Source organism: Mus caroli, unplaced genomic scaffold (genome assembly GCF_978045245.1).
Source record: "Mus caroli unplaced genomic scaffold, Mus_caroli_1 scaffold_14, whole genome shotgun sequence".
NCBI lineage: Eukaryota > Metazoa > Chordata > Mammalia > Rodentia > Muridae > Mus > Mus caroli.
Genome location: NW_028227269.1, coordinates 89,043,313 through 90,196,745, shown reverse-complemented (window position 1 = coordinate 90,196,745; position 1,153,433 = coordinate 89,043,313). Strand labels below are relative to the sequence as shown.

Genomic DNA, 1,153,433 nt, shown 5'->3' with positions numbered 1-1,153,433 from the left:
TCAGATGCAATCAGGAAAGTACCAAACTAAGAATGGCTTAAACAATAGAGACATTGAATTCTCTCAAACAGCAAGAAGTGCCCATGTAGTCCGTCCAGATCTGAGGCAACTGTTAGAGAACTTTATCCATCTGTGAGGCTGTGCTTAGCATAAAGGTCTCTGGGCTTTTTGCCCCATGCTTTCAAGGTGACTTCCATAGCTCCAGTTGTAGGAATCTTGAACATTACTCCACAGTAGCAAAAAATGAAGTTGGTCATATCACCAGCTATGAGCTCATGAGAGGAACAAAACTTCCTGTATCATCAAATCTGCCTTATATGGCTTGTTCTTAGGATTATCCTCAAAGGTACGACCCAAAGAGAATTGTACTATGCTGCCTATCTTCTTGTTGAATCCTATTTTGTTAATAGGATTTGTCCTCTAAGGTTGAGAAGTAGTCTGTCCACCTTTCCTGATGGGATCAGAGAGGGGTAATAAGTTTCTAAAACTGAGGGATAGAGTCAGAATCAAGGATAGACAGCAAGTAAGAGCTTGCTCAAGATCTTTTGAGAGTCGGTATGCCTTCAGTATGTACCTTCGTTGCTTTTTGTGCCTTAAAAAAGTGTCTCAGACTGCCCCACCCAGGAATCCATCCCATATACAACCACCAAACCCAGACACTATTGCATATGCCAGAAAGATTGTGCTGACAGAACCCTGACATAGCTCTCTCATATGAGTCTATGCCAATGCCTAGAAAATACAGAAGTGGATGCTCACAGTCATCTATTGGATGGATCACAGGGCCCCTAATGAAGGAGCTAGAGAAAGTACCCAAGGAGCTAAAGGGGTCTGCAACCCTATAGGAGATACAGTGATATGAACTAACCAGTACGCCCCAGAGCTGTGTCTCTAGTTGAATATATAGCAGAGGATGGCCTAGTCGGCCATCAATGGGAGGAGAGGCCCTTGATCTTGCGAAGATCATATGCCCCAGTACACGGAAGTGCCAGTGCCAGGAAGAGGGAGTGGGTGGGTTGGGGAGCAGGGTGGGGGGAGGGTATAGAGGGCTTGGAGGATAGCATTTGAAATGTAAATGAAGAAAATATCTAATAAAAATTTTTTTAAAGTGTCTCAGTTCCTTTTGTGTGTCTGTGACATTGACAGAACAATGTAAGCAAAGATGGATTGGATTTGACTCCATTTCAAAAGCATCTGTCCATCACAGCAGGGACGGTGGAGCAGACCCATCCACAGGGTAGAGGGGGGAGGGAGGCCAGAACCAGGGACCAGGGACAAGCTTCAAAAGCCTACCCCAATGGCCTGTTTTCACCAGTTAGGCCCTGCCTCCAGGCAGTGCCACCAGCTGGGAACAAGAGCTCAAAACATGAAGTTGTGTAAAACAATTCCGATTGAAATCTTAATACTCAGACTCCTAACTATTCTTAAGATGGAAGAGTAAACACTATCCTAACCAAAAATCATAGTCTACACCCTAGAAATTGGGAATAGGTTTTAGTGTATTTATGTCTGTATTTATAAATTTATATATGTGTACACATATACATACATATGTATGTATATATATGTATATATGCATGTGGGTATATACAGGTATGGGAGGATATTATATACATGTACACAAGCATGAATATGTACAACCCACACACATACATATAAATACAGGCTTATGTCATCTATTTTTCATGCTTTTAACAGTCATGAAATTGTCCCATGGAATTCTCTTAGAGAAAAGGCCTCTCTTGCTTGCTAGGCACTTACTCAGTTATGCAACAGACCATGTGATGGCTTCAGTCTATTTACCCAGAGACTTTCCCATCAATCAGCAACACTGAAAATAATTGCAGCTTCATTTAGATAAGTGCTAAGTATCCCAAAGCTAACAAAGGATGGAATTAGATCCACTCCTGGCTTCCTTTCCTTGGGTTTGCAAAGAGCCATTTCAACCGGTGTCCAACACCCTGGAAGCCCTCGTTTGGTCTGAAAGCCATTAGACCACAGTTATCAACTAATGAGGCAGTAAGTGTTTGGAAGCAGCTTAAACTACCTCAGCAGATCCAAGTTAAAATAAGGCAAATTAGTAGTAAAATCAAATTGGTTTAAACTGTGAAGTAAGTGTGAAACTACTCCCCCTGAAACAAAGTATTGTGTCAAATTGCTGCACTGGGACACAGAAGATGAGTTCAATGTACAGAAGAAAAATGTTCCTTTTAATGAATTTCATTCTTTACAAGGTAGTGTATCCTATCCTAATTGTCTAAAAGGCTTCTTTATTCATGGGGAGTGGGGTGGGAGAAGAAAGATATCCAGACAGGTAAGTAGATTTGATTCCTCCATCAAAGAGATGTGTATTTTGTAAACTAGACCATTAGGGAGGAATAAGTGTGGGTGTATAGTGATTACTTATTACACAGGAATAGCAGGTGTACACTGAAAACATCTAAATTTTCTAACAATGTTAGGAAGATTCCCAAAGAGCTCATGTGGAAGAGAAATCTTCTCCACCTGTAAGGATCGTGAAAATCTAAACATCTGCTTTCAGATTTGAATAGAAGAAAAATAATAACTATTACTTAAATGCAGTACCAAGGTCAAAAATGTAAATTTCTTCCACTTTCTCCTCTCTCATCTGCACATTAAATGCCCAAGTCTCTTCTTCAACAAACAGTAAAACAGCATCAATCGAGATGGAAATTGGTCATTTAAAAATTCAGCATTACATGAACTGATTTGAAAACTCAAACTCATAGCCATTCATTTATCAAGCCCATATAGGTCTTCTGTTTCATTCCAATGTCCCCCTGACATTTGAATTTCTCAACAATACACAAAGATCAGAGTGGTTCACTTCCACAGTTGCATCTTTTCAAAATCAAGATATGACAGGCAAGATCTCCATGCAAGGCAGCAATCAGGAAAAGCGGATGGTTTCTAACGCCTTGTCTTAGGTTGTTTTTAGGAATTGAGATGGAGAGCGGTGGGCCGAAGGTTGACTGGAATCTGCTCATAAGCAATTCAGTATGGGAAAGAGAAGGAAAAATGCAGTTCAGAAAAGACATGCCCTGGATGTGCTTTTCTCTGAGCCTGCCAATCTTTCAAGGACTTCTGGAGTATCCTCAGACTGTCCTACACTGAGACAGGGACACTTAATCTCTGCAGTTTATATGTGTGTGTGTGTGTGTGTGTGTGTGTGTGTGAGCATTGTAGGGATGATGCAGCATTTTGAGGTTTCTTATTCTTGTGTTTGAGGATAGTATTTATTGAGGAATGTTTCAGTGAGCCCTTGATAGCCAGGTGTGGAGGATACACACACATACACACACATACACACATTTTCTTTTTTTTTTACTTTTTTTAAAATTAGATATTTTCTTTATTTACATTTCAAATGTTATCCTCTTTCCTAGTTTCCTCTCCAAAAACCTCCTATCCCCTCCTGCCTCCCCTTGCTCACCAACCCACCCACTCCCGCTTCCTAGCCCTGGCATTCCCCATAAAAGAAGCTAGAGAAAGGACCCAAGAAGCTGAAGGGGTTTACAGCCCCACAAGAGGAAGAACAATATGAACTAACCAGTACCTCCAGTGCTCCCTGGATGAAACCACTATTCTCTTATATAAGGCTTGTTCTCGGTAGTTCACCAAGCCCCAGACAACACACATGACTTGTATACTAGGGCCATTGTCAGTGCTAGGCATGGGCTCCCTCTTGTGACATGGATCTCAAGCTGGAGCAGTCATTGTTCTCCTACAATTTCGCTACCACCTCTACCCCAGCACATCTTGCAGGCAGGACAAATTGTAAGTTGAAGGTCTTGTGACTGGGTTGCTGTCTCAATCCCACAGCTGTAAGCCTTGCCTGGTTACAGAAGGTGACCAATTTTATGTTCTCTATTCTCCATTATTAGGATTCCTTGCTAGGGTCAGTCACTGTCATAGAACCTGGGAGTTTCTATGCACTAGGTTTCCACATCACCCCTAAATGTCCGACAATTCCAGTCACTTCTTCCCATAATCTTTCCAAGTTGTAGGACGCCAGAGAAGTGGAAGCTACCAGGAAAACACAGCCCAAAGGATCAACTAATCAGGGCTCATAGGGGCTCACAAAGACTGAAACAGCAATCATGGAGCCTACGTGGGTGTACACTAGGTCCTCTGCAAATATGTCATGCTTGTTATCTTGGTGTTTTTGTAGGACTCCTCACAGTGGCAGTGGAGGTGTCTCTGACTCTTTCTGTCTTCCCTTGAGATCCTTTTCCTCCTACTGAGTGTCCTTGATATGAGCCCTGATATGAGCATTTGAGTCCAGTCATAATACAACTTGTTATTCCATTATGGGTTGAGATCGCTGGAGGTCCTACTCTTTTCTGAAGAGAAATGGAGAAGGGGTGATGGGGGGGCAGGGACAGAGAGGAATGGAAGGAGAGAAAACTATGATCTGGGTGTATTGTATGAGAGAAGAAATTTTAAATTTTTTTAAAAATAAATACATATTAGTATGCTATATACAACAGATAACATTGTTATAAGTATTCATAAATAAAATGGTTTTGCTCTGAGGAAGGAAGGAAGGAAGGAAGGAAGGAAGGAAGGAAGGAAGGAAGGAAGGAAGGGAGGGAGGGAGGGAGGGAGGGAGGGAGGGAGGGAGGGAGGGAGGGAGGGAGGGAGGAAAAGAACGTCACTTCCCTCTCCCTTAGTTCATTGTTCCTTGTTCTTTGGCCTCCTCATATTAACACTAAACCTTAACTTCTGGAGCCCCGAGGCCCTGGAATGATCATCTTCATTGGGTATTGCATTCCTAAGCTACTTCTTCATTCATTTGACCCTGTAGGTTCAGACTTCATAAGCACAAAACTTTGAGACCAAATAGTAAGTTCCACCTTTTACTGTCTTCCCCATGAAAGAGAAGAAACAGCCGTTTCCCCGGTGACGAAAAGCATTGTCTCCAGTATTCCCAGTGTTTGTTCACTCTGAGTGTGTTAAGACATGCATTAAAAGAATCAGCCATTACTACAAACAAAACCATTTCAAATTTCAAAAGCACAAACAATAGACACTTAACAGTTTCTGTATATCAAGAATTAAGCCTGAATTTTCTGGATGCTTCTGCCTCAAGTGCTCTTATAACACTGAAGTCAAGTTGTCATCTGTGGCCACTTTCTCTCTTGTAGACTCAGCTGCTAGGCAAGCCATTTGTAAACTCACTCGGGTGACTACTGGTAAGCCTAAGTTCCTCAAAGCTGTTACTAGTGTCTATTTTTTAATATTGACCATAGCTTCCTTCTGCCTCTCAACATAGTTCTGGAAACATAGCCAGTAGTACCCATCAATGTTGATCGTAGAAGTATCACAGACAGACAGAAGTAGACAGAAATCACAACCTCTGTGGTTACCTAATGTTGGAAATGATATCCTGCAACTTTTGCTTTCTTCTGTTCATTAAATGCATGTGAGCAGGTCTACCCATATGCAAACAGGAGGAAGAGATGATGACAGAGAGCTACAAATACAATAAATCACTCTCTTCTCGGTATAAAACCTCTTAAGCAAAGGATTAAGGAATAATGAACATAAAGGTTAGGCTCAAAAAAAGACTAGAAAAGATAAAACAAGATTTTGCTTGGCTCACCACCACATTAATGTATAGATTCTACACATTCATCTCCAAAATGGCATGACCTGTCAACAAGAATAAATTCATACTGAGGGATTTGCTATGTGCCAAATACTGTGGATAAGTTCCTGGTATCTCACACTGAAAAACAAAAATGAAAACAAGATTGGTTTGCCTGGTCCTCTGTCTTCTCTTCTGCCCTTTCTCCCTGTTTGTCTCTCTCTTGCCACCTGAGACAGAGCCTCTTTCTTTCCTCAGTCTTTCAGCTTCCTCTCCAGAGAGCCCCGGCCAATCATTCGCACCTCAGTGTGTTCTTAAGTCACACCTAAGGTGCTTTCACCATGAACCTATTACTGACTGCTCTGTGAAAGACATTTTTTCCCCTATAAAACACATTTCAGGCATCAGTGGGCACATAGGAGCCATATTTGGCGTTTAGAGGATCAAGGGGGTGGTATTTCAGTCCTGAAATGAAACCATATGGGGAGTTCCCTACCCATCAGGCTGGCCTTGGACATGACCCATGTAATGGGTATTTAGTTAATAAAGAAGGCCTTTCAGTCCCATTGACCTTTTGATCTAGCCCAAAGCGGACACTGTTTTCCATGCACTAATGAGCTAGACTGGCTTCTTCCTGCCCCAGTTAAAAATGTGTTATATTTTGTTTCTCTTTAAATCCCTAAAACTGGCAAGAACAAAGTTGTCAGAAACTCCTGCTGGTAAGCAGTGAAGACAACCTGAGCCAGTGAAGAAGAAAGTGTTTTCCCTCATCCCAGGGAAGTTGGGAAGGATCATGTGGCAGGCCAAACTCAGACCTCACTGTGGCTACAGTCGCTGCCTATGGTCTTTGTGGTGAATATGGGCTCACAGAGACTTCCAAGACGCCAATTCTTGTTTTCATTAGGCAAGAGACTCCCTACTCATCTGTATACCTCCCAGATTCAACTTTTTTTTTTTGTTATTCTGTTTGAAATGGGTTTTGGTTTTCTAGAAAATATTAAAATGGAGAAAAATGAATGCTTTTGCCTGTCTTCAGGGGTCTTCCCATATCCATAAAATGATCTTCAATAATCTAGTATCAGAAAGAAAGGTTTTAGTTCCGCTGTGCAAATTGGCCACTGAGGACTTTTTAACTTTACTATATCTCTGTGTAGAACTGGGTATGTGTGGTCTGAGGAGACATCTCAGTCCATCAATGAAAGGATTGCTGAACGAGTTTGAGGACCTGAATTTGAATCGCTAACACCCATGTAAAACCTACGTATGGAGGTATACACTGAAATGCCAACACTGGGTGGTTAGAGCCAGGGCGATCACAGGAGCTCATCGGACAGCCAGCAATGCTCAAAAATCAGTGAGTTCGGTGAGAGACCATGTCTTAAAAACAACGTGATGAGCATCTGAGAAAGAGAACCAACATAGACCTTTGACCTCCACACACATACACGCACGTACACACACACATGTAACACATACACACAAATAACTGGGTATGTAACTTACAGAAATACATGAACATTTGTAAATTAAGAAATCTGTTCATCATGAAGCCCCTTTCTGGGCACATACACAACACTGAACTTTGGGAGAGAGTGATTTATCTATTCATCCTAAGTTATTTGAATTCTGATAGACTCAAGTAGTATATCTTTGCTGCTGATTTGTCTGAAAAAAATCACAATGAGCTCCACAGTTCCAAGTAAAACCTGTTATTTTAACTTAATTTTGTATCTTTTAAGAGAAGAAATTTGAAGGTGGCCACCTATAGCGTACCCAGAATGCAAAGTGGGTAAAGCTACACTTTGGGGCTGCTGCTTGGGTCAAACCATTTTGCAACCTATCACTTTTGATTACTTCCTGCCTGTTAGCCTTTAGTTCTCCTTGCCAAGATGGTTCCCCAAACCTGGACACACACATTCACACCTGGAAACATGGACATATGTTCACAGCATAATTTTTTTAATTGATTTATTTTTTACACTCCATATTCCATTCCCCGCCGCCCCCATCCATCCTCCGACTGTTCCACATCCCACACCTCCTCCCCACCACACCCCCATCTCCATGTGGATGCCCCTATCCCAGCTGACCTCTAAACTCCCTGGGGCTTCCAGTCTCTGGAGGGTTAAGTGCATCATCTCTGAATGAACACAGACTCAGCAGTCCTCTATTGTATGTGTGTTGGGAGCCTCATAACATCAAAGCATCATTTTTAAGGAATGGTCTTATGGTTTATGCCTGAGCTTTCTCCCAAGTTGGTGTAGGGGATGGGGGCTAGGGGACCAATCTCACTCTGCTTTCAACAACAGGGCTTCTTCACGCCTCTGCTGAAGTTACTCAATTTATAGTTTATATATTTACAAATATCTTTGGGTTATCCTAACCAAGGAAAAGAAAGGTTGAAAGAAACTTGGGAGAGGAGAAATTGTTTCTGGTAGCCAGGCAAAGAGAGAAAAGAACTCTGTCTTTAAGTGCCTACTATGTGCTAGATCCTTTTTCCTTTTTTTTTTCTTTCTTTTTTTTTTTTCTCATTTCAGGAAAAGTTCTCTGTGAGGTATGTTAATGTGTTTAGTTGTCTGTTGGTGTGTGATAGTCTTCTTGGACCCGACACTGTTTTCTCCTTGGGGTCACATGGAAACTAGAAGCCATTTACAAGTGTATTGGCCTTGGGATCTTATTTGGCAGAAGGAATGTGTGCAGAATGTTATTGGAACTAGGAATGTGGAGGGGTATTGTACAGTTTCCATAGATAAAAGGTTTGTAGCCATGCCTTTAACTATACAAAGGCAGTTGCTTTCATGTTAGTCATAATATTATGCTGCCTTCTTTCCATAAAAATTTACAATTCCATGTATAACCTAGAGGAAGCCAGACTTCTGCCAAAGGAACCCAGGATACAGCAAACAAAGATAAATCAGTGAGGAGACATAGACTATGTTAAAGTTCCTTTCAAATAGTCTAAGACTAGCCAAAGATAGCACAGTCCAAGGCTCTTTACAACCTAAGAGCCATTGAAATGTGGCATAAGATTCTTTTTCTATATGTAATAGCATCAGATACTGTTGTAAGTAGTAAGCATGCAGAATTGTCATATTTAATAATAAAACAAATCATAGTATTTTGACCCCTGTCTTATTGGTAAGGAAATTGAGAACATGGAAATTAAATTGACAGTGTCAGGGAGCCACATGTTTGTCCTAGGACTAGGACCAGTCATTAACACTAAATATCTACATACTAACCAACTGACTTCAAAGCACACATACACCAGCACTCAAGACGCTCTGTATACAGGCCTATGTGTCTAAAAACAACAGAAACGGAGACCTGAATATCAGACCAAATATCCAGGTGCCTGAGAAATAAGTCTGTCTGGCCTTCTTAAAAACAAAAGTGGAATCTGCCTGCCAGAAAATTGAGAAAACATCACAAAAACCACAGAGAAAATGTTTTCTGTTTTAACCTCCATGCTTAATTACTTAAATGAACCTAAGACAAGCTAAAATAATTAAAGATTTTACAGCAGAGGAGAAACAACGAAGATGGGGCCCCCTTAGGTCTAAGAAGAAAAACACACAAAACCTACAACTATTTGACGAACAGAACAGAGCATGTAAGGGAAACTCCCCTTCCCTAGGAATTCTAACCTGGTCAATGTGCAACTCAGGTGACAGCAATTTTAAAATCAAGTATAACCAGAAGAACTAAAATGCAGATAACACATTGATAGAGAATTGTTAGAAAAACCTGATGTTTGTAACTTGCTTGTGATTTTACAGAAGGTTCTGGGATTGAAAGGGTCCATTCACTGCCTTCTTGGGAATCTCCTGCTCCATCTGATCCCACACCTGATTAAAAGCATTTAAGAGCAAAAGCTGCCTACGTGATATCCTTGTATTCACTTTACCGTGCTCATTCAAACTGGATTCTAAATACTTGTCCTTATACCCACAGGTAAGTGAAACTCTCACCTATCATCAAAGACGCTTCCTCTTTCCTCTTTCCTTGCAGATGGAGAACCTCACAGAAAGACACAAATGATCAAAATGTGGAGAACAACAGGCCATGTGGTGCCCAACACCAACCAATACATTTATATTGCAACCCCTACACCTAAGGCCCAGAAATCAAAATATAAGGGAAGGCAGAACGGCAGCAAGAGCCAGAGAAGCAGGACATCTGCTACAAGATATTGTCTTCTATAGATGACAGAGCTCTGCATCCACTCTTGACAATATGCTGCCCCAAACTAGACCTGCAGGAATTAGCTCCCCCCCCCAATAGGCTATCCAAACCCAAGTGATCATCCTTGGGTGACACAGAAACATACAGCCAACACTAATTGGACTTGTGTATGTACACTCACACATGCATATCACAATACACACTATACAATACACAATACACAACTGAAGAAACTGAGGTCAACAATTTGAAGGAGGCACGGGAGGACTTAGAATGGGGAAGACACATTACAGTAGAAATGATAATAAACACCACATTCATGTTTAAAATTCTCCAAAAAGTTAAGTAAAGAACCTTGCTCATGCATGCATAGACTGTGTGCAGACTTATTTGTAAAAACCAAAAAATGGAAATTTCACCACCACTGGGCATAGTGACACATGCCTTTAATTCCAACACTTGGAGGGAAGAGGCAGGCAGGCCTCTAATTTCAAGGCCAGATTGGTCTACAGAGTGAGTTACAGGACAGCCAAGGCTAAACAGAGAAACCATGTCCTGAATAAACTCACACCACACACACATACACACACACACAGAGAGAGAGAGAGAGAGAGAGAGAGAGAGAGAGAGAGAGAGAGAGAGAGAGAGAGAGAGGAACCCTGCACCAAAGCAAAGTCTGAAAATAGGATTCTACAACCAATAATATTAACGTCATTTTCAACTCACTTTTATATTTATATACCCATAAGGCAATCAGATGACATCCTCATGAAATCCAAATTACCCAACTTTCCATGAAATTTACTCAATGAATATATGCGTACATATATTACATACTTGGTAGATCATCTACAAGGCATGAATATGAAAAGAGCAAAAATTATCATCATATTATAGAAATATGAAGGATTCAGATGTCCAAACTGTAAAATCCCTGCTTTAAATCTTCATCGTGCTTCCTGTCATACAGACCTCATGATTCAGCATTTACATCAATGGGCCAGACTCTACCTTTCACTGCTCATAAATCCATCTTCACTTCCAAGGACCTTCAATAAAATTCCTCACAGTTCAATGCAGGGAGATTAAATGGGAGAAAAGAAATGTGATATCTTATATCTCCCATGCAGAAGCCACAGTGTCTATGGCATATGTAGGCATATGTCTTGTCAGAAAGATGCACTTACAAAGTGACCATCAACTGGCATCTGGGATTTGCATCTCAGGAAGTTCCCCATCATTTCACAAATTGGCAAAAATAACTCACTGTGCCTGAAGTATTTGTACACACAGCAGCATGGCTTATGCTAGATACCTGTGCTACATTCACAGTGAGAATCTCGCACCAGGCAGAGAGTATTCACATGAGCAGTCTCATGCTTCCTTGGTAAGAAATCTCACCAGGACTGCTATGACTCTTCACTAGGAAAACTAAGTACAAATTATGTAACCATGCTGAGGGGATATGGACCTGCTCTCCCCAGACTTCACCCCCACAGGCTGCTTGCGTCCTTTGCTGATTTAGCTTTGCATGCCTTTCCTGTAAATATTAGCAGGGGTGCCACTGTAGGCTGCGCCCTTGGAGTTCTTTCAGCAAGTTATCCAAACTACGGGTTGTCTTAAGGGACCTTAACAGACCTCCTTCATCACACCTCTGCTAAAGAAGCTGTTGGGAAAAGATGGAAGAAAGGCCTGAATTTAGAAATTGAGGGATTCGTGAGTGTCTATTTTCTAAGAGCTATTCTGGGCTTCTACTGTGCACACTGTTCTGGTGAATGTGTTTAAGAGAAAAGTTCCTATTATCCTCAAAACTCATGACTCCTTTTTTTTTTAAGCTGTAAAATAAGATTTTGCTGACCCTCAATAGTGGTCAGAAAGTATAAAGAACCATCACTAGGATTGTGCTTGGACAGTCAGGCAGCAAGAGTGCTCTAAAAATGGCTTCAGAATGTTTAAGAACCACAACATCTTTTGGGGATGGGAAGGCTCTCGGTCCACAAAAGCTACTTTGCCTGCATTTCATCCTCCAAATGAACATGGTTTTGACAAAAATATGTCCTTTCGTGATGGGAGAAATTATTCCAGGAGTTTCCTTTTCCTCTACCCCCTATGATTAAAATAACCACGTGTCTAGGTTTGTATATCTAAAAACAGATGTGCAAGGCCATCCTCCGTACGTCCCAGGGAGCAAGATGGAGCAATGAACAACAGCGCCTGCACCCTGCAGAGAGGAAAACCATCCCTGCAGGAAACAGGAGACTCTAGAAACCTCTTCCCCATAGATATTAAATCAGAAGGAGCTAACAGATAAGCCTCTATATTCAGAGTGTGATTTCTTAATGAGAGCTGTTACATTAAGATTTGATATTGTTGCTGTTTTGTGGAGAGTCTTCCTTTAAAAATCAGTTTTCCGTAATGCAATAAGGTTTGCGTGGAATTGATCCAAACTATGCTGGATCGAGTGCCTTGCACATCGATCACCGGAGAAGATGCCTCCCTAATAACGGAGATTGTCTATCTTGATGGTGGCAGTTGACTCCAGAGAGTTTCTTCCTGTCAGTTTCTCTGGAATGGGGAGAACTGGGTGAGTGAGAGAAGAAGATTGGGGAGTTGGGTTTATTACTCCCAATATGCTCTGTGCTGCTGTGCCTGGCTACACATATGCCAGGGACACACAGCATATGGCCTGGGGGCCATCGGTGGCCCGCTTAGCAGCTGTCTCCACCATATTTTGACATAAAAGCCATTATATTTCTGGCTGGCTAATTGCTTTTTTACTAAACAATTGTTGGAAGTTGGCTGATAACTTTTATGAATTTCAAATGAAAGCCTCGCAGAGAACTTCTGAAAACAAACTGTGTTTGGTCCACCTGGGAACGTTTGAAAGGGCTGGCATTCCGTCTGCCAAATAGAACTCCTATCGTACACATCCACTGAGAAGTAGAGTATAACTGGTTCATTTTTCAGAGTACTAGGTTCTCACAGAAGGTTCTGAGAACAACAACAAAAAAATTCTTTCCTTAAGATCTACATAGGAGATATAATAAATATCCTTTCTCTGCCCAGAAATTATTTCTGCAAATGTAGTTGAATCAGGTTGGTGACTGAATAAATAGTAAGCCAGTATATCACAGATAATACACCAAGAAATTTAAAGACAAAGAGACATCCAATACAATTCATCTTACAGATGTTTTCAGATAAATAATAGAACTGGTCTTCAAGCAAGAAGACTAAAGAGTACAATGGATCACCCATGAATTTTCCTAAGGAGCACCAGAGATCACCCATGAATTATTCTAAGTTTACCTGGTAACTGAGGAGAAATCTCTTGGCAAGATGGAATAGGAGTTGTTTAAAGCAAGAAGGAGAATCTCTTTGAGCAAGCACCAAAATTGGGCTCCTAATATCCTAGAGAAAAAGTAAAATAGCAACGCTGACACCCCTGATGTCATATATCAAAGAGATGGCTCCCAGGCCCTTTGGTCAACAAGCAGACAAAAGGCTTAGTTTCTAAAAGAGCCATTTCAAAAAGACAGAGAAAGTAACTATATTCACAAGTTTTCAAAAGTAAACGTTCTGATTCTTTCTTTTTTTTAAGGGAAAGTGGTTTCTTATTTTCAGCAGAGAAAAATTCAGCTTCTTATCTCTTAATTCGAATTTTCCTTGACAAATCTAATTTTCAAATGATTTGTATTCATGTCTCCCTGGGGACCTAGACTCCAGCTCAGATCTTCCAACAACTGAAGATAAAAGTAAATGCAAGGAACTGTTTTGTCCATTGTTATATCTAATGCTAAGCTCAAGAGAGAAAGGGGAGGGAAGGAGAGAATAAGAAGCTAGGGAGAGAGAAGGAAGAGATCCCAGAGAGAGAAGGGTGGGATCCCAGAACAGCAAGGGAAATAGAAACAAAAGCAGGAAATACATAGGCGATCACAGAGGCTTTTTTAAGTTCTTTAACAGCTCTAAAAGGGAAAAGAGAGTTAGCCCTTAAGAGAAAACTGAAGTCATGCTAGAAGCTCTGTCTCCATTGATCTCATTTTATTCCCAGGCTGGTCGGTCACAAGGTCTTCCCCTAACTCCAGGTGGGGTCTCCCAATGTCTGCCTCAAGGAAAATCATCTTAAAGAATGTGAAAGTCCTTGGAACAATTCTGCCCCAACTCAAATTCTTCAAATGGCAGTGGGCCCTTTGGGATTATCACACCAGGCAGACAGACTTCCATACCCACCCTTCCTGTTAAGCTCTCTTGACGGTCCCTTCCACCTGAAAAAACCCACGCCCACTCCCATCTACAACACTAATTATCTCCTTTACATCCTTTGGGGATTAGTTTTCAAGCATTTCCTCTGAAACAAACTTCCAAAGTGTCCTGTGCATCCCGCATCCGGGATGTCATGAGGCACCTGCATTCACAAACAAAGCACGCTCTAAGTGAACACAGGCATGGGATGGGGCAGGGTCAGTTTAAGATGTACTAGTAAACATGTCTGCTGACCTAATTCCACAAAGAGGTTGTATGTCCCGAGCTATCGGACAACCGGATTCTTCTGCAGCAAAAGCTTTATTGCTTCTTCAAGAGGGAAGACCCAGACTCCGGAAAATTGCATTGCTTATATAGCCCTCAGCCATGGCGTTTCAGCACCTGATGTGGCATGTCAGCTCCTGATTCGTTGCTCGCCCATCACCCCATTACTACGCCCCGAGATGAGAAGTGACTAGGCGTGAGTTCACTCTCACACCTGCGTACAAGGCTTTTTTACTAGTTAGGCACAGCGGAGGCCAGTGCCATCTTATAATGGTGATTGCTCACGGCACGGCTCTCCACAGTTGTAGACCAATGACAAAGAACACGTCTAACATACTGTGGACAGTAAGAAGCCAAATGCCAGTCAACTAGCAAGACTTAAGAGATATTTTACTGGAGAAACCTGCAAGACCAATGGGAGAGCTTGTGCAGAAGGAAGGCCTATTGTCCTGCATTTATCTCCCCACCCCTCAGAAATCATGCACAGATAATCGAGAACACTGCCATCCTACTGGTCTACTTTCTTAGAGAGAGCCTCACAGGGAGAACAGGGGATGGAACACAGGTGCCAAGCCATCAGAGGGAAATGAGTACCAGCTCTTGGTGTTGTCTGAGAGTGCCAGCTGTACCACCTCGCAGCACTAGAAGAAAGAGGCATTTGCTACCCCCAGCTCTTGGTGTTGTCTGAGAGTGCCAGCTGTACCACCTCGCAGCACTAGAAGAAAGAGGCATTTGCTACCCAAGTTCACTAACTTGATTATCTATGTGCCGTGCCTTCCTCTGGGAAGGACAAGGCCTTTCATCAGGCACTATGAGATTTTGAGATATTTCATCCATCTTCCTTATCTCTTCCACTTTGGAACAGCAGCATATACCCGGGTAGTGCAGCCCACCCCCACCCTGTGATATAGTACCAGTTGTCTTCATGGAGTTGCAGTCTTTGAAGATACAATACCCGGCGTGTAGTAGACACTTAAAAATATATCATTGAGTAACTGAAGAATCATCTTTACAATTTATGGAGGTATCCTAGTTGTGAGAGATTGCAATCTAGATGTTCTGCTGCCTCCCGAAAGTGTTTCCTGTGAAGAACGTTAGCAAGAGTAGCAGGAGAAAAAGCACGTACTGTCAACTCGGTGTTATGACTCCCTCCCACTCCTGTTAGTAGGGACTCCTTTATTCTCCAGGGTTTTGCTCTACTTCATTAATGTTAATATCAAATCTAACCTTTTCTCAGCTCTCTGCAGGGATGGGACTTCAATTCTACTGCCTAATCGCTCCTGGTGTTCATCTTTCAAAATGTCCACCCTAAACTTTTTCCCTCTTTAGCTTCAGGCCATTTCATGCCTCTTCTGAGACTTAATCATCTTTCCCTTTGCCTGGTTTTGCTGAGAGAAGTGGACTGAAAATGCAGAAGGGCTTTAGAAAAAAAAAGAGGAAAAAAAATCCTGCATCAGGAATATTCCTATAAACGGTAAAAGGGCCATCCATCACACCTTCCGTTTTACACTGGGAGTTGGTATCCTTCTGGTAGGCAATTTGATGTCAAGGCATGGGCTGGGGAGTGAATAGATCTGCGTACCAACCTGACCCCAGAATAAAATTAGATCAGAGTTCTGGCAATTTCTTCTAACAGCCTACTTGTCTTACAAAAGACAGTAGCTTTTTATCAAGGTCACCCTCTCTTCGAGGCAAAAAGCAAAGGAACTAAGTTTCTAGGTCCCTTCTTGGTTAAGGCCGTGAAACACAAGGAGGGAAGAGAATTAAAAGTTGGGGCTCACAAGCATTTCCAACTCAAAAGTTCCCAGACATATTGCGAAAGCATCTTGCTTCTTCCAATAAACAACACCTGTGTTCAGTCTCCGTGAGTCTGGGCAGATTATTAAGCAAGCTATCACAACAGGATGTGTGTTACTGCAACCCATGTGCCACCATTACTAAATGGATGGAGACAGTTAAAGGCATTTGAGAATGGGATAAGGTAGGGAGAGCAATCACATCGCTCACACTCTGATTAACTGCTCAAAGAAAAAAGTTCTAACTTCATATTCTCTGCCTTTCTGTAAATCACTATTGTCCTTTAAAATGCCCCTACCATTTATGTGGGAAGAAAATTAATAAGCTCCAAGAATGACTGAAATGGCTCCAAGAAAGCAAGGAAAGAGCTTCTCAAATATAACTGTTAAGGTCAGGACAAGAGTCAGTCAGTCGATATCAACATTCTTAATCATACTCAAGAAGGGCATCCTAAAATAAAATGGGAAAGAGTGGCAAGCAGCAACTGTGGGGGAGGACCAGAAAGGACCAATTTAATTTTTAAAAAAAATTCAGTTGCTCTCATTTTTATCTAAAAAGTCCACGCCAATGGTCTTGATGAACCACGGGCACACGCAGGGAGTGCTGTATTTACTGCTGAATTTCTCTTCCCCAAAAGACTGTTAAAGGCTGCACTCCAAGCTCACCTTCAAGGAGTGCAACACACAGTCATTTTCAGAACAGCAGGGCAAGGCTTCTGACCCCTGACAGACAGCCTAAGTGCATTTGATCTTATCAGTCCCGCTCACGGCCGCTCTCTTCATTTTTCATTATTCCCCAATGCGGCCATCTTTTGCTCTTCCTCAACTCCCAGATTCCCACTTCGCTCATGGAAAATTTTAAGAGACAAGCATGTTTTTTATTAAAGTCATATACAAGGCATCACTGCGTCTCTGGCCCTCTGGCAAGGATAAATATTGGTTTGCTTTGTTTCAGTGGGGGCAGGGAAGATCAGGGGCTTGATTTTTTTTTTATTGTTGTTGCTTGTTTTATCCATATCTGGATGCCAAGATAATTAAACTTGGCATATCCTCCTATTAGCTAATGGTGTTTACAAATTTTTTTTTCTTTGCAAATTTGCACTTACAAATGCAAATCAGGGTTGCAGGTTTTTCTTTCCAGTGCATTTTGAATAAAAAATATTTTAAACTTTTTCAGAATATGACCTGTATCTACAGAATAAAATAGTTTTATGCTTGATCCTAAACTATTATTTTTAAATTGTGTGTGTGTGTGTGTGTGTACATGCTCACACATGCCTGTATAAGTGTAGTGCCTATAAAGTTATCAGTTCCCACTACAGCTAGAGTTAAAGGCATTTGTGAGGCCCCCCAGCTTGGATGCTGGGAATTGAGGTTGGGTCTTCAGGAATAGCAGTACAAATGTTTAGCTAATTAGCCATCTCTCTAGCCTCCAGAATAAAAACTACTGGATATGAACAAAATTTAATTACATTGAGATAAATTTTTTAAAAATGATGACCAAGGAGCTCTAAAGGGAAAGTGAAATAGGGAAATAGTTAAACTACCCAAATAATTGAAAATGAATAGAAAGTTGAGGTAAGGTGAGACAGGAGAAGGTAGCCCAAGAGGAAGGGTAGTGAGGGACAAAGTGGTACATAGAGAGAGATGGAGAAAGAAGGGGAGGGAGATGGGAAGAAATAAGAGAAAGGGGAAGAGAGAGAAAGGAAGATGGAAGGGGAGAGGAGAGATAGAAGGATGGGGAAGAAGAAGAGGAAAGAGTGAATCCACAGGAAGAGAGAAGGGCAGGAGAGCCACTGCTACCAAATTACTAAGTGATGCCTCAGGATGCGCTTTCTTACTGTCTTCCGATCAAGGGTTAATTTAATCACTGCCATCAGGACTGAAGGGCAACAAAGCAAAGCACTGTTTTATTAAACGGGACATAAAATAGATACTGAGCCATTGTCGACTACTTTATTCCCAGAAATAACTGGGAAGAGACATGCACAAATAATGTTAAGATCACAGGTGAAGTCAGACCGCTAAGGCTAGAACTGCAGAGCTACCATTTCCTGGGTTTGAAATGTCACTCTGCAACATTTGTGTCCAGCCACATATGTAACAGAGGATGCCCTTGTCGGACATCAATGGGCGGCTCCTATGAAAGCTCAGTGCCCCAGTGTAGGAGAATGCCAGGCCGGGGAAGCAGGAGTGGGCAGGTGGGTGAGTGGGGGAGCATCCTCATAGAAGCAGGGTGAGGGGGCAGGGGATGGGGGTTGTCAAGAGGAGAAGCCAGGAAAGGGGATAACATTTGAAACGTAAATAAAGAAAATATCTAATAAAAAATTTTCAAGAAAGAAAGAGAGAGAGACGGGGGGGGGAGGAGGGAGGGAGGGAGGGAGGGAGGAAGGAAGGAAAGAAGGAAGGAAGGAAGGAAGGAAGGAAGGAAGGAAGGAAGGAAGGAAGGAAGGAAGGAAGGAAGGAAGGAAGGTCACTCTCTCTCCATGCCTTAGTTCCCCAAGTAAACTCAATAATAATAGCTCCTTCTTCATAAAGCATGGTGGAAAGTAAATAATAAATTAATCTCTGACAGCTCTTTGCCAAGTTCCCGATGTATGCATGTTCGTCTTTAGACATGTCACCGCTTGGTGCATTCCTGCTAACTGTCATTCCCATTTTGAGCACTTCCAAATATACAATTCTTAAGGAGAGCATGCCCAGGGAAATCTGAATGACCAAATCACCAGAATCATCGCAGAAACGTCCACGTCTCTAGAGTCTGCACACACTCTAAACTGGAAGAGCGTTTCTCCCATGTAAGCCAGGAGCGTGTGCAAGCGTTTTGTTCTCCGTAAATTGACTGAACCAAGAATTCTTCCAGCAGGATGACTCTGTGTACCAAAACAGATCACTTTGTAGCAACATCATCAGTTAATGAGCCATTTGTGGCAATGAAAGAGTTTGCTAACTTGGAAAAGATGAGGTAGGGAAGAGACAGAGAGAGAACATTTGAATGAAAAGCATTTTTAATGTAGTAAGTACTCACCTAGGTTTTGTTTGTTTGTTTGTTTATTAAGTAACCTTTTCATGTCACTGATACCACGTGAGCTAATGCTCTATGCTGGCTCCTATTTTCCCTTAATAGAAATTCCCCCCATGGTGCAGTAGAGTGTAGTATAGACACTGCCTATGCTCAGAGCATCCTCAAGCTGCTGTCCTGTTTGAATTCTTTCTGTTCATATGGGCCTTCTGTCATCCCAGCCTTTTGTACTCATTTTTTAGTTTATTGAACACATTTGTGACTGGTGCTATGAGGAAGACACAAAGATAATAGGACATTGCTAACTGCCCTAAATGAGAATATACAGTTGTTATATCCCATTCTACATAGAATGTATTTATTCCTCATCTCTTAACCATTCAAACCTACCTTCCTCTCCTCTCTCTCTCTCTCTCTCTCTCTCTCTCTCTCTCTCTCTCTCTCTATCTATCTCTCTATCACTCTCTCTCTCTCTCCTCTCTCTCTCCTCTCTCTCTCTCTCCTCTCTCCTTCCTGCTAAAGGAAAAACAGAAATTCAATTAGCCAAGCTGATTAAAATTATTTTTAATGGACTCAAGCAAGCTCTGAATCAGGAGTTCTCCTTTTAGCAAAAGTATATGAAATTTATTTTAATGATCTTGATGCAGGTAGTTGGGCCGTGTAGAAGTGATTGATTTCCCATTATTATTTCCTCTGGTGTTCCAAATAAATGAGGCTGCCAGAGTAATTACATCTGGATAAATGAGAAATTGGTGCATTATAGTAAATAAAAGACAGCCTAGTTAGCTGACACCTCAGTGTGACTGCATCATAAAAGCTGAATGCTAAGCCGTATTTGGGGGCTTGTTTGCAATAGCTTTGGAAACCAAGACTGTCCCTCAGATTCTCATTTCACAGACTGGTACGCAACTTCATTCATCATTTGTCTCAGCTTGCACAGTCACATGTTTAAGAATTAGGATATACAGAGACACAATAAGAGGAAATGTTACTTCAAACAACATGAAACTCAACACCTCTGAGAGTCTACATAACCTGCGTGCATCAATAGGTTCAAATGCTCTAAAGGAAGAAAGCAGGATGCCATAAGCTAAATTTTATAATACCTCCAAAGCAAGCACAGAAAAACCAATAGCAAACATAACCAAAAAAATGGATGTAAAGAGACCCTTTTTACTTTTGTTTTCTGTTTGTTTGTTTGTTTGTATTATTTTTTATAATCGAGTTGTTGCCCTCCCACAGTTCCTCATCCCATTACCCCCATCCCATCTCCAAGAGGATGCTCCCACACACACTGTCAGGCCACCCCACTCCCTGGGGCCTCAAATCTCTCCAGAGTCTGGCACATCTTCCCTCACTGAGGCCAGGCCAGGTAGTCCTCTGTTGTATATGTGTTGGGGGCCTCGGACCAGCTTGTTTGTGCTGCCTGGTTAGTGGCTCAGTATCTGAGAGATCTCAAGGGTCTGGGATAGTTGAGACTGCTGGTCTTCCTATGGTGATGCCTTCCTCCTCAGCTTATTGCAACTTTTCCCTAATTCAGCTAGCTTGGGTTCAATGGTTGGGTGTAAGTATCTGCTTCTGTCTCAGTCAGCTGTTGTTGAGCCTCTTGGAAGACAGCCATGCTAGGCTCCTGTCTGTAAGCACACCATAATGTCAGTCAGTAATATTGTCAGGCCTTGGAGCCTCCCCTTCAGCTGGATCCCAAGTTGGGCCAGTCACTAGACTTCCTTTCCCTCAGGCTCTTCTCCATTTTTGTTTCTACAGTTCTTTTAGACAGGAACACTTCTGGGTCAGAGTTTTTTACTGTGGGAGAGCAACCCCATCCCTCTACTTGATGCCCTGTCTTTCTACTGGAGGTAGAGTTCCCTCTGAGTTCCCTCTCCCCACTTCTGGGCATTTTCTCTAAGGGCCCTCCCTTTGAGTCCTAAGAGTCTCTCAACCACCCAGGTCTCTAGTACTTTCTAGAGGGTCCCTAACCTCTCATCCCCCAAGGTTGCATATTTCCATTCTTCTGGCCCTCAGGGTTTCTCTCCTGTCCCCACTCCCCCCATACCTGATCATATTCTCCTTTTCTCTTCTCCCTACCCTCTCCAACCCAGATCTCTCAACTCCAGCTCCCCATAATTGTTTTCTTCTTCCTCCCAAGTGAGATTGAAGCATCCTCACTTGGGCACTTCTACTTATTAACCTTCTTGAGTTCTGTGGTAAAAAAAATACCCAATAAGATTCTAGCAAACTGAATCCAAGAACACAAAAAAACATCATTCACCACGATTAAGTAGACTTCATCCCAGGGATGCAAGGTTGATTCAACATGTGAAAATCCATTAACGTAATCCACTATATAAACAAACTCAAAGAAAAAAATTCACATGATCATCTCATTAGATGCTGAAAAAGTATTTGACAAAATACAATACCCCCTCATGTTAAAAGTATTGGAGAGATCAGGAAGTCAAGGCCCATACCTAAACATAATTAAAGCAATTTACTGCAAATCAACAGCCAATATCAAATTAAATGGAGAGATACTTGAAGCAATCCTACCAAAATTGGGACAAAACAAGGCTGCCCACTCTCCCCATACCTATTAAATATAGTACTACAAGTTCTACCTAGAGCAATAAGACAACAAAAGGAGATCGAGGGAAAATTGCCAAAGAAGAAGTCAAGGTATCACTATTTGAAAAGGATATGGTTGTGTACATAAGCAACCACAAAAATTCTACCAGAGAACTTCTACAGCCGATAACCAACTTCATCAAAGTGGCCAGATATAAAATTAACTCAAACAAACCTTCCTGGATATAAATGGTAGACAGACTGAGAAAGAAAATAAGGAAATAACACCACTCACAATAGTCATAAATAATATAAAATGACTTGGTGTAACTCTAACCAAACAAGTGAAAGATCTATATGACAAGAACTTCAAGTCTCTCAAGAAAGAAATTGAAGAAAACCTCAGAAAATGGAGAGATCTCCCATACTCATGAATAGGTAGGATTAACACAGTAAAAAGGGTCATTCTACCCACGAGTAATCAAAACTTCTTTTGTTTTAAACCTTTTCAAAAGACAGATGCTTAAAGCATGTTTGAGGAAGCCCTTGATCCTGTGAAGGCTTGATGCCCCAGTATAGTAGAATGCTAGGGCGGTGAGGTAGGAGTGGGTGAGTGGGTGGGGGAGCACCCTCACAGAAGCAAGGGGGAGGGGAGATGAGATAGGGGGTTTGCAGAGGAGAAACTGGGAAGAGGAAGAACATTTGAAATGCAAATAAATAAAGTAACCAATAACAAATTAAAAATTAAATACATTATCTTATGCAATTAATAAATGCTGATAAAAATAGAAAAAAATTAAGACAAAAATCTATACCTCATATGGCAATGATGGAAAAGATTTAGAACCACAGCAAATATGCAGTTAATTCACCAAAGACCAGGACAAGAGAACCAAAGAAAACAACAAGACAAAAGAACAAAGACAGGGGAAATGGAAGAGCTTCTCCAAAAGAAGTTACCTTTACCGGATATTATTTCAAGGGAGGCTCAAGTGAGACAAAGGTGGGTATCGTGATCCCTATAGCAATCACTGAAAATTAAAAAATCAATGGCATTTTTATGCTGGGTGTAACCAATAACTGTAGCAAGGTTGCCAGATAGAAACCAGGCTACTTGACAATGGTCTAAGAAAAATCAAGATCCAGTTTTACTAGACATAAAACTTTGCTTAAATAAAAGAATGTGGAAGTGTCATTGGGGTCCCTAAAACCCAAGGCTCAGGGAATATCACAGAAGACAGGAAGGAAAGATTCTGAGAGTTATGAGATAGTGTCTTCTATACATAACAGGGAACCTACAACCATAAAATATAGAAGGCATGCTTGACTACATAAGGTCTGCATAAAGACAATATAAGTTAGCGTGCCAATGTAGAAGTGTGAAATCTCACAAGGCTTCACCCCTAGATGAAGAGCTACCAGCAATTGATAGCTACCAAGAGAGAGGGAGACTCAGTATTTTCCAGGGACTGAGTAAGCTCTGTGTGTATGTGTGTGTGTGTGTATGAGAGAGAGAGAGAGAGAGAGAGAGAGAGAGAGAGAGAGAGAGAGAGAGAGAGAGAAAGAGAGAGAGAGAGAGAATAATTAAAGAACAGGTCATGAATAATTTGGGGAGTAGAAGAGAAACATGGAAGGAGTTAGAGTAATGTGGAAATAATGTAGATACAATATTCATATATTAAATTCTCAAAAAATTTAAATTAAATTAAGAGTGGAGCTAAAAAGGGAAAGCCAGGTGGTGGTGGCACATGCCTTTAATCCCAGAAGGCAGGTAGATATCTGTGAGTTCAAGGCCAGCCTAGTCTACAGAGCTAGTTCTAGGACAGCCAAGGCTACTAAAAAAAAAAAAAAAATGTTGAAGAACGAAGGAAGGAAGGAAGGAAGGAAGGAAGGAAGGAAGGAAGGAAGGAAGGAAGGAAGGAAGGAAGGAAGGAAGGAAAGGAGGGAGAAAGGGAGGGAGGGACAGAGGGAGGGACGGAGGACAGTATAAGTTCATGTGGCCCTTATTGACATGAGACAAAATAAACACTAGAACAAACAAAATACAGGGATAAACAGCTTAAGAAGGTATCCAGGACCTCACACACACAAACCATGCTTCTGCCATCCAAGCCCCATTAAAAGGTTTGCAATTTTGTTTAAAGTTATAAATCTATGATATTCACATGGTTTTAGAATTAGAGATAAAAAACAAAACTCACTCAATTATTTTTTTAATATTTTTTATTAGGTATTTCCCTCATTTACGTTTCCAATGCTATCTCAAAAGTCCCCCATACCCTCCCCCCCCCCACTCCGCTACCCACCCACTCCCACTTTTTGGCCCTGGCGTTCCCCTGTACTGGGGGATAGAAACTTTGCAAGTCCAATGGGCCTCTCCTTCCAGTGATGGCCGACTAGGCCATCTTTTGATACATATGCAGCTAGAGACAAGAGCTCCGGGGTACTGATTAGTTCATAATGCTGTTCCACCTATAGGGTTGCAGATCCCTTTAGCTCTTTGGGCACTTTCTCTAGCTCCTCCATTGGGGGCCCTAGATCCATCCAATAGCTGACTGTGAGCATCCACTTCTGTGTTTGATAGACCCCGGCATAGGCTCAAAAGAGACAGCTATATCTGGGTCCTTTCAGCAAAATCTTGCTAGTGTATGCAATGGTGTCAGCGTTTGGAAGCTGATTATGGAATGGATCCCCGGATATGGCAGTCTCTAGATGGTCCATCCTTTCGTCACAGCTCCAAACTTTGTCTATGTAACTCCTTCCATGGGTGTTTTGTTCCCAATTCTAAGAAGGGGCTAAGTGTCCACACTTTGGTCTTCGTTCTTCTTGAGTTTCATGCGTTTAGTGAATTGTATCTTATATCTTGGGTATCCTAAGTTTCTGGGCTAATATCAACTTATCAGTGAGTACATATTGTATGAGTTCCTTTGTGATTAGGTTACCTCACTCAGGATGATGCCCTCCAGGTCCATCCATTTGCCTAGGAATTTCATAAATTCATTCTTTTTAATAGCTGAGTAGTACTCCATTGTGTAAATGTACCACATTTTCTGTATCCATTCTTCTGTTGAGGGGCATCTGGGTTCTTTCCAGCTTCTGGCTATTATAAATAAGGCTGCTATGAACATAGTGGAGCATGTGTCCTTCTTACCAGTTGGAACATCTTCTGGATATATGCCCAGGAGAGGTGTTGTGGGATCCTCTGGTAGTACTATGTCCAATTTTCTGAGGAACCACCAGACTGATTTCCAGAGTGGTTGTACAAGCTTGCAATCCCACCAACAATGGAGGAGTGTTCCTCTTTCTCCACATTCTCGCCAGCATCTGCTGTCACCTGAATTTTTTATCTTAGCCATTCTGATTGGTGTGAGGTGGAATCTCAGGATTGTTTTGCTTTGCATTTCCCTGATGATTAAGAATGTTGAACATTTTTTCAGGTGCTTCTCTGCCATTCAGTATTCCTCAGGTGAGAATTCTTTGTACATCTCTGAGACCCATTTTTTAATGGGGTTATTTGATTTTCTGGAGTCCACCTTCTTGAGTTCTTTATATATATTTGATATTACTCCCCTATCTGATTTAGGATAGGTAAAGATCTTTTCCCAATCTATTGGTGGTCTTTTTGTCTTATTGATGGTGACTTTGCCTTGCAGAAGCTTTGCAACTTTATGAGGTCCCATTTATTGATTCTTGATCTTACAGCACAAGCAATTGCTATTCTATTCAGGAATTTTTCCCCTGTACCCATATCTTCGAGGCTTTTCCCTACTTTCTCCTCTATAAGTTTCAGTGTCTCTGGTTTTATGTGGAGTTCCTTAATCCACTTAGATTTGGCCTTAGTACAAGGAGATAGGAATGGATCAATTTGCATTCTTCTACATGATAACAACCAGTTGTGCCAGCACCATTTGTTGAAAATGCTGTCTTTCTTCACTGGATGGTTTTAGCTCCCTTGTCAAAGATCAAGTGACCATAGGTGTGTGGGTTCATCTCTGGGTCTTCAATTCTGTTCCATTGGTCTACTTGTCTGTCGTTATACCAGTACCATGCAGTTTTTATCACAATTGCTCTGTAGTACAGCTTTAGGTCAGGCATGGTGATTCCACCAGAGGATCTTTTATCCTTGAGAAGAGTTTTTGCTATCCTAGGTTTTTTGTTATTCCAGATGAATCTGCCGATTGCCCTTTCTAATTCGTTGAAGAATTGAGTTGGAATTTTGATGGGGATTGCATTGAATCTGTAGATTGCTTTTGGCAAGATAGCCATTTTTACAATGTTGATCCTGCCAATCCATGAGCATGGGAGATCTTTCCATCTTCTGAGATCTTCTTTAATTTCATTCTTCAGAGACTTGAAGTTCTTATTATACAGATTTTCACTTCCTTAGTTAGAGTCACGCCAAGGTATTTTATATTATTTGTGACTATTGTGAAGGGTGTTGTTTCCCTAATTTCTTTCTCAGACTGTTTATCCTTTGTATACAGAAAGGCCATTGACTTGTTTGAGTTAATTTTATATCCAGCTACTTCACTGAAGCTGTTTATCAGGTTTAGGAGTTCTCTGGTGGAATTTTTAGGGTCACTTATATATACTATCATATCATCTGCAAAAAGTGATATTATTACTTCTTCCTTTCCAATTTGTATCCCCTTGATCTCCTTTTGTTGTCTAATTGCTCTGGCTAGGACTTCAAGTACAATGTTGAATAGGTAAGGAGAGAGTGGACAGCCTTGTCTAGTCCCTGATTTTAGTGGGATTGCTTCCAGCTTCCAGCTTCACACCATGTACTTTGATGTTGGCTACTGGTTTGCTGTAGATTGCTTTTATCATGGTTAGGTATGGGCCTTGAATTCCTGATCTTTCCAAGACTTTTATCATGAATGGTGTTGGATTTTGTCAAATGCTTTCTCTGCATCTAATGAGATGATAATGTGGTTTTTGTCTTTGAGTTTGTTTATATAATGGATTACGTTGATGGATTTCCATATATTGAACCATCCCTGCATCCCTGGGATGAAACCTACTTGGTCAGGATGGATGATTGTTTTGATGTGTTCTTGGATTTGGTTAGTGAGAACTTTATTGAGGATTTTTGCATCGATATTCATAAGGGAAATTGGTCTGAAGTTCTCTATCTTCGTTGGGTCTTTTTGTGGTTTAGGTATCAGAGTAATCGTGGCTTCATAGAATGAGTTGGGTAGAGTACCTTCTGTTTCTATTTTGTGGAATAGTTTGTGAAGAACTGGGATTAGATCTTCTTTGAAGGTCTGATAGAACTCTGCACTAAACCCATCTGGTCCTGGGCTTTTTTTGGTTGGGAGACTATTAATGACTGCTTCTATTTCTTTAGGGGATATAGGACTGTTTAGATCATTAACCTGATCTTGATTTAACTTTGGTACCTGGTATCTGTCTAGAAACTTGAACTCACTCAATTATTAACTCTGCTTTCTCCCCTTCTTTCCTATATTCTTCTGGAAATTTGGCTTATAATCCGATTTTAAAATTATGAAAAATTAAGTATTATTCATGTACAAATATGTATGTGTTAGTTTTCTACCTTCTGGCCTAGATTAAATTGTGGTGTTCCTACTATTCTGCTTCCTCATTTAGCCTTAAGATGTTCACAGGACCCCATATAACAGCATAGAGTTTTCCTCACACAGCAAGTTGGGTTTCAGTTAAGCAACAGCTCTTCCAGTTTATATCCCTGAGTCATATAGCTCATATTACACTCTTTTGAGAATCATAATTTTTAAACCCATGAATCTTACATTTTATTTATCATAACTAAACCTAATACCAGTCTATCCAAATATATTAGAGGATTCTATTGATAAGGACACACTAGTTAACACGTACCATTAGCCTATTTTCTCAAAGGTCAATCTAACATGCTTACAAAGAAACTGAATCATGTGCATCATCTTTTCTCTGGGTATATCCCTTTCCCACTAACCAGGAAAGAAATAGATCAGATGCCCTTCATACACATGAAATAATTCTGACCTAAATGTAGAAAACCATTAAACTTGGTTATCTCTGAAAGATAAGTCAGGAGAAAATGAGAGATAAGAGAAATTTTATGACTATATGAGCCTTTGATATTTTCTCAATATAATGAACTTATTTAAAATTTTACTGATTTTTAAAACATAGGGAGTTTTTAGTTTGTTTTTCTGTTGCTGTGATAAAGCACTTGAAAGGACAACATAAGTCCCATTTGTCTCCATTTAAGGACCAGGCCTGATTTAGAAATAAGGCCACAAGATACCAGCTTCAAAGACAGACCATAAAATCCAGAAGAAGATCATAAAACCCTCTCCCAAAGAATACCCTTGGGATAACCACAATCGTGGGGAAATATCTTATCTCAGAATGGGCCATCTGTGCCGGGCAGCCCTGTCATCCTATGGTTAAATGCTCATGACATAGGAATGCAGACCACTGACCACCTGTGACCCCCTAGCACTCACCAAAGAAATTTTAGATTACCTAATCCTTCTAGAGAGTTCCCCCCAGTTCCCTATAAGAAGGCCTTAGCACTTTTGGCTGGGGTCACCATTTCAAAAGATGGTTGACCCCTGCATACAGGTTGTTTCTGCAGAATAAACGTTCTTTGTCTTTGCATACTAACTGAGTCTGGGGTCTTCCTTCAGCAATTTTCAGACCCTTACACATAGACTCAAACCTACTTGGGAAAAGGAGTTTCTTTAGCTTATATATTATAGACACAGGAAGGCTGTAGTAACTGGAGACCATAACTGAATTAGAGACATGGAAGAATACAGCCTCCTGGCTTATTCTTCCTACTCAACCCCCACTCCAGGATTGCTAAACTGCATAGACTACTGATGCTCTGAGTCTTCACCCAAGAACAATCTATTTATATACAGAGTGTTAGTTAATGAGGACACTCATAAGTTCAAAGTGCTAAGAATAAGTGGCTATTAAGTGATCAACCATAAAAAGGACATGTAGGCTTAGGGAATGTCATGGAAGAGCGGACATCAAAAACATGAAAGCTGGAAGATGAAAAGCAGTGTTGCAAAACATCATCATCTGAACATGACATGGAAATGGCACTCATAAACTCATTGCATCTGTGGTCACCTGCAAAAGACCAGCACAAGATAAGGTCCAACAACACTTCATCATGGACATGGGAAGGCCTCATGAGCCCATGCCTCGTGAACAACTATTGGCAGTTAATGGCTATTAAGGAAACATATGATATTTTCTTTAGTAGTGCAGCCTATGCTTCCTGTAAACAAATTTCCCACCACATTCATGAGAGCAGCCCTCATTAAACTTACACACACACACACACACACAAACCAAAAGGACATGACAGTAAGAGGGTGACTTATTTGGGAAAAGAAGGGTATGAGCATGAGAGGAAGAGAGATAAAAGAGGGGGAAAGGATTACAGAAGACTAGAAATGTATATATATGAATACATATACATACATATACATATGAAATTGTCAAATAATGAAAAAGAAAGACAGACAATAAAGTAGCCACTCCACCTGGAACAACCAGTATTTGAATTAAAGATCACATAGAAATAAAATAGTATGCTACTTTCAAATGTGTTCGATTCTAAAAGAATAATTTAGGTAAGTTAATGAGTTAGGTCTATGATGACTTCAAATGAGAAGATGGAATGCATCTGGAGAAAATCCCTAATATTTCAAAGAAAGCTAACATTTTTGTTAAGATGGTTTGAATAAAAATGCCCCCCATAGGCCCATAGGGAGTAGCACTATTAGGTGGTCCAGCCTTATTGGAGAGGTATGTCACTAAGGGTGTGCTTTGAGATCTCAGAGACTTAAGTGTGTCACTGTCACTCCTGCTGCCTGGGGATCCAGATGTAGAACTCTCACTCAGCTACTTCTCCAGCACCATGTCTGCCTGCACACTGCCATGCTTCCTGCCATGGTGATAATGAACTAAACCTCTGAACTGTAAGCCAGCCCCAATGAAATGTTTTCCTTTATAAGAGTTGCTGTGGTTGTACAATAAAATCCTAACTAAGACATCATGCAACCTTAGTAGAATCATAAGAAATGAGGTTTCAAACACGACGGCCTCAAGGTTAAAACACTACAAAAATGCGGGCTCTTGAAATACTCTCCTTATCCTCTTCTTGCCCAACTGTTTTTCAGTTCTGGGCGTTGGATCTATGACCTTATGTGTGCTCGGCAAATACTTTTCTGTTGAAATACATCCCCAGCCCTCTTTATCCTTCAAGATGGAGCACTCTGAAGCATAAGCTGGTCTTGAACTTGCGAACTTTTGGAGTAGTTATGGTTAGAGGTCAGCATCACCACGCCTGGCTAGAGTGGATTCTCCTTTGACAGTGATCCCAAGCATCCTTCCTATTTCTTTATTTCGGGACAGGTAAATCTGGGATCCCTTGCTTTTGCAATCTTTGAATATCTACCTCCAAAGCTGCCATGATCTGCAACTATGCTAAGTATAGTTTTTTTCCAAAAAAAAAAACTGTTTTCTTCCCTCTTTGCAGCATTAAACACTTAGCTATTTCTATCAAGGTCTCACATTCCTTCTAAAGGGCAGAGAATACCATTGTTATAGATACAACCATCACTGCATCAAATTTTAAGTTTGAGAACTTTTGACTCTGAGTTATTTGAGCATGACTTTAACAAAATATTATAATAATATGTGAACCGAGTTTACATACAGAGTATACTTTTAAATTTTTTAAACTGTTCTTTCAAGTTCTAGCATACTTTCAATGCAAAATAACTACTGGCACATGTGATTCCGTGAGGGGCTATTACATTACTAGACAAGAGATCTGAAATTCAAATTGTTTTTCTGGAATGTTCCTATAGGATACAGTTCCTTGTAAGTACTATGAAGCTTAGTGTATTTTATTCTTTAAATAAAAATTTTAGCAATGCAAATTACCATGTGAAGAGTCTAAGAGGTATATTTAAATATCATAATTTTGGAGACACTGGGAATATCTGGGAATACTGATTTAGTTTCCCTAAATCTCAGAGAGTAACATTCCAGGAATTGAAAACACTGAAAAATGTGTTTCATTATTTGTGTGTGCTTTCACTGTGTGTTATAATTCTAAATTATATCATTGTTTACAGATAAGCATACTTTGTGTTTTTCTAAAAGAATATATAAATATTCCACTTTCTTACACAAAAATAACAGGCTTCATAGAATTATTATGAGTACTCATAGAAATATTTGTATATTTCTATATTTATATTTGTAGATAGATAGATAGATAGATAGATAGATAGATAGATAGATAGATAGATAGATAGATAGGTAGATAGTGTTTTCTATCTCCAATATTTTCTAAAAATAAATGAATATGTAGCATGGCAGGCATGATCACATTGTTATCCTAATTAACACTACTTCCACATAGACCAGGGAACATGGAAGCTAGCCCTGGCCTTCTTACCCCTAGAGCAAAGTAGGAGAATTCCAGGCAGATTGTGAAATAAAATGAAACTTGACAGTGGCGTCTTAACTTGCTTTGTTCCCTATCAACCACTACCAGTGGCCATCATGACCTATGCTCTCATTAGAAAAGAAAGGCTTCTGAGAGATAATAACAAAACATAACAAAATAAAATATCATGAGATAAATTTATTTTTAAAAAAATCACATCAAAATTGGACAAGGCACCCCAACAGAAGGAAGAGAGATCAAGAGAAGGTACAAGAATCAGAGACCCACTCCTTCACACATTCAAAAGTCTCATGAAATTTCTAAACTGAAAGCTAGTATATATATATACAGATGACCTGGTGGAGTCTCATGCAGGTTCTGTTTGCTGCTTCACTCTCTGTGAGTTGATTTGAGCTTTGGTCAGTTAATTTAGAGGAAATTGTTCCCCTGGTGTCCTCCAGTCCCTCTGGCTCTTACACTTTTTCTGCCTCCTCTTTCATTGCATGGGGATTGGGGGTTGGGGTGGAATTCCTGACCTTTGAGTAGAGAGATTTGGTGGAGACTCCATTGTTTAGCCTACATTCATTCCATTGTTTAGCCTACAGTATTTTTTATCTCCTAGAAGTAAACAGAAGCTTAAGCTGTCATTGGAGCTATTGATCTCAGACCCCTTCACACCTAAAACCTTTTCTATTAGAAGCAAACTTTAGTAAGCACCTAGAAGTGAAAATGAAAAGAACCTGTCTAGGAGTTTTTATTTAGGGAGAAAGCTTTCTTTTCTGAAAGGCAGACTCACCAACAATAATAGTATATAAGATAGATGAAATGGAATCGTGTCTTATTTTTTCTAATAAGCCTTTAATTAACCATAGTATCTCTTGCTGTGATTTGCAAACTCTGGCCACATAGGCACCCAAGTACCATTCCACCTTAACTGTCAAAGCTAGATCAGGTCAAAGGGATGGCTCAGTCATTAAAAATGCTTGCCTTGCAAGTATAAGGACATGAGTGGTATCCCCAGATCCAACATAAAAATGCCAAGCATGGTGTCTCACACTTGTAATTCCAGGACTAGAAAGGCAGAGAAAGATTCCTTGAGCTATCTTTCCAATGAGTCTAGACTAAATCGATGAACTTTAAGTCAATGACAGACCCTGTCATAAAGTATGTTGATAGTGTTCCTGAGAATGGCACCTGAGGTTTTCCTCTGGCCTCCTTGGGCACACCACACACACATACACACATATACACATGCACACATACACACACACACACACACACAAAACTTCAAAAGATAAATGCAACACAATACTGTGCTTCTATGAGGGACCCTGATGGTAACCATAGAAGCCAAGAAAGGAACAGAAGTTTAAGTGGCAGCAGGCTTGATAAAATATAGAAAACAGTCTTTTCACTCAGAAAAGCATGTGTTCAAATCCTCATTCTTCCTCACATTAAATTATTAACCCCCCCCAATCTTGTTTTTCTCATTTGTAAAATAGGGAAAGGATAATTATCAGTCATTGGGCATAGTGATTAAAGTCATGCAAAGACTTTAGAAAAAGGTTCATTAAGAGGTAGATAATTAAAAAATAAAATAAAGAGGTAGATAATATTAACATTATTGCTACATATTTAATTAAATTTAATTAAATGTTATTTTAAAGTTAAGGACAGAGGCTACTGCACATATTAAACATATACCAGCTTAGAGATAATGAATAGGGAGAAGAAAACAATAAAGTATTGGGATGAGGGAGGGACAAGTGAGATAACACAAGGAACCAACCTCTATGGAAGTTTGATATTTGGGTACCTTGCCTTCCAAATTCTGGGATTATGGAAGATAGCCATGTGTTATTCCAGCAACATCCATTACCTCCCGACCTGTCTGTGACTGCTAATGCTACCTGGCTCTTTCTAACCAATTTCAGCCTAAGTTCTCAATAAGAAATGGTGTGAAAGAGAAAAACAATGACAAAAATGGTTTTCCATGCCCTTTTCTCCCATAAGATATGAAAGAAAGAAGAAAGTAGAAGAGAAAGAAAGCTATTGCAAAATACAAAAGTTTGCATAGAATGAGCACATCAAACAAGTCAGAAGTATCTTCAAGAGGCTCTCTGATCTTCCCATTTCCAGAGACAGACATATCTTCCCTCATCCTTTAGACACAGTGGTGAAGGTCAGAGTGAATGGATTTGGCCATATTAGGTACCTGGTTACCAGACTGCATTCTTATCTGACAGTGACTATCACCATGAACAACCCTTTCATTGACCTCATCTAACATGGCCTACATGTTCCTGTGTGACTCTACCCATGGCAAGTTCAACAGCACAGTCAAGGCTGAGAATGGAAAGCTTGTCAACAGGAAGGCCATTATCATCTTCCAGGAGCGAGATCCCACTAACATCAAATGGGTGATGCTAATGCTGAGCATGTTGTGAAGTCTACTGGTGTCTTCACTACCATGGAGAAGGCCAGGGTTCACTTGAAGGGTGGGTCCAAAAGGGTTATCATCCCCATCCCTCCTTCTGATGCCCTAGATTTGTGATGGGTGTGAATGGAGAAGACAAGACAACTCAATCGAGATTATCAGCAATCCTTCCTGTATCATCAACTGCTTAAGTTCCTAGATCATCCATGATCACTTCAGTATTATGAAAGGACTCATGATCACAGTCTATGCCATCACTACCACTAAGAAGACTATAGATGACCCCTTTGGAAAGCCGTGGCAGTATGGCCATGGGGCTGCTCAGAACATCACCCCTGCATCCACTGGTGCTACCAAGGCTGTGGATAAGATCATCTCAGAGCTGAACAGGAAACTCACTGACATGGGCTTTCATGTCCCTACCCACAATGTATCTGTCATGGATCTGACATGCCACTTGGAGAAACCTGCCAAGTATGATGACATTAAGAAGGTAATAAAGCAGGCATCTGAGGACCCACTAAAGGGCATCCTTGCCTACACTGAGGAGCAGGTTGTCTCCTGTGACTTAAGCAGTGATGCCCACTCCTCCACCTTTGTTGTTGGGGCTGGTATTGCCCTCAGTGACAACTTTGTAAAGCTAACTTCCTGGCATGATAATGAATATGGCTACAGCAACAATAGTCTACAGTGGTAGACTACATAGCCTACATGAGTTCCAAAGAGCAATAAGCCCTGGACTAGCCCACCCAGCAAAAACAAGAGAACAGAAAGAGGCCTTCAACTGCTAAGAAGTCTTTGACCCAAATCAGTCCCGACATTGAACATCTCTCTTACAGTTTCCATCCCAAACACCTAGAATAACAGGATGGGGCTAGGAAGCCCTGTTCTCTTGAAGATCATCAATAATGTTCACTACACACACACACACACACACACACAGTATCTGCAAGGTGCCAGCACCTATTTGGAGAGTGGAGTTATGCATTGTGTTATTGCTACAGGAATAAAGCCAGGAACCAGGGTTGTTTTACAATAAATTTTCACCTACAAAATCATATTTATATACCCAGAAGGAAGAAAATACATTTTTAAGTGTAAAGATAAAGAACCCTTGTAAATCCCTCCTTCCTTTGCTAGTGACATTGTTTTTCTTTGTTCTGAAGCCTCCCAGAATGACACTAGAAGAAATTTCCAGGTTAGCTTTAACTATTATTCTTTTCTGCCAAACTCCTTTCTTTAAATCTGTATGCCTTGGAATAAACTTTCTTGTTAGGTATATTTCCACCCAAACTGAAAAGTCTAAAAGTTGTTTTATTCTTGAGCAGTTTTATTCTCTCCCAGTTGCTTCCTTATTATTCCTACTGAGAATTTTAGTGTTCTCTCTATTAAAACTCAATCTGCTGTTTTAGAGGCTAATGATTAACTTTAATATGCCTGTGCCTTTAATTGTCATCGAGATTCTGGAATTAAATCAAATGTAATGGAAAGAATAGAATTAGGACAACTGGGCTCTAATCCCAGTGCAACCAATAAAGTGTCCGACCTTGGGAAAGCTTTCAACTTCTCTGGGACTCCATCTATAAAACAAGAAGCTTGGGAGATACAGTCTTCTAGTATATGTGCTTCTAAAACTCTGGGCTCCTAAAAGCAAGGAGAGCTCAAATTTTAAGGTTAACTGATTGCTGGTAGTAATTTTCTTGTTACTTAATTTGGTGTTAACAGACAAGAGCTCAGAACCCTGTTTTCCTTTAACACACAACTGGCTTTTGAGAAAGTCAAGAGAGGGAAAGGGGCTTTTCTTTAGCAGTGAGAAGCAAGCCTCAGAAATGACAACCATGCAGGAGAGTGGACCAAGGACTACAGAATGACAAAATGAATGAACTATCTCCACCATTCTTGTCTCCAGGAAAGAAAGCTGCAGTAACAAGGGAAGATGGCAGCATGCAAAGATGTAGTATAGGTAAATCTATGAAACACGCAGCTAAGGCTCAGGGAACATTGCAAAAGAGAGGCTAGAAAGATTGCAGGAGCCAAAGGATAAGAGACTTTGCTGTAAGACTGAGTCTCCTAGAAATGTCAAAAGTTATCCCCATAAAGTCTCACCAACATGGCTACCCAAACTCAAGTTGGACAAGGAAGACACCAATAAATGTGCCCAAAAGGCTTCAACCTTACACTAAGAACTACAGGCAAGTGAGTAAGCTGGACATAGGAGAGGTGGTCCTCCACAGGGAAGAGCCTACCAACTGGTTGTTCAGTGGCAAATGGTCAGTCCTCAAAGTATAATACAAGCAACATTATATGGACTCAGTAGGTGATATTTAGGAATACAAATGTATACACAAATCCATATATGCTGGCAACACAAATGAGGGGAAAGGGAGCCATGAATTTTAAGAAGAACAGGGAGGGCATATGAAAGGTTTGAAGGGAGGAAAGGGAGGTATAATTAAAATACGATCTGAAAAAAAAAAACAAACAAAATTCACTCAGCAAAATTTTTAAAAGGAAAAGGAGGGCAGATGAAAATAATAATGAAGCCACCCAGAGCTAAGCCACACAGGAATGCCCTCTGGGGTGGGTGTCATCAATCATTGGGATGCATTCACCTCTTTCCTTCAACCTCATCTTGCCTTCCTTTAAAAATATACTGAACCATCTCTTCATCTGAGCTTTGTGGTGCAGCAAAATTATATATATATATTGCCCCCTCCAGTAAAGGCTTCTCCTATGAAAAGAGGGAAAAAAAAGAAACTGAAGAGGAAATAAAAATTCTGTTTACGGAAAAGAAATGATGATGGGAGGATGGGAGATTTGTCTGAAATTGACTGTGGCCACTGCACCTGTGAAAAACTAAGAGTTTGCAGCCCTTCAGATCTAAGAGGGAAGCACCTCAGGCTTGAAAGGATGCTGTAAGCTGGAGGAAAGCCAAAGTATACAATGTGCTTGGGGTTGTCCCTTTCATGTATGCCTTTGAGTGCCGTAATGGAGTCTATTTTAAAGTGTAGGAAACAGGTACTGAGCTCTCTGGCTCAACAGTTGACAGCCTTTGGCAAGAGAAGTCTCTTCCCCTTTTGTTGCCAGATTTCTTTATGAAGGCAGAGGTAATGCTAAAGGCCTAGGTCAGGAGTTGACCCATCTAAGGCCATTAGCAGGTAAGATACTCTCGGAGCCAATCAGAGGTGTTTTCTTTCCTATAAAATGAGATGATGCTCAAGATTGGTTGCCTGTGGGAGGCTGTAGTTGTCCCCAGTTGAGCACAGGCCTGGAACCCCAATGACCCTACGGGACTGAAGGTGTTCTGCCATGCCTCCTGGGACCCTAGCTCCTGTCACAGCGACAGCCTCCTACAGTTGCCTACAAGCAGGAATGAATGAGCATGAATGATTCTATTCAAGGCTTATGTGAAAACGGAGAGTTATGTAAGGGTCTCATTACCCCTGAAAGTGAATAGGATTGACTCCAGTGCTCTGGGCATGGATTTCAAATAGCCAGTTCCTTCAGTTCCTCTTTGCCTTTTCCAGAGGTGGGGGTGGTGAATTATTTTGGAAATTACGGCATGTGGGAAAGCTCCATTTTCACTGTCATGTTACGTTGGAGTCCTGTGCTTATGTGATGAGCTGAGGTCGCAAACCACCATGTCTCTGGGGTATATTGCCCTAATTTGCATGGTGGTAACTGATTTATGAATCATGTTTTTCCTTATTAATAAGTCAACAAAGTAAAAATCCTTAAACACAGATGGCATGTGTATGTGCACACCAATGAATAAACACATCTTCCCTGCCAATATGAGAATATTGATTGCACTACAGTTGAGCAAACATAGTTGAGCCCAGTATTCAGGACTCACTCTGCCCCTCCCTGAAATGAAGGAGGGGTAGCCTTCTCTCTCCCATCTGAAGAAGGCGCTTAGCCATGTGACTTCCTTTGTTCCTGAGAATGAGAGAAAACACCATATCTTACATCTTGAGCCCAGTCTTGAAATGTGCTTACCTAGGTTTCTGTGGGTGCTTGGGCTTCTGACCTGCTTCTTGAGAAATCCTGGCCTGAGGTAGCCACTGCTCCTTCACCCAGGCCACAGCATGAAAATCCCCAGAACAAATTTGAACATCTACAGCCTAGAGCACAGCTGCTGTAGCCAACTGCACTGACCTGTGAAGAAAATAGCAATGGTTTGTGGTTGTAAGCCACAGAGACTTGTGGGGCAGGGCACAGAGGAGGTTTGATTGTTGTAAAAAAAAAAAAAAAAAAAAACTTCAGCAAAAACTGACTTGAACAAAGAATTCTTCTGGAAAAAATACATATAGCAACAACAGAAACAACTTCAAATTGAGTATTACACATCCATGTTTTTAGATTTCTTTTTAAATGCTTCATTGCCACATATTTGTTATACCTAATGATGCATTTCATTATGGCATATTCATGTGCACACACATTTCAATCTTACTCAGGCTTCCTGTTACTTCTTGTTGCCCAACTGCTGTCCACCTACTTCCCCCATTTTTGCTTGTCACTTTCCTTGGCTTTGTCACTCATTAGTCATTTCAACCCTGAAAATGGCCCTGGATCTTCCACAGGACTTGCATTGAGCTTCCTCTAGTCTTACACTTTGCATTGCCAACATAACTACTCAGTCCTCCCAATTCTATAGTCTCCATATGTTACAGAGGACGGGTCTGATTTCTAGGCCAGGCATTCAGCAAAAAGAATGGTCTTCTCCTGCAACAGAAGCATCCTCACGAAGGACAGCATGATGTTTGCCTGACAATACTGTTCCTCTGTATCACACACTCGCATGCAAAAGAGCCAAGTAACATGATGTTATAATAAGAGCCAGGAAAAGTTTCAAGCAATCCCTGACTCAAAGTCAATTTATAATCTCCTATTCTCTCTCTCTCTCTCTCTCTCTCTCTCTCTCTCTCTCTCTCTCTCTCTCTCTCAAAAGCAACTCCCTTCCTATGGCTGTGAGGAAAGTCCTCTCCTGTTTTTCCTTAAAAGCTCCAATTCCATTAAGCAATGAGTACTTGGCCATCAATAATTAAGACCTATCCCTGGGAAACACTCCCACCAAAAAAAAAGCTAACAGCACTACTGAATAATAAAGCAGGAAAAAGAGTTTTCCAAACCACAATGATTTTCTTTTTATATTTTCACAGTCCTCCAAGGAAGGACAAGCAGCCACTTTAGCAAGATCCCACAATTCTGCGTCCCTAAGTAGCACGATTACCACAAAGTCCTCTGGTAGCTTTGCCCAGCGTCAGCCAAGTACAAATAATAAATAGGTTTGAAATATATTGGCATAATGGCCTTTGGAATGTAAAAGCCACTTGAATTTGATTCTAAGCAAGAAGAATGTGTGTTCTTGATTCTCTTATTAGAGGGCAAGCCAGCCACATCCCTACCACCCACTGGCGTCTGCAAGCCCAGAAGACAGCAACAGGGAGAGGAAGTAAACTGTTGACCTCTGTTATACACAATGAATTCCAGAAGTGTGGACGGTGAAAACCTATTTGGCTTTAATCTGTGAGACTTCTTAGCCCCTGACTTTTCAAAACATCAAAGAGCTTTGTAAATTGAAGGCTGGAGAGATGGTTCCGGTGGTTAAGAGCAATGGCTGCTCTTCCAGAGGACCCCAACTCCTCACAGGTGTTCTCCACCTCTCCTTCCACCCAACCCTACACTCTTTTTCTCTCTTTAGATAGGAGAGAGAGAGAGAGAGAGAGAGAGAGAGAGAGAGAGAGAGACTCAAGAAATATACACACATAAGCAAAACCCATAAAACCACAAAGTTGGAAGCTATAATATACAAGCAAAAGAAAAGTAAGACCAAAAAAATGCTCAAAAAAAACCCAATATGAGACAAAAAAACTCTACAGAAAATATCACTGAATTTGGTCTGTGTTGGCCATCTACTACGGGGCATAGACGGGGCTTACCCTTAAGTGTGGTTATGCCCAGTGAGACTCCATCTGAGAAAGCTGCTTTTTCCTTTGCAAACAGATGTCAATTGGAGATAGCTTAGAGTGATTTTTCTTTTTAAGTGAGGGACATTGTACTATTAATTTTTGCATCAATTTGGCCATATTACCTGAGAGGAACAAGTTACGTGAGGAAAGACTTTTATTAGTTAACAGTTTCGGAGCGTCTCAGTCCATCATGGCAGAAATCTGCAGTATTATTATGAATCATATTTTGGACAGTCATGCAGGGTTCTTCTGGAATGTGACAGAGACTGACTCTGCTGGCTAAAGAAGTCCCCATTACTTAGGAGAGGAAAGGCTATCCAGTTTCTTTAAGGATGAACAAAAGCTAGCCAAAAACAGAGTCAACAAGTATAGAGTAACTGGTCGTGTGAGGGTGCCAACATTGCCTGGCGACCCTGAGAGAAGATGATCTTACTGTCACTTTTCAGTATGTTTTCGTCCCAAAGAAAAGGTAGTAAAAATAAAATCAGTAACTAGGAGTTGTACTTTTATGAACCTAGATTGTAATTGATCAACTAAATTGTCACATAACCAACTTCACTTTCTGCCTTCATAGGTGGGTCATTCTCCCTGAGAAAGCTAGGCCTTCACACAGACACACTGTCAAGGGAATTCAGATGCTGGCCATTCAGAACAGCCTCTAAATTTGTCTGAAAAAAAAAAAGAAAAGAAAAGGAATAGAATATGGAACTACAGCACCAAAACAGATAAAGTAAGTTTTTCCAGTTCAAAAATGTCATTACTATACATCTTACCAATTAGAGATTCAACTACATCAATGCTCTCCACTTATTGTTTTATGGGGTTGGAAGGTCTCACGTAGTCCAAGCTGGCTTGGAATTACCTATGTAACTGAGAATAACCTTCACCTTCTGAGCCTCCTGCCTCAGCCTCCCAAATATTGAGATTCCAGGTATACACGGTCTTAGTTTCATTCCTATTGCTTTCATAAACACCATGATCAAAAGCAAGTTAGGAAAGAAAGAATTGATTTCAGCTTATACTGGTAGGTCCATTGTGAAGAGAAATCAAGGCAGAAACTCAAGGCAGGAACCTGAAGCAGATGCCACAGAGGAAAGTTCTGACTGGCTTGTTCCTAATGGCTTGCTCAGCCTGCTTTCTCTCTTATACCTGGGCAGGCCTCCCTGCCCAGGGATGGCACCTCTCAAAGTAGATGGGACTTTCTCAAATCAATCATTAATTAAGGAAAATGCCCCCATTGGCTTACATGCAAGCCAATCTAATAGGGGCATTTTCTGAATTGAAATTTCTTCTACCCAGATGACCCCAGCTTGTCAATTTAACAAAAGATACATGGGCACAAGCACCATGCCCTGCCCTTCCCCTCTGATAGCAGAGAATGGAGTTAGTAAAGTAAGACTGAGTTCCTCCTTTGTGTTTTTCTCATTTCCATCAATAAGCAAGTATCATTCTCTAATCCTACACTTTTAGCCTTCTCTTTAATCCCCAGGCCCCTCATTGTGTGAACTCACAGGTATTGTCTTGGGTTCCTTCCTGTCTCTGTTATAGAATACACTAACGAAAGCAACCTAAGGAGAAAGGGTTTGTTTCAGTTCATAGTTTATGGAGATTTCTCAGTAAGAGAAGCTTGACGCCATGCCATAGCTATAATAAGACAATAGAGAGCGAGAAATTCAAGCTTGCTTCGGTTCATTTCTTCTCCATTTTATACAGTCCAGGGTCCTCTGCTCAAAGAATAGTCCCACCATAGCAAGATGAGGGGTTCCCACATCAAATAACATAATAAAGATAATTCCTCACATGCGTGACCGGAAACCAATCTCTTAGGCTGCTAACATTAACCACCCCAAGTGCTGAGCCTGGGGTCATACAGAGATGTTTTTAGAATGCATCAGAGAGCTGACTGAAGCAGTACCCACATTTTTTTTAAGACTGGGTGTTTCTTTCCCAGCTTCCCTACTGCCCAGCTCCTATGGTAAAAGTCAGGCACTCCAAACACTCATTATTAAATATACTACTGAATCCCTGCATTTCTATTCAAGCAGTTGGCCGTAATACCCAGCTCTAGCTAGCATGATGTAAACCTGAGTCAGCTGGACCTTCTGTATCTGGTTAAAGGAAAGATTCAACTGGTGCCAACCTCTGCCCCCTGCACACTGCCTTGCCAGAAACCACAACCTAAGAAAAGGCCAAGAGACTGACCAACAGCCTCAGCAGTCTCAATCATTGAACAAACGTTAATAGCTAGTTAACTCCAGCTTTCTCACTTTATAGAGGGGAGGAGGGGCAGGAAAATGCAACAGCTCACACGACTCTTGGTTCTATTTGCTGCTATTGTGGTGAAAGGATGCCTAACTGATGCATTTCCAGACTCATTGGGAGAGCTCAAGTCTAAGTAGCCAACACTAATGACCAAAAGCACACTATGGAAATAGTCAAGTGAGGGTCATCAAGCTACTAGATGCTAAAGCCATTTTTATGCTAGGAACAACTTCTTACTACAACGAACACCACACTATCGGCCCTCACACTACTTGGTGAAATCTGTAACTTTGTAGCCCCACAGAACATTACTAGACTCATACTCTACAGTAGTTGGTGAAATTTGGATCCCATACATATCTACTATAAGTGAAGCTTACATTATATGGTATTTTCATCTTTTATGTATTTATAAGATGAGATTTACCCATGCTTCAAAAAGGGCTGCTGTGCTATCCAAATGGGTTGCAATTCATCTTATCAGTCTGGATAAAGGGCCCTAGACCATTCTCTGTTCACTGATCGCCAGCCCCTGTATTTTGTACGTGATCACTGGGAATGGCTCTGAAATATTACATTCTAATTCAGATCCCTGCTCGGGCAGGTCCTTCCATAGATTGCTTCCACTTCCTGTTCTAATAAATGGATTTGGAAAATAATGGATACTCTGTAGGCTGATAAAGGTGTAAAATTGACAGAATTTCATAGCTGGGTTGGAATAACACAAGAACAAGAGTTCAAGAATGATATCCAAGTTGTGGGGTGTGGAATTAAACAAGAGGGAAAGATTCAGAAATCATGCTGGAACATATGGCGTCATTTCCTAAAGAACTGAAAGTTGTGGATGTAGAACACAGAGAAAGACAGATGGGAAGGATGGATTTGGGAGTCATCAGCTTACAGGTGATCATTGAAATCATGACTTCGTCTCATCTACCTGTATCTCCTACCTCAGTGAAGGGCATTCAAGAAGGGAAGCTTGGCATTCTACATTGAGGCTGATCTCTTTCCTACGAAAAAGTATATCTGGCTACCAGGAACCAATTACATCGGTTGCTAAGAGCTGCCTCCTGATTTATATTCAACTTTACTTCAGCTACTTCATGCAGCTCTCACCATCTTCACTGGGAAGTCCCCCACCTATCTCTCATTACACACAAACACACACTGAGAGAAAAAGAGACAGAAAGACAGACACAGGGAGAAACAGACAGCAACAGAGACAAAAATAAATTGTGCTAATCCTTGGAGTGAAAACTGTCTGCATTTCTCTTATTACAAAAAAAGGGTGAAGTCTCCTTCTCAATTAGATGCATAAGAGCTGATCTCTCTGTGAGTCTTCAGCTATCTAATAGTCTGGTTTGCCCAATATAGGTGCAGCTTAATGGAGACTCTATCCATTTTAGTCTTTATTTTATCTTGCATAGTTTTTCTTGCAAATAATGTTGTTTCAACCTACATACAACACACTGTATATCAGAAAGGGAATTCCCGTCTCAAATCTAGCTTAGGAATATGATTGCCTCAATTTGCAAAGTGTCTATTTGTATTTATAGACAATGCAATTTTAAAAAATAGTAGTATATTTCTTTTAGATGCATAACAGTGTCTTTGAAAATTCACTTAGGAGGCATACTAGTCCTCACAATGAGTTTTCACATGATAGATACCTTGGGTCCCTCTTGTTTATTACCCATCTGCTTCACCATTCTTGTTGGTTCAGATCTTCCTCAGCTCAGCAAGTGTTCTACAGTATTTATATATAAGTGCAGAGGTCTTTAAGAAGCTTTTCTCCAAAGATCAGAATCCAGTAGTCAGCCTAAACCAATTCATCCTCAGGGAGACTGTGGGAGGTAAAAGGCTAAGCACTTGAACTAGAGGCTATGAGGGGGGAAAAAACGAAAAGGTTAAGGCTCTTGAATCAAAGACCTTGGTCTCTTATCAGCTGAAGCAGTTTGCTTTGATGATGCTGCACAGAAAACGTCAAGCCCAGAGTCATTTTTTGCACTCCATTGAAACTCCTCACTCCCTTGCAAGATAAAACGAATGCACCAACTAATGACTGAGCTTGGTGCCTGCTATGAAATGTGAGACTGTATTTATCATCAAGAATCAGATTCAGAATTGTTGCAATTAAAGGTTAAAATCCTCTAAGGACTTACTACTGAATAAGTTAAAGACTGAATCCTTACAAAACAGATTCTATTGTCACTTTCATTTACACATGGGGAAACCGAGGCTAGATTTAATAACTTCACCAAGACCCAAGTATGGAAAGTGATAGCATTTACAAGCTATTTCAAAGGACAAATTAAAAGTTTAAGGAGGTCAAAACATGCTCAGTTGGTAGCAAATATCTTCAAATGAATAAAGGAATGAGTGAAAGGCCTAAAGAATAAAAATGACCATGGTGAGAGAAGAAAGAAGCCAATTCGGTATCCTCTTCAGCATGAGATGCTATTCAAGGTAACCCTGAGCTTCTGTGACTAGGAATACAGACAACGGTCACAGCATTATACTCAACACAGCGTGCATGCTTCATGCCACACCTAAGGTGAGGAATCTAAACAGAACTTTTTCTCTCCCAGAGACCAAAAACACTCTAGTCTCTAAGCAGCACTTAGCCTGTGGCTATCTATGAGCATGAGAATGTAGAATGCAGACTCTCCAATGCGTTGTTTTAAACTGGCTATTGTAGTAAACTGGGTTAAGTTGAATTGAGAGATTGACTCATTCATCCTATAAGTATTCACTTTCTACCCTATGCCAGGACCTAAACTAGACACAGAGAACACATAAGGGAAAAAAATCGAATTGCTTATGAAGAGCTAAAGACAGGATTAGGTTAGCACCTAAAAATGGAGTTGAGATGGCTCGGTGGATAACATGCTTGCTGGGCGATTATGAGAGTTGGGATTCATGGGTCCATGTAAAATCTGAGAGTAGCAACACACATCCATAATCCCAGTGCTGGAGATGGGGCCTGGGGACTGGGTTCCCTGCCAGTCTAGCCAAATTAGTGAGAGACCTTGTCTCAAAAATAAATAAATAAATAAATAAATAAATAAATAAATAAATGGAGTCAGAGCAGCGACATGGTTCTGTGGTTAAGAGAGTTTGCTGCTCTTGTAGAGGAATGGAGTTTACTTCTGATCACTCACAACCTGCTCACAACTGCCTGTAACTCTAGCTCCAGGTAACCCAACACCCTCTTCCAGCCTCCATATTTGCCTTCACACACACACACACACATGCAAGTGTGCATGTATGTGCATGTGCATACCCCGCAAATTAAAAATCAGGAAAAAATCTATAGTTATGTATATTTCATCACATGTTTACAAGTATAGTTTTATTTCAGTTTGTTCATATTCATGGGTGATTTTGAAACTCAACCAAACCTTTAACTCACTAGCTAGTAGAGAAAACAATAGAGAGAAGGAACAGAGATGAAGAGTGAATGCCTACCAGGGTCTTTGAAAGAAATACTCAGATCCCTCTGAGAAGCAGACTGAGAAATACCACCATCAGCAGAACACCAGAGAATACACATCTAGATAAAGCCAAGAGGCAATTTCACCCCAGATGTTCACCACATCAGTTGGTTCCATCTCTGCCCCCCCCCCAAATAAGAAAACTCTTGGGACCAGAAAAGTATGATAAGTCCCCATGAGTGATTTCCAGGAACTTCAATGTTCTCAGCACATCTGTAAAAAGCAGTTCCTGCATATCTAATTAGCATCAGTGAACTTGCCTGACAAAACCCAAAACGCTACTCAGTCTTAAAATAAAAGAACTCTGAACTATGCCGAGGACTGTCTGTCATATTATATTCCAGTTATGCTTTCTTGCAGATTTGCTGGTGGCTTCAGTTCCCAGCACCTATGTAGCTGTTGATAACAATCTACAGCTCTAATTCCAGGGGTCCTATTAGCCCCTGAAGGCATCCACAGGCACTTCACACAATGGTTCACATATGTTCATACAGGTAAATATTCATGCTCATAAAGAGTATGTGTTTTGTTTCTCTATAAAGTGTTATATTGGGCTCTCATAACAAGGAAAGATGGAGACAAAAACTAGAGTTGACAACAAAACTCTGCTTGGTGTTAAGAGGTTTTGTTTTTCTTTACAGGTCTGGTGTGTGTGTGTGTGTGTGTGTGTGTGTGTGTGTGTGTTGCTTTTCTTTACATTTTCTACTGTCTTTGTGTAGGGCATATAATGCCAGACATCTGACCTTCTTCAGCTGTTATGCACTTACCAGAAGTGACTTTTGTATGCATGCAATAGTTATTGTTATTGTTCATTGTTTAAAGACTTCTTTAAATGAAAACAAAATGTACCTATCTCACCTCAGGAAAAGTGGAGCTTATTAGAAAAGAAATGAAATCTGACTTAATTGAGGAGGCAAGATGGCTTGAGGAAGTCAACTTACTCTAAAGTAAATACCAGCTTGTTTGTTTTTTACAGATAAATATTGGCATGTTTAGCAGCTTATAAGAGGTCATAGAATAGCATTCAGTCTTTGGATAATTTTCACATCATATTCTTGTACATTCTCATTAGTGCTAGGCTGGGCCACTAACCACTGCTGCAAAGACAGTCTCTCTTCTCCACTGGGGAACGGCTCATTCATGTTCACTTTAAAGAAAGCCATGACACCTTTTACTATGGGGTCCCAAGGAGGTGACAGCCATGGCTTTAAGCCCATTTGGAGAAACATAGCACATTGGAGAAGCATTGTAATTCTCTAATGCCAATAAGCATTTTCTTGGGAGAACAGATGGCAAATATTCCAAACTTTGCCGACCGTATAGCCCAAACTGAAATCATTCAACTACTGAGCTAGTATACATTGTAGCCCCAAAGGAGCCACAAACAATATAGAAAATGAGTGTGGCCTAATTAGACCAATTCACCAGACTTTGTCCAGCATGGTATATGAAGAATGAATATAACATTAGAGAACTTACTTTTCTATATATGTAAACTTTCCATTGACATTAAGCTAGTGTGATGGTTTGTATATCCTTGGACCAGGGAGTGGCACCATCTGAAGGTGTGGCCTTGTTGGAATAGGTGTGACCTGGTTGGAATGGGTGTGTCACTGTGGGTGTGGGTATAAAATCCTCACCCTAGTTGCCTGGAAGTCAGTCTTCCACTAGCAGCCTTTGGATGAAGACATAGAACTCTCAGCTCCTCCTGTGCCATGCCTGCCTGGATACTGCCATGCTCCCACCTTGATGATAATGAACTGAACCTCTGAACCTGTAAGCCAGCCCCAATTAAATGTTGTTTTTTATAAGACTTGCCTTGGTCATGGTGTCTGTTCACAGCAGTAAAACCCTAACTAATACAGGAGTTGGTACCAGGAGTGGGGTATTGCTGTGATAGGCCTGACCATGCTTTTATTTGACAGAATGTGGATTTTGGGACTTTGTATTTGGAAAGCAATGGAATGCTTTAAATGGGGCTTAATGGGTCATCCTAGTAGGAATATGGAAGACTTAGTTGCTGGGAGTAATTTGAACTGTGTTGACCTGGCCCAAGAGATTTCAAAGGAGAAGAATTTCAGAATGTGGCATAAAGACTGGTTTTGTGGTATTTTGGTGAAGAATGTGGCTACTTTTTGCCCTTGTCTGAAAAGTTTGCCTGAGGCTAAGGTGAAGAGACTTGGATTAATTGCATTGACAAAAGAAGTTTCAAAAAAGCCCAGCAGAGACTTTGTTCTCTGGTTAAGTCTTATGAAGAGAAGTTTGAACAAGCATAGCAAGCTTAGAAAGGAAAAATATAAAATATATGGTTTGAGTATTAAAGGAGTACTAGGAAGTGAAATGGAGCAAAATCTTGTGTTCTAGGAGATAAAGATTAAGGGAGTGGGACCTTGGGGCAAGATCCTACCCAGCTAAATTAAATCCAGGCATCGTGGTACACACCTTTAATCTCAGGAGACAGGCATGCTGATCTCTGCATTCAAGGTCAATCTACAGAGCAAGAACCAGGATAGGCAAGCTTAGGCAGTGAAGGATTTAGAAAACATAAAGCTAGTGATAATGTAATAGGACAAGGGGATCATGTTCTAGTTCCTGTAAGCAACAGAACTCGGCAGCTTCAGCCATGTGCCTCTGGCTCTAGAGTTAAGAATGGAAGGAACTACTGCGAAAATTGATGCTGGTTAGCTGGAGCTAAGGAATTAGCGGTAATTAAGAAGAGGCCAGCATTGTTGAGGTGAAATCTTCTGGAAATTGTTTTCTGGGAGCACAAAGAAGCTGTGTTCCAGAGATACCCAAGGTTGTACCTCATGCTGCGGCTGGACTTGGTAATGTGTAAGAGACACTCAGGTGGTACTGCTTGTGAAGGAATGAAGGGATCATGGAGAGAAGCTGAGGCTTAGCACTGTGAGAGGCCAGGGAAGGCCATTGGAGAAGGTGAAGCCTCAGCTGTAGTTGATGGCTTAGGACTGAAGGGGTCATGCAAAGGATTTGAGGCTTGGAACCCTGAAGAGAGCCTATGAGAGGCTATTGGTGAAGCCTAGTTGGTGTGGAATACCCCAGTGTATTGGAGATGTCAGTACCATGGAGTGATCACCAAGAACTGCAGCCGTAGTAGAGTGGATCAACCTGAGCTTAGAGTGCTACAGAGCACAGAGATGGAAAAGTGATACCAGCCCTTAAGAGGAGTCCAAAAGATCAAGTGGAATCCCAGACACTGAAACAAGAAGCTGTAACATTGAAATTGCCTTGGAGACTCAAAGGTATTAAAGATGCCAGAGCCATGGGATACATGCTGAGGAAAGCTGCTAACAGGGAGTGGAACCAGCCTAGGAGAAAGCAGTTTGTTGCAGTCAACAAAGATGAAAAAGGAGTGGAGATCTGAAGACCGCTTTGACATCAGCCATGGAGATGCAGAGTTTGGAGTTTGCCCAGCTGGTTTCCTGCCTTGCTCTGGAGATTACAATTAATTAAGTTGGATGAATCTCAGAAGAGACCTTGAACTTTGGACTTTTAACATTGTTGTGACTGCTATAGACTATGAGGACTTTGAAAGTTGGACTAAATGCATTTTGCATTATGCTATGTTTAAGTGTGGCCCCCATAGACTCATGTTTTTGAACAAGTCTATGGGGACCAGGGAGTGGAATGTGATGGTTTGTATATCCTTGGACCAGGGAGTGGCACCATCTGAAGGTGTGGCCTTGTTGGAATAGGTGTGACCTGGTTGGAATGGGTGTGTCACTGTGGGTGTGGGTATAAAATCCTCACCCTAGTTGCCTGGAAGTCAGTCTTCCACTAGCAGCCTTTGGATGAAGACATAGAACTCTCAGCTCCTCCTGTGCCATGCCTGCCTGGATACTGCCATGCTCCCACCTTGATGATAATGAACTGAACCTCTGAACCTATAAGCCAGCCCCAATTAAATGTTGTTTTTTATAAGACTTGCCTTGGTCATGGTGTCTGTTCACAGCAGTAAAACCCTAACTAATACAGCTAGTAAAGGTTATAGTTTATTTCTAGGTAATTAAATTTCCTAATGAGGGTATACATTTATATTGACCCATCTTTTCATAATGTTTTAATTATCTTTATTTTATGCATATAAGTGGTTTGCCTGCATATGCGTACATGCAGCATGTGTGCGCAGTGCCTGCATCAGAAAACCTGGAGCTAGAGTTACAAACTGTTGTGTAAACATGCAGGTGTCAGGACCAGAATCCAAGACCTCCGTAGGAACAGCAAGTGCTATTAACTGCTTAGTAATCTCTTCATTCCCAAGGCCCACCTTTCTTGAAAATCACATAACTGTTTTCTTCACATGCCTCACAATTATCATTAAAGAAACTGTTTACAATTTAACTCACATCCTCTGAGAGTTTGGGGCTGGGAGGCCATTGAAACCACACTCAGGAACTTGAACTATGACAATTCCACAGCATTATGATAAAGTTATGTCAATGTATGTTCAGAGCCCATCAAATAAGAATATAGCTATATAATCCACTTTGGATGATATGCGAAAGGCCAAGTGGTTTGCTTAAACACCAGAAGTTTGTTCTTTCTTATAGTTTTAGAATCCTGTGAGTCCACTGGCACCATGGTCAAGTTCTGAAGAGGAGCTAGTTTTTGCCTTGCAAAATGCCCAACCTCTTGCACCCTCACACAGAAGACAAGGAAGGGAAAGAAGCTTCCACTTATCCAATCACAGCCCTGTCTGATAAAGGCCCTACTGTCATGACCCCATTTCCCCTCATCACTTCACTAAGGACCAAATCTCCAACTACAGTCACACTGGGAGCATCAGCATATGAATGGGGTCATGCATTGGTCTCTAGCACAAGCTTTCACCCTTTCAGAAGGGACCCATGCTCACATTTCTTTGTACAAAGGAAATTGTACAGTCATGTTTAAAGCCAAAGAAGGACAGAACTTGTTTTTCATATTATTAGAAGGAAAAGAAAAGTATCAATACTGCAATAATATCTATACCTAAACACGAGAGGATTTTAAGCAGATTTGTAACATGATCCTATATGCATCATGGAAAGATCCCTCTTAAACCATACTGGAGAATGGGGTAGATCCTTACAATCAAAAGGTTGGGTTTGGAGCTGTCTACAGGGTTCAGCTGATAAAGGTGCTTGCCACTAAGCTTGACCATCTAAGCACCAAAGTTTGCTTTCTAGAACCCACATGGTAGAAGAAGAAAACAGATTCCTACAAGTAGTTCTGTAATCTCCACACATGAGTGAGCATGTACGGATGCATGTGTGTGCGTGCCCGTGTGTGTGTGCATGCACACATGATAATTAAACTTCTAAAAGCTAGCTTGAAATTCTTCATATATTCTAGAGGAAGAAAAGACTCAAAATAGGGCTATGATGGTAGAAATGGAAGAAATCAGTGCTTAGAGACTTTCATAGAGAGTGCCAACTTTACTTCCTTCTGTAGATGAAGGTTCAAGAAATACACATACTACAAGGTCAGACAAAAGTATCAGAAATGTGTATCAGTAACAACTATAGGTTCCATATCACCATAGCTTGGTTCTTTAAATTGAAAACACATTTGCCTGTTTAGAAATATAATATACAACTTTTAAACTGAAAACATGCTCAACTAACTGTCTAGAAATAAAAATCTTTGTATAACACAGAGTTCAAGGAAATGGTTTGCATTACTCTCAAACTGTTATCATGAATATCACTTGCATAGTGATCTTCAAACAGGAAACTGTTCTTTTAGGTCAACAGACACAACTGCTTATGCATTCTTCTCTTTTTCCCATATTTTTCAAAATTTCACTCCACCAGAAAAAAATAAAAAGATGGAAGAAGATACACTGTTATCAGAACATAGAACTTCATAAAAGCGAGTCCTCAAGAATTATAAACTCAAGATGCAGCCAGGATACTCTAAAAGTACCTTGAAAATTAAACTGAACCTTCCTTACATGTGAAAAATAGGTATAGCCTAAACACAACCAAGGAAAGAATGTTTTAATGGAGTGGAAATTACTTGCATGGCTTTTTTTAAGAACAACTAAAGACTTGGAATGTTAGTCTATTGCTAGCTTTGCCCTAGACCAAACATTGTGCTCTCTGGTTTATTTGGTTATATGATCTTCCCCATAAATTAATATTTGTCATTAATGTTTATATGGTAATCTCATCTGAATTTAGTTAGGGTAGTTCTAACACATAAGTCTCTCTTCTTGTAATGAAAATTCTGCTTCCAGCTTATTTGGGCATCTTGATTTGGATTCCCATAAGCAGAGCCTGAGGAAATAATGTGACATAAGCCATTAATTTCAGGGATAATCTCAGAAACAAAACAGAGATGGGAAATAGAACATAAGAATGGATAGGAAGTGCAGCACAGCAAAGAGCGTTTCTCTAAAATCTACTTAGGACTTACAAGATTTGAGCAATTGGGTCTTTTAGAGTTGCCTACCTGAAGGACAGGAAGCTCTTAGCCATAGATCTTGGCCCTTTGCTATTTGGTGTCCTCAAGGGGTTCTCTCTATCTATGTATTTCTTTCTATCTCCATATTTCTCCTGCCCTTGGGCAGCTCAGTGTGCCAGGAAGGCATCCTTGACAGAAAGCAGAAACACATGGCTTATACTTGAGGCCAAGCATTCTTAGCCTAGTAACCCAAGAGTAGCTTGGCTACATAGAGCTACTTAGAGCAGCAAGAGCTGAAAGTAAAAGTAGTCTAATGGGGTTGTGACACAAGACCAGAGGTATTGGTCCATGAGTCTCAGTGACTATGTAGCCAGCAGGCATGAAGATGAAGACTTTTTGTCTTGGTTCTCAAAATGTTGCATCTAATCTTTCATTTGGAACTTACCTTTTCCATCCTCAACGTTGGTATTGGAATTATGAAGGTGTCTAGCTGACAAAATGAAGTCCTATCAAAGAAGCTTGGTAACACCAAATGTCTGGACCTAATTAGAATAAAGCAATTCCTAAAACCACTTTCTCTTAGTATTGGAAAAAAATTACAGATTACAGGATGAAAGCAAGGCAGGGAGTTAGGCAGGCATGAGGGACCTGCAGGTGTGGGCAAGAGGAAGCTTGATCGTCAGATGCATAATAAGAACACTAGGAAGGTTGGCCCTCCTTCCTTATATCCTACCAGCGAGTTTAGTCTGTGCTTCTTCCCATAGGCCTGAAAGGAGAGCAATTCAGACTTCTAATTCCACCATCACTGCCTGGTCCTCGTGTGACCTTGAGCAAGGTGCTCAATTTCTCTAAACCTCTAAGCTCTCATCAATAAGAGATAATAATTTCTAATCACCAGGACTCTCATGAAAATTAAAAGAAAAGAAGAAGTAATGCACTTTGAACAGGACCAGGAAAACTGTATGTCCTTGATCAATGGCTGGAAGGGCTGTTTTGACATTGAAAAGCACAAGCTGTAAGACACCCAGGAGATGTTCGGCATGAAGTTGAGAGCTTGCCCAAAAAGTTGCCATGGAAGGTAGTGATCCCTATTCTGAGATAAGACGTAAAAGGTGATCAAGCATGAAGGGTGTTTTTCTCTAGAAAATTCACATTGAACGAGATGAACTACTTCCCTGGCAAAGCCATGTTTAAGGTTGAAGGTAGAATGCTGGAGTGCACACCTCTTGTCCTGCCATGTTAAGATCAGTTTTGACCTTCGCACACATCTATCGGGACACCATCCTATGCCATGAAAGCAAGAATCTTTTCTGTGCATGACACATGTCAGGCCTTTCCTGACACTGAATAACTTTGCTCCATTCCAAGCAAATACCTAATAAGGAAGATTTGCTGTGAGAAACAAGAGGCTCCTTATATGAAATCACAGATGATGGAATCATAATGAAGTCTAGCCAATGTGAGGGATTTTTGCATGTCATACCCTCATCTTTTAAACCCAACATATTGGGTTGACAAGGCTCTATGTTAATATTGTCCCTTTCCTACTGGCTCTGCACAGGAAAAGTGACTACTCTTTCCCAGCCAGCAAACATTTCAAATGATAGCCTCCAAACTGTTAAAAGGGTTTTTTTAATATATATATATTTGATTTCACTTGACTGAAAAATTATGTGAGCTCATTAGAGGATTCTGACCTCAATTAACTTCTCTGGTGGCATTCTAGTAGAATGGACATCTCAGACCTGTAAAATGGACACACTATGATGAACCAGACAGGAACCCACCAAGATTGTTATGCTGACTATAGTTGATTATACCTAGTCTCCTTTGCTTCTATAAGACAGAGAGGTTAGGAAAATGCTTTTAATCTTAAGTAACTATATGGGGGCAGGAGGGATCAGCCCAGTTGGACTAGATGTAAGCTATACAATGAAATTTGGACCCTATTCCTTGGCAGCTCACTATCTCCCATACCATATGTCTGAATCATGAACTTCTTTCCCCTTCAACATATAATCAGCATCTGTGATGGTTTGTATATGCTTAGCCCAGGGAGTGGCACTATTAGAAGGTGGGGCCCTATAGGAATAGGTTTGGTCTTGTTGGAGTATGTGTGTCACTGTGGGTATGAGCTTAAGACCCTCATTCTAGCTGCCTGGAATTTAGTGTTCCTCTAACAGCCTTCAGATGAAGATGTAGAATTCTCAACTCCTCCTGCATCATGCCTGCCTGGATGCTGCCATGCTCCCACCTTGATGATAATGGGCTGATCCTCTGAACCTGTAAGATAGCCCCAACTAAATGTTGCCCTTATAAGAGTTGTTTTGGTCGTGGTGTTTGTTCACAACAATAAAACTCTTACCAAGACAGCATCTAAGGTAATTAATCCACTTTACCAACAATGCCTAACATCCCTTTCTTTTCAATGCCCACTTACCTCAGAATCCTTTTACTGTCTGTCAGCACTGCTGTTTTCTCCTAGTCGGTCCTCTCATCCATGAGGCATGATCGCAACCCAACTGTACACTTAGATTTTTCAAAACCTACTTTAATAAGGGTTCCCAAATGCTTCAACCTCCTTGCTAGGCCACCTTCCAAAGGTAGGGGAGAAAAGATGGTAAATAGGGCAAGGGGATGTGGAACTGTTTAGACGTAGCTCTTTGGGGGGTGATTCCAATCTATTTGTCAGGATACCAGGAATCCAGTTCAGTAGTGTCAGGATACCAACAATCCAGTTCAAAAGTATCACCAAACACAAATCAGCAACAGTGGCAAGATCCAGCAGAAACCTTCAGGCCTCAGCAGAATCTGCACGAGTCACCCAGAGCAAAGATTCGAAACCAATGAAGAGTTGAGTCCTATTTATACTCTGTCCAAATATCTCGTATCTTCCCATGGGTCTTGCTTCAGCAAAACGTCACTTGAGTCTGTATCACATAACACAAACAGAAACTTCCACTTCACCTGACCCTCCAAACTTTACTCCCCATGGTCACCGGAGCACCCTTCCTAAACCTCAAGTTTTCTCTTACTCTTGTTTCTTTCAAAGAAATTTGGTGGTGGTTCATTCCTTAAAGGACAAAGACTAAATATAATCTGACAAACAATACCCTGATTTCACCTGTGATGCCTTACATAACCTTCCCAAAAGAGCAAGATGGTAGACTGCTTGCAATTCATATGTCTCCTCCTCTGACCTGAAATGTGTTTCCTCCCAAACCCCATTGCTTATCTATAATTTACTCATTACTTGCCAATCCACAGGCATCTTCAAGCAAGGACATTGTGTTGTTTTCCCCACGGATAGCGTTCCATTTACCATGGGGCTACCCTGGAGTACAAGTACTGTTAATTGAGAAGAATCACTGAGTGAGTGAAAAAATAAACAAATGAAATATCTTATGGTACCAAAAGTATATGTTAATCCAACCCTTTCTTTCTCTTTATTACTAGCACTCATTAATAAAACGCTATTAACTGGGTCAATACCATAATCTCAGTTTCCAGATTCTAGAATCGGACATTCAAGTTCAAACTCTGCCTCTTTTCACTTGCTAATGCTAAAGCCCTGGATAATTTTCAAAAGTCTATGTGCTAGGGATCCTTCATATATGAAAAAGTGATGATGGTGACAGTCTCTCCCTCACGGGGTCATGATGGGGTCATCAGTTGCGTTGCCCACATGGAGCATTATAAGTAGCACTTGGAAATCTTGAGAGTAAGTAATAATATGTTAAAAGGAATTTTTTTTTAGTGTACTCAAAACTGGCAACAAGAGTCCAAAGCTGTGGGCAAAGCAGCTGTACAAACCCCACAGGTTTTTTTAAAGAGATCTGCCAACACCTGGGGCACAGGAACTCCCTCAGAGATCATAAGCCTAACTCACATTCCTCTGCCTTCCACCACCGCCATAAATCTCTCTTCCTTCACAGTCCATAAATGATAGTGCTTGAGGGGGGTAGGCTGAGAGGGCTCAGAGTCACCGCCATGGTCCTAGCTTCGCCATGGTTTTCAGAGTCTTTGACAGGATGTTAAGACCCCACATCCAAGGAAATAAGCAAACAGCTTCTAGAGAATACCAAGATGGTACAGAATGACCACCAAGGTATAGGAAGTCCCTGACAAGTGTCAGAGTCACGGATCGGGCTTTCTGCGGTTATCATCCTTAGTTACCAGAAAATTTTGATCTAAACCTTTAGTGAGAGGTGATATTCATAGAGCGATTACTGCCTGCTTAACTCTGAAAAGTTTTCCAGCAAAGGTCATTCCATCAAGGTGACAAGGGCTTGGTGACAGGATGCCTGAGAGGAGAAGAATGGAAACCCCTCATCCGAGGAGCATCCTGCAGCAAAGATCTCAGCATCTCCCACCTATGGAGGAGCACAGAGAAAAGGCAGAAACCTTGAGACCACCAAGTTAGACGCTACTTTCCTAGAAGGGAGATTAAGAGATGCTCCAATCTCAGGCATCGAGAAGGAAGGTTGCCCTCCCTAGACAAACATACAGATGGAGAGGACTGTCTAGTCTCTCTCACTTCACTAACCATAAGAGTCATTGAAGCAGGGCAGATCCACTCTAGGCCCCCCTGCTTGACATCCAGATTGTTATTATGAGATGACCAGAAGCCACCAGACTCCAAAAGGGCTCCAGTGCCAACAAAGTTAAGCCTTCAAAACAGCACCCCCAGCCCACACTCAATCAATCAAGCTATCTGCAAGGGTGAGGAAAGTGAAGAACAGATTCAAGAGCTTTAGATCCCAGACAATAGACTAAATTTTGCCAGGGGAAGGTGGTGAGGGTGCTGCACATAAAAGATCTGAGTCACAAGACCCAAATTTAAACGGAGCTCTATTTTAATATTTATAAATAACTAGGGAACTAAAGAAACTGACTCTGGGATTTATGGGACTTTTGTCATTGCATGGTTGCAGGTTTATAGAGAAAAATCATTTCGTGTTTATGCCCCAAAAAGTAATTACAATGAGCATTAGCATCCTTGAGAAAATTGCTCGTTAACAACATAAAAAGCAAGGCACCCAAGCCCAGGGTTACACAAAGGACCAAAGAGAACAAATGGAGTCTTGAATGTGTCTAGCCCTAGAGTTCTATGTGGAGCAAATTAGGGAAGATCAAGGTGGGAACTAACCTGGGAAAGGCAAGGAAACTATCAACAATAGGGCTGCAGGCCCCACTAGTTCTAATTAGCAACAGTAAGGGACAAAATAGGTTGACTGAGTTTAAAGGCAGTGTTAATGCACATCCCTGGAGTCACTGGGGTTCTGCAGGGTTTTAGCTTAATGGAGATAATGTATCTTTGAAAATTATTATTGCCTCCCGGCTTCTGGCTTCTCTGGTTACCCCTGTTACTATGAAGTAAAAAGCTAAACCTCTTTTTACTTCCCATTCTTTGACTGTGGTAAGAAGGTCATGGGGGGTTAGGGGAGGGGGTCGCTTTCATCCCTGCATTGACACCGGAAGTCCAAGCCAAAGTGGTAGTTAATGAAAACTCTCTATAATCTCTAAAGAGGGTGAGCAGGATTCATCCACTTTATGCTAAGCAGCCGGGCAATTTCCACAGGCATGATAAGGCTTTCAGGATAAAATAAAAATAGGGTGAGAATGTTAAACAGAACTCAGGCTAGGATGCTGTCCCCACCCCTTTCCTCCCATAGCTTGCAGCAGCAGCTCCTCTCTAAGAGAATCGCCTACAAAGCATCAACTGTGAGGATTTCGAAGTGGTCCTTCACCGTGGCACAAGTTCCTGAGACACAGGTTCCCGTGAGATCTTTTCAGTCTGTCCTGAAGGAAGTATGAGAACTCATACAGCTCCTAAGAATCTGAACATGGCCCAAACAAAGCCCTATCCTAGGGCCAGTCTTCTCTATCCTCTAATGCCCCAAGTCTGCAAAGCAGCCACCGAGGGTTGCCTGCTTAGGATGGAATACCATCAGGATGAGTATGTAGCTGAATGCATCCTGCCACAGGATGCCCTCGGGGGGGAAACCACCTTGCAACAACAAAAGAGGAGCCGCTTGCTTTTTAAGTGGGTTGATTTGGGAGAAATGCCAGTGTTCTACCATCTGCGATGCCCTAGGGTAAGTTGTGATGTCAGCCAAGATGAATTCAGCTACAAGGCAGTTACTTGCACACCCAGAAGGGACATCAGCCCCAGGTGGTCACTTGTCACCTCTGTCCTCAAAATATACTCTGAAGAATAAGACAGGAGTCAGGTTCTCAAATACTCTCTTTGCTCATAGATCCTCCTCAGGCCCCCAAACAGACAAGTTTCAGGACTTTTATGTAACCTCCAACTGAGAGATGATTTAGAAAATACAAAAATTTAAAGACGCCCTTATCCCAAAATCACCCTTACTACATTACCCAGAACAACTGGTAGGTTTGCTGCTTAACTGCCATATTATTTTAAGTATAAGTAAATACTTCTGCCCATAATATAATAAAATTAAAACATAAGTTAGGAAATCAAGTCCACATGGAGTTGACATGGTAGAAGCTTGGGAATCTGTTGCTTAGAGTCAACCTCTCACTGAAAATAGCTGGGTTCTAATAGGTAAATGGTACAGTAACCAACTTCAGAAAGTTGTTTAAGAAATAGATTAAGGGGCCAGCAATTGAGAGTATATGCTCTTCATACTGAGGACTGGAACGTAGTTCCCAGCATACATCTCTCCACCTCCGGGAGCATCAACATGTCCTGGTTTCCATGGGAACTTGCACTCAGGTGTACAAACCCACACACCAACATACTCACACATACACAGTCAACAATAAAGTAAGTCTTTGTAAATTGTCGTGTAAATAATATAAGCAAAGGTCATATTGTGGAACCAAGCACATAGAGAATGAACACCTGCCTTATGTGGGTATTAATGGATACAAGATATAAAAGTTTGGGGTGTGTGTGTGTGTGTGTGTGTGTGTTGCCTCTGAAGCCGTTCAGAGGAATTATCAGTATTCCTTGTGTTCCACCAACACAGAAGCATCAAACCTAGAAAGCTGTCTGCATTGATACCACTCTCAAAAGAATGTAATGACATTGCCAGTGTCTTCCTGCAAGTGGCTGATGCGACAGCATGGCAGGGGCCAGCTTGAATACCTGAAGGGGCAGGGGAAGGTTGTGAAGGTCTCGGCCATGCCAGCCTCACAGCTGTCTGCAATTACCACAAACAGATGTTGGCAGCTCAGCTCATTAAGAATGCAATCCAATCACCTTGGAAGTCTTATCCTCTCTCTGGAAACTGGAGACAAACTTCCCAAGCCCCAATCCAAGCAGTTGTGTCAGTGAAGGTTATTTTCCAAGCAAAGGCTCCGTGTGGCAAATCTCCACAGGGATTAGAGCAGTGGTTCTCAACCAGGGCTGACTGAACTCCCTCACAAGATGGTTGGCAAAGACTGGAGATGTGTTCGAGTGTTACACCCTGAAGGAAGAAGAGGTGTCTACTGGTGTGGGGCAGATAGCCCTCAGTGCTGCTAAATAACCCATAAGACACAGGATGATGTCCCCACCAAAACAATTAAACACTATCTACCCTAAATGTCACCAGTGCTTCAATAAAAAGAGTAAAAAGTAAAAATAAATAAGTAAATAAGTAAAACTTGCTTGGAGCCCACATAAGTTAAATACACATTGGGTTAGGGGGTATTGTCTAGACCCAGTGCCGTGAGAAGTGTTGGGGGTCTGTAGTCCAGATCACAGACATGAACAGATGGCTTGTATCTTGAAAGAAGTACATTGATGGGCCTTTCTCCAGAGTGGGGAGGGAGGGAAAGGCAGTTAGAGGATGCACACTTCCTAAATAAGGGCTGCTATGGTAATTGCCCAACTCTATAGCACAGAGAAAGCAATGAGCCCCGTGGGAAACTCGGAGTCCAGAAAATCGAAAGCTTAGCTGCAGGGAATATCGAGTTCAACCAGCAGTCCTCTGCCACCCTTTCCATCCCTCCTTCTCCTCTTCTGTCAGGCTGCCTCTGCTTCCTCCCCTTACCAAAGTTCAGGAGCCTCCATCACTGCTTTAGCTCACAGTTCTTTCCCAGTGGCCTAGCCCAGTGTCTTCCACACAAGATAGCAGGCAAGCACCTGATGAGTAACGGCTGATGAAACAAGCGAATCAGCATGGGTACCAACAAGGCAATGAATGCAGAAAGCCAAGCATACATTGACCTTGTTCATTTGTTTAGCTCTCATTGTGTCCAAAGATTCTAGTTTTAAATGAAAACCAACATTATACCAAGGCACTTTTAGATCTGGCTATAGATCTTTAAGATGGGAGCTATTAACCTTGTTCATGGATGAGGAAAGTAAGTCTGGTGAAGGTTGTAACAGCTTTCAATATTGCCATGCTGCTTAAGGTGCAGAGGTGGAAATGAAGCCCAGGTCTACCTTGAGAATGCCCGGCTTTCGTCATTGAGTATACTATACCCGAATCTTAAAAAAACGCATGTGTGTCTGGTGACAGAGCTCACAAGGAGCTGAAGAGCTAGGATATGCATAATTTGAATCAAAGGAACATAATCCCCTTGCAACTTGCAAGCATATGCTTGGAAATGTGTTCGCAACTGCAAAAAAAAAAAAAAAATGGGGAGAGAACTCAAGGCAAAAAGTGGAAGGAGGTGAGGTTTCTCAGAAAAGTATATGCTGGGACGAGTTAAACTCCTGGGCATTGAAGTGAATTTGACAGAATTTGAACCACAGTTCCAGCTTCCCCAGATGCACTTGTCAATGCTATTGACATTCTTGAATCTAGGCCATCATCTTTTCAATGCAAATAGGCAGTTACTGTGCAACCAGTAAAGGGATGACTGTCTTGGTTAAATTTACACATGATTCAAAAGTCTGGCTTATGACATCCATCCTAATTTCTGAACTGTTAAGATGTAGAAAGATAGGCCTATTAAGACCATGAAACATAGCATTTAGCGTCTCTGAACATCAGTTTTCTTACCTCCAGAATAAGGATGATGATGCTCAAGTCACATGGTTATTATAGGCAATTTGACCTGAAACATTTGTAGGATCCAGAAGAGGACTACAGACAGAAGCCTGCTTACCATGCATTTACAAGACACAAATCAGGTCAATAAACTATGAAAAGGTTAGCCTCGTATCTGGATAAATACATCTTCATACCAAGGCCAGGCTTGGTTTAAAGACCTCCAGCTCCTCAGAGTGGTATACTAGAGCATGACGGCACAGGCTAAGCTACTCGGCTCCTAACTGCTTCTCCTTCTACCACCACCTTTGTTTTGAACTCTTTGAGACTTCACATATCTACAAATGACCAACTTGGTCCAAGCTCTGTCCACACATGCCTCCTCCCTACAAACAACATTCTTCAATTACTTCTTGGGTCTATGAATATGTTGTCTTAACTTTAGTCAAGAAACTCAGGCAAACCACAAACAAGAATCTTTGGACAAAGAATTCCAGTGTCCCTGTAACCTGGTATGGGTTAGGCTTCAGATCTATACCTTGAAGGCCTCTAAACTCATGCACTTGGATACAGGTAAAGGAAAGCCTTAAAGTTTTCTGGTTCCCAAAGTAGACAAGCTCTGGTTATACTAAGGGGACATGGCTTATCAGCAACCAATATCCAGTAGAAACTCTACACTTAAGTATTCCTGCACCACAAGGGTGGGGAAAAGGAAAAGCTAAACAGATTCTGTGGATGTATCAGCAACTCCACATTAGCATTGGAAACACAAGAAAAGAAAGGGCATCTCATCCATGGTCCTTTATCTGACTTACCTCTCTTTATCAATGAATCAAGAGTTTCAACATTGAGGGATGAGAGGTGACCTCAGAGATGCATCTAGAGAGATGGCTCCATAGTTAAGAGCACATATTGCTCTTGCTGAAGACCCAGGTTTGGCTCTCAGCACCTCACATAGCCTGGCTCACAACTGCCTATATCTCTAACTGGAGGATATTGACAGTTTCTTCTGTCCTACACAGGTACTTCACTTACATGCACACATGCAAGCACACAATCATACAAGCACATACAACACACATTCACACACATACACACACTGGTTGGTTGGTTGGTTGGTTGGTTGGTTGGTTGGTTGGTTGGTTGGTACAGAGTTTCTCTGTGTATCTCTGACTGTCCTGGAACTTGATCTGTAGACAAGGCTGACCTCAAACTCAAGAGATCTGCCTTGCCTGAACCTCCTAAGTACTGGGATTGAAGGTACGAGAAACCACTGCCTGGCCTAGGTCAGGGAGTGCAGCATCTGGTTTTGGTCATTGAGCTTCACACACAATGTTTTTTTAATAAAATAGGTTTACCATAGGGCTGAGGAGATGACTCAGTGGGTATATGTACTTATTCTACAAACATAAAGACCCCAAATTCAATCCTAACACACACATCAAGAAAACCTTGTTTGGCCTCACATCACACATGCCTGTAGTCTCATCAAGTGAAGGATATAAACAGTAGATGCACTAGAGCTTGCTATCTAGCCAGCCTAGCTGAAGCAGTGGGCCTCAGGTTCAGTGAGGGATCTGTCCCAAAGCAATAGGGCAAAGAGTGACTGGACAGAACACCTGCCATCTTCCTCTGGCATCCACATACATGCAGGATCATGTACACCAGCACACACACATATGCATACACCATACACATTTTTTAATATTTAGAGAAAAAAAGTTTCAACATAGCCAATTGGAAACTTCTGTACACAAAGATTAAATCCCCTATCAAAAATAACACAAACAGAAGTAACACTGTGGCCAGTGAACCATGCTCAGGCTAAAAATATATGTCATAACTCCTTTATATGACCTATATATAGCAAAATTATTTTGATTTTTTTAGATCTTAATTATATTTCTCCCACAAATGTAAACCTGCCCAGTATCCTTAGAAAGTATCCTCAGATTTCACTTTAAAAAAATAAAAAACTTTCAATAAGGAAATGAATAGACCATAATATTTTTCCTCTGCCTCCTCCATCCTATACATCACTTCCTTTTACATAGTGTAACTCCAGAAGCCCCCGAATTGCTTACACAGCTGTTACTGGGGTACAAGGATAAATTCCCCTCCTGTCACCAGCCCTGGCACCCTTCAAGAGCAGTGAGGTGGTCCTTTCTCCTAATCAATAAACTTGCTAATTTGGCTTTCCCAAGCCTTCCTAAAACTCTTTTTTGTTGACATTAAAAAACCTCAGGTGTACCTGGGTAGAGAGATCGCTGACTTATTGAGGCAGATTCATTGGACTGCAGAGCCATCAGTGTTGAGCTGAGTTCCCCACAGCTGGTAACACACCTATGTAACAGACAGGAGGATACATGCTCTCTATCTGTGTCTTTATTTCATTAGGATAGTTGGAGCTATGCCTGAAAAGTAATGGATACCAGGTTAGGATCTCTTACTCACGTGGGAGGCCCGACTGACTTGTGAGGATGAAACTTTCGAATGAGGATGAAACTTGACAAGGGCTACAAGCACAGCCCGAGGACTCAACTCCAGCAAAGAGTGCCCAATATGAGTAGACGGCAGAGACCTCAACCATGTCTTTGATGGTGGAAAAGACAAGCTAACAACGGCCGGGAATTTGGTAGGATAAATAATTGTGGGTCTTGAACAGGTACAAGGATAAATAAGTGATTGAAACTCCATTTTTCCTGGGGAGGTAAGCCAGGACTTACCTCCAGGAAGTACTCTGGGCAAAAACAGGGACATTTTGAGGAAATCTGGCTTTCAAGGAAGGGGACAGAGTCCACTGGCTTGAAGTGTAAGATCACAGATGGAATGTGCCAGCATCTTAGCCCTTCTGTGCCTCTGCCTGCCTCGAGAGTCCTCCAGAAATCATCCCTACTGGCACCACCACAGACTCCCTGGAAGCAGAGAGACCATTCTTTTAATTACATAATCTCTAAATAGACATTATTCTTCAGTCTGTCAGTAAAGCCAACCATTAGTGGATTGCCACGAAAACTACTCTTTTATGATACTCCTAAAGCTTAAACTAGGTTTTAGGGCCCACACTAATAAAATGTATGCATAATATTTGCTTATCTCCCATCCTACCCTTGTACTAGCACCTGGAAACTCTCGTTATTTCTGAACTTTTAAAACCAGAACCAGAAACTAGAGAACTCTAATACAACAGTGCCATCTAGTGAGTGACCTCTTTCTAAAAACTTTAAGAAAAAAAAAATTTTTTTGAAAAAAAAAAAAAAAAAAAAGCATGGACTTATCTGTTTCCCAATCCAAAATGCACACAAACAGAAAACAGGACCAATGCTCAATACAAACCAGCAGGTTTCAAAGTAACCCCTACCATGCCATGTTACACTGTCAAGCTGTCAAGTTTGGAAGGAAATCTTTGTGTCCCTTGTGTAAATAAGAGAAATGACTGGGAGTCCACGGTTTCTCTATAGCCAAACGTTAGATAGCAGGAACCTAACACTGATTAATGATAGGATCAGCAATAGATTCTAATCTCCTGCTGCTCAGCTCAATATCTTCTCTGTGACCCTGCATTGATGGAGCTGTAGATCAATCTAAGAGACCACATGCTTGTGGTCTAGCCTGTGCATAGTGCCTGGGTGACATCAGACAGTGCCCACTCAGAGAAGAACCATCGGAAGACAGCATCTTAGAGAAAGCCAATGTGGCTTTCCACATGCGGTCGAGTACTTCAAACATTAGTTCTTGTCTACTCTGCTCCTTGCCTCTATCTATGAAAGGAGGCTCAAAATTTCTTTGAAAACCAGTCATTCACAGTTTTCACTCAACAAATGTTCAATCCTACTGTGTGCTGAGTATCATTTTAGGTACATGGACCAAGTTTCTCCCTGATGAAACAAATGTAATAGGAAGAGCTCTTAGTAGGAAAATAACACTGAATCTTGGCATGAATGAGACACTGCCGTCTGTTTTAGCTGTGGCAGAATGGAGCTCCTCTTCAGAATGAATTTTGACTTCATGAAGAGGGAGAACAAATGCCTACATTAAGGAACATTCCCAGTAGCTGCCCAACTGCCACCTAGTAGAGTCACCTCAGAAAGGGTAAAAATTGTCTGAAGAAGAGCCATTTGCCCACTAAAAACAGTATCCTAACCCATTATCCACGCCCCCATGTCAGCATCTGTACTGGCTATTTTTGTGTCAACTTGACACAGCTGGAGTTATCACAGAGAAAGGAGCTTCAGTTGAGGAAATGCCTCCATGAGATCCAACTGTAAGGCATTTTCTCAATTAGTGATTAAGGGGGAAAGGCCCCTTGTGGGTGGGACCATCCCTGGGCTGGTAGTCTTGGGTTCTATAAGAGAGTAGGCTGAGCAAGCCAGGGGAGGCAAGCCAGTGAAGAACATCCCTCCATGGCTTCTGCATCAGCTCCTGCTTTCTGACCTGCTTGAGTTCCAGTCCTGACTTCCTTTGGTGATGAACAGCAGTATGGAAGTGTAAGGCGAATAAACCCTTTCCTCCCCAACTTGCTTCTTGGTCATGATGTTTGTGCAGGAATAGGAACCCTGACTAAGACAGCATCCTATACCCACGAACATGCCCCCAGGCCAGTATCCTATCCCTTGGGTCAACCCCACCACATTCTCCTTACCCTAGCAACCTTACCACCTCCGTCCAAGGAACCACATTGATAGATGGAAGGTACAAAACTAAGCCAGCCCACCAGCCTTCCCGATCCTTCTCAGGCCAATTTCCTATTGAAACCTCGATGCCTTTCCTCTGGATGGACCCCTGGTCTGGATAAGATGGCAGAATTGTTCATATTCCACTCTGGATGCTTTAGGGTTTGTTGCCCATCAAGTGGGACCATTCTCCTTGCACTTCATCTTTGAACTTTTCATGAACCAAATCTCAGCTACCTGCCAAGATCTGCCAGCCTTATTGCTGTTTCCAAAATCCCACATTACACTATCAAAAAAAAATTTTTTTTTGCTCAAAAATTTTTATCTCAGGCTCTATAATCCCACACTCTGGCTGAATGGTATAAGTTAAGCAAATTTCTTTTTGAAAAGTTTCCCAGAGTCCTCAATATTCCAATAAGAGTATAAAATTGTGATATAGTGCCTGCCATATTTCACAGAATTATTGGACCATAGAAATCCTGCTCTGTAGTTTTCATGGTAATTCACTTTACAAAAAGTCTAATTTTAGATCTATCTGTGCCTGCTTCTACTTCAGACCTTCCCAGAACCTTATGTCTGATGAAGGTTATTCACAAGCATCAAAGCCTGCCCCGCTTTGATAACAGCCAAGTGACTAATATCACCCTAGCTTTCAATACTTCACTCTGTGAACATCTATACCACAGCCTCGAGGACACTCTGTCACCCTCTGTTTATTTAGTGATTTTTTTTTCTTTTAGCTTTTTTTCACGTGCTCATTAGACCAAGCATCTTGTTTTGTTTTACATACAAGTTTCCAGAGCAAACCCTTGGAGCTTACCCGGGACGTACACAATGTTTAATGCAGGAAATGAAGAAGATAGGAAGGAAGGTGAGGGAATAGTGGGCCTTAATTAGAAAAGGTAGAGGGTGAGGGAGGAGGACGCAGTCCAGCAAGTGCTTGCCTCACAAACATGCAGACATTAGTTTGATCCCGAGAATCCACAATGAAAAAGCCAAGCATGGTGGCCTGCCCACAGGTAGAGAATGGAGGACCTTTAGGGTTTGTTGACTGGGTCAGTAATTCACATTAAACTAATTCTATTGAATACCTAGATATTTTTTTAAATGCCCAAAAGTCTTAAATACATTATAAACATATTTATAGCTGCTCAATAATTCTAACCACTGAGGAGATGCACACTATGAAATAAGAAAACACAAACCAGACCTAACTTGATAGTCAACAAAAAAACAATAATTTTTTTAAAATGGGAGACACTGTATGGAATCAGGAATAATGCACCCACTTTACAAAGTCACACTAGCAGCAGGCTTTGGCTATCTGGTTATCTAAATGCAAGTCACTTTCGTAATTATTTCTATTGTTAATAAATTCCCTCCAGTTTGGATAAGGCTATCAACATGCTAATGTGAATTTAGATTTTGAAAGAGAGAACTAGCGGAGAGTCACAATCAGGTGTCTGGATTTCTCCCAATTACTACCCCCAATTATATCCACACCTATTGCTGACATGTTTAATCCCTTTCTTCAGACCTTAATGACAGCTCACAAAGAGGACGAGTGCTAGCTACTGCACTGCTCAGCAGAGTGTGGGTCCAATTTAAATAATTAGAAGCCCGTTTCATTTCTTCTCTCTCTGTTGTTAAATGTACTTGAAAGGAAACTGCATGCCTGGGCTTGATGCCTTTAACTTGTCCAAGGATGACTTATTGACCTTCTTTAAGCCTTTTTTTCCTTACCACCTCCTCTCTCTCTGTCCTCTCTGACACAGAGGATAATTTAAAGCCAGTGCATGATAATCAATAAGCCAGGGTCATCTCTATTGCCTGACTTAAAGGTCTTTGATTGAGTAAATCATTAATTTCTGCTGTCTGTTTTAGCCTTCCCGTTAACCATGTGACCTGGCTGAACCTCTTATTCTTTAAGTAGGGCAGGACAGGAGCCCCACACCCGGTTCAGCAGCTGAAGTGACGTGAGGTTCACTCAGGCTTGGGCACTGTCTCCAGTTTCTCAACCAAAGTAACTTCACCCGTTTCTTCAAACAGTTACAAGTCACTTTCCTTTTGGCAAAAGCTGAAGCCATAATTTTATTGCTTGACATGAAGACGTTCCCATGTGTCTTTTTCATCGATTACACACCCACACATGCCAGACTTTGTAGGGTGCAAGTGAGTCAGCACACTTGCTACTGTTCAGATTTTGTTCCGAGCACAGTTCCAATGTGTTTGGGACAGATGACGTTCCCCGGCTCAAAAAACTCCTGATTCCATATATTTGAGACTTCTCAACTCCTGACTTGCTCTGAGACCAACACCATGGAGGTGAGGAAGGCAGGAGTCTGTGTTCTTTGGAACTGCCATGTTCTTTGGATCAGCTTTTTACCAAGCCGAGTAATTCCTGGGCACACAGATATATGGGGGCTCTGGCATAAAAGGGACATAAACAAGTTCATTACCTTGGCTCTCAAGTGAAGATCTAGCAGGGAATAGATAAGCCACAGGAGCCTTGCTTCAGGAAAAGAGGGAAGAACAGAAAGGCATTAGAGTCTGTTAGAGGTGTCTATCGTCCATGAAGGGGACTAAAGGGTCGGACAGGAGAGCAAAGCTAACATTCCATCAGCAGGAGCAGCAGAGATCAAAGGCCCCATAACAGGAATTCAGTATCCTTTGTCCCTATAATTTCTTTATATGAAAGTTGGGGATCAAACCAGAAAGGCATTTTGTAGGTAGAATCGCCCTAATATTTCAGAGTAATTTATAAAAGCATATATTAGAGGTGTGTGGAGAAAACAAGTGAGAAGATGACCAGAAGTGTCCAACAGCCAGTGCTGCCCATGACTACTTCATACCATGCACCTTAGAGTGTAAACTTGATTGTGTGACTAACATATTGTTGATCAGGTTTATTTCTGAGAAATAGTGGGGTCACCATCTTGGATCAGAGAAATACAAATAACAATCCAACATAACAATAATGTAATTTGTTAACAGAGTATTAACAAACTAACCCACCAATCAAGGAGAAGCAACCTGCCCAAGATCATGCCACTTCTAAGTAACAGGTTTGAATGTGACTCTAGACAAAACTGGATGTCTCAGCTGGTGTTCCAGATGTGCCAGAGTCCTGAAGAAGTAAGGTCTAAATCCCACTGAAGAAATGAACTTGCCAGTGAGGGTAAGAGCAAACAAGCAAAAAAGCAAAGGCTTCGTTCTTCCATAACCTTTATGTGGGCTGCCCCCAGAAGGGCTTATCACCTCAAAAGATCCAGATTCAGAGAAGATATCCCCACTTCACATAATTCAATAAATAAAAATCCCTCACAGGTATACCCAGCCACTTGAGTTTCATTTATTGCAGATGTAGTCAAGTAGACAACCAAGAATAGCCATTGCTCTATGACAGTCTGGATTTTAAGGTGGACTGTAGATTCAAGACTGGTGAAGTGATAAGAAGTGAACATACTGGAAAATGGAGAGGCAAGAAAATGACAGCATATGGGAATAAGGACAAAGATCAGAGTGGGGCAGCTACAAGCCAAAGGAATGGCAGAAGGCAGCAGTAGAAAGAAGCAAGAAGGTTCTTCCAAAGAGCTATCAAAGGAGCTTGGCCCACTGACACTCTAATTTTGAACTTCTTGCCTCCATAACTGAGAGCACCCTAGTCTGTTCCTTTAAGATACCTTGGGTGTGGTTGTCTGTTATGAGTAGCCCTAGAAAACTAATATACCTTCCCAGCAATTCATCTTAACGTCTACCTAGAAATGTTCCAGTATCTATCATGTTCATAGTCTTGTGTCTCCAAAATATACTACAATTATCCTAACATTCCATAACACAGAAAGAAGTAGCTGTTCACAAAGGATGCGGTCAGATGAACAAGATGCTCTAGGCTCTGCTGGGGGGGTGGGGGGGTCCCACAGAAGCAAGCAGTTGGCTGGAGTCCAGGTTGGCCTAATGTCACTTCTTGTCACTTCATTTCCTTCCCAATAGTGTCATTGGAGGACATGACTTTCATCTTTATCGCCAAAAGATGATACTAAAAGAGCAAACCTTCATTGGTTAAACGACTCAAACCTTATTGCCTTCTGTCTAATCATCTCCCCCTTTTCCATAGCTTCTGCATAAGCCCCATTTTTTATATTTACTGTTTTTCTTTTATTCCTTCTTCTGAATTAGACAGATGGGGAGACATCTGAGATGTCTGAGAACTCACTCTTGCTCGGGCAACAGCTGTTTCCACAAAACAGCCCTATAAATGTCACCATAGGATCCATACATCTTGAAATGGAGTTGGTCTCACATCAGAACTCATGACTCAATCAACCGTTGTGATGCAGAAACCCAGACCCACTGATGTTCCCCTGTCTTTCCCAATCCTCAACACTAGCTGAACATCCTGTGAAAGCCAGGAATAGCCAGTAAGCTTAACACTAAAAAAAAAAAAAAAAAAAAAAAAAACCCTGCCCCCTCCCACATAGGCCCTCCATAAACTCATTCATCACTGATAGGATCTTTCTCTACTGTGACTCATGGGTCATCGGCTTTTTTTCAGCCTTAAATCTCTATTCACTGATGAAAAATTATTTCCCTAAACTACAAGTTCTGACAAGATGGATTTGGTTTTGTTGCCTTCAGAACCATAGCTTTGTGTTAATTTAATCACCTTTCCTGGAATGTAACAAATATACATACTCATGGAAGACAATAGTCAGCACTAGCCTCCTCTTGGCTGTAGGTGAGGGTGGGGTCGTCCCAGGGATCCTGGCATTGGTCCGCACAATCATAATTATAGGTCAGTTAATGGCACAGGTACCCTATGAGAAATGCATTATTGAGTTATTTTCCCCCCACAGGGTATGTTCACACGAACTTAGATGGTAGATTACTACTTACCAAGTCTATAGCCTACTGCTCCTAAGACCACAGTGAACAAAACAGCATGAGTTTAAACAAAGAAAGAGAAAATGGTATGATCAAGACATGGTATCTGAATCATGGACCCAAAGAACTCTGTATCCTGCCAGAGATACACATCTATCCTTATATCTGCATTAGTCAGGAGAACAAGAAAATGGATCCAGACTAGATCTCCATCCATGGGTGAATGGATATTTAAAATGACAAACATATACAGTGGAGATTTACTCAGCTATAAATAAAATTAAAATTTTCAAGAAAATAAATGGATAGCAAAATAATTATGCTTCTTGAGGTGACTCAGCTTCAGAATGACAAATACTATGTGATCTTATTCATGTGAAGATCCTAGCTTTTATAGATAGATGATAGATAGATTATAGATAGATAAGATAGCTGATAGATAGATAGATGATAGATAGATAGATAGATAGATAGATAGATAGATAGATAGAAGTATGAATATGTCATAAACTTATAAAAGAGACCCCAAGAGGGAGAAAATATTGAAGAGGAAGAAGGAGGCACAACACATGTGACATGTAAGAGGCTATGAGGCTACTAGGAAGAGTACAAGGAGGAACAGATAGATGGAGAAGAAAGAACAGGAAAGAACAACAGAAATAAATTGCATTTCAAAATTCCCAAATGAAAATCTAACATTTAGAATGAGCTAGGAAGATTACCAATGTTAGGCAGTTGCAGTTCAAGCCTGACAGCCTGAATTCAAAACTCAGAACTCACATAAAAATGGAAGGGGAAAACTGGCCCTGCAAAGTGGCCTTCTGAGCTCCATACTGACGTCATAGAATCTGCATGCCCAAACATGCCAACAATAAAGACAAATATGTATATAAAGACGTGGTAAACAAAGATAAGAGTCTGTGCACAGGAAAAATACCTGTGAAGTCCTAGTCGGCCATCACTGGAAAGAGAGGCCCATTGGACACGCAAACTTTATATGCCCAGTACAGGGGAACGCCAGGGCCAAAAAAATGGGAATGGGTGGGTAGGGAAGTGGGGGGAGGGTATGGGGGACTTTTGGGATAGCATTGGAAATGTAATTGAGGAAAATATGTAATAAAAAAATTCCTGTGAAGTAAAAATACACTCGAAAATGATAATAGAAGTATAGCAACTTACATAAATCAGTAAGATAATTTTGTATATCAAATACAATGCATTTTATGTAGTTGTATGTACTATTCATTCACATGGCAGGTCAGGCAGTTGGTATGTTTATTATTCCATTCTCACCACAAACATACAAAAATGTACTTCAATGTGACATCATGGTGTCTATGTCTCTAGGTGATAGGAATTTTTCACCTCTATTAAAATCTTATAGGGCCACATCATTATACAAGAAAGATGTCCATTGGTTCCTGGAACATACTGAGCACATAGTTGCATTGTGAATGTATCAATACACTAGCAGAGTTAGTCAAGATAGAAAAGAGTGGTAAGAGGAGGAGGAGAAGCAGTTCTAACAGCCATCAGGAATTCTTCCAACTCTTAACACTTTACAGAAATGTAGCACATGGTCCCCAAGGTTTTATGTATATTCCAGTGATTTAAGAACCTTTTAAAAGACTTGATGCCCAGTTAGTTCATCAGCCAGAAAAGTTGACAGCCATACATTCGTATTGCTGAAAAACTCCAGTTGGTTTCAATATATAGTAAAGTTTGTAGTACATTGGAGTTATCATTGCTACAGCCTTACCCACCATGACCTCATCTGATCTCATAAGCTAATCAGAGCAGACCTGGTTAGTACTTGGTTGGAAGACAGATTGATTATCAAAATAACTAAATATTTAGCACCCACGGATGGCTCTTGGATGCTGCAAAATGGAAACAAACTTACATCCTCGTTATCAGGAGTAGATTTTTCAAAGACAAAGGGCTTTGAAGTTCTTAGAAAAAGACATTATGCAAATATCGACAATTATTATTGCAAGTTGGCAGGCGTCTGGGACATATATTTCCTTCTCTTTAATCATCCAGATGAGGCCAACTATCCCAGGGATGTGGACTCAACTATCATTATGCCTAATGGGTACCAAGAATCAAAATGCAGGTGCTGCAAGAGGTTGCAGAGCAATCACGGAGTTTACTTTTACTACTGGGACAACCTTCAGCATCATGCTTTATCTGCAGCATCCCCGCCCCCCCCCCCCGCCCGCTCCCCCTGTCTTCGGCAAGGTTCTGAATCCACTGCTATTCACTTACAGCTCAGCAATGTGTGTTGCAAACAAGCAGCCTTTTCTTCATTGACTGATGAGTAGGGAAAAAAAAAAAGAATAAACCTTATCCTTTTCTCCCAGGCACATCTGCTTCATCAAGCAAAATGAGAGTTTAATATTAATTCACTCATCTGAGTCTAATTCAACATCAAACATAACTCAATCTAATGGTAAAGTCTAGAACTGCTGAGATACCACAGCGCAACCTCCTGAGTCTTTTTTTTTTCTCCAGCAGTAACTGTAGCAATAAAAGATTCGGGGATAGCATAAATATTTAAGGACCAAAATAAATCTTTAAATGTTGAACAACCGGGTTATGTAGTAAGTAAACAGGAGGCTGGTCCCGAGATGGCAGCCCATCGAATAATGATAGGAACAGCAAGACTTTGGTCATTCCTCTTCGATCAGCACAGTGCTGGTGCCTGTAGCTTAACTGGCCAGTTCCAGCAGATGGTGTTTTTATGGCCCAACATAAACAGTATTAAGTCATTTTAACTCTTTCTCCATAACTCTTTCCAGTCGAGGCTGCCCTTGTCCACCTCCCATCCTCTAAAGATGCTTGCAAGAAAGAATGTTAACATTTACAGAACACCTATTATGTGCCAGACACTTTTCATGGGGATTTATTAACCTCAATTTACAGAGAACAGCTACTAAGGGCAGAGCCAAGATTTAACTGATGGTTTGATTTCAAGAAGGCAGCTCCTCTCACAGTAGCCCTCCAATTCAGATTGGCTATTTCCGTTGATGACACACACGTGGAGGAAAGTCAGAAGCTGAAAGGGGTCTGAAGACTGATTGATCAACCATCCTAGTCCACAACCAAGAGCATCCAAATTCAGCTGGCTTATTCATGTTTGAAATTATTACTCCTTTGGGTTTTTTTTTATGTGTTGTTTGATATATCAGTTATTCTGTCTGATGGGCATTCGTAAGATGTGTTGTCTATTCAAATATAAACCTATTCCTTGCTGTTGTATAAAACTATTCCTGGGGAGACCACTAGGAGTCCAACTTGGTGAAACAATTAATTCTGCTGGGTTTACTTAGAAATGGGTGAGGGGTTACTTACGGGGAAAAAAATGACTCAAAGACCAAAGCCCACCCTCAGCATGGGTGTCAGCTCACAAAAGCAACCTAGAGCACACTGCACAGCCTGCAGACAACTCAGCAGGCTGGGGAGCATCCTTTTGCAGGTAGTTAAGCTGGTCTCTGCTTCTTCCAGGCAGTTGGGCTTGTCTGAGAATGTCTCTCAGCAGGTTTTATTGCCTTATATATGATCGTAGAGGACAGGGCCTAATAAATTTGGTCAGTTTCAGGGGCATCCTGAAGCTACTGAGTTGTTTACTTCTTAAGTTTAACATGCTTCCCTGCAGGATGAAATGTTTCACATCTCCTTACAACACCCTGTTGCTTTAATCTCCCTTCTAGCATTCCATGTCTTAACAAGCTTCATTCCAAGGTGAATAGTTTTATTTCAGAGGAAATTAATACACAGCACCTTAATCTCACAAACCTAATTAATTTTACAATACATTGATTAAACTCCTCTTTAAGAATTTCAGGAACTTCAAACATATTTTTAAAGAGGTAAAGTTATGGCCCATACAGTTGATATATGTCAAGCATTTTATCCAATTCATTAATTGATGGAGGAGAAGGTGCAATATATAAACCCAATTAATAAATATTAGAATAAGTCTGCTGGTCCACACACAAAATTGACTAATGTCTTACAGGACAGAGAAACATGACCTTTGGGGTTACCAGTTCCCAGAAACAGCTATGATTTTCACCTCCATTGGATAAATTTGATAAGTTATCCAATGCTGCTATAGAGTTGTAAAACAAACAAGTCTATGAAAAATGAAGTCAAATTAGGTCTAACCCAGGGAAGGTTTGTTTTTTTTTTTTTTTAACTTATTCCTAAGCCACACTCTTAACATTTTTAAGACACTAAGATGTACTATAGTGTGACTAGAGAGGCCTGGAGTTAAAGTTTTGAAGTTAAAAAAAAAAAAAAAAAGGTACTTTGCATTGCTGTGACTACAGTATCTGATGTAAACAACTTAGGGGAGGAAAGGTTGATGGTAGCTCATGATTTCAAAACACTTCAGTCTTCACAGAAGGGAAGGTATGGTGGAACAACTCAATTTGTAGCTATGGAAGAGAACAAGAGTGTGGCTAAGACCGTTTGCAGTAGACCAGGAAGCAGAGAGTCAGGCATTGATCAAGGATCAGGCTACAACCTACAGTGACCAACCACTAGTGGTGACTATTTTTTCCTGTTAGGTCCTACAGTATCTATAGTACCCGCAGCTGTAACAAAAAAAAAAAAAAATCTTCAAAATATGACCCTGAGGTTGGGAATATAACTGAGCTGGTAAAGTGCTTGCCTAGCATAAACAAAGCCCTGCCTTTGATCCCTAGCATCACACAGAATGAGTGTAATAGCACTTGCCTTTAATCTAAGCATAGAGAAGGTGGAAGTATGGGGTCTGAAAGTTCAAGGTTATCCTCAGTTATATAGCAGGTTTGTTTCAGACCAGCCAGAATCATATGAGACCCTGTCTCAAGGAACTATAAAAATGAACATCAGCAAGATAGCCATTTTTACTATATTGACCCTGCCAATCCATGAGCATGGGAGATCTTTCCATCTTCTGAGATCTTCTTTGATTTCTTTCTTCAGAGACTTGAAGTTCTTATCATACAGATCTTTCACTTCCTTAGTTAGAGTCACACCAAGGTATTTTGATTTCTTTCTTCAGAGACTTGAAATTCTTATCATACAGATCTTTCACTTCCTTAGTTAGAATCACACCGAGGTATTTTATAATATTTTTGACTATTGTGAAGGGTGTTGTTTCCCTAATTTCTTTCTCAGCCTGTTTATCCTTTGTGTAGAGAAAGGCCATTGACTTGTTTGAGTTAATTTTATATCTAGCTACTTCATTGAAGTTGTTTATCAGGTTTAGGAGTTCTCTGGTAGAATTTTTAGGGTCACTTATATATACTATCATATCATCTGCAAATAGTGATATTTTGACTTCTTCCTTTCCAATTTGTATCCCCTTGATCTCCTTTTGTTGTCAAATTGCTCTGGCAAGGACTTCAAGGACTATATTGAATAGGTAGGGATAAAGTGGGCAGCCTTGTCTAGTTCCGGATTTTAGTGGGTTTTGCAATCCCCATCAAAATTCAAACTCAATGCTTCACAGAGTTAGAAAAAGCAATTTACAAATTCATCTGGAATAACAAAAAACCTAGGATAGCACACGCCTTTAATCCCAGCACTCGGGAGGCAGAGGCAGGCGGATTTCTGAGTTCGAGGCCAGCCTGGTCTACAAAGTGAGTTCCAGGACAGCCAAGGCTATACAGAGAAACCCTGTCTCGAAAAACCAAAAAAAAAAAAAAAAAACTATTCTCAATAATAAAAGAACTTCTGATGGAATCACCATCCCTGACCTCAAGCTGTACTACAAAGCAATTGTGATAAAAACTGCATGGTACAGGGACAGGCAGGTAGATAAATGGAATACAATTGAAGACCCAGAAATGAACCCACACACCTATGGTCAGTTGATCTTTGATAAGGGAGCTAAAATCATCCAGTGGAAAACAAACAGCATTTTCAACAAAAAGTTCTATCTCAACTGGCAGTTATCATGTAGAAGAATGCGAATAGATCCATTCTTATCTCCTTGTACTAAGGTCAAATCTAAGTAGATCAAGGAACTCCACATAAAACCAGAGACACTGAAACTTATAGAGGAGAAAGTGGGGAAATCCTTAAAGATATGGGCACAGGGGGAAAATTCCTGAATAGAACAGCAATGGCTTGTGCTGTAAGATCGAGAATTGACAAATGGGATCTCATAAAATTGCAAAGCTTCAGTAAGGCAAAAGACTTATTTTGTCAATAAGACAAAAAGACCACCAACAGATTGGGAAAGGATCTTTACCTATCCTAAATCAGATAGGGGACTAATATCCAATATATATAAACTCAAGAAGGTGGACTCCAGAAAATCAAATAACCCCATTAAAAAATTGGGGCTCAGAGCTAAACAAAGAATTCTCACCTGAGGAATACTGAATGGCTGAGAAGCACCTGAAAAAAATGTTCACTATCCTTAATCATCAGGGAAATGCAAATCAAAACAACCCTGAGATTCCACCTCACACCAGTCAGAATGGCTAAGATCAAAAATTCAGGTGACAGCAGATGCTGGAGAGGATGTGGAAAAAGAGGAACACTCCTCCATTGTTGGTGGGATTGCAAGCTTGTACAATCACTCTGGAAATCAGTCTGGCGGTTCCTCAGAAAATTGGACATAGTACTACCAGAGGATCCCGCAATACCTCTCCTGGGCATATATCCAGAAGATGTCCCAACCGGTAAGAAGGACACATGCTCCACTATGTTCATAGCAGCCTTATTTATAATAGCCAGAAGCTGGAAAGAACCCAGATGCCCCTCAACAGAGGAATGGATACAGAAAATGTGGTACATTTACACAATGGAGTACTACTCAGCTATTAAAAAGAATGAATTTATGAAATTCCTAGGCAAATGGATGGACCTGGAGGGCATCATCCTGAGTGAGGTAACCCAATCACAAAAGAACTCACATGATATGTTCTCACTGATAAGTGGATATTAGCCCAGAAACTTAGAATACCCAAGTTACAAGTTGCAAAACACATGAAACTCAAGAAAAATGAAGACCAAAGTGTGATCACTTTGCCTCTTCGAATTGGGAACAAAACACCCAGGGAAGGAATTACAGAGACAAAGTTTGGAGCTGAGACGAAAGGATGGACCATCTAGAGACTGCCACATCTGGGGATCCATCCCATAATCAGCCTCCAAACACAGACACCATTGCATACGCCCACAAGATTTTGCTGAAAGGACCTTGATATAACTGTCTCTTGTGAGGCTATGCAGGGGCCTAGCAAACACAGAAGTGGATGCTCACAGTCAGCTATTGGATGGAACAGGGCCCCCAATGGAGGAGCTAGAGAAAGTACCCAAGGAGCTAAAGAGGTCTGCATCCCTATAGGTAGAACAACAATATGAACTAACCAGTACCCCCAGAGCTCGCATCTCTAGCTGCATATGTATCAGAAGATGGCCTAATAGGCCATCATTGGAAAGAGAGGCCCCTTGGTCTCCCAAACTTTATATGCCTTAGTACAGGGGGCCAAGAAGTGGGAGTGGGTGGGTAGGGGAGTGGGGGGGGGAGTCTGGGGGACTTTTGGGATAGCATTTGAAATATAAATGAAGAAAATACCTAATTTTTAAAAAATTTAAAATAAAAGAAATGGCACTTTAGAAAATAATTTCTGAAAAAAAATAAAAGATCCAGGAGGAACCTCCTAAGTGAAGATGGTTGGTGGTCAAGCAGTAGATATGACTGGAGAATAGAGAGGAATGGGCTAATTGTAAGAAGAAATACCAGAAGTTAATAACTAAGACATGGGGATGATGGGAATAAGGAGAGACCTTATTAAAATTCACCTGTTAAGTTTGGTGGAGAGAAGAATCTGCCCCCTGAAAGACATTTGAAAAGGACAATATAGTGTGTTCAATTTTAGAAATGCTGGTTTGTTGTTAAAGCACAAATAAAAATAGGCAAAGACTGAGAAGGAACAGGGACCATTTATTTCGGGAGTGCTAAAGCAAGGGAACCAGAAAATACCACTTGAATGGAAGTTGAAGTGAGGAGAGGGACTCCTGAGGCCCAACCCTTCACTGAGTTTTATTTGTCAAAGTTTTAATAATTATGGTGGAGAAAGAGACATTTTCTCCAACTGTATAGCCACTGAGAAGATATCCAAGCTCCTGTACCAAGTCCCTCATTCATGTTACTGTAAGAAACTCTATCATAACTACCTGCATCACAGACACACACACACACACTCAAACAAAGGATTAAGATAAGTATTTCGGAAGAGGAAAGGGAACAGCAGAAGTATAAGGGGAATGCATATGATCAAAAGACATTATATGCATTATTTGAAATTATCAGAATGAACCCATTATACCTATAACTAATTTTTGCTATACAAGAAAGAGGGAGGAAAGAGGAAAAGAGGGAAGGGAGGGAAGGAGGGAAGGGAAGATAGGAAAGAAGGAAGGAAGAAAGGAAGGAAAAAGGGAAGAAGGAAAGGAAAGGAAAGGAAAGGAAAGGAAAGGAAAGGAAAGGAAAGGAAAGGAAAGGAAAGGAAAGGAAAGGAAAGGAAAGGAAAGGAAAGGAAAGGAAAGGAAAGGAAAGGAAAGGAAAGGAAAGGAAAGAAGGAAAGGAAAAGGAAGGAAGGAAGGGAGGAAGGGAGGGAGGGAGGAAGAGGGGGAGGGAGGGAGGGAGGAAAGAAGGAAAGAAGGAAGGAATTCTGCACTTGAAAGAGCATGGGCAAGCTAAGGGCTGACTAACTGGGTGGTCAGGACATCCTATATGACCTGTTTGAGACTCATATTTGCCTTTTCCTAGATCACTCTAAGTTGGAGGTAGGAGCAAAGACTGGAGAAGCTGACAGTATTTGGATGCAGAGTTTGTTGATGAGAATTACACACTCTGGCCATTGCCTATGCCCATGCTCACTCAACCAACTCTTCAATAGATACCCTACAGCCTGCGGTCCCCATGTCCAAGATCTTCTCTAAGTGACTTTTCCTGTGGTTTACTGTATATGCTATGGTTCAGCCACAGCTCCAGCCATACTTACCATTCTCAGCACTGCTTTAAGAGAAGGAAACTGTCATAAAACTTCAACTTCTTAATTACTTAAGTATGGTAAGGTCAAAAGGTCAAGAGTCAGCTGCCACTGACAGTTTTTGATACTCGCTGATGCCAAGAGGAGGGACCGTACAGACAAGCACCTTGTTATATCATGGTTCCCACTAAAAGATGCAGGAGAGACAAAGGTAAACAGACAAAGACTTGGCCATGGTAAATAACTCCAATGGTCTCTGGAGCACAAACTATCTCTGGCTGCCTGGTACCCAGCCGTAGGTTGATTAGCAAAGGGAAATACAGTCCTGAATGTGAGATCCCCCTTTATTGGAAGACTAGAGGTCCAGAGGGCTCCTCCTTGCTTGGTTTTCATTTACAAGTGTTACTAAGGATATTCAAGGGCAAACTTGTTAGCCATCTCTAAGAATAGGCCAGCTCTGGAAGGGGCAGTCCCCCTAAGGTCAGCAAGGCTCTTAGGCCCTTGATGTCAAAATAACAGAAATCCAAAACTAAAGGACATGGTTAATAGCAGACATATAATTAGATACATAAATTCAGAGCCCTCACCCTCTATTACTGGAACTTCACAGTAGTTACGACAGCAACCAAGTTACTTAATGTGACATTTCAGACTACAGCAGCATTTGACAATAGCATGAATCATTCCAGCCTTGCTGCCTGGAGTGTTAACCCCAGCCCTCTCTCCTTCAGGCTTTAGCATGAAGCCTTTCATTTATGAGCCTTGCTACTTGAGAATAAATCAAAAGACACTCCCAGTTTCCCTTGTAGCTGGGACACTGGAGAGTTGCTTACACCCTCAACTGTCCATCATGACATCTTTTACCATGGCACCTGATCTGGCGAAAATAGTGTTTTTGCCTGTTTCCTCTGGCCTTGTGATTTCTCATTTATGTGGTCTGCCTTAACCCTTTATTAGTGAAAGCTTGAGTTACCATAATTCATTTACCCAAAGTTCACTTCGATATCCATACATACTTCTAAGGATTACAGGCTAGTAGTATTAACCTTAGGATATGCTTAGACAAACTCCTTATTAAAAGAAGGAAGTGAATTTTTCTCAACAGTGGAATAAGGAGGGGAGAATAGTCGTGTGTTGTTAAATAAGCAACATGGCTACCATCCTGATTTGAATATGGAATGTCTCCCAGTGCTTAGCCCCAGCTGGTGACACTATATTGCAAGGTTGTGGAAACTTTCAGAGGTGGAGCCCTTACTGGCGCAAGCAGGTCACTGGGAGTATCCTTTGAAGGTTATACCAAAACACAAGTGTGTGTGTGTGTGTGTGTGTGTGTGTGTGTGATTCTCTGCTTCCTATGCCCTGAGCAGTGACTACATTCTGCTACATGCTCCAGTATACCAGGATGTTCTGGCCAAAAGCATATAACCAAGTAACCATGAAATGAACCCTCAAACCCTACACGCCAAATTAAACCTTTCTTCCCTTAAGTGGTTTTGTTGGTACTTCAGTCATGGTGATGCAAAACTGGCTAATACAGGTACCTTTGTATTTCTACCTGTGGAATAATTCCATGGTATCAACAGAAAGTAAGAGATAACCCCCAAAACTCAGAAAAGGAATGATCCAGGAAGACTGTACCCTGGAACACAGTACGGGAAAAAAAAAAGAATCAATAATTAGAGCAGCAGAACAAAAGCAGCTTCCTTTATTGCAAGCCTATTGCGTGCCAGACACTGTTCTCAGCACTTCCAGTGTGTTACCCATCTTTGCTCAGTTTCCCTGGAAACAAAATCTCTTGATTACCTTTGTGGGCCATAAACTTCAGATTGGTGTCTGTCTCCATTCCCTTCCAGGTTCCTCTGTATAGTATCATTCCTATCTTAAAAGCCCTCTTTTTAGAAATGCAACCATGCCTCCTCTGTCTGTAAAGTCTTTGCTTTATTATCCTTTTTTTTTTCTACCTGATATCTGTGAAGACAGATGAAGAACAAAATTAAATATGTGTTGGATACGAGGATTGGGAGCAAGGTCAGATGCAACTGAGCGTGGAGAATGTAGACGCCAGCCCTGTCCCTGTACAGTAATACTGCCCTCAGGCTTTATCTCTGGCTGCAGACCCAGGATACAATAATGATTCCTTCACTTGAATTTGCTTGGCCCCTGATTATCTGTGCCAATGTTTTCCTCAAACCTAAACTGAACAATAACTAGCGAGGGAGAAGAGGAAAGAAGGGTAGTCTCTTTTCAGAGTGCAGTGCTGATCTGAGCTGAAGCCCATATCCTCTCTCTAGGGCTTTCCTCTGAGCAGGGAAGAGCTTTGCAAACAATGCCTGGTGCATCCTCATGGCAGCAATTCCAGGTAAGAATCCAGTACCACTCTCTCCACTTAATCAAATGGGTAACAGAGAAGCTTATGGCAATCTGAAAGAGACTGCCAAGGTCATGGTCAAATTCTGAATGCCTTAAGGGGGAAAAAAATGAGTCACCGGAAGGCTAAACCTTGGAACTCCTATTCATGGAAGCATTGATTTAGTGCAGAACACTATCTATAGCTGTCAACGGAAGCTTGATAGAATTAGTGTAAGGCAGCACAAAGCAGAGGAGATAGTATTTGCCATTTCAAAAGCAAATGCAGCTTCTTTTATTGTGAGACAGGTTGTTTATTGTGTAGCCCAGGTTGGCCTCAAACTCTTTTATATAGAAGAAGATGGCCTTGAACTTCTTATCTTCCTGCCTCCACCTCTGTAGTGTTAGGACTAGAGGCAGGAGCCACCATCCCTGGAAGCTGATACAACTTTAACAGTTTATCCTTCCTTCTTCAATAACTAGTATAGCCTTCAGTCAGTGGGGATTAAACTCAGAGCCTTCTCTGCATACCCTATCTCACCAGCCCTTCTGGGAGAAGCTTAGTAAATGGGAAAGTCGGCATACGGTGTATGGAGCACTCCTCAGGTTTCAGGATGTCCTGATGCTGTGTCTAACCTACACTGGCACTTGCACAAAGACAATATCTCAGGAGCACGAGAAGTATCTAGGCCAATAGCTGAGAAATTGCACCTGTTCTCCGTACACAACCAAAGTGCTCAATAGAGCTCACATAGAGAAATCCTTTAACCTATTACTGAAACCCAGTCAACGATAGCAAATAGTAGCCTTTAGACAGAGCCCTGCCTAAAGCAGGAAATTGTATTCCCAGTACCTGGAGATTTAGCTAGTGAAAAACACAGTATTCAGGAATAAGGTGATAGATATCAGAAGCCTGTCTTTTGACAGGTGGTATAACTGGTTACACTCTCTGGAAGCAGTAAGAGGTGTTTCTGCTATGTCTAGAATGACAGGTTTCTTCCATCCAAAAGACATCAGTACCATCTTTCACATTACCCTCACCAGTAGTGATTTGCACTCCGTGTTGGACCTAACAAAGGGTCTGTATCCCAATTTATAGGATCTTACAGTCTTAACTATGCTACGCTGACATTAATAGACTTAAAAATACAGCCATCTAATGCTCCAGGCATAGGTCAATGCCTTGTTCAGCCATCCTCAGAGAGGCTTCCTCATGCAGCAGATGGGAACAAATACAGAGACCCACAGCCAGCCACAGTGCAGAGAGTGAGAGACATTGAACCATTCAGCCATAAATGGGATGTCTCTATCTAATCCCTCCCCTCGGGGTACCCAAGGGAGAGGGGGTAGCAATAGTGTTGGAGCAGGAGAGGATGGAGGGCACCAAGAAAGCAAGGCCCTCTAAATTAACATGCCCAACACATGTGTGAACTCACAGAGACGGTCCTGCACCAGATGGGATTCTAAATCTGAAAGAAGTGGCTATATGCCCTCATACCTAAGTAGAAGCAATATTTGCTTACTAATCACTTTCAAATGGAAACTTACTTTCCTCCAAGGCAGTCTCTCCGGAGAAACAAAGTACTCTGAAGGGTGTGCCGCATGCCCAGCAGTAGACGGGCAACAGGAAACAAACTCTACCGCATCTTTGGAGGTTTCTTGTCTCATAGTGCCATGTCAGGGATTATCCTTCCTTCCTTTTTTAAATGTTATCTTATTTTATCTTATTTATATATTTTTCTCGTCTTTTTACCCGACAAGTCTTTTGCATCTATGTTTTTTTAAAGGTTGTTTTTTTTTTTTTCATTTATATGAGTGCACTGCAGCTGTCTTCAGAAAAGTGTATTGGATCCCATTACAGATGGTTGTGAGCCACCTCTGTGGTTGCTGAAAATTGAACTCAGGACCTCTGGAAGAGCAGTTAGTGTCCTTAACCACTGAGCCTCTCTCCAGCCCCTTTTGCATCTATGTTATGGCTTCCAGTTTAGCATTTTTATGGGGTTCCTGAGTGTGTGAATGAGTGGGTCTCTGTTTATGTATGTTTCTTACACCTTCTCTTGGGTTCTTCTCCTTCTGTTTGTTTTGTCCTATTCCAATGTATTGGTTTGGGTTTTTGTTTTATTTTATTTTATTATTATCTAGTTGCCTGTTTGTTTTCTGAAAGACAAGAAGGGGTGGATCCAGAAGGAAGGGAGGAGCAGAGGGAGGGGAACCATAATCCGGATATATAATACAAAATATATATATTTTTTTTCAATAAAAGGGAGCAAAAGAAAAAATATAACTGCCAAGGAAACCTAAACCAGAATAAGAAATTATAAAAATCCAAACTCAGAATCAAAATAATTGAGTGATGGAAGTCTTTTGTTTTCTGGGTGATCATGGGATAGGACGTGAAGCGTACAGAATGAGTGAGCCCCGAAACCCAGTGTTGATTATTTGGTGTTGCTGTGTATTCAGAAGTGTGGTGTCAAACCATGTGTCTGGCTGAAGAGTCACTGAGTAGCCTGACTTTCATACAACTCTAGCACTCTGAAAACCACTTTCTCAAAAAAGATTGTGTGCTTCAGGAGTCCTTCCAGTGCTGGAAAGAAGAAATAGACACAGTTAATCTCCGCAAAGAAAGAACGTTATGCCGCATCCGTTGTCTGCTAGGGAATACATAGACCACAGGGACTGAGAGGAAGCAGGTATAAGTAGACTCGATAAAAGAGAAATATGATATTTGTAAGCAGGAGGGAAATTTTCAGATTAGTCAAAGTTTATCCTGGTACAAATAACAGAGGCATCTATTCACAGAACAACGTTACCATTGTCCTTACCAAAGGGAACAAAGAGTTATGCACCTCCAGCCCTATTTGACTATAAATTGCCTATGAAGGAAAGTGGGGGATATAAAGGAAAGGAGCGTCACACAAACTCAGATCTCTTCTACCATACATCCCCAACTAATACCTGAACAAAACTAAGCCAGGGACTCCTCTACCAGAGCACAAATTGGGTGTATTCATAGATACATATTCTTTCCACACTACATACTTTAAGTTTCTGGGATTCTTGGTTCGAAGCATAATGGATGGCCACATGGAGTAGGGTGATTCTTGTGGCTGTCTTCTATTTTTCCAGCTGTGAGCAGGCCTCCCGCACTTCCTGATATACTTTGTGGAACCCTCCCTTGTGTCATAAAAACTATTCTCTGCTATAAAAGCTGAAGGAACCAGAGATCCTCTCTCTTTCCTACCCCTGAGTAACCTCAGAGAAAATGACTTGAGACAGGTCAAATAGCTTGGGATAGAACAGTGGATAATGATTGCCAAAACATACACTGCTGTGAGGGTCACAAAAAAGCTGGGATGGTGGAAACCATTCTTTTTTTATTACTATTATTTTCTCCTTATAAGGACATCATTTAATTGGAGCTGGCTTACAGGTTCAGAGGTTCAATCCAGTACCATCAAGGTGGGAGCATGGCAGCATCCAGGCAGGCATGGTGCAGAAGGAGCTGAAAGTTCTACATCGTCATCTGAAGGCTGCTAGGAGAAGACTGGCTCCCATGTGGTTAAGAAGAGGGTCTCATTGCCTACTTCCACAGTGACACACTTCCTCCAACAAGTCCACACTTCCTAATTGTGCCACTCCCCATGCCAAGCATATTCAAGCCACCACATTCCACTCGCTGGCCCCCATTGGCTTGCTGAAGCCATTCTTAACAGAAATATATTAGCAAGATGCAAACTGATTGACTCCCTCCTCAGGACCATTACTTCCGGTGCTACTCCTTACACCTGCAACCACTCCCACTCCCACTCCCACACCCATCCACCCACAAGTTTGCTTGGTTCTTGCTTGTCTTTGAAGACCAGTCTTTGACGTTGCTCTTAAATCTGAAAGTTCTTAATATCCTTCCAACAAATTTCCTTCTTGTTCACTTAAGCCTGGGGTGGTTTCTGCTACTTGCAACTAAGAAGTCTGACACACAATTAAAGATTCTACATTGTCCCTCATGCCCCTCTAGACCTCAGGCTGGGCATATCTAAGGAACCAGTCTCTCCATAGCCCAGCTCCTACTCAACCACCAAGAAATAAGTCCTGCAAGCAGAGGAGGGCCCCTAGGTTCTCTCTTTGTGTTTCTTTGTCTGTGGTTCCTCTGCTGGTGTACTTAAAGTGTGCTGTTTCTCTGAAACTCCAGCTTGTCAGATATTCCTGTAACACAGAATTCATCATGCAATTTGGGTGCTCTGGGAGACACTGAGGCATGTACAACCTAACAAAATGCAAAGTTTTCAATGTTTTAAGACCAGCACACTCTTCCCCTGCACCCAGAGCAGTTTTATTTAGCTTTTGCGGGACTCTGAGCTTCTATTTGTCAGGTTTTATGGTGTTGATGCTTCCCTCTCTCGCTGAGGTGTTTGGAGTCTTAATTAGCTAGCGAGTATAAAGTGCTTTGACAGCACCAGATGAAAACTGCTAGAGAAATCCCTGGAGGCTTTCTTCATTTTGGGTGAAAAGACACAAGAAAATTAGAGAGCCTAAACAGTTGAGCCGAGGTTTACAAGTAAACTTTGGGGGTTTTCTGATGTTGTTTGTGTGCAGTATGGTATAAAGTGTGAACTTATATTATTATCTTCCTAGTCTGTGTCCTAACTGAAAATGAAAGAGCCATGCTAAAATCCCCTGTAGGTAGGCGTCAAGGTATCCCTGATGGGTCTGTGGGCTGTCAATAGTCTAGTTATTGTATAAGGATCTAGAGCTTTTGCGCAAAGAGGATTCCTGCCAGGACTCCTATGTTTTGATAACATTTCCAAGGGGAAGTTTGGGATTCAAATCTAAGCAGAGCCATGCAATGAAACAGTGCCTAAAACATATGCTTCCTGAGTAGGGAGTCCCCTTTCCTGAGACTGAGACACCACCGTGATTAGTTTCTTAAACAGTGAGCTGATTTAATTGTTTCTCAGTAAGTCAAATGCTTAGCTTTAAGGCCGACAGAAGATGGTAGTGTAAATAGCAGTCACGTGGCTCAAAACCCTTTTTACAGTTTACAGCTGTGAGGAGGCAGAGCTCTCATCACTGAACCTAACTCCTCAGCCAGTAACTCACACCTGTGCCCCAGTCGATGGACAAACTTGAAAGCATTTGCTAACACTCGGCGTTATCTAGGATGTGAAGAAACGCTTATTTGCACACTCTCCTGGTGACTGTGTGACTTGGTGCCAATTTTGAAAGGGGCAGTGTCTAATAAACTTACTCTCCTAAGCATTTATTCCCAAAATATGCAACATAAAAATAAGTAGATATTTGGTACAGCAGTTTTTCAGCCAGTTGAGAATCTGGACCTATCCTCCATGTCCATCAAGAGGGGATCTGTGGAAGAAGTGACAGAAAATCTATAACTGGATTGTCGCCATTGCAAAGATTGGACAATGTGCGCTATTAGAAAAAGATGCTCAAGATAGACAGTTAACCACCAATAATTGCTGTATCTACATGAATAGAGCATGACTCCGTCTGTGAAAACAATAACGGGTTTGTGAAGGAGATTCATTGACAGTTTGGAAAGAAACAGAAGCATGTTCATCATGCTTTTCCTCGGAAACTAAACTTCATTTTCATTTTGACTCTTCCCTGCTCTCAGTTTTGACTATGAACTTACTTATCTTTTACAAGGAAAATCCAGTTTAGGAAAACAAAAACAAAGTGAAACAAAAGTCTTACCTACCACTTTAAGTCAACTGCGTCAAAAGCTATATTAAAATGAATGTCTTCACATTGTAGATAGTTCCCCAGACTCTGAGGATACAAACTGGAAAGTCAAACCACACACTTCTGTCTGCTTCATGTCTAGGATGGAGCAAAGGAAGTGAAGAGCTACAAAGGTGGCTGCCCACCTTGATGAGTATATTAGGAACAACCTCATCCTTCAAGATACCCAATGCTTTCATTAGCAGGATTCCAAACCTGCCCAGACAGAACTCATCGTCACAAACCACAGCCCTTGTTGTGATTCAGAGAAAAGACACCCCATGCCCATGTCTCCCCTCCCCGATAAATTGTACATAGACCCTTTTTAAAAGAAAAAAAAAAAAGAAAAAGAAAAAGAAAAAAAAAACTTTGTCAGTTGCTCAATGAAACATTCACCTTTGGAAGTCATCCCTCCAACAACCTGGGTCAAGGAATGCAGGTCTCCTATTTGAGCCCATGCTCCACAGGCACTGCTGGTCTATTAAGCCGCAGATACTGAGTAATTACAAGGAAGAGGGAATGGGAACACCTGAGGCTTTCATGATAGGCAAAGGTGTCTCCCCTACAGCTGTATAACAAGTATTATTCTCCAAGCATCATTGCCCCTTCCTCCAACCCCTTCTTTAATGTGAACACCCAGCCGCTGCCAAAGAGCATGTTTGATAATTCTATGGAGAGCTCAGAGGTAGAGTAATTTCCCAGCTTTCCACACTTCCTGCTGGCGGGACTCCAGAGTCGACATTATCCTCTCCCACTCCCCCCAGCCCACAGTTACAGGGTGTAAAAATTGAGGTCAAGGAACGATTTATCCTGTGGAGCCAAACCTGCCCCTTTATAGCTCTGAGCCCTGTACAGTCTTTACCCAGAGACCTTAGTGGGCACGCCCTTTACTGTGAAGATCAGCAAGGGGGACTAATGAGAAATGTGGCCTGTGCCCACTGGGAAAACAGCCCTGCACAGAGATCCAAATGAAACGTTTTTCAAGACCCAGGTAGAAATTGAAGGTGAAGACAGTTCTGGAAGGTTAAACAGGGTAACATGTCAAATTCTCTCAGCAGCGGGCTGAGTGAACACAGCTGCAGCAAATATCTCTGGTTCTCCTTTGGTCTGTGAGTTAGCTCCATGGGTCTCCAAAGGAGCTCTCTACCCAAGAGGAACAGAAATCAGCGCCTTAGCCTTCACAATACCAGCCATTCAGCCATACAGAAATACCCAGCATGTCACAAATGCAGTAGGAGGTGGTGGCAGGGGCCTCTTGTTATTTTCCAATAGCAGTACATCTGAGTAGAAGACTGAATTGGTCATTGTGACCTAATAAATGTAAATAGAAGGAGAAGAAATTTATTTTGGATCATGGTTGAAGGGCTCACAGTCCATGGTGGTGGGGAAGGCATGGTGGAATTCACAGCCACCAGAGAATGTGGCTGACTTTCTTCAGATCTAGAGAGACTAGGAAACAGAAAACAAACAAGAAGGGGGTGGTATTTAAAACCTGAAGGTTCAACCCCAGTAGCCCACGTCTCCCACCTTTTAAAGTCTCCCAAAAAAAGCACCACTAGCTGATGACTGTGTGTTCCAAACATGAGCCGATGGGAGACAATCAAGTCACAACAAAGACTGAAGAGATGGAAACTGGTCTCTTGGAGTTCTGTGGCCTGATCTCACATAACTCTCTCACAGTCTCTCTAGGACAGAGTCACATTATTAATTAATTAATTAATTAATTAATAAAAAATTAAAAAGTTACAACTTCCCAACCTAAAAATGAAGTAATTTAATTTAAAAGTGAATTTGCAAATGAGTGGCATACAGCATGCATGATTTTTCTCCAACATAGCAAATTCAATCTTTCCCTGTTCTTGGGAAGAGCTACTGTCTCTGGGATTCATAGTCAAGAAATGGGGAGGGGGAAATGGCTAGTGTGCAAGGAGCACTCAAGTCCTCTATATGGTAACTTCAAGGGAAGCTAAACAGATAACAAGTGAAATACTTGTCTTCCAAAAGAGGAGGGATGTAAATTTCACAAACCTCATTTTATTTGTCCCTAGAAAGTACCAAGCTAGAGAATAAGGAGCTGAGGGAGTAAGACATGACAATGGTTGAGGGGTAAATCTTCAGGAAGTAACTCTACCATTTTTGCTTCGGCTTCTTCACCTCTAACAGCGTGCATGTCACAAAGCTGAAGGATCACATAGCACACACTGTGAGCCTAGACAATATGGATTTCTGCTCTACAGTTAATGGCCCCCATTTGGTGCTGGAAAGCTATGGTAGAGAAAACTTCTCTCAGATACAGGAACTAGCATAGTTTCCAATGGAAGGAGTAACTTGCATTCTCTCTCAGTGCTCTCTCTTAAAGGAAGCATAGGCCTTCCTTTCATTTTTCTCAACACATTACCCGAAACTCCTTACTTGCCTATTTCCTTGCTCCTATCTACTCTTTCAGCATTTTTTGGTGATAAATACGTTTCAAATATCAGGTTCCATACACTATCAGGATCCTTCTACATATCATCCATTCCCATTACAGAGGAGCTCTTCTTCTTTTACAGATCTAAACAAAAATTACTTCAAACTTTGCCTTAATGTTCCACCATGTGTAAGATATAAGGTGGGTATAATCTAATCAGTTGTGGTGTTTTGAGTAGAAATGGCACCCATAGGCTCAAAGACAGTGGTACTATTGGAGATGTGCCCTTGTTGGAGAAAGTGAGTCACTGGAGGAGAACTTTGAGGTTTTAAATCCTCAAGCCAGGCCCAATGTCTCTCTCTTCCTGCAGCCTTTGAATCTCTATATAAAATTCTAAGCTTCTCCAGCATCATGTCTGCCTGCATCCTGCCATGTTTCCTGCCTCTGTCAGATCCAATTAAATGTTTTCCTTTATAAGAGTTGACATGGTCATGGTGTCTCTTCACAGCAATAATACCCTAAAATAGCAATTCGTAGGTAGGCAATTTGTCATTGTGTAAGCATCATAGAGTATACATACCCAAAGCCAAGTCTATCACTGAACACTGCATCTCAGCATAACTGGCACAGTAAAGATTCTGAACTACTGCCAGCATAACATTGCATATTCTTTCACAGCAAAATTTTTATGAATAGTAGCAGTACACCTTAAATAATTACAAGTGGGCTTAGTAATACATTGGTTACTTTCACTGTGACCATAGTGCCCAATAGAAACAACTATGGAAAGAAAAACTTGTTTTGTTCATTGTTTCAGATGCTTATGGTCCATTGTAGTAGAAAAAGCATGAGCATACAGCAGAAGCTGTTCATATCAATGTCAACTGGGAAACAAGAGTAAGATGAGACCTGGGGGAGAGTTTATAGCCTTCAACCTCTGGGAACCCACTCCTCCTACCTAGGTCTAATATTCTAAACAATATATAACCCTCCAAATAGCACCACCAACTGGAGAGCAGCATTAAAATACAAGTTTGGGAGGATCACCCAGATTCAAATCATAGCATATCTCTGTGGCTCTTAAAATCTCACAGTTATCTCAAGATGAAAAATTCATTTAGCCCAATTTCTCATGTCCCCAAAGTCTTAACAGTCCCAATGCTATTCCACTGTCCACAGATCAAGATCTCTTCTGGTATTCAAGGTAAACTATTAATTGTGAGGCTCTATAAGTCTATTAGGAGACCTCACTTTCTGGGAATATGTTATATAAAAATAAATAAATAAATAAATAACTGTCCCTTCCTTGGATTCCACCAAAGTCCCACTTGAGGAACCAATATGCTTTCTTTACATAAATGGGTCAGGGCTTGCTTACAAGAGCATAGTTGATGCCAAAACAGCTGTACCACCAGAAAGTCTTACCCCAGCATGGATGATAATTTTCCTAAAGGTACATAGATGAACTCTCGCACTCAATAGTTAATCTTTCACCATCTGTCTACTCTAGCATCTCCCTGGACAATGGGCATGCAATTAATGCAGAACTACTCACAGTGGGATGGGCGATGCAGAAGGTAGTTCTAAGGTTTCAGATGAGTCCACTGACCTACCCCACTTCCTTCTTCCAAGAGAGAAAGTCAACAGTTAACAAACCCAATTTCAGGATCTCTGGAGAGTAGTCACAGCTACTTTGATGAAGATGACTGTGATTGAACTCGGAGGATAGTTCTCTGCAACAAGCATTCAAAACAAAGTTAAATATTTTCAAGATATAATGACAGAGGCAATATTCCCATTCCAAAAGGGAGGATCAGGAAGATGACAAGGAAAGATTGGACTAAAGAAAGACAAACTCCGGTAGGACAAACATTAATTCTGGAGCTTCATATCTAACAGCTGAAGCACGCAATGCCATCCTCTGAACTCCAACAGGCTATATATCACATGCTTTCCATCTTTAGAGCCAGTTCTACTTATTGCCTATAGCTTTTCTTGGCATATTTCAGCATCACAGGGTCTCTATTTCAATGTATGCTGTACCATCAAAGTTTCATGCACTGACCTCTCAGGAGATTCATGGAGGAAACACAACTTTGCTCCATATCCCCTAGTCTCAAAAATCTTGGTAGGATCTTCCATAAACTCTTTCATTCCACTTCCCTACAAAGCCACTACCATGTGGGTAATGCCAAGCTCTGCCACCAGACCAAGAAGTAGCCAGGTCCCCTTGAATCATACCTGCTACATACAGTCTATGGGTACCTGCACAGATAAACCTAGGTAAACACTTCCTTACGGAGACTTGGCCATTTTTAATTCAGCCTTACTCAAATTGTCAGGATATAAGCAAATTATAGACAAATTCTTTGATATTATTCAACATGGATGGCCTTTAACTCAGTTCCTAACAAATTACTTGAACTCTGTCTTTGTTTTTCATATTTCTAGTAATGTTACTGTCTTTTTAAGCTCCCACTAGAACCACCCACTAAATTCTACTGACAATATTTTAGGACTTCTCTAACATTCATCTCCAATTTTCTCAAAATTCTTACCTCAAATCATCTCCAGAAGTCTAAGAACCACATAGTCAGACTTAGCCAGAGCAAAAACCCTACCCCTGGTGCCAGTTTTTAGTGTACATTACTTTGAACAACATAGTCACAAAATTCCTGACAGGAAGTTTTATTTAGCTTCACAGATTCAGCCCTTCAGGGCAAAGTAGACATGGTAGAAGAGCTCAATTCAGGATAAAGGGAGCATGTGTCAGGAGCATTTCACCAATCATACATCAGAGAACAAAAAGGGATACATTCCTGATCACAGTTATCTACTCCTGCCAGAGAGGCCCCAATTCTAATGTCTACACACACACACACACACATACACAGAGAGAGAGAGAGAGAGAGAGAGAGAGAGAGAGAGAGAGAGAGAGATGCTGGGGAACAGCCTTCAAAACATAAAACTGTGGTGGACATTTCAGACTGTGCACATACCAGTAACAATTACTCATCATTGCTTTCAAGAATTATACATTCCATGCATAATTATATTGCTGTGAATAGGTTTGTTTACATCTCCACAAACACTTTATGTGCTATATTATGATATTGCTATGGCTACTATGTCACTAAAGCAATAGAATTTTCAGCTTTGCCACAATCTTGCAAAATAACATCACCACGTCCTCTCATTGTTGTATATACAATATGTTGTTGACCAAACTCATCATTATTCGACACTATCATCAGCAGTTTACTGGAGGCCTTGAGATAAGAGAAAACACTGGAAGCAGGGGAAAAACACATGCAGCTCCTAGACTTGGATGTCTTTAGAATTTAAGCTGCTGTACTCTAAGAAATCCTTTTCCTCAGATAGAAAATCATCCCCTGTGCTTAAAATACTGCTTGCTCTGTAATAATCAAGACCATTGGCCAAAGCTCAGAGAGCCCCAAGCGAAGACCTACCTTGAAAGTGATCCTTTTCCTCTGTTTGCCACAAGTTCCAATAGGCATGTTAAAAATGTCAACTTCTCTCAAAGAAACCAATTACTTCCTAGAAGAATAAAAACAGATCCACTCACCAACAGGAAGACTGAGCCATATTTAAGCCTGAGCTATTTCAACCCCCACAGCATGCATAGCATGTTAAGTCAGTCCTGAGCATTGACCTCCCCAGACATATCTGGCTCCCCTCTAAGGGTCTTTATAGCTCTTCTTGTTCTCTTGCATTCTTCAGATATTAACACTCCTAAGCCACAGCCCCGTCTGTACAGCACAAAAAGAGAGCATTTCCCTAAACACATAGCATGTTCAGATACCTGACAACACAAACACTCACAGCTTACTTCCTTAGAGCCACAGCCTCTACAACATGTTTTCTGATTATAGTGTGATTGAAATCACCAAATCAAAGTGTTTGTTTGGCTGGTATTTCCAGAGAGCAGAAGCAAGTTGCTTCTAAAGTCTAGTCCCGCCATTATATTATATATGAAAGGAAAATTGCTTAGATCATAGAGACACATCAGCTTATCTACTTCTGCCACTTCTTTATATGTTTTGAGAAACGTAGGGACAAAACTTAGCCAAACATCTGATGCCTGGCACCTGGTGTTTCTCATCTGGTCGAGGAAGCCAAACTGAGGAGTGGGAGTCTCGTACCCCATTTTTTGCAGCAGAATTTCCTCTCTTTTTCCTCCACGATTTGCTCCACAAATAGTTGCCTCTCCATTTGCCATTGACAGCTGAACTTGCAGGAAAACACCAGGCTTCCTATTTTATGCTGCTTTGGAGCCCAAGAAGTTTGCAATGTCATGCAGTCTGTAAAGTGTCCTGACACTGGGAAAGACAAGGTCTCCCTGTCCCTGAATACAAAATGCCTCGTATAAATGTTCATTCTCTTTCCAAATGAATCTCTTATTTTGACACAAATTATGTAGAAGGGGTTAGGGAGGAAGGCTCAGAGAAACAAATGAGCAACGTCTTAAAAAGCTTTCAAAATCAAATGTAAAATTCATTAAGAAAAGTAATGGAAATTTTATGGCTGGTGCACAGATAAATTCATTGCTGCGTCTAAATTCATCAAGCATACATATGAGAGTGTATACCAAAGTAATTGGAACTAACAGCCTCTGAGAAACTCTAACCAGCTGCAGATTCAAGGTAAACTAGTTGGAACAAAACAAAGATCCCCCCTTCTCTTTCTTCCATATCCCTGATTGAATTAAAGGCTAAGTATTTCTCAACTCTAAATATGTGGAGCAACTTTATTCTTCCACAACTACCAAGACATCCTCTGCTGATATGGCCCAAGTAGGGTCAGAAATAGACACCAAGGAGAGGTCTTTGGATATAAGAAACTCCAGTCACACTTGCATATCTATAAGGATACTGTTCACATACGTATAAGGCTACTGTTGGGGAGCACGTAAAAAGAAAGATTCTTAAATATTTACATCAGATGTTGTTCTTACTCATGTGCATGGGCTAAGAAAAGGAAGATAAAATTGAATTAACTTTCTGTTACTTTGTAGGACAAGTTGGAGAAAAATCCTTGACCACTACAATAATTCTAGTTTTCTGTAATAGTTTCCAAACAGGGCCATCCAGTAAATGAAACTGTAAAATGAAAGGCATTCTAGGTATGTCACCATAATTATTTATTTGAGAAAAGGATATGGAAACTGTTACAGAATCTCTAATGCCTGCCCCACAAGACCCATGTACTGAAAGCTTGGTCCCCAAATTATGGTGCTATAAAGAAATGGTAGAGCCTTTAGGAAATAAATTCTAAGGACAGAAAGTTAGTCCACTGGGAATACACCCTTGAGAATACATCCAGATCTCAGAGCCCTGCTTCACAGCTACCATAAAGTGAATAGGTATCTTTCACCTCACAGTCCCACAAAAATGTGTTGCCTTGACACAGGCCACCCAGTCATGGACCAAAACTTTAAAAACTGTGAGGCAGAATAAAATAACGCTTTCTCTCTAAAAATTGATTGTGTATTGTGTATGAGTGGGTGGGTGTGTCCAGAGATAAACCACAGATGTTCCCTGGGAGTCAACCACTTGTTTTTTAGATGGGGTCTCCCATTAACCTAGAAACAGCATAGCATGTGTTAGCCCCAGGGTTCTCCTAGCTCACTTCCCAAACTTTGATCGAGTAAGTGCACGCCACCAAGATAGGGCTATTCGCACCTGAGTACCTAGGATCAAACACAGCTCTTCATGCTTCCAAGGCAAGCACTTTACAACTGAGCTATGTCCCAGCCTCCCCTCTTCATAAGCAAATTTATCACAAGCATTTGTCTCAGTGACAGAAACCATGCTCAAGCCATGTCCTCCTGAAGATAAGTGCCCTGACTGGTTTTGTGTGTCAACTTGACACAAGCTAGAGTTATCACAGAGAAAGGAGCCTCCCTTGAGGAAATGCCTCCATGAGATCCAGATGTAAGGCATTTTCTCAATTAGTGATCAAGGGGGAAGGGCCCAGCCCATTGTGGGTGGTGCCATCACTGGGCTGATAGTCCTGGGTTCTATAAGAAAGCAAAGCTGAGCAATCCAGGGGAAACAATTCAGTAAGCAGCACCCCTCCATGGCCACTGCATTAGTTCCTGCCTCCAAGTTCCTGCCCTGTGTGAGTTCCTGTCCTGACTTCCTTTGGTGATGAAAGCAATGTGGAAGTATAAGCTGAATAAATCATTTCCTCCCCAACTTGCTTCTTGGTCATGATGTTTTGTGCAGGAATAGAAACCCTGACTAAGACAAACAGTCATCTCCACCTACCTTAATGTAAAATAAATTCTTGCTAGGTAATTTGTCATCTAAAATGTAAGCATATAATTCATTAATAAACAACACTTCTGGAGAATGTAGCTTATACAAAGTTCAGTGCTGTGTACTTTACAGTACATTTAATAACTGCTTTAACCATCATGATAAACCAGTGAGGACACTGTAATATAATTCCCATTTTGAAGAATATTCAACCAATATTCAGAAAACAAAAGTGATTTGTCCAGGGAAAGACATCTGGCACAGTTGCTCCAACCCAATGTTAAGTTACAAAGCTCAACCACTGAGCAGTGTATCAGGGCAAGTGTGAGGATCCTAAGATTTATCCTCATAAGATCAGATGTATCTTAAGTAAATTAATAGAGCTTCATTTTAACACCCACAACCCTACATATATTGCTGAACATATTTTATGAGCCCCAAGGTTTTAATCTTTTTAAGTGAGAGCTTTAGATTTCATCCTCATGGAAAAAAAAAATCTGTATGTTTCCAACAACTGCACGGATAAGGGTTTGTTTTTTGTTTTGTTTTTTTTTTTTTTTGGTTTTTTTTTTTTTTGGTTTTTTTCACCCCAAGAAACTATAAAATGGAAACGTGCCGTTTCTTTTTGTGTTTTTACACACAGAGAGGTGGGGAGTGGAGGGAATGGAGAGGGAGATGGAGAGGGGAAGGGAGGGGAAAGGGAAGGAGAGAGAGAAAGAGAAAATTTTACATTTACATTCTGCCTCTGAGAGAAAAGAGTATTTGTAGAATTGGATGAGAGGGATGGTACAAAAACCAGTTTCAGAGTGTGTGTGTGTGTGTGAGAGAGAGAGAGAGAGAGAGAGAGAGAGAGAAAGAGAAAGAGAGAGAGAGAGAGAGAGTCTAGCTTGAGCTTCTGAGACACCAAAACCCATCCCCCAGTGACACATTTCCTCAAAGAAAACAACACCTATTCCAACAAAGCTATACCTCCTAATAGTGCCATTCCCTGGTGACATTAGGAACAAATTCAAATTTGTGAGCCTATGGAGGCCATTCTTTGATCAAGCCACCACAAATATATACTGAGTATGGCTTTCCCTCCCCCTACTTGCCCAGTTGCTTCCCACCTCCCTCTCATCCAAATCTACACACTGTCTGTCTCTCATTAGAAAACGGAGTCAAGTGTGGTGGTGCACATGACTTTAATCGAAGCACTTGGGAGGCAGAAGCAGGTGGATCTCTGTGAGTTTGAGGTTAGCCTGGTCTACAGAGTGAATTCCAGGACATCCAGGGTGGTTAGACAGAGAATCCCTGGCTCAAAAAGAAAGAGGGAGAGAGAGAGAAAGAGAAAGAAAGAAAGAGAGAAAGATCAGAATAGTACAAAACAACCGAACCAGAAAAAGAACCCCCCCCCCAAAAAAGCACAAGAACCACATATAGATGCAAAGACACGCATGATCTCACACACAGGAACCCCATAAAGACAGAAATTCAGAAGTCATAATATATAGCATAGGACACGTAAGGTTGAAAAAAATGCCAAAACTTTATATTAGGAGATAAAGAACCTCCAAAATTGCCATAGAGTTGGTTTGTGTTAGTCATCTGCTGGGCATGGGTCCTACCTTAAAAGTTGCTTGTTTCCCTAGTGAGACTTCCTTGAAGTAAACCAATTTTTTATTTGCAAGTGACTGACAATTGAAGGAAGCTTGTCAGAGCCATCTAGGAAAGACTAAGGTAAGCAAATAAGTTTTCTAGAGATGGCCCACCCTTTTGCATGACCTGTGATGGGTGAGCGCAGAGAGGCAAGGTCCCAAGAGATTTCATCCCATGATTGGTTCTTGTTGCTGAAATGCCTTTCCTGTCACTATTACATAGCCTAATGATTCCTGTGCATTAGCCCATCCTATTGGGCAGATTTCCTATAGGATCAATATGAAGATGTACTTCCATATATAATGCTGTGTAGACAAATTGATGATTTTGTAATTCCTGATAATTTTATAGAACTCCCTAAATTGATAAAACTAATTTCAAGCCCTCTATATAATAAAAGCTGCAAATAGAGCTCTGTAAACCTTCATATGTCACAGGCTAATTGTACTAGGAAGAGAAAGTAGACTTGAAACAAATTTACAATCAAAGAAAACATTCCTTCTAGATTAGGTGTAAAACCATTATGTTAACTAAAGGTCATAAACTGGGAATGGACAACTTATTGTAAACACAAGGACAGAAAATAAAATATTGACTAGTTTATCTATATAAAACTTCAAAACTAATAAGATACAAAGTAGGGGCTGGTGAGATGGCTCAGTGGGTAAGAGCACCCGACTGCTCTTCCGAAGGTCCGAAGTTCAAATCCCAGCAACCACATGGTGGCTCACAACCACCCGTAATGAGATCTGATGCCCTCTTCTGGTGTGTCTGAAGACAGCTATAGTGTACTTACATATAATAAATAAATAAAAATTAAAAAAAAAAGATACAAAGTAGATGATTTGTCTTTTGACAAAACTGTGCTAACTTGTGACATAAAAATTATTTCTTTAAACTTATAATGAACTATAGGCTAGTAATATATAGTAATTGTTTCTTGAGATACTAGTCTTAATGTGAACAATTCCGCTGTGATTCCTAAAACCTTATAGATCTATCACATGAACTATTGCCTTAAATTTACTATGAACTTATTTCAATGTAAACGTATTTGGAAGACCATGTAATCAATTACCCTGCTGTAACCATTCTACCTGATAGTTGTATGACGTAATGCTTTAGAGAAAGGATAAAAACTAAGAACCACAATAAAATGTCGGTACAGCTTTTATCAGCTTCATCCAGAGTGTGTGTTTCTTCTGTGTGAGTGAATAACGATTGGTTGGAGATTCTTTTCTCTGCTTCATCCAGAATGAGGTGGGTTTTTTTTTTCTTTCTATCTAGCTCACAAAGAGTTAATGAACTCTGAGCCTCTTGCCTGATCAGTAAGAAAGGGGCCTGTGAGTCAAAGAGAAAACAGCCTAAGTAACTAACTTCTTTTCTTAACTCCCTGCTGCTAAGAGCAGGAGTTCATAAACAGAAAGCAGTGGCTTTTAGTCACAGAATAGGAGAGAGTTACAAGGCCAGAGATCATCAGCCTGTGTCTCATCTCAATACCTGCCCCAACATACACACACCTTAGCTTCTGGGTTAGGGATGGGGAATATGTCCACTTCTTTCAGCTCTAGGACTCTACATGATGCAGACCCTTGCAGACCCTTGCAGACCCTTGCAGACCCTTGCAGACCCTGTGCATGCTGCCTCGGTCTCTGTGAGTTCATATGTATGCAAACCCTGTTAGAAACACCATTTCTTATAGTTATTAGTGGTCCTGTGCTGGACAGATCTTCAGAGACAACTCCCTAGTTTGAATTGTTCATCCCTCTGTCTCTACTCCTGTTGGGTAAGGGGAGGCTAGCCAACCCCCAGAGGACATCTCTAGGGTTGGTACAGCTTATGATAATACTGTCCACAGGCCAGACCAGCTTGTGAAAGTCAGGCTTTCCCATTATGGATAAAAATGAAGAAAACCTGAATTTATTTGCACAGTGTCTCCTGTACCCAACAATAAATGTTTACTGATCCCCTTCGATGTGCCAGGCTTTCCAAAGATATGGAGACACAAAGATGAGTGATCTTAAACGATTTTTGTTTGCTTTAAAGGAAGAGAGTGATGTTCCAAGGAAGAAATGACAGTAATTTTAAGTAAAGGGATTCTAGGCAAGAGCATGAAGGTAAATGCTTTGATGGTTTATACTTTTTCAAAGATGTGAGATATCTAATTAGGTCTCTTGAGAACTTCCAACTTCAGATTTGCAGCATTTTATGTATTTGTTGATTCTAATTGTGTTTCTGGATGGCTGCTTAATTAGCTACTTGTAGTGAGTATGAAGAAAGCAATTGCATCCTGAGTTTTGCCCAGTGGTAGATTTGGAAAAGCCTCTCCATTTCAGATAGGAATTCATTTCTGTGCACATAAGGAAATTAATATTGCCTTAGATACATAACACATTTTTATGCCACATGTAAAAACTCTGGAAGCTCTTCCAAATCTGGAAAGCAAATCCAAAAAGTCATCCATTATAACATGTCTTCTCTCTTTTTTCTGGGCAGTCCCTAACATGCCCAAACATTCTATACTAAACAGGAAGTGAGTCTGCAGGCTTCTCTGAACTGTATCATAAAGGAAAATGAATCATGGCAGTCATCATGAAAATCAGAAGAAGAGACGAGAAAGTCGAAAGCACAGAGAATATGCTTAAAATGATCCATAAAGAACCAAAAAGGCTGCTCTTCAAAGATGTTCACAAAATAAGAAAAACACCGCAAAAATATCCTCAGACATTATGACTTACATATTATTTTGAAGACGATCCCAGATGCTTTTGTGAGTTTCTCCGTGTCTTTCTCACGCCTTCCCTAGCTGTGGCACACAAACAGTAGCCATGAGGAGTAGATCCTGAGCATTAGAATGGAACTGGGCCAGATGGAGATGTGCCCTAAATGTGAAGTGCATGCTGGGCAGATCTCAAAGACATTGGGAAGAAAGGGGATTTGTAATGATTCATTAATAACTTATTTCCATTGACTATATGTTGAAATGATAATATTTTAGAAACACACCATGTCAAATTTGATTCTTTTAATGTTCTAATGTGTCTAATAGAAAAGGGGACATTAACCACGGGTCTCATATTTATGGTTTATATTATATTCCTATTGTCCTGAGCTGATGTACAAAGTTGTTATTACAGTGACCTGTGACAGATAGTGTAATACTATGCATTCGAGTCTCCTAGATATATTTCTAATACGCCAACACTAAAGATAGTTATATACCTAGAAAGACTTCCCAGATCACTTCTTTGGGGCATCTCTCTACTTCTCTGCATGAAAGCCCTATCTAGCTCCTTGAAAGCTTGCCAAAACAGCTTAACTAAAACATGCTTAGGAGTTAACACTCTCATAGCAACTGCCAACCAACAATGGATGCTTACAAGACTTCAGCAGCGACTCAGCAAGACCATTTTAAGGCCTGTTGTACACGTACTCTCCGAGGTTCCCCAGTAGGACAGAGTCCCAGTTGCCCACACTAAATAGCTTAGTGTTGACACAGACATTATTATTCTCTTACTTCCCTCTTCTCTCCCTTGTGTTTTCTGGGACCACTTCCCAAGTAAACTCCTTCTGCCAACTTTTTTTCTCAGCCCTGCTCTATGGAGCTCAAAATTAAGAGTAAAGCAAATATGTCACCATCAACCTCCATGCATCGTGCATGCCAAGCATCCGTAACAACTCATGCTCACCCCCACCCCAGCCCATTATTAGGGGAAATGTGTTTAATTACTACTTTTTTTAGAAATCAATTCATTTAAGACTTCATTGTCAGTGGCTTTATATAAAACAAGATTCTGCTCTAATTAAACAAATAGCAGATCATTTGAAAGAGGTTTTTTTTTTTCCTTTCTAAGTAATTTGCTTACATTTAAATCGTGCTTGTGTCGTGTTGTTTTAATTATCAAGTCATTAAAGATATTGTTTTGGTTCTCTGAAATATTTGTTCTGCTGTTGCAGGTTCTTTGACTCAACAGAAGCAAACTCTAAAAGACTATTCAATATGTTTCTTATCAGGCCTACAATGAAACACACAACCAGAAAGACAGCAGCATTGGTAGGGAGGAGGGAGACAGTCACGAGTCCCTGGGCTCTAAGAAATAAAGGTTAAACAGTTATAGGGAGTGCTGCAGTATTCTGGATGCTTCGACCTGCAAACCCAAACATAGTCTGTTCTATCTCATTGCATGCATACCTGGACAATGAAGAGTAGCTAGAAAGGAAATAAAAACAACTTTAGAAGCCAGTGGGTTCAAGTTTAAACCCTCTTCCTACCATCTACTAGTGCAACCTTCTTCAGGTCTCTCATTCTTTCTGAGTCTCAGTTTTCATGTGCATATGAGGATATGGCTATCACAGGGACTATGAGGAGTATTTGGCTAGGGCTTTACATTTAATACAGCCCCATGTTTAAATTGTTTATATTACCGTAAAACAAAATGTGTATATGCATGTGTATAAAAAAAAACCCCACAAACTTAAGATTTTAACCAATATCCATCTATCTTATATTCTAAAATTCCTTGAATCTTTATATAGCAGCACTCTGTGGCATACTGCCTGTATTTCTTATGTACTCCAAAACTGGGTGGTTCAACACAGTAGCCATGAATTACAAGGAAACTGGCTCAAATGGAGACATGCCTTTATTGACTGCTGAGAATGATAATGCCTATCCTATGTGCTCAGTAAATCTCCTTACTCACTCACAGGGAACAGATAATTAGACATTTATTTCATGATTTCTTTATTACTTCTTGGTCAGCTCTCCATTGGGCCTTCCCATTGCAGCCTCTTTGTATCCCTGGAGCCTCCACCACCACATTTGCTCTCACACGCATGGCTCTCACGCTGGGTATATGAGTAAATTGTGGCTCTAGAGACCAACATCTAACACGACCTCATGATGCTCTTGCCTATGAGATATCTTTATGAAGGACACTCAACATGCTTCTCAAAGTCCCCAGTCCCTACCCTGCTGCTCACAGACAGAACCACTGGATAACACAAAGCTACAGCATGTAGAAAACACAGCACTCAGTTGTTGCTGTTTTGACCTCTTCTGCTTTCAGTCTTTTTGCTTGAAAAATAATGAAGGCAGGACATTTGCTCAGTATTGTCTTCTATTTGGAATAACGACTCCAGAACACGTGGTGTTTTACATTCTAGAGAAGAAAGAAAAGAGGAGGTTTACAAAGAAGTGTAAGGAACAGTTCCTGCCATCCAAAATAATTTGTCAAAACTAGTAAGAAAATTAGAATGAATATTCAAGAAACATTCCTGAAATGGATGAGATACAAGACAAAGCTAAAACTGATAAGGATTTGACATGGTTTAAGACTCTTAGCTAATGCCACCTAGGAGTTCTCAGATCCTGACTTAACCAGCCTCTCTTTTATATTGTGAACTCTCCCACATGAGGACAGTGTCACTCAGGAAGTAAATAAATGAACCCCCTTACCTGGAATTTTCCAAACATGTGAAGGGTTAGGTGACCACCTAGACAAAGATGGATGTGGTCTATGTGAAAGTCAAATGGGCCTTTTCCATCTTTCTAAGCCCAAACATGAACCTTAGCATTGTACCACCACTGGACTAGGACATTGCAAATGACAACATGACAGAAATGCACATTGGACAGCCACAAGGGAGCAAGAGAGTGATTAAAGACAGCTGGGCCTATAAAGAGTGGCCTAGGCACATGCTGGTTAAGTCAATGAGGACACTAGAAAGAGGCCACACTGTGTGTGTTTGTGTGTGTGAATCTTGAATACACAAGTGCCCCAAGCATGAGTAAATAAGACTCAAGCGGGTAGGAAGCAGCCTCCCCCTGAGCTTATCCGAAGCCATCTATCATTAATTAATTAAGAAAGCAGCACAGAATGATAAAACTCAAATGCTAGTGTTGTCATTGACAGAAAACAATTTTTTAAAAGGTAATATTTATGTTTGAAAACTCATAATCCTCCTGCCTCAAAGTCCTAGATGCTGGGGTTATATGACTATACTCTGGTAACAGGATACCATCTGTGTGGTTTTTTACCTTAATCACAGAAAAGTATGAAACCAAATAGGATCAGACAGAGATTCACTCCTTCCTTTCTTTGCCCTGGAACTTTCTAGAGCTTCTTACAAGGGAGGTTGTTATGCATTTAATCTCACCTTGCAATTTCAATACCTGCTTGCTCAACAGACAACCCAATTCTGTGGTCAATTACCAGCAAGCTCACAGGCTGATACCTCTTTAAAATACATATAACCAGAGACCTATTTGGCTGGTTCATAAGATGCTTTTCACAACTTCTTTCTGGGTATTTTCCATAATTGAATTGTCTACAAACAAAGCAAGAACTGCAGTTTCTAATAGTATGTGGCATTTTGGAGATACGTTTGAATGAAATGTAGCATATCGCTCTAAGCAAATGTTCATTAACTGTGCAGCTCGCAGGGAAGGACACTCTGTGCTTCCACGATGAAAGAGCTTGAACAAAGTGAGCATGCCTAAGAAGAAATGAGGAAATCCACTTTACCAAGCCATGCAGAAGATGCCACATTTTTTGGCTGAAATTAGTAAAATATTGATCTCATTTAAATGATATCACATTTAGAGGTTTCTGTTTATGTCAGCTTTAGAAATAACTTAAAAGCCTTAGGACTCTCGCTCATGTTTCCCATCCTATACCACCCTGCTACGTGTCTCTCTTTCTGCTCTCATCCTGCTCTCTCTGCTTCTCAGCTCAGAACTATAACACAGTTTTCTCCCTCACCTGTGTCTATATGAACCTATAAAATATGAAGCAATGATAAACAGAGAAAAAGCCATGAGCCCCTCTTTCCCACAACCAACCAGCCCCTTCCCATGTAAGCCACACAAACAAGAATCTTCAATCTCAATAACCTTACCAAAATGACAAATCCACAAAATCAAAGATTTAAAACAACAACAAAAAAAAGTTCTGCCATGTAATCCATATTTGGACCTGTCTATATTTGGCTATCCCATTAGACTCTAAGGGTAGCACATAAGACTAGAGAGGAGGCTAAGAGTGACAACATCTATCTCTAATTCCAGACTCAGAAAGACAATGGCAGGTAGAGTTCAGTGAATTCAAGGCCAGCCTGGTCTACATTGAAAGTTCCTGACCAGCTGGGGCATCCTGATGTGATATGGGAGGGGGAGGCATCCTCTGAAGCACAAAAAAAAAAAAAAAAAAAAAAAAAAAAAAAAAAAAAAAAAACACCAGTGCTCTGATTGGCTCCAGCTTTCATTTCTTACCTGTGTTAGTTACCTTTCTGTGGCTGTGATAGAATATCCTGATCAAAAGCAACTTAGAAAACATAAGGGTTAATGATGGCTTACAGACCCAGAAAGAATACAGCTCATCATGGCAGAAGAGGCAGAGCAATCAAGATGCAGAGTGACCACACTTCATTTTCACACAGGAAGCAGATGGAGAGACTAGGAAGTGGAGTCAGACTACAAAACCCCCAGGCCCGTCCCCAGTGATGTGATTATACTAGCAAAGCTCCACCTCCTAAAAGTTCCATAACCTCCCTTAACAGCACAACCAGCTTGAGGCCAAAATTTCCAAGGCAGTGGGGCACACTACAGAGTCAAACCACAACATTACCCATGATACTTGGGAAAATATCCAAACATGTTTATCATTCTCTATGTATTTTGATAATCAAAATCTTTTAAAGATTTTGAAATCTACTTATCTAGGGCATTATAGTTTAATACTACCAAACCATATAAGAATCGTACACAAATTTTTACATTCTCCAATTCTGCTACAGTTTAGGAAAAGTCGGTTAGGCTGTCTATAGGGATAGAAACTTCCATGCTTACTCTACTATTTAATCAACTGGCACATACAGTGTATTCCCAGAGGAGAGACTTCTCAGATGTGCAAATTAAGAAGCTATACAGGATTTAAGAGAAATAACCCTGTGCTACATATCACAGGAAGTAAGAAAGAGAAAATTTCAGTCTATAGACAGAAAATCTAGTAAATGATTAATCTGGCTTTTGCCATGCATCTTAACATATTAGTGAAAATTCTCCAAAGAGACAGAACCAACAGGATAATATATAATTCTTTGAGAAGGAATTTGTTTGGAGAATTGCTCATCCAATCATGACAGTTATAATTGCATTGGACAGTCCATCTCTAAGCCAGAAACACTAGATGTTGGTAAGGGTGGCCCAGGAGAAGCTTAAAGACCTCAGAACCAAGGAGTCTGGTGATGTAGCTCTCACTCCACAGTTGTAAACCTGAAAAAGCTTGGGACCAGAGAGCTTGAAGTTCTGATGTCTAGTGAGAGAGTTCTAGATAGAGAGTTCATTCCAGATCTGACAAGAAAAATATATTCACAGTTTGTGTGTATTCTCCCTAAGACCATGATTGATTTCAGTCTTGCCCATACACCCTAACAGCAGATCTTCCCAACTCAACTTCACAGGATAATCTGCTCTTGAGACAGTTGTTGCTCTGAATTTACAAACAGCAGTGTTTCTCAGAGGTGGGCTCCCTAATAGCAGCCACAGCACCCAATCATATGTTACAAATACATGCACATACATACACACACACACACACTCACGCACGCGCATGCACACACACACATGCACACACACAGACACTGGGAGTAGGGATTAATCTGCTGTAAGATGACCTCCAAAGCATGCTAATGGCAAGATGAAGGAATAGCTGCCCCAGAGCAAGCGGCTCCCAACTACACTGTAGTTATGCTTTTTCCACCTTACTTGTAGAAATAGTTAAAATTTTCTTAACCATCTCATTCAGAGCAATGAATTACATCACTATTCCCTAAACTCTCCACACACAGCAATATCACCTATACTGATAAAATCTTTCACCAATCCTTGGTAAAAATGCAATAAAGGATCCCAAAAGTCTCTCACATGTTAAAATTGTATTCATTGAATGAAATTAAAGGCCTTGGGGAATTATATTGTTCCTACCTTTATGTTGCTAAATCTTCATTCTTTTTATTGAATCGTGATAATAAAAGAGAAGGAACTTTTTAATATGCTTAATTGGTAAAAAATAAACCATTGTAACATTACATTGGTCCCTAAAAGACTTTTAAAACAATGAACAATGTCTTGGTATAAGAAATCTAGACATCTGTAAATCACTGTAATTGGCAGAAAAATGAAGCTTTGACAGAAAAAAAAGCCATCTGAATATAGTTTTCGACTTGAGAATAATGTTAACTAAGATTTTGTCTCTTGATATTGCAAAATGTCCAAACTGACTTTGAAAATCATAGAACCAAGCTTCAGTAGTGTATAAACTTAGTGAATCACCTCCTTGTGTACTGACTTATTCTAAGACTGCCGCTTTTCTTACTTCCTTATGTGTGGGAGAAATATATACTCATATAAATATATAAGTAATATGTATGTGTGTGTCTTAGTGTATTTGCTTGACAGCATTTCTGAGATCCCCAGATACCTCCAAAGAAAATAGAAAGGGTGAGTAGAGACAATATCATAAATAAACTATTAGTATTTATACTATACATTTTTGTCCTCATGCACTAATACACAATGTTATTTATTAGTTTAATCACTGTTGCAAAGTTGTTATTATTTCATGAAATAAAACAGAAAATAGAAATTGCAAAAGAAAAAAGAGAAAAATACATTGTCTCTTGAGGACATGTTATATTTACTTGATCTAGCATCTATACATAGACAAACTATATTTACTTTATTCTAACAGCTCATTCATCAGTTCACTAAGTTTCCTTCTACCCCAGAAACCACTAAGAGTGTTAGTGACCATGGAAACACAAACTTCCGTTCTCCCCATCATCTCCCACATCCTTTCCATCATTGTTAATCTACCCACTACCATATTACTCCTAGCCTCCAATACCCCAAGTCTCATATTATCACAAGGCTCAGTGCACAGGAGCCAGAGAAGGTCAGTGGAGATCCCACAGCCTTAGTCACAGGAGGACGAGTGGGGAAGAAGATGACAGCAAAGAAGATTCCAATAAAAAGTCATAGAGGCCTATGGGGTCCAACCAAGTCCACAGCACATTATTTTGTGAGTCTCTCCAAGAGACATCACTGACATTAATGCCTGCTAGGTCCATTCTCTCACTCCAAGAGAGGGGGGGGGGGAGAGAGAGAGAGAGAGAGAGAGAGAGAGAGAGAGAGATATCCAGGCCAAAAAAAAGAAAAAGAAAAATGGCAAGAGTGAAAAACTGAAGTCAGTTGAAAGGGAAAAGGTAACTCTGAGAGTTGGTCTTCCAACCTACTGATTCCTTTAGAAGGTGGAACCATGAGACAAATACTGCTTGATGTAGCCAGCTCCCTCACAGGTGCTTGTCTCGTTGGAGCAAAAACTATGCTCTTAGCATGACCTCTCCAGGCCTGGGGTAAATAAACATCCCTCTTCTATGAGATCATGTCTCCTCTCTATAAAGCAGTTTTGTTCCATTTTTCCAGGAATGGCTCTATGTGTGCTTTCTCCATTTTGCAAGTAGAAAGACCCTAGAGAAACGGAAAGACGGTGAAAGGGCCTGCAACGGCTGTAGAGAAAACCATGCCAGAGCACAAATCTCTAGCTAGCGCTGTCAGAGCAGCTGCCTGGGGCTTCTCTTGAAAGCAGCATACACTTCCAAGACACAGGCTTTCGGTCCCCACAGAAGGGAAACACAGTCAGCAAATCCACTGGCTTCAGGCTAGACACATCTAACAAGTTAGAAGAAGCAACTTCAGCTCCCTCCTGCTACACAGCTTCTGTGAGCCGATGTGTTTACTTTTTGCTCTGCTCTATGGCTGAACTTCTTCCAGGAACTGTGAAATAAATGTCTGTAGTTCCAGCAGTAGGGGACAGGGACCAATCTTAGTTCTTGACTGTGCTACCACCAACTTCTCAAATGCCAATCTCTACCTTTCTTTTGGTACCTGACACCCTGATACCAACTCAGGGAACAAGTGTGGCCCTCCCTTCTCTTTGAAGGCTGTTGGCCACCCGCCCAGGAGGACAAAGGGATCAGAAATGATCAGTAGGGTTCAGATGCCTATGAGTATGACAGAAGAATTCCCAGAGACTTCTGCAGCAAGACTGCACTGTTTCAGAGATAGGCTATATAAGGGCTCTTTTAAAGGTATGGGAGGAAAGGGCTAATTAGACATAGCATCAAGCAGTCGGGAAGGGTTGGTTATAATACAGCATCTAATTATCATATGGTGAGAAGCCAGAGCGGGACTTGTTTGCTGAGCTTTGCAACCTTGCAGAGAACTTTGTACATGGTCATTTTTTTTTCAGACAAGGCCAAACATCTGTGTTCAGGGACACTATCCAGGCAAAGTCAGGCAGAGACAGAGAAGCCCCACTGAGAAAGGAAGTCCTCCAGTTTGGGCTGAGCTCAGAAAGCCAACCCGTCTTGGGGGACTGCACAGCGTTCTCCAACAGACAGGGGCATTCACATCTCAGACTCTTCTATGCCTGTCCTAAGGACATAAGACGTAGAGAAGAGTGATTAAGCAATAATAATGTGTCTTCAAGTGGACAATGGGTGAACTGGAGAGAGGGAAAGATGGTGAAGCACTCTGGAAACATGAAGTAAGAATTTCACTACAGGTAAGAGAGATAGAGATAAGGTATATACATACCCTAGTAGGGTTTTGGCCCATGGCTGACAGAGGTTTTACAGTTAATATGATAAATCTAGTCTCTTTGCTATTGTTATTAGATGGGGTAGGGGTGTGTGTGTGTCCGTGTGTCTGTCTGTCTGTAAGTGTGTCGAGAGGGGGAGGGAAACCTTAGGCACATGCGTGCCACACATCATGTGGAAATCAGAAAACAAGACAACCCTGGATGTCCATTTTTGCCCTGTGCCTTCTTTAATTTGGGGCCTCTTGTTTACCACACCATGTCAGGCTATCCATTTTTAGAAGCTTCTAGTTCTCCTGTCTCTACTTTTCATCTCACAACAGAAGTGCTGGAATTGAATACCTGCTCTACTGTGCCTACCTAACTATAAATGGGTTCTGGAGACCCAAACTCATATCCAGTTTTGTGTGAGTTCTAAGAATGCAAACTCATGTCCTCATGCTTGCCTGGCAAGTATTTAACCCAGTGGGCCATCTTCTTACCCCCCATCCCATTCTATTCTGAACTGCCATGTTTCTCCCTCCATAAACCAGTCTTGTTAGAGGGCACCTGATCCTCCAGGGTGTAGGTGATTGTTCCAAGTCAGGAGGCTGAGTTCTTTTGTCACAGCATTACTATTTACTAGTAAGACCTAAGCAGGCCTTTGCCACTCTGGGTCTCAGCATTGCTTCCTGCAATGGGAAAGTGCTGGATCATCACTGTATCCCTCCTAATCTCCTGCAGGCTTCTCACACACACCATATTATGCTCTTAGAATTTTAGAGTCATCGTGTCAGCCATCTCTCCTCTCCTTCTAAATAATATTTAGTTCATATTTCATTTCATAGGGTCTCAAAATAGAAAAGTGCACATTTTGAGTCATAATCCTGGTCAGGTCCATGATCGTTGTTGAGAAGGGATGGAAATCGAGCCCTGTCTTTGTGTCTGAGGAGTCATCTTTCTCACTGAAGTTCTCATTGCATTTCTGCCCACGTCATTATAATGTAACCCATAAGTGACACGTAGGATCTCCGGATTCTGAAGAAGGAACCTTCAGAATCTAGGAGCTAAAATTTGTCTCAAAGTCTATGCTCTTTGGACTTCTCCATGTGTCTTAGTTTCTTTTCTAAAACTGTGGCAAAACATCATGACCAAGGCAACTGAAAGAAAGAAAGAAAGAAAGAAAGAAAGAAAGAAAGAAAGAAAGAAAGAAAGAAAGAAAGAAAGCATTCAGGTTTATAGTCTCAGAAGATTAGAGTCTATGATGGTGGAGCAAAGGCACAGCAAGAACGACATCTGAAAAGTCACATCTTGATCCCCAAGTAGGAGCAAGAAACAGGGACACTGGGGACAGAGCAAATTGTTTGAAACCTCAAATCCCACCCCCACCCCCCAGTGATACGTTGCCTCCAACAAGGCTATACCTCCTAATTCTACCCAAACAGTTTCACCAACCGGGACCAAGTAATCAAATATTTGAGCCTGTAAAGACCATTCTCATTCAAACCACCATATGATGCTTCCCAGTCTCTGGGTTCCAAGGCCAGGCTAGGAGTAGGTATGGATAGGACATCACCATCATACAGCAAATTAGCAACCATGTTGATTCTCTTCACTCTCTCCTGTTGTCTGAATTCCACATCCTCTTCCTATGATTGCGCCATAGGCTTCTCAAAATTTTGCCTTAAAATTATTATTGTTTCATTAGTTCTCATAAACATACTTCCATCTTGGATGGATGCTTAATAAGTAGAATAAAAATTTCATCCTGGTTCAATGAGAAAAAAACTAACACCTATAAACGTTCTCAGACTTTACTAGGTGTTAGGCTTGCAAGAAAACACTGAGTGGGTCACCGTTACGGGTATGCAGTGATGAATGGATCTCGCTGTTCCCTCGTTTCTCACAGACCCTTGAAAGAAGCCTGGAGTTACTAACAGACACTGTCAATTTTCTCTTTGACCACCTGAGCGTGGCCATGTGCCACACCAGCCTGCCACACAGCCTGCTAATTACTACAGATCCAGGAGACCACTCTGCCCAGTCACTTGCCTGTACAACCTGTCCTTGGTTATCTTAAGCAGCCTGGATACATGATTGCAGTCCAATTGGTATAAAATAGATACTCCATACATCTTTTTTATTTTTTCTATCTACAATTTTTAACAGTTTTGAGTGTATGTGTGTGTGTGCATGCGTGTATGTGTATGCACATCCACATGTTTGCATGTGTGTGCAAGTATGTCATAGCACCTGAGTGGCAATCAGAGGACAACTGCAGGATTCGGATCTTTCCTTCCACAATGTGGTCCCTGGGATTTGAACTCCGGTTATGGGGCTTGGCAAAAAGGACCCTCGCCCACAGAACTGTCTCCCCAGCATGCTCTACGAATACTTTTTGCAAACTAAAAGGACAAGGTGAAAAAGAAATCTAACAATTATCCAGTTGTACCATCTCCAGAACTGGCCACACTCGTCGCTTGTCATGATCATTTCCAGTGCTTATTTATATATTTACTGGTCTTTGTTTTTTTTTTTTTTTTTTTTTTGGTGTTTGAGGAATGTTTTATTTTGGCTTTGGTTTGTATATTTGTTTTGTTTTGTTTGAGACAGAGTCTCTTGTAGCCAGTGCTGGCCTTAACCTCACTATATAGCCAAGAATGAGCTGATCCTCCTGCCTCAACCCCTCAAGCACTGGTATTAGAGGTGTGCACCACCATGCCCAGTTTTGTTCCGTTTTTTTTTTTTTCCGAAGAAGGCTTGTGTTTTTAAGTTCCTTGTGTATGTAAAACAATGCATTCCTAGGAGTGGAGGAATTGTACAATAGTTAAACCACTTGCTGCGAAAGCACAAGGTCCTGAGTTTAGATCCCCAATACTTACACCTGCAAAGATGAAGACAGAAGGATGCCTAGGACTTACTGGCCAGATAGTCCAGCCAGCTTATGAGCTACAGATTGAATAGCAGACCCTGCCTCAAAAAAAAAACCAACTCAAGTGGAAAAGTAATTGAGGAAGACTACGAATATCAGCCTTGGGATTCCACAAGCACATGCATGCACACACCCCCAAATACATTCTATTATAAATATTTTAGTGCAGAAAAATCACCAAGTCAAATGTAATAGGCAAGAATCTTAATCTTAAGAAGCGAGTTTTTAAAACACTAGAGGGTTGGTATTTTGTGAAATCTAGTTATTTTGGTAAGGACTCTTCTTAGGACTTCCTGCTGCTTGCTATGAAGGTTGAAGATTCAGAGTCACATTTCCTGGAGAGTTCTTGGAGCTCACTTTGGAGAGTTCTTGCTTAGCATGCGCAAAGCCCTGAGCTCCGTCCTCCCATGGTATAAACCTATTTGTGGCCCGTGATCTCAGTACTTGGAAGGTTCCTGCAGAAGGATCTGGAGTTCAAGGCCATCCCTGGCTACATAATGAGTTCAAGGCCAGACTGGGATACAGGAGGCTTTGCTCTTTGAGTAAGGCTTGCTCCATAAACATGAGGAGCTGAGCTTCGACATCCAGCACTCACAGGAAAGCCCAAGGTGGAAGTCTACATTTATCACCCCAGCACTAGGGAGGGAAGGAATGAAGACAAGAAAATCCCTGGAGATTGCTGGGCAGTCACTCTGTACAACCGATAAACTTCAAGTTCACTAAGAGACCTTGTCTCAAAAACTACGATGGAGAGTGACTAAGGAGAATACCCAACGTCCACCTCCATCTAGCCTCCATATATACGTGTACACACACAAACATGCACGCACATAATTGCATACCACACATTCCCCAAAAAGGAAATAATAAATGACATCCGCTGTCCTTTCTTCTGGACCTTCTTGTGTTTATAATTATGTTGCACGCTTACGTTGTCTCCGTTTGTAACAGTCTCATTCTGTTCGTCAAACATCATCCCCATAGCAGCTCAGAGCTCACTGTTCACTCTGACGGAATCGGTGCCCACCAGCTGTATTTAGCAAGACTGTGTTCCCACTGCAGTTCACACCTGAAGTGTGTGGTTTTATGTGCTTGTAGTTCCCTCCAAGAAGTTCTTATAACTGCTGCATCCCTTGAAGCTTTTGTTCTTTTCGCTATTAGGTTAGAAACACTTAACATATATATGGTCTGTCCTTTGAAACTCGCCGTACGTAGTGTGCACTACCTCCGGGTAATGCATTGTGACCCAGATCTCAAGATTAACCCCCTCGCATAACTGAAACCTTATGCTCCTAGGATAGCCACGCCCACTTTCCCTCTCCCTCCTGCCCCTGGTGGTTATCTCTGTGTTCCCCACATCCACACACTTGACTATTTTTCATGCCTCGCATACTTGACGTCAGCATGTACATCCTTCGGTGGATGGCTTATTTCCTCCAGATTAGTCTTTGCTGATGAACACAGCACAACATAATTCGTTGTCACGTTTTCTTTACCCACTCACGATGGGCGCTGGGGTCGTTTCCACAACTTGGCTGTTGTGACTAACCCTGCAGTGACCTCTCTCCAATTCTTTTGGGTAGATATCTAGAGTGGATTTGTGAGCTCATATGGTAGTTCTAGATGTAACATTCTGAAGAACGCCCATATTTTCTCTAGCTTCCTCTGGAAGATGTAGCACTCTCAGCTTTTCCAGTGTCATGCCTACCTGGATGCTGCCATGTTCCTGCCTAGATGATAATGGACTGGACCTCTGAACCTGGAAGCCATCCCCAATTAAATGTTGTTCTTTATAGGAGATGCCTTTGTTGTGGTGTCTATTCACACCAGTAAAACCCAAACTAAGACACCTCACATATGCTAACAAGCCAGCAAGTGCTCTTCCACTGTGCTATGTCCCCAATGTGATATTTATATATGTTATGTATGGGGTATATATATATGTATATATATGTGTGTGTGTGTGTGTGTACATACATATATATTATATCTTAGATTTTAAATATATATATATATGTGTATATATATGAGACAGGGTCTCAGTTAGTTCCCCTGGATAGATTTGAATTGAGAATCCTCTTCTTTAAGGTCCAAAGCAGCCAATGATACAAGCCTATACCAGACTCAACTGGCAACCAATGTTTCTATGCTCAAATTTTCTTTGTCCTTTTATAGATATCAGTTTTAATTCCATTGCTTTAAATTTTGTCGGATTTTTATTACATTTACTTAGGTTGTCTCAAATCTTTCCTCTAGGTCAATAAATAAAATTTAATCAATATTTTCATTTTGTTCTTTGCTGTTATCAAAAGAAAAGGAAGATGGAAGTTGTCTCTCGAGGCTCACCTTGAAACCACTCCAATTCATAAAAGAGATAAATCATGGGTGTTTTATTATAGGTGTGGCAGGAGAGCATGGCTACAATAGGAACTTTTATTGTTCTTGTGTTTGCTCTCCCCCTCCTCCTGCTCTTCCCTCATCCAGCCCGAAGCCCAGGCTGTTTTGTAGGGAAGCAGAGAGACACAGCAGGGAGGGCAGCAAACAGCCTGGAAAAGTCGTTCGGGATTTTGTTACTTCCAAAAGGTGAGGCATTTAGGTGCAATGAAGAGAATTTGAGGGGCAGGTTTTTACTGACAAATCGTGCACAAAAAGAGCGAGAATTCTGGGAAGCAAAGAGAGTGTGGAGCAAGGTTGCTGTGTAAAGGGTTCACTGGACTGACCCCAAGGAGGCCATCCATCCCCAGGCAACTGTTAGATATGTGAAAGCAAGAGCGATGTTCTTTTGTTGGGAAGCACCTGTAAGACGCAAAGAGATGGTGGCTGCCTGGCGTTTCTGGGACAGAATGTTCGTAGCCATACATGACTCATAGATTTCGCTGAACTCCGGTGTAAAGGAATGATTCATGAACCGCACCCACCCCCTCAGCCAGGGCCAGGAGGCAGAGCAAGGGGCTAATGAGTTTCAAACTGTAAGAGAATGGCTTTCCCTTCTGCAAGCTAAATAAGCTGCAACCAGGGGCTAAACGTATAGCAGACATCCCCAGAGATGCCTGTGCGGTCAGATAATGTCATGAATTTAAAGGACTTTCCTGGACACATACTGACACCCTTCCATCACCCTGGCCACACCACCATCTCCAGAACAAGAAGTGCAAATCGATCCAGACGATTTTCTGCCTTTCTAGCACAGTAAAGGGGCAAAATTAAGTTAGCATGACTCGCGGGACGATAAAGCAAGCTATAACCTTGCTCATTTCTAGCCGAGATTCATAGTAAAAGAAAATTGCCTCTGACAGACTCCTTAAAGTTCTCAGTAACAACCTGTGTGTCGTGGCATGAAGGTTTAGAAGCCCAGATATAAGTGTTCCCCAGCGGGAGATATTAACAGAGCCCTGTCCGTCAACCATGGGGTAGGGCTGGAGCTGGGACTCTCCAGTGAAGGGACTTAAAAGGGTTGGAGGTCAGCGTGCCTCAAGCAAACATAAGCAGATCCTGCTCTGTTGCCTGGAAACACTTCCGCTTTTTTCTCTGCTGCTTTTCAGTTAGAAATCTGACAAAGCTCATACCTTACCATTTTATCCTCTGTCTCCCTCAAACCCCCCATTTCTGTCTTCCTCTCCCTCCGCCTGTTTTTTTTTTCTAATACGGCATCCCAAGAACCTACAAAAAGAAGCCCATCCGCATCCTCTCCTTACCACCATGTTTCCTGCAGAGCTAAGCAAGGTTTAGAATTTAGATGAACTCACCCTCGCTACCGAGAGGCCTAAGTTTATCATCTTGGCCAACTCTACATGAAAGTCTCCATGCCCAAAGACAGCCTCATGTTTTTAGATAACCTGGATTAATGTTTAAAACTGAAAACAATCAGATCCAGCTGAGTTCTCGTTTCGGTAATATTTTCAACATCTGGGATGGGGAATGTTTAATAGGTTGCTCCCATCGATACCCAGCTGAATGGAAGCCTGGAGGTTAGAATCTGCCATTTTTAAAATATTAGACTAAGCTGTGTAAGCCTCTAAATATGTTAAACTCATACTACCCAAGGAGAGCTGTGTTGTGTTGAACACTGTGAGCCATCTGTGTAGAAAGTTCATTCAAACAGTGAGCTCATGCTGCCCCCTCGTGACAATATGAGGTATAGCATCATCTGAAGCGCTTCTTTTTTTTTTTTTTTTTTTTGAAAACCTGTGTAGGTTTTTACCAGTAATCATTAGAATTGATGGCAATAAAATAGGCAGCACCCTGGGTGTCTATAATATCTAAAAACATGTTTCTTACTCCACTTAGCCATTATAGGTCATATTTGCAAAATTCTATTAATGTGTTATGGATGAAAGAACAGGAAGTTAGCTTGTTCATCTCCAAAGAGAGCAAGTGGAAGAGCTGACATTGAAGTCCAGGCACATCTCAAGCCCAAGCATGTACATCTCCCATTACACCAAACAGTGATTTCCTCTGAGCTGTTTCTCTGGTGTCTCACCCACGGTGACTAGTCACTGCTGTACTTTGAATCTGAAATGCCCCCCTGAAGACCTATGTATCAAATAAAGGTTTGTACTAGTCTGGGATGCTATTCATAAGTGGTAGAACTTTGAGAAGAGGGACATAGCTGTAGGAAGTTGGGGAACTGGAACCACATTCTTGAAAGATGGTTCCATTTGCCCTAGAAGGACATATTGAAACCTTAGCCCCTTCCCATCCCTTTCTTTGTTTCCCAACTGTCATGAGATAAAATGGTATCCTCCAAAACCATGAACCAAAAGAAACCTTTCTTACGTTTAAGTTGATTGTTTCAGGCGTTTTGCCACAGTGACGGCTGAATAGAGCCCTTGCTCAATAGTGCACACTTCATGCTCAGTCAGGAATAGCTTCAGACTTAGCCTGCTGCACTCTTTAGCTTGTTGCTTAAAGGCTTCTGGCAAACCCTCTATCTGACAATAAAAGCACACACTATGCAACAAGCATTTATCAGGAGCCCACTGTGTGCCAAAAAGTATTCAAGTCACAGTGAGGTCTGAACAGATGGAGGTCTCTTTCTAAAACCTCGAAGTCAGGTCTGCTGACTTTGTCCACCACTTCCCTGGGGGCCGAAACTGGAATGGCCACCCTCGGTCTCTCTGCTGTGTGGCATTTGGAAGACAGACCTCATGTATTAACATCCTAGACTATTTAAATGACATGACAGTTGGAATATCATGGACTAGCTTTTCAAAGCAGGAAGGGAGCATCTATGAGTTGTGTCTGTTAAACAGTATTCATCAAAGCAGCCCGGACAGAATTGTCCGCATTTGGAAATCTCTTTAACTGTCAAAGGACCCTGCTTCAAAGGTCAGGAGCCTGTGGTAAAACCTGGGATGAAAGTATAAAGACCCCAGAGCCACTGTGTGGCTCCTAGCATAATGAGCAGTCACATGCTCTGGAAATGTGAGTGCAGAATAGAAAAGCTAAGCAAAGTGAGAGCTGTTCTATTCATTTTCAGGATGAAAATATTTGAATATGTTACTGAGTCGACAGCAAGGAATCCAAGTTACTAACTTCCTGTTTGCTCAACACCAAGGAACCCAAATAAATCACTGGGACCCTTTGCATCTCTGATAGGAGATACTCTGAGAGGAAAATTGCTTCTCTGCTCTTTTACTCTTCTGAGGTCAGACAATCCATTTGAAACAGGCCATATCTGGTTCTAAACCTTCAGCCTTCCTTTTGTGATTTCAAGTTTATATTTACTCCACAAAGATTGAATGAGGCTTTGGGCTGGACTTTTAAAGAAAGGAAAGTCCATGTCCCAGTTTCGTGTTCCCCCTCAGGCAGCTGCCCTTGAGGGATGTTCTCAGTCCTAGGGGAGCACCAATGCCTTTCTTTCTGAACTAAAAGAGGTCACAGTACAAATGCACACTGCTTTCCTGAGGCAGAAGAGTGGAGAGGGGGTGGATTCAGCTGTGGGCCCAGTGTCGAGGTAAGCCCTACAGAAAGTGTGAGAGGGAGCCTGGAAGGAAGAGCCACCCCACAGCTGATCCCCGCAGCGCCCTTGGAGTCTGACATCAAGGCTCTTCTCTTCAGAATGCTGAGGATGAGAGACAGCACAGTATTTTCCAAAACAACTGTCAGCAAGTACGGCTGAAGGAAAGCCACTCCTCTGTGGCTGGTGGGTCCCCTTGAGGCTTCTCTGGAGTTATCCCTTGTGGCTCTCCTGGGAGCTGAGGATTCCCTTAAGACCTATACATGAGGGCAAGTCAGTGGAGGGATGTGACGGTACGCTCCGGACATCTGGCCTCTGGCATGTCACATATACTCCCAAGTCATGAGATTCCCTCATACTCCAGGCCTATCCAAGCAGTTTTATGTTAAGGTGAACCTAGAAGTCCCACTGGCTGCAAGCAATCTTTAACACATACTGATTCCTCTTGTAAGGAAAGAGAAGAAGAAGAAGAAGAAGAAGAAGAAGAAGAAGAAGAAGAAGAAGAAGAAGAAGAAGAAGAAGAAGAAGAAGAAGAAGGAGAAGAAGAAGGAGGAGGAGGAGGAGGAGGAGGAGGAGGAGGAGGAGGGGGGGAGGAGGAGGAGGAGGAGGAGGAGGAGGAGGAGGAGGGGAGGAGGGGAGGAGGAGGAGGAAGAAGAAGAAGAAGAAGAAGAAGAAGAAGAAGAAGAAGAAGAAGAAGAAGAAGAAGAAGAAAAAACCCAGCCTAAAATATTCCTTTTAAAGAAAATAGCCAAAGTGGACAGCCAGCCTGGTGTTCCCTTAGTATTCAAAATAAAACACACAAGAAGCCTCAAATCTGCAAATACTTTCTGACGACCACCCAACTTACTGCCCCGAACCTGTGGAGTTTGCTTGGCTATACCCTACATGGGTAAAGGTCACTCCATCCCTGTGGCTCGGCTTGCTAGATCTCCTACTCCATTCCCTTGTGCAAAGGAATCTTAAGTAAAACTAGACAAATAAGTGAGGAACTGACTGGGTTCCCAGTGCAGACAGAGTGGTTTACTCGGCACTGCCTGGTCCTCACAGATCTCCGGGTCAGTTTGCGTGTTGAAATGCCCTCTTTAAAAGTACCTCCTACCAGCTACACATAGCCTTGGATAGAAGCCAGTCTTTCTTAGGGTTCAAACTCATGAAATATTCTTCGGCACAGCAACTTCACCCACAGACATACCTGGGAAGATTTTGTTTACCTTCCTCCTAGCTGTGGATTCTGACTTAGCTCCTGACAGAGTGAAGCAAACGGCGGTAACAACCTAGCAGCAGTCACAAGACCAGCTACAGGATCCTAAGTTTCACAAATCAGTTTGATTAAGACAATGGCTCCCCTCCTCCTCCTCCTCCTCCTCCTCCTCCTCTTCCTCCTCCTCCTCCCCCCTTTTCCTTAAGCCGAGTGTATTGGTTTCTATTTAAGGAAGAAAGGGTTTACGTTGGCTTACAGTTCATAGGGATGTACTTGATGACAAGGAAAGTCTGGAGGTAGAAACAGAAGGTCAGCTCATCATATTCATCCGTAGTCAGGAAACCCAGTAAGAGCGGGAGTTGAAACTAAGCTATCCAGCCTTACGGCCTGCTTCCGCGGCTCCCTTCCTCTGGTGAGGTTCTACCTCCTAAAGGTTCCACACCCTACCCTAACAGTATCAGCATCTAGGAGCCAAGTTCAAACACATGAGCCTATTGGAGATACTTCGCATTCACCAGAAGACCTGCAAGGTCCATCACATCTTCCTATACCTCCACTGTATGACGGAAACCCCTCGCTAACACCCCAGGAGGCTCGCCTGCAACTCCTTGCCCCTGGGATTAACTAGCACCCGTTCTTTCCTGTCCAATATCTCACTTAAAGAATTAATCTGGAGAAAGAACTCTTGGGAAGATGGTGCCCTTAGCCTGGACACAAGTTGACTAGAGGAAACTTTGACTCCAATGCCCTCTTGGCCTCCTGAGCTCCACTTTCAATGTTTGACCCCCCAAAGCCTGCACGCACAGAGGGCGAGCCAGGGCCAGGAGCTGGTGGGTCCGGGAGCCCTGGACAGGGTCCCCAGGGCCACCCCCCCCCCTCCTCTCTCAGGGCCAGTGGTCCTGAGGCTTCTCTTTCCCCTGGATCTAGTTTAATATTATGGCAGATCAAAGGAGTGGACCCCAGTGGCTGCTGACCCTCTACAATCCCACAGGAACTGCACTTTGCTTCCTAGGTACACACCTTCCAAATGTATGGTATCCTTCAAAGCAGAAGGCTATGCTAAGCCTCGGCCTTGCATTGATACTGTGCTGCCCCCCACCCCCCACCCTGTCCTCAGCCACTAAGATCTTCAGAACCAATTCTACAATTTGGGGAAGAGGCTAAGGGACAAGTGGTTGGACGAAACAACATCACCTTTGTTCTTAGAGTCCCAGAGTACCCCCTGGAGCTTCGGGGACACCCAACCCGGGGCCTTCTGTGTGGACAAGACCAACCTGAGCCAGACATCTTCAGGAGCATGCACCCCTCCCCCAGCAGCGGCCACCAGCTCCTTCCTGCTCATCTTGCTGACAGGCATCGCATCGTCTCTGTGACCTTCCTGCTCCGGCCACTGCAGACGAACTTGGCAGCCAGCTGACTCAAGTCCTACATGTGTCCCTGGGCCAAAGTTGGTAGCCGCCTACACCTTAGGCCTCCTCACCACGGTGCTCCTCCAGACTGAGCTGGCAGCTGAACCCACCCCATGCACTCTCTCCTGCGTAAGCCGGGACCTAAGGCAGCCACTGTGATGGTCGTACCTGGCCCCTTCTCCCTTCTTCCTGCCCATTCATTTGCTGCCTTCCTCCCCAAAACAAACACCCATGGATTTATATTCAATTTCCAAGTTGAATAAAATAAATTTTTAAAAATTAAAAGCCGGGCAGTGGTGGCGCACGCCTTTAATCCCAGCACTCTGGAGGCAGAGGCAGGCGGATTTCTGAGTTCGAGGCCAGCCTGGTCTACAGAGTGAGTTCCAGGACAGCCAGGGCTACACAGAGAAACCCTGTCTCGAAAAACCAAAAAATAAATAAATAAATTAATTAATTAAATTAAATTAAAATTTAAAAAAAAGAATTAATAAGGAAGATGGGTGGTGGTGACGTTCACCCTTCATCTCCACATTCAGGAGGCAGAGGCAGGAGGATCTCTGAGATCCAAGACAGCCTCGCCTATAGAGTGCTACAATCCAGCCAGGGCTACACAAAGAAACCTTGTCTCAAAAAAAAAAAAAAATTAATCCGTGTCATGGAGTTTTATCGCTGTGAGAAAACATCATGACAAAAAGCAAATGGGGAGGAAAGGGTTTACTCGGCTTTCACCTCCAGACCATAGCCCATCCTTGAAGGAAGTCAGGGCAGGGAGCAGGGGGATGGAACCTGGAAGCAGGAGCTGATGCAGAAGCCATGAAGGGGTGCTGTTTACTGGCTTATTTCACATGGCCTGCTCGGTCTGTCTTCCAGAACCCAGAACCACCAACCCAGAGATGGCACCACCCACAATCAGCTGAGCCATTGATCACTAATTGAAAAAATGTCTTACAGCTGGATCTCATGGAGGCATTTCCTCATCTGAGGCTCCTTCCTCTCTGATGATTCTAGCTTGTGTCAAGTTGACATAAAACCAGCCATTCTGGAAGCCACAGTGATAAAGATATCTCTCTCTCTTTCTCTTTCTTTCTCTCTCTCTCTCTCTCTCTCTCTCTCTCTCTCTCTCTCTCTCTCTCTCTCTCTCTCCCCTCCCCCAACTCCCTCTCCCTCCCTCCCTCCCTCCCTCCCTCCCTTCTCCCTCCCCTCTCATCTGTCTCTTTCTGTGCTCACCATCCTCACCATTGTCTCCAAAAATGGCCTTCCACTCCAGTGCTCCCGTGAATGGCTTGTGCCACTTGTTAACTCATTGATCCTTACCGTACTAGTGTAGGAACAGGAAAGAAACAATCCCTTCACTTCCTGGGCTCTCACTCAACTATAAACTGGACAACCAGTTTGAGCTAGTTTGGGTTGGTTTTCACCAGATCCTAATGCTGACATACACAGATAAACAGTGTGTCCTGGCTACTTTGACAAGTACCACACAGTTCCAAGAGCAAAGAGGTTAAGGTCACTGCATAGCACTCTTTGTTTGTAAAATGTCTTTCTGTGAGTGCTTCACCAAAGAGAGAAGCCTGGGAGGTCCGTGACTGAAAGGAGGGGCATAGAGAGAGAGGAAAGCCACGGGAAAGATCAAATAATAGGGAAAGGCAGAAGGGAAGTTGTGAAGAAAAAGGTCTGATGATTCTTTGGCTACCAGCCATCAGCCCTTGCAGGTCTCACAAGGGGGCCCAGAACTTTCCAGACAGGAGACAATATTCAACCAGAAACAGAGGAGAGATGTGGGCAAATCTACGCAGTGATGAAGTCAGATGTTCCAAAAGAGAAAGGCATATGGCCCTTGGATGCAGAAGCAGGAGGCTGTGTAAGCAAGAAAGTCCTGGACTATAGTGTTCCCACCATCCACCAGTGGGACCTCAGAGACTGCCCTCTCTAAAGGCATTGACTTGATTCTAGGAACTGGGCCTGCTCAGCGGCTTCAAGCCCTAGATAGCAGCAACTCAGGAGACAAAGATCCACTCAAAATTATCAAACTTAGTGCTACCAAGGGAACCTCCACGTGGCAGGTTTGGGATGCCAAAAGGCTCTGTGGGTTCTGAGAGTTTAAATCCAGGAGACGTGGGCTCTGCCTTTAGAGGCACGATTGTCTCATCACTAAGGATGTAGCTGCAGACATCTTCACCCAGCTCTGTGAATCTGTAGTCAGCAAGTTGGAAGGGGAAATGGTGGAGGCCTTTGGCATCATGACTTCCACAATACAGCAAGCTCTCCGGGAGCCTGCAGATGCTTCAGGCACGGTATCACATAGGCACGCTCTGGAATATCGTGGCCGGATGATCTTGCCAGCACTCTCGTGTTCTCACCTTCTGTGGTGGTGTTGATGGTGTAGAGAAGTCTACTAGTCTTGCCAAGATTTCCTGCTGGCTTTGGAGAACGGTTTTATCACCTTCATGACTCCTGTGATCCAGTTCATGCCAGGATCATTGGGGCAGCACTACGCACAAACCCCTAATGTGGGACTGCCCTACGCTACCCTCCAGAAACACTGATACCTCATCATCCGTGCAGCTGTTAGCAAAGGGCTGTGGCAAGGAAGCCATTGCTCCTGCACATCACCCAGGCTTTTATCTAGCACCTTGAAACAAGACTGGCTCCGTACAAGATGATGGTCCTTACTGACTTCCCTGGCCAAGTCATTACTTCTGGTAGGTCTTCAGTGGTACTATTTATTGAGACAACTTTACTAGGCTGTGAAGCCAAGAGCCATAGTCAAGACCAACACAGTCTTAGCTGACAATTCTTTGACTCAAACATTGACAGCTCAGTCCTTACCAAATCTGACATGATTGATGTCAAGCCGGAAGCTGCTATTGCTATGACACACATCACAAGCAAATCTATCATCTCTGGGCACTGTAACCTATACGGTCTCAATACTAATAGTGGCCACCCTCATAAAAATGTCTTATGGCTCTGGCCTATACCAAATTGCTGCTTCCCCCAAACCCTTTTTTCTCTATCAAGAGTGCACTGGGCAGCATTTGAACAACTTGTCTTCAGTGTCTCTCTACAGAGACTTACAGCTCTTTCTAGCCCTGCTCCCTGCTCAGCCCATCTGCTACCTGAAAAGAAGAATCAATCATGTGACAGTCACTGCATCTTCCTTCTGCCTACTCGGGCCTCCCCTTCACTCTGCCTCGCGGTCAGTCTCATAGCTGTGATCAGTGGTTGAAAGACAATAACTAGGGCTTTGCTGATGTGTGTGATTCCAGAGTCATCTGAACTAAGAAGCAGACTGAAGTCCCAATCCCATTAAGTTAAGAGATTCCCAGAGGCCCCCTCAGAATCTTGACCGGCACCTCTCACTAGAAGACCCAGCCCCCTAGTCACAGGACCAGGACAACAGTTTCCTCCCTGTGGCAGTGTATGGCCGGCCGTCTGTTCTTAACAGCTGCAAATTCTAAATTAGATAGTGACTTCCACACATTGTAGCCCAACACATGAGCTGGGTCTTCTCTTGTGTGAGTCAAAGGAGAACTCCCCACTTCCCTCAGAAAGAAAGAATGCTGAGGTACAGTGCTGCATTGAGAGTCTCATCCAGACTTCAGATTTCTCGGGAGAAATCCAGTCTTCAGCAGGGTGTCCCCGCCCCTCCCACTGCTAAGCTTCTCAATAGGCCCTGACTTTTCAGCATCCCTCTCTCCTACTGTTCCTCTTGTCAGAACTTGTCTTGAAACCTCATACTTCAGATGTGCTATTACATCAATCAAGTGAGGGCTGGTGCCCAGAAAACTACGCACTGTAGATGAGAAAATGAGTTTCGTATACTACATTTTAGGTTGGAAGGAGAAGAAAAGGAAAAGAATGAACCCGGCTTTCTTTCTTCCAAGGAGGAAGAGCGGGTTCTGCTACCTCCCGAACTCCCTCCCAGCTAACATCCCCAGAAATCCCCCCCAGCCTCATCAAACTCTATCAAGCCATTCTTTCAAAAGGAGTGAAGCTTGGGGGTTTCTTTTTAATACCAGAGATTGTGAGATAGATACCTGCGAGGTAATGAGTTCTAGAACGGAGGCTGGAGAGCAGGCTCAGTAGTTAAGAGCACTTGCTGCCCTTCCAGAGGACCCAAGTTTGACTCCTAACACCCACATTAAGAGGCTCACAACCACCTGTAACTCCAGTTCCAGGGGATCTGACCTACATGGGGACCAGCATACATATGGTGTATATTCAGGAAAATGCACATATGTACATATAAGTAAATCTTATTTAAAAAAAAAAAAAAAAAACCTCTTTGGTGCACGCCTTTAATCCCAGCACTTGGGAGGCAGGCAGATTTCTGAGTTCGAGGTCAGCCTGGTCTACAGAGTGAGTTCCAGGACAGCCAGGGCTATACAGAGAAACCCTGTCCAAAAAAAAAAAACCTCTAGAGTATATCGGTAAATTGTTATCTTAGCTTGTGCTCTGCACCTGCCCAAGAGCTCTGGGTTCATGAATGGAAGATAGAGAAAGAGAGAGAAAGAGATGGAAACAGAGAAAGAGACAGAGACAGAGACAGAGAGAGAGAGAGAGAGAGAGAGAAGAGAGAAGCTGGGCTTCCCTCTAACTCCACATGGCTAACCCACTTTCCAGTCAGATATTCCTGAGTCAACACCTTTTAAAATCTATATTTTATCTCTGCTGCCTCAGGCCCAAACGGGAGAGTGGAGTTTTGTTCCTTCTCTTGTCCATGTTTCCTGTCCAGGAATCCTAAAAGTCCCACCTCTTTCACCCTGCCCAGCCATTGTCCCTTGGCTCTCTATTGATTAATCAAAAACCAACTGGGGACAGGGACCCTCAGTGTCTGGACATGTAGATTCCCATGTGATTTGGGGAGCCGAATTAAAACAAAGCATTAGAACCAATCCCCAACACTAGAAGCCAGGCATGGTGAGCCAAATTTAATGACAGAATTTGGAGACAGACAGAGGCTAGTGGAGCTCTGTGTCTTCAGGGCCAGCCCTCTTCGTAGTGAGTTCCCTGCCAGTCAGGGCTACATACACAGTACAACTGTGACCAGTATACATTGATATATATTTCAGATATGTTTCAGATATATGTATACATGTACACACACACACACACCCATGAAATTCGAGGTGATCTTAGTGCTTAAGTATGTACCACCATTACTCCACCCCAACAGACCAAGAATGACCTACCCGACGTGCATGCCATTAATTTACTAGGTCCATATACACTCAGGCTCCGTGTCCAGTGCTGCCTCGTGTACTGTTTACACTGTGCCTATGCCCTTCCTCCTATTATTCTATTCACAGTGGGCTTCCTGGATGGTTTTCTTCCATTAAAGAGGATGACAAGCAATTCTTTTGAACTCTGGAAGAGTTCAGTTCTCATAACCTCCTGAGGGGATGATGGCTATGCATATGTCCGACACGGACATGGTCACGCTTGCAAAAACCAAGACCTAGCCCTTCGAATGAGTCACAGGTACGAGCAGAGCTGTCAGACAGCAGAAGTAAGGCTGATATTTTTTTTATCTGTCTGTTTCCTGTCTCTTAGCAGATTCTGAACCCATGGGGGAAATGGAATTTATTATCTTGTCCAATATCAAATGGATCATATAACGCATAATCTAAATTAAGCGTTAATTGGGATTCTAACGGAGAATGCTGCAGGAAATGATTGTTCATTTGAGAGTGGATATTTTGAGTTACCTGCAGGCTTTGAGCTATAAAGAAAGTAAGCTCTCTAACAGAAGAATATAGCCATTCTCCATTTGACAAAAATTCATATAGTTTTAGGGGTCAGGGTCTTGGTGTAGCTTTTGTATTTTTACTGGTGACAGTGTTCTTTATCTGTGCATTTTTTATCTAAAGCTATGTTTTATCCAACTAATTATTTTTTTTTCAAATGGAAGAGCAAAGATAAATTCTCAACTCTGAACCCATGTAGCTCTGATTCTAGGTGAAATACTGTCCTGCCTTCAAGCAAAACTAACCCTAGACCATACTGGGTACACAGGAACCTGCAAATGATACAAATGTGCTGGGTGACCTTCAACCTTCACAGCTAACACCACCCGAGTTTGAAAATGATTCTGCCCATTTTGTCCCAAAGGCCTACAAACAGAAGGCATGCATGCTCTGATGTTCTGAAAGGCTTTGGATTTTTCTGACTCCTACTCCTTCTCCATTAGTTAATTTGCCCTTGTCAAAGAGCTAAAATATAATAGATCTTCTCAAAATAAATGTATTACTCAGTAGTGACAAGCTTTTTTTGAGTCACCTTATACCTTGAAAGAGTTTACAACTTTCTTTACATTTACAGCAGCTGTAGTTGTCAAAGGGATGCTTGCAACATTAAGAAGTTCACGTTGCTTTTAGAGCAGAGGGAGAAATGAGGATGCTGAGGATCAACCAATGCCTTGTGCATTATAGGTGACCACAGAAATATACCATGGGGGGCTGGAGAGATGACTCAGCGGTTAAGAGCACTGACTGCTCATCCAGAGGTCCTGAGTTCAAATTCCAGCAACCACATGGTGGCTCACAACCATCCGTAATGAGATCTGATGCCCTCTTATAGAGGAATCTGTTTCTGGAGTCAGCTACAGTGCACTTATATACATAAAATAAATGAATAAATTTTTTTAAAAAGAAAGAAAAGTTCCATAACTTTAAAAAATAAAAAGAAATATACCATGGAATATGTATTACTCTTAAATTTGTAGAAATCAATCTCAAAAGAACAAGTATTAAGCTCAACTGATTGTTTACATAACTATATGGACAATAAGTGTTTAAGTTGATAATACTTTTAACAATTATATCTAGTACAATTTACTTGATTTTTTTTAAAATGTGAAGCCTTTCCATTTCTCAATCAAATTAAAAACACTTCAAAAAATTGTTCACCATGATCAATTGATCATCCCAGAGATCCTAGGATGGTTCAACATATGTAAATCAATAAACATAACATACCACATAAACAGACTCAAGGACAGAAAGAAACCACATGACTATCTCAATAGATGCAGAAAAGGTCTTTGAGAAAATCTAGTATCTCTTGATTTTAAAAATGTCCAAGAATCTAGGGATAGAGAAGATATACCTCAACATAATAGAGGCAATAGACCACAACCCCACAGCCAGCATCATGTTAAATGCAGAAAAACTCAAATCATTTCTACTAAACCCAGGAACGAATGGATGTCTACTCTCTCCAGGCCTGTTCAATATGGTGCCTGAAGCTTTAGCTAGTGCAATATGACAAGTGAAGGAGAAAAGGAAATGCAAATAGGAAAGAAGAAGTCAAAGTGCCTTTATTTGCAGATGACATAGTTATAAACCTAATGATTCCACCAGAAAACTACAGGGGATAAAATCACTCAGCAAAGTACCAAGTTACAAAATTGACATGCAAAAATCAGTAGTCTTCTTACATTCAAAACAACAAATATAACAGGAATGAAATCAGAGACATAATCCTATTCACAAGAGACTCAAAAAATCTCGGAACAAATCTAACTAAAGAAATAAAGATATATAACATAAAAACTTACTGTGGATCTCTCTACTCTCATGGATTATCAGCCAATTTGGTCCTTGAGGGCAGTGGGGAGCAGAGATGGCAAAGGGGGCAGGGATTGGGAAGCCCTGTTAGTATAACCACAACAGGACCAGCTACCAGGAAGCAGATAAACTTTACGTAGGATGATTCAAGGCTTATAAAGTTTGGGGGTACTGAGGGTAGGGACATCCAGAATGGGCAAAGGTCATTGGCTTGGGACTTAGGGTACCTGAGATGTCTCGTTAGCATGGGAAAACACTTCAGGAATCTAAAGTGCTGGGTGAAAAGTTTCTTACCAGGAGAAATGAAATTGATCCTGTAGTCTAACTGAGGCTAAGTGACATTCCTCAGGTAGAGGCATATATGTGAGCTTAGAATTCCCCAGACAAGGTCAGAAGGAAAAGCCCTGCTAATGAAGGGAGACACCCATATTACACCAAGCCTAGAGGCTATCCAGTCATGGTGGACTTTGACCTTAATTAGCAAAGTTTTCCTACAACTTACAATAAAATTTATAAGACATGGAAGAAAGAAATTGAAGAGGATATCAAAATATGGAAAGAGCTCCCTTCCTCATGGATTGATAGGATTAATACTGTGACAATGACCATCCTATTTGAAGCAATTTACAGACTGAATGGAATCACCATCAGAAGCTGAAAAAAATAACTAAGTCTTAAAATGTTTTCATTTGAAAAACACACACATACAAAAAATAGAATAACAAAAACAATCATGAATAATAAAAGAATGGCTGAATATATGATCACCTCTGATTTAAAGTTACACTGAGCAACTACAGTAATAAAAACTGTATGACACTGGCATAAAAACAAATATTTGATCAGTGGAATAGAACTGGGGACTCATATTCCTACAACCATCTTGATTTTTACCAAGAGACCAACAATACACCTTTAAAAAGAACAGCATCTTCAACAAATGGTACTGATCCAACTAAATATAAAAGAGTGAAAATAAATCCTTACCTCTCAACCCTGTCTCAAATAAATAAATAAATAAATAAATAAATAAATAAATAAATAAATCCTTACCTCTCACGCTGCACAAAACTCAACACCAAATAGACACCCTGAATCTGATAAAGTATGTCTGAACTCCCTGGCACAGTAAAGGATTTTCTGAACAGGACACTGGAAAAAATGGGGCTACATGTGGCTACAAAGCTTCCATACAACAAAAGAAATCACCATTTAAGTAAAGAAACTGCCTATAGAGTGGAAAAAAGTATTTACCAGAAATACATCTGAAAGAGGGGTAGCATCTAGAATATACAAAGAACTCAAAAATCTCAGCATCCAGAAAATAAACAATCAAATTAAAAATGTTTAGCATATATACATACAGTTATATATAGTTAACATAATATAATAATATAATGTAATATAATATGTAGGGTGTTGCTCTAGAATAAGAAAACAATGTCCCTACCAGATACCATAGACTAACAAGCCCAGTTACAGGAATGGATTACTTCTTCTAGAGTTATTAGCCAGATCTGAGGTCCCACAGATTCACCTCCAAACATTATAAGCTATTGCCAAGCTTCTTGGTGATCCTTTGGAACTTGACAGTTAAACAATATTGCTGAATATATAACATACTTGAACCATAGAACATGGAGAAATCAATCAAGCTGGTACTCACATGGAAACTTCATTCCTTCAGACTAGTTTTCAGATACTGCACATAGTATCGGGCGGGGGCGGGGGGGAAGTGTTCACCAATCTTAGCCAACTATAAATCCTGCAAACTGCAATAACTACTGGCCTGTCATGATATGTCCACTGGGGCAATGGTGACACAAAAGTTGTGGAAGTAACCAACCACATTCTAATTGTATTTATGTCCTACTCTACCACTACTAGGTCCAGAAACCTGTGACTAGACAAGTCACTGGCCCTATAAGAGATTCTACTACTATGATTCTGCTAATAGGCATAGAACTAAACTGACTCTTAATGACTTATAGTTATACCCACTGCTAGCGATACCTCGTCGGAAGCTTCTTTTTGAAGTAGATGGTGATTAGCAAAGAGATCTAATATAGGTCAAGATTCAAAGAATAAGAGAAGGGAGAATACTCACTTGTCACAAGGAGACTCTTTTTTCCAAGGCTCAGGGATAATTGTAGAAGAAGAGGCAGAAAAATTTAAAAAGAGGTACTAGGTGATTATAAGGAAACAGTGTTTGCCAGAGACCCAGCAATGTGGTTGCACATGTGTATTTAGAGTAATTTAGATTGTATGTACAAAACCTATACACGCTCTAGCCAAACAAAGTTCCAGCATGGAGAGGTAGGCACAAAGTCCCACCCCTACTTTAAGAAGCAATTGCCAATTAATAGCTGTTGGGAGCGAGTCAGTTTTCTTTTAGGGTGTGGCTCCTGGTGAACTGATCATGCTCCAGTAGAAGGCCACAAGGATATGGGCAACACCAACTGTATTTAATGGGAAAACAGAAGCAATTGAGAACACAGACATGGGTGAGTAGAGGAGGGTAGTGTACTGCTGAGAATAGCGAGAGATGAGAGTGAATATGATTAAAATAACCATATGAAATCCTCAAAGAACTAATGAAAAATGAGGGGGGGGAAAGTGGAAAACAATTGAAGATATGCCCTAACTCAACCCTAGCCTCGAACATATCTACAAATATATGCACCCATATACAAATACACACATACCCACACACACATACACACACACACACATACACACACACTTACACACACACACACACCCAAGCTGACTATCTTAGAATGCTAACAGTTAATTATAGAAGAAATAGTGGAATAAGAAAATCATTACTTGGTAACTATCATTTTTAAAAAAAAAATCATTTCAAGCAGCAATAAGGTAGAATAAAATAAAGAATACTTACAATGTATGATAGTACCCACTACTTGGCACATACTCATTACAAAAATAGTAAAAATCCAATGTGTATTAGTCGCTTGGTGTTACTCAAATACCTGAGAAAAACAATTTTTAAGAAGGAATTAAATATTTGACCTTATTGTACTGATGTAAATGAAAATGACCTCCACAGGCTCATATCTTTGAATATTTGATTCTCAGTTAGTAGAACTGTTTGGGAAGGATTAGGAAGTGTGGCCTTCTAGAGGAGGTGCATCACTGGGGTGAGTTTTAAAAGACTGGTGCCATTCTCAGGGTCTAACTCTGCCTCCTGCTTGGGATCAAGATGCAAGCCATCATCCTTTACTCTGCCATGACAGACTCTGAAACCATAAGTTCAATTAAACACTTTATTTTTAATTAATTTTTATTTAAAAATTTTTATACAATACATTTTGACCATATTCTTTTGCCTCTACTGACTTCTGCTAGCCCCTCCCACCTCTCCACCTACCCTTTCATGTTTTTCCCTCTCTTTCTCTCTCAAAATAAAATGAATAAAACTAAAATCAAACAAAAAAAAATCAGCAAGACAAAAGCAAAACAAAACACATTCAAAAATATGAAGATCATTCTATGTTAACTCCTAGATATCGAGGCCTGTCCCCAGGGTGTGGTTGATATATCCACTGACACTCCACTGGAAAAAAAATGATTTTCCCTTTCGTAGCGGGTAATAAATTGCAAATAGCTTCTTGGTAAGGAATAGGACTTTATGTCTTCCTACCCTTCTCAGTGTTGGGATTTTTCTTTCTGTCTGGTTTAAACCTGTGCAGGTCTGACGCTCTGCATACCATCACAGTCTCTGTGAGTTCATAGATATACCTGCCCTGTTATGTCTGGAAGATATTATTTCCTTGGAGTCATATACTGGCTCTGGTTCTTACAATCTTCCTATCTCCTCTTCCACATAAATTGTTGAGCATTGAGGGAAGGAATTGGGATAAAGACATCCCAGGTAGGAATGAGTTCTTCAAAGTTTCTCACTCTGTATATTGTCCGGTTGGGGGTCTCTGTGTTAATTACCACCTACTACAAGAAAAAGCACTTCTGCTGAGGGTTAAGTGAGACACTGATCTACAAGTATAGCAATAAGATGTTCCTTTAGCAGAAAAATAGTGGAAGATTTTCTCCTAAAGTCTATGTAGCCTCAGGTTCCTGGCTACTTTAGCATTGTCCAGTATGGGTTTTATCTCATGAAATGGGTCTTAAGTCCAATTTAAAAAAAAAAAAAAAAGGTTGCTGCCATAACATTTGTGCCACTATTACACCAGTATATTTTGCAAGCAGGTTGCTGTTGTCAGTTGCAGGTTTTATAGCTAGGTCATATGATGATTACTTTGCTTTTATGGTAGCGTGAAGGCACCTTCCAGCACTGAACACTAGTCAGTAGGAGTGAAGCTTCTAGTTGGGCACCAGCTACCTGTCTCCAAGTCCGATGATATAAGAAAGTGGTGTCTTTAGCCATTAGACCTTACCATCAGGTTTGTATGTAGTAACCTTAGTATTAACCTGTAATATTTGGGAAAGATCTATAGGAACCCTTTAGCCAACAAGTCAACAAGATGTAACCCATTCCTGCACTGGAGACTTTATTTGGTGGCATAAGATGTTTCGTTGGAGCATTGTTAAACACTTTCTTTTTTTTTTTCTTTTTTTCTTTTTTTTTATTAGGTATTTTCCTCATTTACATTTCCAATGCTATCCCAAAAGTCCCTCATACCCACCCCCCCACTTCCCTACCCACCCACTCCCCCTTTTTGGCCCTGGCGTTCCCCTGTACTGGGGCATATAAAGTTTGCAAGTCCAATGGGCCTCTCTTTCCAGTGATGGCCGACTAGGCCATCTTCTGATACATATGCAGCTAGAGTCAAGAGCTCCGGGGTACTGGTTAGTTCATATTGTTGTTCCACTTATAGGGTTGCAGTTCCCTTTAGTTCCTTGGGTGCTTTCTCTAGCTCCTCCATTGGGGGCTTCTTTTAAGAGTTACCTTGGTCGTAGTGTTTTATCATGGCAGTAGAAAAGTAATTAAGATACTTGTGGTTCTAGGATTTCAGCCTGTGATGGGCTGGCTCCATCACTTGGGTCTGCAGTAAGCCTGAGCATCAAGATGGTAAGACCATGTAGAGTGGGAGAATATCCAAGTTATGCCTCACAGGGAGCAGATAAATAGGAAGGGCGCAATGATGGAGTATAAATTTCAAAGCCATTGTGCTTCCTCCAACCAGACCCGATCTCCTGAAGTTTGTGCCACCAACTGGGGACCAACCATTCAATAGATGAGTGCATGAAGGACATTTCATAATAAAAACAGTATAGCAGAACTACTTCCTTAACCAATTGATCAAAATCACCTTTGCCGGAACTAAAACTCACTAGCAACATTTCCCTGACATTTTGCAGCACAAGAAGAATTCAGCTACACTTCCACGGTGTTCTTATCCAACAGTGCATAACCTGGTTATGCTCTTCCGAGAGGGCTCTACTCTCATGAGCACATAGGCAGCATTAAGTGGACTCAGGGGGAGTATCATGAAGTTGGGAGGTGGGGAAGTGACAGAAGGGATGGGGGAGGGTTTAAGGGGAGGGAACAGCATGTGCGCTCAATCAAAGCACATTATATGTATGTATGAAAATGGTCAATTAAATTGTTTTAAATAAGTGGAAAAAATGTCAGCATTGTGAAACCAGGAAATATATACGTATCCTCCCTCCAGGATCTTTTCTGAGTAAAAGCAAATTCATAAGACAAAATAGACACAACTTGTAATCTTGGATTTGTTACCATTAGGAAATTAAGCATTGTATGAAACTGGTGCAATCTGGATAAAGGCTGTGGATTAGATCATAGTATTAAGTCAGTATTGAGTATCTGCCTTTGATAACAGTTCCCTTGTTATGTAGGGCTGTTTCTTATTTTCAGGGTGTGCATGTAAACAGACTCATGGAGGGGGGGGGAGCATCATATCTAAAGCTTAGCTTTCCACTCTTACACTGCAGAGTTTAGGGTTTTTGTAATTGAACTATATATTTACTTATGTGCATACTACATACTTTTCTTTTTTGTGAATACAACCCTTCTACTTGAGTTTACAGTCCACTATGACAATGATATGTATTTACAAAACTATTATTTCCCTTATTTGAAGATCTCTTTCTTACAGACTAATTTACAACTATCCATGCACAAATGTCCTCTGAATCAAATTCTAAATAGAATCGTTTTTAAGCATTCACTTTAGCTATATGCACAAGCAATAAACTAGCATAGGCAATAAGGTTGGCCACTCCTGTACAGGAGGGGGGAAGTTCTCTAGGCTCAGCCACAGCTAGTGGTTGCCAGTCTCAAAGTTATCAGAAGTAGCATTCTGCCTGCTCCCTTAATATTGGACTAAAATCCCCAACATATTTATCCCCGATCCCTTCCTCGACATTGTATCTTGTTATTCTCCATTATTTTCTGCAACCATAAGGGCAGAACATCTCTCCCTCATTTTCCTGAAACCATGGGATGTCTTGATAATCACAGAACACTGCAGACAGATTCTTACCAGTGCATACCTTATTCTCTGTACTTGGGAGGCATCACACTCTTTTACATATTCATGCCTCATTCCCTCATCACCTCCACATCTTTTCTCAAAAAAAATGTGACCCTCATGGGATGTGTGCCTTGACCTCATCAATTCCATTCGAATGCTTTCTTTCCCTAGTACTGTTTGTCCTGCTGTGCTTGTTTCCCACCTTCTAACACATTCTAATTTACTTACTGCCCTTATTTCTTAACTTCTCCATTATTAGAATATAAAGTCCATGGATTTTGGTCTATTTTATTCACTGCTGAATTCTCAGCAGATCTGGTTATACCATAGGATAGGTGCCAAGGAAAAAGACAAAGAGCAGTCCATAGCATTCAGAAACTGGCCTGGTGATCACAAAAAGGCTATGTCTTTCTTTTATATATACATATACATATATATATATGTATATATATATGTATATGTATATATATATATTATTACGTATTTTCCTCAATTACATTTCCAATGCTATCCCAAAAGTCCCCCATACGCCCCCCCACTTCCCTACCCACCCATTCCCATTCTTTTGGCCCTGGCATTCCCCTGTATTGGGGCATATAAAGTTTGCAAGTCCAATGGGCCTCTCTTTCCATTGATGGCCGACTAGGCCATCTTTCGATACATATGCAGCTAGAGACAAGAGCTCCGGGGTACTGGTTAGTTCATATTGTTGTTCCACCTATAGGGTTGCAGATCCCTTTAGCTCCTTGGGTACTTTCTCTAGCTTCTCCATTGGGAGCCCTGTGATACATCCAATAGCTGACTGTAAGCATCCACTTCTGTGTTTGCTAGGCCCCGGCATCGTCTCACAAGAGACAGCTATATCTGGGTCCTTTCAGCAAAATCTTGCTAGTGTATGCAATGGTGTCAGCGTTTGGAAGCTGATTATGGGATGGATCCCTGGATATGGCAGTCTCTAGATGGTCCATCCTTTCATCACAGCTCCAAACTTTGTCTCTGTAACTCCTTCCATGGGTGTTTTGTTCCCACTTCTAAGAAGGGGCACAGTGTCCACATTTTGGTCTTCATTCTTCTTGAGTTTCATGCGTTTAGCAAATTGTATCTTATATCTTGGGTATCCTAAGTTTTGGGCTAATATCCACTTATCAGTGAATACATATTGTGTGAGTTCCTTTGTGATTGTGTTACCTCACTCAAGATGATGCCCTCCAGGTCCATCCATTTGGCTAGGAATTTCATAAATTCATTCTTTTTAATAGCTGAGTAGTACTCCATTGTGTAAATGTACCATATTTTCGGCTATGAATTTCTTGAGCTAGACACAAGCAATCTTCCAGGACACCAGACATAGACAGGTAGTGTGTGACAATTTCCTTATAGATAAAATTTTCTATCAAGGAGGGAAGCTCTTTAAGATCCAGGGTGTTCTAAAGAGAGGTGAAATATTCCATCCTGCCAGGAACTTCCTTAAACTTCAAAAAGTAAACAGCTCAAGAAATTTCAGGCCAGATTCACCAGGCCCCTCAATCCTCAAGTCTATATGTAAGCAGGAAGGGCCTTTGGGAGACACTCCCAGACAAACATAGCAGCCTAGAAGAGGCTTAGACCAGCCAGTCTTCCTGGAGGAAGCAAAGACCTGAGCTATCTGGAACAGGTTCAGACAAGGTGAGTTACCTGGCAGAAATACTCTCCGGTCTGTACAAATGTCTGCAAGCTAAGCACTGAGTTACAGGTTTGTAGCTTCCATGAGCTATCAGTGATGCTAGGGTGGGCTTTGGATGTTGTACTTGTCTTTATCACCTCTAATCTAACCCTATAAATAAACTAATAAATTAATTAGTTCACTAAGCTGGACTTTGGTTATATTCTGACTTTGGTCAATTATTGATTCTTTATCTGGAGTGAGTGGATATTTGTTAACATCTCCCCAGGAAGAGTGTCATATAACAACAGGTCACTCAGGCACCAAAAGATGATTAGACAAAGCAAGGCCATCTCATTATTCTATGCTCAAAGCAGTCTGGCTGTCACCCACAATATACCAAATACCACCTCTTTTGAGCTAAAAAGATGGAGTGCTATCTTTTACAGATAATAAATAGCATTATCCTTTTATTCTGCCTCCCTGATTCATTTATATTAAATCATAGACAGCAAAAGCACTTCTCACATTCACCCTAAAACAAGTCTATCTTCTATAGACTTTCTACAAATCACCAACCCAAACCCAGATTCTAGAGTAGGATCCTTCTAATTCCTTCTTCTTGAGATACCCTATGCGGTGATTTGAATGAGAATGGACTCCAGGGACCATATACTTAAATGATTGGTCTAAAGTTGGTGGCATGTTTTAGAAAGGATTAGGGGGTATAGCCTTGATGAAAGAGGTGTGTCACTGGGGGTTGGCTTTGAGATTTCTTTTTTTTTAATTAGGTATTTATTTCATTTACATTTCCAATGTTATCCCAAAAGTCCCCCACATGCTCCCCCACCCACTCTCCCACCCACCCACTCCCACTTCTTGACCCTGGCATTCCCCTGTACTGAGGCATAAAAAGTTTGCACGACCAATGGGCCCCTCTTTCCACTGATGGCTGACTAGGCCATCTTCTGATACATATGCAGCTAGAGACACGAGCTCCGAGGGGTACTGGTTAGTTCATATTGTTGTTCCACCTATAGGGTTTCAGACCCCTTTAGCTCCTTGGTTACTTTCTCTAGCTCCTCCATTGGGAGCCCTGTGACCCATCCAGTAGCGGACTGTGAGCATCCACTTCTGTGTTTGCTAGGCCCCGGCATAGTCTCACAAGAGACAGCTACTTCTGGGTCCTTTTCAGCAAAATCTTGCTAGTGCATGCAATGGTGTCAGCGTTTGAAAGCTGATTATGGGATGGATCCCCGGATATGGCAGTTTCTAGATGGTCCATCCTTTCGTCTCAGCTCCAAACTGTGTCTCTGTAACTCCTTCCATGGGTGTTTTGTTCCCAATTCTAAGAAGGGGCAAAGTGTCCACACTTTGGTCTTCATTCTTCTTGAGTTTCCTGTGTTTTGCAAATTGTATCTTATATCTTGGCTTTGAGATTTCAAAAGTCCATGTCATTCCCCAGCAGCTGTCTCTCTCTCTCTCTCTCTCTCTCTCTCTCTCTCTCTCTCTCTCTCTCTCTCTCTCTCTCTCTCTCATTCTCTGCCTCATGCATGTTGATCAGATGTAAGCTCTCAGCTACTTCTCCAGCACCTTGGCTGCCTGTCATGTTCCCATCATGACAGTCATGGTCAACCCCTGAAACCGTAAGAAAGCCTCTAATTGTAAATGTTAATTTTAATATAAATGTATGCAGCAAGATAATACAGTGGCTGTTTTTCTTTATCCTAGCTAATTCCCCAATAACAACACAGAGAGACCAAGATCTATGGAATCAAGCTTTACAGCAATACCTAGGCAGTCACTGATCTACATTTTAATCCTCTAAGCTCATCTGGCTACCTCCCAGCCAAAATCCCATAATACTTGCATTTAGAGCCTTCCATGCTCTAGCTGAACCCTCATAATATCTGTACTCCTCCCTCCTAGTGCCTCAATCTGTTACTCCCCTCTTCTCCTCCCCTGGCTGATGGAAGTCTTGTCCTATTCTCTCTTCTACCCAGCCACTGGGTGATCAGCCTTTATTGACAAGGCAGAGGATAAATGATAAGCATTGTTTACAGCAACTTGAGACAGGAGAGTCTTGATATAAGCACTACAATGCCATGTTCGGATTGAAACCAGATATGATGGCAGAAAAAAATCAGCATTCGAATAACACAAGGATAAACTTTACACAGTGTACAATAACATTGTACCTACATCTATTTAAATGCCTGTTTGTAAGTTGCTTCGGTCATGGTGTCCTTCACAGCAATAGAAAAGTTTCAAAGATACCAAGTTGTATGTCATCCCACACTGCAACAAATAATGAAGACAATTTGTCCAACTACAGATATGTTCTTGGTAGCCTTTGGTTAAAGAGCATTGACAATGGGCATTATGGAAGTAAGGAGGAGACCTTAAACAGAAAGGGCAGCTGTCTCCTAGGCACCATGTAGGACATGTGACTACTAACATGGCTTTATTCTCTGATAAAAATAGCATGGTTGATAGTAGCCCCCCCTTTACATGTAGTGGGTTGGCCTGATGCTGCTTATATTCTAATGCTAATATCCCCCCCCCAAGAACTGGTTGTCCCAGAGATGAGAGAATTTCCACATAAAACCAAGTGATACTGTGTGACTTTGCCCCCAGGTTATTTCTGATTGGTAAAATAAGATGCCAACAGCCAACAGCTGGGCAGAAGAGACATAGGTAGGGTTTAGGTCTCCTGAACTTGAGGTGGAGGAGAACCATGAAGAGAAGAAGAAGGTCTAGGAGGAGGAAGGAGAAGCCACGATGGGTCAGGAGCCAAGAAAACGTGGCCCTGAGAGCTGGCCAATAGGAGTTATGAGCAGCCCAGATGAAACATAATAAGTAATAACTTGGGGATGTTGATAGGAAAGTAGATTATAACACCATAGAGGGTAGATATCTGACCAGCTCTAGTGCTGATTAAGGCTTATTGTAAATATAAAGGTTGTGTGTTGTTGTTTAGTTTTGTTTTGTTTTGTTTTTTTAATCTGGGAACTAAATAGTCAAAGGCAAGGTAGAAACTCCAGATTGGGATTTAAAAATTCTACAACACAGGCCTCATCCGGCTGGATCAACGCCGGGGTAGCGGGAGCGCAGGGTTGCCTGACACCCGCCAGCTACCCACGACCCCCGCCGCAGGATTTTGGGACTGCTGGTGAGTGGAACACAGCTTCTGCTCCAATCCAATTGCGCAGAACCTGAGACTGCATTAGTTAGGGAAGCAGAAACCGGCCTGAGTAGGGCCACAGGCCTCACCCGGCCGGATCAGCGCCAGGGTAGCGGGAGCGCAGGGTTGCCTGACACCCGCCAGCTACCCACGACCCCCGCTGCAGGATTTTGGGACTGCTGGTGAGTGGAACACAGCTTCTGCTCCAGTCCAATCACGCGGGACCTGAGACTGCTCTGGTTGGGGAGAGAGATATCCGGCCTACATAGGGCCACAACCCTCTTCCGGTCAGAAAAGCACCTGGGCAGCTGGGGCACAGGGTCTGCTGACACTCGCCAGCTACCCACAACACCCGCCACAGGATCTTAAGACTTCTGGTGAGTGGAGCACAGCCTCTGCTCCAATCCAATTGCACGCGGGACCTGAGACTGCATTAGTTAGGGAAGCAGAAACCGGCCTGAGTAGGACCACAGGCCTCATCCGGCTGGATCAGCGCCGGGGTAGCGGGAGCGCAGGGTTGCCTGACACCCGCCAGCTACCCACGACCCCCGCCGCAGAATTTTGGGACTGCTGGTGAGTGGAACACAGCTTCTGCTCCAATCTTTAAATAGTGACAACGATAACAACTAACCCCAGAGATTACCAGATGGCGAAAGGTAAACGTAATAATCTTACTAACAGGAACCAAGACCACTCACCATCATCAGAACCCAGCACCCCCACTTCGCCCAGTCCAGGGCACCCCAACACACCGGAAAAGCTAGACACGGATTTAAAAGCATATCTCCTGATGATGATAGAGGACTTCAAGAAGGACTTTAATAACACACTTAAAGAAATGCAGGAGAACACTGATAAAAAGGCAGAAGACAATAAAGAGGAAGCACAAAAATCCCTTAAAGAATTGCAGGAGAACACTGCTAAAGAGTTACAAATCCTTAAAGAAAAACATGATAACATAATCAAACAGGTAGAAGTCCTTACAGAAAAACAGGAAAACACATCCAAACAGATGATGGAAATGAACAAAACCATACTAGACCTAAAAAGGGAAGTAGACACAATAAAGAAAACCCAAAATGAGGCAACACTGGAGATAGAAACCCTAGGAAAGAAATCTGGAACCATAGATACGAGCATCAGCAACAGAATACAAGAGATGGAAGAGAGAATCTCAGGTGCAGAAGATTCCATAGAGAACATCGGCACAACAATCAAGGAAAATGTAAAATGCAAAAAGATCCTAACTCAAAACATCCAAGAAATACAGGACATAATGAGAAGACCAAACCTACGGATAATAGGAGTGGATGAGAATGAAGATTTTCAACTCAAAGGACCAGCAAACATCTTCAACAAAATTATAGAAGAAAACTTCCCAAATCTAAAGAAAGAGATGCCCATGAACATACAAGAAGCCTACAGAACTCCAAATAGACTGGACCAGAAAAGAAATACCTCCCGACACATAATAATCAGAGCAACAAATGCTCTAAATAAAGATAGAATACTAAAAGCAGTAAGAGAAAAAGGCCAAGTAACATATAAAGGCAAGCCTATCAGAATTACACCAGACTTTTCACCAGAGACTATGAAAGCCAGAAGATCCTGGACGGATGTTATACAGACACTAAAAGAACACAAATTCCAGCCCAGGCTACTATACCCAGCCAAACTCTCAATTAACATAGATGGAGAAACCAAAGTATTCCACGACAAAACCAAATTCACACATTATCTCTCCACGAATCCAGCCCTTCAAAGGATAATAACAGAAAAAAACCAATACAAGGACAGGAACCACGCCCTAGAAACAACAAGAAGGTAATCCCTCAACAAACCTAAAAGAAGACAGCCACAAGAACAAAATGCCAACTTTAACATCAAAAATAACAGGAAACAACAATTACTTTTCCTTAATATCTCTTAATATCAATGGACTCAACTCCCCGATAAAAAGACATAGACTAACAAACTGGCTACACAAACAAGACCCAACATTTTGCTGCTTACAGGAAACTCATCTCAGAGAAAAGGATAGACACTACCTCAGAATGAAAGGCTGGAAAACAATTTTCCAAGCAAATGGCATGAAGAAACAAGCTGGAGTAGCCATTCTAATATCTGATAAGATTGACTTCCAACCCAAAGTCATTAAAAAAGACAGGGAGGGACACTTCATACTCATCAAAGGTAAAATCCTCCAAGAGGAACTATCAATCCTGAATATCTATGCTCCAAATACAAAGGCAGCCACATTCATTAAAGAAACTTTAGTAAAGCTCAAAGCACACATTGCACCTCATACAATAATAGTGGGAGACTTCAACACACCACTTTCACCAATGGACAGATCATGGAAACAGAAACTAAACAGGGACACAGTGAAACTAACAGAAATTATGAATCAAATGGATCTGGCAGATATCTACAGAACATTCTATCCTAAAACAAAAGGATATACCTTCTTCTCAGCACCTCATGGTACCTTCTCCAAAATTGACCACATAATTGGTCACAAAACAGGCCTCAACAGATATAAAAATATTGAAATTGTCCCATGCATCCTATCAGATCACCATGGACTAAGGCTGATCTTCAATAACAAAATAAATAATAGAAAGCCAACCTTCACGTGGAAACTGAACAACACTCTTCTCAATGATACCTTGGTCAAGGAAGGAATAAAGAAAGAAATTAAGGACTTTTTAGAGTTCAATGAAAATGAAGCCACAACATACCCAAACTTATGGGACGCAATGAAAGCATTTTTAAGAGGAAAACTCATAGCTCTGAGTGCCTCCAAAAGGAAACTAGAGAGAGCACACATTAGCAGCTTGACAACACACCTAAAAGCACTAGAACAAAAGGAAGCAAATTCACCCAAGAGGAGTAGACGGCAGGAAATAATCAAACTCAGGGGTGAAATCAACCAAGTGGAAACAAGAAAAACTATTCAAAGAATCAACCAATCAAGGAGCTGGTTCTTTGAGAAAATCAACAAGATAGATAAACCCTTAGCCAGACTCACTAGAGGGCACAGGGAAAGCATCCTAATTAACAAAATCAGAAATGAAAAAGGAGACATAACAACAGATCCTGAAGACATCCAAAACACCATCAGATCCTTCTACCAAAGGCTATACTCAACAAAACTGGAGAACCTGGATGAAATGGACAAGTTCCTAGACAGATACCAGGTACCAAAGCTGAATCAAGATCAGGTTAATGATCTAAACAGCCCTATATCCCCCAAAGAAATAGAAGCAGTCATTAATAGTCTCCCAACTAAAAAAAGCCCAGGACCAGATGGGTTTAGTGCAGAGTTCTATCAGACCTTCAAAGAAGATCTAATCCCAGTTCTTCACAAACTATTCCACAAAATAGAAACAGAAGGTACTCTACCCAACTCATTCTATGAAGCCACAATTACTCTGATACCTAAACCACAAAAAGACCCAACAAAGATAGAAAACTTCAGACCAATATCCCTTATGAATATTGATGCAAAAATCCTCAATAAAGTTCTTGCTAACCGAATCCAAGAACACATCAAAACAATCATCCATCCTGACCAAGTAGGTTTCATCCCAGGGATGCAGGGATGGTTCAATATACGGAAATCCATCAACGTAATCCAGTATATAAACAAACTCAAAGACAAAAACCACATGGTCATCTCGTTAGATGCGGAAAAAGCATTTGACAAGATCCAACACCCATTCATGATAAAAGTCTTGGAAAGATCAGGAATTCAAGGCCCATACCTAAACATGATAAAAGCAATCTACAGCAAACCAGTAGCCAACATCAAAGTAAATGGTGAGAAGCTTGAAGCAATCCCTCTAAAATCAGGGACTAGACAAGGCTGTCCACTTTCTCCATACCTATTCAACATTGTACTTGAAGTCCTAGCCAGAGCAATTCGACAACAAAAGGAGATCAAAGGGATACAAATTGGAAAAGATGAAGTCAAAATATCACTTTTTGCAGATGATATGATAGTATATATAAGTGACCCTAAAAATTCCACCAGAGAACTCCTAAGCCTGATAAACAGCTTCGGTGAAGTAGCTGGATATAAAATTAACTCAAACAAATCAATGGCCTTTCTCTACACAAAGAATAAACAGGCTGAGAAAGAAATTAGGGAAACAACACCCTTCTCAATAGTCACAAATAATATAAAATATCTTGGCGTGACTCTAACTAAGGAAGTGAAAGATCTGTATAATAAAAACTTCAAGTCTCTGAAGAAAGAAATTATAGAAGATCTCAGAAGATGGAAAGATCTCCCATGCTCATGGATTGGCAGGATCAACATTGTAAAAATGGCTATCTTGCCAAAAGCAATCTACAGATTCAATGCAATCCCCATCAAAATTCCAAATCAATTCTTCAACGAATTAGAAAGTGCAATCTGCAAATTCATCTGGAATAACAAAAAACCTAGGATAGCAAAAACTCTCCTCAAGGATAAAAGAACCTCTGGTGGAATCACCATGCCGGACCTAAAGCTCTACTACAGAGCAATTGTGATAAAAACTGCATGGTACTGGTATAGTGACAGACAAATAGACCAATGGAATAGAATTGAAGACCCAGAAATGAATCCACACACCTATGGTCACTTGATCTTCGACAAGGGAGCTAAAAACATCCAGTGGAAGAAAGACAGCATTTTCAACAAATGGTGCTGGCACAACTGGTTGTTAACATGTAGAAGAATGCGAATCGATCCATTCCTATCTCCTTGTACTAAGGTCAAGTCTAAGTGGATCAAGGAACTTCACATAAAACCAGAGTCACTGAAACTTATAGAGGAGAAAGTGGGGAAAAGCCTTGAAGATATGGGCACAGGGGAAAAATTCCTGAATAGAACAGTAATGGCTTGTGCTGTAAGATCGAGAATTGACAAGTGGGACCTCATGAAACTACAAAGCTTCTGCAAGGCTAAAGACACCATCAATAAGACAAAAAAACCACCAACAGATTGGGAAAGGATCTTCACCTATCCTAAATCAGATAAGGGACTAATATCCAATATATATAAAGAACTCAAGAAGGTGGACTCCAGAAAGTCAAATAACCCCATTAAAAAATGGGGCTCAGAACTGAACAAAGAATTCTCACCTGAGGAATACCGAATGGCAGAGAAGCACCTGAAAAAATGTTCAACATCCTTAATCATCAGGGAAATGCAAATCAAAACAACCCTGAGATTCCACCTCACACCAGTCAGAATGGCTAAGATCAAAAATTCAGGTGACAGCAGATGCTGGCGAGGATGTGGAGAAAGTGGAACACTCCTCCATTGTTGGTGGGATTGCAAGCTTGTACAACCACTCTGGAAATCAGTCTGGCGGTTCCTCAGAAAATTGGACATAGTACTACCGGAGGATCCAGCAATACCTCTCCTGGGCATATATCCAGAAGATGTCCCAACCGGTAAAAAGGACACATGCTCCACTATGTTCATAGCAGCCCTATTTATAATAGCCAGAAGCTGGAAAGAACCCAGATGTCCCTCAACAGAGGAATGGATACAGAAATTATGGTACATTTACACAATGGAGTACTACTCAGCTATTAAAAAGAATGAATTTATGAAATTCCTAGCCAAATGGATGGACCTGGAGGGCATCATCTTGAGTGAAGTAACACAATCACAAAAGATCTCACACAATATGTATTCATTGATAAGTGGATATTAGCCCAAAACTTAGGATACCCAAGATATAAGATACAATTTGATAAACGCATGAAACTCAAGAAGAATGAAGACCAAAGTGTGGACATTGTGCACCTTCTTAGAATTGGGAACAAAACACCCAGGGAAGGAGTTACAGAGACAAAGTTCGTAGCTGTGATGAAAGGATGGACCATTTAGAGACTGCTGTATCCAGGGATCCGTCCCATAATCAGCTTCTAAACGCTGGCACCATTGCATACACTAGTAAGATCTTGCTGAAAGGACCCAAATATAGCTGTCTCTTGTGAGACGATGCCGGGGCCTAGCAAACACAGGAGTGGATGTTCACAGTCAGCTATTGGATGTATCACAGGGCTCCCAATGGAGAAGCTAGAGAAAGTACCCAAGGAGCTAAAGGGATCTGCAACCCTATTGTTGGAACAACATGATGTACTAACCAGAACCCTGGAGCTCTTGTCTCTAGCTGCATATGTATCGAAAGATGGCCTAGTCGGCCATCACTGGAAAGAGAGGCCCATTGGACTTGCAAACTTTATATGCCCCAATATAGGGGAATGCCAGGGCCAAAAGAATGGGAATGGGTGGGTAGGGAAGTGGGGGGCGCTATGGGGGACTTTTGGGATAGTATTGGAAATGTAATTGAGGAAAATATGTAATAAAAATATTAAAAAAAAATACCAAATATTGTCAACTATAATAAAAATATTTAGCACTGAAAAAAAAAAATAAAAAAAAATAAAAATTCTACAACAAATATAGTCAATTACACCCTTTTGATGTAATTCAAACAAGATGGGGACCTCCTATATTGAGACAGAATCCAGTTGTATAACCTAAAGAAAGCCAGTCCAAAGGTGAAGGTGAACTATAATATACCTAAGGTCAACATAAAGAAACAGGAGAAGCAGATGTCCTCCTAATGCGATATGCGTGTGCCTATAGAACACAGAAGCACCCACTCTGTGCCTGTGCACAGGCTGTCACTGCAGAGCTCGACAACTCTCCGGCTTCCAGCTCAGAAAGCTTCTCTCTTTCCGTCTCCCTTCCCCTGAAATCCTAAGTGCCTGCTGGCCCCTAAATCCGAGGTGTTCTCTCTCTCTCTCTCTCTCTCTCTCTCTCTCTCTCTCTCTCTCTCTCTCTCTCTCTCTCTCTCTCCTCTTTCTGAAGCAACCCCTACACACACACACACAGAGAGAGAGAGAGAGAGAGAGAGAGCACAGCTGCACACACAGCTCTACTGCTAAGCTTGTCTAGTCTACTCTCTGACTTCCAACTCAAAGCATCTCACTTTTCCTCTCACCCCTCTTTCTGTCACCCTTGGCCCCGCAGTTGCAGGCATTCCTAGCTTGCCTGCCCTGTTGCTTTCTCTCCATAACTCTAATAAACCACCTTTGCATCCCTGCATGCACGTAGAGATGATGTCATCTACAAGTCCCAGAACCTGCAAAAATGGACCCTGGGTATGACAGTAATGGAAGGGAAGCAAGGAGGGAAGAAGGGATCAGAGAGGAAGGAATTTCCAAATGATTATAATGTTTTGAATGCAAAATTGACTAATTAGACTATTCACTCCAGCATTGCCAACGCTGAATTGAATGGGGTTTCCAAGTGTTGTTTCCTTGTAATATCAGCAAATCCATTCTTGCTGCAAGTAAGTTTAACCTAAGAGAAAAAAAAAAAAAAAAACTACTCAAAGACTAAACCCAAAGATGTCTATCCAGTTATTCTGGATATAAAAGCCTCCTTGATTTTCCTTTATCTGATATGATCAATAGTGTCCAGTGAGAAAATATCCCACAAAGTAAATACTACCTCAGACTGGAGCTTGGTAAACAGCCTGAGGGCCTAACACCTTCTGTCAGCTTCTTGCCTTCTGTCAGCTTCAAAGTCTGGTAAAACCGCGCCTCCACAATCTATGACCTACGCTTAGAACTGCTGTTCTTGAACTATAATGACAGAACGGGACAAGAACATCTGAAGGTGATTTATTAGAATTATCATGATGCACCTTCCAGATGCCGTCCCCACGCTATGAGGGATATGACGAGGTAGAAAGCCATTGTTCAAGTTAATAGCTCAGACTGTAAATGAAGACCATGGTATGCCCTCGGATCTGGTTACTACTTATTGGATTTATACTTTATTTATGGATGAAAAACAAACACGTGAAAAATTACTTTACTTTGCTTCAGCTACATCAAAGGAAGTACTTTGTCTTTTAAGTTCTGAGAACATATCCTGTTTCTCTCTTCCCTAATCCGTCCTTGGCAGACACCGCAATACAAATGTGAGCAACCTGTGTACATTACCAGCTCAAACAGATCCCTTAGCATAGGAAAGGATATAAGCCTCTAAGAGCTGATGACAGCCACTCCACTCTCAGGATAAAGCTAGGAGCTGTCCCACCATGCATAAGGGAAAAGTAAGCTGAGTGGGTACACTGAAGTCGTTTTAGGAGGTCACCCGCTGACTTATTGCCCTCTCTCAGGTTCTGTGTCGCGTTGTCATAAAGAGCAAACAGGTTCTCTGAAACTTGGCAGTCTACAACAGTAAGTTAAAAAACTAATAGGGGCAGACAGAATGGAGACAGCTGAGCAAATACTATGGACTGACAAAAATAGCATTATCACCATGTGCAAGCACAAGAAGTACCTAACCTTAACTGGGGATGCTGGATGGGAACCTGGAGGAACATGTGCTCAGACTGGATAAGGCCACTGAGAATTCACAGCCTTTCCACCCCTCAACTAAACATCATTCAAGGCAGCAGACTGACCAAATAAATCTGATTTTCCCACAGTCCCAACCCTACTCTGAAAATGTCAAGTTTACCCAGGAAGTCAAGGTCCTGTTAGCATTTTCAAAACAGGTCAGTTATACATTGCTGGCTAGTAGTAAAAAACTCTACCAAAGAATTTCCTTCTACCCCTTATAAACAATCTGCAAGAAACAGTAACATTAGTTAAACATGACACAATATAGAACGCACTTTCTCTCTGAATTTGGAAACTGTACACCAGACAAGTACATCTATTGGTCAACAACTATCTAGTGTTAGTTGAGGGCAATGCCAACACGAGGAGTCATACAAATGATGGCTGATCTTAGCAAGTTTAAATTCATTTAGAGGGCCAGATGGAAAGCAGCTGAGGGATATCTAAAGCCATAACTAGGAATGAGGAAAACGCTAGTTGAAAAAGTCTCAGCAAAGAAGAGATTCATGTAAAACTGAGAAGGATGCCAAGCTTGAGCGAAAGAACAAGTAAGGGTCACCGGGAAGAAGGTAAAGGGACGGGGACGCACAGAGGATGGTATTAAGGTAGAAATCTGCAAGGCAGATGAAAAGAAGCAGAACTCCATCTGTGTAGCAGCTAGCCAGGCCTCTAATAGCATAAAGCACTCCGTAAAAACCGTAAGCGAAAAAGAGGAAAATTTCATCCTTTGCAACACATGCCTGTGTCTTAAGGATACATGTCAATCTCTGAAAGATGATCACCCCAAGAAGAAGCCAGTGATAGGCAGAGTGCAAGATATAGTTGTCGAGGGAGACCAAAAAGAAGCTTAAAGGTTTGGAGTATTCCTCAGCAAGACAAATAAACTCTGGAGGTTTACCACTTGGCATGGGCCCTACCCCCAACTGAGGGGCTACTGGCAGTAAATGGCGGCTGAGGATGGGAGAGCCAGATTGCTCAGGTGTGAGACCCCTGGTAGGTTTCCTGTTCTCCGGTGGTCGGCTCCACACATGTGAACATACACATACCACTAATTGGGCTTGGTGAGTTTAAAAAGAAAAAAAAAAAAGAGTATGAACTTGGGAGAGTGTCATGATGGTAGGAAGGAGGCTCCCAGAGGAGCTGACATTGGGGAGTTCATTTAGAGACAATGAAATCCAAATGTGTGCATTTGTTAAACTGCTGAAATCATAAATAATGGGTAGGGGGACCTACATACCAAAATGTTGATGAGTGGACAGATTTTATGCTACACACTTTTTTTTTCTTTTTGCCCATTAATTAATTTATTTACTTTATATATCTTTTTAAAATTTTTTTATTAGATATTTTCTTCATTTACATTTCAAATGCTATCCCAAAAGTCCCCTATATCCTCCTCCCGTCCTGCTCCCCTACCCACCCACTCCCACTTCTTGGCCCTGGCGTTCCCCTGTACAGGGGCATAACATCCTATCCCATACCTATACCATACACAGGGTCTCACTATATATAGCCTTTCTGGCCTGGAACTCAGTGTGTAGACCAGGATGGCCTAAAACTGAACAGAAATGCATGCCTCTGCCTCCCTAGTGCTAGGATTAAACATATGTACCATCAGACCTGGTCTAATATTTTGTTTTAAATTTATTTTACTTATTTTAAAGTAAACAAATGAGTATATATGTATATATATATATATATATATATATATATATCCCCATAACATACCTATATTCTAATTGGTTTGACCTAGCTATCCAAAATGTATACATATACTAGAAGCTCACACAATGTACCATTAAAAAAAAAAAAAAAAGTAAGCAAAGGGCTGGAGAGATGGCTCAGTGGTTAAGAGTACTGGCTGCTCTTCCAGAGGTCCTGAGTTCAATTCCCAGCAACCACATGGTGATTCACAACCATCTATAATGGGATCTGATGCCCTCTTCTGGTGTGTGTGGAAACAGCATACCCATATACATTAAATAAATAAATCTTTAAAATACTAAAAAAAAAAAAAAGTGAGGGGGGGGGGAAAAAGGTTGATCCTCCATTAAGGAGTGAGAGCTCTCCCGTCTTAGTCATTAGATAACCACCGTTTCCTGCGTGGAAAGCAGAAGTTTCTTCCCCAAAAGAGAACTTTGAACACAGATTCCTAGTTTATAAGTAAAGGAAGTTCTAAATATTTTGTGTTAAAAGAGAAGCTGATGAGAACTTCAAACAGATATATGAAAGGGATGGTTAAGGAAACATAGCCACTGTCTGACTCTTAGGTTAGAGTGGAGGGAGACTGGCATTGGTGAATATGGCTACTAGGATTCAGGTGCATCCAGGGAAGAGAAAATGAGGGCCAATAAGGGAGTTTCTAGGGAGAAAGGAAAAAACAAACAAACAAACAAACAAAAACAAATCATATAATACTATGAGTAATCCAATAATATGAAGTAATATGAAGTAACAACACAATATCAAAATAATTAAATGCCATAAAAAAGCACGCTGCTGGTAAATTAATTATTAGTGAAAGTATATTTTAAAAGTAATTACCTGGTTAAAAAGGACTAGACTTGATAATAGGTAAGATAAAAGGTAGGAAAATAAACCGCTACTTTATTCTCTAGTTTTAAAACAGTGGATGTTAGGGTTCCTGCTGCTGCAATAAGACACCATAACCAAAGGAAAGTTGGGGAGGAAAGGGTTTATTTGGTTTACATTTCCATATCACTGTTCATCATTGAAGGAGAGAAGCCTGGACAGGAACTCAAACAGGGCAGGAACCTGGAGGCAGGAGCTGATCCAGAGGTCACAGGGTATGCTGCTTACTGGCTCCCTCCTCACGGCTTGCTCCGCCTGCTTTCTTATAGAACCCAGGAATACCAGTCCAAGGATAGCACTACCCACAGTAGGCTGGGCTCTTCCCAATCAATTACTAATTAAGAAAATTCCTTACAGACCTGCCTGCAGCCTGATTTTATGGAGGCATTTTCTCTCCCCACTTCTTTAGGAATTTCACATCATGCACTCCAATCCCACTCCCCTCCCACTCCCCTCATACCTGCCCTCCACCCTTGTGACCTCTCCTCCCAACAGAGGAAAAAAATTTCATTGTGGTAGCTGTAGTGTGTCACCGTGTGCCCCACAGCATACCCTTTTGTCCACACTTCTTTGCTTGCAAATGTTCATCACAATGAGTCGGTGGTCTGGTTTGAAGCCTCTGGCTTCTGCTCCACCATCAATACTGGAACTTCACTGGGACTCCTTTCAGGCATCCTGTTGTTGCCCTGTGTCATGGAGATCCTGTAGTTTTGGATCTGTAGGACTGGCTTCTTTATGCACTCCAGCAGTTCACTGATAGGGTAGATGTTGCAGTGGGCAATTTCAAAGCCCTGGATCTGGGTCTGAGTGGTAGCTAGCTGATCAGCCTGCCAGCTCTACCCAGATGAGCTTTCCTATCTTGCCCTGGCTGGTCCATCCAATGCCGTAGCTAGCAAAGGGCAAAGTCAGGTCTCCTGCTCTCATGTTCTCAGGTCTGGGTCATCCACACCCATGCTGTCAGGACCAGTTCTACTGTGCTGCCCAGGTAAAGGGCAGAACCTGCTTTTCCGAGTGTTGCAGCTGATAAGGGACAGGGACAGTTCTCCCACTCTTGTGACTCCAGAGCCAGCTCTTCCAACTGCCATAGTTATCAATGGATGAGAGGGAGAGGAAGCCATTTCTCCCTCATCCACGCCACCACACAGCAGACAACAGTAAGAGCCAGCTCTCCCATGCTCTCACCCTCAGTCTGGCTCACCCAAAATCTTTATTGGAGACATATAGAGATATATAGTTATATATCTATTGTTGCGGCCCGCCCGCAGTCCACAACACGAACGGTTCACTGAGAAAGGCAGTTCAGGCTGAAAAGAGAGGAATCTAGACGGGGCGGAAGAAACAATGGAGCCAGGACAACAAACATTCTGATCAAGGCTCAATTTTACTAATTCCAGACACTAGTTATAAAGGAAGGGGGAGGGAACCCAACTTCCCGCCAAGTAACTCAGGGTCCAGTAGCAGGACGAACACGTGTGTGCCTCCAGGCAGCAAAGGCAGGTTCCAGCAGTAGGTAGGCGTGGCAGGACGAATGAGCACGTAGCTCCACCCTTGAGCAGGCAGGTTCCAGGCTGGGGGAAGGGAGGCCACAATCTATATATACATATACAGATATAGATATATCCAGATTGTTAGTAAAGAAACAGCCAACATGACCACTCCATGATAAGGTTAAGGTTTCAGTTGATTATATGAGCAAGAAAACAGCCAGATGCATCTAGAAGAGTCCAGAACAGAAAGGAAAGCAGGCTGTGCATGACCTGGCCTAGGAAAGCAGGAGAGAGGAAGAGAATCTTGGAGACAACAAGAGATGGCAGACTGGGAGAATAATAAGGGTGGGGGTGCCTGCAGGAAGAGTAGAGAATAGTGAGCTATAAGGAAGGTGAGTAGCTTCTGGGAGGGGAGGGCCAAGAGACCAATGAGAGGGCTTTGGAATGTATAACAAGTACTTGTGAGCAGAGACTGAGAACTCCTAGAGGCTGGCATAGGCTTCATTATACAGCCACAGGTCCAGGTCAATGGAGAGCCATATGTCACTTCTGCCAGAGGTACGAGAAATGATTCCTCTTGGCAGATGGAAAGCAATTTCACAAGTTTCTGAAGAATGCTGGCTTTTGTCAACCCACCAGAAGTCCTCCTGTGGTCCAGCTGGAGCTCATTTCTGAATATTCAGACACCCTGAGATCTAATATTGAGGACCTTAGCTCCATCCTTCAGAACCCCGGTTTTTTTTAAAGCAAGCACAGCACCATGGGCCTGGAATCCCATTACTGTGGCAGAGCAGACAGGAGAATCCTTGGGACATCCTAGTTAAACCACGGTTTAGCTAGATGAATCAACAAGGCCCATGTTGAGACCTTGTCTCAAAAAATAAGGTGGAGAAGGTGGAGATCAATTGAGAACAAACCCTGACATTAACCTCCATCCTGTACACCTTTATGCACATGGTACATACACACACACACACACACACACACACACACACACACACACACACACTGAGGGGGGCTGGGGGGATGGGGGAGAACTGTTCCCCACCCCCTCTGATGCAAACGTACAGCAGCTAATTTTTTTAACATCTTCCTAAAAATAATGACTGCCAAAAAAGATAGAAAACAAGTGTTCAGAGAAGTCAAGACACTGAGACAGAAAAGACTTTCCCCCTAACCCCCTGCTGAGTTCTTTGGCTTAGAATCAACTGTATGCAGTACTGGAAAATACATCTTAGAAGGATTCAATTTGATTAAGAAGACTGAAAAGCGTCAAGATGCTGCCCTGCTACTCAAAGGGATTGTGCGTGCATCGGTACTTACTGCATAACTATTGCAATCCCTGAAGTGCCTTGGCTCTCACCTCTGTGGCCACACAAATCATCTAATCCCTTTTCTGGTCAAGGAAAAAGAGGGCATTGAACTATTTCACTAGAGAAGAATGAGGACCAGTGTTTGAAGGGTTTGGGAGAGCTGTTAGAACATTTATTGAGTGGCTAATAGATATGGAAGCCTTAGTGAAAACGATCACAGGAGCTGAACTAATCTCCACTGGTAGAAATTTCTTCCCTTTTGTTTTATTAGGGAAATGACAAGCGGCATTGTCTTGTGCTGCTGGCTCTGTAAACTTCACGTATTGCTTCACCTAAGCTTTTTTTAAGACTTAAGTATTTTTTAACTAAATATTTAAATGTTTCAGTTCAGGTATAGCTTACTTCTCAGTGTTCACATCATGTCCAATTCAGGTTCTCAAAATAATTAAAAAGAAATACTTAGCAACCTTGCAAGTTCTTAACCGTTTGATATCTGTTCCTTGATATTTATTCTGGTTCAAACGCAAGAGTCCAGTGAATCCATTTTCTTGAAACTCCTTATGCCCTCAGCCACCTGCGGCTTCTACCCTGACTTTATGCTAAACTGCATCTCCCAAGAGCATCGGCCGAGAAAAATCTAGTGCGGTGCATGCTGTGAGTTGTAGTCCTGGATGAAGGTTTCCCCGCCTTCGAGCCCGCTGATTCAGGCGCTACCAATTAGCTGGGGCCATGTCGGTGAGGCCGTGGTCCAACCGGGAAAGCTGGTATGACAACTGTACCCAATGATTGGCTAAAAGATGACATAGGAGGCGTGGCTATGTGTGGGGCGGGGCGATCACGGCCATTGGCCAAGGAGGACGGAGCGGCGGGCGCGGATTGGCTGCGCTCTGGGCCAGGGAGGCCTGGGAAGGGGCGAAGAAGGAACCTGAGCAGGAAGAGCGGCTGCGAGGCGGCGGCACCGAGGCAGCGGCTGAGTTGGTCGCGGCGACGGCGACGGCGACGGCGAGGGCTCTCGACCTTCGAGAGCAGGATGCAGGTCCGCGTCAGGCTGTCGTTGCTGCTGCTCTGCGCGGTGCTCCTAGGCTCGGCAGCCGCGACCTCGGGTCAGTATCGAGCCTCGGGCAGCAGGCCCCGAGCCACCGCCCCCCGACCGCGGTGGAGACAGGGCCACTGGGCTCAGCGGTCTCGGGCACTGCTCGCCCTGACTGTCACTCGCTCTTGCCTTGGGCATCGGTTAGCCTGGGCCGAAGAGGGTGCTTAGGAAACTGGACATAAGGAAGGGCTGGTCACCCTGCCCACACCTCTCCCACGCAGCAAACTTTAGGTGACTTCTGACGAATTAGGAATTGACTGATGAGGAAGGGATTTCTGACGGCTGACTTAGACCCTCCGAGATTCCTCTGCCTTCACGTAGGTAATGTGTGCACAGGCTCTGGGACACGCTGGGGTTTGCAGTTGACATACCTGGAGCTGTCACTTTTGTGCAGAGCAGGGTTCATCCGGATTAGGATGTTGACAGTGGGAGGGATTGCTCAACACCTGATCTGTTAGTCTGGTTTTTGAAAGAAAAAAAAACTCTGATATAATTGTAGTCACTTGTCCCCCGTCCTGGGAAAAATGTGACCTCTGCCACGGTGTCCATGGTCTTTGAGTTTGTAGATAGTGATTTTATTTAGGTTTTTGAGAAAGACTTAGTTCTTTCAAAATTAATAGAAAGTAATGTTGCCCTTTTCTGTAGGTACAAAAAGCCGTGTGCTTTTAAATTGATTTTTCGACTAGCTGACTTACATTACCTCTTTGCAAAGGATTTTCTTTTTTAACGTTTTGATCTGCCTATATCAGAAAACTTACAGTCTTAGAAATGTTTCTTTTAAACGTACTTAGAATGTTTAAGCGTAAATAAGCATTGACTGCTGTAAGACTTTGAGATTTTTAATCAGTTTCGGTTAACAAGACAGCTGTTGGGTGGCTTTATACTTTTTTCTGGAACACTGCAAAATGTAAATGTCAGCTTTTTAAAAAAAAAAAAAAAAAACAACGAATTTTCCCAGATGGTTACTTGAATCCCCAGATCCTCCGTTCTAGTTGTAAATGAAAGCCATAATGTCATCCTACTTTTAAAATAGAGTTAGACCAAACGCTGTCTCCGGTGTGTTTGGAGACACCCTTTCAAATGTGGCAAGCATATGGTGACCACTTTACTGCCAGCATTATGCTTGAGGTCGATCCTGTTTCATTTGAAATGACAGTTTGTGTTGAAGAGCAGTTCTTTAAAGACTACAATACTTGACTCTCACAGAAATTCTAGCGGGTATTGTTCAAAAGAAGTATGCCGTGGAAGCTGCCCGTGCCAGGTAAAGTACCTGATGGGCTGAGTTCCTCTTGGGGTTTTGCTAAGGATACAGTTTTAGATCTAGAATATACCACATACCCATACATGAACGAGCTCTGTGACTCTTCACATTGAAGCTCAAAGATTCCAGTAATTAAATAGCATAACATACATCCCTCTGAAATTCCCATCTGCAGAGTTTAAAGGCTGTTCAAACACAACAGTTTTTCCTGCCTCGTCCATCAGCTCTGTTGCATGTACTTTGAGCTCTGGACAGTAGAGACGCTCTCCGGTTGGTTCTAAGACTTTTAGCTATTCTAAAATACTTAGCACTCAAGTGTTAAATCTTAGGGTTGTATGAGTGTAAGTGGAGTGCAGGGTTTTAAGAAATGTCTACTCAGAGTTCTGTCACAGCGACAGCCATACCAAAGCATTTCTCTGGTAGAGGCATAAACTTAGCCCGAGCTACAGTAACAAAACTGCAGGATGTGAGAGAGCGAAGGCCAGTGCCCCTGCTCATGCAAAGCTCCACATTATCAGATTCAGGCCTCCTCTGGGTTAAACTGTTCTATACGTGCGTGGACTTTTTTATTTCCGTTCTTATTTCCTAAACAGTATAATAACTGATTAGCACTTAGCTTCTAAGAAGGGATGGATGGTGTCTGCAAATAGTGTCCTACTTTATATAAGGGACTTTGCAGTGCTTGGGTTTGGGTACCCTAGGGTTAGGACATGATGGGGTGTCCCAGGACCCGGCATTTCTATGTATCAAACAATAGCTCTACTCGGCTTACATGAAGTTCAAATGTCACATCTGATAAAGAGCTTTATAAATTAAAGGCTTGGATTTTTCAGCTCTCCATGGCATACATTCAGTTGCTTAATTTTAAGTTCGTTTTTGAAATTTAGATTTAAAGGTTTGCTCTTAATAAAAGTCACATTTTGTTGTAATTTTGTGTTTAATATTAAATCTTATCCAAGGCAGGTTGAACTTACAACCACGTCACTGTTGGTAAACATCATCTAATATGTTGGCTTAGCAACATGTAAAAGCATGATACCTGGATTAAAATTGCTTTCTTTTTCTTGTAAATGAATAAATTGAGAGGAGAACACACACACACACACACACACACACATTTCTCTAGACTTTTCTCAAGATAACAGTGAAAAGGTGTTCATGTTTCTCACCTAGAAACCTCATTGGAGCTGGGAGTGTTCCCTATCGGTTCTGCTAGCTCCCCTCGTGTTCACTGGGGCAGCCTGGGTTCAGTGCAGAGACAGGGTGGGGAGAGACTGCGAGAGATTAGGAGAATGGGTGTCTCAGTCTTTACATTAGCTACATTGCCAGGTATTTGAGGCAAGTTGTATCAATCCATAAGTTCAGAGAGCAGCTTCTGGATAAGTGGGGAGGTTTCATTTCCTGGTGGTACTGTTCCTTATAAATAACATCGTTGTGAATCAACAGACGCATGTTCATATTCCCTTTTAACAAACTAAGACAGTAGAGGCCCAGCAAGCCTTCCATCCTGAACCACGTGTGTCCAAGTAAGTATGTGAGAAAGCCAGGTCGTAGCCTTCCAAACGTCAGATTTGGGGTGACTCAGGGTCAGGGGTTCCCTAGGGCCTGTCCTTGTCAAGCAACGCAGAAGGCAGGACAGCAGTTCTTCTCTCTAACCTCACTGCTCCTTGTGTTTGGAGCTGGACTAGCCTGCTTAATAGACAGGACACATAGCAAAATGAGTTTGTAACGACCACCTCTCCTTGGCAGAATAGCCATGCTCGTGTGCGGTTCTCTAAGCTAGTTTATCAAAAATAAAAATGGATTTTTTTTTCAAGGAAAGGGGTACAGTTAGTTGAAGTAGTTTGACAAGTAGTTCTACTTTAGATGTAATACTAGTGAGTAATACTTACGCACAATTGCAGTGTCTTTTCTTTCACTTGAAAACTACCTTCAGAAATAGTTAAAGAGCCTCTTGCCAACGCTTTTTAAAAAGGTGATATGTGTAACTCTCAGCTGGAAAGAGAGCTTAGCTTCTCTGTAAAGCTACTGCTTAGAGTAGGTTTTCCAGTTCAGTCAATGAGAAGGAATTCTTTTGTTGACCAAGTCATCTTAGTCTGTGCTCCTAGTGTGTGAAAGAAAGCATGATGCAATGCGTGTGAAACCACCCTGTTGTCACAGGCCCTTTCTCCTGGAGTTCAATAACACGTTTGCTCCTCCGGAGCCTCACAGACTTCTGTGTTTCACTCTACTGTGTATCGTTTATATTTACGTATAGGTCTCAGTATCTTATTGACTTGCCAGCGGTCTGTGGCTGGCTTAGTGATTGGCACACGCTGCTAGTCAGAAAGCTCAGTGTACAGGGACATGTCATATATGAATTTGCACTGGTGGTGCCTGCTCTATATGCTGAGTGTTTGGTGTCTGTGGTGAACAGATTAGTTTGCACATAGAGTATTGATAGAAAACAGGGATGAATTTCCATCCCTTAGCAGTGATCTACTGAGGATAGTATTGTTAACCATTTAGATCTTCAGAAAGTTAGGTGGTAGGACGGTGGTTAATTCATGGACCACTACCAAAATGCCATGGGCACTGCGGATATCTTACTACCCACTGTCATCTGCAACCTGCAAAAGTAAGGCATTGGGAAGGTCCTCTTAAAGCAAGTGAATCGTAGCTATATTCTACTTTTTTTTTTAATTGGGAGCACAATTAAATAAGCCTCCCAGTAAAACATCACTGGGAGGCTTATTTTTCACAGATATGCAAAGAGAGAACTGCAGTTAAGTGTATAGAGCTTAGTCCCTTATGTTACCACCATCCGAAACAAAAAGAATACCACATTTTCCAGTAAGAGGTAGCTTTATAGAATATCCTGGTAAATGTCTCATAGTTTAAGGACAGGGGTCTGAATGCCTCATGCAGGATGAAATCCGAGCATTTTAAGAGAAAGAAGAAGGAAACAGAAGGTCTTGTGATTATTTTGTTTCTTTACATTGGCAGGGACTACAAAGGTCAAATGCTTGCTCCTGGCTTGAGCTGTTGCCTGTTTCTATAGAGAGCAGGGGAAAAGGGCAACAGCCACTAAGAAGAGTGGGAAGGACAATAAAAAACTGTTTCCTAAGAAAACTAAGCTACCTGCGTGCATTCAGAAGCAAGCTGTGAAGAATGGCTGGGCCTTTGTTTTCTTTTTTGTTGATGTTTTGTTTTGTTTTGTTTTGAAACAGGGTGTCCCTGTGTACCCCTGGCTGTCCTGAGATTCACTCTGTAGTTCCAGGCTGGCCTCAAACTCAGAGGTCTGCCTGCCTCTGCCTCTGCCTCCTGAGTGCTGAGATTAAAGATATGTGCACCACCACCACCCACTTGATTTTTTTTTAAACATAAGCTGTTGATTTCTTTTTTTCTAAGGTTTATTTTTTTTCTAAGGTTTATAACTTTCTGTGTGTGAGTGTTTTGTTTGCATGTATGTCTGTGCAGCGTGTGCATGCCTGGTGCCCATGGAGGCTGGAAAAGGGTGTCAGATTTCCCATGAACCGAGATCACAGGCTGCTGTGAGCTACTGTGTGGTGCCGGAGGACAGCCAGTGCTCTTAACCACAGAATCATCTCCACACACGCGCGCGCGCACACACACACACAGCCTCTGAATCATCTATACACACACACACACACACACACACACACACACCTTTTAAGAAGCTATTGATTGATTTCTTGGGGCTGAAGAGATGACTCAGCAATTAACAGTGCATGCTGTTCTCCAAAGGACCTGAGATCAGTGCCAAGCACCCTTGTCAGACAGCCCATAGCTGTCTGAGCCCCAGCCCTCGTATGGCCTCCATGGGCACCCACATACACATGGCATACACTTACAGACACAAAGAAGCTGTTGATTTAATAAATAACTCTCATACAAGTAACACATGACAGTTCAGTGCTACATTTGACCTATATCTGGTTATCCCTTTAGCAAAGTAGCACACAAATTTAAACGTATTTGTCTAAATTTATTTTTTAAGCCTGCTGAACAATAAGAGCAGTTATTATTTGTTCTCATCCTATTGTATTAGTGAAACAACAAAATCCTGAACTAGCCTATGGAAACCCAAGAGCCTCAGCAGAAACACAGAAGAGCTGAGAACCTGGAAAGTGACAAGAAAGCTTTATTTTTGTAAACGGGATCTGAAGACGAGGCTGGTTTAGGGGAGTAAGAGGAGAAGGGAGCCCCTGGTTTTCTTATGTAGACAGAGAAGGGGGACACTTTCCCCTTAATGTCTTATGAAATTATTGAATATAATCAAGGTTCATTTATTATGCAGTGACTGGCTCTTATCTGATGTGTATTTGTTCTTCCTTCAAGTTTTTCACATATAACTCCTGAAATACCTGGACTCGTGATTAGGGACACATGATGTCTTTAGTATGCTTTCTTAACTTTTATAGTTCCCAAGGAAAAAAAATAATTTATCTTAAAATTTCTTTACAGATGACAAAACTAACCAGGATGAATCCTTAGATTCCAAGGTAAGTACTAAGATTTGCACTGAACAAATTAAAGCCGGAGTTATGTACCTTAGAAAGAACATACTAATTTTGAGTAATAGAATTTAATTAAAATGATAAAATGAGGGCTGGAGAGATGGCTCCGCGGTTAAGAATACTGACTGCTCTTCTGAAGGTCCTGAGTTCAAATTAAAACAGGAGTTATGTACCTTAGAAAGAACATACTAATTTTGAGTAGTAGAATTTAATTAAAATGATAAAATGAGGGCTGGAGAGATGGCTCAGCAGTTAAGAACACTGACTGCTCTTCTGAAGGTCCTGAGTTCAAATCCCAGCAACCACATGGTGGCTTACAACCACCCATAATGAGTTCTGACCCCCTTTTCTGGTGTATCTGAAGACAGCTACAGTGTACTTACATATAATAATAAATAAGTCTTTGGGCTGAAGCAAGCAGGGTCGGAGCAACCATATGATGGCTCACAACCATCTGTCCAGCTACAGTGTACTCATATACATAAAATAAATAAATAAATCTTTATTAAAAAAAAAGATAAAATGATACCAGTATTCTAGCTCTTTGGCCTTTGGTTATGAACACTGATCCCCAGATTAGATGGAATAGAGATAAGAACGGGAAGTCCTAACACAGAATTACCAAGGGCAAGTGTAGAGTAGGGTGAGTGCATGTCAGAGAGGGGCAGAATCCAGACTCTGAGGACTACAGAAGGCTTGTGGGAAGGTGACATCTGAGTTGAGGTGTACAACCAGTCGGGTAAAGACCTGACTCTGAGAAGTGCATCAGAGTCTGGTCAGAAGCTGAAGGAGACAGCTGTAGACACTTGTCAGAGCAGCGGCGGGTCAGACTGGACTGGAGGGAGCCTTGCTTCCGCTGATGAGTAACCAGTGCTTTTTTATATCCTCAGAGTTCTTTGCCCACAGATGAGTCAGTGAAGGACCACACCACCACGGGCAAAGTAGTTGCTGGCCAGATATTTGTTGATTCTGAGGAAGCAGAGGTGGAATCCCTTCTTCAGGACGAGGAAGATAGCTCCAAGGCCCAGGAGGAAGAGATCAGCTTTTTAGAATCTCCGAATCCAAGCAGCAAGGCCTACGAAGAACTAAAGAGAGTGCGGAAGCCAGGTAGCCTGATGCATTGCTTGGTTTCACCTCACGTAGCAAAGAGACAATTGAAACTTTAAAACTAGGGAGTGTAGACAAATGCTAGTGGGAGCTAGTCTTGCTGATCATTAGCCACGTAGAAAGTGCAGAGTGTAGTTTTACAGCATTTTCAAGTCTTCAGTAAATCAGATATTCACTGTGCAGATTTAGTGTTACATGACCTGAATTCATAGATAATATTGCATTTGTTTTTTGTTAATGTCCTCGCTTTTTTGCATACTAGCATTTAAATTCCTTTAAGAGAAAAAATAATATGTCAAAGTGGGACAAAAGGAAAGAAACATGGATTGTGGGTGTGGTTGCAGAGTTGTGTTAGGAGTTTACCGTCCTTTCCATCCTCTAACTTTCCAGTCTTCCTAGATAATCTGATTTAGGTCTTGCCCTTCTCCCGTGGAAGCATTCCTGAACACCCTCTTCTAACTGCACCTGTGTCACAGCTCCACACTGACAGCTGCTATGTTAATGTGCAGTGTGTTCAGTGGCCTTTTAAGTTTGATAACATGTCCACTTGTCATTTAGTTTATTACTTCATGAACAAGCATAGCAGCACTTACTGTATCACCAGTCACTGTCAGGAATCGAGCCCGGTTAAAATCATGCCACATTTATCCGTAGAAAAAATCATTTCTTAAAAAGCAAAAGTTCTTCAATCCATCAACTAAAAAGAATGCTTGACAGCATCCTGAAGAATATTCTGACAGGCTTCTTACCAGGTGTATGTGTACGGTATGAAGTTCTTTGCTTTGTTTTTGAGCATTGATAAGTATATAGAGAAAAGAAACACATGCAGGTAATTTTCTCACACTCACCAGCTGGAGACTATTTTCCCAGGCAGCAAGCAAGCAGTTCTGCATGGATTTTACCCTTGATGCTGCCTGGTGTCCTCTTCTTTACATCGGTTCCATCATACTACCTGGAGACAGCATCAGGTCCCCCAGGTCAAGTGCTCAGTCCCACAGGACTACCACCTGCCCCCTTCACATGCCAGTTACAAGTCTCAGTTGCCTGTGCTTCTGACAGTCTGTGTAAGCCAAAGTTCCCATGACATCATCCTTGGGTTCCGTTAATTTTTTAGAGCCGCTCACAAAAGTCAGTAATAAACCTGTGCTTAGCCATCTGTTGTAAAGTGTGTTACGGAAGGCAGGTGAGCAGCGAGACAGGACATAGTAGACTGAGGTAGAGAGAAGCAGAACTTTCACAGCCCTCTGGGTCCACCTCCCTCTAGGAAGCCCATCCTCTGAGACATTGACACCCTCTGGGAACGTATGGAAGCTTCACTGTGTAAGCATTACGGATGTGTCGCCTGAACCCTCCGCTCCTGAGGCAGGGCAGGGTCACTTCCATGTCTTCAGCCCTTTAACCTTTACCATGCTTGATGGCAGATCTGTCACAAGCATGTTTGTAAGGGATATTTATCAAATCATCTTTCTTTTTTCTTAGGCCAGTGAAAGAACACAGCAAATTGGGATTTCTGATTTTTTGTCTCCAGGATGTATCTACTAGGGATTTAAAATAGTGTTTTAACTGTCTCTTACATAATTTTATGTGGGTGGTTATACCAACAACTTTACAAATATTTACATTTGCCTGTTCAACTTGTTCTAGTTTTCAGTAATGATTTGGATTGATTTTTCATTTTTTCATAATACATGAACTATTATACACTTATACATATTACTGTGTAACATATATTGCATGGGTTACATGGCTTTGTGTGTTCCATTCAGCTATATTAGAATGAGATTCTATGGCAGTCCCTTCTAAATTACTCCTTCTGTCAGCTTCTGGTTCATGTTGCTGTTGTATTAATCTTCCTAAAAGTCATACTTGACCCTATTACTTCCTTATTTACAGCTGTTTCACTTCCATCTGCCTTCTGCAGTGAAGCCCAGACTTCACACTTGTTAGCCTGATTCACAGAATCTGCATGTCAGCAGCTCTTCTGTAACCTCACCTCCTGCAGCCCTCCCTAGTACATCTTTTTTCAGAAAGTTCCCCAAGTGTGCTGTTCAGTGTGTGTCATGGGCCTTCCACAGGTTATCCTCACAGATTAAATGTCCTGACCACCCCCTTGAACAAACCTGACTATGAATGTCTGCTCCTCTTTCAACTGCCCTGTGTGCAGCAGCTCCTGCACCATGCAGGGTAAAAGCATCCTTCTGGCTCAGACTTTCACTCTTTAAAGTCAGTCCCTGGCAGCAGGCAGGCAGGCAGGCAGGCAGGCAGCAGGCAGGTGAAGCCAACTTTCTGCTCAGTCTTGCAGGTGCCTTGTCATCTTCAGAATCCAGACTTGTCACTTTTATTGTTAAGACCTTCCCTCCTTTCAGCTTCTCCCTCCACATGACCCCAGCCACACTTGTCTTCTTAATACTCCTGAATGGTTCATACTGTGTTAGCAAGACCACAGCCCTGAGGTTAGCAATTCGCCTGGAAGAATCTAAGGACGTAACACATAGTTGTATTCATAGCTATTCTTTAATAGACTAATCTTGTACATACACATGCATGCACACACACACACACACACACACACACTCATAAACACTGTGGCATACCCTTGCCTCTCCCAGGTGGCTTCCTCCTTAAGTTTCTATTTTAACAGTTTTTCTTATTTACCTGGCTCAAAGCATCAATTGACACTCAGTGTTACTGGGTTTAGTAGGTTGAAGTAGACCTACCAGCCTTCCAGAACTGAAGTAGGGTTATGAGAAGTTCCATCCCACATGGCACACATGATAACCCTGGAAACAAAGACCTAACAGTTGTTGGACACAAATTAAGTGACCTTCCACCGTGGGTGGCTTGTCTTAGACTTCCTAGTCTGGTCCTTGGTTTCAGAGGACTTGCTAGTAGGTTTCATATGTTTGTGCTGTCCGTAACTTGGTCCATCTCCCCATGAATCTGTGAAGGATCTGCAGGAAGTTCTCTGTGGAAACTGGAAGCTTGAGTCATTACTGTCTTCCCTGGCTAGCGTATCTTTATGACACAGTACAGCTTCTAAGACCAGTTTCCAAAGGTCAGGAATGCCCTTGGCTCTTTCTTCCCTCTTCCATGCAGGAGTTTCAGCTTATTTTGTTCAGTTGTTGAAATCAATAATTCCATTCAGAAATCATAAATACACATTTTTCGGCCACTCCCTAGTTTTATCTCTATCTTTTGTCTAGAGGGGTTTATGAGAGAGGTGCAGAACAGTGTCACAGAAAAGCTTTTTTGTGTAACTTTATTTGTACACAGAAATTGAACACAACAAAATCCTGACTTTTCAAATGCTTTGAAGATAAATTCGTGAGTTCTCTTACACTTTCTTTTGCTCATTCTTCACTTACCAGTCAGTTCGAGGAGAGGTTGTGATGCGGAACAGGAAGTGAGTGAAGGACTCTGAGCCAGGTCATCAGTCTGTTGCTGTGCACTGCAGCTGATGGGGAAAGAAGCTCAAGGCCAGCTGCAGTGAGACCTTCCCTGCAGGAATCAGGCTGACCTGCCTGCAGTGAGCAGAGGATCATGGTCTCTGCACTGTGCCGTTGCCAGACTTGCCAGGGTCACAGTGCTATCTGTATCAGATATGGACAGCCAGTCAGCAGCTGAATTTCGGTGGGTCTCAGCAGTGAATAAACCCATCCCTGGGGCCATATGGATGTAGCCATTTAGGCCAGCTAACATCCAGAATCGGGACTCTTTTCACAGCTGTAGGGACCCTAAGCAGTGTCCTAAATGTGTGAGGCTGTGGGAGCCTCAGTACAGTTCACTGAGCTCACTCCTGCGTCAGAAGAGGCACAGTTCCCACTGGGGCTGAAAGCCTATCCTAGGCAGTGTTGGCTTTTGGCTCAGAATCAAGTCCAGGCAATTAAGGTCTGTAAAGTCAGGCCTCAAAAGAAGGCCAGATGTTAGCAACAAGAGAAGCAAGGTGCTTCAGGCTCAGGGAGCTGAATAAGCCAGGCTCTCCCCAGTCCTTTTTGTCTAGTCATAGTCTTTAGTGTTAACTGACCTACTCAAATACATTCCAGTTGGAAAATCATCTGCCTTTAAGAAATCAGACTTTGCCTGGCTCTGGTGACATGTTTTTAATCTCAGCACTCTGGAGGCAGAGGCAGGACTGGTCTATATAGTGAGCTCTAGGCCAACCAAGGCTATGTATTGAGATCCTATACCAAAAAAGGGAGGGAGGCAGGGAGAAAAGGAAGGGAGGAATCAGTCAGACTTCAGCTTTTACAAGAGTGGGTTAGCAACCCAAACCTGTTTTTGAAACTCTAAGAGCATCTCCATCTATAGACCACCTCTTGGTTCCCCCTCAAGCAGACCAATGCATGTTTCCATAATAGGAAAGATGAGGTACTGCAATTTGTTACATTTCCAGTGCTCTATGCTTCAGTTCCAGCCTATGCTGCTGGAAAAGCCAAGGGAGGTGTGTCTCAGTAACATAATCTTCCTTCAGGTGCCCTTGACCAAGGTCCTACCTCTTACAAAGTCATAAGTACTTAGTATTTTGTGTGAATGTTTACCTCACATCTAAGGTGTACTAACCACATAGTACAAGTCCACTAAAAGCCCCTTTTCCACTCTTACCCTCACTGCTGTTTGTTCAAACCCCGAGTCCTAAATTCAGCGTTTGCTGTGCTGCCTCAGAGCAGCCAGAGATGACGCAGCTGCTGCCACCGTGATGGCAGCCAGGCTGGAGAGGGCCTGTACCCCTTTTGTCCTCTGCCTTTTCGGCCATTTTTCTTCAGCCCTGGGACCTGATTTAATCATTAATCCTACCCCCCACCCACCCCTCTACTTGCATGTACACACTCTTAGAGGAGAGGAACGTAAAGTTTAATGTCTCTGGTCTCGTCTGGAGAATGTTAAGACCTCATGAGCGGACAGATAAAAACCAAAACTACCCGTGTCAACCGAATTACTATCATTTTCCCATTCCATAGACAGGAAGTCCAAGAACAGCCAGGATCCACGCCCATTCTCCTAGAGGTAAACCCCTTATTTTCAGCTCGCACAGGTGGCAACTTTGTCATGCGCCAGAACCTCGGCTGCTACCCTTGTGGCTCTGTAACCAACCTGTGCACCAAGCTTATCACGCCTTGCCCCTTTCTCTCCTCTTCCCTAGCAGTGCTTCCCGGTGCATCTTGGTCCTGAATCCCACTTGCAGGGTCATCAGGGTACCCAAGGCTATCCCAAGGTTTGGTGATTTCCTAGAAGGAATCACAGCACTTGGCCATGACTATACAACAGAAGGATTCAGAGCAGAATCAGTGAAGGAAAGAGACATGAGCAAGACAAGCCCCTGAGGTCCTCTCCCAGGAGTGTCACATCACTGCAGTTAACAACAGACTACTAAGTTCAGGTTGCAGCACCTTTGTCAGGTAGCTTACAACTGCCTGTGACTCCAGCTTTCTTCTAATCTCAGTCGACACTGCACTCATGCACGTCATGTTCTCGAGTGCACACACACACATACACACACGTAAAAATGGACTAGAGACACACAGGCAGACATAATGTATAAGCAAAATGTTTAATTTATTTATCATTTTGGCCAAAACTGAGAGAAATTCTCAATCTGTCAATACCTAAACAATGTTACAGGTTATAGAAAAGGCAGAAAAATGCAACCAGTGTACATATGCAGGTTTAGTCAGTGTGTTTCATTTATTTGAACTGGAAGATAAGGCTTAGCTCCAGGGTTTGAGGGAACTAGTCATTTCTACTGCATACAGTCTTTGCTATGGGGAGTTGGAGCTGAAAGACACTTTTTGCCTAAATTTTCAAAGCCTCATTTCTATATAGGATCCACTGGACACCTTGCATCTCCCATGCACGGAGCACTTTCGGATGGCATGTGAGGTGCTTTCTGCCCACAGGGAAGCTCCCGAGAGACCTAGTGTCTGATGTTTTGACTGGGAACTAGCCATTTCTTCACCTTGGCCTACCATGTACCAAAACTACAGACTCCCCAGAGGAAAACTGGTGTTGAGCATAAACCACATTATACAAACAAAAGAGTCACATGGGGGGTGGGGGGAGTTTGCACTTTTTTTTTTCCAGTTTGCAAATGAAAAAGAGGAAAAGCTCAAAACTTCTAATGCCTCCTGAACTCTGGAGAGAAGGAGTTTGAAGCAATAGACAAAGAGGATTATTTCTTCACATTTGTATGCTGATTGATTATGTCCTTATAAAAACATATATTTCCCTTACAGTAAAATACAAAATACAAAGAATAATAATTCATAAACAGCATAACCAGGTTCAGAGACAGCAAGCTGCTGGGTGATACCAAGTGTTAATGCTTCTGTCTTGCTCTGGGGATGCCAGGGAAGGACCCTTCATCTAACAGAGGATTAAGAAGTCATAGGCAGTAGCTTCCAGTAGGCCCTAACTTTGATGGAAAGGTCTTCATTGCTATTGACTCAAAATATTACTCTCCCTCCAAGGGAGTCAGAAGGTTTATTCTGAGTCAGGTATAAGTGACCGGGGCCTAGAAGCATTGATTGTCCCGGCCTATAAGCAGCTACATGAAGTTTTATAGCCACAGAAAAAAAAGGAAAACTGCAAATCAATGCTTTGGTTTTTTTATCTTTGTTTTGTTTTGCTTTGCTTTGCTTTTACCAAGTGTATTGATGGGGATGTCAGGTTAGAAGAGTTAAAACAAAATGAGGAAATAGGTTATAGGTTCAGAGGCTGTCTGATGACATTTGTAGCTTTTGAGCTGGTAGAGACTAATGGTCTGCTGAATTTATGCATGCCAAAGATTTTATCTAACAGTTGAAAGGATGTTATGTAACAAGTGAGTGGATGATAAAGGGCTCTGTAGGAGACTAAGGTTAACCCAGGATAGCCTGACATTGGACCTGGGAATATTCCGGTTCTACACAGCCATAGACTTCCTTTATTCTCAAGTCGAGGTGTTCACTTTTATTATTCATATATACATATACATTCATATTCATATATACATATTATTCACATACAGGGAATGTGCTAAATAGGTTAGAGCAGTGGTTCCTAACCTTCCTAGTGCTGCGACCTTTTAATAATACAGTTCCTCATGCTGTGGTAACCCCAACCATAACATTATTTTTGTTGCTACTTCCTAACTAATTTGCTACCGTTATGAATTATAATATAAATATCTGATATGCTACCCCTGTGAAAGTGTCATTGGAGCCCCAAAGGGGTCACAGCCACAGGTTGAGAACCACTTAGTTAGAACCATATGGAAAAAAAAAGATCTGGGGAAGTGCATGCAAATCAGATGGCAGCTGTCCCTGTGCGAGTGCCCTTTCCTCACACAGCCCTGGGCACACTTGGAGCCACTGAGCAGCAAGAGCAGCGGCTCTTGCAGGAGGTGTGCCTGCATCCCTTCCAGCTGTAGAATAAGTGGCATCTGCCTGATGCAGCCATTGGAAACATTTTGTCTCTCTCAGTTTACTGAAAGTAATTTTACAGTTAGTATCTTAGGATGTAGTAGCCGTTACTAAAACTGAAAAGAAAGGAAGGATGCTCTCCAGCCTTTCAGAGAAAGGGTGTTAGCAGTCACAGCAACTGTCAGTTCTCGAACTTATTGTCTGACATGGCAGCAGCCATATTAGATAGTCTAGCCAGAGCTACCTGTGGAGAAAAACTAATAAACCCTCAGTACATATGATAAGTACCCTAATAAAATGTGCTTCACAGAGGAATGTGTAAATGATTAATTTTGCCTGGGGAAGCATTATCCCAGTGGTTAATTGAAGTTGATGTTCTCAATTCAGAAAAAGGAACAGAGATGGTTCCCTTATATCTGCCTTGGTTTTGTTCACCCTTTAGACAAGAGTTTGGGAGCTCTTTTGTTGTACTTGTTTTGATTCACTTTGCTTTGCTTTTTGAGACTCTGTAGCCCAGGCTCGTCTCTAACTCATCACAGCCTGTATGCTGGTTCACAGTAAACTTTGAACACCATGCTACTTTATCTTAAGAACTCAAAGTCTACACTAAGTCTACACTAGGTGCTTGTGAGTAGTCAGCCAAGCTTATTAAGTGGACTTGACCTCAAGTCATCTCCAATCAAATCAGCTCTGACTGTCCTCTGGCTCCCATTACAAATGGTGCAGTGTGGCTCTTTGCATCCAGAGTTTGATAGCTGAAGTTTAACACTGTTGAATCCGTAAATTACAGAGGTGTTCATATTTAGACTTTTGTTTTCTTTTCCAGTCTTGACTGCCATTGAAGGTACGGCGCACGGGGAGCCCTGCCACTTCCCTTTTCTTTTCCTGGATAAGGAGTATGATGAGTGCACCTCAGACGGGAGGGAAGATGGCAGACTGTGGTGTGCCACAACCTATGACTACAAGACAGATGAGAAGTGGGGCTTCTGCGAAAGTGCGTATTGTTCAAGTGGGGCACACCCTGTGCTTTAGGGCAGCATTTGGAAGGCATTTTCTAACTGTCCTCTTCCACATGGGCCAGTGTTACTGACAGGGTCACAGCCTTAAAGAAAGACTGTGAGCGTGTGATGCATTTATTTCAGGCTGTCACTTATGTCTCATTGATTCACAGGTACTTCTGTAAACCCTTGAGACAAGCTGTTGAACTAATTAATACAAAAGCATTTTGTCAATAATGGAAAATTAAAAGTAATCCAAAAACTACCTTACCTTAAACACTTAGAGTGAACTATGCTATGTGTATGTAACATTTGACATATGTATATTTAACCACCCTGTGTGTAAATGTTTCCCTCTTGTGGAAAGCTGTGCTTAGGGGACATAGAATGGAATACCAGATATCATTTCTAATATCACAGCATCCCTAGAAGACAGCATCAAATGTAGGCTGTCTCTAGATACAGGCCAGCGTGACTAGTTTAATATGTCAGGTTTTTCTACAAAAGGAGAATCACTTCTATACATAAATAAATACTGACCCTGCTGTCTTATGATGAGTTCTGCATTGTTTAAAATCATGCATTAAAGTAGCAAAATCATTTTTTAGAAATTCACAACAGTTGTCTAGGTTTTTCAGTGGCACATTAATCAGTATGAGACAGTAGTCAGCTGGACGTGAGCGACAGCTTGACTGATAGAGTGCTTGCCTGTCACGCACAAAACCCTGGGATTGGTCCCCAGCACCACATATACTGGATGTGGTGGCACACGCCTTAGTTGTAGCACTCTGAACACAGGAGCAAAAGCTCAATGGCCCCCTTGGTGACATAGGGAATCTGAAGCCAGGCTGGGCTACAGGAAACCCTGTTTCACAAAAAAAAAAAAAAAGAGAAAAAATTAATATACTTGAACATTGCATACTGAATTAGATCTGTTTAATAAAAGTCAGGTTTTAAGATTTTAATTGTATAATTAAATGCTTTTCTAAATGTACAACTTGTGACTTGAATATTGTGGCAGTTTTCTGTTTATTCTTCTCTAATAGTTTTTTGTTATTATTTTAGATGAATTTAGCATTTAATTTGAAATTTTAGTTGAACTGTATTTTAAACAGTCAACAGTACTAGCACAAAAATATCCTGAAAAGAAGCCTGATCTTGCTTTCTCAAAAAGAAAGGGACTTTGATGACTTTATGTTTTTTAGTCGTCTTTTGTCAGTTCAGGGCACATGTCAGCTGCTTTTAGAGTCAGTTTTGGTAGTAGTGAAAGATACTTCTCTCTGTGTCTTCCTGGGTGACGCGGTGGGTGAGCTTGGTACCGACAACTAAGACCATTCAATATATGTGTCATTTAATTGTCAGCTGAAGAAGATGCTGCCAAAAGACGACAGATGCAGGAAGCAGAGATGATCTATCAGGCCGGGATGAAGATACTGAATGGAAGCAATAGGAAGAGCCAAAAGAGGGAGTAGGTTCACCCCCCAGCACCTGCTCCTCTCAGACAGGCCTTTGCTGAAGCAGTCGTGAGACTGCGCTGCCAGAGACACAGAGATGTCTTAGTCCTGTTGCAAGAAACCTTCAAGTGGTTTTGGCAAACTTGAACTCATTAGGATGAAAAGATTATACAAATTGACCATAAGGCTGAGAAAAATGGCAATAGTAGATTAACGTTGTAGTCAGTTCTAAGACTTTAGAGTAAATACACTATTCAGATTCAAAAATAACATAAAATAATCCAAAAGAATTGTTGATTTTTGGTTTTGCTTTGAAATGTTCACCTAGAATGTAACACTCCAAAAGAATTCTAATATTTTATGTCTGCTTAATTTCTGCTGGTTTTCTTAGTCTATGTGTAGAATTAGAAAATTCTGAGTTATTTGAATATTTACCTGACATGATTATAATTTTCTACTGTAAATCTTGTTAACCTACTCATTGGATTTCTCATTCGTTGTTAGTGTAATTGGATCATTTTAAAATATTAGATATAAGGGAAACTGGCCCCTTAGCTGAATCAAACTATCCAGCATGTTTTCTACATATATAAATAACACGAGAAAGTAGAAATCATGTGTGGAAATTTATCATTATACAGTAAGGAAATTATGCTTCACTTGGTAATGAAAAATCGTGTAATGGCTGTTCTAAAATCGCTGCTGACTCTCTGTTTGATGGCTTCTGTTTAAAGAGCATATCGGTACCTTCAGAAGGCGGCAGGCATGAATCACACCAGAGCCCTGGAGAGAGTGTCCTATGCTCTCTTGTTTGGTGATTACCTCACACAGAATATCCAGGCAGCCAAAGAGATGTTTGAGAGACTGACTGAGGAAGGGTCTCCCAAAGGACAGACTGTAAGTGCGGCTCTTGGTTGTCGTTGCGGTTGGGGTTGATTTGGGGTGGAGGGCATTGTTTATGTGTATGGATGTTTTTCCTCCCTGTGTGTCTGTGCCCCACTGGTGTGCCTGGAACTCAAGGAGATCAGAAGAGGGCATCCTGTCCCCTGGAACCGGAGTTATAGATGGTTATGAGACACCTTGTGGGTGTGGGAATCAAACCAAGGTCTTCAGGAAGAGCACCCAGTGTCTTAACTATGGTCTGACTTAATCATCTCTCTAGCTCCTGCCCCTTTGTAATTTTTTTTAGCATGTATTTTAATAAAGTGTGTGTGAGAGAGAGAGTGTGTGTGTGAGAGAGAGAGTGTGTGTGTGTGTGTGTGTGTGTGTGTGTGTGTGCCTATGAGTGCCTGTGTGCACTTGAGTGCAGGAGGCAAGTAACATGAATGCTAAGAACTGAACTCAGGTCCTCTGGAAGACAGCACAAACTCTTACCTGCTGAGCCCTCTCTCCAGGCTCTCTCCAGTACCCAGCAATGGTTGATTCTAATAGCACTTGGTTCTCTGAGCCCTGACTCCTGTCAACAACTATAGAAGACTGAATGACAACATGCCATTTTACTTAATTCCTTGGATACTTATTTTCCTTCATCTAAGAAGGTTTATGGTCAATGAAGATAACTTTATAGCTACATCTTACCACAATTTCTTTTGTGTTTCTCAGTATTAAATCTATAGAGAGTGAAATATGAAGAACAATTCTACAGAGCAACAATTTTGTTTTATCTGAAATTTTTCATCATAATATTTTCCTCTAAAGTTAACCTTAATTTTTTATTATGTGTGTTAATATTTTATTAATATTAACTTTTAATTAATATTTTATTGTGTGTCTGTTAGTATATGAGTGTGTGTGCATGCATCCGTGTGTTATGGGTGCTCTAGGATGCCAGGGGACAGTACCAGATCCCTGGGATCTGGAGTTACAGGTGTTTGTAAGCATCCTGACACGGGTACAGATATCTGAACTCTGGTCCTTGTGATAGAGCAGCAAACACACCTGAGAGCTAAGCCATCCATCTCTCCAGCCCAATAGTGACATCTTTAAGAAATAAATAAACAAACAAACTGTTTGGGGACTGGAAATATAGTCAGGAAAAAGAGTATTTGCCTACCATATGCAAAGCCCTGGGTCCAGTTTCCTAGTAGTACACTACACACACACACACACACACACACACACCATCCCTCCAGCCTATGTGCCCATAATATATTCTTACAACATTGAGCTCAAAATTTTCTTCATCCTGATTTTTGTCCAGGCAAGTATCCATCACAGTATTACATTGTGGTTGTTATTTCTAACCCAGCTTTTGTCTGATTGGTTGGTTGGGTGCTTGATTTGTTTCTATGTTAGAAGTAGATGCAATTTGTCTACAGAATGTCTTGCCTGCATTTGTTCTCATCACAGCATCCATTAGTTAATTTTTCTATTACCTGTATTTCCTGTAAGCCAAATACCACAGCTAAAGTCTGGCAAACCTAAGTAACTGGTTTTAGCTAGGATACATTATAGGTGAATTGCAACACCATATTGCACAACATCCATTAATAGCACATCTTGTTATGTTATCAATTAGTAATATAGAGAATACAAAGATTGATACCTAGGCTTAAGAGTCCATCTGATGGGCGGAGGGAGAAATGGCTCAGCTGTTAAGAGCATGGCTGCTCGTCCAAAGAACCATGATTCAACTCCCAGCACACACTTCGTGGCTCACAACTGTAACTCCTTTTCTAGTGGATCCAACATCCTCTCCTGGCCTGCAAGAGGATGTATTACTGTATTACTGTATTACTCATGTGACACACAGATTCAGGCAAAGCATATATATATACACACATACATACACACACACACATATGTCCATACATACATTCTTAGGTTTTAGGTTTTAGTTTTCTCCTCTAAAATATCATTTCTCTGCCAACCTTGAGAACTTCCTGTTTCCCCCTAACCATAATTGAACGAGCCTTGTAAGACAGTCCTCTTAAGGTTTTATACTAACGGGATCATACCCATTATTTCCTGGGAGTATTTAAAGAGTCCACTGTTCTTTCTTCTCATTTTTAGTCTCATTTAAACTAAACTAGTTAAGACGCTATTGTAACTGTTCTTCTTTTGTTTCTGAAATGTTTTCCCTTCTTCAGTCAGCTTACATAAATCTATGTACACATATATATTATCCTCAGAAGCATTGATGTCTTTAAGGCAGTGTTGTTCCATTCAGACCCCACCAGGCACTCTCTCTGTGGTAATTAGTTTTAGCTGTTTCAGCAATCAGAACCCCCAAATCAGATACTTCTTGCTCTGCCAAATGAGATTGAGCCTTGTATTGCTTTCTTGCAAATGGTGACTCCTGGGCAACAGTTGACCGCCTTTGCAACCATCTCTCAGATCCTAGTCTTACATAACTGCAGGGGAGGCTGAGATGCGGGTGAGCGTCATAGACTAATGCTCTCTCCTATCCTCTGCCACTCTGCCCTTATCACTTGCGTAATGCGACTGACCAACTGCAACCTGCTGCTTCTTTATTTATACACGTTTCACCAAACAGAGTCAGACTGATGAGTATCCAAGAAGTACAGATTATGTGTTCAATTTTTTCATTACACATCACATGTAATTAGAAAATACAAACAGAACAAGTTTTATTATCAACCCTATAACTCCAATTTAGACTCTAAAAACTGTCTCCTCTAAAGGACACAGATTCATTTATATGACAGCCTGCTTTTAGGTTGGCAGTGTTTGCAGTTTGAAAGCACTCCAAACAGAAAATTATGAGCGGGTCTTTTTATGACCAGCAAATACTAATCCCTAACTTCTTTTACAGTTTGTTTCATTATCTACACTATAAAGTAGGGAGAGTTTATTTCCGTCAACCTATCTTATTTACTGCGGGTTATTCCTCCAGGGGTGTACCTTGTCCCACCCCATCTTTAGACTACACTTTCAGAGAGCTCTAAGGGTATTGTAGGAGGAGTCTGTGAACCTGTAACCTATTCTCCTGGCCAGTCAGACTTTGTTATTGTCTCTGTTTACCCTGCTACAACTATACTGTTAGAGTTTGCTGGGGCAGACACCCCAAGAAGGTTCCTGAAGTAATGGCCTCTTCTAGCTCTGTGCTTATCTGTGCTTAATGATCTCCAGGGCATAAAGAAGACTTCCAGATAGTAGCCAAATAAAGTTAATTTTAAAATTTTCCTAAAAAAGACTTAGACATCATTTTCCCAGGAAAGGACAGAAAATGAATCAATGCAGAAAGTCCCCAGCAACACACAGAGACCAAAACCTAAAAGTTAGAGACAGAAGGACAGCGGTCGGTCGCCGTGGTCGGCTCAGCTTTGCTGGAACTGTTTCAAGCAACTGTGCTGGCTTCATGATGCCATTTCCAGTGGATATGGCTGCCACTTAACCACTTAGTGTTTCTTCATTCCTGAGATTGCTTGGACACTATTGTCTTGGGAGACTTTTGTCCTCCCTGCAGAGAAAGAAATATGTTGATAGAATGTCACAAAAGGTGTTTTGTTTTCATAATGGCTAAAACAAATGAAGTACAAACCATGTTTAAATGCGGCTGACTTTGTTTTTCTAGTTAATACCTTCTTAACTTTCCTTTAACCTTCCAACTCAGCTTGAGTTGTTTAAAGTTGCACTTAGCAGTGTGGTTTATAAAAGGTTGAATGTATTGCTCCATCTCTTTAACTGAACCATCCTGCCTAGTTGTCCTCAAATCTTCATATTTAAAGATCTTTGACTCTTGTCAGTGTGTAAATTGTATGTGTCTTCACCAGAGTAACATATTGACTTCTCCTTTTACCCCAGGGTCTTGGCTTTCTCTACGCTTCTGGGCTTGGTGTTAATTCAAGTCAGGCAAAGGTAATGTTATTGAAGTCTTCCTGCACATTAAATTTGGAATTGAATCAGCACTGGCCTGTGCTCATTTGTGTATCTGATTTTTCACAGGCTCTTGTATATTATACTTTCGGAGCTCTTGGAGGCAACCTGATAGCCCATATGATTTTGGTAAGTGTGAACTTTAATCTAAGACTACTTGCATTAAATGGTAAAATGTATGTTTTTCAGTAGCTGTAAGTTTCCTAGCCTTGCTGTGAGATTCTCTTATGATCAAATATTCAGTTGAACATCTACCAGATTCTTGTTAATGGTTATAACACATTGAATCTACATGGGATAAAAATGTATGTAAATTGGAATTATTTATCAGAAGTATTTTTTTGATTAGATCATCCTAGATTTTGCATTTAAATTGATGTCCCTCTATCCAAAAGCTGTCCTAATAATGGACACTTACCAGTACCTGTGTATAAGCTGATAGCATTGACCTCTTATGTTGCTTAGTGATGCAGACCTTTCCACCAAAATCTTTTTGGGCTAAGTGGCTTAAGTTTCTTACACACTCACTTTGGGATAGGTCACATGACATGTGGTGCACGATGGGTACTATGTTTTTAAATGAGTATAAGTTCCTTGTTAGCAGGAATGTCCCGGTTGGACTGAATGGCCATAAAACTGAAAGTAGGAAACCTGTCCAACACACGAAGGGCTCTCCACACTTGGTTACTGACAGCACTGACAAGGATAGTCCAGCCAGCTGCGTAAACCATAGATAATTTCAAGAATAATTATTGAGTGATCATCAGGATCAGATTGTCTACCTTGGGTAGACAAAGATAGCCTACAGAGTAGACTGCTGGGAGCTGATACACAGGGCAGAAAGGAATCCAGCAAAATAGCACAACTGATTCCAGACAGCTCCTTCCTGCTTCCTGTTCTGGATAATCAATCGCCCCTCCCTCATTATTCTGTGGTCATTTGTTACTAGTGTGACTGTACCTGCTTCCAGTACACATTTCCTCAGTTGGCCAGTTTATGGTTTTGAATTGGTACACTCACCTCATTCTCACTGAGATTAAGTCTACAACAGGGTTGCCGTTGGTTCTGTGTGGAAATTGGTGAGGACTACGTCTATGCCTCACTCCTGAAGCTCACGGCACTCATCTAGTCGCTCTAGGAAGGTTCTTTTCTCGTGCTTAGCTATAGACTGCTTGTTGGAGTATGTGGGTCAGAGAACTGCAGAATCAGATTATGAGTGTGTGTGGTTGGCTCTACAGAAACTGGTGGTGGTGTAGTCTCACCCCAAGGTGTCTTACAGGGTTACCGCTACTGGGCTGGCATCGGAGTCCTCCAGAGTTGTGAATCGGCACTGACCCATTATCGTCTTGTTGCTAATCATGGTACCTGTTTTATTTTTCTCTTTCACCCTGTAGGGGAAAATAATGCAATTAATTTTAAATGTATATGTTTTGGTTGTAGTAGTTTAAATACTGAAAATGACTCTTCTAAGTGGGCTTTTAACGGTTTATCAAGAAACACATTTCTTTTACTTTTTATTCTTAAATGTTTCATAGTGGGAATCTAATTTGTTAATGTCTTATTATGCTGCCACCTGCTGACTACTACAGAAGTATTGCCATCAGCACCATGTCTGTCAGTGCCTGCCACTGTCCTGGACCTGCTCCTCGGTTTCATCTCATTCCCCTATTTGTCCTTCTCCATCAGTTGCTAGTGATATCTCCCTAACTGGAGGCTCTGTAGTCCAGAGAATACGGCTGCCTGATGAAGTGGAAAACCCAGGGATGAACAGTGGGATGCTGGAAGAAGACTTGATTCAGTATTACCAGTTCCTAGCTGAGAAGGGTGATGTCCAAGCACAGGTGTGTGTGCTTCAGGGAATGTCTTACTGCACTGTCTACTTAACCCAGGAAGGGAGGGCAGGCACCCACAGCTGTAAGGAATACTTGTCTTTGCTCTGGGCAGTTATTAGGTCTGTTTTAGAACCACCAGTGGATCCTGTACCAAAGAATATCCTACACTCTCAGCACCTTTTTCCCTATTAAAATGGCAGTTATTTGGGATATATAGAAATAAGTAATATGTACTAAGAATGGTTTTAGGGCTCACAGAAGGTAGTATTAAATTAAAACTGTAATGACTGTTACTCATGGAAGTTAGAGTGCAACTGCCTTGTCTACTTTTCCGGGGTGTATTTTGCTTTACGCGGTCTCTCTTACTTGCTGTCTGATTACCTTCCCTTTCCTCTGCGTTCTTGACCTTGATTTTGATGCCTTCCACTGTTACCTCCTCTGTCCGTGAACACAATGGCCAGGCTTTCCTTGTGTTCCCTAGAGATTACCACTCAGCTCTGCCTCCCAAGTCTACTGGGTAACATGATACCGTTCCCCAGGTGACTCGGAGACTTCACAGTATGCTTAGCAGTGTCTGATTCTGCATGCTCTTGTGACTCCCACGTTTCCTTTTATTCAGCACATACTAGTTTAAACTAGTTTTATTCAGCACATACTAGTTTAAACTTATGCAGATTGGTCTTTCCTCTTGTTTTCATTTCTTCCTTTCTAAGCTTCTCAGATATGTATGTTTGTTGGCTTAAGAGCATCCTTTACTATTTCCTTTAGAGCATGTTCACTGAATTCCGCATCATTTGTCTAAAAGCCTTTTAGGGAAGCAGGCTGAGGAGCCAGTAGATAAGGCTGCAGAGGTGTGAGGAGCAGAGCTCATGTGCCCAGAACCCACATACGTCCTAAGTGAGTGTGGCTCCTGCCTGCAGTGTGCTAGAACTCAGAACACAGAGACAGGGTCCCCAGAGTAAGCTGGCTGGCTAGAGTAGCCTTATTGGGGATCTCTGGGGTGAGTTGAGAGAGCCTGCCTCCATGAATAAGATGGAGAGCAGCTGAGGAATTCTAACATCAACCCCGGGCTTCCTCCTGCCTGCAGTTGCACCTGCACACATGTGTGCTTACACACGTGTGAAAATACATCCGTTCACAAACTCGGTATACATATACAAACGAGTGTTGTTTGTTTAAGGCATGCCTCTTTAGGTCTTGGCAGTTCTAAGATAATTGAAAAAGAATAAAGACTCAGGATTAAAGACTGGATTTCTAGTCTTGACTGCTGGTCTGACTTTAATTGCATGCCAGGTGCTCACTTTCACCTTTGCATCATTTGTGTTGCTTTTCAGGTTGGACTGGGACAGCTGCATCTGCATGGAGGGCGTGGAGTAGAACAGAATCACCAGGTATCCACCCTGTTGTAGGGCTTTCTTTACATTGTAGCAAAACATGGTGCTGTGTGTGTGTGTGTGCGTGTGTGTGTGTGTGTGTGTGTGCGTGTGCGTGTGTGTGTGTGTGCTTAGCTTGTCAGGCTCATTAACACCTGCCACAAATGAACTCTCATGACCTACCTGATGCCTGATAAATACATGAATACACCTCAGAAGGGCCAGAAAGGTTTCATTTACGTTGTGTGTGTGTGCCTATGTCTATGTGTGTCTGGGTGTGCCTGTTTCGGTATGCCATGTGTGAGCATGTGCTGATACAGAGGCCAGAAAAGGATGTCAGACACCTTGGAGCTTGAGTCACAGGTGGGTGTGAGCCACCAGATGTGGGTGCTGAGAACAGTACTCAGGTCCTGTAGAAGAATGCAGCGTGTGCTCTTAACTGCCAAGCCATCTCTGCAGCCCCAGATTTTATTACTCTTAAACTTAGCTCTTACTACTGCCCCAAACCCACATACACATCTTGACTTTCTTGTTGCTCTTAAATATATACTAGAACTGGGTCTGCAGACACCTTTTGGGGCTGGAGAGCTGGCTCAGCAGCTAGGAGTACTTGCTGCTCTTACAGGATCCTGAATTCTGTTCTCAGCACCTGTGCCAACAGTTTATAGCTAGCCTCTCCAGTTCCAGAGGATCTGACACCTCTGGGGCCCTGCAGTTACCTATACTCAGGTATACATACACACACTCAGACACACATAAATACTCAAAATTAAAAATTATTTTTTTTAAAAAAAGCAAAATGGAAGCTATAAAAAAGAGCACTTTTTTAAAGGATCCTTTCTAGGACTGAGGAAATGTTATTAGAAATCAGAAGCAGACAGCTATTCCCATCTAATCTATAGCTACTCACCAAGTTGTATCTGCTTTCTGTCCTAAAGATGACTGATCTCTTTCCTTCACTCCATCATTGACACCTGCCACTTGTCTGAATCACCTGCCACCTGCAGTTTCTAAGTGTCGATGTGTCTCTGTAAACACAGAACCCATCCTGTGGTTCACCTAAAACTCTCAGTGCTCTGTAGGTTCTAGTAGCTTAAAGATTTTCCCTTTAACATGACATCCAAGACCCATCCCAGTGTCTGTACCCCTCCAACCCATTGCTGTCTAAGGCAGGAGCACACAAGTTTCTAAGGTCTTTCAACCTATTGAGAGCCTCTCTTTCTCATGACTTTAAGGGATGTCCCCCTGTCTGTGGTGACCATCCTACCCAGCCTCAAGAATTCAACATCAACCTGTAATGTCTCCCCATCAACCCCGTCCCCACTCCAGAAAAGACCACACATGACAAAGGATGCCTGAGAATATGTGCTCTTTGTGATTCTTGCCCACGGTAGATTAATTTGTTATATAACTTGTTTTCCTGGCTAGAGCCTAAGTTCAAGAGAGCACAGCCATGTGTACCTTGTTTACCATTTTATCCAGACCCCAGCAGAACCAAGCACGTAGTAAGTTCTCAAGAAGGATTTGTCAAACTCATAAAACTCTTATTTTGCTATCATGCTAACTAACTATACCAAGTAAAGGTGGCTTTTCTTTATTTGGGCAGCTTTTGGCAGCTGCTGCTGTCTCTTGGTCACCAAAATGTATGCTAGATGCTGCTACTTAACAAAAATAATGAGAGCGCGGGATTCTGATAGGCTTTGCCCAGAGCGCTTGCATAGCAAGAACTGGGAGTGTGCTGTGTGCTGTGTGCTGCGGAAGCCTGTAAAACAGCTCTACAGTGGAAGGTTGTTTCACGGGCTCTGCGAAAGGAAGGAAAGGATTTCCCAGCACCAGTCCAACAAACAGTGCAGTTTCTACTGTGTGCCAGGCACTGCCAGGTTTTCAGAACACAGCACTGGACAGGAAGCTGACAGGAAAGACTTCTTTAGGGAGAAGAGGGTAGTGTATTGACCCTGGAGGTAGAGCCATTCCAGGGCAAAAGGATAGGGGTAGAAGAGAGTGAGGCTGGTATTCTCATATTGCTGACATCGTAGGACATAGTAATTCTGAGTCAGTCAGTGCTTGCTCGTGTCAGCTGAACCTCTGTATTTCAAGGGACTCTTAGAGCCAGCATGCTCAGATTTGAAAACATTGGCTTTTGCTACAATGGGGAAAGTGAGTTAGTAGAATCCCAAAATACAATCAGGGAAATGAAAGTGGAGAATATTTCAGACGTTCATATGAGAGAAAATGTAATATGGAATAGAACCGTGGTACAGACCGTCAGCAAGGAGGCTCATTTTGTACTTTGTGAGCTCCATAATTAGACAAGCTCCGAGCTCAGAAATGTAAATATAGATGCTGCCATCATGTAGATGGTAATGTGAAGCATGGTAAGGCTGCTCAGAGAATATAAAATGAAAATGGGGGCATCAGTTGAGCCTTGAAGAACTTGACTGTAAAGAGGCAGATGGTAGAATAAGGGTTAGCAAGGGTGGCTTCTATGGTGCAGGTAGAGACAGGGCTAAGGAGACCAGTACAGAGTGACACTTGAAGGCAAGAGAGTGAGGTAGACTGCAGAGGGTGCTGCAGAGGGGCAGAGTGAGATGACAGACTTGTACTAGTGATGCAAAGGTTGTGCTTAACTTAACAAGCTTCCTTCTGAAGTAGTCAGTGAAAGCCAGTCGCGTGTAGAAAGGAGAACTCTGTAGTGGTCCCATTGAAGAGAAGCTGAAAGTCTGAAGAAAAAAATGTGTTTTGTATTTCTTGGTATATTTTTTAGTAACAGATTAAGGAAAGTGTACTTGAACAAAAAAGAATAGAGAGGGAGAGGATAAATCATCCAGAGAAACAAGCACCAGGCAACAGAAGTGAGCCACGGCAGCGTTGAGCTGAGAGGGTGGCACTGAGTGTCCCCCAGCACAGTGCTTAGCCGTGGACTCCAGCCCCAGACTTTCCTCACTATACAAAGGCAGTTGTACTTCAGAATATGCCCAGGCCTTGCGGCTGCCTCTTAGTTTCTTTCCTTCCTCACGGGTACCAATAGTAAAGTAGACTGCTGAAGTAGCGCTGCCTGACCCCTATCACATCTCCTATAAATAAGAGATCATCTATCTTATCTGCGAAGTTTAGGGAACACCATTTCTCTGTGGTTATAAAACTTGTAGTTATACACAATTCTGATTGAAATCCTGATGAATATTCTTGGGGGTTTTTTGTTGGTGGTGGTGGTGGTGGTAGTTTTTTGTTTGTTCCTTTTTTAAATTAGATATTTCCCTTATTTACATTTCAAATGTTGTCCGCTTTCCTGGTTTCCCCTCCTAAATATTCTTGTTTTAAAAGCCACTTTAATATAGGGAAAAAAATGTTTCCTGATATTCCTGAAATAAGTGTTTTTGTTGAAAAGAATTCTGTTAAGAAATAATTATTGTTATAATTCTCTCACAGAGAGCGTTTGACTACTTCAACTTAGCAGCGAATGCTGGCAATTCACACGCTATGGCCTTCCTGGGAAAGGTACTGTACACCTGCAGTTGTTTATAGAACAGCAAAATACAATTCTCAGTGCAAGTGTACTATGTCCTGTCTTAAGGTCAATGCTGTGTGAAGCACTTTCTCAGACAACTTAGACATAGCATTTGTTCCTCAATGTGTTCACTGTGAGCTCCTAGTGTTGTGTCTATCTGTTGTGTACAGTGATGAGGGTTGTATTGTATGCTGCATGCGTTTTACTAAGAGTCATAGTTGCATTTCTTTTCACAGTGGAGTGAGTGAGAGGGATTTCAGCATTTGTCTGCAGATCTTTTCATTGTCTTAAATATGACAACTGTGAGCACCTCTAAGTGTAGTCATCTAAAACCTAATGAATGATTCTATGTCAGGGAAGAATTCCATTTTCACTAATTTTAACATTAAAACAGTGCAAACTGGCAGTTGTTCATGTATAGCCAAATCATAAAGTAGAGAAATTCAGGTGGATTCCAAAAATTTTACATATAGGGAAATCTCTTCCAGGCTCACCACATAATCCCAGCCAGCAAACTAGGAGCTGGAGCATTCTATGCAAGCATTCCAATGTCATTGTGTGTACTGTGTTGTACTGATGCTGTGGGAGTGAGCATCATAACACGGGATCTTTCCTTTTTCCTTTATCTGTTTTATTCCCAACATTTTTACTTAAATTACTAATTAATCCTATGTCTAAAAGCAACCTTAGTGCTGTTTCCTTAGTGTATTATGTGGATGGGAAGCACTGCTGGCCACTTGTTTTCCTGTCTTCTTAGGCCTTACCTGGGCCTATAGTCATTCTTGTTTATACCTTGTTAAATAACTTTTTAGTTACTTAACTTTTAGTCAACTTTTGTTTCTGTGTGTTTGCACACAGATACTGTGTGTATAGGTGTGCATACACATGTGTGTGTCTAGAGAGAGAGACCAGAAAACAGCCTTGGGTATCATCCACCTTATTTTTGAGACAGGGTCTCTCATTGGCCTGGAACTTAACTAGTAGGCCAGGTTAGCTGTCCAGCAGGCCTCTTGAATCTGCCTTCTGTCTCTGCCTCCCAAGCTCTGAGGCTGCAGGTGCACACCATCATGTCCACCTTCTTTATATATGGGCTCTGGGTTCTAGCTTAGGTCTCCATGCCTGCATCCAGTAGTTTACCAACAGAGCCATCTCCCCAGCTACCTGTTAACACCAGATGCATCTTTTACCCTGTCCTGGGGCAACTTGGTAGAGGAAAGGGCAACGCAGACTTTGGGACTCTTGAAAGTCTGCTTGTACTGATGGGATCAGTCATCTGGTCTCAACTCAGTTATTAGCCACCTAACTGCCCAGGGTTAAAGATTTCTTTGCCTGGCCTGGTTAGATGGCTCAGCAAATAAAAACGATACCTAGGACCCAGACTGTTGATGGGGAGGAACAAGTTGTCCTCTGACCTCCACACATGTACTGTTACCTGCATACCTACCCATAAGCACATATACATAAGCAAATGTTATTTTCACATTTTAAGATTTCTTGAGGCAGCCAGTAACCTGCTTTATATATTCAAATACATACATATACATATATATATATATATATTTAATAGAATACCAAATACTTAAAAATATGTGCCGGACGTGGTGGCCCACGCCTTTAATCCCAGCACTCGGGACGCAGAGGCAGGTGGATTTCTGAGTTCGAGGCCAGCCTGGTCTACAGAGTGAGTTCCAGGACAGCCAGGACTATACAGAGAAACCCTGTCTCGAAAAAACAAAAACAAAAACAAAAATATGTATATATTTACCAATAAAAGTCTGCTTTCAATTCTATACTTTTCTATGAAGAATTGTAAACTTTGTGGGGTAATGTCATGAAAGCTAGTAACAGTGAAAATTAGATGAGTAGGGGAAACACTGTCTGGAGACTGGGGATGACTCCACATGAAATCTGGGCTGTTTTCCAGATGTATTCTGAAGGAAGTGACATCGTACCTCAGAGTAATGAGACGGCACTTCACTACTTTAAGAAAGCTGCTGACATGGTAAGACTTCCCAACCTGTGTGCTGTTACCAGAGTTCCCTGAGTGGGTGTGTTGAAGGATTAATCATAACAACTGGGCGAGTGTTAGCTTAGTGTTTCCTAATCTGGAGAATACTAGTTCTTAGCCAAGAAATTGGGAGTTACAAAACCTACCTCAGCTGCATCCATAATCTAGTTCTATTGATAAAAGCATCCATAATCTAGTTCTATTGATAGCCATGATGCACAACTTGGGCTTTCTTTGACCCAGAAAAAAAAACGCGTATAGGATACTTAAAACCCTGTATGCTTTCTGAGTATTTCCCGACCTCTTTCCAACTGTAGATGACTGTGCATCACAGTGGTACTTGAGAAATGCTGTGACGCGTCTTTTTATGATGTCATCTATCCCTCTGAGTTGAGTGAATTCTAGAATTTTCTGTTTACTTGACTCTATGTCACTGCATTAGTCTTAAGGACCATTACCTGCAGGTAGCATTGTTGCTGTTAACATGACTGCTGACTCTGCCCCATGGCATCGTCCTTCCTTCTTCCTCAGGCAGGAAAGCACCAATGCATAAATGCCTCACGGGCAGTAATGGTAGCCACATTGTGTCACAAATTCATGGTACTGATGGTCATAAGTCAGGTCATAAGAATTGATCTTAAAGGCAGTTAATGCTTTAATCCTTGAAAGCAAATACTGACAGTGCACTGGTGTCTAAAAGGCAAGTTATGTTTAATATGGCTAGAAAGAAAAAGGTTGTCCTTATTTGGAAACTACTTAAGACATATTTCAGTGTCCTCAACCATTTCTTTTGTAGTCATTTGTCCGCCCCTGTGTTTGATGCTCTTATCACTGTTGTCTGATTTCTCTGGTTTACAGGGCAACCCGGTGGGACAGAGCGGGCTTGGAATGGCCTACCTCTACGGAAGAGGCGTTCAAGTTGTAAGTGTGCAGTGTGGCATGCTGGCGTTAGGGAGCAGTCAGCCAGTACTGGTGGGAGGTAGTCCTTGACCAGAGCCACCCAGCTTAGTGAGCCATCCCACTGCAGCAAGCCAGAGCCGTCCCTGCTGACTCATTAGCTGGCTTGTTCCTCACACCTCACCTAACTGCCTCCTTAGGCCAACTCCATCTCTGGACCATCTGACGGGTAGAGTTCTTCTGAGTCTCTCCCTTCTGGGCAGACTCCTTTGCTCCTTCCAGCCTTTGCCTCTGTTCTCTCCAGTCCTTTGCTGAAAGCCCAGTGCCTCCAAAGAACGAGCCTTGATAAGCCACCTTAGTTCTTGGTTGTCAGGTTTCTGTCTCATAGCCAGGTCACCAGTAACCTCCTAAATGTCGGTGTTGTGTCTGCAAGCACTTGCTTGTCCTCGGCCCTCCTCTCAGGGCAGCTGCCACTGAATCATGATGTTATTCCAAGCAACATACATTGCTGTGTCTGAAACTAAAGGCTGGGTTTTTAAATCTTACCTGTAGTTTTTTTCTAACATAAAAAACAGTGATGCCTTTGACTCCTGGTAAGTAGGATACCAAATTTCAGAGTAATGTATTTTAAGTTTTTCTACAGTTACATAGGCCTTTGGGATTGAAAAACAGCATCTTTTGATGTACACAGGAAGGAAACAAATAAAAAATAGTATTACTTAATATGAGAAAAATTAAGGTTTAACGGTGTATAGTAGTAAAAAGAGTTTTTCTTAATTCGTGCTCTAGTGTTCTACTTGTGTTTCTGCTTTCTGAGGTCAAACATAAATTGTTTCACAAAACTCTTTCTTTAATCTAAAATTTTTTTTTAATGTTTATGTTTTTGTGTTTGTTTGTTTGTTTGTTTAGAATATGTAGACTTTGTTTACACAGCACGTGGCTCTGGGCTTCCCTGTGTATCAGTCTTTACTGCTTTCTTACCATTTGACCTCTCCTTCTACAGAATTATGACCTGGCCCTCAAGTATTTCCAGAAAGCTGCTGAGCAAGGCTGGGTGGATGGGCAGCTGCAGCTCGGCTCTATGTACTACAGTAGGTATCATCAGAGTGAGTGACAGAGGGAACAGTCGCAGCCAGTGTCCACTAGATGGCGATAGCATAAAGAAACGGGGGAGTCAGTTCTGGGAAGTTCATACTCTATCAATTCAATTACTTATGCCTCTCGTTTCTCATTACCATTTGTATTAATCTGCATTGGTGAGATTGACATGTTTTGCTGGGTAAGACCTCTGACTTCCAGTGGGTTCATTCCTCTTGAAGTTTCTCTGGTGCTTACCTAAATCCTGTTTCAGACTGCTCGCCTTTCATTTGTCCTTGTTTTATCTTTCTTGCAGATGGCATTGGAGTCAAGAGAGATTATAAGCAGGCCTTGAAGTATTTTAATCTGGCTTCGCAAGGAGGCCATATCTTGGCTTTCTATAACCTAGCACAGATGCACGCCAGCGGCACAGGGGTGATGCGGTCCTGTCACACTGCAGTGGAGGTGAGGTCTGTTCTGTAGCTTGTCTGTAGGAATGGGTTTACTGCTGGAAAGACCTGCCCTTTGCATGCCAGTTCCCCTAACCTGATTCCTTCCATGGTCGAAGCTGACTCCACTCACTAGCCTTGACACACTGAGGGAAGAAACTGGCGAGCTATGCTTACTGCTGTCCTCACCTGTTTGTTCCTGTAAGAAGCAGTGTTTGCAAGGGTCAGTGTAGATGATGCTAGTATCAAAGAGTACATTGAAAGAGGTATGGAAAGAGCAAGGCCAGCATCTCCTAGCTGGGATGGCTTCCCCTCCGCTCTCACACCTGTCGTTGGAGGCACACTGATAAAGGCTTCGAACCCTTTGGAGATCTGTCTTTGCTTTATTTAGAGTCCTCACTTGTAAACTGAGATTTTTCATAGAACTCACCTCATGAACAGTCCTCAGGTAGGAGAATGTGCTGATGCCTGTAATACACAGGTGTCTCTAGAACAGCCCTGGCCACAGTAAATAGTCTGCAGGTTGCTGTTGTTTTTACTATGTGTTTGCTTCTAAAGAGTAAGGAAAGCCAGAAGTCAGCAGGTCATGGAGCAGATTTAATCATCAGCCCAGCCAAGCTGCCAAGGTTTTGTTCCTCTTTGCACAGTTGTTTAAGAACGTGTGTGAGCGAGGTCGCTGGTCAGAGAGACTGATGACTGCCTACAACAGCTATAAGGATGAGGACTACAATGCTGCAGTGCTCCAGTACCTCCTGCTGGCTGAGCAGGGCTACGAGGTGGCACAGAGTAACGCAGCCTTCATCCTCGACCAGAGTAAGTCCTGTTGACGCTTTAACCACGTTAGCAATATAGTTTCAAAGTGAAGTGAACAACAAACTCCCCTTTCCCTACCCGAGTCCCTAGACTGGGCTAAAACCTGCTCCAGGAAGTAGTGTCATCCTGACCCAGTGATTCCTTTGAACCTGGCGTTTTCTAACGCTTCTTTACTTCCCAGACTGCCTTAATTTAGTATTTACTGTCCTCCACCCTATTTTACAAGCGAAAACACTTGGTTTCTGTTTCACATCTCTCCTGTAGGAGAAGCAACCATTGTAGGTGAGAATGAAACTTACCCCAGAGCTTTACTGCATTGGAACAGGGCCGCCTCCCAAGGTGAGTGGCTGATTGTCAGAATGAGCCTTACCCAGACTTCTCACTCTGTTGGTTTCTCTGTTGGTCTCATGGACATCGTCAGACACTGCTACGTACCTTGTGATCAGCCTTCATTCCTCGGTCAGTGGTTGCAGTGCCAGACCTTGATGGACATTTCCATCACCATTTGGTTTTTAGCTTCAGGCTGGTTGACTGTATTAATTGAAAACTGAAAAATGTGTAATAGAATTCCAGCCTGAAATGGAAAAGAACTCTTAGCTTTCCCTACCCTTTCTTTAATGTATTTTTCTCACACACTCCTCTCCACGTTAGGCCTCTCCTTCTCCAGTCGTCACAGTGCTCACACTCAATGGTGGTTTACATTCAGTGACGTAGGTAGAGCATGGTCCTTTGAAGAGTGGCATTAGTGAAGCAGCCCTGACTTCTCTATGCCTGTTACGTGCTTTCTGAGAAGAGATGATGTCTACTCTAAATGTTTAAGTGACATTAGAACTTGGCTCAGGGAGCCTTTTAAAGTTTTTCTACTACAAACGAAAATTCTGTTTTATATATGCATGGTAACTTTTAATTTCTTTTAAGCACACTTTCTCAGCGGTTTGGGGTTTACTTTTGATTTTTATTTCAGGTTACACTGTGGCTAGAATCAAGCTTGGCGACTACCACTTCTATGGCTTTGGCACTGATGTGGATTATGAGACTGCATTTATTCATTACCGCCTGGCTTCTGAGCAGCAGCACAGCGCCCAAGCTATGTTTAACCTGGGCTACATGCACGAGAAGGGCCTAGGCATTAAACAGGTGAGTGTGGGCCACGCTGGCGCTGAGGAGCAGGGGGAGACGCCTGTACTGCAGGAAAGCAGTGCTTCTGGGATTCTGTCAGACCTCGGGCTACAGGAGGAGAAGCGGGCCTCCAGTGTGTCAGCACTGTCCCTGCACCTCATACCTAGCACATACATGAGGGTGAGCTCTGCTCTATGCTGGGTAGTGCTCTCTGTTGAAAGCCTCTTCTTTCAGGAACTGTATCAGCATTTAGTCATCACAGTTGCCTCTGAATCATTTTGAAATGGAATAAAATCTTTTCTACCGATGAACGTTTTCCTAATCTTCATCTTCCTAATGAAATCTAGTTTTCTTTAGAATGGCTCTAAGTTTTGCCCTGTCTACCCCAAAAGGGTTCAGAGAAAGTGTTACTACTTGTATGCTTTGGAATAAAGACTACGATAAGAGTATTCTAGAAGAGAAGTGGGGTCCAACCTGTGAAAATAAGTAATTGGACACAAAACTCACAGTGAGTTCATAGCATGGCATGACTTACAGCGTGTCACAGTCACCCTTTCCTTTCTTTCCTGCTTTGTAAATGAAGTCAACATTCTTACTACTACCAGCTCGTCAGTGCTGCTGGACATGCTGGCACACCCTGTAACAGGGTAGAGGCAAGAGGTCGGGGTCAAGGTCTTCTTCAGCTACCCAGCTCATTAAACGCCTGTCTGGGCTAAGTGAGGCCCTGTCTCAAAACAACAGAAACGGCAAAATTCAGTTCAACACCATGTAAACTGCTACTAAAGTATGAAGGTTGATGATTAGAAAATGTGACTCAGGATGTGGTTTCATGTGGCTTCGTTACCCATTAGTCATACACAGCACAACGGCTACGGTAGCACATTAAGTTGGATCCACAGTCTCAAAAGATTCCATTGTAAAAAATGTTTAAATTATGTATGTTTAATTGGGTACTAGCCACAGTCTTCCTATTAATTGAAAGTGCTCTTCTCTTTAACAAATGACACATGTGAGGGCTGGGGTGAGGACCAACTGAAAGTAGCGTCTTCTGGTTAGTCTGTGTGTGGAAGAGGTAACTTGTGGTGGTCCTTGTCCTTTGCCATGTGTCGTAGCGTTCTGTCCTATAAGTTTGGTTTGCTTCAGAGCTCCCAGCACCCTGTCCTGCCATTCTGAAATCTGAACCAGCCATCCTGGGGCAGAATTAGTTATGACTTGGGTGGCTCTTTTCAGATTCCTGTAAGCAAGACTGTGACGGTTTGTGTCTAGTCAGCACAGGAGCCTGCTCAGAAAACAGCATAGCAAAATGACTGCCTAGACAGTGATCTGCAAGGTCTTCCCACCCCAGAGAATAAAACTGCAGCCCTCTTCTGTAGACGTGGGCTACCACGTGCACAGGCGTGGCCCAGGCACTCTGTCTTAGCAAAGCACACAGTAGAAGTTGAGAGATCCTCAAATAGATTGCCATACTTCTCTAGCCCAGGACCAGCTGCAGATTTTTGACGGTGCTACCCCAGTGTAGGACCAGAGATGCTTGCACTGACTAAAGTTAGCTTGAGACTTAGAGACTTTTCGTGGAAGTCTCCAGGTCAGTAATATGATGTTAGGCGTGTGGCTGAATCCACTGTGTCTACACATAAAATCTGAGGTTGGATTAGAGGAAATGCATTACATTTTCCAATTCCTGATTTTAAATTTTCCAAATGGTTTAGTTAGATAATTAGAGGAGTTTCGCCTGGGTAAAGCTTAAGGCTGTCCTTTAGGTAACAGACATTGATTTAGGTCGGATCTTGAAAGGCTAACACAAATTTTTCTGAAACATTTCCTTTGCTTTCTGTCCTCTAGGACATTCACCTTGCAAAACGCTTTTATGACATGGCAGCCGAGGCTAGCCCAGATGCACAAGTACCTGTGTTCCTCGCACTCTGCAAATTAGGTGTCGTCTATTTCTTACAGTACATACGGGAAGCAAACGTAAGTGAGCTGTGGCTCTTAGTTAGAGATACAAATTATGTCACTTTCTCAGGCCTGGAGAATAAAAGTTGGAGGCACAGAGTCTCTCTGTCATCCCAGGTAAAGGGCAAATGAATTCCTCGTGGGTAACCTGTAGAGCAGGCAGGAGCACAGTTTTCAGGTGGCATTTCTCAGAGCTCTTAACACGAAAGCACGTGGCATCGGTGCAGGTGTTTTCTGGTTCAGGGAAAACAGACAACCCGTGACACTCTGAAACAGTAATAAACATTAAGTCAGACGAATTCCCGTCAACAACTCAGACCAGTACCGAAAGAAGACTAAGCTAGAGGGGAAGCCAGCAAGCTGATTCACTGTATATCTGATTGTTCTCAGTGCCATACAAGTCAACACGATGACAGAGCTGCTGGTCTAATAGAGCCTCAGCTGCTTACGTGGGCTGATGGAGCCTAAAGAGGAGGGGAGTTACCTGTTCCCTTCAAAGCTACCACCTGGAGAAACAAGGCTTACATGGACGTGCCCGTGGGCTCTACCACTTAGATTTTGCTCCTGTCCCCATATTCTCTGATAGTGGATTCACCGGTGCAGCATTCGGTTCCATAAACACTATGATGCTCGAAGTTGTTGTTGGAGCCATCATCAGGGTCAAGTTGTCCTTATGCAGAGTAATAAGTAAGCAGTGCTTCTCCCACACTAACATAAGCAGTGGACTCCTCTCCCTCTGCCCTTACCACACCACTGAGATCCTCCACACAGATTCCCAGAACCCAGGATACCTTAGATTCGTACATATGTATAATGTCAGTGGTTGCAGTTCCCTGGTAGCATGAGCCAGTATGCTGTACTTCCTGCCAGAATGCACTAGGCAGCTCACCGTGAGGACTAGGTTGAGGTGTGGGGACAGAGTAGTGCCTGGCCTGGGCTGGGTCTCATACCCAGCCAACAGGAGGTGGCTCTAACACTCTGCAGGGCTGTCCCAGACCCTTGTACCCCACACTTTTCCTCAGTAAGTGCAGTCTAGGATACAGGATGGCAGCATACCATCTTGTATGGAGAGGAATCTTTTGCTGTCTTTCTATACAGATCTAGAAAGAGAACAGTAAGATTCTCCAACTGAAACAAAAAAAGAACAAAGCAATCCCAGTCCATCAAAAAGCAAGAGAAATAAGTATTGATGGGAAGGAGGTCAGACTAGATGAACAGACACAAAATTCCCTGGGAACATAATCATTTCCTGGATTTTCTTTTTCCTACAAAATTAAGCACCTGTGCCTACAAATGTGTATTATGGGAGCTCTTGGGCATAATTTTACAAAATCTCATAGACTAGGAATGTAACTTGTAAGTTCAAATTTCTTTGTAAAATGGTGTGCATTTTAATTAAAACAACCAAAAAGAGGTGTTTGTTCATCAACTGGACACCTGGTCCTGTAGCTGTCAGTTCCATGGGAGAAGCACAGCTGGCTGTCACCTGCCTGCTGTCACTGCGGACAGGTTAGAGGTATGCCAGGATTCAGATTTGGGGGGAGGGGGAGGTCTTTTATTATTCTGCTGATCCTTTCAGATATCTACTAGAGAAATAGCTAGAAATTGCCGAATTAGATTTCTGATGGGAAAAAACAGACATCTGATGTCCGCTATTAGGAAACCCTAGCTTAGGTCTTGAGACACACCCTCTGGGTGTCAGTAGAAGGGTTTAAAAATCATCACAGTGTCCTAGAATTTAGTTTTTCAAAGTCTCATGCTTATGTCTGCTGTTAAGTAACTAGCTTCAGAGTTCTTTCACCGACATCGAAGTGCTAATGCTTTTTGTGTTGTTCTCATTAAGATTCGAGATCTATTCACGCAACTCGATATGGACCAGCTTTTGGGACCCGAGTGGGACCTTTACCTCATGACCATCATTGCACTGCTGTTGGGTACAGTCATAGCTTACAGGCAGCGACAGCACCAGGACATACCAGTTCCCAGGCCCCCAGGGCCACGGCCGGCTCCTCCCCAGCAGGAAGGACCACCAGAGCAGCAGCCACCACAGTAGCAGCCACACACTCACCTGGGTCGGTGACCACTGGGGAGCTGCTTGCTGAGAACGCTTGCATTTGATGTAGGGCTCTGGATGGTGGCCACCGCCTGGAAGAGGCGTGAGGAGTGTTGAATCCCAGAAGCTGCTTAGAACCTGCTGCCTTCCTTTTCAGGGATGTGTAGCTCTCGCCAGAGCTGCAGTGAATGTTTGTTTCAGTGCCATACGGAATGACAACTCTCAGTGGCTTTCCTCTTTCCTTTTTCTTTCTTCGTTCTGCAAACATACACAAGACACTCGCTCGAGTCATGTCTACTGTACCCTATCTTTCCTGAGAGACCTTTCGTCATCCTGTCGATGTGCATAACTTCTTACCTGTCTTCTAAGGTCCTGAGCATTGACAACCTGGGGAAACCCAGTAAGTTGCAAGTTTAACCCTAAAAACATGCTTAAGTCTGAGACTAGAACTTGCCATTAAGTCAAAAGCAAAACAAGCCAAGCAGGACGTCTTCAGGGTGTTTGGGAAATGCAGTAACTGGGAAATTTTACCAGTACATGCCAGGTCATATGTTTGGCACTCTTATTTTAAAAGGGATTATTGAACGGATTCCTGTGCTGTGACTGTGACACTTCCTAGCAAACTTCTCTTCCTCGAAGACTGAAAGGCTTTGCTAAAGACTTCATGACGTCACATCCCTGCCATGGAGTAGAAGTCAAACTCAGTGAGCTGACTCCGTGCTCTCACAGAGGACTTTGCCCCCAGCTACTCGTGTGATCTGTGTATACAGAGCCCTAGTCCAGATGCCAGAGGATGATCTAAATGGAGAAATCAGAAAACAGCCTTAACCAACTTGAGGTGGGATCTGGGACATGCCCTCCCTCGGGTAGATGTGTTGCTTCCTGGGTCTCATTTTACTTCACATTTCTTCTGGCACAGAGAACAGACAACCCTCCGAAAGTCTTCAAATATGAAATGCTATTGTCAAGATTGGCAGGTAGTGACTTCCTTTGTAATACTAAAATACTAAAATACTCAGATAATGGAGGATGGGTTAGACCCAATGCATGGCAAAACCAAAGGCCTGGGTGAACCATTGTGTATGCTGTGGGAGCTTTTTATTTCTGACGGTTTGATGTGGCTGTAGAAAGTCAGCCACTGCATAGCTGTTGTGTTATCGCCCGTCTGTTGTAAACGCCTGCTTCAGTAAGAGGCAAAAAACGACGATTGAGACCTTCACATAATCACCCCTACGAAAGAACCAAAGCCCAAGCTGAATTTGTGGTTTGTGTAACCAAATCTGTGGGTGGTAGCGTTCGTAGCCAGCACCCCACGGGAGCTCACGCCCCCTGTTCATTATCACCTTTACATTGTTTTCTGTAATCCTTGTCTGCAATGAAACTTGACTTTATCACTTGTGGAGTTTGGAAAGCTTTGAGTTTGAATGTTGGGATTGTAATCAGAATTCAATTTAGTTCATCTATATTGAACATGAAGGCTTTAAATGTGAAGTTGTGTACATTTGTGTGTGCTCACAGTATTATGGGAAACCCAGTAAGCAAAAATTTTCCTCGAAGATATTTGCCTCCAAATTTGAAGACATGGCCACAGAGAGGCAGATCTTTGAGAGGCAGCCAGCATTCCTCTCAAAAATGTAATGTTGCTTTGGGCTTGTAAATAGTAAGGCTTACTTGGTGTCCTGTGCTGAAAGACTAGATTGTGAGCGGAGCAGTAAACAGGGTCCTTAGCCCCGCCTCCTCTCCCAGCCCCTCCCTCAGCCCAGGAAAGGAAATAACACGGCCCATCTCTCTTCCTTTAGAAGGCAGGTTTTACATTATTCACAGGAACTGGGCACAGTGGTGTGTAGCCGAAGTCTCCTGTCACTGGGCGACTGAGGGAGGAAACTCACAGTAGGCTAGGGGGTTAAGACCAGCTTAGGCAATACAACAAGACCCAGTCTCTAAAAATAAATAAATAAAAAGATGGGAAACTCTAAGAAGCCAGCGGCTTCTGTGGTTTTCCTGTGCCATCCACCTCAGGCCTCCTTGGATGGCAGCAGTTTTGCCTCCATCTTTACTTCCTACAGAAAGTACTTGAAGAAAAGGATCTCTTAAAATAGCATACACTACCTAAGGCTGAATGGGACGGTCTAGGTTTGTTCTTCATGTAGCAGACTTGCCCCTTGCTGTCCTTTTACGAATGGTCACTACAGAGACTTTTACCCTGTTTCCAGCCTGCGGCATCTACTACGAGAAATCTAGAGAGCGTGTTTAAAAGAACTCAGTTCTCGCTGCCTCTTTCCTAGATGACTTCAAAATGCTTTGCTCTGTTCTCTTACCGTCTGTGGGACGTGGTACCTAAGCAAATAGGAATTGGGTTCGGTGTTTCTCTTAAAAATAATGCACAGTACTTACTAATGGCATCCATTTGAATAAAGTGGCAATAAAGCTAGTTGATGTCAGTGACATTAAGCCAACTCCAGGATTCGGGAGTTTTAGCGTTAGGATTTAGATTTACCAGCTAGAGCGTGGCTTCCTTCCTCCCTGTAGCCCATCCCTACTGCTGCCTTTCGTGGTCTGTCTTGCAGGTCTGTCTTGCAGCCTACCAAGGCTCTCTGATGAGCCTCTGTTCTCCTGTGCCCCTGCCCTGTTGGACAACCAGCTATGTCAGAGTCTAGAGAACACAAGTTTTACTTCTGTGGTAGTGTACAAAAGTGGAGTTTTTGTTTTTGAAATTTTTGTTTCTGATTTCTGGGTTTTCTTAGTTACTAGCCGATAATACAGAAAAAGGTCAGACAGGGGCTTTATTTTTCCCCAAATTTATTAATACCTAAACTAGATTAATGTAAAAGTACAAGTCCTAAATCTTGGTACTCCTGAAGGTTTGTAATTCTTCTGAAAAAAATATAGATAGATAGATTAATTTCTGAACATATTATCACTCACCATCTCTACCTTGGAGAAGCGTTAGAACCCTGCTCCAGGGGTCTGGTGAGGAGCGGGTGGCTGGGGGGTTCTCTACACAGAATTTGGTTTCGTCTGGCTGCTTGGTTGGGTTTTCTCTCTCCTCTGCTCCCCAGGTTTGCTCTCTCCTGCTTAGGAGCAGCCATGGCAGCCTCCACATGCAGACCTCAACCCCTCGTGTGTGTGGCATTTGCACCAGTGACCAATCACATCTGCAAAATACGCAAGAAGATACGCAAGAAGTAACCGGAACAAAGGAAAACTATTTTATGAAAAAAAAAAAAAAAACTATTTTCATCAGTTATTGCTCAGATACGAGAGAAACTATTTCTGGATGCTGTATTGTCAGGTTTTTAAGTGGGTATTATTCTTTGAAAAAGAAGCTAAGTGTCTTCACCCACTAGAGACTTGAAGAAAGTTTGAAATAATCCCATATAGCAATGATTTCTATGTTAAAGAGCCTGTTTACACATCAGAAAGCCGATTTTGTATGCATATGAAGGGCCCTTTGGTTATGAGCAGGGAGCCATCCAGATGTTCTTTCTTTACTATTTATTGGTGAACGATCTGACACTATTTCTCTTTTATTTAAAAGACAATGTTGATATGATCAAAGTATGACCACTAGAAATGTTGAGGGACATGCTTAAAGAGCATAAGCTGATGTCATGAAGGAACACCATACTAGACTTTTTGTAAATTTATTTTGTATTTAATGGAATGCAGTATAACGGCTGGTGACGTGTATTATAATTGTGTAAACAAATCCTGTTAATAGAGAGATGTACAGATTCATTTTGTACTGTATCTGGAAACTTGTGAAATAAAGACCCCCTCTCTGGTTATCTGTCTGTGGGCGTGTGCGGCATTCAAAGGCCTCCATGTGCAGACTTTGCTCTTAACCTGAAGATTGAACATTTTAGCTAACCCTTAGTGAAGTACAGAAATGAAATTCTAGAATGCATTCATCTGGGGAAATTTGAATCTGTCTTTCATTTTTAATATCTGTCAGATTCCCATGCACTAATTGAACATTGTCCCGGGAGGATATAAATTTACCAGGAAGTGGTAACTATAGAATCTGATGTTTGACCTCAGTCTGCCTGAGATGTCGGAAGTACACACACCTCTGTTTACACTGGTTATAGTCCAAACTTAGCAAAGGATATCTGCCTGCTCATCCCAGAGGGCTTGCAGAGACACAGATACAGCGCAATAAGGCCTACTTAAAATCAGATATCAATAAAGAGGACACAGAGGAACAGCCCTAGCTGAGAGTAAGTGTTGTGCACACAGTTCTAGCTAGGGGTATGGCGTGTGGCAGTGGGAGAGGGCTTCCTAATGAAATAGGAGGAGCTTTGGGTTGCATCCTTAAGAAAAGAAAGGAAGCAAGCCGGAAGAGAGTCATAGGTTTGTCCTTCAGCACCCTAGCTGACAACTCAGAGGTGATAAAAGCCAGGTGGCCCAGCTTAGCAACATCAGATCCTTGGGTAAGAAGTCTAGATAATGCAGACTGCCACAAATAAAATTTTGGGTCTCAACTGCTACTCCAAGGAACACAGCTACCTGAGATGGCCTAGGCTAAAGTAAAAGTGAAGACAGAAACATCCAAGTGACAGCCTCCGAAGTGTGCCTGGAATTAGGCACGGTGGCTGTATACCACTAACAGAATTTCTGTGTGGGTGCTACAGTGAAGCCTTCAGTCTTCGTTCATTGGCTGTTACAGCACCTGTCCTTTAGCTTCCTTGAGAGCAATCACATACATTGGATATACCCCCATGGGAAGCTGCTGATGCTGAACTGTGGAGTTGAGAGTTTATCCATCTGCATTTCCCAGACGCTTCGACCATGGCCTTGCCCATTGTATCTTTCTAGGTGTGAGAACTACACACAATTTTAAAAATAGAACCATTTCTGTAGTAGAAACTATGAAAAACATGCAGAAGGAAACATCTTCTATTTCCCAGGAATGTAAGAGTTAAAAAACAAAACAACAACACTTTAGAATCCACTAGTCCAAGAGGATGAGTTCCTGGACCAGCTACAACTTAGAAAGCAGATTGAACATAAGTGGATCCTGAGAATTCTACCAAGCTGGTATTATGTGGATAATGTCCCATTTTGGACAAAACCAACTTTCCTAATGCCAAGTTGTACTCTGGATTAATTTCATCGTAATACAGTAGTATCAAAAAGCTGAGTGTAGTGGTGCATACCTTTAATCCCTGCCTTCAGAGGCAGGAGGGTCTCTGAGTTCAAGACCAGCAAGTTCCAGGACAGCCAGGGCTTTAAAGAGAGACCTTGTCTCAAAAATAAATGAAGGAAGAAAGAAGGAAAAGAAAAGATATAACCTGACAAACTTGCTGTTTGAACAATTTTGTTTGGTAACATCTTATACAATGCATGCAAATGGCCTTCTTACAGAAAGGATTGAAAATAGCATACTATTTGCCTATTACCCGATTTTGACATGCACTGAAATAAGTAGGACTGTCCACAGTGGAGCTGCAAACGGCTGCCTCTGTTCATTTGAGGAGCTCCCCCTGCCCCCGCGCCCCACTTTGTTTCATTAGTATCTATTTCATCCCTCACTTGAAACTTAAAAGTAATGGCAAACTTGGTGTTGATGCCAAAGTGTGTATTAAGTTTTATTTTCAGAAATGCATGCTTTCTTTTTTTTTCAATTTTTTATTAGATATTTTCTTCATTTACATTTCAAATGTTATCCTGAAAGTCCCTTACACCCTCCCCATGCCCTGCTCCCCTACCCACCCACTCCCACTTCTTGGCCCTGTCGTTCTCCTGTACTGAGGCATATAAAGTTTGCAAGACCAAGGGGCCTTTCTTCCCAGTGATGGCCGACTAGGCCATCTTCTGCTATATAAGAAATGCATGCTTTCTTATATGAATTAAGTAGCATGTGGTCTGCCAGCTACCCCACCACCACCACCACCCTTTGAACATCCATCTTGCTCAACCCAGTTTCCTTTTGCCTTCTCTTGGCCTCCTAATAGGACCAGCCTCCCTTTGAGAAGGACTTCTCCCAAGTCTTAAAAGTACTGGGAGGGCCACGTGGCCCAAGTAAGGACTCTGAACTTGGAAAATGAGGCCGTCACTGTTTTACATGATACAAGAATTCAGTGAGTCATGAAATGAGCAGATAGAAACCATTCTTGGAAGCAGACTTATTTTGAGCTCTCAAATGCATCTGTGAGTTTCAGAATTTACCCATCTGGGTTTCCCCACTCCCCTCCCCGCACCACCCCCACCCCTGGCTCTTTGTGTATGGCCAGCGATGGGGAGCAGAGGGAGCCTTCGAGCTGGCGCTCATGTGCTTCATCTCGGAGAACAGTTGCTCTGGCATCCCGCACGCATGCTACTTTTGAATAGCGTTGTTTGGTAACATCTTACGCAATGCATGCAAATGTACATCTCACAGAAAGGATTGAAAATAGCATACTATTTCCCTATAAACCGATTTTGACATGAACTGAAATAGTCCACAGTACAGCTGCAAACAGCTGCCTCTGTTCATTTGAAGAGCACACACATACATACATACATACATACACACACACACACACACACACACACACACACACTTTGTTCCATTGGTATCTTTTTCATCCCCCATTTGAGACTTTAAAGTAATTAAGCCATCATAACAAAACTAACATTTTCTATATACTTGGGTTGGTGAAACCAAGAAAGAATCTAGTCGGTGTCACATACAGCTCGGTAAGTTCCCGTGGAGACACGCATGCCTTAAGATAGCGACCGGAAGTACCATAAGCAGGAAGAAGACCCCAGCGTTAACTGAAGAGAACCTGGTTGCCTCCCTCCGGCCTGTTAGCTTTATTAAACAGCTCTTGTCACCATTCTGGACCATGAGACAGAGGTGTGAGGGAGGGGTCAGAGTCCTACACCGCCATGGCCTGCAGCTGTGTTCCCCTCCACTCCTTCCACCAGCCCTCTTGAACAGCTTAATGCAGTGGTTCTCAAGCTAGGGTAGGGATCAAACAACCCTATTCCCAGGGGTCACCTAAGTCCATCAGAAAACTCGGATATTTCCATCACGATTCATAACAGTATTGACATTATAATAAGTCTTTGTTTATGTCTTTCCTTGCACAGCCTTTATTGTGTTCACTGCATCACTGAGGTAAATCTGAAGATGAGTGTGCAGGGAAGAATGAATGGAGAATGGCTCTGTCCTCTAAGAGACATCTCCACCACTGACTGAACACCAATGTGCTTGGCATGCATTACTGAGCTGGATTGTAATGACTCCATGATGTCACTCCCTCTCTCATCTCTCTCCCAACCGCTGAAGAAGCAAACTTCTGAAAGGCTGAGCAACTTGAGATTGCTCAACTGGTGCTAGTCATAAAAAAAAAAAAAATAAAAAAAACTCAAATGCAAATAAAAGATGTTCCTAGCTCGAATACTCGGGTTCTTAAACTACTGTGATATGCTATATGCCCTGAATGCAGCGTGGTAAGCTCTATAATAGAGATGTGGACAGTCCTGTGGGGAACAAAAAGTAATGACACAAAGGGCAACATCTGCCCCCTTCCATGTCACCCTGTCCATACTAACAGGCTGTTCTGTATTTAGCATGGGCTGCTAAAATTGTTTACAGGTGCCGGACGTGGTGGCGCACACCTTTAATCCCAGCACTTGGGAGGCAGAGGCAGGTGGATTTCTGAGTTCGAGGCCAGCCTGGTCTACAGAGTGAGTTCCAGGGCAGCCAGGGTTACACAGAGAAGCCCTGTCTCGAAAAAAAAAAATTGTTTACAGGTATCCTGGTATCATGCTATTACTATAAGCATGACAGGCATATGGAGTGTTGTGAGGGTCATACATCTCTGCTCCACCATGTCTAGGGCAGAGTGAAATGACTTAAATGGCTATAGGAGCCTAGTGACCAAGACTTGAACCTTTTCCCCTAGGCCTGGCATCTCTACCTGAAGCCAGAATAACCAAAGGTCCGTCCTGCACTCATAAGCTTGGCTCCTGGGCTAGCCTGCCCAAAACCTCTGGGAGCCAGCCAGGATCTCTCTAAGGGGGGAGAAAGACTAAAGACTCAAAGCAAACATCCAAAGAGCTCAAGTAGAGCTGCAAGCTGCTTTAGGGTTGCATTTCACGAATTAGCATGGAAATAGGCAATGTCTGGCATCTAGACCCCTTCTCTACAAGGTGGGAAAGCAAGGATAATGCCAGGAATTAAACAACACCCCATGCTGGAGGACTTCATCGGTGGCCTTCAGCAACTTCTCATGCCCAAGCTGTTTCCATAGTACCAATTTTCAGGTGTAACTGTCATCTGCCCAGTTTGCCTATAGATTTTGGATCACCGGCTCCATTATGACACATCTGGGCTATTGAAGATTAGTGGAGCCAGCGAGTGCCTATGTGTGTGTGGACACTCAGTGCCAGCTGTGCCTGCCTCAGTTCTTCTGGCTTCTCTTTTCCTGAGGCTCCCTGAGGCCTCTCTGCCCTCTAGCCAGGCTTGTGCTCCAGTCAAGCCCATCTGATATGCACCCTTGTGTGTTTCTTAGATAGCTCTTCTTATCATTGATTACAGTCTTTGCCTGCTGTACTCTCCTGGCTTGTAAATCCCAAGACAGGCACCAGTCTGTCTTGTTCCCCCTCAGGGGTCCAGAGCTTGGCATGATGCCCAACATGCAAATTAATTTGTTTCATTTTTTTGAATTAGCAGATGGAGTTTCTAGTTGGAAGAACATGGAAAAAGGGGGCGTTGACATCCAGAGAAAGTGCAGACGTGCAAATGGACATTTAACAGTTTGAGTGGTGCCCCATGGCTTAGCCACTGTATATGAGACTTCCCTGAACTCTCTCAAGTCCCAAGAAGGATGGAGATATCCCTTCTGAGAAATCAGCTTAGGAGAGGGACAAGTGGCCCACATCACCTGGAGGGAGGCCTGCTCAGGAATCTCTCCCACACACAGGCAGTGTCCAAGAAATAGGAACAGAAAGTTTAACATTGAACTCGACCCACTGGAGTAACAAAGCCCTTTCCAAACTAAGAAGAGGGAAGCATGGAGTACTTAGAGCATCAATGAAAAGAAACCAAAACAACCTCTGCCCTCTTTAGCTGTGCTGTTCCAATCCCATCCAATGCTACCTGGGTGTTTACTGCACCCAAGCCTGGACAAGAAAGGAGGAGAGAAAGGCAGTGTAGCCAGGGGGGCTGTGAGTGCCACCAGGAGATGCCACCTTTGCCCTGTGTCTACTAACTCCCACGGGACATGGGCCCTTCCATGCATATCTTTCTTCACTCAGAAAGTCTGGCTATCATAAAGATGAAAAACTTGCCTGGAATATATATAGTTGAGCCCCTTTTCTGAAAAGTCTTATCAAGTTGGTAAAGTACCATTAAACACTAGCTGATCACTAAAAATGTCTAGTTCCTTTTTAGGATTCTGTGACTCCAGCGGTTACACAGCCATCTTCGTCCTGTGGGGTGTGGCTATGTAGAAAGAATGGGTACATAGAGAACAGAGACCACAATGCAGACAGACTCCTCTCACTCACCCAGTACTGCTTCCATCTAAGCTAAACAACAAGTCGGGCTGAACTACCTACCATTCACTTGTCGACCAGGCAAGTCCAACCTACACCCTGTTGCCACGTGCATCCAAAGGCAGCAATGACTGCAACCTAGCACAAAATCGTAAACTCGCTGGTAACATCATGAGATTATTTTGTTACTCAATTGCACGATCCTCAAATGTGAACGCTGTCGATGATAACGCCATGTTCCCATCTACGTCAAATGATTGAATGCATCAGTTCAGAGTCTAAGCTCTTGTGTGCGTCTGTTTTCAACTAGGAATCTCACGTTGTTTTTTAATCTGGACCTATCTACCAGTTCCTCTTGAGGTAAAGAAGACAAAGTCATGAGGCTATCTGTGCAGAAGAATGGAACGACTCGGGGTGGGGATGGGGGGAGGGGGAGCAAGGAGCATGGGATCAGGGGCAGTGAGGAAGGGAATGAAGGATAATGACGTTATAATGAGACACGTATATGAAAATATCGCAATGAAATCAATTACTTTATAAGCAAATGTAATCCTCTAAAAAAAAAAACATGGGTGTAGTTTCCAAAGTATCCCCTAGAGGGCACCAGAGTGTCACACCGGAAAAAAAGTTGTGCGTGGTTTTTGTTTTTGTTGTTTTGTTTTGCTTTGTTTAAAAAAAAAAAGACAAGTTGGGGTGTGGAGGGCGCAGGGAATGGAATATGGAGTGTAAAAAAAATAAATTAATTTATATCATAAAAAAAGACAGGTTTTCCAGTATTTTGTGTTTGTTTTGGTTTGGTTTGTTTTTCCAGGCTACTTTTCTGAAATGAAGTTATCATACATACATACATTATCATACATAATACTGAAGTTGCAGGGAACACATGTCACCTGACATCAACCCAAGGAGCCATCAGGTCTACCCAGGTCCTGGTTGCAGTGTCGGAAGAAACAAAGTCCTCGTGGGCTTGCACCCTCTCCCGTGGGTCTCCACTGGTGCCTTCCTCCTTTGGCATCTACCAAGTTGTTCCTTCCACAACCATGTGAAGCAGGGAGAGTAAGGAGGATTAAGCATTTGGTGTGGGAAACTCCCAGGACTTGCCTCCAGTTGTAGATAATTCAGAGATGGGCCCAGGGAGAGAGGGGCATCTGCTAGAGAGTTTCTCTAGAGAGCCTCTCCACAGTGCTCTGGCTCCATCTTCTGACATGAGGACTACCATTCACTAGCAGCTACCCACTTCCCTCTGGGGACTTAATCACACTGCTCCCCTTTCCTCGCAGGTTACTGATCCTTACTGAGTGCTATGAGCTTCTGGGCTGTTGTCACCCTTACTACTTTGTTTGGCATAATGGTGACATCCAGCACTGTGGGGGCAGAGACAGAAGTCAGATGATCTGGTGGAATTAGTGAGCTCCAGATTCAAAGAGAGACCCTGTTTCAAAATGTAAGGTGGAGAGGAACAGAGGGCGGGTGATAGTGACTTATGGTTTCCACACTTTGCACACACACCTGCATACATCATGCACACACATACAGAGAGGGAGAGGGGAGAGGGAGAAGGAGAATCAGAACAGAATAACAAAATACATAGGAGGATTCTGGGAGCACTCTGGACTCATCTTCCTTAAAGTCAGCTGGCAGCCAGCCAGCACTTCGTGGGCAGACAGACCCCTTGGGTGTGAAACGAGACAACTCCCCACCCCACCTCCCACAAACACACCTTCCAGGCCAATGCCAGATGTTCCCTGAGAAAAACTCTTGTTCATGTAGCTTTTCCCCTCTCTCAATTTTTTGTTTGCTTTTGTGTGTGGACATTGTTGCTGATCAAACCCAGGGTCTTACCCATGCTAGGTCCAACAGCTAAGCTCCTGAACAACCCCCGGCCAACATCCTCCTGCCTTTCCTGATCCCTCCTGATGAATGGCATGAATAGAAACTGTCCTCTCCCATCAGGGACAGGAAGCTGATTCCCCTTCCGGAAGACTGGGCAATGGCTGGCAAAAGCTTGCGAGGAAGAAAACAGGCTTGATGGATTGTGAGGGGAAGCAGCTGGGTGTGGTGAGGGAAGGCTTCCCTCTTTCTGTGTGGGAGCTCAAGGTTTCTCCCAGAGACCCAGAGCCATGCGGGATCTCTACATCTCCTCAGTAGATATATGCTCAGGGTTCACTTGCCTGTCCTAGAGCAGAACCTACTATAATTTTGTTACCTTTAAAAAAATAATTGTGGGTGGGTGAAGTTATGTGGGTACTCACCCATGTGTGGGGGTCAGAGGATAACTTTCAGGAGTTGGTCTCTCCTCAACCACCAGTGCATTATAATGACAGAAAGTTGGGCAGCAGCACCTTTATTGGCTGGATAATCTCTCCAGTCCAATGAGCTAGAATAACTCCTTTCATGTGTAAGGGTATTTTGCCCACATGCATGTCTGTGTACCATTTGCATGACTTGTACCCTCAGAGGCCAAAAGAGGCCATCAGAGCCCCTGAAACGGGAATTATAGTTATGAGACACCTTGTGGGTACTAGGAATAGAACCTGGTTCCTCTAGAAGAGCAGCCAGTGCTCTGAACCATCTCTCCAGTCCTATCTATAATAATTTTTAAGGGACATGCCTTCTTTGTTCGTTATCCTTCATGTCTCTTTCAGATGCTACTGAACGCAGTTCTATAGATGGGAGCTATTCCACGAAGTCGTGGGGAATGGTATCATTTGTGAAAACTTTTTTTCTTCAGCTTTTTTTGAGACAAGTTCTCTCTGTGTAGCCCTGGTTGTTCAGGAACTCACTCTGTAGCCCAGGCTGGCCTCAAATTCACAAACATTCACCTGCCTCTCTGCCTATGGAGTGTTGGGATTAAAGGTATTTGCCACTACTGCCCAACTAATGAGAATTTTTTTAAAGCCAGGAAAATTAGGAGGAGGAAGAAGAGGAAGAGAGAGGGGGAGAGAGGGATAGAGGAAGAAAGGAAGAAAGGAAGAGAGAGGGGGGACAGGGAGGAAGGAAGAAAGAGAGGGATGGAAGGATGGATGGATAGCTGAGACCTTTCTGAGTAAGTCAAGAAAAAAACATGGCTACCTACCTATACCTGAGATCATGTTCTCTCACTCATCCCCTGTTCTGCTCCGAATGTCTATAGCAGAGTCTAGGGACACCCTTGGTGGTCCCCAGGCTTCTGGGACGGTGGTCCTCCCTAGCATGGAGAGATAGCAACCTCAAGAGTTGAAAATTCCTGGAGGGTCTCAAGTGGTCACACCAGACTCTCTTTGTCACCAGCCTCTCAGATTTGCTCCCATATACATGTGCACACTTGTAAGAATACTGCCGCAGACCCACTGGGCCCCTTTGTCTGCGTGGAACGGGTCTCTGGGGCAGGTGGGCAAAGCGTTGGATGGAATGACAGACAGATGCACACAGGAGATGTTGTGTAGAATCTGAATGTAATTTGTCAAATTGAGCATCAAACTTTTTATACAGAAGACAATAAGGAAGTTGGGTGACACACCAGCAAGGTACAAAGAGGTTACTGGATTCTTACACAAAACAGAGGATTGCAAACACAGAAGGTCTAACAGGAACCACCTGGGATAGAATTCATTGTTAACAACTGGGATCAAAAAGAGCTCCACGTAAGATTCACTTAATCTTAGAAGCCAGGGTCAAGGGCTTTGTGCCCTTGCCATAGTTCCTACTTTAGTCTATTGCATAGTCTACCTTCCCCCTAGGCCATTGTAAATACGTGTGTATGGGTGTAACTCAGCTATCTATAGTTCTAAGTATCTACTCTGGTTCCTCCTTAGGTCTCAAACTTCCTTCTTCCTAGATGATGGTAAATTCCTGTGTAGGGCAGTGACCTAGCTTTTATTCAAAGTGATAGTGTAATACCAGAGGCAATTCTGAATGTCACTGAATAGGCAACATTCTTACTGAATTCCAAGCCCATGGTCTGCTCAAGGACTTTTTAGGACATTGGAACACTGGCGAAGGCTTAGCTATGTCAGAATTCAATCTTAAAAGGCACTTATAATAAGATAATACTAAAAGAGAGCACGCGGATCCATACACCAGACTAACGCAGGAATAGGGTATGAGTATATGGGTTAAAGAGAACGCCAGACTCCAGGAGGTGAGTTTCCACGAAACTCTCTGCCTCATGAGTGGCTTCCAGGCCTCTTGGCCTGTCAAGCTGACTCGACCGGAGTGTGTGGTAGAATACCACACGATCTTATCATCTGTCCAGACCCCATCTCTGGGAATTGTAACAGCACAGATATAGTATATATCTGTTTCTTTCTGTGCACATATTTGTATATCAACTGAGAAGATGATTCCTGCGGGGGGCCTGCTGAAGTGGGACACAGCATTGTATGAAGGTCAAAGACTGATGATCCCTGGCCTTATAATCTTTCAGTTTGTGCTTTAATAATACTGGTGTACTTCCTCTTTTGTGCTTTATTAAGTTCTGGTTTCTTTTCTCTAACTATATCATGATTTAATAAGTGTGGTTTCTTATTATTCTATGAATAAACACTGCTGGTTTCTGGTAATAAACTCCTGTTAGTAACAGTGGATTAGAAAAATAAAAGCTTAGTTACCTAGTCTTTTCCCTCTGGTTCAAATGCCCCTCACTGGCCAGGCAAGAGGCTTGGAGCTCATTGACTCTTTGTGAACCAGTGGGAAAAGAAAAAGAAGAGAAAGAAAATCTTTTAAACAGTCAACTCACAGACACACACATTCATACCATTCACACACACACACACACACTGGTCAGGCCCAACCACCTGTCTGTCTCATCAGCTCCACAAGTGTTCATGAATACTTACATACACACACCTATACTTACACACGCATATATATATATATATATATATATATATATATACATTTGGTGGCTGGAACAAAAGCTCCCACAAGCAAGTTCTGAAGAGCAAGTGCCAACACAGAAAATAAATAAAAAAGAAGCACTGACTTTTATTGCTCAGAGAAAGAAAAGGCTTCTACCTTTTTATGGCTGAAAGTACGAGAAAGCTTCTCCCTTGTTGTCATTCTTAGTTCTTATATTTTCTCAGGAGAATTGATCACATGGTTTTCCAAACATCCTTACATTCCATAAGTTCATTGCAAGTTTAAGACATTAACTCAAAAATGGTAAGGAATTACATCAGAAATGTTTACATGTATTTCCATTAAGACTAGTACCTGACTAAACGTTCACTATCTGTTACTAGCTCCGTAAGTAAGTTTAAAACAATGATTCTTGTGTTAGAAGTTACCACAGTTTTGCCGAGAGACACATCATCTGCCTTGTGCCTCATTACTTTTGAAGTTTTGTAGAGATAAATCAGTCAATATTTTATTTTCTGTCCTTGTACCTACAACAAATTGCCCATTCCCAGTTTATGACCTTTAGTTATCAGATAGTGATCTCATAGCTAACCTAGAAGGAATGTTTTCCCTGACATTAATCTGTTTCAAGCCTGCTTTCTTCTTCTGGTACAGTTAGCCTGTGACATGTGAAGTGTGCAGAGCCATATTTTCAGCATTTCAGATAACTGGAAACTACTTGTATACATTTAGGAATTCTATAAAATCATTATCAGAAACTATGAAATCACCAATTTGTCCACACAACATTACTACATGATAGTACATCTTCATATTGATTCTGCAGAAAATCTGCCCAATTGGATGGGCTAATGTCCAGAAATCACTAGGGTATGCTATAGTGACAGGAAAGGCAGATGAGCAGGAGGAAGCAATCCTGAAATAATAATCTCCGAAAGCCCTGCAATTCAGAGCTTACCCATTACAGCCATGCAAAGGGATGGGCCATCTCCAGAAAGCTCACTTGCATGCCTTTAGCCTTTCCTAGATGGCTGCTAACAGATTTCTTTATCCCTATATCTATTTTTACCTGTTTTGTCCACTATGACCCTGTCTTAGTTAGGGTTTCTATTGCTATGATTAAAAAAAAAATGACCAAAAACAACTTGAGAAGAAAGGAATTTATTTCAGCTTACAGTTCCACGTCAGAGTCCACCCTCCAAGTGCACCAGGGTAGGAGCTCACCTGGCCAGGACCCTGGAATCAGGAACTGAGGCAGAAGCCACGGAAGAACCGTCTTTACTGGCTTTGCTCATTCATTGCTTGTTCAGCCTGCTTCCTTATATAGGACCACATGCCAGGGATGGCCCCGCCCACACTGAGCTGACTCCTCCCACATCAGTCATCAATCAAGAGGATGCCCTACACACTAGCCTATAGGACAATCTTATAAAGGCATTTTTTTCAATTAAGATTTCTTCTTCCCTCATGGCCCTAGCTTGTATAGAGTTAAAATAAAACCCAGCCTGGGTAGGCACCCTGCTGTGCTAGGTGTAAGAATATTATGGAACTATTTGTAATGACAAAAAAAAAATAATAGGCAAATAGGCAAAAGAAATAAATGTCCATCAAAAGAACTGGAGGCTTAGACGATACTACATTCAAGAAATATGTGACCATAGAAGAGACTGAGGCTTTTCTTATGTGGTGATGGTGCTTATAAAATGGCATCCTCTTGAAAAAAGGAGCGGGGGATGGCTTATATGTTTTTGCCTATGCCTAAATTATGATAGAAAATATGTACTTGGAACAAATGGAACAAGAAAGAAATGGGAGATAAATTTGTTAGCGTGTATCCAGTCCTCGGGATTGTGTTAAAAGTTCGAACTCAGTATTTTCAAGTCAGTATTGATGCTTCATGGCACATCTTAGAAAGACATCAGTACAGCATTTCTACAGTCTCACTGGGAGACATTAACTGAAGGATTCTCTCGTGTGCTGAACCTGAGGGTCTGCCAGCAAAGGTCTACTGGCCTCCATTGGCGTGTGAAGGATCTTGGGGGTAAAGGGTTGCCTACAGCAGGGAGTACTCAGTTGAGCCTGAAACACAGAACTTTCCCGACTCTCCAGTTTTCATTTCTGCTTCTGCCACCTGTCACAGTGACGTTATCCTTGGACAGAGTCACTGTCTGATCCCCCCCGCACCCCCCCCCACGCAAATATTCCAGCCTTTAATGACTCGTGTTCTCGATGCGCAGAATCATGGCCACTGGGGAGCCCTCCAGACACTCAATTTGCTGGGTCCTTCTTCTCACTAAGGGATTCAATCCATCAAATGGTGCTCTCTCTGCAGCACAGCCTCCTGAAGCTTCGAGGGAGCTCCTACTTGACTTTAGCTGGCCATCAGGCTTCCGCCCGACAGTTTATCATTGCATGCTGGCTGTAGTCTTGCAATGCTATTCTGGAGGTGATGATGATTTTAAGGGCTAGCATAAAAGCTTTCCTCAGAGTTTTTGTTAGGTTTTAGGAATGGACCCAAGCTTCCTGATAGGTTGTGTGGGATCCAGTCCAAAATAGAAACACAATCTAAGGCTCTGTGGGTCAAGAAGCAGATGTGGCCTTTTCTGTTATGCGTCAAGCTTTGTGGGGCCTTAAGAGAGAATAGGAGCATGGGGCTGGTGAGGACAGAGGGTCACAAGAGACAGAGTGGGACAGGAAATGAAAGTACAGCTGACTGTCTACGAGGGAGGGTTCCTGGGTGGGGCTCCTAGCCCCTTCAAGTGAGCTTGCTGCAGATACTGTTAATGGCTGAGGAGCTACAATACAGGATCCACTAGCAGGAGGCAGAAGGCCCAGTGTTAAAATTTCAACAAGTGTACATTTAAAGATGTGTCATCCTTTTCTTTCCTTGTGCTTGTGCCTGAAGTCTTATTAGACATGATCAAATTGTAGTCTAAGGTTTTGTTTTGTTTTGTCTGGAGACCCCACCTTGCTCCGTGGGTATAAGGTCACAACAGCGGAACAGCAGTAGACAATAGGACTTATTTGCTTCTAGAATAATCTTTTTAAACATTATTTGTTTATTTTTATTTATATGTATGTGTGTGTGTGTGTGTCTGCTTGGTGGTGTGGGCACTATGTTTGTGCAGATGCCGGTGGAGGTCAGAAGAAGGCATCAGATCCCCTGGAGCTGGAGTTACAGATAGTTGTCCTATTTGTAAAGTCCACCCAGTGTAGGTGCTGGGAATCAAACCTGGGCCCCATACAAAATTACCAACTGCTCTTAATTGCTGAGCCATCTCGGTCCCCAATGTTCTGTGTCCCCAATGTTCTATTATAATCTTATGGAGTCACAATCATACCGAGCACATCCTGTTGACTGAAACATTGTGTAACACCTGACTGGGTTGGACTTCAGAGCACATCGTATATAAGTCGACCTAATACATCCCCATTAGGTACAGAGTCATTGCGGACTTAGCACCTGGAACTCTCCATTCCTCTGAAGTGGATCAAAATGTGCTCACACCGGGTGTGGTGGAGCTCCCCAGCACTGGGGAGGCAGAGGCTGGCAGATTTCTGAGTTCGAGGCCAGCCTTGTCTACAAAGTGAGTTCCAGGACAGCCAGGGCTACACAGAGAAATCCTGTCTCAAAAAAAAAAAAAAAAAAAAAGAAAAGAAAAGAAAAAGAAAAAAAGAAAAAAGAAGAAGAAGAGAAAAAGAAAGAGAAGAAGAAAAAGAAAATGTGCTCACAGATCCGAGAAGAAACTGAATTAAGTGAGATGCAATCTTCTAGATTCATTCTGGTCATAATGAAAATAGAATTCATCATTAGGAGATGGAGCAAGTATCAGAACTGTACAAAGGGATCTTGAGTAGGCTGATGGTGCCAACAACCTAGCTGAGTGACTCCAGCATGTGAGGATTGGCAGTGAGCACTGGCTATGGGCCTCCCAAACAGAAAGGAGTTCTAAGCAGGAACCCTCGTCGATTTCTTTAAAAATTCAGTATTTTTCCTGGGTTTTGCCTTAGTTGGGATTCTGTAAAGAAGCAGAACCGATGGGATGAATATGTTTTACAAGTGGCTGGATTAGACCTGCGCCCTTGATTTACATGCTATGGGGCTGGATAGTCCAACAGCAGCTCTCTGAATTCTGGGGAGGCGAGAACTCAGGAGCTGAGTCCACGATGCTGGACGCCTCGGCCGGCCTTTCCACCCTAGTGCGGAAGGAGAGTCCTGACCCTGCAGTACCTGCTGGGAGTCGGAAAAGGCTGGGTTCGGATGTCAGAGGAGGGCGGCGCCAGCACCAGCGCCAGCGCCAGCAATAGGCGAATGCATTCATAACCAGAGCAGCGAGCAACAGCTTCCCTCGGAGCTCCTTCCATCCAGTCTACCGTGGTTCCTACTCTGAGGGAACTTATGTACCTGTCCAGAGGTGCCTGTTAGTTGATTTCAGATCCAACCAAGCTGACAAGCAATAGCTTGGCTCCTAGAGAATCTTATTCAGTGAACGAAAACCCAAACCCAAACCTAAACCTAGTAAGAATCTGGAAGAATCTTAAGGGGATTTGAGTCTTTCTCTTGAGGACCTGGCTATCAAGATGAAGTCTAGAGGCACTAACATACCCACCCGTAGGCACAGAAACTAACTTGGCAGTAAAGTACAAGGGATACACTGGTTAGAGAAAATACGACTAATTAACAAGTCAGCCTACAATAGTGACCTCATTCCGACTGCCCAGACCATGTTAGAGGGACGGGTCTACTTTAGTGAGTCTAAACATTCCAGTGAGAGGATACTTTTGTAATCATAATTTTATATATTCAGCTTTGATAGTATAGGGCCTAGACGCTAGTCAGATCCACACAGCTATTTGCCAGCCCCTTGCAATAACACTGATGTACACTAGGCGGCGTCAGTACATATGTTTTTAACTGAGTCCAACCCAACTAGAGTATGTATTTAGTCAAATACACACAGTCAGGGGCGCATCAAGCTTGGGTGTAGAGGTGTGAGGACAATTTGTAGAAGTCAGTTCCCTCCTTCCTTCATATGGGAGCAGAGGATTTGAACTCATATCATCAGACTTGGTAACAAGTACCTCTCTCCTTGCTAGGGCTGACTCCCCAGCCCTGAAAACGGACTTCTCACAATTGACTTAACTGGATGCCAGCTCTCTTCACATCAGATGGATGAGCCTTTATAATCATCTCGAAGACATCAGCAGGCTTAAAAGAGAAGCAAAGGCTCTGGACCTGACGGTCAGGTTCCGGTTTTGCCTCTGGCTTTCTTAGCTGAGGAGTGGGGCAACAGTGAGCCTCACATCACTACAGCGGGCACACTATTAGCCTATCCCGTGGCTTCTAAGCAACTTCCCCTTCCCTGAGGTATTGCTCCCAAACTCAGTCCAGAACTCCCCTCCCTTTCACTGTCCAGCCTCCAGCTCCCCGCAGCGCTCGGTTGGCAGAGGTGAGGAATCCTCAGTTGTGGGACAAAAGGCAGGGATTCATGTTTGGTGAAGAGGCTTGCTGGTGATAGGTTTGTGTAGAATAAATAAGTGCCTGTTCATTTGGTGACCAACTAGTAGATGGTATGAGTCCCAAGGCAGCTTGCTCTTTATAAGTATCTCTCACATACAATGAAGGTGAGAGTTGAGGACTCCTTGGTCACACATTGCTGGTCTGAGGGGAGGTCAAAAATCCCCACCGGCTCTCAAAGACATAACATGGAAAACAGACGTGTGGAATATTGTTTGAGTATATCCTGGCTGCTGTAACAAAGAACTTCAAACCTGGACGCTCGTAAGCAACAGGGATCTGTTTCTCACACAATTTTGGAGAGTAGGGAGGTTCAAGGCTGAGGGAGGGGCCAGCAGAATTTGTGTCCAATGAGAACCTGTTTTCTGGTTGACAGATGCTGCATCCTCGAATGAGATGGCTACTCTTGGGCTTCTCTTAAAAAGCATTAATCCCATCCATAGGTGTTCTTCCCCCTCCTTCCCAACACACACCCAGACCTCGCCTTATAATACCAACCACGGCTGCGTTGCGAATCACGTGATGGCTGATCTTAACTGACCACTTAACTAGATTAGCAATCAACCAAAACTCAAGCTACTGGGCAGTCTAGTGATGAATTTCTTTGATCAGGTTTATTTGAAGCAGGAAGTCCCATGCTAAATGAGCCATCACCTTCTGACGGCAGTGCAGATAGGCAAACAGAGAAGAAGGATGCTCTCGCTGCTTGCCATCGCTGTTGCTAGCTAGCCAGTCCATCCTTCCTGTGGATGGTGCGACCCTTTATAGATCTTGAAGCCAGCTTTTCCCGGCTCTCTTATAGACTCAGGACCAGCAGCTCTCCAGGAATCTCAGGCCCTCAGGGTCAGAGCAGGACAGCTGAGACATCAAGCCTTGTGGACTGAATAGCTACTGGAATCTCAGCCTCTCCAGTGTGAGACAGCTGCTGTTGGACTACCCAGACAGACCACGTGATGTAAGTCAATCTAATATACCCCCCTTTTATGTATATATTCAGTGTATCAGTTCTTTTCCTTTAGAGAGTCCTAATGTATCAGGTCTCATCATAGGAATGTAAATATCCATACCATAGCAAAAATTTTAATAATTTGCACTTGAATATCTACTGAGATATTTTACATAAGATTGAATGAGTATGAGATTAAGTAACTTTATTAAAATGGCTCCTGAAGAGTTCAAATGATTTATGTGACTCACGTTCTGTTTCTAATAGATGAACTAATCTTAGTTATACAATTTACAAATTTTTATCCGGGGTCTTAGCCTATAGTCTGGTCATACAGTACAGGGAAACGTGGGCAAGCTCTGTGTTCACAACCACGGCAGAAAATGTCTTGTCACCCTGTGAGGTCCCATGATGTAAGAAGTGTCCTAGAGTGGAAAAGCCGTTCCATAAGGGTTGTATCCTGAAGCTCCGTTCACTGAGGCTTGTTCTACAGAAACGCCTGAGTATCAGCTCCTGTATCGTGGCTATGCTCTTGCAGCACAATTTAAAAAGAAAAAAAGTTAGGACAGCCTAAATGTGCAACAACCTAGGACAAACTGGTAAACTGTGAATGAAGATATAGGTGACTGAGGGGGAAGCTCATTGGTAGAACACCTGTGTGGCATAATCAACCCCCCCCCCCCGGGGTTCATTCCCGGCACGTGCCCATGCGTACACGCGAATGCGCGTGCAGGGGAGGGGGGGGCGGCTATTATATCACATCTATGGAGTAGACGCAACCATTGTAAAGACAGAGAATTTTAAGAATCGCCTGAGAAACTTAAAGAATCGAAAAAGGAAAGACTACCCAGACTCCTCCAGAAGAAATTCTCGTTCATCAGGTGTCAGATGAGACCTGTCAATCTCTGTATTTTAAATAACGTTCTCCCAGGAGAGTGTGATACCCAGACAAGCTTGAATGAGGCTAAAATGATACATGTATGTAACTACATGAGAAAGATGCTCAAGTCAGTAAAATGCACCACTGGTTGTCGCCCGGGACTGCAACTGCACAGGGGAAGATGGAACCACACATACTCACAGAGAAAGATCTGAGCCCAGGCGGTCCTGGCGGCTGCCTCTGGGAAAGGGAAGAAGAAACGGACTCTGCATTTTTGTGTGTGTGTACTTCAGTGTTTGTTTATACATTGGAGAAGATGGAGGAAGGGTAAGGGGGAGGGGAGGGAGGGAAGGAGGAGTAAGAGGGGAAGGGGGATGGTAGGAGGTAGAAGGACAAGAAAGAACTCCTTGGGGTTTCACAGGTTCCCAAGTACATGGAAAGGGTGAACATGGGAGGAAGTGTCACTCAGGACCACAGCCATGCAGCCCAGGGACAGGCCCCACGTGAGGACTCCAAGTGATGCTGTGTTCTCTCTGCGAGTCCCAGCCAAGCTCGACCTCACCCTGCAGCTAAGGCCCTCTCTCCCTCTGCTCGTTGGTGCTGAGCAGGGAGAGCCCAGACTTGGGAAGAGAGCTTTCCAGATCAACTTGGCCCACGCCAGCGCCAGCGTGGTGAGGTCATTCGGCACAGCTGCAAACTATTTCAAGGAAACAGGTGGTGGCTGTAACCTCTTCCAGGCTTGGGGTTTTGCTGGGAGAGAGGCCTCCTTCAAGGGCGTCTTCCCTGGGAGACCAGACACAGAGGTCTAGGCGGCTGGGAAAAGGGAGCACAGGGTCACAGGGCGTCCTCAGAAGCCTGCAGAGGTGTGTCCCTCCACAACCGAAATCTCAGTGCCAGCTGTTTGTTTCTCCACCATAGCAGCTGGGAAACTGTTCCTCGGGAGCCGCACCTTTAGCAAGAAAACCATTCTCTCTAGAGAGGACCAATGGAGCCATGTAATTTGAAAGTTCTGGGACCATTTTAACTGGACAGCCAAGGTTGACACCAGCTGAAGTCCCTGGACAAGAATTACTCCCTTGGAAGCCTGCTTTGAATTTAGAACTTCAGGTCTGTACCCATCCTCCCTAAATCATCAGAATTGCATTCCCAAACAAGAGTCCCCGAAGAGTCTTGTGCCCTTTAGGATTTAGAAGGTTGGCTTCTCTGGGCATGGGCCCAGCTGGTGAACATAGATCCTGGGAATCACAGAGGGGCTGCAAGACAGGTAAACACTGGTCTTCTCAAAGATGCAGTGACCTCTCGAGGATGCAGTAAATTCGGCACAATTTCCCTTTGAATGTTTGTGCTGGTCATGACTTAGCACTTAGTAGGTTAAGGCTCCGATTGTGTCAGGATGGTTACTGGTTATGACCCTGAAACACAACCTGGTTAGTTGCCCAGCTTGTTTGAGCATGTGCTGGCTCCTTTTCCTCTCCAGCTCAGCCCCCATTCTGCCAACATCAAACGTCTTTTCTCACTGCCGCTCAGAACAGGGGATCAGAAAGTTTTCAGGCTCCGCCGGTCGGCACTCTCTCCGATTCCAGCACTGATTTTTCTGTTGAAATTGTGTGACTGCTCCATCCTTAGGAAAAGCAAAACAATAGGAGGTTGTAGGTTCTAGCCATTGCCGTCGAAGCTGCAGGTAGTAGGGTGCTTCTCTGCCAGCTGTTGAAGAGCAGGGTTCGGACTTTGGCTTTGCCAAATCCTTGCTCCCCAGGCTTCTGCTAGCAGTTCACTTTTGGATGGAGCGTTAAAGGCACCTTGTGGATGTAGCCCTGCAATGATTTCGGGACTGACCCGATATGATAATGGTTAGTAACGGAGGACATTAAGCCATGCTATTCTTTCAATGATAGCAAAGCTTCTTCGAACCATGAGACTTAAAAGGCATGTGGTTGGCGGTGTGTGTCTTTGATTCCCATATTTGGAAGGCAGAGGGAGATGGCCAGCCTAGTCTACATAACAAGTTCCAGGATAGAACAGAGTCCCTGTCTCAAAAAAACCAAAGACCAAAACAATCACACACACACACCCCAAAAGCATGAATAAATAAATGCCTAGTTACTCAGCAAACAATTAAGCATTTTCTAAATGCCAAGTTTTTGTACAACCATCCCATTTAATTATCAAAATGGCTCTTCAATACTGATACGACACTTATTTTTAGGTGAGAAACTGGCTCAGAGATGTTTGGGCCTTGGGATAAAGGGCTGCGGAGTCACAGAATTTGGAGTCACACAGAGGTGTCCTGGGTCCAATGTCTCCTATGGGTCCTTCTGTTAGGTGACTTTTCTCCATCCCAGAGCCTGCCTGCCTTGGCATTGGATCCTGGAGTTCTTTCTAGTTAAAAATTGGCTTATTTGTTCTTCCTTTGTTTTCTTTCCTGCTAGTGATGAGAGAAACATCATCTCTCCAAGTTGCTTCCCTTTCTTCTAAGATGGAAAGTGTTCGTCTATTAAGGACTCCAGCTTTGTATTTGTATGCTATAGGAGTTTTAAATGTCATCTCCCTGACTCTCTTTTACGCAAGAAAACATCTATTATAGATGTGAGGAAATACACAGGAAAGCAAAAGTGAGGGATGTTTTTTGTTTTGAGGGAAAGAATTCAGAGGGAATGAATCTTGGATGCCAAGGGAAAAGAAAAAATATGTTGTGTTTTTATGGATCAAAAAGGAGAAACTTCAGGCCATGGCAACGGTACAAGCAAGGCTCTTTTTTACACAGATATTGATTCACTATTTTTTTTTTTTTTTGCAGTGCTGAAGATTAAATCCAGAGCCTAGGCAAATGCTTTACCATGGAGCCACACCCCAGGTCTGCTCTGTTCCTTTTTTTTGGTTCATGATCTCTAATATACCGCTTTCATGAACTAAAAGCCATATGAGATTTTAAAGAACAAATTTGATTTTCTTATTAATCGATTTTCTTATTTGCACCATATGGGATGTGTTTTAGTCAGGGTTTCTATTCCTGCACAAACATCATGACCAAGAAGCAAGTTGGGGAGGAAAGGGTTTATTCGGCTTACACTTCCATACTGCTATTCATCACCAAAGGAAGTCAGGACTGGAACTCAAGCAGGTCAGAAAGCAGGAGCTGATGCAGAGGCCATGGAGGGATGTTCTTTACTGGCTTGCCTTCCCTGGCTTGCTCAGCCTACTCTCTTATAGAACCCAAGACTACCAGCCCAGGGATGGTCCCACCCACAGGGGCCTTTCCCCCTTGATCACTAATTGAGAAAATGCCTTACAGTTGTATCTCATGGAGGCATTTCCTCAACTGAAGCTCCTTTCTCTGTGATAACTCAGCTGTGTCAAGTTGACACAAAACTAGCCAGTACAGGATGGAACTCAGGCTTTCACCTATACTGGGGCGAGCCTTTATTGCTGACTGTATCGCTAGCCCTAGAACTTGATTGTAAGCTGTAAATGACCCAAAATGACCGTATCCATGATATCTAATGGGTCCTACACACCAGGCACCATCCTAAACACTTGATGCTATGAGGTGCCAGATCTGAGTGGCAATGAGTCATTCTTGCTTTCATAGCACCTAGGGCTGTTCCTACACAAAATACACAAGATCCGTAAACATTTATGTAACAAAGGAATCTTGCCTTGGAGGAGACGATGCTAAGGGCCAAAGTGTAGAAAGCAATGCCATTCTATACTATTGATTTCAAGTTTAATGGAAGTATGATTAGAGGCGTAGTGAAGGAGTTGAGGATGTTGCAGAACCTGAGGTGGGGGGTTAAAAAAAGGATCTGAAGGAGTCTTCAGGTAATGAGATGGAAGGAGACACTTGGTCCTAAACTTGACAATTTGAGTTCTCTCTCCAGAAACCAAGGGGTGGAAGGAGAGAACCAATTTCTTCATATTACCCTCTGGCCACCACAACTATACACTGTAGCAATGGTTCCCCCTCCTACTCCTACAAAAACAAAACAAAACAAAAACCATACATGTCATGTTACAAATTGCAAGATTCTCCAAATCTTCGTAGCAAAATTTTCTACTTGCAAAAACACTGAGTGCTAAAGAAAAGGGCCATGCCCTTTAAAGAGATTTCTTTAATTTTCCCTGACTCTTTCTCAAGACCAGCCATTTCAAAATCATTCTTTGTCATTTACTTATGTGTACACTCCCAAGGAGATCAAGGGGTGTCAGATCCCAAAGAGCTCAGGTACCAGGCAGTTGTGAGCAGCCTGATGTGGATAATGGGCATGAAACACACGTTGTCTAAGAACAACGCCCTCTTTTAACTACCAAGCCATCCATTCAGCTTAAGATGCTTTATTTTCAATTTTTAAAAATTTATTTATTTATTTATTTATTTATTTATTATTTTATGTCTATGAGGACACTATAGCTGTCTTCAGACACCAGAAGAAGGCATTGGATCCCATTACAGATGGTTGTGAGCCACCATGTGGTTACTTGGAACTGAACTCAGAACCTCTGGAAGAGCAGTCATTGCTTTTAACCGCTGAGCCATCTCTCCAGCTCCAAGACCAGCGCTTTAAAGTTGTCTGACATTGCTACTCATTCCTATTTCTAGTATGTTCCATAAATTGACTAATCTATATATACTTGTGAATGAAAGCACTTTGCATAAAGATATGGCTAAGTCCCTGTTGGACTGATGCGTCACAAAGCCAGGCTGTGGGCATAGACACAGGTTCTCCTACTCCCTTAACAGTTAAGATGGTTTTAATATGGTGTTTGTTTGTTTGTTTGTTTGCTTGTTGACATTCTTGCCATGTAGCTCTGACGGATCTAGAACTTACTATGTAGACCAGGCTGGCTTCAAACTCACAGAACTTCTCATGCCTCTGTCTCCCTAGTGCTGGGATTAAAGGCATGTGCTGGAAAGTTTTAATTATTCAAACCAGCTCAGCTTTGAATGCCTTATTGGTAGTCATTAGCTACATGAAGCTATGTACAACTTAAAACATAATATTCCAATAATCCCACTACTCAAGAGGCAGAGGCAAGCTGATCTCTACGAGTTCTATAGATTGAGTTCCAGGACAGCCAAGGCTACACAGAGGAACCTTGTCTTGGAAAAACAAAGAAAACCCAATATTTCAAGTCATAATTACCCATATTTCAAGTCTGATAGCCACATGGCTAATTGCTGCCTTATGAAATACCTCAAGTAAAAAGTATTTTGCTGGCTGTGGTATGATGTGATTGTGTAATCCCAACACTTTCGAGGTGAAGCTTGATGGATCCAAAGCCATCCTTGTCTACATAGTGAGTTCAAAGTCAGCCTAAGCTATGTGATAATCTGTCTCAAAATAACATATACACAAAGAAAAAGACAAATTGACAAGGAATGTTTCCATTTTTCATAGGCCATTCTATCAGACAACACAGATCTAGGAAGTCCTTTCTTAAGTCCTTTCCAGGCTGATAGAACACGAGGCCTAAGTAAGTTATATTACGTTTAGCTTCTTTTCATCGTCCTACCAGAGTTTCTCCCTCTGGAGAAGGATACCTTTAGACACTTCATCTTAGGATTTAAATTAATGTTTTCCTCAGAGCCCTTGCTTCCGTCTCAGAATGTGTGCTGTATAATAATAATAGGTTTGTTTTTCACAAGTCTGCAGACTTTCATTCCCTAGTTACAAGGCATTTCATCCCAAAGGAGACCTGGTCACCGCTAAGCAACTACTCACTTCCCCAGGTCCCACAGATCAGCTGGATATAATGTTTCTCCAGGTTTGCCTGTTGCAGTGTTGTAGAGAGATGGAATTTTACATTATGTCGCCTTTGGCTTCTGGCTTCTTTCACTTAGCATAACATTTTTGAGGTCCATCCATATTGCAACAAATATCGGTACTTCGTTTGTGTTTGTAGCTAAATAATTCTCCACTACACTGAGTATTTGCTATGCTATTTAGGAATAATTGATGACTTTGCACTTTTCAGCTCTGACGGATAACAACACTATGAATATTCTAGAACAAATTTTTATGCAGAAGCATGCTTTTAGTTTTTATATATAGAGAAATATGAAAAATATATGTGAATATATTTGAAATATATGTGAAAAATATATATTTACTTGGGTCCAAATGTAGCTCTCGCTGGCCTGGAACTTGCTAGGCAGGCTGGTCTCAAACATAAGAGATTCATCTGCCTCTGCCTCAAAAGTGGTGGGGTTCAAAGCCATAAACCATGTCCAGCCAGTTTTCTTGATAATATAAGTAGAATTACTGGGTTGTATTGCAACTTTAAGCTTAATTTTTTAAGAAACTGCCACCGTTTCATAAATCAGCTATAGGACCTCACCTCACCTTGTGTTCATACAGTAAAGATACTATTTTTCTCTTAATAGTGTGCAACATACAGGAATTACTTGTTTCTGATTGGATGCTAATTTTAAGTCAATATCCATTTATTCAGGAACTGGAGGGTACCCTGCTGAAACTTAGGATAGGAGTGTGGTTAGCACTTTATTAGCCTGTTGGAAATTGTACTCTCGTTCATGTTTACAGAGTGCCAACTGTGTTCTGATAGAGAGCTAGGCAGTGGGGCTATGCTGTGCATCAATGGGTTGCATTCTAGTTGAAGAAGACTTGTAACCGATAGATAAAGCACTGTTACTTTGAGCCTGGGAGACTTGGTGAAGGCCTCACACAGGAATGGACATTTGGTTCAATCTTCACTGCCAAGGCCTAGTCAGGAGAGAAGAAAGTCAGAACTAAGTAAAGCATTTTTTCTAGATGAGACAGGGTACAGAACTGCGCATAAGTGACCTCACCCACAGGAAGACTAGACTCCATGGTCTCCACTCTTTCAAAACCTTGTCATTTGTGGGCTGAGGTTAGCTCAAAGCAACCAGAATTGAGTAGTTTGACACGTCATCTTGGGTCAGCCTCCAGCTCTGGCAGGAACAAGTAAGTTTCTCTTCTTTGGAATGAGCAGAAGAACAAGGCAAATTGGAGCTTCTGCTTTGGCAAAAGTCAGAGCCATGAGAAGCGGCCAGCCCTCACAGGTTGCTGGGTGCATTGGCTTCCGATGCCCGAGAAGGGCGGCCCTGAGAGGCCTTTCCTCACCTAGCCTCCTGTTTTACTCTGTATTTCAATCAAGTGAGGCTCAACCCACGCCCAGTCCGCTGCCTTTCCAATATAAAGGGATCCATGCTTTGTTGGTTAATATAAGCGACAGAAAACGGACATAATTTTATCCTGTGTCTGTGCCTCTTAACCTGGGAAAGATGAAAACACTGTTTAGAGTAAGTCGAGCTGAACCCCTAACTGGTATCTTTTAAGCATTTCTCTGCCAGCCATACTTAAGGGCTCTGTGAGCCTAAGAGCTCAGAAGGAGAGAATACTTGTAGAAAACAGTCACATATGGTGAGCTGTCTGCTTTTTCATTAATACAAATGGCAGAAAATGGAGCTGCTTTTTATCCATTGCCTATCAGGGCAGTAGAGCAGATGATTTAAGGGTGGCGTGTTGATACAGAACACTTGTTTTTGTTTTTTTAGAAAGATCTGGAACAGGTGGGTTGGGACGTGGAGAGGGTTAAAGAACTATGAGGGGAGAGACGGGTGATGCAAACAGTTACGGTCCCCTCTTCTCCCCAGAGGAACTGGAGCCATACTGGTGTTTTAGAAGCAATTCTGGCATCTTTAGAATGTCTATGTTCTATCCCCAAGGTGCTCTTTATGGGTGACTTTTCCTGAATTTCTGGATTATAAAAGCAGATGTGAAATTCTTGGAATAATGCTTGTCAAATAATATGCACCATGTTAATATTAGGGTAATTATTATGTTATGAATCAGCTTCATCTCTCCACCTAGGTATTAAGTTCTTTGTGGGTGACATCAGTTCATCTTGTTCTTTTCCTCGCCAGTACAATATTCTTAGTATATTGATGGTATTGGGCTCTCCAACAAATTATTTCCCTTTTGTGGGCTCTGGTAGGTAGGGGCCATACACAAAGTTGTGTAGAGTTCCATCTGGGTTCATGAACACTATTTGTCACCTACAGTTTACAGGCGCCCTTCCTAAACCCTACACACCCTATACTAAAAAGAATGAAAAAAATAAAAGTGAGCTCAAAAGTGGCTTGCATGAGAGAAGAGCACGGATCCCAGCATCGTGGAGGTTCACAACCACCAGCCCACAGTAGCTAGGACTCCTTAAAGGTTTCGAGTCCCAGCCACTTCTTGCCCCGGGAGCATGCTTGGCTAACCCCATTGGATGCAGAGGGCACCGGAACCGGTTTCAATGTTCTCCTGGCCCCAGGTGCGGTGGGAACCAAGGCCAGGGCAGCTAAGGTCTGCGAGTGGCTCCGCCCACCCCATCCTCCTGTCCAATCAGAGAGCGTCTCTTGCACAAGCCGCGCCCAATCAGGAGCGCCGAGAGCAGCGTCCTGAGCCCGCGGGCGCCCAGCAAGCCCAGAGTCGCGAGCGGGCAGTGGAGGTGCGGCGGCCGGGACGGAGCTCCGCGCGAGCGACGGCGGGACGGGGCCAGGCTGGGGAGCCGGCGGTGGCGCGGACCTCACCGCCGACGCCGGGACTCTTTGCTCAGCCGGCTGCTGGTGAGTACGACCCGCGGTGGGGAGCGACCTAGGCGCCGCAGGTGGACGGCGGGGGGCGCCGGCCGCGAGGTCCTAGCGCCGAGCATCTCCGAGCACCGGGTAGTGAGCCAAAGCGGAGGGCCACCGCACCACCAAGTCCGGGAAGCCCCGACTGGGTGGGTGGGGAATGAAGCGAGGCGGCCTCCTCGGGGTATTCGTCGGGAGACCCCCGTGACCCCCACACTCATCGCAGCACTTCTTGCCAGCCCGTGCCTTTCCCTGAGATCCAAGTCGGCCAGGGCCACTTCGTTGTCCTGAGCGGGGAGGCGACAACAGGTGTCCTTGGAGATGGTGCCTTGCCCCACCCCCGCTCGAAATCCCGGCCTTGGCGTTGCGCCCCAGCTTCGGGGTGTTCTGAGTCGGGACCCCAGCCTGGCCTCTCAGGCTCTTTGCCCGCTGGACAGCGCCCAGGGGCGGCCTGGACCCCCGGGCCTTGGATGGAGTTTCCTGAACGCGTTGCCAAGCAATTTGCTGGACACCGCCTCTCGTCGGGATGGATAGTTGAAGGGGGGGGGGGCGTTATTTATTGGACACTAGCCTCTCCCTGGGATGTAGAGTTGAAGTGTGTGTGTGTGTGTGTGTGTGTGTGTTTTCCCATACAGACTCTGCTGAAAGGAGCTGCCTGAGGGCTGTTAAGTGAATCATTAACTCTGGTTTTGTGCAGCTATTGACTGCATTTCTCTCGCTTGCTCCCGGTCTCCTTCATGCTTTCTGTGCTGTTTGCTCTCCTTATTTATAAAGTGACAATTCTGATTGCACTCGTATGGAAGATTATATGAGCCACTGTCTGAAAAATAGCAAGCGTAGCACCAAGCATTCAAAAAATGCTGGCACTTAACGATTGTCAAGTGGGTGATTGTTTTAAGAGTAAATCAGACCTGTCCAGACTGGCCCCATAGCCATTTGGTGTATTTAGCAGTTTTCTACTCTCCAAGGAGAAAAATGTTACTGTTACTGATGGTATCATTTAAAGGGAATAAATATGTCCTATGGGGGAGCAGATGGGAAAGAGAGATGAATTTCAATTAGTAACCAATGCTTTGTGACCCTATGAAAAGAATATTATGATGGTTTTGTTGTATTCTCTCTCTCTCTCTCTCTCTCATTTGTATGGGTGATTAGAGTGGTGAAGGAATTATTTTTAGCATTTTGTAGCTTGTAGCCGTTTTTAAAGGTGAGGGGTGGGGACAGAAACACACATATACAATTCTCAGCCTTATAACAAAATGCCAGCAGCTGAAAGAAACCCAAAATGTGTTTCTACCTTCATGCAGTTGATGGAATGTCTGTCTCAGGTGGTCTTAGTTCAGTCTTTTGCCGCTGTATCCTCTCTGTCCCCTTGCTGTTTAATCTGGGCATCACAGACACGGGTGACTACATGTTTATTTGTGTTTCTGAACCTAAGATAGTACATGGATCACGTGTTGGAGTTGTGAGCCCTCTCCTTTGAGACCTAGAGACCTCTCTATCTGTGTTCTCAGTGGACATCTGTCTGTCTTGCCATCCCACCCCACTCCTGTGGCCTGGACCTTCAAAGGAAAAGGTCAAACTATCCCGGTTTTCCTGTGGTTGTCAGAGCCTTGTCTACCTTAGGATCAATATACGCGCACAATATACAGTGAGCGTCTTCTCAGGGTCCGAGATGGGTTTCTCACTGCAGATCTTGCAAGTGTGAGATCAGTGTGGCTTTTCAGCTGTTGCTCTGTGGACTTTTCCTTTCCAGTGGAGTGGGAAGATCTGACGGCTATAGCCAGGAAGGGACAAAAGGACGTGGCACGGGGCAGATTGCTGAATTCAAAGGCAGACTCCCACCTCGTGAGAGCCCAGGCTCTAACTGTGGCTAAGAAATCTGGGCACCCTGCTTTGGTCCTCTGAGCTAGGCTCCACATGAGTGATACTGATTTTATTAAATAGTGAAGAGACAGGATGTTTAAAAAAAATGCTAGTGGATGAGAAGCCCATAACACAGCCACCAGACACAGTTACATGTCTGTGGCATCTAGGAGGTTTTAACAGTGAGAGTTAAAGATAAAGGGCAGATTGAGAGTTGACTACTTAGGCAGTTGATAGAATGAGGAGCTGAAGTGGGGTCTTTGAGAGCAAGGTAGAACAGACGGGCGAAGGCACAGAACATCACAAGTGTTGCTTTAAACCGCTTGGGCTAAATGACAAGTAACCCTCAAACTTCATTGCTCTACAGTCTCTCAGACTTCTTACTCATTGATGCTGTGTGTCTAGGTGGGTCAAATCAGCCCCCCTCAATCAAGACACCTACTGACCTCACTATGGCAAAGAGAAAGACTTACCATGGGACAGCACTATCACATTTAACATCTGCTGGGAAGTGAGTGTTGGCTGGCCCTCCAGCTCCATGCCGTTGACCGAGGTCAGTGACATGGCCAAGTGTGATGTCAGAGACAGTATAAGCTTCCTGAAGATAGGGAGATATGGTTGTGGAGATCGGAAACAAACAAACAAAAAAAAAACAAGGTCAGGGAAGTTACCCAGAGGCAGATGATGAAAGATTTGGGTTTGTGGACCAGGCAGTTGAGTCTTTATGTTATAGGCAGGATGTAGCCACTGAAAGCAAATGTGTGTGTGAAATGTGTGTGTGTGTGAGTCTGTCTGTATGTGTGTCTCTGTGTATATATATCTGTGTGTCTGTGTCTATGTCTCTGTGTGTGTATGTGTGAGTGCCTGTGTGTGTATGTATGTATGAGTATCTGTGTGTGGTATATGGTATATGTACACCCATGTGTGCACATAGAAACCAGAAGAAGATTTTGGGGCAGGGTGTAGAGCAGGCACTATTACCTCCGGAGCCATCTCCCCAGCTCCTAATGAAGTTAAGTTAAAGTTTAACAAGGTCAGAGTTTTAGGACAAACGCAAATCTCCAGTAGCGCGGTGAAGTATGAAATTGGTGAAACTCGGAGCAAGAGGTGGCGAGTTCCTGATCAGCCCAACAACCCCACATCCCTCTCATGTGTCTCGAAATACCAGGACAAGGACATTCTTCAACTGATACTGGAGTGGCTTGTGTTTTTCACGCGTCGTCCTACAATGCACGTGCTCTCTCACCTTGACATTTTCTTCTTGTAATATCATCAAAAACAAACAAACATCTAATACGGTAGTTCCCAGACTTTGGCTGCATCGACAGATGGGAAGGCTCCCACTCAACAGAAATTGCTGACTCCGCCCCCAGCCCCATCCCAGAGTTTCTGAATCAGTCAATACAGGGTCAGACCTGAGAGTAAACTTTTCTGCCCAGTGCTCTGTGGATGCTGATGCTGTTGGCCCACAGGCCTCACAATGAAAAGCAGTAAAGGCAGAAATTAAGATGTGTCTGCTGGGAAGACCTGCAAGGGAGGGCCAATGAACGCTTCTAGTACTTTGCCCTAGGCTGCCGTGAGCATCGGGGTGGATAGGAGTCACTGAGCCTCCAGTTCTTATTAACTGCTTGCTTGTTTGATTTTTTTAAATCAGGGCCTTATTATATAGCTCTGCCTGGCCTAGAACCCTAAGCAATCCTTCTGCCTCAGCCTCCTAAGTACTAAGTTACAGGTGTGAACCACCCCACCCAGGCTTCTAGTTAAATGCCCTGTGCAATTCTCCTAAGCAGAAAATGCCAAACAGCTCCAATGTGGAGCTTCTAGAAGCATACAAGGGCTGCTTTGTCCCACCCCCTTGTAATTCTGCCCAGCGTCTCCGTCCTCTCATTGAGCACACACCCTTTCAGCTGGTTCCAGCCTTCTCTCTCCCTGGCTTGTCCACACATCCAAATCTTAGTCCCTCACACTCTTTTGTCCTCCCAGCCTAATGTCTTCTGGACCTTGCCCACTGGGTGGACCTTTGGCTGAATCTTAGCAGAGTCAGACCAAGAAATCGCTCGTCTCATTTGGTTGAGTCTTCATGACAAAACATCTGTACGGTGTGGTCATCTGCAAATTGCAGCCCATCTCTACCCCAAGATAAATAATCCTCTGAGAATCCAAGATCAACCAGGCCAAAGCTCTTTGGCTTGCTGTAATAGGAGGGGCAAGTCACAACAATCCTCTCAGAGCTGACTCATTGCTCTCGCAATGACAGAGTGTTTGAAAAATGGTTGTTAAAGAGAAAACATGTTGCTTTGTACAGGAAATGAAACACGGGTTTCTTTTCTTTCTTCTTCTTCTTGGTTTTAGACATAAACAAAGGGTGACCTCTATCTGGGAGCCAGATAACTATTGTGTGCCCACCCTAATATGCAGGATGTGAACACATGACATATTTTTAGGCTCAGTGTTTTGAATGCTGGATAGTGGCTTAGAAGATGTGTCTAAGGTAAAGATGAGCATATGATGGCTCAATGGGATATGGGTAGAAAATTCTCAAAGCAGTGTTTGTTGTTTATATAAAATAAGAAATACAGTGAGCTAAAGCTTTGAAAAGGGCCAATATTTGAGGGACAGTCACACTTAGCAGGTGTGTTTTTGAAACAGGCAATTCTCTTAGGGTTCGGGTTTCTCCCAGGGTAAGTAAGAAAACTTGGAATCAGAATTCTTGCTCTAGAGGCCTGAGGCTATCTGTTTCTTTCTCCAGGTAATTCTGAAAAGCACGTAATGTCCTCCCCTCCTACACATCTGGCTGCAAAGTGCCCTTCCCTTGATGACTTTATGAGGCATTAGAGCATCTTCCTGCATCTTAGGTCTCCAAGAAACTTTGAAGTTTCAAAAGATGCCCTTAACAGAACCCTGGCCTTAAGAGTGAACCACAAGAGACTCCAGGAAGGAAGGGTTAAAGCGTCGAGCAGAGTTAGAAAGGCTACTCTCCCATTGGATAGCATTCATCTGGCAATTTGATATGAAATACCATATGTCAAATAGGTCAAAACCTCAGATACCTAGAACGCCGTCCTTTTGTGCGTATATTGAAAAGTTGTAGGACATAGATTTACAGTACTATTGTTGCCTTTCCGAAGTGTCATACCTAACATAGAAATACTAGTCTAAGTTCTATAGACAGATAACAAGATAAGGAAACAAAAGTAAGAGGGCAGTATTGAGAACTCAAGACCTTGCACGCTTTGTCCATCCTGTGCCCTGCCAACCCCTCACTAACCTGGGCTCGTGACCTCCAGTGGCTTCACGGATGAGAAGATGGCGGTCACTGATTCCGATGTTTGGGATGGTCCAGTGTAGCCATTGGAAGGTGACTCACGTGATGATATTGACGATCCTTCTGGGAGTTACAAAACTCTGAGGAAGAAGTTACAGGGACTCTGTGTCTTCTTACACTGCCTCTACTCTGACAGTGAAAGAGTATACCAGTATTTACATAAATTAATATCAGTTAATGGTGAGACCACAAACAGAAAGTCGGCAAATGGCTAAGAAGGTACTGAGTGCCAGGAGTTCAGAGACCTGATGGAGTAGGTCTTCGAAAAAGCAGGTACTGTGGAAGGAATGTAGAAATAGGATTTCGTGAGGCAAAAGCACTGGTTTTATAGGGAATGAACCACTGTGGACTGTGGTTCTGCATTGGCGACTCAGTTCAGGCTCCCTGACAAGACTGCCTCATCTGGGATGAGAGAGTCGACAGAAAGCAGGGGAGTAGATGTGGGTGCTTCCTTGTTCAGTTGCCCTCTGCCCATCTAATATGAATGCTCACGCACATAGAAATTTGCACAACCTCTTAATCAATGACTATAATTCATTAGTAGGCACATAGCACAGGACTCTGATGTGACCTTCTTAACATGCCCGTTTTATTAATAGGAAAGCACTTGGGAGCTAAGGATGTCAAGCCTCTTTATAAATAAAGTCTAGCCCTACCATAAACTCTGTCATCTGGCAGGCAATCAGTCTCTCTCTCTCTCTCTCTTTCTACTTCTAAAATGACTTAAAGGTCAAAGGGGTGGTTCAAAGTTACACAAGAATCCCTGGACGCGTCCATGTTAACGGATCCCACCTTTCCTGTCATCAGCTGGTGTCTGGATTCCGTTGCTTCCCAGATCTCCACAAGGATGGTGACACTAAGGACTTAGGGCCTGGCCATCTAGCTAGGACGTCTCCAGGTAGCATTATATACCACACAGATCTTCAACTGTTAATGCCCAGAGCTCCTTGCTAGTTTTAAATTTAGATAATTAGACCCTTTTCTTTCAGGCTTAAAACCGTCGCTTTTATTAAGAAAGTGCCACTTCAGCTGGGCATGGTGGCGCACACCTTTAAACCCAGCACTTGGGAGGCAGAGGCAGGCAGATTTCTGAGTTCAAGGCCAGCCTGGTCTACAGAGTGAGTTCCAGGACAGCCAGGGCTACACAGAGAAACTCTGTCTCAAAAAAAAAGAAAAAAAAAAAAAAAAGGAAAAGGAAAAAAAAAGTGCCACTTCTGTGCTATGGCTCTGTGCAGATACGCTGTGTGAATAAAATGCCATTGAGTTCTTTTAACCAGATGTCAACTCGGGTAGCAGCGGGTCTGTCAGTTGCTTTCAGTCTGTTTGAACTTGGGAGCGAGATGCCAAACCATTACCAGCTTGATACTGTCCTCCATTGCCTGCCTTTTGAAGGTAGCCGGTTACACTTGCTGTTGCTCCTCCCTCCTCCTCCTCTTCTTCCTCTTCCTCCTTCCCTTCTTCTCATCCTTCTTCCTCCCCTCTTCTTCCTTCTCCTCTACCTCATCTTCCCCCTCTTCTTCTTGGTTGGTCTATCCATGTGTGTAAGTGTGTGTGTTTGTGCATTAGTGTGAGGGTCAAAGGGCAACCTCAGGTGCCAGTCCTTACCTTCTACCTTTTTTGAGGCAGGGTCTCTTTTTTTTTTCCTTGGTGGGGGGGTGTTTTTCCTCCTGCATATACCAGACTAGCTGGTCTTCAGGCTCCAGGGATTTGCCATTTGTTTCCACCGCTCATTTCCTCGTGCTGAGATTACAGTAGATGCTTGTGCTGTGTATCAGGCTTTTACATGGGTACTAGGGATTTAAACTCAGGTCCTCATGTTTGCTTGGCAACCACTGTTATCCACTGAGCCATTTTTCCATGAAGTGGAATTCGGGGCGGGGCAGTGAGCGTGGAGGAATAAAGGGAGTGGGAGAAAACCCGAGTCCAGCCAGAGTTCAGTGCTCTGGGCGGGTGGACGTGGGAGGATTGCTGCTCGCTTTCCAGGCAGCCCTAGGTAAATGTCTGGCTGTGGGAAGCCACGGAACCCAGCCTGCCGGGGGACAGACAAGGAGCAGTCCGAGGTCTCTGGGCCTCACTGAGGCCAGAGATAACAGGCTCTCAGTCTTGGGCATCCCAGATACAGCTGGATACCTCGGAAGAACTGAGAACAAAATGGGGACCCTGGGGGCAGCTCGGTTATCCCCAGGGATGAAGGGAGGAGAGGGCAGGGAGAAAGGTGGCCCTGGGTGCTTCCCACTTGGGCGAGAGTCCTTGGTCCGGTTTGTGGCTGGAGCAGGAGCACAGTAAGGCCTTCTGGCAGGAGATTAGATGCGGCTCTTTAGGGGAAAGTCTATTCCATAGTTCAAGCACTGTGGGCCTTGATGAGCAGAGAGTCTATGGTTTTAGAGCTTTATTGTAGAAAGACAGAGAGAAAGAGAGAAGGTAGAAAGAAAGAGAGACCGGTCATGGCTATGTGGAGAGAGGGGGGAAGGGAGAGAGAGAAGGAGAGCTAGAGATGAGAGTAAGAAAGGTGAGAGCTTAAAGAGAGAGAAGAGGGGCCAATCAGCCCCTTTTGTAGTGGGCTGGGCTACCTTGCTGTTGCCAGGTAACTGTGGGGTGGAGCATACCTGGCTATAGTCAGGTAACTGTGGGGGTGGAGTCTAGCCAGAATGCCAGAAGCTTAGGACATTGTCTGTGTGACTTATAGTCAGAATTATGGAGTTGGGGGCTCTGTGGTGTCAGGCACCTGTCTCTGGGAACGTGGCTTACTGTTCTGTCCCTTGTAGAGTTTCCTACTGGGTCTCCGGAGCAAGCCTCATTCAACCAAAACAGGCTGCGTTTCACAGTCCCACAATGGAAACTTAAAGTTTTTTTGGAGAGTCAGTGTGTTGGATGGTGTTTTGCTGAGGTTTTGCAGAAATGGACACAGGTGAAAGCTAAGGCAGACTCATGAAGTAACGTTTCAGTGAAGCAGACACGGGAGAAAGGATTTTCTGCTATACCAAGCACGTGAAAGGACACATGATGAAGGATTCATTGCTAGCAACATGCATGTATCGATCTGCCTTACATTGCATAGTTGAGTTGGATTTGTTGGGACTCCATAGAGAGAGAAGCACCAAAAAACTTGTGGTGGTGTGCTGCAGCTTCTGTGGAATCAGGCTGATTGCAGAGTTATGTCAGCTGATAGATACATATGCAGAGGCAGGACCCGTGGACGGCATGTGATGTTTGGAGGAGTATAAAAAGGACTCCATGGATAGTGATGGAGGCTGAGGTAGGCTTGCCCACAGAGCTGTCTGTGCAATGCTTGTTAGTCTCTCATCTTTGCTGATCTTCGCTTCCCTGGGAGACACACAGCTGAGAATTTCTCCTGGTGTTCATCCTGGTCCCTCCTGCTGACCTGTGCCGAGGCTGAGGCCTGGCTGTCTCTGCTAGGTCGAGTCACCACTACTGTCCTGTTTGCTCTACTGAACTGGACTGCTGATTTATCTGTGAAGTGTTTGTGAGTAGATCGAGCTGCCGCTGTTATCCTGTGAACTGAACTGCCAGTTTCCAGACAACACAGATGGGAGTTGCTCCAAAGAACCATTTTTAAACAGGTCCACTTCCCTGGTAACCTGTCTTTGCCACTACCTCTGGTGGGTCGTGAGTTAGACAGGATGTCAAAGCATTTAAGAACCATCATTACCAATAGGTTTTGAAAAAAATTAAAGTTACATCCCCAGACCCACAATTGCTTTTTTTTTTTTAAGTGAGGTGCTCCATTTAAAATCAGATAAGATTTCACTGTTTGCTTAAGAAACTGAGTGCCTGTGCATCCTTCCTGATGGGCACTTTTGGAAGAGAAGACCTAGAATGCTATGGTTAAAGGGCTGGGCTGAGGCTAGTCAGGCAGTGCTGAGATGAGGCGGTTGTCTGTATTAGCTGTTCTTATGAGCACAGAGTTGTCCGAACCACAGCTCACTTTCTTATCTCTCCACCCTTGCCAAACATAATTTTGTGTGTGTGTGTCTGCATTTTCCCACTTCAGATGTTGAAGAGCTGAAGTGCATGGAAAACGTACATTGTTACTGAAATGATCAAAGTCCCCGCCAGTAGCCCTCGCTCCTTGAGTTTTGATAGGGGTCTGGTCCTCTGCAAGGCAGGGTCATGTCTTCTCTTTTGCACCTCCAGGCAGTGAGTGTCTCATTCTGCATCTGAGGCAGGGTCTGAGGTTAAAAGTTCTCTGGGGAGCTGGGCTTTGAATCCACTTCCTTTAATCCCTTAGGTTTGGAAGTTGCACTCTTAGTCACCACTTTGGTGTCTGGAAACAAAAAGGGAAAACACTCGAAAGCATCCAATGCTTGCACACCCATAGAGAGCCCCAGAAGAAAACTGTGCCATTAAAGCATCTCTCTCTCTCTCTCTCTCTCTCTCTCCTGTGCCATTAAAACATCTCTCTCTCCCTCCCTCTCTCTTTCTTCTTCTTCTCCTTCTCCTTCTCCTCCTCCTCCTCCTTCATCTTCTCCTCCTCCTCCTCTTCCTCCTCCCTCTTCCTCTTTCTTCTTCTTCTTCTTCTTCTTCTTCTCTCCCCTCCTTTGTCCTATCTCCTCTTCCTGGATGTTTCTGTTACAAACTCACCTTTATAAAAGGAGCTGTATGAGAATGGGGCAACCTATTTGAGTAAGCACAGGCTGTCTGACAGTCACTCACCCGTCAGTCTCTTTGGCATGAGTGGGCAGTGCTGGCTGCAGCAACCTTGCCAGTTCCTGGCATGGTGTTTACTGACACCTCTATCTGTGCCACCCAACACACTCAGTGTTTACATGCCCTGTTGTTGGGTTTTAAGTTCCTCATGCCTGAGCAGGCCTTGGGGTACAGTTCCAAAGAATCAGAGTCACTTAATGTCACACATTAGCCTCTAATCTGGGAGGCTTGGATGGTCACATCTCAGCAGAGGTCACAGGATCAGGGACTTGGACCCTCTGTCATTTGGTTGCATTTTTCATGTGAACAGGATACAGCATGTGCTCCTATCAAGCTGGGCCCTGTGCAGAGGTGGGTCCTAGCTGTAAGAAAGCCAGGCTAAGAGAATCATTTCATTTGTCGCATATGTGTCTGTACTCACAGGAGGAAAATTTACAGGTGGGAAAAGTATATTGCATGGTTGGAATATGGTGAGATGGTTAAAAGCCTCTAACCGGTCTGCTCAAGTTTGAGTTGTGAGGTCTAATAAGTTATTTAACTTCTGTATGTCTCATTCATATTCCTTATCTTTGTAAAGGGATAATAATAGAGCTGCTTAGACTTACTATGAGCATAGCATAGGTTATTTAATTTAGAGTTGTAAAACACTTTGAGGCTGATGTTCGGGAGATAAGGATTTACCCAAACAGCAGAGAAAATAAAATCTGAAGGTGAATGTTTCTGTGCAAGGGCTGGACAGTACCATGATAGGTGTGGCTCACATGGCTGCTTCCGTAAAGGCCTCCAGGTGAGTCGCAGGTACACACCGTCCTACCAAGTGCACTGGGGGTGCTGTCCACTTTAAAAAAATCACAGGATGCATCCTCACAAACTTCCCTCTCATGAAATGAGCACGAGAGAAGCAGTGTAAGAGGAAAAGAGAAGCCAAGGACGGATGATTTGCCTTGGGCTTCTGGGAAGAATGCTGCTCCCTCCTGCTCTCCACTTATGGATGTTCATGTGCATGTGTATGTGTGTGTGTGTATGTATGTGTGTGTGTGTGTGTGTGTGTGTGACTGTGAATGTATGTGTGTCTCTCTGTGTGTCTGTGCATGTGTGTGAGTCTGTCTCTGTGTGTTTGTGTGTCTCTGTGAGCGTATGTGTGTGTGCACAGGCCCACTCGCCCCATACTCACATGCATATGTGCACGTATGTTCACCCATGTAGGCACGTGTGGAGACCAGAAGTGGGGATTAGAATTGCTTTCCCTTACTCTTTGAACCATTTTTATTAATTTCTTTGAGAACGTCATACAATTTATTTTGAACCTATTCACTCCCTCTCCACCCTCATCCCTTTGCACCCAACTGTGAGGACTCCTCCTCCTCCTCCTTGCCCCCATCAAGTCTTGTCTTGATGTCTGACTAGTCTTATCCACCTTATTTTGTGAGGCAGGATCTCAAATTGAATCTAAAGTTTGCTATCTTAGGCAGAAAAGCTGTCTAGAGAACCTCCAGGATCTCCCAGCTCTGCCCCTCAGCACTGGAGCTACAAGTGTGTGCTACTATGTCTTGGGTTTCTTATATTGTTGCTGGGGACACAGATTACTTAGCCAGTAAGCCATGTCCCCAGGCCCCCTATTCTGTCATCCTGAATGGAAAAGCATCTTGGGCTTCAGGAGGGTGTGTCATTGGCCAAGTTTGGATGCGGAGTTTGAAAGGCTGTTAGACATTGACATGAACTGGTCATTGGGTGGCATCAATAGGAAATTTGAATCTGGAGGCATGTATATGAGGGTCTTAGGTTTGGTGATGGGACCTGTGGGGCTCTGAATGAGAATGGCTCCTCACCCCCTTAGGCTCATGTATTTGGATGCTTAGGTACCAGAGAGTGGAACTGTTTGGGAAGAATTAGGAGGTGTGGCCTTGCTGGGGTAGGTGTGGCCTTGTTGGAGGAAGTATGTCACTGGGAGTAGGCTTTGAGGTTTCAAAAGCCCACACCAGTCTCAGTCTCTCCTTCTTGGCCTGCTGCCTGTGGATACGGGTGTGCTCTCAGCTACTGCTCCAGTGCCACGCTTGCCCGCCTGCCACCACAGACCCCCCTCCTATGATGATAATAGACTGACATTGTAAATGTCATTGTAAATTACATTCTGAAATTGTAAGCGTGCCCCAAGTTACATGCTTTCTCCTGTTGCCTTGGTCATGGTGTCTCTTCAGAGCATTAGCACCAGCACAGGACCTAATTCTGGGTGAAAGTGAAAGTAATCCAGTAGCGAGTTCTGTGTGTGAACCAGGGTCACCGGAGTTCTGGCTTTTAGAAGACTCAGTCCGGCTCTCCGACTCCAGTTTGTTCTTTCCCTCCCCTTTACAATAGAAGAAACGGACTTCTTGGAGGCCGGCATTGTCCTGCCTTGTTTATATCATTCTAACCATCTAGTGAGGGGGTTCACCCATAGTCTTGAAAAATCAGTGAACCAGCATCGGCTACCATTTGTTCCCTCAGCAGCCTTGTGTCCTTGGGGAAGTCACCCAGTCTCTAAGACTGAGTCTCTGTCCCTGTCAGCTGGTAACTGGTAGTAACAGCCTGTCCCTGAGGCAGGAGGGGGGAGGGCTCTGCGAGTGCTGCACTAATGCTCTGAAGTGGTTCCCTCAGCTGTGGCTGTCATCGCTCGTGTTGTGCCATCACATTAGAGAAAGGAACCCTGGCGGTTCACATGCCCTCAGAGCCCTTCCGCTTCTCCCCAGACTGAGAACCACAGATGCAGGGCAAGGAGCTAATGCAGTGCATTGCTCACACTTGTCACTTGTTACGTTCCTTGGTCACTGAAATGCTACATCCAGTGACCAAGCCTGGCCCGTGGTGTGGCTGTCGCTACACAAATCACAGAGGCAGAGGCATTCAGAGAAAAATGCAGGCATTTAAAAAGGGGTCCAGGGGGTGGGTCATCTCTGTCTGTGACACTGACCTCATGCTTGCCCTAAGCCAAGAAGGAAGATCCTCGCTGCCCACTAACACGCGAGCTCATCTTGTCTTCTCTTGTAAATTCAAATGGTGTGGTTGTTTGAAACCACTTTATTTTGATCTCTAAATAATATTCTGGGGGCTGGTGAGATGGCTCAGCAGGTAAGAACACTGACTGCTCTTCTTAAAGTCCTGAGTTCAAATCCCAGCAACCACATGGTGGCTTACAACCACCCGTAATGAGATCTGATACTCTCTTCTGGTGCGTCTGAAAACAGCTTCAGGGTACTTATTCACCCTTCACTTTGTGGTGTCTGTCGTATTTGAGCCCAGAGTTTACCTATTTGGCTAGTCTAGCTGGCTTGTTCCTTACTGTCCCTATCCAACCCCCCACTCCACTACCTCTCCCTTCTCTGCTGGGTTGCAGGTGAGCTCCATGCCCATGTGGCATCCATTGGCACAGGTGCTGGGGATCCAACCTCTGTCCTTTGCTCTTGCCCAGTGAGCTCATTGCCCGCTGAGCCGTCTGAGACGTTCACAAGTGGCAACTGCAGCTCTCTAGTCCTGCCTCTCATTCTCCAAGTAGACTTCTGCTGGGTTTGCATTTATGGTTTACCTGCTTTGAATTTGCGGTTTTTCTGTTTCGCAAGAGTTACTGTCAGTGAGTTGTCTACCCAGAGAAATACTATTCGCGGTGGCAGGACCAAGTATGTGCCATGGTGCGGTTTGTTCCTAAATCGATCCTGGAGTGTTTTGAGAAACAGTTTCCAGATGGATGTGGGTGATGTGAGGGCTGCAAAGAAAACAGAAACATCAAAGTAGGAAAGACCTTCCAGGGTGAAGTTTTTCTTTCTGTTTTTCCAATTTGAGGAAGTGAAGAGGGTAGGCTTAAACGGTGGGAAATTTCCACCAACTTGGGGAAAGAAACAAACAGACTTAATTCTTAGCCACTAAGGTGCTAGCACAGGGAGTCACAAGGTCAGAGGATGCTGTCTCATTTGTCTGTGGTGACAGGCTCCTCTGCCCCGACTGGGAATGCCTCCCCTGGAACAATAGCCATGTCCCCAGGAAGTTGAAATGCATGTAAACAGTTATATAAATATAAATCACACTACTCTAAGAGTTTAGAAGTATACTGTGGGTGTGCTTGTAGACGTTTCCCAGATTATCTTTAGTGGGAAAATATGTGTGTGTGTGTGTGTGTGTGTGTGTGTAAGAAAAATGGACAGGAATTTCAAAAATTACTCTTAAAGCAGGAATGAACCAGAGATGCCGGAGCAGGTGAGCAGTGGCCATTGAAACGGAGTCAGTTGCTCACATTTTATGATCTGAGAATTCTCTTATCTCATCGTCAGGACACTTCTAACAGACATGCCCTGAACATAACAGCTTTCAAAAAGGAAGGCGTGGTGGTGCATTTTAGATCCCCCACTCCCCACCCCCTGAGCCTGATATACTGAAGCCCAGCCAGCCCTGTGGACATGCCAGCTGTGCCAAGCCCACCAGGGTGTCTGGCTTCATCCGTCCTGGCTGTTGGAGAACCCTACACAGCCCTGCTTAGTCAGCACTTGGACTTGGGACGGATCTTCTTGAGTGTGTGTGAGTGTGTGTGTGTGTGGTGTGTGTATGTGTGAGTGTGTGTGTGTGTGTGGTGTGTGTGTGTGTGTGTGTGAGTGTGTGTGTGAGTGTGTGTGTGAGTATATATGTGTGAGTGTGTGTGTGTGTGTGTGTGTGTGTGGTGTGTGTGTGTGTGAGTGTGTGTGTGTGTGTGTGAGTGTGTGTGTGTGAGTGAGTGTGTGAGTGTGTGTGTGTGGTGTGTGTGTGTGTGTGTGAGTGTGTGTGTATGTATGTGTGAGTGTGTGTGTGTGTGTGTGTGGGGTGTGTGTGGTGTGTGTGTGTGTGAGTGTGTGTGTGTGAGTGAGTGTGTGAGTGTGTGTGTGTGACTGGCTGGCTTGTTTTGGTTGTCTGCCTGTGTCAGGATTCTCAGAAAAGGGAAGCAGATTCTCTGTACATTGCTGAAAATGGAAATAAGGAATTATCAGCTCAGGGTCAGTGGAAGCCACTATGTCTAGCTTCCCTCTGCGGCTCCGGAATGATTCTGTCTTGTTTTGAACAGCCTGAAGCTGAGTGGAGCCCGACGCATTGTTCTGGGGCTGAGTCTTTAACAGGGAGTCAAGAGGTCCCAGGGGGATTGTCAGTGGCAGTTTGGGCAGGTTGCCCATAAAGCACCTTAAACCACAGATGATGTCGTGTGGGATGTATGATTTTTTCCTAACCGAAGAGATTCAGAGAGCCCCAACATGTGAGAAAAGTACTAGAACTAGTTCCAGGGGGAGGCTTCGAGCCATGCATCTTACCTGTGGTCCGTCAGGGAGAAGTCTTCTAATGCAGAACGTGAGAGTGTAGCTGTAACCCAGGCTGTGGTGGCACATGCACGCCTTTAACCCCAGCACTGGGGAGGCAGAGGCAGGCGGATCTCTGTGAGTGTAAGCCAGGCTGGTCTACAGAGCTAGTTCCAAGGCAGCCAGCAGGGCTACACAGAGAAACCCTGTCTTGAAAAACAAAAAACCAAAAAACCAAAAAAAAAAGAGTGAACTGTGTGAAACCCTTGAGTGTACCAACAGAAAGGCCATACTATAGATAAATGGAAAGGGGTTGGTTTCTTCACAACTTGTAAGACGGACACTCCGAAACTGACACGACTGCAGCACTACCCTCAGCCCCCTCTGGCCTTCTCTCCTCTCCTCTCCTCTCCTCTGCTTGAGCCTCCTTGTCTCTGTGTCGCCTAAGCACATGTATCTCTTCTTGCCTGGCTTCCTCTGGCTCCTGGTTTGCCACCCCTTCAGGATGATGGCAGAAGCAGACTCCCCCGTGGCTGCTTATCAGGCCCAACCATAGCTTTCCCCAGACCTCAGCTGTAGTTCTTATTTCTCCTACTGTTACTCACTGTGTGTCTCTCAGCCCAGTCCTCTTGCTTCTCCAGACTCTGGGAACAGCCCGATGGTTGCCACACAGGCCCATAAAACTCATTCTATCAAACACTGAACTTAGCACATCCTTCTCCCGTCAGCCACTCTTCCTCCTGAAGTCCTTGTCTTGGCAAATACAGCTTGGTCCCTTCCAAGGGCATTTTTCATCTGTGTACCGCACAATGACTTCTTCTAAATGAGCCCAAACACACTTCATCCCGGTGTCCTGATGTCACCCTATAAAAACCAGTCTCCCCTCCATCTTGCTAGTCTGACCACCGTAATGCCTGCTTACCTTCTCCCCTCTTGTCTCCATTCCTCACCTCTTCCCGAGTGATCTAAGATGTGGACTAAGCGAGCGTTGCTCTGCCCACTTGTTTAATTGGTGTTTGTTGCTTTTATTTCACGACCCTGCCTCCGCAGTGCCCTGTCTTCGTACCTTACTCTTGGTCTGTCCGGCGTCCCTTCCTTCTGCATCCCTTCTGGCTCCTTGCTTTTCCAGATGGAATTGGCTGCAGGTCAGAGGCCAGCATGCTTGCATTCAAGGGCTTCCCTTGAGCGATTGACATCTTTTACCCCATCCCTCAGGGCTTGCAAAACCTTTGAACTCTATCTAGCCTTACCTCACACCATGGCTTGCCTGTATCTCCACATCCTGCTTCATCCCCTCACCCAACCCACTCAAGCTTCTACGGTCAGCATGTGCAAGTATGGAGTTAGGCAAAGGGATGTCCATGGATGGACATAAGAACTGGGGATTGCCTATATACTTTTGGGTAGTAAACGGTAGTGCATGTTATCATGGCTGTGGGCATGGCTGAGTAGAATGGCACACTGTATTCTTATGGTTGGTTCCTACAGAGGCCTTGCTGCCATCTGAGAATGTCCTTCTCGCTCACCAGTGTCCCCTAGCTATAATGTCCATTTATATTTCAGACCCGTGGCTAAGTATCATTTTTTTCCTCACTTGTTCTTAGCTGGTCCCAGATGGAACTGCGTGTCATTCTTCTGTGTGGATTCTCCCGGTGTAGCCCTAATTGTATTATATCATGCTTGTCCATCTGCTTGTCTCTTTGAAGAAGTTAGATTTCAGTCATCTTGAGCATAGAACTTCACTAGCTATGCCAAACAGCAGGGGCTGTTAAATGGATGCTTATAAAATGATTGGATTAGTGAATAAATGAATGGGTGATGTTCCCTGACAGAATTCTATTAACCTGAAGACATTCCATGAGTGCAGATAACCAAAGGCCTAAGGCAGCCACCGGGTCATTCCCCTGTCTTCTGACTATTGGAGATTGCATGCTAACGTAGGATCTTAGCTACATTTAAGCTTCTTCTATAGGCAGCATCTTACAAACCTTTGCAGTCCTCAGCCTCCTTTCTCGCCAGGCTTCTGTGATGACCAAGTGTGCTGGTGTGAGCCATTCTGCTGTCTGAGGTTGATGCTGGGGTCCACCCACTATGTCTGGGTTCCGATGAAGTACCACACTGAAGGCATGGGATCTTAGTTGCCCATAAGCTGCTGCAGGAGCCAAAAGATGCACCCTGCACACCGGGAAGTCAAGGCACCGTGTAGTGAACCCCGACTCAAAGGGAACAAAACCAGGTAGCAGCCACCAGATATGCCCTACCTCTTAGCACCCCCACACCCCCCTACAGCAGACTTTTAGAGACAGAAATCCCTAATAGCTTCCAAGATCACCAGGCAGCAGGCCGTGGTTCCTCTGAAGCCAGGGCCAGGCCAGCCCCACCACATCTGGTATTTCCCTGCCTCTCGGCCCTGGGTCCTCTGTTGTATAGACTTCTCTGGGGTCCTCCGTCATGAAGCCCCAGTATTGAAGCTTCACCTTGTGCGCTAACCTAACACTCATTCACATTTGCCTCCCTGAGAACCCCAGACCAGGGAAGGGCTAAGAGGAGAGAATGGGATGGTCATCTGGGCCTCTGGGTCACAGATCCTCTAGTCTTAGGCTTTCGTCATGAGGTTCCTGTTCACCCTTGGCTGTGTATCCCTGAGGGATACTGGCCACTCTTATTTAGGGGAACAGGACACATAGGCTTATTCATAGAAAAAGACGAATCAAAGTGGGAGCCTGTGAACTGGTTGTTCTAACTAATAGTCTCTCCCTGGGCTTCCTACTTAAAAAATAAAAAATAAAAATCTCTCATTTTAAAAAAAAATCAAATATGGAGCTGGAGAAATGGCTTTGTAGTTAAGAGCACTGTCTGCTCTTCCTGACGACTTGGGTTCAAGTCCCAGCATCCACATGGCTGCTCACAACTGACTGTAACTCTACTTCTAAGGGACCTGACATCTTCACACAGACATGCATGGAGGCCAAACACATAAAATAAAAACAAACAACTCCTATAACTTTCAAAGGTCAATAATTCAATGAAATATTACATAGCCACAACATGGATAATTATGATATTTTTGACAAATTGGGGGTTTATCTCTTAGCGCATCCATCTACTTGCACGAACGTGTAAAACTTGGCCTGTCCAAACCTCAGTTTCCTTAGCTAGAAAAATAAATGTTAATAATTGCCCTTTACCTCATAGGGTTCATGTGGCGGTTATATTATAATGCATATGGACCATCAAGACTTAAAAACTATGGCTTTAGTTGTTAGGTTTATTTGTTTTAAAGTACATGTGAATGATAGTGTGAACCGTTGTCTTTATGGATTACAACTTTAAGGTGAGATTTTGGAGTCATTAAAGGGATTTAATTGGGATTAAATTATTAAATTAAATTAATTAAAGTCATTAAAAGGATTTTTATTGGAATTTCAACAGGAATATCCTTGGTCTGGGATTTTTTTCCCCTCAGGGAAAGAAAGGCACAGACCAAGTTTTAATCTTGCTTAAAGATGGGTTTTGGTTTTTTTTTTTTTTAAAGGGACCAGGCAGGGCTGTGTGCAAGCAGTGTTGACTTGCTAGTTTTTTTAAAGTCTACTTTCCCTCTTTAGGGTGTTTTCATAATATCTACAAAAAGGCTAATATCATCCTTAAATTAATACGTCTTGGGGGTGGAACAGAATGGTTTTTATTTTTTGCTGTGGCTGAGAGGATCCCAGAAGTAGCCGCCCCTTAGTCTTCACCTCCGGTGGGTTCCAGTGTGCTCCTGCCAGGTAACTGGAGAAGCGCTTCCCCTCTGAAGGCGTGTAATCAGGACCAACAGTGTGTATCCTGGTGACTCCCTCGAATTTATAGACTTTATTAAAAAGCAGTAAGCTTTAGGGCTGGCAAGATGGCTCAACGGGTAAAGGTGCTTGCTACCAAGTCTGATGGCCTAAGTTTGATCCTTGGGTTTCGCATGGTGGAAGGAGAGAACTGATTCCCTCAGGTTGTCCTCTGGACTCCAAATGTGCAATATGGCACAATAAATCGATGAATAAATTAATCTAAAGAGTCTTACATTGTAGTTATTTTTAACTTTTTGTAATTGGACTTCCAGCTCAGCTCACTCTTCCACAGACCTGCCTGCCTTCCTTCAGTGTGATGTGCCCTGGTGGCAAAGTGCCCTCCTCTCCTCATGGAGTGGACACTCTAGCCAACCTCTCAAGAGTCACTAATGACCATCCAGCCCCGTTATGTTTCTCTGTAACGTTCACTGGAAAGTCTACCTTTTACTGGAAAATTCTCTTTTGCCTCCATGAACCAACCCTTGATTCTTTTTTTTTCTTTTTCTTTTGTCCTTTCCCCTTGATTTCTCAGATCTGTCACCTAAAGCCTGTTTTTTCTGAGTCTCCTTCCCATGTCTGCTCCAGGGGTCAGGCAGTTTCTGTCTCTTTACTTCCTGTAGCGATAACCTGCTAGGCTGACTTATATATTGTCCAGGATGACTGTAAAATCTTTTACCTCCAACTTTCCCCATATTTTCTGTAACCACCCTTGTTGCAGGATATTTGGTTATACTGTGAACCCTGAGGTTGTATTATTTTCTGGAAAAATAAATCTGTTTCTAGTTGTGGTGTGGCTCCGCCCTTAGCACACACCTTTAATCCCAAGCAATGAAGAGGGTAAAGTTAGTTTGTAGAAGGAAGCACTCATGTTTGAAGGTGATGTCTAATTGAGTAGCCAAGTGACAGATCAGAGAAAGATTTGACGGACTAGCATAGGCCCAACTCTCACACAGAGGAAAGGGAAGCTACTTAAGAAATCGGGCAGAGAGAAGGAGGAAGAAAAGAAGCAGTTTTACTGGGAGAACTTTCCAGAGACAGGCTGAAGAGAGAACAAGCTAGACACAGGTAAAGACAGCATGAACCAGAGACTGAGAAGGAGCCAGAAGATTAGAATCGATTGTCAAATTAGTGCGAGGCCAAGCAGAGAAATTCAGGAGAAGCTGAGAGAGAGAAGCCAGATTGAGTCAGTCAATTCAGAGAGGAGTTTAAGCTAAAACAGCTGAGCTGACCAGCCAGCCAGAGATCATTTCAGCAGCAAGTCTCAGAGGCTGAAAACATTCTAGGCCTAGATTAGATTGTAAGGAGACTAGAGGTTTCCAGGTCTAGGCCTAGGTCAGCGACTGAGGCAGTAAAGACTGAGGCAGTAAACCTCGGAGACAACGCCACAGGTGAAAAACAGCTGCTTTTACACCCCCTTTGAGTGCCAGGTAAAACTCACTTCCCACCTCCACCTCTAAATTAACTGCAGCTGGACTGATCCACCCCTGGTTTCCTTAAGAGATGCTCTGGGCCTTTCTCTGTCCTCTATTCAGCTGCAAATGGCTGTCCTCTAATCACCAAGCTTAATCGATCTTTCTTTTAGTTTGTTGAGTAAGACCTAGGGATTCCTTGACTGGGCATTTTCTCTGCTTCTCATTGTCTTGCTAGGTCAAGATTTTCTCCTAACAGTTAGCATTTCTCTGCTTTTTTTTTTTTTTTTTTTTTGTTTTGTTTTTCGAGACAGGGTTTCTCTGTATAGCCCCGGCTGTCCTGGAACTCACTTTGTAGACCAGGCTGGCCTCGAACTCAGAAATCTGCCTGCCTCTGCCTCCCAAGTGCTGGGATTACAGGCGAGCGCCACCACTGCCCAGCTCTTCTCTGCTTTTTCTAACATGTGGATGTGGGCATGTGGAAGCAGCATGTGCCATGCTGGGCTTCTTGACCACATACCTCCAGGGTAGCATTCAGATAAAAGGGACGCGTTTCCTGTTGTGGAAGTGGCTGCCACTGCCCATGGCTTCGCAACAAAGGATGTCAGAGAAGGGAGAGAGGGGAGCACACAGCAACCTAAACAGAAGTTCTATTTCTACAAAGAAGGAAGGATGGGGGAATAGCTTTTCACCATGTTCTGTATCCAGGAAAGAGAAGACTGTGTGTGGTTTTTTTTGGATAAGGCTGCACTGGGCTAACTTCGCTGTAGATTCAGACAAGTTTGAGATATGTTAACTGCAGCTGTTTTCTTCCAGCCCTTGTTTATCTTGTTATAGAGAGTGTTCAATTAGGATACTACCACACTCTCATGTCACAATTACACATCTTTGGATGTGATGCGCATACTGCAGAGGTGGGTGAGACCCGTGGTCACATTGATGCCCCCTATCGACTGAGGCCCCGTGAGCTGGACTCAGCAGCTGTGGCACACCTGGATCCATCCTATAGCAGACTGTCCTCTCAGCTGCATGGGCTGTGTACTTCACACTCCACGGTCGCTGCTCATGTAGGTGTCTGTGTGAACGTAACCTCAGAACTACCCAGTGTGGTGACCAAAGACAAGATAGAAAGATAGGACATATTAAGAGACATGAGAAAGGAAAGACGCTCCTGACCCTGAGGTCTAGGTTGTCTTTCCTGTTGACATAGAGCCAAAAAACAAACAAACAAACAAATAAACAAAATCAATGCAATCTCTGCAACCAAAATTGTTTTTTCCAAAGACCCCTCAAAGAAAAAAGTTAAAAACTGCAGGAAATGATTTCTTAGAGCCAGAATGTATGCAATCTCCAGTATTACCAGATTATCACTTCTCGCATGCACAGGACTCGAAAAACACCTTAGGATTGATCTGCAAAGGAAAAGAAAAGTGAATTTTTCAAAGAAAAATGAAGCTATACATTTTTAAACTGCTTAACCTCACCTTACATTTTAAACTCTGCTTAATTGTTAAACCTTGTTATAAGTTACATCCTTCGAGACCTGTAACTTGGAAAGCTACTAGAACATAAATTAATCGTTGTGAAGACATTTAAGATTGACCCTCTTGCTGGGTGTGGTGGCCCGGCCTTTTCACCTAATAGCTCAGGCTGCATAGGAAGACCTTGTCTTCAAAAAAAAAAAAAAAAATGAATGAAGGAAGGAAGATTGATCACCTTAAGAGCCAGCACACAAGTCTTGAATGGTATAGCCTCTTCTACTTATTTCTCTCTGGTTTGACCAAGAATTCTTTTTGCCTGTAGTCAGGGATCTGGTTTACCTGTGTGGAGGTCCCTGAGGGAAAAGGTAACTCCGAGGGCTTCTGGTGCCTGTGTAGGGCAGTGTCTCTCTGTGTGGCTGCTGGCAAGCCTGCTTCACATCCAACACTTATATCCGGAGCCTCAGACCACCCTGGCCAGCTGTTTCCTGTATGAAGCAGAAACTTTCATCGCAGCTTCCAACCCCCCCCCCCGCCAATCCCCCCCAAATTTCTAAGGTCTCCCTTTTTTTCAACTTTCACTTCCTGAAATGTCATTGCAACAAGAGGCATCGGGTTTGCAATCTCTCCTCTCTCCCTCCCCCTCTTCCTCCCTCTTCCTCCCCCTCCCCCTCTCCCTTTTCCTCTCTCTCTCTCCCTGCCCTTACCCTTGATTAATGGAAACATCAGTGATGACCAATACCTGTGACCTGTAGTCACACCCTCCACAGCACCCACAGCACCTACATCACCATTAAGATCAAAGCTTCTCAAAGGTGCTGAAGAGAGCTTTGGTTCTTTCTTTGTGCTTCCCTTCTCTCAGATCCTCAGGGTATTAAAAATGTAAAGATTCTAAGCCAGGATTAGAAAAATAAATCGATTTTCCGTACCTTTCCATTTCTCCAAATTAAAATGTTGAATATTTATGCCTGTACCTAGAATCCATAATGTTATGTAATTTTGCTAGGCACACAGTAACTATACGTGTTAGTTATTAAAAAAAAAAGAAAGGAAGAAAGATACTTACCCATCTCTCCCTACAGAGTAGTTTGGTGCTGGGACATGCATTTAAAATTATAGAGAGACTATCTGACTACTGTCCTTTCACTGCGGTACTAGATGTCCTTCATGGAAGGAAGCCATTGGATAGTTGGCATTTCTAGAGTATTGGATATTTATTCATCTCCAGCATCTACCACAGTGTCAGTGTTTAGCAGGTCTCATAATCCATCATGATGGTAAAAGAGATGAATTTGTGGTTTGCCTCAGAAGCCAAAAGGCTTTGGGGTCGGAATCCCCGCACACCTTGAGCTGGAGTGAGCCATCTGACCTCTCTGGCTTCAACTTTGTCACCTGTCAAATGCTGGCATTAATCACAGTGCCACCTTTCAAGGTTGACGAGAAGAACACAGGGAATGATACCCCTCATCTGTGGGATGGCAGAAGTGAGCCACTGATAACGACTAATGCTTGGGGGTCGGGGGCAAGTGTTAGCATCAGTGGCTACAAAGCTTTCCTTCCCTGAACCCCTGCCTCTGACAGCCATAGAGAACTCATGGCCCCAGGAAGACTCAACAGCGCTGAGTTAGTGCCAGAAACAACGCCCCTTCCCCCCTGCCCCCCGCCCCCCAAGCACAATGCACACACCTTCCTTGCTTTTTAGAGAAAGCAGCCCACCAGGCATTCTCCTGCATTAACAGATTTAATCACTCTTCCGAACTTTGAAACTATCATGTTTCAAGGATAAGAGATTCCCTACCCTTGTCATGACTTGTTCGGCATCTGCTCATTTCCAGGTGGCACTCACCAATGAGGCTTCTTTCTCCTGTTCCTATTCTTTGGCAAGCATGTTCACATGTTTTAGTCAAGGAATTTCTTTGTGAAAAGCTCCATTATAAACTCTCGTTTCCCAGATATAGAGAGCTTGAGGCTTTTTTGGCTCCTGGATTCCCTCTCATTGAAGGACAGAACACCACAGCAATTCACAACCAGGGCATATCTTCTCCATTTCGGGATCCTTGGAATCTGGCTCCTGTGGCTTGGATGGTCCTATGTCCCCATGACACTGGGCATGGGAAAGCATGGGCCATTTCTCTGCTTTTGCTACAGCCTTTCTCTAGATGATCTGATCTTTTGTGTATGGTGGTGTCTCTTCCCAATTTGACTCTCCAGCTCTGAGCACCCAGTTAGACATCTCGCTCAGATATATAATAAACACCCGCAACACGTGCAAGTGTATCATATTTTGAAAGAAGTACTTATGAGTGTGGTGATGTGTACACTAAAACTCCCAGCACTTGGGATGCTGAGGCAGGAGGATGGGGCAAGTCTAGGGCATACTTGTTTATAAAAAAGGAAAAAAGGGGGGAGTGGGAGGCCAAGGAAGGGAAGGGAAAGAGAAAAGGAGAGACGCTTATTCGCCACAAACCTTGGCTTTTCTCCCAACTGTAGTTAATGACTCTATCACTCACATAGTTCTCAGGCAGAATCCCATGAGTCTTTGCCACAGAGCCACCTCTGACTCTACCTTTCCTGTCTGTGCATTCTCCCTTCATCTTACTCCAGCCTGTGCCAAAAAACTATTTAGCATCCCTCACTGGTTGGAAGAACCCTTGGCAGGAGTTGATCATTTTGGCTCCAGGAAACCCGGGACGGTTCACTGGCCTCCTGATGTCCGCTCAAATTGTTTCTTAACTTCTCTTACTAAAAATGATGGCTTTGCACCATGGCTCTAAAAAGGCAAGTTGATGTCCCTGTGAGCTGAAAAAGCATGCAGAAAAGAATTTTTTTAAAAAAATCTTTTAGACAGAGACTATCCCTGTAATATGTTCCAAATGCTGCAGGCATAATTTTGTGCATTTAAAAAAAACCTTTTCTTTGATTTACTATATTCTGTGGTTGCAACAATGGTTGATTTTAGCAGGGGCTCTGTCCTATTTAAAAAAAAAAAAAACTTGTAATGTTTTCTTTTAACTAATTGAAAACCAGAATTTTTTGCCAATTTACATAATCATTTTCTGATGACATGCAACAAATCACTCATCAGAGATATTAAGAGCCTCTGTCACTGTCCCACCGTTCTTGAGGCACCACCTCTGCCTAGCCGGGTGGGTTCTCCGCTCAGCTGGACCCACGGATATGAACCGGAGGTGGCCAGTACTGTGCTCGCCAGAACTCAGGGCCCCTTCTGACTTGGACCTGTGGCCAAATTCAGTTCCTTTAGTTGTGTGATTGTTGTCCCTGTTTAAGGGCTCCTCAGTTAGGATAGGCTCACTGGCATAGTCTCCACTTCATAGGGTCCACTGAATAGTAAATGTAATTGTACGTATAATATCCATTGTGCTAGGCAGTGAGCATAGGAGAAACAGAGCCACGGGACTGAAGCCAGGGTGTGGGGATCCTAGGGTCTTCTCAACATTCTGTTCTCCACCATATATTTTCACCTTGAAAGAAAAACCAGCACCACATTCATTTATCTGCATACATCAGAATATCTCATTATAATAGTATAAGCAGGCTGGGCAGTGGTGGCGCACGCCTTTAATCCCAGCACCTGGAAGGCAGAGGTAGGCAGATTTCTGAGTTCGAGGCCAGCCTGGTCTACAGAGTGAGTTCCAGGACAGCCAGGGCTACACTGTCTCGAAAAACCAAAATAAATAAATAAATGAATAAATGAATAAATAAAATAGTATAAACAAAAATAAATGTTTTCCCACATAGCAATAAATAGATGAGTGATTATGGGTACTGGTACAGTGGCTTGGTGACATTAAGGCCAATAGTTATGACTCTGGCAGTCCCCTCATATGACAGCACTACCTCTAGCAACCATTGCCATATGCCCAAAAGGTACAGTCAAAATGGGAAGATTAAAGTTACCTGAGCTATGCCTGTCTTCTTCCCCAGAAGAAGAAAACAAAGATAAGAAAAAAACTTGCCAGACTGGGCAGTGGTGGCGAACACACGCCTTTAATCCCAGCACTGGGGAGGCAGAGACAGGTGGATTTCTGAACTCGAGGCCAGCCTGGTCTACAGAGTGAGTTCCAGGACAGCCAGGGCTACACAGAGAAACCCTGTCTCGGTCAGAACTTGGGGAGACAGTTACCCCGTGGTCCAAGGAGGCTACAAACACAAAACGAGAAATGTACCTGGCTTAAATTGTTAGTGCAACCATCCTTGGTGCTGGGTGATGAGAGGAAGAGAATGTTTAAATACTAATAGTGTTGTGCCTGTTTTCCCCAAGGCTGAATTGAATATGGTGTATGGGGTGCAGAGCTTAGTGACTTGTGGTATTCTCCTAATTCTTTTGTAACCTTAAATTCATCTGCAACCCAATCAATTCCTTTGTATATCAACTGAGAGAAATATCTGAGAGATGTTTTAATCATCTCAGGGTTACTATATAAACTTAGGTCTGAAGTATAGGCCCATCAACAGGTATAGAAAGCCTTGAGTTAGATCCTCAACAAAAGAAAACTCCTAAATAGCAGTAAGAAATTGAAATAATCCACAAAGCTATTTGTATGATGGGGCTTGCTTAGACTTATACATGGGGAATGTGACCACCAGGAGGGACGCAGACGCTTCCTATAGACTCCAAGACCATATTGTGTTGGAATTTCCTCGGTCATGGATCACAGCTTTAAGACATAGATGAAAGCAAGTAATCCACACCAATTACCTTCACATAGCAAAAGATTAGTATTTTTGTTCTAGAAGTATGAAATCGGTTAAGCTAAGGTAAACTTTCCAAGGTGGAGTAAGCCATTACCTGACCCTAGAGAATGCTCTGCAGACCTTATGAGGCCACAGAGTTGTGTGACACACTGGCACCTGGCATGCCTATATCTCAGGGCTACTGACTCAGGAATGAGCCAGAGACCAGAGGCAAAACCTAACCTGTTTCTCAAGCCAAGCGTGACTTTGATCTTTGACTCTGAACACTGGGCTCAGGTATTGTTGGCTAGCACAACCACAAAGAGTGTTTCGAAGGAAATGAAATGGTATAGTCAGGTAATGTGAGGTTGTGACTTGAGGATAAAACATAGCCTCGTCTCTGGAGGGAATTACCAGTTAGCTATCCAAGACCCTCCTTACTTCTCATGACTTACAAAAGGTCAGGAAAACTTTGAATTCATTTCCAGCTACAAGGTATATTTTTCCAGATCAGATAGGAGGTATTAGCAAATCACCTTTAGATAATCTGAGCTGGCATCTTAAAAAAATGTGAACACAGGAGGACGATTTTAGGGAAGGACCCTCAATCCTGGCTATAACTGGCAGTAAACCCGCCCATCAGCAGTAATTAACCACAAAAATGACAACCGTTTTCAGGCCTTGCTCAAGATGTAACCACAAGATTTCCTTCCAGGGGTCAGGAAAACTTGGGAGGTGAACTCCATTAAGGATCACCTCGGGAGTTTCCTGACTGCCCGGAATTGAAGCTGATCACAGCACTCCTGCGGAGCTAAGGAAATGGAGTTCAGGGGTCGGAGCTGTTTCAGCAGGTGGACTCTGTGGCGTGGAGCCGACCTTGTCACATTTGGCGTTACTATAACAAGATACCTGGTGTAAGGTAATGTGTAAAGAAGAGGTTTATTTGGCCCATGATTCTAGTGCTTGGATGGTTCTCACGGCACCAGCATCCTGGATGGAAAAGCTGGCTGGAAGGCAGTGTGAGGCAGCTGTAGTGTAGTGTAGTGTAGTGTAGTGTAGTGCCCTTATGAGATGGCATGAGTCCGTGCATGAGTGCACAGCCTCTACGACCTAGTTTATCTTCTACGAGGCTCTACTGTCTAAAGGTTCTACTTTCTCAGAGCTGCCCCGAGGACATCAAGATTCCAGCACACGATCATTTAGAAGTAGCCCCCAAAGTCAGGCAGGAGATAAGGAGTTGTATTGGGATAGGAGAGGGGATCAGACACCTGCCAGAGGGAGCCCAGAGACTCTTTGGGAGGACTGGAGTGCATATCCACTGACGGAAACCATATAAAACTTCCTAAAGATGCTGTGAGAACCAAGGTCACAAAGACCACTAGCAGTCAGTCAGTACTGAGGGGGCCTTTGAGTATATATTACAGCTTTCAGTTTGGTGCTATTGTGGGATTCTCTGTTTCTTGTGCCTTCTCTTGGGCTCTTCTCTTTGTTTGTTTGTTTGTTTTGTCCTATTCCAATGTGTTAGGTTTTGTTCTTTTTATTATTATGGTTATTATTATGACTATTCCCTAGATGTCTGTTTTGTAATGACAGAAAGGGGTAGACCTCAAAGGGAGGGGAAGTAGAGAGGAACTGGGGAGGAGAAAGGGAGGGGGAACCATAATCAGGATGTAGTATGTTAGAAAAAAAACTATTTTCTTATTTATTTATTTATTTTTATTTTTATTTTTTGGTTTTTCGAGACAGGGTTTCTCTGTATAGCTCTGGCTGTCCTGGAACTCACTTTGTAGACCAGGCAGGTCTCAAACTCAGAAATCCGCCTGCCTCTGCCTCCCGAGTGCTGGGCCTAAAGGTATGTGCTACCACACCCAGCTAAAAATCTATTTTCAATAAAAGGAAAAAAAAAACCCTACTAAAAAAAATGTCGGAGCCAACCTGAAGGATATATCCCTTTCCTTCGGAAGCTCTCAGGCTAGCTGGCAGCCAACCACACAGCGGTCGCTTTCATTATCCCTGGATAAACGAGTATAGGTTGCAATAGCATCAGCACCCGGAACAACAGGGAGTGGGACATGAGACTAGCGGAAGCTGGGGACGGACGGGTACACTGTCTGCGTTCTTAAATGAAGCAACAGAAACTGAGTCTGGCTAATGTAAGAAGGAAATGAGTTTATGGGATGCATCGGAGAAGTCACTGCATTGTCAGCTGCCAAAGTTGGTTTGGAAAATAGGTTGAGAATCACAAGACAGCCAGCAGTGACCAGAGCCAGGGGAGTGCGGTGGTTCTGATTAGGGTGCCGTATTTGGTTCCGTCACTACTGAATCCGGATGCTACTACCACTGGACACGTACCAGATTTCCATTGCTTGCAAGCTGCTTATGCATCCTTCAAAGTCCATGTACCACTGAGCATGCTCTCAAGATCCCAATGCCTGCTGACAAAGGTTGGATCACCCGGCAAGAGGAACAGAAAGTATTTTTTTTCCTTTCAAAAAAAAATGGAGATTTTGGATATTGGGTGGAAAAACCAAATAGCACAACAAACATTCCCATTATGAACATTTCATAGCAAAGGAATCCGTCTTCTCTTTCTTTGGATTGAATGGCTACCTCTTAGAGTAGCACTTCTCAATCTGTGGGTCAAGACCCCTTTGGGGATTGAATGACCCTTCCACAGGGGTCGCCTAAGACCATCAGAAAACACAGATATCTATATCACGATTCATAACAGGAGCAAATTTACAGTTACGCTTGCAATAGCAACAGAAATAACCTTACGGTTGGCGATCCCCGTACCGTGAGGAGCTGTATTAAAAGGTCGCAGCATTGGGAAGGCTGAGAACCACCGACTTAATGCTGCTTGAATTAAACGTGTCATAAAGAGGGAGCTAAGATTTTAAGAGGAGCAGGAGCCACATTAAATAACAGCATATGGGGAAATATATCCCAACGGGAAAATCTTGGGTTTATTAAATAGATAAATATACAAACAAATGACCAACTAGAACAAAGCATTCACAGAAGCAGCCTTTAGTAGAAAATAATTCAGCTTATCTGGAAGAGGGAATTCACATGGGGCAGAACAGATGAGGATAGACTGGCAGCACGCCTGCCCTGGAGCTGCAGTGTTCACCTAGCTCCTGACAGATACTCAGTGTTGTACACAATGCTAAGAGCTAGCAGCAGGCAGGCTGTGCCCCTGCTCGGCAGGGAGCCTTTGTGAATTTCTCCTCCTCACCTTGTTTTGTGAGTAGCAGTTGAGGAGGTTTTAAGGAGAATGGTGGTACAGCCATTTGCAGGGATTTGGAATCTAGCATAATAGGGCACAGGATGAGGCCGAGCACAGGGAGACATTAAGAGACTAGTAACTAGGTAAGGGGTAGTGAGGGCTGAAGCCGTGAAAGTGGAGAGAGCTGGTCCAAGGAGCTCTTCAGACTCATTCACTGCACCCGACACCACTCCTGCCCCTCTCAGATAAGCACATTGCAGGCTAGTGCCATTGCTGTGTCTCACTCCCAAAGGGTCTTGTCTTTGTCTTATGCTCCGGGCACCTTCTTCTAGTTGCAGGTACAGATGAGCCCTAGGTAGTCTCTGGACCCTTACTGGACCCCTGCAGTTCTGCAGGACAGGCCATCCAAATAGGCTGGGGAACAGAGGTCACTGTCTAGATCTCTGAAGTCGACTGTAAGCCATGTAAAGACGTTATTGGTCTCTTGCGTTTCCATGCACTCTTCAAGTTCAGAACTCCTGGTACCCAGTGCAGTACGCCTGGCATCAGCTCCTTGCCTGCAGGGCACCGCAGAAATGTTGTAACTGATAACTCTTCCTCCAGCTGCTGCTGGACACGGTGAGCAGTGGTCACCTCTCGGGAGCACGCACTGGAGTCACTGTCCAGTCCTCGGCCTTTAGCACCTTTTCATTTTCCATGAGATCTTCCCCGTAGCTTCTCAGGTCCCTTCGTCCTTCTCTCCCATGGTTCCCAATACAAGCCTCTATCCTCGTCAGGCTGTCCAGAGATAACCCTTACCAAGCCCATACTCTCACTCGGATCCTTCTGTCTCCAGAACAGTCTCTTTTTTTGTTTTGTTGGTTTTGGTTTTTGTTTTTTGTTTTTTGGGGTTTTTTTTTTGTTTTTTTTGGGGTTTTTTTTTTTGTTTGTTTGTTTGTTTTTTGAGACAGGGTTTCTCTGGCTGTTCTGGAACTCACTCTGTAGACCAGACTGGCCTCAAACTCAGAGATCTGCCTACCTCAGCCTCCCATATGCTGGCATTAAAGACATGTGCCATTACCACCCGGCTCCCCAGAACAGTCTTACTCTCCCCTATTAGTGTTCCAGAGCCCAGGGCTTCCTTCATATCTATGCCACCTGCACCAGGCCTTTGGTTTTCCATGGAGATCTCAGAAATCTCACCATGGCTGACAGTCATACCACCCCTGCATGACCTTCGGCAGGCAGTTATTTGCCTTGTGTTTGCTCTTCTGTCCTGTCTCCTTCAGCTAAGTTATGGCTGCTTAAGGAAGGGTTGCTATCTCGAAGGACAGCTGGCACGTTTCCAGGAGCACAGAGCTCATACGAGGGACCAGCCTAAGGCGATCTCCTCTGTCGCCTCTGCTGAGTGCCTTCTCCTCACCCACGGTGTAAGGCCTAAGTGATGCTGATGAAGACGAGAGGTGTCCTTACTATAGCAACCCAGCCGTCCGTGGGATTTCTGTTGTCTCTGCGTCGCTCCTGCTGCTGACGGTGACTCACTGCTCATCTGTGGTGACTCCCAGCCTCACTTCGTGAATCACAGGCTAAAAGTGGCATGAGGTTTTTACTGAGGAACTAATTCCAGCATGAACTGAGCTTCACAATTACTAGGTTCCCCTGTGGCTTTTGAGCTCCGAGCGTTGCACATCTCACGACATGTACCTAGAATGCATTTCATGGGGATATGCTGGGCGGTTCCCGGCAGTACGTGTCCTGTCAGCCTCTCTTTGGCTCATATCTGATCTAAATAAGCTAAGGAAAAGTAGAGACTCCCTTGGGGGCTCTTCTTTTCTGTATTCCTGCTGAGTGGTGGTTTGGTTTTTTTCAGGCAGAATATGCATCTGTCTGTCTGCTAAAAGGAAGTTTCAGAATGGGCCTCTGGGTCCCCTCTAACTAAGCGCTTAGCTCTCCTTAGCATCTCAGAGTTCTGCTCTGATCATGGGTGAAAGGGGAAATCACTGGAGAGAGGATGGATTACAGAAATGGGGTAGCTTTATAGATCTGCATTCCAATCCAATGACTTTCTCCCCCCAAAGCAAAACAAAACAAAAAACAAAAAAACACTGTAGCACCTCAGATGAGACACTGAAGAACAGCTGTGATGACAATGGGTGACACCTACTTGGGTTTGGAATGGTACCTGGCCTGGGGTAATCCCTCTGTGAGGTCACCTGCTGTTCTTGTCGCTGCTTTGTTTGTTTCTGAGAGAGTCTCCTGTAACCCCAGGCTAGTCGAAAATTGTAACTAGGATAGCCTCAAACTTCTAATCCTCCTGCCTCCACTGCCTGAGTGCTGGGATTATAGGAGTGTACCACCATGCTCAGTTTATGCAGTGATAGTGTTGAGCCCAGGGCCTCACACATGCCAGGCCAACAGTCTACCCGCTCACTGCTCAATGGCTGCAGCCTATCTGTCTCACTATTGCTGAAGGCTTATTGTGCCCACTACTGAGCGCTTGGTGTTCACAGGTCCCACTGAGTCCTTTGAATGGTGAAGTGACTTTTGCTATTCCTAGTGTTGAAATATGAGTTGAACTATGAGTTCAAGCAATTGTGCTGGTTAATTTTATCTCAACTCGACATAGGCTAGAGTCATCTGAGAGAAGGGAACCCCAATTCAGAAAATGTCTCCTTAAGATTGGCCTATATCCAGCAAGATTTTGCTGAAAGGACCCTGATATAGCTGTCTCTTGTGAGACTATGCTGGGGCCTAGCAAACACAGAAGTGTATGCTCACAGTCAGCTATTGGATGGAACACAGGGCCCCCAATGGAGGAGATAGAGAAAGTACCCAAGGAGCTAAAGGGGTCTGCAACCATATAGGTGGAACAACAATATGAACTGACCAGTACCCCCCTGGAGCTCGTGTCTCTAGCTGCATATGTATCAGAAGATGGCCAAGACGGCCATCATTGGGAAGAGAGGCCCCTTGGTCTTGCAAACTTTATATTCCTCATTACAGGGGAACACCAGGGCCAAGAAGTGGGAATGGGTGGGTAGGGGAGTTGGGAGGGGGGAGGGTCTGGGGGACATTTTGGGATAATGTTTGAAATGTAAATGAAGAAAATACCTAATTAAAAAATAAATTAAAAAAAAAAAGATTGGCCTATAGGCACTTTTTAAACTAGAGATTGATAGGGAGAGCCCAGCCCACTCTGGGCAGGAGGTCCTGGGTTCTATAAGAAGCAGGATGAGCAAGCCATGGGAAGCAAGCCAGTAAATAGCACCCTTCCATGGCCTCTGCATCAATTCCTGCCTCCAGTTCCTGCCCTTCCTTATTTCCCTCAGTGATGGCGTGTTTCCTGGAAGTGTAAGCTGAAATAAACCCTTTCCTCAAAAGTTGCTTTGGTCATGGTATTTCTCAGCAATAGTGACCCTAACTAGGACACCAGTCATGTATGCATTGGGCCATGAGATGGATCAGCAAGTAAAGGCATTTGCCACTACTACTGATAATCTATGCTTGATATCTGGAACTCACATGTTAAAAGGTACACACACACACACACACACACACACACACACCCCTGGGAGCTATTGATCCTGAAGAGCCTACCTGGTCTTAGGGTTTTCTGCCCCCTTCACGTTTTCTTTCCTTCTCCCTGTCCATCCCTCCAACCCCACTTTTCCATGGATTTTGCTGGCCTCACCATTGTGGGATAGGCAGGATGTTTTCCCCACGGAGCTGTGACGAGGCATGTGTCAGCACATGCCTTGCATTGTGGCTTTCTTTCCTGAGAGGCCCAGCGGGGGGTGCGGCCTCACATCCAGCTGCTGTTTCTGAGAAACCGAATCCCACTCTTGAGTTTTGCTGTATTATCTTGGCTCACAGCCATGACCACACTGAGTGACAGTGGCATTAATGTTGACTGGGCTAAAGAAGAGCTCACAGGCAGCCAGTCATGGGAAGCAGTCCTCGAGCTTGTGGCTGAGTCACTTGAGGTAAGATCTGGTTCAGAACAGCAACATTCTCCAGGCTGCTTGCACATGTCCAGTCCTGTGGCTGGTAAGGATCTCGGGGGAGGGCCTTGGAGTAGAGACTTGTGGACATTCCAGCCTTGGTGCGCCTTGGGTGTTCTGGCAGATACCCACATGGGGAATTTCTCAGGAAGTCTCGGTTCATTGCAGTTGATGTTCGTAAACTACTTAGTTGTATGACAGTGTGCATAGACTCTGAAGTGCTTGTGTGTGTGTGTGTGTGTGTGTGTGTGTGTGTGTGTGTGTGTGTGGCTGTAACTCAAAGATTACAGTGTTTTGGCACCAGAGGATCTTGCCTCAGGGATTGGATCTGTTACCCACAGTTTGATGTTTCCAGAGTACCTGTTTGTTGTGGCTTCTATTTGATCATTCTTTATATAGAATGCTACCATGGAAAACAAGAGTCGGCTTGACCTGAAACCATGACATTTTTCCTCCTTAAAATCCTAGAAGAAGTGTTTTCAGAATGCTAGGGGCACATTTTAAGTGTTGAATAGGTCACCTAATTTCTCTCAACTCAGATTTCTTTTTTCATCTATAAAAGAACTATATTGTCACCTACTAGTCATCTACTATGTCATCTACTACTTCCTAGTCATCTACTATGGAAGATGAGAGCTGTTAAACTCGGTTCATAGAGTGCTCACCTTCCTTGCAGGAAGTCCTGAGTTTGACCCACAGTACAACTTAAAGCCAGTAGATCTCAGCTTTCCTAATGCCTTGACCTTTTGACCCAATTCCTCATGTTGTGGTGACCCCCCCCACCACCACCACCATAAAATTATTTTCATTGCTACTTCATGACTGTGTTTTTGCTACCGTTATGAGTCATAATGTAAATATTTGATTGCAAGATATCTGATATGTGACCCCTGTAAAAGTGTCATTGTACCCCGAAAGGGGTTGAGACGCACTGATTTAAATCATGCATACCTCTGTACACCTGTAGTCTCAGCAGAGGAGGTGGGTGCAGGAAGATAATAAGTTTTTCCACATAGCAAAGATGGCCTCGGATATACGAGATGGTCTCAAAAAACAAACAACAGACCAGTACACTAACAACTTAAGTGAAGGACTGTACAAAGATAGGTTTCTGATCATTATAAATTTTATATAAGCATTTACTTTAAGAAGTATAAAAAAACACCTTTTCCCATCAAGGCAAAACTATTAATTGTTTTTATACTTATTTTTCTCTGAGTATAAATTGTTCACTGAAGATTAAAACTTAGAGCAGAGTTTAACTATTATTGTTATTGTGGAGGCTGAGTTATGTCATTTTAGTGAATAGTTATGGCACTATTCGACCATCTGAATAGTGTGTTAGCAAGGACAGTCGTGCTCAGGACAGACAGTAGTAGCTCATCTGCAAAGCACATTCATTTTTCATTAATCCTTATTCGTTCATCATAAAATCAAAAGCTTGGTTTGGGTTGTCAAAAGACATGAAGAGAACTGTAAGCCAATTAAATAATATTGAACATCCACAGAACATAACTGGCGTGCAAGTAAAGAGTTGACATTTATGTACTAACTCAAACTGACCTGGATTGAAAATGTACTTAACTCACTTTTTTCTTTTTCTTCAGTAAAGCAAGTCTGCCCCAACCTCTTACATAAATGAACAAGACAAGATTCCCTGATTGTTTTGCTCTATTTTGTTCCTTCTCGATTGGTTAATCATGGTGAGAGATGCCATTTGGGAGCTGCTGGGTTCTGGCCAGAGATTCAAATCAGATTCTCAAAAAGTTACTTGCCCGAGGCAGGAAAGCACTTGGGTGCATGCTTTTATTTCACCATCTGGGTAAAAAATGGTGAGAGCACGCTGAACAAGTTTTAATACTTAATAAGGGCCGTTAGTTAGCCTCCCATTACAGATAACAGTGTTTCTGAAACAGTGGGAAAATCGGGGACTCTCATTGCTAAAATTTGAGTGGTCAGTTGATGGTCAATTCTAAACCCTTATCTGGGTGATCTTGGTTTTAATAGAGAGTGATTGGTGGCAGAAGAGGAGGTGACATGAAACCTACCCGGCATGTTGGAAACTGCCCCAAACCTCATCTTGGAGTTCAAAGCACAAACCTGTGTGGATTCAGTATGATGCGATGTTTACCCATTTCCATTTCTTTGCTTATTTAAACAGATCTCTGCCTGGCAGATGAACTAAGGACAAGGAAGACTGGTCTTACCTCCTTTCCCAGTGCTGCCGTTTACAAGACCTCTGAGACAGACTGTAGCCCAAGCCCCCTTGCTGCCCTGTTCACCCCAGACATCTTTCTGGGGTCCACTTGAGGTCAGCAGCTTGAAGATGAACAGCACCCTCTTAGCATGACGACCTTGGACCATGTCATTGCCACCCACCAGTCAGAGTGGGTCTCCTTCAGTGAAGAGCCATTGTTCCCCACCCCTTTAGAGGGTGAGTCTGGGTCTTGGTCATCCACAGTGGGATTCTAATAAAGGAAAAAAGAAAAAGCCATTTGGTCCCATACCACAGGGGCACATGCTTTATTCTTCCAAGGGACCCAACTTCTAATCACATACTGTTTGACTCTTGGTCTTTTTCATGGTTATTCCCACCAGCCATTTGGATTTTTTTTTTTCAATTTTGAAAGTGTAATTGTTAAAAGTGACAGACAGGTTCTGAGCGAGATTACAAAACTCTAACCTTGTCCTCATCACAGATGAACGGTATGCCCCTGGGTGAATGATTTGTGTGTGGGGTAAGGTGGCAGGTGTGTGCCGTCTGCACAGGCCATGCCCATCTAGGTGAAGGCTACAGCAGGACATCACGTGTCTTCATTCTGTGTTGTCTTGAGACAGGGTCTACCAACAAAACAGAAGCCCATTGTTTGAGCTAGGCTGGTTGACCAGTAAGCTCCCTAGGAACTGCTTGTTTCTACTCAATGCTGGGGTTATCGGTGTGTGGCCACGCCTGGTTTATCTGTGGGCACTGAGGATTGAACTCAGATTCTCATGCTTTCAGAGCAAGCACTCTTGCCCACATCTGTCTAGCATTTCTTCTGGTTTCTTGTTTTGTTCTGCTCTTTTCTGTTTTTTGTTTTGTTTTGTTTTGTTGTTTTGTTTTGTTTGTTTTTCTACACAGGATTTCTTCTGTGTAGTCCTGGTTGACCTGGAATTTGCTCAGTAGATGAGGCTAGCCTTAAATTCAGAGATCCACCTGCCTCTGCCTCCCAAGTTCTGGGACTAACAGCATGTGCCACCATACCTGGCTGGTGTTCTGCTCTAAGTATATTTTTCACTATAATCTTAGTTGTCTTAGAACTCGCTATGTAGACTAGGCTGGCCTTGACTCCACATCAGTCCTCCTACCTCTGCTTCATGATTGCTGGGTTTACAGTCTGGCACACCATGCCTAGCCTCCAGAATGATTTGTCTCTGAATTGCTGCATTGTCTATGTAAGAGAATTGATCACGGACCTGCCTTGGGAGCTTTTGTAAGCATCAGTCATCAGATGTAAGATGCCAGGTGGAGTGTATGGTCCAGTCAAAGAGCTCAGCGTTATTGTCCTGGACCACAGTAGAAGTGACCATATGTCCTTCAGGAGAGTGATGCTCAGGGATGAAGGTCAAGATAGATGCAGGGATATTTGTAGCACCATGTAAGTTGGTTCGCTTCGACTTCACCTGCACCAGCTGGGCTCTCCACAGCTTCGCCTGCACAGATGGAAAGTGGCAGTCAAGGGGTACACGGTCCAGTGTGGCATCCACGTGGGTAGCCTTAAATGTGCCCAATCCGGATTGAGATGTGCTGAAAGTGCCTCGCACAGAGATGTACATACTCAGAACGTCTTGACGGCTGGGAAATTCCTCAGCAAATGTGCTTGCTGTGCAACCATTGGCCTAATTTCAAGTTGCTAGGGCCTGTGCAGCTAGCCTAGCATGGCTGCATGCATCTCTAATCCCAGTGCCGTGGAGGGCACTAGGTAGGAAGATGCTGCAGCCTAATGGCCACCAGTCGGTCTAGTTCCAGATCCAGTGAGAGGCCTTGTTTCCAAGGGACAAGGCAAAGTGACTTCGAGCAGGAGAGTTAAGTGATCTCTCCTGGCCTCCGTCCATGCAGATGTACATGCATGCATCTGCTCACACACATGTACGGTTATCACAAACTTTTGGGGTTTGTTTTTTTCTTGCTGATTTTCACTTTTTTTGGTTTGTTTTCATTTTCATCTCTTTTGTTGTTGTTTTTGTTTTTATGTCTTTTGGGGGAGTGTGGTTTTTGGATTTTGTTTTGGGTTTTGTTGTTGTTTGTGTTTTTTGGTTGTTTTGTTTTTGTTTTGTGTGTGTGTGTGTGTGTAAGAGAAAGAATATGAAGTTGGGTGGGTAGAGAACTTGGGAGGATCTGGGAAAACTTTTGTACCTAGTGCCTACAGAGAACTAATTTGTCCAGAACAGAGTTTGAAATTTGAATTGTGTGTGTGTGTGTGTGTGTGTGTGCGTGCGCTCACACAGAAAAGAGCTCTACTGTTGGGCCATAGACCCCCCCCCCCCAACTACTATTCCTTACCACTTCTCATTTGTTCCACACAGCTCAGGAATATTTCCTGCTTGGCCTCTGTTGCCATTGAATGTGTGGCTCTCAAACTGGGCATAGAAGCTGAGATTAAAGATAATGGGCAAGGGCTGGAGAGAGATAGCTTAGCTGATGGAGTACCAGCTGTGTGAGCACTGGAACCTGGATCTCATCTCAAGCACCCGCATAATGTAGCCAACAGCACAAGACTGCAGCCCCAGCATCGAGAGTTGGGAGGTAGATAGAGACAGGCAAGTCCCTGACTCACTAAAAAGACCTTGGCTCATAAAGTCAGGTAGAGGGTAGTTGAGAACGGCATCTCGGTATTGATCTCCAGCCTCCACCGGTACACACAGTATTCACTGACTAGTGTATCCCCTCATATGTATAAACTGACTACATCACCCCGCAAAGTCGAGAACAATCAAGGAAAACAGCTGACATCCTCCATCCCCCCTACCTCCCACAAACACATAGATACACACCATATACACTCCTATGTACATAAATAGATACAATCATGGGGAATTTTTTTTCTCAGCTGTCTTGGATAGTGACTGGAAACAAGTGAGATTACAGGTTTTAAACGTTCTTAGCATGGAGGTAGATTAGCATAGCCGTTTTATCCTCCAATGAAGAAGACACACATCCCTTTCCCCTGGGGAGCCAGCTCTGATAGGCATCCTTCCTTGTGTGATGTTAGTGTTTGGTATCTGCCATAGGGGGCACTGAAGAGCACTTCCCAGGACTGTCATCTTCCTCAGAGCGGTCTGAGAGCTCGTCTGGGGAGAACCATGCCGTGGATGAAGGCTCCCAGGACCTTTCACACTCTGAGCAGGATGACTCCTCTGAGAAGATGGGACTCATCTCCGAAGCAGCCTCCCCTCCGGGGAGCCCCGTGCAGCCCACACCTGACCTGGCCTCAGCCATCAGCAACTGGGTCCAGTTTGAAGATGACACACCCTGGAGCAGCACCTCACCACCTCACAAGGAAACAGGTGAGCCAGGAAGGAAGCTAAGGAAGGTTCTGGTTTGGAACAGGCTCTGGAAGGGCCTTTTCCGTAAGAGGTCTTTGATACTTCTGGGGTTCAACTTCTTTCTGAGCTCCACATCCTGGAAACACAACGGAGAGAGCAATGACATCCCCCCACCCCCACCCCCGCGCTTTACCATGATAAGGTTTTGCTTGACTTGAGCACATAAAACAGTGTGTGCGTTCTGGGTCATTTTCAAAGTTTTAACTCTCGGTTCTGACTATCAGTTTGTCTGCATGGATACTTATATATATGATCTATGAGGAATTAGAATTACATTCAATCAGCTCCTATATTGTAGACTCTAGACACATAGACATGGACGGTTCTCTAGTGTGACCCATTGCCCATCTCTAAACAGGGACAGATTTATACCCGAGACCTTTGGAATCAGCGTCTTCAGAGGAGGAGATGGTCATAGAAGGTAGAGCTCCTGCTTTGTTGCACCTTAATTATCAGAGGCTGCGCTGTGAAGCTCAGAGAAGACAGGCAGTTGTCAGGCCTCATTCTTCCCCATCCTCCACACCACATCCCACTCCCCACCTCAAGTCCCGTGCTCACCTGGTGACATGACCACTTACTGTGTTACTGCATACCAAGGGCTGGATAAGCCTGGGATTGTAGTGGTCCCGTGCTTACAGCTGTAACAGATTACCACACACTTGATGGCTTCAATAAGGTGAGCTGATCACCTGTAATCCTGCCTTTCAGTAGTACAGAATGGTGTTCCATTTTCGAGATTCTAGGCAAGAATCCGTTCCCTGGTCCTTTGTAGACTCCGTAGGCCTTCCAAGTTCTTTGACCTGGGACCCCTTCCTCTGTCTCCAACATCAGAACTGTATTATAGTATTGTTCTGTGTTGTTGTTCTGAAGTGACAACATTTTAGTGCCTCCCTCTTCCATTTTCCAAGGCTATTGTGGTTACATAGGGCTTAGATGAATAATATCTCTATCTTAATGTCTCAGTCAGTATTCTATTGCTGTGAAGAGACACCATGACCACAGCAACTCTTATAGGGTTGGCTTACAGGTTCAAAGGTTTGGCAGATTACTGTCTTGGCAGGAAGCATGGTAGCACACAGGTAGACATGGTGCTACAGAGGTAGGTGAGAGCTGCATCCAGATTGGTAGTCAGTAGGAAGGAGAGAGAGAGACACTGGGCCTGGCTTGAACATTTGAAACCCCAAATCCCACCCCCACTGACACACTTCTGGATCACAAAAGGGCCATACTTCCAAATATCTGTTAAGTAGTGCCGTTCCCTAATGACCAAGCAGCCAAATGTTTGAGGCTATGGGGGCCATTAGTGTTCAAACCTCCACACTCAGGTTCCTTAACATAATCATATCTGCTAAATCCCTTTGCCATGTGAGATAATAAATCCACAGGTCCTAGGATTTAGAAGGAGGATATCTTATATACAGAAGTAGAGGATATTGTTGTCTCTACAATAGAGTCAAAAAGGTAGGCTTGGTATGTTTTTCTGTTGATGGGTTAAATAGTTTGCTCGTTTTATTTATTTAAAAACAAAAAACAAACAAAAAAACCTATGATCTGAAGTCAAGCCTAGTTGTAAAGCGTGGAGAAATTTAGTAAGACCTTGCCAAAATAACAAACAAACAAACATTTAAAGGGCCGATGTGGTAGAGCATTACCTAGAATACCCACACGGAGCTCTATGTGGGGTGAGCATGCTTCTAGTCCCAACTACTTGAGAGACTGACTGCATGATCACTTGAGTCCAGGAGTTTGAGACAAATTTAAGCAGGGTGGTAGGAACCTGTAGTGGTTTGAACTAAAGCTGTCCCCAGTCGCAAGCTTGGTGGTGCGGTTTGGGGTGGAACCCTTGTGAGCCAGAGCCTTGCAGGAGGAAGTACGTAGGGGTCAGGGTGGCTTTGAGAGTTCATAGCCTCATCTACTTCCACTCTGTTCTCTCTACTTCCTTCATGAGGATGGGAGTGTGAGCTCCTGATTTCTGGCTCTGACTCTGCTAACCTGCCATCACCACCGTTACGGATTTCAACCATCTGGGACGTAAGCCAGAGTAAGCCAGAATAAGCTTTCCTCCCTAAGTTGCCCGTGATCATGGTCTTTTATTACAGCAACAGAAAACTAGTGAATGCAGACCTACCTTTAAAAATAATTTTCTTTTTTTCTTACATGCCTCCATGTCATTAAAAATAATTTCAAGAAAATATAAAAGTGGTCTGGAGTGACGGCTCAGTGGTTAAGAGCTCTTGCTGTTCTTCCAGAGGACCTGGGTTTGAATCCTAGCACCTACATTGATAGCTGACACCAGCCTGTAACCAAGTTCCAGGGGAATCTAATGTCCTTTTCTGGCTTCCTTAGGCACTGCACGCATGTGGTGCAGACACATACATGCAAGCAAAATACCCATGCACATAAAATGAAATCAAGTTGAATTTAAAAAGAATATATAAAATAAAATTCTACTGTATAACATGCATTTTTATTTTGACAGAATATCTCACACATTTGGGTATACTTTTTCATATTTAATCATCAGATTTTTTTTTTTTTTTTTTTGGTGCTTGAGCCATGATGCTCAAAGCAGTGTGGGTGATGTGACAGATCCAGACTGGTTCAGTCTGGCTGGAGATCTAACACTGGGCTCTTCATACTCCCTGCAGGGAGATTATGGAACCCAGGTGCCGTGGTTTGAATTCTTTGTCTCCCCAGGATTCATGCTGAAATCTACCCACCAGTGTGTTGGTCTTTGGGCATCTGTGACAGATGACTAGCTCACCTTGAGGATGGAGCCTTTGTGAAGGGGATCCTGCCATTCTATAAAAGATACTCGAGGCAGCATGCGCCTCTTCCTCTTACAGTGTTTAACTTTCTGCCATGTAATGACACCAGCTGCTCTCTGCACCCTTACCAAGTCCTAATCTGCTGTCCTCGTCCCGGCCTTCCCAGCCTCCCAACCTGTGAGGATTGAATGTATATGCTTTATAAGTTACCCAACCCGCAGTATTGTATTGTGCACATAAGAACAGAAAAGCCAATCACACAAATCAGTACAAAGGTGTGGTTATTGTTATTATTTAGTTTTGTAGAAAGGGTTCTCATGTAGCCCAGGCTTGAATTTCTGATCTTCCTGCCTCCACCTCCAAAATAGTGAGATTATAGATAGGTACCACCAAGCCAGGCTGGGTTTTGGTTGGTTGGTTGGGGGCGGGGAGTCTGTGTATCCCTGTCTGTCCTGGAATTAGGTCTGTAGACCAGGCTGGCCTACCTCTTACTCCAGAGTGCTGGGATTAACGGAATTGTCTTAGTTAGGATTTCATTGCTATGAAGAGACACCAGGACCAAGGCCATTCTTATAAAGGAAAACATTTAACTGGGGCTGACTCACAGTTTCAGAGGCTTAGTCCGTTAACATGGTGGGAAGCATGGCAGCGTCCAGGCAGATATGGTGCTGGAGAAGGAGCAGAGAGTTCAACATTTTGATTCAAAGGCAGCCAAAGAGGACTGTGTCACCGGACTTAGCTTGAGCATAGGATACCTTAATGCCCGCACCGACAATAACACAGGTCTTCCAACAAGGCCACACCCCCTAATAATGCCACTCCCTATGGGCCAAGCATTCACACAGAATCTATTCACACCACCACAGGCATGTTCCGCCACAGGCATGCACCACCACTGCCTGGCTACCTGGCTGGTCTTTATTTTCAGTAAGTTACATTTGCTGGCTCCTAGTTCTCTCACTATATCATCTTAGATATTCTTTACATTATCACGTAAGGAAAGTTCTTGGTATTACGTCCATGTTTCTGTGAGGACAGTGTGGCAGGTAGGGGTTCAGAATTTGCTCAAGGCTATAGGCTAAGAAGTGACAGAAGAGAGCCTTAACATGTGGCATGCTGACCTTGAGACCTTGGAACAGCCAGAGGTGAGCTGTGGTGTGGCCTCTCTCTTCCTCTTCCCACTGTCACTGCCCACTTCCCCTCTAACATGCACACGCCTGAGGTGAGGGAAAGTAGTGAGATTATAGTGAGGGCTGGGAGGAAATGGGCGGGTAGGACGAGCTGACCTTCGATAAGAATCGAAGCATCCGGATTCTTTCACCGTTTATTTAGACCTTACCTTTAGGCGCTAATTGCTCAAAACCGTTCACATTAACAGGGTCCCCTTGCCTCAGCTCTTCACCACTTACGTTTACCCAAGTAATTTCAAGATAGCACAGGCCTATAGTCCCAGCATGCAGGAATACAGCAATTCAAGGCCACCAAAAAATTAAAAACAGATTCTTTTGCCAGGTGGCGGCGGCACACGACTTTAATCCCAGCACTTGGGAGACAGAGACAGGCAGATCTCCGAGTTCAAGGCTAGTCTGGTGTGCAGAGTGGGTTGCAGGACAGCCAGGGCTACACAGAGAAACCCTGTTTCAAAAAAGAAAGAAAAGAAATCACAAGAGCCAAATTCTAAACCTGCCAGTATCCCACTTGACCCAGGAGAGAACACACTAAATAAAAGGCTGCAGGGTTCGCTCTCATCACACAAACCATCCTCTACCACGTGGGCCTACTTCTCTTGGGCTTCCTCCCTTAGACTGTTTTTAACAGTAAGAAGGAAGGCTGGTAGTGTTCAAGCCAAATGGGAAGTAAGAAAACTTGGCTGTCAGTATACTCAGCGTGGATAATAGACATTCCACAGGTTAGAGAGGTGTTCACTCTGGAAGCTGGTGGGTAGCTCAGATTTGAACTTAAATACAAAGCATGTGGATCAATTGTTGTGTTGACAATACCATGCATATACCTGCAGGCATCACACAGAAACAGCCCATATTAGCACGGCAAGCTCCTTCATAATGCTGGATGCATAATGCATTGTGACACTTCTTGCACTCGCTGCAGTCTGCTCTGTGATTTTGCTAACACTGAATTTTATGATCTACTAGGCGTAATAGCAACACCCAAAGGCAGCAGGTTCTACTACCTTTAACCTGTGAGTGTTATCTGGAGAAGGAGTTCTAGCAGTTAACTCAAAGATTTCAAGAGGGAGGAGCTCAAAGGCCCTAAATACAGCCACCTGTATCCTTAGGAGAGGAAGGCTTTGCCCACACTGAGAAGACAGAGTGGAGAAGATGGAGCAGAGGGCATGAAGATGCTGCTCTTAAAAGCCATAGTGATGACAACCCAGCTGAGGACTGCCAGCATCCACCAGAAGCCAGAGGGGGCAGGGAAGGCAGTCTTCCCTCAAGCCTTTGGAGGGATAGTGGTCCTGCCAACACAGACACTAAAACATAGTGTTTCTGATTTCTGACCTCCAGCCTCTATAACCATGTGGAAATAAATTACCATTATTTTAAGCTACCAATTTTGTGGTAATTTGTTACGGCAACCACTGGAAGCTCGTCCACTAAACTTCACATTCCTAAAGTATAAACGTTTGCATAAGGCTGAGAACGAGTCAGGACGGGCCAGGGCGATCAGAAATAGCCTAAGCCACTTGTCAAGGTTCTGTGTGCTTTTCCAGCCACACATCACTTATTCACGTAAGCACTTCCTCTCGGCAGTTCTGCTACGTGTGGGCAACCAAAGACAGGGTGCTGAGATCAGCGTTTAACAGAAAGTCGTTCAGCTTCCTCCCGAGTCTTCTGGTAGGAACACAGCTTGTGCCCCGGTGATTTCTCCTGTTCATTTCCCGTTGATAATCAACCACATGTGTTTCCATGCATGTCTTCCAACTACTTCATGTCTCTTTCTTGTTATCTTTGTTAATGTTTTACAGTTCATGGTAGCTAAGAACTTGGACTTGTCTCTGAGGAGGTAAAGGAAAAGGTGGGTGTTGGGAGAGATCTTTTGTTGTGGTTGCTAAAGAGCTTCATTTTACAGCCAGGCCCAACTATTATGGCTTGTGAAGTAGTAAACTAAAATTCAAAGTGCTCTCCCTTGTCAGTTATCAGTTACTGCTGGGGCTTCGCCGAAGTTCTTACTATGTTTGCTTGGAACCAGCAGTGACTACTTAGAGAGTTCACAGGTCATCAGTGTACCGAAAAATCAATGGCTATCTTATGCTTTTTAGGGTCACCTGACAGCGTAGAAATGTTTTCACTATCTGTTTCTCACTTATCTACCTTAAAAAAAATACTTTTTCTCAGGTAATTGGTTCTTATTGTTCAGATTCTGACTCTCACAATTCAACTGTACATCCCAAGGAAAAATGTGCAGAGGTTAAGAAACAACTTTCACAAGAGGAGTCCCCTCTGTTCTTCCCCTGTGAGTGATGGGTCTTGAACCTTGGTCATCAGGCTTTTGTGGTGACCGCTTTTGCCTGCTGAGCCATCTCACTGGCCAACAAGTAAACTTTCTTTTTAGACTAGGAAATATCTAAATGAAGCGGAGGGGCTGTAGAGAGGGCTCGGCTGCTCTTCCAGAGGACCAGAGTTCAATTCCCAGCTCCTACAGGGTGGCTCACAGCTGTTTGTAACTCCAGTTCCAGGAGACTCCAATGTCCTCTTCTGGCCCCGATGTTCTCTACATACAAGTGATGCACAAATATACATGTAAGCAAAATATGTATAAGAATTGGAACAAGAGCAATGTGTGATGTGTATATTAAACATGAAAAATATTGGGATCTCTGGTGAAATATGGGATTTGTAGGTCTGTCTCATCATGCAGGTGGTGCAGTTCAGCCATGGAAAAGGACCTGGGAAAAGTAATTTTGGCTGTTTGGTTTTAGCCTACTTTGCAGTCAGATCAGTAATTTGTAGTTAGTTTATTCTCCATGTCTTATTTGATGACACTAAGTCCCCAAGACTCCAGAGAAAGAGATGTCTCTAAGCTAAGGGGGAACTGTTTATATGGGTACCTGTGCCACAACACTTCATTGTGGTCATTGAGTTATGTGGTCTTGGACCTAAGAGAATTAGGGAAGATTATGAGCAAAAGAAGGGATCCTGACAGAGTCGTCCCTAGCAGTCATTTCTACAAGACAAGTGAAGCCTATTCTAGCCAGCTGCTTAATATCTAAAGATTCTGGCTTGCCGAGAGGAGCTGGGAAGGCAAAGACTCACCAAGGGAAAACGCTATCTGGGAGACTCCTTTCCTTCCCTGGATTCTTTGAAGTCTTTTTGGCAGAGGAGAGAGAAAAACAAAAGATCTCCACTTAAGAGAGAAGCCAAGGGGCCTTGGACTCCAGCCTGGAAAGGGACTGTGCTGATTGCCCCAATTAAAATGCAGCAAGGCTATGGGCACAGTGCAGTTAGGGACAAAGAGACAGTCCCTAATGCTAGATCTTTTATTTTTAAGACATTGAAATGGAAAGAGCCTCCCCCCTGGGGAATTTAGAGAAGCCAGGGAGTTGTTAGCTCACCTTGACTACCCAGTCACTTATTTTATCGTGCACCGAAGCATGCCAACAGTGACTGGACAGCTAGGAGCAGCACCTGATATGGACACTGCCTCCGAAATGTTCAAATCCATCCATGGAAGGAGCTCCTCTTTGAGTTTAAACTAGGGCAGGAGCTGAAGGGAATAAAACCCCTTTGTGGCTGGCCCAGGGAAAGGAAACACATTCCTCTAGAGAAACATGTGCATGGCCTTAGGCTGTGTCCCCAATGCTGTATTAAACAAATACAAATGTGGGGGGGAGCCCTTTTATTATCATACATAGATGAAAGAGAGAGGGCGTCTAACTCTTGGGATGTGAGGTCCGAGGATAGTAGAAGAGAGGGACTGACAAGAGGATTCCCCTGGACTCGCCCCATGACAACCCCTGAGATGTGTTGGAGGACAGATAAAGGGTTCATCTCTGACTTGATGAGACTATTTGGAGTTGGGCCCTCTTGATAAATGTTTGATATCAGAACTTGTCGATGCCAAAAACTTAAAGACTTCTTTGTCACGGAACACTGTTCACACCCCAGTTTCTGTATGTGCTGTGCTGTAGACTTGTAGGCTGTTATACGTGCTGGAGAGATGGCTTAGCAGCTAAGAACACTGGCCGCTCTTCCAGAGGACCAGGGTTCAGTTCCTAGCACCCACATAGTGGCTTACAACTATCTGCATCTCTAGTTCCAAAGTGTCTAATGCCCTTTTCTGACATGGGCACTAGGGACACGTACATACTTATAGACATATATGCATAAAGCAAAATCAAGTAGAATAAAATTTAAAAAGAATTTAACTGAAAACTTGTTTGCTGAGTCCTAAGCTTGCTGCTCAGATATTCTGCTACATCATGAGCAGAGCCAAGGGGTAAAACAAACAAGCAAAGAAACTTCTAGACAGTCCATTTAAACTTGAGTCTTTCCATTGTTTCTTTAAGGGGAAAGTTTTTGAGAATAAAGCAAAAATGAGCTGTTGTTTCATTCGCACTGAGCTTGTTAGCCCTAGGGTTCCCAACTTTTTGTAGCTACCAAAACTTTGACTTGACTTAATAAGGTTTCATTTGGCCTTAAAATTCCACGCAAAGAATGTGGCAGTCAGCTTACCCATCACCTACAATCTTCACAAAGATGCTTTACAAGCCAAAATCAATTTCACCTATGTGCAAAGTGCACATCCGTGCTGCCTGTGTTTGAAAATGCTGACAGATTGACTAAAATAACACAGTTCACCCTCAAATTTTTAGAGAAAGGATATGAAGGCATGGTTATCAGCAGAGACTTCCTGCCCCCTCATTACCCTGTGTGCTGACCTTCGTCTACGGGCATGGCCGTTCTGCTGGCAACCAGGGCTGAATTGAACCCATTATGCAGATACTGCAGGATACGCATAATTAAAAACATTTCTCAAAACCCTTTCATTTCCGGAACATTTGTCCCATTGCCCCAGTGAAACACTGATATCCCCTTACCCTTCGCATGTCCCCCCCCAGAAGCTTGGGCTGAGACCTTCCCATTGTGTCTGGAGAAGCTAATTATTTGGGGCCAGAGAAAGAGCCATTTGTTTTTGGGGGTGGGGGTGGGGGTGGGGTGAGAGATGATGTCAGCCATATAAGACAGAAGCAAGAGAGATTTCATCTTGAAGAGCAGCCCAGTGGTTCATTCTGGCTCCTGCGGGTGGGTGGTGGGTAGGGGTGCATATGTAGACATGCATATGTATTTCCCTCCTCGACAGACGCAGTCTTCTTTTCTCACTACCTCGAAGTGTTCTTCGCTTCTAGATGTAACTGATGACCTTTCGAGAGGACATACCCAGGAATACATTTCACTAGAGCGGGTTCTGCCCCGTCACCGCTCACACCCTTGCTGTCTTAGACTGTTCTCTGTGCTCTTTCCTCAGCCTCAGAGCCTCTCCCTCCAACATTTCGCTCAAAATTTTACGTAACTGATACTTCCTCAGGGAGGCTGAGAGCACTCCACGCCCTCCCCTCAAGTTAGCTTTTCCCTGGAAATGCACCAACTGAATGTGGTCATATATTTACTCCTTCACTTTCTTTGTATTTAGTTTCTTGCTGAAGTCGAGAAACGGCAGCTCTGCTTTGCTTTGCTTTGCTTTGCTTTGCTTTGCTTTGCTTTGCTTTGCTTTGCTTTGCTTTGCTTTGCTTTGCTTTGCTTTGCTTTGCTTTGCTTTGCTTTGCTTTGCTTTGCTTTGCATTTCACAACAGGTCAGATGCAGCCCAAGCCAACTTCAATCTCACTGTGTAGTTGAAGGTGGTCTTGAACTCCTGATCCTTCTGTCTCTGCATCCCCGGTGCTGAGATTACATGTCCCCAGTTTATGTGATGCTGGGATTGAACCCAGAGCTTTGTGCATGCTAGGCAAATACCCTACCAACAGAGCTACCCCCGAAGCCTAATAAGCAGCTTTGATATAGCCAAGACATTAAGAGTGGTGCTTAGGAAAGGGACGGTATACACAGGGGACATGGGTACAGGCTTCTTGAGAGAAGACTGGCTTAGTGTTCTCGCTTATGGTCTCTCTACCCAATAAAATAATTCTGTCTCCCTAATTTATTCTCTATCTAGAAGGTGGTATGTGAGCTTAGGAGCTTACTTAGTACCTTTTTGTTTATTGAGCAAAGACAAGAGAAGTGTGTATGAAACCTACTGTGGACTATGTGAGTGACTCCAGCGGTGGGGCTAATGAGCCTTTAGGTAGACCAGAGAAATGGCTTCCTTAGTGAAGTCAGATATCACTGCTGTCATTGTTATCACCATCACCACCACCACTACCATCATCATCATCATCATCATTGTTTTCCTGCTCCATCTTTCCTCACTACCCCCTCCTTTCTTTCTCTCTTTCTCTCTCTTTCTCTCTTTTCTTTCTTTCCTTCTTTCTTTCTCTTTCTCTCTCTTTCTTGTTCTTCTTCTTCTTGTTCTTCTTCTTGTTCTTCTTTCTCCTCCTCCTCTTCCTCCTCTCCTCTTCCTTCTCTTCCTCCTTCCTTCCTTCTTCCTTCTTCTTCTTTAATAAAATAGGCAAGGAATGTGTTGTCCTCATGCCCTGACTAGCTATTATCACTGGTTCATCGTTTTCCATCATCATTGTAAACATTGGTGTATATGTTTGTTTGTGTGTATGTGTTGCACAACTACTTAACATATGCGCATAACAATATGCTTACATGTATGTGCATATATACAAATATATCCTCAGACATACATAAACATACATTTTCCTGGGGGCTGCCTTCAAAAGAAAGTACACTTAAAATGATCTGCTGTAAATTATCTTATTCATTGTACTGAAAGGTACAGTCATGCCATGGAAAAAGGGGAAAGTTTCCTTGGTGGTGCCCCCCACCTCCAGAAAACCAGGGTTTTTCTGTATTGCAGAACTTACTCTGTAGAGCAGACTGGCTTCGAACTCAGGGATCAGCTTTTCTGCCTCCTGAGTGCTGGGATTCAAGATGGGTGCCACCTTGCCCAGCAGGGGAAAACTTTTTAATGGTGAATTTTCCTATATCTTTAAATATTAAAATGTTAAAATTCCAATAGTCTCTTCCAGAGAGTACGCTAGCTCATTGAGCAGAATTTGTGGTCTGTCTTACCATCTGTGGAACACAAAACAGAATAAACTGCCTGAACATGCATCAACAACTAGTCCATTCACGTAAAACATTTAGGAGTTGGGAATACCAGTATGAGACAGCTGGGCACAGCAGTCCCTGCTCTCTGTGGGTCATGCTTACCTAACAATTGGACAATCCGTGACTGATGGGGTGTGCTGGTTTGAATATAATCAACCCCCATAGGCCCATAGGAAGAAACACTATTAGGAGGTGTGGCTTTGTTGGAGGAATTATGTCTCTGTGGGGACAGGATTTGAGTTCTCATATGCTCAAGCTATGCTGAGTGTGACACACAGTCTCTTCTTGCTGCCTGCGGATCAAGATGTAGAACTCTCAGCTCCTCCTCCAGCACCATGTCTGCCTGCACGCTGCCATGCTTCCTACCACGACGATAATGGACTGAACCTCTGAAACTATAAGCCAGCTCCAATGAAATGCTTTGCTTTGTAAGAGGTGACGTGGTCATGGTGTCTCCTCACAACAGTAAAACCCTGACTACGACATGGGCACTTCTGGGAATGGGCAGAAGCTCCTTTGAACCTGTGTTGGGGACGTGTGCTTTATATTGCCACTCTGAAGTAGCAGGAAAGTCACCAATAAGGAAGGCATTTGTATTTCATGCCTGAACTCTCAGCATTGAAAAGAATTTACATGTAGCCCTTGTGACTAGATGTGAGGTATAAATAAAGGACCCAATATTGAAACATATGTCAATATTTAACCTTTCAATCCACCCAGGACCAATGGAGAAGACAAATACTGCATCAACTGTATCAAGTGTATTAGCTGACAGCTTATACATTTATTCATATTTAACCAGGGCTGCTTTCAGTTTCATCGGCAAGTCACTCTTTAAGGTACTGCTCGTGTTCCTGCCCCATGAAGGAGCATGCGTTCTGCTAAGGGTCTGTTCATCTGTCCTGTCCAAACCAGGACAGATGAACGGACAGAGAGCTTGTTAAGACGTGCTTTAAGTTGGAAGGAGGGGAAAATGAGACCAGAGAAAAGCATGTGGGAGGGAGGCCATGCAGCTTTTACGAGGCCAGAGAGTTGGGTTTTGAGAAGAGAACATGAGGGAAGTTCTGAGGGAAGCGATGGAGTCGATACTGCTGAGATGGTGGAGTTGGCCTTGCAGAAGCAACAGCCTGCTGGGGTAGCTGAGTGGTGACAGGAGCAAGATCAATGTGAGAGAAGAGACACCAGCCAGGCAGGAGAAGCAGAGCCCCAGGCGTGCAGATCTGTTGACAGAGTGATGGGGATTTGGACTTACTGTGGCTGACATAGAACCCATTGAAGGGTTTTGAGACGAGGCATGAGCCAATAGGTAACTATAAAATGCTGAGGCTCTCCCTCCGTATAAGATGTTCCTCAGCACCCTGTCACAGGGGCCTCTGAGGATATATATCACTGTTGATGGAGAAGGGAGAGGCGTCTTCAGTGGTGGGTGTAGCCACTGTTCGGTAGCCATTGCTCCTGTAAGCAAGCCCTCACCCATATTCCTAAACAGCTAATAGAATGCACTGAGCTATGTGCACACATATACGAGATGGGAGAGAGGTCATGAAATTTATCAGATGAGAAGCCAATTGAAAAGCAGGGAATTAGCCTGTGTGGGAGAGGAGCGAAGAGCAGAGAGGGTGACTACGATCCAAATGCATTATGTATATGTTTGAAATGTTAGAATGAGACCCATTATACAGTAGAATTAATAGATGCTAATTAAAACAAAACCTCTGCTGTAGTGTAGCAAGCAGTTGAGTAGTGTGTGGCTGGACATACTAGAGAGGCTGGCAAAGCATCCCCCAAACTGATCAAGACAAGCGTGTGGTGGCTAGGTCAGCATGGAGATAGATAGAGAGAACCAGATTCTGTAGTTTTTGAAAGCAGGTCTTAACAGAACTGATGGCGAACCAAGTAGGAAATGAATTGAGTGCGACATGAGTTTTTTACTGAGCAGCTAAAAAGATGAAGAAGCTGTTTGAAAGGGGTAACAGTAATTCATATAAACATATATGGGACATATAAAGTGAGAGATCCGATGGAGATTTCCACTAGATTGTAGCATAAAGATATATACCGAATGACAGCTACCACCATCTAATCTGTTTCACGTACTTAATCTGCGCACAGAGATCTGTCAGTGACATGATACCCCAGTGAGGGTTTTATTCTGTTTTGGCTCCATTTTACAGGTGAGGAAGTGGAGGCACAGGGGAATTACTCCGCTTTCCCCAGGCTGCAAGGCTGGCCCATGCTGTGAATGAGGCGTTTGGATTCAGGGCCCTTGTTCTCAACCTTGGGGAAGAGCAGGGGGAGAGTTTGTTCTTCTTTTTCCCTTATTCTTTGCTGCATGCATGTGTCTGAGAAGCGTCATCATGGCTGCCCACTTGGGACTGGCCCTGGGAGATGAGCTGTCTAGCTCAGCACAGGCCCTTCTCTCTTTTCAGCTAAGCCCATGGCCTAAGAACATCCAGCTGACCACCTGGGTAAAACAGACCATCCCAGATGCTGACGCTGGCAAATGAATAGAGGGTATGGGACCAAACGGGAACTGTGTGTGAGCTGTGAGGGCTTGTCTTCCCCCCAAGCGGGCTATTCTTAATTTATCTTTCAGGAAATATGAGTGTTTTCACTTAGAAAGGTAAAGATCAGCACTGAAATCAGTATTGTTCTGATATGTGGGTTTAATAAGTTTCATTACAATTGAATAAACACAAGCAGATGGGTTTTTTTTTTTAAAGTAGATTAAAGTATAAAGAACAGCAGTACAAGGTGTCACCCCTTTAATAAGTGGAGTATTACCAACATCCCAAAGGCCTGTGAGTTCCTACTAGCCACAGCCTCCTCCATCACAGCCCCTCCCTTAGCTGCTTCCCACCCCCTACGCCTCGGGGTAGCAACTGCATTACTCGTCTCTATACCTTCTTTGGACAGCTTTATGACCGACACATTTGTCAAGGAGAATATGATTTAATTTAGTCTGGTTTTGAACTTTGGGAAAATGGAATAATGTTCCAGCTAGAGTTTTGTGACTTTACCCTAGTATCTGTGAGACATGCCCTCACTCTCCCCTAGAGCGCTAATCGCTTCTGTGTCTCTTGCTGTGCTTTCTGATGTGATCATGGCAGTTTCTGACTGGCTGCCTGAAGCCTGGGTTTTTAGGCCTAATCTCCTGAACTGCCAATTTGAAGCCTGTCATGGAGTCAACATGAGATCATCAGTGCTTAGAAAACCTTTTCCTGAAGTTATCCATCCCTGCTGCCTCCCAAATCCCTGAGTCTTAGGGGTAGAAGTATGATAGGTACTTTCTGTTTAAGGGCTGAACACTCTGCAGTCTTACTCTCTGCAGCTTAACTAGTTAAGAGTTTCTGTGTGGCTTGTTCTCCACTGCAAGGAAAATGTTCTCTGGGAGTTGAGAGATTCACTGCTCTGAAGTTTGGGATACAAGGTGCCAGGCAGCAGGGTGGCTCAGGTGGTTGGGTTCTGAGCCTGGCATGGCATTGGTGGGGACAGAGTGACATGATACCTGTCCCTGGGACAGGGCTCTGTGTGAGCCTCTACAAGTATTGATGGCTACTGTGGGAGTAATAAGGCTTGTTTGTGTAATAATGTATGTATTTTCTGGAACCAAGCCGAGCAGTGGAGGACTCTTTCCTTCTGAGGAATGTCCTCCCTGACTCCATGATAATTAGAAACAGCAGAAGTTAAGGAGTTGAGGGTGTGGCTATCTATGTCTCAGCAAAATGGTAAACACTGGGAATCCTAAAGATGGCTGGTAAGGCTATGGGAAAGAGCTCTAAATACATGAGTTTGAAAATATATAATTTCTCAATTATGCAAAAAGTAAGGATGCAGTATGAATTATGTGAGAGACTTTAAGAATCTAAAGGAACAAAAGCAGATACAAAGGCAGGCAGGTTTCTCAGTTCAAGGTCAGCCTGGGACACAGTTAAGTCCAGGTCCAGATGTGGTAGAAATGATTGGTTCAGGGGAGGGTCCCACCCAACTAGTTTATGGTCTGTGCTTAGGAAAAGCAGACAGATCTCTGAATTCTTTTGCAATGTTAAGACAAAAATGTCTGCTTGCTGTCTCCTAAGAATCAAAAGGCTGGAGTCATGGGATGTGATTCAGAAGATAATCAAAAGGGAACTTGGAAGAAGTAACTGAATTAATATGTAAATTAAAAACTGGACTTTGGGTCTGAAGGAGATGAGCTAGCAGAAAGTAACAGCAATTCTTCTTTAGAATTTTCTCTAGTGAGAGCAGAATTTTCTCTAGTCTAGAGATCTCTGGACACCAAAAAACAGCTCTTCAGGAGTTTTTCTAACAGGATTTTTGACTTGGTTGAAGATCCTATACTTTTTTATAATTTGGTCAGAAAACCCATGAGCTATCCAGATAGCTTTTAGAATTTTTACTAGCAGAAAGAATGTAAGGGTTCATTATTTTAATTTGACAAAAAAAAAAAAAATGGTACCCTGGACTCAAATAATATGTAAACGCAAAGATTGTTTTATTCTGCAGAAGTCTAGCATGCTAGGGTCCCCCATTACCAGAATAGAGAGGTAACCAAGTGAGCTCAAAGGCCTGACTTAAAGCACATTAGAGGACTCCAGGGGTAGGTGACCTCTATGTTAATCTGTTGGGTCCATCAGTACAGACATTCCATTACCAAGCTGTGGGGCTGGAAACTGTTGCTGAGAGTCGCTGAGGAGGTCTGGAAACTGCTGCTGCTGACCCATTGTCCTTGCCTCAGGCCAGGTGTTGGGGCAGCTTCTGAGGCCTGGACTTGCCCAGTCCTGAACTGCCTTTTTGAAGCCTGTCATGGAGTCAGCCTAGACTTCACAAAAGCTGGCTCAACCAGAGAGTTTTTAGAAAAGCAAGAAAATGCTGTCTAGAGCGAAGCAGAACACAGACACACCACACACAGAGCACACACACAGCATACACACACACTCACGGGGTGGGGGGAGCACAATCTGGAAAGCCATCTCAGCAGACCCTGGGCAACCAGCTTGGACCCCATCGTTTGTTTTTTGACACCCCCAGACACTCCTTCCTCAGAACCCGTCTCCATGCTGAGGCTGGTTGCTCCATGCTGAGGCTGGTTGCTCCATGCTGAGGCTGGTTGCTCCATGCTGAGGCTGGTTGCTCCATGCTGAGGCTGGTTGCTCCATGCTGAGGCTGGTTGCTCCATGCTGAGGCTGGTTGTTGCTCCATGCTGAGGCTGGTTGCTCCATGCTGAGGCTGGTTGCTCCATGCTGAGGCTGGTTGTTGCTCCATGCTGAGGCTGGTTGTTCCATGCTGAGGCTGATTGTTCCATGCTGAGGCTGGTTGCTCCATGCTGAGGCTGGTTGCTCCATGCTGAGGCTGGTTGCTCCATGCTGAGGCTGGTTGCTCCATGCTGAGGCTGGTTGTTGCTCCATGCTGAGGCTGGTTGCTCCATGCTGAGGCTGGTTGCTCCGTGCTGAGGCTGGTTGCTCCGTGCTGAGGCTGGTTGCTCCGTGCTGAGGCTGGTTGCTCCATGCTGAGGCTGGTTGCTCCATGCTGAGGCTGGTTGCTCCATGCTGAGGCTGGTTGCTCCATGCTGAGGCTGGTTGCTCCATGCTGAGGCTGGTTGTTGCTCCATGCTGAGGCTGGTTGTTCCATGCTGAGGCTGGTTGTTCCATGCTGAGGCTGGTTGCTCCATGCTGAGGCTGGTTGTTCCATGCTGAGGCTGGTTGTTCCATGCTGAGGCTGGTTGTTGCTCCATGCTGAGGCTGGTTGTTCCATGCTGAGGCTGGTTGTTGCTCCATGCTGAGGCTGGTTGTTCCATGCTGAGGCTGATTGTTCCATGCTGAGGCTGGTTGCTCCATGCTGAGGCTGGTTGCTCCATGCTGAGGCTGGTTGCTCCATGCTGAGGCTGGTTGCTCCATGCTGAGGCTGGTTGCTCCATGCTGAGGCTGGTTGTTGCTCCATGCTGAGGCTGGTTGCTCCATGCTGAGGCTGGTTGTTCCATGCTGAGGCTGGTTGCTCCATGCTGAGGCTGGTTGTTCCATGCTGAGGCTGGTTGTTCCATGCTGAGGCTGGTTGTTGCTCCATGCTGAGGCTGGTTGTTCCATGCTGAGGCTGGTTGTTGCTCCATGCTGAGGCTGGTTGTTCCATGCTGAGGCTGATTGTTCCATGCTGAGGCTGGTTGCTCCATGCTGAGGCTGGTTGCTCCATGCTGAGGCTGGTTGCTCCATGCTGAGGCTGGTTGCTCCATGCTGAGGCTGGTTGCTCCATGCTGAGGCTGGTTGTTGCTCCATGCTGAGGCTGGTTGCTCCATGCTGAGGCTGGTTGCTCCATGCTGAGGCTGGTTGCTCCATGCTGAGGCTGGTTGCTCCATGCTGAGGCTGGTTGCTCCATGCTGAGGCTGGTTGCTCCATGCTGAGGCTGGTTGCTCCATGCTGAGGCTGGTTGCTCCATGCTGAGGCTGGTTGCTCCATGCTGAGGCTGGTTGCTCCGTGCTGAGGCTGGTTGCTCCGTGCTGAGGCTGGTTGCTCCGTGCTGAGGCTGGTTGCTCCATGCTGAGGCTGGTTGTTGGCAGTTGGGGTGGCTGAGGCTGGTTGCTCCGTGCTGAGGCTGGTTGCTCCGTGCTGAGGCTGGTTGTTGGCAGTTGGGGTGGCTGAGGCTGGTTGCTCCGTGCTGAGGCTGGTTGCTCCATGCTGAGGCTGGTTGCTCCATGCTGAGGCTGGTTGCTCCGTGCTGAGGCTGGTTGCTCCATGCTGAGGCTGGTTGTTGGCAGTTGGGGTGGCTGAGGTAGTAGTTGACTGACTTAGAATGTTTTTTTGATCTGAGCATAGCGATCTTAGGTGTCGTGGGCCACCACACTAGGTGTAGACGGAAGCTAGGTCTGCAAACGCAGGCTTTCTGCATGCTAAGCAAGTAGTCTACCAACTGAGCCACGTCCCCTGGGCCTCCTCTGTCATTTTCTGTGTGTTTGTAATCTACAGCCTGGTGAACATATGCATTCGGTTCTCTTGTATTAAGTAAGTAGGAGGGAAATGGCTGCATTATAAGACGTTTTCATCTCCAGATGGATGGGATAACAGACACTAGCTGGGTTTATAGGCACACACCACCCAGAGCAGCTGAGCCAGGGTTTGTGATGTGGTTTTAATTGGCATTTTCTAGATTAGAAACAAAGTTGAGTTTATCTTTTATCTTTTTGCGTGTGCAGTGTGTGTGTGTGTGTGTGTGTGTGTGTGTGTGTGTATAATTGCCTAAAATGCTTACTTTAGTTATTTTAGCTTGTCTATAATTTCTTCTTCTTCTTTTTTTTTTTTTTTGAAGGTTTCTAGAAAGTGCTGGTGAGTCCAGTGGGTGGTAGATATGTCCTTCTACATTAGACGTGGTCTTTGTTTTATTTGCTTCCTTTAGTTTATGCTGAATGTTTTCTGCACATGGTTAAAAAGCTAATCTTCTCTGCTTCATAGTAATCCGTGTGTCTGGCTGCTGTCTTCTCTATCTCTTGTGTGGCTGTTTATGCCCTCAGGCTCCGCTCACCTAGAGTTGCTTTCCTCTATACAATATGAAGTACAGGTTTAATCTCATTTTTTTTACACATAAATACCCTGTTTTCTTAATGCGGTTTTAGTTACAACCAAGCACAACAGCCCGAGTTTAATCTCTGGAACCCACAATGCCCAACTGACTCTTGAAAGTTGTCCTCTGACCTTCCTCAGCCCTCTCTCTCTCTCTCTCTCTCTCTCTCTCTCTCTCTCTCTCTCACACACACACACACACACACACACACACACACACAGGAAAGCAAGGGGCCAGAGAGGTGACTCAATGGTTTAAAAAGCACTGAATGCTCTTCCAGAGAATCCAGTTTCGATTCCCAGTACCCACATGGTGGCTCACAACCATCTGTAACCCTAGTTCCAGGGCATTTGACTCCATATATGCAAGCAACACATACACATAAAACATAAAATAATCTTTAAAAAAAATAAACCAGAAATCTCAAAGATCAGCAATAAACAGTTGAATTTAAAAATAGGCAAAAGACATAAGCACATATGCATATAAAATACACATCTATAGAGATGGTAAATTATGATACAAAAAGATATTCAGTATTTTAAGCCACTAAGGAAATGCAAATTAAAAGACCCCATCACTATTAATTTTTTAAAAAGACTGTTAGCTGGGAGACCGACGCCTCAATGGATAAAGCACTTGCTGAACACATGTGAAGACCTCAGTTTGAATCCAGAACCCACATAAACCTGGGTCCCATGGGTCCCTTCTACAATCCCAGTGCTCCAAGGTGAGACACACCGTGGAGACAGGAGAGTACCTGGAAGCTCACAGGTTAGGCTTCGTTAGCAGTAGATAAAAGACCCTCTCAAAGTAGTAGCCAAAAACAGCCTCCAAGGTTGTCTTCTGACCGCCACACACATGCCATGTGTACACCCATAATCCTATACATTAACGTGTGTGTGTGTGTGTGTGTGTGTTTGAGCACTCATACACACACATACATTTTTTTAAGACTGACAGTATTAAATGGTTACAAATTAGATGGTTTATGGTTTAGTAGTGGAATAATAAAATACTATAATCACTTTAGAAAACAGCTTGATAATTTCATATAAAACTAAACCATGCCGCCCAACAACAATAACTGAAAATCTGTTTACTCTGTGGAATGGAAGTGTCTTTTTCTGCAAACCCATGACAAATGTTCATTAGAGCTTTGTTATAATACTCAGGACTGGTCCTTTGATGGATGGCTATATTTGATCTCTTTGGGTGGTTCAACTGTGGCACTTCCTTCCCATGCCATAGAAGTTCTATCAGCCATCAATAACAAGGAATGGATTATTATCCACCACAACTCAGTTGCATCTCAGAGGCGTTACGTGGGGCAATGAAAGCCAATTCTTAAAAGTTATACACTTCATGATTCCATCCACATACCGTCCTTGACAGAGCAAAGGTGTGGAAATAAAAACCAAATTGTTGCTAGGGGGCTAAGGAACAAAATATGGAGGGGTCATCAGAATATGGAGGTGGGGTCATTAGGGGGTGTGGCCATCAAAGGATACCATGCAGATCTTTCTAGAAATGAAACTGATGTTTTTCCATCAGTAGTGGTACAGATACCACTTTTCACACTGCTAACACTGTAGCGCTAAATGCGCACGTATGTAAGACAAGGGCGAGCTGAATTAGTTCGTTGGGTTGTATCAACATGTATTTCTTTGTTGTGATATTCTACCAGAAGAGGTAGTTCAGGAAAGAGTGTGACTCTGTAGGGGCTGGAAAGATGGCTCAGTGGATAAGTAGGCTTACTACTGTACCAGAGGACAAGAGTTCAGATCCCAGCGTCAACATCAGGTCCTTCATAAAGATCCACAAGTCCAGCTCCAAAGGAGCTGCCACCATCTTCTGGCCTCTGCTGGAGCCGGCACACACACACACACATATGAGCATACACACACATGAGCACACACACACACATGAACACACACACAGATAAATTAACTTACCCTTTTCTTTAAAAAGTGACAGTAAGAAGGACTGAAGAGATGGCTCAGTGCTTAAAAGCGCTGGTTAGTTTCTCTAAGGACCCGGATTCAGTTCCCATAACCTACATGGAAGTCCATGACCGTCTGTAACTCCCTATCCCAGGTGATCCAATGCCTTTTCTGTCCTGTGGGCACCAGGCCCACACAAGGTACACAAACATACATGTAGACAAAACAATCCAATATATAAAAATAAATAAAATTTAAAAGAAAAGGAATGGAGGGAGACAGGGTATGAGGGAGAGAGGAAGAAAGGAAGGTGAGACTATAGAAAAAAAAATCTCACAAAACTCCTTAGGAAAACAATGAGTGAAGAAAGGTTGATTAACACCGTATTTAGCAACTTCCTATGAGGAGAGTGAGTCCCGTCTTCTTGCAACAAATCATAAGAGCCGCCGAGATAATGTTTGCGAGTCTTACACCCACAGTCACAAGTAAAACTAGCCTACAATTCTGATTTAATTGGGTTTATATTGGGTCTGTACTGTCAAGCTTTGGTGTAAGGAAACAAGTTGGCGAGTGGGTCTTCTTTCTACACGCTGGAATAATCACCAGAAGATGGGAATTTCTTTTTTCCCATCAAGGGTTGACCTTTTCAGCAAATATACCTAACCAGAAACGTTGCTTATGGAAATACTGTGAGAACTGGTTCATTTCGTTTCACAGTTCTTAGACAAATCAAGCTTTTAATTTTCTTCACAAATCATGTTTTTAAAATGTACCATGCTTGTTTTACATGGTACTAGGGAGCAAATCTAGAGCTTCATGCGTTTATGGTAAGCGGATATCAACCAACTGAGCTAATCCCTAGCCCGCTCACCCCGTTTTGATTCTCAGTTATTTGTGCTCTTTTCTTGATAATTTTTTTTTATCATAATTAGCCTTCTCAGAGTATTACTTAGGTGTGTTTTAAAAATCTTTGGTAGCTAATGTGTGTGTGTGTGTGTGTATGTGTATGTGTGTGTATATGTGTGTATATGTGTGTGTGTGTGCATGTATGTGTGTATGTGTATGTATATGTGTGTATGTGTATGTATGTGTGTGTATGTGTATGTATGTGTGTGTATGTGTATGTATGTGTGTATGTGTGTGCGTGTACCTGTGTGTATATGTGTGTGCATGTATGTGTGTATGTATATGTTTGTGTGTGTATGTGTATGTGTGTGTGCATGTATGTGTGTATGTGTATGTATATGTGTGTGTGTAAGTGTATGTATGTGTGTATGTGTATGTATATGTGTGTATGTGTATGTGTGTGTATGTGTGTGTATGTGTGTGTATGAATGTGTGTTTCTGTCATGCCATGGGTTGATTGGTTGGTTGATTTTGTTTTATTATGGCTGCTCCTTTTAAAATAGTGTTCAGGTTTTTTGTTTATCGTGAGAAATGCCACCTTTTCTGATAGTAATGCTTACTTCTTTGTAGTTATTTTGAGAAAGGCTCTTCTTTACTTCGCATTGCAGTTTGGGGCTACTGGTCTTGCAGGTCCGAGGTGTAGCTACAAAGCACAGACATTTCCTATTGTTTCAGCTAGAGTCACTTGAGGAGGGAGTCTCCAATGAGCACTTGCCTAGATCAGTTCTCCTGTGGGCATGTCTGTGGAGGATTCTCTCAAGTGTGAATTGATGTAGGAGGGCCCAACCCACTGTGGGCAGTTCTATTTGCTGGTCATGTGGCCCTGGCCTGTATAAAGAGCTAGCTTAGGGTAAACCTGTCAGCCAAGCAGCCCACAGCCTCCCTCCATGGTTTCTGCTTCCAGTTCCCATTTGACTTCTTTCTCTGACTTCCCTCAGTGATGTCTTAGAAATGGAAATAAACCCTTTTCCCCTTAACTGCTTTTGGTTGGAATGCTTCATGACAGCGATAGAAGGGGAATTAGAACACCCTCCGTAAAGTCCTATCCTGATTCGTATTCTATCTAGATCCGCATACTGACGTGTCCATTGGCTGCTGAGGAGGTGGTAGAGCACTTTTGAAAGTGATAGATAGGTGTTCTTTGGGTTCATTTAAGATTTCCCCTTTTTTCTTCAGTTTTACACAGTTGTGGATTCTCTTCTTAGTTGCTCTGATTGAAATTCCTGGGGGTTCCTAATTTAAAAAAAAATGCTCACAGGTTCTAGGAAATTCCCGGTCAGCAGTGCCTCCAATATCATTGCCTTCCTCCTATTCTCTCTTGTTCTTTTTTTTTTTTTTAATATTTTTATTACATATTTTCCTCAATTACATGTCCAATGCTATCCCAAAAGTCCCCCATAGCGCCCCCCACTTCCCTACCCACCCATTCCCATTCTTTTGGCCCTGGCATTCCCCTATATTGGGGCATATAAAGTTTGCAAGTCCAATTGGCCTCTCTTTCCATTGATGGCCGACTAGGTCATCTTTCGATACATATGCAGCTAGAGACAAGAGCTCTGGGGTTCTGGTTAGTACATCATGTTGTTCCAACAATAGGGTTGCAGATCCCTTTAGCTCCTTGGGTACTTTCTCTAGCTTCTCCATTGGGAGCCCTGTGATACATCCCATAGCTGACTGTGAACATCCACTCCTGTGTTTGCTAGGCCCCGGCATCATCTCACAAGAGACAGCTATATTTGGGTCCTTTCAGCAAAATCTTGCTAGTGTATGCAATGGTGTCAGCGTTTAGAAGCTGATTATGAGATGGATCCCTGGATACGGCAGTCTCTAAATGGTCCATCCTTTCATCACAGCTACGAACTTGGTCTCTGTAACCCCTCCCTGGGTGTTTTGTTCCCAATTCTAAGAAGGTGCACAGTGTCCACACTTTGGTCTTCATTCTTCTTGAGTTTCATGCGTTTAGCAAATTGTATCTTATATCTTGGGTATCCTAAGTTTTGGGCTAATATCCACTTATCAGTGAATACATATTGTGTGAGTTCTTTTGTGATTGTGTTACTTCACTCAAGATGATGCCCTCCAGGTCCATCCATTTGGCTAGGAATTTCATAAATTCATTCTTTTTAATAGCTGAGTAGTACTCCATTGTGTAAATGTACCATAATTTCTGTATCCATTCCTCTGTTGAGGGACATCTGGGTTCTTTCCAGCTTCTGGCTATTATAAATAGGGCTGCTATGAACATAGTGCAGCATGTGTCCTTTTTACCGGTTGGGACATCTTCTGGATATATGCCCAGGAGAGGTATTGCTGGATCCTCCGGTAGTACTATGTCCAATTTTCTGAGGAACCGCCAGACTGATTTCCAGAGTGGTTGTACAAGCTTGCAATCCCACCAACAATGGAGGAGTGTTCCTCTTTCTCCACATCCTCGCCAGCATCTGCTGTCACCTGAATTTTTGATCTTAGCCATTCTGACTGGTGTGAGGTGGAATCTCAGGGTTGTTTTGAGTTGCATTTCCCTGATGATTAAGGATGTTGAACATTTTTTCAGGTGCTTCTCTGCCATTCGGTATTCCTCAGGTGAGAATTCTTTGTTCAGTTCTGAGCCCCATTTTTTAATGGGGTTATTTGACTTTCTGGAGTCCACCTTCTTGAGTTCTTTATATATATTGGATATTAGTCCCTTATCTGATTTAGGATAGGTGAAGATCCTTTCCCAATCTGTTGGTGGTTTTTTTGTCTTATTGATGGTGTCTTTAGCCTTGCAGAAGCTTTGTAGTTTCATGAGGTCCCACTTGTCAATTCTCGATCTTACAGCACAAGCCATTACTGTTCTATTCAGGAATTTTTCCCCTGTGCCCATATCTTCAAGGCTTTTCCCCACTTTCTCCTCTATAAGTTTCAGTGTCTCTGGTTTTATGTGAAGTTCCTTGATCCACTTAGACTTGACCTTAGTACAAGGAGATAGGAATGGATCGATTCGCATTCTTCTACATGTTAACAACCAGTTGTGCCAGCACCATTTGTTGAAACTGCTGTCTTTCTTCCACTGGATGTTTTTAGCTCCCTTGTCGAAGATCAAGTGACCGTAGGAGTGTGGGTTCATTTCTGGGTCTTCAATTCTATTCCATTGGTCTATTTGTCGGTCACTATACCAGTACCATGCAGTTTTTATCACAATTGCTCTGTAGTAGAGCTTTAGGTCCGGCATGGTGATTCCACCAGAGGTTCTTTTATCCTTGAGAAGAGTTTTTGCTATCCTAGGTTTTTTGTTATTCCAGATGAATTTGCAGATTGCACTTTCTAATTCGTTGAAGAATTGATTTGGAATTTTGATGGGGATTGCATTGAATCTGTAGATTGCTTTTGGCAAGATAGCCATTTTTACAATGTTGATCCTGCCAATCCATGAGCATGGGAGATCTTTCCATCTTCTAAGATCTTCTATAATTTCTTTCTTCAGAGACTTGAAGTTTTTATTATACAGATCTTTCACTTCCTTAGTTAGAGTCACGCCAAGATATTTTATATTATTTGTGACTATTGAGAAGGGTGTTGTTTCCCTAATTTCTTTCTCAGCCTGTTTATTCTTTGTGTAGAGAAAGGCCATTGATTTGTTTGAGTTAATTTTATATCCAGCTACTTCACCGAAGCTGTTTATCAGGCTTAGGAGTTCTCTGGTGGAATTTTTAGGGTCACTTATATATACTATCATATCATCTGCAAAGAGTGATATTTTGACTTCATCTTTTCCAATTTGTATCCCTTTGATCTCCTTTTGTTGTCGAATTGCTCTGGCTAGGACTTCAAGTACAATGTTGAATAGGTATGGAGAAAGTGGACAGCCTTGTCTAGTCCCTGATTTTAGAGGGATTGCTTCAAGCTTCTCACCATTTACTTTGATGTTGGCTACTGGTTTGCTGTAGATTGCTTTTATCATGTTTAGGTATGGGCCTTGAATTCCTGATATTTCCAAGACTTTTATCATGAATGGGTGTTGGATCTTGTCAAATGCTTTTTCCGCATCTAATGAGATGACCATGTGGTTTTTGTCTTTGAGTTTGTTTATATACTGGATTACATTGATGGATTTCCGTATATTGAACCATCCCTGCATCCCTGGGATGAAACCTACTTGGTCAGGATGGATGATTGTTTTGATGTGTTCTTGGATTCCGTTAGCAAGAACTTTATTGAGGATTTTTGCATCAATATTCATAAGGGATATTGGTCTGAAGTTTTCTATCTTTGTTGGGTCTTTTTGTGGTTTAGGTATCAGAGTAATTGTGGCTTCATAGAATGAGTTGGGTAGAGTACCTTCTGTTTCTATTTTGTGGAATAGTTTGTGAAGAACTGGGATTAGATCTTCTTTGAAGGTCTGATAGAACTCTGCACTAAACCTATCTGGTCCTGGGCTTTTTTTAGTTGGGAGACTATTAATGACTGCTTCTATTTCTTTGGGGGATATAGGGCTGTTTAGATCATTAACCTGATCTTGATTCAACTTTGGTACCTGGTATCTGTCTAGGAACTTCTCCATTTCATCCAGGTTCTCCAGTTTTGTTGAGTATAGCCTTTGGTAGAAGGATCTGATGGTGTTTTGGATGTCTTCAGGATCTGTTGTTATGTCTCCTTTTTCATTTCTGATTTTGTTAATTAGGATGCTTTCCCTGTGCCCTCTAGTGAGTCTGGCTAAGGGTTTATCTATCTTGTTGATTTTCTCAAAGAACCAGCTCCTTGATTGGTTGATTCTTTGAATAGTTTTTCTTGTTTCCACTTGGTTGATTTCGCCCCTGAGTTTGATTATTTCCTGCCGTCTACTCCTCTTGGGTGAATTTGCTTCCTTTTGTTCTAGTGCTTTTAGGTATGTTGTCAAGCTGCTAATGTGTGCTCTCTCTAGTTTCCTTTTGGAGGCACTCAGAGCTATGAGTTTTCCTCTTAGAAATGCTTTCATTGCGTCCCATAAGTTTGGGTATGTTGTGGCTTCATTTTCATTGAACTCTAAAAAGTCCTTAATTTCTTTCTTTATTCCTTCCTTGACCAAGGTATCATTGAGAAGAGTTTTGTTCAGTTTCCACGTGAAGGTTGGCTTTCTATTATTTATTTTGTTATTGAAGATCAGCCTTAGTCCATGGTGATCTGATAGGATGCATGGGACAATTTCAATATTTTTCTATCTGTTGAGGCCTGTTTTGTGACCAATTATGTGGTCAATTTTGGAGAAGGTACCATGAGGTGCTGAGAAGAAGGTATATCCTTTTGTTTTAGGATAGAATGTTCTGTAGATATCTGCCAGATCCATTTGATTCATAACTTCTGTTAGTTTCACTGTGTCCCTGTTTAGTTTCTGTTTCCACGATCTGTCCATTGGTGAAAGTGGTGTGTTGAAGTCTCCCACTATTATTGTATGAGGTGCAATGTGTGCTTTGAGCTTTACTAAAGTTTCTTCAATGAATGTGGCTGCCTTTGTATTTGGAGCATAGATATTCAGGATTGATAGTTCCTCTTGGAGGATTTTACCTTTGATGAGTATGAAGTGTCCCTCCCTGTCTTTTTTTAATGACTTTGGGTTGGAAGTCAATCTTATCAGATATTAGAATGGCTACTCCAGCTTGTTTCTTCATACCATTTGCTTGGAAAATTGTTTTCCAGCCTTTCATTCTGAGGTAGTGTCTATCTTTTTCTCTGAGATGAGTTTCCTGTAAGCAGCAAAATGTTGGGTCTTGTTTGTGTAGCCAGTTTGTTAGTCTATGTCTTTTTATCGGGGAGTTGAGTCCATTGATATTAAGAGATATTAAGGAAAAGTAATTGTTGTTTCCTGTTATTTTTGTTGTTAAAGTTGGCATTCTGTTCTTGTGGCTGTCTTCTTTTAGGTTTGTTGAGGGATTACCTTCTTGTTGTTTCTAGGGTGTGGTTCCTGTCCTTGTATTGTTTTTTTTCTGTTATTATCCTTTGAAGGGCTGGATTCGTGGAGAGATAATGTGTGAATTTGGTTTTGTCGTGGAATACTTTGGTTTCTCCATCTATGTTAATTGAGAGTTTGGCTGGGTATAGTAGCCTGGGCTGGAATTTGTGTTCTTTTAGTGTCTGTATAACATCCGTCCAGGATCTTCTGGCTTTCATAGTCTCTGGTGAAAAATCTGGTGTAATTCTGATAGGCTTGCCTTTATATGTTACTTGGCCTTTTTCTCTTACTGCTTTTAGTATTCTATCTTTATTTAGAGCATTTGTTGTTCTGATTATTATGTGTCGGGAGGTATTTCTTTTCTGGTCCAGTCTATTTGGAGTTCTGTAGGCTTCTTGTATGTTCATGGGCATCTCTTTCTTTAGATTTGGGAAGTTTTCTTCTATAATTTTGTTGAAGATGTTTGCTGGTCCTTTGAGTTGAAAATCTTCATTCTCATCCACTCCTATTATCCCTAGGTTTGGTCTTCTCATTGTGTCCTGTATTTCTTGGATGTTTTGAGTTAGGATCTTTTTGCATTTTACATTTTCCTTGATTGTTGTGCTGATGTTCTCTATGGAATCTTCTGCACCTGAGATTCTCTCTTCCATCTCTTGTATCCTGTTGCTGATGCTCGTATCTATGGTTCCAGATTTCTTTCCTAGGGTTTCTATCTCCAGTGTTGCCTCATTTTGGGTTTTCTTTATTGTGTCTACTTCCCTTTTTAGGTCTAGTATGGTTTTGTTCATTTCCATCATCTGTTTGGATGTGTTTTCCTGTTTTTCATTAAGGACTTCTACCTGTTTGATTAGGTTATCCTGTTTTTCTTTAAGGATTTGTAACTCTTTAGCAGTGTTCTCCTGCAATTCTTTAAGGGATTTTTGTGCTTCCTCTTTAATGTCTTCTACCTGTTTACCAGTGTTCCTTTGTATTTCTTTAAGTGTGTTATTAAAGTCCTTCTTGAAGTCCTCTACCATCATCAGGAGATATGCTTTTAGATCCGTGTCTAGCTTTTCCGGTGTGTTGGGGTGCCCTGGACTGGGCGAAGTGGGAGTGCTGGGTTCTGATGATGGTGAGTGGTCTTGGTTTCTGTTAGTAAGATTATTACGTTTACCTTTCGCCATCTGGTAATCTCTGGGGTTAGTTGTTATCGTTGTCACTGTTTAAAGATTGGAGCAGAAGCTGTGTTCCACTCACCAGCAGTCTCAAAATCCTGTGGTGGGGGTCGTGGGTAGCTGGCAGTACCCCGATGCTGGTCCAGCCGGAAGAGGCCTGTGGTCCTACTCAGGCCGGTTTTCTGCTTCCCTAACTAATGCAGTCTCGGGTCCCGCGCGCAATTGGATTGGAGCAGAAGCTGTGTTCCACTCTCCAGAAGTCTTAAGATCCTGTGGCGGGTGTTGTGGGTAGCTGGCGAGTGTCAGCCGACCCTGCGCCCTAGCTACCCTGGTGCTTTTCTGACCGGAAGGGGCTTGTGGCCCTACGTAGGCCGGATTTCTGCCTCCCCAACCAAAGCAGTCTCAGGTCCCGCGTGATTGGACTGGAGCATAAGCTGTGTTCCACTCACCAGCAGTCTCAAAATCCTGTGGCGGGGGTCGTGGGTAGCTGGCGGGTGTCAGCCGACCCTGCGCTCTAGCTACCCTGGTGCTGATCCGGCCGGATGAGGCCTGTGGCCCTACTCAGGCTGGTTTCTGCTTCCCTAACTAATGCAGTCTCAGGTCCCGCGCGCAATTGGATTGGAGCAGAAGCTGTGTTCCACTCACCAGAAGTCTTAAGATCCTGTGGCGGGTGTTGTGGGTAGCTGGCGAGTGTCAGCCGACCCTGCGCCCTAGCTACCCCGGTGCTTTTCTGACCGGAAGAGGCTTGTCTCTCTTGTTCTTAAGAACCCATCTGTATGGGTGAGAACTTGTTTCTGCCCACCATGGGGGGTGACATCTCTCCAACATCTTTCCCATTATCTCTTTGTCCCTTCATGCTGTCCATTCAAGTAGAAATCTATTTAGCGCCGGGCAGTGGTGGCGCTCGCCTTTAATCCCAGCCCTTGAGAGGCAGAGGCAAGTGGATTTCTGAGTTTGAGGCCAGCCTGGTCTACAGAATGAGTTCCAGGACAGCCAGGGCTACACAGAGAAACCCTGGCTCGAAAAACCAAAAAAAAAAAAAAAAAAAAAAAAAAAAAAAAAAAGAAATACATTTAGCTATTTTTTATTAATGCATTTTTCTTTCTCTTATTTCCTTAAATAAATCGTACCTAGTTGTGTTTCCTGCTTCCTAAACCTACTGTCTGAAACCTTTGCAGGTCTGACTGACTCATTTCTCACTCCTCCCAATATCTGGCTTGCTCTTATTCATGATACTGCGATTTGCTACGTACTTTGTGGTTTGTTAGGATTATGTTTCTACCATCATCCTCTTGGGACATTCTGCCTGAGATTGGGGCAGTTTCTTCCAGAAAGGGTTAGTATTTGCTTTTTCCCAGGTACATGAGGCTACCTGGGAATATTTCAAATGAAATCTAGGCTAAAGGTTTTTCAGATCCACATAAAATCCTTATGTGGAACCTTCTATCAGAAGATTTTTCCCAAATCTAAGGTAGACATTAGTCTTTGTATATCCAACTGGAGGTAAAAAGTGTTCCCGTCTATGCATCTGAGCTCTGTTAGGTTATCTGTCTTGGGTTGACTGTAGGTTTATTCTTCCCTCTCTCCTTCACATGAGCCACACAGCCTCAGCCTCAGCAGAGGGTCTCGGGTTCAGCAGTCCTCAGGGTATGAAATTCAGCGGAGTTTTGTTTGCATTTCTAGGTTCCGGATTTCACCTCTGATAATTCTTTACTTTGCTGATAGCTCTATGTTGAGTACTAGATAAGGTCAAGACCCTTCACCCAAGAGCTAATTTCCATCGTGGTTCCAAGTACCTGATCCTAATCTAGGGAGCGGCAGACCTAGAATGAGCTTTTAGAAGCTCGCCTTCTTTGCTTTCTATTTCTGTTATTTGTTCGCGTGTCCTTTGTCTCTGTGTAGAGGCCATGGTTTGGTTTTGACAGGCTCTCTTTGATACAGATTGCTGGGGAGTGATTTGTGGTTCTTCTTCTGGACATAACCCACAAGTAATGAGTGCCTACCTACCTCGTGCCAGGCAGCATTCGAGGAGGTAAGCAAAACAGACAAAAGTCCTTACTCCCAACACATGAAACTCAAGAAGAAGGAAGACCAAAGGGTGGATACTTCCTTCCTAGAATGGGGAACAAAATACCCATGGAAGGAGTTACAGAGACAAAGTTCAGGGCTGAGACTGAAGGAAGGACCATCCAGAGACTGCCCCACCCGGGGATCCATCCCATATACAACCACCAAACTCAGACACTATTGAATATGCCAGCAAGATTTTGCAGAAAGGACCCTGATATAGCTGTTTCTTGTGAGGCTATGCCAGTGCCTGGCAAATACAGAAGTGGATGCTCACAGTCATCTATTGGATGGAACACAGGGCCCCTAAAGAAGGAGCTAGAGAAAATACCCAAGGAGCTAAAGGGGTCGGCAACCCTATAGGAGGATCAACAATATGAACTAACCAGTACCCCCCAGAACTGTGTCTCTAGTTGCACATGTAGCAGTAGATGGCCTAGTCGGCCATCAATGGGAGGAGAGGCCCTTGGTCTTACGAAGATCATATGCCCCTGCCAGAGCCAGGGAACAGGAGTGGGTGGGTTGGGGAGCAGGGTGGGGGGAGGGTATAGGGGACTTTCAGAATAGCATTTGAAATGTAAATGAAGAAAATATCTAATAAAAAAAACCCTCCTTACTCCCTAGTGATCTCAAATTCTAGCTGAAGTCAGCCATATAGCTGGTCACATAGTAATGATGCTAAACAGAAAGAAAGAAAGAAAGAAAGAAAGAAAGAAAGAAAGAAAGAAAGAAAGAAAGAAAGAAAGAAAAGAAAGAGGAGAAAGAAAGAGAAGAAAAGAAAGAGAGAAAGAAGAAGAGAAAAGAAAAGAGAGAAAGGAGCTTTTCGTTTGTGGAGAGGATAGCTCACGAGTGATTTGCAGGGAGAATAGCTTGAAAGAAAAGAGCTGTGAGCCCTCAATGCAAAAATCTAGATGTTTCAGACACAGATTTTCTTTTGTTTTATTTTTATACTGTCACAAGGATTGCCACCGATTCCTTCTGAGATCTCAACTTTCCCTTTCCGTCTCTTAGCCAAACTTGACCTTCTGTTCTTCGGCCAGGGTAACCGTATGAACGTGCAGGTTTCTTAACCTCTGTGTTGGTTAAGCCTGAGTAGAGGAAGCCACCACCTCCCTCCCAGTGCAAACAGATCAAACGCTAAAACATTTGTAGACAATCTTTGAATGGGTTCTCTGCCAACGTACTTGCTTGTGCCCCTCATTCTCTGCTCACCGACGCTCTAGCCCGGTACAATCCTTATGCAGCACTGTACAGAACTCTTGTGGCGGGCGGTTCACTAAGAACAAGTACATTGAGCTAAGAAGCTGTATTTTTAAAAAGGAAAAAGAAAAACCAACAAGAAAAAAAAAAAACCACTCTGCTTTTTTGAGAGGCCTGTCAGTGCAGTTATTGCCTGTAGGAGATATTTTATTTGTGTTCTCAGCTGCCCCACTAAATCTCACAGCGTGTGTAACAGTGTGCAGAACTTCCAGTTATTGTCAGGCTTGGACCGAACAGCGACATCTTGCACATGCATGTGTGTTTGCCTAAATCCTTTTTTTGTTTGTTGTTTGTTTTTTGTTTTTTGTTTTTGTTTTTTTGAGACAGGGTTTCTCTTTTAGCCCTGGCTGTCCTGGAACTCACTCTGTAGACCAGGCTGGCCTCGAACTCAGCCTTTTTTTTTTTTTTTTTAAAGATTTATTTATTTATCTATCATTATTATTATACATAAGTACACTGAAGCTGTCTTCAGATGCACCAGAAGAGGGCGTCAGATCTCATTACAGGTGGTTGTGAGCCACCATGTGGTTGCTGGGATTTGAACTCAGGACCTCTGGAAGAGCAGTTAGTGCTCTTAACCGCTAAGCTATCTCGCCAGCCCTTGCCTAAACCCTTAACCCAAATGTCTTCTGCCTCTGATTCGGCAATGCAGCCTGGTACATTTTCCTGAGTTTATTGATGCACTAGGAAAAATGGAGGGCATGCCCCGGTGAAAGTGAAGCTGCAAGGATTCTGCAGTTTGGGCCTGAACGAAACTGAAATCGAAATTTAGAAATAACATCAGGGCCTACAGTTACTTGTACTCTCTTAATTCGATTTTGTTTGGTTTTGCTTTAATTTGAGGGTCCTAAGACCCAAGTTTCAATCTGCTTTTATGTGCATATGTATGCAGTATGTATACTTGTGTATGTCTTAAGTGGGAGGAAGCCACGGGTTAACAGACCCCCATCCCTGGTTTTTGTGAGACTACAGGATCTCTCACTGGGACCCAGTGCTCTGATCGGAGTAGCCTGGGTTGCTGGCAGGCCCCACTGAACCTCTGCCTCTGCCTCCATCCTGCTGGTACTACTAGCACATGAAACCCCACCTGTTTTATTATGTAGGTGCTTAGGATCAAACCCAGGTACCCCTGCTTCAACAGCAAGGACTTTACCCTCTGTCCGAGTCACTGTTCTATTGCTATAAAAAGACACTGTGACCAAGGCAACACTTATAAAAGAAAGCATTTACCTGGGGCACATCTCACTGGCAAGTGCAGGCAGAGAAAGATTGATTGATTCTGGCCTGACCTTTTCAAACCTCAAAACCCACTCTTAGGGACACACCTCCTCCAACAAGGTCACGCTCATTCCAACAAGGCCACACCTCCTAATCCTGTCCAAATAGTTCCTTCTACTAACTAGGGACCAAGCATTGAAACATATGGCCTATGGGGACCATCCTCAGTCAAGCCACCATACCAACTGACCTATCTCTCCAACCCCTCGGTATGTTTTTAACAGTGACTCCCCATGAGACCTCAGCCAATCCACACTCTCTGTCCTCATCCCAGGCCTTTCCTTGCCTTTTATGGTGGCCGCCACTGCCTAGGACCTGAATGATGGCTAAACATAAGCAAAAGACAACTATTTATATCAGCTCCCCTCCAATTTTCGTCTGTTCTCAGCCCTCACGTTGACCATGCCCTGCTGGACATGCCCTTCCTTCGACTCTCTGAGAAGATGCCCTTTGACGTCGGAGAGCAGTTGGACCACCCATTCTGAGGACACCAGCAGTCCCAGCGTTGCTCCTTCCTACACAGACCTGCAGCTCATCAATACCGAGGAGCAGGCAAGCGGCGGGGCTTCCGGGACCGACTCCACCGGTAAGCCGGAGTTCCAAGCCAGAGCACTGAGCACCTCTCTTTTGGCACACTTGGGGGTGGGGGTGGGGGGCTTTCAAGTCCTCCCCTCCCCCACCCCAGCCAGCTTCGTTTGCAGAATGAGTACCTATGTGGTTGTCCAGTTGGAAAGCTAGCATCCTCAGTGGTTTGCAGTCGTGCTGGGGTGGGAGGTGACGTATACACAGACGGCATGGTTAGCTTCACAGTGGAAAAGCATTTGATGGTGCATCTTGAAGGTGTTGCCTTCTGACTGCTTAGTACAAGTATCGTTCCGCTGTCAGCGTATTCTCTCCTGCCATTGCTGCTGATCTGAGTGTAATATATTCACCAGGCTGAATCTCTCAGCCGGCCACCCACACATCCTTCCTCCTCAGTAAGAGTAAGGTGGATTTCAAGAGAGAAAAACCGTTACGTGAAACAGAACGAGAATCTGGGTTCAGCCACAGCCTCTAGACTGGTAATGATTTTGCAGCCAAATGCCTGTAGCATGGTGCCTTCTCTGAGCTGTGCACTGGCCTGTAATGTCCCACGGTCTCATTGGTTAAACTCTGCAGTAGTCCCAGGATGGGCTTCTGGCTTTCATTGCAGGTGGAAGACGGGTCCACCAACAAGCACTGTATCGTGGCCTGTTTGGATTGGTGTTTGTGCTATTTGTCCAAAGGATTGTTCTCCTCTGAAAATGACAGGAATTACTGCTAGGTGCTCTATGGCCGAAACTATTCCAATAGACACCCCCACAGTGTCAACCATATTTTGTTTTCCTTCTCAAAAACATTGTGAAGCTTGTCGCTGTATCGTTTTTGATGTTTAGATAACATCTTCTCTCATGCAGGATGCTGTTAGATTCTTCAAGCATTAAGAGTGATCCTGCACGGAGAGTCAGAGGTTTAGACAGGATTGGCTTTGGAATTTGATAGAATTGCCCTCCAGCGTGGTTCACCAAGGAACCTATCTTTGCCAGCCACAGTTCTTAAGGGCATTTTGTGTGTATCAACACTCCCTTGGTTTGCTTTTGTCTTTGACTTATGTGGCTATTAAATGCCCACAACTCCCATTTTCACAGTAAGGGAATCTCCTGAGCAGGAGGCAGCTGCAGCAGCTGGAGCTCTTAGGGAGAGAGGCTGGGCTTCCTCTTTACCACTCAGAGCCAGCCCTCTGATTCCTTCCCAAGACTTCACAGGGACGGGGCACACACTTCCTGTACTGAATGGATGCTTCGATCCCACAGACAGATGTTCAAATCCTGGGTCTGCCATACCAGCCACATGCCCATCAGCAGTCCTTATACTATATACTGGAAGATTTATATGCACATAGACACGTGTATATGCATGTGCTCTTATTTTTCCCATTACTGGGACCAAATACCTGACAAGAGACAACTCAAGGATGGCGAGCTTTGTTAATGCTGTGGTTTGAGAGAATGCAGCCCATCCCAGGAGGCAAGCACTGGAGCAGGTGGCCTCAAGGTGTTCAGAGCGTGTGGCTGTGGCGGGACTCCTCACTGCCTCACATCTTAGTGGAACAGGAAGCAGACAGACAGGAAGCAGGGCCTGGTAAATTTCAAGACCTCCCCCTAGTGACTCAGTTCCTCCAGTGACCATCTATAGTCCCCCAAGCATCTCCTGCTGGGGACCAAGGGAATAATGACAAGGGGCTCTGGGGACTTTTTTTAATATTGGAATAATGGAGGCTGGGGGAAGGGAAAAGGAGAGAGAGTGTGTGTTTGTGTCACTAGAGATCAAATGGAGGGCCACACGCATGCTCTGCAAGTGTTCTGTTCCTAAGCTCCACCAACCCAAGGCCCTTACTATCTTTATGACTCAATTTTATCATCTGGAAAACAGAAATAATAGTCTGTACCTTACCACGTGTGATAGACAGTTTGTGTAGAACAAGTTACATGATGCCTGACTTGGAAGGTGTGACACCAGGGATAAACTTCTTGCCCTGCCAAAGAGGTCTCATGGCCCTGGGGAAGAACACATTGGGATGTTTATCGAAGAAAACAGGAAGGGTGCTTGGTTCTCGTGTGGTGAATGGGCTTCTGCTTCGTCATTAAGTGGAAGTTGCTTATGCTAATTCTCATCAGTTCAAGTGGTTAAAATCAGAGTTGTAGCCTGAACTGGACGTGGTGCCATTAGTAATTCTTATTATTACTGATAGGTTATTTCCCCACCAGCGAAATGAGCCAATTCAAGCCAGATTAGAGGATATGCATGTCTGTCTGTCTGTCTGTCTCTCTCTCTCTCTCTCTCTCTCTCTCTCTCTCTCTCTCTCTCTCTCTCTCTCTCTCTCTCTCTCCAGGTTTATTGGGAAGCCACTCTCAAGTGAGTTCACTAGTCCCAAGTCAGGGAAGGAGACATAGGGGAGGGAAAGAGAAAGACAAGAAGCACATGGACAGATAGAGGGCGAGAAGAGAGAAAAAGAGAAGAGAGACCAAAACGTCTGGATCATATAGGAAACAGTCTTTGGGCCGGGGGAAATCTCAGCCCCTGGGCTGGAAAGTTCAGGGTAGAGGGTAGGGTATGCCAGGTAGAGACTGAGGGATGCTGGGAGAACCTGGAGGCCTGGTCTATTTCTGCTTGTTAAATATGCGCCTCAGCTGCTTGCCCTGGGTCTGAATCCCAACATTAACTTACAGTTACTATTATTTTTGCAGTAAGGATCGAACCCAGAGGTTGCTAACATCTTCCTTTTCTCAGTATCATTGTTATAGTTCACAGTCACAAAAAATCTCCTTCCCAGTTGCTTTGTCAGGGTCCTAGGAGAGACCAGATGGTACCCAGGGAGGGGCTTACGTGGAGAGAATTCAGTGAAAGCACGGCGCACAGCAGGAGGCAATAGCTGGCTTCCGAGGCAAGCCCCTACAGTCTCCCTGGCTGAGCAGAGCATGAGGATGGCAGCCAGGACTGGTGCTCCGGCTGTGTCCCTTTGGGTAAGGATGGATCTTGGCACTTGGGCACAGCCTGCCTGATAGTAGACTGCAGGGACCTGAGTCACAGTCCCCTCCCTGTCATCTGTGTAGGAGTTCTGCAGGGATTTGGCAGCCACACAAGACAGAGTGATTTGCGATGTAATTGTGGAGAGAAGGATTCTGTGATCAGCCCACACCTTCTCCTCAATTTCTCACCAACCACAGGGATAACTACAGGAGCAACACAAACAAATCCCCTGGAGTTGGCTGCCTATGGGGGATGGAGGGATGGAGTGCTAGAGCGTAGAGGTGATGTTCTCTCTAGAGATCCCCATTCCAGGGCAAATGACAGGAGAATTAGGAATAAGCACAACCTCAAAAACACCCTTTTCTCTGTCATCCCTGTCCCCAAGGTCTCCTTTGCCTAGATAAGAAAAGCACAGCTGTCACCTTCATCAGGCTGAGAATGCTACCGCCTTTACACAAGTTTGTACCCAGCCAGAGGATGGGGGAACGGGAGCAAGCCCCTTCCTTTGATCTCTGTTGTAAGCAAGGAAGAAAGCACACATAAGCATCTGTAGTCATTACAAGATGCTTTAAGTGGTAGGACTCTGGTGTCTGCTTACAGGAAAAGTGTAAATTTTAGTGTGAGATCAGAATGCACAACTCTGGACAAACTGAGGAGTGTCGGACTCAAATGTCTGTTAACAGAGGCAAGAGTTATCACCGTCCCAGATCCCTGTAGGTCATTCACATTTAGAGTCCAGCATTTCCCAGCCTGTGTTCCATGGAGCAACTTTAGCTAAGGCAGGATGCTAGGAGTACTTGGTTACGGCTTGCCGTGCCAGCTCTGCTGCAGATCTACAATGTGCTTGTGCAGTACAGACTTGAAAAAGTTCTGAAGCATATGTATGTAATGCACATGTATACATACATAAATATGCATATGTGCTTATACATACACACATATGTTCAGTTTTCCATTGAGTTATCCCTCCTGTCTGGTCAGATGTCAAAGTATGGCAACCCGAAACACATGAATTAGCAAGTTTTACTCGGAATTACATATCTGCACTAAAGTGTTGGAAGAAAACAGAACTGGGGGAGAGAGATTTGGTGAACTTGCTGGGATGAGTTAACTTTAGAAGCTGGCTTTGCTTAGTCTCTAGCACTGCTAACCCTCTCCAACTTTTTTTTTTTTGGGGGGGGGAGTGGGGAGGGTTGTTGTTTTAAGTTCTAGACCCAGAAGGTGTAAAAGTGCATTTGCTCTGCTTCCTTTGTATGTAAACTGCCACAGACTTTGAAACAAATTTAGACCAGATGACCGTGGTTCATCTGCATTTAGCTCGCTGCAGTGGAGTTCTGCCAGAGCAGAAGGTCTCTCCCCAACATGTAGGCCTTTTGGTTTTCTTTCTCAGAAACAAGTGTTTGTGTCAGATAAAGAGTTGTGGACTGAAGTTGGTAAAGTTTTTTGTTTGCTGTTTCTTCTCCTTCTTGGCATATGTGTGTGTGTGTGTGTGTGTGTGTGTGTGTGTGTGTGTGTGTGCAATAATATGTGTGTGTGTATGCATGCAATAATATGTGTGTGTGTGTGTGCAATAATATGTGTGTGTATGCATGCAATAATATGTGTGTGTGTGTGTGCAATAATATATATATGTGTGTGTGTGTGTGTGTGCATGCACGTGTGCTTGCGCGTGCGTGCACGCACGTCTTGTGGAAGCTGGTCCTTTCCTTATGCCATGGAGGGATTGAATTATCAGGTTTGGCAGCCAGCACTTTTACCTGCCAAGCTGTTTCTCCTACCCGCTGATTATAATCTTCTGAATGATAATTCCATTTCTCCTAACAGGGATACAGAGTCGTTTTTTAATTAAATTACATGTTTTCTCATTTATGAAAAAAATACAAATTTAACCTGACTTCTGTTTCTGTAGTCTAGATGTATTCATTAGTTGTACACTTTGTGTTTTAATGGATGTTAAGAAAATACCCTTCCCTACAATAAGTATCTCCCAAAGTCTGCTTTGTTTGAAACTCTAGAGTTTCTCAGAGCACGGATACTTACACACACTTCTTACATTTTACCAGTTGTAGAGAACAAAGAAGAATATTAGATGTTATTTTTCTACAAAGAAAGATTTTTTTCTTGTCATCTTGTCAGTAAAGAGATTTTTACATACATATAACTTAATAATATTTCTATTTATAGAGCATCTGCTATGTGCCAGGGAGGAATGTGCTGCACACTGTATACACAGATTAACCAGTCTTCCCAGTCTTAAAAGGGCATGTTGCTCAGATGCAGATACCCACAGCCAAACGTTGGACAGAGATTAGGGGAAGGATTAAAGGCCAGAAGGCAATGGCAACTCCCCCACCCCCAAGACCAACAGTGTCAACTAACCTGGACCCCAGGGAGATCTCAGAAACCAACCAAAGACTACATTGGCTAGACCCTGGCACATATGTAGCAGAAGGCTGCTTTGTTCGGCCTCAGTGGGAGATGATGTGCCTAATCCTGCAGAGACTGGATGGGCCAGAGTTGGGGGATACCCAAGGGGGCCTGCCTTCTCAGAGGCAAAGGGGAGTGGGGAAGAACTCTGAAGGAGGGAAAGGGCAGCATTTTGGAAAGTTAGTTAGTTAGTTAAAGAGAAAGGGGGAAAGGGAAGAGAGAGGGAGAGAGAGAGAGAGAGAGAGAGAGAGAGAGAGAGAGAGAGAGAGGACCAACATATTACTGTCCCATGTCACGAGTACAGAAATAATACCTAAAAGGGTTTAGTCTCAGTCCCACCACTAGAAGGGAAACACTACGATTTAGCCCACCTCTCTCCTCTGCTCACCAGCCCTGTCTGGCATGCAGTGAAAGCCTGGTGTTAGGGATAGAATGAGCTGTGAGAAGGAGCAATTAATGACAGCCTTCCGTAAGGTTGGCACTGCTCCATCTGCGTCTCCCCAGAGCTGCATGCAAACCTCTCTTGTGCAGTGAACTCAGTGGAGGAGAATGATTCAGGAGTCTCCAGGCAGACTGACACCATCTTGGAAGAATGAGCTGTGTGTACTTCTTCTCCAGCACCATGTCCGTCCTGTGTTTTGAAATTCTGCAGTGGAGTTTTGTTGAATAGTTATTTTAATATAAGACTGAAAGGCCCTCATTTGCAAGCTTATTTTCCAGTGTTCACTGAAACTGAATCCCAGGACTAAGAAGAATTACAAGGATGAATAGTTGGGAAAAAAATTTCTTGCCATGTTTTCAACCATTGAGCTGTTATCGTCTGTGGTGGTGGGGTTCAATAAAGAAATTGCCAACAGGACTGCACCACAGTAAGGTTAAGGGAAGACTTTTAGAGTTAAGAGATAAAAGAGAGGAAATATGCAGAGGCATCTGGAAAATTCCAGAGCAGAAAGAGAAAGAAGTAGAGTGAACAAGGCCAGCAGACTGGGCATGGCCAAGGCTATCTAGGAGAAGGGAGATGGGGGTTGGGGGAGAATAGCAAGAGCAGAGAGAAAAGCTCTAGCCTGGGGAGAAAGGCAAGGGTTACAAGGAGGATGGGGAGCTGGGAGGAAGGAAGGGCCAGGAGACAGGGAGGAATGGGGGGATGTCAACTATGTATAACAAGCTCTTGCGACTAGGGACTGAAGGGTTCTGGAAGCTACCATGGACCTTGATGTGCTGATAGGTGCCACAGGTATATGCTACTTAGAGAGCCATATGTCCCTTCTGCTAGAGGTAAGAGGAAGTTACCCTTTTGGGGAACAGGCTTCACACGCTCCTAAGAAATGGTGGCTTTTATCTAACTGCCCCAAATCCTCCTGTAATCCAGGCTGGGCTCATTTCTGGATATCTGGACTGCCTTTTGAAGTCTGAAGAACTGGAATTTCTTTTGGACCCGAAATTGTCTAGTTTGCTTTAGTATTCATTTAATTTTACTGTAACCCTCTAGTGAAAAAAAAATTTAAGAACGCCTGTGGGTGTAGGGAGGATATGATCTGTCTGAGGTTGGGTATCTTTGAATCTGACTGTCCTACACATTCTTTGACCAATGCAGCCATATTTCTGCCCCAACCCTCATTATTCACCTCAGAGTGTGAATGAAGGTTACTGTGAGAAAGCTTATCACCATGATATTACATTTGGTTCTCAGGTTCTCTGTGTGGGGCAAAAGGTAAGAGCAGGGACACTAAGATGTGGTATTTCAAGTATTATCAAAATGGCATCTGGAACCTCTGAATAAAGTACCCGTGGTTCCCCAAAGATTTTTACAAGTCCCTCCTAAAACTGCTCAGCTGCCGATCCTGAAGAGGAGAGGATGCCTGTAATTCTTGGCAGTCATTACCTCCTGTGGTACTTGCTCAGCGTGTAAATGAAGACACATTGTCCACAGTCGTGTATTAGTGAAGAAACAAAATTCAGATTGGCGTCCAGGTCTGTCCATGCTACATGGCCCTCCTGGATGGAGACACCCTCTGTCCCAGCGCTCCAAGGAACCGTTTTAAGATGCTGTGTTTTCTCAACCCTAAACTGGTAATCAGAAGTGGATATTTGGAATCACTTAGCATCCAGATGGTTCATGAACTTGGGTGATGGTACCCCGAATTGGCCCTCATCCCCAGGGAGGACGTGAAACAAGCATTTTCCTTGATAATGGATGTGGTCAAGAAACTGAAGCATTGTTAACAGCACCTCTTGAATAGTCGCCACCTATATAAGCACCGACGATATTAGTCTTCCTTCATCGCTGTAACAGAAGACGCGGCAGAGGCTGTTTGTAGAAGGATTTGTTGTGGCTCACAGTTTGAGAGTACAGTCCGTCATGATGGAGGAGGAGTGTGGGGACAGGGGTGTGAGGCACCTGGCCACCCTGCGTCTGTAGTCAGGAAGCAGAGAGAACTGAGTGTTCCTGCTCAGCTTGCTTTCTCCTCCCTACTTAGCCTAGGACGCCATACCGGAGATTGGTGCTGCCCACACTCAAGGCAGATTTTCTCAGCTCACGTAACCTAATCTATCAACTCACTTATAGACATGACCAGAGGGTTTTGTCTCTAATGACCTCTCAAAATACCATGTGTCACAGACACTCTGAAATGAGGATGGATATGGGCCGTATTATGGGTTGTATTGATGCTATATTAGCACATCATTGCTGTTGTGTTTGTGCTACTATCTCATAAATTATTGAAATCTGTTTTTAATGTTTAGTAAGAATTTCAGCATAAATAGTTTCTTTTTAAAATCTATATCCTTATTCTTAAAGTTAGCCTGTGGTGGATTGACTATGCTTCGCCTAGGGAGTGCACTATTAGGAGGTGTGGCCTTGTTGGAGGAAGTGTGTCTTGGTGGGTGTGGGCTTTGAGACCCTCTTCCTAGCTTCCTGGAAGCCAGTCTTCTAGCATCCTTCAGATGAAGGTGTAGAACTCTCAGCTCCTCCTACACCATGCCTGCCTGGATGCTGTCATGTTCCCACCTTGATGATAATGGACAGAACCCCTGAACCTATAAGCCAGCCCCAATTAAATGTTGTCCTTATAAGAGTTGCCTTTGTCGTGGTGTCTGTTCACAGCAATAAAACCCTAACTAAGACATAGTCCATTGTCCTGAAAAGGAGAGGGTCTAAGCATTTAGCCCTGTCTCTCCTGGAACTCACAGAGATCTGCTTGCCTCTGCCTTCAGAATGATGGAATTAAAAGCATGCTCCACTATGCCTGGCCCTCAGTGGGTCTTACTGACTGCCAAAGGACCTATGGCACAAATATAATAATAATTCTGAGTCCTAATTTGTTGACACCCTAATGTTGGTGCTGTGAAGGACAGGTGTGATTTCACACTCAATGATTCAGTTATCTCACATACAGGGAGATACATGTGCCAGCCACTGAGCTAGGACCTGGCTGTATAAGGACCGACCAACAGCATAAACAATGGCTTTGGTCCCCAAACAGCTTGCAGTCACCCGGGGGCTGTGGCTATATTTGAAAGTAAGTCAAAACTATAATGAGAGAGCTTCTATGGTAAGAAAGGTTGGGAGAATTACAAGGAAACAGCACAGGAGACTGCCTCCAAATCAGTGGTATGGGGAGGTTCTCGAGAGAGCCATTTCAAGGCAGAACAGCTCACTGAGCTTGAAGAAAGGCCTTAAAATTAAAGAACTCACAGTGAGTTCAGAGAACCCGGTGCCTTTGTTTGATTAACTGATTCCGTTCATCCCAGCCAGTGCGTCTGTCGAGCATGCTGTTCTGTACAGTAGTGGCCTCTGGACACATGTTGCCAATGAGCACTTAAGATGCAGCTAGGGGGAATAATTTGATTTTTCATTTAAATTAATTTAAAATGTAAAGAGCTACATGTGAGTGGTGACTATATAACAGGTTAAATCCTAGACTCAAGGTAGGGCTTTGGAGCAAACTCTCATTAAAGCGTTTGAAATAGCTGGGTGATGGTGGCACATGCCTTCAATCTCAGTACTCAGGTGTCAGATCTCTTGAGTTTGAGGCCAGACTGGTTTACAGGGTAAAAGTTCTAGGACAGCCAGAGCTACACAAACAACAAAGTTTGAAATAATGTCTAAGAAAAGCATCCATTAAAGGTTTGGAACCTGGGAATAAATGAGTGGGAGAGAGAAGATTACAGCAGCCACCAGGACAGGATCCAGACAAGATACACAGTGGCCCAGACCAGGGGCTGGACTGCATTGGAGAAAACCAAAGAGTCCAAAGTAGTTCAGAGGGACAGGATTTCAAACAGGTTCCCCTATTATGTTTCAGAAACTTCCATTTTTGTGTCTGTTCTTGTCCTTAACCCTGAATAATCTCCCCCTCTAAATGCACACATGACAAACTCCTACTGATTAAGACAAAATAGTCTGTGAAAAGCATAGTCCTATAGATTGGGACTTCTTTTACTCTTTAGTTGTGTGTGTGTGTGTGTGTGTTACGTGAAAAGGGCACTCTTGGTACAGCACATTGTCAGAGGTCAGAGACAGCCATCTTGCTGGCCTCAGAATGGGACTCCAATAAGCCACTCCAAGCAAGTTCTCTGTGACTTGTTCCATGTCACGTGTACCGCAGCTGTCCCTACCTTGGGCCAAGGAGGGCTGTTTGCTCAGACATCATTTTCCTATGGTATTCCAGGAACTAAGAAGCTGCCCCACAGATGGTTTTACAGAGGCACTCCCTTCCTGATATGCTGCCAGCACCATACTCCTGCCTCCAGCCTGAGCAACCTAAGGAATGCTGACTTCAAAATACTTTGTTCCCAAGTCTGGGAGTCAGTAAAGAAAAGCGAGAGACATAGAAGTTAGTTCTCCTGGGGTGGGGGAGGTGACGCAGTGATGAAGAGCTCTGGCTGCTTTCCTGGAGGACCTGAGTTCCCATGTCAGCACCCATGTCAGGAGCTTACGATCATGTAGAACTCCAGCACCAGGGGACCTGATACCTTTTCCTAGCCTCAGTGAATACCTACACATGAATGATATATACTCAAAGACACATATGTGTATGAATAAAATAATCTTTACAAATTAGTTCTTCTGGTTTATAGTTCTGAATAATTTGTTGGGTTTTTTTAATGTAAGATATACTTTTTGAATAAGAGAACAAATATACCCGAGATGGAGAGCATCTGACATGTGACACAGTTTTCCAGATAATTACAACTTGTTTAATGAGTTACCATGGTTATTATTATGTCTCTCTACAGCAATAGAAACAGTCCCCAGTTTGTGGCACTGTTTGGTGAGGTTTAAGAGGCTCATCCTTGCTGGAGGATGTGTGCCACCGGGGACACCTTTGAAAGTTTAAAGCGTTACCAGGCTGGAGAGATAGCTCAGAAGTTTAGAGCTTGTGACTGCTCTTCCAGAAGTCCTGAGTTCAATCCCAACAACCACATGGTGGCTCACAGCCATCAGTAATGGGATCTGATTCTTCTAGTGTGCAGGAAGACAGAACACTCATATACGTAAGATACCTGAACAAGTAAATCCTATTTTAAAAAGAAAGTTTGAAGCCTGCCCCCACCCCTCTTTTGGCTCTCCCTCTACTCAGTGCCTGCCGTCATAGACAGGAGCTGTCAGCTTCCACCTTCTGCCACTCTGCCTCTACCCTACCATGCTGGGCTCAAGGTCCATCAGCCACGATAAAACTTTCCTTCTATAAGTTTCCTTGGTCATTGTGTTTGGTCACAACAATCTCAAAATAACTAAGGTAATGGCCTGATCCTTTGCTTCTAAATGTGGTCATGGTGAACTAGGGATCACAAAATAACTTCACTTTAACTTAGCTACCCTTTAAAGAACTTATTTCCAAATACAGCCACATTTTGGAGTGACTTCAACATATAAATCTGTGGGGATACAGTTCAGCTCATAACACTTCTCCAAATACAACTTAGAAGCCCCCACCCATCCCTGTTGAAGAATAAATTAAAACTCTAACCCATCCCACATAGTATTTCTACAGCCTTCATAAGCAAGATCACTTGGTATAGAAACTGCATCTCGGATCTGATACTCTGTACACAGCCTACTTCTCATAGGTGTAGTTAGGAAGAGGTATCTAGGCCTAATAAGCCCCTTGTCTTAGTTCAGATTTTATTGCTGTCAAGAGATACAAGGCGACTCTTATAAAGGAAAGCATTTAATTGAGGCTGGCTTACAGTTCAGAGGTTTAGCCCATTATCATCATGGCAGGAAGCATGGCAGCACGCAGGCAGACATCGTGCTGGAGAAGGAGCCGAGAGTTCTACATCTCTATCCACAAGCAGTAGAAGGCGATTGGGTGCCACACAGGGCATATCATGAGCCTGTGAGACCTGGAAGCCCACGACACACAGTGACACAGTTCCTCCAGCAAGGCCACACCTCCTAATAGTCTCACTCCCTATGTGCTTATGGGGGGCCAATTACATTCAAACTATCACACTCCTCCATTAACATGTCCACCTGCTTACCTACAGAATGGTCTGGTGGTTTTCTGTGGCCGCTAGTATATCACGCTGAACTCCTTGGCTTATGTGCCCATTTGAACCGAAGTTTCACAAGAGAAAATGCAAAGTGACAGGAAGAGATGATTGCTTCTCATCAAGTGATCAGGTTAAATAACTATGTTACTGTCTGGGTAAAGCTTAAGTGACAGAAAACACGTAGCTGTTGGGAGAGGAGAGCTGAGGACATGTGTGCAAGGACAGTGAAGTCCTTTCTGAGGGTATTCTACAGATCCATGCCGGGTTCGATGCTTTTTATTAGTTTGTCCCAAGTCAATAATGAGGCATGTGTTTGGGGGTGCAGTATAACACAGCTTAATTAACTAACTTTGTTTTGTTTTGTCTTGTTTTTTTTCCTAAGATAGGGTGTCATCATGTAGCTCAAGCTCTCCTAGAACTCACTACGTAGACCAGGCTGGCCTGGAACTCTCAGAGATCCACCTGCCTCTGTCTCCCAGGTGCTGATATTAAGATTAAGGGAATGCACCACTGTGCCTGGCAGGCAGCGCTGTTTCTATTACCAAAACCAATCACAGCCCAGATGCCTACCAAGTACCAGATGAAATCAGTGAAGTGCTACATAGGCATAGCAGGTATCTCAGTTACATTGTTTATGGAAAAGGAACGTTATAGTCCAGTTGTTGAGCATGCTTGCAATTCTAGCACTGGGGTGTTTGAGGCAGGAGTTTGAAGACAGCCTGGGCTGTATAGCAGGTCCAGGCCAGCTGGAGATAAGTAACAAAGCCCCTGTCGCTAACAAACAAGCAAGCAAACAAACAAAAACAGCAGGTTAGTGGATAAAATGTGTTACCATTTTGCCATGTTGGCCACTACATAGTGTAACAATATATTTATAAATAGGTGGAAAAGGTTGATAGGATGTATCCAACTCTGATAATAATGATATAGGCTCCTATGGTTTACTGTATGTGTTTACTGTTGGCTAGATGGGTTGATGTAGTTGTTTGTGGAGTTGGCCTCTTTGCTTTAGGAAAGCCAGTTTTGCAAGTCTGTCCTGGGTAAAACCGTGTGTCCATTCTTAACTTGTTTTTCGGACATAAGGCAAGTTGCTTATTTATAGCAGGAAGGATACATGGTGTCACCACCTGGACAAACCAGGGCTCCATGCCGGGTCTGCCGTTCCCAGCACACTGTTTAACCTCAATGGCCATTAGCTGCCTCACTTAGAGAATGGAAGTCATGATGGCATAAGGTTGAGCTTGTAGAAGTGTTCTGATAGCTGAGACCAGGAACCTAAAATTCCCAGAACATGAGAGGTCACCTCTCTGGTGACAGTAATATAGTACACTTTAAATTTTAATTTCATTTTTCTTGTATCTGTAGGAGTGCTCGCCCTATAATGTATTTACGTGTTCCATGTGTGAGCCCTGGTGACTTTGGAGGCCAGAAGAGGGTGTCAGATCCCCTGAAACTGGAGGTTCCGGTGCTTGTTAGATATCCTATGAGTACTGGGAATTGAACTTGAGTCTTCTACAACCTGTACCTTGAACCACTGAGCCGTTGCTCCAGCCCCCATATATACGCTCACGAAGTCTTCATATTCTAAAACCAAGACTTGATGAGTAGAGCTTTAAAAAAAAATTAACATTATAGAAAAAAAGCTACATTTATCTAGAAAAAAAAAAACTTTTTCAAAAAAATTTTTGTTTGTTGTTTTGTTTTGTTTTTTTGAGACAGGGTTTCTCTGTCTCTGTATAACAGCTCTGGCTGTCCTGAAACTTGCTCTGTAGACTAGGCTAGTCTCAAGCACACAGAGATTCACCTACCTCTGCCTCCGGAGTGCTAGGAGGCCACCACACCCAGCTCGAAAGGTTTTTTTTAATCACCTTTGGTTATATACATATATATTGTGTGTCACTGCACAATGTGGAAGTCAGGGAACTACCTTTGGGTTCCTGGGATCAAATTCAGGTTGGCAGCCTTGGCAGCAGGCTCCTTGACTCACTGAGCTATCTTGCTCATTTTATACAAGTTTACCAGTACATGTTCAGAGTCCTGTGGTTTTAGAGTGACACTCTCATATTCGTACATTCTGGGACCAAGGTCCCTCCCGCTGTCCTCTAGCTCTGCTCCTTGTCCCCTTCCTTGTCCCACCTTCTACATCAATGTCTTTTCTTGGTTTGGTTTGGTTTCTGGTGACGCAATGAGTTTTATCAGGATGGCTTATTACTGCCGAGTAAAGGGCTACTTACAGAGACACGGACAACTTACCAGGGACTGTCAGCACAGAGGAAAATGTCTACCCAGCAACCTAACCTGAAAGAGGCGGAGCCTCCTGAGCCCCCCCCCCCCCCGCCCCCATGAGGAACTGTTGAAGGGCCCAGTCTCCTGCATATCTTATGCAGATAATCATAGCTTCTGAAAGTTCAAAAGTCCTTAGGTAATTTTTTATAAACTCCCTTATTTAAAAAAAAGAGGGGGTGATTTCTTTCTGTCATTCGTTATGTGTAATTAAGCTTTAAGCTACTATGCAAAGTAATTAGTTACATTATGGCATTTTTTATTTCTTTTTTGTTTTTGAGACAGAGTTTCTCTGTGTAGCCCTGACTGTCCTGCAGACCAGGTTGGCCTCCAACTCACAGAGATCCACCTGCCTCTGCCTCCCGAGTACTGGGGTTAAAGAAAGGTATGCACCACTACTGCCGGGCACATGATGGCATTTCCATATACCCGTGTTGTCTGTTCTCTCTTAGTTTCCCCTGTGCCCTCTCACCTCCCGTGCTCCCTCTTGCTGCTTGTCCTCATTGTGCTCCACAGGGCACACATATGGGCACTCTCTCTTATTCTTTCAGTCCACGTGACTGAAGGGAAGACTCACTTCATATATGCTGTGACCAAGCCGCTAACTGACACCCATACTACAGGACTGGGGTCAGGAGCTCTCCTGAGAGAGCTGGGAGGGAGAGGAGCCAGGTCCCCTCCCAGGGTGGACGGGGGACTCAAACGACACCTCAGTGTGTACCTGAGTGTGTTCACCTGAACGTGTCCGCCTGTGTGTATCACTGGAGGCTTATGAATGTTCTGACACATCACTGTCCTTTGCCTGAGAGGGCTCTGGGATGGAAGGGGCCTTCCCCACTTTGGTACGCTTCAACTCCTCCTTCCACAGAGTATCTCTGTCGGGGAAGCTGTTTCATTTCTCAGCTCTTTTGAAACAACCAGTTAATCTTTACTATCAACCCTTGCACGCGTTCTCCTTCCTTAACCTATCCGTCCTGGTGACTAAGAATGATAACATTTCTGGTGAAAACACTGCCTTTGCCTCCCAATGACATAATGATTGTGCCCCTGCCACCACCTACCGCCCTTAATTCGGGATGACGCTCTCACCTTGTGGACCTCAGGCTTTACCGTGTGACCTGCTTTGGGGCCACAGTAAAGGGTGGACATCAAGTGCCGTGTGCTCCCTTTGTCCTGTCAGGGCTGCCCTCCAAACCCGCCACTGCCACACCCTGGCTCGTCTTTGTCCCACCCCGTCCTGTACAAATGCTCATGCCCACCTCCCAGATGCTATCGCCTGTACGCCAGCTTCCAGAGCCCTCTCTGCGGACAGCATCACGCTCTTCCAGGACCCGTGGACCCAAGTGTAGACCACTGTGCCAGTGTCACCCTTAGACTTTGAAGGCCGGAGCCACATCATGGCCTCTTGTGTGATAAAAGTTTTATGGAGAAGGCAACAACACTCATGTACTTACCCCGGTTAGGGAGCCCATGGCAGATCAAAGTACAGATACCATCAAATTGTAACCTAGGAAAACCAATGAGCTTTATTGAGGTTGCACTATGGGTGAGGGGTTACTTACAGGAGAGAAATGACCAAAGCCTACCCTAGCTAGGGTAACAGCTTATAAAGCTGGGAACCTGGAGCACATGCCACAGCCTGTAGGCAGCTCAACATGTTGGCAAGTGTCTTTTCCAGGCATCTTGGTTGGGCTGTACCTCTTCCAGGCAGCTCCGCTAGTTTCTGCTTCTTCGACACATAGGGTCTGGTCTCAAGAGGCTTTGTGGCTTTTCTCCTCTGAGTCTTCTCTGCAACTCAGCCTGCCTCATCTAAGCCTGGCTCTCAGCTTTTATTGTCTACTCTAACAAGGAGGGGCCTACTGAATCTGCTCAGTTTCAGGGACTTCCTGAAGGCTTTTTTGAGTGGTTTTCCAAGCAGGATCTTCTCTGCAGGAAGGAATGTTTCAATCTCAGAGGAAACGGTTATACAACAGAGGTGTAGATGTGGACCACATACAAGCAAATATGATCTTTGGTGTATAGGACTTGGTGAGTTCCAGGCCATTGAGAGGATTTGTCTTTAAAAAAAAAAGAATAACGTTGACAGCTCCTGAGACCTCCATACTCATGCACACACGTGCACATGCACATGTGAACATACATGAATGTGCATATACATATACAAAAAAGGAAAAGAATGGTGTCTTGGCTTTACCTAATGTTATATAAGATGGTAACAGAATTTTTTGTCATAGTGTACACAATTGTATTACCCAGAAGAGTCTCGAAGACATCCTAAGGGCTCTCTGGAACTCTGGGAGTCAGCAGGTGTGTCCCCAACCCCATCTAGCTGCTGTCATGCTGAATCTCAATTGCAAGAGCCCACATCCTTAGATAAGAATAGTAGTTTATAGTATACGTTTATTTTGAGTATGTCTAGAGGTCTCACCTTGTGTTAGAAGAAATAGTTGTCAGATCCTAACTGTGGTGATCATGTTAAAGGGAGGAAGCTACGGAGGCCCGACTTTTCTGAAATGGGTACAGCCTTCACAGTGTAAAACCATGAACTTGGCTTAGGGGCCCAGGCCGGAGTTCACCAGTGCAGTTATGATCGGCACTGTGTATTGTGAGAAACACTGTCATTTTTATAAAGTTTGGAAGGCAGGCAGGAGAGGCAGGCTGATCGCTAAGCTTGGGGGAAGGGGAAGGGGAAGGGAGCTTTCCAGTGCATGCTTTTATTCATTCTTTGTATAGCCTGTGAGAAAAGCAGAAAAGTCTCTCTCCTTTAAAACAAGGAAGCAACTGAGACATAATACATCTCAGTGATTGGTATTCTGTTCTACCAAATTAATACTGATATCAGGAATATTTTATCAATTGATACATCAGTATGTGTCATTCACTAATGATGAACCTGTAATGTACCATAGATTATGTATTTATATTTGATAGGTGTCTTAGTTAGGGTTTTACTGCTGTGAACAGACACCATGACCAAGGCAAGTCTTAATAAAACAACATTTAATTGGGGCTGGCTTACAGATTCAGAGGTTCAGTCCATTATCATCAAGGTGAAAGCATGGCAGTATCCAGGCAGACATGGCACAGGTAGAGCTGAGAGTTCTACGTCTTCATCCAAAGGCTGCAAGTGGAAGACTGTCTTCTAGGCAACTAGGGTGAGGATCTTATACCCACACCCACAGTGACACACCCATTCCAACCAGGTCACACCTATTCCAACAAGGCCACACCTTCAGATGGTGCCACTCCCTGGTCCAAGGATATACAAACCATCACAATAGGATTTCCCACTGCTTTCACATGTGCCCATGCCTGCTGTAGAACCCTGGTTCATGTATACAGGCCTCCAGAACCCTCTATGCAGGCTGCCCCAGGCCTCTACCAGGACCTGTTTACCTAAGTATGAACCACACGGCTGTGTGTCACCTTTAGACTTTGGACTCTAGGAAGTCTGAACATGTGGGTGGGACCCTGATACCAGCAAATGGGGCTTTCCCCATGAGGACTCAATATAGTTCACAGGGCCATCAATGCCGGCTGGAGCCAGGGCCAAGCTCCAGAGAGCAGGGAGTTTCTCTGGCTGTTCCTGCAGCCAGTGGTGGCTGGAAAGTGGATGCAGAGGCTCTGCCAGCCAGAACTCTTAGCCACTTCTACTTCTAGAAAGTCTAAAAGGTAGGGTGCAACTCTGTGCCCACAAAGAAACTACAGGCTTTCATGAGATTTCTGACTCAGATATTACTGAAATTTGTGTTATACATCTCCCTTTATTGCTGTGATTTTTCTAAGAACTTTGACTATTGTCTTTGCCCAGCTCAAAATGCACTCTGATGTGTTTTGACACATGAGCACCCATGAAGTCATCTTCATAATCAGAATAATGAGCACCTCCCCACACACACACACACACACAGTGGGGCCAACACCAGCTATCAGCCTTTCTGCTCTCTTTGTCCACAGCCCCTTCCCCAGATACCCATTACTCTGCTCGCTGTCACTATGAATTCCCGGCATCTGAGTCTTAGATGAGTGGACTCGTAAGATAGGCTCTCCATTGTTCCTGGTTCCTTCACGTGACATAATTCTTTTGAGCACAATAAATGTTGTTCTAAGCCTTTCTATGAATGAGTAATGTTCTACCATTTGCTTGTAGTATTTCATTATATTGAAAGATAAAAACAAAGCTGAGATTCTTTAAATGATTTTTTGAGATTTTAATACAGTTATTTAATTTCCCCCTTCCTTTTCTCCCCCAAAAGCCTCTCATGTATCTACCCCCATCCTGCTTGCTTTCAGATTCCTGGCCTGTTTTTGTTGTTACATACATACATACATACATACATACATACATACATATTATATTCATACATACATATATACATTCATACATACTCCTAAATACATAAATTCAACCTGCTCAGTCCATACAGTGTTACTTGTATGCGATATGTTTTCAGGCTGATCATTTGATATTGGGTAACCAATGGCCGCGTGCTTCCCTAGAGAAAACCATTTCTCCCTGGCCTCAGAATTCCTTAGTTGCCTGCAGTTCTTTATCTAGCTCTGAGGCTTGGTGAGCTTTCCTCCATACACATTAGCACATCTATTGCTGTCTTCCTTGGATACACAGATACATTTGTGATGCTTGAAGACCAAAGTCATTACTCCTTGTTATTTTGCCTCTTAGTTTATGAAGGCTAAAAATAAAATCCTCACCACTGGACAGGCTAAGATGAGCAACCCTGACCATCTGGAATATAACCAGTTACAAGAAAAGGACTAAGCCAGGTGTGGTCATACATACCTTTAGTCCCAGCACTTAGGAAACAGAAGCAGGGAAATCTCTGTAAATTTGAGTCCAGTCTGGTCTACAGAGTAAGTCTCAGGCCAGTCAAGGTTATAGTGAGACTAGTCTATTAAAAAACAAGACAAAACAAAACACCCATAAAATGACTAGGATGGGCTGTGCTTTTTTGACTTTGAACTTCAGACTAGGTAGACAGCTAGTCAAGTGCTTGCTCCCTGCTGCTAGCTTGGCCTCGTATCTCAGGGCCTTGGAAATCTAAAACAAATAAAGCTGGTCACCCCAGGATCTTACCAGGATGTTCAAGAGATCTACACTGTCGTTTGCTGGGCTACCAGGCTAACCCAGGACAGCACGCCTCTGTGTCCCACCTGAGCTCATAAATCTTCCATGGTTTCCTGAACCTAACCTTTGACCACTTTAACCTGGCGGCTGTAATTTACTCTGGGATGTAACTTTCCCTAGGGGGTGGTAACTATTGTTTAAATTCAATAAAACAAAGTACCTAATATTGATTGCCAAGTAGACAGTCTATATTAAAAAATTATGGTTTGTTTACATGTTCAAACAATAGGATATTTTAAACAGACTATCACTGTGTAGCTCAGGTTGGCCTGGAACTATGAAATCAAACTGTGTAACTCAGACTGGCCATCTCCCTGTCTCAGCATTCCAAGTGTTGGGTTAATAGGCATGAACCACTATGCTCGGCTCAGATTTCCTTCCTTTCTTCACCCTCTCTTTCTTTCCCTTTCCATGTTTCCCGCCTGACTTCCAGTTTTCAGATTTAATAAAAATGCCTATCAAAATTCTAAATGGGCTAATAAGAATAAACAGTTTTCAAAAAAAGAAATAGACATGGCCAATAACTACTTTGAAAAGTATCCAGCATTCCTAGTTTTAAAAGGAGTGCAAATTAAAATCACTTTGACATACAACTTACCACAGTGAGAACAGTTATCATCAGGAGATCTAACAAAACAAAAATGCTGGAGAGGGTGCGAGGCAGTGGCTCTGTAACAGGCGTCATGGCAGCACCCTTGCTCACTTGTTCTCCTCTTCATGATGGTGATGAAGTCTCGGTGTTGAGGGGTGGCCAGCGCTTGCTGACGTTTTCCACAGGTAGGTGACTTAGCAGCTTGCTTCAGTGCACAGAAGTCTTCATTAGGCCACAGATGCTACCCTAGCTACAGTAACGGCTGAGCAAAGGGTGTTTCAGATAGGACAGCCTTCCCACCATGCCTGAGTCCTGAAAAGACGAAAGCTGCTCAACTGCCCAAAGAGCATTCTCATCAGGTTGTGTCTGTGCAACAGGTTGGGCAGCTCCTGCCCGCCTGCCTTTCGGGGAAAGCAGCCTAGCCTGTTGGTACTTGTGCAGCTTTGAAGAGCCGGCCGCGGACCCTGCTGATGTAAGGCAGATTCGAGCTGATTCATGTTCTCCCACCTGGGATATCTACCCACACCCTATCCTATATTTTCAATCTGGGTTCTCTGGCTATCCTGTTTCCCAGAGCTGTTGTAAGAAATTAACACAAACTAGGTGTCTTAACACAGTACAGATTTATTCTTTTACAGTTCTAGAGACCAGAAATCCGAACCCAACATGGTTCTAGGGTATCAAGTGACTTCCAGCCATCCTCAGCACACTTTGGCTTGTTTTACACTGCCTTCTTCACATATAGCATTGTGTTTCTTACAAGGAAAACACTGATTAGATTCAGGGGCCCACCTAAATCCATCCTGACTCAAGATGAGTCACCTCTACAAAGTCCACATTTCCAATTAACGTCCTGGAGGGCTAAGACAGTAGAGCCTGTTGATTAAAGGATACAGGTCAATCTACTGTAGAAGGTGTGCTAGTCAGCTTTGTGTTACTATAGTGAAATACCTGAGATTATCCATTTATAAAGAGGCAATATTTACCTTGGCTCGGTTTTAGAAGTTCTTGTTTGTATTAGTTACTTTTTGTTGCTGTGGTAAAACATCATGACCAATGGCAAACTCAAGGGGAAAATGTTTATTTTGGCTTATATTTTGAGAGAGAGGAATCCCTGCTAGGAGAATTATGACAACAGGTGGCAGGAACAAAAAGCTGAGAAGTCACACCTCAGTCACACAAAGGAAACAGAGAGAGAGAACTGGAAACAGGGAGGCCATAAACTCTAAAAGCACACCCTCTGGTGACATCCTTCCTCCAGAGAGAGTCTATGTCCTAAAAGTTCTATAACCTCCAAAACCAGCATCAATGGGGACCAAGTCTTCAAATGCCTGAGCCTATTGAAGACATTTCTCAAACCTCCATATTCTCCACGATCAACTGTATACCCTCGTAGGAAGCCATGGCAGAGTAAAAATCACATACCTCATGGCTACGAAGTATAAAGAAAAAGAGAAGGGAAAGAGTCCCACAGTCTTCTTCAAGTGAACTTAAGACTGTCTACTAAATCCCACCCATTAAAGACTCTACTACCTCCCAGCGCCCACTAGGACTGAACCTTCAATAGGGACACGGCTGAATCATAGCACCAGCCTATTATGGCTATTATGATGTGGTCCTAACACACATCAATTTTTGAGTTGTTAAGTGGATATATGTGAAAGTTTGTTTTACCTTTTTCTCCACTTTTATATGTTTGAAATTTTCCATAATCTAATGAGGAAAATTCATTCTGCAAATATTCTCTTGAAAAGTAATTCAAAGCTGGGCATGGTGGCACACACCTTTAATGCCAGAGTACAGGAGGCAGAGACAGGCAGATTTCTGTAAATTCAAGGCCAGCCTGGTTTCCCAGTGATGACTCATCAGAGCATAGGTAACAGGGTTCAAATGCTCTCTTCAACACCAATGGATGCTTGGTGTTTCTTCCTTCCCATTGAGTCTAGAGCAGCTGAAGGATTCGTCTCTATCTTTTTAATGCTGCCTGTTTCAGTGAACAACTGTGCTGCCTATTCCTGAGGTTGGCCTCTTCCCAGATGGTTATTGACTGTTCAGTATAATTGAGACTAAGAAACAACATACACAGCCGTGACCCCAGTGGACACGAGGACTCCTCTAACTTAGATGGGAGGACATGGGAGGAAGGAGGAGCACATACTCGGACAGCTGCCGAGCTCCTGTGTGTTGCAGCCCTGCTGAAAGTTACAGCTTACTATCAGGGTGGGAGTCAAAGAGACGATGAGAAGAGGTTAGCTTCCAGTCTTAGCGTGAAGCATACAGTGGTCACTCAGTTGTGACCACCCTACAGGAATGTGAGTCACTGCTCTTCCTCTCTCTGCGAGGCTCCCCTTGCTTGGGAAGGTGTGCAGAGAATGCACGGGGAGGAATAAGCCAGTCAGCTGACTGTGACGGTCTCTGTTTTGTTTTGTTGGGAACAGGAGTATCTGCTGAGACTATAAGAAGGTATTGATTCATAGTGTTCCTGGACAGGTTTTCTAAGAATGAGTCAGTAAGAATGAGTCAAAAAAAAAAAAAAAAAAAGTCAGTTCCTCAACTGACCTTTGAAATTGTGGTAGGTAAGCAAGGCGTGGTACTTAATCCCAGCACTCAGGAAGCAGAGGCAGAGAGGTCTCTGTGAGTTTGAGGTCAGCCTGGTCTACAGAGTGTGTTCCAGGACAGCCAGGGCTATACAGAGAAACCTTGCCTTAGATTTAAAAAAAAAAAAAAAAAGAGGAAGAGGGGGACAGTAAAGATTATTATTAATAGTTAGCTGCATTATTGCTTGCTCTAACTTGCATATTGGCATCAAGTTTCTGATACACTATGTTTGTATGTGTTAGGGTCTCTCGTGTAATAAGCAGTTCAGATGCATACCCAGCTTAGCATCCTTCATTGCTCAATAGCATAAGGGAGTATGTAAGCTTAGAAAAGACTCATGCAACCTACTAAACATTGTTTCCTTCGGTAGTAAAAGAGAGGCTGTCTAGACATGACTTCTACATCACCTCCTTCAAGTCTCTGGAAAGATCCAGAAGGGAGGTCCGAAAAAATGTTAAGAGCCAGACATTGGCAAGGAGCACTGTGAAATGCGGTTTTCTGGACATTACAAGGGTGGTGCACCCCCCATCCCCACCCCCATCCCCCATGCATCCACAGACTCACAGCAGCACTGCTTACCTGCACCAGACTGGGCCAGCCCACCAACATTCCAGGGTCAAGAAGCCCTCCCCATACCCTAGCTGCTACAGAGTTAATGGTTGCTGGGTCACTTTTCACAGTGGTGTAGCCACAGGTAAGTCACCCTTGCTAAGTAAATAACTCCCTATTTGCTTGTGCAAGTGATTCTGTATTCAGTGGGATACACACACACATGTACATACACACACACATACACACACACCAAAGCATGAAAAGTAAGAGAGGAACTTGTTGGGAATAAGAAAGATTTGGTGGGAGGGAGATAATGGGGGATTACACAAGGAACAATATAGCAAAGTACTGTGTGTGTGTGTGAGAAAGAGAGAGAGAGTGTGTGTGTGTGTGTGATTGTGAACAAAAACCATTGAAATTATTTTAAAATGAGAGAGTATTTGAGGCACTCTCAGTCTCTGTTGTAGGATATCATTTATCAAGTTGGTTCAGCAGGTAGAGGTACTTGGCTACCAGTCTTGATGTGAATTACATTCCTGGGACCTGCATGGTAGGGCACAACTGACTCCCATAATTGTCTTTTGGTTTCTCCATATGAGCCATGGCATGCGTGTATACCCCCTCAACCCACCCACAGAGTGGGGGAGGAGTGAGTGTGTAAATAAAGTGCAATTTAGAAATTTGTATTTTTAAGCATGTGTGTGGGCTGATGAATACAGGTGCCTGGAGAGGTGTCACATTGCCCTGAAGCGGTGTCACATTGCCCTGGGGACAGTTATGGGTTGTGAGCTGCCTGATACAGATACTGGGAACGGAACAGGGTCACCTGGAAGGGCAGGAGTCACTCTTTTTTGGGTTTTCTTTAAAGACTTATTTATTTATTTTATATGAGTACTCTGTAGCTGTCTTCAGACACACTAGAAGTTATCAGGTCCTGTTACAGGTGGTTGTGGGCCACCAGGTGGTTGCTGGGAATTGAACTCAGGACCTCTGGAAGAGCAGTCAGTGCTCTTAACCACTGAGCCATCTCTCCAGCTCCCTGGCAAGCTAAGATCCTTGACTAGAATGTTTTAACAGTGTTTGTCCTGGTAAATAGGTTCACAATCCTACTTGAAGAACAACCTATGTCAAGATCAGGGGCGTCCAAACTGTTTTCTTTCTTTGTTAATACAGCAGTTTTCAACATTTCCTGCCCCCTTCCCACTTGCTAGCAACACACCTCCATGGGGTTCTTTGACAAAACAGTTGACCCCAGCCTCTGCTTCACAGGGTTCTGGAGAAAAGGGCTGAGCCAATACATAGCAAGAACTTTAAAGGCATGGAGCAGATGGTGAGCGCTCAGGGAGTGTTGGTTTGCGCTACTGTCATACCATTGGTACATCTGTACTTAATAGTGAGGTCAATCCTAGAGCAACCTCTAGGATTCTTAACCTTCCTAATCCTGCAGCCCTTTAATACAGTTCTTCATGTTGTGGTGACCCCCCCCCACCCCCACCCCAACCATAAGGTTATGTTCATTGCTACTTTATAACTGTAATTTTGCTACTGTTATGAATCATGGTGTAAATGTGTTTTCTGAAGGTCTTAGGTGACCCCTGTAAATGAGTCAATTATCCCAAGGAGTCATGGCCCACAGGTTGAAAACCGCTACACCAGTGTCCATGCCTGTCCTGTCCCATCATATCCCATCGCCCTCCCCCCACCCCCACCCCCAACCTCCCAGTTCTACACATAAGATTCAAGTGGAGGATAAACCAGGACTGGTGTGGGAAGCCAACATAGCCATACTTTTAACATACTTTTTGTTTGTTGGTTTGTTTGTTTCAAGACAGGGTTTCTCTGTATAGCCCTGGCTGTCCTGGAACTCACTCTGTAGACCAGACTGTCCTCGAACTCAAGATCCACGTGCCTCTACCTCCCAAGTGCTGGGATTAAAGGCGTGCACTACCACTTCCTGGCTTAACATACTTTTAATAAAAAAAAGTTATATATTAAAAAAAATGCAGTAACCCCAGGTTTCAGATTCGCCTTATTTTCCTTTCCTCCTTCCATTGCTGGGGATCAAACTCTGGGCTTGTGCACTTGCCAGACAGGTGCTCGTCCGTTGAGCATCCCCCAACCCTGACCTACCTTGATTTTTCTTGACTGTGGTGTGCTAATAACAGTTCAATATGCTGATATGGAAAATATTCTTCTATATCATTAAGTTAAAAAAAATGTGCCGAATAGCACGTCAGGGGTATACTTTAGCCGGGGTGTGTTATTTTAAAAAGTGTGCTCACTGTGGCCAGAAACCTAAGAAATTGCTAGTGGAGCTTCCTTTGAGGAATGGGACTGGTTTGGGGAGGGATGGGAAGTCACTCTTTATTTTATACTCTCATACCTCACTTGAAAGCTTTCATAATGGAAGTTTTTATAAATTCAAAGACAAATTTTGAGGACGAAGAGAAAAATACAATAATTTGCTTCCATATTAGTGTTTGCTGAGTCTAAACCATCCCCTCTCATCAAAAACAAAACCAAACCAAAACCAAAGTCCTTTGAGAAAGGGTAAACACACAAAGTCCATGCTTGCAGATTCACAATATGTTTTAGCTTTTTAAAGACATTTTTTTGGGGGGGTGGACTGGGGGATTTTCAAGACCAGGTTTCTTTTTTTAGCCCTAGCTGTCCTGTAGACCAGGCTGGCCTTGAACTCACAGAGATGCCACCAAGTGTCGGAATTAAAAGTATGTGCCACCACTGCCTGGCACACTTCACATTTTATAATTTGACCACCACCAATTACAGTTTAATGCAGTTATCCAGCATGAAGAAAAGGAAGCCATGAGAGCTGAAACTAGAAAACAAAGCTCCACCTGACTGCTTTTGACATTTTTTAAAAATAAATTTTCAAGATTAATGTTCAGCTGTGTGTGTGTGTCAGAGTAAATATACACCATAGGTGTGCCCTTGCAGGCTGAAGGGATTGTTGCATCCCCTTGAGCTGGAGTTACAGTGTCAAGGGTTCTGGAAACTAAACTCAGGTCCTCTGCAGGAAGCAGCCCTCGGATCTTAACGGTTGAGTCATCTGTTCAGTCCCCACTTCCCATGGATCTTTGGGTTTTGGCTGAGTAGAGTTGAGTTGAGTTGAGTTGTTGAGTTTTTGAGGCACAGCCTCACTTTGTAGCCCTGCCTCGTCTGGAACTCGATATGTAGAAAAGGCCTGCCTTGAGATTTGTCTGCCTCTGCTCATATTACCACCCATCCACTTTATGTCTTTATTGAGATAGGACCTCACTAGGCAAGCATCAGATTGTTGGCCATCCCCCTGCCTTAGAGAGTGCTGTGAGTTCAGGCACGTGTCACCACACCTTACGTTAGCTTATTAAAAGTGTTGAGAAGCTACAATAAAGAAACCTTTTTTCCACTTTTGTCCCATAGACTTTATCTCATGAAATATCAGTTATGGAAAAGCTATACCATTTGAGAAAAGGTGTCTTGGTCTTAGGTAATGTGAAAGTGTTTTGTTTAATGTAGTGCAGACATGCTTGGTAGTGTTCTGGAACAGTAAGAAGTCTTAAATTCTGACAAACCTGGGTCCAAAATCTGTGCTTTTTACTCATTGGCTGGCTCAGCAAGAGCTTCAATGAGCCCATCTGGGAAGAAAGGCGTACCTCCCCCCTAAGAGCATCTTAGGGTAGGTGTGTACCTCCGTCCTAAGGGTTAAGGGAGCGAGAATCTGGTAAGTAGAGACTAGGCTCCCTAGAGTTCCCCTTCATCTTCTTTGAGTCCCCGGGACTGTTTTTGTTTCTGCACACCCACAAGGACCCTGACAGACAAGTCACAATACACTCCTTCTGTCTGAAAAAGACTTCCTTTCAGGATCCACCCTCCACTAGGCTACCAGGTAAGTTACTCCACTTACCATGTGGCTCTGGCTTTTCCCTTATAGAAGTCTGTCTCAATAACGTGCATCTTATACAAAATATAGTCCATAGGCTGTAGGAGACAGCTGAGCCACCCATTTCTCTAAAATTGAGCCTACAGATTATTTTAGAAGTACGCCTGATTTTCTCACTCTGGGCTCTTCCGGCTTCTGCCCCAGGGTAACCATTCACTTTCTTGTTGTTTCGGTGTTGATAACTGAAACACAGGAGAAATGGACAGGCACGGAGGACTCAGTTTAAGCTGTATGCTTGAGCATCTTTCTTTTGAAGCCACCTTTGCTTATGTTCTTGCAGTCTAATTGCCGAGGGTTATTTGCCTCCTTTAGCACCTAGGCTCAAGATGACTTAGCCCAGAGTTCAGGAAGCAATCACAAAAGAAATGGGAATGAGCTCTCAGGCAGTGGCTCTGAAGAATCTCCCAGTCTGCCTTGCCTCTCCCTCCTCCTGGGTGTGTCTGCCTGGGAAGGCCAGTGAGTAACCTGCACTTTCCCCCCCTGCATCTTGGCCCTTCCCACCCAGACAAGAGGACTGAGTGGCAGGCAGGCAGGCAGGCAGCCTGCCGCGAGTCCTGTCGAAGCATGCACAGAGCACACCTCTACCCGCACCCACCACCAGGACCCCTCGCCATCACCTCCTTGAACCGGGAGGATCCAGAGCCTGGACCGGGGTTCCCAGGGGCACTCTGCTCACCGTGGTAAGAGCTACTCGCAAGGGAGTCTCTTCTTCATGGCTTTCCTGTTTGATCGTGTTGAGGTGGGAGAGTTTCTGAGAGGTGCTCTGTTTGGCTAGTTCTCAGTGGTCCTGAGACAAAGAAATGTCTTTCTCGGGAGCAGTTCATTAGAACTTGTAACCTGATAGCCTGGCTTAAAGCAAAATTTAAGACACTCATGACTTCTGATTGGCATAACTTACCCTTTTGGCCTTGGGGAGGCCCTCCATGCCAAACTTCACCCCCACCTCCCCACTTCCCTTCACTTCAACCCCCCAATTGCTCACCAAGTAACCAAATAGGGTTTGAGAAAAAAAGGTGTTAAGGGCTTGTGGGCATTTTAATACATGGGCCCTACTGACTAGTTGTAGTGTACATCTGATTGCTATAGCTTTAAAGTAAACCTGCATGACATTTTGGCTGAAAAGCAAAGAGAAAAATCCCATTTTAAAAGCTTTTACTGTGGAGAGGTGACAAGAGGTGGTGTTTGGGGTGGGGGACTTAAAAGATAAGTGAGTTTAATTAAATTTATGTGAGCCTGGACATATTAGATTAATTTGGCAGCATTCCAGGAAGAAAGAGGCCTGGTGTTTGATGTGGGCCTCCTGTGATATTTAAGGGAGAAAACGGAGATCTTTGTACTGTATGCTGGGGACTCTGAGGAAAGGGTCGTCAGGCAAATGGAGGAGGCTGGGAAACAGGTTTCTTGTGTGGAGCCCTGGCCAAGGGCTCCTCTGTCTCAATGCCGTGGGTGAGAGTCAGTCAGAGCAATGAAGTAGTGCATTGTTAGCCAGCCGTGCTTCAGAGATTCTGAAAACAAGCCATAGAATGCACTGGCATTCGAAGGAATAAAACTGCTGCCTCCGATTCCTGGTCCAGCCTCAACTCATACCTGGAAGAAGAAAATAAAAGAACACTGTGTGAAATGCGAGATAAAGCGGCGGGTGAAGTTAACCCGATCACACCAGCATCGCCTATTTGAGACTCGCTATGCTCTCAACAGCCCCGAGGAATTATCTCATGATTGCATTAGAGTGGGAAGACTCGAAGCTGAGAGGCAAGCAGAACAGAAACTGCGATAGAAATTGCCCTAAACTGAAGCACCTTGCGTGAACCTTGTGGATGTCTGGTGCCTCTCCAGTGCATCTTGGTGCAGGCAGCACTGGGATTCTCTGTACAAAGCAGCTGCCCCTACCGAACATACCTGGGTTTTTTGAGCAGCAATGAGCAGCCAAAAACAAAACAAGCAAACAAATGAGGCCAGGAGAGAGAGAGCATTTGAGCCTACAGTTGGTTCGTGAGAGCAGAGGGGGAGGAGAGCTGGATGAATGGCCTCCTCATGCTCTACCCCACCCCCCACGCCTGTCTGCAGGAAGTTCCGTGTGCCTTCTGCTGAAGAGTTGGTAGCCTGCCTTCATTGTCATTATCGGTGTTCCTGGGGTGATAATGCCAGATGTTTGCTTCCTTATCCACGTGGCTCTCCTTCGGCTAATTAAAAGCTGAGGGTGATTGAGTGCGGCTCAGCCAGCTCTTCACCTTCTGATCCAAGGATGGCACTTGTTTCCACGCCCAGTGGTTGAGAAGCGGAAGTGAGAAACCCTGTGGCAGAGTGGTTTTACCTGGAAATTACAAGTTTAAATCCATGACTGTTCAATTATGACAGAGAGCCAAATGGACGAGTACCGAGCCAACCGAGACGGCGCTTAGCACGGAGAGCCTTTCTGGCTCTGTTAAGCATTCACACACTGGGTACTTCACCTTATGGTAAAATGACATCACTCTCCCTGTCCAACCTGCCTCTCCCCCAGATCCGGAACTCTGGGACAGAGAGCGTTTTGGAAGAGAGTGGTTGACTCTTCCTGTTGGTGCTTTAGTGACCCAGGCTTTTGGATTGGAATGAATAGGATGCAGTGCTTGGTTAATCTGGCGTTCCCAAGGCTGCTTCATGGTGATTTCCTCATCTCTGATATCCTCTGGTGTGTCGCACTCTCTGTGCTTGGGATTATAGGCATTGACCCTATCCAGTAGGTTGAAAACTAGACTTACGTTAATAAGTCAGAGTCAGGCGATTCGCTCAAGGCAGCTGGGTTTTTGAGAAAGCTAAACGTGCTCCCCCTTCCCACTTGAAGAATTCCCTCCAAGGAGCCTTCAGGCGTTTCCTGGTAGAGCTGTCTCCTCTATTGTGCTGTGTTCTGGTTTCTGGAATTCTCCTCTTCTCCCACCCCATGCTGTCCAGACCTCACAAGCAGGCATTTAAAGCATTCCAGTGGCAGTGGTGAGTGACAGCCTCCAAAAGGTCATGGTGATTATTCTAAAGCAAAACAAAACAGAAGCCGCGCCTTAGTTTGTGGGGATGCTATATAATAACGGCGGCTGCATACATGTCGGAACCTAGATCTGGGAAAACAGTTGGCAGAGGCAGTCCAGGTAGCTTTTGCGTGTTTCCTAAGTGGTGACAGGGGGGCAAAAGTGGAGGAAGCAGAGATAGTGTAAAGAAGCCAGTGAAGAAGCCAACTAGTGGAGCCAGCAGCCCTCCGCTAAAGTAGAATAACTGTCAGCCTATGGTCTGCAGCAAGCTCCGGCTTCCTACTTCTCTGGGCTGTTTGCAGCTCCTATGAGTTACCTGTTTCAGGTAACATTCCCTCCTAAGCTTTGGTGCTCCTCCTGCTAAGGTTCTCCAAGGAACCTTAGCAACGTAGCGACCTTTAATCTGTATTCACATCCCAAGCTAAGAGACAGTGGGGAGAGACAGGTTTGCCCTGACTACATCCTCAGGTCAGGCACATCTTCAGGTGCAACCAGATGGCTCTTATTTGGTGCAAGGCTGAGGTTATAAAGCTTTTAAGGTATGTGCATGCATATGCAAAGCACAGGCAGAGGCAGGAAGAGGGATTAAGCTTTTGGGGGCCTGGGGGATGGGTTGGTTTTTCTGAGACAGGGTTTCTCTGTATAGTCCTGGCTGTCCTGGTACTCACTCTTTAGACCAGGCTGGCCTTGAACTCACAAAGATCCGTGTGAGTGCTGGGATTGAAGGTGTGCACCACAGCTGCCCAGCAAAAAGAATATTTCATGCATATGACTATTTTGACTTGCTTTGGCCAATAGAAATGCAGAAGTAAAAGTGTGTTCCTTAGTCCAGATCTTGGGAGACGTCATACACATGTGCTTGCTCTCTTGGAATAGACATTCCATGAATGGCTTACAGAGGCTCAGGGCTGCCCTTCCACCAGCTGATGGTGATTGTACTAGCCAGCTGTCCAGACACTTGAATTGGCCCAGCACAGATCAGACAGACCTATTCCCCATCCCCCGTCCCCACAGACCCATGACCAATAACAAGGGCTTTTTGTTTTAAACTAGAATTTAGATTGATTTGTTATGTAACTCACAGCTAACTGATACATTTGGTCTACCTGCTTGTGGTTCCTGCACACAATTTTGTGTCAACTAATGTCATCATAGAATTGATTTGGTCAGCATATGGGATTCTGTTACATTGGTGATGAGTGAGGCGTCCTCAATTTGAGTGTCCCCATTACCGTGATGGTTTTAACAGTATGGGCCTGTATCTTGTGTTAGGGTATTTCGTCAGTTATTTGTTGGGGACTTAGAATCTGAAGATCACAAAGTTCTGGTGCTTGACCAAGATTAAAAGCCAGTGACTGTGTGGTTTTGCCAATCCACTAGCTTGTCATTACTGCAAATACAATAATTCCAGTTTGTCCAGTACTTAAGCCAGTGACATTTGGTGTTTCCGACTCTGATAGTGACTCTAATTTTAGCTATAGAAATACACTTTATTGTTGTCTTCAGGGAAAGCACATTGGCCCTGATGCTAGATGGGGGGAAAAATCACAGATCCAGATTGATAATTAGAATTGTGTAATATTTCCCCTGTGTTCCCTGGAGCTGAGATCACGGGAATGTTTGCATGAGTCCTGGGCATTAAGAAGGGAATAGGAGTCTAGATCTATGGTATAGTGAGGAGAACTATCAAGCTCTCTTATTTCTATTACATGCTAAGGAAAAGCAAACACTATTTATCTCTTAACTACAGGTGGGCTCTTACTGTGTTGGATATACCAGTTGTTGCCACAAATAACTACAGGCTAGGTATACCTTTAATCCCATACGTAATTGCAGCTACCTGTGAGTTTAAGGCCAGTCTTGTCTACATAACAAGTTCCAGGGCTACATAGAGAAACCCTGATTCAAATATATACATAGACATATATATATATATATATCAAATACACACACACATATGCACAAGCACACAAACTGCCGGATCCCCGTGGCATACAATAATACCCATTTCCTTAACCTTCTGTGGGGAAAGGGCATGTGAAGAAACCATACCATTTCCTTCTTTGGAAAGGATCAAGGAGCCATTGTTGAATCCCCTGGCAGCCAAGAGGCAGCCAAGGTCCGCCTTTGGAGCGAATCTTCTTACTCCTGGTAACATGGAAGTCACTTCAGACTCCATTGGGATCTGTCTGATGAGCTTTCATAAGAAAGGAGTGCTGCAGAGAACTGGCTGACATCTCTATGGAATGCCTCCATCTCTACCCTCATTGTCCTCTCAGTCATAAGTGTGCAGGTCACTCTTTTAGCTGTCTCTTCTCCAACTCCAGGAGAGTAGCAGGAGGTGACATCGTTACCCCAGATCCTATGACATTCCTTCCTCGTCATTTTTATGTCTGGGTAAAAAGTGACCAGTTTCTATCTACCCTGGTTCTTGGGCTCTTTCACCAGATCCTGACTCAGACACTGTGGTTAAGATGTTTGGGCCGGTACTAGTGGCGCACGCCGGTAGGATTTGCTGAAGGAGGCAGAGGCAGGAGGATCACGAGTTCCAGGCCAGCCTGGGCTACACATTTTTTTTTTTTTTTTTTGCTGGGCGGTGGTGGAGCACGCCTTTAATCCCAGCACTTGGGAGGCAGAGGCAGGTGGATTTCTGAACTCGAGGCCAGCCTGATCTACAGAGTGAGTTCCAGGACAGCCAGGGCTACACAGAGAAACCCTGTCTCGGAAAAAAAAAAAAGATGTTTGGATGAGTGTCCTTTCCTGGGAGCTCATCCCCCCTTCTTTAACGGTAGCCTGAGCCTCTAGTTGAGGTAGGAGATCAGTGGTCCAGTGCCAGCTAGAGCGACATAGTTAGACCCTTCTCCGAGTTGGCTACCGCATGAGGTCCTTGGCCTGAGGATTGTAGTTCAGGCCGCTAGCCGGTAAGCTTCGCCTGTGCCATTCTGTGCTTTTGCTTCCATGTGTTTTGTCAGATTTACCTCACAGCCCAGCACAACTAAGATGCAAAGGATATCATGTAGTAGTCAGCTCAGAGCATCGTCTCACTATGTAGCTCTAGCTGGCACTGAACTCACAGAGATCTGCCTCTGCCTCCCAAGGGCTGGCTTGTTCCACTCCACCTTATTTTTTGAGACAAGGCCTCTGACAGGAATCAAAGCTCTTCTTTTGCTCACCCAGCGAACAGTCCCCCAGTCCCCTCTCTTCTCAGCTCTTTTGCTTGGCAGTCTGGTTGCTGCTGTCCTGTTTCACTGATAGCTTATGGGATAGCATTACCTACTTATGGTGTTTAGCCTCCTGAGAAACTCCAATTTCCCATGTCTGTGCTTCATGGGAAATGAGGAAGTTGAGCAAGGAGGTGTGTCTGACAACATGAGATTTCCACTCACAGTGTAAGGAAAGAAGGCTGGATTAGACTTAGGCCATTTCTAAGGTGTGTTTTCTAAAGCTGGTACCTTGACCCCAGAAATGACCTGGGATGTGGGAACTATTTCAGAGGGCCTGGACAGGGCTTCTTTGTGTATTTTCTGAGAACTATCTGGCGTTTCTGTTGCCGGGGACTATAAATGAGGGACAGGGCCTCAGGTTCAGCGATTGTGTGACACCATTCTCTAGCACAGTGACTGGTTCTCAACCTTCCTAATGCTAGGACCCTTTAATACAGTTCATGTTGTGGTGACCCCCCCCACCATAAAATTATTTTTTGTCGCTACATCATAACTTCAATTTTATTAATGTTGTAAATCAAAAGTTTGATTTAAATAAATGATGTGTTTAAACTAATTTGTGGGAGGCATGAGAGCTTTGGAGTGGAAATTTCTAGTGTTGTTGCTTGTCGAATGAAAGCTGGCAAGTTATCAAACCATTGCCCTCGCCCAGTGCACACAGCACTACTGTTAACTAATGGAGACTGAGATGATCATCTCGCATAGACTTGTTCTCTGGTGTTGCCTTTGCCGATACTGCATAATGTGTTGTGGTTTTAGCAATAACTTAACCTCCACCTCCTCCTTCATGCTTAACACCAAAGGCCAGGCCTGGCCTGTTTTCCATGAAAACACAGGACCCACAAAAGGATGTGTAACTCGGTGGGCATTGGGTGGATGGCATGATGAGATGCCAAGAGGACCGCACTGAGGTAAGCAGGGTTCTTCCCAAGTATTTCTGCCCCTGCGCAGGGGCAGGGAAGGGTTAATGTTCTCTCTGGGAACTGCAGGGATTTGGATCTGGATCTCCGCAGAGCTGCCTGAATCACATTCTTCCTGCTACTATAGCAACAGGTTGAGAATTCTGCCAGCATTGTCCCTGCCCACTGGAAATGCTTGAGTGTGGGTAACTTCATTGTCTGGGAGACAGCTGCTTTCTGCAACGACTTCTTCTTCGCAGAACCAAAACTGTTAATGCACATCTAGAGCTAAGAATCCTGGGCAGGCAGGGAGAAATATTTTGATTAGAGGGACATTTCAAATCTTTTGTCCCTTAAAGAAGTGTAAGGTGGGGAAGGAGCAGAGGTTTACTCTGTAAATAGCACATCAGAACATTTTTCTGCATTTTTCTTAAATGGGGCATTTCTTTTGAGAGAGATCCATGGTCACATTTGGAAACTGTCTTTTATTCTCTTTGCTAACATAGAAACAGGCAATGCTCCTGAATGACTGTTGAGTTTGGAGATGCCGGAATGGCTCAGGGTGTAGGTGGTTTTTCTAATATACCTGTGTCATTCACTGACAAGAGCTAAGAAAGAATGAGAAATGGAGAGGTTCTTTTTTTTTTTTTTCTGGATGGGGGGAGGGGGTGTCGTGATGGGAACACTGGGCAGGAAGGTCAGTGAGTGGTGTGAACTTTAGGAGAGGTTTCCCAAACACGTTAAAATGCTGGCCTGTTTGTTCCTTGGAGTTGCAGCTTGCGGTCTCTTTGGGGACAAGGAAAGCTCTGGACTTCAGAGCTAATTGTAGTTCTTACTGGGATAATGAATAAAATTAGTAAACCTTAATTTAAAAAAGTATGTATATTTGCGATTTGCCTCTCTATATATGTCCTTATATAGAGAGAGGTACCTGTGTGCCTGGTACCCATGGAGGCCAGAAAGGGGCATCAGATTCCATAGGCTGGAGTTACAGATGGTCATGAGCTGGAAATAGAACCTGGGTCTTCTGGAAGAGCAGCAAATACGGACTTTAACAACCATTTCGGCTTAGTTGATTTTACTGCACTACGGTAGGATTATTATCATTCCTACAACCCAGTGTTTCACATCAAGGCCTAGAGGATGGCTCGGAGGTTAAGAACACTTCTACTCTTCCAGAGGTCCTGAGTTCAATTCCCAGCAACCACATGGTGGCTCATAACCATCTATAATGAAATATGGTGCCCTCTTCTGGCCTGCAGCCATATGTGCAATCAGAACGCTGTATACATAATAAGTAAATAAATCTTTAACAAAACAACAACAAAAACTCCAGTATGTCGAGCCTTTTTTTTTTTTTTTTTTTTTTTAGAACAAGCACTGGGTTTGGGGGTTTATTACTAAAAATGCATTTGTAGGGGAGGGGAGGATCTTAGTGGTAGAGCAAAGCACACGCAAGCAAGGCCTTGGGTTTAAGTCCCGGTACCTCTCCCCACCAAGCATTTTAATTGTTTTTTATATTAAAGCCAAAACACACCATTTCAAAGCAGTCCAGGTTTCAGTATGTTTTGTAAGTGTTCGCGCCCCATCATGGAAGGCCTGAGTTCTCTGGTATTCCCTAAACTGCTGTCCTTGCCTATGTAATTATAGGGGTAGTGTGCCCCAGGCCAGAGCCCCATGGCTTATTCTAGCCAGTAGTGACTTTGGCAGTTGATATGGGGATTTTAATTCCATCATATAAATGAGAGAAAGTGATTTCTAGGCTCAGAAGTGGTGGTGCACACCTTTAATCCCAGCACTTGGGAGGCAGAGGCAGGCGGGTCTCAAGTTCCAGGACAGCCTGGTCTAGAGGGAGTTCCAGGACAGCAGATAGTAATGGGCTTTTTTTCTTTTTCTTTTTCTTTTAGTTTTTCTCCCCCCTCCCCTTTTTAAAAATTATTTATTTCATGTGAATGGGGACTCTGGGAAGGGCACTGTGTAGTAACCCTCAGTGGAAATGAGGTGAATCACTGTGCGCACCTAGCTTTATGGAAGGAAGGCCCATAAGAATCTGTCAGCCACAGCAGTCAAGGGTCTGGTGATTTGCTTCCCGTGTCTTTCGCCTCCTTCACCTCAGATCTGCAGCCTCTGGGCTCCTTATCACTGATCTGGTCATTAGGCAGGTTTTCATTTTCCTTGACTGGACCGAAAGGCCTTTGGGTCAGAATTTATGATGTGAGTGGGGCCTTGGGTGATCCCACAAGAGTATCAGAAGGGAAAAGGTAGGCAGAAGGGTTGGGGAGGAGGGAAAGGGGGCAGGAGATGGAGAAACACAGGACTGAGCCTTGGTAAATGTTCAGTAGGTCATAGCTAATCCTGCCCATTGCACCTGAAAACAAACAAAACAACAACAAAAACCCAAGGGACCATTTTGATTCTAAGCTCCATGGTTTGTCTGCCTGCCTGGAAGGAAGGGTGAGAATCCTCAAACAACCATCTGTAGTGGGATCCGATGCCCTCTTCTGGTGTGTCTGAAGACAGCTACACTGTACTCATAGACATAAAATAATTCTTTTTAAAAAAAGTTAGGGCAGGTAAAACTGGTTGTTTTTCTTGTAGTCCTCTCTCTAAAGAGTTAGTTATCCGAATGGATGTTCCTGGTGTCACCTTTTTCTTTGTTTGTTTTTTGTTTTTAAAGATTCATTTATTTATTATTTTATGTTGCTGTACAGATTTGTGAACCTTTGTGTGGTTGTTAGGAATTGAATTTTAGGACCTCTGCTTGCTCCGGTCAACCTCGCTCGATCCAGAGGCCCTGCTCGCTCTGGTCAACTCCACTCGCTCAGTCCCTGCTCGCTCCGGACCAAAGATTTATTTGTTATTATACACAAGTACACTGTAGCAGTCTTCAAGAGCACCAGAAGAGGGCGTCAGATCTCATTACGGGTGGTCGTGAGCCACCATGTGTTTGCTGAGGGTTGAACTCAGGACCTTCGGAAGAGCAGTCCGTTCCCTTACTCCACTAAGCCATCTCGCCAGCCCCCCTGGTGTCACTTTTACCAACACCCACTAGCACAGAAATGTCCATAGCCTGCCTATCTTTGTTTGGTCCTATAACCCACACTAAACAGATTAAGTTCTAGCCAGGTTCTAAGCTACTTCCCTGAGCCTCTTCAGGAAGAGTGACTAAAACAAGCACATACTATCTTCCTTATAGACAGGGATTTCAGCCAAGAATGGAAGGTATGCCTGATGGTGGACCTTACACCTCCTGCGCAGCCGCTACACACACATACACACACACACACACACACACACACACACACACACACACGTGAAGTTTATGGCCTTTAGACATAGCTGCATAGCCATGATACACACGTGTGTAGCTTATTTAGTTATGTAGAGGCAGTATGGTGTCGTGTTGGCCAAAGACCAAGAAATAATTGAGTTGACAAGCAGCCAAGTCCCAAGGCACACATCTTCCCAAGCAGTATGGCTGTCCCTTCCTTCACATCAGCAGTCATTAAGCTAGGTCCTGGTGCTTTCCTAGCCAATGCCCCTCGGATAGTTCAGACCAGGTTTGCTGTAGACGCTCTCCAGCTTCCCTAAGCTGTTGGCCTGTTTGTGGACTTATTCGGGAAAACGTAGTAAATCAGATCCATTTCTTTTCGGTGGGAAATCCTTTTTCAAACTCATGACAACATCTCTCTCATAGAATTGTCAGGAGACGCAAATATCTACCAGCGTGTATGTGTTTGTGTGTGTGTTTGTGTGTGTGTGTGAGGACTGGCACATTATAATAATTTTGTTATTGCTATTTGGTTTGGTTTGGTTTAAGGGTTTTCAAGACAGGATTTGTCTGGGTGGCCCTGGCTGTCCTGGAACTCACTCTTGTAGACCAGCCTGGTCTCAAAAGCAGAGACATGTCTGTCTCTGCCTCCAGAGTTCTGGGATTAAAGGAGTGCCAGCTGTTAAATTTTTTTGTTTGTTTTTAACAGATATTTCTAAGAGACAACCTTTTATCTTTCAGCCGTTTCCAATCGGAAACATTTCTTCCTATTTGGCATTTTTTTGGTATCGGGGTTGTATGGGAACATCTCAAGGGGGAAGAGGAGAGCTGAGCTGAGCAGACGTGGCCAGGCAGGAATGCGGCGTTGGAATCCCGAGCCCCATAGTCTCCGGCGGCTACACTGCTCTTGCATTATGCTATGCCACTTTTGTAGTTTGTAATACAACGTGTTAGAGGACTACAAACCCTTCTCCATCTTCCGAGAAGTCAATCTAGGTTCTGGGCTAACTTTCTTCCCTTCTCCACGTCCTCACATGCTTGCTCTTTAGCTCAGATCCTAGCCCAAACCTGACGTGTTGAACAGACGTAGGCATAGACGAGGAGGGAAGGCCGACGAGAGTTGCCAGAGGACTTCATGCTAGAGGCAGACAGGCAGTCACAGAACCACTTGACACTTAGAGGAAATGGCTTTTAGAAAGTCAAAGAGCAGATCCAGATCGACTCACAGGCATCCGACCCCAGAGGACTCTCAAGCTTGTGAATCACAGGGCCTGGAAAGAGGACACAGGAAAGGAAGCAGGACCTTTCCTGTTGTCTCTGCCATGAAAGAGCTGTCAGCACACTACAGATGGTCAGGAGCCTTCTCCATCCCTAGTCCTCTAACCCACAAACAGGGAGCACTAATGTTGTGTTAGTGCAGTGCTGGATCTAAAGCCCATGACCTGAGGGCCTGGCATACAGTAGATGTTAGCGTAATTAACTTATAGGTAACTCCCAGAGGCCAGTGAGGCTCCTTGGTTCTGTGTCACTTAAACTTCCCTACCATTGCTGGTGCTGCCATCTCACTGCTCATGCTGGCCCATCTATCTGCACCTCCACGGAGTCTCAGCTACTCATGGGTTAGAATTAAATGAGTCATCCCGAGGGTCCCCATACTGTATCTGTCATTGCCACTGATGGCGAAAGACGAACCATGCCAGTCGGCAGGTATGATGATTAGCAGGTAGCTGTCTTTGTAGTGACTGCAGGATAGCACCGTATATACATGCAACATGAACTCATATGTTATCATCATCTGTTCATCATTTGGGCCTCATCAAAGCTGGGCGAATTTTTAAAAATGCTTTCTAAAAACTGTCTGGTGGCTTGCATGATTACATTTCGTAATAAAAAGAAGAATGAATATGAGTCTGAGAAATATGGTATGAATTTATCCTGTCTGTACTCCAGGGTCTTCTGAACCATCTCCCTTACTTTAAAATGTAGAGTTGAAGATTTATGATTTTAAATGAACTCTGTAGCCAAAGGGCAGGGCTTCAGGGACCTGTGTACGCAGTCTCCTGGCCTTTGCCTTTCCCATCATTATCAGAGCCATTGTTTTGAACTGTAAGGATGATGACCTGTGTGGAAGATACTCAGATGACACCGCCTTTGGCTTAGCCTCTTTCTGTCTTTGGCACTTATATCTGACTGGCCGTGGGAAAACTCATGTCTGTTTTCAAAAGAGTCGGTAATGGGAAAATTTATAGTTCCTGTTTTTCCCATTGAGGGAATCCCATAGACTTTGTCTTTCTGAATATATAGCTTTAATTAAAACGGTATTATTCTTGCTCTCCTTTATTGTCCAGAGATTGACCTTGTAAGACTGCTACTTAGTAGAACTTCATCCTTTACCTCACTGGTCCAAGGAACGGTCAGCTCTGAGAACACACAGCCTAGATAATCCACTAAGTAACTTTTAAAAAATTCTCTTAACTAAGCAATGCTCCAAGTTTATATAGATTTAAGAAAGAAAGTAAAAGGCTACAAAGACAGTTAAGAGCACTGGCTACTCTTCCAGAGGACCTGGGTTCAAGTCCCAGTACTTACAAAGTAGCTTCACAAGCGTCTGTAACTCTAATTCCAGGGACTCCAACTCCTTCTGGTCTCCACAGGCACTGTGTGTACCTGCTACACAGATAAGTAAGACACCCACACACATAAAAATGTGAAAATAGGTGAAAAGAAAGCATAAAGAACTATTCGAAGAAATGCTGTCCTTCAAAAATACAATAATTGATAAAGATTCAGCAAAGCCTCGAACTGTAATTTAGATCTAATATTTGGTATTTCCTTCTTTGTTTAAAACCAGTAATAATTACTGTAACAACATCTCGATCCAAGCAGGAGCATGCACCAGACAGCGTGATAACTATTTCTCCTGAGATCATTTGATTTTCCTAGGACTGGGAAGAAAATACAAGTTTTCTCATTTTACCGCTAAAGACACTGAGACCCAAAGTTACTTAGTCTAGGGGGCGCTCGACAGTCTAGATCCAGGACCATAAAGCAAGGCAAGCAAATGCCAGCGAGCACTTGTACAGCTGGTTCTCCTATTGGGTCAGCCTGTTCTACCCGGCCAGTACTGTGCAGCAGGTAGCTGTCTGGAGATTTGAAGACATAGCCCACTAAAGCTTACCAGGGAGAGAAAGGCACCCATTCCTACTCTCCCAATGACCTCTGCACATCCATATAGAACCGCATTTTCTGGGCATGTCTGTTCCTTGAGAATGGCTCTTCCATTCACTCTTGTATTTTTTCCTGGTCTGAAAAACTGCCCATCTTTTCTGGCTCCCTCTACAGGCCGCAAGATACTAGACTCAGAGGCTGTTAGGCACCAAGAGGCTCTCTGCACCTGAGCGCCCTACTGCACACGGGGGCTGTGGTTGTGCTTTCTCAGCTCAGTCCTAAAAATAATTTCTGGTCTGATCTGAATTGCACAAATCCAGAGAAGATATCAGCCTTGATGGTGACTAATGATCATAATAATGGCTAAAATGTATAAATTTCTGCTTCGGAAGTCTTTTTTGAACCAATTTATACTCAGTAGACAAAAGCCATTCTTCTTCCTTACAATAATAAAATCAAAGACGTAATGGCTCTAGATATGGTCTCCTATTTATCAACCTCACCATGGCACACAGTATTAATCCTTCATGACACATTAAGAAATTTAAGCCAAGCTTCACTGTCAGACACCAGCCAAAGACAGTCGGATCCAGACTTCTACATTACACTGTCATGCCCCTTTAAAAACAGTTTGCTCATCAGCTTTAATTCCAACTGTTTTGAAAAAAAAAAAAAAATCACACTCACTCAATGCCAGGAGATGAAGCTTTGCCGCCACTTGGGCGGGCCGAAGACAGCGCTGGCATTCTGAAGGCACTTCCAGACAGATGCCGCCAAGGGCTGCCTCCTACTCCACTCGCCTCTGCCAGGGTTTCCATGGTTCGCCAGCTTGGGCACCTTCAGAGGCATAACGTGTACTATTTTGTCAGTCTCCCTGCTTAGCGGATGGCCCCAGAGGACTGGAGAGCATGCTCACTGGGATGAGTCCCCAACATCTTTCCAGTTACAGCAGTGTTTCTTAGCTGTGTGCCTCCCTGTGCCTGCTAGCTCTTACTTAGAACCCTTTTAAACTACCTAATTACTGTGTTTGCCCTGACATTTCAATAAATCAGCGCTTGTTAGAATAGCCACCAGCTGAAAGGACCCTTGGTAGGGTTCTTGGGCACAGCTTCGGGACTCTCTGCTGGTGCTCATTCAAGCGTTAGTGTTGTGTTGTGCTTATACTGTATTGGAGATGCTCAGTGTTAGCGACATTTCCCCTTTCCTCTTGGCCCTAAAGGCTAGTGAGAGGAACATATATTATTTCTCCTGGACATATCAGAAACCTGTTTTTAAAACTCATCCTGCTGTAATCATAGGCAGATGAGGCCCGAATTTCTTGGCGGTTAACTTTCTGTTTCTATAATGTTATTGTTCAGGCTGTGCTGGGTACCACTGTGGTTTGAATGTAGAAAGTCCCCGATAGGTTTGTGTATTGGAGCCCATCATCACCTGTTTGAGAAGGCTGTGGAACTATTAAGCCGGGGTGGGGGGGCATAATCCCGTCCTACTTCTTTGCTTCCTGACAGTGGCGATCATCTATATCACCGGTTCTCAAACTATGGATCACAACCCCTTTGGGGCTCGAATGACCCTTTCACAGGGGTTGCATATCAGATATCCTGCATATCAGATACATTATGACTCATAACAGTAGCGGAATTTCAGTTATGAAGTAGCAAGAAAATAATGTTCTAGTTGGAGGCATTACAACATGAGGAGCAGTACTAGAGAGTCAATACATTAGGAAGGTTGGGGACCACCGTTCCATATCCCTCCATCAACTGTAAGCCAAAATAAGCCCTTCCTCCCTTAAATTGTCACCTGTCAGGTCCCAGCAATAAGCAATACGGCCAGTACAGTCATGGGCATACATGGAGACCATCCAGGAAAGAAAGTGTGAGTTAAGGAACCAGTAGGCCTCTTTGGTTACAAGCAACAAAAATAAATATTGGCCAACGAGAAATTTTAAAGGGAGAGTTGTGGAGGAGCCAGGCTCAGAAAGGGACAAGAGCCCACACAGCTCTGTCCCCTTGGCAGGAGCCTATAGGTGGTTCCTTCTGAGCATCACCCTCTCGATGAATGAACAGCATGCATTTTTATTTCCATGAAAAAAAAATGTACATGAGGCAATTCCCAGGAAAAGAGCTTTATAGTAGACAATGCTCCCAAGTTTTTTTTTCTTTCTTTCTTTCTTTTTTTTTTTTCCGAGACAGGGTTTCTCTGTGTAGCCATAGCTGTCCTATAACTCACTTTGTAGACCAGGCTGGCCTCGAACTCAGAAATTCGCCTGCCTCTGCCTCCCAAGTGCTGGGATTAAAGGCGTGCGCCACCACGCCCAGCTCGTCAGACTTTCTAATAAAATGTCTTCTAAATGATTCTTAAATAAGACTCATAAAGCACTAACCATAAAGGAAAATACTTCATAAATTACCTCACTTTTGAATTTAAAGTGTCTGTTAATTAAAAGCCATCCTATTACAAAAATTAAAAGCAAATATACCACTATACAGGAAGAAAAGTTGCCAACAGGCATATCTGGCAAACCACTCACATGCAGAACATAAATTAACTTTGGGAATCAGCAGAAACATGGTAAACAGCAAACAAAGGCCTTATAAAGATAATGTCATGGGCTGGCAAGATGGTTCACTAGGAAAAGGTGCTCGTCATATAAGCCTGTTGACCCGAGTTCAATCCCCAGGTCCCATGAAAAGGGGGAAGGAGAGAACCATATGAACTCCACAGAACTGTCCTTTGACCTCCACATGCATACTGTGGGGTGCCTGCCCCACAGCCATACACTCTCACCATAATAATAAATATTCTTTTCAGAAGTACTTCATAAAAGAGGATAGCCAAATAACCAGTAAAACATGCACCACAGTGCTAGGCAACCCTCCTTAGTTACCAATGAAAGCCAGGTAACTCTACCATAAAACAAAGTGCCTAGACAGCATCACAGTTCAAGTGAGAGTGTCGGGCAGTACCGCGTGTTAGCAAAAATAAAGACCAACAGAACACGTAGACACTGTGTGCGGAAGCCTAAGTGAATGCAGTGAGTTTGCGTGCTAGATGATGGAACAGTCCTGTTTAGTATACTCAAATAATGTGTCTTCGTGTGTACCCAGGTATGTACAAGAGTGTGCAGTGGGGTACCAGCTATAACTGCCCAAATGCGGAAAATATCAAATATCGGTAAACATTCCAAGGGATAAACTGTCGCATTGGTGCATTTGAACACAATACAGAAATGTTCAAATGGCACATACGGTGTTAGTAGTCACGGTAGTGATTGTGAGAAGGGGAGGTTGGTCGGAGGAATGGGGGCATAAAGTGAAGTCACCTTGGGTTCTGGCTGTGTTCTGGCTTTGGATCGGTTTACAAACAAATCCAAACAAACGGTTTTGAAAATATGCATCAAGCTTTAAACACAGACAGGATTTCTGTTCTTTTCCGTGTGCTTGGTGTTTTAATAAAAGGTTTGCACAAAAGAAAAGCTAGGCATGACACTATAGGTAGGTAATCCCAGCCCTTGGGAGGTTAACTAAGGCAGGATGGTCGCTAAACTAGCCCAGGCTTGACAATAGAGATGAGTCAAGTGACAGACGGTTGCCTCTAGAAGAAAGGACTGGCAAACTCCAGATTAATCATATCAGTAAGAAAAATAGGAATTTGGGGCTTGAGAGATTGATTGTTCAGTAGCTAAGACCATCTGCTACTCTTGAAGAGGACTCTAGTTTGGCTCCCAGCACCCAAGCTGACAACCACCTCTCACTCCAATTCCAGGGAATGAAAATACCCTCCAGCCTCCAAGAGCATCTGCAATCACGGTACACAGAAACTCTCGAAGACACACCACACACACACACAGTGAGAGAGAGAGAAAGAGACAGAGAGAGAGACAGAGATGGACAGAGACAGAGAGACAGAGACAGAGGCAGAGACAGAGATGGACAGAGTCAGAGAGACTAAATTAATCTTTTTAAAAAAAAATAGAAAAATACCAATTTAACACAAGGAGTAGTTACTACGGGTTAAACTGCTCTGAATAAAACTGATGGAGCGCTTATAGAAGTAGGTTAGTAGGTTAGTGTTCACCCATCAGGTGACTGACTGAACTGAAGGGAAGCACAAGGGCTCCTGTTTCTCACAGAGGTGCTGGGACATGCACGTGTACAGTCCTGAGCATCTCTAAGCACCTTTCTCTGAATGTTCTACCTCAAGTCAATGAAGAGGACGGGTTAGAAGCTGATTAGAAACTTCTCGTCCAAAGACAAGCTGCCTAAGCTATTTTTTTTCTTCCCCTGTAGACCGTGAAGCCTCCGGTCGTGGTCTAAAGGATGAGTTGAGGCAGAGCACTGTAGAAGTTCATGTTACCTCATCAGCTCACAGGGGACACTGACAAACTGGGACAGATTTTTCCCGTGTTGATATTTGAAGCCTCTCTGGGGCTTCCCTGTGGCATGACCTCGTGTCATTGTGAATGGACCTGTTACAGTGTGTTGGTTTTGGTGGCGTGGTAACTCAAGCACTGGGGCAAAGGGCACTTCTGCTTATCTGTACCACAGTGTGAGGCTTGTCCCCACACCAACACGCCATGGCTTCCTTCTCCAGTGTTTACTCAGACGCACCTGCAAGTGAGCCCAGAGCCTGAGCCAGTACATATTTTCTGGGTGCCAGGCAATATTGTAGATTATAATAATGATGAATAAAAACAGCATAAAGATGGAAAAAAGATAAAAATGAAATGCTAGAGCCTTTACCTTCAAATTGTTTTTAGTCTGGAAATGAAATGCGTGTGTTTCTTCTGAGAGCTGCAGTTTTCCTTTTCTCCTTTTTCCCTCTACAACCTTTGCTCAGTACATATCATCTCACCCTCACATCTCATCTATGTCTCCTCTCAGAATAGCATTCCATATAAGCAGGCTAAAAGCCATTTGACCCAGTATGTCTCCAACAGAAGCCATGAGCTCATAATCTATATCTTCTTGTTCCCACTCACTCAGAGCCACTCCTGGCAGTGTGTGCTTTTAGTTATAATTTGCAGAAAGTGGTGTTTATTAGCTGCCCCTTCTGTGCTGGGCACTAGCCAAGCACTGGTCCACATTATCTCTAGCTGTTACCACATCCTACAAGGCATCATTTTCTAAGTGGGGGCCCTTTGGTTAAGCCACACAAGCTTTCCTCACACACGGCCTGTTCTTGGCACAGTACAAGGCTCCATTCTCTTCCTAGTGTCTCCTGTACCTCACAGAGCTATGTGAGGTATTTGCTCGGCTGATTCAATCCTGGAAACGCCCATCTGCCATCAGTTTGTCAGCTGCACATATGCAGAGCTATGTGCTTGGCGGAGGTTGGCAACGTGGGCATTGGCATCGTGGTCATGTTCCCTGTTCTTGTTTGACTAGGAGGTCAGTAAAGACACTTGCTTATAGATTCTGAGCTCATATTTTAGAAACACTTAAGAATTCAGCAGTGGTAGCCTGCTATGCTATCTTAGGTGCACCATGCCAATGCTGCTGCTATCTATATTAAAATCTTAGGTGCACCTGAGCCTTCTAGTCTCCGCAGGAAGAACCCTCCTGTATCGAGAAAGCTGTGCTACTTTGGCCCTACCTCACTAGGCTGGCTCCCTCTGAATGACTTGATACCTGTTGCTAGCTTCAGTTCTCGACACGTGCAGATGGGTATCCCATGCTGGTTAAGGTGAGTCTTGCTGTGAGCTGGTAGACAAACGCTTCCGAATGGATACTTAAGGGGCATCTGCTGCTCTCTCGTGTCCTATTCTACTCTCTCATAAACCACTCAGATTCAGACAGCTGCTGCTCAGTCCGCAGGGCTGTGCCAGAGGTTATGGCTCAAGCCCTGTTTAGTTGAGCAGGGCATCTCAAAGCTGGCAAGTCACTGTTGATTTCTGTTGATTTCCTGGGTGATAACAGTGAGGTTGAGATGGGCTCTTCTCTAACATCTCCTTGGCCGAGCATGCCAATGTGTACCATGACCAAGTTGTAGATCAGGACTTAACTCTGCTTGCAGGGCTACCAACCTCTAAAGAGCAGGTTTGGAGTTCACAGTGACTTTCCCAGTGGTGACTTTCTAAGTCTGCCTTCCAGATTCTGGGGGTTTAGCCACCTGATGCCATCGAGCTTTTGTGATATAATGTGGACATCGCTCTTACACTTGGCTTTGGGAGGTATGAGGAATGGAGACAGGCGTTAAGCTTTTTTATTTAGAGCGGCTGCACTTTGCTTTTGTAGACTAGGAACTCCTTCCCTAGAGAGCCATAAGTCCTTTATTGCTCGCTTCCTCTTCCCCAAAGGGAAGTGTCTCTTCCTTGCTGGCAGTTCCAGTGGGTTTTGTCCATGGCTCTAATGTCCCCACCACGGGACCAAAGTCACAGTCCTGTCCAAATAACATTACTACTTTTTCCTTTTTGATGATACATTCCTGGATAGATACATCATTTTCTCCATATATTGAAATGTTCTCAATATTTAATATATATTACAATGAACATCTTTTTTTGTTTTGTTTGTTTTGTTTTGTTTTGTTTTTCTTTTTCAAGACGTGATTTCTCTGTATAGCCCTGGCTATTCTGGGACTCGCTTTGTAGACCAGGCTAGACTGGAACTCAGAGATCCACTTGGCTCTGTCTCCATAGTTCTGGAATTAAAGGCATGCACCATGCCCCATCACATCCTGGTTTATCATCTCGTATTGATTATTAAGGTTAGAAACGTATTCTCAAGCTGAAAAGGCATCCGGCTTCCTGTTTGGATGCTCGCCTATGCTCTCAGCACTTGGAGGCTAAGGTAGGAGACTCTCCCGTTTACATCTAGCCTGGGCTACATAATGAGACCTTGTTTCAATGGGGGCAGGAGGTACTGGAAAGATGGCTCAGTGGCTAAGGACATTGACTGCTGCTTGCCATTGCCCATAGTTCTAGTCCGAGGAGATCAGATACCCTCTTCTAGTTTCTGTGGGCACCAGGTATGTGTGTAGGGCATATCCACACACGCAACCAAAACATACTACACATAAAATAAATCTATAGTTAAAAGAAAAAGGAAAACAAACAAACAAACAAAACCTGTTCTGTTTTTATATGGTATTTTACAAATGGCGTCTGTATGTCCTGCTTGGGCCTCATACCAGTTTTGCAGTGTAGAAGTTATTATTGCCGTGTAAAAGATATTATTCTCTGTAAAAGTAGAAGACTGAGACTCAGAAACCAAGTGAGATGCCAGAAGTGGGGTGCACACCTGCAGTCCCATTCCTCAGCAGGTCTTCATAGCCTCACCTATCCGGGGAGTTCAAGGCCAGCTCAGGGCCTATTAGATCCCGTCTCTCATCTCCCTTCATCCTCCCCCATGAAAGAAAACAAGTAAGTTGCTTGAGGTTGGGCAGTCGGGGCGACACTAAGTTGCAGCCGCAAGGCCAGGCATATGAGGTTACAGAGGCTAGCTGCAATGTCACTCTTTCTTGGCTCAGATCTTATCTCTCCTATGTGATTTTGGCCGATCACTGAACCACTGTGCTTTAGTGTCCCCATCCCTGGACATGGTTATAATAGGGCCTGTCCCAGGTAGGTGTCTCAGGGTTAAACAGAATCAATGGGGTTTCTCCTGGGACAGAATGCCTAGCATGGAGATGTTCAGCTAGGCTTGGCCTTGACTTCTGTCACATGCAAAGGTGAGGTGGCAGATACCACCGACTGCTCTGCTGCCTATTTAGCTGCAAAGGAGATTCAAGATGATCCCTAGCCAATGCCCAAGCACAGAGCACAAGGCTACTGTTTTAAAGAATAGAAGGCAGTAGTCAGTCGACATTGCACAGAGTGTCATAGCTGGGCAAGAAGCTTTAGACTTGAAAACAGCAGCCTGATGGCACATCCTGCCCTTGTCTACATAAGCGCCTGCCCTTCCACATCAGCAGAAATCAAATCTCCTTCATTAAACCAGCCCATCGCCAGCATCGCTCATCCTTTATCCAGGATCCTACTCTGTTGATTGTCCTATGACCTGCATAGGACAGAGAAGGCCAAACACTGCACACACTTCTCAGAATTGATAATTGAATAGTGTGTTCTCCGCCCTCTTCAGTGGACCCTGTGTGTCTGCTAGCAGTCTAATCAGACACTGCCCACAGCCCCTTCTGTCTATTCTGTCTTTGCATGGCTTGTTTTTTTAAATGATGTGTGTGTGTGTGTGAGAATCCCATTCAGGGTGTATTTCATTTTGATTTTTGAGACAGGATCTCATGTAGTGCAGGCTGGCCTTGAACTTGGCCCATAGTTGAAGCTGGCCTTATCATGGTGCTTCTATCTCCTAAATGATGGAGTTATAGAAACATTACCACCATGCCTAGCAAGCAGGCTTTAGTACTGCACTCACAGAATACTCCCCACACGTGTAGTTTTGGATATTTGTATATGGAATGTACAGCTTGGATATGACACACTTCAGCTGTGATATTGATCATCACAAATTTGAGTGTTTTTCATCATTTGTATGTATGTATATCTGTATCTGTGTGTGCCTTCCAAATATTCTACACTTTGTTCCTTAAAAGTCAAGGGATTTAATATTTATATACTTATAGGAAGAAAATGTTACTGATTTTAGAACACGGTGACTTGGATCATGTATACAACTACTGTGCTTTAAACTGAGTTCGAATACACTGCTACTTTCAATGCCCTGGAATCCTGAACTGAACTCAACCGAATCTCTTAACTGAAGCAAAAGCACTCTCACCCTGTGTTCCTAGTGACAGATGTTGAGTTAGTATTAGTCCAGAGTACGTTAAACTGGTGCTTTTAACATTAACACTTGGCAGGTCAGGGTTAAAAGATGTGGACATGCTGTGTCCCAACACTTTGATGCTGGTACTAAACCAAGCCAACACCGAAGGAGTCCAAAGCACTGGATATAGGGACACTCACGGATAGATGCCTGGGTAACCGAGGTCATTGCCTGTAACATCTGAGCTGCTTACAATTGAATGAGAACCAAGCATTTAATGAAGACGATCTCAAATTTATCCTCATGAACTACATGGACAGCCATGTACCTGTTTCCCCGACCTTCTGCCAAAGAGACTTCTGCCAAAGAGACTGTAGGCTTTGGAGTGCTCAGGCCAAGGCCCAGGCTCTGGTGCAGTACCAGGAGGACCCCCTAACCCTAGTAGTCGTCTCATAACAGTGTGACAGAAGCTGCAGTCAGGAAGGGACGGGGTCCTGGAAACACCTTTTTGGGCTCGGTACAGGAAGGTGGGAGTAACTCCAGAGGGGAGGGAGAGGGGGAGGAGGAGAAAATATTAACAATTGGACAGTTCTGGAGCCACGAAGTCCAAAATGAAGGTGCCAACAGGTTCTGCATCTGTGGGGATGCTAGTCTCTACCTCCAGCGTAGCACTCTGAGCTCTTTGGGGGCTGACAAGAAAGAACAAGCAGAGGGCAAAAGGGCCTAGTAGTTTCCCAAAACCCTTCTGTAAGAGCTCTGTGTTGTACCTGAGAGCCAAGCTCATGTGACTGACTTAGGTCTTAAAGATAAGACCTCATAAAACTGTCACACTGGGTCTTAGATTCCAACATTGCACGTGGGTGGAGTGCGTACATCCAAACCATTAAGGACAGGCGTGGGTACGTTACGTGGCACCTGTTGTTTCGGGGTGCATAAGTTCCATGGGTGTGCCCTTACACTTCCTGCTCTCCTCTGACATCACTTCCTTCCAGAATATTCATCATTTCTAAGAAACTCCAAAAGGCCATAATGCCTTTGATTTGTTACATAACACAGCCTATTATCACAGATCCATAGCTGTAGACAAGTTTAATTCAAGAATACTTTCAAATAACTATCTTATCTCTCTCTCCCTCTTTTTTTTTTCTCCCAGATAAGTCTGCTTTCTAAATTTTCTGCTTTTCTGTTAAGACACTATATTTGCCCATCTGGGTCTGACTCATTTGAACAAAATAATGAGGGGAAACTCGTTTGTAACCTGAAACTACATTGCTCGATCCCTGTGAATGAAGGAAAGCAAGTCTGTGCACGTTCTTTCATATTTACTTCCAAATAACCGCATGGACCAGAGACAGTAACTGTTCCATGTTATGGTGAGCATACTGGAAGCTCTTAGCAGAGCTGAGACTGAACACAAACCCTTCTGTTCTATGGCTTTACTTAAGGCCCTACAATGCTAAATCTCTAATCTAAAAGATCTCTCATCAAGATCTTTCCCCCAAAGTTCACAGAGTTAAAGAAAAAAAGAGGATAATACCAAATACTTGCATAATGTTTACCACATATGTGGTATTTTCATATCACACACACACATTTCAGCTTAGGTTCACCCAGGCCAAAGATATTCACTTCTTTTCCCAGAAAGAATCTCTGGTACAATAACAAAACTCATTACTTTCAAACTAAGAGTTTCAGATGTGTCTTTTGTATTGCTCAAATAATAATAGAGCCGTTCTATTGCCTTGTGGAAAGTGTGAGCATCAGTTAAGAAGAGTAATGAAGCTTGAAGTGGTTCTGCCGGTAGCCAGACAAGTCTGGAGGCTTCCAACGAGAATGCCTATCTACCCATAGGCCCCGCAAGCATCTTCTCATCTACCTGTGTGACTCTGCTGCTGAGGAGCTTGCATGACAAGGAGCAGAAGCCAACTCAACTAAGCACAAAGTAATTTGTTCTAAGGACCTAGTAATGTGGAGAATAGGCAGAAAAGCTGGGCACTCAGGCTTTAGGGAATGTCAACTTACACTTTGTCACGGAATACCTCAAAATCTAGTGACCCCGAGGCTATCATTTGTTTACCTCACACTGCTGTAAATCAGCATTCTAGACGGGGCTTGAGCATCCCATTGTGGGAGAGGTTCAGCTGGTCCCCTTGGGGACTTGCTCATGAAGCCTGTAGTCAGTTGACTGGCTGTCTGTTCTCTTCCATCCCCTGGAAGGTCACTCACACAATGGGTCTCAGGGTCTCAAGTGCTGGAAAAACATTAAATGTACCTCAAAACGCACGCCTTTAATCCCAGCACTTGGGAGGCAGAAGCGGGTGGATTTCTGAGTTCGAAGCCAGCCTGGTCTATAGAGTGAGTTCCAGGACAGCCAGGGCTACACAGAGAAACCCTGTCTCGAAAAACCAAAAAAGAAAAAAAAATGTACAAACATTTATCAAATTTCTGTTTGCACTTCATAGTTTCAATTCTTTGTTTGTTTGTTTGTTTGTTTGTTTTCGAGACAGGGTTTCTTTGTCAAGTGCTGGGATTAAAGGTGTGTGCCACCACTACCCAGCTCATAATTCTTAAAGAAGGAAGAAGAAATGGAGGAAATACGGAAAAAAGCTCCTTTTAAATTATATTATTATTAATCAAACAGAAGAAAAGGAGAGGAGAATGGAAGGAAGAGAAAGATCCCACGGGTCCAAATCGTGCTATAATTATTAAAAAATAAAAATCTGAAAAATGGCAAGCATTCTGGAGAGCACAAGTGCCTGTCCTTCAGATGAGCAGATACTGACACCCACGAAGCCACTGTTAACAAAACAGGACAAGAACTTATGCAAGTGAAACCTTAAAGTCACAAACATACTTTGGACAAGACAGCGCACCTAGCCGTCCATTATCCTCGAGGTACCAGGAGACTGCCATGTGTAAGGGTGAATGGTCCAGATGGGAAGTCTCTAAGCCAGTGAAGTACGAGGGGGGAGGGGCACTGCACCATTCACTGTCCTGTGGCGGGGAAAGCTCTTAAAACTTTCACTTTTGTTTCCCTTTAAAAAAAAAAAAGTTCTTTAATGTTATAAAGCACTAACTAAATCATCTATTAAGTTTGCCATTTATAGACAAACTATAGTCTATTTGTCAATAAGTATATAGGTACATTAGAGGCTCATAGTTAAACTTTTGTTGCGTGTTTTATTTTAGGGGGGAGGCTGCAAGAGGGAAGGGAAGATATGAGGGCACAGGGAGATGAGCGGGATGGGGGTGTATAATGTGAATTCACAAAGAATCAGTAAAAAGTTAAAACAAACAAACAAACAAACCAACAACAACACTAAGAAGTTTCTCAACCACACCTGGTACACTGAAGCTGGTCTATAGCTACTTGTGGGGGTTTTTCCTCCATCATTCTCCCCCCTTTCCCATCCCTTCAACCCCACAACACTAGATAGCAGAGGGAAAGGAAAGGGGGCAAAATTATTGGTATACTACTTCCTGCGAATCAGGGGCATTGCTTGCTAACCCTTGGGGCCAGTTTGATCTTCGCTGTCAAGATATCTAGGTTCTGGTTTTTCTTGTTTCTTCTTCACATGTGACTACTTAACAAACCTCGACCAAAAGCAACCAACCAACAACCCACCACATCTCTCGGTGCCCTAGCGTTAATACACCCCCTGAAATGTCCCCAGAGTTCCAAATGGCACACAGTCACATAAACTATATGCCACTGGCAAAATCACCCTCCTGCATGAGGGTGATAGTCAGCTGCTGTGGAGAATCTGAAGCAGCCCCACATCCCACACCTGGGATTAAAATGAAAGCGCATTTCTATTTCTGTGTTTTTTTTTTTTTTTTTAAGAAACCAAAGTTGTCACTACAGACACCAAAAAGGGACAGGGATTCTTTCTATCTCTTTCCATGCTATGGGGTCCATCTGACTATGAGTACGGTCCTGTGACTTGCTCTCATTAAGAATTGAAACTATGGCCGGGCGGTGGTGGCGCACGCCTTTAATCCCAGCATTTGGGAGGCAGAGGCAGGCAGATTTCTGAGTTAGAGTCCAGCCTGGTCTACAAAGTGAGTTCCAGGACAGCCAGGGCTACACAGAGAAACCCTGTCTTGAAAAACCAAACCAAACCAACCAAACAAACAAGAAGTGTAAGGTACACCCCCACCCCACCCCTACACAAGAATTCTGAAGTAATTAGACACATACATTTCTTTCCTATTACAATAACATTTACCGGCTCCAGGCTAGATACTCTTTCTCTGTCTCTGTCTCCGTCTCCCTTCTTTTCCTTGCTCCCTCCTCCAAAACTGGCCTTACAGGCATATGAATGCTGGGAACTGATCCTGGGTTCTCAAGAATAATAATAAGCACTCCTAACCACTGAGCCATCTGTCCAGCTCCCATCTACCTAACTTTTTTTAGATAAGGTCACAGATCAACTTTGAAGTTCACTGATTTGACTAGACTGACCGGCCCCTGAGAGCCAGGGATCTCCCTGTCTCTGCGTCTCCAATACTGAGACTTTAGGCATGTACTGCTGAGCCCTGTTTTTTGTTTTTTGTTTTTGTTGTTGTTTGTTTTTTGAGATGGAACAATTGAAAACCATGGATCTGGGCCTGTGTAGCAGCTGAGTTTCCCAGCTCTCCCACACCCTCTCCTCCAGGAATGTTCTCCAGCATTGCCTCTGCTAACTCACCCAACGCTACAGTCATCAAGGGGCAGGGCTAGCTCTCCAGCTCTCACATCCTCAGACTGGCTTACATGCCCGCATGCCACCAGGGCTAGCTCCACTCTGCTGCTCAGGCGAGGGCCAGAACCAGTTCTCTCCATTACTTAGGGAGTATCACATTTTATGTGGATGCGAGAAATTCAAACTCAGAGTCTCATGCTTGTCTTGGTATTTTACCAACTATGCCATTTCCCCAGCACCATGGGCCACACATTATTTTTTCATTTGTTTGGTTTTGGTTTTGTGTTTTGAGACAGGGTTTTTTTCTCTCTCTCTCTACTTGGCCCTGACTGTCCTGGAACTCACTAGGTAGACCAGGATAGCCTTGAACTCATAGATAGCCACCTGCCTCTGCCCTCCTGAGTGTTGAAATTAAAGGCATGAACTACCATGCCAGGCCATGGCAGCCATCCTTAAATTCACAGTCCTTAGTAAAACTCTTGAAAGTGGCCACATTATTAGTTGATGCTGAAGTTTATGGGGGACTGAGGAACATTCCCAGGATGGCTCAAAGTTGGCAGTAGAGACTGGGCTCAAGAACTCAGCCAGACATTAGCATAAATCCCCTTTAAGGTAGCCTTTCCCTTGTGACCTGCGTTCACCCAGGAGACACTTGTATATATCCGCTGCATGTGGTAGCAAGTCAGGAAGAGTATTGTGCAAATGAACCATGTGGAAATAGTTTATAACTGCTTTCTCAGGTTATCTTAACGCACTTGGTCAAAAACTTGGAGGGATTTAGAAGTATACGCAAACCTCTACCTGTTAATGAATCCATTGAATTGTTAGAAATTGGTTTATTCTTTGTCTAAGGTACCGTCTTGATATGTTCACAGGTTTACATTTTTTTAAGGTTTATTTATTACTTTATGTGTGTTTTGCCTGCATGTATGTTTGTACACCACATGTGTGTCTGATGCTCTCGGAAGTCAAAAGTAGGCAGCAGATCCCCTGAAACTGGAGTTACTGCAGTTGTGCGCTGTCGTGTGTGTACTAAGCAGTAACCTACAGGTTCTCTGCAGGAGCAGAAAGCCCTCTTTAATCACTGAGTCACTGGTCTAGTCCCTATTATTTTTATTAATCGCTTTCTATAAGATTGTCTCTTCTGAACTTGGTAAAAAACAGTTTGACAAATGAACAAATTATGCAATCTAAATCCATTTAAAAAGAAATGGTCTGTTGTACACACGAGATGTTTGGTTATTTTGTTGTTGTCAATATTGTTCAAAAACCAACATGGGAAGAAGTAAGTTTTGGGTAACACAGGAGACTGAATCTGTAGAGGTTCTGTGGAACCATGAAACTGATACCACTGAACACTGTAAGGTCAGGATTCAGATCCCTCATATTCCCAGTGTATACCGATTAGCCCTAAACCTTTATCAACATCCGGAAGCTTACCTCAGGTATCTAGAGATGCCCTGGGTTGTTACTGCCACACATTCATCTTCACGTGGTAAAGAGGAGGGGGCCTGAGGGTGTGTAAGCACATGAGGGAGGCTTGTTTGGAGATGGGGCATTCAGCTCTGATGGTTCACCGGCTCCATTCAGAGCATGGGCACTATATAGTCAGGCAACTGCTGCTGGGGCCTCACCCGTACTCTTCTGGGAAATGGTCTACCTAGGTCCCAGTCCTGGTAGCTTCTGGGCATAAGAAATGTCTTCAATCCATCAAGATGGAGGTTCTTTCCCTCCTGTACTCTATACATCACCTCTTACAGTGACCTCTCTGAAGTTCTCAAGCCACAAAGCCTGGTCCGCTTATTCAGAATCTTAGACTCCTGCTGGTGCCTGGGCAACTAAATTGGTCCAATGAGCTATAGCAAGATGTTAAGGCATGAAAATGGAGCTTTATCTAAGACAGTAGGAGAAACTTAGAAAAGAAAGTGCATAATTAAGCCAGGGAACTAGTATTGAAGCCAGATTGATTGAAGTTTCTTTGTTAGAGGACAAGACAAAAAGATATTGAAATTGAGTATTGGATCATTATGGGAAAGTGTTCCATGGTCAAACAGAGGCTAAAGTTTGGAACTCAAGATCAGTCCTTGGCTGTGTAAGGATGCACATTAGCAACTCGCTAGAAAGGGGAATATTCCCGACAGACTTCAAAATCCGATGCCTGGTCAGCCAGTCTTCCCAAGCAGAGAGAGAAGTGGCAGGGAAGTCATGCCCATCATTTGAGGAAGATCTTTGGTAAACACCAAGTATTGATGCACGGTCTGTTAATTAAGCACTGAGTGGTACATTAATACATTTGCTTCCTGCTTTCAGGAAATGTCCGGCCAGGTATCTTTACCAGCATGAGAGCATCCTCAGTCTTGAACAGAACAGAACTTAGGACAGGCAGAAAGATTCGCATCTGGCCCACTTTTATCATGGACTTGAATAATCTCACTGTACTTCTGACTGTAAAGTTAGAAGCTCTTTTGGGAAGTTCATTTTGAGTAACTCTTTCGTGTTTTTACCTTCCTACCTTTGGGGTGATATAGGGTGACATTCTACCCAGAAACTTCTTTATGAGCGATGTCAGCCTTCGTTTGATTTCCATCTTTCTCCCAAATTGGACAGAACCCCTAAGTTTATGTCAGCATAACTCTTGCCAAGTCTGAAATGGAGAATGTTAATCAGATTTTATAGAACAAGCACTAAGGAAATAACGACTAATGCAAATTTAAAGCAAGATAACGTCTAATCTCACAAGCGAGGCAGTCTTCTCCTTTTTTTAAGATTTACTTATTTTTACTTTATGTGTATACATGTTGTGCCTACACAGATATATATGCATCACATGAGTGCAGGACCTGCAGTCAGGAGAGGGTATTAGAACCCCCAGAGCTGGAGGTACATACGGTTGTACACTGCCATGCAGCTGGCAGGAACTGAACTTTTAACCGCTGAGCCATCTCTTTAGCCCCTGGGCAGTTTTCTTCAACCCACCAAACCACAGTCTTCTCAGCAAAATGAAGGGGTTAAGTTTTACTATCTCTAAGAAATGCTGTGTCTCTCTTATCATACCACTGATTGCTATATGGCTACTTCAGGGTCTAGTGCTGATCAGAGGCCGGTTAAGGATGCTCTCTTCTATAACTATGGCTGTTCATGCTGAGAAACCTACTGCAGAGACTCTTGGCTCATGTCTCTTCCAGCAAATAGATTTTCTGCATGATGGCAGAAATTACATTGATGAATTAGGTTAACAACTGGGGCTGGCAAGATATCTACTGTGTTCCAAATACAGAGACTGTTAATTCCCCGCTCTCTCCACAGGCCGTCAGCTTGGTCACCAGTGGGTCACTTAATCTTGTATAATCTTAACCTTGAAAGAATTCACTGCTTCCCTTGAGATAGTGTCAGTAAAGATATTAGAAACCTCTTGGACCTTAGAAATCCTCCTGTAGTTTATAAAGATTGGGAATCAGTCTTTAAATATGGCCTTGGTTTAGCAGAGTCATTGAAATCATATCATACCGAAAGCAATGTTGAGGTAGCTAGTGGGAGAGTAATTAAACCAAATGCTGACTTGTTTTAAACAAATGGAATTGTGGGTGATAGTTAAATTCATATCTGAGAATATATTAGCGTTTCCTTGCTTTTGACTGGGAAAAAGACTAACTGTGGCTTATTCAACTCAGACTGTAGCAAAGCTGTCTCCTCTCTGTAAGGCCCACAGTCTAACTGCTGCCCCCATCTTGCCTTAGGAGCATCTGCATTACAGGCGCATGCTACAAAACTTTGTGCTCTCAGAATCTGAACTCAGGTCCCCACACTTGTGTGGCAGACACATTACTCAGTGAACCCTCTTGTCTTTTAATGTAAGCATTATCATATTGTTGTTTTGAGGGTTTTTTGTTTTGTTGTTGTTGTTGTTGTTTCAATCTTGCTTTTACTCCATGAGACATTTGCCTTCAAAGGGTTATGAAACACCATACCTTACCTAATGTTTTCACACACATGGTTACTTTTTAAATGAAAAATATTCTTCTGTTAGTTATGGAAGAGCAGCCACCAACTGTTATGCTCTTGGCCTATCAGGTAGGAATTAATATTTTCTTAAATCCATGGATGGAAAACTGAGACACACACATTAAAGATGCCCCTGAAGTTAAATAGCTTAGTAAGATCCTGAGACATAATTAAAACACAAGCAATTCAAATTCAGATTGTAGGGTCTTGATTTTTCCCTCAAGAGCCTGTGATGGTTCCTTCCGTGTGAATAAGCTTGCATTGAATACTGTTTCGAGGGTGACATGGCATTCCATTTTAAGGGTCTAGCAGTTTACAGAAAGTTTTTCTGTTGTTGAAATTGTTTATACTTTTTCAGTCATGTAAACATTGCCATGATAAACATCCCCTCTGTACATTGTGACAAATTTGTCTTGTTTTTCTCTCAGGTGAATTCATGTAAGAGTTCTTGAGTCACTTTAAAAAAAAAAAAGAGGTGTGTGTGTGTGTGTGTGTGTGTGTGTGTGTGTGTGTGTGTGTGTATGTTGAGGGCTGGAGATGTGGCCTAGGGTAGTGTGTCTATCATGAATGGGAATCTGAATTCAGTTCTCAGCACTAAAATAAATAGATTGCACATTGAGTCTAATGCTTCAGTTCCTAACGTCTAGAACTTTAAATAACTTGGTTTTGAAGAGGAATTTATTATAAGAAAATAATCTTCAGTAGAGACAAAAGCCCTTTCTTCCCCCACCCCCTCTTTTTATTTTAACTTTTGTCTCAGAAGATGAAGAGGACTATTTTGGGGACAAGGTTTCCAACAGAAGGGAATCTCTTGGCAAGAGTATAAACAGTTTTGGCAGAAAGCCACCCTCCAAAGGAACAGGACTGAACTTGTCTTCATCCAGTGAGTAGGGAGGAGCTCAAGGCAGAAGGGATGTCCCTGGGCGCAGCGATGGCCAGCAAGGGACTGCATGGGTGGAGAGGCTGTCTCACAGGGAGCAGCCACATTGTGACTCCTGTGAGTCGGGAAACTGCTTCAAAGAAGTCACTGTCTCTTACAGGAAGGCACAATGGTCTCCTTATCCTTCATTGGAAACAGCCATGATTAATAAATGCATAGGGTAAACTTAGGTTGTTCTTCCCCTGACCCTCTCTCTCCCCAGTAAATAAACCAATTTTGTGTCTACAAAAGCACAACTGAAGGAGAGGTTCATCTCTGCAGTGCACATAGACAAAGAGTGCTTCCTGCTTATTATATTCTGGGACAGCTCAGGATAGGTGTGTATTCATACCATAGTTATCTGGCCTTTTCAAAATGGGAAATGTGTGTGTGTGTCCCTACATTCCGTTCATCTTTTATTTTATTATATGTATTTATAGTGTGAGTTCTGAGATTTGAACTCATATTTGAGCTTGCAAGGCAAGCATGTTACAGAGACCTTCCCCAGCCTCAAAAATGTGCTCCCCACCCACCCCTTGAGACAGGACCTTTCCTTGTAGTCCTGGCTGGCTGATTCTATATACTCCAACAAACCTCAAGTGTATATCACTCCTTCTTCCTCAGCCTCCTGGTGCTGGAGTTAGAGGTGTATGCCACCATGCCTAGCTTTCAAAATGACCCTTTCAAGGAAGGAAATTGCTGTCAGTTTGAATAAATTTCTTGGAAGAATGGATAATAAGCCAGCCAGCCCTTGCAGGTGTAATGATGTGTGCAGTTGTATGCAGCACTGCTGGTTCAGTGTGGTTGGATGTGCTGTGCATGAAGGATTAGTGAGACAGTCATAAAGCTCAAGTGTCCATTTCAAGTTGATCCCAAATAACTGGCATCACACACACATGAGCTCATGCACACACACACACACACACACACACACACACACACACACACACCTGCCTCTACCTAGAAAAATAGATAGAGCTTCTTCCCTCATCCAGGCAATAAACCGATGAGTATTTGCTAAAAGCCCGTGGCCTGCCTCCCTTCCCGCAACTTCTTCATACACTTAGGGACTTATATACTATACAAGTTTGGATCATTCTCTTATCAAAACCCAAATCCTTTATTTCCTTCCTTCAAAGCCCTGTTAGGGAAGAATTTTATTTGTAACGATCTCTTAAATCATAAAGTACATAAAACCAGAGATGAAATATTAGAGAAAACATAAAGATTATCTCATGAGCACTTCCTCATTACTACAAACTTGTAAATATTGTAATGGCTAGGTATTATTCCACTGGGTGCTTAAGTAGACTTATGTCACCAGTTTACTGCACTAAAGGTAGTGGGGCCTGGGTGAGTGGAGCCTAAAATTGAGGCAGAATAAAGTCACATGTAGTAGCCATCTTTACTCAGAACATCAGTTTTGTATTAGTCAGGGTTCTCTAGAGTCACAGAACTTATGGATAGTCTCTATATAGTAAAAGAATTTATTGATGACTTACAGTCGGCAGCCCAATTCCCAACAATGGTTCAGTCGCAGCTGTGAATGGAAGTTCAAGGATCTAGCAGTTACTCAGTCTCACACGGCAAGCAGGCGAAGGAGCAAGAGCTAGACTCCCTTCTTCCAGTGTCCTTATATTGTCTCCAGCAGAAGGTGTAGCCCAGATTAAAGGTGTGTTCCACCACACCTTTAATCCCAGATGGAAGGTGTAGCCCAGATTAAATCTCCTTAAACTCGGAGATTTAATCTTCTGGAATCCATAGCCACTATGTCTCAAGATCTCCATACCAAGATCCAGATAAGGATCTCCAAGCCTCCAGATAAGGGTCACTGGTGAGCCTTCCAATTCTGGATTGTAGTTCATTCCAAATATAGTCAAGTTGACAACCACGAATAGCCACTACAATCCACCCCTTGTCAACTTGACACAAATAATATCTCATGTTCACATGAAACAATAACAAGGTTGTGAATACGCCTAACATGATATAACTATCCCTCGTACAATCGCAAACGCATTTGTAAATTTACAATGGGGCATTCATATTACTTTATAATCCTCTTTTTTGCAACTGGTTACGTGGCCTTAATTGGTATTTATAACTACCTTCCTCTACTACCCATTCTGTATTTCCTTCACCTTCGGCCAGCACCTCAGCAGGTCTTGGCTCTTTTCCTGGAGGATTGACCCATACCTTCATTCCTGATGGGTCTGTGTCCTTTGTCATCCTGCTTGGATTAGGCTGTTGTAGTTTCCCATTGACTTTAATCACAGGACATGGTAGTACTAGGAGACGCCCTAAGGGATCTCCTACACTCCAGACATAATCTTGCTTACCTCCATTGTGAAGAGGTAATCCAATTTCCCCATGGTAATCTGGATCTATCACTCCTCCTAACACGGTTATTCCTTTTTTAGCCTGTTGGTTTAAGGGCATTAGAAGCCCAAAATGACCAGGGGGAAGTCTGAGCTTCCAATTCAATGGAATGTTTGTTGTAGCTCCTGGTAGGAGCACTCCCCTCTCTGGAGCTAAAACTTCTAAGCCTGCAGAACCTAGAGTTATGGGGACAGGAAGCAAAAATTTTCCTAGAGGGTCATTAGGAGTGATAGTAAGTGGAACTATTCCCTTTTCCACCCCTTGATTCCTGGACCCATGAATCCTGGCTATGGGTGAAACTGTACCATATATCGAGCGCTGATTCAAAGCATATACTGCCTTCTGAAGAACTCTACCCCAGCCTTCCAAGCTGTTACCACCTAATTGGCGCTGTAACTGCGTCTTCAAAAGGCCATTCCATCTTTCTATCAGGCCAGCTGCTTCAGGATGATGGGGAATGTGGTAAGACCAGTGAATTCCATGATCGTGGGCCCACTGTCGTACTTCTCTGGCTGTGAAATGAGTTCCTTGGTCAGAAGCAATACTGTGTGGAATACCATGACGATAGATAAGGCATTCTGTCAGTCCATGAATGGTGGTTTTAGCAGAGGCCTTACGTGCAGGAAAGGCAAATCCATAACCAGAATAAGTATCTACTCCAGTAAGAACAAAACGCTGTCCTTTCCATGAAGGAAGTGGTCCAATGTAGTCAACCTGCCACCAGGTTGCTGGCTGGTCACCTCGAGGAATGGTGCCATATCTGGGGCTCAGTGTTGGTTTCTGCTGTTGGCAGATCTGGCAATCAGCAGCAGCTGTAGCCAGGTCAGCCTTGGTGAGTGGAAGCCCATGTTGCTGAGCCCAAGCATAACCTCCATCTCGACCACCATGGCCACTTTGTTCATGTGCCCATTGAGCAATGACAGGGATGGCTGGGGAGAGAGGCTGACTGTCCACAGAACGGGTCATCTTATCCACTTGATTATTGAACTCCTCCTCGGCTGAAGTCACCTTTTGGTGAGCATTTACATGGGACACAAATATCTTCACATCCTTTGCCCATTTGGAGAGATCTATCCACATCCTTCTTCCCCAGATGTCTTTTTCACCAATTTTCCAATTGTGATCTTTCCAAGTCCCTGACCATCCAGCCAATCCATTGGCTACAGCCCATGAGTCAGTGAATAATCGTACATCTGGCCATTTCTTCTTGCAAACAAACTGTAATACCATGTGTACTGCCCGAAGTTCTGCCCACTGTGAAGATTTTCCTTCACCTGTGTCTTTCAGAGTTGTCCCAGAAAGGGGTTGTAATGCTGCAGCTGTCCACTTCTGGGTGGTGCCTGCATAACGTGCAGAGCCATCAGTAAACCAGGCCCTAGTCTTTTCCTCTTCGGTCAGTTGATCATAGGGAACACCCCATGAGGCTATAGGCGCATACTTGGCAGCAGATGGCATTGTAACAGGAGTAGAAACCATAGGCATTTGAGCAACTTCTTCATGTAACTTGCTTGTGCCTTCAGGACCTGCTCTGGCCCGATCACGTATATACCACTTCCATTTGATAATAGACTGCTGCTGTGCGCGTCCCACTTTATGACTTGCAGGGTCTGATAGTACCCAGCTCATAATGGGTAATTCAGGTCGCATAGTAACTTGGTGTCCTATTGTCAAACGTTCAGTTTCCACTAAGGCCCAATAGCAGGCCAAGAGCTGTTTTTCAAAGGGAGAATAGTTGTCTGCAGATGATGGTAGAGCTTTGCTCCAAAATCCCAAAGGTCTTTTCTGTGATTCACCTACAGGGGCCTGCCAGAGGCTCCAAACAGCATCTCTATCAGCCACAGACACCTCAAGTACCATCGGGTCTGCTGGGTCATATGGTCCAAGTGGTAGAGCAGCCTGCACAGCAGCCTGGACCTGTTGAAGGGCCTTCTCCTGTTCCAGGCCCCACACAAAGCAAGCAGCTTTCCGAGTCACTTGGTAAATAGGCCTAAGTAACACACCCAAGTGAGGGATGTGTTGTCTCCAGAATCCAAATAGACCCACTAAACGTTGTGCTTCTTTCTTGGTTGTAGGAGGGGCCAGGTGCAATAACTTATCTTTCACCTTAGAGGGAATATCTCTGCATGCCCCACACCACTGGACTCCTAAGAATTTCACTGAGGTAGATGGTCCTTGAATTTTGGTTGGATTTATTTCCCATCCTCTGATACGCATATGTGTTACCAATGAGTTCAAAGTGGTTGCTACTTCCCGCTCACTTGGTCCAATCAGCATAATGTCATCAATATAGTGCACCAATGTGATATTTTGTGGAATATCCAAACGATCAAGATCCCTTCTAACTAAATTATGACACAGGGCAGGAGAGTTAATATATCCTTGAGGCAAAACTGTGAAGGTATACTGTTGGCCTTGCCAACTGAAAGCAAATTGCTTCTGGTGGTTCTTATGGACAGGTACTGAGAAGAAGGCATTTGCCAGATCAATAGCCGCATACCAGGTGCCAGGAGATGTGTTAATTTGCTCAAGTAACGAAACTACATCTGGTACAGCAGCTGCAATTGGAGTTACTACCTGATTTAGTTTTCGATAATCAACTGTCATTCTCCATGATCCATCTGTTTTCTGCACTGGCCAGATAGGAGAGTTAAACGGAGATGTGGTGGGAACCACCACCCCTGCATCTTTCAAGTCCTTGATAGTGGCAGTAATTTCTGCAATGCCTCCAGGAATACGATACTGTTTTTGATTCACTATTTTCTTTGGCAGAGGCAACTCTAAAGGCTTCCATTTGGCCTTTCCAACCATAATAGCCCTCACTCTACAGTTCAGGGAACCAATATGAGAATTCTGCCAGTTTCTGAGTATATCTATCCCAATTATACATTCTGGAACTGGGGAAATCACCACAGGATGTGTCCGGGGACCTACTGGACCTACTGTGAGTCGGACATCAGTCAAAACTCCATTAATCACCTGCCCTCCATAGGCCCCTACTTTAACTGGAGGGCCACAATGTTTCTTGGGATCTCCTGGGATCAGTGTCAACTCAGAACCAGTATCCAGCAGACCCCGAAAAGTCTGATTATTTCCTTTTCCCCAGTGTACAGTTACCCTTGTAAAAGGCCGTAGGTCCCTCTGGGGAAGAACTGGAGAAAGGGTAACAGCAAAACCTTTGGGTGTCTTATCAGGATCCTTCCTCAGGGGAACCTGGCCACCCCTTCATTCAAGGGGTTCCGGATCTGCAAACTGGCTCAAGTCTGGAAATTGATTCACTGGCCGAGATTGCTGTTTACCACGATCTAATGTAGCCTTTCTTTCATTTGTTTGAGAATTTTTTTGCTTATACAAATCAAACAAATATGCAGTAGGCTTCTTATGTATTTCATTCCTGGAAACACCATGATTGACTAGCCAGTACCAAAGGTCCAAGCGAGTCATGCCATTATAAATTTCACCTTTCCTGTGCTGACCGTTACTGGGTCTGTCATTATAAACATTCTTTTGCCTACGCTGTCCATTATAATAACTAGGATCACCTTGTCTCCGGCGATTCAATGCTGCCACCTGGCCCTTGTTACCTCGGAATCCAACTAAACCCAGTGAATTTAATTCATCTAATTGAGCAGAAGCATCTCCAATGCTAAGATCTGGCACAAGGAAAAGGGAAAGAACAAAACCCTTCAAATGTGCTGGTGCCCCTCTCACCAATTTGCGTCTTATAGAGCTGGTGAAGGGCATATCTTCTGGACCTTCCCATTGTGGACAATTAGGCTTTACATAATATATCCACTCTAGCATTGCAATTTCCCTAAGTCTTAAAATCCCTTCATCAACACTAAGCCATGGAATATCAGGCATCTCCAAGTCATTTCCAGTAGGCCATCTTTTGATAAACACCTCAGCCAACCATTCAAATAAACTTTTGACACCTTTTTTAACCATGCGAGCTTCCGTATTAAACCTAGAATCTCTACTCAGAGGGCCCATGTCAATAAACTCAGCCTGCTCTAGTTTTATGTTCCTTCCACCCTTATCCCACACCCTTAAAATCCATTCCCACACATATTCACCAGGTTGCTGTTTGAATGAATTAGCAAACTCATTAAGCTCCTTAGTAGTGTAGCGAATTTCCTCATGGACTACACTTTCTACCTCCCCTCTAGGAGCCTGTTTTGCTTTGAGTCTGGTTACAGGTCTAGAAGAAACTATTGGTGGGCCTTGAGAAACATCAGTAGTGAAAGTCATTGCTGGTTTATCAGACTCTGCAAAATTAATTTCCTCATGTGGGGAAGGCATTATTTCAAGGGGTGGGGCTGAGGGTACTACTTCCTCAGGTGGGGCAAACCCTTGAGAATCTGAAGATTCAAAATTCTCAGCTTCAACATGGTCTTCCCACACATCCCCGTCCCAAGTTATAGGATCCCATTCTTTGCCAATTAGTGCTCTTACTTTAACTGTCGACACATTCTGAGGCTGAGACTTAAATTTTCGCTGTAGTTCAGCCAACCTTATAATGAGGGTTTCAGTTTGATTTTCTGCAACTTGAGCTCTATTGCTGCAAGAGAGAAGATTCTCTTCAAGGACACACTTAGCAACTTTTAGATCGTTTACTTGTGTCTGGAGCCTTTCGATTTTATCACACAACTCCTTCCTTTCATTCATCATTTTTTCCCCAGAAACTAAGAGCAGCCAGCCAGTAAAATCATTTTCTGATTTTTTCCCCATCTTGTAGAAAGCTTTGTGCACTGAATCACCTAATTCATTAAGAAAATCAAGGGCATTAGCTTCTTTAAGTTTGAAATATAGTTTCAACCATGGGTCTTCAAAATTCTCTGAGCTCCCAGGAGGGAGAAAATCTGGAGAGGTTTCAGTAGTTGAAAGTGCTGGTGGCTCAACAAGCCAATTCCAGTATTTTAAAAGATTCATCCTTGTACTTCTGTTACTCTAGAACCACTCCTGGTACCAAATTCTGTATTAGTCAGGGTTCTCTAGAGTCACAGAACTTATGGATAGTCTCTATATAGTAAAAGAATTTATTGATGACTTACAGTCGGCAGCCCAATTCCCAACAATGGTTCAGTCGCAGCTGTGAATGGAAGTTCAAGGATCTAGCAGTTACTCAGTCTCACACGGCAAGCAGGCGAAGGAGCAAGAGCTAGACTCCCTTCTTCCAGTGTCCTTATATTGTCTCCAGCAGAAGGTGTAGCCCAGATTAAAGGTGTGTTCCACCACACCTTTAATCCCAGATGGAAGGTGTAGCCCAGATTAAATCTCCTTAAACTCGGAGATTTAATCTTCTGGAATCCATAGCCACTATGTCTCAAGATCTCCATACCAAGATCCAGATAAGGATCTCCAAGCCTCCAGATAAGGGTCACTGGTGAGCCTTCCAATTCTGGATTGTAGTTCATTCCAAATATAGTCAAGTTGACAACCACGAATAGCCACTACAAGTTTATACTCTGAAGGTTAAGAAAGGTCACATGAATAAAGTTCCCAGGAGTTTAAGCTGTGTATAACCATAAGAACAAGATGCATGCGGCAGAAATATGTTTTTCCATAGATGCAGAAGACTAACAACAGCTGAAGTACACTTCCTCCTATCCACTGCACCTGGGAGGAACACAAATACACACTCCAAGAACAATTCTGTATTTTGGAAAAACTGAAGTCATAAGACTCTTATCTTGTTTTCTTGGAGTTTTCTCACCAAGCACTCAGAATTTCCCTTCCACGACTCCCATTTTTGTACCACATCCTGACAGTCACCAAAGTGTTCATGTATATAAATTTATTACATGCACACTAAAGGCACTCACATTTTGCCATCCATACTTATTGATCACACCCAGGCCACAATTATTTTAAGGATAAGTACTTATCATATTATGACTGAGAATATAGGGATTTTTTAAGTAATATAGTTATTCTTTGGGGGTGTTTGTTTGTTTTTGGTTTGGTTTGGTTTGGTTTGGTTTTTTCGAGACAAGGTTTCTCTGTGTAACCTTGGCTGTCCTGAAACTCACTCTGTAGACCAGGCTGCCCTCAAACTCAGAAATCCACTCAAACTCAGAAAGTGCTATGCCACTGCCCGGCATAAAGAATTAAAGAGTCCATTTGTGCCGGGCAGTGGTGACACTCGGCTTTAATCCCAGCACTTGGGAGGCAGAGGCAGGCGGATTTCTGAGTTTGAGGCCAGCCTGGTCTACAGAGTGAGTTCCAGGACAGCCAGGACTACACAGAGAAACCCTGTCTCAAAAAACAAAAAAACCAAACAACAACCACAACAAAAAAGATTCCATTTGTAGTTTGTATCATTTCACATAGGAGAGTCATTTCAATGTTTCTAAATTAAGGACACACACCTTAGAGCCTCATGGAGAAACGTCTGTTTCACATATTAGTGCATCTGTTTTGACAAGGCCATGTGTTCTCACTGCCTTTAACGTGGTCTCCCCTCCAGCATGCCACAATCATGAGACTCGTGGGCAAAAGAGGAACTTTATGCACTTGACACGTGTAATACCCTGCTTGGGAGTTCACTGGGTTCTAGATAAAATTCTAGAAACCTTTGCCTCCCCAGTTTCAATTTCCCGTTAACTCTGAGGTCCTCCAGGGCGGCTCCTCATGTCTTTTCCTTTTCCTTTCAGACAACTCGTCCTCCCTCCAGGAAGATGAAGAAGTAGAAATGGAAGCCGTCAGTTGGTGGGCAGGCAGTCCAGCCATGAATGGGCATCCTGCCGCTCCACCGGTGACCACAGCTCGTTTCCCCAGCTGGGTCACTTTTGAAGACAATGAAGTCGGCTGCCCTTCTCCGCCAGCCCCCTCTCCAAAGAAGCCAAACACCCCATCTGTCGCAACTGCCACACCAGATGTACCTTTCAACTCAACTGGGTCATTTAAGAGGGACCGTCCCAAGAGCACACTGCTGAACTTACCCCAAGTTCAAAAGCTGGACATTTCCTCCTTAAACCGGCCACCTTCTGTAATCGAGGCCCCACCCTGGAGGGCCACCAATCCTTTCCTGAATGAGACTCTGCAGGACGTACAGCCCTCGCCTATCAACCCGTTCAGTGCTTTCTTTGAAGAGCAGGAACGGCGCTCCCAAAACAGTTCCATTTCCAGTACCACCGGCAAAAGCCAAAGAGATTCTCTGATTGTTGTCTACCAGGATGCCATCAGCTTTGATGGTTCAGGCAAAAGCCAGCCCCACCCCGACGCCATCGAAAAGCTCAAGCAACTCCAAATTGATGATCCTGATCCCGTCGGCAATACAGCCCTGCCCGATGATGACCCCACGGCCTCGGTTGAACTGGACGCCCCCTCCCCTGCCTCAGCGCTCTCTCAGCCTAGGGACGGGTGGCCAATGATGCTGCGAATCCCCGAGAAGAAAAACATCATGTCCTCTAGGCACTGGGGACCAATCTACATCAAACTGACAGACAGCGGTTACCTGCAGCTGTATTACGAGCAAGGCTTAGAAAAGCCATTCCGGGAATTCAAGCTGGAGATCTGCCACGAGGTATCGGAACCCCGGCTCCAAAACTATGATGAGAACGGGAGGATCCACAGCTTGAGGATAGACCGGGTCACTTACAAGGAGAAGAAGAAATACCAGCCCAAACCTGCTGTGGCCCACGCAGCGGAACGGGAACAGGTCATTAAACTGGGCACCACCAACTACGACGACTTCCTGAGCTTCATCCATGCGGTTCAGGACCGTCTCATGGATTTACCAGTGTTGTCCATGGACCTGAGCACAGTCGGCTTAAACTACCTCGAAGAGGAGATCACGGTGGACGTCAGAGACGAGTTCTCTGGCACAGTGGGCAAAGGAGACAACCAGATCTTACAGCACCATGTCTTGACACGGATCCACATACTGAGTTTCCTCTCTGGGCTCGCCGAGTGCCGCTTGGGCCTCAATGACATCCTCATCAAAGGGAACGAAATAGTCTCCCGGCAGGACATCATGCCCACCACCACCACCAAATGGATCAAGCTCCACGAGTGCCGTTTCCACGGGTGCGTGGACGAGGACGTGTTTAACAGTTCCCGGGTTATTCTGTTCAACCCTTTGGACGCATGCCGGTTTGAGCTCATGAGGTTTAGGACCATATTTGCCGAGAAGACCTTGCCCTTCACTCTCAGGACCGCAGCGAGCATTAACGGGGCGGAAGTAGAGGTGCAGAGCTGGCTGAGGATGTCCCCCGGCTTCTCTTCTAACCGCGACCCTCTCACTCAGGTTCCCTGTGAGAACGTAATGGTCCGCTACCCAGTGCCCAGCGAGTGGGTGAAAAACTTCCGCAGGGAAAGCGTTCTAGGGGAAAAGTCTTTGAAAGCCAAAGTGAACCGGGGGGCAAGTTTTGGTTCTGCCGGTGCCTCTGGCTCTGAGCCCGTCATGAGAGTAACTCTGGGAACGGCCAAGTATGAGCACGCCTTCAACTCCATTGTGTGGAGGATAAACCGGCTGCCAGACAAGAACTCAGGTAGGTAGGGATTCTCATCTCTAGATACAACCACTGAGACTGCTTAAGTGGTGGGGTCAACCTTCTATAGACTAATAGGCCTGTGTGTAGCATTTAGTGAGGATGTATGGTGGTGGTAATAGGGAGGGGAGAAAAGGAGACTAGAAAGGTCCGTGTATAGTTATAACCATGACCTAGTATATGTCTTCTGTTTCCAGCCTTACCATTCTCATCTCCCATAAAATATATTGATTATACTACTCAGCGGGGCAGCTAAATAGCTGTCCAGGGCAGCCTCTGAACTGCGGGCTTGTGTTTGTGTTCTTGTGTGGTGTGTGTGTGCAAATGCACGTGTGCATATGTGAGGAGGCTGGAGACTGTCATCAGATGCCATTCCTAGGGTGCTAGCCACCCTGTTTGGGAAAAAGAGTCTCTCACTGGCCTGGACTCAGTTTACCAGTTTGGCTCAATTGGCCGCCCAGTAAGCCAAGTGATCCACCTGTCTTTGTTCCCCCTCCTGATGGTTTGTGTGTTTTGTTGTTTTAGTTATTTTACTATTTTATGTGTGGGCTTTGGGGCTGCATGCATGTCTGTGCACCGTGCGCATGCATTGCCTGCAGCAGCCAGAAGAAGGTGTCAGATCCCAAAGAACTGAAATTACTGAGGTGTGTGACTCACCGTGCAAGCGGTAGGAATAAAACCCAGGTTCTCCTCGAGAGCAGCCAGGGCACTCAGCCTCTGAGCCGTGTCTCCAGCCCAGCCCCAGCTCTGGGATTATCTGCAGGCAACACCACACCTGGCTCTTTCACCTGACATCACCCTCAGGTTCTTGGGAAAGCGTTTTACTTGTTCAACCATCAACAGGTTCTGTTGAGGTTTTGTTCTTCTGGAACTCATTAAAGTATTAGCGGAGGCACTAGAGGCAATTCCTTCCCAGATCCCAGAACATGTGGGTTCTGAAGAGGGACCTTCCCAACGACCCCCCAGTCATACACTCAGGATACATGGGAACTGAGCTTTCCGCAACCAGCTACTGTCGGTCATAATATCTCAGACCCAGAGTTTGGTTTTGGGACTCATGATGGAAAAGAGATTAAATAGCCAGGGTATCAAGGTCCAAAGGGCTGGTGTTCCAGCAGACAGAAAATAAAGCAAGGAGTGTTTGATTTAAACAAACAAACTTCCCAGCCTAGCTGTCCTGCTCCCAGCCAGAGGCTGGGCTACTGTGTCTGGGGAAGTTACTAGCAAGACTTCTTGACTGACAAAACAAGGCAGCAGTAACAGCTTTATTTTTGGAGTATGTCAAAGTGACCTCAGTGGCCCGCAACAAGCCCTTAAACCACTCCTCTTGTCTGCAATAAGCCATGCCCATCTGTTAAGGAAAGTGGATTAGCTAGTCAGAGGAGAAGGAAGAGGGAAAAAAAAAAATACTGGCTTGAAACTGCCCATGCCTTCTCACACTACCTCTGCTAAACTATTGCTGTGTGTTCAGGGTATTGTGCTACCAGTGTGGATTGGTTGTATTATCATATCTTAAATGGAATTTGATGAGATAGCAAGAGTCTAATCAACTCCTGAGGCTGCCCAGGGAGTAGGCAACCTCTACCCACCCACCACCCACTCCGCACCCCGGCCTTCTGTGTCAGACACTGGGTGTGGCAGTACAAGCTGAAGAGACAGTCAGACCTCTGTGCTGAAGGCTAGGGGAGCCACCCTGGTTTTTCAAACAGTATTCTGCCCTGTACTCGCTTCCTCCTTTCTCCCATGCTCAGCACTGGGCTCTCCTGGTGCTTAGGTACTTGCTGGCTCAGCCACTGGGGCCCATCTCACTTGATATTGGAAATGAGAAGCCCTGAATTCTCCTGTGGCACAAAAGCCCTGGGGAAGAGAGAACCGTGAGAGGACCGGGCTCTCAAACTGGGACCTTAGATGAGAGGCTGAGATCTGACGGATGACATTACTCACCTGAAGTCACAAAAGCACCTACAAGGGCCTCTCTTTTTTTTTTTTTAAAGATTTATTTTATTTATATGAGTATACTGTAGCTGTTTCCAGACAGACCAGAAGAGGGCATTAGATCCCTTTACACATGAACTACCATGTGGTTTCTGAGAATTGAACTCAGGACCTTTGGAAAAACAGTCAATGCTCTCAACCACTGAGCCATCTTTCCAGCCTCCCAAGAGCTTTTGGTTTTTTTGGGGTTTTGGTTTTTTCAAAACAGGGTTTCTCTGTGTATCCCTGGCTGTCCTGGAACTCACTCTGTAGACCAAGCTGGCCTCGAACTCAAATCTGCCTGCCTCTGCTTCCCAAGTGCTGGGATTAAAGGCGTGCACCACCACTGCCCGGCCAAGGGTCTCTTCTTATTTGTTTATTTATTTATTTATTTATTCATTAGGTATTTTCTTCATCTACATTTCCAATACCACAGGTCCTCTTTATAGATGAAGCCAAATAAATACACACCTCAAATAATCTGCACCCTGGAAACAAAGATTTATAGTTTCCCAATGTGTGCAAATAATGTCAAAGTGACTTTTAAAATACTCAAAAGTACCATGTGGAGAATTTTAGTTATATTGCAACAAAGGCTGACCTTAAATGCGGTTGGAGTAGAGGTCTTCAGGATGAGTAGGTCATTGAACTAAGGAAAGGTTAAACGTCAGACATCAGAAAAGATAGCTCCGAAACAGCGCTAGTCACAGAAACTACCAGTCATCTCCTCGGTACAGCCATGGAGACAATTTTTTTGTCATCATTTTTGGTCCTTGGGCCACTTGGCTCAAGTTGACAAGTGACCTGAGCAATCAAGATGGCAGACAGTGCCGGAGAGGATTATTGTCCTAAAGGAGAGAGAAGAAAGGATTGCTAACCAAAAGAAACGGACTATGAACAGAGGGTAGGGAGACAGCAAACAGATATTCAGCAAATACTTCAGTAGTGCTTCCCAACAGAGAGTGCTCAGCAGACTGAGGCCAAGTGACCGGCTGATTGGGAGTCACACCCACTATTACTTTACTACAATCATTATGCAGGGGTCGAGGCAGGGCTTCTCTGTGCAGCCCTGGTACTCTGTAGAGCAGACTGGCCTCCAACTCAAATCCCCCTGTCTCTGCCTCTCAAGTGCTGGCATAAAAACATGCCAGCCGTTAATTTCTCGCTGGGATTAACAGAGTGCGACACTACTGCCTAGTCACGTCAGTCTGAATTTTAATGCTGAATTTCATCAAGAAAGACCTGTTAGCATATAGATATGCTTATTTTTATAACCATGAATTGAACTATTCGAGTTTTAAAATGGTTTTGCCCTAACTGTCCACCACACTTAACACATTCAATAGCCGAAGCTAGGAATCCAGGAGAAGATTTGACTTCCAGAGTCCCTATGAGTACGCTCTGAGACAATCAGAGAAGTCACCTTTTAAAAAGAGAAACCATTTCTCAATATTCCAGAAATGTCCATGAATGCTAATTAGAAAGAAACAAATGTTCAGGTCCCTATCTGAGTTAAGAGGCCTTCCACGCCGTAGTGAGCAGCTTCCGTAGCAGCGTACCAAATATGCAGGACCTGGTTTGGAGTCGGTGAGCTCTGAGTTGTATTCTTGGCGCTGCTGCTTAATGGTGGTGTGCCCTCATGCAGTTGGCCTAGCCTTGTCGGAGAGATCTCATTTTTCTCATTTACGAGATAGGGTTATTAGTGCCTAGCATTCAGAGTGAAATTGGGTAATGCTTTTAAGTGTGAAGTACAGTTTTAATAGAGATGACAAATGACAGCTCCGTAATTAGTCCGTGGCACCCAAAACAATAGATTGAACAGATGTGTTTTCAGATACCATCAAGTTTTGATTAATTTATATGTGTGTGTGTGTGTGTGTGTGTGTGTTAGTTTCTGTTCCTTTCCTAAAAGCCAGTGCAAATTTTTTCTGTTAAATATCCTAGCCTTACTCTTTAGAAATAACCATTAAATTATGCGACATCTGCGAAAAACAAATACCTCACTCTGGAGTGATTTCCTTGGAGAGAGGGTGTGCGCCTCCTGACTCTCCGAGATTGAAAAACCCTGCCCAGAGCAATAAAGGAAATTGAAATTGTTGACTCGGAGAGGCAGAGGAGAGCTACACCATCAGTCAAAGCCACATCACAGTTTATCTGTAGTCTTATGCCGCCTCTCGTCTCCACACTGTCATCCTGCAACCTGGTCTCCATGTCTCAGGGGCCATGAAATTATGACTCAGACAAAGGGGTAGCAGGCCACAGTCACAGCTCTGACACTTTTCTTCGCTGTGACCCGAGGCAGCTTGCTTTACCCCCTGAACCCTCCTCAGCCACCTTAAGACAGTGGTTCGACAGATCAGATCATTGGTCCAGTGCACTGTGTCCCCCCAGTTTCCTGTGTGCTGTCCATAAGTCTGTCACTTTCATACATCACCCACCCACAGAAACATGCCCGAGGCACCTCTGAAAATATAAAATGCTATTAGGAGAATTCATCTTATAAAGGAAAGCGGTTTGCTCCAGGCGGCTGTCGCTGATGGTTTATTGGGTGCCAAGTGCTAATCTCATCTGCTCATTCTTCCAGTCTCATGCCTCTTTCTTAGTGTTTGTGCTGTGTTCACACAGCCCTTGGATCTAAACAGTCATAAAAGCCTGTTTCTCAGACTGTGGAGTTTTTTTTCCTTTTTTTTTTTTTTTGGTTGCTCTCATTTTTACAAATGATGTTTAATCACCTTGGTACTTCTTTTCATTTATTTATCGTCTATTTTATGTGCATTGGAGTTTTGCCTGCATGTATGTCTGTGTGAAGGGGTCGGCCCTCCTGGAACTGGAGTTACAGAGAGTTGTGAGCTGCCACGTGGGCGCTGAGAACTGAAACTAGGGTCTCCCGGAAGAGCAGCCATTGCTTTTAACCACTGAGCCCTCTCTCTCCAGCCTCCATGGACTGTGGCTTTTATGCTGGTGTTCCAGGCTGCAGTAATCAAGAGGCACAGGATGAAAGGGTCTGAGGCTCACAGAGCCTGATGTCTGGGGAAGCGCCTGATTGGACCCTCAGCAAGCACTAGGCGCGGAGCCTGCAGCGTTAGCAGTGTGGCGCATTAGCCTCGTTTCCCTTTTCATTTCTTCCTCAAAGGACTTAATGTCTGGATGCTTTCTTTCTGTTGCAGCTTCTGGCCACCCACACTGTTTCTTTTGCCACCTTGAGCTTGGCTCTGACCGGGAAGTGCCTTCCAGATTCGCCAACTACATAAACGTTGAGTTCAGCATGCCCACGACTTCTGCCTCCAAAGCAGCCGTGAGATCCGTCTCTGTGGAGGACAAGCCTGACGTCAGGAAGTGGGTCAATTATTCTGCACACTACAGCTACAAGGTAGCCTGGAGAGGGCTTCCCGCTGAGGTGTCCGAGCCCATTTGTCTGCCCCACCCCTCCCCCCACTCCTTCCAGCAAATGCTTCTTATATCAAGGCACTTTACATTCATAGCTGTGGGTGAATCTGCTCTGACTTTAATGAAATAACCCCTCGCGGGTAAGAGAGAAACTAGGCAAAAAAATTGCGAGGCTGATGACAATGTAATATCTGACGTGAAGAACAGCACAAAGAGCAGTGGGACTAGGCGGGACTTGTTCCCCATCTGTGGTGAGGTTCCTGTTCTGGAGGGATTGAGCTTGGAAATGGGGGGCAGGGAGTGCTGGGAACATGAGAAGCTGAAGCAAATATTTCGTCTACAAGAGTTGTGTATCAGAACCCAGCAGAGGCACTGGACTGTAGGAGTGCAAACTTAAAAACCAAACCCTTTCACAGTGATAATGGGATCGAGAGTGGGGGCGGGGGAGTGGGGGCGGGGGTGTTGCAGTCAAAACTGGAGAGCCGGTTTTCTTGGGGGGGGACATAGGGGGGGAGTACTAGGGGGCTTTGAAGACAGGGTCTCCCCCTGTAGCTCAGTCCAGCTTTGAGTTCTGTTTTCCAGCCTGTGAGCACTCAGATTATAGGTAGGTCACCGTGAAACAGGGGCTTGCAACATATCAAAATGATAATGCCCTGCAGAGGTAGAAGTTTGGTGGCTCAGGTTCCACAGAGGGAAGAGAAAAGCCTCGGCGAAAGATTTCACAGAGTCATTGGATCATTTCCTACATATAATGATAACCACAGATTTATATAATTTATGATTCCTCTAAATGCTTTCTTAGTTGTAGCATCTAAAACTGTTTTAACTACCAAGAAGAACGAATGCCCCATCTTGTGGCCATGAAAAAACTAGCAGTTCCCGCAACCATGGACTATAAGCTGTCTTTATTTGTCACCTCCAATGGAGAAAACATTCCGTGCTGAGAAGCAGCCCAAGTCATGGGATTGCTAAGTGCAAAGATGTCCCTTCCTAACTTACCAGAGGCTTTAGTCAGGGCGTGTGACTCTTTAAAAGCAGTTTATTTATTTACTTACTTACTTATTTAATGTGTGTGGGTATTTTGTCTGCTTGTATGTCTGTGCCTGAGGAGACCTTGGGACTGGAGTCACAGACAGTGGTGAGCCACCATTAGGTGCTGGGAATTGAACCCAGGCCCCCTCCAGAAGAGCAGCCAGTGAGTGTTCTTAACCACTGAGCCAGCTCTCGAGCCCAAGGCATGTTACTTTCATGTTTCTTTTCTTTTTCTTTTTCTTTTTTTAAAAGATTTTTTTATTTTATTTCTATGAGTGCACTGTAGCTGTCAGATACACCAGAAGAAGGCATCGGATCCCATTACAGATGGTTGTGAGTCACCATTTGGTTGCTGGGAATTGAACTCAGGACCCCAGGAAGAGCAGTCAGTGCTTTTAACTTCAGAGTCATCTCTCCAGCCCAGAGAGCAACTTCTTGACAGGATTTTGCAGGAGATCGAACAGAACAATAAATGTTTCAATTCTTATTAGCTTAGAGACTTTTTAAAAATGAAGTAATGAAGGGTCTTAAGTGGTCAGTGACAGAGGCATTTAGTCACTCTATACACCATTGCCTACTGGATTCCCACACCATTGAATAAAATCAATGAGATCTGTTCTTATCCCTCGAACCTACGGAATAGTGGAGGCAGGGACGACAGATAGATTCAGAGGACACTCGTTCTCCCTCCTGAATGGGCAGCACAGGTAGTATTTGAGCAACTCTGAGAGACGAAGAATGAATAAGAATTTTCCAGATGGAACACAGGGATCCTAGAGTCCTTGGTCCTTGGGACTGGGGTTCCACTGTGGCAGGTGCCAGAACACCCACGAGACTCCAGGCAATTTCACGGGACCTCCGGGGGTTCATTCGGGTCATTTGTCTCATGCTTCTCCTTTCCCTTTCCTCTTAGTCCTGATGTTTTCTCCATCTTTTATTTTTGCAGGTGGAAATTGAACAGAAAAAGAGTTTGAAGCCAGACTTTGAGGGAGAGGACTTGGAAAACCCAAAAGAATGTGGGGTACAGTGACAGGGACCCCCCTCAAGGAACTCAGAGTGTCTTCCCGAATAACTCAAGTTTAAGTCAACACCTGCTGTGGCTGCTCCGTGGTGGGGGCAGTCTCCCTGGGTTTCCTGTGTGCCCTTACCTGTGGGTCCCAGGGAATCCTCAGGGGGCTGCTTCCAATAGGCTCCCCGGCACTGAGCATGCCTGAAGCATGTGACGCCCCTGGCTTCTGGAGTTTACTATGGATTGAGCCTCTTTGTCTCTTTTCTGCTTATATCGTGGCATTGGTATGTGGTTGGCAGTGACGATCAGAGACCTGAAAAGAACCTCCAACATCAGTGTTAGCACAGTTTGTCCCCACTACTCACAGGTCCCTTGTATGTTTCTGGAAAAAAGTAGCCTTGACAGTTGATTAAGAATCCATCTCTGTTGCTCCCTCTGTAAAAGATTCAAAGACTCCCAAAGCCATTTCTCTGGGCCTGCTTTTCGAGATACCTCTATTCCTTTTTTAATGGTGGCGTTGGGTCTGCAGCAGAGGAGGGTCTGCAGCAGAGGGAAGGTTTCCAAATGTTTCCCTTCTGGTTCTGGATTTGTTCAAGATCAAAACGCTTTTCCAAATTCCTCCTCTTCCATTTGCTATCCTAAATCATGGTATACCGTGGCAAAGGCCCTCCCTATCTGATAATTTCAAATTTAGGTGTTGGAGCTTAATTCTACAAATGGACTAGATTGGATTCACAGTCTGTTGGGGGGGGGGGGGGGAACAAACTTATTTTCCTTCCCTTGAAGGAAAAGGAGCATTAAATGTTAGCTTATATTCAGTTCAGAGGACAGCTTCAATCATAAAATATGCCAGATTTTCACTGGTCACTTTTAATTCCTGAAATAGAGTCATGGCTGTAATTTCATGTGTGTAGAAGAGACCCTTGGAATTTCCTTTTATACCTCAGATACAATGACTGTTACACATCTCTTCCCTCAAAATTTAGAGGACATTTAAGCTTAAAAGATCATTGTAAAAGCTGCATTTGAATGATCTTTACCCCAAATTCCAAGGTTGGTAGTTAAAATATTGTGAAAGTTCAAAAGGCACCAGGTGGTGGCGGCACACACCTTTAATCCCAGCATTTGGAAGGCAGAGGCAAGTCTGCCTGAGTTCAAAGTCAGCCTGACCTATAGAGTGAGTTCCAGGACAGCCCTGGGTGCAGAGAGAAATAAACCAAAACAAAAAGGCAGAAGGCTCCAGAGTAGGACTGGGGAAAGCCAGTCTCCAGTGTTAAGACTGTGAAATCCTGATTCCAGGACACAGGCCAGCCTCCTTTTCCCTCACTTGTTCCCACCCTGCCCCTGCTTATTTGTACTCTGGTAAATTCTCTCAAGAAGAAAACAGTGAGAGGACAGAATGCATATTTTATCAGACTTGGGGAATATGTGGAAATAAATAGAAAAGATCTGTAGTTTGGGACTAAGCGACTCGGGCTTTTTTTCAGCTCATATTCAGTGAGCTCTGTAGTGACTTAGGCATTAGAAACCATTGTCGTGCTTTGAACCATATGTTTAACTCCGTAAGCATTAGATTGAAATGGAAAGGACAAGCTGCATGGGCCTAAATGGGAAGACCTGTATTTTGAAGTGTTTAAAGTGTCACCCTTTGAGCACAGAAGTGTGTGTGTGTGTGTGTGTGTGTGTGTGTGTGTGTGTTGATGAGAACTAGGGAGATTTGATATTATAGCAGTCCATATAGAAATGTTTTCTTGAGGAGTTGAGTTTTGAACCAGGAACAGATCCACGGCTATTCACAAAGCTAATGCCTTCCATCTGTGGTGGTAGGTCTTTAACAGCTGTGCATGATGCATTGGCCAGCACACACCTGAGTGGAGGCTTACACTCAAGTATAGTTATATAAGGAGTGGGGGTTGGGGGTGCAGCTTTCCTGCAGAGCAGAGGGCATGGCCAGGAAGGGAGTGCAGGGAAGTTGGGGAATGAGGTAATGGTCAATTACCAACTCAAGGTTTCCGCAGAGCTATAAAAAGGAAGAGGGGTTAGCTTCGTTTTGCATAACTTCAAAGGCAAAAAGAAATAGGGACAGAAGAGGACTTTACAGATGACAGTTATAGGAATCTTCTAGGAAAGAAGTGTTGTAAAGAAGAAAGGGTAAAGTAAGATATCCTGCTGCAGCAAGTGCCCAAAGGTTAACACAGCCAGCTATCCCAGGGACTGTCACATTGGATTGGGCAAGATGGCAGGAAAGCTCTTTTTCAAACAATCTTGATAGGAGTGAGGCTGTCTAAGCCCCAGGCAGCCTTTCCGCTATGTGTTTTGTGCTGTTGGAGGGCAGTGGAGTTCTCGAGAAGAAGTCTGTGTTTTTCCACTGTTGAGTTAAAGGCCTTGAGAGTCTCAGCTGACCAATGGGCTGAGGAGTTGGTTGAAAGGGTGAAGGTCATCTCTGGCTTACCCCTGTGTCAGGAGCCCTGCCTGGGCTGCTGACATGCACAGCACCTGTTTTGCCTTGTTCCTCCCATCCCCTTGGCTAATTCTTCTGCCTTGGTACTTCACCTGAACTATTTGGATTTTTTTAAATTTGTTTCGCCTTAATCAAAAAATGAAACAAAAAGTCCCCTCTGTCCTATTTATATTTGGCAAGCAATTTATCACTAATGTTTAAGTATAGACTACCCTCTTGGTTCCATCAAATTTGGTCGGCCTCTACTGTGCTTAGGGTCATTACGGATCACATGTAGGGAGGTGATGTGTAGTTCAGGACTTACTGATAGCCTACCTAAAAACATAGTTGGGCAAATTACCCTTTTGATATGCAGAGAATGTCTGCTTGCCACAGTGGTCCTCCACTCCACTTTTATTTTTCTGTGCTTACAAAAAAAAAAAAAAAACCAAATCTATGTTATCAATATCATAGAAATATGAAAAGTGGTAGAAACCAATCCAAACGTATTAGTTGCCACATAGTATCAAAAGCTGTTTTTTGTGTCTAGGACTTCTGTTTCGACTTTACAGTGAAACAAGACGAAAAGATAAATAAGCATTCTAATGTACCAGACAAGAGGTCTGGTCGTGTAGCTCAGTGATAGAGAGCCTGCCTAGCGTGCACAAGGTCCAGTGAGTGTGGTTCAAACCCCAGTGCCCCAGGAACAAACAACAACAGAAAGGAGTGGCAGGTATTTTGAGGGCAGAGAGATCCCTAAAGCCCCCCCCCCCTTGTTGACATAGTATGGTCACCGTTTAGGAAAAGCTAGCCCCTTCCTCCTTACTCTCTGGACTTCTTTTTCAGTTTGCTTTCTGGTCTGCCCAAGACCTCCCCACATTCACTGTGAGAGCTTATCCTTAATTGAAAGGACTTCATATCTGAAATGAGACTAATCTCTGTTTAGAAACATAGTGAGATCAGGAGTTCATGTCCCTAGAAGCTCTGTTCCTGAGAAATGTGACACATGACAACCAACCGAGAGCCTATTTATTCATTGTGATTCAAAGGCCTATAGAGTGTGAGCCACAGCAGGGCTCAGCCGCTTTAAATACTTCTAAATCAAACATACTCATTAAGGAAATGGAAATTATTGACACTCTGACTCCGGGACTACTTATCCTGTGCTTTACAGCTAGCAAGCCGCAATCATTTTCTGGAGGACTTAAGTAATGATTTTGCTCTGCTTTCATCCCTGCCTCCAGTGTCACCCAAATGTCAGGATGGTGGCCCTCAATGTGTTGCTGAGTCTGACCTACAGAGTCACCTATTCATATCAAGAAACACTTGTGCTCTACACTCAGAGGTGAGGGGGGTGGGGAGGGGCGGACACAGGTGCTGTCCACAGTTACGCTATTGATTCAGTTTTATTGCTGCCAATCAAACAAACCTGTGAGCCTCTGCTTCACTGTGACAGTGACTCATGGAAGACGCTCACATCTGATGGAGTGCTCAGCCAGTCCTGCTGGGTCAGGTGTTTGTCCTCCCAACTGTAACCATGTCCTCACAGGAGATGGGAGTCAGAGACAGGAAGGCTGGGGCTCACAGGTGAAATCATGATTTTAAAGCTGGTTTATATTTTGTCTTTTTTTTTTAATGGTTTTTTTTCAAAACAGAGTTTCTCTGTATAGCCCTGGCTGTCCTGGAACTCACTTTGTAGATCAGGCTGGCCTCGAACTCAGAAATCTGCCTGCCTCTGCCTCCCCAGTGCTGGGATTAAAGGCATGCGCCACCACCGCCCAGCTGCTTTATATTTTTTATCATCTGTTAAAGGGTAGAAAAACAAGAGAATGAGCTGACATTTTTTTTCCACCTTAAAAGTCTTGGGAATTAATTGCTATGAGTAGGAAGCATTGCCATTTATACTTTTATAAATTCCCCTGATAAAAGGTGGTAAATTTATCTCTTCTAAGAATGGTTGGCTCAAATTAATCCTAGCACGTCTGAAGTTGAGATTGTGATAAGATTAGAATGTGATAGAGACTCCAATCGAAATTAACAAAAAATTAAATTAAAATATACCACCTAATAAGTGAATCTTGTGTTAATGCTTCACTGCCACTGCCATGACAGCATTTTATATAACATTCATTGCTCAGTATATTTATTGCCTCTATGGTTCTGATGGGTGTTTTCGAAACATGACCAGTGTGCCAATTCCGTACAAATCACCATATATTAAGTGTGCTCTTTGAAAATGAGATTGGCTTTAGACATTCTCATTCATAATCATGTATTAAAAGATTAAGAGTGAAGGAGATACAGGTGGGCAGATCTTAAGTGTGGGAACAAATGCATGTGTCAGTAACATCCCCACGGTCGCCTAAGCAAGAGCATGGAAGTTTTATATTTCTTCTAGTGTGCCTTAGCCAATTTGCTAATCAAAGTTCAGTCCTGTACTTTAAGAGTTGAAAGGGAGTTTGGGAAGAGCATGCATATATCAACGTACAATCCCATGCCATAAAGGCAGAAAATTTCAATAGTACTATGTTCTGCAGAACCTGGAAAAAGGCAAATAAAAACTGGACGTAATGAAAAGCTACTAAAGAACAGACTAAAGAAAATAAAATTCAGTATGAAAAGAATTGGAAACTATCCAGCACTGAACACTGAAATTTAGTATAACGTGAATCGGAGGCTGTCTCTTAAAGTACGAAGCTATAGGAAAGAAGGGGCATCGGGCATCGCACCGATAGACAGCAAAGGTCTTCAGCTCTGCCAGGATTGCTCAAGTGCTGTTTAAGGTACTGTTAGCAGCCAGCTTCCCTGCGGGGACAAGAGGCCACACACTAAGCTGTTGGAGATAGCTGTTGGTAAGGCATGCTGTGACAGCTTTATGGAGGAAAAAGTTGGGCTTTCTGCGACTATTTAAAGGACCCAAGCATGGAGCCAGCTACTATTGCGGACTAACCTGCTATCTTCTTAGTTTCCAGGGATAAAAGAGAGAGCACTGGGTGTTTGTTTCTTCGGGTTGTTTGTTTTTCCAGCAATGGTTTTATGGGTTGTTTCGCAAAAGATCCCTCCCTGCCACTTTTTGTTGATATTCCATGTCAGTATGATTCTTACAATTCCTATGCTTAAGAACCAAGAAGTTTTAAGTAGGAGAGTGGAGACCAGCTTTCTCCTGCTCAGCCCCCTCACCCTCCCCCTCCCTCTTCCCCTCCCCGCTGCTCAGATGATGGAAATGCAGGAAAGCCCCCAATCCTCTGTTCTGCTGTTCGACTTCAGAATACCAGTTGAATATGAAGGTCAAAGGGCAGTCTCCCAAGTGGATACTGGGGTGTGAATACCTCAATACCTCCAAGTTAAAGATGTTAGGATGTAGGATGCTGGGATGGTCTGTGATCTATGAAAGACCATAGGAGAGAGGGGGAAACAGAAGCTAACCTGGAGCCATCTGCAATTTTAGCAAAGCCAAGTGAGAGAGAAGGCCAGGCACTGTACATAAAAATGTGCTTAATTTTTTTTTCTTAGTAGCTTCTCTGTGTATTGTGTTTGAATATGCTTTTAGTTTTGTTGGAGGGGGTTGGTTATACTTACTCAGAATGGATTAGTTCTAACTGGTCAGATGGAATTCCAGCATACCCTCCTGGTTCATTCCCATGTTCTGCCTCAGATGAAACCCCAGTTCTCACTGTGGACACTAGCCACACTGTGGCTAAAGCCTTAAGTGCCACCATTGCTCATGCCCATATCTTACAGGGAGCCTCGACAGCACCAGTTCTGTGGACACAGGTGAACCCTTAGCTCCCAGCATCAGCCTGTTGTGTGTGTGTCATGAATCCCCCCCTCCCCTCAGCCAGCATTCGTTTATCTCTTATGGTCACTTGCCAACAGAAACTGGACAACCCTCTGCCATATCGAGAAAGTTCATCAGGATCGGTATTTGGGATGGAGGAGCATCCTTCTTCACCCTCCATTTCTGTAAGGTCCATGTGAATTTTAGTGTGTCAGTGGCTGAGCCCACGATCCAGTGAATGCCCTGACCATTCTGAGGCTTGTATTTCCTGTCATTTGTCATTCATCCCTGCTCAGTGTAACTTCTTGCACTATTGTGGCTTGTTTTATGTAAAACCAGTTAACTTTAAAAAGAATGTGCCTATGTAATAAAGTCTACACACTGGCAATTTCTGCAGAGGTGATGTTTTGTTTTAGATGTTTTCCTGAATAATCTGTAATATCTTTTCTGGGGGCTATGAAAAGGAAGTATTAATAAAAAAATTTAAGTAAAGTGACATTGCAGTGTTTAATGAATACAGCCTGATAAAGAGTGTTTGTCTGGCATGGTAGTGTATGTCTTTAATAAAAGTAAATTAAAACTTTAAAAAAAGAGTAGATGTTTACTAATGAGGTCCATTACCCAGGCAATATCATTTTGGGTCATAAGATGACAAGTAATTTGCTTAAATTATTTTAGATAAATTTATCATTTATACAATTTAAGTCAGTTCTAAATCCACTAATTGCATTCTATTTTTTTGTCAGGAACCATAATGAGACAAGCTAATAACTAGCTGGTGATCATCCTGAAATGGCCTGCTTTGGATTATTATATAATCTTTGACAGGTGCACCCTTATTAAGCAAGGCTGAAAGGGATTCATTTTAGGAAAGATTCCTGCTATTAATATGCTTTTCCTGTTATTATTAAATATATATAACAGTCACTAAGTAGTAGCACACCCCTTTGGAGCAGATCCACGGAGATGTACTGTCTTATAGTGATGCTATATAGATAAATCGATGACTTAAGTCTTTATGATGATCCTATAAGAATTCCCAAAATTATGTCAGTGATTATTAAGCTCTTTTATAGTGGGACTGCTATTAGGTCCTTTTCTGAGAATCAAAACTGTGATGAGAACTCTGTCAGTCTCCCAAGTGTCACCAGTTAATTGCTCTTAGATGGTAACCAGACTTTCTCCTACTCAGAGCACATTCCAAGAGGTTGTAAAAGGATTAACCAAAGGTCATAAAAAGGGAATTAAGGATTTATTATAGGTGCTAGGACAGAAGATAAAATACTGACTGGGATTATCTATACAAAACTTCACTAATAACTTAGTTATGGTTTTAAACCTTCATTGAACCTGTAGATCTGAGACAGGTGATGGATGTTGAGCCAGATAATTACTCCTAATGGATATGCATGTAAACATTCTCTGTTGTAAACTTCTATTTCAATATATGATTTGATTTTCTGTGTGAACTTTTGATGAACTTTTTAACATGTGATCATGTATTCTGAAAGATGTTGAAGGGCTGAGGACAAAGAGAAGTGTCAGAACTGAGGGACTGGGGTGAGAGGAATGGAGGTGAGAAGAACTGAGCTGAGAGAGGGACTGAGCTGAGGAGAAGTTTTTAGACAGAACATTTTTTAGGTTAGAAGGAGAATGTAGAGTGGAATAACTTAGAAACGATAGGTAACATAAAATACTAAGAGAGCAATGTGCAGAATGCACAGGGAAAGAGGAACAAAGAAGATGCTTCAGAGAGCAGAAGGAGCAGGCAAGCGTCTCCTTACCATGGGACAGATCAGGTCCCATAGTAAGGACAAGGCAGGCTTAGCCTTATTAAAAGAAACAAAGCTTTTATCTTACAAGCATGGGTTCAAATCATTTAGCATTAAAAGGGTAGAAGCCTTTTCTTTCTCTATGTAATAAAGATTGGAGCTCATTTTTCATCCAGAATGAGTGAGTTCTGCATCAGTGCTTGGTCTTTTGCTCCACATGCATGTGTAAGTATGGATGTGTGTGTACGTATGTATGCATGTGTGTGTGTAAGTATGTAATTGTGAGAATGCATGGAAGCTGGGCCCAACTGTGTTTGAATAGAATTGTATAAATGTATTAATGAGCATGAATGAATCTGTATATGAACTTAGGTGAGATTTTGCATATCTACTACTTATGTGAAAGTTTTTCCTTCTGCGAATATTATTCTCTTCTCCTGGTTCAATAGATGTTTATTGCTCCAAACTTCCCCCTAGCCTGACAAGCAAGAGGCATCTGGACAATAGGGAGAAGGCTCTACTAGCAATTAATCCTTTACTTAATCTCCTTCTGTTTTAGGATGAGATGCTAAGTGCCCGAGACTGTAGTCTCTGGTCTCAGAGGAACACAGAAGACAGGTCAGCTACAATAGCATAGTAATTTATAGACTTAGATAAGTAAACTTTTTATTATACAGCAACCCTAAATTTCTCGTAAGACAAAAGTCTTCTCCTCCTCCGACACTCTTCCTTCCCCCTCTGCTACCTCAAGAAGAACCGACATGAAAGAAGAAATCCCCCACTGGAGCTGGTCCCCAGCAATTTTTTTTTTTGTCCTTACTGCTATGAGAAAATACATGTAACAAGTCCTCGAGGTTTTCTTGGAGGTAAGTATGCAAAGCAGTCCATAAATGATGAGTTTGTACATAATTCCTGTTCTGCTGCCAATGCTCAGCCAGTAATTAATTAGTGAATACTAATTGCTAATGTCAATATAACCCACAATTTTGGGGGAAAAAAATCAGTATGGAACTATGGGAAAGACTAAAAGCAAAGAAGATGATGTCGAGGTTTGGTTTGAGTTAGGTTTGTTTGTATGAGTAAATAAAATATAAATAGACAGCATTGTGCTTGAACCGAGGAAGGATATGTTATGACAAAACACAAGCATGTGCTGTGGAAGAACTCAGAGTAGCTCAGTGGCTCCTGCTGTCGAGAGATGTCTGTCAAGTCTGGAACGGCCCATTCATATCAGTAGATCTCAGGGAAACAGTGTGTGACTCATTTTAATGACTTCTTCCCACTGTTCATGATCTTACTCTTGGTATCCACAAGAGAGAAATTTAAAAAGTGGGTTGAGGGTCGTCAAACAACTGTCATTAAATTTTTCCCTCTCTCTGTCCCTTGGCTTCCTTTTTGAGTATTTATATAAGGTTTGAGAGTATTTATTTAAGACTTGACAGCATTTTTTGCTTGCCTCACAGACACACCAACAAACAACCTGAGTGAAAGTAGCAGGACGTCCCCCTTCTACCTCCCTCTAAGATATAAAGTAGAATCTGTCCCACTACTCCTTCTCATCCTGCCCTATACCCAGGGAAGGTTCTTTCCAAACCAAAGCAAGTCAATCTTGCATTGTCAAAAAAGATACAGAGTCACTCAAAGGTAACAGATAAAATTATCAGGAGCCGTTGAAGTCAGATGCCTGAGAGATGGTTCAACAGGCAAACTGCTTTCTGCGTAACCCAGCAACCCCGGCAGCTTCAGTTCTGGAGTCCATAGCCAACATCCACATGAAAAAGATGAACGTGCAGGTTCTGTCTGAATTTACAGCCCCAGGATGTACCTGAATTTACCTACAGGATGGGGGGCAACCATGACAAGTCAAACTACCCAGGAGAAAAGCAGCAGAAATAATAAGAGAGACCCTGCCCTAAAAACAAAGTGAGAAAGAGTACTGACTGCCACATGCACACACATGAAAATCTTTTTATAAATTGGTGCTCCAATAATGGCACAGTTAACCTAGTTTCTTAATACAGTGCCCCCTAAAGTCCTGCCTCAAAGAAGAAAGAGTTCAGTATAGCACACACAATCCTAGATGGTGGTTACAAGGTTTCAAGTACTTCTTTCTGATTACAAGTATTTTTTTTTTTGTGGACCCCTGAGAGATATTACAGGATATTTGAGCCTGTTTCTAGTTAGGGTGTGGCTTGTGACCTTACTCTACACCTTTAATCCCTCTGGCTGGAACTCAGACAGCCCCCTTAATACACACCTTTAAGCCCAAACAATGAAAGTAAAGTTAGTTTGTAGAAGGAAGCAGCTATGTTTGAAATTGATGTCTAATTGAGTGGAAGGAAAAAAAAAAAAAAGACAAGATTTGACAGAATTGGGATATGCTCAATTCTCATGAGAACAGAGAGGGAAGGGAAGCTACTTAAGGGAGGAACAGACAGTCCAGGAGAAGGAGAGTACAGCACAGGAATATAGCAGAGTTCCTGGAGAGCAGTGCAGTAGAGTTGAGAAGGAGAGTGGAGCAGCAGAGAGGAGGAGGAGGAGAAGGCAGATTTTCACGGGAGAGGCTTGAAAGAACTGAAGTCAGACTGAAGAGAGAACAAGCTAGACACAGATAAAGACAGAATAAGCAAGAGAATGAGAAAGTGCCAGAAGATTAGAAAAGATGGCTGGGGTTAGAGGCCAAGCAGAGCAATTCAGTGGCTGATTCAGCGATTGAATCAGTCATCTGGGAAGGAGTTCAAGCCAGAACAGCTGAGTTGAACCAGCCAGCCAGAGATCGAAAGAACAAGAAAGGTGAGCTTATTCAGCAGCAAGTCTCAGAGGCTGCAAACATTCTAGGCTTAGATTAGACTGTACGGAGGCTAGAAGCTTCCAGCACTAGGCCTAGGTTAGCAGACAAGGGCACTAATCCCTGGAGACAACAGTTAATTCGGGCAAATAAAAGTACTCTTACAGAGAGATGTGCGAATAATTCCTCTGTAAGTTGACCCTGGCAACAATAGCCAGCATCGTTATCATTAAAGTGATTTTTTAAAAAAACCTTTATTCTCCACTTCATTTTTTAATGAAGCGTAAACTACGAAGTGCATGTTTCCTACTACAAACCTTTATCAGGTTCACTTAGCATTTCATCTTTACAGTGTTCTGCTAATCCAGATGTATGTATAATGTAGGAGGACTTGGAAGGCCCAGGAAGGCTGATTGGCAATTAATGGCTACCTAGAAGAGGGAGAGCTCTTTTCTTTGAGTGGTGTGGTTATTTTTTTTTAAAGATTTATTTATTATTATATCTAAGTAGACTGTAGCTGTCTTCAGATGCACCAGAAGAGGACGTCAGATCTCTTTACTCGTGGTTGTGATCCACCGTGTGGTTGCTGGGATTTGAACTCAGGACCTTCGGAAGAGCAGTCAGTGCTCTTAACTGCTGAGCCATCTCTCCAGCCCAGTGTGGCTATTTCTTCGTTGCCCAAGTTTCAGCAAATAGCAACACTATACACACACATTCATGCAAGAAACCATAATCAAAATCAGCGGGACACACACACAGATCCACACAAAGATGGAAGTAGGAGGGGGACATGCTGGAAAGAAGAAAAGGGTCAAGAGGAGAGGGATAGCAGAGGATAGTGACTGTATGTGTAATCAGAATAAATTATAAATGTATGATATTGCTAAAGAATAAAGTATCTCTAAGCCCGTGTAGTGCCTAGCACTCTACTGTGCTTACCTACTTACAATCCTTACTTCATAGACACCTACGAATCACATACTGTTGATGCCCTTATTTTACAGATTAAAAGAAGAAAACCAAAGTCACAGAGAGGTTAATCGATTTTCCCAAGAGTAGTAGGCCCACAGAATCAACTAACCTGGACTCGTAGTGGCTCACAGAGACTGAACCAGCAACCAAAGAGTCTGCATGGGTCTGACCTAGGCCCTCTGCACATATGTTACAATTGTGTAGCTTGGTTTTCTTGTGGGACTCCTAACAGTGGAAGCAGGGGACATGGGGGTGGGGAGGGAATGCTGTCTCTGACTCTTTTGTCTGCTTTTGGGGCCCTTTTTCTCATAGTGGGTTGCCTTGTTCAGCCTTAATATGAGGGGAGATGTCTAGTCTTAATGGAACTTAATATGCCATGTTTGGTTGATAGCCATGGAGGACCTGCCCTTTTTTGAAGAGAAATGGAAGAGGAGAAAGAGGAGGAGAGGAGGAGAGGAGGGAGGGGAAACTGTTGTGGGATGTAAATAACAACATCAACGATGATGATAATAATAATAAAAGCAAAGAAATAGCAAAAAGTGGTAGAACTTGCCTGATGAAGCTGATAGCCTGTCTGTGTTAGTCTGCCCCCTGCAGGACAGTCATGATGAGCCACCCTATTCTCAGTGACACCAACCACTAAAGCTTGGTGTCCAATATACTATTCACTCAAGAAATAGTTTTCTTTATTGAAAATAGATTTTGTTCATACAATATCTTCTGGTTATGCTTTCTCTCCCTCTCCCCTAATTCCTCCAGATCCTCCTCATTTCCCCACCATACAAAACCCCTCCTCCTTTCTCTCACTCATTAGAATACAAACAAGCAGCCAGGCAGTGGTGGCGCACACCTTTAATCCCAGCACTTGGGAGGCAGAGGCAGGCAGATTTCTGAGTTCGAGGACAGTCTGGTCTACAAAGTGAGTTCCAGGACAGCCAGGGCTACACAAAGAAACCCTGTCTTGAAAAACAAAACAAAACAAAAACAAACAGGCATCTAAGTAAATAATAATAATAATAATAAACAGTAGGGCAAAACAAGCAAACAAACAGAAGAGAAGAAACCAAAGCAAAAGCTCAAGAAACATAAAGTTGAAGAAGCAAACATGTTTTCACTCACAGAAATCCCATAAAGACATAAAACCAGAAACCATCCTCAGAGGATCTAAAAGGTTAAAACAAAACAAAAACAACCCAAGAAGCCCCGGGAAAGCACTACAAGACAAAGCATGCTGTGACGTGTGGTTTGTATATCCAGTTAGACTCCATTAGATGAAACGAATTCTTCCGTTTGTAAGTGGTTCTCGGCTGGAGATTGCATCTAAGTTATGTATGTGAGCCTGTGCTCACTTTCCCTCTCAGTACCGACCCAGACCTGTGCAGAACCTGTGCACGCTGTCACAGTCGCTGTGAGTTCATGTGTGCATCGGTCCTGTTGTGTCTCGATTGGGTGTAACCTATGCCTGGAACTGGAGTTTCCTTTGGTGACAAGAGCTATCCAGTCAGGACTCTGTCTTCCTTGTTTGGTAATTCCACTTAGATCACCTTTGTATATATATGCACTTCAGAAAGCTTCTATTATATTAGCCTTCCATGTGACCCTCAAAGGCCCTTAGTTTTAGCTTCCCTTTCTTCTCCCCTGTATTCCCTCCCTCACCCTCTTCACTCATCGTATTTGATCCTTCCATTCTGGTCCCATCCCCACCTTCTCCATCCAGAATTATCCATTGTATTTCCCCTTCCTAGGAGGATCCAGCCCTTCCCTCCAGTCACTGACTCTATACCTAACCTCTGTGGTTATATGGATTGCAGCCTGCTTACCAAAGACATCATAGCTAACATCCACATATAAGTAAATACATATCATATTTGTGTTTGGGGGTCTGGGTTATCTTGGGATGAATTTTTGTTTTCTAGCCCCATCCATTTACCTGTGAATTTCATGATTTCATTTTTTAAACATCTATGTAATATTCCATGTTGTAAAGTTACCACATTTCCCTTATCCATTCATTTGTTGACAGACATCTAGTCTGTTTCCAGTTTCTGACTATTATGAATAGAGCAGCAGCAAACACGATGGAGCAAGTGTCTCTGTAGAGTCCTTTGGGTATATGCCCAGGAGTGATATAGCTGGATATTGACATAGCTCTAATCCCAGCTTCCCGAAGAACCACCACACTGATTTCCATAGTGGTTGTACAAGTTCTCACTCCCATCTGTAATGGATGAGTGTTCCTCTGATTCTACATTCTCGGCAGCAGGAGCTGTCATTTGTTGTATTGATCTTGGCCATTCTGACCAGCGTTAAGACGAAATCTCAAAGTAGTTTGACTTCCATTTCCCTATGACTAAGGGTGGTGAACATTTCTTAGTCATTTGTGTCTCATATTTTGGGAATATTATTTAAAGCTGAACCCCATTTTAAAAGTGTGTCATTTGTTTTCTCTGTGTTCATTTTTTTTGACTCTTTATACAGTCTAGACATCAGCCCTCTATTGGATATACAGTTGGAACACATCGTCTCCCATTCCGTAGCCTGCTGCTTTGTTTGAATGGTGATGTCCTTTGCTGTATGGTGTCCTTTGTAATATATACAAAGCTTTTAGGTTTCATGAGGTCTTACTTATTAATTTTTGTTCTTAGTGCCTGTGCTATAAGCGTTCTCTTCAGATTGTCTCTTTCTGTGCCAGTGAGTTCAAGACTATTCCCACTTTCTCTTCTATCAGGTTCAGTATATCCGGCCTTATGACAAGTATAGACCTATTTGGAATCTTCTACATGCAGCTGCCCAGTTTTATCAGCATCACTTGTTGAAGATGATGTCTTTTTTTCCAGTGTGTATTTCTGGCTGCCTTAGTTAGGGTTTCCATTACTGTGAACAGACACCATGACCAAGGCAACTCTTATAAGGACAACACTTCAAAAATTGGGGCTGGCTTACAATTTCAGAGGTTCAGTCCATTATCATCAAGGCAAGAACATGGCGGCGTCCAGGCAGGCGTGATGTAGGAAGAGCTGAGAGTTTTACATATCGTTCCAAAGGCAAACTGGAGAAGACTGACTTCTGTAGTCTCCCCTCCCCCAGCCTGAAACCTGCTTGCTCAGGGGTGGAGCTTCACGCTCAATCATTCTGCCACGCCCACTGCTGGAACCTGCCGATTTGCTGTTCCGAAGCCATCACGTGATCACCCTGCTACTGGACCCCAAGATTATTTGGCGGGAATTGGGTCCCTCCCCCTTCCTTCATAACAGAGTGCCCAAATAGTAAAAATTGAACCTTGAGCAGAGAGCTTTGTCTTGGTTCCTTCCTTATCTCGTGCAGCCCAGCCCCTCTTCTCTTCCAGGTTTCCAAAATGCCTTTCCAGACTAGAACCCAGGTCTGTGATCTGCTGGCCGGACACAACAGACTTCCAGGCAGCTAGGACGAGGGTCTTAAAGCCCACACCCACAATGACACACTTCCTCCAACAAGGACACACCTCCAAATAGTGCCACTCCCTAGGCCAAGCATATTCTAACTACCACATGGGCTCCCTAATGTATACGATCACATCATCTGCAAATAAAGATAATTGGACTTCTTCCTTTCCGGTTTGGTGTTTGTTTGTTTGTTTGTTTGTTTTACCGATGTCTCACTATGTAGCTATTGCTGTCCTAGAACTCACTATGTTGGCCAGGATGCTTCAAATTCACAGAGATCTGCCTTCCTCTGCCTCTTGTGTGATGGGGTTAAAGTCTGGCTCTGGCCTTGTCCTGTTGGGTGGGTTTTCCCTTCCTTGGTTTCTGTTGCCCTCTCTGCATCTTAGGAGGGTGTAATGGCTGTGGGCGGCCTGGTAGGGACCAAGTGCTTCTGAGTCCTTGCCAGGAGTGGCCACCAGGGATTCTGGATAGAACTTGTTTGCAAGTATTGGGAGATGATACAAAGGAACGGGGATGGGTTAGAAGTGGGGAGTGGGGTGGCTGAGAGGGTCTCCAGGAGAGGGGAAAGCTGGGTCAGCCACAAGGATCTGTGGCACTCCAGGGAATGAAGGAAGAAAGGAAGGACAGGTCCCTGCTTATGGTCTGCTACAACGCTGGAGATGAGGCTGGGGACTTGGAATTGGAGGGAGGGGAGAAGAGTGAAGAACACCTACCTGATTGTCACGGCCAGCAGGTTTTCAGGGAGAGTGTGCCTTGTGTGTGGGTGGCTGAGACAAGCTTGGTGGTGGTGGTGGTGGTGGTGGTGGTGGTGGTGGTGGTGGTGGTGGTGGTGGTTTGTTTTGGTTTGTTTTGGATTTGGTTTTTCAAGACAGGGCTTCTCTATGCACCCCTGACTCTCCTGGAGCTCACGTTGTAGAGGCTGGCCTCAAACTCTCAGAAATCTGCCTCCCCAGTGCTGAGATGAAAGGTGTGCATCCCCACTGCCGCCACTGAGAAGTATTTTTAAACATACATGTGGTGTTCTAAGGACACAAAGAGGAAAAGCATGGTTGCAGAAGCACCTGTTCACAGCACAGACTTTATAGCAGCCTGAAAAGCAAGAATAGCAGATTTGAGCTCTTCCTTGGAGTGACAAGAGAAAACAGCCCCACCCCCAGAATGGCCCGTATAATACTGCACAGAGATAAGGAGTCAGGCTTCGCCCCACTGCCTCAGAAGAGCTTTCTCCTGCAGTTTGAAAACTACCCAAATTATGACCCCAGGAATCTGGAGAGGAGAGAGAGGGAGAGAGAGAGAGAGAGATGGGGAGGGGAGGGGAGGGGAGGGGAGGGGAGGGGAGGGGAGGGGAGGGGAGGGGAGGGGAGGGGAGGGGAGGGGAGGGGAGGGGAGGGGAGAGAAGGAAGTACCATTCATTGGGCTTTAAACCACCTTTAGCTTCTAAATTTTTGTTTTTTTAGGATGGAAAGATATTATCAGATGTTTGGAATTCATGACAAAATAAATCTACGTAGAATAGTAACTAAATGTCTTTGTTTTGTTTTTTTGGTTTTTTGAGACAGGGTTTCTCTGTGTAGCCCTGGCTGTCCTGGAACTCACTCTGTAGATCAGGCTGGCCTTGAACTCAGAAATATACCTGCCTCTGCCTCCCAAGTGCTGGGACTAAAGGCATGCGCCACCACTGCCAGATTTTACTGAGTGTCTTAATAGTTAGGTTTATTTACTTCATTTTATGTAGATGAACATTTGGCCTGAATGCATGTATGTGCATCACATGCATGTCTGGTACCTATGGAGGTCAGAAGAAGTCATCAGATCCCCTGGAACTGGAGTTGGGGCATGGTTGTGAACCACAATAAATCAAAGCCGGGTCACCTGCAAGAGCACCAAGTGCTTTTAACCTCCGAACCATATATCTTCAGCCACAGTACTGTATTTTCATCTCAGTATAAAGATAGGTCAGGCAAACGAGCTGTAGGCAACATCAAAGTCTATGGGAGTGAAGCACGGCACCAAATGTAAAATAAAGCGAGTGAAGAGGGGCCACTGAAGGCGCATAAGGAAGTGAACATAGCCTTAATGTTGAAACCTTAGGAAAACGTAATAGATATATAGTAAGCAAACACATTCAGGAATATCCCTAAAAATTGTTTGGAGACGTGTCTGTCCCACATTTACATATTCTAGGCAGGAGTATTTCATGTGCACTTATGACTCATGGGATCTCAGAATACTCTCATCCAATCTGTAGATTATCATCAACAACCATAAACACTTAGGGCCTTCCCCTCTTTCCTGTCCTTTCCCTCCTCCCCTTCCTCCTCCTTCTTTTTGTTTTTGCTTGTTTTTTTTTTTTTTTGTTTTTTTTGTTTTTTTTTTTTTTGGTTTTTGTTTTTCCAAGACGGAGTTTCTTTTTTTTTTTTTAATTTTTAATTAAGTTATTTGTTTACTTTGCACCTGGATTGTAGCTTCTCTCCTTCCTCTCCCCTCCCTGCCCACCTCATCCATCCTGCCTCCCGTTCTCCTCAGAAAAGGGGAGGCCAAGGAGCTAAAGGGAACTGCAACCCCATAGGTGGAACATTATTATGAACTAACCAGTACCCCAGAGCTCTTGACTCTAGCTGCATTTGTATCAAAAGATGGCCTAGTCGGCCATCACTGGAAAGAGAGGCCCATTGGACTTGCCAACTTTATATGCCCCAGTACAGGGGAATGCCAGGGCCAAGGGGTGGGGGTGGGTGGGTGGGGGACTGGGGGGGGGAGTGTATTGGGGACTTTTTGGATAGCATTGGAAATGTAATTGAGGAAAATACCTAATTAAAAAAAAACTTGTATTAAAAATTCTTACAAACATCATTTTTTATAAAATATGACAATAGTATTGGCCATAAATTATGAAAATGTCATACTTTTCACATGTTTATTAAAAATGAATATTACATAATTCCCAAGACAAAAAAAAAAAAGAAAAGAAAAGAAAAGGGGAGGCCTCCCATGGATATCAACTTGCAGTAGGTGCTTCTTCTATCAAGGCTAGAAAGAGGCAGCCCAGGTGGGGGATGGGGGTGCAAAGGCAGGCAAGATAGTCAGAGACAGCCCCGAGAGAGGGTTTCCCTGTTTAGCCCTAACTGTCCTGGAACTCACTCAGTAGGCCAGGCTGGCCTCCAGTTCACAGAGATCTGTATGTCTCTGCCTCCTGTGTGCTGGGATTAAAGGCATGTGCCACCACCTCAGCTCATCTTCTTTTTACATCTTTTTATTTGTGTGTAATGTTGGGAGGACAAGTTCTAGAAGTTACTTCTTACCTTCTGCCATGTGTGTCTGGGGACATCATTCAGTCTTGACAAAAAAAAAAAAAAAGCCTTTCTCTTTGAACCCTTGGCTCACCCTGTAATCTTTTTTTTTATTATTAGATATTTTCTTTATTTACATTTCAAATGTTATTCCCTTTCCTAGTTTCCCCTCCAAAAATCCCCTATCCCCACCCCCTGCTCCCCAACCCACCCACTCCCATTCCTGGTCCTTCACCCTGTGTAATCTTAAGAAGAGAAAAATAGTCTTTTTTGTTCTTCAATCAACTTTAGGGTTTTGCATCCATGAGAGTAATGCTCTACCACTGAGTTCTGTCTCCAGCCAAAATAATTTGTCTTAATTTCTAAATACACTAAATCTTGAAAATGTGATCATTATTGCTCTCAAAATGAACCATGCTTCAGAAAATAATGTATGGGTTAGGCTGGAGAGATGGCTCCATGGCTAAGTGTTCTTTCAAAGGATCTGCCTTTGATTTCCAGTTCCTACATGGTGGCTACCAACCATCTGTACTACTGCTGCAAGGGGATCTGGTGCCCTCTCCTAGGTCTGAACATGCATGCATGTGTGCACGGACATATAGGCAAAACACTCATACCGAAAATAATAATAATTAATAATAGTAACAATAATTAATAAAACTCAAAAAAGATAAGGCAAGCTTTGTATGATTGGTGTGATGCTGGAGTATGGATTTTAGAGATTCAAGGAGGAAACCAGATGACCTATTATATTCAAAGGAGAGATTCAGAAAAAGACTGCGTTTTGAGCCAGCTCAAAAAAAAAAAAAAAAAAAAAAAAGAAAGGACACACACATACAAAAGACAAGGCACTTCAAACAGTACATCAGAGTGAGGAGCGCAAGTTCACTTTAGTCCACTAAGTCTGGAGGCCACCGTGATGCAAGTAACATAGGCAGGATTAAGCATAAATTGTGGATTTAGAGAAAATCTGTTTACTTCAAGAGAACAGCAGCTACAAATGGCAAACTGTATTTCCCCAGAACACATGCCATATTTCAGTGCCATATTTCAGTGCCATATTTCAGTGCCATGCCCTTGCAGAACCTCCCTACATTACATCAAGTGGTGACAACTCTTTTCTGGTCCTTCAGTCTGCGTGATTCATAACAGCTCCAGCCAGGTGATTAGATAAATGTGACTCCAGCCAGGTGATTAGATACGATGTGACTTCACGACAACACCATTGAAAGATACATCTTCTGTGTTCACTCTGTGACACTCCTCTCTGGAATCCTGCTGCAGTGGCTCAGAGCTACCAAGGCACAGGAATAGGCCGCCATAAGTAGCTACTCTAATTGACAGCCCAGCAAGAGCCTCAGCCAACAGAAGAATCCTCTGCTACCGGTGAACACATGAACCTTCAGATGATAACAGGCCTCAGACTCTGACCTTCCTGCTGAGGTACCAGATGTCACAAAACCAAGAGCCTGTCCCGCTAAACCCTACCAAATTGCCAACCCATCACTTGTGGTACCCTCTAGAGGGTGTGACCAGACTCAGATCAAAGAGGTAAGCAAACATATGCCACTTACTTAGATACACCAGGAAATCATAATAACATAAAATGCAGTTAGAAAAAGGGTAACAGACTATAGTCATTAATTCACTGTCTCAGAGTTAATCTTCATAATTACTATTGCCAAACTTCATTCATTTCACCCATACAGTAAACTAAACGTTGAAATTACCATGATATTATTTGATTCCTTAAATCTTATACCAGTAAACTATTTCTGAGTAACAGTTAACCCAAAACATCAATAGGTTTGTGCAGGCTAGTTTTAGGTCAACTCGACATAAGCTGGCTAGAGTTATCTGAAACAAGGGAACCTCAATTTAAAAAGTGCTTCCATAAGATCCAGCTGTAGGGCATTATTTATCTATTATGTGTATATGAGTACACTGTTGCTGTCTTCAGACACACCAGAAGAGGGTATCATAACCCATTACACATGGTTGTCAGCCACCATGTGGTTGCTGGGAATTGAACTCAGGACCTTTGGAAAAGCAGTCAGTGCTCTTAACTGCTGAGCCATCTCTCCAGCCCATGGGCATTTTCTTAATTAGTGATTTTAGGTGGGGAGGGCCCAGCCTATTGTAGGTAGTACTATCCTTAGGCTTGTGATCCTGGGTTCTACAGGAAAGCAGCTAAGCAAACCACATTGAGCAAACCAATACATAGCACTCCTCCATGGCCTATGCATCAGCTCCTGCCTCTGTGTTCTTGCCTCATTTGAATTCCTGTCCTGACTTCCTTCAGTGATGGAATAGTATGTGAAAGTGTAAGCCAAATAAACCCTTTCCTCCCCAACTTGCTTTGGTCATAGTATTTCATTACAGTGATAGTAGACCTAACGAAGACAAGCTTTAAAAACAACCAACCAACCTACCTTCCTTCCTCCCTTCCTTCCTTTCTTCTTTTCTTTTTTCTTTTCTTTTTTCCCTCCCTTCCTCCCTCCCTCCCTTCCTTCCTTAGTGAACTACAAAGTCATAGGCAGAGAGCGTGCACACATGAAAGGGTAATAGACTGGAGTCAGTAGCTTAATCTATCACACACCTTCATAGTCATCAGGTCAGTCCCTTTTGGTGGTAAACCAGGGCTCAGCACCTTCAGAAACACAAGCTTCCTGAAGTTTTGGGGGAATCTGATGAATGATACCATCCTTGGGGACTTTCCACAACTGTGTTCACTGAAAACTACCTAAGAAACCAACCCAAACTTGAAGAAAACATTTCCTTCTTCTTTTTCTTTTTTTAAATTTTTCTATACCATAATGGACTACTAGCGTGCTGGATCACCCACTTTCCTATCTGAGTCCTGACCTTGCTCTAACTGGCTCTCAGGAGCATCATACTGATCATAATGTAAACTCTACAGGTAAATTGCCATGTGCTCTTTGAAGTCACCAAGAAGTTGGGCTCTGGTGGTGGGGTTGTCCTTCCACCACCCCCCACTTCAGATCCAGGCATGCTTGTCACAATTGCCCTCCCAAAGTCCCTGTCCTGGGGCAGACTGGCCACTTAAGTCAGAACACAGAGAAAGGAAAATAACTGACAGATAAGCCAGTTAAAAACACTGGGGCCTTGAGAACAGTTAGAATGTAAACTATTTCTAACAGATGTTACCATTCTTTATCCCATAGTATAATAATGCCTGCCCAGGGTCCAAGTGCCAGGCGCTCACTGTGAACTCCACTGGGAGCTGTAACTTACCACTTCAGCTTCCTTGATTGATTTCTGTTGGGTGTCATCGATCCCCAATATTATGATATTATCTCTGTGGGGTGTTATCGATCCCCAATATTATCTCTATGGGGTGTAGACTTGGAGTCCTTTGGGTAGATTCCCAGGAGAGGTATAGGTTAAGTCATATAATAGTTCCATTTTAGGTTTCATTGTTGTCTTTGTTGATGTTGTGAGGCCCCTCTACACAAGTCTCTATTGGAGCTGCACCAATCCCCATTCCCACCAGCAGTATATACGTCCTCACCAGCATTTAATTTGGATCTCCTTGATGGCTTAAGGTCATTGAGCACCATTTTCAAATACTTATTGATCATTTTGTTTCTTCTTTTGGAAATTGTCTGTTGATACAGTGGTTTGAATGGAAGTGACTTGCCTAGGCTCAGTGAGTGGATTTGAAATGATCATGCCAGACCCAAGGTTTCTCTCTCTTCCTGCTGCCTTCCATCCCAGATGCAGAACTTGGTGGCTCCTTCTCCAGCAGCATGTCTGCCTGCACACTGCCATGCTTCCTACTATGACATAATGGATGAAACCTCAGAACCTACAGCAGCCCCAACTAAATGTTTTCCTTTATAAGAGTTGCTGTGATCATGGTGTCTCTTCCTAACAATAGAACACTAAGACAATTAAACTCATTAAAACACTTACTAGGTCTCGAAAGACCCAAACAAACAAACAAACAAACAAAACACTTAATAATTGGATGACTTGATTTTCTTCTGGTGTTTGTTTGGGGTTCTTCATATATTCCAAATATAACGCTATCAGAGATACAGTTAACAAAGATGGGCTTATTTTTTTTTCTGTCCTGTAGGATGTCTCTTCAATCTAGTAATTGTTTCCTTTGGGGTTGAGATATTTGTTGTTGTTGTTTTGTTTTTCACTGTTGGTATTTTATTATTTTTTAGCTTAATTTTTTTCATACAATACATTTTCTTTTTTGAGACAGGGTTTCTTTGTGTAATGGAGCCGAGTCTGTCCTGGACTCACTTACATAAAACAGGCTGGCATTGAACTCACAGAGGCCAGCCTGCCTCTGCCTCCCAAGTGCTGGGACTGAAGGTGTGCCCCACCACCATGCCTGGTGCAATACATTTTTTTTATCATGTTTTGTCCTCTCTCAACTCTCAGACCCCCCCCCCCACACACACACACCTCTGATCCATCCAACTCTATGTTCTTCCCATCTCTCTTTTTAAGAAGCCACATATAGAAAAAAAATCATATCAAAACAAACAAAATAACCCAGTAAGACAAAACATGTTAAACAAAGCACAGTGAGGCAAAAAGCTTACCAAAAGGAAAAACATGGAGTTTGCTTTGTGTCTTGGGCATGGTGCCTGCAATGGAGTGTGGTTGATATATCCAGTGACACTCCATTGTAGAAAACTGCGTCTCCAGGGTCGAGGGGTGGCTCAGCCATTGGGAGCACTGACTGCTCTTCTGGAGGACCCCGGTTCAATTTCCAGCACCCACATGGTAGCTCACAACTGTCTGTAACTCCGGGATCTGACACCTTCACACAGGCATACATGTTGGCAAACACCAATGCAGAGAGAGAGAGAGAGAGAGAGAGAGAGAGAGAGAGAGAGAGAGAGAGAGAGACTGATTTTCTGTTTGTCATCTGGTATCAGTTTCAGATAGCTTCTCCATTAGTAGAATCCATGTCCACCCCTGTCAGGCTTGGACCTATACAGGTGGAGTGCAGGCTCTCACAGGCTCTGTGGGTTCATATGAGCACCAGCCCTATGGTGTCTGGAAGCTGGACTTTTGCCTTAGAGTGGAGTTCAGAGCTCTTTTGATCATCGGTCTTTTTTAAAAAGTTTTGTTGTTGTTTTTGTTGTTGTTGTTGTTACACTTTCAGGGCCCCAGACTTAGTAGACTTCCAGACCTTAGCACAGCTGACTCCATGATGGAAGTATCATTCAGGCTGTAAATCTCAGCAGGCAACAGTACCACCTGCCAAAACGAAAACAAAGACCTAATCCATCAAAGTGCGTAGTTCTGGGAAAGTCTCTTAATGCGCTAACCTTACTTTTTACCTTCTGTGATTCTGCTTCTGACTAATTGTTCTTGTTAACTGAAGTATGTCAACCCAGGACATGTATTTTGCGTGCGTGTGTGTGTGTGTGTGTGTGTGTGTGTGTGTGTGTGTGTGTGTGTTTAAAAGCTCACCCAGAGAAAGGCTCATGGCTATACTGGGAACCCAGAATACCCAGAGTAGTATCCGGCTGGCTAGTAAAAACTTTCTATTGTCCTAAAACCATGCCCTAGCAGACATGCCTGGCAGCAGACCCACCGCACTGCAGTGGGGGAAGCAGTATGCCGTGACATGCAGGTGGGAGTCAGAGGACAACGTGTGGAAAGGTTCCAGGGATCTAAAGCCGTCAGCCTTTGCAGATGAATGAGCGAGTGCCTTCTCAATTGAGCTGCTCTGCTCACCTGCCGTGCTTTTCTTTAAAAGATTATTTTATTTTGTTTTATTTTATGTGTATTAGTATTTTGCATACACGAACAATGGATGTGCACCATTTGCATGCAGTGCCCACAGAAGCCAGAAGAAGACGCTGGATCCCCTAGAACTGGAATTATAGATAGATTGTGAGCTACTTTTTGGGTACTGGGAACCAAACTCTGGTTGCCTGCAGGAGAAATGAGTGTTCTTAGCCACTAAGCCATCCCTGATGTCAAACTCCTGTAGAAGATAATTATTTCCTTGACATTAAAAAAAAGATTTATTTATTTAAAATATCTAAGTACACTATAGCTGACTTCAGACACCCCAGAAGAGGGCATCCGATCTCATTACAGATGGTTCTGAGCCACCATGTGAGTGCTGGGAATTGAACTCAGGACCTTTGGAAGAGCAGTCAGTGCTCTTAACCACTGAGTCATCTCTCCAGCCTTTCCTTGACATTCTTGATTGCCATGTTTTTGTATTCTTCTTTACTTCTGGTGCTCAGTCTTAACTCTCTCTCTCTCTCTCTCTCTCTCTCTCTCTCTCACACATACACACACACACACATACATATATATGTGAATATATATGTATGTGTGTATATATGTATATATAAATTTTTAATTTTTGAGACAGGCGCTTACTATATACCCAAATTGACCTTTAATTTGCTATCACTTGGCTCAGCATACTGAGAGCTAAGATTGCAGGTGTGAATCATCGAGCCTTGGGTAAGCACTGTCCTTGATCCAAGAGTGACTCTCTGAATACCAACCCTATCTTTTGAAAGATCTTCTTTCAAATTATTCTTTATTTGTTTACAACTTACAATGCAATGAGACTATTATTTTATTTCTTCACAGTCTGGGAGAATAAAAGCTTCCCACCCACTCCACTGAGGCTAACTAGTTCATTATCCTTACTGATGTCAGACAAGTATCTTCTTTAGGAAGAAGAATGACTCAGAAGTTGCTAATCTCACACCCCATTGGAGGGCAAGGAGAGTACACAAATAACATCTCAAAGTGGGTGCGGTGGTACACACCTGTAATCGCAACACTTGGGAGGCTAACTCTTCCCACCCCCATCTCAAAAAACAAACAAAAGACCAAACACCCTAAATAAGAGATTCTTACTAAGCAGGGCGGGCATTCTGACATGAAAAATGTCTCCTGAAATGTGTGTATTGAAATTCAATCACCACTGGTAGGTGATGGCTTAAACCTTTAATCCCAGGCAGAAGCAGGTGGCCAGGGTCTACAGAGAGTTCCAGGACAGCCAAGGCTTCACAGAGAGTCCTTGTCTTGAAAAACAGCAGTAGCAGCAGCAGCAGCAGCCACACAATAGCAACAACAAAGAAACAAATTCAATCACCATGGTAACAATGTTGTAAACTTGGGCTTTCGGGGTATTTAGGGTTTGTAAAGACAGAAATCTGTCTTTACAAAAGGACTTAATAGAAGGAATGAGACTTTTTTTTCATTTTAAATTTATTCTGTGAGAATATAATATTTGATATTATTCTTCCCTACTCCCCACCCCAACTCCCTCCAGACATTCCCACTAACAAGTTCTTTTTAAAACCCCACCAAATCCAGTTAGTGCTGCCGGTATAGCTACAAGTTTGAGGTCACCCAGTGGGGCATGGGTCACCTCCCAGAAGCCACATCACTGGGGGAAAAATGTCTCTCCCTTCCAGCAGCCATCAAGCTCAGTGTAGGCGTGTACTCTGTTCCCGCCCCTGCCCCAGCCAAGATAGAAAGGGGACTGGTTTGACCTTGCAGGTGTTGCTGTAGAGATATCTGCTGTGTGGGGGTAATGTTGCTGTCATGTCCAGAAAACAGTGATTTTTCTCCCAGCAGTTCTCCCTGACTCTGGCTCTTAGAGACCTTTCCCTACCTCTTCCAAAATGTTCCTTAAGCCTCGTGGGACTGGGGACTGGGGCAGGTCCGGTACATGTTCACGTACGACTGAGCACCTCCTATTTACTTGTCCCACCACTCTAAACAGTTGAGACTCTGCGTTAACCATAACTCGCAACAAAAATACAAAAGACGCCCCAGAAGTCTGAGCCCAGCCTAATGACCTGCGTTGGATCACTGATAAAAAAATAAAATAAAATAAAATAAAACAAGAATGGACTTCTGAAAGCTGTCCTTTAAACTCTACTCACCTGCCTCCCTCCTAAGAGTACATCTCTGTGAATTTACTTTGTTTCAAGTTTAAAAGGTTAAGTATTTTAAAAATAGTATAACATTATGTCCATTTGGCAAAATAACAGTTCTCAGTTCTCCCCTAAGGCTTATGATGTCCCCAGCCACAGGGAGGAACCTCGTTGATAATACTAGGCTTACATTCCCTCTTATGGATTCAGCCCTAAATCCAATCATAAAGTGCTTGGTTACCCACATAATATTGTACCAATAGAAGTATCTTTCCAGTCTGGTCATTATTTTAGCTCTCAAGATTAACAGTTGGGTAAGCCTGTTGGTTTTTCAACTTCAGTGACCTACACAGCATCTGTGAAAGCTAGCCAGAAGGGAGGAAGCTTCCAGGTCAGTCCCAGACTGATTCCTCCATGTCCTGTGTCCAAGGTGTGTGTGTCTTCACTATTATGTCCTGACAGTCAACCGTATTGCTTTGAGCGACTCTGGGACCCTCTGACCAACAGAGTTTGCCTGTTTAAGTCCTGTCTGTTTCTTGTACCACAAGAGGACACAGCTCCCCCTCTGGAGAATGAAATAACAAAGGTACCAGACTAGACTCTCACCAGATGCTGAACCTACTGGTGCCTGGCTAGCCATCAGCACTGTAAGCTGTAGATTTATATTCTTTTAAAAGCATGTGTTTTACGTGTAGAAGTGTTTTGCCTGTATCTATGTATGTGTACCACATGCATGCCTGGTGCCCACAGAAGTCAGAAGAAATCAGTATTGGATCCCCTGGAACTGGCGTTACAGATGGTTCTGGTTGTAGGCCACCGTCTTTGATATTGTTCTAGTGCTATAAAGAGATATTATGACAAAGGCAACTCTTATAAAAGAAAACATTTAACTGGAGGCTTGCTTACAGGTTCAAACGGTTAGTACATGATTATCATCATGCCAGGGAGTATGATGAGAGTGGGGAAGACGTACCCATGTCTGATCCTGGGCACTTTACATACAGGTCCACAGGCAGCAAACAGAGAAAGGGAGATAGACATTAGACCTGGTGTAGGCTTTTAAAATCTCAAAGCCTACCCCCAGCTACACACCTCCTCCAAGGCCCCACCTCGTAATCCTTCCCTAACAGGTTTTCAACAGAGGACTGAGTATGCAATTGCGCGCGCGCGTGTGTGTGTGTGTGTGTGTGTGTGTGTGTGTGTGTGTGTGTGTGAGATTCTCATTCTGACTACCACCTCCATCAGGTGTATTCTGGGAATCAAACCTGCATCTTATATAAGAGCAACAAGTGCTCTTAACCACAGAGCTATCTCTTCAACTCCATAAGCATATATTCTTTTTTCTTTCTTTCTCTCTTTCTCTCTTTCTCTCTCTCTTTCTCTCTCTCTTTCTTTCTTTCTTTCTTTCTTTCTTTCTTTCTTTCTTTCTTTTTCTTTCTTTCTTTCTCTCCTTTCTTTCTTTCTTAAAAGATTTATTTATTTACTTCATGTATGAGTACAGTGTAGCTGTCTTCAGACACACCAGAAGAGAGCATCAGATCCTGTTACAGATGGTTGTGAGCCACCATATGGTTGCTGGGAATCGAACTCAGGACCTCTGGAAGAGGCAGTTAGGGCTCTTAACCGGCTGAGCCATATCTCCAGCCCACATATATTCTTTACAAATGATCCCAGCTGTCCAATAATACCACAAACAGACCAAAACAACTAGTTCAAACTCGAGGCATCCTATTGTTAAAAAGAGATATACATGTTTGAAGACGATTCGCTACCCGTGCCGCATTCATTAAGCCCAAATGGCCCCCTGCTCCAAGTCTTTCCCCAGACAGCTGAAAGCAGAGAGGCATGCAGAGATAAGCACACTCAACACGATGGCTCTCTGCATAGCGTTCCTACTTGGACTTTGTCTTTTCTCAGACTTCCAACCATCCCTTTTCCACTCTTTACAATGGATTTTTAGATTATAGCTGTCTGTTTGATCTTTAGGGGGAAAAAAAAGAAGAGAAGAGAAGAGAAGAGAAGAGAAGAGAAGAGAAGACCATCAATTCTACCACCCAGGCTACCTAAGCTATCTACTCTTGACATGAACTCTGTTGTAGTATGTAGATGATCCTAGCAGCAAGACTGGAGTCAGTAGTCCAGCTAAATGAATACCTTCTCTTGTGACCGAGCCCATCTTTAGGCAACAGCATTGACAGGCTATGGCTATGGACTTTGGAACACAATGGATGCTTGCAACTTCAAGGGGAAGACTTAGATGGCAAATGGCTGTTCATTTTGGTCACTTTCAGGTCTTGGCACATTAACAGTCACCCACTGCCTCTCAAGCCTTTGGCAAACCGCCAGGCATTCATTCCAACTTTCAGTGGGAGCCACAGTGGGTACAAAGGACACTGCCATCTAAGCATTTGGATCTGTGACCCAGTCACTGATGGCAGTTTCAACAGATCATATTTTTAGAATAGTCTTAGGCTCTCATAGATTTCCCATAGACTCTTTGCCTTCATACAAGTGATAGTACAGTGAGCATGGTGTTCTGTAGTGAAAGTCACTCTGTAGACCAGACTGGCCTCAAACTCAGAAATCTGCCTGCCTCTGCCTCTGCCTCCCAAGTACTGAGATTAAAGGTGTGTACCACCACTGCCGGCATGGAGAGAACTCTTATATTTCCACAGAACAACCCAGTTCAGAAAGAAGCAAAGAACTGACATAGAGACTCTCTCAGTGATTCAGATAGCCAATAACAGATAGAAAATGGCTAACATAAGTAGACATTAGGGAGATAAAGCCTGAAACCATAAGGCATCATCAGTTTATAGCCATTAGGTACTTGAAAAAAAATCCAGAAAATAAACATTGGTAGAGATATAGAGAATTTGGAATGTGTGTGGAGGGTCAACAGCTACATAAAATAATACAATTACTATGGAGAATACTGTGGCATTTTTCTCATAAAATTAAAAATGTAATACCAGGTGATCCATGAATCAATTCCACTTCTGGATCTATACTCAGAAAAATTGAAGGCAGGGTTTCAAGCTGCTACCGATACATTCATTATTTGTGACAGCTAGGACATGAAGGCAAGTCAATGTTCACTGCCAGATAAGTGAACAAACAAAAGGTTGAAAATACATATGGTGGACACAATCTTAAAAAGAAACAGCCTTGGAGCTGGAGAGATGGCTCAGTGGTTAAGAGCTTTGACTGTTCTTCCAAAGGTCCTGAGTTCAAACCCCATGGTGGCTCACAACCATCTGTAATGAGATCTGATGCCCTCTTCTGGTGTGTCTGAAGACATCGACAGTGTACTTATAATACATTAAAAAAAAAAAAAAAACAGCCTTGTGACATGTGACAACATACATAAAGCATCAGGGAAAGATGCTGAGAGAAATGAGCCAGATTCCAAAGGCCAAGTGTGGCATAGTTTTTATATGAGGGAATTAGTCAAAATCAGAGACAGAAAGTAGAGTCGTGATTGACTGGGGACAAGAGGAGTGGGAAATCTTTGTTTATCCCGTGTAAGCTCTTCAGATTTGGAAAGCGTGAAGAGTTCCAGAGGTAGCTGTCGGTATCGACTGCACAGCAATATAAGTGTATTTAACACAACCAAACACTACGCTTAAGACGATACGACAGTGTATTTCCTGTTTCGTGTGCTTTACTATAATACAAAGAGAGAAGTAGTTTGACCCCGTGTCCCTACCCTAACCAAATACAACCTCATCTGAGGACTCTCGCGGTCAAGCTTCTCCAAAATCGCCTCCATCTTCACTGCTTCCCTCTGAATTCACTGCCTAGTTCATCATCTCTGTGTACGGTCACAATAAGGTCCGCTTCTGTCAGCCCGCCAATGGCTGTAATGAAGATATTCTAAAGATGCTCCTCTGCCCCTCCCTTTGGCTGCTGGACAATTGAGAGACAAAGATTCCCCAAGGAATTGGAATGTCTCCAGGAGTCTCCTGCTGGGAGAAAGAAAAGACCAGAGCCCCAATCGCAGCCAGAGGAGCCTGTCCCTGGGAAAGGGAGGCCACACCCTCCTAAGAGAGACTGGAGCTGAAATAATAATGTGTTGAATGGCACCACGTGCTGTAGGGGAAGCTCACACACGCACACCTTGTTTCCTGCTTGCCCTGCCGGTTCAGCTGCTACCTTCCCTAACCCGAGGAGCAGCGTCCCCCTACCTTTTCATGGATTCAGTGAGAATTTCAGGACTGGTTGATATAGTGAAGCCGACTTAGAAACTGTATTAACGATATTTCACTTTAGGCTTGAGCACTAGGGTCAAGAGAAAGAGATGTGCTCACAGGACAGTAAAGGTATACCCAAGTGGGGCCATGCACGTCCCAGGTGGGGCTAGAGGGGGCTGGGTTTCTCAAGGGAGAGGGCGCCAGTAATTTCCGTAGCATTAGCATGGTAGATCTGAGGCTCCATCTAAAGGTCACTAAGAACTCTTCCCTCCCACCTCTCTCTCTCTCTCTTCCTTGAACAAAATTATGATCTTACAAGGTAAAACTGAAAGGCACTAGCATTGTACAAGGAGTTAGTTAGCATATGTCCTTGAAATAATACACGATCCTTAGACAAAGGTTTTCTGGTGAGGTTCCTAGAAACTGTGGGTTTCTAGCTGGGAAGAGAAAAAGGGCCTTTAGCAGGTGGGAATTGTGCCGTGGTTCTTGCTGATCACCGAGTGGCAATGACTTTAGCCAGATTCTAGAGTGAGGGGGGATTCCTTTCCCTATTCAAGCCTCCCAAACTCCCCCCCCCCCCAGCTTTCAGTGCTACTTCAGTAATGGGAGCGGTAATTAGAATTTCTTCAGGAAATTCCACGCTACAGGTAAGGATAGGCCTCAACCCAGTCTCCCAGGAAGACGCTACCACAGTTCCGAGGACAGCTAACTGGATGCTATGAATGCGCGCGCATCTCCTGGCGTTTGTTTCATCTCTGCTGTGAATTCTAACACTGCTGCAAGGCAGAGAGAAGCTGAGAATGTGACTTCCTCAGTTCTAGACAGAACTGTAAATAAATCTGGTTCCTTTCGCCAGCCAGTTCCCATTTTCCTGGTTTTCAGTAGACTGAGCAACGTACCTGAAATTCTGAGCCCCTCAAGGCTAAAAAGAAATAGACATTTCAAAACTTATCCCACTTTCTAGGTCTTTCACCTAGGAGGGATGGGGGTGGAGTGGGGGTGGGCTGGAATTTTGGTCTTCTTTGAGACAAGTTCTCATCTTATAGCTCTGGCTGTTGTGGAATTTGTTATGTAGTCCAGGCTGGCCTCCAATTTACAAGAATCTAGCGCCCCTGCCTCCGGACTTGGATTAAAGGTATGTGCCACACCATACCCAGCAAGAATGTTTTTTGTTTTGTTTTTAAGTTGTGTGCATGTCCATGGAGCGTAGAAGAGGGCGTTAGATTCTCTGGAACTGCAGTTAGGATTGGAAGCTGCCGATGTGGGTGTTAGACGTTGAACTCTGATCCACTGGAAGCAGCAAGCACGCTGAACTGCTGAGCTCCATCTTCAGTTCCGTTCTACACCTGATAGTTTTTCATGTTTCCCCAGGCATATAGGCATATAAAATAGGTATATAGGGCTAGGCATATAGCTCAGGGGTTGAGTGTTCCAGCTAGCATGTGCAAAGCCGCCGGGTTTGCATCTCAGCATAACATAAACTAGCCTAGCCGCATGCACCTCGTCCAAGCAACCCAGAGGTGGAGGCAGGAGAATCTGAAGTTTATCCTCTCCTCAATTATACAGCGAAGTCAAGGGTAGCCTTGAGCTGAGGGTTGGTTAAGCAGCATTGCTTGATTATGCATGAAGTAACAGTGTGCACTGTACAGATGCAAAGTACACATTGTGTATTTAGAACCAAGCATGTGGTACAATCTCATGCTGCGACACACACAAGTGCACGCAGAAACCAGGCAGTGGTGGTGCACGCCTTTAATCCTAGCACTTGGGAGGCAGAGGCAGGAGCATTTCTGAGTTCGAGGCCAGCCTGGTCTGCAGAGTGAGTTCCAGGACAGGACAACCAGGGCTACAACAGAGAAACCCTGTCTCAAAAAAATGGGGGAAAAAAAGTGCTACCAGAGACACCCAGAGTGCTAACCTAATTGTTTTTTAGTTAACTTTTGGTCATTACACATTCTGGATCTTTTTATTTTTTTTGGCCAAATGTTTCATGATACCTACCTTCAGTTATGCAACCTCAAACAGGTTCACAACCCACAGTTTAAGATGCTGGGGCCTAGAACAGAGACTGATGCTCTATAAATACTCGTTGAACGAAAAAGCAGACACAGTGCCTGAAATCCTAGCACTCTGAAGAGGCAGGAGCAAAAGGATCAAGGTTCAAAGTTTCCTGTGGTTACACAGAGAGTTCAAAGCCAACCTGGGGTCCATGAGATCTGTCTCAAAAATTTATACTTTGTTTTATTGAATGCATATAAAATAATGATAAATTATATAGACATTATATAGACATGAAATATATTCATAAGATGTACTTTAAGATAGGAATATATACCAAGTTTAGAAAGGGGTGTATTCCCAGGTATTTTTGAAGTAGAGGCAGCTCTAGTTTTTGTCTTTGGATAAAAGAAAGACAAGCACAAGATTAAAAATACTGTGAGTTTATTCACCTTAATTTTCCCTTAAATATATATGTCTAAGCAAAATATACAACAATTATGCCAAATACCATCACTTCCCAAATGTTTAAAACTAAGAACACGGGAGTTGGAGAGAAAGAAGAGAAGGGGGGCAGGGGAGTCTGTGGAGGGGAAAGGAAAGAGAGTTAGGAAGGGACTTAGACCTGACTGTCTTTGGCAGAAATTAGAGAATTTAGAAGCAAATATGTGCGGAATTCTACACTTTGAAAATGAAGCCGTTGTTATCAACACATTTCACCTTGGAGACTAGAAACAGGAAATGTTTCCAGACATTGTGCTTTCAGGGCCCTGAGTTGTTTTTTTTTTTTTTTTTTTTTTCTGGAATCAGGCATCTTTTGCTATCCTGTGGCCACGTGACATTTACTTTACAACTGTAATACAATATGCCTGAAGTTTGGGGGCTGGGGGTGGGGCGACCCATCATTTTAATCTAACAACCCTTGAAGAATAGAAATACATGTTACACTTGAGAACTGAGCCAATGGCATATCTGGCTGAGAGGTTGATAGAAAGGATCTGGTTTTAAACAAGTTGAATCATTCCAGAAAAAGTGATATTTTTTTCAGCTGATAGAGAAACAGAGAGATCAGTTACTGAAATGATTTAGCTCAAAAAAGCTGGTGGAAAATATGCTAAGAGTAAAATCAATGTTTAATTTCAAACTTGCAGTTGTGTTCTGACTCTCATTTTACAAGTGGAAAAATGCACGGGCTTGGAAGATAGATATGTGTGCCTCATTGATAGACTGGGTTACAACCATGCCCTAATTTCCCAGTGTTTGTGCTACTTCAGCACTCAATAAGATCTCAGCAAAGACAATGGAGAATTCATCCTTTGGTTGTCTATGCTGTCAATATTGTCAGTGTTTCTAGCATTTACTGAAGATCCACTTTGTGCCAAGCACTATCCAAGGGGCTTGGGGGGAGGTATCTTTTAATTTTCATACAACTCTTTAAAGTAGTACCAGTGAGTGCCACTTTATAGATGAAGGAATTGACCCGTAGGGTGGACAATACTTGAACCTGTTTGACTCTGGTGCACACGCTCCTGGGAACTTGCAAGAGCGGGATCTTTTCCAGTGTACACTTTCTCACGTAATGACTGAGCAGCAGCACTGGCGTGGGCACAGCTTGTGTCTCTGTTTCCATACTGGGAGGTACGCCATTGGTCCATTATGCAAAATGAAAAAGAATTCTCTTAATTTTCTACCACTAAAAAAATGAGCATCCTTCATTTTGCTTGTTTTATGGAAGCATTAGCAATTTAGAGTGGTATTAGATAGCAATATTTTCCATGAGAGAGAATCTCACTAGAGTATGACTACCTTTTGCCAAATTCAGTAAATGAAAAATTGTTTTTCAAAACATGAAAGCAAGAATTTGACTGATGGAGAAGCAGAGAAAATCACTTATGCAAACACTTTAACAAAGAACTTTTTTGTTTGGGTTTTTGTTTGTTTGTTTGTTTTGTTTGTTTGGTTTTGGTTTTGGTTTTTCAAGACAGGGTTTCTCTGTATAGCCCTGGCTGTCCTATAACTCACTCTGTAGACCAGGCTGGCCTCGAACTCAGAAATTCTCCTACCTCTGCCTCCCAAGTGCTGAGATTAAAGGCATGCACCACCACTGCCCGGCCCCTGTTTGTTTTTTGAGATGGGATCTCACTTTGTAGCCTGTGTTAGCCTGGAATTCATTATGTAGACCAGGCTGTCCTTGAACTCACAGAGATCCAGCTGCCGAGGTTAAAGGCATACACCATTATACTCTCAATAACAGATATTTTGGGATGACAAGGACAACTATATTTAATTGGGGGTCACTGTTTTAAGTGTTACTTTTATTTACTACATAAGTTTCTCTTCTTCCAAATTTACATAATTTGTAAAATTAAAAACTTGACATTTGGGGGAGAATAGGATGTTCCAGTGCAAACCCCTCACATGTTCCTGGACAGTACCATATCGCTAAGACAGATGCAGAGAGCCTTGAACTTGTACCTCTAAAATTTCACAAATAACATATGACCTTGGATACTGTTAATGCTTTAGATGGATTCAGTTTCCTACCCACAGTACAGGAATAGCCTCATTTTCTAACTCATTGGAGTATTTGTGTTACCTTTCTGCTGCTGTGAAAAGACACCTGGGAAAAACAACTTGGAAAAAAGTATTTATTTTGGCTTAAGTGTGTTTCACAGGTTTCAGTCCACAGTGGCATGTGTCCCTCGATTTAGGCCTGAGATGAATCAGAACATCCCAGTGGTTGTAACTTAGGGTTGGAAGGCTGCTTCCAACTATACAGATGGAAAGAGTAGTGGTTCGAGTTACAACAATGGACCTTTTGAGGCAGCGACCTACCTCTGCTAACTTGTCTGTCCAGCAAAGATCTCAACAGTGGATTAGCCCATTGATATTAAGGATCACACCAACCACTCATTTCTGTGCAGCTTATCAGCTGGGACCCAGTACTCAAACTACCAAACCCTTGGAGAGTCACTTCATATTGATCCACAATACTGTAATAGGTCTAAAAGAGATAATATGTGATTAAAGTCTTTAAAAACATAGCTGGAGAGATCCTCAGCAGTCAGGAGCAGATGCTCTTATCGAGGACCCAGGTTCAATTCCCGGCACCCACACGATGGTTTACAAACACCCACAACTCAAGTTTTCAAGGGGATCCAGTGCCTTTTTCCAACATTCGTGGATACCAAGCACACAAGTGATGGACATACATACATCCAGACAAAACACTCATGCATATGATAACAAGATAAATACATTCTTTTTTTTTTTTTTTTTTTTTTTAGATTTATTTATTTGTTATATGTAAGTACACTGTAGCTGTCTTCAGACACTCCAGAAGAGGGCGCCAGATCTCGTTACGGATGGTTGTGAGCCACCATGTGGTTGCTGGGATTTGAACTCTGGACCTTTGGAAGAGCAGTCGGGTGCTCTTACCCACTGAGCCATCTCACCAGCCCGATAAATACATTCTTAAAGGAAGTAAAAAAAAAAAGAGATTTCCTTTAAAAAAACCATTTGAAATGTCAAGCACAGCTGTATAAATTCCCACTGTACTGCCAATTAGAGTACACAAAGTCAGAAAGCACTCATTCTTACTTGTAAGGTCCTTTTTGATATTAAACCATCTATTCTGTTTGCCAAAACAATCTTGCACGTTGGGTCTTGGTTTTCAAGAAAACATTTGAATGGCGTCCTTTATTTTTTATTGAGTGTTTTTTGGTTTGGTTTGGGTTTTTTTTTTTTTTTTTTTTTTTTTTTGATTTTTGGGTTTTTTTTTTTTTTTTTTTTGCCTCTCCCATTGTTCTTGCTATAGGTCGAGTCTTAATATTTATGCAGCTATATTACTGTCTCTTATTTTTTTAAATTTAATTTTAATTTATGTCTTACAGTGTAGTCCTGGCTTAGAACGCTACATAGAGCAAGCTGGTGTCAAAGTTGAGAAGATCCTCGTGTCTCTGCCTCCTGAGTGCTCTGGCAATGTGATGCTTTCTTTTAGACTAGATCTATGATAATATCCTTTCTGCCTTGGTTTTTAAACTCTTCATCACCTTTACTTAGAACTGTAACTTCCACAGGAAAGCAAATTTTGGAAAACAGTCACTTACATGTCCTGGCTAGTCATTGTCACCTTGACTCAATTCAGAGTCACTTTAGAAATATACCCTGTGTGTGTCTTTGACGGAGTTCCCAGCTAGGATTAACTGGGGGAACATACATCGTGATAGTGTGGGTGTCACTGCCTGTGGGTGAGATCTACACTGAAAGTTATAAAGGAGGAGGCCAGGTGAGTGGTGACATTCACATCTGTGCTCCAGTGGCCACAGTGGGTCCTCGCCTAATGCTTCTACTACCAAGCATTTTCCACAGTGACAGGTTGTGACCCTCACCACGATTGCTGTGTAGAGACAGCATGACCACAGCAACTCTTATAAAGGAAAACATTCAATTGAATCTTGCTTACAGTCCATTTTGGCAATGGTGGGCAGGAAGGGAGAGCTACTGGGCCTGACTTGGGCTTTTTTAAAATTTGTTTGTTTCTTCAAAACAGGGTTTCTCTGTATAGCCCTCGCTGTCCTGGAACCCACTCTGTAGACCATGCTGACCTCGAACTCAGAAATCTGCCTGCCTCTGTGGGATTAAAGGTATGCGCCTCCACTGCCCAGCTCTGTCTAGGGCTTTTAAAACCTCAAAGCCCACCCCTAATGGCACACTTCTTCCAACAAGGTCACACATCTTAATCCCTCCAAATAGAGCCACTTCCTAAGCGTTTGAACCTATGAATCTATGGGGGAGGGAATCATTTTTAGTCTAACCACCATGACCGTCTTGCCTTTAAGCTACATTTCTCTTTGCCAATGAGAAAAATAACTGATACATCCTATTACTAGCTTTAGTGTAGCCTGACCATCCCTAGTGTAAAAATCTGAAGACTCTCTGAGTCCGATAGTAAATGACTATAAGCCCAGAACTCATAAATCTGACATAGGAGGATAAGCCTGGGCATGCTCTAAGACTACGTTTTATATTGCCAAGACCATGTCTATATATTAGTTAATTAGTTAAAATGGAAATGAAATTAAAAGCTTTTTTGAGTGTTGAAATGACACTGCTGGAAGAAAGCTCTATGTTTGAACTCACCTGAAGGACCGCCCTCACAGTGTAGGCACACTAGAAATACTGTGTGGAATTACCTTCAGGCTGTGTGAACAGGTATGTATGAAACATAAATGAATTTTGTGTTTAGGCTTGGGTCATAGATCCTTAAGATGGCTCATTCTATAAATCTAGAAAAATCCAAAACACTTCTGGCCGGAGGAAGCATCCCGGATAAGGAATAACCAAGCTGTAATAATTAGTAATTTTTCTAAGATATAATCTGTATATTATACATTTTATTTCCTTACTACAATATACTTTTATTAAAAATTTGAATATGAGCCGGGTAGTGGTGGTATACATCTTTTATCCCAGCATTCAGAGGGCTGAGGCAGATGAATCTCTCAGTTTGAGAATAGCCTGGTCTATAGACAGAAAAAGTTTCAGGACAGCCAGAGCTACACAGAGAACCTTTCTTGAAAAACCAAACCAAACCTGGGTGTGGAACGCCTGTATGTTGGCTCAATATTTGGAAGGCAGAGGCAGAATGATCAAGCATTCCAAATTAGCTCTGGCTAAGTGTGAAAAAAAAAGTTTAAAATAGTGTACCCATTATATTCTGATTTCACTTTTAACAGTGTTCAAGAATGCTCAAACTTGTTTCATTTATTCCTATCCATGGTTCTGCCTTTGCATTATTTTCAAAACAAATTCAGAGCTCACAGCAATTCATTCTCAAAATCTTCAGTATGATTCCAGCTGTACCGTTCCACCTTCTACCCCTCCTCTTCTGTTTGCTCTCTTTTAAATTTGTATTTATTTTTATTTATGTGTAGGGGTGTGTGTGTGTGTGGGGTGTAAGCCAGAGTGCATGTTAAGTCTAACATGATTCCTGGAGCTGAAGTTACAGGTGGTTGTGAGTTGTCTAACATGGGTTCAGGCATCTGAACTTTCGTCCTCTGGAAGAGCAGCGGCTGCTCTTAACTGTTCAGCCATTTCTGCAGTCCTGGTGTATGTGTGTGTGTGTGTGTTTGGTTTTTCCGAGACAGGGTTTCTCTGTGTAGCCCTGGCTGTCCTGGAACTCACTCTGTAGACCAGGCTGACCTCGAACTCAGAAATTCACTTGCCTCTACCTCCCAAGTGCTGGGATCAAAGGTGTGAGCCACTACTGTCTGGCTGTGTGTCTCTTTTAAAGACACTCTTTTTGTTAGATTGAGGTCCTGCCTAGGTAACATGACAATTCATCCCAACTGGTGCTCTTATAAAAAGGGAAATGGGGATACAAAGACAGAGAGGATGGTTGTCTTAGTCAGGGTTTCTATTCCTGCACAAACACCATGACCAAGAAGCAAGTTGGGGAGGAAAGGGTTTATTCAGCTTACACTTCCATATTGCTGTTCATCACCAAGGAAGTCAGGACTGGAACTCAAGCAGGTCAGAAAGCAGGAGCTGATGCAGAGGCCATGGAGGGATGTTCTTTACTGGCTTGCTTCCTCTGGCTTGCTCAGCCTGCTCTCTTATAGAACCCGAGAACTCTCTTATACCAGCCCAGGGATGGTCCCACCTACAAGGGGCCTTTCCCCCTTGATCACTAATTGAGAAAATGCCTTACAGTTGGATCTCATGGAGGCATTTCCTCAACTGAAGCTCCTTTTTCTGTGATAACTCCAGCTGTGTCAAATTGATACAAAACTAGCCAGTACAATTGACCTCTTGACAACTTGACACACAAACACATCACTAGTAAGCCTCAACCCTTAATTTCTTATTCATCCCCAAGATCTAAACAAGTTTAAAAGTTCCACAGTCTTTACATATTAAAAGTCAATCCCTTTAAAATGTCCAATATCTTTTAAAATCCAAAGTCTTTTTATAATTAAAAGTCTCTTAACTGTGGGATCCACTAAAATATTTTCTTCCTTCAAGAGGGAAAATATCAGGGCACAGTCATAATCAAAAGCAAAAATCAATCTCCAACCATCTAATGTCTGGGATCCAACTCACAATCTTCTGGGCTCCTCCAAGGGCTTGGGTCACTTCTCCAGCCATGCCCTTTGTAGCACAGGCATCATCCTCTAGGCTCCAGATGCCTGTACTCCACTGCTGCTGCTCTTCTGTGGTCATCTCATGGTACTGGCATCTCCAAAACACTGCATGACCTCTTCAGTCCTGGGCCGTCAATTGCAACTGAGGCTGCACCTTCACCAATGGCCTTCCATGGCCTCTCACAGTGCCGAGCCTCAGCTGCTCTTCGTGACCCCTTCATGCCTTCAAAACCAGTACCACCTGGGTAACTCTTACACATTACCAAGTCCAGCCACCGCACAAGGTACAACCTTGGTTATCTCTGGAACACAGCCTCTGTGCTCTCAAAAAACACTTCCCAGAAGATGTCACCTCAAGGATGGTGGTCTCTTCTTAATCACCGCTAATTTCTTAGCTCTAGCTAACCAGCATCAATAGTCCCAGTAATGCAAAGTTTTTGCTTTAGTAGTTCTGGTATCTTGTTAATCACAGCTGATTCTTCAGCCCCAGCTAACCAGAACCACAGAATCTTCACAAACTAGCAATAGCCCTGAAAAAAGTCTTTAATCTTCCCTCTGAAATTTCACAAGCCAGGCCTCCATCTTCTGCACTGTTCTCAACATTATCTTCCAAGCTCCTACACAACATCTGACAGAGCTCTTAACACCGAATGGATCTTCTAGCCCAAAGTTCCAAAGTCCTTCCACAGTCCTCCCCAAAACATTGTCAGGTTGTCACAGGAATACCCCACTCTGCTGGTACCAATTTGCCTTAGTCAGGGTTTCTATTCCTGCACAAACATCATGACCAAGAAGCAAGTTGGGGAGGAAAGGGTTTATTCAGCTTACACTTCCATACTGCTGTTTATCACCAAGGAAGTCAGGACTGGAACTCAAGCAGGTCAGAAAGCAGGAGCTGATGCAGAGGCCATGGAGGGTTGTTCTTTACTGGCTTGCTTCCTCTGGCTTGCTCAGCCTGCTCTCTTACAGAACCCAAGACTACCAGCCCAGGGATGGTCCCACCTACAAGGAGCCTTTCCCCCTTGATCACTAATTGAGAAAATGCCTTATAGTTGGATCTCATGGAGGCATTTCCTCAACTGAAGGTCCTTTCTCTGTGATAACTCCAGCTGTGTCAAGTTGACACAAAACTAGCCAGTACAATGGTTTTACAAATTGTGGCTTTGGTGGGGCAGCTCGCATGGACAATGCCAGCACTCACAAGGTGGACGCAGGAGGATTTCTATGAGTTCAAGGACAGTCTGGGCTACATAGTGAGTACAAACAATATAGACACTAGGGAACACTGAGGAGATGATGACTGGGCTCCTGATACTGGGAATAAGCAAGGAAGAGAGATTATTTGCAGTCTATGAAGAAACAAGACACATGTGGAGAACAGACTCACATCATTATTGAGGCCTAGAGATCCAGTGACCAGCCATCTGCACACAGAGGACCTGGGAGATTCCAATGACTTGGAAAAAAAATCTCAGGAGCAGTGGTATAAGACCAGGTCTAAATCTGTAGGACTGAGAACTAAAGTAAGAGACAGAAATGTAAGGGTATCGTGCTCTAAGTTCCCAGGTCTATCTTAAAACCCTGAGAACCAGAAATGCTGAAATTCTAGGAAGACAGATGCTTCACCAGAAACGCACAGAATGAATTCACCTTCATTCTGTCTTTCTGTCCTCCTCTGGCCATTGACAGATAGGATAAGAATTCCCATTCTGATTGTAATCTGCAGTATTTGTTTTACTTATGTAAATGCCACTGAAAATACTTGTATTGGTGACTTTCAAATATTTGTGACTAAAATACCCGAGGGAACAATTTAAAGCCGAGGGAAGATTATTTTAATTCATAGTTTCAGACTCTCATGGGAGGGAGGGTAAGGCAGAACAGACTGAATCACATCACAGTGGGAAAGCAGAGGAAACAAGGCTTACACAAAGGGCCTGGGGCAAGACCTAACCTCCGAGGGAGGGAATGCCTCTAGTGGCCCATTTTCTGGGTAGGCCCCATTTCCTACTTGACAACAACCCCCAATAATACAACACACATTATTCCTTTATTAAGAGAATAATCTGTTTATTAAAACAGAGTCTCAAGGATCCAATCACTTACTAAAACCCCATCCATTGGCAGCCAAGCATCCAATGCATATCCAAACCACAGTACACCTCCAGACACACTCATAAATAATATTTTATTACTTATCTCAACGTTCATTAGCACAGGCAAATTAACACAAGGCAGTTAACCGTTACAGGATTCTATCCAGCATCTGTGACTGTATGGAACCGGTTTAAGTAGTTTAAAGGCTAGTTTCCAGCGCCATGAAAAAAAATACTTGTTTAAACTACTTAACTCGTGATACTTTGTTAAAACAGGATTTAAATTCTTCTCTTTGGTTATCTGTAGGAAAAGATATTCCACATTTGGCTTGGATGAATAATACTTGTGAATTTTATTTGGAGGGTTTTTTGTTTTGTTTGTTTTCATTTTTTTGAGACAAGGTTTTATGTAACTCAGGTTGGATATGAACTTATGGCCAGTGTTGAGCTTTTGTGACTTTTGCTCCTGCCTCACTTGTTGAGATTACAGGTTCCCAGCACTATGTTCAGTTTTAGGCACTGCTGGGGATAGAACCCAGAGCTTCATGTGAACTATGTAATCTACTGAATTCCATGCTGGGTTCCTACAGAAGTATTTTTTTTTTGGTACCATTTATTATGGCGTTGTTATAGGGTACCCACCAGAGAAGACTACTCACAGGTTTCAGTCAACGAAGTCTTTATTAGCCTGCTGGCAAGTACAGTGGGTGTTAGGGATTTCAGTGTAACCCCAAGCCTTTTAAGCTCAAAACCATTATCTTGGTTTGTCATACTTCACTTAACAAGAACAGTTAGCTAAAAACTACAGAACCTAAGAAACAAGGTTAGTACTTTAGAGATTTTTCTATGGACTTTGATGGATTAGGTCTTTGTTTTGGCTGGTGGTGCTGTTATGTGCTGAGTTTTATGGTCTCAATGGCACTTTCATCACAGAGTCAGTTGTGCTAAAATCTGGGGGGTCTGTTACAGCATCAGTACTGTCTCCAAGCAACTTGACTCCTCTTAGGGAAAAGTAGTTCAAGATCATAATCCAGAAACAAGTGTTACTCGAAGTTACTGGATTGGTCAGTTTTGAAGCTCTTTGAGATACATATTTTATGAAATAAATAACTGAGGCTTTGTTCTTGTTTTAAGGAAGGCTTTTCCTGCTCGTGGCTTAAAATTAGAAAACAGAACTTCTCAAAAGCAATGGCCCTGAAATATCACACACAATCTAGGTACTACAGGTACTTGTTGTCGCTAGGTTGACTTTAGGTAGCTCATCATGAGTCTTAAAGACTCAATACTAGTGAATTTTGTTTCTGCTCTGTATTCTCTCCCATGTGTGTATTTCTTCTCTCCCATGTTGACAAGAGATTAGCATTTCAATCTGTAGACTACGTAAGGATCATTTTAATCATTTGGGCATCATCATAGAGGTCCTGGTCTCCAGAACATATAGGGTTTTTTGTTGTTGTTCTTGCTGTTGTTGCTCTATTGAGAGAAAATGTCTTGTTTTCTTCATAAAAAGACAGTTATAATGTAGTCTAGTAGGTTTAATTATTAATACACAAGACACTAACAAAATGCACTATTGTTGTTACTATCACAGAGTAGAAGTCTCAGACATTTGTGATTAGCTCTCTTGTTTTTTTCTGTTTGAGACAGGATCTCTCCACATATTCCTGACTGTCCTAGAACTTATGGAGATCCTCCTGCCTCTGCCTAAAATCAAAGGTGTGCCTACCATCCCTGGCTAATACAGATATTTTTATCTGCCTATATAAAATATTTTGAAGTTAGAGAAAGATATTCATTACAAAGAAGGCACTACATACATTAAAAATATAAGCTGTATCTACATTCATTAAAAATATAAACTCAGAGGCTGGATAGATGGCTCAGCGGGTAAGAGCACTGACTGCTCTTCCAGAGGTCCTGAGTTCAATTCCCAGCAACCACATGGTGGCTCATAATCACCCGTAATGAGATCTGACGCCCTCTTCTGGTGTGTCTGAAGACAGCTACAGTGTACTCATATAAATAAATACATCTTTCAAAAATATTATATAAACTCAAAATTGGAAATCCAGTGTGTTTTATATAAAGGGCTATTACAATTAGAAGGCATTCAAGCTTTAGAAGAAAGGAGGAGGGTCAGTTAAAAAGAAACATGATGCAGTTTTGCTTGAGCACTTTCTGGACAGGCTTGTCTTGGAAGTTAAACATTAAGTTCCAGAATTTTGATATAAGATCAGAAAACATCTGAAGCTGGTGGACATACACTCACTGTGACTGAAGGGATGCTACAGCTAATGGAAGAAGTAGAAACAATACACTGGAATGGAATCCTTGGTGGTTTCTTACAGGCACGTGGGCACTGAAAGGGGAAGAGGTTTGGGGAAAACCACTGTGTTAGGCATCATTGCAATCTAGACTGTATAGACATGGAAAGAGCCTCCAGTAGTCTGATTGTATTGTTTTTTTTCTAGACGTTTATTTGTATTTCTGTATATACGTGTGTATCCCTGTACACGTATGCTCAGGTACTTGAGGAGCTGGAGCCGTGCTGGTTGAGTCTCCTGATGTCCCCAGGAAGAGCATTTTTAACTGAGGAGCCATCTCTCTCTCTCTCTTTTTGGTTTTTCGAGACGGGGTTTCTCTGTGTAGCCCTGGCTGTCCTGGAACTCACTCTGTAGAACCAGGCTGGCCTCAAACTCATAAATCCGCCTGCCTCTGCTTCCCAAGTGCTAGGATCAAAGGCGTATGCCACCACACCCGGCATGCATGGAGTCTTAAAAAAGCAGAGTGAGACTCACTGGGAATGGGCCTCCCGGTTTTTCATGATAACGGTAACCTAAATATTTAAAAAACCCAAAATGTTCAAAGTGTTGATTGGATCACAATTTCAAATACTTATGTCCTGTGAATTATTTTCTAGTGCTCTAGACCAGACACACCTTGCAGGGAACTGTTGAGCCACTATTTAGTGGCCAAATGTAGTGTGGCACTTGCCTTTAATGCCAGCACTCAAAGGGCAGAGGGAGGTGGGTCTCTGTGAGTTCAAGGCCAGCTAGGACTACAGGGATTCTAAGTAGTCCTAGAACTTGTAGACCCTGTCTCAAACAAACAAACAAACAAACAAAAAAGAAATTAAAGAGAATGGAGCTAATGTTGAAGAAATCCTAGAGTCAAGTGTGGTGGCATGCCTTTGATCCCAGCACTGGGAAAGCAGAGACAGGCAGTTCTGAGTTACAGGAAAGCCAGAGAAACCCTGAGCTGAAAAAAAAATTCTCTCAAGGGAATTTATGTCCAGTTTCTTAGTAGGCATGGTCCCAGTCTTCACTAATCCCCTACCCTGAGGTCATAGGAAACAATCTGTAGTCTTTCCATGCTCTTCTAGTCTTTGATATTTCCCTTATCTGGCTTCACTGGCATAGAATGACATTGTCTGATTGCTTTTTGAACATAAAATGCCCACGTCCACATTACATTTTGTCCCCAAATTCCTAGGACCAGGAAAAGTGGCAGTTGTTAAATTCTGCCTACCAAACAGGAATCTGTTCCGTAAAATATTGATACAAAGGCAGAATTTGCTTGCACGTCACAGGTCAAACTCCGGATGAATTGCACCTCCAAGATACCAACAGACTCTGCCTGATCTCTTGTGACAGGCCAGGCAAGTTGATGAGTCAACGGCATGGGTTTCAGATGTGGTTAGTCACTGTGTGCTGGCCAGTGTGCAAATCACAGCACTCTGGTAACATTAAAAACAGTAATGTATGTCAGGGAGTCAAATATGTAGTAGTTGTATCCGAGTTCCTTTTCTTTTTTTCGTCATTTCTACCACCCTAAGAAGTCATCTAAAGTATTTTTTGAGTTGGTAGAGGCTGACTCTTTGGGGTATTTTAGCCAAACCACCTAATAGTTTAATTCTGTACAGACAAACGGCTGGAAACACCTACAGGCGTCCCTAATTCTGTAAAGTAGACAGAGCGAGCACAAAGCTTTCCTAGCCTTTGGACTTATACACAACTTCACGAGGTCTGTCCTTTGCAAAAGGCGCGAACTTCCTCCTCGTCCGACCTTAGCTCAGGAATCAAAAGATGACTCCGCATTTAAAAACTGTCCCAAGCCCCAGCGCGCGGGAGCCGGAAGCCGCGCCACGTGACCCGCCGTCCCTCTGCAGTCATCCTCGGGGGAAGCCTGTCGCTTCGGCGGCTATTCCCACTTCTCCGCTCCACCGGAGCGGCTGCGCGTCCACCCGATGCAGCGCTAGGTACCCTTGATCGCTGGCTTCCCTCAATACCCCAGCCTCCTCCGGAGGACGCCTCCCGGTCCAACCGGCCGCCACCACCACCGCCACGGACCGCTTCCGCCAGGGTGCGGACCACGTGATCGCGCGAGCCTTAGGGGGGCGGGGAAAAGGCGTCTGCGCGCTCCTTCTTTACTCCAGGCCCGCGGCCCCGCCCACCCGGCCCCCAGCCGGGGAGGGGGAACCTGGCGACGCCCCGGGCACGCGTGCGCACGCGGTTCTCGCGGTGTCTCGCGCTCGGCCCCGCCCCCCGCTGCCCCCGCCCTTTCCGCCCCTCCCTCCCTCCGCCCTGTCTCTCGGCGGCGGCGGCGGCGGTGGCTCGCGCAGCTCGTTGGCTCGCTATATAAAGGGGAGAAGCAGGCGAACCGGACGGCTGGAGCTGCAGCCGGTGGCGGCAGCGGTGGCGCGGGGAGCGGTGACCGGTGTTGGTTTCCCTCCTCGGCGCCGAGTGGGGAGCGGGTGACGCCCCCTAACCCCCTAAGGGGTCGTGGCTAATTTTTTCCCCCCATTTTTTCTTTTTTCTTTAGGCTATTCTCGAGGTTTTTAGCTGCGGGAGGAGTGCCCCCCTCCTCCTGCTCTCCCGCCTCTTACTCCTTCTGGATCGGTTTTGTTGAGAGATTTTTTTTTTTTTTTTTTGCCCCACTCTTGGCGGGTGACTTGGGTCACCCTCCGGGTCTCAGTTTTTTTTTTTTTCTTTTTTTTTAATTTTCTTTTTTTTTTTTTTTTCCTTTCTTTCTATCTCGTTCCCTCTTGTTTGTGTTGTGTGTGGAAATGGCGAACTCGGCAAACACAAACACCGTGGTAAGGACGTGGTGCGGTGGCCGGCGGGGGCTGCGAAGGTTCCGGCGGCAGGCAACGGCTGGCTGGGACGGACGGACGGACGGATGGACGGACGGACGGGCGGGGGCGGACCCGGGCGAGGCGGCGCTCCCGACCCGGTCCCCTCCGCCCTCCACCACCGCCGCTGCCCGCCGCGGGCCTGGCCGGGCGGGGGGGACGCCGAGGGCTGGCGGGAGGAGGGCGGCGGGGGCCGGGAGCGCCGCGGGGCGGGCCACGCAGGCCGTTGGGGCCCTGGCTTGCCGACCCCGGGGCGCGGACAGGCGGGCGACGGCCCCACGCGGGGCCCCGGACCCGGCCAGTCCCCCGAGCGAGCGGCTGCGGGTCGAGCCCCGCGTCTGAGGAAGCCTCTCGGATACCGCCAAGGCCGGGCGTGCCTTCGGGGGCTCTCCGGAGGTGGTGCTTTGGGAGAGCCTCCTTTGGGGCCGATTTTACTAATCCTCGGAAAGGAAAGAAAGAAAGAAAAAAAAAGACAAAAAAAAAAAAAATGAAGGTTGGAAAGCACTTATCTCGGTTCCTCCCCAGTGGGTAAAATGGCGAAGGGGAAGCAAAACCCCCGCGGTATCTTCGACTAGCAAAAGCACCAGAACAAACAAAGCCTACAGTGAGTGGCCCAAGAATCCCCGCTTTCGCCTCGAGATTTGCCTACTTCTTCCCGTTGCTCCCTTTTTTTAAAAAAGATTTTTTTTTGGTTACTTGCGATCACGTAGGTTTGCAAAAAGCAGTCACATAAAAATAACCTTTTAAAAGAGTCACCAACGCAATGTGATCACTAGGCCACCCCATCTCTTGGTTCTTTTTATTATGACAATAAAGCACAATTTTTGTTTTTGTTTTTTTTGTTTGTTTGTTTCTTTTTCTTTTTTTTTAATTTTTTTTTGCCCGGTCCCAAACGCCGCAGAGCAGCCTGCGGCTGCCCGACACTGTACCGTTGGCGACTCGGGTCGATCCATCATGGCTGCGGCCGCTTACCCTGCTTTTCAGTGCCTGCGCCTTGTGGTCCTCCTCCCTTTGGCTGCCCTGTTTATATAGAGCCATTGCCGCTCTCTAATATAGACTCTGCCAGGATGGGAAGGTGCTTTTCAGGCCTACGTCACCGCCTCTCCATTTAAACACCAGATCCGGCTTTAAATAGTGAGAGCTGCTGAGCGCGGGGCTGGGAGGTGCGTGTTCCCGAGGCGAGAGGAGCCGGCGTGCGGAGCTCATTTTATTTCACGCCGAGATTTCGCTCCGGAGCCGGGAGGCTCTTGTCACGGACCCGAGTGTTTTGCTGTGGCCGCTAGAGTGTACTGCCTTTGTTTGTAGTGGGAAGTAGGCCAGGATTGCAACCTCGTTTTGTTCTTTTTTCCTTCCCTTTATTTATAAGAGTTTAATTTTAAATCGTTTTAGATCAGATAAGATGATTCTCCCCCCCCCCCGCCGCCCCCTTGGAGGAGATACGGTCAACATTCTCGGCTTAAAAAAAAATGCGTTGTACAGTAAATGTTTCCGGAAGAGGACATGAGTTTGGTAGTGTGTTCTTAATACTCAAGGCATGAAGCTTTTCAAAGAAATAGTGACTGACGCTCCTCTGTGAGATCTGTGCTCACAATCCATTGCTTGATGTGTGTGTAGAGGCACAGCCTAAACTGAGCTTTTAAGAATTAAAGATTAAGTGGTGGTTTTAATGTTACCAGTGGCTAGCATGGTATCTAGTATAAAAATCCACCTAGGTGACCTAATATTGTGCCTAAAATGTAGCACCTTCTAAAAGGAACCTTGCAGTTAATCACTTGCTAATGCTACACGCAGTCTCTAGTTCGCCAGTTTCAGAGTTTGGAATACTGTTTTAAAAGGACAGATCTAAATGACCTTGTATGCCATAAAGACAAAAGCCTACTCCAGTGAAGGTTAGAATTTCAGCATTTCCCTTTTTCCTTCAACAACAGTGCTTCTGAATGGGTTAATTTGTAGGCTGGTTGCCGAATGATTAATTACATAGAAGCAGAGAAGGGCATTTCCTGCTTCAAGTGTTGGAATCTCCAAGGAAAGGGTTTTAGGGTAACTGATTTCAGAAACATTAAAACATCTGGTTTGCTGGAAACTTATCCTACCAATTTAAAATTACATGGCCAGTATAGAGTGTAGTGGTGTGTAGCCTGAAGGTAGACCAGGACAGGGAAAAAAAAAACGAAGGTAGCTTTTGTATAATCAAATGCTGATAAGACTGCTGGGTATGACCAGGAGATGACTCGTGAACAAAAAGTTCCCCCAAAATCTAAGATATGGAAAGGCTGTGAGATGGGACAGGCATTAAATCAAGCAGGGCTAGTAGGAACCAGGAGTAACCATGAACTGTTATTAATCACGATGGTTGACATTTTGGTCACGATCAAGGAAATTAGAACTGGAATTTGTGTTGACTGTGCATAAAGAACTTTGGTTTATGAACTACTTTGCCCAGCCTTACAGTTTTCTGTCATTGTCAAATTTAGTTTACAGGGTCTCTGTATATTGATCAGGCTGGCCTGGAACTCTGATACCCTCTTGTCTTTGCCTCCAGAGTGATAAGCCTGACTTAGGATTGTAGTATCTTTAATTAAAGTCACAATTTAAAATAAATTTTAGATAGTTGGCCAAATGGCTTGTATTTAAAAATTATTTAAGGATTTCTTAAAGCCTGCTAACATTTTGAAATCAGTCTTTTATTGAATCTTATTTTTCCTTTAAAGCCTAAATTGTATAGATCTGTGATTGAAGATGTTATTAATGACGTACGAGACATTTTTCTGGATGACGGAGTGGATGAACAGGTCCTGATGGAACTAAAAACTGTGAGTTTGTCTCTTTTTAAAAAGAATAGTTCAGTAATAAAGAACTTTTCTATAGGATGAATGTTTGACTTTAAGGAGAGACAATATAGTGTAGCGAAGGGTATTGATTTAAACCTCAACTGTTCCTTCTATACTTCCTCTAACTGGGTAGGTAGATAACTTATATTTCAGCTTTCTTCCCTGTAAGATAGGAATTGGTAGTACAGACTCATTGGGCAGTTGTTCTTAGGATTAAGTGTATTAAGTATAGAGAATACCTATCAAAATGCCTAATAATAGCTTTACTTGCTCACATGTGGTATTTTATGGTCCAGTTGCTTGACATGTCAGTAATAGTATTTAATTTTTTGTATTCCTATATTTGTAATCTAAAATTTGTTTATGATGGAGCAATTGAACAAATGCTTGATAAAAGAACGTGAGTACTAGAGTAAAATCCTTTTATGTATAGCAAATGCCCCTTTCACATATTAAACGCTGAGCTAGTTTTTCTTCTTAGGTTTATGCATAAATACTTAGAGTTTTAAAATGGCATTTGTGTGGGCACTGGAGAGATGGCTCAGTGCTTAAGAGTCTGACTGTTCTTCCAGAGGAACTGAAATCGATTCACAGCACCCACATGGTGGCTCACAATGGTCTGTAAGTACAGTTCCAGGAGATGCCCTCTTTTGGCCTCCAGACATCAGTCAGCACACAAGTGGTGCACAGACAGTCATGTAGGCCAAACACTTGTACACACACAGTGCTTGTGTCTCCTGGTGGTAGCATGAGGTGAAAGTGGAGGAGTTTTGTACTTGTTGCACTAAGTACCCGATTTGAAAATTTCATAGTTTATTATTCTTTCATTTAAAAGTTGCATCATGTGTGGTTGGGGAAGTGACTCATCAAGTAAATTAAGAGGATCTGAGTTGACATCTCCTTCACCACATAGAAGGCGGGTATGACCACATGTGCCTGTCACCCAGTGTTGGGGGATGGAGACTGGGTTCCAGGAGCTTGGTGACCAGCCTGAAACTCCAGGTTTCAGTGAAAGACCTGGTGAGTGATGGGGAGGACAGTTAACATCCTTCTAAAGGCTTCACATGCATGCATACAAACATTGTCCTCCGAGAGAATCATTAGCCCAGTTCAGCACCTTACATGCCCAGTGCTTACCATGCCTTTCTTCTAGATTCTGTTCATGTGCAGCAGGGTTCCTTTAGGTATATTTACTGTGCTGATGACTGTCCTAAAAATATGTATACTCTGTGCATAGTAAAATGTGTGAAAGATCTGCACACTTTATTCTTAATGATTGTTGGAAGATCCACTATTCTAACAGAACGGTATGCAGGTTGAGTTATATATTGCTGAACTTTTAATATTTTAAAGTAACATTTGCTTTCTCAATTGTGTAAGTGTATGAGAAATTTTTCTTTCTATCCTTGAACTAAAACCAGTGAAATGCAGGGGCAGATGGGAAGTCCAGCTTCTTTAAGGCTTACCAGCTTTTTCTTTTTTTTTTTCTAGTTAATTCTGGGAAAATTGGTATCATTTATGCAAGCCTAGACTTCTCATTTTAAAATCTGAACATTAAAAGTATCTCAATTTTTTTTTGAAGTCCTCATTAATATTTTTGGAAAGAGACAAATGGAACAGAAGCTGACTTTCTAAAGTTGTCCTCTGACGTGTGCTTTGGCATGTGGACACCCCCATCATACATACGCAAAATAATAAAAAATTAGAGATAAATGGGCCGAGGTCAGAAGGTTATAACTGTTGGGTTAGAAACTGGGAGTAGCTTCTTTACAGCTGTGCTCAAATCATCACAGTTAATAAGTGGTTAGGGAGCGCGAGCTGTGGTCGTCTCCAGTCACACGGAGAAGCTAGAATTTAGCTCTCATTTTAAATAAAGTCTGAGCTTCAGCGTGGTGATAAAATACGTCTTAATATAAGCACCTTTGGACAACTTCTAGAATATTCACTACGAGTTTGCCAGTGTAAGAAAAGGAAAAAAGTAAGTTTCAGTGAACCGAGTAACACCTATCTGGAGAGAACTATAGATGCTCTGAGTGCTCAAGGATACAAGTGTTAGAATGCTGCTTACGAAACAGGAGTGGGAAGAGCGTGGGGCGGCACAGAGTAGCTACATTACATGAAGGATAAGAAAATACGCTTAGCTCCTACAGGGAGAGAAATGGAACGCTTAAAGGTAAAAGTCGTAGAATGCCTCCTTTGAAATAGGATTTGGAACAACATGGGAACAACATAAAGTATGTAATTAAATGAAGAATAGACAAGCTTATCTTGGTCCTTAGTGTACTGGGGAATGTTTAACCCTTTGCTGCCCTCAGTAGTTGTCTTTTCTGTCACATTATGTAAAAGATACAATTTCTAGAGGTATAGAAATGAGCCCCCAAAACTTTAATTGATTATGGTATGGGTCAATCTGGGGTCTTTATTATTTTCTCTTGCTTTGTGGTTGACAGTTTATCTTCTGACTGGTCCCCGTAGCTGTTAAACATTCTAGTCAAAGAAATGAAGCTGTCTTGGAAAAATGAAGAGTCTTTATTTGCATGTTTCTTATATTCGAAAGTAACCCATTCAACAGTTAATCTTCAGTTTCTACCATCATTCTTGTTCGGTGTGACCGGCACCCAGTGTGGCTCTGTAATCTTGTCAATGCTATTTTTGTTATGTTAAGTGGGGCAGCTCTTAGACCTTGGGTTGTGCTAAGAGGTAAAGCTGTTAGATGAGAATGAACCTAATTCTCCGCACTCAATTTCTTCAGGACCTCATTAGAATTCTAAGAATGCGCCCTAGATTTAAGATCGACCCTAGCCTTGTTCAGGGCTTTCTGCAGGGATGAAGTGCTGTGTGGCTGTCACCTCCGGCCCAGCCATGTGTGGCTGTTAAGCATTTGCAGTGTGATTAAAAGAACTGAGGAACACATTTTTGTTAATTTTACTTAATTTAAATTTAAATCGCTACATGTGGCTAGTGATTCTTACCACATTGAGCTATTCAGATTTTCTTGCTAACAGGGTTAGCATCCATTGTGTGTTTTGTGATTTATAATGGGCTTTGTGAGTTAGCTCTGACCCTTCTCCTTTTGTAATTGTTTGACAGATTATCAAGGTTGCTAAGGCTATCAGATAGAGTGGTAAATTAGATGATGAACTGAGATGCATTGTGAGAATGCAAATCATTTAAAGATTAACTAGATACTGTAGGAAATGTCATTTAAAAAACAAAACCAAACAAACCCAGCCAATTATTTACATGAGTTCCTGACCTGTTAACTGCTCACTTAACCCACGTGTAACCTGTGGGAGCTGGGGAAGGCATGAAGACAGGCTGTATTTAAACGGAGTGTGTATTATTGGCAGGTGACTGGATGGGAATGACACTTCAGAAATCTTCAAAGTAAATAATGAGCAACTGAGGAAGGGAAGGCAGGAGAATTAGCACAGTGTGAGGGCTATGTAGTGAGGCTGTCTCAGAAAACCAAAAAAACCAAAACAAGCTGAAAACAAAAACTCAAAAGTGAATGATAAACCAGTCTGCCAGAGCTACCTATATCTAAATAGCAAGCACAACTCAATATATAACCCATGGGATTCCGAGCCCTCATTCTCATTTGCCCCCCTTCCATCAAATCACTCTCTATCAGACCCGGAGCCTCACACAAGCCAGGCCAGTGCTGTGCCAGTGAGCCACATCCTTAATCCTTTGTGTCTGTCTGTGCTGATAAAATCCTCAGGTAGAGACGAGTCTAGAATTTCAGGTTATAAGTCTCTAGTCCCTAAGTTTGGTGCATTTACCAGGTTGGACTGATTGGTTAATAGCTGCATACAGAGTGTTCTGCCAGTTGCACCCTTTAGTTGTGTTCAGAAATATTTTATTGCTAATCTCCCTAAGGAAGTGGTAGAAAAATCACCACTAGTTGAGAACCATTTTTCTAAATAAACCCTAATTATACATAGATACTTGATACACTGATACAAATGCCTAAACTATACATTGAATAATTACCTGCTTTCTGTCCTTTGACAAGAACATTTAGCTACGAGGTAGTGGAAATGTCTAGGTGTGCCATGAAAGAAAAGACCTAAATTCACATTTCTACCTTCTTTTAGTCAAAGGGTGGTCAGAATTGACTTTTGACTCAGACTGTGAAGTGCCCATTCTCTAGCAGTGTGTTGGGCCAGACATTTGAAATGATTCTCCTGTTTCTACAAAGTACCCAGCTTCTGGATAAATTGTACAGGAAATTTTATTTCAGAGCTCCCAAGAGATGTTAGGGAGACCAGCTTCTGCAAAGAGCAAATGAGACAGAAAGTAGAGGAAGGAGCTGGTTAATGAGACGGGCATTAGGGCAAGGCAAGGGCAGTGCCAGGAGCAGTGCTCAGGGACGCTGGCTTAGACGCCTGCCTTGTAGTCATCCTACTTTTGCCTTTGTTATTTGTTGATCTTGGAAACTTGCCTAACTTCTTGTTCTTCAGGTTCATTTTCTTTAAAGAAGGAGGTGATAATGTCTATAACTGTACTTACCTCTATAGAATTAAATAAAATTTAGTTACTAGACTGTCTCGGTGACACATACAGTTGTGTGTACCTCCTCAGTCTTTTTGGGAACAGAAGGTGAAATATTTGTCATGTCAATTTTTGGTGCCTAGGCAAACATTGCTGAAGTGTACCGGGTATGTCAGAATTAATAGTTTACTTGTGGGAAAGAGAGTAAATAGAAAGAAAAGAGCTCTTCCAATTTTCTAAGCAAAGACATACTTAACAATTCAGTTTCCTATTTCAGCGTTACTATTACCAAAACAGTGTAACATTATCTTAACAGCTGACATTTAGAACCTAGAATTTTTGGATAAAGTTACAATTTTGGAGAAGTGAAATTGAAGAGCTATGGTTGAGCAGTTAAGAGCACTTGTTGCTCTTACAGAGGGCCTGGATTCAGTTCTCAGTGTCCACATGGAGGCTCACCACCACCCATAACTCCATTTCCAGGGAAGCTCAATACATCCTGGCAAAACCCGTATGTGCATGAACCTTTTTTAAAACTGAAAGTAAAATATAAACCCTGAGAGAGTAAATCAACCTCACTTGATGGCATAAGCCTGCTGCTTAGTTATATGGTGTTATTTCTGTATTTGTTAACTTACTAGAACATTTATGATTGCTAAGTTCTGATTCTTGATTGACTAGCCCAACCCCTACAGAACTTTTGACAGTATGTGGGACCATGTTCATGTGTCAAAACTAGCCACCATCTTTGATATCTAGGAGGCAAGAACTAGGCATGTTGCATTTCCTGTGGGCCATCCCGTACGATACAGATAGACTCTGCCTAAAATGCCAGTAACATCCTATACAGAAAACAATTCTAAGAAACATTAGTTTATTTTTATAATCTTTCTTTAATTAATCTTTTCTTTACATTTAATGCTAAATGGCTGGTAAAATCCCAGTTATCTGTTAAATCGGAGTAAAATAATGTCTTCATGAAGGAATTCATTCAAAAGTAGAACTATCTCTAATGGCTCAGGGAGTAACTCCCCCCCCCCAACCCCCCCAAAGAAAAGAAAACAGAAAACCCAACAAAAACAAGCCAGGGTCTCACTTTGGAGCCCTGGCTGGCCTTGAAAACAGATCCACCTGCCCCTGTCTCCCAAGTGCTTCGGATTAAAGACATGCATCAGCATGCCCAGCCTAAGTGACTGCCTTCCTTTGGGGCTATGGAACTTTGCTATGTTTCATTTTAGAAACTGAACATGAAGAGCTATGGAATAGTGTAAGGTTATTTAACAGAGAGTCGTTTAGTACTGTAGTTACAGCAGCAGCCAGTCTGGCAGATAGGCCGTACTAAGCCTCTGCCCCAGAGTCTGACTGAGTGGGGTAGTAGAGTGGGACCAGGATGCTTTTTTCAAAATAGTGTTCTAGTTCCCCTTAGCTACAGTCTTTCTTTAAACCTTTAAAAAATGTGTGGTGTGTTTGCTTGCATGTATGTCTGCACCATGTTTGTGCTTGGTGCTTGTGGAGGCCAGTAGATGGCCTTGGATTTCTTAGAACTGGGGTTACACAGACTATTGAGAGCTCTCCTGTGAGTACTGGTAATTGAACCTGGGACCTCTGAAAGAGCAGCGAGTGCTTTTAACTGCTAAGCCTTCTCTTCAGATCCCTGATCTAATTTTTTGATGTTTTGTTTATCCTTGGTCAGCTTTGTTAAAAAAATATTAAGTGAAGTAATCCAGAACTAAGCAATTTGTGAATTGTAGGTTGTGTGCATTCCGACTAGAATGACGCAATCTCTCCCCAACCAGTTGTATAGTCTTCAGTTTGTGAGTCATTTCTCTGTCCAGCTTATCCATTCTGCATATGCAGCTCATCCATTAATCATTTAGTGTCCACCCAGTTGCCAGAATATCTGTGCAGTGTCGTAGTGTGTGTTCAGATAACCTCCCAGAGTGTCTGCAGACTTCCCCTGAATCTTATCACATAAACATTGTATTTTATATCCCCATGAGAAGCTGCAAACATTCAGGAAGGTACTTTGAGAAAGAGACTACAATCACATAGCTTTTTATCACAGAATATCCTTATAGTTCTGTTTTATTGCACTATATATAATTTGCACATTAAACTTTTATCATGGGTGGCTGGGTATATATGTATGTATGTATGTAGAGGGAAAGATCATATTTGAGTCACAACATACAATTGGGAGGTGGGCTATTTTCACATAAGGGTGACTATTATAGGGTATATACATATACATCATACTTTATAGATGTGCAGATTAATATAATTGATGTCTATAATAGTCTACAGATTATTACAGTTAAGTAGAAGATGTATTTGTAAACTTTAGAAAGTTAATCCATTAACAGTGCCGAAAACAGTGTTCTTAAGCTTTTATATACACTGTATAACCCAAATAAAAACACAGAAACTGTTTTCTATGTTACATTTTCATTTCAATTTGATATTCTTCATAAAAAAAATTCAGCATTGACATCACCAAACAGGGTTTCTCTGTGTAACAGAGCTGTGGCTATCCTGGACTTACTTTATAGACCATGCTGGCCTCAAATTCACAGATCTGCCTGTCTCTGTCTCCTGAGTCCTGTGATTAAAGGCATGAACAACCACACCTGGCTCAACACTGACTTTTTATGACACACTAATAGGTTGATGTCCTCTATTTGAAAAGCATTGATTTAGACTTTAGTACAACTTATAATTACTTTTGCAAACAACACTAAATAACCCATGCAATTCATAATGGCGTGTGGCTCCTGCAGATAGACTAAGTCTGGGACCCCCACCTCAGAATTAGCTTTCCTCCTCTTGTGTAGCTGCCACCTCCTCCTTTCTTTCTTTTTCTTTCTTTTCTTGTGGTCCTGTTTTTGTGATTCTCGTTTCATGCTAACTTGGCAAGCACTCTTACTACTAAAATACACTGTGAACCTTCTCAGTTATGAATTTTGATTGCTAGGTCCTTGACAGGAGGAAATAGGGGGTAGAACATGTACTCAGCCGCACATTACATGTCGCCAGTATTTCTGTTTATCATAGAGGCATCATTGGAATGATGGGATCACAACCAATTGATGGTAAAAACAGTAAAACATTGACTTTAGGAAAGTTGAAGAGGGCTAGAGAGATGGCTCAGTCATCTGCACACAGAACATAGAGTTCTGTTCCTAGAACCTACAGCCAGCTCCCAGCTGCCTGTAATTCTAGTGCCAGGGGATTCTGCACCCTCTTCTGGTTACTGAGGGCAACCACAAGCATATGATAGGCATTCACACACCAACAAATTAAAAAAAAAAAAATATATATATATATGCATATATATATTTTTTAAAACCTATGATGGATTGGGAATTAAACACGGTTAGAAAGTGTACTTTCAGAACTAGTTTGGAGCCAGCCAGTGGTGGTGCACACCTTTAATCCCAGCACTTGGGAGGCAGAGGCAGATTTCTGAATTTGAGGCCAGCCTGGTCTACAGAGTGAGTTCCAGGACAGCCAGGGCTACACAGAGAAACCCTGTCTCAAAAAAACAAACAAACAAACAAACAAAAAACAACAACAAAAAAACCAAAAAAAAAAAAAAAAGAAAAAAGGAAAAGAACAGAACTAGTTTGGATCTTGAAGCTTCATCACCTCCTCAATTAGAAAATTACACTGTAAACTTCTTTTCTCCTCTTGAGGCAGTATCTCTGGAAATGTATAGACCAGGCTGGCCCTGGACTCATAAAAATCCACCTGCCTCTGCTTCCCAAGTGCTGTGATTGAGGGTGTGTGCCATTATGCCTGGCTTAAAAAATAGTTTCTTAAACACTGACAGTTCTTATATTTTTGGTTGTGAGCCTAGCCTTTAACGGCTGAGCCGTCTCTCCAGCCCGTGACAATTCTTTTACTTCATATTTTGATTTTTTTTAAAAGAAAATTGTATTTTGTCTGTGTGTTGCACATACATATGTATGTGTATGTACCACCATGTGCATGTGGAGGTTAGGTAATAATTTGTGGGAGTTGGTCCCCCCTTCCCTCTCTTTCCCTCCCTATTTCTCTCTTTCCCTCCCTCCCTCCCCCCCCCCCCCCTCTGTCTCTGTCTCTCTTTGCAGAGATCAGCCAGATAAAATTTGGACTCTTAGGAACTACTACTTTGTTGCTCTTGGAAGTTGCTTTTAGTGTGGGGTTTGTAAAGGCCTCTATTATTGGCTGGAAGTTTAAAAATAATCTAAATGAATTTTCCTTTAATTTTAGATGAGGAAAATGTTTAAGAATGTTACATGATTGAGTCACATTAGTAGACAAACCAGTATTAACTGGTTTTCCAGCCTCTGATGTAATGCTGTTACATAATTAAAGCCACTACTGGATTAGTAATAACAGCTGGCATTCAGTGATCACTGACTTTAAACTGTGATAACCATGAATAGAGGTTAGTATTTTTTTAAGTATAGATTTCAGGCATTTAAGTATTGGGCTTGTTAGGGAAGTAGTTCTACTGTGAACCTGACTTGTACTTCATTTTTCAGAACACTACTAAAGACGCTGGAATTGTTGTAGCAGGTAGTCATAAATATAGGTCACGTAGAGAGGGCAGGGGGAGGGGTTTTTGCTTTGTTTTAAATCTGTATAACAAGAGGAGCCTCTGAAAGAATCCAGAAGAAACCTCTGAGTTAGCAATATCTCAAGAGCAGATCCTGGACTTAAAAACAGAATGCTTACACAGATGCCCGAGTATAAAACTGACCAAATTGTTTTCCTTGCATTTTAGAGGCACAATTTCTTATAGGAGTGAAACTCAGAATTAAACATTAAACATAGGAGAAAGCAAATACGTTATGGGAAGGGTGAAACAGTTGAAAATGTCTTCCTCTCTTTTGGATGGCTCTCCCCCTCTCCCATTATAGAACTCACCCTGTGCTGAAATGAGACAGACAGATTGGGCAGCCCTAATCCGAAAGGTCTCACCACCCAGGAATGTTACCTTTTTACATTGTTTTCAGACTTTGAAATGCTTGCATATAATAAGCAGTGAAGTTCTCTTATGTTTCACATACACCATTTATACATGGCGAGGAATTAATTGTACACACTATTTTAATGGTTTTGTGCATAAAAGAAAATTTCGTCAGGTAGAATTTTCCCGTGGTGACATCCTTTTAGGAGTCAAAAAGGTAGAGCGTGGCACGCAGAGTCGGAGTGTTTAGGTTCGCTTCTATGCTCAGCTTATAGACGTGCCTGAGCAGGAAGTGATTGTCAGTCTTCCCATTAGAAGAAGGACGTTCCAGGAGGTGTGGAGGATTGGGATGACCGTTTCAGCCTCATTTTCTTTAACTTACAAGGTTAGACAAATAGAAAGGAAGTTGGCCTATTTCATTTAGAGTGCCTTTATTTCACAAAATTCTCATTGAGGACAGATGGATGAATATTTCTCTTTTTGACTCCTATTGAAGAGATAGAAAATTTGTATTGAGCAAAGTTCTATAAAAGCACTTTAATAATTTTGAAATAGAAAGATAAGCTGTGATTATTCAGGGTTGACTTTGGGAACTCTGTTAAATAACACCTGCTAACTGGAGAATTACTCTAGAAAGTTTCTTGGAATGTAAAAAAAAATTCTTAAGTAAAATAAACATGTGATTTGATTAAGGTTTATTTTCCTTGTATAAAACTTGGGTGATTTTTTTTTTTTTGTGATTGTATTATTTCTGGAAGAAATTTACAAACACCTAATAACTTAATATTTTGTCTATATGACCAGAGTGTTCTTTAAGTCACTGAGAAGGCTTTACTGTTCTTCGTCTTAGTTGTGGGAGAATAAACTAATGCAGTCTAGGGCAGTAGATGGATTTCATTCAGAAGAACAGCAGCTTTTGTTGCAAGTTCAGCAGCAGCATCAACCCCAGCAGCAGCAGCATCACCATCACCACCACCACCACCACCAGCAAGCGCAACCTCAGCAAACGGTACCTCAGCAAGCACAGACCCAGCAGGTCCTTATTCCTGCATCTCAGCAAGGTGAGAAGGCTGGAGGTCCCTATTGTGGCTTACAAATTACACTTGTCTTTTGAAAGTATTCCTTTGACTTTTAAGTTTTATTTATTTATTTAATGTATAGGAGTACACCATTGCTCTCTTCAGACACTCCAGAAGAGGGCATTAGATCCCATTACAGATGGCTGTGAGCCACCATGTGGTTGTCTGCAATTGAACACAGGACCTCTGGAAGAGCAGTCAGTGCTCTTAACCGCTGAGCCATCTCTCCAGCCCTAATTTGACTTTTAAGTTTGATGGATCCATCATCTTTTTAAAACAGATGCTGGGGTCTGGAGATCTATACTGATTAGTCTTTTTCTTCTCTGATGGTAGAGTGCTTGCCTAGCACACCTGAAGCCCTGGGTTCAATCCCCACTACCACATAAACTGGGCTTTGTGGAGCATGTCTGTAATCCTAGCATTTAGGAAAAGGCAAGATCAGATATTTAAGGCTATCTTCTGTTATATAGTGAGTGAGTTGGAAGCCAGCCTGGGCTACATGAGACCTTACCTCAAAAATAGCAAAAGAAAATAACAAAGGCAGAAGTTACGAAGAGCATCCCTGGGAGGAGCTGTAATATGTGAATGAGCTGAGCTAGGGACCAGGTAGAGAGACGTAGAGTCCCAAGAGCATAAAGCCAGGAGGCGTTCTGTATCCCTGTGGGGGAGATAGGGAGTAGAGACAGATTCCCAGAAGTCTGGTTATGGGCCAGCTAAGCTGTTATATATGCCAGAAACACTACAAAGAAACCTTGTGTCACATAGGTCGAAGGCAAGGATCCATACTTCACACTTTATAGATATTATGTAAGATAAAAGAAAATGGGGTCCCTACCTATACAGACTTATTTTTGAATGAATTCATTATTTAATATAAGGTAGTTTTCTTTATGAAACATGTTCTTTCAAAGACATGTTTGTTTTGTGTTTTGTTCATGCATCTTCAATACTGGAGAAATTTTGTAACTTTGGTAGTCTGAAAATTTAATTCAACTTTTTTTTTTTTTTTTAAAGATTTATGCAGACAGTGCATTGCAGCTGTCTTTAGACACACCAGAAGAGGGCTTCAGATCTCATTATAGGTGGTTGTGAGCCACCATGTGGTTGCTGGGATTTGAGCTTAGGACTTTCAGAAGAGCAATCACTGCTCTTACCCACTGAGCCAGCTCACCAGCCCTTAATTAACTTTTTAGTGCTTGATTTAAAGAAAGAAAAATTCATCATAGACTCTGTCATAGTTTACAGTCTTCAAATCCTGTTATAGGTCCTGCTGCATTAGCCTTTATTGAGGTGTTGCAGAATAGCTGATTAGCTCAGTTTCACAGTGGAAGGAAATCTGGGCCCTGGAAAGATTAAGAACCTTGCCATAGCTTTAAATCCTGCACCCAGGAGGCAGAGGCAGGCAGATCTCTGATTTCAAGGCCAGCCTGGTTTACAGAGTGATTTCCAGGACAGCCAGGGTTACATGGAGAAAACTTGTCTCAAAAACTCAAACAAAGAAGGATCTCGATCCATCATACATAGTTATTTTAATATGACAAAAATCTGTTGAGTTACAAAACTTTGTGAATACTGTAGTTAGATGAATTTGACTAGAAAGGAAACTTGAGGTAACTGAAAGCTTAGTTTAAGGTGGCAGCTGTTGGGTGACTGGTTTGCTTCGTCTGAGAGCGAGCATGAAATGCACAGTGAGTAGTCAGACGTAGCAGGAGGCGAGTGTGATTGGGTTCAGCAGTTACAGCTGATAGATTTGGAGTGTCCTTTTTAGGGATTCTTTAATTTCGTGTGTGTGTGTGTGTGTGTGTAATGTGGTGGTCCATGGTATCCATGTGGCAGTCAAGACAACTTGCAGGAGTCTGCTCTCTCCTGCCACGTGGGCTCTAAGGATGGCACTCAGGTCTTTAGGCTTGGTGGCAAGTGCCCTTGCCCACTGAGCCATTTCTCCACTCTTCAGACCTGCTTTTCATTTCTTCTTTGATGGCTGTTCCTCCTATTGCCTATAGGCATGGCACTAGGATTTTAGGTCATCATAAATTAAAATTGACTTTTTTCACTCAGAGAATATCAAGATATTGGGATTATCTATGTGTTCTCTGAAATTTGCGGGGTCACACATTACTTCTGTTTCTTTTTTTAACTAACATTGCTGTTGTTTCTTACTTGTGTGATGTTTGTGTGCACACATGCAGATGTAGGTTACTTGTGTGATGTTTGTGTGCACACATGCAGATGTAGGTTACTTGAGTGTGATGTTTGTGTGCACACATGCAGATGTAGGTTACTTGAGTGTGATGTTTGTGTGCACACATGCAGATGTAGGTGCTTGTGGACCATGGTGCGTGCGTGGAGGTCAGAAGACAAGTTTAGGTGTTGACCCTTGCTTTCCACTCTCAGACAGGATCTCTGTTGTTTTCCTCCATATACACTAGGCTAGCTGTCCTCAAGCTTACAGCTCTCCTGCCTGACTCATTTCCCCACCTCATAGAGCAGTGGGATTACAGTGCTGGCTTTTATGTGTGGTCTGCAGATTCTAACTCAGGGCCTCCGGCTTGTATAGAACAAGCATTTTTAATCCATTGATTTGTATTTTTCAAATAGTTAATTAAAATGCCATGATCATGGTAGCTGTCAAGTTGCTAGAAAAGGATGTTGTAGGGTTTTTTGTTTGTTTGTTGTTTTTAGACACTGTCCTACTATATAGACCAGGTTGGCCTTGAACTCAGATCTTTCTGCCTCTGTTTCCTGAATGCTGGAGTTAAAAGCATGCACTGCAATGCCTGGCTAAGGTATTGTCATTTTATTAATGTTTTTCAATATAAAATAAATATATTCGAGCTGTTGATTTCCATAGGAAAAAAGTTTAGAAGTCTAAAATAGCATATAGTTTGAAAGTATTTTAAATTAGAAAATGCATCAAAAGCATGAAAAAGGTAAAAAAGGTTTTGGCATTTTATAACATTCCTGCAGCTCTGAAGTACTCTTGTTTGTAAATGGGCCTTTTTTCTATTTTTGTAGCTACAGCACCACAAGTTATTGTTCCTGATTCTAAGTTGCTACAACATATGAATGCATCAAGTATTACGGTAAGACTTGAACACGGCATGAACTGGCTAGAGTTCATCTAAAATTGCAGTTATTCCTATGTGTATTATTTAACAACTTGAGAATTATGGAAGATTTGTGCAAATAGCTGTTAATGACAAATTAAATCTTTATAAAACTATGTAATTTTCTTAAAAAATACCAAGATCATAGCTGACACTGGCACTTTTATGTCAGGAGGTCAGTTAAATATAAGTACAGGAAGGCTAAGTTTATAAACTTGTTGAAAATGAACTGTTTTGGACAATTCAAGATAGGTATTTCTTTTTTTTTTTTTAATGGTTTTAGAGCTTTATTGTAGAAAGAGAGAAAGAGAGAAGGTAAAAGAAAGAGAGAGGCTGGCTATGGCCCCGTGGAGAGAAGGGAGGAAGGGAAGGAGAAACAGCTAGAGATGAGAGTAAGAAAGGTGAGGCTTAAGACAGCTATTTCTTTTTTAAAAATTTAATTTTATTAGTTATTTGAGAATTGCATGTGATGTATTTTAATCATATTCACCTCTAACCCAACTCTTCCTAGATGCACCCCTTCTTTTCTATCCACACACTCAAGCTTGTACTTTCTGTTTCTTTTTAAACCATCAAATCTAGTTGTGCTAACCATGTACATTTGAGTATGTGGTCAAGGAAGCTATTTCCTTGTTTTGTTTTTCTTTTCTTTTTTTTTTTTTTTTTTTGAGACAGGGTTTCAGACCAGGCTAGCCTCAAACTTACAGTGATCTGCCTGCCATATCCTGGGATTAAAGGCTCGTGTCAGCGTGCCCAACTCAGGATGCTACTGCTGAAGTCGTATGTTAAAGGAGTTTTTGTTGTGACTTAAGCATAATACATAGCTTGCCTTATTGTGATCTTTAGATTTATACCTTAAGGTGTATTTTATGCAGTTGAGTTATAAGAAGAATTTTGTTCCATTTCAGGTGGACAGGCATACTGAATATCCCATTCTTAAACGACTCATACTTAAGGCTCGTAATCTCCCATTAGATACATCAAGAGTGCTTAACTGTGAACTGAAGGAAGCCCTTCAGGCTCTTAGGATGTGTCGCCAGATCGATAATGTTATAAAAGAAACAGGAAAACAGAGTCTGACCACTTACTTAATACTTTACCACCAATGACTTATTTTCTTAAAATATGTAGACTATAAATATTGTAAGGTAGTTCCTCAGTTGTGGCGTTTTATTTTTAAAATCAACCAAAATTATTACTGAGGACAAAAATCATTTCTGAAATTGTCTCTTGGTCTGTGTAAGTATTGCTAGCAATGAGTTTTTTGTTTTTAATGAAAATATTTTTACAAACAGTTTGACTTTCTGAGTGGCATCTGGGATCTGTAAGAGTTTACAGCTGTGATGTGTAAGCATCTAAGAAGCAGGTTCGCCTGTTAGTCACATGACTTCCTCCTGTGTACTGCCAGTTTTGCAGCTTCATATACTAGCAACTCCAGCTTTTAATTTTCATTTATTTGTATTGTTTATAAATGTTTTTTTTTTCCTAAGTGTCTGACTGCTTGCCTGCGTGTATACTTGTATATCACATGCCTGCCTGGTGCCTGTAGGGCACAAAAGAGGGTGGCAGGTCCCCTGGACTTGGTGGTGAAGATGGTTGTGGGCCGCCATTTGGGTGCTGGGACTAAATAGAAAGAATCTGATTCTCTGCAAGGGCAGTAAACGCTCCCGAGCCATCTCTCCTGCTCCGGAACTGCACAAAAGTCATGCTCCTTTAAAACATAGACTCATTTTCTTAAACTCAATCTAAATGTTAGTTTCCTAAAACTTTATAAATTAAACAGTAATTAATGGTTGTATGTATTAAGGAATGTCTAAACATAATGGAATAAAAGCTACATAAATAAAGTTACAGTGAGATGCATTAAAATATGTAAAAATACAAAATTAAACTAACAGTGATAGGAATCTTTTGGGGCAAGCAAGAATCAAAAAAAAATCTTCAGAAGAACTAAATGGAGTGATTGCAGTCAAAACTCAGTCTCACTGGGGCTGTCATCGGGCACTGTGTAATCCCTTCCCTCAGGAGGCAGAGACAGGAGGGTTACCAGTTGAGGCCAGCCTGGACTAGAGTGGGGCCCTGTCCTAAAGAAAAAAAAGAGCAAGAATGTTGGTATACACCTGTGATCCCTGTACTTGGGAAGCAAAGGCAGGAGAATGACTTTTAAGTTGAAGACCAAATTGCCTGGGCAGTGGCTTCCAGGCAAAGGAGGGTTACATGCAAGAGCTACTTTAGGAAAAACAAAAGGGCACTAGAATGTGAAATGGTATTCAGATTATATGTGTAAATGTATGTGTCAAAAATAAGTTTCATTCGTAGATCTTTGGATTCACACTTCTAGGATGTGTGTGTGTGTGTATACACAAGTATTTCTTAGTTTAAGAAAAATATCTGAAGTCGAGATAATTCTGACTCCCAGGTTTGGACTAAGAAATACTTAACCTATTGCACATGTTACCTGGGTTATTGTGTCAGTGTGTTCCTCTTCCTTTTAGATAATGTGGTAGCTTAGAATTGCTAATTACAGAAACCGGAGATTCTGAGATAGATAATTTTTTATGGAGACTGTTGATTCTGGTAGTAATGTAGAAAACCAAAAACAAGGCCTTAAATGATGAGCGTGGAATTGGGTGTAAGCAACCAAAAACTGGTTCTCAGTAATATGGTCTAGCAGTAATGAATGGTGGTCTCATATGGTACAGCATGGCTGTTAGAGCATAGGCTTCTAAAACCATGCAGGTTAGGCTGAGACTGGGAGAGCTTGAATTCTGAGCAAAAGAACCTTCCCCATGAGGTTTCTTAGGGTAAATTCACTAAGAGAACTAACAGACCTCCTTCCTTGAAATAGTTTAATATGTTATTTAGGCTGCTTGTCTTCCTTGTGCTACATAGAACTTAATCTTGTTGCTAGAATGCTATGTTAGTAAATTCCTCCATGGACTGGTAAAATGCACTGTACATAAACTAAGATCTTAAGTGCACGCATAGATATGATTTTTCTTCCTTTGTTTTTTTTATTCCAGAGTGCTGCTGCTACAGCTGCTACCTTGGCACTGCCTGCAGGAGTGACTCCTGTTCAACAGCTACTAACAAATTCAGGTGACTAGAGACAAGGGAGGCAGTTTTAAATAGTGTTCAGAAGTTAACATCAAGGAACTCTTGCGGTTTTATTGTCACTGAAGAAGGAAGACAAAACTGACACTTGTTTCAGCTTTTGGTTTAAGTTGTTTAAATAATTTAAGATCTATAAAATAGAGGACTGTAACCTTACTAGGGGCTACAGTTGGAACCAGGTTTGGTAGCATATAATGCAAGCAGTTTGGAGTTGGAGGCAGGAGGTCGGAAGTTCAGTGTCATGCTTCGTTTCTACAGAGTCTCTGCATTAATGTAGTTTTCATCATATCTCTTAGAAAACTTATCTTTTGGAAAATGTATGTAGACTGTTACTTGGGCTGATATCTGTTATCTTTCTTATTTTTGTCTGTTAATTTCTAAATTTGAGGAACCAATTAGGGCTTTGTCTTGCTGCATGTTTTTGCTCACTGTTAAGGATTCTGTTATATTTAAAGGAAATACACAAGGGTATTGTTATGTTATTTGGTCATAATTTTGGCATTCTAATTGGCTCAGCAAATTTTCATTGCATGTTGATTTTTTTGTTTGTTTGTTTTTTGATTTTCGAGACAGGGTTTCTCTGTGTGGCCCTGGCTGTACTGGAACTCACTTTGTAGACCAGGCTGGCCTCAAACTCAGAAATCTGCCTGCCTCTGCCTCCCGAGTGCGGGGATTAAAGGCGTGCCCCACCAACACCTGGTGCATGTTGAAAATGTAAGCAAAGCTTTTTGCCGCAGACCCTCTATTTCCCTGTGCCTGCGTAAAAACGAGTCTCTCGAGCAGATGGGCAAAGAGTCGAATGGGGTGACAGACAGATACATGCACACAAGAGAGGTGTTGAATCTGAATGTAATTTTCTGGTAAAACATGAGACTATTATATTACAGCGAATTATCAGGAGCTACAAATCACAAGTAAGACAAGGTACACTGAAATTTACCAGATACAACAGAAAAGAATTTGCAAGAACTAGTTAAATGTTTCATTAGGGATAACAAGCCCTGCCTGGGAAAAGCCTAATGCCAGGCAGGAATTTCACACTTTAGAGTTAATAGCACCAGGGGGTTTAACTCTTTGATAGGCCTCAAGAATAATGGGGTATCACGGAGCTCTAAATTCTAGGTCTTGTAAAACTTTATCTTGTCTGGAGACTTTCTTACTTATCAGGATAGTATATTAACTCACTCCTGACATGGAATGTAACCTGTAGTAAAGATTTCTATCTCAGTGAGATTCCCAGTCTCTTAATGGCTGTGTTTTATTGTTTTATTGTAGTGCTTAATTAGTTACTGAATAGGTTAAACTCCTTGCTGCTATCTGGAATCTAAGAACACTGGGAAAAGGCTTTAGCTATGTTAGAATACAATCTTAAAAGGCATTTACTATAAGGTAATGCTTAATAGAGTGCACGTGAATCTATACATTAGACTAACGTGGTGGAAATTTGATTATTATGGGTTAGGGGAAAACGCCAAACCTCCGGGAGGGGAATTTCCATGGAACTCCTATCCTCGTGAACAGCTTCCAGGCTTATCGCCTGTTAAACTGACCCAAACTGGAGAGCTGACTTTCGTCAGGCCTCCAGGAGGAGTCCTGGGAATCCATTTCTCATGAGCAGCTTTTGGCCTTTCTGCCCACAAGCCGACTCCACCCGAGTGCCCTGGCAGCTTTTGCTTTGGTGTAGGACATAAATGAGATGTTATACCTTTGTATCTTGAAAGGTTTTTTTGGGGGGTTTTTTTTGGTAACATTTTTTTGTTTTTAGATTTTATATCTTTATATATATATATATATATATATGATGAGTACACTGTAGCTGTCTTCAGACACTCCAGAAGAGGGCATCAGATCCCATTACAGATGGTTGTGAGCCACCATGTAGTTGCTGGGAATTGAACTCAGGACCTCTGGAAGAGCAGTCAGTGCTCTTAACTGCTGAGCCATCTCTTCAGCCCCTGTATCTTGAAAGTTTAAGAGCAACTACTGACATGTCTGATCCTGATTATTACACTTCCTTGACTATTACCATGGGACCAAAAGTCATTAAGGCTATCATAAAGATTTTTATTTCAGTTTTAAAGTTTGTGTATCTGTGCAGCACATGTTTGCAGTTACTTGGGGTGCTAGGAGAGGCCATTGGATTCCCTCAAACTGGGGTTAGAAATGCCTGTGAGCTCCTGTTTGAGTGATAGGGGTGGAGCCCTAGTTCTCAGGAAGAGGAGCCAGTGCTTGTAGTCACTGAGCTGTTTGGATATACAAGGAAGATGAGAACAGTAATGGTTATAGCTCAACATGTGTAGTTGATATCCCTTAGTAGAATGCTTGTCTTTTAACTTGGTAATTTCTAGATTCTTTGGCTCGAAAGCTGTATAAATTTCTTGGTGTATTAATTGTTATGAAAATAGCAACTTGGACTATATTCTTTTTTGCCTTAGGCCAGCTGCTTCAGGTGGTCAGAGCAGCCAATGGTGCCCAGTATATCTTGCAGCCTCAGCAGTCAGTTGTTCTACAACAACAAGTTATACCACAAATGCAGCCTGGTGGAGTCCAAGCTCCTGTTATCCAGCAGGTAAGCAGTATAACCTACTTGCCCCTTGGTATCCATTTTCTAGGGCTTCTGCCTCTGCTGCTGCTGTATTTGTATGACTTTCTTGTGTGCTTCCCCACTCTTTTTTTGTTTTGTTTTGTTTTTGTTTTTGTTTGTTTATTTTGAGACAGGGTTTCTCTGTGTAGCCTTGCCTGTCCTAGAACTCACTTTGTAGACCAGGTTGGCCTCGAACTCAGAAATCCGCCTGCCTCTGCCTCCCGAGTGCTGGGATTAAAGGTGTGCGCCACCACTGCCCGCCCGGCTACCTTCCCCACTCTTTCCCCCAGACAAGTTAATATGTGTGCAGCAGTCAGAAACAATTGTACTGAGTTAAGATTATATGCCTTCAAGTTTAATGTACATTTCTCCTGTTTAAAACTGAATTATTATTAGTTTGGTTTTGGACGTTTGATCCCTCTAACCAGTTTCTAATTGGTGATTTTGTTTGCCCTAGGTCTTAGCTCCACTTCCTGGAGGGATTTCACCACAGACAGGCGTCATCATCCAGCCACAGCAAATCTTATTTACAGGAAATAAGACTCAGGTCATTCCTACAACAGTGGCAGCACCCACACCGGCACAAGCGCAGATGCCTACAGCTGGACAGCAGCAGCCACAGGCCCAGCCTGCCCAACAGCAAGCTCCGTTGGTGCTGCAAGTTGATGGAACAGGGGATACATCTTCTGAGGAAGATGAAGATGAAGAAGAAGACTATGATGATGATGAGGAAGAAGATAAAGAGAAAGATGGAGCTGAAGATGGGCAGGTGGAAGAAGTAAGTTTCTATAAAAGCTTTGAAAAGAAAAGGCACTCATCATTCACTTTTGCTAAGCACGCAAATTATATGCTTTTTTCTTTTTTCCCCAGAGGCAGAGAGAGGTGGATGCTTGCACTTAGTTAGTGTTTTCCTTATACTGTCCAGTCCCCAAGCCTAGGGTGTGGTGCTGTGCGCTTGGGAGGGGGAGTCAGTTAATATTTTTATCACAGTCCAATGTAGGCATGCTCAGGACCTAGATAATCCCTCATAGAAATACCCTGAGTGAGGTACATCTCCTAGGAAGTACAATATAGGTCCTGATGGTATTAACAGTAACAGGTATGTGTATCAAATGGGTATTTTATTAATAGGGATAGTGAGGATAGTGCAGATCAAATTCTTTCACTTAGTTATCTGAAATGTGGTTTAAACATAATATATTGGTAAAAAGATAGATGTAATTGATTATGTCTTAGTGATTAAAAAGGTATGACGGTCTATGGGGAGAGAGGAACCTGGAGAAAAACTGAATGTGACAGATCTAGCCACAGCCATCCTTGGCCCTTTGTTGTGTTCCATAGCAGGTCCTCAATAATCTGATCTTCATACTTTTTTCTTTTCTTTTTTTTTCCGAGACAGGGTTTCTCTGTTATAGTCCTGGCTGTCTTGGAACTCACTCTGTAGACCAGGCTGGCCTCGAACTCAGAATTCTGCCTGCCTCTGCCTCTACTTGAGTTTTCTTGTCCATGTATAGCAGAAGTGCAATATTTTTAAATGTAGTTTCTGTTAAATTTTCTTAAAATGATGCCACTAAGGTTCATCTAGGGTACAGTCTATAAACTCTTGATTGTACTATAATTTGATTGCCCTCTTGTGGATCTAGTGAGCATTTGGGTGCTTGTGTTCTGGGAGCTCCTGCATTTCTCTTTAGTATTACACACGAACAGGGACTTGCCAGCTTACCTGACTGAGACTATCCTGCCATGTTGTCTGTAATTTGTAGATGTCAATATGTTATCAATTCCTGATAGTGGCAAACTGTTGAATTTTTTCCCGTCTGAAAAATGATGTCTTTAGTTTGAACTTCCTTGAATACTTAGGAGCTTCAGTTGCTTTTCATGTATTTACTTGTTACTTATATTTTTACTATGTCAAATGGCTAGTGTGCATTATTTCTAACCCTTTCCCAAATTTTAGTCTTTTCATAAGTGACATTTACATTGTCTTTCTCCAGCTTGCTTGCCTTATAGACATGTACAGAATTTGTAGTAGTCATCGTTGCCCTAGCCTCATGGTTTTGTAGTAATGCCCTCGTTGACTTTTTTGTGTTTTTATGTGGAAGATTTTTTAATAATGTTAAATGATTAACTGTATTTGTTGTTGTTGTTGTTGTTTTTCCTTATAGAGGTCTTTTGGGGCTAAGTGAGCACCAAGTATTTTGCTTTTTTTTAATTATAAGGAAATGTATTTTATTATGAAATGCCTTTCTGCAGCCATTGGTTGCTGTATCCCACTCATAGATGGCTATTTATGAATTTTATTGAGTGGTCCTAATTTGCAAACCAGCCTTGAGTTCTCTATGTGACACAGCTTGGTCATTATGTATTCTCTCCCTAACTGCTATACTCACATTGACAGAAGTTTATGTCAATATGTATAAATGCTTTTGTAATTTCTTTTCTTATAATCCTTTCACTAGTTCTTATATTGATAGTATCCTTATGAAAGACTTTTGTTTTTGTTTTTTTTTTGGGTTTTTCGAGACAGGGTTTCTCTGTATATAGCCCTGGCTGTCCTGGAACTCACTTTGTAGACCAGGCTGGCCTTGAACTCAGAAATCTGCCTGCCTCTGCCTCCCAAGTGCTGGGATTAAAGGCATATGCCACCACGTGCGGCGAAAGAATTTGTATTAAAAAAAAATTATATAATCTCTTCCTGTGTTTTGTTTTTAATTGTTTTTGAGATAGGGTCTCCTTAAGTCTCCCTGGCGGGCCTGGAATGTAATGCCTCCTGTGTTCTAGGATCAAAGTTGTGTACCTGTGTCCATGCCTGGCTAAACTCGGGGGAGGGGGTGGTGTTTGTTTTGTTGTTTGTTGTTTTGAGGCAGGCTCTATAGCTCTGGGCTGTCCTGGGACTTGGTATGTAGACCATGCTGGGCTGTACTTCCACCTCCCGGGTGATGGGATTAAAGGCATGTGACACCATGAACAGCATCTGGATATTTGCTGCTTTGTACTGTATTCTGCCATTGAACCACCCACCCCTCAGCTCAAGAATGTATAAGAAAGTCTCAGCCTTACAACTTTAAGCAGTTCAGTTCTGCCAGCAATCTGAATGAGCTTGGAAAGACCCCAAAGGGTCAGCTGACAGTATGTCTTGTCAGACCATACATTTTAACCTGTGTGAGACTGAACAGGGAAACTTCCTCTGGTTGCTTATTCTTTGACCCTCAGAAACTAATAACAGATGTGGTTTTCTTTTCCTAAGCATTTTTAGTTGTTAGGGAAATGGAAATTTAAACCACAGTTGGGGGTCATCATACCTACTAGAAAAACTATAATTAAAAACAAAGCATTACATGTATGGCTGATTGTCTGGATGTATCTCCATGTATTACCTGCATTCATTGCCTACAGAGGCCAGAGGAATGGGTGTCAGATCCTGGAATTGAAGTTATATGGCTGTGAGCTGCCCTGTGAGTGCTGGAATTGAACCCAGGCCCACTGTTTCTCTGTGTAGCCCTGACTGTCCTGGAACTCTCTTTGTAGACCAGGTTGGCCTCGAACTCAGAAATCCACCCCCCCACCCCCCCTGTGCAGGGGTTAAAGGCGTGTGCCACCACGCCCGGCTGCAGCCAATACTCTTAATTGCTCAGCCATTTCTCCAACTAACAATGGTGTAATTTTAAAAGAAAGTTTATAAATGATGGTGAAGATTTGGAACCCTTACATGTTTCTGGTGTGAATATTAAGTGGTATGGACGGCTTTTATGGGAAACAGTGTAGTGGTGGTTTTTCAGAGTTAAGCAGAGAATTAGCAGTGTGCTGCTGTTTCACTTGCAAATGCATATAGCAAAGCATTGAAGCAGGAATTGAGACAAAAACATGTACATGAGTGCTCACGGTGATCCTCTTGTCACTGTCCAAACAATGCAAGTATCCGGACTGTCTGTGAATGGCAAAGAAAATGTGGCATATCTATACAGTGGAATAGTATTTGGCTCTAAGAAGCTCAAAGTACTGTGCATGCTGCTCCATGAGTATACATTGGACATCCAGAAGCACAGCACAAACACCCACAAGTACCCAATTGCATTGCTTTCCTTATGTATACAGAACAGGCAAATCCATGAAGTCAGGAAGCAGACTGGTGGTTGCCAGGAGATAGAGAGTGATTGCTGATGGGTAAAGTTGGTGGAGTGCTCTGGAGCTATGGAGATAGGAAGTGTATTTTCTAAACAGTTTTATCATTTTTTTTCCACTTAACATAGATATTTGTGTTCAAAGAGTATATTTGTGTGAGTGGCACATGCCTAGGCTTTAACATCCTTGATTGGTTTCCTTCCTCCCTCTGTTTTGTCTTGTCGTCATTTAAATCTGAGTTAAAGCTTTTCTCTAACACCACAAATGAAGTTTATCCTTATTTTATCCCCTTCTTTGGTTTTATTTTTGGCCCTGAGATATTTCATCCTCTACGTTTAAGACTAATTTAAATCTTAATTCTTTTTTTCACCATGTCATATTGACAGACGGTATTGATCGGCATTTAGAATCTTAATCTTTAGTACAGTCCTGAGGCCACACTGCAGACCAATTGTATTCTTCGCTTTCCTCTTCAATGTCATTTTTTTTTTTTTCGTTTTAATCTGTTGCTGGTACATAATATCATGACCTCATGAAGCCTTCATATCTTCTCAAGTTTATTTCTAGGCATCTGAAACATGAGAATTTATCTTGTGTGGTTACTAATGAATAAGGAAATTAAAAAATATGTGCATGAGTGTTTTGCCTGCATGTATGTTCACTACATGAGTGCTTGGTACCCAGGAAGGTCTGAAGAGGGCATCTGGTGCCCTGAGATGCAGTTAGAAATGTTTGTGAGCTGCCATAGTAGATGCTGGGCAGTGAACCCAGGTCTTCTACATGAGCAGACAATGCTTTCTAATGAGCTCCAAAGGAAATAGATGTTAACCCCCTTTGAGTCTTAACGAGTTCTCTAGCTTAACTTTTCTTAAATTCCCGCTGAATAACATTGGCAAACCTTAAGCATTGACAGCACTGCATTCAGTGTTTCCAGGCAAACGCCTGACCTCCTTCCCAGAGACTGTCAAGGCCACGGTACTTCTGTCACTACAGGAAACGTCCTAGCAATCCATGAGATGTGGGTAATAAGTCTCCTTTGATTCGCAGGAGCCCCTCAACAGTGAGGATGACGTCAGTGACGAGGAGGGACAGGAACTCTTTGACACAGAAAATGTTGTTGTCTGCCAGTATGATAAGGTAAGGAAGGACTTCACGTTCGCTGTGAGCATTGTTTTTATTGTGATCTCTCTTTATAAACCATCTTTTCAGCCTTACTGAAACGTTTAGGCAGACGATGACTGCCTGTATCTGTTTTTCTTTTCCTCCTGAGACCAGGTTTTACTTAACAGGCTGGCCAGGACCTCCATGTGTAGGAAGCTAGCTAGTCTAGGATGACTTTGTATTCACCTGTGCTCCTCCTGCTTCAGTCTGGGTGCAGGCTACCTACCATGTCTGGCTTGCCTTCTTTCCTTTTATAGCCAGTGTGAAAAGACACATTGTGATTGTTTCACAGTTATTTGAGTAGAATGAATAGCTCTTAATTCCTTACCACTGCCTTTGGAAAGAAAGTAATGGGCAAAGTGAGGAGAGGTGATGATCATTTTTCTATTCATATGATGTCACCTTGTAACAGCCCTCCCTTCCTGCTTTCCAATGACAGAACTAATGCGATAAGTTTGTCTTTCATAAACTTCAGCTCCCTAGAGTCTGAAAAGACCTAATTTATGAGTTTTGTGAGATTTCTTAAAAATTTTTTTATGTATTTTTCTCTTTGAGGAAGTTTAAAACCAAGCTGTTTGGAATTGATTATTGAGTTTTGTGGGTTTTTTCCCCCATTAGTTTATAAGGTTTTAGTTTTTTGATTTTTTTTTTTCCCTTTTTTGGTCTCTCTCCACTTTTAAATGTACGAGTGCTTTGCCTGCATATATGTATGTGCACCATATTTGTGCCTGGTGCCTGCAAAGGTGACAGGAGGTTTTCCAGATGCCCCGGAACTGGAGTTAGAGAAGGTTGTGAGCCACCCTGCAGATGATGGGAACCAAACCCTGGTCATCTGGAAGAGCAGCCAGTGCTCTTAACAGCTGAGCTAATTCTCTTAACTGCCTAGTAATTGCAGTTATTTTTTTTAATGATTATTATATTTTTAGGTCTTTAGCAGAAAGTTCTTTTATAATATATTTTGTTAATAGCTCTCAGTGTTGTCAGTCTTCCTAACTTAGGCACTCCTGTGAAAAGGTCGGTCAGCCCCAAGGGTTGAGAACTGCTGCATTCGTGTTCTAGTTAGGATTTTTATAGTTATGTCATTAAGTAATACGTGCTTATCAGTCATGAAGCGGATTGTAAGTTCACATATTATTGATTTTTCTTTGTACCCATGTGATTCTTTTCTTAAATGTTTAATGAGTAGCAGTAAGTACGAAGTACTCAGAGACTAGAACATGTAGTATTTGTACATGAAATTCCCTTCTGATTAAAGAGATCTTACTTTTTTGTTGTTACAATGAGTATGAGTAGCTGTGCCTAACCAAACATGAGTAGGGGGACTGGCAATACAGTGTATCTTCCTTCTTAATTAAAAAAAGAAAAAGCCAGGTCAGCTGTATACCAATAACCTAAAGCCTGTTACATGGTTGATCTGTTTTAGTGCATTGTGACTTCAGATGAATGTTTTTAATAACCTCTATCACAAACTGTATAGCACATGGGATTTTGTTTTTGTTAGCTGCAGAAAGAGTATGAGGTTAAAACAGCAGTTAGTCTGAAAAGACCTGCTTACAGCCAAATACCCAAAACACAGTTTCATGATGGCAGGTTACCAGACAAGAGCTTGGCTAAAAAATACTCCTCGAAGTATTTTCTTGTTTTAAGAGAATAGTGTATTCTCCTTTGATAAGCTCTATTCAATTTTTTTAAAATTCCTGTTTGTTTGTTTTTTTTAACACTCCAGATTTCATTTCCCTCCTGGTTCTCCCTCTGACTATTCCTCATCCCACCCTGCTGTATTCAATGTTTAAGTGTTTCCCACATACATCCATGTTTTAAACCAATAAAATGAGAGTAGGTTTACATAGCCTAGTGAAGAACAATTTCAGAGTTTTCAGAGTTCTATTTGAAAAATTAGAAAGACTGAAAGACTAGAATGAGTGCTTAGGTAAGTTAAATGGTGAAGTAGCCTTGGTTATTTAAAATGAGAAATGAATGGGGTTTGGGCCAACTTGATTTTTTTTGGAAGTTTTGTTTTGAAGCCTGAGCTTTGCATTTCAAGAGTGAGTGAATTTTAAGAAAATCAGAGAAGGAATAATGAAGTTGTTGCCTGGCAAGTCGTGGCTTAGTTGAAATGCTAATAGAATGGCAAGTTTCTGCTGATTAAAGAGCAAACACTTGGAACACTGGTGAAAACAGAGTGTGAGGGAAACATTGTTAGAAGTAATTTTAGTTGAATACATTTTCTTTGGACATTAAAGATATTTTGTTGGCATTTGGTGTATTTATGAAGGGCTTAGGCTAGTAAAGGAATGCTTTTAAATTTGTACTTTGTACTTCTGTGCAAATACAAATATTACTCAATATGACTTCAGTTTTGAATTTTTGGACTTCTTTCTGAATATGAGTCTCTGTTCTACCTTTATTCTAACATTATTCTCTGGTTTGTTTTAATGAGAAGTTTTGAATCTAGAGCAAGAACACTCAGTGATTTCCAGATGCACAAAACACTATTTACATCAAAAGGAAATGCTAGGATCAGTAAGTGAAAGTTAGCAGAAGCAGGTTTCAGGGCAGGGTCAAGTCTAGACACATTTCTAATTATAATCAGATAGACATTGAACAGCCATGTGTCATAAGTATGTCAGAGGGTGTCTGTGCTAAGGCTGTAGGGTTGTAGGATTGAGATCTCAGAAATGTGTATCCAGTGAGCATTTCTGTGTGCATTATTATGTGAAAGGTTCATATTAGGCTTTGAGAGCACGGTTATTTGAGAGTTTATTTTAGTAAAAGGAATAAGACCACAATTGTATTGTTCGCAGATAACTCATAACTATTTTATTTGAATACAAATTACTGAGAACTGTTAACAAATTATTAAAAAATTAAATCTACATAGTGTGTTTTTGCTAAACATTAAGAAAATTTCAAATTTCTTTTTTTCAAATTTTAATTTTCAAATATAGTAATTATATAAGACAAAGCTTGTGGTTTTATTATAAATAAGGTTTTGTTGTGTTTTCCTATTACATCTCTTGCATTCTTAATTTTTGTTTAGATACACAGAAGTAAAAATAAATGGAAATTTCATCTCAAGGATGGCATTATGAATCTTAATGGAAGAGATTATATATTTTCCAAAGCCATTGGAGATGCAGAGTGGTGAAGAGTTGCTCTTCTTTCCTCTTATAAATAAGACAAAGAAACTTAAAAAGTTAAAATGGACGGTTTGAAACTTGGGACATATATCAGCCAAAACTTCACTTCTGCATGTCAGAAAGGCGCAGTAGAAGCAAAGCTACTGGAGCAGAGCTAGGCCTTGACCACATAGACACTACTTCAGACCGGCAAGCCATGGAACTGTAGCACCTGGGGTTGCTGGGTGGGGGGAGGGGTTGGTGTAGGAAAACTGTAACTGTCGATTTTAAATACAGGAACCTGCCATTGGTAATTAGCATGTAAAGCTTTGTCTATATTTGTTTCTCCAAGTTGGGCTCAATCAGAAGATTCTTGTTGGAATGACCCGAAGAATTACCCTTTTGATAGATTGAACTGAAACTGCTTATTGTATGTGGTTATATTTGGTAAAAATTGTGTGTGAGCTTTTTTCAGAAGGGCAAGAATTATGGTGTTGAATTTTAATTCACTTGTATAAGAAATTTTAAAACTCATAATAGGTCTTAAAAACATTTTTACTTGTTACTTTCCTCAGTACTACATACCTCTCGCTTCCCTGCTGTCTGAACATCTATGTAAGAGTTAAAGAAAAGGATCGATGGTCACAGCTTGGAGACAAAGTTGACCCAGGAATGGATGCTTGGTTTAATTAGGTTTTCATGCTTGTTAAATGTACCTTAAAGACTTGGGTCTTACCTAGGTTGACTAGAATTAAAGTGACAGCTTAATTTCTGTACAGAAAACTGCTCAGTCCCATTCTATAAGAGGAAACCCCAAATTGGCTCTCAGGAATCTGTTTTCATTTCACAAAGGTCCCACCGAGCTGCAGTTGTACAGTACCCGTGAGATGTGGAGGTTTCCCTTGTGGGCTGCAGTGTGTGCTTACTGTGTGTGAGTCTGCGTGAGCCCTGGGATGACAGTCTGTGCATTGGTCTAAGCATAAGGGCAAGGGATGAGGACTGGGTTTTTATTAAACAATTCAGTAATTATAAAAGTCTCTTGTGTTTACTAGTAAAGGATTTTTAAAATTATTTTAATTAAACAAAATTTTTAAAAAAGACTTTGTAATTTGAGGGAAAAGTTTGAGGGTGGAGGGGGTAGAGGAAAGTGGGCCACTAAATACAAATTTACCTCTTTTTCATTGGGTGGCCCCTCCAGGCCATTGGTGATGTAGACTTGGGCTCCAACTTGCACATTGGAAAGAAAATACAGAGATTTGGCTTGTATATCAGAAATTGTAGACTTTTACTGTGTGTTAAGAATGTGTAGCTCTGTTCCTGTAAGGGGCTCCACAGAACAAAGAGGCAGCCTCCTGGGACCTGCAGGGACTCTCGCTCGCACATCTCGCTTCTGCTCTAGTGACTAACAACATTTGCATTCGTTACATTCATTCCTTAACTTGGCCTGTTGACTTTTTTTTTTTTGTCTTCCATTTTTGTCTTCCTTTATTTTGACTTTATGTAGTTCTGGAAGTAACAGATAAAGTATATCACAAAAGAAAAACTGTGAGCTATATAGTGCTTTTTTAAGAACATATTTTAAATTTTGTTAATGGAGTTGATTTCTCCTCCCCACTTCGCACCCTTCTGAACCAATTTATGTTGTGAAATTTGGTATCCGTGGTGGGGTCCTCACATGATAGGAGTTAGAGTTTGCTTGTATTCCATTACTGCTAATACAGGTTTTTAAATTTTGTTTTCTTAATGTAGCTTTTTGAGGGGAAGTTAGTTTAATCTCTTATTCTCAAAGCACACAGCAGTTCTGGTTTAAGTATAGAACTTGGCGAACGGAGGGAACAGAATCCCATGAGTTGCTGAGTTGTCCCTCCCTCGGTATAGTCTCTAGGTCTGTGTTTACTCTGTGAGATCAGTAACCTGAACTACCTATGGCAGCCCAGCAGTGCTGCTCCAGTGAAACTTGGGCTAATCAGTAGTTCTTATGCTAATTCAGCACACATCCTGCCTCCCTGTGTAGTCAGACATACTGAAGGTTAGCATTGTCCCCTGGCCTGTCTCTTCTAGCTGAACATTGTCAAACATGAACAGCCACTTCTTTCAGAGTGACACAAAGGGGGCTGGTCTTGAAGCAGGAACTGTCCATTTATATTTGTACCTATGTTTTGCCTAATAATGATGGCATCCTGGACAAATCCTTGGGTCTGGGAAAGCTCTGAAAGGTGGTTCCAACAGCCCCGCACTGTGTGTGCTGTTCAATTGTGTTCCATTTAAATCAAGTAGCATGCGGTGTTCTATCGAAGCTTTTGCTGTGTAAATGTCACTTGCTTTGCATTCTCAATCATGCTTTCGCCATAACACTTAACCGATGATGTCATGAAGTTCTAATAAAGTGTCATTCCTTTGAAAAGCAAGGGATTCCCACTTGCAGAATTTTAAGATGAAAGTAGCAAGTTTATCCAAAAGGTGGAACCAGGGACGCAAGCAGTGTCTTCAGAAGCTGATCCGTTTCGACGTGTACCCAGAGTGATGCCAGTAGTGCCAAGGTCAGTTCACACAGATGACTAACGTGGAAGTGTGTGCCTTTCAGTAGATGAGCTCTTGCCTGGTGGTCATTTGTATTCTCACACCACCGGAATGCCCGAGAACACACGCACTCTCTTAGTGACACAACTTTGTCCCATGCAGTTTCTAGAGTCAAACAGGATAGGAGGGGATCTTTATATGAGGTGTTTGTATTTGAAATGTTGACATTTCTGTTAAATAAGTCTCACATTTACACTGTTGCCGTTTTAAAAGTCAGGCTGGCATCAAAATTCATGCAGCGTGTACCATGATTGAAATGTGTTATTGACAAGCATATTCTGGCTTTAGAAGACAATGTAAGAAAGTACTAGTTTTTATATAAAGGCTTTCTTTTGCTGTATTGAAAATCAAGTTTTCTTTTGGTGGCTTGTATGGACGAATGCAGAGTTATCTCCCTCTGAGAGGTTTGTTTTTTTTTTTAGTATTACAGCAATAATGTCACCATATTAGAGGATAAGTATACCTTGTATAAGAACAGACATATCTCCTCTTAGCCATTTTCCCTTTATAACAGCATTTTCTTCCACTTGAGAAGGCTCTTATATTTTCATATTACATCATATGAAAATATGAAGCTTTTGAGCTTTTGTGCAATGTGCTGTCTTGTTGCTCTGTGTACATGTTCATTTCCTGTCTCCTTCCTACCTGTCTGAATCAGCTCTACCAGATGTGGAGGTTTTGGTTAATGGCTTGTGTTTTCTCATCTTTATTGTTCAGTTTGCCTTTTCATCTGTCACCCTTATGGAAACCATTCTGGTTTATTTTCCTCCTCCTGGAAGCCCGCCCTTGCCCTTCTGTTATCTTCCTTTGGTGCATGATTTAAGGGAGACTGCATCAAATTTAATATTTTTAGTTTTGAAGAATAAAAGCTTCCTCCCGCTTGAGGGGGGAACAAACCACCATTGAATAAACCATCGGTCTTTCAGTCAAGCTTCCTTAAGTCAGTCAGTATGCATCGGTTACACCGGGTGGGGAGGGGCCGGCCATAGCTGTTCGGAGCTACTATTGTCGACTGCTGTTGTACATACTGTTCTGTGTAAGGGCGTAAATATATTTATTATGTTTATAAAATTCATTCTGTACACTTGCAGATCAAGGTTGCTCTTCTGTGATATATCGGGTGTTAAGTTTTAAAGACCATCTTGGAATACAATTAAAGAGCTTAGTATTTTGATGTACTAAGACTATTTTAAGTTTTAATATTTTACCTTGCAAAAACTTTAATTAAAGATGTTATTTAAAAAAAAAGTAATGTTGCTTGCTTTGCTTACTAGTCAGTGACATTGGTATATGGACAACTGAGTAAAACCATACAGTTTAGACAGGAAGTTCAACAAAAACAAGATATTGTTAAATTTTGTACCCTTAGTTAAATTCTGTACCTATAAGGCAGTGGGTTTGGGGTGCCAGACTGAATTGTTAAAACTGTGTTAGAAATCCTTAAGCGCTTTCGAAAGTTGTATTCCAGGCACAGAAGCATTTAGGATGGGTAGATTCACACCAACTAAATGTAAATTAAGGTTAATATAATTAACATTGTATTAAATGAGTATTTCTATTCAAAAAGCTTAGATTACATAGGATGAAGTTATTAAGAACATTGTTTCATTTGTTTGGCTAAACTGTTTTTTCTCAGTTCAGAGTTTGTAAATAATTGCTTATTAGGAGATTTGGATTATTGAGGTTTGTATTACATATTGAATATATTTTGTGTTACTTTAGAAGATATTAAAATTACTAGCAGTATTTTGATTTTATAGTTAATTCAAATGAATCATTAAGAGCTTGCCTTTTTGTAATTTTTTATCCTGTTATAAACTACTTTATCTAAGGAAACATGCAGATTTTAACTATTAAATAATCATAATAAAGATATTTTATTTATTGCCAGCATTTCTTGTATTTTGCAGTTTAATTGAATTTCCTATGTTATGATCTTAATCCTCGTGACCCAGGTTCGCATCTGTGAAATGACAATGGCAAGATTTTGAGTATGAGATAATTTGGATAATGTAAAATGATTGGTTTAAAAAAATAAAAAGTACAAATAGCAAAATGTGGTGTGATCAAGAGCCCAAAAGGTTTGGTCACAGACCAACCCAGAAGGGAGAGCAGGCAAACCTGTGTGGTCAGCAGGAGCAGACCAAGGGAGAGAAGGCAGGCGAACCTGTGTGGTCAGCAGGAGCAGACCAAGGGAGAGAAGGCAGGCGAACCTGTGTGGTCAGCAGGAGCAGACCAAGGGAGAGAAGGCAGGCGAACCTGTGTGGCCAGCAGGAGCAGACCAAGGGAGAGAAGGCAGGCGAACCTGTGTGGTCAGCAGGAGCAGACCAAGGGAGAGAAGGCAGGCGAACCTGTGTGGTCAGCAGGAGCAGACCAAGGGCGAGAAGGCAGGCGAACCTGTGTGGCCAGCAGGAGCAGACCAAGGGCGAGAAGGCAGTCGGGCAGGGTGGGAATACTTACTGTTCAGAATCACAGGTCTGAAATAGATTGATTTTTTTTTTTTTTTCAAAATGGAAACTGATAGACTTATACTATTTTTCAGTTTTATTTTTTACTTTATGTGTCTGAATGTTTTCCCGCCTGCATGTATGTGCATCATGAGCATTCAGTGCTCACAGAGACGAGAAGAGGACATTGGCTTTCCTGGAACTGGAGGTATGGCCAGTTAGGAGCCACCACATTGGTGCTGAGAATCAAACCCAGGTCCTCTTCTAGAGCAGCCACTGCTCTTAATCACTGAGGCATCTCCAGCCTAGGAACTGTTTTAAAAACAAGTTTGCCAATTACGTATGGGTCACGTGCAGTTGATGTAAAGGGAAGACTCTAGAGTGTCAAGCACTAATCCATGAGTGACCAGTAATATCTCCTTTCTGTAGAGAGCCCACCGATATCACCCAGTCCATGGAACCTCCACGCTAAGGACGCCATAGCTAGTTCTCCTGGGCAACTGGGAACAATGGCTGTATCATGTGTTTTTGTGGGCTGGGGCCCTCTGACCAACTCGAATACATAGCCTGGTACTGGAATTTTTCTTTTTCTTTTTTTTTTTTTAAACCATGAGAAACTTGGCAAGAATATTTAGTGTGAGGGAGAAGAGTAATGGGAAGAGAATAATGATCAAAGTTCTGTATATGTGTGTGAAACAGAAAGAATAGTAGGGATGCCCTAGCTACAAGGCAGTGGGGGCAAGGCAGGCAGGCCTAGTAGAAATGAGATAGCCCTTCTTTGACTCAGTTTATGGGAACACTTTCCATCTTAGGCTGCCCTGTTAGCATGAGGCTGTGGCCCTGCAGCCTGCTGGGTTTTCTCTTCTGCATCCTTCACTATCTTCATGTCTTTAACAGACATGGGAGTAAATAAAAACGCCCAGTGTATATAGTTTAGCCATTTGCTTCACAGGTCTGTCATCAAGAACCCAAACTGCCAGGATGACTCACAGAAGGCATTGGGTGGCAGTCACAGAGGAGAAGGAGAACAATGCCCACTGACAGGGTTCTAAGGTGTTGGCAATGAAACCGTTTCTTTGTGGGAGTGGCAGGGTCAGGATACCCACCCCACACCCCCGATTGAAGTCATCACGACCCGTGCCTCAGCTGCAGGTCATCCTGCCACTAAGGCAGACTCAGTGTAGGGGTGAGAACTTAGAGGAGGTTGAAGGTTAATTGGGTGTTGAGACTTGGCTGATGCAGCTGCCTGCCTGAGTGCTCCGTGCTTCTGTAAGGAACCTGGTTGATTGGCGCTGTCACCAAGCTGGACTGGGCATAATCCCTCCTTCTGTCTGCCTGGTTTCTAGTGACTGAGGGGAGTAGATAATTTTTTAACTGTCTTGATAGGAGGGAAGATATTCTAAAGGTGGATGTGTCTGCCTTCTCCTTTGGTTATCAGATTATTGAAGCAGTAGTCCTCCGCAGAATTAGAATTTCCTTGAGCCTCCTGCAGGGAGAGAAAAAGGCTGAATCTTGGTACCAGTGGGAGAGTGGGAGAGGGCTTGTCTCCTGAAAAGAGATTTCAAAGTTTTGACAGGTACCACCTGGCAGGAGACATAGCTGAAGTGAGTGATGGATAGACCGAATCTTGACCAGGACTTTAGTGAATACCTTTAGCACTCTGTTAAATCTAAACTTCAAGTTAGGACCTCAGATGTGGGCTTGGGAAGTTGTCACTCACCTCTTCTCACCTCTTGATGTGTTGTCCTCGCTGGTGTGGCCACACGGGATAGATAGATCTTTCACTAACAATGCTCTCTCTCTCTCTCTCAAATTGGATATTTTCTTTATTTACATTTCAAATGTTATCCCTTTCCCGGTTCCCCCCCTTCCTCCTGGAAACCCCCTATCCCATCCTCCTCCCTCCCCCTGCTTCTGTGAGTGTGTTCCTCCATCACCCACCCACCCACTCCCAACAATGGTCTCTTTACATGACTTGTTGAGGACAGATGACCAAGCCGTGCTTGTTATGGCTGTGGAGGCCCAGGCTTTGACTCTAATGGCAGTAATAACTGTCCCTCTGCGTAAAGTTATACGGGCTGGGAGCATGAGAGCAAATTCGCTGCTGCTCATACAAGAGTCAGCAAAGTGTGCAGTTGAAGTGTTGATACCTCACATAATAAAATGAAATTAGCTGGGCGGTGGTGGCCCACGCCTTTAATCCCAGTACTTGGGAGGCAGAGGCAGGCGGATTTCTGAGTTCGAGGCCAGCCTGGTCTACAGAGTGAGTTCCAGGACAGCAAGGGCTACACAGAGAAACCCTGTCTCAAAAAACCAAAATAAATAAATAAATAAATAAATAAATAAATAAATAAATAAATAAATAAAAATAAATAAAATGACATTAAAGGAAAAGGTTTTTTGGGTGAGGGAAACATTTATTTTGTTCTCCCAAAGGGAAGATACTGTGTTGAGTCCACATAAAACTTCTTATACGTTTTTTTAAATATGTTTTTTATGTTATTTATATGATTGCAGATTAATCAAAGAACATAGGTTTGTCTATGTTCAGCGAATGTTTGAGCATGTTCTGCTGCAATTAAAGTGGTCCGGTCCTAAAGCAGTGTGTAACACGTTTTTAGGTTAGTACTATGTTCTGAAAGTCTTGTGTCTCTTCTCAAATTCATATATTGAAATCCTAATCCTCACAGTGATCATATTTGAAGTTGGGACTCTGAGAAGTGAATTGGTCACGAAAGAGCTCCACTCATAAAGACACCAGGTTCCTGAGAACTCCAGGATGAGTACGAGGTTACATGATATTCCACAGTTAGCTAACCTCTCTTGTGTGAGATGGAAGCCAAGCATGGTCTCTTGAAAGATGCTGGGCATACCAGGATCTTACTTACATGGGCCTCCCGGCTTCCAGAACAGTGACAAATGATTACTTGTTTGTTAGTCTTCCCCTTCATATTATCTTGTGATTAAACAGCTCTAACAAACGAAGATAAACACCCCAATCTTCAAAGTTAAATATGTGTGCGTGTGGGCGCTCCTGCTGCCTGGATTGCTGCCAAGGCAAGCTGTGAAATCCTGTCTCACTTGGCATGTGTAGCAGCAGGGCTGTGCAGGGGTATGGGGCGTGGTCTGTCTGGTGAGCAGACAAGGGGAGGATAGTGTATTCGGAGCATGTTTAAATGATAAAAGTGCCGGTTAAACTTGGTGTGCTTTTTATTATTCACGCCTATGAATAACTCTAAATAAGAAATAATTACTTGTTCCCACTGGTTTAGTCGCTGCAGTGTAATGGAGTCGTAGAGCAATTTGGCAGCTTCAGCGTGCTAGGGTCAGCCACCTGGCCTAGTACCCCAATTAATAATCAGCCATGGTAGAGAGCAGTGCATGGCGGTGTTGGGAAGATGAATGCAGAGATCCAGTGATTGCCGTGACATGAGCCTTCTATTTAAATAGAGAACTGAGGCAAGGGACAAAAGTTGTGGGGGCGTTGGTCGAGGTATGTTCTGACTGACTGTCATCCTGGTACTTACCAGGCGACTGGAAGCTGAATGCTGCCTCTGCTAGGTGCCACTCTGGTTCCCAACAAGGTAATGCTCCTGCTCTAGGATGTGGCTTCTTCACCACAGATAGCGTTCTCAGCTTCGAGGTGGATAGTACTGAAGGGTTAGCGTTCCTGGAATCCAAGGTGTCCGAAGATTTAGAACTGACCTACCTTTGTGCCTTCTGCTTTGACTGGGGAAGATGGGTTAGGTTGATTGATAGATAGTCCCTAGTGATTGTCATGGCAATGCGTAATGCAGGAGTCTGACTCCCAGGACAACAGGCATAGGTTTGTGTGTCTGTGTGTGTGTGTGTGTGTGTAGAGAGAGACACAGAGACAGACAGACACACAGAGAGAGAGAGAGAGAGGTTTCAAGTAGTTGAGGCTGAGAGAGAGAGAGAGGTTTCAAGTAGTTGAGGCTGGCCTCAGACTTGCTACATAGCCAAGGATAACCCTGAACTTCTGATCCTCCTGCTTTTGCCTCTCAAGGGATTAACGATGTGTAGCATCCCATCTGGTTTTATGGTGTTCGGGCACAAGCCCTGAGCCTTGTGCATGCTAGGCAGACAGTACCAACTGAACTCTCTCCAGCACCTTCTACTGCTTTCTCATTACCTCTTGGGCTCAAGCGAGGAGTCAGTGCTTTTAGATAAAGCAGCTTCTAAGTGCTTGTTACAAGAGTGCTAGGGCTTAGATAGTTTTTAATGTGTTGAGCCAGCATAAAATATTTATCCTAACCAGTTTTATATATTCAACTCAGTGATGTTCAATGCATCAGTGATGACTTTTAATCTTCCTTATGTTGCTTGTTTTCTTAAGTTTTATATAAATGATTAAGGCAATGCCCCAAAGAGAGGTAGTGTGTGAACTCATTTGAATCTAAAGTAGTGAAGTTCTTAGAAATAATGGAATGGCAGACACCAAGAGATAGGGAGTGAAGAAATGCTTAATGTGTATATGGTTTCAGCTTTGCAAAGTGAAAAAAAATGCTTTGGAGGTAGTTTTGAAACCATATGAATATATTTAATACTGGGTAGCACATTTTAAAATAATGAAGTTAGTAACTTAAGTCATTTAAAATTTTTTTTTTTTTTTTTTGGTTTTTCGAGACAGGGTTTCTCTGTATAGCCCTGGCGAACTCAGAAATCCGCCTGCCTCTGCCTCCCGAGTGCTGGGATTAAAGGCGTGAGCCACCACGCCCGGCTTAAAAAAAATTTTAATGTGCATGATGTTTTGTCTGCATGAATGTCTGTACACCACATGTGCACAGTGCTCAGAAAGGCCAGAGAGGATGTTGAGTGTCCTGGAACTCGAGTTACAGGGGGTTATGAGCCATCTGCAGGTGCTGGGAATCAAACCTAGGTCCTGTACAAGAGAAATAAGTGTTCTTTATCTCCGCCCCCACCCCAGCCCCCCATGTATTGTTTTTGAGAGTGTTTTTAAAAGCACGAAGCTTGAAAACATGACGCTCATTGATTAGGCTCGGCTGGCTGAGATCTGCCAGTCTGTCATCACTCCCTGCCCCCCTGCAACTCACACCAGTGCTAGAGTTGTAGGAGCAGGGTACCAGCCTTGGAGTGGGTCCTGGAAATGTGCATTCAGATGGTAGTGCATTGACAGCAGGTATTTCCAGCCATCTCCACAGTCCCAGAGCTTTGTATTGTTAAATGGTTGGGAAAATCGAGACTCTGGAAGCTTATGAACCATGACATTAAAACGCCAGCACTCACGACTCGTTTCAAGGGAAGCCAGCCAGTTGCTCATTTTCTTATTGTGTACAGCTAGTCTTGTGCTGTAGTAGCTGAGGGAGACAGCTGTGGCAGAAGCTGTGTGGCCCCACGGTGTCTGACATGGCTACTCTCTTGCTCTTTTGAACGGTTTTTCAACCAGTGCCTCTTCAACAGCTCAACCAGGGCGTTTAACGTTGACGTCACTTAGGCCCGTTCTTCCGCACAAAGCCTCTGAGTGGCTCTCCAGTTCTGTGACATCAAACCACTCTTAAATAAGGCCCTCGATCCTTCCCCAACTCTTCCATAAGATGCCCTAGCTCTGTCCAATGTTTGTCAGGGGGCCTCTGCATCTGTTTCAGTCAGCTGCTGGGTAGAGCCTTTCAAAGGACAGTTTTGTTAGGCTTCTTTCTGCAAGCAAAACAGTATCATTAAAAGTATCAGTGCTTGCTCTTGGAATGGATCTCAAGTTGGACCAGTTATTGGTTGACCATCCCCTTGGCCAACCAATAACTGGCCATTCCCTTAATCTCTGCTCCATCTTTGTCCTTGCATTTCTTACAGACAGGACACATTTTGGGTTGGTGTACTTATCTCTCCACTGGGAGTTCTACCTAGTTATAGGAAGTGGCCACATCAGGCTCCATTGGTTAGGAGTCTCAGCTAAGTCACCCCCCATAGACTCCTGGGAACCTCCCCCATCCCAGGTCTCTGGGACTTCCTAGAGATTCCCCCTACCCCCACCCCCACCAGCTGCTGATTTCCGTTCATTCTTCTGACCCTTTGGCTCTCTCTCCTCTTCTGACCCTTTGGCTTTCTCTCCTGACTCTCCTCACACTTGATTCGGACACCCCCTTTCCCCTCCCCAGTTCCCCCCCTCCATCTGCCTCCTATGATCGTTTTATTTCCCTTTCTATGTGAGATTCAAGCATCCTTGCTTGGGCCTTTCTTCTTGATTATCTTCTTTGGGTCTGGAGTGTAGTGTGAATAGCTTGTACTTTATGGCTAATATCCACTTACAAGTGAGTCCATACCATGCGTGTCCTTTTGGGTTTGGGCTACCTCACTCAGAATGATATTTTCTGGTTCACAACTTTCCTCTTAAAAGCACAAAGACTGTCTCATCTACATCTAAGAAAGAATTGCTTAAACATTTTTATTTGATTCAGCTTTTTCTTCAGCCCACAAGAAGTCTGCCTCCTTCTTAAGATGGGCACCTATATAGCTTTCCTACAGACACCTTGTCCTTGGGCTCTTTAGTTGGGATGTTCACTGTCCAGTCCTATTGGATGGCTCTTACTCTATAGTTTATCCCACTGTGAAAACTATAGAGTCATGATTCATTTCCAGTGTCTAATGTTGTAAATGGAGCCTTAGGATCTACATCTGTGATACCAAAGATCTCATGGACATTTGACCACTCTTGATGCCCTATCTTCTTGAGTCATCTATTTTTAACTTGTGTAACTTAGCTACTAATAATTAGACTCAACCTACTAATACTACTTACCATAACACACAGTATTTACTCTCTTATCTGAACCAACCCCTTGCCTTCAAAAATTGACAGTATAAAAATATATTAGGGATTAGGGAACTACCTCAGTTGATAAAGTGATTGACTTGTAAGCATGAGATTCTGAGTTCAATTCTCAGAACAAACCTTAAGACAGGCATGGTAGTGTGTACTTGGGATCTTGGTACTAGAGAGGGACAGAGAGATAAGGAGTCACTGGGGCCTACTGGCCAGCCAGTCTAGTCTGCTAGGCAGGTTCCAGAGCAATGAGAATCCTTGTCTCAAAAAAAAGAAGGGTTGGGGATTTAGCTCAGGTCCTGGGTTTGGTCCTCAGCTCTAGAAAAAAAAAAGTGGCTGAAATCTGAGGAATGATATATGTACATGCCTTGCACAAAATACAATAGCCACAGTCTGGTTAATTCAGAGATAAATAACTACAGCTATTTCCCCTCTAGAAGCAACAAGTTTGAAGTTGAGAATCTCTGCTTTGTCATGCTCCTTGGCCAAGTTCAATTTGAACTACCTTTTCTTGTCAATCAACAGAAAATTCTACTTTGTCCTTTGTATAAAGCAAGCATGAGAGGCTGCCCATCAGTTAAGTATGTTCTTTCACTCTGGGATAGGTGAGTTCCTCAATTTGTCACAGGTTATGTGTGATAACTTCTAAGTTCTCCCTTGTGTCCCAGACAAGTCAGTTGTAGGAAAATGGAGCTCTGCCATGCCATCCCAAAAGGACCTCAAAGTCAAACTGTGGCCAGGGATGAACTTTTCTTATGTGGACAAGGCTAACTTGGCCTTAAATGATAACCCCTTTGTTCTTTGATGAATACAGATGGCTATTCTGCAAAAGACGTTGGCACAGAACTCAAAAAGAGAGCTTTATTGAAATACAGCTACGTCAAAGACACTTACTCAGCAACTTGTCAGGTCAATGAATGAGGTCAAGCACTAAGTCATCCTGAAGGATCCTTGTCAACCAATGGAACAGAAAGAAGAGAGCAGAGTAGAAAGTTAAGTAGTTCTGGTCTGAGAGGTGAGACGCAGCCTTCTCAGAGCTGCCTGAAAATACATCTTTCTCTACTTTTCTCTTGCCAAAGAATGAAGTGTCTGTTGGGTTCACAGTTGACTGATGTTACACACCAAACCCTTGCTTGGCTAGAACACCCTCTTCCTGCTACAGCAGCACAGGAGATGTATGCGGAAGCTCTCCCTGTGATCCTGTGAACAACACACTTGTCACCTGGACCCCTCGCCTTTGGATGTCACTCTCTCAGCCAGCCCACTGGGATATGTCTAATTTTTCTGCTGTTGATTTAAAGACTAGAGAGTAGAAATCACAGCGATGCCTGTGTGAGCCTGAAATGGGCTGTAACACAGGTCAGGAGTTAAGTACCCTTGGCTGGGTGTGTCTCCTACAGTCTCCCAAAACACTAAATTGGAGTAGGGATGAATGATGAATCCATTGATGAAAAAGCTTCTGTGCAAGCAGGAGACCCTGAGGTCAGATACCCTGACACCTGCAAAGAGCAGTGTGTGTGTGTGTGTGTGTGTGTGTGTGTGTGTGTGTGATCCCAGCACTGGGGAAGCATAGGCAGGCAGATCCCTGGGAGGGATAAGTCCTTCTACCTTAATTTGGTTCAATGAAAGATTCTGTTTTGTTTTGTTTTTAAAGGTGAAGGGGCTATACAGATGGTTCTATGGTTAAACAAACAAACAAACAAACAAAAAACACTGGCTGTTTTCCAGCAGACCCTAGTTCAATTCCCGAAACCCACACAGAGGCTCACAACACTGTAACTCTAGGATCTGAGGATCTGACATTGCCTTCTGGCTTCCCCAGGTCCTCGGTGTATATTTGAGACATTGAAAGATATGGAGCCCACAACCAATGAGAGAGCTATTACAAGCAGGTCAACAATGCTTTTGCTTATAAGTCCCAACGAAGAGGCAGATATCCAAGTTGATAAGAAATGTGATATTCTGAAATGGTACAGATGAGGAAGAGATGGTGGCCTCCAGGGCCAAGTAGGGCTTCTCACAGAAAAGGATATCTAGATAAAGATAAAGATAGACTTGCCAGGATTGTCATTCCCCACAGGGTATAGAACACCTTCTTATCATGTATAGGCAGTTCCTGGTGAGAATTCTAGAAAATTATGGGTTTGTAGCTGTAAAAGGAGAAATGCCTTTAACAAATGTTATTTATACATGTGTTGAAATTCTTGCTTCTCAGTTGGCAAGAGGCATCGATCAGGGAGGGTTCCTCTCCCTTTTCATGTGCATCATTCCCCCCTCTCTCTATCCTGCCTTACTTTGTAAAGGACGAGACTGAGAATTGCTTCTGCAAATAAGTGAGCTAGATGTTTCTGGGCAGTTCTTCCAACTGCTAGTTTTGGTTGCCAACTTGTTAAAAAGTGAAAGAATTGTTCTCTGGAAATGGATATCGGGCAGCTCCTATAGGAGTCAGCCAAATGTCTTAACTTCCTGGTCCTGCATTCTCCTATCCTCTCCCTCGACAGTGAACAACAGCCACAGTCTCTCTACCATGTGTGTCCTTCACATCTTCAGTTGCTGTGAAAAATACACTGGAAAGAAAAAAAAAAGAAAAATTTGGGAAGAAGCATACATTTATCTTTAAGAGTAGAGAAAGAATCACAGATTCTTGCTTGCTTACTCTTTCCTCTTTTACTCTGTTTAGGATATTACAGTCAAGGCTTCTACCATTGCCAACACCCTATCCCACCTGCCTAGGGAATGGTTTCACCAGTATGGGCTGGGTTTTCCTACATCAGTTAACGAGATACCTCCCTAAAGACATGCCTACAGGCCAAACTGCTCTAGATAATTCCTCATTATGACTCTTTTTTAAAAAAGTGACTCTAGGCTGTGTCAAGTTGGCATTTAAAACCTACCAATGTATAATTAAGGTCTCTAAGGATGAACTATTCCTATTACACAATTACTACACATACCTTCTATCTGCTCCTATTGCCATCTAGAGTGATTTCTTAGAACGTTTCCCAATGTATCCTAGATACAGAACCATTGAGGGTCCTTTTTCTAGTTTTGATGGTGGTACTGGGGGCAAGAAGTCCTAGTACTCCCACTAGAAAGACACACAGACAGGGACATATGGAATAGGTTGGAGAGGATTATTCAGTCTTGGGTAATTGGGGAGGGTTAGTACTGTATGCTCATTTTCCATGGGTAATTTCGGATATGGCCTTAGGCTGGAAGAGAGAAGGATTGCTCTTTAGATTGGATGCTCAGTTAAAGAAACAGGGAAACACTTGGATTTCAAGTATTGCTCCCACTAGTGGCTCCACTGTAGTAATTAAAATGAAGCCATGTGGCGGTGTGGATGTCTGGGAAGACAGATATGCTCATTTTTCCATTTCACTACAGTGGGCCTCCAGACGATGAAAACAGGTATGATGTCAGCTATCTCCTCTTCCTTCTGGACCATCCATCGTGTTGATTGGCAGAGTATCCCTTTTCTCTGACATTTGTTGAAGCTATTAATTCTTCCCCTGGTACCTCTTCTGTCAGAGTGCTTAAGGAACTCTTTGAGAAGCACAAAGGAATCTGAGAGTCAGCAGAAGGTAAGCATGAGAGTTCCATCTTTCCACAGACCCATGGACCACTTTTCAATGTCTACTCTGAGTTTCTACTGATAACCTCTCTCATTCTACAGCCCTGTCTAGCTGCCATCAGGGGAACTGAGATAGAATGTAGAAGGATGTTGGATTTGGAAACCGACTTTATGCCTTCCAACTCTTATGCGTGTATGTTGGCATGCACACGTGTAGAAGCCGGAGACAACTGTCAGGTGTCTTTTCCTATTACTTTCCACCGTATTCTTTTGAGACAGATCTCTTATGGAACCAGGAGCTCATCACTTCTGTTAGACTGCTTGACCAGGGAACTCCAGGGATCTGCCTGTATCTGCTTTCCTCCGCGGAGCCCTGCACATCCAAATCCAGGTCCTCATGCGTCTTCTGCCCAAGCATCTTACCCATTTAGCCATCTCCCCAGCCCCTGGACCATTCAGCTCTTGCTTCATAGCTTTCATCTTTATTCAGCATTCTAGAGCCCTTCCTCAATTTAGCCTCTTCTCCCTCTGTGAAAGCTCTGGATTTGGCAATCTAACTTTAAAATTTCCAGACATCTAGTTTTTGGATACTTTTTTCTTTTTGAAGATAGCTATTGTGATGAGATTCAGTAGTTTTTCAGATTACTCTGCTGTTATTAATTGAAATTTTAATGCTAATATTCTGGTTTTAAACGATCTGTTGTTTTTGTTTTTGTTTTTTTTTTTTCCTGAGAACATGTTCTCTTTTGTCCATTTATTAATGTGAAGTTAGTATATTTCAAGTACGTGAAAATCCTTTTGGCCCTTTATGTTTTTGAAAAATAGGTGAAGATGGGTTAATATGTTTGAGCAGCGTGAAATCATTTCTCTCCAGAAGCCTGTCTCAGACTTGGAGCTGGAGAAACTCTAATTATGATGTTCAAATCAGACATCAGTTTGTGTTGCCAAAGCAGGAAGTAGGTAATAAAACAGGTTTTTCCTGCCTACCCTGGTCATTCTCTCTTTTGTGAGCTTGGTTTTGTTATGTAGTGTTTTGAGATAAGATCTTTCTTTGTAGCCCAGACTAGCCTTGAACTCACAGTAAGCAATCTTTATCTTAGACTCTGTTCCGCCACCATGCTCACATCTTCTTTAAACTCTTGATTTCATTTTGGGGCAAACCCTGACCATATTGTTCTTCTAGCTGACAATAAAGGGGATGGGTGGAAAGGACCAAATGATAGAGACTTCCGACTAATCCCCAGCACTGTCCCCTCAGCTCTGTGTCCTTCAGGCTCTGAGCTATCTCTGGGACTCTGAAGAAAAACATGTGGCCTTCTGTAGCTACATCTTCTCCCAGGAGTGCGTCTGAGATAAGTGCAGCCTCTCTACTGAGTTCAGCCATCACCTCAGGTTTTCTGCCTTCCACAAGGCCACCAGAGACTTTGGTTTGCCAATTATTTTGTTTCTGCCCATCATACAGTTTTAGCTGCTCTTACTTCAGACTTCCTTATGTCATTTGAGTCTAAACTGAAAGAGGGAGGCTGCTAGACCTAGGGACTCAGTCTATCACTTTGAGCTGGAATTTGTGTAACTTTTAAAGCAGAATGCAGGGCTAAGAAGATGGGTCAGTGGGTCAGATTGCTTGCACACAAACAGCAGGATCTGAGTTCAAATCCCCAGCACCAAATAAAAAGCTAGGCTTGACCACACATGTACCTCTGTGGTGGTTTGAATAAGAAGAGCCTTCATAGGCGCATATGTTTGAATAATTGGTCCTCAGTTAGTGAAACTGTTTTGATAAGATTAGGAGATGGGGCCTTGTTGGAGATGTGTCACTAAGGGCAAGCTCTGACAGAGGTTGTGACATTCTGAGTCCCTCATTTACTCTGGATCAAGATATAAACTCTTAGCTATTGCTCCAGCATCATCCTGCCTGCCTGCCTGCCTGCTGCCATATCCTCCGCCATGATGGTCATGGACTCTGACCCTTTGAAACTGTAAGTCCCAAATAAACTCTTTCTTCTATAAGTTGCCTTAGTCATGGTGTCTTATCACAGCAACAGAGAAGTAACTAGCAAAGCCTATATGCCTAGAGCTGTGGGATAAAGGAGATAGAACGATTGTTAGCACTACTGGACACAGGCCTAGCTCCAGGCCCACTGAGTGACCAGACAGTGGCAGAACAAAACACGCCATGTCTTCTGGTCTCTCTGTGAGCAGAGACATGTGTACCTGCATAAACACAAACACAAACGCACATGCATGTGCATACACACAGACACACAGACACATACACACAGACACACACACACACACACGAAACTAGATAGCATCATTTCCTTCTTATTTTTTTAAATATTTAGAGTAAACAATCTCCTCTCAACCAAACTTGAAGTAGGACAAAATATTTGCTCTCAGACTGACAGGTTTCTTTTTAAAAATTGTATATTTTTCTTTTTATCCTATTCAGTCTTTGCTAGGCTCATGGTGCTGCCCTGTATATGTTCTGCTCTTTTAAATGATAAATTATGTTGCATAGTAGACTATCCAGGAAGCAAGAGTCAATGAATGTGAGGGTGTTTTGAAAGCTTTTGCTTTGAAAAATATAAATAAACTTTTAAGACATGAATTTTATAAAATTTAGTCTATGTGTAGCTTTATTTATTTAATTTTGGTATGTACATGTGTGTTTGTGTGTATGTATATGTGTGTGTGTATGTCTGTGTGTATCTGTGTGTGTCTATGTGTGTGTGTTTGTGTGTCTGTGCATGTGTGTGTGTATATTTATGTATGTGTATGTGTATATGTATGTATTCTTGTGTGTGTGTAGGCCAGAGGTAGATGTTGGTGTCTTTTTCAGTTGTTCTCTACCATAATTTTTTTGAGAGAGTTTCTTACTTAATTGGACCTACCCATTTGGAGAGCTGGTGAGCCATCAAGTCCCAGGACCAGGACCAGGACCAGGACCAGGACCAGGACCAGGACCAGGACCAGGACCATTCTGTGTCCCCCAGTACTGGGAGTGTACATGTCTCATAGGAGCTCAGACTCCGGACCGTTTGGACATCCTGTTGTTGCTCTGTGTCATGGAAAGCCTGTAGTTTTGGATCTGTAGGACTGCCCCTTCATGTACTCCAGCAGTTTACTGATGGGGTAGATGTTGGGGTGAGCCAAGTCAAAGCCCTGGATCTGCGGCTGAGTGGTATCTGAGCTGGGCAGTCCAGTGGCTCTCCTGCTCTCATGCCCACAGAGCTAGCTCACCAGCAACCCCCATAACCAGCTCAAGTCTGCTGCCCAGGCAAGGTGTAGGGCCTGCTGTCCAGAGTGTTGCAGATAGTGAGTGACAGGGACAATACCCCTACTCTCATGTCTTTGGGGACAGCTCTTCTTCATGCCATAGGTGACAAGTGATAAGGTAGGGGAGAAGGACATCTCTCCCTAGTCTATGCCACTGCATGCACAGAAGACAAGAGGCAGGCCCAGCTCTTCTACACCCATGTCTTCTGGGCCAGCTCCCCTGCAGCCCCCATGTCCAGGTCAGCTCGATTGTATTGCCCAGGTGAGGGGGAGGGCCCAATCTCCCCAGTGCTTCAGCAGCTGTTCCCTTCTAGCTTTTTTCAAACACACATGCAATGTTAACCTCAAAAGAAATTGGCAAAAAAAAAAAAAAATCCTATATACCTTACTACAGGGAGAACCTTCATATTTCATGCTGTCAATTTGAATTTTAATAGTGATTTTGTTGAAGTCACTCTTCTAGGACTTTGTTTTCAAAGCAGTAGATCAGCTACTCAAGACAAACCTCTTTATCTGTCTAGAGGTGACGTTTGAAATGTCAGGAGAGAAACAGATGGCACAGGGTAGCACATTTATTTAATTTCAGTAGTTACAAGTGAACTGCTGGGGAAGCCTGTGCTTATGAGACTGTGACAGAGTCCCAGGCCAGTCAGATAGGAGCAATGTCAGGTGACCCATAAACCCTACTTCATAGGCTTAAAGTGGCAAGCAAGCCTCTTATAGTTCCTGCTTTGGCTCCTGAGCACTGAGAAGCACATGCCAGATCTGCTTGGGGACACCATAACAATGTGGTAAGGAGCCTGACCAGACTGGCGACCTGGACCGTATACCTGGAGATGCAGTCCCTGTTTGAAGCAAGGCAACTCTTGGGACACACATGTTTTATGTCAGTGACTGGCAGGTTTAGAAGGAACTGGCAGTGTCAGTAAAGAGATTTCTCTCTTGACAGTGTTAGTGTGGTGTGAGCCCCAGAGAACGAGTTAAATGTTTGAAAGTGAGCCTACATAGTCACATAGTAACACTATTAGTAGTCTATTTTGTTTTGTTTTCTTCGAAACAGGGTTTCTCTGTGTACACTTGGCTGTCTTAGGCCAGGCTAGCCTCAAATTCAGAGATCTACCTGCCTCTGCCTCCCCAGTGCTGGAATTAAAGGTGTGCACCACTGAGCTGGGCTGTATTATTAACGGTTTATATAAATTCCAGTATGTTTTGGACTTGTCAGCAGTACAGATACAATAATTTAGATGAATAGTTAGGATCTGGCTCCACATAGTCAGTCACTCAATAGAACTTTTGGTTCAGACACGATGATCAAAATGAAATAAAGAAAAAGCATCTTGGGTCACATGTCCTGGTTCCTAAAAGAAGTAGACAGCAGCGTCACAAGGTAGAAAAAACTGAGTCTACTTTACTTAAGTAGTGTTTTCTTTGTCTTTGTCACGAACACATATCTTTTGAGGGGGATATATACCTAGATTTTTTTGTTTTTGTTTTTGATTTTGTTTTTGTTTTTTAATGGAAGAGGGCATCAAATCACCCCATTTCTACAGAATTTAGAGGTCCAGAGACTTGCTCAAAGCCCGACACTTAACTGGTATATAGTTGTCTTATTCAACAGGTGACTAAGTGTGCCCTGTCCTCATTCCCATGTGGTCCTTAGAAATCTCTCCCGGAGCTCATGTCTTATATGAGAAGATAATTCTTAAGTTTGCTCAGCCACCAAAGCTGAAACCTTAGCAGTTTCTCCAGCCATCATGTAACAGCTGGGTCACGGCAGGCAGAGCCTGGTGAAGAGATGATTGATTCAGAGTCTAAGGAATTAAAAAAAAAATCGCAAAACTAGACTTTCTCTTTTTTTCAGTATAATAAAAGCAATTGTGTGACATCTAGTTATGCTTGGCTTTCCAGGGTTCTTTGGGTGGAGTTTCATGTAGCACAGGTTGGCTTGGAATTCTCTATGTGGTTAAGTATGAACTGGATCCCCCTACCTCCACCTCCCAAATGTGGCATTTTATTTATTTATTTATTTATTTAATCTTTTTTTTTTTTTTTTAAAGATTTATTTATTATATGTAAGTACACTGTAGCTGTCTTCAGACACTCCAGAAGAGGGCGCCAGATCTCGTTGCGGATGGTTGTGAGCCACCATGTGGTTGCTGGGATTTGAACTCTGGACCTTCGGAAGAGCAGTCGGGTGCTCTTACCCACTGAGCCATCTCACCAGCCCTATTTAATCTTTTTTTAACAGTCCAGATTTTACCTTGGCATTTTATTTTTAAGGAATAAAAACATTTCTTTGGTTCTTTCAGGGGGGCTAATAGGGAGTATGATGAACATTGGCCAGTTGTTGAGTCTTTAGTATAAAACACTACATAAAATGGAGAAGCAAGATGTGGGGATGGTTCAACTGGTGTCTGTGGAACATGTTGCACGGCATCATAGACAAGCAACAAGCAAATCTCCCAGAGAGCATAGGCGATTGTCATGTCACCTAGGACTCAGATAGGCTGATAGCTTCTCTCCTGTCTTGGAGGCAATGCTTTCTAGAGATGAACTCTGACCCTATGAATCATCACCCGCATGAACCTATGTGTTCATGTGTCACAGGACTGGAATGCATGTTCAAGAAACCAGCCTTTTGTAAGTCCCACTGTGACTAGCATAGCCTTTCCTTTACAACGCTGTTTGCTTATACTCTTCTGAGATTTGTCCCTGTAGTTTTGGAGCTAGGTGGGAGTTTCCAAGCAGTTCATAGGTATCTTGCATGTTGGGGAGACTCTGCCTCGTGTCCTGGGGAATCTTTTGGATATGAATACCAGTGCTATTGTTGGGACAGACTCTCTGACCCTGATAGGCCTGGGCCTGGCGTTTGCAGATGCCAAACTTGCTGAGCAAGATGAACACGTCCCTCTGGAAGGCCTTGGTGAAAATGGCATAGAGAAACGGATTGGCACAGGAGTTAAGGGGGTAGAAGAGAACCAACAAGATTTTGGAGTTAGTAACGGTAATTAGAGGCTTGTTCATAAGTGCCGACAGTGCGTAGAAGGAGATGGGCGCCATGCACATGAAGTCAGTGAAGATCAACACAGCCATCCTCTTGGCAATCTTGGTGTCTTTATCTCGAGGGTTGTACTGGGGATTTCGGACCGTGATGTAGATCTTCACATAGCAGGAACAGACGATAACAAAGGCAACAACATTGAGCAGCAGAACGAGGACAATGTATGCCAGCGCAAGAGGGGTGTCGGTGTCCATTGGCAGGCAAATGCTGACCTTGGCATAGCTGCTGATTCCCACCATCGGGAGCAGGGCGAGAAGGAAGCAGGAAACCCAGCCCCCAGCCATGATGGTGTACGCGTGCCTGAGGCGGATCTTCCTATCCAGGCGCATGGCGAAGGTTATGGCGTACCATCGCTCCAGGGTGATGACTGTCAGTGTGTACACTGATAACTCACTAGCGAAAACAGTGAAGAAGCCAGCTGTGTTGCACCCAGGGCCCGTCTGCCAGTCAATGGCGTGGTTGTAGTACTCAGAGTGTGTGTACAGGTCTACAGAGGCAATGAGAAGCAGGTATACCCCCATGCAGAAATCTGCAAAGGCCAAGTTGCACATGAGGAACCGTGGCACAGTCAGTTTGTAGTGGCTGGTTAGCAGAATGAGCAGGACAAAGATATTGCCCAGGAGAGCCAGCAGACTGACAAACCACACCACGATTCTCAGGAACCTGTAGCCCATGATATCTTCACAGGGGTTAAACTCGTCCGACTTGGGGGTACACACCATGTCCTCGTTGTCCCCGCACACCGTGTAGTCATAGTGGCTGTCGAAGGCTTGGAGAGTCTCCTCCTGAGGATTTTTGAGCTCTTGGCCGAAACCAATGATCTCATCCTCTTGTTCTTCAAAGAAGACGTAATAGTGAGAGTTGCTTGGGCTCTCCTGGAACTTGGAGTTTTGTTTGTACCCAACACTGTTGTCACCCAGATCTTCTTCATATTCCTGGTAGATGGGACCCCTCAAGACGTTCACTGATTTCCTTTGACGCAGGTTCCGGATACTGCTCTCATTACACATCAGAGACTCCAGGATTCTACAAGGTAGCAGAGATGAGTCACCGATTGCTTAAATAAAGTTCACCCTTGATCCCCTTGACCCTTGGGAAGATAAGCAAGTTACTTATTTTGATATTTATGGTGTGATGAATTCTGCAGGGTCTCGTCAGGCCTGACTACATCATTAAAAAATGGTTGCTTAATTTATTATGTGCTCATGCACCAGTGTGGCATGAAGGTCAATGCTGCAGAATTAAACTTTGCTAATCAGAAGTCACTCCAGGCACTTCAAAAATTAATGAGAACCGCTTAGGAAAAGCATCATACATCCAGAGTCCAGCTAGGCCCATTGGATTCCAGCCACCAACAGAAATCCTCTACAGCCTGCCAGCTTGATCTGTAACAGGGGAATCTTACATATGCTTTCATGTACAGGTGGCTTTTTAGGCTCCCGTGCCAAGCTACATTTTCTGAGCAATTAGGTGGGTTTTATAGCAACAAAGCAAAGTTGAAGTTTTTTGGGTTATCTTTTATATTACACTGAGTGTCACACATACTGGCTCTCTGTTAAACGAACCAGCTTTGCTGTCTTATCAGGTGACAGCCAAGGCCATTGTCTTTTTTGCTTTTTCTGATGAGAAGTGGGGCTCTTTCTGAGTGAGTTCTAAAGAAACACATCCTCTGGTGGATCTGAATTCTAATTCATTTTGTAAGCAGGACTCCTCACGTCCTTATCTTACACATATGCAACTTATCTTAGACTCGGGTCTGAGGCATGGCCTCTTCAGGTAAATTCTACTTCTGGGTAACTTAATATTTTCTAAGCACACACTGGTAAATCCTCCACGACACTTGTTTATAATTTTTAATTTCAAAAGGGCAACTTGTGAGAGTCAGATCTCTTCTTCCACTCTGTGGTGGCGACGAGGTTGGGACTCAGACCATCCGACTTGGCAGCAAGCCTCTCTTTGAGCCATCTTTCCTACATCTGTTTATATGACCTCACCTCTCTTACTGTGACCAGTGACACTGATCTTATTTCTCCTCATCTTGAGTCACTTCAAGAAGAGTCGTGATCAAGAAGGATGGACGCAAGAACCAACTTAGAGCATGGCTAAGTTACTAACTGTGCCATGTTGGACAGGTCTGTGAAACTTGGTTCCATTTGTGAATGGAACAAGAGTGTTGAATGAGTAGGTAAGTGCCTTTCCCAAGATGTTATGGCAGTACTGGGAGCAGGGGTTGGGCCTTCTCTGTATTTGCACTTGCTGTTAACACTACTCCTATTCTGGCTGCCTCTAGACATTATTAAAATTTAAACATATGCTGCTTTTATTCATAGTTTTTCCTGGCTTCCTTGAATACCCACTCCTCTGTATCACCCCCCCCCCCCCGGTGCCTGTGGTTTTATCCCTTCACAGCCCTGACTGACTTTTCTTTCTATGTCGACTTCCTCCAGTAGATTACAAGCTACATGCAAGAAGCCACCTCATATGCCAGATGGAGCCAGGATAGTGCCAGGCATGTAAGAGATGTTCATTAAGTATTTACTAACAAATGTAAAAATGGCCACAGCACACAGGTATACTGATAGAAATAAGACTTGACCTTTCCAATTTGTTTTTGAGATTATAATATAATTATATCACTTCCCCCCTTTCCTTTCCTCCCTCCAAACTCCCATATACCTTCCTTGCTCACTTTTAAATTCATGACTCTTTTTTCAATAATTGTTGGTGGTGGTGGTAGCAGTGTGTGTGTGTGTGTGTGTGTGTGTGTGTGTGTGTGTATTCCTAAATACATAATACAACCTGCCCAGCCTATATAGTATAGTTTGTACGTATTTTAGGGCTGACCATTTGGTGATGGATAACAAATTGGTGTGTTCTTCCCTGGGAACGCTATTTCTCCGACTCTCAGAGTTCCTTGGTTGCCTGTCTTTCCCTGTGTAGGGTTGAGGCCGATGGGCTTTCCCCACACAGACATTACATTTCTATTGTTATTGGCCTTGTTCATCTCACATTTGGGTAGTCATGTTGGTGAGACTCCCTGGATGTAGCTTTTGACATTCCTAGGAGACACAGTCTCTCAGTAGACTCTCTGTTCCTCTGGGTCTTATAATCTTTCCATCCGTTCATCCTCAGAGATCCCTGAGCCTTAGGTACAGGGATTATGTTGTAGATACGTCATGTGGGACTGGGAAGGTGTAAGTCTTTTTCTATCTTACCGATCAGTGGGGCTCACTGTATCTATGCATTCATCCCCGATCCTTCCCACTCAGTGTCATGCAGCATTAGTACAGTGCCTGATAGCAACACCGTGTTTCAGCATGGCCGTGATGCTCCTGCTCGCCTGGCTCTGCAACCTTCCAATTTGCCTCTGTCTCTATGACTAGGTCCTGATTTTTAATTAGCTGGTTAAAATTATGACTGTAGAGAGTCATCTAGTGGATAATTGTGTAAAAACTAAAAAAGACAGAAATAGAAAATGAAGGCTGGGTTAAAACTGTAGGTGACCCAAGACATAAAAGGGGAACTAGGTCAGAGCAAGAATCAGGAACAGCTGAGAGTGTAAAGTGCGAGGGAATGAGTCTCTCCTCAGCAGTCTCGTAGGCAGCCAGACAGTGAAATAACATGTCATAGTTAATATATTTTACTTGTTACATTCCAGCCATTCAATTCCAAGTGTTTCTATTTAACCTCTTCACCTTCTTAACCCCCCTATGGATGGCAATGTGATGAACTTGATCCTTAAAAGCTCAGAGTAGTCGAATAAGTAGGCTGAGATAACCCAGTTAGAAGCAGATGGGGTTGGGATTCAAGCCAAACCCACCTCAAAGTCTATACACCCTAGACAAGTGAACCCTGTCTCTGTGGTGTCATCTCTTATTGTCCCTCCTTCCCCACAGCAACCCAACAGTGTTGGCCTTGTTTCTCATCTGCCCCCACAACCGTTAGCTAGGCCCATGGGTTTCCTGCTCATGTGGATGCTTGCAGCTCTTTCCCTCCAGGGCTTTAAATCACATTCTTTTCCAAACCTACGAATGACTCCATCTCCCATCATGGGCTCTCCTTGGTTATCCCAGGTGCCCGCTACTTACCCCCTGATTTTCTTCTGGTTCTTAAAAGCGCAGCAGTGGCTCGGGTAAGAGAGATCAGCCCGAGTGAGGTGGAGGAAACTCAACGACAGCGGGAGCTTTTTGAGAGTCCAGGTGTCTTTCGCGATCAGTTCTTTGAGGTGCTCCAGGCCTTTGGAAGGAAGGGCAGTGACGCTGGTGGAAGACACATCTCTGAGGTATGGAGAAGAGAACAACAGAGATAGGCAGTGAGCAGACAAGGCCCTTCTTGTCCTTGTCCTCTCTCCTCCAGTCAAACGGTTCTGAGATTAATGGGGAGGTGACAAGTTCCTTTCTGCTACTGACTATGGAATCTGAGATCACTACCTGTAGGCAATGGCCTACAGCAGATATGAGTTTCTAAATCAAGGTTACAAGGAACTGCTGTTTTAAAAATTTTTTAGTAAGTTATTATTGTGTGTATGTATTTTGTGTGTGTGTGTGTTTTCCAGTATACACACCGTGATATGCATGTGGAAGTCAGAGGATAGTCTGATGGAGTTGGCTCTCTCCTTTCGGCTTTCCATGGATTCTAGGGATTGAACTCAGTTCTTCAGGCTAATGTGGTAAGTGTTTTTTACCTGCCATCTTACCAGTCTAGAATTAAAGTCATGCACCACCACTACCTGGCTTTTGCCGAGTGGAATTTTTACATTTAATCACCCAAATCCACAAAAAATTTATTCTCTCTGTAAACTCTTAGAATCAGGGAGGGATGTGAACTTTACTTTGTAAAATGACATCCATACAACTATTAAAAGATCTCCAGAAACAAAATATAAATCGGACAAAGTCAATGGCACCTAAACTCTTATCACCTCTTTGCTGTGTGCCTGTACGTGTGCATGTGTGTGTGTGTGTGTGTGTGTGTGTGTGTGTGTGTGAGGTCTGGAGACACATAAACTACTCCTTTGATAGGGATCAGACTCTATATTATGAAAATACTCCCCAGTAAGTTGCAGACCCTAAAAATTTAATAGTATAGCAAGTCATAGCTAAGAAAACCCCCCAGTGCAGTTTCTTTTTGGAAGACTATAAGTATATTCCTATGGAAAAAGATAATTATTAATCTGAAAATATGATCTGAAAATTTCTTCTGCAAATCATGGAAGGGGAATGTAGTGGGGCTATGAGTTGTATATTAATGTTAGTTATTAAAGTAGGATGGTTTTTTGGGGGGGCCTTTGATGTAGCAATTCTCTCTTCTCCAGCCCCAAAGAGTGTTGGTTGTATGGCTTTTTCCCTATTAATTTATTTACCCATTCACTTTACATTTCAATCGCAGCCCCCTCCTGCCTGTCCCCCACCTCCACCCCTTCCCTGCTTCTCTGAGAGATTATGTGTCTTGTTGATAATTTTTCTTGCACTGAAAAATAACTTGAATAAAGACACGAATATTTAACCCATCACCTCTGTCCTTTTTATTTCATCAATAAAAATAGTCACTAGGCCTTCCCTCTCTAAGGCTTTTATATTTATATTTAAAATATGTACTAGAAGATGGGAGTGGTGGTACATGTCTTCAATCCTAGCACATGGAAGGCAGAAACAGGCAGATCTCCTAAGAGTTCTAGGCCAGCCTGGTCTACATAACCAGGCTATGTTTCAGAACGTACGTTTCAGGACAGCCAAGCCATGGCATGGTGGCATAAGCCCATAATCTTAGCACTCAGGAGGTAGTGCCAGGAGTCTCAGGAGTACAAGACCCTCATCCTTGGCTAACAGTGAGTTTAAACTAGCCTGAGCTACATGAAGTACTGCCCACATACCTAGGTGGTAACCAATAGATCTCTAATTGAACTTAAGACCGTCTTAACTAGAGGGAAACCAGGCTTGCTACTGGAAACCTAGCCAACAAGCACGCTAGTGATGTAATGGACCTTGGAGGAGAACTAACAATTTTACTTTACTAAACAAGCATATTCCTAACTACATTTAAATATTTGTCTTATGCCCATAGATAAGTGTAGTTTCCCACCCCTTATTAAAGGAACCGCTCTTTGCAAGAGATGGAACCCAGTACATAAAACCACAACCAGTCAAAATACAGAGTTCCGGAGTCCAGCTTCATCGATAAAACAATCCCTAAACCCCAGGGTCATTGCAGAAGAGGGGCCAGAACAATTGTAAACCAGAGGAACAGTAAGTTTACTTCTTCTAGGACACACCCATAAAGTCCCACCAACAAGACTGCCTAAGCATGGGCCGATGGAGGACAGCATCAACAGACATGCTAAAGTAGATTTTACAGGGAAAGGTACCACAAGGCCTCAACCCTGCACCAAGAACTCCAGGCAACTCAGAAATGCTGAGAGTGGAAGAAATAGTCTAACTATTCCCACTAACTAGGGAAGATGAGCACATCACCTAGTTATCTAATCTCAAACGGTCAGGTATAAAAATGTATATGAGCAACAGTATACAGACTGAGCCAGGTTAAGGGTATGTATTTAGAAATATGTGTATATACATGTGCATATATGCCTGTAACGACACTTACTGCAAAACAGAGGCCATGAATTTGAAAGAGAGCAAGGAAGAGCATATGGAGGGTTTGCAGGGAATAAAGGGATGGGGGAACCGATGTAACTATATTATAATCACAACAAATAAAAACTACTTAACCAAAAAGAAAAAAGAAAAACATCATTAGTAGTGTCTGCTTAGCAAGTGAAATCTAATGTTGGCAACTTCTCCCATTACAATTGGATTTAATTTGCGATTAAATTGTCAAGGTTCAAGGTTGCCAGAACTTGATACAGTTCTTTAAAAACAAAACAAAACAAAAACAAATATAAAGCTCATATACTCTTCTTGCTTTCACCATAGATATTATATTATTCTTGCTTCTTGTGAGAGAAGGTGTCTTATTAGTTATTTTGGTTTGTTTTATAGTTTTAAACAAATCTACAGTTCTGTGTTTTCCAATCTCGACTATTAACAAGCGTGAACCTTGGCTCTTGCCATTGAAATGCTCTCCAGGTGATTAACACTAGAGAGAGATGTTTGTGAGATTGGCATAAATAACTTTGCAGCTGGGGAGAGAACAGAGGGAGGAGAGGGAGTCTTTAGCACAGCTGTGAAGTGCAGCCTCTCCTGTCCTTTGGATGCCCCTCACTTCCTCCCCCTTAAGCCCTGAACATGCAGTCTTTCAAGATCAGGACATCTTTCAACTCCAATTTCTCTTGAAGCATCTTAGGCATTTCTACTGCATGGAGCATCTGTCTGTCTATCTGTCTGTCTGTCTGTGATACTGAGGGAGGATGGATTCTTTTAGCTCATTTCTGCTTTGCTCTCATCTGGAGAAGAGAGACCAGCACATTTTATATGAATGTGGCCCCGGACCAACACAAAAATTGTACACTTGCTTAAACCACTGAGACATGTATGTGTGATTTTATTTTGTTGTTTCTATAACTTCGTTTTGCACTGTGGGTGGTGCCATCCCTGGGCAGGTGGTCCTGGGTTCTATGAGAAAGCAGGCTGAGCAAGCCACGAGGAGCAAACCAGCAAGCAGTACCCCACCATGGCCTCTGCATCAGCTCCTGCCTCCAGGTTCCAGCCCTGTTTGTGTTCCTGTCCTGACTTCCTTCAGTGTTGAACAGTGATGTGGAAGCAAAGCTAGACACATCCTTTTCTCTCAAACTTGTTTTTGGTTATGGTGTTTTATCATAGCATGTAGTAACTCTAAGACAGCAGGCATGGCCAAAGTCAGTGTTGGAACATGAGTGCACACCTTAGAAACATCTATGACATGACGGTGTTTGAGATTTAGTAGAACTCAGGAAATCCCCATTTCCTTCCTTCTTCAACTTAGAGTTTATCTGAACTCAAGCTCAAAGCAAAGGGTCAGTCAATACAGCTGCAGCCTGGAACTTAGCTTGTCTGTGTGCTCATGTGACATCCCTACCTGCACACCTCACAGACATTTCCAGCTTAACACAGCCCAAACTGAGGGGTGGCAGTAGTTTGTGGCCACCCACTGCCAACCCTCTTCCTCTCCCCCACCTTGGCCTCCCCAGTTTTTCCTGTCATAGTAATCAGTACCCCTAAAGCTCAGTTGCTCAGACTTGAAGTATTTTCAGCATGTTGATCTTCACCATTTAAGATGGCAAAGTGCTGTGGATCAAACTTCAGAAGATCTCAAGTCCCTGCACATTCAGTAATCTGTACCTGTGGATTCTAAATCCATGGATTCAGCCAGTGGCACGTTGGGAAAATTTAAGAAGATAAGTTTCATCTGCACTGAATATATACAGTTTTTCTCGTCACTACTCCCCCAATAAAATAATGTGACACTAGCATAGCATTTGCTTTGCAGTAAGTATCATAAACAATTTAGAGATGGTTTAAGGTTTACAGGCTATGTGATATACCTGGGCTATGTGCAAATAAATGCCATTTTATATAAGGGATTTTATCAGTCTGAATTTTGATATTTTTATTGGGTCATAGAATCAATTCCTCTCAGATATCAACATTTATGTGTGCATCATCATGGTTGGCTTCTAACTCCAGCTACCATTGTCCTGTGCTGCAATAGCTTTCATGTTTATTCTTTTTCCTTCTGATATGGTTTTCAGATGCCACCTAGAACAATCTTGAGAACGAATGAATGCTACTCTCCTGTTTAAGTTCGCAGGGTCCTGGCCACTCGTTATGTCTTGTCCTCCAAGGCCTCGAAGAGCTGGTCCTTCACTACCTCTCCAACTTTGGTCTCAGGGCAGTAAGATCTCTTGATGCAGCTCTGAGCATCAAGTATGTTGTATATACTGTGCTTTAGGTGTCCTGGTGTGTCTCTCCTGAAGTGGTGAGTTCCACATCTCCTCAAACTCATAGGGTCAAATAGCAAGAGCTGCTGTGGGTTTGGTTGCTGTTTTCTTTATCTGTATTTTCAGTTGACCCTTGTTTTGTAGAGATCTCAAGTTCTAAACAGACATCCCGAGTGTTATCTGAAATAGCATCTCCTTTCTAGTTTGCAGGTGACATTGCCCTGTATCTCCACTTGACATAGTACTACTGGAATGATTCTTCCTTTTATTCCTACTGGTATCAAACAAAAACAAAAACAATAACAAAAACAAAAACAACAAAACCTTTCCTGCCTTTTGTGTACCAGCTTCCAGGGTGGAAGCTTCAGTGTTCTTTCATTGGGTCTTCTTTGCCCTTGGTCTACATTTATGCCATAAATATCTACAGTAAAATAAAATTGTGCTCTCCCTGGCCATCAGATACCAGCTCAGTTACTCATCTGTCCGCATGCATTCTGGTGGTTCTTCCTACGGCCACAGCTTATGTCTCAATTACATTTCAGCTGAGCTTTGCAAAAATGCAATGAAGGTCTCCCAGAAATCTAACAATCCCACTTTAACGCTTAGAATAGGATGTTCTGCCTAAAACCTAATCCCATCATATTGCACCAGCAGCACGAAAGCCATGGTTCCTTCAAGGAAATTTTTTTTAAAATTTTTTTTATTACGTATTTTCCCCAATTACATTTCCAATGCTATCCCAAAAGTCCCCCATACCCCCCCCCCCCCACTTCCCTACCCACTCATTCCCATTCTTTTGGCCCTGGCATTCCCCTGTATTGGGGCATATAAAGTTTGCAAGTCCAATGGGCCTCTCTTTCCAGTGATGGCCGACTAGGCCATCTTTCGATACATATGCAGCTAGAGACAAGAGCTCCGGGGTACTGGTTAGTTCATCATGTTGTTCCAACTATAGGGTTGCAGATCCCTTTAGCTCCTTGGGTACTTTCTCTAGCTTCTCCATTGGGAGCCCTGTGATCCATCCGATAGCTGACAGTGAGCATCCACTTCTGTGTTTGTATGGCCCCGGCATAGTTTCACAAGAGAGAGCTATATCTGGGTCCTTTCAGCAAAATCTTGCTAGTGTATGCAATGGTGTCAGCGTTTGGAAGCTGATTATGGGATGGATCCCTGGATATGGCAGTCTCTAGATGGTCCATCCTTTCATCACAGCTCCAAACTTTGTCTCTGTAACTCCTTCCCTGGGTGTTTTGTTCCCATTTCTAAGAAGGGGCACAGTGTCCACACTTTGGTCTTCATTCTTCTTGAGTTTCATGCGTTTAGCAAATTGTATCTTATATCTTGGGTATCCTAAGTTTTGGGCTAATATCCACTTATCAGTGAATACATATTGTGTGAGTTCCTTTGTGATTGTGTTACCTCACTCAAGATGATGCCCTCCAGGTCCATCCATTTGGCTAGGAATTTCATAAATTCATTCTTTTTAATAGCTGAGTAGTACTCCATTGTGTAAATGTACCATAATTTCTGTATCCATTCCTCTGTTGAGGGACATCTGGGTTCTTTCCAGCTTCTGGCTATTATAAATAGGGCTGCTATGAACATAGTGGAGCATGTGTCCTTTTTACCGGTTGGGACGTCTTCTGGATATATGCCCAGGAGAGGTATTGCTGGATCCTCCGGTAGTACTATGTCCAATTTTCTGAGGAACCGCCAGACTGATTTCCAGAGTGGTTGTACAAACTTGCAATCCCACCAACAATGGAGGAGTGTTCCTCTTTCTCCACATCCTTGCCAGCATCTGCTGTCACCTGAATTTTTGATCTTAGCCATTCTGACTGGTGTGAGGTGGAATCTCAGGGTTGTTTTGATTTGCATTTCCCTGATGATTAAGGATGTTGAACATTTTTTCAGGTGCTTCTCTGCCATTCGGTATTCCTCAGGTGAGAATTCTTTGTTCAGTTCTGAGCCCCATTTTTTAATGGGGTTATTTGACTTTCTGGAGTCCACCTTCTTGAGTTCTTTATATATATTGGATATTAGTCCCTTACCTGATTTAGGATAGGTAAAGATCCTTTCCCAATCTGTTGGTGGTCTTTTTGTCTTATTGATGGTGTCTTTTGCCTTGCAGAATCTTTGCAGTTTCATGAGGTCCCACTTGTCAATTCTCGATCTTACAGCACAATCCATTGCTGTTCTATTCAAGAATTTTTCCCCTGTGCCCATATCTTCAAGGCTTTTCCCCACTTTATCCTCTATAAGTTTCAGTGTCTCTGGTTTTATGTGAAGTTCCTTGATCCACTTAGATTTGACCTTAGTACAAGGAGATAGAAATAGATCAATTCGCATTCTTCTACATGATAACAACCAGTTGTGCCAGCACCATTTGTTGAAAATGCTGTCTTTCTTCCACTGGATGGTTTTAGCTCCCTTGTCGAAGATCAAGTGAACATAGGTGTGTGGCTTCATTTCTGGGTCTTCAATTCTATTCCATTGGTCTACTTGTCTGTCACTATACAAGTACCATGCAGTTTTTATCACAATTGCTCTGTAGTAAAGCTTTAGGTCAGGCATGGTGATTCCACCAGAGGTTCTTTTATCCTTGAGAAGAGTTTTTGCTATCCTAGGTTTTTTGTTATTCCAGATGAATTTGCAGATTGCACTTTCTAATTCGTTGAAGAATTGAGTTGGAATTTTGATGGGGATTGCATTGAATCTGTAGATTGCTTTTGGCAAGATAGCCATTTTTACAATGTTGATCCTGCCAATCCATGAGCATGGGAGATCTTTCCATCTTCTGAGATCTTCTAGAATTTCTTTCTTCAGAGACTTGAAGTTTTTATTATACAGATCTTTCACTTCCTTAGTTAGAGTCATGCCAAGATATTTTATATTATTTGTGACTATTGAGAAGGGTGTTGTTTCCCTAATTTCTTTCTCAGCCTGTTTATTCTTTGTGTAGAGAAAGGCCATTGACTTGTTTGAGTTAATTTTATATCCAGCTACTTCACCGAAGCTGTTTATCAGGTTTAGGAGTTCTCTGGTGGAATTTTTAGGGTCACTTAAATATACTATCATATCATCTGCAAAAAGTGATATTTTTGACTTCATCTTTTCCAATTTGTATCCCTTTGATCTCCTTTTGTTGTCGAATTTCTCTGGCTAGGACTTCAAGTACAATGTTGAATAGGTATGGAGAAAGTGGACAGCCTTGTCTAGTCCCTGATTTTAGTGGGATTGCTTCAAGCTTCTCACCATTTACTTTGATGTTGGCTACTGGTTTGCTGCAGATTGCTTTTATCATGTTTAGGTGTGGGCCTCCTTCAAGGAAATTTAAGCTTGGAAGACCATTCTTCTGTCCCTCCATAGGGAGTCTGTCCCTAAATTCTGCATCATTTATCTTGATATCTCCATCATTTCAGTTAGACTACAACTTCCTAGAAAGGTCACGTAGGAAGATTTTCAGTGTGCTATCATGTCAGTTCTTACTGTCCATTAGTGCTTTGCCTGGCCAGAGTATTTTGGGCTGCCAATCTTTATTAAAAATGTCAATTTTCTTTCAAGATTTAAATTATTTGTTCATTTATATTACATTATCTGCTCTTGCTTTTCATAAATAGGATGCCACTCAAGTTCCTGTTATTTGGAGTTGCTTTAACTCTCTCTGTGTGTCTGTCTGTGTCTGTGTTTCTGTCTCTCTGTCTCTCCTCTTATGCGTGTTCGCTCGCATGTGTGTACTTGCCTGTGTAACCATACTGGTGACTAAACTCAAGCTTACATACTCTACAGCTGGCCTCCGAAACCCTCTGGAACCTTCTCTTCATCCCCAGTGTGAGATTTCATGAAGGGTGCCACACTGTGGATCTTGTATCAGTTTTTGTCCTGGGCACAGGGGTTTGGTGCCTGTTCAGTCTGGACCTTTAGGATCTTTCTCATCTCTGGGAAGTTTGCTTGTGTCATCCTTGAGGTGACTCATTTTTCATACTTCCTCTTTCTCCTCTCTGGAATCCCCAGGAAGTGGAAAAAGAACCTCTTGCTTTCCTCAGACACATCTTGATCTTTTGTATTTATCTTTTGTTGTAATTTTTCTCCTATTGCTCTTTAGTCTTCTGGTAGACTTCCTTCACTGTGTTGTGCTTTTCTTGTACTGGATTTTTTTAACCTTTGCCTCATGAGATATGGTACTCTGTCCTGTTTAGAGCAGTATTTTTGATGCTTAGACCGAAGGCTCTGAATATGGTTTGCCAAGTGCAAGAGAACATTTTTGAACCTTTTTTTGTTGTGGTTGATTTTCTTTTGCTCCTCTGGTAACAGGCTATACAGGGAAGCCCAGTGCAATGTTCACGAGTCTGGATATAACCATGCTGGATTTATCAAGGCAAAGAAACAAATATAGTGGATGAGATTGAAATTCAGGTCTGAATCCTGCCTTCTCCATTTACCAATAGTCACTTAGCAGCAGCTGCCTGTGTGGCCTCAATAAATACTGTCTGTCTTTACTGTTATAGTTGTGGGGATGAAATGTCTTAGATTTATCAGGTCGCTGATTATTGCTTTGTGAAAGTTCCTTGCCGGCCTCTGCAATGTCTGAATCTTCAGGCTCACTTTTCCATTTGCTTACCAGGGTTTTTATCTCTCATGTTAACAAGAATTCTTTGCCTGGTGACCCCCCAGTTATTCATTAACATTCAAGAGTGAATGTTGCCACTGGCTGATTTTGTTTCAGGGCAATTGTGAAGAAAGGTGACCATTATTGTTATGGGACTTCAAAATGTCAGGGTACATTCCATCATGGAGGGGAGAGGGGCCCATGAGTCCCTACCCCAACTGATGACCTACTGACACTGCCTGCCTTTTGGAGAGGTCTCTTTAAGGGTGTGGCCTCTGGTAGATCTCCACCACTCCAGAAAATGGCTCACACTTGAGAGTATTTTGGCAGCACTAATTGGACTCATTGGGTTATTTTAAAAAACAAAGGAAGAGATGAAGGGAAAGGGGGAGGGAGGGAGAGGGGAGTGTTTCTGGGAAGAGGGAGACATGAGGAATGAATATGATCAAAATATATTTACATATGTGGGGAATTCTCAAAGAATTAATATAAGTATTGTGCTAATAAAATGTCAGCTATGGTATCTTTTTTTAAAAAAAAACTTCTTCACAAAGGAAACTTGAAATCCCAAGGCCTGAGCTCTTAGTAGGGAGGTATTTTGATGCTAGCATTTTGCATGAATGGGTTAGAGTGTATGATGGTCCATATGGCCTGTCAACATGACAGAATCTAAAATAACCAAGGAGATGAGTCTCTTGGCATGCCTTTGTGGCATGCCACAAAGGTTCTGTGCTGAGGAATTACTAGTTTGGGTTAAGTGAAGTAAGAAATACCCCCTTTAAAAAGAAGTGAGAAAGCCTACCATCCCATGGGATGGGATCCTGGACTAAATAAAGAGGAGATAGCTAGTTTAGCACATACATTCATCTGTCTGCTTCCTGACTAAAGATGCAGGAGACTAGCCTGCTACCAGGCTTGCCCTGATGTGATGGACTGTGTAACCTTGGACTGTGAGCTAAAGTCACAAACAGACCCTTTCTCCTGTAAGATGCTTGCCAGGGAAAGTAACTAACACAGCAGGCCCATGTCTCCAGAGAGACACATTCAGCCAGTCCTTTCTCTTTTTCTTCCATGTTTCTCTCTTGACACAGGCCACACACATCCCCTCTAAATCCTGTGCCACAAAGGTTCTGTGCTGAGCACAATACCTCTGACTGTCTGCTCCTGTGAGTTACCTGTCTCACTTTCCCTCTCCTCTTACCTTTCTTATTCGTGATTTGCCAGACGATGGCTCCTTTGCTTTTGTAGATTTATATACCTGAAATTCTCCGTTCTCATCTTTCATCATCTTTCATCTGAGAAGGAAGAGGAAATAAGACTGGAGGCTCAACTTATCATCTTTTAATTTTAGCCACCAGTTACTGAGCATATTGAACTGGGCACTGTAGATAAATGCTGCCAAATGCTGGGCTAGACCAGACAGTCTCCCAGCTATGCTGCTGATGGAGAAAGAATTCCCTGAAGAAAATTCCTAAACTGAAAAACTTAGGGTCATTTTAAGGTCCTTGAAGCTGTATCTTTTCTTATTTATTCCATTTTTTTTTCAATTTGACCACTTGCAACCAGGATTTTCCTTGTGTAATTTCTTAACTACAATCAGAAATTCAGTAGACAGTTAAAGTCTACAGTTTCATTGTGTTGTGTCATGAGAGTTTCCTGTTGCATTATGGATTCTACAATGAAAAATGCTCCCAAACTGGAATCTAGCAAGAGGCACTCTCTACCACAAGCAGATGAGAACAAAGGGACTCCCAGTCAGAATTTAATGAACACGAAGGATTTCTAGGTCCTGCCAGAGACAGCGTGCCCATGTGAAAGCAGAGTTCCATTTTTCCTTCCACTATTGTAAGAAAAGAACGCTAAGAGAGACACAAAAAAGTCTGCATTCACTCATGTTTGCACGGGGCAAACCGTGGATATAACTCTGCATAGCATGCTGTGCTTATGTTTGTGGCTTATTTGTTGAGACACAAGATGATCTCAGATGGAACAACTCCCCCATCAGTTAGCTGCCCACTGCTGGGATTGTCTAGCTAATTATAGCATCATGAGTAAAAGTTGCTGTAGAATATAACACACTAGGTTTTTTTTTTGAACCTTTACAACACTGTCCTATGCATCCTCAACTCCTTCAATCATAAGTAATTGCATCAATATGAATAAAACCATCAAAACGTATGAGAGGAATAGTGATGAAGAGGCCATAACTTTTTTTAAGTCACAGTACAAGATAAAATTTGTATAGGCATGTTTAGCAGAGTCTCATAGGCATTCATTAAAAGTAAATTTATTTGTATGTATGTACAGACATGAAATAGAGAAAGGGAAGAAACAACTGTACTGTTTGCTCTTCAGGTTCATCACTGTGGAGGGACATTGGTTAACACATATGGACTAGCTAATAAACTATGAATTTACGTGACATTTTCGAGTTAAGGACATTTCATCAGTGTTGTTTCCTGGGGTTCACTCGGCATAATTTCCTATGTTCCATGGTTTGTATCATGGTAAAAGACAAACACAAAGCCACGCTTTATTTGCACAATTAACTGTGGTAAAATTGTTCTACAAGAGGAACTTATGGATTTTTGGATTATTTTCTAGGAGGTGAAACATTATTCGAGAGCATTTAGCATAGATATAGAAGCATATATTCTGAATGAATTAATCCAGGGCACTGGTTCCTAGGATTTTAGTAATTTTTTTCTTTATTTAAAATAAAAACAATTCCTTTGAAGGATGATAATGGCTGTAGTTTTAGTTGATTAAAGAAGAAACGAGTATGTGTCTGACTCTGAGGATCTCCCCATTTACTCTGTCACCTCTCTCCCTCCAAAAGGAAGCCTACCAGTTAGGGTTCACTCTGCAAACGATGCCTCACTAGTTAGGGTACACTCTGCAAACGATGCCATTAGAGATGCATTATAGTAATGCTGCCATTATAGATGCCAACTACAGATACTTGGGTTTCCCCCACCGCAGAGCCTCATTTATTAATTAGGTCTCTCACTACTGTAGCCACCGGCATAGGAAAAAAAATATTTTAAATCACAGCATTTAAGTCATAGCATTTTAGTGCCTTTGCTGTGACCTCGAAGGTGGGGCAGTGTCTTTAGAGGCATGAGGCACTTGAGCTGGTGCCTCAGCAACGTGGCTCCTGAGCCAGGCACTGCAACACATCTGCTTGCCTTTGGTTTGCAATGGTTTCGCAGTCAGTAAGGAGAGCAGCCTATCAGATTCGTCTTCTGGTTGAATCCCTAGGACATTCCCTCCTCCAAGACGACTGCTACAGGAGTTCCTCTGAGCAACCCAGCAAGAAAGACAGGGTCCATGTGGACATGGGTTTCCGAGCTAGATTCTTGTCTCCTTTGAGGGACCTATGATTCCTTCCTTCTAAGCAGCTAGGAGATACAGAAGAGCTGTAAGCAAGTACCCAGGATGTGGTAAAGCCAGGGTTAAAGGTAAAGAAGGCACATGGGGAGTTGAAGAGGGCCACACCCTGTAAAGAGTTCTTTGGCTACTACTACTATCTTCACAGCCGCCCTGCAGTGGGCTCTCCCTCATCTGATCACTTTCTCCACAGGAGGATTCTGAGGAGTCTTTTAAAGGCTGCGCTTTGAATGTGGCTTACATTTTCTTGTAGTCTTTCTCACCTACCTCTCCCCACCCCCACAGGTCCTTTAATAAGGTCTCTGTTAAACCCTAGTAACTAGAGCTAGTATTTTGTTTTTCTATAGACCTCTTAAGGCTCTTCTTACATTAAATGTAGATAGCCAGTTACTTACATTTCGCTTACATTTCATCTTAGCCTATCTAAGAGGAGAATGGTCGTCTCTTCATTGTAGCTTCTATGGAGTTCAGCAGGCATTTGACAAAATACCCAAGATAGAAGTGAACGAATGAGCTCTACCCTGACCAGTCTTGCATAGGCTGGCTCTCCTCAGGAATCGAAGAGAACAAGAGAGCATAAAGTTCCTGGGCAGAGGGTGGTGGTTAGAGCTAAAACTGACTTCCTTTAAGACCAAAATGTTACCCAGGATCACAACTCAATAAAAGGAGACAGACAACCCAACAGAAAAAGGGACACAAGATTTGAACAGACCCTTTTCAAGAGAAAAATATAAAAATGTGAGTAAGGATATTAAAAGATGATTAGCATCACTAATTTCAGGGAACCACAAACTGAGACCACAATAAGATAACGCTTACACGTCCTGTAATGACTAGACTCAAACAGATGAATAGAAAAGCTAGGTGGGGTATTGAATGCTGGAAGTTACTTGGGAGCTAGCAGCAGGAGCTGTTTCAAAACTGTGTCTCTAAAAACTAAGAGCTTGGGATGTAGCTCAGAGCTTACAATGTTTGCCTAATGTATGTAAGCCCTGGGTTCAGTTTCCAGCAGTACACACACATTCTCACACAAATACACATCAATAAGAAAGAAAAAGAAAGTTGGCTGGCATGAAGTTCTCATGTATTGTTAATAGGAATAGAAAAAACGAGACCACCAGGGGTGGCGAGATGGCTCAGTGGTTAAGAGCATTGGCTACTTTTTCACAGGACACAGGCTCATTACCTAGCACTCACAAGGCAGCTCACAAGTGTCTGTAACTCTAGTTCCAGGGGATCTGGCCCCATCACACAGAGACATACACGCAGGCAAAAATACCCATGTACATAAAAAGTAAATCATTTATAAAAAACCAAAGATGCATCAGGATGCTAGAAAGCACTTTACCATGAGATTTCTGCTAAGACTGTGACCTTGTGGTGATCACAAAAAGCACCAAAGAAACCAAAGACTTACTTTATTTAAACCAAGAAAGTTGGCAGTACCATGCCTGGAGTTTTTCAAATGCTGAACTTGAAAGCAGTTGACAGCAACAAATGCTTATTTTTGTTGCTAAATGTAATACAAACTCAAGGATATAAACACAAAGATTGTCTCTTCTTAAGAGGTACTTATAATAGAAATCGGGACTGTTATGGTAATTATCATGAGTCCGCTAAGTACTGTTAAGGTGAGTTACATAATTTAGAATCTGGAGAGTCCTGATTGTTACAGAGAGCATTACATTTCCACACATTGTTTTCTTTGCTGTTATAAACACAAAGAGCTCCTCTTTCAAAAATAAAGGGGGAAGGAAAGAAGGCAGTCAAAGAATAGAAAATATAAAAATGGAAAGGGAAGATTGAGTATCTCCATGACAAAATTTAATCAATAAAAATATTATCAAATTCCCAAACTAAATTAAAAAGCCTTCTTGGGGGTGGGGTGGGGCATAAGGACGGCAGAATAGATGGTGTCCTAGATTTGTGCCTGGTGGAAATCAAATTCTTCTTTGAGAAATGACCTTGAGAAAAGATGGTACGTATGCAGGTTTGATAATATTTTGTTGACTGTTGAGAGAAAACTATTCCTTTACCAAGATACCGCACGAGGCAGAAACACACATAATATAAAATCCCCTTTTCTTTGGATTTTCCAGGTTTAGCTTGTAGACCAAATGGCAACCAAGCCATGGACAGCTATTTGACACTCGATTATAGTGCATCAGCCGTTCACTGGGTATTTGTTAATTTCTGTTGTGGTGAGGGCATTATGAAACTACAGGGCACAGTCCCTTTCCTGTGGGACCGTCAAATCTAATTAGGGGAAGACTGTGGGAAAGAAAAATGAAAATTTTGATTCAACAGGTTCAAGAGAAAAATTACAGAGACATTACAGGTCATGCATACACAATTTACGAACTTCTATGCTTCTCATTTGAGAAATGATACTGTTCAGTTTTTTTGTTTTGTTTTGTTTTGTTTTTTTGCTCTTACTGAACTTCCAAGTGCTGGCGATTTCTTTAACTGTCCGCCTATATTTTATTTGATTTAATTAAATGTTTTGTTAATATGATGATTGGTACTTGTTAGCTTTTGAACCCAGGACCTGAGGCTCCTCCCAGGACCACTCAGTACCGGTGGCTCCTCCCAGAACTCCTTGTTAGCATTTCCTCTAGGCTCTGCCCAACAGTAATCTAGCAATTGGGCCTCCCCTCCCCTCCCCTCTCCTCTTTTTTCCTCCCCTCCCCTTCCCCCCCTCCTCACGTGTTCCCCGCTGCTCTCTCTGTGTCTCCGTCCGTCCGTCTCTCTGTCTTCTCTGTTCTTCTCTGTTTCCTTTCTTTCTCTGCCTCTACTTCCTTACCCAGAATCCTCTCTATGTCCCCCACAAAATTATGTTAGACCCATCTTATGGCTGATACCTGGGGTGGGATTGGGGCATGTGTGTGCTTTGTCATAGGCCCCTAAGGCACCCGTCCTGCTGCATCATACAGAGTTTTATAAAACACATCACTCCTCACCCTGCCCACTACCCTAAACCTCTCCCTCCCGGGGCCTGGGCTTCTGCATCCTTTTCCCCAACCTGATCCTCATACAATTCAGCTATGTTGCCTACTACGCTCTCGTTGCCCACCTCTCATGGCTGGTGGCTCTTCTCTCCCTCTCCCTCTCTCTCTCCTCTCATGGTCCACATAGTCTGCTGGCTGTGTTTAGCCTGGACTCTTCCCTCTGCCTGCTTCTCCCTTATATCCATAATAAAAATCTTCATACTTAGGAGTAGCCATGTCCTCCTTTTATTTCATTTTATTTTCATTCAGTACTATTATTTTAATTGGAAATTTAAAATAAGATTTATTTATTTTGTTTTATGTTTATGGGCATTTTGCCTGCATCTATGTATGTATATCATATGTGTGCCTTGTACCTTCATAAGTCAAGAAGATATCAGTTCCGGTGCTGACAGAATTCTAGATAGGTACTGAGAACTGAACCTAGGTCCTAGCAACAAGTGATCATAACTGCTGAGCCATCTCTCTACCCCTACTTTATCATTTTATTTTGCGTAGGTATATGCATGTGTGTATATTTGTATAAGTGTGGCTTGTGTTGGGTACATGTGTGTTTATGTGTGTGGTATATATGGGTACGTGTTGTTCTGTACTCAGAGACCGGAAGAGGGCATCAGGCGGCTTCCTTTCCCTCGCGCTGCCTTGTTGCTTTGAGGCAGGGTCTCTCCCAGAATTTGGAGTTCATGGTTTTTTTTTGTTTTGTTTTGTTTTGTTTTGTTTTGTTTCCCATTTAGACTCAAAACCAGTAAGCAAGCCCCTGTGGTCCTTGTTTGATTTTGGATCTGAGACAAGGGACCGAGGTGCATTTACATATCAAAGCAGACCTGGCCTCCAGGTTCTCCCAGCATCCCTCAGTCCCTACCTGGCATACCCTGCCCCCAATTCTGAACTTTCCAGCCCAGGCACTGCTGTTCTTCCCCCAGAGGCTTCTCCCTATATAATTCAGACATTTTGCTCTCTATCTTCTCTTTTCCTTCTCTCTTTGAGCTTGCCCTTTCTCTCTTTCTTTTCCCCATCACCCCCACGCCCTGTCCTTTCCCCATGGTGACTTCCCTGGCCTCGGTCCTTAGGGCCAGCTAACTTGCCCGAGAACAGCTTCCCAATAAACCTGCCTTTAATATATTCTAATCTGGTTTGAATTGGCTCACCTCGCCGAGAATTAACCTATCAATCCTTTTGTCCTCGCCTCTCTCAATGCTGGGTGACAGGTCTGCATGGAACCACTCCTGGATTGTTACTGTTAGGTCTAGAAATGACAGTCTTGGTTCAGCCCACACTGGACTGTAGGATTACTTCCTATACTTCCTCAGGAATCTGTGAAAGACTTCCTGTCTGCCAGGAAGAGTCTCTCCCTTATTTCCCCTTCCTCTAGCATCTGGCTAGAAGAGGCATCTGGCTTCCTATCGACACATACCAAAACCAGTGCTAATTCCCAGACTCCTCCCATTCCTATTCATTTGAACTTGTTACACACACACACACACACACACACACACACACACACACACACACACATGCTTCCTGTCATGATGATAACAGACCAAACCTTTGAACTGTAAGCCAGCCCCCTATGTATATGTTTCCTTTTATAAGAGTGGCCTTCAAGGTCATTGTGTAGAAATGCTAAGAGAGGCAATGGCATCACCTCTCTTCACACCTCTTTCATTTCAGAAAAATAATAAAAAGCTACTAGCCATTCATTTGTCTTACTCACAGCAAAGTTGGTCCGCTGAACACTCCACCAAAGGCATCGTTGTCTATAGCTGTCAGATATTTATTCTTGTTTAGGTAACTAGACAGAATAAGTGAGAGAGAGAGAGAGAGAGAGAGAGAGAGAGAGAGAGAGAGAGAGAGAGAGAGAATGAGTTAGACAAACTTAAGCTGTCACATAACATTAGAATAAATATCAAGATAAAATGTCACCAAGGTCACATTAATTTTGAAGACACCTTGCATGCTTCTGGCTTAAAGCACCGTTCCATGTGTCCGGAAGGCAAAGTTTCATTGTGACAGGAATCTTTGAAAATGAACTATGTTTAGGGTCTAATTTGCATATCCACAATTTATCAAAGCTGTGTAGATTTCCTATTTCCTGGCAATTGTTTTCTCTACCCTGACTCAAATTTTGCTTCTTAAGATTGACTATTATCCCCATCTATCTCTGAAGCCAGACTTTACCTAAGAGCTGGGGGGGGGGGGGGAATGGTAAGGGTGCTGGAGCCAGACTTTACCTAAGAGTTGGGGGGGGGGGATGGTAAGGGTGTTGGAGCCAGACTTTACCTAAGAGCTAGGGAGGGATGGTAAGGGTGGTGGAGCCAGACTTTACCTAAGAGCTGGGGGGGGGGGGAGGATGGTAAGGGTGGTGGAGCCAGACTTTACCTAAGAGTTGGGGGGGGGGATGGTAAGGGTGGTGGAGCCAGACTTTACCTAAGAGCTGGGGGGGGGATGGTAAGGGTGGTGGAGCCAGACTTTACCTAAGAGCTGGGGGGGGGATGGTAAGGGTGGTGGAGCCAGACTTTAACTAAGAGCTGGGGGGGGGATGGTAAGGGTGGTGGAGCCAGACTTTAACTAAGAGTTGGGGGGGGGATGGTAAGGGTGGTGGAGCCAGACTTTACCTAAGAGCTGGGGGGGGGGGGATGGTAAGGGTGGTGGAGCCAGACTTTAACTAAGAGCTGGGGGGGGGGATGGTAAGGGTGGTGGAGCCAGACTTTAACTAAGAGCTGGGGGGGGGGATGGTAAGGGTGGTGGAGCCAGACTTTACCTAAGAGCTGGGGGGGGGGGGGATGGTAAGGGTGTGGTGGGCGGTAGGGATGGTTCTTTTCTTTGAGCAGAGTTGCCAGACTTAGCAAATTAAAATGCACGATGCTACTTTAATTCAATTTACAGATAAAGAGTGAATAATTTTCAAGCACAGATTTTCCTACCAAAATTATCTGTTGCTTATTTGAAATTCAAATTTAGTTAAATGGCATGCATTTTATCCAACAATACCGGTTCTGGCATAGGGATACTTATGTAAATAAAATTACAGCGAGCATCTTTCCTGAAAAGCGATGGGTACGTCGATCCTTTCTCTTGTACAGCACACTGGCCATTTGAAAGAAGAATATTTCTTATGCAATTTAAGTCACAATGTGTGTTTGAAATAAAATTTCCTCCCAATGAACAAAAGCACCCAAGGATTTTAAAATTGGCCCTTCCCTTCCCCATTGCTTTTTTAGAGAATAAAATTATCTAAAATGAAATGAAGTACAGACATCTTTATTATAAACGACCCCAATTTAAACGCTAGCGAATGACTCTGGCTTGATGCAAAACAAATACAGTAAAGACCCTTGGGAGGTCTGCTTAATTATAGATAATGGCGTCATTAGTATAGCAGCAAGCTTTGCACTACAGGATGCAAGTTCTTAAGGAAGATGACTAATAATAGTAGAGTAATTGAAGACTTTCAGTTAAAACTTTGTCTCCAGAGCCTTTATAGAGAAAGGTCCCTCTATTTAATTGGATCCAGGTGTGTGTGTGCTGGAGCAGTGTGGGTAAGAATAGAACAGTCAACCACCAGCACTGAAGAGTTTTATTGCCCTCCCCTCTTTTGGGCATGCTAAGGCATAAAACAGAGTTAAGTATCAGGATTACAAACAATGAGGTTTTACAAATGTGAATACAGTTTAGACTCTTTCAATTATTTTTTTAAATAGAGGTCAAGGACTATTCGTTTAAAGTAGCACTAGTTTGCCCAATACTATATCCTCCTGACCTTATCAGAATCTGTAATTACCTAATTTATTTTCTTACTTGAATACTGTGCCTTTTAAAATCAGAATGGAAAGCTCTATGCCCTATCCATTGCCCTACACCCACTGCTAAGTTTGGTGCTCCAGAAATACTGAGTGGAGATTAAGAGTGAGCAAACAACTAAATAAATATAACTTTCCTTCAAGATAGTGACATTGATACATTTGGGATTCGAGGGGGATACATATGACTGTTTAAAGAAAAAAAATTAATGATAATTGAAAGAAGACTTAGTGTATGATGTGATGGGTTTTGGAAAATGGACCTTCCTGATGACTGTAAATGCTGAGGTCGCTCATTTACAAAGAAAGGTTCACACATGGCCTCTTTAAGTAGTGGCTGAGCACACACGTCCAGAGTGCAGTAGGTAGCTCTCTGTTATAACAAAATGATGGATACAATCAGTATAAAAGAGAAATTGATTAGTTCTGTTCACAGCCATGGAGATGAGTTGGTTCCATTGCGTCTATGATACCATGGCTCACTATGGTAGAAGCATGAGGCAGAGGAGGCGGCTGTTTTCCTTTTTCTTCTTTTAACTGTGGCTGGGCCCCTTTTGGGGAGGCTTTCCAGGTATTGTCTCCAGCAGAGAAAGCTATTTCATGTGGAGGAGACCAGTCTTCTGTATGTTCAGACACCTGAGTGAGATGCCAGAGCAGCCTATGTACATGATCTTAGTGGGCTAATGTCATAATTAGCTTGAGTCACAGTACTCTCATGTTCACAGACTCATTCAGGCAACCCATTAAGGTCTATGAAGACCTTTCATTTGGTTGTAGCTGGAGTGGGTTAGACCCACCTTGGGGGGGAAAAACCCAACTGGAGATAGGCTCTTAAGAACACAGTTTTGTAATGTGACAACCATGTCGGGCATAGTGACCACACCAGCTTGTAAGTCTTTCTGGATCTTTGGTCTAGTGTAGCTGCCAATCACACTTTTTTTCCCAGGCTTCGCAAAATCAAGAAAGCTCTGCTAACTTCTCTTTCCTGATCTCCATCTCCAATAATTGAGAGGAAGTATCTGCTCGCTCTAATCACCAGAAATTAATTATTGTAAAATGAAATGATCACTTGTCCAATTTTGTAGTGTTCTCATCTGACACTTAATATACCCCCGAGGACAAGGAGACTTCTTGATAAGCACTGCAGTTTACCAGAAATGTTGCAGAAGACTTCAAACTGAAAAAGGCAGCCAGAGTCCAGAATGGGAGAAAGAATGTGACAGGAGGTACAGCCAATGTGAACGGAGATGAACCGGCCTGAGGAAGGGCCTGTTCTCAAAGGACAGGATGGTTAGTTGGATACTAACCATCACCTTGGAAGATGATAAGGTGCTTAGAAATGACCTTGCCTTGCTTCTATGTACAGTCTGTTGGTTTTTCTGCAACAGGGTCTTACTATAAAGCCCTGGCTGACCTTGGACCTGTCATCTTCTTCCACATTCAAAGAATCTGGTAGTTTTCAGGGAAACCTCTTTTAGCTTTGACTCTTGGGTTCTGACTTCTCCTTGCAGCTCCTACCAGAAGCTAAGGGTAAGGGATTACAGACACAGAAGGGACTACAGACACAGAAGGGACTACAGACACAGAAGGAACTACAGACACAGAAGCTGTAGCATACAGGAAGAAAGTATTTTCATTAATCTCATTGAACACATGCTATTTTCTGGGAATGCCAGTCTCTTTAAATTGGCTTCTTGATCATAACTTAATCCCCATATGGTGCCGTACCCATTGGCTTACGTAAGTTAGTCACAAAGCTTGGTAAGCCAGAGGGGAGCCTATTCTAGACAATGACTATTTTATGTGAGGCTGATAATAGAAGATGAACAGAAAGAAGGTTCAAGAGGTTAGAAGGACTTGTTAGAAGTGATGAGAGGAGAGATTTCCTAAAGTCAGGATTGATAATGTGATAGGAAGGGCTCCTAGGAAAGCCTTAATAGTTCCTTCAAAAGTAAAACAGATGCTGCTAACCCTGCCTGCTTAACGACTCTTCATTATCTGGATGGATTCTGCCTCTTTGAGAACCTGGTGAAGAAATTAAGCCTCTCCTACAAAACAGTTGTCAAATTTTCCACATTTCAATACTTGAGAATATCTACTTTGACTGAAAATGATGTATCTCACAGCTAGGGGAGAAGTTGGACAAATGAAGGTAGAAATGAGTTGGGGAAAATTGTCCAATTGACAGTATTATGGTATGTGTGTGTGTGTGTGTGTTCAAGTTCACTTGGACTCACTTTTTAAACCTTTCTTTTTTTTTGAGACTTATTTATTTTATGCATTTGAATGTTTTTCCTGCATGTGTGTCTTTGTGTCATGTGCATCCAGTGCCTACGGAGGTCAGAAGAAGGGTTCAGATCCCCTGGAAATGGCATTACAGACAGCTGTGAGCTGCTGTGTAGATGCTGGACATTGAACCTAGGTCCTCTGTAAGAGCAGTTGGTGCACTTAACCACCAAGTCATCTCTCCGCCCCTGGATTTTTTCTTGACACACAGCAGCCAATCAGTAAAGACTTGTTCGATGAGAAATGAAAGTCTTGTTTCTGGATAAGTCACAGATAGGACAGGTTTTATTCAGCAGCCAGAGAGTTCAGTATCAAAGAGAGGAGTGAGATCTACTGTGGTGAGGACATTTGCTGTTCTTCCTGGGCCGTGTTTTCTGGGGAGTTTAAGGATCCATTTCAGTTCCAATATAGAATTTCGGCTCATTCCTTTGTAATTCCTTTAGGGGAAACTAGGGTTGGCCGCTGGTTATAGTTGACACTCACAGGGGAGTTGTGTCTGTGGAGAACCGTGTGTTGGTTTGTTTTTGTTTTCTGCAGGGCTCTTGTTAGTCAGAAAATGATAGGGATCTAGCACCTAGCCCTTCCATTAGTCTAAAGCGAAGCTGGATTGCTCTGTGGAAATCTTGCTGGTTTCAGAGACTGGGACCCTTGTTTATCAACAGTGACAGGTGAGAAAGTGTTCAAAACTGCAGGAGGCAGAGGGGACAGCCAACCTTGGAGCATATCCTACAAGCTGTTCAAATACTTATCCCATGAGAAATGGCAGTCTACTTAAGCCTATAATCTTCTCTCCCGTCATCTTTTCCCAGTGGCTCCAAGCTGTGGTGAATTGCTTCCCATCAGCTAATGTGTGATGCTAATTAGCACATTATTTGTGTTGACTTCTCTGCTCAATAACCATTACTGCCTGGGTAAGTCCTTCACAACAGCCGAGTTGTATTAAGTAATTTAGTTTTGGTCCAAATGTTTACTTCTAGATAGAAGCTAAACAACTAGAATTCAACAAGAGAAAATTCATCTCAGAGACTCAGGCAGTGTGAGAGAAACAACCCAGCTCTAGAAGACTGTATCCCGAGAGAACGGAGAGATCCAGTGAGAGAACAAGTGCCCCAGTTTAGGACTGAGAGCAGGTCCACTTCTCTTTGAGCAAGGATACTCAGATTAGGTGATCTGTTGTCTGAGTAATGGCCTTGTTCTTGGCTCTCTGTGAAACCACAGGGAGAGGAGTTATCCCCCGCTTGTCATGATTTTCCCCGATTTCTAACCAAGGAGGGAACTGCTGCTGTGGCTTCAGAGCTTGTCCTCAGTGTGGGATTCATCCAACTTGGCTGTGATAACGTTACTCAGTCACGTTAAAACAATCGGTGTAATTGAGATCAGACCCGATCATCGCAGTGCGTTTGGTATGAGGTGAATGATTGCTGTTTTGGATAACAAACTATTTCAGCCAGAACCTAGAGAGATCTAAAGACAGTTATAGAGAGGTTATGCTATTTACAATCTTTGAACCGTGTTTGGGTAATTATTATAGAGGACTAATACGTTTTTCTTCGTTTGAAAACCCAGTAAATACTGAGCTATGTTACAAAATATAATGCGAGGGTCTAGAGAGATGGCTAGGGCTAAGAGCACATTGCATGCAAGAGTGAATACTGGGGTTTGATTCCTGGAACCCAGGTAAAGGCCTGGAGTGGAGGAGGCACATATGTAACCCCAGCATCCCTATTCTGGGAGGTAGAGATATTAAGTTGCAGATCTGAAGCTTGTGGGCCAGCTAGCTTGGAGTGACGGCTTTCAAATCAAAGGAGAAAATATTTGGTGGTGTTTTCATAATATTAAATGCTGATCTTTAAATACCATGGGATAAATTTAGAGCAAATCATGCTGATTTCTCCAGGGAAGGAGTCCAACATCTTTGCCTATTTCGCACTTGTATATTTTCTAGTGGATGCATATTTCGAATTGGATACATTTATTTCTAACGCACTTTGATCGTTGGTATAGCTGGGTTTATATTGACCCCACAAGAATGTGATTTTTTATCGTGAGCAGGAAGCGCGTTGCTTTTGCTCCTCTTTGCTTTGGTAGTGGCTAGCACAGTGTTTTGTGCACTGTAGGCCCCCACTCGCTATACTGAGAAGTAAATGAAGGGCTGCACAGGATTAGTGCAATCGGGCTTTCCAGTTCTGTAAATTTTAAGTGCAAGAATGTATGTATCCTGTGGCATCTTTCAAAGCTTCTCCTGTAATTATATATTTAAAGAAATGAATAAAGTCAAACCATAACAACTCTTGTTTTACCAAATACCCAAGTGAATGATATTCTAGCCCTTTCTCTCATAGAGACTGGAAGGAAGCCCAAAATCATGGCCAGGAGCTAGACTCCACTTCCACAAGGTGTAGAGAACCTTGTCTAGCTATAAGAAATCCAGAACTCATCTTAAAATGGAACCATTCCAGAAGCCAGTATTTAACCAGAATATCAACCCAAAGCAGTTACTCTCCACGTGTGTTCTTTTCTACCCACCCCCTCTGTGTTTAGTTGCATAGTTATTTTAAAAGTCAGTCCATGGGCTACAGTATCGGCATCATGAAAGGGTGTGTTAGAAATGCAGGCTCAAGTCGACAGAATCAGCATCTGTATTGCACAAGTTCCCTTGATGGCTTGCATGCCTAATAGTGTTTGAGAAGCAAAGTAGTGCACAACACATTTAGACTCATAAGGCTTCTCAGGCTTTACAGTCGGCAACTACGTAAGGAATGCTTTAAGGAAGGAAGGAAGGGTATGGAGCATAGGAGGCCGTAATTAACACATCACTGTAAGAAATGAGCAGTTAAGTTTGGGAGGGAATACCAGATAATTTGGAATTTAAAAATATATAGTTGCTAAAGAAATAAGAAGGGTTGCAATGCAAGAGATGCATAGCTTTAATGGCATCATTCAGGAGGCGGAGGCAGAGGCAAGCAGATCTTTGTAAGTTCAAGGCCAGCCTTGTCTACATAGCTAGTTCCAAGACGGCCAGGGTTACATAGCAAGACATTACTTTGGAAAAAAAAAGAAAAAAGAATTGTAAGACAAATAAAATGTAAGTCTGTTTGGTTTGATCATTTGGGTATCATTTACCTTTAGAAAAGAAAAAAACATGTCAAAACAGATTGCATCACTTTGTGAAAACACCTTTGGGTGTAAAGATACGCTTTCCCTTCATGTACTAGCAGATGAACATTTACACACACAAACACACACACACACACACACACACACCTATAAGATAACTCATGGTGATGATGTACATCTCCATTTTATTGAAGATGAGAGCTTTGGGGTACAGGACTGGGGCCGACATTAAGTATCCACACCAGATGGCCCTTGTCAAGTTCCTTCATCATTATTTTCAAGGCTTGTGATACTTAAAGTAGATCCCAACAGAACTGAGACCCTCTGGATAGTCCTGGGAGTGAGATGTGGGGGATGATGGCAGTTACCATGGTTACCCTAAACTTACACAGCATCCAGCTTTGTTCCATTGAAAGCATGTCCTTGGACTGAAGTAAATCCATTGTTGTACAGTTTCCTAAAATTAAGAGGAGAGAGAGAGAGAGAGAGAGAGAGAGAGAGAGAGAGAGAGAGAGAGAGAGAGAACAATGACCACGTAGTTCAATGGTAGAGTACTTGCCAAGCATATGTAAGACCCTGGGTCACTGAACTCCCAGAACTAAATAAATAAGTAAATGAAGCAGATTGCCTGTGGCATATGTGTTGCTCATTTTTTTCTGTTTTAATAGTTGAGTTTCATCTCTTTAGTATCAAAAATGTGCATAAAATTTCTCATGTCATTCATATGCATCCCTTAAGAAAACTGTAGAGTATGCCTTGTTTAGAACATAAGATGTTTCCTAGTTTGAAGCTCCAGTCTCCAGTCCTGGGTGCCAATAAGTCAGCTTTTCCTCAATAGCAGACTTAGAAGAACACCGGTTTGCAAAGGATTTTTATAAAGTTATTATTATTATTATTATTGATATGTGTGTGTGTATGCACATGTGAGTGCAGGTATCCAAAGAAGCCAGAAGAGGGCATTAGAGCCCCTGGAGCTGAGTTACAGGCAGTTTTGAGCTGCCTGATGTGGGTACTGGGAGCCAAACTCAGGTCTTCTGCAAGACCAGTAAGCACTGTTAACTGCTGAGCCATCTCTCTAGTGCCTAGGATTTTTTTTCATGAGGGCATATGTACTGGCTAGTTTTATGTCAACTTGACACAGCTGGAGTTATCACAGAGAAAGGACCTTCAGTTGAGGAAATGCCTCCACGAGATCCAACTGTAAGGCATTTCTTAATTAGTGATCAAGGGGGAAAGGCCCCTTGTGGGTGGGACCATCTCTGGGCTGGTAGTCTTGGGTTCTATAAAAGAGCAGGCTGAGCAAGTCAGGGGAAGGAAGCCAGTAAGGAACATCCCTCCATGGCCTCTACATCAGCTCCTGCTTTCTGACCTGCTTGAGTTCCAGTCCTGACTTCCTTTGGTGATGAACAGCAGAATGGAAGTGTAAGCTGAATAAACCCTTTCCTCCCCAACTTGCTTCTTGGTCATGATGTTTGTGCAGGAATAGAAACCCTGACTAAGACAGCATATTAAAGGGAATAGGGCTTCAGGTGACAGTTAAGCTCATGTCAACACTGGAGGCATGACAGCAGTTTTTAGAGATGACCACTTGAGAAGAAATTCATCTGAATGTATAGATTATTTTTTTTTAATTTAAAATGTTATTTTACCTTCTTTCAAAAAAAATTCTACTTATCCTAGAGTTTATCATAAGCCAAAGGCTTAAGGGTTACAGGTAGAATTGAGCCTCATAGAAGAATCTAAGAAGGCAGATAGATAATGCCCTTTTGTGACTTGGGGCGAATGCTACTCAATGCAGGAAACCTTTACAGGGGACATGCATGGCCTTGAACTTAGGGACTGAGCAGGCTGAGAGTCCATTCTTGCTAAAAGAAAAGGTGGCTGAGTTGCAACCACTTGCCCTTGCCCAAGAGCTCCACCTGTGTCTAGAAAACCATATGTGACCTGCTCCACTGGGGAAGAAGAGCGGTGGTTCACATGACCCAAATGGATACCTAAGCAGTGGCTTGGAAAGGAGGTCCCTGGGAAAAACTGAGTGGAGGCTTGGGTCAATTTGGCTGGGAACTAAGTCAATCCAATTTGTATCCAGCAAAGAACTCTAGGCTGTAGTGTGGCCAGAGGTAGAGAATCCCGGTGACCATATAGGTAAACAAAACAAAACCCCTCTAGCCTTGAGTGGGGGTAGTGCTATGGAAACTAGAGAGAAGGGGTCTGCAGAGGTGGCCCTGAATCCACCTTGTGGCTATCACAATGAGAGAAGAGATTTCTGCCAGCTTGAAGAGTTAGCTTATCTTTTATATTCCCATTAGATCTTCCCCATTAGAATATTTTATGACTCTCCCTGATTTCGTATCTACTTAGATTGCTTTCTAGGTTTTGAAACTGAGTCTGGAAGCTGTCATAAAGCCAAGGTTGAGCTTGAACCTCAGAACCTCCTGTCTCTACCTCCCAAGTGCTGAGATTACAGGCCTGTGCTACTATGCCCCATTTATAGGGTAGTGGGGATGGAACCTGCAGCTCCATGCACGCTAGGCAAGTACTATACTTACACAGTACTATACATCCCACACTATCTACTTTTGAACTTCCAAAGAGAGGGTCATGAATTCTATTGCTAATTTCTATTGAACAAGCAGTCATAGGAGCTCTGTCATAGTTTCTGATCTCTGGGTGAAAGTGTGCTTGGGCACTATGCAAAGCCCTTAGTGGTACTACTCTGTATTCAGGGACTCTGTGACAGTCACATTTACTCTGTGGAACTTTTTCCTCTACAGTGGTGGTTCTCAACCTTCCTAATGCTGTGACTCTTTAATACAGTTTTCCTCATTTTGTGGTGACCCCAACCATAAAATTATTTTTTGTTGCTACTTCATAACTGTAGTTTTGCTACTGTTATGAATTGTAATGTAAATATCTGATATGCGGCTCCTATGAAAGGGTCACTTGCGACCCACAGGTTGAGAACCCCTGCTCTGTAGATTTATGATATTTGTATGTAGGATGCTGTGCCACAAAGCCTCCAGACCACATCTGATCCACACTCTGTTTCCATAAAGGGACTCAATGATGATGCAGACTTGCCCAGTGACTTATGTAAGTGTTGGACTGTGTTTTGCACTGTCAGTTGCTATGAGCCAGTGTAACTTGGACAACCAATCTGGCCCTCAGAACAAATGCACCAACCCCTATCATAAGAGAACATGCAGTTCTTATTATCTTATCCTGTTTGGGATCTATTGAATATCACAGTACAAGGCAACACTCAATTCTATGAAACCCTTCCAGATTCAGAGTATACATTAGAAGGTAGCATCCTTCCAAAGTCAGACACATATTTAGCAGATGGGGCGGGGTGGGGGGAGGGGGGAAGAAAACTATGACAATAGCCTCAGATAAAATTCAGGTCCTGGCAAGAGTGAAACTGGATACTCACAGGGTCAAGGTTTCATTGCATAGGCCCTGGAATGCGTTTTCAGGGACTGAAGTCATGTAAGGGTTGTCTGTGATTTCACTGCAAGAGAAAGCGATGGAAACTGTTGAGAAAAGGAACACTCTGGAAATGGGTTCTTGTTGCACACAGATGCCCTTCAAGGAACCAGCCACAACACATCACAGTTTTAGCTGTTTCTTTGACCCGATCCTGAGCGCTGGTGATTCTAATCACATGAGGTGGTGAGAGCTGTTCTAGATGGATACATATTCAGAATAGAGCATCCAATCAAACAAACGAGCTCCACAGTGAGCTGAGGTCTCTGCCTTACTCCTTATCTTGAAGCAGATGGAGCTGAGAGACTTCTGAATCTGTAATACTATGTCCATAGCAACTAGAATTTTCTGTCAATAGAAGGATCAGGGGATCAATGGATCTCATTTCATGAGTATCATTAGAATGTCCTCTATTTACAAAACACTGCCAACCCAGTGCTCCCAGAGGACGACTTATGTTTAACCCGAGCTTATCTGTAGCAAAGAGACATGGTCATGTTTTCCCTCCTAGGGGGAAAAATATTAAGAGTTTGCAGCATGCTAAGTAGTGGTGGTGCCTTTGAGGCAGAGGCAGGTAGATCTCTCAGTTGGAGGCCAGTCTGGTCTATACAGCAAGCTCCAGGACAGCCAGGGCTACACAGAAAGAGTTTGCAGCTGATCATTCTCCATTTTGCTGAGTCTGCAGTGTGAACTCAACCTTTGCAATTCTCCTGTTTCCGTACTTTTTCATTTGTATGATTAGGTAAGACAACTGGTCTGACTGATGCTTTTGGAAAAAAAAGCATCAGAGTCAATCCAAAGCAGGGCTCTTGACTGCTCTGTGTAGCTCAGATCACACACTCATTTGAATTTTCTGGTCTTTTGCTTCACTGTTTGTTGAAAAGGAAACCAATAACTTCCCTCTACACCTCAAGAGGTGGTTGAGTGGGGCAGGAAGAGTTAAAAGCTATCAGAAAATATGAAAAGTGAGCTATCCTTATTATCAGGAGTCCCCTTCCCCATTCAGTCATCCCCCTGGGAAATCATTTGATCATTTTTTTCCCCATTTAGAAATCAAATGACGGTGGCAGAGCCTTGACTCAGTTCTGTGGGTAAAGGTGTTTGCTCTCAGGCCTGACAACACGAGTTTGACTCTGAGAATCTACCCCTGAATGTTGTCTTCTGATAGCCACATAAAGACACATATACACTAAATAAATAGAACATTTCATGTAAAGTGTTAAAGAAAATAGTCTAGGGGCTGAATTCTAAGTCACATAAGAGTGGACGAAGCTTACTGAGTTGTAGAACCTGGGACCACCAGCCCAGGGATGGCCCCACCCACAATGGACTGGGCACTCCCTATCAATCGCTAATTAAGAAAATGCCTTGTAGACCTGACTAAAACCTGATTTTATGGAAGGACTTTAAAAAATTGAGGTTTCTTTCTCTCAGGTGACTTTAGCTTTTGTCAAGTTGACATAAAACTAGCCAGCACAAACCCATTTCAACCTAGGTTCCTATTCCCATTGTCCCACAAGAATGGTTTTTGCCAGAATAACCAGTGACTTACAGTTAATTAACTGTGAGTTCTATAAGAAAGCAAGCTGAGCAAGCCATGAGGAGCAAGCCAGTAAGCAGCACCCCTCCATGGCCTCAGCTCAGCTCCTGCCTCCAGGTCCTTGCTCCTACTGAGCTCCTGTCCTGACTCTTTCTGATGATGAATTGTGAGGTAGAAGTATACACTGAATAAGCTCTTTCCTCCCTAAGTGTCTTTGGTTATGGAGTTTTTATGACAGCAATATTAATCCTAACTAAGACAGGGTTCAAGAAAGAATTAGGGGGAAGCGAATTAGAGAAAGGGAAGAAAGCCAATTCTTTTTTGAGTTTTTCTAACTTCATTTCTGTCATCAAAAGACATCAAAAGGGGAGGGGACTGGAGAGATGTTCAGAGAACTTGCTGCTCTTGAAGAGGACCCAGGTTCAACTCTCTGCACCTACATGGCGGCTCACAATGGTTTCTAACTCTAGTTCTAAGGCATTCTATTCCCTTTCCTGGCCTCCGTGGGCACAAGGCACTGGGAAGGAAGAGATGGTTTATTTGGCTATAGTTCCAAGTTACAGGCCCTCATTTCACTCATCCCTCGCTCCATCCTTCAGCACAATTACCCTGGCCCCTTCCTGCCTCCCCCCAAATCTGCTCTCTCTTGGATGTTTGCTTTTCCTGGCTTCTGCTAGTTCCCATGACTGTACCCCAATTCTTGCCATGTTTCCTATACATAAACAAAATATACCAAATACTGCATGTTGAGTATACTTACAGTATAAAGAATATGTCCGTGGAATAAATTTTGGTCAAGTCAGGGAATATTCTAAGTCCAGTATTGAAAATGCCACTACATTGAAAAAGAAGAAGAAACGAAAGTTTCAGGAAAGAAAATCAACACCTAGGAAGTATACTGCAACGGCTGGAAGGACGGGTTCCAAGGCCTCCACTCAATATCATGACTGTGGCGAGTGCTAACACCAGTACGGAAGGACATTCCTTCAAAGCACAATAGCTTAATCCAATCAATGCTGGTGGTGCCTATGTGCTGCTTAGAATTCTCTGTGGATTATATGAACTCAGCGAGAGTCCTAGAAACAGGACAGGAAGTGACAAGGGAAGGAGGAGGAGGCGGGAGGAAGCAAAAGAGAAAGAGTTTCCTGTTTTAATTGGAAAACGTTGTAGGTGCGTGCTGGGGGATGGGCTGTAAAAGGCCAATGGAGGAAGAATATATGACTACCCAACTCTAAGTCAGCTTTCCTGTTTTAAACTCTACATTGTGCCATGGTGACCTATGACATCGATACAGTACTCCAGAGGCAGAGGCAGGAGGATCTCAATGAGTTTGGGATTAGTCTGGTCTTCTACATGGTGAGTTCTAGGAGAGTTAGAGCTATCAGCTAGGGCCATGTAGAGAGACCCTGTCCCCTCCACATACTCCCGAAATCTGCTTCATATTGCATTATTATTTTGCTAAGAATGCCTTGTTTGCAGTAGTGACCCGTGAGTATACAGCAGTGGCATTTAAAATACATGTCCAGAAAGGAAGGAAAATTAGAAAGAAAACAGCTTCTATTTTCAAAATTCATGCCATCAAGGGAAAAATATGTCAAGCCTCAAAGATGTTCAAAATATAACGTGAACACAAAAGTTTGGATGCTCCTAATGCTGCCAGGATTTAATTCGTATAATATGTTTCTCAGCTACAAGAACAGAGCTAGTGGGAACAGAGCAAGTTTGAAAGGCCTGTCTTGGCGGGGGACAGACTGAGATCCTACCAGCTCTTCTAGTACACCCCCCTGTACCCCGGCTATGTTTCACTGATACATGTCCAAAACCAAATTCAGTCTTGGAGTCCTTCTAAAGAGGAAGCCATTGGATCGAAGAGGCAGCACGAGCCAGAGAACTCACAGTGAATCAATGGGACAATCAGAAGCGACATCCTCTGGGTGTCTATGAGACATGGCAAGAGTTTAGTGCCTGGGGGTTCACGGAAAAAGAGTAGGGGCAAAAGGGCCAGGGAGCTGAGTGGCGGCTGGAAATACACGGCTCATGAGACCTGTATCGTGACCTTGCTACTCTCCTAAAAGCACTAAATGAGTCCCTTTCTTCTTTGATGCCCCTTCTAATTACCTGATTGACCATCTTCCGAGTGGAAAGCAAGTCCCTAAAAGGGTTGACAGCCCTGTCCCACAAGGTACCTTTCAATCACACACGCACACCATTACTTTGGCGTCTCCCACTCCCACCCTTTCAACACTGGGCCGCTACAGTTTTCCCTAATGAGCCATGTGGTTCCACATTTCTGTCTTTATTGTGGTACCCTGTCCCTCTGCCTGTCCCTCTACTATTGTCCCTGTCCTTCCTGAATAACATGTATCCATCCTTAAAGATTTGCCTCATAGAATATATGTGGGATATACCTTTATTTTAAAAGCCGGAATAGAAGTGGTAATCGTGATCATTTCTAGGCACAGGGATTAAGGTTGCTTTTTATCTTCATTATACTGTTTTTTTTTTTCTTCTAATTTTTAAAATTGCATTTGTGCAGGAGAGAAGGTTCTTGCAGCTGGTGTCCAGAGGACCTTGGGTCAGATATGCACAGCCATCTGAGGAATTTTTTCTGTAGTACCAACTGTGTGTTAGGATGGAACAGAACCAAAATGTCCTCTGCTCTGATGGAGTTGATGGCTCATAAGTCATCACTAAAGCCATGCGGAAGTGTGCCCCTTCTCCTTCGAGGCTTTGCTTTCTGAGATTTCTAATACTCTTTTGTCAACAATTAAAAATAAAAATAAAAAATATAAATATAAACAAACATAAATAAAGATAAACATAAATAATATAAATACAAATAAATATAAATAATGTAAAAATATATATTATTTACAAACAAAATTGACCAATTGGTTCTCAGGATTTTGTTTGTCCTTACTTAAAGACTACATATATATTTTACTGTTTTCTTCCTCATGTCTTTTGGAGAAGGTCTCTGGTCCCAGAACTATGTGCTGATGCTTGGAATAGGCTTTAAGCATCTGAGCCTTTTCATATGGTGCTTTGCCCAATGAGGAAGGATGAGAAGTCACAAGAAGTGACCTGATTGTGCCATACACGATTCAAAGGATGACAAAAGACAATATCATCTTAGGGATATTCTGGATAGACACCAGCAACACAAATCTAAAGTACACACACAGACACACACACACACACACACACACACACCCCATAATAAAGAAGGAGTCAGTACTTACAGAAACTTGAGCAAGGGGAGCTCTGTCAAGGCATCAGGGTCTATATAGGTTAAGCTTCTGGTGTTCCGGATTTCTCTGTAAGAGTTACAAGAGCTCATCAAAATGCATCCCTTCCTGTTTTCACTAAAGAGAAATCATGATTAACAAAAGTACACAAAAAGACTCTGGTGTATTTATGTGGTAGGACAGGGACTTCATGTCGCTAACTACAGATCCCCAGCTCCTCCCAGACATGGTTGCCTCTCTTGCAGACAGGGGCTGGCTCTCAGTCCATTTGAATTTATGGACTCCCTTCCTCTGATCTGAAATCTCAACATTTTGTTTGCTCTTTTTGTTCCTTTCTTCTCTTCCCCTCTTTCTTTTTAGATTTTGGTAGAAAGAAAAACCCTCCAGTGGTTTGGCAAGCAGCTGGGGCCAGAGGGCAGGCATGTGTATGTTAACAGGAGCCAGCAGTGTTGCTATGACAAACGAGCACTGGAATGAGAGGTTAGTGAATCCTGATAGATGACAGCATTGCAAAAAGGGCCAAGAGTCTGTTAATTACAATTGCAGGTACAAGGGACAGAGTAAGCCTAAATGGCTCACTTGGGTTTATTTCATGATGCCAGTAACTGAAGGCTTTAGTATATGTGTTGTGATATCACATGAGTTTATAACTTATATTATTAGGTTCATGTATTCACTAATCAAAATATGCAGTTAACATTAGTCACATGTAGTTTATTTGTGACAACAGTGAGCCATGGGCTGGCACTAGTTAAGTTAAAAGTATTTAGCATGCATAGATTGGCTAGAACACATTCACAGCACTTCCTATACTTATGTGCAAAGTCATTAAGCACCCACTGAGGTCTGTAGTCTTTCTGTAGATAGCCTCTGAGTCTTGGCCACATGCTACTAATTGGAAAGCTTAAAATCTGATCTTTGGAATTTTAAAGAGTCTTTATTCAAGGATAATTTGCATTCCACAAAATTCACACATTGTAGGCACATGGTTCATTAATTTTTAGTAAAACTACTGAATTGAACATCATAACAACCCAGTTTTAGAACACACATTATTGTCTTTAACAACAGTAGCATTTGGACATTTGTGGTTTATATCAACTTTCTCCTTTCAGTCAAACCTTCCTTCCCCTTCCCTTCCCCCTTTTTTCCCTTTCCCCTTTCCCCTTCCCCTTTTTCCCTTTCCCCTTTCCCCTTCCCTTTCCCTTTTCCCTTTACCCTTCCCTTTCCCTTTCCCTTTTCCCTTCCCTTTCCCCTTCTCTTTTCCCTTTCCCTCCCCTCTCTTCCCTTCCCCTTCCCCCTCTGCTCTCTCCTCCTCCCCTCCCCTCCTCTCTAAACAACACAAGGAACAAAGAAAGTGCTTGCTAAGGCCCTTTGTCAAACACACATCTCAAGTACTTCACTATGGGAGAGCAGCAGAGGAGAGGAGCCCCAAGGTGGGCATGAAATGGGAGTTGAAGGCTCAGAGCCTGTGTTACTCAACAGCTTCCTAGCCTTCGATTTCCTTCCTTGTTATCCTTTGTTCTCACCTGAGTTATTCAGTCCCATAGACCAACTCTCAACCCTTCCAGACTGCACTTAAATAGGCCTCTTGCAAGCAATAATCAAGTAGACTTTTAAAGATTGTTCAGTATGGAAATCTTTGTATTTTAATTAGAATTGCATCGGTTCTGTTATTATCATTTTACGTGTAATGCAATGATTATTTGGGATTGAATTTACTATTTGGTCAGGCAATTATTTCTTTTCATTTCCTGCCTTATTAAACCTTCTTTAGTTAATACTTTCATCCCTTTCAACTATTAGCTTGTTAGTTATTCATTCTTCTACAACTATTTGAATTACTTTCCCATGGATTATAACTCGATTCATGACTTATAAAAAAGTCTGATATTAAGTTTTAACATTGTGCTGGCTAGTTTTTGTTAACTTGACACAAATCTAGCCATATTTGGGAAGAAGGAATCTCAGTTGAGGAATTGTCTCTATCAGGCTTGCCTGTGGGCATCTCTGGGGGCTTCTTCTTAACTGGAGGTTAAGCTCAGGCCCTGTGAAGAGTGCCTTCTTCCCTAGGCAGGTGGGCGTGGGCTATGTAAGAAAGCCATGGCGAGTGAGCTAATAAGCAGCGTTCCCCTGTGGTTTCTGTTTTTGCCTCTAGGTTCCTGCCTGGGCCTTCCTCAGGGATGGACTGTGACCCATAAGCCAAATAAGTGCTATTCTCCCCTGAGTTGATTTTGGTTAGTTGTTATGATTAATTATTACAGCAACAGAGAAGCAACCAAGACAGCCACTGAGATAATCTGGAGACTCTAGAACCTTTTAATACTACATTATTCACAACCTCTCTATCCTCTCTTTGATATCATGTATTTTAATTCTATGTATAGAGGCATTCCTTGTTTTGCATTGTGCTTTTATGGATGCAGATCAGGTATTTTGATCTCGTTAAATAACCAGCTTTATGAAGTGTTTCAAATGCAGTTATCATAGAACGTTAGCTGAACAACGAGTGAAATGCAAGCTTTACTGCTACGTGTGTTGCATACATATCATTGGATAGATAACAGATGGGAATCATATAGTAGGTGATCAATTACATCACCATTTCAGTCACTGGTAACTGTCACAATTGTTTACTCACAAACAATAAAGAATACGATGTTGCTCATGAGCTTCTGAGTAATGGATTGGTATGACATGAGTTAACCGAAACAGTGAATTGATGGACAAAGATGAAGGTGCAGGGCTTAGTTGTCTTGGTGGTGTGTGGTTGTAATCCCAGCACAGAAAGCACATGTTCAAGGCCAGCCTGTAGTGCAGAGTAAATTCTTGACCAACTTGGATTACACAGTGAGACCCTATTTCAACCTCCCTTTCTACCTCAAAACAAGGCATGTCTTATGTCTGTAATCTCAACATTAAAGAGAATGAGGCAGGAGAATTGCTGTGAGCTAGTTTGAGGTATAGGATGAGACTTGGTCTCAGAATCCTAAACCAAACCAAACCAAACCAAACCAAACCAAACCAAACCAAACCAAACCAAACCAAACTAAACCAAACCAAACCAAACTAAATCAGAACAATCATCAAAAACCTCCCAACCTGCCCCAGTCTCCTCAAGAACATAAGAAATTCTTGCAGATTGTTTATTGCATCATAAGAAAGAGGGTTGAACACCAGCATCCAGGCCTAGAATTTGCCAAGACACTGGAAAGATGCTTTCCAATAACTCATACAACAAAGGCAAAAATGGGTGATTGCAGTTTGAACTTCTTAGTATGGCTTTATAAACCTAAAATAGACGGTAATTCTAAATATTTTGATGCTTAAAATCATGCATTCAATCAATATTAGATTTAGTATCTAGTCTTTCTTTATATGTTTAGAACAGTGAAAGAAAATGTAATATTTTGACAATGATTTTAAATGTCACAAAGCATTCAAACTTTTCTTATTGATAGTTGAATAGTGGTTTTTGTTTGTTTGTTTGCTTTATTTTGTTTTGTTTTTACCCAGATTCAGTCTGTATGTTTTTAAGATGCCAGGCTATTGTGCAGGACCTGGGTTGCCTGTACTTTAAATCCTACAGTTTTTGTTTTATATAGCCCAAATTTTTTTATATTCACCTTCACGTTTACCTCCTCTGCTGCCGTTCATTTTCTTCTGTACAGAATGTATGGCCAAATTGGGGTGGGGGCAATCTTTTTGTTTCCAAACATTCCTTTTAATAGTTCTTTTACTTTGAGTCTAACCCTGACAAATCCTTAAAAAATGTCTTTATGGGTCTGGTGTGATGGCTCAGCCTCTGAGGGCACTTGCTACCAAATCTGTTGACCCGAGTTCAGTCCCCAAGCCCACGGGGTGAAAAGAAAGAACAGACTTCCACACGTTGTCTTCTGACCTACACATACATATTGTGGCACATTCCACACCACAGAAAAATAATGTAATGTAAAAAATATTTTAAATGGAGGCTGTCATTTGGGTCTATTTTGTACTTTTTCTTATACTTACATGTGAGTCATTTTACTCAAATTGTAGAAAGAATGTGGTTCCAGCCGCTGCAGAGTCGCATCTATAGATAAATAGCTGAACATTATAAAAAATAAGATAAAGTAGAAAGTTAGCAATGAACTCCCAACGCTCCCTTTTATTTCACCATATTGGTTTATGATAATGCCATGATGTAATGTGCTTTAAGCATCTCCCCCTCCCAGCCCCCCACCCATTTCCCATCATTCCTCTCTGTTCACCTCAACAGCATTACTTCTCTTCTCAGGCAATCTGTGTTCATGTGACTTGACTTTATAGATCTATAAAGTCTAGAACTCACATGTGAGAGAATACTTATAGTATATGTCTGAGATTGCCTTAAGTCAGTCAGTACAATGATCTGCAGTTGCGTTAACATTACATTTTTTTATGGCTAAAATAAAATTCCATTGTGTCTATAAACCATATTTTCTTATCCATTCCTGTTGATGGACACCTAGATTGGCTTCATAATTTCAGTGGTGTGCAAAGTGCTACAGTTAGCATTGTTGTGTAAGTATCTGGGATAAAAGCATACTACTTCTTATGTACATGCATGTATATGTTCATGTGTATGCAGGTGAGTGTGTGTGTGTAGTATGTGTAGGCTAGAGGAAACCTTGACTGTCATAACTCAGATGCCATTCACATTGATTTTACAGACAAAGTCTATCATTAGCCTGGGATAACTAAGTAGACTAGGCTGCCTGGCCAGCTATCTCCAAATATCCATCTATTTCCATTTCCAGAGTTCTGGGATTTATATGTGTGCCACCACTCATGGCTTTAAAACAGACTACTTTTTGTATAGCTTCTTTATTGGAGCCTTTTCAAATAATAGGCCATACACAAACCACCTAACTATATAATTTTTTAGGATCCCAGTATGCCTAAAATTCCCCAATACTTTGTTTTATTCCTCTACAGCTTCCTGAAAAGGTTAAAATTCCCATAGTACAACTTCAAAGCACCATGAGTGTTCCTTTTATGGATAATCACAGTGCACCTTTCTAACAATTTGGTTTGCATTTGATTTACACCATGTCATTAGACCGTAAGTCGTCTGTTGTGGAGTGTTGTTTCTGCTTTGGACCATTGAATTATGCATGGCTTGTACAGTTCTTTGCATTAAGCCGACTCAGGAAATCCATGCTCAGTGAATACATAAATGAATAGATGAATAGATGTATTACTCAAAATAGCAAAACCAGAATGCATCAGAAAAGAACATTAGCATGAATAAGAAGCATTTTTAAAAGAGGGCAGAAGCATGGGAATAAGATGTAATTTCCAAAATGTTGAAGAGAAAAATCACATTTCTGTAGCAGGGCATTCCAGAGGGTGTTGGCTGTCGTGATGATGAAATATTCTGAAACTATCTGTTACATTCTGAGACACTGGGCCTGTTGCAGGACTTCACAGACAAAGTCACTTAAGACTGCTTAGCCTTCTGTGCACTCAGCCTGTTTGTTTTAGCTGCTTTTAAGAGGACAATGTAACAGCCAACCTCACTTGCCTTGGAATTCCCATGTAATTAGCTTTCACAACCTAAGCTAATGCTTAGCTGCAACCTTCAATTATGTAGTCTTCCCTGCCCCTGTCCCTTAACAACACATGCGTATCATTTGTGGAGAGCAGCAAATACAGAAGTTAAAAGCTGCTTTCTAAAATCTACCATAAAGGTTGAAAGCGTCTGTTTATGAGTATCGGTTGATAAGCAACGCTTGTTATCTGGGTCTGTTGGGATCTGTTGCAGCCACGGACATAATTTCTGTAAAACTCTGTTAGAGATTTTTGTAAAGTTTCCCTTTCCTTCTCATGTGATGCTTTCTGTGCTTTCAATAAAGACAGGGTGAAGTCTTTTGTGAGGAACAGACACACAATTGAGATACACACACACACACACACACACACACACAGAGGAGAGAAAGCAGGGGGTGGGCACAGGGACAGGGGAGCAGGAATAGGGAAAGGGGCAGGTGGGATGGGGGGAAGGGGACATGGAGACTGGCACAGGGACAAGACAGGGGACAGAGGGCAGGGTAGACAGGGGTGGGGCAGTGGGGGCCAGGAACAGGGAACAGGAGGGACAGGAGGGACAGAGGCAGGAACAGGGACAGAGAGAGATTCACCAGATAATGCAGACAGTGCTCAGGGAGACACAGGTCACCAATTAAGACTCATACAACAGACAGAGGACAGAAACCACAAGAGAACAAAGTAGACACTTCAAATTTGGGGTCTTCGTTACTGGGCTTCAAGGGGACATGCTTTTGTTTCTTTCTTTCATGCGACACAATGCATTATTGGTAACTCAGAGTTAATCACTAGTACATTTAAACCATGCAGACCCAGTTCTCTCATAAGACCCGAATTCTTGATTTTTGAATGAAACAGAAAAGTCAGGATTTGTCTTGAAATCATTAAGCAAAATATCACGCAAATAAAAGTTTTAAGTACTGAAAGGGGGAAGAAGAGAGATGCCTCTTTCCAGGAGCAGTTGTGAATCTGTATGTAAACGACCTTGTTTCGGATGGTTTTATCGGAGTCTTTCTTATAATGAGAACAATGCACACAGATTCAATGACCCTCCTCCTGAGAGGCACGGCTATGCCATCTGGGAAAATACGTGATTTATAAAGCCCTAACAGAGCCCTGAACATGGAATTGAACAACCTGGACAGACACATGTTCAAGACCCATCCTAGGATCACTGATTCACGGTTATGAGGGCCAGGTACTTATATTTTTCAAAAGCTTCCCTGGTGATTATATCTGAATGATATTCTTCATAAGAGGAGCCATAATTGTTAGACTCTGGGTATCCTTTTTGGCAGGAGTGTGTATGACTATTCTTGTGCCCCTGTGCTGTCTGTTTGGAAGTATTTATTTTATAAACAAACAGCCTTTGATTTCTCAGGTTTCCCAGCCATGTGTCCTTTGTGACTAAGCAACAATATGTAAATTGTTTTGACCCAAACACAATCTCAGAACACATTTTTATAGGATCAGCTTATTATTTGAGGACCTTACAGAATTTGTCATGGATGAAAGTGGAGCAAGAGTCATGCCAAAGGCTGACAACTTACTTCCCTATGTTCCTCTCACAGCCTTTGTCCCACGCTCCCTACTGAATCTCAGAGATGACGTTCATTCATTCTGCCCACCTCACTGAACAGAAGTTCTGGTTTCAGTAGCCTCCAGGCTTGTTATAACTTAAATTATGCCTCCACCAAGAATAACACATGTGCATCATTTGCTGAAAGTATCAAGTACAGAAGTAGAAAGCAACTTCCTAAAACCTACTATGAAAGTTAGAGGCATCCATTTATGCATATTGGCTGATAAACAATTATTTTTGTAGAACTGTTTGTTGTCTGGGTCTGCTGGGATTAGCTGGCGTTGGTTGGTGATTCGATCCTTGCCAAACTCTGGTAAGGATTTCTGTAAAGTATCCCATGTTCCTTGTGTGATGACTTCTAAGCTGTCCAATAAATGCAGAGCAAAGCAAAGCTCTTTGTGGGAGGAGAGATACATACGGCCACAGACAGATACACACAGCCACACAACAGAGCACACACACACACACAAACACACACAAGGGGGAGGGGAGCGACAGAGACAGACAGGCAGACAGACAAACAGACTCACAAGATAGCCTCTAAGCAGTCACAGATGCAGATTCAAACAACAGACAGACAGACAGACAGACAGACAGGCTGGAAGACAGGGAGCATGAACTAGAGAATTGGTGTCTGGACTTGCTCTTGGTGAAATGATTCTAAGGAGGACGCATTTTCATTTCTTTCCTTAATGGGACACCAATACCTCGTTGGTGACTCAGAGCCAATCACTAATCTATACAAACCCATGCACAGGCAGTGGCTGCTATAGAATAATGGGCAAATGCCTCTTTTCATCTGTCTGCATACTGCATTTTTATTTTTAAGGCTTAGAATTGTCTTTAACTCGTTTTTAAGTGAGAGGAATCTGAAATGGTTTGGCTTCGTTTGTGACAAAATGTCAGTGTTTGCACTGTATTACTGGTGAAAGTGAAACCCATCAATCTAGACTGGCTGGGTAAGGAAGAGATGCATACCTATGTGTGGATTCTCAGCACATCCTACAATATGCTAAAATACACATGCTTGACATGACCTCACAGATTTAAACTTGCATTAGATTCAAAGGGTCCTATAAGGGTCAGAAAATCAAGATGTAACTAATAAGGTACGTACTATAAAAATAAAATTTCCAAATACATAAAAATGCAGATGTCATCGACTTAGGCAAGGACACTACCGATTGCTTTTTCTTGACAGAACACATTGCTGTAGAAGTGCGTTTTAACTGCAAAGTTCTCTGAATGTTCAAACAATTACTTACATCCTGGATATATTGGGCAGACTCGAAAATGCAAGACTGGGTATGGTCTTCAGATGAGTCTCGATGAACTTCCTAAGGAAACGACAGCCTCACAGTTAGAGTTCCCATCATCGGCCTTTTAAGATTACTCACCTTAATCTCAAAGAATACCTTCTCAGCAGCATAGTGACCTTTCACAACACAAACAATCAATGACGCTGTCATGATTTCTCTTCCCGTGACATAAGAACTGGGCATGTGACTCAGATGTAGAAAACGAATCCTCGTACCTCATCTCTGGACTGGCAGTAGAATGACATACTTTGTCCAACGTGACACTTCACTTGCTCACTGAGAAGGCACAGGGTGTGTCCCTATAGTATGTTCATGAGAAGGCCAGGTCTATGGCAGTATGGTGGTAACTGATAGAATGCTTTCTCAGAACCATAAGCCATCTTTGTTGGACATGAAAATTGAAGGTATGGCATCCCCCAACTTTCCTGTCTGGGACTCCTCATAAATGAAAAAGCATCTTCAAGTATCCCAGTAGGATTCTTCATCTAGGCATTCCATTTTTTAACTTCCTCTCTTTGTATACTGATAACTTGACCATAATCCTGCATAGAAAAGTTATGCCCAGGGTTGCAACCTACTTTGCAAAAGACAATGATATGTCCAGTTAATTGTTTTCCTCTGTGTCTGGTTTTGCCCCTTGAATATTGGAAATCACACAACAGTTACTACCTTACCTACAAAGAATAGATTAATATAGATTACTAGGTTGTTTCTCTACAATCTTTATTTCTTCTTTTTTCTTCTCCTCTTCCTCTCCCTCCTCCTTCTCCTTTTTATTTAGGCTTTCATTGAACTGTTTCTTTTGGCAGTACTTGAAAAAAATATTGGTAACTTGCTTAGTCAAAACACCCACAGGCCAAGCTTGTAAAAGGATTAAAAAGTTTTGTTAAATGTAGAGGGTAGGTCAGTGAAAGAGGTAGATTTTTAACCCCTTCTCAACCTCTGAGTATTTGACCATGAAGTCCAATGTTGTCTTAAGACTAGGAGATTTATTGTTTGAGTGGCTACCTTAATTTAGCTGTGTGGTATTTTTATTTGTGTGTGCCTTACAACAATGTGATCTTTATTATTAAAGAAAAAAAGAAAAGAAAAAAAAATCAGATCCCATAAATTCATTTCACTTGGAGTTACATCCCCTTAACTGGGCTGATTAAAAGCTTATTGCTGCAGATCCAGGATTCTGGAGTTAAAAACGATAGGAGAACAACTCGTTCTATTAAAATCCCGGTGTAAAAATGAGGCCACGCTGAAAGAAAACAAGGGATAATACGTGCACCTGTTGGGTATTATGAAAAGAGATTGAGTTTCGTGACTCCAAAGGTGGTCTTACAGAGCTGTCCTGGGGCAAACATTTTGAGAGTATACTTTTTTTTTTTTTTATATAAGATTGCACATTGCTTGCAGGTAATAGGAACCTAAACTGCATCTTTCACTGACTATAAATTAGGGCACTTGGCATTATTCAAAGGAGAGAAACAGGTCAGGTTTGGAGGGGTACACTTATGATTCTGATACTCAGGAAGTTGGGGCAGGACAGTTGTGAGTTTCAGCCCAGCCCGGGGTACATAGAGATTTGTCTCAAAATAATAATAATAATAATAATAATAATAATAATAATAATAATAATTAATAATACAAAATAAGATTTTTTTTTTGGTTTTTTCGAGACAGGGTTTCTCTGTATAGCCCTGGCTGTCCTGGAACTCACTTTGTAGACCAGGCTGGCCTCGAACTCAGAAATCCACCTGCCACTGCCTCCCAAGTGCTGGGATTAAAGGTGTGCACCACCACGCCCGGCCCAAGATTTTTTTAAAAAGTAAATAATATGTATCAAATTAAATAGGAAGTTAGAATAAAATTGAAATGGTTTCTAGCAGATGAGGAGCAGAAATAGCATATACATAAAATTTAATATATTTTTCAATTAAAACTCAAATAGTGTTTATACACTTTCCTGGAGGGAGAGAGGGAGAGAGAATATTATATGTATGTGACTATGAGTTTATGTACACCATGTGTATGCAGGAGCCTGTAGAAGCCTGAACAATGTATTGGATCCTCTGGAACTAGAGTTACAGAGGGTTGTGAGCTGCCATGTGGGTGTTGGGCACTGGACCTGGGTCCTTTGCAAGAGCAGCCAGTGCTCTTAACTGCTGATCCATCTCTCCAGACCCATAATTCCTTTTCTTAAAGTCTTTCTTTTCTCAAACACAAAAGCTTATGTGCGTCTTGAATCTGAACAAGTTATTCTTTCTTTGTGTGTCTGTCTGTTCGCCTCTAATCTGTTTTTGTCTGTCTGTCTTTTTTACTCACACCCATCATGTATACACAGACTAATACAAGTTATAGACTTAAGAGCAGCTGTCTTAGTAACCATAAAGTATGTCCAATAAATTTTCTAGGAGAAGGAGGGGGTGCCCTATCTTAGCATATGATGAAAATAAATAACCTACTTGTTGGGTAAATTTAATGTGGTGATGATCAGAACACAGACTGATTTTGCTAACAAGCGAAGCATCAGAATGAGAAATGATCACAGACATTGGAATTCAATCACAATCTAACTTACAAGTTTTTTGCTGTGTACATTTATAGTCTCGTGTAGACGAAATACAAAAGTCCTTCTGCAGCTCACGGTTGGATTCATTTACTTTTACTCTTAGTGTAAATAATGGTCTTGGTTACTCTAAAATCCACCCCCTGTTTGCATACCCTCTGCTCTCTTGTCTAATTTGAAAACTGCTTGGTCTGTTGAACTCCAATAAATACATTGCGAGGAGTGCTTCCTAATGAGCAGGCAGGCATCTGTATCTCTTGAAACAACGAAGATACAATGTCTACATCCAGATCTCATATTATGATTTTTCTCTTAATGAGATAGGCCCGGAGACAAAGCTGTGCCCTGTTCTAAGTGACTGTCCTGTACTAAGTTGTCCCATACTTTGAGACAGTTGCTTTGGGCTGTGCCTTGCTCTGGCCCCACTTTGCAAATGCAGAGGTAAGGTGACTGTGCATCCGGATTGGGCCAAAACCAAAACCAAACCAAACCAAACCAAAAAACCCCACAGAAAACAAAACAATAACAACAACAACACTAGTCGCCTCCAGAATGAGTCATGAGGCATAGGCTGCTAACTTATTTACACAAGCCAAACAAACAAACAAACAAACAAACCAAAAAACACCCCTTTTACACTGGCAACACATATCAGAAAAGCCAGGTCCATGAACTTACTGAACACACCAGATATAATCTCTCACTTATGACTATAAAATAAGTTGCCCTAAGACTGAGTCAGAGGGGACACTAACTTGTCAACTAGTTCCTTGTGAGCCTTATCCAGGACAGTGGCCACAATAATGGATTGCTGCCTCCATCTCCTGGTTCCAGCTTGAGGGCAGTTTGTTCTGCCCTCACATAACGTCTTATTCCAGTCCAAGGGTTGAAAATAACCAGAGTCATCGATGTCTTCACAAAACAAATTACCCTCATAAAGTAGGGTAGTTATCAACCACAGTGACGCTCACTCCAGAGCAGGACTAACCACCTTCTGGGAACCTGACTGAGTCCCTCTAAGGCTAAGGAGTTCTTCATCCCATCCTGAAGAACCAGTGTCTTCATGAGGCTCATGTTAGTGTCTCAAAGATGGGGTTGGGGTTTGCTGAACCCCTTTATAGGTTCCCTTTTCCAATGTAGCCACATCAACTAAATCTTTTTTCTCTATTACTATTCTCGAGTACTTGCTGTGCTGGGGAGAGTTGGCTGAGCCTACCTTATTGGAACTCCCAGAGGCAAGGCGCTTGATGCACTGACCCAGTAACACTTGGAGTTTGAACTTTGGTCACAGCCCCTTGGTCCCAAATATTTGAAGTGACCAGAACTACAAATATGTTGTACCTCGAGGCTCAAAATATATATCAAGAACTTTTAAATCTCTTGTCTTACATTCAGTTTATCTTCCTTGCCTTCTTGGGAGCACTAATTCAGGGCCGTCTAAACCCATGAGTCCTGAGTTAAAAATTCCTAATGGCCACAAAAGCCTTTTTACCTTTGTGTTTCTGAGTTTAAACTGATAGGTGGTGGTGGGATGGAAATGGGGGGGGGGCAAAGTTTGTACTTCTCAAATATTTGCATCTTGTACATAAAATGCAGACACAGAAATAAATGGAAAATGACATGGATTGATCTGTAAATTTTGCAGAATAGGCTACAGTTTAAAATGGTCCTTTTGATTTTGTGCCAGCTTTAGGGGAAGGAAACCTGGCTTTGCTAGTAGAGGTAGCTGACTTGTCTCTATGTTCCAAATAGGAAAGGTCTGTGCAGTTAGATTAATCTTGCACCTAGGCTTGCTTCACGGAGATGTCCTTATCATATAGTAAAAGCAGTATTTTAATGTCTTATTTCTTATGGAAGATAGGCGTTTAGAAGTAAGTTTGGGGACACACACACACACGAGATTACCTTCCCAATTGAAGTGTCTCCATGAGGCAAAACTACCTTTTTTGATCAAGAGGGTATAACTGCCACAAAAGAGCAAGCACACAGGGTTGCTTTGGATTTTATTTCTAATGAAGGTGGTGACTGTGTCTTTTCCGCATTTGGCTGGAACCTGACCTCACATTCTTTTGAGATTGGTCAGTTTTAAAAGAATTAGTGCAAAGAAAATGAAGGGGAAAGGGGCTAATCGCTTTAATCCTAGAACAGAGCAGAGCCTGTGTAAACAAAGGTCTTTGCAGGGGTGAGGAGGTGAAGGGGGGAGCGTGAAACATCTGCATAAAAGTCTTATACATTGGGGGAGAGAAAAACAAAAGGATTTGAATTCCTTGTTATGATGGTTTGAATGATAAGGGGCCCCATGTGCCACGTGTTTGAATGATTGGTTCCCAGGTTGGTGTCATTGTTTCTGATGGATCAGGAAGTGTGGCCATACTGGAGGAGGTGTGTCACAGGGGACAGACTTTGAGGCTCTCTCTCTCTCTCTCTCTCTCTCTCTCTCTCTCTCTCTCTCTTTCTCTCGCTCTGCCTAGTGGTTGGGTCTCACGGTGTAAGTTCTCAGCCACTGCTCCACCTCCATGTCCGCATGCCTGTTGCCAAGCTCCTGGCCACGGATTCTAACCCTCTGAAACTTTAAGCCCCAGATAAAGTTTTCTTTTATAGATGACTTTGGACATGGTACCTTATCACAGCAGTGGAATAGTAACGGAGACATTTGTGCCTTGTGTTTTAAATACAAGTTTTGTAGTATTTGATAGAAAAGAACTCATACTTAATGTTTGCTACACAGAGAAGCCATGAAGTTGTGTTCTTTTTGAAGGGGCAGAAGTTCTCATCTATAAAATAAATTGGCAGGAGAAAGTCTAACAAGGGGAAAGCATACAGATTCACTAACCTGCAAATATTAGGAAGCCATAGATGAAGGGTTGGAGGGATAAGGTCAGATGTTATGGGAAGGTGAGGGAAGGTGTCTCCTCACATAGGTAACGTTTCAAGTTAGCAGCTTACAGAGTAGCTGGTAGTAGGTAATGATCTGTATTTGGACCAGATGTGATCTCCAATCTTGTGAGATGCTGGGCAGTTGAGGGGCCTCAAGAGCAAGTCTTTGCTTGAATCTACTGTTGTTCCACTAATGTACGTAGAGGCAAATTTCTTTTACAAGTGAACAGCCCTCTCTCTCTCTCTCTCTCTCTCTCTCTCTCTGTGTGTGTGTGTGTGTGTGTGTGTGTGTGTAGATAAGCACAGGGCCTTTCACTGGTCTGGAATTGGCCAGTAGGCTAGGTTAGATAGCCAGTGAGTCTTAGGGACCCACTTTTCTCTACCTCCCCAGAGCTGACTAACAAGTACCTCCTCCACCCCCCCCCCCCCCCCAGACAGGGTTTCTCTGTGTAGCCGTGGCTGTCCTGGAACTCACTAGTTGTTAACATGTAGAAGAATGCGAATCGATCCATTCCTATCTCCTTGTACTAAGGTCAAGTCTAAGTGGATCAAGGAACTTCACATAAAACCAGAGACACTGAAACTTATAGAGGAGAAAGTGGGGAAAAGCCTTGAAGATATGGGCACAGGGGAAAAATTCTTGAATAGAACAGCAATGGCTTGTGCTGTAAGATCGAGAATTGACAAGTGGGACCTCATGAAACTGCAAAGATTCTGCAAGGCAAAAGACACCATCAATAAGACAAAAAGACCACCAACAGATTGGGAAAGGATCTTTACCTATCCTAAATCAGGTAAGGGACTAATATCCAATATATATAAAGAACTCAAGAAGGTGGACTCCAGAAAGTCAAATAACCCCATTAAAAAATGGGGCTCAGAACTGAACAAAGAATTCTCACCTGAGGAATACCGAATGGCAGAGAAGCACCTGAAAAAATGTTCAACATCCTTAATCATCAGGGAAATGCAAATCAAAACAACCCTGAGATTCCACCTCACACCAGTCAGAATGGCTAAGATCAAAAATTCAGGTGACAGCAGTTGCTGGCGAGGATGTGGAGAAAGAGGAACACTCCTCCATTGTTGGTGGGATTGCAAGCTTGTACAACCACTCTGGAAATCAGTCTGGCGGTTCCTCAGAAAATTGGACATAGTACTACCGGAGGATCCAGCAATACCTCTCCTGGGCATATATCCAGAAGATGTCCCGACCAAGGTTAATTTACAAAAGAAAGCATTTAATTTGGGGCTTGTTTATAGTTTCCAAGAGTGAATTCATTATGATGAGGAGCATGGCAGCCAGCAGGCAGGAAGGCATGGTGCTGGAGCAGTAGCTGAGAGCTTACATCTGATCCACAAGAAGGGGGGGGGGCAGGGGGAGAGAGAGAGAGAGAGAGAGAGAGAGAGAGAGAGAGAGAGAGAGAACTTGGGCTTCTGAAACCTCAATGTTCACCCCCACATACCTCCTCCAATATGCTGTACCGCCTAACCCTTCCTAAATAATTCATTAACTGGAAACCAAACACTCAAATATATGAGCCTATGTAGGCAATTCTCATTTCAAAGCATCCCACTCTGTCTCTGGGGATATACCCAATTCTAAGATATTATTTTATGATAACCCAGGTATAGTCTAACAAGAAGGAAATCCCTTTTGTCCTAACCCACAAACATGTCCATATTTCTAATCCAATTTATGGAGGTTTAAGTGATCTTGCTGCCATGCAGGACTGCACTTCAATTACTAATTCTCCCAGACAAGTGCACTCTTTAATCTCTATCTCTGTTTCTTTGGCCTCATGCTCCTTGGGTCTGGTCCTTCATAAACTAGGAATGGGGTCTTCTAGAATACTTACCAACAAAATATTTTTTTAAGTAAAATACTTTTATTACATACTTATTTCCAAAAAGGGCAGAGAGATACATCAAATATTCCAGTTCATTGCATTGATTACAGAAGATGCTGACAACCACTTCACAGAAACTTACTTGGGTGTTTTTTTTTTTTTGGGGGGGGGGCGGGTATGGTAGTATATACCTGCAATCCCAACATTTACAAGACTGAGAAGAGTCTCAAGTTTGAAGCTGTGAGACCCTGACTTAGAGCGTTTCTCCCTGGAAGGTAAAGCCCCTGGACGTTCCCCAAGCTTGTTTCCCCTGATCTCTAAAAATAGAGTCAGAAATAAGCTCTTTGTTCTCTATAGCCAGCAAAAAGCCTTTTTGTTTCTTACCAGAGATGCGATAATTGTAATTTTACCAAGGACATCTGGGCAGAGAAGAACTCTCCTCCCAACTCTTCCCAACTCCTCCCAATTCTTCAGTTAGCTGTTAAAAGCCCCCTACTGTTACCGCTCGGGGTCAAACTCCCCTGCCCTGCACAGTGTGAGGAGTTCGTCCTCAGCTAGCTGATAATAAAACCTCTTGCAGTTTGCATCAGGTGTGGTTTTCTCTTGGGTCATTGGGGTGCTGGTCAGCTCATCCCGGGACTTGAGCAGAGGCCCAGCTTCCGGGGTCTTACAAAGTCAGCCTGGGTGACAGTTAAGATTCTGTCTCAAAAAGCAAAAACAAAAACCACATACACAAAAGCCAGTTTTTTTTCTTAAGTTACCAGAATACCTGGAATGAAGACGTCATTTCTAAATAGCCTACAAGTCCGAGGTTAACAGTAGCCAGTAGCAGACTAAGATGGTAGGCACTGTCAGGGATATTTTTCTGGGTCTTTCAACATAACTCAGGCTGGCTAGAAACGTAGGATCCTGCTTCTGCCCACCCCCCCACCCCCAATGCTATAATTCCAAACATATGCCATCCCCATCTCCTCTGGTCAGTCAGTGGGGGCTGTATCTTTGCCTCCAGGAAGCCAGCTCCGTTGTCCTTCATTCAGATGCTATAGATGCAGGATCACTCTCTCTCTCTCTCTTTTTAAATAATTTACAGATGATATGTAATTTATTGAAAAATACTTTTTTTTTAATTAGGTATTTTCTTCACTTACATTTCCAATGCTATCCCCAAAGTCCCCCATACCCTCCCCCCCACTCCCCTACCCACCCACTTCCATTTCTTGGCCCTGGCGTTCCCCTGTACTGAGGCATATAAAGTCTGCAAGTCCAATGGGCCTCTCTTTCCAGTGATGGCCGACTAGGCCATCTTTTGATTCATATGCAGCTAGAGACATGAGCTCAGGGGAACTAGTTAGTTCATATTGTTTTTCCACCTATAGGGTTGCAGACCCCTTTAGCTCCTTGGGTACTTTCTCTAGCTCCTCCATTGGGAGCCCTGTGATTCATCCAATAGCTGACTGTGAGCATCCACTTCTGTGTTTGCTATGCCCCAGCATAGCCTCACAAGAGACAGCTATGAAACTCAAGAAGAATGAAGACCAAAGTGTGGACACTTTGCCCCTTCTTAGAATTGGGAACAAAACACCTATGGAAGGAGTTACAGAGACAAAGTTTGGAGCTGAGATGAAAGGATAGATCATCTAGGGACTGCCATACCCGGGGATCCATCCCATAATCAGCCTCCAAACGCTGACACCATTGAATACACTAGCAAGATTTTGCTGAAAGGAACCAGATATAGACACAGGATCTCTTAACTGAGTTGAGAAGTTGGTTTTTAAAGCACAAACCCACATGAGGATAATCTTTGATAAATATAAGCAATCAAAGTTCCTAGATTGCAGTGTATGAAATAATCACCAGTAAACAACCACCATACTACCTGACAGGTCTCTGCCAGAGGTTATGATTGCTCAGTTCATCTACTGTAATCATATACTACAGTACAGCAGGCTAGTACAATGCCCATGACAGGCCTGCTTTCTGCCTAGGAAGGCTCCTGTCACACCTCACAGGGCTGTGCTGGTGGTAACTGTAAAGCAGAAAGCTTTCAAAGGACATTTAACTCCTAAGTTGCCTTCTTTAGCCTGAGTCAGAAATAAGCACCCCAATGTGACATTTGAGATATCTTCTTCTGGAGACAGCATGAAGCCACAGCACAGCTGTGGAAGATGAGGGAAGGCTGTAGCCAGGCCACCAGCAGAGGACAGGGTGCAGTCAGACAGGCAGCCTCAGGACCGAGTAATCTTGTCTGGGGGCATGAACCCTGTGTCCCCAAGGGTACTGAGTGCAACAAGACCATTGGGTCGAATCACCAGGAGGGTGATAATGCCATCGTTGAGGGACAAGCGGAGCCAAGCTCCTGCTTGGCATCAGCTCGGTGGAGGTAGTTCTTGAAGGCAGTCTCAATCCAGGCTCCATCTTCGTAATACACAGCCTCTGGCTTGCAGTGAGAGACAGGTGGATCCGGTTCAATGGGGGCATCTTCCCGTAGCAAACAAGTCTGTGCTGACTCTCGAGACACCTGGCAGGTGCTGACTGATGTCTGTGGTCTCTACTGCATGGGTCATAGAGGAATGGACAATTTTATTAAATAATTTTATTAAAATTTTTAATCCCAGGCTTGCAAGTCGGAGCCCCGTGAGTTCAGTCTGTTCCCGACCTAATGGGGTCAGGGTGCGGTCCTTCTCCGGCGAGCTATCCACATGGTACTGTGAATGCTGGCTGAGGCATATGTGCCTTGTAGCCTTTGCCTTATAGTGGTCCAGCCTGCATCCCAGTTCATCTTCTCCAGATTCCATGTTCCTTTTCTTCAGGTTAATGAGTGACAGTGGTTCTCTCCTGTCCCAGTTGGAGTCCCAGACACTGTTCCGGGGTCACGCTCTTGTCCAGGCCAGTGGCTCAGTGGTGCGCCAGTCTGCATCCCCGCTACCTCGCGGCATCCCTACTGACACCACCGAGAAGAGGACAGCAGCCCAGCCACCTGCCAGACCACAGGCCACCAGCTGAAGCCCCTGCCAGAAAGCCATGCCCCGACTAAATATTTATAAGGATTATAAAATTTTAAGAAGAAAATGTATATTATAATTAGTAAGACATATTTGTAACTATAGAGTTATCGTTGTGCCACTTCTTTGAACAAGAGTACAGACCTATGAGGTATAAACCTTCTCCAAGGAAGAAGTCACACTGACACCTAACTAGAAGCTCTTCTCCTACTGACTCCAATTCATGATACTGTATAGGATTCTGTATACTATTGGAAGAGAAAGCTAGTCATCAGTATTACAAATTCTGCAACCCATAACAGTGACCTGCCTGCAAGATAGTCTGCTGCAATAGCAGCACAGTGTTATGAGAGTAACCAACTGCCTTCAAAATGGATTTAAGGTCTACTCCACGAGATAGAATCCATACCTGAGACCATTAAAGTGGCTAAGAACCTGAGACCGAATAGGTCATGGGCCTAGGGGAAAACTTAATATTATAATTCATAGCAATATACTGCCAGTACCCATTGAACTGTGCCTTGCTCAACCCACATCAGAGAATCTTCTCCTAGTGGTAGTGGGGAATTAACAGAGATCTACAGCTGAACTATGTGCGGAAAGGGAGAGACTTGGTCCTCAACGGGATGCCTTCATCAAACTCTCCCCTCAAGGTGCAGGGTATGTGAAAGAGGAGGCAGAAAGATTGTGAAGGATAGAGGTGATGGAGAGCTCCAAGGAAACAGTATCTTCCAGACAACAGGACTGATTCACATATTAACTTACAGAGCCTGTGGCACTAACCAAGAAGCTGTTTGCAGCTGATACCCACTGACAAAAGGAAAAATCAACTTTCTCAATGGCAAGACTCTTAGTGTATCAACCACACTTTGGGCCATTCCCTATACTTAGAAGTAGTTGGCCAAAACAAAACAAGCATAATGGATTTTCTGTGGGCTTTTTTGTTTCATTTTGCTTTGTTCTCTCTCTCTCTCTCTCTCTCTCTCTCTCTGTGTTTTGAAGAGAAAGAGAAAAAGAACATAATGTTGGGTGGGTAGGATCTTGGAGGAATTGGGGGAGGGGAAACATGATCAAATATATTGCATTAAAAAATTCCACGAAAGAATAAATCTTTTTCAAGGAATTGATTTCGGGTAAGATCTGAAGGCGTCTGTTGATTGACAGGGTCTGAAGGATCCAGAAGTGGTGAAGGGAGCAGGGTCATGAGTTAGAGGCCAAGACTTTCTAAGTTGAAATCAACTGAGGGACTGTAATGCTCTTTCCCCTCCTCAGGTAGATATTCTGAGATGGCAAAGTAGACATGAAAGTGAGTTAAACTTTACCAAACCTTGAGTGATTATAATGCATGGGAATCTTCTCTCAAACAATATCCATCTGGGCACACAGGCACGTGCCCGTAATCTCAGACTCAGACAGCAGAGGCAAGAGGACTGAAAGTTCAAGGTCAGTCTCACCTACATGGGGTAGCCTGAACTAAATTACAACTTCCTCTCTCAAAAGAAAACCATTGGCTGAAGATGTAGTTTAATGGCACTTGTGAGCACATGTCTGGCCCTCACAAGGTCCTGGATTGAGTCTTCATAACAACAGCAATGTTTATAAATACAGCTGACAATCTGCTCTCTTTTAGACAAATGGCAGTGTTGGCTTTGGCATAGCCTCTGCCCGATCCCCCACCCTCCTGGTTTTCATGTGCCTTATGGCAGTTTGAAAGCTTGTCACCTCTTGTTAAAATTTGAAGGCATTACATGCTAATTATACCCAGGGAGGAAAGGGCTTGGCTTTAGGACCTTTCAAACCATCAGCACAGAGAGCTAGACACTCAAGAGAAACCATGAATGTCATTTATACGTGTTACACAGAGGCAAGCAGTTGAGGAAGAGGGTAAGAGGGGGGTGGGGGGAGGTTGTTGTTGTTGCTGGTTGTTGCCACTATTTTTATTTGGGAAAAGAAAAATAATTTTATTTAAAAGTGGTAAAGAACAGGGGTGGAGAGATGGCTAAGCAGTTATGAGCACTGGCTGCCCTTCCAGCGGTTCTGACTTCAATTCCCATCACCCACATGGTGGTGGCTCACAATCACCTATAAAGGGATCTGATGCCCTCTTCTGTCTACAGGTGTCCATGTAGCAGAGCACTCATGCATTAGATAAAAGAATAAACTTAAAAAAGATTTCAAGAGGCTATAAAAAGATGTTAATGGCAAAGGAGAGTGTTCTCATTCTTGATCTGCATTTCAAGAGTTAACATGTCTGCATAAATTAATTGCATTTCTGTGCTTGCCACTTAATTGTTGAGCGTTGATCTCAAACCACATGTTCATCTTACCCACATTTCCGATTGCTCTTCGGTCATGCATGCCAATTCAAGTTTCTGTTTTCTTTCTGGCAGAAGAACTTCCTTTAGTGTGGTTTGACTCTCCCTCCGCTCCCTTCCTTCTTCTGTTTCTCTTTTTCTTTTTAAACACAAATCTGCTGGCAGTGACTTTGCTCAGTTTTTGCTCATTTGAAAGAATCTCTTTTCAGCTTCAATATGGAGAGATATTTTCATTGTGCACACAACAGTCTAGAAAGGCAGTCTTAATTTCTTTTAATGCTTTAAACTCTACATTTTAGTTCATGTGGGCTTTGACAGTGTATATGTTCTTACTCTCCATAGACAGTGGGAATCTATAGTGATTCCTGGCTACTCTTCCTGACATTACTTTATACTGACTTACAGCAAATCAGTCAAATATACTCTATTATAGTTTTCTTCATATTTATTCTTTCCATATTTTATAAAAATTTTAAATTTGTGAATTTAGAACTTCCAGATTTTGAAAATTTTGAATTGTGATTACTCTAAGCTTTTCTTTTTTAAAAAATTCTGTTTCATTCTACTCTTCTTAAGCTCTAGTTATGTGGAGCCAGCACAGCATTTAATCCCAGCACTAGGGAGGCAGAAGCAGGCAGATTTCTGAGTTCGAGGCCAGCGTGATTTACAGAGTTCCAGGACAACCAGAGCAGTTACCCAGAGAAACCCCATCTTCAAAACAAAACAAAACAAAACAAAACCAAACAAAACAAAGCAAAATAAAACCAATCAACTAACCAAACAAAAAGAGCTGGTCATTTTTAAGTAAGTAGATCTTTGAAAATTCCAATGTGTTGTGATCATTTCTGCCCTCCAGTTCCCTAGCTCCTCCTAGATTCATCCTTATCTCTCTAGCATACCACATAAATCCCCAACTTGATGTGCTTTAGAAAAAAAAAAAAAACTCAGAGAGTCCACCTTGTGCAGCCCACATACTCAAGTATGCAGGGCCTTCCACTGGAGCCGGGTTTACCGACCAGTAGTCAAACCCACAGACAAAAGCAGACTCTCCCTCCTCAGACACTATCAATGACCCATAGTTCCTTAGTTGAAGCAGGGAACTCAGGAGCCCCTCGTTCCCCTTTGAGCTAGAATGTACACTGACACATTAAAACATCTTTTAATTACATACACGCATGTGCATATCACAACAGGCATATGGAAGTCACAGGACAGCCTGCCACAGTTGCTTCTCTATCTCCTCGTGTGGAACCCAGGGCTGACCTCACCTAGTGAGGATGTAGCAAGTGCTTTGAGCTGCCGCTGGGTTGGCCCCTGTTATACGGTTTTTCAAACTTTCCCCTTTTTATATTTAGTTTCAGATGGCTATCAGTTACTAACTTTCTATCTTTTGATTCATTTTTTTTTCTGTAACGTTTAATTCTCTTAATCTTATCCATGTTTTTATTTTATATATTACCAACCTCAACTAGTTCACTTGAGTCTTCTTTGGACTTTCCTCTCTCTCTCTCTCTCTCATTCTTTATTTTATTATGGTTTACAAGACTTAACATAGCTGACTTGAAGCCGTGGCTTATGAAGTCATCGGCCTGTTGAGATCTAGTGGCATTTTCTCTTACTTATGGATCAGACTTCTCTCTCTGTTTTTGTTCTTCACTCCTCTACGTAGAGAAGTAAGACAGTGTGGTAAGTGCCATTGGGAGGGGCTCTCTGTGTTAGATGGACACAAATCCATCTCTCTGTGAAGTAGGATCGGCCTTACTTCTGGCTGGCTACAGAATGCTGTAGAAGTGGAGTTCTGGGATCTTGACTTTTGCTAAGAAGCCTTGCTGCTTCTCTGAGAATCCGTGGGGAATTTCTTCTGGGAGTTTGGTTCTGCTCTGCTAGTGTAACTACCTAGAGACTGCTGTGCAGAGAAGCCCCAGAGGAGCTGCCAAGTGCCACCAGAGACTGACATTCAGATGAGTGTCACCAAGGCTGCATATGTGTAAATGAAGCCATCTCTGGGTCTCCAGCCAAGGCTACTTGTCACATGAATGGCTCTAAGAGATTTCTGTTTATACTGTGAGAACAATCCGGATCTCTTTCATAGTACATATGTAAATACAATGAAGTAGTTCTTATTTTAAAATCTCTTCATTTGGGGCAAATTCTTATGATGTGATAGATAACAAAAATGTCCTTATCCAACATTGTTTACATAGACAGTTTGCATTCATGAGATTACTCATTGGACTTTAAGCTTTCTGAACCATTCAAAAAATGTGGAGTTCATTGAATTTGTGTTCTCATTGTAGTTCTGTGGATAGCAGAGTAGAGATTGTGTTTATATGTTTGCTTTTAGAATGTCTACCTGGAAGAAAGGAAAAGACTGTAATTATTAGTTTTCATTCATTAGATTAAAAAGTATTTAGAATATATTCAGTCTCCAGATATAATGGGTATAGTTTTCCTGACGTTTCTTGTAGATCTTTCCTGTGTGTTTAACATTTGAAAGCATCCCCCCGAATTAGCCAACTGAGTATTGTTTAGTTGCCTGCAATTTGCAGTCCTCCTATCCTTTGAAACAATTCTTAAATTCTTCCGTGCTACTGCAAACATGAGCAAAACAAACACTGCTTATTCTTGATAGAGAAGCCAAACAGAGGAGGAGGGGGTAGGAAGGGAGGTAGGGAGAGAGAATTGAGATATCCAGACAAGGGAATGTGAATAGAGGATGGCACACCACTTAGAGAAATAGTATATTGTCATCAAAGTTTCTCTGAAAGACAGACAAACAAACAAATAAACAAACAAACCCAGATGTATATACATAGTTCCTTCCCAGGCACAACCATAGGCTCACAAACTGGGTGATGGGTCGATGCCTGTACAGGTTAGCTTTCCATCACCATCACCCCAGGAGTAAAACTATAGACAGGTCTGCAAAATGGAGACTTACATGCCGACTCCTGGGTCTCTGAATTCTGCAGAAGGAAACCTGAAAATTTTCCTGATTGTTTTACTGATCCATGCAAGTCCACAGCGCTTCCTGCTTCTCCAAACACTGCAGCTTTCACAGATGGGTCCTCCGGAAGAGGATTCACATTGGAATGTCAGAACCTTAGTGGGTTTTTTGTTTTATTTTTGTTTTTTTGTTTTTGTTTTTGTTTTTTTTTTTGGTGGTGGTGGTGTTGTTTTGAATCAGGAGTTTGTATCCAACCCTCTTTGCTGCCCTCCAAGTTGCAGTAAACTTGCCCCCCTCATGGTAGGTACTAAGTTTCTGTCAGCAAGAGCTGCTACTCAGGATAACATCAGCTTTCTGCCTGACTTCTGCTGATCCATTTAATTCCTAGCACATCCATCTTCTACTTCAGGCCGAAATAAAAACGTATTCGGAGGCAGTTCTAGCGAGTTATTTTCATACATCCGAGCCTTGGAAATTCCAGACAGTGCTGGGAAGTCTCAATAAACTACATAGCAGACAACTGGCAAGGATATAGAGTCCCTGAGTGTATTTTTTTGTAAGAAAAGCCAAGTTATTATTTCATTTTCTTTTCTTTAGAAAAAATGTCAAATATCTTGATCAACTCACAAGTGATCAGGTACTCCAATTTAAGAACAGTTTCCTGATTTAAGAATGGCTCATATTCATTTCTACCAATATTAAAAACCAAATGCAGGGTTTTGCATGTACTAGACAAGTGTTCTATATACACACCCCCTAGAGATAGTTTATTTCCATAAATCATACATAAAGGAACTTAGAATAATATAAAGTTTTTCCTCCTCAGCCTATTTTGAAACCCAAAACCAATTTAAACATATTTTTTATTTTTCTCCCCATCGTAATAAGTAATAGTTAATTCCCATCAGAAGCTTTAATGACCTAGATTCTAAGATAATAATGTTAAATGCATTTTCTTATTTAATTGTTCCCATGATAATATGAAGTAGGAACCATGAAAATCTATATTTTTTAGACTAAGATACTGAAAACTACAAAGGTTAAAAAGCTGCCCCCGGCCTGGGCAGCATGGGAAAACTGACCCCAAGGGTAGAAGAGTGGGTGGGTGGTTCCTTCCCTCGATGGCTGCTATACCCAGGAGAGGGGGGCCTGCATCTCTCCTGGGTGGCACAGGGCTGCTCTGGTGGCATAGGTGCAGGAGACGTGGCCCTGCCTCCTGTCCACGGAGTGGTGCCATGGCATAGGGAGATCTCCCACCCTTCACTTCCACATCTACACTGCCCTACTGCCCCCTAACATATACACCCACATAGACACAAACCTGCACACAGCACACACATATACATAAAAAACAAAACAAAACAAACAATTAAGCAAAACACAGTAAGAAGTAATGTAGTAATCTTTATTTCAAACTACCCACAACAGTAACAGAATAGAGAAATGTCTGCAGTTCCTACTGATAACAACATGGCTAAATGTTCTTTGTGTAACAGATTTGCTGTTCACATTTGTAATCAAAAGACGCCTAAATTTCAGTCAGATGCCCACAAAAGAAGCGATGCAAATTTGTCTCCATCCCCAAATCCATGACTTATTATTAAAATTTTAATAACAATTTACAAGGACCACGTTTGATATAGCAAAGAGAAAGGGTATATGGCAGTCATCTTCCAGTGGGGTCTCAGGCCGACAGAGAGGAATTCCTCAAATGAGAGAACAACTGACCATGTTTAGTTCTGAGAGCAGAACCTTCATGGTGACATATGTGCTGGGTATAGGAGCTCCCATTCTCAGCTCTCTACACCGTTGTTCTTCAGTCGTATTTTCTATGTTCCCCCTGCATCCCAGGCTTTTGCATACACCTCACTAGAGAATATATCATCTATCTTATTTTCCTCCAATAGGACCACTTCACAGGTAAGTGGCACACCTGCAGAGCCCTCACTGCACATCTGTTCACAACCCTTTCTCCTTCCTACATGTCCACGAAGAGACTTTGTGTCAACTTTTGGTTGGATTAAATCTAGTTGCTGTGTACACCAATAGCAGCTGGCACTTCCTTTTCCAGCACAAGCAGTACAGTATGTTAATGAGCTTGGTTTTAGCATTGGTGACTAGCATGCCTAAAACACCCACATTTTATCACGTCTCCAATCTTGCTTCTATTTTGGCACAGCTGGAGTAATCCTTTTTATATAATGTCTCACACCATTGATTCTTTAGCATGGGTAAACTTATTGTGGTCTAACATATAAAAACACATGTCTGCTCTGAGGTTCTGAAAATGTGGTCATCATTTAGTAGTTTGTTTAAAGATGGCCATGTGATGTTTCTTTCAATTGCCCTGTCCCTCAAATCATCTTTTATGTGTTTCCCAGTGTCTCTAGCATCTTGACATTTCTCTTCACAAGTACAATCTACTTGCATTTCTAAATTAATATGAAAACCAAATATATTATCAGCTATACTTAATATCTGAACTGGTTAGAGTTGAAAAATTTGTGTGAGATTTCATATGTGTGTGTGTGTGTGTGTGTATACACTGATGTGCAAAGTAGGTGAGTATTTGGGTCAGCCTCCTAAAGCCCATTTTACCTACGTATACAGTAGAACCCTGGCCAGCTTGAATTGCTTCTAAGGCAGCCTTAGACTTTGTGGGAAGAGGATCATTTTCTTCTCAATGTCCCGGAGTGTACACTTTTTATAGGTATAAATTCTTAAGAATGCGGTTTACATACTCTAGTCTTCCCCTCCCCCAAGAACGTTTGTACATTTCTCTGGGGCCTTCCCTGATCCCCTAGGTCCTCATACCACCCTGATCTATTCCTTCATTCACAAACAATTTGGACCTAAACGGCTGTGCTTGAAAATGTCCCCATTATGTCACCCCCATTGTCTGCATACATGCCCTTTCTCATCTGTCCAAACCAAAGGTGAAGGTTGTTCACAACATGAGGTGATTTCACATTTTATCTTAATTAGTTAATTAATGCTTTTCCAGAACTGGAATTGAGCGAAGTCCTTATGCATACTAAGTAAGCACTTTGTCATTGAGCTAGCACACAGGACCTCTGGTTGCCTTTGACTGGTTGATTGATTAATTTGTGTGTGTGTGTGTGTGCATTCACGTATGTAAATATAGGTGCATGCTTGCCAGAGCACATGTATGCAAGTCAGAGGACAACCTCAGACGTTGGTCTTTGTCTTCCACCTTCTCTGAGACAGGATCTCTGCTGTTTCTCCACTCTGTACACCATTTATCCAGCCTGTGAACTTCTGGGGACTTCCCTGTTTCTGCCTTCTATTTCCCCATAGGAATACTAAGATTGCAGTCACTTGCTCTAAGTGTCTGGCTTTCTGGGGATTCATACTCAGGCCTTCATGTTTGTATAACGAGCATTTTTACCTACTGAGCCATCTCTCCAGCCTGACTAAATATTTTAACTAAAAATTTAAGTTATTTCAAGTTAATCTTAACCAAGGTGAAGTTAAAGTATTTAGATAAAGAAAGACGTTTGGGGGCCTGGCGAGATGGTTCAGTAGTTAAAAGAGCCTGCAGACTCAGTTCTCTGCACCGACTTCATGCTTCACAACCCCTTTAACTCAGTTCCAGGGGATCCAACACCCTTTTTCTGGCCTCCGAGTGCACCAAGCAAGCTGGTGGGGGCCTCTGAGTGCACCAAGCATGCTGGTGGGGGCCTCTGAGTGCACCAAGCATGCTGGTGGGGCACATACATACCTGGCGGCACGCTCACAGCCATATGAAATAAAAACAAAGAAAATGGTTTTTAAAAAGAAATATATTTCGGACAAGGAGAAAAACAAAATATTTATTAAAGAATGTCTAACAGATATTATAGACTAAGGTCTGTGTTAAGCAGAAAGAGGAAGACAGGTAAAGGGGAGACACGACCCAAATCCAGTTCTTTTCCTACCATACATATCTAATGCTCCATGACTTATCAACTGCTAATGCCTATCTTCTGTTTATCTCCTTAACTCTTTGCTATTTCCTTCCTCTCAGTTATTTAAATTTGAGGATATCCACACAGATTTCTGACATATATCTAATGTTGTTACCACATCTTTATGGTAATATAAGATATAGACAAACTTTTCTTTAGTACACAGATAGTATTTGCAAATATTTTTGGGAAAACTGAATCTCCATATTCAAAGAGAATAAAATGTCTTTCTCTTTATCAAATGCAAAATCCAATTCAAAGTGAATAAATATCCATGGCTTAGGCTTTCAACACATCCCCTGCCGGGGGCGGGGGTGGGGGTGGGGATCCTAGAAAGGTTCTTGATACTGGTCTTAGCAATGAAGTTTTGTATATATGGACAGACCAGGAAAGAAAACAAAGTGGAACTAGATCAAATTGAAAACGGTCTGCATAACAAAAGAAATAATTAACAGAATGGCAAGCGAGCTTATAAGCCGGAAGACAGTGTTTCCTAAGCATATATCTGATAAGTGAGTATTCAAAATGTATAAGGAACTTGAGAACTCAACAGCAAGTAAACTTTGCTAAGACTGGGCAGAAAATAAAACCAAACATTTCTCAAGATGAGACATATTTAAAAGGCCAAGAGCAATGTGATGAAATGCTCAACATCACTAGTTGTTAAGGAAATGCAAAGCCAAGCCACACTTGTCAGGAGGGCTTTTAGAAAAAAGACAGAGCTGACAAGTGTGGAGAAAGGAAGGGTGAGAAAGAATCCTTCTACAGTACAGATGTAAATATAAAGTGGAACTGTCAATAGTTCAGTACCAAAGTGCAGAAGTCCCTAAGAAAAGTAGAAATAGGGCTACCATATGGTCTCTCATTCCCACTTCTGGAATAGAACCAAATGAGTGAGATTAGCATTTTGTAGAGCAGGCTCTACTCCCATGTTCAATGCAGTGAAATTCATAATGGGCAAGACATGGTAGCAACCTAATAGCTACCAGAAGCTGAATGGATAAAGCAGATGTGCTCTAACTACACCGGGGAACAGTACCCATCTTTAAAAAAAAAATAAATAAAACTCTACCAGTTGTGACAACACAGATGAACCTGACATTGTGCCAAGTGAAATAACCTAGGAAAAGACAGTCCTAAAATGAAAAATGAACTGGTAGAAACAGGAAATGGAGTGGTGTTTACCAGCAGTTGGGGTAAGGAATGGGGGCACGGAGGATGTGGGGGAGATGTACAAAGGATACCAAGTTTCAGTAAAATAAGAGTTCTGGAGATCTGGTATACAACACGGTGACGACCATTAATATATTATGCATGTAGAAGTTACTGAGAGGAGATTTTCAAGTGTACTTATCCAGAAAGGTGGTAAACATGTTGAGATGAGGCATATGCTCATTCAGTTTAGCCATTCTAAAATGTATATGTATCTTAAAACATCATGTTGTAGATTATGAGTACAAATGATCTTACTTGTCAGTTAGTTAAAATAATTAGAAATTCACATGCTAGGTTTTGAATACACATTTAAGATTACTGTAACTGTATTTACATGGATGAAAAGTCTTGTTGATCTCAGCAAGTATGTACTAGAAGTTTAAAACAAAATTTTAAATTGACAACAATTCCTCATTTCTCCTCCTTTTCAGCTCCCTTACCACAAAACATAACTCTCTATCATTTTCTCCTTCAGCTAGCCAACTTCTTTGCCAGCCTTAGGTTTTCAGAACTAGTTTTCCAAGATACCTTTTTTTTTTTTTGACATGGTTCAGAACTTCATGACGACAAAACTCAATTATTTATAGTTTCCAAGACAAAGGGGTTTAAGTTGCCTGAAAGGTTCAACTTTTGTGCTTCAAAAACTGAGGCATGACGCAAAGAAGTCTTAAAGTTTATATCAAAAGTGAACATGACCCAAATATTCAAAGCCAGACCATTTCTAATATTCCAAACAGAGTCTGAGGACTCCATCCCCAGCACTCAGATCACCCCTGCGAGACAGGACTGAAGGAAAGGCAAGGATCAGACTGAAGGTTTATTTTGCAGGAAGGGTCAATCCAAAACAAAATTAAACTCAGGGGTAAGTTCTGTTCTTTTGGATTCTCTTTGGTTCTTTACTGTCATTACAGTTGGCTAAAACTATCTGTGTGAAACGCCAAGTATTTGGAAAGCTTTTAGGCAATCATCTTCTGCAACTGTGCTCTTCTAAAGCACCATGACTAAGAATTACAGGAAACACGACTCAGTCTCCAAGTCATTCCATGCTTCCTATGTGGTGTGGGGACCCCAAGATAAGGTCACCTCTGCTTTATGGCCATCTTGCTCCCACCCTATGAAACTGGGGCATATTGAAAGATCTTACAGTCTTGGAAGGCTGTGATTGTTGAATCAAAGCCAGAGCTTTCCCAGACAGGACCAGAAGGATGCCAAAGTTGAGACAGAAGGGAGAAACTAGAGAAGGAATCTACTGAAGGCTATGCTTTCAGGTACTTGATCTGGCTTTTCACATAGATCACACCATTTAGTCGCCTTTATATCTGCTTGACACAATCTTCCACCATTTTAGAGTATATCATTTACATAAATCTTGTTGTTTGGCATCATGCCATCCAGTGAGGACCCCTTAAAGGATGTATTTTGTTGCTGGACTTCTAGCCATTAAGTTCAACCCTAAGCTCAGCTCATTTGATAGCCACTAGGATGACATCATCACCTCACAGGTGGACCCTCTGAGGCCCTACAATGACCATCCCTGACAGTGTTTTCAAAGCTCTTCCAGACTACAAGCAAATGAAAAACAGTTCCTTGTCATAGGAGGTCCCAGGACGTTTGACAAACAAACAAACAAAACAAAAAACAAACAAACAAAAAAACCCCAAGAACCAAAAAATGGGAATGGGTGGGTAGGGAAGTCAGGGGGAGGGTATGGGGGACTTTTGGGATAGCATTGGAAATGTAATTGAGGAAAATACGTAATAAAAAAAAACCCCCAAGAAACAAAAAACCTCAATTTGACTTTGGGAATAAAATAATTGAGTAATCAAGGTATTATAAAAGTATTTATTTCCTTTGTCAAATTGAGGTTAATTTTATAGATTCATATCCCACCCGTTTTAATACTAAGTTAAGGATTAGAACACATTTTTTCCCCACACAGAAACTCAAGGGTGGAAATACTTCCATAAGATTAATTCATATAAATCTTTTCATCAAGGACTATCGTTGTATATTATTAAATCAGGGCAGCCAAATAGAAACAGTGCCAGACCACTAGACAATGTTTCCCTGGACTCTACGGAAGCAGAGTGCCCTCCCCCTGGACATGTGTATGGTCTGGAATGAGGAGGAACTTTGGGTTTAGAATAGAAGCCTCCGTGCTCACTAGCCGAAGATCCAAGTGAGTTCCTCACTCTGCTCAGTGCCGTGAGAACCTCCTTTACAAAGCCATAACTCACACCGAGGTTCAATGAAGAGTGGGTACAGTTACACACTATAATCAGCTTGATTCCTCCTAGAAAACAAGCAAGTATGCTTTTCTTTATAGTAGCACTGCTTGTCTCAAGGGTACCTATTTAATAAATGTCACACTAACATTTGTTTGTTCAAGGGAACATACCTCTATTTGCTTATAATCAGGTATATCTTTTCAAATTTTTTACTCAGAAATACACAGGGAAATTACATTAATTCATGTTTTCCAGCTTGGCCAATTCTCTTAGAAGATGAGGGGAGAGCAAAACTAAAATAGGAATTATTGTTTTCATTAAGTTCTTTTATAGCTATTTCAAGATACAACAATTTTGTAAATTATTTATTTTTTTGAAATTATAATATTGTTAAATAGTTTTCTTCTTCCCTTTAAATACTTCTATGTACCCATCTTTGCTAATCCTCAAATTCATGACCTCTTATTTATGTGTATTATATATATGTGTGTGTGTGTGTATACACATATAGATACACACTCCTATATAAATCTACACATTCACATATATTATGTATACCACACATTCTTAAATACTTAGGTATAACTTTCTCAGTCTGTATAAGGTTATTTGTATATTTTCAGGGATGACACTTAGGTATTGGATACCGATTGGTGCTTTTCTTCTGTTCTTAGTGTTTATTAGCTGTCTGTTGTTCTTTATACAGAGTTGAGGCTTCCTGGGGCCCCTGTTACTAACCTGTTCACATTATCATATCTATTGGTGTGGTTCTTGTTCAGCTCATGTTGGGACAGCCTTGTTGGTGAGACTTTTGAGTGTACTTTCTGACACTGTTAAGAGATACAGTCTCCCAGGAAACTCCATGATCCTCTGGCTCTCACAATATTTCCATCCCCTCTTCCACAGTGGTCTGAAGCTTTAGGTACAAGAGTTGAGTTGTAGATGTGTTCACTGCGACTGGGGCTCACATGTCCACATATTGATTGGGCATGCTTTTCTGTAGTGGTCTCCATCTATTGCACAGAGACATTTCCTTGATGAGCCAGCCACTGGTGATGACTGAATTATCTGTAGCTGCACCAGTTTTTAACTTTCATTGTGTTTTAAGCTGTTACTGTGTTGGTGCTCGTAGCCTTTGATTACTAACATAAGTATATATTGTGCTTTTTCTCTTTTTACCAATCAATTTTACTAGAAATAGGTCTATGTTACTAGTTGTGCTTTTTCTCATCAATTTTTACTGGATTTTTATTTTATTAGTTGCTTCAATGTATCTCTTTTTATATCACTTTGTCAAGTTTTAATATTACTAAATGATATTATAAAATGAATAGAAATTATAATATTTGGTCATACATATTGACTTCTAGGAAGTTTTTTTTATGTTTTCACTGGCATTACAATAAAGTTGGGTATGAAACATGACAATTTTTTACATCTCATGAATCATTCAAGATTAACAACCTTGGGTTCTATTTGACAGTCATTGTTTTGCTTCATTTTATACCTATGTGTTGATAGAATTTCAATACTCATGTCATATGCTGGAGAAACAATGTGACCTATGTAGAGTTCATATATAAGGTAAAAATTCTGGTAAAGTTCATATTTCTGTTTTAGAAAATAATCTAAGATTTTTTTGTATTTGTCAGGTAGAACTCAGCAGCAATCCACATAGTTACTGGGAACCAATTTATGGCCAACAATTTCACTAATGTGATGGACAGATACACACACCTTTTCTTTCACACAGTTTCGGGGTTGAATCTGAACACAGGTTATTAGTGCTTTGCCCAAAGCTGACTCATTTTGTCAACACCAGTTTTGAGGAGCTTTCCCATTATATTTCTGACCTCACTTAGTTTTTGTAGGTCTCCCAGGGCAGCTGCAAAGATGCTTAAAGCTACAGGCTCAAACCTCTCGGATGCTGTTCTCTCTGCTCTGTGAATCCAGCCTTCATTTTTTAACAGAGAAAGTACTTCTCACTAATTACATGGAAAAGAATCAGAGTTAATTTAGAAAACTGACCCCAACCTTCTGCTCTACAGATAATAAACGTGAAACCTCAAAACCCTCCCTTCCTGAAAACTAAACAATAACTTTCTGTCAAAGAGTATATAGAGTGAAGGGAGAGACCAACATTCTAGGAGAGACTGGAGAAATTTGACAACTCCCACTGTGACCAGGCAACACAGGCCAGCCTCAATAGGGAAAAGGCAAGCTGAAAGCAGGCAATCTTGAGAAGATGTAATAAGAATGGCCTATTATCTGTGCTCTTCCCCCAACAACTGCTATGCCCTCTAGTCTAATCATGAGAAAACAGTAGATATATCCTAGTTGGGGAACATTTTTACAAACATTTTTATCCTAGTTGGAATAGTTCTTAAAAGTATGGATGCCATTAAATCTGGAAAAGTCTGAGGTTGTCAGACAAGAAGAACTTAGATAATCTGTCCTTGCAAGCTGCCAAAACCAAACACCAAACCCATGGATGAATTAACCAACCTATAGTTATTTCTCATAGGTTGGGAGGGTAGAGAGTCAACATCGAGATACAAGAATGTTTGCTTCCTGCAGATGGTTCATGTCTTTGCTTGCAATCTCTGTACTCCATCCTCACATAGTGGAGAAAGTTCAGTTATGTTTGGTTTTCTTCTGCTTGTATGAACATTATACTTGTATGAACGTTATGGAGGTCTTACCTCGATGGCCTCATGTAACACCAATTAACAACCAAAGGTCCCATCTTCAAATATCATCACATTTATATATAATGTGTGTGGGTATGTGCATGAGAGTGCAGATGTCCTTGGAGGACAGAGACATTGGATTCCCATGAAGCTGAAGTCACAAGCAATTGTGAGCCACCCAACATGGGTGCTAGCAATCAAACCCAGAGACTAGGAATTAAATGCAGATTTGAGTAGTATATGCTCTACTCTTTCCAGCTTCACATCATCATATTCTATTGGGGTTTTTAACTTGTCAATTTGGCAAGGATGCATTCAGTCCACAGTAATAGAAAAAAATAATATTGTATTTTAGATGGCATTTTATAACAGATAATGGTCACTAGGTGAAAAGTTTAGGAATCTAAGCAAAGATTATTAACAATAATATCGGATCAACTTGGGTCGATGATTATAACAAATGCACAATGCCAACATAAACAGTACAAGTCAAAAGAAAAAGGGAAATGTTAGAAGAAGCCATCCCTGCCTATACTTTGATCGTGGAATTTTGGCTTCCAGCACAGTGAGAAAATAGCATCTACTGCTCAAGGTTCCCAATCTATGGCAATTTATTATCACAATCTAGAGTATGGAAAATTCGAGAACTGTCTTTGCTAACTTTCCAGTTTTTCTGTTAAATCAAATTTACCCTAAAAAGAAAACCCTCATCTTAAAGAAGTGAAATCTAATGAGGTTAAACAAGATGATAACACATGAGTCAAAAGGGCCCTGGAAAGGCCTAGGCCTCTGATTATCTGTGAGTACTTGTCTTCTATAAACTTTTGTTCATTTGTAAAATGAACATGCCCCACTTACTTCACAGGGTGAGTATGGTATCAGTGACACTAATACAGGCAAAAGCAATTTAATCAAAGTATCTGTTACCATTAAAATCTTGGGCTAGGCGCATAGTTGTTTTCAGAGAGAGGTCAGATCATTTAGAGCTAATGCCTTCTCAGGGGAGTGCCCCACTCTATATCACCAGCCCTGAGACTCAGGAAACATTACAGAAGAAGTGACAGAAAGAATGTAAGAGCCAGTGGCTGAGGAGGCATGCTGCCAAAGAGACACCTTCGAGACATGACATGGCCTTTGACCTCATGACCTCACTGAGGCTGTGGTTACCTGTAAAGACCTTCACAGGACTGAGCCCATCAACATTCCTCCATCATAGAAGCACCTCCTACCAATGACCAACTCTTGGCGGTCAATGGTTGCTAGGAGAGCAGGTATCACTTTCTGCAGTGGTGTAGCCATTTTAAGAATTTAGCCACAATCCAGCCAATAATTTCCCACCCCTGCGTCAATCCCAAACTCAATGATTCACACACAAAGAAGACATGAGAGTAAAAGGAGACTCGTTGGGAAGCGAGGGAGGGGGATGGGAGAGGACAATGGAGGTTATACACAGTCACAATCGCTACCTACATGTGTGAAACTGTCGAAGAGGAAAGGTTTTAAAAGAAACGCTTGTCATCTCTTAGTTCAGTCCTAGCACTCATTACAGGCCACATAAATAAAGACTTCTTTTTCTTCTTCTTTTTTCCTTTTCCTTTTCTTTTTCTTTTTTCTTTTTTTTATTAGATATTTTCTTTATTTACATTTCAAATGTTATCCTCTTTCCTTATTTCCTCTCCGAAACCCCCCTATCTCATCCCCCTTCCCCCTGCTCACCAACCCACCCACTCCTGCTTTCTGGTTCTGGCATTCACCTATACTGGGGCATAGAGCCTTCACAGTACCAAGGGCCTCTCCTCCCATTGATAACCGACTAGGCCATTCTCTGCTACATATGCATCTAGAGCCACGAGTCCCACCATGTGTATTCTTTGGTTGGTGACTTAGTTTCTGGGAGCTCTGGGGGTACTGGTTAGTTCATATTGTTGTTCCTCCTATGCGGCTGCAAACCCCTTCAGCTCCTTGGGTCCTTTCTCCAGCTCTTCCATTGGGGACCCTGTGCTCAGTCCAATGGATGGCTGAGAGAATCCACTTCTGTATTTGTCAGAACCCAGTGGTTTCAAGGCCACAGGAGTCACATTCTATTTGTGGTAATAGCCTGCTTCTCCTAACCAGACTGAGCCATTAGAAACCACAAGAGCTTATGTTCAGTGGCATCCTGTGGGATGTACTATGCAAACAACACAGTGATGGCCAATCAGTGGTACTTCAGTGTAAGAAGAAAACATTTTTTTCCCCTGTTAAATATAACACTTCCTAGCTAGTCTCCAGAATACAGTGTCTGAAGCAATAGCCTGAGGTATAGAAAATATTAGCCTATACTGATAATTTTGAAAACTTATACTCTCTGAATTTATGTTTTATGTGTTCATAATTTACAAAAAACATACAGTATAATTTATAATAATGTGTGCCTATAAGATATGTATATAGAGATTTACAGTTTAAATTTCAAATATATCTTAAAGGGAAAACAAGCATCAAAAGATTTGGAAGTGCCTTCCGGTCTGGGCTAGTGCCTTCAGCAGACCTTGGGTGTAAACTCTATAGTCAGTCCCACAACACCCAGAGGAAGCTCCACTCCCAGATGCTCTAACACGCCCAGGACCACAGGATCACAGGATCCCGGGATCCCAGAGGGCACAGAGACAGTATCCAATTAATAAATTAATAAAATCAGAAATGAAAATGGAGACATAACAATGAAATATATGGTAGAATAATGATTCTGTTTGTTGAATATTAACAGTTGAAAATATCAAAATCATGTTCTTAAAAAAAAAAAGATTTGGAAGCACAGCAAAGGAAACAATCACCAGAGAGGAGATAGCCTACAGAATAAAAATTAACTTTTTTTTTTTGCCAACTACACATTAGACAGGAGATTAATAACACAAGGAGCCACAAAACAAGCACCAAAATTAATCATCCAATCAATAAATGTGTTAATGAATGAGTTAGTTTTCAAATGACAAATATAAATGGTCAGTAAATACTCGGAGAGGTATTTAACATCTTTAGGCATCAGGGAAATACACATTGGAACTGCTCTGAGAATCCCTACCCCACCACAATGGCCACTATCAAGAAACAAATGCGAGCCAAATTTTAGGGAAAGAGGAGACTTTATTCACTATGTTATGAATATAAATTTGTGTAACTCCTATAAAATCAGTATGGAGAATACTAAAAAACCAAACCAAACCAAACCAAACCAAAACAAAAACAGAAAATAGAGCTATCCATATGACATTACTCTAACAGCTTTTGGAAAAATGGACCAGCCAGGAATTACATTGAATTATGGTTAAAAACAAAATGTCTCGCTTTCATTTTTGCCCAACAAGTATATTTCCTAATTCTTAATCTTAGTCACCATGTACTAACTTGAAACAGAAAAATGTAAGCTATCTTTTTCCTATAACTTCTGTATGTGATTGGTCACTGTAAATTGTAACCCAGTGATACATTATAAAATCAACAGAGGCTATCATGACCATCCCTTAGAAAAGTAAAGCAGGACATATGCATACTAATATGTCTCTAACACGAGGCATAATGGAAAAATATACTTTGTACTATGGATTGTCATCAAAAGGCTATTCTTGACACATATTTGATGGACACCTGACTAAATCTGTGGTTAGGTTTGGTGCTGCCACTATAAAAGAATTGGTGGGAGTTAGTGTCCAATCACATACAGAAGTTATAGGAAGAATATAGTTTAAATTTTCTGGTTCAAGTTAGTACATGGTGACTACGATTAAGAATTAGGAAGTGGGCTGGAGAGATGGCTCAGTGGGTAAGAGCACCCAACTGCTCTTCCGAAGGTCCAGAGTTCTAATCCCAGCAACCACATGGTGGCTCATAACCATCCGTAACGAGATCTGGCGCCCTCTTCTGGGGTGTCTGAAGACAGCTACAGTGTACTTACATGTAATAAATAAATAAATCTTAAAAAAAAAAAAAAAAAAAAAAAAAAAAAAAAAAAAAAAAAGAATTAGGAAGTATAGTTGTTGGGCAATTGCTTTTGGAGTGGAAATAGGGGCCGCGGTATCAGCAACATGGTAATTTGATTGAGATACACTGAATTCAAGATTCCTGTTAGTCTTCCAGGAGGAATGTCCAGAAGGCAATGGGGAACGTGGGCTGAAGCACAAGAGAGAGTTCAGGGTCAGTGACATGTTAAAATGGATGAGTGTTTTCTAAGAAACTTGATAGCTTGCAAAAGGGACAAAGGATGTGGCCTTCCTGGTCAGTCTTTAATGAGAAAATTATGAAATTAAAAAAAAAACCCACATGGAGATTAGGCTGGAAGAGAACTGAGTTTGTCACTGACATGTGTTGCAGAAATATTAAACAGGATACAAAGTAAACAGTGAGTTTATAGCTGGTAATTTAGTCTTTTGAGGGCTTCACTGGAAATAAGTTGCTACACAGTTGTGTGCTAGGGTTAAACCACATTTACCATGTCATAGAGCAGTAAATAAGAACTGGGAATATATGGTGTTTCCTTTAAAGCACAAAGAGAAAGAAGCTGGTGGTGGATTGATTGACTATGGGGAAATCAAGTCAAGAATGGGGATTTTATTGTGGGGAAATTCCTCATAACAAACCCACAGCTCTTATAAGCCTTAAACACAGTTTCCGGTTTTGGTGAGATGGTTCCTCTGGTGGAAGGATCCACAGTGGAGAAATGTCAGGAACCATAATAGGACAAGCTAATAACTAGCAGGGGATCTTCCTGAGATGGTCTGCTTTGGATTATAATATAATCTGCAACAAGTTCAGTCTTATCAGGCAATGCCTAAGAAAATTCACTTAGGAATGATTCCTCTATTAATATGCTTTTCCGATTGTTATTAAACATATAAACAATAACTAGGTATTAACCCACCCCTTTTGACCAGATCTCTGCATATCTATGAAAATGTTCTGATTTGTAGTAATGCTATATAGGCAAATAGATGACTTCTTAAGTGTTAATGATGAGCCTATAAGAATTCCCAAAATTATGTCAGTGATTATTAAGCTCTTTTATAGTGGGACTGCTATTAGGTCCTTTTTTGATAGTCAAAACTGCAATGAAAACTCTGCCAGTCTCCCAAGTGTCACCGGTTAATTGCTCTTAGGTGGTAACCAGAGTTTCTCCTACTCAGAGCACATTCCAAGAGGTTGTAAAACAATTAACCAAAGGTCATAAAAAGGGAACTAAGGATTTATTATAGGTGCTAGGACAGAAGATAAAATACTGACTGGGATTATCTATACAAAACTTCACTAATAACTTAGTTATGGTTTTAAACCTTCAGTAAACCTGTGGAGCTGAGACAGGTGATGGATGGTTAGCCAGATAATTACTCCTAATGGATATGCATGTAAACATTCTCTGTTGTAAACTTCTATTTCAATTTATGATTTGATATTTTGTGTGAACTTGTGATGAACTCTTTTTTTTTTAATTACTTACCTTATATATGTGAGTACACTGTAGCTATACAGATGGTTGTGAGCCTTCATGTGATTGTTGGGAATTGAATTTTTAGCACCTCTGCCCACTCAGGACCAAAGATTTATTTATTATTATACATAAGTATGCTGTAGCTGACTTCAGATGCACCAGAAGAGGGTGTCAGATCTCACTGTGGGTGGTTGTGAGTAACCATGTGGTTGGTGGGATTTGAACTCAGGACCTTTGGAAGAGCAGTCAGTGCTCTTACCCGCTGAGCCATCTCAACAGCCCCGTGATGAACTCTTTAATATGTGATCATGTATTCTGAAAGATGTATAAGTACTAAGAACATAGAGATGAGAAGGAGAGAGGAGAATTTTTCGCCTTTCCCGGCTTAGAGAAGATTTTTTTTTCCTTTTTCCCCACTTAGAAGAATTTTCCCCCTTCCCTGCTTAGTATCTTCTTTCCACTTTACCCCTTAGTTAGCTTTCATAGGAAACTTTTTAGAACTTAGTAATAAAAAAGTATAGACAAGTATAATCACTTTTCAAAGTCCTTTCTTCTTCCTGCTACTTTCAGACTAGCAGGCTGAAAGTTAGAGTCAAGCAGTTCCTGCTGAGATAGAACACAAGCCACATTGCTTAAGTCTCCTTTGTTAGGCTACAGGTGTTAATCCCCTAAAACAGCAGCCTTTTACCTTAGAACGAGTAAGAAAGGTTTTAGGATTTTTAAGTTCTCATCAGCACTTCAGTACAGTTAGAGAGCTAGAACATCTGGAGGCCCTCAGACTTTAAAGCCACACCAGAGTCCTACTCTGTGTCCCAGCCACTACCCTCTCCAGGTGGGGAAAACTATGGGACAATAAGGAATAAGGATGATACTAGTAAACTGTAGTTTTTCTTATGTACTTGGCTTTATTCTAAGTACTTTACAAAAAATTGCTTCATTTTTGGACTTCTGGGTGAGATGGCAGACTAGAACCTACCTCCACACAACCTGGTGAAAAAGAATCAGAATGAGTGTTTTGCTCACAAAACACTCTTGAATGATGATGGGGTCACTAAAAGAAACCAGAAAAGAATTTTTATAAATTCTTAGACTCAAATGAAAATAATAACAGAAATTCTCAGAACCCTTGGGAACAGCTAAGGCAGTTCTAAAGTTACAGCTTAAAGATAAAGTTATAGCTAAAGTTATAGTTAAAGTTTATAGCTATGAGTATTTACATTGAGAGAGAGAGAGAGTGAGTGAGTGAGAGAGAATTCAAAGAACCTAATGATATACCTCAAAGTCTGAGAAAATCAAGAATACGTCAAATCTAAAAGCAGCAGATGTCAAGAAAAAAGAAATCAAGGCAGAAATCAATAAAATGGGAGACTTAAAGATAATATACCCAAGAGTTAGTTCACTGAAAGAAAGACAGAAAGAAAAAAAGACAACAATGATAAGCCATGGGCCAAACTACCCAAAAAAAGAGAGAAAAAATTCAAATTAATAAAATTGGAGATGAAAGGCAGGATATTAAATAAATTGCAGTGAAACCCACTTGTTTCTCAAATAGGATAACTAGAAGAGATTGACAAATTCCTTTAAAAAGTAAATTAAGAAGATATAAGAAGGGATAAGATATAAGGATAAGATGTAAGAAGGGATAAGAAGCCTCCTGACAAATAAAAGCCTAAGACCAAAAGGATTCACTGCTAAGTTCTACTGAGCCTTCAAGGAACAGCCAACATCATTTCTCCTGAAGCTGTCCCACAAAATAGAAAGGAAAGGAAAGGAATACCCAAACTCAGTCTGTATAGCCAGTTTTACCCAAATATTAAAATCCAGATAAGGACAGATCAATGTTAAAATAGAAGAGTGCAGACCAATTTCCTTGATAACCATGGAAGCAAAAATTCTCATTATTTTAAAGTTAATATTGCTCTTTATTTATTTATTTCGTCTGCCTCTGTGCGAAGGCACTCTATGGACCTTAGATAATGGTCATGCGCACTGTTGCTCTCGTCAAGTAGCCAAGGTTTGGAATTAACCTAGATATCACTTAACAGATGAATGGATTGAGAAAATGTGATGCGAACATTCGACAGATTTTATTCTCCTGCAAAGAAGAGTGGAACAGCAACAGATGCAGGAGAGGAAATGTACGGATTGGAGTAAAACGAGCCAGACACAGAACGACAAGAAATGCATGTTTTCTATCTAAGGAGGGTTCAACACATAAATATATATATATATGTATAAGCCATACAAGTAGGATGCAGAAAATTAGAGAGGAGGAGGAAGTCTAAGGGGAGGAGAGACAACAAGAGAGGGTAATGAAGAAAGAGTGACTATCTGGGGAGAGGAAGGGAGCCAACCTAGAAAGGGTGAGGATTGGGGGAAGATAGAAACTGAGAGAAATTATAATGGTATAGAAACTATAATGTATAATATGTATGAAAATGAAAATGACACCGTTTACTTTGTATACCAATTAAATCAGTAAGATACGCTTCATCTATTTTAATCTTCATAATAGCACAGAGGTAGGTGCTGTGTTTATCCCCATGTTACAAGTGTCGGGAGCGAGGCATAGGGAGGTTAAATCAACTGAGCAAAGCTACTCATCTGGCTCAGAACACCAGAGTTCATGGTCTTATACCTCACTTTGCTTGAAAGAGAGAAATGGAAGACAAAGGGCCATAATCTCTCAAACACAAATATCCTGAGACTTTCAAATTTCAAAAAGTCAGTATACGTACATTTTATTGCATCTGCGGTGGTTTGAATGCAAGTGTCCCCCCATACGTTCAGATGTCTGAATACCTGGTTCCCCAGTTGGAGGGGTTAGAAGGTAGTGTTGTGAGAGGAAGTACATCACTAGGGTGAGCCATGAGGTTTCAGAAACTTGTATCATTCTCTACTTGTTCTCTCTGCTTCCTGCTTATGGTTCAAGATGTGAGCCCCCTTCAGCCATAACACCTGTCATCTGCAGTATACTCTCAGCATTGTGAACGCCAGCCATCTCTAACCATAAGCCCAAACAGCTTTGTTTTACCACAGCAACAGGAAAAGTAAGCAATAATACAACAGTCAACCAGGATCTAGGGCTTCACCTCAGAACAATCACATTGGAAACCGCCATTTCTGGTGGTAAATATGTGAATGACAAAGATTGTAGATAATCTTACGTCAGCCTGGGCCATGCTCTGTTACAATGTGACTTACCAAAAAAAAAAAAAAAAAAAAAAAAAAAGGCTATATTCAGAACTGATAATACTGTTTAACTGTGGTTAACTGTGTTCTTGTGATAACCAAGCCTTTCTCAGATGCGGAGGAAGGAGGTTGGATGATGTGTTGGCCTTTGAAATTACTGTTCCTTCCTCACAGAGAAGTCAAAGCATGACATCAGCTCTTGACTTCCAGTCCCACAAGGAGCCTCATTCTTCTTCTTTATCAAAGGTCGGGTTCTACACCAACCTCAAGATCCAGAACCAGCCTGCTCTTGCTTTTCCTCTCAACAGTCATCCATGCATTTTATTTGACTCACCAGTGGCTTCTCCCCGCCACGTTGGTGTTACACCAAGAGTAACAAGAGGATGGAGACACAGCAGTCCTACTAGATAGACTCTAGGCCTCCATTTGCTCCCTGTATTTAGCAGTGTTCCCTTCTGAGTTGTTTGTTATTGTGGATTGGTTGGTCATCTGGGAATCATCTTAGAAACCTGTTACAGCCTGGCAGAGTGCCTACAGGACAAGTGATGTAAAACTGGAGGATGTCATTGTGACTTTAAGAACACAGGGTGAAAGGTGAAAGAGCTTGGGTAAGGCTTTGACTTGGGCCAATGTGGAAGGAAAGGACACACATTGTACCTTTAATCTCAGGGATCAGGAGGCAGACAGAGATGGATCTTTGTGGGTTAGAGGTCAGTTTAGTTCCAGGCCAGCCAGGGCTACTTAATAAGACCCTATCTAAGAAAACAGAGAGAGAGAGAGAGAGAGAGAGAGAGAGAGCCCGCCCAATACTGTTATGAAGGCAAGATTATAACTCTAAACGGAACCAATGAAGACCTAGGCAAGCAACTATTGATATACTTTTCTCAAATATATATTTATTTACATATTTTATTTGTGTGAGAATGTTCACATGTATGCATGTGCAAATCTTGGGAACATGTGTGTGTGTGTGTGTAGTTCAGAGAAAAACTTATGGGATGAATTCTTTTTGTCTACCACTTGGGGCCCAGGAATTAATCACACAGCTTTATCAGGCTTTGGAACAAGCATGTTGATCCATTGACCCATCTTGTCGACCTCATGCTACTCTGGCATAGACAATCTAGAGCATCTATCTGCTGCAGTGCTCCTCTTCCCACCCTCACTGGGCTCAGGTTGTAAGGCGTTTACAATTTTTCTCCAGGGCACACAGCCAGGGCATCTTTAACCCAGCTGAATAGAGGAGGGCAAGCAGCTGGGGCCCTCTCGAGTGGGGCTCGGCCATATTAATCCAGAAAACAAAACAAAACACTGTTAGAGTGCTAGATCTAGTTATGTGCAGGGTCCCGGTTAACTAAAACTAAAACAAAGCAGAAACCTGAGGTCATGTTCTGCTTTGTGTCTGATTTCTGTCACAATCAGGCATTCCAGGAGTTGACACATTTTGGTAAGCAGGTCTAAACATGTAATATCTGTGTAAAATGTATTGTAAGTAACCAGCATCTAGAACACAAACCTGTAGGTTGGGGATTGTCTGTATATGTCTTTTGCCAGCATTACTAAAATGATGCTGTATGAGAAATGAAAAGAATAATTTATCTAGTTATTCAACATCACGGCAGCATCTTGAACACCAGATTTAATTTAAGAACTACATAATTTTATAATTTGCTAGACCCAATAAGAAAGAAATGTGGAGCCACCTCATGTGGCAACATTCATGAAGAGGCCAGACAACTTGCATGATCAATGTCACAAGACTGAGAGAAAGAACATTTCTGTTACATAAGAGAACAGAAACAAACACTTTGATCTCTTTCACCTCTTCTATCTCCTACATCCGCACTGGCTGTAATCCAGAAAGTCATGTTACAAAGAAGTGTTGGGGAAATGCAATGAGTAGCCTAAAAGTGGGGACTTGTTAGTGGCAGGGAGGAGCAAAATCATTAAGAAGTCAGATTCCATCTGATTTGGACTATGTGGCTCTCATAGAATCATCTAACGCCGATACTTATACATTTTCTCTACTGTATGGAAGCATAGGAGGAGCTGGGGAGATGGCTCAGTGGGTTAAACGGTAAAGTGGCTTTTTACTGTAAGCATGAGGACTTGAGGTTGGATCCCCAGAATCCGTATAAAGATGGGCACAGTAGCATGGGGCTGTAATCCCAGCACTTATACAAGGAGATGGGAGGCAGAGACAGGAGAATACTCAGAAGCTGAAAAGCCTGACACCCTACCTTTCAGAGCAGTAAAGAACAAAGAGATCTTGTCTCAGTAGAGGAGGAAGGCAAGGACACTGGAGGATGCCTGTGGACTTTCACATATGTACCTAATTGTACACGTGTGGCTCCACCCTCACAAGATGTTTCTCTTCCTTCCTTCCTTCCTTCCTTCCTTCCTTCCTTCCTTCCTTCCTTCCTTCCTTCCTTCCTTCCTTCCTTCCTTCCTTCCTTCCTTTCTCTCTGTCTCTGTCTCTGTTTCTGTCTCTGTCTGTCTGTCTGTCTGTCTGTCTCTCTCTCTCTCTCTTGGAAAACATAAAAACAGAACTCTTAAAAGGAGCAAAATATTCACTACAAGCATTCAAAGGAAGAATGCTTTTCAGTGGTGTCTAGAGATTCTTATATTAAGGAAGGGGTTAATGAATTCCTCTTCCAGTATTCTGGGAGTCCCTGAGAATTAGCCTATACCTGTTTTTTTTCTCCCAAGTCATGCAATATCCTCCAATGTGGGTACCAAAAGAAAATTCTTGTTGATGCTAGGATGCTAGTTGGTTAAACAATTATGCAGCCAGTGCCTATGTGTTTTTGATGAAGACGGTCATCCTGAGACTGCCTATTTACGTACTCATGGACATGCACTTTTGGAAATCAAAATATGTAGTAGGTATATATCAACCCAAGCCACGAGGCTTTCCAACAGGGTATGATTGCAAAAGATGCAAAAATTCTTATAGCCAAGAAGAGGAAATGTCAGCAGAATTCATTATCCTTGTAGAACGCACCCTTTGGTTCTCCTCTCATGCTTTTGCATGAACTTTTTGGGGTTTGTTTGGTTTGGTTTGGTTGTTTAGTGGTCTCTGAGGTTAAAACAATGAGTCTCTCATTTCTTACATTTTTCTTTCCAAAACCAATTTGTGCCTTATTATTTAAAAAAAAAAGATGTTATTACACTCATTAACTTTGAGTCACTGGAAGCTCATTTTTTAACTTTTCCAATACCCACCAAACCTGTAATTCTTGCATCAACATTGGCTATCTAGAATGTCCTTTTTCACCTTATGACACCCACCAACTTGAATTATTTCACCAGTATCTGCTATCCAGAATGCATATTTAAGGAACTCGTGATGAATGACCAATTTGTCTTGTTCAGCGGGTGCCTCTGCAATGGTAGTACTCAAATGACACTGAATCCAACATATAGATCTAGTGAGTCCAGAGCGCCTGCTCCCACAGTGCTCTCCACTCAAGTGCCCTTCACATCTCCACGTCACAGTGCACATGCACACACGTTTGAGAAACAGACTCTCAGGAGAATAAAAGCAGCCTACTGGTTGTTATAAGATGCAGAGGTCAGGGCAAAGGCCAGGTCCCATCTCTCCATTTTAAGCTGCTTCATAATTCCTTAGGTTTTAAAAAATATTTATTTGTTTGTTTGTTTGTTTGTTTGTTTGTTTGTTTTCTATGTGAGGGTGTCAGATCCCTTGGAACTGGAGTTACAGACAGTTGTGAGCTGCCATGTGGTTGCTGGGAATTGAATCTGGACCCTCTGGAAGAGCAGCCCATGTGCTCTTAACTGCTGAGCCATCTCTCCAGTCCCACCCCAACAATTCCTTAGTTTTAAGCTTAACAAATGGATACCAGGGCAGTTTATAACGATGTCCACGTTGTCTTTGACGTACTGGTCCTTGGATCTATAATTTTTTATTTTTATGATAGAAAATGTAGAAAGTGTACTTTTAAATTTTTTCCAGGCTAGTGAACACTCTGATTATTCTTTTTCATGACTCTGAATAATAAGACAATATCTCTCATCCAACCATGACTGGGCAGTGCCTGCAATCCAGCAGCACAGTGTCACTGGGCTATGTGAAGAGTGGGAGGTTCACAAAGGGCAGTTTTCACTGTGATGTTTTTGATTTGCAGAGGATGGGTTGGCGCAGCCCCATAGACGCTGAGGACTGTCAGTGATGACAACTGCTTTCCCTCTAAAGGACAAGAAGATGGATTCCAAGTGTCAGAGAGGGCAGAATGAGGGGTGGATGGCTTCCCAGGTAGATGGATAGCATCTCATAGGACAGTCCAGACAAGTTTAAGAAGGATGAATAGGACTTCTAAATGCCTTCTAATGCTTTCCAAGCAACATTGCTCCCTGAGAGTCAAGACAAAGAGAGCAGGAAAGGCAGTTAACTGGGGTCTGGAGAGGAGAGGCTGGACACTGAACACTCACCAGAAGAAGCAAATAAAAGACACAGGTCTGCTTTCTCTTGCCATTTTGCTAGAAGATACACATAACTTGGTCCCTGACTCTAACCCAAGATCATCTTGATAATGGGATTGTATGGGTCTGTATATTGTTTACCTACCTGATAAACACCTTCGCACCTTATTTCATTTGATCTTTGGAAATAACATAATGCTGTTCTCATTTCTTTCTTTTTTCTTTTTATTAGATATTTTCTTTATTTACATTTCAAATGCTATCCCGAAAGTTCCCTATACCCTCCCTATACCCCTGCCCTGCTCCCCTACTCACTCATTCCCACTTCTTGGCCCTGGCAATCCCCTGTACTGGGGCTTATAAAGTTTGCAAGATCAAGGGGCCTCTCTTCCCAATGATGGCCAACTAGGCCATCTTCTGCTACATATGCAGCTAGAAACACGAGATCTGGGGGTACTGGTTAGTTCATATTGTTGTTCTACTTATAGGGTTGCAGACCCCTTTAGCTCCTTGGGTACTTTCTCTAGCTCCTATATTGGGGGCCCTGTGTTCCATCCTATAGATGACTGTGAGCATCCACTTCTGTGTTTGCCAGACACTGGCATAGTCTCACTCGAGATAGCTATATCAGGGTCTTTTCATCAAAATCTTGCTGGCATATGCAATAGTGTCTGGGTTTGGTGGCTGATTATGAGATGGATCCCCCAGTGGGCTAGTCTCTGGATGGTCCATCCTTTTGTCTTAGCTCCAAACTTTGTCTCTGTAACTCCTTCCATGGGTATTTTGTTCCCTATTCTAGGGAGGAATGAAGTATCCATGTGTTGGTCTCCCCTCTTCTTGATTTTCTTGTGTTTTACAAATTGTATCTTGGGTATTCTAAGTTTCTGGGCTAATATCCACTTATCAGTGAGTGCATCTCAAGTGACTTCTTTTGTGACTGGGTTACCTCACTAAGGATGATATCCTCCAGATACATGCATTTGCCCAAGAATTTCATAAATTCATTGTTTTTAATAGCTGAGTAGTACTCCATTGTGTAAATGTACCACATTTTCAATATCCATTCCTCTGTTGAGGGACATCTGGGTTCTTTCCAGCTTCTGGCTATTATAAATAAGGCTGCTATGAACATAGTGGAGCATATGTCCTTATTACCAGTTGGAACATCTTCTGGGTATATGCCCAGGAGAGGTATTGCTGGATCTTCCGGTAGCTGTTCTCAGTTCTTAAAAACAAAACAAAACAAAACAACAAACAAACAAAAAACCCAAAACAACTCAGGGCTTAAATGGCTGTGTTGGGATTAAGGCGTTGGGGAGAAAGATGAGTCCCATTACCTATAGGTGACAAAGCAGACTCTGCCAATCACATCGCCCCTCCCCACCCCAGTCTCAGTTCTACTCTATACAGAAAGAGAAAACCTCATTTGATGTTGTGAGCTTTAGTTTCTCTAATCTTTAATAAAAGGATTTTTAAAAAATGCTATGTGTAGGAGTGTTTACCTGCATGTGTGTCTGCGTACTATGTGCATGTCTGATGCCCTCAGAGGTGAGAAGAAGGTATCGGTTCCAGATGGTTGTAAACCACGTGTGGGTTCCAGGAACTGCACCTAGGCCCTCAGCAAGAGCAGCGAATGCCCCTAACCACTAAGTGATCTTTTCAGTCCCAAGCTAACTTTTAAAATTAGGAGCTAAAGAGGTAAAAAGGAGTTTGGAGAAAGGGATGTTATTATTCATGCTTACCTCACAGGACCTTTGGAAGTGGGGACAGTAACGGTTAAATGACATGTACAGTTCAAAATACCTACAAGATGGGGTTATTTTTCTTAACTGGTGAGAACCGGCTTTTGAGTCAGAAAGTTCTCTCTAGCTTGTATCCTTGATTGAATTCTTCACCAAGCCCTCTATTTCTTCCTCTGTAAGTGGGAACAATGAAACCTACCAGTAAGGGCTGATGTGAGGATTAACTACACCACACACATAAACACACATACACATACATACACACACAGACACACATACATACACACATGTACATAATACACATACATACACACATACATACATATACTCACACATACATACACGGACACACACATACACACACAGGCATACAAGACACCCACACAGAAGCATACACACATAAAAACACACATGCATACACACACACACACATACATACAAATGCACAGAGAGAGCAAGAAATCAAGAGCAAGCCAGGGAGCAAGTGAGCAAGAAAGAGGGGAAGGGAAGGGGGAGGGGGAGGGGGAGGGGGCGGTAGAGATTAGTGACTGTACAGCAATCGAGGCAGGAGCTAGAATTACTACCACTACTGCATCTTTACAGTGGAAGAAACAAACTCGGTAATTTAATAATTTGACACTCCACAAACCAGTGTTGTCTTAAACAGTTTTGGAGAGAGCTTTTCTTTTTCTCCCCATCTCATTAACCATCCAAGGATCCATAGAATCCATTTATTTAGGGTTTCAAAAAACAAGAGCCACTGAGCTGTAAAGAGAAATTTGTACGAAAGAGACTTTCCGTTCTCTAAAGATCTTAGGCGAGAGACTAGTTTCCTACTGGTGTGCAGACAGAACCCAGGCTTTCCCCAATAAGTCTCTTGTGGGACTCTTTCTGGATGAGCACCCGGACAGCAGTGAGAGCGGAGGAGAGGAGCTGTCATTGGTGGACCGAAGCCAGCAAAGCTCATGAAGGCCTTGAGGCTGTGTCTACTGTGTATTCTTAATGTATAAAACCACAAGGTGGGGCAGGCAAGCAAGCGTGGTTAGGTCAGCAGACTGTCCATTGTTTCTGCTCTTTCTCTGGGTCATTCAGCTCCAGTTATTTGAAATCACACTTGGCGAATAGGCAGCACAAAGAGTGCCTTAAGCAAAGCACTAAATAAGTCAATAAACCAGCATCTAAAAGATCGGTCTTTTCTACCTCCAACTTGAGCAGCACTTCTTCCTGCAGAGAGCAGACCTGAATTCACAGAGACTTCCTGGTGCACCCAGGAAGACACTGGGGGAGCTGAGGCGTCTTCTGGGGCTCCCTCTGCTGGTTAGTTGAAGGCTTCATTTGGCAGAGCAAAGCTCTGAGGGATGTTCTCCAAATTAACAAGATATGACCGCTGTTTGGGTCAGAGAGAGGTAGAAAATTAACAGTGATAAATCCTGGGACTCTAGGTCATCATGTAGCCCAATAATTCATTTAAAAGTGATTCAAGTCTCAGAGGAAAGAGGTGGCTTATTGGTAAAGCAAAGGCTATCAGAATGCTCAAATAAGGCTTCTGGGTTTGTCGTTGGGGCCTTGGGATTTAATTGACATTTCACAGACAGGAACAAGAATTGTTGATTCAATTTCTGCTGATGTCTTTATTTAATTCGATCCTTTTAACAGAACACTCTAACTTCTTGCATAGAATGTAGGTTATTTATAAGGGCACAACAAGTATTTTCTTTTAACTGATGGATATTAAAGGAGAATAGAATAGAATTCTCTATTTTTTAAATAAAGAATTTAGATCAAATCAAGCAGAACCAACAAGGAACTGACTTTTGGGATCGTTTCCCTTAAAGACTTGCACAAAGCACATAGACATTCCAGGAAATCATGTTACTTTCTCTGCTGAACATCCTACATAGGGAAATGGAAATGGAAATGGATAATGTCTGATTTATATATAGACTGCTTAGCCCGAGCGAGAAGGGTCCCAATTATCTGGCTGTGTGGTATGGATGCGATGAAATCCTTTGGAGAGCAGAAAGAAGGCAGAGCAGGAGCTCCCAGAGTGAATGAGGCTGGACCTTCAGGTTGGAAACGTTTGCGAGGTGGATGCACTGGTTCCCACCCCAGTGTCTGTGGCGAGTTGTGAATAGTGCAGCCTAATTGCAATTTATCTAGGGATAGCCTTAGCCCCTATAACAGTTACTTTTCTGTTACTGTGATAAGACAGCATAATCAAGGCAACCTGTAGAAGGTAAGGTTTATCTGGGGTTATGGTTCCAGAGGAGTAAGAAGAGTCTGTCACCATTACCGTGGGGGAGGTTCAGCTGCAGGCAAGCCTGGCAGTTGGGGCAGTCCAATGAGAGCTCCCATCATAAGGAGCAAACAGGGGAAAGAACTGAAAATGGCTCATGGCTCGGAAGCCTCACACCATGTTCCCACTGATAGACTTCTTCCAGGAAAGCCATACTTTCTACCCCTCCTCAAACAGTTCCATCACCGAGGGGCCAAGTATTCAAATATCTGAGCCTGTGACGGACATTCTCATTCCAATCACCACACCCACTAAATAGCCATTCCTTGCCTACTGGGCAGATCCTAGCATCCTGTAACTAGTAGATACAAACCTTCTGGGATACATTAGCAAAACCATAGGTTCTGCCAACCAAGAAAGTAACAGTCATCAGCCAACATGGAAAGCTCATAGGATCTCCACTTTGCTGTAACCACTTTGGTTTCCACAAAGGTTACTTGAAAAGCACCTTGTGGGGCTGGTGAGATGGCTCAGTGGGTAAGAGTACCTGACTGCTCTTCCAAAGGTCCGTAGTTCAAATCCCAGCAACCACATGGTGGCTCACAACCATCCGTAATGAGATCTGACTCCCTCTTCTGGAGTGTCTGAAGACAGCTACAGTGTATTTACATATAATCAATAAATAAATCGTAAAAAAAAAAAAAAAAAAAAAAAAAAAGAAAAGCGCCTTGTTTCATGACTTTTCCCTCTTCTCTGTTATTATAAAAACACTTCATGAACATGCTTCGACACCAGAACATGAAATTTTGGCTCTTAGGCTATTGTGCTCTTTTGTTATGGTCCCACATTTATTTCCCGCCAAGTTCCAGAATTCCACATGTTGACATATTGTGCCCTTATGGACTTGTGGACTGGGTCACAAGTTAGAGCTTTGGGCTGTAACCATGCTGTCGCTGTGGGATGTAGCCTTACAGTCTTCTTGGTGTCAGTTCACTTAGAGCAGGTCCCATACCAGGTGCCATCTGCTACCTGTCTACAGGTACTCCTGTCAGTTTGCAGACTGTCAAATGAACCTCTGTGAGCTTTGAATGCAGTCATTTGTCATCGTTGGCTAACACGCCCTCTGGGAGTCACATTATCCTTTAGTTACCCTTGCTCTGCTCTAAACTTGGCTTTTTAATGCCCCCTTCATGCTAACGTTTATCCTTAATCCCTAGACTTTTCTTTTCCCCTCTCCTCGCTAGGATCTGACAATAAAATCCGGGAAGAGTGGCAGTGTTAACGATAAAATGAAGCATAATCTCTTCATCTGTCACTATTAATTAATTATCTTCAAGTTTTGTTCTCCACCGACAAAATTTGCTTCTTTTCTTCCTCTTTCTAAATGGACCCAGACCTGGTTATTGAACGTCTGGACTGTGATTTTTTTTTTTAAGAAAAATATTCAGGGTGTCTTGAAGTGTTACACGAGTTCTCAAGTCTGCTCTCTGAGTAGGGAAAGCTTCTTGCCTGGGGAAGGGGAATGCTCCCCCTCTCTTGAGTGTGCACTGGTGAGTACCTTTCACTAAGAGTGTGAGTTGCATAAGAGGGTAGAGAGTTACAGGCTAAAAAGATGGATTAGGAGGTGGCAGAGAGATGCAGGGGTTACAGTAAGCAGTGTTTGCTATATGCATTATGGAATTGTCAAAAAAAAAAGCTCAGTAAAACTATTTTTAAACTACTGGAAAGATAAAAGGATGGACTTATTTGTATTTTATGGAGAAATGAGAATCTATCTATCTATCTATCTATCTATCTATCTATCTATCTATCTATCTATTTCTTTGTAGAATAGTGTTTCTCAGCCTGTGGGTAGTGACCCTTTTGGGATTCAAATGACTCTTTCACAAGGGTTGCCTAAGACCATCAGAAAACACATTATGATCTGTAACAGTTGCAAAGTTATAGTTATGAAGTAGCAAGGAAAATAATTTCATGGTTGGTGGTCACCACAACATGAGAAACTGTATTAAAGGGTCTCAGAATTAGGAAGATTGAGACCCATTAGTTGGAATCAAGATATGATATGAATTTGAAGCACCAGAACTTGGTGAGTTTTGAAAACCATATATGGACTTGCAAATTATTCAAGAGAGAAAAATCTAGAACCTATTCGGTCTGCATTTTAATATCATCCATAAATTTCACTATTTACTTGTGTAGTATCTTTAAACAATATCCCCCTTTAGATTTGTGTTTTGGAAAGATTTATTTGCCTTTATTTTTTGTGTATGGGTGTTTTGCCTGCATGTATATCTGTGAACCGTGTGTGTTTGGTGCCCATAGGGTTGAGAAGAGGGCATTGGATCCTCTGAAAGTAGAGCTAAAGACAATTATAGGTACGGGAAAAGGAACCCGGGTCTTCTTCAAGAGCCCCAAGCACTTTTTAATTGCTGAGACATCTCTAGTCCCCTCAGTCTTGTCCCTTAAAACAGATGCCACTCCACTTATGTTGCCAAAATCAACTCTGCCCCACTTTGACAAGGAGCAATCTTGGGTAACAAATATAGTAACAGGCTTAACTTTAGGAGGCTTTATCAGACACGTTCTATCTGCAGCCTCTTCCTCTTCAGACTCTAATAAAAGTGATCCCACAGAGCTTGGACACTGTCCTTCTAAGGAGCCAGTGAAGAGTCAGAGGATGGAACCCAGGTAACCAGGGATGTAGCTTTGATCACTAGGAAACAGTGAGAAAATAGAAGGATAGTAAATTCCTCCCTTGGGGGCTAGGCAGGGCATGGGTTTCCCATGCTGTCAATGGACAGAGGTGTGGTATTTCACATGAGTGCAGGAGACAAGAGATGTTGGATTCCTTGGAACTGGAATAACAGGCAGTTGTTATCTGCTCAGCAGAGGTATGGGAATTGAATTTTTGTCCTCTGTCAAAGCAGTATGTGCAGTTAACTCTGGGCTGATTCTCCAGCCCCCAGATTTTTGACATATCTCAGATATACAAGATGAGAATGTTCTGGCATCCTTTCAAATAAATTTTCCCGAAAAAATCTTAATAGAAAGACAAAATTGAAAAAGCTTTAGAACAGATAACTTCTGAAATAATTTCTAGTCGTTATAATAATTTCCGCGCGGGTAAATGAGCGAGAAGAGCAGTATTTTCACCATCTGGCTGCTGGGAATGGATCTCAGGCCCTCTGGGAGAGCGGTTGGTGCTCTTAGTCGCTGAGCCATCTCTCCAGGACAAGAGCAGTATTTCCAAATAACAGAAATAACCCAGAACACACACAGACAGACAGACAGACAGGCAAAAAGACAGAGACAGAGAGACAGGGTTACACACACACACACACACACACACATATACACACCCCTCCCAAACAAATCAGAATAACCCACCACCACCAAAAAACCCGACTATCCACATAATCACAAGTTTTGCTAGAATTATGGGATCTTCTGAAGTCATTCTAAACACAGAAGATAAATGACTAGAAGATGAAGAAACAGTTTCAGTGAGAGGTGAGCTAGGGTGGAAGGGAGAACCTGAAGGGTTCTAGTAACATCTAGTAACAATGCTTCCCCAGTAATAATCCAAACGCTAATCCATCACTTCCCAGCAGGGGGCAACAGAGAGCTCTGGGAGCTCAGAGACCTGGTGGAGAAATCACAAGCGGACTGTCTTGTCAAATTAAAAGTGTGGGTTGCAACTATATTTTACTTTTGTATTTCGAAAAGGTGTGGGATATCACATAAGGCTTGAAGCAGTGTTAAAACGTAACTAACAGAAGAAAACAGAGCCAATGTTCAAGTGCCTGTATAGAAGAACAAGCGGTATTCAAGGCTTATCAGAAAAAAACAAAAACAAAAAACAAAAAACAAAAACAAAAACAAAAACCAACCCAACAATAACAGGACAACCAGCAATCATAAACACAGACAGCAAGCAAAAGCCAAAGTGCTACAGCAAATTGCTTTCTGTGCAACCAGTATTGTCTTGGAAATGGCACTTGGAAAGGTTAGGATTGCTCTGCTTGATTTAAAGGAAACTTACAGATGAGGAAATTGTGAACTGCAAACTACTTGACTGAAGAAGAGACTGAGTGCCATTATTAGAAGGACTAAGGGCGTGCCATTGCTCGGAGGATAGAGGACACTTGGGAAAACACACAAGAAGAAAGAACTCAATAACAAGGAAAAGCTGGTACTATGGGGCCCAGGAGAGCCATAAAGGGACTTTCACGAAGGCACTAACGTTATTGCTTACCTTCTGGAGCGACGTGTTAAAAAAGTATAGATGGCAACACTGTGGTTTGACTTAACAGTTTTTGACTTTAAGAGAGTGTGACACCAACAGCGTCCAGTAAAAATTGTACTTTGAGGTTTAAGGTTTTTTTCCCCCCTTCTTCCTGTATGTGTCTGTATGTGTGTTTGAATATGTGTGTGTCATGTGTGTACCCATCCCCAGAGGCCAGAAGAGGATGTCAGATTCTCTGGCGCTAGAGTTCTAGGTGGTAGGAGCTTGTAACAACTAACAACTTTGTGGGGGGAGGTGGTTTTGGTTCTTTTCTTCTACCTTTATGCAGGTTCTGAGAGAGTCATATCAGCTATGGGGATTGGACTTGGGTCCTCTGGAAGAGCAGTCATCTCTCCATTCACTCTGCATCATATATTATCCGACAGCCACTATAGAAAAATCACTGAACAACCAATGAAGGGTGACTCAGCAAGCTGGCGTTTGCCAATCTTTCTCACCAGCAGAGCTAACCCGACGAATTCATTGACAGTGCCAGCCACAGAGGCAGCAAAGGTGCCAACAGCATGCTCTTCCAGTTAAAGATGTCAAGTCAGCCAGAGATCTGTGTCACAGTTCCCCCAAGTAGACCACAGTCTTTTCCTAGAAGAGACAGTGTTTTGCCACCATGGTGTAAACTCTTATTCTGGGCAACTGTTTGCTTCTCTTTCCCATAGACCCTCACAGAACATCAGTGTCTGGGGAGGTTTCTGAATCTGATCCACAGCCATAGGATATCCTAAGCACAGCAGCCAAGTGTCAGCTATACTCAGATATAAAGTCTGAGTAGTCTTGCCACTGTCAATCTCTCTTCTCTGCTTCTAGCAAGTATGACACAACCCAGAAGTTCAGAAGTAAAATGGAAGTGTCTATTTGTAGGTTATAGTGTTCTGTGTTGGGGTGCCATTGTGTGGGCTACCCACTGACTCTCAGCCTCTCCCGGAGGTGTTGTTTTCCCATTAGAAAGAATACGAATCTAGGAATCAAAGGGCTGGCGTAGAAATTCTTCCATTCACTGTTCTAGCCAATAGTGTAGTGGAGGACTCTGATCTTTCTATTCCTATCATTCCACACTCTGCATGGAATTACAAAGTATAGCATGATCTGGGCACTCCAGTCATCTTAGCTACAGAGAAGATTACAGTAGTTAACTTCTTATGGGGAATTACAGACTCTAAGGAAGAAGCAACAGGCTGCTGTTATTCTATTATAGCAGCTCAGAAGATCCACTTGGCACACCAAGTCTCACTACAAACAGACAAATGCAGTGGTCCCGGCTTAATTAGCGTATGTTAATTTTAGCTGCAGAACTTTGGCAATGAGTGCCTTGACCATGTGACTAGCTGTTTCCATCGTCAGGGAAGGTGGAAACTGGGTGATATTTAGAATGAGCTTTGGGGAAGACGTGAAACTACTAATTTTGCAGCAGCAGGTTAGAGGTGTGTGTGTGTGTGTGTGTGTGTGTGTGTGTTCCCCCCAACCACTCTCTTCTAAGATTCCCCTAGGTAAGAAAAGTCCATTTGCATCCTGGGCAATCTTCCTCAAATGTATACAAAGAATTAGATCTCTGTAGCAAGGGGTGGAATGTGGCAGTCATGAGGATGGTCATCCTACTGGAGTCGACATATGTATAGCTGCAAGTGTTCTTCATGTTGTGCAGTGTGTGCAGTTGGCACACTGAAGCAGCTCAATATGTTTCTGCATCGTACATCAGCAGCCTCCACTGAGGTACCAGGGGGTCAAGAGGTATGACCTGGATGAGACCAGGGCAAGCCATAAGCAGGAGAAAGCCACCAAACATTCAAAGTGGGAAAGAGCCTAAAACGTCCTTTGGGTTTCGCAACAAATGTTGCAGTAACTTTAGCAAAAAGTTCTTCAATTGAGTAATGGGGGCAAGAGCCGGATCGCACTATGTAAGGGGTGAACGGGAAAGAAAATCTCCAGGAAAACAAGGGCAAAGCGTTCCTTGTGAGCACGAGAGGGGGCGGGGCAAGGAAGAGTGGAAATGGCAGGCATGCGTTACAAGGGTGGAGGAGGAAGCGATGAACTTGGGGGTTTAGTATCAGTTTTTGTTTTTGTTTTTCATTTTGTATTGTATGTTTCCCTCCAAGTCCATCTTTAACAAAGCTTAGCTGTTTGGGTTACTTTTTTAGTCAGCCAGGAAACAACCAAAATATTTATCAAATCAGGACTTCCCATTTTTGCTGAGTAAGACGCATGTTGACTATTGAAGAGGCTTACCTACCACTTCTTTGAAGGCCTGAACCACTTTACGGTTTTCATTTAACAGATACCAAAGGCAAGCCACAGCATGGTTAAATGTTTTGATAAAAGGCTTGTGACTGATTAAAACTCTCTGAATGTAAAAATCCCCATTGCTATTCAAACTGTATGTCAATATCCTTTTGAGATAGTTTATAGGCACCACCTACTACTCCCTGGGGCAATGAGGCAAACATTAAACATTGTTAGAGAACTGTTAAATATAGATAAGATACTTTATAATAAGCCTTTATTGTTAGGGCCCTCTTAAATGTGTCTTTTCCTTTAAATAAGTTATGATGTCAGAGGCTGGGATGATTGACAACTGTGAGGCCATTCCCGCACCCGTGTCCCTGTTGACTTGAATTGAAGAACTATGGACCCACAGCCAAGAGGACTGCCTTCTGTCATACTGACCCAGTTGGTATGAAAACTTTGTGGACAACCTGAGGAAGCTATATTGCAACCGTGGCTGTTTCAAGCATCTTGGGCCAGTCTTTTGGGTCAATACACACAACTCTGTCACTCTTTTCACCCAAGCCAAGGAGGAAGGGTGCTTCCCCGACTGGCCCAGCAGAAGACCTCAATTTCTGCAAACACACTACTTCCTTTGCATGTGGGACTGTGCTGTGACTGATACACAGTCCTCCGTGAACATGTTTATCTCCTGTCATTGGCACACTCGATTCTGGCTTCAGAAGCAGGCTGTTGAGTGTAATGTATGGGTCAGCTAAGAGACGCCCTTCTGTACTGCCCCCTGGTGTTGCAACATTAGACACAATAAATGCTGTCCTAGAATGACTTTTGGTCCTTAGCATTAGTAAAGCAGGATGACCTGATAGCACCGGGTGCTGTAGAAGCCTCAGCGGGTTAGTGGCAGCCACGGTGGCCATGTAAACATGTCGGCAGGAGTGGAGATTTAAGAGACACTTGTGCCCCTCCTTTTGGCAATCAGACGGTTGAAACAATGATCCCCAAGGAGTTGGAATTTTCCCAGGAATCGCATGCTGAAAAGGAAAAGGCTAAAACCAGTGAGAGAATAAAAGTCTGCCAAGAAAAAGATTTTAACACAGCTCTAACACCTTGTCAGAAGGCCTTGCAGGAGACAGGGGAGCTGATAATGAGGAGTCAGTGATAGACAGGCTCACATATTGGCCAGTACTGCTCTATCAGCTATATTCCCTTCCTTCCTTCCTTCCTTCCTTCCTTCCTTCCTTCCTTCCTTCCTTCCTTCCTTCCTTCCTCCCTCCCTCCCTTCCCTCCCTCTTGCTCTTCCTCTCTCCCTCCCTCCTTCCTAAATATTTGTATGTATATGAGTATTTTGCCTGCATGTGTGTGTTGTGTCTACAAAGGCCAGAAGAAGGCATCGGATCCCTTGGAACTGGAGTCACAGACTTTCATGAGCCTTCATATGGGTGCTGGGAATTGAACCCTCATCCTTGGAAGAGCAGCCAGTGTTTTCAATCACAGAGCCAACTCTTCAACCCACCTCTTGCTATCTAGTTAAGCCTAAACCCCATGTTAGGACACCAAAGATGAACTTGGGAAGTCACAGACTTCTTCTTCTTCCTTCTTCTTCTTCTTCTTCTTCTTCTTCTTCTTCTTCTTCTTCTTCTTCTTCTTCTTCTTCTTCTTCTTCTTCCTCCTCCTCCTCCTCCTCCTCCTCCTCCTCCTCCTCCTCCTCCTCCTCCTCCTCCTCCTCCTCCTCCTCCTCCTCCTCCTCCTTCTTCTTCTTCTTCTTCTTCTTCTTCTTCTTCTTCTTCTTCTTCTTCTGTGGTTGCACTGAATAAATCTCCTTTCTTTGCTCTTCACTGTTAGTTGCCAGTTCACTTGGCATATTTTGAGTGGGTAGGTGAGCTTGGCTTGTTAGAGTTGCCAAGGCTTAGGCTCTGACCCTAAGGATGACAGTAGCAACAATAGTAAGGATGGGCAGATGATGTTCTAAGAGCAGTTGGAAGAGCAGCAACAGCCAGAAGGCAGCGGCAGCAGCAGCAGCAGCTACAAGAGAGATGGACATAGAAAGAAAGCAGAGAGAAATCTGAGGCTATAGGAAAAGGCCTTTAGTCACTGAAAGAGATTAAGTGAGCTACAACCCTGAAGAACCAAGAGTCTCAGACATCCTTGGCCTGAGAACTGAAACACTAACCAGTCTAAAGGGCTAACACTCTAGGGCTGAAGGTCCTAGTGCCTGAAGCCTGTTTAAGACCAGAACACAAGTGAGTGGTACCTACCTGATCCTGCTAGTCGCTGTTTACAACTGTAGCTCTCTGTGAAATCAAGGATCAGGCTATCTGCTAACCATGTATATGGTGGTAGCGTTGAGTGTGTGGGGGAGCACATTGTTAGTTAAGGTCCAGAGCGATAAGCCTTCAGCTTGAGTGCCTTTATGTTTTAAGCCTACTGCGTTCAGCTCCTAGCTTTTGGAGTTTTCAATATAAAGTCTTTGGGTCTGCCAGTCTGGCCACTAGGTCATGAGCACTCAAGGGCTCATAACTGCCAGCCTTGGAAAAACACCACAGGTGCCCCTAACTTCTAATTGGAAAGAGCAAACTGGCTCTAACCACGTCACTGGTAATACTTTTAAATATTCATAGAATAACTTTTGCTATCAGGTGGGAAACCTCTGGTTGTCATCATGACGTCAGGCAATGCAGATTTATGTGTGATACCTTTCCTTCTCCATTCTGCTGCTGTTAGAATGAAGGTGTCAGATACAATATAAAAGGAAAGCCTTGTCACAGCCTCTCCAAGCTACCCTGTTTGCTTCGGTCCTGAGACCCAGATTCTCTCTAAGGTGCCAAGAGGAATCCTCATAAGAACATCAGACCCTGTGTTGTTGCACAGGACTGAAACAGACAGAGCCTTAATGAGTTCTTTCATGCTTCACGGAATACATTTCAGAGCTTCTGGCTGTGTTGTTTTAGATTGCAGGGATCGAGAGTGGTTGTGAAATGCCTATTTGGTTATGCTACATAAGAAGACCAGCCAAGCATTAAACACGGGCATCTGGAGGATCTGGAAACACTGACAGGCTTGTTAGCCAAACGCTGACACAGAGCAGATAAATTCTTACAGATTTATGGGCTCTATTAGGGCTGAGACCTGCAAATGAGAATTTCAATTACTGTCCCCTGTGGATGACAACTCTCAGGGATGATTATCTTTGAAAGGGGAAACTCATTCTTGTAAATCTTTATAAGGCTTTTTTTTTTTTTTTTTGAGGCAGACAAATGCTTTCTTAATAAAGTAGCCTAGCCCTGATGCCAGGCAGATACTGAATGGCCTCTGCTTGGAGGCTTAACCTCTACAAATTGATGTAATATTCACAATGAAAGTTACATGAGGCTGGATGGCACAATCTCTCAGACCTGGCACTGTTCTCGATAACAGCTAACCTGTAGCCACTGTTCCTATAACGTTGACCTGTAACCAAGGCACATTATAGGCTATCCAGTTTCTTATCTCAGGGGTGTGACAAAATATCGAATGGAAAGTATCTAACGGAGGAAGGCCATACTTTGGTTGGTGGGTTCAGAGATTTTTGCCCATGGTCATTGACTCTGCTGATTCTGGGTTCATGGTGAAGCAGAATAAATATTATGGCAGCAACATCCTGTGGAAAAGGAGACCGTCCTCCTGTCAGAAAGGAAGCAAAGAGAAAGGAACAGGGCAGGAACTAGTATAACCTTCAGAAACATGCCTCCAGCGTAGTGGTTCTCAACCTGTGGGTTGTGACCTCTTTGGGGCTGCATAGCAGATATTTACATTACAATTCATAACAGCAGCAAAATTATAGTTATGAAGTAACAACAAAATAATCTTATGGTTGGGGAGGGTTGTCACCACAACATGAGGAACTGTGGCTAAAGGATCTTAGCCTTAGGAAGGTTGAGAACCAGTGCCCCAGTGCTTTCTTCAGGTAGGCTCTGCTCCCTAAAGTTCCCAGAATGTTCCAAGCTTGCATTACCAGCTGGGGATGAAGTTGCTCTTGTCGTTACTCAGACAAAATGGCCCGAGAGAAGGTCTGAGAGGAAAGGTTTATTTTGGCTTATGTTTACAGAGGGTGCAGTGCGGGGTTGCTTGGTCCCATTCACTTGGGCAGAAAGAACATCATGGCAGATGGTGTATACAACACAGAGGGGAAATTTTTAGCTCTTGGTGAACAGAAAGCAGAAAAAAAAAAAAAAGAATACAGGAAGGGAATATGTTCCCCAAGGACACACCTCCAATGACTTACATGCTCCAGTAGGAGCTACTTTCCAGTGTTTCCCAAAGTGTCAAAATCATATCACCGTCCAGGAGCCAGGAAGTCAACACATGAGTCTGTGGGACATTTCCTACCTAAGCAGTGATATGAGGGATGGTTGCTACTAGTGTTGCGTTCATTATAACCACGTGATGGAAGGGTATGGCAGGTCTCACAGGTCTTCCCTACTGAGTTTAGCCTGTGAAGTAAGTGACCAAGAAATCTATAGGAGTTGAGAATTTGATCCTACGCCTTCTTCCTCTAAGAACAAAGGGATATGGGGGGGGGCATTGGAGATAGAAGCACTGATAAAGGCTAGGAGTGCTGTCGCACATCTTTGATCCAAGCACTAAGGAAGCAGAAGCAGGCAGATCTCTGAGTTCAAGACTAGCTTGATTCGCATAATGAGTTCGAGCCTGGCGAGGGTAATGCTGTAAGATCTTGTCTCAAACGCTAAATCAAAATACAACAAAAGAAGACAAAAAAGAGGAGCAATATGTTTCTCTCGTTTAAATTTATAAAAATCCTTTGAGAGGGGGACAGAGAGTTGGGTCATTGTACTTGTTCTTCCAGAGGTCTCAGGTTCAATTCCCAGCAACCTCAAGGTGGTTCACAATCACCCATCACTCCAGTCCCAGAGGACCCAATGGCCTCTGCTGACCTCTGTGCACACCAAACATAGGCATAGTAGTGCCATAGACATACACATGAGCAATACACACATGCACATAAAATAAAGAAATATAAAAAGTAATAAATAAAATCATGTTCTTAGCAACATTTCTTTCTTGGAATATTGTCTAAACATTTAATAGAGATATAAAACGAGGTGTAGAAGCCAAACTATTATAGAAAACCCCAGTAGAAGTGTGATACCGACCCTCAGGCCTGAGGGTGTTCGATGCCCTAGTGTAGGGGAATGCCAGGGAGGAGGGTGGGAGAGCACCCTCAGAGAGGCAGGGGGAGGGAAGATGGGATAAGGGGGTTTCTGAAGGGGAGACCTGGAAAGAGGAAAACATTTGAAATGTAAATAAAGAAAATATTCAAGAAAACAAGAAAAAACAAAAAACAAAAACAAAAACAAAAAAAGAAAGAAGAACGTGGGATAGCACTTGCTTTTCAATTTCTCTATAACAGAAAACGGCCTTTTGCATGAATACTGACTCGTTAAAGAGTTACAGACCATGGCATTTGTGTTCTTCTTACACCATCTCCTTGCCTAACATTGCCAAGAAGCCCAGAAGCAACAAATTTACACAATTCTTCAGCCAAGTGGCTAAAAATAATGTCTTTCACCAGTTGGGCACTCAAGACTGTTTTAATATTGGAAAGGACTTTGGTGCTTAAGTGTCTGAAAACAGATGTGAATATTTCAATGTCTGTATTTTTATATCTAGGGTAAGATACTGAGACATAGACTGGGGGGATGCTCTCTATGCTGGCATGACAAAAAGTCTGGAAAGTAATGTAGTCAGATTGGCCTGTTTACAGTCGCTTCTCCTTGGGGTCCCTTGTGTAATCGCTCACATCCCTATCCCTATAATGTGATGATGCCCTCAGTGAAAGAAGCAAGACACAAAAGGGCACATCCTCAACATCTATAAAAGTCCTGGAGAGGTCAGACCACAGAGAAGGCTGCTGATTAGCAGTTGCCAAGGGCTGAGAGGGGCAGGGAAGGAATGCTGAAGGCCCGTTTCACTAGCATAGGTTCTTCTCTCATGGCGCAGAGGAAAATATTTGAAACTAGATGGAGGTGCTGGTCAGACAATATTGTGACTGTGACAAGTGCTGTTATTTAGCAAATCAGAGTGACTGTGGGGCAAATGTTACAGCTGAGAGCAGAAGGAAGCGCTGGTGAGGAGAGAGAGGGAAAGAGAGAGAAGAGGGGGAGAAAGAGGGAGGGAATAATGTAGTGAGAATTTGGGTTTTTCAAAAAACTTCACTTATATTATGTGAATACTTTTTTTTTTTTTAAATCCCCAGTGCGGAATATGGGGCTGCTTCAGACTGCCCACAGCTGCTGACTATGATTTGTCTTGTGCTCTGGTAGGGGCGTGACTTTTTGCCAGCTGAAGGTAGTTTATGTTTAGAATTCTGTGGAGTCTTCAGAGGGTTTAAAATGTGCGTATGTGCGCGAGTGCACGCACGAGAGAGAAAGAGAAAGAGAGAGAGAAAGAGAAAGAGAAAGAGAGAGAGAGAGAGAGAGAGAGAGAGATTGAGAGAGAGAGAGGAGAGACAGTGGCTGCTGCTCCCTCTGCTACTGCTGGTCCTGTTGGCTGCTGCTGGATATTTTTTATGTTTGCTGGTTGCTGTTTTTTATGGTTGCTGGTTGCTGGTTGGAGATATCCTGATGATGAAGGCAGGGCTTGCCCCATGGAACTTGATGACTCTACTCAACAGGAAGTAGTCTAAAGAGATCTACTCCCCCTTTTGCCTCTAACCTTCTTTCCTGCCTTCCTAGTGTTGAGGGGTGGGAAGGGAGAAGGGTGGTAGGAAAAGAAAACAATAAATGTAGTGGTGGTTTGAATGTTTGGCCCAGGGAGTGGCACTATTAGGAGTTGTGGCCTTGTTGGAAGAAGTATGTCACTGTGGGGAATAGGCTTTGAGACCCTTCTCCTAGCTGCCTTTGGGACAACATGTTGAACTCTCAGCTCTTTCAGCACCATGCTTGCCTGCATGCTGCCATGCTTCTCGATATGATGATCATGGACTGAACATCAGTACCAGTAAGCCAGTCCCAATTAAATGCTTTCCTTTATAAGAGTTGCCTCAGTCAAGGTGTCTCTTCATAGCATGGAAACCCTAATTAAGACAGAAGTTGGTATCAGAAGTGGGATATTGCCATTACAGGCTTGATCCTGTTTTGTTTGGAGGACTATGGATTTGGGGACTTTGGATTTGGAAAGAGGTGGAATGCTTTATGTGGTGCTGGCTTACAGGTTCAGAAGTTCAGTCCGTTATCATTATGGCAAGAAGCATGGCAGTGCCCAGGCAGGCCACACCTCTTAATAGTGCCACTCCCTGGGCCAAGCATATGGTTACAGAACAAGTCCTATTTAGGAAGATAGATCTAGAGTGAAAAAAGCCTTGAATTCCTGTCAGCAGGTCTGTGCTTGAGTTCTGACGTGGTGATGATATAAAAGGGAAGAAAGATGATATTTCCAGGTCTTAATGGAAAAGTCTAACTTAGAGTCAAACACCAGCCTTATATAACCTCTGAGTAAAAAGTGAGGTGTATGTGTTTACGAAAACACACTGTGGGTCTGGAGGGCACAGACACAGCACACATCATTGAACAAAGGAAACAGGCTGGTGGTGAGTTCTTAAGAAAGTAAAGAAAAGGACATTTAGTTCTTGCTGTAGTTAAAAATTATTAAAATGGGGGCTGGGGTGATGGTTTAGTTAGCCAAGGATTAGTAAAGTTTGTGGTGCAAACATGACATGTGTGCCCAGCACAGACACAAAAACCTCAGTGTGGCGCATACAGCTGTGATCCAATTTGTGGGGAGGTGGAGACAGGCTGTTACTGGAACTTGCTGTCCAGTCAGGCCAGCTGAATTGAACTGGTGAGCCAAGCTTCAATAAGTCTCTATCTAAAAAGATAAATGCCAATTAAAGAAGACACCTGTATTGACCTCTTGCTTCCTCCATGTGTGCACACGCATATGTACACCTACACACACACACAATACTATTGCTGAGCAGAGGTAACACATATCTTTAATCCCAGCAGAGACAGGTGGATATCTGTGAGTTCAAGACCAGTCTGGTCTACAGAGCAAGTTCAGCTACACAGAGATACCTTGTCTCAAACCACACCAAACCAAACCAAACCAAACGAACAAAAACCAAAATCCAAACCAACCCAAAAACTGTTAAAATGAGAGTCAACTTGAAATAATAATTTATCAGAGATAAGCATTATAACAATTTTTAGCATGTAAACATTGAAGAATTGAATAGCCCAGCAGATAGCTCACTATCTGTGATCAAAAAACTTGGAAGATTGGCAGAGTCAGTATCCTGCACCTCATCTCCCAGGGACAAGGACCTGGGGATAGGTGTTTCCTTACCCCCTTTCCTCCTGCCAGAGTCCTGAGATGCTTAGCACCTGAGTTCTGTGTGACCTCCTGAGATACGGGCAAGCACAGCAGTTGCTAACGCCCCTGCCCTGATGTCTTCGTTTCTACATGCCACTATTCTGCGGAATTAATCTCCACAAGAATTCTCAGATTATGCCAGAATTCTCATGCTTAATTTGCCTTCATGAGAGCCCAGGCTAGGACATCACCAGCTCCTGTCTTTTTGCTAAGACCACTTCGTCTTAGGAAATCCTGTTGAATTTGCCTTCAAAATAAACCTTGAATCCCACCTTTTTTTTTTTTTTTTTTTTTTTTTTAAATCACTCTCCCTGTTATCCAACTGGTGCAGGCCATCCAAGCCATCGCTGTCTCTTACTTGACTGAGACGCTCACAAGTCAAGGAAATCCTAGCAAAATATAAGTCAGATCTTGCATTTTTTTTTTTGAGGAATGGAGGTAGTTTATCAAAATAAATAGGCATCTTAACTCACTCAGAAAATAAGTATGTATGCATGGATGTATTTTTATGTGTGTGAGCATACATACACATACCATAATACTCTATAGGTTATGCATCACGACCTACAGAGCTCAGCACGATGTGTTCTCCGGGACTCTGTTTCCTCTTTCTCCCTCGACTCCAGCCACGTTGCTTCTTGTGTTTCTCAGTGTGTCTCTCAGGTTTCTCGTTTTTCTCCATTGCAACTCTCACTCGGGGAAACTTTGCATTTCTTCATGATTTTATCCCCCCAGATATGAGCCTAGCCCAATCTTTCCCCACATTTAATTCATTCAGGACTTCATTTGTGTCACGTTTTCAATGAGGCCCTTACGATTTGGGTTGAATACCTGAGCCCCTTCAATAAATTCACTGGGTTGGAATCGGAGTCTCCAGTGTGAGCTTTTGAGGGAGTGAAGGCTTTAGGTTGTGATTAGGGCACGAAGGTGATGCCTTTGCTCCTGTGCTGACTGAGTTCCTTTATTATAAGAAATAAGGCCAATGAGCTCAGCTCTCTACCACCTGCAGTTCCAAGAAATAAAACGGCCATTTACAAACCAAGGATAGGATAGCAGACATTGATTCTGATGGTTTGAAGGCAACTCTTCCAGCCTTTCTATGGCCTCTCCCGGTCTTTATATTCCTCCTCTGATGTGCACTTTCCTCCACCTGCCATTTTTTTATATTTTACTCTGCCTTACCCTAACCATTTGAGCTGTTTTCCTGTTTTAATGTAAGGTCAAGGAGGTCATTTAGTATGTATCACTGATGTCAGACTAATATTAACATAAATATTTACTGAAGAAACAAGGGGAAGGGAAGGAGGGAGGGAGGGAAAGGGGAGGTGGGGGGAGGAAGAAAGGGAAGAAATCAGCTTCAATAAAATACTGTTTATTTATCAGGGCCATCATGATGGCGCATAACTTTAAGGCAGGTTGGTTTCTATGAGTTTGAGACCAGCCTGGTCCACAAGAGGGCATTTTAGGACAGTCAAGGCCACACAGAGAAAACCTGTTTCTAAAAACAACAAACAAACAAAGGCCCTGTTTATTTTAAAGGTAGAATTTCTGTTTTTTTTTTTTTTTCCTTTCCAGTCTACAGACTGTGTTCATAAACCCGAAAGTGCTTGAGAAGGCTGTTGAGATGAGAACAGAGCAGCTAGAGTCTATTGCAGTTACCCTCTCAGAAGATTGCCTCGTTAACCCATTACAGTTTCCCTCTTAAAAGACTCCCTCGTTTCTCCGTTGCTTAAATCAGCATATTCCAAACTCCAGAATCTAGGGATAGAGCTTGGGGCTACCTGGTTGGCCGGGCAGGTACCTTAATCTTAAGAGCCATCTTGCCAGTTCAGTGTTAAGAATTTAATATATGTTCCGGTGCACCAGATTCGTGCAAAGTATATTGTTATAACATTGACTTAAAAGACCGAGGGTTTTGGTGACCTTCCATGTCAAAGTGTTTTTAAGGAGCAGGCGAGGAAAGCAGTAACTCTGGTCATATTGTGTATGAAGGGGAAAGCATCATATCCCGAGGTCGGGCCGTTTGGTTTATTTCTAAAACATGTGTTTTGTGTTCTTTATAATAAAATAGATGGAGTCAGAGTAGGCGCCAAATGTATGCTTATTGCCCCCCAGAAAACCAACAGATTATTTCAATGTACAGCTTCACAACTTCTTGACAGGTCAAGGAGATCTTTGAGAAATGTAAGAAATTTGTTGATTTGTGTGCATATAAATTTTCACACGACCCCAGATTCCCAGCCTCGTGGAAAACCCGTAGGCCACATCTGAACTTCTTGAGTGATAAGCTTGAATTTGAAGTGTGACCGGCACACTTGTGCAATCAGAAAACAGCAATCAAGTAGATTGATTCACAGAAGCACTCTCTCAGCGTTGACAGGGAAACAAAGTATCTTGATGACAAACTGTCCAATGACATTCGCATGAGCGTAATTTATTTAACGATGTATGATGAGCATCGGGAATTAGTTTTCTCTATGCTTACCGCTTGGTCAGAAGTGATATCAGAAAATAGAATTACTCTTCAGTCTAGCCAGCAGTTGTTTGCAGAGATGGAAATCACTAAAAACTGTGTCAGGCCTTGGAGCACGATACCTGACACAGTTCCTGGCTTTTCATGCACACGCAAAGGCACATACATCCATGTACCTACATGTGCTCACAAACAGGCATATGAACTTTACATATGCACTTGCATATACACAAAAAGGACCCCAGCTACAACAGACTACTTCAGTGAGGCCTGCCACTCATCATCTCAGAATCCAGCTTCTGGTGTGTGTGCACATGTATGTGTGAGCACAAGTGTGCATCCACATGCATGCCGAAGTCACAGGAGGATGCGGGCGATCCTGCTCTGTGATGTTACTGGGCTGTTGAGTGACTCTATTGCTGCCTTCTTAACTACTCCACTGTCCTCCCACAGCGCCTGGCATTCTAGCCATTCAAGTCACCTCTTTGACTCAAGTTCTGGGATAATTAAATAGACTTATAGTAACATACAGGTTCTGGGACATTACTCCTGGAAACTGCATGGCACCGTATAACACTTGTGTGCTTGTGTGGTGGGAAAAAAGTAAAAAGAAAAAAATGAAAAAGAGAAAAGCCAGAGTTGACCAAGAAATGTCCCATTTGTTTTGGCTGCTTTTGAGGAGCCTCCATATCTTGAGTGACTACTTTTTCCATTCTCAGAGGATTTCTGTCTTAGTTAAGGCTTTATTATTGTGGGGAGACACTAAGACCAAGACCAAGGCAACTCTTTTTTTTTTTTTTTTTTTTTGGTTTTTCGAGACAGGGTTTCTCTGTGTAGCCCTGGCTGTCCTGGAACTCACTTTGTAGATGAGGCTGGCCTCGAACTCAGAAATCCAACTGCCTGTGCCTCCCAAGTGCTGGGATTAAAGGTATGTGTCACCACCGCCCGGCCCCAAGGCAACTCTTATAAAGGAACACATTTAGTTAGGGGTTTGCTTACAGTTTTAGAAGTTCAGTCTCTTATCATTGTGGTGGGAAGCATGGCATCATATAGACAGACTTAGTGCTGGAGCAGCTAAGAGTTTTACATCTTGATCCAAAGGCAGCAGAAGGAGACTAAGTTCCTTAGCCAACCAGGAGGAGACTGCACTCCACACTGGGCAGAGCCTGAGCACAGGAGACCTCAAAGCCCACCTACACCGTGACACACTTCCTTCAATAAGGCCACACCTCCTCCAACAAGGCCCCACCTCCTCCAATAATGCCACACCTCCTAATAGTGCCACTCCCTATGAGCTAAGTGTTCTAACACATGAGTCCAAATCTATTCAAACCACCACAGTACTATATCAGACAGTTGTGAGCCACAATGTGGAATTGAACCAGGGTCCTTTGGAAGAACAGCCAGTGCTGGGAAGCACTAATGAAGTCAGTAGTTGTAGGATGTGGATAGTCAAAGTATCTTGAGCATGGTTTGACTAAATCTCAAACCATGGCAGGCAGTGACAGGGTGGAAACCCACCTGCTGTCACTTCAATATCTACAAGTAAAAAAACCAAAGCCCTCAACAGCCAGAGAAGCAGCCTTGGTGGAGGCATTGTAGACCATGCTCCACCCTGCCATCTTAGTTAGTTTTAAACCTGTTCTGTCTTGTTTCCTGGTCACCACCTATTATGTAGCCTATCCAGCCTTCCATCTCTAACAGAAACACGAACTTTCCCAAATAAATTCATTTCAGTTACAGAAATGCAGCTATTTAAGCACACCGAGTGGCAAAAAGCACAACTGGAAAGCTACTGCCAAACCCTGAAGGTGGAACTCAATTGTTTGGTTTAGAAAACACTGAGTTAGTCACCAATTTAACCGTTAGTTGCAGCATGCAAACAGTTAAAACCTGAACCTGAAAAATCTCAACAGCATTTCAGAACACACGTCCGCATGGCAGACAAACCCTTTATTGTCCTGACGCTCAAGACCCAATGTAGGATGTGCCAGTGGATTCAGGTGGTCATGACTGCCACCATGAAACTGATGGGGACAGTGCCAGGCATCCTGCTCTATCATGCTCTGGGCTAAAGGACAAGGCAAAGTGAGTTAGCATACAAACACAGACTGCCATCCTCTTATGCAGAGGCAGCCTAAGGCAATCTGAGCAATACCTGGCAACCTTCTGAATAGACGAGACTGATGGTCCAGCTTAGTGTGCTTGGTTTGGAGGTAATATTATCAATAATTATGTGCCAAACATGTTGTTGCTGTTGTTTTACTCTTTACTTTTTAGAGAATCCTACAGAGACATGCATTTTTTTTTTCATTTACACATTGGGAGGTGTGCTATGGTGCTCATGTCGAGGTCAGAGGACAACCTGTGAGATTCAGTTCTCACTTTCCACCATATAGATTCCAGGGATCAAACTCAGGTTGCTGTGCTGTGGGGCAAGCTCTTTTTACCCACTAAGCCATCTCATTGGCCTTATGTGCCCAAATCTTTAATTACATTCTCTTGCTTTGTCTAGGTTTCCTAGTGTAATTCTCCAGTGAGAGTTCTCCTGCATATCAAAGATGGTTAAATGTTCCAAATGGGCAGTAGGGACCCCATCGCAGCCTCTGCTATAATGAGGGTGCCTCTCTGGGTAGGCAAGTAAGGAAAAGATTCAGTGCTACATCGTAACTGTCTCTCCTTCCCATTCCTAAGACCATAGGCTCGATGTATATCTGCACTGTAGAGAGGGGCTCAGCTTCACTCTCACCACCATAGCACACCGGTAGATCATGCTAAGGAAGAAACCCCCTCAGCATGTTAGCAACATATAAAACAGCCAGCCCAAGCTTGTTTAGTATCTGATGGATGCTGCAAAGTGAGGCGAACTCAAGGCTTTGCGTTATAAACCAGAGGGCTCTTCGAAAACTCTAAATGAGGATGGGGTGGAGATGGCAGAACACTGTCTTGACATGACATGGCTGTGAGCCAAGAGAAGCTGTGATTGCCTGCCCATGACCTGAGTACGATTGGACCCTTCAGCATACTGCCATGAAGTGGGTAAGGGCTCAGAAGGCCCCCACCCCTACCTGAGGATTTAGCAGATGTTGATAGTTCCTTGGGAGGGAGAGACATTTTCTTTATGTGGTTTCACCACTGGTAACTGCTCAGGCTCCTATAACCCCCTCATTTATGCTCCTGTAAGCAATCTAGTTAAACCCCTTTGGGACACACACATTCAGGAGACTAGTTCAGAATAAAGGGGAGATCAGATGGAATGGGAGGGGAACCCTCCCACTTTTTTGAAACCCTCCTTGGTTCTGACAAGTCCAAGGATTCATTTCTAATGGGCTCCCGATTGTGTTTTGTTTCGTTTCCTTCTTATAGACAGCATCTGTCTACATAGCCCTGGCTACCTTGTTGACCTTGTTGACCAAGCTGGACTGGAACTCACAGAAATTCACTTGCCTCTGTCTCTCGACTGCTGGGATTAAAGTCGAGAGCCACTATGCTGTCTCTGATCAAGCTTTTAAGAATTATTTGAGAAGTCAAATGGCCAAGGTAATTTCTCATCAAGGGATACTTACAGGGGAATTTGGGAAGAGAAGCAATTGTATTTTCTAAGATAAGTTTTAAAAGTTAATTCTTAAGGTTGGGTGTGTGTGTGTGTGTGTGTGTGTGTGTGTGTGGTGTGTGTGTGGTGTGTGTGTGTCTAACTATTACTTGATGTGAAACTAAAATCCAGCGGGCACTAGGAGTTGGCACAATGTAGACAGACTACTAGTTACTCTTTATTAAGCACAACTCCCATTGGTATCTTGAACCAAAGTTTTATTAGGGATTCTGTTCCCCTGTGTCAGCAGCATAGCTGACCTTCCCAAGCATGGGAGATTGAATTTGTACAGGGACTGACCAGACATCCGCGCGCACCCCAACACACACCACGAATTTCTCGGGGGAGGGGGGTGTCTTGGCCTTGGCTACTCACAGAGTCTGGGTGCTGGGCGGCAGGCTGGGGATTCGGTGGAGCTCCTTGCAGGTGACTCTGAAGTCGTCCTCCTGGTGACACTCACAGGGTGGAGACGCACACCCTCTGCCTCGCAGGCTCCTGGGCAGGGCGAGCAGCAGAACGAGCAGCAGCAGGGACCCTGGCCTCATTTTCCAAGGGACCCTCTGGGCTACTTCATCGTTGCGCGCTGTCGCCACATTCTCAGTGCCCTGCGTCTGACGCTGGAAGAGACCCGGTTGCAGGAGGGGAAGGGAGGGAGGAGGAGGGCTCCGAGGGGCTGTGACCTCATCGCTGGAGAGCACGCTGGAGAGGGGGAAGGAGAGGCTCTCAAGTGCTCCGCTTGCCTAGGCAACTCTCCATCCAAACAAGCCTGCTTGCGGCACTTCATCAGCCTCGCAGCTCCTTCTGTTCCTAGACACCCAAAACCTCGTTCCCTGTGTCGTCCCCTCCCTGCCACCTATTAGTTCTTTCTTAAGTCTAGACACGCTTTCGTCTCTCCTGGTCTCCGAACTCCTGAAGCTACATTTCCCGACTGAGCAGCCTTTAAGAGCTGTGCCGACCGGGGACCCACCCAAATGGGCTCCGTCTAATGTCTCCACGGAGGGGACTGTTGTGGGACAGTCTAGTGTCCCGTGGAACTTCGGCTTCTCCAGGTTAAAAGTCGCCGTAGCAGTCAGCACAACCGATGACAGCTTAGAGTGCAGCTGAAGGGGGATGAGACACTCCGGGCAAGACAATCCTCCATGCTGTCTAGCTGGAGCAGCCACGGTCCGCCGTGCGCCTCCTTGGAGGCGCCACTAAACCCGCGGTCTGGAGATGCTGGTCTCACCAAACCCAGCAGCTCCGTGAAGTCAGGCGCTGGGCTCTGGGGCCATCTGCTGTAGATAACTGGGAACTGCGCACGCAGGTTCCCTTGCCTGCAGGGTAACAGTCTGGTTTTACAAATCTGCTTAGAATTCTAGACACTTTTCATTCTCATCCATCCTCTCCAGAAATCCAGAATGAAGAGAACACTTAAGTGCCACCTTGCTCTTCTCACACCCACCAAGAATATTAGTTACAAATGTAAACTAGATTGTGTCAATTTTCTTCTTGGAAGTATAACTGCTTGCTAATTCCTCTAGGAGCAAAAGGAATATTAACTCCTCGCACGCCACACGGCTTCTTTTACAGGTAACTCCAGAGCAGGAGGGAAAGGACTGGTGGTGGAAATCAGAAGAACCATGAAGAGAGAAGGCTCTAAAAATACAGGACGGGGGTTAAGGGCAGGTAAATATTAAGATTTATTGAACTGTACCCTTAAGATATACACATCCCCGTGTTTATAGAAACTTTATTAATAGTCACCCCAAAGTGTAAACAACCCCATGTGTCCTTCAATAAGACTGTGAATGCGCCAACAATATTTCATAGAAAATGAATCGAGCTCTAGTTTACATGACATGTACAAATCTAGAACACGATCTGGCAAGCACAAGGAACTAAATTCACAGCATTATGTACTTATGTGTGATCATTCCTATACATGACATTATGTGGTATTTTTGGTGGAAGTAAAGCTAGGGCTGGGGATAAAGCTCAGTTGGTAGAGTGCTTGCCTAGCATGTTCGAGGCTCCAAACCTAGCCAAGTGTAAACTTGGTGCGGTGGGATACTTCTGCAATCCCAGCTGTGGGAGTCAGAGGCAGGAGGATCAAGGTACTTGGCTACATAGCAACTTCTAGGCCACATAGGCTCTCTGAGGCTCCAAAGGACTGAAGTCTCGAGAAGGAGGATGACTACAAACAGACACCCAGAGATTGTCCTGGAAAATGAGATTGTTTCCAGTCTTCTCTCTCCTGCGCACATGGCAACTTGTAAATGTGGAGAGATATAGAGCTTGCAGTTTGAATGTTAAGCCCATCTTAAATCCAGGGGTAAACACCCCTCGACTTTTCTGAATGTATTCTTGCAGCAATACATTTCTTTACTGAAATTCTATTTGAGGGTTTTGTGTAGATGTGCCTAAGGCAAAGTGGCCTGTTACCCTTTATCTTTTGTATATTTTGTTCTCAGTAATTGATTCTTTCATCACAGAGTGAATTGAGAGATATCCTCTCTTTTCTACATTTCTTTTAGGGTTTGTATAGAATTGCGCTTATCTGGTAGAATTACATTAAAAACATTTGAGCACTGAGTTTTCCACTACAAACTGAACTTCTAAAGATAACATTCTCTTTGAGGCAGCTTGGGTAGCTTCTAGGTTATAAAGGATTTGTTATCTGTTCCTGACTCCATTGCCATAAAGTTATTTTTTTTTTACAGTGTCCTCTCTATACATGTATACAAACATGTATAATTGGTTCTAATGTCGACTCATTCATACCCAACATTGCCATTTTTGTGTCTTCATTCTGTTTTTCTTCTTTTCTCTTTCTTTTTTTTTTTCTTTTTGGTTTTTTGAGACAGGGTTTCTCTGTATAGCCCTGGCTGTCCTGGAACTCACTTTGTAGACCAGGCTGGCCTGGAACTCAGAAATCCACCTGCCTGTGCCTCCCGAGTGCTGGGATTAAAGGCGTGCGCCACCACGCCCGGTGAATTACAGGGTTTTATAGTGGAGAAGGAACTAGCGGCTCCAGGGACAAGTGAGCCAGGAACACAGCGATTGGACGCTGTGGGGGCTAGCTAGAGAGAGTGGCCAGCGGTAGCATGGGAAGCTTGCCAGTCGAATTTTAATATTTCCTGCAATAGCTTCCCTTTACCTTCAGCAGAGTGATAATCCTAGCCAGGTGAGCCAAAGGGAAGGCCTTATCAATATTGGCCTGTATCTGAGTGGGCAGTCCATTTGTCCCCAGAACCAACTTCTTGCAGTTCCCACAATTCTCTCTCTCCCTTGTTGTGAGGAGGACCTAGAACAGTTGCTGTCAGTCATCCCAGGAGGGCTGGTGAGGAGGGCATGATTGAATCTAAAAGGGCTATGAAAATGGGGGATTCTGCAATTTCCAATTGTGAAGGTCATTACTGGCAAATGGCAAATAGATCATAAACTGTGCCTGATGAAAGAGAGCTGAAAACTGTGGTTTATGGAAGGGGCAGAGATAAGCCAGTCCTGACTGAAGAAGAAATCCACCCTCCATGACAGAGAGACCAATGTGCCTATTACAAAGAGATAGGGCATTGGAAAAATGAATGCCCTAAGAAAAACCCAAGAAAGGGTCCAAAGGTTCTGGATTTAGAAGAACTAGAGGACTGAGGGTATCAGGGCTCAATCCCACTTCATGAGCCCTGGGTAACTCTAAAAGTGGAGGGGAAGCCCATAGACTTTCTGCAAGGGAACCTGCAGAAGAGATGGATGGTTGCATACTTCCGAAGGCTGTCCCATCCTACCTAAGGAGTTTGCTAAGCAACTCCTTCACCAGATTCATCAGGTCACCACACCTGGGCCACGGAAAAGGAAAGGAATTGCTTCTAGGGGCAAAGCACAAATATTTGACGTGGGGCACTTCGTTGATTGGGTAATCTCAGATTGCTCCACCTGTCAGGCCATGAACCCCTCAGGTGTCAATCAAGGGACCCCAGGAACCTGAACTTGGGACCAACAGCCATGGGCCAATTGAGAAATAGATTATACAGAAAATAAAGCCAGGAACATATGGCTATAAATATCTGCTAGTCTTTATAGATACCTTTCAGGATGGGAAGAAGCCTATCCTACAAAAAGAACTGCCAACATAGTGGCAAAGAAGATTCTAGAAGACATCATACCTAGGTATGTTCTACCTACCCTGCTTGAGACTGACAACGGACTGGCGTTCACCTCTCAGGTAACTCGATCTTTAGTACATGTCTTGTGGACCAATTAGGAATGCATTGTGCATACAGACTACAGAGTTCAGGATAGGCAGAGAGGATGAACTGGACCCAGAAGGAGGCCTTGACCAAATTAATTACTAGAAACCACTTTCTAGGTTCTTAACTCCTTCTGTCCAGATCTAACATAGGGCTGTTGGTTATGCTTAAATGCTCAGCCCCCTTCCTATGAAGGAATAGCAGTTCCTAGGAATTTTTTTTTCACTGTATTGATAGTACCCAATGCAGGTGGCAATAGTCAGACTGAGAAAAGTTAACCCTGCTATCAATACAGGGCAGGGACTTTGTGTTGGAAACTAGATACCCTCAAAATAGTTCCACCTCTTGCACTGTAGCCCCAGGACTGAGTGGGCAGGTTCCTAGTAGAACTACAGCCCTCAGGTAATGAGAAGATGCCTCAGCATCTGGCCTGAGGCAAGAATAGTGATTCAGCAAGGGTGCTGGAAAGAGCTCAACGCCCCAGCCAATTCCAGAGACACCGATATCCCTAGAGATGGAGCCAACCAATCAGGAGAAAGGTCACCTGCCTCTCCTCAGAATTCCCCTAATCTGCTTTAAATTGAGCCTGTGAGCTTACCCCAGGGTCACCATTTTGATGAATGGTAGACCCCATATGCTGGATTTCTGCAGGATAAATGTTCTTTGCTTTTGTATACTATTTGAGTCTGGGGTGTCACTATTAGGTGATTCACTGACCCTTACACAAGAATATAGCATTTCATTGAGTGTCATAGTTCAACTGGGAGAGGGTTGGACTAAAATTCTCTCTCTCTCTCTCTGCTTCTTGTTTGTGTGATAAATTTAATTTTAAAGGAATATTGAATATTTGTCCAGACTACTTAATCTGCCAATAATTCTTAAAGTGTATGTTTCATATCAGAAAGTATAGTTTTCCTTCCCAATAGTTCTCTTTCTCTATGTAACTTTTAAAAATCTGTATAAGACAGTAGCTCTTTTGATGTCTATGTTAGTTTCCAAGACCTGCTGTAACAAAGTTAGTTCCACACACTTAATGTTTTAGGATTAGATAAATTAATTTATTTTTTTATTTTTATTTATTTATTTATTTTTGTAGTTTACAAGGCTGAAAGTCTACAGTCAAAGTGTGGGCAAGGACATGCTCTCTCTTAGAGTTCCAGGGGATGTCTCTTTCAGGCTCTTCTAGCTGTTCAGAGGTGTTAGTACTTCTCACCATACCTAGGCTTGAATCTTTGCAGTCTCTCCCCCATCATCCTGTGCTATCTCCCCATGTACCTCTCTGTTCACATTTCCCTCTTTTAAGTATATTAATCCTTGGGTTGAGGTCCAACCTAGAATCACCTAAACTTGCCTTGAAAAATATGTTAAAGGCTACACGTCAAATAAGGCCTCATCAACAGGTCCTACAAATTGGAAATTGAGGATACTCAACCTGAACAACATTCTTGTTTGATAACTTTAGTATTATTGTCTGTATTGGATCAACCTAGATTGATTCATATTTCTTCCTAAAATGAGTTGGAATTTCCTGTTGCTTTGCCTGTGTCATAACCTGTTTGGTTTGCAGACACTGTAAATGTTACAGCATTTGGTACTTTGTTTTGCATCCATGAGAATACTTTTGGTATTTACTATCAAGTATGGTTAAATGTGAGGGTGCCTGTGAGCATCACAGCCAGCAGTGTAATGACCTGCAGAGAGTTGAGGATGAAACTTGGTTCAGCATACCTTAGTTAGGCAGGTTGGTTCAAACTTCTGAAGTTTGATACCAAGCAGTTAATTTTTTGTTTTTACACATTTAAACATAGTACAACTTTGGAAAAGGTTTCCTTGTGACAATGATCACACACACACACACACACACACACACACACACACACACAAAGCTTAAGGTATGACTATATTGAAACTTTCTTGCAGAGTTTTCATGTCTTTTTTAGAGCACTTGAGGTCTTCTACAGGAATGGGTTTTATTGACTGTGAAACAATGATCAGGATAACGGTCTAGGGAGGAAGCTTTGGAATAAGCACAACAGCAAACTCTTGCAAAATACGTGGGGCCTCTCCTCTTTTTTTTGAGGATGGGTTCGGTTGGCTATGAATCAATGGTTGGGAATCTGGGGGATTCAGGTGAGGGCTGGCTCCCCAGAATAGCAAAGATCACCAGGCTATCAAACAACCTCCAAGGTTTCTTGGTATATAGGTGTTACATTTTTCCATCGGAAGAAAAACAGAGGCTGTATGTTTAACAAGTCTGGTGTCTTTACTGCTTATCAATGGGTAGATGGATCTTGTGCAGTTACATTACTTTAAAAAACCATTTGGTAAATTTTGGATTTTATTTTTAAAATCTTTGTCACATGTGACCAGAACAGATTTTAATCTAGGGCTAATCCTTTACCATTTCTTAGGTAAGACTCTTTTGGACACACAACCAATGATCCCTGTGATATTAAGTGGTTCATTCTGGTTGTTAGTAATCACTGTTATGTTGGGTCCTGGGTAAGTGACAGGTGTCTCCTCCTCTGAGCTTGGGAGATATGTCTTTCTCCAGCTTTGCTTTCTCCACATGTGTGTAACAAGTTATTCTATGGAGCCCTGCTGTGGTTCTCAGGAATTTTTCTCCACATGTTTTTTTCTTGCTCTGTGGTTTGCTATTAAAAAAAAAAAAAAAAAAACTCCACATACTCCCACTTGCCAGACTCTTGAGTCCCTTTCCCAATTTACAACATCTGGTATGCTCACTCCCTGTGTTCTCTCTCCTTACACCACAGTCAAGATACTTTCTCAAGTGTGGCAATTATGAGGTTTGCATCATCTTCTGCCTCTTTCTCAGAGATCCCTTTCTTTGTCCAATGTCCACTAGCATCCATGTGTGCTCTCTTTTATTTTGTTTAATTCTGAGGCGAAGATGTATTTGGTTGCTGGGACTCTGTCTTTACTGGGAACAGGAGTGGTATGCTCAAATATGTCATATTTTAAACCAAGATTCAGACAGTATGGAATTTATCTCTAGGTTTAGTAGAGATGATAATGTGAGTAAAATCTTTCACGCCTAACAGTTTCAGCTCAGCAAATTGGTACAAGCCTTCAGGATAACATGTCCTAATAGCCTGTTCAGCATGTGATTCTGATAATCACTAAACCAATTTTCTTTCTTTAACATAAATTTTGAGCCAGGAAAAAGAAGCACAAGGGATGATGAATAGGTTTAAAAATGCATTAAGAGAAAAGTGTATCCATTAGAGACGCACCGAAAAGATAAGTGTAACAAGTAGATGAGAATGTCTATACAATACAATGTTTTCCTTTACTGTAGGACCATTAACACTGCCTGCAATTCAGAAGATGGCGTTTTGCATTTCTTTTGTGTTTTATCCTTGTCAAAAGTTGTACCAGAGGCTGTATTGCTTGACTACAATAATAATCCTCTATAATGGTTTAGCACTCTATTAGCTGCTCATTTTGACCCAAGTGCATTTGTATTACAATATTATAAAATTGTCATGATGTGATAACTACCTAAAATTATAAGCGTATGAAAGAAGAGGATATTATGAGATGAGCTATTGTCTACACGACGAATGGTTGCAGTTTTACGGTGGGCCACCTCACTGCAGCAAGGCCATGCACTTCTCTTTGATTCTTCTTAGACCTGTAGCTTGCTTGGAGACCTAAGAGCTGGAGAAAGACATCAACCATACTTAAGATTGTTTCTTGATGGGTAGAAAGTGGGTTCATCCCTCTTCCATCCAGTCCCATCCAAATCGGAAGGCTGAACATTTTACTTTTATTTCTTATGGCATACTTGGTATGTGAATACCAATTTACCATAGTTGGTGAGTTGCAAAAGGAGCTTGGCCATCTGTGGTGGCCAAATATAACCCAGTAAAGTCTAATGCTGTAGGCAGTCATCACTCGTGTGGGAAGTCTGGACAAACTCTAGGCTGTTTGGAAGGGACATTTGGTGCCTATGTGGAGGCTAGATTCTGGACTTAGATTTTCCTCCTATATCTTCAGGTTTGTTCTTTTATACCCAGCCCTAATTCTTCCCCCAGGACTTCCTTGTTCTCTGTGTCTTACCTTCCCAGTTGCAATTTTATTTACTTATTTTTTTTTTGATTATAGCACTTTCTTCCATATCACTTAGGAATATTGTGACTTCTTTGTAGAAAGCCTGGCTTCATGGGACATGTGAGATCCACCGGTCCATGAACGCAGAAGGGCCTCATACTTTGCTTAATGCTCTGTGCTTTCTATGCTCATATTATTAGTAACTTTAAAAAATCTTTAAATTTGTTGTTATTCTGCTTATTATTTATTTGGAAGCATGATGTGTATGTGTGTGAGGGGAATGTGTATGTGTGGGTGTATAATGGTGCATGCCATGACACCTATGTGGATGTCAGATAACAACTTTGTGGGGCTGGTTCTTACTATTTACCTTTCTATGGGTTGAGGAACTTGTTGCCAGGCTAGCCCATCAAACACTTTTACTCACCGTGCATCTGATTTGCACCTCAGTGAGTCTTGAACAAGGGCCTCACATTTTAATTTTCCTTTGGGTTTTGCAAATCCTATAGCCAGTCCTGTTTGAGATTCTTTGTATTTCACTCTTTGAAGTAAGAAAGTGATCCCTTTTCTTCTTTTCCACTCTCAAGCCCCTCTTTTCCCTGAATGTAGAGAAACTCAATTTGCTTAAACAGAAGTGGGGAACAGAGAACATTAAAAATATATATTTGAGAATATTTAGATACTTATTTTTTTGCAACCTAGACATGATGTTGCTGTTTCACAGTGGTATGAGTTTGCAAGGTAACAGTGAAACACTTTTGTGCCTTCTGTTTGAGACAGTGTTGTCTCTTTCTGCCAATCTGTGGTAGTTTGAATAAAAATGACCCCCATAGGCCCATAGGGAGTGGCACTATTAGGAAGTATGGTCTTGTTGGAGTAGATGTTGCCTTGTTGAAGGAGGTGTGTAACGGGGTGGGCTTTGAGGTCTCAGATACTCAGCCCTACCCAGTGTGGCATTCTCTTCATGCTGCCTGTGGGTCCAGATGTAGAATTCTCAGGTCCTCCTTCCTTAAGGTTTTAAATCTCTCATTATAGCTGAAACTGACTTTCCCGCCCTGAGCAGAAAACACTTCTTTCATTTTCTTGCGAGGACATAACAAGCTAGTAAAGAACATACTATCTCATATTGCATTTGTAGTTTGCCACTGAGGAGAGGTGAGATCTTAGTCACTCCAGGCAGAGAGTGTTTCACTTGATAAACTTGTTTACTCCCCTCCAAGTCTTAAGCCATTAGAATAGGACGTTAAAGCGATTTAAAAACCTCACTGTTGGCTTTTATCCTTTGATGTTTCCTAATGAGTAAAATTACACTCAGTGTAGCGGGACATTTGAATTCACTTTCTAGCAGGAGTTTGCGGCTTCACAGGCTACTGGCCCTTTAAAAAAACAAAATTAGAGCGGGACAAGAAGGCAGAGCTCCAGGTCTGTAAAGACCGCTTAGCCAGTTTCTTCCGGGAAAGGCAAGTAGAGGCCCTGCTCAGAGCGTGCTGGGACTTGCAGTTTATCTCCTGTCATTTCCTGTTATTTCTTGCTACATCTCCCTGCTCTGGAGTGTGGGATGGACTACAGCTCCCAGAGGGCCAAGCGGCAGCGGCGCGTCCTGTGCTCTAGCGGTGCCTGGGCGGCTAGTTCAAGTTGCCATAGCTGCAAGTCCCGGGTGAGCGGAGTCGGTTGCGAGGCAGCGTTGGGTCAGTTGCACCTTCGGGGTCGCTGGTAGCCGCGGGAGCCGGGTGGGGCCTCGGTGATGATCCGGCGTTAAGAACTTGGAGTCACCTTGGGTCTAAGGTACCTGCCCTTCTCTGTTCTCTTGTCCTTTCTCTCATTTCCCCCTGCAGAGACATTTGCGTCCCACTTCCCCTTGTCCTAGGGTGGAGACACAAGATCTGCACGGGTACGCGGGTGGACCGGGAGTGTGGGTGCAGTGTTTGGTGACGTGGGGGTCATGGTGTGTTTGCATCCCTCAGCAGCTCGTTCACGGTCAGGTCCTGGCCACCTCACTCAACGCGCCTTGTCCTGGCTTTGGAGCAGCTTGCCCAGGGCTCCCTCCCAGGCGCTTCAAGCTGTCTGACATTGGTTTTGACTGCCCCAGGGGTATAGTTGGTGCATATCTCTGTCCTTTCGTCACTCGATTTTCCTCTGCTAAGTAAGGAGATGCCCGGGGTCATAGTGGTTAGCCGCCCCCTTTTGGAATTAATTAATAGAAATTCCAAACTTTGAATCCCAGCTGCGTCCTTGTCAGGATTATGCAAAGCATTTGGCTCAGTGCCTAGCACCTAGCAAATTCTCATTACTTTTTCCTAAAACTGCCTGCGTCTAACAGAAATAGCATACGAACTGTACAAGTGGCTTTTAGTTTTATAGTACCTGTATTAAAATAAAAGTAAAAGGAAACTTCTGAGACTAATCTTAATTTATTTGGCCCAGTGCATAAAATGTACTGAAGTATATTTTACTTCATGTAAATATACATGTAGTAAATATGAAACTTTTGTGTTGTTTATTTATTTATAGACAGGGTTCCACTGTGTGGCACTGGTTGAGAGCAAAGGCTTCTGGCACTACCAGGGCTTTATGTTTTTTGATAATGGTACAGGATGTTCAGAATCTGGCATGTATTGATATTTCATATTCATAGTGTGTATCAATTTGAGCTGGCCAGGTTTCTATTGTCATAGCCATATAACTGCTGCACTGGACAGGCAAGAGAGAAGATGAACTTTGATAGCTGTAGCTTGGTATAGGGCAGCGGTTCTCAGTGTCAGCATAGGGAATCACATGACCCTTTCACAGGGGTCATCTTAGACCATTGCAAAGCACAGGAATTGAAATTATAATTCATGACTGGAGCAAAACTACAGGTATGAAGTAGCAACACAGATAATTTTATGGTTGGAGGACCAACCCATGACATGAGGAACTGTATTGAAGGGTCGTGGCATTAGAAAGTCTGAGAACCACTGACGTAGAGAAATTTCATCGTGCCTAGGGCTTGTCATGTGATGAAGGCTGCTTTGTTAGATAAGTGTGTAGTAAGCCTTTGATTAACTGGCCTCTTGAACGTCTCCCAGTCTCACATCTCTTTTCTTTTCCCAGAATACCCTTCTTGGAATGGCTTATGGAAGTATACAGATAACGGCTTTGTTAGATGATTTTTCTAAGGATCCTTACAGTTTTAGAAGTAGTCATAAAGTGTTGAGAATCCTTTCTACCCTTTGCACTTTCCTACAACCAAATACATAATGCATTTGTTTAATCACTGTGAGAACTGATCCACCATATATAATATTGTCTTTAAAGAGGTGGAGGCTAGCCTAGACTTACAAATGAGCCTGCATGTTAATCTTACTACTAAAGTTAGTCTCCCACCTGATAGATATACTCAGAGTGAGTACTTTTTCTAGACTTGGGGTACAACTCACCCTCTAGCATGACCTAGCAAGTCTAGTGATGGTGAGTTATGGATAGAAGATACCAGGTACTAGAGATTTGCAGGTTGGGCATCCGGTACCACATGGGCTTCTGGATGACATAGGAGTGTATTTTTACTCCTCCGGATATTCTCTAATCTGTGTGTAGGAAAGTGTCTTAGCCAGGGTTTCTATTCCTGGACAAAACATCATGACCAAGAAGCAAGTTGGGGAGGAAACGGTTTATTCAGCTTACACTTCCATACTGCTGTTCATCACCAAGGAAGTCAGGACTGGAACTCAAGAAGGTCAGAAAGCAGGAGCTGATACAGAGGCCATGGAGGGATGTTCCTTATTGGCTTGCTTCCCCTGGCTTGCTCAGCCTGCTCTCTTATAGAACCCAAGACTACCAGCCCAGAGATGGCACCACCCACAAGGGGACCTCCCCACTTGATCACTAATTGAGAAAATGCTGTGCAGCTGGATCTCATGGAGGCATTTTCCCAACTGAAGCTCCTTTCTCTGTGATAACTCCAGCTGTGTCAAGTTGACACAAAACTAGCCAGTACAGAAAGATAAAATCATTTTCATTAACAATTCAAGTTATAGTTCTGTCTGCTGCCTGTCTCGTTGGTTTGTAGGTGTTTTGGAGGGAGTGTAGAGGCAACCCAAAAGATCATCTACTCGACTAGACCTCTTGCCCTGAACCTCATGAAGAAATGATAGGAGGCAGGCACCCTGAGCTCAAAGGACGGCAGCACAGAGTTCTGGGAGTGCACTTTGTAAGTATGCTTTCTTTCCCGAGTGTAGCATCTGAGGAAATGGTTTACATTTACTGTATATTCAAAGTGGGAAGGGCCATGCCAAAAGTAGGAATTGGGGTGGGGGCAAGAAGCCCCCTTTTGCTATTCATATAAAATTAAAACAGGGTAGCTGTGCATGGTACAGCAAAAAGAAATCAGATGAACAAATGAGTGGACACACGCCTTCACCTTTACCAAAACCAGCAGTGTAGCTGCTTTTATTAAACAGGTGTTTGGAAACCTGCTCTCTCCCAGAGAGGGCTGAGGTCCCTTTCCCAGGCAATACGTTCAACTCCTTTTCACACTTATAAGTATTTGTCAGAGATATGTTCAAGGTGCAAATAGGCTCCTTGCTTGGAACTTCCTGAGCCAAAAGAGTGATTTTTGTTTCCAGATTTTCCAACTGCAGATTCCCAGTCCTGCCTCTTGGCTATTTATAATTGTTCTCTAGTGGATTTGACTTACACTCAACATTTCCGGATTGATCTTTTTTTTTTTTTTTTTAAAGATTTATTTATTTATTATATGTAAGTACACTGTAGCTGTCTTCAGACACTCCAGAAGAGGGCGCCAGGTCTCGTTGTGGATGGTTGTGAGCCACCTTGTGGTTGCTGGGATTTGAACTCTGGACCTTTGGAGGAGCAGTTGGGTGCTCTTACCCACTGAGCCATCTCACCAGCCCCCGGATTGATCTTTTTGAATGTTTAAAGGATCTGACTTTTTTCTTTTCTTTTTTTAAACACAATGAATGGTCTATTGAGGTAAATAGTTGCAATTTGTGATTTCCATAAATTGATAATGTTCAACACAAACTGTCACTGGTTATCAAAGATTTAGTGTTACAGCTTAATTTTTGTAATAGATTCAAAATTCTGGACTTTGAAAAGAATGCCTTCTGTTGTATTTTGCTGGTGAAAGGTGCCGATGCAGGCGTTCTGGGGCCCTGCACTCAGTTCCTACCAAGACTTCTCATATGGAAAATGCTTAGAATTCAGGAAATTTTGAGTTAGAAAAATGTAAGTCTAGTTGGTTAATGCACTCTAGGGATTCTCACCTACACAAATTGACACATTTGGAACTCGTATAAAGATGCTTCAGGATAGATTCACTATTAGACCTTTCATCATGTCAGGGGGCTCATTAGACTGGCTTGAATATAGTCATACGCTTTAAAGTCTGTTTTCCTATGTAACTATGCATTGTTAAATGGTCATACAAATACTGGAGGCAAGGTTTGGAATACAGCCCAGGCTGATCTGGAACTCAGAATCCCTGCTTCAGCCTCCCCAGTGCTAGGATTTAAGGTGTGCTCCACTTACCTGGGCCACTGCCTTATCTGTTTGAACTGTTACCATTGTGGCTTAGTGATTAGATATATTTAATGTATCCCTCAATCAGGGGAGTTGTTTCTTATAATTCTTAAATGAAATTTGTATACATGTATCTTATACCTAAGTTGTACACACAAACACCCACACACCCTCCCCACCCTCCCCACACATGCACATACTTTTGTTTTCTTGAGACAGTGATCATAGAAGCAGAGTTTCTGAGTCAAAGTGTGTGTATTTACTTGTTTTGCCAAGTTATTCTCTAGAAAAGTTACCCTCATGTTTATAGATAGTATACTTTTATTTACTTGACTCTTGTGGGCAGGTGCAGGGGTGTGTGCTACAGCTATGTAGAAGGCAGAGGACAACTTTTGGCAGTTGGTTCTCTTCTTCCATCGTGGGCTCCCAGGACTGAAGTCAAGACAAGTGCTTTTATCTGCTGAGCCACCCTGCTAGCTTTTGTAACTACTACTTGTACACCATAGAGTGTCCTTGTTAACCTTGAGGGTGAGAGCTTTGCTCATCTGTCCCAAACAGAAGAACAAGGACACCATTTTATTGTTTTAATTTTCAGTTCTTCAGAGAGATGAAGTATATTTATGCATTTTGTAGGGACACTTATATTCTGTGAACTGCCTGTCTATATTCCTGTTGTGCCTTTTACTACTAGAGTGTTATTATTTTTGTGTGCTTTTTAAAGAGCTGATTATTCCCCCTGGCTCCTCTATAATGCAGATATTCTGAGTTTTTCCTTTGCTTCCGGTGTCTTGTTCTGCTATTTAGAAATGACCTTAAGAGACTTAGCAAGCCTACTTTCCAGTCAAAGTAGTTTCCAGTCCAGTTCTCAGCTACTCCTCTTCCTATGATTAATATAATAGCCCTTAACATAAATCTGCATACTGCTAAATGACTGGAGGGTTGGAGAAGCCAACATTCGTGGTTACGTGATGGACAGTTCCAATCTCTGTGTGCACAGGGTTTGTCGTGAAACAGGTGCTCCTGAGTGAATGAATGAGTGCTGTGAATGAGCAAGTTCACACATGAACGGGTGTGTGAATTAAAAGCCGAGCTGGAGCTAGACTCTTTGCAATGAAGAGCGCCGTTGAGGAAGAAGTGGGCTCTGATTGTTATTTTAAAAGATGGATAGTCAGTTTTATAGATTGAGGTAAAAGGAAAAGCTTCATGGTGGGCAGGTGAAGGTTTTCAAATGTCAAAAATGGATTTGTTCATAAGCAGTAATTGGTATGTTGAAACTCACCGGATGAAGAGCTCTGGTGAAGAAGAGATGATATAATTTGGAGTTTAGATAGTACAGGCAATTGTCCTAAGTGCATTTACCCTATATAACCAAGTAGCTGCAAGTGACCATTGCAAGTTCAAATGACTTCACAAATAATTGAGTAAACTCTGGTTTGGCCCAGTCACTAGGCAGTTTTAGTATATGCTACATAAATTTGAAATGCTGCCTTGTTTATTAATACTAATAGAAATTGGTATTAATAGTATTCATAGTAATAGTACATGGCTCAATCAATATTGATTTAAGACTTCAAATAATTAATTTAGACCCTTTGTTAATGAAATTTCTCCATTTAATAATTGCTTAACTAGTTCTTGCTATTTGTACAGCTCTGTACCTTGAACTTTGTTTCTAGATTAATTGAGACAGGATAATTAAAAAAAAAAATCGAGTTGCAAATTAATTTGCTAGTGGTCCAGCACACGCCAGATACTGTGCTGACTGCTGGGCTCCAACCATGTCGGTTTGTATGGTTCACAATCCTAGTTGTCACAGAGTCCTACCAGCATAGTCCTGTGTTCTGCTACACATCCTTGAACCATTAATGTGTTACATCATGGTAGGGAAGAATGGATGAGTGGGTCAGGGAAGGTCATGTTGTGAGAGAGCGAGTGGGAAAGCCACTGATAAAGCCACGCTGGCTTTATAAGAATCTATGTTTCAGATGTGTTGTCCAAGACCTAACCTATTCATAAGAGCTGGAGATTTGCCCCTCTTTGAGGGCGCTCTTAGTGTTCTTCCTCTAATTCACGGCATTGGTTCTCAACCTTTGGGTCACGACCCCCTGGGGGGATCACATATCCGATTCATAACAGTAGTAAAATTACAGTTATACAGTAGCAATGAAATAATATTACGGTTAGGGTCACCACAACACGAGGAACTGTATTAAAGGGTTGCAGCACTAGGAAGGTTGAGAACCACTGATGTAGCGGTTCCACTGCCTCTAGATTGTCAATCTTAGAGAGCAAGTTTCCAGCAAGTAACTGTTTGTGGGGATAAGGCACGTATAACTATAGCAAATCATGAATCAGTCTTTGTTGAGACTTCTAGGGTTCACAGATGGATAGGAAATGGCCAGACAGAACTTCATAGGCTGGGTCGCCGCAGTATCTACCATGGGAATACAGCAGAGTGCACTGGGGCCAGACATGGGCTTGGGCGGAGAAGGGAAGATTTCTCACAGGCCTTTCTTCCGATTTGAATCTTGACTGGAAAGTAGGAGACAAGGATGGATGCTTAGGAATGTGTCCCTTGAGAAAGGTTCGGAGAGTGAAAAGAATTTTACGAGGTAGTAAGACGGGATAGACCCCATGGTGAGTGGAGTGTGACATAGTTGGAAAAGAGTTCCGTGGTACAAACAGTCACGACTTTATGGGAATGTTCAACACCTGTCTTGCTTGAGATGAGCAGCACTGAGATTTCAGAGCTGTGAGAAGGAAAGACTGCCTTTGCCTGGAGATGGAAGACTTCATGAGGCCGTATTTTGCACTGCTTGAAGCGATAAGCAGATTGAAATAAGGAGGAGTGGACAGGAGTTGGCTTCATGGCATAGTGAAGGCTGTGAGAAGGGTGGCTAGCTGGGGTCTTGAATTCCTGATTCACAGACCTCAACCCAGTCATGGGAAGTATGAGATTTAGACTCCAGTTTTGTTATTGGACTTTTTAAAAGCAACGTAAATGTGGTTAGTACTTTACTCAAACCACCATATTTTTTAGCAGCACAAGAAAGGGTGCAATTGTATCATCTTTACAGGATTGCCATAGAATTCCTGAGACAGTGCTAACGAAAATCCTCTCAGAGTTCTAAAGCTGGGTGTAAAGTAAAGGAAAATGGCACTGGGAGATGTTTCCTTTCTTAAAGTTGTCTCCCTCACTAGGAAATCAAGCGCTTATTTCCTTTTGAAATTAGAAAGAGGAAAGGTATGCTTTTTGATGCAGAAAACTAGCTTGTTCTTTTGTTTTTATATTTATTTATTTTTTACAAAACCCTGAAATTATTATACTTTTGTGATTGTTTCCCATCTCAAGACATGATAAACTGTCACGTACTACACTATCTGCTTAAGTGCATGCTTGTATTCTGACTTGAATGTATTCTTCTCCCATCACTGGAAAGGATGTCACATAGATCTACAATCTGAGTCTATCCTGTTTTCTCAAGGGAAGTTGGATTGAGAGGAAAGTTCAACAAATAACTCTTTTCAGAACCAAAGCAAGTCAGTTGTTATGTTAGTAAAACACTGTTTCATGACAGTTAGCCTTGTCTGTATAGCAAACAAAACCTTGGAGACACACAACAGTAACCGTTCAGTCCTCCCCTTAGGTTAGCCAAGCTATCTACTTAGCATGGCTAGACGTGTTCTGTTGCCTTGAGGGCAGCTGGCTGATCTGCTGCTCTAGGCTGGAAGACCCAGGACACTTCTGTGTCCTTTGTCAGGAAAGTAAGATGGAAAAGACAGGAGAGGTGAGAGCCAGGCTCAGGGGCAATCCCATCTCTCTAGGCTGCTACAGTTAAAGTCCTGCAAGGCAGGTAGCTGAGCTCATAATGAACTATTTAGGGCAGGAGGAAAATATATAGAGGTGAAGATTCGGGTGAAATTTAGTGTATTAACACCCCACTTTAGTGTCTTCATATTAGTGCAAAGCTTTTCTGTGTAGCTTGCTTAAAGTCAAGTAGCAAATATTTTCCCCCAGTTTTAAAGTCTGCAGGCATGGATAATTTAGATGTTTGCCAGAGTGTCAGTTTTACTGTTCTGTCTACCACAGAGATGGAGACTACTTCTACCACGCCTTTCTTCTGCTCTCTGTGGGACACTATCTCCCAGGTGTTCCTGCTGATTAATTCTTTACAATGGGGCTTGTGAGCTTTGTCTTATTTTAATCCTTAGTAGGATTGCAGATTCACATAAGTGGAGTCAGTTTAATGCCACACTGTGTGAGGCAGCTATATGGGAGACTAGAGTGAAGAGTCAGGTGCAAGGCTGCCTGAGGTGCACTGTGTACACTCCTGCTCCTGTGGAAAATCAGTCGTCACATGGACAGAGTCTTTGATTTCTTTTTTTCCCCAGAAAGCTGGAAATTGGACTTTTCAGGTGAAGTTTCTTGTTTTCAGATTCATGTTTTAAAATAACCCAGTTAATCTCAAATAGACAGTAAGTGCCCTTAACTATTGACTCATTTCTTCAGCCTTAATATTTGTATTCTTAAAAAAAAAAAATCCATCTGTAGGATATGAAGCCACAGCATGTAAGTCAGATAATAGCAGAGCTGCCCTGGTGCAAGGATGGGAGCTCTGTGGGTTTGGACCCCCTCGACTTTCTCTGAGACAGTTTTTGACAGCACCCCATTTCCTCTACCAGCTCGGTCAGGTTCCTGCTTACTCGAGATGTTACTCGAGTGCCGAATTCTGTCTGACCCCTGGGTTTTTGTCTTGCTGCTTACCTATCTTACATAATATTCTTGCCAGCCTTTCTCACTACTTACCTTCATCTCTTGTCAGTGCTGGGGATGGAGCTAGGTCTTTGAACCCACCAGGCAAGTGCTCTTACCACCAAGCCACATCCCCAGCCCTCAGTGTTTGAGACAGGCTTGCTAAGTTGCTCAGACAGGTCTCGAACTTTTGAGCCTCCTGTCTTTGCCTCCTGAATGCTGTGATGACGAGTGTAGGCTGCCATCCTTGGGTTATCGATGCCCTGCAAAGAATGATTCAGTAGAGGATGAATGGCCGACAGCTTCTGGAGTTCCTTTCTGTCCTACATGTGTGGGACTGGCTAATGGACTGAGTGCTGACTTTGAGTTTGTGTAAATTTACTGGAGGAGTCTGAGGTGAGAAGTTACAGAAGGGCACTGACGTAAGGAAAAAGGGAACAACTCACTGACAGCTGTTTGTACATGACAACCTTCGCCAACTTGGTGACTTTTTCACCTGAAGGGTGAACTGCACCGCCAAGCTCTGCGGCTGTTGAGACGGGGAGAAATACATTCTGAAAATTGAATTTGGTTGATGATTAAGTTTAGAACACATTTCCCTTCTCAATATCAATGTCATTACCTTGAACATCTTTTTAAGGACAGTTGCCTTGGGTAGGGACAGCTGAGGCACATGGAGGCTATAGAAGCAATCACCCACTTACCATGCACTAGTCAGTCTTTGTGAAATATCACCCTTGATGCTGGGTGCTTATCTTTTATGGAACAGCTTGCAAATCCTAATTGTTTTAAACAGACTCTGAGGAGAAGAGATTTGAGAATCAATAAATCATGGCTCTCATACATACAAATGTGCCTCATTACAATGAAGACAATCTGATGGCTCCTTAGGTCAAATAACAAAAGGGGTGGACTTGAGTTTCTAAAGGCTCACTCCAGTCCTCTTATTACAGGGCTTGAAAGCAGTTTTCTCTCTCTAGTCTCAGTGTCCAGGGCTGCATATGGCCATTTGTTTAGATGGGATGAATGGATGAGGGTTCATTGCTTGCTCTGGTGGTTGTATATCTTCTTTATAAGGTTCATTAAGGCAAAAGCAACAATATTTATATATTTAAGTATCAATGCATTAGGAGAAGCTAAGTAAACTATTCCTAGAACTGTGCCATCTACTATTCAAACACAGCTTTTGGTATGATTTTATAGACCTTTACCCAAGGTCACCGGTCTTAGTCCTCTCTTGAGCCTTGGACGTGTTCTGGTCTGAAAAGCAAATGTATTTTCTTTCAGTGAGTTTTGCTGCACGGGGAGGTGTTGGTAACTTGTGTTCTTTCTGCAGCTGAAGGACATGCTTTCTCACCCTCATTTCCTTAGGTTGTTCAGATTTGATGGTTTATGCTTTTCTGCTGCTGTGTGTCTCAGTGACATTTATGATGATGGGAATGGGTTTTTCATTCAGTTGAATTGCGCTTCCTTTGTATTTTTACAACAATGATGAAAACTTTTCCTGGACCAACATAGATGGTTTTCTACTTGTCTTAATATTTGTTTGTTTCTTCCATTTTCATTTTTATTTTCAATTTTTTACTTATTCTCCTCTCATACAATACTTACCACACTTTCCCCTCCCTCCACTCCTCCTATTTCCCTTCCCACCTCCCCTCTCCCCAGATCTATTCTTCCGCTTCACTTCAGAAAAGAATAGGCCTCCCAGGGATATCAAGCAAACATGGGAACATGGCATAACAAGTAAGATGAGGCACAGATCCTGATATCGCGGCTGGTAAGGCAACGGAGCAGGAGGAAAAGGGTCCCAAGAGCCGGCAAAGAGTCAGAGATAGCCCCACTCGTGCTGTTGGGAGTTCTACAAGAACACCAAGCTACACAACTAAGATAGATGCAGTGGACCTAGGGCAGACCCACGCAGGCTCCATGGTTGCTGCTTCAGTCTCTGTGAGTCCCTTTGAGCCCTGCTTAGTTGATCCTGTGGGCTGTGTTCTCATAGTGTCCTCCACCTCTCTGGCTTCTACAATCCTTCCTCCCTCTATTCCCTTGGGTTTCCCAAGCTTTGGCTATGGGCTGTGGGTCTTTGTATCTGTTCCCATCAGTTGCTGGATGATTGACTGATGACAATTTGGCTAGGCACCAATCTATGAGTAGCAGAATATCATTAGGAATTATTTCATTAACTTGTATTTATTTTTTATTTTTTTGCCAGTTGTGTTTGGGTCTCTAGGCTTTTGGCAGTGTTGGGGATTCTCTCGTGGAGTGAGTCTCAAGTTAGACCAGTCATTGGTTGGTGACTCCCACAAATTCTGTGCCACCATTACCCCAGCACATCTTGTGGAACATCTTATTGGATATCTTGTAGGACAAATTGTGGGTGGGAAGCCTTGCCTGACAGAATATGGTGGGTTCAGGCTCTCTCTTTCTCTCTCATTACTAGGAGTCCTCACTAGGATCACTCTTATAGATTCCAGGGAGTTCCCACTGCATGGGTTTCCACATCATTCCCCAAGCATCCCTCAATTCCAGTTGTCTCTTCTTACACTCTCTTCAGCTCCATCCTTCTTCTACCCTCCACTTGATCCCTCCTGTTCCCATCCCCATTAGCCTCCTCTCTACCCACAAGATGCATTCTATATTCCCTTCCTTGAAGGATCCATGTGTCCCCGCTTGAGCCTTCCTTGTTACTTAGCCTCTCTTTGTCTGTGGATTGTAGTATGATTACCTTTATAGCTAATATCTACTTATAAGTGAGTACACAACATGTTTGTTTTTCTGTGTCTGGGTTACCTCACTCAGGATTTTTTTTTTTCTCGTTCCATTCTTTTACCTGTCAAAATCATGTTGTTGTTGTTGTTTTAAACAGCTGAGTAATACTCTACTCCACTGTATAATGTACCACATTTTGGTTATCCATTCTTCAGTTGAGGGATACCCAGCTTTTAATGCTGCTTTAAAAAGCCTCAGATTTCAGTGCTGACTACTTGTCGCTCAAGGAACCATTCTTGATTTGTTCTCCAAAGCAGCATTTCATCACAAGCACTACACAATGCCTGCGCATATTCATGCTTTCTGATGGTCCTTTGACGTGTGTTCATTTTGGCATTTGGGTTGTCTCTTTTAGTAAGCCAGCCTTGAAAAGAACTGTCCTTCAGCATACCTACAAAGAGAATATGCAGCAGGAGAAAGAGTCTTTTGGTTCATAACTCATGATAAATGGTTCTGTGGCTGAAGTGAAATATAGAGACAGCTCCTGTGAGCTGGTTTCTTCAGCCTATTGCCAGGTGAGAAGGATGGACATGGTCTAGCCTAGGCAATTGTCAGGAACTAGGAAGTAGGGTCAGGAAGTCATCAGGCAGGAAAAGGAAACAGGTCCACCATGGAAAAGAGAGTTCTTGGAAGGATGTTGAACTCGTTTGCAGGTTGTCAGCTTGTCATTCTGCTGTGCTTGAAGGTGATCTTTGTTTCTTTTTAAGTGTATATTTATATTTCCTTCTGATTATATATTGATATGTCCATTATTAAAAATTCGTAAATGATAAGAATATAAAAGCTTAGAAGAATACAAATTGGTAATATACTTTGGAGGGTAAATATGCTTTGGGGGGAGTAATTTATTTCCTATTACTCCTCCCATTTCCTGAGCCTCTAAATTTACATGCTGGTAATTAATGCACATACCCAGAAAACACTTATTATAAAACTGGAAGTCATATTTTAGCCTTGCTTTGGCAGTAACTGTTCTTTGGATCAGGATTTTTGGTGGCTATTTAGTGTCCCCTGTAGGGTTCCATTGTATAGTAGTGGCTGTCCCACTGGATGGCCTGGGTTTTAGCCATTCTTTCTTATTCTGAATTCATAGAGTTGTTATTTCCTCTCTAGTACAACTTCACAGCAAATTTCTTTATATACAAATTTTCAGTTTGTTTTGTTTAGGGATCATTTTTCAATGTGCAATTACAAGGTCAAAGGTACAAACAGTTCTTGGCAGGTAGCTGTGTGCTAATAGCCAGACCGTTGGTATCAATTTGTCCATTTCTGTGAGAAGAGCTCCAGGGTGCTGTTTCTCCTGAAGCCCAGCTCTCCGCAGACATTAATATGTAGTGGGAGCAGTAGGTCAGGAAGACGTCCTCATTGCTTACTGTACATTTCTTAGACTATGTTGTTGTTGTTTTTCTTTGATGTGCATATTTATTTTCTTTTGTTACCACTCAGTGTGTTTGTCAACATAAAGTGACTGATTATTACATATTAGCTAACTTCACTGGGGAGAAAGTTTCCTGGAGTCTATTTTCTCTAGTGCCAGTGTTCTTGGGGTATAGCACACTTAAAAACTAAATTTGAACTGTAGTGTAAAATAATATATTGCTATTAATAAATAAAGAGCATGTAGTTGTGCTTTTCTTTTGGGGGCTCATAACTGTTTTCATGGCCTTCATACATCTCCCCTATCTTTAGACAAGTGTTATTAAAATAAAATTACATCATTTCTCTCCATTCCCCTTTCCCCCCTTTCCACTTCCAGCTCCCCCCATGTCCTGCTCACCTTACTCCCATTTGCTTTCAGATTCATGCTCTCTTCTTTTTTGCTATTGCTATGCACACACACACACACACACACACACACACACACACACACCTAACAACCTGCTGAGTCCAGTGTTGCTTGCATGTATATGAATTCATGGCTGAGCACTTGGTACTGGATAACTCATTAGGAGGCCTCTCCCTAGAGGAAGACTACTTTCCCAGCCTCAGCATCCCAGCCTCAGCATCCCAGCCTCAGCATCCCAGCCTCAGCATCCCTTAGATGCCTGTACTGCTTTGTCTCAGTTGGGGCCCATGAGGTTTCCTCTGTTCACATTAGCATCTCTGCTGTCTACCCTTACTTTTGACATCATGTGCACACTTCTTGCCAACTTCAGGCGCCAGGGTTTCTTTTTTTTTTCTTCCTTTCCTATCAATTCCATGTCATGGGAATGTTTTTTGGGCTATGATAGATTAATGACTTTTGTAGGCATGTATCATTGGCCCAATGGCTGCTTTCTGTGTTGTGGCTCTTAGGCCTCCATTTAAGTTTGCTATGAGAATCATTCTTAACTTTTTAATTGTTAGTAATAGTGGAAGGAAGTGCCAAGGTTTTGTTAGCAATGAAAGTAATCTATTTATATAATTATATTCATTCTTTAATCTACTCTTTGTGAAATTTAGGTAATAAAAATCACTTAGATGGTTGCCAAATGTTCATGTCTTTAAAAAAACCATGCAATTTCTTAGATGCTTATCTCTGTAAATGTTGACACCTCCGCAGGAGTTCCACCAGATGCAGGAGTCTGAGCAACTCTCATTGCTCAGAGTGATTGAAATTAATAACAGAAGTCTTAGAGCGCACCTGTGAAGCTCATGCTGACAAGTATCTCACTGAAAGTATGTAATCCTAGCTGGGGTAAGTAATAGGACATCTCCCTTGAGTGTTATGCCATGGTAAGAGATGATTTCATGTTGCTCTTAATTTTATTTAGTTCTACTCTGATTTTCTGATTTTCTTGGTTGCTTATTCACATAATTTAGACATAATGCACATTTTATAAATTGAGAACTCTCTGCCAGTATTAAAAGTATAAATGCATGGTGTGAGGTGTTCCACATGAAATCATGTCTGTCTTCCTGGGAGAGGTGGGGCAGAAATCATAACTGAGTTAAGAGAATCCTGAGATGTTATTTATAATATAATATTTTCAGTGTTTTATTTTAAGAATTACAAGCACATTATAGTGATATTTATCGTAGCGATTACTTGTAAGTAGTGTGCATATCCAGTTTTACTAAATCATTCTCTGTACTAATTATTTTAATAATTTTCTCAAATAGTGAAAAATAACCATAACAGTTTGGGCTAGAGGTACTCTTAGTCAAGGTGAGGTTCAAAATTGTCTATTTATTTGAAGAGTCTGATGTGCAGTGTATTCAAGGAAATTAAATATAGATGGTGATTAACATTGTTGGTACTCTTACCAGAATCCAGTTGTCCTAACGACTGTTACATTGTGTCCTGTTCCCATCAACCACAGTTGCTAGTAAGCACACTTCCCCTTTCACCTTATTTTATCTGATTGACTGATGGTACAACTTTGATAAAAGATCCCAGGCATAAGTATTCTTTTCCTTATTTATCAATGACAGGACAGATTAGTAAACAAAAGCCCTGACTTGGAGGCCAATGGTTTGATTTGTTTCCAGGATTCTTCATGAAAGGTAGGAGCGAGGACACGTAGTTTGCTCCTGTGTCTCTTTGAGGTTTCCTGCTACTATTTTACATTTCTGCTTTCCCTTGGTATTTGCATCCTGACAAATGATGAGGAACTGAAGAGACTGTAGCCTTGTATATAGAAGAGTGTGTTGTGCTACTTTGTTTGGCAGTTCTTGCTAATCATTGTGATTGCTCAGGTGTGACAGACAGTGGAAGTAGCAGAACATTGAAGATGGAGAAGTTTGGGGAATCAGGGTCTGCTGCTGGTAATCATTCCTTCACTTCAGTATTCCCTGAAAATTAGGGAATAGTTGAGATCATGCTGTTGCTTATTAGTGTTGTTATTATTATTAATTCATTATTACTGTTTCTTACTGTTTTGTTGGTGCTGGCTCTACTACAGAGCTAGATCCCGAGGCCCAGCAGTCCTCATCATGTTGTGAGAATCAGATTGGGTTGACTGTGTAAACACCACATGAGTGACTCATATGGTAGCTGACTTTTGGACAGTGTAGATTCTTTCTGCATCTACTGCTGGAAAATGATGGAAAGTGCTCGAAAGAGAGAACAAGGGCACACTGGAGAGATTCATGAGCGATAGGTGCACACGTGGATTTCCAAGTTTGAAAGGCAAAGATGTTGCATTACTTCTGGTTCTTGTTGTTGTCACAGCTACCCAACAGAGGCGACTTAAGGGAGGAAGATTATTTTGTTTTTGGCTCACAGTTTCACAGACTTGAGTCTGTGCTTGCTGGTCCAGAGCATGGTGGTGATGGGCGCGTGGGTTGACAGCCTCCTTTATTTCTTGGTAGACAGGCAGCAGAGAAAAGCAATACGGTCGCCTGGTTCCTCCAGCTATGTCCTACCTCTTACTCTTTACCACATCCTATTAAGAAATTAATCCATTAATTTTTAGGTCAGAAGTCTTCATAATCATATTGTTTCTGGAAATATTATCACACACACACCTAGAGACAATGTAATACTCTAGGTATTTATTAATCTAATCAAAATTGCACTTAGAATTAACTATCATGGATATTGTATACATTTCTTTTTTGGCAGGGGTAAGTGATGGGCACTTAAACAGTTGTGACCTGGCAAAGGCAGAGCCCAACGGTTGCTTCAGCATTAGTTTCTTGTTCATGGCTTCTGATGTGGGAGGGATCCCATCATGGGTCCCTTGGTGCTTATACCCGTAGGCAAAGACCTGAGAAGGAGGGAGCTGAGGGCATGGGTACGTGAGATGCATGGCGTTTGCAAGGCGCTCAGCAGCTCTTGGTCTCGGTTTGTGTGAAGTGTTTGGAAATTCATGGATTCTTTTTCTGAAGTGGTGAAGATAGACTGTAATTTAATTCTCAAAAAAAAAAAAATCTAAATTCACAGCAAGAGTCCGTTATCTTCTCTAGAGACATGATTATGCACTTGCAGCTGCAATAACAATAAAGGTCCCAAAGACCAGAATATGCTGTCATGAAAGAAAAAATTCATCACACTGTACAGTATAAGCCAGAAAAAGATGTCCATGTAGATTTTAGCAATTCTATAACAGTTTATTTTAAAGACTGAGTTAACCCACCATTAAACAGAAGGTGAAATTATTGGATTAATTCTCAATCAGCTTTTGCTTTGATTAACAGTTTTCTCTGGTGCTGTTTTGTTCTAGATGTAGTTGTTTCCCCCAACTTCTATTAATCATTTTTCCAAAATGAGATTATCTTGCACAAATAATTTTTCAGATGAATCAAATAGACAGTTGAGGTAATGGTGGGAGAAAAGCTTGCTTAGAGAATTGCCCATTGCTCGACGTATATTCTGGTAGGGAGGCCTTCTATTTTGGTAGATGTGTTGAGGCCAGCATCTTCTTATAAATGAATTATTGTAAAATTTGTTCCTGCATCACAGTACTTGCTTAATTCTGCCATTATAAATTGGGATGTAGGAGAGTTTTCATTCTGCCACACATTGGAATTTTATTATGGTTCCTGCAGGGTATCCATCGTAATTTTATGTTTAGAGGTATATTCTTATAGCTTCGAATAGATATTGGACTAATATTAAGGACTGGAGTCTTTTTTATGTATGTTTGGTGTATACATACATGCTCACATGTGTGTGAGTTCATGTGAGCATGTATGTGCCCCTCTGTGTCTGTGCACACAGAGCTCAGAGGTTGATGTCCCATGGTCCCATGCCTTTCTTCTTTGTTCTCCAGCCTTATGTACTGAAGCATAGAGTCTTTAACCAGAGCTTGCTGACTTGGCTAGGTTAGCTAGCTTGCTCTAGGGATCCCCTCTTACATCATACCCAGCATTTACATCAATGCTGGAAGTCAACACCAAGTAACCCCTAGGCTCCCAAAGTGTAGGTCTTCAGAAAATATTTTTGTTTTGTCACAGTTCAAATGGCTGACAGTGTTGTGACACAGTGTATATGAGAGTACTTTTAATCTTGACAGCAGATCACAAATCTTAGGACATGATACCTGGGGTTGATAACCCATGGCAACCATCTGGGAGCAGTTTTTTCAAAGCAGAGCAAGCCAGGGAAGGGAAGCAGAACTACATGGGAAGTGATCTTGTGTGTTTTCTTGTGTGTCTGTTTGCTGAAAGACTATTGTAACAAATACTTAAGAATACAAGAAGGTCAGTAGTGAGTTCCCTACTTCTGTGGTTTTTACTTGAGACTGACTTGGATTTATTTTGAAGGATTTGTATGCATCAATGGCAGAGTCATCCAGTGATTCAGACCACTTCCGCTATCGTGACGGATTGAGTCGATGGGCAACCAGGTCATTTCAAAGGGGAGTTGGAAGTCGTTCTACAGTAGATGTCACCGCAAAGGTCAACACCATAACCAATACTTTACAGGTTAGTTTGACCGTAGTTGCATTTGATAGATTTTTAATAGTCTGAGCCGAGTAATGGTTGCAGTCAGTATATTTTTTTTTAGTACTGTAATAAATGACCCTCAGGCTAAAGCCTTAAAACAACCAAGTCTATTATATCACAGCTCCATAGGTCAGAAGAAAGAAAATTCTGTTCTTTTGCCTTTTGTAGCTGCTCATGTACTTTGTCTTGGGCTCCTTTCCTTCATCTTCAAAGCCAGGCATCATGGTGGTTGCGTCTCTTTGGCTGGTTATGTCCTCCTTTCTGCTTTTCTTTTCCTTTCCTTTTTACCTTCTCCTTTTTTTGTTGCAGATTGTTTTTCTGGTTTTCTGGGTACCTCCTCAGGCTCTATCTGTGAGCCACATTGCCAGCCACCCTTTCTCTTTTAAGGACACTTGGGGTTTCATCTTTTCCTCTCTGTAATCCAGGAGAAAGTCCATTGTAGGTGTTAAGTCACATGTATAGAATCCCCTTTGACATATAAATTAGTCAAAGGTACAGTTCTAGAGACTGTTGGTCTCTAGTGATGATACCTGAAGGAGCTGATAGGTTGTTGAGGATAGGTTGTGATAGGATAAAACCATTTATTAACATATTTGCAAGTAAAATATTGTGAGCGTGAAGCACAGGGCAGCACTCCTGTTTAGCTTCCTGTGTGCTCGTGCCTGTTAGAGAGCTTTGGGGGAAGCAGGTTATCAGTGGATGTCTAATATGTATAGAGATGCCATTTGCTTTCTAAGATAATTTCTGTCCACAGTGGAAAGTTTGAGTGGGGGCAGCCTGATCTTTTCCATGTAGAGAGCTTGGGAAGTGCATTGGATAGGTAGCATGGTCTCATGGGGAAACAAACCCAGAAACAGAATTATTTCCATTTGATGAGTCCCTTGCTTTTGCCTCAGCCCGTCGTGTAAGCAAGGAATTTGGCTTTGAGTGGTTTTGGGTTAGCATGCTAGATGGGAAGAGAGTAGCTGTTAGAGAAATAATAATTTTACATAACACCAACAAACACCTATTTTCTGTAAACGTTTTTAAATTTGCGCAATAATGGAACTTTAGAGTTTGAATCCTTCTACTTTCATGCCACGAAACACATTAGCAATTAGGCATATTCAAAAGAAACCACTCTATTAATCTCTTATGTAAAACCAATCTTCTTGATGTTCAAGATGACCAAGTTTCTACCATATTTAGGTAGAAACTTTGTATTTTGATTAGAAATAAATTTATTGTTCATTAAAAGATTAAAGGGCACATTTTCTCTTCTCTTAATCAAGTTCTATAGTGAGGAAGTCACTGGAGTACAAGAGACCTAACAATTCACTTTCTTTACATACTTGAGGACATTTGCTTTTTCAGGATTTCTTTCTGCTCTTATTCTCTTCGCTCGCTCGCTCGCTCGTTCCCTCCCTCCCTCCCTCCCTCCCTCCCTCCCTCCCTCCCTCCCTTCCTGCCCCTATACTATTTTCTTATATGTTTACTACTATGTTCTCACTGCATAGCCCATCCTGGCCTCCACCTTGCTGTGCACATTCCCCATTCTGCTAACTCTTGATGTTCAAGATGGCTTTGTTGTAAGAAAGTGTGAATTACGCGTACACAGCTTTCTGAAGAGGACTCTTCTGAATTTGTGGTTTTGTTGTCAACTTATTATGGCACTTTGGATAAGGACTTGTAAATTACATGCTTCAGATTTTACATAAATCAATTGCAGGTGGATCTGGGCTTCTCTTGAAGTGTTGTAGAGATTTGGTGTGTGGGAACTTTGTTGATAATCTGAGTTACCTGGCAGGAATTGTACCTTTTACAAAGTTGACTTCGTTCGTTGAGAATACTAAAATTGACTGGAAAAATAGTGTTTGGGATGACTGATGGAGTGTTTTCTTTCCCAAGGACACCACTCGGAATCTGCGACATGTGGATCAGATGCTTGGGCGCTATCGCGAATACAGCACTGGACAGGCGGGCGCTGTTGGGCAGGTGGGAAAGGCTCAGCTGTTTGCCTTGTCTGGTCGCCACATGCAGATGTGTATTTAGGGGAATAGGCGTATAGGATAAGTAAGTAACAATATGAAAGTGCGTACTTAGGGGAGTGGGAGTATAAGATTAGTAGATATTGATGTTAATAAGAATACATTTTAAACTGCCTTACTGGGGCTGGAGATATGGCTCAGTGGTTAAGAACACTGCTCTTCTAAAGAAGTTAAGTTGAATCCCAGTGGGAAATCTGAGTTCTTTTACTAAGTTTAAACTGAAAACTGTTAAGGCAGTGTGAAGAATTTATTTATTTTATTTTATGTGCGTTGACATGTGGGTATCAGATCCCTTGGAACTGGGGTTACAGACAGTTGCGAGCTGTCACGTAGGTGCTGCGAACTGGACGTAGGTCCTCTGGAAGTGCATCAGGTGCTCTTAACTACAGAGCCATCTCTCCAATCCTATGCTCACTATTTTTAAAAAGTAAAACTTTCAAGTTTTACTCCACAGAGGTAACACCTTTCACAATCACTTGTATGCCATTCCAAATACTTTGCATACGTTGATGCGCATATGGCTCAATGATTTAAAAAAGCGGAACAGCATAACATCTGCATGTTTTCTGTTCTTTTGCTCTCCACATAACTTTGTGTAGGTGGACGACTCTGACTGCGTGGTTCAGTTGTTAGCCTGATACAGTCTAGGAGGAGAATCTCAATGTGGGGCTGCCTAGATCACGTTGGACTATAGGCACACCTGGGAGGGATTGTCTTAATTGTCTTAATTGATGCAGAAAGAGCCAGCCTACTGCGGGCAGCACCACTTCACGGACTTGGTTTCCTGGACTGTATAAGATAGGGAAAAGCCCCTGAGTTCGAGCAAGCAAATGAATTTGCACCCAGTTCTTTCTCTGCTCTTGACAGTAGTTGTCATGTGACTGGCTGCTTCAAGCTCCTGCTGCCTTAATTTCCATGGAATAATGAATGGCCCATTACAGTGTTTCTCAACCTGTGGGTCATAACTTCCTTGGATGTTGAATGCCCCCTTTGATAGGGGTCATGTAAGACCATCAGAAAATACAGATATTTACACAATAATTCATACAGGAGCAAAAATATAGTTATAAATTAGCAACAAAAATCATTTTGTGGTTGGGGGCTACCATAACATGAGGAATTGTATTAAAGAGTTACAGTATTAGGAAGGTTGAGAGCCATCCACCTATAACCTGGAATTGTTAGCTAAAATAAACCCTTTTTGGCTATCTCTCTCTCTATCTCTATTTATATCTCTATCTATCTATCTATCTATCTATCTATCTATCTATTATCTGTCTCTATATATTTGGGTCAGGGTATTTTATCATAGCTTATAGTATTCTATTGTTTGGATGTTTTCCCTTTAATAGGAACAGTGTAATAGTGACTGATAATTGTATTTCTCTCTCTCTCTCTCTCTGGATATATTTATGTAATTGTGAGAATTATGAAAGTAAATGTAATGGGTTAAAGAGTTTGCTTTCTTTTATTTCTCTTTTCCACTCTATTTTTAAAAAAATCATTGGATATTTTATTTATTTACATTTCAAATGTTATCTCCTTTCCCAGTTTCCCCTCTGGAAATCCCCATCCCATCTTCCCTCCCCCTGCTTCTATGAGGGTGCTCCCTCACTCACCCAGCCACCCTCTCCCGCCTCCCTGCCCTGGCATTCCCCTACAATGGGGCATTGAGTCTTCCCAGGACCAAGGGCCTCTCCTCCCATTGATGTCTGACTAGGCCATCCACTGCAATATATGAGGCTGGGTCCCTCCATGTGTAATCCTTGGTTGGTGGTTTAGTCACTGGGAGCTCTGGGGGTACTGGTTAATTCATATTGTTGTTCCTTCTATGGGGCTACAAACCCCTTCAGCTCATTCAGTTCTTTCTCTCTAACTCCTCCATTGGGGACCCAGTGCTCAGTCCAGTGGTTGGCTGTTAGCTTCCACCTCTGTATTTTTCATGTTTTAATAGAGCCTCTCAGGAGACAGCTATAACAGGCTCCTGTCAGTAAGCACTTCTTGGCATCCACAATAGTGTCTGGGTTTGGTGACTGTATATGGGATGGATCCCCAGGTTGGGCAGTCTCTGGATGGCCTTTTCTTCAGTCTCTGCTCCATACTTTATCTCATTATTTCCTCCCTTGAGTTTTTTGTTCCCCCTTCTAAGAAGGATTGAAACCCACTTTGGTCTTCCTTCTTCTTGAGTTTCATGTGGTTTGTGAATTGTATCTTGGTTATTCTAAGTTTCTGGGCTAATATCCATTTATCAGTGAGTGTATATCATGTGTGTTCTTTTGTGATTGAGTTACCTCACTTAGAATGATATTTTCTAATTTCATCCATTTGCCTAAGAATTTCATAAATTTATTGTTTTTAATAGCTGAGTAGTACTCCATTGTGTAAATGTACTACATTTTCTGTATCCATTCCTCTGTTGAGAACATCAGGGTTCTTTCCAGCTTCTGGCTATTATAAATAAGGCTGCTATGAACATACTGGAGCATGTGTTCTTGTTATATGTTGTAACATCTTTTGAGTATATGCCCAGGGGTGGTATAGCTGGGTCCTCAGGTAGAACTTTGTCCAATTTTCTGAGGAACCGCCAGACTGATTTCCAGAGTGGTTGTACCAGTTTGTAATCCCACCAATAATGGAGGAGTGTTCCTCTTTCTCTACATCCTCACCAGCATCTGCTGTCACCTGAATTTTTGATCTTAGCCATTCTGACTGGTGTGAGGTGTAATCTCAGGGTTGTTTTGATTTGCATTTCCCTGATGACTAAGGATGTTGAACATTTCTTTAGGTGCTTCTCAGCCATTCGATATTCTTCAGTTGAGAATTCTTTGTTTGGAGTTGTACCCTATTTTTATAGGGTTATTTGGTTCTCTGGAGTCCAACTTCTTGAATTCTTTGTATATATACATATATATAATATCCAATATATTGGATGTTAGCCCTCAATGGGATGTTAGGGTTGGTAAAGATCTTTTCCCAATCTGTTGGTTGCCATTTTGTTGTATTGACACTGTCCTTTGCCTTACAGAAGTTTTGCAATTTTATGAGGTCCCATTTATCTATTTTTGGTCTTAGAGCATAAGTCATTTGTGTTCTGTTTAGGAAATTTTCCCCTGTGCCCATGTGTTCAAGGCTCTTCCCCACTTTCTCTTCTGTTAGTTTCATTGAATCTGGTTTTATGTGGTGGTCCTTGATCCACTTGGACTTGAGCTTTTTATAGGAGATAAGAATGCTCAAAAGTCCTGATTATCCTAGATTCAATTCATAGACCACATGAAGTCCTAGAAGAAGGAAGACCAAAATGTGGATGTTTCCATGCTTCTTAGAAGGTTGAACAAAATACTCATAAGAGGAAATATGGAGACAAAATGTGGAGCAGAAACTGAAGGAAAGGCCATCCAGAGACTGTCCCACCTGGGGATCCATCCTATGTACAGTTACCAAATCTGGACACTATTGTGGATGCCAGGAAGTGGTTGTTGATGGAAGCTTGATATGGCTGTCTCCTGAGAGGCTCTGCCAGAGCCTGACAAATATAGAGGCGATTGATTGCAACTAACCATTGAACTGAGCATGGAGGGGGAGGTAAGGGGGGGTGGGGAGCTGGGAGTGGTGGTGTCCCAGATGGAGAAGTTGGAGAAGGGACTGAAAGAACTGAGGGGGTTTGCAGCCCCATGGAGGGGAGCAACAGTGTCAACTGGCCAGAACCCCCATAACTCAGAACTCCCGGGGACTGGATCACCAACCAAAGAATACACATGGAGGGACCCACAGCTCTGGCTGCAAATGTGGCAGAGGATGGCCTTGTTGGATATCAGTGGGAGGAGAGGCCCTTGGGCCCGAGGGTGTTCAATGCCCCAGTGTAGGGGAATGCCAGGGAGGGAAGATAGGATTGGGTGGGTGGGTGGGGGAGCACCCTCATAGAGGCAGAGGGAGGGGGATAGAATAGGGGAATTCCGAAGGGGAGACCTGGAAAGGGAAAAACATTTGAAATGTAAATAAAGAAAATATCCAATAATAATAATAAAAAAAGAATATCGATTTGCATTCTTCTACATGCTGACCTCCAATTGAACTAGCACCAGTTGTGGAAAATGGTGTCTCTTTTCTATTGGATGGTTATAGCTCCTTTGTCAAAGATCAAGTGACCATAGGTGTGTAGGTTCATTTCTGGATCTTCAATTCTATTCCATTGTTCTACCTGTCTGTCGCTGTACCAGTACCATGCAGTTTTTATCACTATTGTTCTGTAATACAGCTTGAGGTTAAGGATGGTGATTCCCCCAGAAGTTCTTTTATTGTTGAGAATAGTTTTAACTATCCTGGGTTTTTTGTTATTCCAAATGAATTTGAGAATTGCTCTTTCTAACTCTATGAAGAATTGAGTTGGAATTTTGTGGGGGATTGTATTGAATCTGTAGATTGCTTTCAGCAAGATGGCCATTTTTACTATATTAATCCTGCCAATCCATGAGCATGGGAAATCTTTCCATCTTCTGAGATCTTCGATTTTTTTCTTCAGAGACTTAAAGTTCTTTTCATACAGATCTTTCATTTGCTTGGTTATAGTCACACCAACGTATTTTATATTATTTGTGGCTATTGTAAAGGGTGTTATTTCCCTAATTTCTTTCTCAGCCCATTTAACCTTTGTGTAGAGAAAGGCTATTGATTTGTTTGAGTTTATTCTATATCCAGCCACTTTGCTGAAGGTGTTTATCAGGTTTAGGAGTTCTCTGGTAGAATTTTAGGGGTCACTTATATATACTATCATATCATCTGCAAATAGTGATATTTTGACTTCTTCCTTTCCAATTTGTATTCCCTTGATCTCCTTTTGTTGTCTAATCACTCTGGCTAGGACTTCTAGTACTATATTGAATAGATAGGGAGAGAGTGGTCAGCCTTGTCTAGTCCCTGATTTTAGTTGGATTGCTTCAAGTTTCTCTCTGTTTAGTTTGATATTGGCTACTGGTTTGTTGTATATTGCTTTCACTATGTTTAGATATATGCCTTGAATTCCTCATCTTTCCAAGACTTTTAACATGAAAGAATGTTGAATTTTGTCAAAAGCTTTTCAGCATCTAATGAATGATCATGTGGTTTGTTTCTTTGAGTTTGTTTATGTAGTGGATTCCAATTGATGGATTTCCTTATAGAAGAGTATTGGTATTAGGTCTTTGAAGGTCTGATAGAATTCTGCACTAAAACCATCTGGTCCTGGGCTGTTTTTGGTTGAGAGACTTTTAATGACTCTTCTATTTCTTTAGGGGTTATTGGACTATTTAGATGGATTATTTGATCCTGATTTAACTTTAGTACCTGGTGTCTGTTTAGAAAATTGTCCATTTCATCCAGATCTTCCAGTATTGTTGAGTATAGATTTTTGTAGTAGGATCTGATGATATTTTTGAATTTCCTCAGTTTCTGTTGTTAAGTCTTCCTTTTCATCTCGGATTTTGTTAATTTGGATACTGTCTCTGCCCTCTGGTTAGTCTGGCTAACAGTTTATCTATTTTGTTGATTTTCTCCAAGAACAAGCTTCTGGTTTTGTTGATTCTTTGTATAGTTCTTTTTGTTTCTACTTGGTTGATTTCAGCTCTGAGTTTGATTATTTCTTGCATTCTACTCCTCTTGGGTGTGTTTGCTTCTTTTTGTTCTAGAGCTTTCAGATGTGTTGTCAAGCTGCTAGTGTATGCTCTTTCCAGTTTCTTTTTGGAGGTACTCAGAGCTATGAGTTTTCCTCTTTGAACTGCTTCAATTGTGTTCCATAAGTTTTGGTATGTTGTGGCTTCATTTTCATCAAATTCCCAAAAATCTTCAATTTCTTTCTTCATCTCTTCCTTGAACAAGTTATCATTGAGTAGAGCATTGTTCAGCTTCCATGTGTATGTGGGCTTTCTGTTGTTTTTTTGTTGCTATTGAAGGCCAACTTTAGTCTGTGGTGATCTGATAGGATGGGATTATCTCAATCTTCTTGTATCTGTTGAGGCCTGTTTTGTGACCAGATCAATTTTGGAGAAAGTACCATGAGGTGTTGAGAAGAAGGTATATTCTTTTTGTTTTAGGATGAATGTTCTATGGATATCTGTTAAATCCATTTGGTTCCTAGCCCACTAGCTTCTTGTATATTTGCGCACTCACCTTTGGGAACCCACTTAAAAGTCTTTCTTCTTTATGAAGGCAGGAGTAGTGTTCACATTTTAACAAGAAGGATTTGTATTATACAGTAATGGTTTTGTGTATCTTTGTTCTATCCCAGTTGTCAAATGTGTCCCCAGCTGGGCCTGAGGACTTGCTTTCCTCTTGTGAAGCAGAACCGTAGGTGTTATTATTTATTTGCTTGTAATTGGAGACTAATTGAGCAGAAGGAAACAGGGCTTCTCTATAAAGGGCTGTCCTGCTTTCCCTCAGAAAATAAGTGTGGGCACTTTCGCACCTACAGGATATTTATGATGTATGATGTGTCTGAAAGGCCCTGCTGTAGGCTTCATGTGTGTAGGTAGCCCACAAATGGTTTTAGGTTATTTTATTAATAATAGACATTTCTCCTTTTTAATTTTTTGTGAAAAATTGGAACATTATTACTCACTTGAAACAGAATACAGAAAGCAGAAAATATGGTAGCAGCTAGAGTTAGACACTGAATTCTGCAGAGTGACTGTTCGACCCAACAGGGTTTCTTTCCAGCCACTCTTAGGAAAAAAGACCTAGAAGAGCAGAGTGTTTTTGCCTACACTTGTTCCTTAGCCTGGTCTAGTTTTCCTTCTCTGGCTTCCTTATGCTCGTGTTCTGTTCTGACACTTGGTGGGTAGTGACTTTTCATTCTGACATGTCTGTGCATCATGGCCTGGTCTAGTTTTCCTTCTCTGGCTTCCTTATGCTCGTGTTCTGTTCTGACACTTGGTGGGTAGTGACTTTTCATTCTGACATGTCCGTGCATCATGGCACTAATTGCTGTATATTTGAGCTAGTCAGGATAGCAGCAATTTTCTTTTCTTTTTCTCTCTCTTTATCTCTCTCTTTCAACTTTTTGTCAAAATAAAGCAAAACAACAATAAAAAAATAAATCCTATCTATCCTCCCTGGTCCTGTCTTTTTTTTTTTTTAAATTCCATTTATTGGGTCTTTTCTGGATCTTTTTTATAATCTTCAAGTCCTCAAAGTACACAGCAAAATTTTCCATCGTTAAACCAGCCAAATGACTATGTTGTGTTTGGATATATATAATTTTGTATGTGTGAGGGTGCATGTATGTGTGTGTGCACACATGCCCACATAAGCCGGAGGTCATCCTTGAGTGTTGTTCCTCAGGAGGTGTCTATCATTCTGAGACAAAGCCTCTCACTGGGACCTGGGACACACTGCTTATACTAGGCTGGCTGGCCAGTGAGCCTCAAGATTTACCCGTCTCTATCTCTCCAGTTGCAATTACAGTTAGGAGCCACCACACCCTGCTTTTTATGTGAGAGCTGGGAATTGAACCCATGCTCCATTGAACCCATGGATGACAAGCATCTTAGCCACTGAGCTACTGCTCTGTCCTCACTGCCCCTGTCATTTTTTTAAAATTACATTTTATTGGGGCTGGAGAGATGGCTCAGTGGTTAAGAGCACCACTGTTCTACAGAGGACCGGAGTTCAGTGCTCAGCACCTACATGGTAGCTCATAACCATCTATAGCTACTATTGCAGGGGATCTGAGGCCCCCTCTGGCCTTTGTGGGCAGCAGGCAGGCACATGGTTGCATGTACCTTTAGGCAGAAGAGTCATACCCATAAAATGAAAGTGAATAACTTTAAAAGAATTGCATTATTTGTTCATTGTTGTGTGTATGAACATGTGTTCACGTGCGTGTGTACTCACGTGTACACATGCCTTAATTCGTGTGTTGGAATCAAGACCATTTGCAGGAACAGATAATTTCTTTTTACTGTTGGGGTTCTAGAGATTGACTTGGGTTATCAGGATTGGCAATACGTGCTTTTACTATGAGCTAACTTACCAGCCCCCAGAACATGCTTTTTAATTCATATATGCTTTATAATAGAATAATATATTTTAGCCAGTGATAACCCAACTGTTAAAAAAAATTTCACCATGATGAATATCCATTGCCTACTTGAATTAGCATTTTTCTTTTAAAACATAAAGAGACTTCTTAGAAAACCGAATCAACGCTTTTGGCCTAGGAAAGACAGTAGCTTTTATTATTAACTTCGATTTTATAAATGACTACTGTTAATCCTCAGTAAGTGGATATGTAGGTTGTCTGTTTAAATATTTATTTGTTGGTGGCTTCACTCTGTGACTATAATTTATCAATGGGGAAGGGGAACAGCTTGAAAGTATGAATGTCTGCTGTGGTGTTTTTCTCCTGAGTTGATTTTCACATAACAAGGCAACTGCAATGGGTATGCACTGTGGTCTTTAAAGCCTGCTGGTTGTGATCCTGTTTGGTCCTTTTAGGCTCTACGTCTGTCTCAGAATACTCCAGATTTTACTGTTGTTCCCTCGACTCTTTATAACCTGCAACCTAAGTTTACTATTTACTTCACTTTAGCTTTTATTAGCATACATTAATTTATGAAGTGTTGGGTCCTTTCATGGCATTGTCACACATGGATGTACTTTGGTCATACTCAGCCCATCCCCCACTGCTGCCTTCCTCGTCTCTGCCATTAATTCTGTTCTTTTCTCAAGGAGTTCCCTTTAATGTCACTTATTCCTTCTGAGTCTAGTGTAATTTGCTTGTCATAATGATCTCCATTTCTCTGCAAATGCTATGGCTTCATTTTTTTTTTTCATGGCTGAATTATAATCCATTGCATGCATAAACATGTCTATATACTTACAACATTTATGATGTATATTGCATTTTCCTGACCATCTGTTGGTGGGTGCTGGGCTGGCTCCAGGCTTTGGCTCTCATCAGTCATACAAATAAGCAAGCCTGTGCAGGTATCTCTGTAGTAAGCTGCCTTTGATTCCTGCATCCAACCCAGGTTTAATTTTTTGCTTATTACCTCTGAAGACCTTGGGTGGGTCCCATGGAAAATCTTGAAGTCTCTGGTTTTAATGCAGGAGCAGTGCCTAACTTTCTAGAGTCTTCTTAGGGGCTTCCCTATTACTTTAGGTTTTAAATGTTATCTTCTTACAATGCTGTAAGAAATAGTGTTTATATTTTCATTTTTAAGATAAGAAAGGTGGGTCACAGACTGGTCATTCACTTGCCTGTGGTCTTTTAAGTGACATCTTCAACAGCAGGTGTGTTTTAGAAGATTCAGGATTCAGTTCTCCACTAAGCTGGCATGATTACTCACTGTTTCCCAATGGTGTAACTATAAAGATTTATTTTCATTTATGTGCATGTGTACGTGTGTGTGTGTGTATGTGTGTGTGTGTTGGATCGTCTGGAGCTGGAGTTGTAGGCGGCTGTGAGCTGCCCCAGATGGGTCCTGGGAAGTAAACTTGTGTTCTTTGTAAAAGCTGCAGGTGCTCTTAGGCTAAGCTATGCTGTAACTTCATATTTCTGAAAATGAGGACCTTACATTGAAAGTTTGGAAGATTAAATGATCACACACCGAGGATTGAGATTTTGGAGGCTACTTGCACTTATTGAAAATAAGCCCAGTGTCATAAAGTCATTATATCTTAGTTAGCACAAGGCCTGGAATGAGAGCGAGTTGGAACCCATGCAGAATTGAATCGGGAGGGAGTCTGGAAGGGAGCTAGGACTGAGGCGTCTTGGAAGCAGCTCTTCTTGTCACTGCTATGCAGTGGAGTAGGGTCCAGGTCCCCTAGAGTGGCACAGGCTTTCCCCTTCAGCAGCAGCAGAGATTTCCACGTGACACTCTTGTAAATGTTCTGCTCAGTGACCAGTGGGTGGGCTGGTGTCGATGAGGCTAAAATAGTTAATAGGATCTTAAAGTATAGTTCTTGCTTCATATCAGTAGGTTAATTAAGTTCATTTTAAGGATAAAGGCATAAAGGCAAATTATAGCATAGAAACTTGCATTAGTAGGTAACTTTTTCTAATACGTACTTTGATTAAAAATTGCCTATGGGGAAAGACCATCCAGTGACTGGCACAACTTGGGATCCATCCCATGCACAGGCACCAAACCCTGACACTATACTGATACCACGTTGTGCTGGCAGACAGGAGTCTAGCATGGCAGTCCTCAAATGCAGATACTTACAGCCAACCATTGGACGAATAGCCCACCCAAAAGCTTTTTGGATTTGTGAATGAAGGACACACACAGACACACACACACACACACCAGCTAATTGTGTTATGCCTTGACTAGCTCAGTGGCTGGGCACTTCTAAACCTCCCCTCAGCCAGCACATTTTCTCCTCCAGTATTTCTGACTTAACACCTCTTAAATCTATATTTTATCTTGTTGCCCTGGCTCCTTCTGGGCGAGCCCTTTATCTTTGCTACCCAAGACGCTTCTGGGCAGGCCTTCTGGGGGCTGCTTTCCTTCTTGTACCTACATTTTGGCTGTTACTACCCCCTGTTCCTTCCCAGGGTGGTCCGACCTACTCTTTTCTTCTGGCAGAGAGCCTTTCTTTCTCCTCCCTGTATTTCTTCTCTGGGAAGCTAGGAGTCCTGCCCCTCGCTCTCTGCCCAGCCATTGGCCGTTGGTTCTTTATTGATCAATCAAAAACCAACCGGGGACAGGGACCGTCAAGTGTCTAGGCTTGCAGAGTCCCAATTAGAGGGTTGAACCAAGAGAAAGCATTAGAACCAATTCCCAACAGGGTTTCACTTGTCAAAAGTACCTGATGACACCAAAGAAAGTGGTTTAAGCCAGACATTAGCCATGATAGCCCAGAGTTGAATGCCTGATTTGCACTAGTTCATTAAGTGCTTAAAGGTAAGGGGTGTCCTGTCTTTCACTAACTTTAGTAATGGCGTCTATGGGTAAGAAATTTAATTAGTTACCTTCTGTTAAGTCCATTTTAATGAATGTACTTCAGAGTTTTGAATTAGGTTATTCTCCTGTTGAAAGCTATATCTCCAAGTTTCTTATGTGAAGCTATGAGATGTGAAAATATTTCTTTCCTAGAAAATGGTGCGATGGCTCAGGGTAAAGGAGCTATGTGTGCAAGGATGGTAATTCAAGTTCAGTCCCTGGGACCCACATGCTGAAGAGAGCAACCAACTCCAGAAAGCTGTCCCCTGACCTCTGCATGTGTGCCCTGACCTCTGCATGTGTGTGCAGCACATGTCCTTGCATTCACATGTTGTAAAACATAAAATAATGCAAAGGAATTTCCTTGAGGCTTATGGAAGAAATTTAGTCTTTGGACTCAGAATTGAAATTGAATTCTGATTTTTTTTCCTTAGAAATTACCTCAGTTACTTTGAACAAGTTATTAAAGTTATTATTAAACAAGTTATTTGGAGACCAAGTTTCATTATTTAAAACATTAGCATAATCATGCATACTTCATTATGGTAATACTTAAGCGCTCATAATGTATTTGCTAAACATTTATTTGTGATTTCTTTAATTTGTCTGATAATCACCATTATTAAGCATTTACTAAGTCCATTTAAAATCTACTTTATTCATCTGTGTGTGTATGTGCATGCGTTCACAGGCCATGACGAGTCAGAAGGAAACTCTCAGGGGTTGAGTTTCTCCTGCCCCCTTGCACCCAGGGTTCTGGACTGCTGAGCCATCTCTCCAGCCCCCTATGGAAAGTTATAGCATTAGACTGGACATTATTCTAAATTTCATCCAGTTTCTAGAGTGATTAATTTCCAGTACTCACTATTGCTCCTAGATTTTGAAGTGATATTTCATTTCTCTTGTTCTGCAATATATATTCTAAAATATAGTTTATGTTTATGTGTGTGTGTGTGTTGTGTTGTGTGTATGTGTGTGTGTTTATGTGTATATATGTCTGGTCTGTGTACATCTCTGTCTGCGTATGCCTGCCCCCTTATCTATCTATCTATCTATCTATCTATCTATCTATCTATCTATCTATCTTGTCTTGTCCTTCTGTCTGTCTGTCTGTCTGTTGGTCAGTCGGTCTGTCTGTCTTTCTGCCTCTGTCTGTATCTTTCTGTGTATGTATGTGTGTATTTTATTACTTTTAGCTATAGGTTAGGATTGGCTAGCCAGCGTGTTCACATCGAAGTCATTTTGGCATGGCATGCTCTGGTTTTGGGACCAGTTCCCTTTGTAGACCAACTAGCAAGGAAAGCAATGCAGCAGTGATGCCCTGGGTGACTGGGGGCTGCTGAGGTAGTGAGGCTTCCACACAGGCTCTGGTGAGAAAAGGAAGTTTAGAAGGACTCTTTTCCTCCTTCAAGAACGTAGCTAATTCTAGAGGTGGCTTCCAAACAGAGTTTCTGGAGTCAGAAATCACTTGGAAATGCAGAACGTAGATTAGTCCCTTGCAAAAATCAGCTGTCACTGCAAAGGGTAGTCCAGTAAGAGACAATGGATTGAAACTGAAATTTCAGTTCAAAAATTCAGTCCCCAGCCTTCAAGGGGACTGAATAAATCCTATTCTTACCAGGATTGAGGCGGTTTGGGATTTCTATTGATTCTAAGCTGACTTCCTGCTGGAGGGAAAATCACACACCTTGAAAATCAGATGACATAAATAACCAAGCAGCTTTCAGTGGGAGGACTGAGTAGAAGCTGGTAGGCAGTTGAAAAGAGAATGGATTAAAAGACGGCCAACAGAAGCTCTCCATAGAGAAGAATGTAAGAATGGAGGGGTGAACCCACAGAATAGAGAACAGGAAAAGATCAGAAGGATACCGAGAGGACAGCATTATGGTACTAATGCACACCAGGTGTGGTGTCATGCTCTCTATCGCAGCTCTCATGAGGCGAGGCAGGAAGATTATCAAGCCAGCCTGGGCTACTATGGGAGGCACTGTCTCAATCAAACCAAACCCTTAAGAAGGAGAGGATGAGGGACAGGAGACAAGAGGAGAGAACAGGGCAAAGACAGTGAGTGACTGAGAATTTACAACACATGAAAGATACCAAGTTATTCATTCTGTGGTCCCTATGGCTAAAAAAGGCAGGACAAAACAAATAGAACTCAAATAGCCACACAATAAAGCAGCAGAGAAGTTCAAAAGAAGACCTCCTCATGTTTTATCCAAGGATGGATACAGATGTCATGGTGGGAGTGGGGGTGGTTTCAGGAAAAGAGATGACTGAATATGAGACTGACGAGCAGCTTACTTTCCAGAAACAACAGGGAGAGACGCAGCTGACTTTGCTAAATGAAAGACGACTTGTCATATGTTACTCTTCTGTTTTGTCTATGCTTTTCCTGTGGCTGGCCCAGCTAGTTTCCCTACACTTCCTCAGGCTAAATACTTGTTGGTGCTCACAGTTCTCCCTTTCCACTCCTGCAGAGTTGAGTTCTGCAGAGGTTCTTCTCGAACAACTGTTTTGTTTTGATCTTGGTTTTGAAGAGTTGGACATGACTTGAGATGGATTCATGTATTATTATTGTTGTTCTTATTTTTATTCACGTTTGCATAAGGGTCCTAGCTGGAGCTGAAGTTTCCCACAAGTCAGGGTGGACAGCTTTTCCTCCATTCTTTTGGGTGCTAGTTGAGTCTTCTTAAGTGGACCATTGTGTGTTTGTCTGGATATTCCCAGTATTTAGCATATTTTGTTCAATATAGGTAGCTCTAAGTAGTCTAAGTGTCAAATATCAGCTTTGATACACAGAGTAAACTGAGGTGGGGCATAGAGTTAGCAATGGGTCAAAATCTGGTAACTCCTGGCATTTAAAGACCTCTGTTAATCATGGCAGGCAATTAAAAGAGGAAAAAAAAGGGGCGGGGGGAGGAGCCATACATAGCTAGTGGCTCTGGCGGCTTGAGACCAGCACTTCTTGTAACTGTAATTCTTGTAATTCTGAACTCTCTTTTACTTTTCTGTCACCAGAGCTGATTGTTTTTGGTGAGTGCATCCTGCTGATAGCCACAGACAATTAGAAAAACAAACAAACAAACAAACAAACAAACAACAATCCCACAATTACCTGGGATGGCAAGAAAGTTAAAGAAAAAGAAAAAAATCACACACTCATACACACATTTAATGGATGAAGTAAAGGGGACTCGTTATGCCAATTTCACACATGCACATACCTATAGATACATACCCACATTTATATACACACATTTTGTGGACAGAGTAAAGCTTACATATATACACACAGTTGGTGGGTGGAGCAGAGCCCCAACACCCTTACACATATACGTATATGCACATATGTGGTGAGTGGAGAGAAGGTTCAACAACTTCATTTTCTCAACTAGTCCTTTTTATATTGCCTAAAACAAAGTTCTCCACGCAAGAACAAGGACTACTTTATTTGAAAACAGATAAAATATTATACAAGAGGGAGTTATGTACAGCAGAATTGTTGATTATAAATTCAAAGCAATAGTTTTATCTGTCTTTTATTCCATAAGCTCATTACAAGTTCAAAGCAATAGTTTTATATGTTCATGGCTTTACTTTATTATGATGCACACTTGTGGCTTCATCCTTGGAATGGATATTTTTCTTTGATCATAAATCGGTCCCAAGCATGTTTCTCTTCCTAGTGCAATTGCGTGCTTGTGACACATAAAGGTTCATAGAACTCTTTTTGAATCTTCCTTATTCTGTGTGGAGGCTTAAAATTACTTGAATCAATTCGATAAAAATCATTGCCGGGCGTGGTGGCGCACGCCTTTAATCCCAGCACTCAGGAGGCAGAGGCAGGCGGATTTCTGAGTTCGAGGCCAGCCTGGTCTACAAAGTGCCAGGACACCCAGGACACCCAGGACACCCAGGGCTACACAGAGAAACCCTGTCTCGAAAAACCAAAAAAAAAAAAAAATCATTATACAGAATTATGAAATCATCAATTGATCTAAATAGCATTATTACATGAAAGTTCTTCTTCATATAGATTCTGCAGGAAATCTGCCCAACTGAGTGGGTTAGTACCCAGGAAACAGTAGGCAGTGAGTGTCTCTCCAGGCCATGAGGAATACAGCAATGGGAAACATGGAAAGGCAAGAAGCAGTCCTGGCCTGTAGTCCCCGGAGTCCATGCCTCTTTAGGGCATACCAATCGCAGCCATGCAAAAAATAGTGGGCTGGATCCCGGAAGCTCACTTGCTTTCCACAGCCTTTCCTGCATGGCCTTCACCATCTAAGTGTGCATATTGTCCACTCATGAGTGCATAGTTGTTAACCGCTCCAGTCCCTATTATGTGGTGACATTTGTTCTCACTGTTCTCTGGCATGCATCATCTTTCAGTGAATGGATGTGGTGTTCGGATGCTGTTTGGTAGGTGCTGTTTGTTGTTGTAGTAGCCTCAGTCTCTTCAATAGCTGATCAATGTCTAGCCTTTAGTTTCTGACAGAAAGTGTAGAAGGGTGCTTTTTCTTTTTCTTCAAGTGTGTTGGCTGGTCTTGTTATATTTCTCCACAAATGTGAGTTAGTCATTTCAGTGTAGTTTGCCAGCCCTTAAATAAGGTGAGTATCTCTTTGTTGGCAGTAGGGGATAAGGTAGTGATAGATACCATTATAAACCAGACCTTAGCATTTATTTTTCAAGTACTTATGTTTATTAGTTTTTCTATTTCCTAACACAACTCAGTTCAAAATTCCTCTGATAGCCCCCCCCCCCCCCCGGAAGTTGGATATTTCAGAAACAGCTTCCGGATGTGTAGTTTCGTGTGGTTTGAAGTTAAGAAGAAACTCTTTATCATCTTCTTCAGCTAAAGGAGGACTTGGAGCAGTCAATAAACCAACTGAGGAGTCAGCGCTTACGGAGAAGCTCAGGAGGGAGAAGTGTTTCTGTCACCAGCCTGAGTGCAAGTGACCTTGATGGTGGCGCTGTGACAGGTAAACCCCTCACATGGTCTAAAAGTAACCTCGCTTCTGGCACTGTGGCAGGTAAACTCTGCAAGGGTTCAAAAGCCTTTATTCTTTTTACATTTCAAAATATTTTTGAAGTGCATACTGAATGGATTTGGTTTTTAGAGAAAAAGATTATAGATTATAATAAGATTATAGATCTTGAAAATTAATCTCTATCTATCTATATACACACAAGATTAGTATGTGCAGTTGTGGGAAGTATAGTGTATTTTCTTTAAAAGGGTCTTTCTGAGTCTGGGCTTGTTAGTTTTATTTTTCTCAGGCTCTGCACCGCCTGGAGCTGTCTAAGCTTCGGAACAAGTGAACAAATGAAGTTTATTTGTGGTATATTTTCTTCCTAATCTTGTCTTGGCAGAGTAGTTTTAAAGTTTCTGATTATCAAGTATGCTGTAACATATGATAAAAGCAGGTGCATTTTAGGCTTCATGTTCAGCCAAATGCCAACGGTTGTATTAAAAGTTATTGAACACTCTGCCTATAATTAATCTCAGATTTCCTTGTAGTACTGAGAATCTTATTTGAATCACACAGAAACACCCACAGTAATGGGAGTGGTTCAGTTGGAGGAATAGTGGCACCTTGAGTTATGAACACTGCTATTACTCCAATAGTGATTAGAATTGGACACTTACTTATTTTTTATGAAGTCTGTTTTTATTGATTGTTATGTACTATTTTAGCTTTAGATTAATTGATTTGATATTTGCAAGATTTGATCTTACTAGTGGGATATTATAGGGATAATTAAAGATTTTAAGTATTTAATAATTATTTTCATGAAAGATAAAATACGTTGTTGCTTTGGACAGTGATAAAAATTGGATCCTTTGGCAAGTTCTGTTTTCAGGCTAAGTTTGTTGTTCATTTTATCTGCTTTAAGTACAATGTTGTTGAGATCTTTATGGCTACAGCATGTTATGTGGGGAGTTAGGCTAAGAGTACCTACATATCTCCTGGTCTGTAGGTATTAAGTGGAATTTTGTTTGTTCTCATGCAGTGTTTTAATGCCTTTTTTCTTCTTTGCATTTGAAAGAGAATCTCCGCTTTACACCTACCTCACCTCTGAAGGACTACGACCTACAGGGTATTAAACGAAACAGGTTCAGAACGGGTGTTCGGTTTGTTTCGGAGACAGACGACATGGTCCAGGTACTCCATAACATGGCGTAGTTTATCTATCATAGCCTATGCTTATATAGACATTACTGACATTTTATCTTTATGGATGTATCTTAACTAAGAATGTGGTCATCAATAACTTTGCATAACAGGAATAAACATACATATCCAAGGATTCCAAGCTGGTATCAATCAATCTATGACAGAGGACATGCAGTATTTGTCTTTGTGGGTCTGGGTTACCTTACTCAGAATGATAGCTTTGTGTTTTTTTTGTTTTTTTTCTTTTTAAGCCAAATATGTCTTATTTTCAATGTGGAAATACTTCTCTGTTCTCTAAGATTAAGAGGAGTCCCTAGTGCAGGCAAGTCCCGCGTACCCCTCCTTCATGCCTGTCGTTTGCAGCTGCTTCCACCAGGAAGAACGTTTCTGACAATTCAGGGATGAATTTTCTGCTGATGGAAAGGTTTGCTGGGTTGGCATCTGGGTCTCTTAGCTCTGCAAGACATCTGCCCAGGCCCTTGTGGCTTTTAGAGTCTCTGTCGAGAAGTCGGGTGTAATTCTAATAGATCTGCCTTTGAATGTTACTTGGTCTTTTCCCCTTGCAGCTTTTAATATTCTTTCTTTGTTCTGTACATTTAGTGTTTTGATTGTTATATGGCAGAAGGATTTTCTTTTCTGGTTCAATCTACTTGGTGTTCTGTAAGCTTCTTCTATATTTATAAGCATCTCTTTTTTTATGTTTGGGAAATTTTCTTCAATGATTTTGTTGAAAATATTTTCTGGGTCTTTGAGCTAGGAATCTTCTTTTATCTTTATTGTTCTTAGGTTTAGTCTTTTCATAGTGTTCCATATTTGTGTCAGATATGTGTCTTTTTATATTTAAAGTTTTCTTTGACAGATGTATTAATTTCTTCTATCATATCTTCAAAGCCTGAGATTCCTTCTTCCATCTCCTGTATTCTATTGGTGATGCCTGTATCTGTATTTTCTGGTTTTTTACCTAGGTTTTCCTCTCCAGGATTTCTTCAGTTTGTGATTTCTTCATCGCTTCTATTTCCATTCTCAGGTCTTGCCCAGTTTTATTCATTTCCTTTACCTGTTTGATTGTATTGTCGTACATTTCTTTAAGAGATTTATTCATTTTCTCTATAAGAGTCTGCTTCTGTCATCTTTATAAGATTGTGTTTAAGGTCATATTCTTGTGCTTCAGCTGTGTTGGATAATCCAGGGCTTGCTGTAGTGGGATAGCTGGGCCCTGGTGGTGCCATACTGCCCTGACTGTTGTTGATTGTGTTCTTACACTGGCCTCTGGGCCATCTGGGTTTGGGGCTTTAGAGCTGATTTCTGAGTTTATCTTTGTTAGATGGATTTTTTTTTTTTTGATGTTTTTTCCTTTGGTTGCTGTTTCCTCTCTGATCTTCTGGCCTGAGTGGCCTGGGCTTCTGGTGACCAGCAAGTCTTCATGTCCAGTAAGGTATCTGCACTGAGGTATTTGTGGCCTGCGTGACCTCTGAGGTTTTGGGTGTCAACATTGCCTCTGGGGTTCCAAGTACTTGTGTGGCCTCTGTGGTTTTTGGGAACCTGGCTGGTCTCTGAGGTTCCTAGGATGAGGTGGCCTCCAGTAAAGCAGAATCCCTTTATCGAAGTTGTGGGCTGGAATATGGGGTCCAGGGGGTGCTGTTGGGGCTGCTGGGCAGGGTTTAAGGAATGTTAGCCGGTGGTGGGCAATGTGTTAACAGAGGTGGATATGTGTGTTTAAATTGGAGTGTATCTATAGAAGTCTGGAAAATAGGAAGGCGCCATGTGTTAGTGGGTGGATCTCCAGTTAGGTAGGGAGATAGAATACAGGTGATATGAAGCAGGGAAGGAAATAGTAAAACAGAAAGGGTTAAGTGGATTGGGTGTTGGAAGGGCTGGGTAGAAGAGAGTATGGGGAAGGATAATTAATCCTGAAGACATTTAAAAAGGCCATATAGAAGCCTACTACTAGAGAGTCTCCCTAAAACACACATACACACACACACACACACACACACACAGAGTTCAAGTGGAGTCACCTTATAATGGGGTCAATGATTCTTCAAGATTCTATAGACTATCAAATAAAAAATGGTAAGTGCTAGGTATGGGATATCTCTTTTTGCATTGCTAATCAGTGATGTCCCATAATATTCCCCTACTTCCCAACATTATAGACTAGTGCCATTGCTCTTGGTTATGCTTGAGTATTTGGGTAGAAAGATAAAAACTGCTGTATTCACACCGGCTGAGAAATGGAGAGCTAGTACTCGCAAGTACTCATCTGAAAACTCCTTCTCCCTGGTTAGCTGCTATAGTGCTAGGAAGTTCTATATATCATATCAGGGGAGAAAAATGATGCCAGACTTAACCAGCTCTGGACCCTGCCAGTTACAATAACAATTGGCCTGGAAAAAATGACCTACTGGTGCAATAGTGGCACACGTGGCAGGGGAGTAATCAGCTACTGTCCAGATGGGTTTAAGCGCTGTTCCACAAGATGTAATTCATGTCTGCTACTATACCCTGAGCCAAAACACATGATGCCTAAGTCATAGGGAAGAATCTAGTGCTATTCTCCTAAATTATTCTCCTAAATGGACATAGAAATAACTTGTCCCGTTTTCCCCCAAGGTCATGCCCTTAAACCCATAGATGAGAACATTCTGCAGCTCTCATCAGCGAAGCTTTGGTTTTCTTCTGTAGTAGATGGTAATGAATACAGAGACCTACAGATGGTCAATGTGCATGCAATGAGACTGGAACACTCAGCTCTAAATGGGGCATCTATATCATACCCACTCCTGCCAAGGCACGGGGATCATTATGGAAGCAGTAGTGGAAAGATTGTAAGACCCCGAGGTAGAAGACATCTGCAGCAACAAAGTATTTGGCAAGCAGGACCAGACCACTGCACATATGAGCAGCTCTAACTATATTTGAAAGAGTTATATATAAGAACAGGTCAGTCAAAATCCAAGCAGAGAAGAAGAGGTTCACGAAACTCCACCACTGTCTGAGGAGTATAGGCAGTGTGAGAGTTTTCTTCATGAATGTGATCCCTGAGAGGCTACACATGCTCCAGTACTTAGCTCTACACACCTGCTCCCGCAGTATCATGTAGACGCAGTAGGGCTAACAACAAAGCATATGGAGTTGGCAGGGACAAGTGGTGGGGCACACGGAAGGTGTCGAAGGCAGGAACTGGGAGTGGGTTTGATCCAGGTACATTATATTATGTGTATGGAACTTTTAAACAATAAAAGGAATGAAAAAACTGAGTGTCCTAGTTAGAGTTACTGTGCCATGATGAAACACCATGACCAAAGCAACTTGGGAAGAAAAGGGTTTATTTGACTATACATGTTCATATCTGTGTTTATCATCAAAGGAAGTCAGGACAGGAACTCAAGCAGGGCAGGAGCCTGGAGTCCGGAGCTGATGCAGAGGCCATGGATGGGTGCTTACTGACTTGCTCCTCATGGCTTGCCCAGCCTGCTTTCTTATAGAATTCAGGGCCACCAGCCCAGGAATGCCACCACCCATAATGCCACCTCCACCACCAATCACTAAGAGAATTCTCTAGAGCCAGACATTATGGAAGGTTTTCTCAGTTGAGGTTCTTCCTTTTCTGATAAGTAGCTTGTGTCAAGTTGACATAAAACTTATTCACTGAGTTTAGTTGAACATGTTTTCTTTCATTTCCTGTGCAGGTGGTTTACTCTTTAGAAAGCCCTGCTAAGTTAGCTACTGTTTTGCCAAGTTGGACCAGCTATGAACAAACACGTCAGTAAAACACATGAAAGGTGGCTTCTGAGGCCCCAAACCGTGTTGGTGTCACCCTGAGGAAAGCAAAAGCAGCTCTTCCCTCGGGTTACTTTGGTCAAGAGCGAGCCACATTTGAATCTCCACTTCTTTCCCTGTGTCTTCTGTCTCTGTAGTTTGTGATTTCCTGCTGATCTGTAGTCTGAAGTCTGTATATGTAATTTATGTGTCTCTATCGTCTTTCTGTCCCTAGTGAAGGGCTTTGTTCTGTGTTCACTCTTGTGAACAATACAGAAAAATTTGTGCAGGAATGAAGGATTCTTTACAGAATTTTTTCCCCCTGAAAGACAAGGTTTCTCTCTATAGCCTTGGAACTTGATCTGTATAGACCAGGCTGGTCTCAAATTCACAGAGATCCATCTACCTCTGCCTCCCAAGTGCTGGGATTAAAGGTGTGCACCACCACCACCTTACTAATAGAAATCTTCAACAGAGTTTTATAATGGATTAAGTCACTGACTCAGATTGATACCAATTGATCCCAAAGAAGTCTGTATGACAAAATGCTTTTATCAAGCAATACGCTGTTTCCAACATTTAGGTGTGCTGTGGACCTGCCCCAGTCTCGGCCCCAGTCCCTCAATCTGTGGAAGAAATTGGGGTTCCGGACAGGTGGGCAAGGAGTTGGTGAGAAATGACAAACAGACACAGACACAAGGGGTGTGCTGTATCTGAATGTAATTTGTCTCAAAGCGAGCACCAGTCTTATAAGTGACTTTTACACAAAACAGGAATACATACAAAAAGCTAACAGGAACCAACTGGGATAAAAATCAATGTTAACTACTGGGATCAAAAGCAGCCCCACCTAAGATCAGCTTAATCTTAGAAGTCAGGGGCAAGGGCTTCTTGCCCTTGCCATAGTTCCAATTCTAGTCTATTGTATAGTCCACCTTCCCCCTACGCCATTGTAAATTCCTGTATTTGGGTATAACAGCTATCTATAGTTCTAAGTATTTACTCTAGTTCCTTCTTAGACCACAACTTTCTTTTTTCCTAGATAATTGTAAATTTTTGCATATGGGATTAGCTCGGGGACTTTCTACTAATAAGTAATGTAGTCTGCCATCCATAACTATAATGAAGATTCTGAGTATACTTTGCTAAGCTTGCCCTGAGATTTCTAACTCTTATCCAGTAAAATACTGTAAGAAAGCATGCAAGACCCTCCACACTATTGCAGGGACAAATCTGGGGCATTCTAACTATGGGAATGCCAAATTTCCAGGAGACTGTTTCCGTGAACTTTTCACCTCAGGACTGTGTCCAGGTTTTTGAGGCCTGTCACGCATGTCACTACTGGAGTGGATGTAGCAATGGTGGATATTTGTTGTATTAGGTTGCTTTGACTTGATTTCTGTTTTCAACAAATGATTAATATACACACACACATACACATACACACACACACACACACACACACACAGAGAGAGAGAGAGAGAAAGAGAGAGAGAGAGTAGAGAGAGAGAGAGAGACAGACAGACAGACAGACATGCATTGTTTTCTAAGTCGGGTAGGTTAAACAAACAGGCTGAGTACATAGTAAGTGTAGTGGCTAGCTTTCAGTAGCTTGATACAAACTTAGATGTGTCTGGGAAGAGGGCATCTTAACTGAGAAAATGCCTTCAGAAGATTGGCCTGTAGAGCTCTACTCACTTTAGGTAGTGCCATCCCTGGGCAGGTGCTCTGAGATGGTATAAGAAAGTAGGCTGAGCAAGCCATGAGGGGCAAGCTAGTGGACAATATTTTTTATATCTGTCAATCAGCAGCTGTCATGACCTGACTCTCTTTGGACAATGGACTACAAGGTGAAACTCTACTTTTGGTCATGGCCATCAGAACCCTAATTAGAGCAGAAAGATATAGTGCTTTAGTGTGTTCAAGGTGTGTTTAGCTCAGTGGTGAGGACTAGCAAAAGTTCCATTCTCTTTGAATGTAAGCGTTATTTCATAAGAGAGAATCACCTCATTTATATGGTTGATTTACTAATATTAAGTAAGAAACTTGAAAGTATATTCCCCAAAGAGTCTTGAAGTATTATAAATAGCTTCTATGAATATATTTCTTTCTCTGCTTATTAAAGTTTTTTCTTTTCCCCAGAGCTGAGTTTTCCTTCATTGTCTTAGGTACCTAATTAATTAGAACAGGATAGAAGCAGCTTCCAACTTTGGCATCCTTGTTTTGATAGTGTTGTTAGGATTAGGTGCTCAGCCATGGCTTCAGGAAACTCATCTGTGGCTGTTGCTTGCTTCAGCATAATATGAAATGGGCCAAGTGCATTAGGGAACCCCTTGTAGGAATTTTCCCACGGCTGTATTATTTTTTGATAAGTATAACTTGAAGCTCATTCAGTTTTCATTTTCTGTCCTTAGCTCCTCTGATTTTGGACATTGCTTATGTTAGGAATCGGTAATGAGTGAAACATTTGCCTTTTCACTCAGTTCATATTCTAGATGGGGTAGCTAGGTATTAAACAATTAACTCCATGAGTGTGCCCACAGTATGAATTGAGGTGCACACTATTATGGAAAGAAACCCACGCTATGGGGCGGGGTGAGGTGGACATGTGACCTGCTCCAGTCATAGCAGGCTCTGTAGAAAGGCTGACTGAATGGAGATCTGAATCTGGATGGAATCATCCAAGGTAGCACAGTTAGTGAAGACAGCACCTGTGTGTGGGCAGTTGAAGGTAAGCCATGTTCACGATGTAGACGAGCAGATGGTCATTGTGTCTCAACAGCAGAAAGTAGTCAGTGTGGACACCTGAGTTAGGATAGTGTGTTCTAGTGTGAATGGATGGCCATTTGGATTGGGATATCTGGAGTTACAGAGGAGGAAGTAGCTTTTAAAGCTATTACATGGATAAAATTGGTAGGTTTTTAAGGTTAGATAGCTGCACGGGGAAGGCAGAGATCCTCAGGTTCTGCTTTACAAATTGGGAATTTGTGACCTGCTGGCAAAGCTCCGTGGACTCCATCGGTCATCCATTACCCTTCTTCTTTCTGTTGTTCATCCCTAAGCCTGTTTTCTCAAGGCTCTTCCTGCCTGTGTGTGTTCCTAATGCTCCAGTGAGAGGCTAGTCTCTGTTTGCATGCTTCCCCCACCTCAGGCTGTCATATGCTTATTTCCCAGGAGGGAAGTAAGTTGTTAGTTGTTCAGTGAGCATTTATTGAAATGGGTATTTCTTGTTTCTGTAAATCTTTGTAACCAAAAATTATTTTATTATAAATTACAGCACACATATACATATGCAGTCTTTATATTAATGCCTAAAGCACAATAGATTGAAGGCCATGTATTTACCGTCCAGGACAAAAGAAATAAACTGTTTTATACTCCTTAGGCTCTCTTAGGCTTCTTCTTTCAGGAACGGATATACCCTTTCCTGACTTTAAAAACAATAAAAATTTGTTTTTAAAAAGTTTGATGTGTTGGGGTGTTTTGTCTGTGTGTATATCTGTACAACGTGTGCATGCTTGGTGCCTACAAAGGTCCAAAGATGATGCATGATCCCCTAAAACTGGGATTGCAGATGCTTGTGAGTATTATATGGTTGTGGGAAATCGAACCCATGTCCTCTGGAGCAGTAGCCAGTGCTCTTAACTGCTGAGCCGTCTCTCCAGCTCTATCCTGATTTACATTCATTATTTCTTTGCTTTAAAAAAATCTTGGCTCTATGGTATTGCTTGATATCTGCCTGCAATTATGTACACATTGAAGTACACATACTTCATTATGTTTTACCCTCCAGCCTTGCTAGTGTGTAGGTGCTTTGAGGGCATTTGCACTGCTGTATGAACCTCTAGAGAATACATGTGAAATGCTTTGTTCTGTTCTTGATGGACTGTGGGGTTAAATTTAGCATTCCTCTTAGGACTAGTGTGTCTCCAGGCTTTCTCATACATGGTTCCTCACGTGTGGGTAATAGTGTCATGGCAGGTAATGTTGGCCAACTAGGCATGTGGGCTGATGTGGTGATGAGTTATTGTAACACAGCATGGTCATTTGCTGTGGTTAGTTCTGCACTCCAGTGGCTGGACTGACAGCAATGTTAGAACTTGTAGTTCTGAAATAAGTCACACCTCCAGGCAACACACAAGGAGGGAAATTGCTATGCGGGGAGAGTGTGATGGTCACTGGAGGACTAGCCTTTGAAAGACGTATGTCTTAATGAGAAGCACTTATCATTAATGATTATTGTCATTAGTGATTATGAATGGTGATGGAGCAATTGGTTATTTTTGTTGCCAAGAGTTCTTATTCCGATGGATTCTTTAGGGAAGAGTGAGCAGATCCTAAGGGCTGACTGTGCTTTGCTTTGCAGCTCCATACTTTTCATCAGTCCCTCCGAGACCTCAGTAGTGAACAAGTTCGGCTTGGAGATGATCTCAACAGGGAGCTTTTCAGAAGAAGCCGGTAAACTGGGGTCAGGGTTCCTGGGAGGCATGGCTTACCGAGCGAACCAGTTCATTTCTGTAATTGACATGTGGACAGAGATTAAGAAAATGATGTTGTGATGTTGTGCTATTATATGACTTTTTTTTTTTTTTTTTTTTTTTTTGGGTTTTTCGAGACAGAGTTTCTCTGTGTAGCCCTGGCTGTCCTGGAACTCACTCTGTAGACCAGGCTGGCCTTGAAGTCAGAAATCCGCCTGCCTCTGCCTCCCGAGTGCTGGGATTAAAGGCATGCGCCACCACGCCTGGTGCATATGACTATTTTAAAGTGTAGTTTTTGCTTGTGTTTATATATGTGTGTACATGTGTGTTCCTGTATGTGCAGATGCATGTGCATGTGTGTGCAGAAGGGGACTCTAGGTCAAACTTGGGTATTCTTAGGAGCCCTCAGCCTTTTTAAAAAAAGGCTATATATATCCCTATATGATTGTGTATGTGTGTGTATCTGTCTATCTGTCTGTCTGACTGTGTGTCTGTGTGTGTGTGTGTGTGTGTGTCTGGAGGCCAGAAGAAGTGCCTGATCTCCTGGATCTGGAGTTACAGGCAGTCATGAGTGGCCTGGTCTTCTACAAGAGCAGCAAGTGCTCTTAACCACGGAACTGTCTCTACAGCCCTGTAACATAATTTTTGAGATAGAGTCTCAAAAAAAAAAAAATCTCTGGGACTGGATGCTCACAGATTAGGGTAGGATGCTTTTCTAGTGATCTCCAAGGCTGTTCTGTCTGTCCCTGCCAAGTGCCAGGATGACAGGGACATGTCCCACACCCAGCTTTTACATGGGTGCTAGGGAGGGAAAACAGGTCCTCATGGCGTGTGGCTAGTATTTCAGCAACTGAGCTGTGTCATCCGTCTCTAATATTTATTAATAGGACAGTTCAAAGCTTTGTGAATTTATGGTTTATCATGACTCATTGATTTTTGCTGTGATGAGCTGAAACCCTAGCTGTCAAATATATCAAATATATCAAGCACAGTCCATAAAACTTACCTGGGATTAGAAGAGGAGGGCAGGAGAGTTAGTAAGAAGGAAGCGAACTTTAGGTCTCTAGCACCAGGTTTCCTTCATAGAGTGCTGGTGTCATGGTGAGACACAGTAGGAGAGCTGTTAGCAAAGAAGAGAAAGAGGGGACAGACACACAGACAGCCACAGCCACAGCCGCAGAGACTGATGGTTTGTGCACGAACTTTTAGAAGTTCAGGGAAAAAAATAGAACACAAAACTTGTTTGTGTGTAGACACAAGCCATTTAGAATCTGATTTCTTAGTTTACTTGCTATCTTTGAAAGCCTCCCCTTTGAACTTTTGACAGTTTTGTAGAGTTTCCAGAAGTTGTTATTAATATAAAATTTTCTCATTCTCTTTTATTTTCTTCATCAACAGTAACAAGTGTTTCACTTTGAAGGTCTTTCTTTCTTTCTATCTGTCTGTCTCTCTCTCTCTTTCTCTCTCTCTTTCTTTCTTTCTTTTTTTATAAAGGGACTAAAGTTTTTATATTTTCTTAAGGGTTATATTCTAGGGCCGTTGGCAGGATTCACATTCAAATGTAGGCAGTAAGATCCCCCAGAGCCTCTGCTCTTGACCTCATGCAGTATAATGTGGTTTAAGGTCACTTTTACCCTTACCTGATGGGGATGAAGTGTTTATATTACTGACTAGTAAGCTTAATTACTGGTAAGACAGAGAACTTAGTGCTTGTATTTCTCTTGACAAGGTGATAAAATTAGCAAAAATCCATCATTCTTCTTAATCCGGAATGATTTTGCTATGTAGAGTTTATAGTTTGGAGCAAGGATGTAGACAGTGCACTGGGTGCATAAGTTTGAGAAGTAGATCCTGGAGAAGATGCAGCGATGAGTTAGCTGATCAGTTCTGTGGTCACGGGAAAGTGCAACGTTGTTCTGTGGCTCTCCTGAGCTATAGACTGCATCATTTGAGAGGTGTCTGCTATTTGGAGGCACAGGTGAGCAGAGGCATTTTATTTAATCTCAAGTAGGAATCAAATTTATTTATTTATTTATGAAATGAGATGACATTGCCTTGTAGATAAGCAAAATTGAATACTTTGCTTGTACCACAAATTATATTCATGTTTCTGATGATACTAGATGAGAAATCATTTGATTCAGAAGTGTTGCTATTTTCTTTTCTTTTCTTTTCTCTTCTCTTCTCTTCTCTTCTCTTCTCTTCTCTTCTCTTCTCTTCTCTTCTCTTTTCTTTTTGAGACAGGGTCTTGCTATGTAGTCCTGGCTGTCCTAGAACTCACTATGTAGTCTAGGGACAAAGCTCCACCTGCCCCTGCTTCCCAAGTGAGGGCGTGAGAGGTGTGCACTGCCACACCGGCTTACAGTTTTGCTTTTGATATGTCACAAATATGCTGAGTTATAAAGGCACAGGGAAGTGAGCTGTTAGAAAGGACTAAATTGGATACCATATGGAGAACTGATTTGAGGTCTGTGAATCAGAAGTCTGTTGTACTCCTGTGTGACTTGGCCAGAGGTATGACAAGAGATTGAAGGAGAGAAATCTGTTTCAGAATGTGTTTTTGGAGACCAAAGAGTCAGGATTTGGTAATGGATTGCATATGAAGGATGTATATCAAGGGCAACTCACAGATTTCTACTTGAGGAACTGAGAAAACAACAATCTCCTTTATGGTCGAGGAAGCTGAGCGGTAGGGATCAAGAGGCTTTCTCGGATATGTTAGATATGAAATGCCTGTGAGACAGTCAAGTGGAAAGTAAAGTAGTTAATCCTTGGGCTAAAAGAAGAAAAGTCCATGTTAGTAGCTATCGGAGTTCCAAGAGTGCTTGGCGTATGTGTACAGGTGCCGTGGTCATGGATGACGTAAAGAGAAAGACTATAGAGAACAGAGCTGAGTCCTAAAGTGGTCAGCCATGTAGGAGTCTTGTCTGGGATGTGGACCTGGCTGGAGAAAGGTCAGATGAGAGATTCAGGAAACCCAGGAGAGTGTGGAGCTCTAAAGGCAGGAGGGAAGAAAAGGAACACGTGTGCTTGGAACGATTCACAGCTTGGAACACTTAGCTTTTAAGGTACCTCCACCAGGGGCCTTCTGGGGTGGGGGTGGGGGTCGGAGTGGGGATAAGGAGAAGGCAAGGGGAGGGAAGGGCATGAGTCAGGCACAGTGGGTAGGGGAATCTCACAGCTTTGACTGACTAGCAAACAGGCCGATTCTTTATTTTTACAGATTCCACAGAACAAAGACAGACTAATGATTATCCTAGCGGAACAGATTATGCGTTTGATTTTTCATTACATGTCCAGGGTTACAAGTTCAGTTACAATTAGAAAATACACACACAACAGATTTTATTCTTATCACCAGCCCTATAACTCCAATTTAAAGACCCTAAAGAATGTCTCCTCTAAAGCAAATACATTTATTATATGACAGCTGCTTTTAGGCTAGCAGTGTTTGCATTTTTAAAGCCCTCCAGACAAACAAAAAATATCTGAATCAGTCTTTTCATGACTAGCAAATACTGATACCTAACTCATTATTCCATATTGTTTCATCATTTACACTATTATGTAGGAAAGGCTTAGTCAATCTATGTTATTTACTGAGTCCTGTTCCTCCATATACCCTATGCCACCCCCTATCTTTAGACTACACTTTCAGAGAGCTCTAAGGGTATTGTAGGAGGAGTCTGTGAACCTGTAACCTATTCTCCTGGCCAGTCAGAATTTGTTATTGTCTCTGTTTGCCCTGCGCCAATTATACTGTTAGAGTTTGTTCAGGGGAAGACACCCCAAGAAGATTCCTGAAGTAATGGCCTCTTCTAGCTCTGTGCTTATCTGTGCTTAATGATCTCCAAAGCATAAAGAAGACTTCCAGATAGAGCCAGATAAAGTTAATTTTAGGGTTATTCTAAAAAGACTCAGATATAAATTGTTTTGGGAAAAGACATAAAATGAATCAATGCAGAAAGTCCCTAGGGATGCTACACACAGAGACCAAAATGCAAAAGTTAGAGACAGAAGGACAGCGGTTGCAGCAGTCAGCTCAGCTTTGCTGGAACTGTGTCAAGGAGCTGTGCTGGGTGACTTCATGACTCTCACCATTTGCAGTGGATATGACATTACCATACTGCTCTCTGAGAAATTGTCTAATTTTAAATTATATAAATACAATAATATTATCACTAAGAGGAAGATACAGTCAGAAGCAGTAGTGGATACTGTGAAGAACAGCAGTTAGAATGATATCTTCTCAGATTACTGAGTTCTTACAGAAATGCTGGGTACGCCAGGTGAGCATTACAAAGATGGTTGTTTTCCTATATGCCAGTAGTAAGTGGTTGTATTAAAAAAAATGAAGCAAAATAAGAGTTAGAAAAGCTATCCTAAGAATTCAGTGAGAATAGCCCCTGTGTGGCAACCACACAGCAAGCTTGCAGATACAGCCACGCTAGAGTAAGAGAGTAAGTGGCTTTTGAGAACAATGTTGCCAAGGGGACGGGACTAGATTATATGTCTGTGGATGATTCATGTAGGAAGGGGGTGGATATCATCGGACGTGATGGATACCACCAAGCGATAATGAGAATTAGGGGAAATATCATCCCCAGAGTGACAATCCAGGTGTGAGGCTAACTGAGATGTGCTTAGTAGAACTCCAGTCTACCAAGAGTGATGGGCTCCCCGCATGGCATGCATGTTGTAAAATCACACAGGCAGCCAGGCGAAGAGTGCACAGCGGCAGTGAACATGACCAGCACTGCAGAGGAGTTAGCGAGCTAGATACTTGAGAACGAGGAGTCAGTTGAAAGTCGTTGATTAGAAATGATGATGGCAGCAAGCTAAATAAAGGATTGAGAATGGAAAGGTGTCTGGCTGCTGGTTGGGAGTCCCTCCAAAGGCAGTAGAGTGTATGGGAGGAAGGCCTTTCCCTGCAGTCTCTTTAGACCCCGTGATTGCTGATGCACTAGTTTATTGCACTGTTAAGGATGGAGTTTGTATATCTCAAACAGGTTATGAGATGGAGAGTTTTATTTTCTCATTGGATTTCAGAACTGTCTCTTTGTTTCTGTTTGGAGCCTGGCTGCTGGAGGAGTCCAGTGTGGTGGTGGTGCTTAAAGATGGAGCCCCAGCCCCAGCCCAAGCCCCAGCTTCAGCCTCGTGTAGGAATTTGTAGCAATACACATTCTCGGGCCCTATATACCGATTCAGAAATTTTGTGGGTAGGGCCCTGTTGGCATGTTTTAACAAGCTTTGGAGGAGGAGTCAGTGGAGAATTATGGAATAACAATTACTGTGAGGGGTGGGGTTTAGCTGAGTGTTAAAGCATTTGCCTAGGAAGTGCAAGGCCCTGGGTTTGATTCCCAGCTCGAAACAATGACAACATCGATAAACAACACTATAACTTTAAAATGATTATTTAACTTGAAACCTGCTTCTTTCTTTGCTTAGGTCTGACGCTGAAACAAAAAGGGTGCTAGAAGAATTGACTGGGAAGCTTAATGAAGTCCAGAAGCCAGACGTGGTGAGATGTCTCCCTTTATAACGTTTTATTCGTAAGCTGTGAGTGCTGGAGCGTATTTGTAATTCTAGTACTTAGGCTGAGGCAGAGGACCACACGTTTGAAGCCAGTTTGGAGAGTGTAGCGATTCTAGAGTGGTCCGAATGCATAGCAATACACTGATAAAAAAATTACAAAACCAAAACCAAACTCCCAAACCAAAGTTTATTTTCACTTGTAGATAAATGGGAGGATGGTGGCCAGACTGGTCAGAATCTTTAGTAAAGTAACTTTTTGGGTACAATATGCCATTCTATTAAAAAATTATGTTCCTGTGCCTCTTATGAAGCGTTTGTGTATTTAATGAATTTAACTTTGAAATCTGGTAATAGTAGTAGATAACAGGTAGAAGGGATTTCTAAATTTTGAAATTGTGAACTTTTTAATGAGTATTTGAGAGAAAACGAAGTTCTGCTCAGCGGCTCCTCCACAGCTTTCCTTGAGCATTGGAGAAGTACAGATGCTTTGTGTAGTGATGTGCAGCTGTTGAAGTAGCTCAGACCATCCGTGACTGTAGTCCCCATTGCTGTGGGACAGCCTTGTTCAGGATGACAGTAAGTCACCGTGGTCAGCGTGACTGGATTCCTGAGCTCCTGAAGCTTAGAGAGGCACACACTGGCTCATCCTGTGAGGTTGGTCCTGGGAGGACTGGCTTAAGGAGAGCCTTCCCTTGAATGGGGGTGAGACCGTGCAGCAGGCTGGGGCCTAGACAGAATGAGAGGGAAGCAAAGAGAAAGCCTGCCGAGCTCCAGGGCCCTCCTTTCTCGGATTCTTGACTGCCATGCTGGGAGCCGTTCTGCTCTGCCACTGTCTTCTGTGTTCTATTGAGCTTCCTGAAAGTGTGAGAAGTCCTTCCATGAGCTGAGCTGCAAGGTCTTTGGTAACAGTGACAATAAACATAATAAATATACTCTTTGGCTTAATGTGGTAAGATTTTTAAATTTTCTAATGGCCAAGTTTATTGTTCACATATTTATTTTTAATCAAATCTTTATCCTTGAGTCTAGTTTGTCCTGGGCTATATATTGAGACCCAGTTTTAAAAATATCAGATAAAACAAATCATTTTTTCCCTGCTTCAGTTTATTTATTTATTTTTTGAGAAAAATATTAATAGCGAATGTTACTCACGCGTTAACAGACTTGTCAACCCAGCAACAGCTCGCCCTTCTCACTCTTTGTTTTCCGAAGATTAAAAAAAGTTCATACAGTTTTTTTTCTCCTGGAATATTTTATTCAAATTTAAGTTTCTAGTTTAAGCAGAGTGCATGTCTTCAGTTGTGTTTAGAGGTCCCTGGAGACAGGTGGGGTTTGTCTTGAAGTCTGAGTGTAGTAGCTGTGCCTGTCAGGAGACGGATGGCTTCTGTCTTCACAGTGGCGGCTCCAGTGCAATGTGCCATGTCAGCAGCAGGAAATCTTGCTGTACCATCTACCTTTCGTCTATGGTGATAACTGTTCTTCTTCTTTTTTTTTTTTTTTTTGTGAATATCCATAGGGAAAAGCCCTTAGTATCTGTTTTCTGTTATGGTAAACAGACTGTTAAGACTTGGGAGTGGGTATCTGACCTGGGTAGGGGAGACTTACATTTTCACGTGAAGTCTTAGGTTTTTTTCCAGGTATATCAAATTCACTATCAGTTGAAGTCTTTAATTTAAACTGTTTAAAACGTCCAGCACTTCAATCCTTGGTCATTTCTGGGGCTGACAATATGGCTCAGTGGCTCCAAGCACTTGCCATGAGACCAGAGTTCCATCTCAGAACCCACCTTAGACAGAGAGAACCAACTCGGGAAGGTTGTCTTCTGACCTTCACGGGTACACCAGGGCCTGCCCCATGTATGCACACACACACACACACACACACACACACACTGCCACACTGCATGAATAATAATAATGATAATAATAATAATAATAATAGATTGAGCTTCTTGACAAAGGTCTCCTTTGTTTGACCATGCTGACTTAGCTAGCACTTGCTGTTGTGCACTCTTGCCTAGTGGAACCACACCGGGCTTGCTTCAATGTCTGGCTCCTTTGCTGTTCCTTGTGGCTGTGTTGGTTCTGGGCATCACTTCAGGCTCTTGACCATTTGCTTTTGAGTATTGCATGGATACATTGAGTAATGCATGGATACATTGCAGTACTTTTTTTTTTAAACACCCCAAGGTGAACATTTGGGTTCATGTAGAGTTTGAGCTGTTATGGATAAATACAGCAGTCACAGCTATTGTTACTTTCTTGTTCATGTGCCTGCATGTTGGTGGGCACATCTGTAACATGGAGTGCCTTCGTAAGGTGCTTTCAAGTTTAGGAGACATCAGGAAATAGATTTCTGAGATGGTGGTACTGACTTGTCTGTCCCCACCATGATTTGTGAAGTTGTGCGGCTCCATGCTTCCCGACGCTGGCCAGCTAGCTAGGCCTTTTAAGCAGGCACTGTGACAGGAGGCTTGTTGTCTTACTCTGGCTTGCTTTTGCCTTTTCCTAATCTCATTTTCAAATGTTTTCAGGCTCTTGAAAATTTTTGCTAATGAAATACCAGATTATGTTTTTTGCTCAACTTTCTATTGAGTTAAGCTTGTTTTATTATTCTGTGGGTCTTTAATGAACCTGGAGTTTACTGTTCTTTGGTTATATTGACATTTATCAAGCCCAGTCACCCTCTGATCTTTGTCCCCCGTAGTCATACCTGATTTTTTGTGGGGGTTTTTGGGGACTTTAGAGCTTAGGTCCTCACACTGGCTTACTTAGTGAGTTCCTGGTCCCAGCGACCCCTTGCCCTAGTCCCTAGAAGCAGGTCGGACTGCACTCAGATATCTCTGTGTTCTGCTGAACTCCCCATACCTAGGTGAGCCATGGTCATGTCCCTTTACGCCATGACACTGTTCTTTTTAAAGCATTGCATAGTTGTTGGTTTGACTTTGGTAGTGCACATTTTCTTTTTTTTTTTGGTGGTTTTTCGAGACAGGGTTTCGCTGTGTAGCTCTGGCTGTCCTGGAACTCACTTTGTAGACCAGGCTGGCCTCGAACTCAGAAATCCGCCTGCCTCTGCCTCCCGAGTGCTGGGATTAAAGGCGTGCGCCTTTAGTTAGTTCTGTGGGGTAAGAGATCTAAAGTAAGCAGTTATCATTTCATTTGAATTACACCCACAAAGCAATCAAATTGCCAAATATTGTCTTTTACATATTCTAGAGCTTTATTTATACCAGAATATAATGGTATAATGATTTCCACCAGTGAGTGGCGGTCCATTTATTTAACCCCACAGTATCATCATTGCTGTGCACCAGGAATTCAGTCCAGGCCAGATACAGCTGGTGCCACAAAAGCAGCCGCCCAGCCACCCAGTGTGTGCCCCTCCTCTGAGGCAGAGCCCTCTCTTAGTGCAGAAAGTTGGAAGTGCCTGATTGCGTACTTACCTGCCAGCTCTTATCAGGTTATGTTAGCACAGTTTGTTTGTGCACTGTGCTGTTCAGTAAGGTCTTCTGGTGTGTAAAGGCTTGGATAAGGTTTCACTAACCTCAGCTGGTAGCAGTCCTGATCTAAAGTAGCAGTCTTACTCAAAGCTTAAAACAATATTACTGAATTTTAGCAGGTCTTCTGAAGGCCATCTGATGTTTGTATAAAGCTTGATTTAGATTTTGTGACTCATTTATCCAGCCAAAGTTGCCGTTTACAGTCTAGAACTGTTTGACATATTGGGCCGTATCTGTGAAGTCAGGATGGCATGCTGTCAGAGAAGATGCAGTTTTGTTCCGTGAGCTGTTAAGCCTCAGAAGCTGCAGCTGTTCTCTCCTCTAGAGTTAAGTTTAAATAGACTTGCCAGCGCCGTGCAGGTTCCCCGTGCGAATTTCAGTACCGAGTACATCCATAAGAGAAGATAAACGAGAGCCCCTGACTCCCACCAGTTCCACTTCCTGCTGGTGCTTGTTGTTAATCACGTTTATTGTGCGTTATTCTGAGGCTGCAATTATTTTTCATGCATTTCCACAGTAAATAAAATACATCTTGAAAGTTTATGGAACACATTTTTCTTTGAGAGACAAAAAGTATTGGTTGTTGTCACACATGCCAAAATAAGACTTGTTAGTTCCCTGTGAATCGTAGTCTTTTTTTTTGGTTTGATTCAAACCGTGGTTTGGCATAAGTAGTTACTGTTGATAGCATGAGATCATGGTGGCTGTCTGTGGTAACAATGTGACAATCCAAGTTGTGGTTCCCTCATAGGGGAGACTGCAGTTCATGAGTTGTCTGTGTTTCATCTTGTTGGGTGTTTGATTGTTTATGGAGAACATTTCAGTTCACTTTAGTTTTCTGTAGTTGTGTCCCTACTAAAACTGAAAGTGTGAACACAGATCTAGCTGTTTCTGATAGCAGTGGTCGTTGATGAAATTCTAAGAATTTAGTATATGCTGCATGTGTAGACCATGGGTGTTGTGTAGACTACAGCAGCAGAACAAATAACAAGGATTTGTTTAAGTGGTGTTCTAGTTTCATTTTGTTGCAGTGACAAACACCATGACCAAAAGCAATTTAGAGAAAGAAAGGGTTTCTTATACTTCCAGGTCATAGATCATCATTGAGGAAAGTCAGAGCAAAAACTGGAATAGACTCTTGAAGCAGAAGTTTAGAAGAATGGATTCCCAGGCTCATGCTTAGCTAACTTTTTATGCAGCTCAGGACTATCTGCCCAGAGAAAGGTACCGCTCACAGTGGGCTGGGCCCTCTGTATCAGTTAACAGCGAGACAATCCCCACAGGCCAATCTGATTAGGCAATTCCTCAATGGAGGTGTTCCTCTCAGAAGACTGGAGGCTGGGTCAAGTTGACAGTTAAAACCTTTCCCTTCCCTTTTAGACTTTTGAGGCTCATGCTGGCTTCAAACTATGTAGCTTAGGGTTGTCCTTGAACTCATGACTCCCCTACCTTTATTTTCCAAGCACTGGAGTTAGAGGCATGCACCGGCAAACCTGGCTTTATATGTCTTTTTAAATGACAGGTTTACTGAGCTATAATTTCTCATCACTTTAATCTATTCTAATATGTAATTTAGTGCTTTGTAGTAAATTTACTCAGCTGTGTGACTGTTCCACAGCACAGTTCAATTTAGAGCATTCCTATCACTTTAGGCAAGTCCCTCATGTGTTCTAAAAAAGATCTCTTCCTCTTTCTTTTTTCTATCTCTGTCTCTCTCCCTCTATGTATGTCTGTCTGTCTCTGTCTCTCTCTCCCTTTCTGTATATATACACCAAAGTGCATGTGGTTCTCAACTTTCCTAGTGCTGTGACCCTTTAATACAGTTCCTCATGTTGTGGTGACCCACACCATAACATTTTGTTGCTACTTCATAGCTGATTTTGCTATTGTTATAAATCATAATGTATATAGTTATGCTTTCTGACAGTCACAGGTGACCCCTGTGAAAGGTTCATTCAACCCCAAAGAGGTCACACCCCACAGCTTGAGAACCACTGATGTAGGGGTTCAGAGGACAACCTCAGGTGTCAATTACTGCCTTCTGCCTTGTTTGAGACAGGGTCTGGTCTCTCGTTTAGTGTTTTGCCTGGCACGGTATCTGGCCCATGAGCTTCTGGGAATTCTTCTGTATCCATCTTATTTTACTAGAGATGTAGGGTTACACATGCCTGCCCCTCTGCTGCTTCATGACGGTTTTGGGGATCTGAACTCAAGGTCTTGTATATGCAAGCACCTTATGTACTGAGCCATCTCTCTAGCCCTATGCGCAGACCACTCCTGATTTTACATGAAACACAAAACAAGCAGAAAAATGTTTTAAATAATCGGGCCTTATTTATTCTTTTAAACGAATATGAAATGTCTCATGCCCTCAGACATATACATTGCCAGTGTAAATTATTTATGGAGATATATAATGACATGTATAAAATCGGTTTGAATTTGCACAACAGTTTATTAAGGAAGACCTCATGTCAGAAAGAAGAATTCCTTCATGTTTGTTTTTGAGTCCTAATTAAACATTTTTCAATTTGCCTTTCGTGTTTGATCTTTTCAATTTTTCATTGTTTAGTAAATCGCAGTTGAGAACCTTGGCAAGCTCATTCGGAGGCCTCTGGACGAGGTACTGCGCACTCCCAGCAGGGTCTTCCAGACCATCAGGCCCAGGGATAGACAGATAAAGGGCCTGAACAGATGGGGCAGCTCAGTTAATAAAGGCAATTATTGGCAAAGCTGTTATTTCACTTTGCATCACCAGAGGGCACTCTTTTCTAGTTAGTGTATTTGAATGCTGAGCAATTACTGTGTTGTAGTTTGAAAATTTTGAGTCCTGCTGTTGGGATCCAGGTATGGATATTTGAAACTGATGGTTGCTTTGTTTTGTAACTTTTAGTTAGCTTTTTAGCCAGGCATTCTAAATGGTGTCATTAGAAAGCGTTCTCTGAGGCATATAAAGTTTGTAAGACTAATGGGCCTCTTTCCACTGATGGCCGACTAAGCCATCTTCTGATACATATGCAGCTAGATACACGAGCTCTGGGGTACTGGTTAATTCATATTGTTGTTTCACCTATAGGGATGCAGATCCCTTTAGCTCCTTGGGTACTTTCTCTAGCTCCTCCATTGGGGGCACTTTGATCCATCCAATAGCTACAGGGGAACGCCAGGGCCAAGAAGTGGGAATGGGTGGGTAGGGGAGTTGGGGGGCGGGAGGGTATGGGGGACTTTTTGGATAGCATTGGAAATGTAAATGAAGAAAATACCTAAATAAAATAAAATAAAATAAAATAAAAAATTAAAAAAAAAGAAAGGGTTCTCTGAACAAGTCAGTGCATTAGGCACAGTGTTTCAGGGCAGCATGCGGTCCCCACCTCCCTGCTAGCTCCCTAATGCTACTTGTTCTCTGTTCATATTGAGGTTTCAGATCGAGTGGAGCGGCGGCTGCAGGAAATAGAACGAGAGATGCGCTTAGAAAGAGAGCTGGTGGAAAGACGTCATGATCAGCTGGGGCTCGTGTCCTTGAAGCTCCAGGAGGTTTGTGAGAAGTGCTTCCCTGGGGTGTGGGTGGTTATTTAGTCATTGCTACAATGGTTATCACTCTGTGTTGGGATATGGCTCAGTTGGCAGAACACCATGCAAACTGGGTGTGGTGGTGCCCACCTGTGATCCAGGCACCTGGGCGGGGTCGGGAAGATCAGAAAGAGCTGCAGTTCTAAAGGTTGCACATGGTATGTATAACCCACAGGTATACCATTTGTCCCGTAAGAGAAGTCTAGCCTCTGGTTATAGTTCAGAATGTAGAATGAGGCATCCTATAGTTTGTATGCCCTTGGCAAGGCATATGGGAATAATAATCTCTACCTAATCGCTGGGGTGGGAGGATAAATGAGCTCATGCTGGTGTCTTGAATGTGCTCAACAGAGTAATTACAACAGCTAAAGTGTAATTACTCTGATTGTTTTGGGGGCACGGTCTAGATACCAGGTAGCAGTGCATAACAGCTCATTTTGGAAATGGAATTTCATTGGCTCAGAACCTGTCCTGCAACTTGGCATCCCATCCTTGGGTGCTTGTGTTGCACAGTGGCAGATCTGAGTAGTGCTGACAGAAAATGTCCTGCTTATGGCATTGCAGCCTGGGCTTCCTAGAAGTTTGCCATTCTATGAATTAGTTTGTCATCAGACCAGCTTGGAAGCTGCGTGTTACTCTTTAGATCTCCAGTCCTTTCTATATTGAAATTTTAGATGTATGGTGTTAAAAAGTAGAACAAAGAGTTTTTGTGTAATTGGGTCTCCTCAACATTCATGTTTTACCAGCCTGACTTTGCCATCTTTTCTGACATACCTAAAGTGTATAGTGTCTTATTCTGACATGGCTTTGAGAAGGCCCCAGCTATAATGTCGTCTCCTGTTGCTGTGATAGAACACTGCCATAAGCAACTTGAGGAGGAAAGGCTGTATTTCAGCTTGTACTTCCACGTCACAGTCCATCCCCGAGAGGGTGGGACAGGAACTTGCAGCAGGAGGTGATGGAGAGCCGGTGGAAGAGCATGGTGTGCTGTCTTGCCCCTCATAGTTTACTTAGCCTGCATTTTTATAGCACCTATGAACGCAAGCCCAGGAGTGTCACTACCCACAGTAGGCTGGGCTCTCTCACATCATCAATCAACAAAATGCACTACAGACTTGCTTACAGGCAAATCTTATAGAGGTATTTTTTTTTTTCCCAGTTGAGAGTCCTTTTTCCCCAGTAACTCTTAATTTATGTCAGGTTGATAAAACCCAGCCAGGACAAATGTAAATATATTTACATTAAAGGGCCTTTATGAATAGTTTATATTGTTTAGAATCAAGGAATGCTGCAAACACAGTCTGAAGTGAAATGGGAAATGACATCTATCTAGAGACAGGGCTAGACACTACTGCGGTAATTTAAGATCTTTCCTTTCTCTGGCAGCAGTGCTAATTCATTCCTGGCTCCTAAGTCACCATTCACAGGTATAGCTGAAGCAATAGGGTATAAACCACAGAGAACAAAATGACCTATTCCACCATGTGTACATTTCAGGCTCTGAAGTTCAAGCCACCTTTACTCAAAGGTAAACTTACAAACTTTAGTTAGACCATTCCCGTGAGCATTACCATCGGTGAGTAGCCGCCATGTACGCCTCATTTTATGTGCACTACTCCATACAAGCTGGCCGTCAAGCCACTGAAGCCAGCATTGGGCCTAGTGTGTGTCAGGGCGTGGTCCAGGAGCTTCCTTTCTCATCCTGGCAGGTGCTTAGTCTTCCTGGCTATGATATGGAAGCATAGTTTTCTTTGGTGGGAGCTGGTTAGTGAATACCCACCTTGAGCCCAGTCCTCCCACATCTGGGCTTACTGACAACTTCTGTTCCTCTTGCCCCCCTCCCCCCCCCCCCGTTCCATCCTTTGTGTAAATATTTTGTATTTAATTTATCCCATGTGCTTTCTCCTGTAATCACAGGACAGTGATTACAGTGGGGTGCTTAGCACCGTGCAGTCTGATGGCCGAGTTGTAGGTTTCATGCAAGTTTTGCTAGGCATGCCCTTCCCTGGCCCAGACTGAAGCCCGGGCCACAGGGCATTGATTTCTGTACAGAGATTTACTTTTCATCAGTGGTGACTTTGTAGGATGCTGGTAGGGTGTTTTTAGGGTGCTTTTGAGTTAGAGGTGTTGGGGTTCTTCGCAAGGAATCCAGAAAGCTGGCTTTGTGTCTTTTCGGAGTGCCACATGAGAAGTCATGTGCTAGCGGAGACTGAGCATCTGACTGTGGGGTTGCCTGCCAGGCTACTCACTCCAGCGCTGCTTTGATTCTCTTTTAGTTGTTTGTTTTATGAGGAGACTTGAAAAGATCCCATTTTTCAAATCATATTTTACCTACTAATTTGGGTGGATGTTGCTGATTTTTACTGTGAAACTATCATTACTGTAAGTGGTTCCAGCTTGTGATCCAAAGCAACCACGGAGCCATTGATTCCTTCTCTATGTACGTGGCGTGGACTTTCTCTACCTTTCATCTGTCTGTCTGTCTATCCTCCCTCCCAATCTGTCCATCTGTCTATCTTAGTGAAGACTCTTATTTTATTACTTTGAGTACATTTCCTCCCTGTCACTGAGAATTATTTTATTGACATTTCTTTTCAGTATTTAATATATCTATGAAGTATAAAAATTGAGAAAAATAGGAAAAGCAATGAATCAAAACAAATTAGGATTTTTTTTTCAGTTTTAAAATGCTCTTTCCTAAATTTCTCAAAAATGTATGTAGCTACAGATTGCTGACTGTTCTCAATTGGCCACTTTCTTCCCATATTAGTAGACACTCTGAGTTCAAACCAGGGAAAAAAAAATCAACCCTGAAAGGGCATAGTATAAGCTGTAAGGAGACAGTTGCCTTGCTTGAAAAAATTCCATTTTTTTCTCCATTTCACACAGGAGGCATGCCCCTGTTACTTCGTAGTTACTTGGAGGATACTAGGTTTGAATAATTAGATAGAGCAAGTGGGTAGCCCCCCCTCTTTAAATCTTGATTTTTATACATTTATTCTGAAAGCAAATTGCATCTGGTGAGCATAAGAATGGTACTGAAGTGACAATTGTTCTTTTTGCAAGAGAAAATTAGAGAAAATTTCTACACTTATTTTCCTCTCTCTGTAGAATGCACACAATTACAAAGGAAGGGGAGAGGAAGATTGCTTCCCACCCCAGTTCTGGAGAAGCCAAAGCCCGAGTGCGCACTGCCATTGTCAGTTAAGCTGGAGCTGAGCTGTGTTTGGTTTGTGGCCCTGACAATACAATAGAGAGATCACTTTTGATAAGAAACCTTTAATTTCGTACTTTTTCCCTTTAATGTAAGCAGTGACCTATACGTTTTTAACAGGTGCTTGTGGCTTATAGACGGGGCAGTGGGATCTGGAAAATATTAATTTGGGCTTTTTCCTGTTCCCTAGTTAAATGGCTTAGAGTGTTCCGGAAAGGTCATGCTTAAGGAGAGAGCTTTGCTTTCTCTTTTATATTGGAAACGCTTTTGGAAATTCCTATATTAAATGCTAATAGTCCGGGTATGTTTGTGTCTGGCTTTGGTGGGAGCTGAAGTCAGGTGGGTAAGAGGGCCTGGACTTTTTAACCATTATACTGTTTGACATTTTTAAAATGTGTGTCTCAAAGAGTGAAGAGCTATGAGCCCTAAAATTGGGAAATCAGGAAGATTCACTAAAAATATCCTAGGAGTTGGAGGTTGACAGTCATTTTCAGCCTAAGACACCCGATGGTTTTGAGGGGGACTTTGCCTCTTTCCATAAAACGAAAAGCAGTGCTGGGAAGCAGCAGATGCAGAGTCAGTCTCCTTTTCTTATCTAGAGGTGGTAGTTCCTGTGTAATGATTTTCCTTTCCATCCCCTGTTTCAGCATGGCCACTCCTACTGTTAGAGGTGGATGGCAGGCTTTCTCATGAGAGGCAGGATGGCCACAGGCTCTGGATCCTGTGTCATATCTCAGGAGAAGTCTTGCTGGGGGGTGGGGTTGGGGCTGCTGGTTATAGTTTGTGAGGTCATCCCTCTATATGTCCTTTAAGTTCGTTGACTGTATCAGTCACTTTTGTTGCTGTGATTAAAATACCATGACCCAAAGTGACCGATGGAAGAAAAGTTTATTTGGGCGAATAGTTTCAGAGGGGTCCATGACGGCAGCAAAGGTGTGGCAGCAGCTGCCTGGGGAAAGCCAAGTAAGCAAACTGCAAGCGAGGCGAGGCTTTGGGACTGCCAGTTCATCTCGGAGATAAAGGAGGCCTTGCTAGATAGACAGTGTTGAGCCATTTCTGTATGGCCGTGTTTTCCTGAGTAGGGTGTTTGAGCAGCTTTTCCCATATGTGCTGGCTGTGCACTTGTACTTGTGTGGATCTCTTGTTTGTTACATTTTCTCATGTAAACTGAGCTTGTTAATTGGGCTTGCTGGAAGTTTTCTAAAGTGGAGAGAGACTCAGAGTTGTTTTCTCTGACTCTCAGTTGCCTAGCATAGTGTTTGAGCACTTGGCCCTTCTACTCTAGCCTGAGCACCACGTCTACCATATATCAGTGTCCTGATAGTCTGTCTGCACCCCGGATGTCTCACAGTGGACCTGCTTGCCTAGTGCCATTCTGGTATCATTCTGTTTGAATCAGCATACCTCTTACTATGATATGGCAAATGCTAATGAAAGTCTTTCATTATGCTTCATGAAAACCTGGTGGAGTTTTGATCATAATTGCATCAAGTCTGTAGACTAATTTGAATGGAAGGTCTTTTGTATTGTTTTCAATAACATTTTATAAAAGCTGTTAAGTTCATAAAAGTTGTTTGAGGGTCTTATGCACCTTAAAATTATTCCTTAGTGCCTTAGGCTTTTTCTTCTTAGTGGGCACGAGACGCTGTCTTTCGTTGCATTTGACTGGTTATCGTAGGATATAGAAGAATACTGGTTTCTAGTTGACTGTTATATTCAGCAGTCTTAGAGGCACAGTGGACTGTTTTTAGTTATCTTTTTATTTCCCCCGACTCCCAAATTGGTCTCATTCCATGGGTGGAACCTGGGACCAGTGTGGAATAAAGTCACAGACAGCATGAGCTGTGGCCATATTCTTTGGTTGATGTGTTCCTAAAGTGCGTCCTTTACCTGCTCCTAGATTTGAAACAGCCATTCACAGAAACATTTCTGATTGTTCTGTTTGACAAGAGAACATTTTGTGTCTTTATTTTTTGCCTTCATTTAAAATCATGATGGGGTATGAGAGGTATCAGAGCCCTTAGCCACCTGCTTTATCTCTTATGACGTTTACATGTCATTGCTTCTAATATTACTGGTGCAGTGGTCCTTGATCTTGACCTACATAGGTGAGCACTTTTTGCTAATGATATGTTGTTTTTATGCATTGGTAAATTAATTTACTAGTGTTTTCTTTAGCAGTTTTATATTTACATTGATTACTGTGATCGGTCTATAGCATTTTCTTCATGCTACCTTCTCTGATTTTAATATGCAAGGTTATTTCCATGCTTATCACTCTGCAGAGAACTCAACTGCAAGGAGATCAGAGACCTCAACATACGACTTGGTACACTGAACTTGATAGAAGGAAAGTGGGGAATAGTTTTGAACTCATTGGCACAGGAAAAACACTTTCTGACCCGAATGCGGATAACACAGATACTCTGACCAACAAGTAATAAATAGGACCTCAAGAAACTGAAAAGCTTCGGTATGGCAGAGGTCACACCATTTGGACAAAGCATCAGGTGGCAGAATGGGTTTTATCAACTACACATCTTATAGATCACTAATATTTACAGATATAAAGAACTCAACAAGTGGACATCAAGAAAACAAACAACTCAATTGAAAAATGGCGTACAGATCTAAACATAGTTTTCAAAAGAGGAAAGAGAAGTGGTTGGAAAACACTTAAAAAATGCTCAATATTCTTAGTCATCAGGGAAATGCAAATCAAAACTACTTTGAGATTTCATCTTACATCAGCCAGAATGGCCAAGGGCAGTGAAAAAAATGACATGTCATGCTGGCAAGAATATGGTGTAGGAAGAATGCTTGTCTACTGCGGATGGGAGGGTAAACATGAAAATCAGTGGGGTTCCTCTGAAGCTGGGATAGGTTTGCTGCAAGATCCAGCTCTAACACTCTCGGGCATATATTGGAAAGATGTTTTATTCTACTACAGAGACACTTGCTTGACTTTGTTATTGGCTGGTCTATTCCTAGTAGCCAGGAATTTAAACTAGACTAGATGTCAGTTAGTGGATCAGTGGGTAGAGAAGTGTACGTTTACACAGAAGCATACTCAGCCATTAAAAAATGAAATAAAAATCATAGAGAAATGGATGGAGCTAGGAAAAAAAATCATCCTGAGCGAGGTAATACTACCTACAAAGACAAATATGGTGTGTGTTTGCTTATAAATGAATGTTAGATGTAAAGTCTTTGATGACCATCTACGATGTGTATAAGCACATAAGTTAGGCATGGAGTATGTGACTAGAGGGAGGTGTAGGTCTCCCTAGAGAGAGGAAATAGAATAAATTGTTATGAATGGACAAGAGTGGGTGATGGTGCAGGCAGTGGGGCTGGAACGGAGGATCAAACTATCCTCCGTTGGGGGTGGGGAAGGGATGGAACAGCTAAACCTAAGGACCACTTGAGGAGTCCCAGGGGACTGATACAGAAGCTTCTTAGAAGATATACACTATGTAGCAGAGCCAGTGATGTGTGAGAGATGGAGCCCCAAGCTGATATCTCTTATCACCAAACAAAACATTCAAGTAATTCAAATAACCCCATTAAAAACAGAGAATTCTCAGCTGAGGAATACCGAAGGGCTGAGAAGCACCTGAAAAAATGTTCAACATCCTTAATCATCAGGGAAATGCAAATCAAAACAACTCTGAGATTCCACCTCACACCAGTCAGAATGGCTAGAATCAAAAATTCAGGTGACAGCAGATGCTGGCGAGGATGTGGAGAAAGAGGAACACTCCTCCACTGCTGGTGGGATTGCAAGCTTGTACAACCACTCTGGAAATCAGTCTGGTGGTTTCTCAGAAAATTGGACAGAGTACTACCGGAGGATCCAGCAATACCTCTCCTAGGCATATACCTAGAAGATGGTCCAACTGGTAATAAGGACATATGCTCCACTATGTTCATAGCAGCCTTATATATAATAGCCAGAAGCTGGAAAGAACCCAGATGTCCCTCAACAGAGGAATGGATACAGAAAATGTGGTACATTTATACAATGGAGTACAACTCAGCTATTAAAAACAATGAATTTGTGAAATTCTTAGGCAAATGGATGTATTTGGAGGATATCATCCTGAGTGAGGTAACCCAATCACAAAAGAAGTCACTTGATATGCACTCACTGATAAGTGGATATTAGCCCAGAAACCTAGAATACCCAAGATACAACTTGCAAAACACAAGAAAATCAAGAAGAAGGAAGACCAATGCATGGATACTTCATTCCTCCCTAGAATAGGGAACAAAATACCCATGGAAGGAATTACAGAGATAAAGTTTGGAGCTAAGATGAAAGGATGGACTATCCAGAGACTGCCCCACCCGGGTGTCCATTCCATAATCAGCCACCAAACGCAGACACTGTTGCAGATGCCAGCAAGATTTTGCTGAAAGGACCCTGATATAGTCCTCTTGTGCCTGATATAGACCCTGCATAGCCCTCTTGTGAGGCTATGCCAGTGCCTGGCAAATATAGAAGTGGATGCTCACAGTCATCTATAGGATGGAACACAGGGCTCTCAATGGAGGAGCTAGAGAAAGTATCCAAGGAGTTGAAGGGGTCTGCAACCCTATAGGTGGAACAGCAATATGAACTAATCAGTACCCCCAGAGCTCATGTCTCTAGCTGCATATGTAGCAGAAGATGGCCTCGTTGGCCATTATTGGGAAGAGAGGCCCCTTGGTCTTGCAAACTTTATATGCCCCAGTACAGGGCAATGCCGGGGCCAAGAAGTGGAAGTGGGTGAGTAGGGGAGCAGGGTTGGCGGAGGGTATAGGGGACTTTTGGGATAGCATTTGAAATGTAAATGAAGAAAATATCTAATAAAAATTAAAAAAAAAGAATATATATACCATGTAACAGATACAAATGATGTGAGAGATTGAGCCCCAAGTTGATATCTCTTATCACCAAATCAAACATCCATAGCTGGAAATGGGTTACATTTAATTGAGTTGTTGGCCAAAGGGGCCTCATGGAAACCCTCAACACAGGCTATTGTTCTTCACAAACTGATAAGTCTCTGTTGCTGAAGACAACACCGACATAACTCAGAACACTAAGAGGCTGAGCTGATGCCTGCCTTGAGACTTCACCCCTTCTAACTAGTGTTCACAGTAATGGCAGGTACAGTGAACTCTGAAAAGAGAAAAGTAAACTATAAACCTTCCATCTACAATGGTGGCCTGTAAGATACGCTGGTGCAATAGTGGCACAAAACTTGTTGTAGTACGCAACCAATATCTGATTGGATTTAAGGCTCATGCCACAAGATGGAACCCCCGTATCCAATGCTGCACAGGTGATCAAGGACCTGAGACTGGATAGGCCAGGGACGTAGGGGAAAACGAAATGCTACTGTTCTGCTGAAGGGACGTAGCAACAACATTATGCCTTAAGACATTCTGCTGCACTCATAGGTCAGTGTCTTGTTCACTCATCATCAGAGAAGCTTACTCTTGCTCTAGATGGGAACCCAGACAGAGACCCACAGCTGGACAGTGTGCAGAGGGTAGTCCTACATGGGCTGTCTTCATCAAAGCCCTCCCCTCAGGGCTCAGAGAACTCTGCAGAAGAGAAGGTGGAAAGACTGTAGGAGCCAGAAGGGATGGATGGCTCAAGGAAACAAGGCCATCTAGACACGACAGGACTGAAGCACGTATGAGCTCACAGAGACTGGCAGAGTGAGAAGGTCTGAGTGCTGAGAGGGCAAGAGGACACAAGCCCCATTTCCAAACCTCCAATTGATAGTTGCTCCCAAAGGAAAAACTGATTTTGTCCGGTGGACTCCTGCTGGGGATACAACCCATACCTGAGGGCCGGCCCCGTGCCCAGCAGTAGAGCGAGCAGCACAGAAGCAGCACGGTGGCGGGGTTCAAGGGTCTTGTCTCAGGGTGCTCTGTCGCAGCTTTCCTTTCCCTTTAGGTCTCTTGTGTATATGTTATTGTTTCCAGTTTTGTATTTGTATTATCTGCCTATATGTTTCTTGTGCTTTTTCTTTGGCACTTTTTCTTCTGTTATTTTTACCTTTTTAAAAATTATTATTTAGATGTCTGTTTTTTAATAAGAGAAGGGGAAAAAAAGGGTGGATTTTGGTGGAAGGGCATTGGGGAGGATCTGGGAGGAATTAGGGGAGGGAAGACTGTAATTAAAATATATTCTATGAAAAAAATGTATTTTCCGTTAAGAAAACAAAAACAAAAAGGAAAGAAGCAAGGTTACATTAATCTTAAAAAGAGAGTTTGAATAGGTTTCATCTTTACTTTTTCTGGTTCAGTTTAAGAGAAATGTCAATATCTTTAATGTTAGTAAGAATGCGAGCATGAAGTCATTTGTACCTCCTGTTGTTTAGATGGCTGCAGACTTGGTTTATACAGCGTATTGATTTATAAAGCAGCTATAGTCCTTAGTATTATTAGATATACCTTTCCCACTTTCATGGAAAAAAAAGACCTATGACCTGTTCTATTTTAAAAAGATTGTTCCATCTTATTTTCTAGGCTTGGGCATTAAATATGCTTCTTTCAAAATATATGCTTTAAATTTATCACCAAACTATGTTTTGATGTGCTGTTCTCCTAGGATACTTTCCTTCTAAATCCATTATCGTGACTATTGCAAATTTCTCTATGTCTTTTTGGAATTTTCAGCATCTCTTTATATGCATATGTGTGTGTGTGTGTATGTATGTGTGTGTGTGTCTGTGTGTGTGTGTATGTATAATTATATATATATATATATTTTTTTTTTTTCCTCTCCTCAAGACAGGGTTTCCCTGTAGCTCTGGCTGTCCTGTAACTTACTCTGTAGATCAGTCTGGCCTCAGACTCACAGAGACCCACCTGCCTCTGCCTTCCAAGGATTGAGATTAATGGCATGCACCACCACTGGCCAACCATAGTTTTTAAACCTTGCTTTAAAAAACAAAGTATTTTTATTTTTTTTGGAATTTATTGTCACTTGCATTTGGACCTAGTTCCTTGGTGTTTTGGTCTCATGGTTAAGGACTCAATAAAACCAGTACCTGCTTTTCTCCCTTGCTTGGGCCCAACATTTTGTGTGTGAATCTGTAGGAGACGCAGATACTTATGTAAATTGTGTAGGTCTCACTTGTCAATTTTGTTCTATTCTTCCGTATTCCTATTTAATATATCAGGCTCAATTTCCCCCCTGATTTTTGTCAGTATTGCCTTTTTTAGTTGGTGTTTGTGGATTCTTGAATATTTTAATATCATGGTCAGTTGTTTTTAAAAGTTTACATAGTGGTAGGTTGTTTTTATTATAGTTGTTGTTGTTTTTGGACAGAGTCTCACTGTGTAGCTCTGTTCTTGAATGGGCAGAGAACTGTCTCCTTGTACTTATATCTCTGGAGTGAGTGCTGGGATTACAGACATGCACTGCATGCCTGGCTCTTAGTGAGTTTCTATCAAGGTTTCTGCATTTGTGCATGCTTTTCTTTTCTTTATTTTAATCCTTCTTCCCACTTTCCTCATAAGAACCTTACCACTGGCCTTAAAGCAAGCTCATCAGGTAAGCTCAGCCGTATTGATATGTTGGAAATGCTATTATCTGTCTTCTTTTTTTTTCCTGCTGTCCTTGTCTATGGATTGTTTTGCAGTTTTAGATTATGACTTTGCACTTTTAGATTATGTTTCCATCTTTAATGGATGTTACACATTTTTAACAATGTCTGTACATGGCAACATTTAGAATATAAATAAATAAAATCATTTGATAAAAAGTGTGTATACATTTGAGTGTGTTTCTCTGTGTGTGTGTGTGCAAGCACATGCAGGTATGCCTGCACATGTGTGTGTATTTGGAGATCCAAGGGAGTCTCAGGTGTCATTACTCACTATCTACCTTAGTTTTGGAGACAGGATCTCTTTCTGAACTTAGAGCTGACCCATTCAAGAGACTGGTTCAGCTAGCAAGCCCTGGAAATCCCAATCTGACTTCATCGGTAGCTATAGGCATGTGCTGTTGAACCCATCTTTCTTCTGAGTGCTGTAGGGAATGTATCTATGTCTGTATGTTCATGTGAGCACCTGACCAACGGAGCCATCTTTCCAGCCTCAGTCTAAAAACTTAAGCATACCTACTTGAATATGCTATTCTGCAAAGCTGCCTTAACCAGAGTGGTTTTTCCTATCTTATCGGGGCATTCATTCATTCATTTACATTCCAGTTTAGCTTAACATGACTTTCTTGCCATCATCAGATAGGACTTTCTACACTTCCTCTCTTTCTAACATAGCCTCCCAGTGCCTCACTGTTGAGTGCCATGGCATATTACACAAACTGTAACTGCTGCTTGCTTACTTGTGTGGTTGTATTGTCTTCTTCCCTAGAATGTGGTTTTCTCTGCCAAACACCAGGTCACTCCCGTCTACTCTTGTCCCGGGACTCGAAGTACCAGGCCATTCACGTAGTATGCTGTTATGCTGCCAACAGCTGCTGAGCAGATGAGCGTTATTTTCAGATGTAAATGATCCTTGCTGTACGTAACACTTTGGGAGAGATGATCTCCATGCAGAGGCTTTTCCAGAGCAGGCGAAGGTGAACTCTACTTCATTGAGATTTAATATGAAATGGTTCAATGACAGAGCTAGAACCCTATGAACATAATCAACCACAATTTATTTATTTTTTTGTTTTGTTTTGCTTTATTCTTTTTTTTTTTAATTAGGTAATTTCCTCAATTACATTTCCAATGCTATCCAAAAAGTCCCCAATACACTCCCCCCCCCCCAGTCCCCCACCCACCCACCCCCACCCCTTGGCCCTGGCATTCCCCTGTACTGGGGCATATAAAGTTGGCAAGTCCAATGGGCCTCTCTTTCCAGTGATGGCCCAAACACAATTTAATATTATAGAAATAACATGTTCCCCATAGCAGGCTGCTAGTCCTGATGTTATGCTGACGCTCATCTATGAAGTCCCATGCTATTAGGAGAATTGGTTGCTGTTTCAGTTTGTCATAGTAGTTGAAAGCTTAGAATAGAGTTACCCCAGGTACATGGATTCTAAGAGTAAGGCCTCTTTGGTACAGTATTTGTGGGAGATCGTTCAGTTCCAAGATTGTAGATAAGATGGCACAAAGACTTGTTTCTTCTATAGTTCAACAGCAGATCCCAAGTAGATTCTGTTTTGGAACATTAGCTAAATAATGGACAGACAGTCTTAACACATAGCAAGGCTAATCTGGAGTTCTTGATCTTGCTGAGACTGCAGGCGTGTGCTCACCATGCTGGGCTTCGGAATAAAAACGTAAGGAACCTTCGATACAGTTCTGTTCTTTTCCTTAGTGGGTTTTTTTTTCCCTGAATGTTTCAACTAAAAACTTTCATGTCGTTTGTGTTTAGTGTTTCAAATTTAGTTGATAAAAAATGGTGGTAGGAGAAATGCTTGCTAAGGACTTGATGTATTGTTTTTGACCACTAGTCGTCAGTATTGAACCATCAGTAGGCATTATTTCTTCAAGCTCCCAGGTCGGTTTAAGATGGATTCCCTACAGACTATACATCCCAGCTCTTAGCATTTCTGTAAACTGTCCTTGACATCAGTCTCACAATTAAAAACAATATCATTATTTGTCATTTTAACATTGAAACTGTATAGCTTCACACTGGTGTAAAATTCAGGAATTACATATGCTACATGGAGTCTGGAGCTGACTCGTTGCTGCTTTAATACTCCAGATCCAGGCTTCCCTCCCTCCCTGCCTCCTCCCATCCTTCCCTTTATGAAGGAGTTAGTCTGTTTAGTTGCAGAAAGGCGGAGACCACCTTTTGATATGAAAGTTAATTTTATATGTTCCTGATTCTTTTCCACTTTTAATGTGTCCGAGCTTTAAGCCAGCATCCTAGACACCCCTGTTTTCTATAGTCGCATCTCACACGAGCCTTTTCCTAACATTGTGTCTTTCTCTTACTCATGACCCCTTTTGTACCTTGAACCATTTACCTTTGCTCCTGTGATTAGCACTGTTCAGTTTCCCTTCAGTGAGTCTCATTTTTCCTTGATAAACAGACATGGTTTATTGCTTAGTGCATTTAATTGATTTCTATTATTAAGATCTGTTAATTCTTTTTGTCACATACTGAAACAGGTTCTAATTATTGCTCAGGAGGGGAGGAACAAATTATTTGTAATCATCGTCCATTTGCGGTGAAGCTTTCAAGCCCTGTTCAGAGCTGTAAGGTTCTTTACTCAATTGATGGAGCTGGGATGGGAGAAAGCACACAGGCTCAGAACGTGTGATCTGAGAGCGAGGTTTCCATGGCCTCTCCAGCCACGCTTGGATGGGGACCAAGTCACACTGATGTTGACGCTCTGCACAGACTTGGGGCCCGCAGCTCGCTCTCCCATTCTTGCCCCTCTGACCTGCGGACTTCTTCAGAAGGGGCTCGAGCTTAGTTTTTGTGTGTCTTCCATCCAAAGAAAGACAAGAAACAGACCATGCATCTTCTAAGGAAGATGGATAATCATCTCGATGTCAGATGTACTTTTAAGTGTTGAGAACTGAGTTTCTGCTGTCTTTGTTGTCTGTTTTTCTCTCATTCTTCACACCTTGTCAACTCTGATTTAAAAATAATTGTGAAAGTTGGCTCTATCCGCTTTGTAACTGCTACTGACTGTTGCCTCTGCTGCTGTCTTCTGCTTGTGCAAACAGAGTAGGCCGCTGGCCTCAAGTCTCACCTCTTTGTCACCTGCGTGGCATGCAGATGATATCACATTCTTCTTTTATCACAGTTACAACAAATTTAAAAGCCTCACACTAAAAGTCCCTTGCATCTGGTTCCTGGTTTCTTCTCACTGCAATGTTCTGTTATTCTCACCCTTGTGAACAGTAGGATAGTTACAGTAACCTCAGGCCAGCATGCTGGTTTAGCAGCACAGATGCTTGGTGTAAAGTGGGATAACCTGATTTTGGTCTCCTGAACTCATATGGTGGAGAGATGGCCTTTGCAAGTTCAATCATGTTCCCACAGGAAAGTCAGAGCCATCACTGTCGCATCCGCTGGGCTTCTGCCCTTCTGTGGGCATGCTCTGCACTTTCTGCCTTTGGACTTTTGTACTTCCTGTTTTCAGAGACATGAAGTTGATCTTTGAAACAGTTGTGTGGCTTATGCCTGCCTTTCCTTTCGAATGCTACTCCAGAAAGCCTTTAGTAACTATTCAAGAAAAATGCCCCTCCTTCCTTTCTGAGTTTGTTACATTTGTTTCTTTTTCCTTTTCTTTTTCTTTTTTCTTTTTGGTTTTTCGAGACAGGGTTTCTCTGTGTAGCCCTGGCTGTCCTAGAACTCACTCTGTAGACCAGGCTGGCCTCGAACTCAGAAATCTGCCTGCCTCTGTTTGTCTCACAAGAGCTGGGATCAAAGGCGCGTGCCACCATGCCCGGCTATTTCTTTTTTCTTTAACAATACTTTTCCACTATTGTCACCTTTCTGTCCCCTAACCAGCCTTTGAGGGTGGGCTCTTCATGGCTTCTGCTTATGGTCCTATCTCAATTCCTATAACAATGCCTGAGAAATAGTAAGTCCAAGTTAGGTGTTCATGGAATGAATGAATGAATGAAAGAATGAATGCTGTATCCAGTATCCTCAGAATACCACTTAGTTTGATATTCATTTGGCGAGCACTGTCGTATGCTATGTGCTGGGTGCTGTGTTGGCAGCCATGGGTTTAACATTACCTACGATACTGCCTTGCCTTTGGGTCCTCTTCATAATTTTTGTAAGGCAATATTTCCAGGTATGCACGGGCTGTAGAGGACACCGGAGGGCAAAATGTTATTGTTTTGGGCCCTTTGTGGCAACGTTTGTGCTTGAGAGATCCCATATTTCTGCTGGGGCTTAGTATTTTCCAATTGGTCTGAGAAGTGTTTCTGTGGGTGTGAGTTTTGCCCCTCGCTTATTTACTGGCTACTTACTATGTGGAGCACTCTCTCGCTCCGGGGCTCGAGGACTTAAATCCTGACAGCCATGGTTCTGATTCCCACCACTGCCCTTTCTCTTATCAGTTTCCTTCATGTTATTTGTTTTTCTCGCTCTTCAGTGTTTATTACCATATGGATTATTTTATTAATTTTTCCTGGCAAAGAGGAAAATGCTGTTCGTAGCAAGGGTTATGAAAGAGTCGTCAATGTCAGCACACTGATAAAAAGGAAATGGATGGACAACAGGGCTCAGCTCTTAGGGGCTCTATCCTGCAAAGGTGTCTGACACCCCGCTTAGGCACGGTTTATGGTGAGCAGGTCCCACATATGCTCTGAAACAATTCTAACTTTTTTTTTTTTTTAAATTGTAAAACAGTTCCCCCAGACCTTCCGGGAGCAAAGTCAGGAAAGGTCTTGGAGAATCTAGGATAAACTTTGTAACAGATTTCCATTTCCATTTCCACTCAGGGAGTTGTGGTGGTTCACCAAAGTGGTAGTTCACCAACATCGTAGACAGTGTTTGCAAGCCACTGAAGCCCTAGGAAATGCTGCCTATATTAAAATGTTCCACAAATACAGACCTAGTGTATAGAAATGATAAGGTACACGCTGAGAGTTTAGAGCTGTGCTATCAGCTCAGAAGCTGCGGCATGGCTGTTGTCAGCCGTTGGATTTCTTAAACAGAGCAGTTTTGTGAGCTGGTGTGTAGTGTAAGCTGTCCCAGAATACCTGTCACCTCTTTTTGATATGAACGACAGTTAAGTTCCAATTTTCTTAGGCTTTCACTTTTTCTTTTTCTTTCTCTGTCCTGGAACTCACTCTGTAGACCAGGCTAGCCTGGAACTCAGAGAATCTGCTTCCCAAGTGCTGGGATTAAAGGCGTACACCACCACTGCCCAGCTAGGCTTTTAGTTTTTAAGGAAAACTTATTCAATCTATTAGTTATGAAATGCTGACTTCTGCTCCTCCCACTTCCTCATTTCAAATGTCTTTCTTTAAAATTCTGTAGTATATATTAATTTACACTTTTTAAGAAGTTTGAAAAGTGTGAGTGAGTGTGTGTATGTGTGTGAGTGTGTGTGTGTGTATGTGTGTGAGTGAGTGTGTGTGTGTGAGTGTGTGTGTGTGTGTATGTGTGTGAGTGAGTGTGTGTGTGTATGTGTGTGTGTGTGAGTGTGTGTGTGTGTGTGTGAGTGTGTGTGTGTGTGAGTGTGTGTGTGTGTGAGTGTGTGTGTGTGTGTGTATGTGTGTGTATGTGTGTGTGTGAGTGAGTGTGTGTGTGAGTATGTGTGTGTGTGTGTGTGAGTGTGTGTGAGTGTGTGTGTGAGTGTGTGTGTGTATGTGTGTGTATGTGTGGTAGGTCTTCTAAGGTTGATTAGTGTGGTTATAATTTCCTACCCCATTAGGAATAACTCTTCATAGGATCTAAACACTCTTCTGGTTATTCATACCTCTGGGATTTTTTTTTTTAATTTAATTTTATTTGTAATTCATTTTTTACACTCCATATTCCATCCCCTGCCCCTCCCCTCCCACCCTCCAATTGCTCCATATCTCATACCTCCTCCCCACCTGACCTCTAAACTCCCTGGGGCCTCCAGTCTCTTGAGGGTTAGGTGCTTCATCTCTGGATGAACACAGACCTGGAAGTCCTCTTCTGTATGTGTGTTGGGGGCCTCAGATCAGCTGGTGTATCCTGTCTGTTTGGTGGTCCAGTGTTTGGGAGATCACGGGGGTCCAGGTTAATTGAGACTGCCGGTCCTCCTATAGGATCGCCCTTCTCAGCTTCTTTCAGCCTTCCCTAATTCAACAACAGGGGTCAGCTGCTTCTGACCATTGGTTGGGTGCAAATATCTGCATCTGACTCTTTCAGCTGCTTGCTGGGTCTTTCAGTGGGCAGTCATGATCGATCCCTTTTTGTGAGCACTCCATAGCCTCAGTAATAGTGTCAGGCCTTGGGACCTCCCCTTGAGCTGGAGCCCACTTTGGGCCTGTTACTGGACCTTCTTTTCTTCAGGCTTCTCTCCATTTCCATCCCTGTAATTCTTTCAGACAGAAACAATTATGGGTCAGAGGTGTGACTGTGGGATTGCAAACTGGTACAAACACTCTGGAAATCAATCTTGAGGTTCCTCAGAAAATTGGAAGTAGATCTACCTGAAGACCCAGCTATACCACTCTTGGGAATATACTCAAAAGATGGCCCACCATGCCACAGGGGCAAGTGTTCTACTATGGTCATAGTGGCCTTGTTTGTGATAGCCAGAAGCTGGAAACAAGCCAGGTGTCCTACCACAGAAGAATGGATGCAGAAAATGTTTTTATACAATGGAATACTACTCAGCTATTAAGAACGAGGACATCCTGACTTTTGCAGGCAAATGGATGGAACTAGAAAATATTATCCTGAGTGAGGAAACTCAGTCTCAAAAGGACATGCATGGTATGTACTCACTAATAAGTGGATATTAGCCAAAAAACAAAACAAAACAAAACTAAAAAACCATACAGAGTACACAAGATACAGTCCACAGAATTCAAAAGGCTCAACAAGCTGAAGTGCCCAAGTGAGGATGCTTCAGTCCCACTTGGGAGAGAGAAAAAAGCAATCATAAGTGGGAAGGGAGGAAGGGACTTGGGAGGGAAAGTGGATAGGGAGGAGGGAACCTGAACTGATATTGGGTGAGGGAAAAGGACTGAAGCCTTGAGGGCCAGCAGAAAGAATGTAAACAGGCAACTTCAGGACATAGGAGGTTGGGGGTGGGGGGGACCTCAGAGTGCACCTGAGAGGTGAGAGACTCCCAGGACGCACAGGGTCCTTTGATGAAATGCCCAACAGTAGGGACAGTAGGGAGAGGGAACTTATAGAGCCCACCTCCAGCAGGAAGACAGGACATCAAGTGAGGGACTGGCTTGCCATCCCACAGTCACACTTCTGATCTCTGGGATTTTGCAGCATTTCAGTTCTCTAGCTTTAAGGAAACCCTTTCTTTCAGCATATGTGAAGGTGTTCTGTTAAGTCCCTGATTTTGAGTGGAAGCCTGGAATTTTACATTACAGATGCTTATTTCTGCTGTAAGTTGGGTATAGGGCTGACACTTTGTGTTCATGCCACATATTACTAGATCCAAAGGTATCATTGAAATCACGTGTATTTGCTCTTCTTCCCTGCTGTGCACCTTTTCATTATCAGTGATAACAAATCAGGCTGTCAGGAGGCTGTGTGTGGCCCTCTATGCAGATAAGTGTTCAGTGCTGCTGAGTCTTTGGTAATGATGAAAAGTGTCTTTTGCTCTAGTTGACTGAACAGCTGCCTGACCATAGCCCGAGAGTTTCTGTAAGTAGGATTAGAATCATCTCTGTGTTGCAGGCGCGGTGCGTCTGTCTACATCCTTCAATGAATTTTTGCTAGGCCATCTGTTTATAAAATCCTTTTCCATCATTATCAATTAATATTTATTGGGCAGCTACTGAGTGCATAGTAATATTGTGCAAACAAAGAGCACTCAGCTACAGATAGCTTTATTCATCCATTCAGTCCTGTTTTATTTTTATTAGAAAGTAGTAAAAACCCCAAATTCCCAAACCAAAAGGCATAAAATAACATTCCCAGGGCCGCTGGACAATGGAAGATGGTGTGTGTTTACGGGCTTTTCTGTCTGCAGTCAGATGAACCTTGAGAAATTCTAATTTCAATTTCCACAATTATCTATGATCTTCTGTTTGTCAACAGTTCTAGCTCAGTGGCCCCGCTTAGAGCGTCAAATGGATATCACATTGCTCTGGTCCTCTGAGAAAAGCCGGGGCTGCTTTTTTGAGAGGAAAGTACTCAGATGAAAACAGAGCCTCTGCTAAGAGCATTCTGCCTTCTGATTTTGAAGGAAATCCTGGAAAGTGCACTTGCTGGGCTCACATTTAACTTTACTTGCAAGTTTTTTATTAAGTAAAAGATTGCATAAAAATACAATCTGTTCCAGTAAAAGCAGCGGTCTTTCAGGGAATAATGCTTATTACCACTGTTGGTTTTGAATTAAAGACTTTAAAAGACTTGCATGGCATTTCAGCCCACCAACTTCTTAAGCAGTAACGACGCATTTGTTTTGCAGATCTGCAAATTTATAAACAGTTGAAGGCTGAAATCCTGACACTGGTCAGGAGGGCGTTTAGTCTTAAATTATTTTCATAGTCATGGTAGTGGAGTTTTGCTGACTCATCCCAGATCTCTGGCCTAGTCCATCTTCCCTGTGGCCTTTGGCTAAGGTGTTAGAGGTAAAGATTATGGCTGTGGGGCAAAGCAAAGCAAATTGGCATTCATGGTGACTGAACCCATGACCTTCTTTGGCCTCATTGGATCCAGGTGTCTCAAACAGTAACAGGCTCCAATAATATATTTTGACTGGAGTTGAGAAGTTTCCCGAAGTTTGCTTAGGGAAAGTAGGTCAGAATAAATTCTGCTGTATCCTACCACAATATTCCTTGTAAAGTCTCTTGGATTCCCAGCATAGGAAGCACCAGATCATACAAGAAAAGGAGATAAAGAGATGGCATGGAGAGGCCCATTCCCACAGCAAATCTTTGGGCTTTATGTTCGGGTCTTTAAAGCTCCTTGCTAAGGATTAGAATTATCATTAGATAATGTTTTCCTTCTGATAACTTGAACGTAGCCACTTGTAGTAGAGTCTACGATGACCATTAAAAGCCAGCTCCTTGTGACTACTTCTGTGCTTGCCTCTCATGTGAGGGAAGCCTACAGGTTCAACTGTCAGCAGGTTTTCCCCACCTTTTGAGCCCAAGTATCACTAGATAGCTCAGTCTGGCTTTGAACTTACAGACATCCACCTGCCTCTGCCTCCCAAGTGCTGGAATTAAAGGAATGTACCCCTGGGACCAGCAACTGTCAGGCCTTTGAACTTGTGTCCTTTACACTGATAGCTCCCAGATGAGCAGGTGTCATGGCAGCATGTGTATTGGATCTCCTTGAGATTTTCATCATGCAGTCTCACTAACTTACCAAAACCAAACAGGGAGTTTGTTTGTTTTAGTTGTAACTTTTAATGCAGGCGTTTCTTTCCCTGGTCATGGCTATAAAATAAACTGCTTTTTAACAGTTTTAAAAATCCATTTAGCTAGTTTTGAGTTGAAAACTTGTTTGTTTAGAGATTTAGAATATAAGTGTATTGTTTTTTTGACTTGATAGAAACCGTTTTTTTTTTTTTTTTTTTTTTTTTTTTTTTTGAGCATTAGTTTTTGTTGGCACAGATAATCTCCAACTGGGTGGACTTAAAGGCTAAGATTTTCCATGACTTGAGCTCCTTCTCGTGGGGAGCAATCTCTGACTTGATTTAGGAAAAAACAGCCTTTGGAAATTCGTGGAACTCGACGAACTAAAAATCTCCATTAATTTAAGCAAATCACATTCATTCTGAGTAACAGCGTCCTTGTGTTTCACAGAAAACTTTCTTCCAGTGTGCATTAGTCCATTTGTTTGATGCTTTGGAGTTGTATTTAGGCTTCTACAGAGAATTTCAGAGCCAGCCACCCACCTGCTTTCTTAAAAGAAAACTCAGTTTCTATCATAATATTTCATAAATCCTGTCTCCTTAATACAATTTCTTTTCAACAGGGAGTAAACAAATGTCCTCAAAGATATTGTTGACATTTATAATATACATAAATACCAACTTCTAACTTCAGCGTATGTATCATGTGATCTGATTGGTATTGTAATCTCATTGTAATCCGGAAATCTCAAGGTGTTTGTTCTCTGACTTTTACTTCATCTTTATGTGGGAAATTTAAACATAAAAAGAGGAAAGGCGTCTGTGCTCTGTTTCTCAGTGATGCGTTTTTATCTGAAAATAAAATACTGAAAAAAAAGGTTGACCGGACCGTTCATCCCTTCGAGCATAATGATTCTGACTCATGTTTCAGATGAGTCCGGAGGGCTTTTTCTTCCTGTTTTAGTTTTGCGGGTTTCCAAGTGAATCATTTCCACGTTCTTCCCTGTGACCAGAGGTATGCATTGTAACACTGCTGAGCATGAATCAGGACACGTGATGCTCATGGCTTTGCTCTGGGAATACCAGTGGCCCTGCCCATGAGAAAGTTAGCATGCAATCTTTCACTAAGGCTTCTAGTGCCATTATTATAACCAAATTTGCTGGTCCCTTTGCAGCAGACACAAGGAGCCTGTAATTTCTATTTGTTCCACATATTTGAATGTGTCATCTATTAGAGACGCTTGGTAAACACGTTTATTGTGAAAGATGCGGGAGTTTCCACACACATTTTTCTTTTGCCTTTCCCTCCACTCACTAAAGGAAAGGTTGCGTTCTTGGTAATCCATAACAGTAAGTGTTTACATTCATCTGCTTCTCAAGAACTGTAATAGTATTCAATGTGTTTGTCCTTGTAGTGGAAATAGCCACACTCAAGGAAAAAAGAAAAATTGTTGTTTTTAAAGATTTAAATGTGCCTCAGGGGCCCTCTCTTAAGACTCTGTGGTATCCCTGTGATCTTAAAACTGTAAAAGACAATGACAATTCTGGAGCAGGGCACACCATAGCTTTATGGCTAAGCGGCTCTAAGAAAACTAAGCTTAAAAGGGCAAAACAACACAGTTGTAGACATTCATCGGCAAGTGATCCTTTCTTTTCTTTTATAGCTGCTTTTACTAGGTCAGTTTTAATGTAATTCTGAGTTGCCTGGTCTAGTCAAAGGGAGACAGAAACCAGTGCAGGGGTTAACCCCTTCAGAGAGGAAGTAGAGGAGTTAACCCTTACAGTGAATGCTTAACAAAATAGCTCGTCATTTTGATTTGTCCATTCGTAAAATGTTTCCCTTTCAGTGTTAATCTGTTTTCAGAAGTTGAAGGCTGTTTCAATCCAGACTGAATGGTATAGACTTTTGTGACTTTTATGCTGAACTATCTAATGGAGAAGAATTGCTTTAATATTCCAGGTTAGAATATTGCCCCTGGGCTGATGTGTCTGCTGCCTCGTGCTGCTGTAAAAGCAGAGATGATGTCTGAATGGGATGGCATTTCTTGATGTAACACAAGTGGGTCCTTTGCTCTGATGACTCCTCAGTGCCTCGTATGTGCACTTCTTCCTGAAACAATAGAATTAAAGGATCCCATTGCCTAAAATTTCTCAGACTTACACATCCTTACACCACAAGGAACTTTAAAAAGGAAAGTATCAGATAAAGCTTTAGGCAGTAAGTAGACTACAGCAGAAAACTATTATTTTTGAAAAGTGTTATTGTAAAGAAGTGGTGACGTGCTGAAACTTGAAGTGGATAAGAAAGAAGGAGTATAAGATTGCTTTATGTTCTTGGATGTTTGAGAGACATAGATAGCTAGGCAGTGGTGGTGCACGCCTTTAATCCCAGCACTTGGGAGGCAGAGGCAGGCGGATTTCTGAATTCGAGGCCAGCCTGGTCTACAGAGTGAGTTCCAGGACAGCCAGGGATACACAGAGAAACCCTGTCTCGAAACACGCCCCCCGCCGCCCCCCCCAAAAAAAAAAACAAAGAGAGAAGTAGATGTGTAATAATGTTCAAATGTTCTCAAGATGGATAGATAACTTGATGCAAGCGAGGATATAGTGATTAAGAAAGGTGGGAGAGAGAGTTATGGTCTTCAGTTATGAAGACCAGTGTTGGGTTCCCAGCACTTATGTCACACGGCTTACACTGACCTATCACTCCCGATCTACTGTAGGGGTCTCTGCAAACACCATGCCTAGCTGATTGTTTATCCATGTGAGGCAAGAAGGAAGTCCAGTTCAACACGACTCAGAGGCCGGTGTTGGTCCAAACTCTGAGAGTCCAGTACTGGGTGGTTTATTTTAGGTACATTTAAGCACAGCAGAATTTGGAAAAAAAGATTTCCTGGTGATAACTCAATCCTGTGTACACAACAAATCATAAGATGTGATTACATTGAAATTCTTATAAAGTACATACAAGTGGCACTGTCCATAAAGGTAGGTTCTATAGATTGACTAAGGGAGCAGCTCATAGTGAACAAAGTATATGATAAGGTCTGGGGGATGTATAGACCGACCATGATAAACAGGCTTAAGGTAAGGGTCTTGGGGAACCAGCTTGGCTTGGCCACACAGATGCAGAGGTCACCTGACTATTAAATGTGTACATTCTCAGCATTTTGGCCAGAGAACTCTGCCCATACAGGTTCTACATCTTTCTCTTTGAAGAGACATTTTTGTGTGTTTGACATTCTTGATTGTTATCTGTGAGTATAAGTGCCCACATGGCTCTTATACTCTATGAGATCTGATGTCCTCTTCTGGTCTCTGTTGTTACCTGCACATACCTATACATAGATACAAATACACACAATTAAAAATAAAATAAATCACAGGTGGGGGGAATGTGGGAAGGCTTCTGGTATGTAAAGGATCTTGCTGAGTAACTGCTAGTGATGTCAAAGATTATAAAGGAATATTTATTTTGTAGCCAATAGCATCCTTTGGTATCTAATACGTGCCAAGTACTGTCTTCAAAATACAGTGTGATTGACAAACAAGGTCTCTGTCTTCTAAGACATCACTCTAATAAAATGAAAGCTTTTCTGTTACTCTTTGGAAATGTAGCACATTGATAAATGAGAATTGTTTTGAAATAAATAAAATCTTGAATGGTTATTTTAATTGTCTTTAAATACATCTAAATAAGTATACACACATACATATATATATATGTATTTTTACTGTGTTTGATTAAATACTGAAGTAAGCAAACACTTGGAAAATGTTAACATATCTTTCTTGTTTTTTTAGTCTTAAATGTTACAATTTTTCAAATTTAATTTTTGGAAATCATGGGAAAGGGAAGAAATGGATAAATTCCAGATGGTTAAACTGGAAAATTTCTTCACTGGGGAATTTTGAGAGTTTATGTTTTTATGTCAATTAGACTCAGAGTTGAAGCAGGAGGTTAGATCAAGTTTGTGCAGCTTACCACCTGATGATTCTTGCTTCCATTTGTAAGCAGAGGCCACTAGGGGCTGAACAGCATTAGAGGGTCATGTCATGAACACTACTCCTTAGGGTTACAGTAACTTTTTAGTTTGACTTTGAATTCAGTGATGGAAGGGAGTGGTTGCTGTGTCTGGGACAGTCCTGTCTGTTTGGTGTTGTTTGTTCTCTTTGTTCCTTTAATATTGTAGTTTCTGATGACCTTACCTGGTCTGAACCAGCCTTCACCACAGGCTCATGTGGAATAGTTTCTACTCAGGAGTTTGAATCCAGAAGTGGAGGTTGTTCCTAGTTAAATGAAAGTTGTCAATTACCCAAAGAAACCTTTTCCTAATCATCCCTTTTGCAAATATCCAATTAGATTTTTAAACCAGTAAAGAAGTATTAACAAAATAAATAAATGATTAATCCAAGTTGGAATGAAGGTGTTGTGGAATAAGATGGCACGGAAATTTGGAGGAGTAATGTTGAAAAAGGATATGGGAAGCGTTAGGAAGAGATGAAACCGAAGTTGGGGATATAATCAAAATAAATGTGTATAGATATGCAATTATTGTTTTGCTTTTAAATAAAAGTAATTTGAAAGGTTGCAACTACCTTTATATTATTTTTATTCACGTGCTTCTTTGTCTCTGTCATACACACACATACACACATGCATGCACACACACACACACACACACACACACACACAGAGAGAGAGAGAGAGAGAGAGAGAGAGAGAGAGAGAGAGAGAGAGAGAGAGAGAAGAGATATTAGTAAGGAAGAGACCAAGGAATCATGTGTATTTTATGCCCGTGTATACTAGTGCTTGACACACAAGATGTAGATTTAAGATGTATTTGCGTATGTAGGTTAATGAAATGGATTATGATAGTATATTTACATCAAAGTCAATTTTTACCATATTTACTTATTTTCTGTTGCTTCATTGGAAAGGCTTGAGGTAGTTTCCATTTCCTCAGTTTGTATGGCTGTTATATCTACCTTGCTAAATGTAAGTGATAGTCAAATACTTTTCTTTATTAGCACAGAATGCCATTTAGATATTATGAAAGTCTATTTTAAGTTCTTTCCTATTGCTTAGTTTTTGTTTTTGTTTTTTTGTTTTTTGAAATAAAAACAAACCCTAGCTAACATTTCTTTTTTTTTTTTTTTCCCCCAAGGTAGGGTTTCTCTGTATAGCCCTGGCTGTCCTCGAACTCACTCTATAGACCGGGCTGGCCTTGAACTCAGAAATCCGCCTGCCTCTGCCTCCCAAGTGCTGAGATTAAAGGTATGCACCACCACTGCCTGGCGTCCTAGCTAACATTTTTGTGGTTAGCTTTTGAAAGAATTTTCTTTAAGCTTCTTTTATAATTAAAGAGTGGCAACTAGATAACAATTTGTATATTTCTTCAGGTAGAGGAGAATTTCAATGGCATGGCATGTTTTGTGCAAATATTATCTACATAATGGTGACACAATGGGCATGTTTTTTTAAATTTTTAATATTTTTATTACATATTTTCCTCAATTACATTTCCAGTGCTATCCCAAAAGTCCCCCATAGCGCCCCCACTTCCCTACCCACCCATTCCCATTCTTTTGGCCCTGGCATTCCCCTATATTGGGGCATATAAAGTTTGCAAGTCCAATGGGCCTCTCTTTCCAGTGATGGCCGACTAGGCCATCTTTCGATACATATGCAGCTAGAGACAAGAGCTCCGGGTTACTGGTTAGTTCATCATGTTGTTCCAACTATAGGGTTGCAGATCCCTTTAGCTCCTTGGGTACTTTCTCTAGCTTCTCCATTGGGAGCCCTGTGATACATCCAATAGCTGACTGTGAGCGTCCACTCCTGTGTTTGCTAGGCCCCTGCATAGTCTCACAAGAGACAGCTATCTTTGGGTCCTTTCAGCAAAATCTTGCTAGTGTATGCAATGGTGTCCGCGTTTAGAAGCTGATTATGGGATGGATCCCTGGATATGGCAGTCTCTAGATGGTCCATCCTTTCATCACAGCTAAACCTTTGTCTCTGTAACTCCTTCCCTGGGTGTTTTGTTCCCAATTCTAAGAAGGGGCACAGTGTCCACATTTTGGTCTTCATTCTTCTTGAGTTTCATGCGTTTAGCAAATTGTATCTTATATCTTGGGTATCCTAAGTTTTGGGCTAATATCCACTTATCAGTGAATACATATTGTGTGAGTTCCTTTGTGATTGTGTTACCTCACTCAGGATGATGCCCTCCAGGTCCATCCATTTGGCTATGAATTTCATAAATTCATTCTTTTTAATAGCTGAGTAGTACTCCATTGTGTAAATGTACCACATTTTCTGTATCCATTCCTCTTTTGAGGGACATCTGGGTTCTTTCCAGCTTCTGGCTATTATAAATAGGGCTGCTATGAACATAGTGGAGCATGTGTCCTTCTTACCGGTTGGGACATCTTCTGGATATATGCCCAGGAGAGGTGTTGCTGGATCCTCCGGTAGTACTATGTCCAATTTTCTGAGGAACCGCCAGACTGATTTCCAGAGTGGTTGTACAAGCTTGCAATCCCACCAACAATGGAGGAGTGTTCCTCTTTCTCCACATCCTCGCCAGCATCTGCTGTCACCTGAATTTTTGATCTTAGCCATTCTGACTGGTGTGAGGTGGAATCTCAGGGTTGTTTTGATTTGCATTTCCCTGATGATTAAGGATGTTGAACATTTTTTCAGGTGCTTCTCTGCCATTTGGTATTCTTCAGGTGAGAATTCTTTGTTCAGTTCTGAGCCCCTTTTTTTAATGGGGTTATTTGACTTTCTGGAGTCCACCTTCTTGAGTTCCTTATATATATTGGATATTTGACCCTTATCTGATTTAGGATAGGTAAAGATCCTTTCCCAATCTGTTGGTGGTCTTTTTGTCTTATTGATGGTGTCTTTTGCCTTGCAGAAGCTTTGCAGTTTCATGAGGTCCCACTTGTCAATTCTCGATCTTACAGCACAAGCCATTGCTGTTCTATTCAAGAATTTTTCCCCTGTGACCATATCTTCAAGGCTTTTCCCCACTTTCTCCTCTATAAGTTTCAGTGTCTCTGGTTTTATGTGAAGTTCCTTGATCCACTTAGACTTGACCTTAGTACAAGGAGATAGGAATGGATCGATTCGCATTCTTCTACATGATAACAACCAGTTGTGCCAGCACCATTTGTTGAAAATGCTGTCTTTCTTCCACTGGATGTTTTTAGCTCCCTTGTCGAAGATCAAGTGACCGTAGGTGTGTGGGTTCATTTCTGGGTCTTCAATTCTATTCCATTGGTCTATTTGTCTGTCACTATACCAGTACCACGCAGTTTTTATCACAATTGCTCTGTAGTAAAGCTTTAGGTCTGGCATGGTGATTCCACCAGAGGTTCTTTTATCCTTGAGAAGAGTTTTTGCTATCCTAGGTTTTTTGTTATTCCAGATGAATTTGCAAATTGCACTTTCTAATTCATTGAATAATTGAATTGGAATTTTGATGGGGATTGCATTGAATCTGTAGATTGCTTTTGGCAAGATAGCCATTTTTAAAATATTGATCCTGCCAATCCATGAGCATGGGAGATCTTTCCATCTTCTGAGATCTTCTAGAATTTCTTTCTTCAGAGACTTGAAGTTTTTATTATACAGATCTTTCACTTCCTTAGTTAGAGTCACGCCAAGATATTTTATATTATTTGTGACTATTGAGAAGGGTGTTGTTTCCCTAATTTCTTTCTCAGCCTGTTTATTCTTTGTGTAGAGAAAGGCCATTGATTTGTTTGAGTTAATTTTATATCCAGCTACTTCACCGAAGCTGTTTATCAGGTTTAGGAGTTCTCTGGTGGAATTTTTAGGGTCACTTATATATACTATCATATCATCTGCAAAAAGTGATATTTTGACTTCATCTTTTCCAATTTGTATCCCTTTGATCTCCTTTTGTTGTAGAATTGCTCTGGCTAGGACTTCAAGTACTATGTTGAATAGGTATGGAGAAAGTGGACAGACTTGTCTAGTCCCTGATTTTAGAGGGATTGCTTCAAGCTTCTCACCATTTACTTTGATGTTGGCTACTGGTTTGCTGTAGATTGCTTTTATCATGTTTAGGTATGGGCCTTGAATTCCTGAGCTTTCCAAGACTTTTATCATGAATGGGTGTTGGATCTTGTCAAATGCTTTTTCCGCATCTAACGAGATGACCATGTGGTTTTTGTCTTTGAGTTTGTTTATATACTGGATAACGTTGATGGATTTCCGTATATTGAACCATCCCTGCATCCCTGGGATGAAACCTACTTGGTCAGGATGGATGATTGTTTTGATGTGTTCTTGGATTCGGTTAGCAAGAATTTTATTGAGGATTTTTGCATCAATATTCATAAGGGATATTGGTCTGAAGTTTTCTATCTTTGTTGGGTCTTTTTGTGGTTTAGGTATCAGAGTAATTGTGGCTTCATAAAATGAGTTGGGTAGAGTACCTTCTGTTTCTATTTTGTGGAATAGTTTGTGAAGAACTGGGATTAGATCTTCTTTGAAGGTCTGATAGAACTCTGCACTAAACCCATCTGGTCCTGGGCTTTTTTTGGTTGGGAGACTATTAATGACTGCTTCTATTTCATTGGGGAATTAGGGCTGTTTAGATCATTAACCTGATCTTGGTTCAACTTTGGTACCTGGTATCTGTCTAGGAACTTCTCCATTTCATCCAGGTCACCAGTTTTGTTGAGTATAGCCTTTGGTAGAAGGATCTGATGGTGTTTTGGCTGTCTTCAGGATCTGTTGTTATGTCTCCTTCTTCATTTCTGATTTTGTTAATTACAATGCTTTCCCTGTGCCCTCTAGTGAGTCTGGCTAAGGGTTTATCTATCTTGTTGATTTTCTCAAAGAACCAGCTCCTTGATTGGTTGATTCTTTGAATAGTTCTTCTTGTTTCCACTTGATTGATTTCGCCCCTGAGTTTGATTATTTCCTGCCGTCTACTCCTCTTGGGTGAATTTGCTTCCTTTTGTTCTAGTGCTTTTAGGTGTGTTGTCAAGCTGCTAATGTGTGCTCTTTCTAGTTTCTTTTTGGAGGCACTCAGAGCTATGAGTTTTCCTCTTAGAAATGCTTTCATTGCGTCCCATAAGTTTGGGTATGTTGTGGCTTCATTTTCATTGAACTCTAAAAAGTCCTTAATTTCTTTTTTTATTCCTTCCTTGACCAAGGTATCATTGAGAAGAGTGTTGTTCAGCTTCCACGTGAATGTTGGCTTTCTATTATTTATTTTGTTATTGAAGATCAGCCTTAGTCCATGGTGATCTGATAGGATGCATGGGACAATTTCAATATTTTTGTATCTGTTGAGGCCTGTTTTGTGACCAATTATGTGGTCAATTTTGGAGAAGGTACCATGAGGTGCTGAGAAGAAGGTATATCCTTTTGTTTTAGGGTAAAATGTTCTGTAGATATCTGCCAGATCCATTTGATCCATAACTTCTGTTAGTTTCACTGTGTCCCTGTTTAGTTTCTGTTTCCATGATCTGTCCATTGGTGAAAGTGATGTGTTGAAGTCTCCCACTATTATTGTATGAGGTGCAATGTGTGCTTTGAGATTTACTAAAGTTTCTTTAATGAATGAGGCTGCCTTTGTATTTGGAGCATAGATATTCAGGATTGATAGTTCCTGTTGGAGGATTTTACCTTTGATGAGTATGAAGTGCCCCTCCCTGTCTTTTTTGATGACTTTGGGTTGGAAGTCAATCTTATCAGATATTAGAATGGCTACTCCAGCTTGTTTCTTCATACCATTTGCTTGGAAAATTGTTTTCCAGCCTTTCATTCTGAGGTAGTGTCTATCTTTTTCTCTGAGATGAGTTTCCTGTAAGCAACAAAATGTTGGGTCTTGTTTGTGTAGCCAGTTTGTTAGTCTATGTCTTTTTATCGGGGAGTTGAGTCCATTGATATTAAGAGATATTAAGGAAAAGTAATTGTTGTTTCCTGTTATTTTTGTTGTTAAAGTTGGCATTCTGTTCTTGTGGCTCTCTTCTTTTAGGTTTGTTGAGGGATTACTTTCTTGTTGTTTCTAGGGCGTGGTTCCTGTCCATGTATTGGTTTTTTTTCTGTTATTATCCTTTGAAGGGCTGGATTCGTGGAGAGATAATGTGTGAATTTGGTTTTGTCGTGGAATACTTTGGTTTCTCCATCTATGTTAATTGAGAGTTTGGCTGGGTATAGTAGCCTGGGCTGGAATTTGTGTTCTTTTAGTGTCTGTATAACATCTGTCCAGGATCTTCTGGCTTTCATAGTCTCTGGTGAAAAATCTGGTGTAATTCTGATAGGCTTGCCTTTATATGTTACTTGGCCTTTTTCTCTTACTGCTTTTAGTATTCTATCTTTATTTAGTGCATTTGTTGTTCTGATTATTATGTGTCTGGAGGTATTTCTTTTCTGGTCCAGCCTATTTGGAGTTCTGTAGGCTTCTTTTATGTTCATGGGCATCTCTTTCTTTAGATTTGGGAAGTTTTCTTCTATAATTTTGTTGAAGATGTTTGCTGGTCCTTTGAGTTGAAAATCTTCATTCTCATCCACTCCTATTATCCGTAGGTTTGGTCTTCTCATTGTGTCCTGTATTTCCTGGATGTTTTGAGTTAGGATCTTTTTGCATTTTCCATTTTCCTTGATTGTTGTGCCAATGTTCTCTATGGAGTCTTCTGCACCTGAGATTCTCTCTTCCATCTCTTGTATTCTCTTGCTGATGCTCGCATCTATGGTTCCAGATTTCTTTCCTAGGGTTTCTATCTCCAGTGTTGCCTCATTTTGGGTTTTCTTTATTGTGTCTACTTCCCTTTTTAGGTCTAGTATGGTTTTGTTCATTTCCATCATCTGATTGGATGTGTTTTCCTGTTTCTCTTTAAGGACTTCCACCAGTTTGGTTGTGTTTTCCTGTTTTTCTTTAAGGACTTGTAACTCTTTAGCCATATTCTCCTGTAGTTCTTTAAAGTCCTTCTTGATGTCCTCTACCATCATCATGAGATAAATCCAGGTCTAGCTTTTCAGGTGTGTTGGGGTGCCCTGGACTGGGCGAAGTGGGAGTGCTGGGTCCTGATGATGGTGAGTGGTCTTGGTTTCTGTTAGTAAGATTCATACGTTTACCTCTCGCCATCTGGTAATCTCTGGAGTTGTTATAGTTGTCTCTGTTCAGAGGTTGTTCTTCTGGTGATTCTGAGTATCGTCTGTCAGCAGATCTGGGAGACAGGCTCTCTCCTCTGAGTTTTAGTGGTTAGAGCACTCCCTGCTGACAAGCTTTCCTCTTAAAGGGAAGGTGTACAGATATCTGGAGTTTGGACCTCCTCCTGGCCGAAGAAGAAGGCCGAAAACAGGACCTTTCCCAGATGCTGTGTTGCTTTGGCAGGTCACAGAAGCTGTCAGCTTCTGTGGTGCACACTCTCAGCTGTGCAGACTAAGTTCCTAAGTTCGGTGGAGTCCTGGATCCAAGATGTGCTCCCTGCTCCTGAGGCAGAGGGCTCCTGTGCAGGGCAGACCACTGTCTTCCAGCTGGGAGGGTCCCGGATGTCTGTGGCCCCAAAAGGGTGCTGCCTCAGCGGCTCTGTGGCTCCCGCCTGTCCCAGAAGCTGTCTGCCTCTGTGGTCCTCACTCTCACCTGTGCAGACTAAGTTCGGTGGAGTCCCGGAGCCAAGATGGCGCTCCCTGCGGGGCGGACCTCTGTTCTCCAGCTGGGAGGGTGCTGGATGTCTGTGGCCCCAAAAGGGTGCTGCCTCAGCGGCTCTGTGGCTCCCGCCTGTCCCAGAAGCTGTCTGCCTCTGTGGTCCTCACTCTCACCTGTGCAGACTAAGTTCGATGGAGCCCCGGAGCCAAGATGGGGCTCCCTGCAGGGCGGATCACTGTCCTCCGGCTGGGAGGGTGCCGGATGTCTGCGGCCCCAAAAGGGTGCTGCCTCAGCGGCTCTGTGGCTCCCACCTGTCCCAGAAGCTGCCTGCCTCTGTGGTCCTCACTCTCACCTGTTCAGACTAAGTTCGGTGGAGTCCTGGAGCCAAGATGTGCTCCCTGCTCCTGAGGCAGAGGGCTCCTGTGCAGGGCAGACCACTGTCTTCCAGCTGGGAGGGTCCCGGATATATGCGGCCCCAAAAGGGTGCTGCCTCAGCGGCTCTGTGGCTCCCGCCTGTCCCAGAAGCTGTCTGCCTCTGTGGTCCTCACTCTCACCTGTGCAGACTAAGTTCGATGGAGCCCAGGAGCCAAGATGGCGCTCCCTGCGGGGCGGACCTCTGTTCTCCAGCTGGGAGGGTGCTGGATGTCTGCGGCCCCAAAAGGGTGCTGCCTCAGCGGCTCTGTGGCTCCCGCCTGTCCCAGAAGCTGTCTGCCTCTGTGGTCCTCACTCTCCCCTGTGCAGACTAAGTTCGATGGAGCCCAGGAGCCAAGATGGCGCTCCCTGTAGGGCGGATCACTGTCCTCCGGAGGGTGCCGGATGTCTGCGGCCCCAAAAGGTTGCTGCCTCAGCAGCTCTGTGGCTCCCGCCTGTCCCAGAAGCTGTCTGCCTCTGTGGTCCTCACTCTCACCTGTGCAGACTATGGGCATGTTTTTAATGTCATAGATTGTGTGCTTTTAGAACCTAAAAAACTAGCGACTAGTTTATGGTATTATGTCCAAATCCAGCTGGTCATGTAACCCTTTGTGGTGGTTTTGATAATAATGGCTCCCATAGGCTCATATATTTGAATAGTTAGTCACCTGAGAGGGGAGCTGTTTGAAAGGATTAGAAGGATTAGGTTGTGTGGCCTTGTTGGAGGAAGTGTGTTACTTGAGGTGGGCTTTGAGCTTTCAACAGCCCAAGCCAGGCCCAATCTCTGTCTCTGTCTCTCTGTCAGGATGTACATCACGATGTATGTCTCAGCCACATCTCCAGCACCATGTTCCTTGCCATTTTAATGGACTAAACCTTTGAAATTGTAAGCAAGCCCCAGTTAAATACTTCCTTTTCTTCTTCTTTTTTTTTTTAATATTTTTTATTAGGTGTTTTCCTCATTTACATTTCCAATGCTATCCCAAAAGTCCCCCATACCCTACCCCCCCCCCCACTCCCCTACCCACCCACTCCCACTTTTTGGCCCTGGCGTTCCCCTGTACTGGGGCATATAAAGTTTGCAAGTCCAGTGGGCCTCTCTTTCCATTGATGGCCAACTAGGCCATCTTTTTATACATATGCAGCTAGAGTCAAGAGCTCCGGGGGGACTGGTTAGTTCATATTGTTGTTCCACCTATAGGGTTGCAGATCCCTTTAGCTCCTTGGGTACTTTCTCTAGCTCCTCCATTGGGGGCCCTGTGATCCATCCAATAGCTGACTGTGAGCATCCACTTCTGTGTTTGCTAGGCCCTGGCATAGTCTCACAAGAGACAGCTATATCTGGGTCCTTTCAGCAAAATCTTGTTAGTGTATGCAATGGTGTCAGCGTTTGGAAGCTGATTATGGGATGGATCCCCGGATATGGCAGTCTCTAGATGGTCCATCCTTTCGTCACAGCTCCAAACTTTGTCTCTGCAACTCCTTCTCTGGGTGTTTTGTTCCCAATTCTAAGAAGGGGCAAAGTGTCCACACTTTGGTCTTTATTCTTCTTGAGTTTCATGCATTTAGCAAATTGTATCTTATATCTTGGGTATCCTAAGTTTCTGGGCTAATATCCACTTATCAGTGAGTACATATAGAGTCGCCTTGCTCGTGGTGTTGTTTCACAGCACTAAGACAACCTTCAATATGATTACTTTGAAGTGCAGTAAACTTTGTTTCCAAACAATTGTTGGCACTCTAGCTTCTCTGTGTAGTAAGATTTCCAAAGATAAAGAAAAAGATGAAGCTAGTGGAAATGATGTGAATGATCAGGAAGTTGTTTGTATTTGACCCTCACTGAGGTGTTGCTAAGGAGTCTGTGAATGTACCGGCTTGAATTTGTCTGCAGATTTTGTGCAACTCAATATCTTCTTGGGCCCTCCCTCAGTCCAACCTAGTGGTAACTTTGAGCTTTGTGCATATTCTAGAATAATACACTGTTCTCATTTGCTTTCACTGTAGGCACTGAAGAAACAAGAAGCTAAAGCAGATGAGAATGAGGACGTAATAAAAAAAAAGCTGCGACAAAGTGAAACCGAGAAGAGCCAAGTAAGATCTTGAAAGTTATCCTTTGATCAGAATGGTGGTTGGTGGTCTTCGATAGTTGTTGAGCACTGTGAAAGTGTCCCTGAGATCATTTCCTGGAACACAGTGGTGCCTTCATGCCGTGAAGGAAGTTGTTTATCATTCTACCTTCACTCTTGGTAGCACATTCAGGTTGTTTATTCCCACATCATCTTGGACTTCTCTCCTTTCTGAGAGGTGGATATTTCTATTTCCATGCTGGAGAACACTGAAAAAACTTAACTTTTGCAAGTCAGTTAGGAAAGATATATTGTGTGATGGCAAGACATTTTGTATGTATTCATTTTCTTGATAGTAGATAGGCATAGTTAGAAGCCCAGGTTTGAAAATACTCTCTGTCTCAGTCACTGTTCTATTGCTGTGAAAAGACACAATGACCAAGGCAACTCTTATAAAAGAAAGCATTTGATTAGGAACTTGTTTATAGTTTTAGATGTTCAATGCATTATCATCCTGGCAGAGAGCATGGCAGCATACATGTAGGTGCTGTAGCTGTAGCTGTAGCTGAGAGTTCTACAGCCTGATCTATAGGCTGAGAGAGTGACTTTAGCATGGGCTTTTGAATTCTCAAAGTTCACCTCCAATGACACACTTCTTCCAAAAAGGCTGTGCCTATTCCAGCAGGGCCACACCTCCTAATCCTTCTAATCCTTTCAAACAGTTCCATTCTCTGGTGACTATGCATTTAAATATATGAGTTTAAGGGAGCCATTCTTATTCAAAGCACCATGCCCTGCGTTCTTAGTAGATGCTAAGGACCTTTGATAGATATCATATTTATGTGATAGATACACTTAACCTACCACCTTAGCTCTAAAAGGCAATTCAGAGGTCAAGTAACCTCTTAGTTTTAAGGCTAAACCCATGATTAGGAATGTTGGAGGAAAGTTTCTGCCATTAGCTTCATATCCCCTTTCTATGATCACCTCTTGAACGCTGTCACCATTCTTTGTAGACCTTATTCTTGCTTCCACAACACCTTTGTGTGAGGCAGGGTATATTAATCCATTGGGTTTGCCCCTGGGGTGTTGCAACTGTTGATGTTAGAGTAAGTTTATGGCCAGTAGTAGCTTGTTTGACTTCAAAGCTATTTCCACTGAAAGGTGATTTTTTTTCCTTCTTTATTTCATCATAAGATCCAAAAGAACCATAATAATGTTTTTTTTTATAGTTCTGGTAGTACTACATATAATTTGTTTTTATACATATATTTTACTAGCTACATGTGTAATTTTAAAGAACTATTATGTAAATGAATAAAAAGTATTATGGTGACTGGAGAGGTGGGTTAGCAAACACAAGCACAAGGGTCCAAACTCATATCTGTAGTGTCTAAATAAAAGCATAGCATGACAGTGTACTCCAATAATCCCAGTGTTGGAGAGGCAGAGGCAAGGCAGAGGCAGGAGGATCTTTCAGGTGGGTTGGCCAACCATTCTAGCTGAATGGAGAGTTCTAGGTTCAGTGGAGACCTTATCTCAATAAACAAGGTGGTAAGAGATTGAGGTAGATATATGATATTGACCTTTGATATTAACATGCATGTCTACAAGGCTGCAAACACATGTACCCACACTTATGTATATATACACAAAAACATAGAACACAGTCCATTGAGAAATAATTATAGATTCATACAATGTTTCAAAACAACATGTATAGAGAGGTCTTTTGTACCTTTTTCTTAATTTCTATGTAATTGCCATTGAATATCAAACTAGGAAATTGACAGTAGTCTAAGCTGCAGTGATTCTACAAATCTTTCTAGCTTTGTGTGCATGTGAGTACGTTTAGCTCTCTCGTTCTTCTGTCAATGCCTGTGTCTAGCTTTGTGTGCATGTGAGTACGGTTAGCTCTCTCGTTCTTCTGTCAATGCCTGTGTCTAGCTTTGTGTGCATGTGAGTACGTTTAGCTCTCTTGTTCTTCTGTCAATGCCTACTGCCTGTGTCTTGAGGCTCCTTCAGATCCTTGGTGTGTACACCCACTATTCAGACAGCTGTTAAAAGGTGGTAGTTTGTTTTAGCAAGATGATTATTGAAAATAATTTACATCTTTTAGCCCTTAAAGACATCTTAATACAAATTTTTGATACTACCTTATGTTTTAAAATATAAACAAATATAGCACATAAAAGCTCTAAATAAAAAAAATTTAAAAATTATGTTCTATTTTATTGCATTCTTTGCCATGAAGTAAGTAGGTATATTCTGAATTTTTAGGATGCTTGCTGAGCTAACTGTATTTTCTATGGTATTTACCTATATTATTAATGAAAATTTCAACGTCTTTTTTGAATTTAGAAGTTTAAAAGATATAGGAAGAGATTTGAATATCAGGACTATAAGAGGTCATGCTAGATAAACTGTACTTTGTATTATTAGATCACTGTGGGTTTCATTTTAATTTAGTAAATTTGACCACACTTGCTCTAGAAAACACTGTTTTAAGGTTTTGTTCACATTATTGGTAACTGGATGGGGAATCTCAGGAGACTGGCAAAAATGATGATTGTAGAGATGAATTGAGGATTGGCGTAGGGGTAGGGATCTGAGATCATAGCTGAGATGAAATGTATTATGTCTCAGACATCTAGGATGCTTCATGCAACCCCCTTTATATTAGGTAATTAACATCATTTTAATGGAAGTTAAATGTGTGTTCATGGTAAAATGCCATCCCATTCATTGCGAACATCTCCTGGAAACTATTTTGCTATTTTCTTCTTAAGTTGTGGCCCACTGGGCACATTTTGTCCATTGGGCACAGTTATTTTATGCCTCATTTTCCATGTTTTTATCTTGTTTAAATGCCAGCTGGAACAGGAATTGGAGATCTCACGCAGGCTGCTGAGTCAATCTGAAAGCAATAGAGAAACGCTTTTGCATCAGGTGAGTCTATCAACCTAAGACAGTCTGCTGTTTCGTTAAATGTGGATTGTGTCTAGTGCTAGACTGTTTCTCCTTAGGGCATGTATGTTAGCACAGAATGCAGATATGAAGATTCAGAGAGCTCACAGAAAAGCCAGACCCAGTTCCCACTGTGACAATGTGTTTTGCTGACTGCTGCTCTGACTTTCTACTTATCTCTCTCAGCAGAACAGTGAACAACTATACTGGATGTGTAAGATAAAATTTCCCGGGAGCTTAATTCTGTTTAAGGAGGCACTGGAGAATAAGGAGGAAGGAGAAAATAGATTGAACAGACCTTTGCATGTTTAGGTTAACTTTGAATACATCACTGCCTTTGCTGTTGTTGTCAGGATGCTGCCTGGCTCCTTGTAGCCACAGATGAGACTTACTTTTTAGGTATAGTGTTTTGTAGCCCATTAACCCTAGTAGCAATTGGGAGCTTGTGATATCTATAAAGTTGAGTAACTTTAAGTGGTCATTTTATGTGCACTGGATTAGGGTGGATATGTTTCTTACTGCCCCTCCCCCTGTGCTCTCTAAATCAGAATGTGCCTCCTCCTGTTGGGCAATGAGATTTCATAGCTCAGCTACATGCCATGCTCTGCAGGCCAGGATGCCTGCTGTCATACGTGTTTAGAAGTCGCTCTGCGTGCTTACAGTGGCACTGGAAAGGTACTTGCTCTGCAGAACCTTTAAACACATTTATTGACTTTGTTCTTCAGTCAGTGGTCTTGAGACACTCATGTGGGCAGAATTCACAATTTGTTTTGTGGATCTTGGTATTTAATTCCATGCTGATTCCTTATATTTTAAAGTGCCAATTTGTAATCTTTAGTGTCAGTTTTTGATGCAGGTTGTCATAGTGACTTTGTTTTTCCATTGCTAACTGGATTATGTTTGTTAGGAATGTATTTGTTTTATGGTTGAAAATTTGCCAGCCTCCCTGTATATACATCAAAATGAATGAGGCAGCCCAGGGCTTCAGACACTTACAATTCCATGGTCTACTGCTTTCCTGAGGTCTATTTTGATATAAAATGCTGTCATGATTCCTTCATGTGACTCTAATCACCAGCATAGCATGTTTCCATGTAAGAAAACAGGTGAACAATAAGAAAATAGATAAGTGCTGAAGGGTAGTAACAGAGTGAACTGAGGTCAAAGACAGATGTATTTGAGCCAGATGTGCTAGCACATGCCTGTAATCCCAGGACTCAGGAGGCCGAGGCAGGAAGGATTGCTATGAGAAGCTAACCTGGGATATGTAAGAAAAGCCTGTCTAAAAAAACAATTCAAAAGAATTAGAATGTAGTAAATTTGTGTCTTAGTTAGTGTCCTGTTTCTGTAAAGAGACACCATAACCATGATAAGTCTTATAAAGGAAAGCATTTAATCGGTTATTGCTTACATTTTCCAGAACTTTAGTCCATTGTCATCATGATGGCAAGCATTATAGCATGCAGGCAGACATGGTGCTCTAGAAGTAGCTGAGAGCTCGATGTAAAGATCATAAGGCAACAGGAAGAGAGAGACTCTGGGCCTGGCTTGAGCATTTTTAAACCCCAAAGCCCACCCTAATGACATACTTCCTCTAACAAGACCACACCCACCCCACCAAGACCACATCTCCTAATGGCACTCCCTAAGCCTTCAGGAGTATAAGCCTGTGGGAGCCACTCTTATTCAGAGCACCACAATGAAGATGGTGCTTGGTGGCGTCCTCCTTCCAAAAGGTTCTGGGTTAAATTCTCAGAAGCAGAAAGGGGAAACTAAGAGGGGTTGAAGTTGTTTGTCACTGTGGACACCGAGAAGGAAAAGACATTCCTTGTGAAAGGCATGGAAGAGTGAAAAAGCCTGGGGTGTAAGTCTGCTCTGCTGTGTGTGTGACCACCTGGGCATTAAGCTGGTTTTACTGTACTACAGCAGTCCATTACAAGTGGATGTTTCCCCCAGAACATAGTTTAGAGTAATCTGAGTTTATTTGTTTCCTGCTTTTGAAGGTTGATAGCAGTTTAATTTTTGACTTGCTCTAGGTGGAAGAGCTGCGTACACAACTTATCAAAGCAGAAGGTGACCAAAGGGGTTTGCAGCATCAAGTACCTTGCATTTCCAAGCAACCATTAAGCCACCAAGATGATCAAGGGGATGACCGGAGGTTTAGAAGAGGTATAACCTGGATACTGGATGTGGCCTCCTGTCCCTAGAGATGCCCTCCTCAGGTCATGCTTAATTCAGCTTTTCACATTTCTTTTTTTTTTTTTTTTTTTTTTTGGTTTTTCAAGACAGGGTTTCTCTGTATAGTCCTGGCTGTCCTGGCACTCACTTTGTAGACCAGGCTGGCCTCGAACTCAGAAATTCGCCTGCCTCTGCTTCCTGAGTGCTGGGATTAAAGGCGTGTGCCACCACGCCCGGCTGCTTTTCACATTTCTTAATCATCGACAAAGTTTTCCAACAAGTGCGTGAAGAGACAGTCCATTGTCTCTTTCCAGTTTCCCATTTCCATGGTCAGACCTGCTTGTCTCCTGGGTGTGGTCTAAGGAAGACCATCCAAAGGTTGTGATGAAGTTTTAATTTTTCCATTCTTTTCCTTACCTGTGTGTTTTTGGAATTAAGATGTAAATGTACCTTTATTTTATCACTTTCTTTTTCTCCGTAAATTTTAATATATGAACAACTAACATTAGGGTCTCGTTAACTGGAGATTGGGAGCTGGAATCCAGTCTCGGCTTGGTTTTGTACTGATCACAGTCAAATGCAGAAATGCAGAGGCACCATCATTTCTTACCTCATTAGACTGTCTCTGTCCCTAAGGTTCTTTCACTGATGTTCTCACCCCTGATCCTTCCTGTTCTTCTACCTTGCTATGCCTCTGTTCATGCTCACTGTTCTGAGGTTGATTTTTCCGTGTGTTCTATTAATGGCTTTTCATATTTAGGATTTCTCCTGAGGAGCTATTTAATCCTAGGCTTTAGCTATTACTTGCTAAGAACCATCCCTGGGTCTGCTCTTTCTCAATCTCCTGACTTCAGCTGACCTTCAGGTGGAGTTGCTTGTTGGTCTTTTGGTCTTTCCATGTGTTCATTCTTTTTTTTTTTTTTTTTGAGACAGGGTTTCTCTGTGTAGCCCTGGCTGTCCTGGAGCTCACTCTGTAGACCAGGCTGGCCTCGAACTCAGAAATCCGCCTGCCTCTGCCTCCCGAGTGCTGGGATTAAAGGCGTGCGCCACCACGCCCGGCTCCATGTGTTCATTCTTAAAATGTACAGTCAGCATCAGCAAATTTACCACTGAATCATCCTCTCCTGAAAGCATGGTTTTCTAATGCCTTTGGAATTACATCCTCTAGTATTATGTAGATATGTGACATCACTTTTCAAAGCTCTGACTGTGAAGTGTCTTGTTCCTGTCTTGTGACATGCTACTGACCATGCCTTATCCAGAGCTTGTTTTAATGATGCTCTTCTAGAGTGTCGACCTCTAGGAGATGCTTGAGAAGCTAATAAAACAGGGCAGTTCCAGGGAGCCATGGAAAGAATACAGAAAGAGAAGTTTGCTATTTTCTAGGGTTTTACATTTTATCCTTTTTTTCTGTCTTGCTGGAATTCTCAATAATTTTGTATCAATGGCTGAAAAAAAAACTGCAAAAGCTGTTGCTGCTGTCTGATAGATAACTTACTGCTATTACAGGTCTTTATATATATATTCATGTAACTAAAATATTTAAATTTTGGAAACTGTGTTGTCAGCTTTGGGAAGAAGTATCCCAATTTACATTTTCGAGTTGCTTTGTGCAGAAATTGACAGCCATAATGGTCTGAAAACATTGATTTTTTTTTTTTGTACATGGTATTGTATTGTATAAATAAGTTCTTGCTGAAATGAAGTATTTTCTAAGTAAAAAGCAAAAACAGACCTTTTCCTCCTTCTTGTCTTGATTGATGGTTTCATTTCCCATTCCAGATACTTCAGCCTAAAACACAAAGTAACATGTGAAATTATTTCTTCTCTTCACTCATTAATCGGTCCCTACCTACGAGACCTTTCCCCATCTCTCTCATTTTCTTTCACATTGTGAGAGAAGATCATACTCTCCATGATCTAAGGCTTGCAGCTGGGATCATTTGCTATATTCTCTGGCTCTTGGAATTACAGGCTTGTGTCACTACATGGCTTCTGATAGCTCTCAAATCTGTCACCTCTTTTTTTCTTGTTCTGCCACCCCAGCTTCGACATGTGTCAACTCACTTTCTGCCATTGTAACTTGCCTTTCTGTGCTCTGACTCCTCTACACCCTCTCTTCTACACTGCTGCTCACCCTTCTAAGACAGGAGCTGTTCACTTTATTAATTTCATGAAAACCTGTCTTCTATAGTATGTTGGATTCTTATCATGTGAAGGGTATTATGTTACTCCCTACATGTTATCTCCCTTATTCATGGAACTATTCTAGGGAGAAAGATCACTGTTCACTTCAGTGATTAAAGAAAATAAATGTATTTCTCCCAGATTGGGCAGCCAGGAAGTTCAGATGCAGGGGCTGCATGTGGCCACAGCTTTGCTGCATAAAAACGCATTGGGTGACTATGTGATGAGAGAAGACTGCAGAGAATGAAAGGCAAGGGCAAGTCCCCAAGTCCAGTGGGGGCTAGAGGAGAAGGAGAGAAAGAGAGGAGGCAGAGGGTGAATGACAGTGAACACGGGAGTCAACACAAGAAAGCACACCTGCGAGAGGCAGCTAGCAAAGCACTTACAGCAAAGCATTACTCATAATAACTAACACAGTCCCACATCCGGGTACTAACCACCAGCAGAGTGACTCTTATGAGCTAGTCACTTTGCAAAGGTCCCACGTTGTAACCGTGTTTACTGGCAGGTTTTAACACAAGTCTTCTGCAAACTTGAGCTTGTAATTAGCTGTCCCATAACGATGTGAGCATCCTCCCAGACAGCATGTATATAACAATCCTTTTGGTGTGTGAAGAGAGCATAATTTTTCTTTTCTTTTATTGTTAATGTTTTCATACTCTAATCTTGTGAAACATTTTATTGTATATGATATACATATATGTATAACGTCTATCTACATTAGTATTTTACGTTTAAAAATGTTACTATATTCTGTATGTATACATTCCAAATATATAAATATTTTATGAAGTGTACTATATATATATATATATATATATATATACACATTTATTCCTATACATTTTTTACAACATGTATTTAGTAGTAGGTAGCCACACTGTATGTATCATGAAAAGTGTATCATACAGTCTTTGGGAGAAATCTGAAGGTCCAAGGCCCTGTAAACCATGGATGTAAACCATGCCGAACTCCCTGCTGACTCGGTCTCTCCCTGTCCTTGTATTTGTTGCTTATTGGGTTTGCTTCATACCAACACCTACCTGAATATTGAACCTTGTATTATAGCTGGCACTTCATGCTGTTTTGTTATCCAGGGTAACACTCCACTACCATTTTTTTCAGCCTAGTAGAATTTTAATCTATTGTGTAAGTACAGCTTAGTTCCCCATTCTTTAGTTCACTGTGTCCTTCCTATTGTCATTTGTCAGACTGTTCTTATGTTGTTGAAGAGCCAGTGTGTCTTCTCTTTGAATGTGAATTTTGAGCACTTGACTATTTCTCAAGGTGGAATATGTTTATAAACTGTTTAAAAATCTGATTTGATCTTTCTTTCTTTTGTGGGAAGAAAAGTATTGGAAAAAATGGTAGTCTTAAATTGTTAGTATATATTATTTCTTTTTTTTTTGGTTTTTTTTTTTTTGGTTTTTCGAGATAGGGTTTCTCTGTATAGCCTTGGCTGTCCTGGAACTCACTTTGTAGACCAGGCTGGCCTCGAACTCAGAAATCCGCCTGCCTCTGCCTCCCGCGTGCTGGGATTAAAGGCGTGCGCCACCACGCCCGGCTGTTAGTATATATTCTAATTGCTAATATTTTAGAGTAAAGGAAGCATTTTGTGTATTTTTCCATTCTTGTAAATGCAAGCTTATTGACAATGAATTTTTAGGTTACCCATCTTCATATGTGAAGAACATAATAAAATGTTCTTTGTTTCATTGACCAAGCAATTTGTGTTGAATTAAATAGTAAGTGTATATTATTCAGTGTTATAATTTCAGGTATAGCCTTCTGAATTAGTGAAAAGAGAGTAGTCAGTCTTAGAGAGACTGAGAAGAATAAGCGTTGCTTATATGTAAGAACAACATTTCATTGTGGAAGTTTCTGTAGCGTCAGTATATAGTAGCCTGGTTGACTTCGGTGCTTTTCTTAAAAAAAAAAAAAAAAATAGTGTCCTGAAATAAGTTGTAATTGAAATTGGGAGATCCTGAAAATATTACTATGACATAAAATAGAATGGCATAGCTGCCAATGTAGATTTGAAAACTATGTATGACTTGATTTTGCTGAAGGCTGAGGAGTGGTACTGAGTGGAGCTCATGAATGTGTGGTGACCATGAGCCTTGATGACGGACCACAGAGATCCTCAACCTGCTGAGTGGGTAGAGTGTTAGACACCAAGTTAGAGATAAGTGTTACAGAAGACATTTCCCCTGACTAGAGAGTAACCATGGAGCTTTGCATTTACCCCTCAAGGAGTAGAGCGGGAGAAACTGAACCTGGAGAAGCAGATGGCAGACCTGCGAGTGCAGCTGAACTTCAACTCCATGGCGTCTGAGTTAGAGGAAGTGAAGCGGTGCATGGAACGGAAGGACCAGGAGAAAGCAACGCTGGCCGCACAGATCGAGGTGACAGCTGACCTTTAATCTCCGTTTGAAACACAGTTTTAATTTGATTTGCTAGCATCGCTGAAAGAAATCTAATAAAAAGTTGTATTATTTTGAGAGCTAGTTTTGGAGGCAAATAATATTAAATTAAGCTAACAATTAATTGACTCCTATATCACCCCTCCTTAGAGCTTGGATTGTCTTTTAGGACTCTGAAACAGGGTCTTTTATTAGTTCCCTTCATTATTTCATAGTGAAAGCCTTTCCTCTTTTTAAACTCGAAGTTACTCTTGGTCCTGCACACAGAAAGGGGTTCTTCTCTGAGATGGCAGTGTTTTATTTGGGGGCGGAATGTGGCAGAAGGCAGAGTGAGACGAACCCAGTACTATCTCTTCTTTGGATCACTTCAGAGTCCCGTGTCTGTAGCTGTTTGCCTGAGGTAGGTAACACTGCAGTGCCTCTAGGAACTGCACTTGTGGGTGCTCATGAATATGGGGTAACCAGGAAGGAGGCAAAAGCGGGCAGCTGCCATTTCCCATGTCTTTTATCTAGCGTAGATGAGGTAATTATCAGGATATATTAAAAATCAAAGAAAAAGACCTCATGAAAGGAAATAACAATTCTAATTCTAATTATGCAAATTAGATCAAATGTAGATGGCAAATAGATATGTATCAGCTCTCTCCCCTCCACCCCCCCCCCCCCCGCATCTGTTTATTAGTGTGGCTGTCTTCTAATGAGTTGCCGCATTTGAAGGCTTTCCATAATTATAATGATAGGTAGAAAATTGATGCTCACAGCTCCTAACGTCTTATAACCCAAAAGAAGTCCTGAATGTTTCTTCAGTCTGAGTTTCTCTTTTATCTTGTCAGCACGTCACTAAAACTACCCTCTGCATTTGGCTCAAGGTTGAGATCACAGAGATAGCAAAGAAATATTGGCATACTCTTTTCAACACTTTCTAGACGTTTAATGAATACCAGAAATAGCTCTTGTGCGACAGTATGACTTCTAAAATTTGCATGACTTCTAAAATTTGCTTCCTTGGCATTAGCGCTAGCGTGGCCCCTGATGCTGGTGACGAAAGTGCCAGCACTGGGTTGTTGAGCAGAAGTAGGGCTAAAACAGAGCACAGCAAACACAGCAAACAATAAGGATCAGAGGAGAAAGCAACAGAAGCCCTGCTGGTTGTCCTTGTCCACGTCCTGGGCCGTGTTCTCTTCGGCCTGCTCTCCTCCTCCCTCTCGTTACTTCTCTTTATTCTTGTTATAGAAATTGGATGGCGTGTGGGAAGTCCTGCAATTCATGAGCATTTAAAAATGGTTGATAGTAGCTTACTAATGGTCCCAAGGAGCCTGACTGTCTCTGCTTCCAGCTTAGTAGTAACTCATGGGAGTGCTTTTCACACGGGTTGCCGAGGGTTTGGTTTGCAAAGCACCTGGAGAGAGGCTTCGGCTCACACACCCAGTACCGCTCATTGTCTTTCCAGAGCTCTTGAAACAGTTTCACTCCTGGGGTCTTTAAGAAGACCCTGCAAAGACACAGTATTCATCTTCAGGAAAATAGTTTTACTTTTCAGCTCCAGGCTTCTCTGCCATTCTTTCTCCACCGTCCTAATTTGGAGACATGGTCTTTCTTTGTAGAACAGAGTGGCCTTAGATTCACTTCATAGCCCAGGTGGGCCCCACACATGCCTGCTGTAGCCAGCTAAGTGCTGGGATTACAAGACGTTCTTAACCTTTAACCATAAGATGTCTTAAATTTCTCAGTTGATTTGGATTTAACAATACTTGTGATTATGCCATGTTTGTTTTTCATACCTTGTGCTCTGTTCTCAGAGTAATATCTAGTACTGCTCCGTGAGAAAGAAAGATTGGTGATCACTGAGTGGAGCTGCTGACAGTTGAGACTGCCTCTGCAGTGCAGCCAAATGCCATGCACTTTCTCCTGCACTTTTACAAAGTGATAGATAATTTGGAACTGTTGGGCTCTTGTTGCCTTATGTACTTTATAGCCAAATGACAGTTGACCTCCTTGAGTTGCTGGTGTGTGTGTGTGTGTGTGTGTGTGTGTGTGTGTGTGTATGTGTGTAACAATAGAAGAAAGACAGCATACCAACTTGAGAATAGTGAAATGGACGAGGTTTGAGAGTGGGTGCTGGGAGGGGTTTGAGGAAGCACAGCGGGGAGGGAAAGTGATAGAATTCTGTTTCATTTAAGAAAAAACTAAAATTTATATCTGTCTTATTTATTGTGCGTATATCTATCTACTGGTGCATATACCACAAAGTATATGGAGGTCAGAGGACAGCTTGGAAGAGCCAATTGTTTGTACCATGTGGTGCCAGGGTGAACTCAAGTTGTTAGGCTTGGTGGCAAGTTCCTTTACAAAGTCACTGGGTTACCTTGCCAGCCTTCTACTGTATTTTCGAGATGGCTCTCTCACTGTTCTTACAGCTCTCTGATGGAGCTAGGCTGGCCAGTGACCCCTTGGGGGTTACCTGTCCCCTCTACCCACCAGTGCTGGGTTGCAAATATGTAATTACATCTGGCTTTTCCTTGGGTTTTTGGATTGAACTGAGGTCTTGATACTTGTATGGCTGGAATTTCTCCCTCTGGGCCAGCCATTTCTTTTAGCTATGTTTAAAATATCAAATACATTAAACAAACAAACAAGTGAACAAAAAAGATATATAAAAATGAGATAATTATCCAAGCCCAAGAATGTGTCTGTAAGATAGTGGTCTTAGGATGTGTTTAATCTTTGATGCTCATTCCTTTAACCATGATTCTCCTATAATTCTATGGAATTTCATATAAAGTCTTAATAGATAACTTTATTTTCTTAAGTTCCCAAATGTTCATCCTTTATTATGCCCTTGTTTAAGTTTTCCCTAGTTCTGTGTCTTTTTGAGTAAGTCCTGACTTATCCTGTGTATTTAGACATAAGAGACAATCTCTCCATCTTATAAGTCTTTTGTCCACATCAGTAATATATATATATATATTTTTTTCTGTCTTTTCATTGTCTTACAGTGATTAAGATATATTCCTTCTAAATTTCAAAGTAAGTCACAAAAGGAGCAACTGGTTTAAGCCAGAAACCCTGTCACCAAGACAGAGTTGACTTTGGTGTTCTGATCTTGTAAGACATCATATCAGAATATTGTCATGTCGTCACAAATGTGTGCTCTGTGTCCTGCAGTTAAAGTGATCCCGGTGACTGGCTGCCATCTGCAGTGCAGCTCAGTGGAGAACAAGGTGCAAGGGCGCTGGTCCATCCACGTATGCTGTGGGAGCCCGAGTACATTTTACAGAAGAATTAGCAGTCTCGAACTTTTTGTATCTTGAAATTTGAAACCAAAATACTTGCCAGTCAAAGACAAAATGAGAAATACAGATGCCTGAAGGGCTGGGTGTTCATGGCTACAGTGAGGTTTCTTGCTTGTTCACCTCACATTACAGGACGTCTTGTTACTGGAGGACCCCCCTTGCACCTCCCCCATTGAGGTACATTTTCTGTCTCTTCTCCCATTGCCTGTCTTTTCTTTTTTCTTTTTTTTCATTTTTAATTGGTTATTTTATTTATTTACATTTCAAATGTTATCCCTCTTCCCAGTTCCCCTTCTACAAAACCCCTATCCCCTCCCCACTTCCCTCTGTTTCTGTGTTGGTGCTCCCCTGCCCACCCACCCACTCCCGCCTCAGTGCCCCAGCATTCCCCCATGCTGGCCTGTCTTTTCCAACCTTGTTTCCCGTGCCCTCACTCTGATGTTCATGGCCTTTTGTTTCGACATTTTGCTGTGCACAGATTTTGCTGTAGGCTATTTACCAGCATGCACTGTTGTTATAATGCAAACCTGTAGCATACCCGGAGCTCCTGTGTGGGTATGGGCTAGAAATCAGGTTTGCCTTTGTGTCCTCCCTGTGCTACCCACCACACAATGCGTTGACATGTATTATTTACTCCTTTGCATTTGTGGGGGAAGGGAATTATAGTTTCTTTCCTGCTTGCTTGGTTGATTGTTTGCTTGCTTGCTTTGGTTTTGTGTGTGTGTGTGTGTGTGTGTGTGTGTGTGTATGTGTGTGTGTGTGTGTGTGTGTGTGTGTGTGTGTGAGAGAGAGAGAGAGAGAGAGAGAGAGAGAGAGAGAGAGAGAGAGAGAGAGAGGAGGCACTTGAGTGTGTGCCCAGGCTAGCAGAGGACATCAGATGTCCTGTTCTATCACTCTCTACTTTATTCCCTTGAGAAAGGGTCAGTGATCCAGGAGCTGGACCGGAGGCCAGTAGGCACCAGGGTCTTGCCTCCAGCTCTTTATGAGGATGCTGGAGATCTCAGCCTGAGTCCTAGTGCCATGCTTATGCAGCAAGTGTTCAGAGCCACTTCTTAAAGGCACATTGGTTTCAGTAAGAACCGTCAACCTCTGGGAAAATTTCTCCTTGTTTAAATATCGCATTACCTTTTGTTATTAATAATATCTGATAATAGTACTTGAAGCAATTGTTTTATATGGAGGAAAATCCAAATGGAAGGAAGCCATGCTTGAGTTTGTTTAATCTGTACTTCCAATTCTCCGCAAGAACTTGAATCTGTAAGCACATGGAAACCGCTCAGAGCGTTCCTGCTCTTTGTACACTCAGGTTGAACCTCATTAACCTTGATGGGTTATTTGTAGTCAGAAGAATTCCAGGCTCCTAATCAGTGATTCTCCGATTTAATCTCTGCCTCCGTCTTCCATTAACTTAAGTCTTCATGAAAAACATTTGACTTTTAAATTCAGCTAAGAACTTGAAAGAAAACCAAAACCAAAACCAAAAAAAAAATGCCAAATCAAGCCAAGCTGCTGAACATAACTTAGATTAAATGTTGAAGGTAATGGTGGGGTGACAACTGACATGATGATTCCTATGGAAAACCCCGGGCCTGTGGTTCCAGAATGCATGGTTAAGACAGTGAGGGTGGTGAGACAACCAAAACCCGAAACCCGTTTTAGTAGCTAGAGACAGGAAGGCGGGTTCTTAGCAAGTGATCTTTGAGTCTTCTGTTTCCTGTGCAGATCTGGAGACTTGGTTGTAGTGTCACTCTTAGGCAGGATCCTGGGAGCCCGAAGCCTGGAGACCTTCGTTATTCTGCACATAATTTAAATCTTAGTTTAAATCTTAGTAGCCTTTTCTTAATCCAAATGTATGTGGTAAAGCATGCCACTATTCCTAATTTTTAATATTCAAGATAGAGTATTAAGAAAATGTAGAGGTCAAATTTATTGACCATGGTGGCACTTAGTGTACTTCTAATATTGTGGCAATTTGTTAAGTAGGTAAATGCTGTGTTCCTAAGAGTTTACATGAGGTATCTCTTGGCAGAGATACTTTACACGTGAAAACACCAGAGGAGGCAGAGCTCATAGCTTCTGGAGGGCTTAGTTTAAGTCCTGCATCCTGCCTCCAATACGAAAAGCTAGGGCTTTAAGAGGCTGGCACATAAGACAGCCTTTCTGTTTTCTGCACTCTCCCAGTGGCAAGAAGAATTCTGTAGTCACGAAAGTCGAAGTGGGCAGATGTCTTGATTTTTTTCATTAAGGCACCATTAATACTTAAAATTTATAACTTGGAGGTATTTAATAAGGATATAATTCAGGAATGAGAATATTTTCAAGTTTTCCTTACCAAAATCATGCTAAGTTCTTATTTTGGAAACAAAGTAGACACATATAAGGATAAGACTTGTGTCTCCATGTTGTGCTGTTGTGTTTGTGTGACTCATGGAGGAAATGGGGGACCACAAATTATGAAATAGCGATAGCTTCATATTAGTTATAGGTTGATTTAATGTATAAAGAAATGAAAAAGATGAAATGCAGGTTTGGACATAATAACTTGGCTTGGAAAGCTGGGTAATCTGAAGCAAAAGAGATGCTGTCGTGGTGGTGCATAAGTCCCTGACTAGCACTGCTATCATGAGGGGGTGTTTGCAGGCTTTATAACATGCAAGTTTAGCTGCTCGTACATTTCTTCTGCAGTCTTTATTGTTACCTTATCTTTAGAGTATTTTTAATTTGATAGCATATCATTTTAAGTGGCAAATTAAATTGTTTTTTTATATGTTTGTTTCAGGGAGCTTTCTACAAGGGCATAAAACGAGACTAGATTGTACTTATCCTTATAAAAGCGTTGGTTGCCCTGTTATACTCTTTAAAGTTTACAAATATTAAGATTATCTCTGTAAAAAATAAAGCTAAATTATATATATGTGTGTATATATATATATATATGTATGTATATTCTGAAAATGGTGTTTTAGATGCTGATAAATAACTTGGCTATCCAAATAATATGAAATGTTAGTGGTTTTCTTTCCTGAATCCATGAATGGGTTTAACTTGTCCTAGTTCCCTTAGGTAAAGTCTGGCTTTGTATGAAATGTACAGCCTTTTTTTTTTTCTTTTTTTTTAAGGGGACTGCTAATGATAGAATTATAGTCAGGCAAACTGAAGTCAGCTCTGTGTTAAAGAATCAGGTAGATACTGGTAGATACTGCCTTTATTGGTGTCCTAGGGTTTTACAGAAGGGCTGGTAAGAATCTGTATTAATTGCTTTTTCAGTTACAATGAAAACATTTACCTGACTAAAAGCACCTAAACCGAGGAAGGCTCATTAAATAAATCAACAAAAGAAAGCATTTTGAGAAGAAAGATATCACCTAATACATTAGAAACATGTATTATTTATATGATTTGTCTTATAAATATATGGTATTGGTATTCACTCATCACAATCCAAAAAACAAACAGAAGAAAAAAGACAACAACTAGGAAATAGAAATAGACATATTGGGTATTCTAGGAATCAACTTGATGAGATATTATCATCATACCTTCATCCAAAAGATGGTTTCCTTTTAGCCTTTTGAGTATAATAGCTGTTGTGATGTCTTTGATAAGTTCAGCTTCTGAACTCCCTCAAAGGCTGTTTTATGTTCTTTTTTCATTTGTGTGCCATACTTTTAGGTTTTGAAAAATGTTATAATTTTTGATGAAATGGGATATTTTGATAATATGTGTATTATGTACTTCTGATTCACTCTACATCCTTTAAAAATAATTTAGTGAATAGGATGGAACACTTCATTTAAGCCTACTATTTCTGTAGTGTGTGATGTCATGTTTGCATCATGTGATCACTTATATTATCTGAGATAACTAAGCTGGGATCTTTTGATATACTGGTGTTCTGATCTCCCCATCAAACATCTGGCTCATCCAGTTCTCTTGCTATCTTGTCCACTAATAAACTTTTGTCAAATTTAGCCTGAGCAGTCTTTCACAGCAGTGTATTGGAATAAATGCATTGCACCATAATGGAGCCCTGCAGTAGCATTATAGGTTAGCTTACATTGAGTTTCTCATTGTTAACATATGTTATGAAGTTGGGCATAATGTTCAGACATCTTTGCAACTACATCAATATTGATGAGCTCTGGGTATACTTTTTTCATGGTTGCCTGTGTCAATCTGCTACATGGCTCAGCAAAGTTGTAGTAAGTTTGTTCTACCTCGTTTAGAAGGATCCCCAACCAATCTGCTTAAAGTACAGACTAGTTTTATATGATATATCTACATTTTCTGTTCTTTAATTTTTTTATATTTAGTTTACTGTTTTATGTATATGAGTATTTGCCTAAATGTATGTATGTGCACCATGTGTGTGCCTGATGCCCACGGAGGTCAGAAGATGGCATTGGTCTCCTGGTAGTAGAGTTATAGACAGTTGTGGACTGCCGTGTGGGGGCTGGGACTCAGACCTTTGCAAGTGCCGCAAGCACTCATGGCCACCAAGCCATCTCTCCAGCCCTGAATCTTCTTTTCTCTAAGTGTTGACTTAAAAATCTGGAGTTATATGGCTGAAATTATCAATCTAATGGAGTGTGAGAAAAAATATAAATGTCCTTTAAGATATGTGTACTAGGGCTAGATTTCCCTTGCGTATTGCTGGGACCTAGAAGTTAATTGTATGCCCCCTTGAGTTCACCGTTAAACATTCTGAAGAAATATGTGTTTAAAATCTGTATAATGAGCATCACAGTTAATGAAACAAGTTAATATTTCCTCACAGAGATGAATGCATTTAATTAATTGGACATTATTTCCTGTATTTTGCTTAAGCTCCGTATGATGCTTCATTAAAAAGTACAAGGAGCTGTTTGAAACATGTTCTCATAGGATGCGTGGAGAAACAATAATTTCTTTTAATCACTACGACTTCAGGGACCTAGTATTTTGGATCAGTGTCATGTCTGTCTGCTTATTAGGAAGAAAGTATTAACAGTGGTGTGGTTGGAATTAATATGCCAGGAAGCGAGAGTTACACTGAAGTGGCCCTTGATGTTTCATTTTCTCTGTAACTTGTTAAAAGTTTGAATCAGTTTAATGTGTGTTTTGCTTGAGGTAAGAATTTTCTCTGAGATTTTAAGTGTGTATTCTACTTTGCCATTCCTGTACTTTGAAAGAGGCTTTCTATGTTACGGCCTCAGTGAGTGATGGCCTAATTTAGCGTCATGTAGATATGTTTCAAAGGTGCAGACATGCTTTGATTGATTTGAGTTCTTTTGTTCAAAGAGGCTTGTCATAGTCCTCCTGACTGGACAATTGATGAGTTGTTCTTTCCATACGGGTTCATAAAACACTGGAATTAACCTGAAATGTGAGTTCGTCAAGGCATGTGATAGCTAATTTCCAACAGAGGCGAGTGAGACATGATCTAATTGAGAATCTGAGAATTTCCGATGAGATCCTCATAAATCATTAGTTATTTTGTCTGGTCAGTCAATGTTAGACTTTATGTGTAGTGTGGGAAGAACTGCTGTAGATATTTTTCTAACCCTAGGTGTTGTTATCATTACTACCAGACCAGGTCCTGCTGGGCTTCCAACAAGCATTGGAAATGACACTGCAAGACCTGCAGAGGCACAGACTGGGTGTCCACCTCAGGACAACATGGTGACTGCTTGTAGTGGCAAAGAGGGAGCAAGAAGATAATCTTTGTCTTACTTCTGTGTTCCAAATCGATTACATCTGCTTCGCAGATCTTATTTGTACCCATCTCCCCACTCCCTGCCAAAACCCAGCCCAGCTCAGGAGGGTGCTGGGGAGTCTTTGTTCACAGATGTTATTAAGGATAATTGTTGTCTGCTTACATGAATCTTATTTCCAGTGGCTTGTTGACCACTGCTCGCTTTAGGGCTACTGTTTTTAATGTTTGTGAAGATCTGCATGGTAGTGCTTGAGACGCGCTGCTGTAGTGTGTATTTGCATGGTAGGTAGTGCTTGAGACATGCTGCTGTAGTGTGTATCTTGAGACTACACTGTGCTACTCTTTTGGTTGAGGAGGTTTTGTCAAAAACACTGTCAGTGACACTTGTGTTCTTACCAAAGTTTTGTAACCAAGCAGTTATTTTTTTTTTTTTTTTTGGTTTTTCGAGACAGGGTTTCTCTGTGTAGCCCTGGCTGTCCTGGAACTCACTTTGTAGACCAGGCTGGCCTCGAACTCAGAAATCCGCCTGCCTCTGCCTCCCGAGTGCTGGGATTAAAGGTGTGCGCCACCACGCCCGGCTTCCAAGCAGTTATTTTTGAAATTAACTTAATAAAAATATACAAATGTTTACCTCTATAATTATAATAATAATAATAATAACAATAGCAATGATAATAGAACATAAAAGTTATTCTTTATGGTTCATTAAATGGCTATAATATAAACATCTGTGTAATTCTGTAGAGTGCATTTCTTGTAGGACATTTAACAATGTGTGTATAGTGTGTGTATAAACATAAAGTCATAGGTATATGTGAGATATATATATGTATATATATATATATGCATGTATATATATCTATATCTACACCCATCCTCCCATCTATAAATATATATATATATTATATGCATATACATTTATATATATACATATGTATATATGTGCATGTATATATATGTGCATCTCCCCATATACACAAAAACACATACACACACACACACACACAGACACACAGACAGACAGACACACACACAGGCACAGACAGACAGACAGACAGACAGACACACACACAGAGACACACACACACAGACACACACAAACACACACACACACAGACACAGACACACACAGACACACACACAGGCACAGACACACACAGACACAGACACACAGACACACACACACGGACACAGACACACACAGACACACAGACACACTCTGGACAGGCAACTACTAGAGACTTTACAGTTGATAGTCACTTTTTCCCCTGGGATTTAGAAGGGCTTTGCTCCCCGTTTTTTCAGATGTTATAAAACTGGAAAACATGAACACATATAACAAGTAGCCTTTTCCCTTCACTGATTTTCAGTAGAAAACACAAGATTTACAAATAATTATATTTTTATTTGGCTACCCCTGGTTTTGGGATAATTTAATGGACGCTGTGACGTCATATCAGTCTGAGTCCTTACCTCAGCCCTTGTTTGTTTGTATTTGGGAGACCTGTCCTGGCCACATCCACTTGTTTGCTTTTTCTGTCTTCCCCATTGTTCTTCCAAGCCCTTTCCTCTACCAGCATTCAAGTTTATAGTGAAGTGACCGTGAAAATCGTGAAGGAATGCAGAGGTCAGGAATCTAGGCACATGGCTGCTGTAGTGCTGGGGACTGACTTCTCACAGGCTGAGCTGGGCATTCTTTTTTCAGTTTCTGTGCCCATTTCCCCATCCCTGTGCCCATTTCCCTCTCCTCTTTAACCCTTTGAGTAGCAATGTGAATGCTCTTCTTTTTTCGCATAGTTAGTGCCTAAGGTAGTACAGACATCTTTTGCAAGGAGCACCGCTGCTAATTAGGGAGCGCTGTACCAGGGGAAGGCACCGAGGAATGGGGCATCAGTACATACTTGGCAGCATGAATGTGAAGGATTGTGAGATTTCAGACAGAGAAGGGTTGCTCATGTATATCACATGTATGACAAGTGACTCGGCTCTCTGTCTTCCCTACAAGGCTACGTGATTCTCTGGGACAGCAGAATATCACACTATGCTATCGTATTTGTCTTTTTATCTTAGCAATTTGCATATTCCTGAGCACACTAAATGTGTACTGTATTGAGTCAAAACATGCAGATGATTTTCCTTAGAAAAAGTGGCAGGTGTCCCTGGTTTCCTTTTGAAGTCCCCTGGATGCTCCAAGTTGCTCTCATCTGTTATAAGCCAGCTTTATTGACTTTGCTCCAATTGAGTTAGGTTGAAAAAAAGAATTGGTTCTAAAAGTCCATTCCTGCTTTCACTGGACTTTCAATGTTCAGTTACTTTTAATGGTGCCATAATATTTGAATATGTGAGTATTAGCATAATGTCTTTTAGTGATTAATCTTCCTCAGTTACATATCTGATCATGTTATTCCCTTGCCGGGAAACCTTTGAAAGGTCCAAGTGGATTTTGGCATCCCCTCAGGTCGATTTCTGACCTTAGTTTCCAGTCTTTTTTTTTTTTTTTTTAAGCCTTTTAGAACGAGCAGTCTTCATCATTGATGATAGGGGCTCACAGTGTGGACTCTTGATTATGCTACTCTTGGCTGAGTTTCTCATTTCCACTCCTTTAGACAGATCTTTTCCTTACAGTGCTTGCTAGTCATCTTCTTTTTCTTGCCTTTTGATATCTCACTGAGCAGATGGGTTCTATTGAATCTACGGACTGAAATCACATTTCTGCTACCTAACATCAGTGGTCTTGTGTTGTGCAGCCCCACCCTCCCACCCAATAGCCTTTGCCCAGTCAGCACTTCTTGTGTGGGGCTTTCCTCAGTGCCTGGCACGTGGGCTTTGTTCTTGAACATTCGAGGTAGGAGATGTTTACCTCTGCCCTGAACATATCTGTTTATTTATTTATTTATTTATTTATTTATTTATATAGTGTTTATGTTTTGAGACAGGGTCTTGCTATGTGCTTTAGTTAACCTGGAACTCACTTTGTATTTCATGCTGACATCGATTTTTTTGCCAATTCTCCTGCCTCAGCTTCCCAAATGTTGGAATTACATGTTTGAACCAGAATATCCGGCAAGATAGGAAGGTTTCCAAAACCCCTATTCCCCCAATACTGGGGTTTGATCCCATGGCCTAGGAACATGCTAGGCAAGTTCTTTATGTCTGTACTATGACTCTAGCTTCTGGTTCTTATTTCAGTTTACCCTGTGATTCTCTGCCTCCCTGCCTCCCGTCCCTCCCCACCACCCGGTTTCTACAAATTTCTAGAAATATCTATGGATTGATGTTTAGGTAATTCCTATTCCAGGATTCCTTTCTGGTTTTGACCATTTATATAACTATTAAGGTTATTTAGCCTGTATTCAGGATTGGTGCAGTGATGTATCCCTTGGCTCCCAAGGACTTATGGCTAGTCCTTTCTGTGTAAGGAAAATACTTTAACTCCCACTGTTTGCTCTGCTTCCCTCTAACATGTAGGCATTGTACACTTGTTTTTAAATTATGGCCTCTGGTCAGATATAAAACTCTGTCCTTAATTTCTTCGATGTGCCACTTATTCTTGAGGAGGTCCGAGATCCTGTGTGGGTTGTGATCCCTAGGAGTGCTTGATGTTCTTTGGCTCACTTTGTAAGTGGAGTAGCTTTGCTTCCGATGGCTCAGTCCCAGAGCTGGGATTTGAAGTGAACCCTGTGTGAGTCTTGCTGCTGTTTACTTTGCTTAGTCTGTGTAAATAATGTGCTTTGTGTTGAATGTCTTTTTCTTTTGTTTATGCCTTTGAGTTTGAATTTTGATATGTGTGTTAGGCAGATGGTGCTTATGTGACCATCCCATAGTTAAATCTTAGAGCTAAACCTTGTAATGAGTTCACTGCTAGAGGGAGTGTGCATTTCATCTTTAACTCTGCTGGGAGAGAACTGGACACTCGCTCCTATTCTCCATGGGCATCTGCCTCTGTCCTGATTTCCTCTGCTCAGTTTTCTTGATATCCTTTAATTTTACTAAATTGTATCTTAAGATTGACTATAAAGTGCCGAGTCCTTTATATCCTTCTGGATCTCACTAAACCCGAGGCCTTTAACATAAACACACATCAACATTCTCTCCCCTTTAAAGACTGAGAGGAGAAATGGAAATGAGTTGTATGAAGTTTTCAGGTTTAGTTGGAAGCTCTAATAACATTTTAATAATGTATGGGAAGTAATTTTTAGATAAATAGGGGCTTTTCTGTGTTTTTTGACTTTCCCCTTAAACTGCATCTAAACAGGGACTAAATGTCATCACTAGGGGGCCTGAGTTAGTTCTATACCTTCTAATTCTAAAGCTGCCTCCAGGAAATAGCATTACTGGCTTATTTGTGTACTGATGATGGAGTCATGTAGAGGCCACAGAGGAAGACATATTAGCCCTTGGAAAGATTCCGAGTTGCATAGGTAAGTCACTTCGCTGGTACCCTGCCTTAACTGCCTCAGTTTAGCCTATGAAGGAAGAGTTGTGTTGCATACTAAAAGTGACTGAAAGATGGTAGAGTAGTAAACGAGAGAGTTTGGAATGGCCATAGAATAAATTGGAGAGAGGTGGGGAAACATTCCTGAGTGCTGGAAGGTGGCTCCTGATTTGTGATTGGATTGACTAATGTTTCTGTGTGATTTTTTTTTTTTTTCCTCCCTCAAGAGATTCAGAGCTTGTGGTAGGGATTAGGAAATTGCCTAGTTCATCCACTGTTCATGGTTTTGTTGAGGAAAGAGTTTGAGAGGTCAGCAAGAAAATGAGCAAAGTGAAAGAATATGGAAGTTATGAACCGGGGCTTGAAAGTTCACAAAAAAGATGCCAAGGGAGACGCCCTCTCCTTGATAATGATCAGGTACAGCAACAGGAAGGAACCTGCCAGTGTTAGTTTTCACTCGTGGTCAGTGTTACTTGGAGGTTGGTTGTGAAGAGCTTTCCAACTAAACTGTCAGTTTCTTTGACATTTATCTAGAAGCCATGTGTCTGATACAGAGTAGCCTTGATCACTCTCCTTGTAAGTCTTGTTGCCAAAACAGACAGGAAGGACCCCCCCCCTCCCCAACTTTGTTGTTGTCAAATGTGGAATCATGTGGCTGTTGCTCATTGATAAGGTTGGTTTTTAGAATATCAGTAAAGCTTGTAGCATAAGGGCAAATGGTAAACCACAATCACTAGGGTTTTCTGATCTCAGCTTAGAATTTTCCATGCAAACAAGTGCATACTTCTCAGTTTACTGTTTGATTTGGGTGGACAACGGAGTGACTCAAGTCTTCCAGGCTTCCTTGAACTTGGTGAACTGAGAAAATGAAAACCTGTTGCTCTGAAAGTGAACCTTGGTTTCAAGGCTTTGGTATTTGTTTGAAAAGAAACGTTTTTTGTATACTGTCAAACTGACTTTTTAATATTGAAAAAGTCTTTTTTCTCATATACTATATCCCAATTATGCTTTCCCTTCTCTCTACGCCTCCCAGTTCCTCTACAACTCCCCTCCCATTTGGATCCAACCCCTTTCATTAGAAAACAAATAGGAATTTGTGTTCTTTTAGTGTCTGTATAACATCTGTCCTATAGTTGGAACAACATGATGAACTAACCAGTACCCCGGAGCTCTTGTCTCTAGCTGCATATGTATCGAAAGATGGCCTAGTCGGCCATCACTGGAAAGAGAGGCCCATTGGACTTGCAAACTTTATATGCCCCAATATAGGGGAATGCCAGGGCCAAAAGAATGGGAATGGGTGGGTAGGGAAGTGGGGGGCGCTATGGGGGACTTTTGGGATAGCATTGGAAATGTAATTGAGGAAAATATGTAATAAAAAATATTAAAAATTAAAAAAAAAGTAAAAAAAAAAGAATGTTTTAATCTATGGCAAACCATAACATAAAAAAAAAAAAGAAAACAAATAGGATTCTATTTGATGATCTCATGTAGATTGTATATATATATATATGTGTGTGTGTGTGTGTGTGTCTGTGTGTGTGTTTATATGTGTGTGTGTATATGTGTGTGTATATGTGTGTGTGTATGTATGTGTGTGTATGTATGTGTGTGTGTGTATATGTATGTGTGTGTCTGTGTATTATGTGTGTGTGTGTCTCTGTGTGTGTATATGTGTGTGTGTGTGTATGTGTGTGTGTGTGTATATGTGTGTGTGTCTCTGTGTGTGTGTGTATATGTATGTGTGTGTATATGTGTATGTATGTTTGTGTGTATATGTATGTGTGTGCGTGTGTGTATACTTTTTATTTTTTATTATTATTGGGAAGCTTCTGCTGTATTGTTTTCACACTATCCTTCGTTTTAGTTGTCTCTCCCTGTAGTCCCTCCTTCTCTCTCTCTCTCTCTCTCTGTGTTCCTCTTTCTCTCTGTCTCTCTTCTCCTCTTTTCTGCTTGACCCTCCTGTTAGAAGCCTCCCCCACTTCTAAGCATAACTATCTATTCTTTTTCCCTTTCCTAAGGAGCTCTATCTTGCCCCTCCTAGCCCCTTTCTTTATACCTGGCCTCTGGGATCCTATGGATTGGAGCTTGGTTATCATTGAATTACAGGGAACGGAGCTCTGCTTTGACTCATTGACCGTGCCTGATGAAATTAAGGCTGGAAAGTGCTGCGGTTGAGGCTGGGTTTCTGTCCGTGCTCCAGACACGTGTATGTCTGTTTGTCAGAGCCTTTGTGCATATAGATGGTGTTTGCTGCCATGATTCACAGCTACTTTAGCTTGTTGGATTCACTATTATTTGTACCAATGGCTTTTTAGAGTTCTTCTTGTCATTTCTTGGCATAGCAAAGTGACTCTCAGGAGGGATAGCTCTTGTAAACCACTCTAAATACTTATTTCTGTACTTGTGACTTCCTTACAAAACTTTTTGAGTGAAATAGCATTGTTTTACTCATATAATACCAACCTCTTATTTTTTAATTCAGTATTTAATTATTTTCATGTTTAATATGTGTTATACATCATGATTAAGTATAAACTTCCAAATGTAAAAATTACCCACCACTCCCTGCTTGAGGAGAACTACATTTTATGATACTTGCCTTCAGCAGAGAAATGTCCTCAATAAATTTAACTTTATTTAAAAATCTATACTGCAGTGGTTCATATCAGTTTGAGAGAAGTGCTGGAAATAACAGAGGCCATTTCACAGGGGATCTTTGAGAGGAACTCTGAAGCATAGTGTTATCTACAGTAGTGTGTCCATCATCAATGCTCATGTTATTGTTAGTGGTTTATTAGTTTATTGTAATAAAATTTCAGGTGCTGATAGAAAGTAAAATGCTATATAATTGCTTCTAAGACTTTTCTAATAAGCTGACACATTTTAAATCACTGACATTGCTTCTGTTGAACAAAAAACTAGATTTTTACTAAAATAACACATTTTTCTTAGCACTGCCATCCATTTTTGTGTCGATTACAAAGATACGGTGTGAAAGAGAGACAGTAGTTTATCTGCAGCTAATTTGACTGTTAAATACACAGAAGGAACTGTACATTCTAGATTGACTGTGAATGAAGTTGGGCAGTGATGACTTTTGTCTCTGTGATAGTTCAGTGTCTTAGTTTGCATGGTACATACCCAACACTGACAAGAACATCATCCTAACGTTCCATGTGGTTAATTCCTAGAACCTAACCCGTGACTTGGAGAACAGGGAAAAGCAACAGTTGCAGATGTTGGACCAACTTACAGAGATCCAGAATCACTTTGAGACCTGCGAGGCCAATCGTAAGCGGACCGACCTCCAGCTCTCAGAGCTGAGTCAACACGCAGAGGAAGCGACCAAGCAGGCGGAACACTACCTTAGTGAGTTCCAGAGGTCAGAGGCCCTGCGAGAGGAGGCTGAGAAGAGGAGGGAGGACCTGAAAACCAAGGCTCAGGAGTCCATCCGGCAGTGGAAGCTGAAGCATAAGAAGTTGGAACGGTCAATGGAGAAACAAGCTGAAACCCTTGTCCAGCTGACAGAGAAGAACAACCAGGTATCTGAGCCAGGTTCTTAACGCTTTGTTTATGCAAACTTTGAACAAGAGCTTGAGGGCCATGCTGTGTCTCTAAGTACTGATACATCCTCAAACAGAGAGCTCTCAAGTATTGTCTACTTGAAGGGAAAACTTGAGTTAGAACTTGGGTTTTCCAAATCCTCTAAAATATTTTAATATTTGTTGGCTTTTCAGAGTTGAGGGATCTTCTACCTTCTGTCTCAGTTTATCTTATGAGTTCCCTAAATTGAATTATTTTTCAGTTATCTAACTTTCCCGAGGAAAAGTCACCTTATTTTCCTTAACAACATGTGGCTTTCCCCTCCTGCATGCATTTAAAGTCTCATTTATTTAAGTATTTTGATTTAAGAATAGGGTAGAAAGAAGGCATGTTAAAAATGTAGTAGTTACTAACGTGTGGCTCTGGAAGTTGTTATAATACGGTGATCTAAGTGAGTGACATTGGTGGTCTCATTGACAGCAAGTGCCATGGGATCACAGGGCTCCTTATGACTAGTTTATGATCTTCTGACAGCAACAGAATGCCAGCTGCTCATCGTTCTATGTATTCACATTATCTTGTCTCTTGTGCAATCAGTTACTATAAATAGATTTTTTTTTGATACTTCTGGGTTTATTTTCATCTATATCTTTGAGTTGAACTAAACTCCAGTGTTAATAAGAATAAAAAGACATGGCTTATTTTGTCTTGGTTCATCATAGGTACTTTGTGGTTTGTCAAGAACTCAGAATAGTGCAGAATAATCATGTGGTTAAGTGGACACTCTCTGGAAGTAATAACACTAACATCAAAACATGAAAATGCCGGGCGATTATATTTAAAGGATAGCTTGACATCATCACTGATAATGGTGCATGCTCATTTTCAGTCAGATGTCATGACTGTGAGGCCTTATCTTTTCTGTATGTGTTTTTCAGATTTAAGAGCCTGTACTCACTGTGGAATGCTTTCCGTTTTGGCTCATCTGACACACAGTGAGTGGCTGGTTGCCAGGAGGTAAAGCACTCCTAAAGTGCTGGACTCGAATCTAAATTGATTTGATCCCAGCAAATTCCTCAACCTTGATTACACTGTTGTCGGCCTGGCCTGGCAGCTGCTTCTGTGATCATGCCTGGAAGGGAAGGCAGCTAGAGAGCAGAGAGTTGCTATTGATTGACTGTGAGCTGTCTGGGGACTCTTACTTCATTAGAGGGAATTTAGAATGGGCCATGCCACCAGGCAGTATCCCAATTTATGGTGCTAAGCATCTATTAGATTGAGTTTTCAGAATACTAAAAATTATTAAACAATCATGTCTCAGAATATTCCTGACAAAATTATTTTTTTATTACTTAGCATTACTGATGATAAGCAGAGAAGTAGTTCTTAAGTGATTGCTGCAGTTAGGGTAGGATTACAATTATCACAGCAGGCATTGTAATTTCCCCTTTAAAAACCTGAAAAATTAATGCAGCATGTTGCAGTTCGAGCAATGGTTAATCAAGGGAGAAGGGATTAGAAATGTTACACGGAAGCTTCAAGTGTTCAGTAAATCTGTGATGTGCAAATATGTGGTGAATAAGTTTGGAAAAATGTAGAAGAATCTAGTGGCTGGGATGTTGGCTCACACTTGCAGTTCATGCATGAGGACCTACACTGGGTCACGAGAAGAGCTAGGCACAGTGGTGCACATCTGACTCCAGCCCGGGCATCAGAGGCAGATGCTCTGAGGGGCTTCTTGGTCAGCTCGTTAGCCAAGACACCAAGCTTCAGGTTCAGTGAGAGCCTTGATCTTTAAAAAAAAAGGTGGAGAGTAATAGAGGAGTATGCTGATGTTGGGCAGAGGTCAGAGGTCAGTGGTACAGTGCATGCTTGACATATTAAATGCCCTGGGTTCATTTCCCAGTAACATACAGATACACAGGCAGACAGACACAGACAGACACACACACACACACAAACACACGGTGGGGGGGGGGAAGCAAGAGAGAACAGCTTATTTAATATTCTCTATAAGGAATATTTACTTAATATTTAATTTTTAATCCTTAAGGCAAAATATAACATCCTCTTTTGTTTTGGACTAATTAGCTTTATAAAATGACTCTTTAGTATATTTGGAAAAGTATTTTAAAGTAAAAATGATACTTACAAATATGACATCTTGTAGTTAAAAGAATGAATTAATTTTTAATAAATAACTTTGGAGCTTTGTTGATCCATTCTGTGTGGTCAAGTGGGAAGTATTTCTATTTGTAAAATGGCCCTATGCCTAGTATGTCTCTCTTTGTAGCATGGTCTATATTTTGCTCTAAGATTTGCCACTTAAAAATATATGAAAAGACTAAATACTTTTTAAAATCACTCTCATTTCTATTCTTCTTATGCTCATTTATGGGATCTTGGTCCCATGGCACAAAACTATTTTACTTATAAAGGGACATGTAATTTTAAACAACAAAAAAAATATATTGTCACAGAAAATGGCATCAAAAAGCAAGAAAGTTCAGGTCATTTTCTTTCCTCCAAGGAGAGGACATAACTATTTCAACCAGGGCCATTACCCACCAAGTAGTATGCAGAGGACCACCTAGGGAGACTGCGAGAGAACTCCTCTCCAGGGATGTGCCTGTCCATCAAGAAAGTTGACTTTCTCTGTTGGTTTTAAGTCCTGTTGGAAATAGTTTCCGACGTGCTTTGAAAAGGCAAGAGGAAGAATTAGAAATCGGAGTTTGATCATAGTGTGAGATGTTTCTAATTTGCCCCATGCCTTCCTATGCTGTAGTCAGTATAGCTAGTATTCCTTGCATGGTCCTTTCTTTCTTCTGCTGAGTTGGCAGGATTATCAGCTGGTTTATGTACTGAGCCTTTTGCTTGATTGTGTTTGACTTACGAATCTTCATTTGCCATTCTTTCCATCTTTGCATTTCTCCCCTGCTGAGAGGCATTATCTCCTGCCTTGTAAGATTGGAACTGTTGTAATAGTTTAAGCTAAGAAGGTTCATTGCTGAGGCGGTCTGCCTCCTGAGTATGTGCGGAAGCCTGGAGATGTAGTTCAAGAAAGTACTGGCATTTTCTGCAGTTTTTAAAAATGGGAACCAACATTAAGCTTTCCCTATATACCTCTTAGTGAAATGGAAATGGTGATGTGGGAGTTGGCCTGAGGTCCTGGAGTTGTCCTTTCTTCTGCTTTTACTGAGGTTTCACAGAACATCATTCTTGTGCTTCCCTGACTACAACATGCTTTTCCATTCTTATTCCTCACCACCCTGCTCCCCAGTAGGTTTCCAAATCACTCAAGGGGTTTGTTGCCCATTTCATCTGCCCCCCCCCCGTATTTATTAAATATAACTCTTGCCATTATTCAGAGTTTGTCAGAGCCGGGCAGTGGTGGCGCACGCCTTTAATCCCAGCACTTGGTAGGCAGAGGCAGGTGGATGTCTGAGATCAAGGCCAGCTTGGTCTACAGAGTAAGTTTCAGGACAGCCAGAGCTATACAGAAAAACCCTGTCTTGAAAAAACAAAACAAAACAAAACAAAACAAAACAAAACAAAACAAAAACCAATCCCGCCAAAACAAAACACAACAGAGTTTGTCTGGATCTCATTGACATCCATCCGCATGCCACTTCTCTTTGTTGGATTGCTTCCCAGCAGCCTCTGAGTCGCTCTGCTCTAGCTGCCAATCCCTGCAGCTCAGATTCCTCTTTGTCTATAGCTGTCCTTTGTTTACACCTTCAGTGGAAGAATCTCAGTTTGGGATCTTTCAATTCTTACCACATCCAGCCCTTAACCACAAGCAAATGTATGAGCATTACTTGCTTTTCAGGATCCATATTGCCAAAGAAACTCAAGACCTGGCTAGGTGTTCTATAATTCTACAACTTACGCTGTAATTTTTCAGGTGACTTGACATATGATCTTGGAACACTGGGAAAAAGGGGAACCCTAGAGAATTGTAAAGTTGCAGAGCCTAGGATTCGAACCATCATAGGACTGTTACCGAACCATCATATTTCTGGACCTGTTGCACTTCTGAGAAAAAGAAAGATTCTTGCTGTTTAAATTAATGTCTGAAGGACAACATTCTCCAACCCTCACCTTTGGCATGGCTAGGGTCACTGTGGTCTCTATATATGTGATTTTTATGTAGTTATACAAAATATGGGTAGTTGTTTCAGATTGACCTTTCAGCTTCTGAAAGGAATCTTAATTTTTATCTTATTTCATCTTACAAATATAGTCAACATTTTTTTCAGTTAAAAATAAAAAGGAAACAACAATATGAACTAACTAGTACCCCCAGAGCTCGTGTCTCTAGTTGCATATGTAGCAGAAGATGGCCTAGTTGGCCATCAGTGGAAAGAGAGGCCCCTAGGTCTTGCAAACTTTATATGCCCCAGTACTGGGGAATGCCAGGGCCAAGAAGTGGGAGTGAGTGGGTAGGGGAGCAGGGTGGGGGAGGGAAGGTATAGGAGACTTTCAGGATAGCATTTGAAATGTAAATAAAGAAAATATCTAATTAAAAAAAAAGAAATGAAGAGAATCTAGGAGGAATTGGTACAGGGGGGAGGAATATAATCAAAATATGTTGTATGAAAATTTGTGAATAAAAAAGAATTTATAAAAAAATAAAAAGGAGAAAACTGAAAAACTAAAATTACAATGTCATGGTGAGGAGGGCATACTGCATATGAGCAGCAAGCCTAAGCATTGCTCTCGGTACCTGTGAGCTGTAGAGGCAACTTTGGCTCCACTGGCCACACTGCCATCCGTAGTGAGTGTGCAGTGAGAACCAGAGATCAGGAGGTTGGTTCTTGGCCTCTGTCACCCAATGCAATCCCCTGTAGGTGATGTATTTCTCTTGAGTATCTTCCCGACCTGTGCCCCTTTTAAAGAGCTTATGCCCACCTTTGTGGGTTCTCAGTACTTATGGTTGTTGGTTGCTGTGTTTTTATCACATACTGGCATGATTCGATGACTTTACCACGAGTGACACAGATCGTGCATCATTACCGCTTCCCAATGCTGTCTTGATTCCCCATATTATCCTTTCCCTCTTCTTCTTGAGTGCGCCACGAGAATATATGTTCCTGTTACTTTAGGCAGTGCTTTAATATCAGTTCTAGTAAGTCACAATAGTAGTGTTTTCTCCTTTATTTCTTTGCCTGATTTTATCTTACATTTAAGTAATTATTGATTATTATGGACTAGTACAGTTTGGCAATAAGTATCTGAAATACACATTCATACCAGTGTGGTATTATAATGTGTTATTTTAAAGGTATATAATGTTTATATGTTTACCCCATTTCCAGCCTAAAATTGGTTTTTGTTGAAATATGCAAAATATGATTTAGTGAAATTTTCTTCCCCTTATGGATTAAATTTTATTTTGTTACTTGGAAGAACCAATGTAGACATTGCAGTAACCTTTTTCTTTCTTTTTTTCTTTTTTTCCTTATTTTTTGTATTCTTAACTCACTAGTTTATAAAAGAGAGGGATGAACTGAAAAGCCAGCTTTGTGCAGCCTTACAGCAGATTGAGAGTCTCAGGAAGGAACTCAATGGTGTCTTGAACAAGCGTGCCCTGCAGGAAGAGGAGCTCCACTGTAAGGAGAAGAAACTCAATGACATTGAGTCCCACCAAGCTGAACTCGAACTAGAGGTCAAGAATTCCCTCGACACCATCCATAGACTGGAGAATGAGTTGAAAAGACAGAGTAAGAGTCAAAGCCAGATAAAGGCCGAGAAAATTCACCTGGAGGAAGAAATTACAGAGCTCAAGAAGAGTCAGTCCCAGGACAAAGTCAAACTCCTTGAGATGCAAGAGTCCATCAAGGACCTGAGTGCCATCCGAGCAGATCTCGCTAATAAACTGGCTGAGGAAGAGAAAGCCAAGAAAGCTGTGTTCAGGGACCTTTCTGAGCTGACAGCCCAGGTAAAATCTAAAGAAGAAGAAACCGCCACGGCTGTCACACAGTTAAAGTTAGAACGAGACGTTCACCAGAGGGAGCTGGAAGACCTTACCTCATCGTTGGAGAGTGTGAAGTTAAAACATGAGCAGAATATCCAGGAGCTGATGAAGTACTTTAAGAAGGAGAAGAGTGAAGCCGAGAGCCACATCAGGACGCTGAAGGTACCCGTGCTCAATTATTTTGATGATACTGACAGACTTTCTTTTTTTTGGTGGCTCATGAAGTTAATAAAGCATAAACTTTTAGAGATCATTCAGTGTCCCCAAGCATTGCAGCGAAGATAAAACCAACAGTAAAGGGGTTTATTCCTGCCTGTTTGGCCAGGTCGAAGTGAGTTACAACAGCCACCTGGGAGCATCTGGTTCAGAAGCCGAGAGCCCTTTAAAGAGAACATTTAGCTATTTTGGGAGTTGAGGAAAGGGAGAGGTGGCAGTAAGTCCTGGGCCTGAAACTTGCCCTCATTCACCATTTATGACCTCCTAAAATACAAAAGGTAAAGACTTGCCCAGGCCACCAAAGCTGTAGCCACAGTCCTTATTCACACGGTAACTAAGGCGACACAGCATGGGCGTGGAAACACAAGGCCCCTGCAGTGTCTTCTTTGTTTCAAGTCAAACCTGCATGGGTAAATTCCTGATGGAGATCTTGCACATGTGGAAATGTTTTGAAGGTCAAATGGCATTGGCATTATCACCACTCAGGGCAGTCATTTGATAGAGCACAGTTGTCAGATGTGTTAAATTAGACCATGTCCATTCTTTGCCTTTTCTGTACCATGCTTAAGTGCTATAGGGTGGATATAGTTAACTGATGTTTTGAATCTCCCTTAGTCAGAGTGAGACTCATGAAAACTTGGATTTGCTTCAGTTGTGCCCGTCAGTGCGTCAGGTAGTTCCTGATATTCTGAAACCTTGCGCATATTTGTGTCATAGGTGAACGATTGGATACATTGGTAAAGCTTAACAGTCATTTTTCTTCAAGAGTTCTTGTTTTGTTTTTGTTTTGTTTTTTTTTTTTTTTGGTTTTCGAGACAGGGTTTCTCTGTGTAGCCCTGGCTGTCCTGGAACTCACTCTGTAGACCAGGCTGGCCTCGAACTCAGAAATCCTCCTGCCTCTGCCTCCCGAGTGCTGGGATTAAAGGCGTGCGCCACCACGCCCAGCCCAAGAGTTCTTTAAATGTAACTAGTACTTTAAAAGTATTAAAGACTAAGAGAAAATGATACTGCAGTAGCTAATACCTGTAGAACATGGCTTTATAGATTCTTTCCCAGTTTTGTCTAGCCTTTTGGCAGTCGCCATTTTAGTGACATTAATTGAGGTGACAAATCAGAGTGGAGGAGAGGACAATAGGCAAAATGTTACTAGGAGTCTTTGACACCACGGTTTTAAGGTACATTATTGTTGCATGCTACTAAGAAAAATACTTACTGTCTCCTACATGTCACACACTTAAAACTGTGACATGATGTCACATAAGTTAACATCCCAAATGGGAGATGGGAAAACCTGAAAAACATGTATTTTAGTATTTATTAAATAAGGTTCAATAGCCATTTAGAATGATGAAGGCATGGACAACATGAGAGTTAGGGTTATGAAGAAGAGCTCCTATTATTTGCTGATTGATTCGCCATTGCAGTAATACTGTCAGAAAATACTTATGAGCACGCGTGTCAGTTATAGCTGTAAGGACTTTATATGTGCTAATCGTTGAGTACATCGTTCCTGATGCTAGTGTGCAGGGTTTTTCTCAGTCATAAGGAAACTGAGCCATAAGCGTGCCTGGAGAATGGTGGAGATAGGATTTGAACCCATGCAGGCAGCTGCTTGAGTTCTTAGTTGGCTGTCCTGGGAAAGATTTAGAACTGAGAACAACTGGGTAGGAAGCTTGATGAGTGAATATTGTTCCTTTTTATGAACTTAGAGTAATAATTGAATGGCAACAGACAGACATTTGATAGGAAAATTGGGGTAGGACCAGCATGGGCTTGTGAGTACTGCCATTCGACTAGAGTAGAACAAGCGTTTCTGCTGAATAAATGAGAGAGGCTGGGGGGAAAGGTCCATTATTAGGGATTGTTTTATTCATTCAGAAATCCCTCAGGGGCAGATTTTTGGAGTTAAGGTCCAAGTGGTCATCCAGTGGGTTTCCATTGTGCATGTGGGTGAAGGGATCAGAGTAAGTTATGTAATTCTGAGGGGGACATTTGGGCACATATGGTACTTTTATGAAGAGACTTGATTAGTCCTTTGTCAGAAACCTCTGTGGAGAGCATGATTGGTCCCTTGGCTGTTGTCACCCAAGCATGAGAGGAGTGGAGGTGTATGTGCACCTCCAAGGAAGGCTGGGCTCTGCAGGATGGTCGTGGAATGTCATCAGTTGTGTGGGGCAGTGCTTATGGTTGTGGGTTTCATTGAAAGTGGAGGGTCCTTTCATGGCCGTATCTGCTGCCCACACTGTTGATTATGGTACGTGGTGAGCTTCATGGTACTGACTAGGAACTGGTACTGATTTGTCCAGCTAGAGTAGGTTCAGGATGTCTACAAGAACATTGTTCATCCGGTTCGGTCTGTTGGCTTGAGCGGAAAGCTGAAGGGTATGCTTTAGCCATTGTTGGCTCTGTGCTATTGGTAAGGTCATATCATTTCTATTGCCTTACCACCGAAATGCATTTATACTGCTTGCTTATTGTGAGTACATGACTTTGCAAATTCTCAAATGAAACGCTGATGTAATTAAAAAAAAAAAAAAAACCCAAGCCATCAAATAGGTAAAGTGTTTGGGAAATTAAGAATTGATATCTTTAAAAATAGGCTCTGAGTGGAAGAAAATCCTATAGCATAGAATTTTTCAAATTTAGTGGTGTAGATGTCTCAGTCTTGGCTGATTTCAAATGAGGCATGGCTGGGCAGGGAAAGAGTGGGAGGCGGAGGGGCACACTGTCTACTGAGGGCCTGGGAGCAGGCTCTAGGAGTCGCTGACCTTCACGAGAGCTTTCCTATTCACTCTGCTTTTTTTTTATAGGGTATAAAGTAAAGTAAAAAGCAGTCTCCTGAAACTTAAAATTGTAATTGAGCAATTTTCCTGATGAGAGACTTTATTTTGTAAATTTATTTTGGGCCTGTGAATACAGGATTGCTCATAAAAAAAATCAATTCCTTTGTTAATTCAAAGTGGCATGAGGTCTTAGCTGAATCTGGTGGAGTAAATAAAATATAGATTTTGTTTAAAACTCTCAAAACTTCTCTCAGGAATTTGTTCCCAGTGATTGTGTTCCTATGTACCTAATTAACCACGCGTAACAGGTATATAATGAAGGAGGCCGGCCTGCCATTAGCTCAGTAGGGTTTGCCTAGAACATGCGTGTTCCATGCACCAAGCACCAACCACAGAGGAAAAGAAAGCACACATGTCAGGTACTGGGATGCACTTTCCAGGGTGTATGCGCTTGCTCTTTGACTGTCAGGGTACGTGCGCCACATTCCAACTGATGCTTGTGCTCAGGTGTTTGTAAACCTTACAGCAGGCAGCACTCCTGTTGAGAGTGCACGGGTTAGGAAGCATTGCTGGGTTCACGTCCTCTGTGCTTTTATTTGCAATGTACCTGCTAAAGCTACTAGTTTCTGCTGGCTTGATTTCAAAATAGGAGTCAATAGGGCAGTAATAGCCCCTCCCAGCTCAGGCGTTGAGAAGATAGCAGAGATAAAGCTGTTGCTGACACTTGTAGTCCTCTATGTATGGTGACACGTCCTGCATATTCTTGTTTTGGCTATCTTTGCTCTTTGTGTTTCCATATCAATGTGGAAGCAGAATTATGGGAGGTTTGGTGAGAGGAAAGGGAAGGGTGAAACATAACTAAATTACAATCTCAAAAAGAAATGAACCAAAAAAAAATGCCAAGTTTGGTTATACTCAAATAACTATAGATCAGAAGGGTTTTATTTAATTAATTATTTATTTTTTACACCATTGGTAATGGACAGTTCATTCATATTGTTCTTCTATGTCCTGTGAGAGTAGTGCTGATATTACATTACATGAAAAGCCTGAGAGTCTTTCCTAACATCCAGGAGGGAAGGTTAAGCCCCTCTCTTGTAGATGAGGAAACTGGCCAGCCTGAAGCATCATCTGGAAGCATCTTCTCCGGAGATGCCTTCCTTGCTCAGCAGTTAGTCTCTCTGCCTTACCAAAATACCTGGGAAATACTTTGCCTTCACTGATGTTGACTGTTTTCTCCTACTACTTTAGAGTTGGTATCTCTCATCTTCAGCACCGTACTGTAGTCCCTGTCACCTAGCAAGTGTTTGAGATGTATCGAGTGCATGCAAAGAACGCTTGCTTTGCTTTTGCTTTCTGTCTATGAAAAGAGCATGAGAGTCTCGCAGTTCTCCCCCCTCTGCTGCAGTGAGGATTATTTTTTTGTATCATTTAGCTGCAGCCGGTCAGCTTTCTCTTTTCTCCTTGTCTTTCCATCAGGCAGAAAGCTTGGAAGATAAGAATATGGCTAAAGCCCATCTCGGTCAGCTAGAGAAGTTGAAATCCCAGTGTGAGAAACTGACAGAGGAAGTAACCCACACTGAAAATGAGAACAAAAAACTGAAGCTAAAATACCAGAGTCTTAAGGAGGATCTAGACAAGAAGGTAAAAGAGTTAAAGGAATTCTCATCTAAAGAACTTTTAAAATGTATTTTATGCACACTGCTTAACAAATAGTACTCTCAGGAAAGTGGTATTGGTGCCCTGGAAGAAGATAGTTTGTTTATTATTTTGACCAATCACAGTCTAGTACATTTGTTGTAAATTTCTTACTAGGCCTTCAGATTACTAGGCTTTTCTTCAGAGGCAAGGTTAAAGTCAGTTTAGAATTTGCAATTAAATATGTTTTAAGTTAGTAATTTCAGGGTAGTCTTCTTGCCTGCCTATCTCTCTGTCCTCCCTCAGTTCCCAACGTTACCCCTTCCCCTCCTCTTCTCCCTCCTCCTCTTCTCCCATCCTCTCTTTCCTTTTCTTTCTTTCTCCTCCTGTCTCAGCCTCCTGGGTGCCGAGATTCCAGGTATGTATGCTTACCAGCTGTGTGCTACTGTTACGGCCTGCTCTGCTCTGCTCTGCTCTGCAGTGCTCTGTGCTGCTGTTGAAACTGTAAAGTTCACTCTTCTCTACCGTAAGTCTGCCTTACCTGCTTCTGTTGATGCCGGGCCAGATGTGTATGTCACAGACTCACAGGAAGAGAAGATTCATCTTAGAACCAAGTTTGTGGCGTTACTGCTGGAGTTACATGGCTGGATATTGAGCATGTACTCAGGCACGGTGCCCAGGGCGGGATACAGATGAGACACAGTTCTGTGTGACCCTTTTACTTGGTAGAACTATGTACACAGTGTCCAGTTTTTGGAAGTGTTTGGAGCCAGAGTGTTTGTGATTTTTGAATTTCTGAATTTTTGAGTATTTGCATGTACATAATTAGGTACCTTGAGAACAGTAAGAAAGTGAAAACACAGGTGTCATTCATTTTCTATATTTCTAACGTGTAATCTGAAAGCAATTTTACGTTCTTTTGCCTTGATTGTGTTTTGATTGCAAACCATTGCATGAGGTCAGCTTCTAGGTGTGCTCAAAAAGTGTGATTTTAGATCTTCTCAGATTTTGAATCTTTGGATTTGGAATGTTTAGTTTAGTCAAGTCCTGACTGTGTGTTCCAGTGCAGTGTGAAGATGGTCTTAATGCTTTAAAGTAAAGGACACATGTGAATATATATCTTCCTTGGTGGTGGGATTATTGTTTTGTTTCTTGTAAGCTTCCAATACTTGCTGATTAATGATTCAACCAAGCACTCAAGCAATCAGCATATACTAATATTAATACTATTATGCTATAGACTATACTAATAGTCTTAGTAACTGTCCTAGGGTTATCAGTGCTGTGATGAAACACCACTATCAAAAGCAACTTGGAAACTGGCTTACACTTACACATCACTGTTCATCATCAAACGAAGTCAAGACAGGAACTCAGATAGGATGAGAGCCTGGAGGCAGGAGCTGAGAAAGATGCCATGGAGGGGTGCTGCTTACTAGCTTGCTCTTGTTCAACCTGCTTTTTTTTTTTTATAGAATCCAGGACAACAGCCCAGGGATGGCACCACCCACCCTAAGGCTCCCCATCAATCACTAATTAAGAAAACACCGTATAGCAGGATCTTACAGAGGCATTTTTTCAATTGAGGTTCCTCCCTTTCCAGTGGCTCTAGCTTGTGTTACGGTGACATAACTCTAGCCAGTCCAGTTACTTCTGTGTTGTTGTGAAGAGATATTATGGCCAGTGGAGTTTTTTTTTTAAAAGAAAGCATTCAAGTAGAGGCTTGCTTATAGTTCCAGAGTAGAGTAGTCAGTGATCATTATGATGGGAGCAGGGCAGTAGGCAAGCAGGGCACTGGAGCAGTATCTGAGAGCTCCCAGCCTGATCCTCAGGCGGGAGGCAGACAGATCTAGTCTGGACCAGATGTGTACTTTTCAAACTTCAAAGCTTACTCTTAGTGACACGTTTTCTCCAAGTTTGTATCTGCTTATACTTCCCAAACAGTTCCTACAACTGGGGTCCAAGCATTCAAACAGATGAGTCTATGAGGGCCATTGTCATTCAAACCACAATACATTGCTGCTAGTCCTCCCAGTGACAAGATGATGGTGGTAGTGATGGTGATGATGATGATGATGATGGTGGTAGTGGTGGTGGTGGTGATGGTGGTGGTGGTGAGGAGTCAGAGGAGTCGGAGTCGGAGTCGTTTGCTGTCACCTAATAAAGCCATAGGACTTTGCTGGTGAAAAGTTTAGAACTATAGTATTGATCATTTGATACAGATGGTTCACAGAGTTGATACTGACCGATTTGGCAGTCCATTCACAAGTGTTTGAAGGAATAGATGGAAGGGCAGTTTTATGGCAGTAGTTGGTTTTAGAAGAGAGACATCACACAAGGATAAGGCACAAAGGTCTGTCACATGCTAGCTAAGTGATAGGCACATGTCTGTGCACACCACATGTACCATGATCAGAGGGGACAACAATAGTAACAGAAATATAAGGCAAAACAAAAAAAAATCTATATAAGTGATGGAAACGCTAAGGACTAGCAGCCTTTAAGTCACTCCTGGAGCAACACAATGACTTGACAGATGTGGTTTCATGGAGTGAAACAGATGAACAGCATATCCTTTGGCCATGTTATAACACAAAGGGAGGCCTTTATGTAACAGCAGTATTCTTACTTGTACGTATTTAACATTAACATGAATTATCACACACACACACACACACACACACACACACACGCGAGCGCGCACACACATTTTGAAATACCATTCTGTTTGTGTCCTTTATTTCTTGTCATAAACTATGGTAAGAAATGGCAAGACTCATTAAAATTCCTATAAAGCATTAGCAACAATTATGACATTGATTGGCGGTGGACGATTGCTGTGATTTTGTGTGCACTGAGTAACTGCCTTCTGCATCTTACTCATAGATTTAGTGGAGATGTGATGTATTAAAAATGTTTTTTTTCTAACATTTGATTATACTTTGTCAAGTGTTATTTTTCATTGTCCCTTACAAAGGGGACACGTATTATATAACCCACAGAATGCTTACACATACATTTCAGACTTTGTTAAGCTTCTTACCAGGCAGAACACTCTTTTGAAATGTTACAGAATTAATTTTCTTTTATGTGTACTGCTACTAAAGTTCATTATTTCTTTAGCTTAAGTTTTATGGGAAAAATTCTTTATTTCTTTCATTGTTCTAAAATGATTTGTTGATGTTAATCTTTTGATTCTGCTGGTATTTGTCTCAAAAGTCATAATAGTATTCACTGTATCTGAGAAATATTTATATTGGTTTCACTAGCATATGAGGATCTAATAGAGTTAGTGGGTAATAATATCTGTTTTTTTAAATGTCTGAAGTATGCAGAACTGTACCTGATTTAATTTTAAAAATTGTATTCTAATAGGTAGATATTTATGAATGATGCTGTTAGAGGTTTCAAAGTAATTGTGTAGATTGTTTAGCTTGTGTACTGAGATAGATTTTAATATTGAACATGCTTGTACGATATTTGAAAATTATTGAGCACTTAAAATTCTGACAGTATTTAATAGATTATTATGTTGATACTGTATGCACTGGCTTTTTTCTTAATTTGTACTGTAGCCATATTGTTAAATAACATATCCAATAGTTGATGCAGATATATTTATCTTTCTAGTTGTGAGCCTAGCCTTTAATGTCTGGGCCATCTTTCCATCCTGCAGATATATTTATAACCACTGAGAAAAATGGCGAAAACATAGAAGATATGTTTTCAGTGTTAATTTTCTAATTTTGAAACAAACATTTGAAGCACATTTATTTTCAGTGTTAGTGACTTACTTTTGTCTCGGGTATATAATAATATGAGAAATTATATGTTTTTAGAGAAAACACACATACACACACACACACACATCCTTGAGTATCCTAACTAGAATTATTAAATATACTTCTTCCTCAAGCTATGTAGAGAAAGTGAGAGGTACTGACCACCATCATTTCACCTTTCTCCTTTCAAGTCCTTCAGGTTTGTCAGTTTTATATACTGCAAAGTCTGTGTGCTAGCATTGTTAAGTTTATTAGGCAATAGTGGACTAGTGGCAAAGGTTGTATTACCTAAAACATTATAGGACCCGGCCTGAAGATGAATCAGCTTGCCCGATGTCTCCTTTGGAAGTAGGAGGCATGTGACCAATTCTGTCTTGCCCTTGTATGAGACTCATAGGAACCTTCTCTGGTCTGTCTGCAGATGTTAGAGTTTATCTGAGATGCTCTCCTATATAAAGGATACTTGCTTCTTTTAGTAGCTGCCCTGAGTTGTCTTTAGAGGACCTTGTTTTCTCTATTAACTCATTATGGGGATGAGAGTAACTTCAATAAACTGTCAGGAAATACCGGACAGTCACAAACTGAGCCATCTAAGGGGGAATGTATGTATTGGTGCGTCATGACTCGTGGAGGTGTGGTTTTGTTACTGCAAAATGCTTTAGTTAAATCATGTGTAAAGAAAGGTGTGTCTATATTAGACAGAACTCTGGGGGTAATTTTCTTATAGAAATGGATCCTGCCAAATGATACTTGCCATTCATATTTGTGAGTGTTATCAGTGTTGGACTCTAAAACTGAAAAAAATATGACAGCTTGCCTTGGCAATGGATAGAAACAGTGAAGATAGAGTATGAGACAGATTTTTTAATTTTTTTTTTTGCATTTTCTCCTTTATTTAGTGTCAGGAAAATGAATCATGTTTGTGTCTTTTATTGAATTTATGGCATTGACTCTAGTTCGTAGTTGAATCCAGCTATTTTATGTTTTCCTTTGACATGTTTTGGGATGGAAATATTTACTGATTTTTATTACAAAAACATAGTTAAAACCTGAAATGTTCCCTATAAAATGTTTCTGTGAAGTGAGAAGTGAATGAGTAGGTCAGGTTTCTGTGCTATGGAGATGGCAAGAGGGTAGATATTAGTGAGTGATCTCACAACAGCCACGCTAACCACTGAGGTAGCGCAGTTCCGCAATGTGTGCACACTGCATTAAATGTGTTAGACACAATAAAAGCATTCAGTGTTATCTGTCAGTTAAAAAAACTGGAGTTTGTTTCTATTTAGACATCTGCTTATGATTTCAGTGGTTAGATTTTGGGAAAATATTTGAGTGTGCGATGTGTGCAGTACTCACTACTTAGCAAAATCACACTCTCCTGCTTCCGGCTCAGCAGTTGGATGGAGCAGGGAGAAGAAGCTCATGACTTCAGAGTTTTCTAGAGGAATGAGAATAAAGGAGATCCTGTGAGCCTGTCAGCATTGCCTATTTCATGCCTAGCGGTACTTTAAGCACACCATTTTCTTTCTTTGGTAATTTAAGTATTTTTAAAATTTTGTATTTTGTAAGTTGTGTTAGTAGGAAAAAAGCTATAGTTAGCACATGTTAAGTGAATACCATCTTAGGTCACAGACACCAAATCAGCAGTTCTTACCTTGTGGGTCACACATCCCCTTTGGGGTCATATATCAGATATCTGCATATCAGATATTTTCATTATGATTCATAGTAGTAGCAAAATTACAGTTGTAAAGTAGCAACAAGAATAATTTTGTGGCTGGGGGTCACCACGACATGCATTAAAGGGTCACAACAGTATTAAAAGGTCAAAGTATTAGGAAGGTTGAGGACCGCTGCTCTAAGTAGATGTTTGAAGGAATTTTTGTTAGATTTCTGCCTTTTTAAAAACAGTAAGTTAAAGTGATAATGGTAGAATTAAAAGAGAAACAAAATATTTTTCAATAGTCAGTAATTAAATAATTTATTTGTTATTCATTATTTGAATAATTTACATTTAATTGAATAAGTTGTTATTAAGTTCTAAGTAGCCTTTGACTTTAGCAGAGAATTAAGGGACTCAACACTTGGATGACGTAATATGTCAGTTATTGAGAAAAAAATCAGGATGCAAAAGTGAAGTGAGCATACAGTGTTGTGTTAAGGCCAAAGCTGTACTTATCCGTTCAGCCGTGGCTGAGAACTGGGCAAGAAATCAGGGGGCACAGAACCAGCAACCTTTATCTCTGATCTAGAGCACTGGTGTTGGAGGTGTCCTCAGCCTCTGTTCCACTGGAACTCCTTCTGTACCAACAGCTTCCTCAGAGGTATGTGTGTGTGTGTGTGTGTGTGTGCGCATGTTCACATGTATGTAGGTGTATGTGTCTATGTAGACCAGATGTTGGGTATCTTCTTCAATTGTTCACCTTATTTTTTTTTTAACTGGGTCTTCCGTTGACTGATATAGAACCCATTGATCTAGCTAGAAAGGCCAGTCAGCAAGCCCCAGGAATCTTTGGTTTTTGTTGTGTTTTAGAGACTGGGTCTCTTCTCTGTAGCCCTGCAATGCACTCTGCAGACCACGCTGGGGCTAGAACTCACAGAAATTCATCTGCCTCTGTTCTCCATGTGCTGGATTAAAGGTATGCGCCATTGAGCCTGGCCCAGAAATCTTGTCTCCCTCTTCCTGTACTGGGGTTCCAGGTGTATGCTGCCACATCTGGATTTTACACGTGGGTGCTGGATGTTTGGGCTCCTTGCTGTGTCCTTGTATGATTGGGACCTGCTATCCTTGACCCCTAAGAGGCGACTTTAAGACAATTCTTGTGCTTGGAGTGCAAGCACTTACTTACCCAGCCACCTCTTGAACCCCACAGAGGCTGCTTCTAAAAGTACTAAACTCCCACGTTTGCCAGTCCTATTAGTTCTTGAGTTGATTGGGAGGCCAGCCACTTCAGTTCATGGGTGTCAGTTTCAGGCATGGGGAGGAAAGCAAACATATTAGGCACTTCCCACTAAAATCCTGTTCACGTAGTCTGAGGGTTTTTGTTTGTTTGTTTGTTTGTTTGTTTGTTTTTTTCTTCCTGCATTTGCCTTTGATCCCCATAATAAATATTAGGCCAAGTAATCCTGTGTATGACCTGCTATGGTATACAAACCAGGACCATATGAACATTTCACATTACACCCATTTCAGTGATTGCTTGGACGTTAATTAGGCCTTTCTGGCCCTGGTTGACACTATAAGGGAACATAAAACGGGTGCCTATGTTTGTTTTTAGTAAATTTTTCTGTCCTTGCTCTGTAGAGTACTCATTGACTCAAGTTATTTTCTCATTAGATGATGGCCGAGCAGTGTTGTGTAGATTTTAGTCATAACCAACAGGAGGTATTTTTGTTGTACCCATTAGCTATCTGTTTTGATGATTCAAGTCCCCCTCTCCCTTTTGTCTTTCATGAGGAGCCAGGCTTTAAGGGAAAGGGAGAGGAAAAGAGCCTGTGCTTTATGAGACATAACTAAGTGTTCAAATATTGCTCTTTGAGACACGGTGTATCTTTTTTTTCTTCTGAAAATTAAGCAACACACATTCTGAGTGCATTATTTAAAACTCCACTTGTTTGTTTTCCTGGCCATATTTTGTTTCAGAAGTCGAAATGCATCAGAAGTAGATGACTTTTAAATATCAAATGCTATTTCTCTTTCTAGACATTTAGCTTGAGAGAAATACGTAATAATCACAGAATAATCCTCACAGCAAATGCAGAAAGTACCCCCGAGAAGGTATTCTCTTTTCTTACTGTGAATATTAATTTTTAGGAATATGCCAATGCATACTGCACACCCTTTGATTGTGCTGGTAATGATCTCTGTATTATTCAGTGATGTCTTAGGAGAGGGGTCTGAAAGGCCAGAGCCAAGCATAACTTTCCTTATGTGGGGGTTGAAAGTTTACATTTGAATTTCTACTTTCTTGTTTGTTTTATGGATAACTTTGTAAGTCTGTTGAAGCTATTGCTGTGGATTGGAGGGATTCCCACCTGGGATTTGAAAGGCACGAGGTCAGACAGACTGCGTTCTAGTGTGCTCTCTGCCCTTCTGTTAGTGCTGCAGTTTGGCTCAGCATCTCAGGCTAACTCTTCATGCGCTGCTCTTTGTAACTTCCCCCATCCTTAGGAGGAAATGATGCAGAGCAGCTCCATAAAAGATAAGGAGCTGTGTGGACGTATATGTAACCTACAACATCACTTTTTTGTTTTAGAACATCAATTGTCTAGTAGAATTACAGTGTTCTTTCTTTTGCTTGTTTAAATGTTCACCCCCCCCCATGCCCTCACATTAGTTCAAAATTAATTAGTGACAAAAGAAACTTCCTGAGCCGGGCAGTGGTGGGGTACACCTTTGATCCCAGCACTTGGGAGGCAGAGGCAGGCAGATTTCTGAGTTCGAGGCCAGCCTGGTCTACAGAGTGAGTTCCAGGACAGCCAGGGCTACACAGAGAAACTCTGTCTCGAAAAAAACAAAAACAAAAACAAAAAACCCAACAAAACCAAACAAACACAAAAAAGAAACTTCCTGAAAGACAAGAAGTTACTTGGCTTCAGAGAATTTGTTTCCTCACTCCTTGCTGGAGTTCCTGCAAGCTTGAGATCTATTATTCTTGACACCTAAAAGGTGACATTAAGGAAAGGCTTGTAAAGAAATAGAAAATAATTTATTGATTGGTTGGTACTTAAGATATTCTGTTAGGCAACAAAGAGAAGTAGCATTTTTGGCCTAAAGGAGCCCAGATTGGTGAGGAGCCCCACACTGGATGCACATGATGGCAAGTAATATAATGTGAGATCATATGCAATGGCGTGGAAATGGCCCCATGCCCCCGGGTGAAGCTGGAGGCTGTCTGTTGTTACCACTGTGTCTGTGTGGATGAGGAAGCTGCATGCTCCTGGACTTCAGCATGAGCGAAGACCTCTTGCCGTTCAGAATCTCTTCTCTTTGTCTTCGTTTCTCAGTACGGTTGCTCTCAAGATGGCTAGGTTTGAATTAGGAAGTTCTAGCTGATTTACTGAGTTGCTATTGCTTTTTTTTTTTATTTAATTTGTTATTGTGTGTCTTTCTGTGTGTAACTGATGTGTGTATATGTGGTTCATGTGCCATGGTGTGTGTGTGTGTGCATGCGTGTGTGTGTGTGTGTGTGTAGGCCACAGGATGTAGAGTCTGTTCTCTCCTTTTAACTTTACCCTAGTTCTGGGGATTTGGCTCAGGTTTTCTCAGCAAGTGCTTTTGCCCACTCAGCTGCCTCACTGGCTCTTTTTTTTTTCCTTTTTTTTTAAAAAAATCAATGTACATATATATGGTTATACCTTAAATTTACAGAATTTACTATTATGTAATATCTGTTTTTAATTAGGTTTGAACAAAATGGCTATGCTGTGACAAGCCCTAGAAAAGATTTCCAAAAAATAATTTACATTTGCTCTGCTAAATTTGTTTCCACATTTCTAATAAAACTGGTAGTGGATGCCTTCTCTACTTGGTGGCATTTCGTAGCATGCCGTAGCTTCTTGCCACCAGTATTATAGTAATTTGAGTTCTTTTTAGAGAGTCAGGTAGATAGACAGGTTCAATTTTGACTCAGGAGTGTTTTATCATTTGCTGTGTACTGTCTGGTTTTACAGCTAGAGTCAGCCATTTCCCTGAGTAACAGAATATTTCTCTTCATAGTGTCTTGGCTGATATGTCTAGCTCTAGCTTAATAAGCCATACTCCCAATACATTTTAATTAAATTTTACTGGCTTCAGTTTCCCTCTTCAGTAGTGTATGCTTCCCCATGTTTTCTACTTGTTATCTCTCCTCCACCAACGTTGTCTTAAAGATGGTCTTAGGGTGGGAACATTGCATACTTGTTTATTGAAGCTAATTTTCAGCTAACGAAAGTGATCACTTTTGAAAGTTAATCATTTACTTAGGCTATCAGCATACTTTATTTAAAATTCATTTTTCTTAAAGTGTGAAAATTGTTTTTATCTTCATGCTATAAATATATTGCAAACAAAATGGCAGTTTAGGAACTCTTAAGAGATTGAAGATATCTCAGAAACGTATAAATGGAAGGCATTTGTGGTACCAGGGTTAACACAAGGCCTTGCATATGGTAGATACATTATCTACCACAGAGCTGTAGCCTCCATTATGCTTTTCTCTTCCTCCCTCTTCCCCTCCCTCCCTCCCTTCTTCCTTCTCTTAATTTCTTTCTTTCTTTCTTTGAGACAGGGTCTCACTGTGTACCTCTGGCTGTGCTGAAACTCACTATGTAGACCAGGCTGGCCTTGAACTCCCAGAGATCTGCCTGCCTCTGCCCCTGGAGTGCTGAGATTAAAGGCATACACTACCATAACTGAGCTTGTTATAGTTCTTTACAAATATTTCTCGTTGTTTATATTTTGAGACAAAGTATCTATAATTATCGCGCCTCCCCCTCCCCCTGCCTTGGATTGCCATGTAGGCAAGACAGGAGCTCAACCTTCATTTCTTGCCTCAGTCTTCAAGTCTTTGAGGTTACAGGTCTGCGTTCCTATGCCTGTCCATGTCGGGATACCCTGCTATTAATATTAAGGTCGGCATTTACCATGATCGGACAGCTCCCTGAGCCCTGCACAAAATGGAACAGTCCCTTTTCCAGCGGGGCTTCCTCTTCTCCACCTGATCTTATCTAGGGAAGCCTGACAGACACATCCTCTACTTCAGAAATGTCACATAGTCTTTGGTGAAATTACAGGTTCAGCTTCCTTTCCCTCAAGAAGAACCTGCCAAGCAAGAACCTGGATCACCTCTCCATGCAAATAAGGCATTCCTGATCCCTTAAGCCCCAGCCAGTGTACATTCGCCTGAAAAACCCCTTCCTATTCTCCAAGGTTTATATAGCCCTTGTTCACTTTGAATAGTTGTGAGTGTGTGTGTGTGTGTGTGTGTGTGCTGTCTAATAGAGCTGTGACACTGAACTCATGAGAGATACCCACCCCCGGCACTCACAGCCCGACCGAGATCCCGTAGAACCCATCTGTTCTGGGCTCCACTTCATCCTTTCCAGCCCAGTGTACAATGGCACCTGGCCACATCGAAGGAGGAAGCAGGACACGGAACCACATGTCAAGAGATAGCATTTTGGTCATATTCTTTATTTTTGAAGTTGTCGTATTTCTATTAAAATTGTGTTTCTTTACAATCATCGAATCCCAGAGAAAGTGGTGTTCTGGGGCATAAGGAGTATGTTCAAATATGCATCTATAATTACAGTACTATATCTTAATCTTGGAATTATAAATTAGTGGGCTGTCTGTGTGTCTGTGTGTGTCTCTGTGTGTATTTTAACATGGACATGTAAGAAGTTAGGGTATCTCCTTTAGACACGCATATGCATGATATCATAGTATCAACCTTTCTTGTTTTAAAGTGGACATTTCCTGCAACCTCTGCTGTTCTAGCAGTGGAACTTTGCCTTGTCTTTGTGTGAGTAGCACAATTTGAAAGGTTAGATTAGTAAGATGACGTCTATGGATAGGTAAGTATATTTCCTATGTAGGAGAATCGTCCCTCAGAGTTTGGGAGAGTACACATGCTTAATGTGATTTTGTTCTTGTGACGGGCTGTTTTGAATATGCCTTCATGTCTTTATTTTCTCCCCCACCCCCCCGTCTGTCCCTTTTAATTTAGAAATTTATTTACAGTAGTGGGAATGAAATCAAGGCCTTGTACACTTGGGTGTGTGGAATATATAATCAGGATATATTGTTTGAGAAAAGAATCTGTTTTCAACATAAGGAACAAAATTACTTATTTTTACTTTTTATGTATGAGTGTTTTGCCCAAAAGTCTGTCTGTGTACCGTGCATCTGCCTGATGCCCATGGAGGCCAGAAGCGGGCATCAGATATTTTGGAACTAGAGTTACAGACAGTGGTGAGCTGTCATGTAGATGCTGGGAATTGAACTGAGGTCCACTGGAAAGCAGCCAGTGTTCTTAACTGCTGATCCATCTCTGCAGCTCTAGTGTTAATGTTTTACAGCTGGCCTTCTTTTCTTATTTCTTTGAAATGCAAGATGGGTTAGATGCCCTTGCACTACTCCTGATTAGTTGTGTCTTACTGGATAGTAAGAGGGTACTAGGCTAGTATTTAATGACTGAGCACATATTAACCAAGAGTGAGACTGTGGTCTGCTATTTATACAGCTCTAGTAATTTCATTGCTTACAAGCCCTGTGTTACATGGCTTTGAATTTCTCTAATGCATACGTTACAAATGTGAAAGATCAGAAGCAACTTATACGTTAGAGCTTTGGAGAGTTTTAGACAGTATTGACTTTATTGGTTAAATATTCCTAATCCACAACCCAAAGTGAAGCATACTGACAGTATCAAATCTAAAGTTTTGGACTTGGGTGCATTAGAGATTTTGCATTTTTACATGAAGGATGCTCAGTTTTAATGAAATTATTTAATCATAACTATTGAGAATTGTATAATAAATAGAAATGATTGCAAGTTGTTCTGCTTAGAGGAGACCCCAAAGTACTTGTAATCTCTTCAAGGACTCCTGAAAAACCTCTTTTCATTAAATGTATTTGTTTACTTGGAATGTGTTTCCATCTTGGTTTTTATTAAATTTTTCGTGTCTAAATTCATGTGTGTGGTATGAGAGCATTCAAAGGTTGGAACTTTGGAAGAATACATTGTGAAGGCATTTAGGTGATAACACATGTCTCTCAAATGGAGAAACCTACTCCATTTGATTCTACTAAGCATCATATTTGGTAATTAATATTTCTGGCATTTTACTGATGTTTAGAGTCTACATAAGATCAATTACTGATTTTATCTTTTCTTCTGATCCACTGATAGCATTGTCATTAAATGGCAAAGTATATTTCAACATTTTTTTCATAGAATTTACGTAGTAATTTTGCCAGTTGTTTATGCATGACAATTTATGGTATATCTATTTGGCTAAGTGAAGGGACAGCCAGTCATTTATGTTTTCTAACCCAGTTCTTAGGTGTGGTTGCATAGATAACTGTGTCTTGGCTCCATCTAATAAGGCTCTGTTTTACCCCTCCTACCCCAGGAGAAATACATAAGTAATGAGGAAGAGCACCTAAGGCGGATGGAAGAGTCCAGGCTGCAGCTCAAGGATCAGCTGCTCTGTTTGGAGACGGAACAGGAATCCATTCTTGGTGTAATAGGAAAAGAGATTGATGAAGCTTGTAAGACTTTCTCCAGAGACTCATTGGAGAAACTGAAAGTAATTATGACTTCTCACATTACGTGCCTTAAATTTTCAGTTAGTTTTCTAATATGTAATTAGAATGGAATTGTAACATGATTATGTGGTAGTCACATTCTTATTTGAGAATTTTTTATGAAACAAATAACCTCTTGCATTGCTTAGAGTTAGAAACCATATTACTGCACAGTCATGGTGAAAGTACGAATTGTCTCATCGGGTTACCTGTGTCTCACTCAGTGAAAGGCAGCCCTTCAACAAAGAGGCAGCATATTGATCAAGGAAAACATTCTTTGTGTCAAGAAACTTGGATCCCAAGGTTTCCACCATGCCAGCCTGGAAGTAATGTTGTTACCATCTATTGAATTCTTCACGAGAGGTTTAATGACAAGTATGGTGTACACAGTGTCTTCCTTATCCCTTAAAACCAATCCATCCTTCACTACCCATGAAATGTAGTATGGAAAATAGAACCAGATCTGGAGGGGCTCGGTACTTGCTCCTAGATATCAGTGTGATTAAATCTCAAGTGAGACTTGAACTGTTATGGACTGACTGAGCCCGATCAGATAAATGCTGCACTGTTGTGTTCTCCCTCTTGCAACAATTCTAGTCAGTATATTTGTCTCCATATTTAGAAGGATGGATCATTTCTCAATTAATGGCTGTCATGAAATGACAAATAAAATGACTGTCCCATGGGTGTTTGCATCCTTTGAAGGTAGACAGTTTACAAGTGTAGACTCTGGCCCTGCTCTACTCTACTTGACTTACCCTTCACATAGTAGGATGAACTATTGCTTTCAGCCATGGCATGACCACACTCAGACATGGTATTGTGCTTAGCTGGTTTTAGGAGCTCCGTTATTCTTTCTTCCTCCACTAGAGAATGGTCTTCGGAGTTTTCTTCTTGCAACTTGTAATTCCTTGTACCTTCGTTTGAGGCAGTGCTCATGAGTTGTGAGAAGGCTGCGATGTTAGTATGGGAAGGGTTGGCTTAAGTGGAAAGCTGATTCGTGGGGAGGCTATAGCGTCTTCTGTCTGATGGCTTACCTTTTTCCTATCTAATGCCATTCACTTAAATGTTAAGGCTTCTCTGAGTGAGTAACTTGTAAACCTTAGTTCTATGTAGAACATCTTATATTAGCAATGTGGCATTTACTCACTGCTTAAATATTTAATTTCAGTCATATGTGAGCATTAAAATGAAAATATGAGAAAATAAGTAAGCCTTGTTACATGACACTGGACAGGAACAATCTTAAATACTGTGTTTCTTTATAGGGAACAAATTGTCCTTTCAACAAGCTCTGAGGTCGTTGCGTGTTTTATTGTGTTTGGATGTACATGCGTGTTCTCTTTTTGTCTTCCTTCACAGCACAGGTCCACTACAGTGTCCTCGACACAGTTCCGTGAGGTTTACTACTCATGACAGTTTGATGTGCTGTCACTGTTGTACATTGAGTGTGCTTTCTGTGCCCGGCAGTGTAGAAGCACTTGTGTATTTGATTTATACTTCACCATTACATAGTGGTTTGCTCCCATGGCACGGATAGCCTATAGCTCTGCCATTTATAACTGGTTACAAATGTTCTTTTAAACATGAAGTCATTTGTAAATCTGTGGGGCAAATCATAAAACACAAGCATGGCTTGTATTTCTTATATCAGAATATTTATTATTACTCAAGGTGAAGGTTTAATTGGGGTAGTAAGGATTTAATGGAGTGAGTTATGAAATGGAAAGTCTAGTTCTTGTCAAATGGATGCTCACAGATATTTAGCAGCACAGTGCATTGTTGAAAGAGGAGGAAGAAACAGAGAATTTGGGCAATTAAAGAAAGCCTGGTTGACAAGGTAGAGTACCTAAGTCTTGGGTTAGAATTGGTTATGGTGCTGCGGGCCTTTAACTAAAGCATGGGAACAGGCAGAAGGAAGATGCACCTCCTCTTGACAGGTCTGCATAGTTCCAGAGGAGTCAGGGGTACATAGCAACACCCTGTTTCCAAACACAAGACAAAATGAAGCCAAACAAGCAAAACTATTGAGAATGGGGTTAGACTTAAAAAAGTGAGAGACAGCTGGGTATAGAACACTTCTGTGTATGGAATGTGGTGGATATTAAATGTGTACTAAGTGAGTGTAAGTGAATTAACTATTGTTATTCTGACAGATATGCAGACATATCAGGAGATATGGAATCATTGAGAATATGCATAGACATCTCTTTAGAGAAGAAAGGATAATTTCAGATAAAAAAACATGGAGACATTCTGCAAAAATATCCCATGTAGCATAGAATTTGAAGAACTAGGAATAATACAATTTGTGCTTACAATTAAAAAGACACCAGCAGCTTTTGAGTACAGTTTAGCTCAGTGATAAGGCAAAACCAGATGTTTTGAGATTTTTATAAATGAGTTGGTATAAAGGAAGTCAGGGCAGCTAATATAGGCAACAGTTTAATACAGAATTTTGTGAGTATTTTGAACTATAAAGCAACATTTGTGTTTATGCATTTTGATGAGTTGTCTGTTCTGCATAGTCTTTGAGAAAACATAGTGGACCCCAAGATATAAAGATGGACAAGCAAGACAGAATTCAGTTTCTCTGTAGGCACATCTAATCCTCTGTGGACCACATTCCATGGCCCAGCACCGAGAGGCAGTTGAAGGCGAAGCAAACAGGCATTAAACAAGTTTGTGTACCAGGTGAAATCTCATGGACTCAACTCCGAAGATCAGTGATGGTGCCACTAGACAGTTGGATCATCTGTGTCTCTGTATGTGAGCTGGCTGCTTATTGTCATCTTGAAAATAAAGCATAGCCAGGCGTAGTGGCACCTGCCTTTAATCCCAGCATTTGGGAGGCAGAGGCAGGTGGATTTCTGAGTTCGAGGCCAGCCTGGTCTACAAAGTGAGTTCTACGACAGCTAGGGCTACACAGAGAAACCCTGTCTCAAAAAAAAAAAAAAAAAAAAAAAGAAAGAAAGAAAATAAAGCATGCCAAGCACTTGTACTGTGCTGTGAAATTGGCTGTGTGTTTGGTACAGTTTTCCTCTCATCAAATCCTTACATTTAAGAAGTAATTATTTGGATGTTGTGGTCAGTAATTTTGGTTATATATGTTCATGCCAGAGAAAACTCTAGTTCTGACATTCTTTTCTCTTTTTGTAGGTATTTACCTCTGGTCCTCAACTCCATTATGACCCACATCGATGGTTAGCTGAAAGCAAGGTATTTCATCATGGAATCCCGATGTTCATGACATTAATGAGATCATATTTGGTTTAGCCATGCATATCTCCTATCTGTCTGTCTGTCTTTCTGCCTGTCTTTTCACCCACCTGCCTACCCACCCACCCAACTGCCTATACATCCACCTGCCTACACACCCACCTGTCTACCCAGCCAGCCACCCACTCACCCATCCACTACCTTTCTGTCTGTCTGTCTGACTGTCTGTCTCTCTATGTACATATGTGTGTGTTTGTGTGTTTGCTTTGTGTTTCTTTAGAGTCAGGGCCTCACTGTTTAGCTCTGCTGGCATGGAATTAACTGTGCAGAGGAGGAGGCTGTTCTTGAACCCACAGAGATCTACCCTCCTCTGACTCCTGAGCACATCACCAAGCCTAGCTTAACCAAATTTTTTGTGTATAACTGAGAGTATAGATTTAACATTTGGTTACCAGAGCGGAGTTACTTTGGTACATGTAAGAGGCATCTGAATTTCCCTTGTTTACCTTTAGTATTATAGGCAAAGAATTAGAAAATAAAGAAGGATTAAAATTTTGGATCGTGAACCGGATTGTAACAGAGACAAATTCTTTTGAATTTTATTTAGTTATGTCTCTGGAAGTGTCTAAAGGCCAGAATAGCTACAACTCATGTTTATTTTATACATACTTAATTAATCCATCTAGATTCTTCTGTAACCTTACAGCCTGTTGACTCTGCTCTTCTCAAGAAAATCCCTTCATCCCCTGGGTCATTGTTTACAAGACTAGAAGGATCTATTTTATGCCCTCAAGATAACTTCTCTGTGTCATGATCCATCTACATAGTTTTATATTATCAAAAGTTCAATTTTAAATTTTCTATTTTTATTTGAAATTCTACACTATGGTATACCCTTTTATTGTCTGAATGTTTCATATATTCACATGACTCTTCTACTTCTTCCATGACTTTTCACTCAGGGATATGTACCAAGTGCTTTTATATGTTAGGTCAATTTGCAAACTCACTGACTAAAATATATGAAGTATTATTAGTCCTATGCACTTTCAGTTCTTTGTAGAATGATTTTCTTCAAGATATACATATCTTAAACTTTTTATTTCATTTAAGTTTCATAATAAAACAATCTGTTGGTTGGTTGGTTGATTGATTGAATTATTGATTGCTGTGCTTGAATCCTGGGTCTGATACAGTGTATGTACCTGTGGGCTAGACTCCCCATTCCTATTATGCTTGTTGAAAACATGAGAGAAGTGAAGTCTCACAGGAGGAAATAACTTACTTCCATGTAAAGGGTGAATGCTCGTATTGCCTACTGTCTGATTCAGTGTTAATGCCCTACCACTGTATGTGCTGTCATTCAGAGTCTTTGTTTATTGAGCCAACATTTGTCTATTGTATAATCCATTGTGCCAGTCACCATGGGTCTCATGTAATCTCAGGGCTAATATTGAGGTGTGAATGGATTCCAAAACATTCTTTGAAGTGTGTTATGTTGCTATTTGAAGACATTGACATAGGAGCATAGAAAAATGGAATAACTGATGTTCATGCTGGTAAGATGGCAGGATATAATGTTTCAGGTGTGTCATAATAAGCTTCTGCAAGAGCTAAACACTTACACGTGGTCCTATAAAAACTGTGCAAAGGCTTTAGAGATGGATCAGCATCAGAGAACCGAGTGCTTCTCCAGAAGACCTGAGTTTGGATCTTAGCACTCATATGGAGGCTCACATCCATCTGTACCTCCAGTTACAGGGGTTCTAAAACCCTTTTCTGGCTTCTCAGGGTACCGGGAACACAGGTGGTGCACGCACGTACACATAGGCAAAATACCCACACACATAATGCAAAACACCCATGCACATACAAATCAAAAGCATGTAGAAGTTACCAGGCGTATTATGGATAAAGCAGCGGCAAGAGCTTGAGAGTATTGAGGAATCAGAGCTGAGGGGTTGAGGGGATTCAGGTGGGAAGTGGTGCCATGACAGTGGGTACCTCTGAAGGTCAGCCATCCATGTTAGGGAGCAGAGTAAGAAAACAAAACACGGCAAATGAACACAGAATTTCTCTTCCCGTATAAAACTCTCCCTCTTCTTCAAAAACGTCAATCTTGTGCATTTCAACCGTTTTTTGTTTTTTGAAGAAGTAGATGCAGATTCATGTTTTTCTCTTCTTGCATAGCAAATGTAGAAGTATGTGTTTTGGTATCTCAGAATTCCCTGGCTGGGGACTTCTGTTGTGCATTAATTTAACATTTCTCTTTTTCTTTTTCCTAACTCTGCAGTTCTGACAACAAGAGCAATGTCCTTAGAATTTTCTCTCAAGTTAAAATCTTTCTCATTTTGTAACAGAAAGCTTTCACTGCTGAGGCTCAGTTAAATTATGAGAAGCAGAGATGACTCTTCATCATAGCTCTTTAATTTGGGAGCTAGTGAGCAGTTTTCCCTTATCATTTAATGGGATTGAACTTCTGATCAGAGCAGGTTTAATACTGTGTGAGACAACTGTTCCCTCCACAGTGTAAACGGGAGCGATAAAAAAATACCATGCTGACCAACTGACTAGGGAGGAATTGAATCTATTTCCTAGAAAGATGGCTTGGGTTATTGATGGGCTACAATCCTGTAATGCCTGTGAACTATGACTAGACAGCTCTATAACTATTGGAGATAAGATCTGAAATCAGGGGACAAAAACTGTATGGAAAGCAGAATGGCTATTCAGCCAGCCCATGCTGACATCTTGCAGTATTGGGAAGACCGCAGAGGGCAGTTGGTAATTGTTTTCATAAATCTACTAAGTGAATTTCTTTTGTTAGTGTTAACTGTAGAGGGACTAGCAGGTTGGGTGGGGTTTCTATCATAGTCGCTTTGTGGACAGACGCAAAGTCCAACTGAGTCAGCCCAGATTTGCAGATAAAATAACCAATGGAGCATCAGGATAAGGCTTTGTAGGACAGGAGTTGAGATAGCTATTAAAGAATGCCAGGTAAGTGGTTCCTGTAGATTAAGGAGGAGATTTTGTCATAAATTCTAGCAGGCCATGTAGAGGCTGCAGTTTCCTTTGCTTACAGAGAATAATATGTCCTAGTAGTGGGTAAGTTCCCTGTGCTGATCTGTTTTGGGATCTTTCTCAGAGCGGCCCTTCTTGTGTTACTAGTATGACCTATGCTAGGCACTGGACCGCCCGTGTTTTCTGTGGTGCAGTTCAAATGGCAGGAGAGACGATAGCGAAGCTGCTCCTGTTGCAGGTCAGAGAACTGGGTGCTTATGGTTTTGAGTTTTCCCTGAGAACCGAGGCTCCTGAGTTGCTAAGGCGGGTTTGGTGCACTTTGCTGAACCCTCTGCCTTCTGTGTTACTTTGGTGGTACATATTCAAATAAAACTCCACGTTTTTGGATATTGCCTCTTCTTGTGGAAAGTATTTGATCGTGTCTATTCTTGTTTAGGATAGGAATAACCATCTAATAGTCTATCCTCTCAAAAAATGAAAATATCTTACTATTTGTTTCTTTGTTGGCAATATGCTTTGGGTTATTCATATGAGGAATATACAGTTTAGGGGAAAATCATTTGTATCTTAAAATATACTCTTATTTTGGAGCTCTTTTTCCTTTCTGATCATATTGAGAAGTAAGATTTGAAGAAACTACTGATTAAAAATTATAATCCTACTGTGAGTCTGGTGGTACTGGCCTATAATCCCCGTTACTTAGGAAACTGAGGCAGGAGGATCCGAGTGTGAGTCAATGGTGGACCTAGTGAGACTGTTTCTCAAAGGAAAAGGAAAAGATAGCTGAGGGTTGGCTTAGTGGCCGAGCACTGGCCGAGCATGTATGAGGCCCTGGGTCAGGCCTTAGTACCACGTAAACATGAAAAATACTTTTAACTTGACTTGTATTTGAATTGTATGGTCTGGTTCAGTTTATTTTGGTGACTTAGCATATTATTAAAAAAAATGTCATTCTTCCCCCTACCCCTGGTACTTATGTAAGTATTTTTCCCCTCAAAATTATTTTTAGAGTTTTGATGAGGGAAGCATAGTAGTTAAAGCAGAAAAATATGGATCCTAGTGTTCTTGCTGCCTGCAGAGGCTGTCATCTGTTATGTAAGTTTTCTGTTTTCTCTGGTTTGAGTCATTACTTAGTGCCTTTCCTATATTACGGTAAGGCTCAGTAGCAGCCTCTCACAGAATAGAAAGATCCCTGTGATAGGTTTAGTAGCTGCTTATGAATATTCCCACCTAATTATGAGCCGAGACGACAGAGATAAAAACTGCCTTATTTCCAAATTCCCTGTGTTGGTTTATTTAGCACTGCTTGTTGATGTTGTTAAATAAATGAGTCTATTATGCAATCTGTAAAATGCTCCTGTGAGTGGTTAATAGAAAGGTTTCTGCTGTATGATTAATAGCCTTGCCAGCTAATTATAATTTGCAACGGTTAAAGTCTTGGGTTCCAAGCCACTTTTTCAGGATGCTTAATGAAGATGCTGGGTATTTATCTAAGAAACATGATTTCTTATAATTGATTATTGGTTGATTAAATTTCCATAAATTTTAATTTTATTTTGGATTATTAATACATTCTATATTTATATTCACTTTGTATGAAACCTCTAAATACAACCAAACCTTAATTTTATTTGACAGTAGGATAAAGCCTTTGCAGGAGTCTATTGAAGTCATTGGTCATGCTGCAATCATTCCTTTGGCTTATCTTAGCAAAATGCCACACACTGACTTCTTGTTTAAACAACTGGCATTTATTTTCTCATAGTTGGAGAGGTGAGTCTGAGATAAAAGTGGTGCTTTGGCTGTCTTCCTGGCTTGTGGAGCCACCCACCTTCTGTCAGTGTCTTGATCTGTCTTCTGTGTACCTCCTATAGGAAGGTGTTTTGGTGTCTTTTCCTCTGACAGGGCTACCAGGTCTCAAGGGTAGGTCCTACCCTCACACTGCGCGGTTCTTATCCTCTCCCTCAGGGCTCGGTGAATACAGCCATGTTTAGGCTTCTGCTTTAGTGCATGGCGTTTGAGAGAATGAAATTTATCTATAATTGAAACTTGATTGATGGCAGTTTCAGGAATGATTTTTTTTGTTACATTGTTATTTTTACCATAATTTATTGAGCAGCAATGCCAGTGACTGTTCTGTCAAGTGAACAGAGATCAGACATTGAGATGGGGTTGATTTGAATGGACCAGGAAAGGGAAGCCTGTGCTGAGTTTCTGTGTTTGCTGTTATATCGCTGAGTAAAAATAGGTTGATGGAGGCTGGTGAGGGGTGGCCTCAGGGATCTCTTCCTCCTCCTCCTCCTCCTTCTCCTCCTCTTCCTCCTCCTCCTTTTCCTCCTCTTCTTCTTCCTCTTCTTCCTCTTCTTTCTCTTCCTCCTCCTCCTGCTCCTCTTTCTCCTCCTCCACCTCCTTCTTCCTTCTTCTTCCAAACGTATTTTTTTGCAGTGGTAGTGAGTGCATGTTGAAAATGATGTGGAAAAAGCATTGCTAGACCATGGAATTAGTTTTCCCCTTTAGGAGGTCAGATGGTCTGCTATAACCAGGGTCTTGTCCTCATGCACCGAAGCCATGGGCGTGGAAGAGAATGCTGGACCTGAACACATTAGAACTGCTGCTTACAACACGGGAGGGAACGTGTTGCTTGACTTTTATGTTACACTTACACTGATGTATTTCAAATACCAAATATTTCAAAATGGCAAAATAGTGAGGCAGCAGCCAGAATGAGTTGTGGGTCTTACTTAAGAAACACAAGGTTTTTCTTCACCCCTCTTAGCTTATCCATGTTTCCCACCTGGTTCCTGTAGCTGTTTCCTTTCTTCCCATCTGATGCAAACCAGTCAAATCAAGTCCTGCATTAGCTCCCAGTGATTTGGTCCCAGAATAGGCAGTCTGCCTTTTGATTGGAAGTTGAAAAGCTGACTCTTGTTTTCATCTTTCACAGGCCCGTTGAATAGCTTGTGGCCTCCTGTGAACCCCAGACCTTGTATCAGCCCATGCTCCTTTACTTTCTAATGCATCTCCCCTCAGGTCTGGCCCTTTCCAATGCCATCCTGGACATATGAATCTCTCCTGTTTATAAAGTTATTTCATTTTATTTTCTGGTAACAGACACTAGACTTACACCATCAGGTTAATAAATCAACTTAATATTCCAACATTTAATATTTTTCTGTAATTTTGAATAATGCTGGATTTTAGGCTAATCCTTGGAGAACTACTATTTACTGTATTTCCATTGGCAGTAATTAAAGAATTTAAATAGTTCGGTTTCCAGAAAATTTAATTTTGAAATTTGACCATGAGAGTTATCTTTTTGTACCACTTCCCCAACTTCTAAGCTCATTGGCTAATCCATGATGCTACTGAGTGAAGTGATTTGTTATGTGCCTACTCGTTGGAAAAAAAGAGTGTGTAGCTTCAAAGTGCCATGCCACAGGTTGTTAACACTGTATAAAGGGTGTAGTTACTCAGCCTCTCACAGGAAGACTTTAGCCCAGCTCTGTTGTGTATGGATTTTGTAGTTCGAATTGGTACTGTGCTGTTAAGTGTGTTATTTTTGAATGGTCATTATGCTGTTAGGATGTGTCTTTTATTTTGAGGGCTTTGTGCATGAATACTCTATCTGTATCACTCCTCTCAAGCTCCTCCTGTTCTTTGCCTCATTTGTGGTCTCTGTTTTGATTATTATCGTTACATCTGTGTGTATTTGAGTGCATGTGTGCACGCATACATATGTGCATATATAGCCTACTGATTCCATTTAATGTTACTCATAGTCATTTAATGTAGTGTCTATGGTTAAACACTTGAGATTCAACATTGTTTTGTGGGAGCTCATTGCTGGAGGGAACTAATTCTTCTCTCAGCAGCCATTGGCAACTTGTACCTCTTCATCTAGGTCGAAGACCATGTGAAATTTCTGCTGTTCACATTGGCATTTCAACTGGAGGTTTCAGTCTTCTGGTCTTGTTCAGGAAAACTTACCATTGAGATTTGATTTCCCTTGTCATCTCTAGGAGGCATCTAGCTACTACTGGTCTGGCCTATGTAAAGATTACATTGCAGATTTATCAATTGAGATTGGGTACCCCCACAGTTCTGTATTCTTTTCAGTTTGATGAGTAGTGGATCTTCGTAATAATCTCCATTTGTTGTATATAAAGGTGCTTCTTTGATGAGGGATGAAAGCTCCATTTATCTGTGGTTATAAAGGTAAGTATTTAGAATAGAGTTAAAAGTTATATTGGGTTAAAATAATGTTAGAGGTAGGTTTTCCTCTCAGGTCTCTGACTTCTCAAGCCTTAGATGTTCACTAGATTTCCAGTCCCAGGCACAAATTCCCTCCTGTAGGGCAAGCCTGAAGTATGGTGAGACAGTGGTTGGTTATCATCCCCAAGATAAAATTGCCACTATTGTATCATTGGAGATATTTGCCAGTCTAGTCGTTTGTGGTTCGTAAGTTTTTCAGTGGGTAGGACTATCAATTGTTCTTCCCTTGGCAGCTTGCTTTATAGTACCTTTGATACACTGAGAGCCTTTCTCAGAGAGGAGTCTTCCAGGCCAGTTTCAGATTGGTTCCTCCAAGTCACATGCTCAGCCTCTGTGGTACCTTGTGTAGTTGAGTCTTACCTTCAAGTTCTGCAAGCAACTCAAGGTGATGCTTTGGGAGACTGTTGTGTTTCTCCAAGCCACAGCCCGAGGGGAGGTTTTCCATGTGTGATACGATTTTTTTTTTCTTTTGCATGGCACTTGTGTGGCACATCATCACCAAAATGACATAACTCCATTAGACACACACACACACACACACACAGCATCATTTTAGATTTTAAGCATCTCACTTTTCACTTAGTTGCCCTTGTGAGATCCTTTAGAGTCCATGATATCATGTTAGTGCCTGTGCCATTGGCCCTTTCTACAGAAGATTTTAGGTAAAGATACAGCATTCTTGGAGAAAGTATTGTAGAAGATCTAAATCCTTACAAAAATAAAAATTGTATGTGCTTAAACTACCAAGTAGACAGAAAGGCTTGGCTGCCTAGGCCACCTTTTCAGAAACTGGATCTAATGTTTCCTCTCTCTCCCCCACTGCATCCTGCCAGTAATGGTCTGATGCTCTGGGCAGCTTTCAGATGCTTTGCTTGAAGCAGTAACAAGACTTTGTGAAGTTAAAAACAAAAAGGTATTATGTATAGATCCAGATTGTGGTTTTAATATAGAACACTGCAGGGTGGGTGTAAACCTTCTCTTAGTCTGTCCATTAGTAGATTAATGACTTAGTGTGAGTCCTTTCCAACTGATGTATATCAGAATTGGTAGTTATATTATGTCGAATAACTTTTATTGCATAGTGCTTTAAGGGCATTCTCAGTTTAAAGAGATGAGAAGAATAAGATTTGAGTCCTGATCTCCCTTTCTTGCTACCTCTTGGTAGTAGAAACAACCACAGTCTGCTGGGACACTCTGCTTCCAGCCCTACTTTGGCTAGAAGGAGTAGCTACCGTTATTTTGGTCATGGAATCTTCTTTTTACATCCCAAAGTTTTTGTAGTCTTTTTTTTTTCCTTCACTGTCCTTGACATTGAAAATATCCATCTTGTATTTTGGCTTTTGGGCTCTCCCTTGGCTATGTTTGATTTTACTTCCCGTCTTTGAAAGGTTGCTTTCCTGCTTTATTTTGAGTTATTACTTTTGTGTTCACTACACCTTAAACTATTTATTGTCTTCTTCGTCCGTTACTGGATACCCTGTTCTCTTTTGAGAACTCGAGCTGCCTCCATTGCTGAGCCGTAATCTGTGTCTTCATCCCAGGTCTTCGGAGCTCTTTATATTCTTCTATACCCTTTCCTTTTCTTTCTGAGCCTCATTGGCTTGAGATCTTCATTTTCCAGTCTGAGACTGACTTTTCATTCCTTAGGCTTTGTTGTATGGGTTATTCATTCTTGAGTAAGTTAGAAACATACCTACGAGTATTGATTCTTCTATTGACATTACTATGAGTTTGGGTGAACTGTCAGATCAGAAATGTGGAAGGTTTGGCTCATCCTGTACTCTTGGTTTGTTTGCAGCTATGTTGCTATTCCTTGACTTCCAGCCTCCACTATGTGCTCCTCTCTGACTGGAGCTAAGTTTTCTCAGAACAGCAACCCCTGCCTGTTTGCAGAATGAGGATAACAGCGTCAGCCTCGCTCTGTGTCCATCCTTAGTGCTGCAGTGGGAGTGCTCCTTTTTTTTTCTGACTAGGAGTTGATCATGTTTCCTTGTTTCCTGTCTTGTGGAACTTTTTCCTATCTGTGTATTTGCAAGAATATTTTTAAATGGGATGTTAGAAAGTAAGGCAGGCTTTACTCATTTCCTTAGTCATAGTTGGATTCCACAGCACAGCCGAAACTGAAGAGGTTCTATATTTATTAAATATAACCACACAAGACAGGCCTACAAATTGCATAGAAAGTAATTGGAGTCTGATCGTATGCAAGGAGGTTTAATTTGAACTTTGTTTCTCTAGTCCCTGTGACATTCTATATATGGCCTTTTTGTTGTTTGTTGTTGTTTAAATAATGGATTCCTAAGTAATTAAAGTGCTTTCTGTGCAAACAGAACCTACATTGAGATCCCTGTACCCATGTCAAAGCTGGGCCTGGTGGGCTACACCTGTAATTCTATCATTGGACAGATAGGAACAGAAGGATCCTCTGAGCTTGCTGGCCAACTAATCTCACTTCATCTGTGAGCTCCGGATTCAGTGAGGGAACTTTTCTCAAAATGTAGAGAGCAGTACAGGAAAATGACTGATATTGGCATCTAATACACACACACACAGACACACACAGACACACAGACACACACAGACACACACACACACACACCAACTCACTTGAAGTATGCCAAGCACAGTTACGTTTATAGAGTTGTGCTGCCATCAGCACTAATCTGGAACACCTTTGCACCTGGAAGGAGAAGCAGATCCTCTCACAGTCTCTTCTCAGCCTACCTTCCCCCAGCTCCCACCCTGCACAGCCATTTACCACCTGTTTCTACCTATTTGTTTATAGTACATGGAAAATAATGAAATCATACAAACATGTTCTTTTGTGATTGCTTTCCTTTGTGTAGGAGAATGTTGCTTTTAAGGCTTGCCCACTTTGTGTCATGTTGTGTTTGCCTTGCTTCTGTTGCCATATCATACTTGATTGTTTGAATAGGCCTATTGTGTCCATCTTTTTGTTATTGGATGGACTTTGGCATCTCTTTTGGGACTGTTTGTAAACATGCTGCCTTGAGCATCCCTGCATGCCTTTCTCATGGGTTTTTTTGTCTAGTCTAGTCAGTAGAATTGCTAGGTTAGATGGCAACATTCTGGCTAACCCCTTGTGCAGCTGTGATAGCTTTCCAAAGCAGAAATGTCTATCACATCCCTTTGCAGTCTCTCAGGGTTCCAGTGTCTGCACATGGACACTAGCAGTTGTCTCTTCCCTCCATGAGTCTGACTTGCCCTTTTATCTGATGTTTTACCTAGCTTGCTTCTGCTTATAGGAACGAGTGTGTTGAAAGTCACCTGGGCTTGTTGGACAGCCTATCATGGGAATTCTCAGCACATTACAGAATCATTTTATATCCAAGGCAGACAAATATATTTCTTCCACATTTTGCTTGAAGTGTCTGAGTATTGAAGGTGGGTGAGGTTAGAGTCTTTGAGAAATAGTTGCATGGGTTAAGTTACCTTCTTAATTCTGTGCAGCTATTGAAGTTCGGCTTCCTGCCTATAACCTTTCAGTCTACCTGATTTTTCGGATGGAAGGCCCTGCGTGTTTCTAGTCTTTGTGACAGTAAATGTATTCATTCACCACCCCCATCTCTAAATTCAAGTAGGTCTATTCTGAGGTGTTTTTGAAAATTTAAAGTGGTTGTTGTAAATTACCTCATATATCAAGCTAAGAGACTAGCACCTGTGTCATGGTCACAAGTTTAACTAGCCAACACTCATGAAGTTTTCTTTTTTCTAAATATAATTGAGTGCCCCGAGTATTTTATGAGTCTTTGACGTTTGTAGCTTAATTCCTGAAATAACACTCAGCTGCAATAAACTTTAAAACAAAGTAAAGGTATAATTGTGCTTAACTTTCTCTTTATTTGTTGAGATTATTGTAATGATACCTTTTTGTGTGTGTGTGTCCCTTAGGCTGTTATGATCTGGACTTTTATTTTGCTTTTTAATAAGTAGATGTAAATGTCTTTTTAAATTTTAGACCAAACTGCAGTGGCTGTGTGAGGAACTGAAAGAGAGAGAGAGCAGAGAGAGGAGCATGCGGCAGCAGCTGGCGGCCTGCAGGCAGGAGCTCCGGGAGCTGACGGAGCACAAGGAGTCTGAGCTCCTGTGTCTGTTCGAGCACATTGAGAGGCAGGAACAGCTTCTGGAGGAGTTCCACCAGGAGAAGAGAGGTGGGTCCATCCTGGTCCCGCTCTTCTTCCTCTGCCTTCATGAGACGGTGGGGCTGGAGTAAACCTACTGGACTTCTTCACTTAGGACTTCTATCTTCTTTTCTTTCCTTGCCTCTTGTGTTCTCTCCTCTTTCTTCATTGCTGAGACTATCAGAGATAACTATTGAGCCCTGAGAAACTACGTTGGGCCTCAGTGTCCCCTTTTGGACTTTTGATATATATATATATGAATGAGATGTTTGTAAGTATTGACCTGGTAAGTCATTCTCTTCTCCTACGATAAAAAGATTGAAGTATTTGTTCAACAAATACTTGTTTTGTATTACAGAATCTCCCTGTGGTGGTAAGAGTACACCAATGTATAAAGCAGAGGAAACAGTCCTATTATACTCAGCTACGTTACACTGACTGTGGTGGCAGAGAATGAACACAATAATTGGATGCATACATATTACACCAGGCATAAGCTCACTCGTGTAAGCGATTGCCTAAGATAGACAAACTTTGGAAGAATGATGGCAGCATCAAATGTCACACCAATGACTTAGAAAAGTACAGTATAGTAGCTTTATCATAACAGGAAACAGGACATACTGCCGAGAGCCTTTGGGATCAGGTTCTGTTGTCCTTGAGCCACTGACTTATTCCCTTATTGCTGTACTTTACTAGGATTCACAGGCAGCTTATTGTAGTGTCCCCTTAAGAAAACCTGAAACTTAACACAGAAAATTAAAGGAGAAATCATGTCTTAGTAATGTCATTGTGGAGCCCTGCACATGCAGACCTGTTCTGAGAACTGTCGCTCTAGGCCAGCTGAGTATTGTTAGCTGTGGCTACTGGAGGTTTCAAAGGATGCCTTTCTGTTTTTTAGTGACAGTGCAATAACACCTGGCTATGGGAGCTGGAGATCAAAGCTGTATGAATTTTCTGTACTTCATGTGATGCTCCCGAGTTAACACTAGAGTAATACTCAGCTTTAATGTCAGTAAACAGTATTTGTTCCTGTGATCATTGTTTTGTATTAGGATTAATGTGTATCTAAATATGAAAAAGTAAATATTTGTACGCACAGCTTTAAAAGGAAAACCACTGCTAAGATACAAGGAAGGGGAGTATCTAGTAGCTTATGAGAAAGTAAGACTTGCAAGAGGATAGTTTTTCAGTTTGTTTGTAGTTAGTGTCTGTTAATCAAGCATCCTAGTGGCAGGTGCTAGAGGAAATAAACGCCATCTCCTCTGTGTGTGTGTGTGTGTGTGTGTGTGCGCACACGTACGCACGCACGCACGCATGCACGCACGCACGCACGTGCAGCTCAACGACAGAGTTTTGTCTTAGCCATAGTGGCTGCAGTTGGGACAAGCAGTCCTTGGCCAGCTGACTCCCCTTTCTCTCTCAGTGAATATCTGCATGTACAGTTAAGAAGTCTATGGGGTGGAGAGCACACCCACTGGTCAGTGGCTCCATGGAAACATGGAGGTTTCAGGAAGGAGGCGGTTTGTAAGTGTTTGTTTCTTGCCGTCCTTCCAGTGCTGAAAACACAGCATAGTAGGCATATCAAGTATTTTGAGTCAGAAGATGGATAAGTAAGTGAATGGAAGCATTATTAGAGCTGGTATCATATCAGTGTTTAGCAAAAGAAAAATCATAATTAAAAAAGAAGCATAATTGTTATATTTTAGACTTTGAAAGAGATGATATCTGGCTATTGACCCACATTTCCTTCCATTTTGGAATTTCCTTGAGTATTTGATAAACAGTACAGACATGGAGGATGCATGTGGATGATCAGGGAATTTGAATGGCATGGTTGTCATTTCTTTAGTGACATTCTGGAATAGGTGCAATGTCTGTCGTTCCTGGTATTTCAGTTCTCTGTTCCATTGTACAGAAGTTGTAGTCACGTGATTAATGCTTTCTTTGTGACAGTATTCTCTAAGAGATTCCTGACTTGTTAGGGCCACTATATTCTTAATAGTTGTAATTCTAGACTATATTGTCTTATGAGTCGAGTTGCCTTCCTGGTGTAAATGAAAAGTCTCAAAATACCTAAATGCTAGCTAGAAATGTAACAATTTTAAACTGTATAGATGTTTTAAATGATTTTAGTTCACCTATATTTGCTGAAACTATAAGCATAGAAAAACTATAGTGTAAATATAAATGACTGGAAGAAGTCATGGATATAAAAGTTAAAAGGTAACTGGGAGTAAGGTAGAGTGGGTAGGATCCAAAGTAAAAGCAGGGAAATGATTCTTGGAATATCAAGGTTAAAGGAGCTCTAAACTTTTTCCCATGATCCTTTTAGCTGTTCTTTTAGGCAGACTGACTTATGACAATAATGTGTACAATGTTTTATTTATTTTGACCATTAGCTTGTCAGGATTTGTGATTTGGACTAAATGATCTTGACTTTGTATCAGCTCAAAGAAAGAATTAATGTGTACACCTTCTGAAATAGGCAGTGGAAAATAGCAGAATCATCTATTGTAGACAATGATAGAAGGAATGATCACTGGATTTCCTCTCAGGACAACACACATGCACACACACACACACACATACACACAAACACACACAGACACATACACACACACACACACACAGGCGCACACACACAAACACAGACACACACCTCTTCCCCTTTTGATTTCTGCAGTAGTGTCTCACTATGTAGCCATTTATAGCCCAGAACGCTGACCTGTAGACCAGCCTGGTTTCAAACCTTTATCATTCTTAATAATGAGTCTAGAATATAATTCACTAATTAGTTGGCATTTATGTATAGCTTGAGATTGAGTTACACTATAGAGAGATAATCAATTTTTAAACTTTCATTGTTTTAGAGCTGATATGTTATGCAAAGCATTGCTTTACAAATCATTTGATTTACAGTTTCATGTCTACCCACCTTTGTATATAAATGGTGAGCTCAGGGTTTGGTGATCTTTTTTATTTGTATTTTTCAGATATTACTTTCTCTCTTCTTTTTTGAGCTGAGTTCTATGTGAGATTTTTCTGTGCTATTTATGAAATAGCTGAACAGAAGATAATTTCCTGGAATTCAGTTTGGGACAGAGACTAAGGAATTAGTGAATTGTGGGCATTTTCTTTATCACATAGAGTTGCAGTGAAATCCCTTGGGTTTTATTTGTACATTAGTAATTGACTGTCCAGCTTCATTCACCCATTTTTGTTATTTGCCAAATTATGTCAGTTTTTCCAAATTGTTTTAAAAAAATGTATCATATGACACTTATAGAAGAAGTACTACAAGTACTTTGCTTAGTCCAAAGATTAAGGAAAAAACATTTTTCTTATTTCATTATGGATTATAATGTTTAAAGACTGAAATAACTTAAAAGATACCTTTTAATATCAAATTACTCACTTGTTTCGATTCTGGTTCATTAACATGTATTACTTTTTTTTTTTCCTTTTTGGATTACCGACTTGTTTAAACATTCATTAATAACAGTGAAACATTATTTCAAATAATGAATTGAGAATATGTTTAAACTAATGATTAAACTCTAATAAAAGGAGTTTGACTATTCTTTGCTGTAGATTAAATTCTGATTAACATTCTTTATAAGACATGATGCTTTATGACATAGCTTAAGCTATGAAAATTTATTTGAAATTTATTTATCTGAAAATACAGGGTGGTGATACTGTATATAAAAACTATTTTTCCTTTTAATTATGGAATTTCAGTTGGAAGATTCTCTTATATTGTCAATTGGCACTTTTTCTTGAGCGCATTTTAAATCTTCTTATCCTTATGGCATGAAGGCTTCTTTGTTGTCCTTGCTTTGTTGTTTACTGAAGCCTTTAAAGCAGCACTTGTGAGCCTGTGGGCCCTGGCTTCTTTGTCGGTCGCATATCAGAGAGTTCTGTATGTCAGATATTTACATTATGTAACTAGTCTTTCCTGCTTTTGGGTTCCTTTTTTTCCCACTCTTTATGCTCCCTTTTTTAAATCTGCTAATAGTACATAAGGGAATCAGCAGCAGCAACAGAAGACACACACACACACACACACAGAGAGAGAGAGAGAGAGAGAGAGAGAGAGAGAGAGAGAGGGAGAGAGAGGATCCCTGAATCTAATTTTCTTCCTTTTGTTTCTTCTTTGAGCATGGCTGCTAGCAAACTGCAGTCAACCTCCGTACATGATCCACAACAGCCCACTGTGCCCCTCTAGGGCCCTAGCACTTATGTACTTTCTGAGAAGTTCCCAGACTTCCCAATATAATTATCTGTGCGTGGCAAAAGCATGCTGCTGCTAGAGCATGAGGCAAATCATAGTCAGCTATTGCAGACAGTCAGAGTCAGCCCTGCATCCTTACCTTGGGATGAAAATGAAAGCACATTCTTATAATATTTGTGCTTTTTAAAGAAACCAAAATTCCAGGATTCTAAAATATCACTACAAGAGTATAATTCATAACAGTAGCAAAATTATAGTATGAAGTAGCAACAAAATGATGTTATGGTTGTGGTCACTACCACATGAGGAACAGTATTAAAGGTCTGCAGCTTTAGGATGGTTGAGAGCCCCTGCCTTAATGGATTATGATGTCCAGTCATGTTGGGAGTGGCAATCTGCCTTGTTCAACTGTTGATTCCAATGCTAATTGGGTCCAGAAACATCCTCACAGAGACACACAGTGCACAAAATAATACTTCATTGCTTGGAAGTCAAGGATGGCAGGTCTCCTGGCACTGGAATTCCAGGATGTTATGAGTCACCCTTTGCTGATGCCTCCACTTGAACTCTAGTTCTGTAGAAGAGCAGGAGGCACTGTTAACTATTGAGCCATCACCCCAGTCACTGGCTTAGCAATTTTGACTCTGCTTTTGTTAACTACAGTAGCCAACAATAGAGAAAATCTTTTCTTTTTGCTTTTCTGGAGTATAGTTTCTTTTTTCTTTTTTTAAGTTCAGTTTTTATTGCTTTTTTCCGAACTTCTCGTCATTCACCCTAATCTCACTCATCTCGCCCTCCAGTAACCAAGGGTGCCTTCCACCCTTACAACCTCCCGATGTGTAGTGTGACACAGTGTGTCCCAAAGTATACTCCTTTGTCCACGGTTCTTTGAAATGTACATTATAATGAGTCATTGGTCTGGTAGGATACCTCTGGCTTCTGCTATACTATCAATGATGGGACCTCACTGGGACTCCTCTTGGATAGCCTGCTGTTACAGAGTGACATGGAGATCCTGTAGTTTTTGGATCTGTAGGACTGGACCCTTCATGTACTCAAGCAGTTCATCAATGGGACAGATGTTGGGGTGAGCCAAGTTAGAGCCCTGTGTAGTGGCTGGTTTTGTGTCAACTTGACACAGCTGGAGTTATCACAAAGAAAGGAGCTTCAGTTGAGGAAATGCCTCCATGAGATCCAGCTGTAAGGCATTTTCTCAATTAGTGATCAAGGGAGGAAGTCCCCTTGTGGATGGGACCATCTCTGGGCTGGTAGTCTTGGGTTCTATAAGAGAACAGGCTGAGCAAGCCAGGAGAAGCAAGCCAGTAAAGAACATCCCTCCATGGCCTCTGCGTCAGCTCCTGCTCCCTGACCTGCTTGAGTTCCAGTCCTGACTTCTTTCAGTGATGAACAGCTGAATAAACCCTTTCCTCCCCAACTTGCTTCTTGGTCATGATGTTTGTGCAGGAATAGAAACCCTGACTAAGACACCCTGCATCTGGGCTTTCGAGGTATCCGAGCTCTGGTCAGCCTACCAGCTCTCCCGCATCCACACCATGTGTTGGAAGTTCTACCCTGCCCCAGGTGGCCCAACCAATGCTGCAGCCAGCAAAAGGCAGAGCCAGCTAGCTCTCCAGGTCTCATGCTCCCCGGATAATGTTGATCTAGAACTAAGAATGTTTATTCTACTTTTAGGTATTAAGTAATTTATATTCATGTCATGCTTTGGGAAATGTTTCTCCCCATAGCTCTGTGCAAGTGACACAAAGTCTATGGTCACGATTCCCTCTAATTTTTCTTGAGACAGCTACTGTGGGGTGAAGAAAACCAACACTTATAGAGAGCTTGATAGCATACACATTTTTATATAAATTGTCTCACTTAATCCTGTAAACAACTGTGAGCTTCTTCATCTAACTTATGGTTGAAGTAGCTGAGACTCAAAGACAAGTGTGGGCAGTTAATCTCCAAGACCAGACATAGTTACAGTAGTAGAGATCTGTGTGAAATCTAAGCTTGTGTCCATACGTCTATATAGCAAAGCAAACTGAACCAGCCACGTGCTGATTACTTTAGGAGCTTTTGAATTAGAATTTCCTGCCTCTCAGACCTGTTCCATGGAGATATAAAGAGAGCAACACTTTCTTCAACATCTTATAATACCTGCCAAAAACTGCAGTCTTTTTGGCTGTCATTAAAACCAGTAGAGATGCTTGTCCAGAGAACATAATTATTTTTCTGTTGGACATTAATTTCTTTTCATATCATTTAGTGTGTGATACTTTTGTGCCTTTAAAATGCAGAATGATTAGTCATTAACATGAGGCATGTGTCTTTAACCTCAGCATTTTGGAGGCAAAGGTAGAGGCTGTGTGAGAATCTCTGTGAGTCTGAGTCCAGCCTGTTGTGTGCAGTGAATTCCAAATCAGCCAGGGCTATATAGGAAGCCCCTATCTGAGTTGGGGTGATTGATAAATAAATAAAACCGTTTAAATTACAATATGAAGAGAAAAAGGTTGTTGTATCCTGTGAGATACTCCCTAAATTCACCAATCTTAATACTTCAGGAAATCTCTTTATCATAATGTTTACAAAGAGAGGCAAATCTAATTTTATTGGAATGTTTCGAGCTTACATTATCCGTCTTGAGTTTTAAAAAACTGGCCCAGCTCCCCGTTACTACAAGATTCCCTCTCTCTGTCTTCACGCAGTGCTATAAATACCCTAGAGATGACCTAGTGCAGAAACAAGGACACGCACAAAGACAAGATATTATAAAATATTAAACTTCTGTTGTCTTGCTCTGCCATAGAAATGGGAGACTAATTGTTTTTTATACTGCAAGGAAAGGAAGAAATCACCTTTTGGGGGTATTTGGGAATTGGGAAGGAAAGATGAAGGAGGTGCTAGTTGTCTACAAAAAGGATCTTCCGGGATCTTAGGTATTTTCTAGTGGATATTAATTCTTACAAGTCTGTACCCTGTGGAAGATTGCCGTTGACAGAATAGACCGCATGGAATGCTGAGAGTGTTTGTGGGGCAGTCAAATGCCAGCCTTTGTAGGTCTCCTTTGCCCTCCGTGTGCTTTCTAAAACATCTGCACATGGAGGAAGCGATATCACTGTTTGATTATTCCATGCAAATTAAGTAACTGTAACCAGCACCATTTCAGATTTCTATATTTTTGTGTTGCCAATTTACTTTCTCCAAAATGTTTTTCCTTATATTTTTAGACTATGAATTTCGGTGTTCTCTTATCTGTATGAACTCCTGCACCAGATTCTAACATAGCTTCGCTGTTGGAACTGGTGTTGTTTCTACTTGTGCATTTAGATTTTCCTGGCTGTGGATCTTCCCTATTAGGGGGAGCCTGAAATTGAGGGAACTTGTGGTATGGAATAGTAGATAATAAAGAATACATTTTCTGCAGTAAAATGGTAGAGGAAGATAAGAACGAGCTAGAGTAAACCCAGACTTAAATGACCTCTGGTGACTCACAGAGAAAACAGGCAGACAGACAGAGAGACAGACAATCAATAACACAGCTGCCTATAACACAGGCTACTTGAGGTAGAATTTATGAAGCAGCAGCAACTTGGGTTTTCCTCAGTAGTGGTATAGAGATAAAATGAAAGAAGGATTAATAAGCCAATAGAACAAGGGAGGGGCTAGAGTATAAAATTAGGAAAGACGAATTTTATGGAAACCCATTTAAAAAAAAACTCACCTGAGTGGCTACCTTACTTCAGGTTGTGTGTTTTCATTGTAACAGTAAAATAAAACAAGTTTATGTTTTCTTATTGAAATGTTAGCAAGCTTCTGAGCTCTCTGTTGACCTACTAAGTGAACACTAGAAATCAGTGGTGAAATCCCTACTGGGAACCCAAATGAGTAATTTGCCATTTAATTTAATTTAATTTTTTCACATGTGTCTTTATTGTTAATGTGAATATAAAATGATTTAAAAGGTTTGCCTAGCTAAATTTTAGGTCTTTTTTTCTTTTCCATAGAGTCTAAATTACACAGATAAAAATTGGTTTCTTTTGTTTGCTTGCAGAATTTGTTACCAGTAATTAGAGTTGATGACAAAGTAATCAATTTACCTGAGTTCTTTTTATTATTACGCATGTTATTAATGATTAATTATGGTTATATTATTAAGAATTAAGTTGCTTGTGGTTCAAGATAATTTACTGTGCTAATTATCGTGCAGATGCACAGATGTTGGGTTAGGATATGAATGCATTGATGATGAATTCCTCTTCAAACTTTGCACATGTAAAAGTAGAGGAAGGGCCCCAGATGGAGAGAAATGTCAGTCAGTGGCAGTCTTAGTCATTGGGACTCATTGCATGTCAGAACCCCTCATATCAAGTGTATGTTACAGACCCAGCCGTGGCAGGGTGTCTTCAGTCAGCCTTTCTGGCCTGATGATGTGTGCTGAAGTGAAAATAACAGTTTCTAAGTCTTAATCACTCGGTTTCTGCAGCTTAGCCTCTCTGTGGTGATAGATGGTCCGCTTCCATTTTGTGTAAGTTACTATTTGGTAAAACTTCCCAGAACACTGCAAGACTTCAGCAATAGCTTCCAGTCAGCTCCTCATCTGTTCTCAAGTGACCTGGCACTCCTGCCCCTCTCTGTGAAGTGGGCTTTGTATAGCCTCCCATTGCCTCAGCCAATTAAGACCTTGAAATTAGGCTTTGAGGAACCCTGCCCATGCTTCCAGAAACATAATAGCGCTACTCTCATTGAAGGAGATGAGAAGTGTTTAAGTTTGGCCAATGAACAAAGCAAGGATAAAAAACAAGTGCTAAAATCATAATTAGCCCTGAATATTTTAATGCACAAAGGGTATCAGCTTTTGGACACTATTTTACCATTATGTTAGATTTTCCTCCATAATTTATAGTTCTTGGGTTTTTTTATTTTCCCTTCTTATAGGGGCAATTAAGTTATAGAATAAGACATTTAGAGAAGGGTGTTACATTCTTACTTTTGAGGAAAATAGCTTTACTGTGTTAGATTTAGGCATCAGTGAAGACATTCTGTTGCTGTAAGCCCGAATAAAGTTCTTGCCTGTAAGTTCTTCAGAGAATCTTTCTTTGCTTTGGCAGTGAGTGTGTGGTGTTTTTCATGGGCTTCATACACACATGCGCTTCTGTTGTCATAGAGTAAGCACTCTCATTTCTATTATAAAATAAATAGAATTGCTTTGTGGGCTTCTTCTTCAAAGGTTCTGTCATTTTATACTGATGAAATCTTTTACTCACTCTGCCATGCTTGATGGGCACAACCCTTTGAAAAGGCGGAAAGAGAACTGACCTCTCCATTGCCCAAACTGGAGTCCGTCTGTCTGTCTGTCTGTCTGTCTGTCTGTATTTATTTATTTATTTTCCCTCTTTGGCTTATTTGTTCATTGAGAATCAGAGAAGGATGATAAGATATACAATCCAGTTTCATAACAGAAGTATTCAGTATGTTTTGTTTTGCTTTGTTTTGTTTTGTGATACCAGGGATTGTCCTATGGCCTTACACATAGTAGGTAAATGACTAGGATACATCTAAGTCTCATGGAAGAAAAATTGTACAAATTCCTTCCTTATATAGGAACATTCTGCTTATAGATAAGACATGTGTCAAGTAACTTATTCTTTTAATTAGTCTGAGAATGGCAAAACATATTATCCCTGACACATACTCTATAAGAATAATATAAATATATTTGCCATGTCTTTTTTTTTTTTAAATGAGTAGTAGAGTTCAAAGAGCAGAGATAATTCTCTATGGTTTTGTGTTGTGTTTGGAAGAGATTACAAAGCATGTTCAGGGCTCGGCATCACATGAATGCTCTATGTTTGTCATGTTCTACCACTGACCCTGCCTACAGCATGGCAAGCTACTGGGTTTCCCAGCAGTGATGTTGTGATGATTTTAATTAGGCACTCTTTATGGCTTAAGGTACATGACTATTGAACAACTTGTAGCGGTACATCCTTAGCCCTGTGCTCCAGAGGTTCTGTCTATTTTGGGATAAGAAGAGTGCAGAGTGCCCTCTTTCTCCTTTCCTTCCTGTCTGCCCGCCCTTCTTTTCTCCCTTCTTCCCTCCCTCCCTTCCTTTCATTCTTAAAAATACAAGTACCAGATTCTTTTCTCATGACCCATAAACATTTCATTTCACAATGGACTTCCCATAAGTATTTATTATCCTTGCTTACCACTTGAAATGCCATGCATGAGTGTTTGCCTAATAACATCAAATTAACATGTTTTGAAACAATTTAACCATACATATATTTTGAACATACCTATTTATTTAACTACTTTCTTCTTAGTTTATCTCTTCACTTATTCATGTTCTGGAATATTCTGTAAGAAATTTACATAGTTAATAAAAATTGTTCAACAGTATAGAAGAATGCTGTTTAAAAACAAAGACACAAATCTGACCTACAAATATAGTTTTAACTTGTCTTATAACATTGAAAAGGTGTGAAATTAATTTTAATATATTTATATTGCTTTGTATTAAATAGGATCATTTTGGTATGTGAAAATTAGCAAGGTATTTAATATTCTTTATCAATTAATTTTTCAAAATATGCTATTCATATTATTTCACTGCACATCTCCATTTCAACCAGGCACATTTCCCATGTCCAGTGTCTGTTGATGTCTGTCTCATGGTTTCTTGGACAACATTGTCCAGGAAAGGCATCTGTATCTGATACTGTTATATCTATCATTCTTTTTTATTATTATAAGTTAATTGTCTGTAGTCTGATTGCCAACATTGTTGAGAATTCTTTGGGCAGTTCAAAATAATGAATGTAAAGTGGAACTCATATATTGTTTTATTTTGAAAAGTATTTCATATATTAAAAATTACTAGACCAGAGCATGGTGGTACATGCATTTAAATCCACTATTCAGGAGGCAAAGATGAGAACTCTGTAAGCTTTAAACCAGCCTGGTCTACATAACAAGTTCCAGGATAGCCATCACTACACAGAGAAACTTGGTCTGATAAAACCAAAAACCAACCAACCAACCAAGCAAGACATAAATAACAAAAAAGCCAAAAGCAAAACAAAGCAAAATCCTGCTAGACACTTTACAGTGTAAACACTTTGTACCCTCCAAAGCAAACTCAACTATAAGAAGGAATTTAAAGTATGTAGAAATGCTTTGCTTGGAGTTTCTGAGTTTTTCCAATTTTCGGAGTCAATGCATATGTGCAGATGTGTTCTCTATTTAGGCTGTGACACAAGCAAGTACCTTTTGTCTTTGATGTAGCATTGGACCCTAAACTGTTCTTTCTTACTGGGTATATTTTTATCCTGTGCTCCATTTGGTACTGTTGCTAAATTATAGTCAGTATGAATGGGGTAAGTTTATCGTTTTCTGTGATTTATTTCAATGGATCTGTATGGCTTGACATACCACGTGGCCCACCCTACATGTCCAGCTTTGTTACTGGGTCCAGCCTTGCCTGATGCCTGTCTAATAGGTATAGTTTCAAGAGATGGGGCAAAGCCACTCTTAAGTTCCTCCTGAGCAGAATGGTCAAAGTAAAGGTAGAAGGAAAAGATTTTCTTTGTAATGCTTTGATTATTTCATTGAAAGGTTAGAAATCTCTTTCAGAGGCAATATTCCCAACCAAGAAGAGAAGATAGTGGTAGTGAAGAAATCAGTTAATGCTCAGAGGAAAGCAGCTGTTTGGGACAAGCAATGGGCTTCCTGGGATGAGACCCTCCCTCCTGTTGGTCCTCATTTACACGTGTGCCCACTATGGTCAAAAACAGCAGCGTCATTACCCTTCTCTGTGCTTTAGCTAGCTAACCTTCTCTTTCCCTGATTACAAGCAGAGTCCCTGCAGGTTAAAACTCCCAGCCGTGCACCTCTTATACACAGTAGAGTATAGACTTTATTTTCCTGCATGAAGTTAAGAATATTCTCAGTATCATGCTCACTTCTATTTTTGAAAACCTAAACTAACAATCTACCTTATACAATGTGCATAGATGCCGACAACGTTGTAGAGTGTTAGTCTGGGTGTCTGTATTGCTTGTAGTATTTTTGTACCCTACAACTCCTGGGCTCTTGGGTGAAACCTATATTTACATTTTATAAGTCAGCATTTTAAAAATATATTCAGAAACATTATCATGAAACTATTATTAATAGAACATGATTTTGTCAGCATTCTTAGTAATTTTTAGATGCAAACATCATCATGTGTCCTTACTTTTGTTAAAATGAAAAATTATTATTTACGTGCCAACTACTGTGAAATCATCTTCAGGTTGGAGCTAGTGAACTGGCATTAGTAATATCTGTAGACACAGTCAGTGATGTCAGTAAAAGTCTGTTAGTAAGGTGTGTCAGGTGTGGGATCTTTCTCTGGTGCTAGACACATCTTGAAGTACACAACAAAGCAATGGGCATACCATGTAGGTGTTTTTTATTTGTTTGTTTTGTTTTTTGTATTTTTGTTTTTTGGTTGTTTTGAGACAGGGTTTCTCCATGTAACAGCTCCAGTTGTCCCAGAACTTATGGAAGTGAGCAGGTTAGCTACCAGGTAAATGCAGATAGATAGCACAGAGAGGCAGCAGTCCCTATGTACTAGGGTAGCTATGATAAAGAACACAGATCCTAGCAACTCTTCGTAAGGGTGTGGAGAAATAGAACCTTTGTATTCCCTTGGTGGGGAAGCAAAGTGATGTAGCCACTCAGCGAACCCTAGAGTCACCACAGAACCTAGCATTTCTACTCAGTTATGTATATCAGAGATGTGAAACCATGGGTTCTACAAAAGTTATAAATGCATCTTACTGTTCACAGCATATAGTATCCACAGTGGCTAACAAGAAAAGCCCATGTGGGCACACAGCCTACTTGGAATTTCCAGTACAAATACATACAGTTTGTATGCTTTCCCATACAAACTGCTGGAGCTGGGCTCCATGGGTGTGGTATAAATAGAGGTAGAATGGAGGGAGCCTTTCCAGAGGTGGATGTGAGCCAGGGAGCTGGTGGAGGTTAGACGTCACAGTATCACTGAGCCGCAAGATTTGTGAGCCTTTGGGGGACCTTTAAATGGTCCCTGCCTTCTTTCATGTTGAACAGAGTGTCTTTTCTCTGTGTATGCATTGTCCCTTCCATGTGTCCTTGGTGGGGAGGGTCCTGTCACCTGTCCTTATTGTCCGTGTTTCCACCTGACTCCCTACTACAAAACAATCTCACTATCTACCTAGTTCATGGAGAAATGCAATGTGGAACACTCATAAGAAGATTATCTTTAAGTAATGAGAATAAACACATGAGTGTCAATACATCTCAGAACATGATTGAAGCTTTGAAAACATGAGAAATGAAAGAAGCCAGAACAAGGAGGGATTGTGTTAGATGATACTTGAGTGAAATCTTTATATACTAATGCATATACCATCTAGTCATCAAGTAAAGATGGCTCTTGGATGGGTGAGACGGTTCAGCAGGTATTTGTTGTCAATCCAATGGCCAGAGTTTGATCCCTGGAACGCACATGACCTGTCCTCTGATCCTCACATCTATGCTGTGCCACACTACTCTGAGAGCTGCGCGTGCTCATGCAGGCACACACACACACACACACACACACACACACACACACACACACACACACATTATATCTATCTGTAGGTGAGAGTTGGAGGAAGGTATGTTAAAAAGTTACTCTAGCTGATAGATGCACATCCAAGCACATTTGTGGGACCCAGTGGTGTAAAGCCTCTCTAGCATAAGGAAGATATTGGAAAGCAGACTGTGGTTATTATGCAACCCTGAATATATGAATCACCACTGGATTGTATGCTTCAAATTTATGAAGTGTATGTTTTTTTTTTTTTGAAATCACAATTAACCCTTTAAAAACTTAGATCAATTAATTCCTCTCTTCCTCACTGTGTGTATGAGACTCACTAGACAGTCCTTTCAGCCCAACTCCTGTACTGTTTCTCAGATCCCTCTTATTTTGTATTGTGGTCCAGATTCATCGTTTGCCTTGCTGTCACTGCAGTAGGCTCCAGGTTGGCTTGCCTATCTCCAGTTATCTATGGCTCATCTGTCAGCCACTGTCGTTACTTTCCCACTGGTCATCGGTTATACACAGCTGTAGCCCCGAGTTTCCCTCTGTACTTTCCATTACCATTGTTAACAGCAGTCTAGAAATGTGAAAAGGAAAATACGAGGAGTAAAGTTACCTACGTTTTAAATAACTTTCATACTATATTGCTGTTGTTGTTGTTTACTGTTATGTCTTGCTAAACTTTGAATGTTCCTCACTGATTCAATAGGCTTTAGCATAGATATGTATATACATATCTATGTATATACATATGTATAGATATACATATCATAGATATGTATATACATATATAGGTAAAACCCAGTATGCGCACTAGGAAGTTTGTTTCTTTCCTGTGGTCTAGGCACACATGGAAACATCTTAGATTTTATTTCCAAGCTTTCTTTTCTAGCTTTCTTGGTTTTTGTGATTTCTATACAGAGAAACTTTGAAAAGTCCCTCCTTGGGACTGAGAATATGGCACAGTAGGTAACATGTTTGCAGTGCAAGAATGAGGGATGGAGTCTATCCCCATGCCAACAAATAACAAATTTGGGCATAGTGGTACATACTTGTAATATCAGCTCTGGGAAGGCAGAGACAGGAGGAGCCCCAAGGCCTGCTGGCCAGCCAGCTTAGCTTCTGGCCAGTCACTGGAGAGACGGTGTCAACAAACGAAACAAGAACAGAACAAAGCAGAACAGAACAATATTAATAGCACCTAAGGAAAGATGCCCAAGGTTGACTTGGCCTAAGATTTGTGTGTGTATGTATGCATACACGCACAAAACACATACATACACAAAACAGAAAAATAAAACCTTCTGATTTGGTATTATAATCTTGTATACGTGTATGTGTGTACACGTACTAGCACGTGTATATATTATTTGCATTTTTGTAGACCTGTATGTGGAGGCCAGGGGTAGATGCTACATATCGCTCTCAATCATTCTCCACTTACCTCTTTGAGAAAGGGTCTCTCACTGATTCTGGAACTCATTGATTGGATTCTTCTAGGCTCGCTGACTAGCAAAGCCTAGAGATCTATCAGCCTGTACCCTTGAGTGCTCCTGTGGCAGACACCTGCTGTTGTGCCTAGTTTTATATTGTGTTCTGGAGATCCGAACTCCCCACCTTGCTCTTAATGTTCTTTCTCCATTACATTTACCAGTGTTTGAGATGATGTTACTTAGACATGTTAATTATATGGCCTTTTGCTCAGAGATAATCCGTGGCAAATCGTCCAGGCTTAAGGCAGTTCCTGTTTACGGACCAAGGGCTTGAGTGGGGTAGGACGTTAGATGCTGTGAAATGATCCTGGAGATCAGTTTTCAGCGTCCCGAATGCAGCATGTAGGAAAGGAAGCATCCGATAGTCTCCATAACCACATCTTCATGTCTTTCAAGTTTTATCATGTTTTTTTTTTAAATATTTTTAGTTACCATATAGGCTACATTTTTTTTAAGTAATAAAATTGCAGATATTTAAGAACGATATTAGCTCTTGAAAATAAAATGTCTGATGACTATTTAAAGAGAAAACAACCTTGAATGAATTTCTTTTCTTTTCTTTTTTTTTTTTTAATTACATATTTTCCTCAATTACATTTCCAATACTATCCCAAAAGTCCCCCATAGCGCCCCCCACTTCCCTACCCACCCATTCCCATTCTTTTGGCCCTGGCATTCCCCTATATTGGGGCATATAAAGTTTGCAAGTCCAATGGGCCTCTCTTTCCATTGATGGCCGACTAGGCCATCTTTCGATACATATGCAGCTAGAGACAAGAGCTCCAGGGTTCTGGTTAGTACATTATGTTGTTCCAACAATAGGGTTGCAGATCCCTTTAGCTCCTTGGGTACTTTCTCTAGCTTCTCCATTGGGAGCCCTGTGATACATCCAATAGCTGACTGTGAACATCCACTCCTGTGTTTGCTAGGCCCCGGCATCATCTCACAAGAGACAGCTATATTTGGGTCCTTTCAGCAAAATCTTGCTAGTGTATGCAATGGTGTCAGCGTTTAGAAGCTGATTATGGGACGGATCCCTGGATACAGCAGTCTCTAGATGGTCCATCCTTTCATCACAGCTACGAACTTTGTCTCTGTAACTCCTTCCCTGGGTGTTTTGTTCCCAATTCTAAGAAGGTGCACAGTGTCCAAACTTTGGTCTTCATTCTTCTTGAGTTTCATGCATTTATCAAATTGTATCTTATATCTTGGGTATCCTAAGTTTTGGGCTAATATCCACTTATCAATGAATACATATTGTGTGAGTTCTTTTGTGATTGTGTTACTTCACTCAAGATGATGCCCTCCAGGTCCATCCATTTGGCTAGGAATTTCATAAATTCATTCTTTTTAATAGCTGAGTAGTACTCCATTGTGTAAATGTACCATAATTTCTGTATCCATTCCTCTGTTGAGGGACATCTGGGTTCTTTCCAGCTTCTGGCTATTATAAATAGGGCTGCTATGAACATAGTGGAGCATGTGTCCTTTTTACCAGTTGGGACATCTTCTGGATATATGCCCAGGAGAGGTATTGCTGGATCCTCCGGTAGTACTATGTCCAATTTTCTGAGGAACCGCCAGACTGATTTCCAGAGTGGTTGTACAAGCTTGCAATCCCACCAACAATGGAGGAGTGTTCCTCTTTCTCCACATCCTCGCCAGCATCTGCTGTCACCTGAATTTTTGATCTTAGCCATTCTGACTGGTGTGAGGTGGAATCTCAGGGTTGTTTTGATTTGCATTTCCCTGATGATTAAGGATGTTGAACATTTTTTCAGGTGTTTCTCTGCCATTCGGTATTCCTCAGGTGAGAATTCTTTGTTCAGTTCTGAGCCCCATTTTTTAATGGGGTTATTTGACTTTCTGGAGTCCACCTTCTTGAGTTCTTTATATATATTGGATATTAGTCCCTTATCTGATTTAGGATAGGTGAAGATCCTTTCCCAATCTGTTGGTGGTTTTTTTGTCTTATTGATGGTGTCTTTAGCCTTGCAGAAGCTTTGTAGTTTCATGAGGTCCCACTTGTCAATTCTCGATCTTACAGCACAAGCCATTACTGTTCTATTCAGGAATTTTTCCCCTGTGCCCATATCTTCAAGGCTTTTCCCCACTTTCTCCTCTATAAGTTTCAGTGTCTCTGGTTTTATGTGAAGTTCCTTGATCCACTTAGACTTGACCTTAGTACAAGGAGATAGGAATGGATCGATTCGCATTCTTCTACATGTTAACAACCAGTTGTGCCAGCACCATTTGTTGAAAATGCTGTCTTTCTTCCACTGGATGTTTTTAGCTCCCTTGTCGAAGATCAAGTGACCATAGGTGTGTGGGTTCATTTCTGGGTCTTCAATTCTATTCCATTGGTCTATTTGTCTGTCACTATACCAGTACCATGCAGTTTTTATCACAATTGCTCTGTAGTAGAGCTTTAGGTCCGGCATGGTGATTCCACCAGAGGTTCTTTTATCCGTGAGAAGAGTTTTTGCTATCCTAGGTTTTTTGTTATTCCTGATGAATTTGCAGATTGCACTTTCTAATTCGTTGAAGAATTGATTTGGAATTTTGATGGGGATTGCATTGAATCTGTAGATTGCTTTTGGCAAGATAGCCATTTTTACAATGTTGATCCTGCCAATCCATGAGCATGGGAGATCTTTCCATCTTCTGAGATCTTCTATAATTTCTTTCTTCAGAGACTTGAAGTTTTTATTATACAGATCTTTCACTTCCTTAGTTAGAGTCACGCCAAGATATTTTATATTATTTGTGACTATTGAGAAGGGTGTTGTTTCCCTAATTTCTTTCTCAGCCTGTTTATTCTTTGTGTAGAGAAAGGCCATTGATTTGTTTGAGTTAATTTTATATCCAGCTACTTCACCGAAGCTGTTTATCAGGCTTAGGAGTTCTCTGGTGGAATTTTTAGGGTCACTTATATATACTATCATATCATCTGCAAAAAGTGATATTTTGACTTCATCTTTTCCAATTTGTATCCCTTTGATCTCCTTTTGTTGTCAAATTGCTCTGGCTAGGACTTCAAGTACAATGTTGAATAGGTATGGAGAAAGTGGACAGCCTTGTCTAGTCCCTGATTTTAGAGGGATTGCTTCAAGTTTCTCACCATTTACTTTGATGTTGGCTACTGGTTTGCTGTAGATTGCTTTTATCATGTTTAGGTATGGGCCTTGAATTCCTGATCTTTCCAAGACTTTTATCATGAATGGGTGTTGGATCTTGTCAAATGCTTTTTCCGCATCTAACGAGATGACCATGTGGTTTTTGTCTTTGAGTTTGTTTATATACTGGATTACGTTGATGGATTTCCGTATATTGAACCATCCCTGCATCCCTGGGATGAAACCTACTTGGTCAGGATGGATGATTGTTTTGATGTGTTCTTGGATTCGGTTAGCAAGAACTTTATTGAGGATTTTTGCATCAATATTCATAAGGGATATTGGTCTGAAGTTTTCTATCTTTGTTGGGTCTTTTTGTGGTTTAGGTATCAGAGTAATTGTGGCTTCATAGAATGAGTTGGGTAGAGTACCTTCTGTTTCTATTTTGTGGAATAGTTTGTGAAGAACTGGGATTAGATCTTCTTTGAAGGTCTGATAGAACTCTGCACTAAACCCATCTGGTCCTGGGCTTTTTTTAGTTGGGAGACTATTAATGACTGCTTCTATTTCTTTGGGGGATATAGGGCTGTTTAGATCATTAACCTGATCTTGATTCAACTTTGGTACCTGGTATCTGTCTAGGAACTTCTCCATTTCATCCAGGTTCTCCAGTTTTGTTGAGTATAGCCTTTGGTAGAAGGATCTGATGGTGTTTTGGATATCTTCAGGATCTGTTGTTATGTCTCCTTTTTCATTTCTGATTTTGTTAATTAGGATGCTTTCCCTGTGCCCTCTAGTGAGTCTGGCTAAGGGTTTATCTATCTTGTTGATTTTCTCAAAGAACCAGCTCCTTGATTGGTTGATTCTTTGAATAGTTTTTCTTGTTTCCACTTGGTTGATTTCACCCCTGAGTTTGATTATTTCCTGCCGTCTACTCCTCTTGGGTGAATTTGCTTCCTTTTGTTCTAGTGCTTTTAGGTGTGTTGTCAAGCTGCTAATGTGTGCTCTCTCTAGTTTCCTTTTGGAGGCACTCAGAGCTATGAGTTTTCCTCTTAGAAATGCTTTCATTGCGTCCCATAAGTTTGGGTATGTTGTGGCTTCATTTTCATTGAACTCTAAAAAGTCCTTAATTTCTTTCTTTATTCCTTCCTTGACCAAGGTATCATTGAGAAGAGTGTTGTTCAGTTTCCACGTGAAGGTTGGCTTTCTATTATTTATTTTGTTATTGAAGATCAGCCTTAGTCCATGGTGATCTGATAGGATGCATGGGACAATTTCAATATTTTTATATCTGTTGAGGCCTGTTTTGTGACCAATTATGTGGTCAATTTTGGAGAAGGTACCATGAGGTGCTGAGAAGAAGGTATATCCTTTTGTTTTAGGATAGAATGTTCTGTAGATATCTGCCAGATCCATTTGATTCATAATTTCTCTTAATTTCACTGTGTCCCTGTTTAGTTTCTGTTTCCATGATCTGTCCATTGGTGAAAGTGGTGTGTTGAAGTCTCCCACTATTATTGTATGAGGTACAATGTGTGCTTTGAGCTTTACTAAAGTTTCTTTAATGAATGTGGCTGCCTTTGTATTTGGAGCATAGATATTCAGGATTGATAGTTCCTCTTGGAGGATTTTACCTTTGATGAGTATGAAGTGTCCCTCCCTGTCTTTTTTAATGACTTTGGGTTGGAAGTCAATCTTATCAGATATTAGAATGGCTACTCCAGCTTGTTTCTTCATGCCATTTGCTTGGAAAATTGTTTTCCAGCCTTTCATTCTGAGGTAGTGTCTATCCTTTTCTCTGAGATGAGTTTCCTGTAAGCAGCAAAATGTTGGGTCTTGTTTGTGTAGCCAGTTTGTTAGTCTATGTCTTTTTATCGGGGAGTCGAGTCCATTGATATTAAGAGATATTAAGGAAAAGTAATTGTTGTTTCCTGTTATTTTTGATGTTAAAGTTGGCATTTTGTTCTTGTGGCTGTCTTCTTTTAGGTTTGTTGAGGGATTACCTTCCTGTTGTTTCTAGGGCGTGGTTCCTGTCCTTGTATTGGTTTTTTTTTGTTATTATCCTTTGAAGGGCTGGATTCGTGGAGAGATAATGTGTGAATTTGGTTTTGTCGTGGAATACTTTGGTTTCTCCATCTATGTTAATTGAGAGTTTGGCTGGGTATAGTAGCCTGGGCTGGAATTTGTGTTCTTTTAGTGTCTGTATAACATCCGTCCAGGATCTTCTGGCTTTCATAGTCTCTGGTGAAAAGTCTGGTGTAATTCTGATAGGCTTGCCTTTATATGTTACTTGGCCCTTTTCTCTTACTGCTTTTAGTATTCTATCTTTATTTAGAGCATTTGTTGCTCTGATTATTATGTGTCGGGAGGTATTTCTTTTCTGGTCCAGTCTATTTGGAGTTCTGTAGGCTTCTTGTATGTTCATGGGCATCTCTTTCTTTAGATTTGGGAAGTTTTCTTCTATAATCTTGTTGAAGATGTTTGCTGGTCCTTTGAGTTGAAAATCTTCATTCTCATCCACTCCTATTATCCGTAGGTTTGGTCTTCTCATTGTGTCCTGTATTTCTTGGATGTTTTGAGTTAGGATCTTTTTGCATTTTACATTTTCCTTGATTGTTGTGCCGATGTTCTCTATGGAGTCTTCTGCACCTGAGATTCTCTCTTCCATCTCTTGTATTCTGTTGCTGATGCTCGTATCTATGGTTCCAGATTTCTTTCCTAGGGTTTCTATCTCCAGTGTTGCCTCATTTTGGGTTTTCTTTATTGTGTCTACTTCCCTTTTTAGGTCTAGTATGGTTTTGTTCATTTCCATCATCTGTTTGGATGTGTTTTCCTGTTTTTCTGTAAAGACTTCTACCTGTTTGATTATGTTATCGTGTTTTTCTTTAAGGATTTGTAACTCTTTAGCAGTGTTCTCCTGCAATTCTTTAAGGGATTTTTGTGCTTCCTCTTTATTGTCTTCTGCCTGTTTAGCAGTGTTCTCCTGCATTTCTTTAAGTGTGTTATTAAAGTCCTTCTTGAAGTCCTCTATCATCATCAGGAGATATGCTTTTAAATCCGTGTCTAGCTTTTCCGGTGTGTTGGGGTGCCCTGGACTGGGCGAAGTGGGGGTGCTGGGTTCTGATGATGGTGAGTGGTCTTGGTTTCTGTTAGTAAGATTATTACGTGTACCTTTCGCCATCTGGTAATCTCTGGGGTTAGTTGTTATAGTTGTCACTATTTAAAGATTGGAGCAGAAGCTGTGTTCCACTCACCAGCAGTCTCTAAATCCTGCGGCGGGGGTCGTGGGTAGCTGATGGTACCCCGGTGCTGGTCCAGCCGGAAGAGGCCTGTGGTCCTACTCAGGCCGTTTTTCTGCTTCCCTAACTAATGCAGTCTCTGGTCCCGCGTGCAATTGGATTGGAGCAGAAGCTGTGTTCCACTCTCCAGAAGTCTTAAGATCCTGTGGTGGGTGTTGTGGGTAGCTGGTGAGTGTCAGCTGACCCTGCGCCCCAGCTGCCCAGGTGCTTTTCTGACCGGAAGAGGGTTGTGGCCCTATGTAGGCCGGATTTCTCTCTCCCCAACCAGAGCAGTCTCAGGTCCCGAGTGATTGGACTGGAGCAGAAGCTGTGTTCCACTCACCAGCAGTCCCAAAATCCTGCGGTGGGGGTCGTGGGTAGCTGGCGGGTGTCAGGCAACCCTGCGCTCCTGCTACCCCGGCGCTGATCCAGCAGGATGAGGCCTGTGGTCCTACTCAGGCCGGTTTCTGCTTCCCTAACTAATGCAGTCTCAGGTCCCGCGCAATTGGATTGGAGCAGAAGCTGTGCTCCACTCACCAGAAGTCTTAAGATCCTGTGGTTGGTGTTGTGGGTAGCTGGGGAGTGTCAGCAGACCCTGCGCCCCAGCTGCCCCCGTGCTTTTCTGACCGGAAGAGGGTTGTGGCCCTATGTAGGCAGGATTTCTCTCTCCCCAACCAGAGCAGTCTCAGGTCCTGCATGATTGGACTGGAGCAGAAGCTGTGTTCCACTCACCAGCAGTCCCAAAATCCTGCGGCGGGGGTCGTGGGTAGCTGGCGGGTGTCAGGCAACCCTGCTCTCCCGCTACCCCGGCGCTGATCCTGCTGGATGAGGCCTGTGGCCCTACTCAGGCCGGTTTCTGCTTCCCTAACTAATGCAGTCTCAGGTCCCGCGCAATTGGATTGGAGCAGAAGCTGTGTTCCACTCACCAGCAGTCCCAAAATCCTGTGGCAGGGGTCGTGGATAGCTGGTGGGTGTCAGGCAACCCTGCGCTCCCGCTACCCAGGTGCTGATCCAGCTGGATGAGGCCTGTCATGTTCTAAGTGAGAGAGACAGCCTTGCAGGTTTGTGTGCGCACACCTCCTTGAATTAGTGATTCTATCTGGTGGACTCATGAGGAAAATCTAAGATTCCTATTGTAGTCACATATCCTAAACAACACTTGGGCTTGTTTATTGAGAAGAAGATTGTATAATTAGATGCCTGAGATTTGATTTTGAAATTTTGCACATTTCTGCTCTATTGCAAAGAATATTCAATATATTCTTATAAGTATCTTTTCCAAATATTAAAATTGGATCTCACATGGACACATAACAAGAGAATTGGATTCTCCAGTTTTCCTCTTACTCCCAGAGCGACTGATAAATACTAGATGCTGATAAATAAAATAGAAGACTACAGCACCAAAGGGCTGGTTTCCAGTTGTCTTTTCATAATGTCTAATAATCACGCCTCTTGATTTGATTAACCTGACTTTGTGTATACATGTGTGAGTGTGTATGTGCACATGCATGTGCATGTGTGTACATGTGTGTGTGTATGTAAAAATAGGTTAGTTGTAGATTAATAAATGTAACTTATATAAAATAAAATTAATAAAATCAGTATTATTGATTCAGCATTACTGGAGCTTTCCATGTTGTTAAAAAGAGTTCAGCTTAGAAACAATCTGTGATTTAAATGTAAGCACCACATGACACCAACCACGCACACAGCAGGGCTTGTCCTGCCCTGGAGTAGTGGTTTCCAGTGGCTCAGATGCTTTCTTGACTACAGCTTTCTGTGATTTGCTCTGGATATCTTTGAGGGTAATTGAATAGAGCCTGGCTGTGACCAGGAACTGAACTGTGTCTAGGGACTGTAAGGCACCCCTGCAGGTTCTAAAGGAGGGTGCTGGGTCAGACATCAGGAAGACCAATCCTACTGTAGTATATATGGAGTTCTGAAAAGGCCAAACTTGATGAGCAAATGGGAAAAACAAAACAAACAATAACAAACCCTAACATCTCAGGGTGGAGGAGTAGCTAGCTTCAGGAGTTAATCTCATCAAATGAGACCTGAGGAAGGCAGCCTGAGGAAAGAGAAGCTGGGACACGGAGCTGTCAGAATATAAAGTTTTTTATAGAAGGCACCATGTGTTTTCCAACAGCTCTGATGATTTGTTTTATTTACAGGACAATGCTGCGTGTAAGGGGAAGGCTGCTTACCTGAAACTACCCCTCTCTTCTCCGCAATGACTTTATTAGTATCCGTGACAAGCAGCTGTGGTTTTGTTTAACTTTCTTTTATCTCTGCCTTTATTGCCTTATGATATGATTAGATATAACTCTTGTGTTCTTTCTAGTTAGGTCAGGTCATTCATCATCTGTGAAAAGATGAAATTGGTCCAAACTTGTGTTTTTCAAGTAACAGTCTGTAGCAGTTTGTAAGCTTAGGACATTTGCAAATTGGCTGCATCGGTTGAGGAATGGAAAGTTTGGGAAATTGTTCCTGTGGCTTCTAACTTGCTTTTTCATTAGCTCAGAAGATTAGCATGGGGCAACTGGTGTGTTACTGGCTGCCGTAGTTTCATTGGGCAACTGGCAAAACAGATAGCAAGAAAGAAGTCTGGCTGGTTGCCGTGACTCTTGTAGCCTTCTTAGAAGGCTTTGTCACTGGGATGAGGCATTCATGGGGTCACAGGTGTCTGTCAGTCCACTCAGTTGTAGAAGATCCCTCTCTTTTTACTGCACTGTGGGTACCCTGACCCTAGGATTCTCTGCCCATCTGAAGGGAGGAAGCTGGGTTGTTTTACTAAGTGTATACAGATTTCCCCAGATCTAACTGTGGATGGAGAGTATCACTGAAGGCACAATCGGTGCTGGTTGCCTGCCTTCACTGGCCACTGCTTTTCCTTGCTCAGTGCTAGATATGGCTGGTGCCTAAGGCAAACCTCATATGGTGGGACCTCGGCTCATAGCATGGAAAAGAAGAAGGCAGCATCAGATCAGATCTTGTTAAGTTTTATGGGGGCTACAGATATTGCACTGATTAGGACTTCAGGAGAACACTTGGGCAAACACGCATAGTACTTTTCCTGCCCCTTGGCAGTGATAGAGGTAGATCTTAGTATTACGATGCATAATTTTCCATTTTTTTTAGCATATTATTAATTTTGTAAAGACATAATTCAAATTAATTTATTTCTAAAGAGGACCTTGAATTATAATATTAGGTACTAATTTCCTGGAGATGCCCTTGTGTCATCTGTGAAATGAAATTAGAAGAGACAAATTAATTTTATGTATTCGTAGCAAAATCAGCTAACCAAAGTATATTGACATGCAAATAGTTCAGTAAGTAAATGCCGTTGGCTTGAGGAATGTTTTCACTCTATTTAATAGAACAAAGTTGACAGCATTGTAGTGTCACACAGGCCCCCATTGTGCCAGCTCTTGGTGTGTTTGTTTAAAGGAGGCTGGTTAGGTTTATGTTTTTCATCCTACAAAAGTATATTAGTATGATAAAAATTCATGCACATGCATAGACTGTGAACATTCACACGAGTGTGGTGTAGTCTCCTGTGTTTGTCTTTTGGTCACACAGTCACAAGGGCAAGTAATAAATAACTGATATATGAAGTTTCCCTAAGTGTTTTCATTGGTTTTATATTGTCTCCGCTGAACATGTGACCCTATCTATGGAAATGATGAAGCCCATTTCATAAAAGTAGAAAACAAAACTAATTAGCTGCTTATGCCAAAAGAGTGTCTTATATTTAGCACCAGTATTTGGTTTTCTGCAGTGGATGAATAGTTGTTTTATTTGTTGAGGGCTTTTTTTTTTTTTGGTATGTTCCAAGATTTATTTATGCTCTAGAGTATGCAAGTTAATAATCACAGCCAATACTTATTTGTATCACTTTAAAAGAAAATATTGGGCAATTTACATATCAGATAGTTTATTTCCCAAATCTTATTGTGGCCTCTGAATTTGTCTTAGTGAATGTATTTCTGGAGCTGGTTTGTTGTCAAAACTTGTTATTCTAAATGAGTTCTGACTTCTTATTCTGCTCAAGAAAATAACCAATTAAAGTCAATAGAATATATATGCTATAAATTTCTTATTTGTGCATCATTTGGATAAGTTGATATGAGAACAAATTCATTAATTTGATGATTTAAAAATTTTAAAACATTTAAAGTCTTGTTTTTATGTTTTTCTTTTATTGAAAATAGATTTTTTTCTTACATAATATATCCTGATTTCTGTTTCTTCTCCCTTTTCTCCTCCCAGTCCTCCATCCATCCTATTTCTGTTACCATGTGAATCCACTCCCTTTCTGTTACTTGTTAGAAAACAAACACACTTCTAATGGATAATATATAAGATAAAACAAAGTTAACACATTGGAATTACATAAAACAAACAAACAGCAGATAAAGAGCCCAGAAGAAGGTACAAGAAATAGAGACTCATAGTGCCCACAGTGAGGAATCCAATAAAAACATAAACTTAACCTGTTACAAACCTGGGACGACCTGGTGCATGCTGCCTCAGTCTCTGTGAATTCATATGAGACTTGATCTTGTTGATTTAGTGGGTCTTAGTTTTTTGATGTTCTCTATCCTTCTGGCTCTTACATTCTTTTTACCTCATCTTTCTCAGGATTATCTGAGTTCTGAGGGATGGGATTTGATGGAGACATCCCATTTAGGGTCCAGTCTCTTACTCTCTGCACATTATTCCTCTGTGGGTATCTACATTTGTTCCTATCTGCTGCAGGAGGACTCCTTTCTGATGATGGCTGAGCAAGATCCTGATCTATGTACAGCAGAATGCCGTTAGGAGTCATTTTATTATAAGTCTCTCATTTCATCCTATCTGTTAAATAGCATTTAAGGTATAGAAGTCTATTTTTTTAGAGTCTGTAGAGTCTATTTTTTTTTAGTGTTTATTATACTCAAAGACTGCAGGTTATTATAGAATAGTGATATTTGTGATCAACAAGTTATGGCTTGGCTGGAGAGATGGCGCAGTGGTTAAGAGCACTGATTGCTCTTCTGAAGGTCCTGAGTTCAAATCCCAGCAACCACATGGTGGCTCACAACCATCTGTAATGAGATCTGATGCCCTCTTCTGGTGTGTCTGAAGATAGCTATAGTGTACTTATTTATAATAATAAATCATTGAAAAAAACCAAGTTATAGTTATTTTTCACCATGTATTTTTATTATTTTAAGTTGTACAGAGATATGCATAAATATAATTGTTAGGAAAGTAGCTGGGTATGGTTACATTTTCTTAATATTGAATCAAAATTTCTTAACCTTCCTTCTCTCTATATTAAATAGGATTCATTGATAAAATGTATTGTGTAGTAACAAAATATCAAGAAAGCAAGGGGTGACCAATATGATGGTTTTACAACTGTGTGCAAAAACTCTCTTACTGTTGGAATTATATTTTTACCTATTTTATATATGATTCCATCTGTTTAAGGTTGTTTTGTTCTCATCTTAAATAGACAGTATCAGTTATAAGAATAAAAACCACTTCTGTCCCCTAAAGGCCCAGGGTTGGTTGAAATTCATTGTTAGAAGAAATTGATGAGCTAACTATTCTTTGTTTATTTTAGCAGTGGAGTTTCTATTTTTGGTATTCACTTATTTCTTCTTGTTTATGGATTTGTTGTTGATATCTAAAGTATCAAATAGAAATGAATACAATCTATTCATTTAATTTCTTCAATTCTTTATATTGTTGAAAATAAGAAATTAAGCTATTCTGAACAAAAATCCCAATGGGAAAATAGAATGGGAGCGCTGTTTATTTTTTGAGTGTGAACAGAGATGATAGCAATGAGTAACTATCTGTGGGGAGCCCGTGTGGCAGCAGTCCCAAGAAGGCGCCAGGGACTGCAGCTAAGTCTTATGACTTGCACCTGACTTCCTCATACATCTGAATATAAGCCACAAACATCGTGAGAGCTGCGCAGGTGTACCAGGTTACTGGCGAAGCCATTTTGGTGGAGATATGCCCCTGCTGCCCTGATTAGCTGAAGCTGCGTACCTGGTGAGGTGATGTGGCCTGCTGTGAGTGGATGGGAACTGATAGTATATAAGAGTGAGAGGCCCAGGGCTCGGGCTCTTTCGCCTACACAGTCAATGCTCTCCCAATAAACGTGTGCAGAAGGATCCTATTGTGGTGTCTTTCTTGCTGGCGAGTCAGGCGTCCCACAACTATCTCTAACAAGAAACATTAATCCTGGCCTACCGGTATAGGTATAGCTCAGTTGGAAGAGTGCTTGCCTCGTCCACACAATGCCCTGGATTTGGGATCATTTGGGAATACCCAGTGAGTCTGAGACTGGCCTGAGAGAAAGGTCTCTGAAAAGAAAGTGAAGTTACTTTTGAGGAAAAGTATAAACCGCACTTGAAAGACTATTCTTCACTGGGACGTCTCAAGCATCTTCATAGAACGCCATTCAATGCTAAGTTAATTCATTTCATTTGCTCAATGTAGTCTCTTTTTGTACACACAAGCACTTTTATTTCAAACTGGGTATTAGAACTGATTATACAATTCATTTGTTATCATGAATAGGAAAAATAACCCATAAGACTCTAAAAAATGGAGAGAAAAATATTAGCTCTGTCAAACATTAAGATGTAGTATAAAACTTCTAGAAAGAAAGAACATGCAATGGTGCAGAGTAGGGCATCCTGAAATAGACTGTACTAAATGCTTAGAAAATTCAGTTTATAGGAAGCTGGAATTTGAAATCAGTAGAGATGGATGGCTTTAAAAAAAAGTGACATAAAAATGGACATGTATTAAAACACAGAATCTATATTTTTCTTGACACCATCTACTAGTATAAATTTTAAATGGCGAGATATTTTAAAGTATAATTCAAATAGTATGAAATGTAGGCTCATGACTGTATAACGTGGCATCAGGCAAAACTCAACTAATAGCTAGGATTCATAGCTAATAAGGGAGAAAGGAATGAAAATTTTTATTTCATGAAATAGGATTTAAATTGATAGAAAATGCATATCATGAATAACACACACAATTAAAGGGGAAGACGACTATTTGACAGTATTTCATAGACTGAGCATAATGTATAAATCGCATTTAAAAAGTCCAATTGTGTGGCACTTCTCTGAGGTGAGGAAACTAGCCATCTCATATATTGTTTATGAGATTATAAAATGATATAGCTCTTTAAAAGAAAGAGTTTGAGTATAGTTAATTTTCTTTTTTATTCTTTTACTATTGAATCTATGTCAAAGATACAGTGGGAATAACCCTAGTAAATAAGACTGTTGTTGTAGCATGGCTTAAATTGTAAAATAGTTTTAATAACCCAGATGTTCTGATATTTGCTTCTGAATTTATTGAATTACAGTGGCAGGTGACTTTGGATAATAATTAAGAGCATTAACCTTGCATTGATGATAGTTGAAGTTGGATTGGATTTCTCAGCTGTTGAATTGATCTGCCTGCCTCCTGTTTAATAAGCTTGAAAATTTCCATGGCTACAGTTTTATTAACAAAAGAAGTAAAGCTGGATTGATGTAAGGAAGAGGACTGGGGTAGAGATGGAGCAAGGAGGTTAGAGACTGGGTGTGTGTGCTTGCCAGGCATGTTTTCTTCTTTGAACAGCTCCGTTTGCAGCCCCAAGTAGCGGAGTGGTTTCCTTACATTCTGAAGAGCTACCTTGACAGGCCCCACCCGGAATCTCATCTGTGTCTACTCAGGTCCAAATGTGATGGAAAGAATATGGAAAGTTTACAACAGAACCTCTAACTTCCAGTGTGTATGTAATCTTTGCACATTTATTTATTTATATATATACATATATGTATATATATAAAATTACGTTTGACATTTCACTTATTTCATGCGTGTATTTGATTATTTCCAGATAGCTGGTTGTAAATTTTATCTAGAGTTTATTGTTTGCACTTTTTCTCTAATAAGATTTGCTTTAAGTATTCTTTTGGCTACAATATATTTGATTAGAATGTTTATGTTAGGGATTTTTTTTTCACCCTCCACATGAAAACAGGCAGTTTATTCCCAGTTTAATCTTGATAAAATGTAACGATTTAAGAGTACATACCTGTCTTAGGGTTTCTATTGCTGCAGTGAACGGCCATGACTAAAAAGCAAGCTGGGGAGGAAAGGGTTTTTTTCAGCTTACACTTCCACATTGCTGTCAAAAGGAAGTCAGGACTGGAACTCATACGGGGCACAAACCCAGAGGCCAGAGCTGATGCAGTGACCATGGAGAAGTGCTGCTTACTGGAGTGCTCCCCTGGCTTGCTCAGCCTGCCTTCTTATAGAACCCAGGACCACCAGCCCAGGGATCGCACCACCTACAGTGGGCTGGTCTCTCACCCGTTGATCACTAACTGAGACAATGCCTTACAGCCGGATCTCATGGAGGCATTTCCTCACTTGAGGCTCTTTTCTCTGTGATGACTCCGGTTTGTGTCAAGTTGACAAACAAAACCAGCCAGTACAATCCTGAAGCTATTTCCTACAGAATTCATCATTTTAAATGTAATTGTGTGGTAAAGGACACATAAATTTGTGATTCATAGTGTGTCTTCCCTATTGTGTAAGAATCTACCTTGGTAGAGTGAGTAGTTTCTGAATTCTAGTAGTTGGAAATTTTCTCAGTATCCACTGAGTTTACTCTAAATGGAGATGTTGCTGCTCACTTAAAATTCTTCGATTTTCTAAAGAAGCACAGGAAGAGGGAGTGGTGCCTGCTGCTGTGAAGAGAGTCTTGTGATGGAGCGGACCTGTCCTGACTTCTTTTACAGAAATCCACATACGGCAGACAGTTGCTCAGACTCAAACCGAGCTGTTCTAAACTGTTTCTGTCTCTCTGTCTGTCTGTCTGCTCTCTCTCCTACACACACACACAGACACACACACATACACACACACACAGATACACACACCCACATACATGCCTGAGTATGACAGTGTACATATTGTCTTACTTAAAGTTTCTACTCCTGTGATAAATCACAATGACCAAAATAATTTAAGAAGAAAAGGCTTTATTATATCTTCTAGTTTATAAATCCATTGCCAGGAGAAGCCAGGGTAGGAACTCCGGGTAAGAACCTGGAGGCAGGAGCAGGATGGGAGACCACTGCTAAGTGCTGCTTACTGACTTTGTCCCCGTGTCTTGTTCAGCCTGCTGTCTTACACTGTCCAGGACCTCCTGCCTGGGGTTGTCACCTCTCTCTGTCAGCTGTGCACATGCACATCAGTCATTGATGCGAATGCCCTCCCGACTTCCTTCAGACCAGTCTCATGGAGCCATTTCCTCCGATGAGTGTCCTCTTCCCAAATGACTCTAGCTTGTGTCAAGTTGACATAAACTAGTCAGCACATTCACAAACCAGTGCAGGAAACATTGGTGTCATCAGACTAAGGTAAATGGGTTGTGTCTGTGTAGCTTTTCTAGTCTTGACCCTCAGTGGCATTCATATGTGAAGTTAATTATACTTGCTGGTTTTATGTCAACTTGACATAAACTAGAGTCATCAGAGAGGAAGGAGCCTCAGTTGAGAAAGTGCCTCCATGAGATCCAGCTGTAAAGTATTTTTCTTTTAGTGATTGATGGGGAAGGCCCAGCCCTTTGTGAGTGGTGCCAACCCCAGGCTGGTGGTTCTGGCTTCTGTAGGAAAGCAGGCTGAGCAAGCATGGGGACAAAGCCAATATGCAGCACCCCTCCAGGGCCACTGCATCAGCTCCTGCCTCCTGATTCCTGCCCTGTGTGAGTTCCTGTCCTGCCCTCCTTTGGTGATGACTAGTGACATGAAAGTGTGAGCCGAATAAACCTGTTCCGTCCTCCCCACCTTCCTTTTTTCTCAAGGTGTTTCATAACAGCAACAGAAACCCTGACCCAGACACCGATGAAGGGTCAGCAGAAATCTTTATTATTCTGGATGACTATGTGTGATGCTATAATTATCCTTACATTAGAAGAAGACATATGACATGTTTGTAATATTTTTAAATTGAAAATTATTGATGCAAGAAAATCAGTGGCTGAACCAAGTTAACAGTGTATTTTCCGATATAGTTATTTTGACTTTGAATTTTAAAATGTTTAAATTGGGATGTGACTTCAGTGAGTTCTTAGAAACCGACACTGCAGCCTGGAAGATAGCTCAGCCAGCAGTGTGGTGCTCACTTTGAGAGCAGAAGACCTGCTTCCATTCCAGAAACCCACCTAGAACAGCCAAGCACAGTGTCAGCTCTGTAAGCCCAGCTCTGTGGAGGTGGACACAGGTGGGTCCTGAGGGCTCTCGCCAGGCAGCCTGGCCTGCTTGGTGAGCTTCACGCCATTGAGAGATCCTGGCCAAATAAAGAAGGCAGACAGCACCTGAGCAGTAGCACCCAGGGCTGTCCTTTGGCCCCCACATACATGTGTATGCATGCATACGGGTGGGGGCTTCATGTCTTGCTTCTTAGCCATCTCTATTTCAAGTGAAGGCGTGGGCTAAGAATGGTTGTGTGACCACCCCCCCACCCCATGTTCTGCTGTTTTAATACAGTAATGAGAGATACTTTCACCTTTTGTGTGACTTCAATTTGTATGTTTTTATTCTGTCTTTTAAGAAATTTCTCTTTCCCATTGGTTTCATTTTTTTTCTGATTACTGTGAAGAATAGTTAAAAATAAATAATTTTCATGCTGTATACATGCTTTTGTCCGTGAACATTTTATTTAACACATTCCTTCCTGTGTTTGTGTTACTGTACTCCTTAGACCCTTTTGTTTTGCCCTATTGTAAAGTAGCTCTAACTGTAGTAAGTATCTGATGAACCAACTTCACCAAATAACCTGCAGCAGGTATCCCACCGGCTGCTGTAAATGTCCAAGCCTTGGTACGAAATGAACAGTTATTACTGCGAAGTCATAAAGCCTAAACGTCTGAGTTTGAATCCCAGGGCATTGTCACCCTGGAGACTGTCCCAGCAGTTCTGGTTTTTACTTCCTCTGTTCAGAGCAACTGATAATGTTTTCCTGGGAAGGGGCCAGCACCAGATCCACAGCTATACATAAACCATATAAAAGGAAGAAGTCAGCAAACGTTAGTGGTTGTTGTACTACAAACGTCATGGTTTTTGCTTGACTCTCATTGGACATTGTATTCCAGTGGCTGAGCCTGAGAGAGGGCGATGAGGATAGTACAAGGGGAGACTGCACAGGAGCACATGTGAGGTCACAGCCAATGCGTGAGTATAGGACATGAGGTCACTGCTTAGTCACCACATGTTGGGTGCCTACTAAAGTTCTGTTCTAAGTTCAGAACTGGAGAGGAATAGAAATCTCTGCAGTCCTGATGCCTACACTGCATTGGGTGAACACAGAATTTAAAAGCAGCTGTATTTGGTATATTAGACTGTTGCTTTGCGATATTAGAGGACTGCAGCTTGTCTTTTTAATGAGATCAGAGTAGGCGATTAGAGCGAGTGATTAGGTTGAAGAAGAAAGTGCAGCAATCCCTGAGGATATCTGAGAGGTAAATGTGCCTGGCAGAGAAAAGCCCCAGCACAGAGATCCTAATACAGTGGCTGTCCAGCTTGGCTGAGGTGCAGCTTGCCTAGAGTAAGGGAGCAAGGATTAGCATTTGGGAGAAAGAGCAAACACTACGGTGATTAAAATAAAAAAAAGATCATTTTCCTTTGAACCATTACAATAATGAGATCCTGTCAGAGATGGCATGGAGCAGGTAGAAGTAAGCTAAGTGTTGGATCTAGTTTAAAATGTAAGCATTCTCTTCCGGGATGCCTGGGCTTGGAGAGCGTCTCTCAGTTAACCTTCCCAGTGCTGGAGGAGGCAACTTATGCCTCTGTGTGGCAGACTTGGGTACCAGCTTCCTTTACCACCCATGTTGACTTTTTCTGGGATGGTCTTTGCTGGGCCTTGTTCCCATGAACCAGTGCTGGTCTCTCTCTTCTCTGTTCCCTCTGGGCCTGCATGTACACTCAGTTAAATTCCACAAGGCAGTCTGCTCTATAGCTTCCCTAGAGTGTGACTACCTTTCTGTAGGAGTGCCAGCCACTCTTAGTGCCCCCTGCTTCCCTTTGAGACTGTACTGGGATCAAAGGTCACTCACTTAGTGCATTAAAACCTTGGACCCTCCACCTTCTTGCCCGTGCACTGCTGCCAACTTGCTAAGGCTTTGGCTTCTGGGACAGCCAGTCAGTTTGTCTCCTAGAAGGGAGCAAAGAATATGATGCTAGAGAGTTTTTGCCTGCACTTGGTTTTCCTCTCACCAATCTAAAGTGAGGTGCTTCTCCCTTTTGGGCAGAGCACGGGGAAGGGGAAATTAATTCCCAGAAGCCATCTCGCTCTGTTTCTTCCCTCTCCGGGCACTCCCTATCTTATCCTACCAAGCTATTCCTTACGCTGTAACCACACTAAGCTCTGCTAAGGAAGCACACTTGGCCTCACTAAAAGCAGATATGGAGAAAATCAGTAGGTTTTTCTGTAGTGGACAACCGGCCTCTCCTGTTTCGTGAGTCCATCCTGTGTATCAGAAGAGAAGCCTTTGGTTGCCCTTTCCCTTTTAATCAATTTTGTTACCACATATTTTATTACCAAGGCAAAACAGAACCCTCAGTTAGCACTTATGCCTCAGTTAAGACACACATGTGAGATGAGTAGAATGAATAGCACACACTCAGAGAGGGAAAAGTATCCAGCCCACTAATATAAAAACTATACAGACATGATGTATATGGTAGGAACAAAACCCAGTTCAATCAACAAAGCGAAGCTGAGTCAATATCTGACGTCAGAGGAGCCGTGTGGCAGATGTAGTAGATCATTTCTCCTGCTTATCAGTTTTTCTACCACTCCCTTGATTTTACTCGAGATTTAGTCTTTTCCAGAATACTGCCTGTTGTGTGGCCTATGTCAATTGCAGAAACCATAGCCCTGTTTCTGGAGAGAGGAGACTTAAGCCCAGCGAATCATCTTCTCATTCGCAGAGGAAGACTGACTTACAGAATGAGCAACTAAGGAGGAGTGGGGGTGGTGTGCTCTGGCCGTGCATTAAACATTAAAGTCCGGGGTGTTGTCTGGTGCCCACTCACCCCTTTACAGCCCTGGACACTGATTATAAAGCCTAAGATCTGTAAGAACTGAGGAATAGAGCTGAAGATTTGAGTTCCACTTCGTTCTTCTGTGGTGAGGCTCTTCACCTGGTTCTTCTCAGAAGCAGGTCCCTTTTCTCAGAGTAGAGATTTTCAGCTGTTTTCCTAAAAATATGGTAACAATCTTGACTGGGTGAGACTGGGAAAATATAACTAATGTAATACTCTACTTGGACCTACCTCCTTTCCTTGAAGTCTATAATCAGAACTTGCAAATAGAGGGAACAGTCTTGGTAAAGAAGGCAGGAGCCCTGGGAGTTCATGGGCAAAACTGGTCTGGTTCTTTCCCTCTGTGTCTGTGTCTGTGTCTGTGTCTGTGTCTGTGTCTGTGTCTGTGTCTGTGTCTGTGTCTGTGTCTGTGTCTGTGTCTGTGTCTGTGTCGTCTGTCTCTGTCTCTGTCTGCTGTCTCTCTCTCTCTCACATACACTCTCTCTCTCTCTCTCTCTCTGTGTGTATGTGTGTGTGTATGTGTGTGTGATTGTATATTATCAGTGATTTAAAATGTTCACTCAAGGTTCAAAGCATAATTTTCTCATTAATAAAAGCCTATATCAAATACTGGTATATATTCTATGGTTACAATGTCAATAGTTGTTGATATAATTTAAAGAAGTAGGACTCATAGAGTGATGTAGGGAACTCAGAAACCGGTTCTGTCTTCTCTGACAGCTCTAAATAGTGACTTAAATGTGGGACAGTGACATCATCTTAAACTTTTTGCCAATGAGGGACTGCTGGTTTTTTTTTTTTTTTTTTTTTTTGAGCTATGTACTATAGCATAAGTTATTGTCTTTGGATATGTGTGCTAAACATTTCTAGAATGGACAGAGAAATCATCTCGAAGGCTGTTGTACTGGGCCAAGCGTGTGCTTGGGCAGCATCGCTGTTCTTATCTGAGAGTATACACTGTTCACACTTCTTGATCTTATTTCAGAATTATACCTGATAATGACTGTGTTGCTCTGATAATGATGAGTTTTTGTCTTCATTCTTTGGGAATGCTTTGCCTCAAATCCTGTCTTTAATCAATGCTGAACTAATTATCGTTCAATGTCTCCCATTGGTAGCTTTTCCTCTACCCAGGGTGATGTTTCTGAATCATGTCTGTTTCTTTTACTCCTCGTGTTTCTAGTATAGGTATCCCCTCTCTAAGGGGTGCAAACAGCCCTCCATCCTTTTAACAACCCCTGTGCTTTCTTCCCAGTGTTTTCCACCCCATTCATAAACTCTAGGTGATGTGATTAACCTAATATACCAAACAACAAGCCATCTTCATTTATGGCTGATGTGCAAAATTATCTAAGCAAAATAATTTTTAATGAAAAAAAAAAACAAAAAACTAAAGTGAAAACTGTACTCATTATGAAAAACAAAGCACTTGTTGGGAAATATCTCAGGGAATCCTTGCATATTTCTATTTAACTAAACATCTTTAAAGCGTTAACATTCACGATACATTAAAATGATTTTTATTTAATTGCCACAAGTTCCTTTAAATCATTGATGAGCTTTTTTGATGTGTATCTATCTTGACAAGGTAAAAACAAATCATTAGTTTGGTTAAGTATAGTGATGTAGCCTATGGAAAACATTGTTTTTAAGTATATAATTATATTCTAAATTTAAAATAACTGCCTGAGTGCTAAATTTAAGTACATTGTAGAGTTTAGAATTGGATCTTTTATATTTAATTTTTGCCTTTTATAACTTACTGTTGGGCTTTCACGTGATTGTTCATTTGTCAACCCTCTTTTAGAGAAACTTGCACTCTATTTGATGCCTTGTAAGACTCTGAAACCAGTTGATTCCTATTTTTGCCCAAAAGCAAAGAGTGATTCAAATTTATTTTTAATGAGTAAAATGTTTTTTTTTTTTTTTTTTTTTTTTTACCTATCAAGGTCTCGTTTATTAAGCTGAGGTGCCTTGATTTTAAAGCATACATCGCAGGGAATAGGGGAGGGGTCGAGGGGGAATTTTACAAAGAACAAAGAAGCGGGCATCTGATGATATGGGGGCAGAAGTCAGGAGCCAGGCAGCGGGCACTCTGCAAGTAAAATGGTTTTTAAATAGGAAAAAATGGAAATTTAAAAGAGCATTTTAAGCCCTGTTAAGGAATAAAGTATTTTTTTTTGTAGACATTAAATGTGCATACTTTGTTTTCTGAACTACCAAATAATTGTACAGATTTGAATGTTCCTTGGAATTTATGCTAAACTTGCACAGCTACTGTGGTGGTGTGAAGAGTTGGGGCTTTTAAGAGATCAGTAGTGGCATCCTGATGGGATTTCATCAGTCTGAGCCCTCCCCGCCCTTGCCCTCCGCACAACTGTTTCCTCTTGTCCTGAGATGCCTCTGACAATGTTCTAATTTGCTGTTGCCTAAGATTTTCATTCATTTATACTCATGTTCCCCTCTTGAATAATTCATACACATAATGTCTGACTATGTACTGAAGACATCCTTTTGCTTTTAATTTTACCTGTGCAAGAAATCCAGTGTTCATAGCATATGTCCTGGCTCTTCCATCTTACAGTATTGCAGTTTGTGTGTGAGCTGTGCCTCCAGACACTTATGTTCACAGTGCACGTTCTCTGTTGGCATCATCTTGCATCACAGCCATTGCTCTGAATACTTTCAGTAATAGTTTTTTGTGATTGTCATATTTCCTCTGAGGTTTATTCGTGGTGGATGGCTGGTGGGTGTTGACCTGCAAATAGCATTTAGAAGCTCCATGGGTCTTCAACCTTCTAGATCTTTCTTTCCTCAACTCAATTCTGGTGCGTTGCTCAACTCTTCTCTCAAAGATGTTGCATAAAGCCTGTCTCTAGAACATGAAGACACTTCTTTCTCTTTAGATTCTTTATCCTGCCTTCCCTGACAGCTAGTTAGAGCCTCTCTATTTTAATACATTTTCAAAAGTTAAAATTCACACTCAATTTCCTGTCCATTAACTCTTCTTTTTTTTCCCTTTAAATATTGACTTTGTATTAGATATTTTCTTTACTTACATTTCAAGTATTATCCCCTTTCTTGGTTTCCCCTCTGAAAACCCCCTATTCCCCTGCTCAATAACCCATCCACTTCCGCTTCCTGGTCCTGGAATTCCCCTATTCTGGGACATTGAGCCTTCACAGGACCAAGGGCCTCTCTTCCCATTGATGACTGACAAGGCCATCCTCTGATACATAAGCAGCTGGAGCCATGGATCCCTTCATGTGTACTATTTGGTTGGTGGTTTAGTCCCTGGGAGCTCTGGGGGTAGTGGTTAGTTCATATTGTTGTTCCTCCTAAGGAGCTACAAACCCCTTCAGCTCCTTGGGTACTTTCTCTAACTCCTTCATTGGGACCCTCTGCTCAGTCCATTGGATGGCTGTGAGCATCCACTTCTGTATTTGTGAGGCACTGGCAGAACCTCTAAGGAGAGAGTAATATCAGGCTCCTGTCAGCAAGCACTTGTTAGCATCTACAGTAGTGTCTAGGTTTGGTCACTGTTTATGGGATGGATCCCCAGGTGGTGCGGTCTCTGGATGGCTTTTCCTTCAGTTTCTGTTCCACACTTTATCTCTGGGTATATTATCTCCTTCCATGGGTATTTTATTCCCCCTTCTAAGAAGGACCAAAGTAGCCACAGTTTGGTCTTCCTTATTCTTGAGCTTCATGTGGTCTCTGAATTATATATATTGGGTATTCCAAGCTTCTGGGCTAATATCCACTTATCAGTGAGTGTATATACCATGTGTGTTCTTTTGTGATTGGGTTACCTCACTCAGGATGATATTTTCTAGTTCCATCCATTTGCCTAAGAATTTCATAAATTCATTGTTTTTAATAGCTGAGTAGTACTCCATTGTGTAAATGTACCACATTTTCTGTGTTCATTCCTCTGTTGAGGGACATCTGGGTTCTTTCCAGCTTCTGGCTATTATAAATAGGGCTGCTATGAACATAGTGGAGCATGTGTCCTTCTTACTAGTTAGAACATCTTCTCGATATATGCCCAGGAGTGGTATTGCTGGGTCCTCAGGTAGTACTATGTCCAATTTGTTGAGGAACCACCAAACTGACTTCCAGAATGGTTGTACCATCTTGCAATCCCACCAGCAATGGAGAAGTGTTCCTCTTTCTCCATATCCTCACCAGCATCTGCTGTCACCTGAGTTTTTGATCTTAGCCATTTTGACTGGTGTGAGGTAGAATCTCAGGGTTGATTTCCCTGATGACTATTGGTACAGTGACAGGCAAATAGATCAATGGTATAGAATTGAAGGACCAGAAATGAACCCACACGTATTGTCACTTGATTTTTGACAAAAGAGCTAAAACCATTCAGTGGAAAAAAGACAGCATTTTCAACAAATGGTGCTGGTTCAAGTGTCAGTTAGCATGTAGAACAATGCAAATCAATCCATTCTTATCTCCTTGTACAAAGCTTAAGTCCAAGTGGATCAAGGACTTGCACATAAAACCAGATACACTGAACCTAATAGAAAAGAAAGTGGGGAAGAGCCTCGAGCACATGGGCACAGGGGAAAATTTCCTGAACAGAACACCAATAGCTTATTTTCTAAGATCAAAAATTGACTAATGGGACCTCACAAAATTGCAAAGCACCATTACTGCTCTAGCCTATTTCTAAGGTAGTATCCCAGCTTTATCCTTCCTTTCTCTTGCTGTCATTCTGTTCACACCAAACTCTTCCTGTCTTTCTAATCTCTTAATGATGTAGGTACAAGTGACCCGGCCTTCAGTTTCTGCCTTTCTACCCATAACCCTCCCTAGAAAATGAATGCTAGATGAATGGAGAGATGGGGGTCTAACTGGAGGGATTGCAAGCAGCATTCCCTCCTCAGAGATTACTGATACTCCTCACTCCATAGAGAATTAACCCTTAAGGATAATTTGCCCTTTCCAGCATCTGTAACATCTAAAGTAAAATTGCCCCATTTAAAGGTAGAAGATAAGGACATGCTTCCGGTACTTGTACTGGAAATGCTAGGTGCTTTAGGTTGGGTTATAGCTAATTTGTTGGTCTATGGACTTAAACAAGGAATTTCTGTGTTAATATTGGCTCTAAAAATGAGGTGATTTTCCTTAAATATGTGAAGGTCAGAAACCATATTATCCTTGATCATAAAATGAGTATAGAATTATTTAATGGTCCTCTATTTGTGAAAATTTTTATTATGATAGAAAAATATGGAAGGCACTTAATACTTTTCCCCCACAGATATTCTTAAGAGTATGTTTTTATCTTCTAAAATCTCCTCATAAATACTTAAATTTATACTCCTAAGAGTGAATCTATTTATTTGTTTGTTTGTTTGTTTGTTTATTTTAGTTTTTTGGCTTATTTGAGACAGGGTTTCTCTGTATAGTCCTGGCTGTCCGGGAACTCACTTTGTAGACCAGGCTGGCCTCAATCTCAGAAATCTGCCTGCCTCTGTCTCCCAAGTGCTGGGATTAAAGGTGTGCGCCACCATGCCCGGCTCTAAGAGTGAATTTAATGAATGAAAACTTCCCCATCTTATTTAGGACTTCTCATTAAATAACAAAGTATTTAATACTATTCTATAGGACAGGTTCTGAATTCCGTGGTGTTCTCATGATAAAGGAGCATGAGTCTAGTTAAGGGAGTCAGAAGCTGCAGCGTGCTAAATATTTAGTGAGGTGTCCCTTACACTGTTATTAATGATTGTTTGTTCCCAATATATCTGAAGTATTTACAGGCTATTTTGGAATTGTAAGTGTAATAAAAACATTTGAACATTACAAAGATATATTATATGATGATCAAAGGTTGACTTTAAAAAAAAAAAACTTTATCCTGGATACAGTCCATCTATGAGAAACCCATATGAAGCTCTTTAGCAGCCCCCATACTTCTGAGTCACAAGTATGTATATCTGTTAAACTGTTGTTTTCTGCCAACAATAAATGTAAGAGCAATGCACAACACCAAGTTTCATTGGGAAAATCATACCTAGTGTTTCAAAGCCAGGAAGAGTTCAATTACAAGACAACCTTGCTCATGCAATAGCTGGTACAGGGGTTAGATATGAATGGATATTCATATAAAGGAGACACACACGCACACACACACACACACACATTTGTTTATCAAATGTATGTGTATAAACTTATGTACACAGTACCCTAGTGTTGTTTATGTTCCTCAAAGCTTTATACCTTTTAAATGTTTGTAGTGTAAGCATCTATTGAGTTGACATCTATCGAGTGTATTCATGAAATGTTTTAAAAGTTAAATGTAGTTGCTTTTCTGTGTTCCTGGCTGGAGTTTGAGATTAATTCCAGTTAGTGTATACTATATGAAGTGCTGTAGAATCAACACCATTTTCCTTATTTTCTGTATCTTCGCGCATTTGTCGCATTGTCTTCTGATTTTGGTCCCTCCAGGTTTGTTTCCTCAGTGGGTTCCGCGTATGCATTACACATGTTTGCTTGATAGGCTTGCCTATCTCTTTCTCAGACTGTGAACTTGAGGGCAGCTCAAGTGCATAGCACGTTGTAAATGAATTTACTACTGTCCAGGAAATTCTATCCTGTGATTCTGCTTGCTTTTAGTATCCTTACCCTTTTCCTCTCTCTCCTCCTCTTGATTGTCTTAACATGTGTTTAATGCAATCAGATTTTATAGAAATCTGAATTTTATATATGTGAAATTATAAGGAAGTTAAAACTTTTTTAATTGAATATTTTATGTATTTACATTTCAACTGTTATCCCCTTTCCCTGATTCCCCTCTGGAACCACCCACATCCCATCCCTCCTACCCCTGCTTCTATGAGAGTGTTCCTCCACCCACCCACTAACCCATTCCCACCTTACTGCCCTGGAATTCCCCTACACTGTGACATTGAGCCTTCACAGAACCAAGGGTCTCTCCTTCCATTGATGCCAGACAATGCTGTCCTCTTCTACATATGGGGCTGGAGCCATGGGTCCCTCCATGTGTACTCTTTGGTTGGTGGTTTAGTCCCTGGGAGTTCTGAGGGTACTGGTTGGTTGATATTGTTGTTCTTCCTATGGGATTATAAACCCCTTTACCTCTTTCAGTCTTTTCTCTAACTCCTCCATTGTGGACCCTGTGCTCAGTCTGATGGTTGGCTGTGAGGATCTGTATCTGTATTGGTCAGCCTCTGGAAGAACCTCTCAGGAGACAGCTATAACAGGATTCTGTCAGCAAATACTTCTTGGCATCAGCAATAGTGTCTGGGTTTGGTGACTATGTGGGATGGATGCCCAGGTGTTGCAGTCTCTGGATGGCTTTTCCTTCAGTCTCTGGTCCACACTTTGTTTCCATTTTTCCTTTAGATAGGAGCAATTCTGGGTTAAAAATTTGGAGATGAGTGGGTGGCCCCATCCTTCATCCTTCAGTTGCCTAACCTCTCGATATGGTCTTGACAAGTTCTCCCTCCCCTGTGTTGGGCATTTCAGCTAATATCATCCCAGTTGGCTCCTGGGAGCCTCTTTCTTTCCTGGTATCTGGGATTTGCTGGGGGCTTCCTTCAGTTCCCCATTCCCTATTGCTACACATCTCTGTTCAAATTCCTGACCCTCTGTATATCATCCCCATCTCCTCCCATACCTGATCTTGCCCCCTTTTCCTCCCTTCCCCTCCTCTCTTCCTTCCACGTCTCTCCCACCCTCTACCTCCTATGAGTATTTTTTATTGGATATTTTCTTTATTTACATTTCAAATGTTATCCCCTTTCCCCGTTCCCTCCCTAAGCCCCCATCTCCCTCCACCTTCTTCAATGAGGGTGTTACCCAACCCACCCACCCACTTCAGCCTCCCTACCCTTGAATTCCCCTATACTGGGGCATTGAGCCTTCCTGTACCCCCCCCCCCCCACCTTCTGAGAAGAACGGAAGCATCCACATTTTGCTCTTCTTTCTTCTTGAGCTTCATATGGTCTGTGAATTTATCTTGGATGTTCCAAGCCTTTGGGCTAAAAACTTTTTAGAGTTCTAAGAAATTTAAGATTCTCAGATTTGATTGTTTTTAAGTGAGTAAGGACCCTTCTATTTGTTTTACAAAGACAGATGTGCAGTGTTAATTCTGTTGTTTAGTTCTTCTTCTTAATTTATTCATTTTACATCCCAATTACAGTACCCCTCCTCTGAGTCCTCCCTTCCCCCCCCCCCCATGGCTCTTCCCTCATCCTCCCTCTCCTTCTCTTTGAACAGGAAGACCCCTCCCTGGGTATCAACCCACCCTGGCACATCAAATCATTGCAAGATTAGGGGCATCCTCTCCCATCAAGGCCAGACAAGGTGGCCTAGTTAGGGGAACCGGATCCATAGGCATACAACAGATCAGAGACAGCCTCAGCTCCAGTTGTTGGGGGATGTATGTGAAGACCAAGCTGCATATCTGTTACATACATGAGGAGGTAAGTGGGTAGGTCAAATCTGTGCTTGTTCTTTAGTTGGTAGTTCAGTCTCTGGGAGCCCTGAAGGGTCCAGGTCAGTTGAGTCTTTGAGTCCCTCAATTCTTCCACCAACTCTTCCACAAGACTCCCTGTGTTCTGTCCAATATTTGGCCATGGGTCTCTGTATCTGTTTCCATTGGCTGCTGGATAGAATCTCTCAGAGGACAGTTATGCTAGGCTCCTGTCCTCAAGTATAGCAGAAGTATCATTAGTAGTGTCAGGGATTGGTTCTTGCCCATTGGATGAGTTTCAACTTGGGCCATTTCCCCAGTCCCTGCTCCATCTTTGTCCCTGTACATCTTATAGGCTGGACATATCTTAGGTCAAAGATTTTTCCGGTTGGTTGCTGTCTTTATTTCTCCACTGGGAGTCCTGACTGACTTCAGGAAGTGGCCACTCCATGGAACCCCCCACTCCCACATCCTGTCCAGAGTCTCTGGCAGTTCCTAAAATCACCAGTGATCAATTTTTCTTCTCTCTCCCCTTCCCACCCCTCCCACTTCTCCCCGCCCCCCATTCTCCCTATAAGTCCCTTGCCCCACCCTTGCCTCCCTACCTCCTTCCCCTCTCCAGCCCCTCTCCCAGTGAATTTCCTCCCTCCATCCACCTCTGATGTCTGTTGTGTTTTCCCTTTTGAATGAGATTGAAGTATCCTCCCTCGGGCCCTCCTTGTTATTTGACTTCTTGTCTGTGGACTGTAGTGTGTGCATCCTGTACTTTATGGCTAATATCCACTTGTAAGTGAGCATGTACTATGCATTTTTTTCTGGACTACCTTACTCAAAATAATATTTTCTAGTTCCATCCACTTGCTTGTTTTTAATAGTTGAGTAGGATTTCATTGTGTAAGTGACTGTGCTAACTAGTTTTTATGTCATGTGATGTAGGCTAAAAGTAATTTGGGAAGAGAAAAATCTCAATTTAAGTCTGAGGAAATTTTCTTGAATGATGTTTGATGTGGGAGGACGCAGACCATTGTGGACAGTGCTGTCTTCGGGCAAATACTCACTTTTTTTTTTTTTTTTTTTTAAAGAAAATGGGCTAAGCAAGCTGTGGGATGTGGGGGGCAGTGTGTGTGTGTGGCAAGTCAGTAAGCAGCATTCCTCTATAGCTCATGCAATTCTTGCTTCTGAGATCCTGCCTTAACTTCCCACCCAGACTTCATTCTGTGATGGGTAGTGATGTGGAAGGAGAAGCCACATAAGCCCCTTACCCATCATGTTGCTTATGGTCCAGCAGTTTTCTCATAGCAGTTGCAGCTCTAAGTAAGGTAGTGACAGAGTTTCTGATCCATACTTTTTGTTCTTTTCTTCCCTTCATTTTGAGATATGGTCTCAGAGAAGTCCGCACTATCGTTGCAATCACTGCGCATCTCATGCTGGCCTCGTTCATGATCCCTGTGCCCCAGCCTCTTCCGTGCTGGGGTGACAGGCATGCATTCATAACTGGCCCTATATTTTAGTAGCACTTTGCATACTGGGAAAGTGAATGTGACAACTTCTATTTGCTTCCTTATTCTATGTAACTGTTGGGGAATCAATGAAGTCAGTGTGAAAGTATGTTGTGCACGGTAGCAGCTAACTGTTTTTGAGGATTACTGCAAGGGGCTTCTTCCTAAAGATGATAGAAGTTATTAAATAAAATGAAAAAATGTACATTTGTTTTGGATTACCATGTGGCTATAGACGAGGGTCACCAATAACTGAATTTGTTCAATCTTTATATTTGTTGAAAATGCTGTTGTATAGGTTGGATTTTGGACTAGATTGGTAGATCTTAAGGATTCGATGAAATAATCAAGCCCTGCATTTGTTTAAAAAAATTAAAATGGATTTTGGGATTTTGGAAGGTCATTTATGTTAAAAAGTGTTGTTAAATTGAGATTCTCTTAAAGAAAGAGCTGAGAAATATAGACCTGGATGTTTGGACAACATCTTGGTATATTAAATGTCAAGCTCATATAGAGTAAAGTACCTCTGAGGAGGATGTAAATCTCAGGTTTTTATTGAGAGACACAAACACATTATCACTTAGACTGTGACTTATATATTATAGTGGGCTTCTGGAAAATCCCAACATATCTTAAGTTTTTTTTTTTTAAAGATGTTTAAAGATGTTTTTTGAAAAGATGTCTAATCATTGGTAGCATCTAGCAATCATGTTTGCTTCCAGCATCAGTAGAATATCACTTCTAGGGAGATTTTACTATTATATTTTCAATCTATATGCTCATATTATAGTATTTCTTTTTCAAGAAATGAGGTTAGTTTATTTTGTATTGAACGGCCTGAGATACTTTTGACAGATGATCTTTTATCTGATTGCAGGTTTTGAGTTGATTTTATTGCACAGTAGGCTTACAGATTATCCCCAATGATGGCATCCAGGAAAAGGTGATAGAAAGTTGGATCTACTGAAAGCATGAAGTTCTAATTCCTTTTAATTAGCACAGGGCTCTCAGGTCACCTGTGGGAATCTATGCTAACCGATGCTTCAGTCTCAGCTATTGAGTGGTTTATCCTTGACCCTCCTTCTCCCTCTAACCTATTTCATGGAGCAACTGTCCATGTTGAAGTCAGAGGGTTGACATTTCTTGCCTTTTCATAGGGCAAGAAAAACTGAAAGATAAAGATTAAATTATCATATGGTTTTTGTTGTTGTTGTTGTGGGTTTTTTTTTGTTTTTGTTTTTGTTTTGCCTCCTATAGGAGTCTGTAATTCTAAAGTGTATAAAGGCATCTAATTCCTAAGCATATATCCTTGGAAACCACTAATCGGCACTGTTTGCAGCTAACAGTGGAAGCTGTATGTTGTGGTAAGTTTTAAAAACATCAGAATTTCCAATTTTGTTTTTTGTCTCTTGTTCTCACACAAATCTTTGTGCTTGACAGCCTACCTAGCAACACTCAGGTGTGCTGGATTCTTTTGTTTGTTTATTTATTATTTTCCTGCCTGCATGTAGGAACTAAATTTGAACAAGTGTTTAGTGTGCTGACTCTGGTATTAGCAATTCTTTCTTTGTTTTTAACTTTCCTGTTAATTCAGTCTACTTCCTAAGTATTTTAGAAGTTAACGATAATTTATGTCTCAGAGATAACAAGATGAGATCTCTATACTTATTTTGAAGATATTTAAGATATTCTTCCTTGATTGAGTTTGCATGTAATAAATTGTACAAATTCAATTACATTGCATCTGATAGGAACCGTATGCCTTCTTTTGGAATTTTCCAAAACGAGTATATAATCTATAATTTGTAATTGAGTGCCAAATTTCAAGGTCAGAATTTATATGCGTCATCTCTTTGTTGTAAATCTGGTTTTGTTTTTACCAAACTGGAATTGTGAAAGGTGCTTTTAAATTTCAGAGGCCTGTCAGTTTTGATATGTGAGGATAATTTTGAAGATATAAAATTCTCCCCCACCTGTCCTCTCTGATCTTTCTCCCCCTCAAAACAAAAACTAGAAAACAGATGACTATATATAGACATTACAATTAGCAGGTCAGTGATTTGTGAACAGTAAACCGTAAACCGTCTCCTGTAATGAGTCAGCCCTTCTCCATGGCTCATTAAAATAAAACATCCAGTTTCCCCAGCTGGCAGAAAACACAGTGAATTTCATATAGAATTGTTCACAGAGCTAGACTCTCTTTGGTCTTTTTTTAGTGGGTTGCATGATTAAATCTGTTTATTCTTCATAGCCTGTCTTTGACACATAAAGGAGGTTTAAGTTTGATTTACCTGTGAAGAAGAGGAAAGACTATGGGTCCTATTTCAGCCTTCAGTGTGATGACTGTGGCTCATGATATAAAATTTAAGAATGACTGAATCAGTCTTAGGTTCACTCTTCTTTTCTAGGTGTCCTTGTTATGATATTTTATTACTGATGAGCCATCTAGAGCTCATAGAGTTGTCAGAAACCTCCACATTTGTTGAGCCTCTGTTAGCTTTGGCAGCTTCCTCACAGTATAAAGCCTAGTCAGGTTTGGCGGCCCATATCTGTAATTCCAGAGTTCTAGAGGCAGAGCTAAGAAGGATCACGGTAAAGTCAAGGCCAACCAGCCTAGGTAGTGATACGCAGTCACAAGCAAGTAAAGAAGACAGCAAGCAAAACTCAAAGCCACGTAACCATAGGGAAATGATCTATAACTCTCATTCTCTATATTTAAATCAAAAGGTGGTGAGCTGCTTAAAATACTACCTTTTTTTCAGATTCTTGTTTTTATTTCTCTGCGGGAAGCATTTAGCCTTGTAAGTGTGCTTCCTTTGGTAGCATGGTGATGGGATGCTGGAGACCACTGTGTTTGTGCTTTGTGGACCTGTGTCTGATGTAATTACTGATCATATCCTACAGAGCAACCAAATGATGTAGTTATTCTCTAATGACCTAGTGGTTTAAGTAAGGATTCCTTGGCTTAGTAGAACTTAAAAGTGAGAAGAACAAAAAGCCAAATCCTCTTACAGCTCAAGGCAACTATTATTGAATCAAAGTGATTTAAAGATTAAACCATGTAGAATCTTTTACCCATGAAGAAACATTTTCAATAATTTAAGGTTTATAGTGTTTTTCAGAATAGTTAGAGCTCTCTTTAAGACACCTAAAGGTTGGGGTGGGGATGTGTCCCTACGCCTGTGAGTGGAGAACAGCCACAGGAGGTGTTAGAAGCTCTCCTCTCTGGTAAGTCAGCTCGGTGCCCTCTTGGAGATTAAATAGACCTTAACATTTGCTCCCCTGACCTTTCAGTAACTCCCAGTGAAACTGAAGATCATGCACTGGAGTTATCTCCCAGTTGCTGCAGAGGCGTTTTCTCAGTAGATATTTTAGTAGTGAGAACTGGAAGAACCTGGAGACTCAGTAAACCAGTGTTAGATTGCTGCGTTTTCCAGATGCATCAAGAGAATGTCTCTTAAGGAAGCAAAGTCTCTATGATGAAAGGAAACAGTGACGTCTGGGGAGCAGAAGACAGGCACCAGCTTTTCTGATTTGATACCTCACATAAATAGAGTAGCATGGATCTCATAAGTGTATATTTGTTTTGACCTAATTATTTTCAAACTCTTGCTTATCAAATATTTCAGCATCTCTCACTTTTTAGTAGATATTGAACATATGTATTTTTGCAATTAGGCTTCCGCCATGTTTACCCACTGTGGGATTACTAAGTGTGTACCACTACACTGGGCTGTTTTACTTGTTCTCAGGATTGAAGCCCAAGAACTCATGCTTGGGAGGCAAGCATCTTATTGGGTGAGCCGTTTTTGCAGCTCCTACTTTAAAACCCCTAATTGCCCCCAGTTTATTTTGCAGATAAAGTTGATTTGTCTCCTCTAAGCTGTTTATAGTCCAGGATCCTTATCATTTATAATTTCTTGTCATAATTGGCCATGAGGTAATGTGAGGTACCATGAGGCCTCTGAGTTCGTTCTTCTCAAGACTGATGGGATTAGTTAAGGTCTTTTCTTTCAGACCGTTTTTTTTTTTTTCCTTCTGTTTTTGTGAGATATGCCATTATAATTTTGGTGGTGATTTCTTGGAATCTCTAGATGAATTTGAGTGGTGTGAATGTTTTATTCATATCATTTTTCTAACTTGTGATCATTGGAGTAAAGAAAGATAGGGGACTCACCTTTCCTGATTTCAAACTAGGTTACAAAACTGTTATAGTCAAAACAACAGGGCCCTTTCATAAATACTAATAAATTTTAGACTGTAATGGGGAGTCCAAGTCTACAAATGTAGCCCAGTGGTAGAACATTTTCCTGGTAGACACAAGTTCTTAATTTTCATCTCCAGTAAGAGGAGAGGGAGAAAGAGCCCCAAACACACACATGTCTATACAGTCAATTTTATCAAGGTTGCTGAGAATGTATTATGGGGAAAGGAATTTGTTGTAGATCTTGTCCTTATGCAGTGCTCAAAAATTAACCCTAAGTGGTTTAAAATGCTATAAAACTTTTTAGAGAAAATAGACGAAGGATTCCTTCCCATTTACTTTGTCAACAGTTGTTTTTGACTCTGTTACCAAAATGATAGACTTTAAAAGAAATAAAAAATAAGTGCTCGTCTGCCAACTTAAAAAGCTGCATAGCCAAACACACAGTGAGGAAAAGCAGAGCTGTCATGTGGAAGATCTTCTGTTACGCTAAGTGGGAGCGACATGACAAACAAAGGCTTTCGTAACTTACACATGTGAGGAACTCACCCAGCTCCACATCAACTCAATCCAGTGAAGATGAGCCAAGAGCATCCATAGGTGCCCTAACAGAGACGATATGGAAGGTGCTCAATGCCATGGAAAGTCTATTAAAGCGCAGAACATCATATTACACTTTAAAATTCCGGTTGCCCAAAGACAAGAAGTAATGACTGTTGCTCAGGAGGTTTAAAGAAAGTGTGTGTGTGGGGGGATTCCATGTGAACTATCAGTGGGGGAATAAATGCATACGGCCTTTCTATCAGTATAAGGGCCTTCCAAAAGATTCCAATGAGGAGAATGACCATTTGACTCAGATGGCCAGGGTTTTGTGTCTCCTTCCGTCCTACTGAGGTGAGGTTGGTGTGTTGAGACAGAGCTTGGCTGGCTCTTTACAGCATTGTTCACTATAGGCAGCCACTCTATGGAAACAATCTGCATCTCAGTGACGGATGAATGGATATAGGAGTGGGGGCAGGGGCAGATAGGGAGAGACAGAACTCTGGGGAATAGCCAAACAGTACAACAGAATGTGTGTGTCATAACTATCCATGAATGTGGGTAAAGAAGTTGAGGCAAGCTCACTCTATGAGATGATCAATGTGTTAGTAACAAAATTAACAAGGTTCTAAAACTCAGTCTATATATATTGTAGTCATGCACACCTGCCTGATATGGGTGCTGGCAACTGAACTTGGGGACTCTGCAAGAGCTGGTCTTGCTCTTAACCACTGAGCAACCCTTCTGGTCCATCTATCAGCAATGTTGCAATAAACATAGAAATAAAAAAGGGAAGTTGCAGAAATCAACTCATGTTAATTTTTTTGTCTCTGGTAGTTTTCTGCATTAGAACTAGCAAAGACTTAATTTCTAAGTCAAATTTTAAGGAAGTTGGAACAAAACTAACAACTAACTAGAATTCCCTCCATTACCTTAGTTTTTACAAGATGGCCGTACACAGGGAACTTATACGTCTTATTGGACTAAAGACATTGCTCGTCTAGGGTGCAGCCCTTCAGAAGGAACGGTTTGAAGCTAGCTGGTGGGCGTTGCCTGCATGTCTCATTAAGTAAAGCTGGTTGTATCTTTGACTGCTCAAGGTGTAAGTTCCTGATAATGGCACATTTAACTTCTGTAATAAGATTGTTAGCATGTGTGTCATGATCCTCACAGTCTTCATCCAGACTTTTGACCCCTTATTGTTTAGTATATGCAGGTTTATTATTATTAACACTTTGGGGCTTGTATATTCAAGTTTCTCAAATTGATCATGCTAAAGCCAGTGTAATTTTCCTTGATGTTTATAATGCCACATGCTTTTGTGTACTTGAGGTTGTGTGCTGTATCTTTTTCCTCACCAATTTCACTTCTGTAACATCAGATTTTATTTTATAAAGAACAACAAGTATTTATTTGTTACTAAGTAGCATCCTTTAGATGGCAAACTTACTTCATTTGTAAGAAGTGGCTCCAGTCATGGCTAGGACTGATTTTTGAGCTTTTTCTGATAACTCCTCTTACTTTCTACTTTTAGCTTCTATAATCTGAGTAGATTGGATGTCAATTTGTGTATTTTCTCATCTGTTTCTCTAATATTCTCAAATGTTTAGATTTATTCTTTGTTTTATATTTCAAACTAAGAATCATAAACTGGTTTTGTGGGAGCTTTTAGAGCTTAGTAAGACCAGGTTTTTTTGTTTGTTTGTTTGTTTTTTTAAATTTTAAGTGATAACATTTTATATGACCTATACTTTCCCTGGTGTCCACTTTACAGTATAAATACTTTTTTTTTTCAGGAGTTCTTTTTATTTACCAGTGATAAGACCTTGTGAGTAGTACATTCCTCCTTTGTGATCTGCCTAGAAATGTCTGTGTTTGGTTTGTTTAAGAGCAGGCCTCTGAATGACCACATCACCGGCTGACCAGGAATTACTGTCTGTATCTATAACTGTCAGGCAGGCAGGGGCAGCCTCAGGGTGGACATTATTAGTCCAGGCTTACCAGTCCCCATCTCCTTGGCTGTAGGTAATCGTGTGGCCCTGTGTGTCAGTGAGGCTACAGAGCTATCCTCCTGTGAGAAGCTCAGGGTGATTGATGTTGGCGGTGGAGTCTCACTTGTACACTATGTTGTACTTTTTAAGACTTTAAATATTGCAGTTGTCTCTTGGAAGTCATTTCAAAGAAGACAAAATCTCACAGACTAGTTCTCTTTGTTTCCTTTTATGTTCTATCACTGTCTATATAAGCCTTTAAGATTATAACCTGTTTAGTAATGTTTTGTGGTTTTAATGTGATATCTTAGTGTGTTTTTTTTTCTTTGTTAAGCTCTCACATTTCAGACAAATTTACTGTCTGAGAAATCATATCTTAAGATTCTTAGCAGTTATTGCATTCCATGAGGAGTCTGATAGTTCCTGTTTCTCTTCTCTGGATCTCTGGTAACCTCTTAGTCTCTCCTGCACATGACACATTTGCTCTTAATGTGTTTGACAAGCGCTGTCTCCTTGCTGCAAGGGAATGAGCTCCCTAGCGCTCAGCACTTTCTCCTTCTTCAGAATCTATCACTTACATCTGAAGTACTGTGAATTTCAGTTCTCTTCTTCCTCTTCCTCCTCCTCCTCTCCTTCCTCTTCCTCTTCCTCTTCTTCCTCCTCCCCTTCATTCTCCTCTCTTCCCCCTCTCTGCCCCTGTCTCTTTGTTTTTGTATCTGTTTCTCTGTCTTAGTCTCTCTGTCTCTGTTGTCTCTGTCTCTCTGTGTGTATGTGTGCACACATGTATACTGTTTGTTTACCAGTGCTTGCTGGGATTGTACCAGTATAATTCTTTGTATGTTTGCATATATTTCTGTGTTTCTTTGTCTGTGCACATGTATGTGTCTTTCCATGCACACATGGCATTCACATGTGTGTGAGGACATCTTCTGAAGGTTAACTCTCTCTTCCAGCCATGTGATTCTCAGGCTTGAACTCAGGTCAGGTTTCATGGAGAGCAACCTTGTGTCTCACCAGCCCATTTTGTTTTTGCAGGCTCTCACTGGACTGAGGCTCACTGATTAGTGTGGCCAGCTAAGCCAGTGAGTCCCAGGTATCTGTCAGTCTCTGTTCCCCCAGCACCAGGGTCACAACGATTTGCCTTCATTCCCTGCATTTGTCATTTGAATTCTAAGATTTGAACTCAGGTCCTCACGATTTCATGCTCTGTGCTTTACTCATCTCCCAAAGTTTTTTAGTGTAAACTTTCTTGTTTTATTCTGCCTCTTCGTATTTCTCAATTTATTAATATTGGTAAAGAGATTTTTAATCCACCATTCTTCTTTCAGAGGGTATTATGATATAGCTAAATTTAGAAGCCCTAGTTCCCTGGTGCCTGCCTGTGTTTAAATTCTACCTCATGACAAAAAAGCTGTGCTGTCTGCAGTCTGTAGGAGTTTTGTTCATACATCCCTTAGCTTGTTTTTTTCTGGGACTCATGCTTGTTGTGCTTACATATTTGTTTGGGTGTCTTCTGAAAAACTGTCTTGTATGCTCTCCCCTTAAATACCTTGGTCTTTGTTTAATGTTATTGTTATAATATCTTAAAGGTACCTCAGCAAGCTTTTGTAGTACCAGTTACTGTGGGGTACTTTTGTCCTGGAGGGTTTCATTATGCTAGATTCCTGCTTGCTCTGGATTGGGGACTCTGCATTCCTCACGGAATGGCAGCTTTGATTGAGAGAGGGGCATGTGTCCAGAGGTCAATACATTTTCTTAGAATTAATTAAGTCTTTCTGTGATTCTCATACATCTCAAGACCTGGTATGTCTGTCTTAAGTCTGAGTTAGAGGTATAGAGAGAGCAAGTCCAGATAGTCCGGTGGGCTGAGAGGGGCTTTTTAACTTTGTTATTTGTCTACAAGCAAGCAATCTTGCCACATGATTGCATTGTTTTAAAAAGATCACTTGGGACTTTCTTCTGGCTTCCTGACCTTGGCTACCTGGTTATCAGCAAGCACACAGAGCGGTAAAGTTCACTCCATCACTTTCCTGATGTTTAAATATGTCCTAGCAGCTGCTATTTGAAGAAGCTCTCACATTATCTTGCTGCAGAGGTATTGTCTGCTATTGTGATTTTGGAGTGATTCCCTCTCTCCTCTCAATCTCCTAATTCCAGTGCATCAGCTGTTGCAGCACCTTTCCACACTGCTCAGTCTATGCCATGATTTCTTCCTACTTGCACTGGTCCAGATGTTGCCTGCCTGCCTTCCTTCCTTCCTTCCTTCCTTCCTTCCTTCCTTCCTTCCTTCCTTCCTTCCTTCCTTCCTCTCCCTACCTGTCTCTTTATGAGTTTAGCCTCACTATGACTTCAGCAGAGAAAGATTTATTTTCTTAGGCATCTTGCTTTCTGTCCTCTCACTTAATTTTAAAGTGTCTAATAATAGGATCTTTCTCCACATGCCTGTCTGTCTCTATCAATTCCAGCATGAGATTAGGGAGTTAAGAGAAATTGTTTAGACAGTGATTCTGATTCTTATGGTCTACCACATGTTCTTTATGCTTCACCTGTGAATTGTCTCCTTCTTAATTTTATGGAATTGGAAAGCTTTACTATAATTGCTGTAATTTAGGTTAAAAGAGTATGCATGGTAATGGAACTGTGACTAAAGCCCTAGCAGACACTCTGAAGCAGCCGTTCTCTACCTGTGTATCGAGACCCCTTTTGAGGTTGAAAAGCTGTTTCACAGGGATCACATATCATATATATCCTGCATATCAGGTATTTACATTATGATTCATAACAATAGCAAAATTATAGTTATGAAGTAACAACAAAAATAATTACATGTTTGGGGTGGGGTCACCACACCATGAGGCACTGCATTAAAGGGTCACAGCACTAGAAAGGTTGACAACCACTGCTGTAGAAATTTAACAGTAAAGGAATGGACGCTGAAGCTGAGAGCCAATTACAACTAGAGTCCCCTCTTTTCCCTTTCAATTTCTGTGTTATGGCTTTTCTCCCAAGTTAATTAACTTGCATGTCTCCTGGCCATCACCCGTTAATTGCATCTTCTTTTTCTTTAGCCTAGGATGTGGTATAGTTGTTTTGATTATTGGTGCTTACAAGAAATGTCCCTTATTTGTTTTAAATTATGGGTAGATTCCGGTGTAATGCCACACGCCTTGCTGATGATGTTCAGTGCTGTGGAACAGCACAGCCCGAGACGTACTAGTGTGACCTAGGGGTATTGTCTAAAATACTTAGGGGTGGGGACAAATTTCTTCAAGTATTTGAGACCTAAGTACTTCTTATACTAAACATCTTGGTGTATAAAATCTAAATTTCTTCATTTCATACAGGGTTTTTAATCACTAAAATTAAAAAAAATGTAACCCTGACATTTGTAAAAGACAGAAATCTCATTGAGACAGCTTTTGATGCTGAAATGCCCTCAGATTCACTCTTGGTTTTGTGTGTGTGTGTGTGTGTGTGTGTGTGTGTATGTGTGAGTATGTGTGAGTGCTACAGTGGAGTGAGGCTGCTGCAGGGTTGTAGAGTCTAACCGTCCTCTCTGCCTCAGAGCCTTGCACTGTCAGAATGACTTTTCAGTGGTGTCTTGTTAAAGTCACCCTGCTTTGTTTGTAGTCTCATTACATTGCATTGCTGACCCGCACGGCAGTCATACTGGTGGAGGGAGGGCAATCAGGAGTGTCAAGTCCTCCGTTTACTGTCGCAGAGAATATGGCTTTGGTTGTAGGGTGGCACTTACCCTCATTGGCAGTTTTTCCTCTTTTCTGCTACTTCTTGTGTGGCAATCATTTTACTGTCTTGAGTGCAGGTTCCTACTTACACTAATGTTTTTCACAAATCTGTCTTAACACTAAATGTTGCCTTGTCTTTCTCCGCAAACTGAAGGCAAGCAGTCCTTACTTCTAGATGGCTTGCATTGAGTTGCTCAGTGCAGGTTCTTACAGGTGAACATCCGGCATTGTTTTGGGGCTCTCTGCCTTGTGACCTGCCCTGCAGCTAGAGCTTCCCTGCATCCCGCTTACAGGTCCTTCTTTGCTTCCTCCCTGTTTACATACCTTGTTGAACTCCCTAATGCTGTTATTAGTTTAGAATTTATCACTCCAATTATTTTCAAACCCTTCAAATGGTCATGTTAGATCTGAACTCTTGTCAGTCCTTAGTGCTGTTTGCTACCAGAAAGCCTCGGGGCCATCCTCTACTGATCAAGACTGTACTGGACCATGGTAATGTATAGAAGTGAGGCTGCAGCCCAGGTGCCGCGAGCCCCGTGTGCCTAGGGGGCAAAGTGTAGCCCTCAGTTGCGCAGGTTCCCTTTCAGATCCTCAGCAGTAATGCAGAGATTGCTTCCTCTTGGTCTCTCTTGCTTTCATGGGGCAGATGTTTATTTTTAACCCAGATTGCCTTTTATGTTTTATTTTCCCACTTTCAGATTTTTTGAAGAATATCTTATTATTTCCTATATAATAATTACATATTGACAAAAGATGCATTGTAAGTTACATAATACAGTTAGATACCTTGTGCTTTTTCTCCATTCTTTCTATATGTCTGTGTGTGTGTGTGTGTATAAAACTACATATTCTCCTTGAAACTGCACACCCTCAAATTTAAGGTCATACCTCCAACTTTTTCCTTTTGAGTGGAAAAGGTCGAGAGTGACTATGACCTTCTGGACTCTTGCAAAGACTATGATCACAACTGCTTCAAAGATTGGGTTTTATGTATCTGTACATATAGGTGTTGATTAAGAAAATATAAGGATTATCAACTCAGAGACTGAAGAATGGCTCAACAAGTAAAGGGCTTGTCATAAAGGCATGGTGCGTGGAGTTCCGATCCCAGCATCTCTATAAAAGCCAGGCCTGGGAAGCAGATGCAGGAGACTCTTGGGGCAAGCTGGCTAACTAGGCCAGCCAAGTTGGTGACTTCTCTTTGTTTGTTTGTTATTTTAAAAAATGACTGTATCATATTGAACTCACAAATAAAGACATTACTATATAATGTCTTTATAAAATATCCTAACTAGGATATGGTAACAAGTCCAATAAACACTTTAATGTACTATTTCTTATTTATGTACTTTGCTTAGAAATTTTACTGCAGATGTTAAAATTCAAGTTTCAAAGAATGGTTTAATATTTTCTGTGCTGAAAAGGAATAATTTGATCTCCCTGAAGGAACATGTATGTCAGCCCTTTTCTATGACACAGAGTAATTAAACTAGTATTCTTACATATTTCAGTACCCGTGGGTGGTATGTGTGTGTTTGTGTGTGTGTGTGTGTGTGTGCGCGCACGTGTGTGTGCGCACGTGTGTGTGTAGAATCAGCAGACTGTGTAAGTGGAAGTCCTCCGTTGTCCTCTGTTGCTGGTGTTATCTGCAGTGCGCTGCTATATATCCTGCTCATGCCGATGATGTCAAGATGCTTGTGTCTGAAGAGCAAGTAGATCTATAGCATTTGAAAAACACAGTCATTTGCCATCCAAACAGCTTCTGCCTCTGCAGAGATCTGATGGGAAGGAAGGGCACCGTTTCTCAGTGTGCTCCTTCCGTATAATGATGGAAATGCTGTGGTCCACTGACCAGCTTTACACTTCCTCACTAACGCTGCTTAATACTTACACTTTGCTGATCACTTTTCAAAGTCCATGAATTGAAGTCAAGAGGCGATGTTACTGAAGTTTGTGAATTATAGAACATAAAGCATTCTGGGAAAAATGCATTACTTAATACACATAACTGAAGGCTAGAAAAGATCTGCTTTAAAGAAAAAAGTTATAATTTCCCATATTTATTAGGGGTACTGCATCTGACTGTCACAGTATACATGGATTTATGTTACATGTATAGATGCAACATTTGGGGAAAGTTAGTTTCTTTCTTCAAATTAATTTTCATGGTTTGCCTTTGATAGTCTTAAAGGTGGAGTTTCATTCAGGGCCTACCACATGCTTCAGTCTTCAATAAAGATAGTCGAGCTATTAGTAGAACGGCTTTTTGTTTCCTTCATGATTGTTCAGAGACTCTGTACCTTTGAAATACATGTGAGATCTATTAATGATGCCTCTGAGACCTAGCACTGGGCCAGCAATAGCGCAACCAGCCAGTAAGTACTAAGGCTTTGAATACTTGAAAATGATGCTGTTCCAAAGTTGGAAATTAAGAAAAAGAGATGCTGTGAGATGCTATTGCTTTTTCTGGTAGGGGATTTTTAAAAATATTTTTGAATAGTCAGACTTGATTCACTTACTACTTTTTTATTAAATAAAGCTAGCTCAGTTTTCAATCTCATATTCTGTTTCGTTGAGTGACCAAGCTCAGTTGCAGGGAAGTAATTTCTGATATAGCTAGTGACCCTTCATGAACCTTGCTTAGTGTCTAATACTTTGGCTCATATACTGAAGGTTCTGTAGACAGATAGGATTCAGTCACCAGACAGGATATGTATTTAGATTTTGAGGAAAGAAGTAACAGTGAAAGCTGTGGAGTAGAACAAATTTTCAAGGTGAAATGGAAAAATTTAGAAAATTAGAGTGGAAGTTGAGTATACCAGGGACACAGGATAGTGCTAAGAAGTTTCTAGAAAGCTGACTCAGTTGTACCCCATCCTGTGTGAATGCTGTCTGACAACCCTAACCCTTCATATCCTTCCATGAATAGCACATGACTAATGATAATCCAGTCTTCTCCGGATGGGAGGATTAAGTGTGTTAGCCCAGTACCCACAGATAACAAGCCCCAGTGTGTTACTGAAGCTCTCTTTACAACACTCCAGTGCTTCGAGTTCTTTTCAATTGCTGCTTAGCATGTGCCTACCTACACCTACATATTACATAGACCGTGTTATCTGAATAACTATTTATTATGAAAATACTCAGAACACTTTGTGTTTAGGAAATTTGTAATGGGTAAGTATTGGCTATCTTCACTGTGGTATTCAACATCAGAGCCTAGCAGAGCTTACTGTCCCTTATAACTTAGGATAAATCCATCTCACATAGCCCTTCCTTCCCTACTGTATCTGTAACTACCTTTTTGTTTTCAAGTTCACGAAAGTGAAAGTAACTTTTCCATATGAGTAAGATCATCTGCTGGTCATGGCAATCTCCAGTTCTATCCGTGTGGTCACAAATGCCAGGACTTCATTCTCTTATATGGATGCATAATGTTCTAGGGATGCGTGTTTCTATTCATGTCCTCATTCATTGATAAGCACTTTTGTCCTATAGTGAATTGTGCTTCAGTGAGCATTGGAGTGCAGGTGTCCCTTCAGCATACTTATCTCCTATGGATATATTCTTTCTATTGGAATTGCAGCATCATGGATTCATCTTTTTTTTAATCTTTGGAGGAAACTTCAAAATGGTTTCCATAGTAGCCACCTTTATTATTTCCCATCAACATTGTACAAGGGTGTGTTTATGTTAGTTATAATTTTTGAACATTTATCACTGCAGTCATAAGGTCTGACTTATATGGGTCTTTGGTAGATTAAGCTATTAAATGGATGTTCATTAATGCTTCTCTATTTTTTTATTTCATTAATACAAGAAGCAAGGAAAGTTGTCAAGGCAATTCTGCATTATATACAAACTGGAAACTTTAAGTATAATGTTTGGAATGTTATATGCCCTGTCCCATTATTTCAGCCTTTCTATGTCTAAAGGTCAAATTCTATTCTGAGTCTTGTACATTTAAAGTACACAGCTAAAGAAAGGATGAAGGGGGAAAAAAGAGAAATGGAAAGGTTGCAGATGTTATAATCGTAAGTGTTTTTGGTGTGCATAAATGACCTGTCCATCTACTTATAAGCTGTTGCGCCCACCTCGGCCAGCAAGGAAAACACAAGGTCAGATTCTTCTCAACAGCCTTTATTTCAGGAACGCCTCAATGCTGCTACGGAACAACGGGCACCCAGGGAGGACCCCTTATATACACCCCAGCACAGGGAAAAGCTTTTTGTCCTCTTGGGATTGGTCAGTCTGCTGGCACCTTAATTTGCATGCACTTGCTTGGGAGGGGTTGGCGCCAGATTCGGGCTAGCGCCTGCGCAGTGGTGTTGTTTACGGCCACGGCGCCATCTTTTAGGCCTTGGCTGCCTACAATAAGCATTTACTACCTCTCTTCAATCTTCATTCTGTGTTAAATATGCCATTAGCACAAGCTATTTGTCTCCAAGAACGTCGCTGTTCAAAGAACTTGGGGTGCAGGAAGGATTAGGGTTGTGCTGCATCCAGTAGCACCCTCTCTGCAGCCACTAATGAGGGACACAGGCCATCAGAATTCATTACAATATCTAAGATAGTGAGAAAGTACAAGTTCTTACCATTTATCATCTAATTGCACGTGGGACTTTAGAAACAAGTGCTGTCGTTATCCAGAATGGCTTTATAAGAATTAAAAGCAAATGTTAGTACAATGTTCAACTGAGTACCAGCCTCTGATATAACTAACTGATTGGTGGTAACTCTGGTTAAAGTACAAATGTCTTTGTTATATTCCAGTAGTGACATGATAATTACTTAATTTGTCAAGTGTTTCTTATTTTCCTTGTTATAATAATGCCAGATTCTAATGTTGGAGAGTTCTTGACCTGGTGGAATGGAGACCCTGTAGGTTATGCCCAGCCTTATTAACTGGGAGACAGCCAGGCAGCACAGCGGTCCTGCGGTGATTTTCTTCCTGTATCCAGAAGCATACACATCCCATGTCATGTAGCCAGTACTCGTGGTGCACTCAGTATGTCAGGCCCTTGTCATCAGGAAACATAGTCCAATGGAAAAGCAGAAACCATAAGCAAATAGTCGATTTAAGCTGAGATGCAAATTTAGGCTAATTATTTTAGCACAGTGATAGGGAATTTCAAGGTTTCAACTTGCTTCATGCTATGGAGCAAAATTTTTACTAAATCTTTCTAGCTTTGTCTCTCACTTGTCTTCTCCAGCTTAAAATTGCTGTGACCTGCCTGTACCTTGAAAGAAAGTTAAACTTACCCGTTCCTCCATCTTTGGAAATCCTTTATATGCCTACCACAACATTCTTTCTTTTGTGCTGGTGAACATGTCTCTAAATTTCCTTTATTGTTCATGTCCATGTGAATCAATTAACCACAATGATAGCTTTGTGGTTCACTTTGCTTATTTTTGTGGCCCAGTCAAGAGTATTATGTATCGTATGTCGTGGTTTTTTTTTTATTTTTTATATTTTTTTATTACGTATTTTCCTCAATTACATTTCCAATGCTATCCCAAAAGTCCCCCATACCCTCCCTCCCCACCCCCCTGCCCACCCATTCCCACTTTTTGGCCCTGGTGTTTTCCTGTACTGGGGCAAGTCCAATGGGCCTCTCTTTCCAGTGATAGCCTACTAGGCCATCTTTTGATACATATGCAACTAGAGTCAAGAGCTCAGGGGTACTGGTTAGTTCATAATGTTGTTGCACCTACAGGGTTGCAGATCTCTTTAGCTCCTTGGATACTTTCTCTAGCTCCTCCATTGGGGGCCCTGTGATACATCCAATAGCTGACTGTGAGCATCCACTTCTGTGTTTGCTAGGCCCCAGCCTAGTCTCACAAGAGACAGCTATATCGGGATCCTTTCAGCAAATGCTTGCTAGTGTATGCAATGGTGTCATCGTTTGGATGCTAATTATGGGATGGATCCCTGGATATGGCAGTCTCTAGATGGTCCATCCTTTTGTCTCAGCTCCATACTTTGTCTCTGTAACGCCTTCCATGGGTGATTGTTTCCAATTCTAAGAAGGGGCAAAGTGTCCACACTTTTGGTCTTCGTTCTTCTTCAGTTTCATGTGTTTTACAAATTGTCTCATATCTCGGGTATACTAAGTTTCTGGGCTAATATCCACTTATCAGTGAGTACATATCATTTGAGTTCTTTTGTGATTGTGTTACCTCACTCAGGATGATGCCCTCCAGGTCCATCCATTTGCCTAGGAATTTCATAAATTCATTCTTTTTAATAGCTGAGTAGTACTCCATTGTGTAAATGTACCACATTTTTTGTATCCATTCCTCTGTTGAGGGGCATCTGGGTTCTTTCCAGCTTCTGGATATTATAAATAAGGCTGCTATGAACATAGTGGAGCATGTGTCCTTCTTATTGGTTGGGACATCTTCTGGATATATGCCCAGGAGAGGTATTGTGGGATCCTCCGGTAGTACTATGTCCAATTTTCTAAGGACCCACCAGACTGATTTCCAGAGCGGTTGTACAAGTTTGCAATCCCACCAACAATGAAGGAGTGTTCCTCTTTCTCCACATCCTCGCCAGCATCTGCTGTCACCTGAATTTTTGATCTTAGCCATTCTTACTGGTATGAGATGGAATCTCATGGTTGTTTTGATTTGCATTTCCCTGATGATTAAGGATGCTGAGCATTTTTTCAGGTGCTTCTCAGCCATTCGGTATTCCTCAGGTGAGAATTCTTTGTTTATCTCTGCCAGGAGGCAGGTTTGAACACCAGGTATGTAGCGGTTTTGTATGTTGAACCATCAGAGAAGGATCGAAAAGCTTTATGGCTAAAATGACTCGGACTCTGATGTTCCCTTATGAGACTAGCTCTTGATGGAACACCTGAGTGAGCTCTGTCAGATGTTTGGGCCTGTGTAGATTCATTCTCCCCACTACCTTAATTGTTGGCAGTAGAGCCCTGGGCTTGCCCTACACCAGGCAAATGTATGTGGCTAAGCTGTGTTACCAGCCTTCCTGTTCCAGATTCCTCATCACCTCTCACTCATTTGCTCACACAGGTACCACATTTATTGGGCCTTTTCATAAGCTTCTGTAGGTTTAGGATAGTGTATATACTCATTACCTCGAGGAGTGATAGAATACAGCACTAATTATTCCTTTGAGGCTAGCTGCACTCAGAAGTAATTGTTCTACCTTGTTAAGTGTTAGTGTTGAGATATAGTAATGCTTAATTTAAAATAAATTTATATAAATAAATAAATAAATGTACAAGGTGCCTGGACCCAAAAGATGTGCTGTGAGTCTCTTAAAGGAACAACGCTGGCAGCTCTTCTAGAATTCGGATCATGTCCCTGGGCTAGACATTGGCTTTGATAGATGTAGTCACTGGGGAGTGAGAGTGAACAGCTGCCTTTTGAATATAGCCATGGGAAACTTGCTGACAAGCATAAATATGAATAGGGCAATAAAGCTTGCAAATAACAACAAGAGAATGTTGATGCAGAACTCAGGAAGATTCGGAGCCAATTTCCTTCCTCTATCATTTTACATAACCTCTTCCATAATTCGTCTAGAGTTGCTGTGCCCATAAGCAATGTTAGATCAGAAATGACAGATTACCTTTTTAAAACTTGTTCTAGGTGAATTAAAAACCAATTAACTTTTAATTTTTTCCCCCATGGTCTTGTGAGATTCAAATTATCAATCTAAAGTACTCTGCTTTGATGACTGCTTTCAAAAACTTAAAGTCTAAACAACAGCATGTGACCATGTGTTTCAGGGACTATCTTGGTTGACTTACAAGTTCTTGTCTTCAAAAGATGTTCTATAAGTTACATTTTCGTGTTACTAAATATCAGAACATGTCACTGAGTCGTCTATTGGATTGGAAAAGTGTTCTTGTTTACACATGACTTGTCTGCTTCCCAGTGAAGATTTTGAAATTCCTTGTCATCCCCCACCCCTAGTGAGGATTTTACGTGTTCATCATTAAGTACTAATAGGGACTATATAATCACATGCTTCGTGGGGCTTCTTTGAGATATTCCTTTGAGGTTCTTATCTACACTTTTTTACAAAATGTAAGGCTTCAGATTTTAACTTTTTTTGGGGGGGGGGCAAGCCCCTAAAACAGAACAAAACAACAAACTAATCTATTTTTTTTTAAACCAAATCTTAAAGGAAAATAAAGACAAAGCAATTCCTGACCTGTTTTCCATGGCTCAGCAGGAAAGCACAGCAGGCCAAGTTGAGGACTTGAGTTTGATTCTTAGTGCCTGTGTTCTAAGTCGAATGTTTCTACCTCCCTCGCCCTGATTACGTGAGCCTCAATCACCCCATGCAAAGTCCATCTACCTTCTTGGGAAAATAAATAGAATGTTTTTCACAAATTGCCCATTAGATTTAGGTATACTGCATGTAAATTTTAAATTATCCTATGCACGTTAGGACTTTGTCCTTTTAATATCTGAAAAATCTCATGAGTGAGAGAGGAAAGAACTCTCACATGGGACGGTAAAAAACTAGAGAGGGCCTGTCTCTTCAGTCTTGCAATGTGTGTTCCACCCTGGCTCCCTGTACTGCTCTCAGTCCTGCTATGCCACACCCCTGCTCTCAGGCCTGCTGTGCTCCAGCCCTGCTCTCAGGCCTGCTGTGCTCCAGCCCTGTTCTCAGGCCTGCTGTGCTCCACCCCTGCTCTCAGGACTGCTGTATTCTCCCCTGTATTCTAACATGTTGGCCTGTGACTCCCCCAACTCCCATCCCCCTTTAAGGGAAGATGATGAAATACAGCTTGTAACTCATATTGCAGCAAGAAATTAAATGGGAGACTCATATAGGTTTCTTGGATTTATGAAGAAATAATTGAGGATTCTTCACTTTATATAGGTTGCTTTAAACCCATCTATTCTCACATTTCAGTGGAGAACTTTTGGAGAATTAACTAGTTTCTCCTTGTGTTTACAACAGGCTTCATTTTCTTTCTCCTTCTTTCTTCCTTCTTTCTTTATTCATTCACTTACTTTACACCCTGATTGCCCCTCCTCTCCTCCCAGTCCCATGCATACAAGGGACTTGTACTTGTATTTTCATAATGATGTGTGTTTGAACATGGCTGTCTAGAAAGTCCTTGGCCTTTCTCTACATTACATTTGTTTGGAAAGTAACTTATATTGAACTGTCCATGTTAACATCCTATCCATGGTTTAGAAACTGAAATCCTGTTTTCCCGCCTCATCTATGAAGTTGGTTGTTCACTGGTTATAGTCTTCCTTTATTTCGTTTTTTGGTTATTTTATTTATTTACATTTCAAATGTTATCCCCCTTCCCGGTTTCCCCTTCACAACTCCCCTTTCCCATCCCTCCTTTCCCTGCTTCTATGAGGGAGTCCCCCACCCACCTACCCACTCCCCCTTCACTGCACTAGCATTCCCCTATGCTGGGGCATCTAGCCTCCACAGGACCAAGGGCCTTCCTTCCCTTTGAGGCCAGATATGGCCATGATCTGTTATATATGCAGCTGGAGCCATGGGTCCTCCGTGTGTGTCTTTGGTTGGTGGTTTAGTCCTTGGGAGCTTTGCGGGGTCTGGTTGGTTGATATTATTGTTCTTTCTTCAGCTCCTTTAGTCCTTCCACTAACTCCTCCATTGGGGTCCCAGTGCTCAGTCTGATGGTTGACTGCAAGCATCCTCCTCTGTATATGTCAGGCTCTGGCAGAGCTTCTCAGGAGACAGCTGTATCAGGCTCCTGTCAGCAAGCACTTGTTGGCATCCACAATAGTGTCTGAGTTTGGTATCTGCAGGTGGGATGGATCCCTAGGTGGAGGCAGTCTCTGGATGGCCTTTCCTTCAGTCTTTGGTCCACACTTTGTTCCCTGTATTTCCTTTATACAGGAGCAATTCTGGGTTAAAAATTTCGAGATGGGTGGGTGGCCCCATCTCTCCTCAGGGGGGCTGTGCCTAGCCTCTAGATATGGTCTCTCCAGGTTCTCTCTTCCCTTTGTTGGGCATTTCAGCTAATTTCATCTCAGTTGGCTCCTGGGAGCCTCTTGCTTTCCTGCCATCTTGGACTTTCTGTTGGCTACCCCAGTTCCCCATCTCCCACTCCCACTGTTCAATTTCCTGACCCTCTGTACATCTTCTCAGTCTCCTCCCACACCTGATCCTATGCCCCCTTTCCCTTCTACCTCCTTTCTCACTCTCAATTCCCTCCCTCCCTCTTCCTCCTTTCATTTTGTTCTCCCTTCTAAGTAGAACTGAAGCATCCACACTTTGGCCTTCCTTCTTCTTGACTTTCCTATGATCTGTGAGTTGTATCGTGGATATTCCAGCTTTTCCCCTAATATCCACTTATCAGTGAGTACATATCCTGTGTGTGCTTTTGTGACTGGCTTACCTCACTCAGGATGAAATATTCCTCCTTTCTACTAATGTCCTAACCTTCTGCCAAATAAAACTAAAACTGTTTCTCAAGGCCTTTAGTTCCTTCTCTTAGGCACTAGAGTCAATGCAGTTATATTTTATCTGACTATATTATGTATTAAAAAGTAAACCAACATTAATAAATAATTATCAGTGTACTTCACAAACAGCCAGGTCCATTTTGATGTGTTGAGTCAGATCTGTATAGGACACAGCCACAGTTCACCACTAATAGTGCTTGCTTCTGTGGGCAAGAAACAACATCCTCATACCTAATGCTGCCTCCAAAGTTAATATGCATAGTATTTGAAACCTCCTAAAGATGTCGAATTTTGAGCCTAATTGCCGAGAGATCCTGATAATTATGGTGTTGGGATCCCACTATTAGTCTCATAAATATCATATGAGTAACCAAGAAGCCACTGTCATTGTTTACAAGGTGCTCTTTATTTCTAGCCCCGGTTGCTGTTATATTTACTTGGAATGATGTAGAAAGAAGGGTCGTTAACTTAATGGGCTAGCTTGATGGTTTCTCCTCAGTTGTTCTCCATGAAGATCATATTATAGATGCACAATAATAAATAATCATATTGATAAAAATCAATGTGAATGCTATTTACCCAAGGGAACATATAGAACATTATCCGTGTGTTTCTAACCTGAATTCATAGTTTGCTACTGAAGTTAAAGTTGATCTATTTATTCAGTCATCTTATAAGCATTACATCTATTAAATATTCATTACATATGTAATTGTCTTAAACATGGTATAATGAAAACAGAAACACTACTTTGCCTTTGGGAAATTAAATTTTTTTGTGAGAACATAGGAAACACTTCATTTGAATAAGTAAAAACAAGACTAAAGTAAAATGTAAGCAAGTTTCTAGTAAATCATAAATTGATCAAGTGGGTTTCCACTGCTAGAATCTGTCTATTAGTTATACATTCTGAATATAAATCCACCGCTATCTACATAGCTGACAAAGATGTCCCTTTGTTCTGTAGGGTATCTCTTCTTCATGCTTCCTTTGCTCTATGGATACTTTTTTGTTGTTATTGTTTTGTTTGATTGCTCTTTAGGAAGAGAGTCACAATTATTAACAACAAGGAAACCACACTATTGTTAGTAGGTTAACTCATCCATATGTCAGCCTCACGAGTATTTGTTGTAGCAAGCTAATTCATTTTTTGTTATGAAAAATAGATATGAACCTTTAAAATTGTGCTCATGATTTCTTCCCATTCCTTCTTCTGAACATTTCATTCTCTTTTAAATTTCATCCTCTTTTAGAATTGGAGATATTGACAATTACAAATAAAATTTACATGCCTTAATAGAGTCAGAATGAAATATAAAGAGACTGTGAACAAAGTAACTGCATGATTTATGAAATAATTTATACATTTAAGCATAACCCTAGTTCTATAATGATAAAGCAAAGACAACAATGAATAAAGACTCAGCAGGGCTCCATAGCCAGGTCAACACCAAGTGACAGGCATTGTGAGCATGAGCACGTGAGCACATGAGATAGTCAGCACTTAACTCATTTTCCTACTTCTCCTCAACCAGTATTCCTGTCTAACGTATGATCATAGAAAAAAAAAAAAAGAGTTGGCGGCTTTTAAAAGGTGACTCTAAACTTTCCTTCCTCAGCAATAATAAAGGTAAGAATTAGAAAAATGCAATAGTTGTGGTAACATTCAGAAGAATTGTACAGCTAATTTCATTTACTTAAAAGACCTCATTATCTATAATGTATACACCCTCTTATTCCCAAACCACCCATGGTACTTTTCTTGAATTAACTCAGGGCACACACCCCTTTGATAGAAAAAGAACCCAGAGATTTGTTTCCATATAGTCAACAGCTGTGGCTGGCAATAACAATTCAGCAAGGTGTCTTGTAGGACTTAGAAGGATGTCACTCAGGTGGAACCATCAGTCCATAGTCAAATAAATACACAGGGTCACTGACAAACTTTTTTTCCCACTGAAAGATATGTCTCCCAAAGTGGGGTGAATGGTATACACTCTTCATAGAAGAATCAAACAGGCAGAGTCTCTTGGGAGTTTTCAGTTACTCTTTTCTGCTTGGGCCCACTGAAGTCTAAATGCACGCTTTCCTTCTTTATATCACTACCTAGGAGCATTGAGACAAACAATGTAGTGGCTATTCTTGGTTGTCAACTTGACTATATTTGGAATGAACTACAATCCAGAATTGGAAGGCTCACCAGTGACCCTTATCTGGAGGCTTGGAGATCCTTATCTGGATCTTGGTATGGAGATCTTGAGACATAGTGGTTATGGATTCCAGAACTCCTTAAACTCGGAGATTTAATCTGGGCTACACCTTTCATCTGGGATTAAAGGTGTGGTGGAACACACCTTTAATCTGGGCTACACCTGCTGGAGACAATATAAGGACATTGGAAGAAGGGAGTCTAGCTCTTGCTCCTTCGCCTGCTTGCCGTGTGAGACTGAGTAACTGCTAGATCCTTGAACTTCCATTCACAGCTGCGACTGAACCATTGTTGGGAATTGGGCTGCCGACTGTAAGTCATCAATAAATTCTTTTACTGTATAGAGACTATCCATAAGTTCTGTGACTCTAGAGAACCCTGACTAATACAAACAATTACTTCATTCAGAAGTAATACAAATAGGTCTGCAATCTGGGTAGGCTATCTCAGACTTCTGAGGGTAGTTCTCAGAAGGATAGAGTTTCTCTGTTGTCCTAATGGTGGTATCAAATACAACCTATCTGTCAGTTTGTGTCTTCAGATAGTTGGTGAACCACCTAAACACCTCATGACCACAATCTCTACCTTGGATGTCAAGACCAAATGGCCTGCAGTTGTGGATCTTATTTGAAGAGGACAGCTTAATAGGTGAAACCATCTTATCCATGACTGGAGCTGTGAGATAGATGTTCTCCAAAGTGATGGAGACCAGCACAAGGCAGGGTCTTCATAGACAAGACGATACACATTAATCTCCTTTAGCCACCTCCAAAATATGTTACACAGTTTGTTGCCATGTGGCACATGTCAGTGTCCTTGGTCTTGCACACCAACAGCCCTTTGCAGGAATTAATTGGGGAGATCCACACCTTTAGCATTATGCCCATCTGATGCAGTCACCATCACCACCAGGTCACAGCCCTCAGCACCATCATCACCAATCCCAGCACAGTGACCTCGTGCTGGGTGGACCACAGCTGCATGGGGAGGCTGAGGCAGGCCAGGCTGGAGAATGTGGAAGCACCCATGTTAAACTATCCTATGCATCCAGTTGCAGTTTTGAAATTTCAGATTTTATTTAATGTATTTGTTGTGTTTTGAACTGTTATATATTTAAATTATGCAAGGTGAGTGAAATGGCCTAGTTTCATTGTTTTACAATGGACCATTCACTGAATGTACTCTTTTCAATGTAGGTTTTGGACAAATTTATTTGAAATCAAGTGTGTGTAGATGTGTGTTTACCTCTGGATGTTTCCTTAGTCTACATGCTTATGTTTTTGTGTCCATTTATTATTTTTTCTTATTATGACTCCATTCTATAGGTTCTTTTCAGTTGTACTTTCATCTTCATTTGATACTTGGAATTTTTCTGATTATTCAGTGACTGTCATTTAAGAGTATTTTGCATCCTCTATTTGTATTATTTCTATATTTCTTTCCTGCTATTCATTTCTAGTTTTCTTACATTGTATTCAGATAAAATATAAAAAATTATTTCTGATTTCTTATAAGTATAGCTTTTGGGTTGTTTTGGCTTCCAGTTGCTTGTTTTCTTGACTTTGGTCTATTTACTTTCAATCTGCCTCTTTCCTAGTGAATTGTACTTCTTGTAGACAATAGATAGTTGGCTCTTGTTTTGTTTTGTTTTGTTTTAATATATATATTTTTTAATTACGTATTTTCCTCAATTACATTTCCAATGCTATCCCAAAAGTCCCCCATACCCTCCCCCCAACTCCCCTACCCACCCACTCCCACTTCTTGGCCCTGGCGTTCCCCTGTACTGGGGTATATAAAGTTTGCATGTTCAATGGGTCTCTCTTTCCAGTGATGGCCGACTAGGCCATCTTTTGATACATATGCAGCTAGATATCTATCCATCCAGTCTACATCTTTTCAACTAGAGAGTTAGAGTCACTTATATTTAGGGTTATTATTGAGAGAGATTTACTGATTTCTGTAATTTTGTTGGCAGATTTCTTGATTGATTTATTCTTATGCTTCTTTTTGTGTGAGTTTGATGGTCTACTGTATTGCACATAATTGCTTTCTGTTTCTCCATTATTCATCTCTTATAAAATTTGCTCATTCTTGTACTCCTGGGGTTAAGACAATCATTTTTCTTTCGTCTATTTATGATTCCTTCAACTATGTTCTCTGATGAATCATGGTGATCATCAAAGTGTGTGTGTTTGTGTGTGTGTGTGTGTGTGTGTGTGTGTGTGTGTGTGTATGTTTTCCCTTGTCTTGAACTGACCTTTTCTCTATTTCAGTTCCTAATTTTAACTTTGTTGTATAGAATAATTTTTGTTGCCACTTAAGTTTTTGAAAGTCTTTTGAGGAAGTGTCTCTCTACATAGCCGTGGCTGTCCTTGAACTCACTATGTGGACTAGGCTGGACTTGAACTTACAAAGATTTACCTACCTCTGCCTTGTGTGTGATAAGTGCTGGTATTCAACACCTTCGCTCCCACACTCAACCCTCTTACATGACTACTGAGTTTAAGAGTATTTTGTATTCTCTATTTGTATTATTTCTATATTTTTTCCTGCTATTCATTTCTAGTTTTCTTACACTGTGTTCAGATAAAATATAAGGTCTACTGAATTTAAGAGTATTTTGCATTCTCTATTTGTATTATTTCTATGTTCTTTTCTGTCTTTGGAGGTTTTGACTAGTACAGTTTTGATATATTTGTCTTTGGGTCTTTTCTGCTGTACTTTCAGATTCTAAATTCTACACCTTTCATTTTCTTTCTTTCTTTCTTTCTTTCTTTCTTTCTTTCTTTCTTTCTTTCTTTCTTTCTTTCTTTCTTTTCCTTCCTTCCTTCCTTCCTTCCTTCCTTCTTCTTTTGGATTTTTTTTACTATTTTTTTATTAGATATTTTCTTTATTTACATTTCAAATGTTATCCCCTTTCCTAGTTTCCTATCCGAAAATCACCTATCCCCTACCCCTTCTCTCCCTGCTCTACCAACCCACCCACTCCCTCTCCCTGGCCCTGGAATTCCCCTATACTGGGACATAGAACCTTCAGAGGACCAAGGGCTGCTCCTCCCATTGATGACCCACCAGGCCATCCTCTGCTACATATGCAGTTGGAGCCATGAGTCTCTCCGTGTGTTTTCTTTGATTGGTGGTTCAGTCGCAAGGAGCTCTGGGGGCTACTGGTTGGTTCATATTGTTGTTCCTCCTATGGGGCTGCAAACCCCTTCAGTTCCTTGGGTCCTTTCTCTTGCTCCGTCATTGGGGACCTTGTGCTCTGTCCAATGGATGGCTGTGAGCATCCACTTCTGTATTTGTCCACATTTCATTTTCATTTCAGATTTGTGCTGTACCTGTAGATTATTTGACTGGCTGTCTTTGTCAAGTCCCAGAATTATTCAAAGTTATTCTAATGCTTATTTATCGTACTTTTCTTTTTTGATATTTGAAGGTAGCATTTTCAAAGTCTTGACCTAATTTTTTTCTTGTTGATAACACCTACTATGGTTTGTTTGATTCATTGATTTCATTAACATTCTTTTTTTTTTTAAATATAAACTTTCTTGCTGAATGTGTTCTCACATTGCTGACTTTTTCCTTTATGCTGCTGACTTTCTTATCTATGTCTAGAATTTCCTTATTTCATTAATTTGCTTGTTCTTTTCTTTAAGTCAGTGGCTAGTCTTACAACTTTATTATTATTATTTATTATTATTATTGAATTCTTTTTCTGGCATTTCAGCTACTTTAATGTCTTTAGACTTGAATATTGATGAATTAAACTGTATTTAAGAGACATGATGTTGCTTTATTTTTTTTTATTTTTTTCACATTTCTTGTGTTTCTCCGCTGTATTTTATACATCTTTGTTAGTTTGGATGTCTCTTCCAGTTCTTTTTGGAGGTCTTAATAAGCGACACACTTTTGATGGCTTAGCCCTTAGTATACTGACATTAAAACAGACTACTTTCGATCTGGCTGCTGTGATCTGCCCTTCGGCTCTGGGACGTCACAGCTGGAAAGGTCTGCTGTGCTCTATTCCCTATCTGCTGTCCTTTTAGTTCTTTCACCATTCTGGTGCCTTCGTATGCTCTTCCAACCTTGCTGTTGTTGGAACAGCATCTGTTCTTTGTCATTGTCACTCTTCTGATCTGCCATACTGTGAAGAATCCACTATCTTACTCTAGAACCCTGGTTCCCAACCTACCTCAGGCTGTGACCCTTCAAAACTGTTTCTCGTATTGTGGTGTGCCCCCTCCCACGATAAAATTATTTTTTTGGTGCTTAATAACTGTAATTTTGCTGCTGTTATAAATTGCATATAAAATCTCTGATATACAACCCCCATGGGTTCATGACCCACAGGTTAGGAACCACTGCTGTAGAAGTTCAGAATTGCTTTTTGAAGGAGTTGTATATATGTCTGATTGGAATGGAAGTGATAGTATTCAGCAAGTAATTCATCAAGACAGAAGGAATGAACTGACTGTGACCATGTTGATATATTCAGTCCCAGTTCTCTGTCTTAAACTCTAGGAGAATCTTAGAATTCTTAAGGTTGAGTATTGTGAAATATATCCATACTCTAGAAGTTCTAAGAAGTGTGCTATGCGATTATGGATAAAACTTCTCTGTAGAGCTGAACTCTCTTTAATTGAAATGTTGTAACCTTGTCTTGAACAAGAAATACAACTAGCCCCTCAATGAGAGTTTTCTCAATCACTGTACCATTAATATTCTAGGATGTATACTACTTTTGGGGATCAGGCTATGATGTGCATTATAGGCTGTATATCAACATCACTTACATCTACTCCATAGATGCCAGTAGCACACCTCCCCTGTCCTGCCAATCAGAAATGTTTTCAGATATTGCCCAGTATCCCGTTGTGCAACCCTGCAGCAGTAAAGTGCAAAAGGAGTTTTGATAGCCATTCCTTTATTTAAGGATCAGTAGAGGAGTGAAAATCAATATCGAGCTTACTTTGAAAATGCTGTAGTTTAAGAAAAAGAAAATAGTACTTAAAGACTCAGAGGAAAATCACAGCTTTGAAAACACTGTTCTTTAAGTTTCCAGAAAAAAGTTTCAGAGTATTTTATGTTCTGTACTCAACAGAATGCCAGACCTCAAGTGAGAGGTTTGTGGAATAGGAGTATATGTTCCTGTAGAGAAAATAATATGAAGACCTGGGAGATGCCTCAGCAGGGAGAGAGGTGATTGTGTGCAAACCTGATAGCCAAGGTTATTCCCAGGACCTTAAAGGTAACAAGAGAGAATTCACTCTTGGGTTCTGACCTCTGACTTCCACATATGTCATGACACATGTGTACTCACACATATGCGTGCACAAACATACACACACACACACATACACACGTTAAATCAATCAATAAAGACACAGAGAAAACTAGACAGGAATGCAGAGTAAATGGTATGCAAGGAGATAATTAGATTAGAGGAGATTTTGGCAGCTAATCTTACATGAAACTGTAGTGACGTAAGCGTTCTCAGACACTCCATTCACATTTCCTGTGTATTTACTCCTATCAATTCATAAATGAAAGGGCTGTTTGGCTCAGCATTCCATGTCTAGGAAATTGCTGCTAGAAAGATACATGGTTGTTGGTCTTAGTCTTTTGATACCAAGTGAAATATTCATAATTGACAAAAGGAATGAGAACCCTGAGTTGGTCACAGGACATCTGCCTCCGTGTCCTCTGTTGAATCCATTCATTAGAGTATTTAATGCACTGCTGCACACCCATTTGCCATGATGACAAGGAATTTTTAATGACCTGAATAGATATTCACATTTAGGAAATGCAAGTTACATTGTGTATCTAGCATGAGCCAAGTGCCAGCGCTGCTTGTTTGCAGTGTTTCCTCTGGTCATGCTTCTGTCAGGATGGATCGTCAGTTACTACCTGTGCCGTTTTAGGTGCTTGTTGCTGAGTATCCATGCCTCATGGATGTGATTGTGAGCTTCTTGCTTAGGCTAGGGTGTACTTCATATTTACTGAGGCGTTTGAGCTGGGCCAGGCATCTCTTGTGATGTCTACTGGACTCTGGTACTGATCCAGAAATTCTGCTCTCTCCCCTGAGGCCAGGCCCCACCAGTGGTCCCAGAGCTGACACATTAGAAGCCATGGCGCCGCATGACATTCCTTTGAGGTTATGCAACTGAGGAAGGTTCTGAGGCAGTGTGTTTTACTTCATGGTTCCGAAGCATCCCTCACAATTTCAAAGCATTTAATGATCTTGAATGAAACATTTCTTTCAAGTTTTATTTCAGACCTCTGTCTTTTCCTTGTTTCTTAAGTCACTAAATTTTCTGTGGTTTCTGGACTAGCAAGACATCCTAGTCCCAAACCCTATGTTAGAAATTATTCATTTTCAGTAATAGTAAACTTTATTACTAAACAAAGCTCGGCTGCCTTTATTAGTCTTTCCAGGGGGTCTCTTGTTTTAATCATATTTTCTCATCAGTCCTTGTCTACCTGCTGTTTAAATATCTCTGTGCTGATAGAAGTCTCAGTGGTTTTCAGATGAAGTTTAAGGTAGACCCAGCTCCTTATCTTTGTATTTCCCCATCCTAAGCATGTTACTAATTGGAATTAAATTATATTGCAACGTTTCTGAAACATGACTATTTGAATTATTTATAATTACACGTCTTTCCCTCCTAGGGTGAACTGTGTTGATTAGTGAGGAAAGGCTCTATTGTGACCTCTTAGTATATAAATAATACATCAACTCTGAGAATGTACTCTGTTACCTTGAATTAGTTTGAAAATATATTCTAAAATTTGAAGAATTTTAGCTCAACAAGCATGTGTTTAGTCATAGTGAACCTTTTATTCTATATCAAATTTCTAGAGAAAAGGAATAATGGCATTCTCTGTGTCCTAGTTTGCTTGCCTTGGGGAGAAAAGGTGTTTTGTGTTTTGTGTGTGTGTGTTTTTTTTTTTTTTTTCCATTTTATGGTACATCACTGGAAGAAGGCAGATCTGTAGTTTAAGGCCTGGACCTGGAGGTTGGAAATGAAGTCATGACTGTGAAGTCATGCTATGTGCTGGTTTGTTCTTTATGGGTGGCTCAAGATCTTACATATATAGCCTAGGGACTAGCACTGCCTATGCTAGAATAGACACACCTGCATCAGTCACTAATCAACAACATGCCCTACAGACTTGCTTACTAGCCAGTGTAATGGAGGCATTGTGTCAGTTGTGGTTCCCTTTTCCCAGATGACCCTAGCTTGTGTGAGGTTGACAACCACTAACCAGCACACTCTGTATTTTCGTTTGTGCTCACAATCAAATGAGAGCAATGATGTCAAGGCAACAGTTGTTGTGAGTTAAGCATAAGGTAGGGGAAATGGAAAGTCATGTAGGTGCTTAGTTAAGGTATTAGAAGGTGCTCAGACTCCACTCTATTACTGGAAAATGTTAAATATGAACATGGGTGAGCCGCTATACTTTTTTTTTTTAATGGTTAGAGTACTACTTTCAAGCTTCAGTTAGAATGGTGGCTAAACGTCTATTGTTACAGTCGAGAATGGTGTGCATGTAATTTAACACAAAAGCCCGGCTGGGAGACGGTATATGGTGTAGCTGGGTTTGCACATGGTTGGTGGGTAGAGCCTATTACTAACTAGTTGTGGATTTCCAGAGGAACTTAGAAGTTCTTCTATGTGAGTTGTAGTGAGAGAGAAATAAACTAAGAACACTATGTGCTTGGGTAGCCTTTGTGTAATACTCCAAGTCCTTGGAGTAAATTCTCAAGACTCTATTAGTTGTCTGGGATGGACAACTCTGTATTTCTCTGGCTTCAAAGCTCATGCACTTTGGCTTTTGGGGTAGAATTACAAAACACCTTTAGATTTATAGGATGGATTTCAGATCCTTTTGCTTTTCTGCTCTATCCTGTCTTCTAGAAGACTATTAGCATTTTGAATAGGTCAGAAAATGACTAAATTATTTGGATGTGGCCCAACTTGGACATGTTTACAGATGAATCGTTGTTCAAGCCGTATTTAGTATCATGTAGATGTTAAGTCTGGAGGGAAAGGAAAGTTCTGTGTGGAACCCTATCATCTTTAAGGGGTGTTTAAAAGCTTAACCAGGGAAGGTTTCAGAGGAGTGAGGGTTCAGAGAGATAAAAAAAAGATGATGTGGTTGAGGAAGAAAACTTGACTTGGTCTATAGCTGGATAAATTTAAGTAAGTCATTTGAAATGTCTGGTTGACTCAGCAGTTTCAAGACTTTACAGTAATGGAAGAAATTAATGAATGAGTGAAAATAATCACCAACATACTGTTTTCTGTGCTCAATGGAATGGTCTTCACCTATTATTAGTATTTACTAGGTGAAACTCCCACCTTGTTCATCTTGACATGAGAATTGATTAATAAAATTTTATTCTTAATCTCAGGTTTAGCTCTTCTTATTTCTAAATCATTCATTTTATCTGATAAGAAAGGAAGGTGAAGCTGCACCCTACACTTAATTAGATGTTCACTTTGTACTTTAGCCACTTCCACTAAGTAGCAATACATGTCTATCACATTTGTAGAGGATATGTTAAAAGGAAGTTTGCTCTATCAAAATATGTGCTCAAATTAAATAATAGTGGTAAAGCAAACATCCATCATTGAAATATTTTCCACAATTAATAACAATGACATTTTCATATTCTGAAGGATGGTGGTTTTAATGACCACCATCATTAGATGGGAAGCTAGAAGAAAGCATCCTTTTCCTGTTTGCTCTAAGTTTCATTTGTCTTACTGCATGGAAAAGTCACTTTTATAAGAAAGAACTTTATTTTGTGTGATTTGCTGTGAGTTTTGGATAGACTATGCTAAATTCCATTGTTCGTTCTTTAGTTATGACAGCATTTAGTAGCAATAGTTAATTCTTCTTACCTAAAAACTACAAAACAACTGTTTCATTAATTTAATGCTTCTCAATGGAGTGGGAATGTTTGTTCTCTCTCTCTCTCTCTCTCTCTCTCTCTCTCTCTCTCTCTCTCTCTCTCTCACACACACACACACACACACACACACACACTTATGAGATGGAGAAGGTTGGTCCATGCTTCTAAAGCATGCAAACCAAGAATGTGATCCCAGTGGTGTGTTTATGTTAGGAAGATTGTATCAGAAACTGTGGGTGGCCCATGGATATCATTTTATGGAATTAATGAATGTCAATAAGGAGTAAATTTTAGATGGACATAGAATAGTTTGTTGTCTCTTAACTATAGTACAATGAATTTACTCCAGACACACATTGCTGAATTCCAGTGGTTTTGAACTTACATTTACATTTTCCCTGCAATCTTTACTAGGATTGTGTATAATACATTTCTTGTTGTCTGGGGAACATATTGGAATTTATGGCTTCAGCCGTTTTCATCTGGTAATGTATGCCATGTGTTATCCATTACGTAGAGTTGTTTAATCTGTACTCATCTGAGTTAATTATGGTTCATACTGAACCATGCTTTAAGTCTGTCACAATAAGGATTGTTGGAATTATTTTTATATAATAATTTCATAATCAAATATTTTATTTGTGTGAGTGTAAATAAGTTCTGCTATTATTTATGAATAATTTTAATATAGATTTGGTTCTCTGAGTCATTTTATACCTTAGTACCCTTTCCTGTTCAATTTTTTGCCTGGACAATAACCATACATTGATACGGTTAGGGCACTGCATTCCATACTATCTTTCTTACATTATTTTCATAGGTTTGCAATCAACTGAAGTGAAGAGAAAATAATTTCTGTATCTTTTTTCATATACAAGTGGTTTTACATTAAACTGCTTACTTCAGAAACACAGTGAAGGCTCTCTACTGAAATTGAAACTCTGTGTCTTGGTTGAATTCAGCACTAGCATTTCAAATGTTTGTATCTACTGCTTTTATTAACTGTACATGGAACCTTCAGATTCATAAGGGTAATAAAAAGATGAATATTATGCATCTCCTTAAATTCAGTAATTGATTCAATTAATATTCATTGAATTTCTATCATTATGAAACTGTAGCTTTTGAGATTCCTCATTTCATTGTAAAAGCAGAAGAAAAAAGTATGTATATCAGATGTTGTAAAAATTGTTACACAGTATGAAGAAAGGTAAGCAAAGAGATAGAAAAGAGGCAGCTGTTTAGGCAGTGCTGAAAAAGTGACCATGGAGCATCACCTGAGATAGTAGTACCACACCCTGGCTAGGGGGAGAGCATTCCTTTTGTGTTTTATTTTTAGTCTAATAGATACCAGCAAAAAATGAAACTGACTGACTTTTCTGACAAAATCAGAAAAAAAAATCAGTAGGTTTACAAATCTAGAACTACAAAATTTTACAGAATTTATTATCTTGACATACAAAAGGGAGAAGTTTATGTGGCTTGAAGCACTTAGAGATAATGGTGCTTCAAGGAAATACAAGTTTGGATATTTAGTTTACACATTTAGTGAGGTTTTATTGAAACATGATGCGGAAGAGAGAGTTCTGGGTCCAGGTGCAGAGACTCTTCTACTCTTGCAAACCAGCAGAGCACGGGGCCTTGCTTTCTTTTGCCTTCTGATGGATACTGGCTGTCATCCTAGACTTGTTCTGCAGCCCTCTACTTACCACTTCTGTTAATACTTTGTCTTCTCTTTTTCATAGCATTTATGGTGCATTTATTTTATATTAATTTATTATATCTTCATTTGGGGTTTCTCAGTCACAGTGGCAGAGAGGTGACCATGTAAGATAGCAATCCCATGGCTCATGAAAGAGGACCTAGTATATTCTGGAGAATTTTGCGTAGCCCATTACATAGAAGGTAAAAATATTAATGCAGAGATTACCTTTTCATACATACAATAGGTCATACCAGGATTATATCTTCATGTGTTTTGAAAGTATTTCTTAATTATCTTCATGCATGGTACAATATGCAGGGAATGTTTGCCCTGCGTACTGTAGGAGGCAAAGGATTACGAATAGTGTTTAGCCTCAGGGAACATAGAAGTGAAACAAAAGTTGAGAAAATGAGATGCTTCAAATCCTTTTGATGTAATATCATCTGAAGGCCTGGCTCTGTCCTCATGTCTTCTTCTCAGGCCCCTCTCCTTTTATCATCTACTTCTTGGCCCTTTTGATACCCTGGGGTGTATCTGGATAATGCAGACTAATCCCTTTGTTGAGATCTCCTGGTTCACAGACTTAGTTCCATGTTGCATCTTAATTCCCCCTTTCATGTGATACTACATTTCACAGTCTAGGGATTAGAATATGAGTATACTCAAGGAGACTTCATTCTGCCTACCATGATTAAGAAAGACCTTGGTAAACAGTGTAGTGTCATTTAGAGTTGCAGGGTTTACACAAGCTAGGAATATAGAATCCAGTCCTAGGTATAAATCTAGAATGTTCTTGGGGCAGTGACAGTGGAATGGTAAGCATCCCACTGGACTTGAAAAAGAACTTAAATGATTTCTTGTGACACATTGGGGATGGCTGTTCCTGTATTTTTGGCATATAAAACGAAGAGGGTTTTTTTTTTTTTTGTTCTCACCAATGGGAGAAGCCACCCAGAAGAGCAGCAACTTTTGGAAGAGAGAATAAATGTGTTTATGCAAAACATCATGACAACAGTAGCAGGAAGAATAACAGCATGGACATGAGAGACATTTTGGAATAAGAACTGACATGAGTGGACCCCTCAAGATAAGCAATGTCCTTAGGTGGTACCTACATAGACTATTTGAGACAACCTGTGTTCCTCAGGAGTGGGATGTGATAGTAGCATAAGAAGTGACATGTGTATGTGTGCATGTATGCCTGCATGTGTATGTGTCCATCTGGGTCCCTATGTATGTATATTTGCATGCAGAAAGAAGCCATTGTTTGACATCTAATATCTTGTTTGATTACCATCTACTTTATTTTTTAAGGAAGTATCTCTCTCTCTGAACCTGTAGCTCAGCATTTCACCCACCCTCACTGAGCAGCATGCTCTAGGTCACCCCTGCACATGCCTTCAGAGCCTGTGATTATAGGCATGTGATGCCATGCCTGGCTTTTACATAGGCTCTGAGAAACTGAACTCAGGAAGTCATGGCTATATTGCGTTCTACTTGCTGAACCATCTCCCCATCCCAAGAAGTAGGTTTTTAGTTATTTGAACATTAATAACATTAACTTTTACCATTTCAAGTAGGTATCTAACAATATCTGCCCTTTGTGCATAAATACAGTTCCCAATCTCCATAGTTACTTCCAGAATGGTCATCCACAGCCTCATGCTATTTCAGAAACCAAGAGGACAAAGAATGAGTAAGTAATAGGAGCAGAGTCAAGCCCCAGACTTAAGTTTCTTAACTCACTAATGGATCTGCTTTACCTAAGATGCTGCCTGGCTCATAGTGAAGGCTTATTTAAGTGTTTGAATTAGTTAATTTAAGGCATTTTGATTGCATAGCATTGTATTCTCTCAATATAGCAATCAAGAATGGTTGTTACTGCTTTAAACTTAATATTTCTCAAAAATTGTATAGTAAGATAGGATAATACAGTAAAAGAACCATGTTCCGATCCTCAGGGATGACCCTGGAGACAGGACTGTGGTATGGTCATTTTATTTTCCCTGGGAGTGGTGGGGTTTGGGGAAAGTGTAATGCAGAAGTGTGGGGTGATGTAAACCATGTTTGTAATGTCTTTGCATTGGAATTCAGCGTGTCCAGTCTCTTCTAGGTCAAAGTCAAAGGGAAATTCAATTAACCAGTGCCTTGTCTGTAATTGAGTATTGGCTCCAAGGAGAAAGAACACTGTAATGAATTTTCATTGACAGGTTAGAGTTGTGATCAGAGATGAATGAGATGAAGCTAGGCATATTTCTTTAAGACTGACGAAGAGCAGGCAATAGGTGGCTAGAAAGAGCAAGCCAAATAAAAGAATTATTCATAGGCAATTGGCTTCCACAAAGAGGGGACATGTTTATTGGAGACTTTGGAAGCCTGTTGGCCCCTAAGCTAGGTCCTATATTAATGTCCTTCCATAGATGTAATATATTCACATTGATAAATTAAATAATGGGAAACCAGCCACACGTGGTTGCAATCCAAGAAAGAAAGTGTTAAAAATGATCAAATCAAATTATCATGATGTCTATGTCAGGATATACAATTGAAGATATAATTAAAGACATTCTTTTTTTTTTTTTTTTTGTAATGGAGGTACCAGAGAGTAGGCTAACATGGTAGCTGAAGAAATGGAAACATATTTCAGCAACTTCATAGAAGAACGTAAAATGATAGGGTTTGGGGAAGGAAAAAGAGCAGGAGACAGAAGAGCGGAGGAAGGGGAGATAGGTCCAATTCTGAGGTTGCCTTTTCTGAACAAGTTGGGAAGAAGTGCTTATTTAACTTGCGGTGGGATAATGTTCTTAGCTGATTTATCACTTACGCACTCTGGAGAAATACTAGGCTAAAACTAACAACTCATGCAATACTGAATACTGAAAATGTACAGTAAAAATAATTGCTTTACTTGTTGGTTTCCTATTTGTATGTATGTGAAATATCTATGTTGCCATCACAGCCATTTCAACAGATTTTACAATATGTGTGTTTGTGTGTATATATATATATATTTATATATATATATATATATATATATATTTATAAGGGTATATTTTTAAAAGGTCAAATTTGTCATCAGAGACTTCTGCAAGAAGCTATATTTCTCAATAATTTGTCTTACTTTGTCAAGCATCCTAAAGAGTTCATCAGAAATACCAGTATCATGAGGAACTTAACTTAGTCTTGCAGTTCCCATTTGCTCTGTGACACAATCCGAACTCAATAACAGTATGTAAGACACTCTGTGACTAACCTCTAGTCTCATTTATTTTGTGTTTCTTACAGATTACAACTGTGTAGAATTAATTGATGTTTCACACATTAGAGAGGCTCTTTGTGGTTCAAGGTCTCCCATGTTAGACATGAGGCTCTCTGACCTCAGAGGCCTCTGTAGACAGCTCTTTATCTTGCTACATCTGCAATTGTCCAGAGTTTGACTACTGTGGTTTAGGAATTCACCAAGATTGGATCCATTTCATGGGAACATTTATTTAAACATGGCTCATTTAGTGTATTTATTAAAGACCAAACTTGCAGCAGACATTGAGCTGGGCAAGAAGTATACATTGTATAGAGTGCTTGCCTAGTATATTCAAGGCCCTGGTCTTGGTCTCTAGCACCGTATAAACTGATACATGTCTGTGCTTCCTGAACTCATCACACTGAAGAGGTGTAGGCAGGAAGATCACAAGTTTAAGGACATCCTTGGCTATATAGCAAGTTCAAGATTAGCCTGGACTGCCTGGGATGCTGTCTTGACAAACCAAAATGGCAAAAGCAGCAAACTGTAGTTAGAACTTTGTTTTGTCATCCTAAGTGTGGGTGCCAGGGTGCAAGACATACAGTAACTGTAAGCCTGAGGGTGTGATTGCAAGGCTGAAAAGCATAGTAATGTATGCAGGGTGAAACACAGCAGGCAGGAGGGGATGTTGAAAATGACCTAACAAGATAAAATAGGCTGAAGAGCAAGCAAATGAATAAATGCTAGCACTTGAATCAAGGGAGCTCGTCTGGCATACAGGAGTGTTGACTTAAGTATAGGGCCACTGGGGCATCTTTTATGCTTTAAGGAGGAGAATTATATGAATTTTTTTTAACCTCAGTGCTGATGGGTAAAATTTTACAAGTGAACTTTTACACGGTGAAGCATGACTATTAACATAGTAAACTTCTTATATCAAAGTGTAATATCCCTTTGGAAGAAAGCAATAAAAGAAACCAGATGTTGTGTTTCTTTTGACACTATCAGATACTTTCTTTTTAACAAAGTATACAACAGCATAGTGAGGACTAAAGTAATGGACCTTTTCTTCATTCTTAGAACATCTTTATAAGCAAGTAGAGTGGGAATAGCTCAGTATCATTTATAAAGTTGAATGTAGACTTGGTGTGTGATTAGCAGTTGGATTTGACAATGTGCAGCTAAGAGAAAAGCTCTTGCATGACTTAAGTACAGGGCCACCTTAAGTATAGGACTTAATCAGGAGATACCCTGAGGTGTACATCTTACTATGTGTAATTGCAATGTCTTGTTTTTCTGTCTGTCCAACCATCCATCATTACTCCCTCATATTCTTCTCCATCCACAGATGAGAACAATGGTATTTTCATAGAACAATACACTAGAAACTACTAAAAAATATACCAACAAGATTTTGCTGACAGGACCCTGATATAGCTGCCTCCTGTGAGGCTATGCTAGTGTCTGGCAAATACAGAAGTGGATGCTCACAGTCAGCTATTGGATGGATCACAGGGCCCCCAATGGAGGAGCTAGAGAAAGTACCCAAGGAGCTGAAGGGGTCTGCAACCCTATAGAAGGAACAACAATATGAACTAACCAGTACCCTCCAGAGCTGGTGTCTCTAGCTGCATATGTATCAGAAGATAGCCTAGTCGGCCATCAATGGAAGGAGAGGCACTTGGTCTTGCAAAGATTCTGTGCTCCAGTATAGGGGAATGCCAGGGCCAGGAAGTTGGAGTGGGTGGGTTGGGGAGCAGGGGGAGAGGGGAGGGTATAGGGGGTTTTTGGAAAGGAAACTAGGAAAGGGGATAGCATTTGAAATGTAATTGAAGAAAATATCTAATAAAAAAGAAACTGCTAAAAAATAAAAATCTTAAAATGAATATTATATATAGGCATTTATTTTACCAACAACATAGTCTCACTAATATAATGTGATTTGACTAACAAGTTGAAGAATATATTATGTTCCATTTATAAAATATTAAAATACATGAAATGAAACATTATATATGGCTATATGTAAAGTTATATATGCTGAATGTTGGTCTTATTTCTTTTTTTCATTTTTCTGACTCAGTGTTACTGAAACATACTTGCTGGTGCTTTTTACATAGATAATTTATAAATTATAGAAAATGCTAATTTTTCTTTATTTAAAATTATTTTTAGATAGAATCATTTTACACAGTCCTGGCTGGCCTAATACTTAGTATGGAGCTCAGCCTAATATTGAACCCATGGAAGTCTCCCTGCCTCAGCCATCAGAGTGTTGGGACTTCAGGCCTGTACACTAACCTCAAAATCAGCTTTTAGTCAGAGGATGATTCTGTAATAATATAAAATATCTTGGCGTGACTCTAACTAAGGAAGTGAAAGATCTGTATAATAAAAACTTCAAGTCTCTGAAGAAAGAAATTATAGAAGATCTCAGAAGATGGAAAGATCTCCCATGCTCATGGATTGGCAGGATCAACATTGTAAAAATGGCTATCTTGCCAAAAGCAATCTACAGATTCAATGCAATCCCCATCAAAATTCCAAATCAATTCTTCAACGAATTAGAAAGTGCAATCTGCAAATTCATCTGGAATAACAAAAAACCTAGGATAGCAAAAACTCTTCTCAAGGATAAAAGAACCTCTGGTGGAATCACCATGCCGGACCTAAAGCTCTACTACAGAGCAATTGTGATAAAAACTGCATGGTACTGGTATAGTGACAGACAAATAGACCAATGGAATAGAATTGAAGACCCAGAAATGAACCCACACACCTATGGTCACTTGATCTTCGACAAGGGAGCTAAAAACATCCAGTGGAAGAAAGACAGCATTTTCAACAAATGGTGCTGGCACAACTGGTTGTTAACATGTAGAAGAATGCGAATCGATCCATTCCTATCTCCTTGTACTAAGGTCAAGTCTAAGTGGATCAAGGAACTTCACATAAAACCAGAGACACTGAAACTTATAGAGGAGAAAGTGGGGAAAAGCCTTGAAGATATGGGCACAGGGGAAAAATTCCTGAATAGAACAGTAATGGCTTGTGCTGTAAGATCGAGAATTGACAAGTGGGACCTCATGAAACTACAAAGCTTCTGCAAGGCTAAAGACACCATCAATAAGACAAAAAAAACCACCAACAGATTGGGAAAGGATCTTCACCTATCCTAAATCAGATAAGGGACTAATATCCAATATATATAAAGAACTCAAGAAGGTGGACTCCAGAAAGTCAAATAACCCCATTAAAAAATGGGGCTCAGAACTGAACAAAGAATTCTCACCTGAGGAATACCGAATGGCAGAGAAACACCTGAAAAAATGTTCAACATCCTTAATCATCAGGGAAATGCAACTCAAAACAACCCTGAGATTCCACCTCACACCAGTCAGAATGGCTAAGATCAAAAATTCAGGTGACAGCAGATGCTGGCGAGGATGTGGAGAAAGAGGAACACTCCTCCATTGTTGGTGGGATTGCAAGCTTGTACAACCACTCTGGAAATCAGTCTGGCGGTTCCTCAGAAAATTGGACATAGTACTACCGGAGGATCCAGCAATACCTCTCCTGGGCATATATCCAGAAGATGTCCCAACCGGTAAAAAGGACACATGCTCCACTATGTTCATAGCAGCCCTATTTATAATAGCCAGAAGCTGTAAAGAACCCAGATGTCCCTCAACAGAGGAATGGATACAGAAATTATGGTACATTTACACAATGGAGTACTACTCAGCTATTAAAAAGAATGAATTTATGAAATTCATAGCCAAATGGATGGACCTGGAGGGCATCATCTTGAGTGAAGTAACACAATCACAAAAGAACTCACACAATATGTATTCACTGATAAGTGGATATTAGCCCAAAACTTAGGATACCCAAGATATAAGATACAATTTGCTAAACGCATGAAACTCAAGAAGAATGAAGACCAAAGTGTGGACACTGTGCACCTTCTTAGAATTGGGAACAAAACACCCAGGGAAGGAGTTACAGAGACAAAGTTCGTAGCTGTGATGAAAGGATGGACCATTTAGAGACTGCCGTATCCAGGGATCCATCCCATAATCAGCTTCTAAACGCTGACATCATTGCATACACTAGCAAGATTTTGCTGAAAGGACCCAAATATAGCTGTCTCTTATGAGACGATGCCGGGGCCTAGCAAACACAGGAGTGGATGTTCACAGTCAGCTATTGGATGTATCACAGGGCTCCCAATGGAGAAGCTAGAGAAAGTACCCAAGGAGCTAAAGGGATCTGCAACCCTATTGTTGGAACAACATGATGTACTAACCAGAACCCCGGAGCTCTTGTCTCTAGCTGCATATGTATCGAAAGATGGCCTAGTCGGCCATCAATGGAAAGAGAGGCCCATTGGACTTGCAAACTTTATATGCCCCAATATAGGGGAATGCCAGGGCCAAAAGAATGGGAATGGGTGGGTAGGGAAGTGGGCGCTATGGGGGACTTTTGGGATAGCATTGGAAATGTAATTGAGGAAAATATGTAATAAAAATATTAAAAATCAAAAAAAAAAGAGTATATAGAGTAGGGTCAGATATCACATTTGCTAAGAACATGAGCTTTGTAATCAGACAAAGATAGCTTCAAAGCTCTCTCTCAGTTTCTCTGCAGTTCCAGAGAACTGGGACTTACAAAACTCCTTCATTAATTCTAGTTAAATTCTAGTTGTAAGAAATTAACTTTTGTGAATTCTCTCTATGGCAAGTTCCTAGAACCCGGATTTCTCTTTTATTCATCTTTACATACCTGAGATGGCAATCTAGTGTTCACTAGTAATAATTTTACAAGTGAATACTGCTCTAGGACTGTTATTAGCGAAGGTCACTTCTGAACTTGCTCAATATAGAAACTACCCTTGTCTCATGCCTCTGGTCCCACATCTGTGAAAATTGAAGTCAAACAGAAGTGACTCCCTAGGACCCTATTTTGTCTACCAACTGTCCCTCGGCCTCTTTATCTGCTTGCCTTGCAGGACCCATAATGACAATTTTTTGAAGTTAAATTCCATAAACAAATGAGGTTAGAACTCTGTGTGCTTAGGGATCAAGACACAATACATGTTGCTCCAGACTTTATCAAGTTGTACAACTTGAAATCAGAGATGAGCCCTCTAGAGCTTCAGTGACTGGCTCCCTCAGTGCCCCCATTGCATATAGAAAGCACTAGTGGTACCATTGTCTTCCGTGTGCAGAGTGGAGATGTGGTTGGTTGTATGCAGGTCTCTTTGTGGTCTCTAATTTTGAATATATTTGCTCTTTCCATGCTTTAGAACAGTTTGAAGTTGAATAGTAAATATATCCTCTTTTCTCTTCTCTGAAAATTGAGCATTTCTCCCTTTCATCCTGAAAGCAATTTTTGATAATTACTGAAATGTTGATTCCCTTAAGTTTTTAATTACATGCGCATGCGCGCACACACACACACACACACACACACACCTCTCTTTATGTTTTCAAAGTCATAATATTTCATATTTGTGTGCATGTGTGTACAAATATGCATTTGTCTATTAGAGAAGTATGTGTAGATTGCACTAGGTGAAGCCTCCCAGGTTCTTATCATATTGTCAAGGCAGATGAACACTATTCTACCATTGTCAGGCATTAGATTCTTTGGGCATTTAGATTCTAGATGGTTTTGATAAAATTAACAAGATAATCTTTATGTATATATATGTATGTATATATATATATGTATATATACACATACACATATACACTTCTACACTTAAAAATACACTGTTTAACTCTGCTTAAACAGGTATGAATATCTTAAGTTTCTTTATAAGCATTTGCTTCTTATATTTTCTCATTATGAAAAATAGAAGACCAGTCAAAGCATCTTATGCATGATCCTTTTACAGTGTTTGTAGAATCATTTCCTCTTGTCCATAGTAGATTGGCTTGAGCATTAACAGTGACTGTTCTGTGATTCTAGAGTCAATCATTGCTTTGTCTTTTTGTCAGTAGGGAACCAGTCTTCATTCTATTGGCCAGTCAATATCTAGTGAAAATTCATCTATCCTACATTGAAAACAAATTGTGCTAATGTAACAGAAGTATTTGTTTATTGGCTCACAGACCTGGGATTTTTCTCCTTATAATTTACAATGAATACATGTATAAATTTAATAAGTAAGATTCTGTTATGGACTGTGGCATTCATTTATCATATGGCTCAGATTCTTCCAAATGCTGAGTTTGGGGTATTTCTTCATAGCTTATAATTTATAGATTACAGCAACATTCGTAATTTCATTTAAAGACATTAGGCAGAAGGACTAGCTTAATGAATGTTCCTCCCAGCTGAGTGTAAACTCTATAGCCTGTAGAAAAGTTATATACCAGATACTATATCACACTTTCATGGTACTTAATTTTAGTAAAACATATTCATTTATAATTACTTGAAGAATTCTATAGTGTTTCCAAAATCACAATTGAAAAATTTACAACAAATTGCTCTTAATTGTTGGGGCTTATTTTTTCCTTATAACCTAAAGCCATGTAATAAAAGTGTCCCCATAGTTGCTAAAGTGTTTGAATGTTTAAGTGGTAGTTGATAATATTTAACACTTAAACTTGATGCCCCTGATCACTATACATGAATCCTCTTGCTTCCATCACTGTGAACAAAGCAAAAGTCTTATGAGTGTAGATAATAATGATATGAAATGGCCTTCATGTAGGTTGAGGTTTAAAGGAAAAGCACTGGGGGCCACCGAGCTGAAGACTGGGGTCTTGAGAATACTGCCTCCATACACTTGGTACTAAGCTGTTTTCCCATGCCCTAAAAGAAAAAAAAAATTAGTATTCTACATTTTATTGGCTTGACATTTATTTACAACTTAGTTTATTTTCTTATGAATTTCTTTGATTAGCCCAATGAATAATAAACTATACAATTAGAACATGTTATATTTTAGGCAGATGATTCTAAAAAGCAAAACCATGTTGTTACTAGAATAACTAATTTGTGCATTGTTTCTGAAAATGTAGTATCAGAGAAATATGTGTGTTGAAAGTTACAGACACTGAGATTTTAAGTAAGTTAACCCTAAGGCTCTTACATCCAATGAGCACTGAAAGTCTTGTAAAAAACCTTCATGAACACCGGAGGGATTTCCTAAGGCTGAACCTTATGTCATTGCACATATGGAAACCCTTCCTTATATGTAAACTTTTTACCTACATTGTTTACTAATAATTTATTTCTATGTATTGGAATTTGAAGATCAATTATCAGGTAAATCTTGTCACTCTCCTCATGGAACAAAAGTATTTAACATAATGTTGCTCCTGTCTCTCCACACATGGAAAGGATATGAATGTGCCAGTTTACATCTTTAAAGTTACACACACACACACACACACACACACACACACACACACATCATAAATGCTATTTTCTGATAAATGGTATTTTTTTTTATCTTTTAGTGCATGTAAGACTTTTTGTAGATTGCCTTTTGTTACTTGATACTTGTTACTCTATCTAATGATTTTGCAATTAAAAGTAAAGAAAATATACCCTTAGTCTTTATAATACAAAGCTATTGATGCATACTTCTGTATGATGCCTTCTGTGCTAGAGAGGAAAGTCTTCTTAAAGGGCATTGACTCTTTATGGTGACCGATGCATTGATCTAGTTTTCACATGAAGGCTTAAGCTCATGACCAAAACCATGTACTTGCTATTGAAAGGGCAAGTTCCCTTTCAGGGATAAGGTGGATCTGTCAAAACACCAGATAGTTCTGTAACCTGTGTGTGTGTATATAACATTCACTAGACTTCTTATCTTTGCTGTCTAAGCTTTTCCTAGTTCACATGCTCCAGAGAACTAAACTACCTTGAAAGCGGCTGTGCTGCGATTTATGCACAGGGTTAGACATACTGACAGCCAGCGCTGGGAAAACTCTTCAGGGAACTCCTGAAAACTCTGGTGTAGGACTTTACTTCTATACCTGAGTGGAATTATGCTCTGTTTATGTTCTGTCTAACACTAAATATTTGTGTGAGCAATGACTGTCTTTTGAAGTTAATGAAGACTTTTAAAATAGGCGTTCTAATCTGGTTTGAAATACTTTCACATTTCCCATTGTATTCTTGAATTATACAACTTCCAAACTCTTCCCTTGTATGGAATTCTTCAGATGTAGCTGACTACATCTTGTCTACAACAAATGATAGTAAATTTAATGTACTTTTCCCTCACTCATTAGCCCATCAGACATTACTGGAACATTTAGAATGAGCCTTACAGTGTAACCAGCATCAGGAGCAGCAGCAGCCACAATGAGATGCTGTGCAGAGGTTAAAGTCTTATGTGACATTTGCATCCTATTTAGTCGACTTTGTCTAGTTCTGTAGTGCTTGATGGTTGTTTGAGAATGATACAGGACTGTTTGAAGTTGGTCTGAGTGGGGCAATTCATCTGATAACTTTTTGGAGAAAAATTATGGTTTTGGGGTGTATGAGGTGGTAATTTGTTTTAATTTTAGTTTTTTAAAAGGTAACTCTTATGAGGTATTAATTTTAATTAGCGTCAATCACTGCTTTTGAGTCACTGACCCCATGAAAATCTGATGAAAGCTTCATATCTATACAAAAGCACACACACATTCACACACTGCCTGACTTTCAGAGCAGAGTTGAGTAGCCATTATTCTAAATATAGATGTCCTTGTTTTTTAAATTGTTATAAAATTCAGCTCAAACCAGTGGGTTTCCAGGGTATCTTGGTTTTACTTCATTTACATTGTCCCAATATCAGACACAGGTGTCTGAATAGAAAAACTATATATACTCAATTACTAGTTTTAACTACATTATCAATGCATTTTAATTGTTTATACTTTTAATAATTCTCTCCAATTCAATTGTATATATTCCAATGATAAATTTCAAGAATGAAATGCAGGGTCCTCTGAAATCCCAGCATTCTATTTTAGGATTGGCTGAGTATGGTCCCCAGAGTGCTTCTGGCTTTGTACAGTGCAGTAGTTGAAATGAAGATGGCAGAGCCTGCAATGCCTACAGGATTTGTTGTCTGGTCATTTGTAGAAGAACACTGGCTTATCTTTCCTCTTCACTAAATGCAGCAAATGTTTGTTGAGTGCTTCCTGTGTTGACACACGTGGCGTTCTGCTTCGCTTTTGTCTGCTTCATATCCTGGCACATATGTTTTTCTCACTTAACTATGAGTATAGACTAGATCGCTTTATACTCCTTGACCACAAAGTATAAAGCATTGTTTTGCATTTGTGAAAATGTTTTATACCTTGAATAAATGAGGGTGGCAGCAGATAGGAAAGCTTGGAGGTGCCCTGGAAGGAAAAATAAAAACTTTTGAAGATGGCATATTTTTGTGTTAAATGTAAAAAGGAACCAACAAAAGGCAGGAGGAAACACGCAACCCCCCTTTAATCCACATAGCTATTTTTAGCTGCCTAAATCCCTCAGCAGCTCCCCACAGTAATCCGTGTGCTCATGTTTTCCTTCCACTCCTTTGTACCTGTCGCTTTCAATTTTACAAGTTGGGCAAACAATTCCATCCCCCTGCCTTCTGTCCTTCCCCTACTGCTTTGTAAGACATGAGCGAATGGAGAGATGAGAGGTTGGAGCCTGCACATACCTGCCCCCGAAGGATGAAGCCCAAAGCTCTAATTTTAGCCTTTCTTTTCTTGGGGAACTCAGAGTGGTCACTAACAGGAATTGTTTGGAAGTTAGTAAACAATGCAGATTGCCACATGAGTCATTGCAGAAGAATAGACACATGCTTTTGATGTTCTGGTAAATGGAAAAAGAAACAAGACTCCTCTCACAAACAGCGTAAGACTTGAATTATCAGTAAGAAATGCTGAGGTTAGAGATCTTCGAAGTCAAGGTCAAAAATACAGTCCAGCAGATTTAGAGTTGACCTTTGAGAAACAAGGGGGCCTTAGGAAGTTCACAGACTCGGATAAAGCTGTTCTCTCGTCTTCCTGTCTGTTAGGATCACTCGATAAGTAGACATTGTTCCATTGGATAACTCTCTGGAGTTTGGTGGAACTGGAGAATGGGATTTTCATCCCCCTTACTGGCCCGCTCGTTATTTTAGGGCTCAGATATCCCTCCAACCCACACACTTGACCTTCAGTTGGTGTCAACTCATGTCAGCCAACTTAGTGCATTCCAAGGGAAATTAGCTATTAGATACAAGGATACTAGGTCAGATATAAAGGAGGGAAAGGAAGTTGCTATGAAGATTGAAATGTTTTTGGTGCAGGTGCTGATTGCAGTTTATTCTCTTCACAGTCACTGAAGTGCTTTTCAGTGAATTATCCTTGCAGAAGTTCAGTGTAATAATAGCTCGTTCATTCATAGTGTTCCTTTGACCATGGCTAACTGCCCTTGCAGTAAGAAAATGACAGCTTAGGACTTAATATATTCAGTTTTTAATCACAAAGTATACCCAAGCAGAATTTTAGACCAATCAAACAGAAGTGAAGTGAAATGAATTAGTGCACAGAAATCCTGTTTTAGTCTGTCGTTCATCGAACATGCCATGTTTGGCTTTGGAAAGTAAACACAGTGATTTACTTTCTAGCTAACTGAGTGTCTCTTACTATGATGGCTAGTAACTTAATTTGATCTCTTTAAGAATATACTATGTTTCTAACATGATAATACATACGCAGATGTGGGAGGTTCCTGTGCCTCACGCGGATTTGGAAGCTTGTGACATTTGCCTTATTTTGAATGATGTTAGTGGTTTGTATTGATAGCCTTTCCAAAGTTTTTACATATCACCACTATGCTGAACCTGTAAATGTAACTTTCTTATGTTGCTGTTTGTTTGTTTGTTTGTTTATTTATTTATTTATTTATTTATTTATTTATTTGTGTATTTTTAACTTGTTTGGCATTTTCTTTGATTTTTTTAAATGTTTTTAACTTCTGTTTTGGAAATGTTTATATTATTTGAGTAGGTGATCTTTGTATTTCCCTGAGCGGGGAATATAGCTAAGCATTAGAACACAGCCATTTCCACAGCAAGCCCCAAGCCCATCCGGGCCAGGCTTAAAGCTTACACTTGTTCAGTATCTCTTGCCCGGCCCTCCCCACCCTACACACACTATGAAGTAGCTATTAGGATCCATTTCTTTACCACGGAACAACACTGGTTACCAGTTCCCTTGCTCTTGCTGTGCTATGCTCTTAACACTGACTTATATTCTCAGTTCTAATTTTAAGGAATAAAAAGTTCTTCTGCTATGCAATGTCTATATTATGCCTTCATTGTTAACTGGTTATTTGTCTTCATAGAAAAGAGAGGACTGACAATTATATTCTGTCAACATTTTAAAAGTATATTGTTATCTTAACAGCCTTTGCTTATGTTATCGTTCGTTAGCCAAATTGCCATTTGTACAGCTGAGTTTTCTCTCCATCTTTCTGAGTTCTTTTTGCCAATGGTTTGCCATTTTAGGCACTGAGGTGGTTTGGATAGGTTTGACACCCATAGATTCATGCATTTAAATGCTTGGCCCAGAGGGAGTAACACTTGTTGGAGTAGGTGTGGCATCGTTGGGGGAAGTATGTTACTGTGGAGGTGGCCTTTGAGGACTCATGTATATGCTTAAGCTAGGCCTGGTGTGGAAGCCAGTCTCTTCATGGCTGCCTTTGGCTCAAGATGTAGAACTCTCAGCTCCTTCTCCAGCACCATGACTACCTGCATGCTGACATGTTCCCTGCCAGGATGACAATGGACTAAACCTCTAAAACTGTAAGCCACCTTCAATTAAATATTATCCTTAGAATAGTTGCCGTGGTCATGGCAATAATCCCAGTAATAAAATCCTAACTAGACAGAAGTTGGTACCAGCATCATGGGGTATTGCTGGGACAAATCTGACCATGTTTTAGGGAAGATTATGGAAGGACTTTGGAATTTTGGGCTAGAAAAGCCATTGAGTGTTGAGACTTCAATGGGATGTTCTGTAGGAACTTGAAAGAAAAGAATGTTGAGAACAGTGCAGAGAGGGAGACCTGCCTTTTACAGTTTCAGAGGAAAGAGTAAATACTCTATCAGGCCCATTTGCTATTTTGAGCTAAGAGTCTGTGGTTCTGCTTAGCTGAGGCTAAAGAATCAGCTCAAGATACCAGAACTACTGAAGTGTGACCTTTGTGTTACTGGGGCACTTGATGCTTGTTAGCTGGAGCCAAGAAATTAACAGTGACGAGGAAGGACCAGCATCGTCGAGGTGAAATCTCCTGGACAGTGTTTTCTGAGAGCACAAAGAAGCTGTGTTCCAGAGGCAGCCAAGTTGTACCTTGTGCTGGCAGCCAGACTTGGAAATGTGTAAGAGTCACCCAGGTGACATTAGTTTTGAAGGCATGAAAGGGTCTTGGAGGGCAGCTGAGGCTTTTCATTGTGAGAGGTCAGGAGAGGCCATTGGTGAAAGTGCAGCTTCATTTGAAAGCCCAGGAGGACTGAAGGGGTCATGAAGAGAAGTTGAAACTTGGCACCATGAAGAAAGCCTATGCATGACAATTGGGGAAAGTGCAGCCCAGTTGCAATGGAAGACCCCAGCTTGTTGGAGATGCCAGTTCCATGGTTTGATCAGCAAGAACAGCAGCAGCAGTGGCTTGAAGCCAGCTGGAGTCTAGAAGCCAAACTGCCTGTGCTACAGATAACAGAGCTAAAGAAGTGATTCAACTGCTTTGGAGGGGTTCAGAAGATTGCGAGTGCATCCTGCACACTGGGTGGTTGGAGTTTGAATTTGTTTTTACTTGATTGTGACTGTGTCCTGGTTTTTACCTCTTGAAGAAAGTATTTTACTGGAGACCACATTTGAGAGACAGTGAATTTTAAAAAGATTTGAGTTTTAAGAGATTGGCTATTTTAAAGGGACTGAAATTTTAATGTGTTTGAGTTTGCAAAGACTATGGGACTTTTAAAGTTATTTATGTTTTAAAGGTGAGATCTTGGGGATGGATAAGAAAGGAAGGATTGTGGCTTAATAGTGATGTTTGTATGTCATGTTGACAAGGAGTTGGTTGTACTGGCTGGCTTTGGGTGTCAACTTGACACAAGCTAGAGTCATCTGAAAGAAAGAAGCACCAGTTGAGGAAATGCCTCCTTGAGGTTTAGCTATGAGGTATTTCCTTTATTAGTGATCAGTAGGGGAGGGCCCAGTCCGTTGTGGGTAGTGCTGTCCCTGGGCTGGTTGTTCTGGGTTCCAGACAAAAGCAGGCTGAGCAAGCTGTGTGAAGCAAGCCAGTAAGCAGCATCCCACATGGCCTCTGCATCAGCTCCTGCCTCCAGGATCCTGCCCTGAGTGAGTTTCTGTCCTGACTTCCTTGAGTGATGAGTGGAAGGATAAGCCACAGAGATTCTTTCCTCCCCATCTTGCTGTTTGGTCATGGTGCTTCCTTACAGCCATAGAAATCCTAGCCAAGGCAAATACTTAGAATAGCTTCATTTTTATTTGCTTATTTTTCCTGATTATATTTCTGCTCATCATTCCTGGATTCCAGTTCTACAAGATTCTTAGCTGATTTTATTTTATAAAGTTACTTTTCTCTATTTTTACTTTATGTAGTTAATAGAAATTCCATTACCCATCTGCAGTGAAATTCCTTAGCATCTATTCATTTTTCTTTAAGATGATCTTCATGTTTTGCCTCCTGTGATATGCTGTATAATTCCATTTCTGTCTAATGCAACACCTCACCATTGGTGCTGTCCACCCTGTTGGTAGATGAAATACCTGCAGTACAGAAGCACAGTGATGTCCCCAGCTTACCTTGCTATTAAGTGAAGTCAGTTTTGAACCCTTGAAGCCTACTACAAAGGTAATGCTTTAACCAAAATACAGTACACATTTCCTTTTAGCAAAGAAATATGCAGAAATGGGCAGCTCTTTTGCATTCACCTGGCATTTTCTGTCTTATTCTTGACATTGGTCACATGAGCAATTAATTCCAGTCCACCCTGGCCTTGTATGGTTTTGAATAAATGGCTTATAAACATGCTAAATGAATAATAGGATTGAGTTTTCATCCAGTTGGTCGTTATTTCTAAAGCCTTTTCCATACAGTAACTGGCTAGTTTACTTAGCATTTTATCCCCCCTGGAGTTTATTATATTGTTTATTGCATGTAAAAGCACTAGCCCATCTATTGGAAGTGTTTGGTCAAGGAATAGAATGATTTCAATGTGATAAGATAGAACTGTTTGTATTTCTCGAATCTTTGATCTGTTTGGCTAGATTTTGTTGTTCTACACGCTGTAGTTTTCAGGGTTTTTTTTTTTTAAACTACAAGGTACATCATATGCAAATATACATATCGCTCTCACATTTTTTTTTATTCTTCTCTTACACATTACACCCCAACCACAGTTTCCCCTCCCTCCACCCCTCCTAGTCCTACCAATACCCCTGCCCCCATGCCAGATTCACCCCTTCTCTTCTTTCCCTCAGGAAAGAGCAGGCCTTCCGGGGACATCACTGGAACACAGCTTAGCAAGTTACAGTAAGACTAGGCTCAAACCTCACATCAAGGCTCAAGGAGCTCTCATAATCTTAATAAACAAAAATGATTGTAATAATTTAGTTTTTAAAGCCTTTATGTCATGATGATTTTTATCTAAATTTACCCTTATTCCCTCATAGAGATACCTTATTCTGATAATCACTAATGCCAATGTGAAATTCATTACTTATATTTAGAAAATGACCCTCTTAATATTTGTTCTGAAGAATTCTATTAGTGTTCTTTATCATGACTAGAGATGCAAACTCTTGAATTGAAAATACTGCATCATGCAAAGAAATCACTTAAACTCAGATAATTTGACATAAGAGAGTGAGCCCCAGTACAGAAGTCAGGCATGGGTGAGACACCATCTTTGCTAACTTCCGATTGTATAAGGAAGTTTCTCTGTCTGCCTGTTCCCTCTCCTGTGAAATGGAGGAAGTAATAGTCTGCATAATTGGATGAAGATTAAATGAGGAAATCCATAACCCCCTGTAGCACAGTTACTAGAGCACAGTGCATGTCACAGATGCCAGCTGTTGCTATGTCACTATCACTGCAATGATTCCTGCTAAGTGTCGTCCCTTGAATTGGAGTGCTCACTGAATGAAAAAGCAGGGAAGAAAAAAACCTGACCCAAAATGGAATGCAAATGCTTAAATCCTGTTAAATAATTGAGTCTGGTGGAGACACAGTTTCATGTAAGCCAGAATGAATGAAGCATCTCCTGCTCTTTGTGGGAGATTCAAATACTCTTGGTCACTATGTTTCCTAGCTACAGCTGTAGCCTGTTCAGCCTGCATGTGCTTAAACTTGTGGTGGTTAGTGTCTCAGGCTGCAGGCTATGGCATACATTGTGACCTTCTCTCTCTTGCTCCTTTGTGTCCGGGGGCCGTCCCCTCTGAGCATGGCAGTCCTGGCCCTATGCTGCTAATGCCTCTGCAGTATTTTCCCTGTCCATCTGGGCTAACCTTCTATATCCTTCACCCTGGAGAAGGTGATTATAGCTGTTCACTGTTACCATCCTTCTGAGTTGCCTTTGCCAATGTGGGCAAATCTCGGAGTTTTACAGTAAAAGATAGTATATGGCTATAAGTCTTAATAATATATGTGAGCACAAGTAATGTTTGATGTACCCTGATATTTTCCTGGATTTTAGCACCACACTGTAAGTTTTAGTGTCGTAGTAGTACTGTTATTTAACATAATGTTTCTTGAATTACAATTTTTTATCTCTGCTTTTTACAAATTTGAGTGACTATAGAGCTCACCTTTTAAAAACTTGGCTGTGTGGGTTGACAATTCAGAATGCTGTCCTTTCTCCCAGAGGGCCCGGGTTTGATTCTTAGCGTCCGTATATAAGCACACAACCATCTGTAACTCCAGCCGATGGGATGCCCTCTTTTGGCCTTCACAGGCATCAGACACCCATAGGGTGCATAGATATGCATTCAGACAAAACAGCCATACACATTTTAATATCTAAAATTATTTAATATGTAATAAGTGACTTCCATATCTTAAAACTTGATTTTTAACCTCATAGCACTGGGCTGGTTTCTTGCCATGATTACCAACTCGATTTTTATCATGCTACTATTTATTGTACACTGATTTAATTCTTAGCGTGTCCTTGCTATTGATTGAAGCGGCTTGATGGAGACATCCTGGTTAGGGCTGTGTGTACCAAGCTCTCCCCCACTTTGTGTAATGTCCCATCTGCTTCTGCTGAAGCTTCTCTGGTGATGTCTGAATAAGTCACTGATCTCGGAGTATAGGGGAATATCATTAGGAGTCATTCTTCACTATTTTTTTTAATTTACTTTATCTTTTAAAAGATGAGTAGTATTTGGTTTAACCCTAGGTCTCTGGACTACTTAGTCTTTTCTTGGTCACCCAGGTAGTGTCTCAGGTTTGCAGTCTGTCACCATGCCACCTCACGAAGTACACTTTAAGTCAAATCCGATGCTCCTTTGTCACTTCCTCAGGCTTTGTACCGCCACTGTCCTAGCATACTTTGCAGGCAGGACAACATTGGAGATCACAGGGTTTGTGGCTGGGTTTGTGGCTGGCTTTATGTTTATGTTTCACTTTTGGTAGCTTGGAAAGTACCTTCTCATACCAAAGACACTAGAGGGTAGGAGTGAAGGTTCTATTTAAACACCAGATAGACATCTCCATGTTCAGTGTGCTGAGTGGGTGTTACCTTCGCTTCAGTGAGGCCTTGGTGTCAGTCTGTGGAGAGCAGCCTATTGTCTTAGCATTAGTCTAAGTTGTTTGGGGGAATTCCATGAGGACTCTTTGACCATAGGATACTTCTTAAAGAATCTGTGGAGTGAAAAAAGAACAGGAGGAGGCTCTCAAAAGCAGTGTCACACTAGCCAAATGTGGAGGGAGCTCTCAAAAGCAGTGAGTGTCATACTAGCAGAATGTAGAGTGAGCAGCTGGTGTAGGAGGGGAGGCTCTGTAAGCAAGTGCCACAGAGATCCCAAACTGGAATCCAAACTGAGCAACAGTGATGATAACATAATGATTTCTTTCTTTCTTTTTCAGCCTCTTTAATATTTTCCTTCTAATTTTATTTGTATTTCAATACTTTGTTTATTTACTTTCATAGCTTTTTATATACAATTTTTCCTTTGTATCACTTTGAAATGTAGTCCTGTTAAATATGAGAGAGATGATTTTATAATGACTATTATGGATAGAATATCTTCTGTAATTATTATTCAGTGCCGTTATTTGTAAGCCATGACTCCATGACTCCTGTATGTAGTAGTTATATAGTGTATATGTATGACTGTTTTATCCAGTCTTATTCCTTGAGGGATTTGAAAATTTTCTTTCCAGGTATAATCAGATCCACTGAGCTTTTCTGATGGACACAGCTGAACTCAGTGCTGTTGGCTCTAATTCAGAATGTGTTGGTACATAGAATATTCCCAATATTGTTAAGATATCTAAACTATATTAACTACGTACATTTTTAAAGTATATTTCTTCTTTTATTTAATCTTTTTTTCACACTCCAGATTTTATTCCCCTCCCAGTCCACCCTCTAACTGTTCCACATCCCATACAGCCTCCTCAATCCCCTGTCTCCACAAGAATATCCCACCCTCGCACCAGACCTCTAAACTCACTGGGGCCTCCAGTCTCTTGAGGGTTAGGTGCATCTTCTCTGACTGAACCCAGACCCGGCAGTCTTCTGCCATATATGTGTTGGGGGCCTCATATCAGCTGGTGTATGCTGCCTGGTTGGTGGCTCAGTGTCTGAGAGATCTCAGAGGTCCAGGTTAATTGAGAGTGCTGGTCCTCCTACAGGGTCTTCCTACTCCTCAGTTTCTTCCAGCTTTTCCCTAATTCAACCATGGGGTCGGCAGCTTCTGTCCATTGGTTGGGTGCAAATATCTGCATCTGACTCTTTCAGCTGCTTGTTGGGTCTTTCAGAGGGCAGTCATGATAGGTCCCTTTTTGTGAGCACTCCATAGCCTCAGTAGTAGTGTCAGGCCTTGGGACCTCCCCTTGAGCTGGAGCCCACTTTGAGCCTGTTGCTAGACCTTGTTTTCCTCAGGCTCCTCTCCATTTCCATCCCTGAAGTTCTTTCAGACAGGAACAATTATGGGTCAGAGATGTGACCGTGGGATGGCAACCCAATCCCTTACTTGATGTTCTGTCTTTCTGCTGCAGGTGGGCTCTATAAGTTCCCTCTCCCAACAGTAGGGCATTTCGTCTAAGGTCCCTCCCTTTGAGTCCTTGAGAATCTTTTACCTCCCAGGACTCTAGTATATTCTGGGGGTCCCTCCAACCTCCCATGCATGTGCATGCACACACACACACACAGAGAGAGAGGGGGGGGTCTATTTTTTTTACCCTTACTTCTTTTATTTAATGGTTTCACGATTTTAAATGTTTCATCATTTAAATACAAATCATAGTAAAATAACTCGGATGTGTTCCAAGAACATTTGGTGAACAACTCTTGTCCCTCTCCATGTTTGAAGACTCTACTGGCTTTTCCTGCCCAGGTCCACAAGCCATGCCTGTGTCTTACTTTGCAGCATCATTGTGATATCAGCAGGTGGTTGTTTGCCTATGTTTTAAGAGCAATACTTCCTGGAGTTATTTACATTTATAATGGTTCCTGTTGTAGCTTAATATTTTGGTATACTTGGGGCTATAATAATCAAAAACTAAGGTGCCTTTTTTCTAAAATTGAATTGTCCCTATATTCTTCTTCTTCAACTTTGTTAGATTTTTCAGTTGATAGACATGACCTTAATCTTAGTGCATAAATAATTTTTATAGCAACATAATATTCATCATAGGTAAAACAAATAAGTCATAAAGTCTGTCATTATTACATGGTGTCGCCTTCTTTGTTTTCTTCAATAAACCAGGGCTGTGTAGTGACTTTTACTATTTTCATTTTTTTCCTGAGTGTTAATTAAAACTTATTAGAATAATTAAATAACGGAAGTGAAATTTCCTAATCTCTATGCTTTAGCAACTTCATAGACTTTAAACTTCAATCATTGACTTAATGACTGGAAACTAATAAGGTACATTGGAGAATATCTTGAAAAATTCGACTTCTAGCCTGAGTTTTGCTGCTCAGTTTCACGCTGTCTTTCCCCGTATGCTTCCATGAATAACTTAAATTTATTTAAACAAATATTTTCATAATTTCTTCGTTTTTTCTCAGAAAGTGATGTGCTCACTATATACCCAATGTCTTTCTTTGATCTCATATTTCTTCGAGATTTTTCTATATGACCAATATGTTTGCTTATTGATTTTATCATTAATGAGGAATTCTCATGACATGAACATATTATAATTTAATGTTGCCCTACTTATATTAATTTCTCTCAGTTTTTATTGTAATCAGCAATGATTCATAGCATATAAAGGCATTAATATAAGTAAAGTAGTTCCTAAATGGATTTCCAGAAGTGAAATTGTGAAGTCACAGGGTGAATGGGTAGACTAGTTGGGTAGAGTTTTGCATAATTTTCTTCCTTACAGTTGTTATTCCTTTATACTTTTTCTCTGAGTGCATGAAATCTGTCTCTACATAAATGATAATGTGTTTATGATTTGTCTTTTTGTTAAAGCGAATGTTTTGGTTCTTAAATCAAGCTACAAGACCAGGAATGGTAGGGTCTTGCATCCTTTCTCTAGGATGTGCATTGTGTTAGTTTGTAACTCCTGGAACTTATCTGAGCGTTCAGTGCAAAGGTAACGCTGCCACTAGAGGCCATGTTGATGGCTGTGATCAGGGCTGCTGCAGGAGACCATGTTGATGGCCATGGCCTTTTCCTGTTATGGGTATTCAGGGTTCTTCTGCAGTGGCATTGATGACTGCAGACTCATAAATAAGAATGAGAGACACAGAAGGTTTCTGTGATAACGCTCCCCTCCCCCACCAGAAAAAAAGAAAAGCAACCCAGATGGGAAGCTGTTGAAGAGTGTCCTTTAAAATTATAATAAAGCCCTGCCCCTTGCCAGCTCCAGCACTTGGGAGAAGAGGGGACCCTGCACTTTGCCTGTGCCACACAGTAGAGCTGACTCTGATGCCTTGCGTATGGGAGACCCAGCCTTGAGAGCATAAGAGGATGAAAGCTGTCCTTGCTCCATGCCTAGGCAGTGTTAGTGATCTGGCCTAGGTGGTATGGGTGTGGAAAAGATATCCTTGATGATCTGAGCGAGGGAGAGCTGTCAGGCTGACCAACTCAGCTACCAGCCAGTCCCAGATCCTGAGCTTTGAATTGGCTGCCCCAACATCTACCCCGTGTATGGAGCTGGAGCTCCTAAAGAAACCAGTGCTTCTGAACCCAAGCTGCAGGGTCTCCATGACACAGGGCAACAACAGGACATCTGAAAGGAAGTCCAGGGACGATCCAGTATTGATGGTATAGCAGAAGCCAGAGGCCCCAACCCAGACCAATGATTCACTGCACTGAACATTTGCAAGAAAAGCTATTTAGGAAGATGGCATACCACAGGCTCCATGGCAAGATGTTTTTGTATGTTTCTTTTCTTTGGGGGAGGATGTTGCAAGCACAGGGCAGATATGGAGAGATGAGGAGATGGGTGGGATTGGGGTACATGATAGGAAATTCACAAAGGATCAATGAAAAGCTTAGAAAGCAGATAAAGATGCTGAAGTATAGCTCTGAATGATTTATGGCTTCTGTGCTCAGGGTGTGGGAGCAAGCGGAGGCAGAGCATACAGTTCAGCTGTCTTTAAGGGGCTGGCCATTGGGAGTTTGAGCATTCTCCAATGAATATGTTGGCATCACAAACTGTATGTGGTGTATTTTAGGGGGGCTGGATAGGGGGCAATAAGAACATGAGGGTGGACCTGAGAGGAATGGAAATCAAATGTGATTCAGATGCATCCTTTGACATTTTCATATAGTTAATAAAATATTATCTTGGTGTAAAAAAATACAGAAGGAAATCCTTTATACTTTATAAATCTTACAAATCCTTTTATTTATTTACAGTTTATACCTCACTTTTTCCCTGTCCTTTTTGAAGAATAAAAAAAATCTTCATTTTAATGTAAAGATGCTCATCAATGTTAATGCTAAATGAATAGAGTTTAGAAGCAACGGCATAGTTTAATTTAAAATAAGTAGAAAAAGATGGACAAGTCTGACTGACTCTAAGCCAACTAGAAATTTCTCTGAGAGGAATAAAAGAATAGGCCATATGAAATACACTATATTGTTTATATTCTGTTATATTTCCAATAGAGTAAGTTCAAAATGAAGCAAACACTTGTCATCTGAAATTTATACATATATAACTTGCTAGCATGAGATTAGGGGAAAGATAATTACACATCCATACCACCCACATGTGCCTCAACACATATAGTCTTAAGCACACAGAGCTGCAAGCATATTTTGAAAGTGATTTGACCTTTGATAATTCTGGGAACTAGGTAGATAGTATTTCAGTAGTGTGTAGGGAAGCTCGCCTTTCCCCCTACCCCCTTTTATAGTTGTTTGAATATTTTCTTGGCCCATGTACATGTACAAAAACAAAGAGTAAGCAAAAAGAAAATAAAAACCACACACACAAGAAAAGAAAGAAGCCCATATGTGCCCTCTTTTGGTCCAAAACCCATGACTCTCAGGTGCTTCCATCTCACTGCGTATTTCCAGAGAAACTGATTTCTCCAAGAGATGGAGTGTTGTGCTATTTTTGCCTGCTATTTACATTGAGGTTAGCTCTGCTGGTTAGAGTGTACTGGTAATGACACCAATGACATGGCTTTATTTCCATGTGGTTCCATTAACATTTTTCCACTGCCGCAGACTGCTCCCATAATTATGTCTGAAATGTGTTCCTGGCCTAAGGGAGACTTTATGAAGCCCAGTGCAAATCTACCATCATTTGGGGAAAATGTGCACCCAGATGCCCATCCAACGGATGGGAGGTTAGGCTGGGCAGTGGCGGACTGTCTAAAGAGAATACCAAAATTTATATCTTTACTATATGAAATTCCTATTATTTTTGTTGTGAAGGTCAAGACACATGACTTAATGTGTTGGTGTTAGTAGGTTCAAAGTCGGTTTCAGGCTCAGTTTATAGGCAAATCTTGAAATATTAAGCAAGGTTACCTTACAAAGAAGTGAGTCATGCCCAGACATTCCCAATTACATAATATTTACTTATCCAAATGCTTTACTGAGTTTAAAATATCTGTTTTATATTTGAAATTACATGTGACAAGTATTTAATTATGTAACTTATTCAAAATGAAATTTGTACCTCAGAAATTTAAAACTTTGGTGTTGTAGCATCTTAGCATGTTGCCGGTATACTCAAGTCATAGTTCAGAGTCTTTGAAATCACCAGGAAAAAAAAAAGAATATATTTAAATTTTTAACATAAAATTTAATCTACCTTTGTATAGTTGATGGCCATTCTTTCTGATTTCCAGGCATGTTCTTGAGTAAATGCAAGGGTAAATCCAAAGCGTTTTCAGATGTGAGAAGGGACCCTAGTAAGTAAGGGATAACTACATAATTATGTTGTAAAATAGTGTGGAGATGCAGGGTTAAAACATGAAGCATGATCCTGACTGTGTAAACAGCTATCAAGAACAAGTTGCTCTTCAGGATAAACCTTTCTGGAATTTGAAGAGTAGAAGTTAGATGTATTGTGGCTACTTTATTAGCAACATAAATTTACTGTTGCACAGTTCTAGATAGTGAGAATTTTAAACATGAAGCTACTTTCATCCTGTCTTATGGCAAGTCAGGTGTGTGCTTCTAAGGACTTCCTCAGTGGAGGCCAGTTTGCCACTGTGTCCCCGTATGTTTTGAGATGGGGAATGAAAGCCAAAATGGCCTAGCTTGTTCCTTTTAACATATTTATAATCTTAGGATTCTCATCACGAATAGTCCACCTTCCTCATGCATTCACAACGTAAAGTCTTCAGCTTGTAGCATCATTATGCTGGGATTTAAATGTGATGAGTAAGTACATTTGGAAGGACATGTACACTCAGGTGAATCAGGGGAAGCAAGACAGAAGTCTTGGGTTGAACTTCAGTGGAGCATAGTACTCTTAACTGTAAGTAATGTTTCTAGAATAGAGAGTGTGGAAGGGGATAGTTATTGATTAAACTGCATCCATCAAGGCCTGTAAAAACATTGTGTTCTACCTAACAGTCATATATTAAAAGCCATTGCAAGTGGCTATGGTGAACTGTTGTTTGTGTTCTGTGAAGTTCAATTTCCATGAGCAGGAAGGATAGAAATGGAGTCATAAAGTCAACATGTATTTAACGATCAACTATGAGGAGCCTAGTACTGCTTTAGGTGTCTGAGTATGCAATGACTCAAAGCAAGCCAATCAATGACACCTAGGTGCTCACATAGAAAATGCTTCCTGTTTCTGCAAAGAGTATGAAACTGTTGCATTATGGGAAGATATGGGTGTGTGTGATGCTTTAGAAGACCTCTCTACCTCAAAGCAGATCATCCTGATTGAGTAAGAACTCAGTTCCCTAGATGGTGCTCTAGGCAGAGCTGGTCCTGGCAAATCCCCAGCGTATGGAGCTGAGATGACAAGGGAAGTTATCTTAGGTGCATAGCAGAGCCAGGCAGGGTTCTTCAGAAAGGATGGGTGAATGTGTGTAGATAGCACCTGAAGTGAGATTTACTTTAGGAGAGGAAAGCTGTAAACCGAAGTCTTCAAAGTTAGCCTGGGCTCCACTTTCTGGTCCAGGACAGTGAAGAAACAGCTGCACCTTCATTCTCTGCAGGTCTGCCTGAACCTGCCACTGTGGACCTACACCCTATTAATCCTACTTACTGAACACTTGAAAACTATCCAAAGATGGCCAGATTGCAGAAAATCGATCCATGAGAGTTGTATCAGTCAGGGTTTTTTTTTTTTTTTTTTCTAGAGAACAGAATTGATAGAATGTATATGTCTATGTATATGTATATACATGTACATATGCATATACATATTTAATATATAAATATATTTCGAAATACATGTATACTTAAAGGAGATTTCTTAGACTGGATTACAGGATGTGGTCCAGATGGGCCAGCGATGTCGATCATGCTGGAGATGCTGAGTTTGGTTTCCGTGAAGGAATGCCACGGCCACAAGAAGCACAGCCATGAGGACACATGCAGTGGGCATAAAAGCAAGAGGCAAAAGCAAAGCATCCTTCTTTCATGTCCTTTTGTCTGTGCTGCTGTCAGAAGACTCTGCCCACATTTACAGCGAGTCCCCCTGCTTCAAATAATCTGGTCATGAACATCCCTTACAGGAGTGCCTAGGGGCTTTTGTTTTGGTTAATTCCAGATCTATTTAAGTTGACAATTATGATTATCCAATAGCTTTTGGGTCCACAAAGAATTTTTCCTTTTTGGAGGGATATATATATATATATATATATATATATATATATATACTCAGTTAAAGAATACAGTCTAGCTTGGTGAAAGTGGGCAGTTGCAATTTATCCTTGAAAGATGGGGATGGATCAAATGCAACAATTCTGCTAGGAGCTGGCCTCCTTTCCTTCTGACACCCCCTGCTCCTGTTGTGTTTGCTGTTGGCTCTCATGGTTTCACTCCCTCTTCTTCCACTTGTGTGCTGCTGGTTGTCCTGCCCCTGGTCATATGTCTTATGCACCTTCTGTCTAGTCTCCTCACTATATGCATTTGCTTTAAAATGAACTGAATATATTTGTCCTTAGATACTGCTTTGGACATTGTGATTGTGTTACATATAAAATCTGTGTGTACGTGCATATATACATGTGTGCATACTGGGCAGACTAAGGGCGTAAGGGGCATGATGGGAGGAAAAGTACTGGGATTATGTTTGATCACTTAAGGGCAGTTATTTCTGGTGGTATGCTTTTTGTTTAGATGTTGTGCATGTTACACCCATGTTACCACAACTCAGCACCAGGCTCTTCCTGTGTCTACATATTTATATAGAAAAGGGCTAGGCAAGGAGGTCATTGCTGAGAACAGATCCTTTGCTTTGTGTTATAAACCCATAGACCTACTTAAGCCCCAAGGATTAGCCTGAAAGAACAGTACATTTTGTTTTCCAAAGACATTTTCTACTTTAGGGAATCTGAACACTGAGTGGTTTCCCCTGCTTTCTCTGTTTTATAAGCCCCGGCTCTCTCTACCTTGTTAGATATGATTATATGTACCGTTCCCAGCTAATGCAAATAAGAGAAGCTGCTGATGGAGGGGGGATTTGAAAGAGACTTCTAGAAGCATCGGGCAACATGTAATTGATTCGGTGTGCTGGTGGCGTTTACAGAGCCTGGCTTCTTTGTACCAACAAGCAAGCCCTCTGCACTCTAATGTTGGGGGATCTATGTGTATTTAGTTATGTATTTATTCATCTATAGTTTCTCAATCTCCCTTTCGCTCAAAATTGTGTAGAGACAGAAGCAAAATAGGCAAAATGCCTCAGTTGCTGTTTAATAATCAACCCCAGCAGGGAAGGAAAAGTTAATTAAAATCTATGAAAATGAAACAAGTAACCTTTAAAGATAGGCGGTGCAACGTGGCAGTGTTAATGTGACAATTTGTTAATGGACTAGGCAGTTGTAATCAGTATTAAACCTTACTTGAGGCTTCTTTATGTTTATGAAAGCTACTAATTAAAGGGAGCAACGGCCTGTGAGATTATCCAGGCCGACTATTTGCCACCTGAACAGAGCGGTAACGAAAGCAGCCGCTCTCTTCTCCTGTTATCTCAGGTTGGAGACTGTCTTGCTTACTTCTGCTGTTAGCTTGTTCTTTGTTCAGTCCCTTCTATTGAAATGAGGTTCACAGTTTCAATTCCCATTAGTAGTAAAGAGCTGGAACCACTAAAACCCCAACCTCGCCTCTTCCTAAACCGGGTTTGGTATGCTTGACTGCCCTCACAAGTTCTCTCTGATGTCTGGTTTGGGGGAAAGCTGTCCTTTGAAGACCTTCTGAGGCTTTGATTGCCTTGACTCTGATGTAAAAGAAACAGATCTAACAAATGAAAATTGTCGTGTTAAACAATCCCTTTGTGGGGCGAAATGAAATCTATTTTGTACTGTTTGCAGCTTCCAAATGAAATAGTGATTTAATTTGTTTATTGGAGTTTGCGGGTCCTGGGTAAGTAGAGGAATCATTATAATTGTCAGGGAGGAGAAGGGAAGATTTGTGATCACGGGAAGTGTGTTTAGCCTAGCTAGGTGTAAAAGAAAACAGTTATTAGAGGTGAATGGGAGCGATTTGTCATGTGCTCTCTATCCACGCATTGGCCTAACAATGACAGTGATTACTGAGACTAACTGCAGAATCTGTTATGTGTTTTTACAAAGATTTTTTGGGAGATGATTGCCATCCATCTTCATTCCAAATACTTATTCTTCATACCCACTGAGTAGCTCAGCTAAGACGATGACATCTTGATACTGAAGTGCAGTGTTCAGCATGCCTGTGCTAGAGGTGTGCGCTGTAAAACAGTCAATAATAAAATTGCATGAGTTCATTCATAATTATAGCATGGTGAACAAGAGACAAGTCCACTGTGGTACCTAGCAGCAGCAGGAGAGCCCCACTCTCCTCATTTCATCCTGGTACCTCTGCATCATGCTGCATCCTCACTCCAGCCTGGTACCTCTGCAGCATGCTGCATCCCCACTCCAGCCTGGTACCTCTGCATCATGTTGCATAGCCTTCCCTGAAAAGCTTGGTGGAAAGTGACTGCAGGCCTAGATACCCCTGAGTTCTGATTTTATTGTTCTACTTGTGAAGTCACCCCTATTTCAGATCTGGCTGGCTCCTTCTAGTTCTTCCCAAAAATAACTATTACTGAAAGAATGGTGCAAACATTTTGGTACGATTAAAGCTTAGAAAATACAGAGAAAGCAATAAAGGGTACTGATAAGGTGTACTGAGCCTTTAATAACAGGTAGTTATTGTTAAATGACAGTGTGGGTGACTTGGCTTTCCTTTTACTTCACCTGATATTCTCATCTTGGGGTTCAGGATAGTAAGCTACTGGCCTCAGCTATCGGGAGTATGTAAGGAGTAGAGTAGAGCGAAGCAGGGTCGGTGTTTTGTATTTTCTTCTTTCTTCTTGAACTATGTGAACACTTTTTTTTGATAGTTTGTTTTTATTATTTACTTAAAATTCCATGAGTTGCTGGTATAATGCAGGGTGGACTGTTTCCCTAATGTTGGATTTAATCCTCTTCAACAAAAAAATTATCAGGCAAACAAGTCTTCATTAAAGCGTATTCATAACTACGGCCTCTAGATATAATAACAAAGAATTTGAGTCTATTGATATGGAAGGAAGATCTGAGAACAATGTAGGAGAATAATGGCGTGATTAAAGTAGAAGGAAGATGATCCAAGAACACAGGTGTCTGAGTGGAGTCTGAGCAGGCACAGGACTGTGCATTGGATCTGAAGCCTCTCCACAGGTGGGGAACCTTGCTTTGACCAGTCCACAGTGATTAAATTACTTGCAGTGGATGGTTAAGGAGACACTGAGACAGTGATACCTTGTACTTTCTTAGCTTCTCTCTCACCAAGGTGAGCAGCTTTGCTGTGGCACAAACGCCCCTCCCAGATGGGCTTCTCAGGTACAGACCCCAGACAGCAAGTCCACCTGATGATGGAAAGAAATTTCAGAAGCCACACATGGAATTAAGCCTTCCCTCTTTTCAATTTTATTCTCTCAGCTGTTCCGTCACAGTGTGGCCTTGAAACCTAAGAAAGCTATTTGCCTTGAGCTGATACTACAGCCATATCAAGGAGATGCTTCACTGAGACAGATGATAATTCTTTTGAAAGTAAATTTTCAAAATTTAGGCAGATTTCTTATAAACCATGCGCCTAGGAGTCTGGACATTATGCTGGCATGAAAACTACTGGGCATTTTTTTTTCCTCCTCTGCTCTTCTTCCATATTCAGAGAGAATATCATAATAGAGTAATAGAGCTAATTTCTTTGGAGTTTAGCTAAATGCCTATATTATGGTTTTAATGTAAAATTGCTCCCCTCTGCGTAGGTATTTAAATATCTTCTGTGAAACTGGTTAGGAAATTTTGGAAAGTTATAAAGCTATTCGGAAACGGGGCCTGGCTGATTGATAGTCCTGGGTCACTGGCGATATTCTTTGGAGGGTTATGGCCTGCCCATGTTTCTGATCCCTTGTCTGCCTCCTGATGTCCATGTCACGTGCTGACTCTGCCTTACACTCTCAGTCATGCCTTTCCTCCCGTGACAGTCTAAAGTGCCCTGAAACTGAGCCATGGTGATTCCTCTGTTTTTTTTTAGTTGTGTGTTTTACATTGCATCAGGAAAGTTACAAACATCTTTCCATACTTGACCACATATATGTTTGGTTTGCAATCTGATAACTAGTTCTCAGCCACAGAGCATTTTTAAATAAAAAGTATTAAGAAGTACTGCTTTAAGATCCAACACCCTAGAAAGTTTAAGTAGGGGGATTAGGATACTGTGAGACTCTGTGAGTGGGAATAGGCAGGATGCTGTGTTCAGGATGCTTATCGGTAAGTTAGTTTGGAATTTTTGCAGAATATTTATAAGTAGGGTGAGCGTGCACTTTAAAAATAGAATAAGCACATAGGACCAAGGTCTCACTACTTTGCTGAGAATTCTCTTGTGTGTGTGTGTATGGAAACTCGAGGCTGGTAATGAGCACCTGCTTTGCTCTCTCTCCACCTGACTCTTTGAGACAGGGTCTGGCTGCTGAACCTGTGGCATGGAATTTCAGCTTTGTTGGCTGGCGCACAAGTACCAGGGCTTCTCCTATCTTCTCCTTTCTTCTCTGTGTCCCTCACCTCTGAGCCCTGGGGTACAGGCTACACTGGCTTTTTATCTGGGGTCTGGGGTTGCGAACTCATATCTGCATCCTCCATTCTTTCAAAGCAAGCACTTTACCCTGTGTCATCTCTGCACTCCTGCGATGTTTTAAGAAACAACATTTTGATGTTCTCATATGTCCCTTTGGCATTTAACTAAACTACATTGTTTCACAACTTTCTCTGCTGGTTCTCCACTTACTGAAGTCAACAACAGGGACTAATTTTTATTTAATAGTGTCTAAGGAAAGACAGCCAGTATGTTGCAACATATCAATTTCAGGAAAGAACAGGGTATCTGTGTGAGAGTAAATGGCTTTTATCCTACTGATAACATGTACTGCTAACATGGTCCTGCTATGCAAGTGCAGTGGCCTTCAATGCCTTTTAACATGAAAGGAAGAATACTCATCTTCATATCTGCAAACTGGTGTGAGAAAATTACTCTGTGTACACCATCTCATATAAATAGAAAACAAGCCTTTAATTTCTACATTCTTTTTAAATTATTTTTTGAGATAATAATAGAATTACATCATTTGTTCCTTTTCTTTTGTTACTCCAGATCTTCCATATACCCGGCTATGCTCTTTCAAATTCATGGCCTTTATTCCCTCTATTTTTGTTACATGCATATATACTTATCTGCCACATCCAGCCTTTTATCTGGGTGCTGGGAGTCAGTATACTTACAAACTCGCTGTGACATCCATCTTATTCCTCAATACATACATACAATCTGCTTAGTCTTTATAATGATACTTGTATGTTTGTGTGCAAGACTGACCCTTTGGTGTCAGACCTCTGTTGATGTAGTCTTCCCTGGAGAAAGCTATTTCTCCTGCTTTCAGAGTTCCCGTGGTTGCCTCTAGTTTTTCTTTCTGATTGACATCTCCTGGGATTTCCCCATCCACTTTAGCGTATCTATTGTGTTATCCTTGGTTAGCTTTCATTTAGACCTCCATATTGGTGTGACTTTATGGTTGTGGCTTCCTACATTTCTAGGAAACATAATCTCACAGTAAACTTCCTGAACCTTTAACTCTTAAAATACACCTGCCTCCTCCCCTGCTGAGCCTTAGGAGCGGGAGTTGTGTTACAGATGAACTGGGTGCCACAACTCTGGATTTTATTGGTTGTGGTTTTCTGTCCTGGTCTCTACATATCGCAAGGAGAAATTTCCTTCAAGGTTGAGAACTATACTTACCTGTGAAGATAAGAACAAATATTTATAATGTAGATTGAGATTTGTTAGTAAGATAGGTTATAGGTTCTCCAAGATCCAGGAGTTCATTAGCCATAGGTAGGTGATTAAGTTTCTAGAACCAGGCATGGTTTCCATCTTGTTGAGCAAATTAGAGACCTCTTGGTTACTGCCAAAGTACGTGTGCCAGTACTGTGCCCTTAGGTTTATCCTGCAAGGCTGTTTCTGCGGTGGTAGCTCATAGGCATCACAGGTGGCTAGGCCTGTTGGTTGCTTTCCTTCTCTGGAAACTTGCATGATGCCTTCTGGTACCACGAACATTAGTCCTCAGGGAGGAGGCTTTCTCCACCCTTCCAGCTCAGTGGTCTTCGGCTCCTGTGTCTCAAGTTCATGGTATTTTCAACAATAGGGACTTCCCTTCCTCCTCTGTCGGGCAACCAGGAGCAACAGCAGTAGCCTTTACTTTTTGGGAGTCTCCTAGACAACCCTGACTCAAAAAAGGGGTTAAAACTTAAAACCCCAACTCAAAAACTCAAAAGTGTTCTTGTCATGCGTGGTTTTATGATTTTGTTGTTGTTGTTATATGATTTTTGGCACTTGTCATGCGTGGTTTTATGATTTTGTTGTTGTTGTTGTTGTTATGTGATTTTTGGCACTTGAAGGGAGCACTGTAGCACAGATGGGAAGTTTTTATTTAAATTATATAGACAGAGAGATAGAGTAAATAGTGTCATCCTTGTGACTTTTGTTTTTGTTTCTTGGTCACCATTTAGAGTAGTAGAAAGAGGATGGGCTATTTTGTATACAAACCATTTTGATACCAATGCCCATGTCCTGTGTTTTATTCATACAGGGGATGGTAAACCTATGATTATTTTACTTCCCCCAATAGTAAGATTCACACAAAACAACAATCTACTTTTAAGGGTACGTGTTTATGATCGTTACTTCTGTCTAATTCTAGACATAAGCCCAGTAGCCCACAGCTGTAAGGACACACTTCCATTTTGTCTCCTCCACCTTCTTGCCACTTCCCAACATATCTCTTGTCTGTGCCTTTACCTGTCCTGCCTTCTCCTGTAACCAAATGATGGAACGTATTTTTAAGGATCACTTTGTTTCCTCAGGCATCCTTTGATGCACAGTTGGGTTGTTTCCTGTGTTTGGCTATCAGAGATGCTTCTCATCACAAAAGTCTCTGTCCAGCTTGCTGAGTCAACTCCAAAGCCAGGGCACATGAATGTCTAGGAGCATTCAGAAAATGAACTCTGAGTACCTCTGTCATTGGTTTTTTCTTGTTGTCATGAGAAAATGTCCTGACAATAGCCACTTTAGGAAGAAGGGGTTTGGGTTTGGCTCATAGTTCCAGGTTGCAGTCCATCAGAGCAGAGGAGTCAAGGTGGCAGGAGCCTGAGGGAGTAGGTCACCTCGTATGTGCTCTTAAGGAGACAGAGCACTCTGAGTACTTCTGCTCACCTGACATTTTTCTTTTTATACAATCCAGGTCCAAGCCAAGAGAATGAACGATGTTACCCAGTTTTACGATGAATCTTCACTCAGTACTTGTCTTATCAAGATAATCCCCTAAGCATGCCCAAAGGCTAACCTAACCTAATGTAACACAGCCCTGCCTAGAATCTTGTCTCCCAGGTGACTTTATAACCTGTCAATTTCATAATTAATACTGTCCATCAAACCTTAATAAACCCACTGAATTAATTAAAGGCAGGATATTGTGTTTTTATCTTTTTGAAGCATTTGCAAAATTTCATTTTTTTTTACTGACTCTGTGTGTGTATATGGGGTGGGGTATGGTATATGGTGCTATACATGGGGGTGCATATACTTGCCTATACATGGCATATGAAGTCAGAGGTTGACATTGCTTGTTTTTTGGTAGTTATTCTTCATCCTTTTTGTTTGTTTTGTTTGGTTTTTGTTTTTTGTTGTTGTTGTTGTTCTTTTGAGACATGTCTCTCTCACTTGGCCTATAACTCACTGAGTTGCTAGGCTCTTCTACCAGTGAGACCCAGGAATTTTCCTGCCTCTGCCTCCCCAGTCCTAGAGTTACAAGTGTATGCCACTGTGCCTGGCTTTCTAATGTCAATTCGGGTTGACTTACTGTTGGGGACCCATGCTTACAAAGCAGGCTCTTGACCCACGGAGTTATCTCCTCAGGACCATTAAGCCACAGTTTTGCTTCTGTCTTTGCTATCAACTCAGCCGCCGAGTCCTTCTCAACACATTTCCTTCATGTTTGGAGAGCTTCCTTTAGAATCCTGGGAATATACTAATTTAATCTTTCTTTTAAAAGAGTTGTTTATTTTATGTATATAGATGCTTTATGTGTATGTACATCTGTCTGCACACCAGAAGAGGGCATCTGATCCCATGAGATGACAATTATAGAAAGTTATGAGCCACCGTGTGGTTGCTGGGAATTGATTGAACTGGGGACCTCTGAAAGAGCAGCCAGTGCTCTTTACTGCTGAGCCCTTTCTCCAGGTCACTAATTTAATCTTCAGAAACAAGGCTTGACTTCACCTTGCTTCCTAACAATGTTAACTAAATAGAAGATTCTAGGATGTTAGCCATTTTCCTTTTATGTTAAAAAAAATGATGCTTTTTATGGCAATCTGTATTGATCTGATTATTTTTTTCCTCTAGAGTTATTTTTTTTCTTCTTCATTTCAAGATGTTTGCTTTTGATTTTCAGGACCTTTGACTACCAGGTGTCTCCATTTGGGGTCCCATGGGTTCATTCTGTTTAGCAGTCCCATGTTTCCTTCAGTCTGAAGTTTATGTGTTTTATCAAAATTTGGAAAATTTCCACTGTGTGAGCAAGTGATTGCTGTCTAATGCTGAGGTCCATGTGGATTCTTGTCTTGGCATCACTCAGAACTGTGCTGTAAATGGTCATTCAGTGCCCTATCACCTATTAATCGCATGTCTTTATTCAGTTGATCTTCGTATGGCATTTATATTTCTGATTCCTCACTCTTCTTTGCATTATAAAGTGCTTAAACTCAGTGTGCACTTGTGACCCTATTTCAGAAAAAAAAATAATGCAGGTAAAATATTCAGTTAATATATTTGTGACTCTGTTGCCTTAGATGATAGCATACAGCAGCTGACACAGTTACAAGTCAAATTCTTATGAATGTCTTCAGTATGTAAGAAAACACACGTGGATAACATGTACACTGTGAGGCAGGCTTTAGAGCAGGTGTTGAAGACAGTTCTGAGAAGCAGTTTCTGTCCTTGAAATATTTTGCTGCACCCTGAATCTTACATGTTCATATTGGCATGTGCCTTTTATAGGAATGTTTACATTGTATACTCTTGTTTGTATAATTTTGCTCCAGTGTAGGCATAGCACTCAGTATAATTTTTAAGATCACTATGAACTTTTGGAGGACCTAAACAGAGGATGCTCCTTGGAGTCAGCAATTATGACAGATGTAACATTTAAAATTTGGCCGTGAAGGACCACACTCTCACCAGTCCTACTTGGCTGCAGGCATCTTTGCAAGGCTTTCATTGAATTCTGTGTATCTTCTGTGGCGTCCCCTGTACCATAGGGATTGCATGCTGATTACCTGCCCCTTAGATCGTTGGTCATACGTGCCCTTAACTCTGTTCTCAGCAGAATATATCTCTTATTAAAACTTCTATATTGTATGGGTTTCCTAGTATGCTATATGACATGTCACAAACTTAGTGGATGCATGTGGAGGTGAGAGTTAATATCAACCAAACTCAAGGCTGCACTCGTTCACACAGGGTTAGGAGGAGAATCTGTTTCCTTGGCTTTTCTAGCTTGTAGAGATTATGATCAGGCATTGGCTCATGTCAGCCTTCCTCTGTTTTCAAAGCCAGCGTAAACATATAGGTGCATGGTGTCTGTGGGAATTCCCAAAGGAGACACTACTGGTATTTGACATGGAGTTATGCTTTGTAACAAGCATGCTCTACTCCATTCCAGCTTTCCCTTTCCAGGGAACTGTTTATAGCTAGATCACTAGATCATAGTAGTGGCAGAAATATGAGAATTTCCTTCTAATAGCTCAAGTGTTGTTTGGCTCTAGGGTTGACCTCATGTTATGTCTCAAACCATGGTCAAAAGGCTAAGGTGCCTATTAGGATATCAAAGAGGACAGACAGTGTCTGCCACCCTCTTGCAGCATCTGCTATAGAGGCATTCTGACTGGCATACCCCATTCCCTGCCCTAAACTCTCCAGCCCTGTCCCTGGCCTGGGGTCCAAGCCCCAGCGTCTTATTCCTATGTAACCCAGCTAGTTTGGTGATACTGCTCTTGGCTCTCCTGCTCACTCCTGGCCTCTTGGCTTCTCTGTCTCCTCTCTCCTCCACCATTTTTTCACACGGCCTAGTTCAGTAGGCCTATCATGTTCACTCTGGACTGTTCCAGGTGCCTCTGCCTGTGCTCCCTCCCCTTTATATCTATAATAAACGCTCAGCCTCTTGGAAGCAGTCATGTCCTCCTTTCATTTATTTTTTGCATTCACTCGTAACCTAGAAAACACCATGGATCTCCCTAGTAGCTGCATCAAACACAGAGACAATAAAACACACAAACAAAAAATCAAGAAGATTTTGTAGGTTCTATAAATAAGAGATGGTCAAAGAAATTAAATAAACAGAGGTTGCATAGACTCTAAAATGTGTAGCTCCTAGAATGTAGAGTCCCTCTAAGCTAAGGAATTTCAAACTGCACTTTGTGAACAGTTGAGAGTGCTGTCTCTGTGAATAGGCACCATCATTTGGGCAGAAGACGCTTAACCTGGAAATAGTGTTGACCATGAGTCACAGAGTTCTTTCCCGTTTTTGTTAATCAAGGGTCTTTTAAAGCAAAGATAGCCCTTTGACCAATTTAGGGCAGTGATTTATTTTTTAGTGAACACACCCTTACTTTCTCTTTCTATCTTTATAGAAAAGTCAAAAGCGTATTTGTTGGCTACATCAGAATGTTCATTCTGTCTCTTGGTTTTCCTCAGCCCAGGAGCTACGAAGGAGCAAGGTGGAGCTGGCTAGGAAGCTCTTGCTCTTGTGCTTTTTTTTTTTTTTTTTTTTTTCTGTACTGTTGAAGTTTGGGGAATGTTTTCCCAGAAATGTATTAGCTTTAAATGAAAACACGAGTACCTGTTTTTGTGTGTCGAACCACATAGCCAAGACAGACATTGGTCCGTGAAACCATTTCTTTATTGAAGCTTCATGCATCGGGCCAGTTGATGCCCATCTGTGGACTGGCATGTTGTTTTCGTGTCTCCCACCCAGACCACAAGGGATAGAGAGAGGTTTTCAGTGTTGCTCTTTTGTTCTCTGTGCTGAGGTCTGATGAGGAAACCCTGAGCTCCTTGTGGCATGTTCACTGATAGCCAGCTGGTGGCAGTAGATAGGACAGAGTTTTCATAATGTAGCTTTCTGTCCTAGGTGGAGTAGGAAGACAGAGTGCCTAGTGGCCTCTTTCTTTTGTTTGTTTGAAATTACAGCTGATACTTATTACACATTTTATTGATTTCACAAGGGATACTTAGGGGGAATTTTTTAAAAAGTAATTTTTTTTATTATGCACCTGCCACTATTGTAAGTGTTTTGTGTCAGTATTTGTCTCTTGATCCCTACTCAGGAATCTTCCTCTAGATAGCAAGATCAGTGCAGCAGGTCCCTCCAGGGAAATAATAGTGTAGTGTTCCCATAAGCACCCCATGCGCTTTATGTCATGCCTAGATTTCATACAATAGCCAGTACAGTGTAAATGATACATTCATAGTTGTTGTCTTTTTAGGGCACACTGACAAAGGGAGAATAAATCTGTAAATGGTCATTGCATACATAAGTGTAAAAGAGTATTTTGAGGCAACGATTAGGGTAATCCAGGTACCCAGAGAGTCAACAATATTAATTTAAACCCAAATATACTTGACTCTATTTACCTTATTACCTTGACAAGTATAATGAAATAGGAAAAATATATTTGCTGGCCTGTGTCATTTAGAGCTGCAAAATTATTCAGTGATGATTCAAAAAAAAAGTCCCAAACATTTCCTTATTGTTTTGTTTTATAAGATATTTCTTTTGTTGTATGCTGATATTCTAAACGTCTGGTTTCTCAACTGTGAGCGTTTGCTTTCCTTCAGTCACGTGTGAGGCAACCTGGAGCGGAGAGCCACAGTGTAGACGCCCAGGCACAGGGAGACTTCTTCCAGATTGCTGACCATCAGTGACGTTTTCTTTCAGTTTGTGAAAGAGATGCTGTGTAAGCATGTGAGGTTGAAGAGGGGATGGTAGAACATTTCAGTGCAAGTCTTGAAAGGTCGAGGAAGGTAGTCATTATTTCATAAAAAAACCAAGGTCCAGTGTAGAAGGCCTGTGGACACGGAATGTCTTAGAGCTCAGTCCTCGTCTGTAAGCTATGAGGAGATTAGCATATATCAGGGGTTCTTAAATTACTGTCATCTAAAGCATTTAGTTCCGCCATGACACTATGGGGGTCTGTCTCAAAACAGGAGGGGAGCTTATTTGATGACCCTTATGCCCTGCACTTCAGCCTTCCCTGAAAACAGCTTCCTTTCAGCCCTTTTAAATTATTTATTAGCAGTACATACTAGATAATGTGTATTTCACTTATAAATGGAATTTTGCTTCTTTAGAGAAAATGAAAATTTGGGCTTACATTATTTCTGCCTCTTCTATCCTTACAGGGTCAATAGTTACAATAGTTGATAGCCGGGGGAAAAAATAAAAAGAAAAAAAGTGACCATTTTCTCGTGTATGTAGCTAATGTCTTGATTATCAGGAGTACTCCTGTAGCAGGCTAAACCTGTCATTTATGGTCCCTTGTGAGATGCCATGTGCTACTTTGATATCATTATACCATGATTACTGTACACAAAGAAAGATACACAGACTAAAATTTGAATATTGAACTTTTGAGAATTTATATTCTCCACTGTTCTTAGTAAAGGACAGGACACATGGGAACATGGAGCAGGGACTCTTTCTGACTAACTGGGTACAGCAGCTAACAGGTAAAAGCTTCCGGCTACACTCCAGTATTCTTCTGCCCAACGCGTTGCTGTAAATGCTGCTGTATCACTATCAGCTGCCCTGAGCTAGGATGGGAAGGAGATGTTTTCTAGTGAATGGTTAAAGAGAAACTAGTTATTTCTAAGCTTGATCTCCAACATTTTAAAGAGGAGTCAACTTCCTAGTTGGGTGTGTTGGTGATGCACGGCTGGATGCAATTTACCTTTGAAAACCAAGTATATTACCCGCTTTTATGAAGCTAGAAATGAGGTAACTAAGTTAAGACAGTGTCACGTTTCCTTAAATACCAAGGGATGGGTTGCAAAGATTGCAAAGGAAGTGGCACAAAACTGTTGTGGTGTGTGACCCTAGCTGTGCTTCGGAACACCAAGTGGAACCAAAGAAAACCAGAGGCTTCGGTTCCCATCTACGACCCCTGCTTTTTTTCTAGGAAAGACTCCTTTTCCACACACTACACATGATAATGAGTCGGCATAAGTCAAATTCAAGACTGGGGTCAATCTCAGGGAGGCTCCCGGGCTGCTATACTTCTCACTCCATCCTTTCATTAAGTGATGTCCACGGAAGGTGATCAGTCGCAGCGGCTTCTAAGGCAGTTGACTGTAGCACAATGATGAAGCAGAGCCCGAGGGCGCCAGCGCTGAGCAGCGGTGCTTTCTGGAACAAATGAGGTCAGCCATTACGACAGGGGCACTAGCCACACCAGTGGGGACAGCATTGTGTTCCTTCACCTCGCTGGCAGTCTTACTACATTCTGCCTTCTCTTGGCAGTAGGATGTTGCTTCTCAGCCATGGTCAGCAGCTAGGCTTCACCAGCACAGGCTCACAGTCCCACTTCTTCGTTCCCAACAAAGGGATCTGAATAGTGCAATTTGGGGCTTTTAAGTTAAATTCAAAGTTAGAGAGGCAGTTCTCAGAAAAATGAGGAAGTCCAGACTTTGATGTCAGAAGATTCCTAAGGCAAGTAGGAGTGAAAATGTGAAAACTAAGTAACAGAACAGTCTAATTACGGACATACGGCGTGGTGGGAGTGAGCGCACGTTGTGCTAGGTAGGTTACAAGTTAGGAGAACAAGGACCTAGGTGGTTATGGATTCATGTATCTATTGTGAGCACAAACAGCAGAATTACTGATCTTGGCAAGGGGTACTAGTCACAGTCAGTGGGAACAGTGTTGTGTTCCTTTACCTCTTTGGCAGTCTTACACTGTATTCTCCTAGATTCATTCCTAGTTTGTTTCTATACCTTGCTACTAAGTAACCTGAAACGCCAATGAAAACTCTTTTCCAAAATATACCAGAAAACAGTACTATGTTGCTTTATCATCGATTCACTTGATTATGGGAGCCTTTGGCAGGAGAGTTTTGCTTCTCAGCCATGACCATGAGGTAGGCTTTAGCAAAACTGGTTCATAGTCCTATTCCTAAGTTCTGAGTTGGAGTGGTACTGAGCTTAGCTGAGCCATTTGCGTGCTCTCAGCTGGAAGACAGTCTGGATCACCTATAGCCGCCTTCAGATCAGCTGGACAGCTCTGCTTCTGGGCATTTACTGGCTGTCTCCTGGAGAGAGCCTTCAGGGTGGCAGGAGTAGGAAGCAGCTTGGGCCATGCCTCTTATCATTCACAGGTTATCTATGTGTAAAAGCCAAGGTTTTTTTTTTATGTGGAATCAGATCATAACACTAGCCTGGATGCAGGAAGAAGATCCCAGTGCAACCGAGTAAAGTGGAAGGAAGCATGTGAGCCAAGACAGCAAGCAATCCAGTAGACCCAAGTTTGTTTCTATATCTTGTTGCTAAGAAACCTGAAATGCCAGTGAAAATGTGCCCCAAACAGCTCTGTGCTGCTTTCTCATTGATTCTCATGATTAGGGGAGGCTTTTGGAGTCAAAGTCAGTTCCTTTAAAGACTACCGAACAGAAACTGCCTGACTCCCCAGTGTAACAGTGCATCTTATGGGACTCTCATTTTACCTGTGTAGCTCTCTTAGTGCACAGTCTCAAAGTGCCATTACCATCCATTATCACTTACAGTGATACCCCCTACTGTTTCAGAGCAACACCTGCTGGGTATGGCACACACACTGTTACTTTGCCCCCTTTATGTTGCTTCCTCCTGCTGCTATCTAGTTTAGCACTTGCTAAAATGTTTGTGTCTGCCTCTGTGATTTGTCTGTTGGATCTCTTCCAGTTATGTTTTACTTTGATGTAGCACCAGCTCACATAAGGTAAGCCAGTCACAGTGTAATGCCAATACTAATTCTAACATGCACTGCTAAATGTGATCCATGCCAATCATATCCATGTTCTGACTCAGCCCAGCCTTCTTTAGGTTTGGGAAATCTAATAAGATTGTAGCATAGTGGTGTAGCTGCAGGCAGAGAGCTCTGCTAGCCAAATATGTTTTCCTTTTACTGCAAGTACATAAATCAAGGCACTGAGAAACTGTGGCTGTATGCATGCAAGAAGATGCATCTCTCTGCAGTTGACTATTTTCCTTTCTAGCCATTCATTTCTCTGAGGACATGCCAAGCTGTTGGTCAGATATACCTGTGATACATCCCGCTCTCTCAGTATAAGATGATGATGATGATAAATATAATATGACTTTACAGTTGGTGTTATATTAGACTTCCATTAATAACACTCATCACTGCAGGGTATTTTAGTTTGGTTCCAAATATTGACTTTGATAGTGGGACTTGGCTTGAGAGCTCATCTTAAGAGAACATGGCTTGTTGTTAAATTTTTCCTTAAGGAATTTTGTATTATATGATGGTTATATAGTCATTGGATAAAATGTTTCAGATATTGATTATATAATCATAGAATAAAATGCTTCAGATATGGTTATGCTCTTTGGTTTCTAACTGAGTTCGTATGATTCTTTCATGTCATATAAAGGTGAGGATTTCTGGACCGTTGCATCTGACTTGGGATTGACAGGATCAAGAGCACTCATACAGCTGCTCAGTAGGGGCAGAGGGTACTGCTTCTACACTCTTTCTCACACCTTACTAAGCATTTGATTTCAGAAGAAACCCATGTTTTCCATTGAGTTTTTAATGGGCATTTATTTTCTCATTATAGGTCTGCTAGAAGAGACTCAAAGGAAAGATGAAGAAGTTGAAACTCTCCAGGTAAAGTCAGTTCTCAGATGATAGGACAAGTGTCACTGTGAGAAACATCAGTTCTCAGATGATAGGACAAGTGTCACTGTGAAAAACGTCAGTTCTCAGATGATAGGACAAGTGTCACTGTGAGAAAAGTCTTTGCTTTTCTGATCTGTTATCTGTTCTTATCCCATACTCTGACTGGTCCAGCACATGCCGTAACTAATAACGACATGGGAACATTAAAGCTGAGGTCTGAGTTTGCTTCCCCTAGTTGACTTTGAGAGCAGAGCCCTTACCATTCAGAGGAGGCAGACAGCTCCACCCTTAGGATACTCTCGAAAACCTGGTATGCCTTGGTGCATTGCAGGGGGAACCCAGGCATTTAAAGATGGAGACAGCATAGTCTCAAAAGGCAGAGCTGTCGGATGAGAATGAATTTGCAGAATGTACATTTTCAAGTGAAAGTCAAACTAATTCTTACTCAGTGGATACCACCTACCAGCGATCAACCAGGAGTGCTAACTTACCCGGTGATCAACCAGGAGTGCTAACTTACCCAGTGATCAACCAGGAGTGCTAACTTACCCAGTGATTAACCAGGAGTGCTTACTTAACCAGTGATCAACTAAGAGTGCTAACTTACCCAGTGATTAACTGGGAGTGCTAACTTACCCAGTGATTAACTAGGAGTGCTAACTTACCCAGTGATCAACCAGGAGTGCTAACTTACCCAGTGAACAACCAGGAGTGCCAACTCACCCATGGAAGGCAGGAGTTACCTTTAGACCTTAAACTTACCATGGGTATATATACATTTTTCAGAAGGAAAGTTATGTTAGTAAGGTTCTGTTAGAATTCTGACCGTTCCGTGGTTTGAGCAATTGCTGTTCAGTCAGCATCGGAAAGAAGCTCCTCCCTGGGTTTCCAAAGGGCTACCTTACAAATGGGTAACTCACCCGTCTGTCTTCATCAAGAGCAGATATAATCACTCCTACTCACATGACAGAAGCAGTTCACGTCCTGTCATGTTGGAGATTAAGTACTGTGACCATGACCATTTGTAGGTCTTTGTGGGCCTTGAGCCATAAAGCTGGGCTGGAGGATAAAATATTGAGCTGGCATGAATGTTTTAGGGATGACTGTGTATGCTTCTGATAAATGAAGAACTGGTCAGGTTGACTACAGCAAACAAGGGCAACAGTTTTTAGTTGGATGTTCTTCATATGATGATGTACTCATGAAGAGAAAATTGTATAATTGAACAGAAAATGCTCAGTTAGTACAGCATAGCATAGCATAGCATAGCATAGCATAGCATAGCATAGCATAGCATAGCATTAGGATAGGATAAGTTACTACTCAGGTAGTAAGGGTGACATATTAGCTTTAGTATTTTAGAGATTGTTTTTTCATATTTCCCACACTGTATTAGCATATAAAAAGCAAATAAGAGTGAGACCAGTGTATAATCACCCTACTCACCTCTGAAATTAGTATCACTGGTATTTATTGTAGAAAGCACTGTGTTCTAATTACCACTTGTCCCAGAATAACACATGTTAGCATATCTATTGGATATGTCTAGCCTTTTAAAATAGTAGCACATGATACCAATCTTGGAATCAGTTACCTTATTAGATGTAGTACCCGTGTTGCTCCTCAGATATTCTCAGATTTGTCAGTACCACTTTTACCAAAATGTCCACCAGGACAAAAAATGAACCACTCAGTTCGCCATGGGCATTTACCTGTGTTGCTCCTCAGATAATAAACGATACAGAAAAAGAAAAAAAGACAAAATTGGGATAGTGTTTAGAAAGTAAATATGTATTAAGAGCAGCTCGTGGTATCCATGATGAGGCCACTTTGTGTATGGTCATGTTTGCTAGTGATGGTCAGAAACCAGCTGGTTATTTTAGTTGATGTGTTGAAGTACCCAGGGGCAGGGTGTGTCCGTGTGATGATCCTGAGTCTATAACTCAGAAGGGCTGAGTGCACGTTTAGAATTGGATGTCACTGACTCTGTTGTTCACAGTGTTTGGGTGACCTGACAGTCTCAGGAATGTGGAGAATGAGAAAAAAGAGAAGCCTAGGCCGAATCACAGGGAGTACTAATGTTGCCATCACGGCTAAAGACTTAAACCCATTAAGTTGCCCAAGACCTAAAGTGACAAACTTCATGAAGCTTACTGTGTTTTCATATCAAGGGGAAAATAGACAAGAGAACAGAATAAATGGATCCTTTTAGTTCTATATTTGGCCTCAGAACCAAAATTTACTGTTAGTCCTGTCATGCTTGTGATGCAACTCTCATGTCTTTCATCTTCTAAGTATCTACAACTGAGTGCTCCCAGCAAGTTTCCATACATTGAACAAACACTATCCGTTCTCCTCCTCAAGGCTTTCCCACTGAAAACACTACACTCACTCTGTCATTTCCACTTAAAAGCATTGACAAGGACACAGTTTCCTTCCTTCCGCACCCCTCTTTTCTCTCTGCCTCCTTCTTCCCCTCTTCCTCCCTTCACTTCCGTTCCTTCCTATTCCTATTCTCCATCCATTTGCCGTTAACTGTACTAGGTGATGGTCAGTACAGGCACACCTTTGGCATATGAAGAAGTAGCAGGAAGGGGTGAAATGGCAGGAAGAGAATGCTATCACAGACAGTGGAGAGAAGTATTTTTGACGGCTAGATGGTTACAATGCAGTTCATAATTACTGAAATTCTTTACTGGAGTATGATGTAATATATAAAGATGTAATCTTTAGAAGATATTTTTCAGAGCTATTCCCTGAAGGACGTTAACTAATAATGACATTCTACCTTTCAGATGACCCATTATAACATTTAATTTGTTTTAGTTGACTTTTAAAAATAATTTGGAATCTTCTGTTTGAAGAGTTAGATGATGACTGCTTGCACAGCTGTTTTATAGATGGGGGGAGAGTTATTGGCCTTTGGTTTTCCCACTCCCATGGCAAGCTAGCAAATGATTTACACTGAATAACATTTTCTATGCCCTTTACTTTAGGCTGGCTACTTAGGAGCAGTCTGTGGCAGCAGAGAATATTAAGAGAAAAAATAGAATAAGGAATGAATATGTAGGTTTTTATTTTTTTAACTAGCCTGACAAATATTAATCTAGAGGGTTTTATAATAGAGAATAGTAATATAGAGTTGGCAGGCACATTGCTGGAGATAATTGAGCAAGAAAAACCACCATAAATGTGATCGGCACACAGAAATAAGCGCCCTGGCAGAAGCTAAGAAGATAGTGTATTAATATCCCAGCAGTCCAGGAGATAGCTGGTCCTACTGCTAAACAACCATGGCAGCAGAGACTGGGCTTCTGACGGACCTCCTTGGTCATTTTCAGGGTTCTTCCATCAATAATGTCCACCAGACTGCAGGGGACCAAAAGCTTCTGCTTTCTCTCAGTGCACACATGAAGGGGTGGGCAGCTGTTAAGTGTCCCTTCAAAATTATTTTCAAAAGGATGCAATGGAGAAGTGGGTTCTATCCTTTTAGACAGATGAGTTGGAGCAAGTCATGCCCCAGAAATACTCATTTTCTTGGGAGCTGTGATGTCTATTTTTAGAATACTCAGTTTGAAAAATTGACAAGTTGGAATTACCTATTTAAGGTTTATTAAGCTGGAAGGCCATGTGACAGCCTATCTGTTCCTAGGGATGACTCTTGGGAGTTACAGTGGAGCTTCAATCAACCTAGAAACTAGAATGTATCACATCCCACATCTACATAGTCTTCCCAGGATGCATCCTGTAGAACTCAGGCAAATGACTATGTGTCTCTTTGTTCTAAGACATGGGAATAGGGGTGGGTATCCTAGGCAATGCATCAGCAAAACTAAGCATGCATGATTATGGGGATGGAGGGGCTCCCCCTTTATGATTATGAGGACGGAGGGGCTCCCCCTTTGCCATTTTGAAGGCAAGACAATTAATAGCTCATTAAAATCACTCTTTTCTCAAGAGATGAAGAGACTTACCCAACCTCACATTCCACATGAGGTCTCAGCAGAGATGAACATTAACAGCATGTCTTGGGGTGAAGCAGGGTCTCAGCTCATTAGATTTGCACACTTCAATTTACTACATCAGGAGGTCTCTAGAGAGCAAGGATGGAAGAACAGTAAAGTGGATTCCACCTGATATTCTAGTGATCATTAAATTTTATCACCCTCTTTTACCTGATAGTGGCAACTTAATTTTAATTCCAATTTATGACAGAATAAAACTTGAAAATAGAACACCCCAAGAGAAGTCTTCTATCATCTAATATATAGAGGTTGTTTGACTAGGCTGTTTTCTTTTGAGTCTAAAAGAAATATAAAAGTGAGGTGGGCTTTGTTTATTTACCAGTGTGTAAGCACAGCTACTCAGGACTCAGCAGTTTTCCAAGTCCTGCCAACATGAAGGCCTAAAACAGAGACACTATTTGGAGACTTTTATGAAGCGTGAGACAAAGTACAGTCTTTTAAAACCCCCAATTTCACTCTGTAACAGGAAGTTACTAAAATACTATCAGTGGGTATCTTTTTCAGACTTTATAAATTGCCCTCCCAAGAGTGATTCATGCATCTTCATGCACCAGCTCCCTTGCAGCTATCTTCACAGAGGCAGCACACATTCCTCCATGGCACACTCAGAGCCCACTGTGGGTGCCAGGGGCACAGTTGTGGATTTACACAGCAGCCTGTGTTTCCTTCAAAATAAAAATGAGAGGCGATCTCAGCTCAGCATCATGTTTAATGGTGTTGAGCTGGTCTGGAAGAGTCTTCAAGTCTCCAGAGCCAACGGTCCCCTTATACCTGGGAGTCTCCTAGTTGTGTTGTGCCCTTAATAGTTTTCTGCAGATGCATGTCACATGGCACCCCTAAATGGGCCTAAGACGTTGGAAGTCAGCCATATCAATCCATTTATTTTTTCTTATACCTTCTGATAACAATTGCAGTTGTGAAAAGAAGCATTTTAAGCAATGGCTGTCATGAGCAGCCAACTTGGAAAGCAACACCCCATTAATACCTTTCTGGTTAGAACAAATTTCCATTGACCCATGAAATGACTCCCTTGAGTTTGTAAATATGAACTGGATATTGCTAAAAGAAACTATAGTTGTCATTTCCATGTTCTTACCCTCCCCAGTCTCTGACTAAGTTTTTGGAATGTAAGGACATATTGTAGAGGATTTATGAGTGCTGGCTCTTGAAAACTCACCATGTTTAAATTTAACAAACATTTTGGTGGTCTTTACTAATTGCTGTCAAGATTGGGCTAAATCAAACCTGAGTGTGGTAGATCATGCTTGTAAGGCAGAGGATTGCCCCTCAGGGGCCAGGCTAGCTTAGACTACAGAGTGTGACATGTCTCAAAAACAAAGCAAACTACAGGAGCAGCAAAAAGATTGTGTTAAGTCATTCCCAAGTGATGTTCTGTGCACCAAAGGAGGAGGGAAAGTTCTGAATCAATAGCTTTAGAGTAGGTCTTTATTTCATACACTGTGCTGACATAAGTCTATGCCATTTAGGCCTCACACAGTCCTCTAAGGTAGATATTTCTGTTCTTGTTGATACATGAAAACACTAAAGCTTATCTAGCCAATAAAAGTCCAGATGACTCCAGTGCCTTCCATGCACTTAACATATTTCAAGTATTGTAGTGCACAGTTACCAACAACTACTGCCACTACCTCTGGTGCCTGCGTTCTCCCCCTCCTCCTTCTCTTCCTCCTCTTCCTTCTCCTCTTCCTCCTTCTCCTCTTCCTCTTCTCTCTTCTTCCTCCTCCTCATCTTACTCTTCTTTTTCATTTTATGAGAATGATTGATTGACAGACACCAGATCAAAATACTAGCGTTCTATTTCTTCAAAATAAAACATTATAGGAAATTTTGTGGGTTTTTTCAGCACATTAAATATGTTGGGCAACATATTTAATGACTTAGCATTAATGAAGCATCTGGCTGTCTTTCTATAATTTTAAAACTACTCATGAGCTCTTAGATACCAAATTTATACACATACAGTGGCTAGCACAATAGCAGATAGATTTGGCTACTAATGGGCAAGGAAGATTTCATTTCTTGTTTCAAGATGCTGAACAATCCAGAAACCTCAAACCCTTCTAGGAAGAAGAAAGTATCATTTTTCTCTTTTCAGTTATGCACCTTTGCTTTGTGCTTATTCATCATGTTTTAAATAAACAGGCTGAAGAAAGTTGTTATTAAAACCCTCCTCAGGCTTCTTCAGTTTCAGTCTTAAACCAAGTTCAAAATATTCTGGCAAAAATTAAAGGCACCGTTCAAACATTTCCATAAATTTTAAATTGTGTAAAAGACGATAAAACTAAAATGAGCTGGAAAAAATGGCTAATAAGCATTTCCTCATATCATAACCCATGATTGTTTTCAGATTTTAAAATTAGCTCTAATGCATTCTTGTTTGCCAGAGTCTGTACTACATTTGTTTCTGGATTAGTTTTGTAGAACTTTACTCTTTTATTTTAGAGTACGATGATATTAGTGTGTCAGTAAATGGCATGCAATGTCTTAATATCTCATATTTATTAATCAAGGAAGGTAGAAAATGCTGCCTATGTGCCATCTTCTACCTTTATGGCCCAATCTGGTTGAATAGATGTCCTTTTTATAAGAGAACCAATAGATTGGCCACAAGCGCAGGCACACTTGGAAGACTTGTGCTCCCCGATAGTCAAGAGCCTGCTGCAGTCTACAGCTCAAAGTCTTGGGATGCTAGCACAAGAACAGTGTCCCTCATGGTGTCTCCACTAATCACAGTTAAGATTTCTTCTTTGTCCTTCTCTCCCCCTAGTGAGTTTAAACCCATGTAATAGTGCTAGCCTAACATTAGTACCTACTTAAAAACACATACAGCAAAAATATATTCCCTTTTATTGTGTAGTGAAATAAGTATAAAATTATGTAGAAATAACAGGTTTTGTTCAAACATTGTTGCACTGTCACCCAGCAGCTTTTAAAGATAAGGTTCAGGAGTGCTTGTGCGGCATAAGGGATTTTAAGGAGATGTCTCAGAAGAGGTCTCCAGTGGCCCTCTGAAGCTGCACATGAGCTGGCCATGATAACTGAAAAGGGCTTATTACTTGTTTAGAGTTATTACTAAATCTCATTGTCAGCATATTGTCTTTCCCAGAACTGTTGAGATGAGGGCTTGATTAACTTGTTCATTTCGAGAATGGATATAGTAGGACTTAGGAGACTGAGACAGGAGGATTGCAATTTTGAGGCCAGCCTGGCATACATTACAGAAGAAATAAAGAGGAAAATAAGGAGAAAGAGGAGGGGGGATTAGATTCCTTTGAAGTAGACTTGTATTCCACACTATGCTTCATGTGAGCATGATTTGAAATCCAACACTAATGTTCTTTGTTTTTTACTTTAAATAAAATTAATAGCAATCTGCTTTGGGGAGTTGGGGGACTATTAAAATTAAGAACATATGCTAAAGTACAAGTACAAGTTTTGGAACCTAGATTTTGAAAAAACAAAACAAAACAAAACAGTGTTGATATTTGATGCAGGCAGTTGACAGAGATGTTTCTGTAGACCGTACAGTGTCCCTTTTGTTTTCAGACTTTGGAATTAAGAACAATCATTCTGCTCTCTGGACCTTTGTATCACTACCCACTCCTAGGTAAATGAGAAGAAGTGCACTTCTCCATAGATCTTTCAATGACTTTCTCATTTCCATCCTTTAAGCATCATCTCAGATATTGTCTCTTTATAAGGACTAAACCTTCCCAGCCTATGCACAGTAAACCTCCACCCGTATCACAGGCACGGTCCCTGCATACCCTCTTTATTTATATCTTTGCTATCCTTTGACAGGCGAGCTCCACAAAGAAAGACAGACTTTATCTCCCTTATTGATCTTATGTCTAACATAGTGCCTATCCCAATAAATGTCTTCACATTGTGAATTAAGTACATTAGTGGAAATGAAGGAGGGGGAAAGAAAGGAAATAAGACATTGGAAGAAAATGAAAAAATAAAACTTGCTAAAAGGAATAAAAAATGTCCTGAGGAATAGTCTGTAGTCTGAGCATTGCTCTATGCATACCCAACTTGCAAAGAGTATAGTAAAGATGTAAAATAAAATGGCCCTCTTTCTCTTCTCCTCTTCTATCTCTGGTCTCTCCTCTCCCTGCCACAGTGTGTGTGTGTGTGTGTGTGTGTGTGTGTGTACATATCATCATATCATCTCCAGAAACACACAATGTTCTCTGTCAAGGAGAAAGTAATTCTTAATAGACATCAACATCTTTCAGTAGCCACTCTGCTTGTCGAAAGGTCCAGATTCTAACTACCTGCACTTGGGCCTGTCTCATGCTCGAGCTAAGCACTGTATCGTGGAAAACACCATAGACAAGGCTTAAGCAACTCCCAGGTTAGGTTTCAGTAAAGCTTGGTTTAAGGACCCTGACATTTTGATTTCATACAACTTCACTCTCCTTTGGTTTATTTCAACCAAATAAAAATATAATGACTGCTGCAGTTCATGGTCCTGTGAAAACAGGTAACTGGCTAGATCTGGCTACTCTCCCGACTCCTGGACTAGCTTCATGGGAATCTAATGGACAAATGTATTTTGAGAGATGAACTGGCACATAGATGTTGGGAATAAGTCTGTCACTTCTATACAGGATGAAATTTCTGTTGGTAGAATTTAGAGTAATTTGGCAGAGAAGGAAAGTCTAATGTCATATGACGAGACCTCCCTAATCTAAAATCACTGAGCATTCTGGATGTTCCATTACCTATAGTAAACTTGAGAGTCTGAGCAACACTCTTGGTAGCTGAGACTGCACAGGGGTGGCCACGAAAAAGCCATGGTTCTGCATATTCCCTCTCTTCTTAGACCTGGGAACTGACAATCCATTTCTTTCAGTGCAGTTTTGTGAAATCAAGACAACTTTGTGCACATTACGGTAAATCCCGGTGTTCCTTACCATCCTGGAGGGGACAATGTTTCAAGTGGTGATTTCTCTAGACTTTGTGGTTTTAAGTGCAATAAGGACTTATCTGGGGAACCATTTAAAAACACTGAATGATGCTATTTTCTCTAAATGCAAAAATTCAAAAATTAGCTGGAAATTATGCTGTGTATTCATGTTATTTTTACCACTGTACTATTTTGAGTATTCCCGATAACTTTAAGATAAGAGAGCTCTCCTACTCTTTCATAACTCCCATCTCTCTTAAACAGCCGAATCTGCTATTTAAACTTCCACCTTGGGAAGAAGCTAGTCAGTCTACAGTGAATACTCAGAATGCAGCTCAATTTGAAGATAAAGCAGTTAAGTATTTCATAGCTAGGAATATTTAGGATATTTAAGTTGAATAGCTGAAAACTACATCTGCTTTATTGTTGGGCATACAGGATAACCCAACCCTCAGGTGTGCTTCCTACAGGGACGTGTAAACAAGTTATTCATTTGTGTTTTTCCTCTATAACATTAGATATATGAAAACAACCCAGCTACCCATTGGTTGCACAAGGGTAGGTAATCTGAGTTTAATTTTGTATCTGTTACCCACTTTTCTTCTGTGCCCCACTGTGTGTATTAGGAAGTACAGATTGATAATAGTGTTTTAATTAAAGCCAAACCAAATAGGAAGAAGAAAATGTGACACAAAGTCAGCCAAATAGTTTGTTTTAAAATGTCCAGCTCAGGTCTTGGCTTTTCTCAGCTGCAGCCCCTCTGGCATGTAACACTGAGAGGTAGTTACATACAGCACCAGGTGGACAGAACATGACAACGCCCCGCAGAGAGTTGAGTCAATGACTCTGTGAGTAAACCAAGATGCGAATTGTTGGAATTGCACATAGATGAGCCATTTAACCACCAGGGTGGACTGTGTGGTTGTGCTATTTAAGACTGTGTCACCCACACGGCAGCCTTACAATGATGAGGCTGTAATTCAGTCCTCAGGAGGAAGGAGCTTGGGCCAAAGGGTCCTGTGCTTAGATGGGGTTTCTTGTCATCATTTTCTTCCAAGAAGCTCAGGGGATGTGTGCCCTTGAGGGAAACAAAGGAGATGTCATCTGCAGGGCTCTCCTTGGCCCAGCCGTAATTGGAGGCCACCAGATTATATCCCTGTTCTATCTGAAAATATAAGACCACCCTAATATTTTCCTCACATTTTTGATGTCACAAGCCTATTCATAAGCTGTGACATAATCAACACTGCAATTTGACCTGTTCAGGCGTCAGAGATTTTTTTTTTTTCTGAAAATGTGTGACTAGCTTCACACTTGTATTCTATGTTGTTAATTGTAAATATGTCCTTGAAAAAAATTATGATGTGTTGGGTTCTGAGTTGCTGGCTTTCTTCCTCTACTCCCCAACTGCTATTCTTGCATGTCTCTCTGGGAATAGTTCATCTTAGAAATCATATCAGCTGTCATTTACATTGCCTGGGCAATAGACTTTATTTTATTCTGCTGATAATTTTCCCTGCTGCTGTAGCCCAGATGCCACACACTGAACACAGCCTTTTCCCTCCTGCAAGTTGCCATTTCAATGTGAAATTGGGCACTCCCAGGAGAAAGATAATGCCATCTTCCACCTTCATTATTCCTTTAAGGTACATTTTGTAGATTCCTACCTATTCACCCCATTACTTGTGTCTCTCTCTTCTTCTTTTTCTTTTTTCTTTTTCTTTCTTTCTTTCTTTTGTGTGTGTGTGTGTGTGTGTGTGTGTGTGTGTGTGTGTGTGTGTGTGCCCGCACGCGTGTTTACCTTTTTTCTTTCTTTTATTGGATTTTTTAAATTTACATTTCAAATGTTATCCCCTTTCCAGGTCTCCCCTCCAGAAACTTCCTATCCCCTCCCTCCTTCCCCTGCCTCAATGAGGGTGCTCCCCACCCACTCACCCACTGCTGCCTTACTGCCCTGGCCTTCCCTTACACTGGGGCATTGAACCCCCTCAGGCCCAAGGGCCGCTCCTCCTACTGATGTTCAACAAGGCCATCCTCTGCCACATATGTGGCTGGAGCCATGTGTACTCTATGATTGGTGGTCCAGTCCCTGGGAGCTCCAGGGCGTCTGGACTGTTGACACTGTTGCTCCCTGCATGGGGCTGCAAACCCCCTCAGCTCCTTTAGTCCCTTCTCCAATTCCTCCATCGGGGACCCTGTGCTCAGTCCAATGGTTGGCTTCAAGCATCCACTTCTGTATTTGTCAGGCTCTGGCAGAGCCTCTCAGGAGACAGCTCAAGTCAGCAAGCACCTCTGTCATCTGCAATAGTGTCCATGTTTGGCGACTGTAGATGGGATGGATCCCCAGGTGGGGCAGTCTCTGGCTAAACTTTCCTTCAGTCTCTGCTCCACACTTTGTCTCCACATTTGCTCCTGTGAGTGTTTTGTTACCTCTTCTAGGAAGCACTGAAGCATCCACACTTTGGTCTTCCTTCTTCTTGAGCTTCAGTTGGTCTGTGAATTGTATCTTGGGTATTCTGAACTTTTGGGCTAATATCCATTTATCAGTGAGTGCATACAGTGTGTTTTCTTTCCTGACTGGGTTTCCTAACTCAGGATGATATTTTCAAGTTCCATCCATTTGCCTGTGAATTTCATGCAGTCATTGTTTTTAATAGCTGAGTAGTACTCCATTGTGTAAGTGTACCACATTTTCTGTATCCATTCCTTTGTACAAGGACATCTGGGTTCTTTTCAGCTTCTGGCTATTATAAATGTGGCTGCTATGAACATAGTAGGAGGAATTTTACAGTGATCCTTCATTTTCAAAGATAGAAGTCTTTTATTTTGAAATGGAGTGAAAGAACTAATTGTAGTATTAGTTTTATAGAGCTAAGTGGAGGAATTGGTAGCATCTTGAAACAAAACTCACCACCCTCCTTTCAGGCTGTACTTTCCAGTCTGAAGTCTAGAGACAAATCGACAAAGCTTCATTCCCCACCATCTCCCATTTTCATTCCCCACTTGATAAGCCATCACCCAGGCCCTTCTGGGTTTCCTTCAACAGTAGATACTAAACTGTACCCCATCCTTGTAAGAATACAACGCTACCTTCAGCAGAACAGCCAACTGACTTGTCATGGTCAGCAATGATGTCATAACAAGCAAAACCACCTTCTAAGTGCTAATCCAAGATTGAAGCAGAAGGAAGGCATAGAAAACAGCTACTAGCCCACGAGTCTCCATCTTGGCAACAGTAATACCTAAGAGAATGTACTGGAAAAGCAGAGAAGACTGCTTTTAAATCCTATGATTATCCCTGTGTCTCAGATCCTTGCCACACCAAGCCAGATACTCTGTCTAGGCCAGGATTTGACATGTTTCTGAAACTTGCTTTTTTTTGGTACTGTCTGTTTGGTCATTTAGTGACATTTTTAAAATAAAACCTTCATGTGTTACTATGGGTTTTTTTTTTCATTGATTAGTTTTTATTTCTCCTTTTGGACCATGAAATAGGTTACTTTGAAAAAAAAAAAAGCATATAAGTATCTAATGAAATGACAAATAGGTAGTATCTAGGGAGATGAGGTGACAATAAACTCTTTGTAGCAAACACAGGAGTGGATGCTCACAGTCAGCTATTGGATGTATCACAGGGCTCCCAATGGAGAAGCTAGAGAAAGTACCCAAGGAGCTAAAGGGATCTGCAACCCTATAGTTGGAACAACATGATGAACTAACCAGTACCCCGGAGCTCTTGTCTCTAGCTGCATATGTATCGAAAGATGGCCTAGTCGGCCATCAATGGAAAGAGAGGCCCATTGGACTTGCAAACTTTATATGCCCCAATATAGGGGAATGCCAGGGCCAAAAGAATGGGAATGGGTGGGTAGGGAAGTGGGGGGGCACTATGGGGGACTTTTGGGATAGCATTGGAAATGTAATTGAGGAAAATATGTAATAAAAAATATTAAAAATTAAAAAAAAAATAAAATAAACTCTTTGTACCCAGTGGTGGGTAAATTGGCATGGATGATTGGCACACCAGTGCCATCCATCTAGTACTATATAATTTCAAGCTTCTGAGAGTCTATGCTAACTTTGTTTGCCTATTAAAAGGGAGCATGCAATTTCATGTATGCGTCATAATTGCATGTAGTTTATTCAAAACCAATTTACGCTATATTGTAAAAGCTTTTGATGTAGCCCTGTTGAGACTCTGGTTTTTTCACTTTCATGTTATTGAAACCCCTCTAGGAGATTCCTTGTAGGTGACAGTCAATAAGAGCTTTGTTCTTCCATTCTTTGGACTATCTTGACATTAGGGTAGAGTGCATTGAGGTTATTTCTACTTTTGTTGTTGTTGTTGTTAAATAACCAAACAACCAAACTGTTAAATGCAACAGCTTGCTATGAGGAAATACTCAGAAGGAAAAATGTATATCCTACTTGCATTTTGTTCCTTACAAATACTCTTTGTTAAAAGATTAGCAGGTACTGTGTGATTGTCCTTTAGATAGAGTTGACAGTAGGCCTGGTGAGATGGCTCAGTTAGTAACATGCCTGCAATGTAAGCATAAGAACTTGATTCCCATTGCCTCTTCAGAATTGGACATTTTCATATATGAATGTAACCAAAGCAATGGGGAGCTGGAGAGAGGAGGCTTCAGGATTGCTGCCCAGTTAGGCTAGACAAGTGCTTGACTTGCAGATTCAGTGAAAAGCCCTACCTAAAATATGAGGTGGAGAGTGATTGAGGGAGACACTCATCATTGACACCTGGCCTCCACATGCACACACACAGGCACATGTGTGCAGGAACACACAGAAAAGTTGGTAGTGACAAGAGGGGCCCTGTATAGTGGTCTTTGGGGTGAAGCTGAGCAGTTGCATTCTCGAATAGGTTATTTGCCTTTAATAGGAAGATGTCCTCACTGTGGGGTTTTCTTCTATCCCCATCATTATTCCCTGTTCCAAAGAGGATTGCCAAATTGTTTTATGTGTAAAGCTTTGGCGTGGAACAGACAGATTCATCTTATGTTTGTATGCCTGTGTTGTTTTTCTCCTATGTTCAGGATACACTTAGAGCCTTTCTCTGAACATGCTGTGTTATTACAATGAGGGCAGTAGAGTTCTTCAACTGTATGTTTCTATGGCAGATGGATTCTTATTATTTTAATCCGTAAGCTTCTAATTCATCGCTTAAATGTGATAGCTAATCCAATGTGTCTAATTGATTGGTTCAGTTGATTCAAGTGACCGGTTAGTGATCCACCATTCAGATACCAGTGATCCATTTCATGCTCATTTCCAACCTGGCTGACAGTCCTTTCCCATCTGCAGTGATATTAATGAATTTGTCTCGCTTCATTCCTGAATTCTAATGCACACTCCATTCTGACCATAAGTAAATGAATATTTATGGTTCACAGCAGAGTGTTCACCTCATCCTAAAAAGTTAAAATATATTTTAACAGTATGCATGCTGTAAGCTTCCTCCCAAATATAGCTCTGTCTACATGACCTGTCAAGCTCAGAATAAATTAGAACACAATGTCTAGCTGTATTATTCTCACTAGATAGTGTATGATAGTCACGTGTAAGAATAGCTGCTAGCCCTGCACTTTTAAGCCACTGACTGTGCACCCCGTCTGTGGCAGTCCTATAAATATTAAAATTATTCTCTGTTGCCCCTGTAGATGTTTCTTAAACTTTGCTTAGAATAAAAGAATAGTAGAAAATAAATTATCTAATCACACACACACACACACACACACACACACACACACACTCCAATGATAACACTGTAGACTTTATCCTCCCTAAACATCGTTTCTTCAAAATATTGGAAGGAACTTTCTCTTTTGATTTCTCTTTTGATATTGTTGTTGTTTAATTTTATATTCCCCTTAGAAATTAATGTTTTTGCCTCTGTATTAGTCTTGTTTCTTTTATCCTCATTACTGGTATTAGTTATCCAGAAATATTTCATAAAACAGAAATATATTTGCTTAATTCAATGATTTATTTGTATACTATTCTTCCATCTTATTTTTAGATGTTTTTATATACAGTAAATGAACTGGCAGACCTTAGATAGCTTTGCAGAGTCTCCCAACATTTTAACAGCCTGTACAAAATTATGTAAGAGTGTGTTGTATACAGTGCGCATTTTCCTGGGAAGATATCTTTTCATCTGACACCCAAACCTATAACTGTAACGATAAAGTCACTAATCTATCTATTTATCTATCACCTAACATAGTTTTATCATAACAGCATCGTCATTCCTGTGGAGGTTGTTATCTTCGCCAGTCTTTAACTACTCCTTTAATGTCACTATGCTTTTCAAGGTTTAGAGTTAGAAATAAGGGTTCAAAGAGGGGGTTGAGACTGGAGGTGGTGCTTGGAGATAAAAATCTATGGAAACAAAAGCTGGCACTTCAAAGAGAAAAAGAAAAAGGGGAAACACCCCACCCCAGAAACATTTAGTAGAGCGGTATTTGCATTTTTGGCCATGTATGGTATTCTACCTTCATAAATTTTTAAATCATGTAAATTTTTTTTGTTTTGTTTTGTGTTTTGTTTTGTTTTGTTTTGTTTTTTGTTTTTCGAGACAGGGTTTCTCTGAATAGCCCTGGCTGTCCTGGAACTCACTTTGTAGACCAGGCTGGCCTCGAACTCAGAAATCCACCTGCCTGTGCCTCCAAATCATGTAAATTTTAAAGAATAAGGAGTCCCTTTGTCTTATGTTCTGCGATTGAGACTTTGAAACTCTATGGTTTAGACCATGCTCAGTATCGGGAGCGATGACCAGACTCATATTAGCTGTTGTTGTTTGACAGCTGTAATGAATAAAATGTAGGTTAGTAAGAACTTTCTCTTCCCTTATTTTTTTTTTTTAAAATCCACATTTGTTTTCTTTGTGTGTGCAGAGGGGTATGCCTGTAGTGTTCCACAGATAACATCTATGAGTTGATTGTCTCCTTCTACCATGTGGGTCCCAGAGATCAAACTCAGGGGGTCAGGCTTGTGGCAAGCACAGGCTTCCCCGAATTTTTTTTTTTTTTTTTGGCATTTATTTTTCATTGCAACCTGACTCCATTACCTTTTGTGAAGAAAGTAGGCTTCAGACAAGTAGGCAATAGTAAACTGCATAGGCCTTTATGTTTTAAACAAATGGTGTTTTTGACTGTTTGGGTCCAAAGTCCTATGACTAGGCACATGTTTACAAATCATACAAATATTTAGATAGAATTCAGACATATAACATGAATGAGATTATCTTTGCCATATGTGTGATAAGAATGAAAGCAGATGGAAATATAATTAAGCTCTTCTGTTTTGACATTATATGAATTTGCTTATCTCAAGCCATTTGAAATGCCTCTTCTTAAAGTATAGTAACATTAAACAAGATCAGCCCACACAGCATGGTATGGGGGAAACTTCAAGTCCACATAAGGATTATAAATATTTGGCATTCCTACATAGCTGTTCATATCTAGTGGCCAGGGCAGCCTTGTCTGTTTAGTCTGCACAAGATAGTGAAGCATTGCTGACTGGTGTTGCTCTTGGTTTGTTGTGAATAGGAAGCCTGGTAGCAGCAGAGTAGAGACCATTCAAGGTGACATATGCATTAGGGATAGCGCTCAAACATGACACTAATTAGTCACCAGGGAATACTGACTTATGAAACTCGTCGTGGCGGCAAGATGAAGTCCTTTCAAATATGCCAACAAAATGGAATTGAACAAATTGTGCCACTCAGTAGCCAGCTTTGGGTAGACATTTCATTCATAATATATAATATAAATATGCTAACTTGTGCCCTCGTGGTCAAATGTTTAGCTTAGTTTCCCAGGGTAAGGACTGGAAGTCCACTTACAGAACTCCTCTGGGGAGACCCTGTGGTTTCTGGTGAGGCAGACAGGATGCTAACGAGGTCTTCATTCATTCTGCCTCTAGTTCCATGATACCATGGAGAGGGGAGGGTTGAGGGATCAATGCATCATTAATCTGATTAAAGGAAAAGGTCCGGATCCCAAAGATTTCCTCCAGTTGCTCCAAATATCCAAAGAAAGACACATGGCCTTGGCCCCTGGAGAATCTGGCCTTCATCTTCACCTTCAGACTTAGCTTGCTCTCAAATCCAGTTTTGAAACTTGGTGACTATGTCTAACTTGCACCTTTCACCTCTAGAGAGTTATAATTATAGGTGTTGACTTCAACACTTTATCCCCCTCAATCATTTAGTTGTTAATCAGTGCTGCTGTCTGTGACTCCTTTAAAACAAGCACTTCCATAAATTCAGATTCCATAGCTACTCTACAGAGGAACTATATAGCAGGGCTCTTTAGGGGTCAGGGTTAGCTCCATGGGAAACATCCCCAGTCAGTATTTGTGGCTGACTTTTAACTGTTGAAGTTATGTCTAAGTGTTACTAAGCACAGGCTTCGCTGTTTGCCTGAGTGGGCTGGTGTGTGTGTTGGTGTCACGTGTGTACCACTGCTGCCAGCCAGCTGCGAGCCATGCCGGCACATTTATCTCTTAGATATCCTTAAGTGGAAAATTGGAACAATGTAGTAATGATATGAGGTATTCCTCCCAGTAACTGGATCTGAATTCATCACATTTACTATTAAATGAAGCCCAGAGGTCCTATCCACCAATAGGTGCAATAAGAAGAGGTAATTGGGTTCTGCCTGCCTGTTTTTCTGTTGCTGAGATCATCTGAGTAAGAGCTTTTCCGTTTTTATCATAATATTTTGCTAATAATAGCTAGGCAGAAAAGCCTGCAAACATACAGCATTGCTTTAATAATTCTGTATTATGCTTCATTTGCAGGACCGTGTAAATGCATTACAAATGGTAAGTGGGGGCCTTTGCCTTCTTGTATTAGAATTACTGATCTCTAATGTGGATGTCGGAGCCCACCAATGGAAACCATTTCAGAAAACATTTCTAAAATTACTGCTAAGATCTATGGTGGGGAAGGCACTGGACTGAATCTGAAAGGTAGGTGAATGTAAACTTTTCAGATGAAAACTTCAAATAAAAATGTGACTGTACGGGAGGAGCTGCAGCTGTCTTGGAATGGCCATGCCAAGATGACCTCTCTGTGGGAAGGGATTAGTACAACTCATGCCTTGTGTTGTTTCTGCATGTTGCCCTCAGGGCAGTGGTTGGACGATGAGCACCTTGAAGTCCAGGTTTTTAACTTTCCATTTTCAGTTTTCATTATTATTGTGCCCCCCAAACAAAACAAAACAAAACAAAACAAAACAAAACAAAACAAAACAAAACAAAACAAACAAAAATACCCCACCAAACACACAAAATACCATGAAACCGGATCAGCCTTCTGACAGCTTTACTTGAAGGAATCTAGTATTGGCGAATAATTTTAAGTATCTAGCTGTAAACAGTACATGAATGCATTCATTTATTAGAAAAATGATGAATTTTAAAATATAAGAGCAAAGTCACATGCCTGCAGTTGAAGTAAGTAGGTGAAGTATAGCATTTTGACCAGGCTGCAGTCATTGTAGGAGAGGCTTATGTTACAATTTCAAATGAAAATGAATTCAAGAAATAAAATCCTGTGTACTTCAGTGATGGCTTACGAAGCCAAGGAGCAGATGCATGAGACAGCACTCACACTGCAGACACTTGACTTCAGCCACGTGAAGCAGGAAAACAGGACTGGGGATGTGGCTCAGGGGTAAAGAGTCTGCCTGTCATATACAAGACTGTGGGTTTGGTCTCTAGCACCACACAGGATGAAAAGTTAGGAACCCAGTAGAATATAGAGCATACTGCTTTATGGCAAAATACTATGTAGTACTAAAAAGGCATATTTGAAGAAGTAAAAATTGCAATGTTCTTGTTGGGGTTGGGGTGGAATATTGCCATGTACAAAATGTTGATACAAATGCTGGATATGCATGTTTTTGCATTAAATGGACATTAAGCAATGACATAAAATACTAACAGTATCTTTGGAACACTGGGATTTTTATTTTGGTAAATTTTTAATGTACAGGAAGGAATAAAACTCCTTTAAGCAATAAAGCTAATAAGTAAGTCTCTGTCCTTTTTTATTTAATCATTTATTTATTTATTTATTTATTTATTTATACTAGAAATAGGAATAAATGGGCCTGTTTTTATAAAGCGACACTGTCCAAACACTAAGTGATTTCTTCCCTTGATTTAACGGGACCACTCAAACAGTTCACTTACCTCCCCGCTTTCAGTGTGACAGACTAGAGAAGTACAGTGTCTGGTTTTCTCCACAGTTTTATTGTGTTTCAGGAGTGTCTTGCTAACAAGCTTATGAGTTAAATATTCCTTTAAAGATATGAAAACAATCACAATGTGTGTATTTGCCGATGCAGACCGAGAGCAGAAAGCACAGTAGGCACACATATAGGAAAGTGCCCCACAACTCTACATCTGTAAAAATGGCGAATGTTAAAATGAGTTCAGCCAATCTTGATACCGGAGAAAGAAAAAAGCTTGGGAACATATCGAAGCCCAGTGTTGGCTTGTCATTATCATTGTGATCATGTGTTATTATTTAATATCTGAACCTTATCAGTATGATATCCAAATCTAAAAGTTACATCAACGCACTGTCTTTCTCATTTCCTTGTGTTTGTTGGGCTTTTTATGTGCCTCCCATCTTTTCCAATGAAGTATCATGCAGTAGAGTCTTGAAGGTCTTTTACAAAGGGTCCCCTGGAACCAATGGTAAAAATTGAAAATCATCATGAGAAAAATAAAGATGATTAAATGGGCTGCAGTTGGTACAGTACTAGATTTCTCAAAAAAAAAATAATTATCATTAGTAAAACCATAAAAATTAAAATGCTTGGTAATAATATTAATGCTCAAATATTATGAAGTCCTTTGACTTCATATGGCATTATTAGAAGCAGAATTTAATTCACTTGGTAGGCTCTTCAACTGATAAAGTATTTTATAGTCCATAAAATCAAATATGCTGAAAGCAATCTGAATCATTTATTATTCCCTCATAATTCAGCCTCTAGACCAGAGGCACATCTTGGTGTCCCACACTTGGCAGTGGCTGTGAAGGTCACAGAGGGAATCGCATGCAGGCGGGCGGGGTGTGTGTTGTGGGGGAGCAGGTGTTACTTTGCATGGCATCATTCCATTAGGGGTACTTGTGATTGATCAGTGTAAGGGCTCAGCTAGTTCGAATACCCCAAAGCACGGTACTTTTTTACCATCCTGTGATGTCATTTGAGAGTTGCCACCAGTGATCCCAGTGTTTATGTGTCCACCCTTTTGTACGTTTCTGCTTCACTATCAGATAAGTGCCTTGGATTTCAAAGTATACTTTGTTCATAAATGAATCCCTAAGATCTGTCAAAACTTCCTCACACGTATAGTAGACATTCAGTAAATGTGCCTTGAATGAAAAATGTTGAACTTCGCATCCCTAACCTAATCTTATCCAAGACTGTGCAAGCAATGGCAGTATAAATATCAGGCCAGTAGTTGAGTGGGAAATTTCCCACCAGTACATTAATTAATTTCTGGATCTTTTCATATAGTCCCCAGATATATTCTATTTAGTGTTTTAATGAGTACTAACCATTTTCTCTGTTTACACTGAGTTTTCCTCAAAGGGAAACCCCTTCAGCCAAAATACAGCAAGTTGATTTCCCAAATACAATTAAGTGATTACCAGAAGAAAATGTCGGAGTAAGAGCCCCAGCTCGTAGGCAGTGGTATATGGGATTTGTGTGTTTCTTGGGCACTCTGAAGGGACTGCGTTGACTAAAGGAGGAGGAGAAAGGGAAAATAAGCTATGATCGGTGCCCTTAAAGAACTTGTAGTCAGATTGAGGCACCATGTCACTTGCATATAAGTGAGTTACTGCTGTGCAGTAAAATGCTCTGCTCGGGGGACCTGAGTAGGAGAGAGATGCACAGTGCAGCAGCTGTTACAAAAGAAAGATTGCTAGGATAGATAGAGCAGCATTGTGTCTGGGCACGTCATAAAAATTACAGGGTTTGTAGTTTGAAGACATGGTGAGGAGGACAGATTTATCTGTGAAGTATGAAGAGTTGGTAGTGTCATGCCAAAGAAAGAGCCAAAGAAGGCATTCCAGGTTGAGGGTGAAATAGAAATGAACATAGGATTTGTCATGCCAATACTTTTAATACTGGGTATATTACGATTCTCGTGTGATCATAAAATGAGCCTCTGTCAAATATGCTTATTTAACTGCTTAATGACGGTGCGAACAGGATATTATAATTGATTCAAAAGAACTGCAGAGAGAGTAGATGGGGGAGGGGAGGAGAGGGGAGGGAGGAGAAGAAATGGGAGAGTCAGGGAAGAATAGAGGGAGGAGGAGGCTTGCTGAAGTGAATTAGGTTCTTCCATAGTCAAAAATGAAATCAACTGAAGCTAGACAAAATGAATTATCTGTAAACAGGGATCATGGGCTGTTGGTGCTCTCCAGGATGGAGCTTTACAGACTCCGCAGCAGTGTCTGCAGTAGAGATCTGGTGGGCTTAGAGCCTTACAGACTCTGCAGCAGTGTCTGCAGTCTGGTGGGGTCAGAGCATCCGAAGAGCGCGCTCAGCATAAGCTTCTGAAGCACATTTCCAAGCCTTTCATGCTTGCCCGGGAGAGAGTCACTGTGGCCTTTGACATAGGTCACAGTTTACAGTAGTCAGAGTTAACACTCAGGGACTGTGACATGCAAACCAGAGGTACAAGTGGCTTCCTTTTGAAAACCAGTTTCTACTGGTTGGCACTGGATGCTGAGACATCCTTGGGAGGAAATCTGGCTTTTCTTTGGGCATGAATGTTAGGAGCCAAGGAGTGGTAGATATATATTTTTTTAATTCCATAGAGAGCCATTAATGGCTTTTATGTCCCTGCCTGTGTTTTGAAATATGGTAAAAAGACAGGGTTTGGTCGGCCTGCCCATGGCAGAGTGGCGTGCTTAGAGACTGTAGAGAAAGATGGGATGGCAGAGTGGTGTGCTGGGAGACTGTAGAAAAAGATGAGAACTTCCTTTAGAAATGTGCTTGAGAAAATGAGAGATTGGGAACAGTCAGTGATGTCACTGATCCAATAAAGGACTGACAGATTCAGTAAATGGAGGTCAAGGGTAAGAGGAAGAGGAGCGACTAGTGAGAAGGTAAGAAATTGAATGGGAATTCACAGCAACTCCCTGTGCAGTGAGTATACATTGCACTTTCACCTACTTTCTGTATCTCTTTATTGTTATTTTTAGCAACACCTCTGTTCTTTAGATTCCCGTATTCTGTTATTGAAACTTGGCATGACTGTAATATCTCAGACAGCCTCATATGATAGTAGGGATTCATTAAGATAAAATTCGTTTCTGGTAGCGGTTCAAGCATAATGAGTACCTGGAAGGATGTTGCCATGGCCGAATCTAGGAAGCCATGCTCTTCCTTCTGCCTTCCTCGGTGTACTCCTGCCTGGTCCATCTGTGGTCATTGTGATGGCATTAGATAGAACTAGTTAAAGGAAAAGAACGAGATAAAGGGGTGTATACACCTTTTCAAGGAATCTGAAAGTTATATACACATGTTTCTTAATGTCCCTGAGCCCAGTCATACATTAGCTCTAAGGTTTAAAAAAAGGCAACCACATAAACAAAGGGCATTTGGAATTTCAGTGCAACCTTCCAAAGAGCCCACAATTCAAAACATAAATTGTAGTGGGAATTGTAAAATGTATAGAATGGAATGATAATGAAGTATGTCAGATCAGCAGAAGGGTACTTCGTGAGAAATTTAAGTTCTTAGATGCTTACATAAAAAAGGAAGAGATGAGAATTCAAATTAAGATAAAGAGGACAATAAACGTAGAGAAAATCTAACCCCCCAAAGTGAGAAGACGAGAAACTAATGAATGAGAAAGAAGTAACCATGCATGGCTCTGAGGACGTGGAGCTTGGTGCCTTGACCAGCCTGCCTTGGAGCGTGTGACCATTGTTATTTGGGGGTCAAGATCTGATCCCAGAAACTGTAGAATTTGAACAGAAAGAGGAGTGCTGCGTCCACTACAGTTGGAATGTCAGGGGACATGACCACATTCCCAGAAAGTACAGTCCTTAGGCCTGAGAATAAAGATAATGGATAGACCCATGACTGAATTCTTGAAAATTCCTGCCAAAGGGCAACCAAGGTAGAATAATTTAAGCTTAAACTTCCCAAGTATTCCAGAAAGAGTTAAGTTTTGTAAAAAGTTTTCCAGAGACAGAAACAGCAGGTGTGCAGCTCATGTTAGGAGCCGCGTGATTTACTGCAAAACCAGGCAGACAGTAAATAAAGAAAATGAGTATCGTTTTTATCATTACCATATATACGAAATTAGTGTACCAAGTTATTAGAAAAATTAATTTTTAATGTTTTTATATAGATTTATTTAAAAGTGTAGTCATGAATAAATTGAAATTATTCCTGGTATATAGAGTGCTTTAGCATTAGAAAATTCACAAATGTAATTTAACACTGGTAAATTAGGGATGATTTCCTTATGGTGCTGGTCTTCATTAGTAACTATGGGAATGATAAATAACTACAGAGAACCATCACTTTCATTAATCTATATCTATATATATGTATATATGTATATATATGTATGTATGTATATATATATATATATACTCCATGGTTTTTGTCCATGGTATATTTTCCCCAAAACAAAGAGAATTGAAACATTAGAACCTAGGTTTTTTTTTTTTTAATCTTTGTTTTCCTTCAAAGTGGTTATTGCCAGCTCTAACAGTGATGTCCAGAGATAATGAGTGAGATGCAGTGAGACTTCCTGCTGAGGCAACATGCGAAGCTGTGCCATAGCGTTTCGGTAAAGAGAGAACTGCCTTCCCCATCGTCCTCTGCATGAACTTTTCTGCACTGTGCTGCCTGGACAGGCTGCTCTACCTGCTTGGTCTCCTTTCCAACAGCACATGCCACGGACGCTTGAGCATGCCAGCAGAAGAGGACAGCAAACGTCCTTGCTATACCTTTCCAAGCCAGGGAGTGAATGGTTAGGAAGCTGGCCACAGTCCTTCAGGTCATCGGGTGCTTTTCAGCTCTTTGCTTCCAATGAAGTCGAAAGGGAATTTAATCAAACTGAGAAATCATCATAATTAATTTTGCATGACAGATCACCATGTAGTAATTGTCATAAAAATAGGAAGACAGTCAAAAGAGTAAGGTTGGTATGAGAACACTGCTTTCATTTCCTTGTACATTTACGTGCAGAAAGTTCCTCAATGACTAAATCTATGTAAATGAAATACAATGGGACCCTGGCTTTTGGAAACAGAATCAGCCTTTAGTAGGGCTCAGGGAAGGGGTGCTACCCTCGTCTCAGCAAGTCATACACTTTGACTTATTTTTCTTTTTATTAATATTTTATATTTAAGAACTTTTCCAAAAATTTCTTACTTACAGTGATAATCTAGCCCACAAAAATTATATGTAGCATCCACATAAATTTTGTGGTCATCAGAAATTTTAGAATGTAGTTTGTCTCTATACTTGAATGTTTTTATTCCAAAGTATGACAGAGTAACAAATATATTAGTATAATATTCTATAAAATTATTAGAGATATAATGGAAAAGGACAGTGATAAAATTAGTGGTTTTCATGTTTTCTGTGTTTTTAACTTTCTACTTTCTTACCTTTTGTTTTGTTTTTTAAATTTTTGTTTATTTATTTATATCCCAAATGCTATCCCCCTCTCTCAGTCCTCTCCTCCCACAGTACCTTCCCCCATCCCCCTTCTCCTTCTGCTATGAGAGAGTGGGCACCCATCCCCACTCCCCCCATATCCCCCTACACTGGCACATCAAGTCTCTGCAGGGTTAGCTGTGTCCTCTCCCACTAAGGCCAGACAAGACAGACCAATGTGTGTCCTTTGGTTGGTGTCTCAGTCTCTGAGAGCCCCCAAAGGTCTAGGTTAGGTGGCTCTGTTAGTCATCCTATAGAGTCCCTATCTCCTTCAGGGACTTCAGTCTTTACCCCAACTCTTCTCAGAGCTCTGCCCAATGTTTGGCTGTGGGTCTGTGCATCTGTTTCTGTCAGCTGCTGGGTGGAACCTTTCAGAGGACAGTTATGTCTGCAAGCATAACAGAGTATCATTAATAGTATCAGAAATTGGTGATTCATGTTTCTTCTAAAATTCTCTTTTAATGTTTGAAAGTTTCTTATGAGTATAGCATGTATGTTGATCACACCCACCTTCCCCATTCTCCTTCAACATCCCCTGAGGCTGCAGTACATTTCCATCTAAATTCGCCTTTTTTGGTAGGCAAACAAACAAATAAATAAATGCCACCGAGTTCAATTTATGATGCCCTTGTATGCATGGGCAGGGTCTATCTGCTTAGCATAACCACCACCAATGGCTAGAACCTGAAATGAAAAATGCTGTCCCTCTTCTAGCAGCCCTCAGCTTCCAGTGGCTCCTCCTTGCTTCCCTACCCCATCATACTGGAGTTTTAAATGGCTTGTTCTGGTGCGAGTAACCACCTGCTATGTGCTCGTGGGTGCTCGCCAGCCATGTGGAGCCTAGAAGGCATTTCACTGCTCTCTTCTTCATCCTCCTTTTTTCTTCTTTCCCTTCCATCTTCCCATGTTGTCCTCCTCTTAAATGGGGAAGGGCAGGGTGGCAGAGATTCCCTGAACACAGCTGAACACTCACAGTCACAATCATGAATTCTGAGCACTTAGACCAGTTACACTTCCTCCACGGACTGCTGCCCACTGCCAGAAGCTCCTCTGACCAAGGTGGAGAAGAGCATAACTATGGGTGTGAACAAAACTCTTCAGAGAGCAGTTTGAACTAGATGCCAGTTTACTGAAACAGCAGCAGTAGACTCCAGCTTAGGGCCCACAGTCTCCCTAGTCATGGGCTTTTGACCAGGTTTACAGCATCAGTTATGAAATCTGTCCTTCGAAGCAGATTTCATATCCAATCAGAAATAGGTTGGTTACTGTCACACGCATCATGCCATTATCACACAACTTGTGTGACAGGTCACCGTTGTAGCATGCAGGATACAGTGATGGGCAAGACGACCAAGGTCCACTCTCCTAGCACAGCACTCTGAAAGCTAATGAGGGAGGGGAAAGTTTCCTCATCAGTTCCTAGTTGATATCTGAGTCCTACAACCCAAGTTGTATTCAGCATTAGAATCTTACAATCTAGTTATGGTAGCAACCAAGAGGATGACACTGCCGGCATTGTTTGGATGCTTCCAGGACCTCTGGGATTACCAACTTGTAGGGAGATATTAGATATTCCTGGCTCTGAGATTGTCTTTTAACAACCTCTCTTCTGGGGGCATCATTGTCCACCTATGCAAGGTGACTTTGTTCAAACTCAAAGTTTTCAGTTGTATTCCTAACTGACAACCGAGTGGGTTTTCACAGGAGAAGGCTTTTTCTTACCGCCTTGGTTTCGTGTAAGTTGTTCCCAACCTTTTTACTTCTCCCATTAGTATATGTTAATTATACTTAATAATGGGTCTTATTATGACATTTTCATGCACACATACCTGCCGTGTTTTAATAATGTACTGCATTACCCTCTTATCTCCCTCCTACTACATGTAATCCCCTCCTCGTTCTAACTACTCTCCTTCCACTTTCGGGTCTTTTTTTTTTTTTTTAGGTATTTTCTTTATTTAAATTTCAAATGCTATCCTGAAAGTTCCCTATACCCTCCCCACACCCTGCTCTCCTACCTACCCACTCCCACTTCTTGGCCCTGGCATTCCCCTGTACTGGGGCATATAAAGTTTGCAAGACCAAGAGGCCTCTCTTCCCAGTGATGGCCGACTAGGCCATCTGCTGCTACATATGCAGCTGGAGACACGAGCTCTGGGGGTACAGCTCATATCTTTCGGGTCTTTTTAATGTAGATTTCTTTTCATACAATGTATCCTGATCACAATTTCGCCTTCCTCATCTCCTCCCAGATTCTGCCAACTCCACACTCATTCAGCTCCACATCTTCTTTCCCTTTCTCTTTGAAAACAAACAGGCAAAAAAATAAGTAAATAAATAAATGCCAAGACAAATCATTATGAGACAAAACAAAACACACAAAAATATATATAAACAAACCAAAACTCCAAAGCGCTATTGAGTTCACTTAGTGTCTTCATCTATTGCTAGGTTTGATGCTTGCCCTTAAGTGTGTTTAATATACTCAGTAACACTCCATGGGAAACAAACTAGTTCTTCTCTTGCAAGCGATTCTTATCAGTTGCAGATAGCTTCTCTGTGCATGCAGCCGCCATCTCAGAGTTACTATGTGTCTCAGTCTTGTTGTGTCCAGAAGACCTTGTTCCTTGGTGTCCTCTGTCCCCTCTGGCTCTTACAATCTTCCTCTTCCACGGGGATCCCTGAGCCCCAAGGGAAGGGGTTTGGTGGAGACATCCCATTTAAGACTGAGTATTCCAAGATCTCTCACTCTCTGCACATTGCTAGTTGTGAGTTTTCATGTTTCCTTGGTATCCAAATGAGTTGCCTTTGGAGTTTTCAGGAACCTGGGCTCCTTGATCAGCTACATCAACTGTTAGCAACTTATATATTCCTGAGCTAAGCTTCATGAGAGCTTCTCTACTTCATGACAAGGTGTTGATGGGCCCAATCTTTTTGTTTGTTTGTTTTTTGTTTGTTTGTTTTTTAGGACCTTTGCTTGCTCTAGTCTGCCTCGCTCACTCTTGTCAACTCTGCTCATTCAGCCCCTTCTCACTCAAGCCCAAAGATTTATTTATTATTATACACTATAGCTGACTTCAGAAGAGGGCATCAGATCTCTTTACAGGTGGTTGTGAACCACTGTGTGGTTGCTAGGATTTGAACTCAGGACCTTTGGAAGAGCAGTCAGTGCTCTTACCTGCTGAGCCATCTCACCAATCTTGTCCAGACCTTGTACTGTTAATTATAGCTGCTATGACTTCCTATCATTCCTGAAAGACATCATTCCATACCTCCAATCTCTTCTTCTTTCATCTCTTGCATTTTTCCTGCCCTCTCTTCCATAATGTTCCCTGAGCCCTGTGGAGAAGGATATTGAAGCCCCATGTTTGGCTGCACATTGAGTAGTCGTCTATCAGTTATAACTTTCTGTAGTCACTGCTGGCCACTGCAACAAGAAACTTCTTTACCAATACGTGAACACAGTTATCAGAAGGCAATGTGACAGCCATATCATGTCCATGTGGAAAACAGCAGCAGCAGATTCCACACTAGGGCTTATGACCTCCCCATGAGAGTTTGACCAGATTTACAGTTCAATGCCCCTGTGAAGAAGTCATCAAATCTAGTGAGAAAGCAGTTGGTTACCCTCATAACAGATGCAGCAGTCTTGTATCTGTAAGCTCATCTTCTGCATCCATTTGGTATTGTTGCACACAGGTCATCCAGCCGAGCAAGACTCTCAAAAGTCTAAATAGCTCCATATGGAGCACTGTAGGGGCTGCCTCCTAGAGGGGAAGCTTTCACACCAATTCCAGGTCAATGTCACTGTGTCCTGAAATCAAGATGTGTGGTGTCTTTAGCAAAGAGCCTTGCCTAGTTCCGGTAGGCAGTCAACTGCAGCAAAAATTGTCTGCATTGTTTCGGGGCTTCAAGGCCAACAACAGGTAAGATTTCCTTTGATAACTTCTGGGCATGGCTCTATCTACCTTCACTCACCATCTCCAATGTTTAGGTTATCATAGAGAGCTTTTGTTGTCCCTCCCCAAAATTGCTTTTTTTTTTCCCCAGAATAATTTTCGTTTTTAAGCAAGTATAAAACTATACATTACTCAGTGGCTCAGCTGGTATAAGGTTTGATGCATAAGCATAAGCACCCGAGGTGTGCTCTCCTGTACCTGTGTCAATAGCTGACACAGGAAGGGAGATGGCAAATGGGAAGACTCCTGGGCATTTCTGTCCAGGCTGTCTAACTTTTACTTCCAGGTTCCATGAGAAATTACTTTAAAAAATAAGGGTGGGGTAATTTGAAGATAGCTGGTGTTGTTTTGTGGCTTCACATGTGTGTCTCACACACACACACGAATGCTTACAGAGTGTGCACTCACAGCAACATGTACACAGATACTGAGAAGAAATTCTATTATTGTGGAAACACAACTCTCTGCAATTGCCTGGACTTACTAAATAACGCTAAAAACCTCTGTGTATGCGTGTGTGTTGGGGACCCTAATAGTTTAAATAATTACCTTAGAAAGCAATTAAAGTTTTGAAAAACCATTGACTGAAAGCAGATGTGCAATCATGAGCTGGCTTAGCTTTCAGCCTGTTTCTTGAATACTTAAAACCATCCAATCTATCTTGTTTTTAGATATATAGTTATGAGTTTTAACCTGAAGCTATTCAAAACCATAAACCCATTGACATTTTGAGAAATATTATTTCCAAAACACTTGTGGCCTCTTCAGCAATTCTGTAAAGACCTTACTGCTGTTATTAGTGGTACATGCTTGAACTACACGTATACGAGTGACCTTGAATCTGGGTGTCCAGTCCATGTCTGCACCAGATTCACAAGGGTGTGGTTTATGTCCTTTGGGAAATTGTAACATACTGCCACATATGTGTGCTCCTCCCTAAATGTAGCCAGGTGCCAGTTGGTACAATTTTCTTTCCCTACTCCCCCAAATCATAAAGTAATTATTCATCATGGACGACATTGGTACAGAACCCCATAGGTTCAGCGTTTGAAGAGCAGGCATCCTTTGTTAACAAAGTGAATTGTGCCCTGGATGCTTGGGAATATATGGTCACCAATGAGTGAATGTTCTTACTCAGTGCCCCTGCTGTGCCCACGAAACACAGGCCTGAGTATGGGAATCTGAATCAGGCCAGATCACTAGTTGTTCCTTAGTTCAGGGCCTCCCTTCAGGACTTACAAGGTCCTTGCAGCTAAGAGAAAGTTGTCTTTATCTCTTTACAAAGGCCAAAATTGCTGTTTCAAACCCAAAGATGAAGCCATGTTCATTTTTGGTTTTGCCAGGACTATGGGCTTCTCATTGAAGTTGCCTGAGAGGTTCAGTCCAATTGGCTTTTTACCAAATAAAACGCAGTGTGCTCTGTAAGCTTTTGACCCAGAATCAGGTGAATCTCAGCAGTCTTGGCCGAGCCGCATTGTAAAATTTTGGATTCGTTTGGACTTGACACTTCCTGGGAACCCATTCAAACTGAAACCGGAAAAAGGTTTTGCACAAATCCTGTCCCAGCCTGCCCTGCCAAGGTTCCCACTGCTCCCGCGCTGGTCCACCTTCTGTGCATTCGCATTGAGGGCAGACGGAAATATCTCATGAATCTCTCATGAGGGACCTGGAGGGAAACAATCTAGACATTCTCCTTCGTCCACCTTCTCCCCAAACACGGGAGCCGGGCTCTCGATTTATTAGTCTTAAAGTCTCTGTCTTTCCCAATAATGGGGTCAACTCCAAAGGGTTAAGCCTCCAGAAGACCACTTATGGTCAAGTACAGCAACATTGCTGAAGCAAGCAGCCCTGTTTATAGTCACACCGATGGCAAGAGGTGATGGTCAAGCCCAAAATATAACATTTCTTCCAGCTTGGGGGGAAACAAAAGTTCCTTACGGCCTTGTCAGGTTTTTCATAAAAGTACAGAGTTAGGGAATATGCCATTGAGATACTACATAAAGAGTGAGGCTTCCCCAGCAAGGAAGGTCGTAGCTGTATGGAACTGCTCTGTGTTTGCAGGTCAGACTGCAGCCTCCCATCGGATGTTGATGCAGAATTATGCTGCTTGAGGAAATGCCTTGCTTGTGTGTTCTAGTCCAGGGCTGCACACTATCAGTAATGAACTGTATCCTCTGGGTCAAACATGCTTTCTTCCTATTGTGAAAATAGCAGAAATAGACTTTATAAAGCAAAGTACCAGTATCTTTCTGAAAAACGTAACATGCGCAAGAAATGCCTTCTGTCTTTTAAAAGAGCATATCTTGGTAAACTTGCATTGTGAGACATGTGAGCTATTTACTTTAGATTGTAAATCAGCCAGAAAAAATATGGCATTACACTTTCAATATGTCATAGGTAGGAGTAGTATATCTTATATACTACTATAATAGGTTTTTTAAAACTGGTTTTGGGCATTTTTATCAAGTGTATGTATTTGAATAAATTACAAGTTTCAGGTGATAATAGCCTTTTTTTTCAGTAATGGGTACATATTTGTAAAAATACTTGACTAATTGTGAGAATATCTAGGTTCTAGTCATGTTGTCATGACACCCAGGTATGTGATCCTGGGTGAGTTATTAATATTCCCTTTGTGTCATGTGTACTTGATTTTTGCAATGATTGGGGTGGGGTCAGTAACATTATAGAAGCCCCTTGCTCCTATTAGCTGAGTCTAGTACAGCAGGAGTTACATGGTAGGCCTCTGAAATGTCCACCCTGTTAGAATCTGTTGGTTTAATCAGAAAATAATGTGTATTGGATTCTTTCCAAATCCTTACTATGTTCTACCTGCTACAGAGGTCATTTGAAGCAGCAACAGCTGACTAGTTTCTTGGCCAGAGACCTCATACTTTTGAAAATGTTCAAACTGGATTGAGTCTTAACTGTCCTCTGACACATCCTAGGTTTGTACTGGGGTCGTTTGTAGGCCAGAAAGCTCATGACTTCCTGAGCGAGGCAAAACCTGGAGTTGTGTCCTAATTAGTGACAATGTTCTTTCCATTCTGCATTCTCTGCTGTGGCTGGGGAGGGTAGATACATTCAGGTGATGGAACTCTTTAGATTGTCTTATGACTCACACAAAGAGAAAGGAAGAATGTTGGTCACTCGTTTCTCCAGAGCTATTGGAAAGAATAGAGAGAAACGGGGCTGACTTCCATAGACCGTATTCAGGATGTGCCCTAAACTTATTGGTAAACAGAGTTCCACAAAGCGGCTTTGATCTGCATTTTCTCCTTGCTTGTAAATGTTGACATGCCCCTAGACTTCAGTCCCAGTTCTGTCCTGAGCTTGTTCTGTTGTATTAAACACCTCAGTTGATCTTTTTTTATTTCATGCATCTACATAACTCTCTAATACCACTTTCACAAGTGTTCAGAAAGTTTGTCTTGGGCTTTTAATAAACTTTGATCTCAGATGAAAGGCTGTAGACAGTATAAATTGTTACTATTAGCATTATTAATATAAATACCCTAGATGTCCTCATGTTAATTAGTTAACATTCATGGATGATTTCAACCTATCATTACCCCCAACTCTATTATATTTGAACATCAAACAGTAAAATCCAAACTACTAAAGTGGCCCTTCCATCATTATCCTCCTGGGTGCTCTTAGTTCTTTTGCTTAACTGGCTTTCTGTGAGTGAAAAACACTCAGAAAAACTGGGGCATTTCAATGATTTTGTCTAGTAGCTCTCCCTTGTCCATGTGTCCATTATGAAGGCGAATGGAGCAAGTCCCGGGACAGCTTCATTGCTACCTGACACAAGCAAGATGATGTGTCAAGCAAGTTGACTCACTGACTGCCACATGCATTCTATGATGTACTCTCTTCTACTCAGAGCATATATCCTCACTCTGATTCAGAACATATTTTATCCTCAATGTCCCTATTGGGAAATTAGTTTTTCCTGCTTGTTTTGGTTGTGTAAGGAGCATGGAGGCAATGTCAGGCAAAGTCAGGTGGAGCCCAGATATTCGTAGAATGCCTGGGATTTGGTACAGAGGAGTTAGAGACTTGATTAGCAATCGTAGCTCTGCACACAGCAGCTCACCCAGCCTATCCCAACCCAATCTCTGCTATTGTGCTTGTTCAGATGTCTCACAGGCTGAGATCCTAGGTGGGAAATAGTTTTCTAAATTTTAAAATGTCTGTCACCAGACACAAGAGCAGTATATGAACGGCAAAAGGTTGGCTTATTAACCTGAACATTTCCATTCAATTCCTGGTTTTGTTACACTCAGTGTCTTGGCATTCTCTAAATCTTACCTCCAAAATTTCAGTGTTATTCGGGACTTAGTTGTTGTTGTTTTTTAACAGAAATCCCAGTAGCCTTAGTTCTGCACACCCTAGCCTTAGGTTTGGCTTCCCAGATGGTAGTAACACACCACAATGGCTTTCAGTGGCTGCTTTGGGCCAGTTTCTTTCCTCTTTAATGGTTTCTCTGATTTTTATCCCTTGGAGCCTGTCATTAGCCTGCCTTCCTTTGTTGTCTTCATTCTTCATTGCTGCTCCATGAGTTTCACTCCTTCTCTGCTGAGCCCATTGTGGTTCCTCTCCTAGGGCCTGTTGACCTGCCACAATACTGCCACCAGCATTCTTTGTCATACCCCACTTTTTAAAGTCTTCCATGAACCTTGAGAGCTTAATTTTTAGACTCTTACTGAAATTAAAATTAACATTTGTTTGACTGAACATGAAGAGCCAGTTTGACCAGTCCTATGATTTGTAACACTTTGGACAATATATAAAACCAGCATCTTTAGAAGCCACAGTACCCATGAAGTCCATCAGACTTTGTCAGCCCCTGTAGGAGTAATGTAAGGGGGTTCTCTGGGGGCGGGGGCATTAAGAGGCTTGACAGACTCTCATGATAGCAAAATAAGAAAGCTTTTCATTGGTGGGTGCCCTGTTAATATTTCATCAAGTCAGTTGCACCTAATCTTGTGTTTTTTCTTTTTAATTCCTCTTCTTTTCACTTTTAAAATTATATGAGACTCAAGGCAACATTGGGCAATTATTAAAAATCAAACATTCTAAGATAATACAACCCCCCCAAATAGCTAATTTGATACTTATATGCTAAGAAATACTGGTAGGAAAATACTTCAAGCCTTTAGGTTTTTTTTTTAATTCTTCAAAACAGTTTTTTTCAATTTAAATATATTTTGATCATATTTTCCCCTCCTTCAAGTCCTTCCAGAGCTTCTCCCCCTCCCTTTCCACCCCACTTTGAGTTCTTTCTCAAAAAAACAAACAAAAACCCACGCAATAAAACAACAGAAACCTCCCCAAACCAAGAAACCAAAATACAACCACAGCCAAGACAGGGAGAAAACAAAAACAACCAAAAAAAGCACACATCCACACACAAACTGGGGAGTCCATTACATGTTGGTCAACCACTCCTGAATATGAGGCTTATCCTGGAGTATTTGATATATCCAGTGTCATTCTATTGGAGAAAACTGACTTTCCTTCTCCCAGCAGGTATAAATCACAAACCTTTACCTTAGTAGCTTGGCATTCATTCATTCAATAAAATGCATACTTTCTTTCAAAAACTATAGCATTGAAGTTGGACAAGACAAACCAACAGAAGGAAAAGAGCTCAAGAGAAGGCACAAGAATCAGACACCTACATGTTCACAAACTCAGAAATCCATAAAAACACAAAAGTAGAATACGTAACATATACATTGAGGACCTGATGTATACCTGTGTAGGCCCTGTTCATGCTACTTCTATCTCTGTGAGTTCATATGAGCTTTGCTCATATTGATTTAGGGGGGCTTGTTTTCTTGGCATCCTCCATCCCATCTTAAGCTGTTACAATCTTTCTGCCTCCTCTTCCACAGGGTTTCCTGAGCTTTGAGGTGAGGGATTTGATGGAAACATCCCATTTAGGGTTCTGTGTTCCAAGGTGTGTATCTCTCTCTCCCTCCCACTCCTGCTCCCCCCCACCCCCGCTCTTTCTCTTTCTCTGCATTATTTCTGGCTGTGTATTTCTATATTTGTTCCAAGCTACTGCAGGAGAAGCCTCTCTGATGATTGCTGAATAAGATGATGATCTAGGAATATAGCAGAATATCATTAAGAGTATTTTGATCACTACATTTTTTTCTTCCTTAAGAGAAGGTGTCTAATTTAAGGTTTTACTGCTGTGAACAGACACCATGACCAATGCAAGTCTTATAAAAGACAACATTTAATTGGGGCTGGCTTACAGGTTCAGAGGTTCAGTCCAGTATCATCAAGGCAGGGACATGGCAGCATCCAGGCAGGCATGGTTTGGGAGAAGCTGAGAGTTCTACATCTTCATCTGAAGGCTGCTAGTGGAAGACTGACTTCCAGGTAGCTAGGGTGAGGGTTTTAAATCCATGCCCAAAGTGACACACCTAATCCAACAAGGCCACACATCCTAATATGGTCACTCCCTGGGCCAAGCATAAACAAACCATCACAGAAGCAAAGGTTGTACTTTCTGACACTGCTGTAAACATATCCTTGTACAGCTGGTTTCCGACTAAAGATACCATGGGCCAGGTAGTAACTCTTGGAGACATTTTCAAATAAAATCCTTTATCATCTTTCAGCAAGGTATAAAGAAGATATTATCACCTGTTACAATTATTACATTTATTGAATGCTAGCTAACAATTCATACTTACCCCCTGTCTTAGGTAGGGTTTCTGTTGCTGGGATAAAAGACCATGACCAAAAAAGCAAGTTCAGGAGGAAACATTTTATTCAACTTACACTTCCACATTCCTGATCATTACTAAAGGAAGTCAGGACAGGAATCAAGCAGATCAGGAACCTGTAGGCAAGAGCTGATGCAGCAGAGGCCATGGAGGAGGATGCTTACTGGTTTGCTCCTCATAGCTTATTCAGCCTGCTTTCTCATAAAACCCAACACCACCAGCCTATGGATGGCAGTGCCCACAATGGGCTAGGCCCTCCTCCATTGACCACTAATGGAGAAAATGTCTTAGAGCTGGATCTCATGGAGGGATTTCCTCAACAGAGGCTCCTTCCTCTCTGATGTCTAGCCTGAGTCAAATGGACACACAAAACAAGCCATACATCCTGCCCCCAATAATGACAAAGGAAAGGAAACTGACAAAGGAAGACATTTTCCCAGAAACTCAGAAGATATAATACAAGTATAGTTAGCCTCAGACTCTGATGATCATGATTGCATAAGCAAAAAGTCAAGTGACTCTCTAAAGGGTGATTTCCTACATAAATTGCCATAGACTCCAGAATCCATTTCGGAACAGTTTTGATGGGGTTGGCATTGCAGGAATGTAGCATGACTAGAGTCTGACCCTAGGATGTCTTTAATTGCTTCTTCTCTCCTTGTGACAGGACCTGTTACTGGATGAGGAGCTCATTTTGGTTAGTCTGGCTGGCCCCCAAGCCTCTGCATCTGCTTATCTTTGCCTTAGTCCCGCCCTGGGCTTACTGGCGCACTGCCATGCCCAGCTGTTAGCATAGATCCTGGGGATCTGCTCATGCTTACACATTGATGCTCTGCGAAATTAGCCATCTCCTGATCCTATGAGCATGTTTCTGAAGACAAAATGCAAATGTGACATAGTTTTTCATTATTCAAAAACATTGTTCCAGAATAATGTGATATCACTGTGTGGGAACTGATCATCATTTTTAAAAAAGTCAGAGAAGTTATTATGGTTTAAAAGCATTGTGCTTTGAAGATGCAATTCCCAAGAAGGATGGCCTGGCAGTAGTAATTAATTAAAATGTGCAAGAAATGTATTTAAATTCTGGAACCAGAATTTGCAAGATGAGTATCTTCCAGGCTTATTATTGGAAGATTTTTGGCCATATCTCCAAAACCAAGTGGATATGTATTAGGTTTAAGTTATGTTTAAGGTTTTAGGTAGCTGTTTTGGCCCTCTCCTGACTTGTTCATCAAATGATTAAAATGTAAAGAATTTAGCACCCATTGGATCTGGATAGTAAATGGTTATGATTAATTATTCTGATAAATTGAAAATTAAAGAAAAGCCAATTGCTATTCTATATTTCTATGCTTTTATTGGTTTTATTCTCACAAGTGGATCTTCTATGGTTTTCAAGGTGTAGAAACATGAACTAATTTCTTCAAGTGATATTGCAATATATATATATTAGGCCCCCATTTTAGCCCATCAATAGGTATCTTATTTACATCTCCAATACCTCCTTTAAAGCCTTGAATCCCTTTAAGAGAGTGCAGTATATACATTAAAAGGAATAATTTTTTATACTTATTTATTTATTATTAGATATTTTCTTTATATACATTTCAAATGCTATCCCAAAAGTTCCCTAAACCCTCCCTCTGCCCTGCTCCCCTACCCACCCACTCCCGTTTCTTGGCCCTGGCATTCCCCTGTACTGGAGCATATAAAGTTTGCAAGATAAAGGGGCCTCGACCGACTAGGCCATCTTCTGCTACATATGTAGCTAGAGATACGAGCTCTGGGGTTACTGGTTAGTTCATATTGTTGTTCCACCTATAGGGTTGCAGATCCCTTCAGCTCCTTGGGTGCTTTCTCTAGCTTCTCCATTGGGGGCCCTGTGTTCCATGTTATAGATGACAGTGAGCATCCACTTCTGTATTTACCAGGCACTGGCATAGTCTCATATGAAACAACTATAACAGGGTCCCTTCAGCAAAATCTTTCTGGCATATGCAATAGTGTTTGGTGACTGATTATGGGATAGATCCCCGGGTACAAATGGATGTATCTGGGGGATATCATCCTTAGTGAGGTAACCCAATCACAAAAAAAAGTCATTAGATATGCACTCACTGACAAGTGGATATTAGCCCAGAAACATAGAACAACCAAGATACAATTTGCAAAACACAAGAAAATCAAGATGAGGGAAGACCAATGGGTAAATACTTCATTCCTCCTTAGAATAGGGAACAAAATACCCATGAAAGGAGTTACAGAGACAAAACTCACATACATTTAGATACAACCTATGTCTGCACTCTGTTACAAATGGTAACAAATTTCTCACCTTCAACCCTAGCTAATGCTTGGGAGTGTTGTCTTTAGGATGGCAGGAAAACTATAAAAAGTGAAAATGTACGTATGTATTAGAGAAGAATAACTGTGCTATCAAATTCAGAAAATATTTATTCAGTAGTTAAGTTATTACATATTAACACTATCAGTTCAAAGAATAACATGCAAAGGTAGTCTCTTTTATATATGCTGTGTGTGTTCCTCCAGAATATGTCAAAATAAGCCTCTCATTTAGAATGGTATTAGGAGATAGTAACTGGGGAATTTTACAAGGTTTATGTTGTTAGTTCCTTGATCTTAGATTTCCTGTCTACAGAGCTCTGTGGAATAAATATTTCAAGTCTATTTTACACAATGTATAGTGTGTGTAGTAGCTGCCAATCCTTATACTTTCAAGTTAATAAGAATTAGAAGAAACGAATTGAGAAATTGTAAAATTGTGTGTGTGTGTGTGTGTGCGTGTGTGTGTGTGTGTGTGTGTACTGTTTCTATCTCACCATGGTCCAGTTTCTTTTTGTTAAGAATTTGAATACTCTTGTATTAAATCTGCTCAGTATAGTGTAGTGTAGGGATGCTAGTAGATTTGATAGCACACAGTAGGTATTTAATAAAAGTGATATGCTAGCCAGTGTCTATGTAGTGTCTGTTCAGTGCTCTCTATTTCCTGTGCATTGCATGGTCTTATAGTTCTCATTCTATACCTTTGCACATCATGTGGCTTAGTCCTCTCTTCATGTTTGATATGTTGAATAAAGACTGTTGAACTTGTCAGCTGTAATTGCAATTGTTAGAATGAAGGTGGGGAGGGTCCCCTAAGTTCAGAGTTTCAGATGTTTTGGCAAGATGGCTTCTATTCATACCAGCCACCATGGCATGACACTCCTTTGTTGTCCTGTTGAATGAATGTATGCCTTTCATTTGGAAAGGAGAAAATGAAATGTTAGCAATTTTATGTCCAAGTGCTGACAAACGCCAGAAGAATTCACTCACCCAATAACCCTGAAAGCCATCTTGTGCCCACTGGCTTTCATGGAGCACTTTTTCAGCCAATGTTCTAAAATGTGACACAGGGTGAGTTCAAGCCCTGCTTGCTGGCCAATGGGAAACATGCTAATGTTTACTTTTCGTGGGAGCTGCTGAGGAGAGATGTCTGCCATAAGCTATCACTGTAGTCACCAATTGTCAGTCCTTGGAACCATGTATGTTCTACTAGTGAAAATTCCTCGAGAGGGAGTTTAGTTGGGTTTGGGTAGTTTAAAAATATACTTGATCATCTCTGCTTGTGCCTGCTTTGACCAGTCACCAGGGGGATGCCTTATATAAAACCCAATGTAGTATTTCTCAGAGCTCATAAAAAGGATTAATTATGAAAGCAAACATTAAAATGTAGACACTTTATCTCAGTTACTTGTGAATTAATTCTCAAAGCTCCAATGATAAAAATAAAAAACCTTGCCTGATTTCTATTTAGATCTGCTCTGCCTTGTCACAGGAAAGTCGTCCATATGGAGGATTAACTGTTCGGAAGCTCTTTCAACATCCAAGCCCTATGTGTGGAGCAATAGAACATGATTAATGTGTTTGTCATCTTCCTTAAGACTACAGAACACCCTTTAAAGAGAGAGTACCCGCTTTGCTTTGAAAGCACAGATTAGTTATGCTCACCTCACCTGGGTGTTTTTAAATGAGTTAGTCTCACCAGAGCAATAATTATTCCGAATCATTGTTCTGTATCGGGACCCTCTGCTCTGGGTTATCTGTGAACAAGATAAATATGATGACACGTTTCAGTGTGTGTCAGGGCCCTGAGGGAAGCGTGGTTGGACAGAAATGAGTACTCCTCAGTCTTTGCCCTGTGCAGCATCCTCAGCACTGGACAGCAGGCTTCAGTCCCCCTTGCTGCTCATGCGTATGGAGCAGGACACTCTTGAAATCACAGCTCCTGAATTCTCCTTGTGCCCCACTTTTTCACCTCAGCTTACATTGTTGAACTCTGTCTCCTTCCTTCAGGACTTTTTTTTTTTTTTAATTTTGGCTATATATAGAAATAATCTCTAGCCTTCAAAAAAATTTTAAGTTCTATAGCTGAGAAATAATTTTTCTGTGTTTTTTAATCAATATTTCAATGTTCTAAATATCTGTATTTTCTTGACGAAGCTTTCTGCTCTCAAAAGAATGATGTTCACCAGTGATTTGCTTTTGTTCAGCACTAAACACATATGGGATTGACCTTCCTTTGAGGAATTTACTATCTAGGTAAACACTCACATAATGGATTGACTTAGCATGTGACACATGTCATATATTCACCTAGGAATCATGTGCTTCTAACGCATAGCTTAGAAGGGAAGCTCATGAGATGGTAACTACTGTTCTCACTGTAATTACAGCTAGTGTTTATTGCCTTCCTACTACCTTCAAGCCTTGCCCTCTGTACTTGTTACTCATGACACCGCTGCACAAGAGATATTTTTATCATTTCTATTTATAGAAGAGGGAAGAGTCCCAAATATTCCCATGGATCGGACACTTCCCTAAGGGCTCATAGCAAGTAAGTGACTAAACCAGTATTTAAACTTAGACAGATGGCTTAAGGGCCCATGCCTTTTAAATGCCATCTTAGACGGAGTGGTAAGCCAGCCAAATCCCTTAGGAGAATCAGGAGCTAATTAAAGCTCTGTATATGGAAAAACAGAACATTCTGGGCAGATGGGCCTTGGTGCACAAAGTCATCATGGCACAGACGTGTTTGAGAAAGAAATCAAGTGTGGACTAGCGTGTGACAGAGTTGCAAGCTGGCTCAGCATTGCGATCGGGGATAAGGGGATACTAATGTCGTTTTTGTTGTTAGGCCAGTTATAAAGTGGAATACTGGGAGTTTCTTTGTCTCCTTTTAGAAGCATCCTTTCGAAAAATATAAAATGACAAATTTTTGGATTTGTTTGTTTGGGTGCAAGCACCCAAGAAGACAGGCATCTGTCTTATAGTTAGCTGTCCTTTCCACCAAAGTCTTCAACTGCACAAGTGTTCTTGGGTAAAAAAGCCCTTGCATCCTGATATCAGACTTGTTTTGCCCACTTTATCTTTGGAGTGAATATTCACCACCATCACCACAGATAGACACAAACACACACACACACACACACACACACACACACACACACACTCACACTTAGTCACAAACACGCATATACACACATACCACACATATATGCATATTCATACACTCACACATGCATACATATACACTACACACCAACCACACATATACTCACACATGCATACACACCTACCACATACCACATATATATTAGCATGTGCATACACATACCACACTACACTCACACAATCACACATGCATACACATATAGTCTCACATGCATACACACAAACACGCATATACACCACATATATGCTCACACATGTATACAAACCACACATATGCACTCCATATACTCTCCAGCCTTTTTAGCTTAAAATTAAGGATCTTAAGCTACCACAGGAAGAACTTAAGCTACTATGAACTAAGACTAGAACAAAGGTGATACTATGTCTAGTCTTGAACTTCCCATGTTCTAGATTTGAAAGCCCATGGGTTGAATAATTTGCCCAGGTTCATACAGCTTGTTGTGTCAACACTGAGATAAATCATGTGTCTCCTGGGCACTAACCATTTTTCTATTTCTGCTTCATCTTGTCGTGTGTCCTTAAATAGAAGGCTTTTTTAAAAAGAACAGAAAAAGTGTTATACATACAGAAGACATTGTATGGACAGTTGACATTCTCAGAACTTGGTCACAATCCATGTTCTTGTGGAGTGAGAATCTGGGGTAAATCAGGAGCATTGGGGAGACACCTGTGTGGCCCTCTGGGTATTCAGCATACTCTCCCACAAGGTCCTTCAGAGTTCCACACCAGTGGCCTCTGTGGGGACCTGAGAACCCCTGTCGTGTTCATCAGGCACTCACCTTTCCTTAAATATTCCTAAACTCCACAAATTCACAGTATGGCTTGGGGTGGGTAATGGTCTAGTGGCAGCTCATTTCCCTGGCATGTGCAAGGCCCTGGGTACTTTCCTGAGAATTGCTAAATACGTAAACAAAAATCAAATTCCGAATTCCACAATTTCCAATTTTGATTAGGAGTTGAACTGGCAGTGTTCTCTAAACATGGTCCAAAATATTTAGTTCAGAATAAATTAGAGGGGCCACGTTTCTGCTCACTGTCCTTTTGTGTGGTGGGTGAACTCAAATCCTGCAACTTGACCACGGCCTCTAATGCTTGCTGAGAACTTGTTCCTAGCATCAAAGAGATCTTGACCCTGACACATTTGGTCTCACCTGATGTCACCAAGAGTATGCCCACTGAACCAGCCCTGGCAAGTTCTTGGGCATTCCTCCGTTCCTGCAGGGCAAAAGGCAAGGCCCTTCCTTCCTCTAAGCTTTTGTCCTTCTGTTATTCTGAGATGCTCAGCAACTTGGGGTGGAGACACTCTCATAACTCACTCCTTCTTTCATTTTACCCTAAACCATTCATCACCAAGGCTGTTGAGGGCCTCCAGATGATTAAATAACACCCTGTCGTTGCTGCCATGTTGCCCGGGTTCTCTTCTTCTTTACAGAGTGTTGATCAGAACCCTTGTATTTTATGAGTTGTTTCTTCTCCCCAGTATAACATAGCCCTCCTGAGGACACACAGATTTTTACCTCACTTACTCACCTCTAGAGCTGAGTTCAGGACAAAGTAGTAAATTTATAGGTGAGTAGTAAATTTATAGGTGAAGGGTTACTTTCATCGAATAATATTTGTTTATTCATTGAACAAGCATTTACTGGATATCTCACCTTAGCAAACATTGAATGGCATGCTGGGAAGTATTTCCTACCCTAGATGAGATGTCTGATATTTTCGAGACCTACAGTTACACAGATAGAAATATTTGTCCTCTGATAAATGATACCAAAGTAAGATTAACAAGGTAGTGGAGAGTTCATTTGATAGAATCAGAGAAGGCAAGCGAGGTTTCTCTGAGGAAGTACGGCTAAACTATGATATGAAATATAACAACACCTGACCTGTTCCCTCAAGGTTTGTATAGTTTATTATTTGTAAACTTTACTCTTAAACAGTGCGCTAAAGACTCAGTAGATGGCTCAGTTTGTAAAGTACTTGCCATGCCAGCATAAGGACCCGAGTTCAAGTCCCAACACCCACCCCTGCCAAAAACCATACATGGTCGCACACACTTACAATCCTTGTGCTGAGGAGGCAGGCACAAGGTGATCCTTGGGCCTAATTAATTGTCTAGCATGGGCCAATCAGTGTGCTCCAAGTCCCAGTGAGAGATCTGTTTCAGGAATAATGATAGTAATGGCTCCTAAAGAACAATATTCAAAGTATGCTCCTGGCCCCCAAGTGACACATAAGCATCTTAAACATGCCTGCATGTACACACACAGAAATGGGAAAAATGTACACTAGGATTTCACTGGAAGTAATGGTATGTATGCATGCTAAAGTCGCTAGGGGTAGACTGCTCGCACAAAAGTACCAGTCGCTTTACTCTTTCAACATACAAAGAATATAAATCGGACCAAAGACCACATCTACTTTATCTATTGATGAAAGGCTTGACATGTGACAAAGCCCATGTAACAAGCTTTTAGTGTCAGATGATAAGCATACATGGTTTCTATACCTTCCTTGCTTTCTATTTGCATGTAAATAGTCATTTTATTCCAACATGAGGGTAGTTTTATGAATCTTTATACTCTTCCGTAACAATGTCATAAGTCAAAACATGTTTAAAATATGTTGGTGAGTACATCAGAGAGGCACACACAGCAAGATGGAAGAAGAAGCTGTTCTGTGGGCTTCAGATGCTGTGCGATGATATGCATAGCTTTTGAGGTGGTGGAAGTTAGACTAACATCTACTTAACTGATAGATTTCAAAGGTTTTATTTGTTAGCCAAAGGATGCTGATTCTGACACAGAGGTGGGCAAGGAGGGTAACTCAAGCCCCAGACAAGGTGCATGTGACATATCATAGAATTACCTTTACCTAAGATTCAAATAATCAAGAATACAGTTTGGCCTCACAGATTAAAGATAACGATAACAGATGACAGAAACAAATGTAGATATTTTTAAAGAATTACATTGGCCCTATGTTCCCCCATACTTACAGTTTTAGCACTCTATTAATTATCTCACTTATATTCACATGGTTAGAGATTGGACTCTGGGAGACATCACCATCGGATTGACCTTTATGTTTATTAGCAAAAAACTAAACACTGTTAATCCACTTCTAAATCTCAGCTCATTATACTATAGGACAATTTAGATATTAATGCAATCAAGAAACATCAGTCCTTAAGGTATAAACTATAAATGTTATTTTAGAAACTGTTGTCTTTTGTATAATTTTAATATAAAGAATTAACCCAAATAGTTATGCATCTACAACAAGAGTAAATGGATTTAAAGTTTAATTTAAAAACTAGATGTTTTTACTCAGATTCAAATTATACTGAATATATATATATATATATATATATATATATATATAACACCCTTCTCTGTATACACACACACACACACACACTTGAAACTTGTTAATATGAAAACTAGTTTGCTAGAGTAGGAGTTTAAGACAAGCAATCATAGCAACACGATGAATTGAAAGCACACATTATCATGTTCATTTGTAACTTCATTAAAACAAGTTTGTTATTATGTTATCATAAAGAAACATACTAAGTAAGATATTATGTATTGTGAACAATGTTCTTTAAATCTAATTATAAAAGTACTTAATAAATATAAAATGTGACAGAAACGTTCAGTTTCTTGGGGTATGTGAATGCCAGTGGCTTTGAAGATTAGGGTCATCTACCATTGTCAACGTCCCCATGAATATGTTTTCAGATGATGTGACAAAATTTATATCTCGAGTTCCTTAGCTCAGCAATGATATGGTCCTAATCTTTTAATCAATGTGGAGTTTTGGATGTGATATCTAGTTTTCTCTGTCATTTAAGAAGAACTCTGTATGTTCTGAGGCCATAATTACTCATTCTAGAATAAATTATCTCATGCTCTGAGGGGTGGGGAGAGAGAGAGAGAGAGAGAGAGAGAGAGAGAGAGAGAGAGAGAGAGAGAGCACGAGAAAGCTCATTTGATGAAAAAGTGTTCACCAAATAAAGAGGTGAGTACAGTATTTTTAGAATGTAGGTATCATTCTTTTATATTTTTAAATAATGCCTATATAATGTTAAGTGCATTTCTAAAGACAGCTAGATTCTACATTGTACTTTTTTTTTAAGTAATGAATTGAGTTTATTTAAGGCAAGGGGGGGAGTTAAGAGGGTAGTAGAGGCAGGGAAAGGCAGAGAGAGCGAGAGAGTAAAGAAGTAGAGGCCGGCCATGACCATGTGAAGGGGAGGGGAAGGGAACGGGGAGAGGGGGAGCAAGAGAGAGAGGCAAGAGCTACACTGCACTTTTTGATTAGTCATTATTTGCTATAATTACAGATCATTGTCCAGCACTTCACTGCTATGTGGAAGTTACTAGGGTTGGTAATACTTAAAGTCAGCATGCACACATACACACACACACACACACACACACACACATATGAGTTTTGGAAAGTACTTGACTAATTACATTTATATCCACTCTTACTTGATAATACAGCTGCTGGTGGTGAGTCTAGGATAATAAACTGCCATGATTTATCCCTATTTTCAAAATAAAAGACTGGCTTAGAAGGATAGGTCTAAGTGGCATTCCCCAAACCACAAAATACATGTAACATTCCTGGTACATTGAGTCCTCTCTCAGTAAGTGCTGGTGACTTCAGTCCCCTCCCCAGTGTTCAGTTCCCCTCCCTTCTGAGGACATTGTAGTTTCAATGTTAAGAAATATGATTATTTGCATGGAACAGATTGCAGGCATCCCTTGTCAGGGAGCTGTAAATACTCGCCATATTGTTCAGCACACAGAGAAAACTATGGGCAATCCACATTTGTTTTCACATGCTCTTCATAGAAGGGAGTGGCAAGAACAATGTTTACAGAGTCCATCTGGAGTGTTGCCAGCAGAGAGACATATGTCTGTACCCTGTCTTCTTACCATTCACTTCATTCTTACTGTCTTCTCATCAAGAAAAATAAAACCCTTCAAACCACTTAGTTAGAAAGAACTCTGTGTTTTTGTAAGCTAATAAAAAAGGTAATAGGGTGATTTTAATTTGTAATCTGGAATGAGAGATGTGTGTTAGAGATAGTATCTTCTCTTTTTAAAACAATTATTCGTTCCTTAAGAATTCCAAACATGTATGTATACAATGGATTTTGATTACTGCATATCCCTTGCTCCATTTTCTTTGCTAACTCTTCTGTTGGTTCCTCTCTCAACTTCAGGTCATCTTCCGGGTCTTTGTTGTTTGTTTGCTCTATAACTCACTGAATATAATATTCCCAATGTGTGGAAGAGAACCATCTCAGGGTAACACTCCTGTAGAAAACTGACTCTCCCTCCATCACTGCATCAGTTACCAATAGTTCCTTAACTAGGGAATAAGCTATCATGGGCCTCTCCCACATATCTTCTGGAATGTTGCCTGGTCTTATCTGATGTGGGACTTATGTGGCACCCATAGCTGTTGTAAGTTCATAGGCCTTGTCATGTCTAGAAGACACAAGTTCACAGCGCTCCTCCCCGTCCTTCAACCATTATAACCTGTACATTTCCCTCCTCTACAATATTCTCTGAGCCTTGGGCAGAGGAAGTGTAAGACCAATGTCCCATTTAGGGCTAAGCAATCTCCAGTCAACCTTTCTCCTTGACTGGTTGTGGGTCTCTGTATTCACCGCAGTTCACTACAAAAAGGAACTTCTCTGATGATGTGTGTGAGCTGTACTAATCTGTGTGTCTACGATCAAGTATCCAGGGCGCAGCTTGGTGCTATGATCATTTAACACAATAACAGTTGTAGTTTCTTCTTAGGGCCCAGCCCTCCCCAGTCACGAGTTCTTGGCCAGGTTTATAGTGGCAAATGAAATACAGAGGCTTTGGCATTTGGAAGAGCCGACACAGCTTTCTTCAGTGGGCTTCATGCTTGCAACACATCATTAGCAGCACCAGGGTTTACAGGCCTGGTCTCTGTGTATAAATGGAGGATTCTCTTCATTTTGGAGGAACCAACACTGCTTTCTTCATTAGGCCTCATGAAGGCTACACAGCAGCAACACGAGGCTTTGCAGGCCTGTTCTCTGCTACTGTTCGGGTTGGTTCCAGGGAGTGTTAGACAGTTTGGATAAAAACAGGCCCTTTGAATGCCAATCCAGCTGTGCTGGATGGAGGCCCCGTCAGTGGAAGGCGTACAGTTCGCCCTTTATGTGATCTCACCCGTCCTTCCCGAGGACCATGTTTACTCAGGTCTTTTCACCACCGCTCAGTCATTTGTCAGGAAAGTTTAGCAGTAAGTTTCTTTCCAAATGAAATAGAATTGCATTTTTGAACCCAAATACGTTGCTTCATAACCTTGTTTATTTAACATGTATGGTGTGCCAGAAATGTACACAAAGTCTTAAAAATATAGACATTTTCCCCTGTATCAACTAGACCTCAAAACAGATGTGATTTCAGTACCAGTCTGAGAAAATTCTATTTGTTCTATGTTATCTATTAATGAAACCAAACAGATGTGTCTTTTTATAAAGAGAAGCATGTACAGCCTATGGTCAAGTTTGTCCAGTAAGTTTTCTCCACAGGAGACAGGCTCTAAGATTTGTAATGCATTCCTCCCTTTAATTCCTAATTGATGCCTCTTATGCTGTCATATGATATTATTCAATTTCCTTCTGGTCTGAAACAAAGGAAGATCTAAGAGAACAGTTCTGTAGGCCAGTTCAAGCTGCTCGGCTCCATACAAGTCAGATGTGTTGAAACACTGGAAGAGTAAAGCTGGCAGCTTGTGCTTTGCCTTTGTTGACAGACATGTGGACCCAACTGTAAGCGGGCAAGCCACAGGGCTCACAGGCAGGATTTCTAAATCCCACTTACCTCTATCACTTGCTTATACTCTCGGGAGAAAATAAAACAAATGACAGACTTTTGTTGGGCATTTAATAAAGATACATATGTTTCTTTGAATGTTGAAAGCATCAGAACTGTGATGGTCTTTGTTCTGTCAATGTTTATTTGAAAAACTCTTGTGAGGCAATGTCTGTGCTCTAGTTCCACACATTCTGATATCCTGACTCTTTGTCTGTGGGGGTGTGTCCATTTGTCTTTCTGACTGCCGTGCATATGCACATATATTTAGATACTTGTGGTCCTGAGCATAAACTCCTAGGTCCTAGCAAGATGAAATTCATGATTTCCTCTTAAAGCGCCTCTAACAAACACAGTCTCATCAAGAACATATCTTCAGCGCTTGACTGAAAAGTGTTGATGGCTGGAAAGTCGTTGGTAATAAAGGCAGCCACAGTTACAGCTTCCGAATGCTCTCCATACCTTGTTCACTTATTGTTATATCAATGTGGAGGGGTTTGGTTTGGTTTGGTTGGTTGGTTGGTTGGTTGGTTGGTTGGTTGGTTGGTTGGTTGGTTTGGGCAGTGAGAACATTGCCATTTCTGCATACAGGCTGCTGGAATATGCTACTAGTTTTACTATCATGTGATTATCAGTAGTTGCTTATCCTCCCTGGCCCTTCGTGTCCTCATCTGTGTAATATATTCACAGTGTTATGTCTATATTGCATGTGACAGTGTGATGAGTATGGAACAGATAATTTGGGATTGAATTTACAGGTAAATGATATTTTTTGGTTTAGTCTTTCATTATGCTTCTAAAGAGGGTTGGAATTAAGCAATGCCTCTAGGCCATAAGAGTACAGCTCCCTTAGCTTCTGCAGGGAAGTAGAGATACATATGATGGACTCCTTGTTTATCTCAGCATCATGCATTCTCTGTTGTTCAAAACATACCGTAGTGGTTGTCCCCGAATAGTCCGTTTCAGAAGAGAACCACCTTCTGTTCTGAGATGGACTCACTTGGTGTTCCAGCATAGCTTTGAGTTTATGATCCTCTTCCCTCTCCTTCCCAACTGCTGAGGTTACAGGATATGCCACCATGTTCTCTGAACGTCTGATATGTTTTAAAGAATTGAATTAACCATGTCATTAGCTACTACTATATATGAAATACACTTGAAAATTTGGTCTGTAGATTATTGATGAGAACTTTTCCATACACTTTAAACTATTGGGCAACATTAACACACACACACACACACACACACACACACCTACAACATGGTTTGCCCAAGTCTACATGTAGAACTTTTGAAATTGAATATGTTTCTTATTGGAGACTTTGTCTGCCTATCATAGCACTATAGTGAAGGATGGAAGTCAGTCTGAATGGTGTGTAGTATATGATCCAATTGCATAATTCTAACCCATGGAGTGTTTCAATTGGAAAAAGCAAAATTCAAGCAAGGTTTTATACCAAAGTGATCATTTTTAGCTTACACAGGGGAGAGAGAGAGAGAGAGAGAGAGAGAGAGAGAGAGAGAGAGAGAGAGAGACTGAAAGCAGATAACCACCTCTGAAATACCACCTAAAGGTGAGATCTTAGGAGACCCTCAGGTCCTGTGGCCTGGCCTAATTGCCTTCATGAGTTCTACTGTCACAAGTACCCTGGAAGTCAGTATTTGTGTGTGGTATTTTCTTTAGAGTAGGTGAAATTCACTTGTTTCTTTACATAGTTTTTTTTTTTTTTTTTTTACATCTTTTGCATATACATTGTTCTCACTACCCTCCCTGGGAATTAAGAAGTCCTTCCAAAGGAATGGGAGGAGGAAAGCAAAGGAGGGAGGGAGGGAGGGAGTGAGGAAGTGAAGGAGGAAGGGGCTGTCACCTGTGTCTTACACATATCCAGATCATGCTCACTGTACACTGTATGTTACATGTTCACTGTGAACAGAATGAATAGAATATAAGGATGAAGAGGAAAACCTGTGAACAAGACATTTCTGATATTGAAAAAAACATTTATTAGTAATATGTCAGTGGGATATAGAGCATATAAAGTAGCATAGGCTGAAGTTAGCTCAGTGGTGCTACCTTGAAGTATACAGAGCCATGGTTTTAATTTCTAGTCTCTCTCTCTCTCTCTCTCTCTCTCTCTCTCTCTCTCTCTCTCTCTCTCTCACACACACACACACACACACACACACACCAACAACAACAATAACAACAACAACAACTGAAAAAAAAGTATTAAAAAATATGAAGGAGACATAGGTGATGGAAATGGACAATATAAAAAACTACTTAATAGCAAGCTGAAGATCCTTCATGGACACCACCGCAATGCAACCATTTGAATATATACCCCAAATATCACAGTTGCAATAAACTGATATGAGAGCATGCAAAAACAAAATGGAGAAGGGTCACAAAAATCACCTGATTGATTGAAAATCACTCAGGTTTTATAGAAATCATTTGCTTATTTGGAGAAAGAAATGAGTTTAATATGCTTAGCCTAGTTCAGAGGATCCCTCTCAAATTAGAAAAAAAAAAAAACAAAAAACAAAACCTATGGCTTTACAAAAAGGAAATAATTTTTAGTGCTAAAAGTCTATTAGAATCTACTTATGAAAAGAAATTCATTCAAGGTTGTTTTCTCTTTAAATAGTCATCAGACATTTTATTTTCAAGAGCTAATATCGTTCTTAAATATCTGCAATTTTATTACTTAAAAAAAATGTAGCCTATATGGTAACTAAAAATATTTAAAAAAAAAAAAAAAACAGACCAGAACTCCCTGAAACCTATGTGTTGTATCCTAAATCAAGCAAAATGTCATTTTGATGAATATTTCCAACCCATGGAAAAATTAAATGAAGCCATTTAAAATGTATTGCAGTTTAAGTCGATGAAGCAGAGGGACTAACAATAATACACATGTTAAGCAGAAGGAACAAAATACTAAGTCTTTTAAGTAGACCCTGAAAAAGAATACTTTATCTAGGAATAGCACAAAACAAGGTTCTGTTCAAAATGGCAGCAACCTCATTTGCTTTGCTCTCTAAAACCAAGTCACAAAATATGCTTATGAAGAATAGAAGTACCCATTTGTGTATGATAAACCCAGAAAGCATCTGCAACTCCAAGTCACAGAACACTGAAGAAGTCATAAAGACCTAAAAACAGAAAAAGTAAACCCCATATGCCTGTCCAGGGGGCTAGCAATGGAAAGCAGGCATGATTTGCTCTGCAGAATTCTAGCTAGGCTTGGGATTGGACTCATTAGTGCAATTACTGAAGAAGAGGAAAGTGGAAAGAGGTGAATTGAAAGTGTATTGATCAAAACTATTGTATTGTTTTCTTGTTTCCATCCATTGCCATGTCCAGAGCTTGTGGGAGACAGAAAGTACACGCCCTGGAAAAGAGCCTTGGTGAGGCCTTAGTGCAGGCAGCACAGAACCTCTGGTGGGGATCAAGTGTAGAGATTGAGTTGTGGAATTGTTGGACTCTACTCAGAAAGTGCATAGTCTACCCATAAATCAGAACCTACACAACCCAATATAAAGCCGGATGACCACATGATTTGTCTGTAGACATCACTTGAACTACTCTTAAGCCTGTGTTGGTGAATATCAAGCCCTAAAAATCCTACAAACTTAACGAAGTTAAAGTTGCGGCTGGAGAGATGGCTCAATGGTTAAGGGCACTGACTGCTCTTCCTAAGGTTCTGAGTTCAAACCCAGCAACCACATGGTGGCTCACAACCGTCTTTAATGAGATCTGATGTTTCTTCTGGTGTGTCTGAAGACAGCTATAGTGTACTTAGATATAATAATAATATAGAAAAGTTAAAGTTGTTTTATTCACATGAATCCTAACGTGGTGGGCAGCTTTCACCTGTCCTAGAGCTACCTTCCGGAGCTTGTGGCTCCTGACATCCTCGGGAAAGACACTAGGATGGAAGACCCTGGGAATCTAACTGCTAAGTTCTGTGACAGCTCCAGCCCATTGTTCATGAAAAGTTTCAGACATCGATGGTGGCCACTAACTTATCTGCAGCTCTAACATGTATGACCTGATTCTTATATCACCTTCAGGTTTTGTTTTAATTAAAGTTAATTTCAAATTCAAAAGCTAACACTGGTCACCCATGTATACACCATCTTTGGCTCAAGGCTGTTCTAACCACTGAGCCTCTGGGAGGTAGTAATTTCTGGATCATTCCGGCTTGTCAGTTATATTGGTGAATGTCACAGGGCCAGCTATTCAATAGTTTTGTAATAAATCATTGATGTATAATCAACAGTATTGTGCCTCCCTCACAAATGTTTGATTTCAGACATTTCTTCTGTTCTCTGAGAACTGCTCTGCATTTTCTTTTTGCCTAAAAATAATTGTTGAGAACGTTTTTCTTCCTAATAACAACAGTGGAGAGTGTCTAATATGTTTCATAGAAATGTAACTGCAAACTCATCTTTTTCTCACTATTACCTGATGGTTAATTTCTGGTGTTCACTGAAGCAATTTTTGTAAATTAATGAAAATATGAAATACTCTATAGAAAATTTCATAGCGTGTCAGTTGAAAGCAAATTATCTAGGAAGCCTTTTAAAGGAGTCAGGTTGGCAAATGTGTCTCATATATTTTGTGAAAGGATATAATTCTGATTTAAAGGTCTATTGAAAATATTTATTCGTATTTGACTACAAATGTATAGTTTAATCTGTTTGTGATGTGTCTTGTTTTCAGTATTTAGATTCTGAGAATATTAATTTTTGTTTGAGCTCCCTTATGGTTTGTTTCGTTCTTGTCCTAGAGTACCCGAGTGGCCTTGGACCATCTGGAGTCTGTGCCTGAGAAACTGAGCCTGCTAGAGGATTTCAAAGACTTCAGAGTGAGGAAGAGTTGGCTTGTCTCTTTCGTTATTTTTGTCTGAGTTAGAACACTTGACATCTTCCTGATGTGCAAGAAAACTTATGGGAAGGGGAGGAAATTCTGAAAAACACTGGGGACCTTTAACAATGCCACCTTCCCAGAGTTCACTGACATTTGTGAAGTCAGGACTGAATATAGCCAAACTTTTGTATTAACATAACATAGGAAAATAGAAACATCTATCTGACCATTAGAAATGTACTTCAGCTGTAATGACAATCTAGAAGATTCTAAGAATTCGAGAGGGGGGGGTGTGACACAGTCACAACAGTAAAACAGAGGTACATTCTGTTTTAGGGATACCTCATTTCATGGTTATTCCTCTACCGTGGCATATGAAATCAAGTTCATAATAGTTTAGAGTTAATTTCTTCATCTGACCCATGAGGTTTGCAAGTGTCCAGTGTAACCATAGCAAGGCATAGCTTATTGCAGTATCAACATACTAGATATAAATAAAAGATCAAAGCTAAATTGATACAGGGCTCATGTTGTGAACATGTAGCCTCTTATTTCAAATTGGCCCTAAAAATTATTAAAAATATGACTTATATTTAGGTTCCCTTTGAATGTAGCATATGATTTGATTATACAGTTAAGTGGGAAACGTCAGCAAGCAACAACCTGGGTGTGTGGTAATCACCAGTATGATACAGATCTCGTACAAAAATACAGTGATTATTTTTGATGGTTCAATAACTAAACCGTTTTTTAAGCGTGATCTAAGCGTGATTTGACACACCCTGAAGCTAGACAGTTGCAGATAGGGTAAAACAAGTGCTCCTTGTTACTTTACTAAAGTGTTGATTTTCTCTCAAGATATAATTGTGTATTTACAGTTTGAATCCCTGTCAGTTAGGAAACCAGTATACAGGACCGTGTTACTTCCCTTCTTCCTTATATGACCCACTATCCACCATCATTACTTTTCTTTCCTCTGTAGGAATAAGTGTCATTCAGATGAATGGAGGATGCTAATCTTAGACCAGGGCAAGCCTATGGAGTTAGGCTTCCAGGAACAGCTCTCTCACTCATCCTCCAGGGCTCTTTCTGAACAGGACGGTTATGAGAGTGGCTCAGAGTGGCGTTCTCTTACCAGAAGGTCTATTATTGTTACTCATAGTCTAGCAATTGGCTGTAAGCCTGGCTTATACATGCACAGACTCCAATATGAGGATACACTTAAATTGAATTTTTCTGGGTGAATGTGTTTTCAGGTTCAGAATTGTACTTTCTGATTCATTAAAAGTGAAACCTGTGTCCTGAAAACAGACATAATTGGTAGCTAGTTTTGTTATCGCACATAGTAAGCATTTTTATAATTATAATATAGATATTATTTCACAGTGTAGCAAACAGCAAGAAAAACAAAATATATTGTGTTTTTTAATATTGAGATATATTTTTCCTACTTTACGTAAAAGGAAATTGAAGCTTAGAGTATATAAGTTAGCTTTGAGGGAGATCTAATTTGTCTCTTCTTTACACTGTTCCCTCTATCTTGAAACCCAGTCTACATGTCTTGTGCACCTGAAAGCCATCTATACAGCTTCAAATAAAATAGCTCATTGAAATCACTTTCATGAAATATCTAGATACAGCCTTAACTTAAAATATAGAAATACCAATATCATTAAACATAGATTATATTTACATGTGCACACATACATATACATGTATACATACACATATCCATATATGTATACACATTAGGTACCTATAACTTTTTATAACTCAGAGTGATGTAAGCAAGAATTCAATGACCTATGTGTTTGTCTAAGTTCAAGTTCTTGTCCCAGATGGCTGAATGTCTCAGGGAATACTTAGCGTAAACTGAACGCCATGAGTACTACCACCCGTCTGGGTCCTTCCCATGCTACCACCACAAAAATGAACTCTGCAAGTGTACTTGTTGATAGTCCCAGAGTTGTGACTGCATAGAAACTCTGTCCTATTTTGATACGCTTGACTTTATTCTTGCTTGAGTGTGGTGCATCCTCTTGCCCTCCTCCTGTCTCTTCCTCTTCTCTTAACCCCATTTTGGGAAGAGAAAAGAAAATGTGTTTGTCTCTGTCATCTGTGTTTACACATCACTTACTTGATACGGTGGAAAGGATGTGGCACTGGGTTCCAACCTAAGTCTGCCACAGATCTGGCCAAAGCAGTCATAACTTCATGGGCCTCTGGCTCTCTTTCCTTTTCCCTTTCCTCATGAAAATGAAAACCTTGCAACTGGAATTCCAATTCTTCTTCCTGCTTGGACCATCAGGGAGATGAAAGGTCTTTGGAAGTATTTCAGACTCTACCTACCATAGATTACTGTACACACCAAAATCATTAGCCCTCATTTTCTTCCAAGTTGTCCCCCAAATATTAAATGTCTAAGTGATTATCACAACTAATTGCCATGTTCCTTCTTTCCCCTGAAAATGAAGGGAAAATTAAAAACAAAACAAGTTCCTGAACATGTTGCTTTCTTAATTTCTTTGTTTTCTGAATTTGTATGAGTATGAAGACCAATTAAATATTTAATTTAAAAATGTATGCAATCTATGCACCTTCCCCAGCTGTGGAGCAATTGGTAATTGTTAGCAGTTGGACAGGGTCAGTTTCTCACACCCATCTTACCACTGTAGCCAAGGACAGTGCAGCCATTCTTCCTATTTTCTTGGTCATCTCTTTTTTTCCTATATGTATCGTTCTAAATACTGACTGCAGTTACCTTCCCATATGTCAGTATTTCCTTACCCTAATTTCAATCCCTGGTTTGTTTGTTTGTTTGTTTGTTTAATGACTGTGAGTACATTGTCGCTCTCTTCAGATACAGCAGAAGAGATGATCAGATCCCATTACAGATGGTTATGAGCCACCATGTGGTTGCTGGGACTTGAACTCAGGACCTCTGGAAGAGCAGCCATTTGCTCTTAACAGCTGAGCCATCTCTCCAGCCCCTTCAATCACTGAGTTATCTTTCATCTACCAATTTTCAACCCTTTGTTGCTTTTTTTCCAGGGTTCCTGCAGTTTATCTGAGAAAACTGATGGCAGATACTCTAAATACAGTCTACACGGAGATTCTGTTCAACAGCGCCGAGATGACACCAAGCCCAGAATCAAGAGCTTTAGGGTAATATTCCTCATATTCTTTTCGGGGTTCAGGATGCTTGGACCATTAACCATCTTAAAGCCCATGACCTGAGAAACAACCTCGGCAGTGTTTGTGTTGGCATGCTTGGGAAAGAGAAGGTTCCATTTGATATATAAAATAAGTTTTCAATTCCATAAGCATATGCAGAGATGCGGCTTTGAACTTTGTAACCCTTAAGTCCATGCTATTGTTATGATAGCATGTTGTCTATCTGTGGAAATTAATGCCACCTACAAAATCCTGGGTTGAGAAAACCCTGGTCACTTGGTCAAAGATATTGCAAATGATTGCCCAGCTTCATGGATAAAACAAGTGGCTCTCAGCATTCAAGTCCCCTTGAGGTCCAGTATCCTGTGCTATTAGCCTGTAGCCTTGGAATATCTAAGTACTCTCTTAGGTGGGCAAATTCCACACTAGGACTTCTGACACATAAGTGTAACCAGCACACAGGTGCATGAGAACATTTGATTGTATTGACAGAAAGTGTACCATTCCCTATTTCTGCCCCAATATCTAATTCTGGGCAGACAGCTGAACCCAGTTGGCCCTGAATGATCTTAGCCCAGAACCAAGTATATTGACTTGAACATTGTGACATTCAGGCAGGGTAATTTTTGTTGTAGGAGCTATATTATGCATTATAGGATGGTTGGCAACATCCCTAACCTCTAATCAGTTTAGCATCCCCCTTGGTGCCAATAGCACACCCACACCCAAATTGTGGTACCCAAAAGGATCTCTAGGATCTCCTGCATGGCCAAATTACTGCCCCAATACACACACACACACACACACACACACACACACACTCACACAGAGAGAGAGAGAGAGAGAGAGAGAGAGAGAGAGAGAGAGAGCGAGAGAGAGAGAGAGAGAGAGAGAGAGAGAGAGAGAGAGAGAATGAGAATGTTGCTTCATAGAGAATCCATTTATAGTCAGAGGTGTACTTATATTACAAAAAAGTCTCTAACTTACATACATTAATCTTAATAAATTTTCATTATACTGTATGCATTCACTTACTGCAGCCACGTATAATTATCCCTAAGGAGCCTCCTCCTCCCTCCTAATAGAATCACATAGAATACCCCGTGGATAGAGAGGTGGCGCTTGTCTCAGAGAACCCTCCTGAGATTAGTTGCGCTGCATTATTGATGCCCCCACAAGTGGGAGAATTTCTCATGATTCTGTTACTTTTTAACCAGTTTTAAAGTTAGAATTATTAGCTCTAGTGGTAACCTTTATGTCTCATATGACAGTTTTTAAATCATCTTCCAACATTCCTATAGAGTCCCATACACTCTGAATTCTTCATTTCTCCTTTAATAGAATGTGATATGTAGGCAATGGGCGTGAGTGGTAATTACTAATTATTGAGTATGTTAGAACAGATGCTTACAGGTACTCTTTGTTTTTTATGAAGCCATGCCTACTCCTTATAGCAGCTGTCATATTCACAGTTTCTGGACTCCTATATTACTAATGAAAGGAAGGTTACAGAGCGATTAAATGTTTCAATCAGTATTTAAAATGAAGTCTACTTACATACAGTATTCAATGTTCTTGACCATTATGCTATTATTGAATATGTTTGGACTTCATATCGTTCAATGTCACAGAATGTAGGACTATCTTTTAATGTGTTGTAAAAGTTTTCTCCAACACCACATGATTCTATTGCATAGCCTATTACCAGTTTATCAGAGGTCTAGATAGACATTAAACATTTAAAACATTATTTCCCAATGCAGCATGATTTGCTACCCGGTGAATCTGTGCTATCTGCTGGTGTCAAACTGCTGTAAATCAGTGCAATTTTCATAATAGCATTTGGCAAAGGCATGAATGTTTAACATGTGCAGCCAGTAACTGCATAGTTCTGGGAGGGTTGTGTTTGCAGCTGAAGGCAAAAGCAGTCCTGTGTCTGAGGGGGTTAAACTTTGGTAATATGAGGAAATCAGCTTGAGAGCTTTGGAAATAGACATTATAAGTGCAGCAGAGGCCCACAACATCAGCTGTCGGATGCCATGTTCCTGAATTAATCCTCTGTAAACATTTTCACATTACTTATCCATCCTTATGATGAATATAGAGATCATCACCAAATTCAGCAGATGCCTACCCTAAATAATGCAGTAGCCTGACTGTTTGGTGAGACTGTCTTGCCAGTTATGGACACCAGTAGTCACTTTGGCAATGAATTATGTAAAGAGACTGAAAGAAGTAGCCTGTGATAGTTAGATTTTAGTCAACTTGACACAAGTTAGAATCACTTGACAAGAGGGAACCTTAATTGAGAAAATTCCTGTCCTGACTAGTTTTATGTCAACTTGACACAAGCTAGAGTCATCAGAGAGGAGAGAACCTCAATTGTAAAAGTGACTCCATAAAATCTATAGGCTCTTGGCAAACCTCTAGAACATTTACTTAATTAGTGATTGACGTGGGAGGGCTCAGTTCATCATAGGTGGGGCCACCCCTTTGCTGCCTTTCTTGGTTCTTTTCTTTCTTTCTTTTTTCCTTTGTAGTTCATTAATTTATTTATTAAGATTAAGTGTCCCAGTTGCACCCCCCCCCACAATGAGTGAAGTGCTTGCTGTGTAAACATGAGCTTCTGAGTTCAGATTCCCAGTGCTCACAAGCACACAGGTCCTGGGTTCTTCAAGAAAGCGGGCTAGGCAAGCCAGTAAGCAGGCCCTGCTCCATGGCATCTGCAGCAACTCCTGTGTCCAGATTCCTTTCCTGCTTGAGTTCCTGCCCTAACTTCCCTCGGTGACTTTTACCCGCAAGTGTAAGAGAAAATCAACCCATTCCTCCCAAAGCTGCTTGAACCTAATCAAGAAAAAGCCAGTGCCGGAGCTTGATAGCCAGACTCATTTGTAACATGCTAGCTAGGGTTTCTTTTGTGCCTCACTGTAGGGTGTGGTTGTACAGTGGGGATATGGCCCATAAATCTAAAAATATTTACCATTGACCTGTTTAAAACAAATAAATAAACAAACAAACAAACAATTCCTAACTAGAAAAAGGAAAACTTCCTTCTAGTCTTTTATACGCTGTAAACTGTTTTTCTTTGTCAATGAAATAAGTCCTTCCCAAGCTTTTGGGAAGTCATTCCTCTCATTTTACATTGTGTGTTATCTCTGTGCGGGGAATGTTTTTAGGCCCACGTTTCTGTTGTGTGCTGTCTGTGCCTAGAATGTTTCTAGGCACACATGACTCAAATTAGCCTTCAGGGAGCTTCCGTTCTAGTTGGAACTCAGAGAATGTTCCCATTTGTTATTCTTTGGAGTCCCGCATTCAATGAACATTAGTTTTTACTAATAGATTACAAACCCATAGCAATTTGAATCCTTCTCTAAACAGTGATGGTGCAGACGACCAGCGACGGATGCAGCAGAGGTGTTCCTAATCAACTTGGCTGGGACTTAGGACAGAAGTGTCAGGTCTTGTGAAAGATGCTTGAAATGACAAGGTGCAGGGAAGAGTTTTGTTCTCGTCTTAATTTGGAAGAGGTGATTTGTTGGCATCTCATTTGCAGAGTCCTGTATTGCTGTTGACAAAATAAGTGTTGGGATGGCAGGACTATGCTGGCATCTGCCTTCTCTCATGTTCTTGCTGTAGCGTAGGAAAACCGTGCAGCATGTGAGATGTGTGAGCGTACCCTTGCAGCGGAAGAAGGGTGAGCAGGGAGGAGGCGAGTCAGACTCCCATTCGGGCCAGGGCCAGAGCTCCCCTCCTGTTCACTCCAGTGACTACCAGCAGTATCAAAAGATCCAGCTTCTAGAAACCTGTCGAGAGGATGAGCAGCCCCGTATGCCCCATTTTAAGAGCGTGATGTAATATAAAAATATGATAATATAATCTTGTGCTAAGCTGAACAAGCTCACGGAACAGAGCCTGATCTTGACGTCTATATTTAGAATTCAACTCCAAGCCGAGTCCAGCACACTCTCCCTGATTCTCTGTAGACAACAGAGGCGGTTCACGGCCTCTTTTCCATCCAGCCTAATTGAGTTTCTGTAGGAAATGCAGTCTTCCTCACTGTCCCAGCTGTTTCAAATAGAACAGAATGTCCACAGCGAGCCAGTAACACAGCATCGCTAATCTGAATTCACGGAGGATCGTGGTTTGCCCGGAAAAAAATAAATCTCCATTCATTACCTTTATCCATACTAAATATATGTTTTTAATTAACATTGGGATTTTTTTTTGGTAAAGTCACAGATGGCATAGGCTTTTCCCATTCTTCCTCTTTCTGAAAAGAAAACCATGGTTTTTTAACCTACTAGCTGAAGAACTGTGTGGAGCTCCTATTTGAAGAAGCAGATGTTTTACAGGATTAGAGGAGTGAGGTGACTGAGTGTTGATGATGACTTTTGAAGGGGAAGGTATTGTGAAGGAAAGGCAGTTTGCCGAAGCCCTTCACAGTGTTTGTACGATGTACGTAAGCGTGTGTGTGATATAAGTCCCCCAGCTTGCTCCTGAAAGTCATTTCCCCCTCATTGAATCTCTCTAATTTGTTTATGCCTTGCTCGTAGCAATTAATGGCATTCGGCACTTTGCCAGGTCAGCTATTTTTGACTTAAATCTGCAACAGCAGCTTCTAAAACATGCTGTGCACAACTCCTGCTGTAATTCAAGGCTGTAGGTGATGCATAAACATTTCTGTTTTCATACTCTAAAATATATCACTGGTGCGTGATTCATGCAATTTCCTAGGCATTGCTTAGGGATAGTGGGAACAATCATGGCAGAGGGTAAGGGAGCAGTGACCTTGTTATCCCTGGTATACCATCGATAGCCACCTTTCCTCATCTTTGATGAGAAAATAAATATAAATTGCTATGCAAATATATGTCCCTCAACCCAGCCAACATGTCTCTCTTGGGTGGAGTGGAGGCAAGATGTTATGAACAGATAGAATACAACAGTGAAAGGGTAAGTGGATGGGGAAGATGCAGCCATGCCCTCTGCTGTGTGACCTGGCATTTTAGCCCAGATGCTGTCTGCCTCCATTTTGACCCCAGAATAAAGAGCCAACATACATAATAAATTGGTGGTTGTATTCTAAGTTCAGACAGTGTAAAAGTCTAACAAAAGTCTAATTGGTGTTTTGGGTTTTTTTTTCCCCCAATAATACTTGTGTGAAACATCCCAAAATTTGTTTGGAAATCAAATCATGTGGAAAATGAGTCATTTTATTCCTTTAACTTCTCAGACTTACATGCTGTTATGTTCAACAACTTGATTTTATCCTGCTCTTAAAAAGCTAAACAAAAGGGCTTAAAAAAAAACAAAAACAAATTAAACTGGTGGTCTTTTTTCTTAATCCGAAAAGAATTATGCATCAGAAGTGATAACTCAGTCAAACATATTAATTTCTTTTATCCCTTTATAGCTTTATTCTACATAACCCCATTTCCTTAGCATGGAATATAAAATTTTATACAACTGTCAATAAGGAAATAATGTTTACTAATATCGATAGAAAACTTCTGAAAGAGCCATCACATGGTCATACCTAGCACAGTTTTTCTTGTTTTTGTTTATGTTGTGGTTGTTAGTGTTTTGAGAGTTCCATACAGTGCTCTTGGACCACATTCAGCCCTGCCCTACTCTCCCAGGTTGACCTGCCCTTCCCAGCCCACTCATGGAGTGGAGTCTGTAGAAGAGTATTTTCATCAATCTGTTACTCTAGTGATGAACACTGCTTGAGGTTTACAGTAGTGAGTCAGTTTAGATTTCCAGTAGAAAAGATGGCCTACCTAGTAGGGATATCTTCTGTTCAGACTGGTTCACATGATAAAGACTTAGTGGTGAAGGGACTTAGAGGTGGTCTTGTTCACCCCTTAAGTATAGTTACCCCCGTAAGCCCCACACTTACACAGCCTAGGCAAAGGATTGCAAGTTCAAAGCAGCCTGTGCCACAGACTTTTTCAACAAAGTAAAAGGAGAGAAAAGGATGAAAGAGAACTTGCAGCTGTAAAACTAGCAATGCCCTACATGCTGAGCGGATTTTAATTTCAGTGTATCATACGGTGCTATCATTCCCTCACTACAGGGGACACATGGTGGTTTGTGGGTGGATGGTGGGTAGGTGAGCCGTTGTGATAATCAAGGACCCACCCTCGTGATTAAAGTCAGGAGTAGGAGAAGAGAAAATTGAGAGGCAAAGTGCAAACTCTAGGTGAACTGTCCAGTTTGAACTTCCCAGTGAGAATGCAATTTATGGAGGAAGAAGGTCGACTCTCTGGAATGCTGACGGAGCGGCAGGCCTTCATATTGGGCTGGAAATAGAGCGCACATTATTTGACAAAAGAAGTTTAAGAAAACATCCTGTGACAGATCCAGAAATACATCTTTTTCCCCCCTTTTTCTCCAAGGGAGGAGATTGATAAAAACTTCAAAATTAAATGTATCACTTATAAACTCTGAACTAACTGGGCTCCTGGGAGAGAAGTATTTGGTGTGCATTGTTACATATTAATCATTAAATATCACTTTAGCAGAGGAACCGAGTCAAGTTGGAGCAGCTTTTAAGGAACTACTTTCAATGTGAGTTATGAAAGAGAAGTGGACGAAGCCCAGGGAAAATACTAGAAAATGCAAGTCCTTTCATCCATTGAGCTGCTGCAGAGAGCTCTGGCTAACTGGGTTATTCAGACTTAGGACGGCAATAAAAACAGGCCCTTGTTTTAAGGATAAAAGGATTGTTAAAAAGCAGAAGCTGAGACTATTAACATTGCAAAGTATCTTCATTTTTAATAAATATTTTCTTCTCAGTACTAAAGTGCTCAAATAAGTAATAGGAATTTAAAAGCATTTAGGTTTTGATCACCTTGTAAGCTGGGTTTAAACTGAGAGTGCACAGACTGCGCAGCAGTAGAGGAGAGCAGGAGCAGTATAGGAATGCTCTAGCGTGGCAACTGTCCAAAGGAAGGAGGAGGCACTTATCTTTTGTAATTCAATTTGACTAGTTCATTTTGCTGTTTCTGTTTCAAGATGATATGGACAATTTTGACAATTTTTTTAAAGATTTTATTTTGTTAGTGTGTGTATATATGTGTGAGGGAGGAAAAAGGGGGGAGAGTGAGAGGTGAGAGAGAGAGAGAGAGAGAGAGAGAGAGAGAGAGAGAGAGAGAGAGAGAGAAAGAGAAAGTGTCCATGAAAGCCAGAAGAAGAAGCTCTGAATCTGGAGTTACAGAGGTTTTGAGCCACAGGACCAGGGAATTAAATTTATATCTAAACTCTTAACTGCTGGGTCATCTCTCTAGCTCCCTCTGACTGGATTTTGAAGGCATGAAATGTTCAAACTTAAAACTGTAGTTAAATCTCCATAGTTCTCACATGCAAAGAATAGAACTAAGGACACTCCAGTCACATGTAAACCCTGTGAAGTGAAGGGGCGGCACAGCAACTGAGCATCAGAGCATATGGAGCAGCAACCACCAGCAGAACCATAAGCTGTGGCCTGTATTCACAAACACCACCATTTTCCTTTCTCTCTTTTCTTATAATGGATGCCGTTGGCAGAAGAATCCATGAAGACCAGAGCAGCAGCAGCAGCAGCATCTGACTACAGCTGACTGACACTTTTAGACCAGTCCCCCAACGACAGCTCAAGTACATCCTGAGCTTTCCCCAGAATAGACATATGTTCTGGGTGATAAAAGTCATTTCAAACCTTTTATGATTGAAATTATAGCTATTATCTACCATGAGATGAAAGCAAAAATGAATAACACAGAGCTGCTTAGGAAATACCCAAATACTTAGAAATTAAACATCACATCATACTTGTACCTAAACCATGACAGCCCAAAGAAGCAAGACAAAGGAAGTTATAAATATTCATCTGTATTAAAGTGAAAACACACATTATCAAACTCTGTGAGATCAACAACTTCAATGGCATGTGGAAAATGTACCATCTAGTGATCTCACTTCCAGGAGATTAAAACATAAGCAAGCCTTTTGTAGCAATGGGTCTGCCACAAAGCTTTGCTTAGAGTAGGAAACACATCTTGAAGTAAGTCTTAAGTGTAGATAATAGAGTGTAAATAAAACTATGGTATATTGATGATGATGGAGCAAATACTCTCACAGACAGTGATACTAGGAGTAGCAGGAGGTTGGTGGAGATGTGTAATAGAGCCAGAACTTGTAATGTGCAATGACTTGGGGAACAAGAGGGAAACAAAAGGATCTATTTATATAAGTGTGTGTGTGTGTGCTTTTTATTTTGAACTGTTTGATTATTTGCATTTAAAATACAATATCTAACAAAAAGCTGGTGAAGATGGTCCCGAGAATGCCAGTGAATGTATCAGGTAGTAATGTTCTGTGAGGCCTCACTGCATGGCGGACTGTATTTGCGACATCTCCGTAGACCACCTCACCCACAGTTGCTTGATATGGAATCATCAGCCTTCTTGACACCAGCTGTTCTTAGCCAGTCCTTTGATAGAGGTTTTAGATGATAATCCCACCTCATTGTCACCCTTCTGTTTATAAAATGTTATCGTATGCATGTGATATTGAAGAAGTTTAACCTTGAGGCTGGAGAGCTGGCTCAGTGGTTAAAAGCACTAGCTGCTCTTTCAGAGGTCCTGAGTTCAATTCCCAGCAACCGCATGGTGGCTCACAACCATCTGTAATGAGATCTGATGCCCTCTTCTGATGTGTCTGAAGAGAGCTACAGTGTACTCATATACATAAAATAAATAAATCTAAAGAAGAAAAAAAGAAAAGAAATTTAATCATGAAACCAGCAACATGGCTCAGCAGGTTGGGGCCTTTGTTCTGGCCTGACAGTATGCGTTCAGTCTGCAGATTTCACACAGGGAACAGGCGAGAGCCAGCTGTGCAGGTCTGTCCTCAGCCTCCACACACAGCAGCAGAGGCTCACACCTGTGTGTGCACACAAGTATTTAATTTAAAAACCATAAATCTCAAGTCATAAGTATAGCTTGTGGCCACCCCTAGATGTCACTGTAAACATTTTGGCAGGTTGAGAATGCTACAGCCTCAAGCACACCAGGCCTCCCTCAACTCCTTCCACGTTGCTCCGCACTCCCTGCCTCTCCCTGGTGTCATTGTTTAGCTATACTCAAATAGTTCTTGAACATCGTCTCCAAGGGTCATCTGCTTTGGCCTCAATTTTTATTGTCTTTCTTTCTGTTACTTACTGTTCTTAGAGTGCTTACCGTGCTCCTAGTTACGCCATGCTTCATGCAGTTTATTTGTTCAATGAATGCCTTCCTCCTTTGGAAACCTGAAAGTTTACTGACCATATGCCCCAATAATCTTATTTGTTATTGGCCCAGCCTATAGTACATTCTATGCCCTAATTATTCTGAATGAATGGAGGATGGAGAGCAAAAATGATAACAAATAATTTGAAAAGAATCATTTTAAAAATTGCAGCTTCACTGCTTATTTAAGTATATCAAAGTATCTATTTTTAATCAATTTAAACAATGCAATGGTTTAAAGTTATCATCTAATAGTTGAGAAGGACACATTTATGCAGCTTAGGAAGAAAGAGACCTATTATGTATATTTTTAAATAAATATTTGTTGGATTTATATAATTATATTAATCATACAGAAAATCATACAGCCTGGTAAAATTCACTTTAAACATCAAATTGTTTCTATTGACCCGAGGTCTCCACCTAAGAATGTGTCATAAGGGACAGACCTAAGTATGGGAAAGCTTACATATTTAAAGGTATTTCTTACAGTGTTATTTAGGGAAGTAAAACCCTGGACACCATCTAAGTGCCAAGCAAAATAATGGCTTAGGAAAGCACAATGTGCCCAAAGGCTGCTATATGGGTAACACTGAAGTTGGAGATTGGGACAATATGATGACTTTCAAATGTTGACAACTAAATGCAAAGAACACAGGGTTTGACAAGTGTGTATGTTTCTAAAGCCTTTTTATGTGGTGGAGGAAGGGGAGGGCTGGAAAGAAGTATGCCGCATGACAATATGTGATTTCTTCTTCATATATGTGCCTTAGCACATCATGTGTTTTGTTTTATGCAGTGATCATTATCCCTAGCCCATGTGTGTGCAATGTAGCTTGCATAGGAAGGCCCAGTTCGCAGTCAGTCCATTCTCATGACTCTTCCCATGTACTCTGTGCTGCTCTTTCGCAGGATGACCGGCCCTTTTCTGCTGGTTCCCACGCTCACGGACTAGATCACTCCTCCTCTTGCCAGGACCACAGTCGCTTCCTGTCTAGTCCACAGTTTTCACACTGTAAGTAATAAAGTCTTCTACCAGTTATTAAATTGGATTTTTTTAAAACGTAACTCATGGGGAAATTAAAGTTTAAGGCCAGGACATGATAGTAATATTCATGCTAAAGTCTGAGAAATGTTTCATTATGAATCAAAAAAAAAGTCCCCCAAGAACACTTCTGATATTACCTAACTCCATGAAAAACATGGAATTTTTGTTTTAGAAGTCAAACTTTTTAAAGAAAATTTAAAGTCAATCATCCATGGTTAAATAAACAAAGGGTTCATTATACCCACTTTGGGGTTTAAAGGTTGTTAAACTGTAGAAGAACAGACAAAGAAAGTTATTTTGTAATAAAGTGGAAATCATAAAAACAGGAAGTTTTTTTGTATATGACTATTCAGAAATATGTATTTGTACAAAGAATAAGGATACATATATAACTTCACACTAAATTTCACTGTTTATTCCCTGTTAGAACAGTAAAATGATGTTGTGGTTCACTAGGCCAGGATCCAGTTACAGCATCCATTTCCTCCTGTCCCTCTCCAGTGGTCCTCGTCCCGTGGGCTAGGGGCTATGCATTATACCTGAAGAAGGCATCAGCTATGGATTTAGAGATGCTTTCTATTTTAATACCCCAAACTCAGTACAATTTTAAATAAATCTTAGAATAATAAGGATATAGATGGGTTTTTATGATGTCAGTGACTTTTTCTTGACTGCCTTTCTATTCCCTCTACCACAGAGTAAACGGAATGAATGAGTATTGTCTGCTGTGCTAACCATTGCTTCCCTAGCCTCCCACATAATACTTGAATCATATTAAAAGCCCAATTAATGTTCAATTAAATTAGGTAGATGAATATACAAGTCCTTTTTTGAAGTCTACTTTTATCTAAGCTATTGGCATTCAAATATTATTTAATAGATTCTAATTTGCATAATAATTTAGTTCTTCAATTTATCATGGGCCTGGAGGGTTATACATTAAATTTGATAATTCTGTCATTTAAAATAGCTAGTCTACTATAAAATAATATACCAAAATAAGTCTTAAAAGAAGTAGGTCAAATCCAAAGGTGATATCTCTCGTTTTTGCTTATTTATATTCATGGATTCATTTAATAAATATTTATCAGATTCTGACAAATGGTTTGGTTTTCATTATATCATAATTATTTCATTGCAAAAAGTAAGCATTTTTTCCTTTCCATCTTAATCATTTTACCAAGTGATTTTGTATATCTGTAAATTCCCTGCTATTCTGATGTTGCGCCCTCTCTCCAATCTGAATGACATCTCAGTTGGATATGGCATCACAGAATCTGGTGTGGGCAGAGTTGTGTCTTTCACATTAAGCAGTGTAAAGGTTTCCTCAGGATACTATTGGCCAGTAAGGAAGGAACTGAGTACCTCAAAACATTAGAATTCCCACCTGCTGGTACCCTAAAACCAGTGCTAACAGGACCAGGAGTCAAGCAGAGCAGCCATTTTGCTACTGCCACTTGTTTGCTGAAGTTGTCTCCTAAAAGGAAATGGTTAGAAGACGTGAAGTAGGAAATATCAAGGTGGTAGGAATTACATTTTATATTATAAAAGCCATTCAAGGAGACTGCATTTTGCTTTTGATTGTACCATCTTGTGACCAGCCTTGATCATTTTTCTAACTAAGATAGATTTCTCATGAGCAGACATGGGTTTCTATTCAAATATAGTGGTTCAAAAGTAAATAAAATCAATAACTATACTGAAAGTTAACCTTGCAATATATATAGTCTGAATGAAGGAATTCTTTGTCACTATCTGTATTGTAGGATGTAAAAAAAAGTTAATTGAATTCCTTCGATGATTAATTGAGGTTTTTGTTTTACTCTTTATATTGACAAATTTATATTTATAATTTTCTTACCATGGTTATCCCCCTTTCTCAATACTTTTCAAATGCATTTATCACTGTCTGAATACTTTTGTTTTTGTAGTGGATTAATTCAACTTAAAGAAATTGTCCCCTAATTTCTCCTTTTACTATATCCCCAAAATTCAAAATTGCCAGGCCCCACAGAGTAGAGCAGAGCCTCTGTCAAATAAGATAATTAAAGATGATATTCCCAGACCAGAGAGGACACTGGAGCCAGAGTCTACAAAGAGGGAATACAGGGTAAACAGTTTCAGGATCATAGAATATTCTTGACATGAAGATCAAGAAAACTAGACTTGGGGAATAAAATCTAGAAAAACACAAAGTAAAACAAGTGTGGCCAGGGGAAAGGATGGGACAGTAGAAGAGAAAAGATGAGGTAAGAAAACCAAGAGCTGCCAAGATGGTTCAAGTGGGTAAAGGCACTTGCCAAACCTGAGTTCAGTCCCTGGACCCACATGATGGATATAAAGAACAGCTGCTCATAAGCTTCTCGTTGGCCTCCATATGCATAGCATGACATCTGCATCCCTCTCCCTCTCCCCCTCCCCTCCCCTCCCCCTCCCCCTCCCTCCCTCCCCCCTCACACACACATAATTTACAAATTTAGAATTCAGGGAGGAGCTGGAGACATGGGTTCATGTTTAAGAGTACTAGCTGTTCTTCTAGATGATCTTCATTTCAGCTCCCAGCATCTATACCTGTAACACCACTTCCAAAGATCCAGTTACCTTCTTCTGCAGGTACCAAGAGTGCACATGGTGCATATACCTATATACAGGCCAAGCACCCATACACATAAATAGTACTCAGAAATACACAGAAACTAGTAATAAGAATTTTAAACAAGACATGGAGCATGTATTTGGGGATCAAAGAAAGCATGCAGGCCTGGAGTGAAAGGGCTTGTCTAAGAAGTCCACGACGCATGTGGCACCCAGATCCTGTCCTCCACGTTTCCCGATGCTCTTGTTTCCTGTGCCTACTTCTTTACCCCTTGCTTTTATGGAAATACATTGAGGAGAAGGAGGTAAATGTCTCTGATCTTTGTATCCCTGAAAGTGGAATCTTCCACTGACACTTGATCAAGTCTTTGGCTAACTATAAAATTCTATGTTTGGCCAGCTACACAATTCCAAGTTGAGAATGATTTTCCTTATGAGGGCATTGGAAAATTATTTCTCCAAATCCAAGATCATTGTTGAAAAACATAGATATTTTACTCCCATCTTTTGAAGTTTTCTGTCTTCTCCACCCCCCTCCCTTCTGAGTACGCTTTCTCTTCCCACTCCTGGCCTGGGAGCCTTGGAGGAAGTCTACCCGTGAATCCCAGGGAGTTGTGGTTTGGTCTTAGCCATCCTTCCATGTTCAGGATTGCTGAGCCTGTAAGTGGACACGCATTTCCCCCTTTTATTGAGAATAGTTTTTCTCATGCAGTCAATCCTGATTATGCTTTCCCCTCCCTCTACTCCTCTCAGCTTCTTCCAACCTCCCCTCCCTTCTGGATCTACTTCATTTCTGTCTCTCATTAGAAAAAAAAAAAAAAAAAAAAAGAACAACAGGCTTATATTAGATAATAATAAAATAAAATAAGATAAAACAAACCTAAAGTATCCGAATTAGACAAAACCAAACAACAGAAGGACAAGAGCCCAAATGAAGGAACAAGAAACAGAGACCCACTCATTCACACAGTCGGGGATCCCATGAAACCCTAAACTGGAAGCTCTAATGCGTGTAGAGAACCCAGTGCAGACCTGTGAAGGCCCCGTCCATTCCGTATCAGCCACTCTCAGTTCCTAAGAGAGCTGATCGTGCTGATGTAGAGGCCTTGTTTTCCTGGTGTCTCCCATCCCTCTGACTCTTGCCACTCTTTCTGCTTCCTCTTTCTCAGGGTTTCTGGAGCCCCGAGGGAAGGTATTTGATGGAGACATCCCATTTATGACTGAATGTTCCCAGGTGTCTTATTCTCTGCATTATTTCTGACTGTGGGTCTCTATATTTGCTCCCATATGCTTCCTGGGTCAGCAATCACATTCTTAATAAATCTTTTCATACAAAAGACAGATTCTATTGAGAAAATCCTTAGGAAACAAAGAAATAATATTAGTTGAAGCAACTGAAGTATTAGGGAGAAAAAGTCAAAAAAGAAAACGGTGGAAGATTTAATTGAGCCAGTGGAAGGAAATAGTCATAGCTTGTAAAAATTAAAACATGAGTCAATTAATAAATGGGGAGAAAAATGAGACAAGAAACCTTGCCATAGCCTACCTTTTTAGTTGTCTGTGAGCTGTGTTTATTTACATGGTCATGTAATTATAAATGCTCGGTATTGACATAACTGAAGTTTCAGAAATAGCTTTTTTGGGAAGGATTAGTGTGAAGAAGTGGGTGAATGTGGATAATGTCTAAAAATGATAAATCAGAAAATAGCATTTTTAGATTTTTTTGTTGTTGTTCTATATATGGAGGAAAGACGGAAAACGGTTAGAGAGCTGCTTGTGGTTGCCTCTAGAGGATTACAAAGAAGACTGAGGGAGGCCCCTGGTGTTCTCTATAGTAGTTTCAAACAAATCAATTTATAGATGTACCGTTTGATCAAAAATGAGTCTTATAAAGACAAATGGTACCGCAAAAACCTCAGTTTTTATATCTAACCAGCAAATGTCCAATTTTCTTATTAACTTCTAAATTGAGTGTAAAATCTGGCTTTGGAGCTCTGAACCATTTCAACCTGTGTGGAAACTTGGCGAGGAGATGACCACGGCCCTGAAGACGTGGAAGGACGTTACTTTCCGGGCCCACAAACAGGCACCTTCTCGCTTGTGATGGAGTCCGAAGTCCATGAGGCCTCTTTTGTCCTGTGACATGGAAGCCAGGGCTGCTGCTGAAGGGCTCAGTGAAACTGTGACCAAAGCCAGCATAGAACCACTGACCATGGAAAAAACAAAGGAAATGGGGGAAACACTGCATAATTTGTGGTCTCTAAAATGCTCCAGCATTAATGAAAGTTTGTTTTAAGAAGTAATTTATGTCAGCTTTGTGTAGTTCAGGTCAATTCATGAAAAGGTAGATTCCCTCTGCCAGGAAGAAGAGAAGAAATGTATAAATTGTCAGTTTCTATTACCATTGGAAATGAGAACACAGAAATCCACTATTAAAAGCCCGATCACTCGCAAATTTATCCTGGCTGGCTGGAAGCTGCGGCCCTGAGTCAGGCTCCTCTTTTAGAAGACTGGTTCCATTACCTTCAGCCTGTAGACAGTAGGGGCTTAGTCAAGCCAGAGTCACAATGTCGGCATTTGGAGCCGTCCGGGCCGTCTTTTCCCTTTTTATAAGTGGCGACTGGCCACTGGTCTCCATGTGTAGCTCCTTTGAGATGAAAGGCGCAGGACTCCAGGGCAGGGCCCTCTCGGGGCTGAGACTGGTCTAGACGTAAATGAGGTCTGTAGAACTAGAACTCTCCAACCTTTGGAGACCAACATGCTAAATTTCTGTGGAATTAGTGTTTCCAAACTAAATCTTAAAATAAACATAGATTGCAAATTGTCTATAAACCCTAAACTGCCCTAAAATGTTATTCAAAAAAAAAAAACCCTAAATTGAGTGACCCCAAGAAAAGGACTATGGCTTTTTTGCAAGAGGGCTACATGTTACTTAGAATTATTACAGAATTAGAAGTGAGTTACATATCATATTCTAACTTGATACTTTCAGAAAGCAGTTCAGAAAAGTTGTCTTGGAAAAACTATTTCACCTCTCACCTCTGTTTATATTGCTAGAAAAAGAAAAGTTAGCATTCATGGTTTGTAATTTGAAGGACTATTATATCAGAGTTTATATCTTTTGGATGAAAAATAAACTGTCCACAGAAAAACATGATAAAATTACTATGTTAACGGTTCAAGATCTACCTGGTTAACTGTGCACAGCTCCCTTTTTAAGTAATCTACCCCACACAGGATCCAGTGCCAACAATATGTGGCATGAGGAGTGTGGGAAGTACTGATAAGAGAAGGACAGGTTTTTTTGTCCATCAAACCATGGAAGCATAATATATCTGCCTTTTTTATTTGCTTATTTTATGAAACTAGGCTTTGGTTTTGTTTGTTGATCAGTTAAGTACTAGATATTTGTAAATGATTGAGCCCTGGTTATTGTAACTTGACAAAAGACTTTTCTAGTCACTCCCTAGAAAGCATCTAAAAAGTTTGCAATTGACTGTCTCTCTGAAATCTCTCTGTGTAATCGCCTGAATCTACTTCTATAGAGTCTATGAGATTAGATTTGGAGAAAAACAGCCCTTTGTATCAGGAGCAGAATGTTCAAATGTTCTGAAAAAAGGGGGCCCTGGTCTTCATGAATGAAAGCCCTAGGGAGGATGAGAGCTACAGTCACTGTCAGGTGCCTGGGTCTCATTTTACACTCACCAGAAAGCATGGAAAAAGTGGTCAGGGCCATCCAGGAGCAGGATGAGCCTTGGATTTACGTTTTTAGAAAGGTCATTCTAATTAGAATGACTCAGGAGGCTGAGAGGAAATGGCAGCCTGGACTAGTGATTGGTGTGGAGGAAGACACAGGTGAGTTTTGGACAGGCAAAGAAAAGCAGACTAAGAACCTCAGTAGGGTGGGAATAATGGTTCTAAGACAGAGTCTTATTATACTATATTTATTATTATTATTATCATCATCATTATTAATTATCCTCATTATTAATTACCTTGGTTTCTAAGAGTAGTTGATGAGTTGGGATCTGTGAGCTGAAACCTAGAGGGACAGGTTCACATGAACAGTGGGATTCTGGTCTCAAGCTTTGAGAGGAGATTAAAAAAAAAAAACAAAGAAAAGCTAGAGTCTAGGTCTACTGCTAGTAGTTCAGGGGAGGTAGCAGAGAGGATGAGAGGAGTCCCTGAACAGAGGCCTTCAAATTTCTCCCTGTAAATTCTTTGTATTCCCTGTATATCATTGTATTCTGACAAAACACACATTTTCCAATTTCAGATACAAATTTTTAAAATTTGGTTTTAAAATCTAACGTGTGTTTTAAAAAATATACTCATTTTTATGTATGCTAATGTCTCCTAGTCCATGTGAAGTTTAATTATAGAAAATCAAATGAAATCCCATGCCTAATTAACGAATTGCTACAAGATTAGTCCTTCGGCTCAAGGTTTATGTTCACGTTGGTTTATTTTTCTCTTTCCCTCAGCCTTGCCAGTATTTACCAAAAGAACCATTGCCACAGATCCAGCATCAATCGAGGGAGATACCACAAGTTCACCAGCTAATAGAACAAGTCCACAGTCTAAGAAGGAGGAACATGAGAGCAAAATATACAAAAAGTGATTTGCAACTTCACTTGAGTATTTCACAAGTAACAGCGGATGATCCTTGCTGCCATTCGGCTCAGATTATCTAAAGACATCATGTGGCTTCAGCTCCTTGGAAGTGCCAAGTGTGGACTAGCATGATGTTATAGGCAGTCTTTGTGAGTGAGAGTAAATTTAACTTGTGGGGGTACTATCAACTAAAAGCAGTATATAACTCATTTAAAGGCAACTCGTACTGGCAGAGAAAGTGACCATTTTTACCTTATATTTTCCTATTTCTGTGTCACAATTTTCCAACCCAACCTTGAATTTATAATTGATGCCTTTCCAAGATGACTGGCTACAAGGAGGAGAAGGGATTCCCTCCAGGCAAATGTTTCCAGCAGTTTAGATTCAGGCCCATTGGTACACAGTGAATTCCTAAATGCTTTCTCCCCAATCAAGTGTCATGTGTTGTAACCTGTTGTGGAGATGCCTGTGGAATCGTAGACTGCTTCTTCAATGCTTATCACCGTTCACCTGTCATTTCAGCAGTCTATTACTACATGAGGTGTCTTCAAACTATTCCAATTATCATTTTAATTGCAAAAGAATTTCTAAATGATAGCTGAATCATAGAGCACCATAAAGAATTCTTAACATCATTTATATTATTTGTCATGTTATGGCCAGTTGTCCCACTGTGATCATCCTGGTCATACTCTGGATGGTCTTGCTCTGACCTCCATCCCAGCACCCCTCTCTTGGCTCAGTGGGATCCACTCTGTAGGAATCCTTATATACTTAGTGGGATCCACTCTGTAGGGATCCTTATATCCTTTGGTCCTACCTGACTGCCTTCCACATCCCAGCCTTTTCAACATCAATGTGCTTTTAAAACCTTAATGCTCTGCCATGCCCATCTACCAATGAATGCTGAATAATGGTCATCTTCCTGAAACTGAGTCCTACTGGGCCATGGTGGAAAGACCTGCACAGAGGCAGGAACAATAAAGCAATTCCTTTATAAGAACATTGAATGATGCGTCTGTTAAAATACACTCGTTTATTACATTTCTCACATTTCATGAAAGTGGTATATTTTCATTCCTAATGTTTTATTAAATTACCATAACACTTGAAGGTGTAGAAGAAATGACTCTCTTCCCACACCTCTGCCCCATGAACATGAATGCAGTTCTTGCAGCAGGACATGCAGTTGTTACACATGAAAGAATTTCCGCATCCTGCGTGAGTTCCGAGATCATGTACTCAATGTGGCACCCTCTTCTTCAGGACCTTCCACATGTCAGTGATAAGAAAAGTATCAAAGCAGGTGTACCTGTACTGATGTACACTCGGTCTTATAAAGTCCACGGGAAAAGGGGTAATATGTTTAGGCCAGCTAGAAACAAAGCAGCTGAGTTTAACAGGCTTGGTTTTGTCTTCTCTAAGCCCAGAAGTTCTCAGTATTCTAAGGTGAGAACAGGAAGAACTCATTTAAAGGGATAGCTATCCACTGTGACCTGTAGCATCTTGGATAAGATTTTTAGAGCTCTGAGAAATCAGTACTTGTACTAATTTTTGACCAACAATACATTTTTAACCATTTGCTTTTAGTCTTTGTAAGGCCCACACATTTCTACAATGTATATTGAGATTGTTCCCATCCACCACTACCTCCTTCACAACCCCACCCCCACCTCCACAGTGGTCCCTGTCACATCCACCTTCCTGTTTCATATCCTACATATGCAAGTTGGTGTGTGGCCATCTGCTGAGGCATGAACAGCCTGCCAGTGGCTAGATCTCATAGGAGAATAATCCTCCCTCCATAGCTATCAAATAGGCAGGGAGCCTCTAGGCCTCTCACCAATCCATGCTGTACTTTTGACTGACTTGATCTTGCACAGTTTTTTTTTTTTTCAGGTCCACATAGCTGCTATGAGTCAATGTATACAGAGCTATACGTCAAGAAGCCAGCATTTCACTGCATTTTGTCCCATCCTCCAGCGCTTACATTCTTTGTGGTCCTTCCCTGAAGGCTTAGATGGGGGATTCTGATATAGCTGAACACTCAGCGTTATTTATACTATTATGACCTGTTGTGAGTCTCTTTGTAAACCACTCCCCATTGCAAAAAAGTGGTGGGAGGAGGAGGGTTCTCTGACCAAAGTTAAGAGCAGCATAACTCTATGAGTATGAACGTAAACATTCAGAATGTAGTTTGACAGCATACCCATTTAACAACATAACAGTAGATTCCCCCTAATACATATGACTTTCTCAGCTCTGTGTGTGTGTGTGTATGTGTGTGTGTGTGCGCACGCGCACCCACAGGCACACAGTACCCCCCATAGAACAGGCCTCATAACCAATTAGAATGTGGTTGGTATATCTATTGTGACACTACTGTGCCTGAAAGTACATCTTGCTATTAGATCACTCTCATAGCAAGCAGCATATCCAGTGAAATATCATTGGTATTTCTTTTTCTCCAGCGGCCTACATAGTGCCTTTCACCACTCCATACCCTAGTCATCAGTAAGTGTTCTTGTCATTTTGAGGGTGATTTTTCTCTGTCCTCCATTCAAAGGGAGTCATGTCTTCAGCAGTGGGATCTTTCCATCTAGTTATGGCGAGCAATAAAGAACAACAGCAATAATATAGATTAGCAATAATATAGATTAGCACTCTATTTTATCTCCTTAGAACTAAGCAACAGTGAACAAAGTAAGGGGTAAATCTCACAGCCCTTGTTTAAATGCTAAAGGCAGGTTTAAAATCATTTTCCTTCATGTCCAAGCAGAGATGGCACACTCTCCATATATAAAGGAATGGTCTGAACTTAAGGAGCTGGTCTGAACCATTGTTAATACATCTGTGGTAACACAAAAAATTACAGTAGGGTAGCTAGACCTGAGAGTTGGAGGGAAATCAGACTATTAGACGCAGAAAATCCTTTAAAGCATACAAGCTTATGATTTTATAGCCAAATAGAGAGAACTCTTGTAGGAGAACTTTTAAAATATGAAAAAAATGAAGGCAAGTATATTATTCAGTGCCCATTGCTGCTGTTGGATGAATGAAGGTATCTGACTTTGAATATGGATCCCCCAGAACTTCATTGGCAAAGTCAACTGTTTGTGAGCAAATATTTGTCAGAATTCTTTGGCTGTCTATTTTTGTTTATGGGTGAAAATCCAAGACCCTCTCTCCTCTCATGATTTTTGCTATCTCTGAGCTTCAGTTGAAAATTGAGAGAAATGCTAAAGAAACACTTAATAGTCTGATTTCTACATCCCAAACCCTGGCAGGGTATCCTGGATTCATGTGATAAGAGCCTCACTTGAATCATAGTGGGTCAGCCATGATGTGGGGATCACTGGGACTGTGGAAGGGTTCAGCCTTCTGCAGTGTACCTGGTCCAAGACTTAATTTGAACGTTGACCTTTTTGGTTTAATAATTTTGACTCTTCTGGCCATCTTTCTCCCCAAACACACTAAACTTCAATTGAAGTTCCCACAGAGGGGAAGAAACACAGCTGGGAGAATTCTGGCTTGCTGTTTTTCCTATTGGCTAAGGTCATATTATTCCCCTGACCAGTGTCTGACTTGAAGGTTGGAAACCAATTGGTTATATAACGTTTTATGCACCCAGTTTCCCAGAACTGACTTTATTCTTAGTATAGCTTATTTATGTTGCCAGCAGAGAGATAAAGCTGATAGCATAACAAAGCCATGTATGGGATCATTTAAAGGTTACTCATCTAAAAAGTACATATCCACTTAAGCCTTTTCCCTCAAGCCTATGGTAGTTACGCAGTTGATATTTAGAGCCACAGAGATTGTTACCCTTCTTGTCTAATCTGTGGTAAATCTCATAGTTAAATAGCATAGTATTTTAACTGGGACCAAATTCTTACATATCATGAGGCTGTTTACTTGGCAAACTCTTCTCCACTTTTATCATTTTCCTTAGGACTTAGGAGTATTATAAACGGAGCTATACATTCTATGTTAGCAAGAAATATGAATGGATGCTGAATAAGATTCCTTTTTGAAATTCTTATGCCCCGCCCCAAGCAAATGATCCCAATATTTTTTCCCATTTTAGACAAAAACCAAACAAAATTTGTGATTTTCACGGCCTTCAAATGAGGGAGCAGTTCTCACGAAAGCATCTGGCTTTCTTGGATCAAAACTAAAGCCTGAGACTAAAGCTGGAAAGCAAATCGCAGAGTTTGTATATAAAGGCATTCCACACTCCAAAGTATGATATAAAAATAGTTACGTCTTTCAACTTTTCAAGTCTTCAAATGTTTAGCAATAGAAAAATATCACCTTCTTCCTATTTGAGGAAAGAGGCGTACACCGTGAAAGGTCTCACTTAGCCTCATCCCCGTAGAAGCATAGCACATCTAGCTTAAGGGTAGGAAAAATGCATCCATGAGAAGCGGGACTGTGGATTCCAAGCCCCCCTGCTGCATTGCAGAGAGGCCACCCTTGCTTTTGATTAGAAGCAAAGTAAACCAGCCTGCACCACCTGGAAAAGGCAGCTCCAGCCCCACTCCAACATGGCCTGCCCCATCTGAGCTCCTGTTGTGTCCGTGCCCACGTCTAATTCAGGCCCAGAGTAGATCTTACTACTATACCCAGCCAGTTGGCCTCTGATATCTGCTAGCCACATGGTCCATGTGGAGGAGGTGATGGAGATGGGGGTTGTAGCACCTCCGTTTCTTATACAATCAGTATGCATTTATTCCATGCGCATACATATGGAGATAAGAGGTCCATGTCCGGTGTCTTTCTCAATTGTTTCTCCACCTCAGTTGTGGAAACAGGCTTTCTTATTGAACCTTGAGCTCGCTGATACTTCTAGGCTAGCTGGCCAGCAAAGCCAGGGGATCTGCCTGTCTACTGTCCCAGACTTGGCCTTACAGGTTGCTGGGGATCAAAGTAAAGGCCTCATACATACAACACAAGCACTTTATCTTCTGAAGCCCATTGTTCAATTGTGTCCTACAATGGATGCCACGTTTGCCTCTCCTTGTAACATAGCCATTTGTACATTGTGCCTATTTGTACATCCAGTATCAGAGAACATAGTCATAGTGTTTTCTCTGCCTTATAGCCAAAAGAACGGGTACAAAATATGGGAAGAGCTGCAGATGGGATTTAAGATTTCAGTTTTGGAATAGATTCCCTCTGTCAGTTTTTCTCTTTCTCTCATCATCCTGTACAACTCTTACTCAATGTTATCCCTAGGGGGTGGCAATGGTTGTTTTCCTATTTTTGCTAAGTAGTTAGCTGGGTAAGACACTGAAGGATGTTGGGGATGTTTATGAGATAAACAGAGGAAGTGGGGTGGCCTTCAACAACATCCATTTTGAACTATTTTTTGGTCAGGAAATAAACTGTCTCTGAGGAAAGGGCTGGGCTTGTGGAGCATTGTAAGGAGGAGCCCCATTGAACTGAATGCATACTGTGAAATTGTATCTGGTCAATGCTGCACTAATCTGGAATGTTACTTCTTTACCTCTTTCTGGCTGCTTGTATCTGGATGCAAAGTAGACTGCTTCCTAATAATTTTTCGTCTGGGTGTCTCATGCCTCTCTGTCACTTTGGATTTTTGTTTTATTTATGCTACCATTAATCTCACCGTGAGTGAAGGTGCAGGCTTGATTTATGACTTACCATTTAAAAACTTCCCATTCCAATGAACCTCAAACTGTCAGTCACCAAAAGCCATGGTGGCAGAGGCATCTACCAAGGTGGCTTTGAGAGGGTGGGTGTTAAAAGAGACTTGGAGCAATCTGGGAGCTTTTATGCCTTTTTATTCTCCTGGGCTACATAGATGTATCAGTTCTAACAAGGTACTTCCTGCCCAGAGTCCCTGGCAAAGAAGCCTCCTCCCAACAGCTGCAGGCTTGAGAGACCTCACACTGCTGGCCAAGGCTCATTCTGTGCTTCAATTGAGACCACAGCCAATAAAGCCAGTGTACGATGGAAAGAGTTTCCCATTTTTTCCATTGGAGAAGTCTTTTGTGAGGTTAGTTTGACTGTTCTGAATTAACAGTGGTCAGTGTTCATGTTTTTATTTTAACTGCATGTAAGCCTGCTGATTAGATTCCACTGAAGGCAAATCATAGTTTGGAGAGGACAATACATATCCTTCAAGCCTGGGTTCACAAAGTCTGGCCACAAAAGTAGCAGCAGCAATATCACCTTGAAACTTGCTAGATTTAGAAAGTCTGACCATCCTTAGGCCTGCTCTGGGTATGGAGCAGAGGTCTAGCAGTACTAACTACAGGTAATTTTGTTGAATGGTTGGTTTTACGAACTGCACTTGAACATTCATTTGATTTTAGTCTTCCTTGTAGTCTATGAATGCTATTTAATAATGGTTCCCAGTATTGCATATTGTTCTCAAGATCCAATTTCAACTCCAGTTCTGAGACTCCCTCTGTGAGAGACCTAAGGCAGCTTCCCAGAATACCTGATTTACACCTGCGCCTCCTGACTGATGTCTACTGACCAGAACTCTATCTTTTAGTTAGAAGCCATTACTGACATCCACTTAAGACAGGACCTATGCTTCAAGACTCACTGTTGTTTGAAGAGTGCTCTCTGGTTACCTGAGTGACATAAATATGTGTATAATTCTTTCAAAATGAGCCTACAAGGCTTCTGTACTGGCTAGTTTTGTGTCAAGTTGACACAGCTGGAGTTATCACGGAGAAAGGAGCTTCAGTTGAGGAAATGCCTCCATGAAATACAACTGTAAGGCATTTTCTCAATTAGTGATCAAGGGGGAAAGGCCCCTTGTGGGTGGGACCATCTCTGGGCTGGTAGTCTTGGGTTCTATAAGAGAGCATCTCTCCATGGCCTCTGCATCAGCTCCTGCTCCCTGACCTGCTTGAGTTCCAGTCCCGACTTCTTTCAGTGATGAGCAGCAATGTGGAAATGTAAGCTGAATAAACCCTTTCCTCCCCAACTTGCTTCTTGGTCATGATGTTTGTGCAGGAATAGAAACCCTGAGTAAGACAGCTTCAAAATGCATTTTATTCTGCTTCCACATGCTCTTTGGCAGAGCTCAGTGATGAATGGGGCCTCACATCAGCAAGTACAACCTTACAAACAGAAGTAATTGACCCTATCATTGACATTTTGAAGGCAGACACTGGATAGTTTAGATGTTCTTGTTTTAATGTGTTGCTTTGGGGCAACCTTTATACTTCAAAAGATATAGCCTTATGTGTTTAGAATATTTTACCATACAGGAGGTCCCGTGTGAAGATTAGATTCCAGTCTTCATCCCTGAAGATGGGCTGAGTTTCTTGTAGACAGCTGTCATGGAAGAGAGCAAGGCAGTTCAGGGCCACTGAGATCCAGATGTCCAGCAGAACAGCTGCCATGAGTCTGCTGTTGCGTCAAGAGCACTGCTTCTGAGCTGTGAACCATGTGTTGTGCATTTCGTAGGCTGATGCCCATGGTTAAGTCAATTGTTCTCTCTTCTTAATTTTACCCCAAGGGACTGAGAATGGGATGTAGAATCACAGATTCTGGGACCACAAACCAGTAATAGAAAAACTTTCCCATGCATGTTCATGCAAGTAAATGATGAGAGTCAGCATTTAATCCCCTTTAATATCTAGTGTTTATTACTATTCTCCAAGGGTGAGTACAAGTGAATGAGAAACAGAACACCCAAGAGAGAATAAGTTAAAAGCCTGTGGGGTATGCATGCCTGCTGTTGAAAGCATGAATGTGTGGAGGATCTCTTTGTCTTTCCACATTTGAAATTGTGGCCTTCCTAATGTGGATAACTGTCGCCTGTGAACATGGTAAGTACCAGAGTGGGATCCATGCTCACCCCAACTCATCTCAATGCTGCAATTTTACACATGTCTGATCAAAAAGAATCACTCCCACCTTTCCCTACCAGAATAATGACTTAACCTTTAACCAGCACCATCACGGAGGTTTATTTAAGTTTCCCACTACTTGGGTGAGGAGCTGGGCTATAAAACTTGTAATCAAAATAGAGACTGGGAAAGTCAGACCAAAGTATATAGTGCACTTTACAATTATGGAGAAGCTATATACAAATCTGGGTAATTAGAAACATGATTAGGGTATTAAATATCTTCTTACCTCATTCAGTATTGTGTCCACTGTTAGAATCTTGAGAGGAACACAGAAAAACTTCCAGATGCACCTATGCACAATGGCACCTAACCACAGCTTACTCACTGCAATATTCATGGGCGTGGTGAATATGATGCTGTGTCTATACCACCATGGGTGTTTCACCGGGTAGCAATCTCTTTGAAATTAGTCATTCATTTCCACCGTAAGCTGTAGCTGGTATATGCTACGTGTTCAAAACACTTGTTGTAGTGGAACTAACTGCACCTATACTTTTCCACCTGTCCCAAATACAGTCAACAAAAGTGGTCATTAACTTGTCTGGAGAGCCAATTCGCAGCATCAGCACTCAACAGAGCCAATGGACCAACTGCATTCATTCCATTGTTGTTCTTAGGTTGGCCTAAGGTTTCAGCCATACCTTCAGTGCCATGAATGCTATGGAAACTATGCCAATCAGATAGTATCCCTACATCACTATTATTAACAACTGATTAATGTGCTGAACGTGAAATAACCTGGTTGCTCCATAATTCTTGTCAGTAAATATATATTAGCATTATCCCATTTAATCTGTGCTTGCACAAGCATATATCTTGGCCAATGTAATGATGTGTGAGCACCAGTTGCTCTACAGCTGTTGACACTTTGAAGCTGAGCTCCCCCTCACTGTGCAGTTAGTCTTTGCTGCATCCTACATCTGCAGCTGATGTGCATCTGATTATGCTTTGGTTGTCTGTTTGTCCCACCAGTGTCCCTTCCTTCTCACACACTGGACTTGAAAAACTCAGCTCACTCGTATGCCAGTCCATTGTTATTTAGTAGTTTATCTTCTTATGCGGGCTGTGTCTGCTATAAATGTCACTTGCATGGTGAATTTCTTCTCTTTGTCTTTGCTTCTGGTACTTCCTCTGTTTCTGAATTGTTGCAAGCATAGCTCTTTTTACCAAGTGATGATGGGCACATAGGTGACATTTAGCCCATAAGGCTTGGACTTCTCACATTCTGGATTTTGCAGCTATTTGGCTGTGTGTCCATTTGTAGTATTGAAGTATTGCTGAAAGAACATAGTTTAAATAACCCAGTGTGCCTCTCCTTCTTCTCCTTCTCCTCCTCCTCCTCCTCTTCCTCCTCCTCCTCTTCCTTCTCCTCCTTTCCCCTTTTTTCATTCTCTCTTGTTCATCATTCTAAGAAATAAATCCAGACTTTATGTCAGGCAGGTACTTCATCACTGAATTACACTCCCACTTCTTCAATGTGTATTTTTTTTTCATTTATATTTTATAACTCACATTAACATTCCTTTGGCCATCCTGGTATAATTTGGTGGTGCATTATTTTTTTTAAGAAGTATGCCTTCTTGCAACTTGTTTTTTTGTTGGCCTGACAAAAGACCGTTTCATGGCTTATAAGAAACTATATGCCTTTGGACTTCAGTGGTAAGAATGTAATAGGGAAGTGTGTAGTGCATACCATGGTTATGAAGGAGCAAGTCACTGGAATCAGAAACGTGTGTCTCTTCTGCTTCCATAGAAGGACATAATCCCAGCAAGCTGTGTTCTGAAGTCATCTAATGTACCACATACAGGACAGGGTATCAGTGATCTATCAGGCAGTCAGAAGCCCAACACTATAATCAAGGCTGTCACATGCAGAGAGGAGCAATCTAAAAGAAAGAGTCTCGTTAACTACTTTAAAAGAGCATAAAGTAGGACACCACTTTCTCTTTAAAAGGCCGCTTTCTCACTAGGACTGTATTTAACTTCTGTTCTCCCATGATAAGATGCAACTATATCAGAAATTTTGTTAAACGTTAAAAATGGAAGCTCCTAAATATAAACTCTACCAGCCTTTCTTCTAGAGAAATGCCTGGATACCTTGTCTGTGCTGAGAATTTTTAGAATTGCTCTTAACAATCTTTTTGAACTTTGATATTCAAGTAAGAAATGGCGAATTCACTATGAACTAGAATCTACCTACATCTACGTGAATCTCACCTAGAATGTTCCCATGGGCCATCTTGCATGATGTAAGCATCTTGTTAGGTCCTGACTTCTGGTTGTTTCCTGCCACTAATTGCCAATATGGCACAGGGCTTGCAGGCTGTCTGGCATGCCTTACAGATGCTAGCTAGAAAGTTGAGTTTCATGGTCTTCTGGTCATTCTTTGTCTCTAATAGTCTGCGTTGGCTGTTGAGATTTTCAGCAATGGCATTCATCACCTGTCTGAAAACAGACAGGGAATTGTTTGAATCTCTGCTACAAAGCTAAATCTGAGAAGCTAAACCACCTCTGAATTCTAAATCTTGTTTTCAGTGCCCTAGTCAATATTAACCTTTTGGAAATCCAGTTTATTGGCATAATCCACCTTCCTCCTGCTCTTTACACGTTGTAGTTTGCTTTGAAATTGTGTTGGATTAGAATTATATCTCTAAATTTAAAAGCCCTGTGAGTTGGGACAATTTAATTAGCACTTCTGCATTTCATATTATTTGAACTCCATAATCATCCTGTGACTACCTTCAGAGTTATCTGACTTATGTACAGTGATACATAAAGCCCATGGACGTCGTGATTTTCCATAAATGTTTCTTAACTATCTGGGTCTGACAAACTTATCCCATGAACTAAATTCTGTCTCCACTTATACAGAATTCAGTGGCAAGCTGAACCCGAGTCTTGAATTACCATACTTATTCTTTCAGATTGCCCTGCTATGTTGAGTATTTACTGGGTGCCTGTTAATATATCAACTGTTAGAAATGTGTCTTCAGATTGTTATTTGTGTGAGGGGAGGTAAGATACAAATACCATGTTGCTGTTGTGTGCTCACTAGAACCCAATGGGATTGGCATGTGACCTTTTCATTTGAAGGTATATTTCACATGAGGAAACAGGTAGAGGGAGAGGGGTTTGGCAAGATCACACATTATAGACATAGCCCAAATGTGAATGCAGACTTTGACCTCCAAGTCCATGTGTATAGTCATTCAGATGCCTATGCAAACTCACTTGAAAAAATATCTTGGACTGGAGTATCTTGTTAAGGAAAGGGTGTTGTGTGCCTTGTGTGTGTGAGTTCTAGCTAAGGAAGGGGACAGGTATAAAAGGGTCATCATAAGCAATCATTGACTGGGAATTCCTTCTCTTGTGGGAGTGAATTAAACAGCATTTAGAGGACAGCACAAAGAGCTGCTGTCCACACCATGCCACTTGGATGAGACACTGGGGTGATGTCGCCACTTTTCTTTCACACAAACAAAGGGCTGGCACCTGGTGGTTTAGAATAATAGCTTATGATTCAGACAAGGGAATGAGAGTGGTTATGGAGGAAGCTGAGGGGCCCTGGGAATGGGGAATTTTCTTTCACATGACCTACATCATATGTGAGTGGATTGGGGTGGATTTCATTTTGCCACTAGATTCTTCCCTCCATAGCTAATATGCTCATGGGATATTAATATTAATCCAAGAAAAAAGGCCCTGGGTGAAGAGAAATTATTTTCCCCATGAGGGGCAGAGCTTTCTTGAAATGACAATGAAGTTAAAGAGTTTTAAAAAGTGCTAGGAGAATATTAAGCACCTTGTTAGCCAAGAGCAGCCTGTGCTTCACTCTGGACAGTGAGATGGAGCCTGGTAAACCAGGCCAGTCAACAGCCTTCCTTTCTTAGGCTTACTTAAGGCTTTCTGTGGCATCTAGGCCTTTAGTTCTTGTCGTTATGCTGGCCCAATTAAGATCCTCACAATGGGAACTTGTGACAGAGTCGATACCAGTTACTGTGACTGGATGGGTGACACCCCGAGGTGGCATACTTATCAACGTCACCACCTCATTATGAGTGTATCCTATGTCTTGTCTGCACCACACTCAAAGGATTCTCACAGCCAGGGAATAGAAATGAATGCTTTTCTCAAGTAAACCTGAGTTAATGGACAATGAATGGTCTAGCTTCCAAAGCCATTGTGTATAGTAACATTGTGCCAAAGCACCATGGGGGTACAAACAAAATATACATTTTCCAGTGTTGGAAATGCAAAGGCATATTTACTGAAATGTTATGTATTTTAAAATAAGAGTGGCTACAGTGTGTCTCTGTGCCTTGGGCTCTGTGATTATTAATTGTATAATATGGCTTACATCTATTGTTTTTAACATAATGGGAAGACCAAGAATGTCCCTTTGAATTTTATGTCTGCAAAAGCAAACATTCAACATGAAATCATAAGATAAAGTCACATACCCATGGCTAGACTTTCCACACATGATTCATGGTACAATTTTCCCACAGCTGAAGAAGGAAAGGTTAAGTGAACTTCCCTTTCAGTTACACTGGGGTAAATAAACACTGTGAAAAATATAAACAGCCCATGCATGCAGCCTTCCCTCTGGGCAACTGTGAGGCAGTAACATATAGTCAATTAAAAATAAGCTGATTTTTATACTGACTTGCCACATATTGGGAAATAAATAACGAAAAGTTGGCCCCTTCAGGTGTATTCACAGGGCAGAGCAGTAACTCTTCTAATGATAAAATAAATCTCCAGATGCTTTGAATATTTGGGACTTGAGGGGCTGCAGTTAATTGCATTTTGTGTTTAAATTAGGATGATGAGAAATACATTCTGGCTTCAACTCCTTTCACTGAAAATCGTCCCGAAATGTATGAGTCAATTCTGTCAGGTAGCAAGACAATGAATCTTATTAATCTATATTTTATGATTTAGACCTCACATGCCTCAGGGATGTAATTCATGATATCAATCACCATTGTAGAATATGATAAATAGGTATGGTATGAAGAATATGAGACCGTTCACGTTCCGGGCCTCGTAATGGTGGGCAGTCAGCGTCTGCAAGGACAATCACAACCCAGCTCTGTGCAGATTGCTGGAAGGGGGGGGGAACAAAACAAAACCACATCATAATTCTTTGTGGAAAGGAGGTGTCTTGTGCGTTGTAAAATATTTACCAGGTTCACTGGCTGTTTTCTGAAAAACAGAATAGACATACTTCCTGTGAGTGGAATATGTCTTTCAGATTATGGAAATAGCAGAGGTCATGCATGGACCATTGTGTAGAGGAAGCAGGTTTCATAAGCAGGCTCTTAAAGAGTGTTCAACATTGGTAAGTATCCCTACCAGTCTGATAATGGGGGTGTCACTGTATTTTCAGAAAGGAAGTCATTGGTAGCCATGAGAAAAGTCATAAGAAGCTACAGTGACACTTGGAAGTATCTCAGACACAGCATCCCTAGGCTGTCTGGTGCCCAGTGGAGAGGACAGTATAGATGTTCTTCTCCCCATAGGGAAGGCACCCAGTTTCAAATCTGTTGCTCATAAAAGGAATTCCAAATGTAAATAGAGGCCACATGCCTGAACTGTGGCTAGCACTCCTGAGCCTTTCTCCTTTGTCAGCTTCTTTCTTTCTTTCTTTCTTCTTTCTTTCTTTCTTTCTTTCTTTCTTTCTTTCTTTCTTTCTTTCTTTCTTTCTTTCTTTCTTTCATTCATGTTTTTCCCCTCTTATCTTCCACCTTTCCATAGACATGTGTTTCTGGTCCCCCCCACCCCTTCTTCCTTCATTTCCTCTCTTCCTTACAGGTGAGGGTAAATAATGTAGGCCATAGAGAACAGAATCTTCAGACATTCCCAGTGTCCAAGTTTTCCACTAGCAGGTTAAACAAATTATCACTAACTCTATGGTAAAAACCAACACAAATATATGCTCACCTGTTTCTGGACGTCAGAAATCCACAGTCTGTTTCACTGAACAGAAACAAGGTTTGTCAGCTCTACAAAAGATGTACCTCTTGCTTCTACCAAGGTCTGGTTACTGTCAGTTTTCTCATTATACCCCCTTGACAATGATACCTGTGATGACATTTACAGGGAATCCAGAAGGATCTCTCCAGTACCAAAATTCCTCAACTTAGTTTTATCTGAAAAGACACTTTTCCAAATAAGGTGATCTAGACTAGTCCCAGGGATTAGCATGTGGTAACTTTATACTTGATAGCTGGTTTGCAATGCTCAATTGAGACTAGGCTGGCCACAGCAGCCTGGCCACAGTCTTACTGTCACTACCTTCAAAGAGCTGGGATTGCAGGCATGTGCCACCATATATGGCAGCATGTGGTAGCTTTAGTCATTATTGTTCCACATACTACAATCAGAGTGTTAATTGAAGACTCCCTTGCTTGACAAGGGAGATATCGCTGATGACAGTGAAGAGGCTGGGGTTTGGGCTGGATTTCAGTTAAAACAGAAGAATCAAAACATACTCACCCAGGCATTTTCTGTTTGTCAGCACAGCATTCAGTGTTTGGAACCTCCCTGTCAAGGATAATAAAAGGGAAAAGGAGCTTGTGCCGAGAACTGAGCACTAATCAAGTCCTAACTAATAGAGGTCAAGCCCCCCAGTGTGTTCATTTTGGGGCAAAGGATGGTATTTCTGCTCAGATTTTAGGAGCTGTCTCACCTGGCTTATGTTGGCTTATACTGATGGTCAATTTGACAGTGTCTAGAATCACCCTACAGACAAGAACATGTTCTGTGAGGGACTTTTTGGATTAGGTTAACAGACAGGAAGACCTGCCCTGAATGTGGGTGGCACCATTCCATGGGTTGGCCTTGGGAATTAAATATAAAGGAGAAAGCCAGATGATATCAAGCATTCATCTCTTCCTACTGCTTGATTGTGGATGCCACGTGACCAGCTGGCAAGCTTCAGCCACTATTCCTCCCCAACCTTGATAGAATTCTATTTGAAATGTAAGAAAAAAACAAGCCCTTCCTCCAACAAGTTGTTGTTTTCAGGTGTTTTGATCACAATGAAGGCAAACCTAGCCAATAGAGGCAATGAATACCAAGAAGTAGGGGCATTGTACTCAAGTTGACTGTGTATATCCTAGGCTTTTGGAACTGGTTTTCAGGAGAAATATTGATGAATTTGGAAGTAGAGGCATTGTATTCAAGTTGACTCTGTATATCCTAGGCTTTTGGAACTGGTTTTCAGGACAAATACTGATGAATTTGGAACTTTGAGCTATAAAATGCTAAAAATGCTTTAGGTAGAACTTAGTGGCACATTCTGGTGGTATACTGGTTATTTTTTTTTAATTTTTAATATTTTTTATTACACATTTTCCTCAATTACATTTCCAATGCTATCCCAAAAGTCCCCCATACCGCCCCCCACTTCCCTACCCACCCATTCCCATTCTTTTGGCCCTGGCATTCCCCTATATTGGGGCATATAAAGTTTGCAAGTCCAATGGGCCTCTCTTTCCAGTGATGGCCGACTAGGCCATCATTCGATACATATGCAGCTAGAGACAAGAGCTCCGGGGTTCTGGTTAGTACATCATGTTGTTCCAACTATAGGGTTGCAGATCCCTTTAGCTCCTTGGGTAATTTCTCTAGCTTCTCCATTGGGAGCCCTGTGATACATCCAATAGCTGACTGTGAGCATCCACTCCTGTGTTTGCTAGGCCCCGGCATAGTCTCACAAGAGACAGCTATATTTGGGTCCTTTCAGCAAAATCTTGCTAGTGTATGCAATGGTGTCAGCGTTTGGAAGCTGATTATGGGGTGGATCCCTGGATATGGCAATCACTAGATGGTCCATCCTTTCATCACAGCTCGAAACTTTGTCTCTGTAACTCCTTCCATGGGTGTTTTCTTCCCAATTCTAAGAAGGGGCATATTGTCCACACTTTGGTCTTTATTCTTCTTGAGTTATTAACTTGATGTGAGCAGTAGTTATGTGGGAAGGGGGAATATAAATGGAGATGTGTCTATCATATTGCGTGTAGGCAAGTCTGGAGGGCGTTTTCTTGATTGTTGTGGGAAGGCCTGGCCCACTATGGCGATGTGGTTTTCAGTGGTTTGAGAAAGAAGGCTGAGCAAGCCGGGGAGATAAAACAAAGTTTCTTCTTCTTCAGTTCCTATCTCCTGCTTGAATTCCTAACCTGGTTTCCCTCAGTGATGGAGTATAGGGGTAAGATGAAATCAAACCTTCCCTCCCCAAGGTGCTTTTGGTTATATTTGGTTATAGCAATAAGAGACAAACTAGGACAGGTGAGATTTTAGAAAACTAAAATGCTTAAAGCAGTGGTTCTCAACCTTCCTAATGCTTCAATCCTTTAATACAGTCCCTCATGTTGTGGCGATCCCCAATCCCAAAAGTATATTCAATGCTACTTCATAACAGTAGTTTTGCGACTGTTTTAAATAATGTGATTTTTTTTTTGAAGATAGAGGTTTGCCCCCAAGCATGGTCTAACAAGATACAGTAAGATTGGGCACAAACCCTCGTATCACAGTTGGAAGTGGCAACCCAGTGGAAGGAAAAGGGTTTACAATCCAGGCAAACAAGTCAGAGACATCCCCCACTTTAATTGTTAGGAGAACAAGAACACCAAGCTACACAACCATAAGGTACATGCAGTGGACCTAGCTCAGATCTATACAGGGTCCTTAATTGTTGCTTCAGTTTCAGTGAGCCCAATGAGCCCTGTTTAATTATTCTATGGACCATGTTCTCATGGTATCATGAACCTCTCTGGATCCTACAGCCCTTCCTCCTCCTCTTCTGTGGGATTCTCTTGGCTCCTTCCAGTATTTGGCTTTGGGTCTCTGCATCTGTTCCCACCAGAAAATTGAACAGAGAAATACTGGAGCTAGCAGATGTTATGAATCAAATGGACCTAACAGATATCTACAGATCATTTCACGCAAACACAAAAGTGTACACCTTCTTCTCAGCACATCAAGGAAAGTTCTCCAAAGTTGACCACATACTCAGTCACAAAGCAAGTCTGAACAGATACAATACAATTGAAAGAACCCCTCCATTCTATCAGACCACCACAAATTAAAGCTGGATTTCAACAACAACAGCAACAACAGGAAGTCTACAAATTCACGGAGAGTGAACTACTCTACTGAATAACTGCTGGAGCAGGACGGTAATAAAGAAGTTAGACTTCCTAGAGTCCAGTGAAAATGAAGGCACAGCATACCCAAACTTATGAGGCACAATGAAAGAGGTATGCTAAGAGGAAAGGTCATAGCACCAAGTGCTTTCTTAAAGAGCTTGTTTGGAGGTTCTAGCAGGGGAGTGCAGCTACTCGTATATCCTTGACAGAAGACTGGTCCTTCTCTATTCGGGGAAGTTTGTCCTCTTTAACCTAGTACACAGTTTCAGGAGGGACATTCATGGAGTGTTGAGGGAGGAAGGGGTCATCCTCCTAGCCAGCCAGATCAGCTGAATCAACCCTGGTGATTAATGGGGTGACAGATGCCACTGCCAGATAACCCTTACGTCTGTGCCTTCATAGAGAAATTGAAGAAATCTCATATTAGCAACTTAACAGAACACCTAAAAGCTCTGAGAAGGAGGAGGAGAAGGAGGAAGAAGAGGAGGTGGAGGAAGAGGAGGTGGTGGAGGAGGAGGAGGAGAAGGAGGAGGAGGAGGAGGAGGAGGAGGAAGAAGAAGAAGAAGAAGAAGAAGAAGAAGAAGAAGAAGAAGAAGAAGAAGAAGAAGAAGAAGAAGAAGAAGAAGAAGAAGAAACAGCAAAAAGAAGTAGATGGTAGGAAATTATCAAACCTAGGACTAAGATCAATAAAGTAGAAACAATGAGAATAATACAAAGAATCAATGAAACAAAGAGTTGGTTCTTTGATAAAATCAACAAGACAGGCAAACCTTTATCCAAACTAAAATACAGAGAATATCCAAATTAACAAACTTAGGAATAGACAAACAAACAAAAGGAGACACAACAACAGAAATAGAGGAAATCCAAAAAATCATTAGGTCATATTTTTTAAAAAAAGACTTGTACTCCACAAAGTTGGAAAATCTAAAAGAAATGGATAATATTCTTGATAGGTACCACTTACCAAAGTTAAATCAAGACCAGATAAACAAATTAAATAGTTATAACCCCCAAGGAAGTAGAAGCAGTCATTAAAATCCTCACTCCCCCACAAAAAACCCCTCAGCGCCAGATGGTTGCAAAATTCTACCAGACTTTCAAAGAAGAGATAATACAAATATTCCTCAAACTATCCCACAAAAGAGAAACAGAAGGAGCATGGCCAAACTCATTTTATGAGGCTGTAGTCACCCTACAATCAAACTATACAAAAATCCAACAAAGAAAGAGAAATTAAAGTTTCAGATCAATTTCCCCCATGAACATAGATGCAAAAATATTCAACAAAATACTTACAAACTGAATTCAAGAACTAATCAAGATCAGTCATCAGGCTTTACCCCAGAGATGCAGGGATGGTTCAACATATATAAGCCAATGTAACCCACCAATATAAACAAACTGAAAGAAAAAAAAAAACATGATCATCTCATCAGACACTGAAAAAGCTAAGGGCTCTCTAATCTGCAACAACTACCTTGAGTTCAAGGAGAACAGGCTGTAGTTGTGTGGTATCTGTTCAATATTGGTTTTATAGACGTAATTATTTAAGAATAAGGGGGCAATGGAAGTCTATGCCAAAGTTCTAGAATATGACTAAGGTCAGGTAACATGTGGCAGGGTAGGATTCCCTGCAAGGTTGCTCTAAGGGGCCACTGTGTGAGGCTGTGAAGGTGAAATCTAGTTGAAATGTAGACCACAGAAGGTCTGCTAAGGGAAGCAGCCGGCACAAGTAATGGCATCTTAGGAGGGGGCCTGTGCGTGCAGCAGTCAGCAGAGCTTCAGTGGTAGAAACACCAAGCACTTTGGAATCCAGATAATTCCTTCACAAACCCTTGATGCTCAATATGAAGCTGCAGGGTTTTCATCTTGCTTTGTTCCAATTGTTCCTTGCATTGCTGGTCTTTCTTTCTTTCGAAAGAGGAGTGTTGACAATTTGGTTTTAAATGTTGGAATTATACAACTTGGTTACCTTGCTTTATTGTTATGACTCTGAGGCTATGCACATGAACATACATGCTAGGGTAGCATGTAAGGAACATTGTGCTTGTAGAAGTCAGAAGACAACTTTGCAGAATTGGTTCTCATTTTACCTTTACCTTCTGGGAATGAACTCAGGTCTCCAGGTTTATATGGCCAGGGCTTTTACCTGCTGAACACTCTTGTTGGTCATGTAGCTTCTTTTTATGCCATAGAGACTCACAATTAAGAGATTACCAACATGCCAGAAGACTGTACTTGAACAGTGTGGAGCTGTTTAAAGACTATGGGGACTTCTGAGGTTAGCCTGAATTTACTTAGCATTATAAAATGGCTGCGAGCCTATGAAAACCAGGGGTGGGAGGATTTATCTTTAAAGTGATATGTTTTCTTGTCACACTGAGAAGGGTAGAATTGTGATTATTTATGTTGACTTTCAATTTGAAAGGAATCTGAAGTCACCTTGGAAACACATCTCTGAGTGTGTTGCTGGGGCATTTTTAAGATGAGCTTATTTGGGGTGGGAAACCCCACCCTCAATGTTGAGTGCCAGAATTCCATGGGTCAGGGTCCTGAACTGGATAAAAGGGAAAACCAGGCAAAGAACCAATATTCATTTCTCTGTAATTTCTAATTTTGGGAGCAGTGTGACAAGCTGCCCAAATTTCTGCTACAATGCCTTCCTGGTAATGGTGACGCCTGCTCAAATGTAAGTCAAAACACCCCTACCCCTTTTTTCTTTTATCAGGTATGTAATCACAGCATTGAAGCCAGCAACATAGATTGTTGTGAAGACAGGCTTTTCCCTTGGTTTAACAAGTTCTTACTCAAGTGTCTCCTGTACCTTTTTCAATTTAAACTTGAGAAACCATATAGGACCCATAGGAAGGACAGGACAGGCTTCCATCCAGAGAGAGAGACCCACTTCTTTCGCCTGTAGCATCAGATACACAGATGCACTTTGAACTCTGTATCCTTAGCTTCCTTCTATCCTACCACTCAGACAGCATCTGGACACATTGAGTAGGATCAATATATAGACCTTGCCTGTTCACATTCTTTCCTAACAAATGTTTATTATAAGTAACCAGGTCATCTAACTCCCTGGATCCCAGGGGAATCCAGATAAATTTGCAGGTATTACAACAACAACAACGACTACTACGACTACCACCACTACCACTACTACTATTTTTTTATTAGATTCTTTGATCCCTGGAATTATTAGTGCCCCTTTGTTCCTGTCTTTTCAAATTTGTTCAATTTATTTTCCTTGTGTGTGTGTTCATGTGTGTGCAGATGCACATGCATAGAGGCCAAAGGATAGCCTCAGCTGTCATTGCTTACTGATATCTTTCTCGATTTTTGGCACAGGACTTCTCATTTGTCTGGAACACATCAAATAGGTGAGGCTGGCTAGCCAGCAATCTTCTCATTGACCTACTTATCCCTGCCTCCCAAGTGCTAAGATTACAAGCATGCACTACTACCATCTATGGTTCTTTTAATGTGAACCCTGGGGATCAAACTCTTGTGCTTGAAATCAAGTGCGTTACTCTCTCAACCATCTATTTGTCTGTTTCTTTTATTCTGAAATGGTGTCTCATGTATCTGAGGTTGGCTCCCTACTGGCTATACAGCCAAGAATGACCCTGAACACCTTCCATAAATTTTTGCCTCCATAGCAACCACAGGAATGTGTCACCATACCAGCTTTCCATATTTTAGGTTAGACATAAAGCACACCTTTAAAGGAGTATTGAAAACAAATCAAAGGCATCCTGAAATGCTACAGTGTCACGTATCCTACTTCATTCCTTCATTTAGTTTTAATCTGATGAGACTTCACAGGTACCACTTCTATTGGATGCTTTATTTTCCAGAACTATCTTGTTAGTCTCAGCCTTTGCTTCATGGAGAAAATACTATAGACTAAGGGCAACTGTATAATCGGTATGATATGCAGGTGAGGGCAACTTTCCAAGGTCAGTGTTCCTTACTCTCAACACTATTACCATTTTGAATTGGATAACTTTTTACTGTGGGGGCTGTCTTGTGAATTTTAGAATAGTTATCAATATCCCAGTCTAGAATATTTACCAAAATCCCAGATTAAAAGCACATCCCTGTGCTAGGTTGTTACAACCAAAAATGTCTCCAGACATTGCAGAATGTCCCCAGAAGATCAAATCACCACAGCTGAGAGCTACAGGTTTCTTTATATTATTTACACATTTAATAATAATTCAACTCGTGGACTGCTTGTTGCATGCCAATTGGTCTAGCTGCCAAGTACTTATGAGCACATTATGTGCTTGAATTTTACAATAGCTCAGGTGGTAAATGCCATTAGTCTTCTAAGGAAACCAAGGTGCAGGATTGGCACAGTGAGGGAAAGTGCTGAACCCACAGTGAGTTCAGAATTGAATTTGTGACAGCTACTGTCCAATGCTTACCTCAGAATAGGTTGCTACAGTCCACACAAATACCTTCCTTAAAGACTGGAACAGACTAACATGGCTGGAAGGACGGGTGCTTGTTAATGGATCTTCCCTCTCTATAATTTCATGTAAGTTATTTCATTAACCCTCAGAGTGACCCTCATAAGTACACATTGTATATATATATATATACACATAATGTTCATCATATTATCCACAAGTTAAATAATATATAAAATTCATATTATGTAAATTTAAAAATATATAAACATATGTAATATTTTTTTTAATTTGTGGCTGAACATGAATCCAAAATGTTTTAACTCAAGGAATATACCAGTATAGTGACAGGCACAAGTGGAATTCCCCCCAGAGGTTTCCAGCTTCTAAGCCTATGCAATGCTTGTTCTATTTCATCTCTTTTCCTTGGATGTTCTAAGGGTATGGGGTGGGGGTGGTTGGTGGGTAATGAATGGGGATGCTTTCTATATGCGTTGTCTGCTTTAGTATTTTGTAGATACAAACACACAAAATCTTACTTGGCACCTGGAGGTTTGGAAACTTCCTTTGCCCTTCTATCCATCTCATCAGACACGGATTTCTGATGTCTTCAGGTACAAGTAGGTGGGCTAGACCTGCTCAGACCTGCTGTGAATTCTGACTCTGCCATCCTTCTGTTCTCTGATCCTGGGAATGTCACATAGCAGCTGGAGTTTCCGCCTCTTTGCTTATGAACAATGCCTACATTGTAGTGTAGAGACTAGAATCAGGGATGAAAATGCTGCTGTTAGTTGGTACAGTTTGGGCCAATACATTTATTTATACAGGTATTTGGTCACATTCATTCCTGTTAAATTTTTACTCCAGTTTGTTAAACACTATGAAGGGAATCTGGAAGCTTGACTTTTAACAATCTATTGATTGTTATTATTGTTACTGAAATGAAGATTTTGTCTATCTTGGTAGACAAAACCTTTAAAGTCTTGTTAACAAAATTTTGAAGAGCTGCTTTGGCTACCAGGAGAGCAGCACAGAAGCAACGGTTTTGCATGATTTTAATTTCAGACTGCTCAAATGCAAAGGATCATGGTGAAACACTACATCCTGGTTTCTGTGTATCCACAGAGGTCAATATCAAACCCAGGTATTTGTTTTATTCTTTACTTTTAATATTATAATATAGCTATTACATTTCTTCCTTCATCTTCCTCCCTCCAAACCTTACCATATACTTCTCTTTGATCCATTTCAAATTCATGCCTTCTTTTTTTTTATTATTAATTTGCATTCCTGCTCAGTCTCAGACACACACACACACACATACACACACATATGGAGAGTGGAAACCTGGAAGGGGGATAGCATTTGAAATGTAAGTAAATAAACTATTCAATTAAAAATAAAAAGAATAAGTCTGTGTCTGAGAATTCTGAGAGGGACATCTCATATGCGTCCATTCAGAGAAAATGAGAATGAGGAGTGCGTTGGTCAGCCTCAAGATTTTGAGAGATTTACATCAGTGGACAGTGAACTTACTGCTAAAAAGATTTAATCTTGCTAATCTGATTTCATAAAATAAAAATAGGGGAGAAACATCTGAGATACAGAAGTCACTTGACAGCAAAATGTGATTTTTGTTTTTAAAGATGCTCTTTTTTGTACTGCCTGGGCATAGGTCAAGCTGTTAAAAATTAAAAAAATAAATAACAATAGCTTCCAGCTATCTTAAATGGCCATGATGAAATTAAAAATATATGTACCAATTTACCACCTTTTCAGCAAATAACATTACAACAGTCAAATATTTCTTTTTTTTTTATACTGGCATTTACCTTAATTTTTTTTAATATTTTTATTACATATTTTCCTCAGTTACATTTCCAATGCTATCCCAAAAGTCCCCCATTGCGCCCCCCACTTCCCTACCCACCCATTCCCATTCTTTTGGCCCTGGCATTCCCCTATATTGGGGCATATAAAGTTTGCAAGTCCAATGGGCCTCTCTTTCCAGTGATGGCCGACTAGGCCATCTTTCGATACATATGCAGCTAGAGACAAGAGCTCCGGGGTTCTGGTTAGTACATCATGTTGTTCCAACAATAGGGTTGCAGATCCCTTTAGCTCCTTGGGTACTTTCTCTAGCTTCTCCATTGGGAGTCCTGTGATACATCCAATAGCTGACTGTGAACATCCACTCCTGTGTTTGCTAGGCCCCGGCATCGTCTCACAAGAGACAGCTCTATTTGGGTCCTTTCAGCAAAATCTTGCTAGTGTATGCAATGGTGTCAGCGTTTAGAAGCTGATTATGGGATGGATCCCTGGATACGGCAGTCTCTAAATGGTCCATCCTTTCATCACAGCTACGAACTTTGTCTCTGTAACTCCTTCCCTGGGTGTTTTGTTCCCAATTCTAAGAAGGGGCACAGTGTCCACACTTTGGTCTTCATTCTTCTTGAGTTTCATGTGTTTAGCAAATTGTATCTTATATCTTGGGTGTCCTAAGTTTTGGGCTAACAGTCAAATATTTCTAATCCTACTGTTTCCTTTACTCAATACGGGATATAATAAAAATTTTACACAAACACAGGAACTCAGAACTCTCTTACCTATGGAGACAGGAGTTAAACTGGATTTTTATTTGAATATTTAAGAAGTGAAGATGAAATTGTAAGGAAATTATTCTAGCTATTATTCTCTGGAAGTCATATAGGTTTATTCTATAATGTAATATGGGAAACTACAGATAAAATTGTTTTCATTTCTTGAAAAATAGAACCTATACATTGAACTGTGCTGGAAGAAATTTCACATTAGGCATTGGGGGAGGAGCGAAGATATTACAAAAGGAAAATATTGCTTACTGGGTAGAAAGTTTAAAGAGAAAAGGAGATGATAAATTGATCAGTAGCTTAGTGGGTAGCTATTTGGGAGATGAGATTGTGGTACAGCTGTGTAAACTGAGTTTTCTTTCTGGCAGCGAAATGCCCATTATGTAGACTATTTCTCTAGAACAGAGCCATTTGAAGGCTTATAAGCTGCAGGCAAGGAATGGAAGGATAGGTAACCTCCCTTAGCCTCTTAGAAAAAACAAGAAGAACAATGTGAAAGAGAAGCAGCGAGCAGAAGAGGACGTGGAAGGCACTCTCTCCTGATGCTACCCTGGGTATCATTAAATGGACATACCTGTTCAGGACACACACACACACACACACACAAACACACACACACACACACACACACACACACACACACACACACATACATGAGGGGTTGGGGAGGTTGAAAACATTAACTTTTGAAGGATAAGGACTGGAGAAGACTTCAAAGACATTGAGACCAGAAACCAATCAGTGTGAAGGATATTTGAAGTCTATATCAAGACTAGAAGTGTGGTGCCTGTCTTTCTCCCTCTCCTCCCCCTGCCCCTCTCCCTCCCTCCTTCTTTCTTCCCTGTTTAGTTTATTTCTGTAGCTGTTCCCTGGGGCAAGAGTAATTTATAATTACAGGGACTGTAATTCTGGAGGCACTGTACTTGTTTACTCTACCTACATGAGGAATCTCCAACTGAAAATGAGTTCACCAGTACACATTAAGAGACAAGGGGGGTGGGTGTTTGTTAGAGTATGATCACTGCTTTCTCTCATTCTGAGTATGGGACAGGCTGGGACTCATAGTGCATAGGTTTTAGTCTGTAGTTTTAGTATTTCAGATCAGAAGCAGGGTGGAAGGAACTCTGTGAATTCAAGGCCAGCCTGATCTCCATTGGTGAGTTCCAGGCCAGGCAGAGCTACACAGTGTGACTCTTAATCTCAAAACAAAACAAGAAGGAAAAACCAGACTGGCCAAGGCCCTTCAGAGTCTGCTATACAGACTGTGATCGCAGACCACCTTTTGAGGTTCCCCTGGAAGAGTGGCTCATTGTAATCTAAGGCTTCAAACTTTTAATAAATCCCTCTCTGGAACTGTTGTCTTGTCAAGACTAGAAAATGAAAATATTAACCTACAGATAAAGAAATTACAACTTCTGGAAAGAATGGCGTCTCAGTTGTGAGCATTCCTTAAGGTCTGGGGCTGTGCTGAGTCCTGGCATGGTGCTTTACTTGAGTGATGAAACCAACTGCATCATTAGAACTTGCAAATGTGATTCAGTGATCAGCTCTCTCCATTTCCGTGCCTTTTGTGAAGAGATTGCAAATTTATTTCTCATGTTATCATTTTTTAAAGGACTGGGATGAAGAGGCAAAGCCCGTAGATGCCATTGTGTGCTAGTTCAGATGTTAATGTAGTGATTATTGTGCAATTTGGAGTTCATGATAAATGGTTATCAATACCAAACTGTCCAATAAAAATATGCTCTGATGCATTCTGGGACCAAAGCCAGAGAATTCAAGGCTTTATTTCTGGCTGTTTGTGAATAAAGATTAAGGAGACTGATAGATGGTTTCAGACAATGATATTGTCTGAGCTGATTCCTTAGAGGATATGCATCTCAGAAGAAAATTAATTCCAAATAAGAGACACACACACACACACACACACTCACACTCACATATATACAATACAATATGAATTTGTATATATGTATAATAATATATACATATATATGATTATATATACATATACATACATATATATATACACACATATTATATATATAATCATTTTAGATGGTAGACTGGGGAGACCTTTGTGTAAAACTTAGGTTCTCATGATTGACATCTGCCCTTTAACCTCACAATTAATAATACTCACTGAAGGAAACAGATTCTATGAATATTGCTTGGAGGAGTGCTGTTGACTTTAGGAGGAAATCCCATTGACAAGTATTCCATTGTAGGAACTTGCTGTCTCCTTAATGTCCTCCAAATTCCTGTGGGGCTGGGCAGTTAACTACTTTCACCAAGGGAATGGAAGGCCAATGAGTAAGATGTAACTGAATCTTGTGTGTGTAAATGAAGATGTTTTTCAAGATTATAGCTTTTATTTGAGAGAAGAGGGTGGGAGATCTCAGGTGTTCGATATATCATTAGTAACATGTTATTATAGTGTTGAAAAAGTCTTGTTCTCTACTTTGCTTCCAGCCATCAATAAGAGGAGGAAGTTCCCATAAAGTACTTACTTCTAAATACCATCTAGACAGAACCCTTGTATTATGTATGTTTCTCAGTATACCTTCGCAGTATGAGTTCATCTATAATAGCTACCTTTAGGTACTTTAGAGAAAATCTTAAATATGCAAGGTTTTTATGTATGTCATAATGTCTTAGAATACAAACACACAAAGTTTACACGTATACATATTACATGGGTATATACATATAAGCCACTTTGTTATTACTGTCATATTTTTATACACATGCATTATCATATATTCATCTGAAACTTTTTATTTCCCAAATACTTGCCATAACCCATCTTATTCTGAACTTCATAATCACTCTGTACAGAGGTTACATGACCTGTCCAAATTCACACTTAATAACTGTCAAGGCCAGGACCAGCGGTGAAATTTCCGGAGGCTCAGCCAAGAGTTCTTTCCACTCCAACAGCTGTCAGTAGTTACTGCAAAGGCCAAGGGAAGAAACAAACTTGGCATCTCTGATGCTGGGAATGCTAGGTGGTGACTACATTTACAAATTAGTGACTACAGTTACAAATATCAACATTACTTCAAGGTTAAAATCAGCAAATAATACCTTTTAAAGTCCCTTTTGAAAACTCCTATATGTCTAATTCATAGTTATGGCCAATACCAGAAGTAAGGCAAGTTGGAACATCTTTATATTATCCAACCAGGAGTCACTGGCAGGGTTAGTAAGAAATATAAACTATTACCACTTCTTTATAAACAAAACATAATGATAATAAAAACGTTAACCAGTAAGGATTAGCCATTCAAAGTCCACCTATCATCTATCATACCAAGCAAGGAAATCAACCTTGATGTGATAATGTATATTTCCAAAGTTCACCTGACACATCAGTGTATTATTTACAAATCTGCCATACAGATCTCATAGAACATCTTTTCTTGAAAAGGAAGGTAAACTGTTAGTATTCTTCGAGCTAATGCTTAAGACGCTACAATACAGACCCTTGCCAAATGGCTGGCTTCCATAGGTAGAGATGTATGCTTCTTGTGTATTAGTGCAATCTGTTGAGCTGGCACTGTGCTCACTTTCCTCGGCATCATTGAAGAACACAGGATCTTGCTTTACCCCTTAGCAATGTGCTCTGGATAACATGCTCAGCCATGTTGCTTAAGCTGGCTCACTAATCCATGTACGTTACAAGCCTTATGAGAGGACCAGGAGCGAGTGAGTTCAAGGAAGGTGTCTTTAAGGTGATGACTAAGAAATGTCATTACATGGACATATTTGGTTTCAGGAGATATTTGGAAATGTACTCTGTAGTTGGGAAACCAATTTATTATTTTTAACATGCTATTTTTATTGATTATTTGAAAGTCTCACATTAAACACCATGATCACATTCACGTCCCAGTACTCCCATGTCCACCCCCTACCCCCAACCCTCCCTGATTTGTAACCTAAAGAAGAGGGGGAAAAAAAACCTAAGTTCAATTTGTATTGCCTATATACATACTAAAGCATAGTCAAACCCCCAGGTTTGACTCTGTAAAGAAAACCAGAGTCCTTCTCCATCCCTACCCTTGCCAGAAACCATCAATTGTGGAAAGCCATACTTCAGCATACCTAAAATGGCTTTCTGTATAGATTCTTTCTTTTTTTTGGTTCTTTCTTCCTTTCTTGCTCTTTCTTCTTTCTTTCTTCCTTTTTCATCTTTCTTTCTTTCTTTCTTTCTTTCTTTCTTTCTTTCTTTCTTTCTTTCTTTCTTTCTTTCTGGTAGGATTGAAGAAAGAGGTTGTCACAGAAGGCTTCTATGTCTCTCCTTCTCAACTGTGAGTCTGCAGTCATCCATGTCACTGAAAAAGAAGTTTCTGTGCCCTTTATAGTAAACAGCAGCACAGATCATGAATGTCCACATGGTTTCTGGCTACAGCAAGGGCTACATGCATCATAATGGCTTCAGGTGGCAGGTCATGGACATTCACTATGGCCTTCAGTGGTCACATGGGCCATGAGCATCAACATGGCCTTAGGCACAGGGCATGTACATCAACATGGTCTCTAGCATCAACATAGCCCACAGAATCAACATGGCCTCCAGTGTGACCACAGACCATGGACACCTTCATGGCCCTCAGTGGCAGTACAGGTCATGGACATCAACATGGTCTCCAGCAGCAACATGGCCCCTGACATCAGCACAGCTTCAGGTAAGAGAAAGGACACCATGGCTTTTGGTGGTAACATGGACCACAGACACCAACATTGCCTACCGTGGCAGCATGAACTACCAAAATCAACATAGGGGTAGCCAACTTATTAAATGGGGTGGATAGTTATATAGGCTTAAATATTAAAAACAAGATTGGTGTATCAGTATCTATAATGGCTAATAAATACAAGGTAATATACATTTATCCAAGCTCAAAGAGTGGCAGATAATTCAAAAGCAAATAATCAATGAATGAATTAGTAATATAAGGAATGCTAAAATTCTTTAAAAATTGTAATTCTGGAGGCTGAGGAGATGGATCATCAGTTAGGAGCACAAACTACTTTTGCAGAGAACCTGGGTGCACACATCCTGGTACTCACATCACACTCACTTATAAATAACTCTAATTCCAAGAATCTGATGTCTCCTGACCTCTGCATGTGCCTGAATATATGGACACCAGAACACATAGGCACCTGAACATACAGGCACACATACATGCACATAATAAGTAAAGAAAAGGGCTCTTTTAAAAATGTGATTCTCAAGTTTTCTACAAACTGCCTCTTGGTGGCAAAAAAATTTGCAGCTCTATTCTCTACCTGGGAATTTAATTGTGTGTCCTGTTTCTATGTTCATGAGGTAATATGAAGGTAGTATCTAGTTTCAATACAAGTGAATCAAAGACATACTATTATTTTTAATAGTATTGAAGAATGAACTGTATGATAATATCTCTTTTGTATCTGTGCAGTATTTATAAAGAGGGTTAAGCATTTTCTTTAAATGGGATGGTGTTAGTTCAGTTGAATAAACTCATTCTATCATGTACTATGCATTTAACTCCTACTACAGATCAGCAGGGTGTGTGGATTATATGTAGTTTCGTGTTTAACCTTCCCAACAATTTGCTGAGGTGGGCCCCTTTTCCTCATTTCACTTGTAAGAGAATGAGGACCATGAAGGTTTAGGGATGCTCTGTTTTTTCTTGTTCTTGTTGATGCTGCTGCTACCAGAATATCTGAAAGAAAACATGAGTTTATTTTCAGATAATAGTTTAAGATGGTGTCATGAATGACGATACCTTGGCTCTGTCCATGGTGATGGGAGCTTACAGCATTGCCTGTACAGCTTAACAGATAGGGAAGCACAGAACTATGGGCCATGGTCATCCCATAATATAAAATATATTCCCATAATGTATCCCATAATATAAAACATATTTAGTATTTCAAGAAGTCCAGTAGTCTTAACTATCTGAAGCCTTCAAAATCCAAAGTCTCTTCTGGAATTCATTGCAATCTCTTGTTTATGAGTCCCTGTAATATATTTTTGAAAATGTGAAAATGCAGTTGTATATTTCCAACATGCAGAGGCATGAATAAAACCTTCTGTTTCTTAAACAGGCTTAAGAAGATGTGATCAAGCCAAAGCAAGAATGAAAACTAGCAAGGCAAAACCAAACCTTGTAGCTCATGACATCTGGGACTTGTGGTGACATCATCTCAGCACTGGTGAGCTTGGGTGGTCTCACCCCGGCAGCTCTACCACCTACATTACACATGGGCTCTCTTAAGCCATCTTTAACTTAGTGCCCACAGATCTGTTTGGCAGATGTTATGCATCCTGGCATCTCTAAACATCTTGCAATCTCCATCGCAAGTTAGTCTTCACATTCACAGCTTCACACATAGGTCTCTCAGGACTTCTCTTCAGCAAATCCAATCACCTTACATATGTTCTGGCCTTCAGCAATTTTCTAAATCCTTGGCACAAGGCTCCATGAGCCTGTAACTCTTGTGTTCTGCATGCCTGCAAAAAATCAGTACCATATGGTCAATGCCAGGTTCTGCTGCCAGCTCGGGATGTAGCTTGCCCTCCTTGTTCCTGCCTACAGCAGGGTAGGAGGTATGATTGTGAAGCTGAATTTGAAAACATATCTCTAGAAAGTTCTGTTCAAGCAAGGTGTGCTGTAAACTCTTAATTTCTTAGGTACTCTCCTTTCAGCCACTCTCCTTTAAGAGAATTTGTATTTTTAAGCAATATAGCCTTTGATCAGAAAAGAGATTGTAGCTGATTTGTCCATATCTTATCTGTTCCCAACTTTAACTTCATTTAATTCATTTCCTTGCCAAACAGCACATATTTTACAGCTTTCTGTTCTACTTCCTACTCTCCATCATTAAAAAAACAAAACAAAACAAAAAAAAAAACAAAAACAAACCAACTAACTAACCGATCAAACAACCAAGTAAACAGCAGACTAAAAGCAGCACAAACAATGCCACAGCTCCTCCAGCTCGTGTCTCTAGCTGCATATGAATCAGAAAATGGCCTAGTCAGCCATCAGTGGAAAGAGAGGCCCATTGGTCGTGCAAACTTTATATGCCTCAGTACTGGGGAATGACAGGGCCAAGAAGTGGGAGTGGGTGGGGGAGTGTGTGGGGGACTTTTGGGTTAGCATTGGAAATGTAAATGAAATAAATACCCAATTTAAAAAAAAATGCCACAGATCAAATAATAGACAGTCTTGAAATTCCTCCACCAAATGAAATAATCTATTATTTTAAAATCAAGCCTCATTCACAATTTCAGAACATACACAAAAAGATCCAGATTCTTTTCTGGAGAATACAACTGAACTTCATGTAACATAGTTCTTAAGTCTTTGTTTTACATACTCTGATACTTCATAAACCGAGACTTTACTGTCTACATTTCTGTTAGCATTCTGTTTCTGTGTTCTCACAAAAGCTCCCATTTTGCTCTGCTTGTTGTACTCTAGGGATTCCTCATGTCAACCACCTAAGTCTTCCACATTCTAATTCCAATGGCCTATGAGCCACATGTTTAAGATTATTACAATAATTATAGCACTATTTATACCTGTATCCTGTGTGACTCTTCTTTTGACTGAAGGAGTACCCAAAAGATGCGATGGTAGTAGAATTCATTTTTGACTCATGCTTTGAATGACTACAATAAATATGTATCAGGAAGAGCTAGGGCTCTGTCCATGGTTCCAGAAGCTTGCAGCAATGCTTTCTACATCTCCATAGATAACAAGATAGAGGATTCAGACCAGAAGGGCCAGGCTTTAACTCTCAATTCCTGTCCCTCTGGTCCTGTATCTGCCAGCTAGGCAGATGGCTAAAAGGTTCTACAATTTCTGGCGAAGACATATGAAGCCATGAGGTTCATACCTCTTCACTTTCAAACCTGTTATAGCAGGTAACATAGTCAACTGTGTGTGAACCCCACTCACTTCCATTCATAACCTTTTACGTCTTTCCATGGAGTAATGCTGATGTGCCAGGCAGCAAGTTTGATAGTTTTGTGTGCCTTAATTTTATTTAAACTCAAAACAATTTCATGAAGTAAATTTCTCCCCATTTTTAGAGTGTAGTCCCTAGTTCATAAGGGTACTATATTTTACATGACAGTGCTGACTAATCAGTGAAACAGATGGGATCTTTCCACTTGGAACCTGCCCTTGTGGGTGGCACTTCAACTAGTCTATGATTTAGGCACAGTGCACTTTCCAACACCCTGACTCTTTTGCATTCTGCCTTCTTCTACTGTGCAAATGTCTGTCTGGTAACCTTACTATTGTAGCTTGTTTTTAATCATTTAGGACATTTATCGGTCCAGTGTAAGTTTCTTAACAGGTCTTTCTATAACTGAATTATCTTTTACTATTTCAGTCACGACATTGTAAAATGGCAATGACCCTAAATATATAAAACATACCCCGCAATTTTTTTTTTATGCCAAGAACCACGTATTTGCTTTTCTGAGTTTCATGAACTTTAGTTCATTACTTGGATATGCAAGGGTCTTCTCAGTTCACTTCGGCAGTAGTCTCATCTTTTATCACTCAACGAGAGTAAACTCAGAGTAAACTCTACCTGTGCCAAACAGTTTGCTAATTTCCAAAGCCATCGACTTCTTTGTACCTCTGTACTTTGGTGCATAATAGTCTTAGAACCTAGAGGAGGTCTCCACTTTGTTTCTTGCCTGGGAAAATGTTTCCATGTTTTTAAAGTCACAATTCTACTTATAAAATTATAAAGTTACTTCCTGAAATAAAATTGGTCACCCTTTTTTAGTCCCACAGTCCTCTTTCATATCTTGGTAAAGTATAATACATGCTAATGTAATTATATGCCTGTCTATGTTTTTGACAGCTATTAACCACCCAGGCTCTTAAACAATGCCTGCATAGTGTGAACATATTTTATAGGGAACAACTGACCAAATATTCAGTTACTAGACACAGCAAAGTGACACTGTAAAGTACTGGTCAATGAACAAAAAAACAAGTTACTTGTTCATTGAACATTTGCTCTGGACAAATCACTGTGCTTAGTGCTACAATGGAATCCAGAAATAATAAAATAAATCTTGCCCCACATGACAGCTTTGGATTTAATTAAAAAGCTAAGACTACTTTTGAAGAAAGGACACTCATGTCCGGTTTTAATTGTTCATGTTTGTCCCTATTAGGCTACAAACTCTTTGGGGGTGAGTTCCTTTTCTGTTGTTGTTTCTAGCACATAAATAGTCTTCAAGGATGAGTGGGAAGACATAGAGAAATACGACGAATATTCACAATGAAGTCTCTGTTAATATTGGAGATGAGATGAAGATACAGGCCACAAACCACATGAAACTCAAGAAGAAGGAAGACCAAAGCATGGATATTTCAGTCCTTAGAATGGGGAACAAAATACCCATGGAAGGAGTTACAGAGACAAAGCGTGGAACAGAGACTGAAGGAATGACCATCCAGAGATTGCCCCACCTGGGGATCCATCCCATACAGAGTCACCAATCCCAGGCACTATTGTGGATGTCAACAAGTACTTGCTGACAGGAGACTAATATAGCTGTCTCCTGAGAGGTTATGCCAGTGCCTGACAAATACAGAAGTGGATGCTCACAGATATCTATTGGACTGAGCACAGGGTCCCCAATGAAGGAGCTAGAGAAAGTACCCAAGGAGCTGAAGGGGTTTGCAGCCCCATAGGAGGAACAATAATATGAATTAACCAGTACCCCCAAAGATCCCAGGGACTAAACCACCAACCAAAGAGTGCATATGGTGGGACTCATGGCTCTAGCTGCATGTATAGCAGAGGATGGCCTTGTAGGTCATCAATGGGAGGAGAGGCCCTTGGTCCTATGAAGGTTATATGCCCCAGTATAGGAGAATGCTAGGGCTAGGAAGTGGATGTGGGTGAGTTGGTGAGCAGGGGAAGGGGGGAGAGGATAGGGGGTTTGGGGAGGGGAAACTAGGAAAGGGGATAACATTTGAAATGTAAATAAAGAAAATATCTAATTAAAAAAAAAGATTTGTGTCACTGAAGACACAAGGTGGATTTGATGAAATTAAGAAAGTGGTATGCTCATGTTGAGGATATGAAAACAACATGGGAAATGTGCTAGTCAATTAACTCCTATCTCATACATACTGTCAAGAAAACATGTCAAACTTAATGTGTTATGAGAACAGACATTGATTCTCAGTCTTTCACCTACTGATTCGGGGTTAGCCAATTTCAGTCTGCACATAGCCCGAGGTGTGGTTGACTCTAGACTGTGGTTGGGTTCAGCTCTTTTCTACATATCCCCACCATTGTTGGTGGTGTCTTGTGGAAAGATTAAGTGGATTTGGTGTGTTATGGGGTCAGGTACTGAACAATTTTGATGAAGAGAAGGGGCTGTGGTGTATTGATTGATCATCATCTGCACACCAGATATGTGCCTGGTACCTGGGGATGTCAGAAGAGAGCACTGGTCTCTCTGGGACTTGTACAAGGATGACTGTGAGTTGCCATGTAGGTACTAGGCACTGAACTCAGCTCCTGTGCGGGAGCACCAAGAGCTCTTAACCACCAAGTAATTGTTATAGCCCAGCCCCTGCCCTCAGCTTATTCCTAAATTCACACTTACAAAACACAGTTTCACTATGTAGTTCAGGACTGATTGTTTCATCACTTTAATGGTTTCATTAGGAAGTGCCTTCTGTTATCCGACCAGTTTTTATTTCATTCTCATGGTTGTTGAAAAAAATAACCACTGTATCTCAGTTCATCATGTACCCCAGTGACTAAGGCCAGGAGTGAGGGAGTCCTATTATAATGTAATCTCTTGGTTTGCCTGCCTGTCTGTCTGTTCGACTGTCTGTCTGATGTGTGTGAGCATGTGCATGTGTGTGTTTGCAAATGTGATGTGTGTGCAGAGGTCAGGGATTGATCTCCTGGTGTCTTTCTCAATTGTGTCTCCACCTTAAAAGTTTGAGACACAGTCTCGTCACTGAATCTGGCACTTGCAGTTTTTGTTGGCTTGGGCAGCCAGAGAATTCCAAGGATCCACTTCTCTCAAGTCTAGGTTACAGACATGCATAACCCCAATTGGCTTTTTACATGGCTGGTCAGGATCTGAATTCAAGTCGTCATGCATATACAGGAATCATTTCACCTACCTAGCCATTAGCCCTACCCTCTATGATGATATTTTAACACATATCATGTTGTCTAAGTTTGCTTCATAATTCCCTGTCTAGAATTATCAAATCCTGTACCCAGAATGACAATAGATATGGAATTATCATGATTTGCTTTGACTAATCACTTGGTGATGGAACAGGTAGCAAAGATGAAGCCCTGGTTGCTACAATCCAGAAGGAAATTGTCAATGCCTAGCCTAATGATTTTTGTGTTACAGCAAGACCTCCAATCCAAACCCAAAGGCAGACCAACTATTCAGAATTAGCGCTTTTTTTTTTTTTTTGGACACTTTGGGGAATATTTTGTTTTCATATAGGGTCATCCTGCTCATAATATTTGACTAACTTTTCAAGTTTGCTCATAAAGAGAATTAATATTTGACTATCTCTTATATGACAAGCAATATTCTGGACAGTTTACACATGAGACCTTCTTTATCCTTCACAAAAAGCTGATGAAGTGATAGTATTTCTAAATCCATTTTTTTCTTGTTGCAGAACAAAAGTCCAGACCTAATTTACTTGATGAAGATCACAAAGCAATTTTGCCACTCTCCAGTGGCCAAGTACATTCTTCTACAATTTTATGAAATAAAATAAAAATATATTATGTCTCTAGTTGGATCTGCATGCTTGAGCCTTTTCAAGGTATTTTATAAAGATAGCTTGCTTCAATCTCAATGCCCAGATCTCATTTTTGGCTTCCAGGGGCTCACAGGCAATATGAAAAGCAATAATCTTCAAATTGAACAAATAAAGACCTGAAGTGATAAATTACCTGGAAGCAGACTCCAGGGGCATAGCTCTTCTGTTTGACAACTCACATGTAATAATGGCAGTGCCTAATTATTTTTAAAATACTTTGGTGGAAGAAGAGAGTCGTCATGTGGTTATTAAAGGACTCTTCTTCTTTTCTTTTTTTTTTTTTTGAAACAAGTGTTATGAAAGACAAAGTCAACAAAATTATCCAGTTTTCCTCCAGAAGTTATTTATTCCCCGTTCACTTCAGAGTTTTGTCTTTGTGTTTTTAACCTCTGCCTCAGCGTGTTCTCAGAACTGATATTGACCAAACCATGGCTGCTGAGATGTGAAATTAGGTGATTTAAAGATTCACTTCTGATTCCCAAGATATGCTTGAGGGCATCCTGTGATGTGCTTTAGGGCATAAAATGACCTCAAGCTGAGGCTAACAGAGGAAAAAAAATCTCCACAGTAAAATAAATATTGCAGAAGGTTTAGTGGCTAGAGAATGGTATTCTTATTTTTCTTCTACATCTATCTTTTCCACACAATCTAGTCACAAGGCAGAAAAGTTCCCTATATCTACTGTTGACTTGTCATACAATGGAAGGGGCTCGAGTTGTTCAACATGTTCTCATCAGTTCAAAGATTGAATTCACTTTATTATTTCCTTCTAAACAATTTTGGATCCAATGTGGGGAGCAGAAAATAAACATCAAACCTTTGGAGAGTTTTGTTTCATCCAGATTTAATTTGTTCATGGTAATGAGCGGAAAAGGAGATGGTTAGACCTTGATTGTCTACTCTGAAAGAATCAAAGATTGGTGTAGAAAACAAGATAATCTTACTGGGGCTGTGATTGATATGTCATTTGCATAATCAGGAGTGAAGTATGGTCTTGGAATATAGTCTTCCAAATTACTTTTATCTGTGCTTCGAGAAAACAATGAAACGCTGACTCAATACTTCCTGAACGTGTTCCTTTCTATCCCTTGGCAGAGCTTCTATAAGCAGAACGATCAGAAGGAGGGGAGGAAAGTAGGCAGAAAGAGAAGCAAGGAATCTGGGTGCATTTCCAAGCTGAATAATCAGCTTCCTCCTCCGAAAGGGAATTGGCAAGGCTGTATGGAAGGATCCATGATTCTTCCCTCTGATTGTGGCAGCAGTATGTAAGCTGGCAAGAGGGCCCTGCAGATACTATGGATGGACATAATCATCCCTCAAAGGCTCCCATTTAATTCACTGTAATTTAAGATTACACAGCCCTACTTGCTCTGCATACGTCTTCTTGTGGAGTAAGTCTATAACGTTGCTTGAGAACCTAACAATCTTCGGTCTGAATGCTGTGTTAACATGGAATGTTTTATAGTTTGCGATACACTTGGGGATTTGTAAGCTTGGCTTGGGAAAAAAGCCTGTCTTCCCTCTTGGAAAAACTTGGTGCCAAGCCTGGTAGCTCATACCCTGTGCATTCTCTTTGCCTACCTTCTTGCTTCTTGTTATAAGTAACACACACACACACACACACAAGAGGGGGAGAGAGAGAGAGAGAGAGAGAGAGAGAGAGAGAGAGAGAGAGAGAGAGAGAGAGAGAGTTTACTCATTTGTGTTGTTCTAGATGGAGAGCTAAGATTTAATAAGGATGTCTTGGCTGTCTCCCTAACACCCTACATGCTTTTCAACAGAGGAGGAGATTATTTGAACTCTTTTAGAAGAACTGTGATCATCCACTTGCTGATTTTACACATACGGAAGTAGAGCATAAAAGGTTTTAATGCGTTAACTCCCAAATCACACAGCTAATGCCAGAGACTGAGCTATGGTGGCTGTTATACTGAAGTCCATGTCTTTTCCCTGGTAGGACACTTTTGCCTCTCAAGTCTACATAAAGGGGGAAAAAGCCCAGTAGTGAGAAATAAAGGGGAATAAGATGTCTTCAAGTAGAATGTTGACAGATATGCAGAAATCATGCAACCATTACTGAATTAAGAATACCATTAAGTAGTAAATATTTGATTTCTGGGATTGCTTTACCCCTCACACTTTTCTTATTTTAGTGTGGTGGTGTGTATATTGATGTGGATGTCTGCATTTGTATATATAGATGCAAATGTGAGTGCATGCATAGAAAGGCTAGAGCTTGACATTAGGGATCTTTAGCATTCACTCTCTGTTTGTCTACAGACAAACCCTCTCACTGAACCATGGAGCACACTGCTTGTTTAGGCTGGTTACCAGTGAAGTCCAGTCATCCTCTTACCTCTTCCTACCCAGTGCTGAGATTAAGCTACCATCCATTGCTTTTTGTTTGGGTGTTAGGCACCTAACCTAAGGTCCAGGTCCTTGTGCAGCAAGCACTTTAAAGACTGAGCAATCTTCAGAGTCACCCATCCTTTTGTTGTTTTGTCAAATTATTCGAAGCAAGCATTTACTACTTTTACAATTAGTAGGGAGAAGAAATTGCTGGCCATGGTGGCTTGACTGTGATTCTAGTGCTTGTCATCAGCCGAGGCAGGAATATAGGGAGCTCAAGGCCAGTCTGGGTTAAAAAGATTGTGTCTCAGAAAACTATAAAAATGGAATAATGAGGAGGAAAGGAGAAAATGATGGAGGAAGGAAGGAAAGAAAGAAAAAAGGAAGGAAGGAAAATTTCTAGAGCCATATAATGCCATGGGCTGGTACTTGGGAGGTAGTTTGGCAAATTAACTCAAAGCTTTTCTTCTTTCAGAACTGACACTGCTGTGGTAGTGAATTCGGGTCTCAAAATGGCCAGGATCACATGGTCACCTTGTAATTTTTTTCCTTGGTACTTTCATTTTGACCAGATATCACCTCTATCACGTACCCACAATAAGCTATCCTAGTGAATAAAATAATATAAAGTATTTACAGAGCTTTGGACAAAAGGACAGTGAGCAGAGGGCACTGTATTAAGTTGTAAGCCACCATACAGCCAGATATTGTTTATAGCCCACAAGGCTTAAAACATAGTACTAAAAAGTCAGGAAGGAAAAAAGAAATGATTGTAATGTCTGTCATGTGTAGCCACAGAGCTTGGCATGTCATTTTCATTCTATGGCAATGGCATAGAAAGAATTGTTTTCTATACAGATCAGCCTTTGCTTTTCTAATGGTAGACATGAAGCCACATCTAATCTTAACATTGTAAACCTATGCCACAAGATGAGCATACACATGACTTCTTGAAGTTTAGGAAACAGAATTTTGTTTGTTGTATTCAACACCTTATATTTATTGTTTTATGTATATTATTACATGGCATTTTTAAGAACGGGAGAGAAGGTTTAGTGGTTAAGAGCACTTAATGCTCTTCAAGAGAATCCAGGTTCAGTTTCTAACACCCACCTTTGGCAGCTCACAAATTTCTATAACTCCAGTTACAGGAATCTAATACTGTCTTTAGTCTCTTTGAGTTCTACACACCAGTGGCTCACACACCCACATACAGACCCAGATACACACAGATAAACACATATATATGTAAATGTAAAATGTACACAACTTCATTTAATCCATGAGCCTAGAAAATGGCATGTTTAATTGTCATCTGTGCTCTGAATGGAAGGAACAAGATGCCAAGGATGTGCACAATGTTAATGTGTCTTTCTTGGAGTGGAGCTGGGAAGACAAGTTTCACCTGAGACTTGTCATCTTTATGGACACTCCCAGCCACAGATTCATGGGGAAGAGGGATCACCCGGAGCAGAAGCAGTTCTCCCAGGGCTCTGACCTGTAAAGGGTCAGAGGAACAATGGTTCAGACATGGCCCAGTGCATATGAAATTCAAGACGTTTTATCCCAATAGCAACATAAGCAAAGTGTGTGTTTAATCTGAGGAAGGAAATGTGCCTTTGGGCCTCAAAGAAAGTGAAGTAGAATAGAAAATATGGAAAACAATCATTACAGTAATATCAGTGAACTATGATAGAGGCCTCCAGCAAAGCAATTGCTGTAAGGATGAGGTAAACAAAACAAAACAAAAAACAGTGAGAGGCATAAGATACATCCAGAAGATAAAAAGAAATTCTGCTCTCAGCTTCTCTAGTAATCTCTTTTCTCATGATGAAGGCAATAAACTCTGAAACAGAGAGCTAGAAAACCAGACAAGCCATTGGGTGTGCCCCATCTCATCATGTGGAGTTTTCTTGGGCTGATTTCCTTACGTAGCTCAGGCTGTCTCAGATTGTCTCAATCTTTCAGAGTCGCTTGACGGAATTATAGGTCTGGACCACCATTCATGGCCAACAGGAGATTATTTATTTGTTCATTCATTTTACCCTCTCTCTGAGTGGAGTGGGTGTGGGATGGCTGTGTGTTGGTATGTTATGTTTGTGCATACAGGTGCATGCAGCATGGTATCTGTGTATAGGCCACAAGGCAGCCTTTGATTTTGGTTCTTGTTCTCCATCTTGTTTGAGATAGAGTCTCTTGTTGTTGGTCAATGTGTATGCCAGGATACCTGGCCCATGAGCTTTTAGGTATCTCCTTGTCTCTGCCTCCTATCTTTCTGTAGGAATGCGGAGATAACAAATATATGACCATATTGGCTATAAATGGATCCTGGGGATCCAAATTCAGAGTTTCACGCTTGCATGACAAGCATGCTATTCACTTCTCTCGGCCATCCATTTCCAACCCCAAGTGACTTTGAAAATACTTATTTTATTTTCAGTTATGTGTACGTGTCTGGGTATGTGTCCTTTCTGGTGTCTCCATCACCTGGAGCTGCTGTTACAGAAAGTTGTGAGCTTTCTGGTGAGGGTGCTGGGAGTTAAACTCAGGTCCTCCACAAGAACAATATGAGCTTTAAAAAAGAGCTGCTGGGCCATCTCCCCAGTCCCACATTGCCAAGAGGAAACTTTCTGTCTGGGTTGTGGGAAGAGATGGGATTATTGATGGTGAGATTTAGTTTTCCTGGCTTTGAAGATAGGCAGGAATGTGCTACAAATCTCACTTGCTCGGACAGAAATATCAAAGCTCCAGCAGACTCCAGCATAATTACCAAGAAGCTATGATTTTTGTTCCAGAGATGTTATGGTTGTGAATATTTCATACGAATCGAGCCCTACAACATGTGGCAGCTGTGACTCTCTTCTTTCATATAACAGAACACTTTTGAAGCCTGTTTATCTTTTGTCACCACTTTTTACTGGCAAATAATTGTCCACGGTGTGGATATGCTCTGTTCTCCTCATTCACTGCTGAACATTGTTGTTCCTACTTTTTGGCTATTGTGAACGTTATGAATATAATATGTTGCTCTAAGCATTGACATCCATATTGTGTGAACATTTCCTAGGCTACGTACCTGGGAATGGAATTTCTGGCTCATGTGGTATGCCTTCATTTAAGGTCTTGGGCTGATATGGTTTTCCAATATGGCAGCATTATTTTACATTCCCACCATTAATGTGTAAGACTCTAATTACTGCATGTCCTCATTTATGTTATTGGTCAACAAAACTTTTCCTTCCTCTACTTTCTCCTCCTTGTCTTCTGTTTTTTGTTTGTTTGTTTGTTTGTTTGTTTGCTTTTTGTTTTTTTCCAGAGTGGGTGTAATGTGACATCTCATTGAGATTTTGATTTTGATTTTCAAGACTGTAATGTTAAAACAAGTTTTGTGTGTTTGTTGATATTTTTGGTAACTGTATTGGACAACTATTCAGGTCCTTAGCCCACTTTTAAACTGGATTCTCTGTTCGTCTTTACTGTTTAGTTGAATGTGGTTCTTTCTCATATTTCCTAGACATTTTTTATCACATGCATGTTGGCTAATCTTGGTGGTCATCTTGACACAAACGGAAGGAGGGAAGTAGGATTGAAAACCTTCTTATATTAGATCGGCCTGTGGACATAGCAGTGGGACATTTTCTTGATTGCTAATTGATGTAGGGAGGGCCCAGCCCACTGTAGACTAAGTGGACTTGAGCAGGAGGACCTAGACTTTATTAAAATGCTAGCTGAAAAGAGCAGTAAGCAGAATTCCACTGTGGTTTCTACTTCAAGTTCCTGCTTAGCGGGAATTCCTATGCCACTTGAGTTCCTGTCCCATTTGAGTTTTTATCATGGCTCCGCCTCAAGGATGGGACATGTAATATGATACAAGCCCGCCCCTCTCCAAGTTGTTTTTGGTCATGGTGCTTTATCACCCTACCAGAAAGCAAACTGGAACAACATATTTGATTTGAAAACATATCCTAACATATAAACCACTTTATAGATGGTTCCTTTTGTAGCACAAATGTTTTTAGTTTTGATAAAGACTAACACATCAAATATATGACTCATGCTTTAGTTTGACAGGTGTGGATGGTTAATCACTACCCATGTTTACTGAGCATACTCCTGTCATCTTTAAAAGAATATCATAGTATAATAAAAACTTATTTTAGATTACCTGTATTATACCTATGCTTTTATTTATTATTTACCCCCTATTACCCTCAGTTCTCTAGTACAATGTGGACTAAATTTTTATATGTACTGTGCCTGCAACTAGTTCTTCCAGGAACCATTTGTCAGAGGGCTTCCTCTTCTTCAAGTTTTGCTGCCTTGACACTCACCAACTGAAAAACCAGTCATCCCTACATGTAAAATTTTATTTCTATCTTTTAGTTCTGTTGCATTTATCTATTTTTAGATATATTTATTATTTACTCCCTATTACCTGCAGACATCTGGTACACTGTGCTGATACACCATCTCAATTACTGTAGCTCTTTGTTAGGCTTCAGATATGCGTAATTCCTCCAACTTCCAAATTTAGAACGGTATACTCTAGCTTCTTGTTGTCAAGCTGGTATCTTCCTCTGTGTATCTGTGTAAATTTGGGTTTGAATTTGTATAGGAAAGGCCAACTTGTATTTTGGTAAAATATGAAAGAAATCTATAGATTAATTTAAGACAAATCTTAGCAATATTAAACCATCTAGCCTGTGAATGTGTTAAGTTTATTCTAATGTGTTTTAGAATGCATCTGCTTTTAGAATTTGAACAGGGAAATAAAAGAGTGAGAACCATAGAGTAGAATGTCTTTTTCTAGATCTCCAATAAAGTAACTTATTCCTTCTTTCCTAAGAACAAGTGAGAGGAGGATAGAGAAAAGAGGGTTGGAAAGGGAACTGGGAGTATGGTTCTCACAGTTTTCTTCTCCAGGAGCAGAGGGTCCTATTAGATAACATGGTTGGAGGAGACGGATATGCATCATGGTTTACATCGAATACACATAGGAGAGCATTACAGAGAAGCAGGATGAGATAACCTGGATATATTTAATATAATACACCAATGAAATATGTTGTAGTGTATACATTAAGATGTTCTAGGGGTCAAAAGCACAGGTAGAGGCATTATCCTCATTAATAATAACAAAACAGCATCCATTCTCACTGTAGAGGGGAATATTGTATGTCAGTGCACATCCCGTGTGATTGCTGTTAGGAAATGGTTGGCAAGGCTTCCATTTTCTCCGTGAAGTAGGAGGATAACTTCATTTTAACTAAGAGCCGGGTCATGGAAAGTAGAGATGGAATTGGCCATTTCTATTTATGAATTGGGGAGTTCTTCATCAGAAGAGACCACACAGTGTTGATTGGTGGGACTAAGAACTGTACTGATGTGTAGCTTGTGGATGTTACTGAGGGAGAGGTGAGTGATGTCATATATCCTAAATATAGAGAGTCAGGGAAATAAACCTGATGGTAGGAAGGACTGTATTTCAGCTAATTTCCTTTGCAATTCTTTCTTCTATCCAAGAAGTGGCCATAGTCGGTCACAGTGCCCTCCATTTGGAATGGAGGCATTTGAGAAATACCTGATGGTTTCCAGCCAGTGAAACAGCCAACTGCTGTCTTAATTTTCCCACAAGGCTAGATCGTGTTTCCAGTTCTGTTCTGCTACAAAAAGCCAACGGTGATTTCCTCTCCCAGCTGCCTCGTGTTGACAGCCTGAAGTATTTTCTTACAGTCATCTGACTGCTAATACCATTCAGAATAAGCTCCAGACAGGAATGTGTGCCATCAAATTAGACAAGGTCATTGCACTAATCCTGAACTGTGATGAGAGTGGAGCAAGATGCAACTGGCAAGGCTGATTTTTGTCATGTGGCATGCAAGGGCATGTGGCAAGGGGTCCCAACTTAGCTTAAAATAAGAACCTCTAAGGTCTGGTTATTACAAGATGAGTGAGGAGGAAAGGGTGTGCACCATGAATTATCATAGGCTTAATTGTGTTCAGGAATAAGCTCACAAGCTTTCCTATAAAGGATTTCTGAATATTGTAGATGCCCCCACTTAAGTGTGTGTGTGTGTGAGAGTGTGTGTGAGTGTGTATGAGTGTGTGTGTGTATGAGTGTGTGTGTGTGTGTGTGTGTAGTGTAGTGCATCTCAGTAACTTCACATTCACATTGTAAGTCATGTTGAAGAGGGAACACTTGGAACACGGTCTGTGTGGAAGAAAACATGAGAGCTAAAAGGATAAGCTAAAGAAAGGAGCAGGCATCACTCATCAAAATGTCAAGCTGCTAACCTCCAGATAATGCCCATTTGGTAGATGAACAAATTGATGCTGGGTGAAGTACTAAGTGTGTTCTCTTGAGTGAATTTTAAAGAAAATGAGGACTGTGTCTTAGTGTGTTTTCAGGAAATATGATCGGTAATGGGGCACAAAATTAATTTTGGTGCAAACTCCGAATGTACTTTAATATTAATTTCCCATGCTTTTAAATATCAAATATTTCAAACTCATATTGGATTATCAGGATAACAGACATTTAACTGAGTAATGGACTCAAGTTAAATGGTGGAAGCATGACTGGTTGGTCCTAGTGTAATGCCTCTACTTGAGCTACTTCTTACAGAGCCCTTTATATGCATCTTATCAGCTAAACTGTCCTTGCTGGCACTGTTATTTACAGAAGCTAGTCTAGAGATCTCTATTTAGGGAACAAGAAGATGGGTAGAACACCAAGGTTTAGGTTTCTAGAGTCTGCTGCTCAGCTCTGCTCCATTGTACCACTTAACTTACTCTTTTCTTATACTGTCCCCATGCCTCAGTTACTCTGGATGAAATTAGAATGGCTGATAAGACTAGTCTCATTGGCGTTTAAAGACGAAATGATATATAACATGGAAGACTTGGAAAATGATGCTCAATTTATAAGAAATAATAATAATAAAAGTATATAAGAAATATAATAGAAAGTGCTCTCATGGGTCTGTTACTGGGGTAGATGATAACGGCTGTTTGAAAGAGCAATGTCCTCTTTGGGTTCAAATACTTGAATACCTAGTTTGAGGTTAGTGGCACTATTTGGAGAGGTTATGTGACCTTTAGGAACTTTGCTGGAGGAAGTAAGTTGAGAGTTTACAACCTACTGTGCTTCCAATTTGCTCTTTCTGTTTGGTGCTTTCTGTTAAAGATGTGATCTTTTAGCTTCCCCACCCAACTGCCTGCTGCCAGCCTCCCTTGCCATTTTGAACTCTATGAACTCTATCTCTGAAACCATAAGCCAAAGTAAATTCTTTCTTCTACTTTATATCTCACTTGGGAACACTATTGGCAAGAAAAGAAAAGAGCCGCAGGCAGCTGCTGCTGTAGTGGGGAAATATTTTAAAAATCATCATGTCCAAAAAAAAAAAAAAAAAAAAAGTCCTAGACAAAAGATGGCACTCTATGTAATTTCAATAAATTTAAATCTAGAAAGAAATAAAATTGATCTAGATCCACACAATCTCTTGTGAAGAGACTTTTTCTTATTGTTAGATTTTAATTTTTGTTTGTGTGTCACACGTGTTGGTTGTCTCTGTGTTAGTATGTTCATAATAAGTGTAGACTCCCTCAGAGGTAAGAGAAAGGTGCTGACTTCCCTGCAATTGGAGTTATAGGAGATAGTAAGCTAGCCCATAGTCCTTTGCAAGAGCAGTCAGCTCTCAACCACTGATCCTTCTCTCTATCCCCAAGGAAGACTTTGGACAGGGATGGTTTTACAAATGTATCAGGTCCTAAGAAATCATACACTTTAATATATGTGGTTTATTATACTTTATGTCTTGAAATGTTTTTTAACATCCCAGATTACTTTTTGATATATTACCTTTCTTAGTATCCATTATCAATTCTTTTTCTTTAAGGACATTTTGGATATAACTGTGTACCATATTGTTACAAAAAGCTGTGACAAAGCTTTGCTTTTGCATGTGTGGCTGCCCACTCCTCATTCTACTCCATAAACATGTTGCTACTGTGATACACTGCACTGAATATGTACATGGATTTGGAAAGAATACATTGTTGTGGCATTGAGTCTCTCACACCATGACTATGGCCTGCCTTCATTTATTTAGTTTGTTTTTAGTGCTTTTTAAGTGCTTTGCAGTTGACTCTTGTTGATTGAGGTTATAACACACAGGACAGTAGATCAGAAGAATGGCTTGCCTGGCTAAGACATGAACTATTCGAAGGGCTGCATCTGACATTCAGGAGACCTACCAAAATTAGCAATTTACTCCCAGGAATCTTAGCTCAGGGAAATCCATTTTTTTTGCCCCGAGTTCTTCATATTGTCCCTTTGCTTTGTTGTAAGGTGAATTTTAAAAATTAGTTTGTTACCTTAACACAGTTTGGCAAGCTGAGCCTCTCTGTGATTGTGAGCATCTGAGCCTGGTGGGAAGACATGAAGAGGAGCCTGGGTACAGTGAAGGAGAACAGCCAATGGAATGTGGGCACTTTGGAGAAGCTCAAGCTCAGTGTCTCAGAATTTTCTGACCTTCAGCATTCACATCTTAGGGGTGATATGTGTAGAAGAGGAATTATTTAGGATTCACCTCAAGAAGTCAAACTTAGCTTGGAGATGTCAAGAATATATTTATTGCTATAGTATCTATTGAACACTAAGAAAATATTTTTAGTTAAAAACTAAAATAAAAAATATATACAGTGAGAAAATAGTTTTAAGAGGTTTTGAATGGAAAAGAAGGATTGAAGTTTCAGGAAGACTATACAAAAATTAATAGAAAACATGGATGGCCTTGGATAAAGCAAGTTCTAACTATAGTAATAGAAGGAACCAATACAATTATAAAAATAGACCCATGTTATGTAGGAAATGCCTGCATTTCTTGTCCCATAGAGGAAAAAGAGAGAATAGAAGTAGGAATTTTTGCTTTGAAAATTACAGATGTCATTCTCATGCAAGGTAAAGGAAATATCACATCAAATCCCATGTACTCTTAGATAAAATTCCTTTGAAAACTGGGACTCAGCTTAAAGTAGTTCTCATGTGGAATGTTAGTACTGTAAGAAAAAGTGACTATTTTTTTTTTAAGTTAAGCATTTGGCTATTGTAGAATATTATAAGAATTTATGTGTTAACAAATTATAAAAAAGAAAAAAGAAAAAAGGAAGGGATAAATATAATTATTCTGGGGCCTGTTCTGCTAGAGTTAAGTAAACATGAAAAAAAAGTATAAAGAGTTTAAATTGTAGTTTGCAATCACATAATGTTGCTATCCCATGAACTAAAGTAAGTTTGACCCCAGGTTCCAATACCACAGAGTGGTGGTCGATTTCCTGTGTTATTTTTGGGACTCCTCTACCACAGGTATCATATGAGGAATCTACAGCCAAGAAGATTTTTGTGGGATAAGTTTCAATCTGGTTTCTACCAACAAGTCCAATATTCCCTAAAGTCCTGGGGCCTGCTACTATTTACATGGAACTCTTGGGGCTTATGAATATTAGCTAAGGTTCATTTAAATCTAGCCTCAACCTGCCCAAACATTAAGCTATCCCCATCTTCTCTTTATCACCACATCAAGTTAAAACTTTTGCTTTAGACCCTTCCTGAACAGCACACAAGTTACTGTCCAAAGGAAGTGGATGGCTGTGACTTCCCGATAATAGATAGACATGTGCTATGTAATTCTTCAAAAAGGAGCCTCACTATCAATCATTGTGCATGAGGAAACAAATGGGACAGAATAATAGTTGTTATCTTTGAAATGTCTAAGATGTTATGCTATTTCAACTCGTGATGATTAATATTGCTATCTTGACAGAATCACCTTAGAAACAAGCCTCTTAGGCATGCTTGTGAATGGACTATGTTCATTGATGTGGAAGTTCATTGATGTGGTTCTTCACTAAACAAAAAGGAAAAGGTAAAGTGAACATAAACATTCATAGTTCTCTGCTTCCTGACTGGGAACACAATGTTACCAGCTCCTCAAGCTTCTGCCTCCATGATTTCTTGACATGGTGGACTACGCACCTTTTAACTATGACATTGTCTTTAAATATATGACTTGGTCCTCATATTGGCCTATATGTGACTTTCAAGTTGCTTTCCAAAGAACTCTCTAAAGGCAGTTTATAAATGTATCATTTCAAAGCCAAAGACTTCATGTGACTATGTCATTTATCTACTAGCACTCACTAAATCTAAATACCTTTTAGGAAATTCCACTGGCCTGATGCATAACATCTTGTCAAGACACCTCTATCTGCAACATCATCTTCACCTCCTTAGCAAGTAGGATAAACATATAAAAGAGGAGCTCATTTGCTAGTATTTATTGAAATATAAAATGAAAATTCTGCTCTGGGGTTAATGCAAGGGCTTTGAATCAGAGAATTTAGATTTGTAATGAGATAAAAACATAATAAGTTTGTAGAAACATAATATACTTATCTATTATGCAGTCTTATATAGTTAAACTACATAAAACTAATATCAGACCAAAGCAATGAATGTTAACCGATATAATGTGAGTAGGTGTGTTGATGCTGTGACCAGGCAGGACCTGGTAAAACAAGTATGTTTTATCAAATCTTTAGTCAGATACCCCAAGTGAAGTGGGGGCTGGAATATCAAGCACATGTGATCAGATATGATTTCAAGTATCTCTTTCATAAAGTGGAGTGCACTCTTAGTTTTCTCAGTTTAGAGAAAAAGAGTAAGATTCTATGATGTGATATGTCCACAAACACATTTTGCTGACAAATTATTATGCAATTGTTTATGACACTGTGTCTATCTCGCATGGTGCCACATAACATGTCATAAATCATGTCTCTCGAATTGTAAATATAAACTTTCTTTTCCTCAAATATCATCTGATTGTTGTAACTGGCAGTCCAATGATGGCCATTTTACAGTGGACAAGACCGGAATATGGTAATTGTTCAATTCATGAGGCTGGATATCTCAGCAGTCCCAATACAGTACTTAGGCTTAAAGAGAGCTGCTGGTCTAAAGATGCTGGCTATAAGATCATCAGAGGGTTACAAAACCAACGGCAGCAGCAGAATTGATTTTGACTGCAAGAGTGAGGAAAGCAGGAAAAAAGCAGTTTCTTTTCATTTATTTTATTTTATTTTAGTTTAGTTTAGTTTAGTTATTTTTTGACATTGGCAAGAATTCCCGGCACTTATGGTTATTCTTCCCATTTCAATTAATCTGATCCAAATATCTCTCGTGGGGATGCCAGATGTCTTCACTTATAGTTCATTCCTGATCTAGTCAGTTTGACAACCAGGATTCACCATCATCTTGGGGCCAAATGAATAAGTTGGAAGAGTTGAGCTTGGATGACTTCCAAGCTATAGGGTGGCTCTTGCTTGCCTGGTACCTGGCTCTGAATGATCAAGTAAGAGAATATTTACTTCCCTCAGATGGATGGACTGGGCAGAGATCTGGTTCTAGGTAAATTGGTTAGTTTAGATGTCAAGACACGAATGATCACATCTGAGCCTTTCATTGTCTCTAATACCTGAGTAGTTCCTGGAAAGCCAGTCTATCCATTTTTTCAAAAAGATGTCAAAATATTCTATGCAAAAAATTAAATGTGAGTTGGAATGGCTCAGGGGTTAAGAGCACTGACTGCTCTTCCAGAGGTCCTGAGTTCAAGTCCCAAAAACCACATGGTCGCTCACAATCATCTGTAATGGGATCTGATGCCCTCTTCTGGTGTGTCTGAAGACAGCTACAGTGTAATCATATGAAAGAAAGAAAGAAAGAAAGAAAGAAAGAAAGAAAGAAAGAAAGAAAGAAAGAAAGAAAGAAAGAAAAAAAGAAAGAAAGAAAGAAGAAAAGAAAGAAAGAAAGAAAGAAAGAAAGAGGGAGGGAGGGAGGGAGGGAGGGAGGAAGGAAGGAAGGAAGGAAGGAAGGAAGGAAGGAAGGAAGGAAGGAAGGAAAGAAGACATCTTTAAAAAATTAAATGTATTCATTACAATAGCATGATGAAAAAATTACAGAAAGCTAGAGGTTACCAGGAGATGCATGCCACTCGAAACATGTTCATCTCCTCTTCGGTGGTGTTTTGCAGTCTTTGCTTACATCCCGGGCAATCCATGCATAAGGCTGTGAAAAGACACAGTAAAGGCTGGTGGCCTGGAGGGGATCAAAGAACTGATACCATCATCACAAATCAACAACTGGCATGCACCTTTTATAGTGATCTACATGTCTGGATTCTCAGTTTCTCCCTGGTTATTCTCCTGGATCCAGTGCAATGAGGATTCTGATCTAGCAGTATCTAGATTTGAATATCAGACCCATTTGTGAGTCTCAGAAAGAAATTTTGCCATACTTTCACCAGACCACTACTATCTTTACACTGATAACCCACCTTTTCAACATTTTATTTTTAGTGAGTTTGGCACCATTGATTTGATGTGCCTGCTTCAAGTTCATGACTTTCTACTTATGTTTCAGACTCAACTATGAGCTGTCAGGAACCTTATTTCACACAGTTCTTCTACCACATCTTTAGCCCTTATATTTACAAGCTTGTTTTGGTTTCTGTGCTTCTCTACTCTTTTTAAGCCATTCTTCTCTCATATTAGGTTTTACAAATCCTCTGAGGCCCAGCGTAATTCCTGTTTTCAGTTCTAAACACACATCAGTGTGTGTGTGTGTGTGTGTGTGTGTGTGTATGAATGTTGATTTGCTTTCTTGTCACCAGTAAAAATGAGGAAAAAATAAACTTCTCTCTACCATTCTGCATTTCTACTTGAGATGGATTGCATTAAAAAGAACAGATGATGAGGAGAAAGACAGACTGGAGTTCTTATGGATGTATGGGAGGTATAGGGAAAATGCATAAAGCTCAAAGAGGTGGCTTCAAGTTCAGGTTCAAATGCCATCTTCAACAGAGCCAAAGAAATGAAGATGTTGGGGGAAGTGAAGATGGAGAATGCCTTAGTTATTTATTCTATTGCTGTGATGGAACACCATGACCAAGGAAACTTATAAAATGAAACATTAAATGGAGGGCTTGCTTATAGTTCCAGAGGATATGTCTATGTCCATGATCATCATGGCAGCAGGCAGCCAGGCATGGTGCTGGAGCAGTGGCTGACAGCTTATGAACTGATCCACAGACAGCATATAAAGAGAGAGACTGGGCCTCGCATGGGCTTGTGACATCTTAAAGTTCGTCTTCTCCACAGCAATCCTTCCCAAAAAGTTCTACTAACCGGGGACCAAGCATTTGAGCATACATATGATATATAAGCCTTTTTTCATTCAAACTAACAATTTGGTAAAAGTATGGTATCTAAGGGAAAGCTTATTCAACAGATTTTAGTTGCTATTTTCTCTATAATGTGAGATTTCTACTACTCTAGTACTGGTCTTGTATGGCCTTGTGCTGGTGCAGAGAGGCAGAAGACATCTTCGCAATGGTCGTTTCCATTACGGATGCATGTTGCTTTTATGTACAGCTACCATTATTCTGTTTTCAGATCTCCCAAGACTGCATGTCCTCTAGACAACCATCTTGAAATAATCCTTGTGCTCTGTAAGTTTGCCTCTGCATCTTGGGTGCCTTTATTCCCCGGGATGTGTTCAATGACTAGGGAATCTACATCTCAACCCTGATGTTCAGCATTGCTCTCTGCATTTTTAAGCATGTGCAGCAAAAAGTCTGGACTCTGATTTGGCCATCACCAGATTAACCCCATACATGAGCTCCCCCTGCCACATTGATATGATCCTCACTAAAGTGGAACAGATTGTTCCAAAGCCAGAAAAGGAGGCTACACAGAAGAAAAAGATATCCCAGAAGAAACTGAAGAAAAAAAAAAGTATGGCATGGGAATAAATTCAGTATAAAATAAGTATAGATAAAAGTAGAAAAACATAATCCTTATGCCAATGAGGTATATTTTGGGTAGCACAGCTGGTTCTCTTATAGTTGTATTTTAGGATGATATAATCTAGTCTATTATACTGGGGAAGATCCATTACTAGGTTACTGAAAAATAAATCAGCTCATTTTATGTTCTGTTGACTTCACTACTTACATATAGTTTCATTTAGCTGTCCTGACCACATAATAAACAGTTTGACAGTGGAACTGTTCTGAGAATCTTCTACAGGAAAATATGGTTAATAAGGGGAGTCCCATTAAATGAGAACATGTCATCAGGATGCCAAGTATAGGGGAATGAGCAAGATTGGTATGGTGCTAGTCAGAGATAATTTCCAAAGAGAGTAATAGGGGTTTTGTAAGCTTTTTTTGTTTTGTTTTGTTTTGTTTTGTTTTGTTTTGTTTTGTTTTGTTTTTGATTCTTTTCTCTCCAAAGACTTGGAAAGGCAGAAACGGGAAGCAAAAATCCGAGTATTATATTATACACTCTGTCATTTGGTGAAAACATCCCAGGGAAACCGAAACCAGGAATCCTGCATAAGCCCTCCAATTATGTCGCACTAACCTGGAGCATGTCATATTTTCTTTTATTTCTCAGAATTCTCATAATTATTGATAGTGGAGATCATCCAAGGGGAAAGAATGTGTGGTCCTTCTGGACAGGGACTAGGCTCCATAAATAAAATATCTTCCTAATTAGCCTTTCTTCCATCTTCAGTCCACGTCTGCTACCCAAAGCAGAGAGGCACCTACAGTTAGAACATTATTGCCTCATTTAAATTCTGTGCTGAATTTAATATTAATTTAAATTTCTCAGCAGGCTTAAAAGAGACTATGAAACTTCCATTATCTACACAGAGGGGTAACAACGAACTCAGGAGAAACTGCCTCAGCCTTGGTGCCTGGTTCTCTTAAAAAATTGATTGTTCTTATTGTCATTATTGATTGTAGTATTTATTCATCTATCTATCTATCTATCTATCTATCTATCTATCTATCTATCTACACTCTCTCATCCATCCATCCATCCATCCATATGTCTTTGTTTTTCTAGGCAGGGTTTCTTTGTGTAGCCCTGGATGCCCTGGAACTTGCTCTGTAGACCAGGCTGGCCTCAAACTCACAGAGATCCTCCTGCCTCTATGTCCCGAGTGCTGCGATTAAAAGTATGCACTACCACCATCCAGCTTTTTTTAAAAAAAAAAAAAAAAAAAAAACTTTTATTTATTTGCTTTGTATATGAACATAAACGCTACAATGTGTTAGTGAAAGACAGAGGACAACTTTCAGGAGTTTGTTCTCTCCTTCTACAATGTAAGTTTTGGGGATCAAGCTTAGGTCGCCAGGCTTACAGCAATCATCTTTACACAATGGACCACCTCACTGCACTTTGATTACTTTACAGTCGTTATTTTCAAGAAAAGACTGGACAGTGTAGGGGGAGGGGTAAATGCCTGAACTCTACAATACACTGAACTTTGCAGCATTTTTAAAGGTGTTCAAACCTATGACAAAAATTTAATTTCTAAATTAGATGCAGTAAGAGACCAACAGTAACTAATAATAAAATGGAATAATTATACTGTAATGAAAGTTTGTGAATGTGGTCTCTCCCCTAACTGTGGCAGGGCAGGTGGTGCAGACAGTGGGGCTATGCAGACAGAGAGATGATTTACACTCCAGGTCAGACAGAGAGAAACCTTGTGAGATTTCATCTTTCTACTTAGAATGGCAACTTGAAACTTAAGAGCTATTTATTTCTGGGATTTCCATTAATATTTTCACACCAGGGTTTACCAACTAACTACAGTCACAGGAGCTAACATTTCAGACAAGAGGGTGTTACTATTAATTCTGGTTCTGTTTCAGGGCTTAGGCATGTAAACAATGAACTACCCTGAAGTACACATTGTCTACATAAAGGCTATTTAGTCATCAGAGCTCATAGGAAAGTTGAACTAGCTTACCTTGTTTATATGAGCTATATCTTCTTTGGTAGAAGTTTGTAACGTGCTTATACACCATTTAATGAACTATTGTTTTTAGTTCTAGACACACTTCCAAAGTCATCATCCTGAGGCTGAGGCTAGGACTTTAGGCCACATTTTCTCCCGGTCAAGTGCCTCCAATATAGGCTGTACCAGTAGGAGGCACTAGCGGAAGGCATGGCATAATTGGAAAGAGAGGGAAATGCTTCCCTTTCCTTGGGCAGTACTCACCTGTAACAGGAACAGCATCTTATACACCTGAAACCATTTTACTGTTTTGCCCACACTTGAATAACTGGCTCATACTCTCTTTAGAGGCATCAACACTGGCCAGCACCCCTCTTTAAAAGTTTGAGTTCAGCTATGTCTTAGTTAGGGTTTTATTGCTGTGAAAAGGCACCATAACCACAGCAACTCTTATAAAGAACAGCATTTCACTGGGACTGGGGTAAAGTTCAGAGATTTTGTCCATTATTGTTATAGCAGGAAGCACAGTGGCATACTAGGCAGACATGGTCCTGGAGAAGGATCTGAGAATTCTACAAGTGAATGTCACATATCTGGCTTCAGGAGTTTAGACCTCAAAGCCTCTCTCATCCTGTCCCCCCAGTGACACACTTTTACCAAAGTCATACCTGCTCCAAGTCCATACCTCCTAGTAGTGTCACTTCCTATGAAACTATGGGAGCCATTTTGTTTCAAATCACCACAAGCTACACAAGACATTTCTTGTAGGCTTCTAAATCTGAAACATCCCAACTTCTCTCTTTGCTCCTCAAAGCATTTGTCTATGTTCTGTGTTATCTCTACAACACTTTCATGCAGGGATGGGCAGACTAATTTCCATATTGCCTATGGCTACTTTTGTCTTAGCAAAAGAAGAGTGCAGTATTTGACATCATATTACCACAAAGCCAAAAATATCTATCACAGCTACTTTTGTTCAAAATGTGTAAGAATACCGACTTAAGTGATATAATCTAGACTTTAAAAAAGTATTTTTTCAGAGCTGGAAATTAAACTCAGTCTTATACCTGCTAGGTAAGCATTCTACCACCAAATTACAGCCATTCTTGTTTTGAATATTTTAAATAACAAATATGTTGGTCTAAATTGCCTGAATATTCAATTTCCTGTATTCAAATAACAGATACAGTTCCTGTCTCCTGTTTGGACCCTGAATGATACCAAAAGTTGGTTCTACCAGTAGTCTCAGGTAATAGACAAACCAACATGTGGTTTGGAAATTGGTTTAGGCATATTCTTGATGTAAATACAATATTGAAATCTGGTGCTAGCAACGCATGATATCCAACAGTGTCTCATTTAATCAAATTAGCACCTATAATTGGTGATGATAAAGTGTCTAATCGAAGCTCCCAAACTTGACTGTGAAGGGAAAAAAATGGGCAGAATGACTAGGGGGCCTGTATTTTCCAGTTACCCTGTAACTCTTATAAAAAGGAAATAGTAAGCTTTAGATGCAAGGAACTCCTACTCCTTTTCCAAAAGAGTGTGTGTGTGTGTGTTACAAGAATGATAACACCACTAAAAATTTTAGTTAAACAGGTTACAAAATTGCAACAAAAGTTTAATTCATATGTGTTCCAGATAACTCATGTACAGAGGCTATCTGACTCAGGAAATAACAGCCCAACTAGTATGGTGGGATTCACAAACCTGTGTCTCTGTTGCTTTTACTTGCATAAAGTACAATGTATAGAACAACAACAAAATAAAAAACCTTAAGGAACTAATAATATTAAACAAATAATCAAAAGAAAGAAAGACATAAATGTAATTTAAACTAGTGTTTTTTGAAACAGAAGTCTATCAGCTGGAAGTCTTGAAGGTGCCTGATTTTGAGCAATTCTATGAGATAACTGCATCAGTTTTAGTTTAGTATGTATTATCTGCCATTTCTATTTGACAACGGCATGGATAATGATAATACTTCTATGCTGTCCTTTGTTTTGTCTCAGGTTCTTATTATTTAAGGGATGCTTCAGTTAGAGATGAATAGGTATAAAGATGTAATTGTTTTCTATTCTTTGAGTTCAGTGATCTTTAAAATTAAATCCATGCATCCTCATTTAAGAATCCCTGTTTTAGCAGTCTCCAAGTCTCAAGGATTGAGAAGTTAGCTGAACCAGTCAACATTAATAAGTATGGAGGTTGGAGACCCACATCAAAGTTGGCTTTGAAATCTTGTTCCCTTTTTAACATTATTCTCACATCAGAATCTCTAAGCCAAGAGGACAGGCTGTGTTCCATCTCCTGTGTGTATGTCTCTAGTTTCTAGGACTTGTACTCTCAAAGCAATTCTAATGTTCTCTACTAAAGTACCTTATTGTAGTGTACTTCTCCATCAAAGTGCTGTGACTCTGCCTATTTGCCTTAATGTATTCTTCAACTAGACTACAAGCTTTCTGATATTAGAGAATATGCCTTCTGATGATGTATCTATAGCACAGAGCCTGCCACCAAGTAAATGTGTCGTGCAGATTTGTCAATAATGAACTGAAGGATAGATATAAGCCAAGACAAAATTCATTTCTTTTTTTTTTATTCATAGCCAAAAATCTTGGCCAAGTATTAAAAAAATAAATGGGCATGAATGTAAATAGAAAATATGAATGAACAGTATAAATCTCTATATCAATGGAAAAACAATTCAGTGTAGATCCTGTTACATTGCTATAACACACATCTCACCTATTGGGTGGACACTGGTTACCTACCCAGGACTGCTTCCACTGTTTTCCTTACAAATAAAATAATATTTATTTTAGATGTCAATTGTGGCAAATATGGGTATTGAAAGTTTGGAAGGTTGTAACTTTCCTTAGCAGTGGGCTTGGATGTTACTGATGATCAAGCTAGTCTGGTTGTTCACAGTTTTCTTTGACAGTGTTCCATTCAAGAATGGACATGTGATACAACTATGGACAATGACATGTGATGAGAATACCAGGGAAAGGCTTCTAGGACAGGACAAAGGACTTTCGTGAGATATAACAGCCCTCCCTTTAGATCCGGTGATAGGAGAGCTGTCTAGACACAGTGATAATGAGAGCAGCAGGCACACTGAAAGGGACGTGTGCAAAATGAAAACGGGAACAAAATTGTTCATTGTTGATGTTCTTTGAGAGACTGTGTGAATCAACTGCTAGACCTGTTTTACAGCAACAGATGTCTTTCTTGCTTAAGCCAAATTTTTTGTCTCTTTAAATTTATTTTTAAAAATCAATGTATTGATGTATTTATGTTTGATGCTTGATGCCTCACCTTAACAGATAAAGGATAGCTTTGCTAATGCCTGGGCATGGATGAGACATGACACATTTTCTCGTGGGATCCTGGTGCTGTGCAGTAACAGAAGCTCTCCATAGTAAGCAGACATCCTTTTAGAGATCCGGCACTCCAGCCGGCTCGTTTAGAGAATGGGTAGGGTGCCAGCCATTTAGGAGGCTCATCCAACGAGCACATTTAAATCTGGCCAATATGCACATAAGCCTGACTAGGTAGACTAACCTGTACACACCTTTTTTTTTTTTTTTTCTTCTTTAAACCCAAGTGTGCTTCTGGCAGACACCCATCCACAGCATGCTATGTGTTACCATGTTATGAAACTGGCTTTGACATTTGGATGCCTACCACTTGGTGAGTGGTTAGTTATAAAATGCTATTGGTTCAACAGATTATGCTTCTGGAACACAGCCTGGACTTCTGGGATCTTTTTAGTGGCTGGCTTATTTGTATTTCCAAGGCCATTTTTTCAACAAGCCAACACAATCAAATTACATGCAGCTTTGAAGACATTCTACCTTACAGTTTGACATTTTAATTAGGACTTTAAAGAGATAATAATCACTGCCCACAACTTCCCTAATGTTACCTAGAAATGGGTCGGCTAATTAGGATCCCAGAAAAACCACCACATACATTTCTTTTTAATTGTTTTTCCAAACTTCATCACCACATCTCTTGGCTCCATCTCAGACCAAATCAAGCAAACAGCAGGGAAGGGTTCAATCTCTGCAGCCTTCAGAGTAGTCCAGTCCAAGGGCAAAAAGAAGGAGTCCAGTTTGTGTCTGGCATCTGAAAAATTTCATTTCAGCCAATCTCAGGACTTTTTTTCTTTCATTTCCAGATTGCTTTCAAAGGAAAGCTCTCCCAGTTCATTGCATTAGAACTGACTCAAGGAAAGCCATTAAGAGCTTGTTATCCTTAGATTCTTGTATCTATATTTCATTTTTCTGTCATTCTTCTATGGTAGTATGGTGGATGGGATGTCCTATTAAGTGATTTCTTAAATGCTTTCTTTTAATTCCTGCGTTCAATTCTTACTACGTGGATTTTTACGAGGTGGATGGAAAAAAAAATGTGTTCATCTCAAATTGAGAAACCAAGGAGCCTGGGATGGGATGGCAATTCAAGAGATGAAGTCTGTTCTCTCAGACAGATTCTATGTAACAGAATGGGCCTGGTCTCACCAAGCCTCTCCCTGCCCTGCCCTATGCCTTGGGTCAAATACCAGAACAGAAATGTAGCAAATGCCAGGCATTGTTTATCTAACCCTCTGATATATTTTGACACATTCAGAAGGAGAAATAGTTGCTACTTCCCAGGAGGGGTTTAAGACTGAAACAATATGCAACTTTGTCTTGCAGTAGCTTAAGCACCTCCTGATTCATGTTTAAACTGGTTGACATGGCCTGGACCTCCAAATCGATGATCAGCTGTGGCGTATATGTTACTTCCAGAGAGCCAAGAGCCAAGAGCCACACACCTGGCCTAGTTCAAACTGTTGGGCTGTTGGTAGTTAATTTGAAAGAGGTCCTCAACGTGTAACTCCAAACCCTTTCTTTTCACCATCCTGTTAGGTAGATGCTCTTTTTTGCTTTCAGAGGCAGTCGCTCCAGAAAGTAAGTAAGCTTTCCAAGGGCCCCTTGCTTGCACAAGCCCTTGGAAGTCCTGGGGAAGCGCTCTTGTGACACGTTCACGTGACCATATGCTTTTTAAAGAGTTCAAGATATAAGGCAATCTAACAATAAGCAACAATGACCTTTGTATTTTCATACACTTCCAGTTTCATATTCTTTCTCTTCTAGAAGCACTCCCAAGTTGCACTGAGTGAGGTCCAGCCAATCACAAGCTATCTCTCCCTTTATCTAAGTTCTTTATTTAGGGATGTTTTCTAGACTGGAAAAGTGTCTGGGTAGGGTCAAAGTAGCCTTGTCCACAAAGAAGTGTCTGTAAAACAGGCAGACGTTGTTTCGTGAGCTTTTATGCTTTTATATTCCTGTATCTTTGTTTCTCTGAAATAGCTCCAACTTTGAAATGTTTCTCTGGCCTTGAAAGTTGAACCAAATTGAGATGTGGAGTACTCGGGACATGAATGCTTGCAGTACGATGCCAGGGAATGCTTGCTCTGACAGTAGACTTCATTATGTTTATTTTCTCCACAGTTTCAGCCAGATGTATCTCCTTTCTACCACTCTTCGGTCAAAGGGCCTTTTCACTGATCACTCCTCCCAAGAACAGCTCTATTCCTTAGATGGTCACTTTATGTTTTTCTGCTATTAAGAAAAAGATTTCTCTTATAATTTATAGTCTAATAAATTTCTTCATGAAAGATCATGAAGAAGTTAATGATGACTTAATGTAGTGCCCTGTGATGATAGAGTGGAAAAGAATAGGCTTGGGGGACTGTGGCTCCCTCCTCAGCTAGTTAGGCGACAGCTCTCATGTCACATTGTTTATCTGAGGAGAAAAGAGATGACAGACGGTACTATTGTTATAGGGACATGCTAACAAATGTCTGGGGGTGGCATAGATCACAGTAGTCTCAATTATCTGCTCACTGCAAGGGTAGCCACCATTATTTTGATCAGGTTCACCTTGATGGCAAAGTGTTTGACTCTCAAGGAAGGCATCTGAAAAAGAAACTGAGATGAGGTTTGGTTAGCCAGATAAAGATCCAGAACTGTGTTGACTTTTGTGGTGTTTCCTTGGGTCTAGTAGGTTGAACACATCTATGCTTATGTTTCCTACAAGATGGAAAGGGAAACAATGAGAAGATAATGCTCTGCCATGTGCAAGAACTCTTATGTTTAATCATAGGCTGACTTTATGGAGCTTCACCGCTGTTTGAACAAAAATCCTCAAAACCTTGCTAATGGACTCTAGGGCCTACTCAAATTTAATTAAAATGTTAATAGAAATTAATTATGTATTTATTTGTCCAACTTAATATAGTATTTCTATTTTTAAAGTCCTATGATGATTGCTAACGGCGAAGGATTAGTGAGAAAGGTACATACAGGTAAATGCCCTCCTTCATGTTTTTGGAATCTCATTCCAATTGTATTTACAGTTGGGCACTTGAACAAGTGACTTCTACTTTGCCTAAGAATAAAATGTAACAAAATTGGCTGTAATATTTCCTTAAGTTGCTCAAGGAAATGATTTATTCTTTCTCTCTGTGAAATAGATATTCTAGTACATTCTTTATTCAGTGGAACTTGAAGTAATCTACAGTCTTGAATGTGCTGGGGGCAAGCTGGACATGGGGACACACAGTAACAGAGACAAACAATGTGAATAACATGCTTCCGAGACATATGTGCAGCCTTTTGAACATGTTCATGACAATGGCAGAGGATACACAGGTCAAAATGAGGTCTGCTTGAAAACATCCCTGAATGTGATACCTCCATGTAAATTAACAAATCATGAGCAGAATGTATGGGACAAAACTCCCGTGAGTGCTTTGTCAAGAACTCAGTTTCTGCTCAAACCACACATGCTTAGACTCCCTCAGACTAACTCAGATTGCCCAGATAATTTTGCCTATACAGGAGGCCTATTGTACTAGGTGTGTTGCTTGAGAGACGTAATCATTGTCTGGAGGTTTAGAAACGTCTATCTCTCAAAGGCTTCTACTGTAACCGGGTCTGACACACTTCAAGCACAGGACGGACAGTGCCAATACAGAAGAAGGAGAGGAACGGAAAGTCAGCTTCACACAACGGACCAAACCGAAAACACTACCACCCACGCGGCTCCAATCACCATCAAACCTTGTTCAGTTGGAAAGAAAAAGACAGGATGAAGAACAAGGACAGCAAGAAATCCAGACTGCAGAAGCAAAGAAACACACCCCCGCAGGAAGCGGAGGCTCCTGACTGTGTGTGGCAACTCAACTGTCTGACCTGTGTTTTCATTAACCTGGGGTATTTGAACTCCATATTTTCTCACACAGCTTCTTGCCTAAGTAGTCAAGGAAGCAAAGGACAACAACACTGGCTATATGCCAACTCAAAAAATGCCTGGCTCCTTTAACATCCAAAGGAAATTTAGCCTTTCTCGATGGGCTAACTTTGTCTGGGAGGCCTTGGGAGCGAGATCTTCACTGAGGAAGTTTTTTTCCTTAGCAGCCGCTAGGCCCTCTGGGATTTTTGACCCAGAGCCTTTTCCACTTTAGTTTTGAAGTGGGGAACACACTAGCCTCCAGCTCAAACTGATGATCTATAAAGTTGGCATGAACGGCGTGCTGGATTAAACAGTTGTTTCCTTAAAAACAGGTTTCTTGGTGGTAAGTAGAAGACAGGCAAAGGTACAGAATTCAGGCATGTCAAAAGCATTATCGATGTTTTGCCAGCATGAGACCAGCCCTGGCGACAGGTGGAAAATATTAAATTACTATTTTTGTACCTTTCTTCCTACTGCCCTCAAAAGTTCTGGCACAGATAGTGCTATAGACTACCGCCCTCACTAAAAGCAAATTCTAAAAAAAAATAATAAAAAATAAACAAAAAAGAAGAAGAAATGAAAAAGAGAAAGAAAAAAAATTCCTAAAGAATATTCCAGTCAGCATCTAGATGTGTGCTGTGTTGGGTCTTAGCTGAGCATATGTTAGTTTTTTCAGTGAAATAATTTCTCTTCATTAGAAGTAAATTAATTTGATGACTTGCCCCTTAAAAAAAATCTTTGGAAATGCCTATTAGTAGAAAAGGGATAAAGTTCACAAAGATTTGAAATCGAGTTAGCCATATCAAAATGAGAAAAAAAATTTAAAAGCGTCCCAGCATGTGTGTGTGTGTGTGTGTGTGTATATATATATATATATATATATATATATATATATATATATATATGCATATTCTGTTAAATGAACTGCTTCTGAAGTGTGGCAGTACCAAATTTGGGACTTAGGGCTTTTTTCTTTTTCTTTTTCTTTTTCCAAAACATTCACTTATATCCTCAGTTTAGAAAACCTGAACTGGCAAACTGATGTCACTTTTATAGGCATATAGTCCCTTTGTGGTCTCTGCTAAGTGGAGGTGAAAAGACAGAAGAAACTTCCATTCACATCAAACCTTGCCTCGTTACTCTCCTGAAGTCAGCAGATTCTCACAGTGTTGGGGGAGCTAAGGTGGAAATTGTCAGTGACATTCAGATTTAGACTATATAAACCACATCCGGCCTGTTTTTAGTATACTGCATTTTCCTCATCTGAACCGTTCATCCTTTGAACATTCCCTTTGCTTAGTGACCTGTTGGAAATTTCCCTAGATATGTAGAGTCATGGAGAGAAGGAAGGGTGGTACATCTTGAGCTATTATGTATTTCTTGTCTGTATCTCCTTGACTGATACTGAGTTAGCTGCTTTGTGACCAGAGAAGATTATATTGTTTTTTCCAACCTCGAAGAATGTGTTTTATTAATTCTTTTTCAAATTCTTCTCACTCAGCTAGCGATTCAGAAGGAAAATGTTCATCCTCAGGTGTAGAGAGTCATACCAAGCACTTGCCAGACCACATGAACCCCAGCTGCTTGAGTCAAAGGCTTATTTTAGTCTCTAAAGAATTTGGGGATGAAAACCCTGTTTGTAACGCATTTGTAGAAACTCTGCAGATGTCAGGAGGCCATGGAGCCTATCTGTCACCCATTTGCACGAAGAACCACTCAACATGCTCTCTGTTAAATGGCTGTCCCCTCTTTCTTGCTCATCCTTGGTCAGACAGGTGAGCGCTTGCTGACGTCAGCATCAGTCTGTAAATGATCCCCAAGACAATGCAGTTCCAGCTTGATCCTGCTGCTCAGAGGACGATGGTTTGCTCATTTTGCTTTTCTCTCTTCTGTGCGTGAGTGTTCATGCCCCCAACTCACTCCTTCTCATAAATATAAACGTGCACCCGGCTCCTTAGAGAGCTTGTCAAACCATGCCTGCTGAGTTCTCTGAATAGTTTATACTTTGCTAGCTCTAGCATGAGGTTTGAAACTTTTTGTGTTTCTGAGTTGCTCCCAGATATGGCTGGCACTGATGTCCCCCTGTAAGCAGCCACTGAAGCCCATACTCACAGCATCCCACATTTAATTCCCTCCCTTTCTGTTTGTCCTTATTCAGTATAAAAGCATTTAAAATATACTTTTATCTGCCAAGTATTTACCTGTGCATTGAATAGATGTAGATAGATTTATTTTGTTTAATTTATTTTTAATGTCTGAGGATTCCTGAATATTGTATAGTAACACACTATACTTGTGTGCATAAATGGGAGCCAGCAGAGATATTGGATGTCTTCCTCCTTTGGTCTCCACCTTATTCTTTTGAGACAGATTCTCTCACCCACTCTATGGCTAGGTTGGCAGACCAGCAAACTCCTGGGATAGTCACACTCCTAACCCTGCAACTGCAGACACATACAGTCATGCCCAGCATTTTGATGGATGCTGGGAATTTGAACTTGGGTCCTCTTGCTTTCATAGCAGTTGCTCTTGTTCACTGAGCAATCTCACGAGCCCTGCATTAATATAACTAGTTACCTAAGGATGCTTAGACATTTATAGCTATTACAGCCAAACTCTAAAGCATGCAGACTTAACCAAGACCAAATTGATGATTGCTGTAGAAGCCTGTTCTGGGATATGCTTTTGTTTCTTTACTATATGTCATCCTTAGCCCCAGTTTCATCGTTTGCTTATCATTTTTAACCCTCAGGTATCAATAGAATCCTTGTTTCAGAAGATAGACGTTTTTATATACACGTAGAGGGGTATATTCATGATTTTCCTAGTACATTTGAATAAGTTTTTCTAGACCACTTAGGATTTTAAAGTTTATCCTTAAGTTGTACATTACCAATGGGTTAGATGATCATTCAATGACTGTCCCCTCTCTATCTCTTTCCCATCCTTGTTCAGTCCATTGATAGCTTGCAGACGTCAACGGATAAGATATGAGTGTAATTCACGTCTATGTGTAAAAGGAAAATCTAAGGGAGCAATTTATCCTGTTAAATTCAACCAAGGGTGAGCAATGCAGCAGCTGCAGACGCAGGGCTTGGGATTCACTCTGGCATTCTGAAAATCCTGGCTGTGTCACCACCTGCAGGAAGACCTTGCATGTGATCTGAGAGGCGATTTGAATGTAACTGATGAAGAACCCGTGAGAGGCAGCCTTGTTTGCCGGGGTGAGCAGTACTCTACGTATTTTCTTCCATCTCTTCAGCAGATTCCATCAATCCCTTTGGTTACCAGCTACACCATTCAGCAGCAAGCAGAAGTGCATGTGATTTCCTAGAACAGAGACCGTGTAGTTAGAACAGTCATGATCCAGCTTACGAGGACAGAGCTAGCAGCAAAGGTAGGTTTCTTTGGAGTGGGGGCAAGATCTCTGTAGTTGTATACAGTTTTATATGTAATAGCACTGTAGATGCCAAACTCCCTTTTTCTAGCATCCCTAAACAGAGATTCTAACCTCAGCATCAACCTCGAGTCTCCTTTTTCTTTAACTTCCTTAGTGTCTCCTGGTTTCCTCATCCCTTTCAGCATCTATCTCCTCTGCTTGGAAGCCTATGCTTTATTTAGATAATTGTTTTGTTGGGTGGATTGGCTCCCTGACATCTTTGTTGTTAAAATTTTTTTTGATGGTGGGAGAACTTAACAGTGTTACAGTCTTACCGCTAGGATACAGAGTGAGTCTCCTTCTGCCTGCCTTACAATTCCAGGGTTGGGGGAAAGTTGTGTCCTACCGAGGTGGTGACATTTTTCCTTTACTGAACTCACCACAGTCAATGGTTGTATATATTTGATTGATTGGTTAGTATCTTCCTTCTTCACTGAACTTAACCCACTGTAAAGGTGATAGCTACTTGCTTTGCTCACAACTGAACCCCTGATGCCTGTCAGAGTGTCTATACACAGCATCCTTACAGTACTACTTAGAAGGACGGAAAGAATATACATGGGCTTCACTAAAATACCTGTTGAATCATGGAAAGTTCTTAGCTGCTCCTAACAACAAAGGCCATGATCTATTGCTCTCAAAATAATTTTGTAGGAAGACCCAGGTTTCATTAATGAGTGTGTTTTGTTTGTTGTTAGTTTATTTTGAAATATCCACTATGTAGTATTTGGTGGTAGAGATGAACCATACATTAGATAATATGAATAATATTAACTATTGTGAATTAGAAAAGTCTACCTACTACTAGAGTATACAGATTGCTAAACTTTTATCTTAAGCTTCTCAAAATTTGAAATATGGCCTTAGCACAATAGTACAGACTGGGTGGTCTGGATAACAGACATCTGCTGTCTCATAGTTCTGGTGATTAGAAGACTGAGGTAAAGTCACAGACAAAGCTGGGCCAGTCTGTTAGAGGGTCATAAGACAGGGATTGTCCCATGCCTCTTTCCTGGCTTCTAATGGTGTTCATCAATCTCTGGCCCTCTTCATTTGTGGAATAATCACCCCAATGTTTGCCTTCATGTTGGCGTGATCTCTCAGTGTAACTTCATCTTCCCTTAAGAACACTAGTTACATCAGATTGGCACCAACCGACTCCAGATGGCCTTTTATCTGAATTAATCTATAATAACTGTAAGCAAGACAACTTTCTGAACATCTACATATTCAGACTTTAATATATAAACTTTGGAAACACAGTCTAATTCATAGCATGGTCCCAAATAAATCATCAGTACCATAACCTGTCCCAGATACATATGTTTCCTCCTTAAACTCTCTGGCATGATTCTTCGGTGGCAAGCTTTTGACTTTTTACTGATGGAAGTACCAGGGGCTAGGTACTTGGACATGGCAATTATCTCTGATTTGCCCTAAGTTGAACCTGTTTCGGAGAGTTGGACAGCAGATGGACAGCCAGTTGTCACCCCCCCTTTTTTTATCTCCAGTGGCAGGAAGAGATACAGCATAGAGCAGGTTGTGTTTGAGACAGAGTGAGGAAACTTTTGATGGGCATCTGTGAAATTGTCTCTCTGCATCTCCAGTCCATGAATAAGGCAAGGGGAGTTTCTAGAATTGCATCTGATATTGGCTTCTTGACCAGACCACTAACATCAATGGATGAGCACAGATCTGCTTAGAGAACAGAGTCCTTCTGCAAAGACGAAACCAGGATGATGAAATATTATGGAGGGTCTGGCAATAATACTTTACCACAATGGAATAGGAAGGCAGTGTTAGACATCTGGCTGAACATTCATGAGAAAGACCAATATTTAATCTATCCCTTGGCTTGTTATCAAGAGGACAAGTTACACCATCTGCTTGTGACTTCCAGGTGCTTAAAAAAAAACAACTGGCTGAGATACAAGGTCTTTCCAAGTTGGAAAACTCAGTCATAGCGAGTCAGCTGTCCCTTTGATGTGGCTCTTGTTCTAGGACCATCCATCAGCGGTGCAGTCATTGCCCTTGTATGGACATCAGTGAGATGTAGCTGAGAAGTGTTACAGCAAGGCAGGCAGCAGGAAACATACTTTATTCCACGGTGAATGAATAGCCAAGGTCAGACTTGAACGGTGCTGTCTTCTAAAGGATGCCAGAGTGTCCTGAATGAAAATGTTCATCTCAGGAAGGAAATTAGCTAAGGGTTACTAAGTACAAAATGATATGATGTCTGTGGGAACCATGCAAGGGCTAAGGGTCTTTTAGGCAACAAACCAAGAATAGATGATAAAGGTTGGTCCTATCTCTGGTTTGGATTTCATGACAATCCAAAAGAGTCCTGAAAACATTGTGAAAATTCATTTCTAAGGTAGCTTTGGGGTAAAAGTTCTATGATCCTAACACCTCAAAACAATTTGGAGTCTAGATCCCTACATATTTATATAGTTAGAACAGTCTGCATTAAACTATTTTTGATTTATAAACTTTCATTTTTCTTGTCCATTCATATGACATAAATTTCCCTTTAGTTTGATGACTTTAGGTTCTTTTTGGCATAAAACATAGCTTAAAAGTATATTTATGCAAGAAAGCAAGTGAAATTTATTGAATTTGTTTAATCACAGGAGGTACTGCCTGGATCCTTCAAATTAACTCTGAGGATTACTAGATAAAGATATGTACATGAAGAGAAAAGCAACCTCTGGGAGATGGATATCAAGTTGTACACTGTGGGTTCAGACACTCCATGCATCATCTTGAAATAGATGCAGTCAGTGTCTCCATCACCTCAAATTTGTATGATGATATTTTCGCCCTTCTACTGATACTGTTGGGCTGTGGTGATCTCGACCTCTGTGAATGGGATTGCTGCCGATACAAGGGAGACCCAGGCAACTGGTCCATCCTTCTGACAGGTGAAGGTACAGTGAAGGTCTACTGCTGTGAGTCAGGTAGGTCCTCCTCATACACTGACTCCAGCAGTGCCTTGATCTTGGACTTGTCTAACTTCTAAATCAGTGTTTTTGTTTGTTTGCTTTTGAGTGTGTAAATTCATTACATTTCTCCCTTCATTTTCTTTTCTCCAAAACCTTTCATTTATCCCTCCTTGCCCTCTTTCCAATTCATCAACTCTTCATGCATTCATTTCTACTGCTGCATATATGTATTGTGTGTACATATATATTTCTAAATACAGCCTGTTGAGTTCATAGGATGTCACTTGTATGTATGTTTGCAGGGAGGACTGTTTGCTTGGATTTTGGAAGCCTTCCTTCTGGACATACTAAGGCACTAAGGCACATGCTTTAAAATGATACTAGCAGTTGGTAATATTGAAGTAGTCCAGAGCTATGTTGGATAGGGGTTAGTTAGGAGACTGGCTTCTGAAGGCTGATGATTGGTTTGGCGGTCATTTCATCTGCTCATAGCTAGTGAGACTGGACTAGTTTTTGCAGCTTCCTCACAGTTAGTTTTCTTACGAGTAAGTGGGTGGTGAGTGTCAGCATGCATTTCAATTTTCCTTGACATGTGTGGGGCTGAAATGACATAATGCCTGCCAGGTGCTTAGCAGAGAGGCTCTCGGTAAATTCTAAGTAGATGTTAGGGAGGTATTATTATACGCTTGTGGTGTCCTTCTTGGAAGAAGCTGTCTCTATTATGGAAATGGATTTAGAATCTGATGACCATCCATGATTTTTCAACACTTCTATTCTGAATTTATGAGGGATCATCAAGTTCCAGCTAGGCCAGAAACTCCGAATCACCTCGAGATCCAGATCTGATGAGAAAGAACCTTGTGTAGCTTGGGTGTGGCGGCCCTCTGACTGTCTCAGGAGCACTCAGTTCATTGCAAGTCAGAACAAAGTGATTCTTGCTCCGGGCAGAAAGCACTGAGCAAGGAAATGTCTGTTTTGTAAGAAGACAATTCAGACTTGTTTTTCAAGGTGTTCCATAGTCCCATCTTCTCAGCTGCACCAGGAACAGCAGTGGCAACAGTTACAGAGTGTGGAGTCCAGATACTGTAGGGAAATAAGCCCTAGGAAGGAAAGGCAGTGTGCAACCTTAGGCTGAATGAATACAACCCTGGCCATAAGAGGTTCAGGAAAAGTATGGATGCAGCCATCAAAGCATGTCAGTAGCTGTACCTACTGTGTTGGAACGCTGGAATGATTTTAAAAGACATGAAATTCAGCCACTACCCCCTCTTTGACCATCTCCAGTGCAAGGGCATACCATGCCTTTTAAAGATTCAGACCCAGTCTCTCTAGAGACTGGATGGACATAGCTTTTAGAGAGGCACGAGTATAGAGAGAAAAATTAATCTTCTAGTAAAACACTTGCTTGGATTCCAGTATTTCTGGGCTTTCAGTATAAAGGAAGAAATGATATATAAAAAGACATGATAATGCCATCATATTCCTGGGGTTGTAAGGGTTAAGTGAAAGAATATGAATGGCTCATATAACACTGGAATTTACATATAACTGAGTTCAACTGTATGGTTATTGATCAGGCTGTTTGTTTTTGAGTCTTCATTGCAATATTCTAACCCATACAATTAATTAAAAAAAAAATCTGTGTGGCTGGAACGATGACTCAGACGTTGTTAAAAGGCTAGACTTGTGTGTGTGTGTGTGTGTGTGTGTGTGTGTGTGTGCAGACCCAAGGTTGATGTCGAACATCTTCTTTCATTGCTCTTCACCACAGACAGTACTTTAACTCAGACCTTACTGATTCCGCTTCCTCTAAGGTCCCCTTGGCTGTCTTCTGAGCACTGATCTCATAGGCAGACCATCACTCTGCCTCCACTCCTGGATCATCACTCGGGTCCTCACACTTGTGTGCTTCACCCACAGAGCCACCTCCTGGGCTCCGATTTCATTTCTTTATACTTCTAGGGCCTATTCTGAATAATAAGGGTTAAGGTAGTATCTGCATTATGGAGCTGTTGAGAGAGTTGGGCTTTTTGATACAGGGAAAGAGAGACTAGAGCCAGGTACATAGAAGGAGCATTTTCAATGTTAAGTCCCTCTTGATGGAAGAGTCTCGGACTGTTTCATGCGGCTGCTTTTGCTCAATTCCAGTGAATTATTCTCCAGCCATTCCTAGCTTTAACTGGCTTTCCTCAAGTCCCATTTAAAAGTGTGGTGTGTGTGTGTGGTGTGTGTGTGTGGTGTGTGTGTGTGTGTGTGTGTGTGTGTGTGTGTGTGTTTGACAGTGCACATGTGGTGGTCAGAGGACGACTTGTGGCATATGGTTCTCTCTTTCACCGTGTAGATCACAGGGATTGAACTCAGGTTTTCGGGCTTAGGGACAGGTGCCTTTATCCACTAAGCCATCTCACCAGCCTGCCCTCAAGAACCATTTTTGAGGATGAAACTAAAGGAAGCCAAGATAGTAGTAGGTTTAATCTCCCTGAAGTCGTCTGGGCTAAAATTGCTCACATCTCCTAGGATTAAATAGGGATGAAGTTCACTTCATTTTCAGAGACAGGCAGAGAAGTCAGTCACAGACTGGGCCCCAGGGAAAGGTAACTCACTCATTTCAGAAGGGCGGAAAGAACATGAAGTACTCGGTGAAGTGGCAGCCTGGGATGGGAAATGAGACACTGTGGTTTGTTTGAGAGCCTGACATCACGGTGAGCCATGCAAGTGGCTGTGAAATGGGAGCCTGCAAAGCCAGGTGTTCCTCTCTTTTGAGGTGTATGAAACCAAGTTAGGTAACACTCACTCTGCATACTCTGGAATCAGAGCTTGGTTTTTTTTTTGCAAGTTTTTGGCAAAAGTGGGATTCACTGGTCACACCCATTCTAGTCTATATTTATTTTGACTAATAAGATAATCACCCCCTGGGGCTTAACTGGTTGAAATCTGTAAATCTCCTAAAAGTGTAATTGCCTATTCATAATCCTTCTTTCCAATATTGCGCAAATCTCATTAGTACATATCTTTTTATATTATTCATGTTATGGAAAAAATTGCTTTTTGCCGGTTGAAAGAACAATGGACAGAGAGAGACCCAGGTGTTTTTGCTTGAGTTGTTGGGTTCAAATGAAGGAACGTGCTCATAAGTGGAAGAGATTCCCTTTGCAGCTGGTTCTGCCCAGACTCTCGCTCTTTCTGTAGGTCTGCAAGCACTGATGTGGGGCTGGAACATTCCTACAAAGGTGTGGACTCAATTTAGCACCACCTGGGAGTAAAATCCCTCCAGAAGACTTCTGATACAGAAACTCAGAAAGCCTCATGGTCTTTTCCTTTACATTGCATCTTGAGAGGGCAACTGCTGCCTATGATTTATGTGTGTGTTCAGTAAAACCTGGGAGTAGAGATGATAGATTTTTAGGTAGAGTTGGTATGAACATCAATGGTATTTTCATAACGTTCCCTCGACTTAGTCAGTTGACTTTTGAAACATGGTATGACATCACAGCATGTAAAAAAAAACGGTTTTGTAGTTTTTAAAGTTACTTTGTTTTTTGTTTTTTGTTTTTTTTGGTTAAGGAAGAGCTACTGGCAGTCCCAAATAAGATTGTTTGAGATAGAGGCATTTAAGCTGTTGAGATAACTGATTGGGTTAGGCACTGCCCAATAAAACTTACCACATGAGTTCAATCCCCTGGAACACACATGGCAGAAGGAGGACAGCAATTCCTAAAAATTGTTCTGTTGTCTCCACAATGTACCATGGCACATGTGTACATGCACACACATGCACACGTACATGCACACACATGTGTGTATCTGTGTGTGTGTGCACCAAATATGTAAAGTGTAATAATTAAAAAGCAGTAGTGCCATCTGCCTCCTATGTGGGATGCATGGGGCTGTTTACTGTTTTCCCTGTGTGTGACTGTGTGTGTCTGAGTCTACATGTTACCCTACACTTTTTCTTGCCTCCAATTTAAGGCAATGTAATTGCATAGCCGCTTTGGAGAAGAAGAGGAAGACAGTAACAATTTTCCTACTGTCACTACTGCAAATCAGTGTGTACTAATGAGGGAGAGACACTTCTTCAAGTCTCATGACAGAATGCGGTACTACATAATGTTTGGTGTGCACTTTATGTCCCCAAACTTGTCTATGGCCTTAACCTTGAGAGGGCTCTATTGGTCATTGCCCGAGTCAGTAGTCAAAGGACTGGGGAAAACCACGAAGTGGAGAGAGAAACTTAGACATAAGGTATAGAGATGAGGTAGAGATATGGAGTGTGGGCATATCCTTGGTCCTCTGCATGTCTCACCCTTCTTCCTGACAAGCAGACTAACAACCAGAGAGCTTAGCTCAGTCTCTCCTACCTCTAAACCCAACCCATCCCAATGTCTCCAAAGAAACAGATAAAAATGCCTTTAATTCTCCCGCTGCTCTTAATGGGTATCACATTTAATCAAGGGATACAGGTTTATTTGGATGAAATATAAGTCTGCATTTTTATTGGTTATTTTAGTTATTTACATTTCATATGTTGTCCCCCTTCCCTGTCTCCCCTCCACAAACCCAACATCCCATCTTCCCTCCCCTTTGCCTCTAAGAGGGTGCTCCCCTCTACTCCTGCCTCACACCTCTAGCATCCCCCTATGCATGTGTGGTCCCTTGTTTCTCCCAGCAACACGGGCACGTAGTCTGCCTAGTCCCATATCAGACCCATTGTGGTGTGCTTTCTGCAAATCCTACTTGAGTAGTTGTACTTGGGGAATCTCACTAAGTAATTTTTTTCTGGATCTTAAATCAACTAAGAGGGCTCTGGACAGGTCTGCAGAGGTGTTTTCTAGATGGATTGACAGCAGGAGGAAGACCCTCCACCAGAGGGAGTGGCCCCTTCTATTGGTGGTCAGGCAGAAGAAAGTCTGAAGCAAAAATCTGTTGCTTTTGCCTTTTTTCATCTCCTTCTTAAGTGTGAGTCCATCTACTCTGTTTTTGGTGCAGCCATGCTTCCCCGACATACAAATTCAGCTTCTTTGGCCTTTCAATGTGGATAGAAGAAGACCAACATCTCTTTGGGAATCCTGCAGGCCTTTAGTGCCAAATTGGACCAGCAGAGTCCAATTTTGGCCTTATAGATTTGAGCAGTGACTGGGTTCTCAGCCTCCCCAGTATGAAAACTTCTACTGGAAGTTTTCTTCTGGACTATGCCATTTCAGCAAATTTAGTAAATAAATCTCCCTTTAACTCTCCTCTCTCTCTCTCTCTCTCTCTCTCTCTCTCTCTCTCATACACACACACACACACACACACACACACACACACCCTATTATTGTATCAGTTCTGTTCTTCTAGAGAACCCCTAGAATAACCAGATATATCTGGTGCTTTTTTGGAGAACTGGCTTGTATCGGACCCAATATCCTTCAGAAACTCTAGAGCTATCCATGTCCAGTTCCCAGCGTGGTTATCTTGCAAGGTCTTTCATTTGGCATAGAAGAAAGGAGTCTCCTCCAACTTCCCTGTTAGGCAGCAAGGACAAGTGGCGAGGGAGGCACAGAACTAAGGAGAAGTCTTACCAAAAAAACAAAAAACAAAACAAACAAACAAACAAACAAAACCTTCCCTTTAACCTCAGCTTTCAGGTTTTTCCTCCTTGAGGAGGTTGTTAGGTGAATTCACAAACCCAGTTCTCTCTGTTTCTACAAGTGTCGCACAGCAGATCTGAGACCTTGCCCTGTGCATGTGTGTTATCATCTCCACAGAGCTGCTGCAGGCTCCTTCAGTCTAGAGCTTTAATTTGGCATATTTATGCCCCTTAAGATTCCTAGCACAGTGCCCTGGGGTAGATGTTCAACATATGTGTGACAGCTGATTGAGTGAACAGGGCAGACCTTGCAACCACCCGCTTGCCCAGAAGAAGGGGAAGGACTAGCTCCCGGTAAGCCGTGGACACATTCAGGTCGTCTTCCTGCGTTCCACTTCTCATGTAAGTACTGTTATTAAACTTGTAAATACTCCACAGAAGGCTGGTTTTTGGCAGTGGATGAACTCTTTTTGTCCCCTGTCCCGTGAATATCCTAACTACTTTGTCACTTTGATCTAGGGGGCATTTCATCTTCACAAATGCAAAGGAGTTGGCAAGTGCACAAATGTGTTCTATTTCCTATTGCTGTAAAAATCCATTGCTCTCGAGCCTTTGCCCACCCCCTTTCATGGTAATGTGTCAGCCGCTAAATTGCAGTTACTGGCTGTGGCCATCGCCATAAAAAAAAATCGTGAATGCCATGTAGATTTGAGGGTTGCTCCACTAAAGAGTTCACAATGGCTTTACTGTAACTGGGCTAACTAGAACTTGGCAGCGGCTAGCCAAGGAGGGTGATACCAAGTCCCCTCCCCCTTCCAGGATGCTGGCCTGATCTTCTTGTATTTGTGCAACTGGCCTATCCAGAGACCCAGAGCAGCTGGGAGGAGTGCCCCGGTGAGGACAACTCTCTCTGGGTCAGGTTGCCCTTTTCCAGCTCTCTTTTCATAGACCTTCTCTTCCTGCAATGTGAAGTAGGTTACAGGATAGCTTGTTTTCTTTTGCTAGTTGAAATACAGCATTCAGGGTCATGCTCTGAATAATTTGTGCTTGTTAGAAATGACTGTCATCCTCTTGAAGCAGTAACAAAGTGCTACATTTAAATTAAATTCAGCCAAGCAAGAACATCTTCACAAAATCAATAGGGCTAGGCAGTTCTCAGAGATTTATGAATTTAAAAAATATTTGTAATATTTCAGGACATAAATCAGCAAAGATACTTATGAGGATAAGAAAGGAGTTGGCCATTGTTCATAAGGCTTTGAAAGCATTTAGTAACATTTCGGGTCGAAAGTGAAAAGATAAGAAAATATTAGATGTGATCATCTTTATTATTATTTATTTTATATTTGGCAAAGTTTATTCTTTCTCAGTCTCCAAGTGTAGTGTTCCAAGTGCCTCGTTTTTGAAAGATAGCTTCATTTATTCATTAAAACAATAAGCCCTCAAGCCCTCAAGAGATGAAAGTCATGTCAAATACATCCTGAAAAGATACTTTGCATAAATGTATTTCTACACTCATTGTCTGCTCTTGTCTTTTTCCTAAATGTGACAAGAAACAGTGGGTGATCAATAAAATGGTGGCCTCATGTGCCAAGTCGAATATTTCTGTCAACACAAAATAATATATCTGTTTAATAATAATCTTCATTGTGTTGGAATGAAATCCTGTTTCTGTGTCCAAACAGGCCACTCTTTACACAGACAAACAAATGGCACCATCTTTTGCAGTTCAAGACTCCAACCTTCCATTTGTTCCCACACTAGACATGTGAATTGAACCAGTAAACTTAGCTAAAGTCACAGAAGAAAAGTCACATCATTGATTTAATAATTTGCATGGTGGTTGCTCAGCTCCCCTTAAGGTAAAGAATCTTAGTCTAATAAATCCAACAAATAAGTTAATTATTAGTATGCGCTGAAAACTTAAGCTCCCAATAGTCATTCAAGTTATCTGTATGGTAAAATCATTATTGTAGACATATGTTTCTGCATTCAGAACAAGTAAGAGATTTTATGTTCAACCAATGTGGTTACCCTACAAGCAAAGTTATTCTTCATTTCAACATTGCCTAAAGCAGTATGTCTTTCTTACTTCTTCCTATTCTTACTATAGGAGTCTTTCTTTGTGTTTTTTGCATGTGTGTCACATAAGCACGGTAGACAACCCTGAGTTATTCATTTAATGGACACAAAAGAAAGACATCTCCATTTTTAGCCATCCATCCCATACCTTCTTAATTCTTTCCTTGTACCTGACATATTCTATTTACCCCACAGTCTCCAGCTAGCTTGACTTTGAGGAACTTTGCTTTAAATCAAGCACTGCATCTAAGACAATTTGGGTACTAGTTCTTTATGCTTAAGACTTTATGTCAGGATGAGCGAATCTTCACAACAGGAAATGCTATAACCAATTATCATTTTATCTCGATTCCAACATCAAATCCTTTCTTTCTGACAGGGCTAGTCTTCTGCTAGCAACAACTCTAACCCTCTGGTTCCTTCCTGTGTTAGTAGTATGTCTACTATGATTACTTCTCAAACATGAGCATTGTTAAAGCCAGCAAGGCTACACTTATGACCCCCTTCAGTAAGGCCTTTCTCAATCCACTCTCCCCACCCCCAAATCTGACATTGATCCAATTGCTCTAAGATGGCTCTTTTGGACTTTACACCTGGGATTCTGAACTACTCACATCTGTCACAATATGAATCTATCCGTATGGCTCCTACCTGCTTTCTTTGTAACAATGCCGTATTTACTCCTTTCTTGTATGTCAGTGGACACTTGGTGCTGTTTCAGCAATATGATGACGTGGGAAGGGAAAGACTGAAAGTGGATGCTTTCATTTTCAGGTATATTTTTGGATTCTGGAGCCTGTCCCATTACCATATTTCATAAGATTAGTAGCTTGCTTTTTATCACTTAAAAAAAATAAGCAATGGAAGGGGACTGATTGGCTCATTTCAGAGTCCTAGAGAGATGCTGGGCCTACTGCCCAATTGTTGCTCAGTCCAGAGTGACTCTAGATGGCAGACCTACATGCCTGTGGTTTGCTGCCAATAATCCTCAGCTGTGACCTCAGAGCACCCATCTCTTGACATTGAGGCCACTACTTTTGATCAATTATTCTACTCTAGTTCTTAGAGACCTGAACTTAAGGATAATGTCTCTTCGAGACAACATAAAATGTATTGATTACATCATACTTTGCATGCTTAGATGGTTTAATTTAATCCAATGAAATAAAGTATTGCTATCCCTTCTATATCATAATATTAAAAACGTAAAGATTTAATAGCTACTCATGGTCATAATGCTAAATTTATAAGACAGACTATTAAAAACTTGGAAAAGGCAAGCGAACCATTAATGGGTTTTCTCTGGATTCTTGAGTTTGAATGATTATCCCATTTGGATTTCTGTCTGTGCCCATAGGTATGGGCTTGTTTCAGAGGAAAGTTCCAAGCTCAGGAAATACAGCCTAATGGCCAGAGCAAGTCTAAGCTGTTGGACCTGCCCATTTGGCTGGATGACTAGAAGGGTGGAGAGTATGGGTGGGCATTTTATAGCTGTTTAAGTTTGTGGGAAAGGTGTACAGTCCAGCAAGGGGTGTATTTGTGGAACATAGGGGCAGTTCAGCTGCCAGCAAGTGTGAAAGTCCTCAGGAAGGCAGAGTCTTGCTGGCATCTGTGTGGAACCTTTAAGTTAGAGCGATTTGCTTACCAGAGATCCACATTTTGAAAGATTTGAAAGATTGAAAAGATGGAAGACTACCTTACTTAAAACTACTGTTTGGAGGGGATGAGAACAGGATTGTGTCACATAATGATAAGCTAGTTATCTAGTGTGTGAGTCAGCTTTTTGTTGCTATAACAAAATACCGGAGATAATCAACTACTAAGAAGGAAGTTTTAGTTCATGGTGGATTGGTTCTGTTGTTTTGGACCCATGGTAAGCCAGTATGAGTGTACTTACACACACTGCTCACAGCACACTAGGAGTGTAGGGTGAGCAAAAAAGAGAGGAAGGGATGGGTCTCATCTGTGAGAACAGGCAGCTCTGTCATTGCTGTTCATTGTTATATTTGCAGGGTACAAACAGTGCCCATCACCAGGCAGACACCCAGCCAATATCGCTGAAGGACTAACTGTGGTACCAGTGAAGAAGAGCTGACTAGAAGCAATGAGTGGTGCTAGGAATAGGAGAGGAGGCTGAGGAATGGGGGCTATTTATGTTTTCAGTAACTCAGACAGCCTAGCTATAAGCACATGCCATAACTATTTGCAGGACTGTGTGGCATAGAAATGCATGCAAAAATGGATACTTTGTAAATTCAAAATTCATGAGTTATGATTATCAGATGAAATACTCCAAAAAAGATGATGTTGGATGGGATCTTAGGAAGTTCACAGAATCACCTAGAAGATGTGAGGCAAAAAGATCATTGCAAGTTCAAGGACAGCCTGGGATACACAGGGTAATGCTGTCTCAAATAAGCAGAGAAGATGTATAATTGATACTAAAAGCTAATTCTGGAACAAAGCATGGAATTCAAGATTGTGCTACTTTAACCCACATTGGTCTTGAGCATGAAATATCAGAGACAGAAATATCAACCTCAACCATCACAGAATTTACAAATCTTCCTCTAGAGTTGCTGGGTAAAGGGGGAAGAAATGGAAATCTATTGAGTCTGAGACACTGACTCCCTATTTGTATAGGGTTTCCAGAGGTCAAAGAAGGGAGACAATCACAATTTTGTAATATCCTTTGAGTTGGAAATTATGATCCTATGGTTGGTTTCTCATTATAAACATCCGTAAAGTTAATACTATAAAGATTTCTAACACAAAGAGTATAAGCAAATTTGATTTCATAAAGATCTTTTGCTAGTTTTTTCCTTTTGCTAGTTTTTTTTTATCTTTTGTAGATTATATACATTTTAATTTTAATTTTTTAGAATTATTTATTTTATTTTTCCATGTATAAATACTTTATCTGCATGTATGTACATGCTCTATGTGTGTCTGTACAGGTAAGAAGAGCCTGTCTGATCCCCCTAGTACTGGACTTATAAATTGTGGGAAGCCACCATGTAGGTGCTGGAAATTCAACCCAGATCCTCTGTAAGAGCAATACGTGCTTTTAACTACTGAGTCAACATTTGAGCCCCTATATTTTATTCATAGTAATGCAATATATGCATCTGTCTGTCTGTCTATCTATCTATCTATCTATCTATCTATCTATCTATCTATCTATCTATCTATCCATCCATCCATCCATCCATCCATCCATCCATCCATCTATCTATCTATCTATCTATCTATCTATCTATCTATCTATCTATCTATCTATCTATCCATCCATCCATCCATCCATCCATCCATCCATCCATCCATCTATCTATCTATCTATCTATCTATCTATCTATCTATCTATCTATCCATCCATCCATCCATCCATCCATCCATCCATCCATCCATCTATCCATCTATCCATCTATCCATCTATCCATCTATCCATCTATCTATCTATCTATCTATCTATCTATCTATCTATCTATCTATCTATCTATCCATCCATCCATCCATCCATCCATCCATCCATCCATCCATCTATCTATCTATCTATCTATCTATCTATCTATCTATCTATCTATCTATCTTTGTGTGGGTATTTGCACATAGCTCAGGTGCCCTTGGAGTCTAGAAGAGAGTACTGGACTACCTAGAGCTAGAGATCAGGTGGTTGTGTGCCACCTGACATGGATCCTCAAAACTGGACCAAGGTCTTCAGTAAGAGAAACAAATGGTCTTGATCACAGAACCGTTTACCTGACTCCATAATCTTAACTCAACTTTTTCTCATTTCTATTAATTCATTGAGAAATTCATACAAAGTATTTGAATCTTATTACCACCCCCCACCTGCTCCCCTAAGGTCCAATCCTTCTTTCTCTACTCACCGGACTTTGTCTCTTCTCTTCTCTTCTCTTCTCTTCTCTTCTCTTCTCTTCTCTTCTCTTCTCTTCTCTTCTCTTCTCTTCTCTTCTCTTTTCTTCTCTTCTCTTCTCTTTTTTTCTTCAAGCCATCAGCCCAATTTGTACTGCTTGCATATTCTTGGATGTGCAGTTATCCACCAAAGCATGGCTGGCCTACCAGGGGCCACACTTCTCTCAGTAGCTGTCAAAAGCAATAACTTCCCATTTCGGATTAGGACTTTGTGCCCACCTCCCTTCTCCAGGCTGCTGATTTTCCTGACTTGAGATTGTATGGGTCTTGGGCATGCTCACACAACTGCTGTGAGTTCCTATGTGTAATGGCCCGATTCTGTCCAGATTCACGTGTAATTAAAATCATAAAGCTTAAGCAACACCCAGCAGTTGTGTACTGACTTAGTGTAGAAAGAATTCTAGGAAGCACATGATTGGCTCCCTTCTCGTTCTTACCCTGTCTAGTAGTGAAATGACTTAATCTGTAGTCATGAGTGTATCGTGAAAAAAAAATTACAGTATCTTGAAATAAGCTAGGGCTTTCCATAGAGCTGCACAACTTAGCCCTCCCTAGCTGAGTATGGTGTTGACCCCAAAATGATTTCACCTGAGAACATTTAATTCCCCTCACTTTTGCTATTATGCCTTGGGCTTATCTGAAAGTTAAACTGAACCATACACTTAAGCCTAGGTGGTTTTAATTCCTCCAAATTGAGATCTGATTCACTGTTTCCCAAATACCAGGGTAGGGATCAGTACTGTCTGTGACCAATAAAAGATGTTAGGAGAGAAATTAGTTTTTCCACAATGGTATTTCCACCACCCCCCAAATGAAAGCATTTTTCTTTATGTGATTATACTATTACTCTTATCTCAGGGGGAGAGGTGATATTCTTTATATGAAAAGCTAATAAGCTGTAGGGTTTTTTTTTTAAGTTTCTACCTGACAACTTGCATTATTGACAATCCTAATCATTCATTTTACTGTTAAATTTTTGCACAAATAAATTAAAATCAGTTGTATTATGATACCCTAAGTACCCTGCAAGGAGCCACTCCTGGCCACCCATCCTTCATTTGACAATACCACCACTTCTTCTCCTGCCCTTGCGATTTCATTAGTTTTAAAAATAACTTTACCATATCTTTTTTTCTATAAATATTTTAGCATTTATTATGGTTGCTCATGATCACAGAAAGAAAAATAAAAATATGTTGCAGAAGAGACTTTCCACAGACATATAAACAACACACTGAAGTTGTGTGCTAATTGAGTTTAGAAAGAATTCTAGGAAATACGTGATTGGCTCCCTTCTCGCTCTTTCCCTGTCTAGCAGTGAAATGGCTTAATCTGTAGTCATGATTTTATTAATTTAAAATCAATAAGAGATATAAAATGAAAAAAAATCTTAGAAATGGGTATAGACACAAATATTCATAATATAAGATTAGGTAATGCTTTCCTAGATAATAGGCCAAGAGGTTAAGTACACAAAGGAAAATCGATTTCATTAAAATTGGAAGACTTGGGTTTCAAGGGGCACTGTCAAGAAAGTAAAAAATAAAGCCCTAGAATGTGGGCAGATATTTATAAATCATACATCTTATAAAGGTATGATATTCAGAATATGGAAAATTCTTAAAGCTCTATAATAAAATATAACCCAGTTTAAACTTGGGCAAAGCATTTGAGTAAGCATCATTTCAAACAAGATATAAAAGTTGTCAACAGTCTCAATTATTAGGGAAACACAAATTAAACTCAGATGAAATATACCTTCCTACCCATTAGGATGGTTATAATTAAAAGATACTAGACTGTAGTGTAACTCAGAGGTTGAATGCTTGCTTAGTAGGCACAAAATCTCATGTTTGATCCCCAACAATGTTAAATGGGGGCAGGGAAGAAAGGGAAAAGACAAATAATTCCAAGGGCTAGCAGGGCTGGGGGAAACATGAAAACAAATGCATTATAGGAGAGATTTGAAGTGATGCAGCCTCTCTGGAAATAGTTAGGTAGTTTCTTAATAAAGTAATAAAGTTATCATATGATACAGCAGTTTCATTCAGGAGAAAGAAAATTTGGCTGCAAGAAAGAAAGCAAATGCTCCCTCAAATATCTAATAATGTTTATAGCAGCATCATTTGTAATTGTTAAAAAAATGAAACACTATACATCAAGTGGTGATTGGATTTAACATAATGTGGGGTACAGTAAAAATCAACTGACAAGTGGGTTAAGCAGATTGTGGGATAGCCATACAATGGAAGAATTTTAAGACATCAGGTTAATGACATCCTGACTCAGATGGTGGACCTTAGTGTGTCCTGCTCATGTACCACCTAAGTGCATCGTGCAAGCATATTTAGGGGAAAAAAGTAAAGGGCCATAGATCTCTGATCTCATTTTTGTTGTGAAATGCCCAATTGTGAGACGATGCCGGGGCCTAGCAAACACAGGAGTGGATGTTCACAGTCAGCTATTGGATGTATCACAGGGCTCCCAATGGAGAAGCTAGAGAAAGTACCCAAGGAGCTAAAGGGATCTGCAACCCTATTGTTGGAACAACATGATGTACTAACCAGAACCCCGGAGCTCTTGTCTCTAGCTGCATATGTATCGAAAGATGGCCTAGTCGGCCATCATTGGAAAGAGAGGCCCATTGGACTTGCAAACTTTATATGCCCCAATATAGGGGAATGCCAGGGCCAAAAGAATGGGAATGGGTGGGTAGGGAAGTGGGGGGCGCTATGGGGGACTTTTGGGATAGCATTGGAAATGTAATTGAGGAAAATATGTAATAAAAATATTAAAAATCAAAAAAAATAAATAAATATCAAAAAAAAAAAGAAAGAAAAGTGGCTGCTTGAATGCTAGGGATTTCTTTAAAAAACATTCTGGAATCAGATAATGGGAACAACTGCATAGTTTCATGAATATTAAAATCACTACACTTCTTACTTTAATAAACTATCAGAGGCTGTGTTTATGGCTCAGTGTCACGCAAAAGTAAAGCTTGCAGCTTAGGACCCCAGCACCCACAAATTTCTGGGAGTGTGTGGGGTAGGCCATCTGTAATCTCAGCCCTTGGGAGACAAAGATGGGGCATCTCCTAGGGAGGAGGCTATGTAGTTTAGCTGACTTGCAAGTTTTAGACTCACAAAAGAGATCCTTTCTCAATATCTTAGGTTAAAAGCCATTGAGCAACATGGGCTTTTGTCCTCCACATGCCTACATACATAAAAGCACCCACACATATGTGAAAACACACACGCTCATGCACACTCGCGTGCACGCGCACAAACAACAGACACACACAAGCAATAATTTAAGGGTCTATTTTATGATGCGTGAGTTCTCTGTAACTTATACTGAGGTCACCTTGCTTCCTCCCCTCCAGGTAACCAACGTCTTCAGACTCAGTGAGCTAATTCTTCCAGCTTCTTTCCTTCCCCTCGTTACTCTCCTAAAGGGAGAATCTGCCGAGACGCTGTAAAAGTTAAAGCTAAGCATTACTTTCACTGTTTAAATGAGAAAGTAAACATTTTAGGTATGGAACAATTTTAGATTTACAAAAAACTCACAAAGATTTTTTTTTAGGTTCTGGAATGAGACAGTGGTAATAATAATTGCGTAATTTTGAGGATATACTAAACCCACAACATTGTTTTCTTTAAAAGAGTCAGAAGCTGGAAGATGGGTCACAGGGCAAAGTGTTTGCCATGAACGTCAGCATCTTACATAACCCTGGAATTCAACCGAAGAAATCAGCATTGTTGCTATTAAATAAACCTGAGATTATATTCAGACTTATGCAGTTTTCTCACTGGTGACTTTTCTCCCATATCAAAGTCCCAAGCAGAATATTATTCAGCACTTAACTGGCATATATTTGAGAGAATATTTATAGCAACTTAAAACAAAAGTAAAAAGTGTGTGTGTGTGTGTGCTGTACCAATGAGTGTGGGTGTTATTGGAGGCCAGAGAGAGCATGCTATTTCCTGTATCTGTAGTTACAGGTGTTTTTAAACTTCCCATTGTGAGTGCTGGATATAGAGTCAACTCCGCCATAGACACAGCAAGCTCAATCTATAGAATATTTGAAAAGAGGTTCTTAGAAATTCTTCAGGACTATTTTTAATGTAGTTCATCTGGTATTTTCTTCATAAATGTTTGAGAGCTGCGAGTTTAGAGGAAGCATCCCCAGCATTGGCCACACCTTCCCCATCTCCTGGCATCAGAGTGTGTGGAGTCAAAATGGGGACTTTTTGAGCTTGGGGAGCTCTGTTCACTTTGTTTACATTTTTCCATAAAGTTCCCTATGTTTTTCCTTCCGATATCCTGTTCTTTAGAGGTGAGTCCTTACATCCAGGTCACATGGATACCAGGGTATGCAGAGATACAGCTGAGCCTTTCAGGCAGGGGGCGGGTGCTACCGAACCCTGTTGGAAACAGTCTCCTCTGCAGGACTTGTTTCTTCTCCTTCCTATCTTCAGCCAGTCTTTTCTCCTTTTCTCTATTGACTCATGTGCATTTGCAGAGCCCAGATATGCATAATGGCTCAACACAGACATGTCATGTGATGGTGGAGCATGTCGGCAAACCTGCAGCAGGCCAGCTTTGACATCAACTATGATACGCAATTCCAGTCTGCAACTTCACGTGGGACCTTTCAGACTCCCATTCCATTGGATTTGCAAAGCCAAGTGCTATTGGATCTTTCAATGTCTGTTCTGTTCTTTCTGCCTTTTATAAAGTCCACTCAAAGCAGCATTTAAAAATCAGCAAAAGTAGTGCCGGTAATGGTAGCTATTTTGGAAGGATTCTAGTGATCCTATTTGGGTTTTATCAGAATGATTTTTTTTTTTTTTTTTTTTTTTTTGGTCCTGGCATGGGAAGACGGCATAGAAGGCACAGGAGCAGTGTGGTTGGGAGATTGGAGTGACAGGTCAAAGTCACAGTACAGCAGGCAGGAATGCTCTGCAGTTCTGTCCTCTCTAAATCCAAGTGCGGAGGCTGCTGTGGGGAATCTGCTTAATAGGAGACTACCGAGGTGGACAGTCTTGCTATCCCTATATTAATGTCTATGCACCTCACAAAATACATTTGGAAAATGCTGCCAGACACACATTTTTTTTTTCAGAATAAATACTAGAGAGTGCAGTTTTTCAGCCGAGAAAGATTTTGAATTGTGCTGTAGATTAGCCAGAAGTTACAAAAGCTCTTCCCGAGTCAGCGAAATAGTGAAATGAAGTTTCCCGGAGTTGGTTTAGCCCTGGCGGGTAACACAATAACTCAGGAATTGTCGATTCAATCCATTGAGAGGACAGGACAAATGTTTGCATTCGGTTTTCGTATTTGCTCAGGGTACCCAAGGACTCACTGTAATTAATAACACATTGTTGGATTTGGAGAATCGCTTTTATCTCAGGATCCCGTGATCGTAGAGAAGAGACATCACTGCAAGCCCTAAACAGCCTAATGTTTGACCTATAATTTGTGTGTCACATTGGGCCAGGATTGGAACTTGTCTTTCTCTACTGACTCTTTGCTGTCTTTGTGCATGCTTTGTGCTTGCTTTCTGCCAAGCTATATATATAATATATATGTATATATATTAACATATTCACTTTACATCTCACTCACTGTTCCCTGTACCCCCCTAGGGGCACATCAAGTCTCTGCAGGATTAGTACCTGGGTGGAAGAGAGGAGTGGGAGGGGAGTAGGAGAGTAGGATCAGGTATAGGGAGAGACAGGAAAGAGGTCCAGAGGGGCAGAAGAATGAATGGAAATCTGCATTCGCTTTTTGCTGCTTCCACCTGCCTCCTTCTCCTGCTCTTTGACTTCTCCGCCATGATAAAATATACCCTCAATAGTGAGCCAAGATAAGCGCTGTCCTTTCATTGTTTCTGTCAGTTATCTGGCTGTAGCAACTACAAAGATAATCAGTACATGGGGTTTCTGTCTCCATCAGATGCTAGGTAGAGCCTCTCCTAGGATAGCCATGCTAGATTCCTGTCTGTAGCCCATCATAGCTTCAGTCATAGTGCCAAAGATTGGTGACTGCCCATGGGATGAATCCCAAGTTGGGCCGGTCATTGGTCAGTTGACACCAGCTAGCTTGTTTTATTAGTTATTCAGCCCAGGACTCCACTCTATGGACTGATGTTATCTACAGTTACAGGCTAGGGCATGCTTTCCTACTTCCGTTCACCTAAGCTAGAACATCTCTCTCACATGTACTCAAAGGTTTGTTTCCATGGCGATTCCAAATCCCACCAAGTCGACAGCTGGTCAAGGTCAGTCATTAAAGCTTGGGCCTTCATAAGGTAACTTCATTTAGATGTAGACTTTTAAAAATGGTAATCAAATCAAAGTGAGGTCACGGGTGTGGGACCTTATCTGAGTGGTGAGGTAAGAACAGGAAATTCCACTCTAGGTATATATAGAGGCAAGGTGACTCAGAGACAAAGATCTCTTTTGGGCCTAATTCAAACCTAATTGACAGGCTTGAAACAGAAGCATCCCTTGTGCCATTAAAAGGTACCACCTCACGGCATTCCCACCTTGGAACCTCATCCTTCAGAAGACTAAGGGAACTGAACTGTCTTTCAAGACATTCGTGCTGGGGCACTTAATTATTAAAGCCTAGTAAACCAACACAGGGCTGTATGCAAAGATTACAGGACTCCTTAGGGAGAAGTAGAAATGAGTATTTGTTGAAGTGAATGAAATAAAGAAGCATACATTTATTTTATTTCCCTCGTCTGTTTTTCCATTTGGCTGTGTGTGTGTGTCTCTGTGTGTATGTTATATACACGTATGTATGTATGCATGGTGGCATATATGCCAGCACACATGTGAATAGAGGCTTGAGATTTAGTGTTGGAAATCATCCTCACTAACAAGCGTGCTTTAGGGATGCCCTATCTCTACCTTCTGAGGCCAGAGTTACAGGTGGAATAGCATCCCTACCCAGCATTCACATGGGCCCTAGGGATCCAAACTCTGGTGTCAGCAAAGCCAGCCCTTTAACCACCAAGCTGTCTTCCCAGCTCCATCTTTTTTTTTCTTTCATAATCAGAACTGTAATATCACGAGGCGAGCATTGCCTTTATTACGTTGAAGACTCTGGAAAGAGACTTGCAGTGACTTGCATAAAATCCAAGAACTGACGGTAGAATTGATTTCAACCCATGTCTCATCTACTAAGCTTTTGTATCTTCTCTTTGCATCATTAAGGAGGGAAGCACACACGTAACCCAGGCCCCACCCTTGTCATACTCATGTAGTGACTTCGGTGAAGACATATTTGCCAATTTAGGAGCAGGATTAAGCCCAAGGAAGCTTTGATCTGAAATTAATCCCAACCTCTTGACAATGGCTCTGTTAACAATCTGTGAGTCATTTTGGCTTCTCACTAGGGGGTGCTGCAGCCCATGACCTCACCAACATGCAATAAGACAGGAGCACTCCGACTCAAAGCTGCTTCTCGTACATAGATCATGACACTTTTCATTCCTGATGTTCATATATTTCTACTTCTAATTGAGAAGGGGGTTATAAAATGCACCAAAGCGAGGGAATTGTTCATACTGATATGGTAGATGTGTATTATAGTCATTGTGCAGATTGATACAGTAGATGTGTGTTATAATCTATATAAAAGGACATGCAGTTCCTTCTCCAAGAGACAGGACATACTTTGATATCTTCAGAGAGCAGACAATTAACTCGTGGTTGGATGCATAGGAACAAGGGACTTCATACTCTATAGCTTCAGTTTTTTCTAATGATTGCTTCACTCTGGAAAGAGGCATGCGACTGCATTCTGTCCTACTTTTTCCATTTATGAGCCAGAAATAAAATGTGGGACACTTTACTTCAAAGGCACCCAGAAGATGAATGAGGTAGTGTCCTTAAAATACTCTGTGGTTATTGAAGAGGTAGCGTTAAATCCTTTCTGTAAATAGTACGGGAGGGACGAGGCCCACCACTTGACTTTGACCTGTCAGTATGTGCTCAAATCTCTTCATCCCACTTGGTCACAGGCTATTCTCAAGAATGTTTATTGCTGTTTTCCTTAGTGAGATAAAAGGATAACCACTGGATGGAAACTCCCATTTGGGGACTGGATAAATGGATGTGTTTCAATTTTACATTGGAGAGGAGAAGTCTTCTTTTCTCCTGCCCTCTAGAAGTCTTTTGTCTCTGTTTTTCTCCAAGCATATAAATGGTTTGCCGTGGTAACATTGTGGCAACGTTTCTGCATGGTCTCTTTATTCATGGCCAACAGGAAAGGTTTCCACTGTACTTTGTATTCAAACTGTTTTCCAGATGGGTTTAGCAAGGCACACTGGGTGGTGCACTGGACAGTTCAGGTTAAATTAGAGTTTGGAAGTTTGAAGTCTTCTGCAGATTGAATTATGTCCTTAAAGTCTTATGCTGGAAGTAAATTCCCCAATGTGTCTATATTTAGGGAGCAGCCCTATAAGCTGGTAATTAAGGTCACATGAGGTCATAAGAATGAGGCCCTGATTTGATAGAAATAGTGCCCTAATTGGAAAAGACATGAGAGCTTTCTGTCATATTCATGCTCTCTCTCCTTCTCTACTACATACCGAGACGGCCCTCTTCTATAACCCAGAAGAGTGGTCTCTGTAACCATCCTATCCTGATGGAGAACTCATACCCTACAGAAAACAGATACCTATTGTCAAAGATGTCAAGTTTATGTATGGTACTTTGCTATGACATACTGACCAGATTACTTCATAATTCTTACCTTTGAGTGACAAGCAAGAGACAGCATGGTTTCTCTATACACATAATGCAGTTTTAGGTTTTGTGGTTCATACAGTCTGCCTTAATTTCTTTTCTTGTTGTCCTGATCAAATACTCTGATAGAAACAACGTAAGGAGGAAGCATTTGTTTCAGCTCACTGTTCATGGTACAGCCCATCCTGACAGGAAAGTCAAGATATCAAGAGCTGGAAGGAGCTGATCATATGATCACAGTCAGAAGAAGAGAGCAACAAGTAGATGCCTGCTTTAGCTTCATTTATCCATTTCACATAGTCCAGGATCCCAGGCAATGAAGGCAGCCACATACAGTAGGTAGGCCTTTGAAATTAATTAGTGTAATCAGGAGAAGATCTTACAAGCATGCCCAGAGTCACCTCTTCCAGGTGAGTCTAGATTCTGTCAAGCTGACAATTACCAGCAGTGATCAGGTATTTCCTGTTGCAACTACTCACTCCTACCATTTTGACTTAAAAACAGTCACAGTGTGTATGAAACATGAAATGAGTTAGGTTGCAACAAACTTTATTTCCCAAAACCAAAGAGGGCCATATGTGCTACAATCTTTAGATTTTTTTTTTTGACTTATCATCTAAGAACACACAGTAAGTTAAGGTAGACATATTTAAAACTCGTTTATGAAAGCACAGACATTCAGTGTTACGGAACAAAACTAATGGCAATCAATTCTCTTAGCTATATATGGTTTTAAGTCCTGATGTGTGATTCTTGTTAATATTAATATGGTGTCTTTCAAGCTGGATGTGCAATGGTTGAGCCACAGAAACCCAAGTGTCCTAATTTTTAGGTTCCTCTAATCCAATGAAAATAATCTCTTCTTTGATGCCTTAATGTTTTTCCTGTACAAATATCCTGATGGAAGGTCTCTCTCTCTCTCTCACACACACACACACACACACACACACCAGCATTCCGTCTTCCTTTGCTGCATGCAGTCAGTGTGCTGACCAACACTTCTATGTTTTCCTACATGCCAATCCTGACAGTCTCTTTCTTATCCCATTATTCCCAGATGCTGGCAGACACTTCACTTCCTCCCTTGTTTTCCTATCATGGACTATAATTATTTGAAAAACGTCTTTCCTTTGGCCTCTGGGTGTCTCCGATGATTGCCAGTGCTTTCTGCTTGACTGTTTAGCTACAACCACAACCATCAATTGCAATGTGCTTATTATGACTCAGGAGCTAAGCCAACTTTTTCCAAATATAATCTCATTTTAGTTACTGTAGCAGTCCCCTCAGATAGGTATTATTATGTCCATTTTGTAGATGAGGACACTGGAGCACAGAGGCAGAGAGTAAAGGGACTCTGATTGAATAATTGTCGGGGAGTAGCACCACTTGGTTTGGAACTCAAGTGATTCTGAATCGAAAGACTGTATTGTATGCAGGTTTTTTTCTGTTAGCTGTTTGAAGTGCATATGCTTTCAAGATGTCTTCTTTTTAGGCTCTTACAACAATTATAGTTAAAAAAAAAGCTATGTATCCTGGAGGTAGGGTGCATTACGAATCATTTCATGAAGAGAATTTAGGTTTTTTTTTTTTTGCTCCTTTGAATTTTGAATATAATTTTTATAAATATTCTACTTATTATAGTTAATGTGTATACTTACTATCTTGGTACATTCTTCTTTAGTTAAATATGAGTTAGCTAGCTCTGTGTCAGTAAGTTTTTGTTTGTATCTTTTAGATGCATACTGTCTTGATGTGTTATTAATTAGTTAAATATGGAATAATTAACTGGGCTGCTATGCTTTTGTTTGTATCTTTAAAAGCTATCACCCTAAGAAAAATGAGAGTGGCAAAGCTTTCTCTATACTCTACTTTTCTAGCCATAAGAGAACATAAATGGAAAGACACTGGGTCTCTGTGTTAGAAAGAACTTGTGATGGACTTTTATATAGTTGGTGTAGTGCTTAGTCTCATGGAACTTTATCACCTTCAGTTATTACATGGGTTGATAATGAATTGAAATTCAAACTCAAGTTTGTAAAGTAGTTTTGTGCCTAATACATAATAGCCTTTTTCTTTTAAATTAGTTCCCTGTACAATGAGTTTGGACCATATTCTCCCACACTTCAACACTCCACAGGTCCAACACTGCCTCCCCTACATAGGATCTTAATCAGCTTTACAGCTGCCGACAGCTCACATCAAATGACATTTTTAGAAGCCTATAAAGCAATCATCTGAAATAGATCAGTTGTGTGTTTTAAAAACTGCGAGTTAGGGCCACAGGTGTATGCTTCTGAGTGTGAATGTAGATATTGAGGGAAGGCATGGCTTGCTCTTTCTAGACATGCTAGAAATCTTTCATATGACAGAGAGTCCTTTCAAAACAGTTTGCTGTTAGCAAGGAGTGAGACACATGGCTTAGATATTTGAAATGCACAATTTAACTTTCAAATGAAGGGGAAAAATTCCTCTGGGCAAAATGTGTTTTTTATATTCTTAAGACTAAATGCTATAAAGAATTACTCTTTCTCATATGCATTTGACATATATGTGGGTTAAAAGATTAGGTCAGGATTGCATAAATTAACTGGCTCCTTATGCCATTTTATTTACTATAAGCCAAAGTGTTGGATCAGCAACTCTGAGTGCTGGAAACTGCTGAATTGCAAGTAGTCCCTTGGTACAAGAGGAAGAGGATTCAAACTCAGATTTTTCCAACCCAAATTACCTCTGAAGAATCAACCAATCAGCAAAGCTTATATATGATGCTCTCTGCTTATCGCGTCTGTGCATTGCCTGGAGAAGTCAAAGCATCTCCTATCTCCTTTCCTGTTTCTGCCAGAGCATTGGCTATAAGAAGTATTGCTATTCAGGTTGTACAAAAGTTTGAGTCAATTTTTCTAGAAAAAAATGAAACAAGCTTGACTGTAATGTTGAGACAAACAGACATGGTTTAGGGTTTAGAAGTGTGTTTTGTGTGTATGTATGTGTATGTGTGTGTGTGTGTGTGTGTGTGTGTGAGTGTGTGTGTATGTGAGTGTGTGTGTGTGTGAGTGTGTGTGTGTGAGTGTGTGTGAGTGTGTGTGTATGTGTATGTGTGTGTATGTGTGTGTGTATGAGTGTGTGTGTGTGAGTGTGTGTTTGTGTGTGAGTGTGTGAGTGTGTGAGTGTGTGTGTGTGTGTGAGTGTGTGTGTGTGTGAGTGTGTGTGTGTATGTGTGTGTATGTGTGTGTGAGTGTGTGTGTGTTGAGTGTGTGTGAGTGTGAGTGTGTGTGTGAGTGTGTGTGAGTGTGTGTGTGAGTGTGAGTGTGTGTGAGAGTGTGAGTGTGTGTGTGAGTGTGTGTGTGAGTGTGAGTGTGTGTGAGTGTGTGTGAGTGTGTGTGTGTGAGTGTGAGTGTGTGTGAGTGTGTGTGAGTGTGTGTGTGTGTGTGTGTGTGAGTGTGTGTGAGTGTGTGTGTGAGTATGTGTGTGTGTGGGGGGCAGGGATGGGATGATGCCAGCAGAGCAGATGAGTACTTCTCAGCTTGGTGCTCAGTGGTGGAGACTGTGGAATTGGGTTATGAGATTACTCTTGCAGCATGCAGGGTAGTGAGGAGAATGAGAGAGAAAGCAAGACGATCTGGCATCTGGAAAGACTGCAAAAGGGGTCGGCACTACTTTTAGTCGTCTCCTCATTGCTGCTCTCTCGGGGTTCCAATGGATAGTCACAATTCATTGGTCATGAATCCAAGAAGGGGACAGGTAGGAAAGGAACAGGGGAGAGGCTGAAAGGGGCAGAAGGAAGATAGGTGGGGAGAACAACCTGAATGCATTATAAAAATGTATATAATTGTCTAAGAGCTAACTTAGTTAAAAAAGAAAAAAAACCCAGAATCTCTACTTAAATGTATCGTATAAGTACTAATAATCTAACATCTACATATATAAAACACTGACTGGGGCTTATCTATGCTAAAAAGTAACTTACTATTTATTAAAAATTCAAATTTAATTAAGCGTCTTGAATTGTACTTAGCAACCAGATTGTGGAAGGATGACAAGGGCTGAAGTCAAAGAGGGGTCAGACAGGCGAACAGCACGGCAGGAAGAAAGGAGCACAGGAAAAGGAGGGGAGACCTACATTAATACAAGGAAGGTGTTAGATTTCATCAGAAACCTTAAGATTTTCAAATCTAGGGTATAGAAAGGGTGAACTGGATTACTGCTTCTTTAACATAGGTAGAGGGCAAGTATCAAACTCTCATCAGTAGCTCCCTCTTCTAACTGTGTCTTGCATCTTCCCTCTTCATTTCTTTATTAATATCCCGAGTTACTTAAGTAAATACTTACCTTGCTCTTACCTCTATATCTTCTGTTCCCATCCTCTATGGATATATCTCTTCTCTCATTCTCAAAACCAAACATCTTGAAATAACAGATGCTAATGTTTGTACCTCTTCTCTCCTCGTCTTAGTCCACCATGGCTTAGTTAGTTAAGATGACTAACAACTTCTTGAGTAGTAATCACGTAAGCACTCTTTGGGATTTTCTATGGCACTTGGGGTCATTGCATACAGCTATATCCCTTGGCTTCTAAGACAGCCTGTGGACCTTTACAGACTCCTCTGTGTACAGACATTGAGGAGGCTGCCTGAGTTTCAGGAATGGCCTGAATACTGTGTCTCTTTACAGGTCTTAGGTTATCATGCCTCAACTGACATCGTTGTGTTGACAGACTATAATTTTTTATCTCTAGTTAGAGCTTTAGTCTAAGCTCTACACTAGTACTCCCAAGTCCAAGATAACTAGAGTTAAGAAATCAAGGCCACCGTATCCTCAGCATTGCCTTACATACCTGCTTAGCTTGTACCAGTAGATCTTGAAGCAGAACTCACTTACCATTTATTATTTTTAACCAACAAGAAAGTGTAAAAGAAGCAATATTTAATATTCTCGTGCACCCTTCCACTTCAGATATGTATTCTGTGGAAAGAAAGTAGCCTTTACAATCTTAATAATTAGATTTTAAAGCTTGCTATTGAGGTGATTGCAGAACCTGCAATAGCCACTTGTTGGACCATGTGCCTTCACAAAAGGAATTGCTACTGTGTTGAGTTATTGACAGTTTTTCCCAGGGACATATGCTATTGATATTTAATATGTTCTTTTGTTACAGAATTTCTGATGTAGTGTGTTTTCTCGTACCCAGAGTAGCTACTGTGACTGCTGTGTAGTTTGGGTTTGTGGCTGGCCCAGAAAGGCATGTTTCTTCTGCCAACACAAAAGGGACGATGTCAGATATCAGTTAAAGCTGTATATATTAGGATGCATATACACATGGTGATTTTCCCTCAATTTACTTGCGAGTTATGCCTCTCAGGTATCATGCTGAATATATTTATAAAGGAAATAATATTCTCTTGGTGATTTCCTTTGTGATTTTGGGGGACCAGACCTGTGTCATCATGAAATATATTGGCACCATGGGCTAGAGAAATATCTCAGTGATTAAGAGAGTGTGCTGTCCTTGCAGGGGACCTGGATTCCATATAATCCAACTGTTGAGCTCCAGGCCCAGGTCATTCATTGTCTCCTCTGGTCTATGTGAGCATTGCACACCTGAGCACATATAAACGGGCAGGTAAAAGGATCATACAAATAAAGTAAAAATAGATAAATTTTAAAAAATACTAGCACCAGGGCAAATCAGAATGCTTCTTTAATGTGAAAATTACAATATTACAAAAGAAGGAGCTTTGGAAAAATTAACCACAAAATATGAAACGTAAGCAAAATGCCTTTGGTAGATCACTTTTAATTTTATAAATTATCAAGAAAAGGGTTTGACTAGAAAACTGTTTAAAAACAATATTCACTGTACTTCCAGGATTTTGTTGGTTTTATTTTGAGAAAAGGAGAGAGTGCAGTGAAAGTAATTGGGAGACTCACATAGATGTTGCATTTGCTGTGACAAAATGCCTCGGATTATGGAGGAGAAACAGATTTCTCACAGTGCTGAGGCTGCGGATTTGATAAAATGTATCAGGACCATCCAGTTATTTGGGAAATGGTAACTTCTTGGCTCCCTTATTGCTGTGGAGGAGGGAAAACAATTATCTTTTGGTCTTTTTTTCTTAAGAACACCAACTTCATCATGAGTACTCACTCTCATGACTTCATCAACCACAATGATCCCCTCACCTAATACTATTGCATTGGGGTTAGGACTTCAATCTATGAGGTTTTTTTTTTTTTTTTTTTGGTGGGGGGAGCAATATAACATTAAGGCTATAGCTGGGATGATCTGGTTGCTATTGATAGGTTCTCGATTGATAGGTTCTCATATCTGAAAATTGATAGTAAAAGTTTTCTGCTTTGTGATAAAAACTATATAGCTAAGTATATTTTGGGAAAAATATTTAACTGAAAAATAAAGTCTTAATAAGGGATTTTTTTTTCTGTTAGCCTTAATACATCTAAAACATTGGATAAGTCAATACGAGAGAAGTTTATATTGTGTTCTTTAGACTATTGTAAACTTGGATGAAAAGAGTATATAACCCTTGATAAATGCTGCCTTTTCTAGCATTTTGATTTGACCTTGTGTCATTTCTCTGTATATGTTTCTGGACACAGAAATAAACTCAAGGAAAAGCTAGGCAATGAACTTGGCAGAATGAAGTGAATCAGGTCAGACTTTTCATCCTTTTAAAATCTTGCTGGCATTGCTCTTTCTGGGAGTTTTCATGATTTCAGTAGAATTTAGAATTGTGACATTAAAAAAAAAAAGAACTGATTTTTCAGGGGGATGAGAAGGGGAATACTTTTACTTTTTTACAAAAAATCCAGACCAAAACATATGCCTCCAAAGATAATATAGGCATACATATGCTTGTTATAGCATAATTCATTATATCTCCAACTGGAGGTAATCCTAGTGACCATGACCTTATAAATGGATAATGGATAATTGACTTCCATTCAGCAATCAACAAGAGTGACTGCTGATACATGCTAAAACAAATTGAACCTCAAAGACATTTTATTTAGTGGAGCATCCTAGGGCAATGCTATAAAATTTCTCATATATGAAATACTCAGAAAAGAAAATTTTAAAGCAGATCAGTGACTGCCAGGAGCCAAGCAAGCGGCAGCTATTAATTGCAAATGAGAGGCTCAGGAAGTCTTTTGTGGGTAGTGTAAATGTCTAAACGGCATATATGTCTGATAGCTACCCAAATCCGTAGATTTTCTAACAGCCATAGAGTATTACTACCTTTGCAATAAACAAACCTGTACTATATAAATCATAGCACAAAAAATCATTAGGAAAGAGAATGTTTAATAAAATATCTTGTTCATCATAGTGAAACATTTCTGAACACTATATCCCAGGGAGCATTCTCTATCCTTGTCCAGTCTCAATGTCTCTTCTTTTGGGTCATGCTGATTAGAATCTACTCACAATCTTTCGGAGTACATGAAGAAGTCTTCCTGGCTAACTGGATGCTTATTTTTTTTTCTTTTTAAAGAAACAGAGCAAGGAGATTAAGCTACTCTGACCATAGAACTAACGGTGACTTTCAGGTACAATGTGATAGTAGAATGTCAGGAGACTCAATGTATTCCCACAGGAGGTACTGGATGAAGGCCTCCATCTTTGCTGGCACCATCAATCAGATAAAGCATGGCCTTGGCAAGCCAGTCTAGTGACTGTCCTTTATTCCAATTATGAGCCACAGGGGTGTAATTCCTGACATATCAAATTTCTTGAGTGATGCCCATTAGCACTTTGCTATTGATGGACTGTAGATTGGACATGTTCTCATTTGAGGGACACTCTGTTCATTCCTATATCAGATCCTTTGGAGCAAATGCAGAGTGTGTCAAAAAGCAGGTAATAAATAGTCATGGATCAAGAACAGGCTGTGTTTGAGCTCTTAGTCACAGTACACATAGCTGCTATTTTCTTCTCCATCTTTAACTCTTGCCATCATTTCTTGTGCAAATAGCAAAGGATACTTACAGACATGTCTGGACAGCTACTCTTTCCCAAGGTCTTACTATTTCAGTTAATAGAAACAAATGCCCACATTTAATACACAAAGCGAACAAAATCAAAATATACTTCTTGCCACCTTTTTCTGTCATCACAATATACGAAATGCTCATTTTCCACAAATGACACACCCATTGGATCATCAAGAATAGCAGAGGCACTGAATCATTCTTTGAGCCCCAATAAAAGCAGAAAATAAAGACATTTAGAGTCTTTAGAGAAACAGAATGACATTAGAGACTGAAAGAAAGTAGGCCAAATACAAGAACCTTAAGGGGGCTGAACTGGAGTGAGTGGAATATTGGTTGGAAGAGTTAAAGGGAAATTCAGGCATGGTAGGAATGTGACTGTATCTTAAGTGAAGCTTAACCAGCTGCAAAGGATGGGGAGAAATACTTTGGACGGTATTAACACATAGAGAGAATATTAAAGTAAGTTCTGAGAACAAAGAAATGGATATACCAAAAATACATTTTTAGAGAGTTATAGCAGACAGTTGAAATGCGTCCGTAACTCTTTGTGAATTTGAGCTGAATAAGAAGTTTAGATTTTCCTCCATAGATAACAGTGAAAACTGAAGGTGTTGAAATAAAATGAGATACTATGCAGATAACACCTTCAAGCTAATGTGCCAGTTCTAGTACTGCTCCAAGGAAGACAAAGCCCTTCAATTCTTGTGTGTGGGATGGGCATCAATTCAAAAGCAACAGGTAAGACGGACATGGAGTAGATATGAAATAGAAGATCTTTCTTCTTTCCGCTATACTGGAGTTAACTCCACAGTTGCACGTTTGGATAAAAGGGAGAGTGATTTGAGTGCTGGCAAAATATTAATGAAGAAAGTGAACCAGTGCAGAAGGTCAATGGTGCGCTTTAAATGCCAAATGCTGAGTGCACTGTGGTTGGCAAGCATTTGAGCTTGGCAGACCATGGCAAGGCATTGCTATGGTGTCTGCACTGTCTGCTGTGCACTCTGGTGTTCATCACTGCCTGCGGCAGGACATGTGGACAGCAGGTGTCACATACACTTTAGGTGGATGACTTGAAAGAAATCTATACCCATGGGAATTTGGACCAAGGTTAGACCATGCCTCAATGTTCTCTGAACAGAGATTCCTAGTCAGTTTGTGAGACTTGATCACTTACTTAGGAGTGTCACCAAAAAAGGTATCAAGATATAAGACAGGAAAGTTTTCAAACAGGAATGGTAACAAGATAAAATACCCACAATACAAATAGTATCAAAGAGGAAGTTATGTAGAGTGCCAGCAGCTTAACATGGTCACTAAAGAATCTTCTGCAGTAGTTCTAGGAAGAGAAAATGCATTAATTTTGTGAATAAGCAGTTTTGAGAATTTATTACGTGATAGTTGTGTATGTTTGGGTGCTATAAAATCTTCTGTGGTAGGTTTTGTGGGAAACAAAGGGCATCACAATGCACACATCTATTTGACAAACTTTTTTTTTTTTTTTGCCAAAAGTGCAAACATTTGGGTCACGTGCATATACTATGAACACTGAACACTGACAAGGAAAGCTGGCGTGATATATTATTCTGCCATGAGTATACAAAACATAATTTTGGAACTGAAATCCAACACAATCTTAAATAGCCCCACTGTAAGCTAATTATGAGTGGTTCAAGGATAGGAACTTTTTCTTATTAGAGCCCAAAAGAGGTTTTTAGTCAGAGCACATGATAATACCAACAATATTTTGTTACAACACTAGATGAAAGCTTTTCTAAAAATATCATTTTGTAACACCATCTTTGGAATATTCACTACAGTAGGATAATAATTACAGTTTTGTGTGTTATTGTGCTCTATCCATATTTAAATTTTCCTTCTAAGTGCTGACATTCTATTATAAGGAGAAGTGAAGTTGGAATTTTTCTCTTGAAATTTCAGATTCTGTGTGCACTGTGCTTGAAGTATTCTGCCAAACAGCCAAGATCCACTGACAGTTACAATTTTTTTCAAGTCTGACACAATTGGTCTTTTCTCCTGGTTCTAAAAACAGGCTACTTGGTCCTTCACCTCATAAATTTAGCCAAAGCATATTTCTTTCTGAGAATCAAAACATTTCAACATGGAGTATGGGCATGCTTTGATTCACATATATGTCTTCAACACCCACAGGGAAAATGCTGGCATTTCTTCCATGCACTGTTTTCTCATGGCTAATCCCTTGGATGGAGGAGCTGAGGCACAACTTTGGGCAGTGTTTGGAAGATCATCACTTGATGACAGATGGTGGGGGGCTACTTTTTAAAGCTTTTTGGCCAGCAATTAAGATTACCATTTAAAAAACTGCTAAGAGTGCAAATCCCTCACTGAAACTTGACCTGTTTGTTAGTAAGACACCAATGGGACTAGACCAACAATCCATCTCTATGGTCATTCTCATGGTTTACAAAAGGAGCATTTTTAGGTAAAGGCAAATGCTCAGTCAAAGAAGTAACTGGCAGACAAGCATGAGGACAGAGCCCGTATGAAAAAAGGCAGGTGAGGTGACCTGGACTTGTCATCCCTTGTAAACCTGTACTTGTACTGAAGATACGGAGACAGAATAACCCCTGGAGCTCTCTGGGCAGTCACTTGGCTCACTGGCAAGGTCTAGGCCAGTGAGAAGGTCAGTGAGAGAGTCTATTGTAAAAACAAGGTGAATGGCTCCTAAGGAATGACACCTGTTGTTGACCTCTGGTCTCCACACTTGCACACACACACATGCACAAATGTATACCCAAGAGTGCATGAGTGTATACATGCTTGTGCGTGCACATGCACGCTCACACAGACACAAACACAAAGACACAGGGAGAGAGACAAAGAGGGGGTTTGTGAGTCAAGCATTTTTACTCCATAGTAGAAATATTTACCTAGATAATACCATCAACTAACTATTACATTTACTTTCTTAGTACAGCCATCCCAAGTTTTAGGAAAGTAGATTAATGACTAATCCTTTGTCAAACTTGATTGACCGTATTCTTTCCTGACTTGTCCATTTGAAGACCGACTACAGAAATTACAAGACAGCCACATCACAGTGTTATAGTAGAGGTGTAAGAAATACTCAGAACACAAGTACAAAGACAGTCACCAGACAGGAGTGGCTTTCACCTTCTCTAATTAAAATAAGTTTTTTGTCTCGCATACAACTACCATGACCCCGGAGGATTCTTAGTTATAGGTTTTAGTAGCTTCCAACTTCATAGTGGGACAGAGATTAGGACTTTTAAAGGGAGCTTTAAAAACTTATATTTTTAAAAATTATTACTAAAAATGTCTTCAGGAGGTTTAGCTGGCATCATTCCTTTGTGGTTTTAGATTTAGATCATAGTGAGATGTTAGACCTCATCTTTTTATGCTCATGGCCCTTTACTTTATAGCAGCCTTTTATAGTTTTAGAGTTTGACTTTTGCCAGTGATAACAGTCACCCTAATCTTTCTCCCAAACAAAACACATCATCAAGACACTAAACAAGATGAACTGACCAGAGCCCCCAGAACTAAAAAGGCATCCTCCCTCTTGTAAACTGTTGCTGAGATAAGAACCCCTAGCCTCTGCGCATGCTCCTAACTTCTTCAACGCATACTTGTTCAGTGCCATCAGTGGTGACGATAAGTGGTGGTGTGGCTGTTTCAGACTTGTATTACTCCAGTAAGGAATTTTCAAGATATTTTCTCATTGCTGCCCATTTGACTAGTTTAAAGATGCTTGGGTTGGGGACAAATGATCTTACCAAAAAAAAAAAAATTGCATTTGAAAATCTGAGTCCAATCAGTACTGCTCACATAGGCATGGCTATTCAGTAATACCCATTCCCTGGGGTCTGGGTAACCTACCAGTGGTTGCCTTCTAAGGAAAAGGCCCTCTCCCTCTGTCAGCAACTATCAACTGCCAATAGGTTCTCAGCTAGGTGTGGGGCTTCTCTATCCTCTCCCATCCATGCTAGAAACATTTTAACTGGCCTTGTGTGGGTCTTGCAGAGCTCAGCAGAGCATTCACATTGTGTCTGGAAGATAGTATTTGTCAGCATTCTGTGTTCTAGCTTGCATACTTAGTTAGAATGAGCTGTATGCAGCTCGTGGACACGAAGTGGAAGACGCCCTACGAGTAACCTTCATGAGACCTTCCAACCCCTCTTTTGACATAGTAGTAGATTCAAAGTTTGTTCATATTAAAGAATAAGACATTTCCATGTCTTAAAACCCAATATGTTGTCAGTAAACCATGGTTTAACAGGTAGTAGTAACACAAAAACTGTGTCGAACAGAATTGAGATATAATGAGTATATGTTGTGTTAAATGTATTGCTTAGTATGCAGATATTATCATGCTATTTCTTGCAGTTTCATGCCATCTTATTGGATTATATGTTTTAATGTTTAGCTCATGAACTTAATTTTATGAACATTATTGTTATGTTTTCAACTTTGCATACTTTCAATCTTATTATTAAATGCATTAATTTGAAGAGTATGCTGCCTGAATTATCTAGCAGATTCACACCTGAACTTCTAAGGGAAACCTCTTCCTTACTGCTTCCTCAGCCTTAGAACATTGTTAAATGTTAGAAAAAGGAAAAAAAATGACTCTGGACTTGGTGGTAACCATCTCGCCAAATACAATTGAGGTCAAGCAGAGTGATGGGTCCAAGTGAAGTCTTTGTGAATTGGCAAGAGGGTGATTATTAAATGTTCATGAAAAGACAACTTTCATAGCTAAATGAGGATGGAAACAAGATTGGAAAGTAGTGATAAGGCGCATTTAAAAAGCACCAGACAGTAAGCACTCTTGATGTCTGACCACACCAATTGCTCCAATGCCTTCAGGAAGCCCTGTCCACCAACGCTGTCTGTGCACATCAAAACACTGTGCTGTAGAGGCAACTGGCCCTGCCTACTGCTCCAAGTAAAGTTGACAGTGCATGCAGCCCAAGGTCCAGATGTCCCATTTCTGCTAAGTACCACAGAAAGCTTTTTACTCTGGTCCACAAAGAGACATTGCAGAAATTCCCATTTCATATTTGCTATATTTGGTAGCAAAACTATATTTCATAGTTTTTCTATATTTGGTAGCAAAAATTTGAAGCAGTATGAATTTCTATTAATAAGGGGGAAGGTAAATATTTAGCAGGTGAAATTAGTTGGAACTGTATGTATTAGTGTGGAAAAATGTGAAACATGAATGTTTTCCTTAAGGTTTCTATTGCTGGGTTAAACATCATGACCAAAATCAAGTTGGGGAGAGTTATTTTGCTTATGATTTCACATGACAGTTTATTATAAAAAAAAAGACAGGTCAGAACTCAAGCGGGGCAGGAGCCCGGAATCAGGAGCTAATGCAGAGACCATGGAAAGATGCTGCTTACTGGCTTGCTTTTCATGGCTTTCTCACACTGCTTTCTTATAGAAGCCAGAACCACCAGCCCAGGGATGGCACCACCCATGATATTATTGGCCCTCTCCCATCAATCACTAATTAAGAAAATACCCTACAGGCTTGCCAAAACGGGATCTTATGGAAACATGTCATCAATTGAGGTTCTTCTTCTCAGATGGCTCCAACTTCTATCAAGTTAACATAAAAACTAGCTGGCAAATGTGTATGTAAATAACATAGACTATATTTACATATTGTTCCAGAATTTCATATATCGTATGCTTTCATTATGTAAATTAAAACAGGAAAAAGAACATGATTCAGTTGACAGAAGCAAGTACCAAGGGACAGGTAAGGGTGACTATGAGTTCAAGACCAGGATGGGCTGTGTAGTGAGAAAGTCTGAAAACAGGATAAATAACTATGTAATCACAAACACTCAGAAATTTAGAAACAAGTGCATCCTTAGTACAAGAACACATGTCCACATCTATGCAATAAGATTTATATTTTTTGGGTCGGGGGGAAGTTGTTTTATTTTGTTGTCTTGTTTTATTTAACCGAATGGGAAAGATTCAGGATAGTAGTTTCCTGGTGGGAGTACAGGCTGATTGAGATTTTAAATAAACTTGAGACCAAGGAGACTGGTAACAACACTCACTAATTACATTTAGAAGTGTCCACCTTAAAAAATATTGATTTAATAATATAAAATATTACATTTTCTGTATTGAGATGAACAACTTGCTATTTGAACTTACTTATTTTAATTTTTAAATAAACTCTATTGTAAAAAAAAATCACAGATGACTCTTGTCCTAGAAGAAGTCTAGACAGCAAAAAAAGAATGTCTATACTGTTCAACAGCCATTCTGAATTTATGGAGATTCACATTGGATTCTACAGTTCACCAATGAAGATACTTTTTCATATGCCCTGGAATGCAATAATGAGCACTAGTTATAAAGGAGGATGTAAAATTAATTCCTTTTCTAGTTCTGAATCTGTCATGATCTCCCCCTCCCCTTTTTTGCAGTGAATAAATTCTTTGAATCTATTTTTATAAATGTCCAAAATAGCTTACTAAAGCCAAAAAATTAAAGTGAATATCTTGTTTCAATTTTGGGGAATGTATTTGAAGTTAGTGGCAGATAAAGGGAAAGTTTTAAGGCTTTTGAGACTAAGAATAAAATATTGGCTTTTACACATTGAAGCTTCATGGAAACCCAGACACAAGAGAGTGCAGGCATGAGCTACAGCAGCTCAGCATCTTAGTGTACTTGTGCATCTTGTACAATAGCATCTTAAGCTACTTATGTTTCTTGTGGTGAGTTTAAGGCCTGAAAACCAATCTGTTTTCTGAAGGAGAGGTGGAGAATAAGTAGGAGAAAGGGGAAATAGAAAGAATGATAGACAGAAGGAAGGAAAAAGGGAGGAAGGAGAGATGGAAGGAGGAAGGGAGAAAAGAAGAAGGAAGGAAGAAAGGAGGAAGGATGGAAACAAGAAGAAGGAGGGGGAAGGAGGAGGAGGAAGAAGGGAGGAAGGAAAGAAAGAAAGAAAAGAAAGATAGAAAGAGAAAGAAATAAAGGAAGGAAGGAAGGAAGGAAGGAAGGAAGGAAGGAAGGAAGGAAGGAAGGAAGGAAAAGAAATCCAAAACAAGAAGAAAGATGGATGAGGAGGAGGAAGAAGAAGGAAAGAAAGAAAGACAGAAAGGAAGGAAGGAAGATAAGAAAGTAAGAAAGAAAGGAAGGAAGGAAGGAAGGAAGGAAGGAAGGAAGGAAGGAAGGAAGGAAGGAAAGGAAGAGGAAAATGTTAGGGGACGACAGAAAAATGTAGATAAACTGAGTAAGGGAATAAATAAGTCACAGATAAAGAAAAGAAAAAAATAGATGATTATTGTCTGTAGGTGAGTAAGTGCATATCCCTGAATGTAGGACCATGAAGGTGAAGGACTGGGGTTTATCTTCCTTTAGAAACACTTAAATCATGTTCTTTTAGTGTCGGATCCTAATTAGATCCCTAAAACTTAAACGCAATGAAATTGTAGAAGAATAGCGATAATTTATGAAAAGCAATTGCCAGATCTGCTAAATATTAAGATGATTTATGGAGATATGGTCATATAAATACTTCCTTTATAGACTCTGCAAGGCCCTGGATATATAGTAAAGTTGGCAAATGGTTGTGAATTAATATTGAAGTGGATTGAGCAAGTCTAATCACCTTATTTAAATATGTGAAGAATATGCATCCACATTCAGGCCATACCTCACTCATATGCAAATTGTCTGCCAATCAGTGGTTTGCTGTGCAAAGTGCACTAACTTCTGAATAGCACACTTCAGGTAGCAGTCGGAAGTCACATTCCTTCTTGCTGTAGAGTTTCCCAGTTTCTGCAATCGGAGCCAAATACCATGTGCTTCTTTGGATTTATTCGTTTAATATTATCACTGATAACAGGGGACCAAGAGCAAGAGATGTCTTTGTTGAACATTGGTTAAATGTAATTGTATTACTGCACATGACCAAATAAATATTTCTGAGAGGAGTTCTCTGCCAAATAATAACCCCAAATAATTTAAAAATAATTTGCTTCTTCTGGAAAACAAATACCAAGATTTTATGACTGTATGTAATAATCCAGCATAAAACACTTGATCCTGATGAGTAGTCAGAGTCTTTGGTATTATATGGTATTTTTTGTGATGAACTAAAGCTTTAAAAGTATGGATTAAATAAAACTACAACATATTAGAAAAGGCAAACGATTAAAATTTTACAAAATTCAATAACATGCAACTGGTACATATTAGATATAACTGTCAGATTTAATTATGAATATATTGGGCATCATGATATATTCTGGGAACCCAAAATAAATTTAAGTCAGGACTGATAGACATGATAATTCACCCCATTCTCTGGTTCTGTATTTGTCTGGATTAAGAACTGTTTATGCCATTTTTAACTGGTTCAAAGAGAGATAAGTAAAAACAATTATTTTTCTTCAAATAAATTTATTTTTCAAATAACGTGTTAGTAAAACACAGCCATATTTACTCATTTATGCATTTTCTATGGTGGCTTTCAAGCTACTTAGTTGAAGAGCTGGGACAAAGACTGAAGTATTTAGGCCCACAAAGCTTAAAGCATTTACTTCATGACCCTTTTCAGAAAAAGCTTGCTGACCCCTGGTGTAAGGATGTTATTTTAGAATTATGCAGTACTTTTCCTCCTGGAGATTGGCATAAACAGCTCTATGGGCCACTCTACAATCTTGGGGTTTGGCTAGTCATCAGCTGTCACTTTAATAGTCTTCCCAAGGCCACAAGACAGAAAACAGACAATTATACAATCGTCATCAATGTAAGAAATAGTGGCAATCACCGTGTAGAGTTTCCTAAGCACTGTCAGAGGAGCCACTGAAAGCACACTTTGATTAGAGGTCTCTGCGCTCTGTGGGGAAAAGATTTCCTTTCACCAATGAGCTGAGAAAGTTTTACAAATAATGTTGCTTATCCCTGTAAAGGACCAGCAGTGGTGTTAACTTAGATCCCGGGACAGAAGGTGCTAGATGGATGGATAGCTGCCTTCTTCTTACTACTGGGAGCCTTTACTACCAGCTGAACTTTGTCCTGAGTATTAAATTCTTCATTTTAGTATTTAATAGCTCACTAGGAACTGGTTCTGTGAGACAAATCAAAGAGGTGCAGGCGCTCCTCAATTCTGAGTGTGCATGGGTTTTAACTGGCTAGCTGCTTTATGAATGCTTTTTACTATAAATTCTGCACCAAGTTGGTCCATGATTGTTTCAGTATTCTTATTGGTCCATGTCAGCAAGAATCAAACATGGAATAAAATATGCCCACATATGATAAAATAGCAATAGACTCACTAAGCATACAACAAGAAAAAGAAAATCTTGCTAGGATTTGACCAGGCCGATATTTGTTTTTTGGGTTTTTTTTTTTTGTTTTGTTTTGTTTTTCTTTGCCTTACTGCAAGAAAATCCTGAATTGATGTTTTCCTAATAAACTTTATTTTCACGTACTAACTTTTATTGGAAGTGTCTGACATTGCTATTGGCCTACCTACCTCTTTCGAACAGATGTGATTTTGTGTTTTCATAATTGTTGGATTTAGAAAGACCTACATGAGGTCAAGGCCGTTTTTAAATGTCATGTCTGTGCAGTTTTTGCTTCCTTTGATGGCGTGAAAGGCTATGTAAGCAGCCAGGGACCAGCCAAGCTTAGAAAGGCTGAAAAGACTGACTGGAAATGACAGTTTCTCTGTTGCCCTGGAGAACATCAAAAAAAGTCTTATAGTGCTGTGATCGTCTATGATATAAAATATCAGGCAAGAATTGGGTGTGGAATTGTGTGCTCCTGGAAGAAAGCATGCATTTCCCCTTTCTGTTTCTGGGCCCTTTCTACTGTTTCTTTTTCTTCTCTGCCTTTCCCCCTTCCTTCATCTTCCTTTTCAAATTTTCTTTTAGTCTCTGTACTCTTTATTTATTTATGACTCTAGTATGTACAAAACAAAGCACATTCCTGTCCTCATTCGTTTCTATGTAGCGTTTCCCTCAGTAATACAGGTCATGTTTCATTTGAATTGTGGAAAGTGCTGTGTGCCTCGGGGTAGGTTAGCTATCACCACAGGTTAGCTGGGAACCAGTAGAAATCTATAAAGAAAATGGGGATGAACCTATCTTCTGTCTTACACATTTCTTTGATTTTTCTCTGAAAGGGTCTTTCTCTACTCCATTCTTCCCTATTTTCTCATCCTATTGCTGTTCCAGTATTAGCTCACCTTTGCTGTGTAACATACTACCACTCAGAGAGTGGCTTAAACACGTGTTTCTATCTCATAGTTGTGGGGGGCAGAAGGCCAAGTAGCTTAAGTTTTCTTCTTAGGGCTTCAAAAGGTTGGGTTGCTTATGTGGAGGCTCTAGGGAGAACTTATGCCATTCTGGTTGGTTGGAAGGAAGACCTGTCTGGCAGTTGCAGCATGGGCTGCTTGTTGAGTTTCTCTCCAAGTTAGAAGCTACTCCGGAGTTCCTCATTCTAGTACCATATTCCTTGTAAGAATCTTTCTCGTCTCAATCTAGAAGAGCCTCTGAGATACTTCTGAAAATCAGAAGGAGATACCCTGTTTTGAGAGGGCCCCTGGGATTAGGGAAGCTTCTCTCTGATAAAACTGTAACCATAAGTGATGTCAAGAGGTGGAAGACATCGCCTTGTGCGTGTGTGTGTGTGTGTGTGTGTGTGTGTGTGTGTGTGTGTGTTTGTCTTTTGGAGGAATTGATTCTAGAGCCTTACACATGCTGGGTGAGCTCTCTACTACTGAGCTATATGGAATCATTTTGTAATGATGCTTACAGAAAACCCTAGCCCATTCTCCCTTTTTCTGGGACAGGTTATGACATCAGTGATTATGGAATTTGACCCAGTGGAGTGTATGTGAGTAAAATGAATCTCTGTAAAGCTGGCCTTAGGTAGATATGAACATATCCATGAAACAGATCAGGTTTCACAATGTTCTTTCTCTGTGTACCATGGTGCTTTAAAATCAAAGTTGTAGAATTCAGAGCTGCATTTATTTCATAAGTCTTCAACACCAACATTTATCAAAGACAATGATTAAGGACTAAAAAATGGGGAAGGCAATTTAGAAGAGCATATTGTTTATTCCCTGATTAAGAATCACTGTGAGATGAATTGTGTCACTCTAAGATTTACACAGCAAATACCCAATCACCTTCCTGTACGACAGAATATGACCTTGGGAATAGAGTCTGTCCTGGTTTGGTTCTTGTCAGCTTCACAGAAGTTAGAGTTATCTGGGAAGAGGAACTTCATCTGAGAAAATGCCTACATTAAATTGGCCAGTGAGCAAGTCTGTGGGACATTCTTTTGATTAATGATTGATATAAGAAGGCCTAGTCTACAGGGGGTGATACAGGCAGGTGGTCCTGGGTAGTATAAAACAAAAGCAAGCTGAGTAAGCCATGCGGTGGGGGCTTGGGGGAGGGGGTGCTGGCAGGGATAGGGGTAGCAAGGAGCATTCTTCTGTAGTTTTGATTCAGTTCCTGCCTCCAGGTTTTTGCCTTGAGCTTCTAGACTGGCTTCCCTAAGTCTGTAGTGTAAACTAAATAAAATCCCATCTGCTTTTAGTCATGGGATCTTTATCACAACAATATACGGAAACTATGACACAGTCATTGTAGATCTAACAACTTAAAATAAAGTTGTGCTGGAATAAAACGGCCCCCTAGACAACATCATTGGTGTCCTCATAAAAAAGGGACCAAAGAACATAGGTAGACTCACAGGAAAATCTGTACCTCAACGTGAAGAAGCCTAGAATAGGCCCTGTAGACCCTGAGAGAAGCCACTTCTGCTGTAGCCTAGCTCTTGGACCTCCAGTTCCAGAGCTGTGAGAGAAAAGACCTCCACTGCCATTCACTTTGTGTTAATTTGTTAAGGCAGCCTGGGGACGTTAAAATGAGCACATACCAAGATCATCTAATGGTTAAAGCTCTAGCCCAAATAGATATAACTTATATTTTGAACAGAGAACACCTGGCTTCTAATATGTGATTAATAAATTGTCTCATGAAAAAGAACTCAGAAACAAAATATATTTGGATTTAGATCTACTTAAATGTCTTGGTCTTATATAATACAAACATTAGGACGCCTATTGATGTCTTGTAGTAGCACACTAGGAATCCTCCTTGCATTCAAGTGTAGCAGAGTGCTATTTAGAGCAGACGGTGATTATGGGATGAGAGGCTGTAGGAGAGGAAAGTGGTAATATAGAGTGCCACAGAATCACTCCACAGAAGGCTCAGTAGAAACAAACATACACAGACCGAGAAAAACAAGATTATTTTTTCATTAAGAGCAAATATATGTAACATAAAGTCTTTTAAAATCATATCTCAATTTCACCAAATTACTCATTTAGCAAAGCCTTATTACATATACATGGCTTGCTGGGTATAGATTAGCACCTGGACACAGTGGTTAATGAAAATGACCCAGAGCCTAGTCTTAAAAGCTTACAGTTGAGTGAATGAAATTTAAAACCAATTGGTAGATATTTATGATCAGGAATTATTTTTAGTGTGCCATGAAGGAAAAAGGGCCTCCTATTATTCTTTCCTATCTTAGATAGTTTGGGTTTATATATAGGCTAGATGATTCAAACCAAAGAGATCAATTTTTTTTTTAAAAAATTGAATTATTGGCCAAAGGGGTTTTATGAGAGCCCTCAAACAATCCAGGCTATTGCCAAGGCTATTGGTTGCTCTCTGCAAACTGATAGTATGGCCCTATTACTGAAATCAACACCCATACAATTCACTGAACATGGAGAAGTAGAGCTCGTATCTACAGAGAGCCTTCCCCACTATGGACTAATGTTCATGTCATTGAAAGGAACTTTGCTTGCTTCCAAAGGATAAAAGGTAAACACCAATCCCAGCTACCAACCCTTTGAGCTACAGTGGTGACCTAACTGCAAGATATGCTAGAACAACACTGGCCCAGAGCTTGTGGGAGTGACCAACCAGGATCTGATCTGATTGATACTATGAGATGTAATCCATACTCAGCATCACTCATGTGGCCAAGAACCTGAGACTAGATAAGCCAGAGACCTAAGGGAAAACTGAAGACTATTGTTCTGCAGTATATAGCAATAAAATTTATTGCTGTATACTATAGTATATAGCAGCAGACTCCTAGTGGCATGTTGCTGTACCCATGTAACACTTCCTTGCTCAGCCATCATCAGAGAAGCTTCCTCTGTAGCAAATGGGAACAAACACAGAGACCCATACCTGGAGAATGTGCAGAGAGCAAGAGACTTTGGAACACTCAGCTCTACTTGATATATCTATATCAAATCTCTCTCTTCAGGCCTCGGGGAGCTCTTTGGAAAAGGAGGCAGATTATAAAAAGATGATAAAAGCCTGAGGTGATAGAGGATGCCAAGGAAACAATGCCTTCCATACACAGTAGGGCTGATGCATGTATGGACTTACCAAGGCTATGATAATGTACACAGAGTCTACACGGATCTGACCCCGATGGCATCCAAGTCCTGAGAAGAGAAGCAGACCCAAGCCTCATCCCTAACCCAGGAATCAATCTCCAATTGATAACAGGCAGACAATATGGAAAGAGTGGGGGGCACTGAACCCTAAATGGGAGGTCTCCATCCAATCTCTCCCCTCAGTGCTCAAGGAACTCTGGAAAGACTGTAAGAGCCAGAGGGGATGGAGGAAAGAAGGTCTTTCCAAACAGCACAACCAAAGTATGGACTCATACTGACTGTGGCAGCATGCATAGGGTTTGTATGGGATGCCCCAGATGGAGCCGTAAAGCCGAGAGAGAAGAGTACACACATCACCATCCCTAAACCCAAAGATATCTCCAATTAGTCGCCACTTGCAAATGAAAAAATAGTTTTCTTCAAGGGAGTCTTACTAGTGATACAAACCACTCTTAAGGGCCTGCCCCATGAGCAACAGGAGACAGCTAAACAAAATGAACGCCATGGTGCCTTTGAGGTTCCTGGGCTCAGAATGTGTTGGGGGCAGCTCTTGTAAAGCCTACTTGTCTTCTTTCTATCAATTATAGCTTCCAGTTTTGTGTTTTTAAGGGATTCCTGTGTGTATGTGCAACATGGGTGTCTCCTGTCAATATGTTTTCTCCTGCTTTTTCTTTGGTTCCTTTTCTTCTGTTAGTTTAGTTAATCCTATTCTGCCTTTTAAAAAAATATTTTATTTTGTCATTATTCTTTAATGCCTTTTTGTTTTTAAATGAGAGACAGAATGAGTGTGAATGGGTGACCAGAGGCAGAAACTGGGAGGAGTTGCAGGTGGTGAAACCTTAATCAAAATTATATATATATAATTTATGAAGTCTAAGAAGAAGGAAGACCAAAATGTGGATGCTTCAGTGCTTTTTAGAGGGTAAACAAAATACTCTCAGGAGGAAATATGGAGACAAAATGTGGAACAGAGACTGAAGGAAAGGCCATCCAGAGACTGCCCCACCTGGGAATCCATCCCATATACAGCCACCAAACCCAGATGTTACTGTGGATGCCAGGAAGAGCTTACTGATGGAAGCCTGATATGACTGTCTCCTGAGAAGCTCTGCCAGAGCCTGACAAATACAGAGGCAGAAGCTCGCAGCCAACCATTGGACTGAGCTCTGGAGTCCTTGATGGAGGAGTTGGAGAAGGGACTGAAGGAGCTGAGGGGGTTTGGAGCCCCATGGAGGGAGCAACAGTGTCAACAGGCCAGACCCCCTGGAGCTCCTGGGGACTGGACCACCAACCAAAGAGTACACATGGAGCAATCCATGGCACTGGCCACATATGTGGCAGAAGATGGCCTTGTCTGACATCAGTGGGAAGAGAGGCCCTTGGGCCTGAGGTGGTTAGATGCCCCAGTGTAGGGGAATGCCAGGGTGGGAGGACAGGAGTGGGCAGGTGGGGGAGCACCCTCATAGAGGCAGGGGGAGGGGACATGGGATAGGGGGTTTCCAGGGGGGGGAGGGAGACTTGAAAAGGGCAAAACAGTTCTTACATCTGGAAATCCTAGATTTCAGCAGTGGTCATGAGGGTTAGGCATTTAGCATATGAATTTGGAGATACCATGGACATCTAGTCTATAATATCTTCTCTTGAGTATTCATTTCAACCAACAGGAGAGACCTCCTTAGAATGTCAGAAATTATCTAACCCTCTATACAAATGCTTTCCATTTCCATTAAAACCAGAGACCTCTATGAAATCCATGTCCCCGTTGTATGTAGTTTTAGGCTTCTTTCACCCCATGCCTATCAAAATCATCCCCATATCATTCTACTCACTGTAGCCCTCCCCACCCCCCAGTATTCTTGACTTTCTCCTGCCTCTGATCCTTTGGACAGGACATTTCTCCATCAAAAATACTGTCCTTGAATAGCTGTGCTATTTACCCCTCCACTGCTTGCCATACTTTCTCCATGTGATCTCTCCTGTGAGAGATTCTGTAGCCTCCCTGCACAAAATAAAACTAAACATCTAAAAGTTTCCAACATCAATATGCTTACCCACTGAGCCCCATCTTTTTTTTTTTAATTTTCTTTTTCTTGTTCTCTTCCTTCCTTCCTCCCTCCCTCTCCCTCCCTCCTTCCATCTCCCTCCCTCCTTCCCTCCCTCCCTCTCTCTCTCTCTCTCTCTCTCTCTTTCTTTCTTTCTTTCTTTCTTTCTTTCTTTCTTTCTTTCTTTCTTTCTTTCTTTTTCTTTCTTTTTCCCCTTTTGACTGACACGAACGCTCCTACTTACCTCTGCACTATGACCAATATTCTCCTCTCCCTTCCCTCATATTCCAGTTATCATTCTGGAGTTATCATTCTGGAACTTTCTCAAACATACAAATCTGTATCACACATTATTCCTCCCTCACTAAATGATTGCAGTAAATTTTTATTTCACAATGGGGGAAAAAAAGAAAATTCCTTTGTATGGCCTACAAGATAGAGATTTATGAATCCACCCTCCTCTGTTTGAATAGAAGAAAATCTGGGTAGGCAAAAATGGCACAGCAAGGATGGATATTTCAACCATCCAGATCAGTATGATGGCTTCAGGCACAGTATTATCTTTTGTAGCAGAATTTGGCTTTCCTTAGTGACTAGCTACTATCAGGATTCATCTCAGAGCTGTAAGAGGGTCTACAGTGTAGGGATGTTTTTCTTGATCATCCACCAGGTGTTGGATATGGAGCAGAATTGTTGAAGCTTCAGGATAAGTGTGAGTTCTCTTTTTAACATATTTGGTGATATTGCTGAATTTCTCCCCTTGATGCTGGAGACACTCTTTACCTCTCAGGCTACAATCTCAACTAGGTTACAGAAGGAAGAGGGGATGGATGAGCCTACGGAGCCAGCATTAGAGATAGAAGGCCCAAGATAAAATTAAAAGCATTCATTAAGCTGTCTATATTTTCTCTGCCTTCACATCTTAAGGATATTGGGAACTTCTCTATGGCTTGCTGTAGCTGTTCTAGCTAAAGCAGTAGGCAATTTACAACAGAAAGGATTCTGGAAAGCCACAAAGTTGAGCTGTCTAAAGTCCCTGGACTATTTTCTGAATTTTAATAAATAGGCAACCCAATCCACCTATCCTCAGACAGAACTAACATTTCATTTGGATGCAAGATGGTGTACAATTGCAACTTGCTTTTGTGTAATCTCAGCTAGCTGGAAGGTAATGAATCTTTCTATTGTACAGGGTCAGAACACGGATAACAGCTACTGCTGCCGAATGTTAGGACATCTAGAAATAATCGACCCAAGGATAACAAAGTTAAGTTGGAAACAATCTTAAGTGCTCATGCACAGTCATAAAGAAGTATGAATTCAGTTCCCGAGGGAAGTGACTTGGCTATAAAAGCATTGGAAAGACCTCCAGGTACACAGGTGCTTGGGCCTGGACCCAGAACATAAATTGAAAGGAAGACAGGATGTCCCATGTTGTTTAGTGTCTCTGATAATTACTGTCCTTTCTCACTGTGATTACAATGCTCAATTTAATTCTAGGCAAAGTTTCTCATGAGAGAGGCATTGCCAGAACTTTGAAAGTTTTGCCAAGAGGTTTTAGGGAACTTTGTGTATACCTCATGATTGTCCAGTTGTTATCTTCTGCCCTGTTGGCAGGAAATTTGGAAAGTGGGGAGAGGCCCTTAGACGCATTCCACTCTATCCAGTGGTTGTGACTGAGTACTTCATGACTGGCCATAGTTTCTTTGGGGATGAAATGTTGAACACATGGCCAGTGTTGTATCCTGCATCCTCAGGTTGGCATATAATGCATTAGCAAATTTGTGTTCAAGTAGAATTTGCCTATAGGGTACCATTGTTTTGCCTAACAAATTTCATGTCCTCTCTGGGTGTACAGTCATATTTCTTGTATTAAACACAATTTACTCAGCTATAACGTAATATGCAAATACTGCTCCAATGGTGCCTGTGACAGGCAGGCAGAGATGGTGTTTTTAGTAGGATATATAGAGTAGATGTTAGCACCTTTGAAGTCTGTTTGCCTAGATTCAAATATCTTGGTCACCGTACATCTCATCTTCCTCATCTGTAAAATGATTATGATGGTGATAATATCCTCAAAGGAAATATTTACATTGTAGAATTGTGGAGATAAAGTAAACTGACACAGGTTAAAGTGCACATTATGTGTGCTAAGTTTTCAGTGAATGTTATAGTTTATGATGTAGAATGGGCCACACTATGATCTAAATAAAGTCAGAGGTTCTATGTCACAGGTTGTCAGCATGAAAGAAAGGGGACAGGCTGTCTGGGTCACACACTGCATTTTGTAAGAGTTTAGGATGGCCCATACATAGATCTACTTAGAAACAGAGGCTGAAGGAAGGTCAGAGCTTTCTCAATTGCGGCTGTTCAAGGACAGTGCTTGTCCTCCAAAAACTTGCCACTTTCCAGCTGTTTGAAGAGTTTTGTTAGCTTGGCTCACCACATGCAGTGCATTTTTAAAATGTGGTGAAAACAAGTTGATGTTGCTTCCTACACTCTTTAGGTGCTACCCACCCCAATTATTTAAAATATCTTCATTAGACCAAATACCTACACACCCCCTATTGTTCTTTCTTGATTCTTCGTTTGTTGATCCACTTATTCAGCAAACTTTTCAAATGTGACACTCCAGTGATCATGGGATCTATTGAGTACAACGGGGTGTCAAGCTCTGTGAAAAGGCTGGAGGTAAAGGCACAGCTGGCTTGATGCCCAGAATAATATTTGAAGGATAAAAATTAATGTCTGTTTAATGTACTAAGCTTGAGATGGGGGTGCAATAGTTTATGCAAAGTCATATTTAATAAGTCATACTCAAAACGAAAGCCCAGGACTTAAGTAAGGCTCTGTTGTATGGTCTTCCGTGTTCTCAGGTCTTGAGCGAGGTTCTAGTAAAAGCTGAGAAAAAGTTTTCAATTTGAAGATCAGTAAAGGTCAAAGACCAGCTATGATGTAGTGGTGATATCTGGGGAGATTCGTTAGTATAATATACAGATTGGCAAAGGCATTGAAAACACATAGAGTAACTAACTGGAGGCTAGTATCTCTAGAGCTGGGTCTCAAAGATGTCATTCCTTGTTCCTTGCTCATCAACATTTGCTTGATTTATTTCCATTTGGCCAAGCCTCTTCTTTCATATAGGAAACACGAAGAATTGGTAGAAGGGCTACTGTAGGCTGGAGTCACATAGTCTAGGTAGTTTATAGAGCTCTCCTAGAGGTGGTAAGTCAGAAAAGATGGTCCGAATAAACCCATAGGCTCTACATCACATGATGTCAGCATTAAAGAAAGGGCCAGGCCATGTGGATCACATTCTGGGTTTCATGAGAAAAGACTGACAAGTACTTACACAGGAACCTCTGGCACCTCTGAAGGACACGTGAAGAACTGTGGAAAATATCTCTGAACACTTATTAAATCTAAGCCTATAGATTGTGTTCTTTGTGACATTGGTACCCAGAGCATCTATGTTTGTGTAAAGGAGGACCTAGGCTTATAACTGTATCCAACCTCTATGAAAGCACCGCCCCCACCCCCCACCTCTGCTTCTTCAACAGCTCAGTTCACATGATTGGAGAAGATAGGAAGAAACGTTTCAATATGTTGTAAAAGTAGAGAATTTACTTTTAAAGTTAAATGTGGCAATGTAGCCAGAATATCTTTTTAGGGAAAAAAGTAAGTTCTTGGTATTTCCTTCTTCTGAGCAGATAATGAATGCAGAAAAGGATGGCCTCCCCCAGCCGTGCTTTAAAAAAATGTTTACCTACCCTTCTGTTTTCCAATCCAAACTGGTATGATAACATTCGGGAGGTCAACATTTGAAATGGTTTTGAAAAAGAAAACCACCCACACTCAAAAAAAAAAAAAAAACTATTTTCCTTCCTAGTAAATGTAATTTTAAATTTCAAAGGCAGGATTTAGGTCAGTGGTTTGGGTCATTTTTTATTTTACCCAAACTGGGCCACCCTTCTCTTATTGTGCAATCCAGAGGAATCAGAAAGATGTCAGGTAATAAAAATCCAGCAAAATAAAATAAAATAAGAAAGAAAAAAGAAAAGAAAGAAAAGTTTTAACATGGTCTGCCCAAAGTTGCATGCATGTAAGTTTTGCTGACTTCAGCAGGATTTGTATATTAGTAACGAAGGGCAGAATCTGGTCCACTGATTTTTATTATCGTTGAAGAAGAGGAGATTTTTTTTTCCTGACTGTAAAGTGGAAAAGCATAATTTATGATTCAGACCCAGGCTGACAAGAACCAAGAGATGGAAACTCACCTCTCTATGGCTTAAAATTCTGTGCTAAGTGAAGGAGTTCAGGTGCACCCACACATGACCAAGAGGTACTTGAATCCATGTTGACCTTTTAGCTGCTGGAGCATCCAAAATTATGCTCTCACACAACATCTGATGGGAAACCTGTTAGGCCACAGGAGCAATACACAGTGAGGAAGGCTGGCTGGACAAGACTGTTTCAATCTGTCCATCTCTGTTATCCTTATAAATCACGTCAGTGCAGAGCAGGAGCCAAGAAGAATACTTCTCACCTCATACATAAAGCTTCAGCTTGCGAGTGCTGACATGGACTCTGGACTGATCGCCTTTGATGAATGATGAAAACTAGGGAGGGGGGGTGAACATGATATTGCCTGGAAAATCTTTGTCATGTCCTTTCTTTATTACCCTCAACCTGCTGCACTCACATTCAAATTTATATGCTTTCCACTAGATACATATTTATTTGACCTTTTGCTTTCAGATGAATATTCTTTTTTTTTTTTCTGTACTATTCACCCCAGGTTTGTATTCCTTAGGCTGAGTGGTGAGTACATTTCAGAGATCCACTGTTCTATTGCCATGAAGAGACAGCATGACCATGGCAACTCTTAAAAGAGAAAGCATTTCATTGTGGCTGGCTTATGTTTTCAGAGGGTTAGTCCATTATCATTAGGGTGGCAAGCATGGCAGCACACAGGCTAACATGGTCCTGGAGAAGGAACTGAGAGTTCTACATCCGCATCTGCAGGCAACAGGAAGGGAGAAGGCCACTAGTCCTGACTCGGTCTTTTGAAACCACAAAGCCAACCCACCAGTGGCACAAGTCCTCCAACAAGGCCACCCTACTCCAAAAAGACCTTACTTCCTAATCCTTCTCAAGTAATCCTCCTCTGTTTCCTGATAGCTAAGCATTCAAATACATGAGCACACAGAGGCCATTCTTCAAACTACCACACCAAGCAACTAAACTCTACATTTTTAAAGGCTTGCAAGGCTATTAACATACAGTATCTTTACCAAGTTTAATATTAATATGTTTCTTACAATCGCTTAAAGCTTCTCTTTATATAATGCCTTCTTTTTGGAAGCCCGTGTGTTTATTTGACAACCATAACCCAGTTCTTGGTGCATAGCAAACATTCAGTGAATATTTTCTGAATAAATGCATGGTTTCTCATAGATAGCAGATGACATATTTGAAGCTCGGTAAGTTGAATGAACCCAGTGATTGGGGAGTGAGGAAGAACACAGGTGAAGAAGTTGCTTAAAGCTTGCATGCAATGTGGCCCCGCCCAGTGCCTCCTTCTCAGATGCAAATCAACACAAAGGCGGTGAAAATCAGAATGAGTCAGCGTGAATCCTTCAACAAACCAAAGGTGGAAGGAATGGGAGCTGTAAACAACTAAAGGGAAAGTCAGAGGTCCTCCTTCAGCGAGGGATTCCGAGTCAGAGGCCCTCATTCAGCGAGGGATTCCGAGTCAGAGGTCCTCATTCAGTGAGGGATTCCGAGTCAGAGGTCCTCATTCAGCGAGGGATTCTGAGTTCCTGTTGGGCTGGTGTGAGTTTCCCAAAGAAAGGAAGCAAATGAGGTCTCCTCCTCTCTCTCACTCTCACTCTCTACACAGACAAAAGGAAATATTTTGAGGACTAGCAGGTCTGAAAGAGGCAAGCTGGTGCTACAGACTTGACCTGAATGGGACCTGAAGGCAAACTGAGTCCAGCGTTTCCCCCTTCCCTTTTCTGGAGAAAATCTATGAGACCTTCACTTAAATGAATGAGACCTGGGCATACTGTCAGGGCATCATCTGCTTCATTAAAATGAATACATACATACATACATACATACATACATACATGATACTGACTTAAATGTCAGTCTCATCTAAAAAGAAACACCTTTACAGTGACACTTATACTAATGATTGGCTTACTATCTGGTTGCTGTGGCTTAGCTCAGGTATCACAGAAAACCCAAACCTTTCTCCTGCTCAGTCATAGGCTTTGTTCTGAGCAATAGACATGATGTCAATGAAAAAAGCAGAAAGACAATTTTATAGAGGGGTTTACAACATATAAATATATGTATATATTTATGTGTTTTGTAAATGTACATACATATTTGTATACATGTTTGCATGTATGTATGCATATATGTATGTATGTATGTATGTATATATATATTTCCATGGCATATGGTATTAGTAAAAAATAAGATACAAACTAGAAAAGAAGCTACAATTTTAAACAATAGGCACAGAACTCCCCTTTGGAAGGTTTCCATTAGTTAAGAACTGAGAAGTAAAGAGGCGACTCTATGATTTTTGGGCAAAGAGCCTTCCAGGAGAGAGACAACAAGTGTAAACAGCCAGGAGGGACTTGTTGTATTTGAGGAGTTAAAACTGTTGAATAGAAGTTGGGCATAGTGGCGCACGCCTTTGATTCTAGCACTCAGGAGGTAGAGGCAGGCGGATTTCTGAGTTCGAGGCCAGCATGGTTTACAAAGTGAGTTCCAGGACAGCCAGGGTTTTACAGAGAAACCCTGTCTTGAAATACCAAAAAAAACCCCAAACAAAAAAAAACCCAAAAAACAAAAAAGAAAAAGAAAAAAAACAGCAACAACAACAACAACAACAAAAAAACCCAAAAACCAAACAACAACAACAACAACAAAGAAAAACAAAAACAAAAAACTGTTGAATAGGTTAAAGTTACTACTGGGTTTCCATGGAAAGAGAAATCACTTTGAACATGATTCCTTCCGGGAATAGACCTTGATGCCAAGAACATGGTGGACTTCTAAAGATTATTAAATAAACAAATGTCATTAAATCCCAAATGATACTGTACTGGGGTTGGACTCAGAAAGACAGGTGAGATCAAAGTGAAGTCAGGGAAGGTTAGAGAAGTAAAGTTGGGCAGGACAGTTGAGTCACCACAGGTTTGAGAACAGGGATGAGGAATGTAAGGAAGACTCAGCTCAAAAAGAAACAAGATCTGGGAAGAGAGGCCCCTTGGTCTTGCAAACTTTATATGCCCCAGTACAGGGGAACGCCAGGGCCAAGAAGCAGGAGTGGGTGGGTAGGGGAGCAGGGCAGGTGTGGGGGTGGAAGGGTATAGGGAACTTTCGGCATAGCATTTGAAATTTGAAATGTATATAAAGAAAATATCTAATAAAAAATAAAAAATCAATAAAAGAAACAAGATCACAAAGATTTGCACCCAGGCCGTGGAGCTTGTGTTTTGTCCTGAAAGTGTTTCTGAACCATCATATTCCAAGGAGAGGAAAAGTGAAGTCATTTTAACAGCTTAGGGAGCTACTCGTGATAAGGTAGCCCTGATAACACTCCTTTTCTATGATGATTTTCCCATTTTCCTCTCACTTTGACTGGTTCCTATTTTTTTCGTTTTGCTTTGTTTGTCTTTTTGAAATTATAATTTAATCACAGCATTATCCCTTCCTTTTTCTCCCTCTAAACCCTCCATAATACTCTTCCATGTTTTCATTCCAATTATTCATGGCTTCTTTCTTCTTCTTCTTCTTCTTCTTCTTCTTCTTCTTCTTCTTCTTCTTCTTCTTCTTCTTCTTCTTCTTCTTCTTCTTCTTCTTCTTCTTCTTCTTCTTCTTCTTCTTCTTCTTCTTCTTCTTCTTCTTCTTCTTCTTCTTCCCCTTCCCCTTCCCCTTCCCCTTCCCCTTCCCCTTCCCCTTCCCCTCCCCCTCCCCCTCCCCCTCCCCCCTCCTCCTCCCCCTCCCCCTCCCCCTCCCCCTCCCCCTCCCCCTCCCCCTCCCCCTCCCCCTCCCCCTCCCCCTGCCCCTTTCCCTGCCCCTGCCCCTGCCCCTGCCCCTGCCCCTGCCCCTGCCCCTGCCCCTGCCCCTGCCCCTGCTCCTGCTCCTGCTCCTGCTCCTGCTCCTGCTCCTGCTCCTGCTCCTGCTCCTGCTCCTGCTTCTGCTTCTGCTTCTTCTGTTGCAGCTCTCCCAAGGATCTTAATTCTCCTTCTCCCTCTCCCTCCCCCTATGTGTACCTGTGTGTGCATGCACATGGAGATCAGAGGACAGCCTCTGCTATCTCTCTCCAGATACCTTCAATGCTTTGAGACAGAGTATCTCACTGGCCTGGAATTTCCCCAAGTAGGCTAGGTTGGCCAGCCAGTGAGCTCTAGCCTCATCCCTGTCTTCTTTTGTGGGATTTGTGAGATGAAAACTGCATACCACAATACTTGTCTTCTAACATGTGTTCTTGTGATTGGACTCAGGTCCTAATGTTTACAAGTTAAATGCTTTACCAATTGCAGCACCTTTCATGCCCTGTGTAGCAACTTTAATAAGTATGATGGTGTTCTCGAATGAGGAGCAGTGAGACTGTTTATTCTATGTGTTTCTAATTCCAAACTCCAATTTAACAAAAGGCCATGGTGAGAAGGGAAACCCCCTTTCCACTGAAAACTGGAACTTTATGTGCAATCAGTTTCAAAGAATTGCTTGACTCAGAAGAGAAAGCCTAAACTGGTAGTATCAGGAAACTCTCCAGGCTTTTGTTTTGTTTTTCCTGTTTTTCTTTTTTGCTTTGTCTTTGGTGATTCACAGGCTGGTTGGCTCTTCCCTTAGAGTAGCAAGGCTTTGGACAGTTGACCTGTGGAATGATCAGGCAGCACAACAAGCAATACACAATATTAGTAAAAATCCTGTGTTGTATACTTCTAGTTCCTGCTATGGAGCTTATATGCTATAGGTGTTATAAATGAAAGTGTGTGTGTGTGTGTGTGTGTGTGTGTGTATGTGTGTGTGTACACGTGCATTAGATCTGAAACATGTAACTTGTAGGGCCAGTCACTTAAAGCAACAAACCTGTATCACTATTTAATCTCCATGTGTCATATCAAACATGAACAACAAACCTGAAAACACTAGGTGAGCTCCAACATTGATTACTTCCGGATATCAGAGAAATTGTTTTCACAAAACTCATAAACAAACATTTAAGTGCTCATTGTTAAGAGACAAAAGTGAAAAAGGAAAAAAAAAAATAGAGAACTATCCAGGAAATGTAACTTAATACTATCAGAGACAAGAGAATAGACAAGCAATAAAATACAAAGAGGAGACTTACAAGCTTTTCAGATGAACACTAGTGTGTTGTGCTTGTGGGCACAGCTAATCATATTTACCCAAGAGTCTATCTGCAGCTCATAGACCATGACATGCACAGTGCCCTGGGATCAGCACTTAAAAAAAGAAAATCAAATTCAAATTTGGGCAAAATGAAAAACAAGAAAAGCATATCACCTAGATCAACCTGAAACTTATTTTAAAATTTAGAAGAAAACACATAAACATATAGAGAGTTATTGGTAAATTATTAATGAATTATATCTTATTGGCTACTAAGGACAAAGACGTACTCTTTAAACTTAGAGGCTAAGACATGATTTTAAACTCTCATCCTTAGACATTAAACTGTTCAAGTGTGTGACAACACAAAGACATTCTTGGAAACACCTGACTCAAAGATTTTTTTTTTTTTTTTTTTGGCTTTTTGAGACAGGGTTTCTCTGTATAGCCCTGGCTGTCCTGGAACTCACTTTGTAGACCAGGCTGGCCTCGAACTCAGAAATCCGCCTGCCTCTGCCTCCCGAGTGCTGGGATTAAAGGCGTGCGCCACCACGCCCGGCTTCAAAGATTTTTTTTAATGTAAGTACATTTGGGGTTTTAATATCTAAAGATAAGCCTGTATAATGAAAAGGAACTTGAATAACATGACTGCCTCCTTCTTTTGTGTTTTCCAGAGGGCTAGTTTGAAAAGGTTCATAAACCCAGTGGGTACCTACAAAGATGTGGAGAGAACACCCACACTCATTGTCACTTCATAGTATTAGTGTTAAGATTCTAAATTTTAAATTAGAACTCATTGAAATTTGAAAATTATCATTAAATTTTATCCTAGCACATAGTTGCCAGAAATATCTTTAAAGAGCAAATCAATTAGCAAATGTATCTGTTTTTAAAATGTAAGAATAGCTTATCATTAATAAGTAATTAATGTGCAAATCCAAGATGATAAAAATATTATTGCGTAGCAGATGTGGAAATTTTATTTTATAATATACAGTCTTGTCTTCAACAAAAATCGAAAACTTAGTTGCTTTCCACATGGGAACACTGCCTCCCCATGCTAACATTATTAGTGTAAATCAACATTATGCTTAATGATGAAATGAAGAGCAAACATCATTAAATTTATGAATGAAGCAGTAGAATCTGTTTTATTATTTAGTATTGATTTAAAAATTATAACAAGTGCAGTGATATAAAAAAAACCCAATGAGCTATAAATATTTGAACAGAGGAAACACAATTGTCAATACTTCATATTATTTAGAAAATTAAAGAGAATCCATTTAACAGTTGTTTGAACTCATATAAAGATGAAATGAGCCAGCCCATCAACAGTTGAATATACAGAAGTTGATGAGGTTTGTGGAGAAACATATTTAAACAACAGGAAAATACAATAGTAAGCAATTTCTTTGTTAATAATAGGAAGAACAAAACTTGAAAATATCTATGATTAAGACTATTAAGAGATATAGTTGTATGGAAAATTGTTCATAATGTTTATTTGAAATTGGCAGGACTCATATTTTAATGTAAGTGTGATTTCAAATATTAGTTTATATAGAAAAATGATTGGACAATACCCATGATAGGTTACTAATAGAAAAATGATTGGACAATACCCATGGTAAGTTACTAGGGTTAATTTTTATTAAAAAATACAAAGTAATTTATTATTTTTCTATATATTCATGTATACATATATGTACATATATATGTATGTATGTATGTATGTATGTATGAATGAATGTATTTGAGAAAAGGCCTCATATAGCACTAGTTGGCCTTGAATTCCCTACATAGTAGAAGGTGACCTTGAAGTTTTATTCTTCCCACCTCTACTCTGGTTGTGTATATTTTTGTTTCCTTCAGCACAAATTACAATTTAATTTTTTTCCTGAAAAAAATTAGAAGTGCTTTTTAAAATGTAGCAATATTCTTCATTTTATTTACACAAAACATTTAGAAGTTGGAACAGTGCTGGCAGAGTGTCATCTGCAGCTGTCTCAGCAGATTTCATCCGAGAGATTTGTTTAACATTCAGGTTCCTCGATATCCTGTTATGCTCCTTGTAACGTAGTGTCTTGATGAGAGACCAAGAACTTGTATTTTAAACAAACACTCTGGGTGATTCTTCCGTAAACCAATATTTGAGGACACGTATGTAAAGGGCTCTGTTCAGCTTGTGCACAAAGATGGTGTTTTGCAGAGCAGAGAAAACAAAAAGCTGTAGTGTCTGAGATTCTATTCTTTCAGAGGGATGGTTTCAAATGCAAAGTTGTAGGCAGCCAGAAAGGTTGCTAAACAGAATAACTGAGACTGAGTAACTTATGAAGGAAAAAAAAAAGAGTATGTGGGTGCATTCTTCATGAAGTCCAAGAACGCCACTCTGGCATCTTCTTGGCTTCTGGTGAGGGCTCGTGGTGCTTCAGATGATGGAAGAGAATGTGGTCCTACATAGCCATCTGCTTTTCGAGAAACTAAGCTGGTCCCAAGAGGATGAATCAAGTCTGTAAGATGGAAGGATGTTGATAGAAAGGGCTTTTATGAGAGGATACAGTAGTCGCATCCTCCTCTCTGATTCTGATCTTAGTTGGTGAGGATCCTTTATTTTAACATTATGTGGTTAGATGTGGCCTTCTTGAATAATTTAGATTGCCTGGGTCCCTACCTTCTCACACTATTATATTAGAAACCAAGTTTATACATATAATAAGAAATAACTCTTTGGGCCAGAGATCAGCCTCCATCTGCTCACATGTTGACTACTTGGTCCTCAGTGGAACCATTTGGAAATGACTAGGAGATGTGGGGTTGTTGGATGAGTTGTGTCATTGGCCATGAGCTTTAAGGTTTCCAAAGACCCTTGCCATTCCTAGCTAGCACACTCTCTCTGTGTCTCATGCTTATAAGTCAGATGTAAACTCTCAACCCCAGCAACGTGCCTGCCTGCCTGCTGCTTTGTTCTCTGTCGTGATGGTCATGGACCCTAAACCTTTAGAAATGTGAGCTTCAAATTAAATTTTGCCTTTTCTTAAAAAAAAAACAAAACAAAACAAAACCAAGTTTAGATATATGATTGTTTTTAGAGGCAAAACTATCCAAATCGTGACAAAGATAAAGTCAGTTCCCATGGTGTTTTAGTTAGCATTACTATTTCTATGATGAAACACCATGGTAAAAGATATTTGGGGAAGAAAGGGTTTATTTAAATTACACTTCCATATAATAGTGAGGGCAAGAATTCATGTAGGGCAGGAACCTGGAGGAAGGAGATGATGCAGAGGTCATGGAGGATTGCTGCTCTTTAACTTGCTCCTCATGACTCACTCTGCCTATTTTCTTATAGAACCCAGAACCATCAGTTCATGGGTGACATTGCCCACAATGGACCAGGCTCTCCCCCATCAATCACTAATTAAGAATGCCCTACAGGCTTGCTTACACCCTGATCTTAGTGAGGTAGTGTTCTTTTAAATTGGGGTTCCCTTCTCTCAGATGATTTCATCTTATGTCAAGTTAACATAAAACTAGCCAGTATATACACCCAAGCCACTTCTTCATGTACTAGGGAGAATACACGTTGCCTGAGTTCCTAGGAAATAGGAGGCACTTCTCACTAATCTGTTGACTTACCTCATTCAGTAGAAGCTTTCTAAATGTCAGCTTCTGTGATATGGCACTGTCTGTCAACTTCTCTGTTATGTCTCCAGCACATAACACAATGCCTGGAGTATTATAGAGACACTGTCAATATCTGTTTAAGGAAGATATGTGTTAACCTATGGTCTCCCAGGTATGTAATAAACCTTGGTGCCCTAAGAAATCGCCTGAGAAGCAAGTCCTGTTCATTCCTTTCTCTCCCACACTGCACCTCCTCCTTGCATTACCCAGTAATTAGCCTAGATTTCCAGGAATCCAGAGGGCTTTATTGTTAGGAAATTGCAGGTTCCCCTCATCCTTGAGACATATGAGATATTGTTGGAACTTGACTTTTGTAGATTTGGTTATGGCACCTAAGAATATTTGACTTCATTTCCTAAAACGCAATGATGAATGGACCCTCTAGGTCCAATAGCAATGGTTCTGCATGAAGAGAAGAGTGTGCCTCTCCTTCGGTGGGAATGATGCTTGAAGAAACATTTATATACCCCGTAAAGCTGAGTCACTGACTAACTTGAAGCGACTTTGGATTAATTCCTTATTACTGCTATAACAAGTTATCTGACATTTCATCACTCAAAAAACGACAACTAACTGCAGGTTGGAAATTTCCTGGCCTGGTATCCAGATGCTGAGCCATCTAGATTTCTCTTTGGAACGTCTAAGGAGTGATGGTTTTCCTTTCCTTCCAGTTTCTGGAGAGGGCCAGCATTCCTTGGCTATGGATGCTTCCACTTCTCAAAGATAACAGCCTTGGGCCTTTTGGACCTTTCTTCTGACATTAATATTAGTTGGGAAAAGTTCTATTTTAGTACCATGTGATTAGATGGGGGTCTACTGAATAAATCCAGGTCTTTATGTGATTAAATAGACAGCTGAAGTCAACCACATCTACTAATCTCCCTTTATCAAGTAAAGTAATGTATTCACACACACACACACACACACACACACACACACACACACACACAGAGAGAGAGAGAGAGAGAGAGAGAGAGAGAGAGAGAGAGAGAGAGAGAACAAGAGAGAGAGAGAGAGAGAACAAGAGAGAGAGAGAGAGAACGAGAGAGAGAGAGAACATCATAATTCCACTTATTATAGGTCTCAGAGGATACCTGTATTTTAGAAAATTTTAAGGCCCAGGAGTGGTATAGCTGGGTTCTCCGGTAGTCCTTTGTCCAAATTTTTGAGGAACTGCCAGACTGATTTCCAGAGTGGTTGTACCAGCTTGCAATCCCACCAGCAATGGAGGAGTGTTCTTCTTTCTCCACATCCTTGCCAGCATCTGCTGTTAACCTGAGTTTTTGATCTTAGCCATTCTGACTGGTGTGAGGTGGAATCTCGGTGTTACATGTGTCCACTATGTTCATAGCAGCCTTATTTATAATAGCCAGAAACTGGGAGGAACCTAGATGTCTTTCAACAGAGAAATTGATACAGAAAATGTGGTACATTTACACAATGCAGTACTACTCAGCTATTAAAAACTGTAACTTCATGAAATTGTTAGGCAAATGGATGGAACTTGAAAATATCCTGAGTGAGGTAACTCAATCACAAAGAATACACATGGTATGCACTCACTGATAAGTGGATATTACCCCCAAAGCTAGGAATACCCAAGATAGAATTCATAGACCACATGAAGCTCAAGAAGAAGATCAAAGTGTGGATGCTTCAGTCCTTCTTAGAAGGGGAACAAAATACTCATGGGAGGAAATATGGAGACAAAGTGTGGAGCAGAGACCGAAGGAAAGGCCATCCAGAGACTGTCCCACCTGGGGATTCATCCCATATACAGTCACCAAACCCAGACACTATTGTAGATGCCAGCAAGTGCTTGCTGACAGGAGCCTGATATAGCTGTCTCCTGTACGGCTCTGCCAGAGCCTGACAAATACAGAGGTGAATGCTCAGAGCCAACCACTGGACTAAGCATGGGGTCTCCAATGGAGGGGTTAGAAAGGACTGAAGGAGCTGAAAGGGTGTGCAACCCCATAGGAAAAACAATACTATTAACCAACTAGACCCCCCACTCCCAGACCCCAGGGCCTAAACCACCAACCAAAGAGTACACATGGAATGACCCATGACTCCAGCTGCATATGTAGCAGAGGATGGCCTTGTCAGGCATCAATGGGAGGAGAGTCCCTTGGTTCTGTGAAGGCTTGATGCCCCAGTGTAGGAGAATGCCTGGGCTGGTAGGCAGGAGTGGGTGAGTGGGTGGGGGAGAACCTTCATAGAAGCAGGGAGAGGGGGGATGGGATAAGGTGTTTTTGGAGGAGAAACTGGAAAAGGGGATAACATTTGAAATGTAAATAAAGAAAATACCAATAGAAGAAAAGAAAAAAAAAGAGAGAAATGTTTAAGGCAGTGGGTGAGATAAATAAATGTTTCTTTGTCCATTATAGAGAATCTTTGTCTGGTTGCTGTTATTAGACAAATTGTTGACACTAAATACCAGGGTTTACACAGGATGTACTGCATGGATAAGAGAAGACTTGGAATGTTATGTCATCAACATGATGGTTCATTTGTCTAAAGAAATCTAAATCTGGGGTTCTGTTCTTCACATAAGGAACTGGGAGAAACAACTCTTGTCTTGTCAATCACTGAGCATCTTTCTTGGGCCATTGGCCACCCGTTATCTATTAGTATCACTGAAGGTTACTTGATGTGATTTGGGGTTTATGAACTGTTAGACAGTACAGATTTCAATCCTGAGATTTTTTTTTTTTTGAGCTGGGTGTTAGAACTAACTCACTTCCAGCTGCATCTGTTTTGAACATAAGGCAAGACAAGATGCCAGACTTCAATATTATCAAGGTGCATTAATGATGAACCAGAACCAAACATACTATACTCCAGCAATTTGCCTAGAATTTAATTAGGACATAGAAAGGCGACCTGCTGATGTATTTGCTCAGTGTGTCAGTATCTGCAGAGGAACATTAATAATATGAGAAGAGTATGACCTATATTTGTCTGAGTATGTAAATAATAAAGTCCTTCTGCCAAAACCCAGAAACTGTTTATAGTCTGTGGAGGATTTCATAGAGAACTATTTTCATCATGTATTTTTTCTCTGTATCTTGTGTAAATACCACATGGAGAAGATTACGTGCAAGCAGGAATTAGTTAGCATTAAAACAGGATGTGCTCATAAAGTTTTCAACAACGATAGCATTTTCCAAATGATATGCTGTCAAAGGCCTTCATGACTGTAGAGGTATGCTAATGTGGAGAGGGGGTCTGTGCCTAAATATTTTCTGTATCCTTCTTTTTCATGCAAATGTGAAGATAGAAATGAATTCTCACCTGCATGAGGGATGAGCATGTTGTGTGTGTGTGTGTGTTGTGTGTGCGTGGGGAGGGAGTGTATCTCACGCACACATGCTATGAGCATTTGTTGATTTTTCTTTTTCTACCGTGAGAAAAAGAATGACAGTGAATTTCACAATGAGACACTGAGGCTATCTTTTATATTCCTGAATAGTTCTGCAGGAACACCAGCTCTTGGCAAGTCCACCTGCTGGCCTGTGATACTAGTTAATAGAGGAACAGTGATTAATTAGCCTTGGGGCTAGCAAACACTAAGAAGGACCCTTGGATGAATTTGCTATTGGGTTAAGTTTTATGATTCTGGGTCTATTCTTATTGACTTCGGAGGTGGAAAGTTGTTGAGTGAATCTTAGGATGTGAAAGCCTCAATTTGCCCCTCCCCCTCCCCCCTCCCCCCATGCTGTCCATGCCTCTTTGAAAGTCTTGGAGCCTCTAGTCTAGATACTTCTATCATCTTATCTATAAAACAAAAGTAAAATAAGACTTGTTACCCAGGATCACTGAATTAAGTCCTATTTGATCTGAGAACAGTACCTGTCATTAGCTATGCACTATGGGAGGTACCCCACTACTATATATTTCTGAAGATTAAATATTTTACATTTTTATAAAGGGTTGGGCAAATAATATTTTGGTCAAATGAATTCTTTTTGGAAGAGCTTAGGAAAGCTCTGTATTTGATAGAAGATGTCAGAAATGATACAAATAGTGAAAGGGCACTTTTTCTTTGTGTGTTCATCTCTCCCTTTCTTTCAGATGGCTGGCTACCCCTGCTTCTCTTCAGTGTTTCCTTAATGACCTATGCCATCATAAAACACAATTCTTTCCTACCTTTTTACACAGAGCTTGGACTTCAGATAACTGTGTATGGCCCTAGAGCTAAGCACCCCAAATAAAACAAATTCCTTAAGGGATAATGGTTCAATATGATACTTAAAAATGAAAACAAATATAAACACTCTAATGAATAAGATGTCAAAAAAAAGAGAATAACTTTTAATTCTTGATTTTTTTTCTTCTGGTTCAGCCTTCAGTGTTTCCTGGCATTACACTGAATAATACATGTAAAACTTCAAAATTTCCAGCAATACATGAATAATAATAGTGGTCAGCACTGACATACGTATGTGCTTACTACTGTCAGTATTTTGAGTAATGTAGCTTAAGTATTATAAAGCCAGCCATTTGTTTATCATTAGCTTGAAGGCCAGTAGTTTATAATAGCCAGTGTTTAGTTCATTGCAATTCATCATAGATAGCTTGATCTGGGGCAGGGCATATTGTCCCGTTTTTACAGCTTCTTCACCTATGTTTTCCTTGGATCCATGGATGGACCACCAAAGCTTATTCCTCGTAGGTGTTTTTGTAAAGATGCAGGCTTCTAGGCATCATACAGACCTGTCAATGTCTAGTAAAGAGGCTTGGAAATTGCTCCTGACCAACTTTGTTTCCTTCCCTTTCAATTTACTTTCTCTTCCCTCAATTCCATTCTCCAAGTTACAAAGCCTATTAAGTGTTTTCTCTGCCCAGGCTTTATTCATACTCATTGGTTCGTGACTTCTGAACTCTTGTTTCCTGTCAGTGACCTCTGATGACCTCTGGCTATGTGGACTCTTTTTTTTTTTTCTCCTTTCCATACTGCATTCTGGAAACTCACCAGGCATAAGCTATTTCTAAACTCTGTGCTCCTCTTGTTGGCATTGCCAGTTTTCAAACATTCATACATTGTCTTATTTTTTTTTTCTCTGTTTAAAGTAGAGAGGTCTGGTCTGCCATTGGACATCCCTTAAGAACAGTATCTTTTAAACATTTAGGTCACTGTGTATATGATGTAATCTTTACCACAATCCTTCCATTCTCACACATTAGCAAACATAGACCCACACCGAGAATTAAATAATGCTGAACAATGACATGACACGGAAGTCAAGGGCATGGGAAAGAGCAAAACCCTGGATTCTTCTTCATCGATGCACTTCTGACCTCTGTGCACTTCCATGTTGACATCTATAATATGGTTACTATATAATTCATGGAGCTACTCTTTAAACCACAGGGTAGTAACTGCCTGGTGCTCAGAGCAGTTTGTACAAGTCCTTAATTCTCAACAACTATTATTCCTGAAGTCACATGCTTATGGTAGTGAAGGCCAATGGAGGTTCTTTAACTCTAAGGTCATGATTTCCATGTTTCTAGGCCTCTCAGAACCAAAATCATTAACAAGATGCTCTAACGCCTGAGCTTCTGGCAACAAATAGAAAGTCCTTATACTCTTTCAATATGAATGCATTAAGATTCCAGAATATTAAAATGGAGGATCTAGAGAAATTACCCAAGGAGTTAAAGGGGTCTGCAACCCTATAGGTGGAACAACAATATGAAGTAACCAGTACCCCCCGGAGCTCGTGTCTCTAGCTGCATATGTATCAGAAGATGGCCTAGTCTGCCATCATTGGAAAGAGAGGCCCATTGGTCTTGCAAACTTTATATGCCTCAGTACAGGGGAACACCAGGGCCAAGAAGTGGGAGTAGGTAGATAGGGGAGTGATGGGGAGGGTATGGGGGACTTTTGGGATAGCATTGGAAATGTAAATGAAGAAAATACCTAATAAATAAAAAAAATAGAATTACACTGCTATAAACTGACCCAGCGATTCCCAAATCAGTTTGGGAGCAGGGACTTGGGTCTTGTAGGGTAACATAAGGGCTGAGGTTTTAGCTAATAGGCTCAGATATCTCTGTTACTTTACAGAGGACAATCTTTGGCAACTTTGGCACACAATTAAGGATAAATGTCCTGGGTATATATTTTTTTCTCTTTTACATCCCAAATCACTGTTTTGTCTCATGCACACTCTATACTTCTCAAGTCACATTCAACTCATAGCTCTTATGACTATTGGAAATGACTGAACCACAATGCTTAGGGAAGCTGAACTATTTACCTGTAACTTCCATTCATTGCATGTGTGTGTGTGTGTGTGGCGTGTGTGTGTGTGTGTGTGTGAGAGAGAGAGAGAGAGAGAGAGAGAGAGAGAGAGAGAGAGAAGCATGTGAATGTGTCATTCACATACAGAAGCCAGAGGAGGACACTGATATTGTCCTCATTTGCCACCTATCTTATTGACATGAGATGGAGTCTCTCACTGAAATAGATAGTCACCATTTTGGCTTGGCTCACTGGCCTTGCTCCTGGGATTCCCTTGTGTCCCAACCATGCTGCAGTTACAGGTATGAACTGCTGTGCTTGGCTCCTCACACAGGTATTGAAGACTTGAGCTCAGGTCCTCATGTTTGGATAGCAAGCTCTCTTAACCCTCTGAGCCTTGTCCCAAGCTCTGCTGTATGGTTAGCCAATGAAATGGTCATCTTCTTGTGTTTCCTCTTAGACAGTTTAGAAACACAGTTAAAAAAAAAAAAGACATTGTCTCTTCTTCATGAAGAAAATTAAAAGAAGGATTCGATGGGGTCAAACTTTACCTTACATTTCTTAAGATGATTTGGTATACTGAAACTTCTGTCACAGCTCCTAGTACTGAAGGAAGAGAGCCAGTGACGGATTACAGAACTCCACTCCACTTCCCAGGCTGGCTCCATGGCTATGTTCTTTGGTAACTGTCTGTTCTTTTCTTACCAACATGGTCATTTTATTCTCAGAATTTCTGTTGATGTGACTTTCCCATCAACAGGACAATTCTTTCAGGTCCATTCTGGTTTTTTCCTTGTAATCTAGGGTCACTTTGGGTCTTTAAGGGTTTAATTTTCTTTTAATTTCTTCATTTCTTTTGTGTCTCTGTCATTTCCCTTTGTGATTCCATCTGGATGGAATTTCTTCACTTTAATTACAAGTCACCAGTGTTCTTCATATCCTGCTCCCCAAGAGATGAGGAGCAGCTGGCTCTTCCATGAGGTAGGGAGGTACTGGGAAGGCTCACCCCCCCACCCCACCCCCAATGCTGAGAGGCCATGTCAGGAATGTACTGTGTTTAAATGTGAGTCCTGCTGTTTGTTTATCTACGTTTGCAGGCCTGACCTTAGCTAAAGTGAAACCTGATGAAAGAGAGGCAAGACTCACATCCTAGCCACTCAGTTTTGTTTTCTTGGCCCACTGAGTACATTTCCCCCAACTCTCTGGCATTTCATTTGAAAATTAATTTGGAGCAAGTTTTCTTCTGCATATCTAAAAACAAATGTGTCAGAGGCTTTTAGGATTTTTTGCAAATGCAACTTTTCCAAATGGTTAACTTGGTGCTATAAGAACAGAAATGCTAAGGTTTTAAAACCCTTTTTCTTCTAGAATGGTGGAACTTAGTGGATATTTGAAAATAACCTTAAGGCAAAATGTATTCCAAGTGGACAGTGAAGGCATCTTCCTTTGGGATTATCACAGTTACCCTATATCACAGTATTCACAGATACTGCAGAATCACTAAGATATTCTCATTGGATACTTTTAATTCCCTGGTGAATTAAATCCAAATGAAGTAACCTTCCAGATGCTAGTATGTGCCTGTGCAGATAGGAGTAGCAAGATCCAAGGGAAATGTCAAATGGCATGATGTCATCCTCCTGGTTCCTGAGAACAGTAGATGCTGTGGTCCTCTTGCCTTTGTTGCTGTTGAGTTTCTTCAAACATTTGAAGTAGAAATGGTAAATAGTAGAGAAACTCATGAAGTCTTGGTTAAATTTACTGTGTTTATTATGTTTCCATGGCCTCCTGTAGGTCACATATCGGGTTTATAGTTGGGAATGAGCTCTCTCCCCACCAAAAAAACCAGTATATGTAGTTGTAGGTCTCAATTGGATCTAGGAAGTTGCCATATTCATTATAAGTAGAGAGATATGTGTTCATTCCCTTATTGACATTTTATGTGTGTCTTTATGAGGTGTCCACAGCAGCTGTTTGCAATGAAAATAACACATCAGAATATGTGTGGATCTTAGAAACACACACATACAACACACACACACACACACATAATCACACACAATCACACTCACACTGATTTCTTTATTTTTTTAATATTTTTTATTACATATTTTCCTCAATTACATTTCCAATGGTATCCCAAAAGTCCCCCATACCTCCCCCCCACTTCCCTACCCACCCATTCCCATTTTTTTTGGCCCTGGCGTTCCCCTGTACTGGGGCATATAAAGTTTGCATGTCCAATGGGCCTCTCTTTCCAGTGATGGCCAACTAGGCCATCTTTTGATACATATGCAGCTAGAGTCAAGAGCTCCAGGGTACTGGTTAGTTCATAATGTTGTTCCACCTATAGGGTTGCAGATCCCTTTAGCTCCTTGGGTACTTTCTCCAGCTCCTCCATTGGGAGCCCTGTGATCCATCCAATAGCTGACTGTGAGCATCCGCTTCTGTGTTTGCTAGGCCCGGGCATAGTCTCACAAGAGACAGCTATATCTGGGTCCTTTCAGCAAAATCTTGCTAGTCACACTGATTTCTAAGTCTTGCTTAAGATTCACTGAAAGCAAAGTTGAGGAGATGAGCAGCTTTGGGAATTCATCCTTTGTCTTTTATCATTGCTTACGTGTGAATGGGCATGCTTGTATCAGGGAGTAAGTGTGAAGATTCGAGGACAAGTTGGTGGTTTTTTTTACATCCATCGTGTAAGTTTCATAGACCAGACTCAGGCCATCAACCTTGACAGCATGTGTACTTATCCACTGAGCCATCTTGCTGGTCCTGAACTTGGTTTTTGGTTCTTTAAGTGATCTCGAGACGCATCCAGGGTTGAGCAGCATAGCGTATATAAGAAATTTCAGCTTTTATTTTAGCAGCTTCAGAATTATATTCATAGTTTACAAAATCATCAAAATAATCCTATTACTTGTCCAAAACCCACCCTAGAATGTTCCAAAAGGTTTTAAGATAGACATTAAAATTGTGCTAATCTATTTTTGAAGCTCTCCTTTATGCTAATTTTTCTCCCTTTACCCTCCCTCCCCCCTTTTCCCCTCAGTCTGTTTCCTGTCATCTTCTTGTTTTCTTTATCCTTTACACCATATTCTAGGAAATGAAGGAAAGAGTGTACAGGCCTCACCAACTTCTTGCCAACCATAATGAACCTATTCTTCTTGGAGACATTTCCACTTAGAGAAGGTTTTACACTCACTGAGTTGACAAACCTTGGTTTGGTATCCGTGGACCAATGGAAATATTTATATATTTTTGAAATGTGTCATTTTAAAGAATGCCCTGGGATTTGCCTGTGAATATGAAAACCTGCTGTCCGTGTTTACATTTCCAGACCCAGACACGACCCCGGCACACAAAGCATCTGCTTTTAATTTTATGTCTTCTTGAACTTAATGTCCATCCTCTTGAAATAGGGTCCAGAGGAGTTCCACGAACAGCAAATGCGAGATGGAGGTAATTATCAGAGTGGCTCTGGTTAAGAGCTGGCAGGATTTACAAAACTTTCTTCCTGGAATATTGAGAACCTGGGTAATATCCTTTCTCCTCTGACTCATGTTTTTTTTTTTTCTTCTCTAGATTAGGAATGGAGGAAAGAGGCTATGTGTAGATATACTTTGTAGAAAGAGAAAATCATTTACTAATTGATATAGTATAATACAAAGTGTGTTTCTGTCAAAATAAAAGGGACATTCAGTTTTAAATTCAGGACTTGCATGAAATGTTATAGAACTGAATTAGAATTTTAGAGAGAATTTGAGGATAGATGAATGATGAGACGTTCCCAGTTGGTTCTCAGTTCCATCTCTAGGTTGGCGTCAGTGGTGGTTGCTTGGCTCTGTTTCTATTATCTTCTGTTGTAGACTCCAGGTGCCAAAAATAGTTGCAGGGACATGGGTTGACTACTCTGTGGTCAGAGGAATGGCCAGAACAAGACAGAGTGTGCTTTTGGAAACAGAAATTGTCATGGGAGCTTGAAGCTGAAATCCTACACCAGCACCCTGGAGCCCTTCCATCACCCCAGCTGGTGAAAAGGATGTGGACAGGTGCACTGATGATTGTGACGTGGACTCAGTAATGTAAAGAGACCTCCCAGCGACAAAGTCATACAACTAGACAGTCTATACAAACCAGAACCCCTCAGAGCTCCAGTCACAGTAAGCTCTACATGTAGAATGCATGATTCCCCAACTACCAGAGTGACAGTTCTATCAGGGAAGTTTGGACCAGGACTCTCAGATAGGGATTCTGTAGGGTGTGAAGTCTCCACATAGAAAGAAGGACACAGCAATTGTACTTGTTTGGATTGCTAAAAGCAGTAGTTCGCTCCTCACCTTTTGAGATGACTATAAAAGACAATAGAGAAGGAGGAGGAAATGTGTGTGTGTACCACATTCTTCCTAAATAGGAAGAAACAATAACTAAACCTGTAATACCTTATATTTCATATTTCAGGTTTCATTAATTTTATTTACATGCTCACACCTGAGATTTTTCACTTGTACTGCACTTGAACAGGAATTTGTACCTATTTCTCTTCACTATACCTACTCCATAATATGTTTCTAGTAATCCTATGTCTAACTCACAGGATTTCTCTCTCATTCCATTTTTTATCCCTTTCCCATTTCCAAGTCCAGTCTTATTTTGCAATTTAGATATTACTACCCTTAGCACTACATAATTATAAGTTCCCCCAATCATTACCACCACCATCTCTCTACCTCATTGATGGCATATACAAGGTCCAAAAGGGTCTTTGCTGTCAAACCATTGTACCTATTACAGTAGTCAGCCTCCCACTAAATAGAAGTAGGAAACACAAGTCCCGGAGATACAACTTTTCAGGATGAGAACTCATGTAAGATAAAGGAAACCACTGAAAAAGTAAGGGGACAAGAAAAAATAAACAACAGTAGGACACTTCCATCCCCACATGGACACAAAACTCAGAAAGGAAAGACAAAAAGTGTGAAGGACAGATCACTAGGAGGTTTATACAAGTCCACAACTTCTTAGTACTAAGAAACACAGTGAGCCATAAAGATCTTTCACTTGCTTGGTTAGAGTCACACCAAGTTATTTTATATTATTTGTGACTATTGTGAAGGGTATTGTTTTCCTAATTGCTTTCTCAGCAGGTTTATCCTATGAGTAGAAGAAGGCTACTGATTTGTTTGAGTTAATTTTATATCCAGCCACTTTGCTGAAGTTGTTTATCAGGTTTAGGAGTTCTCTGGTGGTATTTTTTGGGTCACTTAAGTATACTATCATATCATCATCAAATAGTGATATTTTGACTTCTTCCTTTCCAATTTATATCCCTTTGACCTCCTTTTGTTGTCTAATTGCTCTGACTAGGGCTTGGAGTACTATATTAAATAGGTAGGGAGAGTGTGGGCAGCCTTGTCTAGTCCTTGATATGAGTGGGATTGCTTCAAGTTTCTTTCTATTTAGTTTGATGTTGGCTACTGCTTTGCTGAATATTGCTTTTACTATATTTAGGTATGGGCCTTGAATTCCTGATCTTTCCAAGACTTTTACCATGAAGGGGTCTTGAATTTTGTCAAATGATTTCTCAGCATCTAATGAGATGATCACATGTGGGTTTTTTGAGTTTGTTTATATAGCGGATTACATTGATAGATTTCTGTGTGACAAGAACCTCAAGTCTTTGAAGAAAGAAATCAAAGATGATCTCGGAAGATGGAAAGGTCTCCCATGCTTTTGTATTGGCAGGATTAATATAATAAAAATGGCCATCTTTCCAAAAGCAATCTACAGATTCAATGCAATCCTCTTCAAATTCCAACTTAATTATTCATAGAGTTAGAAAGAGCAATTTGCAAATTCATTTGGAATAACCAAAACCCAGGGTAGTGAAAACTATCCTCAACAATAAAAGAACTTCTGGGGGAATCACCATCCCTAACCTCGAGCTGTACTACAGAGCAATAAGTGGTAAAAAAACAAAACAAAACAAAACAAAACAAAACAAAACAAAACAAACAAACAAACAAACAAAAAACTGCATGGTAATGGTACAGAGACAGGCTGGTAGATCAGTTGTATAGAATTGAAGACCCAGAAATGAAACCACACACTTATGGTCACTTGATCTTTGATAAAAGAGCTAAATCCATCCAGTGCAAAAAGGACAACATTTTCAACAAACGGTGCTGGTTCAACTGGTAGTCAGCATGTAGAATGCAAATCTATACATTTTTATCTCCTTGTACAAGGCTCAAATCTAAGTGGATCACGGACCTCCACATAAAACCAGATACACTGAAACTAATAGAAGAGAAAGTGGGGAAGAATCTCAAATACATGGGCACAGGGGAAAAATTCTTGAACAGGACACTAATGGCTTATTCTAAGATCAACTATAGAAACATGGGACCTCATCAAATTGCAAAGCTATAAGGCAAAAAACCCTATAAGTAGGACAAAATGGCAACCAACAGATTGGGAAAAGATCTTTACCAATCCTACATCTGATAGAGGGCTAATATCCAATATATAAAAAGAACTCAAGAAGTTAGACTCCAGAGAATTAAATAACCCTATTAAAATGGGGTACAGTGTTAAAGAATTCTCAACTGAGGAATATTGAATGGCTGAGAAGCACCTAAAAATGTTCAACATCCTTAGTCATCAGGGAAATGCAAATAAAAAAAAACCCCTGAGATTCCACCTCATACCACTCAGAATGGCTAAGTTCAAAAATTCAGGTGACAGCAGATGCTGGCAAGAATGTGGAGAAAAGGAACACTCCTCCTGCAAGCTGGTACAATTACTCTGGAAATCAGTTTGGTGGTTCCTCAGAAAATTGGACATATTATTACTTGAGGACTCAGCTATACCACTCCTGGGAATATACCCAAAAGACGCTCCAACATATAACAAGGACCTGTGCTCCACTATGTTCATAGCAGCCTTATTTATAAAAGCCAGAAGCTGGAAAGAACCCAGATGTCCTTGAACAAAAGGATGGATACAGAAAATATGGTACAGTTACACAATGAAATACTACTCAGCTTTTAAAAACAATGACTTTATGAAATTCTTAGGCAAATGGATGGAACTTGAAAATACCATTCTGAGTGAGGTAACCCAATCATAAAAGAACACACATGGTATGAACTCATTGATAAATGGATATTAGCCCAGAATCTCGGAATACCCAAGATACAATTCACAGACCACATGAAGCTCCAAAAGGAAGACCAAAGTGTGAATGCTTTGGTACTTCTCAGACAGGGGAAATACGGAGACAAAGTGTGGAGCAGAAACTGAAGGAAAGGCTATCTAGAGACTGCCACACCTGGGGATCCATTCCATATACAGTCACCAAACCCAGACACTACTGTGGATGCCAAGAAGTGCATGCTTACAGGAGCCTGATAGAGCTGTCTCTTGTGAGGCTCTGCCAGAGCCTGACAAGTACATAGGCAGATGCTCACAGCCAACCATTGTCCCCAATGGAGGAGTTAGAAAGGACTGAAGGAGCTGAAGGGGTTTGCAACCCCTTAGGAAGAACAACAATATCTACCAACCAGACCCTCCAGAGCTCCCAGGGTCTAAACCACCAACCAAAGAGTACACATTTAGGGACCCATGGCTTCAGCTACATATGTAGCAGAAGATGGCCTTGGAGGGCATCAATTTGATGAGAGGCCCTTAGTCCTGTGAAGGCTTGATGCCTCAGTGCAGGGGAATGCCAGGGCAAGGAGGGGGTTTGGGTGGGTTGTTGGGATCACACCCACATAGAAGCATGGAAGGGGAAATGGAATATGGGACTTCTGGGGTGGGGAAACTGGGAAAGTTTGAAATGTAAACAAAGAAAATGTCCAATAAAAATAAACAAACAAACAAACAAAATAAGAAACACAGTAAGCTCACTACAATGCTAGAAAAGGTTTGCAGAGTCTATTTTTATTGGTTATTTTGTGTATTTATGTTTCAGATGTTATGCCCCTTCCCTGTTTTCCCTGCACAGCCCCACTATCCCATCCCCTCCCCCTGCTTCTATGAGGGAGTTCCCCAACCCACCCACTCAGGCCTTAGCATTCCTCTAAGCTGGGGCCAAGGGCCTCTGTTCTCATGGATACCAGATAAGGCAATTCTCTGCTACATAAGCCGCTAGAACCATGGGTCCCTCCATATTTACTCTGGTTGTTGGTTTAGTCCCTGGGATCTCTGGGGAGTTTCTGATTGGTTACTAATGTTGTTTTTTTCTATGGGGTTGTAAACTACTTCAGCTCCTTCAGTCCTTCCTCTAACTCCCCCATTGCAGTCTCCATGCTCACTCTGATGATTGGCTGTCAGCATCCTCATCTGTATTGTTCAGGCTCTGGCAGAGCTTCTCAGGGGACTTTTAAACAAAAGAATCAATGGTCGGTCTCATAGAGTATTCAAATACACAGATGAACAAAATAAAAAAATCAATTTATCAACCAGACAAGAAAGTGGATAAAAATTTTCATCATTGGAGGAGAAAATCAAATATCTAGCAGAAAAAAAACCTCTCAACTTGAGACTGAAAATGAACCAGACATAAATGCTTGAGAGAGTCACATGATCAAATAAAAACACACTAGAAAACACTATCACTAATAATTCCAAACAGAGGAATGAATTTCTAGGGTAGAAGATAAAGCTGAGACATTAACACATTCAGATATATACGTAAGAAAAAGGATGAATGACCCCACCAAAAGACTCTGATATATGGTGAGATAAACGCTAAAGATACAGGCAAGTTATTCAGATAAAGCATAGTAGAAAGTTACCCAGACATAAAGAAGAGGACACTGAAGCACAGTAGGCATTTAGAACCCCAAATAGACATAAGAAGAACAAAGACTATGATACCACAAAATGTCAGAAATAAAAACCAAAGAAACAATATCAAAACCTGTAGGAGAAAAAATGCCGTATCAGCCACAAATACATAGTGATAACATCAGCTCTCTCATCAGCAACCCTAAAATCCCAGAAAGCAAGAAATGATATATTTTATGCCCTGAAAATAAGTGCCAGCAAAACAAAGTTATCTGATAAATTTTTGTGAGAAATATGGCTACAATAAAATAAACACAAATTGAAGCAAGATGTAAAAAACCCCACACCACTGCAAGATTTTTAAATGAATGCTATGCACAAAGGAAAAAGAAACAGCCTCATCTCAGAGCAGGAAATCAGAATACTTTTCATGAGAGGAAGAAACAAAGAGGGAGCTTGTAAGCAATCCATTATGGCCATCACAGTAAACCAGGAAACCCTCAGAACTCACAGGGACAAGGAACACACAAGCAAGAAGGGAATCAACCAGAACAATAACGAACAAGACTATAGGAAATAACAAACTCCACACCATAAGGCTAAATGCAAATGACCTCAGTTTGCCCTTTAAAAGATGCAAAGTGGCTGAGTTCACTAAAGTGCAAATGTCAACTACTCATGGTAACTAACAACAGCAGCAGCAGCAACAACATTACTCACAGTCCAGATATCTACAAACTGAGACTCAAGGAGTGGAGGTCCATCTGTCAAGTGAATTGAAGATGAAAACAAGCTGACACAGCTAACTTGAAAACTAATAACACAGACCGCAATGAACTACCCAGAAGAGATACAGGGAGCTACTGTATATTAATAAAGGATACCATTCTAGAAGGTTCAAAATCAACAATGAATTGTGGAAAGTGAGGGCAACAGGCTGAGTTGGAGAGGAAGGAGCATGGAGAACAGAATGAATGACTCAAAGGACAATGACCCTATCCCTAACCCTAACTCTAACCCTAACCCTAACCCTAACCCTAACCCTAATCCTAATCCAAACAGATGTTTGACAATACAGTGCTTAAACCCTCTTCTTTTTGCATTAACCCACACAATTAACTTATAGTTAATAATAGAAACTAAAATGCATAAAAATTAGATAGGTCTTGATAGAATAATGTGGAAGCTTACAGTACCCAACGCTAGCCTTTCAGGAAGTCATCCAAACTAAAAAATCAGCAAAGAAACTAAGAGAGACTAAGCCATACCACAGAGCAAATAGGTTTAACGGGTATCTATAGAATATTCCATTCAGCAGATAAAGAATACATATTGTTCTCAGCAGCTCACAGAACCTAACTGATCCCATTATGGGCCACAGAGCAAGCGTTAACAAGTATAAAAGAACAGAAATTATTCATTGTATTTGCTCAGATCAAAGTGGAATAAAGCTACAAATCTAAAGCAAGTGGAACTAACAAAACTCCACAAACATTAGGAGGCCAATCAATGGACTTTTGAATGAACAGTAGGGCATTGAAGAAGCAGGGAGGGTATTTTTTTTTAAATTCCTATAATCAAATGGAAACAAATAACATAACTTAGCAGGACCTCTGCCACACAGATGATGCAGTTTAAGAGCCATCTTTATAGCTCTAAGTGCTTACATTAAAAAGAAAGATCACAAATAAAAAAAACATAACAAAACAAAACAAAAACCTAAAGATTCATCTCAGGTTCTAGAAAAGCAAAAATGAGCCAAACACAAATGCAATAGATGGTAAACTGTAATAATAATTAGGGCAGAAATGAATGAAAGAGAAAGCAAAAATATATATAGAATCACCCAAATACAGAATTGGTTTTCTGCAATGATAGACAAGATCAACAAACCCCAGCCAAACTAATCAATAGAAAGACAGAAAAGCCCTAAATTAATAAAATTATAAAAGTAGTATAATATTAGGAAATATTTTGAAAGGTTACATAGCAAAAATATGGAAAATATAAAAGAAATGGATATATTCCTAAAAATATATGACCTATCAAAATTAAATGAAGAAGATGTAAATAAACAGATCCATAACAACCAATGAGGTTGAAACAGTTATTAAGTCTCTTCCTAAGCAAGTTCAGGACTGGACAGGTCTACTCAAAATTCTACCAGACATTTAAGGAATAGTTAACACCAATACTTGTCAAACTGTTCCACAAAATAGAAAAGAACCTGAACTCATTCTATTAGGCCAGCATTATCCTAATAACAAAATCAAATAAGGACACACAGGCACACAAAATTAGACATTAATATCTCTGATATTCACAGATGCATAAAGTTTGAGTATAATATTTACAAATTGAATTCAAGAATACATTAAGAAGAGACTGGACATGGTGGCCCAGTGAACAAAGTGTTTGCTTCACAGACATGCAAAATGCTAATTCAGATATTTAGAACCAATAGCAAAAGCTAAGCTTGGTGATACTTGTTTGCAAACCCAGTGTAGCCATATTTTTGTGCATTGTGTGAAGATTATCCTCATGTTATTCAAATGCTGATTTTTCTGCCCCCATAGGTGGTTGCAATATGGACATGGAATTGTTGTGCTTATTCCAGGAATCTTCCATCTCAAGTTTGTGTAAACATTGCCCGCATTTATTCTATTTGTCAATCAAAGCTGATCACCTAATAGCTGAGTAGAAGAGAAAGTAGGGCTGGACTTCTGCCACCCAGAGGAGGGGGAGGGGAGGTGGAGGGGGAAGGGGGAGAGGGAGAGCACCTGAGAGGGGTCATCATGAAGAGAGGATGGAGGAAAGACCATGTGAAAACACTTAGAGCAGAGAGAGCCAAATCAATACTAAAATGCCAGTATCTTGGGAATTTTGGTTGGGAGGTGGCTAGATTAGCCTAAGTATTAGAATAAATTAATAGCTGCTCAGATATTATATCAAAAATCTTGATTAAATAATTTTTAATGTCTCTGCCTAGTTTAGTTGGTAGCTAGCTTATGATAAAGAAAAAAACAACTTCTTTTAAAATTATTATAACACCCCAGTGCAGGACTGGAGACAGGAAGGTCTTATAGACTACCTGGCCAGCCACTATAGCAAAGTTCAATGAAGGGCTCTGTCTCAAAAGTTAGATACTAATAACACCCAAGTACAATTGTTCCTGCCCATATGCACATGATGTGTAGCCATGAAGCTGGAAAGAAGAAGAGGTTGGAGTTGAGAAGAAGAGGGGAGAAGAAGTAGAGGAATGATGGGGTGGTTGACGGCTATGATCAATATATATTACTATGACCAAATAAACCCAAGTCAGGAAAAGAAAAATGAAGGGAGATACCTGATACTGACCCCTGACTTGCAGAGACAGGTATGTATGGGTAAGCACATTTCCACACACACACAAATAAGTAAATAAACAAGAAAGGAAAACCTTTGCTCATGGGTCAGCAGAATTAATATTGTAAAAACGTCTATGTCACTAAAAGTAATTTATGTGTTCAATACAACCCCTGTCAAAATATCAATGGTATTCCTCACTGAAATAGAAAGAAAGCCAAAATTCATACAGAAACACTAAAGTCCCCATGTAACTGAAAGAATAACACTGGGGATGACGTAGTACTTACTGTCAAGTTATTTATTCTGCAGAACCAGGGTAACAAAATCAGTATTGAATGGGCATATGTGTAGATCAGTGGTACTGGATGAAGGAAAGGCCCAGAGGGATAGCCATATAGTGACTCCTGAAGAACTTTTTACATAGGTGTCAAAACCTGGAGTGGAATGAAGTACCATCTACAAATGGTGCTAGAAAAACTGAAGAGGCACATGCATGAGAGTAAAATGGGATCCATAAAAATCAATTCAAAATGGATCAAAGACCAATTTGATAAGATTTGAAACTTTGCAGTTCCAGAGGGAAAGTCAGGGAAAATAAGAACAGCTATAAAAGGATGCCAACATTAAAGGGATTAACTCCCAGAGTTGAAAACTGGGGTGATATACATGAAAGTAACAATCTCTTTACAAAAGTCCCATCCAGCTGTGAAGCCTGAGAACCACAGTGACCAGTACTTCAAGATGTTCCTTAAGGCACCCAAAGTGTCATTTGTGCCTTGGTGTAACCAATAGCTGTCTAACTGGATCTAAGGTTCTTTCAATAGGAGGGCTTTCCTGCCAGGTACTATAAACCTAGTCAACCGGGACCATGGCTGCTGAGCTCATAGAAGCTAGAGGAGAACCTACTATCAGCATTTTTATTTTTAAACCAGCAAAATGTCTAACTGCCTTCCAATACTCACTTTTACATCCACAGATAGAACTTTTTACTCCCCATCAGTAAAGCCTTATTTTGCAACAAAGACCATCACAGGAAGCCAAAACTTGTCAAAATAAAACAATGGACCATGGGGTGTCTGGTCCCAGTTAATACATCTACAGCAGAACTCCTACATCTAAGGCTTATGGAACATGACAGAAGAGAAGATGGAAGATTATAAGAGCCAAAGACCAAGGATGTATGTATATGGCAAGGTGTCTTCTACATAGGATAGGAACATTGAATCCCTTCCACCCTATGAAATCTCAACACTTTGGTAACCTAAAAATATTTTAGATTTTGTGTGTGTGTGTGTGTGTGTGTGTGTGTGTGCGCGCGTGTTTGACTAGGTTGTAAAACTCAAAAGGCGACCATTAGATGAGGAAAAGAGTTGCAGTGGGAGGAGAGTAGATTGGAATACATGTGACAGGACACAGAGGCTTCTGGGGAACAGGAAGAAGCTTTGGGGGAAAGAGGTGTGACTTGGGGGAGGGGAGAGGACATGAAAAATCCATAGTGAAATCCATTTCTGTAACTTTAATTAAAAAAAAATCTTATTTTTAATGATGGTTGTTAAATGCTACCTTCCCTGTAATCCACCCCAAACTGCAGTAGTGGAAAAGAAAGGATATGTGGGAAGTAGGTCTGTTTAGAAAGGTTCTTTGGAGCGACTCCCGTCTGTGTTACCTGGAAATCAGCAGTTCAGTTCACAGGTCAGCAGGCAGCAGCAGCTCCATCCACTTGCAAACACTTCATGGATACAGCAGCAGTCCAGTTCGGTAGAGTCAGGTTGGTAACAGTGGTGACATGGCCTGGCAGAGACAGCCAGGCCTCAGCCTCAGCTCAAGTCACAGGAGGGACCTGGAGGAACACCAGGAGACGTTCTCAGCTGTGCCTCTCTCTGGAAAGTGAAAATCAGTGAAGATGTGAGACCAACAAGCATTGCACAGCTAGCTGTACCACCAAGCCAAGCTCTGCCTCCATCACTCTGTAGAGTCCTATTTATACCTTCTAAACATCACATATCCTCCGTGTGCCTTGCCTCAGCATGTGCCTTGTCTTAGCATGTGCATCTAATCAGCCCAAGTCCTTGGAAGCAGCAACAAACTGCAGTATACTACCATAAGTTTTTTGGTGCGTTTCTCTCTATAGTATCCCAACAAATGCCTCTCAATTACGCGCAATGTAAGGTGGACCAATATATGCGTGTTATTAGCAAAGAATCCTCCATCACGTGTCTTTTTATGTGTCTGCTTTAGCAAAATCTTCCTTCATGCACCTGCCTTAGTCTTTCACACCTGTGTCCAGCAAAACACCATCCAACAGACTTTCCAAAGAACCCTTAAGTTTCCACTTCACATTCCTTTTTATAATAATTTAAATTTAAATAATCACAAATATCCTGAAGTACCATAAAGTCAAAATTGACTAGTGACTAACATACAGAAGAACCATGTAAATTTAGAATATTTCAACCCTGCAAACAAATATGTTGAACAGCACTGTTTAGTTTCAAAGAGCAGCCAAATTCATTCAAAAAATAAATTAGAGGAGGCCAGTTCTAGAGCAAAGGAGATAACTGACTGGATCAAAACAATAGATGAAGAAAGTGATAGAGGGCTCAGAAAATGAAAATAATTCTTTATGGAAATATTTGGCGTATGCTGAACACATACTTGCTAAATGGAGATGGTAGAAATGATTGGACATTTCCGTGCCGTGATTTGGTGTCAGAAATGCTCATTTCTCCCTTTGAGGTTGTGTGTGGACAGAGTTAGTGACAACATCCTTGAGTTTCTGTTGTTTTTTTTTTCTTTAAGTTCATATTCATAGATTCCCTTTCACGGGTTCTTGTAGGAGTTCAGTCAAATGCTACTTAGGAAAGCAGTTTGTGAGTTATGGGGTATCATAGATAAAACATGGCAATAGTAGAAATCCCACACCCTAGACAGGTTATGTTGCTATAATTAAAGGTTGGGGAGAAAGTATCCAACTAAGAATTAGTAAGGGTGAAGTTACATGTGTTAGAGCTGTTGCTGAATACAGAAGCTCTTGCTTAAGGCAAGGTAATTGGTTGAGGGCAAGCATCATAAGTGACCAGTACTTATATTTCTGTTTCCACAAGGACCTTTTATGGGTTAGGTATTCACTGCATATTTAAAAGGACAGAGATGACTGACAGATGAGGAGTATGCCATTTAAGATTAAGAAATGGAAAAAATCACTTAAAAATATTCTATTTAGCACAACTCAGTAGAGTTTTAAAGTACAACCAAAATCCTTACTTTTGCTAAACATTTTGGCAAAGCCACATAGCACTTTATGTCATTTTCCAGAGAGATAGGCAGTGAGTGACATAGACAGAGGCCGCAGGGGGAAGGCTTGCTCTGTGTGATTAGAAGCCCCATGTTCTGAGTGGTGTTATAGGCCGTTAAAGAGGCAGGGCCGACTGATAAATGATTGGAAAAGCAGAAAGAAAGCATAACACTGTGCCATCGGCCTGTTTTCTCACATGCCACAGAGCAAGCATGCTGGTGCCTACTGCCAATGAGAACCTATATCCTTATTATGCACTGGGTGGGAAGCGGAGTGTGAACTTTGATGGGGAAGGGGCTTCATACACAGCTTGGGGAAGTTAAGTTTTAAGGTTTAACTTATACCATAAGGATGGATTTACCAATCTGGCATGTTTAATAATCTGCTTGTTCACTGTGGGAAGCTGTATCCTTTGTGCCTATACCATTCAGCTCACAACCATGTTTAACAGAGAATGTTCTCTCTCTCTCTTTCTCTCTCTCTCTCTCTCTCTCTCTCTCTCTCTCTCTCTCTCTCTCTCTCTCTCTGTATGTGTGTGTGTGTTGAGGGGGAGGTGTACATACATAGGCATACAGACGATTGTCCAGAGGTGTAAAGAAAGAGAGGCATGGCACTCTATGAAAGCAATCCAGTTCCTGCTGTTACTGCATGAAGAAACCTAGCATAAAAGGACACATCAAGGTTAATCTGACTCATGAGTACAGGGAACAGAAGTAGAGACAGAAGGCATAATTTTCAGGCCTATTTATACCCAGGGACAACACACATCAATGAAGGATGTATTCTGGTGATTGGACAGTCATTATCCAGCAATTAAACCATGACTATAATGTGTGTGTGTGTGTGTATGTATGTTTGAGAGAGTGAGGGGCAACAACAACCCACCTCAGTATTTTAAGTGTGTTGAGAACCTCTTAATGGATTTTCAGCAGGAGAGCAATGGAATTTGAGTTATTATACATAGACATGATCATAAAGAGACTAAAAATATTGGGGCAGTCACATCATGTGCAAGATCAATTATCAGCTCAAAAAACCATAGCTTAAATGAAAAACAAACTGCTCAAGTGCAGAGGTCTTGTGTGTACATTATTGTTGTCAGAGTTTTCCTAGTCCGTCATAGGTACTGTTAGATACTGAATATATTCTGAAAATATGGGTGAGAACAGAAACACTTTCGCCTCTCATGCCTTAGGACCAAGTACAGATAGGTTTATCTCCAAGAAGAAGAAATGGGTTCATGTTATCATTCCCTAGATGATTCCTAGGAACCAAAGGATGACTGTCTTCATGGTGGTTATGCGGTGCTTTGCAAAGATATAGTGGGAGAACTGGGAGGAAATATCATATTGAAAGGGGTTGAAGGGGTATTAGAATCACACAAAACATATGACCCAAGTGGAGACCAAGACTCTTTGCAGGGGTTTGGTGGAAAGGGTTAATTTTACTATCATAACTTGAAAGTCACTTTCCAGATTTACACAACGGAAGCATAAAGCTTTCCTCCTCCCTGTCAGCATAAAATGTATTTGATAAGGTCAGTAAATGTTGGGTATGAATAAGTCTCTCCTCTTTGACTTGCCTTGACCTGCACCAATAAAATCATCCATTCCTAGCTAAGTAAAAGAAACAGATCTGAGCAAGCCTTTTCATAAGTTTGATTTGTGGGTGTCAGGCAAGACTACAAGCTCCCACCCTGATTATAAGCACCATCTCTAGAAGAGATGAATATTTTAAAGTTTTACAGTTATGATGCAGTCATGCTTTGAGATCATCTCAGAAGCACTGTAGAAGTATTATGACTATCATTATAGCAGTAATGACTATGATTATAATTCAGTTAGGGGGAGTAGAGATGGAACAGCAGTGAGCAGCTCGTAGGATTTACCTCCTATACATCTGGGTAAGATATGTTTGTATCAAGAATCAGGAATATGCGTGTGCATGTGTGTGTGTATGTGTGTTGGGAAAAGGGAGACAGGTATAGGTGTTGATATGGCATTACTTGAAGACATTTATTTTACTATAGCTTAGTGACACTGTTTAGAAAATATTCCCTTTCATTCTACACAAAACCTAGAGCAGAACATTGCATCGCTTAGGTGCTAGCTTGCTATATGATTTCCTTAAATATCACTTCAAGTGCAATATTATTTCAGAAGTCCACGATGCCATAGAAGGTTGTAATATAGACTCTTTATATCTTAGATAAAGATCTCAATTTTTCTGGGGCATATGGAGAGATGTGAAAGGAAGTCTACAATTTGGCTGTGGGTCATTTTTGTCTGTTTTTCCTGAACATTCTTCCTTAATCATCATTTTTTGAGGGTCTGTGGCTCTGAAGATCTAACATGGATCCATTCAATAAACATTTATGAAAGATAAATTAATGCTACACAGCATTAATGGGATGAATGTGAGCCATTCAGGAAATGTGTAAATCATGTAAAACCTATCTTAAAAGTTTTACATGTTGATGAGGCAGTCGGACAAAACGTCAATATTTAATTATTTAACTTCCCCAGTGTTCGCAGTGTCATAATCACACTTACATCTTAGAACTCTCCCTTTGTGGTTGTATGTAAGGTAAATTTAAGTAAGTTGGTATGGTGGTTTAAAGGACATATATTCCTCATAGCCTAAGGGATTTAAACACTTGATTTCCTACATAGATTGGGAAGTTTATGTGGTAAAGTCTTACTGAAAGAAGTATATCACTGAGGAGGGCTCTGAAAGCTAACAACATCCTGGATTCCCTCACTCTCTCTAGACTTTGTGCTTGTGATGTGAACATTCAGCCTCCCGTTTCTGCTGCCATGCCTGCTGCTTGTTGCTATATTCCCCCTGAATGATGGGCTCCTTTCCCTCTGGAACCACAAGCCCAAATAAACTCTTCCTTCTGTAAGTTGCCTCTGGTCATGGTGTTCTATCACAGCAACAGAGAAGTAGCTTAAAAAGATTGGTACAGAGAGTGGGGTGTCCTTGGGAGGTACCTAACTCTGCACTGTTTTGTTTATTGTTTGTTTGTATTACTTCTTGGAGGAATCTGGACAAATATAGAATTTTGGACTAGAAAAGCATCCAGAGTATAAAGGGGTGTTCTAGTAGGACCCTAGAAACAGTAGCACTGAAAGCATGGCAGAGTAAATCATGGACTTAAACAGAAACTGTGCCAAAGGTCATTTGTATAGTATTTTGGCAAATAATTTGTCTGCTTTCTATCATGTTCTGATACTGTATCTAAGGCTAAATTAAAAAATAATGGACTAATTTCTTTGGGAGAATAAATTTCAAGGTAGGCTAATATTCATTCTGTGGCATGGTCTTTACTAGTAACTTTTATGCAGGTCTACAGTGAAGAAAGAAATACAAAATGTTCTTGCCAAGGCTTGTGCTAAAAGAGATAAGGAGATTGATTAATGCCATTAAGGCTTTTGCTAGCCACTATAATGGGAAGGGGGTAAGGAAACATTTGGAATATAAATAAAATACTTTTTAAAAGAATGTTAAAATAGCCTAAAGCAATAAATAATTACATATTCAAAAAATAAAGGGAAGAGTGCCCTCAGGGTATGATCCAACCCATCTATGCTTCCAATTTCTAAAATGTAAGATCCCAAGAATTTTTTCTGCTCTTAGACAGTAACTGCAAACAAAGCCTGCTGCTCAACTGGTGTGAGTATATGTGGTTGAGTAGGGTACATCCTAGGCTGACAGGGGAACTTGGCAAGGTCCTCTATGGTGTGCTTTCTTTTGAGACACAAGAGTGAGGGGCTTGTATATTTTCCCTGTGTGGAGATATCGAGAGGCCATTGCAGGAAACTGTGAAGCTGAACCCTGGGATGTGTTGAAAATCCCAAAATACTGGAGATGCAGAGGTGTCAGATCCTGTCAAGGAGAGCTACATATAGAGAGTGACACCTGCCCAAGATGTTGTAGACAGCAAAGCTGGAAGGTGGAGCCATCTAAGCCCTTTGACATTGGACATGGAACTAAAGGATTTGGTTTTTGCCCTACTAGAGTTTGGTCTTGTTTTGCTCAAATATTTCCTCACTATATCTCTATTAGCACCCTTTGGAATGGTAATATACAATCTGTGCCATTATATTTTGGAAGTATGAGATTTGTGTTTTATCATAGCAACAGAATAGTAACCAAAGCAGTTGGTGTACACAAGGGACTCTTACAGCTATTTTGGTAGAATAGGTGAGAGATCAATTCCAAGCTGTAAGATGCTATTGAAAGACTTCTCATCTATGAGACTTGTAATTGTCATGGCATGAAGTTGAGGGAAAGAGGGGTGGGAAACTATAAAACTCAGATAATGTGTGTGGTACTGTGGTCTGCCCATTCCATGATGGTGTGTACTGTCTGCAAGCAGAAAACTGTGCTCTTTTGAAGGAGTGGCAAGTTCTTAGATGTTTGCTGTATGAGGGAATCTTTGCAGTTGAATAATAGACTTAGAGATATGTTGTTCAAGTTTTAAGTCTATTTAAAAGAGAGGTCCAGAGTCTCATATTCTTTTTTGAGTGTGGTTCTAAATGAAGTCTAAGGGAGTATACAGAATTACAGTGACCATCAAATTTATTTCTTCTTTGCTAGCAAAGTGGATTGCCATGGGATATTTTAGAAGCCTTCTGAAATTTGAGAATTACTCTAGGTGAGAGAAAGAGGCAAGTTGAGAGAGAGTTTTGCCTCAACTGCCGTAGACAGTACATTGCAGGAGAAGAATTCTGGTCCAATGTTCTAGACACATAGTTCTACAGTAATGTAACTTATGGGACCTCACAATATGTGCTCTGTAAACTGTTTCCTCTCCTGGGAAAACTATGAAGTGACAGACTTTTAAGGTTATATAGTAATGAAGCTCATTGCTATAAATTGATAACTTTAAAAGACTAACATCTGGCTATGTATCGCTGGGAAGACAACCATGAATATGATTTAACAATGCTTCTTTAAAGGGCATGCATTGCAGTTACCCGTAGATCTGCATGCACTTAGCTTATATGTAAATGTTTAATTACAAAGAAGACTTAATTGAAATAAGCCAAACTTCACACCCAGCTTGGGTTGAAAAGTCTGGAGACCAGCTGTTTTTCTATTCTGTCTGCCAGTCTGGAGAAAGAGAAAGACTTGAAATTAAACTCCAAAAGGCAAAACTAGCAATCCTCTTCCTTAACACAAGAAACAAAATTTAACAAATAAGCAAAGAGCAAAAGATCAATTCAGAGTCATCAAGAGAAAACTCTTGGTAGTCATTGTAGTGAGGCTCAGAAGTACCCTACTCTGGCACTGCCACACATTATTTTCTGAATTTTGATTACATGTATATTCCTGTTTGTGTGTTTTCTAGGGATTCTTTTAGGTATGGATTAGATAAACCCTTTAAAGCTCATATTAACCTAGGCAAACATTTTCCAGTAGGGCTCCACTGATATCACCCTGGCTTTTGCTAGTAATCTCTTATCCATTCTAATCAAGGAAGCCCAACAAATTTACTGGGTTGAACTGTGGTAGAATAAAACTTTGATTTGTTATTGAGAACTTCGGAAGAGCAATAGATATTCTTCACATCCCTCCAGGAGAAAAAAAAAAACTTACAAAAGCATTCACCTGTTGAAGAAAATTCAGCTGACTCCTCTACAATAGATATTATCTTTATTTTGACTATTTTTTTCATATATTTTTTCATGTTTCTATTACTTTATTTGTTTATTCAAATTTATGTTATTCATTGGTCCTTCCCAACTCTTCCAGAGTAAGGCCCACTTTTTTTCTCTGATATAACAGCAGAAATAACTCTATACCTGTCCAGCGAATGAGTCAACATGCTAGAGTTATGATCTAGATATTTCTTTTGAAAGTGTATAATTCATGAGTTGTTCTTAATGCTTATATTGTACCAACAGTAATCAAAATTTTGTTGTTTTCCCAAAATATTTTCAGTTGCTTGTCCAGATTTCAGACATCTGCTTTAGCATCAACAGTACTGACGATTTTCATTATTTTCAAATATGAATGATTACTGAGTTCTCCTTTGACTCCTGTAACCAGAAAACTTTGCCTTATATCAAACGTCCAGCCATGGTTTGGTTTTTGGTTTTTGGGTTTTGGTTTTTCAAGACAGGGTTTCTCTGTATAGCCCTGGCAGTCCTGGAACTCACTTTGTAGACCAGGCTGGCCTCGAACTCAGAAATCCACCTGCCTCTGCCTCCCAAGTGCTGGGATTACAGGTGTGCGCCACCACTGCCCGGCCAGCCATGTTTTTAATGAGAACCAGAATAATCTGTTACAAGTAGAATTGCCTTAGCCCAGAGTTGATGGGGAGAATATACTGGACAAGTTTTCTCTTTTGTTCCCTGTATATTTTATGAGAGAGTGCAGGAAAGGATCCAGAGACAGTAACGTTATGAGCTGGGGTCTTGAAATATTAGGTCACAATGACGGTCATTTCAGGGTCAGAGAGGAAAACATTCTATTGTGATGTATCATTGCTGTTACATCTGCAAAGAGTAGATGTAATATGCGTCTGTATCTTTCCCTAGATCGTCTGGCATTACTCATCATGCAGAGTAGTTACCTGGGTCAAATGGAAGACATGTCTATTCCAGGATGACATATTTCTGTTATTTCTGGGTTGCTGATGAATTTCCTTTGGTTTTGCTCAGTCCAGGCATGTTAAGAATCAGAATGTCAATGCAAATGAAGATTGCTTAAGAAAGGATAAACAGTCTAGTCATGTGTTCTGGCATAATGAAATTCTCAGTAAGAAAGTTTAGTAACTGCAACTTAGTAAATTTAGTAACCTGTGGCTGACATCCCACAATAGCTATGATATAGCATATCAAAGTTTACAAACGCACGAAACTTCAGTCGGTACATGACGTAAAATCTCACTGAAAGAACTCATTTATCCTGTAGTGACATTTCCAAATATTTTACCACAGCCTACAGTTCTAGGACAAAAAATTATGTAGGTATTTAGGTTGTTGCCCAAAGCTTGGGTTTTGTTCAATTCCAGGCCAAATTTGTCTGATATTCTAAGAATTGCTATGTTTCTTGACATGTTGTCTTCATCTGTAGAATGGCTTGACATGGCTATGAAAACCACAGATTCTAGGGGCCATCCCTACAAACCTACTCAATCAGGGTCTCTAATGTAAAAAAAAAAATCTCATTTTGTTGTTGTAAATTTATCTCAGTAAAAAATAAAAACAAAATAAGTCTCCATTTTCAAGGATTTTCCAAAATATTCTCATGAATTCTACTGTTAGAAAACCACTGGGTCTCATTAAAGCTAAGTGTGCTCCTTCCCTCCCTCCCTCCTCCTCCTCCTCCTCCTTCTTTCTTTCTTTCTTTCTTTCTTTCTTTCTTTCTTTCTTTCTTTCTTTCTTTTTTCTTTTCTTCCTTTCTTCCTTTATCTCTATCTTCTCTTTCTTTCTTTCTTTCTTTCTTTCTTTCTTTCTTTCTTTCTTTCTTTCTTTCTTCCTTCCTTCCTTCTTCCTTCCTTCCTTTCTCTCTTTCTCTCCTTCTCTTTCTTTCTTTCTTTCTTTCTTTCTTTCTTTCTTTCTTTCTTTCTTTCTTTCTCTCTCTCTCTCTCTCTCTCTCTCTCCTTCCTTCCTTCCTTCCTTCCTTCCTTCCTTCCTTCCTTCCTTCCTTCCTTCCCTTCTTTCTTTCTCTCTTTCTCTCCTCTTTCTTTCTTTCTTTCTTTCTTTCTTTCTTTCTTTCTTAATAGACTTTAAATAGAAATTGAGTTTCAAACAGTCACCTTTAAAATGATTTTATGGATCAGCAGTAGCTTTGCAAACTACTTTTGGCTCACCAGAAATGATGCTAATAAACATTGCTCCACAGTTAACCTTTAGAGACATCAGTATTGAGTTATGTACTAGTCACAAGATGAAGGCTTATTTTTAGGTGCAGATGGAGGGTGATTTGTCTGCATGTGCATGTGGAGAAAAGAATTCAGTGGAGGACCATGCAGTACCATCATTCTTTCTTATCCCAGGTCAAATGTTCCTGCAACTCTGGGACTAAGAGAAAACTTTTCTTTCTGCTTTGTGAAATATTTTAAGAAATGATGTAGTTTTCCATTTTAGAAGGATAGATGGCCAGCACACACATGCTTTTCTCTTTCTGTTTTCTTGTTTTCATTCATTTATTTATTATTTATTTTTTATATCTCTTGGACAAAGATACAAAAACTCCCATCTATAAATTTTTGGCTAGGTATGGTGGCATGGGTCTATGATCTCAACTGTTCACTAACCTGAATCAGGAGAGTCACAAGTTCAAGGCCATCTGGACTATATAATGAGATCTTGTTTCAAAAATAACATAAAAGGGCTGGGGATACAGGCAAATGATAAAGCATCTGTCCCACATATGTAAGGCCCTAGATTTAAGCCTTCATATCACAAGACACAAATAAAAGCAAAACCTAAAACAAGAATATACAAAAATAGAAAACATCATTACCACCATCTCTATCAAAGCATCCATGCTATCAAACATCAATGTTGACTTCAGTCTTCATGGGTAGAGATCCTTTGGTAGTCACTTTAACTGACCTATAACTTGTAAACAAAACATACATGTTCAATGTCACCATATGACCAATATTGATACCAAGAAGCAGGACCTTGGGAGGTAGGAGGTTGGGGGACCCTCCAGAATGCACCAGAGACCTGGGAGGTGAGAGACTCTCAGGACTCAAAGGGAGGGACCTTAGATGAAATGCCCGACAGTAGGGAGAGGGAACTTATAGAGCCCACTTCCAGCAGGACATCAAGTGAGGAATGGAGTTGCCATCCTACAGTCACATTTCTGACCCATAATTGTTCCTGTCTGAAAGAACTTCAGGGATGGAAATGGAGAGGAGCCTGAGGAAAAGGAGGTTCAGCAACAGGCCCAAAGTGGGATCCAGCTCAAGGGGGGCCCCAAGGCCTAACACTATTACTAAGACTCTGGAGTGCTCACAAAAAGGGCCCTATCACGACTGTCCTCTGAAAGACCCAGCAAGCAGCTGAAAGAATCAGACGCAGATATTTGCACCCAACCAATGGACAGAATCAGCTCACCCCTGTTGAATTAGGGAAAGCTGAAAGAAGCTGAGGAGAAGGGCAACTCTGTAGGAGGACCAGCAGTCTCAATTAAGCTAGACCCCTGAGATCTCTCAAACACTGGACCACCAAACAGGAAGCATACACCAGCTTATAAGAGGCCCCAACACATATACAGTAGAGGACTGCTAGGTCTGTGTTCATTCAGAGATGATGTACCTAACACTCAAGAGACTGGAGGCCCCAGGGAGTTTAGAGGTCAGGTAGGGCTGGGGGTGGGGACATCCAAATGGAAAAGGGGGTGGGGAGGAGGAGGTATGGTATGTGCAGCAGTCAGAGGGTGGATGAGGAGCAGCAGGGAATAAAATATGGAGTGTAAAAATATAAATTAATAAGAAAATTTAGAATTTCAAAGCATTTGAAAATGAAAGATGATTCCTCTTTCTTGCTTCCTGACCTGGTATTCCCTTCTTTAACAATGAAATGCTGGTAGAGAAAAGAATTAGGGATGGAAGAGGCTATGTTGATATCTCATTTTCTTGTCATAAAACAAAGAGTATGAGTCCATTGTTCTTGAGAAACAGGGAAACCAGCGTTGCTTGTTACCTGGCATCGTAGATAGAAGTTTATTGCTGTGAAGAGACACCATGGCCATAGAAACTCTTATAAAGGCAAACATTAAATTGAGGCTGGATTACAGTTTCAAAGGTTCAATCCATTATCATCATGGCAGGAAGTGTGGTAGCCTGCAGACAGACATGGTGCTGGAAAAGGAGATGGGAGGTATGTCTTGATCCAAAGGCAGCCAGAAGGAATCTCTTCCACACAGGGCAGAACTTGAGCACAAGGAGACCTCAAAGCCCATCCTCACAGCGACACACTTCCTCCAACAAGGCTACTCCTACTCCAACAAAGCCACACCCCATGGGCCTCTCCTCATGGGCCAAGCATTCAAACATACGACTTTATGAGAACAAACCTATGTAAACCATCACTGCTGGGAATTACAGGAGTGAACTGAGATTTTCCCAGCTTATAGCCATGTTTCAGGTATACTAAAGTTCATACATGCTTTTTGTATCTATACAGCAATGATTGAAAAAATGGTGTTCATAATATTAACAAATATTCATATTGGTGGAAAGTGGAAACTAAACAGGATTGATATAACTCTCTTAAAATTTCATTTAATTTATTGTTTTGTGTGTAGGTATGTGCACATAGTATATGTGTGTATGAAAGGATAGGTGTGTGCATGCCATGGCATGAGTGTGTAGGGGTCTAAAGAGTGGGCTCTCTTCTTCCACTGAGGGTTCCAGGTAATGAATTTAGGGAATCACACTCGAGTGGTAAGTGATTTTACCTGCTGAGATGCCTTCCAGGCTTGACTTTAACTCTTTGATTGTGATGTATGGTTTCACAAACATTTTCTGTCTCAGACCTTAATCATTCTGGATGAGATTCTTCAGAAATAAACCTATAAAGACAAATTTTTCTAACCACTTCACCATCTTTCTTAAAAAAACAAACAAACCATATTCTCCTCCAGAAATACAGCAACCTGAGTTAGTTATAGGGGAATTCCTCATGTTCTAGAGTTCACCTTGACCATGTTATCATTTCCCCTCAGTTTCTGTACCTAAGCTCATAATGTCAGTAATAACTGTTATCTGGGGCTTAAATGGACTCCTAAGCATCTGGGGAAAATAATATTGAACACTAAATATAATTGCACACTTTTCAGATGTGGTAAGATGTCTTGTGTGTCTTTGTGCAGAAAGACTTCTTCAAAGTCAGAAGAAGCTAGGTTTGGACTCTGTACGACTTTAGTGGTAACTGATTTGCTCTCACAGAATCTTAGAGTCCCATGAATTAAATACAATGTCAGAGTTAGCCTGCTCAGAACTGAGCCTATCATCTTGCCGTCATTCTGTATCACTTCTTCTTGTTTTTATTCAAACACCAAGCTGTTTAATTATTTCAGCAGATATAATATTTGTTCTTTTATCACAACATGGAGAGTGTTGCCTTTATTTGACCAACGTGTGGCATAAACACCCAGGCTTTTATATACATAGATAAAAAAGCTAAGTATTTTATTTCACAAGAGATGTTTCACTGAAAGGTTATTTGCCTCAAACAATAAACATGTATTGGCATAGGATTAATAATATGAGTGGCACAGAGGGGATAAAGGACACTATAATGATCTTGAATTACAAAACATCATGTTCATAAAACAACAGAGATGCCTTGGACTGTTTTGTGGAAGGAATGTGGAAGCATTTGCCACTTTAGGTTGGAAAACTTGACTTAAAGGTTTAGTGTGTGTGTGTGTGTGTGTGTGTGTGTGTGTGTGTGTTGTAAAGTCAGCTGTGATTGGAAGAGATCAGCACCATTGAGGTAAACTCTTATGTCCTTCCTTGGGACAATCAGAAAGTATTTCCTCAGAGTCAGTACACAGGAGCTGTGGTCCAGCAAACCAATATTACATCTCAGGCTGGCAGCAAGACTTGGCAACTCGTAAGAGTCACCCATATGGTATTAGTTTTGAAAGGATGAAAGCTGCAATATTGGAGACATCACATAAAGCTACAGAGGACTGGTACAGTGTGGTGGGGTCTGTGTCCCCCGAGGCAAATCCAGAAGAGTCCATTGGTAAAGGGATGGGCTCAGGTGCAATGGAGACCCAAGAATATTAGAGATGATAAGACTGCAGGACACCCACCAAGTACAGTAGCAGATGTAAATTAAATCTAGCTTAATTTGAACAAATGAGCTGTGTGTGCTGCAGGTATCAGAGCCAGAGTAATGCACTACTCGAGGCTTTTTCTTTTCTTTTCTCCACCCCCACTTCTTCCTTAGGTTAGGAAAGCTTTCTCTCTGCACATATAGCAAGTGCATAAAGGAAAACCTTCCAAGAAGCAGAGTGGACACTCACTCTCTGTAAGGGCTGGGGGAGGGAGGTTCTAATGTCCTTGAAGTATCTTCTTCCCCTAATTTAGGTTAAGTTTAAAGAAAGACAGAATGGCTGATTAGGTCACTACTGTGTAAACTTGTCCTGCTCTGGTCTTGAACTTGATTTAGTCCATTAGCAAGGGTCTCTATTGGCAAAAGCTCACATGTACTTGTTTTAAGCTACCAGATTGTATTGGATGATTTTGTGCATCAACCTGACACAAGCTAGACTCACCAGAGAGAAAGGAGCCTCAGATGAGAACATGCCTCTATGAGATCCAGCTGTAAGGCATTTTTCTCAATTAGTGATTGCAATGGCTATTCTCAGTGGTCTACTTGTCTACATCTGGAATGAACTATAATCTAGAAATGGAGCGCAGCGCACACCTGTGATCCTTATCTTGAGGCTGGAAGATGCAGGCTTTTGATACAGATCTTGAAATGGGATGGCACAAACTTTTGATCTGGGTCTTGAGGCATAGGGACCGTGAAAAGCTTAAGCATAGGCAAGGTAGTACACACATTGAATCCAAGGAAACAGAGGTAAGCAGATCTCTGAGCTCAAGCCAAGCTTGGGGCAGAGCAAGTTTCAAGTAAAGAAAAGCTTAGGTCCAGTCACACAGCTTTAATCTGGGCCAGACCTTCTTCTGGAGGCCTGCATAAAGACAATGGTAAAAGGAAGGATTTGAGCTTCTTCATCTGCTCATACTTACTTTGCAAGCACATCTGTTGAAATCTATTTCTTCACGATTCCAGCTTATACAGAAGAACAACTAAAACACCCAGCCTCACGGGCCTGAGCAACTACTAACTAGATTCTTGGTCTTCCCAATCACAGCTGCCCATTGTTGGGTTAGTTGCATACTGTAAGTCCAATAATTTCCCTTAATATATAGAGACATCCCATAGGTTTTGTGACACTAGAGACCACCTATTAATATAGACGCTGGTACCTGGAGTGGATCTAGAGAAACAGAAGGATACAAATGAATCTTTTTCGTATCTGGAATTGGCTTAGTAATTTTCCAGGACCTTCTAACCCACCAGCACCTTCAGCTACTGAAACCTCTTCAGTCACTCTTTCTTCTGGGAGCTCAGATATTCTCTTGAAGGTCCATGGTGGAAACTATCTTTCAAACTTAAAGAAATAAATATCTTTGATTATCTTGACCTATCATTTGGGACTGGCCATGGATTAGGTGACCCTGCATACGAAACTTTCTACAGTTTGGGGGAAATAAGGAAAATGACTTTGCAGGCTGTTTGCTTTTAGCATCTCTGGATAAATTGTTAAAGGAAAGGAATGAGTGGCACGATGATAAAGTTGATGAGCTCCAGATTTGAATGAATAATCTAGAGGTTGCTCAGTGTGTCCTTAAAGAGAATCTCCTCTCCAGCACCCAGAGAGCTCAAGTTGCAAGAAATCAAGCATAAGCACATTATAAGACTGGCTGAACTACAGCAAAAATTCAAATGTCATCCTCATAGGATGTGGGCTTGTGGTCCTAGATTCTATAAGCAGGATGAGCAAGCCATGGGAAGCAAGCCAGTAAGCAGCACCCTTCCATGCCTCTGCATCAGCTCCTGCCCCCAAGTTCTAGACCTGCTTGAGTTCCTGTCCTGCCTTCCTCCCGTGATGGACTATGATCTGGAAATGGAAGCCTGATAGATCCTTTCCTCCCCAACTTGCTTTTTGGTTGTGGTGTTTCATCACAGCAATAGAAACCTGGATAAGACACAGGCTTTTACCTCTGATCATCAGGAGGGTGAGGAAGAAGCCATCCATCCTGGATGTTCCTCATCTTTATTACATAGTCATGGCTTCTCTCTTACTAATGGACTCTTCTGTGATGTACATTTACAGTATTTAACAGTTACAAGGAAATCATCAATTTCCCTAATGCCTCTTATACAGCAATGTAACTTTAATTTTTTAACTTTTAAAAGGTTTCTTTTAATGGTGGGGTTTAAATGCTTTACCCTCCCTTTTAGCCCACCACCTATCAGAGGTAGTGGGAAAGAAAGGATATGGGGTAAGTGGACATGTTTAGAAATGGTTCTTTGGAGCAGATCCCATCTACTTTGTCAGAAAATCAGCAGTTCGGTTCACAGGTCAGCAGCGGCAGCTTGATCAACTTGAAAAGACTTCACAGGTACACCAGCAGTCCAGTTCAGTAGTGTAGGGAAAGCAAACACAAATCAACAGCAGTGACACAACCTATCAGGGAGAGCCAGGCCTCAGCCAAGTCAGCAAGAGGCAGCATGAGAGACCAGGGCCAACAGGAATGCCAGGAGAGGTTCTCTGCTGTGCCTCTCTCAATGATGATCAGTAAAAATGAGAGACCAAGGAGTGTTTAGATATGCAAACAAGCCAAGCAAGCCTAGCTCAGCCTCCATCACTGTCTGTGGAGTTCTATTCATACTCCCTCCAAACATCACATGTCCTCCACGAGTTTTGCTTCAGCACGTGTCTTGCCTTAGCATTTGTTTTGCCTCAGCACATGACTAGCTCAGCCGACATCATCCTGCCAATTGGCCTGAGTTGGAGGAGGCAGCAAGACAAGGAAGCACACCGCCAGAAGCTTTCTTCTCTATGGGGTCCTGACAAATGGAGCTCTATGCAGTGCAAGGCGGATCAATACATGTATGTCGTTAGTGAAGAATTCTTCATCACGTGTCCTTTCACAAGCTTGCTCTGGCAGAACATCCTTTCACCTGTGTCTGCTTCAGTGAAACGTTCCTTTATGTGTTTATCCTAGGAAAGAACCAGTCAACCAACTGACTTTCCAAAGAGCCCTTACGTTTCCACTTCACTTTCTTTCCCATCTGCCTCCTTTAGTAAGGGGGTGGGGGACTGGCATGTTTTCTTAATCTCTTTTGGTAAGAATTATAGAAGAACAATAGTCTCACTTTTTGTCCATTATAGGTGCTCCTTCACTCCCATATCACATTGCAAGGATACGTGGCCGAGCTTTATGAAAGCAGAGGCTCTTCAATGAGTGAGGCCCGGGTTCAGAGCATTGAGCTACAGGATTTAGATTTACACTGCTGGATTTTGGTTTTGCTTAAATTTGAGTGTTACTATGCCCCCAGTTATTCCCCTTTGGAATACTAAGCTATGTAGCTTAGTTTGTGTGTGTGTGTGTGTGTGTGTGTGTGTGTGTGTGTTTGTTTGTTTTTACAGGAGCTCAGAGTTTGGGAATTTGGATTTTTTAAGGGGAACTTGGATTTTTAAAGGCTATGAGACTTAAAAGTTGGACTATGTTTTATAATAGGATATTAACATGTGATTTTGGGCGGGTGTCTCCTATTCCTGCACAAACATCATGACCAAGAAGCAAGTTGTGGAAGAAAGGGCTTATTCATCTTATACTTGCTCACTGCTGTTCATCACCAAAGGAAGTCAGGACTGGAACTAAAACAGGTCAGGAAGCAGGAGCTGATGCAGAGGCCATAGAAGTATGGTATTTACCGGCTTGCTTCCTCTGCCTTGCTCAGCTTGTTTTCTTATAGTACCCAAGGCTACCAGCCCAGGGATGGCACCACACACAATGGACCCTCCCCCCTTGATCACTAATTGAGAAAATGCCTTACAGTTGGATCTCATGGATGCATTTCCTCAACTGAAGCTCCTTTCTCTGTGATAACTCCAGCGCATGTCAAGTTGACACACAAAACTAGCCAGTACAGTGGGGTAAGGAATGGAAGGTTATGGTTTGAAAATGATGAGTTTGTGTGTTAAGTTGAGGAACGTGAGGTTAACTTCATCCCTGGTCAACATAACATAACCTTGAGTCACTTGAGTGAGGAGTCTCAACTGAGAAGATTGCTCAGAAGAGGTCGGCCTATGGGCATGTCAGGGTGGTTGTTTTGATTGTTAGTTATGTAGCAGGGCCTAACCCAGTGTGAGCTGGACAATTTCCTGGGCAGGTAGTCCTGGGCTATAGAGAATATGCTAGTTAAATATGACCCAGCAAGCAGATTCCTCAATAATTTCTGCTTTATGCTTCTGCTCTTATTTCCTTTAATGATGGATTGTAATCTGTGAGTGGAATAAACCCTTTTGTTGAACAGGAGGCTTCTCTGATGATGGCTGAGCAAGAACTGACCTATGGGTATAATAGAATGCCAACAGGAGTAATTTTATTCCTATGTTCCTTTAGAAGAACAAATGGATTCACCAAATAATTGGGCAGACAAAGCCTAAACTAGACCTTTCTCGCCACAGCTGAAACCTCTATCCGACTAGTGGTACTTGGTACTGAAGGGTGAGCTGCATGCAATGAGGGGAGAAAGCTAAGCATCAAGCTAGTTCCAAACCCTGTGATCTATAATGGTGACCTGTCTGCATGATGTGCTGGTGGCAGAGTGGCACAGAAGTTGTATCCAATCCGCCACACGATAATTGGATCTAAGGCCCATTCCATGAGATGGAACCCATACTTGACACTGCTTGGGTGGCCAAGAACCTAATACTAGATGGACCATGAACCTAGGGAAAACCACAATTCTATTCTACTAAATAAAGTAAGCCAGCTTTTTCCCAGAGCTGCCTTTTGTCAGAACGTTGTGATCAAAGCAAGAGACAGACAACTGTAATAGTGGCCCACTCTTTTCTGAACTTGCCTTGGTCCTTGAGTCCAAGGCCTGAACACGTCATCTTGATACCGGAATGTGAAAAGTTTCTGGTCTTGCATTCCAATGTGGTCCTGTTTCCCAATATGACCCATGTAACTGTGGTTTGAAGGACTATATTGTTTTGACAAACAGTATATTTATCTCAGTCTTTAGTTTTGGGAAAAAAATGTGGCTTAAATGCTTAGTTCTTTACACAAACGATTTTTCTAAACCACTTTGCTCCCTGTGCCTCTTGTACCAGAACATCAGAGGAACTCTCTTGTGTATCTTACCTGATGCCTTTGCTCGCCATTAAGAACACTGATGACTTTATAACGGTGTACCAAGTTAGCAAAGACTATCATCATGGGATGTCATGTCACACCCAGATGCTAGAAATATGAGTTACTGACACCATGTCAGTCACACCCAGATGCTAGAAATATGAGTTACTGAGAAGTTATGAATATGGGTGAAAAAGGCAATCGAATAAATTAAAGCTTCCATGGAAAAAAACTCCTAGAAAAGCTTTAGTGTGGAGATCAGTGCATAACCTCCAGGAGCTCAGAGTATTGGTTTTTCTTAAAGGAACAGCTAGTTTTTGTCTGGGGGTGGGGGAGGGGCGTGTGGAGGGAAAGATTGGCTCACAATGTGGTTCTATGAAAAAAAAAATGTCTTTAAACTCCAGGGAATTTTCTGTGTTTACATTTTATGTAGATGGCAACTTGGATCCTTATACCAACCCTAGTTATGAAATACATTTAGTTTATGGAAAATAAAGGCTTTCACATTAAATCCAACGAACATATGGAAGTACATGTGATTAGCATTTGTGTTAATTCTGGCCAATAGTGGGAAGTCTGGGGAGATGGCTCAGCAGGTAGAGCTCTCACTGCAGAAGTGTGAAGGCTTAATGTTCAGATCCCCCAAACCTAGTAAAAGCTATGTGAACATGACAGCTTACCTATAATCCCCAGTCTGTGGAAAGGGGGCACAAGCCAGAGTAGCCAAAATGATGAGCTCTAGATTTAGCAAGAGACCCTGTCTCAGTGTATAAGGTAGAATTCAATAGAGGAAGACACCTGACATCAACCTTGGGCCTCCACATGCAGGAACAGACATGTGCATTTGCACAAACGCGAGCATGCACACACACACACACACCATGCACACAATACACATTTATATATACAATACAATAAAATACGTATTCTGTATGAAGATCCAGCATTATTTTCATAGCACTTTAGTTCTGAATTTTGGGAGTAAATACATGTTTCTAGTCAGGAAGAGGGGTGTGTTATCTGCTTCTCGTTGGACTTAAGTTATACAATGCTCTGTTCTTTTCTGTAGTGATGGTAACTATGGTACAAGGTGCCTAAGTTCATAAAGATACGTTTTTTTTGTTTTTGTTTTTTTATCATGCACATAGCTTGCCACCTTCTAATGTACAGAATAAACTGTGATTGAGAAAGAAATTAAAAACAATCTCATCTCCTCATGTGTATTTTACATTTCCCACCTCTGTGGAATCCTTGTCTTCATGAATCTTTCATTGCCTCAAAGTTGGGCAATAGAGTTGGGTATATCAGGATTGAAGATTTTCTAGGAGAGATGCCTGTAATCATCTGATGGGCTGAATGCAATTGCTATGCAGGATGTAATTCCCATACAACACTCCATAGGAAAACCGGAGCAAGGGTAAAACAGACTCTCTGCAGCGTGGGTACCACTTAGCCATGATTGCACAGTTCTTGGATGGTGCACCCTGGAATCCAAGAACTGTGATGTGAATAGCAAGCCTCGAGGGCAAGGCTTAGCAAGCAAGGGGCTTGATATATGGCTCTCTCTAAGTCTCTTGATGTGATTGAGATCACACTGTTGAGCCGTCCTCTGCTCTTTCTAAGACGAGATGAGACAGGAAATGATTTTCCAAGTCTCACCTCAAGCAATCAATTCAAATGCTTTCCTGAATATCTCAGGCTTTGATGGCTTTGGAAGTTTTCTCTGCTCTCAGCGAGAGCTTCTTGCATTGTCTTTAGGAAGAGACAATTTACCTCCTTTGCAGGATACTTCCCCTCCCCCTCCCAGTTCATCTTTCCCATTGCAGAGGAAGAACCAAGTTAAACAATTTGTTATACTATTCATATTACCTATTTCATAACTGATAATTACTACTTTTTACTAAGCCATTGTTCTAAGACTTCCTAATTTTTTCAATTAAGGTATGAGTTGCCATGACTTACTATAACAGTATTTATTTATTTTGAGAAAAATAGCTTTAGATTCACTACATAGCTAAGTGTACTTGAGCTACTGATCTTTCTGCCTCCACTTCCTAAATGGCTCTCTTATAGGCCTGCACTCCATTGCCTGGCTTGTTAAACTGCTCTGGTTTTTAAAAAAGCTGCAGCTTGAAAATACTGTAATTTTTTTGCTTTGTGAATTCACGAAGATTGGTAGCTCTGTGTTTCATTTTTTCCCAATCTAATCTTTCTCTTATACTTGAGAGAGTGATGCTGTTGGTAGCCGCATATCAGAAATTTTGGCTCAAACCACTTATAAACTGGTGACTCTGAGATAGTCTTATAACTTTCTAAATCTCACTGGCCTCCCTGTGAAGTGCAGGTGATAATTATATCTCATGGAGTCACATGAGTACTGAATATAACAGTGCTTAGAGAGAGAGAGAGCTCATTGGTTAAGGTCATGTACTAGTCTTCCAGGGGACTTGAGTTTAGCACTCATATCACATAATTCTCAATTGCCTGTAACTCCAACTTGAGGAATATTTGACACCTCTGAGCTTTGGAAGCATCTGCACTTATGTATGTGCACATAACCATCTCCCATACATATAATTGCAGGAAAGAAAAAGAAATTTGAAAAATGTGCACAAAGTTCATGACCTATTGCATGTGTTAAATATTCGATTGATGTGATTATTACCATTTCCTTAAAGTTATTTTAGTGTAATTTATATATTGTGGCTCATATTTCCTTGACAATATACCATGTTAGAGTGATTGATGCTCAGTCATACCATCATGCAATTACATTCTTATTTGCTAGTTATTTCCCTATTTTTTTCTCCCTCTGAACAGTGTTTAATATTAAGAGGTATATTAAGAATTTTAGATGCTCTCATCTCTGGAAACAGTGTGGTGACCACAGTCTTAATGCCCATATATAAGTTAAGATTGCATTTTTAGCTTTTTGTTGGTTCTTTAGGAATTTCACATCAGGCACCCCAATCCCACTCATCTCTCCCTTCTCCTCCACCCTTGCAATCTCCTCGCAAAAGAAAGAAATTCTCATTGTGGAATCTTTAGTGGGTCACAGTGTATATCCCACAGTACACCCTTTTGCCCACACTTCTTTGCTTGCAAATATTCATCGCAATGACTCCTTGATCTGGTAGATGGCCTCTGGCTTCTGCTATGCTACCAGTACCTGAACCTAACTGGGACTCCTCTCAGACATCCTGTTCCTTTCCTGTGTCATGAAGTTCCTGTAGTTTTGGATCTGTAGGACTAGCCCCTTCATGGACTTCAGTAGTCAATTAATGGGGTACATGTTGGGGTGGGCAGATTCAAAGTCCTGAATCTGGGCCCGAGAGATGTCTGAGATGATAAGTCTACCAGCCAGCTCTTACACCCACCAGCAAACTCTCAGGTCCAAACAGGACCAGCTCTATCTGGCTGCCTGGATGACATGCAAAGCCTGCTCTCCCAAGTGTTGTAGCTGATGAGGGACATAGCCAGGAGTTCCACTCTCATGACCTAGGGCCAGCTCTCCTACCTGCCATAGATATCAAGAAATGAGGGTGGCGAGGAGGGCATCCCTCCCCCTTCTATGCTTAGACCCTCAGGCTATATTATCTTCTCCTTTTTTCTTTTTGATATTTTCCTTATTTACATTTCAAATGCTATCCCAAAAATTCCCTATACCCTCCTCCCCCGCCCTGCTCCCCTACCCACCCACTCCCACTTCTTGGCCCTGGCATTACCGTGTACTGGGGTATATAAAGTTTGCAAGACCTACGTGCCTCTATTCCCAATGATGGCCAACTAGACCATCTTCTGCTACATATGCAGCTAGAGACATGAGCTGTGGGGGTACTGGTTAGTTCATATTGTTTCACCTATAGGGTTGCAGACACCTTCAGCTCCTTGGGTATTTTCTCTAGCTCCTCCATTGGGGGCCCTGTGTTCCATCCAATAGATGACTGTGAGCATCCGCTTCTGTATTTGCCAGGCATTGGCATAGCCTCACATGAGACAGCTATATCAGGGTCCTTTCAGCAAAATCTTGCTGGCATATGCAATAGTGTCTGGGTTTGGTGGCTGATTATGGGATGGATCTCCGGGTGGGGTAGTCTCTGAATGGTTCATCCTTTCATCTTAGCTCCAAACTTTGTCTCTGTAACTCCTTCCATGGGTATTTTGTTCCCTATTCTAAGAAGGAATGAAGTATCCACACGTTGGTCTTCCTTCTTCTTGATTTTCTTGTGTTTTGCAAATTGTATCTTGGGTATTCTAAGTTTCTGGGCTAATATCCACTTATCAGTGAGTGCATATCAAGTGAGTTCTTTTGTGATTGGGTTACCTCATTAAGGATGATATCCTCCAGATCCATCCATTTGCCTAAGAATTTCATAAATTCATTGTTTTAATAGCTGAGTAGTACTCCATTGTGTAAATGTACAACATTTTCTGTATCCATTCCTCTGTTGAGGGACATCTGGGTTCTTTCCAGCTTCTGGCTATTATAAATAAGCAATACCCACATCTAGGGTAAGCTCCACTGTGCTGCCCAGGTCAGGTGCAGAGCTTGCTCTCCTGAGCATTGCAGAAGATGAGGAGCAGGGCCAGCTCCTCCAGTTCTGATGACCTCAGGGCCAGCTCTCCTGACTGCTATAGGTGGCACACGTCAAGAGGGGAGAATCCCTCCTCCGTCACCTCATGGCAGACAAGTGGCATAGCCAGCTCTCCTATGCTCATGCCCTCAGTGCTAGCTTGTCTTCATCCATTCATCCCTGTGCTGCCAGGCAAGGTGTTGGGCTTACTGCCCTGAGGGCTGCAGCTGGTGAGGGGCAGGGCCTTTTCCTGCTTTCATGACCCCAGGGTCAGGTTTCCTACCTGCCACAGATGATGAGGGGAGAGGGGGAAGGAGGAGGAGGAGGAGGAAGGAAGAGGAGGAGGAGGAGGAGGGGGAGGAGGAGGAGGAGGAGGAGGAGAGAAGGAGGAGAAGGAAAGAAGAAGAAGAAGAAGAAGAAGAAGAAGAAAAAGAAGAAGAAGAAGAAGAAGAAGAAGAAGAAGGAGGAGGAGGAGGAGGAGGAGGAGGAGGAGGAGAAGAAGAAGAAGAGAGAATGGGACCAGCTCTCCCACACTCTCATCCTTGAGCCTGGCTCACCAGCAGCTCCTGCAATGTGCACGATCCACTCTCCTGAGTTCTATAGGGGACTAGGGGCAGGGTTAGCCCTCCTGCTTTCATGCCCCTAGGACCAGCTTTTCCATGATGCTCAGGTGAAGGGTGGGGCTAATTCTACACAGCCCTCAGATATCAACATGTCTCCAGGGCCATCTGCCTGAGTTTCGGTAGTAACAGACCCCTGCTGCTACTAGGCCACAGACCCAGGTGTGACTCCTGGTGGTATCACAAGCCAGACCCCATGGTGCTAGGTGGGTCACTGGCTATTCACATCAGGTTGTTCCTTACTATCCTCAAGTCTCCTGGTCTGCCTCTCTTCATTGTGCACACATCCTTCTGTTACTCTTTCTCTTCCATTTCTCCACCACTTACTTGTTGCTTCTAGTGGAACCCAGGGTCTCTGAGTGTCTGGGGTCATCTTAGGACTGGACTCAGGAGTACTATGCCCTGCTTCCACTTTATGGTGCCAGGCAGGAATGATCTCAGGCACGGTCTGCTCATCAAGGCCTGCATGGTGCTGCACTGATGGCCATCTCAGGCCAGCTCTCTGTCCATGCCCTTTGGCACTGGTCTGGTTAACTAGGGTTCACTCCTCTCCTTCCCTTCCTGAGTGTCTCCTTGCAAGGGTCATCTTCAGGCTCAGTGTGTTCTCAGGCCTGAAAGGCACTGGACTCATGGTTGTTTTAGGCTTGCTTTTTTTTTCAGGAACATCCTTTAGATAGATGTTCATAGGTCAGAACACTGAGCAGAGACATAGCGTCTCTCCTTTCTGCCACCTACTGACACACACGTGACACAGCAGCCACACCTGCAATACCTCTGGGGACTGGAGGATTGCATTTTTTAAATACCACGAAAACCCAAAGTTTACAAAAATATGAACTTTAAAAGATAAAACTAAAATTTAATTATGAATATAGATTTCAGAATCAGTTCTCTGTAATTGATTATGCTTTTTCAGTTTTAAAGTGCTGACTTACATGTATGCAACCACATACACATAAGGTGTGTGTAATGTGCACAGAGTGAATATCCATGGTGTTGTTCCAATGACATAAAGTGTGTATGAGGGAGATAATACGGGCTCAGTTAAGTCATATGCAGGTCATTTGTTAGCAGATTTTTTTAAAAACAGCTTTCTCTCTGGCTGGGCCCATTTTCCTCCTCTTTGAAAAAGAAGTCAGAGGTGGGGCTATAGCTTGGGGACAGGGTGCTTACCTAGCATGGGTGAGGATGTAAGTTCGATCCTTAGTCTTGCAATGATGAAATGACATCATAAACAGTATTTGCTCCTCAGGGTCTCTATGAAGATTGTGCAGGTGGCATCATTTGGAGTTAGTAACCACAGTGGAAAGTACAATGCATTAGATGTCAGTATGGCATACAACTTCCTTTGTCTCCTCAGACCATTTAGAGCTCTGGGTAGAGAAAATGTCAGCTAAGTTGGGTAGCTTGCCATGGTAGAGAGTAAAAGGTAATGAGTTAGAAAAGGTGTTCATCAGCACATTCCTGACTCTTGGGAGAGCACACTGCACTCTCCTACCATGAGGATGTGAACACTGAGCTGAGAACCCTTTTGTTGTGACAAGGGGAAGGAAGCCAAGAAGTAGATGTGGAAAACACTGTTCACTTCTAAGACTTGGAGGTTTAAATAAAATGTGATTATTTGTAAAGTACACAATATACTGCCAAGTGCATACAAATGCCAAATAAATAGAGTTGTACCAATTGTTGCTGGATTTTTTTTTTTTTTTCAGAAACAGAGTCAATTCCAAGTCAGACCAGAGGGTCAAGGCTTGAAGTGAAGGGTGATGCTCAGACTAAGGTAGAAATGACTAGTGTTGCCATAGAGACAGGCAGGCATAGCATAAACAGACAGGTAGTACTAGCAACCATTGTTATTTTTCATGAGCAATGAGTCTGGTTTGCCAAGTTTATTCAAAGACTACCATTACATTTTCTTTGTTTTTCATAGTAGGTAGATCTTATAAATAAGAAAGTTTCATTTTTCCAAAAATGAGGTTTGGATACCAGGAACCATCTGTAATTGTATAAATGTGAAATGTGACTCCTCTCTGATTCCTGACTTAACTTTTGCTATCCAGATGGTGGTGCCATGTTGGGAGGCTGTGGAGCCTTTAGAAAATAGGAGCTGACTGAAGACATCCCTAGCAGACAGCCATTGGGACACTAGCATAGATCCTGGTTTTGGTCCCTCTTTTTCTGTGTCCTGGTCTGCTGTGACTAGAATTACCTCTATCATATGCCATTAGGATCATTAATGCGACCATGCCTCCCCTGCCACTGTGGAGTGAAACCTCTGAGTCGATGAGCCAAAGTGAAATGTTCCCCTCTTGTTTGAGTCGAGTATTTGGTTTGCATATGTAAGTAACTGATACATGGTCCTAAGGCAATCTGAAATCTTCAGCTATTTAATATGGGCAAGGAAAAGAAGGTTCTGGGAAAGCTGGGTAGAGAAAATGTCAGCTAAGTTGGGTAGCTTGCCATGGTAGAGAGTAAAAGGTAATGAGTTAGAAAAGGTGTATCTGATGGAAACTGGTAAAAGAAAATTTGTGGTAGAAAATTGTAATTTAAATCCTTTATCTTCCCTTTAAAAATTTCAATAAAATGTTACTTTACCAATGTTTTGGTGTAGATAATGCTATATAAATTCTAGTGCCACTTCTAAGTCATGTGTTGAAATTAACTCCCATTGTGATGGTAGTGTGCTTGATTCTTGACACTCAGTTGCTCTCAGCAAGAATCCAGCTAGTTCTACAGTATGTGTAAGAAAAGATGGTCCTTGATAAATGTTTATTTACTCTCGTTCACTACACAGTAATTTGTAACAGTCAAGGAAGTTTTCAGGTGTTTTAATTCATGTTTTCAATGCAAATAATCAGATAAGATAGTATATGATTTGAGTATTCATAGTAACAATTAGAGTTGACAAACTAATGCAGGAAACTAAAATAATTTTAAAAAATTGCCATCATTTAAGTATTAAGAGGATAACAACATTCCAGTTTGTTAAGACACAACCATTTATATATTGGTAAATTCATCTTTTCCCAAAACCAAGTATTTGTATTATGAGCAGCATGGATATATTAGATTCTAAGCTTCAGTTTTTAAATTCAATTTGCACATCAACTTAAGTTTCAGCTCACAGAGTAAGCTGTCAGAGGACTACTGAAACATTTATTGGATAAAGAACATCAAAATACTCATTCTCTCCATTTGGCTTGAATTTCCAGTGTGCCCCAAAATTAGGAAATGTGAGCTGAATTGGGAAGGAAACAATCACCCCATCTTTTCCAATGCTTTTTTTCATAGCATTGAGGATTATCGTTGCTGTTTTATACTTAACTGCTTCTAGACCAAAAATATGACCTTCTGTAAATCTTGCTAACACAACAAACATTCTTAACTGAAAAAATATAACAGATAATAATTAGCGTTTTGTAAAAATGTCTTTACTGAGCACAATGACCATAATTTAAACATTTATGGCATATCTAAAGGGGTTGTAGGGAAGTTCCCTTTAAGCTTTTCAATTTATAGTACTTGTTGCTTTTGGTAAGATCATTAAGTGACTATTTACATTACAAAGGACAATCACTGCTAAAGATCCTCTGGCAACCAATATATAAATATTTAGTAAATAAAACATAAACCAGAGGATTATTCAATAAAGCATTTCTTTTTCTTTTCAAGTGGAATTGAAACATTCCTCTAGCAAGGGCTAGCTCACAATTAATTGGACCCTTTATTAAGGATAGATGACTTGGTCAAGTACTGTAGCATATTTATTTATCCCCAAAGAAAATGCTTTTGAAAGTTGCAGAATGGGGGATAGATTTTCTTGAGCTATTGTGTGGTCTAATATTACTTGATTGCTCTATTGTAGAGTACTAGACCACAACAAAGGCAACATATGACTTATTTTTCAAAGAGACACAGAAAAGAGACAGATTCTGCAGAGTTCACAGCTGCTATTGTTCTCTTACAGTTATTTTCAGTAATTTTTTAATACATTGAAATGGCCACACACAGTAAGAATAATCTTGACATAGCATTTTTGAGGGAATTGGCTTTGTAATTCTAGATTATTATGTGCTCATTGTCCTATTTGAGGGAGTTTTGTTATTATATCACACATAATCCAATAATAGAAAAGCTGAACTTCAAGTAGTTGACATGAGCTTATATTTTGTAGAGATTAAATTAAAAGCATATGAATTTGTTCTTCAATTATATTTTTATATTTAGAGCTAGTTAAATCTTTATATCATTAATACTCAGGGAGGGCCTAACTAATTTTTCCATTGATAAATAACATTTTTAAAAATCCTAACTGTTTTATTCTATACCTACATTTGACAGTTAATTGCTTTTATGAATAGTGTCTATACATCTGTTATTGACTACTTATGCAATTATGTCATCAACTTCTCTTCAAGTCTAGAAATAACTAGCTATCTGTTGAATAATTATATAACTGTAGTTATTTTACATTATGGAAGAAATATTCTAGATAAACTCTTACATGGTCAACAAATGTAACATAAAGATCAAATCTGGCTTTATCTTAGGAAACTGACAAGCTGATCCTAAAATTCATATGAAAATGTCAGAGCCCTATACTAGCTAAAACAATCTTGAGAAAGATATATGTGCTTACAAGCCTCATTTTCCCTTATTTTAAACCCACTACTGAGCAGTAATAATCAAGCCAGAATGGTACTGACACAGGATAATTGTATATAGATCAAAGTAATAGAATTAAGCGTCTAGAAAACCATTGCAGTGTGTTGTTCTGTTGTTCATTTAATTTTGACAGAGAAAGCAAGTTGATTCAATGGAGAAAAAAAATAATCATTTTAAAATAAATGATTCATGTATAACTTGATATTCATGTGAAAATGCAGATTTAAACACATATATAATGTGATATACATCATAAAAATAAGTGATAGCAGACTCAAGCGTAAAAGTAAAACACGTGTAAACCTCTGTGGCATTGGGTTGGCTATGGCTTCTTAGGAATCACGTTGAAAGCATCATAACAAACCAGAACATGGGTAAATTAAACTTTAGCATCAGTTCAGGCTTTTATGCTGAAAGGGAACCAACAAAAAGGTGACCGCAGAATGGGAGGGAGTATTCAGCCGTCATTTAACAGGATAAGAACTCTAATGCCGGGTATAAGAAGAACTCTTACAACTCAACAAGCAGCCCAGTCAAAAACTTGGCAGAGGATCTGAATAGGCAGCTCTTCAAAGGAATCTGGAAATGATGAAAAACCACATGAAAAGATGCTTAGCACCACTCGTCATTAGGGGAAATATAAGTGAAAACCACAATGAAATTCTACTTCACACTAAGTGAACGGCTATAATAGAAGAGACAGACACAGTTGCTAGTGAGCACAAGAGTACGTCCGAACTCACACTTTGCTTGGTTTGTAACACTCTCAGACATTCTAGTGAAGAGTTTCAGTTGCTCAAAAGGTTAAGCATAGAATTATCATAGGGTCCCCAAATTTCATTTTAAATATTGCATGGCACACACACACACACACACACACACGCACAAATGAACATTTCACACAAACACACACACACAAGTTTTCATGTCAGTATTATTTATATTAAGCAAAAGGAGAGAAACAACCTAAATATTTACTAGTACATGAATGAAAAACTAATTATAATGTAGCAAAATAAAGGAGTGCAATTTGGTGAAATTCATAAAGAAAGTATTGGTGAGATGGCTCAGTGGTTTTGAATATTTTCTGTTATTGTGGAGGGCTGGAGCTTGTTTTTCAACACCCTTGTTGGGCAGCACACAGCTGCCTGTGATTCCAGCTCAGGGGATCGGATAACCAGTTTTGGCCTCCGTGAACATCTGTACTCACACTGCACATACAACACACACCAAGTACATGCACACATGCAGAAAAAGAGAAATAAAATAAATCTTAGAAACGCAAAGAGAAATGTCACAGCACAGATGAACTTCAAATGTAAAACCTTTATTACAAAGAAGCCTGTCAGAAAACATTCTGAATTCCATTGATATGAAATGTTCAGGATGAACTGAACAACCAAAACATGAAATCAGATTAGGGATTTCCTGGGGCTGGGAGGAGAGAATGGCAGCACCTGCTGAGTGGATGAAGTTGCCTTGTGCCGTGATAAAATGTTCAGAAATTAGACAATGGTGATGATTGCACAATTCTGTAAGTCTACTAAGATCTTCTAAATTATAGGCTTCACACGAGTGAACTGTGCAATGCAAATTCTGTATCAATAGCACTGCAAAGCATGAGATCACCTCTGAAATATTATCTAAAAGGCATATGACTGTTTTCCAGGCTTGTTATTCCTAATGATTTTAGCATGTGTTTCATATTAGTCCCCCAATAGAGTCTATGTTAATCAAATTTCATATGTTTTTTTCTCTTCCCCTTTTGTCTATACTTCTCTTCCAAGTCATTCAGTCTGTAAAATTAGAGTTCTGTGGTAGTGGACTTTGAGCATCTGAGATCTGGATAATATAACTAAGTCTTTCCATATTTTAACAAGAATTAGTGTAGGTTATTACTAATTAATTGACTAATTTTGAGACATGGTCTCATTCTCTAGTCCAAGTTGACCTCAGACTTGTGAGAATCCACCTCTCTCAGTCTTCCATGTTCTGGGATCACAGATACAGGCCACCTTTCACTGACTAGTTGAAGACATTTCAATTTAATATCTACTAAACACACACTACTACTTCCATGTTTATGCTTGATATTGGCAGGTGTACTTGACAATTATAAATCATAACTTCACACTGTAGGGCCTCAGATAAATGGTCTTTTTCTGAGTTCTGACATTTCTTATTAAATTCAGAGAAAATTTTATTTTAGAAGATAGCAGAGAAGAAATTGAGTTTATTTCACCTGGGGAAAGAAAGCTCAAAGAGAATATTATAGTACTTGAAGTATCTTGAATACTGAGCATCTCTGGTTTCTGAGACTCTCTCTCTCTCTCTCTCTCTCTCTCTCTCTCTCTCTCTCTCTCTCTTTCTCTCTGTCCACATGTGTGCACACACACATGCATGTACTCAGGTACGTTTGAGAGCACATGTATTGAAACAGAGGTCAATAGTTGGTATAGCTCAGGATCTGTCCTCCTTGCTTTTTAAGACAGTCTCTCAGTGGGTCCTGGGGATTACTAGCTAGCCAGCAATCCACTAAGCTCCATTCACTTCTGTCTCCCAAGTGCTGGGATTCCAAGCCTGTGATACCATTCCTGGCCTTTTAGGTGGGTGCTAGGTATCTGAACTTGGATACTCCTGTTGGCTTGGCAAGTACTTTATGGTCTAAGATCTCTCCCCTGCCCTGGTTTACAAGAAATATTCTTAAAGACTAGCTCAGTGAGCACTAAACGCAAAAGACAAAACCTTGAAAGTCAGAATTCAAACACTGAGGTAATTTGCCAAATAGAAGTCTTGCATTATCTTTTTCTTCTTGACTACAAGAAAGATGACATCAATCTAGACCATTGATAATGGACAGGTGGAGATGAAAGCTCTCCCCAGATAAAGTACTTGGATACACCCCACCCAGTGTAGTTACAAAGCAGTCAGTTTCTTTATTTTTTTTTCTTCTGGGAACCTTTCATTTAGATTGCTTTATTCCAGCATGAGATAAATATTTAAATTACTTTTAAGGTATTTCCTATCATTTCAGACTGGGACCCAGTTCCAGTGAAGCAGAGGAGTTGGTGGAGTTGATGGTAATCTAGACTAGCTTTGAACAAACCTGGGAAGTTTATAGACATTTTCTTTCACATCTCTCTCTTTTTTTTTTTATCCTATCATTCCTGTGATGTTCATAGTTCTGGGTAGGAAGCATGATGTAGGAAAAGCTTTCCTTCTGGAAACATAGTCCAGTTTCCTGCACCTCGTTGTTCACTGGCTTTCATCTGCTCAGCAAGCCTCAGCCTGTATTTTCTCATCATGAAGAGGATGGCAGTCCTACTTTAGTAACTTGGTGTTTGTGCACACAAGGGGCTAGATATACCAGTAATGGTTCCATTCCATTCACATTGAGGCCCCACTTATAAAAGAAAATAAGAGATTTAGCCTACCCCAAAGTGTTTATGCTTTAATATTACTATTCCCCAAAAGCCGTTGGGTTTAAAAATTTAAAAAGCCCTCTTTGTAGGGTTATATATAATAGGTTGTAAGTGGGGATGGGAGATATTTTAGAAGACACATAACGTCTTAAGGTCTTCCAAACATTATTATGGAGGTAATGTGAACATAATTTTGGCCAGTTTGCTCATACTGTCACATAAATTATCAGCTAGTTGGCTGATATTTGGTTCAATGGCTTTGGTGTAAGAGCAATTTATGTGATACTTAAAACCAATGGGACACAATGGCAGAGCATTCAGTTTCAAAGGCTATGACATTGTAACACAAAATATTGTATGACTAAGCCATGAATTCATTGTTTTAACTGAAAAGAGACTATACACAAAGAACTAGCATCAGTTAGGTCTTCTTATAGCCAGCCTGGTCAGTTAGGGACCCCTGAGAAGTGGGAGGAGAAGGGGGGTTAGGAAGGATCGAGGTAGTGGTGGTTGTTGCCTGATGGTGTGTAAATACTGAATGCTACTGAACTGTATATTAAATTGGTTAGATCATAACCTTTATGATATGTACACCTACAAAAAATGTAACTACATATAATGGGTTGTTTACATATATATGATATATACATACATACTGAAAAATGCTTATATCTAAGAGCCCAAAGACATAGACTGGAAGAAAATATTTGTAGAAGACTACTGGCAAAGGATTGTTATCTAAAATATGTAAAGAATTTTAAAACTAAAAGAATAAGACAATTTACCTAATTTTAAAATGGGCTAAATACCTTAATGGACACCTCATTAAAAAAGGTATTTAGATGTTAAATAACCCATCATATACCAGCAAGGAAATGCAAGCTAAAATAAGGTGCTACTTCACAATAATTCCAATGTGCAAAACCAAGGCTAAACCAAAGGCTCGTGAGTGTGTTAAAGAGCAGTAACTGTCATTCACAGTTGGTGGAAACACAAGGCAACTATAGTCACTTTGAAAGTCAGTTTGACTGTTTCTTAGAAAACTAAATACATTCTTTTGAGATGACACAGCAGTCACAATCATATTTAACTCCAAAGGTGAACATTTGTGTGCATACACAAACATGCTCATGATTGCATCCACACAGCAGTTTTCGTTCAGAAGTAGAAAGTCACAGCCAGCCAAGATAAGTTTAACTAACTTGATGAATTGAAACCAAAATAATTTAATATAATGTAATGTTAAAAGAAGTGAGCTACCAAACTAAAAAAACAAACAAAAAAAGATATAGAAGGGGGCTGGTGAGATGCCCCAGCAGGTGAAGGTGCTTGCTACCACACCTGATGTCCTGAGTTCAATGGCTGGGACCCATATGGTGAAAGAGAAGAACAGAGCAGTACACTACTGATAGTTGTTCTCTGACTCCCCCATTTACACTGTGGCATCTGCACCTCCATACATGCACACACAAAACAAACACACCAACAAACCAACCAACAAGTAAGTAAATGGTAAATAACACTAAAAGGCACAGAGAGAAGACATCAATGTATATTACCAAGTAAAGAAAACCAGCTTGAGAAAGTTATATGTACTATACGGTCCTAACACTTCAACACTCTTCTATATTTTAATAACTTTTTATTACGTATTTTCCTCAATTACATTTCCAATGCTATCCCAAAAGTCCCCCATACCCTCCCCCCAACTTCCTTACCCACCCAGACCACCAACAGATTGGGAAAGGATCTTTCCCTATCCTAAATCAGATAGGGGACTAATATCCAATATATATAAAGAACTCAAGAAGGTAGACTCCAAAAAATCAAATAACCCCATTAAAAATGGGGCTCAGAACTGAACAAAGAATTCTCACCTGAGGAATACCGAATGGCAGAGAAGCACCTGAAAAAATGTTCAACATCCTTAATCATCAGGGAAATGCAACTCAAAACAACCCTGAGATTCCACCTCACACCAGTCAGAATGGCTAAGATCAAAAATTCAGGTGACAGCAGATGCTGGCAAGGATGTGGAGAAAGAGGAACACTCCTTCACCACTCTTGAAAATGCAAAACATTAAGTCAGGATTTAGAGGGAGCAGAGGAGTTACTTGGAAAAGGCCTTCTAGGGCACTGGAAATGTTTTCTTTTTTCCTTTTTAAAAAACACTATTATAGTACTGAGCATATCCTATTATATGTCTAGTCAAATTCTTGGAGCACACAAAACTAAAGCAAATGCTAGAATAAATGGGTCTTGGTAGACAATTATGTGTCAATGTAAGTTTGTCACTTGTAAAAAATATGCTGTTCTGGTTAGGGTTGTTGAAAATAGAATATATATATATATATATATATATATATATATATATATATATAATGGGAAATTTGTCTACTTGAGATGGATTTTCTTTCCATGAACTAAAAGTAAAGTCTAGTTTTAATAATGTACAGATGACAGGGTTAGAGAGATGGCTCATCAGTCAAGAGTACTTGCTATGTAATTGTGACGATAGAAGTTAAGATGCCATTATCCATGTAGCAAACCTGATGTCATCACACATACCTGTCAGTCATCCCCACCTCTGAGTTAGAGCAAAAGGGGGAGGGTATTGTGGCTCTTTAGTTTGTAGTCTAGTCAAGAAAACAAGAGCCCTAAGTTCAGGGAGAGACCTTGACTCAAAGAAATAGATGAAGAATCATAGAGAAAAATGTGATGCCCTCCTTTAGCCTCTGGGCCAGCATAGACAGGTACAAATACACAAACACTTACAGAGATGAACACATATTAAGAGAGTAAAGAAGTAAGTGTATAGGTAATAATTATATATCTTGGTGTGTTTTTCACAAACCATACTTACTCTTCATAATCAACATTATCATCAAGAAACTGAGAATCACCTGTACAGGAAGAATCTATCATTCCTCTTTCTGTTGCTCTTTGCTGTGGGTCACTGCTGCCCTGAATTCCACCTCAGATGAAGCATCCATTGCTTTTACTTTTTACACGTTACTGTATGTAATAAAGCAGCTGGATATATACTCTTGGATCTGACTTTTTCATGCCATTTGCTCACCAGCCATCCATATTGTTGCATATAATTATACATAATTCAGTTTCATTGTGTATATTTTATTGCTCAAATATGATACAGTGGACTGAGCCAATCCACTGTTAATGAACACTTAGGAAATGTCTATTTCATTGTAATTGTGAGGTGACTTTTTATAACCAGTCATTTTGAGTTATCATACAGATATATTACTATTGAATTTATTCCCAGATATAGTTTGGCTAAATCATAGAGTAAATATATATTCATCGTAGGGTCTTCTCTCAAACTTGTGTCCAAAGTGATTATTTCAGTTCACTCTCTGCCATCAGTACTTGTATGTCCTGCTTGCTTCTCATCTTCATTGATATAACCATTCTATTATTATTTTTTCAGTCTTTTTAAATTTTAGATGTTGGTCTGTCTTATAACAAGTGAAATTCGGTTCATGAAAATGGAGTTTCCATGGTGTCAATATCCTCCAAAGCCCCACTTTTTTTCTCCTTAGATGTTTTCTTCATTTACATTTCAAAAGTTATCCCCTTTCCTAGTTTCCTCTCCAAAAATCTCCTATACACTTCACTCCCCCTTCCCCCTGATCCCCAACCCACCCACTCCCACTTCCTGGCCCTGGTATTCCCCTATACTGGGGCATAGAATCTTCACAAGACCAAGGGCCTCTCCTCCCATTGATGGCCAACTAGACCATCCTCTGTTACATATGCAGCTAGAGACATGAGCTCTGGTTAGTTCATATTGTTGTTCCTCCTATAGGGCTGCAGACCCCTTTAACTCCTTGGGTACTTTCTCTAGCTCCTTCACTGGGGACCCAGTGTTCCCTCCAATAGATGACGGTCAGCATTCACTTCTATATTGGCCAGGCACTGGCATAACCTCACAGGAGACAGCTATATCAGGGTCCTGTCAGCAAAATCTTGTTGGTGTATGCAATAGTGTCTGGGTTTGGTGGTTCTTTATGGAATAGATCCCATGGGGTACAGAGCTAAACAAAGAATTCTCAACTGAGGAATACCGAATGGCTGAGAAGCACCTAAAAAAAAATTTCAACATCCTTAATCATCAGTGAAATGCAAATCAAAACAACCCTAAGATTCTACCTCACACCAGTCAGAATGGCAGGGAAGAGAGGCCCCTTGGTCTAGAAAACTTTATATGCCTCAATACAGGGGAATGCCAGGGCCAAGAAGTGGGAGTGAGTGGGTAGGGGGGTGGGGGTGGGGGCTCTGGGGGACTTTGGGGATAGCATTTGAAATGTAAATGAAGAAAATACCTAATTAAAAAAATTTAAAAAAATTCAGATGACAGCAGATGCTGATAAGAATGTGGGGAAAGAGGAACACTCCTCCATTGCTGGGGGGATTGCAAGCTGGTACAACCACTCTGGAAATCAGTTTGGCAGTTCCTTAGAAAATTGGACATAGTACTACCGGAAGATCCAGCAATAGCAATCCTGGGCATATACCCAGAAGATGTTCCAACTTCTAATAAGGACACATGCTCCACTATGTTCATAGCAGCCTTATTTATAATAGCCAGAAGCTGGGAAGAACCCAGATGCCCCTCAACAGAGGAATGGATACAGAAAATGTGGTACATTTATATAATGGAGTACTACTCAGCTATTAAAAACAATGAATTTATGAAATTCTTAGACAAATGGATGGATCTGGAGGATATCATCCTGAGTGAGATAACCCAATCATAAAAGAACACACATGCTATGCACTCACTGATAAGCAGATATTAGCCCAGAAACTTAGAATATCCAAGATACAATTTGCAAAACTCATGAATCTCAAGAAGGAAGACCAAAGTGTGGATACTTTGTCCCTTCTTAGAAGGGGGAACAAAATACCCATAGAAGGAGTTACAGAGACAAAGTTCAGAGCTAAGACTGAAGAAATGATCATCCAGAGAAAGCCCCACTTTCTAATTCAGTCACTTTGTGTGACTAGACTCCAACATAAGAATCGAGAAGAGATACATTTAGACCTTCACTATAAATACATCAACTAGTATAGTTTCTGAAATGGCTTCTCAATGGCCCTTATTAAATACCTGGATATCTCTGCTTTGACTGAGACAATATTCTGGTTTCATTTTTTTCTATATTTTTTCATTCCCTACATTTAATTCTTTCCTTCTTTTATTTATTCATGGATAAAATAGTGGCTTTTAAACCTGGGTTTGACAATTGTTTCATTGGCAATCAGTAGCAAAAGGATTTCAGTGCCCACCATGAATAAGTTAACAGTTGTCTTGACAGAATTAAAAAGTTTCCTTCTTTTGAGATAATTCACAACTATTTTGATGATGTAAATAATTTGGGTTGCCTGTTTTTTTTATTTATTTTTGATTAGGTATTTATTTCATTTATATTTCCAATGCTATCCCAAAAGTCCCCCATCTGCTCCCCCACCCACCCACCCACTCCCACTTTTTGGCCTTGGTGATCCCCTGTACTGGGGCATATAAAGTTTGCCCAACCAAAGGGCCTTTCTTTCCACTGATGGTCAACTAGGTCATCTTCTGATACTTATGCAGCTAGAGACATGAGCTCCGGGGGGTACTGGGTAGTTCATATTGTTCCACCTATAGGGTTGCAGATCCCTTTAGCTTCTTGGTTACTTTCTCTAGCTCCCCCATTGGGGGCCCTGTGATCCATCCAATAGATGACTGTGGGCATCCACTTCTGTGTTTGCTAGGCCCTGACATAGCCTCACAAGAGACAGCTATATCTGGGTCCTTTCAGCAAAATCTTGCTAGTGAATGCAATGGTGTCAGCGTTTGGAAGCTGATTATGGGATGGATCCCCAGATATGGCAGTCTCTAGATGGTCCATGCTTTCGTCACAGCTCCAAACTGTGTCTCTGTAACTCCTTCCATGGATGTTTTGTTCCCATTTCTAAGAAGGGGCAAAGTGTCCACACTTTGGTCTTCATTCTTCTTGAGTTTCATGTGTTTAGCAAATTGTATCTTATATCTTGGGTATTCTAAGTTTCTGGGCTAATATCCACTTATCAGTGAGTACATATTGTGTGAGTTCTTTTGTGATTGGGTTACCTCACTCAGGATGATGCCCTCCAGGTCCATCCATTTGGCTAGGAATTTCCTAAATTCATTCTTTTTAATAGCTGAGTAGTACTCCATTGTGTAAATGTACCACATTTTCTGTATCCATTCCTCTGTTGAGGGGCATCTGGGTTCTTTCCAGCTTCTGGCTATTATAAATAAGGCTGCTATGAACATAGTGGAGCATGTGTCCTTCTTACCGGTTGGAACATCTTCTGGATATATGCCCAGGAGAGGTATTGCAGGATCCTCCGGTAGTACTATATCCAGTTTTCTGAGGAACTGCCAGACTGATTTCCAGAGTGGTTGTACAAGCTTGCAATCCCACCAACAATGGAGGAGTTTTCCTCTTTCTCCACATCCTCGCCAGCGTCTGCTGTCACCTGAATTTTTGATCTTAGCCAATCTGACCGGTGTGAGGTGGAATCTCAGGGTTGTTTTGATTTGCATATCCCTGGTGATTAAGGATGTTGATCATTTTTTCAGGTGCTTCTCAGCTATTCCGTATTCCTCAAGTGAGAATTCTTTGTTTAGCTCTGAGCCCATTTTTTAATGGGTAGCCTGTTTTTATGAGGAATAAAAATCAAAATATGTTAAAAATCTCAAATGGGCAAAGTTGTTGGTTATGGCTACTTAGATATCTATCTAGTACTGTCTACTGTGTAAGAAATAATTGGGCATGTCAAATAACAGATAAATATGAATAATATAAAAACTTCCTGATTACAACTAAGAGACAAACATGTAAAATTTGAATGCTATATAAAGTTTCGTTTGGTGTCTTCAAAGTCTACATAGCACTACATTGTACTTTTTTTCAAAGACCTTTTAAGAAATTGAGAAGAACAATTAACAATACCTTGACTGAAGAATGGTAAAACTAGTTAATCAAGAAAACTTATTTTTCTAAAGAATTATGTATAAATTCTCTTGCACAATTCTCTGTATCTTAGCAATATGCTTCCCGTGCTAGCCTATTCAGATACATAAAAAATTCAAAATGAGCCAATCATGAATTGACTAATAACTTTTAAAAATGTATATATTTTCATTGTATAGATGTATACAAGGTATTGGTCTGATAATTGACTGTGAACGACAGTAGATGGAAAATTTATTTGTACCACTGCCTACTCAACCAAAGCCTCGGGGAACATTGAAGAAAGGCTTGAAGGTATATAAAATCTGAACGATTAGAAGGGGCATGGCAAAATGCATTCCTCTGGATATGTAATGTACACTAAACATGAACTTGTAGTATCTGTGGTTGACAACACAAGACTTGTGTACGACCAAGCCAGCTAACTAATAAATTGTTATAACAACACTCTGGTCTTCACTGAATCCCAGGATTAAAATTAAAAGCACTGAAGACAAATCTGCATGTCAATTTACTTTTAGGGTTTCATAACTCACGTGATCAGTTCTACTAATTAGTTATCAGCATTATACATCCTTATACATTGCAGAAACTGCCAGATAGCACGGCATAATTAATGACGTATTTGTGTAACCATTTTTGTAATCACTGTGTTATGGAATCCAGTGACATCCAGGTTCATTGTGTTGAATCTGTCCATAGTTGTCTCTGAAAAAGAAAGCACTGTAAGTGCCGAAGATACTCTTCCCTGTACACAGTGGAATTCAGCCACAGTATCTCATTGCTTTGGGATGGGTGATTATCTCTGATTCTAATATGACAACCAGAATGAGTTTTCTTATCTAGTTATACTTCAGGAGCATATAAGGATGCCCTTGAGATAATTAATTTGATAGATAGAAATAAAATAGAAATGACCATTTATTTGTGTATCTCTCCATCAGCCCTTGTTCCATTCATCATTAAATTTAAGAAATCAGCATCTAATACAGCTGCCTCAAGGATCAGCATCTGACCCTTGCAGGACTAATAATAGATGTTTGTTAAAAGAATGGATGACTTAATGAACAATTGACTATTGGTCAAATTAAATGAAAGATTTCTGACTGGTAAATATATTTAATAGTTGTCTTAAGACAAGACAAAAGTATTTTTATGGAACTGTCTTTGTACTGAAATGAAAGCATATAAAATAGAGGTATACTGCACCTAGTATTCCCAGGCGGCCTCCCATTCAAGTACTAACCAGGCCCAACCCAGCTTAGCTCCCGAGATCAGATGAGATTGGGCATTCAGGGTGGTATGGCTGTAATCTGGTGATTCTATAGGAGGGCCAGCAATCCTAATTGATCTGGACCCCTGAGATCTCTCAAACACTGGTCCACCAAACAGGCAGCATACACCAGCTGATATGAGGCCCCCAACAGACATACAGTAGAGGACTTCCGGGTCTGTGTTCATTCAGAGGTGATGCACCTAACCTTCAAGAGACTGGAGGCCCCAGGGAGTTTAGAGGTCAGGTGGGGTGGCAGTGGGGGCATCCATGTGGAGACAGGGGTGGGAGGGGAGGAGGTGTGGCATGTGGATCAGTCCAAGAGTGGATGGTGGGGCAGGGAAGGGAATATGGAGTATAAAAAATAATTTAAAAAATAGACGTATACAAACATTTGATGGCATTACTCCTTAGTGGGATGTCTTTCCTTGATGGAATCATATTTGCTATGGAACACAAAATGTGGCCATTTTAAATTCACCCTGAGCTGCTACGTCTGAAGTTTATGGAGGTCAATTACCAATATTTTCTTTTCTAACAGCATTGTTTAGAGAAACAATGAGAAAAACATGTGAAGATTCTGAGAATATTGGGTCATATACCTTATTTTCTATATAGTTTCTCTAGGGGAAAATCGTGCAGCAGAAAATGATAATATCAAGAACATTTTAGTGCAACAGTCTGCAGTGATATTCTACCCCCCGCCCCCCTACCCCCCGCCTTTGGTAAGTAATACTGTTTGAAGTCATGGACTTCTTTTGCTGTGGCCCACCTCTGCATCCTAGAAAAGTCATTTATATGCTGATGAATTTAATACCTTGTGCCCTCATTTTTAGACAAACATCATTGGGTTACTTGGATGTTAGCAAGAAAAATTAAACTCCTGCAAGTCTTCATTCAGGAGTAGAAATTGAGTGCTTTATTATATTTCTCTCTAATGGAAGAAATACCAGAAAGGGTGCATTGCATGTTTTATGTATGGGAATCTTGTTTCTTATGCCTCAAATGTGTTTTACTATGGCTTGGAAGCTATAATAAAGCTTTTTATCTCTCCCTGTTGTCCATAAATGCTTGTGTGTATGCATCTGTGACAAGATAAACACTCCATAAGGCTTATGTATGCATGTATATCTGTTAATTCTTTTTCTACTTCAGGGGCTGGGACACAGATAGGAGGACAGTGCAGTGCAGTGGAAAGAGCATATGCTCTTGACCTTGGCTGCAAATCTGCTTTTACCTGTACAAGTGCCTGGCTAGAGGCAAATCACTTAATGTTTCTAAACCTTATTTTTCTCATCTGTACAAATGATTCAGTTGGAAAAATAACTTCTAGGATTAGTTTTAAAATCCTTTTATGAAAGATGGAAATTGAATTGCTACAGGGAGGTTGAAATGATTTATCTCAAGCATGCAGTAGGTGTTGAGCACATCAAGCATGTGTTTGATAAATGAAATATTTTCTTTTAATTGAAAAAAATTCTTTTTGTACAATATATTCTGACCAACTCCTTCTAGACCCTCCCTACTTCCCCACCCTGCCAACTTGACTTTTTCTTCCTCTTTTTTCTCTCTCTCTTTAGGAAAAAAAATAAAGAGGCAAACAAAAATAAATAAACCTGACTTTAAAAAAATATATAACAAAGAGAAAGCACAAAAATCACACATACAGAGACAGTGGCACACACAATCAACCCCCCCAAAAAAACCCTCATAAAATCATAAACTCTAATATATAAGCAAACCACATAAGAATAAATAAATAAATAAATAAATAAATAAATAAAATGCCCAAACAAAGCAATATGAGACAAAAAGTCTACACAAATACCATTGAGTTCAGTTTTATGTTGACCATCTACTGCTGAGCATGGCCCTACCCTTAAGTGTGGTTAATAAAACAGAATCTTTTGACCCCAGTGGAGAAAAAAAATACTTTTCCCTTTGTAAGCAGATGTCAATTGGAGATTGCTTTTTGGTTATGGAATGAAGATCTTTTTCAGAGCAAGTGTTTTAGTTTTCGGAGACAGGGTTTCTCTGTATAGCCCTGGCACTCACTTTGTAGACCAGGCTGGCCTCGAACTCAGAAATCTGCCTGCCTCTGCCTCCTGAGTGCTGGGATTAAAGGTGTGTGCCACCACCGCCCGGCTAAGGAATGAAGAACTCTTTTTTTTTTTTTTTTGTAATTTATTTTTTTATTAGGTATTTTCCTCGTTTACATTTTCAATGCTATCCCAAAAGTCCCCCATACCCACCCCCCCAATCCCCTACCCACCCACTCCCCCTTTTTGGCCCTGGGGTTCCCCTGTACTGGGGCATATAAAGTATGCAAATCCAATGGGCCTCTCTTTCCAGTGATGGCCGACTAGGCCATCTTTTGATACATATGCAGCGCTGAGATTCCACTTCACTCCAGTCAGAATGGCTAAGATCAAAAATTCAGGTGACAGCAGATGCTGGCAAGGATGTGGAGAAAGAGGAACACTCCTCCATTGTTGGTGGGATTGCAAGCTTGTACAACCACTCTGGAAATCAGTCTGGCGGTTCCTCAGAAAATTGGACATAGTACTACCGGAGGATCCCGCAATACCTCTCCTGGGCATATATCCAGAAGATGTTCCAACCGGTAAGAAGGACACATGCTCCACTATGTTCATAGCAGCCTTATTTATAATAGCCAGAAGCTGGAAAGAACCCAGATGCCCCTCAACAGAGGAATGGATACAGAAAATGTGGTACATTTACACAATGGAGTACTACTCAGCTATTAAAAAGAATGAATTTAGGAAATTCCTAGGCAAATGGATGGACCTGGAGGGCATCATCCTGAGTGAGGTAACCCAATCACAAAGGAACTTGCACAATATGTACTCACTGATAAGTGGATATTAGCCCAGAAACTTAGGATACCCAAGATATAAGATACAATTTGCTAAACGCATGAAATTCAAGAAGAATGAAGACCAAAGTGTGGACACTTTGCCCCTTCTTAGAAATGGGAACAAAACACCCATGGAAGGAGTTACAGAGACAAAATTTGGAGCTGTGACGAAAGGATGGACCATGGATTGCCATATGCAGGGATCCATCCCATAATTAGCTTCCAAACGCTGACACCATTGCATACACTAGCAAGATTTTGCTGAAAGGACCCAGATATAGCTGTTTCTTGTGAGACTATGCTGGGGCCTAGCAAACACAGAAGTGGATGATCACTGTCAGCTATTGGATGGATCACACGGCCCCCAATGGGGGAGCTAGAGAAATTACCCAAGGAGCTAAAGGGAACTGCAACCCTATAGGTGGAACAACAATATGAACTAACCAGTACCCAGGAATGAAGAACTCTTAAATGACGTTAAGTTTTACATATTCACTTGACTGGGCCTAGATGTTTGTCAAACATTGTTTTGGATATTTTATGAGAAGGTTTTGGGTCGCAGCTAAGATAGAATCAATCTTAAAGCATATTTGTAATGTCGGTGAGCCTCACCTAATTAATAGAAGCCTTACATAGAACCAAAAGGCTAAGTGAACAGAAATGCTTCCTGCCTGACCAATTGAGCTGAAACTGGTGTTTTATAGCATGTGATTTTAGACGTGTTTTTAGAGCCCTGTTGCATTGAATTAGAACTTATACCATTGGTTCTTCTGGCTCTTAGGCCTTTGGACTTGGACTTGAGGGAGCAATATTTATTAAAAGCTGCTGGCTCCTTGCTGGCAGGTCCAGGCGCGAGGAGAAAGATCCTGATCCCTCCAGGGTCTCTTTGGGGCTGAGTGGGAAGGCGAGTGTCTATGGCCCAAAAAGAAACACAGCCGGGTTGGGAGTCTGTCAAAGCAGCAACTCAACTTTATGGAGTCAGCCTCTCGCTTATTTAAGTTTGGAACATAGGAAGGGGGATTTTTGGTGGGTTAAGATGACGTAGGAGGCGGGTAAGAGTGACAGAAGGTATGGAATGACAGACAAGGCCAATGGCAAAGCTCTACTTCAGTAACGGTGGGGCAGAGGCAGGGCCAAACAGGTCTTGCTGAGTCATCCCGATGGAAGTTGAGACAGCTCTCAAAACTTAAGCCAGGCTTAGGCTCTCTGAAACTCGAGCCAGACTCAGGTTTGTTCTCAAGGCCCAAACCTGGGCCAAAATGGGGCTCAACAGAAAACAAGTTTTGGGACTTCACAGTGTTCAATTCTCTTCTCTGTCTCTGTTTCTGTCTCTACCTCTTTCCTTTCTTCCTCCTCTCTATATTCCCTTTCTGTTACCTAGAAAATTCCAATATATCATATCTATATACAACGATTCTTTCTTCTCTATCTTTATTCAAGAAGCCATTAAGCTTTCTTTGATTTAAGCTTTGTGTCATCTTTACATATTAGATTTTATAGAATTAAAACTATTCTAAATGTTTGGAAAACAATGTATTATTTTGGGAAATGATTTTCTAACTTAATAGTAAATATGTACTTTTTAATCTGGAGTGTTTTTTGTTTGTTTGTTTGTTTTTTTAATGGTATAGACTCAGGTGAAGTCAAGACATAAGTCTACCCTATAGGTAATTAACAGGACATTTTCTTTATACTTACAGTAGAAGGGCATTTACAGAAGCAAAGAGTGATTCATCTAAACAGTTTATACCACAGTTTCTTAAATATGAGTAGTGAAAATAGTTTAGTAAATTATAAATCCTCTTTCTGAAAGAATACTTTTCCCAGAAGACAATGTGTTAGGTATTAGAGAAGGAAAAATATAAACTCCTTATCACTTATGGAGTGAGGTGTGGTGAAAGAGACATAGATATCTATTATGCGAGAAGGGCAATATCAATCCTATAATTGAAGATGATTTCTTCCAATGTTTAATAATCATAGTAAATTTTGTCATTATCATTCTGATTTCTCACTGTTATGAGATTCAGGTTCAACAGTAATTTAATTGAGTTTGTGCTGATCACCCCATGGATTTAGTGAAGCTAATTCATGTTTCTTGTTCTTGTTATATGATGACTGTAGATTATCTGAAGTTTAATTAGACTTTCTTAGATTCCACTAGGTTCCGTGTGTCCTCTCATTCTAGAATTTGTTTTAAAGGAGGTTTTCTGAGACATGCTGTTGTCATGGTGAAGAGGAAACAAGTTAATTCTCTAAGGCCATTCAAAGCTTCTGTTTGATGTCATGTGTATCTGTTACTCAGATTCTTTAGGCAAATCTAGGTACATTGCAAAACATCAAAATCAACAGACAGATTCATGATACAACTGAGAAGAAAGCAAATGTTTATAACTAAGCAAATTACCACCAGCTGAGATGCATGTAAATTACGTGGAGCACTAAACACAATGTGTGACACTGAGAACTTATACAATGTTCTGAAGTCAGATTGTAATAGCAATGACAATGATAATAGTTGATTATGTAGAAACACAGATAATGGAGCAATTCATTGCTAGAGTAGGAACCATTACAGAGAAAGAGACGTTGACCCAGCCACTCAGAGGAGAAAGAAAGAAATATACTAGATTAAATGAACACAGAAAACAGCAATAGGAAGGGACCTTTTCTAGTTTGCTTTTTGTTGCTGTGATGAACAATGACCAAAACTGACTTGGAGAAAAAAAGTGGTATTTTTGTTTGTTTGTTTGTTTGTTTTACTTATGGGTTATAGTTTATCATCAAAAGAACCTAAGGCAGGAGTCCAAGAACTGACCTTTAGTCAATGAAGGAAGGATGCTCACTGGCTGTGCACAGGCTCACATTCAGCTGCCTTCCTTTCCTTTCCTTTCCTTTTTCCTTTCCTTTCCTTTCCTTTCCTTTCCTTTTTCCTTTCCTTTCCTTTCCTTTCCTTTCCTTTCCTTTCCTTTCCTTTCCTTTTCCTTTTCCTTTTCCTTTTCCTTTTCCTTTTCCTTTTCCTTTTCCTTTTCCTTTTTCCTTTTCCTTTTCTTTTTTCCTTTTCCTTTTCCCTTTTCCTTTCCCCTTTTCCCCTTTTTCCCCTTTCCCCTTTCCCCTTTCCCCTTTCCCCTTTTCCCTTTTCCCTCTTTTCCCTTTTCCCCTTTCCCTTTCCCTTTCCCTTTCCCTCCCCTCCCCTGCCCTCCCCTCCCTTTCCTTTCTTCCTGTTTGTTTAGTTGGTTTTGTCTATTTGTTTGTTTAAGACACAGTCTCATTCTATAGTTTTGGCTGGCATGGAGCGTGCTATATATACAGGGTTGGCATAGAACTTGCTATGCTTCAAGAGATCTGCTTGCCTCTGCTGCCAGAGTGCTAAGATTAAGGATGAGTACCACCACCCTTGGCCAATCCTTTTTCTCATAAACCTGAGTTCCCACAGTGGGCTGGGCTGTCCTGCATCACATCTCCTATATCACAGCAGGAAAATGCTCCACAGATCTGCCCACTAGTCAATCAGATGGAGACAATTTCCCAATTGAGGCTCCCTATTCCTAAGTATATCAACAAGGGCAATTGAAGCTAACTGTGACGGGGACTAAGCTAGAACCTAAGCAGACATAGAGTATCAGTCTCTTCCTAGAAGCTTATGTCCAATCAGGTATTACATTTACGATGAGCTCAGATGCAAGTAATGGCATACTCATTTAAAGGCAGTTTAAATAATAAAATGAAAGAACGGATTGTCTTACTAAAGAAAAAAAATCAAAAGATGGGATATTTCAAGAGTCACTCAGTATTATGGGATGTCTTCCAAGCTTAGGGATTGTCTTTGTATCATGTCACACTTGGCTTGGTAGCTTGTGTTCCCAAGGCTCTTTCCTTGTGTTCCCGAGTTTGTTTCTTCAGCCTCACTGCGTAGCATACAAGCACAGGGTGGGAATTCCTTCTTTTGTATTTTTTTTTAATCAGCCTACAAAGCATTCTTCTTGGGAATCCTCCTCTGAGACTGCAATTGCTTTGTATCACTGTCTAGAATTCCTTCGGATGTTCATTCCAGAATTATCACTGGCTAACAGAAATGGACTGGCATTATGAATTTCGAATAATAATGAGTCTAGGGAAATTCTCATCTTCTCTAACTTTTTCTACTCATACAAAAGAATCAAATCAGTGTTATCTTAGCAAAAATGGCGATGGCAGTGTTTGAAGTCAATGAGCATTTTAATGATTCCTATTTACCTTTAATTGTTTACATGAATTGTCACCTTTGAATAACTTCTGGCACTAAATCGATATGATTAATATTTGGAAGCAACATTTACATATTGGGCCCCACAGATTTTACACAGTTCATTTGTGTCTCATGGTAACACAGACTCAGAACATTGACTCTAAACTGGGCTTTATCAATAAAATAATACACGTTTTACCTTCCCTCATTTCTCAACAATTTCATAGATTAAAATCTTACTCTATATTTTCTTTTTTTTGTGATGCTATAGCTAACTTCAGCATTGCTAGCTTAGTAGTTTCTTCGACAAATATCTGTGACTTCTATAAAAATATAAAGAAGAAAGAATTCCTTGTCTTCTCTTGAAATACTTTTTATCTCATACAAGGCCACTTTGAACTTTTGGTTAGTCTGTAGTTTCATAAATGGCATAACATCTGTTCATAGCATTATCCATGATAGCCTTTGGGTTCAAATAAGTGCATTTATTAGCACATAAGAAACAAAAGCAAAAGAATAAATAGTAATCAGCAGATAAATAGGAGATCATCCAATTGGGTATTTACATCATTCAGCAGAAACAACTGGGGAAGCTTGGTTAACATAGTACAGCCAGAGTCCCCAGTTATAGTTCTGGACAGAATAGCCTCTCCACATATGATGCTTGTCATTCCTACCACAAGCACTTTGTATGCTGGAATAAATAATAGTGACCTTAGTTGAAATGGGTTATCTTGTAGCTGTTCTCAAGGGTACATTGTTTTTAGCATTCTTCTCTTTTCTCCCTAGTTCTGCAGCACAAGCAGTCTTGAAGCACATGAGATAAACCTTGGGAAACGGGGGTCCTTGCTTCTAGAGTACACTCTTCACAAGAGCTAACGGCACATGACATTGTTAATAAATGCCATTTAGTGTCCAGATGCTCATTCCAAAGGGGACCTTTACAGCGGACATTAAATACTGAATAGATGAGATGGTTCTGTACATATACTCACACCCCACATTAAAATACCAATGCTTAATTTATACATAGGAAACAGGTGAATTTTCTGGGGCAAAAAGGTAAAAATCCTTTGAGCTCGATTCAAACCGCATGGTGCTATGACTCATTAGATTAATCCCTTCTGCTCATGACACATTTCAGTGCCCACACATGTTCAGTGCTCATGGCTTGGGCTCATGTATTTGAGTCAATTATGGTAGTTATTCATCGGGGTATTAGAAAAACCTCTACTTTTTCCTCCTGACAACTTTCATTCTAAGCTTTTTGCCATCCCACCTCTACTGCCTGGTGAAATGCAAATCACAAAGTAGTCCTAAGAGCAGGGAATCGGGAAAGATGGATCTTCAGAGAAGATCTGGAAAAGATATGAAAACAATGAGGGCAAAGAGATATGCAATGACTGCTCTAATAGATGGATCCATTGACAAGGGGGCCATGGTAACCATGAATATGGAGGGAAATGACAAATCTTAAACAACTCAGTCGATTTTTTATAGGCAGCTTTTTTCCCTCTTTTTTTCTTATTTTAAAACTAAAATGTGAACTTTTAAAGCTGTGAAGTGATAAGGGTTTCTTTAGATATTTATGTCAGGATTTGTGAGCCTTAATATTTTCTGATTAAAACAAACAAGCAAGCAAGCAAGCAAGCAAACACAAAGATCAAACAAGAGGATTGGGTTTACAGTGTTTGGAGTCATTTGCACTTACTGTGGTCTTCCATAATCATTTTTTTTTAAAGACCATGAATATAAGACAGGAGATGTTCTTGCAGGGAGGACCATTGGAAAATCAAATGCTTTTGAATCATATAAACTATCCACTAATTTAAGAAAAGATAAACTGTATCTTCTCTTTATTTGTATTATCCTCCTCTTTTTAATTTGATTCCAGTTAAGAGCAGAAATTGTTATTTTGAGTTACTGAAACTCTAAGGTTTTACATTTTCTTATTTAACCAATATAAGCCTTCATTAAGCAGGAAGCAAACTAGCATGATCTTGGCCACAAGTTATGCACATATATTAATGTCTTAAAATGTTTATATCCTCTAATCTAATAATTTACCATATATGTGATTGCTCTAAAGTAACAGCCATACGATCCCCCAAAAATGCTAAAGTGCCAAGTGCTTTCTCACAGTTGCAAACAATTTAATGGCAATAATGAATCATAATTGCATAGTTGTATTATTATCATTGATGAGAGTCTGTGTTGTAAAAGAGTAAAGCTTTATGCAATTACTTAGGACTACTTGATGAAATTTAGTTCATTGTCTACAGTAGAATTCCAGTTTTATTTAGGTCATGCAGATATATCTGTGTAAAGTATAATGAGCATGAATTTCACAAGGTTAACTATGAATAAATGGGGAAAACTGTTCCAGAAGGTTTTCAATTTTTTTTTCCCTTAATTGTGTTCCAAAGCTAACACCAAAAACACATGTCACTCTGTGGTCTAAATGGGTAGTAAAAAATTAAGAGTTTGATTGATGAATTTCAAAATGCTTCCCAATTTAAAGTTAACAAATGAATCAAGCAATGGGTTGAATCCTTGGGTATTTTCAGCTCGTGTTTTCCAAAGGAGCAGGGAGTGTAGTATGAATGTGCTCACGGTTCTTTTTCAGCTTGGTTGTTTTGTCTCTAACTTGTATCAGATTTCCAAATAAACCTTGAAGGAAGATCTGAAGGGAGTGGCTTCACATAAAGACAGCAGGGAGAAATGAGCCAAAGACTCTGCTTCTAGAAAGCTCCATTCAGGTTTTAAAGGGGTTTCAAGAAGATTCGTGGTACCTTTGTGCTTGTTGTTAGGCTGATCAGAACAGTGCGTGACACTCTTTTTTTTGTCTGTGTGCCAGACTTGGCCCTCTGTCTTACTATTTCTGGAATTATGAAATATCTTCTAATTGATAGGAATGCTTCATCTAATAATATTTTATTCTCATCAAATAGTTTTATAAAACAAAATATTTTAAATATGCAAAATATGCACCAGTGACTATGCTTTCATGTATATAATCATTATGTGTTTTCAGTGGAGTAAAGGAATGGGGAAGCCCCTCCTCTTACAGGATTCTCTGTTTCAATATTCAGGAGTGGGAACCAGTTGTCAGGACTCTTAGGTAACTTCTGTAGGTAACTTCTGAAGTTACTGCCTAAGAGCTTGCCACTGTAACAAAGTATCGAATCTGACTTTGTCTCAAGGGCTTGTGTCTGCTCCTTATTGGTGGCTGAGGACTTAATACCAGCAATATTCCTAGAAGGATGTCAGTTGGCTTTAAGACCCTGGTAACCACTGTGCTTTTATAGTTGGTGCTTTTATAGTTAGTGCTTTGAACATGTATCGTATACAAAATTATGAGGTTCTAGAGGGAAACAACCCATTTGCCAGGCCTTTCCTATCACTCACATAGGGAGAGAGCATAGAAGTGGTCTTGAAGCCTTTGGTGAACATAAAATTTGTGTATTTCAGCAGGTATACAGAAAAACCACATCTCTGGTTTGGCCTCTACACCTAAAAATCCAGTCTATTGGTAACAGCAATTACAGGTGATTAAAAAAAAAAAGATTTAGTTATTATTATATGTAAATACAGTTAGCTGTCTTCAGACACCAGAAGAGGGCATCATTGAGCCACCATGTAGTTGCTGGGACTTGAACTCAGGACCTTTGGAAGAGCAGTCAGTGCTCTTAACCACTGAGCCATCTCCTCTCCAGCCCCTCTTTCTCTCCTGTTCCTTTTCATGATGTCCTTATTTTCTTTTCCTTTGGGTACCTGCTTCTTGTTTCAATGTATTCTTGTGTATCCCAGGCTGTTTTCAAGCTGGTTATTGTCTCAGCCTCTCAAGTGATGATTACAGGCTTGAATCTCAGCACACACACACACACACACACACACACACACACACACACACACACGCGCGCAGAGAGAGAGAGAGAGAGAGAGAGAGAGAGAGAGGAGAGAGAGAGAGACTATAAGTTATGAATCATTTCATAGAACTGATAACATTAACAAAAATCATTTTGTAGCATTAACTCTGTCCTGCTTACTATTGCCATTGTTTTATACATGTATATACACATTACCTCGCCAAATCTTTACATAGTCCTGAGTCACACTATCCTCACTTTATAGATGAAAAGATAGTCCTAAAGTATCTAGCCCAGAATTGTGTAGTCATTGAGAGTAGAGTCAGATCTAGAATCCAGGTAATCTTGCCTTACGACCTCATAAAATTCCTGGTTATCTAAGATTCATTTCTAGTAAATGCAAAATAGAGTCCTGATGTTAATGGCAACACCATTCCAAACATTTTGCTCAACTCCATTTATCATAGGAGACAATAGAAAATCCAAATGAAAATGGGCTTACCGTTACCGATGGCTGATATAAAAGGCACTCCGCACTTGAAATCTTCCAGGGTTCCATATGGGCCAAAGGTTATGTTCTTTCAGAGATGATCAGCTAAGACTTTGAATTTGAACAGAGAGCATTATTTGAATCTGAGTTGAACCCACCCCAAGCTATGCCATGAATGTCCATGTCTTTTAAACTCTGTCTCTAGGTATAGGTGGAGACTATAATCTTTCAGAAAATGTCAGGCATTAGACATGCAATGTGATCTTTTAGTCTTCCATTTACAACTTGAGTGAAATTATATATTTAACTTTTCTAAGTAGTATCTAATTCTAGTTTATTTATTTATTTATTTATTTATTTATATGCACACAATGTGTTTATTTAAAGACTGATGCACACTGTTATTCTAATGAGGCACACATTAAATTTACAAATATAAATATGACCTAAAGAAGCACATACATATTTTCCATTCAAGTATTCTTATACTTTAAAATTTTTATATATCAAGAATATTTCACACTGTGAATAAAATCTTGAAGGTAATCTCCTGATATTTTACTGAAATATGCATATATACATTAATTGGTTTAAAAATTTGATTACATTACAAATAAACAGTTATTACCTTATGAATTCTAGAAGTGATGACTAAGCAACCTGTATAACTTATGAGACATTTTACCTTAGGCTTTGAATTATTTTGAGGAAAATTCCACTTCATAATTTTAGTATAGTTTTGTAAAGTATGGAAAGTTTTTTAAAGAAATAAAGACAAAGTACTATGATTATAGGAGAAAATTAAACAATTGTTTTAAAAAATATTTTCAAGTGTTCAGTCACCATTCAAAGTTGGTATTTGTCAAATAATTTCTAATCATTTAAATCAGAATTCAAATGAGATTCATGCATAGCAATAGCTGACAAGTCTTTCCAGTGTCATTTGTTATTTAAGTTCATTCTTAATCTTTTTTTATTTGAGACTCGAATGTTTTCCTTGAGAAACTGGGTCTTGTAATTTTTTTGATAGATTTTTTAATTGGATATTTTCTTTATTTACATCTCAAATGTTATCCCCTTTCCTGATTTCCTCCCTCCTGGAACCCCCCCTCTCCCATCCTCCCTCCCCCTGCTTCTATGCAGGTGTTCCTCCACCCACCCCCAGTCCCCCCTACCCTCTGCTTTCAATTCCCCTACACTGGGGCATCTATAGAGCCTTCATAGGACCAAGGACCTCTCCTCCCATTGATGCCTGACAAGGCCATCCTCTGCTACATACCAGCTGGAGCTATGTGTACTCCTTGGTTGATGGCTTAGTCCCTGAAAGCTCTAGGAGGTCTGGTTGGTTGATATTGTTATTCTTCCTATGGGGTTGAAAACCTCTTCAACTCCTTCAGTCCTTTCTCTAACTCCTCCATAGGGGACCCTGCGTTCAGTACAATCTGCGAGCATCTGCCTGCTTCTGCATTTGCAAGGCTCTGGCAGGGCCTCTCAGGAGGCAGCCATATCAGGCTCCTTTCAGCATGCACTCCTTGGCATCCACAATAGTGTCTGGGTTTGGTGACTGTATCTGGGATGAATCCCCAGGTGGGACAGTCTCTGGACGGCCTTTCCTTCAGTCTCTGTGCTACACTTTATCTCCCTATTTACCTCTGTGAGACATGCTGTGTGATCTTTTAGTCTTCCATTTATGACTTGAGTGAAATTATATATTTAACTTTTCTAAGTAGTATCAAATACTAGCTTTCCAATACTAGTTTTCTTAACTATCTTTTCTTTATACGTAAACCCAAAGCTTTGAACATGGTCAACAAGGATACATAGATGGAAAGCCCCTGATTTCCTGAAGTTCAGCCACATGGATCTCCTATTTTACCCATTTGCTTATTTACTTTGGGAAACATTGGTCATTCATGAATTCCTCTCATTTCCTATATTTTCCCCTTATTTAATCTGGCTACTTGTCTTTGCAGACACAGCCTTAAAGACAGGCCCGCACTCTGAGTTAATTGACCATCCTTTTATATTCTGGCCCTTTCTCAAACTCATTATATATTTGTTTGCACAGTTATATTTCGGGTATTTGCCTCTCCTATTATTGTTGGTTCTTCGTAGGGGCAAACCACGGGTTTTGTTTGTTTCACCATTGTTTAGCATCTAGCAAAGTGGCTGCAAATAATCCACATTTGGTAAATATTTACTAAGTAAATGAATGGGCCCCACAATCGTGATTTTTTAAAGGGATCTTATGTGGTTGCTTTGAGATTAAATGAGATTTATTCATAGAAACTCTCTGTCAAGTTGAGTTCTAGATTACTCATAGACCTTGAATAAAATAATCATAATCCCCCTCCCCTTTTATTCTTCTTGATGTTAGTGACTCCAGTTGGGACTATTTTCTGCTTCTTATCAACCACGAATAATGATGATGAATGATGTCTGGTGAAGATGCTTTGCATGGGGATGTGGGAATTCATGGAAGAGTAAACAGTGAGAATGAAGACAGAGGAGCTGAATGTGGCATGCAAAATCGGAAGAAAATAGGTCATTTTGATTGGCTTAACCTGAGGGTTATGCTGGAGGATTATGATGGGAAGCATAGCTTTAAATCATATTGGGAGGGTCTCATTGAAGACTTTAGATAACAAGCTGACTCTATAAAGGTTTTGGGGTTATTGTAAGTCTGAGAAGCAGATTTTCATGGAACACCCTTTCGGTGGTAATGAGACAGGTAATGGTTGCTATGCTGGTGGCTTTGTACACATGGCCAACACTTCTTTGTTGGGTCTCTTTACCATTTAAATGCTCATGTCTCCAAGACTTTTAGTATAGTTTTCTCTTATTTTTCACTCATTTTCTTTAACTGTCCTATGTATTATTTTTTTGTATGACTGCAATTTAATTATACCATTTCTCCCTCTAAATACTTCAATATACCCTTCTTCAGTGTCCTTCAAATTCATGGCCTTTTTTTACTCACTAATAGTTATTAAATGCATGCATAGACACACACACACACACACATGTATATGTATATTCTTAAATATGACCTGCTGACTTAATATGTTACTTGTATGTATATTTTTATGAAATCATAGGATCAAAACATTTCTTTTATACTTACAGATATCAGTCACCTAGCTGGCATCTTTCATGTCTACTTGATATATTTCAATATTTTTTTAAAAAAGATTTATTTATTTTATTTATGAGTACATTGTAGCTGTCTTCAGACACACCAGAAGAGGACCTCGGATTTCATTACAGATTGTTGTGAGCCACCATGTGGTTGCTGGGAATTGAATTCAGGACTTCTGGAAGAGCAGTCGGTGCTCTCCAGAGCCATCTCTCCAGCACAATATATTCCAACCTTAATGTATCTGAAATTAAACTTAACCCTGCAAACTTCTTTCTCTGTTGTTCTCTAGTCAGACACATCCTCACTGTCCAACTTAGGTGCCTGGGAGTCATCTTGAATTCTACAAAAGACTTTTACATATAAGTCATCCAGTTACCTTTGGTCTTTCTATGTGTTTACTTTTTTGGGGGGGGGGTTCATATGATGAGTTTTGATTACACTTGCCTCCCCCAAAACGATTCTCAAATCGTTTTGCAAATTTAGAAAACAAAAGGATTTGTACTCTTGACAATTGTAATATAATCGTGTGAACAATCAGGTAAAGTCAAATGGATTTCTTCACCCAAAGGTAATAATTCGCATAGTTCTACTATGTTTTATATGCAGGTGTAATTATATGTATTTATATATGTGTAACTATGTATAGTATGTATTGTATTAGTGTATTACTTAGCCGTATCATCTGTGCTTAATGTTGAAAGATCAATAGGAATAAAGTGGGTTGATTTACGGCACTGTTATATTGGTTGGAAATTCTTATGGTTTCTTTTTTGGTGGTGCTCTAGTACTTTCTTACATTAAATGATTTTGCTGTTGGAATGCCGTCTCGCAACACTAAAGAATTGATAACAAAGGCTTGTGAAAAGTAAACCAAGATCCGGCCGGATCAGCACCAGGGTAGCGGGAGCGCAGGGTTGCCTGACACCCGCCAGCTACCCACGACCCCCGCCGCAGGATTTTGGGACTGCTGGTGAGTGGAACACAGCTTCTGCTCCAATCCAATTGCGCGGGACCTGAGACTGCATTAGTTAGGGAAGCAGAAACCGGCCTGAGTAGGGCCACAGGCCTCATCCGGCCGGATCAGCACCGGGGTAGCGGGAGCGCAGGGTTGCCTGACACCCGCCAGCTACCCACGACCCCCGCCGCAGGATTTTGGGACTGCTGGTGAGTGGAACACAGCTTCTGCTCCAGTCCAATCACGCGGGACCTGAGACTGCTCTGGTTGGGGAGAGAGAAATCCGGCCTATATAGGGCCACAACCCTCTTCCGGTCAGAAAAGCACCAGGGCAGCTGGGGCGCAGGGTCTGCTGACACTCGCCAGCTACCCACAACACCCGCCACAGGATCTTAAGACTTCTGGTGAGTGGAGCACAGCTTCTGCTCCAATCCAATTGCGCAGGACCAGAGACTGCATTAGTTAGGGAAGCAGAAAAACGGCCTGAGTAGGACCACAGGCCTCACCCGGCTGGATCAGCGCCAGGGTAGCGGGAGCGCAGGGTTGCCTGACACCCGCCAGCTACCCACGACCCCCGCCGCAGGATTTTGGGACTGCTGGTGAGTGGAACACAGCTTCTGCTCCAATCCAATTGCGCGGGACCTGAGACTGCATTAGTTAGGGAAGCAGAAACCGGCCTGAGTAGGGCCACAGGCCTCATCCGGCCGGATCAGCACCGGGGTAGCGGGAGCGCAGGGTTGCCTGACACCCGCCAGCTACCCACGACCCCCGCCGCAGGATTTTGATACTGCTGGTGAGTGGAAAACAGCTTCTGTTCCAGTCCAATCACGCGGGACCTGAGACTGCTCTGGTTGGGGAGAGAGAAATCCGGCCTACATAGGGCCACAACCCTCTTCCGGTCAGAAAAGCACCGGGGCAGCTGGGGCGCAGGGTCGGCTGACACTCACCAGCTACCCACAACACCCACCACAGGATCTTAAGACTTCTGGAGAGTGGAACACAGCTTCTGCTCCAATCCAATTGCACGCGGGACCAGAGACTGCATTAGTTAGGGAAGCAGAAAAACGGCCTGTGTAGGACCACAGGCCTCTTCCGGCTGGACCAGCACCAGGGTACCGTCAGCTACCCACGACCCCCGCCGCAGGATTTAGAGACTGCTGGTGAGTGGAACACAGCTTCTGCTCCAATCTTTAAACAGTGACAACGATAACAACTAACCCCAGAGATTACCAGATGGCGAAAGGTAAACGTAATAATCTTACTAACAGAAACCAAGACCACTCACCATCATCAGAACCCAGCACACCCACTTCGCCCAGTCCAGGGCACCCCAACACACCGGAAAAGCTAGACACGGATTTAAAAGCATATCTCCTGATGATGATAGAGAACTTCAAGAAGGACTTTAATAACACACTTAAAGAAATGCAGGAGAACACTGCTAAACAGGCAGAAGACAATAAAGAGAAAGCACAAAAATCCCTTAAAGAATTGCAGGAGAACACTGCTAAAGAGTTACAAATCCTTAAAGAAAAACACGATAACATAATCAAACAGGTAGAAGTCCTTACAGAAAAACAGGAAAACACATCCAAACAGATGATGGAAATGAACAAAACCATACTAGACCTAAAAAGGGAAGTAGACACAATAAAGAAAACCCAAAATGAGGCAACACTGGAGATAGAAACCCTAGGAAAGAAATCTGGAACCATAGATACGAGCATCAGCAACAGAATACAAGAGATGGAAGAGAGAATCTCAGGTGCAGAAGATTCCATAGAGAACATCAGCACAACAATCAAGGAAAATGTAAAATGCAAAAAGATCCTAACTCAAAACATCCAAGAAATACAGGACGCAATGAGAAGACCAAACCTACGGATAATAGGAGTGGATGAGAATGAAGATTTTCAACTCAAAGGACCAGCAAACATCTTCAACAAAATTATAGAAGAAAACTTCCCAAATCTAAAGAAAGAGATGCCCATGAACATACAAGAAGCCTACAGAACTCCAAATAGACTGGACCAGAAAAGAAATACCTCCCGACACATAATAATCAGAGCAACAAATGCTCTAAATAAAGATAGAATACTAAAAGCAGTAAGAGAAAAAGGCCAAGTAACATATAAAGGCAAGCCTATCAGAATTACACCAGATTTTTCACCAGAGACTATGAAAGCCAGAAGATCCTGGACGGATGTTATACAGACACTAAAAGAACACAAATTCCAGCCCAGGCTACTATACCCAGCCAAACTCTCAATTAACATAGATGGAGAAACCAAAGTATTCCACGACAAAACCAAATTCACACATTATCTCTCCACGAATCCAGCCCTTCAAAGGATAATAACAGAAAAAAACCAATACAAGGACAGGAACCACGCCCTAGAAACAACAAGAAGGTAATCCCTCAACAAACCTAAAAGAAGACAGCCACAAGAACAAAATGCCAACTTTAACAACAAAAATAACAGGAAACAACAATTACTTTTCCTTAATATCTCTTAATATCAATGGACTCAACTCCCCGATAAAAAGACATAGACTAACAAACTGGCTACACAAACAAGACCCAACATTTTGCTGCTTACAGGAAACTCATCTCAGAGAAAAGGATAGACACTACCTCAGAATGAAAGGCTGGAAAACAATTTTCCAAGCAAATGGCATGAAGAAACAAGCTGGAGTAGCCATTCTAATATCTGATAAGATTGACTTCCAACCCAAAGTCATTAAAAAAGACAGGGAGGGACACTTCATACTCATCAAAGGTAAAATCCTCCAAGAGGAACTATCAATCCTGAATATCTATGCTCCAAATACAAAGGCAGCCACATTCATTAAAGAAACTTTAGTAAAGCTCAAAGCACACATTGCACCTCATACAATAATAGTGGGAGACTTCAACACACCACTTTCACCAATGGACAGAACATGGAAACAGAAACTAAACAGGGACACAGTGAAACTAAGAGAAATTATGAATCAAATGGATCTGGCAGATATCTACAGAACATTCTATCCTAAAACAAAAGGATATACCTTCTTCTCAGCACCTCATGGTACCTTCTCCAAAATTGACCACATAATTGGTCACAAAGCAGGCCTCAACAGATATAAAAATATTGAAATTGTCCCATGCATCCTATCAGATCACCATGGCCTAAGGCTGATCTTCAATAACAAAATAAATAATAGAAAGCCAACCTTCACGTGGAAACTGCACAACACTCTTCTCAATGATACCTTGGTCAAGGAAGGAATAAAGAAAGAAATTAAGGACTTTTTAGAGTTCAATGAAAATGAAGCCACAACATACCCAAACTTATGGGACGCAATGAAAGCATTTCTAAGAGGAAAACTCATAGCTCTGAGTGCCTCCAAAAGGAAACTAGAGAGAGCACACATTAGCAGCTTGACAACACACCTAAAAGCACTAGAACAAAAGGAAGCAAATTCACCCAAGAGGAGTAGACGGCAGGAAATAATCAAACTCAGGGGTGAAATCAACCAAGTGGAAACAAGAAAAACTATTCAAAGAATCAACCAATCAAGGAGCTGGTTCTTTGAGAAAATCAACAAGATAGATAAACCCTTAGCCAGACTCACTAGAGGGCACAGGGAAAGCATCCTAATTAACAAAATCAGAAATGAAAAAGGAGACATAACAACAGATCCTGAAGACATCCAAAACACCATCAGATCCTTCTACCAAAGGCTATACTCAACAAAACTGGAGAACCTGGATGAAATGGAGAAGTTCCTAGACAGATACCAGGTACCAAAGTTGAATCAAGATCAGGTTAATGATCTAAACAGCCCTATATCCCCCAAAGAAATAGAAGCAGTCATTAATAGTCTCCCAACTAAAAAAAGCCCAGGACCAGATGGGTTTAGTGCAGAGTTCTATCAGACCTTCAAAGAAGATCTAATCCCAGTTCTTCACAAACTATTCCACAAAATAGAAACAGAAGGTACTCTACCCAACTCATTCTATGAAGCCACAATTACTCTGATACCTAAACCACAAAAAGACCCAACAAAGATAGAAAACTTCAGACCAATATCCCTTATGAATATTGATGCAAAAATCCTCAATAAAGTTCTTGCTAACCGAATCCAAGAACACATCAAAACAATCATCCATCCTGACCAAGTAGGTTTCATCCCAGGGATGCAGGGATGGTTCAATATACGGAAATCCATCAACGTAATCCAGTATATAAACAAACTCAAAGACAAAAACCACATGGTCATCTCCTTAGATGCGGAAAAAGCATTTGACAAGATCCAACACCCATTCATGATAAAAGTCTTGGAAAGATCAGGAATTCAAGGCCCATACCTAAACATGATAAAAGCAATCTACAGCAAACCAGTAGCCAACATCAAAGTAAATGGTGAGAAGCTTGAAGCAATCCCTCTAAAATCAGGGACTAGACAAGGCTGTCCACTTTCTCCATACCTATTCAACATTGTACTTGAAGTCCTAGCCAGAGCAATTCGACAACAAAAGGAGATCAAAGGGATACAAATTGGAAAAGATGAAGTCAAAATATCACTTTTTGCAGATGATATGATAGTATATATAAGTGACCCTAAAAATTCCACCAGAGAACTCCTAAGCCTGATAAACAGCTTCGGTGAAGTAGCTGTATATAAAATTAACTCAAACAAATCAATGGCCTTTCTCTACACAAAGAATAAACAGGCTGAGAAAGAAATTAGGGAAACAACACCCTTCTCAATAGTCACAAATAATATAAAATATCTTGGTGTGACTCTAACTAAGGAAGTGAAAGATCTGTATAATAAAAACTTCAAGTCTCTGAAGAAAGAAATTATAGAAGATCTCAGAAGATGGAAAGATCTCCCATGCTCATGGATTGGCAGGATCAACATTGTAAAAATGGCTATCTTGCCAAAAGCAATCTACAGATTCAATGCAATCCCCATCAAAATTCCAAATCAATTCTTCAACGAATTAGAAAGTGCAATCTGCAAATTCATCTGGAATAACAAAAAACCTAGGATAGCAAAAACTCTTCTCAAGGATAAAAGAACCTCTGGTGGAATCACCATGCCGGACCTAAAGCTCTACTACAGAGCAATTGTGATAAAAACTGCATGGTACTGGTATAGTGACAGACAAATAGACCAATGGAATAGAATTGAAGACCCAGAAATGAACCCACACACCTATGGTCACTTGATCTTCGACAAGGGAGCTAAAAACATCCAGTGGAAGAAAGACAGCATTTTCAACAAATGGTGCTGGCACAACTGGTTGTTAACATGTAGAAGAATGCGAATCGATCCATTCCTATCTCCTTGTACTAAGGTCAAGTCTAAGTGGATCAAGGAACTTCACATAAAACCAGAGACACTGAAACTTATAGAGGAGAAAGTGGGGAAAAGCCTTGAAGATATGGGCACAGGGGAAAAATTCCTGAATAGAACAGTAATGGCTTGTGCTGTAAGATCGAGAATTGACAAGTGGGGCCTCATGAAACTACAAAGCTTCTGCAAGGCTAAAGACACCATCAATAAGACAAAAAAACCACCAACAGATTGGGAAAGGATCTTCACCTATCCTAAATCAGATAAGGGACTAATATCCAATATATATAAAGAACTCAAGAAGGTGGACTCCAGAAAGTCAAATAACCCCATTAAAAAATGGGGCTCAGAACTGAACAAAGAATTCTCACCTGAGGAATACCGAATGGCAGAGAAGCACCTGAAAAAATGTTCAACATCCTTAATCATCAGGGAAATGCAAATCAAAACAACCCTGAGATTCCACCTCACACCAGTCAGAATGGCTAAAATCAAAAATTCAGGTGACAGCAGATGCTGGCGAGGATGTGGAGAAAGAGGAACACTCCTCCATTGTTGGTGGGATTGCAAGCTTGTACAACCACTCTGGAAATCAGTCTGGCGGTTCCTCAGAAAATTGGACATAGTACTACCGGAGGATCCAGCAATACCTCTCCTGGGCATATATCCAGAAGATGTCCCAACCGGTAAAAAGGACACATGCTCCACTATGTTCATAGCAGCCCTATTTATAATAGCCAGAAGCTGGAAAGAACCCAGATGTCCCTCAACAGAGGAATGGATACAGAAATTATGGTACATTTACACAATGGAGTACTACTCAGCTATTAAAAAGAATGAATTTATGAAATTCCTAGCCAAATGGATGGACCTGGAGGGCATCATCTTGAGTGAAGTAACACATTCACAAAAGAACTCACACAATATGTATTCATTGATAAGTGGATATTAGCCCAAAACTTAGGATACCCAAGATATAAGATACAATTTGATAAACGCATGAAACTCAAGAAGAATGAAGACCAAAGTGTGGACACTGTGCACCTTCTTAGAATTGGGAACAAAACACCCAGGGAAGGAGTTACAGAGACAAAGTTCGTAGCTGTGATGAAAGGATGGACCATTTAGAGACTGCTGTATCCAGGGATCCGTCCCATAATCAGCTTCTAAACGCTGACACCATTGCATACACTAGCAAGATTTTGCTGAAAGGACCCAAATATAGCTGTCTCTTGTGAGACGATGCCGGGGCCTAGCAAACACAGGAGTGGATGTTCACAGTCAGCTATTGGATGTATCACAGGGCTCCCAATGGAGAAGCTAGAGAAAGTACCCAAGGAGCTAAAGGGATCTGCAACCCTATTGTTGGAACAACATGATGTACTAACCAGAGCCCTGGAGCTCTTGTCTCTAGCTGCATATGTATCGAAAGATGGCCTAGTCGGCCATCAATGGAAAGAGAGGCCCATTGGACTTGCAAACTTTATATGCCCCAATATAGGGGAATGCCAGGGCCAAAAGAATGGGAATGGGTGGGTAGGGAAGTGGGGGGCGCTATGGGGGACTTTTGGGATAGTATTGGAAATGTAATTGAGGAAAATATGTAATAAAAATATAAAAAAAAAAAAAAAGAAAAGTAAACCAAGGGCAGAGGTTTTGAGTTGAATGAACCAAGCAGAAGCAATCAATCAAAATGGGATCCTTTCTATATAAATCCTAACAATTTCATGAGTCAGAGCTTTCCCCTTCCACTAAAATTCATGTAGAACCCCAGTGATGCATGTTGGATGTTTTATCTGGAGGCTGCTACTCTTAATAATTTCATAGCCACTTTATAATTGGGAAAAAGTTTTAAAACCACATAGTTAACCAGGAACTATAACTAGGGATGCCAATGAACCTCCAAATAGCATTGATGCTTAGTTTCTACTGATCTGGCCCAAGAACCAGAACTGCTGGAACAAAGTTCACGTTTCTTATCATAAGTCTAGCTGGAGTTTATAGGATCCAGAACTTAGTTCTCCATTAGGACTTTTGGAGAACTCGTAATCTGGCCTTCAGGAATTCTGCTCATTAGGTTAGGAAGAGGAAGGCAGGGTTTCCCAGGACGCTGGTGTCTTAGAAAGTGGAGCTTCAAAGTGGAGGACTTTTACTATAACCTGGCACCACTCTTTTTGGTCTGGTCTGAAGCCTGTCATGTCATCTGCAGGGAAATGAAGCTGGTCTGGCTTCTAATGGCACCCACACTCTGATATTGCTCTCTTTCCTGCCTTTGCAATGCTTGTGACATGTCATGCCAGAAAAATAATAATTTTCTGAACCTTTTTACCCCTGATAAGTACTTGCACAATGAATTTAATTAAAACCCCCTTTATCTATTATGCCGAAAACAAGGAATTAACAATATCCATTAAAATGACTATTACATTCACATCAAATGGATTTC

The 1,153,433-nt window shown here is 41.5% G+C and overlaps 5 protein-coding genes, 1 long non-coding RNA gene, 3 other non-coding genes and 5 pseudogenes across 23 annotated transcripts; 9 read left to right on the top strand and 5 right to left on the bottom strand.

Moving 5' to 3' along the window:
• The first annotated feature begins 33,411 nt into the window (after positions 1–33,411).
• Positions 33,412–34,323, top strand: LOC110306571 (glyceraldehyde-3-phosphate dehydrogenase pseudogene; annotated as a pseudogene).
• Positions 34,324–120,128: 85,805 nt separating this feature from the next.
• Positions 120,129–120,953, top strand: LOC110306570 (motile sperm domain-containing protein 3 pseudogene; annotated as a pseudogene).
• Positions 120,954–154,401: 33,448 nt separating this feature from the next.
• Positions 154,402–197,028, top strand: Sel1l (SEL1L adaptor subunit of SYVN1 ubiquitin ligase). 3 transcript variants are annotated; one of them, XM_021178760.3, is made up of 21 exons: positions 154,402–154,592; positions 160,311–160,348; positions 161,254–161,470; positions 169,694–169,711; positions 171,228–171,333; positions 172,054–172,216; positions 176,087–176,140; positions 176,228–176,287; positions 177,438–177,519; positions 177,845–177,999; positions 179,325–179,381; positions 182,793–182,861; positions 184,796–184,873; positions 185,738–185,800; positions 186,780–186,867; positions 187,170–187,318; positions 187,950–188,115; positions 188,380–188,454; positions 189,080–189,252; positions 191,077–191,205; positions 193,031–197,028. In XM_021178760.3, the coding sequence occupies exons 1-21, from the start codon at positions 154,520–154,522 to the stop codon at positions 193,238–193,240; spliced, it is 2,223 nt and encodes a 740-aa protein (XP_021034419.1). In that variant the 5' UTR covers positions 154,402–154,519; the 3' UTR covers positions 193,241–197,028. The 3 variants fall into 3 exon arrangements, with proteins under 3 accessions (XP_021034419.1, XP_085686731.1, XP_021034422.1); XM_085830605.1 differs by having other exon boundaries at positions 169,694–169,861; positions 193,815–197,028; XM_021178763.2 differs by having other exon boundaries at positions 169,694–169,861.
• A 26,343-nt stretch (positions 197,029–223,371) lies between these two features.
• Positions 223,372–380,651, top strand: Ston2 (stonin 2). Of its 3 annotated transcripts, XM_021179014.3 has the most exons (7): positions 223,372–223,508; positions 259,432–259,704; positions 262,542–262,817; positions 296,312–296,509; positions 364,443–366,281; positions 371,423–371,625; positions 373,621–380,651. In XM_021179014.3, the coding sequence occupies exons 2-7, from the start codon at positions 259,617–259,619 to the stop codon at positions 373,702–373,704; spliced, it is 2,688 nt and encodes an 895-aa protein (XP_021034673.1). In that variant the 5' UTR covers positions 223,372–223,508; positions 259,432–259,616; the 3' UTR covers positions 373,705–380,651. The 3 variants fall into 3 exon arrangements, with proteins under 3 accessions (XP_021034673.1, XP_021034674.1, XP_085686730.1); XM_021179015.3 differs by lacking the exons at positions 223,372–223,508; positions 259,432–259,704; positions 262,542–262,817 and adding an exon at positions 293,261–293,350; XM_085830604.1 differs by lacking the exons at positions 223,372–223,508; positions 259,432–259,704; positions 262,542–262,817; positions 296,312–296,509 and adding an exon at positions 324,033–324,194.
• On the top strand, positions 345,921–346,260 carry LOC110306876 (ragulator complex protein LAMTOR2-like; annotated as a pseudogene).
• A 39,837-nt stretch (positions 380,652–420,488) lies between the features above and the next one.
• Positions 420,489–455,914, top strand: Gtf2a1 (general transcription factor IIA subunit 1). Of its 4 annotated transcripts, XM_085830601.1 has the most exons (10): positions 420,947–421,781; positions 423,330–423,431; positions 424,285–424,469; positions 433,751–433,961; positions 436,995–437,062; positions 440,110–440,185; positions 442,636–442,769; positions 443,242–443,562; positions 447,954–448,043; positions 451,108–455,914. In XM_085830601.1, exons 3-10 carry the CDS (start codon positions 424,380–424,382, stop codon positions 451,213–451,215), a joined length of 1,098 nt encoding a protein of 365 aa, XP_085686727.1. In that variant the 5' UTR covers positions 420,947–421,781; positions 423,330–423,431; positions 424,285–424,379; the 3' UTR covers positions 451,216–455,914. The 4 variants fall into 4 exon arrangements, with proteins under 4 accessions (XP_021034662.2, XP_085686727.1, XP_085686729.1 ...); XM_021179003.3 differs by lacking the exons at positions 420,947–421,781; positions 424,285–424,469 and adding an exon at positions 420,489–420,582; XM_085830603.1 differs by lacking the exon at positions 424,285–424,469 and having other exon boundaries at positions 420,949–421,781; positions 451,108–455,913.
• Positions 435,955–436,097, top strand: LOC115032887 (small nucleolar RNA SNORA79). The gene has a single exon (XR_003838538.1). It is a non-coding gene; the product is annotated as a small nucleolar RNA SNORA79 (small nucleolar RNA).
• A 16,624-nt stretch (positions 455,915–472,538) lies between the features above and the next one.
• Tshr (thyroid stimulating hormone receptor) lies at positions 472,539–582,986 on the bottom strand. Of its 2 annotated transcripts, XM_021179121.2 has the most exons (10): positions 582,817–582,986; positions 518,704–518,775; positions 514,300–514,374; positions 510,280–510,354; positions 507,798–507,872; positions 505,445–505,522; positions 502,400–502,468; positions 494,523–494,600; positions 477,015–477,203; positions 472,539–473,952 (listed from the first exon to the last, which is right to left on the bottom strand). In XM_021179121.2, exons 1-10 carry the CDS (start codon positions 582,984–582,986, stop codon positions 472,539–472,541), a joined length of 2,295 nt encoding a protein of 764 aa, XP_021034780.1. The 2 variants fall into 2 exon arrangements, with proteins under 2 accessions (XP_021034780.1, XP_021034781.1); XM_021179122.2 differs by lacking the exons at positions 472,539–473,952; positions 477,015–477,203 and adding an exon at positions 491,719–491,764.
• LOC110306949 (serine/threonine-protein phosphatase PGAM5, mitochondrial pseudogene) lies at positions 528,270–529,067 on the bottom strand (annotated as a pseudogene).
• A 9,343-nt stretch (positions 582,987–592,329) lies between the features above and the next one.
• Cep128 (centrosomal protein 128) lies at positions 592,330–946,110 on the top strand. Of its 6 annotated transcripts, none has more exons than XM_085830597.1 (27): positions 592,330–592,523; positions 594,787–594,927; positions 606,326–606,441; positions 609,973–610,134; positions 612,043–612,129; positions 627,961–628,087; positions 629,157–629,272; positions 637,413–637,504; positions 642,973–643,045; positions 649,976–650,092; positions 684,366–684,452; positions 687,302–687,376; positions 689,431–689,563; positions 694,013–694,164; positions 710,800–711,150; positions 716,640–717,290; positions 721,607–721,771; positions 734,665–734,841; positions 737,999–738,058; positions 749,331–749,523; positions 871,635–871,684; positions 880,922–881,011; positions 889,484–889,507; positions 924,318–924,395; positions 927,449–927,562; positions 937,753–937,855; positions 944,968–946,110. In XM_085830597.1, the coding sequence occupies exons 3-27, from the start codon at positions 606,418–606,420 to the stop codon at positions 945,102–945,104; spliced, it is 3,438 nt and encodes a 1,145-aa protein (XP_085686723.1). In that variant the 5' UTR covers positions 592,330–592,523; positions 594,787–594,927; positions 606,326–606,417; the 3' UTR covers positions 945,105–946,110. The 6 variants fall into 6 exon arrangements, with proteins under 6 accessions (XP_085686723.1, XP_085686721.1, XP_085686722.1 ...); XM_085830595.1 differs by having other exon boundaries at positions 627,961–628,138; XM_085830596.1 differs by having other exon boundaries at positions 606,326–606,460; positions 627,961–628,138.
• Positions 946,111–947,485: 1,375 nt separating this feature from the next.
• On the bottom strand, positions 947,486–967,209 carry LOC147001311 (uncharacterized). The gene is made up of 3 exons (XR_015045135.1): positions 967,117–967,209; positions 959,500–959,547; positions 947,486–947,696 (listed from the first exon to the last, which is right to left on the bottom strand). It is a non-coding gene; the product is annotated as an uncharacterized LOC147001311 (long non-coding RNA).
• Positions 967,210–973,679: 6,470 nt separating this feature from the next.
• Positions 973,680–1,012,927, top strand: LOC110307003 (uncharacterized). Of its 2 annotated transcripts, XR_015045134.1 has the most exons (4): positions 973,680–973,877; positions 975,289–975,396; positions 1,009,817–1,009,948; positions 1,012,621–1,012,927. It is a non-coding gene; the product is annotated as an uncharacterized LOC110307003 (transcript). The 2 variants fall into 2 exon arrangements; XR_015045133.1 differs by lacking the exons at positions 1,009,817–1,009,948; positions 1,012,621–1,012,927 and adding an exon at positions 980,892–980,951.
• A 101,420-nt stretch (positions 1,012,928–1,114,347) lies between these two features.
• On the bottom strand, positions 1,114,348–1,114,476 carry LOC115032874 (small nucleolar RNA SNORA17). Its single transcript, XR_003838530.1, has one exon. It is a non-coding gene; the product is annotated as a small nucleolar RNA SNORA17 (small nucleolar RNA).
• A 15,527-nt stretch (positions 1,114,477–1,130,003) lies between these two features.
• LOC115032904 (5S ribosomal RNA) lies at positions 1,130,004–1,130,120 on the bottom strand (annotated as a pseudogene).
• Positions 1,130,121–1,153,433: the final 23,313 nt, after the last annotated feature.

Bases quoted from the DNA above. Each gene is read 5' to 3' on its own strand.
- Cep128 (XM_085830595.1), top strand. From the start codon at position 606,418: ATGCTGACAAGTATCTCACTGAAA. The intron at 606,442-609,972 runs GTATGTAATCCT...TTTATTTTGAAG, and splicing joins TGACAAGTATCTCACTGAAA to GATTTGTATGCATCAATGGC. The intron at 694,165-710,799 runs GTGACAGCTGAC...GTTAATTCCTAG, and splicing joins CGCTGGCCGCACAGATCGAG to AACCTAACCCGTGACTTGGA.
- Gtf2a1 (XM_021179003.3), top strand. From the start codon at position 420,553: ATGGCGAACTCGGCAAACACAAACACCGTG. The intron at 423,432-433,750 runs GTGAGTTTGTCT...TCTTCGTCTTAG, and splicing joins TCCTGATGGAACTAAAAACT to TTGTGGGAGAATAAACTAAT. The intron at 442,770-443,241 runs GTAAGCAGTATA...TGTTTGCCCTAG, and splicing joins AAGCTCCTGTTATCCAGCAG to GTCTTAGCTCCACTTCCTGG.
- Sel1l (XM_021178763.2), top strand. From the start codon at position 154,520: ATGCAGGTCCGCGTCAGGCTGTCGTTGCTGCTGCTCTGCGCGGTGCTC. The intron at 179,382-182,792 runs GTATCCACCCTG...ATTCTCTCACAG, and splicing joins GAGTAGAACAGAATCACCAG to AGAGCGTTTGACTACTTCAA. The intron at 184,874-185,737 runs GTAAGACTTCCC...TCTGGTTTACAG, and splicing joins TTAAGAAAGCTGCTGACATG to GGCAACCCGGTGGGACAGAG.
- Tshr (XM_021179121.2), bottom strand. From the start codon at position 582,986: ATGAGGCCAGGGTCCCTGCTGCTGCTCGTTCTGCTGCTCGCCCTGCCC. The intron at 514,375-518,703 runs GTAAGTAATTGT...TATAATGTTCAG, and splicing joins CTGCCCAATATATCCAGGAT to CTATTTATCTATAGATGCGA. The intron at 507,873-510,279 runs GTAAGTACTGAC...TTTTCAATGTAG, and splicing joins CTCCCCTTGCTCAAGTTTCT to TGGCATTTTCAATACTGGAC.
- Ston2 (XM_021179014.3), top strand. From the start codon at position 259,617: ATGACGACCTTGGACCATGTCATTGCCACCCACCAGTCAGAGTGGGTC. The intron at 259,705-262,541 runs GTGAGTCTGGGT...TATCTGCCATAG, and splicing joins GTTCCCCACCCCTTTAGAGG to GGGGCACTGAAGAGCACTTC. The intron at 371,626-373,620 runs GTAGCCTGGAGA...TTATTTTTGCAG, and splicing joins CTGCACACTACAGCTACAAG to GTGGAAATTGAACAGAAAAA.